The sequence below is a fragment of the Lepisma saccharinum genome, chromosome 2 (genome assembly GCF_977018435.1).
Source record: "Lepisma saccharinum chromosome 2, izLepSacc3.1, whole genome shotgun sequence".
In the NCBI taxonomy this organism is placed as follows: domain Eukaryota; kingdom Metazoa; phylum Arthropoda; class Insecta; order Zygentoma; family Lepismatidae; genus Lepisma; species Lepisma saccharinum.
In genome coordinates, this window is record NC_139230.1 from 56,785,135 (window position 1) to 57,766,664 (window position 981,530).

The 981,530-nt window shown below is 38.1% G+C and overlaps 3 protein-coding genes and 1 non-coding gene across 9 annotated transcripts; 3 read left to right on the forward strand and 1 right to left on the reverse strand.

Annotated features, from left to right (window-relative positions):
• Positions 1 to 100,668: 100,668 nt before the first annotated feature.
• Positions 100,669 to 671,639, forward strand: LOC145984049 (protein O-linked-mannose beta-1,2-N-acetylglucosaminyltransferase 1-like). 6 transcript variants are annotated; one of them, XM_083117391.1, is made up of 22 exons: positions 100,669 to 100,773; positions 160,608 to 160,672; positions 200,561 to 200,600; positions 269,021 to 269,070; positions 299,602 to 299,637; positions 368,501 to 368,535; positions 466,556 to 466,606; positions 589,183 to 589,280; positions 616,333 to 616,510; positions 619,190 to 619,286; positions 620,662 to 620,795; positions 621,577 to 621,756; positions 627,634 to 627,850; positions 634,463 to 634,590; positions 643,219 to 643,289; positions 647,998 to 648,258; positions 652,542 to 652,743; positions 655,923 to 656,113; positions 662,631 to 662,739; positions 665,823 to 665,894; positions 668,423 to 668,532; positions 670,981 to 671,639. In XM_083117391.1, exons 9-22 carry the CDS (start codon positions 616,349 to 616,351, stop codon positions 671,048 to 671,050), a joined length of 2,004 nt encoding a protein of 667 aa, XP_082973517.1. In that variant the 5' UTR covers positions 100,669 to 100,773; positions 160,608 to 160,672; positions 200,561 to 200,600; positions 269,021 to 269,070; positions 299,602 to 299,637; positions 368,501 to 368,535; positions 466,556 to 466,606; positions 589,183 to 589,280; positions 616,333 to 616,348; the 3' UTR covers positions 671,051 to 671,639. The 6 variants fall into 6 exon arrangements, with proteins under 6 accessions (XP_082973517.1, XP_082973514.1, XP_082973515.1 ...); XM_083117388.1 differs by lacking the exon at positions 299,602 to 299,637 and adding an exon at positions 502,515 to 502,551; XM_083117389.1 differs by lacking the exons at positions 100,669 to 100,773; positions 160,608 to 160,672; positions 200,561 to 200,600; positions 269,021 to 269,070 and adding exons at positions 291,470 to 292,012; positions 502,515 to 502,551.
• Positions 156,903 to 157,532, forward strand: LOC145982173 (uncharacterized). The gene has a single exon (XM_083115741.1). It carries the CDS (start codon positions 156,903 to 156,905, stop codon positions 157,530 to 157,532), a length of 630 nt encoding a protein of 209 aa, XP_082971867.1.
• Positions 671,640 to 707,254: 35,615 nt separating the features above from the next.
• On the reverse strand, positions 707,255 to 707,338 carry TRNAL-UAA (transfer RNA leucine (anticodon UAA)). The gene has a single exon. It is a non-coding gene; the product is annotated as a tRNA-Leu (tRNA).
• Positions 707,339 to 734,141: 26,803 nt separating this feature from the next.
• On the forward strand, positions 734,142 to 749,197 carry LOC145982181 (uncharacterized). Its single transcript, XM_083115749.1, has 3 exons — positions 734,142 to 734,520; positions 745,884 to 746,939; positions 747,987 to 749,197. The coding sequence occupies exons 1-3, from the start codon at positions 734,142 to 734,144 to the stop codon at positions 749,195 to 749,197; spliced, it is 2,646 nt and encodes an 881-aa protein (XP_082971875.1).
• The last annotated feature ends 232,333 nt before the right edge of the window (positions 749,198 to 981,530 follow it).

The following is a 981,530-nucleotide window of genomic DNA, read 5'->3' on the forward strand; positions in this document are numbered from 1 at the left end:
TTCCTAACCCCGTCAGTGTGGACCAAGTTAATGTCAACCAAGCAGCCCACGTAGCAGAGAAGAATGGGGAAGAAACAATGGACGTTACCCTCGAGGTGCCCAATAGTCCGATGCAGCAGGCAGATGATGACCATGCAGGTGAAGGTGGGAACTCCGAGACGGCGTCCCCCGCATCAGGCACTCTTCCGAAAACAACGAAGGAACCAAAAAAGAAGAAGAAACGTAGTCTCCCTACGAACGATACGGCGTCGACACGGCGGCAAGATGGCCCTCAACGTTCGGTGTCTCCAGTGTCTCGGCGACTGCGTAGAACGATGAGTGCGACAAGAGAACAAAGTGCGAAATCTAGTGGCGGCTCTGATTGGTCGCTTGACGTCAATGTGTGATATATGTCTACCATATCCTCGTTATGAAGTGTGTTGGCCGCGTTAGAATGGTATTAGGGTTATGTTTGTCGCATGTCGTAGTGAAATTGAAAAAGGTAAATAGTTTAACGTCAGTAAATGCACATAACATTCCCACCGGGTACACTAGTACAGAATCCCACATGACGACCCCCATATATCATTTTGCAACAATAAACATTAACAAGATGAAATCTAGTGTCAAGCATCATGCATTCTTAGACTATATTAAGCAAAGTCACCTGGATGTAATTTTCCTGCAAGAAGTCGGGACCGATGATTTCTGTCTGGGCAGTGAATATACCGTGTATAACAATTTTACTCACAATTCTCTAGGAACCGCCATAGTTGTGAAATCAGGCCTCCATATAACGGAAGTTTACCATCACCCGTCTGGTCGTATCACATGTATCCAAATAGGAAACATATGGTTTTGTAATGTTTATGCACCATCAGGTACCAACGCTAGAAATACTCGGAACATATTTTACGCTACAGACGTGGCGAAGGCATTAGGTGGCTCCCGTCAAAACATTGTGCTGGTGGGTGATTTTAATTGTACTCTCAGAAGACAGGACCGATATCCAGGATTCCATACATCACCTAGCTTGCAGGCGCTGGTTGAAGGGTTTAAACTGCACGATGTTTGGGTGGCTAAAGGTCCGAATATAGACGGCTACACATACATACGTGCCGACACAGCGAGTCGGCTTGATCGTTTTTACGTTAGTGCACACATGATTAGCAACATATCTGCGATTCGAATTTTCCCAACCTGCTTTAGTGATCATTTAAGTGTCCAACTCGACATGAGTTTGGATGTACCTTCAGTTGGACGAGGGCGGGGATTTTGGAAGTTCAATGTACGGTTATTGGAAGATGAACAATTTCGTACCGAATTTAAACAAAAATGGAAGAATTGGGAAGAAATGAGCGTACGTCAAACTGACATTATTATGTGGTGGGACACTTTTCTGAAACCCTCCATTAAATATTTCTGTTTAGCATATAGTCGTGACAAATACGCAGATTTCAATAAGAAATATAACTTTTACTACAGAGTGCTTCACGAACTAACAACACAGCTAATACAAGGGAAGCCAGTGCGTCAAGAAGTGAAACGAGTGCAAGCAGTGCTGCTGAGCATGCACAGAGAGCGTATGCAAGGTTACAATGTTAGGAGTCGTCTTCCTATGTTTGATGCACAAGAAGAAGCCTCGTTGGTGCAGGTGTTAGCAGAGAGACGCAGTGCACAGCGAAAGAGAATAACGTGTCTCGATACAGCCACGGGAAGACTAACCGAACCCAAGTTAATACGAAAGTACTTACGGGACTTTTATGCAGATCAGTTTAAAGAGAAGGAAGATCAAAGCTCCCGTCGCACTCCACTGCAAGGGATGGACCTTCCCATGTTAACGGAAGATGACCGTCGCTATTTAGAACAGCCATTCTCAAAGAAAGAAGTGTACGAGTCTGTTCACAGTGGAAAAAGAGGTAAAGCTCCGGGAATCGATGGTGTCCCGATGGAATTGTTCCAAACCTTTTGGACAACGGTGGCTCCACTGTTCACACGCTGGCTCAATGAGGTATTTACGAAGAAACGCCTTGGACGAACGAGTCTTACGGGTGTTATGGTTTTGATTCCCAAAATATCTCAGCCCAGAAAGCCAGAAGACTTCCGGCCAATCACATTACTATGTGCTGATTATAAAATCTTTGCACGTTTGATCACCCGAAGGTTGCAACAATTTGCGGATACTTTATTAGGGCCGTATCAATATGTATATGGTACAAGTGGTAAAATATTTCACATTCTAACTAGTGTACGTGACATCATCACTTCTATGCAAGATATTGAAGGTTCTCAAGCTGCTTTAGTGGCGTTAGATTTCAAAAGTGCCTTTGACTCCCTCAGACATGACTATCTTTTCCAATACTTTGGTAAAGTGGGATGTGCTGATTTCTTTGTACAATCTATACAGAGCTTATACAGAGAAACTCGAGTTCAGTTATCTATCGATGGTTTTCTGTTGCAAGCCTTTTCTATTCAGCGCTCTCTTCGTCAAGGATGTCCATTTTCCTTATTTGCGTTCTGCGCAGCTCTGACTCCATTTTTACGACTGATGCATGCAAAACTTCAGGGACTCAGGCTTCTTGGGAGAGACCACAAAATATGTGCGTACGCAGATGATGTGACCGTAATCGTGAAAGATCGGCTAGACTTGACTCGTATGGAGGCCGTACTTGAAACGTTACGAAAGCAGACGGGACTTAGTTTGAACCAGAAGAAATCTAAAATCCTACCCCTAGGGTGTAACCCCACTCTGTGGACTGAATCTGTATCTATACCTATTGTTGATAAAGTGACAATTTTGGGAATAAACTTCACTACGACCATCACAGAGACTGTCTCCAGAACTTTTACAACTATTCTCCCAAAAATCCAGGCAGTGTTGAACTTGAATCGTTATAGACAATTATCCTTACGCTCTAGAATACAGTATGTGAACATGTTTGCATTATCGAAGTTTTGCCTGTTACTGCGAAAGACGCGGCGAAAGTACGAAATATGATAACGCGCTTCATATGGCATGCACATTTGTTTCATGTCGCACATGAAACGTTATGCCTCCCAGCAAGTAAAGGAGGTCTGAACTTGCGCCAAGTGGAGAGACAAGCCTCAGCCTTGTTTCTACAACGGAACATTGAGTTGCTTCTGCAATACCCTGATAGTTTAACAGCAAGATTACTACATACTCTGATAGATGAAGTGGAACTGCGAACACCCATTTATCCAGGGAAGATCCCTTCCCACTACAACTATTTGAGGACAACTCTTGTCGAGTTTTGCTATCTCCTAATCGGTTCACCTCACATGGATGTCGATGGTATGACAGTGAAATTTTTCTATAACCAATTGACTTGCAGGTGACACCACCAGCCACGAATTGTGCTTCTCCGAACTAATGTAGTGTGGTCAAACGTATGGAGAAATATATCTGCCTCTCATCTTTCTAACCGCGTTCGATCTTTGTGGTACCTAGTAGTTCACGATGCCATTGCGACCGGTGCTCGAAAGTGGCGATACCAAATGACTGACAGTGCTGCATGTTCCAATTGTCATCAAGCTGAAGACACTTTACGACATCGCCTCGTAACATGTCCCGCAACGGTAGATCAATGGAAGTATTTGTGTAAGTGCCTTGGTACTATATGTAGAACATCGCCCGATACATTTACTGTAGATCATTTACTGTTACCAGACTTTGTGTTCTTCCCTCTTACTAAAGTAAGAGCGGTTCAGTTTTTAGTAGCTCAATATATTTATTATATTTTAGGACATAATTCAGTGGCAATGCAAATTTCGCTGCAATATCACTACAGTGAGCATTATTACCAGATGGACCAAGCCAACCGCAAAACACTCTATGCAAATTTTTTGCAGACCCTTTTCTTGTAAATACACCTAATTATGTAATATAGATCTGATATATGTGTAATGTTATCATAGGATCATGTAAGTAGTCCCTACTGCATAAAATAAAGAATATTAAAAAAAAAAAAAAAAAAAAGTGGTAGCGTCGTCGCCTTGTAATCAAGGGGTCCCGGGTTCAATACCCGGTGGAGGCACATAGTGGTTCGGATCCCACTATAAACTGTAGGTCCAGTCCCAATTAGCCTTTCTGTGCACAAAGTGGACTTAACAACAATCAGTATGTTATATGCTTGCTTTTCAGTTTAGATAGCTTGTGACATCTGGTGAGAAGACTATAAACTTCATAGTCCTCTCGTAATTGGTGTAGCATACACAAACCTCAAAAGAACATCATGGCGTCAAGCAAGGCGCAAGCCGTTTGAAGAAGCTACAAGGTATGTAAGATAGGCATTTTCCCTTCTGCTATACAGTTTTTTTGTTTTCAGTTAATTTCGAAATATTTACGGTTATTTTGATATACGTTTTGTTTTTACAAGACTACTTTTTCATACAGGATTTGGCTTTTGAACTTTACGTCTTAATGTTTGTTTACTCGCAAGCATTTTGGTGTAAACAAGGTGTTTATTGTTAGTTTAGAATTTCATTGTTGTTCGATAGTATAATACTGATTGGTGAATTTTGTTCATTATTTTCTTGTAGATGAGAAAACAAAAGGGAATTGTTAATGTTGGATCAGTGTGAGGGAGAATTTTCTAACTTAGCGTAGAATATTATGTATTGAAGTGATACCGCTATCTTTATATATTGCAGGCAATCCATTGGGCCTGAAAGAGAGATCGCATTTACTTTCCTATAGTTGCGGCGAGCACACAAATATCAGCGGCTGTTGTCTTTCGTTCGCTATCATTGTTGTTAAGAATTGTTTCTACTTTTGTTTATTCCGGTAGCCTGTCGATAATTGCCTACAGCTCAGTGAGAGTTGTGTCACGTTTTTAATTTCTTTAACAGTTTTATTATCCGCCTACTTGTTCTTCCTCTATTTTCAAAATCGCACTGCAACAAAATTTTAGTTGCTTTAAGTAGACCATCGGGTTGTGCCCGGGAAATTATTTAACGCGAGTTGTATCCAGACGGGTAGTGTTTTTTGAAAATGCACACCTCTATGTAAGTGAAGCAGTCTGATAATTACGTGAAATTGACTAAATGATTTCGTATTTATTGTACGTGTTATTCAATACACAAATTGAACACTCAGCAGTAGTCTATAATATCTGTGCATAAAGACATAACCATTTATGAACAAAATAAATAATGGACTAAAATCTCAACTTGGCAGCAATGCCAAAGTATTTTCAATTCAATTTCAATTTTATGATGTGTATAACAACAACAGCAATAATAATGGTAAAGTACATGTAGAAGTTCCTGAAAAGATATGAGATCTTACTATGCCCCTCTTCCTGCAGGCGCCCTTGTATGTTTTCTATATTTTCAACACGCACTCTCTAAATTTCATTCCGCGCCCCTCAACACCCATAGATGACTAATCGTGGCGCCGCCGCTGGAACATGGAAATACTAGTGCAGTTCCAACACCTTCCTTTGCCGACGTAAAAGACTCGGAAAGTGAAGATGATGTTTATGAAAACGAAAACGAGGCACGTGTATGCTTTTATGCACTTATACGTTGTTTGGCTTTACATCATCATTGTGATAACCACAGAAGTGGGATCCACAGTTTTGGTCTGTGACGTTACATAAGCCACCATCCAGTCATGTGCAGTCACGGACAATTCAAGTTTGTAACGACTGCATTTACTTTCAACAAAATCGTCACAAACCAGAAGTGTCAGTGACTGTACCTTGTGATACCCAGTGTTCGGTACAAAAGATGAAAAGATGCTGTTCACAGGAGAAGTTGTTGGTTTAGGTCTAGCTGAAGTCCTTCAGCTAACTGGATGTCTGATTTTACCCAGACAAATTATTTTCCAGAATAAAACGTGTACATGAACTCTTCCACCAAGGATTTCAGTAAATGGACACAATACGAGAAATCGGATACCTAAACAGCAAGACTCGCCAAACCCCTACCTCGTACTCGACACCATCATCCGAGTGAGACTGGAGTCCTCTGAGATGCTTCTTCAAAGGAGCAAAGAGATGGTAATCGCTCGGAGCAAGCTCCGGGTAGTATGCTGGATGATGGGCACATGCCACTCAAAACCCGCCAGACATAACAGGACTCCGACAGGCATCAGGCATCAGGAACCTCGTGAAGCGCTGGGGTAAATGCCTGAACCGAGGAGAAGACTATGTTGAGAAATAGTGTGTGAAGTATCTTTCACGTGAGTCTGTTTGTATTAATCTATTAAATACATACTGGAATTTACAACCTTTGAATTATTTCTTTCCGATCATCTCTCATAAATAAGAGAGACCCTAGAACACTGCTCTGTGGAACTCCAGAAAGGACAGGAAGAAAGTTAGATACAGCTCTGGAAGAACGACACGTTGTTGGCTATTGCTAAGATAATCTGTGAGCAAGGTTTGAAATTGCCATGAATGTTGAATCTATTGCATAATTTGTGAATCAGAAGACGGTGATTTACAGTATCGAAAGCTTTGGCTAGATCGAAGCTCGATATTACGTCTAATAGTGAATTATTTGAAATACGTTTCACAGCATGCGAGAGAAAAACAGACAGGTTTGTAAGACAGGAGCTACCAGAAAGAAAACCATATTGATTTGAGCTTAATATAAGAGTGTGTGTCAATACATACACTAGGTTGAGTCGACTATAATTTGCAAATTAAATATGAAATATATAGTGCGCGAAAGGTTGAGTTACGATTCTGTCATCCAGCACACAAAATATTGTCGATTTTAAGAATGTTTCACTGCACTGACCTTGAATATTCGTTTGTTTCTATTCAATTTGTTGTTGAATATCTAAAATTATATGCACAGAGGTAAATTTTATAATCCCTCATTAACAGTAATTTCCTCAAACTTAATTCTAGCCAAATACCTCTTAGCTTTAGTCGGCTTTTTACAACAAAAAAATCCCTGTTTCGGAGCCCACCGCTTGATACACAGTACGACAAAATAGGATACTTACAAATATATATGTGCCTAATGTGAATACGATAAAAGAAATAGCTTTTTGGAGTAAGTAGAGCATAAATACGATTTAGATACAGCATCCAGAACTCATCGCAGCAGTGAGTAAAAGTTCGCCCAGATCATTTAATATCTTGTAAGATAAGGCTTTGTTTTTCTTTTTGGAACAAATCGTTGAAGTTTTTTTTTTTAGAGAGTAAGGTATTGCTCTCCTAGTACCGATCTGTGGCAAATTGTAACGTCTCTTCGCTTAGTTTAGTTATTCGGTCTACAGTTAATTATTTTCTTCACATCATGCATGTTCTTTGGTGACACGAAGTAGAACTATTACACAGAGAAAAATATTTGTTTGGATTAACCAAAAAAATGGAAGTGGTGAACAAATCGTTTGTTTAAATAGGCATCAACCAAACAATTGTTCACCAGTACCAAAAGATTTGGTCAAGTTCTATTTGTTTGTCGTAAACAATTTTTTGGTTACCAAAACCAAATATTATTTTGGTAAATCTAACAAAATGTAGCCCATTTGTTTAGGAAAACCAAATAATTTATTCATAATTACTCATGTTATAATATGGCTAATTTTAGCTAGGGTGGATAGTTTGTAGAAACTAACTGATCTCAAAATACACATTCAGAATAGAAAGTTCACGTGAACTAACCGTTTTTGGAACGTGTTTGTTTTTCTGCGCCACTTTTTTTTTTTTTTTTTTGTCCTCGTTTTCCATTTAGAAGGCTACACCTTCTCTTTGGTAAGTGAATTGATTTACTTATTCTGGGGGTAGTTCACTTAGATGTTATTTATTCAGTAGTGGGAAAATTACTTGTTAGGAAAGTAATAATTTGCTATGGTGCGGCATGTGTTGGATATATCACGTGCCGTAGTTCCGGAGGATGATGGATTATATACAGCTGATAATCAGGATGCTGTGGATCTATCAGGAAGGTATACATGGTTAAGAGATGCTGTAATGGTGTGCAGTGGTAAGTGGGAAGGCAGTCGTGTAGAGCATCTTCGTACATTGTGCTGAGAAGTTGTGGATGGTGCGAGTTCATTCGACCAGTTATATATTTGTGACGGATGGCTTCGAAGTGGGTTGTGATTTCCGGGAAGGTTATTCGCTCGTACAGTAGTCGTGTAGGACTTGGTAGGACTACTCTGAAGGCCAAACGAAGAGCATGTCTTTCCATAACTTGTAGTTTGTGATAGAATGAGTCTGGGGCTGATATCCATGCAGTGTGGCCGTAAATAATTGCTGGTCGAAGGAAAGCCTTGTAGGTATGTAGGACAACCTGGGAGTTGAGTCCCCAGGATGTTCCAATTAGCCGTTTGAGCAAGCTCAGACGATTTGTAGCTTTATGGACGATGTTGAGCAATTGAGGTTTCCAGGTTAGCTTGGAGTCAAATATGACTCCCAGATATTTTGCAGTGGTGGCAGGCAGAATTGGAGTTCCCCGTATTTTGATGTTTAATAATGTTGGGTTCCTTTGGATCTTCGAGCGACAGCCTGTCTGTAGAAACACCAATGCTTGTGTTTTGAGAGCATTAATTGTGAGACGCCATGTGTCACACCATCTTTGGAAGGAGTTTATAGCTGGTTGGAGAGTTTTGTTTATGGCTTGGATGGTTGAACAACAGGCGAGAAATGCGGTGTCGTCAGCAAATTGGTAGATTGAAACTTGTGGGGGTTTTGGCATATCGGCAACGTATAGTATGTAGAGTAATGGTGATAAAGCAGCACCCTGTGGAACGCCAGAGTAAGGGAAAATGGGGTATGACATTGCTCCATTTACAGTGACATAAGCGACCCTATTTGTTAGGAAGCTGTGTACTAATCTGACATAGGAAAGCGGTAGGTGGAATTTATGGAGCTTGTAGATGAGCCTAGTATGCCATACTTTGTCAAATGCTTTCTCCAGGTCGAATAGTACTAGACAGGATGGTTTGGATGTGTTGAAGTGATTTGTGATGCGAGTCGTTAGTTTTAGTAAATTGTCAAGGACACTGTGTTGAGGTCTAAAGCCTGCTTGGTGCGACGGAAGTAAACTGTGTGCTTGTAAGTGCATGTGTATGCGTCGAACAATGATGCGTTCGAATATTTTGCTAAATGTTGATGTGAGCTGAATAGGTCGATAGTTTGTTGGGTTGGTACTATCTTTGTTTGGTTTTGGGAACATTAGAACCTTTGAAATCTTCCAGTCTGTCGGGTAGTGTCCTGTGCGGAGGATAAAATTGTAGATAATGGCCAGAAAGGACAGCAATGCAAGCGGGGCCTGTTTAATCAATACGTATGTGATATTGTCCAATCCGGGAGCAGTGTTTCTCTTCTTACGCACAGTATTGATAATATCATCTGTTGTGATAGGAACAGTTAGAGCATTTGTAGGATCAATAGTGTGCGTATTACTGGGTTGCAGTTGCCTGTTATTGGGGTTGGTGACTCTGTCAATTTTGGTCTGGAGGCGGAGATTTGGAGCTAGTTGTGGTGTTGGAGTGAAAGTGTCTTGCAAGACATTTGCGAAGGCATAAGCTTTTTCAGTGTCGGTGTTTAGGGCTGCGTCCTTGATTGTTATTGGATAAGGAGTACTACTGCATTGTCCAGTGAGCACCTTGAAACGTTTCCAGTATTTGGTGGGATGGCTTTCATCACTCAATTGGTTGCACGTTTCAATCCATCGACGTTGTTTATAAGCTTTTATATAGTTTTGTACTGTACGCAGCCATTGACGGTGTAAGTTAAGGGATTCAGGATTTCTGGTCTGGAGGTAGTCCCTGTATGCTCGTCGTGATGCTGTGATTAGGTGAAGATATTGCGGAGGTAGCTTTGGTTTGTAACTATTCAGAGTGGTCGTAGGTATGTTAGTGGTTGCCGCACTGGTAATCTGAGCAGTAAGATGTTCCACCGCCGTATCGAGTTCCTCTGAATTGTTTGGTGGTGGATGCGGGTGAGAGAAAGCATTCTGTAGCTTTTCACTATATGCCTCCCAGTTCGCTTTGTTGTAACACCAGATTTTTCGAGGTTGTATTGTACTGCTCGTATTGCGGTTTCCAAGATTTAAGGTAATTTTCACTGGGTCATGGTCACTGCCGATGGAATCCAGCACAGATATGTTCAAGCAGGCACTTAGAGATGTTGATGTTATAACTAGGGAACGGAACTTTATGTGCTAAAAAACTCAGAAATATTTATTTTTTATGTGTCATAAATGTTGAAAATATGTGATAAAAACAGGAAAATATGTGACAAAAATAAAAACATTTGGTAACAAAAACAAACTATAACATGCATTTTAAACACCTGAAATTAGTTTCTAAATAATTACCTCTTAGCGAGCTATTTTTTGGAAGAGTTGCAGTGGATCACCATAGTTATTCCAAATTCTCCATTGTAAATCTGTGACGATTATCTCTAAAAAGCATCTTATATTGTGAGAAAGATCGCTCCACGTCACAAGAAACAATTCTTGCATATTTGGAGCACGAAATGTCACTAACGCTGAAGTTTTCCTAAGCTTCCTCTTCCTCTACTTCACCTCCTTCCAAAACACATGCAATTTGGCACAATGTTTGAAAACCTTGGTTTTTCCCCAAAAATTCTGTACATTTAGACATTTAGATCCAGTGAGTTCTTTCAGTTTCGTTTCAAGTACTATACAGACTTCACCTACGGAAGCTGCCAAAGTGTTCGCGGACGATTCAAGCTTTCATATGGAATTAGAGAGAATGAACAGGTTTGTTGAGATGTATGACAATTCGACTTTTAAGGAGGGCTCCATCAACAGTTCTTGCAGAATTTCTTTGTCGAGATCATTTACAACAGATACAATTTTTTCAAAGTTCTGGGCATAACATCTGCATCGCGTAACTACAGGTGTAGGGGGAAGGGGAACCTCAGGACATTTTTGTTTCAAAATGTCTATTCTTTTAGGCGACTTGATAAAAACTTTCTTCCCATTTGAAACCAGTTTATCAACATTGGGATAAAGAGCTCTTATCTTTTCACATATTCTATGCAACGCATGAGCCACACATGTAACGTGCACAATTTTGGGGTAGCTAACGGCAAGACCACTGCATGTAAGCTGCAGCATCTGTCAAGAGAAGAACATTGTCAAATTTTATGCCTTCCGGCCACAATAGCTGCATTGCTTCATTAAAAAGCCTTGCTATCGTTACGTGTAGCCAGCCCCAGCTACTTACAGCTATTTTCTCCCAATAGGATCGTAGACGAGGTGCCAGAAGTCTGCCAGCGAGGGTGTTCAAAGACAAAACAAACCTAGTACTCTCGATATGAAAGAGGTGTGGAGAATAAACATTTTTCCTTCGAGGATTTCGAGGTAGATGAAGTGAATAAGCGATTTTATGTATGTAAACTGAAAATTCGCAAAATATGTATTTACATACGGAAAACTGGAAAATATGTGTTTTTATGTAAAATAAAATTTGCTGTGTTGACATATAAGGCTATGATCAGAATTTTGGCAAAAATGAGGGTCTCTATCTTATCGCAGAAAAAACCTTTATTTACCTAAAGTTCCTTTCCCTAGTTATAACAACGTCAGGGGTAGTGTTACTTATGGGACGTGTGGCTCTGGGCAGTACATGGAATTCTGCTGTAGTGTTTTGGTCCAGAAATTGTAAAAAGTTTGTTTTGTCTTGCATGCTACGACTATGATAATTGATGTCCGCTGCTATGATATAATGTTTGCTAAGGGTTTGGATATGTTGAAAGAATTGGTATGGAATAGTCTCCCCTGGTCTTACATAGATGGTAGCAAAAGTAACGACCCGGGATGGAAAATAGATGGTACTAGCAGTATGTTCTGGCAAGTGGAAGTTTGGTGGGAAGGTAACTGTTCGATATGGTAATTTTCTATCTACTCCAATTGCTGTGCCACCGTTTACTCTTAAGCCCGGCGGACCATCGTGGCGTAAGATGTTGTATGGTGGAATATGACAGATCATTTTTGGAGCAAGATAGGTTTCGTTTAGCGCAAAGCAGTGAACAGATTCTTCCAAAAGCAGGTGTTGCAATAAAGCTTTTCGTTTAGAAACGGATCGGATATTTAAAAATAGAAAATTATACATATTCCGTACTGCCATATTCAAAACCTTAAACCGCAGTTTCCAAGTGGGATATGTGGAAATGCACATGAGGACCAGAGTATGTTGCATGGAGTTGCAAGTTGAAAATTGTTTTTGCAGATGCTGTTACTTGGGTTAATATGTGCGTTCTTAAAAATGGGTGCACATTTTGGAGAGTCAGGGTGAAGAAACGTATTAGATCTTCCACTGTTACTGGATGTCGTAGTGAATTGTCAGGTTCTGTAGCAGTGTCATTGGTGCGCAGGGGAACTGTTAGATCAGGGTGTTCAGGTATTGCATCTGGCTTGGCTTTGCATTTGTAACTGTATGTAGGATGGTTTTCCGTACATGTGACACATTTTGGTGCAGCAGCTTGGTTTTGACATTCTCTGGTTGAATGGGGTCCTGAACAGTATCCGCATTTATCTCGGTTTGGACATGCAGCAGTAGTGTGCTTGTTATACTGTTGGCATTTTTCGCACCGCAATGGAAGAGGTTGTTGAGAACGGGATGGTTCAACTTTGTACCTGCGTCTGTATATGTATGCTCCACTGTGTAGTAGGGTGTCTACAGCATTTTGTGAGTCTGTTAGGACCCGCACCATGTATGTGGGTCCGTTGTTATTGCGAATACGGATACATTTGCGGATTTGTACACCTTCGCATTCCAGTTCCTCAAAAATCTCTTCGTCTGTTAGACTAGGTTCTACACCCCTGATGACAACTGATAGTAGTGGGGATTTATGTGGTGGTGGTGGTTGTTTTTGAATGGAAGCATTTAGTGTTTGGATGTTTGCTTTGGCTCCATAGATTTCAAAAGAAGCTTTGTTTCTAATTAGTTTTGCAAAGTCTGGATCTGGTGATTTCAATATGTGCCATTACGGGTGAACAGTATTTGTGCAATTTGTGCCCTTGGTACATACTTAGATGTTTGTTGGAACACATGTTTTGCTGTATTGAATTTGGTGTCGTAATTGGTGAGCAGGAAGTTGTATAAGCTGTTATCATGTTGTCTGGATTTTAGTTGGGTTGCATGAGCTGTATTTCCTGTATCTCGTTTAATTGGTGGGCCTCCCCCATGGCGCAGTGGTAGCGTCATTGCCTTGTAATCAAGGGGTCCCGGGTTCGATACCCGGTGGAGGCACAAGTGGTTCGGATTCCACTTTAAACTGTAGGTCCAGTCCCGATTAGCCTTACTGTGCATAAAGTGGACTTAAAACAGCAACTCGTTTAATTGGTGATCTAGATCGTTGACGTTGAGGTAGAGGTAATCCTTCATAGGAATTGCGACGTCGGTGTTTTGTGGAATAGCTGGACGTTTGCATTGGATCATTGGTACTTCGTGAATCGAGCATCGTCTCGGAGTTTGGACCGTCCGTCCGTTTAGTACCTCCGGTGAAGGTTTTCACCCCTTCTCGCTGTCGTAGCAGCGTTGCAGGAAGACCATGATGCATATCAGAAGACCACAACCGTGAGTTGTTTATATGATCCAATAGAACAAACGCAAATCCTATGGGAAAAGAGGCACAAACTCAAACCAACTGACAACTCAATCCAAAGAAGCGAATCCAAATTCCAAACTAATTGTAGAGCCCAAGACAAAAGAAGAGGAAGGATGAAGGTAGTAAGGGAAAACAGTTTCAAAAAATAGTGCAAGTCGTATGTCTGCTCCACTCAACGTGTTCAACCAAAAAGGTTCCTCGCAATCACCTAACCACCGTATAGGCACAATTGGTACCGTTTGTCCGTTCCAGACTTACGGCTTCCACCTGGAATAATTGGCCCACGATGCGTGACACAAGAGAGACCGACTTACGATTACCTATACCTTAATCTCTGCGCCACACTTACCTTCTACTTATATAGTCCAGAATCAAAAAGGTTGCTCATGGGAGATTCACTTTTATTCACTGCAGTACATTTTCTTCTTTAATTTGTAACTTTGGTGTTCACATATCTTTCGAAGAATGTTAAAGCACAATTTTTCACTATGATTACAATCAAACGTACCATTATTTGTTGTACAAAAACTTATGTTTCTTCTACACATTTTGACAGATCCATCTAGCGGCCGGTGTAGGAAACTCAGTATAAAGTAAGTATATTCTGAGCTTTTTTTCAGAATATTAGGTTACACAGCAACATAAAAACTCGCTTCGAGTAATTATCTATCTACACGAGTTTCAATTTTCGACAAAGGGTTTTCATACTACACGCGACGAAACTAGACAATCGTTATTTCAAATTCGAAAGCACGCTCACGCACATATAGTAAATTTAACCAAACGTTTTGTTTCTCTTTACTTACATATGTATCATTTTGTTTACGAGTACCATATTTCGTCTGACCAAATTTTTTGGTATTCTTAAACAAAATTATTTAATAATTACAAGCAACATTTGGTTATCGGAAACAAAATGCATAACCAAACAGCTCAACCAAACTTTCTTTGGTAATTATAACAAACCAGTTTTTTCTGTGCAGTCAATCACACAGGATCGTAATACACCACGGTGTGAAGTGGCAAAGGACAGTTTTCCCCCCACTTTTTGTAACAATTCCTGCAAGTTCCTTTAGATAGCTCTAATATCGAGTTTTGGCAAAAAAAAAAACGTCTATTCGTTAGTTTTTATATGTATATATATAAATAATTAACTTGGTAATCGATTAATGTTAGCTTTGATACTTCATATATGGAAGCAATACAAGTTTCCAAATGTTGCCCAATCACAATACAAACTGAAAAGTCATTTTGCATGCTTATGTATTTCCTGCCATCAACAAGTTAGTTTTAAAAAACCTAGGGACAATACTGGATTTAATTTAATTTGTGTGTTTTAGTGTCGCTCTTTTGCCACTTTCGTCTAATCGCGACAATGAGGATTCGTAATGATAGGATGAAATTTATGAAGGGACACTCACAATGAACACCCATGCCCGGACCGGGATACGAACCCGGGACCACTGGTGTCGTAGCACGCTGTGCTAAACTACGCCGCGGAGGTTAGCAAAGGGACAATATTGGCACTATTAATTTTCCAAGAGGAGTCATTCTCTACTGATTACTTTAGTATTAGTAGTTCAACCACATCCATTAACAATCAACTCTAAAATATTTATTTTGTTAAAAAAAGGTAAAGTGCTCCCCTGTGCATAGCACCACGCCATGAAGGCGTATAGGGGGTGTGGGGGTAACGCCCCACACTTTCTTGATCCGGTCGCGAGTAGGGGTGATGTGATCAGCATAACACCCCTGACCGCCTTTACCCCCCAGGGTTTCCCCCAGGTACCCATGTTATTCGACGCTGAGTGGGCGCCGGGGCCGCTTCCATCGTTATCTTTTTTTTATTCATAAAGGCTATGCAATTATAGCCATGAAGCTCCTTGTTATTACTCGATACGTATTTTGAGGCATTTTCACACTTCGGGGAATTAATTATTAATGACAGTATTATTCAACACAAAGATCCACTATTTGTTGTATTCCAAATAGCCTACGTTTTTCTTATCACCTTTTACAAATTAGACTTCCAGAAGGCTCTCTCCATCCGAAAACAAATGAATGAGTAACTTCCACTCACATTTTGCTACATTCGGGAATATTGCATTCCAATTACGTGCCCCCTCATTTTTTGTTGACAAAGGGATGCGAGCGAAGGCAGAAAAAATATTTTTAGATCCAAATTTTGCAAACTGAAACAATATTGATTTAATGGGACGGAAATAATTTACCGCCATTTTTTCTTTTATATATATATACTACACTGCTGTTTGTGAAAATTTCAACACCCAGAAATAATGGCCCAAATGAATCCAAACTCGGAGGATGTGTAGAACAGTGTACCAGCAATAAGTGATTAGGATTGCAAAGATGGAGTGCATGTAGGCCCAGCAGCGCCCTGCCTTGTGTAACTGGAAAGGTCAGTGTTACGCCAAGCTCAGTCTGTGAAGAGCCGTCAAACGAAGTGGAAACGTGAAAGCAAGTGCTGGTATGCCTCGTCGACGTCAAAGGGTGCAATATCAGCATGTGAGTGTGTTCGAACGGGGCAGAATGAGCGGTCTCCGGGAAGCGGGTTTGTCATACCGTGACATTTCGGCTCGTACAGGGCATGCTGCTACGACAGTGATGCATGTGTGGAGCCAGTGGATAGAAGAGGGTCGTACAGAGCGACGAGCAGGTACTGGACCACGCAATGTAACCACAGCACGGGATGACCGCCATCTTGTCCGCATGGCTGTAACGGACCGTACAGCTTCGTCCACAGTGTTGGCTCGACGCTGGAGCACTACAACGGTTGTGGACCTGTCTGCGTCGACGGTACGACGATGTCTGCTGCGAGTTGGGCTGGTGGCACGCATGCCATTGCATCGGCTTCCATTGTCCAGAAACCACAAACGCCTCAGACTGCAATGGGCACGTGAATGCCGTCGCTGGCTTGCTAAGTAGCAAAATGTAGTGTTTTCGGACGAGTCCCGCTTAACCTTGTCGTACAGTGATGGCCGCATAGGTGTTAGACGCTACCGTGGTGAACGCAATCTGGCATCCTGCATTGTTGAGTGGCAAAACGGACAAACGCCAAGTGTGATGATTTGGGGTGCCATTGGACACAACATGCCATCTCCCCTCCTACGTATTGAAGGCAATCTGACCAGCAACCGCTACGTCAGGGAGGTTTTAGAGCCTGAGGCACTGCCCCTCCTTCAGACAACTCCACATGCCATATTTCAGCAGGTCAATGCCCGGCCACATGTGGCGAGGAATGTGCAAGCCGTCTTCGAAGAACTACACTTACCACTGCTTCACTGGCCTGCACGTTCGCCTGACATGTCGCCCATCGAACATGTCCGGAATATGGTTGATTGGCAACTTGCTCGTGATGGTCCTCCAGCAACCACTGTTGATTCTTTGTGGACTCGTATACAAACCGCGTGGTAGAGATTCCCCAGGAACATATCCAGGCCCTCCTTGATTCCATGCCACGACGTGTAGAGGCTCTGTTTGTAGCACATAAGGGCTTCACACCATACTGAATTCTCAAGGTCAGAGATCATATACAGGTCTGTAACTCTAATCATTTGTGTATTGGCATGTACCTAATCTTTGGTATAAAGTTCATTTCAATCATGTGTTTCCTTCTTGGTGTTGCAATTTTCACAAACAGCAGTGTGTATATATATAGATCGTTCGGTGCCAAAGTTCTACTCCCGCCGCTCCCTAGCCACGGCTCTGAACTGAACTTGATGAGACTGTAAGAAAAGCAAGTATTACGAGGGAAGTGAACAAGAAAATTTTACTAAACGTATTTTTATTTGCAGAAAATTTTAAATCGAAGGGTGCAATTGCCTCTCCGTGCACCCCCCACCCCCACCTCCTGCAGGCGCTCTTGGCCGTCTGGAAGAAAAATGCAAGAAATATATGAAAACTAATTCCATATTGAGTGTCATTTTGTCCTGCTACTCTGAGATTCTGATTGCTTTGTTTTTCTTTACTTCAATGTTTGCCCCCTCTAGAATTGGTTTCCGTCCAAGGTTGGGGGGGGGGGGGGGCAATGCCCACCCGGTGGTTGCGCCACAGATCGCCCATTACGAAGTTAGTCCCAGGAGGCAGGCCATGACTCTCAAAATAGCTTGCAGGTACTATCAGTGAATAAAATTTTTCAATGTGCAACTAATCAAAATGATAGACATTCATTTTTTTTTTGTAACAAAATATTCCCTTTTCCTTCCTTTTGCACGTCAGTTTTGTCGATAGGATCTTATTTAAGAAAGGTCCAATAGATGGCAGGACTTGCTAGCGACATCTATATTATATCTGAGATTAATAAATATTTATTCCATACTGAGGAGATCAACAACGTAATTGCACAATAACACACTGTCCAAAATATTTCAAAAGAATCTCAGTTTTACTTTTATATTCATGAGATTTTGGCGTGTTTTTTGACCTTCTTGTAAGTAAATTACAAATGAATGCCTATATAAGTCATATTATGTTTTAATTCGGAGCTCTTCCATGGATTCCCGAGATCGATCTAGGTCACCACTTGCCAACAAAAAGCAGAAACTTCCAGAGAGAACAGACTCCAGACAGAACAAGACCGGAGTAAACACACAGACACCAGAGCTGTACAACTTCCTTCTTTCGAACTACGACACCAAATACAAGACGCCAAAACATATCCTAAATCAAATCCTAAAATATGTGCCAAGAGCTTCAGTTAATGAAATAGTCTTCACCAGGAACGGAATACTTATAAAATCTACTGACCCACATTTCTCCACCATTATCAGAGACAAGGCCTCCTACCAAATTTTTGGTACAAATGCCAATATGAAGCCACTAACCTCTACACGTCCAAAGCAACCTCCTCCGCCTAAACGAGCACCAATGCTATCAGTGGTGATTCGGGGTGTTCCCCCTGAATACACCGACACAGAAATCGCTGAAGAAATTCAGGCAGAAGGTCACACCATCCACAAGTGCATGAGAATCCGAAATGACAACGGACCAACCTATATGGTTCGAATACTGACAGTAGATAAAGATACCGTGGACGAACTATTGCACAATGGAGCCTATATATATTGTCGAAAGCACAGAGTCGAACCTTCCAGGACGTCAACACCACTGCCAGTGCGTTGTGAACGTTGTCAAACATACAATCAGCACACTACAACCAACTGTCCAAATTCAGCCATCTGTGGATACTGTTCTGGGCCACATTCTACCAACACTTGTACAAACATCCAGAACCCGCCTAAATGCAACACATGCTCTGAAGGACATCCTACTTACAGCTATAAATGCCAAGCCAGACCTAACCCAGAACCAAATCACCCTGAGCTTGTTGTCCCCATCCGAACTATAGATAGCTCAACCAAACCGGCAAATTCACTAATGGACCCAATCACTGTGGAAGATCTGCTACGATTCTTTACTATTACAACTCAAAACATCCAGCCATTTCTACGCACACATATTCTGGACCAAGTCATACTCGCTGCAAAAACACTTTTCAAACTGCAGTTACACGCTACGTATACGGGACCACATGTCCATTTCAATATCAACCCTCTTGAAAACACAAGTACATCCTAAAACAGTTTTCAGACTCTGCATAACAATCATGGGTTATTCTCTTCTGTTCTTAAATATTCGCTCTTTAACAAAACACAAAAGCTTATTTGAGACTGTCTTGCAGGAAAAGAATATATCAGCTTTTGCCCTCAACGAAACATTCCTAACGCCAAAATTCAAACCCAAGATCAGCGGATATAATATGATTCGACATGATGGGCCAACGGAAGCTCAACGTGCAAATGGAGGGACTGCAATTGGCTTTCGAAAACCATATCCGCACAGAGAACACACATTACCACCGCATTTCAATTTGCCGGAATACAGCATAGCAACAATATATCTGAGGCACAGAAGCATTACCCTAGCAACCATCTATGTCCGGCCTGGACATCCTATACCATACAACTTTATCAATTATATTGAAAACAGCTACAAGCATTACATAATCATGGCCGACATAAATCTCCATAGTCGACCACAAGCCGAAAAGCGACAATTTCACCAAACTATAGACAGCTGCCAAAATTGCCATTTCCACCAACTTCCGAAACCATCTAGACCAATCAGCAGTACTTCTCCAGATGTTGTACTTACATCGACTTCCCTCCTTACAAATAGCAACGTGGATGTACTTGAACCCATTGGTAGCGATCACGCACCTATAATCTTTACAGTTGACGCACCTGCACCAACTCCTCACAAACCCTTTCTCATAACAAGGTACTCCTACGATCAAGCAGACTGGGAAAAATACCGTAATGCAATCGAAAACTCCGTGCAAAACGCAGATACGCCAACAAACGATAGGGATCTGGATGATGTAGTCCCATTACTCACTTCTGCCTTAACTGAAGCTGCTAAAAGTACCATCCCACTCCAAACCATCAATCTATATAAACCAAAATTACCGCCGAACTATCTAAAACTCATTTCAGCCTCCAGGCGTGCCTTCCGAGAGTATGTTGTAACAAGAAATCCTGAAGCGTTACGGCATCATAGACAACTCCTCCGCACGGTACAAAACTATATCATTGCATATAAAAGAAGAAATTGGATAAAAACGTGCAATACTCTGGCTGATACATCCCACCCATCAAAATACTGGCAGCAATTTAACAAACTCACAGGGAAAAGGTCAAGAACTACATATCCCATTATAGTCGATGGGAAATCCGTAGACGACGACCAAGAGAAAGCAAACGCCTTTGCGCACCACTTCCAAGGTATCTTCACACCACAAACTGAACCATTACACAAAACAACCCAATCACGTACAGTACACCGTGTCTCAAACCCACATAACCGAGCTCTCAAACCTAACAATGACCATAGTATGGATGAAAACGAACCTCTAACCTCACCTATAACACCAGAAGACATCGCATGCGCCATATCTCGGAAAAGAAACACTGCTCCAGGCTTCGACTCGGTAACCTACCGACTCGTCAAAGAGGCTCCACGAACCTTTCTGCTAATCCTAGCCACCATATATACATATATACTACGAACAGGCTACTTCCCGACAGAATGGAAAGTTTCCAAAATGCTGCTGTTCGCCAAACCCGGGAAACCTGTTCGCGAAGTATCCTCTTACAGACCAATACAGCTCACATCGACCCTCAGCAAAATCTTTGAAAAAGTACTTGTACGCAGATTGCACCAACACCTTTCATCCAAGAAGCTCCTACCTGCACATCAAGCAGGCTTCCGACCATCCATCAGCCTCAACGACCAACTTCTGAGATTGATAACAACTATAACAAACCACTATAACAAGTCCTTGCCATCGTGTCTTCTTTTATTCGATCTCGAAAAGGCGTTTGACAAAGTATGGCATTCGGGATTAATATATAAACTCCACAAATTCCAACTTCCTCAATGCTACATTCGCCTTATCCATTCGTTCCTGACAGGCCGCATGGCATACATCTCTCTGAACTCGGCAACATCCTATCCCATCTTCTTGCACACAGGAGTCCCGCAGGGGTCTGTTTTGTCACCGCTGTTATATTTAATGTATGTAACAGATATGCCGACCATGGATACCAGCACACACGTATTCCAATTTGCTGATGACACTGCTTTCTTAACTCTTGGGAAAACAGTTCAATCCATTAATAAAACACTCCAAAAGGCCGTAGACTCCTTTATTCGCTGGTGCAACCAATGGAAACTATCAATAAACTCTTCAAAAACTCAGGCAGTAGTTTTCCTACCTCCCCACTGTCGCTCTAAAGTACACCGAAACCCCAAACTCTTGGAGATTAAAATAGAGGGGAGACGCATCTTACCTTCAAATCACGTAACATACCTTGGGGTTACCATAGATGAAAAACTGACCTGGCGTCCACACTTAGAAAGGATAAAGAAGAAGGTAAAGAACCGCCTAAACCTAGTATGGAAACTGGTGGGTACATCTTGGGGATTACACCCGACAACAGTCCTAACCACCTACAAAATGTTCTTGCGCCCAGCCATCACTCACGGGCATATTGCTTGGATTGACGCTTCTGCCTCCTTCTACGACCAACTGGAAATCTTTGAACGGCACGCATTTAGATTGGCTTTCCGGTTTAAATTACCTTATCCCACAGCACTACTGTATGACAGAATTTCCTTCCCGACCATTTTGTATCACGTCGAGAGCCTTCGCCAACGATACATAAACAAAGCCATGATATCCGAAAACCCAGTATTCTGGAATACCATTCATCTTGATATCCGACATGATGCAGCACCTACACATATTTATACGCCATTACAACACCTGCTCACCATGTATTCATGTTATCTAGACGATCTAGACCCACAGAAACACGAATACGATATATATCATCCATCGCAGTTATCACACCATATTTATCCCACCACTACAGCCTAAGCAGTACCAACAATACTCCGACTCCAAATATCGAAATCCATATTTATAATCTTCTCAACCATGCTCAAAAGTAAGATAACACATACGAATCACCAATCTTAATAAGAAAAATTCTGCAATATAAAAAAGCACTTAGACCATCCAAAATGATGAAAGACACATAACTTACAATGAAATCACTTACCGAAGTGAGGGCATAACCCTCTCAACGGGTTAACACTAGCAAAAAAAAAAAAAAAAAAAAAAAAAAAAAAAATTAATTCGGAGCGACAGATATTTCTAAAACTGCAACATCATTCTTTTTGGAAATGCAGAATTTTTTCTCCATTGATAACTTGAAGGAAAATAACCTTTTCCGAATGACTGGAGATAAGACGTAAAAAGGGGTATATGGGGTGTGGAGTTGGGGCCTCACACTTTCTTGATCACGGCCGAAGGTGGGGGTGATGTGATCAGCACCACGCCTATGGTCGCCATTAACTCCCAGAGTTTCCTCCAGGTACCCACTTTATACGACGCTGGGTGGGCGCCGGAGCAGCTTGAACAGGTGGAAAGAATCCCAGTTCTCCCCCGCCGGGGATCGAACCCGGGTCTCTCGCATGGTATTCAGACGTCCTAACTAATTAGCTACCGCGTCTAAGACGTAAGATACATAATTGTTTTGGATGCAGTTGAAAGTTTTTCAGTAGCACTCGTTTCATACCCATACAAAGCCGGATTAAAAATAAAAGTTGGCAAGCATTTGTAGAATAAAATCAAGGAAAGGACTTGCATATTTCCTCTCAATATAATCCTTTGTCAACAAAGAAAGAGGGGGCACATAAATGGAATGCAATATTCCCGAAGATAGCAACATGCGAGTGGAAGCTACTCATTCATTTGTTTTCGGATGGAGAGAGCCTTCTGGAAGTTTAATTTGTAAAAGGTGATAAGAAAAAAAAATTGTGGATCAAATATCGTTGCTTGACACTCGACACACAAATAGGAACCCCTTGATCATTGAATGATTTCTTCGGTTACAGTGTTATTAATGTTACACAATAATATTGATAGAGAGGAATTTCGTATACTCTTTACATAATAGAACGAAGGTTTCTAAATGAGTACAATACAAAGCCAACTACGTATATAAAGGGGCATTTAGCTATCCACCCGCTCCGTAAGGTCTGTGCTCCTCTTCCGCCACCACTGAGCAGAAGTATAACAAAAAAAACTTTTGTCTTCTCTCTACAAATCTGTCTTTATCTGCAACTGATGTCGATTCTGCCAGTCATAGAAAGGCTTATGATTAATGAATATAATACAAAGAGGAGAATCCACTTCACAGCATTAGCGTTTCATAGTTTTTTTTCTGTCAAAAATTTGCTTGAAGTTCTTTTAACACATACTGTTATTTTTCCAAAGCACTCTAGATATAAAGTACAATATTATTTACGAGATTCTGTCAAACGGAATATATTTTACTGCAACTTTTATTCTTTCCCACTTCCAATTATCTTGAACATAAGAACACCAGGTTGTGTGTTATATTTAATCGGATGGTGTGATCGTAGAATATCGACAGCTTTCGCAATGGGCAGAGGACATCAAAGCTAACAAATTCGATGCTACAAGCAGCTGAAATGACATTTCCTATCATATATGTATGCAATCCCATTTAATAGTTTCTTGGTTGCCACTGGTAATTGTTTTTATTATCAAATTAGAATCTAAAATTGAAAAAATACACTATGGAAAATATTATACCAGTAGAGACACTAAAAGGGTGAAGTCGCTTATCTTAACCGTTTCCTTCAGATATCCAAAACAATTATGTATCTTACGTCTTAGACGCGGTAGCTAAGAAGTCAGGGCGTCTGACTACCATGCGAGGGACCCGGGTTCGATCCCCGGCGGGGGAGAACTGGGATTCTTTCCACCTGTTCAAGCTGCTCCGGCGCCCACCCAGCGTCGTATAAAGTGGGTACCTGGAGGAAACTCTGGGAGTTAATGGCGACCATAGGCGTGGTGCTGATCACATCACCCCCACCTTTGGCCGTGATCAAGAAAGTGTGAGGCCCTAACTCCACACCCCATATACGCCTTCATGGCGTGGTGCAAAGCACAGGGGAGTACTTCCCCTTTTTACGTCTTATCTCCAGTCATTTGGAAGAGGTTATTTTCTTTCAAGTTATCAATGCAGAAACAATTCTGCATTTCCAAAAAGAATGATGTTGCAGTTTTATAAATATCTGTCGCTCCGAGCCAAACATAATATGACTTATGTAGGCATTCATTTGTTATTTACTTACAAGAAGGTCAAAAAACACGCCAAAATCTCATGAATATAAAAGTAAAACTGAGATTCTTTTGAAATATTTTGGACAGTGTGTTATTGTGCAATTACGTTGTTGATCTCCTCAGTATGGAATAAATATTTATTAATCTCAGATATAATATAGATGTCGCTAGCAAGTCCTGCCATCTATTGGACCTTTCTTAAATAAGATCCTATCAACAAACCTGACGTGCAAAAGGAAGGAAAAGGGAATATTTTGTTACAAAAAAAATGAAAGTCTATCATTTTGATTAGTTGCACATTGAAAAATTTTATTCACTGAAAGTAATTGCAAGCTATTTTGAGAGTCATGGCCTGCCTCCTGGGACTAAACTTCATAATAAGCGATCTTACTAAGAAAAAAGTAGATACATGAAAATAATATAAAACATACTTCTAACCACAAAATAAAGAAGATTAAAATTAACAGCTATGGCCATGCATCAATCCCCACCTTCCCAACCAGTGGCGCAACCACAGGGTGGGCATTGCGCCCCTCCCACCAACCTTGGACGGAAACCAATTCTAGAGGGGGCAAACATTGAAGTAAAGAAAAACAAAGCTAGCAGAATCTCAAAGTAGCAGGACAAAATGACACTCAATATGGAATTAGTTTTCATATATTTCTTCCATTTTTCTTCCAGACGGCCAAGAGCGCCTGATATCTTCGAGAAATAATTTTCGAAGTGATGAAGAAAACGAGAATATTGGTAGTTGTGAAAATGCGAGTTATTTCTTGTAACTTATTATTGTGATTAGACATTATTAATGGAAAATATCTAGAGGCTTGAACATTGCAGGCCGATATTCTTTTCCTGCGATACTGGAACAGATTAAATGCTCTTTCTTATTTCTTTTAAATTATTCCACATTCCTTTAATTGGGTTAAAAATAAATAAAAATATTGCTTGCATTTCTGTTATTGACATAGGCCAGGCCCGTACGAGAACTGTAGCCACTACACCACGCCCTTACATTCGATTGAAGCAACAATTTTTAAGTATTCTGTCCCTCCAATATTGTAAATGTCGTTGGGTATACATGTAGTTGAACTTTTACTTTAATTTTGAATTGCTTTCTTGTAGTATATCAGATATCTTCGAGAAATAATTTTCGAAGTGATGAAGAAAAACGAGAATATTGGTAGTTGTGAAAATGTGAGTTATTTCTTGTAACTTATTATTGTGATTAGACATTATTAATGGAAAATATCTAGAGGCTTGAACATTGCTGGCCGATATTCTTTTCCTGCGATACTGGAACAGATTAAATGCTCTTTCTTATTTCTTTTAAATTATTCCACATTCCTATAATTGGGTTAAAAATAAATAAAAATATTGCTTGCATTTCTCTCATTGACGTAGGCCAGGCCCGTACGCAGGATTTCTTTGAGGGAGGGGCCAGACCCAAATTTATATTTACTTTATATATATATATATATATATATATATATATATATATATAAAGAGAGAGAGAGAGAGAGAGAGAGAGAGAGATAGAGATAGATATGGGCTCTTAGCGGTCCCAGGTTCGATCCTCCTTAGGAGGTGTTCTTTTTTTAATTATTGATACGAATTTTATTATAAACAAGAGCGTGGTAACATTATTTGTAATAGCAGTGTATAGTGACTACATTGTTCTGCTTATGGAATTTATAAAAAAATGAACAAATAAATGAATTAACACACGTTCACATGTATAAGATCGTGAATTATGATACGCTAACGATAATTGTGTACTGCTTCAAAGACATTGACAAATATTAATGAAATAACTATCAATATTTGTGGCAATTCAGGACATACTAATTTTACCCCTTTTCCCACTCGAGTTCAATGCAAGGAAACCTTAGCAAATATCGACTGAAAAGTTTTCATCATGTGCAATTCTCCATTAAATGTTATCGCCGAGTCGTACTACCTTCGTTTTCTTTGTTACAAACAACTATTGTTTGCACATTACATGTAGGAGGAGAGTTGCATCTACATTTCACATTGGTCAGCTTCTTCTACTTATTTTCAGGAGCGAGAGCTTGTAGGGTAGTGTTTACCGGGCAGGACTGTCAATCTGATTGTCGTAGGTTCAAACCCTTCCGGTGGCAGAAAATGTTCGTAAGTTTTAGACCTATCCCATTGTGATCATTGTCCACGCCATGTGAAACGGAGAGATTCAGTTTGGAATTAACGATGGGGGGAGGGGAAATATTAAATTACAAAATCTCCATTTCAACGAACCGAGAAGTGGACAAAAATTGGATAATTTTTATAAATGTTAAAATTACATTCATGATTTTAGTGGTATAATCGCAGATAAAATCAAAGATCTTACATAGAAGATTTTATCTTGCTCTGAACTAAGCCAAAAGGCATTTCGCACCGATCTAATACATTTTCCAATACATTTCAAAATGTTATTGAACGTTTCATGTCGATAATTTGACCAATTCATCAATTCTTGACGCTGAGACGATATTTTCTGCAACTACCTCTTCTCTTCAGTCTCTTCTGTTCTTCTCTTCTCCTTCTCCTTCTTCTCTCCCCTCCTTCTGCTCTGCTTTTATCTCATATCGCCTTCCCTACTTTACTCGCATCTTATCTCTATCCCACTCATCTCCACTCCTCTTATCTCCTCTCCTGTCTTAGATTTCCGACTCCACTGCACTCTTCTCCTTTTCCTTTCTTTCTTCTCTTTTTCTCTCTTTTACTCTACTCTCCACTCCCCTCTTCTCGTCTCCTCTTCTCTCATCTCGTTTTCCTTCTCTTTTCTGTTCTTTGCTCCATTTTCCTCATCTCTCCTAGAATCTTCTTCCATTGTCCTCACTACATCTCATCTCCTCGTCTAATTGAGCCTAACTAACTCTACACGCAACCCACCAACGCCTTGTGTAAATTGGGTTGCCTAGTTTAAAATGTCGTTGTCCTAAAACTTTTGAGAGACACTGTACGTGGACATGCACAGTTTTAGTCGCATTTTTTATTGCCAACGTCTTCATTCTCCTCATTCTTAGTCGGTGGTACATATTCCGGGTCATTATTGGAATCATATACACTTTCTAACTAGTTCTCATCTTTTCTGTTGCCTCAATACTCGCGAACTTTCTGAGATACGTTTGCAATTCATTTTTATACTTACCATACTTTACATGAAACAAATGGTAGATACCATTACTTTCAACACGTCTAGCTCGGTCATCTGTTGACGAAACGAAACACTTCGAGTACGATTCGACTCTATTTACGATGGACTACACGATGCACATTGTAACTCCAAAATGCCCAAAATGTCACTTACCATGTTTTACACCCGAGCCCTTCAAATATAAAAACGTTATTTTATTTTTCATTAATTTTCAAAAAATGTTCACCGAACTTGATTAATTTAATTAACTTGCAAAAAGTCCAACACTTATCTAATAGCAAGTTAAATAATTATACAGTAGTCTGGAAAGTAATTTAAAAATACCTGGTAATGTCAGGAACTTGGATTTTTCAAAATGGTTATGAACAACTATCTGTCATCGCACACACACACGTGTTGCTTATCGCAGGCTATTTGATTTGATAGCATAAAAAAATCTTATATTTTGTAAGATGCATTTTCAATCCACAGGATTCCTGTTGTCTTTCCATATCATACTAGGGTAAAATTTTCCGCTCTCCGACAGAAAGAAATATCAATGTCAACTGCGAATATTTGCCATGTGGTTACATCATATAGGTTAGAAAATGCCGTTCTTCAAGGATTCCTAGCATCAAAATTAGAAATACGTTATAGAGTACATGAATAGTGTCTATAAAGATGCAGAAGTCAACAAAATATTGCATGCCAATAATATCTCTTAAACGAAATATGTCTGACCCCCAGATCTACAAAAATTTCTGTCGATGCCACTTGTGGGTATCGTTGCAAGAAATGCCAACATCGAAGCGACCTGTTATGGCCACACGCCTCTTCATGTCTCGTGGATAAGGCCGATGGCGAAGTGGTATCGTCCCCGCCTTGTATTCAAAGGCTTCCGGGTTCGATACCAGGCGGAGCCACATAGTGGTTTGGACTGTAGGTCCAGTTCCGATTAGCCTTACTGTGCATAAAGTGGACTTAAAATACCAACTCAATCAATCAATCAAAACGTCCCGTTGATATTGTAAAGAAGATAAGGTCCGACTAGTTTGTCCAGACCTGTATAGGCAGAACGTCAAACCATTGCTGTTCGATAGATTGCGATTTTTACGGTGTGAAATCTGCCTCGTACATTGCCGACGCGAGGGCAGCTTTTTTCGATGTTTTCTCTTCTATCAAAAGACCGATATGTGTATGGGTGTGCTTTGTCATTGTCCCTTCATCAAATTTCACCATAGCATCACTCGTCCTTGTCGTTGCGATTGGACAAAAGGGGCAGAAAAGCGACGCTAAACAACAAAAATCAAACAAGTGTGAATATGGATCGGAAAGCATGTGCATGTCATGTTGTCGCCCCGTTATAATAGATGTAACTCTGCTAATATCTAATACTGAAGAGCTTGATTACAAATTCTATATAAGAGAGAACCAGAATGTCCCCAGTAGAAGCGAGACTGAGGAAAACCCAGTTAGCACTAGGAGAAGAACGATAAGACCTAGAAGATCACAGATGACACAACAAGAACCACCTATTAACCAACAAACCAGGTTCTTTGAACCAGGATCATGTTCAGTCAACAGAAGAAAATTTTTATATAACTTCTGTAAAACCAAAAGATCTTGAGGACCACAACTAGCCCACTTCTGGGAGCTCAGTAACATTTGATAATGCTATTTACCTGAAGAATTAAGCGCTACTGGATGGCAAAAATCGAAGGATCTAGTGAACTCAGTGTACAGTGGGAATCATTTGTATTCCCAGACAGCGGGGAAATTTTCCCCTCCAGGCAGGTAGGACGCTGTCGCTGGGTACAAGCCAAGTGGTGTCTGCAATGAACATCTGGCGCGCTTGAAATCCCAGGCAAGCTGCAGAACCGGTTGTTGCGTGCTCACAACACTCCTCTAACAGCATTCACCGAAGGGAATATACGTATCTATGGAGTAAAACACGTTTGCATGGATTTCGAGAGGAATGAAGGATTTAGGGGAGACCGGGGTAATTAGAACATGGGGTTATTGGAACATGTTAATGTAGAATAATTTAAAACGAAAAGACTGGTGTAATAACATTTCATACCTATATACCTACACTAAACCTACATGCAGAAAATTTGTTATTGGAATAACTACACAAAAGTAAGTTTTATTTGACTTTTATTATACACCTGCAAAAAATGATGTGACGCATGTTTGGTGTTTCTCTGCTTCTGCATATACTGGATGTGAATGAAAGAACCCTTGCAAAATTTTCTTCACCCCTATAATAAAACATAAGGGCACACATCTTTTCATGTGAGTTTGGTTGTCTATGGGCATTTTGCCTGGTTTTTATAAGCAAAGTTCTTATTACCCCAAAAATTTCTCCAAAGGGGTTATTAGAACATTGCGTAATTTGCTTGATTTTGCTTGGGGTAATTAGAACAGTCATGGGGTAATAAGAACATCATCTTGAAATACCATGAATATGACAATAAAAATAATACATTGTCATAACAACATTTGAAAATGGTTAGGCTAAGTTCAAAGTTCCACATTTGTGCAATATTTATAATAATTTAGTCATAACAGTTATTTTTGACTGGCAATATGAAAAACAAATATCTTCAATCATATGTGTTCTTTCAGACAAGAAAGATATGATACATTCAAATTTATAATTAAATTTATTGAAATTGTGTACATTTGCATTGGCATCAAGGTTTATATACAAAGGTCAACTCTTTAAAATTGTACAATGTATAATATAATGTCATACTTGGTATTTTGTATCAACATTCAAAAAACGGTAATTGTAATCATTAGATAAGTATATTGTGATATACATAGTAAAATAGAATCAGAGGATGACGATGTAGTCCTATTCAAACTGGAAAAGTACTACGCTGTATATTACGAGCGAAAGTGGTATGTTGGTAGAATTATTAAAATCTCTAATGGCCAGTCTAAAGCAACAATCAAGTTTCTGGAGGAAAAAGAAACTGGCAAGTTCGATTGGCCACGAAGACCTGATGTTGAGGAAATTGATAGGAAGTTTATATTTTACGGACCTTTGGAGTTAAATGGAATCGGTCCATTTACCCTTCCATTGTATGACATCATTAAGAGCAAGTATGAAGCTTTCAAAAAAGAAATCAAACATTCAAATCAGTAGATCTACTGGTGCCAAACTGACAAATGTTAATATGGGTCAAGTGTTCTTTGGTGTAGCTTTTGTCATGTAGCCTATATTTTATGGTTTCATATATAATTGTTTTTTGAGACTGATAAGCTTAATTTCTGTATATATTAGTTTTTCACGACAGTTAAACCTGTTAGTGTAAGTTATCTTAAGTGTTTTTAGAAGTATTAGCACTACTTGTTACAAATTGGAGTAAGTTTTCCTCCAAAAAAGATGCTTTTTTGTACTTTTTCTAATTGATATACTAGATTGTACATGTAACTATTAGAAGTTTTTTCTTTACTACATTGTAGAATGGCCTGTAACCTTTCAAATAAATCATAGAACACTGATTTTCATTCACACATGTTTGCTTCACAGCTGGGAAATTGAACTTTATGAAAAAAGACGTTAACTTGGGATTTTATTTAAACAAGCATTGATAACTCCAGAAGAAGTAGAGCTATTGTGTTCAAATTTGCAGGATAAATGAGACATTTATATATGATGTTCTTATTACCCCAACAGCAATCTAAAGCTATTCAGTTGAAATTTCTAACTTATGTTCCATTAACCCCAAATGGGGTAATTGGAACAATTTTATGGTGTCATGACAATTTTTTTTTTTGGACGAGTATTTGCAATGCAGGTATGGTCATTATTTTTTTCAAAAATATACAAAAGATGTTCTTTGAAATGGTAGAAATTTTTAAAAAATCCATCAGTAACTTTCTGAGTAATTTACAGTGGAACTTCTACAGGCTGTTTCCTGTTCTAATTACCCCGGTCTCCCCTATTACTTTCAAAACACATGTGATTATATATTTTAGAATAATACGATTGTAACTCAACACTACAGTGCGGAATGTCAAGGCAAGATTGATAACGCGTCTGCCAGTAGACCAGAGGGGTGTTCGTTCGTGAGTTTGAATCCTGTGCAAAGGATCATTTATATTCAATATCATCAATTTGTTTTATGTTAGAAAGGGAAGTTCATAGATTACACAACACAGTATTGCAACAAAATCACCGGGTGTTAATTTCCATCATTTTCCCAAATTATTTTATTATAAATACTCGTAGTTAAAATGCAAAGCTAGGAGAGTATACATGAAGCATATGCGCGTAATGTAACAGATAAACTTTGCTAAAGGCGAAATACTAAAGTATCTTCAGCTAATAAAATAACGATTCGTTAAAACTTCGATACTCCCTGGACGAGTATTTTTACGTATTAATTTTACTTTAGTGAACTATTTTCCAACATGTAACAAATGAAAATGAATTATTGAAAACTGAGTCCAATTTTTTTAAAACAACGTATTCTCTCCAGCGTACAGACAGATGAAAGATCGTGTGCTTGTTTCTTTCAGACTTTGTAAAGTTACTTCGTAAAAGTAAGCCAGTTGTAGTATTTTGACCAAAAAGGGACTAAGACAGTTACTTGTTTATGGAATTTAACTGATTTCGAGAGTTTACCGTTACTTTAAAGAGTAATTACGTTAATTGTAGATAAGCTAAACCTCGTAGAACGTGTAACATGCTTGAACTGAAGGTAAGCTTTCCTTGACTTTATCCTCGAAAGTGAACATTCATTTTCAATAAATTATTATAAACTCCCATGAAAATAGACATAAAATTCAAAGTGAACCTGAATAACCACATCATTCAAAAATCCACGTTGCAAAAACGTATACGCATAACTATTAACTTTTTAATAAAACCTTTGAGCAAATCATAGTTGTTTTTTTTATTAAGGAACTCCTTACCATGTTCATCGCCAGAATTATTTTTGAATGGAAGGAGGGTTAGGCAATCTATAGTAGAAATAATATAGAATTGAACCGTTTGATTGAATTGTTGCTTTAATTCCACTTTATGCACAGAATGGCTAATCGGGACCGGATCTACAGTTTAAAATGAGATGCGAACCACTAAATGCCTCCACCAGAAATCGAAGCCCAGACCCCTTGATTACAAGTCGATGACGCGGCCACTACGCCATCTGCGAGGCCCAGAAATATTAATAATAACGATCATCATATAAGATTTTTTATGCTATCAAATCAAATAGCCTGCGATAAGCAACACGTGTGTGTGTGCGATGACAGATAGTTGTTCATAACCATTTTGAAAAATCCAAGTTCCTGACATTACCAGGTATTTTTAAATTACTTTCTAGACTACTGTATAATGATTTAACTTGCTAATAGATAAGTGTTGGACTTTTTGCAAGTTAATTAAATTAATCAAGTTCGGTGAACATTTTTTGAAAATTAATGAAAAATAAAATAACGTTTTTATATTTGAAGGGCTCGGGTGTAAAACATGGTAAGTGACATTTTGGGCATTTTGGAGTTACAATGTGCATCGTGTAGTCCATCGTAAATAGAGTCGAATCGTACTCGAAGTGTTTCGTTTCGTCAACAGATGACCGAGCTAGACGTGTTGAAAGTAATGGTATCTACCATTTGTTTCATGTAAAGTATGGTAAGTATAAAAATGAATTGCAAACGTATCTCAGAAAGTTCGCGAGTATTGAGGCAACAGAAAAGATGAGAACTAGTTAGAAAGTGTATATGATTCCAATAATGACCCGGAATATGTACCACCGACTAAGAATGAGGAGAATGAAGACGTTGGCAATAAAAAATGCGACTAAAACTGTGCATGTCCAAGTACAGTGTCTCTCAAAAGTTTTAGGACAACGACATTTTAAACTAGGCAACCCAATTTACACAAGGCGTTGGTGGGTTGCGTGTAGAGTTAGTTAGGCTCAATTAGACGAGGAGATGAGATGTAGTGTGGACAATGGAAGAAGATTCTAGGAGAGATGAGGAAAATGGAGCAAAGAACAGAAAAGAGAAGGAAAACGAGATGAGAGAAGAGGAGACGAGAAGAGGGGAGTGGAGAGTAGAGTAAAAGAGAGAAAAAGAGAAGAACGAAAGGAAAAGGAGAAGAGTGCAGTGGAGTCGGAAATCTAAGACAGGAGAGGAGATAAGAGGAGTGGAGATGAGTGGGATAGAGATAAGATGCGAGTAAAGTAGGGAAGGCGATATGAGATAAAAGCAGAGCAGAAGGAGGGGAGAGAAGAAGGAGAAGGAGAAGAGAAGAACAGAAGAGACTGAAGAGAAGAGGTAGTTGCAGAAAATATCGTCTCAGCGTCAAGAATTGATGAATTGGTCAAATTATCGACATGAAACGTTCAATAACATTTTGAAATGTATTGGAAAATGTATTAGATCGGTGCGAAATGCCTTTTGGCTTAGTTCAGAGCAAGATAAAATCTTCTATGTAAGATCTTTGATTTTATCTGCGATTATACCACTAAAATCATGAATGTAATTTTAACATTTATAAAAATTATCCAATTTTTGTCCACTTCTCGGTTCGTTGAAATGGAGATTTTGTAATTTAATATTTCCCCTCCCCCCATCGTTAATTCCAAACTGAATCTCTCCGTTTCACATGGCGTGGACAATGATCACAATGGGATAGGTCTAAAACTTACGAACATTTTCTGCCACCGGAAGGGTTTGAACCTACGACAATCAGATTGACAGTCCTGCCCGGTAAACACTACCCTACAAGCTCTCGCTCCTGAAAATAAGTAGAAGAAGCTGACCAATGTGAAATGTAGATGCAACTCTCCTCCTACATGTAATGTGCAAACAATAGTTGTTTGTAACAAAGAAAACGAAGGTAGTACGACTCGGCGATAACATTTAAAGGAGAATTGCACATGATGAAAACTTTTCAGTCGATATTTGCTAAGGTTTCCTTGCATTGAACTCGAGTGGGAAAAGGGGTAAAATTAGTATGTCCTGAATTGCCACAAATATTGATAGTTATTTCATTAATATTTGTCAATGTCTTTGAAGCAGTACACAATTATCGTTAGCGTATCATAATTCACGATCTTATACATGTGAACGTGTGTCAATTCATTTATTTGTTCATTTTTTTATAAATTCCATAAGCAGAACAATGTAGTCACTATACACTGCTATTACAAATAATGTTACCACGCTCTTGTTTATAATAAAATTCGTATCAATAATTAAAAAAAGAACACCTCCTAAGGAGGATCGAACCTGGGACCGCTAAGAGCCCATATCTATCTCTATCTCTCTCTCTCTCTCTCTCTCTCTCTCTCTCTTTATATATATATATATATATATATATATATATATATATATAAAGTAAATATAAATTTGGGTCTGGCCCCTCCCTCAAAGAAATCCTGCGTACGGACCTGGCCTACGTCAATGAGAGAAATGCAAGCAATATTTTTATTTATTTTTAACCCAATTATAGGAATGTGGAATAATTTAAAAGAAATAAGAAAGAGCATTTAATCTGTTCCAGTATCGCATGAAAAGAATATCGGCCAGCAATGTTCAAGCCTCTAGATATTTTCCATTAATAATGTCTAATCACAATAATAAGTTACAAGAAATAACTCACATTTTCACAACTACCAATATTCTCGTTTTTCTTCATCACTTCGAAAATTATTTCTCGAAGATATCTGATATACTACAAGAAAGCAATTCAAAATTAAAGTAAAAGTTCAACTACATGTATACCCAACGACATTTACAATATTGGAGGGACAGAATACTTAAAAATTGTTGCTTCAATCGAATGTAAGGGTGTGGTGTTGTGGCAGTAGTAGAGAGGCAGCACTTCATTCCTACGCGTCAGCAAAAATTCGATGCCACTGGTTTTATGTTACATCCGGTCGTAGCGGTGTACGAGCGATTTTATTGTTGAGTCAGCAAAACGTGTCTGATCACGTTGAAGACATCGGAAGCGGTGGGGGAGGGGGGTCAATGGATTTGTCACGTTGTTTCTTGATGTATGCTAACCTAACACGTGCGTATGTTTGTGTGTGTGTGTGTGTGTGTCTTTGGAGGAAATGCGCGCGCAACCATTGCGTATGATGCAAACACATGAAGAAATGATTTAAAGATGGCGCCGAAGGTGTTGTACCCCGAAAGCTTAGCGGCTAAGGTTATTGCTCTGTAAAACAAGAGGCGTCGAGGGTTCGATTCCTGGTAGAGTCAATATTGATTGATTGATAGATTGAGTTAGTTTTTTTTAAGTCCACTTTATGCACGGCAAGACTAATCAGGAGTGGACCTACAGTTGAAAAGTGGTGATTCGGACCACTATGTGCCTCCACCGAGTATCGAACCTGGGACCCCTTGATTACAAGTCGACGATGTCAATATTGAATGATTTCGATTAGCCTGTGTGTAAATAAAGCCAACAAAATGGTTGAGTTCGAAAATCGAGTTGGGTTAGTGGTTAATGTTGTCACCTGGCAATGAAGAGGTCGCGGGTTCGATTCTCTAGGTAGTTAAATTAGGCCAATTGTTTAATCCCGCCATTATAGGTTGCGATTAGTCCATCTGTGCATAAATAGTGATTGAATAAAATCAATATGGCGGCCTTGGGGTAGTGGTTAATGTTGTCGCCTGGTAATGAAGAGGTCGCGGGTTCGATTCTCTAGGTAGTTAAATGAGGCCAATTGTTTTGTCCCGCCATTATAGGTCCCGATTAGTCCATCTGTGCATAAATAGTATTTGAATAAAATCAATATGGCGGCCGCGTTTTGTGTTTAGCGGCGGCGGCGGCGGCGATCGGGGCGAGGCGCGGCGCGGGGCGGAGCGGGGCGGCGCGGCGCGGGCGCGGGGGGTGTTTTTTATTCCGCGAGATGTTTAAACCAAGTGGTTGAGGGTTCGATTCCCAATGTTGGTGAAAATTGGATATTCAATTGTATTTGTTTAAAAGTTCCGATTAGCTTTTTGTGCACAAAGAGAAAATGAACTAATTGGAAATAGGATGTTTATGCTGTAATGAAAAGGTCCCGGGTTCGATTCACAATGTCAAATTGGCTGATAATGATGATGTTTTTTTTTTAAAAAAAAAAAGAAGTGTGTTGAGTCCCCATTAGTATTTAGGCAGGAACAGATATTAAAAATCAAAACAAAATGCCTTTTGATTACAACGCAAAGACTTTACCGCTAATGTATAAAGATAAATTAGAATCTGTTGTTTTGTCGTGTGGGGCCCCAGTACCGATTAGCTTAAATGCATAAAGAGTAGGTAAAATAAGCAAGATGGCCGTCACTATTGTTTTGTGATCAAAGAGGAGTCACAGGTTCGATTCAATCAAAGGAGGCAAGATTCTATGTTTCAATTCCATGTAAAAGTCTAAAGTTATGTTTCGATTAACCTCAATGCATAAAGAGGAATTAAACAAAAACAAGCAAAATGGCGACAGATGTGATAAAAGAAAAATTGAATTAGTTTTTTATAGTGACAAGAAAAAATAGCGAATCATTGTTAGAAATAGAATGAAAATAAAGATACTTGCCTTTGCGTGTCCAGCGCTGTGCAGAAAAGCTCTCATGCTTTATCTCCGACAAGTCCACAATACACATTTTTTTTTATTGTATAGTTAATTATTAATGTTGTTATTAACACAGATTCTTACCAGTGTGAAGAAAAGCTCTCATGCTTTATCTCCGACAAATCCACAATACACACTTTTTCATTATATAGTTAATTATTAATGTTGTTATTAACGATTGTTACCAGTAAAAATATAAACCATGAGGATTTTTAAAGGGGTGATAAGTGAAAAAAAGCCAAGACATATATTTTATCCCTGTTTATTACCAATATTTACAAAATTCAAAAGAGCCGCACACACACACACACACACATACATATGTAAAATGTTTATATTGTGTCACCAGTTTATCAGCATGTTATTTAACAAGTTTTTATTCTTCAAGTTTGTTCACTCACCCACATAAGAAATTGTGTCACGATCATATCCATTTTCTGCTGCAACCACTGAATTAAAATGTTTCACTATTTTTTCCACAAGCATGTTCTCGCAAAAAACAAACACTTCTTTGGAAAGTCTTTTTCCGTCGATGTTTTGTATAGACAAAGGCTCAGGTTTTGTACATCCATGTAGATGGGAAAGCACAAACTTCTCCTTATTACATGCATGGACAGGGGAAATATCTGTGCAACCGAAACATTGTTCGCGAAGGTCGAGAATGCAAGATTCCACACAGTTTCCAAAATATGATTTCAGATACGGCGACACTGTTTCACACATAACTTTCGCATGCTCGATGCACACAAATATCTTCATAAAGTTCCGCCACGAACTTTCTGCGATGAACACTATCTCCAGGGAACCGTAAGCTGGTTTCTTCCTTATAATGATCTGACGGCGATTGTACAGTGTGGTTATCAGCAATTCATGTTGCTCACTTAGTGGGTAGGAAACACGAGGCTGCTCACCTGGAATAGCGATGTAATTGTCGATTACTGGAAACAATTCCTGAAAAGCGTGCCACTCCTGCAACTGTAGTTCAACACCGGCCGCCCCGCTTCTGTGTAGCCTGACCACAGGTTAGAAATCCAGATGAGAGGAAAGTCCGATTGAGATAACTTTTGTTTTCGAAGCATTCAAATAGTAGACGTGATCAAATAATATCGACTGGCGTATAAGACTAGTTACTTGTTTTTGTTCTTCAGGTAAATGCTGATCGCTCTCTTTCTGAAGAACCCCCTTGAAATTAGTGTACGGTTGAAATCTTTTTTTCAGCGGCATCGAAATAGAGGATTCCATGACTAAGAACTGCGAGATACTGCATGTCGCAGCGTGCAGGTATACATTTGAAGAAATGCGTGGGTGTGTTTTTGAGACGCATGCGCGCGTAGCAAACCAAGCATGTGCTGGACAAAAAAGGTGGAGGGGGCGGGGCATTACAAAGATCAATGGTGAGAGAAAAATCAGCAGAATATCATAAACGTCATATTGAGGAAATATTGGATAACAAATATTAATTAATTTAATTAAAGCATCAACCGCATTGTCGATCTGAAATTAGGTTTATAGACAGAGGGCAAAATGGAAAATATCGACGATGTTCTAGTGTTGGATTGTTTCTGTATTTCCATCGGTATAATCCTCCACCACATTTGAAGCATACAGTTTTATCCTCTTTTTGAATGTAAAATAATCCTGCTTCGGACAGAGCTTCTACAAACGGGAATTCTTTTGATTGCCAGTTTCTGAAAGAGGACAATCTAGCATTGAAAGATCCCATCTCTGGATATTGCGTCATTGTTCTGTAAAGACAAAAAAAAAAAAAATTACAAGTAAGCTGTTGTAAACTGTAACGCTACAAAATTATTAATATACTATTACGACTATATGTAACTTGTATAAAATTTCAAACAGTATTTACTGTCAATATTTTCTAGTATACGTACCGAGTATTATAAATTTAATTTACGAGCCAGCAAATAAGTTGTTATAATATTGTCGTTTTTTATCGGTACTGGGAATAAAATTTGAAATTTATGCATGGGTTTACCAGAGGCTCTATGGAATAAATACAGAAAACAGTATTGCCCACAGTACACAGACCCGTAACTTTGTATCTGATGAGTGTTGTACGTATAGAATTTAGAGTTATTTTCCAAAAATCGCAAATGGTTATGCACATGTGGAGGTTTTCCGTAACTATCAAAAAATTCCCCCCGGGAGTTACTGTCTATGTAAATTGCTACCCAGTGCTTCCCGGGGCTATCTTTGGGATCTGTATTTACAATCAACGCTGCTGGTAGTTCCACATGTACAGGTAATTCATTAGCTGCGAAAACCCCAACATGATGATTGTCAAAGGCTCTATTTGATATTAACCCGTGAAGCAAATTTAAAGTCGACAGCATTGCTGGACACTAAATAGTAATATTGTGCAACTCACCTTGTTATACAATTAATCCAGATGAATATCTCTTTGATTATTAATTTCCATGAGAGCGTCAAATTCAGAGTAGATAACACAAGTCACAGTAGATTCCAAAGCCGATTTGAAGTGGACTTCCATGCTAACAGCCCCTTGCCGTTGAAGACTGCTGTGGGATATGGCACTTGCAGCTGCGTCTGGTGTTATATCGAAAACAAGTAATGCGTATCCTGGGGGTATTCCTCAAGCGATATATTGTTTCCTTCATCCATATAGTGTATCCCTGTTCCAGAGAATAATGTGTGATATGCTGTTATGTACTTGTTGTTTTCAAAGTCTGGTTGAAGTGGTTTGCCGGGAATTTGGACTCCATCAACATATAAAGTAAAGAAGTTGTAATTGAAATGTTGAAAATTAAATGGGTTTGTAGACAGAGTGCCGTTGAATGCATCGTTGGTAACAAACCCCACAACTAATCGTTTCGGAAGACGTCCAAGTATCACATTGTCAATTGTTTTTGAAACAATATCTTTTGGAATAGATACAGCTTTAAGTTGTACTCTTGTTAGAGGGTATTTTGCTGTATGTTTTTGCAATATGCGATTGTGACTAAGTTTGATGGATGAACTGACCGATACTTTTCTCACATATAGTGTAGCATCCAGAATTTCCACTTTGCCTTCACTGTCATCTAATCCCATCAAGCAGAAAGTATTTTTCGAAGGAATCAGTTTTATTCGCATTTCCACTCCATTGATCAAAAATTTCTCTTGATTGAAAATATCAGAATGCAAGTAACCAAACATATCAAATGTTTTACTCTGTTTTGTTAGTTGGTTACGTTTTGTAAAGCCTTTGTTGTCTTCCGAAACGTTATCAAAAGCGCCTGCTGTATCTTTGTACCACAATGCACTTTGGAGATGAGATGATTTTGCAGATATGTCATAGTTCAGTGATTTTTCAAATTAAGACCTGTATGGGTGCATGTGAGATGGAAACGAGATGAGTTTGTTATTTAAGTAGATTTGTACTTCGCTGAACATTACATTGAGAAAATCATTGACAGGTCCAATTTTTTTATCTGTGGGTAGCAATAACTGACCATTCGCTTTTACAATTCTGGCATCTATATTCAACATTGTGTGTGCTAAATCCATATAATCATCACCATGTCCAGGTATTACAAACTCGGTGGGGGCATTATCTGCCAGAGAACTAACAGGTTTGTATCCGATGGTGTGGTGTTCTAAGATGCTTGTCTGAGTAGGTTTTACCGAGAAAATATCCAATTCACTTTTAAAACACTCACATGATTTCTCCCTAATTAGCGCCATATCTAATCAAAAATATCTGATGTTATTTGAATTTTCTTACGGTTGCGTTTGGTTGTTTTCTTGGTGTTTGTATTGGCACTGGATCTCTTCTTTCTCTGAGCGATCCTTCCAGTTCGCTGTCCCGAAGCAGAGTGATTCCTTTTGAAATGTTTATGCCCCTGATAACCTGAACCAATCATTTCCTTTAGCTTTGTTTCAGCTTTTCTTTTAAGATTTGATCTGGCATCCGAAATTCTGGATTGTAGTGACTGTTTTAGGGGTGTTTTGTCTACAACATCACCTAACACATTTACCCCTGTTTTTAACATTTCTTTCCCTACAGCTTTCGCTCCTTTTTTGATAAGAGGCAAAGCTGACCGAAAAAGTCCTCCAAGAAAACTTCCAATGCCATGTCCTTTTTGATAGGCAGCACCGTAATATATGTTACCCACACCAGATCCAGCTTGTTGATGGTAGTATTGAAAATATGGGTCATTCATAATCAGAGCTTTTCACCACAACGTCTAAAATGAAGTTTCAAACACACTAGTCCGAAGGAGAATGGGATGTGTGCACCAGTGCTATCCCTTAAGTCAATTTCTATTTGTTCGAAATTATGTTTCTGCACTGGGATGTAATGTGGTGAATCGAAAATTTGCACACCATCACTTCCAAAAGTATGTTCCATAGGATTAATGTTTATAATACGTAATAGAGGGGAGACAGCATCTCCCACCATATGTGATTCCGCAATATCTGTGTAAATATACATCTGGGAAGGAATTTCTCTCACAACATTTGGAGGCGAGCGTCCAATTTTTACTTCTGATAGATCATCGGTCGGTTTGAAACCTAATATCCGTGCCAGTTGAGGTGACAATCGTACATTTATGTTTCTCTGCTTGGTAGATATATCAACAGTCACATGTTTGTACGCAGGATGATTTCGGAGACTAAAATTTAATGTTTCAGAATATTTATTGATTTCGGCAACAATGCTGTTTATAGATGCGTAATAGCCTTCGGATATTCGAAGTTCGTTCCATTTGACATCATCCATAGATTTATATTGAATATAGTTGTTAAATCTTGTAATGTTTAGTATTGAATAAGGATAATGCACTTCTACCAATGCCATCTCCCATTTGTTGGTGTCCAACTCCACACGGTTCTGAAGCTTTGTGGTGTAATTAGTTAGAGTATTACTTGGGAAATATTTCATGGAACTGTTACTAGGCAAAGTAAGGTAGAAAGCGTTTGCTTTTCTCATGATGTGTTATGAAGGTTATTTGTACCACTGATACCTACAAAAATTTATGCCTCTCTCTCTCTTTTTTTGACTCCAAAAACGATGCGCTAATCCAACTGTCAAATAATCTGGAGTAATCTTTCCAATGAACTAACAACTTTTTACTGGCTCCTTTACCTTTGGTCGCAAGGATTTTATCAATTTCATGCATATCCGGTAAGCGGACCAATTGCAACTCTTCCGTATAAAATGTTCCATCGATTTTATGTCCTTGTAGATCTTTTAATTCATACACTTGAGGATTTCTTTTCAAAATACGTTCCACCACAAATATTTCTCTTGTCCAATTTTCCATGTAACCTTTGTCAAAGCGTTTTTTTGTTTTTGTTATTCTCACTGTATCTCCTATTTTGAATGGCATCTTCAATGACAATAGTGGAGATGAATCAGATTTGAGTTTCTTGTCATACATATTGTGCCATACTTTCAAAACCTTCTCAGGAGTAACATCTGCTGGTGCCATTTTAATACTCGAGTGAATTTTATGATTATAAGCTTTCAAAAGCTTTGGGAGTACATTAACATAACAGCTGGTTCTTTGCTTAGTAAAATACTTCCACATGCGTTCCTTTAAAGTTCTGTTGAATCTTTCAACAATACTAGCTTTAATATCAGGATTCTTTGTTGTAAAATAAATTACATTTTGTTTTTTGAGATATTCCTGCACAATACTGTTGGTAAACTCACGGCCTTTGTCAGTTTGTAATTTCAAAGGTTTTCTTTTGCTTTGTTTGAAAATTTGCTGGAAAGCCTTTTTTATATATACACCAGTTTTATTTTTTACAGGGACAGCCCAAGCATGCCTGCTAAAAATATCGATAACTGTGAGTATATATCTGTACCCTTTGTTGTGTTTCCGCAAACTCTGCATGTCATTCAAGTCAGCCTGCCATTGGTCATCGATATTATGCACAAAATAAAAGTTTCTCGGAAATCGACGCTTTACAGGTCTATGCAAAGTGTATGCAGTTTGCTTTGTCAACCAATGTTTGATTGTTGACAATGGTATGGATTTTTTTACAGCTTTCCATAGTGTTGAAGCTGTAGAATAGGATGCTGGATGAGATGGATTGTACCAGATATTCTCTAATATTTTTTCGCTCATGGTTTGTATCTTGACCAAACTGGAACAGTACGTTTACGTTTGTGCCCTGGAAATGATGATACAAAAGAAATTGGTTGCTTTTCTTCTTCTTCTTCTTCTTCTGCTTCTGTTAATTCTTGTGCCTCTTCTTGGTTAGCTCCGGACAGCGGAACATGGCGTCCGGGGTTGCCAAAAACAATCTGTTGAATAAACTCCTGTCTCCGGGGGTTTCCAATATATTCTTGAGGAATATTAGATAACGCCAGAGCTCTATTGAATAGTTGCCACCCAACAGGATTGCTTGTTTTTCGTGGTCGAATTATATCCGATACTAGATCGACAATATTTGAGCCTTCAATTTTATTATTGTTAATAAAAACTGCCCCATATTTATCCCAATCAATATTACTATTATGTAAAAGACGTTCATACAACAGTTCGGCTTTTCTACGATACATGCTAGGTGTAGCAGCTAGAATTTCTTCTTTCATATCAGTCAACTTCTCAGTAGATTCTGTAATCGGTAGCGACACAGGTTCTCTTTGTTTTCGAGTAATAGACAGAAATTTTTGGAGCACAATACTGTAACGATTCCATTTTTCATCATCCGAAAGAACTTTGAGATTCAAAATTACTTGCATATCCTGATCCAATTGCGATAAGGATGTAGACGGTGCAGACATAACAGGATGTCTCATGTTATCCATAAATTCTTGAGGTATTATAACCATTTTTTTGGCATGCTCCATGTTCAGATTTTTTTTCACTTAAATAAACTTGATAACACACTTCCTATTAAAGGGGCTAATAACGCAGGTAGAAATCCTCCGTGTTGCACTAGTATCTGTTTCTTCTGCTTTCTAGAGTGTCCTTTGGCAGAGAGATTACGTATCACCTTCTTGTACCGGCTCAATCTTGTTTTCTGAGGTGTTGAAAGAGGAACATTCCCTTTTAGAACATTGTAACAACACTCACAGATTGAATTAACTAAGGAAGAATCAGCAGCTTGTAATATCGCTGTGCGAAGAGCTGGTTTAGCATCCGACAAAACTTGGAGCACTTTAGCGTGTTTCACTCTTGGAGCCATGATGACAGAATAAACGACTAGTGATAATGCTTGCTTTTTTTGTAGGAATATATACATAATTGATATCATCGTCGGGAAATATCCGCGACCGAAAACGTACTTCTTCCGGAGTGTTCTGCTTCAGATCAAACAGCAAATATCCATGGGGTTCAGCGTTGGCATTGTAATATGCATCTTTTATAAAATTTGGATTCTCCGGGTATACTTGTCTAGATAAATAATTAATTTGGGCTCTGTCTCTTGGATTTTTGAAGCATACAATATAATGACTATTTAAAGATATATCCCTATTCCCTTTTCCCTGATGGAATAGATTTTGAGTGATAAAGAAAAGACTAATATCACGATGATGACACCCTTTTGGAAATAAATCTGTGACTCTTTGATCGCATTCCCTCATCTGATCATCGATAATAATAAGATGAGGTCCAGAATTTGGCACAAATTGGTCAATATTAGGCATTCCTTCCCGAAATTGTACAAAACCAGGGAAATCATTGTATGCAGATTGCCATTCCCCGTAGCACACCAAAATATTGTTGAATTTTACATTTACCATTTGGGGTAAACACTGGAGAAAATGCTTCACAAAATATGTCTTTCCACATCCTGATGGACCAGCCAATATTGCAGAGAACGGGTGTTTCCACAAGCACTCCATTTCTCAAACTGTGAAGAATGTTTTAAATTACATATAATATAAAAGTCGAATGTTATGAATATTTTTCTAGTTGTTAGATTTTACTGATATGTTGTATCTTCAAATTACATATATATATATATATATATTATATTGTATTGTATTATATATATATATATATATACACTTCATCAATAAATAAATATGCGTGTGTGTCTGTATATATATGTATATACACACACACAAATACAGACAATTTTCTTATAATACAAAATTCATTTTACAACAGCACAACAAATGCCAGATAGCATTGTACGCATGCGCGTTTGTAAACCCCGCCTACATATTCCGAGCATCAGCGTTGTGTTAGATAGCTCTCCATTGTTTCAACAACGATAAACAGCTTGGTGGCCCAGATCAAATTGGTTCTGGAATCTACTGTGACGTGTACCGTCTACTTTGAAGTATAAAAAGGTGAGTTGCACAATATTACTATTTAGTGTCCAGCAATGCTGTCGACTTTAAATTTGCTTCACGGGTCAATATCAAATAGACCCTTTGACAATCATCATGTTGGGGTTTTCGCAGCTAATGAATTACCTGTACATGTGGAACTACCAGCAGCGTTGATTGTAAATACAGATCCCAAAGATAGCCCCGGGAAGCACTGGGTAGCAATTTACATAGACAGTAACTCCCGGGGGGATTTTTTTGATAGTTAAGGAAAACCTCCACATGTGCATAACCATTTGCGATTTTTGGAAAATAACTCTAAATTCTATACGTACAACACTCATCAGATACAAAGTTACGGGTCTGTGTACTGTGGGCATTACTGTTTTCTGTATTTATTCCATAGAGCCTCTGGTAAACCCATGCATAAATTTCAAATTTTATTCCCAGTACCGATAAAAAACGACAATATTATAACAACTTATTTGCTGACTCATAAATTAAATTTATAATACTCGGTACGTATACTAGAAAATATTGACAGTAAATACTGTTTGAAATTTTATACAAGTTACATATAGTCCTAATAGTATATTAATAATTTTGTAGCGTTACAGTTTACAACAGCTTACATGTAATATTTTTTTTTTTTTTGTCTTTACAGAACAATGACGCAATATCCAGAGATGGGATCTTTCAATGCTAGATTGTCCTCTTTCAGAAATTGGCAATCAAAAGAATTCCCGTTTGTAGAAGCTCTGTCCGAAGCAGGATTATTTTACATTCAAAAAGAGGATAAAACAGTATGCTTCAAATGTGGTGGAGGATTATACCGATGGAAATTCAGAAACAATCCAATACTAGAACATCGTCGATATTTTCCATTTTGCCCTCTGTCTATAAACCTAATTTCAGATCGACAATGCGGTTGATGCTTTAATTAAATTAATTAATATTTGTTATCCAATATTTCCTCAATATGACGTTTATGATATTCTGCTGATTTTTCTCTCACCATTGATCTTTGTAATGCCCCGCCCCCTCCACCTTTTTTGTCCAGCACATGCTTGGTTTGCTACGCGCGCATGCGTCTCAAAAACACACCCACGCATTTCTTCAAATGTATACCTGCACGCTGCGACATGCAGTATCTCGCAGTTCTTAGTCATGGAATCCTCTATTTCGATGCCGCTGAAAAAAAGATTTCAACCGTACACTAATTTCAAGGGGGTTCTTCAGAAAGAGAGCGATCAGCATTTACCTGAAGAACAAAAACAAGTAACTAGTCTTATACGCCAGTCGATATTATTTGATCACGTCTACTATTTGAATGCTTCGAAAACAAAAGTTATCTCAATCGGACTTTCCTCTCATCTGGATTTCCAACCTGTGGTCAGGCTACACAGAAGCGGGGCGGCCGGTGTTGAACTACAGTTGCAGGAGTGGCACGCTCTTCAGGAATTGTTTCCAGTAATCGACAATTACATCGCTATTCCAGGTGAGCAACCTCGTGTTTCCTACCCACTAAGTGAGCAACATGAATTGCTGATAACCACACTGTACAATCGCCGTCAGATCATTATAAGGAAGAAACCAGCTTACGGTTCCCTGGAGATAGTGTTCATCGCAGAAAGTTCGTGGCGGAACTTTATGAAGATATTTGTGTGCATCGAGCATGCGAAAGTTATGTGTGAAACAGTGTCGCCGTATCTGAAATCATATTTTGGAAACTGTGTGGAATCTTGCATTCTCGACCTTCGCGAACAATGTTTCGGTTGCACAGATATTTCCCCTGTCCATGCATGTAATAAGGAGAAGTTTGTGCTTTCCCATCTACATGGATGTACAAAACCTGAGCGTTTGTCTATATAAAACATCGACGGAAAAAGACTTTCCAAAGAAGTGTTTGTTTTTTGCGAGAACATGCTTGTGGAAAAAATAGTGAAACATTTTAATTCAGTGGTTGCTGCAGAAAATGGATATGATCGTGACACAATTTCTTATGTGGGTGAGTGAACAAACTTGAAGAATAAAAACTTGTTAAATAACATGATGATAAACTGGTGACACAATATAAACATTTTACATATGTATGTGTGTGTGTGTGTGTGTGTGTGCGGCTCTTTTGAATTTTGTAAATATTGGTAATAAACAGGGATAAAATATATGTCTTGGCTTTTTTTCACGTATCACCCCTTTAAAAATCCTCATGGTTTATATTTTTACTGGTAACAATCGTTAATAACAACATTAATAATTAACTATATAATGAAAAAGTGTGTATTGTGGACTTGTCGAAGATAAAGCATGAGAGCTTTTCTCCACACTGGTAAAACTCGGTGTTAATAACAACATTAATAATTAACTATATAATGAAAAAGTGTGTATTGTGGATTTGTCGGAGATAAAGCATGAGAGCTTTTCTTCACACTGGTAAGAATCTGTGTTAATAACAACATTAATAATTAACTATACAATAAAAAAAATGTGTATTGTGGACTTGTCGGAGATAAAGCATGAGAGCTTTTCTGCACAGCGCTGGACACGCAGAGGCAAGTATCTTTATTTTCATTCTATTTCTAACAATGATTCGCTATTTTTTCTTGTCACTATAAAAAACTAATTCAATTTTTCTTTTATCACATCTGTCGCCATTTTGCTTGTTTTTGTTTAATTCCTCTTTATGCATTGAGGTTAATCGAAACATAACTTTAGACTTTTACATGGAATTGAAACATAGAATCTTGCCTCCTTTGATTGAATCGAACCTGTGACTCCTCTTTGATCACAAAACAATAGTGACGGCCATCTTGCTTATTTTACCTACTCTTTATGCATTTAAGCTAATCGGTACTGGGGCCCCACACGGCAAAACAACAGATTCTAATTTATCTTTATACATTAGCGGTAAAGTCTTTGCGTTGTAATCAAAAGGCATTTTGTTTTGATTTTTAATATCTGTTCCTGCCTAAATACTAATGGGGACTCAACACACTTCTTTTTTTTTAAAAAAAAAAACATCATCATTATCAGCCAATTTGACATTGTGAATCGAACCCGGGACCTTTTCATTACAGCATAAACATCCTATTTCCAATTAGTTCATTTTCTCTTTGTGCACAAAAAGCTAATCGGAACTTTTAAACAAATACAATTGAATATCCAATTTTCACCAACATTGGGAATCGAACCCTCAACCACTTGGTTGAAACATCTCGCGGAATAAAAAACACCCCCCGCGCCCGCGCCGCGCCGCCCCGCTCCGCCCCGCGCCGCGCCTCGCCCCGGTCGCCGCCGCCGCCGCCGCTAAACACAAAACGCGGCCACCATATTGATTTTATTCAAATACTATTTATGCACAGATGGACTAATCGGGACCTATAATGGCGGGACAAAACAATTGGCCTCATTTAACTACCTAGAGAATCGAACCCGCGACCTCTTCATTACCAGGCGACAACATTAACCACTACCCCAAGGCCGCCATATTGATTTTATTCAATCACTATTTATGCACAGATGGACTAATCGCAACCTATAATGGCGGGATTAAACAATTGGCCTAATTTAACTACCTAGAGAATCGAACCCGCGACCTCTTCATTGCCAGGTGACAACATTAACCACTAACCCAACTCGATTTTCGAACTCAACCATTTTGTTGGCTTTATTTACACACAGGCTAATCGAAATCATTCAATATTGACATCGTCGACTTGTAATCAAGGGGTCCCAGGTTCGATACTCGGTGGAGGCACATAGTGGTCCGAATCACCACTTTTCAACTGTAGGTCCACTCCTGATTAGTCTTGCCGTGCATAAAGTGGACTTAAAAAAAACTAACTCAATCTATCAATCAATCAATATTGACTCTACCAGGAATCGAACCCTCGACGCCTCTTGTTTTACAGAGCAATAACCTTAGCCGCTAAGCTTTCGGGGTACAACACCTTCGGCGCCATCTTTAAATCATTTCTTCATGTGTTTGCATCATACGCAATGGTTGCGCGCGCATTTCCTCCAAAGACACACACACACACACACAAACAAACATACGCACGTGTTAGGTTAGCATACATCAAGAAACAACGTGACAAATCCATTGACCCCCCTCCCCCACCGCTTCCGATGTCTTCAACGTGATCAGACACGTTCTGCTGACTCAACAATAAAATCGCTCGTACACCGCTACGACCGGATGTAACATAAAACCAGTGGCATCGAATTTTTGCTGACGCGTAGGAATGAAGTGCTGCCTCTCTACTATGGCTACAGTTCTCGTACGGGCCTGGCCTATGTCAATGACAGAAATGCAAGCAATATTTTTATTTATTTTTAACCCAATTAAAGGAATGTGGAATAATTTAAAAGAAATAAGAAAGAGCATTTAATCTGTTCCAGTATCGCAGGAAAAGAATATCGGCCTGCAATGTTCAAGCCTCTAGATATTTTCCATTAATAATGTCTAATCACAATAATAAGTTACAAGAAATAACTCGCATTTTCACAACTACCAATATTCTTGTTTTTCTTCATCACTTCGAAAATTATTTCTCGAAGATATCAGGCGCTCTTGGCCGTCTGGAAGAAAAATGGAAGAAATATATGAAAACTAATTCCATATTGAGTGTCATATTGTCCTGCTACTTTGAGATTCTGCTAGCCAATTTTTTTAAAACAACGTATTCTCTCCAGCGTACAGACAGATGAAAGATCGTGTGCTTGTTTCTTTCAGACTTTGTAAAGTTACTTCGTAAAAGTAAGCCAGTTGTAGTATTTTGACCAAAAAGGGACTAAGACAGTTACTTGTTTATGGAATTTAACTGATTTCGAGAGTTTACCGTTACTTTAAAGAGTAATTACGTTAATTGTAGATAAGCTAAACCTCGTAGAACGTGTAACATGCTTGAACTGAAGGTAAGCTTTCCTTGACTTTATCCTCGAAAGTGAACATTCATTTTCAATAAATTATTATAAACTCCCATGAAAATAGACATAAAATTCAAAGTGAACCTGAATAACCACATCATTCAAAAATCCACGTTGCAAAAACGTATACGCATAACTATTAACTTTTTAATAAAACCTTTGAGCAAATCATAGTTGTTTTTTTTATTAAGGAACTCCTTACCATGTTCATCGCCAGAATTATTTTTGAATGGAAGGAGGGTTAGGCAATCTATAGTAGAAATAATATAGAATTGAACCGTTTGATTGAATTGTTGCTTTAATTCCACTTTATGCACAGAATGGCTAATCGGGACCGGATCTACAGTTTAAAATGAGATGCGAACCACTAAATGCCTCCACCAGAAATCGAAGCCCAGACCCCTTGATTACAAGTCGATGACGCGGCTACTACGCCATCTGCGAGGCCCAGAAATATTAATAATAACGATCATCATGGTTATGATTATTACACAATATATATTAAATACTAATAAAATATATCAATTTTATTCCAAATTTATTAATATTAGTATTATCACTTTTCTACTTGATCCACCAGATGAGTGAATGTCCAGCACAACTGACTTCATTATCCTTTTACATTTCCTACAGTTCGTGCACTGAAATGTACAGTTATGTGTTCTTATCATTTACACACCTCATTCAAGAGAAAGCTTTAAACGTTAGAAGGATATTTTACTCATTCACTGTCTGTTGTTTGCCTTTCACATAACACTCTAAGTTTTGGAAGGAAAGTGTGGAACCATTTATTCTTAGTATAAAAAAGTAAAGTATGAAAAACATAACCTGGTTATTGGAAATGCTTCCTTAGGAAGCATTTTTCAAAACCCAATGTTTTCGATCTAATTCCTCTTTTTCTTTTATTATTCTGTTCGAATATTAACTAACTGAACTTTATTTCTGTCATTTACAATAAAAAATAGCAAAGTTCATGCAACTTTGTGTGAATGAAACGAATTCCCCGGGGTCGTCCGTACCTGTTCGATCCCCTCTCACGACGCCCTTGCTTCTTACCTGAAAACATAACCGAGGCACAGTTTATCGTTTCACAAAGTAAACTACTTACAGTTACTCGAGAGAGTAACTGTTATTTGAAACTCGTAACCCTGCCTGAATTTGCTTCGGTGAGAGCAAATTTCGACCAACAATCTTGCACACACACACACACACACACCTATAAATTTTGATGAGTTGCATTTTCAATCACTGCCTAGATTAGATTATTGGGGAGCTTAGAGACGGAGACTCTTGTTTCCTTCTATCAAGAAGGAAAGAGAGACCTTTTCTCTCTCTCTCTCTCTCTCTCTCTCTCTCTCTCTCTCGGGAGGAAAGGGGGGGCACAATAAAAAGAGAGAGAAATGAATTAGGAGCGAGGGAGAAAGGAAGGTGAGGGAAGAAGAGGGGAAGGAAGGCAACTCTCTTTCTTTCCTTCTTTCTTTCTTGAGAGGGGGAGAGAGAAAGGAAGAACTCTCTCCAGCCCTCTCTTTCTCTCTCTCTCTCTCTCTCACACACACACACAGGAGGGAGAGAGAAAGAAAGAAAGAAAAAGAGAGGGAGAGAAAGAAAGAAATAAATAAAAAAGAGAGAGAAAGAAGCAGAGAGAGAGAGGAAGAGAGAGATGAAGAAGAAGAAGAAAGAAAGAAGGAAAGAAAGAATTAAAGAAAGAGAGCAAGAGAAGAGAGAAAAAGAAAAGGAAAGAAATAAAGGAAGAAAGAAAGATAGAGGGAGAGAGATGAAAAGAGAAGAGAGAGAGAGAGAACAGAAAGGGAAGGAGGGAGTGAGGGCTCTCTCTTTCTCTCTCCCTCTCTCTCTTTTTCTCTCACTTTCTTTCTCTCTCTTCCTCCAGAATTTTTTTTCTCTCTCTATTTCTTCCTTTCTTTCCTTCTTCCCTTCTTCCTTACTCTCTCTCTCTCAATCTCTCTCTCTCCGGTAGAAAGGAAAGAGAGAGAGAGTGAGAGAGAGTTTCTCTCTCTCTCTCTTTCTGAAGAAGAGAGAAAAGGAAAGAGAAGAGAAGAGAAACCTCTCTCTCTCTCTCTCTTTCTTTCTATCTCTATCTCTCTCTTCCTTTCTATCTCTCCCTATCTCTTTCTCTTTACCTCTCTCTCTCCTTTATGCCGTTCTCTCTCTCTCTCTCTCTCTCTCCCAGAAAGAAAGATGGAGAGAAGGAAAGAAAGAAGGTGCAAGAAAGAAGGAAAGATAGACAGAAGGAAAGAAAGAAGAAAAAGAGAGAGAGAGGGAGGGACAGAAAGAGAGAGAGAGGTACCGGGAGGTGGGGTTCTTTCTTTCTTTCCTTTCTTTTTCATCTCCCTCGAAGGAAACAAAGAAAGAAGGAAAAAGAAAGAAAGAATTATCTCTCTTTCTTTCTTTCTATCTTTCCTTACTTTCCCACTTCTCTCTCTTTTCCAGAGAGAGAGAGAGTCTTCTCTCATGCTTCCCCTAGAAAGAAGGAAGGATAGAAGAAAGATAGAAAGAAGAAAGAGAGAGAGAGAGAGAAAGAAAGAAAGAAAGAAAGAAAAAAGGATGGGCCCACCTGGGCCAACCTCCTCCCCCGAGAGAGAGAGAGAGAGAGAGAGATAGAGAGAGAGAGAGAGAGAGAGAGAATCTCCCTCTCTCTTTCTATATCTCTCTCCTTCTTTCTTTATCTCCCACATATCTTCTCTCCTTCTTTCTTTCTTTCATCTCTTACCCCTCTCTCTCTCTCTCTCTCCAGGAAAGAGAGAAGGAAAGAAAGAAAGAAAGAATAAAAAGAGAGAGAGAGAAAAGGGAGAGAGAAGAAAAAGAAAAAAGAGGCCCTGGTACCCCTAGGTTGGGGGTGGGAAGGGGTGTTCCACCGAAAGAAAGAAGACAGAAAGAAAGAAGGAAATCAAAAGGAGAGGAGGAAAGAGAGAATGAAAGGAGGAAAGAAATTAAGAAAGATGGGGGGGCAAGAGCCCCCCCTGGCCACAAGAGTGTTAGATTATGAAATTAAAAGAAACTCAAATATTGTGCGTAGTTTAGATAAGGCGCGTGACGCTAAGATGACGTCACCAATTTTGTGTTGACGATATCTGCAACAAGTGTAAATCCTTTTATCTGGAATTGTTATAGCAGTTGGATACTCCGAAGAATGGTTAGTTATTGGCACACTTTAAAGCATAACTCACATAATTTTGGAATATACACTTCACGCGTTTGATGCACAGAAAATATATATTTGTCAATGAATTTATTTGCCTCATCAAGGCCCAGTCACAGCGACAAATCTTTCTACGCTGTTGGTATACGCTGGAATTAGTGCATTAGTGTAGAGGAGGATGACATGAGAAATAAAAGTATTCGCTATTCGTCCAAATATGTTCCGTTATTCTGAAAAATCAAAACTCCATGCTTGACTTGAATGCATCACATAATATAATTTATTTGAAGAAATGTAGAGAAAATAGAATGCAATATGTTCTTCTCATTTACGTATTATTCTAATAAATAAAATGTATGATGCCAAATTTTCATGCTTTCTACACTAATAGAGAAGAACAGATTTCACTTTGCAATAATCAATCATGTTCCACCACCAATCACAATTTATAATGTCATTAAGGACAGATGGAACTAGTCTCTGGTTCAAACCGTAGGCGGTTTTGAATCACATCCTGAACAAGTGTTTTCTATGGATATAATTGTGACTAAACGAAAAGTGTCTGGCTTCATATCTCCCATTTTTGACTTATCAATTCTTCTTTCCTGACATCATATCAGGCATTCCCGACTGCGCAGTGGTATCGTTGTCGCCTTGTAATCAAGGGGTTCCGGGTTCGATTCCCGGTGGAGGAACATAGTGGTTCGGATCCCACTATAAACTGTTGGTCCAGTCCCGATTAGCCTTACTGTACATAAAGTGGACTTAAATCAATCCAATCCAATTCTTTCCTGACATCATATCAAAGTATAAATTTCCATCCTTTGTGGAAAATCAAAAGTTAAAAATGTCAGTGAAAGAGCCTATCCCGTAGTTAGGCGGGAGAATGTCCCCCTCCTCACAATCACGCACCTTCCTAACATTGTATTTGTTTTTTTCATCTTCTAGATTCTCTTCCGAAGCATTCCTTCATTTTATTGTCAGAAAAGGCAATAAGAGTAAGGTTCGCAGTCCACCAATACAGAACAAAGAATTACTGAAATTCATATAATCTTAGGTAGCAATTCAAAGTGATAACTGTTGTGGAGGGGCTGTGCTTCCCCAGGACGTAACTATTCTTTTTCAAAACATTGAAATAAATTACCATCACTTCTGTAAAATTAATATGAATACGTATGCGTAATTTTATACTAATCGCAGACTGGATTTACAGTTTAATGTGATATCGGAACCACTAAGTGTCTCCACCAGGTATCGAAACCGAGACGACGATGTTACTGCTACGCCAAACTAACGAGCAATTTTTAACGGACAACATAAATGGTTTAAAATTATTCCTTACAAATTAGGCAAGACGGCACGGCACGTATAAACAAGTTTTTATTGAGGTATGTATGTTCAGAAATATATGCAATTATCATAACTTTATGTATAGATTAAACATCTAAATATAGTTACTGGAAACAACTTGTGCCCCCCCCCCCCAACTCCCCCGATCGGTCAACTGTAGCTTTGGACCTAAGCGAGAACAGTTTAGATATTAAAACGTCAATACACCGCTCCCTCTTGCACAATATTATGTTGCGGTTCATACGAAAAAACTGTTTAGCCTTCGTGTATACAAATTCTTTGCATTTTCCCAGCTACGTGTTCAAGCTATTAGAATGAGCGGTAGAATTCAAGTCCAATCAAACACTGATTTGTTTATTTTTTTTCTTCTAGGGAATCAGTAGTCTTTCGTTTTGTATAATGTGTATTTCACAGTATAAAAACAGAATTTAATAATAATAAAGTTAATAATAATAAGAACTTAATATTTTTTTTTCCAGAAGCGTGTACTTCTGGGAAAATTATTACCTCAGAGTAAATGTCGAAGAGTTTGAGAGCAGACATAATTTGAACATATTTTACCAGTTTGAATAACATCTCGATCCATCCATTCAACACGCAACGCGGATAGGAATCAAAGTCACCAAAACAAGAAGAAGAAACAGGTTTTCAGATATCTTTATCCTAGGTCAATATTCTGTGCTAGTAAAACTCACACTTCTGAAAATTCAAATGAATAGGGAAAGGGAGGAATCAAATTGAGAAATTATATCACCATTATTCGTATGTAGGCGTATATAGAATTAGATGGGCGAAAATGTTAAAAAAGCCACTAACTTCACTATTTCCTGCCATGCTTTTTTCCCACCCCTTGCCAGGTTCTTTGTTCGTGTTATCACTTCAGTAATCAATACATTTTAATTTAAAAAAAGGCGTCTAGAGTTTCGAACTCGGCATTACTCGAGAAGACTGACCCTCTATTTCGAAAATATTCATTTAGTCTCAATCAGGAACGAACCCTAAAACGCCCTAAATGCAGTATGAATTGGCGCGGTCTTTAATATGCCGAAATGTGCACACAAAATGTGCAATGCATCTGAAACATCTTTTCATTTCTTTCCCGCAACCTTCGCAGTTGGGGCTTGTGAGCTCCACGTAGCGCGATGCCCGTTGTGACGAAGCAGGCAGGTAGAAACCACCTGACTTGGCTCGTCACCAGCGACAGCCTCGCAGCCACAGCGGTCTGGAAGGAGAATCTTCCCTCCCCGTCGTGCGGAAATTAGAATGGTTCCCACTGTACTAGTGTTAAACATATGAGTGAGTTTACTCTTGGAGAACACACCCCATCAGTTGGTGGGACGTGTAGTATTTAGTAAACTTAGTGCGTTAAAACTTCCCATAGAGGGACCTGGAGAGTTATTCGTCCATCTGTGTATCAAAGGAAACGAAGGTAGTCCATATTCGGACGTGGAGAATTGCATCTCCAATAGAACCTTATTACTTGGAGAATCACGTAGTTACCAGTGCCAAACATTTAAATGAACTCATTCCCTGAGAAACATCGTTCCGTGGGACGGGACTTGAAGGACGCATTCAGTCTGTCTCTAGGAAATAAGGATACTTCATTTCGGATGTAGGGAATGATTCCTAGTTAGAATCATATCTGAATATTTCAGTTAGCCCATTGATATAGTCCCATCGAATGGTGGGACATGAAGGACTTAGTACGCCAAGGGTCCCGGGTTCGAATCCCGGTCGGGCTTGGTTGTTTGTGAATGTCCATTCATCAATTTCATCATTTCATCACTCATCCCCATCTTCGCAAATTAGCCAAGAGGCACAAAACGCGAAGTAAAATAAACTAACTCAATCAATCAATCAATCAATCAATGAAGGACTTAGTGAACTTAGTGTAAGAGAAGCCTTTCCCAATCGCACCATCAAATACGCATGGAAGTTTTAGAGAACTATTCGTCCATCAGCGTAATCTGGGAACACGAAGGTAGTCCATATTCGGATGCGGAGAAATTAGTGTTGTCCTCTAGGGTGGGACATAAAGGACTCGGCAGATTAGTGGATGACAGGTCTTCCCCTAAGTGGCTGATAGTGAAATACGTGCAGTCAAAAGTGAACTAAGTCTATGAGGAGCACTGTCCCCTGGGGTGGGACACAAAGGACTCAATTGGACTAAGTTTACGACAGGACTTCCCCAAGTGTTTGAAAGTGAATGTGCGTGAGTCAACCACCATGAGTATCATCAATCCTCGGACCAGAAACAAGCAAGAAGAAGGTTGCGGAACATGTGAATAGAGGCCAGCATAGTGTGCCTTTTACCTACCCACTGCCCGCTTGCACGCGATAACAGGTTTACCTGCTCGCCTGCCCACGGCAACGAGTCGACTTGCGTCTCTACCCGGGTTCTTGGTCTTCAAGGCGCTCTGCGCTTACAAGGTACCTGGGCATTCATCAAGACCCGGGCGCCTGCAAAACCTGCTGGAAGGAAACAGCCCTCCGGCAACGTGTCGCTCCAGGTGTTTCATCACCACGTGGACGGCTGCAGCCAGTGTTGCCTACTTACGTAGCTACTAAATCCTACGAAGTCCTAGGAGGAGCTTCTTCTCCAAGGAGAATTTATATACTTAGCGATTTCAGTTCAGCGTAAGCAGTTTTTATCTTATTGCCAGGAAATGCACGCAATATTACAGTTTCATTTATCTAAATGAATGATCGAGCAAACAAAAATCTCCTCACTGAAAACTAATTGTTTTTCATTGCATGGTGCCTTAACCAGGCACACAGTGGCGCAACCAGAGGGGGCAGGGTGCATTGCTCACAACCTTGGACGGAAATTGTCTAGCGGAGGGGTCAGGGTGGGGGTCAAACATTAAAGTACAAGTCTCATCAAGTTCAATGCCGTAGCAAAGGGGTAGCGGGAGTCGGCCCTGAGCGCCGAACGATCTAAGTGAGAAAAGTTTTAAAACAGAGAATGCTATGGCGGCCCGTGATATTATTTGCTATTAATGTTGGTTTGTTACGAGTTGGATGAATTAATTATGTAATACGTCGCTCCATGTGAAAAGAAAATATTGTACATGGAAATTTTACATGCCATATGTATGTACATTCGGAATGCATTTATCATGCACTTTCTTTCTTTCAAAAATAGTTTGTGTGCTTGTTTTCCATTATTAGCTAACGTGAAATTGACGTGTTGAAAAAAATATTTCTAATCCTCTGTTTCAACACAAATGCGTGAGAACCGATTTCTACCCCCTTTTTGCGTGATTTATGAGGATAATAATGCCTTTCATGCTACTTTATTACTATTATTGCGATTGTTGTTGTTGTTACGTTTATCCAAGTACTTGCCCCCCCCCCCCCAAACGAGGGTAACGGCAATGCCCCTGGCTGGCTACGGCGCTGGTGTTCGCAGTAGAACAGTGTGTTGTTTGACTCGCGACTTCAGCGTCGAACGTGACATGTTTCAGTCCTGCCCTATATCACTTTATATACGTATATTGGTTATTTACGACATATACTTATGGATCCTGTGCCACGGAAAACCTATTTCAATGTGTGTGTGTGTGTGTGGGGGGGGGGGTAGCAACATTCGTAAATCTCATTTCATTGGTGATGTGGCTTACGAAGCTTCGAGTTCCCTTTTTTAAGTAGTGAAAATCTATTGCAGTTGGCAACACTGCAGAACGGTGTGGGCCCGGTGGAGTTTCTACTCGAAGCAACTACGTCATGCAGAGGGAGGGGTCTGCAGTTGATGGAAAGAACGAACTGAGACCTACTAGGTATCGTAAGACTGCGGGTACCCGGCGGGTCTACAATGCCTGCCAGGAACGATCTGGGCAGGTGGCCAGACAAGCTGCTCAAGCGAGGGTGTTGCGCAGGTTGCATGGCATTTCAGGAGCGATGTCTCGCGAACGGGTCTGCTCCAGGTCTTGTGCAGGCCTCTGCATGTGAAATCCCAACCTCAACATTGACAATTTTTCTTTGCCCTTGCAATTGGTCTACGGACCACGCGAATCTTCTTTCTTATCAAATCAATTACATGTTATTACTTGATATCATTTTATCTCTCTCATATATATATTTATTTTCCATTAAATTTCTTATCTGTATTATCTTTTTCATTTATATTTTATCTTTAAGCTGTATCGTATTTCTTATTCTTATTTCTATTATCTTAATATTTTAACTGTAAAGTACATATCAAGAACTTACTCAAAATAGTAGAACTCCCTGGTATATAACACAGGAGCCAGGGTTCCCAGGATTCGTCTGGAGACCATCGATCTCTTCCAAGCAACTTCAGGATGGCCAATTACTAAATTATGGGACGACCGCCCCCGTGCAATTACACAAATCACAGATGAAACAGAACGATGTACTTATGAGAACTTATGCCGGGTGAGAGGGTGTTGTATGTGCGAGAGGAGGATGGAGGATAGTGTCCCCAACGTCCCATTTATAAAATAGATGTACAGTCAGGGACACTGCCAGCTTGTAAGGATTCCATTGAAAGTCGATGTATTCATTACAAGCAGGCAGTGTTCGTGACTGTACACAACTTAAGGAAACCAACCAACCGTTGCCCTTTAAAAGGATTATCACACCATAATTTACATACTACTAATAATTGGGCCTCCTCGAGAGCGTAGTTGCAACGCTCTCGCCTTGCAATCAAAGGGTCTTGCACAGTGGTTCGAAAATCACTTTAAACTGTAGGTCCAGTCTCGATTGACCTATGTAAGCATAAAAAGTAAAAAAGTGCTCCCCTGTGCATAGCACCACGCCATGAAGGCGTGTGGGGGTAACGCCCCACACTTTCTTGATCCGGTCGTGAGTGGGGGTGATGTGATCAGCATCACGCCCCTGACCGCCTTTACCCCCCAGGGTTTCCCCCAGATACCCATGTTATTCGACACTGTTATGTAAGCATAACGTGAATAAAACAATTTATCGTGTGTTGAACATTGTGCTATCTTAGCTTGTAATGTTAATAGGACATATCCATTATCAAGTGCTTCTGATACCTTTTGGTGTGTTAGAACCATTGTCACGGCATCAAGAGAAAGATAATTATTATCATGCAATCTGAAACTGGGTATCTTCCCAAGCATTATCCTTGCGGTTTTGTCATTCAGTTCTTGAAATAGCGTGCGTTCCTCAAGTCAGCCGTGTGTTATTGGTGTCGTTCTATTTGCGTCCCGGTCTTTATGCTTGACAGATTAACGTGAGTCCATGCTGGAAATTCTACGACCAGTTGGTGCGGGTTGCCCTGAGTGTCATTTCAAGGAAACTGCATTTCTCATATCTTTAAATATGACAAAGAGCTTCTTCATCAGTAACATAATTGTCAGGTTGTCAAATGGAATTTTCGGTATATTTTGAGCATAAACCTCACTGTATAAACATGATGCATATCATCTAAGTATGAACATCACCATCACGTTGAGTTGATACTGGGAACCATTGAGAGCATTTATAACTTAAGACGAGACATTCGCTAAGTGTGTTAAGTCTCGTCTCTGTTCTTTTTCTAAATTTGTTTCATAATTGTTACACTCTGTCTCGGAAATCTGTGGAGCAAGACTGCGCATAACAGTAGAGAAGGAGAGAAAGCGAGTGGGCGGAGAAAAGGAGTGTGCGCTGTTGAATACGGCTGACAGCTGCAGCCGCATTTTCCCCTCACGCGTTCATTGGTCAAGCCCTCTCGAGTCACTACCTGGCAAGAGACTTAATGTCATTCGCTCGCTCCAGAGATTCCCGAGACAGTGTGTGGAAATCGAGGTCTTCGTTGCATCATCCGTAATCACGAAGCTCGACTCTCAAAACTTACAATAGCTATTCCACTAACCGATAATATTTCGAAATTTTACCCAATTATTAGCTTATATTATTATTATTTTGCATATTTATTTATTATTGCTCAGTATTGGTATAATTACTCAGATATATATGTTTTTTTTTACAGAAGCGTGCTGTGAAAAAAAATCACTGTTCATAACTTGCAATCAAACTTAGACATCAAAATCTTGTAATAATAATAATATAGTTAGATCTGATATAAACCTTTTTTTTAATTGACATCCGTAGAACACTTACCAAGATATAATCCCACTTATAAATAAATGAGAATTTGAAATTAAAATCTGAGCCCGCCTGGGGGAATTTGCTTCACTTATTACCCGAAGTTTTCAACCCTCGCAAAGTTCGAGAATATGGATTTTCACACATCACTAGGTGCCTAGTATCATATCCTGCAGGAAATTTCTCTGGAAGTCTTCATGCATGCTGAACTTTAGCAAAGGGGTAGTAGGGAGGTGGTGGTAGCCGCATTGTTTCCTCATTGCGTCGTCAGTTATAAATACTCTCATAATTGGCTGGTAATATAATACCATTTTCTCCATCAATTTAGCCTATCTTCATTTTATAGTACAATCGACTGAAATATGATATCACATTTTATTAAACAATCTCCAAACTTCGAGATGAAACTTCCAAATCCGCAAGAACGTGTACTTCATTTTTTATAATAACCACATATTTGAGAGGTTGAAAATCTCAGAGCATTTCAGAATAAAATATAAAACCGAAGTTCAAGTAATATTTCTACTTCCGTAAAACAGATTGTGAAGGAAAAGGTAAATTATTTATCAATACCAATTGTTTTATATTCGTTCCAAGTTTCTACGTTTTGAAAGTAATAATTACAATAATATAAAGTATATATATATATATATATATATATATATATATATATATATATATATATATATATATATATACAGGAAGTGTACCAAATACGAGCCTCGTCCTTAAAGGGGGCCATCTGCATTTCTGCTCTGGATAGTGATGTAGCCGGGCAGAAATATATGGAGCTGGTGGTTTACGTTACTATCGCGTGCAGTGCTTGCGCCCATGTTGTGCGACTGTTGTTTTCCAATCAGCTCATGAGTGATTTTGTCCAAGTGGAAATGTTATTACTCCCACGTTCAATTGCTGTAGTTCGGTCATTTTGGAGGCAAATGCATCAACTATTCTACATACTTCATCCTAAGTATAGTAGCTATCTTTGTATGCAATTGGGAAGTAATGGATAGGAATACGTGATAAATAATTATCATGAAAAAATAACGCCTAGTGGTCCTAAAGTGGTCCCCCTTGTGTTGTTGTGCAACAAGCACAGAATGTGTTTTCTCTCATATTCTAATCATGGAATTCTGGTACATGTTCCAAGAGAATAGATATAACAAGAACAGGGAAGAACGTGGAATCAAGATAACATGGCCACATAGATTCTATACGAAAGAAAACGATGATGTTGAAGAAAGCTTGTAATACTGTCTAACATTTCAGAAAACATTTATTTTTATTCCATCCTTTCATGTATCGTATTTCAGCTTATATCACTACAATTTACACTGTTACTGCTTTTAATTGCACTAAATATAAGAGGCCTTCCCGATGGGGCAGTGGTAGCGTCAAGGGGTCCCGGTTTCAATACCCGGTGGAGGCACTTTACCCGGATTTCACTTTAAACTGTAGGTATACAATTATCTTAAAATACGTTGCAGTTTTAAGCTTTAGTTTTACTTTTTTTAAAAAAATAACTGCACATTCTCTCTTGATAATGCCCTGTGCTATGAACAACGATCCATTTTTACTCAATAGGCTATTGTTGAAGACCCGAAGTGGAGTCTATTGTTATCGATTTATTTTTCGGGGCTTTGACGACGACGCTGAACACATTAGTAGTCCGTTTGCCTGCAGTTACAAGAAGGAAACCTTGCTATTGATTGGTTTAATTTATTTTACTTCGCTTTTTTTCCAACCTTGTTATTAGTTTGCATCTCTTCATATTTTGGGCAGTTTTGGAGTTATTGATAATTTTTCGGTAGTGTTTTCAGTTCCATATTGAATTTTTATCTTTTTTTTTTTTTTTTGAGGTATCTGAACTGCATAGTAATCTTTCGCAGTCGTTTACATTTGAATCCAATCAGCTTCTCCCAAATTTCTACACCTTTTACCTTGGCTCAGATTAAAAGAGATAGGGGAGGCAGGAAGAGATAGGAAAAAATCGAAGACTTAACGTTGCAGGCATAAGTGAAAGTCGTTGAGGACGGACGTGTTTTTGTTGAGCTCCGCTGGTTGAAGTGTCCGGGGACAATGGGTGTGTGCACCGTTCAGTGGCGCCTGGCTATAGGCGCGTATTTCACCCGAGCGCGCCCGAAAGTGTCGAAAGCAAAACAGAACTGCGGTCTTCAGAAAGTGTATCTTGCATATGGTGTTGTGGTGCTAACCCTACTCATTGTGGGAGGTGTCGAGCAAAATCCAGGGCCTGGAGATGATCTACAAGAGCTCAAAGGTTTGATTCAGGATCTTAAGTCTGAATTTCAAGAGAGCAACAAGAGTTTGAGCAACGAAGTTCGCCAACTTGGGGACACTTTAAATAAGATATTGCTGAGGGTGGACAACATGCAAAACCGTGTGAATGTTCTAGAAAAGCGTGTGAACGACCTGAGCGATTACACAAGTTGGTTGGAACACAGAATCGACGATCAGGAGAACAGAGGACGGAGAGAGAACCTCGTGTTTTTTGGTGTGGAGGAAGATGCCGGAGAGGACTGGAACGCTTCGGAACGTAAGGTGAAAGAGATCGTCGAAAGCAAACTCAAAGTGACCCTCCATGATGATGATATCCAGAGAGCGCATCGTGTGAACGTTCAGCGATCACGTGGCCCCCGTCCCATAGTGTGTCGTTTTTTACGATACAAGAAGAAAGAGGAAATAATCAGAAATAGGTCAACCTTGAAAGGAACTAAAATATTTATTGACAATGATTACTCTTCGTCGGTTCGGCGGGAAAGAGAAAAGTTGCTGCCGTACATGCACGACGCACGGAGACAAGGACACAGGGCACATCTGAGCTTTCGCCATTTAGTAGTGAACAACAAGAAGTACGCCTTACGCGATCTGGAGGACAATTCACCTGCTCCCCCCCAAGAACCAAATGGGCCATGCCCAAGTGCATCCGCTGAAGGTCATCGGCCTTCTTTCCACCCCCTTTCTCCGTGGAACACCCGCCAGAACCATGGAACTTCGCAGAATTCGGAGACCTCCCCCTCCACCCGCTGAGATGATCAACGTAGCAATGCCCAGGAGGTACAACCCGGTAAGTTATTATCAGTGAGTGACAGTTCAGAACCTCGATTCAACTCCTGTGTCAAAAATAAACCGAACAGAAATATACACTCTCTAAACCCTGTTGACGGCCAGAATAATGACACACGTCGTGAAAAACACTTGTTGGATATTGTCTACCAGAACGTTCGTGGCTTACGTACTAAAATTAAAGATTTTTACGTGGCTATAAACGCCAATAACTATGATGTAGTCATTTGTACCGAAACGTGGGTGAATTCAACACATAACAGTTCTGAACTTTTTGATGACCGGTACAATGTATTCAGAGCCGATCGTAAATCGTTGCAAACTAACAAAAACCTGGGAGGGGGTGTAATGATTGGAATCAAAAGCGAACTTATTGCATTTCAAGTAGAATGTTTAATAGATGATCCAAATATTGATATTATAATAGTTAAAGTTCGAACAATTCCTGGTAGTTATATATATATGTGTGCAATTTATATACCTCCTAATTCTGATATTGCCCTGTATGATGCTCTTTTCCACTGTATAACTATGCATTGCCCGCCGGGGAGTCCGATTCTAATAATTGGTGATTTTAACATTCCGGAAATTCGCGATACAGATTGCAAAGCATTAAACAACAATAAAACCTGTCAATCATTATGTAACTTTCTCCAACTAACTGGTCTACAAAACAAAAATAATATTAGGAATAATTATGGAAAAATGCTTGACCTAGTACTAACAAATCTGAACCACATAAAATTGTCCAGAGAAGAACCTCTGTCCGTTCCTGAGGATAAGCATCACCCTACTTTATATTTGAAAGTAAGTCATGTACGTTGTAAAACAAGAAATCCGTAACCAAACGAGAAACGCTAAAATTTTAGGAAAGCTGATTTTAACAGTATGTATAAAAAATTTACTTCGATAGATTGGGAAGAATTAAAATTGTGCTCAGACGTTAATATTGCCGTTGAAAAATTTTATCAGATCGTCACCTCCGTGTTTGATGATTGCATTCCTCTTTCAACCCCCTCCTCCCGCCACTACCCTTGTTGGTTCACGCGACAGATTATAAGGGATCTGGCATCCAAAGCAAAACATCATCGTAAAATGAAGTATAACGTAGGGAATACTCAAATGCATGTAGCAAAATTCAAAAATATACGAACCAGACTAAAAAAGAATATTCAGGATGCGTACTCAAACTACTTGAAAAGCATTGAAGCTAGTGTTAAAACAGGGGACATGAAGCAATTCTGGTCCTTCATAAGAAATAAAAAACGACCATCATACGCACAACTTATCTGTAATGAAAATCAAGAACTCGACAGCAACAACTCAATTGCGGAAGCGTTTGCGAAACACTTTCACTCTGTTTACGTACAGGAACCATCTTGTTATGAACCACTAACCCCTCTGTCTGAAACCGACGCCCTTCTATCTTCTCTAAATTTACAGGATATATCAATCGCTGAAGTAGAAGCAGCAATAAAGAACCTTAAACCTAAAAAAACGGCAGGGCCTGATCTCATCCCCCCTACGTAATCAAGGGGTGTGGTGAAAGTCTAAAATATCCGCTACATATACTCTTCAACCTTGTAATACAAACATCGAGATTTCCAGATAAATGGAAATTATCCCAAATTTGTCCCATACCAAAAACATCAGATAAATCTCAAATTTCAAACTACAGACCAATTGCGATACTCTCTGCGCCAGCTAAACTATTAGAACAGATTCTTTATAAACACTTTTTTGCTCACGTAAAACCAATTCTCTCCTCGCACCAGCACGGATTCGTACCAAAGAGATCTGTCGTGACGAACCTCGTAGAAATTTCAAACTTCATTTCCACTGAACTTGACAACAGAGGTCAGGTAGACGTTATATACACAGATTTCTGCAAAGCGTTCGACACTGTAAACCATGATATTCTCTTGAAGAAATTAGCATTTTGTAACTTCTCCTCTTCCCTCGTAGATTTAATGTGTTCCTATCTCAAAAACAGAAAACAATACGTAAATTATCAAGGTTGCTGCTCCGATGAATTTGTAGCTGGCTCAGGCGTACCTCAAGGTTCTAATCTTGGTCCCTTGTTGTATTTAATATTAATTAATGACCTACCAAAACAGCTTAGAAATTCCGAGAAACTCTTATTCGCTGACGATTTAAAATTCTATAGGAGCATCCACAATGAAGAAGATTCCATTAAATTACAAGAGGATATCGAAAATCTCAACGCATGGTGTAAAGCAAATAAAGTTAATCTAAACCATAAGAAATGCAGGGCCGTAACATTTACCCGATTGAAATCCCCAATACACTATAACTACGAAATAGCAAACACACAAATAGACCGGGCAAACTCAATAACAGATCTTGGTGTAGTGTTCGATGATAAATTATCGTTTCAGTTACATAACACAAAGACTGTTAACGACGCGCATAGAAAACTGGGGTTCATTATGAGAACTGCAAAAGAATTTAATGAAAATAAAACGTTGTTATCATTATTTAACCTATATGTTAGGCCCAAATTAGAATACGCATCTATAGTGTGGAGTCCACAAACCAGTAAACAAATAGATCTTATTGAAAAAGTTCAAAATAAGTTCACCCGCTATATAGTTTTTAGGATAGATGGTGCATATCCAAAGATGACACCTTATAACGAATTACTAATTAAATTACACATTACCTCCCTTGCAAACAGAAGAACCATACATCAGCTCCTTTTTCTTTTCAAACTTCTTAACGACAAATTAGATTCTTCCTCTCTGCTTTCAAAAATAGCTTTCTATGTCCCCCATCCAAAGTTGCGATCAAGAAAACAACTCTTTGCAATTTCCCGCACCCGTACAAAATCCGCAGAAATGGCTCCCCTGCGAAGAATGTGTAGCTTGTATAATGAATGGTTAGAGAGGGTCATACACTTGGACATATTTGCTAAATTTTCTGAGTATAAACGCTATTTAATGGACAACATTCTTGCTTAATTTTTTATTATTTTTTATTATTATTATTATTACTATTATTATTTTTACCTTCTTTATGTGTATATATATATACCCATACATATATGAATGTAACTGTGTAAGGTTTGATTAATTTCTTATCCACGGTAATGTTTAAGGACGATATATATAACCTCTGTATGTATTTTTTTTATATCTGAAATATGTATAAATATTATTTTGATGTGTATAAATCCTATGTAAGACATTTACTGTGCACTGTAAAAGGGCAGATGCCTGTTGTGCGCAGGATAATAAATAAATAAATAAATAAATTACAATAGAAGTTTCCCCCTTAGCATCAAGAACTTGAAACATCCAACATTGAAATATGTCCAATTATTCGAGTTCTTTCAAAAGTACACGAGTCTTGTAATTTATATGTTTAAAATAAACCAAGCTTATATTTTAATATCTAAAAGAAGTTTATAGTTCATTGACTTCTAATTTTAAGACCATTTTGTAGGGCACTTTTTGAGAATGTTTAGTTCATCTACTTTCGATCCCTAATTATTACACAGTCGAACATCCATTATAAAGACCTAGAAGAGCGAAAATTGCTTGCTCGTTCAAACTCACTTCCACACATAGTCATAGACACCGATCGATTAAACTGTATAATAGTTAATTAATAATTAGGAAACTGACTGCGACATGAAAATAAACAAACCGCACCAAAAAGTGTCATGTCCGGAGTACGACTTTTTTCTGGTGTGAATTGCAGAGAACCTGGAGACTATATTTAGATTGTAACGTCACCAAAGTATTTATGCAAACATAGTACTAGTGAGCTTCTAGGTACGAATCAAAATCAATCATAATTCCACTATATGCATTATTGGGTGTATTATCCCATTTATTATCAATTATTATTTTTTAAAAAATTGCTTCTGCATTATTGTTACTGCAAAGGGCATGAGTTTGACAAATAATTACCAATTTTTAACCAATATTGTGTCGAATTACCAAAAAATAATGTTCCAATAATGGAACAGTGGGAATATGAATGGGTAGGTTTTTTATAAATAACATAAATTATAAAATATTTATTTTATTATCAATATAATACTTGCTTGTAATACATATGATGTTTATAAAGTATAAATGGTTAATTTTCAATTTAATTTAGAATATCCTTCTAATACTTTACTTGAATTAAAAAGAAAAGAGTAGGGTAACTTCGGTGAATAACGCCACTAATTGGTCATTTCGTTCTAGAACTCATACATTTTTATTGTTAGGAACATGAAACTTACATGTATAGGATAATGAACTTTCCTTATTGTGTAATAATAAAATATTGATTGCACTGCTATAATGAAAGCAATAAAATACTAAATTCTGTGTTAAAGCAAAAGGGCGTTATTTCCAGACCTGTCGGGTAATAACGCCATGTTCTTAATTACAAGTAAAACATTCATATTTTCTTTACTAAACTGTACTAGGAAAAATAATTACTGTAGTAAGTTATTAGAAAAAGCATTAATACTTGGCACGTGCATTTGAGTATGGCAGCCACGCACACACACATTCGGCTACTCATCATTTGGAATAAACGTGCAGCACATGGTATCTTCATCCCTTGTTTGATGGCCGCCCTAGCTTGCCTCAAGTCATCTACTGACCATTTGGCAAGTATATTTCTACATTTCCTTGCCATCTGAAAGAGGAAATTAACCGAGAATAAATATCTGTACACCTCGAAAGTAACTGAGCAAGGATAAACCTATTTTCGAAATCAACATTTCCTTAAATTTGAGTTTAAATTCAGTGGCGTTATTCCCCGACACGATGATGGCGTTATTTCCCGAAACAACAGATTGCAGTTTAACCAACTGTTCTAAACTTACGACACCGACCATGAAAACCGTACACACATCATTCACTTACGTAATAAACGTATTGTGTACGTGCAGCATTGTTAACATTTAAAATTTAATCCTACAATAGAAAAACACTCACCTTTGTCGGCGCGATGAAAATGTGGACCCTTTTTCCTCGAAACGCAACTCAAACGTCTACACTGTTGAAACTGTTTCTCTTAAAATGAAGGCTCGACAATGGCAACCGTTCTGATCAGCAATGCTACCAGACACCATTGTTTATCGCACAACGTTCAGTCACCCCTTAACTTTACATGCGTCCATGCTTTCAGAGTTTAAACTTTGAAATGGCGTTGTTTCCCGCCTGGCGTTATTCACCGAAGTTACCCTAATTACAATTTTCATTTAGGATTTACTTGCTAAAGTTACTACTTGCAATGGAAAAGCAAAAAAAAAATAATAAATAACCATGTAATTATATTATATTTATATTATATTATTATATTTCACACATTTTTCTTCAATTTTTTTTTACAATATGCACATCTACTTTGTTTTCTTGGTGACCGATCAAATGTCCTTGGCCATCATACCGAACATCATCAATAATCCTCTTGTTCACAGAAATTACAGGTCGTTGAGGTCTACCTATTAAATTTCTGCAGGAATATTTAGTTAGGTAAGTTAGTGAAATTTTTCTGGTGAGATTCTTCTTTACCTTTGGCTGTTAATCTGTACAATTGCCAGGCATTGTTAACACTAGCATTTATTGGAAATGCGAAAAATTGCCAATAAAATTTTTTCATCGAATATTCATTCTGTCAAGAAATATTATCATCAATCTCATCTACTCCACCAGTATATGTGTTGTAATTAATGATGGCTGCTGGTTGGGCAACTCCAATACTCTTTTTCTCACTTCTGCTCCACCTCTTTACTTAACTACACCAGCCTGTGTACAAGCAATTTTAACCACGTTGTTGTCATTGTATCTGATTAGAGTTAAGCCCGCATCACACGGAACTGGATTTCCAGTAGGTATGCCCTAGTTGGCGCTGGACTGGCTACCAATTTGCTAGTTTTCGCCTCACACGATACTTATCAGCGTACTTGTCGATAGACTTTTGTTTCCATACGAAGGAAGTTGTAATGGCGGCCGCGTGAGATGTAAACAATGTATCACTTCACATTTTTAAAAGCCGATAACTATTCAACCGAGAGGAATAACGTTTCGTATAAAACGTTATTAGTTACGTACAAAACAATGGCGCTGCTTAAATACATACTTTACAACGTTTACTGTACACGTATGGAAGAATATTTTAGTTCTTTCAAATGTAAACACCGTGCACTCAGCATATATGGTGTCACTCAACGCGCCTTTCATGATGTATACGTTATACATTGCTGGAGTAACACACGGAAACCACAGACAAAAGCGCTCCTTTGGGCACTCACAGATTATCTTCACATGGTGAAACTTTGCTCTGATTGGCTGTTCCACAGAATCCAGTCGAGGAAAGCAAGTAGCAATTAGAACATGTTTTATTCCTCCAAACCAGTCAAGCAGTCAGCCAGGCGGCCATGATTGCTACCTAGAAAGTTAGTTCAGCGCCAATTAGGGCATTCCTACTAGATTTCCAGTTCCGTGTGATAGGGGCTTAATACCATTATTTTGGTCAGTTGTCTAGTCGTAGTACCTCCTCTTCTGCTTTTGAACATGTTTTACATACGTTAGTGGTGCAGCACATACTCTGCTATTTCTGATTGACCCAGTAGCATCATGAGCCATTTGTTTGAACTCTTCCAAATGTTGCCAAAAATAACGTCTCACACAGTTATCTCTTTATGTACAGTTTATTTACACTTCTATCCTTCGTCGTATATACATCTTTTCATTACAAATCCAATATCAACTGCTCCCGGTTGCCTTTTGCCCCAAAACACAGAGAATTGCACTTCTCAGGACTTCACTCCACGAGCGCACTATTTACCATAGCGCTAACCCGCTCTCGCCGTTTATCACGCAAGAGTCCCTACGCCATCCTCTCATCAGTGCAGTATATCTTATTTGAGCTACGAGCGCACTATTTAGCATAGCACTAACCCGCCCCCGCTGTTTTATCACGCAGAAGTCCCTAAGCCTACGGTGCTCACTCTGTGTGTATTTCTATGCATCCATAAACACTGCCGCAATCAATCGGGCCTTGTATCGAAGTATCTGCGAGCCGGCAACTGCCTGCGTATCTGAGAGCCTGAGATTCTGAGATATGAGAGACCGTAACAAGTCGGAACCGGTATTTATACCTCCAACAAATGACCCCCCTCCAAACCACCGGGGCACGGTCCTATTGTTACCTTTCAAACAGGGAAGCCGTTGAGGGAAAGCAACCGTTGGCTTCCCCTGCTATCGGGCAAAAATCAACCTAGGCCAGAGCATTTACAAAGAAATGAATTCGTACATATATACTTTCCAATTTCCAGCTGTGTGCGTAAAAACCACACAGCACAACATAGAAGGGGATGTGAAAGAATTATCAAAGTACATGTTATAACATTGGAAGAAGAAATGCCAGTATTATGGTTGTCTGCTTATTCCTCCCAGTACATTCTACACCTAGGAAGGGAAACATCACCACTAATTAGGAGCATACCTAAAAAAAAAAAAAAAATCCTCTTTGAAACATTATGTCTCATCTCATTTTTTCTGATGCATACAAATTAGAGTAGTTCACTATCATCTCAATAACACGATCACCAAAAAGCAACTCAAACAAGTCTACAGGTGAATAGTCTGATGGCAGAAAATCTGGCAGTGTCCATTCTTTTTCCTGTGACGTAGGAATGTCTGACTTTGACCAGTTTCTTGTTTTTATGGGTATTATCTTGGTCTTCTTCTTAGCATGAGGATATCGAGAAGTGAGGGCATGTATGTGTGTTACACTCTTTCAGTCTATCAAACTATGTTTTACATTATAGACACACACACACACACACAAGTTCGCCACAAAAAGCTTTATCCAAGAAAGTCGTTTGATGCATAGTATATACCGTATGTATAGATTCAATCAATATAAAAACATTGCACAGAATTTACATTTACCTAATATTAACGTATTAAACAAAACAATTATAGAAGTACTCAAATCCAAATAAAATGTTCAAAAATATTCGTAAACAGCCATCAAATTATTATTCTTTTGAATAATGTGTACTAAGAAAACCCCCAAACCATTCATTCCCACTGCTCCATTAATGGAACATCCGAATTTGGTTCAAGCTACAAGCAAGAAAGAGTAACTTTCTAAAACGAAAACTTTATCATACATTCTTTGATATTTTTACAACAATAGTGTGCATGTAAACAACAATGAACTGGTTACCTTACAGATTTATAAGATTATTACTTACCCTTTGTCCATTCTTTTAGATTTATGAAATTCAGACACATTCTACAGCAAACAAACAGGTTCAAAGCAACAATTCCTCAAAAGATAGTTAGCAGTGACACCAGGTCTTAATATTCAAGCAAAGGAATCGCCGAGGTTCCCTACAAATAAACTTTGTATTAATATATATATATATATATATATATATATATATATATATATAGAATGTGTTCTATTAATGGAACAGCGGGAATGAATGGGTTAAAGGGTACCAATACTGATATGTAACTAAATGAAAAAATTCTTCCTTTCCAAGATATATCTAGGTAATACGTTAAAAAAGGTAAAACTACCCCTGTTCATTGAAACATGCCATGATGAGGGTGTAGGGATTGAGTTCCACACATTCACATTCTCAGCCATTTTGTGTCATTCTCAGCCATACAAATCAACCAAGTTCCGTGGTCTAGTCCACCTTCTTGAGTTTCATTTGTAAGAGGAAGCAAAAAGTTGATTCAATGCCGAAAGGTAAGGTCGAGAAACCAGGTGGATGCTTCCATCCCTGTTGCTTCAGAGGAGACACCAAAGACCTTAAGTCGTGGTCAGGATTACGTAACCAAGATCCTGAGTAAATACCAGTTAAAAGCTCTAGGAATTCGATACAGAAGCATTCTCCAGGAACGAAAGATCGTGCATGAAGCGAATGTTTCGATCCTGTCACGATGTAACGTCCATTTCTGGTGGAGCTGCGTTTCTCCGTCTTATTTTTGAACTTTGATAGTTACAAAAATTGATGTACATAATAAATATTTAAAATACAACATTTTTCCATTTTACATTTGAAACAACTAACATGAGAAAATAACAACATAAAGTTACACATAGCAACTTGACTTACAAATTGTGTTGTAGTATATCTACAAAGACAGGCGAGTTCCACATCTCCACTAAATCTTTCTAATACGTAAAACTAAAACACGTAAGCCAAATGGCCTGGTACCGTAGCACCCATGACAGCTACAATAAAACTCCAATTTATGGCGACGCCATCGATGTTGGAGGGTATGGTGTTGGCTACAAGGCATATTTTACACAATGTTCATGATACTTTTTGTGATTTAGCTTCCATCAAAGCAATGCATATGAGAAGCATGAACCAAGCAGATTAGAAGCCCTGTGTCAACAAAACATTAATTCGTATGAAAGTTATATATGAAAATATTTCCGGGAGAACAATGGTTCTTGGATACCAGATCCGGATATTTATGTGCTGGCCGGAATCATGATCCCTAACTATATTTCCAACCTGCTAAGAGATCATACGCTTTGCAGGATGATTGATTGTTTGATCCAACTTATCCCCCTTGTAGTAGCCCCGGAAACTGGAAAGCCTCGATTTCTGACTTCTTGTTTATGCCTCGATACTTTAGTAACATTTTCAGAGTAATTTGACCCCTGGTCTTTATTTCAGGGTTATCTTGACACGAATCAAGTAATGTCGTCGCTAACCTTGTCCCTTTACTTGTGAAATCATAACCAACATGTTCCCAAATCTTGTAATTCATTATGATGAAAATCTAAACTGAAAATTTTGGTTAATTTTAAAAAATCAAAGATTTTAACAGAGAATATATGTCACTTATCATGACTAGCCTTTTGTACAAATTAAGCCGCCCTCCGTGGCAGGACGACTATCACAACCCACTACGACGCCAAGAGTCCCGGTTTCGAATCCCGGCGTGGGTGTTCTTTGTGAGTGTCCTTTCGTCAATTTCATCATATCATCGCTTATGTTCAACGTCACGATTAGCCAAAAGGGACATAAAATTGAACAAAAATCAAATCAAACAAATTATACATATAAATATGAAATGCCCTTCTACCAAGATCATGCTTGTACGCTCTGTAAGCGAGTTGCGGTACTGTACAGTGGACACACTATTGTGAACGAAGATTAATTAGTAATTTATATCAAAAATTGCGTTGCTGTAGTGCAGCGTAGTATGAAATTGAAACACACGCATGAGTTCACATGGCTGGTAGAACCGTCTCTCTCCTGATTACCTGGAACGAACATTACAATTCAGCTACGATGGAGCTCTAAATGAATGTAATTAGTGCATAAATGCCTAATATTAATGAGTGCAGCGATAAACTGTCAAACCTCATACGTACTGTAGCCTCGTTAAAACTTTTGATATAAAACTAGTATTAAAGGTACCCAGTTCTCATTGTACCGTGATATGAAAGCAGATTGGGGTGGGAGGGATATTGAGGTGCGGCCGCACACACTTACGATCTCAGCCATTTCGGAGGTGATGTGATCGCCACCACGATCCGGCTGCCTTTACCTCCCAGGTTTGCCCAAAGGTACCTATGAATCATAGGCTGGGTGCAAAGCCGTTTTATGCAGGGGCAAGGTCAAAGAAGGTTTCCAATCTTAGATCATCCACCCTGAAATCGAACCCGGGTTTCCCGCGTAACAGTCAGGCGTCCAACCGATTGGACCACCTCGGCCCGAAACAATTAAGAGTGTTTGTTATTAACACACAGATTCACAAAAGAGCCAAACAAGTGTTTTCTTGATTTCTAGTTATATTATTTCAGACATTATGTGAATAATTTTAAGCTTTTTCTATTATGAGGTGGAAAACTAGTTTTTTTTTGTGAACGTTTTAACTGCTATTACGATTAAATATTTTGACTTTTTAATCAACAATGTCTACCTCTTCACATGGTCAAATAGGTTTTATATTCAGTTTTTAAAATGGTAGCCACAAAATGCATTTCAATGATTTTTATATTTCTCAAAAACTTCTTTGAACATTGATGAGACTTAATTAAGTTGGATACAGTTGCTATCAAATAAGGTTTAGTCTTTATTTTTTATATAGGCCTATGCTTTTTTTTTAAAAAAAAAAGTTAAAGAATTTCATTGTATGCGAGGGTTACACAAAACCCAAATTGAGAAACACTAGCCTAGGTCCATGTTTAGGCTAGGAATTCCCAATACGATTAACAGTATCAACAGCAGTAAAATAGCTCAGAAGATTTTCAAAGGGTTTAATATCTCTCTGGAAGTATAAATAGATTGTGTAGGTACTCGGTATTCTTGAGCGTACAGCAGGTGGACACACCTTACTTACGTATAGTGCCTTCCAAGTTTGGAACAAGACAACCTTGAACGTGGACGTACAGATTAAATATTTATGCACGAACAATTGCAACTCTTTCAAACAGAGGAGTTGATGAGCAAAGGAAATCTACATGACACCTTCCGAGGTATGACATTGCATGCACTTCAAGGTGAGAGGTTAGTGCCCTTATCTTGTACTCTTTCTTTAAAAAAGAAATAAGCGGTCTTGGTTGTCTTGTTCAGTCTTGATGCGGTATTCTTTGACGCATGGGCGTCGGGCGGGAGGGAGTGTCGAACCCTGGAAAATTGCATTGTCAGAAAGCTTATTTGTATGGCTAATAACGTAAATAAAAGTTCCATAGGTTTATATTCGAGCAGAATAACGAAGAAAAATGCGTTAAGTCGTAAAAATGAAGTGTAAAATACTGAAACCCGTTTATATTTTCATATTATTCTATTTAAATGAAAGAATCAATGATTCCACAGTTTGCAAAATTGCAAAAAATTGAGTTTTATCTGAGAGGTCACACAACATGAACACCGTGACTCAAATTTCCCCTTAACTTTTAAAGGTTTTTCAAAAACGATATGGTTGATATGTGTTTTTAAGTCCACTTTATGCACAGTTAGGCTAATCGGGACTGGACCTACAGTTTAAAGTGGGATCCGAACCACTTGTGCCTCCACCGGGTATCGAACCCGGGACCCCTTGATTACAAGGCGACGACGCTACCACTGCGCCATCGGGGAGGCCCCTTTCAAAAACGAGATGTGTAAATGTTAATAACAAAATAGAATAACTATGCATTTCAGTACACTTACTGTACGAAATTTAGAAAAAAGACATAGTTGTGTTGTATGTTCATTCATCTGGTGGATCGAGTAGAAGTCTCTCCAAGGGTATAATAATAATAATAATAATAATAATAATAATAATAATAATAATAATAATAATTTAGAATAAAATTGGTTTATTTGTATTAGTTTATAGTATTTATTGTTTTGTAATAATAACCATAAGGGCGGTAATAATTATTTTCATTATTTCCACTATCAATGGAAATCAATGGGCTCATCCTCCCCCAAATTTCAAAATTCCGGCGATGCCCATGTCTTGACGAGATCAGTGTTTCTAGAAAAGAAGGAAAGTTTCTCGTTACATTCCAGTTGTGACGCAATCGTAAGAATGTTCACATGTTTTGATAGCCTCTGTGAAACTGGCACGTGCTTGGAAAGAGGTCTTCTTTGAGGTATTTTAAAAGCAAAATTGGGCCTCCCCCATTACTCTGTTTTGCACACGACTGGTTTTCCTTAAAGGGAACAAAATGAGCCTCGTCTTCTCTTTTCGTCAGCAACTTCTTTTCAACTTCGTGCGGTAGCTGTTCCCGCAGGGGATGTTGATGGTTATGCAAATTGGAGCCCCCCCCCATCTCATCCTCCTTGCTACAAGAATCCAGATGCGTTCGTCACTGGCAAATTTAGACCCTTTTCCACAGTAATGCACGAAGGATCACATGCGGGGTGCGAATCCATTTCTTCCTTGCACGGTGTTAACAACTGGAGCCTTCTTCTTCTTCAAGTTCGTTTTCTTACGGTATTCCTTTGCGATAAAGAAGAGGGTGTGTGTAACAGTTTTACTGCAATGCATTTCCAATAGCACTAACAAGACACTTATTTCCATTTACAGTAATTCCGACAGATATCTCGTGACGGTTTGGTAAAATCTTCCGTAACGGCTCAGTCACGCAGATAGGCCAGCGGGAAGCAAACCCGTAATTAAACCCCAAACGGAAGCTCAGAAACCGGAATGTACGTGAAATATTGTATGTAAATTTCCTAACGAGGCCGCCTTTCCGTGTAAGGAGGATCCACTGACAAGTAAATACCGCTTGAAGTAATTCTTCATGACATTAACTTCACGTTGCACGCAAAACTTATTATGAAGAGACTAATCGGTTTACCGATACGTCGGATTTTCTTTCGTTACTGAGAAAAAGCCTTCGTTCTGATTTAAGCAGAAATACCAGTAAGGCATTATTATTTTGACTTACTAAAGCGAAACCAAGAAATAACATTGGTTCTGAAGGAATGAGCATATATATTTCCTGCGAAATTCAAAAAGACAAATTTAATTAATACGCCTAACGTCCGTGGCCAAGCATCATATATTTTCAACACTACGAATACAATTCGCTGATTAATCGTCATAATTCCTTAAAATAACATCCAAATGGCGATATACAGTACAATTTTGGCTCTGGTCTAACGGAGAGTATTCTTTCCAGTGGCCTGGTTCAGACTCGGGGGACGGACACATGTTAAACTCAAACGGGAGTACTACACCGCTATGCGGTGATCAAGAGACCAAGTTTCACATTATCTTCCAGTCCAAAGAAAATTTATTAAGAAAATAGTTGACTCTAACATAGAGCCGGTAATGAAAACCTTTATTAAAAGACAGAGACCGATTGGGGAGAGAGACGCAAATAAGGAATCTGGAAATTTCTTTACTGTATTTTTTCTGGATAAAGAGAGCAAAGAATCTTGAGAGGGGAGAATGAAAATGAGTGAAGAGGAGGGGCTACTATAATTTCTAAGACTTAACTAGCGAAGATATTAGTGAAATAGTGCAAGTGCAGAGAAAGTGAGGAAAGTGAAAAACGGTGGTTGTGAACTCGCAATTAACAGAATTGGGGAAGAAGATAAAGAGAAAAAGGAGATATGGAAGTAGAAAGAAAAATGGGACACCTAGATCATGAAATTTCTATTGAAAACTTGCTATTAAAGTTCGCTCATCGCCGTAGAGTCAGGCAACACACACACACATTGTAATGAAGCGAGCGTGTCAGGGTCTAGGTGTCCCATTTTCTTTTGGCAGGTGACCGTGCAGTTGTAGAGGATCATACTTGAAGTAAATACCATATTCTATACTTTCCTCCACAATATCCTGACAAAGGCCGCTTTGCAATATACAGTATACAATATAAAAGAACAGCTTCCACATATCTGTCTGACATTCTAACCATAACCTCAGAGAAATCGATAGCTATGAACCCCAGATCAGTGAAGCTTTGTTTGTTTGTTGTTAAGGTGCTTTGTCTTTATCTCGTTGATTTACGTAGTTAATTTCATGGTATTGCAAATGTTTTACTTAAATTTTATCTTAACGTTAGCATAGACCAGCAATAATAATAAACAAAATACATATGCTTTTGAACAGCACTTCCATTACAGAAGGAGTAACCTCTCACTACGCTACTAGCTTAGTCTTACCAGAAAATTATAACAATGTCATTCTTTCTTAATATCTGAACGTTGTCTTCAGCGACTCTTAAGTATAATATTGTTTCCTTAAATTACAGTATAGACATATTTACTCATTTCCTCTGGCACTTTCAAGTTTTCCCAAGGGGCTTTTAACACCCCTTGTTTTAATCCCTCAAGTCAGAATTTTAGGTAAGGGTATATTTCCCCGAATATATTGAAGGGTGCAAAATGGCCTTAAGTGCTGATGCACCCAATCATTTTAATTCATTCATTCATTTCAGTCTCGGTTAGCCTAGTTGTTTTTCATTGCTTCTTGGCGCATATTACATCCGTTGGTATCACTGATTAACAGCATGGAACTGTATAAATTAGTATGAAACGTGGAGTTAAATACACTTTTGGTAGTCTCTTGAAAGATGTTATTTATCACCGTCGTTTCACCTCGATTAAAGGTAGTCTGTTCCTCCTCGAACTCCCAACCTTATTTTCTACAACTGTTTCGGAAAGGATGATATTTTCAGCTTCTCCACGGAAACATACTGGTGGTCTTTTTCTAGAAGTTCGGTTCTTATAACATTCTTTAAATTGAAAATCCTCACGAAATCCCTCAGAGACCCAGGTTGGGATTCTCGGCTTGGAGACGCCATCTTCACCAGAAATGAAACTCATGTCACGTTGCAGCCACGTATGGCCTTGTGAACAGGGAAACGAAATTGTAACAGGGTTCAATGCTGGATCAAAATGTAGTTCTTAAAGATAACATTGCCTCAGAGTCGGAGCAGAAAGTTTTCAATGAAAAATATATCCAATAGATACAGATACATCTTCGAAAGTTGAAGATAAGTCATATTTCTATGAAGACGATGCTGAACATAATAGTAATCCTTTTCTCTTTAGTAACAATCACATGACCATCTTTTAATATTGCAAGTTATTGATGATTTGGTTTGATTTATTTTACGTCGCTTTTCTGCCACTTTTGACTATTTGCAACATTATGATGAAATGGATGAAGGAACAATCACAAACACACGTGGGAAGCCCTATGGAGGATTATGGTGGATGTGGATCCAGGGGCCAGAGCCTCGCTGGCCTGTAAAAATACAGCCCAGGATGTGGAAGAGATGTTGACATTTGAGTGCCTCCGCAGGTCACCTCTAACATCGCTATATTGCAAGTGTCCAATCACACGCAATAAGAGTATAAAGTAACAACATACGGGTAATTTGTTGGTATTCCTCCAAGTTCTTTGTCTTGAACTGTAAAGGTAAACTGATTCATCACTTTATGAATATACAAGCATTCATTCATCTGTTATTTTTGGTCACTCCTTTACTCCAGTCCGTTGGTGGCGATTTAAAGGAACCTTATTTGGAAGTGCTTCAGGCTAGTCACGGTGCTAAGGGCTCCACAGGCCCAGAAGTGCGGGGGAGTTAAAATGGACCCTTCAAACAGTTGGTTCCGCCTCGGTGGCCGGGCGCGTTGAGTGGTATACTTTCGATCTCTTCACCGAAGTTCTATGGCGAGGGTGGTGTTGGTTTGGTACTCTGATACCCGTCGATTCGGTTACACGCAGGTTGAAAAATAATAAGCATGCCATTAAATATATACCTTACTTATTTGTGTATTTGAATTTGAATATAACATTTTGGGTGCGTCAGCACTTAGGCTATTTTGCACTTGTCACGTTATACGGGGTCCAGCCCCTTACCATAACAACTAACATAAACTGTAACGTTGCATAACTAAAATATTAAAACATTCTGACTTAGGTTAAAAGCTGAGGCTGTAAAGGGGCTCTCAGCACACTTAAGGCGAAGAGGGACAATTACGCACCAGTTGTGCATTTATTTCAATATCGTCGGATTGGGCACTGCTATTTAAAAAAGGGATTAGCATGCAAGAAAGTATGAATTTCTCTCCATGTTGAAAGTGGAAACTGTTTTTCAAGTTGAATAGTGAGCTAGACACGATGTTTGAAAAATATGAGCAATAAGTATTTACAGAATTCCATGTATTCCTTATGGGAAATCAACTTCAACTTCAAGTTACGGCTAATGAAATGGGAATTTCGACTTTTCCTACTACTATGACATAGTTCAACGTGTCCTTTTTCCGTGCATGTATTTTTCTACGTCATTGGATGTTTGATATTCCCGAGAGAACGAATAAAAAATGGTCCCATAAGCCTAATGCATTTTTCCTTGCCTCCTACGGCCATCCTGGCAGAGTTGCCAAACCTGATGCGCATAAAGAGCTAAATTTCACCATTAATAGAGCTAAAGGTAACTTTCAAGGAGCTAGATTAACGAAGTCTGCATAAAGTGCATTCCAGGGTAAATTTAGGTGTCAGAGGGGTTGGGGCGCTGCTATTACTGTTAGCTTTAAAGTGACGGCAATTTATTCTTAACTTTCACCGCCTAGATTTGGTGATTTGATCTCGCTCATATGAAATCGAAAATAAAGGATTCCCGGATAACAATATTGTCATCTTCACCTTAGCCACGTCGCTATAAAAAAAGTAGCTGAGGAGGTAAGAGGGGGCGAGTGGCGCAGCCAATATAACAATATCACGTCACGTGCAAAATGCACACTCATGGCAAAAGTGGTCTTTGTGGGCCGGAGCCAGTGGTGGCATCATAGTGGGTCAGGGCTCGGGTGCCACAGTTCACACCCAAACGAGTGCACGAAAGAGCCAGTGCGAAGTTGGCAACAGTGATCGGCAGCTGCCGCAGCAAGAAAGACCTAGCGGAAATTGTCTGTCTCCCCCTTAAGGATAAAATACAGGACAACACACAGAATTATGCTGGCCATAAGGCCAGTCGCCAGGGCCTCGTTAGTCTGCAAATTGCAGTCCAGGGTGTACTACGTGGAAGTGAGGTTGACAATTGGGTGTCCTACGTGGAAGGATCACCCTTTACACCCCATTTATTTGTGTATAATCAAGTAAGAATCAATTTAAAAATTCAAATTTCCAAATACTCCAACATGTTCCTAAGTTCCTATAAATTAGGTAGAAACATTCATTCAATATTAATTTGCTACAATTTCACTATTATAGTCCAATTCAATCTCATCAGTACAATTTACAGAGAATGAGCTCAAAATTTTACTCACTCAAATTAAAAAATAAACATAAACTAGTAATTCATTCGTGTACTGCTCCTCATCCACTACAAATATTTAAGTTGTACGATTAGGGCTTATTTCATTTTGTTCCAATTGTCATACAACTAACCAATTCTAAAAAACCGTGCACCTAAACTATGATTCACCATTTCTATTGACTGAAAACTAACCTTGGTAAAGAGGAATTAATGAATCCTGCATAAAGTACATCTTAGCCGTAGGTCTTTAAATGATAATAATAATATATCTTCAAATATCGCCTGTTGGGCAATGTTAGGAAAAGTGAGTAAGCGATATCAGGATATCCGAAAGCCAAACCCATGATGAGGTACAGGGCAACCGAATCCTATCGTAGCAATTATCCCAAGAGTTAGAAAAAAGAAGTAAAGTATCATCAATATAAAGAAAGAGGACTGAATTCAGAGAGTCTAGGATTCGATATCCAGATCTTGTCAGTTCAAACACCTACGTTTATCCAAGCACATTGCAATCCCCTTCGTCGTCATTACCATTGACATACTTGAAGTAAGGTAATAATTTCCAATTTGCTTTCAAATATGATAGGAAAAATAAGATAGACCTTTATATTAAATTTATGATTTCATGTTCTACGTAAGTTCACTTAATGCGTGTTCTCTGAAAACGTTATAAGTAGGTGAAATGTTCTTAAAATGTGTGAAAAACGATGGAATAAGATGAAGTTTAGTTTAAGGAAGTCTAACTAGAAGCTAATGTCACTATGTGTAAAGGTGTGCACACTTCTAAAGAAAAAAACGATTGAAAATTAAAATGTAAATCTGCTGTAGAAGACATGTATTTGCTATTTAGCGTAGCTTTTCTTCCACTTTTTGGCTAATCAGGACGACGAGGTTGAGTGATGATATTGATGAAGGGTCACTTTCAAATATCACCCCATGTCTAGGCAAGGATTCGAACTCGGGAACACTGGAATCGTAGCGCGCTGTGCTAACCACTACTCCACAGAGGTCGATGCAGCTGTAAGAGAGTATACGATACAACTTTACATTCGAAAATTTTACGATGAAATCTTAAGAAACAAAGTATTTCTACAACAGAATATGTTTAACATAGCTTATTATTCAAAGAGGACAAATTCGATAAATTGCCGGAATTACATTTAACTTCAATTGAGCCAAGGGAACTTTAAAGCCCCTGTTTTAAGTCCAGCACCATCTCAAGTACAGGTAAATTTCCTCGGTACAACTACTAATAATATCATTAATTCCAGTTGCATAGTATACATATTGCGATAAATTGATTATTTTTTCTGTGTAACTGACCGATTTTTAGTATAAAATAAAGTAATTTTATATTCTGGTATTTATTTGTTACATGTTATTTATCGTGATTTATTATTTTTAGTAAATATACCAACGATTCGAATACAGATTAAGCCTCGATTAGGAACTATGTATGCAGTGTTATTGAATGAAAAATTAACACTGGACAAAGAAACGCAATATACATAACCATTAAATTTACAAAAGGAATTGAATGTAAGCTTTAAATGAAATTTTAATCTGAATTACAACCTAGGAACTTATAATACTGCAGAAAGATACCCTAACACACCGGTCATAGACCTCTCCCGACGTCCACTCTGTAGGTATTAGCACAAACACACACACACACACGCACACACACACATTTGTCTGTGGTATTAGTGTGTATGGTATAGCCTCAATTCAAGAACTGGATGAAGCGTGTACAACTTTATCTATTTTACAATAGGAAATTAATCCTTTACAACCTAGGAGGAAGATATAAATTTTTACCCGGGCTACAAAACAGAACACGTGAGCCTACCATTGAAACCTAACGGTAACAATTTAAAAACTTCTTCATTTTTATTGCTACAGAAACGTGAACGTCAAGTTTTAGTCGTGCGTGAGGACGAAAATGGTTCTAGTGTATTACAGGATTATTATTATTGTTATTGCTTCTGACAAAAATTTTTAGCGCGCAAAAAAGAAAGGCCCAGAACGGATTGTAACATTATTTCCAATTAATTCATAAGCCTTTCGTCACCGCTTGGTTCTTGTATATGAGAACTATAACAGGCTCATTCTCCACCACTTGCGATGTCTTTGTTGCCCTTGAATCACAATTTAATGGGCACTTCATGGAGCGAGCACAAAGAAAGGTACCTGTAGTTTTTGCCTCCAAGCTAACCGTCAATATGTCTCCACTGGAACACGTCCCGGCCTCTCCTACGTAAAATCGGACAACTGCATCTGTTGGGCCACTTGGAGAGAGTCCAGAAAGTGCTCTCAATAACCACTGAACGATCGGAAAATGCTCCCATTGTATGCAGCACTTTCTAGAATCACTGGCACACCTTGATCAGCAGAAAACAGACGATACTTTGGAAATTTCATTTAATTCATTACTTGTTACGTATTTTGCGATTTTTTTTGTCCGCTGTTTTTTTTTTATTCAATAACACTTTATGCATGGTTCCTAATCGAGACTTAATCTATATTCGAATCGTTGGTGTATTTACAATGAAAAGATAAAATACTGCAAATTTGAGTCAGTCAGAGGCGCAACAACGAATTTTTGTCTGGGGGGGGGGGCAAGTACTAAGATAAATGTGCGAATAATAATAATAATAATAATAATAATAATAATAATAATAATGTTATCATCATTATTGTTGTTGTTATTATTATAGTGGTGGTGGTAGTAGTATTGGTAGTAGTAGTAGTAGTAGTAGTAATAGTAGTAGTATCAAAGACGTTATCGTCCTCGTAAATCACGCAAGAAGGAGGTAGAAGTCGGTGCTAAAGCATTTATGTTGAAACAAACTATTTGAAATATTGTTTAACACGTTTAGCTAATAATGGAAAACAAACACACAAACTGTATTTTTGAAAGACAGAAATTGCATGACGAATATAATTATTTTTGTACATATGACATCATATGTTTTACACGTGCAATATGGAGCGACGTAAAATAAGAAAATACATACGCAAGATGCTAACACTAAATTGTGTACGTATTCAAAGTTTCTTTTATTTATATGTATACACACATATATATAACATATTATTTAAATACATTACATAACCAATTCATCCGCCTTATAACAAACCAGCAGCAAAAATAATATACATTGTCTCTCAAATGTGCGCGCTCCATTTCCTCAAAACAATTGTTCATGCAATTAAGACAAACTGTTTAGCAACAAGAGTCTGAAATACATATTTGGTCTCACTACTTTCTCTGGTAATTTACAATGCATTACAGAAAAGAAACAAATTGCGAGCAAAGCGAACAAGAAAATTTTTATATCCAAATTTTTGCAAACCGAAAACAATATTGATTTAATAGTGTGTAAATCATTTCACGGGGCGTCATGGCATTCCCTTTTATATTTTCTTTAATTTTATGTTTTATTTTATTGGGCGTCCGGGGCAGACTCTCGCCGCCCCCTAGCTATGGATCTGAACTTGACGAGACTGCAAGAAAGCAGACATTGCGATCGAAGCGAATAAGAAAAATTTACGAAATGTATTTTTATTTGTATAAAATTTGAAATCGAGGAGGGCAATTGCTTTTCTGTGTTCCCCCACTTGCGGGTGACCTTGACCGTATGGAAGGAAAATGCAAGAAATACGTGAAAACTAATTCCATCTTGAGTATCCTCTTGTCCTGCTACCCTTAGATCCTGCTAGTCTTGCTTTTTTTTTCCTTCAATGTTTGCCCCCCCCCCCCCCTGTGGTTGCGACACTGGAGTCTGTTTGTTACTAAATAACATTGGGCAAAGAGACAAATTTTAACAGATGGGAGTCTCACCATGGCATGTCCCTTTTTTTTAGTTATGAACTCATTACACGTATTTCTATATTATTAATACATTCAGGTTCTTATTACCAGTGTTGGAACAAACTTCAAAGTAAATTAATTCATTTGTTTCATACCAGCGTCATTATATTTTGCCTTCTTACATATTTGCGTCGGCCTCTGTGGCGGAGTGGTTAGCACAGCGCGCTACGATACCAGGGGTTCCAAGTTCGTTTCCAGGCCTGGGCATGGCTGTTTGCCAAACATGCCTGAAAGCAAAGCAGGTTGGGAAGGCATCCCCAACAAGGCTAGGGCACTACAAAGCCTAACTGTCGCCGGGCACGGTGGAGGAATAACCGCGAAAGGGATTTAACGCGAAACGGACTAAGCGCGAAACGGACTAAGCGCGAAAGAGTACAACCGCGAAACGTAACACAGGATTAAACGCGAAAGGAACATGAGCGAAACGGAACAAGCGCGAACGGATTAACGGTGAAACCAAAATTAAAAACCGGATTAAGCGCGAAAGGAACAACCGCGAAACGGGTTAAGCGCGAAACCAAAATTGAACACCGGAACAAGCGCGAAAGGAACAACCGCGAAATGGATTAATCGCGAAACCAAAATTGAACACCGGAATATGCGAGAAACGGATTAACCGCGAAAATTTATTTTTGGAGCTTAATCCCTTTCGCGGTTGTTCTGACGACCCGGTCGCCGCAGGGTAGCAAACGAATGGGTCTCTGATCCTCTGCCTCTCCCTGAACCGCGAGCGAAGGGCGCAAGTTGACAGCAGGATGTCCTTTACCACTGGGCAAAAATCAGTCCTGTGGCAACAACGCTTTTTGTACTTGGAAACTCTGACATCTGGAGACGTTCTTTGGCCGGATGGGCTTTCGACCTACAGTTTAAAGTAGGTTTCGAACCACTACCGCTATGTGCCTCCACAAGACGACGACGGTAGCGCACACGCGTTTGTGTTTAGGTGTGTGTGTGTGTGTGTGTGTGTGTGTGTGTGTGTCTATAGCTCTTTTATTTTGTGTATTGATAGATATCAGTTTCCAATTTATGTAAAAACTGTGCCGGTACAACGTACGGGTGCGACTACCTTAGAAGTAAATAAAGTGAGTTTGTGTGTGTACAGTCAACGGCAAAGATAATAGTAGGCTAATTGTCCATCAGGATGCGCCATGTCACACGTGCTTCGTGGTTAGAGAGTTCCTGACGAAATCTGGCATCACAACGATTCCTCAGCCTCCCTACAGCCCCGACCTTGCCCCTGCAGATTTTTTCCTTTTTCCCAGAGTGAAAACAGCCCTCAAAGGACACAACCACGGAATCCTGGATGCGGTCAAAGCGGCTTGCACGCGTGCTCTGAAGGCTGTTCCAGTTGCTAACTTTCAGGGAGCGTACGACGAGTGGAAAACTAGCCTGCAGAAGTGTGTTGACGCTCAAGGGGCATACTTTGAAGACTACTAAAGGTTTGTAGCGATATCTGTAATAAATTTTGTTTTCTGGATTTATTCTCATTACTTAAAATACAGACCCTGTATGATCACATTGTGGAAAACAGAATGAATATAAATGGTAGAAGACAATTCGCCTACCATTTCTTTAGCTGTTGGGTGTACAAACACACACGCGAGCGCCGCGGCGTAGTGCTGAGCACAGCGCGCTACAACGCCAGGGATCCTGGTATCGAATCCCGGCCTGGACATAGGTGTTCTTTCTGAGTGCCTCTTCATCAATTTCATCATATCAGAAAAGCAAAGTAGTAGTAATAAATAATAATAAAAAAAATCAATGGTCGGCTTTCGAAGGTCGCCAACGAAGTTTCCGGGTTTCAGACCCGGTCTGGACATGGGCTTTCTTTGTGAGTGTCCGTCCGTCAATTTCATCTCATCGTCGCTCATCCTAATCGATGCGATTAGCCAAAAGTGTCAGAAAGGTGTCACTAAATTACACAACACACACACACACACATATACATACATACATATTTTCGTCTAATATCTAAATTATGATTACTATGAAACGATATCAGCTCTATTCCTTTGAAAGTAAAATTTAAGGGACAATGAACGAACTGTATTTTGTCTTTAAAATCGTTGTAAATTTACAGTTAAAAACTTTCATATACTATCAAGCATTATTATACGTACATACTATTCAATAATTTATTATACTCGTTATAACGAAGTAATTAATTTTCCGTAAATTAATTCAAAGCGATCATGCACAGCTACTGAATAAATCAACAGCTCATTGATGCGAGTACTTTTATATGACGTCAAAGTCATACATCCAGGGAGTCTAGGAGAGTGGTTTTCTTCATCAACGGTATTTTCCAGTTACTGGATATCCTTGTCCAAGCTGAAGCCCACGGTTAGACGATATAGGTTAGTTACTCTTGACAGAAATAACAAAAACATGGAAGAAACAAACTTGAAATGAACGATTGCATGAAAATTACTTCCAATATATGCAATAATATAATCTAACGCTTCAAATATGCATTTATATGCACGTCAGAGTGTTCCCAGTCAAGCAAAATGAATGAATCCTTCGAAAGCCTGTGAATGTTCCCCAAAGGAAAGAAAGCACGTAAAAATGCAAAAATCCGCCTCTTACACATAAGTAATATTTACATAGCTTTACCTAATGCACAAAGAATTGTGCGATAACTGAAACCATATGAAGTAGTTTTTTTCTGTAATTTGGATATAGTTAAATACACCAGGTGGAAATTCAAGAAGGCAACAGAATACCGGGATTTTTCTAGTCTCTCGTACGCATTGCATACTCGTATTAGCTGCAGAAGTGTTGTTTAAATTTAATTACGCAGTTTTATTTCTTTTTGACCAAACGTATCTTGATGAAATTCACGCTGACTGAAAATAAAGTTCAGCTTCAATGTTAGGCAGATACGTGTCCAGTTCGTTTTATATATCACGTGTGAATCGTGGTTAATCAACGAGCTGTAACATTGAATTCACTCGCACTCTTTATCAAGTGTCTCTGCCACCACATATAGAGCAAAAAATGATCAGACTATATTTCATCATGCAAGCAACTTTTTTTTTGTAATCTCCGCACTAAATATATCATCATTACAGTGTACGATGGCGGGAAGCTAAATCACGAAATCTCTTGGCTTTTGTGCTCACCGCGGTAGCGCATTCTGATTATTTCTGTTGGTTTTGGCGTCTTGTAGCTTTTTTTAATGCGGGGCCATTTATTATCCACATCTTCTGATGATATTGAGCTTCGAGGTATGACACAACGAGAACGGGAAGAGAAACGACGCACGGGAGGTTGTCGGACGCCTTTGACAGAATGCGTCGCTCTCTAATCGCACACGGAGGACTTGTGTAATGGGTTTATGGATTGGCTTTAACGATCTCGTGAGAGTTCCGAGAAGAGCGCAGCATCCAATGTCGCATGGACGAAAACTTCCTCCAGGCATTCACCTTTACATTAGGAAAGTTTGTAAACAGTACATAAATTGGTTGCATCTATATTAATGGGTTGAACTTCCAATCATTGGCCGTGTTGTATACACACAAACACCCGCGTACCAAACTTGATAAATCGGAGCTTCCCTTTAGAGTTTCGGTTCTCTTCTCGGTAACATTCTTCAAGATGTGCATCTTATTTTTTTCTATCCTTGTAGGGAACGTAATGAAACATTTGGTCTTGTTATTGGCAATATATATATATATAAAATTTTATCTTTCATATTTTCCCGTCGCTTTTCTGCCACTTGTCGCTAACGTTGAGAATAAATTATACTTTGTAATTTCTGAAGTGATGCTCACAAGCATCTCCCATGTTCAGGCAGGGACTACAACCAGGAATCGTCGCTGGCCGGATCATGTCCAATTCGGCCCCTTAGCATAACTAACATAACTGTAATGTTGTGTCGTAACTAAAATATTAAAATAATAACATTTTCTGACCGGTTAAAAGCTAAGGCTGCTAAAAGGCACTCAGCACACGTAAGGACAAATCACAGAATTATACTGGCCATAAGGCCAGTCGCCAGAGCCTCGTTCGTCTGCAAAATACAGTCCAGGGTGTACTACGTGGAAGTGAGGTTGACAATTGGGTGTACTACGTGGAAGGTCACCCCTTACACCCCCTTCATATGAGTACCTGGGGGAACCCAGGGGATCAAGGCGGCTGGAGATTGGCGCTGATCACATCACCTCCAAACTATATGGCCGAGATCGAGAATGTATGTGGCCCTACCTCCACATTCCGCCTATATGTACCTTCATGACATGGTGCAATATACACGGGGAACTTTGCCTTACCTTTCCTTTATATCAACGTTCATTTCGTCGTTCCTTTAAAGGAGTATTTCTTTTTCCTAATGCCCTTCACAGTAAATTCGATTTCTCTTTCGATGAATTTTGTTGACATTTAAGCTCTGATTCCTTTTTGACAAAGGCAAAGGATGTACTACAAATATGTAGAAAATGTGTGTTTCACTGGTCTTTGAAACATATTATTACAGTCTAGAAATTATACTTAATCATTATTTCATGTATGTACGTAAAAACCGACACACACGTGTACCGCAAAGCAGTCTAACCGTTAAAAATATCCCTAGTCTTTGTAGCACTGTCGATACAGTTAGTTATTAGATATATGCAATTTATGGTATGAATTAATCTTTGATATCTCAACTGCGTGCACATATGTATGCATGTATGCAAATATTTTATAGATGATTCTGAATGCCCCAAAGTAACACAGTTTCCGTTATCTACCCACCAAAGACAGTTAGATTGATGAAGTTTGCGCTTTTGCAGTGTGCCTTGAGCGGCTGGAGAAATATGAATAGTTTGGATAAATGCCAAATCTTGGAAACCGGAATGGAGTTATTTTTCACGCTTCATTCTAACCGTCTACTAAAGAGGGAATCAACATTTCAAACTATATTTGATAGCTCCTACAACTCCCATTGCTTAGCTGTTGGTCCACTCTTCAACTCTCGTGTAAGGCAGAGATGACAAATGGAGGTAATCCTGCCCTCCAGTATCGGAAATATTTAAAACTGAGTTTTAATACCTCGGAGCTTGTACATTTCAGACCGGATTGATGCCATCTTTAGGGAGAATTCATACCGAAGAGACACGCGACAGACGACACCGGACAAGCGACACGAGAGTTTCACACCAAAGAGACAGTCTGCACGCGACACGTGGCAAGCGACACGTGTTTCTTGCTCAGTTCGCATGATGATACCAATATAATTGCATTAATCAATTTTTAGTCATCCGTAAAAAACGTAACAAGAGACATTGTTACATATAAATCGCATTTTAAAATTTGTGCAAGTTATTGAAACTCGGGAGAGGCATGTTGTGCATGAGAAACGGAGAAATAATATGCCAAGAGGCACAATCAATCAATCAATCTTCGGTTCGAATGGTTAAATTGATTACTGAGTGTTCGCTTGCAAGCGACACGTGTCTCTTGCAGCATGCCGCGTGTCTCTTCGGAGTGAATTCTCCCTTAGGCTTTTTGAAATATACAAGATAGCGCGCACGTGGCTACAGAATTGCATCAGACGACATCAATTAATAGGTTTGACCATGGTGATTTTACTTGTTCTTTGAGGATCACAGAATGGCGTATCCTTAAACTGTGTTTCCACATAATCCTTTTTTGGTATTTGTGAGAAAGTAATAACAACAGGTCTTCCTGGCAGAGTAATTTGAGTAAGTCAGTAGCTTTGAACCATGGAAACAATGCGTGTGATATTTGTTTACATCCATTGGTCTTTTCAATTATTTCTTAAATCCTGTAACAGGAAGTCCTGTTATAAAATGATGTAATAAAAACATATAATAATAATAATAATAATAATAATAATAATAAGGATGATGACGATAATTATGAACACATTAAGTTTTTTCTTCTAATATTCTACATAATTCCCCATACAAGTAGAAGATCCGTGTATTTGTGAAGGTGTATTAGAACTTGTGTTGATATCTGAATCGAGGTACAAGAAAAAGCAGAGCTTATATGGCGTATATGGGGGAATATTGTATGAATAATTCTGATAACATTTTTTTGCGGAATATCTAAAGATGAAAAAACTACAAGGAAAATTCAATTTTTTGTTGTTGGAATTAAATATTCTTTCAACGGCACAAAGCAGAGTACCTCAGGAGAGCAGGCTTCGCCTTTATGTTTCAGACCATGAGCGTAAGGACGACCTCGTGATGAAATATGAAGTGTGGGTGATTTATCAGTATGTTTCAATTATATTAAGAGAAATATAGCTACTTGTGAAGAAAAATAGGTCGCAAATTGAAGAATACTTTATTTACAATGGATGAATAGTATTCTAACTACAAACCACATTTGCTTCTTTATTTATAAATAAGTAAGTTATAGACATAGCTTTAAGCAGGCACATATCTATAAATGTATTTAGGAAAGGGTCCTCAATTACTAACGATTAGCCTTGGAGTAAAATATATTTGCAGGAAAACAATAATGTTGTAGACGAAATGTAGTATCTAAATATGTAACATTTTTTTCATTCTAGCGTCATATACATCTAAACAATAATTGGTCTCATGCTGATTCACAAATTTTGAACGGTCAACATTATTATTCACTAAGTTTCTAGAGCATACAATCGTGGAATCTTACTTATTGATAAAGTTTGTGTACACTGCTAACAAGAATGATGGAATGGTGGAAGTTACTACCAAACAGGGCCTCCTCCCTCCAGAAAAAATGAAGGAGGCTGATATTTTCACTTTTTTTACTTCTTTTTTCAATCATAGCGAAAATTGTTTTTTATCGATATTTTTATGTTCATTATCTTGAACAATGTATGCATAAATGCGAGGATAGAAGAATTTGTTCATGAGCCATGAAAGGTTTTGTGATTAAAATCGTAATTCCTGCCTATGATGATCAGAAATGTAGTATATTCAAGTGTATTCAGAGATGGTTTGTAGTTAAAAGTCATTTCCTGTATGTATATTGAAATCTTCATTGCACAAATGAATGAGGTATGAAACCAGAGCAGACAGTGTCACACCGGATGAAGGAAGTATAATGGAGGTTACAGACTTCCTTTTGGAATTCTTTTTCTACAGGGAAAGTTGGATGCGTACGATTTTGTAAAGAAAATCAACCAAAGGACTCATATATTTCCTTGAACTGTTATATCTCCCCTTATAAAGAATGTTGAGCACACAATTGGAAAGCGATTTCCCGAACGTACGTACCAAGATGCGATTGGAAGTTCGTCATTCGTTCGTTTGCAGATGGAAGGAAAAGGGAGCAAGATGCTTTCTTGATATCTGATCTGCAAACTTTGGCCAGAAAAACTTAGGCTATTTGGAATATACCAATGAATTGCTCCAAAAAGCAAAAACATAAAACTCTATATATAATTAATATTAACGAAACCATTCCCTTAAGATATGAAATAAGCTGAGTGGAATGGACTTCTATAGTGGTTATATCTCTACGGTAAGTTCTGGGTAATATAGACTAAAGATTCATCCACTTCATACTCTTTTAAGCTATTTTTATCATGTTTACATTAGGTGAAACTTCAATGTATCCTATTTTGCCAGACGCTGCATCAAGCAATGGGCTTCGTAACGAAATAATATTTGGATAAAATTGAATATAACTAAACGGTATTCAAGATCAACGTACTTTTTCTAAAATTCATTTAAAGGAAATGATGTTTCCGTGGACTATTGGATCACATAACATACCTTCTTGTACCTACATTTTTTAAATTAAAAAATACCTAGGGTTCGAGGTATGATTAAAATTTATCAAAACACACGAATATTCATCGCCAGTGCGTTACTGCAAGAAATAATTTTAGATCAATAGTAGTGCAGAGTTAGAGGCCAATAATGCAAATTTTGAACTCTATATGTTTTTAATTTCGCAAAAAGAAATGAACTTATTCATGACCCACCTATTTGCACGGATGAAAAGATTGTAGATTTCCATGGTAATCAAATTAGCGTACACAACTCAACACTATTATTGAAAACCAAATTCATAACTATACAAAGAGCCAGCCATACATACACCATTCAAAGGGTCTCCCCGGTGGCCTTGTGGTAACGTCATCGCCTTGTAATCAAGGGGTACCTGGTTCGATTGATTTATTGAATTGTTTTATTTTACTTCGTGGCTAATTTGCGAAGATGGTGATGAGTGATGATGGGATGAAATGGACACTGGCAAACATCCATGTCCAGGCCGGGATTCGAACCCAGGACCCCTGGCGTCGTAGCGCGATGTACTAACCACTCCGCCACGGGGGCGGTACCGGGTTCGATACCCGTTGGAGGCACATGGCGGTTCGGATCTCACTTTAAACTGTAGGTCCAGTCCCGATGAGCCTTTCTGTGCATAAAGTGGACTTAAAACCAAATTTTAAAAAAATACACCATTCAAGAGCCTCTCCGTTGTCGCCTTGTAATCAGTGTCCCGGGTTCGATATCGGGTGGAGATACACAGTGGTTACGTTCCAACTATAAACTGTGAGTCCAATTCCGATTAGTATATCTGTTCAAAGCGAACTTGAACTCAAAAAACATACTTCATTATATGAAAAGTCAAGCTTAGTGCCGTACCTCAGCAGAGATCACCAGGCTTAGGTGTCGCTGACGTAAAGCAAAGGTTATGCTGGTACAACAAACATGAGGACGTCAGGGAAGTGAGTGCAGATTCCCGTAGGGACGAATCAGGCGTTGAATTCAAATTTGTCATAATTCATACCATCTTCTGTGTTACTTCGTCTGCATAAAAATTGCATCGTAAAAATGAAAAAAATTAACCGTTAAACTCGTAGGTTTCAATTGTTGTTAGTGAAGAGACACTATTAATATGGTAAATTGTTCATCTTCTATTTCGATGTTCTTTTTGAACTATTGAAACAATCACTTATTTTCTGAATTACTTAAGCATATAATCCACACAAAGAAAGCTGCTGAATAATTTCAAATTGGGTGCAGTCACATGTATTAAATTACTCTTGAAATAAACTATTACTTGAATTCACGATGCATCCATAAAGCTTCAAAGTTCCTTTTGATTTCTAACACCGCCTTCCTTCATTAAGCATTACATCAATATGACAACAAATACATGAATTGCATCTCCGTTACGTTATTACCAAGCCCTGCAATTGAAGCAATTTCTTCCCTCAAAGCCAACACTCCTAGAATATTTGTTTGACTAAATTTGTTTCCAGTGGAAGTTCCAAACTGTAGGCCCGACTCTGATGCATATGCCGATTTCTTTACAAATCTTGACGAAAATCAACATCCTTCAAGTTTCACATCGCGAAATATCCTCATTACATAGTTTGTATCAGTTTACTCGTAAATACCTTCCTTGGGCGATGAATTATGAACCTCTTAGGATTATAACTTAGCTCCCAGCATTATTGATTTCCAAAGCATTCTAACGTGAATAATGAGGATACACGTGTTTACAAGATTACGTGTAAAACGAGTGCTGACAGATTTCGCAGAATTTGCCTCGTAATTGTACAGAGAAGATGGATCTCATTATATGCAGGACGTTCCAAGGAATATAATCGGATCTATGCGGATTTTCACCATACATTATTCAATGCATGTAGGTCATTAAAACTGTTATTTTCTGTCTTATGTGTGACATTGAATGTATTGTAATATTAACTTATGCAAAATTAATTTGTAGTTTGGTTTAACTTTTATACTATATAATTTAATTGCATACCATATCATTTATTGTCTTAAATGGATTTGCAATGCTGTATAAATGGTATACTGTTTATACCACTAGAATAAACACATTTTTAATTTTTATTCTGTTTCTACCTGCTCATTTGAAAATTTATTTAAGATTTTTCTCTGTGCTTTAAAGAGAGAATGTGTTGATTCCATTCGTTCCTTGCACTGATTGTTTTATCCAATCACCTACTTCCACACTTTTTGCAGCAAAAAGTTGAATTTATGTGTTTTTCTTATTTTGGACTCTTTTCTACCATTCTGGATAATCGCGACAATGAGGATGAAACAGGGTGCGAAATTCTGGGGGGACGGGGGGATTTACCCCCCACCAACAATCTTGGCCTCAAAAATCCCCCCACCAAAAATTTACGGGGGGAGAGTTTTTGTTACAACAATCAAAAAAATCAGGAATTACTTTTAATTTCAAATATACTTTACTAAAAATAATATCGAAAACACACAAAAATTTGTGTGGTTGTAAGTGTTCAATGCTTCTCTCTCTCAAGAGATCTAATCAATATCTATATCAATATGCACAATAAATGTAAAACAAGAATGCAAGACAGTAATAATTATGAAATCTAATTGGTTTACATTAACATAAAGTAGAAACTAATTAGAAACTTACATATAATAAAACCACTTCATTTATTTCATAACTTATTAACATATTTAACCAGTTAGTAAAGTAATTAGTTTGCCAGTTTATAATATCTGATATGTATAAAAGTAACAAATTGATTTATTTGTAATTAATGATAATAACAATATATTTTTAATTTAGTATTTTTTTACTTTTAATATCATTATAAATATGTATATTGTATAATTTATACATATGTTTGTATGGAGAGGGGGTTGTATATTAAGATTTTCTACCCCCACCAGTTTTCAATGATTTCGCACCCTGGGATGAAATAGTGATTGAATGAAAGGGACACAAAGCAACGCCCAAGCCTGTAATGGAGTATGTGGAACTCCGGCAGCGCCCTGGGCCCCGGAGGCGTCGTATAATTAGTATAATTTCCAGTATTCATAAAGTTCATTTAGTGCGAAACATTCCCTTTTGTATAACTAGGGCACTGAATTTTCATCCTCCTTGACATTTTTAAATTGTTCATATAGGAGAGCAAGATTTTCTTCACTTTGTGAAAGCTCTTGTTAGCTTCTACTACAGTTTTTCACTACTTTACCACGCTTCACCGCAGTAAAATCACTACTGTACATAACCTGACACAGTGAAAAACGACTTAACCACGTCGCCCTTCAACCAAGGGTTCCCGGGTGCGATTCTCACCGGAGCCACTTTGCACAGTGATCCACAGTGATCCAGTCCCGACTATAAGACGGATTTTAAATTTCCGGGTTCGAGTCTTGACGTGAGCATGGGCGTTGCTTTGTTCCTGACACACTATCAGTTCTATCTCATCATTCGTCCTCATCGTCGCGATCAGTTAAAAGAGAGAGAAAATTGGCGTAAAATTAAAGAAAATACAAATTCAAGCGTTCTCTCCGTTTTTCACATTTTAGGTGCCTGAGAATGAACATGCGTGCATCGACAATATTTTTTTTTTGTAGTTGTTTTTCGTTTTATTCCGCACAATCGTTGGGTTCACTGCGGCAATAGGATGAATTATGGTAATAACGAAAGAAAATCAGAAATGTCTCATTCATGTCACAGGATTCGAAACCAAGACTCCTATGCGTGAATCTCCAACCTCCAGGTCACGGAGGGCAGCTCGTTTCGTGTTCATAGTACTACATACTACTTATGTAGAATAGTGGTAATATAGGCTGGAACAGGTTCTTCGATGAACCAAAAGAGAATTTGACCCTCTCAAGCATCACTTCTGGGTTCACCTATGCTGACCGTACATATACAATGTAGCTATGTGTTTCGTGGGCGTTGACAACTTTTACATATATATGTATAAACGTATAATATGTTCAGAGGGTTATGCACTTAGTTTCAACCTGCTGTTTGGTTGCCTGAGACGTCGCTTAACACGAGTAAGAACAAGCTTCTGTCCAGCAACATTTTTTATGCTGCTAAAATGTGCGGCCAACTTTCTAATCTTCCCGCAGTTAACTGAAGTCACATCTTGAATGATTACATTTTATTTCGTGTACTTCTCAAATACGGCTCTAAAAATTCTCCTTGCTTGCGACGTACCTTTAATATTGCCCTTCATTTGCATATAAATTATTCTCCAGCGCCATTTTGGTTACGTAATTTAATTTTTCCATAAACATTATTTCGGCGCGTGCGCTAATAAAAAATGGACGTTTTTTTTTCACAACTCCGCATCTCCCCCCCCCTCCCTACTTCTCTCTTCCCGAGGCAAATGGAAACATCACTTGGACTCTCTCCAAAGAAAAATGCTCGATGCACAAGTTCTGCATACCAAATATTAACTTGTCCTCTTTATTGATAAATCATAAGATACCACTTTAGAGAATAAAAGAAACAGTCCAACTTTTCCTTTCAGTGAGAGAAAGACTATCCTCTCTTTCGACAAAAACGTAAACAAGAATGAATTGAAACCAGAAATTCTTTGGCATTGGGTTGGTTTATTACCAACGTACATATTTAAAAAATAAAAAATTAAACTGTACACTTTTTAAAATTGTACTGCTTGAATGCGTTTCGTGATTTCCTTTTCAACAGTAACAAAAACTTTAAAGCATCCAGATTCGAGATGTAGTCTCAAAAATGTCCAGTGGTAAACGCTAAATGACAATTAACTCTTGTAAATACATGTTTCCTAGAACAAAATCATTTTATTAAGTTGAAGTTCATAACCTGCTTGAATACATATCCTTTACTTTGGAATAAGATACCGAATTAAGCCAAGATACGACGGCTGGTGGTGTATTACAAAACTTTAAGAACAGAGGGATATATATACCTGGGTATATAATACTTATATCAAATTCATGGGTATACAATGATTTTTTTTTCGGGATTATTTAAGGCATGTCTCCGAGTTTCACGCCCATGATTGAATTATACAGACCTGCAAAATCACAAAAATAGCATAAAATATATTGTAGAGTCAGAATTTTAGAATTGCTAGCCTACGATGGGGACAACCCATGTTGCATCAAGTTCTGTTTCTTTGCACCATTTCATTCAAAGAATGTATGGTTTCATAGTTTTCAAAATTCTCAAAAATGAGATTTATATGTGACAGGTTACACAATATAATCTTTGTGATTAAAATTACTCTCGAAATTTTAAAGCTTTTCCTTCGAAGAGGTGTGTAGAACTTAATAACAATTATAATAACTACTAATTTCAGAATATTAACTGAGTGACATGCAAAAACACAAAGGAAAAGAACTGTTGTGTTGGATAATCTCACATCTGGCGGATCGGGAAGAAGTTACTCCCCAAGGATATAATAATAATAGATTGACAATAAATAATAGTTTATTATTAGCAGTACATAATTATCATTATTATTTATTTCTACAATGTAATTTTTGAATCATGTTTCAGCACTGCAGATTATTTTAATCTTGCGTATGTTGTTCTGTTGTTCCGATACTTGCCTTATAGTTATTCTGACATTGTAAGCAACAACGTATTTTATTATTTATTCAATTTACAATATATTGTATTCAATACACATAGTAAATACGACATATTTTAGTTTATCCACATATGTTCACTCCTTCCCCACACTCGAAGAATCATATTTGTCAATTTTCCAACAACGCATGTGTGTAGTGATGTATAGGGCATTCATATCCCTCAAAACTTTTACTACGGTGTGTCTGTGTTGGCGTTCGTATCAATCAATGATCCGTTCAATGACTGCTCTATGGATTAATAATCACCGGCACCGTCTGTTGATCTCTGATTATTTAGAAGATCTTTACTTTGCATAGAATCATGTGCTACTTGGCTGGTCCCAGGCTACTCTGAAATTACGTTTTGATTTGTTGAATTTTTGATTTGTTGATAACAATGACACCGGAAACATTGGACTCGCTACTTTATTGCGAAAGTTTATGCGCAACACAATCGAATTAGGTGAAAATCCGCTCAATTTGGCGAAAATATATTGAAGCTTGAATAACGCACAACAATGGAAAACATTCAGGTTCGAACTCTGTTTATCCCATCATTCATTCCATCACTTCATCCTCCTCGTCACGATTGACCCATGAGGTAGGAAATTCACTAAAATGAAAGGAGTCTTAAAACAAAACTGTCCCAGCACCACAACCTGCTCAAAGTGGGTGCTAGAGATTCAGCATAAATACTATACGTGAGAATTGAAGAGGTATGGACAAATAGAAGTTTTCAGTCTTTCAGTTTGAGGCGTCAATGTACGTATTTCATAACCACAATGAGCACTGTCAATTATTGTGTATTCTAATAAGCAGAAAGTGTTGAAGTTACCACGAAATCTCTTAAAACTAAAAATATGAGTGGCCAATACCCGGAAATTTCAAAAGTTGGGTTTGAATGATGTGACAGTCTTTATATTTAATTAAAATAAAAACTCCCGCTTGTTTATCACAGTGGATATTTAGAGTAATATTCAATAACTATTACATCTGCTTACGTCTCAGTACTAGAGTATATTACATTTTTTCATACAAATTCATTGTCAAATCATCGAGTTTTCCTATAAATTTACGAAGAAAACGTAGGGACTAAATTTTTAACGTATAATTATCCGATATTTACTACTGCGTCTCTTTGGAATTCTTATACGAATCTAAGGTGTTAACATTGCACCATATCGAGTTGTTTGGCGCAGAAACACCCACTCCAAGCCCCCCCACCCCCACCCCGATGGCATATTGGTAATCACTTTGTAATCAAGGGGTCCGGGTTCGATACTCTTTGGAGCCATATAATGGTTCGGAACCCACTTTAAGCTGTAGGTCTATTCCGAATTACACTATCTGTGATTAAAAGTGGATTTAAAAACTCAAACCAAATTTCCACTCTCACTACTGGTACTCACGGGAAATTTCGCGATGACGCATGTGGTGTTATAATCGCAGCTACAACTTTTTAATTTAGCAACATCTGGTAAACTTCGCCGGGAAGACGGGATAATCTCGGTTAGATTCTGTCTCGGAAGTATGTTCTTGGTCTCATTTCGTTGCGATTAATTTAGCCGTAGAAAATTACCTTCCAGCATATTTTATAGATCGTCTTACTTCTCGTAAAGGCGACTTTCTTATTACTGTTCCTGAGTCATTTAAAAATAGGTAATATTTCCTTGACTTGTGCCCTATAGTTTTGCACATGTAGAAGTTCTTCCAAGTGCAAGAGTGTGAATATATTCGCCGACAGCTGACAATTTGTTGCTCCGTCTGCTTGCCTGCCTGCCCAGCAAACTCCCGAGCCGCGAGCAACACCCCTTCGAGCGAATCGACCCATCCGTTCGACCACGCCATCAGCGGCTTTCATGTGAACTAACGCGACGCCAACTGCTTTCACAGTGGATGTAACTGAAGTTGTGATAAGTGAAGTGGATATGTTGGGAAGGTTCGTGGTAAGAATTTCAGCTGCCTGAGAGAACAATCGGTGAGTTCCAAATTGTATTAGACTACAGCGTGTTTATGCGTTCGGGCTTTGTGTCGTTATTAACGTGAATGCTTGGTGTTGTGTGTTTATGTGATGTTTTGTCTGAAATCTTGTTGTGGGATTCGGCGTGGTTGTGTGAGTGTGTGCGTGCGGTGTAATTTACAAACATCTTATATAGTTTACGTTCGTACTCCAATTCATTCATAGCTCGTAGTGCATGACTTTGATTTTCTTACGTCACGCGTGTGATATAGTTGTTAGGAAAGGTAGGCCTGATTTATATTCGTCAAAATATTTCCTTATTTAAATGAAAATTAATAATAAATAAGACTGTCTCGTACGAAATAAAATATTGCCTTGTGAAATTGGCAAGGATTAGTTTGGAGTTATTACATTCCAGCAAATTTATATTATGAAGAATAGAGTTTAATTAATTAATTAAAGTAATTAATATTGAAACATCGAGTTATTTGAAGCATTTGGGCAATTAGACTTGCAGCACGTGTTGTCCAAGTAAACAAACTAGGGTGGCCAAACTTGAGCGCGATGTTGCCACTTTCCGATAAAAAAAAAAACAAACAACAACAGTAGATTATGAATAGTTATTTAATGGGTGATAGATGAATGAGGATTGATCCCATTTACTTCATTACAAGCATGCACGTGGAAATTATTTACCTTGCGTTTGCTTTTGGTGTTACAAATCCCATCATGTTGTCGCCTCACCGTAAGAAACAAAGGCATGGTTGAATGAATGCCCAACCACAGAGGGGAAATTGGCAAAGTGACATCGTCTCCCAAGTGTACCAAGGCAGCATGCTTGTGAAACCGGCTTCGTGTCCTTGTATTAAGGTAAGATCGATCTTGGATTACATTAACCCAGCGGAATTTCTCCCACGGTGCCTTCCTTCACAGCACATTTGCTACAGGTACAACATTTCGGCTTGATACCCGTGTGGCATTTGTTTACCTTGGGCATCGAAGGAAGAGCAGGAGTGATGTAATTCTTTGAGCAGCTAAACTTGTCTTCATGTTCCTCTTCCCACCCCTAGAGCACATGCGCGTGCGCATTTTGATACTTTCATAAATGTCAACATCAACTCCCCAGGTTGAAGATTGATTTATTGAGTTTGTGATCCTTTGATAGGCGCAGGGAAACTCTTAATGAATAGAAACTTGAATGAATTGAGTGATAAAGAAATAAACATACCTTCATCAACTTTTTCCAGCGCTAATAGGATTAGAACTAATTATATCCGGCGGGCTTAATTTTAATTAAATAAAGGGGATATAGGTAGGTCTTGTGGCAAAGCGTCACGTTTAATTCGGTCCCGAATGGTTTAATACCTAGCGTTGTTATGCGAGTGTTCGTTTATTTTGTTTTAACTAACACTGTTCCAAACTGAAATTCTCATGGGAATGTTTTTTTTTAATTTAAAGTTTGATTCAAATTTTCATGTAGTTTTCTAAAGTGAACATTTTCCCTTTAAAACTTTAGTGTCTTGCTGTCACACGTTACTTCTTTTTACGTCCCTTTTCTGCCACTTTTGGCTAATCGCGACACTGAGAATGTGTGATAGTGGGATGAAATTGGTGAAGGCACAATCCCGGGGGGGGGGGGGTGATCTAAGGTAGGAATTTTTCCTGCCTTGTCCTCGCATAATGCTGCTTTGGGGCTCACCAGAGCATCAAATCAATGGGTACCTGGGGGCAACCTTGGGAGGGTTGATGCTGATCACATCATCTCCAAAATGTGCGAGGCCCTACCCCCACAACCCCTAAAATGTACCTTCATGGCACGGTACTATATGCACGGGGAACTTTACTTTTTTTTTTATCTACAAATGATCAAGGAGTCGCATAGTAAAGTAAACTTGGCTTTGTTATTTTTGTAAATATCGTACCAAAGTTTCGGACAATAAACACCTGTCTCATCTCGATTTTACAGAAGCCAGTCTCGTCTCGTCTCCACCGGGCATCGAACCCAGGACTCGTTGATTACAAGCGGACCACGTTACTTTGTTATTTAACGTCGCTTTTCTGTCTTTTGTCTGATCGCGATAATGAGGATAAGTGATGATTACATGAGATTAACCGGAAAGAACACCCAGCCCCTGGCCGGGACTCGAACCCGGGAACTTCGGTGATAGACCTGGAGTCGACCATACATAATACGCTCGACCGCCAAGTCGGCGAAGAGATCCACAGGAATCGCTCAAATAAGCAAATTGATTGAACTTGGAACAATGCAGTAGGGACCCGCGAGTTTCAACCGCATGGTCCGGGTTTAGATCCATGCGGGCAGACAGGGATCCTGTTTTACCGAAACCGTGGACCTAGCGAAACACAGCATTTCCAGCCATTTCCGGAGAGACAAGAAACCTTCCTTTGATGAACAGTATGGTAGTGTTATGATTTGAAGGGTTCGGGTGTAAGACATGGTGATATTTTGGTCATTTCTGAGTTCATTAAGAAAAAAATTATTAGAAGTTATACTGTAGATAAAAATAGTTTTCGTGTTGTGTTTACTAATTTCAGAAGGCCTCACTGAAGCCAATGCGAATTGTATGACATGGCAATTTCACTCGAAAATTGAAGGATGGCACATTTTACTTTGTAACTCAAAAATTGACAAAATGTAACTTACCATGTTTTAATGTTCCTTTATGTTAATTGCGACAATCAGAATGGATTGATTGATTGATTGATGTTTTAACTTTATGCACAGTAAGGCTAATCGGGACTGGACCTACAGTTTAAAGTGGAATCCGAACCACTATGTGCCTCCACCGGGTATCGAACCCGGTATCCCTTGATTACAAGGCGACGACGCTACCACTGCGCCATGGGAGAGGCCTACAATCAGAATGAAAAATGATAGACTCCTTTCAAACGCATAGACTTCTTGCCATCGGCCCTTTTCGATTACTCTGCGAATGGGGTGACCATTTTTGAAGACACCCAAATTTCAACCTCTCTTCAACGCTGGACTGTACTGTTGCAGACTACCGAGGCTCTGTCGTCTAAACTCACAACCAGAATGATACTCTGTGGGGTCCGTGTTGTGTCCTGTCCATCTGTGCTTGTATATTCATCCAACTGCCGACCTCCGTGGGGGAGTGGTTAGCAGAGCGCGCTACCTCGCCAGGCGTCCCAGGTTTGGATCCCGGCCTTGGGGGCGTTCTTTGTTTGTGCCCCTTCATCAATTTTATCCTCATATTCGAGATTAGCCAAAAGATGGCAGAAAAGCCAAGTAAAATAAACTAAATCAATTAAAGAGTGATTGAATGAATGACAGGATTAACACATGAAACAACCTCTCCTTACTTGGGATTGCCATCCATGGTTTCGCAGCACATTACGCTAACGGAAGGTGGCTCAAAGATCTTGACTGTATTGGGACTACAATCCTTTGTGACAAGACGCTCGTTTGAAGTTTGCATAGAGGTCTGCGGAAATCTTTCCACTCTCATCCATCGATTATTTTGATCTTTCATCGAGCTTATAGAAATTACGAGTTCCGCACCACGATTTCCAATTTGATGCAACATTGATGCCCATGTTATGGATTGTCCAGTCCAGCCAACAACGGATCCTGTCCACTTTCCTCTCATTTCTGCTGCATTTATGCTCGAGCGCCACCACTTCAACTGATCATTAGGACAATTTTGGCCTGATTCACGTTGCTGGTTGAAATGGGGAGGTATCTTCAAAAACGTGGCTTTCTTCGATGTTATCGACTCCACTTGAAAACTTTTGGTGCCAACCCGAACGTAATTGCACGTGAGTTGCCAGCGCTCTCAAATGCTGTATTTATCGTCTGGAAACTATTTATGGAGTTTCACTTCATCGCACGTCCAATGGAGTAACTTTGAACTCTTGAGTGTTTTACGCGTGCCAGTTATCGAATTCATAGGAGTATTTTGGAAATTCCATACGCGCATTTCACGTATCGTAAAGTTGCTAGCATATGCACAAACAGATCTATTTAACAGAAAGGACACGAAGAAAATTAATGACCTACCTTAGTGTCCATCCATATTTACGCAATATATTTGGAAGAAATGCCGCAGGAAACGACAATGACTAATTAAATTAAATTTACCGAGAAGAATTTGTGTCTGGTCCAATTTTTGTCTGACGGGAAAATTTCTGTTCGTCATCATATCAGAAAATTGCTCGTACAAATGCACATTTCTAACATTTCCTCGGCCTGTTCAGAGTTCGAATCTCGAGCAAAGTATAGTGTTTACAGCGCAATCGCTTTGCTTCATTGGCTACTGAAAACATGAACTATATCAGAGTTACACCATACAGTAAAGTCGGCTGTTTGCAAAATTCTTAATGTGCACAAACTTGCCTTTTTTCATGAGTGGTTAAGGTTGCTACAGTAATAGGTGTTGTAGGTAGTGGTATATGTCATTTTCTTAATTAAACTTAAACTTCCATTTTCATTGCATTAATGGAAAGAGATCCGCTAAGGCGGATATGTTTATTTTTTCTTTTGATATGTATTTTTTATTATTTTGGGTCGCTTTTCTGCTTATTTAGGCTGATCGCGGCGATGAGGATGAGACCACTCGCAAAGATACACCCGTGCCCACGCGAAAACTCGAACCTGGGACCATGGGTGGCGAGATGGTGATACCGAGCGCGCTCGGTCACCAAGGCGACTTCAACTACTCTATCGACCGCACCTTTGTCGAGAATTAGGCATGCGTACCTGCATTATTCTCTTCATCACCAACATTTCATAATTTTGGTGACAGTTGCCCCATCAGTACAAATACGCTGCACGTGAAGCTCAAGATGATTCATGTTTCACAAAGCTGTGTATCATAATCTGGATGTCGTCGCGGTTTTGCAGTCTCAATCCATATTTGCAACGATTTCTCAGATTCCCAAGGACACGTTTTTTCGAAAACGCCCAATATCAGAGCAACGTATTGCAATGAGTAGCACTGCTTGCGAGATTACGCACAGAACTCAATCGAGACTATGTGCAATTCTAAGCTTTCAAGGATGTCTCTGTCCGTTATAAGAGGAATACGGTCATTGGCTATTCAGTCGGATTGGTTGATTTGCTTGCTTTGTGTTCCGCAGCAAAGGGATATAACTTCTCTTTCTTGCACATTAAGTAGGAAGAGATTGGGTGAGGCATGAATATTTGAGTGCTTTCTTTGCTTCAACATCCTCATAATAATTTCATCAGCCTTTCACTCATGTACCTAACGTAGCAGAAGAAAAACATGATGAATTTCGAAAGAGAGCGTTGTTTCAATCAGTGTTTCCAAAATTTCCGACGTTGAGGAAACCACAAATTAATGTTCTTTTTCATTTTATGTATAGAATTATAATGTTACTGACTGTTATAAATTGCAATGCGCTTTAATGACTTGAAATTAAAACCCATTTTGAACAGTTGCGAGAAACATTGTCTTACTGGTAGGCCTGAGTTAACTCTATCCCGGTTTCAAATTTCAGCGGAGGATATGAACATTTCCAAGTACTTTATAAGATTATTCAGTATATTCGGGAACGTGTTGCAACAATTTAGAACCCTATCAGAAATTCTCCTCTCTCTATCTCCCTCTCTCTCATGCGCACTATATTGGTGTTAGCATCAATTTCATGAAGCAACCACCGTTGCTTCGTTTTACTGCCACTCACTTTCCTCTGAGTTAGTGTGGGAAGCAAGATGATGCCTCGCGCCCACTCTTCGACGTCATTACTGTTCAAGGAGAACCAGAAGTGCAGATCTCATCTTACTCCAAGTTCGCGTTTCCACTAAGAACATCAAGTAGCTGAGCGAGTTTCGCAATTTTCAATTTATTCTGCCGTGGATAAAGATAGACATACGTATTTGCACGGAATGAAACAGGCGAAAGATTTTCACCAGCAAGTGAGTAGTGTTAAAATACCTAATGAAGTTGTAGCAGCGGTTGGGTTTTTCGTTATACGCCATTAGTACTTTTAAGTAGGACGAAGCATGGAGTTTTTGTCTACAAATCACAGGGTGATCCAAAAATAATGCCCAATATTTATATACAATTGCTCGAACCCGGATTTTGCCAACTGAGATACCGAACCAGCTCTGCTTTTCGCTTGATTTTCTTTTCCGCTATTTTATCTGTGTGGAATTGCCTCTATTAGTAATACTACAAGCTGTATATTACCTTATAATTTAGCACACAGAGGAGATGTACTCAACCAGGACTCGAACCTGGGACTCTTGTCATTTACAGATCCACACTGAAAGACGTCGTCAGTGATTCAAAGAATACATATCCCGTTGCCGTATCACTGACGGACAATTTCACATTTGTAAACCGAGGAAGCGAAAAAAAAATCAGGCGAAATGAGAGCTGGCTCGGTAGCTCAGTTGGTGGTCGACCTCTGTGGCGGAGTCGTCAGTGCAGCGCACTATGATGCCAGGTGTTCCGGGTTCGGATCCGGGGTAAGACATGGATGTTTGTATTGCTTGTGATAAAACACTGAATAGAAAGTAAGAAATTAGAAAACAAGAAATCGAGAAGGAGAAACTGGCTTTTTCCCAAGAAGAAGAAGAAGTTGGTAGAAAAGTGGGACGCTATGACAGACCCAGGTTTGAGTCTTTGTCGAACCTGCGTTTTTTTGCTTAAATTTCCACGCAATACGTGTCCTGTGTGTGTCAAATTATGGAGTACTATACAGTCCCATATTTCATATGTATCTTTCGCTTTCTTTTACCATATCTAAACACGTGCGTTTTACGTTAAACAGCAAACTGACACTCATTTTATAAGCACAAAATTAAGTGAAATCTTATGACGAGCCAGTTTTTTCTGGAATCTAAAAGAAAAACAACCCCTTCATACCGTGAAAAGAATACGTTTTTTTTTTTTTGTAATTTAAAACCTTGTCGCAAAAAACAGTTATCTTTGTTGAAAGTAGTAGTGTTGTTGGCAAGAAAATTCAAGTTTATTTCAAACTATGGAAAGATGTGATTACAACAACCTTTAGTCATGCTCCTTACGGAGTCGTTAACGTACCACACTACGAAGCTAACATGCTATGTAGGTTCTCGGACGTTTCGCTGTGTGCATGCGTTCATCTACAGATATTTCTTCAATTCAACTAATCTAGCGTACCTAGAGAGGTTGTAAAATGACATAAAGATACCAAAATATAAATATTTTTTTGGTATATTGTATTTTACTATAGTGGTTCCTTTTCTTTGACCGTTTTAGGTCTACGTAGATGTTGAAGATAAACGTGAATTGGCTGCGGGAAGCAGATGGTAACTCCCAACTCTCGAATTCTGGCACGTTATTTAGGTTCATTCTCTGTCTTATAAGTTTTCAGGCACTTGAACATTTATCTTTAGTGTAGTTACATAGCTAATATTAATATCATTTCGAGAACGTATAGAAACCAGCGCGATGACAAGTAACTGGTCTGAAAATCAAACCTGCTGCCATGAAGCCTCAGAAAAGTGCTGAGGAAACACACACGCATAAAATATAATTTTTGTGTACTCTGAAGATCCAGTTACTCAGATATTATCAGTAAATTTTAAATCTCTTGGGAAAACTGGGAAAGGATTGTACTTTTGCCTTGTCTTTTGAAGTTAGCCAAGCAACAATCATCGTTTCACTTTCTAGCAGTAAGCAAATTAAACATTTTGCTTGGAACGTGCCATATATTGCTGAAGTCTCCCCGATGGCGTAGTGCTAGCGTCGTCACCCTGTAATCAAGGGTTTCAGGGTTCGATACCCGGTTGGAGGCACATAGTGGTTCGGATCCCACTTTAAACTGAAGGTCCAGTCCCGATTAGCCTATCTGTGCATAAAGTGGATTTAAAACACAAACTCAATCAATCAATACATTGATTGAGGTGTAATTAAGAAATAGTAATATTAAAACTACTCATAAACAAAGCATTTAAACTATTGAAAACCACACTATAAGTAAATTAATTTCTTCACAGATATATCTCTTCAAGCGTTCCATGTACAATTGTTGGTTTCTACTGTTCTTTGTACTATTTTTCACGCATTGTTATTACATTTTGTATCACTTTTATGTCCTACTACATTTTTTGGAGCCAATATTCAAATTACGTTATCATTAGTTTGATCTTTATATATGAACTATCGAGGCGAAATGTTAATCAACTTCTTGTTCTTGTGCAAGGATTTCATGTGAGAGTGATGAAATGTGCAAGTGCAAAATGCAGTGGTATAAATTTTCCCATCTTAAATTTATTAATATTTTCCTCTGTTTTAGTAAAAAAAAATAACCAATACTTATACTGTTACTGGGCACATACGATTGTACTCTTGTACAGTTACTGGCATTTTTTGATTGTAACAATCCCATTGATTTTCAGTGAGATCATTACAACTCTGAAGTGTTCGTGACTGTACGAGACGATTCTTGCTTCAGCTTAGATTTGGGGGGAAATGCTCCAAAATGGTGGAAGTTTCCAGCCTGTGGTTAAAATTTATCTATAATGCCGTGAATACTTGGGCCTAGTGGGAGGATCCTGATTTCTAGGTTTCTGGGTAATTCGGACGTTCTGGATAACGAAACCGCTGATGTAACTCTGCACAACCAGACATTCTTCATTCTCACAGTCTTCCGTCCCTCTTCAAATTACAATACGTTAATCAAGGTTTGCAAAAGCTCAAGTGCACGGCTCGAGAGCTCATTGACACTGTCTGCATGGTGTTTTTCTTTCGCGATGTTGGTTTACAGTCAAATGTTAGTTCATGCAAGCAGTTCCTCCTGGAGGAGTGTCGCAAAAGTACAACACTTTACGATGCTTTTCAGGGATTCCTCTAAGTTCCTTTGAAGGAGGAGAGAAAATAGCTTACGGGCCCCTTTGTCGGCCGTATCGGAATTCCATTTTCTGTGGTGCAGCTCCGGCGTGAGCTTTGTTTTTACAATTGAATTTCTCTGTTCCTGACTATCCTCTCGTCCTGTGCTTCGTCTGATGTACCGGTCCCTGTTTTACTATGTGACCATCATTCATTGTTTTCTTTGTACCGAGTGTGGTGAACATTATTAGTTGCAGGAATTCCTGGAATGGATGAACTGGAATCATTGCGTGCGTGTTTAGAAACTAACATTAAATGAAATGGCACAAGGTATTTTGTACCTGCGTGCGCGCGCACACACACACACACACACACACAATGTGTCCGTAAAACAATGATGGTGTTATAAACACTCATCACTTTGGAACAAGTCATGATAGAAACAAAATATTAATGACTAGATGCTCTCCAAGTTTCTTACCTTCTCAGTTGATTCAATGTGAGCTCCTTTGGTTGTCTGCACACATGATGGCAATAATACTTCAACACTTTCCACGCTTGAAAAATGAGACAACTTCAGTTAACTGTGGTTTCAGGTCCCCCACACTCAGTGTTGCCAGGTCTACTGATTTCGCAGGAGATTTCCTGATTTTCAGCATGATCTACTGATCTCCTGACAAATTTCAGGAAAATGTGGAAATCTCCTGATTTTTGCTTCTTTAAATATTTATAATGAACTAATATTTTAAAAATCGAAATTTGATTTAAAATTTACATATTCAGCTGATGGAATGCAAAGACCCATGAATATTCCACAGAGAGAGAGAGAGAGAGAGAGAGAGAGGTGGGGGAGGATGGCCATACCAGGCTTGATGACACTGGGAAAGACCCGCGGCTTCTTGAGCCCTTTGTGCATTGGGAACTCCAAGGCGGGTGTCCTAATTTTCCCTATTGAGGTTTTTTTTGTCAAAGGGGAGGAAACTGGTAACAACAAAATACCAATGTTGCCACACACACATAGGATCAAGTATTATTCAGTGTTATGGTAGTGTCTATTGCAAATGCTAGATACAGGTTCAGGTTTTTAACTCTGATAAAAAAAGGAAGTCCACATTACGAATGCAGCCAAAGGTTATGGTTACAAAAGCTCTTAGTAAACTGTCGAATGATTGATTTGGTTTATTTTACTTCGCATTTCTGCCACTTTTGGCTAATCGCGAAGATGAGGATGAGTGATGATATGATGAAATTGATGTAGGTACAATGGGATCCATGAGTATTATCATGCAAATTGTCCATCACCATGTTCGTGTACTTTATTTGACCCAATAAGAGCTTTAAGAATTAAAAGAAAACTCAAAACATGATGTTGATAACTTCTGCACCAGCATACATAAAAATCCATCGCTTAAAAACACACAGGATGTAAGAGAAAAAATTAATGAAAATGGTCATGGACAATTTGCACGGTAATACTCATGGATCCCACTGTACAACCATGGCCTGGCTGAGATTCGATCCCGAGACTGAATCCCTGATGTCATAGCTCTGTGCTAACTACTCAGCCACGGAGGTCAGCTTAGTAGACTGCTGTTCCAGACTTATATGTCGCAGTTTTATTTTTCCTTAATCATCTCTTAACTTAGAAATAATAGTTCATGTTTTCATAGAGTTGTTTTTTTTTCTTTTTAAGCTATTTCTGAGGGTAACTACTACTACAATTGCTCTTATGTCACTTTATACTCAGTCAATACTGTAACTGTAGAAGAAAAAATCTGCAACTTGTCTGATACTGGGCCCCGGGTTGGAATCCCGGACTGGGACTGGGATATTTCGGGGGTTCAGGCATGATAGCCCTTCTCCATTACCATTAATTCGAGTATGCTATGAATGTGTTGTTAAAAAAGTGTGGTCTTTCTTATATCCTGTAACTTTGGCTAGTTTTAAAGAAAAGCAATCTATGGTGTTATCAGGTAGAATATTTAAAAAATATATCCCCGAATGCGTAGTGGCTGAAGCTCTAGTCCTAGTTAATACAAAAATCACGAAATGATTCCATAAACTTTTAAACGCCAAGTACGTAAATCAACGCACAGTCACAACTTATTTTAGAATATTTGTGAGAGATGAAGAGAAAATCGAGGTCGCATTTTTTCCAGTAAAGTCACTACTTTTTGCAATGTGTAGGGGCAGTGCTGACGATTAGGGGGGGGGGCAATCCTTGCACCCCCCTCAGTTTTGGCATCCGATCATCACCACTTGGGGGGGGGGAACTGTACCTTTACCTTTGGTGAAATAAGGTGGTGGGGTTATCGTGCCCCTTGAAGTGCAAATTCATAATAAAATTTGTATTAACATAACAGTAATAAATTTATCTTTTGACTTCTAAAATTAATAATTAACGTTCAATAATGATAGTGGAAAGCTTTTCCCACTCTACCTTCCCCCCAGAACGTTGATAATCCGCTATTATTAGTTCTTCTGATTTTTTAAGCAGATCTCCTGATTTTTCAGGGGACGATCTCCTGATTTTTAAAAATCTGACCTGGCAACGCTGCCCACACTTCTGATCTTGGCGGAGTATACTTTCTGCTTCACATTGCCCCACAGATAAAGAGGGTTTGATCTGGCGAGCGTGGTGGCCAGGCTAACCGCGACCCCTTTTCTTCCACAACATCGTTGTTGAAGGAAACTGAGATGTCTGGTGGTGTGATATACTTTGGAGAAGCGCTGGCTAACGGGAAAATGGCATTTTTATGCTAATACGTATATCGGGGACGTTCGTGATTTCTCGGTTTATTCCGGAGAAAGGAAGTGTCAGTCACACTCTATCAAGTGCAAGTGTTCACCTTGGATCTGTTATGTTCACGTTGGATAATCTCATGTGGAGGTTCTTGATACATAAACTAACATTTTGTATCAACCTGACATTACTCATCCCGAAATCTCTTCTTCGCTACTTTCATACATACCGTAACTTGGAGTGATTCTCTTCATTTAGCTATTAATTTCATGTTTCTATCATGATTTATTTCAAAACTATGGCGTGATATTCCCACTATCATTTTACTAACTCACAGTATGTGTTCTTGGATCAACATTCATTTTTTCGGCGTAAAAGAATTCAAAGTTTCTTAGTGGAAGTGATCACACATTTTGACTGTTGCTTGAAATGGTTGCATTGGCAACAATAACTTCAAAAGCGTGAAAGAAAGGAATATTACATGCTACAGGACATTTACATCCATGTTCCCCAACTGTAGTTGCATCGTGCTTCATTAATAGTGGAATATGAGCAGATGAAAATGGTATGAGAAAATTTTACATTTATGTGGGACACACAACACTAGAAACAAGATGGTGTCAAAGTATTTCTCTCGGGAGTCCTTTGTCATCGCTCTTATCGCCTGGAATCCTTTGCATTAATACGAAATGCGTCAGATGGCTGATTGGAAGAGTTTTTGGATGCTGATTTAGCTTGAAAGTTTGGTTTTCTGTATTGTTCGAGCCCTGGGTAAGGCACATGTGTAGCTTTGTATTTGCTCCAACAGTTTCATCAGTTTATCATTCACTATCATCGTCGTCATTAACCCAAAAAGGAAAAAGACTACGTAAAATAACCGAAATAGAAAGAAAAAGAATGCCGACCCTCTTCTACGCGTGTCTGTACCGTCACCTTTGCTTCTGAGTGTACAGTTGCCGAAAATTGTAGCTGTTTGTGTCGAAAAATGGGCTAATGGAAATTTAGAAAGCACCAGCGGCTGAGGTAATGTGAGAGAGATTAAAATGTTACAATTATCATTGAGTCAATACTAAACTACTCAATTAATATATTGGATAAGGTGTGTTAGTTGTTTCAGTACTACAGACAGGGTTCTTACTGGCCTCGAAAACCTGGAGTACCCCGGAAGGGTCAGGGGAATCAACTTTGAAGTAATAAAGATCATGGGAAAGTCTGGGAATTTTGTGAAAACGTTCAAAAACCAAGAGAAGTAAGGGAAAATAAATGTTTCTTTAGCTTGCCAGTATTGGATTATCTGAAAATACATAATTTTTCCTCCTAACTGATTTCTTTTCGGGAGTATTTCACATAAAATATTCTTCCTTTTTATGTTTCATCATTTATTTTGAAATATTATAGAGTGGTTTGGAAAGAAGCCATTAGAAAATTCAGGGAATTTAGTTTTACAAAATGAGTGGAACCCTATTTAGTTCATCCATCTAATTTTGTGTATATTAGAGAGTTATGCTTTGCCTTTTGGGGATCAACGTTGTTTCTCCTTCAACACTAGACCTACGGCTATGGACTAAAAGAATGATGATGATATAATGAGTAAGAAAACATCGTCGTCTCCACGGAATTTAAGCTGCACCCGGATGAATACATAACCAGCATCCATCTCGTTTACAACAACATGGGCTCCTCCAAGAAATGTATATTCTATTCAAACAGGTTACGTCAACAAGGAAGATGTGTTTGGCCTTGATTTTTACAGTTAGCTGCTGTTCACTACTTTCACTTACTAGATACTTGGACGTGCAGGCATCACACTTTGCAACTTAATCACATTTAAGTGTAAACAGTGGATGATGCTTGTATTTGTTTTGTGACAGTGGTTCACGTGGAGAGAAGAAAGCATTATGAAATGCCGTCATTCATTTGTTTTTCTAGAGCAGTTTTGTTTGAATGTGAAAATTTGGAAACTTGTACTTTGACCCTTAACTTTGTAATGACACAACAGAACTGGTCATGAGCCGATTCAAATACTCTTGTCAATCTTTGAGAAGATGCTTCGAGGTTGTTTTTCCTAATCATACTGATATAAATGTAGAAAGTTTCAGTGATCTTGTCACATATTCGAATGACATTTCCATAGTCTTCAATTATTGCGAATTATCATGGAAACGGTTGGCAGTGAGAATGGTAGCTATATGTTAATTTCCAGATGGTTCAAAAAGTTTATATATTTTTCTTGGCTTTATCATCCATTATAATAAACACACGAGTGACACGACTATTTATTTATACATCGTAGGGTGAAAAATAACTTCCAAAATAACCGCGGTGAAGATAATCCGAGAAAAGTATTTTACTTGCAAAGGAAATAATAATTGGACTAACTAAGAATTTGAAATCAGCAAGGATAAGTCTTGATTTCAACAGAGACTATATGCAGAAACCAAAGTGAGTTAACTGGCACAAAAAAATGCTTAATTTGTTGACTTTAGTAAGGCATTAAAATATATAATATGCTGGTGTTGGACCTAAAGGCATCTACAATAAGTTCGTGCGACGATACATGGTACAAAGAAACAAGGGTGTGCCGATAGGGAGGTATTCAACCTCCTCGAAATATCTTCAGCTTAATTGTAAAAAAAAAAATAAAAAAAAATAAGCAAAATTATCTGCCAATGTCTATTTCCTTTTTTATTGAAATTCCCTCAACTTCTTACCTACAGATGGAATGCAATTGTTATGTGAACAGATGATTGCCGTGTGTTTAGTGGCCTGCACAAGATTTCGTAAAATGGGGGAGGGAGTTTTTGAGTTTGAGTTGGTGTTTGAAGTCCACTTTATGCACAGTAAGGCTAATCGGGACTGGATCTACATTTTAAAGTGGGATTCGAACCACTTGTGCCTCCACCCGGTATCGAACCCGGGACCCCTTGATTACAAGGTGGGGAGGGAGTATATGGTTGTAAATACTCGTGTTTTTTTCTTTAGACAATCATATATTGTGCCATCTCTTCCTGCATTTCGCATTCTTTTTTAGGAATATTGGACCAAAGGAAGGAGTTATGACACTATTACCCCCTTGCACGCCAGTTTCTTGAATACAAACCCAATCAAGGAAAAATAATATAACTTGGAAAAGTCCACCAGTGTTCATGCAAAGTAAGAGAAATCTAATTTGATTTTTCCTTGAAATATGGAAAAAAATGTAATTATTTCTGTGATCACGTTGATGTTTTTTGCACTATAACTGTCGAAAGTTTCCTGAAAGTAGCCATTTTAATTTCAGTAAGGAAAAGCAATTGTTAGGAATTGACACCAACGTAAAGCAGTATTTGAATTATCTTTAAACAAGTCAAAAACTTAACTTGATATATCCAACACCTGCAGACTAACATGCTGCTTTTCTGAAAATTGTTAAATTTGAAGGGAGAACAAATCTTTATGTTAAACCATTAGATTAAAGAGAATGCTAAAATTTCATAATTGTTCTTTTATTTAGCAAGATTGAATTTTGTTCTGTGTAGATTTCCCTTCTGCACATTCAGGCAACTACACTGTTGACGAGAAAATGCAGGCTTGTGTTTAGTAAATATGAGAAGCAAGTGTGCCACATTCATGCCCTGCTGCTTCGTTTAGCGACTGCAGAAATCACCCAACGCCAACCACGAGTATCATTCTCAGCGACTGTGACAAATTGCGACAATTATCTTGTCTTCACCGCGAGTCAAGCTATAGAGCAAGTAATTCTTTTATCACTGTGTGACATTCGAAGCCGGCAATTGTATTCTTACGGTATGAATATTTATACGTCAGATTTGGAGGATGCTCGAAAACAAATGGGCAAGTTCCTTGTCTTAACGTAGGCTAACGCGTATCAATATTTGTTGTTTCCAGTTGACTCAAGTCAATATGGCGTTACACGAGTTGCCTCAACGAAAGCTTCTTGACTTTTTAAGTGAGTACTTAACTGGAACATTCACTCTTACCTTATTCACTGTCATCCGCGTATAGTTGTGAAATAGAGTAGTGCAGGAAGAGAGAACACAGCGGAAAAACAGATCTATGAAATGAACAGATTGTAAGCCCTCAAATGCACCTACTTAAGGCACTCAAAAACATTCACATCTGTAAGAGTGAGTTCCAAACGGCACGAGACATGTCACTTGGCACGCGAACGGCTACCATGTTCGCAAGCCGACTTGTAAACAAAGAGTAGGAAAATGCGTAAGCTTGCATCAGGTTTGCAGAGCTTTGCTTTAGTGTAAATTACACAGTCATTTCAGTTGTGTGTGCCATGTCGTGAACATTGCATGCAATTGAAAACAATGGTGTTCCAAAGAAATGAGAAGTGATAGCTATAAATAATTGGCGAAAGGTTGAAATGCCATATATGTACAATTATCTTCTCCATTTCAATTGTTAATGTTTTTTTTATTATTCATTTTATCATCATTGCTAGCCTGCATCCGTGCAGAGCACAGCGCGCTACGAAGCCAGGGGTACCGAGTTCTAATCCCAGCCTCGATATGGCTGATTTTGTGGGCGTCCCTTCGTCAATTTCATCATATCATCACTTATCCTCATCTTTGCGATTAGCCGTAAGTGGCAGAAAAGCGACGTAAAATGAGATCAATGATGATAATCACATATAAAATTATATGTACATTGAACTGATGTTCTCACATATAATTGTTTCATGTAAAAGCATAAAGAATGTTCCTCACTGTATTTTCCCCCATTTTTTGGCCATAACACACAGCTTTACCAAAGCTTTAAGTTTAAGTTAAAATTCTTGTGATTTATTTTCGTGTGTTGTGAATTCCTTTTTTGGTATTTTCTATCAGGTATTATTACGTTAATAAGCTCTGTTAATAATAAAATTAGCAGGTATGCTGAAAGTACAGCACAGGCAGTACAGTAACACGAAGGAAACGATATTGTTTTTAAATTTCGCATGTTAAACAATACAACTGGAAAGATTTAGTTGATAAGTTGGTTTCCTTCACTGTTATGCAGCTCAGTGTTGCTTTACGTATCAGAATCGGCTTTTGTGAAAGAAATAACTGTGCGGAAAATTTTGCAGTGCATTGTTCTGTTTTACTGGTTTTCAACATGCCCGTTATGGTAGGCAGGTTGCAACGTATTATTATATCAGACATTTTTAGGTTGCACATTTCCTTCGCGAGGCCTTGATTCTGAACCGTAATTACAAACCTGTGTGAAAAGGTCGTTTGGAAAACGAAGTAAGTGGTTTTTACTTCATGGCGAATGCCTGCAACAAGAAGTTATGATAATTTAGAGGGTGTAGAGAAGCAAAAATGTGTATATGCCGATTAAAAAGTACTTTGGTAATTGAAAGCGTGTTAGAATATTGGTAATCCGCAACAAATCACAGGGGCACTGCAGTCAGCACTTGATGCTATTTCCAAGGCCCATCCAATGTAAGATCGCTTTCTTTCTTCTTTTTTACCTCCATCTTTCTCCTTTTTTACCTCCACGTAATAACTGAAATAATTGCGTAACGAAGGACACTTCGGATGCCGAAAATTCCCTTAGGATCTGCAAAAGGTTCTTTCATTCTTCTTTTAACAAACTATAATTAAAGGTTTGATTTTAGAATTGAATCGGTAGTTATACCATGCATCGAAATTGTCCAACACTTTATTATATGTCTGCCTTGAATGACGACGTTCTGAATTCGATACCATGCAGGAGGAATTGCTTCTTTGTACTCGAAGTGGACGATAACCCTCCCCTATCGCGTAATGAACACGATCACATTGTCATCAATCGATCCCAGATCCGATTCCCAGTGGGTGCATATTTCAGTGGTTCGTATCCTCACTTTCAGCCGTCGGACATGCCCCTACTAATCATCATTTATCCTCATCATTGCTCTGAAGAAAAATAGGCAGAACTAGAATATATCCCAATCCTGTCCTCTTTTATTCAACAAATTATAAAATATATTCAATATCCATGGGCCTCTTCTTACACTGATCTCATCTTATTTGCACAACAGAGCAAAAACCCATCAAATGTCATTCTTTGTGGATTCATCTGGTTTCTTGTGTGTCTAGAAAATTCTTGGGAATTCTGTGTCCATGCATACATGGACGACATTCACAATTTCAGTTCACGGCACATTCTCCATAGGAGAAACCTCGAACACACTGAGAATTGATGACAAAGTTAGAATCTCTAAAATAGTTTATTACAGCTCTACCGTCCAAGCTATGGAGCCATGAGTTTTCGTTACTGAAACGTTTCAAATAACTTTCAGATATTCTTGACAGCAAACTGACTCCTTTATGCATACTTCTGAAGTGATGAAAACCTTCGCAATACTTTCGAGATTTATTTATATCGTTAACATTTTTGGCCTCAAAACTCATACAACTTCTATTCTGTTACTTTTATTGCCCTCTGTTTATTATCCAATAAAGTTCCATTTAAGCCACACAGTATTTATTTTTTAAACTATCTAAATATAAATCTCTCTCACTTTTCAGTTTAGTTTGTGAAACAATATAAAAAGTAAAAACTTGTATTTTTCTTAATGATAAAAGTTGAACGTAGATGCCTTGCCTATGCAAATCTTTCCAAACATAGAAATGTGTCCAGTCATCAAATTCACGATCCTTCTATTTATCATTAAGTTCTAGATTTTGAATTTCTCTTCAAATTCACATTTGTCTTTTTACATCCACATCCAACACAAATGTTTTAATTAATTATTTTTACACAAAAGCTGCACGTCCGATTCACTGAATGATCCTCCTGGTTTCAATGTATAATGTTACTGCAAAATCTAAAACAGCGTGCATTAAGCGTTATTTTATTATTGCTATTTGTGTGTGTTTTATTGTTACATGCTGCATTCTTGATACCCTGATGGACAATTAATTATTCTTTATTTACGATTGTGGAATTCCCCCTCCCTCCAGCATTACACATTTACAAAGATAAGATATTTTCCGTCGAGTTTAAAGTTTCCTTTTGGATTTTGCATTATCTTCGTCTCTCTTTTCACTTGCACTTTCTTAGCCCACTGCAGACACGGAAGCGATGGGTTTGGGCCATTCTGTAAAATAACCTATAATCGCCACACCTGTTTTAGAGACCATTCCTTTCAGTCTTCCGTTTGTTTACTCAATCTACACCACCTTTCTCTTTGCAAACATTTAGTCAGTATTCTCAGCGTAGTTTGATGTGTTCTATGCGTAGAGCGTTCAGTATTGTGTGCGAAACAGTCTACGAGTTCGAGCATTTAGACGACTGTTTAACTTATCTGAAAGGTTCCTGTACCTCGTAAGTGATTCAAAAATATGACCGGGACAAGGAAGGGGAGAGTAATGTTTATGAAAATATTTTTATAATTGTTGTTTTTTCACTTAGATCATTTTCCTCTACTCTCAATATGGAAAGAAGACCCTTAAAAACAAAAGTTCTGTTCAGTGAATTAAAATGACATTTGTCTAACTAATGTTCCTGAGATGCGTTTGTCCGCTCAAGAGGGCGTCTTAGTGCCAGGCTGGAGAACCGGGTTCGATTCTCTCGGAGAGTAATCTGAGGTGGGAGTTTTCTGTTAAGCTCCGTGCATTAGTGTCTTTTGAGTGTCTCTGCTTACCTCCACACCACCATGTGCCTTCACGACACGGTGCAGTGCACAGGAGAGAGTTTCACCTTTTTTTTTAAAAAAAAACAAAACAAAAACAACATAATAACATGACAAGAGTTGAGACGGCGATGAATTTGTTGCAAGATTTGAGCACAAAATCAACTTCAAAGAGAAGTAAAGAGTCCCGGGTTCGATCCCTGGTGGATGTACACTTTTAACGGTAGATCCAGTCCCCATTAGCCTACCTAAGCTTAAGATGGATTTGAAACAAAACCTTGACAGAGGTGGTTTATTTTACAACAATGCAGATTCATCTGCAAGGGAGTACGATAGTTGAGCATTATGAACTTTACTGTAGCGGCTGTACCTATATCTTGATTAGTATATTTTAAATACAGTAAAACTCTGAAATTCGATTATATTTAGCGAAGTACCCAGCGTTAGATGCGAGTTATATCCTCCACTGTTCACACAGCGGGAAATAGAACATTGACTACGCATAAAAATGTAAACATGTAGCAGTGACTTATGATTGATTGATTTGCTTTATTTTACTTTTGCAAAGATGGTGATGAGTGATGATATGATGAAATTGATGAATGGACACTCACATACAACCATGCCCAGGCCAAGATTCGAACCCGGGACCCCTGGAGTCATAGCGCGATGTGATAACCACTCCGCCACGGGGGCCGGCAGCAGTGACTTATGAAAGAGTAAGTCGTATCTCCTCGTATCGAAAATCCACTGCACGCAACTATGCATATCGTGGATATATTACAGAAAATGTGTGTTAAGGTCTATATTTCATATTTATACTCCCCATTTTATTCTGTCTCGTGTATGGAATGATAAACATAAATTCAAATCTTACCTATACCCAACTCACCTGGAGTACAACTTAATTTAAGTTGGGATTTGCAGTTTAGATTATTTTCTTGTAATATGTGTGAGCATATGTATTTGTTTTATCGCTATCTGTCTGTAACATTCCCAGGAATTTCGTTGCAGGGTCACACTTTACATCTTTGTTATGAGCCTGTCAGTATTAGATGTTCCATCTTCCCGGTTATTGAACAGAGATCTGAGGCAATAGGAGGATATAACGAGTCACTGATCTACTCGAAATGGCCTATGTGGCAAGGTTTTTCCCAATCCACCTGCTTCGCTGCAGGGAAATTTCTCAATACGTAGTTCGATTTCAACGAAGTACTAATGCAATATGAAGTAATTTCAGGTTATGAATCTCCTTCAGAAGTCGCTTAATTGTTTCGTCCTTACGCTGGGTGTTCGCAGCTTTCCATTAATCACTCGGTTGCTTTTCTTTTTTCCGAGGAGAAACTCACTTTCGGCGCTTCCGCGTGTGTAATTTCGTACGGTGACGTCACAACCAGCTCATCAGTTTTAACAGCTTCTTCCTCCTTTACCGTAAAATTTTGATGTGCAGCGAAATGCACTATTTATTGAAAACTCAAGCAACATGGCTGCGAGGCCACTTAAACTCGTCTGGTCTGATGGGAGCCGAGTCTCTTAATACGGATGTGACTTGGTTATTTTAATCAGTTCTGCTGGTATTCAGAGCCGTTATTTGCAAGAATGGATAGTCAATTCCATTATAATTCGCCGTTCATCTCTATTATGGCACATAAAGATACAAACCTCAAATGGTAATTCAAAATTGAATCGGTGTTTTTCGTAAAACACATTTAACATTTTCTGTTAATCAACCAGGGCTTTTCTTTCTTAATCTTGAAAAGAAATTGCAGACAATGTCCGCAAAACGCAAATGAGTTGTTTTGTTTGAATACACATTTTTCTTCTCACCTTCAAACCGCATGGCCTTCCAGGAAGATGTTCGAGCAAATTTGGTAGCATAACTTCAAACATTAGCCATCTGAAGTTTTGGGTATGTTCGTATCACTACTTCATGGAAATTAACTTTTCAACTGAAAAACCATTAGTCTAATTACCACGGTTTATAGAAATGTCTTATTTCGCATTGCATAATGTTCAAGACTGGCACGAATACTTACTTCCCTTATGACATTTGGTTCGCCTAAATGTTCGCATTGTTTCTCGCTTTTGATTTCGTGAGTTTCGTGGAACCTGGGGATATTGTTTTCAGCGTTTGTAGGTCCGTGTCATTCATTTTCTTGATCCATCGTCATCGGAAATACTATGTTCAAGAAGGATGAAAAGTTCATTTTTTATTTTAAGTTAAGAATTTTTGCAAAGCATAGTGAAGCATCCATCCATTTTGTATTTGTGAAGATGAATTTGATGACACTCGTAAAAGTTGCCATGCCCAGCCTAGGACTCGAACCTGGATCCTTTGCTAACAAGATCGTGAGTCACCACATAACGGGTTCGACCATCGAGGCGGCCCAATTCTAATAGCATTATCCTAATGCAAGTAATCTAATAATACTGCCCGAACGAAAACAAAACATGCCCTGTACCTAGGACGCGTATGGGAATGTTACACGTGGATTTATCATGTCTCGAAATTGTAATGCACTATGTTTAAATCGAAGGATATAATTCCCCCCCCCTCCCTAAAGGTATATATTTTCTATAATCTCTTCCTTTCATCAATGTGTCCTTCATTGATAAACAACAGCACTTGCATTTGAGCCTGATGTTTTTAACTAATTTGCATCAATTTAGTTAAGTGACAAGTTTTGTTTTGCTATCGGTGTCCCAAGTCCATCAACCTAATGGTTTCCCAACCTCCGGGTCTGACATTAACTCAGTCATAAATATCACCTTTCAAGTAGGAAATTACTCTTGTTTTTTCTTTCTTCAGTGGGTTGATTGCCTACCACATTTGTGTTCCTTAAGGCAGATAAATGAACAAGTGGTAATGCGTAGAAATGGGAGAGCTGTAGTTCTTGAAACTTTCAGAAGTTATCCCAGTATGCGTTTTATTTCAAAACTTCAGGTTGTAAATTAGTCCTTGAGGGCATGTGTTCTACTGAACTGTAGTCTTGAAATGATTCCAATCTCTACTATTTAGAGAACTGTACCAGCAGTATCTCACGTAGTGTTTATGTAGTTTCATTGTATGGAGCGAGTTTGTATTTTTCGTATTTTACTTTTTTTACGTCTGTTGGGTAATCACGACGATGAAGATAAATGGTGATCTGATGAAACTGATGGGAAAGAAACACACCAGTACTTCATCATTGGACCGTCAGTGGTGGCGAGACCGTGTGTCTAGCTCGACGCGCTCGGTTACCAAGATGGTCATTTTAAGCCCATTTTTTGCTCAGTTAGGCAATTGAGACTGGATCCGAACCAGTGTGAAATGTACCTCCTCCAGAGATTAAATCCAGGAACCTTTAAATACGAGGCAACAGCGTTACCAGTACACATCGGAAACGGGAAGGCTACTGCAGATACTAAGACGATAAGATATTTGGTGACTTTGATTATTATTGACTGACTATGATACAACACAGTAAGACGTACACAAGGACCTCCCCGATGGCATAGTGTCGCCTGGTAATCAACAGGTCTCTGGTTCAATTTCCAGTCCAGGCCTATTCCCAATGGTTAGAATTCCACTTTAAACTGTAGGCCCAGCCCCGATGAGTCGATCTGACACACATAAGATATTAGTTAATATTTTCAATATATTCCATCCATGTCTTACTCAGGATTCTATGGGACCTTTGACCTCGGAGCGGATCACGCTGACCAGCCTGCCTCGGAGATCAGCAAATACTAAAATGTCATCTACTGTGCATTGCCAGTAACCATAATACCTAGAGAACATGGAAATTCGAGAAATTCTAATGTTGAGGAAAATTCAGGGAATATAATTTTGGTGTAGCAAAATTTCCTTTAACTCTCTAATGTCGCAATTTAGACCCCTTACACAGATGTGCTGTGTTTATTTGAATGCCAATTTCGATGTAATTTTCGAGTGTTATTTTCATGGAATTTTGGTCACCTAATATACTCCATTGTGTTGGATGACAAGTTGCATAACATTTAGTGTACATTTCCTGTAACGGAGGAAGTTTGTTTAAATGGACAATGGAAATTCGTAATATCTCATTTAGTGAACCATAATCATTGATGTTGAATCAACGTCAATCACGATGTATCTTAAACAGATCAAAGCATTTTCGAATTTCAGACAGGGCCTTCCCGATGGCGTAGATGTAAGGTGATCAAGGGGTCCTTGGTTCGATACCCGGTGGAGGCACATTGCAAAGTGGTTCGGATTTCACTTTAAACTGTAGGTCCAGTCCCGATTAGCCTATCTGTGCATAAAGTGGACTTAAAACAACAATTTAATCAATCAATCAGTCTTTCAGTTCGGTACGTAACTTTCAACTTAATTCTGTAATTTCTGGACCAACTTCACGTTCGAGTTTTCTGTGTCTAGGAAGGTCGCTCGAGAACCTTTTACATTACACAACCATTTGTTTATTTTTAATGTCGGAGCGAAAATTCTGAAACCCCTGGAAAAGCCAGGGAATTGAATTGTACCTTTGTTCTACGTTGCCTGAGCGAGAATGACAGATGTGTACTCGATTTGTGACGGTTATAACTTTTACGTTGGTACTCCGAAGTCATTGATCAATGGTCAGCCTTCCAAGTGTTGAACAGACTTTTTGTTCTGAACCTGTCGAGAAAGTACTTTATCGACGTTTTCATAAACCATGACGAAATTAAGCATTTGGAAAACGCAAGAGTGTTGCAACAGACGTGTTAAAATTTAGTATGCTTATATTTTTTGTTCTTAACCTAACGATAGAAGAAACACTTTAAAGTTTTTGTTGTATTGAGACTTCAGAACAATTTATATAATTTAAATATTATTCAGAGGATCGTCAAAACTCGGAAAGAATCTCCGGAAATTTACTACTCAGTTTCATTTAATATAAGCTTAGTAGGCGATTCGTTGTAATATTATTTTCTGCGAAGGAACAGTGATGTGAGTTATAGTGTTATGACACGGAGTAGAACTGTTAACAATATGTTTTCTGTAAAACTATGTACTTAATCAAACATTCATTGGACTGTATTATTCTAATATAAAAATAAATAACATTAGAAATGCATTGATCGAAGGCTAAACTATGAGTATTTTCCAAGTACACAGACAATATGTAAAGCACATGATCATTCCAAATCGTCTTGTTAGACTCATTTGCCGCAAATTGTCACGCTATACATATACATCACAAATCAGCCACTCAATGCCATTGGTAAACGAAGTAGCAGGTTGTTATATGTGATCAAATTCAAACCACTGCTAATTCTTTTCTGAAAATGGTGACCTTCTGGTAAGATATCCAAAAGTCAACTCACTTCCAATATATATGTATTATGATTTACAAGTTAAGTAGTGTAATTGATTTTGCCTACTTCCGGTCCAGCACAGCTCTGTTAGAGATAGGGATATTGAGTATAGATTTAATTATATTATTATTGAAACATCTAGAAATTATTCTTCAAACAAATCTCATCTAACAATTCCATAACAGTTCCATGCTCAGCTCTGTGTCTGTGCGAGGATTTGTACCTACAGCACAGCTCTGTTAGAGACAGAGCATATAGGTATAAATATTATTTCATTTAATTCTTCACATTTATATCCATAACATCTCTGTGTCTGTGGTACAGCACAGCTCTGTTAGAGATAGGGATATTGAGTATCTAGAAATATTCTTCACAAATAAATCTCATCTAACAATTCCATGCTCAGCTCTGTATCTGTGTGGGGATTTGTACCTAATAACATCAAAACAACACAGCTCTGTTAGAGACAGAATATTCAATTCTTCACATCCATATCCATAACATCCATAACAGTTCCAAGCTCAGCTCTGTGTCTATGTAGAGCAGGGATATTAAGTATAAATTTAAAAATTATTTCATTCTTCACAAACAAATCTCATCTAACAATTCCATAACAGTTCCATGCTCAGCTCTGTCTCTCTGTGTCTGTGTGGGGATTTGAGTTTATTCAATTCTTCACATCCATATCCATAACATCTCTGTGTAATTCCATAACAGTTCCATGCTCAGCTCTGTGTCTATGTAGAGCAGGGATATTAAGTATAAATTTAAAAATTATTTCGTTCTTCTCATCTAACAATTCCATAACAATTCCATGCTCAGCTCTGTGTCTGTGTGGGATTTGTATAGCAACATAGCTTTGTTAGAGTTTATTCAATTCTTCACCTCCATATCAATTCTTCACATATAACAATTCCCATAACAGTTTCATGCTCAGCAAAGCTCTGTGTCTGTGTAGATAGGGATATTAATATTTTATTCCTTCATAACAGTTCCTGTGTCTGTGTGGGATTTGTACAGAGCACAGCTCCGAGATAGTGACTAACAGTTAGGGTATAATTAATTCTTCACATCTAACAATTCCTCATCCCTATGCCATGACAGTTTCAACTCTGTATTTGTGTGGGATTTAAAGCTTGTCCAAGATATTATAGTAAAAAAATTCTCCCAATAAATTCAACATGTTTGTGTAAAGAAATAATTGAGCATAGCAAAAAATCTCAGCATGGCCCTGTGTTTGTGTGAGATTTGAGGCTTGTTCCCGGTATAGGTAGATTTGAAGCTTGTAGAAATATCAGCAAGGCTCTGTGTCTGTGAGATTTGAAACCTTGTTCCCAATCTTCCACTACAGCTCTGTGTCTGTGTATAATAGCAGCACAGCTCTGTGAGAATTTTCAGCAAAAATCAATTCTTTACATCGGTGTGTGCCTAATAATATCAGCAAGGATTTGTACCTAATTACAGTAGCACAGGGAAAGGGATAATAAGTATGGACTATTGATATATATAGCTATTATTGAGTATAGAATTATTATATCTTCTTTATAAACTTTGTGCGGGGATTTGTACTTAATAACATCAGTACAGCACAGCTCTGTTAGAGTATAGATTTATATTATTATTGAAACATCTAGAAATTATTCTTCAAACAAATCTCATCTAACAATTCCATGCTCAGCTCTGTGTCTGTGCGGGGATTTGTACCTAATAACATCAGTACAGCACAGCTCTGTTAGAGATAGGGATATTATATAAATTTAAAAATTATTTCATTCTTCACAAACAAATCTCATCTAACAATTCCATAACAGTTCCATGCTCAGCTCTGTGTCTGTGTGAGGCAAGCACAGCTCTGTTAGAGATAGGGATATTGAGTATTGAAACATCTAGAAATTATTTTATTCTTCTCAAGCTCAGCTCTGTGTCTGTGTGGGGATTTGTACCTAATAACATCAAAACAACACAGCTCTGTTAGAGACAGAATATTCAATTCCATATCTATAACATCTCTGTGTAATTCCATAACAGTTCCATGCTCAGCTCTGTGTCTATGTAGAGCAAAACAGCACAGCTCTGTTAGAGATAGGTATATTATATAAATTTAAAACTTATTTTATTCTTCACAAATAAATCTCATCTAATAATTCTATAATAGTTCTATGCTCAGCTCTGTGTCTGTGTGAGGCAAGCACAGCTCTGTTAGAGATAGGGATATTAAGTATAAATTTAAAAATTATTTCATTCTTCACAAACAAATCTCATCTAACAATTCCATAACAGTTCCATGCTCAGCTCTGTGTCTGTGTGGGATTTGTACAGCAACATAGCTTTGTTAGAGATTCATTCAATTCTTCACCTCCATTTCCATAACAGCTCTGTGTTTATAATAGATAGGAATATTGAGTGCATCTAACAATTCCTGCCCATAACAGTTCCATGTTGTAGAAATATCAGCAAGGCTCTGTGTCTGTGAGATTTGAAACCTTGTTCCCAATCAGTTCCAAGCTGTACAGCTCTGTGTCTGTGAGATTTGAAACCTGTTCCTGTACAGCTCTGTGAGAATTTTCATAGTGCCTAATAATATCAGCACAGCTCAGTTAGGATCGCATCTAACAAATATCAAGGATTTGTACCTAATTACAGTAGCACAGGGATAGGGATAATAAGTATAGACTATTGATATAGAAATTATTTTATTCTTCAATCTTATTCATAACAGTTCTATGCTCCTATGTGTCTGAGCAACATCAGTACAGCACAGCTCTGTTAATTAATATCTATTGAAACATGTGTCTGTGCGGGGATTTGTACCTAAGTATAGCTATTATTGAGTATAGAATTATTATATCTAGAACCATTTTCTGTGTCTGTGCAGGGATTTGTACTTAAAAACATCAGTACAGCATTGCTCTGTTAGAGTATAGATTTATATTATTATTGAAACATCTCTTCACAAACAATCTCATCTAACAATTCTATAACAGTTCCGCTCAGCTCTGTGTCTGTGCAGGGATAAACATCAGTACAGCACAGCTCTGTTGCTCATCTTTTCAGCTCTGTGTCTGTGCAGGGATTTGTACCTAATAACATCAGTACAGCACAGCTCTGTTAGAGTATAGATTTAATTATATTATTATTGAAACATCTAGAAATTATTCTTCAAACAACTATCATCTAACAATACCATAACAATTCCATGTTCAGCTCTGTGTCTGTGCAGGGATTTGTACCTAATAACATCAGTACAGCACAGCTCTGTTAGAGATAGGGATATTGAGTATAGATTTAATTATTGAAACATCTAGAAATTATTCTTCAAACAAATATCATCTAACAATTCCATAACAATTCCATGCTCAGCTCTGTGTCTGTGCGGGGATTTGTACCTAATAACATCAGTACAGCACAGCTCTGTTAGAGACATTTAATTCTTCACATTTATATCCATAACATCTCTGTGTCTGTGTGTCAGTACAGCACAGCTCTGTTAGAGATATGGATATTGAGTATATATTTAATTATTGAAACATCTAGAAATTATTTCATTCTTCATAAACAAAACTCATCTAACAATTCCATGCTCAGCTCTGTGTCTGTGCGAGGATTTGTACCTAATAACATCAGTACAGCTTAGCTCTGTTAGAGATATTTAATTCTTCACATTTATATCCATAACAGCTCTGTGTCTGTGTGAGGCAAGCACAGCTCTGTTAGAGATAGGGATATTGAGTATTGAAACATCTAGAAATTATTTCATTCTTCACAAACAAATCTCATCAAACAATTCCATGCTCAGCTCTGTGTCTGTGTGGGGATTTGTACCTAATAACATCAAAACAACACAGCTCTGTTAGAGACAGAATATTCAATTCTTCACAATTCCATAACAGTTCCATGCTCAGCTCTGTGTCTATGTAGAGCAAAACAGCACAGCTCTGTTAGAGATAGGGATATTAAGTATAAATTTAAAAATTATTTCATTCTTCACAAACAAATCTCATCTAACAATTCCATAACAGTTCCATGCTCAGCTCTGTGTCTGTGTGAGGCAAGCACAGCTCTGTTAAACATCTTCACAAACAAATCTCATCTAACAATTCCATAACAGTTCCATGCTCAGCTCTGTGTCTGTGTGGGGATTTGTACCTAATAACATCGAAACAACACAGCTCTGTTAGAGACAGAATATTCAATTCTTCACATCCATAGCCATAACATCTCTGTGTAATTCCATAACAGTTCCATGCTCAGCTCTGTGTCTGTGTGAGGCAAGCACAGCTCTGTTAAAGATCTTCACAAACAAATCTCATCTAACAATTCCATAACAGTTCCATGCTCAGCTCTGTGTCTGTGTGGGGATTTGTACCTAATAACATCAAAACAACACAGCTCTGTTAGAGACAGAATATTCAATTCTTCACATCCATATCCATAACATCTCTGTGTAATTCCATAACAGTTCCATGCTCAGCTCTGTGTCTATGTAGAGCAAAACTGTTAGAGATAGGGATATTAAGTATAAATTTAAAAATTATTTCATTCTTCACAAACAAATCTCATCTAACAGTTCCATAACAGTTCCATGCTCAGCTCTGTGTCTGTGTGAGGCAAGCACAGCTCTGTTACATGATAGGAATATTAAGTATAGATTTAAATTTCATTCTTCACAAACAAATCTCATCTAACAATTCCATAACAGTTCCATGCTCAGCTCTGTGTCTGTGTGAGGCAAGCACAGCTCTGTTAAATATAGGAATATTAAGTATAGATTTAAATTTCATTCTTCACAAACAAATCTCATCTAACAATTCCATAACAGTTCCATGCTCAGCTGTGTGTCTGTGTGGGATTTGTACAGCAACATAGCTTTGTTAGAGACAGAGTAGATGGGTATAAATATTATTTCATTCAATTCTTCACCTCCATATCCATAACAGCTCTGTGAAATTTATTCTTCACATCTAACAATTCCCATAACAGTTTCATGCTCAGCAAGGCTCTGTGTCTGTGTAGGGTATAATTAATTCTTCACATCTATTGAGTGTCTAGATGTTATTTCATCCCTATGCCATGACAGTTTCAACTCTGTATTTGTATGGAATTTAAAACTTGTCTGAAAAGTGGCAATCAATGCCCATTGTTTCTATATAAACGTTTCAACGTACGTTTCCCACACAGACACACAGCTGAGCATGGAACTGTTATGGAATTGTTAGATGTGAAGAATAAATTTCACAGAGCTGTTATGGATATGGAGGTGAAGAATTGAAAGAAATAATATTTATACCCATCTACTCTGTCTCTAACAAAGCTATGTTGCTGTACAAATCCCACACAGACACAGAGCTGAGCATGGAACTGTTATGGAATTGTTAGATGAGATTTGTTTGTGAAGAATGAAATTTAAATCTATACTTAATATTCCTATATTTAACAGAGCTTTGCTTGCCTCACACAGACACAGAGCTGAGCATGGAACTGTTATGGAATTGTTAGATGAGATTTGTTTGTGAAGAATGAAATTTAAATCTATACTTAATATTCCTATCATGTAACAGAGCTGTGCTTGCCTCACACAGACACAGAGCTGAGCATGGAACTGTTATGGAACTGTTAGATGAGATTTGTTTGTGAAGAATGAAATAATTTTTAAATTTATACTTAATATCCCTATCTCTAACAGTTTTGCTCTACATAGACACAGAGCTGAGCATGGAACTGTTATGATTTATTGATTTATTGTTTTTTTAAGTCCACTTTATGCACAGTAAGGCTAATCGGGACTGGACCTACAGTTTAAAGTGGGATCCGAACCACTTGTGCCTCCACCGGGTATCGACCCGGGGACCCCTTGATTACAAGGCGACGACGCTACCACTGCGCCATCGGGGAGGCCCTAGGAACTGTTATGGAATTACACAGAGATGTTATGGATATGGATGTGAAGAATTGAATATTCTGTCTCTAACAGAGCTATGTTGTTTTGATGTTATTAGGTACAAATCCCCACACAGACACAGAGCTGAGTATGGAACTGTTATGGAATTGTTAGATGAGATTTGTTTGTGAAGATCTTTAACAGAGCTGTGCTTGCCTCACACAGACACAGAGCTGAGTATGGAACTGTTATGGAATTACACAGAGATGTTATGGATATGGATGTGAAGAATTGAATATTCTGTCTCTAACAGAGCTGTGTTGTTTTGATGTTATTAGGTACAAATCCCCACACAGACACAGAGCTGAGCATGGAACTGTTATGGAATTGTTAGATGAGATTTGTTTGTGAAGATCTTTAACAGAGCTGTGCTTGCCTCACACAGACACAGAGCTGAGCATGGAACTGTTATGGAATTGTTAGATGAGATTTGTTTGTGAAGAATGAAATAATTCTTAAATTTATACTTAATATCCCTATCTCTAACAGAGCTGTGCTGTTTTGCTCTACATAGACACAGAGCTGAGCATGGAACTGTTATGGAATTGTGAAGAATTGAATATTCTGTCTCTAACAGAGCTGTGTTGTTTTGATGTTATTAGGTACAAATCCCCACACAGACACAGAGCTGAGCATGGAATTGTTTGATGAGATTTGTTTGTGAAGAATGAAATAATTTCTAGATGTTTCAATACTCAATATCCCTATCTCTAACAGAGCTGTGCTTGCCTCACACAGACACAGAGCTGTTATGGATATAAATGTGAAGAATTAAATATCTCTAACAGAGCTAAGCTGTACTGATGTTATTAGGTACAAATCCTCGCACAGACACAGAGCTGAGCATGGAATTGTTAGATGAGATTTGTTTGTGAAGAATGAAATAATTTCTAGATGTTTCAATAATTAAATCTATACTCAATATCCATATCTCTAACAGAGCTGTGCTGTACTGACACACAGACACAGAGATGTTATGGATATAAATGTGAAGAATTAAATGTCTCTAACAGAGCTGTGCTGTACTGATGTTATTAGGTACAAATCCCCGCACAGACACAGAGCTGAGCATGGAATTGTTATGGAATTGTTAGATGATATTTGTTTGAAGAATAATTTCTAGATGTTTCAATAATTAAATCTATACTCAATATCCCTATCTCTAACAGAGCTGTGCTGTACTGATGTTATTAGGTACAAATCCCCGCACAGACACAGAGCTGAGCATGGAATTGTTATGGAATTTTTAGGAAGAATAATTTCTAGATGTTTCAATAATAATATAATTAAATCTATACTCTAACAGAGCTGTGCTGTACTGATGTTATTAGGTACAAATCCCTGCACAGACACAGAGCTGAAAAGATGAGCAACAGAGCTGAGCATAGAATTGTTATGGTATTGTTAGATGATAGTTGTTTGAAGAATAATTTCTAGATGTTTCAATAATAATATAATTAAATCTATACTCTAACAGAGCTGTGCTGTACTGATGTTATTAGGTACAAATCCCTGCACAGACACAGAGCTGAAAAGATGAGCAACAGAGCTGTGCTGTACTGATGTTTATCCCTGCACAGACACAGAGCTGAGCGGAACTGTTATAGAATTGTTAGATGAGATTGTTTGTGAAGAGATGTTTCAATAATAATATAAATCTATACTCTAACAGAGCAATGCTGTACTGATGTTATTAAGTACAAATCCCTGCACAGACACAGAAAATGGTTCTAGATATAATAATTCTATACTCAATAATAGCTATACTTAGGTACAAATCCCCGCACAGACACATGTTTCAATAGATATTAATTAACAGAGCTGTGCTGTACTGATGTTGCTCAGACACATAGGAGCATAGAACTGTTATGAATAAGATTGAAGAATAAAATAATTTCTATATCAATAGTCTATACTTATTATCCCTATCCCTGTGCTACTGTAATTAGGTACAAATCCTTGATATTTGTTAGATGCGATCCTAACTGAGCTGTGCTGATATTATTAGGCACTATGAAAATTCTCACAGAGCTGTACAGGAACAGGTTTCAAATCTCACAGACACAGAGCTGTACAGCTTGGAACTGATTGGGAACAAGGTTTCAAATCTCACAGACACAGAGCCTTGCTGATATTTCTACAACATGGAACTGTTATGGGCAGGAATTGTTAGATGCACTCAATATTCCTATCTATTATAAACACAGAGCTGTTATGGAAATGGAGGTGAAGAATTGAATGAATCTCTAACAAAGCTATGTTGCTGTACAAATCCCACACAGACACAGAGCTGAGCATGGAACTGTTATGGAATTGTTAGATGAGATTTGTTTGTGAAGAATGAAATAATTTTTAAATTTATACTTAATATCCCTATCTCTAACAGAGCTGTGCTTGCCTCACACAGACACAGAGCTGAGCATAGAACTATTATAGAATTATTAGATGAGATTTATTTGTGAAGAATAAAATAAGTTTTAAATTTATATAATATACCTATCTCTAACAGAGCTGTGCTGTTTTGCTCTACATAGACACAGAGCTGAGCATGGAACTGTTATGGAATTACACAGAGATGTTATAGATATGGAATTGAATATTCTGTCTCTAACAGAGCTGTGTTGTTTTGATGTTATTAGGTACAAATCCCCACACAGACACAGAGCTGAGCTTGAGAAGAATAAAATAATTTCTAGATGTTTCAATACTCAATATCCCTATCTCTAACAGAGCTGTGCTTGCCTCACACAGACACAGAGCTGAGCATGGAACTGTTATGGAATTGTTAGATGAGATTTGTTTGTGAAGAATGAAATAATTTTTAAATTTATATAATATCCCTATCTCTAACAGAGCTGTGCTGTACTGATGTTATTAGGTACAAATCCCCGCACAGACACAGAGCTGAGCATGGAATTGTTAGATGAGATTTGTTTGAAGAATAATTTCTAGATGTTTCAATAATAATATAAATCTATACTCTAACAGAGCTGTGCTGTACTGATGTTATTAAGTACAAATCCCCGCACGAAGTTTATAAAGAAGATATAATAATTCTATACTCAATAATAGCTATATATATCAATAGTCCATACTTATTATCCCTTTCCCTGTGCTACTGTAATTAGGTACAAATCCTTGCTGATATTATTAGGCACACACCGATGTAAAGAATTGATTTTTGCTGAAAATTCTCACAGAGCTGTGCTGCTATTATACACAGACACAGAGCTGTAGTGGAAGATTGGGAACAAGGTTTCAAATCTCACAGACACAGAGCCTTGCTGATATTTCTACAAGCTTCAAATCTACCTATACCGGGAACAAGCCTCAAATCTCACACAAACACAGGGCCATGCTGAGATTTTTTGCTATGCTCAATTATTTCTTTACACAAACATGTTGAATTTATTGGGAGAATTTTTTTACTATAATATCTTGGACAAGCTTTAAATCCCACACAAATACAGAGTTGAAACTGTCATGGCATAGGGATGAGGAATTGTTAGATGTGAAGAATTAATTATACCCTAACTGTTAGTCACTATCTCAGAGCTGTGCTCTGTACAAATCCCACACAGACACAGGAACTGTTATGAAGGAATAAAATATTAATATCCCTATCTACACAGACACAGAGCTTTGCTGAGCATGAAACTGTTATGGGAATTGTTATATGTGAAGAATTGATATGGAGGTGAAGAATTGAATAAACTCTAACAAAGCTATGTTGCTATACAAATCCCACACAGACACAGAGCTGAGCATGGAATTGTTATGGAATTGTTAGATGAGAAGAATGAAATAATTTTTAAATTTATACTTAATATCCCTGCTCTACATAGACACAGAGCTGAGCATGGAACTGTTATGGAATTACACAGAGATGTTATGGATATGGATGTGAAGAATTGAATAAACTCAAATCCCCACACAGACACAGAGAGACAGAGCTGAGCATGGAACTGTTATGGAATTGTGAGATGAGATTTGTTTGTGAAGAATGAAATAATTTTTAAATTTATACTTAATATCCCTGCTCTACATAGACACAGAGCTGAGCTTGGAACTGTTATGGATGTTATGGATATGGATGTGAAGAATTGAATATTCTGTCTCTAACAGAGCTGTGTTGTTTTGATGTTATTAGGTACAAATCCCCACACAGATACAGAGCTGAGCATGGAATTGTTAGATGAGATTTATTTGTGAAGAATATTTCTAGATACTCAATATCCCTATCTCTAACAGAGCTGTGCTGTACCACAGACACAGAGATGTTATGGATATAAATGTGAAGAATTAAATGAAATAATATTTATACCTATATGCTCTGTCTCTAACAGAGCTGTGCTGTAGGTACAAATCCTCGCACAGACACAGAGCTGAGCATGGAACTGTTATGGAATTGTTAGATGAGATTTGTTTGAAGAATAATTTCTAGATGTTTCAATAATAATATAATTAAATCTATACTCAATATCCCTATCTCTAACAGAGCTGTGCTGGACCGGAAGTAGGCAAACCGGAAGTGGACCGGAAGTGGACCGGAAGTGGACCGGAAATAAATATGTGTGGGTGTGGGTGGGTGTGTGTGTGTGTGGGTGTGGGTTTTATGAGCATCTTGGCTTAGTTTTAGGTGTGGGCAAAAAAAATATCAAGAGGGGCATATTTTTAACAAATTTATGGACAACAATCTCACAGAAGTGCCTTTTATAAGTGTAGGCAAATCAATCTGAGGGAGCTCATCATTTGTACACTGTAGTTTCGGGCATTTTTACAAAAATCTTGGATTAGACGAGGTGCTACACTTGAGCAAAAAACTCATATGGGCATGTTGAGCTAGGTTTAAGTGTAGCCAAATCTGCTTGAGGGGGGCTCATCATTTGTACACTGTAGTTTCGGGCATTTTTACAAAAATCTTGGATTAGACGGGGTGCTACACTTGAGCAAAAAACTTATATGTGCATGTTGAGCTAGGTTTAAGTGTAGCCAATTCTGCCTGAGGGGGGCTCATCATTTGTACACTGTAGTTTCGGGCATTTTTACAAAAATCTTGGATTAGACGGGGTGCTACACTTGAGCAAAAAGCTCATATGGGCATGTTGAGCTTGTTTTAAGTGTGGCCAATTCTGCCTGAGGGGGGCTCATCATTTGTACGCTATAAGTGCGCTGGTTATGGTATCAATTACACTACTAAGTTATAAATTGTACCAGAGAAAGTGCATGTTTGCAGGTTTTTTTTTTAACAGTATCATTGTTCTACTGTTATAAGGAAAATAATTGACAAATCAGTTGCATTTTTTCCGCATGAACTCTCTTTGTGTGCCATCTCGTTGTTATTATTATTATTATTATTTATAATAATAATAATAATTAAATTTTGCCCAACAACCCAGTGAATTACTAAAGAATGTTGTTTGCATAGCTTTTTTAAAACTAGAATCAGGATCTGAAATCAGTCATTGCAAAGGGATAAAATACGAAAGTTTTTGAATATTTATGCCTTTGGGAAGAATGAAGTTTTTCTAAAAATCCGGAATTCTCTTGAAATGACCGAGAGGAATGTCATAGAGAACCCAAGGAAGATCGAACACTCCCGGGCTTTGTTGTATCTAAGTGTGAATTCACTAGCCACTTATCTCACTCTCCTGGTAACAGTTTCTCTCATAACAGAGAGATGTGCATTCTACAGTTTGAAACTCCGTACCTGAACGCTTTCAAACGTGCACTTCTTGCATCACTGGACAAGGTAAAAAGGACTAGTGCTCTGATATGCGAAACCTCTGGTAATAGAAAACGTTCTCTTTGTACCTTGCTCTGCTTTTTAAAATCACATACTCCTGCTCTTGTAGCGTGTAATCAAGGATATAAACCGTTGTATTTGAATAGTGAATTATTAATTAAGCACTACATTTATATTTCATTTTCTAATAAGGTTTGAAAACAAATGTTCTGGTCTTCCGTATTTTTTTTTTCACTAGTCGAAAGTACTGCTTTACAATAGTTCTATTAAAGTCTATATTAGCTGAACAGTATCAATCTATTCTCTTTTCTTTTTTTCCAATGTTTAACTAATGTAAAATCTTAGTTGAATATTCCAACACGGTTTTGTTTATTGTTAAGTAGTTTTGATGGATGCCTTTACATATTTTGCCTCGTTTGTGTGGTATTTTTACTTTTTCTTCGTTCTATATTGCACCCATAACTGATTGTATATTTATTTTGCATATTTTAGTACAAACGTTTTGGGTTTTAATCTTTTGCTAGTTCTTAATCCATATAAATTCTGAGTCTAGTTACAATATTTAATAAAATATCTAAGTATGGAAGAATAGATTTTTGAAGTCTTCCTTCCTTTGGAGTTTTCGGAAGACACCGAAATGTCAACCTCTTTTACGTAGTACACCCTGGACTGCAGTTTGGAAACCAATGAGGCTGTGGCGTCTGGACCCACGGCCAGTATAATCCTCTGTGGGGCTTGTGTTCTGTCCATGTGATTGTCCTTTAATCAGTTTCATATTATTACCTTTCATTCTCATCTTCGAAATTAGCCAAAAGTGGCAGAAAAGCGAAGTAAAATAAATCGAATAAATCAAATGAAAATCAATTAACGAACACTGGTTGTCGTCAGCAATAAAGTCGTTGAAATTCTTCTGCTAAGCGCTCTTTTCTCGCAGATCTGCTCAACCATCCCAAGTGTCTTGAAATATCGAACATTTGGAAGATTATAGTGTGCTCATACGACCAGACAAATTACTTGAGTAGTTGCAACCGACTTGTATTCAGGATGCAACCAGAGTTTGTTTGCCCTTTTTCCCCAAGCACTTTGTGGCGAACGTTGGGTCTTTTAACATTATTTAAGAGGGTGAGTTGTTCTTGAATTTTTGCAGCGAACTGAGTGTACATTTGGTAATATCAACGCAAGGCAGCTGACTGACTTGAATTGCTTATTATTCCTTCTGTTGAATTGCTTCTTATACCAGTCGACTAAACTTCGAGCTTGGCGATATATGATAAGCTGTAAGGAAACATTGTTTAAGCCTGTAAGAATCATCAGATGTATGTCTATCCAATTCCATTTTTTTCTTACCTCGTGGGGTTAATCGTGACGATGGGGATTGATTTGGATTATTTTACTTCGATTTATGTGAAGGGTAGGGTGAATGGCGTACTGATGAAATGGATGAATGAAGAAACCTTAACCAGGGTTTAAACTTTGAACCCCTGGATTCGTAGCGCATTACGTCGACCACACCGTCACGAAGGCCAGCTAATGTCTAATAAAACATCGTAGTCAACATAATTGTGCTCACACAGGGTGGCGACAGACCTGGAAAACCTGGAAAACCGGGAAAAGTCAGGGAATTTGAGGTGTCAAAAAAAGTCAGGGAAATGTCAGAGAATTTCGTCTTTTTTTTTTAATATCGAACTCTGCACGGGAACAGGAAATCTCGTTCGTAAGTTTCAGCCTCAACTTTTAGGCCCCTTTTATGCACACCACGGCGCCAGAAACCAGTGATGGCAGGAGGATAGAGAGAGAGAGAGAGAGAGAGAGAGAGAAAGAGAGAGAGAGAGAGAGAGAGAGAGAGATAGATTCTCTCGCCCCGGCTTCTCGGCGGGAATTTTAAATTCGTACACTCTTTAAGGAAAATTGTTATAACTCGGGCACTATGGGAGCAATCTACTTCGGATAACTTTTGTTTTTCAGCTAAAACATCAGAGCATGCAACCATGTACAATTTAGAACGCCGAACCGAGGAATGGGGGTTTGGGGGGCGCGACCCCAGAATTTCAATGGAAAAAAAACCATAAAAGTCTGGAGTTTCCTCCTTTTCTCTCACTATTTTGGGGAGAAGGCGCGAACTTTAGTATTCTTTTCAAAGAATGGAAATTTCTCAAGAGAGTGAAACATGTTTCATGTTCTTGGGTGGCATACAACTTGAATAATAAGCCAAAATGTGATTATTTTTTTTTACGAAAAATAGGTAATTTGCATTTTTCGAGGAAAATTGTTATGGGAGCAATCTACTTCGGATAAGTTTTGTTTTGCAGCTAAAACATCATAGCATGCAACCGTGTACAATTCAGAACGCCGGACCGAGGAAGCGGGCTTGGGGGCACGACCCCCGAATTTCAATGGATAAAACATAAAACTTTGGAGTTTGCCCCTTCTTCGTCCGCTATTTTGGGGAGAGGGCGCAAACTTTAGTATTCTTTTCAAACAATGGACATTTCTAAAGAGAACGTAACATCTTTCACGTTCTTGAGTGCCATACAAGTTGAATAATAAGCCAAAATGTGATTTTTTTGAACGAAAAATAGGTAATTTGCATTTTTGGAGGTAAATTGTTATAAGTCGGGCACTATGGGAGCAATCTACTTCGGGTAAGTTTTGTTTTGCAGCTAAAACATCAGAGCATGCAACAGTACAATTCAGAACGCCGAACCGAAGAAGGGGGTTTGGGGGCGTGACCCCCGAATTTCAATGGAAAAACTATAAAAATTAGGAGTTTGCCCCTTCTTCTCCCGCTATTTGGGGGAGAATGGACGTTTCCAAAAAGATGGAAACATTTCATGGTCCTGGGTGCCATAAAAGTTGAATAATAAGCCAAAATGTGAAACTCTGTTCGGAAATGTGGCATGGATATGTTGCGGGGAGAGGGGGGAGGTTGGTCATCAATATGAATTTCCCAAGCTTTCTCCAGACCTGTGTCAGAGTTTCCACCCAAACATAAGAGTATGAAGTTCCGTAAAGCATATTTATTTCGTAATCAGCACCATGATACCATATGGTATCATCCGGCCAGTACGACCTTACTCTGATGATACCATATGGTATCATCGGGGGAGTAAAGGTTAAGCCTCTAAATATTACGTGGAAAATGCATTGAATTATAATTTTTTTCTTGTCCGTATAGGAGTAGTAAGGGAACTTGTCAACAGATGGAGGGGATAAGAGCGGGTGGCGCCGTCCGATAGTTGTCGGACGTCGTAGTAAGGCATTTTCTTGGGCAAACTGAAGGAACATTGAAACAAATAGGTTCCATTGATACATACGATTTTTGTCGAATATCGCCACCTGACAAAGTATCTCACTACAACATGCGACAGAAATTGCATTGACTGCAACATCCAACAAACATTTCATGCATGAACAAGAAGAGCTTTAGACTGCAAATATGCTGCTGGAATTTATTACTCTTCTGGCTCACTTCACCTTCTTTAATGTAGCAGTGCTTACTAAGGTCTTCTTTCATCATCCTGACGTATTACTGGTTTCGCACAAGTTAACATACTTTTACAATGACATTACACTATTCTTAGATATCAAGAAGAATCCAACCAAACGGAATATGCAAGGTGACTTGTAATTAGATGTATTCCCTGAAAGGGGTTAAAGTAGAGACAATTTGCAATAAATTTGACCATATGATACCCCGTCCGAAAATTAGTAGTTTTCGAGATAATCGAATTTCAATTGTTTCTTTAAAAAATGACAATTCTCCACATAAAAGGATGAATTGAGAAAAAACTGCTCATTGTATGCCACTTATTTCAGCGTTTTCTGATAGCTAACAAATAAGTGGTTCGTTAAAAAAAGTTTTTACCAAATAACAATCACATGTAAGTAACGGGTGGGTCTAAACTTACACGTGATGATAAAAAAATGAACTCTTAGTTTACTTGGCAACGTATTAATAACAAAAATGGTATGATACGAAGCGTACAAATTACTTAAATTACTTCCTTGTGACATCTGCTATCCAATAAGGTACAAATGTTGCTAACATTCACATTTGTGTACAAGAAATAATACTTCATTCATCTTCATGTTGATGGAATCAATGAACAATACAATTAAGGAACATTACACGTCTTGCTCAAAGTGGGCACCTCCATTACGAATGCAGGCACACAGTTTTTACGGACATTTGGTCACTTAACTCGTGATGTGATGGTGTCTTTGATGTGTTGACCAGCTGTTAAGATCCTCTCCCTGAGCTCTTTTTGGGAGTTTACCGGTGTCTTGTCATGTGGCTCCACGTGTAAAAGTCGCAAGGCGTGTGAAATCGGGGGATCGAGCCGGCCAGGGAATTGGGCCGCCTCGGCCAATCCATTTCTTTGGATAATTTTCATTCAGCCACTGTCGCACGCCCAGGCAGGAGAAGTATGGATGGTCGTAACCAACAATCATCATTTGACAGAGCCATTTTTCCTGCCCCAAATATTTAAATGGCATCACTTATGAACATTTTTTGAGGAACGGGATGGCAATGTTGTTGGAGGATGTGCCTCTAGCTACAAGACGTGACATGATTTATCAGCATGATGACTGCCCAGCTCGATCCCGCGATCGATTTGACGCTTTGCGACTTTTACATTTGGAGCCACGTGACAAGACACCGGTAAACTCGCAAGAAGAGCTCAGGGAGAGTCTATCAGAAAATGCTGAAATAAGTGGCTTACAATGAGCAGTTTTTTTCTCAATTTATCTTTTTATGTGGAAAATTGTCATTAAAAAAAAATTGAAATTCGATTATCTCGAAAACTACTAATTTTCGAACGGGGTATCATATTGTCAAATTTATTGCAAATTGTCTCTACTTTAACCCCTTTCAGGGAATTCATCTAATTACCAGTCACCCTGCATATTGAATACTATCACGAAAAAGTGAAACATAAATCTGCATTGGTGAACATTATAAAAATTGGCAAGTGCATGCTCCCAATCTCAAATTTACTGCAACACTAGTATTGCAATGAAATTAACGCCACTCTCTGTCCTGTCTGTTAGTAGGGACATTGATTTTTCGAAAACGCCAAAACCGTGAAAAATGGTAATTGCTGTGAAGTTATGTTTACGAATGTGCAGTGATGTCTGGACACATTTTTCGCCCGATAGAAATATCGAAATAATGCGTATTTGGCATAAAATGCGAATTGTTGGCGTTTTTAGCGAATTTTTTTAAAGAAATGTCCTAAAACAATGAAAAATTCCGTGAAATCCAACATGCTTGTCTTTTCTAGGCCATGTTTGTGTACATAGAACATGCAATTTTGCCAACATTTTATTCAAGAGTAAACTATAGAGTTATACGTACATGGAATAATTCCAAAAGCCACATTAAATCATGTAAAAGTGGCAGGGTTCTAACAGGAGATCGAGTGCTTATCTACCGTCACACGGGAGCAGCATCTTCAGTATTTGTCGCACGAGATATGTTTTGAATTACCAAGCTAAGTGTGCACCATCGGCATTTGTCGAGCGAGTAATAATGGAGCTCAGTCGTTAGGGCGTCTGACTACTATGCGAGAGACCCGGGGTAGATCCCCTGCGGGGGAGAACCGGGATGTTTTCCACCTATTCAAACTCCTCCGGCACCACCCAGCATCATATGAAGCTGGTACCTTGAGGAAACTTTGAGGGATAAAGGTAGCCAGGAGCGTGGTCCTGATCACATCACCCCCACCTTCAGCCGTGATCAAGAAAGTGTGGGCCCCTAACTCCAAACCCCTATACACCTTCATGGAAAAGTGCAGGCGAGCTATTTACTTTTACTTCCTCAAAAATCTGTTCCAACATATCAAACTGTCTCGAAAATACTTAGACCATGTGACCTACAATTTAAATAATAGTTTAAAAGCACAATGGAGTATTAAGTTTCGGTATATTTGGCAGATAAATGTTCTAAAACAAAAACGCGAATTTTGGGAAACGTAACACTAACAAGTCAAAAAAATACAATGCCAATTTTTGGTGCCATAATATATCGGTATTGGTCACATGAGATTGATTGATTTTAATTTTTTGGGTGCCTCGCCACTTACGGTCATTATGTACCCTTCAGTATATACTGGGAAATTTCCATTATCTAAAATCCATACCTTAAAATTAAAAAAAGGGGTATGGAAAATAACTTTCCCAAAATAACTTTCAAGATATCAAACTCTCACGAAGAGGCGTAAGCCATGTGACTTACAATTTGAAACAGTAGTTTTAAAACACCATGAAGGTATAATTTTAGATATTTGCCAGAAAATGCTCTAAAATGAAAATGTGAATTTTGGAAAAAATAACACGTTATAGTAAAAAAAAAAAAAAAATACACCAATTTGAAAAAAGTAACAAAATATCAAGGTCCCTACCGATTAGGTATAAATAAAACAAGAATATCAGTTGTAAGTTATTGCATTAGTAACAGTGATTCCTAACCTAATTTTCGGCATAATCACCACCGTTGTTCTGGCATTTGTTGTAGCATGGCACTAAATTTTGTTTGCCCATGGTATATGTGTCTGACAGCAAAGTCTGGAACTATGTCTACCGCAGTGTAGCTGTAAAATCCTTGCCCTGCCAGAGACCTCTTCAGTTAGACAAAGAGATGAAAGTCTGTACATTCAAGGCCAGGGCTGTACAGAAAGTGGTATAAAATCTCTCACCTGAAGTGATGGAACACCCGCGTGTACTCAGCTGTATGGGGTTGTGCACATTCGATTGGCCTTCGTGAATTGTCTGCACCATCGTCTGACCATACTATCATTCACGATATCTGGTCTGCACACATCACACGATTGCTGGTGGCTCTGTGCCAAATTCTGAGTCTGCAAAAATCTTATTACTACACGTAGGCAACATCGCAGTCGGTAGAGACTGTACGAGAGCTGAAATTTTTAACCTAGAACTTTCCTAAAACGGCTGCATTACAACTGTACCAGATTACAGCTACATACCACTTCTTCCTGCCTGCATGTGTGCGTGTCGCTCTCCGACCACTAGTGCTGCGTATAGGGACCATTTTTCAGGATGCCCCTCGCATATGAACTTTCAGAAGCTTTTATTATTAGAGTGTTTCAGTTTTAATGTGTGGTTAGCTAAGTCAGGTACCTATACAATGAAATTCTATAAATTGCTTGCGTTAAATTTCTAATACCTACATACCCTTTTCGTCAGCATTAATGGTATAACTGCATGTTGTCAGTTTTACAGTACTTCACTTGGATATACTGTACTGAAGCAGAAATCCCATTGATAATGTAAGGAAATATGACACTTTATTTTGTTCGATTCAATTGTTTCACTTATATGCAAGAGTTAAGTTGTTTGCTTTACAGAGAAGAGAAAAGTAGCGTTATGCATTGAAAAATGAGTCTGCACTCAGGGTTCTTGCAAGCAGAGGGTTCCAAACCTCAGGGAAATATCAACATATAATAACGAAAATGTATAAGGAGACTGATAAATTACAAATTGTATTTCTTAATCAATCACTCTTCACTCTAATCTCATTTAGTCGTAACTTTAAAAATAATCAAGTATTTTATTTTAAACTTACTGCGTATGACAACATTCCGTAATCCTTCCCTAGCTTGTGAATTGTAATAATTTTCCAAATTCACTATTTTGCAGTTTGAATTCAAATCATAGAGAATAGAGAAATTAAGTCAATTTCATAGAAGATAATATTGGTACTTAACAAAACCATACATGGATCTGTATGAGTTTATTATTTCCATTTGCAAAAACATCGATTTAGTTTAGTTTGTAATTGTCAGGGAAAAATTTAAATTTTGTCCTGGAAAACCTGGAAAAGTCAGGGAATTTCATTTCTGCTTGTTTGTAGCCACCCTGTCACACAAATGTTTAATATTGCTTTTTTCCGCATACATACTGTATTTGAGATAATGCAACGCTCCATGGTATTCCGGCAATGTATATATGTCCTTGAGTCTTCATCGACCATCAAATTTCATTGTGACATGTTGACACGCTTACTAAGATGAATTGGGATAGTAGGTAAATAAATAATAAAAAAGTCAGTTACCTCTATTGTGATGTGTAAAGTATATGCTAAAAATCAAAGCCAGAAGATTTCAAAAGATGTTACGTTCTATCGTTTTCTTTTAAAACATGAATCTCTTCCGCAGAAACCGAAGCGAAAAATTTCCGGTCGTGAAGGCTTGGTGCGTGGTCAGTCGAGCAAGTTCGGTTTGTATTCTCTGACAAGGAAGCACGAACCTTGCGCTGTGTAAGGAAGCATGCCATCATGCTTTTGCAGTATTCCATCTCGAACTTTTCTTCTTTGCATGCCAGTTCTTTTGTGAAATTATTCTTTTAAGACGAAATATTTTGATCTGGAGAACACCGAAGCTGCAGCCTCGATGACCGAGCGCATGAAAGCCTTTCCATTGGAATTCTGGTCTCGGCATTTAAGTTTCAGCGTATTTTCATGACATAATTTAATCGCCATCCTTGTCGTCAGGATATTCCAAAAGTGGCAGAAAAGCGACGCATAATAATCTGATATAGGATTGAGTAAGATGACAAAGAAAACAGTAGGCTCTTTAACTTACCCAGGGTGTAAATTTGAAGGTGGAGCAAAATAATTTTTCAAGAATATTATCTAAAAATATTACACATATACACACATACAGAGCATTCCCTGACATTCGCTACGAGACTCGACGGCAAGCTGGCCGGCATCAGCGCTTGTCTTTCCATGTGAACGGGTCCGTGACAGTCTGTAGAGTCGGCTATTAAAATTACAGTTTTCATATTGTGTACTAACCTTGACTACAGAAGGTGTTGAAAATGATGTCCCTCTGCTGCAACACATTCCTGGCATCTCCGAAGGAAATTGGCATTTACTCGTGCAAGTTCGTCTACTGTAATTCTCCAGATTTTTCGTACAATACTCTCTTTTAACTCACGGATGGTGTGTGGATTGTCTTTGTATACTTTATTTCCCCATTTTCTTTCCACTTTTATTCAGAAGTGACCCTGTTACTCTAAACGTTTTACGAGGTTTAATATAAGCGACTGTCGCGGACCCGTTCACCGGGAAAGACAAGCGCTGATGCCGGGCCGCTTGCCGCCGAGTCTCGTAGCGAATGTCAGAGAATGCTCTGTATATATTATATATACCTAGTCTGGCCATAAATACTGTTACACACTATTTTGTGAATAAATTTAATATGGTTTCAGATTTTTAAATGTTCTTTTAGTATGTTACACTTACATATATTACACACAAATCGCACCAATCAGTTTTCATAATGTACACTTTTCGCCTTCACACAGGCTCGAAGTCTCCCTGGCCAGGCATCTATTATATATATATATATATACACAGTTTAAAATGTGATTCGAACACCACTATGTGCCTTTTCGGGTATCTTACATAGAACCCCTTGATTACAAGGCGGCAGTGTTACCACTACGTCTGTGGGAATGCTCTAGAGTATATCTTGAAAGTCTGGATGTAGAGATGAGCGGCGGTCGACGTGTTTACTGTTTCACTTACGATCTCTTCCAAAGGGATCGAGAAAAGTATTTACAAAACCTGCGTGGAAATCGAAACTGTGGACGTGGCTAATGGCAACAACCAACAGTAGCGCGTTTTTAGCAGCGAAGTCCTTTCGTGCATGCACCACGAACGAACGAACTTAAGCTGCAAAACAAGTGAGTTTCAAGGCTTTTACTTCTGAATCATTATGTAGGGTATTGAAAAGTTACCAACAACTGCAAACCTAACATACTGTACCTTACCTAACGAAACGTAAAATTACAAACAGCATCAAACCTAATATGTCTGACTTAACAACGCCAAAAAAATAGTAACAAATTCAAACCCAGAAAAAATATTAAAATAATAAACAGCATCACACCTAAGATGCCTAACTTAACAACATCGGATTAATACTTCTAAAAGAATATCCAAAAGATGTGAGCAGGACTTTCGATCTCACGATCCTCGATACCTCAATCACCCACTACAATATGAATACGTTCTCTCTCTCACACGTGATGCCGCCCCACGTGGCGGGGTGGTTAGCACCGCGCTACGACGCCAGGGGTCCCGGGTTCGAATCCAGGCATGGGCATGGATGTTTGTTTTCCACACAAAATTCACAAACAAGTTTCTTGTGGCGTGGACACACAATACATTTAGAACAGATTTTTAGAAGCACGTACTTACATACGTAGTATATGAAAATACCACGTGTCCGAAAACGCTCCCGTCAATAGTCGCGCGGATCAATTTCATCGCATCATCACTCATCCTCATCTTCGCAAATTAGCCAAAAGTGGCACAAAAGGTGAAGTAAAATAAAACAAATCAATCAATCAATCACTCTCTCACGTTACATACAAGCATGCAGCTCGTATATCAAAAAATGAGCTGATGTGTCATTGCGTCGTGTATGAAACGTGCTATCAAGGGCTGTTGGTATTAACCACGCCTTCAGTTGAGATTTCCACATAGGTTATCCCTCGTCGAGATTGCAGTGTTTGCGCGGGAAAAAAACACTCGCCAGTGGTCACGCAGATCACTATTGTGATCCATCGAATATGATAGTTTTCCCCCATTATTTGCTGGTTTAACTCGAGAACGTATTTTTTAAATCATTCTGGTTCACGTAACAAAAAAAAATATAAGTTATTTCACTCAACTCATTACAGGAGGAAGGAAATACTAAATCTAGTGAATTACATTTGAACGTGATGAAACCAAACAAAAATACATACAGGGCATCTTAGAATCTTAGTTTTATTATTCTCTTTCCACACACAATTCACAAACAAGTTTTTTGTGGTGTGGAGACACAGTACATTTAGAACAGATTTTTAGAAGCACGTACTTACATACGTAGTATATGAAAATACCACGTGTCCGAAAACGCTCCCGTCTATAGTCGCGCAGATCACTGTTGTGCTCCACTGGAATGTGAGCTCTGTAACAAGTCAACAATGGCTCCTTTTTAACTAAATGCTGAACGAACAGAGTTCCTGGACTATTCCAGGAAGGTACACTGGAAGCAAAAGTCAACAGTGTTGCGAAACGATAGTAGCATGTACCTAAATATAAACGATTGATTTGCTTTATTTTACTTCGCTTTTGTGCCACTTTTGGCTAATTTGCGAAGATGGGGATGAGTGATGATATGATTAAATTGATGAATGAATACTCACAAACATCCATGGCCAGGCCGACATTCGAACCCGGGACCCCTGGCGTCGTAGCGCGATGCGCTAACCACTCCGTCACGGGGGCGGCATATAAACGATTGGATCACTGTTGCGATCTGCGCGAACACTGCAGTGCTAATCGAAAATGATTTAAATGATCGGCATTAAGTAACGAAATTCAAACAGTATAGCGAGAAGTCTCCCACACTCGGGAAACACGAAATTAGGCAGCTTGAGGAATACGTGTGTATACACATAAATAGGCAGCTTTTGATAAACTCATATCTCGATACGTATATAAGTGATTGATTTTTGTTAACTGCTTGTGCCCATTTTATGCATTAACATCAATGGAGATTCTTGCTCTTTCCTGGCACTACACCAAATAAGCTGGGAGCAATACTTGTCATACGTGACACTCATGTCCACTTCCTTGAGAAAATCGTCCTGGTTCTTTTCCGACTCTAATCGTGCCGCACTGTTCGACTGGACATGATTGTGTGTGCGTGCGTGTTGTATGAGACCCCGCATAAATTATTTCGAATACACATACACAAATGTAGTAGCAATGCTGCATGCACGTAAGTTGAAACAGGCAATATCTTACTCCTCCTCTTCGCATGTCTCTAATCGGTCGTATGAGTGTCCAATGGTGGAAGCCTGATGTTGCAACTACCAAAGCAAACAGTTTTCCCTTAACGTCAGAAAACTCACCCACAGATATTTTAGATTTTTTATTGAGTAGAAGAATATTATAATTTTACGAAACTGTAATTTATAATCACTGACTTAGCTTACAGTTTAAAGTGGCTGAGCGCGTTAAATGGTCGACTTTCGATCTCATCACCATTTTCCCCGGGTTCGAGTCCCGAACTAGGCATGGGCGTTCTTTGTGAGTGTCCCTTTATCAGTGTCATCTAATCGTCACTCATTCTTTTCGTCGTGATTAGCCAAAATAACAAAAATATAAAATACATTTTAAAGTGGTATGTGAACCATTTATGCATCCACGAAGATCGAAACCTGGCACCTTGATTGCAAGAGACGATAGCTTTAACCATTAAGCTATCGTTTTGACACTATAATAACTGGCATTCTTCATGAGTGAATGAACGAATGATAATGATTTATTTTACTCCGCGCATCTGCCACTTGTGGCTAATTGCGAAGATGAGGTTGAATCGTGGTAAGATGCAATATATGAAGGGACAATCACAAACGAATATGGACAGCACACAAGGCTCATAGAGGATTATACTGGCCACGGGTCCGGACGCCAGAGTCTCGTTCGTCTGCAAAAGCCAGTCCAGGGTGTACTACGTGGAAGTGAGGTTGACATTTTGGTGTCTTGAGAAAGGGTCACCCCCATACACCCCGACATTCTACATGAATGGGAAGATAAACAAATAGCCGGGAGTACACACAGAAAAGAACAGTTTATGTTTACTCAGAATTCTCTAGAACACCTATCTTCGCAGCGCGTCACACGAACCATTCAACCACGGAGGCAGTAATAGTGTATTTGGAATTGCAATAGAGGACGTCGTGGACATTTTCACTTGAAAGATTTATGTTAATAAGTAAACATGCGAGTGCTCTCATCAAGCATGAGAAACTCGTTCTGGTCTTGCGTAACCAGCAAGTGATGTAACTAAAGCCCACTACTGGAAAGTGCCTGAAGGTGGAGAGAGACGAGATGACCGTGAAAGGAACAAACAGGATTTCCTTCGCGTCACATTCATGTTATCAGCGGCTTCATTAATTCCTTGTGCTGTGAATTCCTCACCACCACTTCGTTTCGTTTTCGATTTAGAGTAATTCATTCAAAATTATTCAGCTAACTTGAACATACACTAACTTTGCCCGTGCTTGTTCTCGTGTCATCGGTAATGAATTACTACGTCCTCAATTACCTAATCGCTTTTAAATACGTTTCTCGGGCTAAGTTATTGATTCGCCGTATTTTTTCGAGTAGAACGACGTTATTGCACAAATAAGATTGACAAAAAGCTGAGGACGATATTCATGCTGCACATTGTTGAGCAGTAGGATCACTGTATCATCTGAAATTATTGGAAATTCCTAGACAGCATATAGTATTTTTTTTAAATATACGTGCGTTATATCATGACATTCTCACTTGTAAAGCACATATATAACCTAGTTTGAATACAGAATGATGAATGTCCGAACAGACTTTGACGCTGTTGAGATATTCTAAAAGTATAAACAGCTTCGAAATGTTTAGAAGCAGCTGTAATAGTTAAGCTGGTTGAGATAACTAAGCACGGATATAAGCAGATAACAAAAACCGGTAGCCGTCAGCGATCAGTTTAAACTAGTTAGTTATTCTTTTAATTTTTCAGAATTCAAACTCCTTAAGCCATCCTTGGATAATTGGAGAATCCTAATCTCACCTGTCATCTCAGCTTTTTTGTAACATATTTTAAAAATATCTTAACCTAAAGGAACGTGTAACACATGCTCATGAAAGACGAAGTTATATATGGAAACTACAACTTCCGGAAGTCGAAGTTAAATCCAGTGATCGGCATTGATTTCACCATACCTCTTTATTGATTAGGAGCATAAGTAGCATTTGGCTACCAAGAATCAGATGCTTTGTTTAGTGAGCTTTTCCCTGATTACATTGACATTTTCCTTGTTTGAATCTTCTCCTTTCGTGAAACATACAAACAGGCGCGCTGACATGCTATCACAAGAATAATGGAACCATGATGGATCTAAACATCTGAATGCGATGGCCACGAAAGCCATTGTGTAAAGTAGACAATATAGCTATGTAATGAAATTGAATTTATTTGCACCACCAGAAATGGTTTTACATTTTGTCACGAGTTTCCCAACTTTTTGAAAAATATAAATAACTACGATAATCAGCCCTTTTGTTGGTTCCATTAGATGCCATTAACATGCTTAGGCCTAATTTCATCCATATTGGTTGACCGTTGTTAAGCTAACACTTGCTCTTCTGGTTAGAATATTTTGAATTTGAATTTAAATTTAAAATCGTAGGTGCGTCAGCACTTAGGCTATTTTCACCCGCCACATTATACGGGGACCAGCCCATTACCATTACAAACAGCAACTCTAACGTTGCATAACTAAAAATCTTAAATTATTCTGACTTCTTTTAAAAGCTGAGGCTGTAAACGGTCACTCAGCACACACAAGGACAAAAAACAGGACAACACACACAAAATTACACTGGCCATAGTGCCAGTCGCCAGAGCTTCGTTCGTCTGCAAAATGCAGTCCAGGGTGTACTGCGTGGAAGTGAGGTTGACTTTTGGGCGCCTACGTGAAAAAAAAATGGCAGGAAGAGATACGTGTTGTTAGTATATAATTCGTCAAGGAAATATTTTCCTCTAGTTTTATTGTTTCCTTGGTATTTTAATCATTCATCCCATGCAGATTCATATGAGCTGTTCGTATTTAATTTTGCAATCCAAATGGTTTAGTGTTATAGATCGACCACAAGGAAAAAAGCCTTGGCCGAAAAATCCCCGCGCAGCTTTCCCTTCTTCCCTTGAACTCGGGCCATAAGGAAGCATGGTCAACTCCCCCCTCCCCTCCTCGCGGGAGTACGGTGCACAGGAGTCGCGGGTCTGCGCAGGTTGTTTTGCTTGTGGTTCCACTATACCTTCAGTACTGCTGAAACTTTCTCACTTTTCACGTTTTTGCTCAATTCTGTACCGTCTCAGAACGCTAATCCAGTCTTCGTTGTTTATCATTCTTTGTTATTTTCTAGGTTGTATCTAATTCATAACTTATTGATTGCTGCTTTTCTCCCTAAAGAATAAAACCAAATGTAACCTCATTCCCAACACCTGCTCATGCCCATGGGAGGATACAATAACCTATTTTGCTTGTTAGAACCTATTTTAGGTTTACGTGCCTAAATTAAACTTTTTTTTTTAAGGATTTTTATATCTCTCAGAGGTATTTACTAGGTTTGGTGGCGAAATAATTCAATGACTGGCGTTTTTGAAACATGTTTTCTGTGGATTTCCCTCCTTCGAACTATATGATGTTTAACAAAGCTCTAAACAAAACAAAATGTCTGACGCCATTGTCACCTGCACACAGTGGCAGCGATTAAACTGGCCACTTTTTACCCCTGCACTATAGACTCTTAATGCTAAGCCTTGTCTGCTAAGATAAGTAAACTGTCCTTTCCCACCCCCTCTCTCAGTTTTGGCACCGGACCATCTTTACTGCCATCACAGTCCAAAGTGCAAACTTCTGATCTGGGTGGCGTTGCTCACTTTCGCGTATTTGGTCCTTTTTGGCATTCACGCCTTGCGAAGTAACGTTTCAGCATCCAAATTTGCACCACTGACTATGTTTCTGTTGAAAGATAATTTTCAGCACATGAAATGATCCTCACAGACAAAAGGCAGAGTTTGAGTTTGGATAACATGCAAAAAGATTCATGGTAGTCAGTAGGACCATGATGAAATTCAAGTATCGACGCTAGGGGTCCCGGGTTCTAAACCCGACCTGGGCGTGGATGTTTGTGAGTGTCCATTCATCAATTTCATCATGTCATCACTCATCTCCATCTTCGCAAATTAGCAAAAAGTGGCACAAAAAGCGAAGTAAAAGAAACTAACTAACTAACTCTCTAGCCTTCTTAAACCCGAAGGTTCATGGCTGCAGCAACACAGGCCTTCCATCTTTCCCTATCTTGAGCAAGTTCTATATACTCTTTTCCATCCCTACCGATTTCCCTTAGGTCAATCTCAACATTGTCCCTCCATCTTCGTCTTGGCCTTCCTACAGGTCTCTTACCATCAGGTTTCCCAACAAGAATCCTGTAAACTCCTATTTCCTCTCCCATTCGTGCCACATGGCCTGCCCACCTAAGTCTTCTTGATTTAATTATTCTGATAATATCTGGACATGAATACAAATTATGTAGTTCTAAATTGTGTAACCTTCTCCGCTCACCTGTCTCCTCATCCCTTTTAGGTCCAAAGATTTTCCTAAGGATCTTATTTTCAAATACTTGCAATTTATGTTCCTCTTTCAATGTAAGGGACCAAGTTTCACATCCATATAATACTACAGGCAAAATTACTGTTTTGTATATTTTAACTTTTAGTTTCTTTGATATTAAACGAGAAGACAAAAGTTTATGAAGAGAGAAGTAACATGCATTTCCTGAATTAAGCCTACTTTTTATTTCCTCTTTAATATAATTTTCATTTGTTAATATTACTCCTAAGTATTTGAATTTGGAAACTGGTTCAAACGAGTTGTTATCAATAATTAGATTTTGATTATTACCTAACACTTGGTTTCGGCCTGTAAGCATATATTTAGTTTTCTCTTTGTTACTAAAACCTATCTCTTTAGCAGTTTTGAAAAACATATTAGCATTATTCTTAATTGTATTCACATCATCCCCCAGTAAGTCTACATCATCTGCATATGCTAACATCTGAGTCACACCATTTAATTTTAGTCCTTCTTTAGTTTCTTTTACCTTCCTAACAGCATATTCTAAGGCAAAATTAAAGGGCAATGGAGATAATGCATCTCCTTGTTTTAACCCATCATGAATTGTAAATTTGTCAGACATATTAATACCCACACGAATTTTACTTTCTGTTTCACTGGTGCATATTTTTATCATACTAACAAGCTTCTTAGGTATTCCAAACTCTACTAATATATTATATAATTTATCTCTTTTGACCGAATCATATGCTTTTTTGAAATCAATGAATAGTTGATGGACATTTTGATTATATTCCCACTTTTTTTCAAGTGTCTGTCTGATGTGAAAAATTTGATCTGTAGTTGATCTGTTACGTTTAAATCCACATTGATAATCACCTATAATTTCATTAGCATATGGGGTTAGTCTTGTTAAAATAATGTTAGATAATATTTTATATGTTGTTGAGAGTAGAGAAATTCCACGGTAATTATTGCAGTTCATTTTATCAACTTTTTTAAACACAGGAACAATTATGGATTCTTTGCACTGTTGAGGAATTTCTTCTTCATTCCATATTAAACAAATTAATTTATGAATTTGACATATTAATGAATTTCCACCATATTTAATTACCTCAGCTGGTATTAAATCAATGCCAGGTGCTTTGTTATTCTTTAGCCTTTTAATAGCATCTTTAACTTCAGTCAAGTTAGGTTCTGGAACTAAAGGTTCTGCTGTGTGGACTTCATTTACTTCTGATTTATCTCCTACATGGACATTTAAAAGGTCATTAAAGTAGTTCTTCCATCTATTTAGAATATCGCTTGGGTCAGCTAGAAAATCACCATCTTTATCTTTTATCAAGTTTACTTTAGGTTGCCACCCCTTTCTAAACTCATTTACACCTTTATATAAATCTCTGATATTTTTATTTTTGCTGTTTGTTTCAATTTCGTTAATTTTGCTTTTCAAGTAATCTCTTTTTTTACTTCTAAACGTGCGGTTAACTTCTCGCTTTATTCTATTATAATTGCTTAGATTTGTATCATCAGAGTTATTTAACCACCTAAGTCTAGCCTGATTTCTTATTTCTATTAGATTATGACATTCATTATCAAACCATGGCTTACTTTTTCTCGGTTTATGGTATCCTATGCTTTCTTTAGCTGCTGATTCTATTGCATTACGTATGTGCTCCCAATTCTTATTTACGTCTGTTTCATTTATATTTTCATCATCATTTAAATCCTGCAAAATATCAAATCTATTTGACAGTTCAATTTGGTAATCTTTCTTAATTCTTTCATCAGTAAACTTTCCTGTATCAAATTTTATAACTTTTAGATTTTGTTGCTTATGATTTAACACTGAGAGTCTTTCTCTTAATTTAGCAATTACTAAATAATGGTCACTGGCACAGTCAGCACCTCTATGTGTACGAACGTCAATTATACTAGTATGTCTTCTCTTATCAATGAGAATATGATCTATCTGATTATGAGTTTTAGCATCTGGAGAAGACCAGGTATATTTATGGATATCTTTATGTTTAAAAGTGGTACTTTTCACAATTAAATTCTTTGAGGTTGCAAAAGTAATCAATCTTATACCATTATCATTACTTAATTCATGAAGACTTTCTTTTCTTTAAAAGAAAGCAAATCAAAATCAAAAGAATAAAAAATCAAGTATAATTCCTGGTTTTCAAGGCGAACCTTTCAAATATTGAAGGATACAAACAGATGTTTTCTCTATTCCAACCTTAAATATTACCGACTCTCAGCCCCCCTCCCACACACACACACAAATAAATGATTGAGATTATTTTGTTTTATTTACCATGTAGCTTTCGTTTTCTTCCTTAAAAAAAAAAAACTAAAATGAGAGAAACTTGCCTAAGGTCATTTATAAACATGTATACATTTTATGGGATTTGGATTAATGAAAGTTGCAATTTTTTCATGTCTACGGGGAGAAAAATGGGAATAGAGAAAACACCCCCTTGTATCTTTTCTTATGTGCTACCAAAATTCATGAGTAATTTCCAGAGCCAATAATTCACTGCTTATGACATAATGCTTGGATTATTATTATTATTATTGAAGGGCTCGGGTGTAAAACATGGTAAGTGACATTTTGGATATTTCTGAGTTAATTAAGAAAAAAGGTAATTAGAGGCTATACTGTAGATAAATCGTTTTCGTGTTGTGTTTACCAAGTTCAGAAGGCTTCACTGATTCCAATGCAAATTGTATGATAAGGCAATTTCACTCGAAAATTGAAGGATAACACATTTTACTTTGTAACTCAAAAATTACCAAAATGTCACTTACCATGTTTTATACCCGAGCCCATCAATTATAATAGTGGCCGAAAGAAGAACGTTTCGTAAAATTTCTTGCTTTGAAAGTGTTTGATTACTGAGCTCCTGTTGCTTTTCCTTTGTGTTGGCCGATTCACAATTATTTATTGCCTGTGCTTGCGACACCATGTGTGATTGCAGGAAACAAAAGCTATCAATCCCGAGTTATGACCTTGACGAGTTTAATTTATAACCCCCGCAAGATTGCAGCAAAACAGATCAATTAGGGTAAAACGAGGAGAGACGCCGCAGGCGGAGAGATGCCGCACATGCTGTACTTTGCCTAGTACACATCAGATGGCAGCAACATTCTGCAAGGATGTGTAACTGTCGTTCATTCCACCACGCCAGTGCAGTAGAGACCAGTCAAGTGAAGTAGAAAGGAGTGGGGCGCCTTCATATGAAAATTTCCTGGTGAATTGACCGTCGAAATTTTATGAAAGGTAAGTGTGATATATCGTAATAGAGCGCACGCTAGTTTCTACGTGACAAATATTTTATAGAATACTTGTTACAGTATTGCGATTACCTTTCGCTCGATTTTGCACCGAAACTACAAAACCAGTAAAAAGCAACTGGTGCGGCATCTCTCCTCGAGAAAAAGGATTGTTGCCGCAGTTACACAAAGGAGAGATGCCGCACATTTTTCTGTTAGGAGAGATGCCGCACTTTTCTCACCCTCATATTGTAAGGTGTACAGTGTCATTTATTTCACCTTTTGACACATTGGATATTTTGAACACAGTGTTATATGTACTGTAGGGTATGTATTTTAGCAAAGAATGCAATACAAACACAACAATATACACATGTTATTTATGCTTGTATATAAGTTATGTAAAATAGAGTGTACTTAAATTTTAAATTGTCTAAAAGTTTCTAAGCACTCGTTTCTTATTCTTTTCAGAATTCAAGATGCCCAACATATACAGAAGAAGATCTGCTAGAGCTTCGTGGTCTGATGAGACCCTGAAAGAGGCATGTACCAGAGTGCAAGCCGGGGACATAGGGAAAAGAGAAGCTGAACGATATTACGGCATTCCAGCGAGAACCATATGTCGAAGGATTGAAAAAGGCGATTTCTCCAAGAAGAGTCTTGGACCTGAAGGAGTTTTCGGTTCACATAATGAAAATAAATTAGTTTCCCATATTCAACGTCTAGGTGCAGCAGGTTTTGCTCCAGACAGACAAGCAGTTAGGGTGTTGGCGTACAAATTTGCTGACAAATTAAATATTAAACACACGTTCTCGCATGAATCGCAGATGGCAAGAAACGTATGGTTAAATTCCTTCCTGAGGAGAAATCCTGAACTTTCTTTGCGACAAGCTCAAGGCCTCTCTATCAACAGAGCTCAAGGAATGAATCGTGAAGATGTGAAAAACTATTTTACGTTACTAGAAAAGTTTATGGAAGAACATGATCTAATGAATATACCAGGTAACATGTTTAACGTCGATGAAACAGGATTCCCACTCATTAACAGACCTGGAAAGGTTGTGACCTCCAAAGGTTCAAAGACTGTGCACACTTTGACTCCAAAATAAAGAGGAGAAAATGTGACGCTGATAGGGTGTTGCAGTGCAGAAGGAACATTTCTTCCTCCTGTTCTTATTATGAAAGGTGTGAATAAAAAAACCTGAATTCGTTGATGGACTTCCTGCAGGATCCGATGTCTACATGAACCCTAAATCGTCGTACATCAGTGCTGATCTGTTCATGAAATGGTTCAAAGAACACTTCGTTCCCAGGAAACATCCAGGCAAAACGCTTCTTCTCCTAGATGGCCATTCGTCACATGTCCATGCATTAGAGCTTCTGGAGTATGCGGCTGAAGTTGGTGTTATCGTTTTGTGTTTGCCAAGTCACACTACACAAGCCCTTCAACCCTTGGACCGATCTGTACTTGGTCCAGTAAAATCATATTACAACAAGGAAGCAACATCATGAATGAGAACCCATAAAGACAGAAATATCACATGATACCAAGCAGGCTCTCTGATTGGTGCGGCGTGGAATAAAGCTGCTTCTGTTGGAAATGCCATTTCAGGTGTCCGAGCCTGTGGCATTTACCCTTTGAATTCAAATGCTAATCCCGACTACTTCTTTTCCATTTCTGATGCTTTTCAGTCAGGTCCTAGTCCACTTTCATCCACCCACACCAAAATATCTGACCATAATGATTCGCAGGATCTAGAGTCACCTTCATCGAGTACCTCGGGAAGTCTCTCACCTGCCACAGTTAAACCAACAACCTCGCAAGCAACACAACTGACACCAAAAGTAGCTCAACAACCTCCTTTTGTGCCCCAGAATCAATTACCAGGAATAAATTCAAACCCTTCAACATCTACCTGTAGTTCCACACCTACGGAAAGCCCCGGTAAGTACCTCCGCCAGCTGAGTCCCATTCCAGAAGTTCCTCGCCAAGGTAAAAGGTTCAAACAGTCAAAAAAAACAACCGGCCCAAAGCAACCTGCGCCAGGCGCTACAGCGAGTGGATCTGAGCAAGACATCAACAATTGTGTGGAATGCTTGGAGAATTACTTCCTCACGGCTTCCAAATCTGACTGGATCCAGTGTGTTACGTGTTCAAAATGGTTACACGAAACCTGCACTGTGTATGGAACAATGTGTGTGGACTGTGGAAGAAAGAATATTCGTGAGAAGAACTTAAAGAGGCAGAAGTGAGTCAGTGCGGCATCTCTCCTCGTGTTTTTCATGACACTCAAAATTCAATGCTTTTGTAATTTGAAAAAATATCCATTTAAATTCTTCCTAATGGATGCCAATTATTTTTTTTCTTAAAGTGCAAGGATTGTAGTTAAGTTTACATGTCGATAAATTTCCACAAAGCAGAGATGTTTTTTTTCTATTCAGTTATGAAAAGGTGCGGCGTCTCTCCTCGTTTTACCCTACTTAAAATTTAACACCCAAGAAGTGCGTGTTAAAATTTTCCCGAAAGATCAGATTTCTTTCGTTGGTGCAGGTTGGTACTGGGGATTATAATTCTAGGGTATTCGGGAAAAAGCATAAGTCAAAAAATGCAATTTTACAACAGACAGTTTTTTATGTTTATTTTTTTAATAACAAACATTACATACATGATATGCATGTTGGATCATCACTGTACAGAGAATCGAAGTTTGTGACATGTTCCTTTTCCCGAACTATAAATCTAAACGCTCTAAAAATTTAATTTTATTTATTTCTTTGTTTTTGTATTGTTTTTATCTTAATCGAAACGGAAAATATGTTGATTCTAGAAATTAATGTACATAGATTCTTCTTTCGAATGGAATTTTCGGTCCATTCATTAAGTGACTGCTTAAGAGAGTATGTGAAATGTGGATGACTTGTAATAATACTACTTCGAATATACTTAAAAATCTACTAATGCTCATGCATTCACATCTACCCGTCAGTTTTAGTGGTTATTTCATAATTTGATACCATTTTTAGGACACTTTGATTGAAATTGGAAGTCGAGGCGAGGCCGGGGAGACAAGTGCTTTTTAACTGTGTAGCAACCTTTACATCAACTAAGGGTGTTAGCTACGAATTCGGCTGTTTGCATGTACTCACATTTATTTTTAATTAAATCATCATTGTCTGATTCACCTAGACCTATAATAATAATAATAATAATAATAATAATAATAATAATAATAATAATAATATACATAGTTTTCCACCGAATACGAAACCGTTAATGCTTCACTCCAGTTCGTTTACGTATGGTACGTATAGCCCAGGTTTGTGAAATCATACACAAAATAAATATCCGTTCCCTTCCATATCGAATTACAACAGAATCTAACACCAGCTTCTTGTTTGTGTGTTATTTTTTCCCCTCTCGTCCATCAGTCATTCCAGTCTTTCTACAAGCCAGTGATCAAGTTTTCAGAGAACATTACACATTTTATAACTTGTACATTTGATTGGGTCTACGTACAACCTGTATCTTTAAGTATACGATATGATCTGCGGACAAAATACAAACATAAAGAGCCTCTTTTTCAACTCGCTATTGTAATTTATATCTCTCACCAATAAAAAAACAAAACAACAACATCCCTTTTATTTTTATTTTTGGACAAGCCGGCAAGTTTTTCAATTGTTCCACAAACCTGAATCAAGAAGGTTGCATAGCCCCCTCCCCACCATGACTCAGTGATAATGTCGTTTCCTTGTAATAAAGGGATCCCGGATTCGATACCCAGTGGAGGTAGGGGTTCAGACCCTACCTTAAACTGGAAGCCAACTCCTGACTAGCCTACGTGTGCATAACGTAGACTTAACTCAAAGTAGGTAGTAGCATCTTGCAATTCTGCTCACTGGTTGCAATAATTTCAATCGACGAAACTTATATTTTAAAAAGCGTGTTTACCTTCTTTTACATTCCTTGTTGATATCTGAAATGGATAAAAGAACAAAAAGAAATATCGTGAATTCGAACCCAGACTTCTTAATGGGTTAAATTTTATCACTAGGCCACGATTGTTTGTATACAATTAATAAAGTTAGAATCACTGTTGGGTGTTAATTTCTCACATAATAGCCTCTGTTGCATAATATTATTGATTGAAAATGATATATTTTTTTGTATATTTTTTCTGCAGGAAATCCAGGAGTGACGAACGTTTTCAGCTGGTTCTTCAGTTACAACTTCCATTCTAGACGAAAGGTAAGTTGTCATTCGAATGTGTAATTCAAGGTGCTTCAGTATTATTAGTTTGAAAAGTGTTAATTAATGAATATGTATCTTTTTTTTCTTCCTTTCTTTTCATTCTTTCTATTATGGTTAGTCTCAGCCGTTTTCTACATCACACACTTAATTGTAGTGACTGTAATGAGTCTGTCTATAATGACACTTCCATATATTTCTGGTTTCGAACCTTCAACACTTGCATCTAATCATCTTTAACCTAAAGAGGCCGAAAAGCGACGTAAATAAGAAAAATACAAATACAGAGTGGGCTCTTTAATTCAAACTTGGATATTTCGATTTACTATGTAATTCGAACAGAAGTTCCCCTTGAAACTATCTTTAATGACATGATGATTTTGTTAATTCGAATTTTGGATAATTATAACTCTTTTCGTGTCCCCTTGGAGTTCGAATTAAAAAAAGTGTTCACTGTACATGTACGTATAAAAATACATGTATGCATATCCATGTTCGTTTAAGGATGTAGTTAGCATTATGAAATTGATATATAACCCTTCTATTATACATTAGAACGTACTTGGTTTCATCCTATCATTTAATCGGTAGGATTCTAATGATGAAATGGCGGGAAAGAAGAAAATGGAAATGAATTTGTGTTTTGTTGTATTTTCTGTCTTCAAATCGCTTTTCTGGCTCTTTAGGCTAATCGCTACGCTGAGGATGAATAATGAGATAAAGCTAATGGAAGACACTCAGAAAGGAGCACCCATGTCCAGACGAGGAAGCGAACCTGGAACCTTACATGGCAATACAAGGTCGTGGGTGGAATATTTAACGCGATTGGCCAACGAGACAGCCAAGGAATGATGGGAGTTCAAGGCACCAACAGTAGCCTTGAGGGAGGGGGGACTAGATGTGGACAGAAAGGAAAGCCATATTGGGGATGACGACCGAGGTTTTAAAATGAAGTTCCAACACAGACACACTGATTGCATTTGAGAATATTGCTTGGATATTATTTTTTCGATTAGTGTACATTTCTCCGAACATTAAGCTGCAGCGAGTTAAGAGCTGCATTGTGCACCAGATTTATCGATACGTTTAATGGGATGAAAGGATTTTGTAACGCAGACCTTACAGATTTACTAAAATGTTAAGAGTGTTAAGAGATTTTCAATGGCAATCCAGTGTTTTCTTCTGTTTACTACATTCTTCACTTAACGTGAGTATTTGAGGATAGAAAGAGCGACATGAGGGGAAGAGCGAGGAGGGATTTAACCATTTGGGTGCATCTTTAAGCTTAGCTGCTGTTTGGAATTTCACAAATCCGATCACGTTAACCCTTTATTTGGCGCGAATAGACAATTCCGTCCATTCTTATTTGGAAGCGTTGTTTCCTTCACTTTATTTTTGGGTTCAGTGTCATAACTGTGATAAGACGGATATTGGTTTGAATGAGAATTTAGATCCATTTGAACAAAACAATTATCATCCGTTTCCACTCTTAAGTAGAAGTCGCCTCCCCGATGGCGTAGTGGTAATGTCGTCGTCTTGTAATCAATGGGTCCCGGGTTCGATACGGGTGGATGCACATTGCAGAGTGGTTCGGATCTCACTGTAGGTCCAGTTCCGATTAGCCTTTCTGTGCATAAAGTGGACTTAAAAACTCAAAACAAAAATCAAATCTTATGTAGGAGTCCTTGCAATTCAAGAACAAGTCTCTAGTTATAGGTGAATTCAGAAACCCCATGCTAGGTGGAACATATGAATTCATTACTTATGTGTTTGCATTTTGTTTATTTTACATCGTTTTCCTTCTTTTCCGGCTAATCGTGCCGATGAAAGTGAATGATGATTAGATGAAATTGATGAAAGGATATTCACAAAGATGCCTAAGCGCTTGAGAATCCCTTACTAAACTAACTCAGGTGTTAGCTCCGCATCATCGAAGGAAAACTCTTTTCATTGCATGCTAACAATGTTCTGGCGACTAGAACACGGTCTATTTTTATACTATGTTTGAATAACCGTATGAAGTGTGTTAGTTTTACATGTATGTGTACAAATTCCATTCAGAATATTTTCTTTATTTTTTAACCGAGGCATTCCACAGATATATTTCCTATTTTTTTTAAAAAAAAGAGTTTAACTCACAGATGTGCTCGATGCCTGCTCGGAAGGCTGTGGATTCGAATCCCTGTCAAGATGTGGGCGCTTCTGAAACTGTATCGCAAAACATAATGCATGTATTGACACATCATAGAAATGAAGCAAGATTTGAAAGGTGTCATTTACATTTTCAACGTACACCCTTGATGGGACGTTCGATGACCTTTCCGGAACGTATCTCCGTGTGTTGATTTTCCCATTACGATAGGGGGATAACTTATTTTGGGAATGCCATGTATATTTTTAAGGTAAAATCCTGTCCGCACAGGAGATGGATCTGATGATTACATTGTAACATCCATGATTACGTAGCTCTTCTGAAGGTCGTGTTATGCATGAGTTAAGCATCGACTCTCACTCCGCGAAGAGTGCACTGGATGAAGCACTACCGGAAATTACGTCAACATGTGCTGTCACACACTTTCGGTGGTATCAACCTTGCATGCGTTCATTAAAACTCTTCGTAGGATGCCAGTCATGAAACGTGAAGTGATGATTAGCCGTAAGGGTTTTGGAATGCTCCACCCGGAATCCCAGATAAAGTGTTGTTGACAAGCATGAAGTCAAAGCCGAGTAGATAGTCAGTCCACATCTAGAAATGATTCACCAAATAAAAGCTATTTGAATTATAATTAAGAGTCTCTTAAAGCACTTCCTTTCTTGTAAAGGCTTATTAACGTTTTAACTCTGTGTACGTGGGGTAATGTTGACCGGGGCGTTATTGTCGCTAGCTGCTGCACTGGGCGAGATAATTGAGCTGGCATGAGTAGTGAATGCACTGGAATGGTTAGTCTCGTGCATGATCGCGGAAAGAACTAAACTTGAAAGAACTGAACTAATTTTGTGATGATTTACAAGGTTTATCCTAGCTTCAAGACTGTGTAAATTAAGTAACTATATACAATTGCTTTGTTTGTAATTCGGGTATTTATTTAACCCTGCTTTTCTACTGTCTTTTTTATGAGAGTGAATAGAGTGAATAATAATTTAGATGAAAGAACTAATGCAATAGAAAAGCCGCATCGTGACTTTGTAATCAAGGAGTTCTACATTTGATACCCGGTGGAGAGACACAGTGGCTTGGATCCCATTTTAAACTGTAGGTCTAGTCCCGATTAGATTAGTCTTTCTATACCCAAAGTGTACTTAAAACTCAAACAATAAAACAGCCATGCTCTGGTCATGATTCGAATACAGAATCTTCGGGGACGAAACCCTTTACATGCCCAACTACAAAGACGACATGTTACCAGTAACTAGATAGTAGTAATATTTTTGCTTTCCACGGGTTTAATTTGTAAAGAAACAAGTTAAAGACACTGATATAGACTCGATTTTATATGTTTTCAGTAGGCTCTCTGTCACTTTTCAGTTTTCTTTATCTACTTTGTAATGCGAACTCATTTAAGATGGCTTGGTTCCGCTTATGTAATACTGTAGTTTCAGGACTGACCAATCGACATGTACACAATTGACTTTAATGTAAGTTTTTCCAAATTGTATCTCACTGTCTACCTCTCAATATTTTTTTGGATTTTTATGTGAGTTAACATGTGTATTGCATTGATCGCCTGGTATCAATGTGATATATTGCAACTGAAAGCACCCGAAGTTATATTTTTGTGTACCATACAGGTGTAATCTGCGTATTTTGATTAATAAACGGCAATAAAAATAAAAAAATAAAACAAAGCACAAAAATTAATGGAAAATTGTGAAATCATGACAAGAAATCTTGTCACTGTATTTTCATTCACATGACATGTATTTATTAGTGCTCTTTTTCGTTCTACTTCTAAATAATATTACACAGGGACAGTATAGGGCAAGCAATGCATAAGAAAATGTAAATTTATCATGTAACAAACATATACAACCTCATAAGATGGGTATTTTTACGAGTCAAGATCAAGTTTATCAGATTGATAAATTGTCACCCTAACATGAAACTTTTAATAGTTTCTACCAGTTTAAGACTGATAATGGAATCAGAAGACTAGCTCTAAAATAACGTACGACCTTGGATAAAGTAAAAGAGGGAGTGGTTTGTTTATAAATAATTCAACGAGTCACCGATGAGTTTCTATGAACTTTGCAAATTGATAGGGAACAGCAGCTAATAAATTGTCTCCCTTTGAAATCACAAAACCTGAAATTAACCAAATGAATCTTTCCTTGTGTGACGTTGATATAAAGATAATGGAAGTTCTCTTTTTCCTTGTCATTAAATACGCTGAAACTGTGATTTGGGTGCCATCAAAGCGCATAATATATCACAAGACAAAAAGGCTTCTCGCTGGTTTTGTATTCTGTACAAGTAGTGATCGAAGAGTCCTCACTAACAGTGATTGCAGATTGTTATATGGTTGTTTTTCTTTGCTTGAATTTATGGCGTTCAGGTTTGAAGACATATCTTGCTTAGTTTTTCGTGGAAAACTACTAATTAACAGCTCAAAGAGAGAGACATACCAGTTGAAACATAAAATTGCTTATAGAATCTGTAGTTAAGACTAAATGTTAAAGTGCATCAACGAGGAAGATGCAGAAGGTTGAATAAAAAAAACGCATCTATTGATGTACTACAGTACAGAAAGAAATGCTCACTTACATCTTGTAATGCACTTTAGCGTTTTCTTTACATCTCGTATAACTCCATCAAATTGTAAACCTGATTCTTGAGAAAACGATATTTTGATGCAGGATACAGGACATAATGTGAGCATTCTCTAACACTGAGAATTATAACACATTATAAATATCCTCGGGATTACACATTTGTGTTTCGTTGAGATAACACGTTTATACACATAGAACCCGAAACGTGTTAATTGACACATATACACTTCTCACAAAAAGTTTGGAATATTCCAAGCAAGCAAATATTTAAAACTGTGTTGTTGCAATTTCACAGCAAACGTTAAGAAGGGTCTTTAAAAACACGATTCACCGTATTCACAATGGCAGCCATTTCCTGCACTTCTTGTAAATATTGTACAATAAATCGTTTCCCCATTAGGTTGATCTCTTTCTGATCACCCTGCATATTTATTTGCGCATATGCTATTGACAGTAGTTGAAATTACGTTTCTGAAGACGTGCCAGAATTGATGAGACAGCAGTTATGTGACAGAACAATTGAACAATGAGTTGCATTCAATATTTCGTAAAGCTGACATCGGAAAATTGAGTGTCTCGGGATATTGCTGTATGGCTTAAAAAAGATATTGCTGTATGGCTTAAAAAAGAAAAAAAAAAAAAAAACACCTTTAGCGAATAGGATTATACAATTACCTGTTAGCCGTCGATTCTACAACAGGTTTTAAAATACCACACGAAATGCTATAAAAGGATTTGCAGTGTTAAAAAGTTGATAGGATTGAGATACGTACAAATGTCGTTCCCGCCATTAAAAGCAAAATCCTAATTACTATTTCGAGCTCAGCTATTGTAATTAATTGGCGTGAGCCTACCCGTATTAAAGATTTATTTGATGTCGAATTCACAACAGAAATTCGCCATTTTTTTAGAGCCATAACCTGTCAAACGTAAGTTAATTTTGAACTTCGCGAGACGGGAGATGGTGCAATTTTTCTTGGTTAGAAATGAAGTGAGTGGACTCTTTTTTTAAGGGGCTAGGTTGCCATGGTGACGCTTTGAGGTCGTAATGAATAGCAATGAACCTTTTTATCAAGCTTGTTGCCCGCCTTTATCCTTGGCCACGGGAATGTGACTCTTTTCGTAAGATCAACGAAATCCGTCGGCATGAGTGACGGGCGACTACAATATTGATGTGGTGATTTGGCGAGAGAGTAATATTTGTAATTTACTGTTGAATTTTGTGGAAGAGGACAGCCAAAACTTTTGCTGAAAGGGCACCATGACTGAAATATTTCACGCTTGAAAGGTTATGCCTGAAACTGAAGGGAAGGATAATCTGTACACAGTGGTGTAAATGTTTCTGGAATAATAATGATCTCCCCAGGGTTGTATTTGAAGAGGGGATTGGGGAAATAACACCTGTACTTTCTGCATACCCCTTCTGCTCGCTAATTTTTGGCTATTGGAGGAGATTATAGGGTAAAGTAAGGTAATTTGATGGCGTAGGTTATTTGGTGATAATTGTTCTGACGGTATGCCACAGCATAGCCTATGCATTAGATAAGATTGCTCGCGGTGCCCATCATGATGATGCATTTGAGAAGATGGACACCGCGAGCCATCTTTATCTAATGCATAGGCTATGCTGTGGTATACCGTTAGAACAATATCACCAAATAACCTACGCCACCAAATTACCTTACTTTATCCTATATATACACACACCTTTAAATACGTATTGTCTATTTAAGCTCTTAAGGCAACATGTTAAAAATAATGTAACAAATAGTCCTAAAGTTGATGCATCTAATGCAGTTAATAGAAATTAGAAAGTGTTGCATAGCCTGGTTGATTGACAGTGGGTCCTAACCTCCTGAAATACCAGCGGTCAAAATATTGAAACAATTTTATGAAATTTAAGATGAAAATATTGAAATTGTAACAATTGTAATTTTGCAGCTTGTGTGATTGTGATGGAGGTTAGCTACTTGACGCTCTTCTGTAAATAGTACATTCAATTTAGTAATTAGAGAAATGTTTTGAATTCGCCCTTATTCATATATTTTCCATACATGCATTATTATCATGCGCAATTGATTGTCAGACTGGACAATAGAATGTTAACAGGCCAACGGAGCTCTGGCGTCTGGACCCACAGCAAGTATAGCTAATAACTTGAAGTCAAGTGTCCTTTCTCTTGTCCTTACATGTGCTGAATGCTCCTTTAAGTTTTAAGCGAATTAAGCTTTTTGCTTTGGGGGGGGGGGGGGATCAAAATTTGGATGTGATTACCAGTCAGTAAATTAAACTATTGTCTTGCGGTTCTAAGTACCTTAGGACACAGGTTTTAACCTCGGTCATCAAATTCAAATCTTATGATAACATTTACACGTAATTTAAAAACACTTAGTATATTTACTTTCTAAGAAAACCCAAACTCACACAAGCGTTATCGAAAGAGTAACACCGAAAACTTGACCAAATTTCTATTGCCAAGGACTAACCTACCTGTAAGTTTCTTGTGAACACTTCAATGCATGTAAAATATCAGCACTATGCCATGGAAACGTAACTGGAAGACAGCTTGCTGTTGGCTCGGTTACAGAATGGTGTCCTCCTTTAATCTACAAAGCTGCATAGTATACTTTTCGACAGAGAAATCTTTGATGACACGATAGATTTTTCAGTTGTGTTTGTCACAGAGTTAAGAAATGGTGTACTATATACTTTTAATTCCATTTTCTTTGAGGGGGATAAAAACACCCCTGGCAGGGATGAAAATAATTTTATTTTACCCCCTGGCATCTTAATTCGAACACTGTCCTTTACAACCTCAGCTTTTAACTGGGGTATGGAGATTTTAGTTCTGGTAGTTATGGTAAGGGGCTTGGCCCCGTATAATATGACGGGTTACAAATGGCCTACGTATGACGCACCCACAATTTAAATTTCAATCAATCAAAGATAATGTAAAAAACATAAACTCTTTTGTGTGTTGCCAGGTGCTACGTCTGAAATTGTCTTTTGCATGCACCAATATTGCCTAGTGACGACCACATTAGTCCATTATGGGAAATATTTTTTTCAGAAGTTATTTCCACATCAATAATTCGAATTGATTTTTTGCCGATGTAGTATGAAGTGCAATTTGAAAATATCTTATGCAAATTATGTTACTATTATGAAGTTAATCCATATTCTCGGCCATAATTTTTTATGAAAAGTTTGCAGGTGAAAAACCTTGAAAAGTTTCATGCACTAATGACCTGGTAAATTTACTTTGGCATGCAGTCATTAGTTCTGAAATGTTCCGCCATTCACGAAAGGCCTCGCAATTTGCTTTGTTTGGTCAGCAGTGTTTTTGGTTAGCAACGACAGTGATAGATGAGCCGTCTTCTGGCTCATTTTGAGTGGCGAAACAATGTGACGGTCAAAAGAACTGCTCAGGAGAGCTTGCCTCTAAAACCCCTCTAAAGTACGCAGAGAGCATGGCATTTACGAACTCAGTATTTGACTTTTAATTTATGTTGATTTGAAAATAAACAACCAGGGAAATAAATATTAACACATGACTAGTATCATCTGTTATATTCCAAATGTTTGTTTCTCACTGACTGATGTGACCTTTGTGTAAAACAGAGGAACTTTTAAAATGCGTGTTACTTTTCATGTTCTTAACGATGGAACCTCTTCTTTTGAGATGATTGTGATTATTATTCGAATATATTATCGACTTGAATAATTCGTTTGTTATGCTTTGGAACACACATTATGCATTAGTAATATTTTCCGGAAATTGGACGCTTTTGCACTGCAAGAATTAGTAAAGAAGTTTAACAAATTGTAAGATGTTTGATATTATTTCCCATTTCTGTTACTTTCTGTTAGAACTGTTAACTTTAATTATCACGTAATACACACACAAATATATATATACACAGGGTGTCCACAAAGTCCCTCCCTGATTACAAACCTTTGTACCTTCTGAAGTTTTTTAGATAGTGAAATTTATGACAAAGTGTGGGAAAACTCAACTAAACTCAACAACTTCTATATTTTTTAACAATTAATACTTATTATAAAACAATGTGTAATTATAGTTTTTAATTTATAGTAAAACTAAAAATCTAAATATTCTGATGCTAATCGTAAACCAATCGTCAATTTGAAAAGCAGTAACTATTTTGGGGGCCCCTCTATTTTGGTGGAAATTTCTGGTGACATATAATTCATCATCATCATCCTTTGCAGTTTCCTGCCTCTGGCTGGGTCGGCATTGACATACTACAAAATTATTATTGAATAAATATTTTCATAATTTATTATTTTTCTTACATGTGAAGTAAAACCAGTTATCAACCGAGGTGGTGGAATTGACTGGTATTGTTCAGTTTAACACTGTCACTAGTTTTGTAACAAGCAGGTAATTTATAGATTATTCGCATTCGTTTTATATTTAAAATTATAAATTATAAATGTGGTGCTAATTGTTGTCCTGTCATCCATTTCATAACTAACATAACTCCACTAACCTTTGCGATCAGTCAAAAGTGATAGAAAAGGAATAAAAAAATTGAAGACTCGCTCAAAGCAATCAGTATCCGTTTTAAAATATAAATTCTAGCCCAAAAACCTATCCATTGTTGTGACTTCACTCCTTCCCTTTCAGTCTAAACGAATTATGATATAGTCCTGAGTAGATTACGTCATTATGCTTAAGGAGACTACATATCATGGGGCACACACTAAATGATGTTTCTAGTCCGTTTGGAGGGAATTTTGGACAAGTCTTTTCTTACGTTAATGCATATTTTAAGTGTAAGGAAACAAAGCTGAAGTTGAGGGATTTAATCCCTCATCACCTGGAAAGGGAAATATATATGTATTTTTTAAACGCCTTTCTCGTGAACAACTCTTTTTTGTATTTACATAAGCAAAACCACGCTGAATGTTTTAGAAAATGGGCAAACTTTTTTATTTGTGCGTCTTGATGATGCCAGAATTTAATCCGGTGCAGCTGATGATATTAACGTAGTAATATTGAAAAAATCATCAACAGCTGGTCGTGTACCATGACTGGCAACTGACAACTCAGAGAAGCATCACTGAGCAACGTGAGAACGAGATCCTCCAGCCTACACGGTCATTGACTATGGGTGGAGCACTGCATTATCCAAGGTTAACGCATCTGACACTGTTGGTCGGGTCTTCACAGTACGAAGAAGAATTACATTTTGCCTTTGAGCAGGAATTGTTCACGAAGTCGTTAGTGTGATGTGAAGACACTTCATTACAAACCACTTTTCTTGAACCAAGAATAGGATACTATACAGTGAAACGCCACTTTCTATACGATGTAGTACTGTAGGGTTACGTAAAATATTTTAATTTTGTGTTTGAGCTAGATACACTGTCTGTTACACTGAATTTTCAATGCACATGTATTTATATAGGCATCATTTTACAACTCTCTGCTAGATTTAATCTTGATTTATTAAAAAAAAATCACCTGTTAATTTGTTAACTTATATGCAAACAAATGTACGTTAAAATGTCTAAACGCAAACTTCACTCATGCACCAGACCATTGCGTTTTGCTCTTCGATTTCCTGAACAACATTCTACATCTGAAAATCACAGACTGACGGCTTACTTATTAAATTACAGCCTTAATGAGTAGTACTTAATTTTAAAAAAAAATATATCAAGAATTCTTACGTACATCAGTTTGAATACTCGGCCATTTTTTTAAATTATTTCTTGGCATTGTATTTGGGTACACAATTATTGCAAGTTCAGTCTAGTGCCATATAAAGAATCAAGGGGTCAAAGGATTGGTCCCCATATGAGGCATATATTGGTTCGGAGCCTAACTTAAACTGTAAGTCCAATCCCGATTAGCCTATCTGTGCATAGAGTGAACTTAAAACGAACTATTTGCTGTAACTGAATAAAGAGATAAACGGAAAGTTGACAGTATATTGTGACATCCAAATGAAGAAATAAAAGTTAGGGTAAATGAAATATATCAAACTTTCAGAGCCTACATATTTGTCCTACAAAATGCAACACTTCATCGGTGTATTGACTGCTTCCTTCTTTCATTTTGTACAGTTTTCTGAAATATCTTTGATGGAGATACTCCACTTGTGCTCTGAACCTTTCACATGAGTGTAATATTTCCAATACAAATGGATAGGAATGCCCACTAAAAGAATATGTAATGTGGATTTATTTTAATAAGCAAACTGTTGGTGTGAAGGGGATAGAACCCTTGACTCCCTGAGAACTTACCAAGTGAATCACATTGAGAGAAACGGCGAAGTGAAAGCTGCCGATTGTTTGGAAATGTCACACCACTGCTTTCGCTGTCTCAGAATGTACTGTTATCATCATTGTTTCTACGTGAAGAACCGTGTGAAAGAGATTTTTCTGTCTTCGGATAATGTTCCATTGTGTGAGGAAGTACTTTGATGGCGAACATTTTGCCCAAGCTGTTAACAGTAACATGCAAAAGGAATAAAGTATCCATTTCCATCGTATAGACAGAGAAGGATTAAATAGTTCAGGTGATGAATTGAAGCAACCAAGTAGAGGTGTAGATGGAGCAAAGTAATAATTCAACCTAATAATAATTTTTATTAATAACTCAAATTATAATAGTCACTGTAAATGTCCAAATGAGAATTCAAGGGCACTGTTCCAAATGGAGCTGAAGATATTTTTGTGTGAACAATGTAAGCCATTTTAGCGATAGCCAAACACATGGGAAAATTCTTCTTTGCATTTGTCGTTTATGGTGTGAAGGCAAGCAAAACCTGGAGCTATGCAGGAAGCGAGTTTGAGAAGGTAAATAACCCCAAACCAAGAAGATGTGCAGCATCTTTCACAAGGGAACTGTAAGTAAACCTTTCCCTTGAACATCTTACCAGTGTCAAATTAAGGAGAGATGATTTTGTTCAGCAGGTAATGGACAGTGATTTAGAATTCACCTTTAGAAAGATTGCGACAGATGCAGAAGACCACTGCAGCTGGTTGCAGCTTCAACTGCTCAAGATATGAGAGAAGTAACAAACCATCTGCTAGACTCGTGACTAATTCTACCTTCTTATAATCAAGAGGGCTTTAGTTCGATTCTCCTTGTGTCTTTGGGGTATTATATTAGTTGAATAATATTTTAAAGATTAGGTCTAATCCTGATTAGCCCATTTGTGCGTAAAGCTGTCTTGGAACAAAGTTGGAGAAATCTTTTTAGCCTTACCTGCTTTACCCAAGATTTGAATTAAAATCTTCTGGCATGTTACACTAGCCTAGAAAGGAAGCTGTCAAGAAGCAAGAACAGAAATTCATTCGTGCCACACGATGGGAAGAACTATGTACAGTTTGCAAATTGATTGGTTGCAGTTGGGCAATCTTTGGAATTACCCCTTGCTCAATATGGAACGATATGATATGCAGTCTCGTGTTCTTCAGTATAATTTGGTCGATCTTCCGTTTAGCCGATCAAATAACACTCTCGTGTTTGGTACCAGCGGTCTCTGGCTCGATCCCCAGTGGGAGCTCCAAAGTTTTATTGTTCACCTGGAATCGTGAGAACACTTTAGGAGCTAACTGATTGAAATAACAGCGGACGTTGGTTTAGAAAACTATAATGCAATGGCGCGGAAATCTATACGCCGACCACGCGTCACCCAACGAAAAGCCTCTTGGACCCTCAAAGAGCTGTTTTGCCACAGAGTTTATTCCATTAGTTATCAGTTCGTAGATTTGCGCATATTTTCTTTCCAGTAACCTGCAATCTTTTGTTTATTCTATTCCTTTTTAAGTTCTTGATGCATATTGCTCTCGTAGTCTACATGATGATTGACTATATTAAACGAGGATGAATAAATAAATATAAATTGAGATGTAAATTTATATTTCATTCTTATTTTTATTTTCACAGTTGATCTTGATTATTTGTGTTCAACTTATTTTTATATATTTTTCCAAAATAAAGGACACATTTTCTCACACAGATTTACTTAATAATTTCGTACATAATTTTTACAATGGTAACACGATTAAGCCTTGTTTCCATGACAGAAAAAACACTATATGCTGACCAAGGCAGTCTGTATTTCAGTAAAAAAAAACAAAGAAAAAAAAAACACGTAACAACGTGACGTTTCACTCAGGGTCTTCCTCAGACTTGAAACCAAACTAAAATGAATGATTTCATTTTAGTTTGGTTTCAGTGTATTGTTGTTTTAAGTCCACTTTATGCACAGAAAGGCTAATTGGTACTGGACCTACAGTTTAAAGTGTGATCCGAACCACCATGTGTCTCCATCAGGTAACTAACCCGAGTTTTTGGTGTCAATTCTCAGGAAGACCTTAATAGAGGGTTCAAACGTCACGGTGTTGTGCGTGTGTGTGTGTGTGTGTGTGTTTTTTTTACTGAAATATAGACTGCCTTGGTGTTTTTTCTGTATGTTTTCCTAATTTTTACATTGATTTTCTACCTCATAAAGGTAATTGCGGCGATGAGGATGGATGGTGAAGTGATGAAATAAATGAGGAAACGACTACAGGACATACCCAAGCCTACGCTGGATTGGCAGCGAGTTATGCTAACTACTACATCACGGAGATCGGCTTGACGGTTTGCGTATTGTCACGGAGAGGCACATCATAATTCTGGATCCTTTACAGTACCGGACATTTCACCAGCTCGTTGTAGTTGTGTTGCTGGAACGACTGTTGTTAAGTGTCGAGTCGGGGTAAACTTATGACACGTCTTAACTCGTAGCTGGAGGACCGTCGTACTGCTTTTGTATCGTAAAGAAAATTACCAGCTGTAGCTGCTGCTGCTCTAAAAGCCAGGTTCTTTTTATTATGATTCTGTATCGCAAGGACCCCCTTCCCCGTCCTTTCTAACTCAAACGCAAAAAGCAGAAGCCATTTGCTAAAAAAGGATGTTAACGTGGTGAAAGAAGGGAGTGGAAGGAAAGGGAAGTTGGGTAGAAACTGTTATCTCAAGGTATCAGATACATTTTTTCTTGAAACGAAGCACAAAATTCTCCATAAAGTGCACGGCACATGGTATTTTGGTCTAATGAAATTGCCCCAATAATGTTTGAAGGAATACAAAAAGCAGAAGCTGAAGTTGAAGCTAGAGCTGTAGGCAGGAAATAAATAAAACGAAAAGATAAAAAAGTTGTAGCTCTTGAACTTTAGGAGAAAGATAAGGACGTGGAGTTTTGATGATAATTTTATTTGACATACCTCAAGAAAGATACCCTGTTTGTGAAATTGTTTTTCTGGAATCGCTTGGCTACCGCGACAGTCTTAGCTATTTCAGCTATACTAATTTTTTTGGCGGCCCAAATCTGTAAACATGGCCCAATCAACGATATAATTGCCTGGTACGGGACATAATACTTCGGGTTTTCTTTTTATTGTGATGTACTTAATGTTGAAGAAAATATTTCTGAGTATTCTAGATGGGTTGTACAAACTTTGAGTGTGGGTTGTATAAACTCTGAGTGAAGAAGTTCACAAAATTATTCCATTTCGTCAAATTAGAATAATTTATTTCATCCTAAGAAAGATGATTGGCTGTTTAATCCAAGAGTTGGCACACTTTGAGCAAAATACTGTTCCAATTAGATTCTATGAACAAAGTTGATTTTTATATCGTCCATAAATTGTAAAGCATACAGTATATTGAACGTGTGGGGTAATGAACGCAACAGATTGCATTCTATAGTAGTGGAGTAAATTGTCATTTTGTCTTTATTTTCATTATATGATGATAAATGCATGTACAAATACATAGTATTAGCGTTTCTTCTGACGAAGAGAGAGTGTTAATATTATAATGGGTCATATGAATAAAACTGAAAACTAGCTCTCACAGTGGTGAGCATGTTCTCGCAATTTAATGTGAATGTAAAAAAACACAAGGCAATATTATAAATTGCGCATATACACACATGCACACACGCCCTTGCTTTTACGTGCGTGTGTATTTACTCTATTGCCAGGAGATAAAAGAAGGTGAGAGGTGATATATTCGAGATTGGCAAGCTCAGTGGGCGGAGCGGGGGTTACGGGGATAAAGAGAGAGCGAATGGCGATATTAATGCTGAAATAATTTAAGGTCAGAATGGTCACGTTTTACTGGATCGGCTCATCGTTACCCTTGGCATGGATGGAAATATTTATTAGCCGCGAAATGTCACAATGCCATTTCGTGTCTTCCTTCAGGCGCCCATCGTGCATTTGTGTGGAAAGTGAAAAACGTGGGTCGTGCACTTGCAAGTGAGAGTTGGCATGTCAGCGAACCCGTTTTGATGCATGTGGGCGGGACATCATTCCATTGACCTTATAGTAAGTCAGTCAACCAAGAGTACAATCAACAGCATATGAATTAGGAGAAAAAAGATTTTCTCGACAAAAAATGAGTTGGCAATGCTGCGAACACCGAGGCAATCTTGATAAGAGGCTTGAGGAGCGTCGAGCTAACTTTCCTGAAAAACACAACTCCAGTATCGAAGGTCATGCTACACGTGGATTGGCAACTTTCGGGAGCATGCTGTCTGTCTACACAATTCTCCCCAAATGCCTGTTTGAAGATGAACCTTCTGCTCGCATTTTATTTTTCAAATGTAGTTCTGTCGTTGTAGTCATTTTACAATTATTTGTATTTGTTCTTATTTTGCTTTGCTTTTATGTCACCTTTACAATTAATCGAAACTATGAAGATGGATGATAATGAGATTAAATTGATGAAGAGACACTTAAAAAAGAGATTGCCAGACCAGGACTCGAACCCGGAACCTAAAGCGGATAAGGTGGGGTGACCGTGTCAATAACTCCCGGCCATGAACTGGAGTATAAAATTTTTAATTTCTCAGGAGTATTTTTTGTTCTGTTCATGACTAATACCTGCTTTCGGACACTTAATTTATCAGTGACACACTTCGTTCGGTGGGGACAAGCCACGTATTGTTTGAGAGGAGGGACACATCTCGTTCATATACTAGATACAATCATGGACTATACTTGAAATGTGACGTGCTAAACAATACTTTCGGAGATCAGTTGGACATAGCAATTTTGATATACAAGTTGCATTTTCTCTACTTATTCATTATGCCTCATAGATAATCTCGCAACAACGCAAAATGTTTTAATTGACTCGAATTCACAATGACTAATATATACTGGACCTACATATTTTAAATGCAAAATCTAGGTGACGAAAATATGCCTCAACACGAAATGAAAATGCAATATTCATTCAATACACTAAAAAAGCTAACCAAAGCAGACTTTTAACAACATTACACACGTAACGTTTCCATCCTCTAACAGGGTTTTTGTTGGAGTAAGATTCACATGGCGTAATAGGATTATCATTCACTACAAAGCAATAGCTATAAACATGAGATAAACCTGAAATGAGGGGTTAGAATTCACAATAAGAGAAGTGCAGCAGGTAAAACAAAACACATATGTAAGGAAGAGGTGTGTAAGTGTAAGTTTCTATGTGAAAATTGACTGAGTGGTAGCACTAGACGGTTTTACTTCAAGGATCCTAGGTTCGAATACCGGTCTGGGCATTGGTGTTGTTTCTGAATGTTCTATTTATTTTATCTTCACTCATCTTCATCGTCACGATTGCCCGAAAGTGGAAGATGGCGACGCTAAATAAAAATAAAAATATGTGAAAATTAGAAGGTTAATTAAGAGCTGATAGGTAAAATATACTCTATGAGCGATGTTCAATAGAAGTTCTGTTAAGATGTCAAACCTGTAAGAAGCAAATAGCGAAGTTGTGTGAAGGATTGAAGATAAGCTTCGATAAGATGGTCGTCTGGATTGCCTCGAACTGAACCAGTAAATGGGCGATGTTTAATCCCCAAGGCCATTCTGCAAAACGAATGTCAAAAGAGGTTCGTGTGTGGATTTGGTCAGCATGAAATTGTTGGGTGATGATAACTGAATGGTATTTTTTCTGTTTTCGTTATTTTACGTTGCTTTTCTACCTCTGGATCTTGAATGACGAATAAATTAATTTGGTGAACTGATAAACACAAAAAAGCCAACCCCGTGGCTAATTGGTTAGCGCACGCGCTTGGAAGTAAGGTGAAGATGTGTCATTGTCTGCATCCCACTTCCATCTATCACATCTTCAACCTTCATCATTGCGATTATCCGAGACTGGTAGAACAGTGACGTGAAATAACAAAAATATCACCCTCCGTGTCGATTTCAAAGTTTGAAGTATTGCTGTCTTTGCATTCAATAGCGGCTCTAGATTGTGACAGTGATGTGAAATACTTCTGATTTTATAAGAAATAGTAAAACGAGAAGAGCGATAGATATTCCTCTATTTTCAATTTTCTCTAAAACTATTTTCCCCGACTGTGGTGATAATGAATTCCATGTAGTATGAGAAATATACTTTAAAGTAATTTATACTAATTTATGCTTATGCAACTGATTAAGAGAGCCTCCACGATGGCGCAAAGAAATCGCCGCCGCATTGTAATCAAGGAGTTCTCGGTTCGATGCCCGGTGGAGGCACATAGTGATTCGGATTCTAGTTTAAACTGTAGATCTCGTCCCGGTTTGCCTATTTGTGCATAAAACTCAGACTCAGAATGATTAAAGACTTTTCGAAATATTCTGTCTGTATCGGAATGGCAACTTTCTTCAGAACGAAAATGAATTCGTAAAGCAATAATACGCACAGCACCTCTAATTACCCACTGCCATTCAACACGCTACTATTCGTAAATTCAGAATTATTATTTTAGGGTTCAAATTCTGGCATCTGAAAGAGGGACACTTGGCCCCAAAAGTTTCAGGTTTGTTAACATTTACTAGTGAAGGATATTTTTATTAAACTCCTGGGACCTGAGGAACAAAAATATAGATATTTTAAAATGATTTCTCAAATTAAATGTAGAAATTATGCAGCACACTAGCCCAGGGACGCTATAGCTTATTCATGGGATGGAAAAATTGTCATTTCCTGGTCTCAGCATGGAGTTCTATCTCTGCAGTGTTTCCATATCAATTTAATGTAATAATCATCCATCCTCATAGTTGCGACAAATTATAAATGTGTCATGGTAAAAACAAAGCAAAATAAGAAAAAAAATATTGTAACATTACTGCAATGTCAGAACTACGTTGGCAAAAAAAAGTGAACACCAGATCATTTTCAAACAGGCATTTGGGGAGAACTGTGTAGAGGTAGGCAGACAACATACTCCCGAAAGTTGCCAATCGACATGACCTTCGGTACTGAAGTTGTGCTTTGAGAAAACTTTGCTTGAAGCTCCTCAAGCGTCTTATCGCAAATGCCTCGGTGTTCGCAGCATTGCCAACTCATTTTTCGTCGAGAAAATCTTTTTTCTCCTAATTCATTTGCTGTTGATTGTACAATGGTATGCAAGGGCACCGCAATTTGATGTGTGCATTTAAACTATGTATGTATATGTCTCTAGCCGTGGTTATTGATGTGTTTGATTCGAGCCGCTCCGGATTTGATTGCTGATGGGTGACCAACATAGTAAGTCCAATTTGAATATGAAGTGTTAGCGTCTTCTTCTTATTATTATTTCTACTACTACTAATACTTACTTTATTCCTTTCGTCACTTTTCTACCTGTCGAATACAATCATGACTATGGAAGAACAGTTGTATCATTATTTTTTTATAATTTTGCGTCGTTTTTCTTCCACTTTTCGCTTATCGCAACGATGAGGATATACTATGATTGAATGAAATTGGTGAAGGGATACCAAAGGAACACCTATAGCCAGTCAGAGATTCTAGCCTGAGATCTTCGATGATGAGGTCTTGAGTCAACGTTCTCAGCCACCGTGTCGGCTGGGGATGCATGACTAACTGACGAAATAGATAGAATAATAAATACAGCGAAACATGCATGCTGGATCCAAGATTTTTACTCAGAAAATTATTGCGAAAAACAAACGTCTCGTATATTTAAGCAGTAAAAGTATATTTTACATAATAATGTAAGCGTTATAGAACAATATGGTTGTGAAAATCGAATTCAGGGAATAAATTATAACTTTTGCATGGAATTACAAACAAAAATCAAGTACATAATACGTAACACACAAATTGAACGTACAGTTGAAAACGAACCTACAAAACGTACTCGAACACATTCTAAAAACAGATAATGTAAAATTATGGAAAGTCTGATCCTTGTAGGGATGTGCAACAGAATAACTTTTGTACAAAATCGCCAATTAGTTGTTATTTTGTTTCTTAAAGGCGGGAATGAAATATGTCTAAGGAGCCACATTGTAGTGGAACTATCATGAAGATATAAAGGTGTCACTGTTGACTGAGAGATGAGCTGATTTTTTGATAAGAGAAAGCTGAGAAGGTGCGAACTTGAATATAATTCCCAAATGTCAAAATCAAATGTGCAGTACATCACGGGAAACGTATTCAAAATTGACTTCTGGCGTTCCTCCAATAATGTACAGTCACAGGCAATAAAAATGGTCAACCCACATCCTGAAATACGGGCTTCCCTGCAATGCGTTATGTGTGTTGCGTAACTCTGTGGCGATGAGCAAACTTCAATAGCAACTTTTCAATGGCAAGTTCTGCTATAGCCGTAGAGTTAGGCAACACGCATAACGCCATGCAGTAAAACGCCAGTATTTCAGGATCTAAATGTCTAATTTTATTTGAACTAGTACATTCAAAGTGAGTGTGTGAAAGTGCCTCCAAACATCCAGATCAACAGGCTGTGATAGTCAGAGGGTCAAACCTCGGATCAGCATGTTGAATAAGAAAAGGATATTTATAAACCAGAAAATGTGTAAATTGCTATTATCATTCGATTTTTGCTTTATTTAGTACTGGTAGCAAGTATGATTTGAACATCTGGAATCGATGAAATTTAGTAGGATTAAGGTCAAAATAGAATAACAGAGTAAATGTCAATTCCCTTATTAACTTTGAGTAGTGTGGGATTTTAATCTGCGTATGAAAATAAAATAAATGTGTAATTATGTAGCAATATCACCCTCATTATATACACATTTTGAAAGAAAATTATGAAAAAAATTAAGAGAAATTTGTGTGGGACGGTTTTGTCATTTTTACGAGGGTCACTATTTATATTTTGAGTCTAACAATGAAAAAACAGAAATTTGGCATTGAAAACTACTTTATTGTTTTTCGAAGTATTCTCCTTTATGGTCAATACACTTTTGCATTCGTTCGAACCATTTGTCAAAGCAGTTTTTCCAATCTTCTTGAGACACCTCCATAATATGGTTTTTGAACGCATCAACGGCGTCTTCCGCCGACGAAAATCGTTGTCCACGCAATTTATTCTTGACATTCAGGAACAAGAAGAAGTCATTGGGTGCCAAATCAGGACTGTACGGCGGATGACCCATCAATTCGATTTTTTGACTGTTCATAAAGTCGGTTGTTAGACGAGATGTGGCATTGTCTTGATGAAGAATGATCCGACGGCGTTTGTTTGTTTTCCGTATTTGACCGAAGACCTCTGGCAAATAAATTGTTGTGTACCATTCAGAGTTGACCGTTCTACGTTCCTCTAAAGGCACAGTTGCCACATGACCAGTTTTCCCTAAAAAACAGGCGACCATTTGTTTCGATGTTCTTCGAGCGCGAACAACTTTTGTTGGATTGGGTTCATCTTGAAACACCCATACAGTCGACTGCTGTTTACGTTCCGGCTCATATGCATATTTCCATGATTCGTCACCTGTTACAATCTTATATACGTCTTTTGAAGCACCACGATTGTATTTATTGAGCATTTGTTTGCACCAATTGATGCGAGCGTCTTTTTGAGTTTTTGTCAAATTGTGTGAGATCCAACGAGAACATACCTTTCTCACAGCTAAATGATCATGTAATATTTTATATATGCTGGTGGAACTAATGCCTATGGTTGCCTCAATCTCACAGTATGTCACATGACGATCTTGCAGTATTAGGTTTTGCACAGCATCAATGTTGTCTTGAACAACAACTGATTTTGGAAGACCTTCGCGAATCTCGTCGGTGAGCGAATGGCGGCCACGATTAAATTCGTTATACCAGCGTTTCACAGTGGCAAAGGATGGGGCTCCATCGCCAAATGTGGAAGTAAGTTGATCGATGCACTCTTGTCTTGATAATCCATGTCGAAAATCGTAAAAAATCATCGCACGAAAATGTTCACGAGTTAATTCCATTTTATTGTTGTCGCGCAATCTCCAAGGCGACATAAACAACACAAATGAAGCTATCGACAAAACATTTGATGTACGTTATGGTCAATAATGCCAGACGATTCCGTGCAAACGTCAAATCGCGCCTAACTTCAATCAGTGTTGCCAAGGCTCAAAATATAAATAGTGTAAAGCACTAAATAACTATATGCTTGATGTTTATCGTGTCAGATTTCCTCGTAACAACAGCCTATATATTATATTTCAATCGATTTAAGAGTTTGTGGGCTTAACGGGAGGAATTGCCTCGGGAACGTCAAATGGAAGCAAAGGTAATAGAATTTACTGAGACCAAATATTATATTAGAAACACACTATTTTGCCAATTAAAGGTAATTTTTATTTGTGTACATTCAATTTTGTGGCGCAGGATATGATTAGTATCTATTTTCTATTATAACTGTTGTAGTTTTAAAATTTAACAAATACAACTTACGATTTGCAAAGTGCAACCAAACAAACGTTCATTTTTATTTTGAATAAATATATCAAATGAAAATGAAGTGGCCGCGGTGGCTCAGTCGGTAACGCGTCTGACTACCATGCTCAAGGTCCCGGGTTCGATCCCCGGCCGGTTCAAATCCTGGAACTTTTCTAAGGTTGGAAGCGGCCCCGGCGCCTACCCAGCGTCGAATAACATGGGTACCTGGGGGAAACCCTGGGGGGTAAAGGCAGTCAGGGGCGTGATGCTGATCACATCACCCCCACTCATGACCGGATCAAGAAAGTGTGGGGCGTTACCCCCACACCCCCTATACGCCTTCATGGCGTAGTGCTAAGCACAGGGGAGAACTTTACCTTTTTTTCTTATATCAAATGAAAATAAGTATTTTGTGCTTTTTTTACGGAAGACATAGAGGTGTACGCTCAGTTTTGTGAGCTAGTAGATAAACAACATAGGAATGATACACTTCCTATGTGTACAACAAAAATATCCATTTATCATCGCCATTATACAAGAGAATGGCCACTTTTAAAGGAATCCTACACAAGTTCAACTTTTCAAATTGCTACCTCTCGCCCTGCTGCATCGCATTTGCTTGCATAAAGGTGGCAAGCGTGAAAAATTAGTCTGCCAGAAAATAACCTCGGTGAGGTTTGGAGCACAATCCCCTGCGCTAAAACGTAGAATAAAAATAACACTGGCTTCAGTTGCAGAGAAAGGATCATATCGTTGGTCAGTCGAAACGGACAACAATAACCCAATTTTTCAGATTACCTCGTTTTGTGCGATCTCAGCGGCGAGGAAGAAACGGAGAAAGGGAATGAAGTTCGCTTGACATGAAAGGTTCAATGGATGCAGTTGGAGGCGCGTTCCCATTTCCTGGATTGAGGCTGACAGACTCGGTTTGGAGAGGGAATTTCTCTCGACTTAATACAAGACAGTATTCGCAGGAATTGTTGTTCGTACAACGAGCTTTGTTTTGTTAACTGGCCACGTAGTTAATTAATGACACTGGCCTTGGAAAGGGAATACTGTAGTGGATGGAGTAGTTTCGTTTCAGCTTGCGTTAGTGATGTAAACATCAGCTTTCGTTGATACTCGTTATCTTATCTTGTAAGACAATGAGTGTTGTGGTAAATGCAAATTCAACTTGTTGGAGAAGAATACGTAGCTGTTAAAACAAATAAAACGTCGGCTGCATGGATGGAGTTTGGTCATATTCTGTCCTGCAACGTAATTGTAAAAAAAATATTCTTATCTCGCACCTCAATTTTCGATTTAGTTTTCTTGCGTTGATTTCAGACACAATAGAATATGACGGAATACACTATTTTGATTGGACTACAACCATATATTTACGCTAATGTAAACATGTGGAATAACTCGGAGAAAACACTTCATAATTCTCTTCTCTCGCATTTGATTGTGTTGATTGCCTGTGAGATTGAAGTAACTGTCAAAATACTACTTAAATAGAAAAGACAGAATTCTAAAAGGCTTTTTACATTCATGCATGTCACTAGGTTAAAAATCGAGAATTATAAAGATATACAGGGTGGTGCAAAATTTCGTTTACAACGCTTGGGAGGTGAATCGCCAAGTAAAAACAAGGAAACAATACAATGTGAAAAAATGTCGAAATCGGCACCGTTTGCGAGTGACAGGCGTGCGAAAATCGCCTCACACCATGTTTATAGCACAATAACTCAAGAAGGAAGAAAGATATCAATGTCGGATTAAAATAATACAAATAAAGTCGTGCCTGACAAATACAATGGTGCAGCAATTGAGGCCCAGTGTAAATTGCGCAAGGGGACTCTCAAAGAAAGTGGGGAATCCCCTGATGGAAAATATAGGAAATTTACTACTATTTTCTACATAACGTTAATGTTGAGATCGGAATGTAGGCAGTAAAAATGACGACGTATGTTCACATGTTCCACTACTGCTGGGACACCGTCCCACACTCGGGAAATAGGAAATTGACCCGATAATGACGCTATGCCGTCAGATTACGCTGAGATTGATTTCAGCTAATTGATACAGAAAGCCCCACTAGAGACGCTGGAACTGTAGGTCACCTGTTACGTATTAGCGTTGGTGGATACTACGTACAGAGTGTAGTCGACCGTTGTTCTTCATGTCTGTTCTGCGTGTCGCAGCGTGGAGTTTAGTCTGGTTGAATTGCGCCAAGGAATATTGTACGTAGAGTACGTATTCCCGTGTTCTTTCTCGGTTTGCAACAACTGCGTGGACCTGTGTGACATTACGTGGGTGCTAATGACGGTAGTTGTGATCCGTCACTCGGAGGGAAAGTGCCCCTGTTGCTGGGCAGTTCTCGAACAGGACAATGGCGGAGTACTCTACCCACGAGCTTGCTGATATGCATCTCGTTTATGGAGAGACAAACCGAAACAGCCGTGAAGCACGGCGTTCTTTTCATGAACCAATAGGCGGTTATCAACACATGCACTCTTTCAAAGACTTGATGCTCGACTGCGTGAAACTGGATCTCTACTACCCCGTAGGTGGGATTGTGGAAGACCCCGCACTGTGCGCACTGTGCAATTTGAAGAGGACGTGTTGCGGGCGCGATACGAGACCGTCCTGGCACCAGCACACGTGTCATTGCTCGTACGCGACAAACCGACCATAGCAATGTGTTCCGCGTTCTTCAGGAGGAGGGATTGCACCCATATAAATTTCATAAGGTGCACCACATACTGCCCAATGGACTTTCCCCTACGCATGGAATTTCTCCCAATGGTACTTGCAACAAACCTCTTGCCATTCCAGATTTCCCAACAATAGTTTTGTGGACCGATGAGGCAATGTTCACCAGGGAAGGCATGTTCAATAGCCACAACAGCCACGTCTGGGATATGGACAATCCGCATGCAATCATTGTGCGCCATCATCAACATAGGTTCGCAGTGAATGTGTGGCGTGGCGTAGTAGGTGACCACTTGATAGGCCCGTTCAATTTTGCCCTCTACTTTGTGTGGTGGGAATTATCGGGTGTTTCTACATGACGTATTACCCGAACTTTTGGAAAACGTGCCACTGGCAGGTAGACAACGTATCTGGTTTCAACACGACGGCGCCCCCGCACATTTCGACCGGGGAGCCAGGGCCTTACTCAACGATATTTTCGGCGATCGTTGACTTGGCAGGGGTGGACCTTTACCGTGGCCACCTGGTTCCCCCGACCTCACACCACTGGATTTCTTTGTATGGGGAGAAATGAAAAGGCTCGTGAATGAAACCCTTGTGGAAAGTGCTCAGGACCTCGTTGCTCGTGTTAGTGCCGCTACTGGGACAATTGGTGACATGCCATAGGTATTTGCGCGTACCAGACAATCAGTGCTTCGCCGATGCCATCTTTGTCTTGAAGTCAATGGCGGACATTTTCAACAACGTCTCTGAGTATACCGGTGATTGTGAGCCCCTATCAGCACCGCATAGTGTCCTTTAGTGAAAGGTGCGAGTGAAGATGCTGAAGATCGCTGTACTTCATACCATCGATCTGTATGTGCGGAGGTTGTGCGCTTCTCAATGAAATCCCTTCAAGATGTGCTGTGCCTGGAAATGTTACATGCCATTGTGTGCGTTTTCTCGCCATTCTCCGTCTTCATTCCTTCGAGGATTAAGCACATTCTTTAGGGAGCTCTCTTGTAGTATGTACAGCCTGACGTCATGTAGCCATTGTTTAACTTTTGTTTTTCGTACTGCAAAGTAGTGTGTCAACATTAAGGGATTGAAAACATTTTTTTTATGATTTTCCGGTATTTTTTTCCATTTGGGATGGTGTCCCAGCAGTAGTGGGACATGCGACAACTTGGTTTCTTTTCTTTTCGTACCGCAGTGTGAACCGTGTACAACAGGAGATTTTCAGTTATTTTCTTTTTTCCCGGGTGTGGGACGGTGTCCCAGCAGTAGTGGGACATGTGGACATACGTCGTCATTTTTTACTGCCTACATTCCGATCTCAACATTATGTTGAAAATAGTAGTAAATTTCCTATATTTTCCATCAGGGGATTCCCCACTTTCTTTGAGAGTCCCCTTGCGCAATTTACACTGGGCCTCAATTGCTGCACCATTGTATTTGTCAGGCACGACTTTATTTGTATTATTTTAATCCGACATTGATATATTTCTTCCTTCTTGAGTTATTGTGCTATAAACATGGTGTGAGGCGATTTTCGCACGCCTGTCACTCGCAAACGGTGCCGATTTCGACATTTTTTCACATGGCATTTTTTCCTTGTTTCTACTTGGCGATTCACCTCCCAAGCGTTGTAAACGAAATTTTGCACCACCCTGTATGTATGAAAGCACCCATGCTATCAAAAATAATTTGAAATAAGAACAAAATACTATTTTAATGTATTTTATTGATTGTGATATTTTCGTTTTGACAATTATTGAAGTTTTGAAATGTAAGAAGAGACAATATTTGCCAAATTGAACTTTTAATTCATAAAATTAGAGATCTGGGGATTTTTGTTATTAAATGCAGTACTCTTACCGTAGATACAAGAATAGTAGCATTTTTGTGTGCTAGTTAATACATGTATTTGTCTTGAAAGGACGTCAAAATCAACTGTTAAGTCCATCCACTTTATCCTTAGATAGGCTACAGTTTAAAGTGGGATTTGAACCACTACGCAATGTACAGTACCTTCACCGGGGTTCGAACCCGGGATACTTTGATTGTAAGGGAACAGCCATCAGAGAGGCCCTTGAAGGAACGTCGAGTTGCCAGTAGAGCAGTAGTGGCAATCTAAAAGGCTTTTGTTTTTAATGCAGATTTATTCTAGGGACATGAAACGTTTTCTTTCCCCCCTCTTCCTCTCTCTCTCTTTCTAACGCTCTAGATGTCAGTTTTTTCGTTATTGAATGAGCATTTTCGTTCAGGTTCAAACATGAGTCTTCTCGAAGCAGTTGGGAATATAGGGAAATGACTTTCAGGGGTGAAATCTCGTGATGCACGACTATCGTGACTAACTAATCTCATCTTGATTCAAGGTTCCTTTCTATTCATCAGTCAATCTTCCGTTTGATGTTATTTCTTCCACAGCTTTCTGAGAATCTTTACAAAGGACTTTCTATTTCCTCGAGATACTACCAGATACTTCTCATAAGAAAACATCATATTTTTCGATACTTCAATTTCACAAAACCGAAAACTCAGATGTCTGTAAAGGAGAAAATAAGCCCTGAGTATAGATTTTATGCATTTGGAATACTTGACAAAAAGTTTATGTCGAGGTTGGAAATTTGTAGTTGCGAGACAGAGATCGAGTTTTCAAAATTGAAAAGATACACTATGAAATGAAATAATGTTAAGCGTTGTGACAGGTTGGAAATCTTCAAGTAGCTGTAGACGCATTCGAAGTCGTCGTTGGTGTGGTAAATATTGATGTAAAATTTCAATTGCGCACAAAAACACACACATACATTTTTTTTTACTTACTCCGATACTCCACGTTTCATATTAGATGGCTGTTTATCTACATATTTATGTAACATTAGCAGGCATTTTAAGAACTGCGTGAATAGGGAAAGCTAAATAAAGAACTAAATTTGCTTGCTCCTTTCCAGTTGTCGTTAATTGTAATTATTACTGTAACTCACAAATACATCCTGTGCAGCTGATAATTTGTTTCCTGAAGAAAATACTTCACACTCAATTGAGAGTAGAAAGAATTACTATCATTGCATGAAGTTAGTTTCATGAATTTAAAATGAAAACTGTATTCCACAATACCTGCACTTCCTCTAGTGTGAGAAACAAAATCCGTCACATTTCTCAAGTTCTCAAGAGTAACAACATACCATTATTGCCGTAATGGCAGCAACAAGCTCTAAAATTTCAAATATCCTGTTTTAGTCACGTTTCTAGGCAGAATGGAGAATTTTGGGGTCTAGAATCGTCCTAGAATTTCTAGGCCAATCTCGAGCCTCAACATCACTGGTGCATGAAGGCCACGGATGTTTCGGGAAGTCGCAACTTTGCTCCCAGCTGAAACCAGCCATCATTCATAAAACAGCATTCGCGGTTCCAAGCGAGATCAGCTTGATGCTGGCGCGATACAATTCACATGGGTGAACTGCGAATTTCCCCGAAATTGTCGTAAAAAATAGCTTTATCATCCGAGACCACCGAAGAAGTTACTAATCCGGCTTTCTCGTCATGTGCACCCCGTTATGGTTCGCCGCCGGTACAGAGTAACGATGCAATTATCTGAACGAGGCGTCAATGCCTGCTCTTAAAGGCACTTGTTTGTGGGTTAGCTTCTTGGTCGGGGGAGACAGGATGACGTAAACGCTCAAGGATGTTCCCTGTTCCCTCTCTTCTCTTTGCGGCCTTAGTTCCTTTTCTTCCTCCCAGTCTTCTTCCATGTGCATGAGAAACGACTTCTTCAGCAGAATGCGCTCTCAGTTAATTCGGATTAGAAGGCTGCGGAAACTTCTCTCATAACATGCTTTATTACCTAGGAGACAAGGAGAGTGAGATTTGAATACAAGCTGCAGGCTTTTGGACAAACTTAAGGGAAAAGTTGGTCGGAAGTTGACTAAGTTAAGTGGGGGAGGCCCTCAACCCTCGCACCCTTGTGTTAGTGACAACGGCACGGTGTTCCGTGGCTAAGCTACTTTTGTGCTACTTGGCGGCCGCAAACAGCCAGTTACTATCCATCTTTTCGAACGCTTTTCAGTCTCGTCGTCTGCGAAAACAGTCTTGGCATGCGCAAACTTAATTGTTATGATTTGTGAAAGCGGCCGGGGTCTACCCACCAAGACAACTGGCGGAATGCAGATCTAGCGACGTTGAAATTCGCCTTATTTCACGTTTTGAAATAGTGCACGTCAGAAGCGGCAAATTCATTGTGGAACGTGATGCTTTTGTTGAGTGGGAGATTGATTAATAGACCCTTAAGTATATGCAGGCTGCAACATTGGTAGCAGTTTCTTGCAAAACGGAGAAATTACCCCCAAGAGCTAAAGAATAAGGGTTCTTTTGTTAGTAAAACACTTGGCGCACAAAATGAACAAGTTTCATTTGCCCGTTATACATAAAATAATGTGTAAACAAAAAAGCAAGCAACTGCATACTTCCTCTTACCAAAACTTAAATGCTGGGAGTTATTAGCAGTTAAAATATCATGTTTCGTAAATAATTTATTTTCAATAAGCTCTATTAATTGGAGAAACTTGATAATTTATTATTATAAACCTTCTTGCCGGTTTCATAAAAATAGGTTTCAGACCCACTCACCAGGTCGAGGGACAACACCTACTTGATTTGCCATAGACTCACCTAGTAATACACAGAAAAAACTGGTTTATTTGGAATTACCAAAAAAGTTTGGTTGAGCTGTTTGGTTATGCTTTTTGTTTCCGATAACCAAATGTTGCTTGTAATTATTAAATAATTTTGTTTAAGAATACCAAAAAATTTGGTCAGACGAAATATGGTACTCGTAAACAAAATGATACATATGTAAGTAAAGAGAAACAAAACGTTTGGTTAAATTTACTATATGTGCGTGAGAGTGCTTTCGAATTTGAAATAACGATTGTCCAATTTAGTCGCGTGTAGTATGAAAACCCTTTGTTGAAAATTGAAACTCGTGTAGATAGATAATTACTCGAAGCGAGTTTTTATGTTGCTGTGTAACCTAATATTCTGAAAAAAAAAAAAGCTCAGAACATACTTACTTTATACTGAGTTTCCTACACCGGCCGCTAGATGGATCTGTCAAAATGTGTAGAAGAAACATAAGTTTTTGTACAACAAATAATGGTACTTTGATTGTAATCATAGTGAAAAATTGTGCTTTAACATTCTTCGAAAGATATGTGAACATCAAAGTTACAAATTAAAGAAGAAAATGTACTGCAGTGAATAAAAGTGAATCTCCCATGAGAAACCTTTTTGATTCTGGACTATATAAGTAGAAGGTAAGTGTGGCGCAGAAAAACAAACACGTTCCAAAAACTGTTAGTTCATGTGAACTTTCTATTCTGAATGTGTATTTTGAGATCAGTTAGTTTCTACAAACTATCCACCCTAGCTAAAATTAGCCATATTATAACATGAGTAAGTATGAATAAATTATTTGGTTTTCCTATACAAATGGGTTACATTTTGTTAGATTTACCAAAATAATATTTGGTTTTGGTAACCAAAAAATTGTTTACGACAAACAAATAGAACTTGACCAAATCTTTTGGTACTGGTGAACAATTGTTTGGTTGATGCCTATTTAAACAAACGATTTGTTCACCACTACCATTTTTTTGGTTAATCAAAACAAATACTTTTCTCTGTGTAGGATAGGATCATTTCATTTCCATAGTTTCAAAATTTTATCCTGGCCTTCGTAACTAGACCTCTATGCAGGTGTGCATATATGGATCGATTTTTGATTAAGATTGGAAACCTGATAATACACCATCTATTCAGAGTACTATAAACCAAGTCATAAAATATAAAGAAATTAATTGTTAATTGAAAACCATAAGATAACCCCACATGTTGCTAAGTCGGCGTCACGCACGAAAGTTCCCTTGAGTCTCGTTATAATATTTGGAGTTGGTAATTAGGTTACTGTCGCTGTAGTCGCTATTTCCTTTTCTAGCAGATCCATTACTGCTTATGTTTGGGAAAAAAAATCCATCAGGCATCCATAAACATGGATGGAAGAGTCTCTTACAATACGTTTTATCTGTTCAATGTGCTTACCTAGTTTGTGCACAGGATGATATAAATTGTACGAAGCAAATGTTTCTGGTGTTTTTCCATTAATGGATATGGAGATTTCCTTTCGACTAAACAAATTCTTCATGAAACAAAAAAAACAACAACAAAAAAACCCCCAAAAAAAACAGGAAATTAAATCAAATTTCGGTAGCCAAGGTGTCGACATGGGTTTGATTCTATATTCGAACCTGTGTCTGCTTTTCATGGAAAATGCCAGTTTAGAAAACAACCAATTTTTAAGGTACCTCTGTGGATTGTGAATCAGTAATGAGAAAAAGTTTATCGTCTACATTAGCGTTACCTGACGAAGAGATTGTTTTGCTTAACAAAATAATTCAATGTGAAATACATTAAAAAATATCTTGAAACTACTCTGAAAAAATCAATGATAAGTTTGTTTTGTTCTGTTGGACAAGCAGCTTACGTTAGGTTTTTCACAATATTCTCTTCTATCTCATATTTCACTTATATAAAAACTCCATTCTCTCTAACCTAATGCTCGTTAATTGCTTTGTTTTTTATATGCTCTTACCTGTTGATACTAAACATGGGAGTAATGCTTCAGGGAATGGCTGATTTGTTCGAGGCGAAAGTGAGTAGAATATGAAAGATACTTCTCCAGGTTTCAGACTTTTTTGCAAATTGGGCACTTAAAAAACAGTGAGAATGGAAAATAAGAAACAGCACGATCCTTAGCGTGTGACTGGAGGATATTCGTGATCGTTAAAATATAATGAATACCCCGAGGTTGAGCATCAAAGATGCATGTAACTTCTTTCAAATCGAGAATCTATGACATTGACCCCCATTTGCGGTGATACTACTAACCTATATATCATTTACCCGAATACAGTGGAGACTAGTGTAGTAAAAGGTGTTCCCCATTTCTTGATGTAGTAAATGTTAGTACATTGTAACTTGTTTCCTAGAGCATAACTGTTACACACAAACTGACAAGGAAGAATGTAACATGATGACAGTTCGAATCTTGTCGAACTGTTCGAAGAACTGATATAGTGAAAGACGAAAATCACAGGTACGCATTGCATTAGCTTTGGATTGAACACTTGGCTTACTTTTCTTGACGTGTCGTCTTCGACAGAATATCCATTTTTCTTCAATCGTTAATACAGTGTCAGTTTTTGTCACATCATTTGAACTTTTCCCCCGCACATGTGGTTCCCATTCTATGATGCATAAAATACCTGCAGATTTTTTTTACACATTTCTCGAAGCATATTAACAGTTGGAAATTCTTTCCACACTAGGATAACAACTAATACATATAATTTCAAAATTAATACATAATATCAAAAGTATGAACGGAGTGGCTAAATTTTCTTGGTGCGCAGCGTTTTAAATTCGTATAATGAACTTTACCGATTCAGTAATATATTTATTAACAATCTGTTATTAATTATGTTAGTTATTTTTTATATTTTTTATTTCATTTTGCGAATGATAATCAAGGTTGCTCAGTTATTATTGTTATCCTTTGTCAGCGTTCGTGATGAGCGAGTTAATTAAATTAACTTTTTATCACCCGTGAAGGTGAGATTCTGGTTCGATTTGGACAAAACAATACATACTGCAATGAATGAGTGGATGCAACATTCAACTTTTTAAAATTCTAATCAACGCTGTCGTGCCCTTTGCTGCGTTTTCTTGGTTGGGGTCGATTAAGCAGTACAGAAGTGTTTTGATTCAGCGAGTATGCCAGGATTGAAGAAATTCAGACTATCTTGGCTGTTCTAAATGAGCACGCTGGGACCAGTCTTATTAAAGGCAGAGTTGTTCGCTTCCACGAGTAACGGAATCAAGGCCTGTATTCACCACGAAATCTGTCACCACCTTAATTTGATTGCATCCATTAATGTCCCGATTTATTTCGTTCAAGGAGTGGAACCAAGAAAGGTAGCGTGATCAATGCGATAATTAGGACCCGGCCATTCAACGTGGAGCTCTCTCATTACTGACACGAGTGGTATGCGTGCTCTTTCAGGTTTCCTGGCGATGCGTGCCTTGCTTGGGAGGGATTTCACAGTTCTTTACACTTTGTTTCCTGATACCACCGACGTGTTTGTTTGTTGTGGTTTTATTGACTTCTGAAAGCAAGTGCTTCGATGTTAACTTTAATGAAGACCACAGACTTAGAAGTAGCGCTTCTTGTTCCTCGTAACGACCACTTATAGTGATGCATGAAAATTAAACCCAGTGATTCCCAAACTTTCTCAGGACACTGACCTATTATATTCAACTAATAATCTCCACCGCCCCAACACTTCCCAACCCTCTTACTTCCATATACTAACCTACACCTTCTATTTTACAAAAGTTTCTTATGTATGTACAAAATCATAAATAGTAACATATGCAAGCTGTAAAAGGCCAGAAGTCTTTGCACGAGTGAAGATGATAAGAATAGTTTTCCGTATGGAGATAGCAGTACAAACATGATGTCACCAGTATTAAACTATTACGAAGAACGATAATCACCTAGAAACGTTTGATTTCATGGCATATCTTCTATTCTAGTCCAGACAATCGTATAATTCATTTCATGTTTGTACTGAGATCACAGATGCTCTCCAATTAATTAAATTGATATTTTTCAACATCAGTTCACCACGCACAGTATTTTTGTAGCGTAAAATGTGCGTTCTTCACATCTTTCCTCAACGTGGTGAATTTCGCGAATTTGAGGTCAAGGTGAATCTTATGACCAAAGATATGTTGTCATTTTTTTTTGTCCCCAGTTGTGATAGTTCGGGATGTAAGTGCATCTGTCTGTGTTATAACCATGAACAGGTCTTCGAAATAGAATGCGACACTGATGATAATGATAATAATAATAATACCTTTATTGGGGTATGTTTCAAATAAATATTCAGACGCCATGTATTTTTCTACCCTTGCCCATATACATCGTCGTGAACAGGCGACACCCTTGTTTGTCGTGCGGAATCGTCGGGAGAGATTAAGGAGAAAGTTTAGGTTTCTCCCATATGTAATTCTGGTTGTGGTAACTTGAACAATGGACATGAACTTGGGTGAGAAATTCAACACTTGGGAGGAGCTTCCCGCGTGCGTGGACAGTTTATGGCTCCTGGCGGTCAAGTAGCGTAGACAAGTAGATGATCATATACTCGACCCCTTTTATTACCAGAGTTTATTCCATGATTAAATTCGAAATCAGTACTTTGGGGGAATGTAAATTGACGTAATCGTTATATATATATATGTAGTTCAAGAATGTATATCCATCCCCTGATTGTGGGCATTTCCTCCCTGACAAAACTGGAAATACATGCTCTGTGAAAAGAACACCGGCGTTTTGATAAAACCCTCCGCAGACTGTATTACAAGTGACACTCTGAAGCGGTATCGGTCAAGATAAAAATACGAGAAAAAGCTAAACGAAGAGGAAAATGTAATGTGTGTAATGTAGGGGAAGAAGACAATAGAAGTAACGACAAAGAAATATGAATTGTAGAACTCTCCCTCGCCAGAATGCAGGGACGTGACAGAAGGGAGGCCAGTGCGATAGCAGGGATGATTGAAAAAAGTTGATATGGGGGAAGCAAATGCCCACTGCACAGAAGAACTAAAGATTAATGGATTCCATTGCTCTCCGCTTGTAGTGTTGTGAGTGTCCGACGGATTTCCCGACAAAGAAGATATCAAGCTTTGTGTACACACATACACAAATACGTGGGAGTTTGCGTGCATGTGTAAGCACACGCAAAAGACCGTGCACGTTTCGGCTTTATTTTGTCATTAACACTGTAGCAATCGTGAAACGACCAACGCAGCATTTGGTACTGCGTGTGAACCGCGTCCTTTCCCTGCCATTAAATGTGAGAATGCGAGCGTAATAGTAGCCGGGGAGAAGGGAATGCACACGCTTGTTCTTAGGTTAATGCTTTACGACTTGGAATGGTTGTCTCAAACTTTTTCTTATGTATACACCATGAAGAGCTCTTTGCGGCAGGACAAGAGTTTTGGGGAGTGGTTTCATTTATTTATTAACTTCTTCAGAACCTACTTGACATATTGACTTGTTCTCTGCTCTACTTACTTAGTAGTTAACGAAAAGTCTTCTCATCAAACTACGATGTTGAAACCAAAAGAATCGAAATTGAATTTTCGCCTAACTTATGCCTACTTTGTCGAAGACACAGCTTGCTTGATTTGATTTGAATATTAAAATTAAGTGTAGGTCAGAAATGAGCACATACGCACAGAGTCAGCAGATTAAAATTACAAAAGTCATGACTAGAATAATATAATAAACTTCTTATAATAAACAAAGGAACCCGCTCAGTCGTTAGGGCGTCTGACTGCCATGCGAGAGACCCGAGTTCGATCCCCGGCGGGGGAGAACCGGGATTTTTTTTCCACCTGCTCAAGCGGTTCCGGCGCCCACCCAGCGTCGTATAAAGTGGGTACCTGGAGGAAACTGGGGGGTAAAGGCAGCCAGGGGCTGATCATATCACCCCAACCTTCGGCCGTGATCAAGAAAGTGTGGGGCTCTAACTCCACACCCCCTATACGCCTTCATGGCGTAGTGCAAAGCACAGGGGAGCACTTTACAGAATCATCTAAGCACTGTAAGTGCCACACTTTGGATAGAAGCTGAGGCTGCACAAAACAACTCAACAGAGGATTCTGTCACCAGCGCCACGTTAGCCTGCAGGAGTGCCGTTTCCAGGATGTGCTGCATCGGGGATAGGTTGACATTTAAGTGTCTTCCGAAAATGTCACACGTTAATTTGTATTCGGACTCGTGTAAAGGTTGAGAGAACCCATATTGATGGAGCAGTTACGGTATTCTTAAAGCTTCTGTGGTTTTGAAAGTCCATGTATGTGGAAAGAAACTACTAAGAATGCAGTCGAAGAAAAAAATGTTAAGTTTATAAAGTATTTACATTAAGTTAGCAAGCTAAATCTAATCCTATACTACGGAGAATATGATTTTATTTTTTTCACACATGATTGTGTTTGTATTCTACTTTGGTTATTTTAAGCTGCTTTCTAACTCTGTAGATTAATTGCGACGACGAGGTATGCAAAGTTGGCAAATTAGATCAAAGATCAATTTTTGATCAGGATTTGAAACTTACATTCCTAATTTCGTAATGTGACAATGCTATCCACACATCCACGGTGTCCAGCATATTCATATAACGAATGAATGATATAATGATATTTTTTGAGGCTTGTAGTTGAATTTAGTATCTTCTCCAGTAGAAAAAAAAAGTCAGTTGCATTCATAAAGATAAAATTGCCGTGTATTGAGAGCTATTAGCACCGAAACAGGATCCCAAAGAACAAAACGTTACAAAGAAAAAGTTGGTCACTGCGTGCGACGTTTGTACGGCGACACCTTGCTTATCTTGTGAATCATCTTAGTACAGTATTTCAACAGGCGGCATAAAATTGGTTGCTTTCGACAAACAGAAAACTCATCTCTCAATTATATTTACCATCACTACACCATATGAGGTGCTATGCAGCCAGTTTAGTAGGAATGTAGTTTCAGTGTACATTATTTTTATTTTTATGCGGTTTGCAGTTAAAGAATGGAAACTGATAACAGTTAGGTAGGCCGAGGGTCAACACAACCCCGCCCTCCCTTTCCCAAAGCAATTTGTGATACTCACGTCATTGTAAAACTTACTAATAAGAAAATTGCACGTTAAGTACCGAGGGGGGCTACTGATGCAACTATTTTAAGAATAATTCCATGATTTTTTAGTGTGGGCCTATGATGAAAACACTGCCCCCTCCAGGAAATATATATGGAATTTCACTCATTTTAACAATTAATATGTAAGAAATATAATAGAAGTTTTCGCCACCCATTAAGTTCCACGTTAAGTAATAATATTGAATTTTATCTCGGTATTGAGTGTGGGCTATAACAGACGCCAATATAATCTCGTTAGGAAATTATTATATTTCGCTGATTTTTACCTTGGATATGTAGTTCACCTCGTAAGTTGATCGCTAAGTAGGTATAGATTGATATTGCACTTATTTTAGCTTTTACTACGTGGGGAATGTAAACCAAGCTGTTTTCCAACTAGAAGTTCGTGTAAGTAGGTAGGATTGTGATAATCTCGTGCTATTTGTTTCAAAATAACATTTTTTACCCTCTTGACCGAAGAAAATGCCCGTGGTCACCATCTGGTTATAAATTGATATTGCACTTGCGCGTGCATTTCAACCGTTCCCCACGAGACGAGACTTTGGTCTGTCTCGTCTCGAAAATATTCGTTTGTCCCGTCTCGTGTCTCGTCTTGAAGGATTCTGTCTCGTCCCGTCTTGTTTTGTCTCGTCTCGCCTCGTAAAAGTAATACAGGATATTATGCCAACAAAAGTTAAAACTGGGAGACATCACAAAATATTATTCTCGGCAATGGGTTAAACCTTAAATCACTTTGCTCACTGTATAGTGAGAATAAATATGATTCCTTAATCATAAGAACATGAGTATCAATAGCTAGATAGTGTATAGAATCTACCTTGCTTTTCTGGCTCCCATCCACTCTTTATCCATCGTACACGTAAGGAGCTTTCAGACAGAAGGAGCACGCGACAGGAGACAAGCCACGCGGGGGTTTATACTGAAGCGACAAGCGACAAGATCACAGTCTATGATAAAAGTATTCACCGAACGGGCAGTATCAACAGATCGAGGCGATTTTACTCACGATATTAAGAAAACGACTCAGTTTGAGCGACACGGAAGCGACAAGAGTCGCGTGGTGCTTCGGTTCGGAAGGCTACGTTTACTAAGGGTTCGTTTGCAAACGAAACATGTACTTGTCGCTTCTCGCCTGTGGCATGTTGAATGTAACAAGCGACACAGAAGTGTCACGGTGAAGCAAAAAACGACAGGGACACTTCAGTTTATAAGCAAGTATTCACCGTGCATGCGCGGATAACAACCCACGCGACGATACACAGTATCCAGAAAATGGCCTAAGCAGAACAACATGTAAGCGACAAGCGAGACGTGCAGCTTGTTGTGTCGCTTCGGTTCGAAAAGTTTCCTGTGAGGAAGATTTCACACCAAAGTTATAAGCGACAAGCGACACGTATCACTTGGAAGTGAACTTTCAGTAGTCAATACAACCTTTCGAACAGAAGGCACATGAAAAGGTGCACGTGTATATTGTCGCCTCGATCCGTTGTTCACGGATTCGGGGTGAATGTTTTGCTTCAGACTGAAGGGGATCGTGTTGCTTGTCGCTTGAGTGCGAATTATACGTGTCGCTTATCGCTTCGGTGTAAAATCTCCCCAAAATAGCTTTCAAGTTGAAGCGACAGGCGACACAGGGTTTTCGCAGCAAAGCGACAAGCTCCTTTAGGGAGCTTTCATACCGGAGCAACATGGCAGGCCGCACAAACCTGCGTTCGATTGGTGAAATCCTGAAGCGACACGTGTTACGGGCTGCTACCAACAGACAGAGGCGACACTGTGCACAATATTAAAAAACGACCCAGTCCGAACGACACGCAAGCGACAAAGATACAAGTGCCGCTTGTCGGTCAAGTCGCTTCTGTTCGGAAGGATGCATTTATTACTGTGGGTTTATTTCCAAGCTACACTTGTTGCTGTCGCTTATTACTCCTATGACTTCAGGCAATTTAAAGTTCGTTGCGTCAAAGCAGAGTATCTAAGTGCATTAGCTTTTTACTAGGTTTTTAGAGGTGTAGTCGGTAGGGCGTCTTGACTGCCAGGCGGGAGACCCGGGTTCGATTCCCGGAGTGCATGAATAAAGTCGGTATTTTTCTGCATTGTCCCCGCATAAAGCAGCTCCGGGGCTAACCAGCCTCATATCAATGGGATGGGTGCATGGGGGCAATCCTGGAGGGCAAAAGCGGCCGGAGTGTGGTGCTGATCACTTCGACTCCGAAATGACCTTTCTCCCACATCCCGTAAATGTGCCTTCATGGCACGGTGTTATATGCACTTGGAACTTTACCCTTAACTAGGTTCTTAGTGCGAAATCTTTGGAGTTTGCAACCAGCGCTCGAGGCTGCTGTGGATTATGAGAAGAGTGTCGCAAATGAAAGAAGGGTCTGTTTGGGAGAGAAATTTTATTACAATTGTCGCCAGTATGGGTGGAAGAGGGCCGTGGTAAACAATGTAGTGACTACCTCCGGATCGTTTTGCGCAAGGATGAATGGAAGAGAGCTCTTGGGGTAACAGATGGTTGCCAGATTTAAGGTCTTCTGAGGAAATTTCGGTAGGAAGATACAGGGAGGCTAAAGTCTGGGCAAATTCGTTACGGACAACGTGTGACGAATTAGGATTTTTCGAGGGGGAATCTTACAGATCTTTTTTCATGTAATAGAAACTGATTTGGGTTTCCAAAGAAAATGCTTTATTCCGAATAAATAAATATTTGCAATTGATTAGTTATTTTGTTTATATTTTTTCGAGATTTTCACGAGCCGTCTCGTCTCATGTCTCGTCTCGAAAACGAGACGAGATAGGTGGTCAGTCTCGTCACGTCTCGAATTTTAAAAAGTCTGTCCCGTCTTGTGTCTCGTCTCGATTTCTCGTGAAGGAGTAACTTTTGGTTCGGAAACTCCCTAAATTCTCCCAAAAAGAGAAATCTAGTTTATATCGAAATGACCAGCCTCCTGGATTAAAGATATGGTGACGATATCTAATGTAAGCCTAAGCAACGCTTTAAATTAATCCCATTCCCAGAAATTATCGGTTCCAAGTGACGCAACTTTCGGTGTTTACAAGTACACACTGTTTTAAAGCTTTAGGAATAATCTACAACTTTTAATTAGAACATTTTGCCAAATCATTTCACTCAAAAATTCTATTTGGCCTTGAATTCAAACAGATTAACAAAAAATTTCTTTCCTCCGACTTTGAAAGTAAGTAACGTAAGTACTATGTAGTATGTAGGGTACTATATACCGTTGTATTTTCAAAGCTATTATAAATAAAACAACATAAATGATTTGTTCCGAAACTACTATTCGTTCGAAAGTTACAAGGTTTTCTAATTGATCAGCCACGAAACATTTTGATCACTTTTCGTATGTTAATGTGCAACTCGATTGCGGCAAACATGTCAAAAATGTACTTTGTATTGCACAAATAAACTTTAAAATTTAAAAAAAAAAAACTGGTCTCGGAAATTCTCTAAGGAAGGAGGTTTTACCCCCTCTGTCGCGAGCTCATGTTCTGTATAGCACTTGCTTCCATTCTGTAGAAATATATACTGCAGTATTAGGAGGGATAACGTTGAGATGGACCTAAAGGAAATCAGTAGGATGGAAAAGAGTATATAGATCTTGCTCAGGATAGGGACAGATCGAAGGTCTGTGTTGCTGCAGCCATGAACCTTCTTGTTTAAGAAGGCTAGATAGTTAGTATTAGAAATTGTGTACGCATAACTTACGAATTCCAAAAATACGTTTTAGATAAGGATACCAGTTGTAAAGACATACGTTTTCAAATAGGTCAGTTATTGTTATTCCTTTTTAATTAAAACCAATTTCTTCATCGATTGTACTTTTTTTGATTTTGTTATGTAAATATGATTCATTACCATGCCATGATAATTATGCATATTTCATTCGTATTTCAGATTACCCATTCCAGAAGTATATGCTGACGGAGCTATATATGTGAGTATTTTTTTCATAATCATTGATATGAAGTTAAATCATACAGGGAGGTTATTGCAGCATGCCACCGCAAAAGCGTCGGCCGCTTACCGGCCTTGTCATGCATCAGGTGCCGGCAAATTGCGTAACAGATAGCCCGTTACACAAACTGCTTGTTTTGTAATGTTTCCACTTTTCACAATTATAGTTACAATTACAACTTAAATAAGCACGTACCTTGCCGCAAGGATGCTGGAAAAGGTGTCCTCTAAAATACAAATATTTCTGGCACTTTATTTCTGCCCATATCGCTTCTGACAGCAATGACTCATCCAACATAAAGGATTCAATTTTTCATTCTTGTCTTGCCTTCGAATAAACAAAACCGTGACTCTTATTTTGCAGATAACACAAGATTAATCCTTTTGAACACTAGAGTGAGTGGCGTGCCCAAGATTTTCGAGGGGGGAGGTTACGTATACATTATTATGCAAAACGAAAGCGCAGATAAACGAATTATTTAACAGTGTCACTTAATTTTAACGTGTGAATATTTTTGAAGTAAAGTAGCGATCATACACTGTGTGCGTTTTTCTTTCTGAGAGCGCCATTTGAAATAAGCACTTTTCCCCTTTTGCTACTATGGGATAAACTGAATATAAAAGGCTATAACTGCTCAACAACTGCATCTTTTTAAGAAATTTAAATTCTAAATGTAAGAATGAACAAAAAGCAACATTTTATGTAAATTCCGACAATTGTGAGTCCAGGGGGAAACGGGGGCCAAATCCCAAAGTTCTATTTTCCCCGTAATTACGCAAAATTTCTGAACGTCGTAATTTCCATATTTTTTTTTTTCAAAGTTGCGGCAGGAGCATTACATATCCTCATAGAGTAGTCTTTTGTTGTGCTTCCCTCAAAATTTGGTCCATCCAGTGTCTATAGAGCCGACGCTAGAAGCGAAATTCCTCAGATGTCGCAAGAGCGTCAGCGGCTTATCGGAGTAGTGGTAAGCCGCGAGAAGCCTCTCGATACTACGCGAATGCGACAGCTGTCGGCTACCAGTTGTTTAGACGTGTTCACTTCGGTTTGCGTTTATCAGTACTCGTGTTGTTTATACTGTGTTATTGAGTTATTAGTTATGCCGCCAAACAAATATAGTCTTGAACAAAGAGTTTTTATGTACGATACTTACGTGAAAACGAACTCTTGCAGAAAAGTAGTCAGGCGATTCGTAAGAAAATTTCCTGGCAATCCTGTTCGGGACAGACATACTGTTTACAACCTCGTTAAAAGATTACGAGAGACAGGATCTCTTGAACCTAAGAAACGTGTTTCCAGACGACGTGTTCTTACGGAAGAAAAGCTAGACGAAATTGGTGAACGACTTGAACATACTCCAAAAAAATACCTCCGTCGGCTTGCTCAGGAAACAGGCATTTCAAAATCCTCAGCACGAAATTCCACTAAATTACTTAGATTAAAACCCTACAAAATTACAGTGGTTCATGAATTGCAACCGCGCGATCACGCGACTAGAGTTCGATTCTGTAACTGGATGCTGGATAATATTGTTGCTGGCAGAGTAAATCCAGAATTAATCATATTTTCAGACGAAGCTTGGTTCGAATTGAATGGCCGAGTTATTTCACAAAACAATCGCTATTGGAGCGCAGAAAAACCTGACCTTGTGCATGAAGTTCCGCTCCATCCTGCAAAAATTGGTGTGTGGTGTGGTTTGAATGCGCACAGAATAATAGGGCCTATTTTTTATGAAGGTACTATCAATGGTGAAAGGTATCGAAGAGACATACTACAACCTTTTTTTGAACAATTAACGGACATTGAATGCCAGCAGTCATTTTTTTCAGCAGGACTCTGCTACTGCTCACACTGCTTATGAATCACTTAATTTTATTGCCGAGATTTTTGAGGACAGAATTATCAGTACTGAGTTGTGGCCCTCTCGTAGCCCCGATCTTACTCCTTGTGATTATTATTTATGGGGAACATTAAAAAACAAAGTGTATCAGAATAACCCGCGTACAATAGAGGATTTAAAAGAAAATATAAGAAGAGAAATTGCCAGAATCACACCTGAGGAGCTTATGGATGTTCAGAGGAATTTCATACGCAGATGCCGGAAATGTATTGGTGTTGAAGGAGGTCATTTTCAACATCATTTATAACACAGAAGGTTAGTGATCATCATTATTATTATTAGTTTTAAATATAATTTTACACTTTCGGTTTGCTTTATGCGCCGCGATGCTGTCTTCCCTTTCTGTCAACCGAGGATAAAGTAGAGATGTCTAAGAAAGATTAGATGTCTGAAATAAGGTTGTAATTGTAACTGTAATTGTGAAAAGTGGAAACATTACAAAACAAGCGGTTTCTGTTACGGACTATCTGTTACGCAATTTGGCGGCACCTGATGCATGACAAGGCCGGTAAGCGGCCGAAGCTCTCGCGGTGTCTAAGAAAGATTACATGTCAAAAATAAAGTGCCAGAAATATTTGTATTTTAGAGGACACCTTTTCCAGCATCCTTACGACAAGGTACGTGCTTATTTAAGTTGTAATTGTAACTATAATTGTGAAAAGTGGAAACATTACAAAACAAGCGGTTTGTGTAACGGGCTATCTGTTACGCAATTTGCCGGCACCTGATGCATGACAAGGCCGGTAAGCGGCCGACGCTTTTGCGGTGGCATGCTGCAATAACCTCCCTGTATATGGCGTAGGAAACATTGTATTTGTTTTGTGTACAGCCATACAGGATTCAAATGGCTCCTATAGATTCTCAAAGATCTCTTTCATTGTAGTTGTTCGGGCAATGAATAGTCACCGATGGCATAGTAGTAATGCTGTCGGTTTGTAATCAAGGGGTCCAGGGTTTGTTCGCCTGGAGTCACATAGTTGTTGCAATCCCTCTTTAAACTATAGTTTCAGTCTCGATCAGCCTATCTGTCCACAAAACTGGACTTAAAAACAAACTTCTCACCAAACTTTGAAATTAAGAAGTCAGCAAGACATAAATTAATTAGCTTGCTTTATTGTCACCCAAACCACTTGGCACAATGCTGTCGACATTGAGAGAAACAGCTGTCTCTGTATTGTTGTGTACAGTGCGTAGTTATACATATTAAACAATATCGAAAATTTTTCAACAGTTTTTTGTAGGTCTGCTGTTACAGCTTTCAAGTTTCGCAGTACCAAATGCATAACAGTATATCTTCACCTTTTATTAGGTTTATCTAACGTCTGCGAAATGCGAGAAAACATACTCCAGGTACGGAAATTTCAGGATTCAAAATTCATATGAAGGAAAATCAATTTCCAAGCGTAGCGTTGCAAGAACACATAGCAACGGCTTCTGTCGGAACCTCAGGATATTTGTAGACACTGAAGGATCAACTTCCAGAAATTTCTAAGTAAATATGTAACACAAAGGCGTCCAGTTTTGTGTGCTCTTCCAACATCCCTTTTTAACTTAAAGAGGCAAAATAATTTTAATTAACGTGCATGCTGAGAGTTTTGAAGCATTTTATTGTCTCACTTTTCGTTTATTTGCAGCCGCACAAATAGTGCCACCATATGAAAATTAAAGAAATTCGGTGTAGTTTGAAATTAATTTGCTTTATTTACAATGCCTCTCATCTTTTAAAACATATTTATCCTTCCTTCATTTCAAATTAGCCACACACACCCACACACACACACCCACCCACACACACACACACACACACACACTACTAAAAACGCGACTAACTTAAGACTGGTCTCAGTCAGTGTGTGATGTACATCAGCTTCTGATCACATGTTATCTCAATACTTGACCCACAGTAACATCACACGTATATTCCGTACAAAGAAAATATTGCAGATCTTCAGATTTTAATTGGTGATAATTTATGATGGAAAGAAGGCTCTGGGTTGGAGTCGCGTCCTCGACATGCATGTTTCTTGTATTTTTGCCTTCATCAATTTAATCTAATTCTCATTCAATCCCGTCGGCATAATTAACCTAGAAGTTGTAAAAGAAGGTAAAATACAAATTCGAAAAATATAAAATTATGTTATTCTTTCAGCTCTTTAAATTGACATGCTCGGGACCCGTGCCTTTTTATTTTCACTTATTTAGCGCCACTTTCACATTTTCTACAACTTGACAGTCTAGCTTTCTATGCAAATTAGTTTCCACACAAGTTTCCTACGGTTTTTTTCTAGTATCATGATATCAGTATATGTTCTGCAGTTTTTGTTTTTATTAAACACAATGGAATGTCTCAACGCTATAGAGACTTAGAGACATGTTTGCTTTTAATGGCCACTAAAATTCTGTGTTTATTCAAGCATTCAGGACCAGACCCCAAGATGGTATCGTTCGCGTTCATTTCTACCTCGTATTTACTTTTTCTAATACTTTACAGTCACGAGTAACTGACTTGAGTTCAAGTGTAAAGTAATAAGAAAAGCGAACTTTGAACTTAATGACACACTCCTGAACAACCGCTAACCTAAAACAAAAACATTGTAAACTGTATGATAACTTCTCTGGCGAAAACATACTTGCTGCTTAATATTTCATTTTAGAACGTATTGTATAGTCAAGGGAGATTTACTGATGCTAAGTAATTACGAACCACACGTAAAACGTCCTGCAATTTACTGGCCGACAACCATGTATGATATTTTTACTCGACCGGTATCTCTGTTGCTACCACAAAAGGGTATAAATCGTAAGGAGGATTTATTATATATATTATTTAGCAATACTAAATTTCTCCTGACTATAGGGTAGCAGGGGTGTAAGGGGTGCTCCTTCCACGTAGTGCACCCAATAGTCAACCTCACTTCCACGTAGTACACCCTGGGCTGCACACTAACGAGGCTCTGGCGACTGGCCCCATAGCCAGTATAATTTTGTTTGTGTTGTCCTGTGTTTTGTCCTTATTTGTACTGTTCCTTTACAGCCTCAGCTTTTAACGAAAGTCGGAAGATTTTAATATTTTATGATTTTAGTTATGCAACGTTAGAGTTGTTATGTGTAACGATAAGGGGCTGGACCCCGTATAATGAGACGGGTGCAAAATAGCCTTAGTGCTGACGCACCCAAAATTTTAAATTCAAATTCAAAAAAATATAGGGTACCAGATTTTTTTTATTTCAAAAATCACATGGGGGCTAGGAAATTGCATTATGTAATAAACCTTGGGCATAAAAAAAATCACCGGATCGCCATGCCCCCCCTCAATTTTTAACATCCTACACATCCGACTTTGTAGAATAGTGGCATATGCAAGAATATGAAATTGTCCCCCCCAAAAAAGTTCGAATTCTCGACTTAGTCATGAGTGTTCCTTTGTTCTATTTAATCTCATAAATCATCATTCATCCTCATCGTTAAGATAAATATAATAACATACAAAAATACTCATCTTTCGCTATTACGTGTGTTACAGACTGTATCCCCCCACACAAAGTACAGCCGACGGCAAATTGTCCATGACTGTGCTCAGTCACACTATTTTTCACAATCTGATTTTCATCAATTGAAATATAAACATCACCGTAATATTTAAACAATTCCATTCGGGCTTCTCCGATGGTGCATGTAGCGTCATGTAATCAAGGGGTCCATGGTTCGATCTTTGGTAGAGGAACATCACACAGTGGTTCAAATTCCACTTCAAGCATTAGTTCTAATTCCGATTTGCCTATCTGAATATAAAGTGGATTCAAAACAAATTCTGACACACCTATTTAGCAATTCATTCCTTTACAAAGTAGCATTCTTTCAGAGTTGGGTAAGCAAATAAATGAAAAGTAAAGCTTCGAATCTCGGCCTGTTCATAGGATTTCTTTGCGAGTGGTTTATCAAATTCATCATATCATTCTCATCTTCGCGATTACCGGAAACTTTGCTTCCAAGATTAATGTGTTGCCGTTAAGATTACTGTGTCATCAAATGTGTTCTCTCTAGTGGATGTTTTCCAAGTATAACTTTACATGCACAGGTTTGAAACAACATAAGAAAGTATGGCTCATCCTGGCAAATAAATCCTCCGGTTCTGAACTTACCAAAGTAACGAAAGTAATCTACAAATCTGCATAGGATGTAGAAGAAAGAGTGAAAATAGCTGTGGAAAATTTGCCTTCGACTGTACCAGTCTAACTGACGTCTGGTTCAACGTCCCTTGTCTGAAGCAAGAGATAACCTTAGAAGCCACCAGATATGACGTCAACAGTATTTGGGAAACCCATCTGATTCATTCCGAGCCGCAGGAACAGTCATTCCTTTCTTCAGCGTGCATCACGACTTCTTTCTGCTCCAGGCTACGAACAGCAGGTTCCTTCCTTTCTGGACTTTACCAGTTTTTTTGCATGCCTCTGAAATGTGTATTTCCATGTTAATAGCGCGTGCGGGGAAACGTGTACTAGACCCTGATGCAGGTCACGTTAAACAGGTTCTGTATAAGACCTTGACCCTGAATCCTCGCTCACGGCGGGCAAACCAGCAAATCGGACCAGTAGAACTTCTCTTCCTTTGCAAAACTAGGCCCAGGAAGAAAGAGGAGAACATACAGTATAATTTACTGAGCGATGCAGTCGATATTTGTGGTAAGTGGGGAGAGGATTTACAGGCACTGAAAACCTCCAGAATAAGCAGGCATATAAGCACTAAAAATTATAAAAAAAACTATCACTAAATTAAAAGAGGGCACCATATGAACATGGGCTTATTTCAATTCTACTTGTCAGTTGCACGCTTAATGATTGTGTTTTTGTTTGTATTGTCATGTATTTTCTCAGGGTTGTTAAATGCCCAGGAACCCGTAAATTCTAATGGGTTCCGCTACAGGACCAGAAGCTTTTTTCACGCACAATTTAAATTCGGCCCAAGTTGCATATTGTTTCATTTTGAATACGGAAATTGGACCGTATTTAAATTGATCCGGAAAGAAATAGGTTCCTGGAACTTATTTAAATTGTTCCGGAAAAAAGGCTTCTGGACCCTATTTAAATTTATCCGGAAAAAAAGGTTCCTGGACCGAATTGAAATACTTTACAGATATAAAGGTTCTTTACAGTCCAGAACCCATTTACGCTTGCTGATTATCTCTCCTGAACCGGAATTGAATTTATTTGAAATTCCTGGACCTTTAACAACCCTGATTGTTTTCTTATTTTGTGTCGCTTTTGTGCTCCTTTCTGGCCCATCGCGACGAGGAGGATGAATGGTGATTAGAAGAATTTAACTAAACGACAGTCGCAAAGTAATACCCATTGCAAGACTTGTCTGGTTGCCGTCGAATTGGGGTCAACAAGATTTGAGAGCCCTTGGCGGTCTGAAATCTGGTAAATACTAGTCTTTGGTTCAGCATATGAAGATATATTTTTTACAGTGTACTGTACAGAAAACCAAAGTAGCGAAAGGAGGTGGGAGTAAGCAGAAATGCCAAAATAGCATTCTTAGGCAAGATTGTGCAAGATATGCATTTATTACGACTAAAGAAATGCACTGTCACACTCAAATCAACATTAAAGTCTACGTTTTGCTATAAAGGAATAAAAAAGTAGATAGGCAATAATCCGTACCCTTAATGATAAGTGTGATTGCAGAAAATAGTTCTTCTCACAATGTGCAGCTCGACCAAGATGAGATAACCCTAGGAAAACTCGCAAACTAAAACTGACAGTCATTTGTTTTCTCCTCTCGCTTCCCCATCGCTTGTGCCCGATTGCCCCCGGGTTGCCACGTTTATAGCTCTCTTCCCTTGCTTCCTTGTAAAAAAAAGTGGAACAGCGTTAAATATTGTGTCTGCTTTTGCTTTGTATGGTTTTTCCTTTCTTGCTATACAAACACTTGATAGTAACGGGTTCGATACCCGATAGAGGCACGTAGTGGTTCGGATCCTATTTAAACTGTAGGCCCAGTCCCGATTAGAATAATGCGGACTTGATTTTTATTTTCAAGTTCACTTTATGCACAGAAAGGGTAATCGGGACTAGACCTACATTTTAAATGGGATCTTCAATCCCATGATTACAAAGCCGACTACGTCATCGAAGAAGTTCGAAAAGTGGACTTAAAAACAAAACTCGACACTGACTAAAGGCGAGGACGATGTGTAGAAGACCGCCTCTCATTTTGGCATCCCAAGGGTAAGATTACATAGCAAGCAAGCAGCTCATCTCATCGCCCACGCACCCTTCGCTCACTTACTGTTGAAAATTCAACACCAGAAGGGTGACCTCTTCTTAACTGTATTTAAAGCAGATGTGTTTGTGTGTTCTTCGTACTGCCTCGCCTCCCAGTTTGAGTTCCGGTCATGGCGGGGAACACTGTGTTTGTTCATTCATCTACTTCATCTAATTATCAGTCATCCCAATTTTTATAGTAATCTAAAGAGGTATAAAGCGGCACTGAGTTAAAAAAAAAATACGGATGATATGGAAAAGAAACAATCTGAAATACCCTATGTGAAACTGCTTCAGTATCATCCAGATCATTAGGTGCCTCCTTGGATCATTGCTTTCGCACTGATAACATGATATTTGTATTGCAGAACGCAGAATGTGCAAATTTTTAGTGTGTATAGTGTAAGAAAAAGAAACACTATTCTTGTGACAGTCATTGTGTAATCTGTGATACTGACAGGGTTTTGTGCATTTAACGGTACCATTTATCTAGGCTACCTTTTTTTTTTTGATTGCTTGATTTTTTTGTACTTCTCTTTTCTGCCCCTTTTGTCTAATCGGAAAGATGAGGATGAGTGATGGTATGATGAAATTGATGAAGGGACACTTACAAGATACACCCAAGCCCAGGCCGGGATTCCTGGCGTCGTAGCGCGATATGCTAACCACTACGCCACGGAGACCGGCTAATTACCTTTTTTTAAGATTACGATTGATTAATTTTACTTCGCTTTTTGTGACACTTTTTGGCTAATTTGCGAACATTAGGATGAGTGATAATATAATGAAATTGATGAATTGACATTCACAAACATCCATGCCCAGGCCGGGATTCGAACCCGGGACTCCTGGCGTCGTAGCGCGATGTGCTAACCACTCCGCCACGGGGGCCGGCTTTAATATTATGAAACGAAACTCAAAGGTATGTTAACGTATAACTTCGGATGCAAATATAGTGTCCAATTTAGGAGCGAAGAAGAAAAAGGGAGGTAAAGGTAAGTCATCAATTTTGTGATCGTAACAACTGCCGCAGATTTAGAGTTATTTGCATAAGAAATGTTTCTACGACTAGATGCATTAAAGGACTGGAAAGGTATTGCATTTGAACGAAATCGGACGACGAGTTTCAAGGTTGCGAACGAAAGAACGATTTCACGAACGTTACACGGTGCTGTACAGTTTTCTTCAAACCCTTTCAAAGGAGCCAAATTCACACTCATTTTACGTCATTTACCGGAACAAAATTTTGCAATGATGTTTTCAAAATATAAGTGTAATTTTGGAAGGGAGTGGGTTCAAAGCACATACATTATGACTACGATATCTGCTGTGCATTTAGTGGATTTATTACTTTTGAGCTAAAATTTGTGAAGTTTTAGGTACTTGTTCTGGTGTTTTATTGGAGTGATATTTGTCAGCTCATTTCCCTATTTTGTGAGATTTCCAATTGTGCTGGTATTTTCAAATCTCTGTCTCGGCAACATTTTATGGGCTTAAGAAATGAGTCCCGTAAATTTTAATTCATCTGTTGCACAAAAAAAAAAAAGATGCGAATTGGAAACTAGTTACTTACTAAAACTGTGATGACGGTAACTACCTTAAATTCAGAGGTTTTGAACAGACGTACGTAATAGTAATCTAAATACCTGATATGACCCTTATTGCATTTGGGCGAAATTTGTCAACGAGTTTGAAGATGGTGGACTTTAAATTTGCCAAACCAAATACACATTGCACGGTTGCTCCGGGTAGACATTGCTCCTCGATTATTTGCATTTTGAAAGTACAAACGTTGTATCCCCCCCCCCCCCGGTCCGAATAAAATATTGAGCTTTATAAAAATTACGGATACTGAAGTAGTATCAAGGCGAGAACGTGGAAAATTCTCTGTTGTTTGTTGATTGATTTGCTGCTTTATTTTACTTCGCTTTTTGTGCCACTTTTGGCTAATTTGCGAAGATGGGATGATGATATGATGAAATTTATGAATGGACACTCACAAACATCCATACCCAGGCCGGGATTCGAACCCGGGATCTCTGTTGTTTGTATGTTTCATGTTTTGATTAGGTCTACCTGTATCTACTCAACTTCGTGAAACTGGGGCAAGTTCACAGAGGAAGAAATGCAATTTATTTTCACGAAATATGTGTGTGCCTTGTGTGCTTTTTTCTAAACGCATTTATCATTTTTTTCAAAACGTGCAGTGACCGAACATCGTTTATTTCTTGTTAATGCCAACTTTAATGGGCGGAACAAAGGTTACTGTAGTACGAAACGACTTTTGAAGATCCGACAGTCAATTTTTTCAAGCAGAAGAAATGGATATTGAAGTACTTTTGTTAGGAAAGAGCTGCTTTAGACTATCGTGGCTGGAAGCATTTTGTAGTTCAACAAACAAGACAGTTCGTTGATGCTCTGTATTCTCCAGTGAAAATTGACGAAGAGAAATGAAATCTGAAAAACGACTTCAAAACAGTTGTGCTTCAATTCTGTCTTTGGTCCTGATATTGTATGCTCCTTCGAAACAAAAGCGTGCCCTCAGAAAACCGACCCATTCTTACTTTTTCCTTCTCTCTCTTGCTGAACATAGAAAAGAGACGAGGGAAGACGTTTGTCGTTGAAATTAATTAGTTCAATTATCGGAGAAGGAAATTTATGCTGTGTGTTAGTAAATGATTAGTTGGGAACGAAAAAGCGTGACGAAGAGCGATGAAGGCGGTAACACATGCCTGGGAAAATCTACCCGTAAGATGTGAAGACTTTTCCCCCTTCAGATGGCAATAAAAACATCTAATTAAGGCAATTCATGGAGCATGACGCGGTATGTCGCATGCTAAAAGTACGTTGCTACTCATTTTTTCGTTTTTGATGTTCCAAGCTTTTATCCGAACATGCCCGTGTTTATTAGTGTGTTTGCTTGTGCTGCGTTGTAAGAGCTAATAATTATTTTCCACATTTCAAGCTGGCTTAATGTTTTCGATCGTGTAACTCCTATTTTAAAAGATCCGCGTGTTTTCTCAAGAAGGTAAATAAAGTATGTACAGATAGGGTCAATCAAAGATAACAGTATGCAAATTCCATCATTATATTCCTATATTCAATTTTATGTATTTCATGCTATACGAAGCTCATGACAACCTCTACTCTGCATCAGAACAATTTGATTTCTTGAAAACGCACAAGAGGAAAGATAGAAAAAATATTGATGGGTAATTTCCCTACTACTATTTTGGGCGTCGCCTGTACACTGTCATTTTGATTCAAAGGAGTATTTCAAAGTTCATTGTGTTCCAAAGCTCTTTGAAGTTAATCAAAATAAAATCATTTCAGTTCCTTTTGTTTCACGTGTTTCCAACTGGTTTTACATTCAATTCTCCATGTGGTCCATGGAATTGTTGTTGTTTTAAGTCCAATTTTGCCATCTAAGATTCCAGGTTCGAGTCCTAACGTGGGCATAGGTGTTCGTTCCTTTTGGAAGTATTCATTCGTCAATTTAATCTAATAATCATTCATCCTCGTAACTTAAAGAGGAAGAAAAGGGACATACCATATAGAAAATACAAATACGTCCTCCTTCAGTACATGTTGATGTAATGGTAGTTAGAAATTGCCGGAATGCGTCATCTCATCATATAGGTTTGTACCTGACTCAAGAGCCGTGTAACTTATCGGTTGGTTTCAAGAACACCACGTACCATGAGCGAAGAAGACAACTTAAGCGCAAAGAGAAAACAAAAGCAATGCATGCTTATTGTATTCATTAGTGCACTAATGAAAACTTATGCAAGCAGAAATTAGAGCTGAAACGGTCAGTCAGCTGTTACAGTAATAAAAGTATAAAAATAATTATTTGATTGGTCGAATGTGGTACTGATAAGTTGCAAGGACCAGTAATTTCAACGAAGTGAAGCGGATTGGTGATTTTATGTTAACCAATATCCCGCTCAAGCAGCCAAAGGTCATCCATTACACTTCAGGTAATTCACGGTATCCTCGGTCCAACTATCGCCTACAATGAAGCTCGCGGAGGCTTCCTTTTGTTATCTCCTAACATTCGTTATTCATCATTTCCTCCATACAAAGGTATAATGCGTGATGAAACATATCCTGCTAACGGTAATGAATGATGGAATGGAACTCGTCTGCAGAATCACAGTGACTGTTTGAAATTGCATACTGTTTATGCTGCGTTGGATAAAGCAATAAATCAAAATGATGCGATAATAGTTCACTATAACCTGGTCATCATTACGTACTATTTTCAAAGGGTAGACTGTCGCCATGTATGCTGTTCGAACTTCTTATCAGGAAAGGGCGTTTCTCGACATTAGCACACAATCGAAATTTCAATGCTGGATGTAGCAGGACAATGAGGAATCGTGGGGAAGAATTTACAAGCGCAGACAACCCTTCCGGGAAGGTGTCGCCAGTTCTCCGAACTGTTCAATTTTATCGCTTTTTTGTTTGTTTCATTGTTCTTTACCAGATTAGGTGTACAAGAGTTCCAGAGAGTCCATAGTGTTCTGGATGCAAAGTTGAGTTAAATTTTGGTGTGTGAATTCGTGTCGCAAATAATTTTGTATCATTATTAGGGATATGCCTTTCAATTCAAATTTTAACTCTATTGTTCCTAATTTTTATTTGGGTGTTAGCTTGTTCGAAGCCGTGAAACAAGTATCTCAGAATGTAAGAAAATGTTGACACAAGTGCTGAAGTTGCACAGTGACATAAATAGCAAACAGGAAAATTATTCTTCCAATTTTGAAGGACAGGAGTTTTAGAATGAGCTTAATGGAGAGAAACTTTTCACGTTTGTTATTGCAGCATACGTACATAAGTTGATTGCACCTAACGCATGAAGAGAGAGAATGGTCGAGGAAGCAGATCACAGATTAAAGTTACAAAGTCGGAAAGTTCAAATTTATGAGCTGCTTCTTTCTCTCACTGCACGGAAACTACTCGTGAAACCAGAAACCTTCGTTACTCTATTTTTAATTTAGTTTTGTAAACTTAGTAATGGACACAAAATTGTATCTGTATTTTCAACATAAGCAGAAATGCGTAAGTTCTATTCTGTTTACTCCTATACAGTTGAATGTACTGATCTGAGTTGGAATGACAATTCACCGGATACTTAAAAACGTGACGACTTCAGTAGGCACATTCGCGGAGTCTGATTATCCGGAAAATTATGCAAAATTTTAAGTTTCTTCTTATTTTGCATAAGTTTTGTTTGAAGAACAATATGTTGTGATAACACAAGATGCAATTAAATATTTTGATAAATTGTTGAATATTTTAAAGCTAAAATCTTGGTAAATTGACTCATATAATTAGAGTAGAATACTTGCACACTAATTCTAATCAATATTTTGAACAACTTTGAATTATTACAATTTCCAAACTTCGGTATCGTTTCAAAGTGGTATCGGCTCAGTCCAAGTATTTTTTTTTATATAATACAATTTGCTACAATACTGAGAGTTTTATTGCAGTAATAATAAATTCATGATAAATGGACCAAGGGGTTCCATGCATTGCATTCCGTGTTTCATTATCTCTCGCACTTCTTGTGCTTGCGTCACAGATCACTACTAACACTTGACAGTCCATTTTCCTCAGACGTTCTTGATAAGTATAAGAACTCGTGACATATCTTCAAGCCTTCGCGAACCGGTAGGCGTGCGTGGACATCAGTCTAAGGTTAGAAGTGTCATTCCACATTAATCGAGGTAATTGTTTTCCGTATAGAAACTTAACGTTGTCATCTCGTAGATGTTAGAAATGTTGTCAGGTTATCTGGAAGAAGTCTTTCGTGTTCTGTTAAAACGAGGTATTGTCAGTCACGTTGTCTAAGGTAGCCCACGCGTGCTGAAATTGAACGGCGTGGAGGCGAAGCTCGTTGATCTGAGGCAAATCCAAAAGGAAGAGGTTACTTCTTTTATATAGCAACGCGTCACCATCGGGCTTCATCGCACACTGTGAAACAATGTTTACACTTCATTGCACTTCGAATCGGACGCCTCCGACGGACGTGCGTTGCCATGCAAGCTTCCCACATACATGCCAAAAACCACTGAATCCTTCCACATGCTGTGTTCCACGCACGCCCACGAACGCTGGAATGGGCTTGGCCGGATTTCGGGGGATTACGTTCTAGTGAAAAAACTGTTTATGCACAGTGCAACTGCAAATGTATTGGCTAGTAAAGCGTCGGCAAATTTCGAAGTCTATTTTATGCATGGAGCCTAATCGAGATTGAACGTACTTGGATCCGAAACTCTGAAATGTGTCCCTTCGGAAATCCATGTTTTTATTTATTTACTTTGTTGTAGCGCTACATATATTTCGGGAGTCGCCGTGGTAGGGCGTCTGACCGCCAAGCGGGAGACCCGGGTTCGATACCCGGGATGGGTGATTTCAGGTGGGATTTATTTATTACAGCAGTGTCTTTGCATGGAACGGCTCTGGAGTCCACCCAGTATTAAATAAATGGTTACTGCGGGGGTTAAAGGCGGCTGAAGTGTGGTGCTGATCACATCAGCTCGACATTGTGAATGTCGGGGGCCCTACCTATATTCAGACATGCATTCAGACATGTTGCAATGTGAATGTACCAGTACCTGCTACATACTATAAGACGCGGTGGCCGGTACATCAATAAACTTTCACAGCTTGTAGATGTGATATCAAAGTGAACAACTTTTCTCACCCATGTTTCTCTTTAATTTTTTTTTCAATGGCACTTACTCTCGAAAGAAATCCCTGTTAGCCTTCATCTATGCAATCGAACAGCACACATTCGTGTTTGCTACTAACAATATTTTCTGTATTTTTCCATTGACTGTGTACTAAAAACTATTCATGATAAGAGACAGCTTTGGAGCGTGAATACTTGTGGACAAAATTTATATATTCTTTCTTTAATGCAGAATAGGATGATAGATGATGATACATGATTTGAAGGGGAGTGTTTTACCCTAACAGCGTCCTACTTTTTCCATAACACAGTATCCAGTGAAATGAGATAAAAGGAATAGGGCAGCGGAAAGATTGAAAAAGATCGTATTTTGTTGAAGCAGATTGAATCCATAGCTGACCTAACTATAATTTTGCCGGAAGCATGTGAAATTCAGCGTCGTCCAATTTGCATCTTCGTTGCGGGATTACATTGTTCCTTCCCCGCTAATAGTTAGGCAGACCTTCACGTTCTGTTCGTTTGAGTTACTCTAGAACCTCTACCTCATTGGCACTATCGCTTTTAGATACTACTGTGGAGATGAAGATAATGACAAGCATGATGAACAATTATGTCAGTGTCTCGATCTGTGAATTATGCAATTAACGAGTTCACGAGACTCGTACAAGCACGGATTAAAAATGTTCATCTTGTTATTTACCAATATCCAACTTCCTTGGCCTTGTAATAATAACATGGCTGATTAAGAAACACGGTTTCCTGTAAAAATGGAAGTTTATTTGTCATTATTTATCCATTCAAGGTCAAGATTAACTTGGAAACCAGAAAGTATTTTCAAGATTACTGAAATACGAATGCTATGTACATAAAGGGAAAATGTACTTTCTCGTACAGTGAACATGTGTTGAAGCGTCAGGAAAATGAGTGATATGATAAGTTAATGAAGTGTAAACTAATCCTGCTATAAATGTAGGACAGGATTCGAACCCGACTCCCCTGGAGTTCACAAAATTGAAGTCTAAATTGTACTGTACCACAGTATATTCAGTGACATATGGTCTGGAATTACATAAGCTGAAGCACTACAGTAGAAAAAATTGAGAGTACACATCTCACTATAAAGAAAACAGATTGACTGAAAACTTGGAAATAGTATAATTGATTATATTGTTAGCAAAAGAGCAAATATGATATAAATATAATGTAATCTACTTTGAATTTTACTAATTATTATTATTTAATATTTCGTATGGGTTCATACACATTCTAGTAACCTACCAGGAGCGAATGTCCATATTCACGAACCTGCTACATCCAATTTTCATATAAAATACAGGCAGGGTAATGGTTCATGACATTTGTGAAATGTAATTCGTCACAGCTTGATTGTTTATCTGCACCATCCAGCAAGTTGTGCGATAGGAGTCTTTTTACTTTACACGTGAACTTAGCGCTGGTTTCCTCCATGTGTAATAACTTTTTTTGTTATTTTTTTCCTCTGTAGACATTTCATGTACTTCAGCGTGTAGGAGATATGAATGTAAATCATGTTGGAGCAAGGCATAATTCATGTTGCTAGTTCGAAATTATTTGCTCGTTAGATTGCTTTGCATCAGTTACGACAACAATGATGACAAGGATGAAATGGTAAAGGCGATAAAACACATACATATTTAACGCACAGCTTTATCAGAACTCAATCTATATTGTAAACAGTAATGTTCCAATGTATGAAAACTAAAACATAAAAAAATAAAAACATCTCCCGCAATATTTTTTTATAATCATTGGCACGGTTACAGCAATTAGCTAGGAGCTGTAGTGAGAAATTTGTACCCTCGGGGCGAGAATAGGATTTTTCGAAACGCTCTCCCCCGCTTGGTGAAAATATTATTATTCTCCTAGTTTATTCTCCTTTTAGTGTATTTTTGTTTTGTATTTGAAGCGAACCTTATGCTAGAATTTGAGCACCGGGCTGTGTTTTATAATATTCGCACGCAAACAACGTCCTGATCTTGTAAGAAATCCACAATAAAAATTACATTAATTTTGTCTCAAGTCCGGGGATCTGCAACGAAAGTCTTGTCTCTTACCTGATTTTTTGAGACTAAGCTTTTCTGCAACTAAATGTTCGGGCAATTTTGCGTGGAGTGTACATATCACTCTCATGAAGAAACCGTATCCAATAACTATTTTCAAGCTATAAGTAAAAACTTGATGTGACTCTTATAAGCAAACTCTCAGCAAGCGCTACTTATTTGGAGTTAATTATCCTTCTTGTTCTTACAACAAAAATGCTTGACGTGTTTTTCTGCTAGTCTAAGTTCATTTGAAAATGCATCGTTATGTAAGAGTACATTTAAGGGAGCTTTCAGACCGAAGCGACACACACCACTTGGAATCCAACCTTGGGGGATAAAAACAACCTTTCGTACCGAAGTGACACATGCTGCACGTGTCGGTTATCGCTTACGTGCCTCTCGGACTTTGCCATTTTCTGAATATAGTACATCGTGTCGCCTCGGTCTGTTAGTAGTGCACGAGTCAATGGTTTTTCTGGATGGGGCCCGTATCGCTTGTTACTTCGGTGTGAAATCCCCGTGTCGCTTCGGTCTGAAAGCTCCCTAAGCTGAAGAGTTTGGAAAGGTTGGAGATATAAAGAATAAGACCAGTCACAAAACGCCGTGTGCTTGAGTGTTCATGAAATGTGGTCATTTCATGCAGAGAGACAGAATATAGGTGAAGTGAAAATTAACAACATCCTTGTAAAACGGTTTACAAGAGAAGAGGAAAGATGTTCTGGAAAATCATTCAACAACCAATCCGTCTACACTACAGTTCTGCCTTGCGGATAATTTATCTAATTTTTCCCGTGTGTGGAATTTTCGAACGTCACCTTGTTCCATATGTTTACCGACACTCATTGGCAGTCTTGTGTCTAACACAAGCATGGAAACTTATAAGAATAATCGTCAGCTTTATTCATTTTTTTGATTTCTTGAACAGAATCTGCTGTGATGTGTCTTCTTGCGATTACTTCCTTACCTTGCTCTGGAGAAAAAGTTAAAAAGAAGGCACTCGAACGGAGGAAGAGCTGTAACCACTACAGCCTAAGAAAATCTGTGAAGTATTGAACAGATTTCGAACATTCCAGTCGTATAACATAGAGTAAGCCGAAAGGCAAACGCGAGGACAGTGTGAATAATCGTGGTCGCTGCGGAATATATCACAGTCCTTCGCTTCCTCGTTCCTCACACCTGATGGTAGTGAGACAACAAACCGCAGCGAAGAATGGTGTCCCATAGTAAACAGACATCATCATTGTGTCCAAACCATGGCAACCAGGTTAATTGTGAAATGTCAATAAATGGTGTGTAACAATGCTTTCGTCCCTGGCCGTCTGCGACCTCAAAACCGAGATTGTGGCATTTGCAAATTCAGACTATCGAGTGCTAGGAACGGGAATAGTCAACATAAAATGCTGGAGCAGTTAGCAGATGGGTTTTGTGTTTTGCGGCATCTGCTTGGTTCAGTGAATTCAAAAGGATGATGGATCGAACATTGGAGTGGCTCAGTGTTCATATGTGCATTATGGTAGCTCGAGAAGAGCTCGTCTTTTCGTAAACTGATTTGTTGACGATGTCAAGTAAGTTGCATTAAAAGAAAATGACTGAAATTACTGTCAGAAGTAAGGCATTACTTAACTTCTAATCAGCAATATAGCATCTTATTTCACGAATTGTGATTTTCTGTTTGTTACAAAGAATTTCACAGATTCTTACGTGCTTTATATATGTTTGAGTGAAACACTTACTTGGAATGCATCAGAAAAAGACTAGCTGTTTCAAGTGCACAGTAATACTATTGTTATGGATAGGTCAATTGTCACTCGATAATTATTAACGCCCAAAGATATATCAGCTTATTGACAAATTTGTCAATATTTTCCATCTGATGTTTTAAGTAAAGAGTTCGTTACTGTATGTGGTGTAATGCGAAATCTTCGAGGAAGACATTCACCGTATTCCAAGTGGCACAACCTCCAAGCTGCATTACTGAAGTCCAACGAGGGTCTGGCGGCTGGATCTACAGGGTGAGTAAAAAGTCCATGACCACCCCTAATAAATTGAAAAGGAGTGTATGTAGTGTAGATTGCAGCAATTGGTCATGGTAGTAATATGTTAAGCCTAGGGGGAAACTTTTTGATGCATGTCATGACAACGTCCGCCATCTTGGTGACCACAATCATGGATCCAACTTTATTTCTTTAAATGGGAAGGGGGGCTTGGCTAGAATTTCTCCAGGAATTCAGTGGTGAAGTCAGATTTATGAAAACGTTAATGATTAGGAAGTTATGGGCATATAAAAGTGATAATTACGTATCATTTGCAAGTGTTGAACCATGCCAGTGACCAAAGCCGAAGGAATCCAGATCATCAAGCTGGGGGGGGGGGGGGCAGAAGTGCTGTAGCTCGTGATTTCGTGTCGCACGTCGCAGTGTCCCAATTGCTGACCAGGTTCGAAGAGAGCGAGGGCCTCCCCAATGGCGCAGTGGTAGCGTCGTCGCCTCGTAATCAAGGGGTCCCGGGTTCGATACCCGGTGGAGGCACATAGTGGTTCGGATCCCACTTTAAACTGTAGGTCCAGTCCCAATTAGCCTTACTGTGCACAAAGTGGACTCAAAACACCAATTCAATCAATCAATCGAAGAGAGCGATACAGTGCAAGACAGGCCACGATCTGGTATAGGTCCAGAACTGCCACTGACTAAGGAACAGCTAGTTTCCGCAGCGCAGCACACGTCGAATGTCTGTGCAATGTGGTGTCAGCCAGAGTTCCATTTGCAGGGTGTTAAAGAAGGGTTAAGTGGCACCCGTAGAAGCTGCAGCTGCAGCACCACCTCTCTGAGGACGACCTGGATAGGAGAATGCAGTTTTGTGAATGGGCTGTGGAGCAAATTTGTCAGGACCCACACTTAGCACTCTATATTCTGCATTCTGATGAAGCAAATTTTTATGTGAATGGGGAAGTGAATAAACAGAACATTCGGTATGTGTCCTACGAGAACCCGCTGCGTACAGATACGAGCAATATGGTTGGTGCTTTGAAGGTTATGGTGTGGACCGGGATCTGGTGGACACGTATCATTGGCCCATTCCTCATTCACGACAATTTAAATGCAGAGGGATACTTGCAGTTTTTTCAAGAACAGATTTTACCGTCAGTTTTGATGGAGGATGGCAGCTTCCCCTCATATTTTCAGCAGGATAGGGCACCACCTCATTATGGGCGACAGGTTCGTCACTATCTGGACCTCCAGTTCCCTGGTCGTTGGATTGGTCGACCTGAACCAGTGGAATGGTCTCCCCGATCACCAGATTTGAACCCCACTCGATTTTTACTTGTGTGGCATGTGAAGTCAATCGTGTATGTCGAAGAGATTCTGGATGTGGGTCACTTGGAGCAACGGTCCTGGATGGGATGTGCACAAATCACACCTGAGATATTGCTCCGTGTCCACAGAGCAATATCTCATGAATTTGCTTCGGCGATTTTCCTTGGTGGAACAAATATTTGATGACAGCTCTGATCTCGATGTTTGTGAAAATCGCTGGATGGCTACAAATGATCACTTCCGGGGCCTGAAAAGCACAATACCAATTCCGTTATTAATATGCAAATTTGCATGTGCACATACCAAGATATGTTCTTTAAAACTGTAAAGTTTCATCATTCCACGTGCACTCCTTCTGGGTTGGGCTACGAACTTTTCAGCATCCCCTCGTATGTGGAAGTGAGGTTGATAATTTAGTGTACTACATGAAAGGGTCTCGCCTTACACCCCCTACTACATAGTTTAACATTCTCCTGCTAGGCGATTTATTTATAATGTTTGAATTTGTCTTGCTACAGCAACACAGTTCTCTGCAGTGGCGCAGGAACTGGGGGGTACAGGGGTAATTTGAACCCCCTAAATTTTTGAAAGGGGGTACTGTACCCCCTAAATCCGTAAATCGAGTTGTACCCGCTGTACCCCCCTTGCTAATTTGACAGCAGACGCAAGGTGCTATTGTTAAAAGAACCTATTTTAAGTTCGCCCAATAAAAAAAGTGTATATTGTTTATAACTTATAGGCCTAAACATTATCTTCCTTACCACAGAAATTCAAACCATTCTAAACTTATTCTACTACATTGTGGTTGCTACTAGTTAGTTTATTGACCTAAGTTCTTGGAAACCTCTTTAAGGAGATGAAAATTGTTTAAAATGTGTGTGGAACGATGGAATCAGATTTGCTCTCAGACAATCATTCTGCAGGCGAATGCTCCTTTGCGTAAGGAAGGGGGGGGTACACTTTTCTAAAGAAGTGGTCGCGTCGATTCGAAGATAAGATACAAATCTTCATCAGAAGAGTATATGACTGATCCCATTTTCTTTTGAATATTTAAAATGGAATTTTTCAAAACGAAATACTTACACGAACCAGACGAGACACTACAGACCAACTTGGGGATACAATGTACTGCTGTACCTCACTCATATTTTTCATAACTTTGTAAGAGGGTGTTCGGAAAACTATACTTAAACCTACTATATATTAAGAGATTTTGAAAATAGAGTCCCGATTAGCCTATCTGAGCATGAAATGAATCTAGAATAAGTTTTAAAAACTTCAGAGTGGAAACCGAAACAAAAATAAACACAAACATGAACGAGAAGGACCTCACCACACAGGAGACGTGGTGAGGCTGTGACAATTCTCGACTCATCGCATCGCGATATCATTCCTAGGTGAAATGAAATTTTTACTAATTTAATTGGTTCAATTTGCGATATTATCAGAGGGGGGGGGGAGGGAATTATTTTTACCTATGTATTAGGTATACTTATAATTGGACATTAATTACTTAAAATCTAATTTTGGTATCGAATGCAACACAAACACAACGCCATTTTAAGTTATACCCTGAAGTTAAACTGTAAGAAAATTACATTAGTCACATGAATGCACGAGATAAATGAAACTCACTGCAGGTTCTATTGGTAGATTTTGGATTGGAATCGCAAGGTCTTTGAGTTAAATGGAAATGTTTTATTGATTTATTTGGTTTATTTTACTTCGCATTTCTGCCACTTTTGGCTAATCGCAAAGATGAGGATGGGTGATCATATCATGAAATTGATGAACACTCACATGCCCAACCAGGGACCTCTGGCATCAAAGCGCCCTATGCCAACCCCTCCGCCACGGAGGCCGGCGAGGTGGGAATGTGTTTTGGATTTTCTTTGTAGATGCGGAAATCTTCAACTGTGACGCGCACATGCTTTTGCTTACATTAAAGTTTACGTTTTCACATAAACGAGAAATTGTAATGTCACCGTAAAACACACGCATGTATCTGCATTTAATACTATTCTATACGAAAAGAAACCTTGGGCGGTTGTTCATATTGTCCAACAAAGATTGAAACAAAACAAAAAAAAAACTTTTGAGCGTATGCCTTTCCTTGCTTCCTCTGACATCTGAAGGATTTTGGTTTTGTATATGTAATGATAGTACTTTCAGTGCTTGAAGAGTGTCATTAGGTACAGCTAATTATATAACAAATAAATGCTTTGTCAAATGTTTCACAAATATTTCAAAGTTAGACTTCTTACGAGTCGATCGGGAACCATCTCAACTCAGTTTCTTTTTTTCTTACAATGTCTGAGTAAATACCAAATACATGGCTTCTAAAAGACATTGGATGTGGTACACATCTGCCATAAATTGTTTAGGCTTATAAATTTTTATGCGTAGCTGTGGGAATTTAAAATTAGAATGAACTGAAATGGAACTCTATAAGTATGATATATTCAATAATGTGGTTTCTATATCCAGTGGGTGGGAGATGATTATTCCTGGTTGTGGTGGCTCAAGATCCTCCTCACCCCCTTTAATCTCAACCTGCATTAAAATGAATAGATGTATCTTTGTTCGCAATTTTCACATTTCGAAGTCCTGATTTTCCGTTCCGTGAAATTCAATTAAGCCCAGAACGAAGTCCAGATCTATAAATGTTTCAGAATTGTTATCTGGTTTTAAAATCTGTTTAAAAAAAAACATAAATTCTGGGAAAAAATAGTTATGCAAATTTTGCATTAAATAACAGGACATTCGTGTGTGCTGTTCTAAAATAGAATATTTCCCATGCCTTCACATTATACCTAAGTATCAAGGACGTATTTAGGAGGGGGTCCGGACACTTCCCCGAAAGACTTACCAAGAAGTAAAAGTAAGTAATCAAAATATAATTGTTTAGTATTTGTTATATAATCGATGGTTATTTCCGCTGAACTTATTGGAAGGCAAGGAATTTGGCTCATACGGCTTTGAAAGGTTCCAAACATTTATGCACACAAGTAATGATAATATCCATAAAATATTAATTAGAAACTTTACTTTTTGTTAATGGGATCTAACTTTTGTTTGTTATTCAATAAATATTCAATTATTTTTCTATTTGACATTAAATTCCTTGGCAGGGCAGTTGTTTTTATGCAAATCTTGGCGATCTTAACTACATGCAAGCTAGATGCTGTTATATTTCTATTATTTTACTATCTTTTATCTATTTACGTAATAACAACAATACAATATTAATTAACTTACATATTTAGTTAATATTTTAATTTAATTAAATATAATAATAATAATTTATTATTATTGTTATTATTATTAATATTATTGCAACACTTGGTTGTACTTCCGAAATTTATTTCTAGGTGCAGTGGTATGTGTGTTTATATATATGGGAGGCTGAATTTTGTACCCCCCCCAAATGAAAAACGTTCCTGCGCCACTGGTTCTCTGAGCCTATGATTTGTCTTTATATGTGCTGAGTACTTCCATTCAGCTCCTGTTTTTATCATGAGTATGGTGATTTTAGGCTCCGGAGATCACATAGTTGTTTGTTCTCTAATAGGAGTTAATATATGTATTAGCATTAAACATGAATGATTTTTACAGTGACATTTTATTTTATCGTAAGATCCCTGTCTGCCTGAGTCTGAGTTGGTGTTTTAAGTCCACTTTATCCACAGTAAGGCTAATTGGGACTGGACCTACAGTTTAAAGTGGGATCCGAACCACTATGTGCCTCCACCGGATATCGAACCCGGGACCTGTAAGATCCCTGTCCAGTTAACTTTTTTTAAGGGGCTTTTATTTTTCTTGCAAAGTTCAGGGTAACTTTCTGTTTGCAACGTATGACTTGTATGATCAATGTTATTTAAGACAGAAAATAATGCATTTTCAGTGAAGACTGGCATTTTATCCAATTTTCCACCAACTGCTTTTCCATAACATTTTCAGGGTAATGTAACAGGATGTCCTAGCTCCGTTGTGAGAAACATTGTGACAAGCTGGCGTAAAAATATATTTTCACAGAAACGGTCAAGGAAGAGCAATGATCTTTTTTTAATAATAATAACAAGAAAAGTTCAAGAATAATGCTTCAGTCCGATTAAGTATGAAAACATAGACGCGAGGAGAAAATGACAATGAAATTTGTTACAGCTAGCCCCGGTCTCTTTTTGTGCAGAGAAAGTTATAAAGGTGGAATCTTTGACAGATGAACAAATTTTGCAATATCGTAATATACCAGCTTTCTCTACAATTATTAATTTGAACTCTCCCTTGCGCCGCAATTTAGCGCCATTTTCGAACCATGCCGAATTCAGTAACACTGTTCCTCCCATTCTAGATTACTGACATTGTTTTCTAGTTGCCTTTCACCTACCTTTTGATTTTCGGTTCCTTTAATAGATGACATGTCATGGGAAATTTGAAGCGTTCAAATTCCTCCAAGAGTATTCGGGATAATCTTCATTTTGCCCGCACACTCTGCTGTCTTTTCTTTCTTTTTCTTTTTTTTTTTTGTTTGTTTGAATGCTTCAATGACGCCCGCGCTTTGAGTAAGGTAACGCGATCGCTTTGTGTGCATGGGGTTCTATGATTCGATTCCCACAGAACGCACATTTCAATGCGTGGAAGCCCACTTTAAACTGCAGGCCGTCTCTTGGTTTTCTGTCTTTGAATTTAATTGATTTTGATTTGCTTTATTTTACTTCGCTTTTGTGCCACTTTTGGCTAATTTGCAAAGATGTGGATGAGTGATGATGTGATGAAATTGATGAATGAAGACTCACAAACATCCATGCCCAGGCCGGGATTCGGACCCGGGACCCCTGGCGTCGTAGCGCGATGTGCTAACCACTCCGCCACGGGGACCGGCTTTAATTGATTTAAACTTTTATAAACGTTTACTGTGCCATGAATAAACATTTTCTAGTCCAAACATCCATGCAGCAGATTATCAGATCAAATCAAATTCCAAACATGCTCTAGAAGTATTTTCTTTTATATTTATTTTTTCTATTATATTAAATTTGTCATAGTTCGTAACTTACATCGTTCTTTGAACGGAAAGAAATTTGTGAAAATATGTAGTTCCAGGCACTCATTGTGAGGTCCTGTGAATACTTCTGCTTCGAACAATGAATGAATATGTCTTAATATTCCGATTCTTTTCTTCAGTCTTAATGTAATGCCTCGACTTTTAAATGTATTTTTAAAATAATGAATTTCAGCCCATGGCAAAATTCTCGGGTAATATCGGCTAAGATTTTCAATATAAAGCTGAATTTGAACCAAAGTATTAGAATGAGCGGTAGTAAGCTGTGTTCAAGTACCAAGTTACTGTAGTAACAGAAGATCGAACATCATAAATAAATCACCTATCAGGAGAATGTGTGTGAACTGTACAACAGATGTTCCGAAAGGGAACCAAAATTAGATATATTTCACATTCCTATTGAGACCTTCAAAATAGCTATTCAAGAAATGGAAGAATAAATGTCAACAATGTAAACATGAACGCAATTTTTGTAAATATATATTTCTTTCGTAGTTTATACTCAGTTACATACTATATGTACGTACTTTCTAGAGTGTCAATTATTTACAGGTCCTTTATTAGCCTACATACATAATTAATGTATTTCTTCATATATTAAATACTATAAATGGGCTCACACTTGTTGCATTATGTTTGATATGCAAATGAATAAACAGGCACTGTAAAATTATTCTAATGTTAATTAATAATTTACTTAAGGTTTTTCTTTTAAATAATACTCAGGAAGAATGTGGGCTTCAATCTCAAAAGTTTTAATTTTAATTCACTGTAGTTTAGAAGGTAAATAACTTCTATCCTTGATTTTTACTGTCTTTATTTTATTTCTATATTTTATGCAATTTATAATGTATTATATTAGTATCTCCTTATATATATATATTTTTGTGCATGGTGGTAAAGATATTAAATACTGAGTGTAAAGATAAATACGTTGTGCATTGTAATATTTGAAACATTGTATTCATGTAGGCTATTTTTGTACATAATAGTTGGATATTTTATTCAATTTTTTTCAATTAACATGTATTATTATTACAACTCGCTTCGTTAACTATAATTTCTGTTGTATACACATTTAATTTAGCATTGACATGTTTTATGTTTATTTACAGTTCTGCTCAAGAATATTTCTCATCATGAAATCCTGTAAATTTACAAACTCAAAGCAGAAAATGTAGAACACTGTAATTGGACACTCGCCTGTTGTGTTCAATAAATAAATAAATATAGTTAATTAGGTCGTCCCAAATTATTGGATTGATTCGATTGATCAATGATGAAGTTCTCGCAGACCCTCTTGGTGAGTTTAAATACGTTTGTTTTGAACGGGCTATCTCCCCTCTCCCCATTGGCGACGTTGAGAATCGAAGACGATCGTTTGATATGTAACTTATTCGTAATTCATGTAATTGACAAACCAAACAATATGTAGCATTTATGCCTGTAACCCTCTTATGAAATACCTAAGCACGCGACAGGTATTTGAGGAAATGTAACCACATGGTGAAAGCGTGGACTGAGTTTTGAAAGATTCTATGCAATGTAGTGAAGTTGCATTTATTTACCGCTGGTACTCTTAAACAGTGGAGATATTTGGAAGTTCACACGTTCTACACGTACTAACAGTATACGCAATTAATAACATTATCTCCTCTGCATTTGAACAATTTCTCTTGGGAAGTGGAAAAGGGTGGTTGCATGAAAATAGGGCGAAGATCGGGACTTCATAAGAATCCGTGGCCTTCCTTCAAGATAATGTTATATGTGGTAAGAATCCACAATTAGATTTAGCGCAATAAAACTGGAAAGTTTTAGGAGGCATATCAGGAATGGACCTATATTTTAAAATGGGATCCAATATATAGAAATATGTTTCCACTGGAGATCGAACGTAAACCAAGTGTCAACTATTGGTTAGTGATGTCTCTAGAGAATTATTATTGTTATTTAAGAATTGACTCTTTAAGAGTCTATGTAGTAAACCTTTCGTGGGGGGAGAGTTGTTTTATATACCTATATCTACTACAGCTTCATCCATATTACCATGATACGTGGAGGTGATTGGGGAAATTGATTGTTATACATCGAAAGGAAAAGGACATTTTAATCTTCACCCTTACGCTGTAGATGTACAAGGTTGTGTAGTATTCTACATTTCTATTTCTATGTTTAGTTACTTTACGTTGCCTTTCTACGTCTTACGTTAATCGCGACAATGAGAACGAACGATGAACTAATCAAAGATCAAATACATCCATGCCTGTCCAAGGTTCGAACCTGAGACTTCCGGCTTCTTAGCCCGGAGCCCCAAACACTGATTGAAAAGATGTTTTCTTTATTGTTAATTTTTAAAGTATGAATTAGATTTTTCATCGAAATTTGTGCCGACAATACAGTTTTCCATCTTGGGAGAGTTGCGTTATCAACAAATAGATTTCCACAAGCGTCGGGTAATTACGCGCTTCGAGTTCCACCTGAAATTACGTCTCACCCCGATCGGGCTGTATGTATAAAGAGGATTCTAATAATAAACTACTCCCCTCCCTACAAGTCGACAACTCCGAAATTCTAGGACTGTAATCATCCTTAAGGAAGATCCAAGGTGCTGATTTGCATGTTTCCCACCATCGCGTGTGTAAGAGCAACTCCAGGTGACAGTTCTCGTAACGGTTTATTAACAGGTGTAGTCGCGTGCGTATTTGCAAGTTGAATGATAGAAGGGGAAAGAAAATATGCCACAAAAATAGCCCTTTCCGGTAATAAAGATTAACATTATTTCTGACGCAAATCGCTTGTTTTTTATTCGTGGCAGGAGACCACTTGAGTGTGGACGAGACAAGTGACCCGCCCACAAAATTGTAGCAACGAGAATTTCCTTGGTTAGTTGGTTAAGGTAACGTTCTAGAAACTAGAAAGTCTTGATTTCAGATATCCAGCAAGACACCTCCTTCCTTTCTTTTTACGTTTATTCGCCTCGTATTCACTCGTTTGTAAACTTCTCTCTAGTCCCTTAACAAACACTTGTAATATAGAACTTTGAATAGTTATGTGCTAACAACTACTATAGGCTTATACAATACCTATCACACACAATTAGTTACTTTATATTAACCTTCAACCCCTAACCTAGTATGTTTTATTTAATATCATACTCTCAATACAATTATTTTTACTAACTTGTCCTCTCACACTTTAGGACCTAACGATTAATAAAATTTAGACAAAATACTTCCAAGGTTTAGACTCGGTTACACAGTAACCAAGACTAAATGCAAAAGCCTTAACCCTACTCACACTTTTCTTTGTAAACCAATGATTATTCTGGATACCGAATAATCATTGGTTCTCGTTCTGGTATGATATTAAATCATACCATCAGGCAGTGGCGGCTCGTGGTCTGGCTCCATGGGTATGCACTTTAGTCTAGCGTCCAAAAGTGTTATACCACCCCTGTCAAATACTCGCACCTGTTTTTGCGTACATAATGATGCTTAATATATTGGAAACCCAAGTTTGGATCACCTTTCACTGAAAAAGAGACTATGACAAAGTTATATTTCAATTTTTTTTAACACGGATTTTTTAAAAATTTCAAATTTCTGAAATTATCCAGCCAATCACTGGAAGAGCGATGGTATTGTGCAACATGTAATTCAACATTCGATAATCTGACAAAATCACTCAAAACATAGAAATGCCGATCTACAATACGTTTCTTGTATGTACCCATTCATCGTTTTCTGCTAGTCATTATTCATCCTCATTGTCGCGATCATCCAACAGTGGACGTAAAATAATAAAAAAAACGAAAATAAAAATAATATAATTCATCTCATTCTTATCCTACTCGGGGGGGTCTCCCCGATGACGTAGTGGTAACATCGTCACCTTTTGACCAAATCATCCTGGGTTCAAATCCTGGTCTGGGTCATGGGTGTTATTTGTGAGTGTCTATTCATCAAGTTCATCATATCATCACTCATTTTCATCTTTGCAATTAGTCAAAAGTGGCAGAAATGCGGCGTAAAATATACCAAATCAAATCAAAGTAAAAGAACAATTCAATCGAAACGAAATTCAGTTATTCTACCTGGTATTTGAGCGCAAGGTACTACCTGGTCTTGTTTTGCAGCGTTTTGCACTAATTTTAGTGAACATATATCATCACAATACACTCGTGTAATTACTGATGGTTTTTAGGAAAAGAAGAGCATTCAACAGTCGGTAGTACGCATTATGTCGTCATAATCTACATTACCTAGGCACAGTCTACTATTTCAATATATAATGAGTAAGGGTGACAAAGTCCAAGGGGAAATCTACTAATGTGATGTTTTGTAATCCTGGTTTACTAGAATTCCTATTCCCTGATTCATACGTAAATGTACTTCCCCGCGAGACACTGTGTGCTGTCTATCCTTCCTAAGCAGGATTAGGTTCACGTTGGGGTTAGATTCCCCGCGAGAGATAATTATTTGCAGCAAATCCTAGTTAACAGATTTGAAATAACACAAACGTTGCAACTAATATCAACTAATACTGTCCCCAAGCAATCATTTCAACCTCAATGGGACCAAGTGTTTCAGAGTGACAACAGGAAATATCTCCGGCAAACTTAGAAGGGATAGACACAAATTTATCAGCGTAACTACCAAATGACTGACCAAATGATCATCTTTGATGCTTAACCAAATGCGTAGTCAACTGGATGAAAAGGGCTACATGTTTCTTTGAGCATTTTTATCTTATTGGGAAATGAAGTCCGTTCATTTTGTGAACTTTGAACGAGAAAACCGAATCCGGCCAATTTTATGCAAAAGGAGACTTAGGAGATGACTTTGTTCTCTGCACCTACAGAATGGACGCTCATGTGAGTTTTCATTCGTTATGCTGGTTTTTTGTTTGTCTGCTCAACTAAATATAAATCAAGATTGAGCCTTCCTTCTAGGTCATCTCCAGTTGGCCCACATTTCACAATATCGTTAGTCTTCGATTTGTCTATACCTCAGGATCAACTTGATTGGAAAATGATGTGTACATCACAATCTCTTGAAATCCACCTCAGTAACTATAACAGATAGAAACAGATATCTAGAGTTTCCGTAATATTGTTCTGTTTAACGCCTCGTTTCGATTCTCGAAAACGTATATCCTGAATATATGCAAACGCGCATGTTTCATAATGGCCAGTAATAGAGTTAGTTTGAAATTGCTGTAAGGAAAATATGGGTGTGACTTATTTATAAATAATCCGTTAGATCTCCGTTTTGTATGAATGAAGAATTTAGTTCAGCGTTTAGGCATTTTTCGTATTATGTTCAACTTAAGTATGACGTCGGTCCTGTGATGGACAAATAAATGAAATGAAATCACTAAATATGTTGTTATTGATACCAGCATGTAAAAAATATAAGATGCCCTCTCCAATATTTTCAGCAAACACTCCATATATAGAACTACGTACATACATGTCCTCATTGATTCAGTCCATTTTTTGAGTTGTACAACTGGAAATCAATACGGAATCAGATGTTCAATTAATCACGCGATCATTCAGTCAAATGTCTCTTGTGTGACAATTACTAGCAGGAATTTAAATCTAGGATGACCACAGTGATGTTGCTAGAAAATAAATGAGTAGGGAGGCAAGGGGCAGTGATATTTTTTGGGTTAAAAGAGCACCTATCTTTATATTTTTTTGTTTCCTGGGCGGGGAGGCGTTTGGCTGATTGGGGATCGTCCGTCCGCCCTCTTGTCCTCTTCTGGATGCCACTGGATGATCATGTTGTCTATTTAATTTTAAAGCACAGTGAGGCAAATGAGTCAGCAGAATTCCATGCAAAACAAACCAACAGAGTGAACTTGGAGAAAACACAACGGAACACTGCAACAGTGCACAACACTTGTCCCTCTTTGCACTATACGCACATGGAACAAATGAAGTTTAATTCGTGATTGTCTGTTTTGAATACCTATTACCAGTGATGATGTGTTCCCTGCTTCATTGTATTATCGCAGAACCTTCTCATATTGTTTTCCACCGCTCCACTCGCCCAGGAAAAGAACAGACACTTTAAGCATGGGCGTCACCAGAAATTTTTCACGGGGATGGTCAGGTAATTAATAAAACTTGACTAGTAGAAACAATTAAAATAATTATTATTATCATGGTTGTGATTATTATTATACAGTATTAACTATTATAACCTAATAAAATAAATTTTATTCCAAATTCTATGTGATTGTTATTATTATCATATCCGTTGGGAGACTTTTCTACTCGATACATCAGGCTAGTTAATATAGCGCACAACTCTTTTTATTTATTATTTTTACATTTCATACAGTTGGTGTTCTGAAGTGCATAGTCATTCTACAGAGCATTCCCTGACATTCGCTACGATACTCGGCGGCAAGCTGCCCGGTATCAGCACTTGTCTTTCCCGGTGAACGGGTCAGCGACAGTCGCTAGAGTCGGCTATTAATATTAGAGTTTTCATATTGTGTACTAACCTTGACTACAGAAGGTGTTGAAAATGATGTCTCTCTGCTGCAACACATTCCTGGCATCTCCGAAGGAAATTGGCATTTACACGTGCAAGTTCGTCTACTGTAATTCTCCCGATTTTTCGTACAATACTCTCTTTTAACTCACGGATGGTGTGTGGATTGTCTTTGTGTACTTTATTTTTAGATTTTATTCAGAACTGACCCTGTTACTCTAAACTTTTTTACGAGGTTTAATATAAGCGACTGTCGCGGACCCGTTCACCAGGAAAGACAAGCGCTGATGCCGGGCCGCTTACCGCCGAGTCTAGTAGCGAATGTCAGGGAATGCTCTGTATTTTGTTATTAACTTTTACACAGCTTGTTCAAGAAAACGCTTTAGAAGTTAGGGGGGGAATTTTACTCAAATTTATATCGTGTGACCTCCCACATGAAACTAATTTTGGAAATTTTGAAGATTGTGAAACCATTTATTATTTGGTTTAAATGGTAGAATATGAAAATATAACCTGGTTCCTGTCTTTTACGCTCAATTTATTTGGACTAACGCAGTTCGTACTCATGGTATTTTGTTCGAATACGAACTAATTTAACATTGTTTCCGTTTGTAATGATAGAATCACTACAAGATCCTTTTTATTATTGGTTTTTATGTATGTTCAGCGTTATTTTTTTAGTGACAGCTATACTCCTTTTTTATGCAGTTTCCAATGTAACTTGCTGTAGGGATGGCCTACGTGACGGTGAAAGCCATATTGCAGAAGGCGGGTAGTTTCAAAATCTTGTCCTTTCTATCCTGAAGGGAGGTGGACAAAGCCCAGTTTACTGGTTTTTTTTCCCGAATGACCTATATAAGAGAACCGATTGAGTAACGGGGGTTGGCATTTTTACGTTTTTTAGGCAAGAGGTGTTTGGAATGTTCTTCGGTGCAGGTAGAGTAGCGGGGCTAGTCAAATGGCTAGCGGTCACGGATCAACTATTTGCTTTCATCGAAATACATAGATAAGTCCACGCATTTTTCCTTGATTCGTTTGGTGACAAGCCAACGCTTAGTTTTCGGTGGACATTTGTTATTATTATTATTAGAGAAACGTCGTATCCGAGGGAATTAAGGGACACGTTTAATTTCAAATATAGTATATGTCTATGCGTGTGAGAAAAACTAAATAACTTATTGCGCGAAAGTATTAGTTTAAATTTGTTGATTCGAGTCTGTCAGGGGTCCGGTTTTTTTTAATATTTAATATGGGATTAAAAGGGACAGTGACAGGGTGAAAAAGAATCATAACAGTTTTGTTTTTATATAATTTCAAGAACAGCGCATAATTAGTTGTTGTAATTTCAACCAAGTTTAGTCTATTTTTGCGAGGCCATTTTCATTATAAACAAGAAAAGGAGGGAATTCGAGAAACATGTCATGTATACTAGTGACAAGCTAAATACATTTTTTAACTAGTACTGCTGGTCTAGGCCAGCGTACGAACCTCTCATATATATTTTACCGTGTTTAAATTAAAGAGGATCATGTCATTTTTTATGTGGGGGTTAATTTCATATGTAATTCTTTGTACATATTTAATCAACGAAATAAATAGTTGTTTTATATATTTTTTTTAAAACTGAACGTCTGGGTATCATTGAGATAATAGAACTGATCGTAGTTCTTGTATGTCTCTAATTCGATTGAACCGCATTGTTAGTAACAAGTCGACCCAAGTAACAGGTCGACCCAAGGCAGGTTACTCTCCCTAGAACAGAATTAGAGCATGGCACGTTATTAAGTGTAAAAAATAACAAGGGTTCTGCCTTTTTTTTTGTAACTTGAAATGAAGGAGGTGTCGACAGAACGGTTGGACCCCCCCCCCCTCCTGACGCCCTTGACTCTACGTTATTGCCAAGCAATTTCTTCACAACACTGATGATCATACAGCATGCTTTATATTGTCACTTGTCTGGCGAGGGGAGGGAAGGTGTGGATTCGAGACTGCCTCATCTCCCATGTGGCTCGCGTCTGGAGGATTTTCTACGGTACTGCATCATTTCCCCAACCAGGGGCTGAGAAGAAACTGCGGCAGAATATTGAGTGGGTCCAGTTCAATCTCCTAGGCTTTGACTTGCGTAAAATGTGGTGGTGAAATTTTGAAGGGTTGTCGTTCATGATAAAAGCTAGCTAGTCGAGCGGGGGAGGATGTGAACATTTTGTTTAACGTGTGGTAGATGGTTGTCACACCCTTACGGAAGCGATCAAAATTTAAAATTTCTGCTTGGTAGCTTCTTTGCTGCATTAGCAAGAAGTAGTTCTATTTTTTTTAATCAAGTCTCCTTTCTTCATCTCTAGGTTATACGCGATGCTGATGCTTTAACTAGTTTTCGAACCTAGAACATCTGGCTTTGTAGCGTACTTCAATAACTATGGATGCTGACTTTTATACAACGAGAATAATAGCAGTGGCTCATCAACATACCGTTTAACGGTTCCCTCCAAAATTCCATCCAAGTTTCTAAACTTCTGCCAAAATATCAATTTTAAAAAAAAATCATTTCGGGTGAAAATTTTTCTTCCAGTGAAAAAATTCTGGATAAAACTACTGATTGCTAGTTATGTTGGTTATGCTGTGCATGGAGAATCATAGGGTATTAACTCGTTATATTAAAGAGAATGAGAAGCAGACTACTCATTTTTATTGTCGTCTGCTCATGGACTTTTGTCACGACCAAAAATTCCTGAATGCATGGCGGAAGAAGTAACCAAGAAGCACAAGGATGGTTTCATATTAATGATAATTGATATTAGTACTAAGGTCCTTATCAAAGGTATTGCAAACCACGGAGAAAATATTAACCCGAATCCTCCCTAAACGAACTAAATTTTTCACATGAATAGATAAAGCCTGAAAATGTCGGATATATCAGTTTCTCACTTCTAAGCACCAGCGTGCTACACATTCGTAATAAACTATTAAAAAGAAGAAGAGAATTCGTATGTGGCCCAGGGCCTCTGGCGAGTGCCTGAATTGCCCCCCTAAGGCTGGCTCTGATGTGCACATGTAGTAGCGGAATTACGCCGGAAGCAATTTGCCACATAGAATATGTTAAGTTTCTGGGACAAGATTGGCGAGGCTTAAGGCCGAATCACACCACACTGGATATCCAGTAGGAATGCCCTAGTTGACGCTGGACTGCCTGGAAATGATGGCTGCCCGGCTGGCTGCTAGACTGGTTTCGGTGACTAGACTTTGTTCTAATACCAATTGGCTTCTCTGTTAGATGCTGTCTAGAGCAAAAGTTTGGTCATGTGAAAATAATCTGTGAGTTTGGAGAGGAAAATGTTTTTTGTCAGTGCTTTCCGAGAGGTGGTGTTTTTGTTCGCTGCTCTATGGAAAAGAAACAAAAAACAAAAACAAATTAGGTGCATTCGTGTTTATTAATATTTATGAATTTATCCATAGCAATGAGATATGTACATTACAGATGTCATTAGCCTATAATGAAAATCTTTATTATTATCACTGTATTAAGTGTTTGACATATTTAGTTGAACAAACATTCTTTTGCGAATGAATCCTGCGAATCTCTACCACATTTTCTTTCCAGCCAAATTTCTAGCACATGCTTTACTTTAAATTTTGGCAATCGTAATGAAAATAGCAGCAGTAGCTATAATCCCACAACATTCTTGCTCAAGTCGCTCGTCTGCGCAATGCTTTGTGGGAACAAAAGTCTACTAATAAATACGGTAGCGAGTATCGTGCGAGGCGAAAACTAGCAGATGAGCAAGTGCAACACAACTAGTCCAAGTCCAACTGGTAAATCCAGCAGGAAATCTAGCTTCGTGTGATTCAGGCATGTCAATGTCTCAGGGATTTTATAGCAATGTGATGAAATAGATGAATTAGAAATTGAACTTTTAATAACTTTTTTTTATAGGCCAAATTCTACCGGCTTCCGCCACGACAACAGACAGCCACAGCGGTCTGTGTCAGCGAAAACCAACCACGTTGTTGAACCGGCCACTTCCGTTGCCAAAGCTCACCGCACCCCTATTGAAAGTGTCATTGGCCTCTGCATGTTATGACTTTGTCCCCTTATTGGCGGTCTGTGGCTCAAAATAGGCGACATGGAAGATTTCTTTGTTGTGGTGTTATTGTTTGTAGTGCTAGTAGGAGGTTTTCGACATGGAAGAGTTGTTCGTTGAAATGATGGCGAGATTGTGGTGAATGTTCAAAAGCAAATAGAAAAATCACCGTGCGAAGAATTCTAGGCTGTTCGATAAAGAAATAAATAAAAAAATCAGTTTTACAGCAGACAGTTATTTATATTTAATCTTTTCATAGCAAACATTACAGACATGATGATATACATGTTGAATCATCACTGTTTAGAATCTTTACATATGCCCAATATAAAATTGTACTGATAATATTTTCTTTAATTGATTCAGTTGGGTTTAGATGAAAGAAACAGAAAATCGTGGTTTGTGACTCATGTACCTTTCCCCAAACACCCTAGAATTCTTCCAACGTAAAACGCTTCTGTGGTAAAGCAGACGTCGTGATGTATTGGCGACAACGTCCACGCGGTTCGAAACACAGTGGCCAAAAACATTTGCTTTTGTGATGTACACATAATACTGTCTAATATGCTGAGTTTATCACATTTGAAAGTCATTCATGCAGTTTCTGGGATGGCTAGAATTTCGAAGAGATTCCCGTGGAAATCGCCGCTTAGGGGTTTCCGTTTCCAGGTTTTCCAGATTAAAAAATTTCGAAGAGAAAGCCCGTAATTAATTAAAAGACCAAGTACATTTGGAAATTCCTGCCTCCGTTTGATATTTTAACGGAAGTAAAACTAAGTGCTGCTGTTCTAGTTTTCAGTAGTTTATTGTTTACCTATAGAAATGACAGTTTCAAGATTATTGGCATGAATGTTTGCATGAAGCATACCTTGCAATGCATTTCTTTTGCACTGGCAGTTGAACTAACCATAAATTCACTTTAATCGGTTTGCGTGAGGTATCGTCTTTTGGTATAGGCTATTAGAAATTTTTAGTAAATCACGGACACTTCTGGGTAGTAACAACTCCGTTGGCGCTTTCATTGATTGATTAATTGATTTGGTGTTTTAAGTCCACTTTATGCACAGGAAGGCTAATCGGGACTGGACCTACAGTTTAAAGTGGGATCCGAGCCACTGTGTGCCTCCACCGGGAATCGAACCCGGGACCCCTTGATTACAAGGCGACGACGCTGCCACTGCGCCATCGGGGAGGCCCCGTTGGCGCTTTCAGTGGGATCATTATAACCTAGAAGTATCTGTGACTATACAACGATACTCCCCTCCGGTGTACATACATACAAATATATTGTAAACATATATTTGGTATTCTTATTTGTTGACCATTAAGGGAATGGTGGCTTGAAAAATGCAGGACGTAAAGTATCATAAACATTAGGGAATTCAGTTTTCGTTGAAATGATGCTGTAGTTTGAAGGGGAGAGTAGAAAACTTTCATTTATCACAGAGAAATTATATCTTCCCACAATTCCAGGAATCCAGGGACTTTTCATTTCCCTGCATCCTAAAAAAATAAAAAATAGAAAATGTAAAACTACCAAGCAAAATAAGAGAAAATCTCATTCCCTTTTCCCCCTATTCTTATGGTCATATCACCTCTTCATGCAATTCAGGGGACGCTACTGACGGACACAGGAAACATGTTCCATTCTAGACTGTGTGCGTACAATGGATGTTGATGGAACAAACGTTGGCTCCAAACCAGTCCTTGCCAGTTTGAGCTCATCATAACATCAACTGGGTGCCTGCCTTCTCTTTTGTATCAGAACGCCGAGGAAAATAGGAAAAAAATGAGATGAGCTTCACTCGGCAGACAGACTTATTAATAGGATTTTCTTGGAACATCCTACACACAGACGTTTTGTATATTTACCTTTCTTTGCACATATTTCCGGTTCTCAAGACGCATACACGACGCACGCACACTACGCTTTAGGAATAAGATAAACGTACACCCATAGGAACAGTAGTTTCTTTTAGGGAACAGTGAACTTTCTGTTGCATGTGGATGCGTGGCTACTGAGCCGTGATGCTGGGCAGGAGACGAGAGGAAACTCTGGTTGGGACTAATTAAAACCGAGGCATCGAGGTAAAATGTATCAGCTGTGCGTTGTCTGGTCAGTGGCACGCAGTTGCCTGAGGAACAAAGAGAACTTCTGTGTCGGAACATTGATGTGGGGTGAGCTCACTTGCAATTTCGTAGGCCGCGAAAACATTCAGGGTTAAGGAACTGAAGATGCTTGGACAGTGGAGGTTTCGAAGGACAAGCACAGCACAGTCAGAATAAAAAAAAATTTTTCAAAACCTCTAAGCGTGGGTACGCTGTGTGGTATTTGTTTCTAAATTGCAAGCCTCTAAGAAGCGTGCGGTCTTCGTAATTGCAGGGACCTTCCTGAAAATCAATAATAACTCACATATTTGCTTATAGACTCAGTTAAATCCCAAGTTCATAAAACTAAAAAACTAAAGTGAGTGATGACGAAATAGTCTTTCTTGATTTATATTAATGTTTTCAAGCATATGCCTCAAAAGTTCTTAACACTTACACACACTGCGAATTAAGCTTTTTGCTTTGGGGGTGATTCCCATCATTCCCATCCCATATTTGAGATTTCATTCCGGGAGGAAGGTGCTTTTTTTTTTTTTTTCAAATTTGTACATGTTACCGGTCAGTAAACTAAAATATTGCCTTGCGGTTCTAAGTACTTTTAGAAAATTGGTCCTATCCTAGGTCATTAGATCTTATAATTACATTGTAAAGTAATTTAGAAACAGTATATTTACATTCTAAGAAAGCCCAAACTTACGCACAAAAAGAGCTATCGAACAAGTAATACCAAAAACTTGACCAAGTCTCTATTGCCAAGTTCAAACTTAATATCCATCTAACCTGCCTACAGGTTTCTTGTGAATACTTTAAGGCATGCAAAATATCAACACTATGTCGTGCAAACTTAAGTGGAAAATGACTGCTGTTGTCTCGGTTCGGAAACGCTGGTCAGTTGCAGAATGGTGTCCTCCTTTAAACTACAATGCTGCATACTTTTCGGCAGGGTAATCTTTGATGAGTGGTCCATTAATGGACACGAATGATTTTGTTTGCTTGTTTGTTACATACTTAAGAAATGGTATACTATATGCTCAGTGGCGCAACCACCCGGGACATGTGGGCTCTGCTTTCAATCCCATTTTCATTGAGGAGGATAAAAACATCCCTGACAGGGATAAAAATAATTTTCTTTTGTCGGAGATAAAATTTTCTGTGTGTGTGTGTGTGTGTGGGGAGGGAACGATCCCTGGCATCCCTCCTGTTAATTCACACAATACTAACACATGTATTTAGCAAGCACTTGGAACTATGATAACACTGGAAACACGCGTGTCTCGTGATCGAGTGATTACATCAATTTGATGCTAACTATACCGGTATGTACCGTATTGGTAGTCCTAAAACCTAAAGTTTCCAGTCTCTAGGAGCATTTTCCACACACAACAAATTTGATTTTATAAACCTTTTTCTCGCAGTATTCACAATTATTGTTGGTTTGATTTTGCGAGACGTCCTTCTGTGACCAATAGCCAATCGATTACTATTTTAGTGTGCGTGTGGTGATTCGAGTCTACGTATTTTTTAAAGTACAGTCACCAGCAAAATGGGACACCTAGATCGTGAAATACTTGCTTCCCTGCAAGGCGTCGTGTGTGTTGCCTAACTCTACGGCGGTGATAGAAGTTTCCATTGAAAATTTGCCAATAAAATCCACTTATCGCCGTAGAGATAGGCAACACACAAAACTCGATGCAGGGAATGGAGTATTTCATGATCTAGCTGTACTATTTTTTATTGCTAGTGACTGTACATGCACTTGCGGTCAGTTGAAGATAGGGAATAAATTAACATTAATAACGAGTATGATATCTCAAGTATGAATTCATAAAATTGCACGATTGTTTAACTGAAATTAATTTTTTGGGTGTGTCAACACCTAGGCTATTTCAATCCGCCATGTAAAAACGTGATAAGCTTCATGTAAACAGAGATATTTCCCATTTGAAGCGAAGGTTGTCTGGATTAAAGCTAATTGCTCATTGTTATCTTATCAACAAGAAAGCAAATATCTCTGAGGTCTAAGACCTATGATACGACTGAGACTATACACGGGTCATTCAGTACACAGGGGTTAAAATACAGGTCAAAACACAATCCACTTATGATTGCTCTGGCTATGAGTCGAGACAGCGGCAGGATCTAAAACTTTCGGGTGCTTACGGGGTGCGGTGTTTATACTATCGAAATAAACACAGCGATTTATATATTTACGTAGTTTTATATGTAGTGATCCAACATATTATTCCTTCTTTTCAGCAAGATTAAACTTATGATTAGGGGAGACTCGGGCACATTTGAACAGTTTACCAATTTTATTGTTTTATTTCATGGAACAAATAAACCATAACAGTCTTCTAGTACATGTAATTTTTTTTTACACACAATAATCAAAGTTATTTTGCAAGTTAAATGCGTTAAACAAAACATCTGTAATGTGTTCAAATCTACCCTAAGCATGGGGGGACATTTGAACAGACATGGAACACTCTTGAACAACGTCTTGTTTTTTTGTTTTTTTTTGTATTATTGGCCGTCATCCGGTAGTTTTTTGCCACCAGCAGAGACCCAATCTGGCCAACGTCTAGTGGTTGGAGTAGATTCGTTCAATGAGGAGAAATGTCATTAGAACTATTCCATTCTCTTTTGCGAGCAGAACAGCATCAAGAGCGCAATGTCTCTAATGGCGATCCATTAGTTAATTGTTGCCCTCTTTGCTACATCTAGAATGTTTCTTAACATTTTGAAGAAACTTTGCAAACAAAGCCCCTAGAACTACGTGGACTGTTCTCCATTTTAAATCGTGTGAAATGTTTAAGTTAATATTTTTATGATAAACTTACGAGGAACTTTGATCACTGTTCAAATATGCTCCAAGAGTGCGATTCAATTATACTCCGAAGTGCTGTTCAAAGTGTCCCGACAGCGCTGTTCAAACCTGCCCCACAGAGCTGTGAAAGACAAATCTACGCATCATTGGGAAAAGCTAATGGATATATACGTTTCACAATAATAGCACGTAAACCTATCCCTAAGCAATACTATTCCATAATCAAACTCGCCTCTTGACCTTCTACGTGGTTGTTATTTTCTCACAAATTTCGACGAGAAAAATTATTCGAGAAGTTAGACAAACGTTTTCGCCCCGAATGTTTAGGAATTGAATAATGGTCCGAATACCGGCTGACAGCGCATCTGCAGTGCTCTTATCTACTACCGCTGTTGTCAACTCCGCGAAATGTTTTCGCTTTGCCGGGAAATTGAAGATGTTCAAATGTGCCTCAGTCTCCCCTACATGATGTTGCGTTTTTTATGACTATACGAGCAGCTTCTTTATTCCTACCCACATTAAAAGTACAATGTACATTCTTGTCTAATAGGTAATAAGTGTACTGTGTAAGGAAAATATATAATGTCGACCTCCGTGGAGGAGTGGTTGTCACAGCTTTCTACGACGCCAGGGGTTCCGGGTTCGAATCCCGGCCGGGCATCTTGTCTTCTTTGTGAGTGCCCCTTCATGAATTTCATCATATTATCATTCATCCTCCTCGTCGCTATTAGCAAGACAGTGACAGAGAAGCGACACTAAATATAAAAAATCGAATCAAAAGCAAAATAAATAATGAAAAAGATAGCGGAATCAGGAGAAAAGCAGAAATAATTTCTTATCTAAGTTATGTAGGTAACTGACTATTCAAAAGACAACGAAAAATGCCCGTGGCCGTTTTCTTTTTTTTTTTTCGAATACTTATAGTTGAAGAACGATGGTTACATTACACCAATCCCAGTGGGGACTGGACCTACACCTTGAACATTTCCTGTTAATTCTATTGCCACTGTTTAATACTCAATAGTAATTAAGTTGCTTTATTTTAAGTGTGATGATTTATTGATGAGTACAAATTAAATGAGCCATTTTACGTCAGTCACAAAATTTGAATTTGAAACCAGAACAAGGTGGTTTCCAACTTGAATTTCACTTATTTCGATTTCCCCTGTGATGGAGCTTCGTCCTTCGTCTGCGGCTAAGAGCAATTTGCATCCCTACCTAGCACCTGTTCTTACTGAAGTCTCACTCACGTAGTTTCTCATCTATTCTGTCTCTTCTACTATGTCATACTAAGTTCTTGCGTCACAGATTAATTATTCATCTACCGCACATTTGGTAAGAAGTCTGCGTAATATCTCTCTGGAGGCAATTCAAATTCTGCAGGTATCACACACACACACACACACACACTACGCTAGGCTCCTGAGGACAGGATCAACGAAATTATCCATGTCTCACCGGACCTTTTACATGACCTAAGTTTGGCACTTAGTCCGGAGACAGAAGTCCCCTTCCTAGGTGCCGGGCCCAGCTAAACGGTTTGATTTCAGGGTACGTGTGACCGGATCGGTTTTTACCCCCGACGAATAGCCGACTCGTGCATAAAGTGACGTTGAATAATAATAATAATCAATAATAATAATAATGACGTAGATAATAATAATAATTGATGTTAGCCAGCAGAAATGCCTTGCTGACTTAACGTTGAACCAAAATATAAATACCACCAGTTATGAGGATTAGTATACTATTTGTATAAACACAAATCATAGTCAAACATAGATAACAAAAATGTATATTATATAACACACAAAAAATAGACACTCTACACAACCCCTCGCTATCATTCAGCATTCACACACTCATTCAACTTCAGGGGAACAATTACATTAAGATAAGTACATTGGCCCTTTTTTAGACACCATGCAATATTTAGTTTTTCATAGGAATATTAAACTGCGCCCGAAGACGTTAATGTGCTTAGAATTAAAGATACTAAACTTTCATCTGCGCGTGCTCATTACATTCTGCCAACGGGCATGACACGTAAACTTTTTATTCTTGCAATTTATTTAGACATTTAAATAATTGTTGTAGAATTATCACTAATGCGCCTAGGAACTTCAATAACATTAGGCTTAGATATCAGCTGCAAGGCATACATGTTTACAGAATAAAATGAAGACACTGATGTATGAATACATTAAAAATAGCACGAAGTTAATTTACTTCCTCACTTAGCAAACTTAAGAGGTGATCTATGCAAGAGATACACGATTTATGCAGTTTTAAACAAATATTTACCGAGTAAAGCATATAAGGTGACATAAACAAAAATATTACTCAACAGTTCGGCGCAGAGCGTGGAAAAACAACAGTATGCTGTGAATATGTCTTCCGAATTAGCAATTGTGAAATTTAGATGATGTTAGCAAGAAATAATTTAATCAATACCTTTGCGACTTTTAACTTTAAATACAGCTATCTTTTCGTCCGACGGCCGATCTTTGGAGTCTTGGGTCACTCACACATATAGAAAATTAACAGTAGTATACTATACCATCTCGGCGTTCTAGACGTTTCAGCGACGTTTACCGTAGTCCTCTAAACGGCGGCGAGACGTCAATCCGCGGTCCTCCTAGCGACACTAACACTTCCCCACGCTACTTCTTTGTAGCGGCACTTCGCAATCTTCTTGGACACACCTTCCTTCTACGCTTCGGCATCACGGCGATCATCTTGTCGGCCTCGTAATGGAGCGATTAATTGCTTCGCATCGTCTCTCTCTCTTTCTGGTAGGACGGCGAAAACGGGCGAAGTTTCTTTACCGGGGGTACTCGTGGATTCTCGCTGCTAATCTCACGCGGGACGTCGGCGTCGTCTCAAGACGCTGTAGGTGTCGCTTCATTATCTCAATCTTCTCTTGTAGACGGTAGATCTAAGTGTGGGCTGGTGTCGCTTTATCTTCCAATTTCTCTCTCTCTCTCTCTTTCTCTCTCCGTAGAATTCTCGTCGGGCGTCGGCGTCTCGACTGGCGGCTTTCGGCGGTATCATTTCATGACTTCTAATCGGGCTGTGGGCGTCGTTTGCGGCTTTTGTAGCGCTTGTGGCGGCGTTTTAGTGGTGTGACGTCGCGACGCTGAGCAATGATCTGCTGCGTTGTCGGCTTCATGCAGGCTAGGAAGACCCGTAGCCCTCCTTCTCTTGTTTTTAGCCCGCCATAGTTGTATTAATGTTCCTCGTCACAAAACGAATAACTCGAATCCAGTGCACAGGTCACCAATTAACACTGCGTATTCGTACAACTAGTCACTGTCACTCACTCACGCAGGATAAAATACACGGCACGTTAGAAAAAAGACAAAGTCCCGAATCTTTACTCCGACTGTCGCAGAGGTGTTGTCGGTTCAAAAACTGGCGGTAGACTGTACTTGTTTGTTCGTTCTGCCACTATATAAAGACAACTTGAAATTTCGAATACAACGGACTGACTTTTAGGCGCGGAAATCTGAAGTTACGACGTTGGTGGTCAAGCGTCCCTTTTTTGCTTGATCCAGCTTCTTCAAGCACACGTGTTGCGTTAGAATGGGGTGAAAAGAATAGTTCTACCCTCATCCGGTACGTAACATGTTCCGCCAGTAATTGGCCTCCCACGTTGACTTTCCGTCGCCAAATGCACAAAAGTCGCTCAAAAACAGTGAAAGATTTATCACAGCACATTGTTGGTTCCGAGCTCCTACGACCGAAAGGGGAAAAGTCGACAAAGGCAGAGAAACACAAAAGGCTCAGAAACGTGGTGTTTTTCTACCGAAGATTCAAGAGGATACGAAGGTTACAGAAAAGTATAAAATAACGAAAAACTAGGATATTGAATAATAAAAACGTAGGTGACAAAAACTGATTGTCATACATGCATACATGTCCAGTTACTCTATTTTGTGTGTGTCAAATGGGAAGTTTCATTCGTTGCAATTGCAAGATTTTATATACTCCACCATATCATACATTCTTATTGAAGAAACATTTTTTCTTGATTTTCCTATTGATTTACTATTACGTATTTAGGTGTTTTTCTGTCCATGATTTGATAGATAAACCGAATAAAATGATAAGTGTACAGGACCATAGTTTCGAATTTTACTTCTTTAGTTGCTGTTTTACTTTGTGATAAACTGTAAATAGCATCACAGTTTGCAGCAATCATCGGTGAATTAATATTGCGATTATTTATTCTGGATACATTTGTATTTGTATTATATCACTTTTCAGCAACTTTTGGTTAATCGCTACCATGAGGTTGCATTTTGATTAGATGAAATTGACGAAACAACATTCACCAAGAAACAGCCATGCCCAGGCCAGGACTCGAACCTTCAATCTTCAATGGCGAGATCGTAAGTCGAACACTCAACGCACTTTGCCACCTTGTCGTTGAGTTGAATCATAACAACATTATACTGTATATCTCGCTGAGTGTTTCAGGATAGAGACTTAGCCTGCTTGTTCCACTCATCAGTTTCATGTAATCATCACCGTCACGATTACCCAAAATTGACACAAATGTGTTATAAAGTAAGAATAATACAAATAAGTGTCGTAGCTTTCCTGGCGACGTGATCCGAACAAGTGTTCTCGGGTCACCAGCCAGGTTAAATCGGCGTTAGCTTAGGAAGCTAACACCGATTTATCCTGGCTATATAGTAACCCGAGAAATAAGTGTCAATGGGCAATGAAAACTAAGAGCAATCGTATTCTCTGTTTCGTCTCAAATATCAAATAATAATTGTATATTGTATACAATATAAATATTACTGACACAAGCATATCATGGGTATGCATATGCAAAAATAATTAAGGAAGCATTTTAATTTTTTGTGAAAGAAAAAAAACACTATGCCTTACATTCAAATCTTACTGGAGTCTCAGTCCAGATGACATCGAAAAATTATCCTGTACCTGAGAACCATGACCTGATAGAGAATATGATTGCAACACAAATCTCGAAATTGCACTGAAACGAATTGAGAAGTTCTTGTTTTTATTCGATAATTCTCAGTTCCAATCCCCCATTGACTTCTGTTGGAAGCTCTGGTAAGAGCAGATGTTTCTTCCTCACGTTTTTTTTTATTTAATCAGTTCTTCGTCATCGTCGTCGTAATGAACCTAGGGAGACTAAAGTCGACATAAAATTACTGAAGTACAGATGCGAGTGTCCGTTCAACTGCTTGCCTTTTGTGTTGACGTTTTGTTTTGTTTCATATACTATTTACTCTCGGCTCATGGAAGGCGTCTCCCCGAGGATAGATCTCATGCATTTTCTCTGCATCAAGAATGCAAAGAGTTGCAAAGCGAGATGAAGATGTTAATCTTCTCCAGACCAACAAGGAGGAGATAATCTGCAGCATCCAAGATACATACGTAAGCAGAGGCGCACGCAAAAGAGGAGAAAATGTGGTTTCTACCCAAGGTCTATTGGACTTGGGTAGGCATTGCGGTGCCCAGGCGCATCCATGGACCTTGGTTCCTACCGGAAACTTGAAGAAGGGGGAGATGGGGAGCAAGAAAGGGGGACGAGAGACCGAGATTACTTCAGCGCCACCCACATTTCTTCGCGGAAGTTAGTGTGTGGAATGACCGAGGAAGCTGGGGGCCATTTATAGCCGTCGCCGCCTTGAATCTGGTAACGTTACCAGGTTCCCACAAGTGTTATCCATTTAGCTTGCAAGATGGTTGAAGCATGGAGGAGGGGACGTCGGATTGCGATGCCATCAGCCCAAAGACTCCCCAAGAAGCTGTTAGCTATGTCGCTAAAGATCAAGCTGCGCAGCATCACAGAGGACCCGAATTTTCTTTGTACATTTTTATGAAAGCTCACTCCCCAGGCTGCGAGATAGCGGCGGTGTGCTGACCTACGCAAGATTCTCCAGGGTGCTTCCTTCATGCACAGAAAAGCCGCCGAGGCCTGGGTTATTGCCGAAGTCTGTCGCCGCATTAAAGAACTCTTTGAATGAAATCTTATCTTTTCTTCTTTCAGTCTTCCCTCTTGGAGGATACTGAAGGACTGGATAAGCTGTTTCGCTCTCCCCAAGTTCATTTCCTTTTATGTGTGTTTGTGTATATACTTGTGTTACCGTTTTCCCCGAAGCTCCTTCATATAAACATATTTTCGTGGGCAAGTTGCACAAATCATGCCAAGCTAGTATTAACTATTAACTGTTTTGCAAACATAATATACTGTGCAAAAGATTAGTACACACACTTTGCGTGTATTGAATAGACGTGCGATCTTCTACCTTCAGCGATAGAGATACATGAGAGACATGCATACTTATGTATATATCTATTTAGACAGAGACGTATTTGATAGGAATGCGATCTTCTACGCTCCGCGATATAAGCAGATAGTGTATCTCTTTAGACTTATTGATAGGACGAAGTAATGGACACACTGTCGCTATCGGTCGATATAGGCTTATCATTGTATCGGAAAAACTGAGTATTACCGATTCCATATTTCTGCAAGTAGCCTATGGTTAATTTAATAGTTCTGGGTGTCATTGATTAATACATGTAGTAATAAAAATGTGAATATACAGTTTCTTTCTTGTTTTTTAAAGCAATAATTCAGTTGCATAAAAAAATCAGAAGGTGGAAGAATTCTTCACGGTCTTCACGGAATGTTTCCTATTTAATATCGTCTCGGTAGAATATTGGTATCGGTTAAAATTTTATATCGGTCCATCTCCAATATAATTATTTGGACGTTGGGAGTTACGTATCGGCATGCCATACTGGGCAACGAAGAGACTCTTGACCGGAAAGATGGTCAGGTTTTCGTTCGTGTGACTCCCTTTTTCACAACTCATATTTGTACTGGGCATGATGTTTTATCGTAACCACAGTTGTAAATGACCGGCTGTTCCCTGAACATAATGGGTTTTAATGGATGATAGGGTTTGTATCGCCAGATAATGTTAAAGTATCGGTGTTTTGTTTTAAATCGCCTGTTGTCATATTGTGAGCGCAAATACAATATAGTTTCCAGTCTCACTCTCAGATGCAGTATATATCTTGAAGAAAGAGTGGTTTCATAGTTTGCGGACAGGGAGAGGCGTTGACCCACTCTATGAAGACCGGAAGAAATACACTTTCTAGACGGCATAAAGCACACAATTTAACTAGTTGGGTGAAAGCAAGCAGCGTAGCTTTCGATGCACAGATACGTGTAGAAAGTAAGAAGCGCCGTTGATTGCGAAGACAGTTTTCATTAAGCAGTAAGGTAGAGAGATTTTATTTTCATTCATTCTTGCAAACGTACTTTGTGTTAATTCACACAATCCTATTCGCCTTAAATACGCAATTTGGTCTGCGGAATTAATGTGTACGCAAGTTTATTGAGGTCCCACGAACCGCAAGAAATTATTTGAAGTATATGCAAAGCATATCTCACTGTTACCTAAAGCATGTACGTGGACAAAGGCGAACATTTCAATCTTTTTTCATTTTTTACAGATAAGGTGAGGAATGTAATTTATCATTTGGGGGCCGCTGATTCGATTCTTAGGTTGAGTTTGTCTTTTAAGTCGACTTTATGCACAGTAAGGCTAATAGAAACTGGACCAACTGCAGTTTAAAGTGGGATCCGAGTCACTATGCGCCGCCACCGGGTATCGAACCTGGGACCCTTTGATTACAAGCCAAACATGTTACCATGACTCCATTGGGGAGGCCTTCGAATGCTAGGGTGGATGTTCTGCTGGTCATATAACTTCTAAGGAATGGTTGATTGATTGATTGATTGATTTAGTTTATTTTACTTCGCGTTTTGTGACTCTTGGCTAATTTGCGAAGATGGGGATGAGTGATGAAATGATGAAATGTCTCTAAGGAATGTGTCTGCGTGGAGACCTTCAGATGAAAGCGGGGGTAAAGGACACAGGAGCGTGGTGCTCTCGGTCGAGAATGTGTGGGATCCCACCTCCTACGTGCCTTCATGTATACGGTGCAACGTACGGCAGAGAGCTTTCCCTACAATATGTAGGAAAAAATGTTTTGGGTGCCCGTTGTAGCACGGTAACATTATTTAAAGTGCATCGTACTATATATAAGTTGTTTGAGAAATATCTTTAAAAGACAATCCCTAACCCCTTCATAGGGGGTCACTACCTTCATTAAAAAATACCGCTTCCCGACTCACCACACGCGTTTTCAAGAAGTAACATTCCTGTATATTTTGTGCATTTCGGAACTGCTAACCTGTTAGAAGTTAAGACTCAACCGTATAGGCAAAATGTAAATTTACCCATACGCATTACAACGCACCACCATAGGGGTGGTGTGGAGGTAGGGCCCCATGCATTTGCAATCTTGACCATTTTTGGAGTTGAAAGAATCGCTACCACGCTCCAGCCTCCTTTACAACTAAATATACCACCACCTAATTTGAGGCAAATCTAGGTATATGGTCCTCCAAACATTCTTCTGCATATTTACGACGAAACATTAGATATGAAAGTCAGTGTTCCCGAATTTTTTGTCCAAAAAATCTACATACGTACCGATCCTCGACACCTAACCAATATGAGACAAAGTCAGACGTGACTTTTGTTTGCGAATGCCAAGGCAATTAACGCACTACGAAGGACAAACTGTCAACAGAAATTACTAAATATCGCGAGAAATCTGACATTTATACCCAAGGTCCTACCCAAGATTCAACAAAAAACCTGTTTAGATCTCAGGAGGTAGTAAAATATTATTCCAGTACCTGTTCAGCAGATAACCCATTGTCAACCATGGGACTCAAGCAGTGCAGGGCTCGGTCTTAGTTATCCCTTCACATATTATTTACCTTTAATTTGTTTTAATGTATGTATGTGACGATTTTTAATTAAGCGAAATCAAAATTAACACCTATTTCCTTTGCTAGCATTAGTATTGGTATTATTGTTTGTAATTAATAGAAAATAAAACTGCAAGCAATGGAAAAGGAAAGGAAACTTTCGGTTTCAAGAAAGGTAAATAAAGGTCTTACCCTATTCCATTGTTTTACGTGCGTTTTTCTTTTACCACGGCTTTTCCGAAAGGAAAAAAGAACAACGGATGTTGCAAGATGTTGGTCTAATGAGGATGTAAGGAGCAAACTGTCACTGAACTTTACGGTGAATAGCTTCTTGGGAGTGGCTCTCACACCTGGGTGCAAGGATGGGAACTCTTGGGAATCAGATACAAAGCACGCAAGACGCCCTGGTTGCCTTGAAGTTTCCTACTCTTTAGTAATGCCTCTTCACGCAAGGAAGTGGCTATTGTGATTGGTGTGTGGATACGAAGTTCATAAACATGTATCATGCGCTTTAGATTTTCATACGGCACCCGCGATAAAGGAAGCTATGAAAGCAACGGTTCCGCTCCGAAAAAGGAAGTCTGTCCTCCATTGTGAATGTCTGTTTCGGTAGCTTGTTCGTGGCAATAGTGGAAGTTTCAGGTGGCCGAGGAACGAATCCGCTCACGGGTGAGTTGCATACGTTTCTTTGTATCGAATGCATTTACCTTGTGATGATCTCTGCACCTTATAAATGTGCAATAGTTGCTCTGTGCAAATTGAAGTGTGACCAGCAAACTTAATTCTTGACCACCGTACACTCACGTTTCTTTTGCAGCAAGAAGTTAGCTCCGTCTATTTCGCTGCACTTTTTGACACCAGGTGTAGTGCAAGTGTATCCCGGTTTCAGGTTGGTGCAAGGAAGACGTTCAACCAAGTAGACGAATAGAGCTGTTCAAGTTCAGAAGATTCAACAAATGCCTTTCTGCTGCTTTAAACGTTCATTTGATTAGTTAGCACGCACCACGTGATCATACACCACCCACTACACCGCTCCAGAACGTGGTGCAGACACCAAGTGCACCACCAAACTAGCAGCGAACTAGACGGGGTTGTTGTGTTCAGTGTTGTTATGCTTGAGTACTCTAGCTTGAATAGCCAATAGAGTCATTCCCAACTTGATAAATGCGAATCAGGCCGAACATGCTGGGTTACAGGACAATGCAAATCCATAACAATCAGTTTCATCGAAGACAGGTGTATTCATACTTTCTTTTCCGGTTATTTACTTGTAAATGTGCAGGTAAATTACTTTATTATATTCTACGTATTTAACAGTTACAATTTTATGCCTAAAATGAGACCCTGTTGCCCGATTACATTATTATCACTTGGCTAATGAGAGAATAATCAGGTTTGGTACATGATAGGAGGATCATTTATAATTCCATGCACACGGAAATACCATTTGAGGTGGTTTGTAAAATTTCTCCTTCCCTTTTAGATCTAAACTTGCTAAATAGGGCGGCTGGACATGGACACTATCTGCTTCATTGAAAAGTCTCACTAAGACATACATTTGATTCCTAAAAATCTTATCAACATACAGTAAACGAATTCTACCAGTATGTTTTTCTCATAGACTGACTAGAAAAATGTACTTCCTAGAATACAAACTTTAATTTCTGCATGCAACTATTCCTTTGTTGACAATTGCGACGATGCAGTTCCAGGAATTTCCGGTTAAAGGGCAAGGAAATTTGTAGCAAGAATTCGTAATCTTTTCGGTACTCATCTTGAACTCGTAGAAGAAAACTACGGAGAAAATCTCGATAAGGGGGTGACCTTTCTTCTGTTTAAACTTGTGCCTTTCAGCTAACCCATAGTTTCAAAACAAGTTCAGACTATAACAAGGGCTTCACGAATGTTTCAGTGGAAACTAAGATGAGTGCGTCCCCACTCTGTATAGATACGTTTGCAAATTTCCTGTTGTCTTATACTGATTATCATCTAGAGCATTTATCTTTATCAAATAGATTATATATACCGCAATGATTAGGATATGTCCCATAATTAGTTTTTCCTTTTATAACAATTCAGTCTGATCACTCATGGTGAGGAGGAATGTGACTAAAACATATGACTGTTTTTTTTACCCGAGACCCGATTTTACTTTTTGAAAAGTAGTATACAGTGATATTCATTCTGTTCCGGTTGTATTTAAAAACGGAAAACGTACATATTAATTTTTATAATTGCATCTCATACTGTTATTCGATAATTTTTCGTTGTGTGATTAATTTTGAGGGGATGATCATGATAAAGTGATTGAAAATTCAAACCCGAACTCTTGTTGCTTCGGATAATTATATATTTGTTAATGGATGATTGTATGTAAGATAATAACCGACTTTAACACTCGAAAATAACTTACGTTTCGATACTTAGTTTGAAGCGGAAATAAACATTACGAAGACAAGAATTGCATGTGAACAGAATAAGAAAATAATGTAAATATAAATAAGTAGTTATGGAATAATTCGTCGCATACACTGTTATAATAACGATGAAACTTACACATAAGTTTATTTTGTTGCATGTTACTGTGGTATGAGGTGAAAATAAGGTACCTTTCTAAAATAGAGAGAATACTCACTCACACAGAGCTAACAACATGGATTCCTGTAGTACGGTAAGCAATTTAAGGTTAATTGTGAGATACATGATCTATTGCTGAATTGAAACCACTGCAACATAGATGCATGTAATATGTTAGGTGTATGAAAGATTCACTTGTTTTTTATTACATTTTTTAAAATTTCATTGCATAAATAACTTAAAATATAATTTATGTCGAAAATATTTGTATCGTTGGCTAGTGAAACTGTAAAAATGCCTCACCTTCGTGGCGGATTGGTAATCTAATCGCGCTACGACTCCAGGGATCCCGGGTTCGAATCCCGGCATGGGTATTGTTTGCGAGTGTCCTTTCATCAATTTCATCATATCATCACTCATCCTCATCTTTGCGATTAGCTAAAAGTGGCAAAAATGACAAGCAAAATAAACTAAATCAGTCAATCAATTTAAATTATTGAAAAAAATGAAATGCTATAAGATACGCGTAGTAAGGAAATTATCTTGATATTTGAACGAAGTAGTATAGCAAGGGGATGCTTTTTATTTCCGTAAAGAATACATGGACCAAGATTTGATGATGTCAACACATGAGTTGCTTTGCTCATCAGACTGAAGTTGGTAAAGCAGAGGCCATTCGTCGCGTCAAGTTAACGGTGGGTAGCTGGGAGAGAGTGTGCACCTTCCTCCAGTTTCGTCTCATTAGCAGTCGACGTTGTTAAGCAATGAACTCATGGCTTGCATAGATAAGTATACGGAGAGTTGCATGGGTAAAAATGTCTCGTATTTAAGGCGAGACAGCAACGGTCATGTGTATAAAGTACGCTCCAAATTTCAGTTGTAGTATATAGTTCCAACTGCGTTGTTCTGCCGAATGTTTAAGTAGGTGTGTTATTTAGGGGAGTGAATTTTTCTTTTGTTTTCTCTCTCTGTGCCTTGCGCCGCTTAAAGCAAAGTATCCATTAAGTAAATTAATCATTTCCTTTGTTTCGTAACGCAGGCACGTTTTCTTAGTAGGTGCCGGGTGCACGATATTCTTAAACCTTTGGGTAACTTGTCTGCTGCATTTACTAGTTAAATTTTTCCAGTTCCGACTAGCCTACCTGTGCATGAAGTGGAATTAAAACATTTGTTTTCTAATTAATGTTTCCATCGATCTGTATAATTATTACAATGTACTAGCCGTGGAGTAATTTTACATAAAGAAACAGGTTAATATTACATTGCAAAAATATACAAATTAGTTGCAGTTATGCCCAGTACTTCATACCTCGCCCTTCTCTTACAGTACAATATGGAATTGCAAATGAAATATTTTACTACTTCATTATTCGATCTTCAGTTATTCATTGGTTTTGAACTTTCTTGAAATAAGAGGCCTCTCCGATAGCGTTGTAGCGTCGTCGCCTTGTAATCAAGGGATCCCGGGTTCGATACCCGGTGGAGGCACTTAGTGGTTTGGATCCCACTTTTAACTGTAGGCCCAGTCCCGATTAACCTTAGTGTGCATAAATGGACTTAAGCACCAAATCAATCAATCAATCAATTCTTGCCATAAGAACCATCTCGCGAACAATGTTTTTAAGCACTAAATCCTATAGGTTTTGAAACATCGTATATCGAGTGACTTTCGGCAAATGCTTTCACGTATAATACTGCATGTCATTTCCAAAACCTGAAAGGTTTGAGAGTTTCTGTGGAGAACACCAGACAGATGAAGATATCAAAATTGTTGAATGTTAAGTTCCGGAACACCTTTTGTAATTACGTGAAATTTAGAAGATTTCGTACTTCCGCGTTGCACAATTGAATGGTTCAATCCTATTAATTTCGAAGATCCACTGTCTTCATTCACAAAAGGGTACGGCGTTTGAAGCGCTTTAAACGCCGTACCCTTTTGTGAATGAAGACAGTGGATCTTCGAAATTAATAGGATTGAACCATTAAATTGTGCAACGCGGAAGTACGAAATCTTCTCAATTTCACGTAAGTAATTTTAAACCGCGTATACCGCAACCATCCTGAAACCATTTGTAATGCTTTGATTTTGTCAGAGAACATTGTTTTTTTTTTTTTAAATTGAAAAGCTGGAAAGTTTTTGCCTTATTGCTTAAATAATTTTGCGATTGGGAATAATACAGTCTTCATTAAAATCGTAGAAGATCACAACTCTGACAGCACATCAGTAAATAATGCTATTGTTTTATTTGCGCTAGTAGGGTTCCTGAATACATGTAGGTCTACACACCTCTCTTATGTGTTGAATTTTCAACATTCATTTACATTAAATGCTGCTCGCCTTGCGTAACTTTTCGAAATTATACACATTTTAGGTAGGTTTTCCCCCCCAGTATGTAACTAAACTAAATTAAGGGCTAGAAAAAAAGTGTGCAGCACATTACAAAATACATATCTGTGCCATTCTTAAGCAGAGTTGGCCATTTGACTTCGGCCTCGCGAGGCCCAGCCTCCGAGTTGAAGGTCGGCCTCAGCCTCCGACCTCCAACTCGGCCTCCGGCCTCACACGGCCTCAGCGTCGGACCTCCAACTCGCACTCGGCCTTACACAGCCTCAGCCTCTGAACTCCATCTCAGCCTCCGGCCTCACACGACCTCAGCCTCCGATCCCCAACTCAGCCTCCGGCCTCACAGGGCCTCAGCCTCCGACCTCCAACTCGGCCTCACACGGTCTCAGCCTCCGAGCTCCATCTCTGCCTCACACGGTCTCAGCCTCCGATCTCCATCTCGGCCTCCAGCCTCACACGACCTCAGCCTTCGAACTCTCAACTCGGCCTCGACCTCATACGGCTTCAGCCTCGGAACTCCATCTCGGCCTCGACCTCACACGGCCTCAGCCTCCGAACTCCATCATGAGGCCCAGCCTCGGCCTCCAGGACCATTGCGAGGCTTAGACCGAGTGAGGCCGGAGTCCGAGATGGAGGTCGGAGGCTGAGGCCGTGTGAGGCCGGAGGCCGACCTTGAGCTTGGAGGCTGAGGCCCTGTGAAGCCGGAAGCCGAGTTGGAGGTCGGGGGCTGAGGCCTGAGATGGAGTTCGGAGGCTGAGGTCATGTGAGGCCGGAGGCAGACCTTGAGCTTGGAGGCTGAGGTCGTGTGAGGCTGAGGCCGAGTTGGAGCTCGGAGGCATAGGCCGTTCGAGGCCGGAGGCCGAGATGAAGTTCGGAGGCTGAGGCCATGTGAGGCCGGAGGCCGAGATGAAGTTCGGAGGCTGAGGCCATGTGAGACCGGAGTCCGAGATGGAGTTCGGCGGCTGAGGCCGTGTTGGGATGGAGACTGGGCTTCGCAAGCATATCAAATGAACAACTCTCCATACACGATACCAGAATCCGATCTCACTTCCAACGGATTGGATCTGGAATTATTATGAAGTTCGGACATTGTGAAACTGTCTTTGTCCTTCAGAAAGGAAGCCCGCCTTCTACCAGTTGTTGATATGAGCCATGCCAAAGGTGATTTTTGGCCTCGACGGTAGATTGCATTCCTTTATTTGGCATCTCACTTGGCTCTCTGTTGCGTAGGGTGCAGTCTGTTCCTTTTTCTCTGTTTTACTTTTGTCAGATGTTGTCGAGGGTATTCTGGATAGGAAGTCGTAACTTCTGGACTATCTAGGATCCACATCCAGAAATTGTACAGTCGTTGTCGCGTGCCTCCTGAGATGGAAAGTATACTCCTGTTCACCACCCCTGTTAGGAAACGCGAAGACAGCAGACTATACCTGAGGTGCTTATGTTCTGAAAAAAGTGAAAATACAGACATGTTCCATACCTCGTAAAATTCTATGTTAAATCTAACATAATTATTAATATTGTGTAATCATTAGCCCCTTCTATTAACACACACACACACACACACAGGATTTCCCATGAACTGTTGAAGAAATTGGCCAACTCTTTGCCAGTTCAGACCAGAGATGTCCATCTTCCGGAAGCCGGGCCTCGCGAGGCCGAAATGAAATGGCCATCTCTGGTCTGAACTGACAAGAATTTGGCCAATTTCTTGCACAGTTCATGGGACATCCTCTGTGTGTTAAGAAAAGGGGCTAATGATTACACAATATTAATAATCATGTTAGATTTAACATAGATTCTTACGAGGTATGGAGCGTGTCTATATTTTAACTTTCTTCAGAACATAAGCACCTCAGTTATAGTCTGCTGTCCTTGCGTTTTCTAACAGAGGTGGTGACCAGGAGCGTACTTTCCTTTCCAGGAGGCACGCGACAACAACTGTGCAATTTCTGGATGTGGTTTTTAGATAATCCAGAAGTTACGGAATTTCTTTCCAGAATACACTCGAAATAACACCTGACAAAAGTAAAACTGAGAAAAAGGAACAGACTGCACGCTACGCAACAGAGAGCTATGCAAGATGCCAAATAAAGGAATGCAACCTACCCTCGAGGCCAAAAATCACCTCTGGCATGGCTCATCAACAACTGGTAGAAGGCGGGCTTCCTTTCTAAAGAACAAAGACAGTTTCACAAAGTCCGAACTTCTTAAAAAATCCGTAGTACAATCGATTGGAAGCGAGATGCAGATCGGATTCTGCTATCGTGTAGTGAGAGCTGTTCATTTCATTTGCTTGCGAAGCCCAACCTCCAGCCTCACACGGCCTCATCCTCCGGCCTCACATGGCTTCAGCCTCCGAATTTCATCTCGGCCTCACACGGCCTCAACCTCCAACTCGGCCTCGGTCTTACACGGCCTCAGCCTCGCAAGGCTCCTGGAGGCTGAGGCTGAGGGCAGGCCTCATGACGCTCGGCCTCCGGAGGCTGGACATCTCTGTTCTTAAGTAGTCTAGCCTTCAACTTCCATAAACATGTGAAATAGTCTCTTAATAGCAAAATTGGACGTTCTCCTTTCTGCCTAGTTTCATCCCTTCAATGAAGAGAATTGAGGTAAAGGGAATATCACTATACGTAATTCAGTAACATACTGTATATGGAACCAGAATAGATACGTAGACTGCAATTTATTCACTGGAAAACAAATAAAATACTGTTAATGGAATAAGACTGCAGATTCAGACAAATATTAAGACTGTGATATTATCATGATTTCGAACACTATATATTCCCATTAACTTAATTTTTATCTTAATTGAAGGGATGAAAACAGTCGGAAGTTGAAGCCTGTGGCTACATGGCAATGGCAAAGACACATATTTTGCAATATGCTAAACTCTTTGCTTTTTTTGCTCTTAATTGAGTGTATTTGAATATTGAAAAAATCTCGTGAAGAGTATATTTTCAATATAGCCATCTGATAGTGAGGTGCGTTTAATTGTACATGATAAAATTTAAAAGTACCAAGACTTTCGTAATCTGAAAACAAAATGTCGTTTCAATTTATTCCACTATTCATCAAACTTTTTTAATTAAAAAAAAAAGTGTAGCAGCTAATAACAAATGGTTCACGTAGCGAAAGCAATGCGTGGTAAAATAATGAACAGCGAAACTCTTCTACATGGATCATGGAAATCTGGTCTGTTCCAAAGTTGTCGACGGCTTGTCAGCCATGCTCCAGAGCCAGAGGCAGACTGTGGGTGGTTCGTCGAGGTGACGGAGGGCGGGTGACCAACCACTGATTTATAACCATGCGCTGCAGTCAGCCAGCTCTGCGATGGAGAGATGATGTATGGTATTGCCAGACCATCCCATCTGCTCGACAACTGATACCAACAGCTGGTGGCATAACGTAAACTTCTGCAAGCTGCATCGCCTCTCACTGTAGCAGCAACGATGTGAAATACAAGAAAAGGGATGGAAAAGGGGAGTTCAGTTTGGCTGCTACTCCCATTACCATGAGAGCAAGCTGTAAAAAAAAAAAGTTCAGCTTGTGCAAATTATCATGAGCGTATGGGCTTTATGAAGTTACAGATTGGATTATAAATTTATTTACTTATTTAAAGTTTCATATACGGTACTGAATGGCCATTTTTATACTAAAACTGTTACAGCATCGGCAAAACAAAAGTTGGTACAGGAAGAAAATTGCACATCATTTGTTAACTATTGTCGGAAACTGTGTTCCGGCAAGAAAATATCAACGTTATCGTGTAAGTGCTGAAGCCTTTAAAAAATATTCCGGTGGGAATGTGAAAAAAATTTGCGGGTTTTGTCGTGTGGATACTTGAAATTTAAATTGATTAGTTAGAAACACGGTTTCAATTTTGCCATTGATGGTTTTATGCAAAAAAAATAATAATAATTCAGCTCTGCTAGTTCACGACGAGTGTATGGTGGTTGGGTTTTCAGAACAGACATAATATGTTTTATGGAAGTGTCTCATTGTCAGAAAAGGTGTCCTGTAGCGAGCAATAGTGGAAATATCGTATCATTCTACTGAATGAGGGGATCAAAACCTACCACTCCCACAATAAATCAATGGGTGATGTAGCTTATTCATCATTCATCCTCATAAATAATGAAAGCACTTGTCATTAAGATGACAAATCTAAATGCTTGGCTGCGAAAGGCAAATCTGAAATACAATTTCTAAACAACTAGAAAAGGCAATGGTCACTCATTCGGTTTTATGAACCTTCAAACCTGAATCATGCATGTTGGTTGGATAAATACTTGTCTATCTGACGAATGATAATGACGATTTAGAATGACGTAGAATACAATATATCTAAACTCTCTTTGGACTTCGTTGCTTGTTGACCAGCGACACTCTGACCTCTCCTGTCCATTCCTCTCTCTCAAATCCAAATCAACCGTCCGTCTTCTCCCAGCCTATCTACCCTCTAAAACCCAGGCCATGGAGCTCTTCCTCCATGCCGAATCGTGAGATTTCTACCTGTTTATTGCAAACAGCTGACTACCTATTTTCCTGATGAAACTCCTGTATCCTCAACACATCACGAAGTTTGCTTACTGCTTAACTGTGCAATATTGAAATGCCACAGAGGGTAGAAAACTGGTGTAAAAAAGTTAATGCCCTGGTCAATATGAAGCTTCCAGAGAAGGTTTAAATAAAATACAATATCATGAATTAATACGTTCTACCGCCGCAGAAAAAAAAATTATATTTTGAAAATTTAAAATTTAAATCGCAAATCTTGTCATGACCCAGGTTCTCCAGTTTGGTGTATTTATAAAAGGACAAACACAAAATACAAAAACAAAAAGGATAAAAAATAATTGGAGACAATTAAATATATATTTTCCTTTTCCCTTACTAAAATTTACCTATTACCCTAATAAAATTAATAATTCAAACCATTACTTTTACTTACCTTTACTTTTATTACTTTTAGAAGACATTATCGAGAGAGGAGAGCACTATTCATGAATAAGGTAGACAAATATGGCAATTAATGATTGCTTTTGGATTTCAGTAAACCTGTACAGAACACCAAGAAGATGCATGTCTCTCTTAGTAGTAACTCTAAAGTGCTAATTTTCGTCGATGCGTATAATTTCACAAGCAGTGATAGTGGGTCTATAAGAAATTACATGTGCTGACAGAGAGAATTTGCCGGCCTCCGTGGTGGAATGGTTAACACAACGCGCTACGACGCGATGTTCCCGAGTTCAAATCGCGTCCGAAATTCTGTTTCTAAGATGTACACAACCGATGTCAAATAATTGTTACGAAGTGACTGCAATTTAAAAATTCATATTTTAAAGTAAAACCTAAATTTGCCATTTCTGATCATTGGCAATATGATTAGATATCGCAGACGTGTCAGAAATTCCGATTATTTGTTTTTCAATTATTTTATTCGATTATTCGATAATTTGATAAGTACTAAAATGTTCGTCGAAAATTCTCATAAATATGCAATTGAAACCTATAGTATAACCTTTTATTTAATTATATACGACTTTCAAATTTGCTACCGTTATTAGTCGATCACACATTAGTGATAAGGGTAACAGTCCAATGCAGAATCACAAATGTCCAAGCCGGTGTTCAATCCCGAGATGATCATGTGTAGAGCAATTAATATTTAATACGATGATATCCATAGTTGCTTATAGGATTTCATATCGTTAGCCAATTGTAATTTTTTTATGTTTTAAACGAAGAAATATAGTGAATATAGTGACAGTTGACACGGTTGTACAACTTTCTGAATTGAGAGCACCGACTATTGTTAGATGGATGTGCATTTAACAAAACTTGGCCTGTACTTAAGCGTGCTAAGTAGAATTCTAAGTATAATCTATCTTGGGAGGTTCAGTTGGAAATACTAATGTTTAATCGGTGGGTTTGCATTAGTAATTTCTCATTATGTTTTCTTAGTATTTTACAGTTACCTCGGATCATTTTTCTCCCACTTCTGCTCACATTTGTTCTTTAGTCTCGGAAGGAGATCAGTATAAGGCAATTACTAGAAGATGAAACGTGATTTCAGCTTACGATGTATTGTGGTTATTAATAGGTAATAATAAATTGATGATAATGTTATTGAACACTCGTATCTCTTGTTACTGATCTATACTTTTCTTGTTGAATTTATGATTCTATATTTTTCTTGTTGAATCTATGATTTAAAAAAAATATCTGGCTTGGTGGCGAAGGGAGTTAAGCTGTGACTTTCGTTCTCTCCGACGAAGTTCTCAGGTTCGATTACCGTTCTGGACATGGATGTTCTTTATGAGATTTCCTTTCAATTTCGTCTAATCGTAATTTATCCTCATTGTCACTATTGGCCAAAAAATGCAGGAAAGCGATGTAAATTTTTTAAAAAAATACTAATTTAATTATATTCCCCGAACCCCTTGCTTCTCCAGTGGAATTTGAAAAACTAAAAGCAATCTATTTATATAAAATGTTAATATTTCATAACATAATTTGTATGTTTCGCACATCTTACGGCTAACAGTCAGGGCAGAATAAATATTACGAATTCAAATCAAGGCATTTCCATCTACAATCATGGCCGAAAGTCGATTTAAGATCACAATAAAATAATCTTGTTAAAGAAGCACTGAAACAACCACGTAATCCTGAGATATTTGCAATTGAAGTGCATGCAAGGGAGCAAACGCAGCGCTTGAAAAAAGTTACCAAGACCACTTGTTTTACTAAAGTAGCCATCTCAGAGTTTTTCACGAAGCCATGTTTGTTACCCATCCCAGCAGAGATCTTTGGATGGTATTCAACATGTCAATACGCTACGTTATACGGTTTGCCTTACTTTGAGGGTATTACTGATTCCAATTTCAAGTTCACCTTTCTTTACTGCTTTATATCTGCGTACCAACTCACTTTTGTTCCTCACTGTACAAGTGAAGTTTCCAAAAGCTATATACATATCAAAATTTTATCCGCTCCCGTTTTGATATGTGTATTTTTACCAATAGTAGTATCCGGGATATATACATGTATAACATCATCGCAATACCTACGGCCTAGCAACACAAACCTACAGGCTCCATAGCATTGAGAAGCTAGGATGCTTATTTTGCTACGTGAAACTATCCACATGATGTAAAATTTAACTGTCCGGGATAAATCGCCCTTCAGTGTGTGCTAATTGTGAAATACGGGCATTAAAGAGAATCAGTGTCTGGTACAGTGCTCCTGAACAATGATAAATCACGAGTGGAAGTCGAGTGGAATGAATGCGTGGGCGGGAGAGGGATGATGTCATCTCAAAGGGGATTTAAATTTACTTTTTTTCCTGGTATAGAAGCATATATGCTAACCAATATATTTTGCATTTTTGGCAACGATACGCTTGAAAAATGCTTTTATCTGGGAGAAATTAGCTTTCCAACCAATTTCCAACAAAGATAGATGTAATGTTGCAATATCTACATTTATTTAGTTTGAATGTTGTATACTGGTTTCAATGGTTATTTAGTGTTTTTACTTAGGATTTGATTGGATTATATTTATATCATATTCAGCTGAGTAGCTTTCGATATATTTTTGCAGATTTATTGAGAGTAGAAAATTTTCTTTAGAATTTTGGTGTGTTTAGTTTTTCATCGATATCTGTATAACCAAATGAGATTAGGGTAGCGCAGTCTTTATACCAACAGTTTACGGTTTCAACAAGATGGAGCACCGGGACTCTCTGCCCGAATAACCATGGTGCTGTTTGGCAGTATGTTTCCTGGTTCTCATTTCACGGTTGGCGGACATCGTTTGGTCTCCATGCTCACCCGACTTAACAGCTCCGAACTTCTTCCTCTGGGGTATGTTGAACCCTCTTTACGCACCACGTCCTCGAAGTGGAGATTAGTGCTGTAATTTCACAATACATTTTGATAGCCTACATCAGTTTTGTGGAATTTTTACGGCATGATTTTTAAGGAAATTACACATAAAATCTCCCACCTTTACGTGTTATTGTGAGTTTATTTTGTAATATACAAGACTTATGTCAGTACCCGGCATTTTGCAGTAAAAATTACTCCATTTTTCTCTACTATCCCCCCGCCATCATATCATATATATATTTTATCTTTGCTTAATACACATCAGCTTTTATCAGTGACAATAAGATATTAAATATACACATCACATTTCTTTTGTAAAGGAAACTTATTTTGTGGAAACGTATTTAATAACAAAGCATTTTTTCTTTGCTTCATACTGTGATTGATAAAGCAATTTCTTCTTTCCCAGTTCTGCAGAAATATGACTTATGTGTTGCTTATATTTTTTTTTCTTTTCTTCAGAAATCTTTAAAAAACTCTGAACTAGAGCTAATAAATAAACGCCTTTACGTGTGTGCATACATTTTGCTGCCATAAATTTCCATAGAATATTAATCTTGGACTTTGTTGTTCACTTGTGTGTGGGTAGAAGGAATTTTCCTGCTTTGAACTTATTTCGAGGCGAGGCACGCTTCACGGTTTTGCATGTTGGGGGCTCTCAAACGTGAGAGTCTTTTTGAAGGGATATCGCCCCCTTTTCTGCCATAGGTAATAGCACCATTCGCAGTCTGGGCGAGATTCAGGATTGCATAGAATAGCAAGAGGGTAGGGGTAGGGGATCTGTCATAGGTTGTTGTCGGTGGTGCTAAATATCACACTAGTTGGGCAGTGCTTCTTCGTCTCTGCATTATCACACAAGTATTTTTTTAAACTTTTCTTAACTCTTTATTTAAATAGTAAATTATTATAATTCTTACTTGCTTCTTTAGTGTTATTGTTCGGAATGGATTGTTCCTACTCACTTCACACTGAGTGAGACGAGAGTCAATGTTCATGGGTATTATGTACTTAATATTTCTCCGTCAATTAGGGATTGTTTTGAAAATAATTTATTTTGGAGTCATTTCAGGTAAAGAATCTTACAAATTTGGAATAATCTAAAGGTGTTTAGAGATTGAAATACGCTATTGTTGAACAGGTATCTCACTTGAAACCAAGCCTTGAAGAAGAAACGAATGTACAGTGTCCCAAAATTATGTTTCCACTCTTTGAACTTTAATAACAGAGAAACTATTAAAGATGACTTGACTGTTTTTTTTTTGTTTTGTTTTTTCATTTGAAGCTGCAATGTCTATGTTGAGCATGTGTGAGAGCATATAGGCCTTCTTTTGTTTTAGTCCCGTCACAGCCTACCAAGCGGTAGTCATTAGTGTACATAAAATGACAGAGACGAGAAATTTTTCTTTCGAGAAACGTAAGAAGGGTCGAATGTCCATCCAGATCTCCTGATTTAACACAGTTAAGTTACTACCTGTGGGGAACTGTGATGAATGCTGTGTACGCCACGAAGCCAGAGACACTGAGTGACGTGGAACATGCAATTGAGACAACCTACGCTCTCCTTCCCGCATAAACCGTATGTGCTGTTTATCGATATGTTCAGATTACACATAATGTATTACTTCCAATGGTGGTAATTTTGAGCATCTATAACTTTAAGCCATGTGGCACCAAAACAAGTTCGTGCTTGCTGTTATTAATGTTCCTGTTATTGACGTTCCAAAAGCGTAAACACTATTTTGGAACACTCTGTATATCAATACCTAAAATGTATATGGCTCATAGTGTTAAGTACTTGGTATCAAATTTAAAATTTCGTTGAGAACACATGCGTGAATTTCAATACTTTTAACTTTAATGTGGTCTTCTAACTGAATTATCGCTGTTTACCCTTACGTAATGTGTCTTCACAAAACGGGATCTTTAGTATCAGAACCCATTTTTCAAAGGTCGATGCATAGTTCGCAATCTGTTAAAACTGCTTGTCAGCATAAGGCATTAATATTTGATTTAGAGGTGTGTTACGAAATTCTGTACTGAATGTGTACCTAGGTATATTACCTTCTTGAAGCACACATGTTAACTTTTACCACCTGTTGTGCGTCATTCTCTAGCAAATTACTATCACGAATACATTCATTTTTTCCATGATAGACAGAAGGGGAGCTTATTATGTTTTACAGGGAACATTATTTAGTGGCATCACTGTCAACCTTGATTGATTGATTTGCATTCTTTTAGGTTTTTTGCTACTTTTCGCTAATTTGCAAAGCTTGATTTGTGATGAAATGAAGTGATGATGTGATGAAATTGATGAATAAGCACTCACAAACATCCATGCCCAGGCCGGGATTCGAACTCAGGACCCCTGCATTGTCAACCTATTTGGAAAGGTAATATAACAAAAAAGATTGTCCTTCTGGAAATTATGCTCCAATGCATGCAACCTTATTTTTCTACAGTCAGCGTAAAGGTCCTTTGCAATTATCCAAGAAGAAAGGGAACTCTCAGTTACTTTTCCCATCACTGTTTGTTCCACAGGAAACTTACCTTCTTAGATGGTATGTAATCTGGCATATTTTTGATGTAATACTGTCCGCTCGCAAGAGAGAAGTGAGGGTTTCATTTCCCCTTTGATGACTGTGCATATACATATTAACATAAGACAATGTGCACACATTGTCTTCTGTTAATATTATTGCACTGTAGCTTTCACAATCATGGTTAGGCCTTTGCAAGTTTTTCTTTTGCACTTTGCTTTCTGCCGAAATTTTTGTTGTGAGGTTTATTACTAAAATGACTAGTGTGATACTGTGAATCGATTAAGGTAAAAGAGCGTTGTTAACCTTTGTAGTCTTGAGATTAGCAGTGAACGCAGTGTTCTATATACGTAATGTGAAACAGAGATTAAACGAGAAAATTGTGTTGTGTGACATCGTAACTTTTGTTCCCGTCTCTTTACAGTTGTTCGTTTTTAAACAAGCCGTAAAAACAATTAAGAAAGTGTGATACTAAATAACTTTATGCAAGGATGGGCAAAAGTGGGAGACCTACATGTTCCATAACTGCTTGTAGTATTCATGTGTAGTGAAAACACAAATTCGACTGAGCGTTCGTTATATACGCAGATTTCTGGAACTCTGCAATCAGGCATCTTTCCATAAACGATGATATCTATGTCATAAACAGTTGTTCCTAAAACTCATACCCTCGCACACACATGCACTCGCCCGTCCCACAAAACACACACGTGCTGACGCACCCATTCTTGGAAAAGGCACACTACAGGGAAAGCTGACGTAATAGACGACCAGGGAATTAAGCGAGACTTCCCAAATGTGCCAATGTTACACATTGCCACCTTGTTCGAACTAGATTAATGGATTGGATTCCCAAAATTTATAGTCTCACATTCGGCGATCTCTGAAGCATGGTTCACTTTACGATGAACTGTAGAAGTGGTTAGAAATCACGTTATTGTTTGGTTTAATAATATTGATCCACAACACTGGTACATCCCCATTTATGCGTTTTCTAGAGCATTATAAATCTTCTCCATGATGATCCCATAAATCAGAGGTTGTCCAGATTGCTGGTTTCCCGATCGATTGCTAAGCCTGCACCAGGGTGTTCAAAATAAAACAAGAACAGTGAAATTTATTTTTTATAAAACTAAACCAGTTCTGTGGATACAGCCCATCTTTTAGCGCAGAATTGTCAATACTCGTCCAAACATTCTTGCGTTCGCTGTATAGGTATATTGAACTGAAAACCCAATCGCCCGACTGGTTAGACTAGAGGTGATTTGATTATTTACTTCATATTTATTTATGCTCTCCTACCTTCCAATGTACATGTTGTCCCAAAAGGATTATCAGTTGTACCTATCCTTTGCTCGCTCTTTGTTTCATTTTCAGTCTCCTCTTGTTTCCATAGCTCTCGTTAATCTTCTTTCAAAGGGTATATGGTTGGATTCCCGGTGGGTAAACAGTACAGAGATACAAATTCCACTTCAGAAGTGCAGGTTCGGCCGCGATTAGCATGTCTACGAATAAAAATGTGTTTGAAACAAATTTTGGAATACTTATTCTCCTCCCTTATAAAAATACTACTGTTATTTCAGAATGCTGTACGCACCATCTGTATTATTTGGACCCCAGTAAATTTGATTGCATTTATCAATAGTACTCCAATATTGTAGCATTCAGATTAGAGTGAGAAGTAATGCGTTTTTAGGTTGGTTCTATGTACCGACGCTGGCAGTAAAGCTCTTGCGTGGGTGATCACACATGTTCTGTCTAGTTCTGATAAACAGAAAATGTATGTCACGACTATAGCAGCCAGATAGAGAATTTTCAAGTTAACCCACCACGTCATAAAAGAAGAGAGGAAATTACGATTTTCGACTGAATTTCATCTTTCCTCCGGAAGTTTGCAGTAAACGGAAGTTGGTAATTCGCGCTGCATTCCGTAACGGGATCTCCTCCCTCTCTTTTTTCTGAACCAGCACCCCGTGTCAGAAACGCTAGAGTGAGCCTCAATTTGCATTAACGAACACGTCTTAAAATCGGAAGCGCTACAAGTAATCGCAGTATTCCAGTACTACTCATTCCATAATAGGTTGTAACTTTCGTGTTACAGAGTTTAGCTGCAACCGTTTTCAATATTTTCTTGTAGTTGGCTTTTACCAATAAGGTAATGCTTATTTTCTTGAGAGAAACTTGAAATGCCATTCGAGTTGCAGTCGCCTGAGTTTACATCTCCTAATTCCATCCAACAAAGTCAAATTGTAGAATGTTATGTCTTCATCGTGAATAAAGCGGGACAGAGTTTGCGTGCACGTAATACAGTTCCATTCCTATGGGAAGCGTGTGATGCATTTTTTATTCCCAGAATAGGAAGGTGAACAACAGTAATATTTATTTCATACATCAGAGAGACTGTCAACATCAGAAATTTACTAAACCCGCTGAATTTCTGATGAATATCGTGAGCACTTGCTCATTTTTAATATATGTAGTACGAAGTAGTATTCGTTGTAATGTAATTAAGCTAATGTTGTTAACTATCTTGATGTACAGTAGTGTTCCACGTTTTTATTGGTGATTATTCGTAGGATGATTGAATACTTTATATATCTTATTCTTATCGTAATATAAGGTCCCATCAGTTTGGGCATTTCCTCAACCAATACTGAAATTATTTGATTTGTGTCCTAGTTGTTACCTCCGGCTTTGTTTGCTCTTTATCTCAGGGATCACGAGGTCGCACAAAGCGTAGAAATAAACAACTACTACTCCAATTGACAGCTGAGATTTATTGATACGGCATGAGAATAATTAGAAATGGAGGAATACGCTTCGTAGATTCGGATCTCGACAATAATCCAACTTGATTTCCATTGTTGTTAAGCCGAATATAACGCATTGCCGAGTTCGTAACATTTTTGGTACATACTGTACAAACGATACCTATGAAGTTCAAATGTTTTAAACTCCAATATGCGGTTGCTTTAAAATAGAATTTTAAGTAAATGAAGGGTAATAAAGTTCAAGGGCTTCACCGATTATGCTTACGACGATTATCGCTGGCGTGGACATACTTTCCAAGGTTTGTTGAATTGATGAATTTTATATTTAGGTAACTGAGGTCTGAACGAAACTTCATATTGTATAATACTACATAATGAAGAAATGTTGCATTATAAGAATTGCTTTAGGAGCTCATTTGTTATTCTTTTATGAATAACAAGGACCAGATCGAATACTTAGTCTTGAAGTTAATATAAGTTTAGTATTAAGTTGAATGCGTTAGCATACCGTATTTGTGGTGTATGATATTTCTGTGGCAAAGACATGTCTGCTCTACTTTTATTGACACTTGTTCCCTTCTTTCAGGTACCAGACGCGCATCTGTGACTTGGATTCAACGTGGTACATATCTTTCTGTAAGTATTGCATTTATTTCTGCTAAGAAGTTCTCAATTGTTTTGCTTTGACAGGTTGATTGATTGATTTGCTTTATTTTACTTTGCTTCTTGTGTCACTTTTTAGCTAATTTGCGAAGATGGGGATGAGTGATGATGTGATGAAATTGATGAATGGACATTCACAAACATCCATGCCCAGGCCAGGATTCGAACCCGGGATCCCTGGCGTAGTAGCGCGATGTGCTAAGCACTCCGCCACGGGGGCCGGCCCTTTGACAGGTTGATTCTTATTTAACTTTGAGTGCTGCAAATGATGTGTGGTCTCGGATGACGGAAACTGCAGGAAATAGTAGGTGCCCTGAAAGAAATTACTGTGATAAGGAAATTAATATTTGTAATTACTGTTTTCTTAACTTGAGCCGTGTTTATTTGCTGATGAAACATTATTTTTGCAATGAGATTGAGCTGAGAAACCCTCTTAATATCCTTTTCTAATCTTTGCATTTTCTACAGTTCGTTGAGTTCGCAACAGTGAACTTGGAAGACAAACTCAGCCGAACGATCAATGAGGATATGTGTGCATAGGTGACTGCAAAGCAAACTAATAGACGCATATGCTTTGCTGAAATTGATTAGGAAATGACATTTTAAGACAAGGGTAATTTGAGCATAGTGTGTTGTAAGACCTCACAACTGAAAGTTAAAAATCAAACACAAAATGTACTCTCAATGTGGAATCCAATCCGGGATCATTTATTAAAGGCAACAGTGTTGGTCAGTTAAAAATGTTCATGGAGTGACGTGAACTCGTATTCCCTTCAGTGGCATAAGATAAAGATCATTGAATATGAGTAAGAGAGAGATATCTCACTATCCCCACACAATGGTGAACATAAAAATATTAAAAAATATTTGTCCTTTCAAAATTCGTTGAAGTACGACCACTCTTAACATTTTGCACGTTTGAGAGTGTGATTTTGAAAAAAAAAATAATAGATCTGTGCCATAAAGACGATTACACACACACAAGTTTATCTGCATGTGCTTTTGTAGGTTCACTTGTGACGTAATTTTATAACAAAATGTGAAGGAACACTGGAGGACAGTGTTGCGCGCTGGAAAGTAACCGTACAAGATTAGGCTATTGTAAATCACTAGCTACAAGGGACGGTGCATAACTTCCTACGGTTTGAATATGCAGTAGACGCATGTGAATGAATCTAAATATGATTTGATGACCGTGTTAGAGCGGCGTTTAATTCAAAGAAGATGCAGTTAATTACATTCTGAGGATTTTCACCCAGCAGAACGACTCTCCCTCTCTTCGCTGCCACCACAAGACTATCTCTGTTTGGTCTCTCCCCAGGTCCCGTGCGGCTCCTGTGGCCGCTTGACGAGTGCTTCTCTGCTCGTGACGTGCTAATGAGTGAACTTCCTCTGCAATCTGGCTCCAGCAACGTGGCCGAGACGTGATATTCTAAGAGGGAGACAACTAGTCCTGCTAAGTTTCCCTTGGTCTCCGAGAAACAATTTCATTTACCGCGGGAGCAAACGTATCCCACGTTGTAAAAGTCGTACTGGTTCCCTGCTTCCTGCGATGCAAGCAAGCCTTTACGTGCCGGCGCAGGTAGTCTGGAAATTAAGTGTCTTAGGAATACGACTGTAGTACAAGTGACTTGTAAAATTTGCTCCCTGCAGGGGCATTTCGTGCTTTCTTTACTTACTTACACTCTAGCATTCTTATATCCGAACCTTTATGGCTGCAGGAACCTAAGCCTTCCATCTGTCCCTAGTTTGGGCAAGATCAAACTAATCTTTTCCATCCTTACCGATTTCGTTTAAGTCCATCTCAACATTATCCTTCCATCTTCGTCTTCGCCATCCTATAGGTCTCTTAACATCAGATTTCCCAACAAGAATCCCGTAAACTTTTGTTCCCTTTCCCATTCGTACCACTTGGTCTGTCCATCTAAGTCTTCTTGATTTAATTATTCTAATAATATCTGGGCATGAATACATATTATGCAGTAATATCTCTAGTATCGGATCAAGCAACAAAACCATCGCTCTAGGCTCAAATGACGGGTAAACTAGTTGGTTCATTGGCATTACTCATGTATTCATGTAGGTCAACCATGTCAAACCCAATTGGGCTGCATCTCCAGAAGTAACGCATTATTATTATAGTAGTAACAGTAGTAGTATTCTCAGTAATACTAATTTATTAATCATTAACAGTGGCACAAAATAGAAACGCAAACTCATTTATTATTGTTTGTACGTGAATCCATTTCTCATCAAACGAAAATTCTACTTCGTATTAATTATATTGTTGTAATCCCGTTTTACCTGGGATCTGAGGTCACAGGGAAGTTTCATTTAAACATTTAGGTAGAGCTTAATAATATCTGTTGGCTGAACCTGCTCCAATTAGGAGGGTAGAGATATGGAAAGTTGGTGTAAGGTTATTCACGCTTGTTCATACCTGGTAGGTGTGTGTGTTGTCTTGTCCTGATGCTTCTTGCAGACCGATTCGTGACAGTTGCCAAGGTTCTATCCTTCGACCCTCAGCTCACCAAACCGAGCGATCCCTTGCGACTTGTAGCATGCTAGGCAGCGGTAACTCCGTGTTCCATCGTCGTAGTTCAGCAGTGTAATGTGTTGTAAAGTAATTAGACTAATTATCCATGTAGCGTCGATGAGTGTCAAGTTCTAATAGAGAGCGAGCTCCGGGTAGGAGCTTGCTTTTATTATCTTAGGCGTCGAAAGGTTGTTAAACCTTTCGAACACGATGGATCTTGTTTAGATCCACGCGTTTGCCTTCCAGTTCCTTGTTTTACGGAAGTTACAAGTTAGCGCATTCTTGGGATCACTCGCTGGTCGGACAAGTTCAGGAAATAAACAAGTGTGAATATTAACATGACGAGGTTTTCTCGGTTTAATAATCTCCATATCTCTACAATATATTTGCAGTAAGTAAATATTAAGCTATTAATAACTGTATTAATTCCAAAAACATAGATGACAGTTCTTAATGAAATATGCAGCATTTATTAATTTTTTAAAGATATGCTGTATTTTATTGGTGCACCTTCAACCCATGGCATATTCAAAACGTGGTTAATAGGAGTTCATGGTAATTACTAAATTTTTATAGGTTAGGCTAAACATTTAAACCAAACCACTATGTGTCTCCACTGAGTATCGAACCTGGTACCCTTATTAAAAGGCGACGGCGTTACCACTACTCCATCGGGGAGGTATTTTTTTACAATGAAATAGGATTATTATCAAATATATGGCTATCTTGTCAGGATTCATTACTTGTTCCAGTAAGAAATATCGAAATTTGAATGCTGCAAATTTAAACCTTACCTACGTTTAAGCATGTACAAGAAGGCCAAAGTGGTCCATGAGACGAACCAATGAGGACCAGGCTGCGAGTTTGAATTGTCTAATGTACAGTCACCGGCAATAAAAAACGGACACCTATATCTTAAAATACTCGCTTCCCTGCAATGCGTTGTGTGTGTTGCCTAACTGTACGGCGATGAGCCGATTTCAATAGCAACTTTTGAATAGCAATTTCCGCTATTAGACAACTCACACATCGCCTTGCATGGAAGCCAGTATTTCAAGACAGGTGTCCCACTTTTATTGCCGTTGACTATAGTATTGCAATTACATATCTTAACTTGAGACGTGTACTGAACTTCACTATTTAGAATTTGTCTGTTGGTGAAATGCAGAAATGATTTGGTTCATTGAACTTCCATACTCTAAGTTAACCTTAGCTCAATATCAAGCATTCTCTTTTTCATATTTCTTTATTCAGTTTTTTGATCACATGTGAGCTAATTTTCGTGTATTCCTTTTTACATCTGATAGTGAAGTTGCTACTGGGAAATAAAACTTTAATGAGGCCACATTATATTTTTCTTTCTCCTGTACAGTAAAGCACAAAACATGCTTGTGTTTAATTATTGTAAAACACCACGTCCAATTTTTTCTTAAGTTAGCACCATGCTTTCTCTCAGCCTCTGCTTCCAGCATGTTATGTAGAGACATTATTCGAAAGAGCACTTTTCGCAGTAAACTCGATTAACGACAATTCTGTGCACGTATTTTATTCATCCGTACTAGATCGAATGCCTCCAACGTTTCCTCCGTCAACACTGTTACATGAAGTTTTTCCACATTGACTAAATATTTGCTCTTTTTCCTTTTTTTGTTCGGGAGGAAACTTTCTTCTCAGTGGAATTTCCTATGCATAATTAACAGGCCCTTTTCAAATTGGCAATTCTGACTCGACTGAATGGTCCTCTGTGTGTCTCATCCACTTCTCTCTCGCTCTCATCTTATCAGAGAGAAAACTATAGGCTTGTGGTTCAAGTGATACTTTCCTACGTCTTTCTCATTTTTCCTGAAGGCCTCTCGAAGGCGTAGCGACAGCGTCGTCAGCATGCAATCAAGGGGTCCCGTGTCCGATACCAGGTGGAGGCACATAGTGGTTCCTATCCCACTTTAATCTGCGTGTCCAGTCCTGATTAACCTCTGTGCATAAAGTGGACTTAAACTTTATATCGAGGGGATACACCATAAAATTTTTCGTAATTACAATTTTTAACGTTTGTTTTAAAAGTTACTCAAAAACAAGAATGGTAACCGGGGGTCGTTTGAAAAGAATGGGGTTTGCATTTACCACTTGGATTTTTCTCAGAGCTCTTTACTGCTATCACTTAAAAATCTTCATTTTCTCAAAATTTCGGGAGCATCTGTAGCCTCATCAGTTCCCCCCTATGTACGCCAGCGCTTGTAGCGACAGAAAGATCGATTGTATACAACGCATTATTATTTTTTTGTATTCTTATTATTTTGTGTCGCTTTTTGCTACTTTTGACTACTCGCAACGATGAACATGATCAGACGAAAGCGATATTGAGTTGTTAGCCCACTTTATAGCTTCGCAGATAGACTGATCGGGACTGGACCTACAGTTTAAGGTGGGATCCGAACCGATATGTGCCTAGATGAAATTGCTGAAGGGACACTCGCATAGAACATCGATGCCTAGGCCTGCATTCGAACTCGGAACGTTCGATGGCAAGATCGATGCGTGCAACGTATTTCTAGACAAAAGTGCAACCACTACGATTCCGTACGTTTGTTCTGCAATATAATATGATAAAATTTGTAATCGTGAAACGAGGAGTTGGCCATAAAACCTATTTTCTTACCTGACTTACATGTTTTCCCTTTATGTCGAGATTATAAATTTACTACTGTATGTGTTTCGTGAATGTATGTTTGCTTTCGGAGACCTTATTTAATTAGCGTCCGTTATTTTTTATTAGAAATAATTATGAGAACTCGACTCAAAATATACATAAATGAAATGTTGACTAATTTACATATTTTGAAATTTTAACATCGTGGAGACCTGTAGATTTACCATATAATGGGTAGTGGTGGTAATGATAAATTGTATGAAAAAAATCACAGACAGTTATGGCTTATCCGGCATTCGAATCTGCGACCCTAGATTTTAACAACAATGGTTGTTAATTTGAATATGTCAAGAATTTACTAGCAAGTCAGATAATTGGAGACTTGAGTGCTCTGAATTGTATAATTATATTTCGTGCTTGCTTAACAACACACATGAATAGATTTTATATCTTGAACTTGTAGTGGTACATAATACGCAAAGCCTCCGGTGGAAGTGTGCTGTTGTAAATAACAATAACTTCTCTAGCCAACATAAGTGTAGGGACATCGAAGTGTATGTTGATATTTATGGAAAGGTTGAAAAAAGTGCTTTCCGGATTTTGAATCATTCCAAGTCCAACCATGATACCATCCCCCCCTTCATTTCCGCTTTCCTTTGTTTCTTTAAGGGCATGCGGGACAGTTTCCACTGGGCTGTTCCCAAGCTCTTCCTCCCCTAGCAGTGTTGCCAACTTAGCTCTCTTGGAGCCAGATTTGGCTCTTTCGTGCACTCGTTTGGCTGTGAATTGAGGCGCCTGGCCCCGTCCCATACTATGTTGCCATCTCTGTTTCCGGCCCACATAGACCAACTTTTGCCATGATTATACATTTTGCACGTGACGTGATATTGTTATATTGGCTGCGTTTCCCACCCCCTCTTATATCCCGAGCTCCTTTTATGTATAGCGCCGTGTTGACGTGAAATTGACAGCTTTATTTTCTATTTCATACGACCATCGGTGGATTATTGAGATGGGTGATGCCGCCGGATCTAGATGGCGAAAACTAAGAATATATTGTCATCAATTTAGAGTTAACGGTATTAGCAGCGCCCTCACCCCTTTTGACAACTAACATTTCCCTGGGAGGCACTTTATCCAGCCTTCGTAATGCTAGCTCCTTGAAAGTCAGTTTTAACTCCATTTAAGGTGAAATTTAGCTCTTTTATGCGCATCAGGTTTGGCAACTGCCAGGATGGCCGTAGGAGGCAAGGAGAAATACATTGCGCTTATGGGAGTAATATTTGATTTGTTCTCTTGGGAATATCAAACTTCCGATGGAATAGAAAAATATCAACGGGAAGAGGGCAGTTTGAAGAAGTGATTGCCAAGCGGAAAAGTACGAGACGTCTCAACATTGCATGGGTTTGTCACTTGCTGTTTTGTGGAAATCTAGATTTTTTTAAGGATGTGAAATATTGACGTCACGTTCAATTGCTTCACATCTAATGTATTTTTATTGTTATTATTACAGTAAGACAAATCGTTGACACTCTATTTTGACAATGATTGTATTGTTTTATCCATGCAATCAATAATATCCAAAATAAAAAGAGCATCAGTCTTGTTAATGTTGCAATATCTGCACAGTCATAACTCCTATTAGCACGAAACAGTGTGAGATTAAAACCATAATGTATGTGTTTGTTAAGGCCTTTTGTTCATTTATATTAAGTAATCGCTCTTGTCCAATTTTATACAGAAACTGAACAAAAGCGATTAATTAACACAAATGAACAAAGGCCCTTATGATATGATTTTTTTTGCTAATATGCTAATGACCTAATAACAAACTCAAACAAACAAACTCTTGACTTCTACCACCTCTTAGTCGAGGGTAGTGCTACCTAGGTACAATCTACCCCCTATGTTTCAACTTTTCTAAAAACCGCTACAGGTAATACTAATGAATATAAAGAATGTTACAACAAGAATTGTACTACGTACATTGAACGTTTATGCAGTGACTTCAAAGTTTCCTGGAATTTCTCCCCTCGAAGTACTAGATGTCATCCACATGTGTATATGTGTGTGATTGTATTGAAACAGCTGCATCTAAAGGAAATGTAGATGTGGACATTGTATATACTACTATACTATATGTAGGTAACTTTGTATTGTAGGCTAAATATTTTCTGCAAAATTGTGATAAAAATAATCAATTTCGATACATGTATTCCTGACTGACTAACTAGCACCATAAAATATCTCTAACAAACCTACGCGGTAATATTAATTTCTGGTAGTGTTTTTGTTTAACAGAAGCTAATTTAGTTGAATTTTCACACCTAAGCGTATATCCTTTGTGTAAGAAAAATTATCGATATTTTTATCGATACTTTACACTACGTCATGCGAGATACTGAATATTGACATAATACTTTCATTACAAAAACATCAAGGTCATCTAGTAGCTATTAACGGAACCCAGACTTCATATTTGCACTAATATATGGGAGAAAGAAACGTTACATCACAACTTTCTATTAAGCTTTGCATTGTACAAACATGAAACACGTGCTACAATATAACATTCAGGATTTTTAAATCATCCGTCCGATATGCAGAAGTGAAGAGCTTCATTTCGTACTTCATAAGTGTAGAGAAATTTTGTATTGTGTATTTTAAGTCGAATCCTATTGACTGATTCCACGTCAAATCACCCAGGCCATGCAACCCACCGATTCATGAAACTTGGTGTATTTGTTAATACTACCAAGGTATAAACACATGCAAAATTTTTCTTCTCTACACCTCATAGTGACTGAGAAACAGGAGGCTAATTTTTAAAAATTTTGCATGGAGCCGAGGCCATGGTAGTGGCCTGCAGTGCTTAACAGAAAAAGTTATATCTCAGAGTCAAATCGACATATCACTTTCAATTTTTTTCTATAGTCCATATGTCTATTCCATTTAAAAAGTTGCCACCAAGATTCCTTTGCACTCAGAGCCAGAAAAAAATATTGTATTGTAAATAATGTTGATTTTGTTGTGTCAACGTCTGACATTACTAAAATTGCATTTTCACTAAAAGGCACTGCAGTTATCATGCCAATTTTTTTTTTCAAATTTGAGCTTAAAGTATGTTCTAAAAGGATATAAAATAAAATTAATGGCTTTTTCACTGCTTCTATTAATAAATATTCATTAAAACAAATTTTATGTACATCCACATGGTTTATTCCATTCCAAATCATCACAAAAAAGAAAAAAAAACTTTTCAACTCGACATTTCAGTTTTTCATTAAATTTGGTAGGATAGTAGAAGACATGAAGTAACTTACATAGGTAAAATTTTAGCCCTCAGTGATACACGGTGTTCATACAGCAGGGTTGCCAACTTTATAACAAATGGAAAATGTATGTGCTTACAAGGTCAAATACAACAATTCATAACTTTGCTTAGAATTATGGTATGACTTTCATCTTGGGATTGTTTTGAAGCTAAGGGAGCATAGTTTTCATAAAAAATATATATTTATATGAAAATATTGAAATTTTCACTTGAAGGTCACATGATGTGACCTTTGACCTTGCCTATATAAACATATGTATGTTCAATTTTGTGGGGAATAAAGTATGTTACACAGTTAAATGCAGTCTCTGTTTGGTGTAAGTTTCATTTTGGTATGACTTTGGAAACATAAATGAAACCGTGTTCAAATTCAGGTTATGACTTTTGTTACTTTATAAACATCATGTAAACATTGCCTGCAGCTACATAAAAACATTAAAAGGCGAGACGAAACAGGACATTTTATTGGCTACAGCGCCGCCTGCACACATTTCCTGTTAGTACATTAATTTATTGTAATTTTTGTTGCACCGTGATATGATACGCAAAAACCTTAACATGTTCTCAGTTGTTACGCATGGAATACTCGGGAGCATTGTGATATGATGTGTTAGGTGTCCTTTCTTTCAAGTAACTGTTTTGTCTCCAGTCGGATATAATTATGTGTAACTCAACATGTCGAGAACCAGCGACGTATAAAAGGTATTACTTCTGTTTAAAATGACAAAATACTATTGTGCCTTAGAATATTTCGGAAAAGTTGCTCCCCTTTAAATACAGTCTGCTGCACATTTATATTGTAAATATGCTGGGAGTTCATGTGCATGTCTGAGTTTACATCCTGTAGATAGCTGAAAGCCGAGAAAAGTTTCCGCAAGACCACTTTAATAGTTTGCCGATGTAGAAAACTTCTCGGAAAAATTAAGACTTTTACTTCTCCAGCTCTGTTCGCACATATATCAGTCGGGAAAGAAGCTACGACCTGTCAAAGGAACTGATGTCCTGTAAAACTCAGCTACATTCGGGAATGGGGCTATAAATCAAGCTGTAACGATGATTTACCGAGAGCCAGTTTTTTTCCAGGCTCCACGTTAAAAGTAGGGGTTCATGAAACGGTAGACGGTCGTCCTGTGTGTGTGTGTGTCTGTCTGTCTGTGTTGTGTTTGTTGTATTAAGTCTCAATTTTGCAAATCCATCAATTTTGCTCTGAGCGTTAACAAGAATATACACGACTGCATTTCATGAACTTAACTCATGCAAGAACTTTAGTGTGCGTATGTGTGTGTTTGTGTGTGTGTGTGTAAGTGCATGTAATCCATTTTTAACATGTCCAACATAAAAGCTCGGCGGTTCCTCTTACTTGTAGCAGAAATTACTATTCTAACCCGAAGTTTTACTTGTGAAGAAAACTCTAACTTTCAAATGTCTGTTTGTCGGAAATATGCTACATTACACCCACACACAATTTTGCTGGAAGAAAATGCATACTTTTATGGAATAATAAGAATAATCACGTACCGTTTATGTACAAATATATTAGATTAATTTCCACTACATTGTCAAGGAAACTGTCATTTGTCGAGCCAATTTAATGCACGTTAATTAGAATTGATAACTGATTGATAAAACTACTAAAAATAATTGAACTGCTGAAATCTGAACTCTCTAGTTAGTTCCCAAATCAATTTAGTTTTTAATTTGTAATGTATCAAAGCCATTTAACCAGCCACAAACAAGCTAGAAGTGAAATATTTATATCGCTCCATATTAAAATTGTTCTCACGAAATCTTATTAAAAGAATACAAAATACATATAAAAAGTTACAAGACACATTGATTTGAAAATCTCAATGCGTGTACCTTTCTGAAGTACCTAGAAATTACAATGAATATCATTATCTAAGGAATGAGGAGGCTAACTTGTGTGCAATTCAGGTCCAAGTTGAAAATTTCCTTTTTTCTGCCCATGAGAAAGATGATACATTTTCAAGTGTCTTCAGAAGGAAATACCAGATATTGTACAGAAAGCATAGTAAACCATACACATTAAAAAAGTACAAACCAATTCATAGTAGCAAAAATTTGTCCGAATTAGCATACAAGTTGAACATATTTACGGGGAGCAGTGTCCTTGGTCATTCTTGCTAAATGCTGGGTTACCACCTACAACGAAGGTTATATTTGGTCTTCCTTGCAAAATTTCAAATGGAATGAAAATATTAAAAAAATAAATAAAAAAAATGCAACCTGTTCTCAGGGATGCTTGTCTCTGTTGAGGGAGGAGGGAATTCCTGACATCCCCTTCTTTAATTCGCGCCCTGGATCTGATAAAAATACTTCCAAGGAATTCTGCAATATCCGTCTACGACGGATGAAAGCAGTTCCTGCATTAATATAGTTATTCTCTATAATGCACTCTTGAGATTAGGCTCAGCACTGTGGGATTATTTTTGTATTGGCCAGGAATTATTTAACTGAAAAGTTGCTTGTACCCTTTTCACAGTTACGTACCATCCATTATGTGCGTTTACTATATTCTTCTTGTGAATAATCCGCTATTTCTTTAAACGCCTGTGTATGGAAGGTAAAATACAATCATTGTAGGACATTGAAGGTTCGTGCGACACGGTGAAATTGAAATTTCTTTCCTCTATTGTTCTTCCATAATCGGACTCCACAATTACTCTTGTCACTTTCTCCCATTCGTGTATTACGGAAGCGGAAAACAAGTTGAGCACAATACTGTGATTTGGTAGATGATGACACACTATCACAAGAAAAATCCAATATAACATATAGGCAGAAGTTTCGTCACACAATCATCAGTAACTTGCAAACAACAATTCAAATGCCTGGCTTACATAACGTTGACTAACTTGATGAAAAAGAAAGAGAAGAAATAAATTCCGTGCAAATCATATGCCTTGCAAGTGTTAATAGAATTCCTTGCATCATGAAGAGGAAGTAAGAATGATTGCTCCATCACCATTACCACAATATGGAAAGCTTTGGTGGCAAGTCCACAAATGACTATCCTTAGAATAGGTTACTTCCATGTGCAAATACATGGTCTGTTTCCATGTATACATCATGTCTGCTCAAGCCGGCCTCACTCCCACATGCCTCAGCAGAGGTGCGCCATCATCCAACCAGTTGCGGGGTTACGTGTGGTCAGCACGACGAACCCCCAGTCGTGTTTGTATGTTTCGATGACCGGATTTTCTTTTAAAAATGAAAGTGGGTTACGGTCTTTCCAAGTTATATTTTATGAAGACCATACTTCCTTACAGTTGTCTGTGCATGTGTAATGTCACTTTCAGAATTGAAATATTCCATTATTATGTACTGAGGGGGACATATCTCAAGTTAACTGAGAGTACTACAACGGCTTAACAAAAGTTTTGTTTCTGCAAGAGCGCAACAACCTATGAGTTATAGTCATTTCAGTTACATATTACAACGGACGTTTTTAAGATCTAAGGCATTTAATCTCAACTGCACAATCATTAAGAATGGCTTTTGATAACATCAGATGCAAGAAGTAAATGCGGATAAATTAGGAACGCTCAACACGAATGAAAGATTTACTTATCCTTGTACAAAATATTCCATTATTCCTTCGCCTACAACAACTGCAGATAACGAATTCGTTTTTTTTTTACCTTTTTAAAATTTTATTTAGTAACCTGTATCATGTTAATAATTTCCACTGAAATAATTCCTCTCCTCCTCCTACACAAATGCTATGATAGCTGAGGGATCATTTCATTATGATTACCGGATCAGTTCATTTAAAAGTAATTATGAGGATTAATTACTGAAAGTTTCTGGACATGCAAAAGGAATAATATTTCCTATATATATATATATATATATATTGTACAACTTATATTACGACAAAATAATATGTTGTATTTATTTTTGTAAAAGTAATCACAATGACATCAAATTCAACTACTTGCTGCTCAATAATATCTTTTTTTATCCTTCTATCTGGTGGAGAATGTTCGAACCCAAGGTTCTATTCTTAGCTACTAGATGACACATTGTGTGTTTCGCAGTCTGTCACGTGATATTCCCAGCATTCATGAATCACACATAACAATCATTTTTGGCCACACATTGGAGCACTAGCCCTGAAAACGTGATTCTGTAGCAAAAATGAGTGAATATTCTTTCGTCAATATTATTGGTGGGAAAATAAGGAAGAAGGAAATATGTATTTATGAAAAAATACGAATGGTATGAGTATTGGGATGGTATAAATGTGCGAGTATGGTGTATGCACAAAAATCTTCGTGTGTGTATGTGTCTGTAGGTGTGTGTGTAAACTGAGCACATGGCTAGCACAGCGCGCTACAACGCCAGGTGTCCTGGGTTTGAATCCCGGCCTTGCCATGGATGTTCCTTGTGTCTTTTTATCAATTTCATCATGTCATCACTTATCTTCATCTTTGCGATTAACCAAAAGTGACAACAATAAAACTGAGCACAAGAGTGTTAAAGCTTATCTAAGCATGACGTAGGATAACTTGTATCACGTTAAACTGGGTATAGCATTTCGTGTCTGTAAATACAAGGAAGGCTATTTAACACGAAATCTACCTGATAGTTCAAAACAATCTAAGTCTGTGGGTCTTTTTTGTGGAGGCAGCTTAAGTTCTGTAATTCTCGAATGGTAAATTCATATTTATAAATGAATTGTAAGCATTGTCTGTCTCATTGCTGTAATATTCAATAAAACTTCAAGTCTCTAAAGTAGTTAATTCCTTATATCAGTCAAAACAAACAGCATGGACAGCTCGTGCATTCAAAGATGTACTTAATGAAAAAAATATATGGCTTTCTACATATATCCACTACTTTTTGTTTATGAGCCAATAACTTCAACTCCGCCATGCACATGATTTACCGTTCTCTATTTCCTCTATTTTGAACTAAGATTTCGTCATTTTGTTTTCCATCACTGCAAGGTGGTGTCTTTTTTCCAATACTGTGTTGCTGTTTTTTTATTTATATTTTTTCTTTACCATGCCACGCTTATTCGAATATAGAAATGAACAACCTACCAAATGAAAGAAATTACCGATGCAACTAGTACATTCATGTACATTTAAAGTGCCTTACAATGCATTCAAGAGACCCACTTAGTTTTTTTTCTTTCCAGGAGGTTTCAAATTACCCTCCTCATTTTGTTTGCCCCCCTTGTATGAGTCTTAATGCAAAGCTGCGAATGGTGTTGGATAAAGACACACAAAGTGTTTGTTTCGTATCACAAAGAGGCTCCGCATTAACCACGGTATCGAAGTTCGATACAAGACAAGACCACGCAACTTGACTGGGGACAAAACTGAGCTACATACCTATAAACATTTAGACCTGACAACAGTATCCTTCTTTCAAGGATATTGCAAAGTCTGCCACAGAGGCACCCTTGTGATGAACCCTTGGGAGTTGCACTGGTAAAAAGTTTATGTAAGCTCAAAGTTGATGCTCATGCGGGCTAATCGGGACAGGAAGTGTCACCGTGTTGCATAACTCTACAGCAGTGGTAGAAATTGCCATTGAAAATTTGTTATTAAATTTCACTTATCGCCGTATAGTTAGGCAACACACACAACGCCTTGTGAGGAAGCAAGCATTTCAGGATGTAGGTGCCCCATTTTTATTACCGGTGACTGTACATCATATACGTTGTTTTAAAATGAAAATAAGTTAGTGTAGTTTAGGGGAAGTGTAAACATAAGTTACCAACCTGAACACAGCCATATGTGATTATTGAGTGTGTGCAAATGAACGACAATAATAGGTCAGTATATTATTCTTTGCCATTGTAAGATACGTGCAAAGAATAAAAGAGTATAATAATAATCTGACGTCATTTGTGAACTTGCATGAGCGATAGTAATCTGTGTGAGCACAATAAGGCGGACGTTTCACTTTCAGAAGTTTCATTAGAAGTTGTGAACTGGGAATACATTTCGGTACGTAGTATAATGCAGATTTTTTTTCTTGTGATTATTTAAATTTAAATCATTAAAATGAAACTTCTGCTTTCAATTAACCTTAGTAACTCTTTGTTGCACAGAAGTAGACGGATCAACTGACACCATCTGGCCCCGCGTCAAGTGGTCCGTTGCCTTTGAAGTGATGATAGTCCCTTGGCGTACCACAATCTAGGACAATTTGATTCTAGACTGGAAATGTGTAGGTGTCAGGCGTCTGCAAGTAGTTTTAGCTGGTGTTATTTTGAATCCGTCAAAATGAGATAATTACATTAGCGGTAATTTATTATTATTATTATTATTATTATTACAACGCAAGGGCTTCAGGCAATTGCACTTCATATAAAACGCGTGTTTAAAGATCGTGAAGTGAACGCCAATGTTCAGCTTTACAATCAGACTGTTCACAAGCCGAATCATTCGGTAAGGAATAAGCGCCAGTAAATGCTTTCGTTTCGAGCGATTATTCACGACGATGAATTTGAATTTATTACTCCATATAAACCATATACATTGGTATTTGGAGGGTTCAGTACAGTTCAGACAAAAAAATATAATTACAAAATTTCTATAATTTACAATTTAAGTATTTACTAACGCTATAATATTCCTGATTTAATAATAGTTTTTTTTTTTCAATTTGTTTTTGAACCTTGTCATATTTCCTGCTTTTATATCATTTGGTAGGTTATTGAATATTTTAATTGTCGTCTGTTCTGGACCTTCTTGAACTAATGTTAGCCTGTTGATCAACCGCAAGTTGATGAAAATTTTCAGAATGCGTTGGCGACGAAAAGGTGGACAGTTTAGGACCACCCAGCTTACAGCCCCTATTTGTCACCATGTGACTTTCAGATATATTAATTTTCCCCGACGTTCAAGTCAATTTCTAAAGGTACACGTGAAGTGAAGTTCGCAGCGCGCAAATGGTTCCAGGAATCGCCGAAGTAATTTTTCACCGATGATGTCCGACGTTCTTCACACAATGGGACGCCTGTCCGAATGCCTATTAACTCAGACGGATTTCACTTTATTACCCCTCGCAGATAAGTAATCGTTTTGAAATGCCCAATTTAAAGACTGTAAACATGCGTACGTGTATTGAAACATACGCACACATGCGTGTATGGAAGCTCTGTTCCTTGCTCTTTCCCCCAATGCTCTAATGAAATTTTCCGACCCTTCGGCCCAAATACCGGAAAAGCTGATTTCATCACATTTTTGCCACATGCGAAAGATCCGATTCCAAACAGCAAAGCACTCCACATCCGCTGGACCGAAATATGTGTTCGGTGTTCATCCCGCATTGAACACCCACGAGTGCACTCTTGAGCCTTTCAACGTCCCTCCATGCTATCGAGGCAACAAATTCCGTTACATATGTTGCGGGAAACGATCGTCCACTTGCTGCTGGGGCAGTGTGCGTAACAGAGCGGCTCATTTAACTAATTACGGCACAAATAGATGATATCCAGCTACCTGACGCAAGCTGCCCGCTAGTCCACATTATTAAAACAAAGAGCGGAAGATTATGCCGATTAAAAAGGATCAAATTTTAATTAGGGCTCCAGCAGATACCGTTGCAGGTGCTTCAGCGGAGATAGTATAGAGCAGCGACGCAGTTACCGATTGGTAACAGATTACCATTTGAAGATGGCCTGCTCTATATACGCGTTGATTCAATGGACGTAAGGACGTATACGTAATGCAATTACTTCACAGGTCGTCTGGGAATAGAAACTGATAAATCGCAGCGTATCAAACGCCATGCTTGGTTTCGTACCCCTACTGATGTTCGTTATTAAAAGAATGCTTCGGAAAGCACAGACTTCAAAGTATGAAAAGCTGTCTATTAAAGCATGTGCATAAAATAGGCCATGCAACTAAAAGGTAAGAGTAAAGAATAGCCCAGTATTTTTAATGTTTCCTATTTTCTAACCACATTTAAAAAAAATAATGTAAATTTACAAACGATTACTTTCGAATGAAAGAGAATTCTCATTTCTATATTATCCTCTCTACTGGTGCTTCTATCATATCAGTACTATATTTTGTGCACAGTGACAACGACTTCAATATTTTATTTTCACTAACGCATTGTAATCAAGGGGTCCCGGGATCGATCCCAGTGGAGGCACATAATGGTTCGGACCTCACTTTAAACTGTAAGTACTGTCTCGATTGGTATACCTCCTGATCATAAAGTGGACTTAAAACTTAGACACGTTTTGGGGAGTGGGTGGTTAACAACTTCCACACACACAGAACATAGCTTTTAAAATAAGTTCTCTGTAAGTTCTCTGAAGAGAAATATTACAACTTCGTGTAATATTTCTAACATAATTGAGATTACCTACTATACGAATAGATGCTTTAGAGAATGAAAATATACATGTTTATACGCATTAAATGAAAGGATGTGTGTGTGGCTGTACTTCTCTCTATTCACACTTTAAAACTTTAAAATATAACTGACAATGGATCAATGCAACCTATGTTTGTGTAGTTTATTTGGAGAGTGTTTCTCAAGTGTTTAATTCCATGGGTAGGCTCTGTATTGTGTGTGCTTCTTCCATTTGGGAGAAACCTCTTTTTCTTTTCTTTTTTACTTGCAGTTGCTAAATTCCCATAATTCATTGATTATTACAGATTTAACACTTCTTGGTGGTTGCTATAGGCCTACGCGCAATTATTTAGATCTACCTGGAAGTTTTTTCATTGAGTAACTGTTGCAGTTCCAACTGTTACCTTCGAGCGAAGTGTATACGCGAATGGAGTTACGAAAATAAAGATCATACTTGATTCTGGACGGATTAATTCGAAACATTATTCTGTAAACTGGGAAAGAGCAGACACACTGTACGCGAAGAGCCGCATAACTCATGCATGTAATCTGAAGGCTTCCACTGGGAAAGCTAGAGAAAGTTTCTCATTGAAACATTGGTCATGCAACTTTGTGACAATTAATCTGATGAGGTTGATCAAACTTCTAAGTTGATTTGTACGCAGACTCCCCCCCCCCCCCAGTACGGTTTCATTGCATGCAACGTTACTGGGAGATATCCTGGTGTAACAAGTGCTTTGCGGTCGTTTTTTTCTCACTCCCCTGAGAGCTTTTCATGAAGCCATTTCAGCAGAACCCAAGTTGGATTGTCGCCAAATGGCGTTAGGAGTTGCAACAAAATAGCTGAATTGTATCTCTTCTTTTCTGCCGGCAGGAATATGTCCATAGCATTATTTTTAAAGTTAGAATGTCTAGTACTCTAAATCTTGATATCGAAATCACGGTAGGTAGTTGCCCAAAGTGAAGAGATTCTTGTCGGTAGTTATTTATTTCGGAGGCGAGAAGTTATCTTCTCTTTATCGCTTCGGAAGACGAAAGCTGATCCGTTCTTCACTCAAGGGAGGAAGCATTTGTCACCCGACTGCTAGCGTGAATTATCTCCACTCGTCAAGATTTCGGGCAGACATCATCCAACGACAAGTTGCCTTCTGCCGTGCTAATTCCACTCTTCAGCGTCTCCCAATAGACAACTTCCCCAGCCAACGGTTGGAATCATCTTCAAGTTTCAGGTCGTCATAAGTTTCTGCCGAATGACAATAGAACGATGGAAAATGTTAATATCCATATTTCCAACTCGCTTGACGCAAATGAAGTGTCACCGAATTGCATTCGAAAACGCCACCGAAGAATTATCACTTTTAGCGAAACGCCACGATGGTGATGTGGAGGGAAGATATTTCAACCAGTACTCAAAACTCGGGACAGCTGATGGTCATCCCAGCAAGCTAACAGCCCCATCACAGAGGTTAAGTACTCGCGTTTAGATAGTTACCTTCTCTGGAAACTGGAAACGAGAGGTAGGAAAATTTCCACACGTTTGTTGGTAAATTTACCACCGTATTGATTACCTCTACTTCATTATTTTCAAATTACTTCCCTTTCTGAATTATCAGTAGCGGCAAATAATTCCTCTCCGTGAAATATGGCATGTTTTATTTCCTTTGCAGATATTGTATAATGCGTTTTTAATGTCATGTGGCGTATACTACGTGTACATAAATAATCCGAAATAAAACCAACTTGAGATCATGGTTGATTGATTGATTTTGGTTTATTTTACTTCGCTTCTCTGCCACTTTTGGCTAATTTCGAAGATGAGGATGAGGGATGATATGATGAAATCCATGAAGGGACACTCACAAAGAACACCCATGCCTAGGCCGTGTTTCGAATCCGAGACCCCTGGCTTCGTAGCACGCTGTGATAACCCCTCCGCCACGGAAGTCGCCGAACTTGAGATCAATATATTCTTGCCAAACATTAAATAAAATGTCTAGCATGGACGACTTTCACATTTTTCAATCTGTGTACCAAGTAAACCAAAAGGTTAATGTAAAACAAGTTTCATATTTATTATGTAACAGTAATACATGCTAAAGATAGAGAATCAGTAAATACTGTAGTTATTTTTACTTTCAAAATGGACTTGTTACTTATACAGCAAATTCAAGCCCTATAAAACCACCAAACCGAAAATAAACCAACTTATCCATATTCATGAAACATCGATAGCTTTATCATATAAAGTTAAATTTAAAATTGAAGCTACTACGTTCATTAATCTGTTGTTCATCAATAAGATTGTTTACTTTTGAAATACCATTAATTAGCATTTGGCTGTGTGAAGGGCGGCATTTGGCTGCATAACTTTGAACTTAGAACATATTTAAAAATCGGGATTGCCTGAGGTAGAAGCTGTATTAAATACGGAACTGGGATTTTCATAGATGGTCAGTGAATACACAGATTGATAGGGAGCAGGTGGTGAGGTAGTAAATTGGTTCTATTGTATCCTTCATGCGTACTTCATCTGTTAGCACAAACTAATTACGGGATATCTGAAAACGCAAGCACGAAGCCGGATGTAGAAAAGCCTCTTTATTTGTTCCATAGATTTCATAGCCTAATGAATATCCAGAAACCACTTACTCGTTTATTAGTGGAATTGAACAACTTTCCCCATCGTTTATATAGTTAAAAGAGGATTGAAATGTCATTTCTCCAATGATAAAGTTCAACAAAAAACACTTCGCAATATCTGACAATACGGCATTTAATGATTTTCATATAAATGATTTCTTACTTTCAAAAGATCTACAATTACGTGCTTATATTGAAAGTAATTTACTTACTGTCATAGTTTATATTTAAACAAAAGTAGTTTTCACCATTATGTTGTCAACATTTATGCCCTTAGCGTGTGAATATACTTACTTTTCAAGCACACGTACGTCACTCATATTTCGAATTCCGTCCTGGGCATGGGTGTTCTTTGTGAGTGTCTCTTCATCAATTTCATCATATCATCACTTATCCTCATCTTCACGATTAGCCAAAGGTGGCAGGAAGGCAAGGTAAAATATACCAATCAGTCAATCCAACTAATTTAAGCAAGCAATTTGACTACTAAATAAGCTGATGTTGATTTATTTGTTTAAGGTATCATACTTGCACCAATATGAAAGGTGCGGAGAAGCCAAGAGAGTTGAATGCTGGACTCACGATCTCGACAATTCGAAATTTTAATCTACAATACCAAAAATGAGGTATCTAATTCTAGTTTAATTGATTGATTTGTGCAGACCCCAATGCAGAGTGGTTAGCACAGCGCGCTGCGACACCCAGGGGCATGGATCTTCTTTGTGAGTGTTCCTTCATCATATCATCCACTCATCCTCATCGTCGAGATCGCGAAGATGGAGATGAGCGATGATATGAGACAACTGATAGAGGGACACTCTCAAAGAACACCCATGCCGGGATTCAAACTTGGGACCCTTGAGGTCGTAGCGCGCTGTACTAAACACTCCGTCACGGGTATCTGCTAGTTCTAGTTTAAAAGAACAGCACAATTTAAGATTTCACCGTATTATTGACATTGTTCGAGTGTTTCGTTAGTGTCCGTCCATTTCCCCATCGTCACGATTAGCCTGAATGCAAGGCTTAGCTAAATAAGCAAAATGCAAGATTAAAGGACGATGAAAAGGTGCAAGGAAGTAAGTATAATGACGTGACCATTTTTAACGGATCAACCCAGCATTCGTCTATAGTAACAGAAAACCACCGGGGAACATTTATACATATTGTTTTCTAAACTTGATTGTGTTCGGCTACTTTATCATTCATATCTACCTGGTTAGCCTAAAGGAAAAATCAGTGGCGTAGCAACGGGTGGGCGACCGCCCGGGGCCTCGCGTTCCATGAGGTTGATACGAAAAATGTAATAAATAGAAGTGAGAAAAATATGGGAAATACTAATTTTTGTGGGTAAAACATTCTGTTTTCAGGTGGTTTTAAATTCTAGTTAAACGTCATAATCAAATCAGGGACGTAACATACAGGCATGCAGAACCCAGGACACATGGCGTCGTAGCGCGCTGTGCTAACCACTCCGTCACGCTGGTCGGCAAAATGCTGTTGGAGTATTAGATGTGACCACCAATATTATGGTAGTATTGCAGCTAGTGCTAAGTGCAAAAGTAATATGTCATTTACTATTTTAATTCAGTCTGTTTTCCACTGTGATGATGATGGGTTGAATTAAAAACGCCACTAAGCAGATGTCAACATTAGCTTTGCATCAACAGAATTCCATCCCTTAGAACTACGAAAGATGAAGAGTAAAATCAGAACAATTTTCCTACTATTATCTTTGCTATTGTCTGTAAAATTGTAGAGGTGCAATGTTATGGTCCAAAATAAGGGAAAAAATCAAGTCGCCGATAGGTCCCTCCGATCCGACAATCAGCAACACAGTCGCTTACAGACAAAGGTTTTCACATAGCATGCAACTTGCGTTTGCATTCCATTCTCAGAAGTATTCGAACTGTACTGTGTTTTGCAAATTAACATTGTTTCATTTTTTTAAAATGTTTTCTTATACCAGCACCATTGAACAGCCATGATAATTCTATGGCTAGAAAATAATATACCATATTTATAAATTAAATGATACTTGTTAGCAATGAGTATTAAAATGAACATTTCTACATGTGAGTTAACCATAGAAACAAAACATTTTTCGCAACACGACTGCAGTTTGAAAAAAGTCGTTACAAGGATTAAAAAGCATGGACTGTTCCGACTAAATCGGGATGTCTTGTAAATGGTTATAAAAACAAAAATTACTCAATGTTGCAGACTTCAAACTTCCGGGGCTTTCCTCTCCCCCCCCCCTCCCCAACTCAACCAATTCGCATATGCAAGGACTAAATCGAAATTCTTACACAATCTGAAAAATCGTTGATGTTAGTTTCGTTGGTTTTTATATCTTCACATTATAATAATATTTCATAGTTCGACGGGGGCCATGACCCCCATGATCCTCCTCTGAGTACGGGCCTGTCCTGCACCTTCAGATTTCAGTTCCCGGAAAACAAAGAAAGACATTTTGAGAGTGAGTGAAATTATTAAATATTTTCGTCAGTAATTTATTATTATTATTTAAATATAAATTGCTGACGTATCGTATAAATTGATTTTGTATCGATTCACATTGAGATCTGAAATGTAAAGAATGGATGGGGGCCTCGCAATATGTTGCTACGGCACTGGGAACAATAGATGACCTTCATCCAATCTACTGTTTCATTTTGGAAGTGCATAATGAACCAATCATGCACTCTGTTATGAATCATCGTTTTCTTTCTGTCTTCGTTTTGTGCCAACACGTTACTTGTTTCCCTTTCCATGCTTGTCCCCTTGTTAGGCTTAGCAGCTCCACCTGTCGAAGGAAAAGGAAAACGCTGGAAGAAGGTAGGGCCATTTATACTCTCAGTGACCTACTGTATGCAGGCAGTGGCACACGCTTGTCGCCCGAAGTGCTAGGCCTGATTTTCAAAGAGATTCCACATGTAGGCCACGACGTCCATCCGTCCCTACAAGGGCCTTCTCAACAATTATTGTTTCCTCACGATTGATATCGAACTTCCTGCAGGGGAGGGAAAAAAAGACATGCAGTGCATCGAGTTAGCTATGCGCTCTTGCTTGCGTGCTTCCTTGACAGCACCGGCCATGTTTTCGCCGTAAAGTGACGTCAAGGAATGTTTCGCTGCATCGTGCAGTCTGTAGCGAGTCTGAACCGTTTGTTCTTGTCCTCACGACAAGTTGGGAGAGTTTAATGTTTCGTATTTTTAGCTTGTTGGTAAAAGTGTCGCTTCTTCAACAGTAAAAGTGTGCTACGGAGGAAGCAAGCAAGTCTGTGAGTAATCCTGCTTGGAATTTTTTGAAGTTTTGTGGAATGTGTGTTCTTCATTGTTTTATAGTGCTCCCTCTACTTTCACCCCCCACATCCAGGGAAGATTTATCATCGTGTGTACATATCATGTCGGTAAGTATGGACAAATATGCATTTCAGATGTTCTTCGATGTGTCATTGCTAGACGGTTTTCTTCCGATAAAAAACCGGCCTTTTTTATTTTTTTAAAAAACCGGAAATTTTGGCTTTTTTGGCTTTTTACAAATTACAGCTAAACTATTTCACTTGAAGTTACTGTTATGAGTTTACAGGTTTATAGTGACATATTTTACAACTAGCTAAAAAAAATTACATGATGTAGCAGCCAAAAAACAAATAGTGGCCAATCCCAGTGGACACATATTGTATAGTGGTTCAGATACACTTTTAACCCTAGCTTACCGAGGGGGAGGAGACTTGCAGGCCCACCACATTTACTTTTTAGATTTTTCAACTGTTTTTGAAAATAACTTTACTAAGACTTTGAGTTTATTGTGTTGTCCCTATATTTATATATAACTTATTGTTTTATTAGTAATCAAGAAGAATCCTATTCTTGCTTACTATTTCTTTCATTTTGTGTATGTGCGGGAGCTCTTGTTCCCTAGGATTTTCCCAATATTTCTTTTTTACTTTTGTTCATTAAAAAAAACATAAATGTAATGTAAATAGGAGACAAAATGCGCTTGGTGGGCTTATCAGGCGCCATCTTTAAATACGTCTCATTCGAGACACTCATGCCCGTGACAGTGTACAATTACTTGCTAATGATGGTAATTATTATATTTAATAAATTGCACCTCTACAAACATAAAAATGTAATAAAAAATTATTAAGGATTTTGTGAGTTTTAGTGAATGATAAAATACAACTATATGAGATACACTCATGCAATACTTGGTTATTATTTTTTATTTATGATAGTAATTTTTGTAATTATTATAATTAATAAATGACTGCACATATTAATCAGCAATAATAAAATTGTTTCTTGAATTCTAGTGATAAGAGAAGTGTGGGCCTGTGAGTTGCCCCCTGATATGTAAGTTTTTTGTACAGCACGGGTAAGCTAGGATTAAAACTAAACGTGTAGTCCTGATGAGCACATCTGACCATGAAATGTACTTAAAACAACCTTTTACATGTTTGTGTCTCAATTTAAATGTTTGTCATAAAATATGAAACAAATGTTAATATCAAAATATTCGATGTTTTGGAACAATTAAAAATCTTTACTGTTCACAACATACATGCAGAAGTATAAGAATTACGTGAACGTGTGTATATATTCTGTTTAACGGAGCTTTGAGGCGGAAGCGACACGTGGCTCCTGGAAACCAACCCTTAGAAGTAAATACAACCTTTCGAACCGAAGCAACATAAGCTGCAAGTATCACTTGTCACTTAGCCTATACCGTTTTCTCAGGGAACTTTCAGACCGAAGCAACAAGTGGCATGTGTCACTTGGAAGCAGACCCTCAGTAATCCATTCACTTTTTGAACTGAAGTGCGACAATGAGCTCGGACTATACTGTTTTGTCAATGGCGTGCATCGTGCCGCTTCGGTCTGTTGCTCTTGCGTGCACGGTGAATGTTTTGCTTTATTCTGAAGGAGACTGTGTCGCTTGTCATTTGTGACTTCAGTCTGAATGCTCCTTCAATGGCGCGCATCATGTCACCTCGGTCTTGTTTGTGCATGTGTGGTGGATGTTTGCTTGCAGACTGAAGACTATGTCACTTCAATGTGACACCCCCCACTGTCATGTGTTGCTTCGGTCTGAATGTTCTCTATACTTAATAAGATTGTTAGCTACTTCATCAGACATTAAGATTTAATTTAGCCTGTAAATAACAGAGAACAAATTGCAAGCACTGTTGTTGGAAAAAGGCCGACTTTTTGAAAGAAGGTTAATTTTATAATCATGAATGGGCCTCTGGAGTGGAATAAAGTAATGCTGTTGCCTTCTAATAAGAAGAGGTCTGAGGTTCAATCCTCAGTGGTCAGAGTGCTTCGGATCTCATTTCAATCTGTAGGTTCAGTCAAGGTTTCTTAAATAGGACTTTTTTCCCCATTTGCGGCCAGTCTTATTTGCATCTGCTTCAGTTTTAGTGCCAGTGTTGTTCAACCAACGGGCCGGAAAAGGTCCATTGCACCCAGGGATTGACGACTAATTTAAATCTAATTTTATATTTGACAGCAAGTTCTATACATAATTGAACTATGATTATGCCATAGTTGATATACTTGCTGTCAAATATAAGATTTGATTTGATTTTGTGTATTTATGTCCACTTTATGCACAATAAGGCTAATCGGGACTGGACCTACAGTTTAAAGTGGGATCTGAACCACTTGTGCCTCCACCGGGTATCGAACCCTGGACCCCTTATTACAAGGCGACGACGATATCACTGCGCCATCGGGGAGGCCGATAAAATTAGATTTATATTAGTCGTCAACCCCTGGGTGCATATTAATATTAATGAAGAGTGCACATTAATTTCCATATAAACTTTATAAAGATCAGAAATGTATTTATGACTGAAATTGTTGGGATCAGGGCATCGACTTGTAAGAAATAAAATAACTAGGCTGTGGTCTGAAAAAGGTTGAGAATTTTGCAACGAGCAGCCAAAATACATCACTAGTTGCTCTATGACCAGGTTTAGCAGCCATTTAACCAAATTATACATAATTTACTGGAAAGCCAGAATACAAATATACATATTTTACTGAACATAAAATTTAATGTAAAGAGATTTGATACTAGATGTTCAAAAGGTAGAGAAGTATTTTCTTTTTTGCTTCATGTATATGTTCGCATAACAAATTCAATTATCGAAAATTGTATCATAATAATCATACTATTAGGTTCTATTAAAAACACATACAAAACTACTCTAGTTATGTGAATATGTTTATGCTACATAGATATATTCAATAAGCCTACCGAAATATGAAGATAACACTCGGAAAGAACCGCCCATTCAAAAAAGCCAGCTTTCTTGAAAAAACTGTTTATTAGGGGGGATCGAAAAAAGCAAATTTTTTATGATGCTTTTGGGGTAGAGCGGAAAAGTTGCCTCTATACATAAGTAACTTCTGTTCAAAATTTCACCACCCTAGGATAATGTCTTCTGTTCTGGCAAGGGACGTGAAATTTCAAAAAAATAGTAAAATCGGCAATTTTTTATTTTATTTTTGAAATTTGTTTCAAATTTCACAGCACTTTGCGGTAGTGTGCAAAAGTTGCACCTATGTATGGTTAATTACAGTGCAAAATTTGGCGCCCCACGGACAATATGTTCTGTTCTGGCAAGGAGCCTGAAATTACCCAAAAATCGACAAATACACTGTTTTTTCATTATTTAACTAACATTTATTAAACATAAACCAGAATTGTCATACACTCGCATACTATTAGATATAAGAATTAAGAAATAAGTATTCAAAATTAAAAGTACGAAAATGTGTGTTTTGTAGGTAATAATAATGTAAAATATGTGTCTTTAGGTTTTGTACTGTCTCTTGCACCTAAATTCAGGCATGGCCTTTCTCGATTTCAGAGTGCAGCGAATAAATCCATCCCGTTTTTTATGACCACACACTTTCTTTGAGGCCTCCGTAACCAATTTTACTGTTCTTTCCACAGCTTGTGTGTGGCATGGGAACTTTGTAAAAGTCCAGTCAATTGGTATTGGTTCTTTCAGCATACTTTTCAAATCTTCTGTAGTCACATCATCGAGTATTGGTGATGGAGTTACTTCGCTGGACGACCAGTCAATTAGTTCGATATAGTCGTTTGCTTCGAAGTTTATTTTTGGAATATCGAACTTTCTAATCCCAACGTGTCCAACCGTCTCACATGATTCTCGTGCTTTTATGACTCTTCGAATGCCAAGGGCTCTGATATGTGTTCTCTTATCAGTCAGCATCGCTAGCAGAATGTTTTCTCGAGATGCGAAGTAAGCATTCCGAGAAATCACTGGGTCGATGACGTTGCGGTTAACTTGATCCAAGTATCTAGATGACTGAATGAAATGGTAAAGATGCCGAGCTCCATCCTTAATTGAATGATGGATTTTGATGCGGAACCAAGATGGCACATACACCCTGATAACGAACTTTACTATGGTACGTAAGTTGTCTGATGGTTCCGTGGTGGAAACATACAGTCTTAATATCCTGTTGGCTGTTGTCAACCAGCGGGACATGTTTAGGGGACCTGGATCGTGCTTAGCAAGACCTGGAGGACACATGCCTGAGCTAACGGCGAGAGCAATATCCCTCAGATACTTCTGGTCCTTACTCAAAGTGGATATATCATCTGATGGCAAGGTGCAGTTAACTGGCTCAAATGTTACCACTGGAAGCAGCTCACACGCCTTCAAAGATTTTCCAATGCAACCAGTGTATGAATTGGGTCCGGAGGTGGGACCATCGAGGGACTCGAACAAGTGGCGGATAGGCAATTCGTTGAAATGTAGTTGACAAACAGCCCATTGCACAGCTATCCCGATCTTCAGTTCAAGACGACGCAGTACCCCATTGTGAACTCCAGTATTTACGACCGTTCCATCACACCCTAGAACAAGAATATGGTTTAAACCTCCAGGCACTTCTGCTGTGATATAGTCGTAAATACTTTCAGCAATGGCCAGACTTGATCCTGAAGCTGGTGTAACATGACCAACGTAGCTAGATCCTGGTTGTTTCACCAAGGAATAGTGTTCCTCTACAATTGTTCTTTGGTAGTATTTATCATCCTCCTTTTCTGTTCACAATGTTTTGTCACGTCGGCCATCGAAGTAAAGACCTGTTAAATGATCATTGTCAATGTCCGGACTCTCACTCTGAAATCGAGAAAGGCCATGCCTGAATTTAGGTGCAAGAGACAGTACAAAACCTAAAGACACATATTTTACATTATTATTACCTACAAAACACACATTTTCGTACTTTTAATTTTGAATACTTATTTCTTAATTCTTATATCTAATAGTATGCGAGTGTATGACAATTCTGGTTTATGTTTAATAAATGTTAGTTAAATAATGAAAAAACAGTGTATTTGTCAATTTTTGGGTAATTTCAGGCCCCTTGCCAGAACAGAACATATTGTCCGTGGGGCGCCAAATTTTGCACTGTAATTAACCATACATAGGTGCAACTTTTGCACACTACCGCAAAGTGCTGTGAAATTTGAAAAAAATTTCAAAAAAAAAAAAAATTGCCGATTTTACTAAATTTTTGAAATTTCACGTCCCTTGCCAGAACAGAAGACATTATCCTAGGATGGTGAAATTTTGAACAGAAGTTACTTATGTATAGAGGCAACTTTTCCGCTCTACCCCAAAAGCATCATAAAAAATTTGCTTTTTTCGATACCCCCTACTGTTTATGTCTAGCTACGAATTTCATATTGTAAATTGCATTTTATATTTAGGAATGAGTGTCTATTTTACAGTAGGGAGATAAACAAAAAACATGGAACAGGAAAAATAATGCCAACTTTAGTATTTTCATTGATTTGAGACACTTGTGAAAAAGGCGAAAAAAGACCAACCAAAAAAGCCGCGGAAAAACCACCTCCAACTCTAGTCATTGCACTCTTCTGTATGTATAGCTACTTTCTTTTATGCAATGTTCTTTTGGTAACGCCATGTGAAAGGATAATTCAGGTGTCGCCACTTTATCATAGCAAAAGAAAAAAAAATGGTTTAGTATCGTACCATGACGACTCACAAAGATTATCAGGCTAAAGCCCACGTAAAGCATGATAATCTGAAAGGTAAGGCAAGCATAGGAATTAGAGGGAGGACGGAAAAGGGACAGCTTGTCGCTGTTTCGTAGGTGAACATAATAGTACTTTACTGTGCATACTTTTGATACTCCCGATGCCATCAGTGGTGCTGAAATTGTGATACACAAGCGGGTAACAATCTTACTCTAGTAATATTACTTGTTTTTAAGATTTTGTTCTCATAATACAGTGCGTTTAGTTTTGCTCTGGGCCGAGATGACTGCAGACGTCGAGGCATGGCAGAGATGCCGGCATTTTCGATCTGTAATGCCCCACTTATTTTTACGTACACATCTTTAGCATTCAGAAAATTGTATTTATATTGCATAACGAGTACTAACCTGTGTTGTAAGAGTTGTTCAAAGTGATGGCCAACTACATTCACACATTCCCAGCATGTTACATACGCAAAATGTATACACTCTCAAAGCATTATTATGGCTACTTAGGATTTCGTATGAATATTCTTTCTATTAAACTTTTAATGCATACCTTATCCAGACTCATTGGTTCCTTTAACAATTATGTCTAGACGATTATTTTGTAATACAGTGAAGGCTGTCCCTAAAGAACCATTGATCCATAGAACCAGTGGTACAAGGAGGGGGGGGGGGGGAGATAAGTAGAAATCAGGAATACTATTGCGACTTATTCAGACATTTTAGTGTCGGTCAGATTATTTACAGATATATAGATTGTATTTATTGTTTAATGTGATTCGAAAGTAAAAGGGATATCTAGAGATCTTTCGAGACGAGAATAGTAGTATAGAAAACGTGACTGCATACTCGTACACGAGACGAGACTGTGCCTCGAGATTGAACATGGAGTGGATGAAATAAAGAACTGAGACATCATTACCTTGTCCGAGATTCGAATCCAGTACCCTGGTTTTGCAGCGTCCTACTTGGACAGACCTTTTGCGCACTCGAAACTTTTACTTGTAATTTAACTAAGTCATATGCAACGAAACTCTTCAACTTCCGTGTCCGGTGATTGATTAAAATTCTGACAATTTGTGTATCTTTGTGTTTGTCGTTCTGGTTGTGCCAGTGGTGCAGTTGGTATCCCAATCCTTGGTATATTTTTGCCTATATCGTAACAGCAATCTGAGAAACTTGAAACATGGTCGAGTAGAGAGTTGTCAATTTTAGTGAAAATCACGTAATCTGGCGTTCTATAGGTTCGAGAAAGGCATCGAATAATAAAACAGCAACTTTTATGACCATTTAAAGTGGCATTTAGCTCCAAGTTAGTGGATCAGATGTTACCTTTACTCAGCAAAATTCGTTACCCCCCATATTAATTTAATTTGTTAGTTTTATGCGTTTTTGGATAGGGGGGGGGGTTGCTTGTTTTAGATCCCAAGAAGAGGTGACTCAATTGTTGATTTATTGTTAGATGTCTCCACCCATGTCTCGAGTAGATTTATGTCCTCTTCGTGAACAATTATTTTTACTTTATTAAAAAGCTAAAGTTCGAAGATCTTGAGCTAGATAAATATACTTGATCTCAAGATAAAAATAAAAGAGTTTTCCGCAGGAGGTACTCATTACATGGTTGAGAAAAATATTCCAGCATCCGAATGGTTTCTATATTTATTAGTTAATGCCTTTCCAGTGATTTCTCTGTGAAGATTAGCAGGTTTTGGCAGTAGTAATTGTGACAATGAAGAACTGGAGTAAGGGAATTGATATTTTTTTAGTCTGCGGCAGAGGACTCTGGGTGTTTCATTACTTACTACACAAAAAGTAACTGGCATACTTTCAACAGTAAATGTACGTTCTAATTGTTTGAACTCTATGAATTCAGCTAGTCTGATGTTCATAATGAACGTTAGGTAAATGCATAAATGTAATAAATATTTATTTGTTTCAGGCGCTGTCAAATGATTCAAAGACGATAGGAGTTGCGGTAAGTACGCAGATCTTATGATAATGAACGTCAAATGCACTGTTCAGAATTTGTAATGAATTGTTCGTGGTCATTGTAATAAACACGATAAAAATCGCAACGAGACATGCTATCGCCGAAAAATCAGTAACATGTGTCCAAAATTAATAAATTTGAATTATTTTCTGTTGCTACAGCGACAAAACCCAACTATAGCTTTTCTGATCTTGGCTTCTGATTATGTGAAATAAGAAGTAAGATTGCTTTTATTTTCCCTTCAGTTCAGCTTACAACTTGACTTTACCAAAAGGATTTTTTTCCACAGAAGTATCCATGAAAAGGTGTACTCGTTCAGAATGTACTTTATTTGGTGCAAACATACATTCATTGAAATGGCAAGATGTTTTCTTGAATCTGCTTAAACCCGTGTTTATTTCAACTTGCAAGATGTCGTATTGCTATGTTGTTGTCACAAGCTCGAGCAAAGATTTGACTGCTGTACTGGTTCAGTTATACAATGTCTGCGATTTTTTTGACCTCTCCCCCCCCCCGCCCCTACCGAACCCAAGGACTTTGTCAAATCTCTGTTTGTAACACACTACATAGCAAATATCAGTTTAAAAGTGAAAATTTGGATTTGTCATATTCGTAACTTCATTTTCACTTTTTCGTTCCGTGATTTAAAATATCAGCATCTTCATCTTTGGATTTCTGTTCATTGTTCGTTGGCATTGGTTCATATGGCCTTAGTCTTTCTTGGGATTTCTGGTGTTTAGTCTGTTGGAGTTCTGTTTATAAACACATGAAGTATTGAAGGAAAGCCACTTCTGCCGAGCGTGCTTCCTTGGACACGTACCGTCACATAAATAAATAATCATCAGTTTGGGGTCTGGAACCAGGAAGGGAGTGACGAACTTGAGCCCTGTAGTAAGTGCTGAAAACAGTACAAAGTTTATTTCAAGTAGAGCCTGTTTCACTTTTTTAAAAAAACTATTCTTCGCAATATCGCGCATTGGAATAGTACTTTAGTGATGGTTTCCGTGTAAGCATACACATTACACAATAGTTGTTTTTGTTGGGACGTTGATGGCATTTACTGACTACTATGGCCTCTAAGGAAAAGTTTTAAATCTGTGGTCTGCTTTCAAGAACCCGTAAACATTATCCATTATTGATTCTAATATCACTCTCTTCTAAACTTCTTATATTTTAAATATCTTCTACAAGTTTCGCCCATAAAAAAACCGAACTTTTTTTTTTTTAGGAAAGAAAACAAGCAATTTCCCTTCAAATGACTTCATCACCTTCAAAATAATCACCAGAGGAGGCAATACACTTTGACCAGCGTTTCTACAGGTCTTGGAAACACTGTTGATAGTCATTGACAGTAAGTGTTCGCTAAATACGCGTATAACATTTAATTTAATGTCCGCGACGTCGTCAAATCTTCGCCCTTTCATAGCCATCTTAAGCTTGGGAAAAAGAGGAAAATCAGCAGGCGATAAGTCCGGAGAATATGTATGGAGGGTGATTGATCACTGTCACTGAATGCTTAGCAAGGTATTGTTGTACAGACAATGCGGTATGAAGCCGAGCATTATCGTGCAACAGAAACCATTGGCCAGAATCGCAGAGGTCCTTCCTAACCCGCTTCATCCTGTTTCTGAGTTGACCAAGCACTTCCTGGTAATACCACTGGTTAATTGTTTGGTTTCAGGGACAAATTCATGGTGGATCAGTCCTTGGGAATCAAAAATGCGATCAGCAGCACCTTTGTCTTCGATGTCGACATCCGTATTTTTTTTCTTTAAGAGTGAGAATTGTCCTTTCCACTGCTCCCTCTTGTCTTTTTGATAATGCTGCACCACCATACACTGCCCGTATCATCTGTAACGTTTTGGTAAACGATTTACCCAATTTGTAAAAAAACTTTATGCTGTAACGTTGTTCCATCTTGGTGCGCGTATTTTGTTCGCCGCCTGCACACGAGCTGCATCCGACGGACGCTTGCCCCGATACCGATTGCCTGTAACAGGTTGAAACATGCACTGACGGGAAGTTTAGATATAGCTCTTTGCAGTGTTGCCAGAATACTGTACCTTTTTATTTGGTTTGGTTCTTTTTTTTTTCGATCACAGTTCTGTTTCTTTATGGCGGACCTTGTACTTATGGTTTCGCTACACTGTAGTTGAAGATACGAAGAAATGTATGTATCCCCTGAACACACACTGTTCAGATAAAGTGGCGCATACTTCAACTGTTGTGTCCTATATTGTGTGCCGCTTTGTGAACAGGAGTGTACGTGTGTGTGTGTGTGTGTGTGTATATATATATATATATATATATATACAGGGTGTATACAAACATGTGTCAGAAACTTTAGGGATTTATTCTTGACATCAAAACATAACAAAAAGTTCATATGAACATGGGTCCAAAAATCCTTCGTTAGGGAGGTATGAAAGGAAATAATATTCATGGCAAAAAAAATGAGACATTGACCAAACAAATTTACATGTATGAAAGGATTTAATATTCATGGCACAAAAATGAGGCATTTACCAAAATTATTGCCATTTACAAAAATTGCTCGAAGTGATCACCTCCTGCTTCCATGCATCCCCTGAGCCTCCGTTCCATACTTTGCCGTACGTTGTGAAAAACTCCTGGTGTGTCCCGTATTTGGTCAAATCCATGTTGGATACGCTCCCTCAGAACATCAACATTGGGTACGGGAGTTGAATACACCAAGGATTTTAAATGTCCCCAAAGGAAAAAAATCCATTGGGTTTAAATCTGGCGATCGGGCAGGCCATGCAATGGATCCCCCGCGACCAATCCATCAGTTCGGAAACTGGTTATCGAGACACTGGCGAACTATCCGTGTAAAATGTGGTGGAGCACCATCGTGCATAAACCACATTCGTTGGATGACGTCTAGAGGTACATCATAAAGTAAATGAAGAAACTCATGTCTGAGAAACTGTAAATACGTTTGTCCAGTCAGACGTTGAGGAAAGAAGTAAGGGCCAATGAGATGATCATGAATGATTCCACCCCACACGTTGAGGCTGAACCTCTGTTGATGTTTGTCTTGTCGCACTGCATGAGGGTTTTCATAAGCCCAGATGTGATTGTTATGAAAATGGAAGATCCCATCACGTGAAAAGCCAGCCTCATCAGTGAATAAGGTACATGCTAAGAACTGCAGAAACACAGCACACTGCCCTAACATGCGTCGACAGAAATTTATTCGTGGCTGAAAGTCTGCCTCATTTAATCCTTGCACCCGTTGAAGGTGATACGGGTACAGAAGATTTTCATGCACAATGTTCCAGATCGTCATGTGTTTAACGCCTTCCCTTCTCGCAATTCTCCTTGTACTGGTTGATGAAGTTTCATCCACAGTTCGAAGAACCCGTTCTTCAAGCTCAGGCGTTCGTACATCGCGTGGTCTCCCACCATCTGCAACTCTCTTCTCAAATGTGCCTGTCTCTCGCAAGCGTTGGTGTAGTCGTACAAACGTTCGTGCACAAGGTAACTGCCTCCCAGCGTAACGTTCAGCATAACGTTGACGTGCTGCGTCCGCATTCCCATCTGCTAGGCCGTACATGTAGTGCATATCCGTCATTTCAGACACTGAATACATCGTTGTGATGTGTTGTGATGGAAGTTACTGTAAAACAAAACAAACAACAATGAGAAAATAAACAAAAAATAAATGCCATGCCCAACTGTACACAAGAAAGTGAGTACAAATGCACATTTGAGGTACATTACACAACCAGCAGTCACTACAGCGAATTCCTTTCATACCTCCCTAACGAAGGATTTTCGAACCCATGTTCATCTGAACTTTTTGTTATGTTTTGATGTCACGAATAAATCCCTAAAGTTTCTGACACATGTTTATATACACCCTGTATATATCCAGAACCGTCGAGAGTGACTGTAAAAGACCGGTAACATTAATGTGCCTGTGTGTAGTGCATCAACCTCGGTTAGTGTTCAGATTTCCCTTTGTTATTCTCTTGTAGTAGGGCCGGGTTTAATGCTCTGTCGCCTTTAAACCAGTGTAAAGATGCCGGCCTTGACACGTACTTTGTATGAATGTTGCAACATATCGGATGAAAACAAATTATAAATATTTTGTAACAATTTCTAATTTACAGATATTTAGCGATATAAATCAAGATGAAATGAAGTTGTACAGTCACGGACACCTCTCGGTTGCTACACTGTCATTAACTTTCAATGGAATTGTTACATCCCAGAAGTGCCCGTGACTGTACAAGAACCGAGAGCTTCCTCCAAACTTCCACAATCTACCACTTGCATTACCTGATGCTATGCTTTTTGTGGTGTATTCCTTGTCGCCTATGTTTCATATCATTTCCATTCATCCTCATCGTCGCAATTAAAGAGGCAGAAGGCATCGCATAATAATTGACAAATTTTATTTTCTCCCATCTTTCAATGTTTAGTTTTTAATACTGACTTCCACCCAGGTCGCGCTCGAATCGCAGAAAATATGGCAGTTAAACCAGGCGTAACTAACAAGCAGATAAATTCTGGAAGTGACGAGTTGCATTGTTGTGCTTGCACCAGTGAATATGCGCCGTTGTTTATTTCATACGGGAATGCCGGGTGCTACGAAGTTCACAGAATTGAAGGGAGGAAATACTTGTTTGAGCTGTGCTTCTCCTTGGCTGTCAAATGTAGACACGCTTTGCTTGGAGCTGATGGGCATCGCTAACCTGCAGTTCTCCGTTCGCACACTGCTGCTGCCGCGTCACGTGTTTCGAACAGGCTCTTTGAACGACATGAATTCCGACCTCGGAATTGCTACAGATGCTTCGTTTGTAGGAGGCTGCCAACACCTGAAATGTATGCGGCCAAATCTCCACCTGCCTAAACGGTTCGCTGTTTCCGGCGTTTTAGCAGATTTTTGTCCTCGTCTGTTCCATGAAATGGGACTGTTACACGTATCGACTTCTCCACATGGATTTCCACATTAGCATTCGTGTATACAGGGTGGTGCAAAAGTAGGGTGACAGTTCACAATTGACATGTGCCAAGTAGGTTTAACGTTGCCATTTATTACAGCAGTGACGTTATATAAGTCCATGAGCATAATGTCTAGGGATCGTGGGGGGCACTCAATGTAAAATACAAAAGAAAGGCTGTCGACCTACTTTTGCACCACCCTGTATAGAACTAGATTTTGTGTTGATTCCAGACCAAGTGTTTGAAATGTAATAAGAAATACTACTACTAATAATAAAAAAGGTAAAATGTTTCCCTGTGTTTAGCACCACATCATGAAGGTGTATAGGGGGTGTGGGGGTAACGCCCTACACTTGATTGATCCGGTCGTGAGTGGGAGTGATGTGATCAGCATCACGCTCCTGACCGCCTTTACCACCCAGGGTTTCCCCCAGGTACCCATGTCATTCGACGCTGGGTGGGCGCCGGGGCCGCTTCCAACGTTAGAAAAGTTTCCGGATTTGAACCGGCCGGGGATCCAACCCGGGACCTATAGCGTGGTAGTCAGACGCGGCCACTATCACTACCACTAATAATAGTGGTTATAATAGGTTGATAAGATTAATATGTATTATTATGTTATTAAAATAGTGAACATTGTTACACGAAGAAGTAAAGAGATGATTTAAGAATATAACAGCATGTATTCAATATCTAACTTATATCTAGGTAAGATCACTAAAATGTGTATAAAGACAGCTGCCCTACTATCGAAAGTAATGTCGATTTTTTTTTTTAAAAAAAAGGATCATTTTTTGAATACCAAAAAGGTTGCTACATCCAGCTAAGGAAACTTATAATCCCTGATCATTATTTTAAAGCGAAGCGCATTGTTAGTAGCAGTGGTACGAATAAATATTAGCTTATACAACAGTAAAAAAGTATTTTACTTATTTAACTTTGGACTTGGTCAGTCTTTCGGAGAGGGGCAGACTCCCTGGACCCTCCTCTAAATACGTCATTGCACATAGTGATACTGATCGGACCCTGCTACTGATACGTGCATCAACTTTCCAACATTTTGGGCCTTCCGATGGCGTAGTAATAACATCGTCACCTTGTAATCAAGGGGTCCCGAGTTCGATACCCAGTGGAAGCACACAGTGGTTCGGATCCCACTCTTAAACTGTAGGTCCAGTCCCGATTAGCATATATGTAGACAAAATAGACTTAAAACTCAAGCTTCCCATCATTTTATCCATAAATATCGCCTGGTGGGATGGTGAGTATTCCCAGTCTGCGCATGCGTGAGTCAGTAAAAATAACGTGGGCAAAATGACAGACCTGTCAGCCACACTGCTTCCCTACGGGCTTTTACTGAAGCACCAAACTGCATACATGTGGATTCCCCACGTGGGTTTAGACATAAGTGGAAACCGAACCACTGCACAATGTACAATCACCGGCAATAAAAATGGGACACCTAGATGCTGAAGTATTAGTTTCCCTGCAAGGCATTGTGTGTGTTGCCTAACTTTACGGCGGTGGTAGATGTTGCCATTGAAAATTTGCTATCACCGTAGAGTTAGGCAACCCACACAACGCCTTGCAGGGAAGCGAATATTTCAGGATCTAGGTGTTCCATTTTTATTGTCGGTGACTGTACCTCGACCAGGAAATGAACCCAACAACCTTTTGATTACAAGGTAGATTAGTAGATATTTGCGAAATAGTAGTGCTTCATTTGTATTAACAATGATTACAGGAAGAAGCATCAAAATTCATATTTTCAGGGAGAATTGTTGCACACCTATGACATTGATCTAGAACGTTCTTGCTTTGTGTCCACAGTTGACGTTATTGAATCATAACCAACAAGCTACGGATTCGATTTCCGATGTCTACTTAATGTAAGTCTCTAGTAAATGTAGCACGATTAATGGATTTGTGCTAAGCTTTGATTTATTCTTTTACTATCTTTTAAAGGATTGCTCCAACAATTTTTGTTCGTTGTAATATATTGCTATCAATAGTTTTTATAATACTTAGTCATCAAAAGTTTTTCCCAAGGATATGACTAACCTGAGTAACCAAGATTAAGACAGAACTGAGAAGTATAGCTACATAGGTAAGTATTGATTTGTGTTTTTTTTTTTTTTTAAAGAGTTGTTGAATGTTATTCCTGTATGGTCTATGTATAGTTAATTCTACAACATAAACTGATACGGATCGCAATGATAGTGTTTTCTTTGGAACTGTCTGGTTCTTGAAAATTCATTGTAGCTTAATATTCCTTCTCTCATTTGGGCCTCCCCGATGGCGCAGTGGTAGCGTCGTCGCCTTGTAGTCAAGGGGTCCCGGGTTCGATACCCGGTGGAGGCACATGGCACAGTGGTTCGGCTCCCACTTTAAACCGTAGGTCCAGTCCCGATTAGCCTTACTGTGCATAAAGTGGACTTAAAACACCAACTCAAACCAACTCCTTCTCTCATTTGATTGGCTTTTCAGCTTGCTGCGAATTTCACCACATTTTTTTGCTTAAATAGCAAGAAGTAAAATGAAAGTGAATAATTCAATGTTGCTGCAGTTCAAATAACCGCCATATTTGGAACTGTCAAGTAAAATCGGTATAATTGGCAGAGTGCTGAGCAAAGCGAGCTACGACGCCAAGAGTTCTAGATTCGAATCGTGGGTAAGGCATGGACGTTTACTTTTCATTCTTCGTCATTTTCATCGATACATCATTCATCTCATCGTTGCGATTAACCAAGCAGGTAGAAACCAACGTAAATAACCTAAATAGATAGGTAAACTGCCAATTTCTCACCCCCCTATGCTCGAACTTTTGGGGAAACATTTCTCCTGACTTAGAGTTCTGATTAGCGGTGACATAAAAGTTGATTTTCTTGAACGTCATATTTCAGAAATAATAATATTCAGATCATATCACGTGTAAAAGTATGAAGAAGTAATTAAAATAACCACTTTTATGTTCTCGGATGATTGTGGCATGATTTTGTTTACATTTTCCCTTCATGAGCTAGAATTTCATAGCCTCGTACACTCTGCTCCACTATTGTGCACTAATTTTTCCCTCATTTTCCAAACTGATGATTTCATTCATCTTGGAGAAGAAAGAAACTAATCAAAACTTGAAGGATAATATATATATATATATACATTATTTTAAAGATCAGCACAACGAATTGGGGGAGCGGCGCGCTTGATTTCAGAGTTGTAATTTGAATATTATGTTATGTTGATTTTTATAAAATCTCTTAAATCGTCACCTATTCTACACGTCCTACGAGTCTGTGGAGCAACGCCGTGCATAACGTTAGATAAAGGAGAGGAAGGGAGTGGGCGGAGAAAAGCAGTGCGCGCAGCTGAAAACGGCTGGTAGCTGCAGTCACGCTGTCCCCTCACGCGTTCATTGGTCGAGTCCTCTGGACGGAGTAGACTATACATCAAATATTGAATTGTTATTTTAAGCCCACTTTATATACATGTAGGGTCATCGGGACAAGATGGCTTTTAAAGTGGGATCCAAACCACCTACTAGGGTGGAATTAGGATGGAACCCAGAAGTAATTACTACAGAAATTATCTTTTGAGGTGTTATTCATTTACTTCAGTGTAAGCTTATAGCCAGAATGCTAAAACCGTACCCCTTGGGAAAATCGTGATATGTAAGGTACAATAAGAGGGACTAAATAAGCTTTATCATGGATATTATGTAGAATACCTTTTACCACAAAACCTTATTAGAAGGTTATTACGTATCCATATATTGTATCAGTAGCTGAAACGTGTTAAATTTTGATGTATAAAGGTCTAAAAGAGCGTAAAATTCGAATTGTAGAAGTACAGGGTGGCGCGTAAGTCACTTTACACATGGAACAAATCACGGAATGAAGAAACAGTGATCTAAAGAGTTCGCTGATAGTGATATTTGGTGATCACTGATAGGTTGGGAGTGCCATGCGATTTTTCTTTGTGAGGAATGGTTAAGGACATGGTGTACTCCTAACAAACGAAAGACGTAGCGTGATTGTGACTTATTGGGTGAGCTTCATGTGCTTTGGTACGTTGTAACATGAATGCTTTGAAAAGTTTGAAGTCTGCAAGTAAATATAAATGTCTATGAGCACAGGCATAACTTGGTGGTGGCAAGGGGGCACTTGCCCCCTGCCACCAAAATTTCCAGGTTTATGAAAATTTACGAGTTGATGGTAATTTTGTTAACCTCCTGGAACCTGAGGCAACGAGTATTTTTTTATTATTTTTCAAATATAGTCGTGGGTCATATATTTTTTGTGGGTTTGAAAACTTTTTGATTCTACCCCTCAAAGTTAAGCTTCAAGTTATCTTCTGCACCCCCTCCCCCACAAATTTAGGCCTCAAGCTACGTCTATGTACATGAGAGTTACAAAAAAGCATGAGAATATCGTGAAATTAAACATGTTCATCGGAATTCGAGAGTTCTCCTGTATCACTGTATTTACACAGTCGTGGCCGTGGCAATATCCACGTGTCAATACATATGTCAAGCCAAGTTTCCGGCACAGCGTACTATGTGAAATAAACTTTTGTTGCGGTGAATCTACTGTTGTAACCTAGTGAAGATGCTCTTTTTAAGTGTCCACTTCCATATTACTGTGTCTGACTTGCTGGTTAATAAATATTTCTACTGTTATACTTGTATGTATTCCGGTAAACTATGATAAAGAATTTTTCTGGGTGATGAGGATGAAACTTTTGAAGACATTCCATAAGAATGTGCCGAATATTTAAAATGACTTTAAATACACGGCAGAGCGGAGCGTCAAGCTCTTGCGGCAAATAACTGTGGATGAGACTGCCGTGTCCAATGAGAAGCCGATTTATGAGTATTATCCTTTCTCTGCCGTGCGGACTGTGTGAGGAACGACATGCACCAATGATGGATGTGACAGTGTGGAACTACTTCTCCGTTACCCCTTTGCCAAATCTCAAGGAGGAAAGAACTGATTCTGAAGGCCGATGCAAGGTGGAGAGCACTTCGCTGTCTCCATCGACAGACTTTGGTAGCACCCGCAGCTGCTTCGTTGCCTTTAATGCCCACACTGACAGAGAAGGACGCTAACCGTCGAATAATTTACTGCCTGTAGGGTGTCTGAAAGAGAGTGGTTTCATACTCTTGAGCACATTGAAGAATCCAAATGAATGAGGACACACTGTGCAATACTAAAGGCGCTGTAGTTTACACTTTGCAGAGTTCTGCCATGTAGATGAAACAAGCAGAATGTAAGGCAAAGCTGTAACTGTGCGAGTTGACAACAAGGCGAAACTCACTGATTCAACCAATATGGACTCATCCGTTTAAAAAAAACTTTAAAACTGGGGTATTGTAATCGAAACTAAAAACCATAGGTTCCCCCTGCTTTGGAAGAGCAGTTATAAGACAGGTTAATGGGATATGCAGGCAATTCCCAGGTGGAGAGAGGCATATCGCTATCAACACCCAAGTGCTGAGCTCATCTGCACGAACACAGAGTGGCCTTGTGGCACGATGATGTAGGCGGTACACAGTCAACTCTCTCTCGTCAGAGAGTGTGCTAAGATGGATGGGATAGCATCGAACGCAAATGGTGTCAATAATGAAGAATAAGTTGTCTTTGTAGAGACAACGAGGGCTCCGATACCTCCGTAAACAAGTAGACGACTGGACAGGTACGAAATGCACAGGAATACAGATGAATACCAGTACAATGAATAGCTTTGAGGATGCGAAGTTAAAAAAAAAAACACTGGCAGAGGAATGCACACTACATCTACAATCGAGCTTCGACCTAATGAGAGGACAATAAAGTCGATGGAGAACAATGATATTAGTACACCAAGATGTGTGACTTAAAACGTGGATAAAGTTGAGAACTCGTAGACAAGAGCTGGCAGAGATGAGATTGCGAGGCGCCGAAACCCACCGAAGGCTTCCATATCAATGTTGGGGAAATGCTAATCACGACGAAGTGTGTTCGAATGTATTGAATTCAAAAACGGTCGCACAAGTATTAAGCCCGAAGAACCAGCAGAATGACCATCCACTTCTGACGACAACATTGAGCAAGTCCATGCCATGATTCTGACCCACGAGTAACTATCGATGAAGTGGCAGGTCATCTGCACATTAGTCCTCTATATTGTGATGCAAGTTTTTGGTAGATTTCGGTCCCTGATACACCTTCAGACCACAAAAGAGAGATTACTAATCGCTGTTCTTCTTTGCTATAAATGTAGGGTTGCGCGGCCATTTTTACCCTGTAAACACTACAAGAAAAGAAAAAAACTAATTGTGAAGCTCAAAAATACGCTAAATCAATGACAAATGCACACTCCATTGACATGCCCGCGCAGAAATCAGTGTGGCCAACCTAAAGAAAATTGCGGCAAGAGTGCAGATAATTATTGACCGACCCTCGTATGTAGTATAATTTTCTCCGATCTTCCATCATTTGACATTTTGGATTTGAGTTGTCCTAATATTGGGGAACGTTCCTCCTACAAAAAATCTTTTCTACAGTATTTAATTCCGGCTTGGAGCAAAATTTTAATGATCGCCGTTCTTCTTGGGTATAAATGAATAGTAGTGCGGCCATTTTTACCATAGAAACAAAACAAGACAAGAAAAAAATGATTGTGCAGGTCAAATATACACTAAGTCAATGACATATGAACACTCCATTGATATACCCGCTCAGAAATCAGTGTGGCTAACCTAGAGTTGCAAAAAAGTCTGTTTTTTTTTTTGAATGGACGTTTTTTTCGGCTTTTTTCGCTTTTTACCAATTACAGCTAACCTATTTCACTTGAAGTTACTGTTATGAGTTTACAGGTTTGTAGTGATATATTTTACAACTAGCTAAAAACAAATGTACATGATGTAACGGGTGTCCCACTAGCTTTCGAACCCGATAAAAAACGTTATATTTTCCGAACTCGCATACATAGGAAAATGAAATTCACAATACACGTACCTTGTTTCATGCTGAATACGAGGCAGGGTTGAAAATAAACGCACGCATCAAAACAAAGACGGTAGGTGGCGCCAGGGGAAGTGGTGCGTGTGGGTTACTGTGATGCGCAATTCCTTGCATCGCGAGGATGGATCGGTACACCGTACCAGAACGCGTGTTCATTGTAAAGAAATATTGGATATCGGGATCGTATCAGACCGTTCAACGTGAATTAGGAAAGTGATATTTTCTAATTAATTTCGGTTATGTTTCGTTCCATCCTCCGAAATATGCTGTTTGAATTCTTCATTTTGATTAATTGGTTGAATCTAAAATTGTCGGTGCGTCAGCACTTAGGCTATTTTGCACGCGTCACATTATACGGTGCCCAACCCCTTACCATAGCTAAGTTAAGCACGAGTCTGAGGACTAAAATATTCTTACTTGGGTTAAAAGGGGCACTCTGCACATATAAGAACAAAACACAGGACAACCACAGACAGTCCTACAGAAGATTATACTGACCGTAGGTCCAGACGCCAGAGCCTCCTTGGCCTGCGAAAATTAGTTACCGGGGTGTACTGTGTGTAAGTGAGGTTGACATTTGGGTGCCTTACCAGAAGGTCAACCCTTACACAGTGTGAAGGCGACACCCGTTCAAGGCCAACGCTAGGTGACGTCACCGTTGCCATGACAACCGGCTAAGTTTTCCGCAACCTAGCGGTGTTTGCTCTTGGGTTGGGACGAACTCAATACGTGCGTAGCGCCGAGCGGCGTGTTATTTGAGTATTATCGTGTGCGTTCTGCTGGGAAATAGTTTAATTTAACAAGCAAATGAAAAATGTCAATATTAATTTGAAAATTAGGTGAAAACATCTGCACTTGTTGCACTTGGCCAGCCGCCACTGTTACACACTTGAGTGCATTTTACCATTTGACACCAGCTTCGTATGAACTTAAATTTTCAAATAATCACAAGTCCAATTTTCTGTTTTCATTTTGTTTATGCCCCGTTTAATATTTGCCAGAGAACTTCTGCAGGCAGGTACAGCCAACTACAAAGATGATAATAGACAAAATGTCCATCGTTATTTAAATTTTTTTCTAGTCTGCATTCTTTGTTGTTTCAAATAATGGAATTCTGTTCATGCAAAGTAGATGTTGTCCTTTGCTCATTGTTTCAATTCATAATCATCACATTGTGGAAATCAAACTGGAGGAAAATGGTGATGGACAATTTGCATACCATTTATTTTGCCGTTTGGTGTACAACGATGTAAAAGCAATCAATGGCGTTTGGAGTTCAAATAGAAAAATATTTTTTCGAGAAAAGAAAGGGGAGGGGGGGGGGTCTGTTGCCTCCGATTATCTTGACGGCATAGCCTATCTATTACCTGACATTGCCGCCCCCTGTATCAATTCGTGCAGCGGCAGTTCATGCTTGCTGATTGCAGCTCAATTTTACTTAGACAAGCTTCATTAAAGGCTGCAAAATGGAACATTGGCCCCCCCTATTCCCTCCTCTCCTCCGGGGAGGTGACCAGCGTTGCATCGGCATGGCAGAAATGGCGTAATAGACAGTTGCAGTAGAATAGTGTACTCCTATAGGCGATAATTTTACTTTCTGACGTGGCCCTGGCAGGCGTCGGTTTGGGGAAATTTACACATTAAGTAGGGGTAATTGTTCCACGGGGGAGGAAGAGACGAGGCGAGATGGGAATGCGTGTCTCTTGACCACTCTGCATGCCGGCAAATAAACGTTCGCGGGAGCTTGAAATAGAGTCATTCTGTTAGAGGCGCCACCACAAACCCGATGGAGCAAGCACTCGTAGTGGGCCAATTAATGACACGCATTTACCAAGCTGTGGCGTTTCCAGTGTCGCGTTGGCCATGTGCACCAGGCCGGTTCATTTCAGAGGAAAAAAGGGTGGGTTGAGAATGAGGACGGTAGTACTTTAGATTTTCACCTTTCGTTGATTGAGAGGTAAAATTTTTAACATTTTTGTTGTCGTTGTTGTTTTTGGCATTCAAACATCATGCAGCAAGCACGCTAAGCTTGCAAGACTTCAAAGTGCCTATGGAATACTTCAACAACTAAGCTATTTGAAACAGGGTTGGCCCGGGTGGGCTCAGCGCAGTTTTCCCCAAGCGGGTTTTTTCAGAAAAAACCCACCTTGAAATCATCCGGCCAAAATGTGTTTTTTTCTTTCAGAAAATGTTCTAAATTATTGCTTTAAATACTTGCGAGGTTCTACAATTGTCAACAAGTTTTGGAAAACTTGTAAAGGAAAGGCTTAGCAAAGCTTATAATACTAAAAATAATGAATGTAGTACAAGCCAGTGGTTTTTTTAGGCTATTTTCCTCAAATCATGCTAGAAATGGACTTTTAACGCAAATAAAAAGATTATATATCCAAGAAGAAAAAAGAATGCATCAGAAATTTTGAGATAATACACATGAATTAATTGATGCAGCATACTTGAACAAAGCTCTTAATTTTGAAATGTGGTATCACTTCGGTTATCAGTCACTTCCTTATGTGGGGAAAGCTATACTGGCACATCATAGTTTCAACTGTGATGATCAATTGATACAATAAATTTTTCCATATTTAAGAATTACAAGTGAGAATTTAGTACATTTTATTGAAATGTCGTTAATTTTGGCATAATTAAATCGGAACACTCTTTAAATGATTTTTCTCAATTCTCATCCTAATGCGTTACTTGCAGTAAAATGTTATTTATGTATGGTTAGGAGCTCTGTACCCATATAAGTCATACATCTCCATAATTACTACAATGCCAGCTTTGTGCATGAAACTTTCAGCAGTATTATGTACTTGCACTATAATTTGACAATAAAATTATCAAAATATGGTGCATAATTTAGGAGGACCATGAGTTAGGGTGGATGGGCAGAGGGAGATGAGTCATATTTACTGACCATGATAACTGCTGTAAATTTAGAATCATTTAGGTAAAATTATTTCTGCAGCTAGAAATCTTGTGAGAAAAATTGGATAATTTGTTTCAAGGTGGTGGATGAAATGCTGATTTTCCCCATGTGTGTATGCTATGCTCTACAATGTTTTTTACTTTTTCAAAACAATCTAGAATGCATTTTCAGAGTATAAGGAATTAAACTGAGTCATTTTAGACATTTCATTGGTCCGCAAATTTGCAGTAAAACTTTTAAAATAATATTTCATAGCTTAGGAGAAGAGTGGTGGTAAAATCAAAACGTTATATTTATGATATCTGCCATAAATGCAAAGCATTTGAATTGCAATTTTTATAGTTGCAAGACAACTTGAAAGATTCGTCTCGCATTGTATTTGAGTAAAAATGGTCAACGTGTTTAAAGATAGTAGACGACAGACCAGTTTAACATGTCTTGCGAGAACTTAAATTAAGTCACACCATAAGTGGGGAGAAAGACGAGCAGTCCTCTTACTTCTAACTCGGATCAGTTGTGCTGCGTTACCGAGCCTCGTGAAGGCTGCAGCCGCTCTGTTTGCAGCCAATACGACGGAAATAGGGGAATTGAAAAGTCTGCAGATGTAAATATGTTAAAAGTAGATCAATTCGATTCCGAGGTGTATAAAGGCATTGACAAAAATGAACTTAAGATATCAATATTGCTTTTAAAAAAACAACGCTAGCGGCGCTTGCCCCGCCTTCCTTTACCGCACGCTTCTGCAATATTGTACACCCCCTCCCCCGTCTGATTGTACACCCCCTCCCCCGCCTCCTCAGGGAATGCAACCCTGGAAACCGATCACAAAGCAACAGCATTAACTATTACACCCTTCAGGAAGATCAGGATCAAACTGTTGGACAAATATTTTGGAACAGAATATGTTAAATAGCTTTTGATTGTCAAGTATTCCCCCTCTCAATTATAGTGTCAGAGAAGGGGAGGAAATCGAGTGGGCAGAGCAAAGCAGTACAAGCTGCTGCGAAGGCTGGTAACTGCAAGTCGCTTATCCCCCCTTTCACAAAATCCATTTCCCCCTCATGTGTTCATTGATGGAGCTGTTTCGCATCACTACTTGTGCAAAGACTTGTTTTTGTTTGCTTGCTCCAGAGATAGTTGGGACAGGGTATAAAGCAATACAAATTGAATGTTACGACACATTACGACTAGGAAGAAAATGTATTTAATTTTTAAAATATATATTTTTAAACATAACCTGAAAAAAAACCCCAATAAAACCCAGTTTTGCCCGGGTTTTATTGGGTTTTATCTGAAAAGAAAACAACCGAAAAAAACCACCCGGGTTGGATTTTTTCGTAAAAACCCGGGCAAAATGCCAACCCCGATTTGAAGCCGCCCATGAAGTTTTATTACGAAATTCTCTTTCCTCGTGTTATTCCACGCAGTTTAATTTCGCCGAAATATCAACTCGCCTTTCGCAATTTTCAGTAACAAAAATAGGAAGGAGATGTCGGCAATAAGAATGGGACACTTAGATCCTTAAATATTAGTTTCCTGCAAGGTATTATGTGGGTTGTCTAACTTTGCGGCGATAAGTGAATTTTAATTACAAGTTTTCAATGGCAACTTCTACCACCGCCGTAAAGTAGGCAACACACATAACACCTTGCAGGGAAGCGAATATTTAAGGACCTAGAGTCCTATTTTTATTGCCGGTGACTGTACACGCGGTTTTTATATACTGTGGCTAAAATTAAATACTTTGTTATGAATCATAATCCAACTTTTAAAATTCTCTCCAGGTCATTCCAGGTCAAGTGAACCAAATTTTGGTCAATTTTGAACTTGACCATCTCTGATTTTATTCATACTTAGTTGTTATGAAGTACCACCTAAGGTAGAAAAAATTGCAGATTTGTATCTGTTGTAGTTCTCCAGTTAGAATCATCTGAAGTATGGAAAAAAGCACAATTTTCGGCACACATGCAATCACAAAAAAAAATCTCATAAATCAAGCTAGAATTGACGCAGAAGGTTGGGATAAGAACCAAATTGTTGCTTTTGCTATGAGCTTTAATTACATATGCCTACTTTTCAAATTCATTTCATTGCAAGGTCATTGAAACTTTTTTTGGAAATCGAATTTTTCAAAAACCTATATTTTGATTTTTTTTTAAAAAAATACACATAGATACATACATATTTCAACATCAAGTCTTAGAACTTTTGTTATGGGATCGCAATGGGATCATAGTTTTTGACATGTAGCTATAAACAAATACTATACACTAGGTAAGAGCATATGACACGGGAATATTGCAATGTAAATTCCATTCATTTGTAAAGGGACTATGTTGTTTACCAAATTGGCCAAATGGTGAAATAATGGGTATGTAGGAAAGGGGCGTAACTCGGGGTCTGCTTTTTTTTGGGGAGGGCAAGTTGTTAACAAATATGTTAAAAATAAACAAAAACAATTGAAACATTAAATTTAATATTTCAAATATATTTTAAAACAAAAAAATAAAAAAAACTTTATAATATATATATATATATATACTATATATTTTAATTATTTTAAAATATATTTTAAATATTAAATTTAATGTTTTTAATGTTTTTATTTTTTTTTATTTTTTAACAAATATTTAACAACAACTTGTCCTCTCCCCAAAAAAAAGCAGACCCCAAGTTACGCCCTTTCCTACATACCCATTATTTCACCATTTGACCAATTAGGTAAACAACATAGTCCCTTTACAAATGAATGGAATTTACATTGCAATATTCTCGTGTCATATGCTCTTACCTAGTGTATAGTATTTGTTTATACATGTCAAAAACTATGATCCCATTTGCGATCCCATAACAAAAGTTCTAAGACTTGATTTTGAAATACAAACTTTGTTCAATAAATACGGTGAATGAATTGCTGGCGTGCGGTGTAGTTGGTACTACTGGTTGACGGTCAGGTCAGTGAACCCCTAGGTCTGTCAGTCATCGTTCGCGAAGCCGTGTGGTCGTCCAGACGTGTAGTTTGTGTGTACGTGTTGTGGAAGTAAGGTGCAGTGCAGCGACGCTGTTATGGGTGAAATGGAGCAACGTACGAACGTGAAATTTTGCTTCAAACTTGGGAAAACGCCAAGGTAATGTCATGACTTGTTGCGCCAGGTGTATGGAAATAGTGCTTTATGGAAAAAGTGTGTGTACGAGTGGTACTAGCGCTTCCGTCAGGGTCACCGAAATCCAAAAAGTTAGGTGCGAAAAGTCGCGCATCAAGACAATGCTGATTGATTGCCTTTTTTGATGCTGGAGGGATCATTCATAAAGAATATCTGCCAGTAGGCACGACATTGAATGCTGCCACATACGTGAACATTTTGGATCGCCTCCTGGAGATAATCAGACGTGTGCGCCCCCAGTATACCGAAAATGGATCCTGGTATGTGCTGCACGATAACGCACGCCTCCATACCTCCATAACCGTGCAGCAGTTCCTGGCTTCCTGGCACGTAAGGAGGTTGATGTACAGTCACGAACACTGACGGCTTGTAATGAATACATTGACTTTCAATGGAATCGTTACAAGCCGGCAGTGTCCGTGACTGTACTCCATTACCCCCCTTATTCACCAGATCTGGCCCCTGCCGATTATTTCCTTTTCCCTCGCTTGAAGAAACACTTAAAAGTACAACGGTTTTCGGACATTGCCGACATCCAACGCAATGTGAACGCTGAACTCAACCGCATCCCACAGGCTATCTTCACCCAAAGTATGCGAGACCTCTACACGCGTTCTCAGAAGTGCATTACCTTTGTAGGCAATTATTTTGAAGGACAATAAGCTGTATTCCTGCATACATCCTGCATTTCCTTCAAATAAATCATGAAATCATTCATTCAATCTTTTACCGTATTTATTGAACACAGGTTGTACGTATTTCTATGTGTATTTCTCAAAAAAATTCAAAATATAGGTTTTTGAAAAATTCGATTTCCAAAAAAAAGTTTGAATGACCTTGCAATGAAAAGAATTTGGAAAGTAGTCATGTGATATATCTACTTAAAGCTCATAGCAAAACCAACAATTTGGTTCTTATCCCAACCTTCTACGTCAATTCTACCTTGATTTATGAGTTTTTTGTGATTGCATATGTGCCGAAAATTGTGCTATGTTTCATACTTTAGAGGGCTCTTAACTAGAAAAGTACAACAGATATAAATCTGAAATTTTGCAGCTTTTCCTACCTTAGGTAGTACTTCATAACAATTAAGTATGAAAAAAATTAAGAGATGGTCAGGTATTTTTCATTGGTTCACTTTACATGGAATAATGACCCCTCCGCATAGTTACAAAATAGGTACCTGCTATTTCCAACTTCGGTTAACGATGTAAAATCCTTAATAACAGTTTCATTCCACCACAAGTTAATGGGATGTATGCGTTATGTTGTACTGCGTGCCAGGAGTCTGTGGAGCAAGCGATGAAAACAAGTCCTCAAGTAATGGCTTGAGAGGGTTCGACCAATGAAGCGATTGCATGAATGGGGCGGGGCAACTCGGCTGCATCTACCAGCAGTTTGCAGCAGCGCGTACTGCTTTGCTCCGTCCACTCGCTTTCTCCACTTCTCTACCGTTAAGCGCGGCGTTGCTCCCAGACGCCTGGGGCGGAATACAGAGGAGAGTCTCTGCACAAGGGATTCTCCAACTTCTACCACCGCCGTAAAGTAGGTAACACACCTAACGCCTTGGAAGGAAGAGAATATTTCAGGATCTTTTTCTATTCTTATGTTAATGAAAGCTTACGCTATTCTTCAGTGCATGTTTATCTCAAATGAACAAATAGATTTGCTATGCATTTTCTTTTGTCCCGTGATGATCAGAGTTATTTGCCATGAATGTATCATACCCATACAAGCACGTAGAAAATATATTTTATCAGTTGTGAATCAGAGCTGTTACCGAATTGTATCTCTCCATTGATAGAACTGGAACTTTTGACACTAATTGTATGCCCGTTACTGAGTTCGTATGGTATCTTGTCCAACGTTTGCCATGCGTTATGTTAAGGTCTCTGTAAGGTAAGTCAGTGAAAAGATACTGAAAACTGGATATGAAACGTTGTGTTGAAAAAAGTATTTTCCATGCTTAGTGAGTATACTGTATCTATTGAGGAAATTAACGTTCTACACTTTTCTAAGTTCGGAAGTTCAGAGAAATTTTTAAATTACCTGTTGTACACATTGAGGCAATTATTGCAATGATGTTGATAATTTTATTCATGTGAGATTAGAAAACTAGATGTTTCAAATTTGTTGGTTTGGATGTGCACTGAAGCTGGCCTATAATACCTAGGTACAGTCACTGACACTTCTGGATTGTAACGATCCTATTGAGGGACAATGGGAATGTTACAACCCAGAAGTGTCAGTGACTGTACATAAGACCATTAACGCCAAGGTGATTCTTTCATGGAGGGATAACCAAGGTATTTTTCCAGGAGAGGGAAAATGAGGCATGTTTCCTCCCATAATAGTGTTGCCCTCTCAAAAAAAAAACGCTCCTTCAGTTTGAAGTTTGTTACTGCAACATCCTCATATTTAATAACATAAGAGACTGTGACTGAAATGATATTGTGTGTGAAATATATACTTTAAAATTTGACATTAATTTTCCAGGCGTGTCTTCCGAACGTGTATGCATACGTTCAAGATATTATATTATTAAGCTGAAACAATCCTTCACTTTGACACACAAAAATGCTACTTCAAAACATGAAATATTTGTCATAGCCATTAACAAAAGCCTTTTGTCATATGAATCGTGTCAATTCGTTGTGTGTTTTAAGTTGCCTGACTCCAAGGATACAAATTCAAAATTAGCTGTTATGTATTAAACTGTTAAATTTGATAAAGCGTAATGCAGCAAAGGTAGTAGTCTACTACGCGTACAATTTCCATTAATATACTAGTTCAATGTTAACTATACTTAAGCTATTATCAGATTATTTTTTATACAGTAACCATTCAAGCAGTGCTTCTATTTTTTCTTTGGGATACGTTTGCGGTCTGTGTTTTCACCTATGCAGCTCAAAAATCTTACTAAAACCTGTCAAAAGTTGGTTTAACCAGGAACTATGTGAAAAATTTCAGTCCTCCTTGGGGTTTGAACCTACTTTCATCACGTGGATCTGAAACCGGAAAAGTGGGGTCACCTTAATTTTCTATTTTTAATAGTCTGCGTGCATTATTCCGTGAATAAAAGTTACAAACCAGAAATAACCCATCTGCGGTTGTATATTAATAAAAAAGACAAAAGGTGGAGTTGGAGGAATTACTGACGGAACCCGAATTTAATACTCAAGGAACCATTATAATTAGTACTTCCTCCAGCTCCACCTAAAAATTGAAGGTTTTTTACCTGATATTACTGAAAATTCAAATTTTAATCTAAACTTCAACTTCTGCTTGAAAGGGCTTTTCAACGATATTTGAGTTCATTAGATCATTTTTCGCTGTTTCATCTGTGAGGTAATGTATCTTACACGTTAATTCTTTTAAAAAAATGTAAAAATAGTTAAGAATTATGAATGTATTGCTTTCCCAGCATTACTGTATTTTATCCCTGCCATCTAGCAGCGAAACTACGAGTTTCCCGAGAGAGGTGACAGAGAAACTAATTTTTAGGTGAATTTGAAGTTTATATTATATTTTGCACAGTATTCCCTTATACCTTGAAACGTGCTACTTACTGCACTAGATATTATATTCGTTTTTACAATGCTCATAATTTAAAACCGTAGTAAATGCAGCAGAGAGAAACCACCGCCATATTTGGTCACGGAGCTACGTCACTCATCTCCATAAGCCCCGCCTCTCTGGATCACATGACAAAAACAAAACCCTCAGCAATATTCACATTTCTATTTTTCGTGTAAAAAAACTATTTCTTACCATAATCCCAATCCTATGTGCGTACACGAGTCGGTTAAACAGGCAGCATTTGGTGTTTTTTTATGTGGGCGTGCATCGAGGGGCGTGGCTTGTGCTAGTTTTGTGTGTCAGAAGAAAAACGCGCGCAGCGTTTTCCTTCGTGAATGCACAATTTTTACCATGTTCTGATTTTTTATCATGTGCATTTTGTGTTACGATATACGATATGCTCATATACGATTTGCTCGTATATGACTCGACAAAGAGAGAATTTGTTGGTTGTGTGTGTTTGTGCCTCTTGAACTAAGGAAGGAATGGTTTGCTTGATTTATTTTCCTTTGCAACACCTCAAGAGTCATGTGTTGCAATTACGTACATTACGTTGCAGTTATTATAATATATTTCTTCTCGCGACGATGCATAGCTGTTTAAATTATATAATGCTGCATAGTTATTTTTGTAGCTTTGTTTTAGTAGATTATGGTATGTTTAGAGTTTAGCTTCATGGTTCTCCTTCATGTGAAGCTGCGTGCGTTACGTCCGTGATTCTAGCGCAGAATTTAAATCGGAAGTGAGCGACATGAACACGGTGAACAGACCCGTAAAGTATGGAGATCGACATGTATTTTCTCAGCACTAAATGCACAAACAGTGAAAAATGTTGTGTTAACATTGCACTCTTGAATTAACGGTAATGGTTCCGATTGACAGACGTAAGTCGAAATCGAACCATGCAAAAATTGCATATGTAGCATGATGAAATCGCAATAAAACAAAAGGAACATGGGCCAGGCATTCTCCGTTGATGGAAGCGAAAGTAGCTATCGTAAACTAGTGGGAATGAATGTAGAAGTAATTTAGAACATTTTTTTTAGAAAACATTTAGGTATATTATTTTAATGCTAATAGACCCGCCTAACCTAACCACGAAAGGGAACTAAACCTGACTTGCCTAACCTAACTACGAAAGCAAGCATTGAACAAATTTTTCAAACATCTAGGTGGCAAAAAGAAAGTACACATCACACTGCAGGGTAAACGAACAGATTCCGTGAACCGATACCGGAAACCCCTATGTACAGTCATGGACACTCCTGGATTGTAATGATCCCACTGAAAGTAAATGGGAATATTACAACTGAAAAGTGTCCGTGACTGTACCTCACACATGGGACCTATGTAGGTAGGGGCAGTTCGTATGCAACCAAGACGATAGTAAACAAATGGCTGTTGGCAAGTACCGAATTTATATAGAAGTATATGGAAGTGAAAAAACAGTGTCAAGGAAACATGCATTAAGTAATCGCTAAGACTCAGCTGCATGTGTTAACAGACGTGAATCGAAGTCGAACCATGTAAAAAATGCATACGTAGCATGATCAAATCGCAATAAAACAAAAGGAACTTGGACCGAATTTACCATTGCTGGCAGTTCATGCATGGTACCCATGTAGCACAAAAAATGTTGGGCCATCGTTGGCTAATTGTCACTTAGGAAGAGCATATACTTCTTTATACGAGCATCATAGAAGTAAAACATTTCAGCTTTGACAGTAAGAAAGCATCTTTCACATACAGTTCAACAGTATGAAATGCACATTAAAAACAGCAACAAGATGCTATTGCATTTATTGAAGGGAAAAGGATGTCTTTCATTAAGATTTTTATTTTAATGTTATGCAGCTAATATTTTAATGTTATGCAGCTAATATTATCAAACTTGAAGATAATATCTTCAGGTATTATAGAACATCTCATTTAATGTAATTTCAATAGAATACCTTCATATTACATAAATACATATGCATAATTTGATGTATCAGTGAAATCTGGTGTAGGAATACACTTTTTGTGCAAGATGCTGAGGATACAATAACTCCATTTGCACATTCTTTTACTTTAAATATAGACAATGTACTACTTGGAAGAGGGCAAGAGAAAGTGTTTACTTTATGAAACTCTTACAATTTAAATTATACAAACTATCATTATTCCAATACTTTTATAATGTAGCTAACAAGGATAATGTTACCATTTTTTGTTATGAAGTAATTGTCATGTGTGGTTGTCCCAACAACACAGTTCCAACTTTAATTGAAAAGCATGAATTTGACATAGTCATGTCTATAAACAGGAAGATGTTTAATATTGTGTATATTGCTACGCTGACTAGTTTTTTCTCCTAGTCTTTCAGCTTCCGGTTCCAAAGAATTTATTGGACCATGAACCATTTTCTTTACTGGTTTTGTAACTTTCAATTCTAAATCCAAAATTTTAATCTATCAGACCAAAATTAGTAACATCTTCAACTACATGTAATAAATTATGAAAATTTCATGTTAAAAGTTGTGGGGAATAATACTCGGGAATATATTTAACAAAACGATTAAGTTTGCGTGCTAAATTTTGCCATTTTTTCTACTTAAATCGGTGCTGGCTAAAATGTATTCAGAAACCCCTAGTATAAGATGCGATTAAATAAATGTTCTGGCAACATATCTTGCAAAACTATATCACCAAAATATAAAAGACACACACTCAATTGAGCAGCTTTCCAAAATTCGATCAGTTGCAGTGATTGGGGTTTTCTGGAAAATTCTTTTAGAGTATACTGAGCTAGTGCAATGAGTCTTTTAGAAATCTGTTGTGTATGCTAAGCGTTCAATTTGCATATTTTTGTCCCTTCTCTACCCATACACTCATAAGCTTTTTAACAGCATCAAGATATACTAAATGCATCTAGTCAAGTTGAACTTGTGAAACTAAACTTACATGATAATCAGATAGAATGTTTCCAAACTGCTGTGAAACTTTAAGAATAAGGTCATTCCATACCAAAGTAACCATACAGTGGTTGCATGACCATTTCAGAAAAAAAAAAAATAGTACAGGCCATTTTTCCAACATGGCGGATGACATTTTTTGCTTATGTAGCAGTTTACAAAAACCTTAATATCTCAAAAACCATTAGAGCTAGAGACCTGAAACAAAATTAATTTTGTAGCTAGTGAAGTATGCTTTCTATGATGTATAAGTATATTTTGCTCAAAACTGCATCCCAAGTACGAAAATTATGGTGGAAATTTAGGTAACTGTAGTTAAAAAATTGGATTTTTAAGCTAGATTTTTAAAATTAAGTTTTATTTTATTTGCAGACACCCTAAAGGTAGGTCTACTCGTAAAACAAAAGCAATCAAGCCTTAGACTAAACCTCTTTATTATTTATTATTAATACATGTGTATTTATTAAGATTTTTACCATAGAAAAAATTATAGTGAAATGTGAAATGTTTTATTGCCTCTTCCGCCTGTTTGTTAAAAATTAGTTTAATTAGAATGTGGGAAGTAAGCCCTCCCTATTTCTCGGGATGTTTAACGAGATGTGCTCTGCAACAAAACTATTTTGTCACTTTACTATAGCACACATCAGTTACCAAGACATATATATATATATAGGACAGACTTAAAAAAATGAGCATTTGAGTGCAATTATTACTGCATGCAGTGAATCGTTAATGCAATAATATTTTAATCACTTCATAGGAACGACAGTATCAGATTTTCATTTTCCATACTGTTAGCATCTTACACATCATACCATCGTGAACAAATTACATACAATGACTGTTCTCATGTGAACTTTGTTTCTGGTTTTGACCTAATTTTGACAGCGCTTTTACACAATTAGATAATTACATATGTGCATTGTTTCACGACATTAAACTGGTAATAAATACTTCTCGTAGCATTCATCCGGAACATTGAAAGCTGCAAATCCCAAGACATAATTTTCCGTGCCCGACAAAAATTATCCTGATTTTTGTAAAACTTCTATATCCGGATTATGCTGCACGTATATCCATATTTAGACAGTTTTCTGTGTTTAATTTCGCTCGCTGGATGTACAGTACTATAAGCTGTAGTTGAATTTGGGAAAGTCAACAAACGTACCCAGTGCCTATTACCGAAACAAATGCAGTGCCATCTAGTAACAAACAGCTTAACGTGATATTCATACTTTACCAGTTACATTTACTGCATAGATAATTCCCTCGTAATTCATGTAAAATAATGTTCGTGCATTGATTTTTTTGGCATTTTCGATTGATTGATTTGATTGATTTGATTGATTTAGTTTATTTTACTTCGCGTTTTGTGCCTCTTGGCTAATTTGCGAAGATGGGGATGAGTGATGAAATGATGAAATGGATGAAAATGGACATTCACAAACAACCATACCCGACCGGGATTCGAACCCGGGACCCTTGGCGTCGCAGCGCGATGTGCTAACCACTCGGCCACAGGGTCGGGCTTGGCATTTTCGAGTATTTTATTTCATGCATTGTATTTTTGTAAACTTATCTTCATAGAGAATAATATTTATCCGTGCCATCTGTTAGCATATTTTTTTTACTCTGAATGTTGTACTGAAGACTTGTTTGGCAATGTGAAGTCAGAAGAGATTTTTCCGACGTCACACATGTATCGTCTGCTGTGCATGGCGAGGGCGGGAATTTTTGTTCAACGCAATGAACAAGTGTGGAAATTGTGGTAACTGTCATTTATGTGATATCTGTGGTGAAATTTTGCCGACAAAATAAAATTATGGAAAAGATATGATGGATGTACCACGCAGAAGAGATGAGCTAAACCTGTGACTGAAAAGAAATTTTCACACCTAGGGACACATTCATCTGAAGAACATAACATTAACATATATGGATAAGGTTTTGCTTACAAATAACAAGGGTAAGTTTTTTTTTCATGGAAAGGAAATCATGTGTTTTTCATGCCGAAAATAGAATACTGCTAGTGCGTACTAAAAGTAATTTTCTGCAGGATGTTCAAATTCATATATTATTTACGATTCTGTATATTTTTTCCTTTAGTCAGAACTATCCAAAACCTGTTGGAAATTAGTGTCAAAATCCATGTGTGTCCCCTCTCAAAGAAAAGTAAAAATCTTGCTTGTGGACATGAGGAGTAACTCGAGTTAGATGAAGAATTGGCAATGGAATTAATCAATTTCTTATGTGGTAAAAAAAAAAATCCTAGGAAATTTAGTTGATCGATTGCCACTTTATTATTATTACTGTTAGAGGAAAGTTGGAATACTTGTGCGAGTCTCAATGAATCAATATTCATGTAGGCCACAAACATACAGGGTGTCCATAAAAGTCAGTGCACCTCAACGTGTGCCCCTCTGGTTGCTCTCAGGATGTCAAGTCAATATTCCACTTATACCCATACACGCTGCAGCATATCAACATCAACTGTTTGCACAGCTGCAATAATCCTTCAGGAAGTGTAACAAGTTTCGGAACAGGGGTTTGGTATACACAATCCTTGACGTACCCCCAAAGGAAAGACTCCAAGGGAGTGATATCAGGAGAGCGCGGGGGCCAGGCGATTGATCCGTCACGCCTATCCATCTCCCAGGGAAGTGTCTATCGAGAATATCCCGAACATCATTAGACCAATATGGAGGTGATCCGTCTTCATGGAAAATAATGGATGTCTGCAACTCCTCCCATCTGGGAGAGTTGGTACTGTTCATTTTCAGGGTAGGGTCATCATTTTCCAATCTGCAGAACAAAAATGAACACCAGTGAACTAAGAACACACACACACACAGACACTTTTTGAGCTCTGGAATATTTTGCAAAAAACAGCCCTGTTCTATGTCATGTGATTTCGGTGTTTTGTTTTGATCGTAATGATGATGGGAATTTAGACACACCCTGAATATTATGTGTCAAGCACGTAATATAATGATTTAGCTGCATCTTCACAAATAAAACCAGCCTGCTTTCTGTCCTCCCTGGGACCTCTGGCTTTGTAGTGTGTTACGCTGACCACTCCGCCGGGCAAGCCGACATTAAAACGCACGTGATGTCTTACATTTATACCTGCCCACCCTAATCTATCAATATATATATCCTGCCCACCCAGACAAAAGTTACGCCCCTGATTGAAGGAGAAATGCAAATTTGAAATTTTCAAAATTGTACATGTTTGCAGTCATTTCAAGGGTGCTTGATTGCCATATTTTGAGTCTTATAGTAGGAGGTGAAAGTTAAGCAACTGTTTGAAGTGTTTAAAACAGCAAAGTTATTTAATTTGGAACATTGCCAATGGACTTCAGAACTCACGGTATAAGTTTCTACGCCTCATGCCAGGAGAAGACACGTATGTGCTTGGCCACGCTTCAAAATCAACATTTCCGAAAATTCGATGGGGTGATTGTAGAAGTTTTTATGAGTAAAAGCTCTGTTATTTCTCGGTTCGAAATTGGAATATGCTATTTAACAAGCGACCTATACAAGTCTGATTTGCCATGAGGTTGGAGTGCGTAGTTGCGAGTTCTTGAGACATTCTGTGTCCACACCACATGTCATTGTACAGTACAACGAGGAAAAACTGCCTTTGTCATGGAATCATAAAACACACACTAAATACTTATAATTGATAATCATTTTTCACCCATGAGTCAGACATGGGTGAAGAATCAAATGCACAATGCAAGCTTGTTTTAGAGGATAGGGAATAACTTGCAAGAATATCAGTATGTGTTTGAATATGTTCCTGCCTGGTGCAATGTGTCCACAATATATGAGCCTAAGGAGCAAGGAGTGGTTTGCTACTATTTTTTTATAATCTTGGCGCAGTGTTTGCAAATGCGCCCTTTCTTAATTTTTTAAGTGTGGACAGGCACAAAGTAAACACAAGGCATGGTTCTGGTGATATTAAAGATTGCCATGTTTGCACAACGCAAACAAGTCGTGGTTTGAAAGCACGTTTGAAATCATAACTCATAACCATAAATGAGACTAGAATCGAAGAATGGAGGAAAATGAAAGAAGCATCTTCCCATACAGTCCTCGATGAATCTCGTAAATGGTCAATACAATCAGGAGCCTTTGAGTACGTGGCAGACAAAAACCTGCTTCATTTAAAATTTCTTATTTGACATAATGTATACAGGGTGACTGGTAATTAGATGTATTCCCTGAAAGGGGATAAAGTAGACAAAATTTGCAATAAATTTGACCATATGATACCCCGTCCGAAAGTTAGTAGTTTTCGAGTTTCAATTGTTTTTTTTTTTTTAAAAAATGACAATTTTCCACATAAAAAGATGAATTGAGAAAAAACTGCTCATTGTATGGAACTTATTTCAGCGTTTTCTGATAGCTAACAAATAAGTGGTTCGTAGAAAAAAAAGTTTTTCCCAAATAACAATCACATGTAAGTAACGGGTGGGTCTAAACTTACAAGTTATGATAAAAAAATGCACTCTCAGTTTACGTGGCAACGTATTAATAACAAAAATGGTATGACATGAAGAGTACAAATTACTTCCTTGTGACATCTGCTATCCAACAAGGTACAAATGTTGCTAACATACACATTTGTGTACAAGAAATAATACTTGATCCATTTTCATGTGAATGGAATCAATGAACAACACAATTAAAGAACATTACACGTCTTGCTCAAAGTGGGACCTCCGTTACGAATGCAGGCACGCTGGTTTTTACGGACATTTGTTCTTTTAACTCGTGATGTGATGGTGTCATTGATGTGTTGACCAGCTGTTAAGATCCTCTCCCTGATCTCTTCTTGCAAGTTTACGGGTGTCTTGTCATGTGGCTCCAAATGTAAAAGTCGCAAGGCTCAAATCTGGGGATCGAGCCGGCCAGGGAATTTCTTTGGGCAATTTTCATCCAGCCACTGTCGCACGCCCAGGCAGAAGTATGGATGGGCGTAATCAACAATCATTTGATGGAGCCATTTTTCCTGCCCCAAATCTTAAATGGCATCACTTATGAACATTTTTTGAGGAACGGGATGGCAATGTTGTTGGAGGATGTGCCTCTAGCTACAAGACGTGACATGATTTATCATCATGATGACTACCCAGCTCGATCCCCCGACCGGATTTGCACCGGCCGGGGATCGAACCCGGGACCTTTAGCATGCTAGTCAGACGCGTTACCGACTGAGCCACCGCGGCCACAATAAAGGTAAAAAAGGTAAAGTGCTCCCCTGTGGTTAGCACCACGCCATTAAGGTGTCATATTAATGGCGCCCACGGACCATAGAAACGTATAGAGGAAATCAAAATAAACAACTTTTCTCAGTAACATTTTTCTCGTTGGTGCGTCGTTTCGACGCTACAGTCGCTCAAAATAGCCCGTTTTGCCGCCTGAATGCTGGCAACACAAGATCGTATCTGTGACGTCATTTCTTTCGGTGAAACTGCTCACGACAGTGTTGCAAGGAACACACAAATTGTGTGGAAAATGACACACTATCAACACATTATGAGCTGTAAAACGAAGACAGGAACGCGTCCAGTAGACCGAACATCTAAGGTAACAAGGCCTACCAGCCAGAACATCAGCAGTTAATCCAAGGGAAGGGGGAAGTGAACAACGATACGAAATATTGTAGAAAAACAACGTATTCATAAGGAAGTGCTAATATCGGATTTTGTCTCAGCCTACATGTCAAATATAATCAAGAAAAAAATATTGGATTTACAGCTTACATTTGGCTGTTTAAGCCCAGCTACATGTCAAATATTTCCATATCTCGTTGCAAGGTTGATATCTACATGTTTATATGTCCATTTGTTCTGATACATGCTTTGTGGTATTGTAGTGCTGATAATGGAATTATCCGAGGTTCACGTTGTACTAAAACACGTACAAACACAGTAACAATATAATGATGAATCAGCCATGATGCCATGTTCACAGTTGCAAACTACAACCTCTGACAATAAAGTTCGGTGAATGATCCTGAATATCGAAAGTAGACGAATTCTTAATGAAACCTACCTTACTGTCCTTCGAAGTAGTCCCCTCCCATGGCTATGCACCGTCGGAAGAAGGTCAAGGCGTAAAAATCATGCATCAAGACGATGCTTATCACTTTCTTTGACAGTGATGGCATGATCCACAAGGAATTCCTGCCAGAGGGAACAACAATTTTTCCGCCTTGGCCTTCTTCCGACGGGGTGATGCAGGAGAACGCCATTCCATGCTTTGGCGTTTCGTTTCAGGGTCGTACCTCACACACCAGCTCTCATCCTCTGTAGGAATGCATTGCAAGAAATTTGGATCTGAATCGTCCAGATTTCTTTCTCTTCCCACGGCTCAAAATCGCTTTGAAAGGTCAGAGATTTGAGGATATCCCGGACATCCAACGGAACGTGACGAGGGACTTGAACACCATCCCGAAAGAAGACTTTTCTAAAAGTTTCCAGGACATGTACAGCCGTTCTCAACGGTGCATAGCCATGGGAGGGGACTACTTCGAAGAACAGTAAGGTAGGTTTCATTATGAATTCGTCTACTTTCGATATTCAGGATCATTCACCGAACTTTATTGTCAGAGGTTGTATTACATGTATATCGGGTGCGTAGATAATCACAGTAATCGGAGAGCTTGTTTACTATTACTTATATCCCAGTATTTTCTACCATTTTTGTCTCTTGTCGCATAATGCCATGAATATGCATTACACGTTACTTGACTTTGGAACTTTGAGTTCTTTCACATATTTTTGTCAGCTGTTCAGTGTATCACAGACGACTAGTATCAGAAGGACGAAGTCTATAGACTAAACTGTAGATGTCAACTTGGCAACAAGATTTGCAAATCAAATATTTAATATGTAGGCTACGATACAAAATCCGATATTACCACTTCCTTTTGAATACGTAGTATTTCTATCATTTTTCGTATAGTTTGTTCACTTTCCGTTGGATTACTCAACGCGTTTTTCGCTTTGTTTCACGTTACATAATGTGGCTGGTTGTAGCAGAATATGCGTTTTCCTTGCAACCTTGGAACGCACCGCTTCACGACAGAAATGACGTCTCGAATGCAATCAAATATTGTGTTGGGTTGCCAGCATTCAGGCGGCAAAACGGACTCTCTTGTAACGACTGTAGCGCCGAAACGACGCACCAACGAGAAAAATGTTACTGAGAAAAGTTGTTTGTTTTGATGCCCTCTATACGTTTCTGTGGCCCATGGGCGCCATTAAAATGGCACCCTGTATATGTATGAGATATAGAAAAATATTCTTAGTGTTCTTATCCTTTATAAAATAATTTCTCACCTTGTTCCTTTATATTTAGAGAAGATGCACCATTTTTTAAAATATGGTTTCATTAGAAATACCACTTCCGATTCTCTGTATGCTGCAATAATTATACCCAATAAGGTAGATGAGCCAAAGGTGGCCATAGTTAAGCTTCTAGGGCAATTTAAAAATCTCGGAGAGATAAATTTCTGAGATTAAAACAAATAACTCCTATAACTAATTAACAACGAGCATCAAATGGATATTTTGTAACATTACCCGTTACATCTGTTCCCAAGGTGGCCCATGGGTCCCAAAGGTGGCCCACGGCTTATAGTTGACTTGGAAAATAATGCTTGTGAAAAAACATGATATTAGCACTTTTCTATATCTTATTAGAGACAATTGTTGGTGTCAAACTTTTGATTGTTGACATGCATTATATACAGTAACAACGTATAGTCCTCCGTGGAGGACTGGTCTGCACAGTCCCTACGACGCCAGGGGTTCCACGATAACTTAAATAAAATGGCTGATGGGAGCCCGAGACAGTTCGTTTTCTGCATGGTGCACCTGAGGGGGATTGGGTATATTAATGCAGTGTCATTTGTTAGCTATGTTAAATACTAATATGATTTTCGTACAGTGGGCCAGGCCACCTTGGGAACAAGGGTTACCTTTGGTTCACCTAGCTTACATTACACAGTAAATTACCCACTAGAACAGAGAAACAAACAATGCCAAATATTCATTTCAAATTTCGTGTAGGAGGACAATGCTTTTTATTAAGTAAACGTTACTATAATTAAGACATAAGGACTTATAAACAAGCAACTGTAGTTGTGTATATTTCGTTCCCTGCTTCCATGCGTTGATGGTTGATTTCTTAGTCCAAAGATTACTTTCCTGTATTGCTTACTTTTTATCCCCGTTCCACTTTTCCTGGAGATTCTTGAGTCACGGACACTGCTGGGTTGTAATGATCCCATCGACTTTCAATGGAAGATGTACTATTGAGAAGGATGGGAGACTGCTTCAGAGTTCAACACTAACGTGGCGTGGCAATACGATAATCGCAACGTAGGCTCATAAAGGGCAAAGTATTAATATCTTAATGAACTAAGAAACAAACTGCGTGACTTCTGTCAAACATGCTACGAATAATGCTGCACAGAACTTGATCCTTTTTTGTTCTCTTGCCGTGAGAATATTAGTGCACATACTAATAATTTGGACAGTAAATGATTTGTACAGTTGTACTGAAAGTGAATGTTCTCTGTTTTGAGTCAGTATTTTTTAGTTCAAGTTACAGCCGGCCTCCGTGGCGGAGTGGTTAGCATATTGCGCTACGACGCCAGGGTCCTGGTTCGAATCCCGGCCTTGGCATGGTTGTTCTTTGTGAGCGTCCCTCCATCAATTTCATAATATCATAACTTATTCCCATCTTCGCGATTAGCCAAAAAGTGTCAGAAAAGTGAAGTAAACTAAACCAAATCAATCAATGAATCAATCGAGTTACAGATAAATACTACAACATTGTGACCAAACTGTGTGCTGGTTCACCACAAGCGTAGATTCGTAAACTACTTTAATTTTCATGGACTATATTCTAGGAAAAACAGGCCTGAAATAACAACTTGTTGGCATTTTCTTTTGCAACGTTTTGTATTAAAATCTACCCTTAGTTTACCTATTTATATAAAAATGTTTTTTTTTTTTGCCATATTTCGGTACACACTTCACAACCTGTTTCTTCCATGGAGTATCTCACCACAAAACCCGTAAGCTGCAACTAAAAGATGAAAGCTGTCCTTTACCAAATACCAATCGCAGAAATGAGAAAATTGACCTTTCTCTGCTCCCTTTCCCCCGCTGCAACCCTCCCAAGGTTTTTGTTTTTATTCCACAGCAGAAGACAAGAATGTCATCACAAAACATAGAAAGAAAGGAAATGGAGGTGAGGGGGAGAAGTTGACTCTCCCAGGAACGAAACTTCGAAAGGACATCGTAAGCATATTGCTTTGCTCTCTCCCCTCGACGTCAGGTTCGGCCTGTCTCAAAGTTTTCACCGAGTTGGGCTGCGTTGGGCCCAGCTGTGTTGCAGGACTCTGCTCTCTGATGGCCCATCTTTGGAGACTATGAACCTGTTTGGTCTGGAGGAGGAGATGAAACTCGGGAGAGGTTGAGATGCTGGGGGAGGAGATAGTCAAATGCGAAAGGAATCACGCATCCTGTTTGGTCTGTAGGACCTCTTGGGTTTTGAAGAAAAGTGCATACGGTGCCTTCCAAGAATATTCATCGAATTTGATAACAAAATATGGTATAATGTTAGGCCTCCCAGTTATTTCTTGGAATAGAATATCTGTACCTTACATGCTCCAGCCTTGTTTTGGGGCATCGTATATGTTCTTCGGCTGAGACTCAATGCAGATGTACGAGGAGCAGCATTGCGATGTTATGTCCCAAATGTAAATTTATCACGAGGATTTGTAGGTTTTCTTTGCCAAATGAAAAGTGTACATTTAAGGCTAACAAAAATTTTCCACCTCATCTCAGTGATTTTCTACAACGTTCAGACATATGCCATAACTCTACACTATTTTTTATAGTCCTTCTGAAAACAATTCAGGACAGAGGACAGTCAACGTATTGCTCAGGGCAGCCTGAAACATGGAAAAAACTGAGATCTTGAAACTCTCTTCATTGTTAGACGAAGGTGGAAGTCACTGGGGGGCCATATCAGGACTGTATAGAGGATAGCAAATCTAATTTAAAATATTGTTACCAGGGTTTCACATCCAAGTGTCATGTCAGCTGACATCAGAGTAGCATAACATCCGGAAACGAATTGTAAGAAATAAATTCAATCTTTCACATCGTGAGAGAGACGACACGCCGCTCATGATACCGCTTACTTTGTTGTTATTCAGACGTGGCTATTTTTTGCGTGCAGTTTATGGTTGTGTGTCACGCAGTTTATGGTTAAGTGTCAATTCACACATTAGTGTAAACTCTTCCTTAAAGTAACCGCGGCAAAAAGATCAAGTGAGAATTGTTTCATTGAGGATGCAGAGGCCTTTACTTAAATGCATGAATTTTAATCGTGTTTCCTGAATGAAAATTAATTCAAGAGTGTCTCTTGTATTTGTATATTTTACGTCGTACTTCTATTTTGCGGCTAATCGCGAAGATGAGGATGAATGATAATCTTATGAAAGAGGATACACTCAAAGAAACTTGTGTCCAGGCAGTGACTTGAATCCGACATCACTCGGCTCCCACGGCCACCGTGGTGGCAACAATGCTGTTGATATGAAGTCTGTGTAAGATTATTTTCTTAGATACTGATTTCAGACCTGATTGAAATAGTGAATAATAAAACGTGGAGTTTGCTTTTATAGTTAGTGCCATCACAAACATATTCTTCACTTCACAGCTTAAGACATAAGAACTTGGGTATTTTTGAAACGTGAGAGTTTCTTTAATTTAATGTTCGTCATGGACATGGCATTGAGATACGGTACAGTTTGTGACTGTTAATAGGGCTAGATGAGGTCTTTAGTTTCTCAAATACATAGAATGAGACCTAAATCAGATAGTTTTTACTGCATTACCTTGAAATTTGCACACTTCTCGTAAGTAGACATTAACGAAGTTTTTTATGTCAACGATGTCATATTTTTAGTAAATACCGTACACATAGCCGATTCGTATCGAATACATCTGGTTTTACTGATAACGTTACCAAAACCCATTATCGTGGCGATTAGCCAAAAGTTGCAGGAAATCGACGAAATCAGAAAACAAAACCTCATTAGCCTTGATTTTGTCTTGCATGTTATTACATTTTTTTAGAGCTCTCTCAGATATATCGGTGTTTCTTAGAGCAGTAGCTACTAGTGTTGGGGGCTAATTTTATTCACCTCGTTTACACCCCTTTTTAATATTCGCGCACAAACAAACTCCCGGGCCTTAAGGAAATCCATGACAAAAATTATATGCATCTTGTTTCAAGCGCACGCTCCTCTGCAACAAGACAGTTGACTCTTAACTGTCGCAAAGCTCGCTTCAGAGAATAAAAAAAACGGTCGTGCGAAAAAAAACTACATTTATTTATATTATATGAGATACTTTAGAATCCGTTACTATGTGCAGTAACTGGCAATAAAATTGGAACACCTAGATCCTGAAATGCTCGCTTCCCTGCAAGACGTTGTGTCTGTTGCCTAACTCTACGGCGATAAGTGGATTTTAATAGCAAATTTTCAATGGCAAATTAACTCGCACAACGCCTTGAAGGGAAGTGAGCATTTCAGGATCTAGGTGATCCATTTTTATTGCCGGTGACTGCATGTATAGTATATTGACCACCGGTGTTTTTCTTTTCTGGCGGTACGCAACGGTACGCCGTGCCGGCACTTTTTTTTATGTGATCATGTGTGACCATACCACAATATTTTGAGTAGTTCTTGTGATGAACGCAGTGACGACAAATCAACTTGAGGAGTACCGGAACCTTTCTTCCATGAAAAAAAGCACTCTTGACTGCAATGATTACAGCAAACAGAAAATAGTTGCTATAGTAATATTTCTAATAGAACAGCATTGCAAAAATTATGATTGTTCTTTAAATATAATACGTACGATCCCTTGAGAAAGTATCATTTTGTAATTAAAATTACTAATTAATAGTAAGCATATATTTTCTCTCGTAATACATAAACATTTCACCAAAACGTCAAACATTATTATCCAATTGTGACAGCTTCATATAGCTATTCGAAATGCCCGTTAGTACAGTGTTAGTCATTACTCCGCACTTTGCATATCAAATCACCATTAAGAAATCATATATATTAACTACTTTAAGTAATAAGCAGAACTTAATATGACTCGGATGGGAATACTTGTATTTCGAGCGGAGCGAACATAAAAAATAATTAGTATATTTCTGTGCAGACAATATTAATTCACTAGGCGCCAATACTTTCATGACGCCTCGTCGTTTATTTACGTCAATATTTTCCCCCTCATTCTGCGCCCTCATGTCCTCAGCGCCTGAAGCAACCCCCCTCCCCCCTGTTCACCCTCCCGTAGCTATAACTATGTATTAATCTGCATTTCATAATCGCTTAACTGTATTCTGTTAAGTCAGCTGAAAGTAAAACCGTTGGTCAGGAATATGTACGAGAACCATTTGACCATATGTTAACTATAGTTCCTCCGTGTAGTGACTTGTACATTAAATTTATCTTGGAGAATATGCAAGTCTGTTTCGCATTCCATTGCTGTAGCAAGAAGTTTCTTGTTGCAAGTGACAGTGAAATTGCCGTTCTCTGCTAGCGTCCATAGGAGCCTCCTGCATCAGTATGCAATTGGCAATGTGAAGATGGAGTGGCCATGGATGGATGTTTTTTCTTAATTAATGAAAGTTGAAGTTCTAGTTTGGTGAGGGGAAAGCACATGCTGGCTCATCGGAAACATCTGGTGGAAGAGGGTCAATGCAGAAAATTTCACTTAAACGTTTTATGAAGAAACGTTTAGCTGCATTCTTGTAAGAGGATGCGCAAGTGTAAAATGCGTCATAAATTGCCAGTACTTTCTCTTCTGTGGAATTCATGTTCGTAGTGGATCTACAAGCAGCAGTTTTTTTTAAAGATGTTTGTAAAAGCGCTATGGTGTGTTAAACCTATGTTTTGTTGCTATTTGAAGGATAGTAACGTAGGAAGTGCAATGGTTTTGTAACCAAGACCATCTGTAGCTTTTCTCTTGTTGCACAATGAGCAATTCATACTTGGTTATTTAGTATTGGATTATTTTTGTGTGTTTTCTTGTTTAGTATTTCATATAATTTCCTGCACTACAAGTTTTTTTAAGTCTCTGCTTTTTCTTGTCTCGGGTGTCAATGACATGGCATAAGATCTACGTGCTTGAGATCGCACAACCGCACGTCAAAACCCGATTGATCTCTGCATATAAAATGAGCTTTTAATCAAGTTTGCATCTAAACCATAATTATGCTAGGATATTTACCTAGAATTCTACGTGCTGTCTTAAAAAATATAGCAATGTAGTGATTAGTGTATCGTATTAGTAACCAATAATCCTGTGATTAAATCCCGGATTCCAACAGTTAATAAGAAATAAACAAAATCTTCCTATTTTTTTATCTTTATACATATGAGCTTCACTTGATCTACTACATTAGCAGCTCAGCTCTAGTGTCATTTGTTACTTTTGGTGTTACTATGCAAATTTTAAACACCACTAATTGTCCCATTGATTGATTATTCCTGTGGTGAATGTAAAAGAAGTCAGTGGAGTGGGTGAAAGGGGTTGGACAAAGATCTCTTCCACCCTCCCCTTTCTCTCATTTTGATGGGTTGTGTGGAATCTGAGTGTCCTATCACGCAAAACCATAAAAATATCCCGTTCCGTTATTAGGATGTTGCTGCTGGGAAGACATTTCAGTCAGAAGCCAGTTTCGCCGCTTCCTTCCATCTTTAGACTTTGAAATCAATACGGTTATAAAACATGCATATAGGCTCCGCTGACGTGTCCCAACATTGCGTGAATGAATAATGTGATGAAATGCCAGAGTACTGACAATTCAGTAAAGGAGTGTCTATTGGTACATATAGATGGATTGCGTGGTATCACTTTAATTCACAATGGGAATATAATTATTATAAGGACACCGTTCAAATTTTCCAGGCGGTTATTCTCTGCAAAACTTTTTCGTGACTAAATTTTTCAATATGTCAACAAGTAAGTCTGGCCCCATAGAAGCTTTCAACAGGATGGTGCCCCTCTGCATTACGTACTTACAGTGAGATATTACCTTAACTTACAGTTTTCCACATATTGGATTGTATGCCGAGGATGAATGAAGTGGCCTCCAAGGAACCCAGATCTCACTTCGCTGAATTTGGATTTGTGGGGACACCTAAACGCGGTGGTGCAAAAGGTCTACATTCAGAGCATTTCCCTTCTTAAAAAATGCACTGTGCTAGTGTGTCAGCAAATTTCTGCGGCTGTGATCCATAAAGTGTTGCAGGAGGGGACATTTCATCTTCAACTATGTATGGTATGCGACACAATGGCGAACATTTTGAACAAACTCTGTATTCTAAGTGGTTTTCTCCTGTGGGTTCAGACTTATGGGACATCCTGTAAAAGTAAAAGGCATTTTCAATACCATAATTGTATTAGAATGAGTCAGAATCTTCATAACTCATGACTTACTTATTCTGGTCTAAAGTGTTCAGCTATCAAAATTCTAGCATTTTTGCAGTATGTATTGGGGCTGTATATGAAAAAGGAAGAAACTTACATAATATGGTACAATGCCGACTTGCTTATTGTGTTCATAACAGTGCTACTGTATGTAATGTACTAATAGGAATTCTACTCCTTGCAGCAAATCTCTTGGGCTCTAATTGCCTCCCATTTTGTGAATATATTTGCTTACTTTTGGATTAGCTGAAGAATTTGTGAGCGAAAATTACTTCAGTTATTCAGCGTTACGGAATAATGAAACTTTTAGCCGAATTTTATTCTTGTGATAGTTAACAATAATGTTGGGTCTGGTATTTCGTTATCTGCAATTACGCCTAGAATTTGAAGCAATATTAAAAAAAAAGCTGCATCTGTTTTCGTAACTGTCAAGAGAAACAACGCTAGTGGATTAGCGCAGTATGATTTGAAAATGATTCCCTTTAAGTGTATGCACAGCGTTGTCTTTCTCTACGGCATACATTAATTCCGTGTCTTAAGAGAAGATAATAGCAAGAACGATACTCCGAAAGTCTGCTTGGTTCAAGTAGAACGGAGTTTTCTTTCCCAGCAGAAAGGAGATAATTAGGTGCGACGAGAATATCTCTGCAGATGCCCAGTAGCATTTTACGTCTGGAAATTATCTTGCCGAGAGTACCACACCGATCATTTTGCCTCATGGCGTGGTTGGGTGTAATTTTTCTTTGCAGCTTGTTGGAAATGGGAGGGGTGGGGGAATTCTTCCTGCATTGTGGAGCAAGTTTCTTGTCTCTTTCGGCCAGGAGCAGATATTTCTCTTCCAGTTGCCGGCTACCAAAGAGAGAATCTACCCCCTCTTTGTGTGTTGAACACAGTACCCCTCTCCAGGGAACGCCATATTCGCGTTGTTATCTTATCAGAGGTTTAATACTTTGCGGAGATTTTTCTCCCCCCTTCGTGAAATTATATGGCCCCCTGTGCTGTTGACATAATGAGATGGGCGATAACGAAGCGGCAGTCAGTTCGTGTGAACGGCAATGAAGCGTGAACCAGGATCAACCGGGGATTCTTCACAGCTTAAAATCATCCTCGATCATGTTCCCAACATCCCAACTAGGCTTTCCACAGCTCAAGCAACAGCCATCTCTGCGATGTAGTCGGCAAGGAGTTAAAAATTCATACTGAGGAAGTGGGAGAAGATGTAATGATCGTTCCCATGGTAACTTCAACCTTGTGGGATATACTCATATCCCTATTTTAATTATTGCTTGTCTGTGCCTGTGGAGTGAAGATCCTACTTAATGTGGTGCTTCTTTTAGCCTTCGTAGTGACAGCCGTTAACGTAAACCATATAAACAAGGACAAGACATATTTTGAGGCTTATTTAACTGCACTGGTACACGTTTTTGCAAAGGATATCGCCAATTTTTCTTAGCAATATATCTTATATGATCAACCCAATCAAACAGATTATATTGAGAGGCATCCACTAATTTGAAAATCTTTGCGATTTTCTTCAGTCTCTTCTTGGATGAACTTATCAGGAGGAACTCGCATATCAACCTCTCTTCCCCGCAGTACACCATGAAAACTGCATTCGTGCAGGCAAACGAGGCTCTGACGCCTTGACCCACAGCCAATATAATTCTCTCTGGGCTTGTGTGTTATCCTGTGAGTTGTCCTTGTGTGTTCTGAGTACCCTTGTGCAGACTCAACTTTTAACAAACATGGAGATTTTATTCACATAGTGTTATGGGCTTTAATATTGGTAAGTAGTTTCATCTCCGCACATATGTTTTAATCAAGACGGCATCTTTTAATATACGAGGCCTGTCATAGGTGCTGTTATTGATAAGGACCTTGACCCCACACGCAGCGACAGCAATAGGGGCAAATAGTCCTAGCGTTGTCACATCCATAATTTAATTTCAACCAATAGCATTTGAAGTTGGGTATCTTACATTGAAAAATATATCTTTCAGTTGTAAGCTGTTTAAAAATATTTACTATAATTTTATCATGTCCAGAAGTATTAGTCGTAATAACTTCTGTCATTATAACCGAACAGCCAGAAATAATTTTCTATACATTTCCATACACTAATCCTTATTATATTTATAAAGTTCGTTTATAATCAAAAACGTTTCAATTTGACCATAACTCTTCTCTTGATTATCTAGTTGCAGTTTTATTTCCTATGCACTTAATCAGTAATTGAAGCCTAGATAATGAAACATACTTCTCTTCTTGAGAACTGTGTAGAAATGTTTCGAATGTATTAACGTTTTGATTTTAGTATTAATTTACTTTTTTTACAGGCTGGAGCTTTTGTCCACTTATAGTTAACAGAAAACGTTTCATTTTCTTGTTGAGGTAAAATACGCAGGAATATTGACGTAAAAACTTCCACTAGTTCCGTCTGTTGGTGTAGTTGTATTTGCTCCATGCAAATGCACTACACATACCTATTGTAAATTTACACCCATAGCGACTGACATCTATCAGCAAATTCTGGAAGTTCGTTAATATATTCAATTTCATTAGATGGTCTTCACTCTATTTTGTAACGTTTTAAAACTGTTATTCGCATTGAATTAAGATGCTTTTTATGTAGTATTATTCTTTAGGAATAATACATCGTAATTTATCATAGGATTTGGCAAATTTTCAGGATGCTTTATTCTCTTCAGTTTTAATTGTTTTCATTGTGTCTTCTACTTATTAATTGAAGAATCAATTTGCACTGATGTCGAAATTTCTCGTTTAATATATTATTACGAGCTTCCATAGAAATTCCATTTACAGAATTCACTCTCTGAAGAAAACCTGGATACAACGCTGTGTGGAAAAACAGCACTGCTTGGCACAGTAGGCTACCACATAAAATAAGATACAGGTTCACTTGGAAACAACCTGGAAATCCTTGACCGCAAAGCCTCTCTATTCGGAAACCTATGTTAGAAAAAGTCATCTTTGTCCTACACGCCATAGTATACAACCTATGAGCTGCACCGTTCTGGAAATATATGCTTGAAGTGCATCTAGCACGCTCAAAGTGGCCAATGAGTGATTCCTATAGATTCATATTTACTATTGAACTTCCGTGGGAGAACACTATCGCGTAGAATAGTGGCGTTCGTACTATGCCCTTGCGGATACGTTCAACGTTATCAAGGATTGTCATCTCAATTTTAATGTTTTATTATATTTACTGGTGACTTCAATAGTTAATAATTATTTTAACAAACTTTTAATTACATTTACATTTAACATGTGTAGGCTACAAATCATATATTGAAAAATGATTCTTTCACAAAGTAACAAATGAGTCCTTGTCTTTGTACAAGATTGATAAATATATATATACAAATATTAATATGTAAGGGACAATTTGTGATTAGAGATTTCACTTTGTGTGGGGGTAATGTTCCGTTAATAATAATATTTTGATTTGTACAATGTTTTGTAACACAGTTAATTGTCCAAAGTGTACTTCGATCCAAAAATGTTGGGAATTACTGATCGAGAATAAAACGAGAACTAGGAGAAGAGAAAATGAGCAATCGGACAGAGCAACAGTTGAAACTATGGTTTCAATAACTTCTATAAAAGGCAATAAAATACATATAATCTAGAATTATAAGGAAACGTATTATCCGTACCAGCTAACCAGGCGAACGAGAACAAGTCCCTGCGCAAGTAGTGACGCGAGACGGTTCCACCAATGAACAGTGAGAGAGACGGGATTGTGTAATGGGCGATGGGAGTTACCCGATTTCCTCCCTCGCTATGGAGCGTTGCAAACTTTTGAAAGGATAATACCGAACGCACATGGCAAACGGACCGTATTTTTGTCTCCAGGTCCGTACGATTGGTTTAAGAATTTCTTGGGGAAATATTAGGGATAAAACTGAAAGAGCAAATTTTGACAAGCCGTGCATTTAGCGCACGGACTAAGGTCTGGACCGTACATCCGTACATGTACGGTCAGGCCCGTACGGTTGGCAACGCTGCCCTTTCACCACTCGATTTTCCTCCTCTGCCGATATGCGCGGCCCTGCTCTACTGTTAGTTGGAACAGGGTATATGTTAAAGAGGATTCCAGGTAAGAAATCGCGATTTTACCAAATGTGGTGTAAGACAAGCCGTAACGATTATTCGAATACAGTGCACTCTTTTTAATTCGAACTCAAAGGGGCTAGGAAAATAATTCGAATTATCTAAAATTCGAATTGACCAGAATATAATTAAAAAAAAGAAAAACACCAATGAAGTAACACACTGCATTAAACATGAAACTGCATTAATACGCAAAGAGTACACCTTACCTTCCAACTGCTATCCATATCTCCATCCAGGAACAGTACACTTATTGGAATATTCGCATCACGTGATTGTTTTTCATTCCTCTTTCTACCTCTGTAAGCACTTCAACTTTCTTATCTAATGTTAAGCTACTGTACGCACCATGTTTCGACATTGTGACTCCACTAAAACACACAGACAAATGACCCCTTCTGTCCGGCTATCTGCTACCCTCTCAACTTGTTTCTGAGAGAGTGAAGGTCACATTCCTACAAACAAAAGCTGTAGGGATTCCCGCTGCCCTTTCTTATCTGCAGTCGGCACATCCGTTAACCATAAAAACAACCTTTTCAAGAAGAAAAGAGGGACGTGTCATCTGTTGGAATTTCTTATGTAGCAACCACTTTGGTCTTTCTTGGAAAGATTTATGTTAAATTATTGGAAACCTGACTTCGAATTATCCAAATTTAACCTTCAAAATTCGAATTAAGTAGTCATTTATAACATTGTTTTAGATAGGGGTTTCAAGGGGAATGTGCTTTTGTTCGAATTATCCAATAATTCGAATTATCCAAGTTAAAGAGAGCGCACTGTACTTCCTTTCGAACCACATGTGCTTCTGCGACTTTCCTGTATTGTTGGCCTCTTGCTGACACTATTTTTTTTAAGGGTTTCAAGAGTAAATTACATTCCAGTCTTGTTCACATTTTTCATCGATAACGCATGTAGAATCCCCTCAAGTATTGATAGCTACTTGGGATTTACCGTGTGTTTTAAATTAGCATTTTGATCACAGGATCATTGTGGTGTAGGTGCTGTAAATATCCTTTGACGGTGCTTATTATCCATCAGCATCTGGTTCTCTCTCCGCCAGTGCCCACTAAATGCGTGGATGCTTCTCAGCTCCGTTGCTGATTCGGACATTGTGCGGAAACAAGGAAACTCCCGCCAGCTTCCAGCCTCTGCATGTTTCTATGGCAACCTCGTATTATGGGACTTATTACTGACAGGCGTACAATTTTTATCAGTCTCCCCGTATCCTCAGTGGCCGACGAAATAAATATATGCCTTTACTAGATGACATAATATTTCTGGGCACTCGCCCACGCAGTGCATGCATATATGAACACCATTCGCAATTTCCCATGTAATGCCAATTATTTCCTTTGTATGATTGTATTCACAATTATGCTAATGCTAGAGTGAATTCTGAACACAAGGAAAGCATTACTCTCTACATTGTTTGTGCTCGTGTGATTGTAGGTGTTTGCTTTATTTCTAGGAGATAACTATATGGATTGAGTTGTAGCAGAAAGAATTTGCTTCTGATATTGTCAACCATTTAAAGGTGCACATGGGGTGAAGATAGAAGTTTTACTAAGTAATTGTACTGCGCTTATCAAGGAGTCTGTTTATAGACTGTTTATTTACTATCCTCAAAGAAGATTATTAGAAATAAGGTTTTATCCGATGGAAGTGCGACTCTGCAAGTCACAGTTAAAATTATAACTGTCATAATACTGTAGTGCTTTTTGCCATGTGGGTTTTTTATGAATAAAATGTTTTATTAATTACTGTTTTTGCGTTATTATGAAAAATATAGTATTTGGCCTACTTTCACGGTCAAAAATGCCATTTATGAACTGTAACGGTCGGATTGACCATTACTGGTTTTGGTATATTGTAATAATTAATTGCTGGCCAGCTACAAGGTGTAGGGTTAAGTAATATGCTTCCATGAGTGTACTTTTATGTTATTATTGCTTGTAAGTGTATATTATTGAATTGTGCTTTGCTGGATGTTAGATTCCCCTGTTTCTTACCTCCCCGGTTGGGGGAGCTAGCAGTCTTTCAAGAGACCGTTGTAGTGGAATTTTCCAACGCTACGGGGTCCACGTCCACGGACGTTTACCCCGGCTATAAAAAGAGCCAGTGGGCTTTAGCAAAAAAACAGTGTTTCCCCATTGATCGACGAAAGAGGAACGTCTCCTCAAGTTTAGTCCACTTATGGTGGCTAGACTGGATATAACAATGTAGCATCTGGTTATGCCAGCCCCTGTTGCTGTCCCAAGTCCCCTTTTAGAAAAAGCTTTGATTATGTGGATATTTCCGTATTTGATTAATTGATGCCCAAAATAAGGAGTGAAGGCGTAAGGAAACGCATTTGTAACGGAATATCATTTAAGCTGAGGATAGGCCCACCGAGATAGTTTTGCTAACTCGGTGGTAAGGGAAGTGCCGATGGTTATGCCATAGGTGCGCAACTATATTATTAGAGATTTGGAAATTTTGGTCTATGCAAGACACTCATGGAAACGCTCTGTAAAATATGTATATATATAACTACGTATAATAAACCAATATATCCTACGAGAATGTTATGATTTCAAGAACTACGGTACTGTCCATTTAAACAGTTGTATATTCACTTGCTGTATATGTGTAAACGAACCAGGGACATACAAATATAAATTGTTATGTGAAACCCCCCCTTTTGTAATTCCGGCGCAAATATAATCTGCTCGCTTGGCACCCAGGGTGAGGTGAAAGGAGAGATTGAGGGATGAAAGTAGGAAGTAATCCAGAGGGCCGGAAAGAAACGAGGGATAGGGGGGCGACGACTTTCACATATGGGGGCTCTATTGTCCAGGATATATCTTGTTGTATAAATTGTCGTCAGGTCTATAGGTTTGAAAGATAGACGGACTGACGGACGGATAGATTTTTTAAAATTTTTACAACGAAGATCGTACAGAAGTGAATGTTATTACGTAGTGGAAAAAGTAAAGTAGAAAAAATGGCAGTACTAATTGATAGAGATTTGCTTGGGCAGCTATTGGGTAATCAGGATATAAGCGATAAATCTCAGGAGGAAATTATTATGGAATTAAATAATCTTGCTTTATCTCGCACTGAACAGCAGAGTGCTAAGGAAGAGGAGAAAAAAGTTCAGAAAATTCTCGATAAGTCAAATTTACCGATTCCAGTCTTCACAGGGGGCGATGACAAGATTTCGCCGCATGATTATTTGCAGGAGTTGCGGAATTATAAAGATGTCATGAGCATTTCGGAGAAGTCATTGTTTGACAAAATTCTTCCGTTTTCGCTAAGGAGGGCTGCAGGGGATTGGTTTAGATTTTCACGCCCGTTTGAAGATTTCAAGAGCTTTGAAAATGCTTTTTTAGAAGAATATTATTCTGTAGATTATAAGAATGAGATCGACCGTTTGATTCTGAATCGCTTCCAAATGAGCGAAGAATCTCTGGTTTTGTTTATTCGTCGAATGAGAAAACTGTTTTCTATGAGGCAAAAAGAGACAGAGGAATGTGAAGTAATAGAACATATTCTATCTCATGCACACCCTAGTTTCCGAAGGCATTTGTATGGAATGCAATTTCATACTTTGAAGGAATTGGAATCTGAAGCAACCATTGTTCAGAGGAGGTTGTATTCAGAAAGGCTTTATTTTTCACCGCTCGCCGGTGAGACGGAATTATCTTTTTCTGAAGTTTGCAACACTGAAGAGGACACCTCGCGAAGAACAGGAGGAAAACATTTGGCTTTGTCCGCGAGGACAAGCGAGGGGGGAACCGAGAGTGACCAGCTACCCTTATGCTCTCTCAATCCAGGTTTAGGAAAAAGGATCAAGGGCTGTGAAACAACCGCGTTTCTAAGAAGGGGCATTGGCGGTGATGCGACCGTAGGGCACAAGAGACCCTCTTTTGATGCAACTTTTGGGCAAGCGGGGGCCAATAAAAATTCTGCAAAGTTAATTTGTTGGGGCTGCCGTTGTGAAAGCCATAAACGTCAGGAATGTCAACAGGCCAATAAAAGGAACCAACCCGCTGGAAAGGGAGGTCAGCAGCGTCCCCAAATAAACATTCTGTCGCCCGCCGGGAGAAAACGCAGAAACAAAGGCCGTTTTTTGAATGGAGAAGGCTGTTTTCAGCAAGACCTCGAACCTCTCATTCAATGTAAGATTAACAACAAACGCTTTGTATTATTTGCAGATACGGGAGCTTCAGCTTCTACGCTAAGTTTGGAGACAGCCAAGTTGTTAGAGAGGGATGGAAATAAATTCATGAAGACGAGAAAATGGAACATTTCGTTAGCTGTGGGCAGCGTTATATCAGTTGGCGAGATGTATGCTACTGTTTGTATTAATAACATGAAATTTAGGCATAAATTTATCATCCTTGAGAATTGTTTCCGAGACATAATCGTTGGAAGGGATTTTTTGAGGCAGAGTGGGATAATTTTGCATATTGAGGAGAACGGATGGTCGTTCAAAGATAGCGACGTGATTTACACGTTCTCGAAGCGTGCATGTAAACGAGAATTCGCTGTTACAGTTATGCAGAGAAATAACGTGGTACAGGAAAGGAATAACTCGTCAGATCACTCGCGCCTGGATGGATGCAACACACATGCACAAGAGAATAGCGGGAAGTCTACGAATGAGGATACGGGCCAATTAGTGGATTCCCAAGGACTCGAAGTTCAGAAGACTGCAAACGCTGGTGCATTATGCTCTCTGAAAATCTCGAAAGAGGTAAAGAGAAAACGGAGGAAGGGAATAAAAAGGGAATGCAAATTTCCTCGAAAAAATTCCATTTCTACAGACAAGAAGAACCATGCATTATCATTTTTGCCTTTTGCTTTAGAGAACAATGAAAATGATAAATTACTGGTTTCTGAGAGGCAACAAAAAACTTCATCGCTTGTTTCAGAGCAAATGAGAGACAGTTTGTTATCTCATATAATGAAACAACTGAAGGGAAAGCATTTCTCTGGAAGTAGGAAGTATAAGGAGAAAGTTGCTAAGTTGGCCAATCAGTCGTTTTTGGATGAGGAGGGAGTTTTGTGCAGGAGGATAGACTGCAAGGAAGATTCTAAGGGAACAGCCAAGATATGGGTCCCGTTGAGTTTGAAATCTCAAATATTGACGTCACATCACGATTCTGAATTTGCAGGACACAATGGGAAGCAGAAAACTTTGTCGAAAATCAAGGAGAAATATTCGTGGCTTGGAATGACACGAGATATCGCTCGCTACGTCAGAAGTTGCGTTCCCTGTACTGTTTCCAGCAAAAGGAAGACAGAAGAAGTGAGACTGAAATACAAGAAAACGAGCCCAGCCTTACATAAGGTGTTCCCGGATGAAGAGAACGAGATCAAACGTAAGCCATGTAAATTTCGCATTGGAGGCAAGGTATGGCTGAAAGAGCACACTATATCTGGCAGATTGCGTGGCGTTAATGGTGAACTTGAAACGGAACACTCAGGTCCATGTTTAATGTCTGGAAGGATTAAAGAAGATACTTTCAGGGCAAAGAATGGGAAGGATTGTCCGATTGTGTAAGCTGAACCAGGCCAGTTGTCCAGCCATAAACCACCAGCTTTTGCTGTGAGGTGGAGGGACAGAAAACAGCCAAGGGGAGCCACGCGACAACTCCTAATGAGGGTTTGGAAGACTACCGTCGGGCCGCCTAGCCAGCAATCCCAGCTGTCATAATAGCCGACCGCGGATCTTCTTTTATTTGTTATTTTTTTTATTTTGTTTTCATTTGTATATAACTTACCCCTATTTTCTTCATTTTCACAACACTGTTTATTTATTTGCGTGTCTCCAAGTTGTAAACAGAAAGACACATTGTGTATTTAGGTTCGAGAGTCGAACCAGGACTCGGTTGAGAGTCGAACCAGGACTCGGTCAGGAGTCGAAGCCAGGTATTCAGTTGGGAGTCAAACCAGGGACTCAGTTGGGAGTCAAACCAGCGACTCAGTTGGGAGTCAAACCAAGGACTCAGTCGGGAGTCGAACCAGGGACTCAGTCGGGAGTCGAACCAGGGTCTCAGTCGGGAGTCGAACCAGGGACTCGTTGGGGAGTCAAACCAGGAACCAGAGAAAACCAACTTCAAGGAAGATGTCTGTCAGGAAGACTTCATCCTAGAGAGGATACTTCAGTGGCGGACTTCACAAGGAAGAGGAAGCTTGGTGAATTTGTGAACATTGTGGACAATGTGATAAAGTGAATGAACTAGTGACTATTTCATTTTTCAGATACTCTGAGAACAGTTGAATACTTTAGTGGGTATTGTGTAATTGTGTTGGATGATTTTGTAAATATGGTAATCTTGTTTTGAGTGTATTGTTTTTTTCTTGTTCCTCTTGAAGGGGGGAACTATGTAACGGTCGGATTGACCATTACTGGTTTTGGTATATTGTAATAATTAATTGCTGGCCAGCTACAAGGTGTAGGGTTAAGTAATATGCTTCCATGAGTGTACTTTTATGTTATTATTGCTTGTAAGTGTATATTATTGAATTGTGCTTTGCTGGATGTTAGATTCCCCTGTTTCTTACCTCCCCGGTTGGGGGAGCTAGCAGTCTTTCAAGAGACCGTTGTAGTGGAATTTTCCAACGCTACGGGGTCCACGTCCACGGACGTTTACCCCGGCTATAAAAAGAGCCAGTGGGCTTTAGCAAAAAAACAGTGTTTCCCCATTGATCGACGAAAGAGGAACGTCTCCTCAAGTTTAGTCCACTTATGGTGGCTAGACTGGATATAACAATGTAGCATCTGGTTATGCCAGCCCCTGTTGCTGTCCCAAGTCCCCTTTTAGAAAAAGCTTTGATTATGTGGATATTTCCGTATTTGATTAATTGATGCCCAAAATAAGGAGTGAAGGCGTAAGGAAACGCATTTGTAACGGAATATCATTTAAGCTGAGGATAGGCCCACCGAGATAGTTTTGCTAACTCGGTGGTAAGGGAAGTGCCGATGGTTATGCCATAGGTGCGCAACTATATTATTAGAGATTTGGAAATTTTGGTCTATGCAAGACACTCATGGAAACGCTCTGTAAAATATGTATATATATAACTACGTATAATAAACCAATATATCCTACGAGAATGTTATGATTTCAAGAACTACGGTACTGTCCATTTAAACAGTTGTATATTCACTTGCTGTATATGTGTAAACGAACCAGGGACATACAAATATAAATTGTTATGTGAAACCCCCCCTTTTGTAATTCCGGCGCAAATATAATCTGCTCGCTTGGCACCCAGGGTGAGGTGAAAGGAGAGATTGAGGGATGAAAGTAGGAAGTAATCCAGAGGGCCGGAAAGAAACGAGGGATAGGGGGGCGACGACTTTCACAGAACCAAGATATTCGCAAGGACTGTTTGTACTTTTATTCTAAAATATAAAAATAAGTTACTTAGTTTTGTGAGTGCGCGTTTCAGTTGTCATTAACACTGCTAGCATTTAATCTTTATAATTAAACTATCGCGATAACATTCCTGTGAGGGTTTTATATTAAGAATGTTTTTTTTTTTTTGTTGTTTTTCCAATTTTTGCTTAGACATGTTAATCGGGACTGGAGCTACAGTTTAAAGTGAGATGCGAACAGCTTTACAATGTGCCTCCACCCGAGACCCCTTCATTACAAGAAAACCTCGTTTTCCTTACGCCATCGCGAGGCCAGAAAATTGTTGTATTAACTCTTTCTACAACTAGCATATTTCCGATTAACAAAAACTTCGTATTTGGGAATTTGATTAATATTATCGTTGAATAACAGAAGTGGTTCACTATTCAAAATTAAGTGAAGTGCTCTTCTCTCAAATACAGTAAGTCTTAGAACACACTCCCCCAAATGTTAGTCCTGATGCAGTTGCTGTGGAACCTGATGCTTGGGTATCTTGCGACTCCTCCTTGTTGGTGTCAAGAGAAGAGTAAAGGCACGCGTGGTGCAGATTAGAATAATGGAAAGTAGTACTGACATGTCGAACAGAACAAAGAGATGAATCAAGATATATCTGTTCGATGAACAGAGAATGTCTTTGTGTAGTCGTGGGTGGGACGCCAGGATGTAACGTCGAGGCTGGTCGATTTTGTGGACACCAACACTTGCCTTATGTCCTGGCCGCAGATGCCTCCATGAAGTTGTTCAGATATGAGAAGTTCAAGTTTACAGTTGAATGATGCTGTGTATGCCCCTTCTGGGCGTCCATGATGACATATATTACATCTTACACTACAAGAAAGTGTAAACATTCAGACACACCCTACAGTCTTATTGAACTATGTAGTGAAATAGACAATAAAACAATCCTTGCCTTTAAAACACACTTTTTGAACCTTTGCAATACAACCAATTGAGGTACAAAATGCACTTATTAATCAAATGTTAAATTCGTTGTACAGGTGACAACAACTGCTGAGTGTTCAATTTGTATGCATTGGGTAAAATAAATAAATCGCTACTATGCAACCTAGTCCAGGGGCGTTTGTAATCCCGTGGGTTTTTGAATGAAGGGATGATATGACTACCGGTGATGAGTTGCTAATGTGGTAGGGGAAAGTGGGGTAAGACTGGGTAGCTAACACTCGAAGGCCTGCTGGAGCTAAATTATTCGACCTAGAGTTTGTCAGATTTATGTACAATATGCATTGTTTAACTGAGTATACTATATACCATTCCTGAAAAAAACATAGTGGCACTACTCTTTTATCAATGGTTGTTTTCTTAAAACAGTCAAATCACCCGGTGGGGTAAGACCGAGTGCATATGTTAACTTAATGGGAAAATTTTATTTTATACCTATGCAAGTTGGTTCATGCCTTAGTTGAACAATTCAAGAATATTAGTTACAGAAATCACAAGTAAAGTAGTTGTCATCTTCCTCCGCTCCACTGCAGCTTTTCAGGCGCTGCAGCCACAAGACACACACAACGAGAACAATTTTCAATTGAGATGCTGGGCCGAATAGAACAAAACACAGACTACATGTTTGGAAACATGTCGGGAAAAGCAAAAAGGTGAATGTGTGGTGTGCACTGACGGAAGACAGAATTGTCGGACCGTTTTTCTGCCTCTCACATCCTTCTTCTGCATCCAAATGTGATCTTCCAGCAGGATGGTGCACCACCGCACTGGAGTGTGGATGTTCGTGAGTTTCTGGACAGAACGTTCCCACAGCGATGAATTGGACGCGATGAACCAATCAGGTGGCTACTGCGATCTCCGGACATAACCCCCTCTGGATTTCTTCTTGTGGGGTTATGTAAAACACGGTCTACACTTCATCCGTATGTGACCTTCGTTGCGGAGATTTGAAAATGCCAACAACTCCATCACCCCTGACATGCAAGTGCGCACATGAGTCGACATCGGGTATCGGCTAGACATTATAGAAGTGCACTAAATTAAAAAGAAAAACACACTTTTTGAGTTCCTTTACATAATACCACACAGAGCAAGGCTCTACGTCGAAGAGTTTTCTTACAATTGTAATTTAAAATCAGGGATGTCTCATAAGGACACCCTGTGCATTATCTTAAGTGTGAAGGATATGAAGACCTGATCAAAAAAGGAAAAAGATACAAAGAGCGATTCATAAAAAAAAAAAAAATCGGTAGACAATCTTAACTAGTTTTCTTATCATGAATTACAATAAAGATGGGTTTTTTCTTTCAAATAATACAACAATTTAATACTGTACCAATTTCAATGACTTTTTTGTTTCAGAAATCACGTTGACTTGTTTGTAAATTGTATCTCTCTCAAAATTTTATTTAAGGTACATTTATAAATCTAAAAAAAATAGGGGTTCAGTTCATCTAAATACTTCTAACAAACACTTCGTAATTTTACAAAATGTAAAATACTATTGATTGGTTCAAGAATTATTAAGACTTTCAACTCGCAGTTATTCTCTTAACATGTTTTGTAGTTTTTCTGCAAAACTTTTATTTCTTATTACTCAGAAATAGATTTATTGATTTATTATGAAAGTTTACACTATTTGGAACATTTCTTAGAAACCCGGACGTTGATATGGAACACCGTTCCCAAGATATATCAAATCAAAAAATACCCAATATGGCGGCCCAGATATCGATTGGCTACTCGTCTGAAAATATCTTTAATGATATAACAATTAATCCTACTAAGTTTCTTGCTTCTATCAAAAAGGCAAATGAATCGGGCTTAGCCGCCGGCCTGTAATAAAGACGCACTTTTTGGTACTATCCTCCATTTTGGGACATTTTATAGCATATTTTTCATTCAAATGCATTAAAACTTAAATTGTGTTGAAAGCTTATGAATTGGGCTACCACTTTTATTCCAAACAATTTCTGCAATTTAATTTATTCAAAAGCTACAAGGCAAAAACTTCAAAAAGTGCTCGAGAAATGACATATTTTAAAGATTGTTTATTAAATTACGGTAAAACCACTCATATTAGCGAAAATCTGAACAGAATATTTTTCGAAGTCCATCTACTGAGGATCAAGACTAAAAAAAAAATTTCTGTTTTTGAATATTGGTTACCGAGATATAAGTAATTAACTGGAAAGTCCGCCATATTGGACGCCATCTTGAATTACTCAAATTGCTCAAGGTTGAGAGAGTGGCCTCAATCTGATCTGAAATGTACATGACGCAAGTTTTCAAGAGCAGTCAAAATAGTTTATTCATACCTCAAATCAAGCGTTTCAATTTGGCACCCTGACTATAGTAATGAATAGACCTAGTAATTATAAGACAGAAATCACATCAGTAATTATGATAGATTTTGTTTTTATTTAACCTTTTGGATCCCAAGCGTCTCGATCGAGATACCTAAAAGTAACCCTCACGGTCCCAAGCATCTCGATCGAGACGCTGTGTCAAGGTCGTAGTTTTTACGTTATAACTTTTCTATTTTTGGCTAGAATTTCGATTTTTTTAATATTGTTCCTAACACATGTATTTAACAGAAATGTTTTTGCACCTTTTTTTTTCTTCATGAAAATGGAGGTGAAAAGGTGGGAAAAGGGACTTCTCTTTTGCGTCTCTTTTCAAGGGAAAATATAAATTCCAAACATTTCAACAATTTTTTAAAATAATTTTTTGGGGTTTTCTCCCTTCCCCCTCCATATATACGCCAAATTTGCATAAATTTTGCATTTTGTGCATTTTGACATTTTTTTCGAAGAGGGGACGGGGGAAACTCCATTCTTTTTAAGAAAAAGTATTTGTGGGGATTTCCCCCCTTTCCCCCTCCATATGTACGCCGAATGTGCATAAATTATATATCGTCTGAATCTGTGATTCATTCTGCGTACAACGGTATATCTTTCATATCTCTAGGGCATTTAGTTTCTGAGCTATAGTCATTTCAAGGTACAGCTGCATTTTGAAGCTTGAATCAGTGGCGTGCCCACCATTCCTTTTGGTAATACAACTCAAGTTACATTGGTCATACGACAATGATGCAAATATTTTTCTGTTTCTTACATGCCAGCGATAATTTCTATGTGCATTTTGAACTTTTCATATCCTTTTTTTCGGGGGGGGGGGGCGGAGAAGGGCGAAACCCCATTTTTTTTAAAAAAAAGTATTTTCAGGGGATTTCCTCCCTTTCCCCCTCCATATATACGCCAAATGTGCATAAATTATATATCGTCTGAATCTGTGATTCATTCTGCGTACAACGGTATATAGTTCATATCTCCAGGGCAAATAGTCTCTGAGCTAAAGTCATTTCAAGATACCGCTGCATTTTGAAGCTTGAATCAGTGGCGTGCCGACCATTCCTTTTGGGATGTACAACTCAAGTTACATTGGTCATATGATAATAATGCAAACATTTTTATGTTCCTTACATGTCAGCGATCATTTCCATGTGCATGCCGACACTGTCATGTACTTTTTTCGAGGGGGCGGGAGGGGGGCGAAACCCCTTTTTTTAAAAAAAGTATTTTCAGGGGATTTCCCCCTTTCGCCTCCATATATACGCCGAATTTGCATAAATTCCATATAGTCTGAATCTCTGGTTCATTCCGCGTACAACGGTATATCATTCATCTCTCTAGGGCAATTAGTCTGCGATCTACACTCATTTAATTGAAACTTTGCATTTTGCTCAAAATCGGCTCGGGACCGTGAGGCTTACTTGTGAAAATGGCCTTGGGACTCAAAAGGTTAAACAATTCATGTTAGAAATAATAATAAATAATACCAAATCGTGAAAAAATGCAGAATTAATTATTTAGACGAAGAAAAATAAAATTGAAGGCACCCGGGCTCGAACCAGGGACAAATGGAACTAGAGTCCACTGCTCTACCAACTGAGCTATACCCTCGGGTAATAGTAATTGATTTATTTAATTCCTATATTGTGCGAATTAGTGCCATCTAGTAGCTTCCGATATTATCACGGTTGCTCTGCCTGCATTATTCCATGTTATATTATTATTGAGAATGCATATATTCTGAAAGTATTGTGTATGTGTTGGGGTTATGGTGTGTGTGTGTGTGTGTGTGTGTGTGTGTGTGTGTGTGTGTGTGTGTGTGTTACTGGCGTACGCAGGGAGGAGCTGATGGAGCTACAGCCCCCCCCGAAATTGTAAGTAAAATCAAAATTTTCAAATAAAAACAGTAAATAACGCTGGCAAAACCAAAGTGGTAAATGCAAACACAACTCCCCCCTTAAAATGACGCCCGATGACCATATCTGTCTTTGAACAATTTTCAAAACGAAGGTTGGAAATGGTAATTACGAAATATTATATTGTGCAGCCGCTCTCACAGAAAGACAGCCCTCCTCGAAAAAATTCTGCTACGCCGGTAGTGTGTCTGTTTCTATCTCTCTGCGCGCTCGCGTGCGTGCGTTTGGGATTTAACCAAAACTGCACTTTATAGAAGGACGTCGGATGCCGTGTAGTAATTTTTTCGTTTCTGTTACAAATACTTACACACAGTGACGAAACGAGGTGTCATGGCTGGAAGGCAAGGCATAGACATTGGCTGATTTAGCGCGGGTTGAAGGGGGCACGTACTCCTCCAAAAGCGATGACTAAATGTTAAGAGAAATGATGATATTGACTCGGAGACATCTTGATTACTTGTCGATAATGTTAATATACGAATAACGTTAAAACTCACCATTAAAATCAACGGAGGCGACACTAGTTTTGTGCCCCACCCACTGAAGGACTGAATTTTTTAGTGCGCTATGCGTCGTTCCCTGGTAATCAATGGGTCCCAGGTTCGATACCGGTGGAGACACGTTGTTGTTCGGATCTAAATTTAAACTGAGTGTAAGTCAAGTCCCGATTAGCCTATCTGCGCATAAAGTGGACAGGGTTTGATCAGAGATTTTTTTGTCGCGATTTAACAGAGATCTGTTTAAGTTCGCGGCCTCGTCATGACAAGTGTGGTCCTGCTCTCGTCTAGGTACCCTCCTTAGCTGCGATTCTCTTAGAGATGGCAGCAATAAAATTTATTATATTGAACATACTTAATCTAATTATAACCCTATAGCGCTACAGCCCAATATTGGGTCAAGGCTTACCTACCGACTGCTGGCCTCCCTCCCACGCGGGCCACCAAGGAGGCGTGGAGATCTGCAGCCAGACTAGGGGGACTTCGCGACCGGATTACGCTCACTCACTCGGAGCTCCCCAATTTCCTTTACACAGGTCGAAAGTTCCCGGATACTGAACCCGGGATCGAACCTATGCCGTCCCGCAACCGCCGCCCAAAGCATGGTGCCTTTGACCGCACGGCCACGGAGGAGGACCTTAATCTAATTACTTAAGACATTATTACGATTTAATACAAGTATAATATGAAATATTTATATATACCGGGCGAGTCACCTAAAATTACCACCGGAAATATTTCGTGAACAACAATAAATATTGAAAAACTGCTTCGCAGATATAAAGGTATGAGAGGGGTTCATGAAACTGGACACAATACGTTCAACTACGTAAGGAAGTACGATTTTCAACACAAGCTTAGTTTTTTTTAATGGAAACCCCCATTTTATTTTTGCTCATTTGAAAGTACGGAAAAATTCATTAAGAATGGCGTTTGTTACATTGTAATACGTCAAGTAGTTCTCAAGTAATTGTAACGTGAAGTTGAGCGTGAAGGCGCATGCCCACCATGCCTTTCGGCGGAGCCGAGAGCAAATGCCGTCGTGCATACAGCCTGTACGCTTGTGCTGCATTTTGCCTACACTCGCCGTAGATAAGTATGATCTCGGCCTTTTCAGAGTTTGGAAATACTATTTTCTCAGCAACAGTTCTGACGTAAGTACACTATCACAAACGTCTTGTTACGTCCTTGCTTCATTTGATAAAATTGATAAATCAATTGGAAAGAAAGAATGAAAAATGTATAAGGTAAAGTAAAAGTAAAGTGCTCCTCTGTGCTTTGCAACACGCCATGAAGGCGTATAGGGGGTGTGGGGTTAGGGCCCCACATTTTCTTGATCTCGGGCGAGCTGAGGGTGATGTGATCAGCACCACGCCCCTAGCCGCCTTTCCTCCAGGTACCCACTTTATACGACGCTGGGTGAGCGTTGGAGCCGTTTGAACAGGTTGAAAAAGTCCCGGTCCTCCCCCGCCGGCGAGCGAACCCGGGTCTCTCGCATGGTAGTCAGACGCCCTAACGACTGAGCTACCGTGTATAGGGTGTAAAGTTTAAAAGTTGAAAACTTAAAGATTTGTCATAACCAAACGAGAAGAGTTGATTGATTGTTCCAGTGTACTAAATATTATCACGTAAGTGAATGGACGCCAATTAAATATTAGAAAGATGTTAATGTAGTAATCTTTATGTATGTAACTGATGGTGGAATGTATAAAATGTATACTTTTTAATGTACAAATATTTGTTAACTCAGAAAGATGTATCAGAACCTTTTAGATAATTTGTCAAGCTTACTTATGTACAAACTACGCATTTTATTGTAACCCGCAGTTGTTGGAACTTGACAACTTTCCTAAGCACAACGCACAGTATGCAGAAGAGTAACATATTTGTTACGATACATGAATGGCGTCAAAAGGAGGGTATGCATGTTAACGACACACGAATCAACTTGTGAGAATGTTTGTTTGAAGCGTCAACTTCAACTTACAATTACTTGAGAACTATCTGACGTATTACAATGTAACAAACGCCATTCTTAATGAATTTTCCCGTAATTTCCGGTGGTAATTTTAGGTGACTCACCCGGTATATATTTACTATTGAGGGTCTATCACGTGAAAGCTTTTTAATTTCTTGGGGTCACTTCCTTAAAATTTTCCTGTATCCACCACTGGGTGCATATGAATCACTTAGCGATAATTGCAGCTCTCTCGGTTCACCGTGGTTATACCAAAGCACCATATAAGTTTAGCCTAAGCACACGAAAATAAATAATCAACACAGATCAGTCGCCAGAGCCCCGTTACCTTGAAATATCACAATTTCCTCTATATTGCGAGAAACAGTTTGGCATTTGGGAACTTTTTGAGCTTGCAGGCCACGTGTCGTTGCTCGAGGCTGTAGGGATGAGTCGCTCTCTTTGTTTCAAACGCTGAGCAAAGTACTTGGACTAAGAAACAAAATGACTGTCACCTTTGCTTCAGTTTTAAAACAATGTTTATTCGGGTTCGAATTTTTAATGGTTAAGTACACGATTGGCCATACATAAATTGACTTGTTCCGATTGAGAGAGTTGAGTCAAGGGGACTAAATCAACTTACTTTGTGGTCAGATAAATGCAAACACCGCGGTCGCATGAATCCATTAATGAGTACAACTGCATTTGCCGATTACACAGATTCCACAATGCGCAGTGCACTGTCGGGAGTAGTGCCGAAAGTGTTTGCGTGCACGTCGGGAACTATAAAACGAAGTCGGTCGTCTGAGCGAGACAATATGTCTGTATAATCGGTTCGAATGGATTATGGGTACCTGCCTCTCTGCAAACAAATGTTCGCTCAAGTACGACGGGCCAGAGTACGAGTAACCACACAAGACTACAAATTCGCCACACAACGTACCAGTTGATCAAGTGGACGTTCTGGGGAGGTTTTGGAAGTTATTGCGAGGTAAAAGCAAGTTTGGTTAAATCCCTGTGATTAGCAACGGGGCGTAAAATACGGATGTTGCCAGACAGGGACGTTCTCTGTGTCTGCTCTTTGCCGACCAATGGGTTAGGTCGTTGCTTGATTGGAGACTTGTGTCGAACCGATTCCGCTTTTTCTCTCGTTCGCTGTCGCAGTCAGGATCGCCTTGCTGTTATGCAACCAACACCATCACGATGTTGAGCGGGTCGTCGGGTTTTACACTGCTTCAGCTGAAGATGCAGACAAATTAGCCCTCGCCTTTTCTTAATTGATTGATTTTAGTTTATTTTATGTCGCTTTTCTGTCACTTTTGACAAATCGATACGATGGAAGGGACAGTTACGAACACATGGACAGCACACAACAGGAGCTCCAGACAAAGATTATACTGGCTGTGATTTGATTTGATTTTGTCATTTAGCGTCGCTTTTCTGCCAATTTTGGCTAATCGCCACAGTGAAGATAAGGAATGATGTAATGAAATTGATGAAGGAACACTCGCAAAAGCACCCATTCGAACCCTGGACCGTCGCGCGTAGTGATACCCACTCTTTCACGGAGGTCGGCTATCCTGGCTGTGAGCCCAGAGGCCAGTGTCTCGCCAGTCTGCAAAAAAGTGCAGTCTAGTATACTATGTGAAATGGAGGCTGACGTTTAGGTGTCTTCAGAAAGTGTTACCCCTTACACCCCGTTTTTAAATCGCACTGGTAGTCCTGTTAAGGGTCTACCTTTGGCTAATGCCAGCGAAACCGTTTAGAACAAATGCTGTAATATTCCAAATACTGAAAAATGACATCTCTTTAGAATTCCTTCCAGAGCATTCACTTGAATCTACGTGTGGTTTGCTTTCTAGATATTCGCAACAGTTTCGTGCTCACGTATACCTATTAAACAAATATATAGACAACAGCGAAAGCAAACACGGAGATTCAATTGAATTCTCTAGAGGAAATTCTAAGATATTGTAATTTTTTTCATGGCAGTTTATCGAAAGGAGAGGAATTCTAGAAAACGGCTTCGTTGGCGTCAGCAAAGGTCCAGCCCAGACTTAAGCGTTTCCGATTCATTTTTTAAACACGCTGCACGAGCGCATTGAGAGCTCGACTCAGAATATTGCCACCAAATGTTCCAGGTTCCAGTCTTGGTACTTGGTTTTGATTGAATGATTTGGTTTATTTTACTTCATGTTCGATACCCGGTTGAATCACAGTGGTTCAGATCCCACTTTATACTGTAGGTCCAGTCCCGATTAGCCTTACTGTGCATAAAGTGGACTTAAAACACAAAATAAATCATAAAACAAAAAAAATGCTTCGTATTTCTGCCACTTTTCGACAATAGCGAAAGTGAAACTTCATAGATGAAATTAATGCAGAGGCACTCAACAAAGAAACGCCATGCCCAACGAGGACTAAAACACGGAACCTTCAGTGGACAAACTGAGAGTCGACCACTCAACGTGTTGTACCCTAGAGGAAGACGCACAATAAAAATCTCATTGCGTTTATGGACATTAGTTTTTAAGTTTTAGGGAGAATGGAAAGTGAGGGATGTAAATCTCGGAATAGAAACAAATCAAGCTTTCATCGACAGTACTATTATACGAAGACTTGGATGTCACAACGATATTTAGGTTGTAAAGGAGAAATTCATCAGGTCCTCACTCTTACTGAATGAGATAAATGATAATGGTACGAGTATATTGCTAGTTTTGAGGGAAATCGAATAAGTGCATTAACCCGATTCCCATACGCCAGAACTGATTTTAATTGAAGTATTCACAACGTAATGCGTTGAAGAGAAGTGTTAGTTTATAACGTTTCTTTCGGGGTTAGATATTCCCATCCTTATTTTCACTAATGCCTATAATCTATTGATCACAGCCCAGTGATGTTTACATACCAAACAATCCTTCACCCAAGGAACACAGACATTGTATCAAAATACACATAGCTTGTTTACATTAGCAAATAAAATAGAGTAAAGTAGACAAATATGGAATACAATTTTTGTTTTGGGTCATAATTGGGTCTAGTGAAAGAAAGAAATAAGAAAGGAAGATCTTGCACTGATATGTACGGAAACATGTTGGGTGTAATATGGTGTATATATATTGTTTAGGAAAAGATAGACACTTGGCAGAAAAGTAAAAAAAAAGAGGACAAATGTGTACATTTGGAAAAGGGTCGACAAATATGGAATACCTGGTGCTATACTATATTAAAAATAAAATATAAGATGTTATCTTATATTATCTATGTTAAATGTTATCTATGTGCACTAAAATAAGGAGAAATATATTGACAAACTACTTCAATGCGAAATTATGTTGTTCGAGGCAGTTTTTAATATTTTACAGCCTTCATGAACACCATTGGCTGCTCACGAACAGCGGTGGTAGCACGCTTCATATCTTCAGTATCCCTATGTGTGCCTTGTATTTTCCATACCTTTCCTTTTCTCAGCCGGGCGACTCATTTGAAACGAGGGGGAATTATTCTCATTTAGGTATTTAAATATACCATTCCATATTTATCACCCCTTCGGTATTCCAAATTTGTTGTACCGCCATGTTGGCTTTGTCTTCCCTGCAGCAGCCACCATTCTTCGAAACATATTTCAACACCTCCACCTATTGATAGCTCCACATGTACACATTTCAGCACCAACGTAGCACATTCACGACACACCTGCAAAGTTATTTGCGACTACATACATACTTGCAAAACGTTTCAAAAAGTCAAAAACAGTTTTTCTTGTGCATCAACCAGCAAACACGTCCAGGTTTCACCAAAGCAGTCTCTCAACTATCTGCGGACTACTGAGAAGTGGTTTATCAACTTTCCGTCACATGTCGATATATATTCAACTACTAGATATGTGGGTATCACCCTATTTCATATTTGTCTACTTTCCTCTACTCCAAGTTATGCCTTAAAAAGCTTTTCATGTCCAAAAATGCATATTTTGTGTGCCTGCAGTCACAATGTAATCCACCCACGAAGGTTATACTAATATTTCCAGTAACCCTGATTTGGGTTTGCATGTACACATTATGTTGCCTCCATATCTATCACCCAATCAATGTTACATGTGGCTGAAGATGCAAGAAATTAAAAAATTACCGAAAAATTGGATTTTTAAAATGGTGTAGCACAAAAGGGGCAGGCGTTTTCCAAGCCAAGTTGCACACACACTACATAATCAGACCTTCCCCTAATGCGAGTCAAAGTGCCAACTTGTTATTGATTGATTTGGTGTTTTAAGTCCCACTTTATGCACAGTAAGGCTAATCGGGACTGGACCTACAGTTTAAAGTGGGATCCGTGCCACTATGTGCCTCCACCGGGTTCGAAATCTGGACCCCTTGATTACAAGGCAATGACGCTAACACTGCGCCATCGGGGAGGCTTGTTATTGAAAGACACTAGTGCACAGTAAAGATTTAAAAGTATAGTGAAATAGGTGACCATTTTTTTTTAACATCCACAAAATTGGGCCTTAGCCTTGCAAAAAACCATTGGAAATGAAGCCATGACCCGCAAGGAAATAACACTAGTCCCCTCTGAATTGAATTGAATTGAATTTAAAATTTTGAGAGCGTCAGCACTTAGGCTATTTTGCTCCCGTCATTTTATACGGGGGCCAGCCCCTTATCATTACAAATAACAACTCTAACGTTGCCTAACTAAAAATGTTAAAATGTTCTGACTTCTGTTAAAAGCTGAGGCTGAAAACGGGCACTCAGCACACACAAGGACAAAAAATAGGACAACACACACAAAATTATACTGGCCATAATGCCAGTCGCCAGAGCCTCGTTAGTCTTTATTCCAGGGTGCACTACGTGGAAGTGAGGTTGACTTTTGGGCGCCTACGTGGAAGGTACCCCTTACACCCCTACTCCCCTCTGGTCACTACAATAGCAGTCTTGGAAAATTTCGGAAAGCATTATTTTTTGTACTGAGAAAATAAAACTGGGTCCAATTCTTTCCCTTAACAATTGCTGCAAATGTTCTTTCAAGCTCAGCAAGTGCCCATTTTCTTCTCTTTCTCTCTCGGCCGTCGCGGCCACACGCACTTTGTTACACCGACACCAATATCCAACGTCCCAAACGTCGTCCCCCGCATTGCTCTTTGGCGATCTATATTCGTCGTGTTAAAATTAAGTTGGATGCGGTTTTCATGATATCAGGTTGTGTCGCCTCTAATCTGATTGACTTGCAATCAGGGCGCATTTCACGTGAGTAGGAGCCACTCCTCACGAAGGCCCGCGTCGCCTTGGCAACGGTGGCCTCTGCTGATCTCACCCGTGAACTGTCCTCAGCTCCACCGCGAGCCGCTCGTCTCTCGAGGAATGGAGCCGGAAACCTCGGCACGTTCGCATGGACGAGCGAACACGATCCCGCCTGTGGTTAAGCGTAAAAACAGGAAGCTTCAATAGGTTTAAATTGGATCCCAAGTTCACGCGGAACGAACTGCGTTAAGTAAAACGCTGAATGAACCAAAAGGGGTTGGGGGGATCGTGTCAGATCGCTACCCCTCTCGTTTCTCCTCTTCTCCCTTATTTCCACCCACATACAATGAGATGCTGGCATCTTAAGTCTTTGTGATTAAAATAAATGAACAGAAGGTGTCTTTTTACGTTGTTTTTTTAGCTTGAGCATAAAAAAGTATCATTCTTTAGTTTCAGAATTCCATAAACCAAAAAGAAGGAACTATATTTCATAAACTGCTTTAAGGCATTTTCTTCTTGTACGTTCCGTTCCTTCCATTTTTATATGCAAGACAGTAATTGTTTTTTTCTTTATGATTTAATTAGTTTTCCATTTTGTAAATGAAAGAGGTATCGCCTCCCCGATGGCATAGTGATAACGTCGTCACCTCGTGATAAAGGGGTTCCGGGTTCGATACCCGTTGGAGGCACATGGTGGTTCGGATCCCACTTTAAACTGTAGGTTCAGTTCCGATTAGCCTTACTGTGCATAATGTGGACTTATAACACGAAATCAAAGTGGTATCATTTTGAACTTCGTTTGCTTATATATTTCAAGTTGGGATTGTTCCACTTCAACAACAAAGCTTCAATCGAGATACGTGAAGTAATTGAATTTACATCTGTAACAAATCTCTTGGACCATTATACCGGCCGAGGTTATCGAATGAGACGCAAAATAGTGCAAAAACCTGTAACTTCTGTAATACTTCCGCACACATCTCATATCGCCGTTTGAGTTAAGCAACGGTCACAAAGTTCAGAAGGCGATGTTACAATAGTGTGACGTCACATTACAGACCCATCTTGTTATGAAACCATTGACAGTACACAGTAACACTTTGAAGTATAGAGTTTCCACAAACTTTTGTAATTAAGGACGTCTTGGATAAAATAGTTTCTACTTATCATTGTTGTTTACAAGTAAGATTGCGTCGATGGAGAAAAGCACCTGAAGATTCCTTTGGAATTGTCCTTTCACGAAGTGAAATTATAATTTTTTTCTGTGAGCGGAACTCGGAGACTCAATAGGTAAAGCAGGGCCGTCAAGGAGAACTGATTTGGAGAGCTAACTCTAAGTTAAACTGACAGCTTGCTTGTTCAAGAGGATTACAAGCCGTGCTTAGGACAGTTCAGTGTCTGCTTGTTTGGGAGAATGTACGGCAGAGCGAATGGCCACATTGTGTGTATGTGTGAAGCGGAGGGGGGAGGCATGTGTGGCATCTGCGTGAGACTTTGTATGAATGTAAAGTATAAAGCGTTTACGACACATAAAGATGCAAATAACTCAAGAATTATAATTACATTCTGGAACAAACGTGTAACATCAACATTTTCTCAAAACAAGAAAATAGGTTATCTTAAAATATTTTAACACGCACTAACAACTTTCCTTTGTAGTTCAATAGCACCAAAAGGTCTACTGGAAACCACATTTCAAAACTTAAAAATTCGGACAGAAAACACACAAGACTCAATATTAATATTTTATCCAAAGTACATTTTAATCACTATGGTCCAAATCAAAGGGCAATTTTTTCTCCATTATATTCTTCATGTTTGCCTTAGAAAACCAAGTCGGTAATTTCAAAAGGCATAACGATGTATATTGTGTGTTTATCTATCTATATAATATCCTAAATAGTATTTATTGCATTAGACCATTATTACCTAGTATTATAACAAACAGCAATTCAATTGAATTCAGTTGAATAACATATTTACTATAGCGCTATCAGTAGAGGCTGACAACTGGAACCAAACGCAGATCGTGGATCGAGAAGAAGCAGGAAATGTGTTTTAAAATGCTGCGCGAATGATGATAAAACGTGCTTTTATATTTGCTGATGCGAGCTAAATACGAGATTAAAAAATAGCTTTTCGTTCAAAAAATACTTTTAGCTCATATTTTTCTACATTTATCTTCGTTCTTTCCACATCAGGTATTCTCGTTCTGTTGTCAGACATGAGGGATGGAAGATTCTCGAGTTTTCAACTTCGCACACAAGGTTCTAATCTAATGATGGGGGAAGCTAGTACTCTATACACGTAATTCAAAATTTGTCATTGTGTAGGTATATCGGTAACGAATGAACCAACTATATTCGTAATTGTATTGCACGTAAGGGCAATTTTCATATATTGTGTTCTCACTGTCTCATGTCTGGAATCGCTGAGTAGTACAGCCTCATAGAATTAACGCAAGGAGCAGGTATTTAGTTTCTACATAATCTGCTGCTTCCGTCCTGTTGGTACTGAGCTGTGATCGGCTGCTAGAGGTATTCGTGACAAGCAACCGAAACACTATAGCCCCGTTTAGTTCCCTGCACTTTTTGTCACTCGGTGTAGTGCAGGTGTTTTCCAGTGTCAGGCTGGTGCAAGGAAATGACGTTCAACCAAGTAGACGAATAGCAGTCTTCAAGTTCAGAAGATACAACAAATGCCTGTCTGCTGCTTTAAACTTTCATCTGATTAGTTAGCACGCACCACCTGACCGCACACCACAAATTACACCGCTCCAGAAGGTAGTGAAAACGGTGCAGACACCAAATACACTACTTGGCATCAAATCAACCAAGTAGACGAGTCGGTGTTGCACCGTGTAACCAACTAGGCGCACAAGTGCAGAGAGAGTCAAATAGTGCAGCGAACTAGACGGGGCTATTAGTCGCATGATAGTGTAATAACTATAGCCTTATACTCTATGTGATCAAAAGTATCCGGACACCCCGCGAAACGTGTGTTTATCATAGAGGGCGACACAGTACTGCCATCTACCGCGTGGAACACATAGTCAGCGAACTCAGTAGTCTGCAGACAGTGTGACACAGAAGTATGGGATAGACTGAGGAACTCGCAGACTTTCAACGTGGTCAGTTGGTTGGATGCCACTTGTGTAGGAAGTCTGTGTGTGAGATTTCCACCCTCCTAAACATCCCTCTGTCCACTGTTTCCGATGTTATAGTGAAGGAATGTGTACAACCCTAAAGCGTGCAGGCCAACCTCCCATGTTGACCTCCAGAGACCGTCGAGTGTTGAAGAGGGTCGTACAGCATTATCGTCAATCATCCATCGCCACCATCACACAGGAATTTCGAACTGCATCAGGATCTACTCCAAGCACTATTACTGTTTGGCGCAAGGTGCGAAAACTTGGTTTCAATGGCCGAGCAGCTGCCCATAAGTCAAACATCACACAGACAAATGCCAAACGCCGCCTCGTGTGGTGCAAGGAGCGTCGAAACTGGACCATAGAACAGTGGAAAACCGTTGTGTGGAGCGATGAATCACAGTACACAATGTGGCGATCCGATGGTAGGGTGTGGATGTGGCGAATGCCTGGTGAACGACATCTACCAGCCTGTATAGTGCCGACAGTGAACTTCGGAGGTGGTGGGGTTACAGTGTGGTCATGTTTCTCCTGGAGGGGGCTTGGCCCCCTTGTTGCTTTACATGGCAATGTCACGGCGCAAGCTTATGTTGACATTTTAACAGCTTTCATGCTGCCTACCGTCGAAGACCAGTTCGGGGATGACCATTGTGTCTTTAACACCACCGAGCAAACGTCCATACTGCAGGGCTTTTGGGGGAGTGGTTTGACGACAACAACGTCCCATTAATGGACTGGCCTGCGCAGAGTCCTGATTTGAAACCCATAGAACATCTCTGGCATGTTTTGGAATGCCGACATCATGCTAGACCACACCGATCCACATCAATACCTCTTCTCATTTTGGCGCTCTGCGAGGAATGGGCTGCCATTTCTCAGGAAACCTTCTGGCACCTGATTGAAAGTATGCCTGTGAGAGTGAACGCTGTCATCAAGACTAAGGGTGGGCCAACACTGTATTTACTGCCAATGTTCCCGATGGAGGGTTGCCCAAACTTGTACTTTCTTTTCAGGTAGGTGTCCGGATACTTATGATCACATAGAGTATGTCAACACAGCAAATTTTATTTTACATAAAAAAACAACAACATATTTTCCAATTTTCCGTATGTAAATACATATATTTGCGAATTTTCATTTTAAATACATAAAATCGCTCATTGACTTCAGCTACCTCGAAATCCTCGAAGGAAAAATGTTTATTCTCCGCACCTCTTTCATGTGGAGAGTGTTAGGTTTGTTTTGTCTTTGAACACGCTCGCTGGCAGACTTCTGGCGCCTCGCCTACGATCCTATTGGGGGGAAATATTACCCCCACTGGAACCCTCAAGTCCTAATGTCTAAATGTACAGAAATTTTTGGGAAAAATCAAGGTTTTCAAACTTTGCGCCAAATTGCACGTGTTTTGGAAGGTGAAGTAGAGGAAGAGGAAGCTCTGGAAAACTTCAGCGTTAGTGGCATTTCGTGCTTCAAATTTACAAGAATTGTTTCTTGTGACGTGGAGCGATCTTTCTCGCATATAAGATGCTTTTTAGAGATAATTGTCACAGATTTACAATGGAGGATTTTGAAAAACTATGGTGATCCACGGCAACTCTTCCAAGAAATAGCTCACTAAGGGGTACGCATTTAGAAACTGATTTCAGGTGTTTAAAATGCATGTAATATTTTGTTTTTGTTACAAAATGTTTTTTTTATTTTTGTCACACATTTTCCTGTTTTTATCACATATTTTCAACATTTATGACATAAAAAATAAATATTTCTGAGTATTTTAGCACATAAAGTTCCGTTCCCTAGTAATAACACTTCTTGGCAGAAACGACCCGTGTGCTGTCGCTTGAGTGCACCTTCATATATTTACGTTATGAGCACAGATAGACGGAGCAAGAAATTAAACAAGATACAGGATATGTACGCGACACCACACAATCGAAGCATGACCGTAACACAATATCCTGTGTGGAAATTTACCTTTAACAACACTTTCTTATGTATACCTCTGAAATGCCTGTACAGAGTTACACATCCCTTAATGTGCACTCATTGTTTTTTTTTCCTTTCTTTACAGATTCATGGACATTGACGAAGCCTTAACACAACATCGTAAGTACCACCTTTTGTGCTTTTAAACCATTTGGTTACCATCAATTAGGATATGGATGTGGTATATTTTCTTTCATACTTAATAATATAGCTCACCAAGTACGCAGTTTTATGCAAACCGAAGTTATATTTGCGTAGGCCTCCACATTCTAATCATGATTTTGTGTTAATAATACTGAGATCTCACGTTTTAGACAGATCGTGAGCTGACTGTGAATTGCATTTTCTTGCAGAGCACAAAAATTTGGAGTAGTGTTTCAAGGATTTGTCTTTACAGATGATTTGATACATTTAATGCCACTGTTTTGGTGTCCATATGCAATATACGTAGTCCTTAAAGGGTTTATGATCGGATACCAACTTATTATGGCCCTATCTGAACCCGAAAAGTTTGGCATATCCTGTGGAATATATACAGGGTCATTCCATAATGTATGTCAAGGTTCATACAAAGAGAATCGTAAAAACTGGCATTCCTTTTTAGACTACGCTGTATATTGGGCCTGTCAATGCATAGGCTTCTTTCGAAGAAAGTATCTCGTTTAGAGGACCCACGTGAAACTAAATTCTAATAATGATTTCTTTAGAACTTTACCTAGGAGGAGTACTTGGAAAGATCATCCCAAATGCCACAAATGAAATCTTAATCTAATTTTTCAGTATTCTTTCAGAAAAGTTGTTGTTGAAATAGGCCCAAAATTTAGCCAAGCTTTAACATTTGTTCTAAGTATAGGGTTTTCCAATGAGAACGATATGATTCTACAATGAAATAAAATAAAAACTATTTCAACCAAATTTTTGATATTATTTTGAAGCATAGTTTATTACATTATGTTTTGAATAACACATCATTTCAGTGTCAACCTCGACTTCGTGCACACGAGTGAATTCGATGAACCCAATTTTCAATGATTTTGTGCAATAACTCGGGCCTAATGTCACGAATGCAGCGTTCGATGTTCAATCTTAATTCATCAAGGGTTCGTGGTCTGTTTGCATAGACTATAGATTTCAAATAACCCCCACTAAAAGCAATCTAAAGGAGTTAAATCAGAACTTCTTGGAGGCCAACTAACAGTTGCATTTCTTGAAATTATCCTTTCACCAAACTGTTCTTGCAATACGTCGATAGTGGCATTAGCAGTGTTACATGTGGCACCGTCTTGTTGGAACCACATGTTCTCCAAACCAATTTCATCTAAATTTGGCCATAGAAAATCTGTTAACATCAATCGGTACCGCTCACAATTCACTGTAACATCATCTCCTTCCTCGTTTTGAAAAAAAAAAAAAAGGTCCGATGATGCCACTAAAAATGCACGGGGAACATTCGTTGAGAAATCGACGCAAAAGATACGAACTTCAAATTTACAGTGAACAGAAAAGAAGGGGTCTCACTTGTGGCACCCATATTGAAGACACTTCGTGTCCTGACGTCATTGCGGTATGTCTTCGTTGTTAGGTTAGGCTTTTTAAGTTTAGTTCTCTTAGCAAAAATAACAACTTTTTTGTCAATCCCAGAAATACTGCCTTGCTAAGATTTCTAAATCTAACAAACCTAACCTAACAACGATGGCATACAACATTGACGTCAGGACACGAAGTGCCTTCAATATGGGTGCGATATGTGTGACCAGAACAGAATGGATTTAGGCGATACTTTTTTGTCTTGAACCTTGTAGGAAACAGTGTTTTTGCAGTTTGATATTAGCACCTGCAAAGAGAATTCATACCTGGTGTTTTCTCTATTACGCATTTTCATAATTGCCGCTGTTTTCGTCCCTTGTGGTGCCTATTACTCATTACAACTGTTATTGTGGCCGAGGTAATTCTCTTGGAATCAAGAGCTATTTTTTTTTAAAAAAAACAGCTCCTCCCCGTATCTTCTGTACAACAGGAATGAGCGATTGCCAAACACCGACCAAGAGCTTGTTTTTGTTATGGAGCTTGTCCCCCTTATCTTGTGATGGGCGTAATTGACCAAAGTGCCGAGACACGCAAACAAGTTTTAATCTTCAGCACGCGATTGGGCCATGCGAGGTAACGGTGGAGTATTCGGGAGTAGGAGCATTAAGAAAACTAATAGTAAATTAACGATTTCAGTTCTCAGGTAATGGGGAATGTAAATGAGTCCACACTAACTTCTTAAGCGTTTATACATGTGCTGTGTGTGTCACAGTTTAAGTCCACCTTATACTCAGACAGGCAAATGGGGATTGAACCTAAGATTTAAAGTGTGCTACAAACCCCTGTTCAATGTGCTTCCACTGGGGTTCCAATTATAGCCCACTCGATTACAAGGAGCTGGCCTCCGTGGCTGAGTGGTTAGCAGATCACGCTGCGGCGCCTGGGGTACCGGGTTCGAATCCAGGCCTGGGATGTACGATTGATTTGTTATATTTCACTTCGCTTTTCTGCAACTTTTGGCTAATCGCGAAGATGAGGATGAGTGATGAAATTGATGAAGGTACACTCGGAAATAATTTCATGCCCAGGCCGGAATTTGAACCCGGAACACCTGGCGTCGTAGTGCGGTGTGATAACCACTCTTCCACGGAGGCCGTCTCTGGGCATGTATATTTTCTGATTGATTGATTGAGTTGGTGTTTCAGTCCACTTTACGCACAGTAAGGCTAATCGGCACTGGACCTACAGTTTAAAGTGGAATCTGAACCACTATGTGCCTCCTCCGGGAATCGAACTCGGGACCCCTTGATTACAAAGCGACGACGCTAACACTGCACCATTGGGGAGGCCACATATGTATGTTTTTGTGAATGTCCCTTCATCATATGGTCACTCATCCCCATCTTCGCGATTAGCCAAAAGTGGCAGAAATGCGAAGTAAATAAACCAAATCAAGCAATCAATCGATTATACAAGGAAAGAGCGTACGCCACTACACTATCGAGGAGGCCTTTTTTTGTTTGTGTGTGTGTATGTGTGCAAAGAAAGTAGGCATTCTTTTCACGCCATAAAATAAGTGTACTTTCGTATGCGCCTGTTGTGCAAAGATCAACACGCACGAACATTTATCTAGAATTTTAAATTATATGCCTTCTCGAAGGAACTACCAAAGTGGACATGTGATGTGAATCAACGTGAAAATTACAGGTGTGCCTCACGTTGTCAGTCACAAACATATTGCATGTTATTTATCAGCGCGGCCGATGCAGCGAAGTTTTGTAGTCTATGGGCATTCGGAAAGGATCGGCTTTTGAACTTTGTTTGGAAAGGGCCTTGAACTTGCGTGGTTGGGCATGGCATGACCGAAACGCAATGGGAAACACTGAAGACCAAGAAGCTCAAGAGGTACGAGCGGAATACCCGAAGAGCACGTGGCAGTTGGAAAGAATGGTAATTCCATTGTCATGCAACACTGTTGTATCTGGGAATTTTCAGTCCTAGCAACCGGAAACTCAAATGAGAAGTTCTGTGGGAAGTTCTCGACTTGTCCTGCGTTCATTTCTCTGCTTTAATAACCTCTTCTGAAAAAAGTCGGTGGATTGACCTGATGACAAGGTCTCCTCTTACATAAATACAATTTTAACATGTGAAGTTTAGCTTCTGAAGTTACGTGCCTTTATATTTACATATTATTGAGTTTGCTGACATGTTAACTTATTAACCTTCCTTTGTTCCGTTTCCGAGCATCCTGGGTGTCCTACATTGTCAAACTGCAACTGCAAGTGCAAGACAGATACATCCAACCCGCCACGGGTTTAGAGTCCCAATATTATGGATGCGTCAACACACAGGTTACTTTACACCAGCTACAATTTCACATTGGGATCTGCATGTCAAGGAGAGGGATGACCTTTCCGAGAACCATTCGAATGTTATCGAGTCTTCCACTTTGAAACTACATTTATCCATGACTAATGGTTCTCTGGAGCCTGAAACAAAAACCAGGATAATCATATGTTTTTTTGTTGTTTTGTCTGTTCATATGTATGCCGAGTACCCTTGGCATTTACCGAGGTAGTATAGGCATCATAAATTTTTGTCGTTAGTTTTGCTTTACGTTGTTCTTGATAAGGAGTTCATCCTGTAACATGTATTTTAGTCTAAACATTCGTTATTTTTTAAAGTCCAGATAGACTAATCAGGAATGGATCTACAGTTTAATGGATTTGGTTTCTTTTACCACGCTTTTCTGTTAATTTTGGCTAATCGCGAAAATGAGAATAAATGGTGATAAGGATATACAGTTTATAGTAGGATCCGATTCCGAACCACTATGTGCTTCCACCGGCTATCGAACTCGTGATCCCTTGATTACAATGCGACGACGTTATCACTATGCCATTAGGGAGGCATTCATTCGTTATATTGACAGATTTACTTAAACTATTTTTAGTTGTTTTTATGAGCTGGTCTCAATCTTGTGTTAAGGGATCAAATAGCCTAAGTGCTGAGCCACCAACTATAATTTTCATATACGATACAATACAGAGGAGCCGCGATGGTCTAGTTGGTAGGGAGTCTGAATGCAACGCGGGATACCTGGTGTGGGTGATCTAAAAGTTGTTTTTTTTTACATATGGCGGCTCTGGGTTTCGCCCAGATTAAGTGGGGCTCTAACTCCACATTCCTTTTATGTGACTAAAAGGGCACGGTGCAAGGAGCACACTTTATTTCTTTTGGGTCTCCCTGATGGCATAGTGTTGTTGTAGTTGTGGGATTCCGTATTTGATCCCCGGTTGAGGAAAAATGGTGCAGTGGTTCTCACTTTAAACTGCAGGTCCAGTGCCGATTAGCCCATCTCAGTATAGAGTATGTAAACACGCACACTGCAGGGATTCGAAGAACTTTTTCTGATTGATTTAGTTTGTTTTACTTCGCCTTTCTCCCACTTTTGACCAATCGCAAAGTTGAGGATGAGTGATGATATGATTACACCTATGCCTAAGTCAGGATTCGAACCCGATTCGAAGAATTAAAATGACCAACTTCGGCGTCCATCATTGCAACATCTAGTTGAAATATTTGTTAGAATTCAACCTAAATTCGAACCCAGAAGCTAGATATCAACCCTATCTACGGAAGGCACGTCCTCCTCCTCCTGTCGTTCCTACGTTCGGTCTTCCACAGAACAAGCCAATTTGTTTGAATTCCACGTTTGCGGAGGATTGTTGCATTCCTGTGTTCATTGTCATGTCACGGGTGTCTTGCAAGACAGGAAGCCTATGACATTCACGTTTGGGAACGAAATGTGTGTGTTTTAACGGTGAGAAAAGGCAACGGTGTTGGAGAATGTGATCGTTCACCCTGCGCTATGGACGAGCCAACTTACGCAGGTGAAACACGCGCACGCACGAAATCGATTTACAAGATAGGCAGGCAACCGTTTACTTTCGCTCAATGAAACTTCGATACTGTTTTGAATAAACCATGATTATCACGATGAAAAATAGCTTGCATTTATATGGCTGCGCTCAAGATATTCCTCCAATGTATAATCATAAATAACTAGTCAGAAAAAAATATCTACGACTGAAAAACTAATGTTAAATTCAGCGCATTTCTTATTAAAATAAAGCCTTGGAAAGTCGAAATTGTTAAATGTGATTGTCTTACAAAGTACATGTCAAGAATATTGAGTTTCACACATTTGTTTGACGTTTTAAGACCCCTGTGTGCCTCCACTGAGTATCAATCCTGGGACCTCTTGATTACAAAACTACGATTTTACCGCTATGCCATCGGAGAGGCATTCGCATATCTGTAAACAATTATTTGCTAAGGCAGGTGTTCTCATGCTAGTGATTTAATATTTGCACTGTAGCAATATGTTATGTCACAAAACACTCAAAATGCTGACCAAGGCAGAATTTATTGCAAAATGAGACACTATAAACGTAACGTCTGCACCCTCTAACAGGGTCTTCTTCAAACAAGTTGCAATAAATTCTGCCTTGATCAGCATTTTGAGTGCTTTATTAAACATTTAAACAAGCCTTAATAGTGTTACAAATCATATCAATGTAAGTTAGTATATTACAAATTGTTCTACCCTTTGTTTTGCTTTTTCTCATTTTAAACTCCTTCGATAATTTGGAAAATCAGATAATTTGTTGCAACAGCTGTATCGACACCGAAAAAAGAAATGAATGTGGACGGAGAGGGAGCAGAAATATTTAAAATGGGCATTTATATTTAATATGCCCCTGAATACCGTTATAAAATGACTTTATCTAGTTTTACTTGTTGGTAGTGGTCAGTAATGGACGCGATCTGGCTGAGTGGAAGGGACCGCCACTACGTTACCACTGCACCATCAGGGTATATCATCAAGGTATCAAGGCATTCATTCGTTACTTTAATTGATTTACTATACAAATTGTATTGTAAACCACGCCCTGACCTCTACACTCTTGGGCAAGGTGATAATGATAATTTTCTCAGAAAATGATAAATACTTATCTTAAACTCGTAACTTATTCCTTTTTCTATCTGCAAGGGCCGCACAATTTCATGACTAGAGCTGTATGTATTGTTTGGAATTTGTTTTCAACTAAAAGAATTACCAAGAAACTCCTTGCAATAGAAACGTCAGGCCGTGTCATCGATTTGGTACAACCAAAGCGTCTCTTGATTAAAATTATCAACATAGTCCACACACAAGCGTGGATGTTTGTTTCCATTTCCATCTAACCTTTCTCATTGTTGCTATAACTAAAGATAATGAGTAACCATTTACACCTGTTCATACTCATGCATATACAAAGGTAGATCTCACACTGCAACTAACTGATAAAAAGAAGGAAAATCTGCGATTTTTACAGCTCATTAGATAGTTGCTGCCACTGTGGCCGAACCGGTTGTATAACCGCCTCAATCTCATCACCGAAGGTTCTGTGTTTGAGTCCTGGTCTGAGCATTGGTGTTCCTTTCGAGTGTCCATCAGATTAATCTAATTATCATCCATCGTTACCGATGCGATTAGTACTTCAGTTGATCAGCGACCTAAGTACGGAATATTTTATATCGAGGCTACAGCGACAACATGGTTTAGCCCTTATGATTCTGGATTCGAGTGCTGCAGAGGGCACGTCTGTTCCGTTGTATTTGTCGTTTCATCAATTTTATCAAATAATCATTCATTGCCGCCGTGTCTACTAATCTAAAGAGAGGGAGAGAGAGAGAGAGACGCTACGTTGAATAGCAAGTGGATATTATTAACAAACTATGTGTAATTTTTTTTAATGGCCTCTCTTCAATTTTGTTCACAGCAGTAGTTCGTTTGATTATAAGTTAGAACTCCGTAGTCCAGACCAGGAAAAGATGGAATCAGAACAGCTAATAGACGAAGCAGAAGACACATTTTAATTACTCATAGCAAAGGCCAGTTTGAGCGTAAAATCCTGTTTGTGTCGCTTGAGGTGCCTTCCCCCCCTTTCCCTCTCGAAGAGAATAAATAGGCTTATTCGCGTGCAGGCACGAATCTTTCTGCTTAAAAATGCAGCCTGGATTATTTGACTAAATCCGATTTTAACAAACAAATACAAGCATTTTAGACCAGGCTGTCCATGATATTAACAGTGGCATGGGGGTAAAAGTGGAAATTAATGCAACGTATCACTGATGCAGTGTAAAAACTAATTAAATACTTCAGCAACGTGATCTTCAAACTCACGTTTAGGGTAAAAAGTTTCAGATAATTTTATTTTTGATCCCAAGATTATACGTAGCTTGATATTTTGATAATATTGTTAATATAATTGCCTTTATTTTATTGTTAGTTTAATTGTTTAACATAAACGAATTGTACTAAAGTGTGAGGGCAAAGTATGGTTTTTAAATGACTTATTTTCATAATCTGTTTTTGTGCTAAATACATACTTTTTCCGCTTTCGTTTTTCAATTGTTAATTTTAATGACATATTTTATGATTAAAATTATCATTCATTTCTGAAAATATTGACATTACATATTGCTTTGATTGTAGTACGATTTTGACAAAATCCTTGCAACTATCATAAATATGATTAGTTTATTTCTTGTCGGAAGGCAAGGAGCGTAAAATTTAGTGAAACAATCATATACATGATCGTTCTAAAGATGACAATACCAAGTCGGGCTGTTATTACTCATTTAGGGGTTCGGCTTTTCCATGCATCAGCAAGAGTCAAGAGGTGCTGCAAATTAAGTGCTGTAAGCATCTTCACTTTCAACTTCACGTTTGTTTGAATCCCTCTGCTCAGTTGTTTGTGAACACAAATATCGTATACGTATGTAGACAGCATTGTCTGAAGGTAATGAAACTTTCCCGAACGTTTCCTCTTCGTTTTAGTCGGTTTTGTATTCCAAACACTATTTCCATTTTTACTGATATTTATGTTACTGTTTGATACACCGAGAACGTCGCCATATCAGTTGTTTCTGTATCCACATCTTTTCATTCAATATAACCTACATCACTATCTTCAGTAGTGTATGTGTATGGCCAGAATTTTTCAAAACGTATGACGTCTAGACCTCGCTGAAATTCACCAGGATGGCGAACATTTATTAATTTTCACGGTGATAACATAAACCTCTGTAAGTTGCTACCCTCAGAAAACTAGTAATGCTGCAAAACGTGAACTTTCTGTGGGGTCGTTTCTGGCCCCAGGTACTTTTTTTTTCCTAATTACGAAATGACAGGAAAGGAAACCAGGTGGAATATTTATACTTCAGTGCTGCAAAATGTTTCAGAAAATATCTTGGAAGGATAAAATTGCAATTGAAATGATACACTGTCAATCATAACTGGTCTGGATAAAGAAAAGGCGTGGGTGAGGAAGACCCCGAACAGAGTTTTGGAGTTAACTTTATTCACACAAGTTAGACAAGGCTAGGCCTATAGTTTTAGAAGAGATCCAGTTGCATTAAAATTTCCCTCTCAGTACAAAATCCTGGATTTCTTAATCTAAAATATGATTTGCATGTTAATATAAAAGTGGAAATTAGAGTAGAAAGTGTCATCAGCAATTATTATGGATACCATATGTCTACATATTAAACATTGATATGGAAAATATAATCATTTAGGCAAGCCTGTATCACCAAATTCAAAGAGAAGCTGTAACATTTTCCCAAAAACAAATAGGCAATATAGACCAATAATTTTATGCGTCAAGTTGAGCATGACTATAAGCGAACTAATCGAACTTCAAATTTTTGAAAATATGTAAACCTCAACATTTATATTTTCCCCCTTCTATTGACCTATTGAGCACATCGGATCAAAATTTAGAAATGAATGGAAGCGAGGAAAGCAAAAAGAAAGCCCGTACAAGAACCACTCGGACCCTCAAATCAAACAAAGCTAAGATGGATGCAAAGATTAGTTGAAGTAAGGATTCAACCTCGAGTATGTGCCGTGAGGCTTCAGAGAGATACAATAAGGAAATCCTGAGAGTAAGTAACGTGAAGATAAAGATGAAAGAAATGGCAACAGAATATTGGAATATAGCAAATGACACAGAAGCTGAAGAATTTTGCGAAAACATTAAACTTGAATTAAATACTCGTATTAGTAAGTAATTATTAAGATTCGTTGTATCGAACACCAGAAGGTCATTTTTAAATAATATAGTTTCATAACCAAAATTATTTTTTGTAAATTTTTAGTTTGTTTTTAAGTTTATCACAAAAAGGCTAGTCTGGAGTGAGCCTACAATTTAAAATGAGATCCGAACAACTTTGTACCTCCAACATGTACAAGGCGACAGCGGCGGCTGGTGGCTCTGAATTAGATGGACTAGTAGGAAAATTACCAAGGAGAAAATTAAAAGTGGCGTTTCTAATAAGCGTGTGTAACTATTGATCTATTTTTCTCTATTGCCCCATTTTATTCCTACTAGCTTTTCGCTTAATTCGGAACCAAGTGGATGACGTTAACACTACTCCATAAGTGAGGCATTACAGACTGTAATGGATACAGTCACGTATATACATCACCATGCAAGAATGCAATTGATATGTTGAGGGATACTTAAGTATCTTCTGATGTGTTTGACGTAGTTTGATTTTGTCGTTAAAATTTGTTGCAATGGCTCTTAACTAATACATAATCACTATGATTCAATGACTTTAATAAAGACACTTCGGTACATTGCGAATCTGGTATATTTATGCTCAGTGCCCGCGTGCTAGGCTGAAGTTATTTTAAAAGCCGATTCTACGTGCTACGAGAAAGTTCACCCCTCTTGCTCTCTACCATTTTCTCTGGCTTCCCTTTCATTTCCTTCCATTTCCTGCCTGCCTACAGAAATATGAACACAACTCTGATCGAACGTCGTTACGTTAGCAACCAAAGGTCAAGAGAAAGGTGGTTTTTCGTTTTCTGCCTTTTCTTTCTTTTGTGTATTTCCAAAGTACAGACAGCATTAATCGGGGAGGGCAAGAGCATTCATGTTACTAGGAGTTCCCATTCTAAAATTCCTTCACGTCAAGTAATAGATCATGGTATGAATCCTGCACTATTTTCCATTCTTCCTGATGTTCAATATCTTATACAAGTTAGTACAACCCTTGGCTTCATGTACTTTCTTTCTATTTGGCGTCGTTGTTCTGCTTTCTGTGTTAATGAGAAGGATGAGGATGTTTTATGAAGTGCATGATGAGACAGTCTGTGATACAATGTCTTAGTCAGGGGTTGAATCTGGGGACCTGTGACGTCGCAGCGCGTTATGCTGGTCTTTCCGCCACGGAAGCTGGCTTATGTTCTTGCAGGAGAGCAAAGAGTTTTTTTTCTTTTAATTCCATCCAGTTTGGCGTAAGATTACTGCTCACGCAGTTACATTTGTATGCAAATGCAATATCCAGAACATTTTTTTCGAATGGGGAAGTGAAAATGACGAGAGTGAGAATAGCAACTGCAATCTGATTTTTACTGGAAATTGATAAATTACGTGTCTTCGCATTTCATCCTTTGAAATTAAAATTTAATGTAATTTTGATGTATTTTTACACTAAATTGTCTTTGAATGGATACATTGTATTCGATGCTTCCAAAAATAATTATTATGCCTTTTAATTTATTCATTATTTAATCTGGCAGGAGTTGCTGCCGCTATAGAATCACATGTTAATAAAATGCTACCTTTGTGAATAATTTGAAGCATGTGTAATGAAACTTTGTGGGGTAGTGAAAACAAGTTTACGCGCACATAACCTAAAGTTGCAATGCATGTAAAGTGACGAAATCAAAGTTGAATAAAATATTGCCTTTGTTAAATACAGCATCAATGCTTTTCTTGTTTACAATTTACATATGAATTATTTATTTTGCTTTTGATTTCTTTTTGTTGTCATTTTTCCTTTTCCTTATTTTTCCGTTTGCCATTTTTACCGGAGACAAGTGGTCAGACTGTGTTAACTGACAAGCACATAATAAATTTTCTTACTTTTTAACAACTTAATTAGGCTTTGGAAGGCACCAGTACAACTTGAACCTCATTGTTCGTTTCGCTTTTTGCTTTGATCATTAGGATATCTAATTTGCGCTTCAGACACAATATACTGGTCCGTGAAGGATGTCGTCGTTGCTTTTGTCATGTCGGCATCTCTAGACGTCTCTCCCATTGTTGTTCGAAACTTACTAAGCTCGAAGAAGGAAATTTGATGGACTTCTCTTTAATGTTGCATAGAATTCTCCCTGTACCTTTCCCGTCGAGAATTGAAACTCGACAGCGGTGTTCTTTCCAGATAGGTGGTAGGTAGGTGGAATCCACTCGCCAAGCCGCATTCCCGCAATATCGACACCCGTCGAGTCTTCTTGGCGTTAGATGTGACGAGTAGTTTAATTACCTCCGAAAGAAGACATTTAGTTGGAATGTTACAAAAATGTCTAGCGACGTCCTACATACGTACATCACGCTAAAACGCCACCCCTTACATTTGATAACGTGAATTCTGTCTTCTTTCAGGGATTGTGATTTGAGGATTCGTTTCGTATTATGTCCTTTTTCTGCCACTTTTGACTAATCGTGACGACGACGATGATGATGATGATGCATGGTGATTAAGTAGTTGTAATATTTTTATTTAACCTCGATATTTTCCCACTTTTGGCTAATCGTAACGGTGAGGATGAGTGATGAATAGATGAAATTGATGAACGGACACACTCAAAGAATACTTATGCGCAGGCCGGGACTTAAACCCAGAAACTTAAGTGGTCCTCGGTGGCGAGACCACTTAATGCGCTCGGTCACAGAGTTCACATAAAGGAATGGAGTAAAGTGAAAATTTTCTTTTCCTTTTGTTGCTTAATGCACGTCGGCTTTCTGCCTCTTGTGACTAATTACAATAATGGAAATGAATAATGGTTAGATGAAATTAATAAAGGAATATTTACCCTTCATAACTAATAGTTTAAGTAGTATTTCATGAAATACGTTATTAACTCTGTTAACAATAATATAGTTGTTTTATTTCGTAAGTTATTTTTAGCCAGGGAGAGTCCTTCAGGACAGAACTGTAATATTGGTGTAACGTGGGATCGACTTGTAAAAACACAAATTTGGATCAACACGAAAACTTACCAGGTGTTCTTCGAAACAGAATTGGCATTCTTTTAGAGGTTACCAATCCAATGTACCTCTCTAGAATCTTTAAGGTCCGAACACAAAGGCTACATTGAATTTTAATATACAATACGTATGCTTTCTTGAAACTGATTGATGCCTATTTAATCGTCACTACCTTTTGCATACTTTATTTTATCGAGGATGGTTATATTTTCTGCTATGGAAAAAATAAACAAGATATTGAAATCGTAATAAAATAAAAATATATTGTTTCTAAACGTATCAAAAATTCAATTATCGCGCAATTCCGAAAGTTAATTATGAGTGGAATTACATTGGTAACGGTTTCTAATTTCACTGGATAATATGATGGTCAGCCTCTGATAATGTAATCGCTTGAAATTTAGAAGCGCCGAAGAAGAGATCTGGAATGTGCTTCATGTGCACCAATGTTCAATTTGAACTTTTTCAGAATAAACTGCTTAAATGTGCAAGAAATACAAGGGTCGTTCAAGGTTGACCGGGACTTTTATTTCTGCAGAGGAAATAGGTAGCAGAAGAAACACCAAACTCTGTCAGTTTTTCAAAGTATTCTCCGTGCTCGCCGAGGCACCGTTGCCATCGTTCTGGCAGCTCCCGAATTCCTTTGGCGTAGAAAGAACTTGGTTGTTGTCGTAGCCACTGGAGGACATCGCTCCGCAGTGCTTCGTCTGTCGTGAATTTCTTCCCTCCCAGATGGTCTTTAAGGGGTGCAAACAAATGATAATCACTGGGGGCTTAATCCGGACTGTAGGGGGGATGGGGCAGAACTTCCCAGCGCATGTCGGCCAGAGTTGTTGTTGTCACATTGGCCGTGTGAGGGCGGGCATTGTCATGGAGAAGAATGACATTTCCAGACAACATCCCAGGTCTTTTCTTGCGAATGGACTTTCGTACAGCACCACTCAACAATGTGGAGTAATACTGGGCATTAATCGTGCTCCCTTTGTCCAGAAAATCCACATGGATAACGCCCATGGATGTCCCAGAAGACACTTGCCATGATCTTTCTAGCAGACGGCTGCGTTTTGCTTTTCTTGGGGGGCGGGGAACCTTTATGCCGCCACTCCATGCTGCGTCTTTTGGTCTCTGGGGTTGAATTGTGCAACCATGTTTCATCACACGTGATGATGGATTGCAACAATTCATCACCTTCTGCTCGAAACCGATTCAGAAGCTGTTCACAGACCATGCTGCGTGTCCACTTCTGATCGAATGTCAGCTGGCGGGGAACCTACCTTGCACAGATTTTGCGGAAGCGTAAGTGGTCGTGAATGATTGTCTCAACACTCCCGACACTGATATTCACCTCGGCAGCAATATCCCGCACTGTTACTCGCCGGTTCTCAAGAATCATTTGCTCAACACGTGCGATATTCACTGGTGTGACTGCAATCGGGCGAATGTGTCCATGCGCCTTATTTGTCACCAGCTCCCGTCCTTCACGAAACTGCTCACACCATTCGTACACTCTTGTCCGCGACATCGTTTGTTCACCATACTGTGCTTGCAATCGTCTGAAAATCTCAGCTGGTTTCACTTTCTCCTTCACGAGAAATTTGATTACACACTGCTGCTCCACAGCCACAGACACACTGCTTGCCGCCATGTTCGCTGCAACTTCTGCGCATGCGCGAAATACGTCATGCCGGGCGCTAGTTACTCGCGAAGGAATACATTACGTCACCCGCATGTTTCATCATGATCCGGCTATTCATCGATTTTTTACGTACGAAAATCCCGGTCAACCTTGAACGACCCTTGTATATATCGGATAGCTCTTGTTATTCCATAAGGACTAGACTCATCATTCAAAACGTATATGGATATAGTCGAATTGCTCAATAATGGACGTTCATTGACAAATTGAAAGTCATTTCTGTGGAGTTTATGTGCCGTGTGCACATCTATTGATTATTTATGTACACACTTGGGTAAGCATTTTAAAAAAAAAAAGATAGATTCGTACACGCCTTTTAATCACAAATTTTAGCTTTATGCCTGAATTTTAAACGCGTTGTTTGAGATTTTCTAAGCAAATTTTCAAGTTTTTTCACGCCATTTTGTACCTTCCCGATGGTGTAATGGTAGCTCATCTTATAACCAAAGGGTCCCGGGTTCGATCCCACTTTAAACTGTAAGTGCAGTCTCGATTAGTCTCTCGGAACATAATGCGGACTTAAAAATAAACTTTGGCGAAAATTTAACTTCGGTTAATTTTTTTAATGTTTATAACACATTGCACGTGTAAGTAGAAACTTTGGAGCACTTTTTCGGGCTCTGCTCTTTCTTGATAACGATGCCAGGACGTCCTGAAATTATGCCGTCACAACGACAGCTTCGAAATAGCCCAGAACCCACGCGAACAGTGCAGCTTCTCGGATGTAACTGAAAGTGACAAACTGGGTCTTTTGTTCACCCTAATTTCCCCTTCCAAGTTAATTATTATTTTAAGTTTCGAATGTTGAAGGGGAGAGCATCAGAATAAATCGTAATTTGAGTTGTAAATTTCTGAATTTGCAAACGAGTACCTGATGAGTCAAATTAATAAAAATGAGGTACTCAAGAAATGAGCATCTGCTCCATTTTTCGTATGAATAAAATAGTTTCCAAGTTTCCAATCTACCGACTTCTCGTATATGTATCAGGATTTCTGAGAACGTGTTTCTTTTTATTCATATCAAAATGTGAGCACGTGCTCACCACAGGAGCAGGTTCTCTCAGCTTTTTTATTTATACGAAATGGAGCACACTCTGGTGGAAGCACATGGTGATTTCGGATTCTAGCCTTAAACTGCAGGCCCTGTCCCGATTAGAGCCGCGGTTGTCTAGTCGGTAGGACGTCTGTTTGCCCGCGCGATACCCGGGTTCCGTTCCCGGGGTGGGTGATCTAAGATAGGAACTTTTCCGGCCGTGTCCCCGCATAAAGCGGCTCCGGGCCTCACCCAACCTCAAATCGATGGGTACCTGGGGGCAACCGTGGGAAGTAAAGGCGGCCGCAGCATGGTGCTGATCACAATACCTTCAAAATGACCAAGATCGAGAATGCGTGGGGCCCTACCCCCACATCTCCTACATGTTCCTTCATGGCTCGATGCTACATGCACGGAGAACTTTACCTTACCAGTCCCAATTGGTTTATGTGTGCATAAAGTTGACTTGAACTTCGACAAATGGGGTACGTGCTCCAAAAAAAAAGTTTAGAAATGAGTAGGTCTTCAGTTTTATTCATTCGGCCCAGAACCCATTCGTGTGAAATGGTCGAATTAAGAATAGCGAAATGCTCAATTCAGAGGTCTTTGAGGTATCACCCTCAGAAGGCTCAATTCCTACTATACAGCTGCGATTTGCACCATAACGAACAAAAAAGGCAAACAATGAACCTTGACTGTTTGTTTCTGTGAAACAAGGAGAGAAATGCCTACTTGAACAGTGGACGGAGAGAGAGAGAACAAGCATTGGGGGTGTCAGGTTTCCATGTGCACGAGAATGTGTCATATTGCAGAGCATCTTTTCAGCTTATGTTGTAGGAAGGTTCTCAATTTACGTTACTGTTGCGAATCTGTCGCAGCATCCAGATAAAGTCGTGCCACTCGTCCTTCGAGGGCCGTTTGCAGGGATTTTCCGTCTGTCTGGCGCAACTCAACCCAAAGCGAAGGGGGAGGGGAAGAAAAGGGCGCAAATGGTAATTGGCCCTCAAAGCTTCCTTCGCCTGCCACGCTCGTTTTCTATGTCTATTTTTGGTAGGGTTGCCAACCATTTAGAGAAAAGTACAACAGGCTTCTCCCAATGATCGGAGGAAATTGGTGCAAAAGGAAGTAAACCGCGACACGATTCTTAAGGGAAGGAACTAAGATCGAAACTCAAGGAATTGTCTTTCTTTAAGTGCGATTACGTACTTACCACAAGATTCTTTGCGCCTACCTGGCAGATTGACGATGAATTGTTACATAGTTTTTGGACGCAAGTCAGTTCCCAATCGCGTGAGGATTTTTTTAAACCTTTTTCGTAATTTTCTCATCGTAGCACAACAGCAAGATTTTGTTTCTTTAACCGTGAAGTTATGCAAGATTACGCTTTTGTCGTAATGCTCTGTGTCGAATGTGAAAACGCAAGTAGTCCCTGCTTCGTAGATACAAAATGATTAGTACAATATTAGTACTTTCCTAGTAATATTGGAGTGGTTTTCTTTCGTCCACTTAATGAGTGAAATGTGTGTTTCTGAATGATCTTGATAGCTTATAGCCTAAGCTATAATGATACACGTTCAGAGAAAAGAAAAGTTGTAGTACGACTATCTTCGATATAGCTTACGGTTGCTTTTATGCCACTCCGCAAGTTCTAGAACCATCATTCAAATTGAATGAGGATGTAATCGATTTGTTGAATAACGAACGTTCATTGACAAATTTAAAATCATTTGTGCGGACCTTACATGCTATGTGCACATTCATTGTTTATTTGGGTAAGCATGAATATGTTGAATTTCCTCTTATATATATATAAAATTATTTATTAAGTTTTAATAATGAATAACGGGGTTAGCCTGAAGAGTAGGTCTCTGTGTAGAGGTAATGTCTCTACACATTCTCGATCTCGGTCATAATGAGTGGTGGGTGATGTTATAACCATTACGTCTCCACCACCTTCATTCCCCAGGATTGGCCCCAAGTACCCATTGATGAGAAGCTGGGTGAGCCCCACAGCAGTTGTATTCAGGGACTTTGTTGGGAAGTTTGCCACCTAAAATAATCCTGCCGGTGTCCGTGGCCTAATGGTTAGCACCCCACACTACAAGGCCACAAGTCCCGGGCATTTGAGCCCAGTCAAGATAGGATGTAATGATATGATGAATTTGATGGAACACTCACAAAGAACACAACGCGTCACTACACAAAAGGTTCGAATCCTGGCATGGGTGTTCTTTGTGAATGTTCCTTCATCAATTTCACCATATAATCACTCATCTTCACCTTCGCGATTAGCCAAAAGTGGTAGAAAAAAGAAGTAAAAGTAAACCAAATCAATCAATCAATAAAATAACCCACACCTAGAATCGAACCCAGGCCTTCTGTAACAGAGACACCCTACCAGATGTCCTTTCCATCAAACTCATCTATGACTTTCATTTATTATATGGCTATGAAAGAGAAATTCAACAATATTTCCCATGGAACAAAGTCTTTAGGTATGGGGATGATTAATATTTAATTTCGAAAATATTTGGTACGAGCTTTCAAAAATAGCCCTCGCTTTGAAGATAAACAAATGATTATTAGGAGTGATGTCACAGTTTCATTTCGTCTCGTGAATTAGGAATCCTGCAACCATCTCGGCCTCGTTCCCATATGTATGGTATAAAAGAGAAACCCTCTTTTCTTTCGTTTTATTTTGTGAGAACACTGAATCCCCTCCCACCTTGAAAAATAAAAACGAGAACAAATTTTTCAGGTACTTGTCAATAGAAATGTCTAGCAAACCGGTTATTTATTTATTTCTAATAGTTTACGTTTTCTCAGTTAATGAATATTGTAAGCCAGGATATTTTATATACTTAGCTGATGGTGTCATAGGCGCTAGAAAATTTACTATGCAGTATTTGCAGAGCCTTACTTGTATGTCTGTGGCGAATGTGGTGTCAAATTCGTTGCCCATGAGCGCCACTCCTACAGTCTGCAGGGAATGAAGTGATGGATGAATTTGCCATGCGGGTGATTAAGATAGAAAATGGTCCTGACACAATAGATGGGCTCCATCCAGTCGAAATGCAATTGTAGCACGATTTATATCATGAAGTATTTGACCGAGCAGTATGTGTACTGGTGTATTTAGTACTGAGAAGATGAAGGATTTCAAATGCTATACAGAGTAGAACAATTCTGTTTAAAGAGCTTTTCATGATTTTTAAGCACAAACACTGAAAAATCGGAACACATTTTAATGTGGTATTCTCCCCATCCCCACATGTACAGTACATCTGATTGGAACACTCAAATAGGAACGTTACAGCGACTGTGCTACAATATATGTACTCGAATTCGAATTGAGGCAGATTTCGATGTATTTCAAACTGAAGATAATCTTCCTTTAGGTTTCAGTTCCAAGTTCAAGTTAATGAAGGTTCCTCTTTCTTCCTTTCTTACGGGAGAAATATCGAGTCTCTAGTCTGTCTATATTTGACAGTGGGTTAGAATGTGGATGCAGCATACCTGAGCCATCAAATCATCAAACTGAAGCTCATTATCCTGTTTGATTTATATTTTCGTGAAACATTAGTTACAATAACTTATTTATTTAATCGGTATCTAATTAAAATTATTCACCGGAGAGATGACATATTTTGTAGGACCAAATTTTGTCAATATCTGCTGCTGATGGTAGTTCTTAAAACGTATTTAATTTACTTGTCTTCATCATGAAAATGCTTGTTCCCAAGAGATGTGTTACCAAACATTGCCTAATTTAAACTGGTGTATCTCAACACGAAAACTATTCAAACTCATGCCTCACTCTATTGTTCATCCATCACTTAATCACATCGTATTCAAAGAAGTTTGAGTCTAACATTAAAACTCTCACTTTCTAGGTGACAAGAAAATAATGCTGGGACATATTACCAGCACTCTGCAAATTGATTCAAGTATTCTGTTTATTTCAGAAGCAATTAACGAAGTTTCACTTCAGATGTTGTTTGAAATCCAAGTGGGGAATTCATACTTTGTAAGCCTGGCAAGTATCGAGAGGAATTATTGTTAAATGACTTTTTCCGAACCTAAGTTTGCACTGTAAAGGGAGTAACAAAGTCTCGTTTACAAGAAAAATCGGGACTCGTAGATAAAGTTTTAAACTCAAGACACATTCAGGTATCTACTATCAGCGTCAGTTGGGAATAAGTTGAATTCTAAAATTTGAATAAGACTAGAGATGGGAGTAAGCTAGAATAATAATGTCTAGGGTCTCTATTTTCATGTTACCACTGCAAAGGATAATATTGTACAGAAAACAAGAATTCCTCTCTCGAAGCAAGGGTTGCACACGTGAATTGATTCTGTAGCACCTATTATAGCTGTTAGCTAATTAAAGCATGTCTGTTGTTGAAACAATGAGGAGTACGTCTAAACAATGACCTTACCGAGGAAGGATTCTGTTCCTGAGGGACTCCGTAATGTTACCATACGGATACGTAACGCAGATGGCCCTTGATCTCGAGCTGAGAAACAGAAGAGGAAAGTAAACATCAGTAGACAAGTTGCAATTATAGACTAGGGAGCTCTATTACCTTACTACCTTAATATGCCCTTATACGAGAGCAAATGCCTTTAGCTTTCCATCTTGAAACCTGTGCTTCACAATGTGAAGTAGGAATTGTGCAGATTAGTAAAGAGTTGGAGGTTCCTTACAGATGCCCCCATTCTTCCCATTGAGACTCCATTAATTTCAGGCACATGGGATTCTTCTTCGGTAAGGACCTCAAGAACTGATATTTTTTTTGAATCAACTTAGTTTCTGATTTTTAAGCTTCATTTGAATTCCAGTACGTTGTTAAATACAGTATTTTTTTTTCTAAAAAGGCTTTTCGGAGGTAATTAGACAAGTAGGATACCAGTCGCACAAAACAAGTAAAATTATAATCACTACTTAGGAAATCAGACTTCCACAAGATCATGTATGTTCTGTGAATATACTACTACAGTCACCTTGATTTGTAAACTTGATGAATCAAAAGGTAAAGCAAATTCCATTTAACACTTTTAATACGCGTACGAGCTGTGTGCAAATGAACATGCCACTTTTCCCCATGCAGGACAATGCACTTGTATAATTCCACTAGCTTCTGTATTCCTGCAGAGATGTTTTTCGGCTCCTCCTGAAGACAGGTGTGCACCATTTCCTCTCCGGATGTATCCACTTCTTGCTTTGTCCCTTGCTCTCCTGTTCATAATCACGTTACATATCTGCACTTCTCTCCAAAAATACATTGATAGCTCTGTATAATATCTCGGTCAGTGAATCGCAACCTCCTGTTGCTTGTGCAGGCCACTAAGCTGATGGAAACTCACCACGGACAAACTTGACACATTCATAAGTAACCAACACCATGGTAAATGTGGATCTATAACCGATATCCAAATGTACAGTAAAGTCGGACACAGTTATCAGTGGGTCTTTTGTAATCCGAGGCAAGGTGGATAAAAATTATGATTTTTATTTAAAAAATCACTTTTGTTGATTTTTTTCAAATTTAAATCAGATTTTTTTGTATAAATCGATTTTCTTTTTTTAAAAAAGGCTTTTTCTAGTAAATAACTCTGTAAAATATTTGAACAATTTGATTAAATAAAAAATATACGTAAACATATTTTTTTCTGTTTCTGATACTGTAACTACTATGGAAATGTTTGTTGAGTTTGTTAATGAAACTAATAATAATTTCAGTAACTTTTCTTTCAGTGAAACTAAATCATTCTGTATGTACTCTATAATTGTAACTTAAAATATTAACTTAAATATTTTTATAGTCTTTGTACCTGAATTTTGGAGATTTTTTTTAATGATAGTTCGAAAAATATCAGCTGCCATGTTATTTACAATTTAAAGATATTGACATCTTTTATAGTTTAACATGATTAGTATTTTGTATATTTTTCTACACAAAATGTTTGCTATTTTTGCCCATAAAATTATTGCATTTTAAATTAAGAGAAACCCTGTGTTTACATTTCCTTTCGTATGAGCTTCACACCATCAGTACATATATATTTTTTCCTTTATTTTCCTATCTTAGAACCTAATAAACACCATTAAATGATTACGAGTGTAATGTACTTTCACCAAAAGTGTTTCTGATATCTACAAAATCCATATGTACATTATTCTATAAATTATTTATTTAGAGTGATTTAAATCCGTGAAAAAAATCACCTGATTGAAATCGTGATTTAAATCAATCCACACTGATCCAAAGTATTCTCCATGTCAAGATGGGCTCTTGTGGGCAACGTTGACGTCCGACCAGAACGACCTTCGTCAGTTGTACGGTTTTTATGCTTTAAACCTTTCTGTTCAGGCGTAAACCTTTCATTTGATCATGGTGCTTGCGAATCCGTACCGAGCAAACATCCGATGGTGAAGTTCAACTCTCTCTGCCCAAAGAAAGCTCGCCACAGCACGATGGTGGAATCCAGCAACGGGGCATTCGTGTGGTCCTCGTGGTCGGCGCTGCTTGCTGCATGATCGAACTACTCTTGAGTTCTTGTTTTAAGTCCACTTTATGTACAGGTAGGCTAATCGGGACGGATCTACAGTTTAAAGCGGGATTTGAACCACTATGTACCTAGACCGAACTCTGGATCTGGTGGAACTACTCGTAAGTCCTTTATAAACGTGTAGCATGGCATCATCGTGGAAGATTGCTTTCACATACACCTGAGGTGTATTTTTTCTTCTGAAGTCACCCAAATGTCAACTTGTCTTCTTCGTATTACGCTCTGGGCTGTGTTTTGTAGACTAAGACTCTGGCGTCTGGAACTGCAGTCAGGATAATCCTCTGTAGAAATTGTGTTTTGCCGTCCTCATGTGCTTGTGATTGTCTCTTCGTTCATCTCATTATCATTCATCCCTATTGACGCGATTAGCCAAAAGTGACAGAAAATCATCGTAAAGGAACCTAACTCAGTCAGTCGTTTATTCGTGTGGAATGCAGAGTTTCATAAAATGAACGGCAAGGAGGGAGTGAGCGAGGCAGAAGGCTTCGTCGGTCACGTTCGTGCGGTGGGAAACCTTTCGTCTTCTGATTTGTGAGTAACAGTGCAGTGCGTCATAAAGATCATGGCAGAAGAAACAGGAGGCTGTTCTATCAAAAGTAGGGCTGCGAATGTGCTGTGTGCAGGATGTAAACTCACTCCGCACAGAGCGCTCGCTGTCCTCCATACGCACAAATGAACGTGTGATGATTATCTGAGCGTGTTAAGTACATGACGTAAAATTAAGACGATTAATAAAACACAGGCGATAATACAGACATGCGCCTACGTATAGAGTAAACATGCACAAACATAAATATCTGGGGGCCTCCAAGTCGAAATAGTCACCTAACCAACCACAACTTTTGCAGGGTAGCAGCGATTGGCACGCACACCACTCCAAGGTATTTCCAAACAATATTGTACGGTGTATAACTTTGCTTGGACGACGAATCAATTCATCTTTTCTTCTCGGCGTCTGGATTTTAACGCATATGTCAGTTTTAAAAGCACCAGTGTAGAATTTCTCTTAATTTCGCCTCTTTATTCTATCACGGTTTCCTTTTATTGATATGTTACATTGTAGCACCTTTTTATTCAACTTCCCTTCAAGCTTTTATTGAAAAATGTTTATTACCCAAAATTTTGTTTCACTTTGAGGTTATTGAGTTTTGTGAGCTGCCATCTGTTGTTCTCTCTTGAATTTGCCTTTTATTTCCACCTTGTATTTCCCCGCGACATTAGTTGTCTGGTTGGTAAGAGTAGCAGAGCGTGATATACGTATATACATATACGTACATAGCTTTCGCTTGTTGAGAGTCGTTCTAATGAAGATATTGATATAAAAGGTGTTCACTGCACATTCTACCGTTGGTTGATCAACGAATGAAACACACTAAAGCCGCCAAATAGTCCGCACAAAAAGAGAGAACTTGCTCGGTGAGAGGATGCTTGACACAGCCCTGATTGATAGCCCTTGAGAGGAAGCCGTATTGCATATTGCAGTGAATTGCGAAGTGTTATAAGTTTTTCTAGATTGACAGGTATCATAATCTTGAAACAATGTGAGAGACACGGCCTTCCACATAATTCTTTTTTTGTGTGTGTTTATCAGAATACTGCATAGCAGATTCGCGAGACATCGCCTTGACAAAAGTGATGGCGTTTTGGAGAGACTACAAGTATCACCAGCTCATAGAAATAATCAGCACAATTCAGTCAACTGCTCTTTTTCTTGCAAGCAATTTTATCTGTAAAGTGAACTCAGCAGCCACCCATCTCTAGATTTAATATTGCGTTTCCTTGTACGAGAATATAATCGAGCGTAATGCAATACTGTGCAATTAATGTAACATGCATTCAGTAAGAATTCCGTTCGCCGGCCTCTCCGATGGAGTAGTGGCAACGTTGTTGCCTTGTAATCAAGGTATACTGGGTTCGATAACCGTTGGAGGCAGATATTGGTTCGGATTCCACTTTAAACTGTAGGCCCATTTTCGATTAGCCCGTGTATGCTTGAAACAAAAAATTCAGAACTCAAAAATGTTCGCCACCAGTAAATTTTATGTTGTGTGACCTCTCGCATAAAATTCTTAATTTTCGAATTTTGAATACTGTTTAAATGGTAGAATGTGAAAATATAAACTGGTTCTCGTATTTTACACTCAAATTTTCCAATTGCCGCATATTTTTACTTCGCTATTTTGTCCGAATAGTAGCTACTAAAGTTTTTACGATTTTTTGAAACTTGAAATGAACGATGCCAATTTTCAGGGGGGTCGACGGACCGTTTCGACTCCCGACTGTACAAGAAATTAAACTTCATGATGGAAAGCTTTAAAATGCTCTCCTGGAAAAAAAATCAAGAAATTCGAGGTACGCCCCTTCGTCTCTCTAGGGACGAGTAATCAACCGAAAACAGATGTCATTGCAAGCGATCGCCAGGCCCGAAAAGTCGTCGCTTTCCAGCGTGCTGAGAGCGGTTGGCAACCCTACGTGGAATTCTCTCTCTCCACTCGGCGCACTGCGCGGTCTCCTTTCCGCGCAGGGGTAAAAGTGGCCGCCGTGGACCGAGGCTTGTCTGTCCGCGTCGAGCCGAGCTCTAACAGCGGACGGGAAAGTTGGCTGTGTGACTGTGTTTTGTTTCGCCTGTGCCATTTCACTTAGACAGCTGGCGAGGGAGCCGAGCAGCAGCCGCCGAGGGAAGGGAAGGTAAGCCTGTCTAGTCTGGGGGAAAAAAAAAGTGTTTGCAGTTACGCTCAGAGACTGGGACCAAGTTGACGCCGAAGCGATTTTTGCTCGATCCGCAGCAAATGATCTTGACATTTCGGAATTCCGAGTGAAAAAGTCCAAATGGACGGATGTCACGGTGCGAGTAAAGAAAGAAAAAGGGCCGAAAAAAATCCACACGTTTTTTTTTCCCTTTGTTTCTTCTTCGTTTTGGCGAAGCACGGACCTTGAAGAAAGGATAGCAGTCTTCGCTGACGAATTTCCGCTTCAGAGAGTTTAGTTAACGTTGAGGGAAGGCGACGTCTTGACCGGAATTTCGTCGGACTTCACGGGAATGTCATTTTCAAATTCGTTTCTACAGTAGCGCGCCCGGAATTTTCGAAAGAGGGGTTACGTATAATTTTTTTTTTTGAGTAGTCGGCCCTCATGTTGCCATCTTTCTTGCCATTGACGTTTTCAGGAATACTGGGCCAAAGAAGGGGAGGAATGCGTTCCTACCCCCCCCACATTGTTTTTCGGATTACGTATTTTCTTCATTAATTTGCCGCTTCAGCTTGGGTTGTCCGTCAACTGCGGTACTAGCGCCAGAAAAACAAAACAAATATAAAAAATAATGCTTTAATTTCCAGATTCCGATTCTCCGTTCAAGCTACTTGCACCTGTTGAAGGGAAGTATCGTTTTACAACGCACTAAAGCGTTCTCTTGCTTTAGTGCCTGTAAAGCGTTCCTCGGGCACGGCGCATTGTTTGAACGCATGGTGTTTAATTAACACGAGCTCGGTAGGAAACTTGAAGGCTGAGAAGAAAGAAACTTTACCTCCGTGTCGACGTGATTGGGCTTTGTGTTAACGCGTTCTCACGCTTTTAACTGCCGTTCTTTTTGGACGAGGCGGCGTTACATAACGACTTCATTTTCATTAGGAACAACGCGTGCTTCTTTCCCAGAAAATCCTTTTCGGTTGTTTACCTAGTCTGCTTCGTCAGGTGAATGCCCAAAGTGTCTGACGTTTGGGGCTTATATGTTCCAATGTGGAATTATTTCATGTGCTTCAATTCTGTTTCCATCCTTACAGTGGAATTGATTTCTGTTATTTAGCATTGATTTTCTGCCACTTCTGGCTAATCGCGACGATGAGGATGACTGTTGATATAAAAACTGATTAAGCGGCACTCGCAAAGAACACCCATGCGGGATTCGATCCCGGGACATCTGGATCCGTAGCCCTCTACGCTAACCACAGCTTCTTACGGTGGACATTGGCAAAGAACGTCAATTAAGTGTTTTGTATTTTTGTTATATAGCGTCGCGTTTCTACCACTTTTGGCTGATCGCGACGATGAGGATAAGTTATGATTAGGTGAAATTGATGAATGGGCACACGCAAGGAACACCCATGCCCAGGCCGGGACTCGAACCCGGCAATTTCGATGGCGAGATCGAAATAAACATTTGATGAGCTCGGCCACCGAGCTGGCAGAATGTTAATTAGGGTATGATTTAAATAGATTTTATGTTCACATCGCGACTTTTGTATTTTACCGGTAATATTATGCTGAAGACTTGTTTTGTAGCCCTAATGTTTTGAGGTTGATCGGAGATAAGGTCTCACAAAACTTGCACTTCTAACACTGCGTTAACCTTAGTTCACCATATTATTGTTTATTTATTTATTTCTCTTTATTCCTTAGACTCCTACTGAAGGGGCATGGAAAGCGTCAATTACAGAGATTGTTACATTTTTTACATTATCTTGATGTTAACGCGGCATCGGAACTTGCACAATTTAAGCGACCTACAGTAGGTACCATAGGGGTCGTAGTCCGAATTTTATACGTGTGTGTGTGTACACATATAATACATATTATTTAAGATTTTCTCTCTCTCTCTCTCTCTCTCTCTCGACGTAATATGGATTCACATCGCGTTACACTAACCGATAGTCAAATGAGACAATCTCGTATCCCGGGTTGCCTGCAAAAAAGCATAGCTTGCAGTACGTGATGTAGTGTTTGTGTGTGAATTCCTGTAGCATCTTGATACGATTTGGTGCCAGGGTTTAGTCGTATCGCCTAGCTCTAGCTGTAGAGGAACACGCGACGTGAAACCGTGACATCAAACCGTTTTTGGTTAGTTACCGGCTGCTTTTCCGGTGAACTCCGATGGCCGTGACTTGTTGCTTTTGGTGTGATCAATAATTGCTTTTAGCCGCTTTGCTGTCGTGCACGAAAACAGAGCAATGATCGCGATATTTTTCCCACCCTAGAAAGGACTCTTCCTCTATAAACTTACCAGTTACTCCTAGCTTTCTTGCCTTCTCCTTCACGATTCTTCGAAGTTTACAACTTCTAAAACTTTTCCTTTGATAAATTTTCATTGCCTGTATGTATAAACACAGCATTATTGTAGTTAATCCATATGAGAATCAATAACTGTCTCTTAAACGTTTCCCGGTCGAGCCCAGTTCAATATGATTTCTCTTGTAATTGCTGTAAACCTATTACAGATGATTGAAGTAAGTTTCCTGCTCTAATAATGTGCGCAACAATGTTTTTCTTGTCATTTATTTTTTTACTGTTTATCACAGATGCATATGCATGGAAAAAGAATTTTATTGTTCCATTGAAGTCAGATTTATAATGAAAAGTGACACGATTTTGCTTGTCCAATTTCCAACATGTTCAACCTGAAGAACAACTGGCGTGGTATGAAAATGGGGCAGTGTGTGGGCGAAACTTAAGAGAAACATACGCCCACCTACCGATCAGCTTTGCAATTTTGCGTTTCTCACAAATAAGACCGCACTTTTTTCGTGTATTCTAGAAGTATTTGGAAATGAATTGTTTTTGTAATACCGGGAAGAAACATATTCAGTGGAAAATGCGCTCGTTAGGTTGTAAAAGAAAATCAAGCTTCTACTGAAGGCAAACCCTTCTGACTAAAATCTGATTAGTGAATGTCGACGAATATTAAGTTCCCGATTAAAAAATAACTTTTATTATTTGAGGCATTTAATGATAATACTGGCACTGATATAAATGCACAATGTTTTCAATTTTAAACCAGTGCCCCCCCCAAATGAAAGGGCATAAAGAAATAGGCACATGTGGAATAGCGTCGTGTACCAAGTTAATTTGTGATGGTTTGATTGATTGATTTGATGTTCTGAGTCCACTTTATGCACTGTAAGGCTAATCGGAACTGGACCTACAGTTTAAAGTGGGATCCGAACCACTATGTGCCTCCATCGGGTATCGAATCCGTGACCCCTGGATTGCAAAGTGACAACGCTATCACTGCGCAATCGGGGAGGCCCAATGATGGGCACGCTGCCTCCGACGAAAAGAGGGAAAGTAATACCAGACACGCTGAGCTTTCAGCAACACTATATCAAGATACCTTAATTTTATTTTACGCATATTCTGTATGTACTTGATTTGATTGATTTTGTTTATTTTACTTCGGTTTTCTCTAACTTGTGGCTAATTGCAAAGATGAGGATGAGTGATGATATGATGAATTTGATGGACGCTCTGCCCAGGTCGGGATTGGAACCCAGGAAAAGTAGACTTGAAACATCACATGGAATCGAAGCAGTATGTCCAAATCATTTGATATTTTTTCTTTTTAAACTCGAAATTCCTCTTCCTTGAGAAATTAGCCAACTAAAAATATCACGTCGGTTAGCAAACCTATCAGCAACATGCCATAAACGAGCTGTGAATAATCACACTGAATCCCTGCACGTCATACTCCTCTCAAATATTTACCGAAACCACATCTCGTTGGTTCTTCCAACCGCACCCACACTGTCAGTCAGCTTGAGTCATCCTCTTCGTCCACGCTTCCCCTTCCCGCACCCCAAGTCTCTTCAAAAAAGAGGGGAAATCAAGAGCACAGGCTTGCTTTTGCAGACTGCGTTCTTCAGATTCATACGGAACCCATCTTGGTTCTGCATCTCTGCCCAAAAGACTGTCAGCTGGGTTATCGTGTGACCCATGGTTGATGAACAATGCAATTAGGAGGGTCTAATTTAGCCCAACGGTGTTGCATACAAATGGTTGATATTTTTAAACAAGGCTGTACAAGAGACGAATTATTATTATTTCATGAATGCAGGTCACTCTTGACAGAGCCTTCCCCCAATGTTTCATTCGTGGTAACGCAGTAAAGGATATGAGCTGCTTGCTTTGTTGAAAGTTCCAAGTCTGAGTGTGTGCGTGGTGTAAGGAGGGGGGTGTGTCTGAAGGAAGCAGGGTTGCCACTAGTGTTGGCCGACGTCCAGACGATATATCGCGATATTTAAAAAAATATCGTCCAGGCGATATTAACTAGACGATATATCAGCGATATCTATCGTGTCGGCGATATATCGTCACGATATTTTGGTGATATATATCGTGTCAGCGATATATCGTCGCGATATTTATCGTGTCTGCGAAATATCGTCACGATATTTTAGCGGTATATATCGTGTCGGCGATATATCGTCACGATATTTTAACGATATATATCGTGTTGCCGATAGGGTCACGATATTTTAGCGAAATATATCGTGTCAGCGATATATCGTCACAATATTTGGCGGTATATATCGTGGAGACTATATATTGCCGATATCACGATACGGAAAAAATATCATATCGTCTGTGACGATATTTTCTTAACGATATATCGCGATATCAAATTTCTGAATCGTCCATCCCTAGTTGCCACTGAAGATAAAATAAAATAAAACCTTGCAAATCAGGGAGAAACTAATGTCGTATTGATAATGTATTTAACCTCATGAGCACAAGAAGTTTCTTGCAGACCTCCGTGGCGGAGAGTTCCAATGCCGGCATGGGTATTCTTTGTGAGTGTCCCTTCATCAATTTTATCCCGATTACCCTATCTGAGCATAAAGTGGACTTAAAACAAACTTTGACGACAAAGCTTCTCGTGGACAAACCAAAAGCAAAGCCTTAACCGGCGACTGACGATAAAATTTACTCTGATGACGGCATTAAATCGGAGAGCAAGGTGACGAACCCCTGATCAAACACTCGAAAAGCAAACAATATTAAAAGCTGAGAACGACGCATTAAACCTTCCATGTCTACTTTAAAAGGTGGAGGCTGCACAGTGGCTTCAGAGCAAATAAGAGTGAAAGACTGTCAGTCGGGAAAGGCTGTTGAAGGTTAAAGTTTATCCTGAATATGATTATAATCGCCAGAACGGTCAATGTTCGCCTCGCGACCTTACCTGCGAAAGCTGTGGGCTAGAGTCTCGACCAGGGAGGGCATTGGCGTTCTGTTCTTCCATTTAACTTAGAGACGTAGAAATACAACGTAGTATAACAGAAATAGATAAAAATAGAATCTAAAGATTTGTGTTGGCGATATTCAACACTGAACTGCATTCGATTCACATCCTAACATATTGAAGTATGCCACTCTGAGAAACATTAGTCACAAATACACGCATAAATACATACTGAAAACCATGAGTCTCTCCTATATTTTTGCATAGGAATTATGAAAACTTCTGTTTCAAACTTCTACGAACTTAGTTTATCTTATTGTTTAATAGAAGTGGAATTGATGGTAACGCCGTCGCCTTGTAATCTAGGGGTCCCGGGTTCGGCACCCAGTGGGAGCTCGTATAGTGGTTCGGATCCCACTTTGAACTGTACGTCCAGTCCCCATTAGCCTATCTGTGCATAAAGTGGACTTGAAAACTCAAATGGAATTGATTTTCGATTCTCACAACCACCTAATGAACGATTTCTTTGACACATTTTCCAACTTTATCAATACCACACATGAGAGTTTAACTTCCGATGACAAATGTGGATAATCACACATTAAAGTACAAAACGTAAATATGCCGTTGGATACAGAATACTAGTTTTGCTGCCAAAGACCGCAGTTTCAGTTGATGGGCTTCTTGCTGAAAAACGACGCATTCTCAGTGTATCTTCAAACAGTTGCATCTAGTCGATGGCGCAGTGGTAGCGTCATTGCCTTGTAATCAAGGGGTCCCGGTTTCGATACCCGATGAAGGCACATAGTGGTTCGGATCCCATTTTAAACTGTAGGTCCAGTCCCGATTAGTCATACTGTGCATAAAGTGGACTTAAAACATCAAATCAAACCAAACCAAAACTTGCATCTAGTCCGTGGCAAGTGTTGAATGGAAAGTTATAGTTCCATTTGTCAGAATATTAGTGACAGTGGTACTTGATTAGCATGCTATTTTAATAGAATATTTTCCATTTTCTATTTTTCCTTCTCCCTCTTGTAACACCACTCCCCGAAAGATCACCTCTTCTCTCGTCTTCAGGTGAACTTCGTTTCGTTCTTTTTACCAATGATTGAAATAGATGGAAGGAGAAGTGCGGTATAGTAGTGGTTAGCACACTGGATCAGTAGCAATTCACAGGCCCGTCTTGTGCTAATGTACCGAATCATATTAGTAATTGCGGGCTGTATGTAGTTTTCGAAGTTAAGTTAATGGACGAAAATCAACATCGCAGCTTAAATATGAAGACATTTTCAATTAATAGTATTTAAACCAAATTCCACTGTGAGAAAATGAACATCAGAGTACGAATCAGCGGTAAGTTATTGATGTTTCGTGGTATTAGGCTGTTTAAACGATCGCACCCTTTGTCACCATAGTAAAATACAAAAATCTATGTAAAATCAATTAATGAAAACAGTACAGAATCATTTTTTTTAATACTTAAAATTTGGAGTAGAGATCGCTCTTAAGTAGACTCCATGCTTATGGTTTCGTAAAAGTGCGAATATTGCTATTTGATTGTCTAAGTAGCTCATTACTTTTATCGTGTACACCTCTCAAAGACATTGCTTGTTTTTCACCCTGTGTCTGCATCTTAATAATTACGTTAATATGTCCACTCATTATTAATTGTTCCTGCTGTAACGACATACAACAGTTACATAAACAATTTAATTGAGACATTACAGAAGTCAAGGTAATGCAAACAGGAAAATTTGAAATCTAGGGACAAGTACCCTTTGTACTAGGTAGCCATTCACTGGTGTCCTTGGATGTTCTGAAACGCACTATAATCTGTGCAAATAAGTGTTTTGTTTCACAGAATATAATAAGGAATGGATGTATTCTTTGAAAGTTGTAACGTTTCTGTAGTTTCAAACTAACGTGTTGAAACTTTTATTTCCAGCCCAAAGTTTTAATTTCATTTCTTTCTGCGAAATCCATTTCATCTCTCTTCTTGATTATTCTAACAGCCCTGAGGCTCATACCTCTTTAAAATCCGGAGAAAATACAGAACATGTGTTTGAGTACTTCACCTCCTATACTCTATGCCTGGAATCTTAAGTGCTTCACCTTCTATACTCTATCCCGGGAATCTCTGGAGCAAGGACGCGCAGAGATAGGGAATAAGATGGGCGGAGCTAAGCAGTACACGCTGACACAAATAGCTTTCCCTTTCCCCAATCCCGTTCCCTCGCACCTGTTCATTGATCGAGCCCTCTCGAGTCACTACTTGAGCAGAGATTTGCTTTCGTTCGCTCGCTCCAGAGATTCCTGGGACAGAGCATAACATTGAGATGTACCTACTATGTTCCGTCGTGAAGCTAGTACGTGTTTACACTGCGGTCATACACTTACCCTGGAATAAGGTTGTAAAATTTCAGCTCTATTCTTGAGATGAAATTCTGCTTTCTGCTGAGATATTGATGATAAAGAAAATCACTCTTGATTCGTTCAATCTCTGTGCATTTACAAAGTGGAAAATCTTGTCGTCGATGTACGTTGAAGCCGCTACATTTTACCTGCATTTCTCACGCTTCCAAATCATTTTTCCCTCTCCGTAGTTGATTTAGGACTTGCAGGTTGGATGTTGGTGACGCGTGATAAAATCTTTTCCGAGGAGGGAAGATAGCTTTCCCTTTCATTCGTTTCTGCTTCCCCCTCCCTCCGAACATTCCCATCATTAGAATAAATGACAATGACTGTCCGTTTAAGCAAGTCCGAGGTGCGATCACCAATGGTCACCAAAACATGGTGTCGACTAAACGACCAAAATGTTCAACATTTCATATGGATAAATAAATTGGCACTGTATTGCGTACGTCTTAACTTCGATTAAATAATTATTTTCCATTGCGCATTACTTGAAAGTAATTTCCTTTGCGAGGAGCCAAGAAGGCAAAAATTCCTCCGAGTTGCAACAATCTTGATCACAAGAAAATTGACCTCGCCTTGTGGACTACCACGTGATCTTGGAAAATTCCCTCGCAAGTTAGCAGATTCGCTGAAGCGGAACACAGCCGAGTCTGTAACAGATTATGAATGAAACTTGAGTAATTGTCCATGTTAACAGCATTATTGGTACACAAAAAAAAGATGTTGATATGTGTAAGGTGTCTGATCTTCAGTCTGAGTATTCTACCATAACAGGACAAGTCGGAGGTCTCAATACATGAATAGATAGCTGACTCGGTGGGCGAGAACGATTAGTATTTGACTTTCGATCTCACCACTTAAGTTCCAAGGTTTGATTCCCACGTGTGCACGGGTATACCCTTTGTGCCTCTGCTCACGTTAATTGCTTTCTGAAACTTCGCTGACTTCTTGGCGTTCGGCGTTGGATTTTTGAACGGTTAAGAGAACAAGACATTCGAATTAGGACTTAAAAGGATCATTACTAATTTCATCAGTTCATCGCGGTTAACCCAAGAGGTTGCAAAGCAACATGGTTACGTGAGAACAATACATTTACGATAAAACCGAACACACCATCGTATTTCTCGTCAAATTCTAGCCCATTTTGATATCACATGACCAACCTTTGCTTTGAATAAAAATGAAGCTTTCAAAATGGCGAGCATGTTGGTAGTACGGCTTTTCCCCTCACTCGCATCATATTTTGGAACATTGGATTCATGTGTATCCGGCCGTTCGTTTTTATAGGGGTGGTTCCACACATTTGGTCCACTCTGCATATCCCATACAACATTGTGTTAGGCGTAATGTAAAAAGTTTGTAACAAATATGAACCGTTTAACCATTTTAACATTGTTTACTAGGAGTTGTGTAATTGCATGTAAACCGTGGACACCAATCAGATGCACCTAAAATGCCTCTACTTTGATACTCAAGATTTTCAGCGAGGATAAAACTACTTGTTCTATTTACTTACTTTGTCGTATTTACCAGGATGGTCAATGCAAGGGAAAAATACCGAAGAAAGATGTTATGCCCTACGACTCCATCCGGGTGTTATTTTATGGATCGTATCATCGTGATCAGCTGCGCATAAAGAAGCGTTTAACTTTTCCGTTTCTACTCGTTAGACTACTGTGTCGCATGTTATGTGAGTGTTATGATGAGAAATGTGCTTCCTTGCCCTGTGAAGGGCATAATCGTAAAGTGCTTATTTGCAATTAAGTTTCTTGAACATAACTATCCATAAACGGTAACATGAAATTATAAATCGCAGATGAAACCAGAGATTTACGGATAAGATTCGCCCTAGTACCGTACTTGTGTAAAATTTGTTTTTCACACTCTTTTTCTACAAATTAAGTCTACCTGTCAGTAACATTTCGGAATCGATCAAACTTTTTTGTATGTATGTATATATATTTGTAAGTCTAATTATTTGGGGAAATTGCGTAAATAATCAATCCTTATAAGAATTTTTTGTAACAATGATTTGATTTTTCTTTTCGACATTTTCCTTTTTTCCTCTCCTCTTTTTGAACTACAAATCAGGATTAATATTTATTTATTCTTGTTTCAAAGGAGGACGGCAAGTGGAATTTTCTTGGTTAGAATTGTCGTAGCGAACACCAGTGTTATTTTGTAGGTGCTAGAAGTGGAATGGTCGTGATCTGAATGTTTCTGTAAACTCAAAACTTTCAAGTGTTCAAGACACGTTCATCGTATGAACAGCATAATTTTAGTTGACGACATTCCTGTTTCAACCCTTTGTTTGTTATTCTGTGAACGTGCGTGAAGTGAGGCTATGCGTCGCACGGATTCTAGAGGTAGTAGGCCTAAGCTGGCTTCTTGCATTCCTTCAAAGATAGAAGACGAAGTGAAAGAATGAGAAACACGGCATTCACATCTTTACAAGCAGAACCAAGAAGCGCATACAAAAATGATGCCTACAGAAGTAAAAAATTCAGCAGCTTGAGTACTACTAAACTGTTGTTGCGATGTCCTACAGGTTAAATGTTTCTTGCTTGGTTGTAGTCAGATCATCATCAATACAAAATACAATTACCTATATTTCCAAAGCTTGCCTTTTCCTTAGAAACATGCTTTCAGAAGGCCTTTATTTGAATGTTTTGTGTAAAGGTGGTAAACAGAATTGAATGTAATTTGATGTATTCAAAGCGTCAACACCATCTGAAAAGGAATCCATAGAAGTTTCCATACGACCTGCTTGGTTGTATACGACATTCTTCTTTGTAACATTTGCTGGGTATCATTGAATAGTTTCTTTTCATATTTACAAGTGTCCTCCAGGAAATAAAGGGAAGACTTGCAGCGTTCAGGAAACTCTTACTAGATTTGGTTTTTCCTATTTTATTTGCTTATTTTTTCCAGCGCTGTTGCTTGTTAACATTTACTGTGTGCCTTTTGATGTTAAATTAAATTTAACTGCGTGCAAACAATAGCTAAGACCAAAGAGACTCCACGAGAGGGTTCTGAAACAAATCCGTAACAACCCCTTCACGGTTATACCCCTTCCCCTTTAGGAAATTCCTGGGCACGCCACTGCGTAAAGGCCGAGCATACTGCTGCAATGGCATTCGAGTTTAATCTTGTTGTTGAATGTAGTTATCCTCCGAACTGTCACTGCTGCCGGTTCAATATTATGCCAACACATAACATTGTTATAATGTTGTTTGAAACCATTTCATATAAACAGATTGGCGTGAAATTGTACACCAAAGATCTGATGTTTTTCGTCTGTTATAGTACAAACGTGAAGTGCGATGGTGCATTGAAATTAGTCATTTATTATTTTTCGCAATGTTTCCGGTTCTGAACTTTCTGAAGACACACATGAACGCAAAGGTACTTCAGGCGAGCTCATTTAATGAAAATTGATATTGTCTGATTGCAAACGTTTCTTCCTGATGTTATACCCTACCATTATTATTTGGACTGGTAATGGTAAATGAAGTAAGTCGATATACAATGATTCTGTAAATAATTGGATCACGTGAACCCAAGAGGATCGCCAAGTGAATTCCTTGATTGATTTGGTTTATTTTACTTCGCATTTATGCCACTTTTGACTAATAGCGAAGATGTGATGGAATTGATGAAGGGACACACAAAGAGCTCCCATGCCGGAATTCGATTCCGGGACACCTGGCCTCATAGCGCGGTGTGATAACCACTCCGCCACTGAGGCTGGTCCCGGTGAATTTGATTGGGGTTACCCCTCTTGTAGTGTAAGGGTGACTTTCCAATCAGCACCCAAATATCAACCTCACTTCCACGTAATACACCGTGGACTGCATTTTGGAGACTTGCGAGGCTCTTGTGTCTGTACTCACAGCCAGTATAATCCTCTAAGGGACTCGTGTGCTGTCCATTTGTCCTTTTATTGCCCTTTCATCCATTTCATCTTATCACCATTCATCCTTATCGTCGCGATTAGCCAAAAGTGGCAGAAAAGTTAAATAAAATTATCGGTCAATCTTACCCCTCCCCTCGAAAGTTTATTTTTTTTAAAAAAGTTCAAATAAAAGAACATTGAAAAGAAGCAACGATTACAAAATCCATGGGAATCTGGTTGAAACAGAGAATAGGTTTTTGCTTCTTTCGTGTAAATCTTACTTTGGAAGCTGTAACGAAGATTCACTGCTGTACCTTTGTTCTTATTGGAGTATTTTTCACGTGAAATGTTGAATGGACATTTCATCTCCTGATTTAACTTAAATATGTACACTCATGTTCACATAAAGTGGCACATTTTATAAGGTTGGATAGTTGAAGTTGGTACCACGTTATTTGAACAGGACTGAACCTCTCTCGGTAAACCAAAGTCAACAGCTCTGCTTGAGGGGAAATATAAGGTACTCGTGGTGGTCCAACATCTCAAACACATGAACTAAACGACCTTGATTCCCGTAAACATGAAGCCTTCAATCTGCCCTTTGAATTCTTTACATGAAAGTGTGCAGAAAATTTTTCATTATTTGCAGGTTACTGGGAAAGAAAGATATGAAAATTTCCTCAAACCCTTCACAAGATTATTGTTCTCACGTGTTGGACTCCTAATGCTGTTTTGTACGTATGATTAGTTATGCTAACATAAGAAAGAGATCATTGTACCTGTAAACCTATTTCATATTATATTCTGTCAGTGTGCTGGCCTCTAAAAGCTTTTATCTTGTATTTTGATTTTTTAAAGAGACAGAGGATAAATATGGCGATGAGCAGAAATAATGGTTTGATGAGACAGGCAAGGTAACAGACACAAATGCACATGATTTATCCAGGATTCGAACCTAGAAACCCTGGTTACGTAGCACGTTACGAAAACCACTCCAAAACGCAGACTGGCTCTATAATTATTTTGGTGAGAATAGTAATTAACACATTGTAGTATTGTTTTATAGCCATCGTCCATACCGTTGGAATGAACCTTCCGAGGTATTCGTTCGGGGATTTTTCTGTAAATTTATTACAGCTAAAAAGAGTCTAGCGGCTGACGCTCCCATGTATGTCGATCAAGGATGGAGATAGGAAAAATTTAATCCTTTCACCAAAGTTTCCCATAGATCAAGCGCACAGGGTCAAGCACCGAACCCTGTCTCCAGAGTCGGTCGTTGAGGCTTCTTCGGAAACAAAGTTTGCGAATTCGGAGATTTTTTTATGCTAGAATAAAGAGGAAGAATAAATCAGGCCGACACACGGAGCCATATTGCATCTTCTTGGAGTTTCTGAGAGTTGGAACATCACACGGAGGTAAATTTGCCATTTTAATATAGGTCCTTGTTTTCTTTTCTTCTTTTAAATAATAAAGCACAGGCAACGCAAGAGATTTATATTCCGAGTTTTATCTCACCTAAAGTGAACATTTTACCTCTAACACAAGCTCTGTTTCTGGGCGAGTAAAATCAAATTTAGATTATTATTGTCGAACGTTTTGAAGCTAATTTTTGACCTGTGATGAGTTATTTGACGTGATGTTTTCTCCAAATTTTGTAACTTTTATTCTTCCGCAGATGTTACATTCAACTCATGAAAGCGCTATTATTATTAACTGCAATATATATCTATCGTATTCGAAAAAAAAAAGTCAAGAAAGGCAATTTTAAGTTAGGTAGTTTTATTCTTTTAATAGTAAACATTGTATGCATGATATACATGTTGGATTATCATTATTATGAATCTTTACACATGACTAATATATAAATAAAATTATACTTATATGATCCTTAATTGATTCATGAGACTTAAAAGAAAGCAACGGAAAATCGCAGTTTGTGACTTAACTTGCCTTTTCTCGAATGTAAAAGTTCTGATTATTTTGGGGCTCTCATTCCTACACCTTCATGTAACACATGATATAAAATTAAACATTTAAATTTATATGAAGAGGAAAATTATGATGAATACCACGAATGAGAATGGCAGCGACCAACTGATGCGAAAGTGAAGAGACGAATCAATGCCGACCTCAAATTGAAGTCTACATCGCACGCATAATAAAACTGACAATGAAAACTTCTCGTGGGAAAGCAATAACGACATCAGTTTCGCCGATTCCACTCGTAGTATGAGTGTGCCCCTGGGATTTATTATAGGCAACAGCCACGGATATCTTCCAAGTTCTCCCTGCCATCCACTCTCGCTCGCCTCTGAATATGATCGCGAGCCTGGGAGTCCTGCTTCCACCTCCAGAAAATATAGATTTTTAAATTACACACAGGCAGCCATGCGAACAATTAATAATTGAGCCTCGGTACAGTTACGGCGCAGAATATGGGAAAATCTCTTCGGACGATTACAACTGATAACTAGCTGTCCCTGCGACAGCATTATTGCGCAACTTCTATTCGGCATTTCCATCATCACCATTAGAGATGCAACGGTTACGCGATTACAATTGTGAATTCCAATAATCTGTTTTAATTTTGCAAATACTTTTGTTAAAACGTGTGTAGTGGACATTTAGAATGTAAAGCGAAAAACGAATATTTTATTATTTTATGTCGCTTTCTGCTTCTTTAGGCAAATCGCGACTATGAGGATGAGTTGTTAGATAAAACCGAACACTCACATGGACACGGCAGGAGTCGAACCCGGGCCATAGCTAATTCAGCACCCAAAACGCCCGACCACCCAACTTATTTAATAATAATAACAATAATAATAAAACATCAGAACATTCAGAGTAGGGAGAACGCTTCGTTCTGGGCCACCCCCGAAATTTTGGTTTACTTTTATTGTGTACACCTATACAGTAATATACTCAAAATCGAACTTTGACTGTTACAAAAGTGACACAATACAAGCGCAAAAAAAAACCTCAAAGCTCAAATTCCAATTTTCATAGTGCAAAATTGCTAATTTTTGAAAATCCCTCTATAACTTTTGCTAAAATTTTATTTTTCAATAATTAAAGCGAAGTGCTAAGTTAAAAGTAAGTGCTAAGTTACTTCCGGTCTACTTCCGGTTTACTTCCGGTTCACTTCCGGTCTACTTCCGGTCTACTTCCGGTCTAGGCTACCCCCGAAATCGAAAAAAAATTAAAAAATTAAAAATTAAAAAATTAAAAATTAAAAAATTAAAAAATTAAAAATTAAAAAAATATATATAAAATAATTAATTACCTAAATTTTTTTTGTTTTGAGAAGAATCCTAAAAAATTTTTGTATATATAAAACCTAAATTATAAAAATATAGATATAAATCAAAATTTTTTCCTGATTAAAAATAAAACGGAGAGTTTACTGATTATAAATACAAATATTTTGCTATTTTCAGTTATTATTTGAGAATTAGAAGTTGAGAGAAGAGATTTATTAAATAATTAATTTACCTAAAATTTTATTGTTTTAAGAAGAATCCTAAAAAAATATTTTGTATATATAAAACCCAAATTATAAAAATATAGATATAAACCAAAAGTTTACTGATTAATAAATTGAGATTATAAATACAAATATTTTGCTATTTTCAAATATTATTTGAGAATTAGAAGTTGAGAGAAGAGATTTATTAAATAATTAATTTACCTAAAATTTTATTGTTTTTAGAAGAATCCTAAAAAAATATTTTATATATATAAAACCCAAATTATAAAAATATAGATATAAAACCCAATTATAAAATATAGATATGAAACCCAATTATAACAAAATGAATAATCAAATTAAAAATCCAAACCAAGATATTTTATATCATGTTGTATATAATACAAAACATGTAGATAATGAAGAATTAGATATTCCAAATTTTCTAGCTAAACTTAAACCTAAATTTAAAAATTTAATTTGTGATAAACTTAAACAATATTCTCTCAAATTATATTGTATTTTATCATCAAATTATATAAATCCTGGTAATAAAATAGAAAAATTTTATCATCAGACTCATGTGTTAAAATTATACTATAATGATACTAATAATTTAGATGATATTTATGATAGAATTTGTGAAGAACTTAAGTTACAACAACAACAGTTCGAAAAACAAGATTCAGGTTGGTCTCTTTGTGATACAAACCATGAACTTGAATTGAAAATAGCAAAAAATGCCCCTCTTGGAGGATCTGGTTATATTAAATTACCTAAAGAGATTGAAAACAAATTTGCTGTATTAAATATTCAAAATAATGATAATAAATGTTTCCTCTGGAGCATCATAGCATATTTTCATCCAGTTAAAAATCATAATGATCACAAATATCGTGTCTCCCATTATAAAAAATTTGAAACAGAATTTAAAAATTCCATGTCAGGAATAAAATATCCAGTACAAATCTCAGATATTGAGAAATTTGAAAAGCAATATCAACAATACAATAAAAAATCAATAAATGTTCATGTTTATGGTTATGATATAAATAATAATATTTATCCACTCAGACACTATCCACCATCTGCTGGTGCACATATCATAAGATTATTATATGTTACAGAGAGAAATAAGAAACACTATTGTCTCATACAAAATCTAACAAAATTGGTGCATAATCAAATAACATCAGATCATCATAAAATTACTCTATGTGATAGATGCTTGTCAAAATTTTATGGAAGAGGTGACAAATCATGTGAACAGCAATTAGAGGAACATATTGAAAAATGTTATTATTATCCTCATGCAACTTACAAATTTCCATCCAAAAGTATAAAATTTTCTAAATATGAATCGCTGGTACAACATCCATTTGTAATCTATGCTGATTTTGAAACAATACTGATACCGATGCAAACATGTCTTCCCGATCCAAATGAATCATATACAACAAATATAGCTAACCATGAATCTTGTGGTTTTGTACTAAAATTAGTAAAAACTTATGAAGAAAATAATCCACAACAATTATTTATTTATAGAGGTAAAAATGCATCTCGAATATTTATTGAAAAACTTAGAGAGTGGGTAAAAGATTTTGCTCCAATTTTATATAATACAAAATTGATGAATAAACTTACACCAGAACAACATCAGAAACATTATGATACCAAACAATGCAAATATTGTAAAAATAATTTTAATTTATTTAATCCAAAAGTTAAACACCATAACCATTTTAATGGAGAATATATTGAAACAATTTGCAATTCATGTAACTTGAAAATAAAGAAACCAAATTTTATTCCAGTATTTATTCATAATTTACAAAATTTTGATGCACATTTATTTATCAAAGAATTAGGATATGATACAGAAAATATTAATATTATACCACGCAGTAAAGATAAATATATTACCATAGAAAAAACTATCAGATTAGAAAATGGACAAATAATTAAACTTAGGTTTCTAGATTCATATCAGTTTCTATCTAGTAGTTTGGCAAATCTGGTGAAACAATTATCTGATGATGAATTTATTCACACAAGAAAATATTTTAATAATGTTAATATGGAATTGCTAAAAAGAAAAGGAGTTTACCCCTATCAATACATGGATAGTTTTGATAAATTTAATGAGACACAGTTACCACCGAAAAATAAATTTTATAACCATCTTCAGGATGAAGAATGTAGTGAAATAGATTATCAATATGCACAGACAATTTGGAATATATTAAATTGTAAAACAATGGGAGATTATCATGATATATATTTAAAACTGGATGGTCTTTTGTTAGCTGATGTGTTCGAGATTTTTCGAAATCGTTGTTTCAAGAAATACAATTTGGATCCTGTTTTTATGTATACAACACCTGGTTTATCCTGGCAAGCTATGCTTTTAAATACAGAGGTTGAAATTGGTCTCGTTACCGATATCGAACAGTTCATGTTTGTTGAATCTGATAAGCGTGGTGGTATAGTCCAGTGTCCTTTAAGATATGCAAAAGCAAATAATAAATATTTATCTAGAAATTATAATGCTAATAAAAAATTTAAATATATTTTATATATTGACATGAACAATTTATATGGTTATGTCATGAATCAATCACTACGAATTGGCAATTACGAATGGATGACAGATACAGAACTTGAAGACAAAGATTTCTTAAAGTGGTCTGAAGATCATGCAAAAGGTTGTCTACTGGAAGTTGATTTGGAATATCCATCACATCTACATGACCGACACCATGGTTTTGCTATGGCACCAGTTTCTCAAAAAGTACCAGGTACAGAGGAAACAAAATTGATATTATCATTTGAAAATAAAAATAATTATGTACTTCATTATCGACTGTTACAGTATTATTTGAAACATGGTATGAAATTAACAAAAATCCATAAAGGGTTAAAATTTGATCAAGAAAGATGGTTAGCTCAATATATTCAGAAAAATACAAATAATAGAATACAAACAAATTCTAAAGTTGAAAAAAATCTTTATAAATTAATGAGTAATTCCATATATGGAAAATGTTTAGAGAACAAAAGAAATCGAGTGAGGTGTAATTTGGTGTCAGACCGAAAAAAACTTCTGAAACTTATTGCCGACCCCACATATAAAAGTTTTACAAAAATTACTAATAATCTAATTCTTATTGAAAGATCCAACACTAATATAATGTGTGATGCACCGATAGCTGTCGGTGTTACAGTTTTAGAATTATCAAAATTGGAAATGTATAAATTTCATTATGATGTTATGAAACCTAAATACAAAAATAGAATTAAAGTAGCTTATATGGATACTGATAGTTTTGTATATGAGATAGAAACAAATAATTTATACAATGACTTGTTCTCTATAAATAAATATTTTGATTTTAGCAATTATCCAGAAAATCATCCATTATACAATATTGAAAACCAGATGATCCCTGGGAAAATGAAAGATGAGGCAGCAGGGTCCATAATATCAGAATTTGCCGGACTCAGATCGAAAATGTATTGCATGAAAATGGATGGGGAAGAAAAAGAAATTAAAAAAGCTAAGGGTGTAAAACAGGCATGTACAAGAAAACTTGCAATAGATGATTTCAAACAATGTTTAAAAAAAAAAAAAAATATATACATGCCTGCCTACCATCGTACTAGTAAATTAGATGGTGTTTATACTACAATAGAAAATAAAATAGCTCTCGATGGGAATGATAATAAATTGCAAGTATTAAATTGCAATATCCATACTAGAGAATATGGACACTATAATACATTAAAAATTTGTTTTAAATGTTATAAATTCAAAAATTAACATAAATATTACAACAATTTAAAATTATTTTATTCTATTATATTTTTATTAAAATTATTCTATAAATTCAAAAGTTAATGCAAATATTACATAATTTATTTTAAATTTTTTAATAATTTTTTTTTAAATAATACAGCAACCTAACACTGTTCTATTATATTTTGTTCTATTTTATTCTATTTTGTTAAAATTGTTCTATCACTCTTTCATTTTTTACATCATATATGTATGATTTCTCCACAATTAAAATTGCACTACATATGGTATTTTCAGGTAATGGTTCATGAAATTCACATATTAACTTAATATTAGTTCGATCATTGATAACCACCAATTTTCTTTTTGATGCATTTATTAAAAACATAGGTCTGTGAACTATGAATTCGTCTGGGTTATAATACATATCGATATTTCCTTCAGTTACTCTTTTAAATGCAGAATATGCTTCATATAATTTTAAATAATCTTGTTCTGTAATATTTAAATTGTAATTTTCACGTGGGAATACCTCATTCCTACCATTCTTAAGATATATATTTTTAATTTTACAGTTATCAAATTTGCTGCTATCTTTTTCCTGATTGTCATCTCTCCCTGTCTGAAACAATACGGCTACAAATTCTGGCATGTCATATTGTAGAGATTGGAACTGATTAGTAATGTCGTACTCGAAAAATTTACCCTCTACAGGTTTCTGTATGCATTGATATGTATAAAATTGTATTGGAATTTGAGGATTTTTTCAAAAAGTTGGATTTGTACTTCAGAGCATAATTCGATTCATATTCAACTATAGGCATGCGTAACTCCATAGACTGGATCACACATTTCGCAGCTTCGGGTAAACTAGCCTCATTGGCTGTTCCATCTGCATTTAAAGTTTTATATCTCATTATAGCATTATAATCATTGGGTGATCTGCGAAATATGACACTCAAACCACCTTTCCACATAATTTCTTTATAATCGGAGAAAAAACCAAATAGCAATCTCATGGGGAACAGTACTGTGTGACTTTTTGTCATAATTTTTGTTCCAGCTTCGAATCCACCTATTTTATAATATACACTTTCTGATTTTGATAATTTTAATGTTGCCACAGTAGTGGATGTAATTCCAGGATAATCAATTCTGTCAATAACTGTACCATGTTTCCTGACTTCAATTTGTGAGAACAAGAATGGAACAAAATTGTCTATAAGTTTTACATTAGCCCCAGGGAGGGGATATTCTTCACCATTACTTTGTTTTACAATATCAAATTTTATATACAGATCGGATCTATGAGGATGAATAAATCCATCCCCGACATAAATATCAAACTGTACTTCCTTATTCGGTTGATTAAGATTAGCAAATGTCCTCCTGTTTGGAGGGAATGACTGTAACTCATAACTTTCGATATTTTCCATTGGTATTTATATATATAATTTTAAATATTAATTTCTATTATTGCAGTGGTCTTAGCACCGGCAAAATCGACTATCTCGTTTTTCTCATTTGTAATTCTTATCTCTATGTAATTAACTTTATCATAGAAAACAGGAAAATAGATTGGTGAGATTGGGGAATAAAAAATAGGTTCCATAAATTCAGAATTCGGTTTAAATGTAGCAATAATACCTGTTTCCTTGTGAGTACCAATTGAATTTTTTTCGGCTTTGATAATCATTCCTTTAGCAATATTACAGTGAACATTCAACGTCTCGATAGCTAGGAATTTCGGTATAAATTTACCTATGTGTCTAGTACCAGGTTCTAATTTTGAATTGTTCTCAAATCCTAGAAGTTCACCCATGTTAGATAGATCTACTGTTTCATTGGTGGATACAATCTCTACTCTGTGTGTTACAGAATTTTGAGATAGTAATACAGTGTTTGGAAGTTCAGATTGTAAAGTAGATAAATTATATTGTCCAGGAGGAATAATAATTTTCTCGTTACCTACAAATATACTGTTGTTGTATGAAGTTACATTCGGAATCAGATACATGCTGTAGAATGCTCTCAGAGCTATAGATTTTGGATATATAATATCATCGTGGAGATGCAGTTCCAAGATCGAAGTTTCACTAGAAAGATGAAAAATTTCCATACTTTATGTATAATACTGCTTTTTGAAAATCTTGTAATTTTATGTGTGGTATTTTATTTAATATTCTGAGCATCGTAATACAAATATGGCCACATATAATTTGATCAAAATCTTGTATGCGCTGGTCGTTGTAATAAATATTACAATATTTTAAATAATTAAGTAATTCTCTAGGTGGTCTCCCTCCAAAAGAATCAAAAATAAAAACATTGTTGTTTTGTTTATAATAACAGATCCAGTGGGTACCAATATTTTCGGACTTATCCAAATTGACCACACCACATTCTCGAGAGTGACTATTTTTAGGGAGAGAATCCGACATGAAAACTCCTCTGAAATGTTGAATTTTAAATATTTTAACTAAAGATTCAATGTCTTGGTTCGTGAGCGGCTTTTCTTTTTTTTTAATTTTCTGAGTACTTTGGATTTCACACCACTACCCCCTCGTAGGGGGCTCTCCATAGCCAGATTATGGCGTTTTTGTTCCTCTAATTCGGCTTTATTTTGTTTTGAATCGAGTACAGTTTTTGCAATAGCAGCACTGCCACCAGCTAAACTTCCCACGGCACCCAAAGCAGCTAGGATAGCAGGAATGCTGAATATGAATCCACCACTATGTGCTTTTTTTCTTATATTTTGCAATCGTTTTAATTGTGGTGTACTAAGTAATAACTTCATCCCATTTCCTTTGGATATACATTGTTTTTTTTTTCTCCTGTTGTTTTTTAGTTAAAATTGAATTTACAATTTTTAAATTTTTGAGATCCCGATATGGAATTTCATATACTACTCCTTTCGGTTTCATATTTTTTTAAAAATATTTTTAAGGGTATTTATTTATATATTAACAAACTAAATTACTAACTAAAATTAACTAATTTTCTACAAACCCCACCCTAATTTTTGTTTTGTGTTCATAGCAATTGTTGTACCCAATGCTGCTATATTCTCACCCAAAGAAGCATCTCTACTGGTTAATCTTCCAAATGCTGCATGCTCCAATTTTTGATCGGCTGCATGACGATTGTCGAGGTCTGTGTGTGTATTGTATGCAATATCATGATCTTTACAAGCGGCATCAAGTTGATTAATTCCCCTATCTCCTCTTTTTAATCGTTTATCAAGTTTGGTGCCCGGACCACAGTACTGGTAACCAGGTACATGTAATTCGAATGAAAGTTTATTTATAATATCATTAACCAAACCTCGACCTTCTGATACATTCCAGAATTTAGGAGGTAGAGTATTGATAATTTTAATTAAGTATCCTATACCTTTTGGATCATTTACAATAAAATTGGCTAATTTATCACTGATCATGTTTACAATACCTATTTTTTCATTATAGAAATTATTGTTCCCAGCATTTTCTTCTCCGGCTATAACCAGCAATCTATCTATGAGTTTTCTCACATCATCCACCCAGACAAACTCTTTACGTAAAGTATTATATTGTTTGATACCACTACCGGTTTTAAGTTGGTTCCAGATTGGTTTAATTAGATTTTTGTATTTGTCGCCACTGCTCGATTTAACTCTATTCTGACTGGCATCATTATTTTGGTATAGAGCATCGGACAATATCAAAATTTCGGAGTAACTCTGGTAATCTTCATCTGTGTAATCTTTAGGGTGTCTCTTGGTAATCAGTTCCCACAACCCTATAGTCCCCGGGTATCTCGACCAACTATTTCTTTCACCCAAATTTATTTTCACATCATCGCCTTGAAATGTTAAACTAGATTTCCCAATTTTCCATACTACACCTTCATTTGGTTCCATGGTCGGATACAATCAAAACACTTCATCTTTTTCAAATTTTCCAGTACTTAGGTAATCTCTTGCCAGAGGACCCAACTCAATTTTCTCAGGTTCACCTATAGTTTTAATAGGCGGCTGTTGTAGTGTTAGGGGAGTATGGATACTAGATAATGGTGTAGGAGGAAAATCTGTATAATTTTTAGAAGTAAGAGGTACCAATTCATTTATGAGATTTTTATTTTGTTCTGTGACACCTTTAATTTCTTTACCAAGACCACTGATTGCATCTATAATTGGTTGATCTTGACGTTTGTGTTGTTCATAGAATCCTCGATTTTCTGATTTCCAACCTTTGAATCGTTTGGTGAGGTACTCACGTAATTTAGAATTGTCTTCTATTTTGTGTTTTGTCATTTTTTTGATTAGAGGTTATTTTTATAACGTTTTAACGTTTTTTATATCGATTTAACGTTCATAAAATCGTTGATTTTGTTTCTATATTTTCCATTGTTAGGTTTTCTAGTCATGTCGATTGTAACAAATCCAAAATCATAATCGTTCCAACAGGATGAACAAAATTTGGAAAATTGGTCGTAATTTAAATCTCCCCCCACATAATCATCATGAACATGTTTAAGGTTAGTGTGATCTTGATGAAACAAACATATTAAATTTGAATTATCCCTCAGTAACTGTTTGGGAATCTTAGAATATGTTTGAGCCAAATAAAAACAATCTATTCCTCTGTGTCGACCTTCAGTGAAGAAATTTCGAATTAAATTTTGATTTTCCAGAATCACATCATCGAATACCACAACAGAATTTTCTAAACAGTGGTCGAGAGGTTTAATTTCCGATCCAAATGTGGCTATACCCAGCCCCTTATACAATTTCATGAGTTGCTGGTATTTTGGTTGTTCTAAACTTTGAGAATACATACAGGTGCCTATTTTTCCAGTCTAACCAATTAGGCGCAAGCAAGAAATTATCTACCAGCAGTGTAGTTTTACCACAACCGGATGGGCCTACAATAAGACACCTAATATTGTCTGGTAACAACTCACCATTTTTTTTACTAGTTTCTACTAACTCTGGCAAACGTTGCACAACGTTCCAAGTTGGTATCATAGAATCACCTGGTTTGCCTCTATCCAACTTTTTTCTGGCAATCCTAGCCATTTTACATACAATTTGTTATTCTTTTTCTTTAATATTTTTTCAATAAGATATGTATCTGGATATTTTGTTTTACTGAGTTCCTCTTCATAAAATCTTCCTTTCAGTATTTTATTATAATTATCTTTTAATATATAAGTATACCTGTTGCCTGGTAAAACTCGAACCACTGTAAACAATTCGGTGCTCCAATTTTTTGTGTAACTTTTCTCAAATAAATGCTTAAATTTACTAACTCGCACCTTATCTCCTATTTTAAATTTGGGTTTCTCTGTTGTGTATTTATACTTATGACAGTAAACAGTAGAAATCAATCGTTGTTCATCAGATTTAGTTACCTCGGCAGGTTTCATATGTATGGTTCTATGCATGGAATTATTGTAATTATGTACTAGGTCAGGTAAAATTTCTACCCATTTATAGTTACCCTGTAGAGTAAATTGTTTCCACATGCGATTTTTTAATGTTCTGTTGAATCGTTCTACTATACTTGCTTTAAGATCACTGTATGTAGAATAATGTTTAATATTATGTTGATTCATTAATTTGGTAAATGTGGAATTGTAAAATTCTTTTCCTCTATCTGTGTGCAAATAATTCGGTATCCTACCTTGCTCGAAAATAAATTTGAAAGCTTCAGCGACACAAGTTGCTGTTATAGATTTTATAGGAATTGCCCATGCATATTTGCTAAATGTATCTATCACGGTAAGTAAATATTTGTAACCATGATTTATCTTATGTAAATTTTTTAAAACCCCCGTAGACATTTCTATCAGATCACCCTCCCACAGATCATCTATGCTTTTTGTTACCACAGATAATCGTTTGTAATTACGACGGGCTGGTCTGTGTAATTCATTAACTATACCTTGTCTAGACATCTAGTGCGAAGAGAAAATATTACATAAAATGGATTAACCTCAGGGTATAATTGTTTTATGTCAAAAATTAATTTATCACCAGTTTCAATATGAAAAAGCGATAATTGTTCATCCTCATGTATTTTATATTTGTTGGCAGATTCATCCCAGTATGCTATAGGTATTTGAACTGCTTTGTGTATACCATCTTTTCTTATTATAGTAAATTTGGGAACTTCGACATGTTTTATATTATTTAGAAATCTAAACTTCAAAAATCTAAGTTGGCCATCAACAAAAAATTCGCGTGCCTGTGCGTACGGGTATAATTTGTAAACATTACCTGCATTAACATATGTCCAGGGCCCTCGAGTGTTTGGAATACTTTGCAACCTAACAATTTCCATATAATAAAACTGACGAGAATCTGCATCGTCTAATCTGCTTAATACCGGTTCCAGGTGTTCGCTGATAGTACGAACCAACTCATCGTAACCCGGTTTATTTTTCACTTCCACATATACCTGTTTGAATTGTTCTTTCAAATCATGCAATTGATTGGCGAAATTCGATAAGTTCGATTCTTGTGCTGCTTCAATGGTGCTAATTTGCACCTTAATATTCGAGATAATCTGCTGTAAACTTTCTACTAGTTTCAATTTCGAACTCTGGCTAGCGAGATCGTGTACTTGATTTCTGATGTCCATAAATAATAAGTTTAGTTCATTGATTATTTGGTTGGTGGGAAGATTAGCAACAGTTTCTTTGATTTGTGCAATTTCCCCATGAATATTTTTAATATCTTCAGATTTGAGTATTCGATTTACTGCTCTCTTCATGGCTCTTATTTCCTGTGAAGTAGGCAACCCTGCTACAGTATTCTGAAGTCTGGTCAGAGATAATTTTACAGCATCCAGTTCGGTTGCATCTGCAACAGTTTTCAAAATTTCTTGCAGTTGGGTTATGTCACCTTGAGTAGGCGTAGATTGCTGCAGTGTTTCTAACTTATTCTGTATGTCATCTATGAGATGGTGGAAATGAGATAATTCAGATTCGGTATTAAGATTTTCTAATTTAGCAACTTGTTGTTGTACTAGGGCTAAAGTTTCGGTGATACCTGGCAATTTTGATTCCAGAGTTTCCTGTACAGTAATTAATTCATTTTTCATAGTTTTAAGAGTATCTTCGATGTGAGCTATGGTTGCTTGTATCTTACCAAAATCCTCAAAAGTTTCCAGCTGCAATTTAATGTTTGTTACACTACGAGCAATGGCATTGAGTTCAGTAGATGAAGGCAAATTATGAATAAAATCTTCCAATGTTTGAAGTTTGGTTTGAACTTCGGTTATGGCTGAATGCAGTTCATCTGTCTGCAGTTCTATTTTAATATTTTCCAGTGTAGGAATCTCGAAAGATTGAAACTGTTCTCGTAATTTGGTAATACTCGCATTTACTTGTTCAAATTCCTCTTGAGTTTTGATACCCTGAACAATGGTTTGCAGTTCGGTGCGAATACTATTCGCTTGCTCGTTTGATTGCTGTTTCAATTGTTCGGTATTGGTTATCTGCAGTTGTCGAAATTTATCGAGTTCATTTTTTAATTTGGCTACACTTTCCTCCAAGTTTTGAAGATTGTCTATTCAGGCTAAATTGGTATATTTTTCCAGTAGAGATTTGAGTTCTCCATCAATTTTCACTATGGGGTCAATCAGTTGAGTTTGAAGATTTGTGATTTCTGTTTGTATATTCACATTTAATGAATTTTGTAAAATTAATAAATCTGATTTAAGTTTTTTTAGACGTTCATCTAATCTAGCAATATCATTGGAATTATCCGGTATTTCCTGTCTTCTCCTGTTCCCAAATATGTCCATAATATATTTGTTATTTTATTTATTTATTATTATTTTGTTTTCGGTATTTTATATATTTCATAAATTTATAGATTCATAGATTATTCTTATTTCGATGAAGAGAGGAATTAATTTATTATACTCCCCAATTGTTTCAGCATACAGGAATTCACCTGCTTGCACTTCGTATGTTGTGTCGGGACTAATTGCATTATGCTTAATTCTATACAAATTCCGACCTATGTGTACAAGTGCTGCATTGGATGGAGAGATACTTATTTGCATTTTCCCACTGACAGGAATTTTATATGATGGTTTGTTATTATTGAATACATGTAATTGTTTCCCTGTGTCTTCATCAATTTGGTACCAGATACTATTTAGATGAATGATGACCAAACTTCTCAGTTTACTAAGAATATTTTTATAATATCCATGTTGACTGGAATTTTCTCTATTTGTTGAATATGTTGTTTCTTAAACCCAAACACATTCATTGGCATAATTAGAAAATATTTATATGGTTATTTTATTAATATATTTGCATGAAATATGTTGAGGTTTAGGATTCTTCTCAAAACTATAAAATTTTAGATAATTAATTATTTTAACAAACCTCTTCTCTCAACTTCCTAACAGTATAAGAAATAAAAATTAGTACACATATGGTGATATAGAGATATACAAATACAGAATCTTCGGTTCAGATCTGAACCGAATAGATGCTGGGGTATTTTGCTAAAATTTGTAATAATTTATAAGTAGACCGGAAGTAGACCGGAAGTGGACCGGAAGTAGACCGGAAGTAAACCGGAAGTAACTTAGCACTTACTTTTAACTTAGCACTTCGCTTTAATTATTGAAAAATAAAATTTTAGCAAAAGTTATAGAGGGATTTTCAAAAATTAGCAATTTTGCACTATGAAAATTGGAATTTGAGCTTTGACTTTTTTTTTTTGCGCTTGTATTGTGTCACTTTTGTAACAGTCAAAGTTCGATTTTGAGTATATTACTGTATAGGTGTACACAATAAAAGTAAACCAAAATTTCGGGGCTGGCCTAGAACGAAGCGTTCTCCCTACTATTCAGCACAATATCTTGCAGTCCATAAGAACAGATAAAAAAACAACAACCAAGAAGCACTGGGTGTGACCAAAGCAGTTTAACACGTATAGGGCAGGAAAGACGAGTGCCAGGTACGGAAATGAGAATGAGCTCGACTGGTCTCGCAGTACCGCTCAGGAGAAGGAAAAAAATATTACCGAGAAGATCGACAGTGGCATAAGTGGAGCAAACAACAGAGCGAGTGCTGGACTGTCGGCAGCATTTCAATGAAGTGAAAAGAAGACATCACGCTCTGAGAAAGGAAGGGGAAAGAAAAGAATCTCCGCTATCATCTTGAAACGACAAGGAATGCAATGTTACCCGAGCGTCAATGTCAATATTAACCTTTATCATCTATCTAACGTCGATTATCTCTACCATTCTGTTAACAGAAAAAAAAATGACTAATCGATGTGCTAAAATCAAATAAGCACACACACCTCGTCCGGACTCGAACCTAAAAACGCTTTGTTTTGAACCACGATTTTCTGCGACTGCAAAAGCGGTACTTTATTAATTAATGCAGCACATTTTTACTACTACTAGTCTAATATAAAAAAAATCAAAGGTAAAAAGAGGGGTAGATAGAACAAAAAATATAGGCTATAAAGTGTGATATTAAAACATTAAATTTATTAATTAATAAAATATTGGATTAAAAGTAATTAATTCTTGCGCCAGAGTGGCCTCAACTGGTAACAGCATGAATAGCTGTGCAATACATTCTAATACATGGTAGACTCTACCATATTGCTGCAGATTTTAAAATTCGGCTAGCAATAGTGCAAAAAAAATATAATGGCATCTTATTAAAAAAAAAGAAGGTAATGGAAATTTCCGTAAGGTAACTCCAAATATTTTCTTTTGAAAAAAAAAGTGAATTTAAAAATTCAGGCGCCCGGTGAAAATTTTTAGGCTCCATGGCAAGCGGGAGCCCTGTATTTTTCTGCCCCTGGGTATACTGTAGACGTTGCAGTACGTGTGTTTCGAACCCACAAGCTTTTTAACTACTTCCTCAAGAGTTTAAATCTAATGCCAATGTCTAGTAAATCTATGATTGGTTGATTTGGTGTTTTAAGTCCACTTTGTGCACAGTGAGGCTAATCGGGACTGGACCTACAGTTTAAAGTGGGATCCGAAGCAAATATGTGCCTCCACTGGGTATCGAATCCGGGACCCCTTGATGGCAACGCAACGACGTTACCACTGCGCCATCGGGGAGGCTAGTAAATCTATGAATCTGAGCTTGATTCTCTGTGGGTGCTCCGGGATTAGAATCTTATGTCCCGATTAGTAACCACGCTTAGTAAGGTGCGACTGCAACAGGATCAAGCTCGCGAGATGATTTTTCCTTTAATGATGCACACATTGCAGCTTGCACAATGCATCAGCTTAAACAAAAAATGCATAAAGTATGTACCTCAGACCAAATGTTTAAGTGCATCATAGAGAAGATGCACGAAGGTGCATCAATAACAAAAGTATCAATTGATGCACTGAAGTGCAGTTCGACACAGAAAGAAATACTCACTGGCATCATTTGATGCACTTTGGCGTTACCTTTACAAGTGATATAGTGATATACAGAACTGCATCAAACTGTAAATCTTATTCTGGGCAAAAGCCAAAAAAAAAAAAAAAACACGTTAATGCATCAGTCTGCGTGTACATTTTAATGTGATATCTGAGCCACTGTGCAGTGTGCCTCCACAGGGAATCAAACCCGGAACCTCTTGATTACAAGGTGACAGCGATGTGCCTTTGCAGGAAGACTGAACATTACTAGTTAACCTGATTAAGATTGTATGCAATACGTATAATGAGCTTAGAATATAATATAATGCAGTTGAACAACAGTAATGGGGTAATTGTATTACTGTTTACAGTGCTGGACTAACTGTAGAACATATGTCGCAACAACCACACAAGAGAAGAGTGGTGGTGAAAATCGATGTAAACTTGCATACAGCGAAATCGGGAAATTAAAGTGAAAGAAGTAAGCGACGCTCGTGCATGTAATATGTAAATGAGAAAGCTTTACTGTCACAAGCAAGTCCTGCTATATGCGTGCTATCAACATAATTCGCTACAGTTGGCAACATAATCTAGCCAATCCCAAAGTCAAGTGCGCCTGGCAACTGCTCACCACTCGAGTAGCGATTCAACTGATTATATTTTCCAGAATCGCCACCTACAGCCATGGTAGGAGATTATAGCTGGTGTTGCATGTGAGGTAACGTATCTTGCCCCACTGTATACTCTACTAGCGTTGCCAGATGCAGCGAAATGTACAGTTGAAATTAAAATTTGAGAAAAATATGATTCAAGATTTTCATGGTTGTATTGTCAATAATTAGTCTACGGAAAAATGTAGACTGTTGTGTTGCCAATCAAGATATGTCACCAAAATGCCACTTTTCCATTTTCTGCGTTATAAAAACGTTATTTACAAGCTAATCAAATGACTCACTTATCGCTTTTCCTCTCTCGAAATTGGAGCTATGGAAACAAATAATCACACTGTCAAAGTTTAAGTCCACTTTATGCTCAGATAAGCTCATCGAGACCTGATCTCAACTACCATGCCATGTGAACTACCGGGGATTGAATACGGAGCAAAGAACCTCCCGATGGCGTAATGGTAACTTCGTCGCATTGTAATCACCTTGTAATAAAGGGGTCCTGATTTCGATACCCGGTGGAGGGACATTGCACAGTGGTTCGGATCCCACTTTAAACTGTAGCTTCAGTCCCGATTAGCCTATCTGTGCATAAAATGGACTTAAAGCAACAATCAATCAATACGGAGCAAAACATTACTCTGAATTGAATTGTTGTTTTAAGTCCACTTTATGCACAGAAAAACTAACCCGGACTGGACCTACAGTTTAAAGTGAGATCCGAACCACTGTGTCATGTGCCTCCACCGGGTATCGAACCCGGGACCTCTTGATTACAAGGCAACAACGCTACCACTGCGCTATCGGGAAAACATTACTCTGATTTGAATCATTAATAAATTTATAGAAGTTTTTGTAGGGAGTAAAGTGGCAATTAGAATGTCTACACGGACGAGACTATACGACGTTGTGAACACAACTCTTACAAATTTCATTCTATTCATCAGGGTTGGGCGACTGTTGAGACAGAACGAATCATAACTGCTTAATACTCAAGGGGCTTCCTAAATACTCTCAGGAGACTGACTAAGACTGAAAATGTAAGAATAAAGAAATAAACATAATTCTTAATTTAATTTATTGTCAACGGTAAAGAAAACTACGATATTATGTGGTTATGGTGTTTTATTGGATCACCAAGAGATCCTAGATCTAAATACCCTTGACCTCACAGATAGTGATAGAACATCTAAGGTTTCAGTTTTTTCTCTAGCTAATGACTCCATCAAAGAAACGATACCATTCTGAGGGAAAGTTACGCCAATGGGAAAGTCAAACATGTGTAAAAATGGTTATGCAACTACGAAGTTCGAAACGATTTGTGTGAACATCATGCTCCTGATCTCCCTCTTTCCACATTCACTTCATTAACAGAAGCGTGTTTATTGCTTTTTAAGTTACGTCACGGAGAGCTGCGATGATTATTTTTTTGTCAAGGCAATGATAATTATACAAATAAACAACCGATAGTTTCTTAGAAGCGTTGTAGAAATTCAACCTACTTCTTTCCTCTCTGGAAAGTTCTTTTCTTTTAAAAAAAAATGCAAAACTTCACATTGTGAAGAATAATTAAGCTGAGAATAATGTGTGCGTTTATTTCTGTGTTTAATCGATTGCTTAAAATAATATTGATATAAAATTAGCACGAAACTGAAAATTCGTTACAGAGTGGAAAATTATATGGCTAGATTCATTTCAAAATGTAATGAAATTCAAATATTTAGCAAATTTATCAAATTGGAAATTGGAAACAGTCTACCGTGTTAAATTATATACCTCTCTGCCCAGAAACTTCTATACCGTGCCTTCATTTGAGAATTGGGCCGCTTGAACGCGAGCACGTATCGGCTGAAATCATACATGATGGGGTAGAAATGTACTTTTGTATTTATATTTACTTGGTTGCTTTTCATCACAAAAAATAGCGTTCATTCATTTTCCCACGAGAAGTTTTCATTGTCAGTTTTATTATGCGTGCGATGTAGACTTCAATTTGAGGTCGGCATTGATTCGTCTCTTCACTTTCGCATCAGTTGGTCGCTGCCATTCTCATTCGTGGTATTCATCATAATTTTCCTCGATTCGAATATTATCGCTCCATTTTTTATTCAGGAGCTCTGTATATTTCTTGTATGTTAGAAAGGTGGCGGGGGGAATAATTATTTAATGAACTATTTATGAAAGGTACATATACTTTCAATAAAAGTACATAGTTATGGATGCATTATTTTGGTTATTTAAGTCACTTTCTCATCTTTTTTTTTTTAATTTGGGCGATTAAGATGAATGATGGTGTGTTGAAATAGATGAAGGAACATACTCTGGCAAAACACTTGGAACCCTGAACACCTCGCCGAGACATCTCAGTGAAGATCCTGTATGCCACTACTATGACAGGAAGGCTACTCATCGGGAATTCCGGGAATTATGCGTGAATTATTGGCTCCGGGAATTGTGCGTGAATTCTGATTGAATTTTTCTCTGTAAATGTGAAAAATTGCAACTTTTTAAAATTCCAATTCCGTTGAATTTATACACATTTATTAATGACCTGAGGCAAGTTCTTCACAGTTTAGCTTTTATTTTTATCAAGGAAGGAAAAGAAAGCTGCGTCGAAAATATAACAGAATTCTCTCAATCCGTTTACTTTGTTAGTGTCCTGTGCAGACGGGGAGATTTTTGCAAGATAAAATATCTTGAAGTTGATCAGGTAAATTTGAAATTCTTATAGAATTAACAATTTTTTGTAATTACTATTTCCCGTAACATTTGTGACTGTTTGTAGATGTATTTATGGTATGAGTAGCTATGTGAAATGACAAATGTAAACTCCGCACCTTAAATTATATATTATGTGTACCGTTCAATTGAATTGAATTAGAATTTTTGGGTTCATTGGAATCGCACAGACCATTTATATTGTTAATATAAGTATTTGTGTGTGTGGGTGGTGAGAGACGGTAAAACCTTAGTTTGAAATTATAGAAAACACTTGCTTGTGCCCTTGAATTTTTGTAAAGTTAGCCTTGAAAACCGGGAGGAATTATACTTGAATTTTATTATGGTCCTAGAGTAACCACCCTGTATGAAACACTTTTTTGTCATTATATATGTAAGAAAATTTTAAACCTTTTTTTCAGCATAGCAACTATTACTCTCCAGAGTGAGATAACAGATCGGGCAAAATATTTTAATTCGTGAGATTCAATGGGAACTCAGTGTTAGAAATCGTGCTTGTGATGTTTACTAAGTCTGGTAATTATGCCATATGAAGCGTAGGATAGAAAATAAAATTATGGTCTGTTCCTTTGTACCTACTATGCATCAAATTTTTATTGGCACAGTGAAGTACAAATTGAATTCATGCTTGTTTTTTTAAGCATTAAGATCGTATGTGCTTGAAGAAATTTCAGAACAGTACTAACAGAAGTGTAAAAAAAAAGAATTCTCAACGAGAATTGATTCACAATACCAGAGTCAAAGTGAGGATTAATTTCGTTAATCCACAATTCTTCATCGCGATTAACCTAATGAGGTAGAAAAACATTGTAAAAAATTCAAGTGCAAATAATCTTCCTTAATTCAAGACGCCGCAAAGTTAATCCGTCTTAAAGCTGTGAAAAATCCTGTCTATACTTTTATATTTATATTATAGCATGTGGCAAAAAAGCCAGGTATTAAACTTGATTACGGATTCCATGCAGTGTTAATTACATACGAAACTGGAACAATGATAAATGCTTTACGTTCGTTGCAGCTAGAATTTCATGTCTTACTATAGAGAAGCGCTGCCAATATGTTTAGCCACGGTGTATTTGGATTTTTCTCGTTCAACTCCTATTGTTTCACCTATGTGATCTTCAAGTACCGTCATTCAGTATGATTGTCTTTGGGAAGGATGAAATCTGCCTTTCATGTACAATTTGATGACCAACAATGCAGTGCGTAGTCATTAGTCTCCCGATATTAATATTTGCTTGAATGGAACACAATATTCGAGAATCGTAATTTTTGTTGAGTGGCTTTCAACTAACAATCTGATTTGTTAGGAAGATCCAGCTCACAGATCAGAGATTACAAACGAGAATCGGATGAGAACCATTACTTACTGATCCGATGGTAGTCAACAATTTAATCTCTTTCTCTTTTTCTCTATCCCCCTTTCTCCCTCTTTCTCTCTCTCTCTCCGACACAGGCACACATATATCGTGCTTCACGATCTGAATGTTTCAAGAAACTTGTTTGCATTATGTAGAGAGGATTCAATGGAATTAACGTATTGATATGGTCAGTTGTTACACTGGATCCTGAACATTTAAAACGTTATTATGGCGTTATTATCTATGCGGGAGGAAACCATATTTACATAGTTATAGTGAACGGTACACGTCGGAGGAGAGTAGAAGTTGAATTAGATAGTGGATGTTTTCTTCGTGGCTGGTCCTTTATTTGCACGTACTTATAACTAATTTGCACGGGTTTTAATTAATTTGCGCGTACTTAGAACTAATTCGCATGCACTTAGAATTCATTTGCACGTACTTAGAATACTTTACATTTATGTATTTGCATGTTTATAACTTTTATGAATATATATTTATTTTATGAAAAATATGTATATAAAAGGTAATTAGAGGTACTAAACGTTATGCATATGGTTTTATATTCATTACTGCAAAGTATGTAATGTATCAATCGATAATATTAATGTTTATAATATTGAAAATAAGTTTTCTATGGTTTATGAACCGCTATGAACGGTGGTAATGGGTGTAGGTACAGGTTCAATTACGATTGGGGACGGTCCCGGTACTCGAACCCGCGATATGTAATGTTATTAATTAGTACTATGTAATAATGTATGTTATTATGGTATGAAAGACGATGGTTTCACACGCTAGACAGAATACTGTCTCCGAATCTCGACTCGGCTGTGAAGGTAGACAGAGAGAATGAATTAATATTCCGCGCAGGTAGAGGAGAAAGGAATTTAGGGAGTGTGCGTTCAAGGTCAAATGACGTCAGAACGTCAGAACAAAGGAAGAACCTGATTGACCAATCAGAGAACGCGTCGGTAGGTTTTCAGAACCGGTTTTTTCAAGGTTAACCAGTACGCAAGAACAGGGTAAGCTATGCAATACTGTAGGGCAGGGGAGGGATTCAATCAGACAACAAAGGATGTCTGAGAATGCGCAGCAAGGGTCAAATCTCTGAAGCTATGCGGTTTCCGCCGCCAATTAATATTCCACTCAGGTTTGCCTCCAAGGCACAGGACGCTTTAGCGCAGGGTTTTTTATCTGTACTATGAAGAAGGGAGAGCTATTAGGGACGGGGCCTACAGTTTTCACCATTTGCTTTTATCACGGGGTAACGAACCTAGGACCCTTTGATTATTGATTTAGGTAGTAAATGTATGTTACTGTGTGCTATTTAACTTAATTTTGAGTTTATTTTTTACCAAACTTTGACTTTATGTCAAACATTTTCACAGCTTATCCTTATTTTTACAAAAATAACACTATTTGTACTATTCAGGCAACATTTTTTATTAAATTTTGGACTCGCAAAGACATTTTTTCAACTTTTAATTTATTATTTTACAATTTTATGTTAATTTTTTACCAAAATAACACTATTTATACTATTCAGGCAACATTTTTAGTTACATTTTCGATACATAAAGTGCGCTTAGTCAACTTTTAACTTATTATTTTACAATTTTATGTTAATTTTTTACCAAAATAACATTATTTATACTATTCAGGCAATATTTTTTATTAAATCTTGGACTCACAAAGACAATTTTTCAACTTTTAACTTATTATTTTACAACTTGATATTAATTTTTTACAAAAATAACACTATTTGTACTATTCAGGAAAGACTTTTAGTTACATTTTCGACACACTAAGTGTGTGTTCTCAACTTCTATCTGTTTATTAGGCGTATTATTACTCAAATAACACAATTTCAGCTGTTCAGGCAACATTTTTTATTAAATTTTGGACTCACAAAAAGACATTTTCTAAACTTTTAACTTATTATTTTACAACTTTATGTTAATTTTTTTACCAAAATAACACTATTTATACTATTCAGGCAACATTTTTTATTAAATTTTGGACTCGCAAAGATATTTTTACAACTTTTTAACTTATTATTTTACAATTTTATACCTATTTTTAACCTAAATAACACTATTTATACTATTCAGGAAAGATTTTTAGTTATATTTTCGACACACAAAGTGTGTGTTCTCAACTTTTATCTGTTTATTTCACAAGTTTAGGCTTATTTTTACCAAAATAACACAATTCAATCTGTTCAGGAAAGACTTTTAGTTACATTTTCGACACACTAAGTGTTTGTTCTCAACTTCTATCTGTTTATTAGGCTTATTATTACTCAAATAACACAATTTCAGCTGTTCAGGCAACAATTTTTATTAAATTTTGGACTCAAAGATATTTTTACAACTTTTTAACTTATTATTTTAAAATTTTATATATATTTTTACCTAAATAACACTATTTATACTATTCAGGAAAGAGTTTTAGGTATATTTTTGACACACAAAGTGTGTGTTCTCAACTTTTATCTGTTTATTTCACAAGTTTATTCTAATATTTACTCAAATAACACGATTTGAACGTGTTTTTTATTACATTTTGGACACACACACACAGTTACACACTTGCACAGACACACATACACACACACACACACACACACACACACACACACTTACACAGACACACACACACACACATACACAGAGAGAGAGAGAGAGATTTTTTTCCAAGTTTACAGGATTATTCTCCACGTTTACTCAAATAACACAATTCAAATATGTTTTCAATTAAATTTTGTACACACGAAGTGTGTTTCGTCAAGTTTTACCCTTTATTTTTCAATTTTATGCTTATTTTACCAAAGTAAGACCTCTTAGTCTATTCAAGAAAGAGTTTTCAATTATATTTTGGATGCAAAAGTATGTTTTGGCAAGTTCTACCCTTTTATTTTACAAGTTTAGGCTTATTATTACTCAAATAACAACGAAAGTTTGTTTATTTTAGAGTTTTCTGAGTATTTTGTTACCTTTGTACTAGGTAAAAGTTTGCTAAATATATCAGATAGGGCTCTGTATATTTTTGTTTTTGCTATTTTGGAGATGATGCGATGAGATCAGCACCACTCTTCCTTCATCTGCTTTTTTATTTTATGTACCCTAATATTATTTTGAGGCTTAGTGAATTCTAGAGCCTATTTATGCAGGAGAGAGGGCTTGAAAATTTTGATCTCAGATAACCCACAACTATTTGTCAGAGTATTTTAAAGGATATTTTATACTTATTATGGGCCACTAGAATATCTAAGCTTGCTTAATTTTAATGCCTGTAACGCTGTTATTGTATTTCTAGCTAAGGCTTACTGGATAAAGTTCACGAAATGTTTAACATTTCGACTATTTGCCAAATTTTTATTGTAACAAAAATTATTGTGTGTCTATAAAGACTGAAATCCTTTTACCGAGGGGTCCACAACTGGACGCTTACCAACATTGTTTATTTTCTTTTTTAAATATAACCATTTATCAATATATTGACAATTCACAGGACAAGACGAAGTTCACAGACGACTGACTATATGAACCATAGGTCCACTTGCTAAACTTTTTTCTATGCTAGAAGAATAATTTAGCCTTATAGCCTTTTTCAAGGTATTTTTGAAGTATTACTGGTGTTTTGGGTGCATCAACACTTGGGTTATTTCCATTTGGTTTATTATACGAGGCTACAATCACTATCTGAACACTGAAATCCTCAGATTGAAACTAAAAGCTTAGGCTGTAACTAGGGACTTAGTATGTATATCGACAATTTATAGGACAACACGAACCTTACAAAGGATTGTAGGTGACGTAGGACCAGACGCCAGAGCTTTGTTAATCTTCAAGAAGCATTTACAGCTAATATTACGAGGAAATGAGGTTGATTTTTACTGTTTCACAAGGAGGCTATTTTTTACACAACCAATATTTGCTTTTTCAAGTAACTACATGTACCAGAAGTACTTACAGGCCAACTCTAACTAGACTTCGACTTATTCTATATCAGGTGCTAAATTTATAAAGAACTATGATTGTGTATATTTCTGAGGAAGTACGCAAAAGCAGATTACCCGATTAAAGTATCTGAAAAACAGATTTTTCTATGTAAGTATATTTTTATTGACTGGATTATTTAACAGATCAAACAGGAGGACTGCAAAATTCATTAAATGTAGTTCTATAGTATAGGTGGTTTCAGAGATATAAAAAAACAAATATAAGATTTTGCTTTTTTTTTGCTTCTGAGGCTAATCGCGACGCTAAGGGTAAATGGCGAGGAAATGTAACGGAGGAGAAACAGTCCCAAAAGTTATGGGCTGCATGTAAGTTAATACCACAGAGATATTACAGTAGGTGTAGGTTCTACCACCAGAACTTTTCTATCATAATAATAATGGTTATGCTGTACTGTTAGCTAAAGATGCTGATATTTGAGAAACTTAAAAGCTTATTTGCAAAATTTTAAGATAAATAATAATCTGTTAGACTGTAAACATATTTTATATCCATTCTGCGCAAGATCCGATGACAAAATTTAAAAATTGTAATCGCCCAGACAGGGACTCGAACCCTGGACAGATAGGTTAAAAGCCTAACGCTATACCAACTAAGCTATCTGGGCACAAGGTATTCTTTTTTTGAAAAGTTAGTTATGTTAAGAAATATATTGAAACATTTGAGAACACTCTTGGTCTGGTTCGACAGAGAAGGAGACAACATTTCCAAATTTTTACAGACTGGGTGTATTTTTCCACTATAGAGGCCTTCACTATATGTAATTCGAAACGCTAAAGTTCAGCTAGCTTCCAAAATTGAGGCAAAGATTGTGTTTGACGAGATTAACAAGTTACAATTATATCCAGTTACGGACAAATAAAGCTAAAACTCTCAGATTTACTGTACTAGCCAAGTTTTAGTAACATTTTCTTCACTTTAGTACAAATACCAAAGAAATAGGTATATTTTATTTATAATTTGACAAAATGTACTAGTATTTAATTCACAAAGTTAGGTAAAAAACAGTATTTTTTTAAAAATATTGTTACTGCCTTCAAATTTTATGTTATTTAGCCACTAACAACTGGTTTACACTGTTTGGCATCCTTTAAATAGGAAAATAAGGAATTATTTGTTTAGTATTTTTACTACTTTATATTTAAGAAAACAATTCTACAGTTTAACTTAATTTTTAACAAATTGTTACTAATTTATATATCAAAGTTATGTTATTTAGGGTGTATGAAGGCGTATAAAGTTAATATTTGCACTTATCAGCGCAACTAACAATTATATTTTACACACAAAAGATAATGTTTACAGTTAAATTACTTGAATCAGAGAATAATATTTTACAGTAATTGATTCATTCAGCACTAGTCAGTACTTTTATGCATCAGAAAGTTTTCTTAATTTTCTATTATGCATGCTATTTTGTGCTATTCTTAAAATGTATTTCTAAGGCAAACTGGTTTAATTTTCTGCTTATAATGGAAAGTTGACATAGTTTTCGCACAATGCTTTGTACATTTGTTATATTCACTACTTACAATTCAAATATTATGCTTATTTAATGTATAACTAACTAACTCTCTAGCCTTCTTAAACCCGAAGGTTCATGGCTGCAGCAACACATGCCTCTCATCTGTTCCTGTCCTAAGCAAGATCTATATACTCCTTTCCATCACTACCAATTTCCTTTAGGTCCATCTCTACATTATCCCTACATTTTGTTTTGGTCTTCCTATTGGTCTTTTAAAATCAGGTTTCCCAACAAGAATCCTGTATATTTTTTTTCCTCTCCCATTTGTACCACATGATCTACACATCTAAGTCTTCTTGATTTAATTATTCTAATAATATCTGGACATGAATACAAATTATGTACTTCTAAATTATGTAATCTTCTCCACTCATCTGCCTCCTCATCTGTTTTAGGCCCAAAAATTTTCCTAAGGATCTTATTTTCAAATACTCTCAATTTATGTTCCTAGCTTATACTGTAGTTATTATATCTTTTTCTATCAGCTTATTTTGAAATTAATATTATTAGGTATAGTCTTTGATTTATAACTATATTGCTTTTTTTTATCAATTTATCTAAGAGTACACACAGACAAACACATGTGTACACACTTTTATGTACATAGATATGCCTTTTTTCAATATTTTAGTATGAAGATTGCACTTTAGCTATTCAAGCAAGGGTAAGAAAGGTAGGATTTCTGAGAATTTGTTGCAGGATTTTGTTGTCCAAGTATAGATGAGAACTGAGCTGAGAGACTGTTTTGAACCTTTTCATGAGAGTTTGCATGTGAACTGTAGTATTCAAATTGACCACTATTGACTGTGCATGCTTCTAAGTTTTGCTGTTATTTTACATCAAGTCTGTGAGACTGCAGACACTTTTCCCTTTTCAAGTAGTTTTTATTGATTGTATTTGTATATGTTTTGGGGACTTAGCAGTTTTATGTTATGAGGCAGTTTGTTGTAGAATATTTTTACCTGATTGCTTTGAGATATTGAGTGTCTGCTGTTTTACTTGTAATTATTTTCCTTCTTGTGTTTTGTATTTGACTATATTTTGTCCAAGTTCGTAGTATTTAGAATAATTGTTATTGACTTGTAGATGTAGGGAGTAATAATCCTTTGCAAGATGCCCTATACTTGTCTGAACATTATTCTTAGTGTTCACTTTTGAAGCCTTAGTATTCTGGTAGTATTATTAATGTAGAGGTAAATTATGCTGAAATGTAGGCATTTTTCTGATAAATTAGACTCACTTAGTTGTTTCAGCAGGTAGAAGTTGCATGACGGTTTACTGCTGATGATGTTAATTTCCTCTTCTTATGTACTACGTATGATGTAGCTTATTTGAGTAATTGGAAATATACTACTGAAAAAAGGATTGCTTGTCTATCTTATTCCTATGTTGTTGAGTTTGTCCATAAGCAAGCCATGTTTTTACTCTATCCTATGCCTTGGAAGAATCTAGATATATTGTGTTTGCAGTTTTATGTTTCTCTAAGGTTTCAGCTATGTAGTTTTTTTAAACTGTGCTATGGGTGTGACTATTGATTTCTCTTTCTGGATGCCATGTTGGTTTCTGTGTATTCCTCTTGCTGCTTGAATTTGACTTAGGACAAAATAACTTGGACAAAATATAGTCAAATACAAAACACAAGGAGGAAAATAATTACAAGTAAAACAGCAGACACTCAATATCTCAAAGCAATCAGGTAAAAATATTCTACAACAAACTGCCTCATAACATAAAACTGCTAAATCCCCAAAACATATACAAATACAATCAATAAAAACTACTTGAAAAGGGAAAACTGTCTGCAGTCTCACAGACTTGATGTAAAATAACAGCAAAACTTAGAAGCATGCACAGTCAATAGTGGTCAATTTGAATACAGTTCACATGCAAACTCTCATGAAAAGGTTCAAAACAGTCTCTCAGCTTAGTTCTCATCTATACTTGGACAACAAAATCCTGCAACAAATTCTCAGAAATCCTACCTTTCTTACCCTTGCTTGAATAGCTAAAGTGCAATCTTCATACTAAAATATTGAAAAAAGGCATATCTATGTACATAAAAGTGTGTACACATGTGTTTGTCGGTGTACTCTTAGATAAATTGATGAAAAAAAGCAATATAGTTATAAATCAAAGACTATACCTAATAATATTAATTTCAAAATAAGCTGATAGAAAAAGATATAATAACTACAGTATAAGCTAGGAACGTAAATTGAGAGTATTTGAAAATAAGATCCTTAGGAAAATATTTGGGCCTAAAACAGATGAGGAGGCAGATGAGTGGAGAAGATTACATAATTTAGAAGTACATAATTTGTATTCATGTCCAGATATTATTAGAATAATTAAATCAAGAAGACTTAGATGTGTAGATCATGTGGTACAAATGGGAGAGGAAAAAAAATATACAGGATTCTTGTTGGGAAACCTGATTTTAAAAGACCAATAGGAAGACCAAAACAAAATGTAGGGATAATGTAGAGATGGACCTAAAGGAAATTGGTAGTGATGGAAAGGAGTATATAGATCTTGCTTAGGACAGGAACAGATGAGAGGCATGTGTTGCTGCAGCCATGAACCTTCGGGTTTAAGAAGGCTAGAGAGTTAGTTAGTTATACATTAAATAAGCATAATATTTGAATTGTAAGTAGTGAATATAACAAATGTACAAAGCATTGTGCGAAAACTATGTCAACTTTCCATTATAAGCAGAAAATTAAACCAGTTTGCCTTAGAAATACATTTTAAGAATAGCACAAAATAGCATGCATAATAGAAAATTAAGAAAACTTTCTGATGCATAAAAGTACTGACTAGTGCTGAATGAATCAATTACTGTAAAATATTATTCTCTGATTCAAGTAATTTAACTGTAAACATTATCTTTTGTGTGTAAAATATAATTGTTAGTTGCGCTGGTAAGTGCAAATATTAACTTTATACGCCTTCATACACCCTAAATAACATAACTTTGATATATAAATTAGTAACAATTTGTTAAAAATTAAGTTAAACTGTAGAATTGTTTTCTTAAATATAAAGTAGTAAAAATACTAAACAAATAATTCCTTATTTTCCTATTTAAAGGATGCCAAACAGTGTAAACCAGTTGTTAGTGGCTAAATAACATAAAATTTGAAGGCAGTAACAATATTTTTAAAAAAATACTGTTTTTTACCTAACTTTGTGAATTAAATACTAGTACATTTTGTCAAATTATAAATAAAATATACCTATTTCTTTGGTATTTGTACTAAAGTGAAGAAAATGTTACTAAAACTTGGCTAGTACAGTAAATCTGAGAGTTTTAGCTTTATTTGTCCGTAACTGGATATAATTGTAACTTGTTAATCTCGTCAAACACAATCTTTGCCTCAATTTTGGAAGCTAGCTGAACTTTAGCGTTTCGAATTACATATAGTGAAGGCCTCTATAGTGGAAAAATACACCCAGTCTGTAAAAATTTGGAAATGTTGTCTCCTTCTCTGTCGAACCAGACCAAGAGTGTTCTCAAATGTTTCAATATATTTCTTAACATAACTAACTTTTCAAAAAAAGAATACCTTGTGCCCAGATAGCTTAGTTGGTATAGCGTTAGGCTTTTAACCTATCTGTCCAGGGTTCGAGTCCCTGTCTGGGCGATTACAATTTTTAAATTTTGTCATCGGATCTTGCGCAGAATGGATATAAAATATGTTTACAGTCTAACAGATTATTATTTATCTTAAAATTTTGCAAATAAGCTTTTAAGTTTCTCAAATATCAGCATCTTTAGCTAACAGTACAGCATAACCATTATTATTATGATAGAAAAGTTCTGGTGGTAGAACCTACACCTACTGTAATATCTCTGTGGTATTAACTTACATGCAGCCCATAACTTTTGGGACTGTTTCTCCTCCGTTACATTTCCTCGCCATTTACCCTTAGCGTCGCGATTAGCCTCAGAAGCAAAAAAAAAGCAAAATCTTATATTTGTTTTTTTATATCTCTGAAACCACCTATACTATAGAACTACATTTAATGAATTTTGCAGTCCTCCTGTTTGATCTGTTAAATAATCCAGTCAATAAAAATATACTTACATAGAAAAATCTGTTTTTCAGATACTTTAATCGGGTAATCTGCTTTTGCGTACTTCCTCAGAAATATACACAATCATAGTTCTTTATAAATTTAGCACCTGATATAGAATAAGTCGAAGTCTAGTTAGAGTTGGCCTGTAAGTACTTCTGGTACATGTAGTTACTTGAAAAAGCAAATATTGGTTGTGTAAAAAATAGCCTCCTTGTGAAACAGTAAAAATCAACCTCATTTCCTCGTAATATTAGCTGTAAATGCTTCTTGAAGATTAACAAAGCTCTGGCGTCTGGTCCTACGTCACCTACAATCCTTTGTAAGGTTCGTGTTGTCCTATAAATTGTCGATATACATACTAAGTCCCTAGTTACAGCCTAAGCTTTTAGTTTCAATCTGAGGATTTCAGTGTTCAGATAGTGATTGTAGCCTCGTATAATAAACCAAATGGAAATAACCCAAGTGTTGATGCACCCAAAACACCAGTAATACTTCAAAAATACCTTGAAAAAGGCTATAAGGCTAAATTATTCTTCTAGCATAGAAAAAAGTTTAGCAAGTGGACCTATGGTTCATATAGTCAGTCGTCTGTGAACTTCGTCTTGTCCTGTGAATTGTCAATATATTGATAAATGGTTATATTTAAAAAAGAAAATAAACAATGTTGGTAAGCGTCCAGTTGTGGACCCCTCGGTAAAAGGATTTCAGTCTTTATAGACACACAATAATTTTTGTTACAATAAAAATTTGGCAAATAGTCGAAATGTTAAACATTTCGTGAACTTTATCCAGTAAGCCTTAGCTAGAAATACAATAACAGCGTTACAGGCATTAAAATTAAGCAAGCTTAGATATTCTAGTGGCCCATAATAAGTATAAAATATCCTTTAAAATACTCTGACAAATAGTTGTGGGTTATCTGAGATCAAAATTTTCAAGCCCTCTCTCCTGCATAAATAGGCTCTAGAATTCACTAAGCCTCAAAATAATATTAGGGTACATAAAATAAAAAAGCAGATGAAGGAAGAGTGGTGCTGATCTCATCGCATCATCTCCAAAATAGCAAAAACAAAAATATACAGAGCCCTATCTGATATATTTAGCAAACTTTTACCTAGTACAAAGGTAACAAAATACTCAGAAAACTCTAAAATAAACAAACTTTCGTTGTTATTTGAGTAATAATAAGCCTAAACTTGTAAAATAAAAGGGTAGAACTTGCCAAAACATACTTTTGCATCCAAAATATAATTGAAAACTCTTTCTTGAATAGACTAAGAGGTCTTACTTTGGTAAAATAAGCATAAAATTGAAAAATAAAGGGTAAAACTTGACGAAACACACTTCGTGTGTACAAAATTTAATTGAAAACATATTTGAATTGTGTTATTTGAGTAAACGTGGAGAATAATCCTGTAAACTTGGAAAAAAATCTCTCTCTCTCTCTCTGTGTATGTGTGTGTGTGTGTGTGTGTGTGTGTCTGTGCAAGTGTGTAACTGTGTGTGTGTGTCCAAAATGTAATAAAAAACACGTTCAAATCGTGTTATTTGAGTAAATATTAGAATAAACTTGTGAAATAAACAGATAAAAGTTGAGAACACACACTTTGTGTGTCAAAAATATACCTAAATCTCTTTCCTGAATAGTATAAATAGTGTTATTTAGGTAAAAATATATATAAAATTTTAAAATAATAAGTTAAAAAGTTGTAAAAATATCTTTGAGTCCAAAATTTAATAAAAATTGTTGCCTGAACAGCTGAAATTGTGTTATTTGAGTAATAATAAGCCTAATAAACAGATAGAAGTTGAGAACAAACACTTAGTGTGTCGAAAATGTAACTAAAAGTCTTTCCTGAACAGATTGAATTGTGTTATTTTGGTAAAAATAAGCCTAAACTTGTGAAATAAACAGATAAAAGTTGAGAACACACACTTTGTGTGTCGAAAATATAACTAAAAATCTTTCCTGAATAGTATAAATAGTGTTATTTAGGTTAAAAATAGGTATAAAATTGTAAAATAATAAGTTAAAAAGTTGTAAAAATATCTTTGCGAGTCCAAAATTTAATAAAAAATGTTGCCTGAATAGTATAAATAGTGTTATTTTGGTAAAAAAAATTAACATAAAGTTGTAAAATAATAAGTTAAAAGTTTAGAAAATGTCTTTTTGTGAGTCCAAAATTTAATAAAAAATGTTGCCTGAACAGCTGAAATTGTGTTATTTGAGTAATAATACGCCTAATAAACAGATAGAAGTTGAGAACACACACTTAGTGTGTCGAAAATGTAACTAAAAGTCTTTCCTGAATAGTACAAATAGTGTTATTTTTGTAAAAAATTAATATCAAGTTGTAAAATAATAAGTTAAAAGTTGAAAAATTGTCTTTGTGAGTCCAAGATTTAATAAAAAATATTGCCTGAATAGTATAAATAATGTTATTTTGGTAAAAAATTAACATAAAATTGTAAAATAATAAGTTAAAAGTTGACTAAGCGCACTTTATGTATCGAAAATGTAACTAAAAATGTTGCCTGAATAGTATAAATAGTGTTATTTTGGTAAAAAATTAACATAAAATTGTAAAATAATAAATTAAAAGTTGAAAAAATGTCTTTGCGAGTCCAAAATTTAATAAAAAATGTTGCCTGAATAGTACAAATAGTGTTATTTTTGTAAAAATAAGGATAAGCTGTGAAAATGTTTGACATAAAGTCAAAGTTTGGTAAAAAATAAACTCAAAATTAAGTTAAATAGCACACAGTAACATACATTTACTACCTAAATCAATAATCAAAGGGTCCTAGGTTCGTTACCCCGTGATAAAAGCAAATGGTGAAAACTGTAGGCCCCGTCCCTAATAGCTCTCCCTTCTTCATAGTACAGATAAAAAACCCTGCGCTAAAGCGTCCTGTGCCTTGGAGGCAAACCTGAGCGGAATATTAATTGGCGGCGGAAACCGCATAGCTTCAGAGATTTGACCCTTGCTGTGCATTCTCAGACATCCTTTGTTGTCTGATTGAATCCCTCCCCTGCCCTACAGTATTGCATAGCTTACCCTGTTCTTGCGTACTGGTTAACCTTGAAAAAAACCGGTTCTGAAAACCTACCGACGCGTTCTCTGATTGGTCAATCAGGTTCTTCCTTTGTTCTGACGTTCTGACGTCATTTGACCTTGAACGTACACTCCCTAAATTCCTTTCTCCTCTACCTGCGCGGAATATTAATTCATTCTCTCTGTCTACCTTCACAGCCGAGTCGAGATTCGGAGACAGTATTCTGTCTAGCGTGTGAAACCATCGTCTTTCATACCATAATAACATACATTATTACATAGTACTAATTAATAACATTACATATCGCGGGTTCGAGTACCGGGACCGTCCCCAATCGTAATTGAACCTGTACCTACACCCATTACCACCGTTCATAGCGGTTCATAAACCATAGAAAACTTATTTTCAATATTATAAACATTAATATTATCGATTGATACATTACATACTTTGCAGTAATGAATATAAAACCATATGCATAGCGTTTAGTACCTCTAATTACCTTTTATATACATATTTTTCATAAAATAAATATATATTCATAAAAGTTATAAACATGCAAATACATAAATGTAAAGTATTCTAAGTACGTGCAAATGAATTCTAAGTGCATGCGAATTAGTTCTAAGTACGCGCAAATTAATTAAAACCCGTGCAAATTAGTTATAAGTACGTGCAAATAAAGGACCACCCACGAAGAAAACATCCACTATCTAATTCAACTTCTACTGAGGAGTACATACTTTCCGTTCATTTCTCTTACAGCCGAACTCCTTGGCGGAGCCGTTAGTACAGCTCGCTACGACGCCAGGAGTCCCTGTTCAAATCCCTGCATGGGTGTTCTTTGTGAGTGTAACTTCAACAATTTCGTCATAGCCTCACTCATTCTCATCTTCATAATTAGCCAAAAGTAGCAGAAAAGCAAAGTAAAATGAACCATATTAATCAATCTTTCCTTTACATTTTCTTGTATTTTGTCTGATTATTTCATCAGCTATATTGGACTTATATGTACGCGTATGTATTGGTAATGTTCTTCTATGAGAAGCTAGGTGTTTAATGAGCTAGAGTGACCAATTATATAATTGATTGCATGTTGATAAAACTTATTTTGGGTGTTGCTTAAATGCGAAGGAAGGTGTGGTCAGTAACGGACAACAGCAGCACAAGGTTTACAAAGTGCATTTCAAAGATTCTGTACCACTCGTAAATGAATCACAGCCTCTATGGCCACCGCCTTCAACATTCGACTCGTGCCCAAAATGTCGAAGAATCTAAGTGGAGTCCCGGGAAGAACATTTTTGTGTATCTCTTGTAATATCCATCGTTGTTGTTAACCTAAAGAAGTTAAAAAGCGAATTTAAATAACCTATACGATCCTTTGTTATTGATGGCACTCCTCTTCCTGTATTTCACGATTCTTTGTTTACTGCTGCAACTCTGTATGTGCTTCTGCCCATTTATACATAGCAGATATTCCTTGTTACATCTTGTTTATGCCAGTGTTCAATATCATCTTAGTTAAAATTCGATCTCGGAACTACTGCATTTGTAGGACTTTGCACTAACTTCATTTCCATGGATTTTAGTCATAATAAAAATAATTGTAGAATTTACCCATAAATGGCAACCGAAAAGCATGTGGCATGAAGGTATCATTGTGTTTATTTGATCTAGTCATCATTCATCCTCAGCTTTGCGATTAGACAAAAGAGAGCGACGTTCAATAACCAAAGAAAATAAACGAACGAAGTAGTTGTTTGGAGAAGACTAATAATATTTGCGATTAAATGTCATCTAGTCTTATCATAAATACTAAAGTTTCTGATGAAATGCAAGCACAATTTTCAAGACATTGTAATATCCTTGTTGTCAGCGCTTGAAGTGGAAAATGTTAGCTGGGGAGATGTTTGGTGGAGCCTTGGAGTTAGCTGGGGGATTCTCTTATGCTATAACATGGTGACAATATGGCAGCTGAGGGGATGCTTTTCGAAAATGGTGCTAGCTGGGGGGATACCATCCCCCCGCAGCCCCTGTTACTTCGAGCACTGCTTGTTGTGTGTATGAGTTACGAGCGCTCTGAACATGAAACATCAATCACTTTTCAAACTGATCGTCTTTGGCCTTCATACAGTCCCTAAGAGTCAGAGACAACTCCTCAATTGTTGAACGCAGGATCTCTATAGGGAAATCATCCACTCCGTTCATCAGAGAGCGTTTCAGGCTGTCTATATTGGGGTGACCCCTATTGCAGACCATGCCCTCAAACATTACTACATATTGTAATTCAAAGGGTTGAGTTCAGGTCTTCTAGAGGTCCAGTCAGCTGTAGAAATGAAATTGGGGAAAATTCCTCTGGAGCCACTGCGGAATGGACTTTGCCTTGTGCGCTAGTGCCGAATTCTGCTGGAAGCTCCACTCTTTATGGAACACTGTGCTAGTCAAATGCTTCAGAACTGGTTGCAGCACGGTATATTGGTAGCCTCTGGCAGAGGTTTTCACCACTTTTTCACAGAAATGCAGCTTGCTTACACCGTCATACGCCAACCCCCACCAGACCATGACTGATGCAGGATGAGGACTCTGTAGATCCTCGGAGCTTCCTCACGAGCTTCTCGTAAGCTTGAGGCATAAACCCAATTGTGAAAATAATTACCCTATGCCCATTGCTTGCGTACCGCTGATGGTGGCGGTTCGATTTTATCACCCCTGAAGCTTCATCTGTGGAGAGGAAGAGACGAGCAAGTATTTTGTCAGGAAACACGCCCCTAGGTCACTTAACACACGAGACATGTATGTTCTTGATATTTGCATCTCACGTGCCATCACTGCTTCTTGACAGGACTTCGAATATTTGCCACCATTGCATTAACAAGCTTCTTGGCCCTCACGTTGCGTGGACAACACTGTCTTCAGAGACCATCGACAGGTCCAGTCTCAGTGAACTTATTGATGGTCTTGTAAATAAACATTTTGCAGTGTGTTCTGTGAAGCTTACGTTATGGTGTGGGGCGGTTACGAAAATCATGTGATAGTACTGTTCATATGGTAGGGAAATCAACATCTTGGATTGCGAAAATCCAAGATGCTGATTTCCCTACCATATGAACGGCACTGTCACATGATTTTCGTAATCGCCCCACACCATAACGTAAGCTTCACAGAACACACTTCCTCTCTCTTTCTCTCTCTCTCTCTCTCTCTGGCTGAACCCATAATGACTCAGAACGAGAGCTGGCTGTACAGAAAATGCCAATATTGTTTAGTAGCATTTTATGGTAAGACTAGGTAAATCTTCGAAAATGATGGTAGAATCTTGTATTGTTAGAGTTCAGTTCTGGCAGTTCTAATATTAAAATGAGTTATTTGTATTTCTATTTAATTCTTAATTCTTAAGGTAAGTGGGAAATTAATTTGTTATATAATGATAAGGATGTTGCCAGAGGTACTCGCTAAATTGTATTGCAGTGTTGTGCGTCTAAAAAAATGCTATTCTACGACGAGTTACTGAGTAATGAATGCGTGGGAGGAACATGGGCTCAGATGTATTTTCGCCAGGAACTAATTACTGTAAAATTTACAATAATTTCTATGACTGTCTAAAAAAAAATGATATCCCCTTTCCTTTCTCTCTTCACGAGGTAACGCTGTTACCTTTTAATCAAGGGGTCCCGGCTTCGCTCCTCGGTAGAGGTAAATTTCACAGTTGTTGGATCGTACTTTAAACTGTAGGTTCAGTCCCGATTAGCCTATCTGAGCTTAAAAGTGAATTTAAACTCACTCACTCACTCACTCTCACTCTCTCTCTCTCTCTCTCTCTCTCTCTCTCTCTCTCTCTCTCTCTCTCTCTCTCTCTCGCTCTCTCTCTCTCTCTGTGTGTGTGTGCGTGTGTCTGTCTGTCTGTCTCTTCTCCTCCGTTTATATTTAGTGACAAAAGTCGACTATAGTTCAAGACCGAATAAAATATCATTTCACGGCAACTATGTACGGTCACAGGCAATAAAAATTGGAGATCTAGATTCTGACTTCTCTACAGCGATGAACGAACTTCAATAGCTCGTTCGGCAATCATCGCAGAGTCAGGGAAAACACAACGCATTGCCGGGATGTGAGTATTTAAAGATCTAAACGTCCCGTTCTTGCTGGTGATTGTACCCTAGTGCTCTCCTTGGAAGCAGCACCACGTTCAGTGCATAGACATTTCTGTATCTCACATTTCGACATTATCGTGATTTATTCTCGCAATTAACCCAGCAGAAGAAAAACTCAACGTGATATAACAACACAACCAGGCTAACTAGCTGTTCGTAGTGACAGTTGTCAGAATACATTGATGGAATGTGCGGCTTGCTATATTAAGTGGAGGAATTACAGTTATGACGCTTGTGCACTATTGATTTTCGTTTTATCCTTGTCCCGTGTATTTCGTAATCACGGCGCACCTTAGAATTACAGACAGGTAAGATAAACGTTGCTCTGTGTTGGGGGTTTACATTGCATTTTTCCCTTGTTCACGTCTTGCAATTTCACCGTACATTTTTGTAATTGCAAAAAATCATCTTACAAAAGTATAAATGAATGGTTAACAATGCTCCTGCTATCGCCTCAACTACTCTGCCAGCAACGAGAGTTCCGAGCTGTCCGTGAACATTTGTTACTTTTGTAGGCGGGTGGATTGCGTCTGCGTTGGCCCTTGAACCAATCAAGGTAGGTCGTTACCATGGAGACGATTTGTTTTTGTTTCGTACTGCATTGCCAAACTTACCAGCTGTAAGAGTTCCTAATTCATGAATTTCATCGCATCATGTTTCATCCGTCGTTGCGATTACTCAAAAATGACAAAAGGGACACTAAATAAGAAAGATGGAGAAACGAAGTTTCCGTGTGAGTGCCCTCGTAAGTTCTCTACGTTTGTAATTATCTAATAACATAGACAGACCCCTATGATTCCTGGAAATTCCAAAAATTCTAAAGGGGCAAAATCTGACCTCGGGAAGTCTAGTCATGTGGGCTGTCTTAGACAAGGACTTGCCCCCAATCCTTCCAGAAAAGTCGGGTTGCATGTTATCTTCTGACACATGAAATTATCCAAAGTCGAGGTGGTCCAGTCGGTAGAGCTTCTGACTGGCACGCCGGATGTCCATGTCCCGTGGTGGGTGAACTCGGGTAGGAATTTTTCGTACAGTGTCCCTGCATAAAGCGTTTCTTAGGACACTCAGTTGGTGCCTAACGGAAACCCTGGGCGAGTAGAGGTGGTCGTAGCATGGTGCTGACCGCATCACCTTTAGTCTGGCCTAGATCGAGAATGTGCGGAATTCGACCTCCACACACCACCTCTGTGCCTTCATAGTACGGAACAATGCTCATGAAATGGCTTTACCTTTTTACAAGGACATTAACTGATCCCTTTCGTTTGTTCGCTTACTCACGTATTGTCTTATGTGTGGACCCCCCTTATAAAACCTCCTCGTACACACTTATCTTAATTAATAGCATTTCCTTCGTCGATTCACCAGATTACAACTGCAACACAATCTTCCGTGCGTGACAATATGGCAAGTTCCGCACTTTGGCCTTCTTTTTGGGGGACCTTCATGGATATCCATAGAACAACACATGCACCAATTTTCAGCTTGTTATTGTGTTTTCCTTACTTCGGTCAAATGTTGAATATTGTTTCTGTACTAGTAGTGCATTCGAGAGGCTGCATGTTTGTGGACCTTCAGCCGGCATGTATGTCAGTGAGGCTGTTGTCTTTTGTTTTGTCCTTGTGTGTGCTGAGTAATGCTTCTATGTAGCCTCAGACATTATGGTTGGTATGTGTAAATAATATGATCCTACATGTACTTATATCATGCCTGTAATGTGTGTTACTAAAAATAATAATCATAAATATATTTCTGCTGAAATTTGAATTTTTTTGACTTTAGTGCTTTTTCCAGAACACCCTAGGCATGTAATGTGGAATAGTAATGTAGAAAGAATATTAGAATAACACATTTGCAATTCCACTACAGAAAATGTGCAAGTCCTTCCTGCAATCGAAGTAAATAAAAATATCATTTTTTCTTTGGCGGAGTGGTTATCACAGCACGCTACGACGCAAGGCGGTCCGAGGTCCAATCCCGGCCTGGACATGGGTGATCTTTGTCTGTGTTGCTTTATCAATATCATCATATCACCACCACTCATCTTTATCGCCGTGATTGTCCTAAATGGCAGAAAAGCGGCGTAGAATAGCCTATTTCAATAAATTAATCAATAAAGATCATTTTATATAACCAACGCTGAATTTATTGGAATTCAGTTGCTAGATATTTTTCTGTTTTATACGCATTACTGCCCTATTAGCGTTCAGCCCTTTACCGCCTTATTTTCTACGATTATGTTGCACAGCCCACATCGCAAGTGATGCCGTCTGGTTTTATCTGCACTCTTTCGTTCATCGCCTGCCTCATTCACCCGGCCGGAAAAGCCATTGTCATTGTACGAGACAGTTATTTTGGAATGAAATGAACTGTTACATATCATCGCTGGCAGATGCTTGCAGTGTCACTGAACACGTCAAGGCAATGGTCATTTCCGTCCAGCGGCAACGTGGAAATTATATTTTGGGCTAAAAATGGAACTAATAGCCAACAGAGAGGGCGGATATAACTGATACGAGTTCATATTTGTATTGTTGGTCTCTGGCACTGGTGAGGAAGTGATTAGTTTAAGTACTTATTAGACTCGTACCTAACATTTTTTTTAAAAGCTCGATTACTAGTGTGAGTACATGTTAATACGTATTTCTGACTCCGCTGTAAACTATAATTAGTTCAAATTAATTATCTGAACAATACCCGTATGTATAACAACTCCTAGCAAAGTTACAGAAATTAGAATTCTGACATTGTAGTAGTATAGTGGAATGGCTTTTTATGGATTCGGTCCACTTATCATGTGAATAAAGTATTCGGTGAAACTGCAGGCTTCATTAAAACCGTACGGTGTATATACGTTGCAATTTATTCTATTGGAGTGCTTGTTAACATTCTAGGTAAAGAAACAAAAATAATTGTAGAGAAATGGCACGGTATTCGAGTCCTGGTCGAGCCTGCATATTTCACTGAAACTTCTACGTAAATAGAATTATTGTTTTAAAGTCCACTTTATGCACAGATAGGATGGAACCCGGGACCCCTTGATTACAAGGCGACGACGTTACCACTACGCCATCGGGGAGGCCTAGAAACGAAAAGAACGTACATGTTTCAAGGAACGTCCCTCTTACAGGAGTAATCACATCAAGAACAGGTTAAAAGCGTCAAATCACACACAGACTGAAAATTTGCATTCTTATTAATAGCTGTGAAGCATCGATTTATGTTTCCAAAACTTGTGCTTGAAATCTTGTGTTCCGGACATAAGTTATGCACACAGTAACAGGAATGCCTCGGTTGGCAACGTAAGTTATACTTCATCAAATACCTGATCGTTATATATTAGGCGCATCCAGAAAGTAAGTTTCCCACTCGCCCATAGGTAGCATGCTATGCGTATTGATACCGGTTTTGCACATGCCCTGTCTAGTGAATGTCCTAGAGACGCTTCCCGAAAGTCCTCAGTAGCGTCGCGGCAGCGAAGAAACATGGCGGCTATTATTCCACCTCCCGCCGCGTGCGAGGTTCGTTCGGTGATCAAGTTCTTGAACGCACAAAACACACAGCCGATCGAAATTCATCGTCAGCTGTGCCAGATGTATGGTCCAGACGTCATGAGCAAGCAGATGGTGCGTCGTTGGTGCAGGGCATTTACTGACGGCCGGCAAAATGTGCATGACAACGAACGCAGTGGGCGGGCTTGTGGAGCAGGTGCAGCAGCGCATATTGGAGGATCGTCACGTCACGATCACGGAACTCAGCAGCCATTTCCCGCAGATTTCTCGGTCTTTGTTGCACGACATTGTTACCAAACGCCTCTCGTTCCAGAAATTGTGTGCCCGGTGGGTACAGAAAGAACTGACACCCGAACACACAGGAAAACGCATGGGTACAGCGCTGAATTTTCTGCAGCGTTACCATGATGATGACAATTTTCTCAACCGGATCATCACAGGGGGATGAAACGTGGGTTGCATACAGCACCCCAGAAAGCAAGCAGCAGTCCAAGGATTGAAGTCACAGTGGATCTCCATGCAGGACGAAGTTCAAACCGACTTTGTCGGCGCGGAAAGTGATGTGCACAGTGTTCTGGGACAGACAAGGCATTCTGCTCATAGAGTTTCTGCCCAGAGGTGAGACTGTGAACAGAAACCGTTACTGTGAAACACTGGAGACATTGCGACGAGCCATTCAGAATAAGCGACGCAGTAAGCACAGTGCCGGAGTGATCTTGCTGCACGACAATGCAAAGCCGCATATGGCTAGGCGCACTGCAGCCCTTCTGGACAGGTTCGGTTGGGAGGTGTTCGATCATCCATCGTACAGCCCGGATCTCGCTCCCAGTGATTACCACCTGTTCTTGCACCTGAAAAAGTTCCTGTCCGGTCAACATTTTCACAGCGACGAAGAGGTTCAGCCGGCTGTCACACAGTCGGCGCCCAGGCGGCGGACTTCTACGACGCAGGTATACAGAAGTTGGTCCCACGCTATGACAAGTGCCTCAATTCCGGCGGGAATTATGTTGATAAGTAACTGGACAAATGCTGTATCTGTGGCAATAAATCATTGAATGCAATAATGTTTCCTTTTTTTGCACAACCTCAGGGAAACTTACTTTTTGGATGCGCCTAAGATTAGTATTGTTTCTACTTGAAAGAGGCCTCGAATTTCCAAACTAGCATGATGTAGACGGTGTAATAAACGCACGGAAGGTTTCTTTAATCTTGGTTCAATCAGTATATATTTTTTTCTCTTAAGTTCCACTACACGTCGTTCTGTGAATTTCAGGTAAATTTTCTCAGTGGGGTCTGTGGGAAATTATATTACCATGACAACCGCAGAACTCTTTGACGAAAGTAAGTGACTTGAAACGTACTAGATATCAATTTAATATGAATTTCTTATTCCTTCTCTTCTTTTCATTAGCACCGCCTGCAGATTTAGCTTCCGACTTTTGCATGAAAATGAGACGGAAATGATGAGATTTTATGAAGAACGACAAAGTGAGAATCGCATTACAGTAAATTCGACACAGTACATACTGAAACAAAACAAAATGAAGGTTGTTGCTATGTTCGAAACTGAAGCTACATAGCGTCCTGTCCTGAAGTATCGGTCCAGATTTCCCTTAAGTATATTTTGTGGTATCATTTAGCACTTATATTGGCATTACAGTTTCTTATCTTCAAAATTAGAGTTGCTACCTCCGGTTTGGTTTAATCAATCTCTCAGGGTTCGTGTGGACCGTAGAGCTAGATAACTAATCCTCCATTAATAGTTGCGATTTATTGATGTGTGTTATGTATTGAAACACATTCAAGGTGTCGAATAGATTATAAAAGATATGCACGCATAATCCAACACTATTTAATTGACATCAATTGCCATACAACAAAACTATAATGAATTCCATTTATACAAGACAAAACACCATCAGTTTTTACCCAGATCTCGACAATTTCAAAGGTCTTATAAACCATACAGTCTATTTACATAATCCGCGTCACACACACGACATTCCCCGCGTCGATGAAATTTTGCATTTGCAAAATGTTGATTGCATCTTTTACTTCTTTTTACCATAATCACTCAAATCTAATCTTTCAGGTGGTTTTCTTTGTCTCTGACTTCTCCTTAACACTCCTGACTCTGCTGCTTTACGTCTACCCAAATCCATGTTCCCTCTTGCAGCTTCTTCCACCACTTCATTATTGTCTCCTCTCTCGTATTCCTTATCATTGTCATCTAAATATCTTCCTTCCTGGACTTCTGGATATGCATCATTATTCTTATCGCCTGTTTCATCATTATCATGATGATTTCATCTATCTCTATCATTTTGTCTCGGATTCCTCCATTTTATCTGGTCTCCATGCACCAACTTAACATATTTACCAACTTTAATGTACCAAGTATACGTCCCTGCTCTCCGGACAACTTCACCTTGAACATAGGATGCAACACTACAATCTCGGTTGGCAAGTTTCACCCAAACTTCGACACCTCCTTTGGGATCCTCAGGTTTGTTTTTATCAGGAATATCCTACAACCGATCTACATCATCTTTCGGTCTCGACTCAAATGCATACATCAGTTCAGCAGGAGATCTCAAATTGACAGTGTTCGGAGCCATTCTGATACCACGTAGCACATCTAGCAAAGCATTATTTAAATCAAAATGCTTGTCATCTCTTCTAGTTTCGTTTAATTTGCATCTCAGAGCACTTGTCCATTACTAGCCGGATGATAAGCCGGTGAATGCTTCAAAGCAATCCCTTGATCGTCACAATATTTCTTGAATTCTGCAGATTGGAAGGGAGGACCATTTTCCGTAACTAAGGTGTATGGCTGAGTATATCTTAAACTTAGTCTCGACATAAATCCTTTTACATCCCTGAATGATGTAGACGATACAACTTCACATTCTGGCCATTTAGTAAATGCGTCAACAACGAGAAGCAATACCTTTCCTTGAAAATAGAAAAAAATCCATGTGTGCTCCCTCCCACGGCTTAGTTGCTTCCTTACAATCATTGTATTCTTTCTTTTTGGTGTCTGGTTTTACAGAATTACAAACGTTGCACGGTTTTACGTGATCTTCAACACATTTGTCTATGCCAGGCCACCAATATCTTTCACGCAATAATAACTTCATTTTAACTATGCCATCGTGATTCTCATGAGCTTTCTCCAAAACTTGATGACTCGTTGCATTAGGTACTCCACAGCAATATATCTCCTTCACATTGTAGTTCATTTCTTCTTTTTCTCGTCGCTTCGAACTCATTTGCATCTGTATTTGATTGATTGATTGATTTAGTTTATTTTACTTCGCGTTTTGTGCCTCTTGGCTAATTTGCGAAGATGGGGATGAGTGATGTAATGATGAAATTGATGAATGGACATTCACAAACAACCAAGCCCGAGCGGGATTCAAACCCGGGACCCTTGGCGGCATCTGTATTTGAATCCTTAATCTTAGATTCTGGCCAACCTTCCATAACGTACTTTTGACTTGTCTGAACATCACATCTTGTTCTTGCAAAGTTTGGAAGACATCTTTCAGGCGATCCGTGAGCTTTATTGAATTTACAAACTGAATCCCGTCGAAATCAACTGTTTCCCCTTGCAACGGCAACTTTTGCAACAGATCCGTTACTTTAACATTTTTCTTGTACACAATTTCATATTCATAATTAGCCAAGAACAAACACCAACGTTGAATCCTGGATGAAACCATAATGGGTATAGCCTTTCCATATTGTAGTAATTGTTTGGCGGGTAGTGAATCAGTCCATGTTTGAAATGCCTTTCTAAATCTCTTTAAGGAAAATATAATTGAAAGCGCTTGCTTTTCATGATGAGGATAAGCCATTTCATGTTTCGAGAGAGTAGTAGATGCAAACACTATTGTTTTCAATTCACCATTAATTCTATGGCATAACTATGCTGCTAATCCGTAGCTCGAAGCATCACATATAATAACTGTATTTTTGCTCTGATCAAACGGAGTTAAAGTTTCGGATGCCTGCAGCTCCTCTTTAACCTTTTTGTACTGACTTTCACAGTCATCACTCCAATTCCCATTCACATTCTTCATTAATAAATTGTACAAGGCTGGAATCAGTATAGACGTATTTGGAATGCACCTTCGAAAAAAATTAATGCCTCCCAAAAACGACTTCAATTCCTTCACATCATGCGGACGTGGACAATTAAACAATACTTCAATCTTGCACTGGCACGGTTTTATTCCTTCCGCAGAAAGTTCATATCCTAAATATTGAATGGATGATTTAAAGAACTTGCACTTTTCCAAATTGACCTTCACGTTATATTGAGCTAACCTGTCCATGACCTCAATACATCTGCTAACAGTTTCTTTCAATCTAGATCCACAAATTAGAATATCGTCTTGATATGGAATTACATAATGCTGATCTTGCAATATCTGTTCAATTACTCTCTGAAATATTTGAGACGAAATTTTAACTCCAAACGGCAATCTTGTATGTTGCAATAATCCCCATGGCGTGTTCATTACAAGCAACCATTTTGCTTTTTAACTCAAAGCTATTTGCCAGTAGGCTTTTTGCAAATCCAAACTAACAAATACGGCATTTCCTCTAACTTTCTGGAAAATATCCTCTATCTGGAAAATATCCTCTAACGGTGATAGGGGATAAGAAGCGTTTTCTACATATTTGTTCAATGTACTTTTCAGATCGCAACAAATGCGTAAATCTCCATTTTTCTTTTTAATGACAACCATCGGACTGGCCCATTCACTTGTGTCAACTCTTTCATAAATGTCATTTTCTATCAATTTATCCAATTCTGATTTTACCTTATCTTTAATTCCATAAGGCACATTGTAAAATCTCTTAAAAATTGGAGTTGCATGCGGTTTTAATGGAATATCAGCTCTAAAATCCTTTATAGGTAAGCTTAAATCGCCATCAAATGTAGAATGAAATTATTCCTATAGAATATCAACTACCCCTTGTATATTATTAGTTTTTATACAATTGTCACATTTATTTAATATATGCTTGACATTACGAACATCAGAGTTCATTGCATTATTTCCTGTGACATTGTGTGCAATAATATCAGACTGCGGAGAACAAGTTTCCGTTGCACAAATTTCAGTCAATTCACAATGTAACTTGGGGATCATAATTTGAATCCAACTTCTCCCTAAAAGCGGATATTCTAGATGACAAGTTAATCATGTACAAATCTAGACGATAGAACTGATTTCTCCACGCAACAGTCACATTAACTTTTCCCAGAAAAGGTATCACATTATTACCAGCACCTTCCAATGTACAGTTAGGCTCACACATTTGTACATTTTGCAGAAACGTTTGATAAATCTTTACTAGCTACAGGTGCATAGGATCCAGTGTCAATCTCAAACTTTGATTCATCACCATTTACACTAATTTCTACTAAATATGCGCTCTGGTTAGTGTTGGCATCTAGTTCCCTTGTACACACTTTTATATCATTTTCAGAATCGTTGATCACATGTTGTGATGATTGAAGGCTGGATGTCTGATCCACGATTTCTTCTTTATCAACTTTACTATTAACGTTGACTTGTGCATCATTAGAATGTGTAAAAATAGTAGCAATAAATAAATTCTGACTGGTAGCTTTGTCTATTGGATTAGCTTCAGAGTTAGGTGCGGATTCTAAATCAGTTGTATGAGCTACAAATCTGTTATTGTGTCCATAATTTGTGGACTCTATACGTTCAATGTTAATCCTTTTAAAACATTTTAAAGAATTATGGCCTTGCTTCCCACAGAACTAACAGTAATTTCCTTCATAATGCCCTTGCAGTTTGGACTTAGATTCATGTGATTTTGAATTATTACCTTGACCATGAAGATTACTTTGCTGATTGCGAAATTTGGAATCATTCTCCTTTTACGTGAAACCTTATTCGCTTCATGAAATCTTCTGTCATTGCCCTTGCACTTAATATTCATTGTGCCTTGTAAGTTCACTTCACGGTAATAACCCTTCATATCACTCTCGAGCTTTTCCATTTGTCTAGCTAACTCAAAAGCTTTCTGGAATTCCATGATGTTTTCTGCTATTATTTTCTTCCTAATAACGTCAGACCTTAAACCGCTCACAAACGTGTCAAACAATGCAATAGGTAAAAACTCACCATATCCACATGCTTCACCTATCTTTCGGAGCCTCCTTGTAAAATCTTCAACATTCTCCACATCCAATTGCGTACATTTTCTTAACTAGGCGTTGACTTATAAAATTATTACTTGAAATGAGCCTCGCAGAGATTTCCTTGAACGATTTCTTCTCTGGTAGTATTGGAGAGAATAACTCGCTTAAAACTTCATAAGGTTTGGGGCCAATTACAGATATGAATCGAGGAACTTTGCTTTCCTCCGATATGTTGAACACCCGGCAGTAATTATCGTATCTTTACCAATAAGAATTTATGGATCCTTCCTCTGGTTCATATTTGTCAAATCTTGGCACGTACGACATGATGCCTACAGCAACGATTAAATCCAATTAATCATTGACAAAACTCACCTAATCCTGTACTACGCCATTAAATATTTTTCTCGTCGCAATTTAATACATCTGTGGTATATTGGAACACACGCAGATCGCACTAAAGGTATGGAATAGATTATAAAGGATATGCACGCATAATCCAACATTATTTAATTGACATAAAATTGCCATACAACAAACTATAACGAACTCCATTTATACAAGACCAAACACAATCTGTTTGTACCCACATATCGACAATTTCAAAGGTCTTATAAACCGTACAGACTATTTACATAATAAGCGTCATACACACGACAATATGCTTTAAGGTTAATTAGAAAATGGAGAATACACTTTGTTGTTGAAGTCCGAATGTACAGTAATTCACCTTAATAGATGTCCTTTCGACATGCGTACAGAAAAAGTCTCAATCTTGGCGATATATTTGCCTCGCGGTAACCCTGGGAAGTTTCTAGAGTGGTTACTTTGTGAGAGTGAAAGCACTTTAGTTGCTTCCTGTCAACAATGGAAAGCCACTGGAGCGTGCATACGCTTTACTATGGTTGCTTCCTGGCAACACTGGGAAAGTCACTAAAACTGGACTGGCCACTCCAGTATTGGCATGGTGTTCTTTGTGAGTGCCCCTTCATCATATCTTCACTCATCCTCATCTTCGCGATTTGTCGAAAAGTGGCAGAAATGCGAAGCAAAATAAACCAAATCAATCAATCGATTCAAATTCTGATGCGTCTTTCTTTGATCACGCGAATTAAACAGTACTTACTATTTTTGCGTATGTATGTTTATGGTCCTTCTTCACATCTACTCTTTCCTTTCGACACACATAGATCCCAATGGATCTTTGGTGAAACTATATGATTCAATGTCCTTTCTTCCCTGTTCTGCTCGTCGTCTTTCCAGGAACATTTTCACTCATTTTCCTACCCTCTTCCCACGACTCCTGGGCATAATAACGTGGCACGTACTCCAAAATTCACTCATATAGCGATTTGTATTGCCTCGGGAGCCGCGCTTGGAACGCTCTACCGTTGGAAGCCAGCGTTTGAGACGCGCCTCTGATAAACTGATGGATGCCTACTCAAACCCAAATAATCGAGGGGCTGCGCTTGGAACTTCCAAGTGACGTAGACAACTAACTAACTACGACGTTTGCAGGGGAGCATCGCTTGACACACGCTTTTAATATCTAGAAGGTATTTCAAGACAAGATAAACATAACTTTGTTTGGGAGCGTCTTCTTTTCTTCTCAATTTTAACGCACATGTCAATGTCCTGTACGCGCTACTTTAGAAGTATCCGCTAATTTCGCCACTCTATTCAATCCCCATTTCCTTTAATTGTTTATTACATCGTTGCACCCATCTATCAGACTTTAATTTCCGCTTTCATTGAAAAATATCCATTACCGAAAATTTTGTTCCACTTTGCAGCAAATAAGTTTTGTGTGCTGCCATCTATTGTTGTCCCTTTAAGTTGCCTTTCATATCCATCTTTTGTTCTTGATCGCGACATCAGTTATCTGGTTGATAAGAGTATTTGATGACACGTACCCAAAATAAATCCTTACAACTTTCCCCTATGTGGCCAAGCACATTGAGTGTTCGACTCAAGACTTCGCCTCTGAAGATTCCCGGCTCGGATCCTGACACGAGCACGGCTGTTCCCTTTGTGAATTTCCCTTCATCAATTTATTGTAATCATAATCACCATTCACCCACATTGTCACGACTAGCCAAAATGGCAGAAAAATTTGGAAAAATCAGAAAAAAAGACACAAATAAACTCGCAACAGTGTTTGTAGCCGATTTGATTCAGATGAATCTCCGTGTGGGATCTCCTGGTGCATCAAGTCGTTTTGATCCATTGCCCATGAGTTACATAGCACGTTAGTTGTTTATCTATAGCTAAAGCCTCAGCGTTTGTTAATGCGCTATTTTAAGCTCTTCAAGGATTTTGAACTTTGCGTGGTACTCAGTGTTCTCATGTAGTCTCAAATTAAACTTTCCATCTCGTTTACATCTAGTGACATTGCCATTGTCATTCAGCGTGGGGGATGAACTTGCTGAGTTTCGTAATATTGCAACAAAACATGAATTGTAATACTTATCACCAAAGGAGCGGACACGCAAAAATGGCAAAATACACACTAAAATTGGATTCTAAATACGTTCTAAACTTTGTTTGATAAAAACTGAAAAATAAATGAAATATCACAGCTGCCATATGATGGTTTTGTTGGGCCTCCCCGATGGCGCAGTGGTAGCGTCGTCGCCTTGTAATCAAGGGGTCCCGGGTTCGATACCCGCTGGAGGCACATGGTGGTTCGGATCCCACTTTAAACTGTAGGTCCAGTCCCAATTAGCCTTACTGTGCATAAAGTGGACTTAAAACAACAAATCAATCAATCGATGGTTTTGTTATGATTTATTGGTGGTGTTAACAGACCTGCTGTATTATCATATTTCGGTTATTTGTACGTCACTTCTCTACCTATGGGCTATCGCAACGATGGGTATGAATGATAAACAAATGAAATACATTGTGGGACAAACACAATGGGAAATGCCCATGCTATAACCAAGATTCGAACCTGAAACCTGTTACAATGACCACTCCTACCCTGGCTGCACTTCTGCTGTTTCCCAAAGTGTGTTTGTTACCAAGTGCTAATTGGAGGTACAGAAGGAACTTGTAAACTGGAATGTCGCATGCAAGCAGTCCCCTAAGGGCAAGTTGAACTTTTTTCATGTCGTCGGCTGAATACTGTTTTATCGTATCTCCTCTTTTCGTCGGAATGGAGTTGATGACATTATCGTGTTCTCTGTATGTTATCAACATTGATAAAATGTTAGCCCAAATCATGTAGTGTATTGAAAATTCATATAAATCCAACTTCAATCAGCTCTCCTGAAGAGTTAGTACAAATGAACATACGACAAAACCGTATTCAGCCGGCGATTTTAGGAGAATTGATCAGCGTATTCTAATCCCATCAGAAGACCGATTTCACCCGTGAAGGAAGTTAATGTGAAGATTGACTCAAATTCAGCTGCTTCTTGAATTCAGTGCTTCAGCAGAAACAACACAGTTTGCAACCTCACGTTTGCTTATCTCAAGGGAGGTTTGTGAGCTTAATTAAGTATCCACGAACCTTAATCAATGGTGTTTTTTCTCGTGCTGCATAGTCATAATTATTCTTGCTTTCGAGGAACAGGGTTTATGGAATACCACATAATTCCATGGATGAAAACGTGGCCTACCTTTTTTTTGACACGGTTACAAAGAAAGGTTGAGAGGAGATGAAATTTCGCTCTCCGGTAACTTGTAATGAGAGGCCGCAGAGAAAGTCAGGGTGGCGGACGTGAAGACCTAAATACGTGTTGATCGGAAGGGAGGAGTGGTTTTAAGAAAAGGATTCTCATTGTCTTGCATAAAAAGGGGGGAGGAAAAAGTGCAAGCAGGAAGGTGAGCGGCTGGCTGTTGTTCTGCATACTTTCCATTCCAATACTGCGATACAGCCTACTTATTCGGCGAGTCTTCTCCATGGAGTTTCGGCTCTCGAAAGCAATCGCCCGATTTGTTGTGATAAAGGCATCAAAGGATGTAAAGGGAAAGGAAGAGCAGATCCAGTTATAGTGATCAAGATCAGTGTAAGTGAAGCTGCATTTCCTTCTCCGTATAGCCATGGTAAGAAACGTTAGGCGGATGCCATGTGAACTCAACCAATGTTGATGGGAGGTTTTTTTTTTTGTGCGCGCGCGCTTTCAGTTTTGCTTTAATATTCTTGCCTGACGGCCTATTTTTGCAGACTTTATGGGTTATGAGAGCACTGGTTTCTTTGATGTTCGGCCTGCTGCAGTCTTCTCTTCAAGATAAATTCTAGCGCAGTAACTCGTTGTTGGTCCCTCTCCCTCAAGTCTTTTGACCCATCTAATTGCTTTATCATAAATGATAGGTTTATTCCATAGTGTATAGAAGATAAGAGGGAAATAATATGAAACGTAAACAACGCTGGTTAAAGATGATGTGCTCTCAGTGTACGTTCATTTCAGAGAAGACTTACTTTCATTAAACCAATCCTTCAACAATGAGCGAAAGGCTAAATATGATTTACTTCATCATTAAATATAAAGAACTAAGTATATATTAAATTTGCTTCTATAATATATTTACACAACCTACAATAGACTTTTGAGATTTTGTTTTTAAGTCCATTTTATGCACAGAAAGGCTAATCGGGAGTGGACATACAGTTTAGAGTGCGATCCGAAATCACGATAAAATTACACTGATGGCAAGCAGATGCGAACTTATTATTTTGGTGATTTTCCACGTTTCACTAATATTGCCCAGTCTTTAGTAATATACTAATTCTCAGTTACCTTCCCGTTGTGGAAATAATTATTAATTTTTGCAAGTTTTAATTTTTAAGTCATTTTTCATGCACATATGTATAGGCTAATTGAGACTGGACCTACAGCTTAAAGTTGGATCCGAACCACTATGTACTTCCAGAGGGTATCAAGCCTGGGACCCCTTGATTACAAGGTGACGACGTTACCACTGCGCCATCGGGGAGGCCTTCTTTGGCAAGAATTTACATTGGTTTTGAACTAGTGTATTATCTTGTCAATACAGACAAGTAAATAAAACACTACTTCATGTAAAACATAAGAAACCAAAATTAATTTCTTGACTCTGGATGCCAGTGTATAGCTGAAAACAATCCCTTGTGTTAATCCGATTTAAAGAAAAATGGGACGCAAGAACCGTTATGTTGGCCAAAAATGTTGAAGAAATTCGGAATATTTTATGATTTTCTACTCGAATGGGATTATATTAGGCCTAACGTAGTTCTGAACTTGAACGAAAACCGAAATTAACGAGAAATATTCTTCACTAAAGCAGGATATTTACCAGGGGTGTTAAAGGTCCTGGAAATTTTAAATAAATTCATTTCCGGTACAGGAGTGAAAATCAGGAGCGTAAATGGGTTCTGGGCCGTAAAGAACCTTTTTGTCTGTAAAGTATTTCAATTCGGTCCAGGAACTTTCTTTCCGGATGAATTTAAATACGGTCCAGGAACCTTTTTTTCCGGATCAGTTTAAATAGTCCAAGCTCCCTATTGAAATTTAAAAAAAGCATTTTGGACCGAATTTAAATTGTGCGAGAAAAAGGTTACGGTCCTGTAACTGAACCCATTATAATCAAGGACGTATTTAGGGGGTTTTCCAGGTGGTCAAGACCTCCCTCCCGAAAGACTTACTAAGTACTAGAATTAAATAATGATATAATAAAGTAACTAAAATTAAATGATGAATATATATACTTGTTTAATCGAGGGCTATTTATGTCAGCCGAACTAATTGGAAAGCAAGGATTATTTGGTGATTGTACGACTTTGAATGACAGTACCCAAGAAGATTTATGCAACATCTGTTACTACTTACAATAATATGCATAAAATATTACCAGGAACTTTACTTTTCTTCAACTGGACCTAACATCCTTTTTTGATATTCAATCAATATTCTCTATCTATTTGAGCTTAATTTCCTTGCCAGCCAGGGCGTTTTTTTTTTGTTCTTTTTTTACAAAATTTTTCTATCTTATCTATACGTATAAGATATTGAATACGTGCTGTTACATCACTATCCTTAATCCTTCTCTTTTACCTATAATAAAAATATGATATTCATTAATTTGAATATTTTAATTAATTATTTTAAATTATCTTAATATAGTTCTACGCATTTTTATTTAAACATTATTATTGTTATTTTGAAACACTTGGTTCGGACTCCCCTCGAAATATATTTCTAGATACGTGCCTCATTACAATGTATGGGTTCCTGGATCATTAACAATCTCAGGATTGTTATAGGTCCAGGAATTGTAAATAAATTCAATTCCCGTCCTTGAGAGGAAATCAGCAAGTGTAAATTGATTTTGCACCGTAAAGAACCTTTTTATGTTTAAAATATTTCAATTGTGTCCAGGAACCTTTTTTCCGGATCAATTTAAATACTATCCAAGAACCTTTTTTCCGGATAAATTAAAATATTTTTTCAATGTAACAATACACAACTTGGACCGAATTTAAATTGTGCAAGATAAAAGATTCCGGTCCTGCAGCGGAACACAATAGAACCCATTAGAATTTATGTGTTCCTGGACCTTTAACAACCCTGATATTTACTGTTGAAACACCAGCGATATTCTCGCATATGCGTTAATAAGGATTGTAGTGTACTGATAAACGCAAATTTGGAACGTGTTTCTCTGACTTTGTACAATTTTAACAAGTAGGATTTTGCAAATGTTAATGCATGTACTCTTTTGTTGTTTAGCATAAATATATCACTTCCTCAGAATTTAAATATCGCACACAGATGTTTTGAGGCGAGTTACAGGTTCTGGTTTGTATAATCAGAGCAAACACTGATTTAACCTGGCATGGTAGAGTTGAGTTGACACTACACGCGTATCCTCCAAAATTATTGTGTGCAATATTTTATGATGATGAAGTGGCTGTTCTGTTATTCTTCTTAACTGGCAACCCTAAACTGTTTGCATGGCTCTCTTGGAAACACTGTGCGAAGAAGATTCAATGAAATATCAATCGTGAAGGTTCTAAATAATTCCAGTTGAGTACATTATCCACAAATGGACTCATGATATCTACTTCAAAATGGGAAAAAGATCCCTGATACCGATGGCTGATCCCGAGGGTGAACCTGTTTTTCACCCTGTCTTTTTGGCCGAATGTCAGCTTCAAATATCGATCTATCGATAGTGGGGAAAACACCATGCCGTGAACGCATGGCATCAGTGCAGTGCATCAATGATTGGGAACCTGGAAGCAAATTGATTATTCGCATTTCTTAGGTTGTACGTTCACATAGGAAAGAGAAGCTGCCCATATATGCAATCTCATTTGTACACTATCAATTTCTCACTTGGTATTCATGTGTAGTCAAGTCTGAAGATACGTGTGCCCAAATTGTCCCATAATACTCATTCAGTTTGATTTACACGATCTGAGGATAAAGATTTGAGCAAGGCTATCAACGAAGTTACTACCACCACTACAAAACTTTCCCGTGAAGTTCAAAGAATATTAAAAAGTTGAAAATTGAAGTAGGGGAAGTTTTACTCACTATACTACGAGCCTAAAAAATCCCCGCTCTAGTGATAAATTATTTTTATGTAACATGAAGCAGTTTCCCCGCTGTTGTAGATCTTATTTCATGCAGTTAATTTCAGTGTCCAAGAAAACAAATTTAAACGCTAAACGTTGTCTTAAACAGTGGCCGCGGTGGCTCAGTCGGTAACGCGTCTGACTACCATGCTAAAGGTCCCGGGTTCGATCCCCGGCCGGTTCAAATCCGGGAACTTTTCTAACGTTGGAAGCGGCCCCGGCGCCCAACCAGCTACCTGGGGGAAACCCTGGGGGGTAAAGGCGGTCAGGGGCGTGGTGCTGATCACATCACCCCCACTCACGACCGGATCAAGGAAGTGTGGGGCGTTACCCCCGCACCCCCTATACGCCTTCATCGCGTGGTGCACAGGGGACACTTTACCTTTTTTACCTTTTAAACGTTGTCTTGTTAAATACAGAATTACTCTTTAGTATGACACTTATTGCAGTGTCATGTTTCGGGAAACTATCTTCGGCATTGTAAACTAATTGTATCACAAATTCTATTCATTAAAACTGTCTGGTTTGCACTGTCTTCTTCGAAACCTTGATACACTTCTGAATTGTCCCAACCGTCCGATGATGACGCCAGCAGCCACTTTGTTGAGGGGATGGGTGAGAGAACCAGAGAAATTGGTTCATTACAAATATCTCTTATCTTAAATGTGATTTTTTTTTACTGCATCCTATTCCATGCAAGACGCAATAATTTCGAATTATCTTGTTTTTTAGAAGAGTTTTAGGTTTGTATGTTTGCAGTTTTGAGCGACACTTATCCAAACATTTGCAGAAAGTATGACGATGCAAAGCATATTGTCTGCATCTTTGATCTTAAGCCTCTACTCCTCGTTGAGTTCAACCATGTATATCCATTGGATGGCAGCAACTATTGTCGTTTCTTTAAAGCTTTTCATTTTCGTCCTTTTGTTAAAAAAATGTATCCCCAGTGAAGATAAAGTGCGAAACCAAATGCCTTTCTAGATGCACCTCTTTGTCGTCTGTCGTGAAAGGAGGCAGATAAGAGGAATTTCCTGTTTAGTTTACCGACATTCTTTCCGCAGCTAGCGATATGAATATAAAAGCAAGGGCCGGCTGGAGAAGAGTCTGTTTGTTATACCTTCTTATCAAACCCTTCTGAATGAGGTTTCCCATGTAGATATGTCCAAGAAGAACATTCATCCAGAATGCACAGTGTGGTGTTTTCTTTGTCACCGAATATGATCTCTTCATTCACCTAATGTAACAACCGAAAAATCATGTTAACATTGTGGTTGCAGATGTGTCAACAAGGAGACTGCTCAAATCATGCTACTCATAACAACCAATAATTGTCAAGTAACAGCTAACATGGCACAGGATGTGCTCCAATTTCGCCACCAAAGTTTCCTGATTAGAGTCCCGCCCTGGGTACGGGTGTTTGTGAGTGTTCCTTCATAAATTTCAGCTAATCATTGCTCATCCTCATGGTCGCAATGGGCCAAAAGTGGCAGAAAACCAACGCCCAAGAGAAAAAAAAATACAAATATTAAGTACTCAAGCGATCAGTATCAGGTTTAAGTGCGATCTGAACTACTTATGCAATGTGTCTCCATCGGGGATCTAACCCTGAACACCTCGATTACAAAGCGACAGTGTTACTATTATACCACTGGGAGGTGTCTCATAAAATGGAATTCTGAGTAGATCCATTAATAAAATCAAAACGACCTTGCATTATTATTAATTACAATAAAAGAAGAGCAGGTAGCGAAACTTTAGTGTGAGATGTTACACTACTAAAATATAACTGTATCGATGATCAACACTGAGATTGTAAAGGGTAGGGACGGGGTTAGCACAAGAAAATATGATCAGGGAAGGAAGACACAAAACAGGAAAGTATTACTGAAGACTGTGTTGGATGCCTTTTCAGTTCAAAACGCCTACTGAATCTGCATACTACCAAAAATATGTTATGTGGAAGAGATGTCATTCAAAAAGCATGGCTTTGGTTATTGACAGAGAACTAATTACTGCATTTTGCTGGTGTAGGATATATCACTAAATAGAGAAAAATACAGCATCATATGAACATATAGGGGCTGGGGTTGTGCGTCTGACTGCCATGCGGGAGACCAGGGTTCGATTCCCGCGGTGGTTAATCTAAGGTAGGAATTTTTCCGGTCTTGTCCTCGCATATATCGGCTCCGGGCTCACCCATCCTCAAATCAATGGGTACCTGGGGGTAACCCTGGGGAGTAAAGTCGGTTGGAATGTGATGCTGATCACATCACCTCCAAAAAAATGGCCGAGATCTAGAATGTGTGGGATCCCCTAAATGTGCCTTCATGGCACCGTGCTATATGCACGGGGAACTTTACACATGAACATAGAACATTTGTGGAACACTTAGAGCAAACTTAGTTATTGGGATTACATCGGGAGCATGAAATTAAACTTGTTGTAATCTGTTCAAATGCGTGATAATATATTTCTCCACTGTAAGTTTTAATAGGGAGTTTCCTACATGAAGTAATCTAGCACGAAAATCTCGATGGTGCTAGCAGACTAAAACGCGAACAAGGGAACACTATGGATTTGAATTTGACGGATTCCTTTCTTTATCTCTAATTACTGAAAAATTTAAAAATGAAAGTGAAAGAGAAACGGCCTCCAGCTTGCGGGGAGCAAAAAAAGCATCATGGTATATCCGTTCGTAGAAAGGGAGGAACGCCTCACCTCACCGTAGGCTGTTGTCCCTCCGAAGTCAATAAATTGAGCGCGCGACGCTGGACATTGCGCCCTCGTACCCTCAGCGCCCTTTTATGCTTGTTGCAATAAAGACATTTTTCATATACGTTTTGCTCCCACTCCGTCAACACCGTGGGTTTGGCTTCGTTTTGTTCTTCCCCTCGATGTCGGGCGATGAAATTGCAATCTCATTTTACGTATTTGAGGCAAAGAATTAATCGTTTAAAAGAGGAAGGGAGGGGGAGGGGGTGTATGATTGAGGCAGCGTGCGAGCGGTTCGCAACGGCCTCCAGTCGGGGAAACGCGCGATTGTTGCTTCGGTGCTGCGAGAGCGTTAGTTCATTATCCTCGAAGTTTATAGTTTTTCCTCTGCGAGATTGAATTGGACCCGCTCTGAATAGCAAAAGGAAGGGAGTATTTATGATCCCGCCCTTTCGCCAACAGACTTACAACCTTCTCGCTGCCGTTGGTTGAATTCGGTGAAATCTTCCGCTCTGCCACCGGCACAAAATCAGTTTTCGTCACGAAGAAAAAAAAAAAACTTCAGTTGCGTTTAAAATTACCGAAGGCTATGAAAGATGGTCGAGAAATTTGTTTCACAAGCTGCTTTCTTCTGCATCGCTAAGTTTTCCTCCATTAGAATATATTTTTTCCCCCCCGAGATGATAAATGAGTTTCGAATGGATTCGCTAACTGTAAATATGTCGACTGCTGGCCGTGGTGTGATTTACAGCGAGTCGCAGACGCAAATGGTATTCCTCCCATTGTCGTTTGTTTATTTGAATACAATCTTCGACCGTCCTGGCGAGTGCGGGACGTCTACTCCAGAATAACAATGAACTCTTCCTTTCCGACGACTGCTCACTGTTCCATTGCTGAGTGGGATAAGAGCTACTTCATGGCTCTTGTATCTTCCTACCTGAATCCATGTTACAGAGTGGCTCACAACCAGTCTTCGGAATGTTACCGTACGGGCACAAAAGTAACCCATGTTGCAGTTACTCATAGTACAAAGTAGCTCGGTTGTCGTTTAAGAAGTAACTATAAGCTACCTTTACAATTACTTTATTCTAGATAAGATGTAAAATGATTTAAGATGTAAAACTTATACTTGCATAAACTGCAAGAATGTTGTTTTTATTTCACTGATGACCATTTAAATTCAACACTAATGTCCATTAGGGTCTCTCAGATGGCGTAGTGGTAACGTTAGGGGATCCCGTGTTCGATGTCCGGCGGAGGCACATACTGGTTCCAATCTCCCTTTAAACTGTAGCCCTAGTCGCGATTAGACTTTCTGTGCATAAAATAAACTTAAAACAAACTCAAACTCAAATTAGTTTTTACTAAAGTATAATAAAGTCTATATGTTTGAAATCTGAAAATATGGGAGTGAGAAAATTCAAAGTAAAACTCTTTATACATGAAACAATTACATCACAAGAAGCATTTACTGGTAAGAAGTATGTGTATATATGCATGTACTGTTGAATCATGCAAAAAAGTAGCTGTTCATTTCGTTACTTGGTACCTGAAAAAAAAGCAACAAAGTTACTGTTAATCGTTTCAAAAAGTAACTAGTTACAGTTATCTTTACTCGGAAAAGATACTATTACTTGTAACTGCGTTACGGTTCTCGTCAAGTTATTTACAAGATGGTGACGCATAATTGGAACTAACTAATAACACAACAACATATAACAGGCGTTTGTCCGCTTCCTGCACTCAACACCACCCACAAATAATGCAGGTGTGCTCTCTTATCCAGTAGCACCTAACTTTCTACTACCAAATAATTTACGACATCATGGAACGTTCATATTGTCCACCCAAAAGACGGCATGCTGTCCTAGGGAGAAGATACGTGAAATCTTCGACGTTCTTTTCGTTGGATCGAAGTACCCACGCTACAGTTTAAACTGTTTACAAGAATTGGTTGGGTGGGAATTGTAACTACTCTCAAACTTCAGTACTCATGTCTCCTCTTATCTCTTTCTACGTATTCCAAAAGTCAAGTAGGGCCTCCCGGATGGCGCAGTGGTACCGTCGTCGCCTTGTAATCAAGGGGTCCCGGGTTCGATACCATGTGGAGGCACACAGTGGTTCGGATCCCACTTTAAACTGTAGGTCCAGTCGCGATTAGCTTACTGTGCATAAAGTGGAATTAAAAACACCAACTCAATCAATCAAATCCAAAAGTCAACTGAATTGTCCTATCTATGTGCTCTTGACCTTCACAGGAAAGCCAAGTACTGAAATATCGCCAGATAATCCTGGAGTTAAGGATGCCTTGATCCTTGATGGTACATGCATATATACACATACTTCTTACCAGTAAATGCTTCATGTGATGTAGTTGTTAGTTTTATGTTATGTATGTTACGATAAATATGAATGAGACAATTATGAAATTTGGTGAAAGTATAATTAGAAATATACACATAATTAGCAATAATTTCATGAGAAAAATTTTAAGAAGATATGAATACCTCAATTCTACACCACCTGCTATTTTCAAATTGGCAAGAGTAGATCCAGTCCACACGTTCATTAGTTTCAAGTCCTTTTTTTCAATTTGGTAAACTTGTTAATTTCAGGTTGTTTTCTAAACATAAGTATGTTTTCGAATGTTTTAATTATTGTTAAACAGTTTCTGTAATCTTAAATATCCTTCTTTTCAGGGGTTCGTCTACGCAGTGGTTTCCTGCTCCTATAATGATTATTCATCAGAGGTAAGTGCTCAGTAATCTTTAATTCTTTAAATGCAAATGGACATTAGCAGTACGGAAAAACAGGACCCATCAATGTTCTTTCGGTACTTTCAGGTGGCGTCATAGTTATGAATAAGTAATGCTACAAATTAATTGCTAATGTCAATCACTTTTTCTCGTTACCATGTGTAATTTATTTATTTTCGTTACGAGTATAGTTTCATGCTGAGGTAATAAGCCTTCTTAAGTCGAATTTTCTAAAAGTCTTAACCTGAAGTTTGAATAACAATAAAAAGTTTTCCGGGGGATGATCAGTCGTTCATTTGCCGTACTGTTACCATATTAACAATATTTTAGGAACTCCAAATTCAAATAATATGGTTTATCTCTTTTAACATAATCGTAGTCTTCTGTTTTAGTTAGTTACTGCTGGTCATAAGAATTATGTTCCAACATTTTTTTGAAGCGTCTGTTTAATAGGAAATATATTTGATATGTTGCATATAATTTCTATTTTTGTCTTATTTTACGTCACATTTCTTCCTCGTTACGCTAATTGCTACTATATATTTTTATTTTTGTTATTTAGCGTTTCTTTTCTGCCATTTGTGGGTAACGATGAGGATTGATGGTAAGGCACAAACAACACTAATGCCCAAGTTGGGATTCGAACCCGAGATCTTCGGTGGCGAGTCCGAAAGTCAACCACTTAACGAGCTCAGCCGCCGATCTCGCTAATCGCGACTATGGGAATGAATGATGAATACAGGAAATTTATGAAGAGTCACATGGAAACACACATGCCCAGACTAAGGCTCGAACCTGGGATCTTAGTTGGCAAGTCGGCCGCTCAAGCTGTCACCAAGGTGGATTGTGTTACGTATAAATCCACGGTAATAATGTTGAATTAAACGAATGTTGGATAATATTCGATGTAATGTTATGGAGAGAAATTCCACGATAATTATTGCAGCTATACTCTGTTCGGGAAATCTCTGTAGCGAGCAAACGAAAACAAGTCGTCTGTGCAAGTAGTCACTCGAGAGGGCTCGACCAATGAACGCGTGAGAGGGAAGGATGGAGTATGGAGCGGGCAATTCGACTGCAGCTACCAGCCGTTTATTGCAGGTCGCAGTCGCACTGCTTTGCTCCGTCCACTCGCATTCTCCCTTTCTCTACCGTAATGCGCTGCCTTGCTTCACAGATTCCTGGGACAGATTATAGTATTCATTCGTCTTCATTCCATATTATACAGATTATACTAATTTGAAGCAGAAATTAATTCAGCCGGGGACCTTGTTATTCTTGTTAATAGCATCTTGCATTTCAGCAATGTTACTTTCTAGGGCCAATGGTTGTATAAAGTTTGAAGTTTTTTTCTAAACATTGTTAACTGGCTAGGAACGGTCATGCTATTTCCTGGACATAACGTCCACGCGATGTGGTCATTTTGACCATACTTCAGTGTGGTCTCTGGAGGAGAAGAGTAGTCTTTCTATTATGCGAAAGGTGTTGTTTACTTGGCAGGAAGAGACAGTCTGTGGCGATCGCTTGGACGTGGAATTGAGCCCTCATACAAAGCATTTCCTGCGGAAGTCCGAACAATGTGTTTTTCGGAATATGGTAATTCTGTTTGTTGTTGTGTTGTAGTATTATAGAATATAACGGACAACAGTTACATGCTCTCACATGAACGGGGAATGGAAATGCGAATATGTGTGAATACACATGCACAAGTGCAGAGCAGCAAGTGCAAATAAGTAATGGTACTGATTGGGAATATTGCATACTTTAGTCCTGTCTGTAATCTTAAAATATTTTTCCCACTTTCATTACTGATTCTCTCACCCCTTGTCGCGATTATCCTGATGCGACGTAAAAATAAAAACAAATGCAAATTTATGGTTGTCCACTTGCAAGTTGTACATTTGATCTACTTGTGGGATGCATGCCGTGGCGATTAAACCAATGGTCCCCCTTAAATATAAAGCTGCTATCAAGGTAGACCGTGAAAGGCATCTCGTCATTTCAACACAACGAGCGATCCAATTTTTGGAGCACTGCAACTTGGTGTAGCGGACTTACTGAACTACAGAATAATATTTGTAGAAATTTCAGCGAAAAGTGCGGGCTCGACCAGGACTCGAAACCGGGTCTCTGGCACACCGTGCCATTGCTCTACAAACTAGGCTAAATTAGCGTACGATTTCTACATAGTACACTCAACGGCAAAAGAAATGGTAGGCGAATTGTCCATCACCATTCTTCTCCAGTCAGTTTTCCACAATGTGATGATAAATAATAAATTGATGATACATAAATTGAAATAAAAAGTCAATAAGCAGAGGAAAACCTCTGCTTCGCATCTACAGATTTCCATTCTTTAAAACAACACAGAATGCAGACTAGAAAGTTGCCTATCATTGCCGTTGGTTGTACAGTCATGGAAAATAGTTCTTGGGCCACGAGACCTACGATATCATAACATCTTAAAGCCTGTTTTCTATGCAACCCAAATAACAAAATTGTCGCTTGGGTTTGCCTGGCGGACCTGGATTCTCGGGAATGATTGAGTATTGACAGCAGCGTGAGTCATACCCCCAGGCCCAGCCATAACAAACAACAGCTGGGTGCCGTGAGACCACCAGAAAAAGTTTCAGGAATTGGTTTCTTAACAACAGCTATTCGTAAGAAAATGTTATCTTTACTGATATTAGAGTCATTGTCAAGAAAGTTAACTGAATTGGTGGTTTTCGTCGAATCATCGCGCAACACACATGCTGTCAACCCAGAAGTCCTTGAAAAAGATTGGAGTTAAAAACAACTACTTGACAAATGATAAGACGAATCGATATTCATTAGTCCCAACTTAGAATTTTGTGTAAAACATGGATCATCATGTCCTATCATCCATTTCATAACTTTATTAATCATCCTCATCGCCTTTATTGACGCCAAGTGCTAGAAAAGCAATATAAAATAAGCAAAATTAAGAAATTAATAAATGACATTTTCAGCGATTTCACGCAGCGACTCAGTTGCATGTAGACAAAGTTTCATTAATGGGGAACCAAGGGCCCCCTCGTTGTGCTTCATTGTCATTTTCCCTCCACTTTGCCTGCCGCGATTAACCTGATGTTGATTAATGCACAATCCACAAAGTGCACCAAAGCGGCGCATATTATGAATAGGTAAACTATGTGATATTATGCTAATTTACTATTTACTAATAAAATGTGAATTTTGGGGGGTTCAGTTAAGTGGCTGCACATCCATTACGTAATCGCGATATCATCAAATTGCACGAAGCGTGTCTACACCTACGTAAAGTGTCAGTCCCCGTCATAGGCGTGCGCAGACCCTCTGATTAGAGGGGGATAGCCTTGATTATATTTCAGGCCGGAAAAGAATAACGTAATTTCATCTCACTTGTTTAAATTTTATTGCATTGATGGGTGTGTTTATATATACACCCCTCCCCCAGCCCCACATATAAATTCTCTCTCATATCTGCGCGTTCCTTTTCCTCCAAACAATTGTTCATACACTTAAGAGAAAACCTTTTAGCAGCAGTACTTCTCTCCTCGGTAATATAAAATGCATTACAGAAAACAAATTGCGAGCAAAGCGACCAATAAATTTTCAAATCCAAATTTTTGCAAAATAAAAACAATGTCGATTTAATATGGGGAAAAAAAAATCATGGAGCGCCATATTATTCTCTTTTACAATTTTTTTCATTTAGATCGTTTGGCGTCCAGGGTTAACTCCCGCCGACCCCTAGCTACGGCTCTGAACTTGACTAGACTGCAAGAAAAGCAGACATTGCGAGCGAAGCGAGCAAGAACATTTTACAAAAGGTATTTATATTTGTATAAAATTTGAAATCAAGGGGGCAATTGCAGCTCTGTCCCTCCCCCCCCCCCCCCCCGCAGGTGCTCTTGGCAGTCAGGAAGAAATAATGCAAGAAAGACGTGAAAACAAAATCCATCTTGAGTATCCTTTTGTCCTGCTACTCTTAGATTCTGCTACTCTTGCTTTCCTTTACTTCCATGTTTGCCTCTAAAATTGATTTCCGTTCAAGGTTGTGGGGGGCTGTGGTGTCGCCACTGCACCCCCTTCCCCCGTAGTTGCCTTTAGTGTTGCCCACGAGACGAGACTTTGGCCTGTCTCGTCTCGTGGAAATGCTGTGAAATGCTGTCTCGTCTCGAAAATATTCGTTTGTCTCGGGACACATGATCAATCTCGTCTCGTCTCGAATTTTTAAAAGACTGTCCCCTCTCGTCCCGTGGGCAACACTAGTTGCCTTGAACTTTCATCGGCTTGAAAATACTTAATTTTCTTTAAGAGTATAATATAGTTTAATAACGGCGATAGGATACATCTATCCTAAATTTCTAGGTGAAAATATAATAATATAAGGGCATAGATGTCTGAAACGGAGGCAAGGATTGCCACATCTTCCCCTTGGAAAACGAATGTCAACCAAAAAGTACGTTTTCACAAGTATAATTTGATTTCAGTCATAATAATTTACATTAATTATTATAATGAGGATGCACGAATGCGATAATGCAACACTATTATCGGGGTAATATGCCCCATGGAAAAATACCTTGCTTGGCTCTTCGTGGAAAAAATCTGCAGACGTCCATGATTAGGGGTGCATTTGCCCTCCCCCTGGCCCCATGGGCGCACGCCTATGATCCCCGTGATGGAATATGTAGCGCAAAGCCAGGGCTTTAAGATCAAATTTGTTTTGTTATTGTTTTTATTAGTAATTACCTCAGTTTTCTTCCTCTGAAGTTAAATTATTCATGACGACGATTTATGATTACATTAAAGACATGAATGAACATACACAATGAATCCATTTTGGTCGGAACTCGAACTCGGAACTTTGTTCGGCAAGAAATAAAAATATCCATAAGGCATGAGTGTTTCATTGGAGATGTTCCTCTACTTCCGTCATTTTATCACTAATATATTTCTTTATTATACAATAATAAGTCACAACTAGCTAAAAATAAATATTATTTTGCATTTTCACATGCATATGTTTTTTTACGGTTAGAGTGTGAACTGGCACCTGTTTATTTAGATTGTTCATTATGTTTCGTGTCTAGTTAAAGATAGGAAATATGCTTGAGGAACGATTAGGGCTATAAGAATTCGTCCGTGACGGAGTGGTTAGCACAGTGCGCTACGATGTCTGATGTTCTGGGTTCGAATCCCGTCGTGCGTATGGGTGTTCTTTGTGAGTGCCCCTTCATCAATTTCATCATATCACTCATCCTCGTCGTCGCGATTAGCAAGAGGTGAAATAAAAACGACGCTAAATAAGAAAATAAAAATACTTGTAAGAATCTATCTTATTTCCGGACGTGTCCTACAGTTTATAGTTGTCTCTGGCCTCCGGAAGGAATTTGAAAGAAATCTCAAATGTCTTATACGTATTTTGAGCATCACGTAACTTCAAATTAGATGGAGAAACAGAAAAACTGAGGGAAGTCTAAGATAACGTAGTTCCTTGGAGACGTATGCTTAAATCAAAGAGTGTGCATGGTTGCTACTGGATGTTCGGAAAAACAATTACAATCCCAGCTCAGAAATTACTTCACGATTTTCTAGATCCGAAAAAGTCCGGATATATGTATAAAAATGCTTACTTTGCGAAGTTTTATCGATATAAGTGTCGGTAATTTGTTCGAAGTAACAAGTAATTTTTCTCCTTATTGGAGAAATAAGGCACACAATTCTGTTTTTTCCCAGTGTATAGTAGTTTTTTTTGCATATTAATAAACAAGAACTTCCAGACTTTGTTTACGAAATTGTGATTTTTTCTTTCCCGAATTCATGGATTGTTTTCTCTTCCTGGCCCCACATCGACGAACAACGTTCTGTCTTACATACACAAGTTGAAATCACATACAGCCGTGCTATTAATTAGCAGTTGAGGAATTTTGAACTCAACCGTTCACTTCAACATTAATTTTTCAGCTGAAGATGTGTCATATTCTCTTTATATGCTAAGATGTCCTAGTAACCTATTATGGTTACTGCAAATACGATCGTGTTCAACATTTTGAGACAATTTGCCCTACTTTCCGCTGACGAGTGATCTGATAGCCCTATGTGTGATGAGAACTGTTTTTACTCAATTTCTGATATAATTTATTCCAGCATTTCCTTCAACTTCTATTACCTCGTTATTACCTCCAATGCTTACACAACTTTTCCTTCGCGCTCGACCTTTGGGTTCAGAAATGTTTACAACACCCCCATCTCCCGCGTGTAAATAGCAGGCAACAACACTCTAGAAAACCACAATGTATACAACTTGTTTACTACATATTTTACGAAAATATTAGAATGTTAGCTTGATATAACTGTGGATTGGAACGAACGAAATAAAATACCTGTTTTATACGCACACTGGAACGAGCGCAGGCCTGCTGTGAGTCACTCTGGCAGTGAAGGTCACTGATCGAAGCAGTTGGTGCTTGCTCGCTACAAGCAGGCGCCTTATCTTTCCTCAAGGAAACACGGAAATCTTAGTTACTTTCTTTCGCCAGACTAATGGTGAACATTTACAGGAACGTAAGGAGTAGTATCGTATTCTATTGGAATTAAATTTCGTGGTGTTTAAAATATATCATAACAATATGTAAATCTCTTTTGTGACCTACACTGAAAAGTTTCATTGACATGTGAAAGCGGAAATTTAGAGATCCTTCTTCCTTACGATTTCTAAACAACCGAAGAGTGTGGTGAACGTGAAACTGCTTATTGGTCGCATCAACGATATGCATTATACAAATGGTCCTTAATCAAAAACCCTATTACATCACAGGAAGTGATATTTAAAACAATTCTACCACGTATCCAACGTAACCAATATTCAGATTGATTCCAAGCTTCTGTTTGGGTTATTTTGTGTCGCATTTTTATCTCTTGCGATAATCGCGACGATGAAGATGATGGGTAATGATACGAATGCAATGCTACATCTAAGCCTCAACAGGTTTCAAAAATGGATCCTCTGGCTTTGTAGAGAGTTACGGTGATTTTGATTTTTATTTTCATTTGGTATTTTAAGTCCACTTTATGCACACAAAGGCTAATCGAGACTGCATCTACAGTTTAAAGTGGGATCCTAACCACTGTGTCTCCACCAGGTATCGAACAGGGGACTCCTTGATTACAATGCGACTCCTCTACTACAGCGCCATCGGGAAGGATGAGAGAGAGAGAGAGAGAGAGAGAGAGAGAGAGAGAGAGTTAGTTACGGTGACTACGATAATGAAGAATTGAAAGTAGCAGAACGCCTAAGCTATTCTGTTGTCAATATTGGAATCGTTAATGAATGTTATGAATGTCTGTTCAAATTGAAAAAATAAACTACTTGTAAAAGATTTCCAGAGTGCCGTTACAAATCGTTAATTTTTCTCTTTCCACACATTACTTTGCTACTATGTAGATATTTGCATGCTAAGATGTAGAAAGTGCTGCATTTTCAGTGTTTGGAATTGCGATTTATTTCTGAGAATGGAGTGAGTAGTGGGAAAAGGATCACCTCACATGTTTGGATTATACCTCCCCGCAAAAAAAAGACACAAAATATATATCGGCTGTTGTTCTTATAAGGAAATATAACATATATGAATTGTCTCAAGAAATATTGGAGCCTATTCACATCCCTACGGAACTTGAAAGAAAGCCCACGTAGAGATTGGGAAGTTTTGTTACGACAAAATCGGGATGTATAGTAAATTAAAATGCAAAGTCCTACCTTGTGCTTTGCACCAAGCCATGAAGGCGTATAGGGGGTGTGGAGTTAGTGGAATTAGGGCCCAACGCTTTCTTCATCAGGCCGAAGGTGGGAATGATGTGATCAGCACCACGCCCCTGGCCGCCATACCCCCCCTTCCCCAGAGTTTCCTCCAGGTACCAACTTTATACGATACTGGGTGGGCACCGAAGCAGCTTGAACAGGTGGACAAAATCCCGATTATCCCCCGTCGAGAATCGAACCCAGATCTCTCGCATGGTAATAATACGCCCTAACGACTGTGCTACTGCGGCACATACAGTAATTAAGGCAAGAATTGTTTTAGCGTTTCGTTCAACGTTTTTAGGGGAATCATTTTCGGAGATATAACGGGTAGCTCTTGTCGGTTCTGCGACCTGGGTTGAGAAAAGGCGATTTTCTGACGAACAACATTCCACCTGACAAGTCACGTGACTTTCCTACATTTCCTGTGCCTGTTGGCTTTTGCATGAAAGACGAGTTGCTCTTGAGACAGACAGAATCACCCGATCACCTAATGGTGCAATGTGTGTTGCCTACCCTTCCGGCATTATTTACTGCCATTAAAGTCTTATGGGGAAGAACTTTTTTCCACCACTGTACGTCTCTCGTATGTCCAGAATAGTAAAGAATGATATTTGGTTCCTAATAATTGATTGTCAACGAAGGTTGTTAAATATCGTTTGTTTCTATTTGCATTATTAAGCCTACCCGATGGCAACATACATACATTATTTCTGGTAAACACATATTTGGTGTTTTTCAAGACTCCATCCACTTCAATTTTCCTCACGGAAAGTGAATTGCGCACTAAACTGCTGATATCAACCGCTTTTACATGAAATCGCTTTCTCTTTGCCAAGTGTGCATTGGCAGATAACTGTAGAAATTGGAAGGTAGCACATCAAGTTCTGAAAACAAGCGAAAGTGTAGCGGTGTCGGTGCATTGCGTTGCTGACAAAGGCAGAAACTCGTAGTACATGGGAAGGTGTCGAATCACATATTAGTTAGTATTTTTCGAATTTTCTTCCTTCATATTTTCACATGTTCGCAGTGTCGTTGGACATTTGGTGAAAGCTTCTTCCTCTCTCACCAACTGTAGATGTGACTTAGCAGCGCCCAGTTTACAATAATGGTGCAACTTTTTGTGCGTTCTCTAGGCTTACATGTATTGCTCGAAGAAAGCAGACGCATGCAGAGAAGGAAGGTCAGGTGGGTGGTGGAAGAACTGCGAAATCGCGAAAGGGCACAACCACGAAACGTAACATAGGATTAGACGCGAAAAGGAACAAACGCGAAATGGAATAAGCGCGAACGCAATTACAGAAATTGTACACCGGAATAAGCACAAAAGGAAGAACCGCGAAACTGATTAATCGCGAAACCAAAATTGAACATCGGAATAAGCGCGAAAGGAACAACCGCGAAATGGAGTAATTGCGAGATCAAATTGCAAACCGGAATAATCTTAGAGCGAAACGGACTAAGCGCGATAGAAACAAGAACGAAGGATTATGAGCGAAACGGATTAATCGCGAAAATTTCATTTTTCGCGCTTAATCTCTTTCGCGGTTGTTCTTGCGACCCCATCTGGGAAGAAGAGACAGTTGTATACGCATAAGTAGAAATACCAAGGACTTTCTGCTGGTGTACACGAGAGCATTTAATGTGACATCGAGCTCTTAAACTGCATATAATTTAATTGATGCCTTCACACGGGGCCATGGCAGTCGAGAGTAGGCTATTGTGATACTTGCTGCCTTCGACAGGAAAGTTAGCAATTTGCATGTTTCTCTCTCATACGTTTTTCACCCATTCTCAGAATTGAAATTAACCTAGAATTTTTTTTAAAAATAAGACTTAACATAAGAAAAATTCAGTATATAAGCAGTATGATTTTCATAACTTCATAAGTCAAACCATTCATACAGTGATCGGGACGAAGCAACGTTCGGTCCTTCCACGCAAGAAACCACACGATATGAAGAAAAAGCAGCAAGAAATGTGCTAGGAATGGAGTGCGGTCAGTGCGGTTTGACGATACTGCAATTTGACATTGCCAAACACACCGTACGGCCGCTCTCTTGCAAGAAAGAAATTAATCGCATAATTTATTGGAGTCGAGATGTGGCGTTCTTGCCAGAACGAAGCAGGATGTAATTTTTCCCTACCGTATACTGGAGTTTGATGTCAAAGTAAAGAGATTTATTTTGGTGTTGAACGGACAGTTAAAATTCTGACAGAGTGTAAGAGATCTAAAAAAAAAAAAAACTTGGCTCGTCTGCGAAAATGTGCTGTAGACGATGTTGTGCACCAGTCGGTTCATTGACGACACTCGCGTTTGCGCGTACAAATAGAATCGGCACGTAGGATACAGCATCGGATAATGTTCCCCTTTTAGACTGCAAATGACATTTTTGATCAATTGTGATATCCATTTGTTTACATTTGCACCCGCGGGAGTAATTGATTGAGCCATGTGGCACATAATTTGAACAGTGTCCGATCAACTGAACCGAATGAAATCATTATTATGTCACCCGAACGTTGCATGCTCTGAATTTGGTTGATTCACTTATCTGAATCGCACAGAAAAGTGGATAAAAACAACGCAAATCTCCACCGATTAATCACTGATAGAAGACTCAAATGTTTTCATGTTCAGCAACTCTGTGTATGATTGTCCTGCCAATCTGACACACGAACCTTGCCGAGAACTTGTTACGTGAATAGGATTTTTCTGCTGGTCTATTTTCACTATCTTCATTACTATAGTTTGATGAATATTGGTGCTGTATAAATTGGTGACCATCACACTTTTCTGCCTATTTAGCATTTATTGCAGTTTGGGAAACTGCTTTGGGGTAGTTGAACAATTCAAGCGATCCCTAACTAATTTATTTATTTATTTCCCTTCAACAGAGACAAGTCTCCAATTACAGAAGGGTAATATCAAAAAATTACATTTTCATTTACACATCCACATATTCACAAACATAGACAGATAATACATAATATATATATATATATATATACACACACACACACACACACACACATACATACACCTAGGTATATACAGACATCTTGGTGACAGAACAGGTTTACTGCTTAACTGTGACAACAGAAATTTACAGATATTTACACATTTCATCTGAATTACACAAAACAAGTATCACAAAAGTAGAAGGTAAATACGATAACGTCGGTCGCTATTTAATATTCGCAATTAATTTGCACGTACTTATAACTAATTTGCACGGGTTTTAATTAATTTGCACGTACTTATAACTAATTTGCACGTACTTAGAATACTTTACATTTATGTATTTGCATGTTTATAACTTTTTATGAATATATAATTATTTATTTTATGAAAAATATGTATATAGAAGGTAATTAGAGGTACTAAACGGTATGCATATGGTTTTATATTCATTACTGCAAAGTATGTAATGTATAAAATGTTAATATTAATGTTTATAGTATTGAAAATAATAGTTTATGGTTTATGAACCGCTATGAAAGGTGTTAATGGTACGAAAGAAGACGGTCCCGGTATTCGAACCCGCGATATGTAATGTTATTAATTAGTACTATGTAATAATTTCATTTCATTATGTTATGAAAGACGGTGGTTTTACACGCTAGACAGAATACGGTCTCCGAATCTCGACTCGGCGGTGAAGGTAGAGGAGAAAGGAATTTGGGGGAAGTGCGCTCAAGATCAAATGACGTCAGAACGTCAGAACAAAGAAGGAACCTGATTGACCAATCAGAGAACGCGTCGGTAGATTTTCAGAACCGGTTTTTCCAAGGCTAACCAGTACGCAATAACGGGAAAGCTATGCAATACTGTAGGGCAGGGGAGGGATTGAACCAGACAACAAAGGATGTCTGGAAATGCGCAGCAAGGGTCAAATCTCTGAAGCTATGCGTCGCTTGTAGAACTGGTTTCCGCCGCCAATTAATATTCCGCTCAGGGTTGCCCCAAGGCACAGGACGCTTTAGCGCAGGTTTTTTTTTATCTGTACTAAGAAGAAGGGAGAGCTATCAAGGACGGGGCCTACAGTTTTCACCACTTGCTTTTATCACGGGGTAACGAACCTAGGACCCTTTGATTATTGATTTAGGTAGTAAATGTATGTTACTGTGTGCTATTTAACTTAATTTTGAGTTTATTTTTTACCAAACTTTGACTTTATGTCAAACATTTTCACAGCTTATCCTTATTTTTACAAAAATAACACTATTTGTACTATTCAGGCAACATTTTTTATTAAATTTTGGACTCGCAAAGACATTTTTTCAACTTTTAACTTATTATTTTACAACTTCATATTAATTTTTTACAAAAATAACACTATTTGTACTATTCAGGAAAGACTTTTAGTTACATTTTCGACACACTAAGTGTGTTTTCTCAACTTCTATCTGTTTATTAGGCTTATTATTACTCAAATAACAGAATTTCAGCTGTTCAGGCAACATTTTTTTTAATAAATTTTGGACTGACAAAAAGACATTTTTACAACTTTTTTAACTTATTATTTTACAATTTTATACCTATTTTTAACCTAAATAACACTATTTATATTATTAAGGAAAGATTTTTAGTTATATTTTCGACACACAAAGTGTGTGTTCTCAACTTTTATCTGTTTATTTCACAAGTTTAGGCTTATTTTTACCAAAATAACACAATTCAATCTGTTCAGGAAAGACTTTTAGTTACATTTTCGACACACTAAGTGTGTGTTCTCAACTTCTATCTGTTTATTAGGCTTATTATTACTCAAATAACACAATTTCAGCTGTTCAGGCAACATTTTTTATTAAATTTTGGACTCACAAAAAGACATTTTTACAACTTTTTTAACTTATTATTTTACAATTTTATACCTATTTTTAACCTAAATAACACTATTTATACTATTAAGGAAAGATTTTTAGTTATATTTTCGACACACAAAGTGTGTGTTCTCAACTTTTATCTGTTTATTTCACAAGTTTAGGCTTATTTTTATCAAAATAACACAATTCAATCTGTTCAGGAAAGACTTTTAGTTACATTTTCGACACACTAAGTGTGTGTTCTCAACTTTTATCTGTTTATTTCACAAGTTTATTCTAATATTTACTCAAATAACACGATTTGAACGTGTTTTTTATTACATTTTGGACACACACACACACACTTACACACACATACACACACACAGAGAGGGAGAGAGAGAGAGAGAGAGAGAGAGAGAGAGAGAGAGAGAGAGAGAGAGATTTTTTCCAAGTTTACAGGATTATTCTCCAGTTTACTCAAATAACACAATTCAAATGTGTTTTGAATTAAATTTTGTACACACGGTGTGTTTCGTCAAGTTTTACCCTTCATTTTTCAATTTTATGCTCATTTTACCAAAGTAAGACCTCTTAGTCTATTCAAGAAAGAGTTTTCAATTATATTTTGGATGCAAAAGTATGTTTTGGCAAGTTCTACCCTTTTATTTTACAAGTTTAGGCTTATTATTACTCAAATAACAACGAAAGTTTGTTTATTTTAGAGTTTGCTGAGTATTTTGTTACTGTTGTACTAGGTAAAAGTTTTCTAAATATATCAGATAGGGCTCTGTATATTTTTGTTTTTGCTATTTTGGAGATGATGCGATCAGCACCACTCTTCATCTGCTTTTTTATCTTATGTACCCTAATATTATTTTGAGGCTTAGTGAATTCTAGAGCCTATTTATGCAGGAGAGAGGGCTTGAAAATTTTGATCTCAGATAACCCACAACTATTTGTCAGAGTATTTTAAAGGATATTTTATACTTATTATGGGCCACTAGAATATCTAAGCTTGCTTAATTTTAATGCCTGTAACGCTGTTATTGTATTTCTAGCTAAGGCTTACTGGATAAAGTACACGAAATGTTTAACATTTCGACTATTTGCCTAATTTTTAGTGTAAAGAAAATTGTTGTGTGTCTATAAAGACTGAAATGCCTTTTTCCGAAGGGTCCACAACTGGACGCTTACCAACATTGTTTCTTTTTTTTAAATATAACCATTTATCAATATATTGACAATTCACAGGACAAGACGAAGTTCACAGACGACTTACTATATGGACCATAGGTTCACTTGCTAAATGTTTTTTCTATGCTAGAAGAATAATTTAGCTTTATAACCTTTTTCAAGGTATTTTTTAAGTATTACTGGATTTTTTGGGTGCATCAACATTTGGGTTATTTCCATTTGGCTTATTATACGAGGCTACAATCACTATTTGAACACTGAAATCCTCTGATTGAAACTAAAAGCTTAGGCTGTAACTAGGGACTTAGTATGTATATCGACAATTTATAGGACAACACGAAACTTAAAAAAGGATTATAGGTGATGTAATCCCACACGCCAGAGCTTTGTTAATCTGCAAGAAGCTCTTACAGCTAATATTACGAGGAAATGAGGTTGATTTTTTACTGTTTCACAAGAATGCTATCATTTATACACCCAATATTTGATTTTTCAAGTAACTACATGTACCAGAAGCACTTACTAACTAGACTTCGACTTATTTTATATCAGGTGCTAAATTTATAAAGAACTATATTTCTGAGGAAGTACGCAAAAGCAGATTACACGATTAAAGTATCTGAAAAACAGATTTTTCTATGTAAGTATATTTTTATTGACTGGATTATTTAACAGATCAAACAGGAAGACTGCAAAATTCATTAAATGTAGTTCTATCGTATAGGTGGTTTCAGAGATATAAAAAAAAATATATAAGATTTCGCTTTTTTTGCTTCTGAGGCTAATTGCGACGCTAAGGGTAAATGGCGAGGAAATGTAACGGAGGAGAAACAGTCCCAAAAGTTATGGGCTGCATGTAAGTTAATACCACAGAGATATTACAGTAGGTGTAGGTTCTACCACCAGAACATTTCTATTATAATAATACTGGTTATGCTGTACTGTTAGCTAAAGATGCTGATATTTGAGAAATTTAAAAGCTTATTTGCAAAATTTTACATAAATAATAATCTGTTAGACTGTAAACATATTATATATCTATTCTGCACAAGATCCGATGACAAAATTTAAAAATTGTAATCGCCCAGACAGGGACTCGAGCCCTGGACAGATAGGTTAAAAGCCTAACGCTATACCAACTAAGCTATCTGGGCACAAGGTATTCTTTTCTTGAAAAGTTAATTATGTTAAGAAATATATTGAAACATTTGAGAATGTAATAAAAAACACGTTCAAATCGTGTTATTTGAGTAAATATTAGAATAAACTTGTGAAATAAACAGATAAAAGTTGAGAACACACACTTAGTGTGTCGAAAATGTAACTAAAAGTCTTTCCTGAACAGATTGAATTGTGTTATTTTGATAAAAATAAGCCTAAACTTGTGAAATAAACAGATAAAAGTTGAGAACACACACTTTGTGTGTCGAAAATATAACTAAAAAGCTTTCCTTAATAGTATAAATAGTGTTATTTAGGTTAAAAATAGGTATAAAATTGTAAAATAATAAGTTAAAAAAGTTGTAAAAATGTCTTTTTGTGAGTCCAAAATTTAATAAAAAATGTTGCCTGAACAGCTGAAATTGTGTTATTTGAGTAATAATAAGCCTAATAAACAGATAGAAGTTGAGAAAACACACTTAGTGTGTCGAAAATGTAACTAAAAGTCTTTCCTGAATAGTACAAATAGTGTTATTTTTGTAAAAAATTAATATCAAGTTGTAAAATAAGTTAAAAGTTGAAAAAATGTCTCTGTGAGTCGAAAATTTAATAAAAAATGTTGCCTGAATAGTACAAATAGTGTTATTTAGGTAAAAAATAGGTATAAAATTGTAAAATGATAAGTTAAAAAGTTGTAAAAATATCTTTGTGAGTCCAAAATTTAATAAAAAATGTTGCCTGAATAGTATAAATAGTGTTATTTTGGTAAAAAAATTAACATAAAATTGTAAAATAATAAATTAAAAGTTGAAAAAATGTCTTTGCGAGTCCAAAATTTAATAAAAAATGTTGCCTGAATAGTACAAATAGTGCTATTTTTGTAAAAATAAGGATAAGCTGTGAAAATGTTTGACATAAAGTCAAAGTTTGGTAAAAAATAAACTCAAAATTAAGTTAAATAGCACACAGTAACATACATTTACTACCTAAATCAATAATCAAAGGGTCCTAGGTTCGTTACCCCGTGATAAAAGCAAGTGGTGAAAACTGTAGGCCCCGTCCTTGATAGCTCTCCCTTCTTCTTAGTACAGATAAAAAAAACCTGCGCTAAAGCGTCCTGTGCCTTGGGGCAACCCTGAGCGGAATATTAATTGGCGGCGGAAACCAGTTCTACAAGCGACGCATAGCTTCAGAGATTTGACCCTTGCTGCGCATTTCCAGACATCCTTTGTTGTCTGGTTCAATCCCTCCTCTGCCCTACAGTATTGCATAGCTTTCCCCTGTTATTGCGTACTGGTTAACCTTTGGAAAAACCGGTTCTGAAAATCTACCGACGCGTTCTCTGATTGGTCAATCAGGTTCTTTCTTTGTTCTGACGTCATTTGACCTTGAGCGCACTTCCCCCAAATTCCTTTCTCCTCTACCTTCACCGCCGAGTCGAGATTCGGAGACCGTATTCTGTCTAGCGTGTAAAACCACCGTCTTTCATAACATAATGAAATGAAATTATTACATAGTACTAATTAATAACATTACATATCGCGGGTTCGAATACCGGGACCGTCTTCTTTCGTACCATTAACACCTTTCATAGCGGTTCATAAACCATAAACTATTATTTTCACTACTATAAACATTAATATTAACATTTTATACATTACATACTTTGCAGTAATGAATATAAAACCATATGCATACCGTTTAGTACCTCTAATTACCTTCTATATACATATTTTTCATAAAATAAATAATTATATATTCATAAAAAGTTATAAACATGCAAATACATAAATGTAAAGTATTCTAAGTACGTGCAAATTAGTTATAAGTACGTGCAAATTAATTAAAACCCGTGCAAATTAGTTATAAGTACGTGCAAATTAATTGCGAATATTAAATAGCGACCGACGTTATCGTATTTACCTTCTACTCACAAACATTGGTAGAATATATCATTACAACAAACTTCAATATGACAAATCCAATTCTCATAATAAATACATTATTAAGAGAGATACCCCTTTAACATATTCATAAATTTGGTTCGTGTCATACCGAAATCCAAGTCCGCCAAATGATTTGAGATCTTGTTATATTGAAGTGTCATTTTTTGTAGTGGGGAACTTTTATACATTTCTGTTCTTGGGATTTTGTATGAGAGTAAACGTCTATTACGTAAGTGTCCCTGTCTCACATTAAACCATATTCTCTCTAGTATAGAACTACTATCAATATGTCCATTTATTATTTTATACAGAAACATTTGTTGAGAAATTTCACGTCTATTTGACAGGCTTACAAAATCAAATTCATTTAATAAATCATTGTACGGTATTTTAAGAATTATTGGCGATATTCGATACGTCTTATAATATAAAAATCTGAGAAATTTCTTCTGTATACGTTGAATCATATTTTTCTGGAAGTCACAGTTTGGCGTCCATACGGAACAAGCATATTCTAATTTGTTTCTAACTAAACATTTGTAGAGCATACACAGAGAGCATATATCATTTAAACTTTTAGCATTTCTTATTAGAAATCCAAGATTCCTGTAGGCATTCTGGGTAATGCAAGAAATATGCTCAGTAAAAGTCATATTATGAGTAATAATTACTCCTAGGTCTTTAATTGAATACACTCTTTTTACAAATTCGCCGTTAATAACATACTTATCATTTCGTACATTATTTCGTGCTCTGGTAAATATCAGGTATGAACATTTCTTAACATTAAACTTGATATCATACTTACACTCCACCTATGAACCATGTTTTTTATATCAGTCTGTAATTTCCTAGTATCCGTAATATCCCTAATTTCTCTATATATTTTAACATCCATCTGCGTACACTAAACACTTTGAAAATTTGATTGTACCTGGTAAATCATTAATATAAATTGCAAAGAATAGAGGACCCAGATTTGAACCTTGTGGAACCCCAGATTTAACATCATAAACAACAGACTTCGCTTGTTTATAAGTTACATATTGTGTTGATAAACAAAACTTGCAAGTTTTCTTAGAAGAATATTATGATTAATTCTGTCAAAAGCTTTCGCGAAATCTATATATATTGCATGTACACTAAGTCTCTCATGGACAAAATTTATCAGATTTGTTTGTGTTGATCTACTTGGCAAGAAACCATGTTGATTGTCACTTAAGAAATATTTTACATGATTAAATATGCGATTGTATAGGATGGACTCGAATACTTTCGCCGGTGCACAGAGAATTGATATGGGCCTGTAATTTTCTATTTTTGAACTTTCATCAGATTTTAAGATACACAAAGAAGGAACTTGAAGGTAATTGATTTTTTTTCCCTTAGGAATAGTCCGTTGTGGTGACAGTTGTGATTGTGGTCATTGGGATAGAACGGGCGTGTGAATATGAAGAACAAGATACTAAGCGGGTTGAAAAGTATGCGTTTTTCATACTTATGTGTGATGTTTGCGCGCAAGCAAAAACTGCAAGAACTGATGGAACGCTCATACGTGTCACGACTTGAAGTACAGCTTACTAGAACTTAACATGGTGTATTGCAAATTCAACGTTCTTCTTTTTGATAAACTGATTATGTACAGTCACCAGCAATAAAAATGCGAGTCCTAGATCCCGAAATGCTAGTTTCCCTGAAATGTTATGCGTGTTATCTAACTACAGTGATAAGTAGAAATAACAAATTTTCAATGGCAACTTCTATCACATAACGCCTTGTAGAGAAGCGAGTATTTCAGGATTTAGTTGTCCCATTTTTATTGCCGGTGAGTGTACCTCGGGTGTGGGAGGGAGGACAAGTTGACGAAAATAGTACGTCACAACGAATTGTGAAGTTCACCCTTCCAAAATATGAATGAATTTCCCGGTTCTGTGAAATTGTTCGGTATAGTAGGAGGGACATTAATATGTGATATACTGTAATGTGTGTATGATGATATGTCACATGATTGGATTCTCAATTCCTAATCGTTTGTAAGTCTCAAGAGATAGTTTTTATTCTTTTTGGTAAGGATCAACTCTAGCCTATGTTTTAATGAATTAAACTCACGAGTGTTTTTCATCGTTCAATATTTCGTCATCTTACATATGATGAATTATTGAACCTCCATAAAGTGCTCTATGAACGTGGCGCAACAGCCCTTGAGGGCCAAGGCATGCCAAGCGGATTTTCATTGGGTGAAGCGTAGTCAGCCCATCGAGTCCCATCGCAGCTGTTTTCTGGCTTCAGACACCGGGCCCACTACTATTGCTTTCAAGTAGCTCCTCAGTTGTCCTCATGAAGCTTAGGAGCTTCTCCTTGAATCGAACCCGGGAATGCTCGCATCAAAGATGATGATGACAATAATTCGACTACGCAAGAGGAATTTTTGCATCCTTTATGAAACGATACGCAGAAAATAGAATAGCTGCTACGTTCAATTAATTTTTCATGTGCAAACTTTTTTTTTTCTGATTGAATTTCCAGCCAAAACGTCAGTCATTGCAGAAATAATTATTTTTTTGCTGTTAAAGTTTTGTGTTTCAACATTGAGAATTTTCTTTTGGATAGAACTTTCCTTGTCAATCATTTTAATGTTTATGCTGTGTAATTGAAATAAGTGCAGCTATTGAACCAGCTTCCTATAAACATCAAACCAAATGCTCGAATTGCAAGTGATGTTGCAACTCGTTTACAAAGCTCGTTGATGAGCGTCACTGGAGTGCGTCATTAAAACGTGGTAGGGACTATAGTTTTATTTTCCCACACCCGTGAGCGCTAATTAAAACCAACAAAATTAGCAGCTCTCTTCTGTTATAATGTAGAGCTTCCTTGTTATTTTCCAATTCAATTATTGACGTTGTAATGATAGGTGCCATGTAAAAATTTAGAACAAACAGTAAAAGAAAATATTTATATTTCTACCTTGCTTACATTAAACATTGAGGTGAGAACAAATTCATATTTTTAGTAAATAAAGGTTAAAGCGCTCTGGAATTGACATCTGACATTTACTTTTTTAAGTAAAACTTTTAAATGTTGAATTTTTTTAAAGCAACCCTGCTATTTTTGGAGTACGATTTTTTTAAATTCTATATTGTAATTTTCCTTTAACAAAAAGGAAAACTGGCAATTTTTATTTATGCAGATGTTCTGAAATCTAGAAGCAAATAACATTGTCGTTATATGTTCTATAACAAATTTACATAACTTACAAATATTTACATTTTTTATCACATTTATTCGTCCATCACTCAACAATGCCGTCAAATTTCGTTTCCACTTGGGTCAAAACGAGTCTTACATTATTAAAAACATACAAAGCATTTTTCTTAGATTTTTATTCCATCGTTTTAAACGTTTAAATATTTTTTACGAGTAAATTAATATCTGTGCTACAAATTCAATAATACATGCATTTTGAAGTCGGAATAAAGAAAATATGTTCTAATTTTATATTTAACTAGCTGATTACCAGGCGTTGCCCGGGTGTTTAATGAATTCTAACTATAGCGTAAAATGTAACTAATTTTATTTACAGGTATTTAAAAGTATAACTACAGTATACAAATTATAAAGTAATATCTTTTAGAAATTCACTATAATATAAATAACAATAATTTATGAACAACATTTTTAGTTCCACCTCCAAGAGCAAGAATAAATAAATTGAACGGCATTGGAGTGTCCCTATTCATCTTAGCGACCCTGAAAACTATGGATTCCACACTAATATCGATCTTTTTCGATTATTTTTACATGTAACCCCCCTTCCCACCCCCCACCCCTAGAGGTGACAGCGGTGTCTTGGAGTTGAATGGCATTGGAAGTGTCACTATTCATCTTAGCGACCTTGAAAACTGTGGAATCCACACTAATATCGGTCGTTTTTTATTATTTTTACATATCACCCCTTCCCACCCCCACCCCCAGGGGTGCCAGGGGTATCTTACCCCCACAGTATTTCTTTCCAGGTTGCAAGTGATACGCGTACCAAGTTTGGTTGAAATCGCTCCAGGCGTTCGAGAGTTATGCTGGAAGAAACATACACATACACACATACATCCATTTTTATATATTAGAAGAGATGATGTTTTAACAGGTATTTCATAATCATGAGACAGTTTTATCGTTCAGAATACCAAAATATTATGTCAGGAATTATAACCATATCACTACTGCATAATTTAATTTGTGTTATTTAGCGTCACTTTTCTGCCACGTTTGGCTAATCGCGTTGATGAGGATGAAGGATGATGTAATGAAACTGATGAAGGGGTCCTCACAAAGAACGCCCAAGCCGGGATTCGTTCCCTTGACAAAAATCATAGCCATGTCACTATAAATAGAAATTCAACCACGTTATCTTCCAAACTGGTTGGATATAATAATCATGAACATTTGTAACTATTAATATTTTAAATTTTTATTTGTAAATTGCAGCGAGTCTGTTTTTTGAATGTTTATGTGTATGTCTGTAAAGTATAATATTGGTGATTTGAAGATTATTAAGATCCGTTAAATGTTGTAATCTAGGTGTTTTTCATATTTTCAATAATTGTAATATTTGCATTGTTTAATTAATATTTTACTGTGAACAACACTTGGATAAATCAACTTTAATTTCACCGGAACTATTGGCTATGACCAATTTGAGATTATCTCCAAAAGCAGATGTTTTTGGAAATAAGGTGCTAGTGTGTTGATCTTAGCAATTCCACGGTGCCACCCTTTCAGTTTTAAATTGTTTTCAATTATTTAAACATCTTTATGTTTATCTTTGATATCGAAATCAAGCTGACTACTCGTGATATTTACGATACAATTTCAACAAAATCGACCAGAATGAAATGGTTTTGATTCATCAACGAAAAGTGTAGGTTTATAATCGTTCATTGACTTTCTTAAAATTATGGACGAGTCAGCACATTGGCTATTTGCGTCGTCACATAATACGGGAACAGGGGCTCCCCGATGGCGCAGTGGTAGCGTCGTCTCCTCGTAATCAAGAGGTCCAAGGTTCGATACCAGGTGGAGGCAAATAGTGGTTCGGATCCCACTTTAAACTGTAGGTCCAGTCCGGATTAGTCTTTCTGTGCATAAAGTGGACTTAAAACACCAACTCAAATACTCGCGGGTCCCATAACCAAAATGTTTCTGAAGTTTGAAGAATCACACATTTGTTTCTCAGTCTGAAGTACAAGTATTATTATCTAAGAGCAACAGGCAGAATGTCAACGTATGTTGAGTTTAATCAGAAAATTATGCAAGGCTAGTAAAAGTTTCTAAATTATTGTTTCATTTCCGATGTCCCACTGGTGCGACATTCATTATATTTAATTTTTAAAAAAACTGGGCGTGTTCAATATCAAACTATTATTTTACATATCAAAGTGGCAATTTAAATTATATCCAATAACTTAACTCTGATTTGTTAATTTTTCATTGAATGTTGATGCTATAGTGAATTCACATTGTTTCACATAAAATAATATTCTCAGATCACCATATAATTAACTATTTAAACACGATTTTATGTAGGCGGTACTTTTTTTTAGAATATGATTTCACTATGTCAAAATACTTCAGAAATTAAGGAAAACGGATAAGTTGCTTAATTTGAAGCATCAGCTTCATACAAATTCGTAATGAACTGTACATAATCAATTTTTTTTTTATCTGGCGGGGAGCTTCCTGAAGCGCGAGCCCTCGGGCGCCCGAGTTGCCCCTCCCTAGGGCCTGCTCTGGGGTCCAGGTAGCAGAGCCTCAAGCGTACGGTTCCCAGGTGTGAATAGGACGTAGATCACCCCAGGATAAAAAGTAAATCAAAGAACAACTCAAAACGATAATGTGAGGGACATGCAGATTGATGTCCCCCGCGACGGCAAGGCAGACCTACACAGAGATCCAAGTTCGGAATCGTATTTATACCATAAAAATTACATTTGTGTTCCTCACATGACGATACGTATCTCTTATCATTCCATTCACGATAAATTCCACAACTTCTGTCGCTTTCTAATGTAACATATCAAAACAATTACCATCGAATGCAAGTTAACGTTTCACTAGGAGAAAATCTACATTGTTATTACGTTAATGTGTTATGTTCTTTCCACTTCAGTGCCTTGCTTGGTCGTTCTGTGTGATGTAGGAAGTCAACTCTAAATTAGGATACTAAACTAAAGGTTGGTATGGATCATTTAATGCCAACTTCGTGTTTGGAAGCAAGTAGAAACTGGAATTTCAGATATAGACTACATAAGATCCGCCTGGAGAGATGGGTGTTTTGCTGGGAAAGTTGGAATATGTACAAAAGCCCCGATTGTCCCGTAGGTAGGATGTCTGACTGCCACGGGGGAGACCCGGAATTGATTTCAGGAGTGAATGTTTCCAGCAGTGCCCCAACCTCCAATAAATAGATACCTGGTGGCAACCTGGGAGCGAGGGCTTGGATAAAAGTGGCTGGGGCGTGGTGCTGATCACATCACCTCCACAAATTAGTGGAGTCCTTCGTCCGCATCTCTCCATATGCCTTCAAGTTATGTTGCAATGTGCAGGGGTAGCTTTACCTATCGAAAAGATCAGTAATATTATTCACAAAATATAGGGTGATTCAAAAGTCCCTTAACACCCCCTATAAAATGTAAAGGAGTTAGGCTGGGTACAATTGGTCATGATAGAAACAGGTTAGGCCTAGGGGGAACCGTATTGGTGTGTTCCAAGCGGACGTCCTCCATATTGAATTCAACTCAAAAATTTTAAATGGGAAAGGGGGTGATGTGATACATCAAACCAGGCTAGAATTTCACAAGAAATGCAATGGTGAAGGTTTTTTCGAGGTGACAGAAAAAAAGCATCACACCGTAATTATTCGAGACAACCATTCATAATGCTAAACTATTCGTGGATGTATCTGATTAAAATCATGTGCAATGGCACGTGAACTTCTCACCCTAGGCGTCAATGTGATCTCCATGCGTTAATGACGCGTTAGAGGCATTTTAATGCTTTTTTCTGACACCCTGAAAAGAAGGAAATGGGTACAAGCATTCATTAATAATATTTTACTGGTTAAAGATACGTCGAAAAAGAACTCCCCCATTGCATTTCTCGTGAAATTGTAGCCTGATTTGATATGTCACATCATCCTCTTTTCATTTAAAAATTTTGAGTTGAATTCAATATGGCGGACGTCCGCTTGGAACACCAATATGGTTCCCCCTATACCTAACCTGTTCCTATCATGACCATTTGTACCCAGCCTAACTCCTTTACATTTTATACAGGGTGTTAAGGGACTTTTGAATCACCTTGTATATAGCTGTATCTTCTGTAATATATGCTCCAACGAGTTTTTAAGGGAAAACTCATTTTGGGACGCGAGATGCAGCATTTCATCTACTAGGAAGGCCTTCTACAGAAAAGAGTTTACCGTGTCACTCAGATGTAAACGTGTAACCGCGGCGCTTGCATTCGCACAATGGCTATTTCTGCTCCTCCAGCTTGGTTTTGAGTAAAGCCACAAACCGGAGGGTTTCGGAGGAGATGGAAGAAGAACCACGTGGTTTCCAAGGATCGATGCAGCTTCTCCGCTGCACGCTAGGGTGGATAAACTCTTATTCGTAATTCCTGTCCGGAGTGTTGCGCACTCCATTGTCTCCCGCTCAGCCTGATAACTTCTAAGCTTGTTGTCCCCCCATTGATTTCTCGGCAGGAACACTTTGATTCATGAAATTCCTTTAATTACAACCTCATTGTGCTTAATGCTTGACTCCGGATCGAGGTAAGATCTTTTGATCTTCTCGTGGCTACTCGAGGCATTGTCGCCATGGACGCCTGCTAAATGGTTTAACGAACTGAACTCTGGGAGTTTCGTTTCTCCTTTCCATGTTCCTGTAATTGCTTACCACACTTGTTCATTTATTCAGAAGTGAATTAATTACCGTGCCCCAAAGAGGGTTGCCGGTTTAATTTTAAACGAACCTTTCCCTTCCTTCAGTCGAGTTGTAGACGGTTCTGTCGAGCAGAGGAGAATCGAGACACATGTTTCAGTCATGCACATTGTTCACTGTCCCTTGTTTAGTTACCGCTTGGTGAAGCTGTCAGTCCATGCGTGCGTTCCTGCAGTCGGTGAGTAGGTGATGTTGAATGTGTGTTATACTTCATCCTGTCCGAGCTTAGCCAGTTTCTCGCCAAGGATAGTTAATTACTATTTGCTTTGAATGACAGTTCGAATATATTATCCCGTTGCCGAAGGGTAAGGCACGTAAGGTTAATACAAAGGTGGACACGCACAGTGGGCTATGTTGCCTCTTTTGTTCTTGCGAAGGCTAGAAAGCTGAAGTTTTAAAGCAAAGTAGCTTTTAGGCCGTCCGATAGTTGTCAGTGAATCGTGGATCCTAGGATTTCATTCCACGAGGAGGTATTAAACAAGATGTTCTGATCGCATGCAATTGATTGTGCTTCTACGTTAGCCTCTATTCACACCAAAGGTGTCCCAAGGAATGGAGAGTTAAGGAGGTTGGAACCCACTGAGACCGTCGAACTAATAATGATAATAATAAAGAATGAAAAGCTACTCGGTGGTCGAGCGGTTTGAGTGGTCGACTAACGAACGGGCCAACTGGGTGTTCTTTGTGAGTGTCCCTTTGCCAATTTCATCTTATCCATCCATATCGACGGGATTAGCCAAAATGGCACAAAGTGACTTAAAGTAAGAATAAGTCAAATAAAGCATGAAAAATTATCAGTATTTACGTCACTCAGCTGTACTCCCCCCTCGGTGTGTGTGTGTATATATATATATACACCTAGCTATCTTCCTTATGAAGTGCACCGAAACCCTTTATTTCTTTCGAAAAAAAACAATAACAAATGCTTTTGTACAGTGAATTCCTTGTTCAAATCCCGCTCCCGATTTTTTTCCTGCTCATGCTCCTGGTTCAACTTAAAAGTGGCGCTATATCTCAAGTTGGACATCTCGAAAAAGGTTTACCATATAGTTTAATGTTCTGGTACTTCTCTTCGGATAACGTGGTGCACTATGGCGGCTCTTTTACTCTATTGATTGTCCCATTTTGTCTGAAGAGAAATGTGCTATTTTTTGACGTCACTAAAAAGAAGATTCCAAATGTTATTTTCAAATTTCGTACCTAGACAACGTTCAACATGCTAAACGTTATTTGTTTGTACATTTCATATGTAATGGATTCTTAAAGGTTAGCGCTCTCGTCCTCAATGCACACTATGCTTTGCAATTTGTTGGGATTCAAATTGCCTTAGTTTGTCTGGTATCATGGGTATAATTGTAGGGCTAATTGGATCAGTAATTGACTTCAGTCTAGCAAGCATTGCAACAGGACTCTGCCCAGTGACAAAGTTAAACCCAAGGAAAAATCATTTTCCACGTAATTAACTAATTTACTAACCGCGGGAACTGATCACTTGACTTTCGAGAGAGAGAGAGAGAGAGAGAGAAATTACTTTTAAATTTATTTATAGTATATACCGATCCCAGTCGTGTGCAGCTTCGTCCATTCAAGGTATGAGGGGTTCAAATAAATACTGATGCTTCGATCGCCTTTAAGGGCAAGACTCGACGATCTTCGTGGCCACGGTTTTCTTTTCCAATCCCTGTCAGAGAATGGATTGTTCTTTAATCATCAGTCATTCTCGTCGTCGCAATTTGATTGAAATTGTTTAATGCGACGTTAAGTAATCAGATACGACCTAATTAAATATTTGCACAATCGAAGTGTTTACTTGACCTGCGTCTGCCTCTTGGTGGCCAGTGTAGAACATTTCAGAATAATTGGAACCTCTATGAGGAAGGTATATCGCTTGCATAAAATGCTTATTTTCAATTACTATTCCTCTATATTACTTTACGTATATGCATGTGCATTTAAGTTCCTTAGCGCTACATATTTGAAATGTTCAATACCCATGACAAAATATATAATTTGGTTGAACTTGTAACCCTGTTTTAGTTTCTCTTTCCCATTTTTAAAAACTTCAACGCTTTCTTAAATTATTTGGCTCATGAGTTGAATTCTAGGTTTAGGTGATAGCTAGTCTGCTATTTTCTAGTCTGCACTATTTTCTTACGTCTCTATTTCTACTTCTTTAGATTACTCGAGGAGAACGAATGAGGAATTGATGAAATGAGCGAAGAATCAAACCAGAAAAATCGTGTTTTTACCTGGATACCAACCCAGGATTACTAGCGTCACAGTAGCGTTATTTCGATATTTTGTAGCATGTTTTATTTTTAATGTTGGTGGTAAATACTTTGTGTGTATATGTGTCATTGTTAGTGGTGAGGGTTCCGTCTTGAACCATGTGTTCCTCCTTCACTTTGTTGGGACCCGTAAAACGTCAGCATTGAATAATTTTTAACCTTAGAAACCCTTGGTTTGTCATGAAGAATATCCTTCCGCCATTTTGTCATTAGACCTGCTAAGATTCTCTATATTGAACACCGGGCGGAGTGGTTATCACACCGCGCTACAACGCCAGAGGTCCCGCTTAGAATCCCGCCATGGCTATTCTTTATTAGTGTCCATTCATCATATCGCTCATCCTTGTCTTCGCGATTAGCCAAAAGTGTCAGAAAGCGAAGTAAAATAAAACAAATCAATCTATATTCAACATTAGAATCTAATATCCTAAATTAAAATGAAACGCTATTGGGATTGAATTCTTTTGACAGGTAGTAGATCACTGATATGTCACGAATGTCAACATTTTCCCAGTACTCATCTCTTCTTATATTTACTTATTAGCATTTAGGCTATTTGTTAATAGCAATCAGGCAATCCTTGGATGAAAAACAGAATTGAAAAATATATTCCAATCCGCGTGAAACTTAAATCATCCATCACCATACATCAATAGAACTTGATATCACAACTTGATAAATAACAGGGAATGGTTAAGCAAATTTATATGTACCGTATCAAATGAATTCCTTACATTTTTTTGCTTTTGACTTTACTTTTCATGTTTATCTTGTACCTCAAACGTAAACGCTGTTACAGAATACATACGAGGCAAGAACTCGAGCTGTTCTAATTCTAACCAAATTGCTGTTGAACTAGTGATTAAGCTAATCCAGTAAATTAGTAAGTAGCCAGTCAGACACCGCCCGCTGCCAGTCTGTCTGTTTCCTCATTTGCTAGATTAGTGTAATAATTGGTTCAACATCGATTAGTTCTTTAGTCGGGAAGAGCGAATAACCAACCGTAACTTGAAAGCATTAGATTGTGTATAACACAAGCGTACAACTTGCGATAAAATTGAGTGTATATATACAAACACACATGATAATGACATGTTGATGTTTTGACCTTTCTAAATAATTAGTTGTAATGGTGTGCTGTATGTGGTTTGAAGAATGAGAAATGATTAGTTATTGATGCTTGAAACACGACAAAATAAACTATAATATGTATCCTGAAATACAATTTATCATTATTTTCATCAGACCGGGATTAAAGGACTAACCCATACTTGTACAATATGTTCAATGAATGTTGCTGATTAGTGAAAATAGAGACTGATTGTTTGAAAATAACAGCAATTTTACGACCCAGTTCACACGCCTCTAAACCGAGACCTCAATCGTGCCCTGTTTAATTTTTATTAATGATGACTAGATGGAACAAACGAAACAGCAAACACGTTGATTCATCCGACTCGAGTGCAAAGATGCAAGGTGGAAACAGACACTCATTAACTATGCAGCTAACGTGGTTTCGTTTGTTTTGTATTTTGTTATTTTACGTCACATTAAACCTCTGTAGGTTAATCACTACAGTGAATATGGTGGATTATTGAAATAGATAAAGGAACAAATAACACGGCGCCATAACCAGGTTCCGAACCTGGCTTCGTTCCGCTCTTCGAGTACGCTGTGAAACACCTAAGATAGGACAGTGAAAACAATTATGGAAGAAAGGAGGGATTAAGATAGCTGAGAACTTTCAACAACGTGTCATATTAAAAAGCAAGAGATGCGTAGGGGTAACTATAGAAAATAATGAGAAAGAAACACTTAAGGATTAAAAGATAACGTGCATACTTAATTTTTTAGAAATTCAAAAATATATGCATTAATACTGTCAAATTGCTACTTGATGAGGCAAACAGGCTACATATATATGTATTTTTGTAAATATAAAACAAATAATTTGAGTACAATTAGGAATTGTTGTAAAGTATTAAAAGTTATGATATTCAATTGAGGGAAAAACAGTCATTCAATACGTTGGAATTATCGGGAAAGCCCCACCCCCCTCCCCCCGGTGTCGCCGCCCATGCCGATGCATATTTCGTAAAAAGGTGATTCAGTAAAAGCCTGCAAAAATGAAACAAGAAATTGGTTATGCACCACTGAGCAGTTGGAGATAGGGAGTCTGTGGTAGGACCTATTTCCAGTTTCAATTTTGCACCCTTTTACTGAATCGCCCTGTATATCATTATAGTTTTCGTGTGGATATTCAGTTGTAATTCACACTACGACAACATTAAGTAAATAAATAATATTACAGTTCACACTAAAATTATTGGACTGCCGATTAATTTGACGGTGCGAATTAATTATGCACATTTTATATCACAAACTAATTTCAGGCACTAACAATCTTGTCTGTGAAGCGAGATATAAAAGATCGGCTATTGCGAGTAAAGAGATAATATTGTAAAAGTGTTTCATGCAATTTTTACATCAAAAGTTCTGGAAACTACTGACTCTCTATTCAAGTAAACCTGATTAGGTGATGGGGCGGTACAAAATGATAGTTATTAAACAGTGTTCAATACGATCGCTATCAAAGAGTTCCCATGTACACGTCGTTTTGCATAAAGTCATATAGGGTCTGTGAAGGCAGGGCTCCGTATATTCTCAATCTAGGCTGTGTTGAAACTGGTGTAGTCAACACCACGCTCCGACCGCTTAGAACACCCATTGTTAAAGAGGCTGGCTGAGCTCCAGAGTTGCTGATACAGGGTCAACGAATTTAATAATACGGTTTGTTTTATACATTGTATATCGATACAAGTATTTTTCACTCTTTGTACACACGGTTAGAAGCTTTTTCATCTTCACTAATAATATTGATTGATTTAGTTTATTTTACTTCGCGTTTTGTGCCTCTTGGCTAATTTGCGAAGATGGGGATGACTGACGAAATGATGAAATTGATGAATGGACATTCGCAAAGAACCAAGCCCGAGCGGGATTCGAACCCGGGACCCTTGGCGTCGCAGCGTCATCTTCACTAATAAGGATAAAAATAGATTGCACGAAGGTATAGAAATTATGACTTATTACAACCAATTATGTAGGTTATTATTTTTTTTGTTTTAAGTCCACTTTATGCAGATATTCTAATCGGGACTGGATCTACAGTTTAAAGTGGGATCCGAACTACTGTGCAATGTTCTTCTACCGGGTGAACTCAGATCCCCTGATTACAGGGCGACAACATTATCATTACGGTCATGTAGGTTGAATTGTATATTTTCCAAATACGCTGTGTAACGAAACAAACTGCAGGAGTACTAAGTGAAACCAGTGTTCAGGAATATCATCAGTAGAAATCGAACTCTCTTTTCCTGCATGGTTGCCAACTGGGCTACCGAAGCTCCTGTTCCAAAATGTTCTGTTCTAAGGATAAAACTAAATTCTTTCCTTTCCAACTTTCGTACCGATTTCGAGAGTTATAGCTAGGGAACGGAACTTAAGGAAAATAAATATTTTTTTCTGCGATAAGATAGAGACCGTTGTTTTTGCCAAAATTCTGATCATAGCCTTATATGTCAACACAGCAAATTTTATTTTACATAAAAACACATATTTTCCAGTCTTCCATATGTAAATACATATTTTGCGAATTTTCATAAAATCGCTCATTGACTTCAGCTACCTCGAAATCCTGGAAGGAAAAATGTTTATTCTCCGCACCTCTTTCATATCTAGAGTGTCAGGTTTGTTTTGTCTTTGAACACGCTCGCTGGCAGACTTCTGGCGCCTCGCCTACAATCCTATTGGGGAAAAATATTACCCCCACTGGATCTAACGCACAAGTGCTAATTAATCTCTAAATGTACAGAAATTTTTGGGGAAAACCAAGGTTTTCATACTTTGTGCCAAATTGCACGTGTTTTGGAAGGTGAAGTAGAGGAAGAGGAAGCTTTGGGAAACTTCAGCGTTAGTGACATTTCGTGCTTCAAATATGCAAGAATTGTTTATTGTGACGTGGAGCGAACTTTCTCACAATATGAGATGTATTTTTTAGAAATAATCGTCAGATTTACAATGGAGAATTTGGAAAAAACTATGGTGATCCACTGAAACTCTTCCAAAAAATAGCTCACTAAGAAGTAAGCATTTAGAAACTGATTTCAGGTGTTTATAATGCATGTAATATTTTGTTTTTGTTACCAAATGTTTTTTTTTATTTTTGTCACATATTTTCCTGTTTTTATCACATATTTTCAATATTTATGACACAAAAAAAATAAATATTTCTGAATATTTTAGCACATAAAGTTCCGTTCATAACCGAAGAGCAAAAGAATTGAGGATTGTGCAACAGTTATTCTGGGAAACAATCAAGTGGTTCAACATTTATCAACTTTCCTTCAATGTTTGACAGGATGAGTCTAAGATTCACACTGGTACTGGTTCCTTAGATTGTGAGGTGTGGTCCAAGCTAAAAGAGAAACGTCAAAACAAATTAGCACTTTTCTGTACTAACGTTCTTGAGGTCAGTTAAGAAAAATCAAAATTTCACTTTAGAGTTGTATACACAAAACGATCGAAATTATAAACTCGGAATCACTGTGTTGTGATCAGCTGCGTCGCGTCGTAGTAATTGGAATACAAATAAACAAACTTGCACTCCTAAGCATCGCCTTGACGTTCAACAATACGTAACTACTCCTCGAAATTCAAGACATTCCTCTTTTGTAGAATTGTTAGAATAATAAAATGTCTACTTTTGGTGGATAGGCGTGCAGCAACTTTAAAGACTGGTATTTGTGTCTTTTGATTGCCATACGTGAAATTAATGTAAAAACCTTTACCAAAGTAAGTTTGAACCGTCCAAGCATTTTCTCCTCCATTTTGTCTTCAACTGGCTAAAAGTGAGGGATGATTGGTATAGGTGCACACTAAATTGATAAATTAATATTCTCTCTCAAATATAAAGTTTAAACACGATTAATTATCTTACAAACTAGTCCCCGATTTGAAACATAAGTTTTCCTGAAAAAGAGCGAGTACTACTCCAAAATAAGACTTTTTTCTTAGGTTGACTGCAAATAACTCTTTCCTAAATGGCATTTCTAATCTGCAAATATATAAGGTGTTTGTGTGTGTGTGTGTGTGTGTGTGTGTGTGTGAGAGAGAGAGAGAGAGAGAGAGAGAGAGAGAGAGAGGATAGTTTTCGGCATACATCCCGTTTTTATGGTTGTGACGAGTCTTCTTCCTTTTAATGGTTTGCATTCGTCCCTTGAAATTCTTGTCAGTGTATTCATTTGAAGTAGGTTAGTATTTTTCTGGTGTGTGCGTCTTATCTTTCCCCTTTAGACACTTGTCATCATCTGTTTGTGAGCTATCTCTGCCACCCGCGTACACCGTTTTCACTTGTCATTCCTTTCTCGTTTGTCTGCTCCTGCTGTGTTCCAAAGCGAGACGCTGAAGACTTGTTCTAAAGAAATGTGCAAGCTATGTGCCAGATGAAAGTTCTGCGTTGTTGCTTCGCTACTTTGCGACGTAGCCTACTGGTAGCTTCCAAAATGTTTCCTTTGTTAATTGAGCTTATGGTTGCCAGACGTCCCGTATATACGGGATTGTCCCGGTGTCCCGGAAAATGTTCTCGGGACGCCCATTTGTCCCGTATTTAGCTAAAGAAAAAACGAATTCAAATTGCAAAATCATTTTATACAACAATAAATTAATAACAATTTATAACTAACCTAATTGGATACCAATTACCATTTGCCACTCAATCCTCTTAAGGCTCGGCTGGATCTTTAGCAGCCTAATGGGCGATTTTTTTTCCAATTTTCCTCTCCATTCGAAAAACCTCTTGGATATTTCAAAATATGAAAAATTGCATACGATTAGAATTCCTTCTAGAGTATTGACGTGAATTTTCGTGTAGTTTTCTTCCACTGTTATTTAGATATTATCAATAGTTTAATAGACTTACGTCATCGCAAAACTTTTGATAATATCTAGACAACAGTGAAAGAAAACTACATGAAAATTCACGTCAATGATCTAAAAGGAATTCTAAGCGTATGTAATTTTTCTTATTTTAGAATATCACAGCAGTTTTTCGAATGGAGAGGATTTTTTTAAAAAATTCGCCCATTTGGCTGCCAAAGGTCCAGTCGAGCCTTAACATTGTCGTAGAACTGCTCATTGTCGATTGTCGAATAAGAAGCGACTCACGACTGGCAAAGGTAGTTCTGCTTCTAATACAGCTATCACTTGTTTCTTTGCTTGGTCAATGGAATCAGAGTGGAGTGGATAATATTCAGGGTTAGGTGATGTAAAAAGTTTTCTTTTATTTCGTCATGCCAAAAAGAAAGTGTTATTATAGTAGTGATTATTCTAAACAAAGGTCCTCTTAAAGGACGCCAAGTGTTCACTCAAATATTAATATATTTTGTCAAAATGTTAAACGTTCGGCATTAACAATGCTTTCAACTGCAATTAATTTTGTAATGTTTAAACATGTTATAAAAATAAATTTAACTATCCATGCCTATATGTGCCGTTTTTTGTTTTTTTTAGAAATCTGGCAACCCTAATTGAGCTCATTTTACTTGTAGCGTCCTAGTGAAGTATTACAAATGTCACATAAATAAATTATCGTTCTTGTCCACTTATGTGGCAGGAATTGTATATTAATTTTCATGTATACACTCAGGAGAAAATTGCCGTTGTTGGGTATTTATTGGGAAACACTTTGAAATTCCTACAACCTAGATCCTGTCTTGAAAACCAACCTTGCAACTAAGTACATACCTTGTGTCAAATTAGTTGATTTCTCTGCCAAAAAGGAATATAAATCATCAAGACTTTAGTGTGTTTTAATTATTTCATAACAGCACTTTTCTCCTGACTTTAAGTGTGTGCTTAGTTGATCACAAGTATCGAAGGACTTCGAAGGATATTGAAAAACTTTCTTTAAACCCTGGTCCATGGAGTTTTCCGAACGTCAATCAGTCTTTAAAATTGGATTTGCAGTCGCTGTGCATAAACTATGCTATATTCAAACGAAATTATTGATTGCTTTATTTTATTTCTCTTTTCTCCCACTTTTGGCTAATCGCCAAGATGAGGATGAATGGTGATAATATGAAATTGACGAGAAGAGAATTACAAACACATTAAGAACCGCACACCAACACAAATCCCACAGAGGATTATATTGGCTGAGTCCAGACGCCAGAGCCTCGTTAGTTTGCAAAATGCAGTCCAGGGTGCATTACGTGGAAGAGAGGTTGACATTTTTGTGTCTTCACATCCCTTACACAATCTTTTGATTCGTGTATTACAATTGTATTGTAGAATTGGTAGAATGAAATGCAAGAAGCCAGAAGGTTCATCCCTTCTGGCAACTTTACGTAGTGCTTGGAATATCGTAAAAAGAATAACAGATTTCCTTCCGAGTTTAGTGTATTACAAATGGCTACACAAGACATTAATGCATTCTAAACTTGTTTGGTTAGAAAATTTGTGGTCGATTTTTTTCTTTTAGTTTGACTTCAGTGCAACGATCAAAATATCCATCATTGTTATCCTGCTTCCTGCACTACATATCTTGAGAGACCTGTGCAGGCGCCGAATATTTTCGACAGATTGCAGAACTACTTCAGACAAGCTCTCTTACACTTGAACAATCTCGCTGCAAAGCGGAAGTCAGATAGGCCTACCACATGATCTTCGCTGCAGACACCACTCATCTTGTGGTGTGCAGAAGGCCAAACGGGGAGGGTTGCTTGTATCCGAGGGTAAAAATAGAACTTGGAACGTCGGGAAAGGGGTCGCTCAGTTACAATTGTTCCACTGTCTGCTCCCGAGTTTGTCTGCCTGCGTCCTTCCGAAAGACAACAGTGCTCTGCTTCGAAGAGTACACTTTGCAGAGATGAACAGAAATACAGAAATAATAGCCATTACAAGCCAAGTCGCTGAAATTATTGTTGCAAGGTTGATATTAGTACTTTTTTTCTGGCTTAATCACATTGAATCGTCTCGTAATATGAATTCCGTGAAAATGTGCGAAGAGTTCAAATAATGCCCTCTCCAAGCCTGATAATTAGGTTATAAAACCATTTGCAAATGTATTATTTCAGGAGCTTTTTCCTTTATTCGTCCTGAATATTCATACTCTATTCATCACGTTTGTGTGTGTAAAGAAATAATATTAGCCATGTAGATAATTTGGAACGTATTGAAGTATTAATATGTAATCCAGAAAACCTGGAAAAGTCGCGAATTCAATATCTGCTTTCTGAACCTTCCCTACTAATGTTAGAGACAACAAACAGATTATACTTTTTTCGGGAATTTTGTAATATTTATTATAATATAAATTCAGTCATACATGCAGGTCGCTAATATAAAAGCTGTAACGCTGGTCTCGTAATAGTTGTAGTTGCCTTGTCTTCTTTTCTAATGATGTTGCATATCTCATACAAATTACAACTTTTATAATTGGATTCAAAACAACAAAAGAATCTAAACTCGTGTGCAACTATTTATGCAACATTGTTTATCTGTTAATCTCTCTCTGTATATGATTCACCTCTTGAATGATACCAATGCTTTTTTTTTCCACAAGGTTGCTACTTTGATAGTTTAGGAACAAGTGTTGCATTAGCGTGACTATTCACTGACACACACAACTCTTTATTTCAGATGTTCAACGCATGAATCTGCTAACATCTGTTGTGAGGTATGTATTTACTTTCTTACTTTCGCAGTATTTTTAGATCTTGTGCAAGAATGTTGCGAATTCATTTGTTATCTTTGTTAACATAACCGGAATTTTGTAGAGAGTTGCAGCTGATTATATATAACTACGAATTTGGAAAGTTAACAATTGAGCCGACGTGTAATTTTTCTTCACAAACTCTATTTGTGGAATGCGTAAAATACTATGGTACTGAAGATTTTCTTAATAATTTTTCAATGTAATTGAAGGGTTAACTGGAAGAAAGGTTTAACTCAGAGAACGTAGTTTGGAGGTAATCAACGAAAACTCTCTGCACCTTACATGTCTTGCTCGAATATGACATTCCATGTACAGGGTCAGACGGATTTTTGCAAAATGTTCTTCAGCTCAAAAGGTATTTTTTTGGAACGTCAGTTTACCTCAACGTGTGCCCTTCTGGTTGCTCTCAGGATGTCCAGGCGATATTCCACTTCTACCCATACACGCTGCAGCATATCAACATCAACTGTTTGCACAGATGCAATGATCCTTCTGTGAAGTGTAACAAGATATGGAACAGGGGTTTGGTACACGCAATCCTTGACGTTGCCCGAAAGGAAAATAATCCAAGGGGGTGATACCAGGAGACCCCCGAGGCCAGGCGTTTGGTCCGTCACGGCCTATCCATCTCCCAAGGAAAGTCTATCCAGAACATCATGAAATCAATGTGGGGGGGCTCCGTCTTGGAAAATAATGGATAGCTGCAACTCCTCCACCTAGAAGAGTAGGTACTGTTCAAGCATATTGCAATAAATTATCCTGTAATGCTGTCCTCCACAAAGAAAAATTGGACCTATCACCCTATTGTGCATCAGAGTACACCCTACTATCACGAACGGCATTAGGCTGTTCAGAACCCCATATCCGAACATTATGGCGGTTAACGTGTCCAGACACATGGAAAGTTGCCCCATCGGAAAACATTACCTTTTGTCGGTAATCCTCGTGCGTCCTTGATCGCAGCATGGAAGACGCGAAATCACAATGACCCTATGGATCGTTGTTTTCGGTACATGCAATTCCTGTGATGCACGACGAATGGACTTCTGAGGGCTGCGTTGAAATGCAACTTGCACATTGTTGATAATTTGATGACGCACCTGGTCGTCCACTCCGAGGTAAGTCGTTTCATTATCAGTTGCTTTAAGTTCTGCACCCATCTCAGAATGCTGAGTTTTGAGGGAGGGTCTCTTCCATACTGAAGGCGAAAGTGTCGTTGTGCAGTAACCGGTGACTTGCACTCAGCATACTACAGCACACATTGGAACTTCTCCTGTGTTGTCATTTTTCAATCTGCAGAACAAAAATGAACACCAGTGAACTAATGACAACAGCAATCAAAACTTTTTGAGCTGTAGAACATTTGGCAAAAAAAAAAAAAAAAAAAAAATCCCTGGTCTATGGCATGTAGTTTCAAAGTTATGTTTGTAATGGTAACAGGACTTTAGGTGGAGGAGTTGCAGCTATCCATTATTTTTCAAGACGGAGCACCCCCACATTGATTTCATGATGTTCTGGATAGACTTTCCTTGGGAGATGGTATTTGGCTCCAGCAAGAGATGCAGGGTGCAGATAGTTTTCGTTGATACCTCCAAACTATGTTTTCTGAGTTATGCCATTCTTCCAGCTAAACCTTCAATTGTGAACGTAATTATTACTTCTTTATTCTTCTTCGCTAGTTTAAATTGTTCTTACTAACTTCCATACTTATATGAACAAAAATGTTCTGTGTGGTATTTGACCCATGATGTGTTTGTATGTCGAAATTTAGCTGTAGTCAGGTAATGAACCAGCATCCGCATAGTTGTAGGGAGGGAGTACATTGAAGCACAGAACTATCAGGTTATAGTTAGTGTTGACCACGAGACGAGACTTTGGCCTGTCTCGTCTCGTGGAAATGCTGTGAAATGCTGTCTCGTCTCGAAAATATTCGTTTGTCTCGGGACACATGATCAATCTCGTCTCGTCTCGAATTTTTAAAAGCCATTCCCGTCTCGTCCCGTGGGCAACACTAGTTATAGTAGGCACCTTCAATCTACTTCCAGAATTTTGTGTTGCGTACGGATAGCACTTGAGCTTGAACGGCTTTTATTTTTTTATTTTTTCAATTTTGTGGCATACAATGAAAAACATCCATGTATAAATTGCAGACGGAAGAGGGAGTATGGCAGGTCATTCCACTGTAAGTAAGTATACAAGATGTAGATACAAATTACAATGGCAGATAAAAAGAGCATGCATTATCAACTGTCAGATACGTTCAGCTTGCAATTATTAATGTTATAACTATACTGTCAGATTAAAGTTAAACACTGGCAAGTAAGTAGAAGTTAAATATCAGGTTTTCTTGTGAAAATTGTGACTTTTCAGGATACTAAGTAAAATTTATCCACACTTTAAAAATTGCTGTATTATCAAATGTTTATGGTATGTAAATATGCACTTTTTAAATTTTACTCTGTTCACTGCTGTATGCGTCGACAATATTAAGTGTGCAATAAATAAGCAACCCTGGAGCAAGTTTCTCGGTTTTAATTTCATTCCAAAGTTGAATCTTGTTGATTTAAATTCTCATCACCCGAAGCATTATACAAATAATCTGAAGAATAAACAACCATGGAGTCGGCTTAGTGATTTGGAATTGCTTTGTGTCGCACCTGAATTTTAAGTAGCTTGTGAATCCACAATCAAGGGTCGGTTACATTTAATTTTGAGATATAGGTGTGTGTTTCATTTTAAATTTTGTTTGTACTCTTTTTCATCTCGTAAATTTGTATATTTTCATCCATGACTTGTATTGAAGTGCAGGCATACATAAGGGTAATCGGGACATTATTCATCTCGATCCGAAAAATTGAAGTTCTTCATTGGAAATGAGATTCCAAAGTTTTAATTTTAGACAGTACAGGGAATACCGTGTACTTAGTCGCTTGGTGTGTACGGAATTTTATTTTTCCTTTACGATAAGCAAGTGGTAGAAATTGTGTAAGTAATTCGTAACTCATAAATATAATAAGTTTCATTTCAATATAACCTATATATTTTTTCGAACGTTGTTAGACTATTATAATTTTAAAATTCTAGATTTACGAAATAACCTTCAACAAAATATACCAGCGGAATCGGTGAGAATATGAAAATATTACACAAGAGCGAGTCAAATGAAATTGAGCCAGCCTTTCTTAAGAGAGAATGCTTTGGTCTGTTGATTTCCCCATATTTCTGTAGTATAGGACTGTAGTTAACGCAGTTGTAGTGGTTTGAACATGGACGTGCCCAGTAATGGATGCTATAGTACAAGTAGATAACCAACACGAGGTTGTTACACGGCAATGCGCAACCCCATACAGCAAAAGTATCTGTAGAAAAGCTGCAAATGTTTTGTAGGACAGGGTTCCACTATTACCTGCAAATATTTTGTGGGACAGGGTTCCACTATTACGGGAACTTCTAACAGGATCGTTACAACCCATAAGTGTTTTTGACTGTACAAGTAAATTTCGTGCATCGAACCCACTATCTGGATGATGCTGGAACAACTCTGTATTAAGCGCACACGTAGGCTTCTTACATATTTTTCTTTCGAGACTGGGCAGCGTTCAGTATAATACACATTGATGTTTTAAATGGTGTTTGGGCTTATCTTTTTAAGCAGTAACTTCGTGGAAACTCTTCGTATTAATGTATTTTCAAATCAACACAGCCTCGTCTCATAAGATTAATATATTTCAATGTAACTTAGTCACATAAAATAGATCCCCGAGACAGCGAAGCATGTCATGAGTTTCAGCATGCTTTTCCAGAATGACTTGTATTCGTATGTCGAGTTCAACGTGCTTACGCGAGTAAGTAAACTTTTTGATTGGATACTCCAATAATTCGATTGAACTCATTGTTCCACCATTCAACATGGTTATTTTCTCGGAGTTTTTGGTCGAACCGTTCCATAAATATACTGGTTCTCGTACCTACGGACTTCGGTCGCTCAATTCATTCACTCTGTTTACCACTGTTCACTAACTTGGTGACGAGACTGTTGCCGATTGAAAGGATATTAATGTGAAATGTTTCGAGGAAGTTAATCCTGAAAAATATGTTAAGCCTAAATATAACCTATCCACCACCAATGTCTCGTACTAGACGTTGTTCATTCCCAAGTCTGGAAAAAAGTGTGAAAGAAAGTTAATTGGGAGTTCCGTCTACGATTTTTTCAATGTCGTATAGATAGTGTGTGCGCTCTGCTAATTACACAGGTTCCACACCTTTCCTACAACCCTGACCTTTTACCATGTGTATATCACATTTTGGATGTAGCGTCGGACGCAGATCAGCAGGTGGAGATCACATGGATTATGATCTTTAATCAGATCGTCCGGCATATAATTCTGATTATCCAGAAGTTTCCTTGAACGAAGAATTGAAGGAAGTTGTTGTTCATTTTCCGCCACTATGCTATTCATCAGGGTGTCTACCAGTCTGGAAATCCTGCAAAAGTCATGGAAATGTCTAGGAAATTTACTGTTTTTTCTGGAAAAATCAACATTTCCGTATAAGTGCACTAAAAGTAGGTTTTTGAACAAAGAAACGAAAGGGACAAGCAATAAATTTTAAATTTGTTGTAGATAAACTATACTTCAGTTTGATATATACTGAGTATTATCGGTAGTTACATTAGAAATTGCACATGAAATACCCTAGAAAAAACGGGTTATGTTTTGAAGTATTTTCAAGTAGAAATCTACTACAGTACGAGTATTTACCACTTTCTTGTTGCAATTTTTGGGTTCCATTTTGTTGATATTAGGATTAAAATATATATTACTACATTTTACCATAATTGCGTATTTTTGTTATTTTTATGATTTTTTTTATGTAAAAAGGAGATCTTTGTTTACCATTATTCAATACGTGGCAAGTATTAAGCCCGGTATCCACTTGTTGCAAACCAGCGTATCGTGTCCCCGTCCCGTATCAATCATTGATACGATACGGACCCCGTATCATCACTGCGTTCCGTATCATTCACTCTGTAGCATGATTGATACGGGAGCGCGATACGGTTCACAGTCTGGTTTCAAATGACGATGAGTACACCGCAGCAAGTGTCAGCAGCCGTATATATTTTCATTAATTACGTTTTATCGAAAAAGAAAAAAAACTCAAATCACCACGTTGGTGGATGAAAAACATGTACGCGAACCGTGAACTGTATAGTGGAAGCAGCTTATTTGCAGACTTGCGGTTCCGATCAGCGGATTATACAAAAACTTTACTTTATATCAATAAATGCAATAGTATTTTCCTTATCCCACTCCATAATAAAGATAATAAAGAAAGCAAATTGACAATGGGACTTACTGTCATTCACAGATCTCACTACACACTGAAGGATGATGCAACAAGGCAAGGGAATTGATACGGAACGGGGATACGTTACGCTGGTTTGCAACAAGTGGATGTGTAAAAGCTCAGCCATAAATGCCCTATCCAACACACACTTTCTGTTCAGTTTCCCTTCTTGTTATTACTTTTAACTTGGTTATGTTGGATTCTAAGTGTGGTGTTTAGCCAAAATGTTGCGACTTTCTTACACATGTGTAAATGAATGAATTGCCCTAATGATTTGGTCAGGAAAACGTAGAAAAGTCAGGGAATTTTGTTTTTACGAAATTGTAGACGCCCAGATTCATACTTGGCGTGCTGGAAGGTTTTTTTAAAATTATAAATAATGAACTTTGAAGGTACCCAAATGCGTCGCTCTTCCAAGTTTTCGATGAAATTTCAATGAAATTTCGGTTTACCTGCCGTACAGTGCGAGTGTTTGTGTGTATATATGTATAGAAGCAAGCCGCAGTCACTTCTCAACTTATCTCCTCCCGTTTTAGGAAACACTTGGTGCCTTTATGGTTTCCTCCCCCGGCCGTAGATAAAACAGGTATTCAGGAAAAAGGTTCTGGAGGACACACCACATTCTGTTTTCATCCTTCGAATGAGGCAGCCTTTCACTTTCTACCCCAGACATGAAAACGTATGTCAAGTGGGAATCGCCACATATTAATAAATTATGAAATTATATCTCAAACGTTTGCACATCGTTAGCACACGAAAGCACACTATTTATTTTAATAAGCACACAAATATTAATCAAGATATTAAGGAGTTTATTGTGGCGATTCTGGCTTGATATCAAGCCAGAATCGCCACAAATAAAAAAGTTATTTTTGAGCAACCAAATTGTACTATCTTTTAGGCAATCGTTAGCACACGAAAGCACACTATTTATTTTAATAAGCACACAAATATTAATCAAGATATTAAGGAGTTTATTGTGGCGATTCTGGCTTGATATCAAGCCAGAATCGCCACAAATCAAAAAATTATTTTTGAGCAACCAAATTGTACTATCTTTTAGGCAATCGTTAGCACACGAAAGCACACTATTTATTTTAATAAGCACACAAATATTAATCAAGATATTAAGGAGTTTATTGTGGCGATTCTGGCTTGATATCAAGCCAGAATCGCCACAAATCAAAAAGTTATTTTTGAGCAACCAAATTGTACTATCTTTTAGGCAATCGTTAGCACACGAAAGCACACTATTTATTTTAATACGCACACAAATATTAATCAAGATATTAAGGAGTTTATTGTGGTGATTCTGGCTTGATATCAAGCCAGAATCGCCACAAATCATCCTTGGGACATTATGTAGTGCACTGCCATAGGAAAGATGGCGAATGGGAATCATACGATGACTTAAGCAGAAAAATTAAGAGCCCACGAACAAATGTATTTCCACACTGTTTGTTATATACAGTCCAGGGAAATGCGCAGTATTAAAAACTTGTAAAGTGCCTAGAGCTTCATCAATCGGGCGCATTCATGCATTGTTGATTATGATATACGATACAAATAAAATATGTACACTAATGTACAGGGTGAGTATAAGTTCGTAACGGACTAGTCGTTTCGAAACGGATAAAAAATTGAAAGAATGAATAATATCAGCCGACGAAAACGCACGGTATGAGTGGTATTTTCAGCATATGTGGTGTCCCTCTTGGTGGGAAGGAATACCTATAAAAGTTCAATTAATACAGACGGATCGAGTGATACCACTAAACCCCTTCCCGGGGACTCCATAGTTTCTTCATGCTGTCGTGTGATTCAGATTTGCTGAATACAAGCAAACATAAATGAATACAGTACGCAGATATGAATGGAAGTATACAGAAATAATCAGTTTTTTGTGCTAATTCGAAATTTGTGTAAAAGACCAAAAAAAATTTGCTATGACGTTGTTTGAAAGTCGAAAATCTACTGGAGATTTTTCACTTCACCTCTTTTGTTTAAAATTTTCAACCCATCTCAATTATTTCAAAATGCTAAATCGCGCCCCATCTTCCACTAGTGACCTAGTGACGATTTGAAAATTTATACATAAATTATGTGTTTCGAAACTAATAATCTCTTGCGAAATTACAAGCTCACTTTAAGCTTTAAAATTAATTTGAAATATCAACTTACAAAAATAATGTACATGTTGATTTTTATTACTATTGATCATTTTAACAGTTCGTAGAAAACAATATTTGTATGGAAAAATTTAATACGAAATTATTACTTTGTAAAATTTGTAAGTAATTGCTCAATTTTTGAATATGATCTTAGTATGTGATACATTATATATTCATCAAATTGGGTGTCTGTCATGAAGATGTCAAACTTTCGTGAGAGTATTGTCTCGCAGCACACACAATACTGTATATATAGCTAACAAAGGTGTTAACATGTAGGATGTGTTGTTCCTTAATGATTGCATAGGATTTAGATAATATTTTAATTAATATAACATAAATGGTTTATTCTTTGCAATGTATTGTTTGAAAATTATCCAATGATCTTTGTCTATTGTAATGTACTTTGAAGGTAGCCTATTTGCTTTACTTTTGTATTATGTAAGTTGCCTATGTGCTTTATCTTTGTGAAGTATTATTTGAAGCTTCTTTTGAAATCTTGTGTATGGGACATTTTTTTTGCAATGTATTCCTTGAAGATTACCTACATGCTTCATCTCATCTAATTATTACTTTGTACATATCACCCACATATTCTATTTTGTGTAATGGATCATTTATAACTTTAACTAAAACTTTTATTTTTTGTAATGTATTCCTTGAAGTTTAACTTTATGCTTTGTCTTTAATAATGTATGCATTCTGACCACAGATATATATGTGTGTGCAGTTTGTTTGCGTTGCAGATATACATATTTGAGGTTTATATATGAGTTCAACCCTGTGGTGGTTCTTTCTGGTGCAGTTGTGGTTGTTCATTCGGTACGGTATCTTACTGTCACGGAATAACGGTGATTTTAAGTGAGATTAGCCTCTAAGCAATTGGTTAAAGACTGTTGAAGCTTGGTAGTGATAACATCACATCCACTATGGCCGAGGTCGAGAATATGTAGGATAATACCTCTATACACCGTTTTAATGACACGGTACAGTTCACAGGGGATAAATTTAGTTCTTTATTATTTTCTGTTGTGTACTTGCCTACTTCCTTCCTCAAAATTATTCATCGAAAATTGTGTCCTACCTGCGCCCTTAATGTAGGAAAATTTAAAGGATATATGACAAGAACGAATCAAGACAAGTCAATTTCACTTTCGAATTCAAAACTTCCAAATGCATAAAGAACGCCTCTTGGGTTTGCGTCAGGAGGGTAGTTTTGCAAAGTTTCAGCAGGTGCCCTGAGTCGGTGAGCCCATGCATGGCTACGCCTTTGGTCAACTTGCTGCATTCTTTGTGTTTATTCTTGGAAGGCTCCCACGTGTCATACATTTAATTATTTGCAATGTAAGCATTCTTTGCATGCAGTGGTTTAAAAACATATCTCGAGACCCTGGGCAAGATTATACCTTCTGTTCTATAAATTTGAAATCTCAATGTGAATCGATACACAGAGTCTTCAGAGATACGTCAGCAGAGTATCAAATTTATATAATAATAATGAATTACTGACAAGAATGATATTTAATAATACGCGACGGAAAATTTACATTTGGTAGAGGTATATTATTGTAACACACAGCTGTACTACACTGTAGCACACTTATTTAACCAAAGTAGTAGTAGTACATTTCTGAAAATGTTCTTCAGGCACTAAGATGTGACTGAAATATCCTTAAATATCCTAAACTTTTTTATTAATCAGAATTGCAGGCTACGAATCTTTAAATGTATCCTGTAGTATTTGTAACGACAATTTCTTTGTTTACTCATTTCAAAATGTGGAGGATAGAAATATCACAATCCATGACATAAGAAGAAAATATCGAAGAACTCGCATACAACTTCAGTGGTTAATAGGAGAAAGGGGACACTAAACCACAAATCTGCCTAGGGCTCTTCAACACAGTCGGTTGCAATATCAACAAACCTTAAAACGATAACTATTTGCTCCGTACGCGTGGAATCTTTGGTATACTCAATAGCAGTGGCGGCTCGTGGTGAACCAAAGTGGAGGGGCGATAGCTCACAAATTTGCTCTATTGATTTGCTTTATTTTACCTCGCCTTTTGTGCCACATTTGGCTAATTTGCGAAGATGGGGATGAGTGATATGATGAAATTGATAAATGGACACTCGCAAACATCCATGCCCAGGCCGGGATTCGAACCCGCGACCTCTGGCATCGTAGCGGCACGGGGCCGGCACAAATTTGCTCTACTAGTAATGTGAGTTTAAATGATGAATTTCGTATAACAGCCAACGTGATAAGATATTGATACTTTCGTGTTTACCGAATATCATGTTTTACACGTTTGCACATACGATAATAAATTAATAATTATTTAACAGTAATGCGAAGAAGATGGAAGAAGAAATATAATTTTAACAGATTTAGTCGTTTAACAGAGGGGAAAATTCAGAGGAAGGGATATTAATTTTTACACAACTTGATAAGCACAATCACAAATATTTACGTGCATTGATCGTGAAAATTTCTAGTAAAAAAGTTACACAGAAAAAGTTTCCTGTCCAACATGACTAATTGATATGTGAAATAGGGCACCAAAATAAATATCTCACTGGAAAGGTGATATCTGCCTTACCAGAAGTTCTAAAGCAAAAACTTCAAACTTACCAGAAATCTTCAGACATGCTTGTAACTGAAATTCACCCTTCTGTCCTTCAACGCGAAATTTGCGAGTGAACTAATATCATGTTTTACACGTTTGCACATATGATATTAAATTAATAACTATTTAACAGTAATGCGAAGAAGATGGAAGAAGAAATAGAATCCTAACAGATTTAGTCGTTTAACAGACGGGAAAATTCAGAGGAAGGGATATCAATTTTTACACAACTTGATAAGCACAATCACCAGTGGCGTGGCGTGGATTTTTAAAAGTGTTACCGGTTATCAGTAGGACATTTAAGGGAGACTTGGGCGCATCCCCACCTCATGCCCCCCCCCCCCCAATGTCTTCCAAGTAGTTCATATAATATTAATCTGGTACGTATGCAATTCAATACTAGATTTTGGTAAAGTTATCAATCAGGAAAAGAAATGTTGACATAAGGACTAAAGTGAAATCGCAAACATTGGTTGTTGACACAATAATACGTAATTTGATACTTACAGAAACATCGAAGGCTACTTATAGAGCAGATCAATCCGACTTTGAAAATAGTTATATGATGCTGGGATCCCGGGTTCGAAACCTAGCTTGGGCATGGGTGTTTGTGATGTCTATTCATCAATTTAATCATATCATCACTCATCCCCATCTTCGCAAATTAGCCAAAAGTGGCACAAGCGAAGCAAAATCAATCAAATCAAATCAAAAAACTTCTATGATGCTGTCATAAAGAGAAGTTTTTCATTTGAATTTGAATTTTTGGGTGCGTCATGGTCCACGTTATCCACATCTGAATTCGACACGTTTTTTTTTTTCACCCGAAAATAGAGTAGTACATGGCTAACAAAAGAGTTTCGACAACTGCACACATCCACATAACCACGGATAGTCGTTATACTACGAAACATTGAAATGTCGGTCATATCCAGCAGACGACTTGGTTTTTAAATCGTTCAAAATAGGCTTTGGCCTCCCTTTCGCCACAAATTCGATTTTTTCTGCAAAATAACGAACCGAAAGATTGCTTCAAAATATCTTCTATCGCACGATTACACACACTGTCCAGATAGGATGAACCCGCCACCTCGGAACTCGAAGCAAGCTTCATTAATTAATTGACAATGCCCGAAAACAACATAAAGACGAAAGACACCAGTCACAAAACTCCCACTGCACAGTCCCTCCCACAAACCGTTGTTTACTTTTGTAACACGTGAAGCACCCTCCTTGCCCCCTCCCCTCTCAGCATCGGCCCTTCCCCAATATTTCCTTCGGAACCTGCAAAAAGTCCAGTTCTACTAATGTTGCCATCTTAGTTCTTTTGAAACCAGATTTGCCCAAATCGCGAAACTTTTCGTTTCAAATAAGATTGTAGAGTAGATGTAGTCTTCATCTGTTTCCTAACTACTCCCACTCCCATGTTTCGCTAAATCCACTGAAATCTCATTTCTGACACCACTACTCAGGCCCGTAGCTAGAACTGATCTCCAGGGGGGGCTCACGGATTATCAGGGGGGGCTCACAGGTTATCAGGGGGCTTTGTAAACCAAGTCCATTTTTCAAAAGTTTAACAGTATTAAATGAAGGTAAATTATGTGTGTCGGGGGTCATTAAGTTAATTTAAGATATAAAACGTAGAAATATCGAGTGAACTCACGACCTCCCTTCTTTGACACTTGTTCTAGATTCAAATTCGGCCTAGGTTTTTTATGTTTATTTTTTCATCCAAACTTCTGGTACAAAAACTTCGCACCAACAATTTCTCCACACTGTTCATCGCGACAAATCAAGGAATATAGACAAATGCACAACTACAGAAAGCAAGTACCGAAAAAGCTTCACTTTTCCATGGAAAACGAAGAAACAACAAGTGTCAATACTATCGTCTTCCCATCTGGTCGTTTTATTGCTTCGGGGTTGCCAGACAATTTTGCCAAATTTTAAGACATTTGTAGTTCACATGTTCCTGTAGCGGCTCTTGGTGAGTTTAGATGACAAGTTTCTAATTTATTTAACAGCCTCCTTGAAAAGAAATTGGATAACTTTGTCACATTATCAGGATTTTTTTCAAACGTGCTAATCAAAACATGTATTTAAATCTACATGATGTACTCCACATAATTGTAATCCAAATGTACTTTTCACTACACTCAGAAAAAATACAACGCATATATACAATAGTTTTGCGTGTAACAAGAATCTATAGCCAACTTCCGTGGCTAGCATACTGCATTACAGAGCCAGAGGTCCTGGGTTCGAATTCCGGCATGGGTATGTGTGTTCTTTGTGAATGCTCCTCCCTCAATTTCATTATATCATCACTCATCCTCATCGTCGTGATTACCAAAAAGAAGCAGAAAGCGACTGTAAATAACAAAAACAAGTAAGAGTATGTAGATTTTCAGTTACCGATACTTTCTTTCCTCATTGAAAATTGCGTTGTTTATTGCTCTGCTCTTATGTCATAAGTGAATAAGATTATGGAATACAGAATGCTTTTTTCAACGGTTGGTAATTTTCTTTCTTATGTTAACTTCATGGCTTCTGGCAACTCTTCATTGTTTACCGTTCTCCGGAGAGAGGGCCAGTTTCGCCTACGGGGTGGATTTCGGACGACAAACCCTCCGTCCTCCCAGCCACAGATCCCGCGCGTGTTATTCCCTCAGTTCCCTCGCCACTTACCCCTTGCGACCGTGCCGAGAATGCTCTACGTCTCGTAAAGTGGGAGGACGGCGCCCCGCCACATTTCTCTCCAAGTTGCGTATTTCCCTGCACGGTGGCGTGCAAACTTCGCAATTGTCGCGGAAGAATGAATACAGAACCGACTAACCAACTATCTATAAGCAATGGAATATTTGCAATTCAGACAATGTAAAAGCTAATATATAAATGTTAATGTAATGTTTGTTCACTTGTGGTTACACACGGCAGTGCGGCGTCCGTATCGTCCTTATGAGAAGCCGCCCCTGCTCAATAGGTACAGCAAATTTGACTTTTTTTATTTTTTTTTTTTATTTGTGGCTCCTATGTGTAGTTAGATTCTTCCAAGAAATGTAAGTATTTACTTTGAATGGCTGGTTGGGGCTACACTTACTTTAATAATTATACAAATCGAACCTCTACTTATGAATTTGTATAGATTATAACTTAGCTTTCTTTGACATTTATATATTCAACAGAAAACAAATATTTACTTATCGCCTCCCCTTTCTCTTTGAGTTGAAAGCAACGCAATCATTTAAATGCCTCACACCTTGCTCTGTGGCAGCTGGAGGTGCCTATTTTATTCCAGAAAAGAATAAATGCATAAAAATGTACCAGAATGTCATCGTCAATTTTTGCTTAAATGTTTCATGAGAGAAATACGACAATAATTTTTACTTTTTTTCTGGACCCCCTTAGTCTTAGGGCCCGTCCGCGTGTATGTTACGCCTCTGATTTGACGTATTCATTCATTTAAATTAAAATGTTAAACTAAAATTTAAAGCCAGATAAGAACAGAATGTTTAATGTTATTGTTCATCTATTTTTCTCACTTCTATTTATTACATTTTTCAACATCATTGGAATGTTAGCTACGCACATTATTGTTGGGACGAGTTGCCCTCAGGTCACATACATGGTTTGGTGACAAATATTTCCAAGGTTTATGATGCACCCCTCATGACATCTCCCCTCATTAATGTCAACTTTTCACCCACGTTAGTATTGGCACACACAAAATGTAGCGAAAAGAAATATTTCTAAATAAAAAAAAGTTGCTCAAATCATACAAAACGATAATTAGGACTGCAATTACAGTTTTACTTGAAATCTGAATCCGATGTATAGGTGAAGTGCCCTGGATTCTTACTATGGGAGACAGATATTTGTTTCATTGTCTTCATTTCTATAATCATGTACTTATCCCATCGTCACGATTAACCTACATGTAGAAAACAAGACGTTAAATACCCAAACATTAATTTAAAATGTATCAATGAATCCTCTATTTTTTGTGAAAATATAAATAGAAGTAGTAGACAATATAGAAAAAAGTTCATTAGTACCAATGTTCAATTATTTTTGTCTTCTCTGTCCCTTAAATGTATCATATGAGGTATCCAACTTATTTCATCCTTAGCAGTGTATACATAACATATATGCTTGATACTGTTATGTTTTGAAGTTACCTAGGTTATGTATTCCTTATATGATATAATATTTGTTCTATTTTCGAAATACATTATTGTAAGGTAATTTATGTTCATAGTATTCCGACCATAAATAAATTATTCGTAATTTTGTCTAATTCAATGTTTTCTTCTGTAAAATTTACCTGTTTATTTTATTCTCTATAACATGTTCTTTCCATGTACTGAAAAATGTATTACATTCTTTTCAGGGGTGTGTGTCGTTTTATGAGCTGTTAACCATTGCTTTATTACAATTTCACTGTTCTCTACATTTATGTACAGGTAATCATCGTACACTCTTATGTTATGTTGTTCTATAAATTTTCATTTTTCTTTTGTTAGAGAAAGGTAAGTAGCTGTTTCTTACTGAAACTGATCTCCTGAACACGAATATGCCCTTCATTTTCTAAGATTGGTTCTTAATTTGTAATTACGACATAATTCATGTTACCCATAAGCAATGCATTGGGTCTTATTTTCAAGATAATCATAATTCATGTTACATAACAATATTCATAAGCAATGCAGGCGTAACTTGATAGATATATTAAGAGCAGCCGGAAAAGGAGGACACAGGGGGACATTTGTCCTCTCCCGAGATATCTGGGAAGAATGAATACAATTCAAATTTTGAAATTAGCGTGAAAACATAGGTGAGATGGGCCATGAAAGACAGATTAAGCGTTCATGCAAAATAACTTAGTGCTGGTGATGCTTTATGACAATCCTCGCTCGGCTTGAACCTTTCGCATGCGAATTAGCGATTTTTTTCAAAATTTCCTCTCCATTAGAAAAACGTCTTGGATATTTCAAAATATGAAAAATTACATACACTTAGAATTTCTTCTAGAGCATTGACGTGAATTTTCGTGTAGTTTTCTTTCACTATTGTCTAGATATTATCAATAGTTTAATAGACTTACGTAATCGCGAAACTATTGAGAATTCTAGACAACAGTGGAAGAAATCTACACGAAAATTCACGTCAATGCTCTAGAAGGAATTCTAAGTGTATGTAATTTTTCATATTTTGAAATATCCAAGACGTTTTTCGAATGGAGAGGAAATTTTGAAAAAAATCGACCACTCACATGTCAAAGGTCCAGCCGAGCCTTAACTGGGGAAAGCAGTTTGTTTCCTCCACTTTAAACACTGTCGCCCCTCCCCAACCCCACAAAAAAGGTCCTTGAAATAAATGGTTATTGAATCCTCGACAAACCGTTCTTTTTTCTGTTGTGCAGGAGATGGTACTCTTTCTTTACTGAAATACGTAGATTCCTTGAACAGTAAAAACCACCAACACTAAAGCACTAAGAAAAAGCAATTAAGTAATACCATGAATGTTGAATTCCCACCCAGTCTTCTCGTAAGACGTCAGAAGATTCTCTACGAGTTCTTCATAGTCCTTTTCTCTCCTATTCCCCAGAAAACTATGACACACTTGTCGAAATGCATTCCATGCAGTTCACTCATCATCACCGAATAATTTATTTCATTATTTTCATGTTTCGTTAATGTTAACTGCATTAACATCATGAACTGAAGTTACGACATTACCGTTGTACAGCAAAACTCTTTTAAGACAGCTAGGAGGAATCAATAAAAAGTCTCCAGTCCTCGGTCTTATGTGATATATTCATCAATTCAAACAAGCCTTTGTCATGGCACACAGTCAGGTACCCCTTTTGTTTAGAGAAGTGGAAGAAATTCTTTGCCTGTAGGAAGTAGTAGCTTCACATCATCCACCTGAATACATGACATGTCGATGTCGGAATGGAGTGCTGTTGTTGCAATGATACGTTGTTGATTGATTGATTGATTTGTTGTTTTAAGTCCACTTTATGCACAACAAGGGTAATCGGGACTGGACCTACAGTTTAAAGTGGGATCCGAACCACTGTGTGTCTCCACCGGGTATCGAACCCGTGACCCCTTGATTACAAGGTAACGATGCTACCAGAATGCTACGTTGTCAAGCCACCTGTGTTGATACGAAGCTGTATATATTGCATATACGAACGCAAACATTACTATGGAAACACTGCACAACTAAATGGAAACTGGCGAATGTTGAGGCGATCTGTAACAGCAAGGGGTGGCGTGATAGGCTGGAATGCCAAGTGCCAGGCCGTCAGCAGTGTTGCCATATATATTCCAGTTGAGCTGGGTCTCCGGAATGTGTCTCCTCTCTCCCATCTCCCTGCCGTTATGCCAAAACGAAAGCCAATCGAACTTTTTAATATAATTTCCGTGTTCATCTCCTCAGATTAGTAATGAATGGCTACTTTCATTTCTGTAACAAAATGTGTGTAGAAAAGTGTTATTTGTCCATTTATTGTTTGTTATAAATGTTTTGTGAAGCAAAACTTAATGTATTCTCTGAAGTTGAATTATGCTTTCATTCGTTGTAAAATGTCACTAAGAATTTTTGTACTCCTCATAACATAGTCAACTGTATTTTTCAAATTTGATATATAAACACACTATAGGCTTAATTTATCCTAACTAAAGAAATGAAATTAGTTTTGTAAATAATAAAATTAACAACGTAAGTAAAAAATTCTGTTGTCAATTTTCAATCATATTTACCTAGGTAATATGTTACTTACTTTGATACTTCTCCATGACTTTAAAAAAATGTGTGCCTATGATGGTTAAAACTAACATGAAAATGTAAGGTTTCGATATATTGAAATTTCATTGTACATATTAAATCTGTTGCATAAACTGCAATGAAAGAATATATTAAATACCTAAAATACACTTCGTTTGTTTTTCTTCCTATTTAATAAAATTGAGAAACTCTTGTGCAGGCTTGATAAGTGGGATGAATAAGTATTACCCTGCAAATTTTGTCCATCATAATGTTTGTTCGAATTGTTTTATATAATGCGAGCCTCATGCATTGTAAAAAGTTCAAAACAAGCTGTGTTTTGTTCTTATGTTGATCTATGTGCCTATAGAGCAACATAAGTAGAAATCAAATCTATAAAATAAAGTAGGATGCCATAGGAGAATTATGGAAATGTGGATAGAAATACTTGTGCATCTTGCTGTATGCTATGTTATAAAAGGGTATCAGGTTTGTTGTTCGGTTAAAAACTCACTGCACGTGGGTTGTTTCCACTTTTAACTGCAGGTCCAGTGTCGATTAGCCTATCCGAGTAGAAATATAACGTAGCATTAATTTAGATCAGTGTTCACCAAACGTTATTTTTCCAGTGCTAGGAAAGAATTGTCGCTTTTGGTAGATTTTATCAAATAAGTAAAATTTCTATGTTTACAGTTTTTTTGCTAAAACAATTGATTTGCAGCAAATTTACCTTGATATCACGCCAAAATCATGAAGATTCAGGTATTAATGTCATAGATGTTGAATACTATTTGTGACCTAATTCAAATGAAGAGTGTGATTTCGTGTGCTAACGAATGCCTAAAAGAAAGTACAATTTGGTTGCTCACAAATAATTTTTTGATTTGTGGCGATTTTATCTTGATATCAAGCCAGAATCGCCACAATAAACTCCATAATATCTTGATTAATATTTGTGTGCTTATTAAAATAAATAGTGTGCTTTCGTGTGCTAAAGAATGCCTAAAAGATAGTACAATTTGGTTGCTCAAAAATATTTTTTTGATTTGTGGCGATTTTATCTTGTTATCAAGCCAGAATCGCCACAATAAACTCCTTAATATCTTGATTAATATTTGTGTGCTTATTAAAATAAATAGTGTGCTTTCGTGTGCTAACGATTGCCTAAAAGATAGTACAATTTGGTTGCTCAAAAATAATTTTTTGATTTGTGGCGATTCTGGCTTGATATCAAGCCAGAATCGCCACAATAAACTCCTTAATATCTTGATTAATATTTGTGTGCTTATTAAAATAAATAGTGTGCTTTCGTGTGCTAACGATTGCCTAAAAGATAGTACAATTTGGTTGCTCAAAAATAACTTTTTGATTTGTGGCGATTCTGGCTTGATATCAAGCCAGAATCGCCACAATAAACTCCTTAATATCTTGATTAATATTTGTGTGCTTATTAAAATAAATAGTGTGCTTTCGTGTGCTAACGATGTGCAAACGTTTGAGATATAATTTCATAATTTATTAATATGTGGCGATTCCCACTTGACGCACGTGACATGAAAAGAGCTTTAAGGTTCAAGGATAGCGCTTCTTTTCACAAGCGTTTCTCTTCATTTACAGACTTGGGTGGTCAGCTACCGTTAAGACGGTCTTCTGATACCAGAGGGGGGAAAATGTCTCCTCTTGTTCGGTAATCTAAGATTTTTACCTGCGAACAGTACAAAGAAATGAAAGCTAGCAAGTGGCGTTCGAGTGAGACGAGTGGTGGAAGCTTTGGCTTCACCCACCTCCACCTGTATACTGTATATGCAGGTAATGAATGTGACTGTTTCTCCTGTCAACAAGAACCCATAGATATTTAAAATGTCATAATTAATGTTCTCGTTTTTTTTTTCCTAACCAGGTTATATGTAAGCAAACACCGAATGCAATTTAATTTAATTTTCTTCATCCAGTAACCCTTTTTAATTTGATTTGAAGCTCTGGTTAGCCTTAAATTTTTTTAAGTTACAAACTCTGCCTTGTATATGTATTTTGCTTACAAGCAAATACATTCGGCATGACTCTTCCACTTCTGTAGATTAATTATGACAATCAAGGTGAATGGTAAAATTAATGAGAGAACAACGCAATGATAAAACCCACCCCCTGGCCAGGACCTTAGACGTATGACAACGTTTCATTTTTGTAATATATAATAATTTATTTCAGGATCCCCCGATAACGTAGTGTAACGTCTTTGCCTTGTTAATCAACGGGGTTCGGTGCCCGATAGAAGCATATATAGTAGTTCGGATCTCACTTTAAACTGTAGGCCCACTTCCAATTAGCCTATGTGTGCATGAAGTCAGCTCAAGTTATTTCATTGTGATTTGTTGGGAATGCAGGGTGGCGACAGACCTGGAAAACCTGGAAAACCGGGAAAAGTCAGGGAATTTGAGGTGTCAGAAAAAGTCAGGGAAATGTCAGGGAATTTCATCTTCATTGACTTTATTTATTTATTTATTTATTTAAAGATATCGTTATGGAACTCTGCACGAAAACAGGAAATCTCGTTCGTAACTTTTAGGCCCCTTTTATGCGCGACACAACCACGGCGCCAGAAACGAGTGATGGCAGGAGGAGAGAGAGAGAGAGAGAGAGAGAGAGAGAGAGAGAGAGAGAGAGAGAGAGAAATTTCTCTCGCCCGGGCTTCTCCGCAGTAATTTTAAATTCGAACACTCTTTGGAGGAAAATTGTTATAACTCGGGCACTATGGGAGCAATCTACTTCGGATAAGTTTTATTTTGCAGATAAAACATTAGAGCATGAAACCGTGTACAATTCAGAAGGCCGAACTGAGGAAGGGGGGTTTGGGGGCGCGACCTCTGAATTTCATAGAAAAAAACATAAAAATCTGGAGCTTGCCCCCTCTTCTCCCGCTATTTTGGGGAGAAGGCGCAAACCTTATTATTCTCTTCAAAGAATGGACGTTTCCAAACAGATTGAAATATGTTTCATGTTACTGGGTGCCATACAAGTTGGCATACATATGGTATCATCGGGCCAGTACGACCTTACTCTGATCATACCATATGGTATCATCGGGGAAGTAAAGGTTAAGCCTCTAAATATTATCTGAAAAATGCATTGAATTATCATTTTTTCTTGTCCGTATGGGAGTAGTAAGAATACTTGTCAACATGGAGCGGATAGGAGCGGGTGGCGCCGTCCGATAGTTGTCGGACATCGTAGTAAGGCATTTTGTTCAAACTGAAGGAACATGGAAACAAATAGGTTCCACTGATACATACGACTTTTGTCTAATATCGCCACCCGACAAAGTATCTCACTACAACATACGACAGAAATTGCATGGACTGCAACATCCAACAAAAATCGCATGCATAAACAAGAAGAGCTTTAGACTGCAAATATGCTGATGGAATTTTATTACTCTTCTGGCTCACTTCACCTTATTTAATGTAGCAGTGCTTACGAAGGTTTTCTTTCATCATCCTGACGTATTACTGGTTTCGCACAAGTTAACATACGTTTAAAATGACATTGCACTATTCTTAGATATCAAGAAGAATCCAACCAAACGGGATATATATTGAATACTATCACGAAAAAGTGAAACACAAATCTGCATTGGTGAACGTTATAAAAATTTGCAAGTGCATATTCCCAACCTCAAATTTACTGCAACAGTAGTATTGCAATGAAATTAACGCCACTCTCTGTCCTGTCTGTATAAACTCGTGAGAGATGGTCATTAATCTCTCAATGAATAAGGTTAATGTCCAATATTATGAAATAAAATACTAATAATAAATACGTAAATATTTTAATATCATATATGCTCGAATCATTCAATCATAAAAGCAAATCACTTTCTTCAAGAATTGACTTTTCTCTGCCGCCCTGCTAAATTTTCACTTTCCATCTACTGATTTATACGAAGGGTGGTCAGAAAGTAATTTCCGATTAGTGTGGACATTGATTTTTCGCAAATGCCAAAACCGTGAAAAATGGTAATTGCTGCGAAGTTATTTTTAGGAATGTGCAGTGATGTCTGGACACATTTCTCGCCCGTTCTAAATATCGAAATAATGCCTATTTGGCATAAAATGCGAATTGTTGGCTTTTTTGGTGATTTTTTTTTAAAAAAAGTGTCCTAAAACAACGAAGAATTCCATGAAATCCAACATTCTTGTCTTTTCTAGGCCATGTTTGTGTACATAGAACATGCAAGTTTTCCAACATTTTACTGGAGTAAACTATAGAATTATACGTACATGGAATAATTCCGACAGTCACATTAAATCACGTATTTCCCATGATTTTTTCAACTTCTATCAAAATCATTTGCATCACTGAGCAAAGTGGCAGGGTTTTAACAGGAGATCGAGTGCGTATCTACCGTCACACGGGAGCCACATCTTCGTATTTGTCGCACGAGATATGTTTTGAATTACCAAGCTAAGTGCGCACCATCGGCATTTGTCGAGCGCGTAATAATGGAGCTCAGTCGTTAGGGCGTCTGACTACTGTGCAAGAGACCCGGGGTTGATTCCCTGCAGGGAGAATCGGGATGTTTTACACCTATTCAAACTGCTCCGTCACCCACCCAGCATCATATGAAGCTGGTACCTTGAGGAAACTTTGAGGGATAAAGGTAGCCAGGAGCGTGGTGCTGATCACATCACCCCCACCTTCAGCCGTGATCAAGAAAGTGCGGGGCCCTAACTCCACACCCCTATACACCTTCATGGAAAAGTGCAGGGGAGCACTTTACTTTTACTTCCTCAGATATCTGTTCCAACATATAAAACTGTCACGAAAATACGTAGACCATGTGACCTACAATTTAAAATAATAGTTTAAAAGCACAATGGAGTATTAAGTTTCAGTATATTTGGCAGATAAATGTTCTAAAACAAAAACGCGACGTTTTGGAAACGTAACACTAACAAGTCAAAAAAGTTAATGCCATTTTTGGTGCCATAATATATCGGTATCTGTCACGTGAGATTTATTTATTTTATTTTTGGGTGCATAGCCACTTATGGTCATTATGCACCCTTCAGCATATACGGGGAAAATTCCATTATCTAAAATCCTTACCTTAAAATTAAAAAAGGGGTATGGAAAATAACTTTCCCAAAATAACTTTCAAGATATCAAACTCTCACTAAGAGGCGTAGGCCATGTGACTTACAATTTGAAACAGTAGTTTAAAAACACCATGAAGGTATAATTTCAGATATTTGCCAGAAAATGCGCTAAAATGAAAATGTGAATTATGGGAAAAATAACACCGTATAGTAAAAAATAAAAAATAAGAAAATACACCAATTTGAAAAAAAATAACAAAATATCAAAGTCCTTACCGATTAGACATAAATAAAACATGAATATCGGTTGTAATTTATTGCATTAGTAACAGTGAGTCCTAACCTAATATTCGGCATAATCACCACCGTTGTTCTGTCATTTGTCGTAGCATGGCACTAAATTTTGTATGCCCATGGTATATGTGTCTGACAGCAAAGACTGGAACTATCTCTAGCGCAGTGTAGCTGTCAAATCCTTGCCCTGCCAGAAACCTCTTCAGTTAAACAAAGAGATGAAAGTCGGTACATTCAAGGCCAGGGCTGTACAGGGAGTGGTCCAAGATCTCTCACCTGAAGTGATGCAAAGGGCCCGTGTGTACTCAGCTGTATGGGGTTGTGCACATTCGATTGGCCTTCCGTGAATTGTCTGCACCATCGTCTGACTATACTATCACTCATGATGTCCGGTCTTCACACCTCACACGATTGCTGGTGGCTCTGTGCCAAATTCTGAGTGTGCAATGTAGGCTGCATCGCAGTCGGTGGGAGACTGTATGAGAGCTGCAATCTTTAACCTAGAACTGTCCTAAAATAGCTGCATTGCAACTGTATCAGATTACAGCTACATACCACTTCTTCCTGCCTGCATGTGTGTGTGTCTATCTCTTACCACTAGTGCTGCATATAGGCACCATTGGAGCTTTTTCAGGATGTCCCTCGTATATGAACTTTCAGAAGCTTTTATTATTAGAGTGTTCCTGTTTTGATGTGTGGTTATCTAAATCAGGAACCTATACAATCCAATTCTATAAATTCCTTGCATTAAATTTCTAATACCTACATACCCTTTTCGTCAACATTAATGGTATAACTGCATGTTGTCAGTTTCACAGTACTTCACTTGGATATACTGTACTGAAGCAGAAATCCCATTGATAATGTAAGTAAATATGACACTTGATTTTGTTCGATTCAATTGTTTCACTTATATGCAAGAGTTAAGTTGTTTGCTTTACAGAGAAGAGAGAAGTAGCTTTATGCATTGAAAAATGAGTCCGCACTCATGGTTCTTGCAAGCAGAGGGTTTCAAACCTCAGTGGAAATATCAACATATAATTCCGAGAATGTATAAGGAGACTGATAAATTACAAATTGTATTTCTTAATCATTCACTCTTCACTCATATCTCATTTAGTCGTAACTTTAAAAATAATCAAGTATTTTATTTTAAACTTACTGCGTATGACAAAATTCCGTAATCCTTCTCTAGCTTGTGAATTGTAATAATTTTCCAAATTCACTATTTTGCAGTTTGAATTCAAATCATGGAGAATAGAGAAATTAAGTCAATTTCATAGAAGATAATATTGGTACTTAACAAAACCATGCGTGGATCTGTGTGAGTTTATTATTTCTATTTGCAAAAACATCGATTTAGTTTAGTTTGTAATTGTCAGGGAAAAATGTAAATTTTGTCCTGGAAAACCTGGAAAAGTCAGGGAATTTCATTTCTGCTTGTTTGTAGCCACCCTGGAATGAATTTTCGATGTGCCACTTTCACTCGACTCTCTTTTAAGATGTATTCGTTTTGAAAATATTAGCCTGTTGCGATGTTTGAGACTCATTGAAACCGTACAATACTTTTTCGGCACCCATTCGGAAAAGATAAACAGAAATAGTTTCCCAAAAGAAAGGTTATTTTAAAATCAAGGAATCTAGCAAATGAGGTGTCACTCGACCTCCTCACCGTTTACCTTTGAATTTTTTCATGAATCCTCCGTTTACTTTCGATAACCCCTCAAACCTGATTTGGATTGTTACTTGAAATTGTACGCCACAGTAATTTGATAGAAGTCGATTTTATGTACGCCCAGCGGAAATAGTTTTTTCAGTCTGTTTTCCACAAAGTGATGATCAATTGAAATAGGAGCAGTATATGCTTTGCATCAACAGAATTCCATTCCTTAATCAACACGGGACGTAGAAAAAAGAATGGCCAATTTGTCTACTATTATCTTTGCCGTTGCCTGTACAGTTAATAAGAACTGAACCTACAGTTTGAGTGAGATTCGAACTACTGTGCAAACCCAGCACATCTTCATTTCAATGTGACATCATTGCCACTGCGCCGTCGGGAAGGTCCACATATTTGTAGTGAAGAATCAGGGAGAATTTTACTTCATTTTTCCATCCTTGTAAACTCCACATGTTGAACACGGAGGGTCAATCACCATGAGTCTCGCATTATTTTCCTGATGAATGTTGTTCTCTACCGAGATACTTCCTTCTGGAAAAGATATAAATATGACATAAAAGAAAGAAAACCGCAACAGCACCTTTCCGGAAGGCAAGAAAGGAGCTTCGTGTGTTTCGATTTGAGGAAGTGTAATCCTTGTGGTTGGATGAAAGTGGCTTTTTTCGTTATTTCGCCGAGCATTTCAAATCGAAAATAGTTTTGATAATAAATCATAATCATTGTTCAGAAACTCGACCGCAAAGGTGGTTATCAAAACGACCCCCTCCCCTCCGGTTTCAAGATTAAATTCACATCACCGTACGGGTATTACAAATAATTTTTCCTTGAATATTAAGCGTGACACATAAGGTGTGTGTATGTGATTGTGTAGGATTTATTAGGAACAAATTTGCAAATATGTCATGTCATGACCCAAAAGATGTAACAAATTTTAAATTACCAGAAACGTTTTAATGAAATAAACACCACAACTGGTGTTAATTGGAGAAAAAACGTACAATTTTTTCACACATTCGCATGGAGTTATGTCAAGCGATCATGCAATGAGACCACCACGAACAATCCACGGACGTGAAAACTTGCTATGAAGAGAATTTGGATATCCAAAACCAGTGATACTGAGGTTAAGATTCCAACCGGGTGGAGAACATACCTCATCAGTCTTTAACAAAAGTTCACCTCACATTCACTTCCGGACTTTCACATTTGTTACACAATTTTAGAAACAAACTTGAAGGTATTCCTCAACACCTGAACAAACCGTGCCTCAAAATGTATGTATCTTTCAATTTTATTTTACAACAAGGTGTGTATGTGCATCAGCTCAGAATCAACTTTTTGTCGTTCTTTGACGCTGTTATGATTTAAATTACTTGGTTAACAGCATTTATAATACATATTTTCGAATTGTCCGTACTTTTTTAACGTGAGTATGCAAAAGAAAAGCAATGGCACAATTTCTATATCGGTAAAGTAAACGTCAGCCATGTAGGCATTTCGAAGAATGTTTATAATGTGTCCTAACAGTGAAAACTGAAACTACTTGGTTTCTGTTTCTTGTACTTCTTTTATGCAGATCACTGTTAAAATGCAAGTGAATTCGCCAAGCAAGAATGCTAATCAACGAACAGCCTTCCTAACAGATGGAGATTTTATGCATATAAGCGTGTCTTCAGATGAGTGTCTCGCTAAGAAATTTACATTAAAATGTAACTCCATTAAGCCTTGTTTCCATGATTATGAAAAACTAAATATGCTGACCAAGGCAGTAATTTATTTTATTAAAAAACATAAACTAACGTAACGTTTCAACCTTCTAGCAAGGTCTTCTTCAGACTCTGTATCAAGTACAAAAGTAACCAGATACAACAAGAAGGGTAATATATATACACAAACATTACTCCCTCCAGACTATTTAGAAAGTTGTTTGGAACTTTCTAGCAGATGACTTTCACTTTCCAACTTTACTTTCACCTAAAAGGCTAAACACTTCCATATAGAATGTCGTTGGACTTTTTAATCTCACGCTCTTTTCCCTTCATTTTTCTTCCTTCTCCTCTCCTCTTTTTCTCTTGTCCTTCCCACTCTTTCCAACATCTTCTTCCATTCTTTGTTTAACTTCAGTCCCCCATTCCAGTTCATTGTGTCTTCTTCGCCTTTCTTCTCTATTTCCTTGGCTTCCTTCCATTTTCTCACTAGCATTCTCTTCTCCCTTCCTATCTGCTTAGCCTCATCCCACTCTATGTCATGTCCTGTTTCTCTCGTGTGTTTAAATATTGCATTTCTCTCTCTCTTAAGTCGTACATCATCCCTATGTTGTTTCAACCTGTCTTTCAGCCTTTTTTTTCGTTTCTCCTATGTACACACTCTGACATTCTTTACATTTTACTTCGTAGATAATCCCTTCTTCTTCCTCTTCTCTGTTTTCCTTTTTCTTGTTAGCATTCCTCGCTATTCCTAAGATGCTTCTTCCTCCCTTCCTGTAAGTTTTAATTCCTGCTTTCCTAAGCACTTTGCATATCTTTTCTGTGGTCTTCCCCATACTCCTTATTCCAAACCTTCTCTCCTCTTTTTCTTTCTCTTCCAATTCTCCCCTGCCCGTTTTCTTACTTCTTCTGTTTATGTCCAGTCTATCCTGCTTCTCATAGCCATTATTTTCCAGCTGTTTCCATAGGCTATTTATTTTGCCTTCTTTTTCACATTCTTTCATGCATATTTTCTTGATTCTGTCCTCCATATTCTTTATAAAATTTATTTTTGTCACCTCACTTACATCACTTCTTTTGTGGCAGAATACCCCTGCTGCACACTTCTTCTGATGCCAAGCGGTTTCAATTTCTTGTCCTCTTTTCCTTTTCATCAATATATCTAGAAAGCTTAACTTGTCTTTTTCTTCTATTTCAAGTTCCAATAATATCCCTCTTTCTTCATCTTGAATTTCTTTGGCAAAAATGTCAAGCTGCCTCTTCGTTCCCTTCCATATGCCAAAACAGTCGTCCACATATCTGCAAAACAGAATCATTTTGTCACCTCCCTTTTCTATCACTTTCTTTTCCCATTCATTCATAACCAATTCAGCCAATGCTGGGCTTAGACTGGAACCTATATTTAGTCCTTCACTCATTAACATTATTTTATCTCCCATTATACTGTAACCGTTATTCCAAATGGTTTGCAGCGCCTTCACTACCCTTTCACTATCCCATTCTCCTATAATTTCTTGTCCCATTCTCTTTTTAATAATGTCCAAAACGTGTCCCCTCTAGATGCTCGGGAACATACTTTTCACGTCTAAGCTAAACATTGTCGTCTTCATCTCATTTAACTTAAGTCCTTTTATGAGGTCTACTACTTGTTCACTGTTCTTAACTGCTCTGCTTTCTTGCTGTGTTAACAACTTTCTAAATAGTCTGGAGGGAGTAATGTTTGTGTATATATATTACCCTTCTTGTTGTATCTGGTTACTTTTGTACTTGATACAGAGTCTGAAGAAGACCTTGCTAGAAGGTTGAAACGTTACGTTAGTTTATGTTTTTTAATAAAATAAATTACTGCCTTGGTCAGCATATTTAGTTTTTCATTAAAATGTAAGTAGGTATAGTATGGATGACATTTTTCTGGTACATCATAATTATTTTTGGAAACTTCAATTACTTTTAAGAAGTGTGTACAATATAAATTATAATATTTGATATATGAAAAATTAATGTTCTTAATTTTAACCATTTGCAAAATGTTATTCGAATAACGAGCCAACTTTCCACACATCTGACAATCTTAATCCCCACAATTATATAATTCAGTGTGCCACACGTGGTATGAAATCAATCTTGGATCTCATAAGGTGGACCGGACACTCGTTACGAAATTTCCAGCTTCCGTATATATATATATATATATATATATATATTAAATGTTGTTGTAACTGTAACATACTTTAAAACATTAATATTTAATTTACTACTAACAATAAAATTGCAGAATGCTAAGAAACTTGCCTTTAACAAGAGAGCCAAGGCTTTTGAAAAGAAAACTAGATTGGTTAATAGAACCTTTTAATTAGCCTGCCAGTAGTTCTGATTGAATTATCTGAAATTTGATGGAGAGAAATCTTCTAGTGACGTTAGCTTTCGGAAGCCTTTCGGAACTGACCTGGCTGACATCCCGGGAGAGAATCTATTCATGATTCCCAGTCAGGAAAGCTTCGAAGTATTTTATTTTTATTTAAGACTTATCTATGGAACTAAGAGGCACACAGCCCACTCCCACTCCCTGTTGCAGTTCCAGGGAGTCGCCACCAAAACCCATTACGAAAGCTGCCCCTGACATGTACCAAAAATACACACATCACAAGAAAAGTCATGTCACACGGGACGACACTTGTACCCCAAATATCCAATGAAATGAACTGACCTATGGGGTAGATTAAATATTTAGAGTTCGCTATACAAAACCAAGAAATATCAGAACAACATATCTGCGTCTCCATAATGGAGAATTGCTATTGAACGGTATTTTCCTCGATTTGCAAGAATATATGGTAACGTGGAGACAATAATATTTTGAAATATTCTTAGTCGTTCTCATTGCTCTTATTCTCATCCATTGTATTCCGTTTCTTCTTCAAATGCAAGTGGCATTGTCATGTCTTTTTTTCCTTTACTAGACACCGTATATTCTGAAATGTCCATGATTACAAATAGTTCAGATTGTTGAACTTCTCCATGGAATCAAGCTGAACTGTCGACTTAGTAACGGCTCATGAGCAAGTTTTTCTATGTCGCGCCTAGCAACCTGAAATAATGACATCCCCAGAATGTGGTTGATACAAAACAGCATTACTTCCTTAGTAGTCTCCTCATTGCATGCTATAACAGATCTTTGTGAAAACTTCTGCTAAGGGGAACACTGGTTGCTACGCCAACGAAACTGTATTATACTCAACCAAGACCACGTAATGTTCATGTTACGTAATTTCATATTCGTCAGTCTTTTAAAAAATGTTCTTTGAAACAACGCTGACTGTCTTCAATGTCACTTGCAATAACTACCTACCTATTATGGTCATACATCTGATTAACTTGTGGTTACTGATTTGAATTTTATTTCGTGGTTATAATACGTATGTTAGTGCTCAACTGCCGTGTTTATCATCGTTTGTGTTTGATGTCTAGAGAGATTCATTGTGTCAACATTTGAACTTGCGTAGCGTGGTTGAATTGAATTATCTTTATGGACTTGACAGAGTTTCGGTTATTCTGTTTAATCTATAAGGTAGCAGGTTAACCTAGAAGGACTCCTTGTTCGTAGAAGAGACATTACAGTTTTGAACTTTTCATTCGTCTTAGGCTTCTGTTGCAGCTCCACCGACTGCCATGTTTGAAGAGCGTTTGATGCGCTACATCGTGCAATACTATAACACTAGCCCTGGCAAGCGAATGTTTTGAACAAGTCAGTCGTGTAGCCGTGAGATATTATCACAACAACACAGATGTCGGAGTGCATGATTTCCATTAGTATAATGTACGTTTTAATGCTATATGGTTACATCACGCTACAGTTTAATGCATTTTTTTGTCCACAAAGAGGACATTTCGTCAGTGTTCGTTCCCGGTGTTCAATTGACTCGTCCGCATGCAACCGCGCCTTGCACCTATAAGGATCTCCTCGAGTTAAAAGGAGCATTTCAACCGCCGGGTGGCGCCTACATGTGGTCCCGTGTGAACAGAGCTTTTAGTTTCAAATTATCTATTTGCATTGCAGTTCGGAAATCACTAGTCACCATATCTCTTACAGAGGTTGAATTACTTGAATGCACATATCCAGATGCGTCATTCGAATTGGGTCAGATACGTTCCAGTGCCTTTATGATTTTCTTAGAGCCACTAACATGCAGCCGATGTTACTGTAATGCCAGTAATTTAAAAGATGATCATGATCATCTGAATGTTTGCCCAAGATGTCAGATGCCGGGGGTTCCTGAAGCCGAAACTTGTTGATTAGAAGAGGATAGAAGGATTGGTTTGAATTGTTAAGCCCACTTTATGCACAGAAAGTCTAATCGGGGCTGGACGTACATTTTCAAGTGGGATTCGAACCACTGTGCCATGTGTTTCCACCGGGTATCGAACCCAGGACCCTTTGATTACAAGGCGATAACGCCATCAGGGAGGCTAGAAGACTTGGTGGCTGACGCGCACGTGTGAAGAAATTTGCGAATTGCGTTTAGTACGTACCACGCCTCAATTCGGTTTCTGAAAGTCACTAGAAATTTCTGTACAGTGGGTATATTAGCAGCAGACTAGTGGACACAACAGTTGCAAAGTCGATGTCAAACTTATCCATCGTCCCACCCTCCCTGGTTCAAAAATTCTTCCGGCGTGGGTACTTTTCCCCCCCTTTTTTTTTCAACTCCCCAAATGGATTTTTCGTGTCTTTTAGGTATTGATAACTTTGAAACAAAAACTCGATGTGACTTTCCGTACTTAACTTTGTTCCCTGTTAATTCTTTGATAGCTCGGAAGGGAAGATGTGCCACGGAATCGATTGTCGAGGATCTGGATTTCATCGGGAACACCGCGACTCTTATTCTTCAGCGACACATTCTCGTTTCGACGGCCTCCGTGGCGGAATGGTTAGCACAGTGCGCTGCGACGCCAGGGGTCCCGGGTTCGAATCCGTTATGGCGTCTGACTACCATTCGAGATACCCGGGTTCGATCCCCCGTGGGCAAGAGCAGGGATTTTTTCCACCTGTTCAAGCGGCGCCCACCCAGCATCGTATAAAGTGAGTACGTGGAGGAAACCGGGGGGTAAAGGCGGCCAGGGACGTGGTGCTGATCACATCACCCCCACCTTCGGTCGTGACCAAGAAAGTGTGTGGCCCTAACTCCACACTCCCTATATGTCTTCATGGCGCGGCGAGAAATTTACATTATGTTCAAATAGGCTGTCAGGGCCTCCCCCATGGCGCAGTGGTAGCGTCATTACCTTGTAATCGAGGGGTCCCGGGTTCGATACCCGGTGGAGGCACAAGTGGTTCGGATCCCACTTTAAACTGTAGGTCCAGTCCCGATTAGCCTTACTGTGCATAAAGTGGACTTAAAACACCAACTCAAACCAAACTCACATAGGCTGTCGGACTGAACTTACAGTTTAAAGCGGAATCCGAACCACCGAAAATCGAACCCAGGACTCCTTAAATACCCAAGTAATATATTCACAAATGTTAAAAATAAACTCTCTCTCTGGCAGTCCTAAACGTGAAGGTTTATTGCCGCAGCAACATACATTTTCCACCTGCCCGCATGCTGGGCAAGAAATGCACCTCATTGAACTACTCAGAAGAAATAAAATAATTGTGAACAGAATTTATGAAAAAAACTTAATAAAACAAGCCGAATGAATAAATCATTGCGCATCAGACAACGCATTTAACGTATAATCAGACAGCCCTCCTGGTATATCTTAATAAGTCTCAGTAAAAGAAAGATTTAGTTGAAATTTCCATATACGGTACATTCTAAATTACTGCTGATGTCTCGAACGAGATCTCTCCCTTCAAGACACGTCTTTGTATCAACCAAACATATAAATTACTAAGCCTTTGCTCAAAGCCCGAGGAAGGCAATTGTGGATGCTTGTTTATGTGTTGCCGCTTTGCTGCCTCACTAGATTCATCACTACCATGAGAGTGAGCGATGAAATGAGAGAAATACGCCAGAATTCCAACTCTAGGCTCCCGCATTTGCTTCACATTTCTCTAATCATGAACTAATTATATTGCAAGCATTTTGAACCTCTTCACAATATATAGTTTTCCTTATGCTTGTGTAGGCCCTGTGTGTACGGGCGTGCGCCTGGAGAAAACATTGCAGGGCGTAAAGGCGTTCGGAGCGTGATGCTGATCTCATCACCCACAAGTGGCCGAGATTGTGAATGTGTGGGACCCTACCTCCATTCCATCCCTATATGCCCTCATGAAATGCTGCAATTTGCAGAATATATCTTTACATTTTTACCTTTTGCGTGCGTGTGTGTAATCTTTTCCGCCCCTTTTAAGCTAGTCGTGACAAAGAGAATGAATGATTAGATGCAATTATTGAAGGAACATTCACGAAGGGGGTCGCCTCCCCGATGGTGTACAGGTACCGTCGTCGCTTTATAATCAAGAGTTCGTGGGTTCGATACCGGTTGGAGGCACATGGTGGTTCGGATCCCACTTTAAACTGTAGGTCCAGTCCCGATTAGCTTTTCTGTGCATAAAATTGACTTAAAAACAAACTCGCGAAGGAACACCTTTGCCTAGGCTGGAACTCGAATCCGGAAACTTTGAGATCATGGCTCGACCACTCATCATGCTTAACCAGCGAAGCGACTCTTAATATACTAATGAAATTACACACGCAGAATAAGTTAGCAAAATTTCTTAATCTATTTTCCTTCCCTTGCTGAGTTCATAGACTTCGGGATGATTCTCCGAAACCGTGGTCCTTGGGTTCGAATATGTGAATCTATCTATGTTTATTTTCTCATCCATTTCATCATTTTCACAACTCATTCATGTTATGAGAAAAAAAAAAAAAGAAGCGTTATATAGAGCTAATAAGAAGTCTCAATAACTAATTTAAAATGGTATATATTTTCTTGCTAACGATAAATTAGACCTTAAATTCTCCGTGGAAACAATTTCAGTAACTTTGGCGCATGGAGGGGACCAAAATATTAAATATCCAAATGTTTTAATTTTGTTACTTGGAAACTGCCGCTAAATCGTCATGCATATGTCACATTGTAAACTCTTCCTTCGAGCAGTGAGAATCTTCTACATGGTGCACACTGAGTTTTACATTTGCGTGACATGTTTCGTCATCGTCTCATGTGTGCAGGCAATTACTTGTCTTAGAGTGCACGCGAGGAAATAAATCTCCGGCAGTCTTAAGCTCATGGCTGTTAATAACAGTCTTAAAAGATTACTCATGGGTGGCAATATTTCGCCACAGTATTCCTAATTTAGGTTGGTTCGAGAAAATATGAACAATTGCCAATTTAAGTTGCACAACTTGATCTGTAGTACTTAAGAAATGGTTCGTTTGCTGTTAAGGGGTTGGATATAGATTAATTTTTTTGATTGATTTATTTGTTTTATTTCACTTCCCTTTTAGCTAATCGCGAAGATGATGATGAAACTGATGACAGGACAATCACAAACACACATGGACAGGGCCAGTGCCCGAAGTGAGGTGGGATGGTAAGATTTTCGCAAAGCATCCCCCATCTAACCCAAGACTCGACCAAACATCCCCCCAGCAAACATTTTTCACTTCAGGCGCTGGACAGGACACAACACAATCCCTACTGGCTGATAGTCTAATGCCATTAATTGTAATTATTGTAAGATGGTTCTTTGTAAGCAAGCTATGATGTTTTCATACTTTCGATGCTACTATTAGTACTTGATGTGTAGAAATATTTGATTCATTTTCATAGATTTGCTGCCTTGTATTACAAATAATAATACCAAATCGTCTAAGTTTACAGGAAACTTTGACAGCAGAAAAAAAAATCATGGAAAGAGTTCAAACAATGCAATTGGAAGACAAGCGCAAGAACCATCAGATGGCACGAGCATTATTAAGTATTTATGATTGATTCATTTTTTTGTTTTAAGTACACTTTACGCACAGAAAGGCTAATCGGGACTGGACCTACAGTTTAAAGTGGGATTCGAACCACGGTGCTATGTGCCTCCACCGGGTATCGAACCCGGGATCCCTTGATCGCAAGGCGACGATGTTACCACTACACCATCGGGGAGGCACTAAGTATTTATGAGATTTGAAGAGCTGTATATTGCGGAGACTAGTAACGTGTATTTTTTCACTACCATAAAACATTGCTTTAGTTGTTATAGTCTTTCGCATTTCATCAGTAGTGTAATTTCAGCGCTACTACAACGACGTACAATGTTCTCGGGTCAACGCAGACAAATGGATTTTTCACGGAGATTGTTTTCTTCTCTTTCTCCATTAGCAAAGAACCACGAGATGCGAAAGTAATGAAACAGAAATACGGTGACGTGTTATGTACCGACTCAACTCGACGGAAGCGCTGAAATATCAAATCATTTTTCTACAAACAATTCAAATTAAAGTTCTGTTTTTATAAACAGGAATAAACAATTTGTTGACAAACAACGCAATGCCCTGTGCCGAACGTAACATACATTCAGAACCCAGTCTCTGCTCCTTGTATGCACTCTTATGGATGTGTCGCTTGTCACGTCAGTGTGAAAGCTCCCTAAAGAACAATTCGATTGAAGTGAAGGACGAAGAGTGTTTCTGCAATACATATATATGTGATACAATAGTTAATAATTGTTGGAAAGAGTTATTTCCAATTAACAGTATAGAAACTTATTACAATAACAGACATGGGGAAATACGATATTTTTATTTTGTAATTATCAGAGTCTGTAATTCGAATGTGATAAATGCTGAGGTAAACAAGACTGTTTCCTGTCTTCTCTCCAGCTTTAATAGGAGTATTTCAAAACGCGCTCGACTCGGAAAACCGCAAACTATCGCAATCCATTTTGGAACGTGAGCAGAAGTAATCGATCCCGGATTTAGAAGTGGACTGAGCGAAATAGAAACCAATATTACCGGAACCGAAACCGATGGAGTTCATATGGAATTCATATCCGCAGAATCTATATATAGATAGGTAAAACTTTCCCGATGTCGTCGAAAATCTCTCTGGACGGTGTTCTCAGTTTTTGTTTCCCCGTAAAGATGCTATTCAAACCAAAAAATTGTAATAGAAATGTTTTTCTTCATTTTATACGGTATGGAGTTATTTTTAAATGTAATATAGATGAAACGTACTTAAGCCTTATCCCCTCCTGTTGAAGCGCATCAGTATACGAGTTTTCTTCCTTTCTTGGTAGTGATTTTCACGCTAAATTTGAAATTGTTCGTGTGACGCGTAAGTGAGCGCTGAATACATCAGTGGATAATTTATACCTACTTTGCTTGGACATTCGGCTGGCTGCCGGACATGCGAGATTAACCAATACCCTTGCTGCCAACGATGTGGAAGATTGTAAGGGAGTTGAAAATAGAGCAGCTGGGTATGATAGGTGAGTGCAGAATGTGACAAGGACTGCAAGCAGCGATAACAGAAACAGCTGTATGAACCTCGTGCATGTTGGTGATCCCCAGATAGGGTGATTTAGCCCACAACTACTAACTTGGCAATCATTCAGGTACCCAATTAATTGGAACCGTTAAATTGGGAATAGGGTTTGTTAAACAGTTCTGTGAATACTCTAGTTTATTCATTGACAGTAGCCAGGGAGTTAATTGGATGGTAATCACTGAATATTGCACGCGCATGTAAATTCACGTTACACTCCGGATTACACTTTAAACTGGACTTAAACAAAACCATTTGGCTTTATAGTTTCTTTATGCCTAAGAAGGAGCGATAGAAATTATGTAAAGTAAGTCTCATGTGCGTGAAAGAGTGTTGTATTGTGATCTAATATACAGTGCCTTTCACGGTCGAGTCGTCCGCTGAGCGGCGGCCAGCTCGCCAGGCAGATGGGAGCGCGTCTGCCGGCATTTAGATGTACAGCTGTACGCTGACCTTGGCACTGGTTTTCAGATTGACGTGTTTGTGAAGTGTTAAGGTGTTAACAAATGTTTTTGATTGTTTTGTTTTACTTTACGTATCATATATTGGTGCTTTTGTGCAGTATAATAATGCCACGCTATCTGTACAATTTAAAACAACGAATTTTTATTTACAACTCTTAAGTCAATACGAATTCTTGTACGGAAGGAAGTCATAAGGCGTTTCGCAGCAGAATTCCCAGATGTTCCCTTCCACACAGAGACAGTGTTAGAAAACTTGTGAACAAATTTAGGGAAACAGGGTTTGTTCTTGATAAGAAGCAAAGGGTGAAACGACGTGTGCTTACTGAGGAGAAAGTAGACTACGTTAGAGCACGATTGGAACATAATCCTAAAAAATCCCGCCCAGCGCCTTACACAAGAGACAGACATTTTTAAGTCGTCTGCGTGGCGAGCCATACATTAGAAGAATTGAAAGAAAGTATCAGTAGAGAAATTGAAGCAATTTGGGAAGAGATACTGATACGTGTTAGTAAAAATTTGCTAAACACATACCGTCGATGTTTGGATGCAGGAGAACATTTCCAACGCCTCTTGTAACAACGTACGTGTTTATTCTAATTGTACGATCTTATTTCATTACATAGCCAGCGTTTTCAGTTACGCGGATGTTGCACCAAGTTTGCGGGCAGAAAAGCTCTCGCTGCCCGGTGCGCTTACCGCCGCTCCGCGGACGATTTGACCGTAAAAGACACGGTACATGTAAGTACAGTGTGACCACGTTCCCCGTTGGTTTCTAATGTTAAATCAGTAGGACATGCCTATAAATTAGAGGGAAATTGAACATTAGACGATTGAGTGCAATATTTTGAATTTGAAACCCAATCAAAAGCGTACTTCTTATTGTCTGTTCAGCAGTGTTGCTTGAGAAGACAATTTGCGAAATGGAACTTGTGTTTTGTGCTGTCCATATGTGTTTATGATTATTTAATCTTACCATCATTATAATCCTCATCTTCGCAATTGGCCAAAACTGGCAGAACGCGAAGCAAAATAAAACAAATCAATCAACAATTCCGAAATATACTAAGGTCTGTGTAAAGATGAGTTTGCAAAAGAAACAAAGATATCATGATTTGAATAATTGTAATGATTTCCAAGTGCAGGTAATTTAAGATGATGTGGTTCAATAAAAGAAGCAGAAATCAATTTGTTTACACCCGTCTAGATCCAAACAACTGTGTAAAATCAACCGAGTTACATTTTCTGTGGCTGAACTTGAACTACTTAAAACTCGAAACTATAAAACAAAATGAAATATTATATTTGAACTTTTGAAATCTGATCGAGAGCCATAATTATCTTAACAGTAATTACGCACTTGAGCATTAAAATTAAAACTAGCTTAACAATTTAAATTCTTGTCATTGAAATGAAATACTCCAGGTTCGATTTTTGGTGCTTCGCTGTAGTTCATCGAAATGCCGTCTGACGGATTTGAATTACTAAGTTCGTCAGTGTCTTATTTCTAGTTCAAAAAATGATGGATGCTGAGGATCCTTTAAATCTGAATGTGGCATTACTAATTGCTGAATTCGCTCACCTCCGTCAGATTTCGCATGAAACATTAGGGCCTTTCCAGGTTATCTGCCTACAAATGAGTTCTTGGTACAGAGATATTTTTTAAAGAAGGCTTTTTAAAGAAGTTGTTTGTATGTTCTTTACTCTGACATAACACAATCTTTAATATTGCTTTAGTATATTTCCTTTTTGTAAGTGTGTAACTAACTCCAAGGATCAGTATGTATGGACTTTGATGTTATATCCATGCGAATAGGCAGTTTCAAAGGGTGGCTATGTCTTATAGGTTGCAAAGAAGATTGATGGTTGAACAATTCAATTTCCTAAATCTCGGTAGGCACATTGTTACGTTAATATGTAATTTGTTCAAGGATGAAAATCCTTTATAGACGGTTCTGCGACGCGCTTCAGGAAATTGCTTCATTTCTGAAGTACCTTAACTCCGCCATTTACGGCCGTTAAGTGTCCGTTAAGTGGTTCCTTCAAACGACCGGCCCTACGGCTAAGTAACAACGCGCACAAGTAGAATGTTAACCCAGACGCTTGAACATTCCTTATACAATGAATTTCGGTACGCTTTAGATTTTTCTTTTTAAATGGAACATTTTCGTGCTTCATAATTTATTATTATTCTTTCTTACTGTAACATTGTGGCTTTTAAGAGAGAGGTTTGACGGGTTTGAACTCTGTCATGCTTCAACATTTATGCACACACAATGCACACAAAATAACGCAGAATCTCTTTTATTTTTAATAAACAGATGTAATGTTAGGTAACCATAAATTTTGTTGCCACCCTTTTGTCGGATATTTGAGTTCAATGGTGAAATCAGTGCTGCAAAATCTGGAGGCAAAATTTACTTCCTATTTTTATTGATTCATACTTGACTGTACTAAATGTATAATCCGTGGTTTTGAAAGATATTATATTTTTAAAATGTTATTCTGCTTATTCTACTGTGCTTCTGTCCCGTTCTCCATGTCTAATCTCGAATCCGTGAGTGATCCAAACCAAAGTTATTGAGAGAAGAGTTATCGTGCAATACCTCTCCTTTCAACTTACTGTGCTAAACAAATATCACATCTAAAGTTCAAGAACGTAGCGATGGAGATGATAGCTAGTGTCCTTTTAACCGGATCATTGTCGTGCCTATTACTTGGTAGAACTCTGAATAGCTTCACCTGTTAACATAATCTGATATTTGAGGGGTAGAAATTCCATTTTCTGTGAGCTATTAGACTTGTGTGCTTTCATCGGTGTCTGATCGTTTGACAAGGCATGATTAGTTTTGCACAGGGCGTCCCATGTAAAATAAGAACAAACAGGTGAAATCAAGCTTAAAAACCCAGTAGATTTCTCTCATTGAACTCGTGCAGAGTATTTTATATGAATTTAATCTGGGGGAGGTAATTAATCAAGAGAGTTTGTCTTTGAGGGGCACTGTCGGTGAACTGCTTTCATCCTTCTGCAGGTTAAACGAAACCTTCACTGAAACTATACAGACGATCGTGAAGTGAACCCTAGCATGGAAGGTGAGTTATTGGATCAATATAATTCATTAATGTGGGAGAAGAAGCGGAAGATGAACAGAAACCAAGCGGAGCGTACGAAGAGTTGGGTTGGAATAAGAGAGAGAGAGAGAGAGAGAGAGAGAGAGATTTTAGAGGAATTTGTCACGTGCCGGAGGCTCTCTCTTAATTTGAATCCCGTCTTAATTGAACAGCGTTGCCAATCGGATGGCTGGAGAAGAGATCTCCCATACCAACACTGAAATCTGACGGACTTCTTAGACAACCGTTTGCACTGGTGCGAATCGGTGGGTAAAAGGAAGTGAAATTAGCATCAAGTAACAGCTGAAGAAGTAAGACTTCGGGGAGCAGAAGATCCAGGTGAACGCCAGACATTCTTTTTACACTTAAGTTCTAGGAGTCTCGTGCGGAATTTTTGCTGCTTCTATCAGCTTCTCGCTACATTTATTAGTGATAAGGTGCATAGTGGTACTTGAACATGAATGCCTTTCTGTAGGGAAAGGATGTCCTTTATCTCCTTCCCTCTCTCTCTCTCTCTCTCAGTTCATCTAAAAGTGAGACTCTAATCAAATATTAAAGTCACGTATAGTAATCCAGTTCAAGTTTAGAAACATTTTTGTTATTACTACTTCTGTTTTTGAATCACATTTAGCTTTCGATCCCATTTCATCATAGCATTTCTTCTTTCTTTTATTAAGCATGAATTCACACTTACTTTTTCATACAAGTGCATCATCTTATATATTCTATTTACAAACTATCCCAAGATATGTGTTTTAGCTCCATTGAACACAGGATGAATCAAATAATTAAATTTTGGTACCATCAAGTCCCACGGTACTGTTCTGTAATGCAGGAACATAAGCTTCCTGCCAAAGTACATAAAACAAGTTATTGTTGTATTCTGTCAAAATCACCGAAGGATGATGCACCCACAAAATTGCCTGCAGACTCTCATACACCCAAACAAATAATTCATTGTATTTATAGTGTTAAGAAATACATATTAAATATAGCTTATTAAGTTCATTGCATAAACGAATATAATTTAATATCTAGCCCGCAGGTGTGCGAACACACACACTGAATGTATCGAGCACCTTAATTTAATCCTCATAGCTCATCACTCCACGTATTACTGCTACAGTCACGGACACTGCCGGCTTGTAACGATTCCGTTGAAAGTCAATGTATTCATTACAAGCCGGTAGTGTCCGTGACTGTACAAGACTTTGCGAGTCTATAATAATTCATCTCAAGGAAGGAAGGAGAATGGAGTGACATTTCTGTATTGGGGAGATAAAATAATATGATATACTGGATGTACAGATACTTGTTGAAATCTCTATTCATATAAATCACGTGGGTCTACCCTCCCTCATGTAATCGGACAGGAGCGAGGTTTTGCTGTTCGAAGAAACTGTTTTTTAGTAGTTGTTCAAATAAACTATTATCTAGTAGCTAAACACAAAACAATGTTTGTATTTTGTGTACAAATATTATCTTACTTTCGAAAATAATTAAAGCCACTGTATACCAGGTGTATTATACATTGTCGTTCCAGTCATTTCACTTGATCTGTACTCTGGGAAAACTTTTCTAAGTGCATGAAAATGAGTGTAACATGGTTGATTATGATATGGTTTGGTTTTAGGAAATTAAAAACTTTAGCTTCTCTGTGTAGGAGGTACACAATTCTAAATAAGTAATGGATTGCAAAATAAGATATAGATATACTTCAGAAGAGTAGCGCTGAGCTTCACTTTCGAATTTTTCAAATGGAATTTTCATAAAATATACAGGGTGTATCATAAGTAATAGCGCAAACTGACACAGTTGAAAGTACACAATAATTGAAGCAAAAAAGGCTCAGTAAGCATGGGTCTGCAAACTATCAGTTTTCGAGATAATTGCGAATGTGTGGTTACAAGCCGCCACTGAACTCATTGTTTGTAAACGTCGTCCTAGTTGGTAAAATGCTAATAATACAGTACTAATAATAATAATAATGTTCTCTGAGGCACTGATGACTGATGTACCCTTGTAAATGTGCGACTCGCGAGCAGGGTATTTTTCTTGGTACAAGCGTGCAGCCTCCCATGCATTGCCATTAGGCAAACCATACATGAAATGCATATCCGCATACTCTTCATTGCTGTGAGGTTCGATTTTCACTACGCAGTACAGCACAACTGACGTGACTCCACAGTACGATTAGACTGTGTAGCCTACTGATTGTATCCATCCTGTTTCATTACAACGCCACCTCTCGGAAATGTTCTGTTTTGTAAACAAAGAGCAAACCTCGGAACGCGCTAGGAGTAAAGCACTCTGTGTTTACAATCAGTGTAATCAGTGACGGCTTCTAACCGCACATTATTAGCATTTTACCAACTAGGACGACGTTTACAAACAATTAAGTCAGTGGCGGCTTGTAACCACACATTTGCAATTATCTTGAAAACTGCTAGTTTTCAGACCCACGTTCACTGACACTTTTCAACTTCTGTTATCGTGTGCTTTCAACTGTCATTTTGAGCTATTACTTATGATACACCCTGTATACTTCCACTTCGATGTTCTTCAACACAATTACGGTGAAATGTCGGAGAAATAAGCAACTTCTTGCTTCCCTGATACTAGAAAGTCGTTAGGCTTTGCCGGTTTTCTCCACCTACCAATAATGGGCAATATCAAACGTGATTGACGCATCACAGACACCAAGGATAGTAAAGAGACCATGAAATTTTGTTCACTTTTCAAGTTACTATTAGTCAAAATTTTCTTCCTTTTTTATCACTTTGATGCGATTGTCACAAATTGTGTAATTGTGTAAATGATGTAATTGTGGATTTTTACTATTTCCAACACATAAATAATAGCTTTTCATATTCCGTCATTATAAGCAGAATTCATATTTTCCTCATTTTGCGCATACATAAGGCACTAAAAATTCCATGGAATTTTAACAAACAAATAAATAATTTGCAGATATTTCTATGATCCTACACAGTCAACTTGGAATAATGAAATGCAATAGAATGAAACGGCAGACTGTGAAATATTCCCATCGGAGTATGTTATATTTAGTATTCAGCAGCTGATTTCTTCAGTTTTTCCGAGAGAGCTCACCGATTGTTTTGTTTTGTCTTACTTTGTCAGGGGATTTTCCGAAAAGTATAGTTAACCATATCTGTAGAGATTATGTTGAAAATAGATATGTTTCAGATAAAACTTTCGGATTCTCGGATTCGCCTCTAATTTACATAACTATGCAGGTTATTCAGACATATGAAGCGGATATCTACCTGATAATTGACATAAAGTCACATATTTTGTTTATCGAAATTGCATAGTTAATCAATCAGGTTCAGTTCCAAGCCTGTGCTGCCTGGTTTCATATATCTTCTATATATATAAAAGTGGATGTGTTTGTGTGTGTGTGTGTGTGTGTATGTATGTATGTTTGTTCCGGCATAACTCTCGAACGCCTGGAGCGATTTCAACCAAACTTGGTACACGTATCACTTGCAATCTCTAAAGAAATACTGCCGGACCCTGTGGCCGAGTGGTTAGCACATCGCGCTGCGACGCCAAGGGTCCTGGATTCGAATCCCGCTCGGGCTTGGTTGTTTGTGAATGTCCATTCATCAATTTCATAATTTCATCACTCATCCCCTATGGCGTTAAGACACCCCTGGCAACCCTAGGGGTTGGGTGGGAAGGGGTGACATGTAAAAAAATCGAAAACAACCGATATTAAATTCCGCACAAACACTGTGCTAACCACTCCGCCACGGAGGTCGGCTAGAATAAGTATAGTTAGTAGCACTAGACGGTGGAAAATGTCCAATAAACCTAATTCCACGATAATGATGAAAATAATTGTTACTGGCAAAGGTAAAAAAAAGGTAAAGTGTTCCCCTGTGCATAGCACCACGCCATGAAGGCGTATAGGGGGTGAGGGGGTAACGCCTCACACTTTCTTGATCCGGTCGTTAGTGAGGGTGATGTGATCAGCATCACGCCCCTGACCGCCTTTACCCCCCAGGGTTTCCCCCAGGTACCCATGTTATTCGACGCTGGGTGGGCGCCGGGGCCGCTTCCACCGTTAGAAAAGTTCCCGGATTTGAACCGGCCGGGGATCGAACCCGGGACCTTTAGCATGGTAGTCAGACGCGTTACCGACTGAGCCACCGCGGCCACCCATCATTGTTACTGGCATTCAGAGAATTATTGGGAACAGTGTAGCATAACATCAACTGTTGATATATGTGATTAAGATTAGAAGGCAGAGACTTGAAAACTTGACTGGAGGACCGGGCCTCACCTATGTACGAGCGCCTTGTAATCAAAGGGACCTGGGGTCGATTCTCAGTAGAGGCACGTTGAACAATTGTTCGGCCAGTTTCCTCCCCAAACAATTTATTTAACTTGGTTCTTGTTTTGTCTGGTTCAGATGCAATCACAGTCTTGACTAATGTCGAACTTCATTAACACCCTCAACACACGTTTCGTACCTATCTTGGCATAGGACTAAGGATCTTTACATTAGCCCAGTCCAGTTTGCTGCACTTTTTGACACCAGATGTAGTGCAGGTACATTCCGTGTCAGGCTGGTGCAATGAAACCGTGTTGAACCAAGACCCTGTCGAATTCAGAAGATTCAACAAATGCTTGTCTACTGCTTGAAACTTTCATTTGATTGGTTAACACGTACCACATGACCATACACCACACTGTGCAATTTTGACAATAGGTGTAGTGCAGGTGTATCCCGGTGTCAGGCTGGTGCAAGGAAATGACGTTCGACCAAGTAGACGGATAGCTGTGTTCATGGTCAGAAGATTCAACAAATGCCTGTCTGCTGCTTGAAACGTTCATTTGATTAGTTAGCACGTACCACGTGACCACACACAGCTCCAGACCATAGTGCAAACGGTGCAGACACCAAATACACTACTTGACACCAAATCAACGAAGTGGGCGAGTCGGTGTTGTACCGTGTATCCAACTAAAGCTCTCGCCACGAGAACAGTCCAGTGGAGGTCACGTCACCAACATACAGTGTTGCCGATAAGCAACAATTTCAACCGACGAAATCAACCGTATACGTACAGTCACGGACAGTGCCGGCTTGTAACGATTCCATTGAAAGTTAATGTATTCATTACAAGCCGGCAGTGTCCGTGACTGTACAACGCGCGAAGTTTCGACTGAGCAGCTTAGAACGAGCGTGGCAACCATGGAGGGCCAGGGGAGTGGAGGAGGCAAGGGGAAGCTCCGACCTTGACTGGGCTGTTTTCGTGGCGAGAGCTATAGACGCGCAAGTGCAGCGAACTAGACGGGGCCATTAACTGACTTTGAACGGCAAATTATCCATCATATCCTAAAGTTCTTAACAATAAATTACTTGACCGAAGTTCAAGTCAAAGGATGTCTGTAAGTAGGAATTTTACACCCTCGAGCTCTTTCCGAAATTTGATCATATCAAGCGAGGTGTATTAAAGCACAGCTCGTGAAAGTAGAAATATAATGCGGCAAAATCTTGGTAACACCTTGATGTTCGTCAGCAAAGGGAGCTTGCTTCCTGTTGCTTCTAGAGCAAGGCAAAGTAGGAAGTTCTTAGCTGCAAATGCTTTGGGGTCGCCGTCTTGCCGCAGGTAGCGAATATGAGATATAACCAAACTGAATGAACTTACGTGATAGTGCATAACTAGCTTAACAAGCACTGGCATAGAAGTTACTCCACAGCATTTGATTTAACTCTTTGCTGTTCCCGCCACTGTGTGCTGCCGTCTTGAACGCTGTTGCAGTTATTTTAACTTGAGTGTTTGTAATGCATTGAGCAGTATCTCCATCGAATCCAAATGTAACCTATTACAATATCTACCAACACTAACAAACACTGTTGCCATTTTAGCTCTTTTGGAGCCAGATGTGGCTCTCGTACACTCGTTTGGCACCTAAAATGTCGATTTGCTCCAAGGAGCTTTTTACCTCCACGAGGGTAAATTTAGTTAAAGTATAGCTCTTTTGGTATATGCTTCAGCAGCTGCTTATTGGAAAGGTGTTTAAATAACGAACTTCGGGGACGTCACTTTTTTTTTTACCTCTTGCGTAAATTAGGACGAGACGCCTAATGTTATTTACGATGTACGATGGTTATTGGTTTAAAATCATGTCGATACAAATGCAAGTATTCAAAATAAGATGTGAACTCCTTGATACCTGAAATTACCCCATTTTTAGTTCATTAAGGTGCTATTTAGTTATTTTATGCGGACACGGTTTAGCAACACTGCAAACAATAAGAACAGCACTTCGTATCTCTCGCACAAACTTCGTGCTCTATTTTGTGCAAGAGTATATTGAAAAGGAACAACCATGCACATGCAGCGATCAATAACTCAGTCAAAAGGTGTTTCAACAAACTGTGGCAACTTTGATGGCGCATTCGATGAATTATACTCTGCTTCGCTATGCCCACTCGCTTTCTCCCATTCTTTACTGTTATGTGTGGCTTTGCTCCACAGATTCCTGGGACAGATTGTAGTTGGTTTTTATGGACGCACACCTGTAAAATATTGGCGCGAAAAACGCATAATTAAGTCGCAAGGATTGATTAAAAAAATCTTTCGCAGTTTTTAAGTTTACAAACTTAACATCAGCATATTGTTAAATTGTCGCTGATGAGGCTGAATGTTGAGTGCTCAATTACGTGCGTTTGTCATTATATTTTTGGAAATTTTGTTAAGGAAATGTTGCGCGCTACTCAGATCAACAAAATTTCGACTCCTGTGAGAATTGTTGCAATGGATTTCTAGAGTTCTTTATATTTTATTCAAACTTCCGTTCTTTTGTTAGCATAAAATGAAGATGTATATAATGAAACGGCATGATTTAATGTGGAACTCTTCGTAAGTGTATGTAATCGGAATGAAGTATGGAAGTCCCACATGGGAATGTTATCTTCTCTGTTTTCATCTATCGAATTTGGCAGAAGGAATCGATAGCAAGAACGAACGTACGTGGGCGTTCCAACAATAGACTCTGGGTTTGCAATAATAACGTAATACTCTGTATTCACATCCGCTCAGACATTCAAATGCTATTGATTATCTGAGACGGCAATAATCCATAACTGGACACTTGTGTCTAGTTTAACACTGGTGTCTTGTTGTCTATGCCTGTATGTGCGTGTTTGTGTGTGTGTGTATTTATATATATATAACATGAAGCTTATACGCACCACGGTGTATCCACAATGCATTCGATGCACATATCCTGTATGCGCACTGTGCTGTTATAACGTGATTAGTGATTATTACCAGAGCATTTTTTTTCATGGTGCTGGGGGAGGGGAAATTATTGTTTCTTCCTTGTCAAACATGCAGTGTTTCATAGATCTTCAAAGATATATATAATGTAGAATCAGAATGGTTTGGTAAGTCATATTGCGAACAAATTAATGAGCGCACACGAATCCATTCCCGCCTAGGCATGGGTGTTCTTTGTGAGTGTCCCTTCATGAATTTCATGTCATCAGCCATCCTCATCTTCGCGATTAGCCAAAAGTGGCAGAAATACGAGTAAAATAAAACAAATTAATCAAATCAAACGATTCTAATTATATTCAAACTTTGATATTTGCAAATCAGTTGGAAGAAAGATGAAAATGTATTTAACTGAAAACTGAAAATACTTGTGAAGTGATAGTGACAAACAATTTTTGTCAGTTATCTCTGTTGCGCTTCGTTTTCGCACTGTATGAGCACTTCAAATAAACGCGCAAGAATTTAGTACCGGTCTTATCCTTTTCTAGATTAATATGCCTGCACATAGATCAGTAAGCCCGGAGAAAAATGTAAAATTAGGATACGAATAGTTCATAATACAAATGCAGATGTAGTTCTAACGTTTAGTTAGATATTTACCTTCAGTGTAAGGGATGAATAATTATTTGATTCATAACGTATTGTAAAAACCAGAGGAACCTCGTTCTAATCCCCTGGAAAGGCGTACGTAACTGCTGCCTTATTTGATCTCAGATCCCATTATTCTCATATTCGCTATTATGCAAAAGTGATCGAAAAGTGAAGCAAAATGAAGCAAACCAAACATGACAGTTACACTTTCCGCTATCATCTCGATTAACCAAGAAGGAAAACATAACTGAAAAATGAATTCACCTCACACAAGAATAATTTTCGATTAGGTTTTACCAAACTCTCTTGACAAATTCGTAGGTTGTAAATTACTAGCGTCAGTTCATAAACTGATAACCAAAATATATTTATTGATTTCACATGACGGAAAAAATATTTCAACACTTCTATGAAAGCATTGTATGAGGTGACAAAACATGTTAGATTTATGTTTGTTACAGATTCTGTTTGATATTGCCAGATGAGAAGAATGAAAAACATATTTAGTCATAGCCATGCTCTTTTTGTAATATGTCATTTTTTTACGCAGAGATTCGCCAACTTCGTTTTCTCAAAGAATTTACTGTATGGAGAATTCATTATTACAAATAAGGCATTACTATTAACAATATGACACTAATTACATAGCCCTGCATTTTTGGGAAAAATTCGGATGATTCCAAATCAATATGTGATTCTGTAAGTATTTTGAATGCTGATCAAGGAAATTACATCCATTTTTTCCTATCACGTAAGGGAATTTCACATCAAAATTCTCATATTCGCCATTCCATTACTCCTATTATAGAACGCAATAAAATATATTTAAACAATGGAAATTTCTGTTATTTACAAACCTGCAAATATTTTAAATGCTGATGACGGATATGACATAAATTTCTTCCCATCATGTCAGATTTTTTTCTTAGATCAGGATTTTTCTCCACTTCATCAAGTTCAATCAACCCACCATATTATAACATTGGGTTTTGGACATTTTGTGAAGGAAATGTTGAGGGATTTCGAAAATGGAATTTACGTATTCAAAGTTTACAATTTTCATGCTAATGTGTCTTGAGAAGACAGAAGGTGGATTAAGTGCTTACTTAATGTGATTTATAGTTCAAAATTGGAGGATTTGTATTCTAGAAAAACGATATTTTATCACCATCTATTGGGAAAATGATGAAACTACACATTTTATTGTGAAATTTAAGGCAGTTAATATATGGCTGTTTTCTGAAAAACTACACGTGATTGCTGAAAATGGATTTCATTTTTGGAATCAGCATGCTGAAATTATTCAGAGACAACAGTCATCTGCTAGTCATTCAAACCCATGCAGGCTGGTGTTATCTACGCACTATATTAAAGTTGTCCCCGGCTCGATACCCAGTGGAGGCACATAGTTGTTCGGATCCCACTTTAATCTGTAGGTCCAGTCTAGGTTAGCATATTTGTGCATAAAGTGGCCTTAAAAGATCAAACAAACATTATTTTTCTGTATTTTGGTACATTTTCATGGCGTATATGAAATCTGTAAATTAAATGAAACCTAAATTGTAAAATGTAGACGCTACCTGAAATATCGACAACACAGTTATAGCTTATTTTGTCATGCAACTAATATGTTGGCTTCTGCGCATACATATGCAACTCTTTTCGTTTAAACTCGGCGCTCGAGTTGGAGGTGGTTTAGATGGGGGGGGGGGGGTTGTATCCCAACGGCTGTCTCATTGTCAGCATGTTAACCCATAGGTACATCCCACCGGTTAGCCCCAGGGCTTGGCTCGAACAAACATGCATTTGTTCTAGCACTTTCAAAAGTCGAAGCACATTGCGATTCACTGAATTTTGAAGTTTGTATTTAAAAGTTGAATTTTAAAATAATTAGTACTTTACTTCAAAGAGCTCGATATTCATTGTAATGGAACTATCAAAACATCAATAATGTACCTTATCACTGAATGCTCATCTCTCATGTTGGCACTTGCAAGTTGTAGCCTTGTCTTTTAATTTGTCTGGCACAAATAGAAAATAATAAAGGGACAATATATGGTTGTCGATGATGCCGTAGAATATGTCTATGTGGTTTGTTTGAACGTAGTCTCCACACTGTTTACGGAGTCTACATGCACACATTGGAATACAGAGAAAACAAGAGTACAAAAAAAAAAAATATCTGGGAAGCACTTTGGCAAGTGATTAAAACTGTGAGATCAAAGTATAATAGTCATGACAAATTACAGTTTATTATAAAATTGAAATTTTTATGTTCTGTCTGTGTATAGCGTATTGCTCTATGGATCGGAAATGTGGAAGAGGGATGTGGACAGACTTGTTGCGTTTGAGATGTGTTTTTGGCGATGAATGGGAAGTTAAGTATATATATGAGGTGCGCAATAAACTAGTAGTCTGTAGTTGAAATAATTAATGAAAATAGACAGGTTTTTAAAGTGATGTGTAGTAGGAAAATAAACAGGATAGGATGTGTTTTCATGAAGAAGAAATGGTGTTGAGAATGAACAAGACAGAAAGGAAGATGACTTTGGATAACTTGGTGGGAGGGGTGGGGGATATGTGGCAAATTGAAGTTGAAAACTGTACATGGAAGAGGCTGAAGACTGGAGGGACCCCATTGCGGAGAGAATGCCAGATTGTGATGATGATTATTTTCATAAAATCGTTATTTGCATTCTGGTCGTTTGTATCTCCTGAAACTGATTTTCATTGTGTTACATATTGTTTCACATACATTTTGCAGTGTCAAATGTGCTTACCCTATGTGAAAGATTTACTTCAACCTCTACAAACTTCCGTGCTTTTGCTTATATGATTAGTTATTTTAAGGACGAGAGTTTCCTTCACTAAGTGCGAAGAGCCGAACAAGAGGGTGTCGGGTGGAAGCTGAAATTTTACATGGGCATTTATGGAAGTATTACCTTTTTGAGTACTCTTGGAATATATTCGTTCCTGCACAAAGCACATGGTCAGAAATAATGTGCTTTGAAGAACTGGCCACTACGAAAAATATCAAACATTACTCTATGGTTACTGAAAAATTTACGTTGAAGAGTGAGCGCTTTCATTCTCTACAAAGTAAAAACATATTTGTTAATGATACTTTTAATACGTTTAACCTTGATTAATAATTGTTTTAAAGATCATCTTACAACTGCTACGTGAGGAGCGTAGTCCATAATCTAGAACTCATTGGTCTATTATCTTCTAATACTTGCGGGCATTTTGACAGAATTGAAATAAATATGCACTCTATGCGAAACAGTACCTCATCCTCATTACGTCGCGTCGATGAGGATGAAAGAACAAACACAACGAAACAACTATGCCCCGAAGGAGATGGCTCTGACCCAGAACCTTCGGCTTCCACTACTGAGAACGCACACGCGAGCGTCATATTAGCTCAGTCAAGTTCACTTGCACTTTTTGACACTAGGTGTAGTGCGGGTGAATCCTAGTGTTAGGCTGATGCAAGGAAATCGTGGTCAACCATGTAGACACTGTACGCAAGAATAATGGTGTTTAAGTTCAAAAAATTCAACATTTGCCTGCTTGCTGCTTTCAACGTTCACTTGATTGATTAGCACGTACCACGTAACCCTACGCCTCTACTCCGGCAGTTTCGTTCTTTTACAGCGTATTTGCGGAAAATACAATTAAACTTACAAGTCGCAGACCTCTTAATTACAGACTGGAAACGATGCGCCTTTGTTTGAAGCCGCTCAACTTTGCTTGCGCATAACCCTGGGGGTATAAATATGGCGGAGATGCACATTAGAGCTTGTTCAGTTTTCATATTGACGGAGAAATATTTTTTCACTCACTAGTGTAGTATGTAGAGTTATATCCTTCTTAGTAAACTTAAAAATTGCAATCTTGTGTGGTGCAATGATTCACAATCTTGAAAATAGTTGTTACAAGTGGAAATATGAAGGTATGCTCGCCACCATGGCTTCGAAACTTTTGGCTTCAAGTTGACCTAAACGCTCATAAGACTCAACGCTTCCGGTCTGGAGGTATGTGGTACAAGTGTATCAAAATACGCTGTATTTATTTATTTATTGATAGAGCTCAACAGGCTGAGCCCAATTATAGTGCTCTAATTACATAATATTACTACAATTGATTCAGTGTTCCAGTAATAGTATTTTTAAAATTGTATAAATTCATTGCAAAAATATCAATTGTGTTATTTACACATGAAATTGTGTTGAAAGAGTTGCACGCTCTCCACACCGGAGAGGTAGAAAGGATTGAAGTTTTCGCTCTCTGGCAATGAAAGATTTTGTGCTTGGGGCGTGTTTTGGAACTGGGAACATTAAACGATACGGCTGACAATAAGTTGGAATCGTCTATTATACCGTTAATCACTTTATACAGAAAGAGCAGGTCATTTACTTGTCGTCGGAGTGCTAGTTTGTTTTAGTTGGTCTCCGAGACTAGATTATCGTATGAATCGAATGTTGGATATTCTCCACAGGCTTTGAATTTGAGATATCTAAGAAACTTTGACTGATCACGTTCTAGTTTATGAATTAAGTCTATTTGAGTGGGATTCCAGATTACTGACGCATATTCTAGTTTTGACCGTACGAGGGAATAGTAAAGTATTTTCACTGGTTCTATTTTCGTGAAGTCGTGGCTTGACCGGATTATAAAACCTAAGTTTCTGAAAGCGTCGTTAGTAACAGTTTCAATATGCTTATTAAATTTGAGCTTAGTGTCGAAGGTCACTCCGAGGTCTTTAATTTCATTTTTGCGCGTGATTTGTACATTTTTAATACGGTATGGAAACACACAAGGAGCTTTGCGTTTTGTGTAAGTGACTACGCTGCATTTTGTTGGGTTAAGATCAAACTTGTTATTTTTACACCAAGAAACCACTCTGTCTATATCTTCCTGTAGTTTCAAGCAGTCGTCAGAGGTAGTTATTTCGTAGAAAAGCTTAAGATCGTCGGCGAAAAGCAACTTTTGAGAATTTTGTATGCAATTTGGTAAGTCGTTGATAAGTAATAAAAACAAAAGCGGTCCAAGATTGGACCCTTGGGGAACACCAGAATGTGGAGTGAAGGGACGACTTTTGATTTTCCCGTATATTACAGTTTGCGTTCGATCGGCTAAATATGAAGCGAAGAAATTTAAAGTATTAAGTGAAATATTGAATGATGCAATTTTCTGTAGTAATATATCATGGTCAATTTTGTCAAATGCCGTAGTAAAATAGGTGTATATTGCATCGGCTTGTCCTGTGTTATCTAGTACATTGCATGCGTAATGGGTAAAGTTAGCTAAGTTTGTTACGGTAGACCTGTTTGGAGTAAATCCATGATGATAAGGAGAGAGAACTGGATTGATGTGTGCTAACATCCTCTTGTAAATGATTTGTTCAAATATTTTAGCAAGACTAGAAAGGATTGCTATCGGTCTATAATTTTCTAAGCTTGATCTTTGGTGAGACTTGGGGATAAGACAGACTGACGATGTTTTCCATCTTGAAGGAAAAGTATTGGTATCGAGGGAAAGGTTAAAAATTTGCAGCAAGGGATATTTTAAAATATCGCAACATCCTTTTACTATATATGGTGGTATGTTGTCGGGGCCGGTTGTTGATTTGGATTTCAAATTCTTAATGGCAGCTTCTACTTCACTTACGCGGACGTTGCACAAAGTGAAAATACCAAGTTGTTCCTTAGAAATTGATATTTTCAGATTATTTACTTCATATTTAGCACTTTAGGCTGCGTACACAGAATGAAAGTAAGTTGCAAAGGCATTCGCGATATCATTTTTGTCTGTCAATATGTCTGCGCCGACTTTAATAGCTTCGCAGTTTTGATGGGACTTTTTACTTTTGATATAGGACCAGAATCGCGAAGGGTCGGCACTTATCTGGTCTTCAGACTGTTTTATGTAATTAGTGTGAGCTACAGTTATGTCTTTCTTAACCTGTGCGCGGAGCAGAAGGAATTTTTCCCTATGGTATTCTTTGTTTGTAATACTTTTCTTCCATTTTAACCTGTGGTAAGATTAGCATTAATCGTTTTCACTATAGCAAGCGTAAACCAGCAAGGGTATGTTGAGTTCTGTAATTTTTTTAAGGGGAACGCACTCATGAAATATGCCATAAATTAATCCGTAGAAAATATCAACAGCTTCATTTACGTTATCGGCGCTATTTATTAGATTCCAATCCGTTTGTGATACCAATCTGTAGAGTTTTGAATAGTCGGCTTTCTTAAAGTTGTAGGTGGAAAAGTTTTGTTTTGACCTTTTATTTGATTTTACGGAATGGCATTGGATCTCATTTATTGAGGGGTGATGTGTGTCTTCCGGTAGGAGAGGGTGCAACTCTCTGCTTACATCTACATTACTAACATTCGTTAATATAAGGTCAAGTAACCTATTGTTTACATTTTCAATATTGTTTGCTTCCCTGAGAGCATTGTAAGACATAAAAAGTTGTAGATCTTGACACACTGGCGTAAGACTTAATAAATCTGCGTCTACACTTGTAATCTCTGGTAAATTAAAGTCACCACAGAATAGTATTTTGTATGGGTTTCAACAAAGTCATAAAATTTGTCATATAATGCCTTAGTTGATTTGGGGGGGAAGTACACAACACCAATATAGATAGGACATTTCTTGTTAAACAATACTTTAACTAAGATGGAGTCAGGCTGTTGCATCGGTTCTCCTACCAAAAAGGACGAATGGTCGTTTTTTTACAGCCACAAGTGCACCACCTCCACTCACTTTGCCACTAAGGTCACGGCTTCGATCACATCTGTACACAGTGTACCGGGAATCAAAGTATTCGGAACTCAGGTGAGACGACGTTAACCACGTTTCATTAACACACACTACGTCCAGATGGCGCCTCAGTACGTTCTCATAAAAAGGCCTAGTCTTGTTTCTCAAACTGCGAACATTTTGATAATAGAACGTCAAATAGTTATGAGCATTACTTCCTTGGGAGTAATGCTAAAACACATGCTATTATAAATTCGATGACCCTGTACATAACGTCGGATTTTTTTAAAAAAAATATATATCTAATATCCCGCTAGAATTCATTTGTAGTATCAACTGAATTCAACATATAACGTTTTCGTTCAGTTCGGCGTTTAAGGTCCAGTGCTATCATTACTGGAAAAGAAACTGAAGTTATCTACACCACGTACACAATGTTGAAGTTTGTACAGCAAGATACCAGCAACAGTTCATAGGAACGTAGGGCACCCAGGAGGCTCTTTAGAACGCGGTGAGAAGACTTCACATTCCCTGTCCAGTAGTCTTTATTGTTTCTCCTCTGTGCGGCTGCTACTGGCGCTTTCGTTAGGTTGGAATTGATGTGTGCAAGCCTTTATTGCGAGGTTGCCTTGGCCTCTGCTTCAATGCGTTCGAAGACAGCGTTAGATGAGCCTTCGTGAAACGCAATTCCCTCAGACCTCAGAGATTGCGGAAACTTTTATTTTCCTACTAGCTGATTACCCGGCGTTGCCCGGGTGTTTATTTATCCCAATCTTATATTAAACATGTACATAATGAATTCTAACTATAGTGTAAAATGTAACTAATTTTAAATGTGATTGTGAATGTCACCAATTAGCTTAGCGACTCCGAAAACTATGTCTAAGGTCATTTGTGGCATTTTATTTCTCACCCCCTCTCACCCCCCCCCACCCCCCATGCCGATAGGTGATGAACTTGAGTTGAACCGCATTGGGAGTGTCACGAAAACTATGGATTCCATTCGCAACACAGCCTGAATGTTAGACAACCCGAGAAACACTATCGTTGTGCGGATTGCATAGTCACGGATGTCTGTCTGTGCGGAATTTAATGTCGGCGGTTCTCCACTATTTTTACGTGTCACCCCTTCTCACCCCACCCCTAGGGGTGCCAGGGGTGTCTTACTCCAAAATATTATTTCCAGATTGCAAGTGACACGTGTACCAAGTTTGGTTGAAATTGTTCCAGGCGTTCGAGAGTTATGCTGGAACAAACAAATATCCACACACACAAACACACACACACATCCATTTTTATACATATAGATAGACGATAGATAGAGAGAAGATGGGAATCTTAACAAAATGACTTGTGGAGCTGTAAATGACGGTTTATGTCTACATGTTTGCTAATATATTAGATTATGAAGTTCAGCACTGTCTTTCAAATCACTTTACATCGATTATGAACTCTTTATTTTTAATGTATTTTTCCTCCTATTCGCAGAACAGTGTTTTCTCACTTCTTTTGTTTCTATGCAGTTTTGCATAAAACTATTGCAGAATATAACTATTGTTAAGTTTTCGCTATACTGTATCCCGGGAATCTCTGGAGCAAGGTCCCGCATAACGGTAGGGTAAGAACAAGCGAGTAGGCGGGGTGAAGCAGTACACGCTGCTACAAAAGCTGGTATCTGCAGTAGCTTTCCCCCTTCTATGGAAACCCATTCCCTCTCACGCGTTCATTGGTTGATCCCTCTGAAGTCACTAGTTGCGCAGAGACTTGTTTTCGTTCGCTTGCTCCAGATTCCTGAGACAGTATAGTGTGCAAGCATTCAGCAGTGGTTTTCTCACATTTGTGAAGCATGCAGAAATTGATATAAATGTGTATATTTCAACACGATTTATTGGCCAATGCTTATTTCTCATAACACGATTTTGACCAATGAGTGAGTTGCATGTCGAGAATTCAACAGTGGATGGGAGTAATGTCCAATCGATTGAACAAACTGCCGAAAATAAAATATGTCAACATACCTATCGGTAGCTAGAGAACCTGTAATTTACGACAGTATAAATGTTGATGTTGAATACTGATAATGGGCTCCATTATATTGTGCAATAAGGCGCATCCCCACTATGCCAGCTGGCAAGGCCTCGCGCAAAAGTCGTTCTGCTTTGCCGAACTCGACAGACGTCCCCACAGGACTGCGTGTGGAGACGTGCATTAGTGTATAGTTCTGGTTTGACGGCTTGTTGACAGCACTCGTGAAATACTCCGTGGAAATGCATGACAAGCACGGTTGACAACATTCTTGTTTTAAAGAAGAAACAAATTAAACAGTTTTTGTCTTAAACATGTTTTAATCAAAAACATGTTAAACAAATGAAGCGTTTAAAACAATGCTATAAGACTTATTTTCTAAGAATGATGAATAATAAGGAATCTGTTAATCATCCAAGGAATGACTGCGTCTCTAGTTATAAAGTAAACACTTGATTTACTTCTTAAAATACCTATTTACGCTACTCTTATATCTCGCATGTAAGCTGTTCGAGAGGAATAAACTAATCCACATTATTCAAGTGCTAGCTACTCTGTTTTCCGAAATATATTCATCGTGAATGCAACAAAATACTGACATTAAAACTAAAGTGACGTATTTAGAAATATATTTCGGGGCGGGTTCGAACCAACTGTCTCAAAATAATACTAATAATAATAAGGTTTAAAGTAAAATAATTATATTAAATCAATTAAAATAGTATTAATTCAAATATTCAAATTAATTAATAATATACTATTTTTATTACATGAAGAGTTAAAAGGACGGCATAAGAATAGTGATATAACAGCACGTATTCATTGTCTAACTTACGTGGGCCAAATTTATATAAAAAAAGCCCTGGGAAGTAAAAGGGATATTAATGTCAAATAGATAAACAATTGAACATTTATTAAACATAACATAGGATATTAGATCCAGATGACTAAAAGTAAAGTTCCTGGTAATATTTTATGCATGTTGTTATAAATAAGTATAAATATTGCATAAATCTTCTTTGGTACTGTCATTCAGAGTCGTATGATCCCAATATATAATCCTTGCCTTGCCTTCCAATAAGTTTGGCAGAAATAAATAACCTTAGATTAAACAACAAATATATTATTATTCTTTAATTTGAGTGATTTTATTATTTTCATTATTCAATTTTTGTACTTAGTAAGTCTTTCGGGGGGTTCCGGATCCCCTGGACCCCCGTAAATACGTCCTTGATTAACAACTATGTGCAGTGTGTCAAGTGCGGAACAAATCTGTTTCATGCATATACTTTTCAAATTTATAAATGTTTTAAACACTTGCAGAGGAAGAAGAAGAAAGAAAACAGAGCCAGGTGTATTAAACGTGCCCCATGGGTACTCATTACAATATGTTTGTTCCTTAACTGAATATATATTTTCAGCCACAATAAACAAAATGACTCGGATTGAATGAATAGACAAAGTTACAAAACACGCAAATAACCAGAGTATATATTATCAAAATGTGTTTGAAACGGGTCTAAGAAATACGTTACAACACTGTTTTAAACGTTTTAAACATTTGTAAAAAACAATGTCGTGTTTAATACAGGTTTAAAATAAGTTTTATAAGTTATTTCTTTAAGTTGAGATTCCGTCCAGTCCACTCCATGATCAAAAGTTGAAGAAACAAGACCTAATCCTTCCCTAACCTGCCAGACACGTTCCGCTCCACTCGATGCGTCCCCTACTTCGAGCGTCCACACGATTTCCTTTGAAGAAAACCGCTACTAGTCGGGTTGGAATCGGCCTGGCAACTGGCCTGTCGACACAGGCCGACGACTCAATGTCCGGTAAAAATGGCAAACCGAAAAAATGGCAAACGGAAGAAATGGCCAAAGTGAAAATTGCAAATGGAAAAATGGCGAAAATAGAAATCACAAATAGGAAGCAAAAGTTATTTAGTTGTATAGCACTGTCGGTATAAATTATCCTAGTTTTCATCTCTGGCAGTTGTCAAGTATGAAGTATGAAATGTTCTCTCATACCGTTCAAAATCAGAGTGGCAGAGATGGGACGCGCCTTTATGATTTCACATGGACATTTATTTTTATTAAAATCCAACTAATTTTCCTTGGCTAGGTGCGTGAGATTGATGCATACCTTATTTGTTGTTGTTTATCAATTAGGAGGGAGAATTTTGATTTCACACACACACTTGTATTATTTTACTTAATGTCTTCTTACAATAGGGTGACCATACGTCCAGCCGCGTCCCCACTATGCCAGTCGGCAAGGCCTCGCGCAAAAGCCGAGCAAGTGGGTACGTGTCGTCGGCCTCTGTCGACAGGCCTGTTGCCAGGCCGAATCCAACCCGACTAGTAGCGGTTTTCTTCAAAGGAAATCGTGCCCACGCTCCAAGAGGGGGAAGCACAGACTGGCGCCAAGCCTGTCTGGCAGGGTAGGAAAGGATTAGGTCTTGTTTCTTCAACTTTTGATCATGGAGTGGAGTGGACGGCTCACAAGTTATAGCATTATATAAATATAAAACAACATATAACTTATTTTAAACCTTTAAAACACACGACATTGCTTTTTACAGTTGTTTAAAACACAGTGTTGTATTTTATTAGACTTGTTTAAAACACATTTTGATACTTGTATTTGATACTCTGGTTATTTACGTGTTTTGTAACTATGTCTTTTCATTCACTCCGTGTAATTTTGTTTATTGTGCACAAAAGTCTGTTCAGTGGCTGAAAATGTATTTTCAGTTAAAGAAACATATGGTACCTGTGAAAACCAAGTCTAAATTTGAGAGACATTAATGCTAAAAAAGATGTAGCCTATTGTTTTGTAAGTGTTTCGTTATTTGTAGAGCAGTGAATAAGCATGCAGTTTCTTTACAGAATTGTAAAAAGAATTTCAAGTTCCTGCCTCTTGACACAAAGAAAAAAGGAAAATCTAGAGTTGTGTGTTCTGATATGTGGGGTAAGGTTTTAGGGTAGATGTACGCGTATAAACGTTTGATGAAGAATAAAACTGCTGTCAGGAACATGGGTTCTTCTGGTATTAATCAACTTCAGTGTAGGACTAATCAGAAAGGACGAGAAATGCTATGTAAGTCATACCGAGATTATAATAATTATACCATTTGACAGTGGCCGCGGTGGCTCAGTCGGTAACGCGTCTGACTACTATGCTAAGGTCCTGGGTTCGATCCCCGGCCGGTTCAAATCCGGGAACTTTTCTAACGATGGAAGCGGCCCCGGCACCCACCCAGCGTCGAATAACATGGGTAACTGGGGGAAACCCTGGGGAGTAAAGGCGGTCAGGGGCGTGATGCTGATCACATCACCCCCACTCACGACCGGATCAAGAAAGTATGGGGCGTTACCCCCACACCACCTATATGCCTTCATAGCGTGGTGCTATGCACAGGGGAGCACTTTACCTTTTTTACCATTTGACATATTTAATTCATTGTTTGTGGTGTATCATTTATCTGATCCATCCTTTAATAAATAATAATAATAAGTTAATATTAACAACAATTTTATAATTAGGCCTAACATCTTTCAAGGGGGGGAGGAGGTAAAGTGATCTCCTTGAGATGTCCCGTTTTTTTGGGTCACAATTGTATGGTATCTTACAAGCAAACGGTCGACACCAAGTTTTGATCCCACAAACCTGCGCAAGCTGTCTTCCAAGATTAAAGGGGGGGGGGGATGTGGTTCGTTCTGTGGTAATCGTTTGGTCGTACCCTAATGAATCGATGTTCGCATTCGCACCATGACGTCAGCACCACCCAGCGGGGGGTGTAATGGGGTGTCGCAATTGCCTTGTTAGCGAAGGTCCAAAGTTGCAGCAGTGTAAGACGAGAGGAGAGGCATTCAATTCCTTTTTCACTCTTCCCCCTTCCACACGGCAGGTAACAGACATTCTCTGCTCGAGATCCATGACGTTGTTCGAATACTTTAAATTTGCATTAGTTTGGTATTGTTTTTTCCAGGTTTGTTAAAAGGTCCTGGAATTTTAAATACATTTAATTCCGGTCCAGGATAGAAAATCAGCAAGCGTAAATGTGTTCTAGACCGTAAACAACCTTTTTATCTGTAAAGTATTTACATTCGGTCTGGAAACCTTTTTTTCCGGATCAATTTAAATACTGTCGAGGAACCTTTTTTCCGGATCAATTTAAATGCGGTTTAGGAACCTTTTTCAATGAAACAATTCGCAACTTGGACCGAATTGAAATTGTGCGAGAAAAAAAGTTGCGGAACTCATTAGTTCTTGGATCTTTAACAACCCTATTTTCTTCCAAGTGCGTATGTATTTCAACAACCACAAACAGGTCAAATCCATGGCTTGAGATTGCTTTCTGCCCAATTTTATATAATTGTGAAATAAATGGGGAAGAGGTGACCTTCTGGGAAGGAATTCCCAAGTCAACCTCTCTTCACGTAGCACACTCAGGAACTGCTAGCTTGTAGGCTAACGAGGGTCTGATGACTAGACCCACAGTCAATATAATCCTCTATTGGGCTTTGTGTGTTTTGTCCTTGTGTGTGCCGAGTGCCCCCTTACACACTGTTATAGTAGCTACCGTCACTTTTCCAAGCTCTAATCGTTTTTTTAGACCTAGCCTTCATATTGTTACTGCTTTTACCCGTATATCGTGACGGGTTAATTTACATAAATGTGACAGAAGAGGAGTTTTTCTTCGAGAGCGCAGACTCGTTCATGTCACCATTTCTCCGTGCTGTAGCTCGAACGAGTTTGAGTTTCAAGTCCAAGTTCATAGATAGGTTAGTCGGGACTGGACCTACAGCTTAAAGTGAAACCCGAATATACCCGAAATATATTTTATTTTTTAAAAAAATGAATCAATAAAATTACGTTAATTAGGTTAAATGTATAATAGCTGCTAATACTTTAAAAAAGATCAATGTAATTTATTTACGGTAGTTGAATAACTCGCGTAAATGCGGTTCTTAGTTCTTAACAGTAATTTCTCGAGTCAACTCTTTTTTCAACGTAGACTCAGCCTTCTTGATTGGAATAGAGATTTTACTCCTCAGATTACAGCCTGAAATGGAAAATGTTATCTGGGGGGATGTTTGGTGGAGCCTTGGGGTTAGCTGGGGGATGTTCTTATGGTTTAACAGGGTGACAGTGAGACAGCTGGGGGATGCTTTGCGAGAATTTTGCTAGCTGGGGTGTAATACCATGCACCCCCCCTCAATTCGAGCACTGCCTCAGATATACACTCACAAAAAGTTTGGAATATTTTTATATTATGCATTAGGTGATATGCACAGCCTTGGAATGGAACAACACATGGTATCTGTGTCTGCTGGACGTTTTCTTTTCGCCGACATATACCACCGTACCTATAACCTATTGCCTAATGTAACACTATTCAAAATTTGATGTGCATAATATAGCAATATTCCAAACTTTTTGTGAGGTGCGTGTTATTGCTTCTATTCTTAGTAAATAGTTTATCAAGAAAGTTGCTTTTATTTATTCATATCGTTATTGATAAGGGTCTTCTCCCCATACATAGACTTAGTGTTGTGACACCCAATATTTTAATTTCAATCCTTCAACGGGGAACATTCAGTGTGGAGAGATGGGATGGATAAGTCGCTGAGGGGATATCTCTGGATCGGACCTGTTTTCTTGAAAGAACTCGTGAGCCGTCCACAATATTAAGATTCATACATGATGAAATTATAGTAGATGTGTTCTTCCACGCAATGCTACATGCACGGTTGGTCAATAATGAAGGTCTACCGAATTTCAACCTTGGAAAAACTTCTGTAAGAAATCACGTCTGGAATATTTGGAAGGTTGAAGATCCAAACTCTGTTAGAATTCATATGTGAAAGTTGTAGTAAACAACCACCAGCGTTAACTAAATTTTGGAAGTAGGTTGTTTAGCTTGCCATGTACTGTAGTGCAGCCGACGGCAAACGTAATAGTGGGCAAACTGCCCATCATCTTGTTCATTCACTCAATTGTTTGCAATGTCAGGTTGAAAATTGAAACGTAAAAGCCAGTGATCAGAGTACAACTTCTGCTCTAGTATCAGTTCAAATGTATTTCTTGAAAAAGCATAGGATATAGAAGAAAAAGAACGAAATAAGCGATTGACAATTTCCCCACAATTATCTTTGACGCTTATTGTACACTCAACGGCTAAAGTAGGCAAATTGTCCATCACCATTTTCATTCAGGCTATTTTCCACAGTGTGAAGATCATGAACTGAAATTAAAACGCCAATAGGAAGAGGACATTATCTGCTTCGCATCAACAGAATTCCATTCCTTAAACGTCGTCGCCTTGTAATCAGGGATCCCGGGTTCGATAGCCCGTGGAGGCACGTGGTAGTTCGGATTTCATTTTAAACTGTAGGTCCAGTTCCGATTAGCTTTCTGTGCATCAAGTGTACTTAAAACTTAAATCAAACCCAACCAAACCATTCCTTAAAACAACACATTGAGCAGAATAATGAAGAGCCGACGGAATTCAAGTGGGCGGGCGGGAGAGTTCAACCTTGTTTACCATGGTATATACTGTGCAGTTTTCGGTTGTTTAACAAAGACTCACGTTTATCCTCGAATTTTCCGAGAAAGAACAGAAGGTGCGCTTCAGGGCACGGGCCTCGATAATTGTTGATCTGAAGATACCGCGTCGTCTGGTTGGCGAAAGTAAATCGTGCCAACCTTTATGAACAAAGCAAACATTACAGAGTATGCAGTGAACATTTCCTCTCAATTAAGTTCATAAGCCACTTTTCTCTGTGACTTTTAGTACAAATGGATCAAACTGGTGTGTTTAATCATACTTGCAATAATGTTTCCTTGTTTTTTGGTAGAAAAGTGCTGATACTTACGATAAGTTTTACGATATAAATGGTAATCTTCAAAGTTTAATTCATCTTGATAATTGTACGTTTTTACTTCATTATTTATTATATTTCGTTCGTTAACACAAACTGTTATTAATTGTTATTCGATCCATGAGAAAAGGTGCCGGTAGTAGGCCACGGAGGCCCGTATATCCCAAATTGTTAAAGCAAGGAGTGAAATTACTCTTCTCGAGCACCTCAACATTTTAAATTACAGCGCTTCAACAAACCTTAAAAGGAAACAGACGATAATGGCGGAGCCTTGGAATTTACAGTTAATCTTTACTGGATGTAAATGTTTCAAGCAGAATCCTAACCACTAATAAATACGAAAACAAATTGATTCCAGGTAGCTGGGTCAAGTAAATAAACACACATGAACTAGAGTTGGCCAAAGGTTTAGGCCCCTTTTCATTTCGTTATTGTCCAGTTCATATGGAACTACACCGCAAAACTACGCTTTTTCTCCATATTTTTCTGTCGACTGCGCAGAGAGTTTGAACATATGGAAAATTACCGCTACTTCCAGATGGCACGACATTGTCATTAATTTTATGCAATGTTACCGACATTTTACACAGTACTAACAAACTTACAGTTGTCGCACGTGTAACGAACGCTACGTGGTGGTTATTTCCTTGAAGACGACAAACAACTTGGCCGCGGACATGGCGGCGGTGCGAATCCTGACGTCATATGAAACCCACCTATACACTTTCAGATATCAGTATTTTGCCATGCCGTAAAGATAAAAGTTTGACTTCACACCTTTCTGGTGTATTAACAATGATTGAAAATTGATGCTCCGTCCGCTATGATGATCCAATGGTGTTTGTTTTCCTCAGATAGGAGACCACTATTGCCTATCTCTGCATATACGTACTGTGTTTCGTTGTGTCGTAATCTCCCTGAATGGTTTGGTAAGGCGTCGATGTTTGTACGTCAGTTCCATCAACTCAATTGTCCAGATTAACCAAGGGAGTTAGAGGAACTAAAATACGAATACAAATTGATTATTCCCAATAAGCATGTATGCATAACACAGTTAGAAGCCTCAGAACTCATTTGTATTTGTCTTCACGACGGCGAAAATGAACAATTAATTGATGGAATAGGTTGGAGAACAGCCACAAAGCAACGTCTTATAGCATTCGTCGTGTAGTTCGAATTTCGATGTGGCACACATGAATGATTCCGATCGCACTTAAAACTATAAGTCCTTTTCCGATTACACCGTGTCCCTTATATCTCTGGAGCAAGCGAATAAAACAAGTCTCTGCGCAAGTAGTGACGCGAGAGGGAACGGTATTGCGTGAAGGGGAGGGGGAGCGACTGCAGTAAAGCTTCGACGTCCAATGAGACGCGGGAAAACGCGGCAACAGAACGCAACAGACCCGTTTCCGGCGTCTCAGTGGGCGATAACCTTTAAGATAACCTGCAGACTTCTGGCACGGAAATTCCCGCTTCGGTTCCCTGTAGTGTGCATTACACCATTTGATTTCAATAGAAGCAGACAACAGAAGTTCTGTTGCTTTCTGTTGCCACGTTTCTCCGCGTCTCAGTGGACGTTTTAAGCTTTACCAGCCTTCGTGCTTCGTTCTGCCCACACGATCCCCCCCCCCCCTTCTCTGCCATTATGCGCGGCTTTGCTCCACAGATTCCGGGGATAGAGCGTAGTCCATGTGCACTAAGTGAACATATTCAAAACGAACTTACCAGAATTTTTCTACGTCATACTTATTCGTGCGATACATCATTTCATTTCTTTCCGACTTCATGAAAATAAAAATTTCGTATTTTGTGAATGTTGAACGCTAGTCATGTCGATATTTCATTGCTTTGAATCAATGTCTATTTTTCTGGTCACGTCTACATTCCACTCAATCGGGCTTTTACTACAGCAGCTCCTCTATTCATATCCAGTATATTGGTAGAATGTTTTGAGGAATACTTCATTCGCCCTTTACTGCACAAGCTGCGCGTGTGGGCTTGTGCTTTATAGAATAAAAGCTGCTCGCAAAAGAACAGGCATTTTTTTGCCCTGACGCCAGAGCGCACAGTGATTTTGTAGAAGAGCATTATTGAGTGTTTGAACCTTCATGCCTTCTATTATTTATATTGCGAGAGGTACGTGACGTCTAGTTCTCGGTGAAGCATCATCTCTTGCTTCTGAAATCTCCAGCAGCTGTGATGTGAAGCCTTAGTACTCATTTATATTTGCATTTCCTGGGCCTCCCCGATGGCGTATTGGTAACGTCGGCTTGAAATCAGGATCCACAGGTTCGATACCCTGTGGAGGTACATTGCGCAGTGGTTCGGATCCCACTTTAAACTGTAGGTCCGGTTCCGATTAACCTATCTGTGCGTAAAGTGGGCTTAAAGCAACAAATCAAACAATATTTGCATTTCCATCTTCGCTGCGATGAAAATGGACAATGAATTGATTGAAGGGGGGTCACAAAGCAAAGTCAGTGGCTTGCTTTGCCTTTGTAGGTTCTTTCTTTTTATTTTTGAAAACGTTATCTCTTCTGCTAATCACAGTGAAACTATATATAACACATGTGCCAGAGCCTGATAGCATAGCATGCTGATCGTATATTTGATCATCTCTTCGTAGATTGAAGTGTGCTTCGTAAGCGACTCAAACACAGAATTAGAACTGAATTAATTCAATACTCTTAGTTTAACCGGATAGTAATACTATAGTTGATATCCAACTCATGACGCGTATGTGACACAATATTGTTCATGTTCTTCTCGACAATAGAAACTTAACCCCTCCCAGATCCAAAATGCAGAAGGTCTTCTACCTCTCCCGCTTCGTAGGTATACACCCAAATTTTGTCATTTTTCTTAGGAATTACATTTCTTGTATTAAATTTCAAACATGTTATCCCATATTTGGGAATATGTTACGATGTGTGTCCTTACACAGGCTAATCGGGACTGGACCTTCAGGTTAAAGTCTGATCCTAACCAGTGCACACTTCGTTTATCTGGAGCGTTAGTGGTCAACTAACGATTTCGCCACCGACGGTTCAAGGTCCAAATGCCAGTTGCACATCTGAGAGTTCATTCATCTGCTTCATCTCATCATTCATTCTCATCGTTGCTAGTAGCCAAAAGCTACATGTAATAAGAAAATTCGAAACGTAGCGGAATGTATCTCCACCGAGAATGGAACTTTTGACCCCTTTAGTACAAGGTGACAATAGCCAATAAAGGTTTTCCAAGGTTGAAGAAACTCAACTTGTCCCATCAATTCTCTATAGCAGAGCTAAAGAATTGCTCTCGATTTTCCCTTCGTGATCGTATTTTAACCGGCCTCCGTGGCGGAGTGGTTAGCTCAGTGCGCTAAATCATCAGGTGTCCCAGGTTCGAATCCCCGCCAGGGCATGAGTGTTCTTTGTCAGTGCGGGTTCTATACCCGGTGGAGGTACATAGTGGTTCGGATCCCACTTTAAACTCTATGTCCAGTCCCAATTAGCCTTACTGTGCATAAAGTGGGCTTAAAACACCAACTCGATCAATCTATCTGTCTTTGTCAGTGCTCCTTCAACAATTCCATTCTCATCATCGAAAGTTGAAGAAAGGCTACGCTAAGTAACAAAACTCGATCAAAACAATCTTACTTTGCTTTCCCCCTGTTTTTATCAGACTACAAAAAATAATAGCTACTTATAACAATATTGTTAGTGTTTCGCGAGACTACATTAAACTTTAATTTTACATAACAAATCAACCCGTTATTGAAGAACCTTGTTGAAGTAAGCATTGTGTTCTGTTTATTAAGGAATGAAATTACAAAAGAGAGAGCTAGCTCATTTTGTAGGGAGGTTCAAAATTTGAATTTTAAAATTGTCGTGTAACTTGTGAAATTGGCAATAGTTCGCATGAAAAGCTACACGACACAGTAATCGTCTGCCCATATCGTTGATCGTATCGCTAGTCCACCGTGTCCACTTTTATAATATTAATGTATGTAACAAAATTATAGAATCGTTCAGAGGAGAGAGGAGCATTTTTTTTTTCAAATGCATACAGAATAATGCAGATTGGAAAATGCTCGACGATAGCTTATTTTATTTGTTGTAAGGAAACTGAGAAGAAAAACCTTTTGAAAAATGAATGGAAAATTATCTTAGCGCAAAAGATGTTTACGTTGTTTTTGATCATCAGTTCATACCCAGTTCAAAGCGTGATTTTTCTTTTCGCTTATGATGTCCAGCAAGCTATTCCAAAAAATGTTCATTAGTAATTTTGTTATTTCTCACCTTATATGTATCGGGCAAATAGGTTGTTCATGACACTCAAATAAGACATTATTATTATTATTATTATTAAAACTTTGTTCTAAGTTATATAAGTCTATACGTGACTGCCGTAAAGGACATAACTTGCTTTATTTTCACAATCAGTATAACTAGCTAACTTTTCCTCAGATGTTTAGTGCAAACAGTGGTGTCCATATTTGTCAAAACACTTGTGGCAATGACGTTGCCAAACCAAAAAACCATCATCCCAACGTAAATTCAAAACCATTAAACTTATGTTTAGTTGTTACTCAATGATTTACCAATGTGATATGATAAATATAAATAAAGTAGCTCTTTTTAATTCTTTCGAGAAAACTCAATATTTTGTAATGCCCTGAGTGGTAAAAAATTTGAAATATTAAGAGAATACCAATGATTTGGGCATTATACTTGGATAAATTTATTCTCATATATTAATCATTTAAAAACTTCGAAAGATACGGTAGAAGACTGAAACCCAGTTAAAAAAACAAGGTAAAGGATAGAACATTTGATTAGCACTATATTTTGTTCAAAACTGAGTAATGAAAGTTGGTAATGCAGGTGCATTTTCACGATTCATTTGATTGCTTTAAAAAGGTTAGCAAATACAATTTAATAGTACGTTAGCTTCTCAAACTAGATATAGCAGGTATCTCTTTCATGCATTTTAGGATTGAAAATGGACCCGCCACGAGGTGAGAACCTGACAACCAAAACCGATTTCACACTCTAACTTGTTTATACATATTCATGCACATAATACCTTGTAATCTTCCCGAAACACAGGCTGCGCCAAGAAATAAATTTATCTGGATACATTGTATCCTGAGTATACATCGAATATGCAAGTACTTAGACTTTCGAATTTTGAACAGTTTTGTGTACAGTGTTTCTCAAAAGTTTTAGGACAACGACATTTTAAACTAGGCAACCCAAATTACGTAAGGCGCTGGTGGGTTGCGTGTAGAGTTAGGCTTAATTTCTGGGTTGCCATATGCACAATATATATGTATGAAATACGCGAAAGGAATAAAACCAAGTATTATTGTATAAAACTCTAAATAAATATCAGTATTACATTTGTCGCAAATAAGAAATACTTTCTGAAAGAGAGAAAATCGATTTTCTAGTATTTCATCGCTGTTGAATCTACACAAAGGGAGAGAGGAGAGAGGAAATGAAAAGGGCAACAAATGAGAGGAGAAAAGAGAGAGCGAAAGGGGAAGAGGAAAAGTAAAGGAGGGAAGAAAAGATAAGACAGGTGTAGATAGGAGAAGTAATGAGGAGAAAGGGAAAAGATGCGAGGAGAGATGGGGAAAATGGAGCAAAGAGGAGAAGAAAGGAGGGAAAGAGATGAGGAGAGGAGAAGAGGAGGTTTGAGAGGAGAGGAGGAGAAGAGGGGAGTTAAGAGTAGAGTAAAAGAGAGAGCATGAGAAGAACGAAAAGAGGAGAAGAGTACAGTGGAGTCTGAAGTCTAAGACAGGAGAGGAAGTAAGAGGAGTGGAGAAGAATGGGATGGAGACAAGAGGCGAGAACAGGAGGGAAGGTGATATGACATATAAGCAGAGGAGAAGAAGAGGAGAGAAAGGAGACGAGAGGAGAGATGAGGTATTTGTAGAAAATATCGTCTCAGCGTCAAGAATTGTTGCATTGATCAAAATATCGACATGAAACATTCAATAATATTTTCAAATGAATTGGAGAATGTATTAGATCGGTGAGAAATGCCTTTTGGCTGAGTTCAGAGCTAGATAAAATCTGCCACGTAAGATCTTTAATTCTACCTGCGATTATACCACTAAAAACATGAATGTAATTTTCATATTTATAAGAATTATCCAACTTTTCTCAGTTCGTTGAAATGGAGGTTTTGTTATTTAACATTTCTCCTCCTCCCATTGTTAATTCTAAACAGAATCATTCCGTTTGACACTGCGTGGACATGAACACAATGGGATATGTCTAAAACTTACGAAAATTTTCTGTCACTGGAGGGGTTTGAACCATCAGGTTGGCAATCTATAACGGTAACGTCTACCCTACAAACTTTCGCTCTTGAGAATAGCTAGGAGGAGCTGACCAGTGTGAAATGTAGATGCAACTCTCCTCCTACATGTAATGTGCAAACAATAGTTGTTTGAAACAAAGAAAACGAAGGTAGTACGAATCGGCGCAAACATTTAATGGAGAATTGCACATGATTAAAACTTTTCATTCGATATTTGCGGAGGTATCCTTGCATTGAACTGGAGTGGGTAAAGGGGTAAAATAAGTATGTCCTGAATTACCACAAATATACTTCATTAAATAGTTATTTATTAACAAGTGAAAATTATATTAAAGAGGAAATAAAAAGTAGGCTTAATTCAGGAATTCAGGAAATGCATGTTACTTCTTTCTTCATAAACTTTTGTCTTGTCGTTTAATATCTAAGAAACTAAAAGTTAAAATATACAAAACAGTAATTTTGCCTGTAGTATTATATGGGTGTGAAACTTGGTCCCTTATATTGAAAGAGGAACATAAATTGAGAGTATTTGAAAATAAGATCCTTAGGAAAATATTTGGACCTAAAAGGGATGAGGAGACAGGTGAGTGAAGAAGGTTACATAATTTAGAACTACATAATTTGTATTCATGTCCAGATATTATTAGAATAATTAAATCAAGAAGACTTAGGTGGGCAGGCCATGTGGCACGAATGGGAGAGGAAAGAGGAGTTCTCAGGATTCTTGTTGGGAAACCTGATGGTAAGAGACCTGTAGGAAGGCCAAGACGAAAATGGAAGGACAACGTTGAGATGGACCTAAAGGGAATCGGTAGGGATGGAAAAGAGTATATAGATCTTGCTCAAGATAGGGACAGATGGAAGGCTTGGGTTGCTGCAGCCATGAACCTTCGGGTTTAAGAAGGCTAGAGAGTTGGTTAGTTAGTTAATTTCATAAATATTTGTCAATGTATTTGAAGCAGTACACAATTATCGTTAGAGTATCATAATTCAAGATCTGATACGTAAAAATATCCCTTTGAACATGTGTCAATTCATTTATTTGTTTATTTTTTTTAGTAACTTCCAGATGAAGAACAATGTAGCCACTCAATAATGTTACAATGATCTTGTTTAATAAAAGTAGAATTTAAAAAAAAAAAAAAACGTCGTAGGGAGAGACTAACCTTGGACCGCTAGATACCCAGGCGAGAACTGTAAGCATTACACCACGCCTTTACCTGCCGTTTAAACAACTATTCTTATATATTCAGTCACTTCAGTATTATAAATGTCGTTGAATATTCATGTAGTTGAACTTTTACTTTAATTTTGAATTGCTTTTCTTGTATTAGCGTCTATCATTGAGAAAAAAATTCGAAGTGATGAAGAAAAATGAGAATATTGGTAGCTGTTGTGAAAATGCGAGTTATTTCCTCTAACTTATTAATGTGGTTAGACATTATTAATGGAAAATATCTAGATGCAATGATGAAGAGGGAATTATTTGATAGATTGGCAGTTATCATCATCTACATTATGTAACAAGAGTAATTACATACATTGAGGTTCACTGTAACTAGAAATTGAGAAGTGTAAAATTAATGTTAATCCAGTTGTTTCTCTCTACTGCTCCTCTCTTCTCTCCTCCCTGAATTTTCCTTCTCCTCCCCCTCTCTCCACTTTCTCCTCTCTCTCCCCACCCCTTCCCGTATTCTATCATTTCTCTCTCTCCTCTTGGCCTCCCCCATGGCGCAGTGGTAGCGTCATTGCCTTGTAATCAAGGGGTCCCGGGTTCGATACCCGGTGGAGGCACAAGTGGTTCGGATCCCACTTTAAACTGTAGGTCCAGTCCCGATTAGCCTTACTGTGCATAAAGTGGACTTAAAACAGCAACTCAAACCAAACCAAACTCTCTCTCCTCTTGATCTTGGGCTGTCCTGAGAGCACCCGAAAGTCAACCTCACTTCCACGTAGTACACCCCGGTAACTGCAGTGTTGCAGGCCAACAAGGTTCTGGCGCCTGGACCTACGTAGAGTATAATCTTCTGTAGAGCTGTGTATTGTTCTGTGTGCTCTCTACAGGCTCGGCTTTTAGCTAGGTAAGGACATTTTTAGTCCTAAAGGACAGATATTGATTTTAGCTACGGTAAGGGCTGGGGAACCCACAATTTTAATTTCAGTCAATTTCGATCAATCAGAGATAGGTGTTTATTTGAACTATGGTAATGTATAATGTGTCTGGTGCAAATAGACTAAGTGCTGACGCACCCATAATTTTTATTCCAATCTATCAGTCCTGTCAATCACTCTTCTTTCTCCACCCTCTACATCTCCCATCCATCTGAGGAATAACCTTTCTAAATCCGTTGAGACGCATTAAACAGCACCAGACCATGATGCAGATCACATCAGAAAGTTGACTATCAACTCTCATTGTGCAAAACAAGTAAACGCCTGGAACCGTCAGAGCAAGTAACAGACACGCGATGGTGGGTCATCGCCGAAGAAAGCTATCCCAGCAGGAGAATCAAAACAGATTTCCTTCACCGACCATCGCCATGTGGATCTGCCAATACGTCCTACATAAACATTTACCAGGGAAGAGTCTGAATTGAGTCTTTGCTTCCTTTCGTTTGCGGGTGTCGTGTTTGGTAGTTTGTATGTCGTGCTCAACAAAGCAACGCTGCTTTCAATGTATCCTGTTTACACAGTCGGCCATCAAGAGATATCTGGCCTCCCTCCAGCAAACATTGCCTCTGCCTGCGAACAAACTTATGCCTCATAATGAAGTCGTTGTTCACTAGCACCGGATTTGGCCAGTGATGCCAACCTTAAAAAGAGACTGTAATAATTAATTGAAATTCCGCAACGTTCCTCTACGCATGGTTACATTAGCAGTGGTGGAAAATGGCAAGTAAAATCAGTGAAACTTAGTTTTTTTCATCATAGCCTGTAATTTATCAGTTTCTGTTAAGATGGTCAGTAAAGTCTTAACAATATCGAGAGATGTGATAAAGTTATTATTTTGTGATATTACAACAAGGTTCGCTTTCTATAGAACGACAAGAACACAGAAAAATAATCACTAATTTTAATAAACAGCAGATAGTCGAGTATTTTGCATCATCCATGAGAGGGATGTTCGTTACTCGCAAACTAATCACTCCTTTGCAATAAATTTTCATGGTTAGCACCATAAGGAGACTGGAAAATCGAATACTTCCTGTTCCAAGTGGAAGACCGAAATGGGCTTATGAACATGAAGTAATGAAATTCAAAGCCATTGGTACTAAGTAAAATAGAGCAAGAAACAAAAATGTCTTCCACTAAAATGGAAATTATATTTACTGTCTCTCACATACAAACGTAAGAGTCAAATTGACTCCTTCAAGGTAAATCTTCAAATTAAGAGAAAAATGAAACTTACTTTTCAAATTTCACAAAAAATATTCGTTGATTAAAATCATTAAAAACCAGTAAAGATTGTTTTCTTAAACTTGTTAAGAAATTGTAAATTAACAATGAAAACAATTTCTAGGTATCAAAGTGACTTCATTAGACATTCTAGTGTTAGTGGTATTTTTCTGTCTCATGGGTTCATCATTCATCCTTCGTGCATTCGAATAAATAAATGAACGTGTGAGCGACGTGTGCTGACAGGAGATTATGGCATTTCTATAATATATTTGTTACTTGTATGCGTTGCAAACCTCTTTGTTGGGAAATTGCGAATTTAAAAGAAGAAAGAAAATGCGCATTAGTGATATGCTAGAGAAATGCTTTCCTTCGACAAGTTGCGCCATTAATTGTGGAAAGGTTTAGAAAAGAATGCGTAAATTTAATTTCACATAGAATGTGATAATTACATTTGAACTAAAGCTCAAGAAGTATCGTGATATGAAGTAGCTGCTCCCTAAAAATACTTCGATATTATAAGTTATTATTTTCTAAAAAAATAATTAGATTCTATTAAATTTCTACGACATTTAAAAAGAGTAAGTCACATGCAATTTTTATTTCTATCCACAGCTGTCTCAATTTTTCTTCTCGTAACATATATTGTAAATAGTGCCTTTGAACCCATAATACGATATATCTATTTTTCATTCCCAAAACACTAAAGTATTCGTTGGTAAAACGCAAAATAGATCTGGTTATGTTGCAACTTGCGAGTCTTCGTGCGTTCTCCTACAAACTGAGCCAGAAACACAAACTGATCGGAATCGTATGTCCATTTTCGAAAACTACAACGCTTTTTCTTTCTCAAGAATTTGCTCTCGTGAGGCGAGAGCTAAAGTACAAGAGCTTAAAATAAAATGTATTCGGAATCCACAGTAGACTTTTATCCTCAGAGAAATTTATGTGCATGTGTGGGACTAATCCTTCTCAACAATTTAATGCCGTTCGAATCGGAGGGACAATGCGAACAAAAAAAATCCATCCCTACAGAACATTTTCCTGCAAAAAGAAAAAAAGAAGCAGCCTAAAGACAAAGAGACGTTTATATAGTGCCGCAGTTACAATTTTGGCATTTTTGTAATGTATCATTTGGAAAAATGCACCCGTATCTGTGCCATCAAATGATTTCTGGATGTTTTTGAATGGTGTTACTTAAACTAAACTAAACCAAAGTAGACTTCATAAGAGCCCTTTAAGGACCAAGGCCTAACAAGCGGGTTTTCGTAGGGTTCCAACGCCCCTGTTATGGAGTTCGTTAGTTCTTCTTTCCATGGTGCTCCCCAGTTCTCCGGACAATGCTGGATCAACACCATAAGTTTGGAGACTACCACAGGGAATCGAACCTGAGACTACTTGTACCGAAGACGAGGAGGAACCTGGATGAAGTAAATAATTCAGGAATTTCTCAATGGACAAAGCTGTGTAATGCAATAAACGTGCTGTGAATATCCATCACGGTATTCATCTTATTAACGAAGAAAGAGTTGACAGATTTTCGAATCGCTCTGTAAAACAGAATTTCCTTTTCAGTTTTAGTTCAGTATTATTGTATTAAATCTCGCTTGAAATTTCAGGTACCAAGAAAAGCTAATGCATTTTTTTTTAAATTCAGTATTTGAAGTGCTGTCTCTAAGAAATAAGATTTTGTAATTTAAAAATTAGTTAAGCCAAGAATTTAGCCTCCTTAACTTTAAGGATGTCGTTCATGTGATTAAATGGCAAAGATGGGCTTAGAAAATGGCTTTCATGTACTAGTAGAATTATGCGAGCTGAAACTGACGATGTTTTGAGTCCACTTTATGCTCAGATCGATACTCGAACCGTAGTGCACCGTGCCTCCACGGGGAATCGAACCCGGGACTCCTTGATTGGTTTGTAAATAGACAGACAAGATGGAGGAAAGAGATCTTTATAATTTTCGGTTACAGCTGAAGAAGATAGATTATTCCGCCTACATACAACCAAATATTATTTGGTAACACTAAGCCTTGTTTCCATGTTTAATAAAACATTAAAAAAAATGCTGACCAGGGCAGTCTTTATTATAAAATAACAAACTGTAAACGTAACGTTTCCACCCTCTAACAGGGTCTTCTTCAGACAAAAATTCAAACTAAAAAGTTTGTAAAAGTTTTTTTTAACGTTTATAGTGTTATTTTATAATAAAGACTACCCTGGTCACATTTTTATCAAATGTTATAAAATGATTATCGCTGCATTGTACATTCTTCTACTGCTTGTAACTTTTACTACCTCCCACCCTTTACCTCTCTCACTTCTGGTCCATCACTACCTCACCCCCGAAATAAATACTAGGGGAGATCGTTGCTTTGAATTCGAATGATAGCATGAGATACACACCACATTTGCCCAGGCGCTTGCGAGTGTTAAAAGTAGGAACGACGAAGAAAAACGACAGAGGCAAACCAAGATTAACCGTCGGAAAAAACTCTCCTTCCACCACACATCCAATTATTTCCGTTAAGTAAATGTCAGGCTTCCAATTTCCCTTCAGGAATCTGATTTTCCTCAGTCCTTGACCTGGTACTATTCCTCCGAGCTGATAATGCTGGTTTCCGACTGCGGGAAGTAGACAGACACATCCTTTTGGTTTGTCACGGGCAGAGCCGCCTTTAGAGTCTCGTGGATCGGCTTTTCTTGGTTTTCCGGCTGTACAAGGAATGTTGAACGACGCAGAGATGCAACTGAAATAGAAATTTACGCACTGCATGAAATCTGATGGGAGAGTTTGAGAAATATAAATGAAAAATCCGCAAGATATTGGGTAATTCATATCGGCAGATAACAAAACCTGGTCAAGCCTATACTCTGTCCCAGATATCTCTGGAGTAAGACCGCGCATAGCGGCAGAGAAGGAAGGCAGAGTGGGCAGAGCGAAGCAGCACACGCTGCTACGAGGGCTGGTAACTGCAGTCGCTTTTCCGCTTCCACGCAATCCCATTTCCTCTCACGTGTTCATTGGTGGAGCCGTCTGGCGTCACTACTTGAGCAGAGACTTGTTTATGTTGATTGCTATAGAGATAAAGGAGACAGTGTGTACAGTTTTCGCTTAAATTTTACGTTTACAGAATTCAACTCTCGACCGGTTGATTTTTTTCATCTTTGCTCCTTTATTTTATGCGAGTCAACCGTGAAAAGCTATAAAAGCTTGAGAATTCTCAGTACTTTAGAAATAACTTATTTCAAGAGGGCAAAGTGTATGTTCCGTTGACACGCTGCTTCTCAGGTGAATTTATTTATTTTCTTTTTGGTGTGCTAGTACAGTGCGTTCGATTGGCTCTGGGCCGAGATAACACGTGACATGGTGCAGATGCTGGCATTTTCGTACCGTAACGTCTCGCTTATTTACGCACATGTCTTTAGCATGTAGACAATTATATTTATATTGCATAACGAGTACTAACCAGTGTTATATGAGTTGTTCAAAATTGTTCATGCGCTATCTCGGCCCAGAACCAAAACGAACGCACTGTATAAGAAGCATAGGCGGGCGCACAGAAGATAGTTTCGATCCGAAGGAAAGAGTTGTTTGATCGAAAATAGTGTATTTTACTCCACAGTAAATAATTCTTCGGTAGTAGACTTGGATATGTAAACTACAATTTTCTTTCAGAAAACACCAAGTAGTTAAGTTTCTGGGCTGGAGGGGCAAAGCTGATTAAAGTTGCGTCTGGGTTGAGGTGGTATTACCCATCACTGAGGATAATTCTTTCTACATTTCTCTGTACTTGTTTTTACCCAACCTGCAGGTAATTGTACTACATAATTGCAGATGCAACAATCTCCTCTTACTGCTGAAACTAAAACTCGTTGCTATGGCAACCGGACGACGAGAGCATTCAGGTCACGTCCCGTGGGTAAAGAGGACCGCCGTTTGGGATTTATCAAGTAATAGAAGTGGACCTCACGAAATTCTCTACCCAAGGCAATCGTCTACACGGGCCATGTTGAAGGCATTAACCATCATTCAACTACAAAAGAAACCAACTGCTCTTCCTATCACAGCTTCTCTCTAGACACTAATGAAGATTCAAGTCACGATCCCTTTTTTGCTTGTTTTCGGCCTGAAACAAGATTCATCTACCGATCGTAATTCTGATCTAGATCGGCAGAAGAATTACGGAGAGGGCTCTTTGTCAACAAGTTTCACATACAAAAGTATTACAGGAGAAACCCCTCGTGGAACGTTATATCCCCTTCCTCCCATTCATTTCCGGGATAATACTTCCGCAAAATATTTGTCTAGTTTCTTTCAACCAGAATGAATGGCCCGATAAAAATGTTCCCGGCTTTGTCGTCAATTTTCTTGAGATATTTTCTAAATTCTTCACCCAGGAGAAGGATTACTCCAAATACTAAGCACACACAAACACGTACAAATACATGTTGGCAACAACAATAAAAGAATTGAGAGTTCGTTTTTAATTCTGATATAGATATTTCGGTATGTCGCTATTTAGGGAGAATTCACACCAAAGAGACACGCGACACGAGAGTTTCATACCAAAGAGACAAGGTGCACGCGACACGCGGCAAGCGAAACTTGTTTGTTTGCTCAGTTAGCTTGATGGTACCGATATAATTCCATTAATCAGTTTATTAGTCGCCCGAAAAAACGCAACTAGAGACATTGTTACATGTAAATAGCTTTTTAAAATTTGTGCAAGTTATTGAAACTCGGGAGAGGCACGTTGTGCATGAGAAACTGAGAAATAATATGCACTGGCCTCCAGCCTGGATAAAGCGAAGACATAAACACTAGAGAAATGGTTCTCAACCTTCGTCAAACCATGTCCCGGATTTTTTCTCTTTTCTTTTAAGTGAATGCCCTTAGCCCAAGGATTTTCCTCGTAAATACCTTTCCAGTATTTAAGATTTTATTCATGAATTAACATGTACCCATGAAATTAAATATTGATAAATATATTCTGGCATAATCAAAAATATATTCTGGCATAATCAAAAAGAGTAATAATACGTAGTTGGATTACGTCTAGGATTGTTGACAAATATAAAAATATGAATGACGAAGCGGTAACGTCGTCTCCTTGTAATTAAGTGATCCGTTGTTCGATACCCGGTGGAGGCACATAGTGCCGCGGGTCCCACTTTAAACTGTTGGTCCAGTCCTGATTAGTCTATTTCTGCACAAGGTTGAGAAACAATGCACTAGAGTACTTTACCACGTTGACTGATCTATTTTGGACTAAAGTACCTCCATAAAAGCAGTCACGTCCTAAATGGCCAAAACGGCCTCTTTATACGATGTTGAAGGCAAATTAAAGCCGATAACTGCATCAAAAAACTTGATAATGCGAAAAGGACGTTGTGTTTAAATCTTAAAACATTGTACACTGGAATTCGAAAGAAACGCCCCCCCCCTTACGGTTATGCAACCCGGAATTTTATATCATTAATTTCGCCTGGTAGTGTAGTTCCCGAGAGGAGCAGTGTTTCCAAACCTATAACCGTAGTGTTTCCAACTCTGTATTGGTTGGTTGGTTGTTGATTTGGTGTTTTATGTACACAATGCACAGTATGACTAATCGGGACTGGACCTACAGTTTAAAGTGGGATCCGAACCACTTTGTGCCTCCACCGGGACCCGTTGATTACAAGGCGACGACGCTACCACTGCGCCATCCAAGCCTGTATTGCTTCGTAGAAGACGAAACCTTCACGTAAACTTCTTCATTCGTTAGTCACATTTGGTTTACAGACTCACATTACAGGACACTCTTTTCCTGTATTGCATGTTTTCTGGAGCATTTATTTTTCCTTCTGCGAAGAAAATTCTGTAATTATTTTTCATCTTATGTTTCGCAGCTTGTCTACCATTTATTGGCTAATCGCAACAATGAGGATGAATGATGACTCGATTAAATTGATAAAAGGACAGTCATAAAGGAACCATGGGGGCTGGATTCATATTATTATTATGACTATAATTATTATTATCTTCCTTTTTGTTACTTTACTTTTGGCTAATCGCAACGTAGATGATTAGTGTATGATAAAATTCATGAAGGAACACTCATAAACAATCATACCCAGGCCAGGACTCCAACCCGGGAATTTCGTCAGCGAGATCAAAAGCCGACGGCTTACCACGCTCGGGCACAGCGGCGGCCAATTATTATTAGTGATATTGTCTCAAGTAGTGTATTTTCCCACCATATGCTTTCATATAATCATGAAACGGATGAAAATTAAAATGTTAAAATACCTGCCTACGGTCCCCCCCCCCCCCCAATATAAACCCGTAATGCACGAAACCAAATTGTGGGAATACGAAACAGAACCAAGTTAACATATCTTGAAAGTGTTAATACAAAATGTAGAAAAGAGTTACCTGATTGCTTTTCCATTTGTTGTATGAGAAGAATTGTCTGAAATGTGTGTGTAGTGGCAGGTAAAAGAGAATACAAAGATCGAATAGAGAGGCAACACTGTCACTGTTCTGCACTGCACAGACAACGCGTCTCGTCGAGTGGGCGGGGCACTGTGGGTGCGAGCGAGCTGCTGTTGCTTCTGCAAAAAGAACACTGACAGACAACTGAATGACGCTCCGCTTAAAATCTAGTCAATCGAGAAAGGATTTGTTGAGGAAGTGAATTGAAATATAAACGCCAGAATTTGGTCTAAGCCTACACTCGTAATAAGAGCTGATCAATTTTTACGTGTGGAATTCCGTAATGAAAGAGGCAACAGGCCGCACTTCACACCTTTAGCCTGGTAACACTAATAAATCATCTCATTATATGTGTTCGGTTATGCTGATAGTCATGTTTGATATATTACCTTCAAACACAAACAATATCATGGACTCACTCAGAGGCAGAATTCAATTTTACGCTTTATTTTCCTGAAGATATTGTAGCAATATAATCATTCCGCTCCATTTTCGTATTCTCAATTGAACTCGCACTATTTTTTCCAGACGTTGAGCCCCACCTCCCTTCTCCCACCTTAAAAATTCTTGGGTGAGAGGCTACAAACTATACTAGAACTGAATTACAGACAATACTTTACGACTCAAAGTGACGTGACCTAGAACGTAGTGAAAAATCACTGGTGTAAAATTCAACGTAATGATGATAAAATGAAGGTAGGAAAATGGATGTGCTAGAAAGTTTTACATACATACATACACATAGTTAGTTCCGTGTAGAAGACATTTCTTCACATTTTTCTCACCTTGGCTTCCTTGAATTCACGGAAATGTAAAGCCATGAACGCGTTAACCCCCTATAATCACGGAGTCCCAGGTTCGATTCCTGGTGGAGACACACCTCCCTAGTTGTTCGGATCCCACTTTGAACTGTAGGTCCCAGTTTGGGTAGCCTTTCTGAGCATGAAATGGAATTAAAACAAAATTGGAACACGGTAACACATCACAACTCACGCGCAGAGGGCGTTGAACTTAATGACTGACAATTATTATATACATGGAACTTTCAGAGAAGCTGGAATAAGGTCTATTTGCCATGCCAAATAGTGTGAATTTTCAGTCTCCTGGTGCCTTCTATACGAAGTGCACGCAAGTTATCTAAAAAAAAATCAAATTTGAGGGTGAGTCGAGCTATGTTTCATTCAATAAGACTATTCACTTCAAACATATTTTGCTCTATAGCTGTCGATTTCGAATGGACATCTAAGACTGGTTGCTTAGCGGACCGGATTTGGAGCAAAATCACGGACTATCATAGTTCCAATCACACTACAGACATAGCAAAAATTGTTCGCCTGAGGATGAGAGAAGAGGTGATCTCTTGAAATGTCTCGAAATTTAAAGATAGAATATATGGTCAATCAAAAAGAAAAACAATGGATAATTTCCAATTAAGTAGAAACGCTGTTAGAACCGGTGTTCATTCATAGAGCAGATGGGTTATTTTGACAAAATCCTGTTTCCCTGCTGGCTGCTTCGGGAAAGGGGGCTTTGTAAAGTTATCGTTTCTTGCCCAAGCGGTAGGCCTAATTGGTTGATTGACCACGAGTTCCTTCGCAGGTAAACGCGGCAACAGAGGATCACTGCCGTAAATGTGGTTCCCCGCGCCGGCTGAAAGAGCGACGGGAAATTAAAGAACCATTGTCACTAACTTCAGACAAACATCCAATACTTTCCTTAGGTTTCGAAGCTGATCCGAAGGGACAACAAATACCAACAAAAACGACATGAATTAAATTATCGATTGGTCCGTCCGTCCTGTTAATGGACAGCAATTCATATTAACAATAATAATCGTAAGCTTATCACTAAAGAGTCAACAATCAAAGCTAATACGCATCTATTGATCAGAAATTACTAGTGTTAAAGTTCTTTTTAAATCTTTTGTTATTTTATGTCGCTCTTCTGCCACTTTCAGCTAATGAGGATGGGTGACGATTAGATTAAATTGATACCATGATACCAATACTGAAGCCGTGGCTCGAACCCGGAAATTTCGTGGGATCGGAAGTGGACCACTTAACGCGCTTGGCCACCAAAGAGAACCGGCTCTGCGGCCAAGTGCGGATAGTGGTGGACTAACAATCCAGACACCGAATGTTCCGGGTTCGAGTCCCGCCCAAACCTTTGTCAATTTCTTAATCGTCAGAAATCCCTTCACAATCTAAGACATAACACTTTATCAAAACTTCATTCCCCTCCCCTCCACCTCAAATTTAATACTCAATCTTCCCAACAAAATTTTCATGACAATTTTAGACTTCCTGTTGATATTGCTCCCTCCAAAAAAGCAATGTAAGACGTAATATTAATACACAAGAGTTGGGATTCCCTGCCCCCAAAATAATTATCAATCCAGCTACCTGAAAATCCCACTAACTTCATTAATCGCCCACCATAATTTCCCTATCAATCTAAGGCCTAATATGTAAGAGTTGGATATCGCCCCCCGTTGCAGCCATAAAGGGATTGCCCTCGCTCATCTCAATGTTGCCTGCATCTTCTTCCCTGGTTGTCTTCCTCGGCCGGCCTTTGTTGGGTCTTGACTTCATTCCTTGGTCCCCTTCTTCCTCGTAACACCGAATCCAACGCCTGACACATGAATCGTCCACACCAAGGGTCGTAGCAATCTGTAGTGCAGCAGATCCGCCGCACAAGAACATGCGGACTATCTTCTCCCTTGTAAATTCCGAAAGTAAGGCATGATGAAATGATATCGTAAAGGAACATTCGGACCGAAGGGACATGCTGCACGTGGCACATGCCTCTTGAAAACACCTTATCATTTGGTGCATGTAGAGTTTCACGCCCATTGCTGTGCAGAAAGTTTCATTTTATTGGTTCCGTTTCAAGTGGCATGCTCAAGGCATAGATACGAGTAAAACTGCTGCAGGATCTCGAACGAAGCACCCACCGGGGCTCGAATTAAAGCCAAAGCGTGGTGGCAAAAGGCAACCGTGAAGTTACTGCATCTGAGATTTACGTCAAGCAGGGCCTGCGTGGTGTGTGCAAAGAAACTCACGCTTGCTTTAGGAAATAAGGATACTATTGAATCAATGCAATATAAAAGAGTATATACCGTAAAATATACATTATTATTGACTCATGCATTCCCTGAAAAAAATGCATTGTTTTCTCGCACATTTCTGCCCGCAATGAATATAAATGTATAATCTATTAAATTAAGCAGGTGCATGCAGATTTAAAAATATTGATAAGATAATTCAATTGAATTGAATTGAATTGTTGTTTTTTTAAGTCCACTTTGTGCACAGAAAGGCTAATTGGGACTGGACCTACAGTTTATAGTGGGTTCCGAACCACTATGTTCCTCCACCGGGTATCGAACCCGGGACCTCTTGATTAAAGGTGACGACTCTATGATTGCACCATAGGGGAGGCCCTAGTCCTCTTACGGAGATAATTTGTTCGGAGCAATAGAAATGCCCTATCAAAACAATTGGGGAATATTATTTTCAATGTGGATATTCTTCGGAAAATATGTTTCTAACAACAGTTTACCTAAATAGTGGGAACTTGGGGTGAGAGAGAGGGACGGAGTTGGAAGAGAGAGAGAGAGAGGAAAAGCACACAATTTTCTGTTCAGTGCAAACCTTTGGGATTGCTTTTTCCTAGCGCACCAAAAACACAATACGTATAACCCAAATACAACCCAAACCTTCAATGGCAAAATTGTGAGTCAATCACTCAACTGGAATAAAAAGTACGGATTTAAATCTAGGCCAGAAGATAGTTATTGCGCTACCATGTGCCAAAAAAATCCACTTTGCCCGCGAGAATTGTCATGCCTGAGTGATATGTAGTTTACGTTAGTTGTGAGAGTTGCTTCAATTCCATTGCCTGCCAAGAATAATGATAGCGCTGAAAGCATAAAATACAGAAATGTGCATGTTTGGCGAGCTATGAGAAAAGCAGATCCTTGTGTTTTCTTTTCAAAATTTACTAATTTTATGTCAACTTTTACATATAGCCAATGGCGACAGAGGATGAATGATGCTTCAGGGAAATTGATGAAGATTGAAGAAACAACGAAAAAGAAAAACTCATTATCAGAGGCTAGGAACCAAGAACCCTGGCTACGCAGCATGTTATGATATTTAAGTATATCACGGATTGCTGCTAAATCCATTCCTAGATATTTGTAATGAATGAACCCCCGCCCCCGCTACGAGAAAAAGAAAGATTATAGGATGTGAAACATTCACAATGTAATTGCATTGCTTTACATCGCTCTTGGCTGTATTCCAAATGTAGTAAGAGATCAGCGATAAGTTAAATTTTTTTTTGTGCCAAGGTATAAGTGTATTTGAGCGCAAGGGCTACCTATTTCATCATTTATAAAGAGTTAACTTCGTCGTTACACTAGCACCAGGCACAAATGCATCAATTTCTATTTCGGTTATTTTACATCACTCTTCTGCCTCTTGAGTTAATCGCGATAATACGGATGAATTATCAATTTATAAAATTGTGACGGGACAAACTCAGTGATACATTCATGCCTGACCAGAGTTCGAATCTGGAACATATGACCTCGCTTCGCTAAAAAGGCTGGCAGAAATGTATCGGAAAAGTATAGGAGCACCAAGAACCGGTTTCACGCAGCACAGACGATGAAATCATTTACAGCGACTCGCCGTGGCAGTGTTGCTCGTCACCCCCTCCCCCTCGCTCGCAGATAGCCTAGCCTTCTCAGCACCCCACCTGCTGATGGAAGTGTGGAACCACAAGCAAAACAACCTGCGCAGACCCACGACTCTTGTGCACCGTACAGCTGGCAGCCGACGAGAAGAGCGCTGGCAGAAGAGGTGTGACGTACTGCCAGGCGACTCCACTGTTTCGCGTGGGGGAGGTGCTCTTCCACCAGAACTCTTGTCGTCAGCTTGACAATGACCCGCCAAGAAGAAAACAAGACTTCCTTCTCCCCGACCACCCACAACCACCCCCAAATTCTGCAAATGAACCTGACCCTCCCTTTCCCTCTGTGCCCCGTCTCCCTTCATTCAGCGATCTTCTCGTCGACTGCCGGCTGTACTCCCGCGAGGAAGAGCGGGGGAGAGTGGATCATGCTTCCTTAAGGCACGAGCTGAAGGGAAGAAGGGAAATCTGCGCGGGACTTTTCGTCCCAAGGATTTTTTTCCTTGTGGTCGATCTATACTTTTCGTCTCAGGCATATTCCGTCTGGAAGGTTTCTGGCACCCCTCCGCCCCCCCCCCCTTCCGACCCTTATCGCAAGAAAAAGCTGGCATCAATTTTACACCACCATACAATAAGATTTACACGGGAAACATTTCCTAACATATTTTCTTGATTGGGACTAAGGGCAAATTAAAAATAGTCAAAGGAATTATACACAAGAGAATTAAATTACTGAAAATATGGATAAGCGCGATACCGAAATCTGTAATGAGTGCGAAGGGAAAATCGAGAAAAGGAAAAAAAAATTAAGTATGAAAGTATTCGAATAACCAGATTAAGAGAGAAAGTTATCACGGCTCGAACAATGCAAATGAAAAAAAAACAACGGAAATACGAATTGAAATATACGACAATCGGAAGTAGGCTGAAGGAAGCAAATTTTAATAAACGTGGAAAGAAAACATAATGAAAGGAGCGCTGGTTCGATTCGCGACGGAAGCTCATATTTGTTGTTCGAATCCCACTCTCCACTGTATGTCCAGATGCATTTACACTTAAAACAAACTTCGTGGAACTTTTTCCAAATCAGATGTCGCCAAAAATTTAAAAACAAAAAGAATAACTCTGAAGGAAAAATGCCGAAAGCGTTATTGCAAAATGAAAAAAAAATCTTCACATATTCGTTCGGAAGTGGTAAAAGAATAATAAAAAACTCAAGCATAAATGTTAATAACACTTGTTATTATTACCAGAGACATTCTCAAAATAAACTTCTTGTCCGTTAAAATCAAATCAAGAGGAAAGCAAGATCTCCACCCGGTCGCGTGAATCTGTGGCTAGATTCAAGAGTTGGAAACACTACGCTTCTCGCGAGCTGCTATTCCTGGCGAAACTAGATGATATAAAATTCCGGGTTGCATAACCGTAAGGGGGGCGTTTCATTCGATTTCGAGTGTACATATCTATACTTTATTATATCAATAAATTAGAGGTTCAAGCATGTTGTAAGGCCTCCGGTTGGGCTCTAACAATAGTTCATTGGGGTGACGCATTCACTGCGCATACGCGAATAATTGAGAATTGAGAAAACTGCACAGTCCGAGCGACACGCAAGCGTCATGAGACAGTGCAGCTTGTCGTGTCTCCTCGGTTCGAAAGGTTCTATATATTACTGAGTGTTCGCTTGCAGGGGACACGTGTCTCTTCTGTGTGAATTCTCCCTTAGAAAACCAACCTTGAGACAACTATTTTAAATCTGTCCAGCTTTTCACCAAACTATTGAAATAGATCTAAAAAAATTATTGCTCACTTCGCTATATGTGAGAATAGAACAGATTTTTTCTTATTCCTAACAAAACCTATTGTTTATGGTTTCTTAAGGATAAGCAATTTGCGAGCAATCACTCAAAATATGTGTTAGGGAATAGGTTCTAAATCTGAAACTGTCAAAATAGGGAAATACGTTGATTGATTGATTTGATTTATTTTACTTCGTTTTCCTTCCACTTTTGGCTAATCGCGAAGATAAGGATAAGAAATGATATGATGACATTGATGAAGAGACAATCACAAAGAACACCGATGCCCAGGCTGGGATTGGAACCCGGGATATCTGGCGTCGAAGAGCGCTGTGTCGGCTACGGAAATACGTGTAATGGCTTTTCGATTAAATATTTATGAAGATATATATATATACTATTGCTGCATTGTGAGATATAAATATATTCTTAGTCGTCATTAATTATTTAATTATTAAATAATAATACTACTTGATGTTAAACGAATACATAATTTCCTCGTTACATTTGCATCAATGTCATTTCATTAAAAATAATATTGTATTATTGCATAGTAACGAATTATAAAATTCCTCAATACAACAGAGAAATAATGAAATAATGTAATGTAAGCATTTCAGTGGATTTTCTTATTGAACAGTTTTGTTTTAGTAATTGAGCTTCTCTACAGATAGTAGACAGTTTTATTGCATAGAATATGAGCTCTTGAGACACAATTGATATCATTCTTGCTATAAACGCCTTACGTGGTACAAATATTAAAAGGGACTGTACACTAGGAGAGTAGCCACATTTAGCCTCCCCCATGGCGCAGTGGTAGCGTAGTCGCCTCGTAATCAAGGGATCCCGGGTTCGATACCCAATGGAGGCACACAGTGGTTCGGATCCCACTTTAAACTGTAGGCCTAGTCCGGATTAGCCTTTCTGTGCATAAAGTGGACTTAAAACGACAATAATTCAACAACAACAATAACCTAATTTGTCCGAAGTATTGGGGATGGGTTGCTATCACCGTTGTTTGGTTTCCACGCAAAACTGAAGATCCAGGCTCTGTTAGCATACATGCGTAAAAAGGACTCCATTTAAGGGAGGGGGGCAAGATGGTCTCTGCCTAATAACATCAGGCCTGGGCATGGGTATTCGTTAATTTAATCTAATAGTCATTCATCCTCATTGTCGCAATTAGTAAAAAGTGGCCGAAAAGCAACGCTGAATAACAAAAATGCGTAGTAACATAAGAATACCGTGTAGTGACGTAAGCTGAAGAAACGTTATCTTTGAATTTGACCTGTACCTTTGAAAATTATTCAAAGGTTTTCGCCATGAATTTGAATAGCTTGCATAAGGTGATTCATTACTTTATGAGAATAGATTAGCAATTTGTCTCAATTGTAAGGACAAACAAGACTAATAGATCAGTAACTGCAATGTTACATTTGTTGTTTTCGTGTCATTTTTTTATGTTCGTGATTTATAATTTTAAGAAAGCTGTACAAAACGCTGCCTTATTCGAGTTATCTTATTTTCATGTAATGAATTATATCTTTACAGAAACACTTGAGCCTGAGGGCTACATCGCAGAGAATAATGGGAAGAGCAAAATGGCCCAATTCAGGAGTCCTGATGAACATGGGCGTGTGTTTTGTTTGGTAAGTAACCATAGTGTCGCACCAGTAAGTTTTTTTTAACGTCAAATAGTAGTTTTACTGCAAGTTCTCTTTTCTCCTTAACTTTTTGTACCTTATATTTTTCTTGAATTTTGTATTTGTGAGTTTAGAATAGATATGTTATTTTTTTAGAATTCTTAATCCCGCCAATCATAAACACACACTCACACTCTCACTCTCTCTCTCTCTCTCTCTCTCTCTCTCTCTCTCTCTCTCTCTCTCTCTCTCTCTCTCTCTTTCTCTCTCTCTCTCTCTCTCTCTCTCTTTCTCTCTCTCTCTCTCTCAGCCCCGTTAAATTGTTTCATTTTATGTTTTGGTTTTCTTTACCTCTGTTTAAAACAATATGGAAGGGTATTTTTAGAAAAATGTATTTTTATATATAATTGTAGGATTGTCAGGTTTAACTTGAACATTAGTTTAGTTTAGCCACGAGTCTGTGATTATACGCATTAGTGGCTGTTTCAGAATTGTTTTGTTGTAAATACCATTAGTTATCAGCATTATTAATAATAATAATAATACCAAAGAGCAGGTCGATATGATATGCTACCCACATATCATTCCTCTCCCCAGAAAAAAATGTTTGTCCACTTTGAAGTATTTCAACTTGTTGTGGTGAAATTTACATCTGCTGTATATGCATAGTAGTTCATTCGGAGACCGATTTATAGTTTTTTGCGATGCCCAACCCACGAAATTTGTGCTTGCATCAGAGACTAAACCCCTGGGAATCGTGTTTGCTGTTGCAGTATATTTCTGTATGTACTCAGTAGTGCAATACATCGCATGGCGCACAAATTTTGTTTTTGTAAGTGCCTTGTGGCGAGTATCTGTGGGTAAGTGCACAAATGGAAGTTTTTTATGTTTGCAGCTTGCAATTTAATTAATCTAATGTAGATTTTTTTGAAGCACTCATACCTGATACCTTTTGGATTCGAAGGTTTGACTGATGGCATGTTCCATCATGAACAGCACGTTGGCATAACAGATTTTAGGATTAAAGGCCAGTAGCAACGGAACGTGGCTGTGGTATAGGAATATTTTTTCCCGAGTATATTAAACCTAAATATGTTTTTCATGCTGATAGCCTTGTTTTGTCTTTCATCTCTTGCTTCATGCTTTTCATACACCGTAAACCGTAATAAATTAGGCTTTTACAAAAAAATAATACCATCCATTATCGTTAACAAATACAGTTACTCTGATATTTGATACTGCGAAGGACAACTATTTCATTATAACGAGGCTCTGGCAACTTAAACCACAACCAAGGAACAAGCAGAATCCTATAGTGTCTTCTTTTTGTACTCTTGTTCTGTCTTCCCAAGCTGGGACCCCTAATGAAACATCATTTCTGTGTTAACAATGTATAATGGTTCAGTCCTCAAACGTTGGAAAAGTTTCAACGGAGGTTTGCCTACATGCTTTTTTTAGCGTGTTTTCGACAATTTTAATGTCAATGAGACATTGCGTGACGATTTTTGTGTCTGTGTCATTCGCCGTTTAAGAGTGGTATTCCCTGGTGCCCAATTTGCTTCTAGACGTCATTTCTGCAAACGGCTTAAAAATATCCAATCAGAGAGGATAGTGCCTTTCACCGTACTCACGTCCACTCGCAGAATGTGTGTAGTTCTCTTGCCAACGTGGATTACGATGAATATTAACCACTTGGCTTCAGGCATAGGAATGCTAATTTTGATCAAATGTTTCTGAATTGGAATGATAATGATAAGTTGCGATATTTTAATGTGTCAATGTAAATAACAAAGTAAGTATTTGAAGTTTCTAAACTAATGGTATTTGGTTAATGCAGCACTTTAGAATATTGTAGCATGGAATGTAGAAGTCGAGTTACTATTTTTACAGCATGAGTATATTGTCACGCCCAGTAGCGGCTATGGGTCCGCGCTGCAGGGGACCTGTATTTAAAAGACGGACCCTCAAACTGTTTGGTTTCGTGTCACAATCGGTAACGGGCTTTGGTTTTAACCATTTGTCTTTTTGTACACTTCTGTTCACAGAAAGTGGCACACTCGTTTGAGTTGGTCCAGCTTCGTGTCTGGCAGTACAGCCGAAGTAAGTGTTCTTGTTTACTATCAATCATTTTAACCACATGCAGGGAATTTTGTGTCTCTCACACTCAAAGAAAAGATGTAACGGAAAGATTGCAGCGTAAATATTAATTAACTGAATTATCCACGTCCATAATCAAAGTAATGTAAATGTGAAAAATTCAAGAAAAATATATTTTAAAGAAACGCATTTTTGACGTTCGTGACGAAGTGGTTATCACAATGCGTTAGAGTGCGAGGGCCCCGAGATCGAATTTGGCCTGAGCATGGGTGTTCGTTTTGAGTCTCTCTTCGTCGTCGAGAGTAGCCGATAATGGAAGAAAAGCAACCCTAAATAACGAAAAGAAAAAATGCCATTAGAATAAGCGAGACGGAAATAGTGCTGTGGTAATTCCTGAAAATGATGCAAAAAAAATATTACGGAAATAGTGTAATCGTAATCCAGGAGAAGGCTTAAAGAATAAAAAAAATCCTTCCCCGTACAGTTTGGCAAACAGAATCGCCAAGTTGACACTGAATATGCAATGGGAAAAATAATAGAAATCCGAAAGGAAGAAGAGTTTATGCCAAAGCCAGGGGGGCACATGAGAGGAGGTACCCCTCCCCCCCACATCAGTCATCCAGGCTATTAAAAATAAGTCAATAGTTGTCCTCTCATTTAACTTTAACAGTAAATGGAATTTTTGTAAAATAAAATCTTCGGGCTATACTTTTTTTACACGTGCAAGTTTGTTTCGTAATGGAGCACAAAAATAGAATTGTGACTCTCGTAAAATTCTTACCGAATGAATGAATGCCTCCTTAGATTCCATAATAATGACTATTGATTTTGAAATAAATAGTTTAAAATAATATAATTTATGTGCCGTTGGTAATGAGTTTCGTCGTTACATAGCAGAATCTGCTATATTGACGGAAACTAGAGAACGGTAATCATTGAGGGTTGGAAACACTAACCTTCCACAAAAGCACGACTTCCCAACGTCTTCATTAATTTTCATGCACAAGTTTCACTTGTATTTTGTCAGCAATGTGTACAGCATATGCACCATATCTGATGAAGCGTATTGCTTTCAAATTAATGTAATTAGCGAGAAGCGACGTCAAAAGTTTCGAGCTGGACAGGATAAGATGGAATCTTATGGAAAAGTTATTCGAATAGCTTGGTTTCTTTATAGTGGCTTGTGGCCATGTCTGTTCAAGGCCAGGTTTGTAAGCTGAAATCCTAGGTTCAAATCCCGATGTCTTCAAAATATTTTTAATGACCAATATTTTACAGCTCTGTTCTAAGTGCCATATGAGTGATGTTTAGGTAAATAATTGTAGTTACTGATTAATTCTGTTTGTTTCTGATAATAACATCTACAATCTGTGCACGTCTTGACTTTACAATTTGGACCAGCATTTTTTCTTTCCCATCTGAAAATTACTCTTAAGGTGTGAGCATTCATCGAGTGGGTCACTTGTAAATATCTATCTATGAATAAGACGTGGAGAGTGACACATGAATGACGGAACATGTTAAAATACATCTGCTGATGTTCCTCACAACTTACTCATTTAATTTCAGTGGTCTTGTTCTTGAGATTATTAACGGTGTGTTTTATCTCACAACAATTTTCAATTTTAGCACTTGTTGTAAATATCCAGTCTTAGCAGTAACTTAAAAATCTCAATTTCAAGTAGTCTCAAGTAACAATCACGTTCTCTGAACGAGTAATAGTTTCAATACATATTTTCTTATTGGCACGCAAACAATAAGAACGTTTCAGGCAACAAATGGTGTGACGAGAATAAAATACATTATGTAGCACTCTTTTGGTAAGAAAAAATATTTTGGAGACACGGGGATTCGAACCTAAGATTTGAGCTTACAAAGCTGGCCTTTAACCGACATGCCCAAAGCCACGGTGAAGAAACCAAGCTATTCGAGTAATTTATCCATAAGACATTAATTCATTCGGTAAGAATTTTACGAGAGTCACAATTCTATTTTTGTGCTCCATTACGAAACAAACTTGCACGTGTAAAAAAAGTATAGCCCGAAGATTTTTATTTACAAAAATTCCATTTACTGTTAAAGATAAATGATGAGGACAACCTTTGACTTATTTTTAAAGCCTGGATGACTGATGTGGGGGGGAGGGTACTCCTCTCATGTGCCCCCCCTGACTGTGACATAATCTCTTCTTCCTTTCGGATTTCTACTATTTTTCCCATCGCATATTCAGTGCCAACTTTGCCGATTCTGTTTGCCAAACTGTACGCGGAGGAGTTTTTTAAAATTCTTCAAGCCTTCTCCTGGATTACGATAACACTATTTCCGAAATATACATACATACATATAATAAATATATATATTATATATATATATACACATACATATATATATACATACATATATATATATATATATATATATATATATATATATATATATTATATATAATATTTGCATCATTTTCAGGAATTACAACAGCACTATTTCCGTCTCGCTTATTCTAATGGCATTTTTTCTTTTCGTTATTTAGTGTTGCTTTTCTTCCATTATCGGCTACTCGCGACAATGAAGAGAGACTCAGGCCAAATTCGAAACCCGGGACCCTCGTATTCTAACGTATTGTGATAACCACTTAGTCACGAACGTCAAAAATTGTTGTTTTTTTTTAAAATATATATATATTTTTCACATTTACATTACTATGATTGTAGACGTGGACAGTTCAGTTAATTAATATTTACGGTGCAATCTTTCCGTTAGCCCTTTTCTTTGAGTCTGAGAGACAAAATTCCCTGCATGTGGTTAAAATGATTGATATTAAGCAACACTGCTACTTTCTGAACACTTACTTCGGCTGTACTGCCAGACACGAAGCTGTACTTCAACTCAAACGAGTGTGCCATTTTCTCTGAACAGAAGTGTACATTTGAAAAGTATAACTTTTTCAAATAATGGAGTTGAAATGTTATTTTTGGACTCTTTGTTGCGTTCTGCAAAAGGGGAGACGTGCCAAAACCAGTACCGCCGCCACTGGTCACGGCATGGAATGCCGAACTTAATTGCATTGGGCCTAAGCTCTTCAGTTTTCATAGAAAGCCCGTAACAAACGTGAGGGAAAATGCTGTGCTGTCCTTTATGGTCACACCCTGCAGCAGCCAAGTAACATGTCTCAAAGCTTCATCTCATGGTTCGGGAGGTGGTATTTCATTGTCCCGTCCATCACATCAAGAGGTGGAGAAGACTGCCATCACGCCTTGATAAATAACTCATCACTGCCATTGGTTTGCACCCCATAACAGTGTCAAGCCAACACCATTGCTTGTCTTCCGAAGTAATTTTACAAACCTTTTGAATTAATTCCCTTGAGATTTATAGAAGAAAGCTTACGCTGCGTAATTCAAAACGTTGAACAACTTTAGTTAAACATCTTTTCATTTTGAATTATCAGACTGAATGAAATGCCTATGGATGTATTTATTTAAACTTCGCTGCAGTTCCACCACTTAGGAATGTGGCTGGTTAGTAGCAGTTCAGTGAAAAAGGTTCACATATTGTTTTTCATTCCCCCATGTGCGAAATCATCATGGCTGGTGGGGGAGGAGGAAGGTCTATCTTAATTTACACACACACATACAAATATACAAGTGTGTGTGTGTATATATATATATTGATTATATGATGTATATACGAATTAATTTGTTACTTTAATTTTTGCATTTAGGTAAAGGTAAAAAGGTAAAGTGCTCCCCTGTGCTTAGCACCACGCCATGAAGGCGTATAGGGGGTGTGGGGGTAACGCCCCACTCTTTCTTGATCCGGTCGTGAGTGGAGGGTGATGTGATCAGCATCACGCCCCTGACCGCCTTTACCCCCCCAGGGTTTCCCCCAGGTACCCATGTCATTCGACGCTGGGTGGGCGCCGGAGCCGCTTCCAACGTTAGAAAAGTTATAAATCAATTAGACTTCATACTTATATTTGACTTGCATTGTTGTTTTTCTTTTATTGTGAATATTTTGTTATTAGTGCAACATTCAGAACACACACACACAGACAGACATTATCCGTCGTTCTTTTTATGTGTTTTTGATTATTTCTTAATAAAGCTTATTGTAACTTAAAACTAACAGCTTACCTTCGTTCTAAAACTCCCCTCCAGAAATTTTTGGTGGGGGGAAATCCACCGTGTCCCCACAAGATTTTGCATCCTGGTTTCCCATAAAGGATTTGTGGAAGTACTGAAAAACAGAGCAAATAACGTGATAACCCGACAGTGATCATATCCTCCTAGGATCAACTCTGCGAACCACCTTCCTGTTTGAATTTTACATACCCATACAAAATTCCAATTACATTTGTATCATCACATTGCATCGAGTTTAAATTGATTGACTGACATGGAGCAAAACTTCCGTGGCCGTTGGCGCATTGCATGTCGCATTCTTCGAGTTGCTGACGGGAGCCTAGGTGACAACTTTTCAAGCTTCACAACACAATGTTTATATTGATGCACGCATTGTCACATATTTTTGAGGTGACATGCCAATACTGAAACCAGTTTTTCCAATGTGATTAATTATATATATATTTGCTAATACACGTACATCAACTAAATTTATACTTTTAATATATATATATATATTAAAAGTATAAATACATATATATATATATATATATATATATATATATATATATATATATATATATATATATATATAGGGTGTATCATAAGTAATGGCGCAAACTGACACAGTTGAAAGTACACGATAATAGAAGCAAAAAAGTCTCGGTAAACATGGGTCTGCAAACGAGCCGTTTTCGAGATAATTGCGAATGTGTGGTTACAAGCCGGCACTGACTTCATTGTTTGTAAACGTCGTCCTAGTTGGTAAAATGCTAATAATGTGTGCGAATGTGCGGTTAGAAGCCGTCACTGATTGCATTTTGTAAACATCGAGTGCTTTACTCCTTGCGCGTTGCGAGGTTTGCTCTTTGTTTACAAAACAGAACATTTCCGAGAGGTGGCGTTGTAATCAAACAGGATGGATACAATCAGTACAGAGAATTGTACATGCTTGTGACCTATTCCGAAATGAACCGGGGGTGTTCGAAAGAATTCGAAAGTCAATGTGTAATCGCGTACAGTATTGCATCCAGATGCAAGGACGACACTTTGAACACCTCCTTTAACAGGTACGATTGTACAGTAACATGCGACATACTAACGTTTGGTAAAGTAAGTAGAATGTTCAATTGAGATCTCCAGTGACTTTTCTTACTGTATTATTAGCATTTTACCAACTAGGACGACGTTTACAAATAATGAAGTCAGTGGCGGCTTGTAACCACACATTCGCAATTATCTCGAAAACGGCTCGTTTGCAGACCCATGTTTACTGAGACTTTTTGCTTCTATTATCGTGTACTTTGAACTGTGTCAGTTTGCGCCATTACTTATGATAGTGTATATATAACCAACTTAGGTCATTGCCTCAGAGGAAGCTTTTTCATTCTCGAAATGGTAGCTCCATCGCCCTACTGGTGAAGACACTCAAATGTCAGCGTCTCTTCCACATAGTACACCCTAGGTTGCATGGTTGCATTTCTCGAAGACTGACGAGGCTCTGGTGCCTGGACACATCCGGGATAATCCTTTGTGGGACTTGTCGACCATATGTATTTGTAATTGTCCGTTCATTCATCTAATCACCCACATCGTTGCGGTTAACCAAAAATGGCAGAAAAGCGGCTTCAAATAACTTAATTCAAAGCAAATCATCGCCCTACAATTTATCTTTTTTTAAAATTAGACATAAAAAACGCTTAAATTACGTATGAAACGTAAAGTACGTAAGAAACTAGAATCAAACATAAAAATTAAAAGAAAACTTGTCTTTTGTGATGGTTACTGTTATGTATGGCAGTTCGCAGTGATAGAAAAGGCTTTAAAAAACTTTCCTTCCGAATTTGTATGTGCTCTTATATTGGAATTGTACAAACTGCCATATTCACTTCACATCATAATTAGCCTTTGCAAGTGTATAATACGCATGATAAAGGAATTTGAAGCTGTTACTATAACTTTGAAATCCAACCCAAATAAATTGTAGTTAATCGTCGTGTTATGTTATAAATACAATTACTAGTGCAAGACATATATATCAACGTGTTTCTCAATTTTTAAAAATATGCAAATGAACAGTTCTATTTTTAAAAATCTGATAGTGAGGGCGTGAGGTGCTGGCTGTATAAACAATCTTGAGAAAATAATGATTTTGTGCTGAGATATGTAAGAAACTTGTCCTCCTCCGTAGTCGAGCGGGTTAAGGCGTTCACTCGTCTTGAGATCGTTCGCTGCGGGACGGCGTAGGTTCGAATCCGGCTCTGGTCGGAATTTATTCGGCCTACGTATAGGGCCGGTGGCAACCCACCATCGTGAGGAAATTGGGAAGCTCCGAGTGAGTGAGCGTACAACAACGGCTGAGGGTTCGTCGGGCTGATCACCCGTCACCCCAATACTGGTCTAAGATCTCCACGCTCTAACAGGTGACGGAGGAACAGTGTGGGAGGGAGACCAGCAGTCGGTAGGTAAGCCCAGGCCCTTCAAGGGCTGTAGCGCTGTGGGGTTATGGTTATGTAAGAAACTTAATGTTTAAAATGAAATTTAATTAAAATAGTTTTTATATTACTAATTTAAGAAAGAAAATTAGTTTTTTTACATCTGCGTAAAAAAATGGTTTTCTATGTGACGTAAATCACGCTTAATTTACGTAGCATACGTAACTAGTATTTACTTGCCAACCCTGTAAAAAGCAAATGTGTATTGGTACATTACCTTAGTTTGTTAAGTTTTGGCATTTAAAAACGGACGTATAAGACAAATCAATACGATGAGCACAATTTAATGATTACAGAAAATCCATGTCTAAATGCTCCAAATGAATATACGGATGTACTAACAGAGTTCTGTATAAATAAATTTAGACCCACGCATGCAAAAAACATGATGCCTATGATAAATAGCGTGTCTTCCCATTTCGCCGAATAGCCTTTCGCGCGAATGACCCAGAGGCGCATTATATCAGATTTCACACCTAAGTGAAAGTTTCGGCGAAAAGGGAATTTCCGTTTTGCCGAATCCCTTTTCCCCGAATATTGTGAATGAAGGAAATTTTCCCTCCACAGGGAAATTTCAAGTGTTTGAGGCCAAAGGGCACCTGTTTAACTTTTGTAATCGCCATTTACAGCCTCGGATATTATCAGTGGCGTAGTGTTTTTGGTTTCTTATTGTTTTCCACAGATATCGTAGTTTCTCTTGATTTTTTTCCACATTGTTTCATTTTGTTGTTCATAACGAGTTCACCCCTAAAATATTTGGTCATTTTTTCAAATACTATTTTTTTGCTAAGGGGTTGAAGGGGTTGCGTTAAAAGGAGAGTGCGAATATCCTAAGAATCGATTTTTTTTAAAAAACGACAACTGTTTCCACTTTTATAGTAAGCTAACGCAATTTCACATTCAAATAACACCAGCAGGGAAAATATTTTTCAAAATAATTTAGACTTTGAATTATTTTCAATTACAAGAGATGATAACAATTTACGATACAAAGTAACATGAATTAGGAGAATTACACTTACTGTTAGTTTCACACGTAACATTAATTTCATTTAATATTACTCTTAACTAATTTATTGGTAAATATATTGAAATAGGATGTTATTTACAATTGTTCTGGTTATTACTTAACCCTTTGCTTCTGCGTATCAAGAATAGCCTACTTAGCTTTTCATAATCTTCATATTTATCCAATTTACTGTCTAAAAACATTTTAGTGCTATTATTATATTTTACATTGAAACCTGGGTTAAGAAATCTAGAGTTGAAGACGAACCTCGGGTTACCTAATTATTACAAATGATAATGGTGTAATGTAAAATGTAAAACGTTAGGATTTGTTTTTACTCACAGTTAAGATCATCTGCTTATGCTGAATTTCTATATTTAATTTTAATAAGTCCCTAGTGTGGCCTTTCTCCCAAAGAGCATATTGTAAGGAGAAATTATAAAGCAAGCGATGAAATGCATTTTACTGCTTTAATCCACCAATTATTGAAAATGTATGGGTTATATGCTTAGTGGTAAGCATTTATTTTGTACTTTATTGCCTTCATAAAATTTCAGTAAAATGTAAAATTTATAATTTTGTATTAGAATTAATTTAATTAGGATGTCTTCTTTGTTTCTCCGCTTTGCAATATAACCATTAAAATGAAATTTTCACTAACATACGTTTCTTTTTATTTCACTCCCCGCTTGTAACAGGATAGTGTAAAATTATATATTGGTACCTCTTGTTTTTAGAAATATATGTTACGGTATCTGGTTGATGAGATCATTGAGAACTCTGGAAATTTCAAGCAATGGGAACAATTTCCGTTTCAATATTTAAATGTAGCTCTACATTTTTTATTCTTAAATTCCAAGGAAGATGGTAGGATTTTCCTTGGTCGAGGCATACACACATAATTAATAAAATTAGCAGATTATTTTCTGACATTGTTCTCGGAAAAGAGTAAGAGTTGGAAAGAAAAAATGTTATGTTTATGATTTAATTCACCACAAGAAATCTTGCGTCGCTACCCTTTGAAAACAATAAAATAAAACATTATTTGCATTTACAACGAGTTTCTGATATCTGATTATCTAAATCTAGTATACATTCACTTTCATCGTCAATAAAAATGTGTGATGAATTTTTGACGGTTGAAATATTCTTTCCCCTTCAGTTCTTGAAATTTTCCGCCAGAGGGAAAATTCCCTCACCTCAAAATATTCGACGAAAAGGGATTCGGCAAAACGGGAATTCCAATTTCGCCGAAAATTTTGCTTAGGTCTCTGGGAATTTGGCGAAACGGGAGGTAATCGATAAATAGAGGGTGTTTTCCTATTCATGTTCCTGAAAGTAATGGAAATATTTGTAAGAGAAATTTATTGATATTGCCCTTATTTCCAGTAATTAATCATAAAAGAAGAGATGTCAGATAATCGCTCTCCAAACAGAAATTCTAAGCATTGTTTGAAAAACAAATCAAACCTTTTGCCGTTACTGCTAGACTATATAATGAAGTGAATGTATAATTTATAATAGTTGAGGGTTGCAATGTTAACGATTCGCACGAGAGTAAATAGCACGCAAGGAGGTCGAATAGAAGAACACTATGGAATTTGCTTCCCCTCTCCCCCAGCCCCGCCATATTCAGTAAACCCACCAATTCTCATCGTGACTTCCGTAAAGTAATTGCACAAAATGAGCTCCGCTCGTGGAATTTTTGACTGTTGGGCGTAAGCATTTCCGTTTTCTCTACTTGCTAGGAGAAAGTAATATGGACAATTAAGCTGGAATGCCGTAATGAAAGATAATTTAAGTTACTGCAGTTTCGTATTATTACCTCTTTTTGTCCCTCACTATAAAATTGCCTTGTGGTCTTCTTTCATCCATAATTCACATACGCGGTCTAATGGTTGACCAGGAATCCATAAAGTTTTTTTTATCAGACCGAGCATTGACAATTCTACTGTCAGTCATTATAGAAACTGCTTGTCTCTTTGCAAAGAAAAATGTTTCAAGCATGGTTCGAGGAGGAGAAGAAGTTCGCTTGAGGTATTGACACTTCTTATGTGTGCACTTAACACACTTCATGTTGTTTATTTATTGGTTATTTTCATTGTTGAATAAGATTTCTTCCGTGCCCATTGCATCATCATGTTTGTACGGCTACTTGAAAATCTTGGGAAACATTCAGCTGAGTACAAAGGAAAATGAAGTGTCCCAGATGAAATGTGAACTGGACAGCACCATGCAAAATTTAAAAAAATTGAAGATGAAATATTCATAGGAGTGGTATTTATTGAATTAAGGCAAAGGCAATTGGTCCAAAGAGTGCAGTCAGAATCGTACTTTTTGTAACCAACGAACTGCGTGTTCTCAAACCAAAACTTTTATTGGGGTAGCAAAACAAGTCTTCTCTCTTTCCTCATCCTGGGTGCGTGTACGTTATTCTTGCCAGTTAACTGTACGTTCATTTTGATATGATACTTCTACCAGTCAAGAAAGAGTAAAGAAATCAACAATTAGGTCAAGAAGTCAATAAAAAGTCAAGAAATTATACTTGTGGTCAAGAATTTTTGCTATCACAATGACCCTGATTGAGTCCAGAAGCCAGAGCCTCGCTAGTCTGCCAAATGCAGTTCAGGAGGCATTAATAGATAAGCAAATCTAATTATCTTATTAAATACAGCTTCAGTTTTCATCTCAACTAGCCTTTTGGTAGGGGATTTTCATTAAATAAATATTTATTTTCTTAATTGCTAATTTCCAACTTTATCTAAGTAGGTGTCGAATAAATAAAGGTTAAGAAAAAACGAAAAAGAGGTCAAGAAAAATTAATGAAAAAAGTCAAGAATTTTGCATTTGTTATTTTGGTAGACACCCTGTTGTTTCTTGACCACCGACCTATTTTTTTTTTCAAGCTCATTTTTATTACGTACTTAGTCAATTGATTGATTGATTTGCTTTATTTTACTTCGCTTTTTGTGACACTTTTGGCTAATTTGCGAAGATGGGGATTAGTGATAATATGATGAGATTGATGAATGGACACTCACAAACATCCATGCCCAGGCCAGGATTCGAACCCGAGATCCCTGGCGTCGTAGCGCGATGTGCTAACCACTCCGGCACGTACTTAGTCAAATAGGTCTAGTATTATTCTCTGTTCTTAAGTGTTTCTTTTCAAAAATTATGTTCAATTAATGTGTTTTCCTGCAAATTTTTATTTTAAATAAGCCTGTATGCAAATTTAAATTATGTTTTACCCTTAAGTTTCCAAAAATATACCAATCTGTTATAAATAACCTCTTTTATTTCATGAGTCTACATTATTCTGACGTAACCCAGTCACATCTTTTAATCGTGACTTTTTCCCTCTGCACTGGCTTTCCAACTATAACATTAACTGCCTTTAAATACATATTTGTGTAAGATATTATTAATCTACATTATTCTGACGTAACCCAGTCACATCTTTTAATCGTGACTTTTTCCCTCTGCACTGGCTTTCCAACTATAACATTAACTGCCTTTAAATACATATTTGTGTAAGATATTATTAATAGTAATTCTGCTACGTTAAATAAAATTTAAATTGTGTGCCTTGTACTTTGATGTTTTTTTTTTCCTTTGTGTTCTTCAATCTACGTTAATAAAAGCAATTGTTTTAAAGAAAAGAAGATCACATCTCTCTCTCGCATACTTGGGGAATAAAAGTTTTTTCACTGAATAGTTTCTTTTGAGCAACAAATAACAGCTTCGATTGTCGTGATAATTGATATTATAATGGAATGCAGTTCAGTACTGAGTAAGTTTCGCAAAGTAATTTACATTCAGAAGAGAAATGAATAGGGAGAGTTCATTTTCTTCTAGAAAATGCGTATTCTTTAAGAATATAAATGTATTTAATAATATTTGGCTCCCTTTGAGATTTATAAATGTACATTTGTGGATTTAATACATTGTATATATATGTCCGTGCGCAGATTTGTGTATATTAGGATATATTAACGTTATGTTCATCTTGTCAAGTTTGCTACCTTATTCTTATTGTGTTAGCCTTAGTACAGGGTGGTCCAAAAGTACGTAGGCAGCCGTTTAAAACAAATGCATGTGGGGAAACGCCCATCACATGTACTAAAGAAGAAAAACTTTTCAGGATAGGTTGCCAAAATGGTGGTTAGTTTTATTTTCTAAGTGGAAAACTGGTCATATGACATCAAAATGGGCTATATTTTCACGAGCAACACGTCGGTATGCATACTTTCAAAATACACGTAACTGTTACGCTGGTAGCATCTTGATACACTTCCGTTCACATAAGGTGGCACATTTTATAAGGTTGAATAGTTGAAATGTGTGCCACTTTATCTGAACAGCAGCATACATTACATAGAAAAGTTGGAGAATTGGTTAGGTATGTTGAGTTTGATTGATTGAGTTGGTGTTTAAAGTCCACTTTATGCACAGTAAGGCTGATTGGGACGGCACCTACAGTTTAAAGTGGGATCCGAACTACTAAGTGCCTCCACCGAGGGTATATTGAGCATCTTACTCAACTTATTTTCTTAAATGGAAAGGTGGTTGTGTAACACAACAAAATGGGCTAGATTTTTCGCAAGAAACACGATGATGTGCTTAATTTTAAAGTAACTTTAACTTTTCGGCTGTTTGAAACTCCAAATGTTCTTCATTACAAGTGGCTTGATTAGGGATTATATTAACCCTAGAAAAATGATGGAGATTGTTCTCATGACCTCGTGTTATTGTGAAAGCTTTCAACGAACGTATCACACAGATTACCAAGTTGATCAAGAAATTTCGAGGAAGGAGTAGAACATCCTCATCTATCAATCCACGTGTAAACATTTGCCATTTTGAGCATGTTACATTATAAAATGTCGTGAAATACGTGGCATCTAGAGCGAATTAAACTACTAGTAGACGTCGCTAAAGGAAATGCCAGTTAAAGTTCGTGAATGTTTGGACAGTCAGATTTCAAGCAAAGCCCAGGCGCCACGCTCCAGAAGAGACGGCTTGTTTCGAAACTTTGCCGACGAAATCCAGAACTCTTCCAGCTTGGAGAGGCTTTGCAAATTGGTGGCTCTTATAATCGTTGTAAGCTTACGAGGGCTCAAGTAGGGCAAGTATACACAGAGTATAGATATTTGCACAAAATATATGAAAATCTAAATTTATTGACTTTTCTGGACCTATATTAAGCATCCACGTTGAATGAAAGTGCAAGTTCGGTGTTACACATGGCCTCCCCGATGGCGCAGTGGTAGCGTCGTCGCTTTGCAATCAAGGGGTCATGGGTTCGATACCCGGTGGAGGCACATATAGGTTCGGATCCCACTTTGAACTGTAGGTCCAGTCCCAACTAGCCTTTTCGTGCATAAAGTGGACGTAAAACATCAAATCGATCAATCTGTGTCACACGTAATTCTTTTCTGTACGTATTCAGTAGCAAACGTGGTTCGTACTACAGTTGCTGCATGGATCGTATCTTGTCTATAATAAGCTATAATAAGACTAGGCTCCTCCAGACTAGCTTCAAACTAAGAATGCCCGTTGCGTCTTCGAGAAGAACTATATCAGCACTACGTACAGCTTTCTAACTTAAATCGTTGTCCAGTTTCTTTGTAGAATTGGTTTTTTAAAGATATAGCTCGTTAGCCATAATAAATACAATCCCTCTTGCTAAAAAATATGAGACTGGTAATTCTTCTTCATAAAACTCTATATGCATTTCTATGTTTTATTTTTTTTCCTACGTTGCTTTTACATTGCTTTTATGTACGCAAACATACGAAATACTAGGTACAAAAAATATGTGGTGGGTTAAGAAAATTATTTATTGGTCTTTCATTTTTATGATTAATAAGTAGAATCTATTTAAATATGTGATGTACCCATACAATAAATCCTAGAAATCCAATTGCTATTATTGCATAAATTATTCCGTTTGATCTTAACGTCGACGTAAAGTTGCTTGAATTCCGAGTTAAATGCCAGACATTAAGATCAAACCGTATTTTTATATATTTCACAGATTTTGTTACATATTTTTGCACATTTTTTTACATATTTCCTATGTTTTGCGTATATAAAAATATGGATTTTTATTCATAACAAATTAGAATAACCGTGCACCATCCCGTTGTTGGGTTGTGTCCATAGTGTAGCAGGCTAAACACATGCCAAACAGCAGGGAGCTAATCACCACCCGGGAAGAAATGGCAATGGTGCGTGTGACCCAAATTAAAGGACTAGTGGTATTCGTCTGCACCACAACAAACTGCTTTTCCAATAATCCTGCGTTCCACCCGCTGCTGCGTAAATGCTACACATCATGCCCTGGACCTGTGGTTGAGTGAGTGCACGTTGGTCTTGCGTGTTGTAAACTAAAGGTATTAAGCCTCGGACAGGTTAATGCAGAATGTTCAGAGCGCTTAATTGTAAAACTCAGAATTGACAGTCGTCAGGTTGTGGCATTTAAATAGCTTTGTTTGTTGTTCTCTCCGCTGTTCACATGAATTCCATTAACATTCTATGTAAGAATACAAAGGTCACATGCTTTAAAAATGTATCTCACGGAGTTCACCTGCTTTCTGCAAAAAAAAAGTAAAATTAAGTGCCAAATTTTTAAACCTTCAGCCGGTCTCAACTTCCTTATTTAATTCAGTCTTGAAATCAGGGACAAAACCATCCTGAAGCTTACAATAGGTATCTTTTCATCCTCATTTCAGGATGGCGTTTCACATGAGCCCTAAAGTAATGTAGCAGTAGTCATAATGTACTGCAAAACCAGGTGTCCTGGGTTCGAATCTTAGTTCAGACTTGGGTGTGTCTATGTCGTCGTCTCTTAACAGTTCAGTTCAGTCAGGAATCAGTTCTGTAAGACACTCATTAATAGAGGAATATTTGTACTAAAAATAATACTTGATGTAATAAGGAAAAATTCGAACCGTTAGCTCAACCATTAGAACATTCGATTGCAGGTCGAAAGGTCCACGTTTAGTCCATCCGTGCGCCCTGATATATACAGGGTGTCCCAGAAGTAATGGGGTACTCTGGAATAAGGAATAAATACGCAGTTGCCCCCTTAATTATGAGACATCCTGTATATTGGTTAAATGAAATTTTCATTTTGTCGTAATTGAATTATATCTTACTCTGCCGTAGACGGATGATCCTGATTTTTTTTTTAAAGTAGATGTAGGAGGCATTCCAAATTACTTATATTTATTTATTAAGCTTTCTTCGGTCCAGTCTTCAAGGATGGAATGAACCATCCAACATTACAATTTTAGTAAATGACTATCGAACGCACAACAGGTCGAGATGGAGTTTCATTAGCTAAATTATTCCCCACGTGGAAAAACTTGGTAGAGGTGTGTCCGGAGACAACTTTTAATCCAGATTTCCCTAAAACACAACTAGCATGTGTGAAAACATGGGAAAAAATAATACTCGGTCCCCGTGGCGGAGTGGTTATCAAATCCGCTACGACGCCAGGGATCCCGCGTTCGAATCCCGGCCCGGGCATGGATGTTTGCGAGTGTCCATTCATCAATTTCATTATATCATCACTCATCCCCATCTTCGCAATTAGCCAAAAGTGGCAGAAAAGCGAAGTAAAATAAAGCAATAAGCAAAGTAGCCGACCTCCGAGGCAGAGTGGTTATCACACCGCGCTACGACGCCAGGGTTCAAATCTCGGACTCGGCTTGGGTGCTCTTTGTGGGTGTTCATCATATCATCACTCATCGCCATCGTCACGATTAGTCAAAAGTGGCAAAAAAGCAACGCTAAATAACAAGAGACAAATCAAATGGGAAAAATTCAAGAGGTTGGTATCCCCCATCACGAAATTTGATTCCGCGACTGGTTTCCCGATTGCCTGCGTTGGAAATTCTTACATTGAAGGTAGCCATAATGATAAATCCTTCCGATTCTACCAAATACGCTTTCTTCCTAAAGATAATCCGTCAACGCTGTTGCTGAATTGTGATATAGATTGTCGAGCAGCAGTGTCTGCTACGAGTTCGTTTAGTTTACGTCGATTTTCTACCTTCCTCGCGACGTTTAGGGAATTGATGAGATATGATGCGACAAACACATCCCAAGGATTCGATCCTTGGACTATTGGAGTCTTAACGCGATGAGATAACCACTCTAAGATCCGAGTGGACACATTGTAGTGAATACAAATCGACTTCTAAAATCTGTAATCTTAAACCAGCAATTTAACTGGTATAGTTTATGGCTTCGGCATGCAATTCACATGCGTGGTAACCGTTTGAAATTTCAGCTTCAAAACGCCTCGTTTGAAACACAAACCAGTAGGCCGTACATGTCTGCTTACTATCATGCTGAAATTCCATGACGTGATGCATCGATGGGCATTCATATCTAGCTATTGTTCCCTCCACCCTTCTCCTCCTATCCATGTTCACGGCGAAACTGCTGTAATAGTTTTAAATGAATGCAACATGTGCCTCACACATGGAAAGTTGCCTATCATGGAGTTGCTCTCATGATGTGTCTCCTCTTTTTAAAACGTCACAATGAATTATTCTCTCTCTAACAAGAATGGAATGACGATAAAGGTAAAAAAGGTAAAGTGCTCCCCCGTGCATAGCACTACGCCATGAAGGCGTATACGGGGTGTGGAGGTAACGCTCCACACTTTCTTAATCCGGTCGTGAGTGGGGGTGATGTGATCAGCATCACGCCCCTGACCGCCTTTACCCCCCAGGGTTTCCCCCAAGTACCCATGTTATTCGACGCTGGGTGGGCGCCGGGGCCGCTTCCATCGTTAGAAAAGTTCCCGGATTTGAACCGGCCGGGGATCGAACCGGAACCTTTAGCATGGTAGTCAGACGCGTTAGTAGCAAAATACCTTGGTTACTTGCGAGAATATAGGGGCCACCACATTTTTACCATTCGAAGTTCTTCCCTCTTATTGTCTTATTTCTTTGTAAATTGGGTCCAGTACAGCAACGAGAATTGTTAAATTATTTAGATAAAATTAATTTCAACGTAAAACAAACTTTCGTGTCTCCTCATGCACGGAGACTACCATAACTGAAAATAATAATTTCAGTTCAATCAGGGTTATAACACGTTTATTGCAAATATTTATGAAATGAAGACATACATTGTATCTGCAGTACTTACTATCCTCGTCATATTTTCAACATTCCGTGTTTGGCAAGAGAATAGTCGTTTTAAGTAGACAGATTAAGCAAGTCGTACTTTCGGCTTGATATGTTATTTTTATCTAGTTCAGGAACAGAAAAGAATCTCAGTCAATACACTATTGGAAGTCATATTCTAAAATAATATATCATCTAGTATGTTTAGGTCGTGTTTCGGTTCACTCTCCAAATGTCACTCTGAGAGTACCCTTTCACTTGATAATCTGAAATGAAAAAAACAAGAACGGACTCAAATGAAAAACCTCCAGCAGTGACACTCGAGAACGCAAATACAACTCCCAAGAGAGAGAGAGAAACTAAAGATCATCGTTAGGTAATCCAGATTGAAAAGTCGCACTTTCTGGTCCTATTTGCTCTTTGCCACTGGAAAGAAATCGCCATTCTACCCTTGTTCACATTGAAGGTTGGTTACATTCACTGGAATGGGGTTTTAAGCAGTCCCCAATATATTATACGATAGTTTACATTGCATTAACCAAATGAATATAGAAGTTACAGAAAAAGTGGAAGACGAAACACTGGAAAAATACGGAAAAAGCGGAGAGTATCATTTGGAAGGGAGAGGAGGGGAGGTCAAGGTGCAGTGAACTAAGAAATTGGAGTGCCAGCGAGTTGTAAGGTCGTATTCAGAAGATTCAGTTCCAACTTTTCCCTACTCTCCTGCCTGCAGAGGGTTTTCTCGTGTTTTTTTTGTTTTGTTCTTTTAACGTTGCCTCGAGGGAAATGTTCAGATGGTACCTTCCTTCCGTAGTTCTTCATGTATTTTTTCGCATTGCCTCACCTCGTAGCATCACCGTCGTATTCGAGAAAAATGGGAATATGTAAACTTTTCAATGCTGCATTTATTTCATACTATAGTATGTTAATTATATGGAAACAGGGTGGCTACTCACCGGGAATTCAGGAAATTATGCGTGAATTATTGGCTCCGGGAATTCTGCGTGAATTTTTCTCCGTAGACGTAAAAAAATTGTAACTTATATTAATTCAAATGCCATTGAATTTATTCATACATATGTATTTATAAATGCCCTGAGACAAGTATTTCACAGTTTAGCTTTAATTATTTATCGAGGAAGGAGCTGCGTGGAAAATAAAACTGAATTATCTTAATCCGTTTACTTTGTTCGTGTCCTTTGCAGAACAATCTATCTTGACAGACGGAAGATAAGATATCTCTAAGTTGATTACGTAAATTTGGGTGTGAAATTCTTATACAATGAACAATTTTTCATAGATTAGTATATCCCGTAACATTTGTGACTTGTGTTTGCAGATGTATTTCGAGTCTGACTATGTGAAATGGCAAATGTAAACTCTGCACCTTAAACTAAATATTCTAAATATATATACTGTTTAATTGAATTGAATTAGAATTTTTGGATACGTTGGAATCACACAAACCCTTTATATTGTTAATATATTTGTGTGGCTATGTGGGTGGGTGATGAGAGGCGTTAATACTTAAAGTTGAAATAGATAAAACATCAACTTGTACCCTTGAATGTTTTGGAATTGAATCATGGTTCTGGGAAAGTAATCTGCAATAAGCGAACCGTTCAAACGGAAAATGTAATGCCATGGTAGGGCCCCGGATTCCAGGTGTGTCATTGATGCCTATTCTTTCGTATATTTCATCAAATTATCGATGATTCTTTTGCAGTTAACGTGAAATGGGGTGAATGACAGTTTAACATAAAATACGGATTATCTCCTGCTGTTGGTCGAGTCAACAGGTATATACCACAATCGCAAGTCAGAAATATTTATTTAAATGCTGCCCTCAACAGAGGTAAAACCTCCAATTACAGGCAGATAAACATGCACATACTCTATGTGATCAAAAGTATCCGGACACACCGCGAAACGTGTGTTTATCATAGAGGGCGACACAGTACTGCCATCTACCGCGTGGAACACATAGTCAGCGAACTCAGTAGTCTGCAGACAGTGTGAGACAGCAGTATGGGATGGTCTGAGGAACTCACAGACTTTCAACGTGGTCAGTTGGTTGGGTGCCACTTGTGTAGGAAGTCTGTGTGTGTGATTTTCACCCTCCCAAACATCCCTCTGTCCACTGTTTCCAATGTTATAGTGAAGGGATGTGTACAACCCAAAAGCGTGCAGGCCAACCTCCCATGTTGACCTCCAGAGACCATCGAGTGTTGAAGAGAGTCGTACAGCATTATCGTCAATCATCCATCGCCACCATCACACAGGAATTCAGAACTGCATCAGGATCTACTCCAAGCACCATTACTGTTTGGCGCAAGGTGCGCCAACTTGGTTTCCAATGCCGAGCAGCTGCCCATAAGTCAAACATCACACAGACAAATGTCAAACGCTGCCTCATGTGGTGCAAGGAGCGTCCAAACTGGACCATAGAACAGTGGAAAACAGTTGTGTGGAGGGATGAATCACAGTACACAATGTGGCGATCCGATTGTAGGGTGTGGGTGTGGCGAATGCCTGTTGAACGACATCTACCAGCCTGTATAGTGCCGACAGTGAAATTCGGAGGTGGTGGGGTTAAAGTGTGGTCATGTTTCTCCTGGAGGGGGCTTGGCCCCCTTGTTGCTTTACATGGCAATATCACGGCACAAGCTTACGTTGACATTTTAACAGCTTTCATGCTGACTACCGTCCAAGACCAGTTCGGGGATGACCATTGTGTCTTTCAACACGACCGAGCACCCGTCCATACTGCAAGGCTTGTGGGGGAGTGGTTTGACGACAACAACGTCCCACTAATGGACTGACCTGTGCAGAGTCCTGATTTGAATCCCATAGAACATCTATGGGATGTTTTGGAATGCAGACTTCGTGCTAGACCACACCGATCCACACCAATACCTCGTCTCATTTTGGCGCTCTGCGAGGAATGGGCTGCCATTCATCAGGAAACCTTCCGCCACCTGATTGAAAGTATGCCTGTGAGAGTGAAGGCTGTCGTCAAGGCTAAGGGTGGGCCAATACCGTATTGACTGCCAGTGTTCCCGATGGAGGGGTTGCCCAAACTTGTACTTTCTATTCAGGTGGGTGTCCGGATACTTCTGATCACATAGAGTATATTGGTTTAGACACAAAGAAAACATAAACATAATGCCCTTTTGGTACATTTTGTATACCCCTGCCCTAGCATACAATTTTATGTGCTAAGTTACCACATTTGTTTGAATTTATGCAGAAAAAATCACGAGGAGAAATATTCATACCTCATTACAGCTGCATTGAAATTACACTTTCAATAAGCATTGTACGAAACTTCATGTATCCTAGTATTCTAAGGGAAGGTAAAACTTAAGTTGCGTACTTACGGAAGAGTCGTACCACCTCAGATTTTTTCTTAAATTCCCTGCGCCTCTGTGTTCATCACTGAATCTTTGTTATCCAAAATAGAGCATTGTAACACTTGTGGATAAATTCGACACCATTCGATGTGTCTTTCATACCAACATGCGACGAGGGAATATTGAATGTTCTGCATAGTATTATAGCCAATAGTCGACAAAAATGGACATGGATTTGTAAGGTAAAGTTATCATCCATGAATATATTAAAAATGAGACACGAGCAACAAACATTGACAATACAGAACACGAAAAAACAGCTTTACGTTGAACCTCACTCATCATTTGATGTTTTTTAGTTTTAACCTGGTTACTCGCGGGTGAGTGTGGAGCTCACCCCACGCATTTTCGTATTTGTAATGATTTTGTTTGCTAAATTCGACTCAGATCAAGAAGTTTATGCAACATGTGTATGAATAATACACATTTTAATGTTTCGCTTACCTTCTTTGAGAAGCAACTAAAATCTATTGTAACTTATTACCAGGCGAAAATACAGTTAAGTTGCTCGGGGGTGAGACCCGTGCTCCCTTCTCGCGCCTGACACCACCGAAACAAAGATGGTTCAGAGAGTGTTAGCGAAGACTCATATTTCGGATTGTGGTATCTCATTGAAGGGGATACTCGGAAAGGAAGGTAGGCGAAAGATTGGCTCTCACACTTCAACGAAGCTCGAATTACAAGCATTTGAAAACGAAAGTGAGCGCAGCGCTCACCCGCGACTAACGGCGGGTTAAGTCCACGGATAGGCTAATCGTGACTGGACCTTCAAGAAAGTGTGATCCGAACCACTATGTGCCTCCACCAGGTTTCGACCCCGGGACCCCCTGATTGCAGACCGACGACGTTACGTCGTCCATCAAGAAATAAATAAATAAATTGAATACGTACACAAGCAATGAGTATTGACACGAGTATCATCTAACATGTTGATTAAAAATTAAAATACATACTTTATTTGGCATGTGACCATTTTATTATTTAGTAATGTTTAATTGATAATCCCGATGTGAAAATGACGTAGTTTGCACGTGTAAACCTCTTCTTTGAGAGAAACGCTCCGTGTCGGGCTGTGTGAATAGCAAAAGACCAGGGCATAGTGTGAAGAACTCTGCTTTGAGTAACAGTGAGCTGAATAACTATCTCCAACATCAAACGGTTGTATCCAAGGATCGGGTAATGAAAGGATAAATTGTGAAGGGGATACTTAAGTTTGATTTTCTACTATGCTTTTCCTGCCAAAATAGACCACTCTAATTGGAATTGTTTGAGGAGGAATGGTATTTTTCGGTTGCTTTATTTCTTATCGTGCCATAAATATTTTGATTCTCATTTTACACATTGTACGGTTCTGTTCTGTTAATGATAAAAATACCTGGGGTGTAAGGCCGTTTTATGAGTTTAAATTTACCATTGAAATTACAATTGGTCCTTTGTGAAAAAAATCCTGTGGGGAGTGGTGTTTCAAACAGTTTGAGGGTGTTGTGGATGTGTGAGTAAATCACTGCCTGACGGCACTAGGGTTAAGAACAAGGGGGATGAACGAATTTCCGATGCGCCACTGGTGCGACATTCATTATATTTACGAAACTGGGTGTGTTCAATATCTTACGTATCAGTGGCAATTTTTAAACATGACCAATAACATTATCTTTCATAATTCTCTTTTGTTTACATTCATTGAATTTTGACGCTGCAGTGAATTTATAACAAATAACCCGTGGGTCGACAGCCTTGTAAGGGCCTAGGCCGATCTCCCGACTGCCAGTCTCCCTCCCACAATCCTATCTAGAAGTGTGGAGATCTTGAACCGGTAATTGGGTGGCATGAGGTCAGCACGTCGAACCCCCAGCCATTATAGGAGATTTCAGAGACCGGGTTACGCTACTCACTCGTAGCCAGGCCCGTACCCAGGGGAGGGGCCATGCCCTCCCCCCTCGAGCCCATGAAATTTTAAAATTTGAACCTATAATAAGCTACGAAAATTACATCGACGGTTTTTCAAACTTGTAAAAATTTCAATTTTGTCCTTGCATAAATGAATCTGTTTGTTGTGTAGAAGACAGGCAGTCTCCAGAAGTCTACAGTCTGCTATATTGGGTACTTTTAGTTTTATAACCATTGATGCAAGGCTACCAGCAGGGGCGGCGATTGGAGGGGCATGGGGTGGCAGTTGCCCCCCCTACTATTTCCATTTCTGTTCTGCACTATGGCTTCTTAATGCTAAGCCTTGTCTACCCATACCCGGTGCAGGCACATAGTAGTGGTTCGGATCCCACTTTAAACTGTAGGTCCAGTCCCAATTAGTCTACCTGTGCATAAAAGTGGACCTAAAACAAAAAACTCAAACTCAAACTTGTCTAATAAGAGAAAATAAATTTTCCCTCTCCTCCAGTTTTGGCACCCAATCGCCGCTAATGGCTACCAGGTGAAAATGTCTCTCTCTTTCTTTGTTTGGATAACCACAGCCCGCTACGATCCTTCGTAGCAGGCTATGGGTTAACTCACATTTATAATTCTTTATTGTAATAATCATCAATTTCATCATATCATCACTCATCCCCATCTTCGCAAATTAGACAAAAGTGGCACAAAAAGCTAAGTAAAATAAAGCAAATCAAATCACAAAAAAACAATTAGCCTATCTTTGCATCAGTCGGTAACGCGTCTGACTACCATGCCAAAGGTTCCGGGTTCGATCCCCGGCCGCATCAAATCCGGGAACTTTCCTAACGTTGGGAGCGGCCCCGGCGCCCACCCAGCGTCGAATGACATGGGTACCTGGGGGAAACTCTGGGGGGTAAAGGTGGTCAGGGGCGTGATGCTGATCACATCACCTCCACTCACGACCGGATCAAGAAAGTGTGGGGCGTTACCCCCACACCCCCTATACGCCTTTATGGAGTGGTGCTAAGCAGAGGGGAGCACTTGACCTTTTTTTACATTTACTATCTTTGCATCAAGTGGACTTAAAAACTCAAACTCAAATGAACGACCAGAAAATGTTATTCAGCATCTGCACCTGCAGAGAAAAATGGCTGGTTAGACTTTTGGCGCCAATTTATTTTGAGATTTATCCCCACAGTGAGACTAAAATGGTGACGTTAGCCGAGATCTACATTTGTGAAAATTTTAGTTTCATGTAACCACATCTTCATGATAAAATGCTAAATAAAAAGAAATCGGCCGAAAAGAAGAAACATTCTATTATTTTGACGGTTTATTCTTCCTTGTGCTAGACGAAACAACAGCGAACCTGGTTGAACATCTACACCATTCGTCCCCGCATTTTTCAGTGTATTTTGTCAAAATTGCTGCCCCCTACTCATGAAACAAACTATTACCTGTCCGAATGTTATTTTATCGTCTTCTGCTATTAACATGGATATGTAAAGGATTTGTATAATCTTTTCCATATTTGAACGACAAGCTAACAGAGACCACGGGTGGTTTTTGGAGTTTGCATTGCTCTTATTGAGGCGAGGAAACATCTTTTTTTGCCGTTTTTCATTTAGGGTATTCGTTTCTTCTTCCATTGGAAAGGCTGCAGAAGAAATTCTTGTCTGCTTGGGGGAAACAGGTGCCTGAAATTGTATTGGCGGTACCCATTGTAGAAAATGTTTCCTGAGAGACAAGAAATTGCTATCTGTTAGGAGCTCGAAGAAAGGCAGAAAACAACGTAATGGAGATTTGGAATCAGATTTTGTGCTGCTGTGTCTGATCTGAGGGGGGAAAGAAATTGATACCGAAGGAAATAAAAATAGAGGGCTGGGGGAATGGGGGAGAAGGCTGGTGGAAGCCTTATCGTTGAATTTTCCTTCCTCTGGCTTCAGGTAGTCTCTGGGATTGAGAGAATTAAATGCCATCCACGTGAAATTAGGAAACAATCTGAAGACTTAAATCGATTGGAAAATCTTGAGTGAACGTAATCACAAGCATTATTGCAATCCGATGATTTGGGATCATTATTGTTATTTGGCTTCGCCAGTTTTACCTAGTGGTTAAGCGTGGCGATGATGATGAAATGGACGAAAGTTCAAGGAAAGACAAAGAAGCGTCCGTGGCCTTTTGTTGTTGGAAGTGTAATTGCAGAATTGGCGTGGAGCATTGGCGGCTGGTGGTCTGACACTATGGGTGTGCACTTCAGCCTCGCGCCCAGATGAAGTATCATCACCCCCTCTCACCCGTTTTTGCGTGCACACACATATGGCGTCGTCGCCTTGTAACCGAGGGGTCTTAGGTTCTATACCCTGTGGAGTCATATAGTGGTTCGGATCTCATTTTTAACTGTAGGTCCATCCCGAATAGTCTATCTGTGCATGAAGTGGATTTAAAACAAAAACTTAACAGCTAAACTAGCCAAGCACTTATCGTAAGGCTACCATATTTTCAGGGCGTGATGGTTTGTTTTGGACACATAGATTTGGCTACCAGACGTCCCAATTTAGTCGGGACATTCCTTTCTTATTAACCTCTGCCTGACTTGTTTTCCGTGACTGTGCACAAATAAAAATGACATGATATCCAATTTTTTCATGTTACTGAATCATCCAGTATAAGCTACGAAGCATGAAGAACCTACAAAAGTTTCATTTTAGAAACAAGTGTCAATGACGATATTAAAAATCAAATTAATCATTTGGATCAAAGCAATGGACAGTATCCCCCACAAAGTGAAAATTCAATTTGTATTCGAACATTGCCTGTTAGTAGACTAACGTGACTTAATCCCTGCACGAAAATGGTATATTAAATATGGTTATTTTTCTTTCAGGTAACCTTCTTGGTTGATGAAGTTGTGTGAAGCAGTTGAAGAATTCAACATGGAGACGTGGAAATCCAATCCACGTTCTCTACCCTTCATATCAAAGCGGGCCCTGGGTTTGTATAGTCCACAAACCTTCGTCACACGGCCAGCAGGCCGCCGTAGAATTCTCACAAAAATTTTCCAGGCAAGTATATCTATTTATTGGTATAATTAATGGTTTCTTACCTCATTGTAGGTACTAACGACCCTTACGTCGCATCCGGGGGGACGATCGTTTAATTGTAAATGGTAGGGGGTTTCGACATTGTTCTGTGTTAATTGCAGTGTTGGAAGTAACTAGTTACAAGTAACATATACTTTTTAGGAATTCTAACTGTAATTTACAGTAACAGTTACTTTTTTGCAATAGAAGTAACGTTATCAATAACTAACTAACTAACTAACTCTCTAGCCTTCTTAGACCCGAAGGTTCATGGCTGCAGCAACACAGGCCTTCCATCTTTCCCTATCTTGAGCAAGATCCATATACTCTTTTCCATCCCTACCGATTTCCCTTAGGTCCATCTCAACGTTGTCCCTCCATCTTCGTCGTGGCCTTCCTACAGGTCTCTTACCATCAGGTTTCCCAAGAAGAATCCTGTAAACTCCTCTTTCCTCTCCCATTCGTGCCACATGGCCTGCCCACCTAAGTATCAATATCTACTTTTACAGTTACTTTATGACACTTAAAATGTTAACTTGAAAATCTGTAACGTGGGGGAAGTGATAGTTTGGCAACTCTGTTTCCAACTGTCTTCTCTGAATGCTAAGGTGATAGAATTGTCGTGGAATCGCCTAAGGTAAGGAAGCTGGCTTTCTTTGCATACCAAATTTAGTACATCCGTGCTTTATTGCAATTCGTCATTTTTAATTTCTTGCTGAAACTCCACTAGTAAGTGTCGAGGGAATGGATCTTGTTGAGCTTCGACTGGAAGTGAAAGAAACAGGTGCAAGTGGGAATGATGCCATGCAAGCGATTCTTTTTTTTAATAAAAATAATGCAAGCAAAAGTTACTTCTTGTTCCATCATTTATTTGTTGCAATAATATAAACATGTGAAGATTTATAATATGTACCAGAAATATAAGTAAAACACTTTTAAGGTTTCATGTACAGTGGGCTCTCTTAATTCAAATTGGGATAATTTGAATTACTAGTTAATTCGAACAGAAGTTTATTCCCCTTGAAACCATGTTTAATGACGTGATATTTTTGTTAATCCGAATTTTGGATAATTCGAACATTTCTCGTGTCCCCTTGGAGTTTGAATTAATATATGAGTCCACTGTATTAATTTTATTACAATTATTGATAATTGATTGTTTGTAATTTGTTTGCAAGAAAATTTTTAGCAGTTAAGAAAATAACTTTCAGAACATTGGTTAATTGTCGATTTATTTTTAATTGTGGAAAGCTTTGAAAGATAATCACTTGATTTTAAATGCCCGTGGAAGGCGACCATCTTTCCGAAGTAACTGAAGTTTATCTACTGTGCATGTGCAATTTTACTTTTGCTGCAGGTTTCTTAATGAATATTTTATTTCTCAGCAAATTGCAATGGGTGACTAAATTATACTCCGATGTTCTACACTAAATGATTGAATACACGTACTACATGAGGTAAAGCTACCTCTGCGCATTGCAATATTCCATGAAGACATGTGGGATAAAAGTGGGGCCCCGCCTTTTCACAATCTCGGCCAGTTGTGAAGGTGATGTGATCAGCATCATGCTCCAGGCACCTTTACCTCCAGACGGCCGTTTATTAGAGGCTCGGTGAACCTCAGATTCCCTTTATGCAGATACATTGTCGTCGGGAAATTTACCACCTGAGATCACCCACCCTTCGAGATAGTCAAACACACTAACCAAATTGGCCATTGGTTAGCAGTATATATATATACTATGAGGGACGTTCAGAAAGTAAGCTCCGATTAGCCATAAAATAAAACAAGAACATCAGTAGTAATAGACGTTTATTGCATTAGTTAGCGACTCATAGCCTACTTTTCGACATATTCACCACCGCTATTGAGACATTTGTCGTAGCTTGGCTCTAAATTTTGTATGCCCGTGTCATATGTGTCTGCCGAGAAAGATTGGAACCGTTTGTACCACAGCGTCGCTGTCAAGACGTTGACCTGCCAGAAACCGCTTCAGCTGAAGGAAGCGATTAAAGTCGCTAGGCTAGGTCGGGGGCTGTACGGGGGAAGTTATGCAAAAGTGACCCGCGTGCGCTCAGCTGTATGTGGTCTTGCACGTTAGATTGGCCTTCCGTCAATTGTCTGCACCATCGTCTGACCACGCTGTTCATGATGTCCGGTTCATAGACCTCACAGAATTGCCAGTGTCTGCTTCTGAGCATGCAAAAATCTGATTACGGCACCTACCTTGGGAGACTTTATGAGAACTGCCCATATTTATCCTATCACTGTCCTAAAACTACTGCATTCACAGTGCTGCGACTGCACCAGGTTTAATCACATACTTCCTTGCATGTGCACGTTGCACTCCGACCACTTGACATCATCGGAACTTATTTTCTGGACGCCCCTCGTATAATCATGTACTTGCAGGTCTATATTCTTGGAAAAAAATCTGTGTGGCAAGCATGCTCTACAACATGGAATGTAGCCAGTTAAATGAAGTGAGGAGGGATCCTGCACATCTAGTTTCACCTGCATAACATGCATTGAACTTGTGCAAAAGACTTGACCATGGATACTTATTTTGGAAATTAGACAGTTCTACTTAAAATGTAGTGAAGGAAGCATAACAGCATAAAACTTTTTTTTAAGTTGGTTCTTTTTTCCCTCTCTTTCAGAGTCTTTTGGTGGTAGTGCTACTTGTAACAATAGGAATTAATGTGATGTTCATCTTGGACACAAGCAGAAGACTTCAAGAAGAAGCGCTTCATACAGGTATGTGTTTGTGCTTTATTTTAGCTATTGAAAATGATACTCGTTGTATGTATATTGCAATGAAAAATAAATTATCCTCTGAATATAAAGTTGGATGTTATCAGTAAATGCATCTTGAATTTTTCTGTCATTGATGAAGCATATTGTTTTTAATCTTATTGAGTTAGGGGGGACTGACATGACTTTCCACTTAGCCTTATAATTTATTTACAGATAAATTTAATTAAGCTAATGAAAGAATGTTGCTATATTTCTTATATGGCTCCATCTGCTTTTCTCTTTTATTTTAATTTTGTTCTGTTTGCACATTTCAGTATGTCATGTTTCTTCATTTTTATGATTTCTGGCCAGAGGAAGCATATAAGAAAAAATTGCAAGTCTGTATGTTCCTCCAGTCTCCTATTTCTGTAGACAGAAACAACTATTATTTTACAAACGTTTGAGACACCAGTTATTAGTAAATTTAGTACAGGTGTCCTCTTTCTGTCATTGCTCAGTACAAATTGTATGTTTAGATACCAAAATAGTGTTTTGGATGGCTGTAGAATCTTTCATCGTCATGTTCTGGAAAAAGAACAGAAACTTTTCTTCTTATTATTATTACAAGTGTCCGGTACTGTGGAATATAAAATGGTTTTAAGCATTATGTTCTTGCTGCTTTGAGATTCCAATTATATGCTGTGCAGTGCAGATTTCTTAAGGCCTGGAGTTAGCAAAATGGAAGAGCTTTGGAGTTTGTGAAATGTATTAATCATATCTTTGTTTATGTAATGAGAGTGTGGTTTTTTTTTTTTCAAATAAGCAAATTTATTAAAGGGTTTCAAGACTTGCATGTGTCAAGATAAAATCCAGTTTAGACTGAACTGTATTAACCCATTCTGGATGAGCCTGAAAATATGTTGCTAAGTATGTTATTATTTCATGATTTTTTTTCCTGGAATTGACATGTTCTCTTTTAACACATATATAATATGTTACATTTTATATAGATTTACTTACATTTATGAAATTTTTCTGCAACAGTTTTTTGGAAGTAAAAAAAATAAACATTTTAATGAAAGTTGCTGAAAACAAACTTTGTCTTGGAATTGAAATCATCACTAAATGTGAAATCCGAAGTGGAATCCTTGTAAAAAGAATTCAACAATGTGCATATAAATTATTCAATGCTATTCTCAACAGTATAAACAAAAGCGCCACCTAATTCAACATGACTGAGTACAAGTAAAATTCAGCAACGAAGAAAACACGACATCTATTGGTTGGAATTTGAAAGAGGTGGTTGCAACACATGCACAATGTAGAATTAGTAATAAATCATTGTAATAATCATTTGTATTTCCTGTTAATTTACTTATGTGTTGATAATTTTCAGGTGATGGAGGGGATCTTGTGGATGCTGAAAGCAGAAGAAACAGTCTGCGTCTTCAAGAAAGTCAGCCAAAGACATTAGCTGTAGAAGTATTATCAAGCCAGTCAAAAGTCTCTGTGTCAGTGGATGGTACAACTGTAAGTAATTTCACAATAGAACTACAATATTTTATTTTTCATTTTTACACAGGCTTTGTAATGGACCTAGAAATTGTACAATCAAGAGAAAATAGCCTGCATTATGGAATCATTAAATCTTAGCCTAAAGTTACATGAATTCATATTTATTGTTGGCAAGCAATCTAGGTAATGGTAAAAATCAAGAGGCAGCACATGATGGAAGATTGTTTTTCAGGATGGTGCAGTGCATAAGCTGTAGGAATTTTATTGTATTTTTTTTTCATATTAACAACAGAACTTTTCTTTTGACTACAGAATATTGTAATATTCTATTCACAATATCATCCCCTATTTTCCCCCCTACTTCTAATGCATCCAACACCTCCCTGTATGTTTTGTCTGTATATCCTAATGATTTTATTATTGTGTAACTTTTGATTTTCATATCATCTTCTTCCTTGCTCTCTTTTTGACTCCTTGGGGTGTTTTTTGTCACCGTTTAACTTAACACACAAAAAGTAATAACCCACAATTTTCAGTCCTGCAACTTCCTACACCTTGTAAAAATCATACTTTTTCTGCAGCTGATGATATATGCTTGGTTTGATTTTAAGCCTTCCCCATTCTTTATTTTGTACACTTTGGTGACTTATGTTTTTCTTTGGTATGTGCACTCTTATTTTACTGCAGTGCAAGGAGACCGGTGACTATCACAAGAAGAAAAGGGAAATATTACTAAGAAATTTATTTTAGCATGAATTATTGATTTGAATTTTCTAGTAATTTCATTTTTTTACAGATTCTGGAGGATGGAGAGGAACACAAAGGTCGAGGAATTCATGTGTTGGTATTAAATCAAGCCAGTGGAAGTGTGATGGCACAGCGAACATTTGATACATACTCCCCACATGAAGACGAAGCCATGGCACTTTTTCTCAACATGGTGTCAGATGGGAGAATAATAATATTTGCCATAAAGGTATGTATTGAGTAAATGCTAATGAATAGATATAATAACATGTGTACAGATTGTGTTTATGTGATCAGAAAGACAAAACAGAGTTGCATGTGATTTTATATATAAATTGGAAGGATTTTTATTATGAATTTAGAATGGAAGTAAAATTTGGCACTTCTACTGTAGTGAATTAAATTGTATGGGTAGTACGGCATTTACCAATAGTATCCAGACAAATATATTTTATACTAGATAACCCAACTTACACAATGTGTTGGTGTGTTGTGTGTAGAGCTAGGCACAATATTAAGGTTGCCATGTGAACAATGGAAATGCATGAGAAGAGTAAGTATATATTCAAAATAAAAATATCACAAGCCACAAAATATTTGTTTAAATACTTTTAAGAAATAAATCCATACTTCGTAATTCGGTTATGAACTTAAAGGTACTTCTTTTCTTCCATTTCCTTTTTCACTTGCTCTGTCCTCCGACAAGAAAATGGAAAGATATACTCCATCTTGTAACAGTGGAGAAAAGTCAGAAAAATCATGACTTATCTTGATTCTGAAGTAGGACACTCCATTTACTGTCCTCTCTTTAATTTTTTTTATTGGTAAGAGAAAAATGTTCTTTTTTCTACTAAAATACAGTGCCTTTCATCCCCGAGGTGGCCGTGGAGTAGCAGCTAGTGAACCGGGAAGTAAGAGCACGTCTGCTGTCATTTAGACCCACAGCTGTATGCTGACCTTGGCCCTGGGCACATCAGTGTTTCAGTATCCATATACCTGGTGTCAAATTTTTACGTGTTTGTGAAGTGTTAAGGTGTTAACACAAAACAATCTAAAACACTTGTTAGTTCACGTATTACTGGTGCTTTTCTGCAGTCTAATAATGCCATGCTATCCGTACCATTTAAAACAATGAATTTTTATGTACAACTTTTACATCATTACAAATCCTTGTAGGGAAGTTAGAATGAATTTTGCAGCAGAATTCCCAGTGTTCAGATACTTGTGAACAAATTTAGGGAAACCGGGTCTCTTCTTGATAAGAAGCAAAGGGTAAAATGGTGTGTGCTTACTGAGGAGAAACAAGACGACGTTGGAACACGATTGGAATATTCTCCTGAAAAATCTCTCTGGTGCCTTGCATAAGAAAGACATATTTTCATAATGTCTGCATGGCGAGCTTCCAAGCTTTTAAACCTGAAGCCATACATTAGAAGAATTGAAAGAAAATATCAGGAGAGAAATTGAAGCAATTTCGGAAGAGGAACTGATACATGTTTTAAAAATTTCCTTAAAAAATGTCGTAAATGTGTGGAAGCAGGAGGACAACATTTCCAACACCCCTTGTAACAAGGTACCTGCTCATTTTAATTGTAACTGTCAATGTAATTGTACGAGCTTATTTCATTACATAGCTAGCGGTTCCAGTCACGTAGATGTTGCATCCAGTTTGCCAGCAGGTGTGCTCTTACTTCCTTGCATGCTAGCTGCTGCTCCACGACCACCTCGACTGTGATAGGCACTGTATATTCACACCCAGAGATTTACTTTGTAGAGATTTCTTTGTGCATGTGTGTGTGAGAGAGAGAGGAGAAAGATAATGAGAGTATGCAAGAAAGTAGGTGATCGATTTCAGTTTCAGAAAATATTGTGTCTGACTTTCAGGAATTGAAACATTAATTGAGTAGTAAGAAACAAGCAATAACAATAATTTATGATCTAATTCTTACCATATTAAATGCAATATTATTAATCTCTGAGTGTGGAAATCTGTTTTAAGTTCAGGACAGAATAAAATCTTTCTCACAGGATTTTCAATGTTACATTATGTGTGATTAGACCACTAAAAACATCAATTTAATTTTCATATTTACAAGTGTCCTAATTGCATTTCTACTTGAAGTAATTGAGAGCTTTTATCCTTTAATCTCTCATTGTTAATTCCAAACAATTTCACAATATTGGGAAATGATTATAACTTATGAAAAGTTTCTACCACAGTAGGGCTTTGAACCTGTTGCCATTTGGGCAGAAATCCAATGTAGGAACCACTAACATACACTCTAATGACTGCTGGCCGATGTGAAGTGTAATGCAGCTTGCTTCCTGTTTATACTGTGTAAAGAACACACACAAATATTTGTTTGTAATAAAGTTAAAAGGCAGTATGCAACATTAAAAATGTTGAAGAAACGTTCAGGGAGAAAATAAAAGATAGTTAATTTATTTTACATTTTCCCAGGTAGAATCTAGAAACTAACTTGGGTGAAACTACACTAGCATGAGAAATATTGTCATGTTGTGCCAGATCATATGTGCACTTATCAGTTATTCTTGATATCTGGTGAATGACATCAGTTTGATCTTTGTTGGGATTTTTCTCCTTCAAACTGTCAAAACCAGAGAAGCTGTGACTAAATTTTAGTGATTGAGAAACAGTTATTGAAAACTATGTTTATCTTACCAAAAAATACATGAATATGACCTTTATATTATAACAGAAAGACACAAGTTCCTACAGACTTACAAGCAAGGATCGAAGTGGTTGTTGCTGATATTTCAACCAGATGAGTTTAGTGTTTTCTTAGAACATAAGAAAAGTTGTGTCTCCCAATTTGACATGAGGTGGGATGTGCACATAAGGAGAGCATGCGTATTGGGAGGAGGAGGGGAACAAAGTACAGAACCGCGTCTGTTAGTTGTAGATGAAAGTGCGATCTGTTATGTGCATTATACACAGATCTGTAGAAAAGTCACTTCCAGAATTATGTTCATCATTAGTTGATAGCCAATAAAGCTATATAGTTTTTGTATGCTTTATCACCACCAACAATGGAGAGAACAGAATTCTGTAAAGAGCACATGGGAAAATACATTATGTTTTCATTCTGTAAATATTACTGAAGTTTGTAGTGATTAGCCAAAATTGGCAGAAATGAGACTAAATCAATTAACATTACTGAAGCCATTTGCATGTCTGTGTAAACAGAGGGCTGCACAGCGGCCAGAATCGCTTACTAGGCCCGCCTGGCTGGTCGGGCGGGCGAGTAAAACTATATACCTGGGTTTTGACCCGTCAAGCATCGAAAGCCCACGGGTAACTGGAAGGCCTTGCAAGACGAAGCTCGCTTATCTTCAGCGAATGCTCATTCCGGTTTTGCACCGTCTCCAGATACATGAGTCACGCAGTCACCGTTGCCAACTTTTAGATTTTATGATGGTCAAGGAATACTTAAAATGTTCATCACTTTTATCAATTTGAAATTGCAGACATTTATTCCTTGGTAGAAAACATTTGTATCACTCACACCCAGTGGCGGCGATTGGGTTCCAAAACTAGGGGGCCAACGTGCAAAAGTAGGGGGGCAAGGACAGTTTAATTTCCCTTGGTACATGAGGTTAGCGTGGTGCAAAAGTGGCAAAAAGTGTGTGTGTGGGGGGGGGCAACTGCACCCTCTCGGTCCCGCCCCTAATTGCTGCCACTGCTGTCACCTGTAAAGGAGTACGAACCAAGTCTCGCAAAAAGTGCCATCGTAAATATTTTGGAACATTGTGTGACTGGTGGTGGTTCTACATTATACTTTTTGGGGGGTCCTCCCCTATGGTGCAGTGGTAGTGTCGTCGCCTTGTAATCAAGGGGTACCGGGTTCGATACTCGGTGGAAGCACGTGGTGGTTCGGATCCCACTTTAAACTATAGGTCTAGTCCCGATGTTCTTTAGGCAGTAAGACAACTGAAATATCCTTAAATGTGCTAAACTTTTTTTAAAAAAAATCAGAAATACAAAGTAAGAATCTTGAAATATAACCTATATATTATTTAATGAGTCGTTCTTTGTTTCCTCATTTCAAAGTTTGTAGTATGTAAATGTCACAAACCACGGCTTAAGTAGAAAATATCGAAGGACGCACATAAAATGTCGGTCCTTGATAGAGCAGGGGAAAAGGGGTGCGCTAAACCACAATCCTGTCTAGGGGCCCAAAGTATCTACCTACAAGCTCTTCGACACAATCGGTTTCAACATCAACAAATCTTAAAACGATAGTCATTTGCACCATAAGTGTGAAATCTTTGGTGTATTCGATTGATACAGCTAATTTGACTTTGTTGCACATTAATTGTAGCAGTTAACTTTGAATTTTAGGACTTAGATGATAATAATAATTATGAATCTCATTTTGTTCTTACGTCTTAATGTTCTTGTAATATTAAATATTTGACGCAGTGGCGTAACAAAATCGTAAAGTACGCGTCCGCAAGAAATAAATTTGAGTCCCTCAAGTACAGTCATATTCTTCTAGGAAATTTATGTAATTACTTAGAATGGCTGGTTGTGGCTACACTTACATTAATAACTATACAAATCGATGCTCTAACTCTGAATTTTCATATATTACAACATATCTTTCTTTGACATTTATGTATTCAAAAGAAGAAAATAGAAATACTTACTTATCCCTTCCCCCCCAAACAGAAGGCGGTACAGGATACAGAGAACACTGGAAGCTAGTGTAGAGCTATCAAGGAGAATAAACTTTCCCAAAGCACTTGATTTCAGATTTAAGCACATTCCTGAAACATAGAACTTGGATCAGGAAATTCGGAAGATAAATGATCTTCGTGCCCATTACAGAGGGCAATAGCTGCATCTGAAGTTGTAGGAACGAAGGAAGAACTACTAATATTATCCATACAATTCTTCAGTTTAAAACACCGGAAGCATTTAAATGCCCCATACTTTGCTCCGTGACAGTTTGAGGTGCTTTACCGTTAACATATAAAAATGGGGTAGGCTTTGCAAGGTCACGAGACAGATGAAAAACCAAGATAAAGCGCTTTTTATTCCAGAAAATAATAAATGGATAAAAATGTCCAAGCAATTTTTGCGTTCATGTTTCACATGAGAAATGATAATTATTTTGACTTTTTCGGGGCCCCTTATGGTTAGAGCTCCCGCCCGCCTCTGATTTGACGTATTCATTCAAATTATAACGTTAAACTAGAATATAAAGCCAGATGCCAGATAAAAAGGTCTTAATTTTATTGCCCACAAAAATTAGCCTTTTCTATCTTTCTCACTTCCATTTATTACGTTTTTCGTATCAACCTCATGGGACGGGAGGCATGCGCAAGGCCCAGGGTGGTCGCCCACTTCACCCACCCCCTGCTACGCCAATGGTTATACAACCTCAAAGCACCTGCGCTGCGCCTATCAGAAATTCAAATATTTCCATGCGTAGTGAAATATAATGGCCGTTGGCAACACTGACAGGAGTGCTCGCTTCTACTTGCAAGAACGTACATCGAGTCTCACGGGTCTTCTTAAGACCCGGGTAATAGAAAAACCTGGCAGGCATCGATGCCTGTGCACAACTGTGACGTGAAGTTCGCTTGTGTGATGTCGAACACCTGGGCTTGACGTGCGTGTTGCATATTATTGTAGGCGCGCCTCCTCGCAGACGGGTTTGTTCCGGGTCTTGTGCAGGTCTCTGTGTGTAAAACATTGTCAGTGACCTGATCAGTATGCAGGCAGACTCTTTTCTTATTGAAATCATAGTCTTATCTTTGAGGCTCAAAGCTCCTTGCCTATTCTTTATAGCAGCTATATATTTTGTGGTATACATATTTTTGTCTATCCAACACACTGCATAGGAATCAGAATTGTACAACACTTGGGTCCCCTTCCTTGTTAGTAAAAATTATTTGTAATTATATTGATACACCATTAGCAACAAATGATGAACACCTACCAATTACTAAATGTTTTAAGAAATCTTTAGTCTTGTACTCTCTATTTCCTTCTTTTTGAATTTTCATTTATAGAAAGGAAAATTATTTATGTATGTGACTGTCTATTGAAAATGTAATTGTTTCCATTATCTTAAAGGATGAAGGTACTTTCCAAATGAAACAGCCTGCCAGAGACTTATTGAAGAGACTAGGTTCCAAACGAGCTCAAGTCATAGGATGGCGTGATATGTGGGCAATGGTGACCCAAAAAGGAGGCAAGATGTTTGGTGAATCCTACAGCAAAAGCACAGAGTTCAATACTTGGGGTGCACCAGTTGTCCTGCGTGTAGAGGTGCCTTTAGTGTCTGTGGAAGGTATGTATGTTGTGATTTATGCTAAGTTTTAAGTTTGTCTCTCTAGTGTAGTGGTAACAGCTGCTTTATTAACTGTTGTCTGGTATCTGGTATGAAACTTATATTTTTCCTAATATAGTCGTAATGAACAATAATTCACATGCAATGAGATCCACTGTGAGACTTAGAGAATTACTTGTACATCGCTCTCCACAGCTGCCTTAGAATCTCATGTGTTTAAGAAGTTTTGATATAGAGTAGCAGCAAGGCTCCCTCATAGCAGAGTGGGGAATGGATTTACAGTCTGGTTATAAAGGGAACCATGGGAATAACTAAATGAAAACATTTTTGAATATCTGAGTAGAGTTTCTTTCTTTATGTTTCCATTAAATACCTGTAAAACAGATAGTGTCACATTTAAAAAATGCCCACTTTTCACCAATAAAATATTTGCAAAGGCCATGTTGAAGTATTTAATGAAAAATAAAGCTTCTTTCCTGTAGACAAGGTTTCACATGCACCTGGAGATCTCAGGGAATTTGAGAAAATTAAAATTCTCAGGGAAAGTCATCTAATTTTTCAATGAGTCCCAATGAAGTACATCTGAATATGCTCCTGCCTTTTGATAACATAACAATTACAATAGACACAAATAGTTACAACTGTAATTTGCTTTACATGAGCTGCTTTGAAGATACAAGTTTTGGATATATAGATATATGTAATTTTACATTACAGATTAATTACTATTGTGTCCATTTGTAAACTTCCGTTTCTCAAAGTGTGAAAATATTTGAGCCAAAGTTCTGATTGTTTAATTCAAAACTAATCGTGGTTCAGTTTCTATTATGTCTGTTAACACATACTTAATTTTTTTAGTGATTAATTAATGCATCTTGTCTTGACAACAATTTTTTCCTTCCATATGCTCCAGTATGAATTTTTGTTCCCATCCTTTCATCTGGGTACAGGTTTCTGCTGGCATCTACATAACGTGTGTGAGATGCAAGGAAGTATTATGTGACTAAATACTTTCAGTTTTAGGTTAGGTAGAGGTCTCTTGGCATTAATAATACATTCCTAAATGTTAGGTTGGTCAGGTTTAGTGCTCTTAGCATTCAAATAACTTCCCTGAATGCTTCCAACAACTAATCGCATAACAAATCTGGTCCCAAGCACAACACGCCCTTCAAGTCTCACATGAAATCCATTAAAACTCCTTGTCTGATACAAGTGGACACCCAAGAGCTGTTGCTCGATGCAAAGCTCAGATGCTCGCATATGCTACTTTTCAAATCATAATTTCTCTAGTAAGTACTACTTAGTGAAACTTTTAACTGTGCTAATTAACTTGTCCAACCCTGAAACTTACTTCCACAACAATTTCCAGTATTCTAAAGTACTTCCAAATACGAGGGTCACTATTTATATTTTGAGCCTTGGCAACACTGATTGAAGTTAGGCACGATTTGATGTTTGCACGGAATCGGCTGGCATTATTGACCATAACGTACTTCAAATGTTTTATCAATAGCTTCATTTGTGTTGTTTATGTTGCCTTGGAGATTGCGCGATAACAATAAAATGGAATTAACTTGTGAACATTTTTCTGTGATGATTTTTTACGATTTATCAACGTGGATTATCAAGACAAGAGTGCATCGATCAACTTACTTCCACATTTGGCGATGAAGCCCCATCCTTTGCCACTGTGAAACGCTGGTACGAGTATAACGAATTTAATCGTGCCCGCCATTCACTCACAGACGAGATTCGCGAAGGTCGTCCAAAATTAGTTGTTGTTCAAGAAAACATTGATGCTGTGCAAAACCTAATACTGCAAGATCATCATGTGACATACTGTGAGATTGAGGCAACCATAGGCATTAGTTCCACCAGCATATATAAAATATTACATGATCAATTAGCTGTGAGGAAGGTATGTTCTCGTTGGATCCCACACAATTTGACAAAAACTCATAAAGACGCTTGCGTCAATTGGTGCAAACAAATGCTCAATAAATACAATCGTGGTGCTTCAAAAGACGTATATAAGATTGTAACAGGTGACGAATCATGGATATATGCATATGAGCCGGAACGTAAACAGCAGTCGACTGTATGGGTGTTTCAAGATGAACCCAATCCAACAAAGTTGTTCGCGCTCAAAGCACATCGAAACAAATGGTCGCCTGTTTTTTAGGGAAAACTGGTCATGTGGCAACTGTGCCTTTAGAGGAACGTAGAACTGTCAACTCTGAATGGTACACAACAATTTGTTTGCCAGAGGTCTTCGGTCAAATACGGAAAACAAACAAACTCCGTCGGATCATTCTTCATCAAGACAATGCCAGCTGTCGCACATCTCGTCTAACAACCGACTTTATGAACAGTCAAAAAATCAAATTGATGGATCATCCGCTGTATAGTCCTGATTTGGCACCCAATGACTTCTTCTTGTTCCCGAATGTCAAGAATAAATTGTGTGGACAACGATTTTCGTCGGCGGAAGACGCCGTTGATGCGTTCAAAAACCATATTATGGAGGTGTCTCAAGAAGATTGGAAAAACTGCTTTGACAAATGGTTCGAACGAATGCAAAAGTGTATTGTCCATAAAGGAGAATACTTCGAAAAACAATAAAGCAGTTTTCAATGCCAAATTCCTGTTTTTTCATTGTTAGGCTCAAAATATAAATAGTGACCCTCGTAGTCCTATAAACTTGCAAAAAATCATTAAACATTCGGAACTGTTACCAATACTTTTTGTATGTATGATATGTTTGAAATGTTATCTTGTGTTCTGTAATACAGTTTGAAAAGGTGTTGAACTCCCACAAATATCTGTAACCTTAGTTCTTACTTATATTTACACAGGGATGCCATTTTATTCTTGAATTAGTTTTGTTATTAGTATAAGAAATTGAACTGATATGAATTTTTTTTCAGATAACCAAAAATCAACTGGTTCTTTCACCTCTTCAATTTGTGTGATGAATTGATTTAACTCTAGAACACTAACTTTTACTGAGTGAACATATTCACTAACCCCTCATAAATTTTATGATTGTACTTTATTTTTTATGTATCTACAAAACAGTTTGTAATTTTCAAAACTGAATATTTTTTTCTCATTTGTACATTGTAATGCAAGTCTAAAAATGTAATTTTGTTAGTTTCTCATTTAGCTTTATATTTTTATTTACAATTGTTCTTACTTACAGTTTTGGAAATGCAAAATTTAGGGTCCAAAATATCACATCAGACGTTTGATTTAAAAAAAAAATATTTTGCAAATTAAACTTTTTCTTTGCAATAATGAAAGTGCAAACAATTCTCTCTAATATTCAAAATGTAAAATATTTTTTAAATTATCGATTAGATTCTACATTGAAATTACAATTAAAAGTCATTACATCCTACTGTAATTTGTTTTTGGTAGTCTTTATTTTCCTTGTATTGGCCCTCAGACCTCCCCAATCATTCATTGACTGATTTTGTTTATTTAACATTGTTTTTCTTCCACATGCGACAAATTGTGATGATGGGGATGAATTGTGATGAGAATACTAATACTTAAAGAACAAATGCATGTGAACTCTACACAAAACAAACTAATACTCACTGGAAGTCCTGGTGCTAGAGTCTCATTAGTCTAGTGCCTGGATTCACAGCACTTAAAACAGCACTAACAAAACCCCTTAGATCGCATAAGTAAAATATACATAGTCACTAACCCCTCATAAAATTTGATGCCACCCTCAACATCACCTGACAATTGCAACCCATCGGGGTGGTAGCTTGGCATAAATTTTCTAAGAAAGTTAGGAAAATTCAAGAAAGGGTGGCAAACAGGAAAACATGCTTTCGTCAAAACAGCAAGTTCTGACAGTTGAGCTCGGAAAAAATTACAATGGGTTTCTGGCCTAGGGTTAATAAAGAACTGTGTATTTAGACATTTACTTTACAAAACTGTGAAGTACGAATTGTATGATAAGAATAATAACAAAATGGCAGAATATTACACTAAATTACAGACTACTTATAAATATATCAGATTGGTAAAATTATCACTAGCATTACTGATACACTGATATGCCGATACCAATATAACAATCTTTGCCATCTCTAATTATAATATCCAGAAGTTCCGGGTTCCAATCCTGATCTGGGTATGGGTGTTCTCTAGGTATCAACTTCATCATATCATCACTGTCCTCATAGTCAAGATTAGCGAAAAGTGGCAGAAAAGCGATGCTAAATAACAAAAATCAAATCATATCTAAAAATAATAATAATAATAATAATCAAAGAAGGTGAGGGTGGAATGGCTATGAGGAAAAATGTAGGCTATTGTAAAATATATTTAAAATAGTATTTCACTTTGTATTGACTACTCTGGGAAAAAGAAAAGTGGAGATTCTGGAAAACTCTGGGAAATCTCAGGGAAAATACATTTTGAGTTCATGTGGGAGCCCTGAGAAGATAATGTGACAACCTTACATTGATATATTTTTTCTATTTGATTTAATATATGTGCTGTTAATTGTCCTTTTTTCATCAAATATGAAAGAATTATAAGTTAACATTACAAATCTTGTAAGGGCTAAACCAAATCGTGAACCAGTACTTGAAAAAATACTTGTAGCAATTTAAAAGAGTTCAGGATGTGTATTACACTGCAACTATGCCATAGTTCTCAGTGTGCAGGAATTGTATCTACAATTTTGAAGCAAATCAGTGTATTAAAACAGCTGTAATTCAGTCACATACTTCATTTTGGCACACAATTTCCATTTAGCAGAAATTCTGAATTTTGCAGAATGTTTGGACTCTAATCAGCAATTTACATATATCTCAGGATACCCAGACTCAAAGAAGTGATCAGTGACTATTGATGAATAAATTAAACCAATGCCGATACCACCAATTGATATCTGTTCAGACTTAATGCTTGTACAGGAAAATAACCCTGCTGTTTAATTATTTGAGCTCCTGTGTAGCCAAGTAGCCAGTGCTCTCACTTTTGGTTTGAGCAGTCCCAGGTTTGGTTCCCAGCAGAGGCGAGGTGAGGCGAGGCATCCAGTCATCGGGAGATGTGGCAATGACAAAGTAAAATAATAAAAAAACTATTGCATTAAATATTTTAGAGAAGTAGTAAAAAATAAGTCAAAATATTCACATATTTGTGCGAAATTAGTCAAGTGACACCATGAAACAACTAGAAATATGCAAGAGATTTGCTAAGTTTTAGTGCATTGAAATGAGAGCTTACTTCTACCCCCCTTGCCCAACCACCCTGCTACATTTCCAGTTGAGTACAATGGTGTCAGGCAAGGTCAGTCTACCACTAGTTTCTCCCGGTCTGATCAAAAGAGACCTTTTTTTTTTTCAGCCCCCATGTTTACAACCGCGGCAGGGTTTCTGTGATGTGGTCAAGATGAAACTTCTCAGAGTGTCTCCTACACACAGAAAAAAGTAAATGCATCATTTGAAACAAACAAATGCATGAAGTTCTGAAGAGCAACTCTGGATCCATTGTATTCCCTTCATAGTATTTCTCCTTTTAATTTTTTGGATCCTGTGGTTCAAATCAGACAACCTTTTTCCTAGCGTGGACCTTCACACTAGGAATGGCAAAAAAATATCAGATTTCCGGAAAATTTAAAATCTCGATTCGGAATTTTTACTACCTGGATTTCGGAGGCAATCCTATTTTCGGATACAGAGGTTTAACAATTTTTCCATTTTTTCAAGTAGAATTTAACAAAGTTTAATCTTCCTCATTTTACAATCATTATTCCGTAGGAAAAAAATCCGGATTTGTCCATCTTTACTTCACACATCATGTACAAACACTGTTATCACCATTATCAATGTAGGGATAGCACCTTTCTTGAGTCTCTTCTTTGGTGGAATTCCTAGTAATTCGGATTTTAAATCACATTCGTAATATTATAGTAAAAAAATGTTAGCAACCTGAAATTTTGTATTTTTGGTAGGATTTACTCTCCCAATTTTTCAGAATTCCTCATTGAACGAAAATGTATGGTAAACAAACTCTGAATTTTTAGTTTTCTTGAGATAGTGTGGACATGTGCTTACAGCACTGAGAAACTATTAACACTCAGATAGAGTATGAATTGCATAACATAATGCATGACTTTGGCATTTACCATGGAGAAATATGCCCCCCTCTCTCCCCTAGTTGAAAGATCGACCCTGACATTTGGCAAGCCTTGTGATGAATATGTAAAAATGTCACGCTTTGCCACTGGTTCCCAGTGAGAGCCCCCAAAATTTCAGTATGATCCTGCATCATGAGGTCAATTGGGGAGCTACTTGAAAACTGAAAGTGGTAGGCTAATCTCGAAAGTCAATAAAAAGAAGCAATGGGGCTTGATGCACTTACCATGTATCACAATGAAAAAGCCATTCTGTATACCATTATCCTTGGAGGGCTGTTGCACTGTGGAGTTTTTATTCTTTAAATATTCCCACTCTGCCTCATTACCCTTTGTCATGAAGTGTATCTTGTCATTTGTTTGCAATTAGTCTAATTTTGTTTTATAGTTATGAATTTGATATTTCATACATAAGACTGCTTCCTAATTTTTTTACATCATTATTTCAGAAAGTGAATGTGATTGGCCAGACACAGAGGAGAATCGTAGAAGGCAAGAATTTTGCAACCACATTGAAGGCTATGGCAGTGTATGCAGCTGTTCAGACCCTGCACCTCTGGTTTTCAATCCTGAGCCAGTAAGTAGGGGTACATTAAGATTTCAGAAACACTCACAGGTAGTCATATTTTTAAACAGATCTTTGATTAAATTATTTTTTTGGTCAGTCTTTTTGGGATGTAGCCTACTTAATTGAGAGTCGCTTACTACATTGTACTGCATTATCAGATCTAATTGTAGCAGCAAGTGATAAAAATCTGTTATTTCTCTTCCCACTTCTCATCTGATTGCCAATAATAACAATAGAAAAAACATTTGAACATATTTATGAATTTATATATTCATAACTGGGAAAGGTATGGTTTCACTTTCACACTTCTCTGAACACACTATCTTTTTAGTGAAGTGCATATTGATTGGATACTAAAGGTCTTTTCCACTTTTACGGTGGCTGGTCATAGTTCTGGCAAGGGTAGTGGGGAGCCGGGATTACGCCGCAGACCAACCAGACAACAGCAGTGGTGCTGAGAGACACGACGTGGCGGGAAGAAGTACTACTTGAACCTCGTCTTACTGGCTGCTGCATTTCTTATCATGCTGGATTGGTTGCTTCCCCACTCCCCACTTCCCTTGCCAACTTATGGGGTGCCCGCCATAAGATTGGAAAGAGCTATAGTGATGAAAATTTGAGAAACTCTGGAGGAACATGTTAAAGTGGGGATGAAGACTGAATAGTCTGTTCGCCAAGCTAAAACGTCCTTCGTTTCTCCAATCCGAGAGAAAACCACTGCCATAAATCTAGGGGTATAGAGCACACTGACAAAGAATAGGTAGTTTGGAGTTGCCAAGTGTCTTGCCACTTCCACCCCCACCCCTAAAACAGGACAGGGAGAGGATGATACAGGTGGATGTTCTTCCCTTGCTCCCTTGAGCATTTTTTTGAGAGTGGCGAAAGATTAGGTTCAGTTCCTTTGGTTTTTAATGTTCCTGTCTTCATCCCACCCTTGCATACATGTCACTGGCACACATTGTTTCGGCTGGAAGAGGAATGAGGTAAGGACATGAAAGCGTGGTGAACAGAATATGAGAATCTAAAAGATTTCCAGCTTTTAATCCATTTGTCTTAAGACTTGCCTTTAGACTTGAGAATAACTATGTACAATTAGAGTGAAACATTTAGTTCTTCAAATGCTATTACCAGCTTGAATTTGAAGCCGGCCTCCGTGATGGAGTGGTTAGCATAGCCTGAAATGATGCCCGAGGTCATGGGTTCAAATCCCTGCATGGGCATGGGTGTTCTTTCTTCATTATATCATCACTCATCCTCATCTTTGCGACACCCAAAAGTGGCAGAAATGTGAAGTAAAATAAAATAAATAAATCAATCAATCAATTTTAATTTGGTAAAAGTGCTCTTAAAAAATTCTACAACTTATGGCTCAAGGCACTGTTATTTTCATGGAGTAGGCTTTTGTACTTTTTTCCTTGCCATTATAATGAGAGTTCCATTTAGGAATGAGATGACAGGAAAGCAAGGTTTCCCTTGTACTAAGTACTATTAATTTTAAATTTTACATTAAGTGAAAATTTGCTAGAAAATTTCATCGTCACCATGCATCTAATATTTGAACCAAATATGGTTCATAAGTGTACAGAGACTTGGGAAAACTATCCCTGGTCTGAATCATGCAGCACATCAGATTTTTGTCATTTATTTGTGATATGCACTGTGCTGGTCATTCTTACACACAGATAAAAGTTGTTCTGGAATTTTTCATAATCTCTGCCTCCAGAGTGTAAAAATAAAATACAAACTACTCAATGAAATTGTGAACTGTTATAAATGTTCCTAATGAAAATATTGAAATTAAAGTGGTATCCTATGTTATAGGTCAATATTAGGGAACGGATTTTTAGGTGCTAAAAAAGAGGAATTTAGGACTTTATAAACTCCATTTTAGGACTTTTTGGTGCTTATAATAAATTAAGTTAATAGGCATAATTATTAATTAATAATAATTTTATGAAATAATTATGTAATTTGTGTACAAAAGTTACTATTTTTGTGAAATGAATACTACTTTTTGATCATAAAAAAATATACTACAATTTGTTCAATGTAAAAAACTTATCATAACCACCATATGCTTTTCAATGTTCTCGATGGTGAGGTGAACTCCAGTCCTCGTTGAGTGGGCGCTTGTACACAGGAATTCAAAAATTAGGCATGACTGAGGCCTCATCTCTTACGAAAAACCCCAACAAAAACCGATATTGAATTGGAAACACTGTATGCAAGACAAGGAAGAGCTGCACGCACAGCTGTTAAGGTCATCAGCACTACACAAGAGAACAATACTAGCCACGAATCCTCAAGGAATTAGCATAGGATTTTGTTCCATGGCCATTTTGCCTCAGAAGAAATATTTGTTGTTAATTTTGAACCCGCAAGAAGTCAGGTTCTGAGCTGGCGATTTATTTCCTTCATTCCTTGCTTTCGGCACAAGATAAGCATGTGGTAACTTTGCAATTTTTACGATCATTTTCCAACCCTCTGGGTTAACTTCAAGGATAAGAACGAATGGTGGAGTGACCAAGTAAATGAACGAACTTCATAAGCTCTTAAATATTACCCAAGCTTTGAACATAGGTTCTTCGGTTTCATAGAGCAGTATACAAAAAGCACTCTGTCATGGAGGCCCTCAAAATTGATATAATAATTGCATCAGAAAACCTGATATTAGAATATTTTCAGAGTTTAGGCAGATTAGCAATTACGTCAACCAACAACAATTTCACCTGTATTGTGTGATATATGGTTCTGCCCTAACGATTAAATATGCTCTTGTCATAGTTACACATTTCCGTTTTGCAACACATAATCTCGACTCAGCTCGATATGTGCATTCCCTTGTCTCTGTTCTTAATTTTTTTTCTATTTAGGATATATTACGTTGCCTCTTTGCCTCTTGGTTAATATGTGGTGATGAGGATTAATGAGCAACTGATGATATGGGTGTAATGGAGCAAACATAGAGATACATCCATGCCTTATTCATGGTTCGAATTTAAGACCTCTGGCTTCGAAGCACATTTACTCCACCACGGGTGTCTTCTCATCTCTAGTCAACCTTAATTTCAAGATATAGAAAATGACAATACTCAATACTCAAGCAAATTGCATAAACAAACACACAAAACATTTCTATGTCTAAGTAATATGAAAATTAGTAAAAGCCAGTTTTATTCGTTCACTTTAACTTTTACAGTAAGACGTTACACAGAATGTGACATATAGTATGGTATTCTGCAAAAATTAAGTCAATAAATAATGTGCATCAATCATTTAAAAATATTTTGTATGAACTGAACAATATTAAGATCTCGCCACTAAAGTTCCCAGATTCGAATCTCGGACTCAGCATGAAAAAGGATGGGGGGTGTTCTTTATCAGCATCCCTTCATCAGTTCCATCTAATCATCACTCATCCTCATCGTCGTGACTAGCCAAAAATAATAGAAAACTGACGCTAAATAACAAAAATATAAATACAATACAGTGTTCAAAGTCACAATTTTCACATTTTGTATTTTTATTATTACCTTCTATATAAGTCACTTTTCTCTCATTCGCTTAATTGCAACCTCGAAGATTGCATCCCATTATTTACTACAGTTCAGTAATACAATTGAGTGAGAAAGTATTACAGCCCTTCCCTGGAAAGTGATGATTATGAGAATTTTACGTATTTCATGAATGGATTTCATTGCAATGGAACTGCATTGAATTAATTATTATGAGACACACACACAAACATAGAGAAACACAAAACATGGTTATTGTTACACTATATTGACCCTCATAAAAAGGAAAATAATACCCATCACCATAGACATGTGTTGCATTTGATGACGAGATAATTCATACATACACTTCTAAATGTTACTAAACGTTACAAGTAAACGTCGACCGGCTCAAGTCCCAAGGAACAAATACTTCCTTGCACGAAAATCAGTGTGCACGAAATTTAAGACTGAACGGTTACTAAAGTAATAGAAATGTGCATCCGTAATATCATTTATCGTTCTCTATTTGTAAATTTTGTGGTCACAGTATTTTTGTAGTTTCATGATTTTTCAGAACATTTTTCTACCTCTCTAGGTTAATCGTGATGGCTAGGATAAGTGATGAATGGATAAAAGATGTAAGCATGACGGAACAAACACAAAACCTATCCATGCATTACGCCTACAGCTAATTCGAACCTATGACTCTAAGGCAGCTACACTCTGCCACAAAGGCTGCTATGCAAACAAAGTAATTACTGTATTTTATATACGTTTATATTTGGTTAGCCCTTCAGCTATTTTTTTTTAAATATTTGAATTGGTTTATTTTCCTTCGCTTTTCTATCACCATTGGCTAATCGCAGTGATGAGAATGAAAGATGATATGATGAAATTGATGAAAGGACACTCACAATGAACACCCATGCCAAGGCCGAGATTGGGACCCATTGTGTTGTAGCGTGCTGTGCTAACCACTCTGCCACAGAGGCTGGGATCTTTTTAATGTATACGAGAAATTTGTTCCTTGACATCAGACTATAACAGTTCGTATGTGTCGATTGCACTAAGGGCGGACAGTGCAGAGCCTCACTTAGAGTTCAGTCTATGCTCTAAGGAATGATTAAGCACATGATGATGTTGGAAAATAATTCACATGATGCATTAGCTATATCTTTGGAATATTGTTTTTCGATCAGGAAGAGAAATAAAAGTGAGAAACACAGTGACACACTGATTTATTGAATTAATTTATTTTACCACGCTTTTCTGCCACTTTCAGATAATCACAAAGATTAGGATTAAAGGTGATGAAATTTGTGAAATGAGAATCACAAACAAATATGAATAGGACAGGTCAGAAGCCCCACTGCATGAGCCCAGACGACAGAGCCTCATTAGTCTGCAAAATGCAGTTAAGAGACACAACAACTTATTGTAGAATAGATTTGTATACCATTCTTTTTTCTCTCCAAAAAACGCGAGGGAAACTATTGCGCATTCTGTGACTTCATTTCCTCGTTACTTCTCAGAAATCACCATGAGTGAACATGGCTTCAACTAGTTTTATCCTTCAAAATAATGAAGGTTAAAGGGTTAACAGATTCTCCCAAGACAACATCTAAAGAATACTGCCACATATGCAAAATGTAAAACATTTTTATTTTCTCTTCTCTTGGTAACGTCGTTGCCTTGTAAACAAGGGGTCCCGAGTTTGATACCCCATGGAGGCACATTGTGGTTCGGATCTTACCTTAAATTGTATGTCCAGTCCCAATTAGCCTATTTGTGCATAAAAGTAGACTTAAAACTCAAACTGAATAAGAAAAATCAAGAGTAGAGAAGAAACTCATGTCAGGAATTTTGATATTTTTTTATCCTTCCTTATTTATTCATTGCTAATCTGGTTCATTCCCATGACAGCAATTAATCGATGCAATAGAAATACGTGAAACTTATGAAGAAAGAGGTGTTGGTGCACACACATACTCTCACAGACAGAGGAAGGAACACCTAAAATTCTTCCATAAACTACCAAGTTGATGTCTGATGACTCCATGAGAAAACTTTCAAGAAACAAGTTTACGTGAATATAGCCTACCTACACCTCAGGTTCAGTGACTCACAGTATGGGTGGTCTTATCTGCAATGATCTTCCTCCCCTTCACTCTCTTATCAAGATACTGGAGTAATGAAGTGTTTCCAACTACCTTGCAATCTAACTAAGAGAAGAGAGAGATTTTTTTTAATGTTCCTCAATGTACAGTCACAGACACTTCTGGATTGTAACAAACCCATTAACTTTCAATGTGATCGTTACAAACCAGAAGTGTCCATGGAGAACCATCTCTCTATGCCGCAGGAACTTATTGGTGCAAACTTTTAAAATGCAACTTCTCCTGATTCTCAAGGCAGATTGGGTTCTCCCCGAGGCATAGTGGTAACGTCGTCGCCTTGTAACGAAGAGGTCATACGTTTGATATCCATTGGAGGCACATAGTGGTTCGTATCCCTTTTAAACTGTAGGTCAACTACCAATTAGTCTATCTATTCATAAAGTGTACCCAAAAAAGTCAACATCAAAACTCAAACAGCAGGCAGGTTTGAAGTGGTCTTCTCTCCTTGATGAACAGCCTCTATACTAGGGCAGTTGTAGTTTCTGGCACAAACCCTCCCCTTTCACCTAACTGTTGTGTCAGTGGAGGAAATAGGCGACATTATTGGTCAATTGGTCACTTGCAGATTTACCATTTCTAGTCGGCACAGCAGGCACTTGAAACAGCCAATCAGATGGAGGTATTCTTGGAATCTTCCCATGCTCTTACACTGTTGGAGACCGAGAATAATGCAGGCCCTGTTTTAACAACTGAATCATTTTGTAGCTGGATACATCCCAAAACAGACCAAATTTTGTTTGGTGTGTTACACCTATGGTCCCTTTAATTGCCTAGGAAGTACAGCATTTAACAATGAAGAACATCTCATCCAGTCAGTTCACTCCACATTTTTTCAATTTCACAATGCAAGCTGGAAGATGGTGAAAATTTGCACTTGTTGACACCCCTTGCTCTTGCATTGCTTCTTTTACTGCTCGGATTTCAAGGTCTCAAAGTTCAAGTGTCTCAACCCTTTGTTTGATTGAGTTGGTGTTTTAAGTCCACTTTATGCACAGTAAGGCCAATCGGGACTGGACATACAGTTTAAAGTAGGATCTGAACCACTATGTACCTCCACCCAGTAGCGATTACATGGGGACGATGTTACCACAGCACCATCGGGTATTCTCAAACCTTTGTGGTGGAAATTAAGGGTCGTTCTTCATAAAAAAAAAATAAAGTTAAGCGAATGGTTAAAAGGCATTTTTCTAGTGAAAATAGGCATTTATAGGAATTTATAGTTCATTTAGGTATTTTAGTTCCTATAGAATTTCAGTAGATGTGTACTGTGTACATGAAATGCAAAGATCTATAAATAGCACATGTCTAGAACGTAGCAAAAAAAATTAGGTATGGACCTTGAAATCTGTTCCCTAGACGCTTATTCTGTATTATTCTGTATTATTATTATTGCGCAATACAGAATAAGCGTCGAGGATTGCTGTCAAAAGGTGTTGTTTTTCTTCACGACAACGCACGACCACACACTGCAAATGTGACGAAAAACCTCCTACAGGGATTTGGCTGGGACGTGTTTGACCATCCTCCGTACAGCCCTGACCTCGAGCCTAGCGACTTTCATCTGTTCTTACATCTCAAGTCTTTCCTTGGCGGTCAACACTTCAACAATGACGACGAGCTGAAAGAAACTGTTTCCAACTGGTTGAAGACACAGGCGGCAAATTTCTATGAAGAAGGTATACAAAAACTTGTGCCACGCTATGACAAATGCCTGCAAAATTTTGGCAGTTATGTGGAAAAGTAGTTTAAGAGTTGTAGAATTTTGTGCAATAAATAACTTTTCTGTATCTGTACACAATTTAATTTTATTACCAAACGGAACTTACTTTCTGGACGTGCCTTGTATAAAGAGTTGTTCAAAGTGATGTCCAGCTACATTCACACATTCCTGGCATCGTTTGATCTCCCGATCTCTCGGCTGAAGATCGAAATGAACACACAGTATATTATATTCTTTGCTTCTTTTTTTTTTTTTGTATTTTGTGTGTAATAATATGTTTGTATTCTGGTGTATTTGTATTACACATTTAGAGTAATAATTATTTACATTGTTAACAGCATTTATTAATTGTAAAATTGGTTGTTGGAAAGAAAAGACATTAAATCAAACATACAAATACATTAAAGAAAATTATTGTGATAACTTGCTGATTATATTTTCAATAGTATAAAAAGTAAAGTTGTTCCTTGTGCTTGGCACCAAATCGTGAAAGCTCAAAGGTGATTTTAAAGGTCCTCCACACATTCTCGATCTTGCCTGTAGTTGATATGGTGTACTACAGCTGCCTTTAATCCCTAGGTATGTCATTGATGAGAAGTTGGGTGAGTCCCAGGGCTTCTTATGCAGGGACATCAAGAGATCAATTCTTGACTTGAGATCAGGGTTGTTAAAGGTCCAGGAATTGTAAATAAATTCAATTCCGATCCTGGAGAGAAAATCAACAAGTGTAAATGGGTTCTAGACCGTAAAGAACCTTTTTATGTTTAAAGTATTTCAATTCGGTTCAGAAACCTTTTTTCCGGGTGAATTTATATATGGTCCAGGAACCTTTTTTCAATTAAACAATTCGCAACTTGGACCAAATTCAAATTGAGCGAGAAAAATGTTCCAGTCCTGCAGTGGAACCCAATAGAATTTATGGGTTCGTAGACCTTTAACAACACTGCTTGAGATTACCCACCCTTGTATTTAAACCTTGCATGCAGTCAGATGCCCTACGAACTTTAGCATTGTAACTCTTGTATTTGATCAATGTGCATGTCCTAGTCTTACATTATTTTTCATTATGCTCTCTTATTTGCAGTCAAAGTAATAATAGAAGTATTTTTATTTAAATGTACATAGTGTGTGTGTGTAATATGTTAAACAATAATAATAATTTTTATTGGAATGTCAGAATTTCGTATGTTAGAATCAAAGTATCAATACATAACCTTGTCTGAACAATGAATTAATGTTTCAGGTGTTGAATAACCAAGTCCATGATGTCCCGGTAGCAATTATAGCAAGTAACAGGCCACACTATCTGTATAGGTAAGGCAATATGTGAAAGACTCAATAATATTACAAAAATACAATAACTAATTATATTGAGATTTAGAAGAATGAACTGGTTATTATTAATTGGCAGATGGGTTTTGACATCAAGATATGCACTTCACATTTTCTTCAAAATATTAATTATAGAAGTAATACCAGGTATGTTGTTAACCTGCATGCCATCCACCAGGCACAATGGGTGCCACAAACAAAATTGTAAAATTACTTCTTAAAAATATAAACTAGTACTCACTTTTATCCGCGAAGCTGTTTTTTCTTCTTTTTCGATTAATTTCAGTGGCCACTGCCACCATCCTCATTGGAACTTGCTGCGCTGTCGCTTGGCGTGCGTCTTTTGTTCGTAGTTTTCTGGCTGCCGTTAGGTGCGCTGCTAGGTGCGCTGTGCATCTTGGTGCGTCGTCTGCTATTTCCGGGCGATAACTGCTGCAGTAGTGGAATCCAAGTATGGTGCGCTTGCCCGCTATCGATGTTTAGTTCGTGCGGGAAGTGCATTATGGCGTGCGTTTCCTTGATTTTGGTGTCTATGAGCGTGTGGGCAGTGTGTTTGACTCGAACCTTTTGAATTTTATGGCTATTGTATTTGATATGTCTAGCAAGACCAGTAGTGGGTTGGGCTTTTTTCGCATCTCCTAGGTGCTGTTGATTCTTTCATTGACAGATCTGATGGACCTGCCGATGTAATGAGCCTTGCATTCACACTCTGCATCATATACACCTGGGTTGTCAAGGGGGGAGAGGAAGTACCGTTTGTGCTTGTTCAGTTTATCAGTTACTTTGGAGTTGGGTTTGTGCGCTACTTTGATGCCAAATGGGAGAAGGGCTTTGGCTATGCGGTTGGAAGTGGTGGGATGGTAGGGGAAGGCAAACCATTTATATTGGTCGCTGGGGGTTGGTTGTGGCTGGGTTGATTGTGGTAGGTTAGGGTGTCTGACCTGTATTTCCGCCTTACTGCACCAAGTGGAAAGTTGTGATTCAGTGTAGCCATGTTTCAGGGCTATTTCTGTGATGGTGGCTATTTCCTCTCGTAGATCATCTTCTTTGCCACAGTAGGAGAAGGCTCTTCGATAAAAGTTTAGCCACACATTGGCTTTTTGCTTAGGGGGATGGCTAGAGAGAGCATGTATGTACTGGTTGCCTGCATCCGGTTTTCTGTAGACGGTGGTTGTGAATTTGTTAAGTGCACGGCTGATGGTGATGTCCAGGAAGTTGATTTTACCAAGTTTTTCATGCTCTACGGTGAAGTTGAGCCTGGGGTGGATGTTATTTAGTTTGTTCACTAGGAGGTTGAGTTCTTCTGCCTTTTTGTATACAACTATTGTGTCATCCGCGTATCTTCCATATCGGATGTGTTGTAGTTCTGGAGTGTGGAGTATCTCTTTTTCAACTACGAACAAAAGACGCACGCCAAGCGACAGCGCAGCAAGTTCCAACGAGGATGGTGGCAGTGGCCACTGAAATTAATCGAAAAAGAAGAAAAAACAGCTTCGCGGATAAAAGTGAGTACTAGTTTCTCCGTATTTATATACTACCGCGTCTCTCTTTTCCCAATCATGAATTACTTCTTAAGTTTGGATTATAAATTCTTTTAAAGGCTGTAAATAATAACACCCTCATTCATGAAACTAATTTTATTCCCTTTGATCATTTTTTATTGTAATACGCTATTGATAAAGACTAAGAAAAGAAGACTGCAAGACGAGCACTTCCTGTCAGGATGCAACTACATGTGCTTGCTAAATATGCAAGCAAAAATTATTTGTTAAGTCCACATTATAACTGTTTTAAAGCACATGGATAACAATACATTTATTGATTAAACTAATTTTATTAAGTTCGAACATTTTAATTGCATTGTGCAATTGAAAATGAGAAAAAAAAGAATATGTTGAAATACCAAACTGAAACATATTAGCACATGTATGCGTGAAATTTACCCAGCCAGTGATTCTACAGCCCTGAAAACAGAATTAACAAAGTCTTGCAGCTGATTCAAGGTTCTGATAGTCCAAAGAGTTCACTGGATAGGTATTGAGAAGGGTGGCCTCTGACATGCATTTGAAATAATAATAAAAGAATATATTTCAAATTTGCTTGGGTAATGTTTACCCATACATGCATTCTTACAGGTTAAATAGTGTAAAGAGAGCAGTTTCTATCACATAATACAAGGCTCATTCAATATATAAATGGAAATATGTTGTAACAAATATTTATTACAAGCAACTACAGTACTATGTTTCGACATAGCCCCCCCTCCCCTAATTCAATGCCAGCGCTTGATAAGGGCACTGATTCCACAGGGAGAAAATTATTTTGGACGCATGCGTAACCACTCATGCACCGCTGACTGGACTTCATCGTCATTCTGGAACCTCGATCCACTTAGTGCATCTTTCAGTGGGCCAAAGGTGTGGAGATCAGAAGGTGTGAGATTGGGCAAATATGGAAGGTGGGGTAAGCACTGAAACTTTAGGTCCTTGATGGTAGACAATGGGACACTGGCAGTGTGGAGCAAAGGCACACCAGTGGACACCAGACCACATTGTCTCTGCACAATGGCTAGTTTCAGTTTATAGCGCAAAAGGTTGGAGTAGGTGGTACTGTTTACATTATGACCTCTGGGCATGTTATGTTCAAGATTTGGCTCCTTGTGGTCCCAAAACATAGTTTACATGACCTTTCTGGCACTCTGTTAAGCACGCATCTTCTTCAGTCTGGGAGACGAAGGATGTCGTAATTTCATTGTTGTCCTCTTACTTTCTGGTTCATAGAAATGAACCAAACTTTCATCTCCAGTGACAATACGATGAAAAAATGCCTCACCGTCACCTTCATAATGGTGCAAAAGCTCCCTGCACACCTCAACACATCTCTCCTTCATTTCCAGTGTCAAATGTTTCAGAACCTACCTCGCACACACTTTCCTGAACCCCAGTATGTAATGACTGCCTGATATGGTGGGCTGATCCTACACTTACTTCCATCTGGGTAGCAATTTCACTGACAGTAATACACCGGTTCTCCCGTATCAAGTCCTCCACTTGAGCAATGTTGCTTTCCGTGACTGCAGTGACAGAGCAACCTGGACACGGAGAATCTTCAACACTGTTGGAACTTCTCAGCCCACTCTTACACTTGTGATCGACTCATACAGCTGTCACCGTACTGAACTGTCATGTGGCGATGAATTTCTATTGGTTTCACGCCTTCACTCAACAAAAATCTCATGACACTTTGCTTCTCCAGGTTGGAGCACTCCTGTAAAGGTGCCGCCATCTTGTGTAACTGTTTCCCAGTGTTTCATGCGTGAGGCAGGCATGCTAACCCCAGCTATGAATAGCTTACAGGTGCCTTCACAAAATAACAAACATATAACAATCACGGTCGTATTTTAGATTTTTTATACAATTTTTCCGGTTATTTATTGAATGCTCCTTGTATTAAGAGTTCATCTGAAATGTTGAAAATTAAGATTTCAAAATTATACATCAGCCACAAATAATATTCCAGTTAATGGTTTATATTTAATATAATATATAATGTCTACATGTATACCTATATTAATATCTTTTAAATGCTTTTATGTAGTTGTCTAGTGAGAATGACAATGTCTTCTGTAGTATCAATTCTTGCTTGTGTCCTTCTGTCAGACAGGAGGATCTTTTCCTGTTGGGAACAGATTTAGAAATGTGAAGCCTTGGAGTAAAAATGTCAGTTAGGGGGAGGGGTGTTTAACCCTTCATGGGTCACACGAGAAAAGTACATTGTTGGTTGCGCTCAGTGTCAGAGACTGGGTTTTTTAAATGCATTCAATTAATGGTCTACAATGCCAAACCATCAATTATTATTACAATTAAATCTTTATTTACAAACAATTGAGGTTATATAAAACTATTAAACGTATATTTTATTTGATAAAAATAAATATTCAAGACAAAATAAGTAATTTTCTGCATAACGAAAATTTCAATATTATATGTGCGACCCCAGACTAGAGACCATGTGTGACCAATGCAAGTTGAATTCAAACACTGCATATACTGAAAGAAAGAAAGAATAGCAATAAATGAATAAAAAAACAGTTCCTTGATGTAAGGATCTAGAAAGATGGTTGTAGGCATTATTACTAGGGCTGAGCAGATACCACTTTGAACCAATGCCAATGCTTAAACTCTTACAGATTCCTACCAACACTCATACTTAAAAAAATTGCAATAATTAAAATTTGTTCAAAATATTGATCAATATTGGTGTGTAAATCAATTCACCAAGATATTTGCTTTGGAATATTCAAGAATTGCATCAGAATGTTAAAATAGATGTTATGTAATCACAACATTCAGTTTTTCATGCAAAATTGGTGCACAATAAAATGAAAGTTTGAATTTTGCATATTTCCAGGACAATTAGACTCCGCGAAAGTGTCGCACAACATTTTTCTGGGCCCTATGTAAGACCAATATGCTGGAAAAGTATTGGCTGGTGTCTGTAGATGAATTCCAACTGATATTTTCTGATACATGATACCACTGGTATTAGCCAATTCAGATACATTGGCATCAGTATCGACTCAGCCCTAATTATTACTATTAATATTGGAATATCAAAGTTAGCTGGTTCAAATATATAATTAAAAAACTTCTTCTAGATTCTTCTAACTGTGAAAGTTTCATTTTTTCAGAATGTTGAGGTCTTTACTATCAGCACATGGAGCCAATCCTGAGATGATAACAGTATTTATTGATGGATACTTTGAAGAGCCATTGGAAGTTACAAAGTTATTTGGTCTGAGAGGTATTCAGCACACACCTATTGGTGTCAAAAATGCAAGAATATCACAGCATTACAAGGCCTCCCTTACTGCCACATTTAACATATTTCCTAATGCCAAATATGCTATAATTGTTGAAGAGGATTTGGATGTGTCACCAGACTTCTTTAGGTAATTTTAAAAACATTCATAAATGTATATTTTTCTTAAATATAAGGAAACAACCACTTTCAAACCATAAATTAAAACTCTTTAATTTTTTTCCCAGCAGTGGCCAACTTTCTTCACTGCCTTATCTTATCTCATATCTCACTTGTGCACCTTTAGCTAAGCCACTATCATTTGATTTCCTTTGCTATTGCTTGTGCTCAGACAAACAAATCGTACATCAAAGTCATGTTATTATTTGTATTAATATCTGGCTGCAGAAAAATAAAATGCCTCACGGGACTATAAGAGGGAATTGAAAAATTTACATGCCTGACTTTCTCAAAAAGTTAAAAATTTGTTTGATAATTTCTGTTTATACACAAATATTGCCATGTAGTGCAAATTCTTTTCAATTGTCTTTCAATTGTTTTTTTTCTCGCTTTTTTTTGCACTTTCTTTTTTTGTAAATTCATTTGTAGATTTTTATATTTTCCTTGTTGGGATAGCTTTTCTATATCATTAACTTACAAGAAGGATGAATGACAAAAATTATTTTATATTGGATGAGAGGGAATCACAAATTAATAGGTACCTCCAGACAGCACAGAAGATTGTGAGATATGCGTGCCAAACTTCTTTCATTGCTGAAAGTGCTTCACCAGGAAGATATGCCTAGCCAAACACCAAAATATTTTGAGGCTATGTTCAGGTCCCTCCAGGAATGCTCTATGTTCGAGCAAATCACTTGTTACCTGAATATTGAGAGGTAGCAACTTTTACCTCAGCTAACAGAAATTTTCTCTGCTACCTCTGGTCAGCATTAGTCTTCTAGTTGCAAGATGGTGGACAGAAGGCATGTGCAGTAAAAATTTGAAGGCATAATGCGCAAGGAAATGTCTTGCGATTAAAGTCATCAATTTTACATAATGATAAATATGGTGCACAAAACTTTTCATTGTTATTGAGGAAACTTAATGAAAATAGATCTGCTGTTTAAAACTTTTAATAGCCTTTCTGTCAAATTTAATTGATTGATTGATTTGCTGTTTTAAGTCCACTAATCGGGACTGGGCCTACTGTTTAAAGTGGAATCTGAACCACTGTGTGCCAGTGGCGGCTCGTGGTCTGGGTCTATGGGTGTGCACCTTGGCCTCGTGTCCAGAAGAATTGTTATTCCCACTCAATTATTCCTGCCCATTTCTGCTAATCGCATTTGCAATCCAAGTTATGGCACACCTTTCCCTGATGATGAGACGATAGCAGAGTTATATTTCATGAAAATTTTTAAAAAATAAGGTTTATTACAAAATCGAAATACCCTAGTGATTTTTTTAATCGATCACGACAGAAGATGTGTTGTTTGGTCTCTTTCGTGACCTGTAGAAAATTTAGCATTTGACAACCTGACAAAATCACTCGCAACGCTATGCCAATAAACTGCTATGGTTTGTAAAGGATAATAATATTGCCAGAATTTTGTGTAATTGCAGTGTTTTAATAATGTATATTATCTTTCTTCAATGTAAATATGTCCAATCAGAAACCCAAATTTAATGTCACATAAACATTTCATCATAAGTTAATTGCCATTTTTAATGTAGTTATTCACTTTAGTCATTGTAATGAGGATCCTCGAAACCCTAATCAAATGCAACTAGTTCTTGCCAGCACCTCTACAAAAATTATCTCAAATCAGTGACATAATAGTACAATTTACAGATTCTCATATGCACTGAATGAAGAATTAGATTGATTGTTCTGTGACAAAAATACAAGATTAAACTCTTGATTATTTCAAATTTTCATTGAACTTCCAAATACAAGTCAGAGCATCTAAATACACCAATTCCTTCAACATTGTGAATGTTTTTAATTCAAATGACTGACATTTTATAAAACACTTTTTCCAGCACCTGTATCAACATATTCCCCCTCATTGCATCTGGCCTTGCATGGTTGAATACACTTGTCACTACATGCCATGCCCTCCCCCTTCCTTTCCCACCCTCCCCTCATTCAGATTTCAATGCTTTGCTCAGAACCGCATGAGGTGAAAGAGATCAAAATTTCCCTTGCTGAGAAACAAAATCCCTCAATTTGCAATGATGCATGGGTTGTTCTCTAGTTTCGACTCTGTCACACGGCAAGGAGTGGAAAGATTGCAACACTACATGATGAAGAGGGAACAGCGCATGTCCGTTGCTACTATGTCACAATTCCTTGTGCGAAGCAAGTCCGAAAGCCCTTGATCCAAGCCATAAGAGCCTTTCTGCTTCCTCTAACCACCGTCGAACACAGTGCCATTTCATTGTGCAGCCAGGTGCAGCTGTGTGCACTTCCCAATTATGTTCATGCCACCCATCCGACGCGAGTTACTCAGGTAGAAAAGCTGATGTAAGGAAGTAAATGGAAGGTAATGTGGCCCGATAACATTCGATGTTTTAAAGAAATGGCTTTCAATGAATAAATATAATAAAAATCAATTACATTGAACATTTATTTGGGTGTGCACATGCGTGTGTGCGAATAGGCAGCAGCCGCTACTGCTATGTGCCTCCACTGGGTATCGAACCTGGAACCCTTTGATTACAAGGCAACGACAATACCACTGTGCCATCAGGGAGGCCAGCCATCAAATTTGAGGTGCAGTGAGAATAAAAGAAAAAAAAAACTTGGATTGCAAGATAAATTGTCATCAGCTGTAAACATGCTTGTTCTCAACTACACATACCTGATGATGCATTGGTGTCCAGATGATGTTTGTTTAGCTGCTGCCATGGTTGCCCCTTGGTAAAATTTGACTGTTTAACTGGTATCATTGCAAGTCTTTGGTTCTTAGTAGAACATCTTTCACAAACAGTATCATGCAGTGATTTCAACAGTGGAGTCTTGTATGGCACATATAATCACAATATTATGTGCAAGCATTGTAATTGCCATGTGGCATGAGATTGTCCCTATTCCATTGTGATGCATTTCAACTCGGATCGACACAAAATATTCTTTCTCAAAACAAGTCAGTTGTGAATTGTAGCCAAGAAAAGAATTGATTTTAATCCTTCAACCTTCCTGAAAGCAATTATGTTTCTGGCTGAAAGACCTCAATGTAAATATATTGAAGGCTACTTTGTAAAAATAGTACTAAACTTTAGTACATTCTTTACATCTTTCATAATTTTTTGGTGTGTATAAGGAAATTCAGATTAAAAGAGCTGGCCCCCGTGGTGGAGTGGTTAGCACATCGTGCTATGATGCCAGGGCTCCTGGGTTTGAATCCTAGCCTGGGCATGGATATTTGTGAGTGTCCATTCATCAATTTCATCATCCCCATCTTCGCAAATTAGCCAAAAGTGGCACAAAAAGTGAAGTAAAATAAAGCAAATCAATCAATCAACCTGTCAAAGCAAAACAATTGAGAACCTGTTATCAGAAAGATACTACTTATCAAATATTTCAGGTTGGAATATCAGCCTAGTAATGGGTGTTCTTCATCCTTTTTTATCATGTTGTTTTGTACTGAAATCAAGAAGATAAATTAATGAATGAAAATATAAAATAAAAAGCCTACATTATCTGAGAGACATCACTGATTTTTACTGTCAATCCTAAATTTGAAATTCTTTTGTTGCAACTTATTGCATATTTTTTCTTCTTTCGTTGCTTCAGGAGTAGTCTTATTAATTATACGAGGGATAGTTGGAAAAAGTTTTCCATATGTGTATTTCCAGAAAGCGTGGAGATTTTGAGTTTGTAATATGTTATGGTTATGCATCATCCTTCTTTTGTTGTCCAACACACGATGACCTTTTCCTTGCAAAGGTGCCAACGTACTGCTGTGTTGAAGACAGGAAGAGTTGAGAAGTGTGTGCCTGGCTGGCATGGAGAACAGAGGTGTGTTGCAATCGTGGACTACAGATGAAGTGTGAAATGGACAACTTTTTTCTGTTCTGTAGAAGGCACTGGGAGGGAAGCATTTCACCACAACAGCAGAAGTGGAAGCTGCCGTACAAAACTTCATCTGTAAATAGGAGATGCAGTTTTACGAACAGGGTTTCTTGTAACTTGTGAAGCAGTATGACAAGTGCCTGAATGTTGCTGGGGACTATGTGGAAAATTAGTGTAATGATTCCTCTTTCTGCTCATGTCATGTTCTTTCTCTAGAAAAAAAGCTCTGCAGATGGCAGACTATTGACACTTTTTTTTTCAGACTATCCCTTGTATATATAAATAATATTAACCATATTCATAAACCAGAGAAAGCAACTTGTCATAATTGTTTTCTGTAAATAATATTAATTTTTCAGCTACTTCAGTCAAACAAAACGTTTACTTGAGGAAGATGAAAGCATATATTGCATATCTGCATGGAATGACCAAGGATATGAACATACAAGTGAAGATCCTAGTCTGTTGTATAGAGTTGAAACAATGCCAGGACTTGGCTGGATATTGAAGCGATCCCTCTATAAAGATGAACTGGAATCCAAATGGCCCACACCTGAGAAGGTCAGTTACATATTAGTCTCTTGAAGTGGTCATGCATCATGAAATATGTTGATAGTTTGAATCAATCAACACTTCACAAAATGGAACTACATCTGTAGTTGATCATGTGAAGTAGTGTGCGAAAAATGCCTGTTTTATGGGATTGCAGTAAAACAATATGCTAAAATGATATCAACAAATCCAGACTTACCAGGAGTTCTGAAAGGCATATTTTTTTCTAGAAATATTGCAGTAAGCAGCATGGTACATAGGTTTTTTTTTTTTTAAAAAAAAAGAGCTTATCCACAAGAACAAGATAAAAACAAGCTAATGACCATAATAGTCTTCACATTGCACTGGTTTTTTAGTGAGAAAAATAGTTTCAACTTTGCTTAATATAAAAATACAGTTTCATAACAAAACAGAGGAGAAAAGCTTTAATAAACTGCTGATAATTTTATTTACTGCTGAAACTTCCATTTTGTTGTCAATAGACTTTGATTACCTGTATGCTACTAAAGTTGTTTCCATCAAGAATTGTTCAACTATACTACAAAAAAATTATTACAAATTTAGAATCAAACTACATGGAAAGTGTTGATTTAGTTCAAATTAAGCACAAACTCCATACAGTAATTTATTTTGTATAAGAGGAATCAAAGCTTTCTACTTCAAGACGTCATGTTTTAAGTGAAATTATAACAATTAGTGGACAGCTCGTTACAGTAAATATAAAAGCAGATCCTTTAAATTATTACATTGAAACCTTTACTGGAGTAAGAAACATGAGTAGTAAATGCCAGAGGCTAAAAGCAAAACGTTCTTTCAAATTTAGTCATTAGTGAAAAAGCATTGGTGGTTACATATTTTTAGGATTCATAAAACACATATGGCAATGTAGAATCAAATTTATTTTACAAGATATTCTAAACTATTGTCCATGAACTACGTATATTATAATTATCATCAAAATATACATGTCCTTTCTTTAAAGTGAAGTCTTATAAAGAAACAAAAAAACTGCAGATGGACATGCAATATACTGAAAAATTTGAATTATTTTACACATGAAATGGAAAATCAAACTTACAAAATGTCAAAGGGCAGCTGAAAAAGACTTGTTTATAGACACAACAAGGAAATGGAAAGTTGAATGAGTTTATGTAAATAACAAACTGTACAAGAGGAAGTAATAGCATCAAAAACAAAAACCTACAGCAAAACAGATATATTTGTATTATTTGATTAAATGTTTCAGATATACACATGCAATCATTGGCAGGAAACTACTGATTATCAGTAGTAAATTTGTGCTGTGTACTTAATACTTAAATGACAGCAGCAAATATGATTGATTTATTAATAGCAAAAATCTTAATGATTTAGCATGCGCACAAACAATGAAATTTAAATTGCATCAGGAATTGCATATAGCAAAATTACATGTGAATACCAATACATGTTTCAACTTCACAAATCATTATTTAAAAGTAAATCTTACATTCACATTTTATGACATTTGATGATTAACCTCAATGCACTGCAATGAGAAATGAAGTTAATTAAGGAATCTAAGGTATAAATTTGTTATTTCTCAATAAGATATTGGAAGGCCTGACCAATAATCTTCTTATTTTGCAAATAAAGCATATGCTACACTTGCAGAATATAACCTTAAATTTAATATACAACTCAGGAATAAGTTATATATTTCAATTACCTGCTTGTAATTGCAAGAAACTATCAATGTCAAGAGTTTGAGATGGATGTAAGTAAACTTCAAAATTCCAATGGAACTTTCTTAAAGCCTTTCATTTTCATTGACACAAAATGTTGTGATACACTATCATTAAAGGCATATAGTGTATATAAAACAACTTGAAATTAAGAAATCACAGAATATTTGATTATTATGATTGGTTAGAAATCCTTAAAGTGAAAAATAAAAAAGAACAAATAAAATTAATATGACGTAAGTACCAGTGAAAGAGAACCTTCAAAGATGGCATATCAAACCAGATGTAGCAATAATACTGGAACTGATATTGTTGGAGTAATATTAGAATCTACCATATACACTGTATTCATCATAATAAGAAAGCTGGCAATAATTAGCTCAAGAAAAGAAAATAAATACTGTGTCAAGAAACTCCTTCCTGCAAAGTGAGGTAATCTTTTCTTATTTCCTGAAATATTTCATATCAAGAATGGAATCTACAACATAAATTCACATGCATTATATTGAGTATCTTAGATATTTACCTATGAAGAATAGTTACGTCTGTGAAGAGGGGAACAAATAAATTCCCATGACTGCAGATGTTAAAATTGCTTGGAAAAATATGCATTACATAACTGATGGACTGTAATAATGGGATTACATAGCTTTAAACACATACCAGTTGTCAATTTTAAAAAGGAATTAAGGATCATGAGATTATGAAGTTTCTGATTTCAATACTGATTGCACATCTACAACAAGAACTTTGAACATCACCGTGGAAAGCAAGATGTCATTAACTCGGAGGATGACAGGAAATGATACCCAACCTGCCGTGGCATTGGTAAGTATTCAGTTTTGTGTCATTATTTTAATTGTAGTTTCATAGGCATAATTTGACTCTATTTTGCCATATGAAAAGACATAATTTACTTATTGTCATAAAATCCAAAGAAACTTATATTATAATTTAGATTTTCTCTGTAGTTCAAATGTTAGGCATAGCCATTTATCATTAAGTTTCTAAATCTATGATTCAGATACATATATAGGAATGTGCAATATCAATTTTTGTTTATTATATTCCATCTACAATAACCAGTGCTTGTTGATGATAGTCAGAACCTTCATTAGTTAGCTTAATTATAATTACTGCAAAATTTCATTATTTTTATTTTTTTCTTGTGTTCAGATAGCTGTTGTTTCTATAAACATTTAAAACAGCTTGAAGCAGCATATTATTGTATCTAAAAATGTTTACTTATTATGTTTGTTGAAATTGTAAACATCAATATTCATTATTTTACATAATGTATGTATATATATATATGCTAGTAATCCCACACAACAGTTTAGTTTTTCGCACACAAGCTATTGTATGTTGGGTAAAAATGGAAAGGTACCTTATTAAGTTATAGCTACTGTTGTACATTGTTTAGGTTATGTGTGATAAATGCATTCAACTTATTTTTCTTTTAAGATGTGGGACTGGGACATGTGGATGAGACTGCCAGAAATACGCAAGGGAAGAGAGTGTGTTGTACCGGATGTTTCCAGAACATACCATTTTGGAGCCTCAGGTCTAAACATGAATTCATACTTTCAAGACGTATACTTCAAAAAGCATTCCTTCAATACACAACCATATGTGGAAATTAAAAATGTTGACAGGTTAGTTCCTAGCAACTATTACTTAATTGATAAATATCCTAAAGTTAACAAGACATTAGAAATTTAATTCTTAAGAGTCATTGTTTGCTATTATATACACACACATGTATTTGCAGAAGAATATATGTACGAGATCTGTTCTTAAACAAACCTCAACAATCGAAGTTGCTACAGTAAATTGATGATGCAGTTCTGTAAAAAGTACTTGATTTTCTTACATTATTTTTTACTTTCCTTATCAGTAAATAATGAGTAAATTATTTACTCATTCCTATTCTCCAGAATTTAATCTTTACACTGATACACATAAATAATTTGTTTCACAATTGCTGTTATTGCTACAATAGTAAGCCCTTAACAATGTTTTCAATTGCTGAAGTATTTCTTGAAACAATGCCTGATTTTTGTACACCCTATCTATAAAATTGAACACGTATTTTAAAAATACAAGACTTATTTTACTTACGTTTTGTGAGTTACTGGTTTTCCTTGAATGACGTTTCGAGAACAACTGTTCTCTTCTTCAGGTTCTAAAGTTACATAGGCTATCCAAAATACACCATAGCCACGCCAATTCTTTTTCCCCAAAATTCCAGGAACAAGGATATAGGTTTGGTTATTAAAAATGGAAAAATTGGAATCCATTTTAAAACCTTTTAAAACTTACAAGCCCTTTGTTATTGTTAAATCACGATTTAAAACCATCTCAGGCTAAAAGAACACTTCCCAATAAAAATGATAAAATTATAGAAATGCAACTTCCATTTCACGACCCTGTACTGACTGTGGGATGCCTCCTCAACAAAAGCAGGAACCTGTCGCATGCTGCCTTCTCCTCCCCCACTTCCCCTCCATTTCCCTTACATACTTACGTCATATCTAACTTATGAAAAACTAAATGTGCTGACCAAGGCAGTAATTTATTTTATTAAAAACATAAATTAAACGTAACGTTTCAACCTTCTAGCAACGTCTTCTTCAGACACTGTATCAAGTACAAATGTAACAAGATACAAAAACAGGGCATTATATATACACACAAACATTACTCCCTCCAGACTATTAGAAAGTTGTTCTGGAACTTTCTAGCAGGTGACTTTCCCTTGTCAATTATACTTTCACCTAAAAGGCTAAACATATTTACTTCCATATAGAATGTGGTTGCACTTTTTATCTCAACTCTTTTTCCTTCATTTTTCTTCCCTCTCCTCTCCTCCTTCTCTCTTGTCCTTTCCACTCTTTCTAACACCTTCTTCCATTCTTTGTCTAACTTCAGTCCCCCAATCCAGTTCATTGTGTCTTCTTCACCTTTCTTTATTGCCTTGGACTCCTTCCATTTTCTCACTATATTCTCTTCTCCCTTCCTATCTGCTTATCCTCATCCCACTCACTCTATGTCATGTCCTGTTTCTCTCGTGTGTTTAAATGTCGTATTTCTCTCTCTCTTAAGTCGTACATCATCCCTATGTTGTTTCAACCTGTCTTTCAGCCTCTTTTTCGTTTCTCCTATGTACACACTCTGACATTCTTTACATTTCACTTCATAGATAATCCCTTCCTCTTCCTCTTCTCTGTTTTCCTTTTTCTTGCTTGCATTCTTCGCTATTCCTAAGATGCTTCTCCCTCTCTTCCTGTAAGTTTTAATGCCCGCTTTCCTAAACACACTGCATATTTTTTCTGTGGTCTTCCCCATACTCCTTATTCCAAACCTTCTCTTTTTTCTTTCTCTTCCTCTCCTTCTCTCTCTCCCAATTCTCCCCTGCCCCTTTTCTTCCATCTTCTGTTTATGTCCAGTCTATCCTGCTTCTCATAGCCATTCTTTTCCAGCTGTTTCCTTCCAGCATATGGAAGGGAACGAAGAGGCAGCTCGACATTTTTGCCAAAGAAATACAAGATGAAGAAAGAGGGATGTTATTGGAACTTGAAATAGAAGAAGACAAGTTAAGCTACCTAGATATATTGATGAAAAGGAAGAGAGGACAAGAAATTGAAACCTCTTGGCATCAGAAGAAGTGTGCAGCAGGGGTATTCTGCCACAAAAGAAGTGATGTAAGTGAGATGACAAAAATAAATTTTATAAAGAATATGGAGGACAGAATAAAGAAAATATGCACTAAAGAATGTGAAGAAGAAGACAACATAAATAGCCTATGGAAACAGCTGGAAAAGAATGCCCATGAGAAGCAGGATAGACTGGACATAAACAGAAGAAGGAAGAAAAGGGGCAGGGGAGAATTGGGAGAGAGAGAAGGAGAGGAAGAGAAAGAAAAAGAGAGAAGGTTTGGAATAAGGAGTATGGGGAAGACCACAGAAAATATATGCAAAGTGTTTAGGAAAGCGGGCATTAAAACTTACAGGAAGGGAGGGAGAAGCATCTTAGGAATAGCGAAGAATGCAAGCAAGAAAAAGGAAAACAGAGAAGAGGAAGAGGAAGGGATTATCTACGAAGTGAAATGTAAAGAATGTCAGAGTGTGTACATAGGAGAAACGAAAAAGAGGCTGAAAGACAAGTTGAAACAACATAGGGATGATGTACGACTTAAGAGAGAGAGAAATTTTATATTTAAACACACGAGAGGAACAGGACATGACATAGAGTGAGTGGGATGAGGCTAAGCAGATAGGAAGGGAGAAGAGAATGCTAGTGAGAAAATGGAAGGAGTCCAAGGCAATAGAGAAGAAAGGTGAAGAAGACACAATGAACTGGAATGGGGGACTGAAGTTAAACAAAGAATGGAAGAAGGTGTTAGAAAGAGTGGAAAGGACAAGAGAGAAAGAGGAGAGATGAAGGAAAGAGAGCGTGAGATAAAAACTGCAACCACATTCTATATGGAAGTAAATACGTTTAGCCTTTTAGGTGAAAGTATAGTTGACAAGGGAAAGTCACCTGCTAGAAAGTTCCAGCACAACTTTCTAATAGTCTGGAGGGAGTAATGTTTGTGTATATACTGAGGGGTCCAAAAAAATGTACTCACTGTTTGTAATGCAATAATTTAGAAACAAACAGACTTACACGTACTAATCTCATGTGGACGTGTAGTGTTAACTGTTTAATTTGTCGCGGGTAGGTGGCACTGGCAATTTTCGCCGTGTATGTGTGAGTGTTGGAGCGATCACGCCAGTACAGCGGAAGACAGTCGAGTAGCAACAATGGCTGCGGTACGGTTATCATTTGTGGAATGCAAGACTGTATTGAAATGGTTCTGGAAGTACGAGAACATTCAAGAGGTTCAACGGCAGTGGCAGAATGAGTTTGGAACACGGCCTCCAACACGACGAACAATAGCCCGTATTCGTGATAAGTTCGAATCCGACGGAACTGTTCATGATGTGCACAAGGCAAGATCCGGTCGACCATGAACAGCTACAAGTCCAGAGTCCAGTGCTGCTGTGGTGCAACATTTCACCCGATCACCGCAAAAATCAGTGAACCAGGGAGCGCGCGAAAGTGGGGTGAGCCGGTCTAGCGTAAGATGCATTCTGAAGGGTGCACAGTGGAAAGTGTACATTCCAAGACTGCTACACGTGATCAACGAGGACGATCCGGATCGTAGGGTCGAATACTGTGAATGGTTTGAGCACATGGTTCGCGAGGATGGGGAATTTGCAGGGACAGTTGTGTGGTCTGATGAGGCGCAATTCAAACTTAACAGTACTGTGAACCACCACAATTGTGTCTACTGGTCGCCCGTCAATCCTCACGTTTATGTGGAGAAGGCGGTGAATCTTCCGGGGCTTAACATGTGGTGTGGTCTGTCATCGCGTGGTTTGATTGGTTCCTTCTTCTTCGAGGGTACCGTAACCGGTGAGGTGTATCTCGAAATACTTCAGTCAAGGATTTTGCCTGCCATCCGAACCCTATTTGGCGATGAAATGTTTTACCTGCAGCAAGATGGAGCCCCGCCTCACTACCTTCATGATGTCAGGTCGTACCTGGATGACACTCTCCCCGGACGGTGGATAGGTCGATGCAGTGCTATTGAGTACCCACCTTGGTCCCCTGATTTGACACCACTGGACTTCTACCTGTGGGGTACCGTCAAGGATGATGTGTATCGACAAAAACCAACTACACTCAACGAGCTACGTGAAAAAATAATAGCATCATGTGCTGCCATTATGCCAGATACACTGACGGCCGTAGTACGGTCTGCAGTTCGGTGCCATCAGAGTTGTTTACAAGTTAGTGGTGGTCATTTTGAACATCTAAGATAACTCTCTCTCAGTGCCAAAAATTGTACCCACAAGTCAATTTTGTCAGAAGATATGGACTATCAAACAGTGAGTACATTTTTTTGGACCCCCCTGTATAATGGCCTGTTTTTGTATCTTGTTAAATTAGTACTTGACACAGTATCTGAAGAAGACCTTGCTAGAAGGTTGAAACGTTAAGTTTAGTTTAGTTTATGTTTTTAATAAAATAAATTACTGCCTTGGTCAGCATATTTAGTTTTTCATAATCATGGAAACAAGGCTTAATGGTGTTATAATATCTAACTTGAAGTCTTGTCTGTTTTGAGCCTTGCATAATATGTCCCGGGTAACATGGAACCCTATATTCTTATACTTCCTCTTTTCCCATTTCTTAAACATCCCTACCCACATTTCATCGACATTTCCATCATCCCTGTTTAATTTATTTTCCCTCCCCTTACAAATATAGGAAGCTTCATATATGTTCCTCCTGATTGGTTTACTTTCTTTCCTGATTATCTTCTGTTTTCTTATTTCATGAGTGGCCACGGTGGCTCAGTCGGTAACGTGTCTGACTACCATGCTCAAGGTCCCGGGTTCGATCCCCAGCCGGTTCAAATCCGGGAACTTTTCTAACGTTGGAAGTGGCCCCGGTGCCCACCCAGCATTGAATGACATGGGTACCTGGGGGAAACCCTGGGGGGTAAAGTCGGTCAGGGGTGTGATGCTGATCACATCACCCCCACTCACGACCGGATCAAGAAAGTGTTACCCCCACACACCCTATACGCCTTCATGGCATGGTGCTAAGCACAGGGGAGCACTTTACTTTACTTTTTACTTTACTTTTTTCTTATTTCATGTCCATTGTCAATGATATGCTCAGAGAGCTCTGTTCTGGGGACCCCCTCCTTTATATCTTTGTCGTGTTCTCCCCACCTTATGTCCATACTTCTCCCTGTTTGGCCAATATATTCTTTGTTACATTCACATTTTATGCCATAAACTCCCTTCTTACCCCCTCTTTTTCCCCTTCCTTTCCATCTTTCTTATATTCCGTAAAGTGTTTTTCCAAGGTCCTCGGAGCTTTCATTCCACACTTATCCCATATCCTCTTACTAGTCTCTCCACCTTCTCAGATATCCCATGGAAGTATGGGATTCCTATATACCTAAAATCCTCCTCATCCCCCTTCTTTCTCCTCCCCTCCCTTCGTGTCATTCCTCATACCATTGCCATCCACCTCTTTTTTGCATGTTTTTCTTGCCTTGTTTAGGTTCCTTCTTAAATCCAACTCTTTATACCCATTTTCTCTCCCTACTCTCATTATCCATTCCAACTCTTTTCTCAATTCCCCCCTGTTGTTGCACAACCTTATTGTTCGAACAAAAAAGTTTTGGAATACGTTATTGTTGGTTCTTTTTGCGTGGGCAGATTCATTGTTGATGTACAATTCCCCCGATAGAGCTTTGTGAAAAAACCTGGTTATTATTTTCCTCCCTTTTTTATAGATCGAAAGGTCGAAAAAACTTACCTTATTATCCTTCATCTCTTCTTTGGTGAAGTTAATCCTCTCCAAACCCTCTTCCTCCCTGATGATCAGGATATCATCAACATACCTTCTGTAAAATTTAATCTCACTTTTCATTTCTTCCCTTCATGTAAAAACCCAACAAACTTACAAATGGTCAATATTACTCCTAAAGGAATTAATAAGGAGATAGGGTCGATTTTGTTTGTTAATGTCTGCAGAGGCAGCCATCTTGGATGTATGATGTCACACAGGCAATACACCACAATAGTAGGCATCAACAAAATATCACAGGCAGTAATTTCACCCTTTATATGCCAGAATGTCAAGTAAAGTGTAAAATATGCATAGAATCCTTGCAGAAAAGGGCACGAAATTGTTTCACTAGATATATCTCCATAACAGTGTGAGATATGAAAAAAACCCTGTAAGAATCAATTTTGATCCTTTTTCAATTCTGAACAAAACATGTATCTATAAAAAGTTTTCCAAACCAATATTAAAGGAGTTATGATGGAATTTCTTAGTTAGTGCATGAAGTGGTAGCCATCTTGGATTTATGACGTCACACAGGCCTTCTGCCACAATTGTGTGCAAAACACCTGGTAGTACGTTATTGTGTACCACACTAGCAACGTATGACCGACCGGTAGTCATATTTTCCCTTCATTCAAAAACCCACGGGCTGTAGAAATATTAACATATGGCCCCGGACTAGAATGTTTTTCATTGTAAGTGGAAATGCATAAATACTTCATTGTACTCTATAAAATATTCTACTTTTTCTTACAGTGTCAAGAAAGATAATTATGAAGAACGTATTATAAATCTCATAAAACAAGGAACCATTCTGGACCACAGCAAATCACCGTGTGAGGAAAATTTTATTCCTGATAAAAGGGTAAGCTCACCACCTATAATATTGTATAATTATTATTAATACACATGATTATGACCTTTCCTTGCAAAGCACTGTAAATAAAGTTGCTTCCTAGCTTTAGGCTGAACTTTGGGGGTGCAGGACAGTTTGCCACTGGATGTTTTGCCAGCAAATTCGAAAAAGCTGACATTTTGCCACCGGCCAATCACACTTCATCATGTTACACCTTTCACCTCTGACCTACCCTAACCTAACCTATCCTAACCTAACTGACAGTATAAATAGCTGGCCCCTTCTTCTGTATATACAGTTCAGCTGAAACAATGGAAGTCATTAAAACAACTCGAAGCCGAGATATGCTATACTGCGAGCGGTTTCAATACACCAAAAATATTTCAAAAAACTCGTGCATCCGAAGCACAACTCAGACTTTTAGCTCGATCAACTGTGTGGCATATGGATGGAAATTTCTTCATCTGTCCATGTTCATTTTTTAGAAATATAAATGTAAATGTTGTGCTTCGTGAATACATTGCACATTCATTATGGGATAATATTGGTTAGTTACAATTTTACTTCGGCTTTGGTGGCAAAATGTCTGCTTTCTTGGTGTCAAAATGTACGCTTTTACGATTTTGGTGGCAAAACGTCTGGTGGTAAAAAGTGTGCTGGCAAACTATCCAGACCCCGAACTTTGGACAGATTTTTCAGAATATTGAAAGAAAACAGTTAAACAAAAGTGTTTTGTTTTCTTTTATCCAGATTTCAGAACCACACAGAAACCGGTATCAGGTCAAAAATATTAAGGAGCTGTAAATCGTGTTTACACCATGAAAATACAAGAAATAAAACTGGAGTTGCTTTGATGACAGGCTGGTGGCCTCAAGCCATGTAGAAGATTATATTGTTGATGGGACAGGACATGGATCTTCCATTTCTTCTCAACCTGGGTGAACTTTGATTTGATTAAATTTATACCCAAACTGATTTGGCCATTGGTCAGAATCAAGTTTATGTACGGAAACCAGTGCACAACCCCAGAGCTGACTTTCAGATCATTCTCCTGAACTCCTGGTCTTTTGTACCATGAGCATTTGGAAGTATCAAGTTCTCGAACATGTCTTAACTTTTCAAGTCCATTATTCTGCATGTCTTGCACAGGGGCTAGATATTGATTTCAAAAATACCCGTAACCAATCCTCCTTCCTGTTTGGCATTGGAGATCTGCTACTTTGAGAGGAAAGGAATGCAGGATGAATGCAAGAGATCCAATCACTTTCAAAGAAAAGGAACTTACAAGGGAGGTTATCTAAGTGTCCCCCTCCAATTTCCATGAAACTTGGCAGGTGTATAGAGGGGCCCAAAGGAAGAAATAAGTGGTTTTCTTTTGTTTTGGCTAAAAAATGGTTTTAGGGGGGGAACCCTCAAATTTCAAGATGAGGAGAAATTGAAGTGGGGATCTGACCCCCTGTGTCCCCATCCGATTTCCATGAAACTTGGCAGGTGTATAGAGGGGCCCAAAGGAAGAAATACGTGTTTTTGTGTTTCAGCTAAAATACTGTTTTAGGGGACAAAACCCCACTCAAATGTCAAGATGAGGAGAAATTGAAGTGGGGATCTGCCCCAAAACCACGTAAATATGGCATAGGAAGAACACGCATATATAATTGGAACACACACAGCACAGAACTGTAGGATTGTCAGTGCCAAATGCAGTGCAATTGTAGAGAGATGCCGAATTCATACACACCTTTGTTCCCGGATAGGCATGGGTGTAACAATAGATGGACCAGAGCAGGGTAATGGAGCGTCAAAAGAGCCGCACACAGAAATAATAACCCTATCAAGCATGACCTTGATATCATATAGGTGATATCCATAGCCAAGGACACAAGAGGATAGTTCCATAGATGAATACACAGCATGTATAAAACATTTACTAACCTCCAGAAAGTAACACAAAACAACATTATGGTAACCGATCTGCCAACACAAAGTAAAGACAAGCACCCATGCATCACATTCCAAACCGCCCCTATTGTTGCTTCCACAGTGTCAATGTACATACTCGTCACAGTAATGGTACTCCTCAAAAAAATGATGTAAACATAATGTTCGGTTGCACCATGCACATCTGATTACTGCCACTGCATCACAAACATCACATATCGGATTACTGTCACCAAAACAGAATGCCACCGGATTCTCAAATGGAGGTGGCCTTTCGGGAAGATACCCACTTCAATTTCTCCTCATCTTGACATTTGAGGGGGCCGTGTCCCCTAAAACCGTTTTTTAACCGAATCAAAAAAACGTGTATTTCTTCCTTTGGGCCCCTCTATACACCTGCCAAGTTTCATGGATATCGGAGGGGGACACAGGGGTCAGATCCCCACTTCAATTTCTCCTCATCTTGACATTTGAGGGGGGTTGCCCTCTAAAACCGTTTCTTAGTCGAAAAAAAAAAACAAAAAAAACACATTTCTTCCTTTCTCAAAAATTACTTGTAACTAGTTACTTCCAAACACTGCATACTACTAGGTTCTATTAAAAACACATAGCTACAAAACAACTCTAGTTATGTAAATATGTTTATACTACACTGACATATTTAATAAGCCTACCGAAATATGAAGATAACCCTTGGAGAGAACCGCTCATTCAAAAAATCCAGCTTTCTTGAAAACACTGTTTATGTGTAGCTACAAATTTCATATTGTAAATTGTATTGTATATTTAGAAGTGAGTGTTTATTTTACATTAGGGAGATAAAGAAAAACCATGGAATAGGAAAAATACTGCCAACTCCTGTATTTTAATTGATTTGAGACACTTTTGTGAAAAAAAGTCGAAAAAAGCCAACCAAAAAGCTGCGAAAAAACTCAGGTTTTTTTCTTCCAAAAAGCCTGTTTTTTTCCAACCACTTCCAACTCTAATTCATAGTCATAATTAAGAATAGTTAATGCACTTCTAAAGTTATATCTATTTTGTTTCCAGATCATATGGTACAAAGGTTTATAATTTTGTACATCTATTTCTTGCATTTGAAATACTGTGAGGTAAATACCAGTTTATTAATGCATTTTTTATTATTATTATTGCAGGGTGAAGTCTACATTATGTTTATCAAAATGGAGGAACCTAAAGATTTTGTAACATGGCTGCAAGTTGCCAAGGTTGGTTTCAGTGCTTGCTGTATCTTTTTATTTATTACTGAAGTAGGAAGGAAGGGGAAGTAAGATGTCCATGAACAGCAACAAGATTATATTTTCAGCAGATTTGTTGTTATTTGTTGGAAATTGTATGAATGCATCAGCAGATAGTAGATGGAAAGTCTGTCAATATAAATAATGAGAAATATTTCCTTATGGTACAATAATAAGTGTTCAGTTATTGAGATAATGACACTTGCTTTTATGTGTTGTTTTGATTTGTCAGTAATAGACCTGTTCTGGTGAGTGAAACTATTAACTTTATACATGAATGAATGCAAGAATTTTGATATTAAAAGTTGAAATAAAATAAATTCGCACATGGTCAGCATACTGAGATCCATTGCTGCTGTTTTCTGGCCTTTGTGACTGGATCCTGCTACTTTTTCCTTTTCCAACTTACTCCCCAATTGCCCTTGCGATGCTGAGTCAACTCATTATTATTATTATTATTATTACTATTTTTTTTTGGGAGGGGGTCTACTGGGAATCAAATCTGGTACTGCATGCACCAGAGGTGAAAGTGCTTACCATTTGGCTGTGGCCCTTCAAAAAAAAAAAAAAAAAAGATAATAATAATAATAATAATAAAGGAACTAAAATATTGACTCTGATAATGGTCACTTGTGGCACCTATTTCTATTTCCATCTAGCTTTTACTGCATCAGGCCAGGGCCTAGGAATGCACAGGTTTAGAGCAGAAAAAAATCTTGATCATAATGTGTTCTAGATATTTTCTTTTGCTTGTGGATAACAATTCTATGACCTTGACCTTGTAAAAAATGATTATGGCATCCAAGACTTGTTGAAAAAGTGATACTTCACACTTTATTTAAAATATTGGCATTAACCAATTGCATAACCCTGAACAACAAAGTCGAGTTCCCATGATTTTAGCCCAACAAAATAAGATTGTTTTAATTAGATACCCGGGTTCGATACCTGGTGGAGGCACGTAGTGGTTCGGATCCCACTTTAAACTGTAGGTCCAGTCCCGATTAGCCTTACAGTGCAAAAAGTGAACTTAAAACACCAACTCAATCAATCAATCAATTTTAATTAGATACAATACTGATAGTTTCTTTGAACAGCATATTCTTTTTTCCTTTGAGGTGGACTACTTCCTTCCTTTCATCCACTCAGTCAATTCTCACAGATATATATGAGTCACTGAGGATATGTCCTTCTTTTTAAAATAAATTGCATTTTATATTTTCTATTGTTCCCAAAGTGACTGATATTTCTGCACTCTGGATGGGATACACAAGACTGCCCTATTGCTGCCACTAACCTCAAAGTTAGTAACAACAGTGAACAATTAGTGACAGGCAACTCAAGTATTCATGAAAGTGGCTTTATCCCACATAATTTTTATATGTTGGAGTCTTCATATCAAAGGGAGGACACAGTAAACACTTACCACAAATGAAAAATAAATCCTATATTTTGTGGTCGAGCCAAATGATCACGGATCATGTCAAATGATCAGTGTCAGTACATCGCAGTTCAGGCAGAAAGAAGAGATAGTTGATGGGTGTTGATAAAAATGTGCTTATGCCAGTGCTTACTGCATTTTGGTTGTGGGTGGGTTTCAGGAGGGCAGGGAAATCAATAACCACCATTCTCCCACCCAAAACTCAGACCTCACTGTTGCCACCTACACCAACAGCCATAACACCACATTTAACAACTGTTTCCATGTGGCCATTATCCGTCTCTTACCCCCCATGCACAGACACCTCATTCTGCAGACATTGGGAAAGGGCCTACATATCAGGGTGCACAGCCTAGCTTCCCGAAACCCACTCACAACCAAAATGCAGTAAGCACTGGCATAAACACGTTTTCCTCAACTATCTCTTCTCTGGCTACACTGCAATGTACTGACTCCATCTTCAAAAGTCTGCGACTCTGCTCTGTGATCATGTGGCTTGACCACGAAATATAGGATTTATTTTTCATTTGTGATAAGTGTTTACTGTCTCCTACCTCACATTTTTTTTCAATGCCCTTCTGGCACTTTTCCTCGTTCTATTCGTGTGTGTGTGTGTGTGTGTGTGCGTGTTCTTGTGCATACAAATTGTATAATTATGAGCAAGACCAACTGACCATATGACTAATTTTCTGCCAAACACTCAACAAGCACCGAAACCTAAATATAATCAGAAGAAGGTCAAACTTGGGCAATACTACTCTCTTGAACAGTCATTAGAAATTGAGGAATTTTAACAAGTTTTTTTTTAAAAAATTAAAGATATAAATGATAATTTGAAAAAATGAGATGCTGTTTCATTTTTTTAATATATCATTTGAGATTTAGATTAACTCTATGATGATTAGTGGATTTTAATAACAATTTTCAATGGCAAGTTCCACCACCACCATAGAGACTAATAATAAATTCACATAAGTGCTAGATATAATTTTAAAGTAATTTTGTATGTGTTATATACACTGATCCACTCTGATCCTTTATTTATGTATTTTTTTAGTGCTTCAAGATATGGGATCTTGATGCTCGTGGCTACCATAAAAGCATGTGGAGAATGCACATGAAGGGCAGCCAGATGCTTGTCATTGGTGTCCCTAACTCTGAATACTCGTAAGTAAACTTTCCACAACAATGATTTATGGTAAAATTGATTTGCATTTCTATGTAATTGATTTTTCATGCATTACTTAATACCTTGAATAGTAATAATGTACAGATTCTATATATGCACATTCATGCACTCTCTCTTATTGCCACTTTAGCAACCACAACCACAATTTTGTTAATTGTTGTTTAAATGTGTGAGGGATTTGCTTTTTAAGGAAATACATAGAGTCCATGCTTCTTGCACCATATTAGCATTTTCTTTTTCTAGAAGTCATCTGTTTGAAAGAACCCATTGTAGAAAAAATATAGCTGTATGTTGAGAAAATTTGATTGGAATTTGTATACATATTGGATGCAAGCATAGGTGGACTGAAGTAAGTTGCTGTGTAGTGCTGCATGTAGAGATCATAGTAGTTGCAGTGTAGGTTTTCTCCTTGTATCAATGAAATCTCATGCTCATGGGTGTGTTACAATTAAAGTTATCTTTGTTTTGTTTAAGAACGCTTTCTTGCAACTAGAAGGATAAAAGGAAATTCCATTTTGAGGAGCCTCTGCAGCCCCCACATTAATCCAAAGTGAATGGGAAAAATCCCTATCACCACTATGTACATCCATGAGCAGGAAAAAGAAAAACTAGGGAAACTGTTCATATTTTCATCATCCTGCTACGTTGATTTTGATAATGCAATTCACATGATGGAATGATAGGAAAATTCTGCATTTCAGTACTGATTTAATTCTACAATTACTCACACACTCCTTAGTGTTACTACAACTCATGCAGGTTCTTGGAATCTCAGCCCCTGTCCACTTCCCTCTTTTCCCAGTCTCCTCAAGTCATCTTAATTCTCTTCCCTGTCTTCACCTGCCAATATAATTGTATGCATATAATAATGTAAGATATTCATTAATTCATATTTACATGACATTATTGAAACTTATAAGTTGTACGTATTCTATTTTATTTAGTTGCTCTTCTGCCACTTTTGGCTTATCCCAATGATAAGGATGAGTAGTGATTATGTTACGATTAGATGAAATTGATGAAGGGATGTTCACAAATAACACCAATACACACCACTGGGACTTGAATCTGGGAACTTCAAGTCTAAAAGTCTACCTAAGAGGCTACGAGGGACAGCTTATATGTACAGGGAGTCGTGAGAACCCAAAACTGCTCCAACCCCACTGACCTTTCCTTGGGGCGAGCTGGGGAAAGAGAGGTCTGTCGGGTGGATGGTTGTAGAAGAGGGAGAAAACTTAGCATTATGCTTATGGAAGTATTATTTTACTGGTTGTCTTTGGAATATGAAACTTCCGATGGCATAGAGAAACATATGAACAGAAAAAGAACATGCTCAATATTTCATTTGCAGTTGGAAAAGTCAAAACACAACTTAAAGTTGCCTCTCCATAAGAAATATATGGGATCCCATAAATACTTATTCATCATATTTTCATAGATCCTACCTGGCTTAATAATCAACTTAAAAAACTGATTCCACTTCCAATTCATGCTCTCTTTTGCCTCTGTCGTTATTGAAATAATTGCCCACCTGGTGCTAAACTGTCCCTCATAGCCTTAACACTAAGCCAGTTAAAATGTACATATTCTAACACTATAGACTAGTGTTGGGTGCCAACGTTTTGTTAATCATGTAAGGAATCTTTATCTTATTTATTTTTCTTATTTTGTGTTGCTTTTCAGCCTCATGAGGATGAATATCTAGATGAAATTGAGCAAGGGACACAATGCCCATGTCAGGACTTAAACTTGAGACTGGTGGTGGTGATATTAGGAGTCTGGCACTTGGACCACTTATGCCACTATTGATATTAATAGGATGCAGGAGTCCATAATCATAAAGGATTTGCATTAAAAATTAAACCTATTGGGATTAATAACATTAGCTAAGGAGCTGTATTTGAATCCAACTTATTACTATCACACTCTTTTTCATATACACTGAAACCCTGATTTTACAGCTCGCCAGCTGAATGCTGTTTTGTTGTATCTCCACTTTTCATTGGAGATGTGTTGTTGACGTTATTGTGTTCCTTACATGATAATTAATTACATTCCGAAGCAATGTATCTGGCTTTCAAGGGGTGTGAATTATCAATATTAATAAAATGTTAGCAAAAACCTTGTGGTGTATTCAAAATCCACATATGTCAAACTTGCATTAGCTCTTATGAAAAGTTAGTACAGATGGACATACGACAACATAGTATTCAGCCGGAAAATTCCCATATTTTAAGTTTTCACCTTGGTCCTCTGAAAAAAAACAACATAAAATTGAGATTCCACTTTAAAGTGGCACACTCAATAAGGTTGAAGACATAAATAGTGTATCTCTTTATGCCAATTGAAGTGTATATTTAAAAAAAAAAATATTTGTGTGCATGTGTCACCTGCAATTTAATAACTAGCGCTTTTTCTCTTTACAGAAAATACAAACCATCAGACATTACTCCTATCTACCTAGAGCCCCAGAAAGAAAAGAATAAAATTAGGTAGCAGGATGCTGTTAACTACTAATTGTTTCTTTGCTAGTGATGCCATAAACATCTGTGCTGTGATGTGTACAGGTGAAAAATTTATCAAGACTCATACACCTGAATGTGAAGACTCATGTGATGTGTTATAATAAGCTGCCAAACAGATAAACATTTTTTGCCAAAATCTGTGCTAAGACATAAATTGTTAATGTGTTCTTGTGCATATTGATGTTGTGTGCATATTGACAATAAGATGGCAATGAAGCAGTTTTGGTATGATATGCATTTGTGGCTGTGTGTGATGTATGAGTGGGTGAATGAGTCAGCAGGAATGTGTGTTCTCAAAAATGCAGAGAGGCAAGTTCATAAAAGGGACCACACCACTTGGACCTATGAACAGGCAGTCTTGTGCTTGCACATGTGTGTATGTTTGTGTGTGTGTGTGTGTTCATACAGTGCTGCTATTTCATTTCTTGACCCCTACTTTTTTTTCTCTGAGTCACTGCCCCTAAACCCAGTGTATGAATGCCTGCATGTATGATTTTGAAAAGATGTTTTTGTAGAACAGTTTATTTTCTTATGAATTAAACTTATCCGTATGTACTAAATGTTTGTTTCATTATACAAAATGTGCTGGAATACTTGTTGATATGGAATGTATTTACTCAATGCCTGATTGAAAGTTAACATCTTAGGCAGAAGTATTGTTGTGTCCACTCTCATGATTCTAGCAATCACTACATGATTATACTAAAATAATATAATTTCGAAAGAAATTTTACTTTCTAAGTAAATGTTTGTAACTGTGATTATTTTCTTTTAAGAAAGTTGGAGCACTTTTTCAAAGTACAGGAAGTTCAAATTACTTCTTACATTAAGCATTAGCTACATGAAAAAACTTCAGCTGAATGTCATAAACATACGTATCTAATTTGAGATGTAAAAAAGCAAGCTGGACTAGAAATTATACAGATTATGGGCTACGAATAGGGACATGGAATATCATAACAGTGACAGAAGTGATAATAGTTCTAACAGGTAGAAGAATGGACATTTTTTGAATGAGTGAAACAGCCAGGAGATATGAAATTGAGACGCTAAAAGTATGAAACTATAAACACTATTGGTCCGGTAATGAAAGGTATGGAAAAAATGAGGTTGTTTTTGTAGTCAGAAGTGGTGTGAGATAGTGGAGAGGATAAATGACAAAATAATAAAACTAGAAATTCGTGCAAGAAGGAAAGTAACAATTAATACAGGCATATGGCAAAGGATTGGAAGAAATTACAAATTGTGATTGGTGATTTTAATGCACAGTTAAGAAGAGAGGTTGTAGATTTTACTTGGAGCAGACTACTGCTGTTGACAACATAGCCAAAGGAGTGGATAATGGTAAAACTACATTCCTTGTACTCCTTGATTATACCAAGGCATTTGACTTGATAAACTGCAACCTCTTGGCAGAGAAATTGAAATCTCTCAGCATAAGAGAGAATGAGTTGGTACATTTTCAGTCTTATTTAACAAACAGGCAACATTGTGTAAAATTAGTACATGAGAATATAAGTTGTTCATATCAAAATGGCTTAGTATCAAACAGGGTACTAGAAGGAAGTGTTCTAGGACCTATCTTATTTTCCCTAAACATCAAACACTTTCATGAAATACTAAAACATTGCAATGCCAGCCCATCAGTATGAGGATCAAACACAAAAATATATACATTTACATACACCATTAAGAAAGCGTGCAATGGCTCTCACAACATTACAGTAGGATCTCAATTCAGTATCTAAATGGTCTGAATGTGAGGTACTCAAGTTGAATTCATCCAAGTCTTACATTTCAACTCTAGGCACAACAAGCAATCTCAAAAGTTAGATAAATTTGAACACCTCCTCCCTACACTGAAAACTTCCAAGTATTTAGAAGGTAGAAACAGCATGCAACCTCAGCATAATCTTGGACAAGAATCTACACTGGGGTTCTCATGTTTCACAAATAGTTAAAAACACAGTAGCCAAACTGAAATAACTTTTTCCATTCAAACACATGCTAAACAAAGAAGCAAAAACTCACCTGATCAACACACTTGTAATGCCAAAAATTGATTATGCATCCCTGTATTTATAAACGTCAACAGTACCTTAAACTACAAACTACAGAAACTTCGAAACAGTTGTGTAATATTTATAGTGAATGTAAAATGAAGAGACGATATATCCCCATACTTAAAATAACTTAATTTGTTCAAGATTAAAAATAGAATATTTTTGGCATTATCGGTACCATACAGGATTCTGAACAAGAAGCCTAAATATTTATGTAACCAGATTGCCCCAAGAATGGAAAACAAATTAACCTTTGTCAGATAACACGATTCAAATACATAAAACCAGACTCTATGGAAATTATCTTAGTCGCAGTGACAAAAGAATGGAATCAACTCCCCAAACCACTGACTTTATGGGAGCTACACCCTGCAACACACACATTAACCTGAAGAAATATTTACTGTTCAAACAATAGTGCTTGGCTTTGTCTTTGCTACAATGAACAGGAATAAGGTAACTATCATTAGTACATTAATTGTTTATATTATGTTTTATTTTTCTACTTAAATTTTCCTATTGTATCGGTGATTTTAAGAAAGTGTCAATTATAATATGTATTCGACCAGGATTTGTTGTAAAAGCAGCCCGTGAGGCCGAAACACACCCACTATTCTATTCTACTGAACTTTTGCAAGAGAAGAGGAATATTAGTTAGTAATGGCTGGTTTAGAAAGGAAAGCAATGGAGACCTAGGTGTCCGAGGGTGCTTGCTTTTGATGGAGACATTCAAAGTTTGGAGAGTTGCTTTGGGTCCATATATTTCAAAAGAAGCTTTCTTGCGAATTAACTTTGCAAAGTCAGGATTTGGAGATTTCAGGATGATGCCATTGCGAGTGAACAGTATTTGTGAAATTTGTGTTCTTGGCACATACACTGGTGTCCAAAATTAAGGTGACAAAGGGAAAAAGTGGGAAAAGTCGCAAATACGTGCATGAAAATGGACAACACTTTTGGGAAATATGCAACACGTCGCAACACTTCTACCGAAACACTCCAGGGAAGGATAGTGTGTGACGTCATTGCACAATTGTGGAAAGGGAACAGCAGGTGAGCAATGTGCTCACCTCGTCAGTAGTGTGAAACCTCGTCAGTAGACAGCTGTAGGTGGGTGAACAAGCATGATGGCTCATCACCAACGTCTGGACGATGCAATGCGATGGCGAGCAATCGGTCGAATGGAAGCAGGGCAGTCCTAGGTCGACGTGGCACGGTGGTTGAATGTGTCACGCCAAGTGATCTCCAGAATGTGGAACCAGTTCCAGAGGACAGGAACCATAACAAGACGACCAGGGCAAGGGCAGCCACAACGGACAACACCAGCCGATGACCGTTATTTGACAATTACGGCCCGTTGCTATAGAAACAGGACTGCAACTCAGCTCTCCCAGGACCTGTATGCTGCGACTGGAGCCTCAATGTCGCGTCAAACTGTGTATAGACGACTCAATGCGGCAGGACTCTTTGCAAGACGACCAGTGGTGTGCATCCTCCTCACCCCCTATCACCGACGCGAGCTATACATGTGGTGTCGCGAACACGGACAATGGACCCAACAACAGTGGTCATCTGTGCTCTTCACAGATGAATCGCTCTTCGGTCTCCACAGTGACTCACGGCATATGTGTGTATGGCGAGAGCCTGGGATGCATTTTCATCCATCTCGCATCCACGAGGTTGACCAATACCACGGTGGTGGCATCATGGTCTGGGGAGGGATAATGATTGGTGAACGTACGCCCCTGTATGTGTTAAACAGCGGCACGCTCACTGCCCAGAGGTACAGGGATGACATTCTGGAATTAATAGTGTAACTTTTCCGAGGGGCTGTTGGCCCAGAATTCTTGTTCATGGACGATAATGCCCATCCACATTGTGCTCAACTTGTGGATGAGTTCCTGGAAGGTGAGGATATTTGACGGATTCCATAGCCCGCACGTTCACCCGACCTAAATCCGATCGAACATGTGGGATGCACTGGGGAGGCGGCTTGCAGCACCTCCTATCCCTCCACAAACCCTCCACGAGCTCAGATGTCGTCTCTTGGAAGAATGGGATGCCTTGCCCCAGGAACTTCTTGACACCCTCATGAACAGCATGGGAAACCGTTGTGCGGCATGTATTGCGGTTCGTGGTGACCATATTCCTTATTAATGGGCAGTGCCTGGTCACCAGAATGCCCAGGATGTAATTAAATCGTTGTATTCCTTTGTATGAGTTTTGTACCCAATCCAGTAATACAGGTTTCCTTTCTTAAATGCTCTTTCTTTTCTGTTCATTTGGTGCATCCTCTCTCTTCTTTATTGTTTTCTGTCTCCTCTATCACCCACAACCCCGTTCTATACATCATTTTGTTGTTCTCTTGCATTTTTCATTTGTCACCTTAATTTTGGACACAAGTGTATTTAGATGTTCGTTGGAACACATGTTTTGCTGTATTGAATTTGGTGTCATAGTTGGGAAGGATGATATTGGAAAGTACTGGTCTCTGTGTGTTTGCTGGGGAGTTTCTTGTTTGGAATATGGTCGATCCTGAAATTTCTGCTTTTTGTTGCTAGTATGTGGTGACCTGGAACAATCGCCAGAATCTAGAAAACTTTTGGAACCATAGGTGAGTGCATACCCTCTGATTAGGGGTGGAGGCAAAAACCATGATGAAAGTTCAATCAGAGAAAGAAAAGAAAACTAATTTCATCTCACTGTTTTATTGTATTGATGGGTATGGAAGAGGGCATATATAGTGTGTCCGGACCCGCCGAATATCTCTGTATTAGAAGAAATCAAATTTCTCTGGTACTAATGTTCTTTCCCTCTCCTCTTTTATTTCCTCTTTCTGTGGTTGAGGGACAATTTAACATTGTTATAATCCCATCTTACCAGGGATCTGAGGTAACAGGGATGCTTCAATAACACATTTAGGTAGAGCTTAAATATACTTGCGAGTTGAACCTGCTTCGACTAAGAGGAAGGAGATATGGAAGATTGAATTTAAGGTTATTTGCGCTTGTTCATAACTGGTAGGCGAATGATGTTATTGTCCAGATGTTTCTTGCAGACCGAATTGTGACTGATGCCAAGGTTCGATACTGTGACCCTTGACTCACTATTCTGAGCAATCCCGCACGATTGGCTGCAGGCTTATGCAGTTGTAAACTTCGTACTCCGTCGTTGTAGTTTAGTTCATTGTAATGTGTACTAGTAAAATAAGAGAAATGAGAGCGAGCTTTAGGACGAGCTTACTTTTATAATCTTTTGCTTCGAAAGGTTATTACACCTTTCGAACACGCTGGATCATGTTAGATCCACGTATTTGCCTCTCAGTCAATGCTTCAAGGAAGTTACGAAGTTTGCACATTCTTGAGATTGCTCGCTGGTCGGACAATTCCAGTGAATAAACAAGCATAAATTAATCTCTTGACGAGGTTTTCTCATATTTTTAATCACCATATCTCTACAATATACATGGTTTTGTACAGTAGATTCAAAAGAACTACACATAATTTATTCATTTCCAACATTGACTGAGATTAGGGGGCATGCGGGAAGTTACCCCCCACACTCTTTGCCACTTTTTGCCCCTGCATTATGGCATTTTAAGGCTAAGCCTTGCATGAAAGATAAAGTAAACTATCCCTGGCCCCCTATTTTTCTCACCCAATCGGATTTCCAATGTATGGGCAGTTTATTCTGCAAACACAGAGGTAACACAATGAATGAATGAATAATGTGTGTGGAAAGAAATTTGCTATAGAACGAAGTTGGATAGTTCAATTTCATAGGAAATAATGCACCTCCCCCTCCATAGTTGCTTGGAACTTTTGTCTGTTTGCAAATACTTATTTTTTTTTTTAAAAAAAAAAAAAGCATAAAATTGTTTAATAACGGTGATAAGATTCCTCTGCACTAAATTTCTAAGTGAGAGTATTAGGAGGGGCAACTGCCCCTTCTTTGGCCCCCATGTGCACGCCTATGTTTGGAACTTGGTTGATCTAGTTAATTCCGGCCTCTTGATGTTCTGACTTCTCTAGGGAGTAGGGATAGCAGTAGCGGCTGCTGCCTATTCACGCACGTGCACACCCAAATTAATGTGCAATGTAATTAATTTTTATTATATTTATTCATCGAAAACCATTTCTTCAAAACAGCAAATGTTCCAGGGCCACATCACCTTCCGATTACTTCCTTGCCTCAGCTTTTCTACCTGAGTAACTCACGTCAAATGGACGGCATGAACACAATTGGAAAGTGCACACCAAAGTGGCGGAGTGTTCGACAGTGGGCAGAGGAAGCAGAAAGACATTTATGGCTTGGATCAAGGGCTTTCAGACTAGTAGCTATGGACATGCGCTGTTCCCTCTTCATCATGTAGTGTTGCAGTCTTTCCACTCCTTGCCGTGTGACGGAGTCGAGAACAATTCATGCATCATTGCAAATTAAGGGAATTTTTCTTCAGCAAGGGAAATTTTGATCTCTCTCACCTCACGCGGTTCTGAGCAAAGCATTGAAATCCGAATGAGGGGAGGGTGGGAAAAGAAGGGGAGAGGTCATGGCGTGTAGTGAGGAGTGTATTCAACCACGCAAGGTCAGATGCGATGAGTGGAATACATTGATACAGGTGCTGGAAAAATAGTTTTATAAAATGTCAGCGGTTTGAATTAAAAATATACACAATGTCATAGGAATTGGTGCATTTTAGACGTTCTGACTTCTATTTGGAAGTTCAACGAAAATTTGAAATAATCAGAATCAGAGTTTAATCTTGTATTTTTGTCACAGAACAGTCAATCCAATTCTCTATTCAGTGCATATGAGAATCTGTAACTTGTACTATTATGTCACTGATTTGAGATAATTTTTGAAAATGTGCTGGCAAGAACATTTGTATTTGATTAGTCATTGTCATGAGGATCCTTGAAACCCTAAAGTGAATAAGTACATTAAAAATGATAATTAACTTAACTGTACAATGAAATGTTTATGTGGCATTAAACTTGCATTTCTGATGGGACATATTTACATTGAAGAAAGATAATATACATTATTAAAACACTGTAATAACACAAAATACTGGCAATATTATTTTTCCTTACAAACCATAGCAGCTTATGGGTATAGCGTTGTGAGCGATTTTGTCAGGTCGTCGAATGCTCAATTTTCTACAGGTCATGAAAGCGAAAACAATCCAATACTGGATCCTTTAAATGATGAGATGGTTACATAGAAAAAGACTATACATATGTACAGTGGGAACCATTCTATTTCCTGGATGACTGGGAGGGAAGCTTCTCCTTTTCCACTAACGATGAAAATTTATACTTTGATATGATGACAGGGAAGAAGAATTGATAAGGCATAAATGCGAGAGATGAAGCCAGACACTTTTAGTTTAGTCACAATTATATTCAAAGAAAGCACTTGTTCAGGACGTGATTCAAGACCGCCCATGGTTTGAACCAGTGAATCTGTATTTTATGACGTTATAGATTGTAATTGATGGTTTAAACATGATTGATTTTTGCAAACCGAAATCTAGCTTGTTTATTAGTGTAGAAAGCATGAAAATTTCGCATCATAAATTTTATTGATTAGAATAATACGTAAGTGAACATAGTGCATTCTATTTTCTCTACATTTCTTCAAATAAATGATATGAGCTAGGAGAGGCATTCAAGTCAAATCGAGAGTTTTCATTTTTCAGAATAACTGAACACATTTGGACGTATAGAAAATACTTTCATTCCTCCTCTACACTAATGCACTCATTCCAGCATTTCACCGGTGCTTGAATACCAACAGCGTAGAAAGATTTGTCGCTATCTCTGTGCGTTGATGGGGCAAAGATATTCATTGACAAGTATGTATTTTCTGTGCATCAAACATGCGAAGTGTATTTTCCAAAATTCTGTTAGTTAGGCTTTAAAGCAGTGATTCCCAAACTTTTTAGGTCATGGAGCACTTTTCAGTAGAAAAGTTTATCACGGAGCATGTGAAACATGGTTTTTATTTCATTACAAAAAATATATTTTCAACTCTAATTTCACTACGTACATTACAAAACAAACAAAAACATATTAAGGCAACACATTTTAAAATGAACTAAAAGCAAGTATTGTAAATTATAACCTCATAGATCTGGTACATAGCTGAAACCATTTTAATGTTGCAAAACAAAAAATGCTACTTGGGACCATTCTAATGAGAGAGATGAGACTGAATTAATTTACATAACTTGGCTATATCTGGTTGAATTTGGGACAGCTGGAGCCGAATATGTGGCTCCGCATCGAGACGAGATCTGTGCTTTGTTTTAGTACCTGCATAAGCAGAGAATCCTGATTCACATAAATAAGTTGTTGCAAAGGGCAAAAGGATGGTTTTAGCTTAATCAGACAAAACTTTAAATTCGTCTTTTAACTGACACCAGAATTCAGATAGTGACTTCTTATTTGAAAAATTATATTTTATCATAAAATCTGATGTCAAATCAATCGAGCATTCATATTGCTGCTTTGTCAGAGAGGCTGGTTTTTCTGACCAGCAGAGAATGGGTTTACAACCCAAAAGTTTTCTTTCATTTTTTCATTGAGCTCTTCCCGAAAATAACTGTTGAAACTATCAAGCAAACTTAGTAGGTGAACTTGAAACTCATTTAAGATATCCCCAGGTATGTGTGAATCTAGTTCTTCTACGAATTGTTTTACCATTGGGGAGTTGTCAAGATTACCATTGTTCACTGATTCTGCCCAAAACTTGATTTTATTTTTGAACCCTTGCACTTTATCACTGGCGTCAAACACTCATGTTTCCTTGAAGTAAGAGGCTTAAATTATTAACTTTCTGAAAAATATCACCTAAATATTCAAATTTTATTAGCCTGCGTTCGTCACATAACCTGTCTTCCAAAGCGAAGTCATTGTCAGTCAGGAAGATTCTGACTTCATCCCTCATTTCTAAGATCCGAGTCAAACTTATGCCTCGAGAGAGTCACCTTATTTCTGTGTGAAGAAGTAAAGATGTATGTAAACTCCCCATGTCATCACACACTTTGAATAGCCTGGTATTCTTAGGTCGTGATTTAATAAAATTAATTAATTTTACACTTTCGTCCAGGATTACTTTTAGGGAAGATGGCATCTTCTTCACAGCTCGTAGTGAAAGGATTTGCAGGTGCATGCTGTTAGCAAACACACAAACTTGCCCTGACTTGTTTGTCCTTGAAAGTGGTCAACATGCAAGTCTTGCCAGTGATATCTTATAATCATTTTGTGTTTGAAATTAGCTAAATGAAGGATCCTTAACAATTTAGGTTAACTACATGAAAGTTTTTGTTAAAATATTAATATATTTCATCTTCCTTAAAAATCAAATTTTACATAGGAAATGTAAATGTTAATCAACCTAGGTTACTTTTTGTACAAAGGACAACTTCCTAAGACATTTGTAAATGTTATTATCAATTTTCAGTTGTTCCAAAACTGTTTTCATCCGGGTGTCAGATGTTCATGTAAGTCTTCTTCCTTTTACCGGTAGAGACTCAAAGTTCTCCCTGCCTAATTTGGAACATGGCTGAATGCCTACGTTGTTAGGTTAGCTAGCTATGTTTAGTTTTCTCAAACTAAATAATAATTTTTCATTGTATTTATGCTAATGAAACCTAACCTAACAAGCCTAACCTAACCTCGTAGGTATTCCTCGTCTGACGTCAGAACACAAGGTAGCAAACCTATTGTGCGACAAGGAAGACCCAATTGAAGAATGATCAGGGGTGAGTCAGGTGAGGTCAAGAGGCACCAGCCACTGAGGTGTTTCTCTACGCAAGTTGGCTTATCACAGGCAACACTTGCATGCTGACCAGATTCAAGGACAAATAAGACAGGACAAGTTTGCACGTTCGCTAACAGCACGGCACCCTTCACAGCAAGGGCTTGGCGGTGGAGGATGCAGTGGCTACTGCTGCACTCCTTCGCTTTTTGTTTAATTTTTGAGATAACACCAGTCATGGCCTTCGTGCCGTCTGTGCACACATCGACACCATTATCCCATGGGATGCCATTCACTGTGAAAAATTCATCTATTAATTTAAAACTTTCAGTGCTAGTTGTGGTAGTCAGTAACGATTTGCAGAGAAGCAGATCCTCTTGAAAAGACTCCCAAGTACTGATAGCGCACAAAAAATATTAAAATTGCCAACCCAGCTACATCTGTCGATTCATCGATTTTATACGTGAAAGTTAAGTAGTTTCACGTCATCTGCTAAGTCCCTGATGCATCGTGAAATAGTGTTATTTGACAAAGGAATTGTGTCTATGAATTTCGTGGCTTTTCCATCCAGCATAAATTCAACTATGTCCTTTGCACAAGGCTTGATAAGGTTTTCAGCGATAACTTACTAAGTATGATAACATCAAAGCCATTTCGTTAATTGTTTTTGAGTGATACGATATAATTTTCTGGGCTTCTGCAAGTTCACTGTCCTTCCTTCTGAAAAAATCAATTGGTTTGCCCTTGCATTCTGGATGGACCCCCTTAAAATGAAGGCGCATTTTCGCTGGGAACATCACACTGCTTGGCAACACTTCTCCACAAAATACGCACTGCGATTTGTTGTCGCTGGTCTCAACGAACCCAATGTCTAAGTAGGAATCGCAGTACTTCCTTTTTACTGTTCTCAGGCCCATAGCCAGGCAGGGGCCAGGGGAGCTGAGCCTCCCTGGCACTGTCATCAGCCTCCTTGACAATAGGTAAAACTATTTTGTATAATTTGTTTTGCAGTGAAGAGTAAAAATTTAGATAGCTCACAACTTTAAGGATAAATCCACAGAACATGAACAGCAGCTATTACATTAGCTCATCTTGTTTATGAGCTGAAGTCTAAGTAGCTGCAAGTATTTAAAATATTATCTAGACTTTGTAAGTTCTTTCATGAGGGAGCTTCTTTCACTGCCCCTGTTGCGGCCTCCATTTAGACAGAAATCTGTGACTTTGATGTCATCATGCAAATTTCCTTCGTATCTGCATCAAAGGTCAACAGCTCCCAAGTTTTGGGGATGAAGGGGAGTTGCATTGCTTCGGCCGGTAGTGGAATGTACTGTAGGCACTGTGATTGAATTGTGCATCTTTTTGTGTGATATAAATATCTGTATCATCTAATGCAGTATGGAGTGTATAAGGGATGATTTCAGTACCAGTCAATTAACACTTCAATAGATATTTTAAAAGATGTAGAAAAATGTAGTATTTGTGTGATATTTATAAATTTTATGTAACATAATGACCCCCCCCAACATAATTTACCTTCATTTAATACTGTTAATTTTTTAAAAAATGGAATTGGTTTACAAAGTCCCCCTGATAACCCGTAAGCCCCCCCCCCCTGGAGATCAATTCTAGCTACGGGCTTGACTGTTCTCTCACCTGTGCCACTGATCTCCGAAGAACTCGGCATTTGGTTCTTAGCTTCAGGAGATGCTGTCGCATCCACTATCACTAAATCGTCTTAAAAACTTCATCTTCTCCAGAAATTCTGACATCAGCAACTGCTCCATCTTCCTCCACAAATACAATCGAAAAATAGTATTCGTATCAGTTGGGTAAAATATATTTATAGTAATAATAATACAGTATGGTGTATATTTCCGAATGTAAGGCGCACCCTGATTTTGAGCAGCCAATAATTGGCCAAAAGGTGGGCCTTACATTCGGAAATATATGTAATAATAATACCTAAAAATAATGGTTGTGCAAATAATGAACAACATGGGAAATGTACGCTAGCGCTGAAATTTAGTCGCGTTCGTTCGTAATTAACTTAGTCGGCCAATCACAAATTCTTTTTAATAAATATTTGAAAATAGCAACAATTTTTTTTTTATGTTTCAATTCTGTACAACTTCGTACATGTCTTGGGAAATAATAGGGAAAAACAGTATTTTTCTCATTTTAATTTTTTTGGTAAATTTCGACTATATTTGACAAGTATTAATTCAATCTCCATATGTATGACGATTCATGAGTTGTTTCATGTGTAAAGCGACACTAATAAGCGTTCCACAAGGTTGCGGTCATGCAACAAAACTAATAAAAATGCATAGAATAATAAAAATAAAGAATTTAACGTACCTTCTAATTTCTTCCACAGCTATTGGAGGTACTGTGATGGAAGTGTTGAGGATCTTTTTTAAGGACCCAGTGTTCAGCAACCGGTCCATTGCACGAAACTCGACAATATTAAGTAGTATAAAATACAATATTACTGGAACACAAAAAGTATGACCCCCCTCAGACTGGTTTTGGCTACACTTAAAACTAGGTCAAGATGATTATATAAACTTATTGCCTACAGTGTGCTACTCTGTCTAATCCAAGACTTTAGTAAAAAGCCCTCGAGGATTGCCTGTAAAAAGTATGACCCCCCTCAGATTGGTTTGGCTACACTTACAAAAGCTGCATCTGTCAGATTGTTGTCCATAGGATCATAAAAAATATGCCCCTCTTGGCATTGGTTTGGCTACACTTAAAACTAAGCCAAGATGCTCATATGAGTTTATTGCCTTTAGTATAATACTCTGTAAAGTGTGCTTAAATAGTACTTGACAGTCAGTTCAGAGTATTAATATGTTAACCCGAATATTTTAATTGGGCACCAGGCCCAACTTGTTTATCTAGTACTAAGACAATGCATTATGCAGAGGCTTTCTAGAATTGCCCTGTGACTCTTTCATTTCTTATATCATAAACATATGATTTCTGACCTATAAGAATAACACTGCATATGGTGTCGGCAGGTGGTGTATCATAAAATTCACAGATTATTTTAATGTTTGTCCTGTCATTAACTACAACCTGCTTGCGTTTTGAGGTGTTGATGAAAAACATTGGTCTCTGTGCTTTGAATTCATCGGGTGAGTAATACATGTCGGTATTGCCAGTAGTGACTCTTTTGTATGCTGTGTAGGCCTCGTATAATTTAAGAAAATCATCCTTGGACATGTCTAAATTATAATTTTCTCTAGGAAACACCTCGTTTCTGCCGTTTTTAAGATATATGTTCTTGATATTGCAGTTATCGAACTTACTTGAATTTTGTTGCTGGTTGTTGTCTCGACCAGTCTGAAACAGCACCACCACAAAATCTGGCATGTCATATTGTATACTAGAAAATGAATTCGTAGCATCGAATTCGTAATAGCTACCAGTGGCAGGCTTCTGGACGCATTGATATGTATAAAATTGTAAAGGCACCTGTGGATTTTTTAGTATATCTGCTTTGTATTTAAGAGCATAACTGGCTTTGTATTCAACAACCGGGATTGTTAGCTCCATAGTCTGAATAAGACATTTGCCTTCCTCAGGTAGGGTATTAGGCAGAGCTGTCCCAGTAGAGTTTAATGTACTGTACCTCATCAAAGCATTATTATCATTGGCAGCTCTTCGAAATGTGATTCTTAAACCACCCTTCCACATAATGTCTTTGTAATCTGAGAAGAATCCAGGTAACAGGCGCATCGGAAACAGTACAGTGTGGCTCTTGGTTATTATTTTATCGCCAGCCTCAAATCCACCGATTTTGTTGTACGAGACCTCGGTCTTGGATAAATTCAGTGTGGCCAAAGCTGTAGATGTAACACCAGGATAGTCTACTCTGTTTATGACAACACCATGCTTTCGGATCTCGATTTGAGAAAACAGATGCAGTACAAAATTGTCTACCAGTCTTATATTTGAGTTAACAGAATAATCTGTGCAGTCGAGCTTGACAACATCAAACTTGATATATAGGTCTGCTCTGTGGGGGTGTATAAAGCCATCCCCTACGTCAAGGTCAACCTCAATCTCTGTGTTGGGCTGATTCAAATTGGCAAAGGTCCTACAGTTTGGAGGGAACGAATGTAGCTCGTAGCTTTTGATATGCTCCATTTTTTAGTATGTATTTTATTTATATATTAATCTCTATGATGGTGGTTGTTGTGGCTCCGGCAAAATCAACTAATTCTTCTTTTTCGTTAGTGACCACCAACTCAATGTAGTCGATTCTATTATGGCACACTGGAAAATATAATGTTGGTGATGGAGTGTAGATGATTGGCTCCATAAATTCAGAGTTAGGTTTGAATGTTGCAATGATGCCAGTTTGTTTGTGAGTGCCTATGCCATCTGATTTGGTGATCATACCTTCGGCCACATTACAATGAATATTCAGAGTCTCTATGGCCAAGAATTTAGGTATATTAACGGCAGTGTGTTTGATGGCTGGTTCAAGTTTTGTGTTGTTCTGGAAGCCTAATAGCTCTGCTATAGTACCCAGATCCACTGTCTCTGTAGCAGACACAATCTCTATTCTGTGAGTGACAGAATTTTGAGTTAAGACAACACCACTAGGTAACTGAGCATTTAAAGTAGATATATTATACTGCCCTGGAGTGATGACAATTTTTTGATCCCCAACTGTGATTGTGTTGTTATGGTGTGTAATATTAGGGATCAAGTACATGCCGTAGAATGCTCTAAGAGCTGTTGATTTGGGATACATAATATCATCATGTAGTTCGAGTTTTAAGATTGAATTCTGGCTGGTCAGATGGAATATGCCCATGATGTTTTAGATACCACAGAGCCTTTTGAAAATCTTCAATTGATGGTTTATTTATTTGGGACAGATATCTAAGAACAGATAAACACAGATGTCCACAATTAATATCTTCAAAATTTTGAATACGATCGTGATTGTAATACAGATTATGAGATTTTAGATATATTACTACATTATTAGGTGGAATCCCCCCAAACGAATCGAACACAAACGCCTTGTTGTTTGAATATTTATGATAGCAGATCCAGTGTGTGCCCTGATTTTTGTAGCTATCCAAATTGACTATGCCACACTCTTTTCTGAGCGGTTGTTCTGGTAAAGAATCAGACATGTATACACCTCTAAAATTTTTGATGCCCAGTGGTTCGATTAAAGCTTCAATATCTTGGTTGGTAAGCGGCGCTTGTTTTTTAAAACTTATTTATGACTCTTTTAAGACCTTTGCCTTGATTTTCTATGGCCAGATTATAGCGTCTTTGTTCAGCTAATTCGGCCTTATTTTTCTTGGCATCTATTACTGTTTTTGCTATGGCAGCCCATCCCCCTGCTAAGCTACCAACTGCACCGAGTGCTGCTAAGATAGTCGGGATACTAAATATAAAGCCACCCACATGTGATTTTTTCTGGATTGCTGTAATTTTTTTAATTGGGGGTACTAAGTAACAACTTCATACCATGGCTTTTGGCAAGACAAGAGCTATTTTTTTTGCTCTGTTTTTTGGTTAAAAAACTATCGATAGTACCAAGAGATTTAAGACCTGCATAAGTTATCTGATACATAACACCCTTGGCCTTCATCGTAGGTTTATTATATACATATTGGACCTCCCCATGGCGCAGTGGTAGCGTCATTGCCTTGTAATCAAGGGGTCCCGGGTTCGATACCCGGTGGAGGCACAAGTGGTTCGGATCCCACTTTAAACTGTAGGGCCAGTCCCGATTAGCCTTACTGTGCATAAAAGTGGACTTAAAACACAAATTCAATCAATCAATCAATATTATATACATATTCGGGGATTACATAGCTTAATTAAGTGGTTTAAATTTAAGTCGTAACACTTATTGCTGGGCCAGTTTATTTAGTCTGTTACAACCCCCACCCTAGTTTTTGTTTGGTGTTCATAGCTATGGTGGTCCATAATGCTGCTATTTTTTTCACCCAAAGAAGCATCTCTGCTTACTAATCTACCAAATGCAGCCTCTTCTAATTTTTTGTCTGCCACATGTCGCTTGTCAAGATCGGTATGTGTGTTGTATGCTATGTCATGGTCTCTACAAGCAGCGTCTAGGCGATTAACACCAGGGTCCCCTCTGTTTAGTCTATGGTTTAGTTTGGTACCGGGACCACAATACTGATAGCCTGGTATGTGTAGCTCAAATGGCAGCTTGTTTATGATGTCATTAACCAGCCCCCGACCCTCAGAGATATTCCAAAATTTATTCGGTAGAGTATTAATAATTTTTATAAGATATCCAATCCCCTTAGTGTCGTTGACTATAAAATTAGACAATTTGGTGGCTATCATATCCATAATTCTGACTTTTTCGTTGTAAAAATTATGGTTACCGGCATTTTCTTTGCCAGCTATGACCAGCAGCCTATCTGTTAGTTTTCTTACATCGTCAACCCAGACGAATTCTTTAGGCATGGTGCTGTACTGTTTGATTCCGCTACCTGTCTTGATCTGTGTCCATATGGGCTTGATTAAGTTGTTGTATTTTGCTCCACTGCTAGACTTGACTCTTTTTTGTGTAGGATCATTGTTCTGGTACAAGGCATCCGATTTTATTAGTATTTCTTTGTAGTGCTCATAGTCTTGATCTGTATAGTCGTCAGGCCGTTGACGAGTCATCAGTTCCCACAATCCAGGATACTTAACAAAACCGCCTCTTTCTCCAAGATGTGATTCTGAATATACAATCAGATCATCGCCCATAAACGTTACCCTAAAATTGCCAATTTTATGTATGATGATACCGTCACGCTCTGTGTCAGCATATAAACCGAATACCTCGTCTTTGTTGTCTTTAGGTGTGCTTAAATATTTTTGAGCAAGAAGGCCCAATTCAATAGGATCCTGACTAGCTTCGATTCTTTGAGGACGAATAGGACTAGGTGTATGAATACTAGAAAGGGGGGTGATTGGATAATCTAATATGTTCCGAGCAGCTACCGGCACAAGCTCTGTGATCAAATTTTGGTTCTGCTCTGTAACAGTTTTGATATTTTTACCCAGATCACTAATAGCATCAATAATAGGCTGTTCTGTGCGCTTGTGTTGTACATAAAAACCTCGGTTCTCTGATTTCCATCCCTTGTATCGTTTTACAAGATAGTCTTAATTTAAGATCGTCAACGATTGGTCGTTTCATGCCTGTATATATACGTCTCTACGTCTAGAAAATCATTGATTTTACTCCTATATTTACCACTATTGGGCTTCCTTGTCATATCGATTGTGACAAACCCGTAGCTGTCCTGGTTCCAGCACCTACTACAAAACTTAGAAAAATCGTTGTAGCTTAAGTCTGCACCTACATACTCGTCATGTATGTGTTTGAGGTTAGTATGATCTTGACGAAACGCACATATGAAATTGCTGTTGTCTCGTAGCAGCTGTTTCGGTATTTTAGAAAAGGTCTGCGCCAGGTAGAAGCAATCTATCTCTTTGTGCCGCCCCTGTTTAAAGAAATTTCGAACCTCGTATTGATTATCTAATATAATGTCATCAAACACAACAACAGAGTTATCGAGACAGTCATCGAGTGGCTTAACATCTGATTCAAAAGCGGCTATATCCAGTCCATCGTATAGCTTCATCAGCTGCTGATATTTTAATTGTTCTAAGCTCTTAGAAAAGACGTACAAGTGCCTGTTTTTCCAGTCTAACCAGTTAGGTGCCAGTAAAAAATTATCAACCAGTAGCGTAGTTTTACCGCAACCCGACGGCCCAACAATAAGACAACGAATATTATCAGCTAGCAGATTGCCATTTTTCTTAGTCTGCTGTTCGGGCTCTGGTAGTCGCTTTATAACATCCCAGGTGTTCATAGTATCACTTTGTCTGCTTTGATCCAGCTGTTTTCCGGATGACCTAGCCATTTGACCAGTAGCTTGTTGCCTTTTTTGCGGATGACTTTTTCTATGAGATATGTGTCAGGCTGGTTAGTTTTGCTAAGTTCTTCTTCATAGAATCGGCCTTTGAGGATTTCTTTGTGATGGTCTTTTATTATATATGTGTTACGGGGCCCAGGTATAACTTGAACCACTGTAAATAATTCAGTGCTCCAGTTTCTAGTAAAGCCTCTTTTTGAATATGTGTTTATATTTACTAATCCTTACTTGATCACCTACCTTGTATTTAGGTCTTCTGGTTGTTGGCTGATATCTCTGATAGTAAACAGTGTTGATCAATCGCTGCTCGTCAGATTTGGTTACGTCAGATGGCTTCGTATTAATTGTGATGTGGACCGAGTTGTTATACTGATCTAGAAGTTCTGGTATCATAGCAAGCCATTTATAATTACCTTGAAGCGTAAATTGTTTATACATATGACTTTTTAGGGTTCTGTTGAATCTCTCTACTGTGAAACCCTCCCTTGCCCGGGAAAACAAATGCTACCACTACCTAGATAGAGGCGGCGAAATCTCCCTCGGACAAGTGAAATAGCGTTACGGTCCAGGTTGAGTTCGTGTATAGGAACCGGTGACCAACAGTGCATAGCGATTAGCCATATCGAACAAACAAAAAGAAAACATATACTTTCTATTACCACCTTTTTACCTGTAGCCGGGAGGCGGCTGGCTGCATACCTGAAAATCACGGGTAGCGACATGCGTACGAAATGATATAGCCCAAAATTAACATGAAAAATAAAAAGTATATTCTATTCATAACAAAACAAAACCAATTAGTTACATCTTCCCCTCTTTCACTCTCTCATTCACTCACCGAATCAATCCTTACGGGGTCATCAACACAAAAATGATACATGACATGTACAGGTTTTTATGACGACAAGCCCTAATTATTGCATTCATATTTAAATTTACCTTGAATTTTTGTCTAATCAAGTCATTTGTGATTTTGCTCCAGTGCTACTCAAATCCTAGCCACCCCTTACTTAAGTTCACCTTTTTTAAAAAAACTAGGTCGGTGCGGTGACAATACATTATTTGTCCAGCATAAACAAAGGCGTCTCAACGGCAATTACGCTCACGCGGGCGGACGTTTTCCTTTTGCATGACCTCACGTGGTTCCAAACATAACAATACCTCCGTTGAGTGACGCAACATATACTCTCAAGCAGGCGGGACTTCAAGACTTCGCCGCGACGAGCAATTCATATTACCAGGCAAATACTTTAACAAATAATCACATACGCGACCTGACGTAGCTAGCAGCGACACAGCGCTGACACATAAAAATGAACCAACCTCAAATAGATTAAACAATTAAGCCGGCGGCGCTTTACTCTAATAGTACGCACTTTAAACAAATACAAAGGAGCACAAACAACAACGAATTTAAGATCATTAAAAAAAATCACGAGAAACAAGTAAAATTGACCTGAGACAAATAAATTACAAATGACAAGCTCGACGGGAGTTTGGTACGAAGTTCCGAGTGGTGTGGGCGTTTTCAAAATGTTGACGAATTTCAAGGGCGTTCTCTAAATCAATCGAGCCGTCACGTGTTGACATTCACACAGATGAATACATTACCATCTCTCAGCTTACAAGGTGCATCCTGGCGTCTTTATGGGCGATTGAAATCACATAGTATTCACACGAAAGGTTTTCCTATTCTTCCTTGAACGTGGCGACGAAGATGCGAAGAGCGTTCATACATCTGGTTCCTCGGCGGATCAGTGAAGATGGGTCGTCGGCGTTGGTCGGGAACGTCAATGGGCTCGGCGTCTCTTCCTCTCGGGATCGGTGAACATCTCCGTGGTCTGGCGCGGTTCGGACGTCGCATCTGGTCGGTGGGCGGTCGTTCTTGGCTCGTCGGCGTCTTTTCCATCACCGTCGGACGATCTCGAGCGTCGGGACGTCAACAGGGCAGCGTTCGGCGTCTCTCTCTCTCTCTTGTGGCAGCTGGTAGGCATCAGGCGGCGTAGCTCGTCGTTTCTTGGCATGTTGTAGGCATGGGTCGTGGTGTCTCGTCTGGCATCGGGCGAATCGAGGGTGACGCCCTCATCTCTCTTCTTCGCTTAGCCCGCCATGATTTTCGATGTTCCTCGTTTCACAAAAACTATAAACGGCGTAAATTAGCACGCGAACACAGTCTCGCTTCGACTTCCTCCAGCGATTGAGGTAAGCGCACTCGTAACGACTTACTGCCTATCACACACTGATGTTCGCAAAACAAAGCAAAGTCCACGGTATACGGAGAGGTATCGTGGAGGTGCTCTCGCTATGAGAATCGCGGTAAAACTGTGCGCCGAAAAAGCATGTCCTTCGTTTTATCCCGATTTCGAAAAAGGACGCTCGGCGCTCGTTGAAGGGACGCTTCCGGAGAGGTATTCCACTTCGCTCTATTGTCTCCTAGGCTGAGCAGGATCGTGTTAGAGGTTTGGTTCATACGGATTAAGTTTCCGTCTTGCTGACGCCCAGAGCTCAACTACAATCTGTGCCCATAAACTGATCGATTACAACCAATTCGATCTGGCATCCGTAATTCTTGCTTGATCGCGACGAAACTCCACACGTCCGTCCTTGCACACATGTTGCTGCGCTGGTAAAAATTCCACACAAATCTGGCCGCCGGAACCCGATATATTTAAATGGTTGTCATTACGGTCGAATTTCTTAAGCTTTAGACGCATAACGTGACCTTTCAGGTGCTCGCCCGTCAGTCTCGGGACTTCCTTTCATTCTCCCGTCGGCTTGGCAAATCAAATATATATTCTTACAAATTAAGACACTCAACACTTTGATTCAACACATTTTTTACGGCTAATTGTTAGAGTAATAATAATAATAATAATGACGATGGTAAATCTGACTGTCACACTACAATAGAGGCTTTGAGATTGCTGTAACTTGAGTAATGTCGTATTGACTGGCTCTTAACAAATTGTTGAAACACAAAATTATAGAATTCTTTACCGTTATCTGTTTGTAGATAGCGTGGTAATCTGCCACTCTGATTGATGATTGTCCTAAAAGCTTCTGTCACATATGCTCCAGTCTTGGATTTGAGTGGCACAGCCCAGGCATATTTCGAAAATGTATCTATGACAGTAAGTAGATACTTGTAGCTCTTGTTGATCTTGTGTATGTTTTTCAGCTGTCCACTTGCCATCTCAACCAAGTCAGCCTGCCACAAATCGTCGATGCCTTTTGTGACCACTGGCAGTCGCTTATAGTTACGTCTGGCTGGTCTGTGTAGCTCGTTAACTATGGTTTGTCTAGACATAGTACGTAAACAAGAATATTGCAACTATGGGGTGTTCAGCAGCTGATACTACAGGATTTTCTTAATACAGCTTATCCCCTATTTGTATGTCAAACTCCAAAGAACCATCATCTTCAGCATAGGCTGTTTCTAGTGTATCGGGGTCTGTAAAATCCTCCAACTCCACACTGGTGATTTTTGGTATGTTGTCAGCATTGGCTATTGATAAGGTGGGGTAGTGGTGTGCCTGTGGTTGTAACCAGTATTTGATCTTGACCGGTTTGAGTGTGCCTCTTACGAAGAACTGGTAATAAAATTGTGCAGGGGACAACATATACAGTTTGCCACCTGGTGTAAACGCTGATTCGTATTCTGTGTTGGGGACACTGTACAATTGAAGGATTACTGTGTGCTTAGGATTCTCGATTAGGCCAGTTATTTCTTTTTCTGCTGTAAGCAATCTACTTATTACAGATTCAAGATGCTCATTGATAGTCCTAACAATCTCGTCGTGGCCTGGTTTGATTCTTATGTCCACAGCAAGTTTTTTGTATTGTTGCACAATCTCTTGAAGCTGCGTGGCAAAAAACAGACAGAACATTTGCTTGGTTGGATTCCATGGTCCCTAGCTGTTGCTTGATGTTGGCTACAATTTGCTGTAGATTTTCAACAACAGCCAATTTTGAACTTTGGGTTGTAAGATCATGGACTTGGGTTCTGATATCCTCAAACAGGGTATGCAGTTCATTAATATGCTGATTGGTTGGAAGAGTAGCCACTGTCTGAGTAAGCTGTTTGATCTCTGTCTGAATATTCTTGATGTCTTCAGATGTACGGCTCTTTTAATATTTTTAAGTTCCTGTGATGTAGGCAGATTGGCCACCGTATTCTGCAGAGACTCAAGGGCCAATTTTACATCATTTAATTTACTAGCGTCAGCCACACTACGCATAGCATCTTGGAGCAGGGCTATGTCTGCGTGAGTAGGTGTCGATTGTTGTAAAATTTCAAGCTTTGTTTGAATATCATCGATCAAGTGATGAAAATGTGATAGCTCAGATTCGGTATTAAGATTTTCAAGTTTGGTGATCTGTTGCTGGACACTGGCAAGAGAGTCTACGATACCAGGTAAACGGGACTCCAGAGTTTCTTGTACATTTGTCAGATCGTTGCGTACTGCTGCTATGATACCCTCAAGATGGCTTATGGTACTCTGAATTTTGCCAAAATCCTCGTATGTCTCTAGTTGTAGCTTGATGTTGGCAACACTACGAGTAATAGCACTCAGAGCATCCGAAGATGGTAGGTTGTTCATAAAATTTTCTAGTGTCTCAATTTTTTCTTTGACCTCGGCTATGGCATTGTTTAAGGGGTCCAGATTAGGTATCTGTAGTGATTGAATCTGTTCTTTTAAAGTAGAAATCACTAGATCAAAATCATCTTATGACTTTATGCTTTTGACAATTGTTTGGAGCTGTGTCTGGACACTACCAATCTGCTCTTCTAGTTGCTGTTTCAGTTGCTCAGAGTTGGTAGCCTGAGTGTTAAATTTGGCTTGAAGAGCTGCTATGGCCTCCTCTAAACTCTGAAAATTATCTAGTGTAGCCAAGTCAGTGTATTTCTGAAGCAGCAATTTAAGTTCTGAGTCGATTTTAAGAAGAGGGTCCATGCATTGTGATTGTAAATTGGTAATCTCAAGTTGAAGACTGGCATTAAGTGTGGTTTGTAGAGCTTGTAAATCGCTTCTTAATTTTTTGACTGTGACGTCAAGCATCAGAATCTCGTCGCTGTGATCTTCGCGCTTTGTATGGCCAAATATATCGTTAGGCATTGTGTTTTTTAGCGGTTATTTATTATAGAGTATCTGATTCTTAATTCTATAAAAAGAGGTATAAGCTTGTCATAGTCACCCCCACTCACGACCGGATCAAGAAAGTGTGGGGCGTTACCCCCACACCCCCTATACGCCTTCATGCCGTGGTGCTATGCACAGGGGAGCACTTTACCTTTTTTTTACCTTTTAGTGTCCCAGGACCTCAATATATAAACAGTCACCGGCAGAGACAGTATATACAGTGCCAGAAACCATGTTTGAGTGCTTAATTCTGTAAATATTTCTGCCTACTCAAACCTTGACATTGCCCTCGGGGGTTGTAATAAGTTGTAATTGACCACCTACAGGTAACTGGTAGTAGTTTAAGTTATTGTTAAATATGTACAATATTTTACCTGTATTAACATCAACATCTGTAAGTATGCTATTCAGATGAATAATTAACAAACCACTTCGTTTAGATAGCATAGACTGTATATCAGGAGAGGGTGCTGGTGTTGGCAGGTCCATAATAGCCTGTTTTTGAACCCAAATAAGTTCATTGGCATGTTTATTTATTGCAAGGCATGCTCTGTGATTGGGCATTGATTGCCACTTATCAAATCGCAATGACCCCATGGTAGAGTATGTATACCGCATGATAAAACGCATCTCTTATCGTCATGTGGGTCCAGAGCAACCTTTCTTACAATATTTGTGGTCAACAAGTGATCCACACTCTGGATTCTGCATTCTGATGTTCTGATTGTGCTACATGATTTGAGACAATCTTCGTAATCTTCAAATTTGAGCTCTTTGTCTACAGTTACTCTACCAACGCCCTTGGTTTTTTTGGTGACAGCACCACTGGATGTTTCAAAGCTGTACATTTTGGCTCTTAACCCAGCAAATGCTACAATAACATTGCCAAGTGTCTCGTCTTTTAACTTGCCAGGCAGCTTTTTGTTGTGTGGTTGAATATTCAGATGGCAGGTAATTCGCTGGTATCGAAATATTCAAGCAATGCAGGCTGTGCTATATCTTTATAAACATCATCTGTCTGAATATTAAGAATAAAGCTATCCGTGTCCATATACATCAGTCTTATACGATCACCATAAAAAGGCTTAAGCACATCGTAATAAAGCACCAGCATATGTAATTTGGCCAATTCTAATATTACAGCCCCTACATAAATAGGCTTATCAAACTTGATCTTAGTTTTTTTCATGTTGAAGAGTGCCAGATTGTCATCATAAATTCTTCTGTAGTTCAAATTAGGCTTTGCTACCAATTTTTTGCTTTGGCTGGTGTCGGTAACCAACTTGACATTAGTATGCTTTCTGACATTTTCTATGGTCTTACCATACACCGAATTGACCATCAATTTGAACAAGGTCTTATCAAATTGGGTTACTGCACGTGTTGGAAGCTCGGTGTTTGTATCAATGTATTGCTTCAACCACCTTGAGTGCTTGAACCTCAAGACTTTGCCAACCTTGGTCACTTGAACACCATGATGCTTCAGGAACTGGAGATTCTTGTAGTATATGCCATAACCCTGTTTTGGCTTTAGAGTCATCATCAGCTTCTTCTGTTTAGAGCCAGGCGGACACTGGAATTCAGCAATTGGCGGCAGATCAGAAAACTGGCTGTGCAAATTATCAGGAATTGCCAGATCGACCTCTAAGAACAGGCCATAGTCACTGTCATCAAAGTCTTGAAGATCCTCAATGTTGAAATCTTCGACCCACTCAAGCCCTGGATATGGCAGTTTATCCATCATGACATAACCATACAGGCTGTTGGCATCTACATAAAATATATAGTTTGATGGTTGTGCAGGATCATAATCGGGAACATACTTGTTGGCTTTGGTATATCTTTGAGAACATAGTACTATGCCCCCTGGTATACATTGTTCGATGAACAGATACATGTCCTGGTCCTGGATCAGATCCAATTTCATTTTAGTGTTCAGAAACATCGCAGACCATGCTAGGCCTGGAGCACTGTAAAAATAGACCGGGTCAAGGTAATAATTTTGTATTGAGGATGCTCTAAATGCCTCAATGACATCAGCTAAGAGCGTCACATCGAGTGCCAAATAGCATTTATGATTATCACGAAGATTCTGACAATTTAAGTTGGTCCACATCAACTGGGCATGGCGATAATCATCATCACTAGTTCCTGATGCTCTGAGTTTGCTGTAGAACGCTTCTTACGGTGGCAGAGCACACTCGTTAAATTTAGAAAAATCAGTAACATAATCGTATGGATATACACCCTTGCGCCTAAGCAATTTCAGGTCTAAATTTGGAAACGTGTCAGATGTAATTTTGAATTGGGCATCAGATAATTGACTGGCCAGAGTGGCAAGGCTAGAAATCTATATGAATCTAGAAATCTTAGGTATTTGGGCCTGCCATTAACACTAATTATTTTGCTAATAGCTATATATTTTTCATCATTTTCTGCTAAAATATTTAAATCCTGCTTGTCAAACCCTTCGTATCTGATCAGATGATGAAAATCATAATTAGATGCACCGTGGCAAAATATCGGGACAAATTTTGCTCTCTGGATCTTAATATTACAGCTACTACACAAAGCCTGTTCATATCGACCGTCCATATGGCATTGATGACACACCTTGATATTTGTATCCGAAAATTCAGAATTGCATACCGGGCATTTTTCTGTACTGTTAAAATCTTCGATTTGATCCTCTGTTAAAGGTAGCATAGGTGTTGATTTTAGTAATATATCATGGGCTATGCGACGGCACTCACTTTCTATTTTACGTGCAAATTCTTTAACAGCATCTTGCTCCATGTATAAGTATGGTTTACTAATAACACCATCCTGTACAACCACATAACAAAAACTAGAAGGTTCATGTAGCTGATACGCTGTACTTGATGATTCTTCAGGATCTGGGCTGCAGAATGCAAGCGCTTTGAGATTTGATTCAAAATCACAGACTATATACGCTGGGTGCCCCAACAAGGCTTCGAATTTTTTGAAGTCGGCATTTTCGTTTGGTTTGGGCATAACCATATGAACAGGTTTATGGTTGCCACAGTATTTTAAATGTTCAGTCAACTTGTTTTTAGCAATTTCGGTATTCTCTTTATCAACACTATTTACTATCTTTTGACCATCAAACACAGTTAAACATCTTCGACACAACTTGTATATTCTATTGGATTTGCCTAGTTGTTTTCTGACTAAAGCCTGAAGATTGCGTATCAGAGTGTAATGGTAAGAACCGTCTCTATCAATTAAGAGCAGATCGATCGGGACAGCAGAGTCATCATCAAGGTTGCTGATTCTAAGAGGCTCTATTAAGCAATCGCCACGACTAGCAGAACAAATAAACACATTAATAGATAATAGCATACCATTGCTATCTTTGGCCCTTTTTTCGAATTTATCAATATTCTTGATAGACATCGGATATTCTAAGCCCTCCATACCATCATCAAAATCATGTTCGTGCTGTTTATAATGACTTATTCGCTGTGGGTTATTTAAAACTGGAAACAAAGCAGCCAAAATACACCACAAAAAGCATTTCTGGTCGGTATTTTCTACGTTAACCACGGCTTTTCTGTTTTTGATATTGTCAGGTAAAGGCAGATATGTAGAACCTTGTAGAGGTCTGAATTCAGAAATATTAACATAAAGCCTGTGTGGAGATCCACGAAGACTCCATCCTAATTCTTTAGCAGGAAACTCAGAATGTTTGATAAACAATTGGTCTATCAACCTGCTTAGTATTTCGTCTAAGTTTGTATTTGAGTATACGGGTACAGTTTCTGTTATGTGGGGGTGTGAAAATTTTGTACCGTTTGGTTTCTTATATTCAGTATACAATTTAAGATATAGCTTATAAGAGCCATTTTGTGCATTTAGATTAGCTAGCATATCAGGATTTTTACTGTTTAAAAAATTCTTAATATCACATCTTGGCTCTGATACAAAACTGTAATCACTAAGTTGACCGTCAAAACTACTACGAATAGGTGCATTGCGTGGTCGCTTTGCCGGTCTAGTATTATCGGATGTAACAAGCTTTCTTTTTAGACCAGATGTAGATGGCTGTGGGGGCAATGTTGATGCCTGTACAGAACAAGAGCCTATATGTCTATTGAAGTATGCCTTGCAAAATTTTCTATTGCATTTTGGGCATATTTTAGTGGGCATTTTGCGTTTTTCAGGATCACAATTACGTTGGTGCTTGGCCCAATTAGGGCTAGATATATTCTTATCACATTGATTACAATATTTCTGATTTGGCATTTTTGGTTTTGGTATTTATATATAATTTTTTGGGGCTCAAATCAAATACTATATACTTAATAAAAAATATCAGTTGGGTTCAGCAGTGTGCTTTGTATACTTAGTGTGTATACTTAGTGTGTTACTATTTTTTGGTTTTGGTATTTATATATAATTTCTTGGGGCTCAAATCAAAAACTATATACTTAATAAAACTATACACTTTAAAAAAAAACGCATGTGTCTGACAAATTATGATGGGTCGTAAAGTTAATAATCTATTACGTTGATCTATAGAAGCAATAATTTACTGCAAATGCGTGTCCGCACAGGCTTATCATGTAGCATTGATCTTCTGTGTACACGACAAGCTGGATGTGTCGACACGGCACCATGTTAATAACCACGTGGGCTTGCACATCTCAAATGAACTGAACAACTGTCGGCACGCAACTTGCAGTATTGACCTTACAGCACGACTTGAGTTTCTCAAGTGCTAGGCACATTTCAAAGTTAACCAGTCTTGAAATTACCTACTGTGCTTGATACTGAACTTCTTACAATGAATGATGCCAGCACATATTATCCCTCTATGACAAACTGGGATAGTATAAGTTAACACACATGCTTTGGATTGTAACAGATAAGCTGGATTGGTCAAATATCAGATTGATCTATACAAAAAAGATCATACACTTTATACAATGCGCTATGGAGGAATTGTATAAGAATTTTAAAAATAAGTGATGATCATGCACTGTTCGTATATGCTGAAAAGGAACAAAGAGTCACAGAGCAATTCTAGAAAGCCTCTGCATAATGCATTGTCTTAGTACTAGATATACAAGTTGAGCCTGGTGCCCAATTAAAATATTCGGGTTAACATATTAATACTCTGAACTGACTGTCAAGTATTTAAGCACACTTTACAGAGTATTATACTAAAGGCAATAAGCTCATATGAGCATCTTGGCTTAGTTTTAAGTGTAGCCAAACCAATGCCAAGAGGGGCATATTTTTTACGATCCTATGGACAACAATCTGACAGATGCAGCTTTTGTAAGTGTAGCCAAACCAATCTGAGGGGGGTCATACTTTTGTACAGGCAATCCCCGAGGGCTTTTTACTAAAGTCTTGGATTAGACAGAGTAGCACACTGTAGGCAATAAGCTTATATAATCATCTTGACCTAGTTTTAAGTGTAGCCAAAACCAGTCTGAGGGGGGTCATACTTTTTGTGTCCCAGTAATAGGACTAATCATACTACTATATTAAATTGAAAATGACGCACTAAAGCACTCGTAAATAAACAACACTGATTTGTTTCGATTCTCGACTGAATTTTGACTGAACTTAAACTGACTGGATGGCCGAAGTAACGAGAAGTGAAACTTCACGCGTGCCATTTGTGTCTTTGTATCTGGTTTCGCCGCGTGCTGTCTATATGCTTTGTGCTTCCGGCGGTTCCGAGAAGTTGTCGGCGGCCAAAGGTTCACAACAAAATAAGATGGCGAATGGCTTTATCGTCTTGCGGCAACGTCCGACTTCCATTGTTACCTGCTGAAGGTCAAGTATGCACCTCAATTATTTCTACTCAATTTTTAGCGAAAAAAGACTCATGGCCGCACAAAATTCAAAATGTTAAAACCTGATTATTTCTTTATTCTTCCAATTTCTTCAAGGAGCACTAGAAGATGTTTCGCAGAGCAAGTGCTCCGCGGAGCACACTTTGGGAACCGCTGCTTTAAAGTGTGCCAATAGCTAACCATCCTTCGGAATATCCAACTGCTATAACAGTTCCAGCTAAATGGATCTACATTTGTTGCAGTTATCGTGGACACAAAATTGGTGACGTCATCTTAGCATCACTCGCTCCATCTAAACTACACACTATAAATTAAAAGAGGAATTAGATCGAAAAATTTCAGTGCTAAATGCAGTAACCAGGTTCTGTTTTTCATACTCTACCTTTTTATACAAATATTAAATGGTTCCACAGTTTTCTTCCAAACTTTAGTGTTATGTGAAAGACAAACAACATACAGTGTATGAGTAAAATATCCATCTAACTTTTAAACATTTCTCTTGAACGAGGTCTGTAAACGTTAATAACGTAGTAGAATAACTGTACATTTCAGTGCACGAACTGTACGAAATGTAAAAAGATAATCAAGGGGTCCTGGATTTGATTCCCGGTGGAGGCATTTAGTGGTTTGGATCCCACTTTAAACTCTAGATCCAGTCCCGATTAGCCTGTCTGTGCATAAAGCGGACTTAAAACAACAATTCAATCAAAAAATTCAATTCTATATTATTTCTACCATTGATTGCCTGACCACCCCCCCCCCCACCCATCACAAAAATTTCTGGCGACGACCATGGTTAGGAATTCATCAATAAAAAAACAAAACTATGATTTGCTCAAACGTTTTAAAAAAGTTAATTGTTATCACCAAGATCGGGTGCTGTGGGCCAATTACCCGCACACTTTAAATCACACTATTAATGAAACATCAACAAGAGGAAGCCGAACTGATTCTAAGACGACGACATTTGGCCTGAAAAGGACAACGAGAATTGGAATATGGAATGTAAGAACCCTGCGGGAGAGTGGAAAACTACGGCAGGCAGTGGCTGGCCTGCATGAAGAGCTATTGTCTGAGCATCCTAGGTATAAGTGAAGTGAGATGGTCAGAGTTTGGATAGGTAAATACCCATGAAGGAGTTACATTCATATATTCCGGAAGACCTGAGGGTGAAGGTGTGAGCCGTGATGGTGTGGGTATATTGATGGACAAGGAAGCAAAAAGGAGACTTATTCAATGGTATCCAGTGTCTGCGAGGATAATTGTGGCACATTTCAAAACCAATATCAGAAACATGGTTATGATACAGTGTTATGCACCCACAGAAGTAGCAGAGCCTGAAGATAAACAAGAGATTTTATAGACAGCTCAATGAAACAATAAAGAAGCAAAAAAGGAAGGATATCATAATAATTGGAGGAGATTTAAACGCAAAGCTTGGGCAGGACAACGAAGGCTTTGAGCATGTCATGGGTAAACATGGCTTAGGAGAGCAAAATGAGAATGGACAACTTCTTGTGGACTTCTGTGCTAGCCATGAATTAGTTATTGGTGGTACTATATTTCCTCACAAGGTAACGTGGGTGTCACCAGATCATAAAACAGAAAACCAGATAGACCACGTGGCAATTGGACGGAGGTGGCGCTACAGGATGTAAGAAACAAGAGAGGTGCAGACATTGGGAGTGATCATCATTTGGTAGTGGCTAACTTTAAAATGAAAATTCAAGCTCAGAAGAAGAGAATGGAACAGACAAGGAAGCGGTATGATGTTAGTAAGTTGAAGGATAAGAATCTCCAGGAAACCTTCAGGATTGAACTGAGAAATCGGTTCCAAATATTGACCGATGAAAGTGAGCAGAATGAAACCATTGAAAGAAAATGGACAAAAATTCGATCTGCCTTCGCAGAAGTAAGTGAAAAGGTTCTGGGCTTTAAGAATAGGAGGAAAAAAGATTGGATGTCTCTGCAGACCTGGGAAAAAATAAATGAGCGAAAAGCAATTGAGGCAGTAAACTCAAGCAGGACAAGGGCAAGGAAGGCAGAATTGCAAACAAAGTATGCAGAGAAGGATCGAGAAGTAAAGAGTAGTGTTCGTAGGGTTCAAAGAAATTGGGTAGACAATCTGTCTCAGCAGGCGGAGGAAGCAGCAAAAAAGAGGAATCTTAAAGAACTATACAACATCACAAAAGTTCTGTCAAGGAAACAGATGCAGAGAAATCGACCAGTGAGAAGTAAGGATGGTACCCTCCTTACGAACACTGAGGACCAACTGAAACATTGGAAGGAGCACTTCTCTGCAACCCTTAATCGCTCTATGGATGCTCAGATAGACCAGGGGGACGAAAAAGATGATCATGATGTTGGCCCCAGTGTAAGAATTAGGACGGGTGTTCCAACAGTAGGAGATATTAAACAGGCTCTGAAAGAGGTACGTAATTGTAAAGCAGCTGGTGTCGACAACATACCACCGGAAGTGATGAAAAGTGACATAAACACCACAGCAAATATGTTTCAGCCCTTATTTGAGAAGATATGGATAGAGGGAGTGATGCCTAAGGACTGGAGGAGTGGCCTGTTGGTGAAGCTACCGAAAAAAGAGGATACATCAAAGTGTGACAACTGGAGAGGTATAGCACTTCTCTCCATTCCGAGTAAGATCTTTACTAGAGTTATCCTAAACAGAATTAAGGAACATGTTAACTTGAGACTCAGAAGAGAACAGGCAGGGTTTCGACCAAATCGCTCTTGCATTGATCAAATTAACACCTTGCGGATAATTTTGGAGCGATGTATAGAATGGTCATCTCGTATCTATACAGTTTTCGTTGACTTCGAGAAAGCATTTGACTCGGTCAACAGAAATGCAATGTGTAAGGAAGTGAAACGATATGGAGTGCCCACAAAAATTCTTGATCTTATCCGAGAAACTTATCGTGATTATACATGTAGAGTTATACATGAAGGCCGTGTAACTGAACCAATAGATGTGCAGTCTGGAGTGAGGCAAGGTTGTATATTCTCACCTACAATGTTCCTGATCGTGATCGATGCAGTGATGCGAAATGTAATAGGAGGGCAAAGACGTGATATCCAATGGGGATTGAATAACAGACTAGAGGACCTTGATTTTGGAGACGATTTGTGCTTCTTATCTGAAGCACATGGTGATATGCAAACAAAATTAGCAGATCTGATAGAAAGTGCAAAAAAAGTGGCACTTGTGATTAACTCCAAGAAGACCAAGGCACTGAGGATTAACTCCACAAAAACAGACCCGTTTAATATTGGTGAAGAGATTATTGAAAATGTGGATAGCTTTACGTACCTGGGTAGTGTGGTGGCAAAAGACGGAGGGGCTGAACAGGATGTTTCTCAACGAATCCAAAAAGCAAATGGTACCTTTGTGAGGCTCTATCCAGTATGGAAAAACAAGAAGATATCTATGAAGACCAAACTTCGTATTTTGCGAAGCAATGTTAAGTCTGTACTATTATATGGGTCTGAGACATGGAAGGTAACAAAATCAATTACCTCTAAATTACAGACCTTCATCAATCGCTGCCTGAGAAAAATTTTGAATATCTTTTGGCCAGAAGTGATTCAAAACCAAGAACTTTGGAGAAAATCTGGAAAAACCGAGGTGTCCATACAAATAAAGCGGCGAAAATGGAATTGGATAGGGCATACGTTGAGGAAGGAAAATGAGGCTGTCGAGAGAGAGGCACTAGACTGGAACCCGCAGGGAAGAAGGAAAAGAGGGAGGCCTAGACAGACGTGGTGAAGATCTGTTCACGCTGAGGCCTTGGAGGAAGGAAAGAGCTGGAATGCAGTGAAGAGAATTGCCGTCAGTAGGACCAGGTGGAGATGCTTTGTTGATGCCCTATGTTCCACAGGGAACAACAGGAATTAAGTGAAGTGAAGTGTATACATTTGCAACGTGGATTATTTTAGATGATGTGGTTATTCAGGTTCACTTTGAAATTAATGTCTGTATTTTCATGGGCGTTTATCATAATTTATTGAAAATGAATTTTCATTTGTGATGATAAAGTCAAGGAAAGCCTGCCTTCAGTTCAAGCATGTTACACGTTCTTCGAGGTTTAGCTTATCTACAAATAACATCGTTACTCTTTAAAGTAACGGTAAACTCTGCAAATCAGTTCCATTCCATAAAAAAGTAACTGTCTTAGTCTTTTTTGGGGCAAAATACTACAACTGGCTAACTTTTACGAAGTAACTTTACAATACTGAAAGCAACAAGCACATGATATTTCATCTGTCTGTACACTGGAGAGGATATGTTGTTTTAAAAAAATTCAACTCCGTTTTCAATAATTCATTTTCATTTGTGTCACACGTTGGAAAATAGTTAACTACATTAATATTTATATGTAAAATACTCGTCCAGGGAGAATCGAATTTTTAACGTATCGTGTGATAGCCTGATGAGTTCTTAGCTCAAAATAATCTAGTATTTCGCCTTTAGCAAAGTTGATCTGTTGCATTACGTGCATATGCTTCATGTATACTTTCCAAACTTTGTGTTTTAACTATTGATAATAAAATACTTGGGAAAATAATGGAAATTAACAAGCGCTTCTCAGGTTGCCGCACGGTGATTTTGTTGAATTACTGAGTTGTGTAATCTATGAACTTTCCTTTCTACACATAAAAACTAATTGATGATATTGGATAAAAATGATCATTTCGCAGGATTCTGGTCTACTGGCAGATGCGTTATCAATCTTGACTTTACATTTCGCACTGTAGTGTTGATTTATGATCGTATATTTTTTGTAATCGATATAATCACATCTGCTTTAAAAGTAAAAAATACAGTACTTCATCCCTATCGAAATCCATATATATATTTCCTTTGGTGAATGCTGTTGGAGGAGTGTTGTGAGCAGCTTTCCTGCAATTTCAAGCACGCCAGGTGGGGGAGACTGTTCATTGCCGACACCACCTGGCTCATACCCAGCGACAGTGTCCTACCTGTCTGGAAGGACAAACTTCCCCGTGGTCTGGGAATACAAATGATTCCCACTGTACAACCCTACAACATAATATTTAAGACCACCTGATTTTGTTCGACCCTGTACAGTCAACGGCAAAGATTGTCCACCGCTATTTTCATTACCTTTTTATTCTACATCCTGTGCTATTTTAAGGAATGAAACTATGTTGATTCGAAGCATGCATTGTTCTCTGCTAACTGACGTCTTTATTTCAATTCATTGTCATCACACTGTGTAAGTCAGACCGAATGAAAATGGTGCTGGACAATTCACCTGCTGTTTCTTTTGCCGTTGGGTGTACCTGTCAGAAGTGCCTACAAGCTATGCAGTGGCGTGCCCAGGATATTCGAAAAGGAGGGGTTACATATACTTTTTTCTTTTGAATTGAGCCCTCGTCTTGCCATCTTTTCTTGCCTTTGATGTTTTTTTTAAGGAATACTGGGCCAAAGGGGTAGTGTGCAAATTAACAGGAGGATGCAGGGATCCTCCCCCGCCCTCACACACAAAACATTTTATCCCCAGCAAAGGGAAATTATCTTTATCCCTGTCAGGGATGTTTTATGCCCCTCAAAGAAATGTTATTAAAAGCATACAGTATACCATTTCTTAACTGTAACAAACACAACTGACAAATCACTAGTGTCTAGTTATCAAAGATTTCCATTCCGAAAAATATGCAGCTTTGTGGATTAAAGGAGGACCATTCTGCAACTGACCAACCTCACCAAATATGTGTTCAAGTATTCACAAGAAACTCGTAGGTGATTACATAGACATTAAGTTTGAACCTGGCAATGGAAATTTTGAATAATTTTTCGGTGTTACTATGTCGATAGATCTTTTTGTGTATGAGTTTGGGATTTCTTAGACTGAATGTAACTAAAGTAAGTCATAATTAAGTATTAAGTAAGATTTAATGATCTAGGTTAGAACCAATTTTCTAAAGTACTTAGAACTGCAAAGCAACAGTTTAGTTTACTGACTAGTAGCATATGTACATACAAATTTGCACACCCAAAAATCTTACTTCCCAAAATGAAATCACAAATATGCCATCGAGTGGGCCAACGGTGCCAGCAGGTGGGAGGGGCACTTCCCATCTTTCCACGAGATATGTGGAAAACGTTTATGTAATTCCAATGGGGAAATTGTAGCAAAATTTTACTCCAAATAATATTGTTTTCTGCGATTTACAGGATGTCAGTTACAGCAATTAACTGCTTGTTATGTGCAACAAAATAACGACAGAACGTTTTTCACTAGAGACATTAAAATCGTGTTGACTGCCGTAACTAGGGGTGTGCAGGATGGAAAAATTTTGACCGGGATGGGATTTGAAAGGAAGTCTGACGTCTGGGACTGAAAAAAATTCTCAATTTCCCGATCAGGTCAAAAATTTTCGGAACGGTAAATTTTCGAATTTTTTTGTTTAAATCTCAAATTGTTCACACTATTTCCTCTTCAAGAGATTGTCTTTGAACTTCTGGAATAAAAACTTAATTTCAAGAAATTTCACACATTTATAGGGCAGAAAATATAAAAAATTAGCCTCTTTCAAATAAGATCCTTTGGAATTTCTCAGCTGTTCAGGATTACGAAAAGTCAGCATCTGACCTCAATAATTTACACCCCGTCATTTTCAATTATCACTTTTTTTACACTACCCTTTGGCATGTAAAAACATGGATCAGAGGTAAATACCATGAAGGACAGTAGATTAAGTGATATCTGATTGACATCTATCTTTTGTGAAAAAGTACAAAAAGATGAAGAACTGTCGATCAACAAAGTGATAGATGTTTATGGAATGGAAATAAGGGAAATTCAGTTTCTATCTCGTAGATAACAGACTGGAGTCTGAACTTGTATACAGAGCCAAACTATTTTAAATTCAATTTGCAGTTATGATTTGTAAAGTATTAATAATAATAATAACCAAAACAATAATAACAATACAGCAATAATAATAATGTAATAACAATAATAGCAAAAACAACCACCATACACGTTTCTATGACTGATGTGCAGGATATGAAATCTCAATATGCCTCCCCCCTCCTCCCTGAAAGTCCTGCTGGCGGTCTTGGAGTAGGCATCCCCCCAAAGCAAAACGTTTAATTCGCAGAGTGCAAAGGGGGTTGGTATGACCTCCACAAACTTCCATTGGGCACGCCACTGATGTATATCTATATCTATCGAACGTCATAATACACCGCAGAAACACAAGTTTGTTGGGCAAACTGAATCCAATCCAGATTCAATCAGGTCCGCCTCAATAATTCATAATCTTTACTTTCTGTTAATTAGTGCTATTTAACAAATACCACAATTACCAACCACAGTTGACAACAACAGATACTTCGCATCTAAATGTTAAGCCACAATAAAATTAAGAGAAATAAACTAAAACTATTCTGTCAGGTGTGGGGTTCGAACCCAGGCTCCCTCTCGGGAACCAGAACTTAAGTCTGGCGCCTTAGACCGCTCGGCCAACCTGACAACTGTGCAACTTACCTTTCTAACTTGTACAAATGTGACTTGTTTCTTCTTTCAACATGTAAAGGTCGCATAGCATATATTCTTCTTTCTAGAGCATTTTCTATGCTTCCCTTTTATTTTTAGCTCATCGTGCTTGATAAGATATAAAATCACATACTACTCGCACAAGTTACTCCAAATTTTTTAAAAAAATTAAAATCCATCGAAAATACAAGATTGCGGAAATTTCTAGAAAATGACCACAAGTCAGGTCAAGTAATCATTTTTTTTTAAATGACTACATATGGTAGAGATCACCTAAGCAAACAGAATTTCTGGTTCTCAAAACTCCAACAGAACTGGCCCAGTTACGAAGTTGAACTTTGCTGTTAAAATTGCTCCATAGATGGCAGCACAATTGCAAATTACGGTTTTTCCATTTTAATTAAGTTATTTACAAGAAATTATTCTAACATTTTCAATTTCTGATGCATTATAATACTTCCGATAAACCAAGGACTTATAAAATCTGTACTTTAATATAATTTTATTAATTCCATGCATTAGTTTCGTGTCCCGCAACACATTATTATAGTGTTTCCTTCAAATTTGCATGTACGATTTTTTTTTTTTTTTGCACGTCAGTGCGTCGAGAGAAAACCCCCTTGGAACATTCGCTGTGACTGCAATTTCAGTACGTTTGGAACGGACGACTGGAGGTAATTGCAGTCTACACAGTGGTTTGGTGTTTCCGAGGAACTTTGTTGAACGTAGTGATGGGTTCAAGCCGTTCATTTGTGCGAGTCGACTCATGAGCGCTCGCTCACTGAGAAGAGTCGTTCAAATGAGTCGCCAAGCTTCTTTTTCTCGAAACACATGCCTGAAGAGGGGGTAGGTGGTGTTGAAGCAGATGATTGTATTTAAGTAAACGAACACAACGTACGTCCTTCAAGATTAATAAATTGTATTGCATTTTTGTGTATGTGTGTGTGCGTGTAGCCGACTAGATGGCCAAGATTCTGAAGTAATCGACATTTGATCTTGCCACAGAAGTTCCCGGGATCTAGTCCCGGTCTGGGCAAGGATATTCTTTACGAGTGTCCCTTCATCTATATCATCACGCATCATCCTCATCGTCGCGATTACTTAAAATTTGAAGAAAAGCGGCATAAAATAAGAAAAATACAAATACGATTCTGTATGTGTGTGGATATACATATATGTGTAAACAGTAAACACACACACACACACAAACAAAATTTATACTTTTTTTATACACATACTTGTTTTCATTACTCTGCCTCATGAGTGAGATTTTCTATATTTGTATCTTGTTTCAGTTTACATTTCATGCTGCGGATAATGCAAATTATGCAGTACGATAGCATACACAGAAATGCTATATAATTATATCAACCTTTTATTAGTAATAACGTGCATTTACATATTCTTCCTTTTTTGCATGCGATCACTGGTTTTAATATCGCAACAAAATGCACTCCAGATCTGCGCTGCGACACATGCTTGCATTTCCACGAGCATCGCTCGTTCACGACTCTTGAAACAGCACGAAGAGTCACAGCACAGTCCCACGACTCTTTCCCCATCATTCGTTCACGACTCGCGAGTCGGCACGAAGAGTCATTAAGCACCTTAGCGACTCTTCTCCTCCCTCATCGTTCACGACTCGCGAGTCGGCACGAAGAGTCATTAAGCACCTTAACGACTCGCTCGCCTTAGCGACTCTTCTCCTCACTCATCGTTCGCTCGCGAGTCGCGAGCTCTCTTACACAAGGCGCGGCGGCGGCAGTCTCGCCAGCAGACTGGATCTACAGTTTAAAGTAGGATCCACCCGCTCGCTCTCCGCGGATGGCTAACAGCTGTGTTTAAGAAATATATATCGCTCTTGAACATTATCCATGTCCATCCCATATCCATGTTTTTGTTGTTCTACAGTCATTCAATATAAGTTTCTGCCAATATCATAATGTATGATCGAATTTCTATAAAGCGGGCCAAATTATACGTATGTATTTTTTTTTAATGTTGCTTTCTACTAGTAAAACACCTTAACACGTAGGCTCACCGCAGATGGCCAACAGCTGTTTATATCACTCGTGAACATGACCCATGTCCATCTTACGTAGTTGTTCCTAATTCTGCAGTCATTCAATAAAAGCTTTTTTGCAGTATCATGTACGATGAGATTTATGATTAAACTTCTATATTTATTCTTTAATGCTGTTTTCATTAGTAAAATATTTACACGTTAATGTTAATGAAATATTTCACGTCATATGAAAACGATTTTGTCAGACAATGTTTAAAGTTCACTTTATGCTCGGGATTGAAGCTACATTTTAAACTGGGGGTCTAAATCACTGGGCAAGGTGCCTCCACAGAGGATCGAATCCGAGACAGGAAGCGATTTCCTTACCAGGATTTAACAAGGAATGAAAGGATGGCTGAATAACATAAATAAAACATACTCCATGGTGCATGTTCTTTGTTTCTTGGTTTCTATATTGGCCAGCTTGAAATAATCTTGGAGTGACAGATAAGTGGTGTCGCCCTCCTCAAAGTAAGCCTATTGACACCGAAAGTTCCGGGTTCGAACCCCAGCCCAGAGATGAGTGGTAATCTGTATTTAACCTCTTGTCAATTACTCTAATCACCATCCATCCTCCGTCGTTGCCTTGTAACGATACCTGGTGGATCCCACTTTAAACTGTAGATCCAGTCCCGATTAGCTTATCTGTACGTAAAATTCATTCATCCTCGCTGTCAATACTAAGTAATTAGGTATAAAAGATGCATAAAATACAACAAAGCGTGTTAGGCAGTTAAAATATTAAAACTGAATCAATAAATTATAAAATATAATTACTGCATGCTAATTTATAAGAAATTATAGCATTTTAAAATTTGTTTGTTCCTTAATGGGAAAATAACTAGTAGCTTATTTCTTCTGTTCATTCTCATGTTAACAGATTTGTTTTCTTGGATAAATAAAATTGAACGTGTAAATTAAAAGGTTTACATGTGCAGGAAGCGGAAGAGCAACTCGATCGAGTATCGTGGTGAGACAAGATGACTTGGCACATCGTTTCAACTCGTGAATGAGAATGCATATCTTGTTCGTGATTTGATTTCAAGTTAAAAACACCTGTCAGGTCTTGTTCGCTTATCGATTTCAAAGCATAAATCGGTATCGTTACTCCAATGAGACGAGATTCTCGGACAGTAGATTTTACACAGAGTGTCTCTCATCATCTCACCAACTTTGGAAGGGTTGGCCCTGTTTTCATTGCGATTTTGTAATGCCCTGCTACTTGTGAAACTGATTCACTTCCAACAATTTCAGTCGCCTCTGTGGAGGAGTGGTTAGAACAGTGCGCTAAGAGGAATCTCGGAATTGAGTGTCACTTCATCAATTTCATTATATCATCACTGATTTTCATGTTCGCGATTAGCCAAAGTGGCAGAAGAGCAAAGCCTGGGCAAAAGTGGTATCCCGAGCCGCTATGTGTTTCCACCGAATATCGGCCTCAGGATTCCCTGCCCTCGTGCCGCGATGTGCTAACCACTCCGCCACGGGGGACGGCCCTCCCCATCACATCTCTGTTTTATACTAAAGGCTATGATTGAATATGAATTTAAAATTTTGTGTGCGTCACTTAGGCTATTTTGCACCCTTCACTTTATACGGGATCCAGCCCCTTACCAGAACTAAAATAACATAACTGTAATGTCCTGTAGTAACTAAAATATTAAAATAATCTGACCGGTTAAAAGCTGAGGCTGTAAAGGCACTCTGCACACATAAGGACAAAACACAGGACAACACACACACACACACATTCCTACGAAAATTTTACTGGCCGTAGGTATAGACGCCAGAGCCTCGTTAGTCTGCAAAATGCAGTCCAGGGTGTACTACGTGGAAGGATCATCCCTTACATCCCTTAAACTATATTTCTCGAGACCCTTGATGTGCTAACCACGCCGGCATACATTATAGAATACTTGAGTTAGTTTTGTCAATATTAATTTTATTGATTGCATTTTTGTTTTGCAATGATTTTGCGCACTGAATTTTCATATTTATCTTTGCTTTTCATTTGTGTTTTACTTTTATTTTGTATATAATGCTGTGTTTCTATTGGTGTAAATTTGTGATTCGTCTCTAATAACGTTATCATTTCAATGTGATTTAAATTTTAATCTTCTAATCTCACGTGTATAATATATAAGTATATGTATGTACACATGCATACAGAGAGAAAGAGAGGGAAATTGCATGATATGATCGTTAGAGGGGAAATCCCCACCGTTCCCCGCATAATTTCAAATTTGTTCCTTGTATTACACAAAATATATTAAATTAATGTTATAACAAATTGAATATCTATTATAGATCGGATTATAAGAAATTATGTATAACTGCGTTATAACCCTCTGCCCACGAAGTGAGTTGGCATCATTGTATGACGTCTTGCCTCATTTTGATTGGCTAGCATGCTCAGATCCATGAGGAAGAATCAAGCCTGCTCAGTGGGAAGGCATCCGTTAAGGGGGAAAGAGTGGAGTGACTCTTACTGTACACGTGAATGGTGAGTGTGGCTATCCGATGGGATATGTAAGTAGATTGGGGTTCCTTCTAATTCTTTAGTTAGATATTTATTTATTTGTTCAATATTAGATTTGTTAATTTCAATGGATAATTAGATTATTATTAGAATCAGTATCCAGGAACCTAGTCTATAATTCTCAGTCGTATGGCCGCGTGCACTACTCACGTATTGTCCCCCAATTATTAATCTATTAAGTATTAGGATATTAATTTATTTGAATTTGATATAAAAAGAAAGGGAAATATAAACTATTTGTTTATTAGAATTCTATATTCTGGCATTGTTAAAAATAAAATGGGAAAGATCTAAGTTCTGGTTTGAATTCGTAAAAATAATTTCCTAGAAGAATGGACTGGGACAACAGCTTACTTTCACTGGTACTCTGCATACAGTAGATCCTGTTTTCATGCAGTTGAGTTTGAGCGTGACTACAATGAGATGGGCCTTTTTTTACAGCTAAGTTGCAGCGTGTGTGAGCGTGTGTTTGTCTCTCAGGTTCTTTATTAAAAAATCAGAAAAACAGAACATAATGTAGTATTCAAATATAAAAAGACCTTCATTTCACGAGTCCACTTATAATTAATTCATTATCATGTGGTTTGTTCTATTAGGTAATTCTTAACTGAATATAAAAAATTGTAAGTTATAATTTTTGTTTTAATACATGTTTGTTATTTTCACTAAAGGTTTATCATTTGAACTTGTGCTTGCTGCTTGTATTACGTCATTTTTGGATTTGGAGTAACATAAAACAAAAGGTGTTTATTGTCTTTGATCTTGCTTTAGAAAATAATGATTGGTTGATTGATTTGGTTTATTTTACTTCGCCTTTCTGTCACTTTTTTTTGGGTAATCGCGAAGATCAGGATGAGTAATGAGGTGTACTAACCACTCCACCATGGAGGCCGGCGCTTTAGAAAATAATTAAAAGTAACAATCGCTTTCCACACTAAGTATTTTGTGTTGCAAATTATAAATTACTGCCTCCCTTTTCTGATTCACTTTAATAGCATAGTGGTTAACGCTGTCATGTATTAAAATGGTTTGCTTGGCAAAAAATTGTTATAAGTCCACTTTTATGCTCCAATAGGCTAATCGGGTCTCCCCGATGGCGTAGTTATAACGTCGCCGGTAATCAAGGGGTACCGTGTTCAATACAAAGTGGAGGTTCGGATCCCACTTTAAACTGTAGGTCCAGTCCCGACTATCCTATCTGCACATAAAGTGGACTTAAACAATAACAACTCAAAATAGGCTAATCGGAATATTGTAATCAAGAGGTCTGTGCCTAACACCTTCCCAAAATCTTTACAAGACTCCCCTAATATTTTTTACTAACATTTAATTTCTTGTAATTTTAGCGCTAATGGTTTGGCCGAACTTGAAACTACAGGACAAATTTGTTGGCTGTTCTTCGCTGCCCGTCATGGGCTGAGGTTGCGCGCTCTCTCTCTCTGCAAACAACACTCGCGAGTCGCGAGCTCGCGAGTCGACTCTTTCCTTCGTTCAAAGAGTCGCTAAAGTGTGCCACGACTCTTTGAACGAAGGAAAGAGTCGACTCGCGAGCATGCTCCTTCCCCTCTCATCGTTTACACGGCACGTTTCAGCCAGCTTTACTCAACTAGGGGTAGGGAAAAGGAACAGAGAGGACCCCCCTCCCTCTCCTCTCCAGTCCCCATTTGCTGCCCGCAGAATCGACTTGCTTTCTTTAAAAAATTCCGGCCGCCAGGCGAGTATACACTTGCGCATGCACCTTCCTCGCAAAATTCGTGGAAAGGAGAGGGAATAATGGAATAATAGTTGCTTGGCGGGCGGAGGAGTCGTGGCACACATACGACTCTTTGAACGTGTCGTTCAAATCTGGTGAACGAGTCGTTCACCGCTCACAAGAGAGAGTCGTTACTTTTGAACGACTCGTTCACGAACGACCCATCACTAGTTGAACGCCTTGCTGGGAAGGAATATCTGGCTCGAACGACACTTTTCAGGTGGCAGCAACTAGGTTGTAGCCCCAAACTTTCACCGGTGGAGCTCTGGTCACCAGTAACTAATCCTCCAGGGCACAGTACTTAGAGATATCAATACTGCTTATTTTGAAGCAAACCGTGTTTTGCAACCCACGCTTGCTACACGTGCTTGTACAGGAGCAACCTGTGTTTGCAACCCACTTATATCTGGAGCAAACTGTGCACGCAATTCCCGTTTGCAGCACTTGTGTGAATTCTGTCTTGTTTAGAAGAAATTCAAAGATTCCTGGGATCTAGTTGCTAATAATTCCGCTTTGAGCCCGACGGCTCAGCATACATGGAACCTTACGGGTACCATAAAGGACTACCTGCCATCATGCCAGAACCACCTCCCCGACCACCTTCTGGAAGTGGCACCCAAGAGAAGCGTTCCCATGAAAAAGAACGTAGGAGAAGAGACTCTCAACGATCACTTGTGACAGATAGATCTCGATCCAGGTCCCCAACTAAAATAGTGACAACAGAAACCAAACAACCCAGCCATCAGACGACTTCCACTCAATACCATGAAAACCAAGTCAATCCCATTCACAACTTTTTACTCACCAATTACGATCCTAAATTTTCCAATCCAAAACAAGTCCTAAACCAGCTCTTAAAGTATCTGCCACGAGCCATGATTGAACATATAGTTTTCAGCAGGAACGGGATTATCATAAAGTGATGCAACCCTCATGACCACCATAAGGAACAAGGTCAGTTACCAAATATTCGGCCCTAAGGCCACCTTTTCTCAACTCGAGCAGGCTACTCAAGAAAAAGCTTCCCCACCAAAACGGACACCAATGTTGTCTGTAGTCATTCGAGGAGTCGATCCATCCCTTACCGATGAAGAAGTAACTGAAGAAGGACACACCATTGCTCGCTGCCTGCGAATCCACAATAACCACGGTTTACATATATGATCCGGGTTTTAACACCGGATCAACACACCATAGATAATCTTCTTCAAATTGGAGCTTATATACAGGGTGTTGCAAAATACCTGTTACAACGCTTGGGAGGTGGTTCGACAAGTAAAAACGAGGAAAAAATGTCATGTGAAAAAATGTCGAAATCGGCACCGTTTGCGAGTGACAGGCGTGCGAAAATCGCCTCACACCATGCGTAAAGTACAATAACTCAAGAAGGAAGAAAGATATCAATGTCGGAATAAAAGAATACAAACAAAATCGTGCCTGACGAATACAATGGTGCAGCAATTGAGGCCCAGTGTAAATTGCGCAAGGTGACTCTCAAAGAAAGTGGGGAATCCCGATGGAAAATATAGGAAATTTACTACTATTTTCTACATAATGTTGAGATCGGAATGTAGGCAGTAAAAAATGACGACGTATGTCCACATGTCCCACTACTGCTGGGACACCGTCCCACACTCGGGAAATAGGAAATTCACTCGAAAATGACGCTATGCCGTCAAATTACGCTCAGATTGATTTCAGCTAATTGGTACAGAAAGCTCCACTAGAGGCGCTGTGAGTGTAGGTCACCTGTTACGTATTAGTGTTGGTGGATACTACGTAGAGACTGTAGTCGACCGTTGTTTTTCCTGTCTTGTTCTGCGTCTCGCAGCGTGGAGTTTAGTCTGGCGTGTGTGTATGGTTGAATTGCGCTAAGGAATACTGTACGTAGAGTACGTATTCCCGTGTTCTTTCTCGGTTTGCAACAACTGCGTGGACACCTGTGTGACATTACGTGGGTGCTAATCACGGTAGTTGTGATCCGTCACTCGGAGGGAAAGTGCCCCTGTTTCTGGGCAGTTCTCGAACAAGACAATGGTGGAGTACTCTACCCACGAGCTTGCTGATATGCATCTCGTTTATGGAGAGGCAAACCGAAACAGCCGTGAAGCACGTCGTTTGTATCACGAACGTTTTCCCAATAGGCGATTACCAGCACATGCACTCTTTCAAAGACTTGATGCTCGACTGCGTGAAACTGGATCTCTACTACCCCGTAGGTGGGATTGTGGAAGACCCCGCACTGTGCGCACTGTGCAATTTGAAGAGGACGTGTTGGACGCGATACGAGACCGTCCTGACACCAGCACACGTGTCATTGCTCGTACTCAACAAACCCACCATAGCAATGTGTTCCGCGTTCTTCGAGAGGAGGGATTGCACCCATACAAATTGCATAAGGTGCACCACATACTGCCCACGGACTTTCCCCTACGCATGGATTTCTGCCAATGGTACGTGCAACAAACTCTTTCCATTCCAGAGTTCCCAACAATAGTTTTGTGGACCGATGAGGCAATGTTCACCAGGGACGGCATGTTCAATAGCCACAACAGCCACGTCTGGGATATGGACAATCCGCATGCAATCATTGTGCGCCATCATCAACATAGGTTCGCAGTGAATGTGTGGTGTGGCGTAGTAGGTGACCACTTGATAGGCCCGTACATTTTGCCATCTACTTTGTGTGGTGGGAATTATCGGGTGTTTCTACATGACGTATTACCTGAACTTTTGGAAAACGTGCCACTGGCAGGTAGACAACGTATCTGGTTTCAACACGACGGCGCCCCCGCACATTTCGACCGGGGAGCCAGAGCCTTACTCAACGATATTTTCGGCGATCGTTGGATTGGCAGGGGTGGACCTTTACCGTGGCCACCTCGTTCCCCCGACCTCACACCACTGGATTTCTTTGTGTGGGGAGAAATGAAAAGGCTCGTGTATGAAACCCCTGTGGAAAGTGCTGAGGATCTCGTTGCTCGTGTTAGTGCCGCTGCTGGGACAATTGGTGACATGCCAGAGGTATTTGCACGTACCAGACAATCAGTGCTTCGCCGATGCCATCTTTGTCTTGAAGTCAATGGCGGACATTTTCAACAACGTCTCTGAGTATACCGGTGTTTGTGTGAGCCCCTATCAGCACCACATAGTGTCCTTTAGTGAAAGGTACGAGTGAAGATGCTGGATATCGCTGTACTTCATACCGTCGATCTGCATGTGCGGAGGTTGTGCGCTTCTCAGTGGAATCCCTTCCAGATGTGCTGTGCCTGGAAATGTTACATGCCATTGTGTGCGTTTTCTCGCCATTCTCCGTCTTCATTCCTTCGAGGATTACCCACTTTCTTTGGGGAGCTCTCTTGTAGTATATGTACAGCCTAACGACATGTGGCCATTGTTTAACTTTTGTTTTTCGTACTGCAAAGTAGTGTGTCAACATTAAGGGATTGAAAACTTTTTTTATGATTTTCCAGTATTTTTTTCCATTTGGGATGGTGTCCCAGCAGTAGTGAGACATGCGACAAATTGGTTTCTTTTCTTCGAACCGCAATGTGAACCGTGTACAACAGGAGATTTGCAGTTATTTTCCTATTTCCCGGGTGTGGGACGGTGTCCCAGCAGTAGTGGGACATGTGGACATACGTCGCCATTTTTTACTGGCTACATTCCGATCTCAACATTATGTAGAAGATAGTAGTAAATTTCTTGTATTTTCCATCAGGGGATTCCCCACTTTCTTTGAGAGTCCCCTTGCGCAATTTACACTGGGCCTCAATTGATGCACCATTGTATTCACCAGGTACGATTTTGTTTGTATTATTTTATTCCGACATTGATATATTTCTTCCTTCTTGAGTTATTGTACTTTACACATGGTGTGAGGCGATTTTCGCACGCCTGTCACTCAAAAACGGTGCCGATTTCGACATTTTTTCACATGACATTTTTTCCTTGTTTTTACTTGTAGACTCACCTCCCAAGCGTTGTAACAGGTATTTTGCAACACCCTGTATATAAAGGAAAATATCGAGTGGAACCATCCAAATCACAAGCACCACTTCCAATCCGCTGCGAAAATTGTCAAGAATATAATACTCACCATACCAACCAATGTCACAAAAAACCCAAGTGCGGCTACTGTGCAGATGACCATAGCACTAAAGAATGTAGAAACTTGGAACAACCACCAAAATGCGCTACGTGTAACGACCAGCACCCAACGTACAGCTACCGCTGCAAATCCAGGCCGAAACCTTAAGAAGATCACCCAGAGCTGACGGTTCCAATTCGAGTTCCAGAATCAAACACGGAAGACCTTCTCAACACACCAGTTACACTAGGCAAAATGCTCAACTTTGTGATGGTGACTCTTCAAAATATCCACCCATTTATAAGACCCCTTATATTACAACAAATCACCTATGCCGCTAAGAGCATATTTAATGTTCAATTTCATGCTACCTATTCTGGTCCGTATGTGCTCTTTTACTCGAACCAACATGAAACTACAGTTTGAAGCTGTTTATAATACATTGATAATGGATTTGAAGGTTTTATTTTTGAATATCCGTTCACTTCCATTCCATAAAATTCTATTTGAACAACTATTAGTAGAGGAAGGGATAACAGCGTTTATTTTGAATGAAACCTTCCTCACACCATGGACACCCTGTTGTATACCATATTATACGCTACATCGATGTGATAATCCACAACCAGGACTGAGGCAAGTGGAGGTACTGCAATAGGTTTCTCCCCAAAAATCCCCTTTCGACATCACCAAATTCCACTTATGAATATACCAGAATATAATGTAACTACATTATTATATCTAAAAAGTATGAGTATTACCTTGGTCACAATTTACGTGCGACCAAAACATCCAATTCCTTACGACTTTATGCAGCATGTATCACTAAAATTTCGGAATTATATCATAATGGCCGACATCAGTATACATAGTCGACCTCTCCTAGAACGAACGCAATTCTCTCAGTTCATTACCACTCAAACCACTGGAATAAAACATCATATTCCAGAGCATACAAGACCCATATCTGTCAACTCCAGATATTGTTATCACTTCTGCAAATCTCGCACAGAAATGCACCATTAAAGTTCTTGGTACACTAGGTAGTGACCACCTGCCAATAAAACTTACACTTCGCTGCAGAAACAATGTAACCACTGGTCCATCACGCTCTGGATATGTTCTCCATTACGATAAAGCGAATTTGACCAGCCTACAGAGATCATATCCAAGAAGCGACATCGGATTTAATAATTTCTACCACAGAAGAAGACCTTACCAAGGTGGTCGATCGGATTACTCAAGAAATTCAAACTGCAACTTCTCTGCATGTGCCACGAACTAAAGTTCTTCCCAACAAACCAAATCTTCCTCCTCGATATCTAACCATGATAACTCGTTCCCGTCAGCTGTACAGGGACTATATTCAAACCGGTAACCTTGATTCCCTGCGACATCATCGTCAATTACAGCGCACTGTGCACAATTATATCCTTGCTTACAAAAGGTTAAACTGGACTCATGCTTGCAACCAGCTGAATATATCTTCAAATACAACCCAATTCTGGTATAGACTCAAAGGTCTAACTGGGCAAAAATCATCCACCTCATACCCTGTATTTCTTCAAGAAACACCTCTGCAAACTGATGAAGAAAAAGCTGACGCATTCGCTGGCAATCTGCAAGACATATTCACTCCGATTTCACCAGAACCACCAATACGCCGTCACCCGGTGGATTCCTTTAATTTCAATGATGATGATTTAAAACCTGCAAATACTCACACACTACCAGACGATAATATATTAACCAACCCCATCAGCGCCGGAGATATACAACTGACGCTACAACACAGACGAAATACTGCCCCTGGATTCGATTCTCTTTCGTACCGACTTATTAAAGAATGCCCCATTGCTGTCCTTACCATCTTGGCAGGGATATACACATTCATCCATCGCACTGGGTTTTTTCCTATAGCATGGAAAGCATCAAAAACCTTGATGTTTCTCAAACCCAACAAATCTCCACAATCGATAAACTCCTATCGACCAATACAACTTACATCTGTGTTCAGTGAAATTGTCGAAAAGATTCTGGTAAAGAGACTCCATGCACACTTGACTACAAAAAACTTACTTCCTCTCCAACAAGCAGGATTTAGACCTTCCTTTTGTATTAACGATCAACTCCTTCGGCTTACTACTATGATTACCAATCAATACAATGCCTTAAAACCATCCTGTTTATTGTTATTCGATCTAGAAAAGGCATTTGATAAGGTGTGGCATCCAGGCCTCATCTATAAACTAACCAAATTTCAGTTACCTTCCTGTTATATTCGTTTGATTTATAACTTCATATCAAATCGAATATCCTATGTATCTATCTACAATAGCTTATCACACCCAATATTTCTCCACTCGGGAGTCCTACAAGGTTCAGTACTCTCACCGTTGTTATATTTACTCTATGTGGCAGATTTACCTTGTCCCCCACCTGATGTTCATACATTCCAATATGCTGACGATACAGGCTTTCTGGCGTTAGGGCGAACAATCCATCAATTGAATCAGCACCTACAAAGAACAGTCGATGCCTTTGTTTCCTGGTGCCGCCGTTGGAGACTCCTAATAAATTGTACAAAGACAAAAGCAATAGTATTCCTGCCAAAGGGTTGTCGTTCACGGGTCTATAGAAATCCAGATTTGCTAGCTATCAAGGTTCAAAACTCCCTAATAAGATCTTCCAAAACCTTGACGTACCTCGGTGTCGTTTTCGATCAACACCTCACTTGGAAAGCTCACCTTGATATTATAACCAGTAAAGCAAAAATAAGACTAAACCTAATGAAACGAGTGTGTGGGACAACCTGGGGCTTGAAGACTGAACTGGTTATCATGACATATAAAGCTATGCTCCGTCCAATTCTTACCTATGGTTTCACAGCCTGGATATCTGCAGCACCATCCTTCTACGAGAAACTTCAAATACTAGAAAGACATGCTCTTCGCACTGCCTATAGGATATCCTTACCCAGCCCCACCAGATTATTGTATGCGAGGATAACTTTTCCACACATCCTGTTACATCTAGAAACACTTCGCATCCGCTACATAACCTCACGGGTCGCACAGGAACATCCACTACTGCAGAATACAGCCTATTATGATGCTCTTCACGACACTCCACCCCGTTATTACCATACTCCGTTATCACTGCTCCTCACGCTTTATCTTAATACCTTACCTCCAAATCATCCTGATAGAGACCGCATCGAGATATATAATGTTGATGAACCTCTTCGCATATATACCCCACACTCGCCTAATATTCCATACGACCCTGTCATCAAACCTGACAGGCTTAATATTTTTCCTGACTCAAATATATAAAATTACACATTAACTTACGATGCACAGTTTTAATTATTTTCTCACTCAACCACGTATTATTCAAATACACATAGATCAACAAACGTATTTTGAAACACAAAATCGCTAAATATCACTTCCCTTATAGAGGGCGTAACCCTCTAACAGGTAGCTAGCTTGGCTAGCAAGGGAAAAAAATTGCTGGAAAGTTCATATTAACTAACCGATCACTGATTAGTTTTCATGCAAGGTAACGTTCACTCTCCTGATAGGGATAATAAACCTTTTCGAGCAAGGTTTATTATCCCTATCGGTAGAGTGAATGTTGCCTTGCATGAAAAATGATCGGTTAGTTAGTATGAACTTTCGAGCATGATCATTACCAGTGGGTAGTTAAAGATCGGTTAGTTCATTGAACTCTCCAGCCTAATTATTGCCTATTTTTGTGGGAGCAGGAAAAGGTTTATTATCCATTTTGCCTTGACTCATCTCACTGAACAGGTCGCTAGGTGCCGTGGCTTGCCGCGAGTTGATAGCTTCCAGGAGATGAGGCCTTGCTCGAAAGAGGTTTATTATCCATTCCTATCAGGAGAGCTCTTTCCTGCGTTACCACCTTCTAGCAAGAATTATTTTGGAAGGACACATCTATTATGGAATTTCATGAAGCAAGTAGAGGATGAATCAAAAGTCCCTTAACACCCCTTATAAAAAGAGAAGGATTTATTCTGGATACAAATGGTCATGATTGGGGCTCAGGGTGCAAAATCCTGGCGGGGATTTCCCCCCACAAACAATCTTGGCCTCAAACAATGCTCCCACCAAAAATGTTCGGGAGGGACAGTTTTTGTTACAACAAACAAAAGATAAACAATTTCTTTAATTTCAAATATACTGTACTAAGAATAATATCGAATACATACACAAATTAGTGTAGTTGTGAGTGTACCAAAGCCTTTTCTCTCTCAAGAGATCATTAACAAATCTACATCAATACGCATAATAAAAGTAAAACAAGAATTAAAAACAATAATAACTATGAAATCTAATTGAATTATATTAACATAAAGCAAAAAAACTTAAAATACCATATGAGCGAAGTCACTCTACTGAAATATATCATCCAGATTAACAACCGCCCCCTCGATCGATGGCGCAGTGGAAGCGTCGTCGCCTTGTAATCAAGAGGTACCAGGTTCCATACCCGGTGTAGGCACATAGTGGTTCGTATCCCACTTTAAACTGTAGGTCCAGTTGGTAGCGATATATACCAATGTTATTGCTCCAATATGATGGTAGTGCGCACTCGGTCCATACGAAAATCGTGGTATTTCTCCCAGTAAACAAATTGTTTTTCGCGCGGACAATGCCGACGTTACGGGCTCTCGAGAGACGGTAGGTACATAGTTGATCCGCAAAAATTAAGCCCCTTCATTCGTCGCGATTAGCCAAAAGTGGCAGAAAACCGATACTACATAAAAGTACAAATCAAATCTTCAGTTTCATTGGCATATTGTCATAGAAACCTACTAAGAATTTATTGGTATTGATATAATTGAGGTTGCATGCGTTGTTTCGTGTTTTCTTTAGTTAGAACATCACACCCCCTAAATTTCATTCCGCACCTCATCAGCACCCCTAGATGATTAATCCTGGCAACGCCGATGTTCGTAAGTGTCCCTTCATCAATTTCATCATATCATCTTCATCCTCATAGTAAAGATTAGCCAAAAGTAACAGAAAAGCGACGTAAAAAACTAATTCAATCAATCGTATATAGCTAACAGTCCCATGTAATTATTTGAACATTTCATTTTCTTATAAGGAACAAGACACATGTAGTTCCCAATAAATACTGTGGGACCCAGAATCAGTGTTGAATCCAGCCATTTTCCTCCAAGGGTGGGGGTGGGGGGTTGTCAAACTTACCGGTGAATGTCTTAGGCACGAAATTAAAACACTATTTAAAAATACTATACTGAAAGCAACTTCAACTGGCAGCTGGGAAACAGCGAATCAGAGATCAGTAGAAATTTATTCGACTGAGATCGGGCATTATCGAGTCACAAGGTATCGAACGTTGTTCGCGAGACGAAACAAATGAGCGTTGGGTACACCACATGTTGCCAAACGTACCGTAAAACGAGAAAGAGTCTTCTCTGGCAACGGTATTGTCAGCACCAGAAATCAGCGGTGGTTAGTGGTACAATTGCACACGCGGTCCTGAACGACGAAGTTTCCGGAAGGACCACCCACAGGTCGGAATGCAGGCGGACACACGGTCATATAAAGACAACTGGCAAAAACGGAAGTACGCTTGGCAACGTTGCTTCGGGAGAGCGATGTGATCCCCTCAGCTTTTACTTCGCAACTGAGTTTGTTGACACCCATCGGACCACACGCCCCCGAAAATGATTGGGGGACAGAAATAGCCTTCAAGGTCAGCCGCCAGTTGGAGTTGCGTTCAGTATAATATTTTGAAATTGCCCCGTACCTCTGACATGTAACTAAATTGAAATAAGTGTAAATTTCGATAAAACTACACATGCACGTCACCTCTGTTTCACAGCAAACTGTGGACTGACTAACCGTTAAAATATCTGCAAGAAGTTGAAATTCGTTACTTTACCTTACCCTTGGTGAGTTTCAGTGATGAACGATAATTTAAATTAATTCATTATTTTGACTTTTAATTACAAAGAGGACTGAATCACTGTTTACGATTACTAAAAAGCCAGAACGTTTGTTCTATTTTAAAGTAAATAAATGACGTCCAAAGTGAACATGGTTGCCCATTTTCTTAACTAATGTCCGAATGTTCTACCAGGTTATTCATTTTGGGGGGTATATTTCCAGAGGGGATTTTCCCCTTCCACCGGACCACCCCCTGAATTCATCACTGCCACGAATTCACTGGAGCCTCGGGTCCGTTCAGTTCTTGAAGTATAAATCTCTTCACAGAACGCCAAGTGTATTTTCCAAAGCATTGTTGCGATAGGTTAAAATATTAAACAGGGTGTTTACCGGTCAATAAAAAGTAAAGAAATAAAATAGTAGGTCACGATGTCAATAAAAAGTCATGAAATTATACTTGTGGTCAATAAATTTTGCTGTCAATATGACTTATTGATTTTACTTATTTTACTTCTATTTTATTATACTTTGGATAATCGCGAAGATGAGGATGAATGTTTGTAAGATAAGATGGACGAAGGGACAATCAAAAATATAAGTGGACGGCCAATACGACCCCACATAAGATTTTACTGCCTGTGAGTCCAGACGCCAGAGCCTCGCTAGTCAGCCATATGCAGTCCCGGATGCTTTGATTGATAAAGCAAGTTTAATTCTCTTGTTAAACACAGCTCCAGTTTTCATCTTAAATGGCCTTTGGTAGGAGTTTTGGATTAAATGAATATTTATTTTCTTAGTTCATAATTTCCAAATCTGCCCGAATAAATAAAGGTTAAGAAAAACGAGAAGAAAAAAGGTAAATGAAAACTCAAGAAATTTGGATTTGTTATTTTGGTAGAATTTCTGTTACATCGTCCTGACCGATTTCGTTCAAATGCAATCCCAGGTAGTTGAATGTTGTGAAAATTAAGATTTAAGATTTATATAAAAACTAATTTTAACGCAGTTGGAGTAATCAAATCATTGATAACTCCTCCAATATTTGCCCCTCCTTGCATTTCCCTTCCACACACCATATTGCAAAGTCTTAATGTACAAAATGTAGGCTATGCAATGCTCTCGCTTACTCGCAACATAGAACATTTTTGTTATTTACACAGAGATCTATAGTTAGGGCAGGAGGCAGATGACCATCTAAACAGGCCACCGAATTAACGAGAGGATAAAGTTTGTAAAAGAGTGAATATCCCGAGAAACTGTGAAATGAAGGAATTGACGCTCTGTTTAATTAATAATATGTATTTTCAGTTCCAAAAGTAATCATTCTAATAATTTTCTTGCTAGCTTTGCTCGCAGTATTGCCACTTATTTGAGAGTCACATCAAACATGTACTTATTATTACTACTTAAAAACAATTCTTCTTAAGAGCTGTATTACTAACTCTCTGTATTGTATAAAAAAATACTCTGTATATGGAATAGTACGAAACTGTAAATTACTCAATACACATATAATAAATAATGGAAAATGCGCATTTGGAGATCTAAGGACGATTTTGTATCGAAAAGACCTCTTTGCTAGAGTTGAGAAGCAAGAGATTGTTACTGTACAGGAACGAGAACCATGATTGTTATTCGCACACAAATATTAAAGACACGTTTAAGTTAAGAAAATAAAATTTTCCTCAAATATGCGGTGGGGGCACCAAAATATATTTTCGCCTCGGGTGCAGAAATCACTAGAGAGGGATCTGAATATACACATGTTAATTTCATAACTTCCCTAGCAGATGTGGATATACGGCAATGCTACGTACGTACATACACATTCACACATGCGTTACAAACACGCATATATATATATATATATATATATATATATATATATATATTGTAGCGTGACGTCGGGTACGGTACGGGATCGAGTCACGCCGGGATGTAGCTCATTTAAATAAGTTAGGTTTAGTTTGGGTCTCGCTGAACCACCTCTACCCTGAATGGTGCGGATGAAGGATGTTGGGAGTCTTAAGCTTGATTCACATCTATGCTCCAGTAACGCTCGGATCACCCTCCCCTCATGGTCTGGTCAAATATCGTTGAATGCTTTTTAAAGAGAAGCATTCACATCTGGAGCTTCGGTCAAGGTACGTTCTATCACTGTCAGCTCGCACTTCGGTCACGATCGGGTGGAAATAATATTTGACTGGATCGTGAGGGGGGCCTTAGTCGTTGAACGCTACTCACCCCCTTGCTTGATGTTCTGGCCCTCGACCTCTGGCATCGGCGACGGTTGGACAGATACGGGTGCCCTGGAGATGGCGGGAGACACTGGAGAGACCGCTGGCCTAGATGTTTTTGGCGACACGAGGCGGCTGGAGATTCGGCGGAGCACTGATTCTCCGGACTCGGGCTGGCTTTTGGCTTCTGGTTCTCCGTAGTCCGGACTGCTTCTCGCACTGCTAGCTCGTTGCCGCCTCGTGATGTCGCGATCTCTCGGAGTGGCCTCGTCGATTCAGTTGCTGATGATGTGGAGCAATAGAGAGAGTGATTTACCATCTCCAGGGGGTTTTATACATCGAAATTTCGCCGTGACGTGGTGGACTTTGCACCTGAAACAGTTCACCTGGGGTATCCCTTGGTGCAAATGGAAATTTACAGTGGAGTTGCACTCACCGCTGGCGAGGGCCTTTGCCTTGCTGACTGTGCAGAGCAGAGTGGTAAATTCTTGTTGCTCGGCTCTGCATCCGGTGGAATTTGGGGTGAATCAGCGTTCAACTGGCGAGCTCCAGGACGATGTTTTAGTAAAATTGATATTTTCCCTTTCACGCTCCCAATTCCTTCGTCACTCCCCTGGACTTTTTTCTATGGGGAGAGATGAAATACCTCGTATACGACACATCTGCCGTGTCAGCCGAGGATCTCATTGCACGCATTAATGTCGTCGAAGCGACGATTACAGACACCGCGGGGTTGTTTGCTCGCACTAGATAATCGTTGATTCGGCGTTGTCATCTCTGCTTGGAAGTTAATGGCAGACAGTTTGAACATCGTCTGTGATGTGGTTCCCTCGGCACCTCCACTCTGCACACAGTGAACATGTCGACACATATGCAACCTAGCGCAGCACCACCACCATCTTTGTTTTTCTACGTAATGGTGATGTCCACTACGGATATTCGCTTTCTTCTTAGTTGTCAGTCTCCACATATCACTTTCCCTGGATAACACATCTCGCAAAACCCTTCCCTACCCGCATGACTTCAACAGACCCATTCGCTTCCTTTGGGGTATCCCTTGCTCATCAACTTCACACATCTGCCATGTGCTTTTTTGAATAGAGCATGCCGCATTTCTTTGTGGAACGCCCTTCGCCGAGGTCATATCGTTGGCCGTAGTGCCACTATTTGCTTGTAAACATTATTTTCACACTTTTTCCCCCTTCAATAACTCCGAATGGGTGCCATTTTCGGCATTTCGTCACATTTTCACTTGTAGAATCTCCTCCTAAGCGTTGGAAACGAACTTTAGTAACACCCTGTATATATATATATATATATATACCCTGCGGTTCAAATATTGATTTTGGAAATAAATGCTCTTGCTTTACAAAACAAGAAGTACTTCCTGTTGTGTAGTCTTTACTATGCTTACAAATGACAAGACTGATCAAGATTTTTGTTCTCGAGGTTACAGACATACTTACTCAAACATAACCCTTTTCCTAACATATCTTACTTCCACACCAGGAATGGCCAAAAATATCAGGATTCCGGAAAATTTAAAATCTCGAGTTGGAAATTATACTACCTACCCAGATTTCGGACTCTGAGGCAATCCGAATTTCGGAGAGAGAGGTTTAACACTTTTTTTCATTTTTTCGGGTAGAATTTATTAAGAAGGTTTTGTCTTCCTTATTTTACGAGCAAATACTCCGTAGAAAAAAATAGATTTAGCCATCTCTACTTCATACGTCATGTACGAACACTGTTATCATCATTATCAATGTAGTAATCCCCCCCTCCACCCGGTTGAAAGATTAACCCTGACGTTTGGTAAGTCCTGCGATGACTACGTAAAAATGTCACGCTTCGCCACTGCATCACCCATTTCGTAAGTTCATCGTTACCGAAGATGTAGACAAACCGAAGTAATACAAAGAGCATAAAATACGTATAAAGCACGCCCTGGTTGATCCTGCCAGTAGTCATATGCTAGTCTCAAGATTTACTGGAAGCCAACATAACGTGTACTCAGTGACGCAGGAACGGGGGGGGGGGGGGTACAGGGGTACATTATACCCCCCAAATTTTTGAAAGGGGGTAATGTACCCCCTAAATCCGTAAATCGAGTTGTACCCCCTGTACCCCCCCATTGGTAATTTGACAGCAGACGCAAGGTGCTACTGTTAAAAGAACCTATTTTCAGTTCGCCCAATAAAAGAAATGTATATTGTTTAAACTTATAAACATTATCTTCCTTACCACAGAAATTCAAACCATTGTAAACTTATTCTACTACATTATGATTGCTACTATTTAGTTCATTGACCTATTTTCTTGGAAACCTCTGGAGATGAAAATTGTTTAAAATGTCTTTGGAACGATGGAATCAGATTTGCTCTCAGAAAATCACGCAGCAGACGAATGCTCCTTTGCAAAGGAAAGGGGGGGAGGGGGGTACACTTTTTTAAGGAAGTGGTCGCGTGGATTCGAAGATAAGATACAAGTCTTCATCAGAAGAGTATATGACTGACCCAATTTTCTTTTGAGTATTTAAAATTGAATTTTCCAAAACGAAATACTTACACGAACCAGACGAGACACTACAGACCAACTTGGGGGGTACAATGTACTCCTTCTCACCCATATTTTTCATATCTTTGTAAGAGGGTGTTTGGAAAACTATACTTAAATGTTAAACCTATATATTAAGAGATTTTGAAAATAGTCCCGATTAGCCCATCTGAGCAAGAAGTGAATCTAGAATAAATTTTAATAACTTCAGAGTGGAAACCGAAACAAAAATAAGCACAAACAAGAACGAGAAGGACCTCGCCACACAGGAGACGAGATGAGGCTGAGAAAATTCTCGACTCATCGCATCGCGATATCATTCCTATGTGAAATGAATTTTTTTCTAGACATTTAAACAGGGTGCAATTTGCGATATTATCAGTGGAGGGGAGGATTATTTTTCCCTATGTATTAGGTATACTTATAATTGGACATTAATTTCTTAAAATCTAATTTTGGTATTGAATGCAACACAAACACAACGCCATTTTAATTGAAACCCTAAAGTCAATCTGTGAGAAATTACATTAGTCAGATGAATGCACGAGATAAATGAAACTCACTGCAGGTTCTATTGGTAGATTTTGGATTCGGTTCACAATGTCTTTGAGTGGGATGGGAATGTTTGATTGATTTATTTGGATTATTTTACTTCGCATTTCTGCCACTTTTGGCTAATCGCGAAGATGAGGATGGGTGATGATATGATGAAATTGATGAACACTCACATGCCCAACCTGGGACCTCTGGCATCATAGCGCGCGCGCTATACCAACCCCTCCGCCACGGAGGCCGGCGACGTGGGAATGTGTTTTGATTTTCTTTGTAGTAGATGCGAAAATCTTTAACTGTGACGCATACATGCTTTTGCTTACATTAAAGTTTAACTTTTCACATAAATGAGAAATTGACATGTCACCCTAAAACAAACGCATGTATCTGCATTTAATACCAATATACATACGAAAAGAAACCTTGGGCGGCTATTCATATTGCCCACTAAAGATTGAAAAAAACAACTTTTGAGCGTATCCCTTTCCTTGCTTCCTCTGACATCTGAAGGATTTCGGTTTTGTATATGTAATGATAGTACTTTCAGTGCTTGAAGAGTGTCATTAGGTACGTACAGCTAATTATGTAAGAAATAAATGTTTTGTCAAATGTTTCACAAATATTTCAAAGTTAGACTTCTTACGAGTTTGTCGGGAACCATCTCAACTCAGTTCTTTTTTAATACAACGCCCTATAGGTGTTTCAGAAAATACCAAATAGGCTCTGGCTTCTAAAAGACATTGGATGTGGTAGCCATAAATTGTTTAAAGATATTTATATGTTTAGCTATGGGACTTTAAAATTAGAATTAACTGAACTCAAGTGGAACTCTATAAGTATGATATATTCAATAATGTGTTTTCTATATCCAGTGGGTACGAGATGATTATTCCTGGTTGGGGTGGCTCAAGATCCTCTTCACCCCCCTTTAATCTCAACCTGCATTAAAATGAATAGATGTATCTTTGTTCGCAATTTTCACATTTCGAACTCCACATTTCCGTTAAATCCAAATAAGCCCAGGAGGTCCAGAGCTTTAAATGTTTTAGAATTGTTATCTCGTTTTAAAATCTGTTTTTTAAGAAAACAAATTCTAAGAAACACAAACAAAAAATAAATGCAAATTTTGTTAAACAACAGGACATTCGTGTGTGCTGTTTTAAAATAGAATATTTCCCTTGGCTTCACATTATAGGTATCAAGGACGTATTTAGGGGGTTCCAGGGGGTTCGGACCCCCGCCCTTCGAAAGACTTACTAAGTAGTAAAAGTAAATAATCAAAATATAATTGATTAGCATTTGTTATATCGATGGTTATTACCGCTGAACTTATTGGAAGGCAAGGAATTTGGTTCATACGGCTTTTGTCTCAAGTCATAATTGATATGTTTAATATTTTTAACAATAGATGTCAGGGGAATTCAGTTTTGTTTTATGTTTACTCTCGAACAGAGAGAGAGTGTGACGCTCAGTCGGTTCGCGAGACAATATGGCCGAGGGTGCGTGGTAATTTCATTCCGTCCATCGCGTTGCATTGCACCAAGTTTGTATATACATGTAATCTTTTGTTTTAGTCAATATATCTTCGTTATTATCAGTGAGTGTCATTTGCAATCATCCGAGTCGAATCACCTTATGGAATTCAATATGGTCCTCCACTCCAGAGGTATGGGTTTGTGATAGCGACATGCAGTAAGTACAAGGCAGTAATTAAACAGAAATTAATACCTGTACGAAAAAGTATTCCAAGACAACAGATAAAATGGAATAAAAGCAATATGCATAGTAAAGCAATTCTGAAACAATATAGAAAAAAAATGAGCCAAAATTTGGAAAACTTTATTGATACCCAAGATATGAATGAAGATTGGAAACAACTCAAAGAAGTCATTCTGAAAACAGCAACTGAAGTAATACAAAAGCAAGATGGAAAACCAAGGAATGAATGGTGGGATGATGAATGTAAAATGGTAATAAATCAGAAAAATGCTGCACGACAAAGATGTTTACAGAGACACACGAGGGCAAATTGTGAAGAATATGAGAAAAAAAGGAGAATTGCCAACAATGTATGCAGAAAGAAGAAAAAAGAATGGATAAATGATAGAATCAAAGAGATTGAGGAATACCATAGAAGAAAGGATTCAATAATTTTTTTTAAGGCTGTGACATCTCATGTAGGGAACTACACTCATGCAACTTCATTATGTAAAGATGCATCTGGAGAATTAATATCTGAGAAAGAAAAAGTATTACTCCGTTGGAAAGAGTACTTTCAGGAATTATTAAATTGGGAACACTTACCGTCTGAAGATGAAATATCCGAAAAATTGGAAAATGATACTGAAACTCCAATACCAACATATGAGGAGGTAAATAAAATCATAAAATCCTTAAAAATGAATAAGTCACCTGGTTCAGATAATATCACAGCAGAACTGATAAGACATGGAGGTTATATGATAAGGAATAAAATCTATAATTTGATACTCAATATATGGAATAAAGAGGAAATGCCACGAGAGTGGTTACATGGTATCATTTGCCCAATTTTTAAAAAAGGAGACAGGTTGCAGTGTAATAACTACAGACCAATTACGCTTTTGAATGTCGCATACAAAATCTTTGCAATTCTTCTACAAAATAGAATCTCCGAAATTACAGAAAACAAATTGGGCGAATATCAAATGGGATTTAGACCAAATAGATCAACAGTTGACAATATATTCATACTGCGACAAATATATGAAAAATGTTATGAATATAATATTGAACTGCATAACATATTTATAGATTTTAAGCAAGCATTTGACTCAGTAAATAGAAATATAATTCCTACATGTCTAAAGAAAATTAATGTTCCAAACAAACTAATAAGATTAATAAAGATGACATTACAAAACACTACAGCAGTAGTAAAAGGCAACAATGATTTTAGTCAGAAATTTGCAATAAATAGAGGAGTAAAACAAGGAGACCCATTATCAGCAATTTTGTTTAGCATGGATGAAATAATTCAGAAGTTGGAAATCAGAGGAAACATTTCAACAAGAATAAGACAGGTCTGTGCATATGCCGACGACATAGTAATTACTACAAGAACTAAGCAAGCAATGGTGGACTCACTAGTGAAACTAAAGCAACAGGCAATGAAATATGGATTAATAGTCAACGACAAAAAGACAAAATATATGAGGTGTACAAGAAGAAAAATCCAACAACAAAAAGAGGATATAGATACAATGCACATAGAGCAGGTACAGTCATTTAAATATCTCGGGTCAATAGTAAATGGAAACAATGAAATTGAAGAAGAAATTAAAGAAAGGATTGCAGCTGGAAATAGAGCATTTTATGCGAATAAGAGGATATTCCAATCCAAACTAGTTACCAGAAAAATAAAATTAAAGCTGTATAAATCCATAATAAGACCTGTGGTTACATATGGCTGTGAAACCTGGGTGCTGAAAGAAGATATAATTCGAAAACTAATGATATTTGAAAGAAAGATATTAAGGAAAATATATGGCCCAACGAGACAATCTAATAATATATGGCGAATAAAAACAAACGAAGAGCTCGAAATATTAATAAAGAGTAAGAATATAAAAAGATTTATCAAAACACAAAGATTGAGCTGGTTGGGTCATATTGAAAGAATGCCCGAAGAAAGAATTGTGAAACAAATTTACAATTGGAGACCTATTGCTACAAGATCACAAGGAAGGCCCAGAACCAGATGGATAGACGATGTCAGAAATGACATAAGAAAACTGAAGATACAGAACTGGAAGAAATGTGCGTTGAGTAGAGAAGAGTGGAAGGATGTAATTGAGCAGACCAAAGCCCATAAAGAGCTGTAGCGCCTTATAAGAAGAAGAAGAAGATGTATCTTTGTTCGCAATTTTCACATTTCGAACTCCACATTTCCGTTAAATCCAAATAAGCCCAGAACAAGGTCCAGAGCTTTAAATGTTTTAGAATTGTTATCTCGTTTTAAAATCTGTTTTTTAAGAAAAAACAAATTCTAAGAAACACAAACAAAAAATAAATGCAAATTTTGTTAAACAACAGGACATTCGTGTGTGCTGTTTTAAAATAGAATATTTCCCTTGGCTTCACATTATAGGTATCAAAGACGTATTTAGGGGGTTCCAGGGGATTCGGACCCCCGCCCTTCGAAAGACTTACTAAGTAGTAAAAGTAAATAATCAAAATATAATTGATTAGCATTTGTAATATCGATGGTTATTACCGCTGAACTTATTGGAAGGCAAGGAATTTGGTTCATACGGCTTTTGTCTCAAGTCATAATTGATATGTTTAATATTTTTAACAATAGATGTCAGGGGAATTCAGTTTTGTTTTATGTTTACTCTCGAACAGAGAGAGAGTGTGACGCTCAGTCGGTTCGCGAGACAATATGGCCGAGGGTGCGTGGTAATTTCATTCCGTCCATCGCGTTGCATTGCACCAAGTTTGTATATACATGTAATCTTTTGTTTTAGTCAATATATCTTCGTTATTATCAGTGAGTGTCATTTGCAATCATCCGAGTCGAATCACCTTATGGAATTCAATATGGTCCTCCACTCCAGAGGTATGGGTTTGTGATAGCGACATGCAGTAAGTACTATCATTTTCTTTGGCGTGCATCGTACAAATTAGACAGACCCATCTCGGCCCAACAGGCAAGAACATTTTGGTTCATCAGTGGCACACACAAAACATTCATTTTGGTCCAGTGACCGGATACATTCATTTTGGTCCTCCGGGCCGGATGTTTCAGCTACGTGACATTCTGTTCAAGTTCAAGGTCAAGTGCTAGTGCAGTGCGGAAACAACAGTTTCTTACAGCAGCCATATTGCCAACAATGCAGCTCCATTGTCGTTCGCAGCAAAGGATTGTAAACAGCTGGACGATACTTTTCATGCATCAGTTTCTTCACGACAACGGCGCAGGAGGTCGGTAAGTATATTTTACTTTGTCTGGCTCATTTCCTTGCATTTATTTCCTTTAACCTTTCGTGTTCTTCATAAAAATGAGTGAGAGCGAAGTGCAGCAGCGTCTCGTCAGACAACGAGGGACATTAAAAGGAAAAATCACTCGAATGGAAACTTACGTCAATCAATTCAGTGAAAGTGAAGGAAACATTGTAGAAGTGCGTACTCGTTTCAATGCATTGTCTCGTATTTGGGTGGACATTGAGCAAGTGCAAGATCAGTTAGAATCTGAAACTGGTTCATCGCAGGATGACGTCAGAGACGAATTGGAAACGGCGTACTACAAGTTGAGTGCCCGGATGCAAGCTTTATTATCGCAGCATGATAAGGTTCAAGCGGAGCTTGATTCTGTCAACACATCGCATGTCACAGCAACCCGGCTCAAACTTCCTACAATAGAATTGCCAACGTTTGAGGGTGATTATCGGCACTGGTTGTCCTATGAAGACACTTTCACGTTTTTAATACACAATAACAAAGACATCGCGTCCTTTCAGAAGTTTCAGTATCTACGTTCGTTGCTCAAGGGCGAGGCGTACACAGGAATTCGAAAGAAACGCCCCCCTTACGGTTATGCAACCAGTAAATTATATCATCTAGTTTCGCCTGGTAGAGTAGTTCCCGAGAAGAGCAGTGCTTCCAAACCTATAACTGTAGTGTTTCCAACCCTGTATTGGTTGGTTGGTTGTTGATTTGGTGTTTTAAGTCCACAATGCCCAGTATGACTAATCGGGACTGGACCTACAGTTTAAAGTGGGATCCGAACCCCTTTGTGCCTCCACCGGGACGCTAAGCCTGTAATGCTTCGTAGAAGACGAAAGCTTCACGTAAACTTCTTCATTCGTGAGTTACACTTGGTTTACAGACTCAATTCGTGAGTTACATTTGGTTTGCAGACTCACATTACAGGACACTCTTTTCCTTTATTGAATGTTTTCTGGAGCATTTATTTTTCATTCTGCGGATAAAATTCTGTTATTATTTTACATCTTATTTTTCGCAGCTTCTCTTCCATTTATTGGCTAATTTCAACAATGAGGATGAATGATGACTCCATGAAATTGATAAAAGGACAGTCATAAAGAAACCATGGGGGGCTAGATTCATATTATTATTATTACTATTATTATCTTTCTTTTTTTACTTTACTTTTGGCTAATCGCAACGATGAGGATTAGTGTATGATAAAATGCATGAAGGAACACTCATAAACAATCATACCCAGCCCGGGACTCCAACCCGGGAATTTCGGCAGCGAGATCAAAAGCCGACGGCTTACCACGCTCGGGCACAGCGGCGGCCAATTATTATTAGTGATATTGTCTCAAGTAGTGTATTTTTCCACCATATTCTTTCATACAATCATGAAACGGATGAAAATTAGAATGTTAAAATACCTGTCTACGTTTTTTTTTTTAAGCTTGCAATATAAAGTCCTACTGCACGAAGCCAAATTGTGGGAATACGAAACAGAACCAAGTTAACATATCTTGACCGTGGAAAGTGTTAATACAAAATCTAGAAAAGAGCCATTTAACAGTTGCCTGATTGCTTTTCCATTTGTTGTATGGGAAGAATTGTCTGAAATGTGTGTGTAGTGGCAGGCAAAGGAGAATACAAAGATCGAATAGAGAGGCAACACTGTCACTGTTCTGCACTGCACAGACAACGCGTCTCGTCGAGTGGGCGGGGCACTGTGGGTGCGAGCGAGCTGCTGTTGCTTCTGCAAAGAAGAACACTCACAGACAACTGAATGACGCTCCGCTTAAAATCTTGTCAATCGAGAAAGGATTTGTTGAGGAAGTGAATTGAAATATAAACGCCAGAATTTGGTCTAAGCCTATAATGGTTACTCGCAATAAGAGCTGATCAATTTTTACATGTGTAATTCCGTAATGAAAGAGGCAACATGCCGCACTCCACACCTTTAGCCTGGTAACACTAATAAATCATCTCATTATATGCGTTCGGTTATGCTGATAGTCATGTTTAATATATTACCTTCAAACATACGTAAACAATATCATGGACTCACTCAGAGGCAGAATTCAATTTTACGCTTTACTTTCCTGAAGAAATTGTAGCAATATAATCATTCCGCTCCATTTTCGTATTCTCAATTGAACTCGCAATATTTTTTCCAGAAGTTGAGCCCCACCTCCCTTCTCCCATCTTAAAAATTCTTGGGCGAGAGGCTACAAACTATACTAAAACTGAATTACAGACAATACTTTACGACTCAAAGTGACGTGACCTAGAACGTAGTGAAAAATCACTGGTGCAAAATTCAACGTAATGATGATAAAATGAAGGTAGGAAAATGGATGTGCTAGAAAGTTTTACATACATACACACACATAGTTAGTTCCGTGTAGAAGACATTTCTTCACATTTTTCTCACCTTGGCTTCCTTCAATTCACGAAACTGTAAAGCCATGAACGCGTTAACCCCCAATAATCACGGCGTCTCAGGTTCGATTCCTGGTGGAGACACAACTGCCTAGTGGTTCGGATCCCACTTTCAACTGTAGGTCCCACTTCGGGTAGCCTTTCTGAGCATGAAATGGAATTAAAACAAAATTGGAACACGGTAACCCATCACAACACACGCGCAGAGGGCGTTGAACTTAATGACTGACAATTATTATATACATCGAACTTTCAGCGAAGCTGGAATAAGGTCTATTTGCCATGCCAAATAGTCTCGTGGTGCCTTCTATACGAAGTGCACGCAAGTTATCTAAAAAAATTCAAATTTGAGGGTGAGTCGAGCTATGTTCCATTCAATAAGACTCTTCACTTGAAACATATTTTGCTCTATAGTTGTCGATTTCGAATGGGCATCTAAGACTGGTTGCTTAGCGGACCGGATTTGGAGCAAAATCACGGACTGTCATAGTTCCAATCACACTACAGACATAGAAAAATTGTTCGCCTGAAGATGAGAGAAGAGGTGATCTCTTGAAATGTCTCGAAATATATAGATAGAATATATGGTCAATCAAAAGGAAAAACAATGGATAATGTCCAATTAAGTAGAAACGTTGTTAGAACCGGTATTCATTCACAGAGCAGAAGGGTTATTTTGACAAAATTCTGTTTCCCCGCTGGCTGCTTCGGAGAAGAGGGTTATGTGAAGTTATCATTTCTTGCCCAAGCGGTAGGCCTAATTAGTTGATTGACCACGAGTTCATTCGTAGGTAAACGCGGCAACAGAGGATCATTGCCATAAAGGTGGTTCCCGCGCCGGCTGAAAGAGCTAGAGGAATTTAAAGAACCATTGTCACTAACTTCAGACAAACATCTAATAATTTCCTTAGGTTTCGAAGCTGATCCGAAGGGACAACAAAAACAAAAAAAAAAAAAGACATGAATTAAATGATCGATTGGTCCGTCCTTCTGTTGATGGATGGCAATTCATATTAACAATAATAATCATAAGCTTATCATTAAAGAGTCAACAATCAAAGCTAATACGCATCTATTGATCAGAAATTACTAGAACGTTAAAGTTGTTTTTGTATCTTTTGTTATGTTAAGTCGCTCTTCTGTCACTTTCGGCTAATGAGGATGAGTGGCGATTGGATTAAATTTATACCATGATACCAATACTGAAGCCGTGGCTCGAAGCCGGAAATTTCGTGGTATCGGAAGTGGACCACTTAACGCGCTTGGCCACCAAAGAGAACCGGCTCTGCTGCCAAGCGCGGTTAGTGATGGACTAACGATCCAGACACCGAATGTTCCGGGTTCGGGTCCAGCCCGGATCTTTGTCAATTTCTTAATCGTCAGAAATCCCTTCACAATCTAAGACATAACACTTTACCAAAACTTCATTCACCTCCCCTCCACCTTCCCAACAAAATTTTCATGCCAATTTTAAACTTCCTATTGATATTGCTCCCTCCAGAAAAGCAATCTAAGACATAATTGTAATACACACGAGTTAGGATTCCCTGCCCCCAAAATAATTATCAATCCCGCTACCTGAAAATCCCACTAACTTTATTAATCGCTCACCATAATTTCCCTATCAATCTAAGGCCTAATATGTAAGAGTTGGATATCGCCTCCCCACCAATATTACTTATTACCCGTAACAATTCCCCTGACAATCTACAAATGACTATTTGTTTGGTTTGATTTGGTGTTTTAAGTCCACTTTATGCGCAGTAAGGCTAATCGGGACTGGACCTACAGTTTAAAGTTGAATCCGAACCACTTGTGCCTCCACCGGGTATCGAACCCGGGACCCCTTGATTACAAGGCAATGACGCTACCACTGCGCCATTGGGGAGGCCCCAAATTACTATTTGTATAACAGCAATTGGTAATTGATGACGTAATTCAACTTGTGCCCTGTTTACTCAGTCAAATTTCCTGGGCACCCCTGATTTAGAACTGTGACAACGTGAGATGTGTAATGCAACTAACAGTTAAGTGTTAGGAATGGGTGCATGTGTGCTGCGCATTTGAATTTCATGTGAATCAAATCTGTCAATAATGTGAATATTAATATTATAGAATATAATATAATGGTGCAGGTGTGCGAAAAAGTAACCATGAGCACCAAGGTATCAATAAGAAAGAATTGGAAATATAAGTTGCATATGCAGATGTGTGTAATTATTAGTTTTGTTCTGGGATGTAGCGAAGAACATCGGTTAAACCGTGCGGAGTTTCAATACTGTGTCCACCCGCCGTTGGATTCAAGCACTGCATCTAGTCGACGAGGCAAGGATTCCACGAGCAGATGTTTGGTCTTCTCCTTAAACTCTCCCAAACATCAAACACGTGAGCCAGTAGAGCTTCCATTGTTCTCAGTTGTCTAGGTTCCCACTCTCTCACCATCAACGTCCAAATGTTTTCGATTGGGAGACTTCGCTGGCCAATCTACTCTTGAAAGTAGATCCGCCCCACAAGAACATGCGGACTATCTTCTCTCTTGGAAATTCCGAAGTGTAAGGCAGTGGCGTATGCTGGTTCTAACGAGTGGGTAATCTCCGACCCTTGATCCTCAAACTCAAAAAGTTTCCGTGCAATTTATGTCAGGATCCATATTGGATTTAGGAATATTGTGTCGGAATGTTTGTCTTATTTCTACGACCACAATCAATTAATTCTCGTTATTGCAGTTTAATATACGTGTAGAATTTCAAATAATAAAACAAGACAGTATTATAAAGCTATAAAAAACAACCTGTGAAATATAAAATGAAAGACGTGCACTAGTGAAATACAAACCCGCAATATTAATTTAAGTGCAAAATTCAACTTACTCCAGGACCCGATTACTTGTGCCGTACCATATCGAAAGCACGCTGTTTGTCCAGTTGCACGTCAATACGTGTCTGTGCGAAAGATTGCAGCTTAACAAAGGAAGTTATGTGACTTCTGGATTTTTCATGTTTGGCACAAGCGTTGCAAAGATTACAGTATCCGCCACGCGTCCATACATTCTTTTCAGCCCCGAAAAGTAAGCACGGCCAACAAAAAAGCAAAGCTTATTAACACTTATACTTCCTGTCAACCATATTATATATGATTATAATCATAGCATTGCTTTGTCATAATTTGCTTGAGAAAATGCCTCACATATTCCCGATTTTTGTCTGTGTGTAGAAATAAGTTCAAGCGATGACACTGGCCTACCTGTATTAACAATTTGCAACTTCTCCTGAAAAGATCTTGTTCCAAAAGGTTACACCAGCAAATATTGTATCACATCCATTACAATTTAACACAGCACTATCACGACAAACACTTTCACCTAAATAAATAATAAACACGAAGCACAACACAAAGCCAACGACTACACGCATTCAGTTTCACGCGCCAAACTTCTGTTGTTATGTTCCTGGCTCAGAATGAAATTCCCTATGAATGATAAAAAAAATCCCTTTCCGAGCTCGAAATGACAGGTTTTAAAAGTTCGAATCATTGCAGGCCAGAGCCAGAATTTTATTTCGGGATGGGGATCATCCCTTATTAGCAGCCGCCACATAAAGTTGAAACAGTGGGGTTAGAAGTCCTGAAGATGAATCTCAGATTATTACAACGTATTATGCAAGGTGTTTAATCCTGCTAATGAAGTAAAATTAATTACCACTATACACTTTTTAAATTAGATATTTGTAAGATTTCGGGGAGGGGGGTTTCATCCCCCTGAGTCCTCCACCTGGCTACGTGCCTGATGTGTTTTTTTCGTTTTATGTTTAAGTCGTTCATCTTCATCACTATTAATCTAAAGAGGCGGAATATAGCAACATAAATTAAGTAATATATATATACATAATTTATTTTTGATATCTTTCCCTTTAAAAAATATTCAGTTCCGTGAAGGAAGTATTCTCGCTGCTTTTGAAGATTAGAGAGGAGAAACAATTACTATTTTTGTAAATGCAAGGATGGGGGAGTCAGCATATAGGTGCTTTAATTGCTTAAGCTTTGAATTTTAATTTAGTTTGCTTCATCTTCAATATTTAAGCTTTTTCCTTTTGATAAATTTATGTTCAAGTAACAGAAATCAGCAAGACAGAAGCAAATGTAAAGTGAAAATTAGCGTAGAATTGGTTTTGCCCATGTTATTCAATTTTCCTGTTCTTCGCACTCTACCGGGTATGTTTTCCCTATTCAGCGGAGGGAACGGTAAAGGCTCTGAAGGTTGAGAGTGCGACCGGTGGACTCTCACAAGAAGGAGCTTACCCTGGGCACGGAATCACCGCGTCTGAGAAGCACTGTTTCCTTCCCCTCTTTCTTCTCTCCTCCTCCTCGCCAAGGGTTGTAAGGAAAACGGGAGGAATGACGTCAGGGCGAGATTCCCTGAAGTCATTCCACCGACTGGAGAAAGGTTCCCGGACATTCAGCGGCAAACGGTTGGAAGCATTCGCGCGCTGGAAGCAAAGAAATGTATGCATCGAAATTGGTTTGGAAGAATATTGCGAAGAAATGTATACATTAAAAAAAAAAAAAGAAATACAGCCGGGTCATCTGCGATTACCTAGATGACCCCGAGTATACGCCGCTGGTGTAAGGCATGATGAAATGATATCGTAAAGGAACATTCGGACCGAAGGGACATGCTGCACGTGGCACATACCTCTTGAAAACACCTTATCACTGGTGCATGTAGAGTTTCAAGCCCATTTCGGTGCAGAAAGTTTCATTTTATTGGTTCCGTTGCAAGTGACATGCTCAAGACATACGAGTAAAACTGCTGCAGGATCTCGAACGAAGCACCCACCGGGGCTCGAATTAAAGCCAAAGCGTGGTGGCAAAAGGCAACCGTGAAGTTACTGCATCCGAGGTTTAAGTCAAAGCAGGGCCTGCGTGGTGTGTGCAAAGAAACTCACGTTGCTTTAGGAAATAACGATACTATTGAATCAATGCAATGTAAAAGAGTATATACCGCAAAATATACATTATTATTGACTCATGCATTTCCTGAAAAAAATGCATTGTTTTCTCTCACATTTCTGTCCGCAATGAATATAAATGTATAATCTATTAAATTAAGCAGGTGCATGCAGATTTAAAAATATTGATAAGATGATTGAATTGAATTGAATTGAATTGTTTTTTTTAAGTCCACTTGTGCACAGAAAGGCTAATTGGGACTGGACCTACAGTTTATAGTGGGTTCCGAACTACTATGTGCCTCCACCGGGTATCGAACCCGGGACTCCTTGATTGAAATGTGACGACACTACGACTGCGCCATCGGGGAGGCCCTAGTCCTCTTACGGAGATAATTCGTTCGGAGCAATAGAAATGCCCTATCAAAACAATTGGGGAATATTATTTTCAATGTGGATAGTCTTCGGAAAACAGTTTACCTAAATAGTGGGGACGTGGGGTGAGAGATAGGGACGGAGTTGGAAGAGAGAGAGGGAAAGCACGCAATTTTCTGTTCAGTGCGAACCTTTGGGATTGCTTTTTCCTAGCGCACCAAAAACACAATATATAACCCAAATGCAACCCAAACCTTCAATGGCAAAATTGTGAGTCAATCACTCAACCGGAATAAAGAGTACGGATTTAAATCTAGGAGGCCAGAAGATAGTTATTGTGCTACCATGTGCCAATACAAAAAAAAAAATCCACTTTGCCCGCGAGAATTGTCATGCCTGAGTGACATGTAATTTACGTTAGTTGTGAGAGTTGCTTCAATTCCATTGCCTGCCAAGAATAATGATAGCGCTGAAAGCATAAAATACGGAAATGTGCATGTTTGGCGAGCTATGAGAAAAGTAGATCCTTGTGTTTTCTTTTCAAATTTTACTCATTTTATGTCAACTTTTACATATAGCCAATGGCGACAGAGCATGGATGATGCTTCAGGGAAATTGATGAAGATTGAAGAAACAACGAAAAAGAAAAACTCAAAATTATCAGAGGCTAGGACACAAGAACCCTGGCTACGCAACATGTTATGATATTTAAGTATATCACGGATTGCTGCTAAATCCTTTCCTAGATATTTGTAATGAATGAACCCCGCCCCCGCTACGAGAAAAAGAAAGACCATAGGATGTGAAACATTCACAATGTAATTGCATTGCTTTACATCGCTCTTGGCTGTATTCCAAATGTAGTAAGAGATCAGCGATAAGCTGGATTATTATTATTTTTTTTTTTGCCAATTTATAAGTGTATTTGAGCGCAAGGGGCTACCTATTTCATCATTTATAAAGAGTTAACTTCGTCGTTACAGTAGCACCAGGCACAAATGCATCAATTTCTATTTCGGTTATTTTACATCACTCTTCTGCCTCTTGAGTTAATCGCGATAATACGGATGAATTATCAATTTATAAAATTGTGACGGGACAAACTCAGTGATACATTCATGCCTGACCAGAGTTCGAATCTGGAACATATGACCTCGCTTCTCTAAAAAGGCTGGCAGAAATGTATCGGAAAAGTATAGGAACACCAAGAACCGGTTTCACCCAGCACAGACGATGAAATCATTTACAGCGACTCGCTGTGGCAGTGTTGCTCGCCACCCCCTCCCCCTTGCTCGCAGGTATAGATCAACCACAAGGAAAAAAACCTTGGGACGAAAAGTCCCCGCGCAGCTTATCCTTCTTCCCTCCACCTCGGGCCATACCCTTATCGCAAGAAAAAGCTGGCATGAATTTTACACCACCATACAATAAGATTTACACGGGAAACATTTCCTAACATATTTTCTTGATTCGGACTAAGGGCAAATTAAAAATAGTCAAAGGAATTATAGACAAGAGAATTAAATTAGTGAAAATATGGTAAAGCGCGATACCGAAATCTGTAATGAGTGCGAAGGGCAAATCGAGAAAAAAAAGTATAAAAGTGTTCGAATAACCAGATTAAGAGAGAAAGTTATCACGGCTCGAACAATACAAATGAAAAAAAGGAAAAGAACTGATACGAATTGAAATATACGACAATCGGAAGTAGGCTGAAGGAAGCAAATTTTAATAAACGTGGAAAGAAAACATAATCAAAGAAGCGCTTGTTCGTTTCGCGACGGAACCTCATATTTGTTGTTCCAATCCCACTCCACACTGTATGTCCAGATACATTTACACTTAAAACAAACTTCGTGGAACTTTTTCCAAAACAGATGTCGCCAAACATTTAAAAACAAAAATAATAACTCTGAAGAAAAAAGCCGAAAGCGTTATTGCAAAATGAAAAAAAATGTGTAATGGGTGCAAATAGGATACAGTGGAAAAAGCAGAAGCACACTGAACGGGGAGGGGGTGGTTATGGGGGTCAGAATCCAATCTTTGGACTTACCTATGGTGGCAGGACCAACGAGAAAAATCTCGAAAAGAATAACTGCAACAATGGAGTTCGGGGGTTTGCATTAGCGCCAGTGATGTAAAAACCAATCACAACTTCCACGTCATTTTACTTTTGCCTTTCAAAGGTTGTTCCGAGCACACGTAAACCTTTAAGAAAATTTTAGTTTTCAATTTTAGCACAGATACATTAATGGAAACGGGACTTATGATCTAGAGTGGTGGGTCACCAGTGGGAATTGTATCTAGGACCTCTTGATTACAAGGCGACTTTAGGCTATCGGAAGGGACTTTCTTTTTCTGAAATAGATAACAGAATTAGTCATAATGCTATCTTTTCGTCTGCAGGACTCTCTCATGGGAGGTGTCAAGTATCCGAGCGATAGCGAAATCCGTGATACCTCCTTTCTTCACATATTCGTTCGGAAGTGGTAAAAGAATAATAAAAAACTCAAGTATAAATGTTAATAACACTTATTATTATTACCAGAGACATTCTCAATATAAACTTGTCCTTTGAAATCAAATCAAGAGGAAAGCAAGATCTCCACCCGGTCGCGTGAATCTGTGGCTAGATTCAAGAGTTGGAAACACTACGCTTCTCGCGAGCTGCTCTTCCTGGCGAAACTAGATGATATAAAATTCTGGGTTGCATAACCGTAAGGGGGGGCGTTTCCTTAGATTTCGAGTGTACAAGCTCATTCAGAACTTACCCATCACAGAGGCAAACTACGCAGTTGCTTGGAAGTTGTTAGTGAGTAGATATTCAAACAAGAAGCTAATCGCATCATCGTACATTCATGAAATATTGCACATCAAGGTAGTCAGCAAGGAAAGTGCTCAGGAATTGCGTTCCTTTGTGGGATGTGCGACAAGCAACTTGAATGCAGTAAATGCGCTTTACACAGACGTGCCTTTGGCGGACATGTTATTCACTCAGCATTTTGTGTCTAAGCTAGATTCAGGAACTAGGAAAGCGTGGGAACTGCAAAATAGTGAAACACATTTTGTCAGCATAGATGATTTCTTTTCGTTTTTGGAAAGACGATGTCAAGCGCTGGAAAGCATTCAGCCCGCACCAAGTGATGTAAATAAACAATCAGTCAAACCTCAGCATTACAATGTAAGATCAAACAAGGGTTTTTCGAAATCTTTCATTAGTACCACTAGTGCGAACTCTTGTTTCTTTTGTAAAGAGCCGCATGCTCTCTTTAGGTGTGCATCATTTATTGCCGCGACTAACAAACAGAAGTATGATTGTGTTAGAAGGAATAAACTCTGCACGAACTGCTTATCTCCAAATCACGTACTGTGTCTTTGCAAGGCAGGTTCGTGTAAAAAAATGTTCACGCAAGCATAACACATTATTGCATAATGATGGTATATCAAGAACGTCATTTTCCAGCACAGAATCTACGGAAGAAGGCAAGAATGAAAATTCTCAAGCAACGCAAAAAGAGAATCAAGATCAAACTCCACAAGCTTCTTATTGTGCACTCAAAGGGCATCATACATCACGCGTGTTACTTTCCACGGCAGTAGTAAAGGTCAAGAATCATGCAGGTCAATGGATATACTGTAGAGCCTTGCTAGACAGTGGATCCCAGAGCCACTTTGCGTCTGAAGAGTTGGTTCAGCGTCTCAAACTGAAGAAACATCCTCAGCATTTACCGATTCAATGCATAAACAATGCTGAGTCGCAAGCAAATTTCAAGGTGGATATTCAGTTGCAATCTAGAATAAGCACATGGCGTTCTAACATTGAATGCTCAATATTGCCGCGGCTCACAAGCAACTTACCTTCACATCGAGTCGACCGAGCATCAATCAAAATACCAAGACATGTAACATTGGCAGATCCGACATTTGATGTGCCAGCTAAGATAGATCTTTTAATAGGCACCCATATCTTCTTCGAAATTCTCAAGCCTGATAGCATAACACTTTCAGTTGATTTACCGATTCTACAAAACACTGAATTCGGATGAATAGTCGCAGGACGCATTCCACAACAATGCAGTGGCAACAATTCATCGATATCATGCTTCCTTCGAACGGAAGAAAGTCTCCACCTACAGCTTCACCGATTTTGGGACCTTGAGGAGATATATACCAGGCATAGAACAAAGGAAGAAATCAGCTGTGAGCGTCACTATTGTGAAAACACGGTGAGGGACGAAACAGGCAAATTCAAAGTTCGACTTCCACTCAAAGAAAGCCGAGAAGCATTGGGCGATTCACTTCAACATGCCACCAAGAGATTTCTCCAATTAGAGAAAAGACTTGAGCATCAACAGGAACTAAGGATTCCTTACACAGAATTCATGAATGAATATGAACAGCTAGGTCACATGGTACCTGTAGGACAATTACCGATGTCTCATGACCACAGGGTAGCCTACTATTTGCCACATCACGCAGTAATCAAACCACAGAGTTCCACAACCAAGGTTCGTGTTGTTTTCGACGGATCGGCCAAAACCACAAGTGGCAAGAGCCTCAATGACATATTGAAGGTCGGGCCCACCATACAACAAGATTTATTCTCCATCATGACAAGATTTCGCACACATCCTATAGCATTCACAGGAGATGTAGAGAAAATATATAGAATGATTAAGGTGCAAAAAGATGACAATCCATTACAGCGAATATTGTGGAGAAGCTCCAACAAGCATCCAATTGAAGTTTTTGAGCTACGAACGCTTACATATGGCACAGCTTCGGCATCATTCCTAGCTACTAGATGCTTACAGCAACTGGCAGACAGCGAAATCAGCAGGCATCCTCGCATCAGTAGTATCATCAAGGAAGACATGTTAGTTGATGACGTAGTGAGCGGAGCACAAGACGTAGCTGAAGCATTGCAGATTCAGGCAGAATTAATTAACATTATGCAGCGTGGAGGATTTACTTTGCGTAAATGGTGTTCGAACAGCACGACAGTGCTAGAAGCAGTTCCACCAGCCATGCGTGAAATGAAGCTTCCAGTCGAATTTCACGATTCAGAAGTGAAGACTTTAGGCTTATCTTGGGATCCTATTGCAGGTAAATTACTGATCAACAGCAAAGCTTCTGAAGTAGCGAATAACGTCGAAATATCAAGCACTAAACGACAGGTAGCATCAGTCGTTGCGTCAATATTTGACCCCTTAGGTCTCATCACTCCAATTGTTATTACATACAAATGATTTCTTCAACAATTGTGGACATGCAATGTTCAGTGGGATGAAGAACTTCCACAAGACTTGAATCAGAAATAGCAACAGTTGCGCAGACAACTCCCTGCAATTAAACACATCGCAGTCAATCGTTTTGTTCTAATTAATGGAATAGTTAGAAATATCCAGATACATGGATTTGCAGATGCATCTCAATATGCTTACGTTGCATGTTTGTATGTGCATTCAACTAACCACAAAGGCGAAACAGCAGTAAATCTACTTTGTGCTAAATCGCGAGTAGCGCCAATCAAGAAGGTGACATTACCTCGTCTTGAATTATGTGCAGCATTACTCCTAGCAAGATTAGTCCACAAGGTATTACCAGTTTTACGTCTGAAGGTAGACGAGATACATCTCTGGTCGGACTCACAAATTGTATTGGCATGGTTAGCAGCACCATCCAACAGATGGAAAACCTTTGTAGCCAACCGGGTAGCAGAGATTCAAGACATTACGCAAATTAGCGATTGGAAACATGTTCCTTCAGCAGATAACCCGGCAGACATAATCTCAAGAGGTATTGAACCCACTTCAATACAACATAACCATTTATGGTGGCATGGGCCACATTGGTTAACAGATACAGAAGAGCATTGGCCACTTACGCAGCAGCCAAGGAAAGTAGAAATTCCGGAGGGAATAAGCATAACGGCAGTATCAATTTGCCAGAATTCGCTTGAGCAAACAATCGAACGATTCTCCAAATTATCGAAATTAACTCGAGTGATAGCTTTCTGTCAGCGATTCATACATAACTGCAGAAAGTCCAACAACAATGTAAAAGGAAGTCTTTCAACAAATGAAATGCAATCAGCATTGCATTCATGCATCAAGACTGTTTAGCTATCAAGCTACAAGTCTGAAATTCAAGATCTTCAACAGCACCAACAAGTTTCAGCCAACAGCACATTGAAGAGCCTGCACCCATTTTTGGACAGCAACAACCTTCTTCGCGTTGGAGGAAGACTCAAGAATAGCAATTTGACTTATGAAACAAAACATCAAATTATTCTACCTTCGAAATGTCACCTGACACAGCTTATTATAGAAGCGGAACATTTGAGACAGCTTCATGCAGGATCACAGTTATTGTTCTTATCCCTCAGGCAACAATACTGGATTGTACGAGCAAGGCGTACAATCAAGCAAGTAATCCACAATTGCCTCGCATGTTACAAGTTGAAGGCAACCACGGCCAAGCAACTCATGGGTCAACTTCCGTCACCTAGAGTCACACCGTCTGGACCATTTCTGAACTCTGGTGTAGACTATTGTGGACCTTTTCTGTTGAAACCGCATTCGCCACGCAGCAAAGTTCATCGCAAATCATACGTGGCTTTATTCATTTGTCTAGCCACCAAGGCTATACATTTAGAGCTCGTCTCCGATCTCACCACAGACGCATTTATCGCAGCCTTGCGAAGATTTACATATCGTAGAGGTAAATGTGCCAATCTGTACAGTGACAATGGCAAGAATTTCGTCAGGGCAAGAAACGAACTTAAAGAGCTACATAACTTATTTTCGTCACAGGAATTCACACAAAATATTCATGAGTACGCGAGTTCTGAATCCTTCCAGTGGCATTTCATTCCACCTAACTCACCACATTTCGGAGGAATATGGGAGAGTGGAATACGCTGCATGAAGTATCATTTAGTTAGAGTAGTAGGAAAGTCAACACTGAATTTTGAGGAATTTGCAACTTTGCTCGCCCAAATAGAAGCATGCCTAAATTCAAGGCCTCTGACTGTTTTATCCGACGATCCAGAAGATTTAAGTGCTCTCACTCCTGGACATTTTCTCATTGGTTCAGCCCTTACTTCCTTTCCCGACCCAGATCTCACTGACCTCCCAGGATATCGAATGTCCAGATGGCAGAGACTCAAAAGCTTTCATCAAAACATTTGGCAGCGATGGTCCAAGGAGTATTTAAACGGTCTTCAGCAACGTTCCAAATGGACTAGCGTACAAGAAAACTTCAAACCAGGTTTGATAGTTGTCATCAAAGACGACCATTTACCTCCCCTATCGTGGAAATTGGGAAGAGTCACCAGCGTCCAGCCAGGAAGAGAGGCTTAGTTCGAGTGGCCACAGTGCATACAGCTTCAGGGATCTTCAAGAGATCGATTCACAGACTAGTTCCACTCCCTCAGTGCAATAATGACGGAGATAAGTGAATTTAGTTGGTCAAACGTTGTTTGACCAAGAGGGGGGAATATGTCTCAAGTCATAATTGATATGTTTAATATTTTTAACAATAGATGTCAGGGGAATTCAGTTTTGTTTTATGTTTACTCTCGAACAGAGAGAGAGAGTGACGCTCAATCGGTTCGCGAGACAATATGGCCGAGGGTGCGTGGTAATTTCATTCCGTCCATCGCGTTGCATTGCACCAAGTTTGTATATACATGTAATCTTTTGTTTTAGTCAATATATCTTCGTTATTATCAGTGAGTGTCATTTGCAATCATCCGAGTCGAATCACCTTATGGAATTCAATATGGTCCTCCACTCCAGAGGTATGGGTTTGTGATAGCGACACGCAGTAAGTACTATCATTTTCTTTGGCGTGCATCGTACAAATTAGACAGACCCATCTCGGCCCAACAGGCAAGCACATTTTGGTTCATCAGTGGCCACACACAAAACATTCATTTTGGTCCATTGACCGGATACATTCAGCTTTGAAGGGTTCCAAATATTTACGCACACAACTAATGATAATATCCATAAAATATTAATCAGGAACTTTACTTTTCGTTAATTGGATCAAACTCCTTGTTTGTTATTCAATAAATATTCAATTATTTTTCTATTTGACATTAAATTCCTTGCCAGGGCAGTTGTTTTTATGCAAATCTTGGGGATCATAACTATTCGTAAGCTAGATAATGAATATGTGCTGTTATATCTATATTCGCTTACTATCTTTTACCTATTCATGTAATAACAACAATACAATAGTAATTAATTTACATATTTCATTATTATTTTAATTTAATTATATATAATAATAATTATTATTATTAGTGCAATACTTGGTTTGACTCTCCCCCAGAAATGTATTTCTAGGTGCAGTAATATGTGAGTTTGTATATGGGAGACTGAATTTTGTACCCCCCAAATGAAAAACCATCCTGCGCCACTGTACTAATGTTGAGTCTGAAGTCTTTAAATTTGTGTGATTTTTTCCCCTGCGAAATGGGAAATTTCATTTCAGGAAGCCACAGCGGCTTCACGAAAGGAAGTTTTCCATTTTGCAGGGAAACTTTCAAATTATTATTATTACTATTATTATTTTTTGTCCTCGTTTTCCATTTAGAAGGGTACACCTTCTCTTTGGTAAGTGAATTGTTTTCATAAATGTTTTCCCTTGCAAGGTGATGGTCTAAGTGTTTTCAGTATTGAAGTGGTATTTACTTATTCTGAGGGTAGTTCACTTAGATCTTATTTATTCAGTAGTGGGAAAATTACTTCAGTTAGGAAAGTAATAATTTGCTATGGTGCGGCATGTGTTGGATATATCACGTGCCGTAGTTCCGGAGGATGATGGATATTATACAGCTGCTAGTCAGGATGCTGTGGATCTATCAGGAAGGTATACATGGTTAAGAGATGCTGTAATGATGTGCAGTGGTATGTAGGAAGGCAGTCGTGTAGAGCATCTTCGTACATTGTGCTAAGAAGTTGTGGATGGTGCGAGTTCATTCGACCAGTTATATATTTGTGACGGACGGCTTCGCTATGAGTTGTGATTTCGGGAAAGGTTATTCGTAGTCGTGTAGGACTTGGTAGGACTACTCTGAAGGCCAAACGAAGAGCATGTCTTTCCAGAACTTGTAGTTTATGATAAAATGAATCTGGTGCTGATATCCATGCAGTGTGGCCGTAAGTAATTGCTGGTCGAAGGAAAGCCTTGTAGGTATGTAAGACGACCTGGGAGTTGAGTCCCCAGGAGGGTCCAATTAGACGTTTGAGTAACCTTAGCCGATTTGTAGCTTTCTGGACGATGTTGAGCAAGTGAGGTTTCCAGGTTAGCTTGGAGTCAAATATGACTCCCAGGTATTTTGCAGTGGTGGCAGGCAGAATAGGAGTTCCCCGTATTTTAATGTTTAACAATATTGGGTTCCTTTGGATCTTAGAGCGACAGCCTGTCTGTAGAAACACCAATGCTTGTGTTTTGAGAGCATTAATTGTGAGACGCCATGTGTCACACCATCTTTGGAAGGAGTTTATAGCTGGTTGGAGAGCTTTGTTTATAGCTTGGATGGTTGAAGAACATGCGAGGAATGCGGTGTCGTCGGCGAATTGGTAGATAGAAACTTGTGGGTTTCTTGGCATATCGGCAACGTATAGTATGTAGAGTAATGGTGATAGAGCAGCACCCTGTGGAACGCCAGAGTAAGGGAAAATGAGGTATGACATCGCTCCATTTACATTGACATAAGCGACCCTATTTGTTAGAAAGCTATGTACTAATCTGCCATAGGAAAGCTGTAGGTGGAATTTATAGAGCTTGTAGATGAGTCCAGTATGCCATACTTTGTCAAATGCTTTCACCAAGTCGAATAGTACTAGACAGGATGGTTTGGAAGTGTTGAAGTGATTTGTGATGCAAGTCGTTAGTTTTAACAAATTATCAAGGACACTGTGTTGAGGTCTAAATCCTGCTTGGTGCGATGGAAGTAAACTGTGTGCTTGTAAGTGCATGTGTATGCGTTGAACAATGATGCGTTCGAATATTTTGCTAAAGGTTGATGTGAGCTGAATAGGTCGATAGTTTGTGGGGTTTGGTGGTGGAAGTGGGTCAGAAAATGCCTGCTGTAGCTTTGCACTATATGCCTCCCAGTTCGCTTTGTTGTAACACCAGATTTTTTGAGGTTGTATTGTACTGCTCGTATTTCGGATACCAAGATTTAAGGTGATTTTCACTGGGTCATGGTCACTGCCGATGGAATCCAGCACAGATATGTTCAAACAGGTACTAAGAGATGTTGATGTTATAACGACGTCAGGGGTAGTGTCACTTATGGGACGTGTGGCTCTGGGCAGTACATGGAATTCTGCTGTAGTGTTTTGGTCCAGAAATTGTAAAAAGTTTGTTTTGTCTTGCATGCTACGACTATGAAAATTGATGTCCGCTGCTATGATATAGTGTTTGCTAAGGGTTTGGATATGTTGAAAGAATTGGTATGGAATAGTTTCCACTGGTCTTACATAGATGGTAGCAAATGTAACGACCCGGGATGGAAAGTAGATGGTACTAGCAGTATGTTCTGGCAAGTGGAAGTTTGGTGGGAAGGTAACTGTTCGATATGGTAATTTTCTATCTACTCGAATTGCTGTGCCGCCGTTTTCTCCTAAGCCCGGCGGACCATCGTGGCATAAAATGTTGTATGGTGGAATATGACAGATCATTTATGGAGCCAGGTAGGTTTCGTTTAGCGCAAAGCAGTGAACAGATTCTTCCAAGAGCAGGTGTTGCAATAAAGCTTTTCGTTTTGAAACGGATCGGATTTTTAAAAATAGAAAATTATACATATTCCGTACTGCCATATTCAAAACCTTAAACCACACTTTCCAAGTGGGATATGTGGAAATGCACATGAGGACCAGAGTATGTTGCATGGAGTTGCAAGTTGAAAATGGTTTTAGCAGATGCTGTTACTGTACAGCAGTGAAAACTCGAGATGCTTTCAAATATTTTTTTTCCCGGTCATCCGTTTAGAGGGTTATGTCCCTCTCTTCAGTACGTGCTAGATACTTTTAAATATATAATAATAGTAACTTTCAAATTAGCTCACACGAGCTACTTGCTGTCATATATCAAAATATTACACATGAGCTCTTGAATTTGTGATATTATTTCCAAAACATTTCTGAAAAAATAACCGTAACAAAAAGAATTTCTTTCAGTATGATTATCCTGCATAAAAATCTTGAAGGAATGTATATCGGAAGGAATATTTACTGTAAAATTATTGGTGTCAAACGCACTAACACGACTCTTGGCGTCTGCCATCTATTGACTAATTTTTAAATTGTGGACTTCGAGTTAAGTTTTGGGCAAGAAAACTTCCATATATTCAAATTTTGCACGTTATATGTAGACATAGGCGTACCTAGGCCGGGGGGAGGGAGGTCAGGGATCCGGAACAATCTAACCTACCATCCAACACCCTGTGCATTCAGAGACAGTGTTGTAGGAACTGGGGGTACAGTCCCCCTAAATCCTTCGATCCAAATACTACCCTTTGTACCCCCTCAAACAATTTGACAGACGCAAGAGGTTGCTGTTGAAAAATCTCAATTTGGTACCTAATTGATTTCTAAAGCAGTAATCAATTGAAGTTAATATATAAATCTGCTTCAGAAGAGTATATTATTCACCTACAGTTACAGTTCTTTTAAATTGAATTTTCAAAAACAAAAAAACTTCCACTGCGAAACATTAGTTGTAATTTATTAAAACTATTTATTCAAACCAAGTATTTCAAATTGCTATTTTTGTACAAGAAGTTTCTGGAAATCCATTTTGATTCGAAAAAAAATTCATTGAGAAGAATTTTACAAATTTAGTGATATGGTTGTCCAAAAATTCCTCTACACAATTATGGCGAAATTCTGGAGAAATAAGAGTATTTCCTACAGTTTTTAAAGCGATTCCTAGATATCGAAAAGTACTGATTCTCGGCCTATGCCAGTAGGAGACAAGCTAAATGCCATTTCTCTTTCCAGTATAGGGATGAATCGCGTAGAGTCAAACCCAGATATTTCTGCCGCGATCGACGCAGTAGAACGGGAGAACCAGTGTTGCTAATCTGCTCGATAGAAAAATCGCTACAGTGCGCCGAGGCACAGCTGTTCGTACGAGGGTCACTATTTATATTTTGAGCCTTGGCAACACTGATTGAAGTTAGGCGCGATTTGACGTTTGCACCAAATCGTCTGGCATTATTGACCATAACGTACTTCAAATGTTTTGTCAATAGCTTCATTTGTGTTGTTTATGTTGCCTTGGAGATTGCGCGACAACAATAAAATGAAATTAACTCGTGAACATTTCCGTGCGATGATTTTTTACGATTTTCGACGTGGATTATCAAGACAAGAGTGCATCTATCAACTTACTTCCATATTTGGCGATGAAGCCCCACCCTTTGCCACTCTGAAACGCTGGTATAACGAATTTAATCGTGGTCGCCATTGGCTCACCGACGAGATTCGCGAAGGTCGTCCAAAATCAGTTGTTGTTCAAGAAAACATTGATGCTGTGCAAAACCTAATACTGCAAGATCGTCATGTGACATACTGTGAGATTGAGGCAACCATAGGCATTAGTTCCACCAGCATATGTAAAATATTACATGATCATTTAGCTGTGAGAAAGGTATGTTCTCGTTGGATCCCACACGATTTGACAAAAACTCCAAAAGACGCTCGCGTCAATTGGTGCAAACAAATGCTCAATAAATACAATCGTGGTGCTTCAAAAGACGTATATAAGATTGTAAGAGGTGACGATTCATGGATATATGCATATGAGCCGGAACGTAAACAGCAGTCGACTGTATGGGTGTTTCAAGATGAACCCAATCCAACAAAAGTTGTTTGCGCTCGAAGCACATCGAAACAAGTGGTCGCCTGTTTTTTTTTCGGGAAAACTGGTCATGTGGCAACTGTGCCTTTAGAGGAACGTAGAACGTCAACTCTGAATGGTACACAACAATTTGTTTGCCAGAGGTCTTCGGTCAAATACGGAAAACAAACAAACGCCGTCGGATCATTCTTCATCAAGACAATGCCAGCTGTCACACATCTCGTCTAACAACCGACTTTATGAACAGTAAAAAAATCGAATTGATGGGTCGTCCGCCGTACAGTCCTGATTTGGCACCCAATGACTTCTTCTTGTTCCCGAATGTCAAGAATAAATTGCGTGGACAACGATTTTCGTCGGCGGAAGACGCCGTTGATGCGTTCAAAAACCATATTATGGAGGTGTCTCAAGAAGATTGGAAAAACTGCTTTGACAAATGGTTCGAACGAATACAAAAGTATATTGACCATAAAGGAGAATACTTCGAAAAACAATAAAGCAGTTTTCAATGCCAAATTCCTGTTTTTTCATTGTTGGGCTCAAAATATAAATAGTGACCCTCGTAGAACAAGGAAATTAGAGAACTCAGCTCTAACGTTGAGCTTTAAACACCATGCATTATAACCAGGGCTGGGATTGATTTGTGCTAACAAGTGGCTTTATATGTACAGTACATACATATGGACTAAAACCGCTAAATGTGGACTAATCCTTGCGTAAAATTACCCAAAATGATGTAAAGAAGACTTCTTAGTGATTTCAAATAAAATTAAACAATTTATTATTTTTCCATTGCATTAATGAACCTGATGGAATTATAACTGTTCACTCCCAATAACCCCCTTGCACACTGGTAATGGAACTGCAACGACATGCGATGCACGAGTGACACTACCACTGGTTTGAGAACAAATAACACTGTTCTAAACACGTTTTGTTACAGAAATGAGAGTACCCAATCTTTACTAATATGAGGATGCTGAATACGGAAGTGTTTAAAGTGGAGGAAACAGAGTTATGTTCTCCTCCAGTTAAGAGAATTATTATAAAGCATCACCAGCATTAAGTTAATTTGCATCTGTCTTTCACGCCATCTCTCATCTATGTTTTCACGCTTTAATTTCAAAATTTGAATTGTATTCTTCTTCCCAAGTACCCCCTGGCCTCCTTTTGCAGGCGCTCTTAATATATTTATTAAGTTATGACCACATTGATTATGATTAATTGTTATGTAACATGAATTATGCTATCTTGAAAATAAGAGCCAATGCATTGGTTATGGGTAACATGAATTATGCCGTAACTCAAATTAAGAGCCAATCTTAGAAAATGAAATTCGTATTCGTGTTCAGGAGGTCAATTTCAGTAAGCTACTTTCCTTTCTTTAACAGAAAAAAGTGAAAATTTGTAGAACAGTGTAACTTGCGAACGTGTTAAACAGCGACAATTGTACCACAAACACTCCTCCTTAAGCAGTATTATTGCCTCTCTGTGATGTCCGACAGTCGGCTGCTTTGTTGTACATTTGTTGTACATTAACGCATCAGCGCAATGTTGTCGTTGGCGCTTCTGCGAAAAGTGACGCGCAAACCACCCTTCCACATAATCTCTGTGTAGTCGGAGAAGAAGCCAGGAAGCAGGCGCATGGGAAACAGTACTGTGTGAATTTGAGTTTTAATTTTTGTACCCGCTTCGAATCCCCCAGCCTGGTGGTATGCTGCATCGGTCTTGGAGAGTTTCAGTGTTCCCACAGCTGTAGAGGTAATCCCAGGGTAGTCAACCCTATCGATGATGGTGCCATGCTTTCTAACTTCCACCTGCGAGAACAGGTACGGCGCAAAATTAAATACAAGTCTTCGCCGTTGTCTCTCTTCACAACATCAAACTTGATATACAAATCAGCCCTGTGAGGGTAAATGAACCCATCCCCGACGTCCACGTCGTATTCTCTCTCTCGATTCGCTTCATTGAGGTTGGCAAACGTGCGACGATTGGGTGGGAATAACTGCAACTCGTAACTTTCGATTTGCTCCATAATGGTTATTTATTATATGTTAATCTCCACGACGGCAGTGGTCGTGGCTCCTGCAAAATCAACCACCTCTCCCTTCTTGTTGGTAATTGCCAATTCTATGTTTTCTATGCGATTACGAGATACAGGAAAATATATCGGTGTGAAGGGTGTGTAGATAATTGGCTCCATGAACTCAGAGTTTGGTTTGAACGTAGCGATAATACCTGTCTGCTTGTGACTCCCTGGGATGCCGTCCGAGGATTTGGTGATCATACCTTCTGCCACATTGCAATGTATATTCAGAGTCTCGATGGCTAGAAATTTAGGAATGTTAGCACCGATGTGCTTCATGCCAGGTTCGAGCTTTGTGTTGTTCTCGAATCCAAAAAGCTCTCCGATGGTACCCAGGTCTACGGTTTCCGTGGCAGACACCAGTTCCACCCTGTGAGTTACAGAATTTTGGGACATCAGTACACTTCTTGGCAATTGAGCCTGCAAGGTAGACAGATTGTACTGGCCAGGGGTGATGCTGATTTTTTCGCTGCGAATTTTGATGGTATTGTTGTGTACCGTCACATTAGGTATCAGGTACATGCTGTAGAATGCACGAAGAGCAATAGATTTACGATAGATGATATCGTCATGCAATGCGAGTTTTAAAAGTGAAGTCTTGCTTGTGAGATGGAATACTCCCATAGTGCTTCAGGTGCCACAATGCTTTCTGGAAATCCTCGATTGTTGGGTTATTTAATTGCGAGAGGAAGACAAGCATGGAAACGCAGAGATGGCCACAGTTCACATCGCTGAAACCCTGGATGCGTTCGTCATTGTAGTAGAGGTTGACAACACTGAGATACTTTACCAACCCAGCAGGTGGCGTGCCTCCGAATGAATCGAAAACAAATGCTTTGTTGTTGTTGGCTTTGAGGTAGCATATCCAATGTGTACCTGGATTTTCGTAACTGTCTAGGTTAACCACACCACACTCTTTTTTCTTCACAACAGAGGGTAGAGAATCAGACATGAAAACGCCCCTGAAGTGCTTGATCCCCAAAGGATCGATCAAAGATTCAATATCAAAGTTGGACAGGGGCTCTTCTTTTTTTTAATTTTTTTCAAAGGTTCGAGGTTGTTCTTTCCCTTTTTGGTCACACCTTTCCCCTTCTTCTCCATAGCCAGGTTGTGGCGTTTCTGCTCTTGCAGCTCGGCCTTGTTCTTTTTTGCATCGATGACGGTCTTGGCAATGGCGGCACTGCCTCCTGCCAAGCTGCCTACAGCACCCAAAGCTGCCAAGATAGCCGGGATGCTGAATATGAAACCTCCAGTCTTCTGCTGCTTTCGCGAACCTTGTAACCTCCTCAACTGAGGAATGCTGAGCAGCAATTTCATTCCATGACCTTTTGCCAAGTAGGAATGTTTCTTCTCGCGCTTCTTTTTGGTGAGCATTCCATCTAATGTTCCAAGAGACTTGAGGTTTGCGTAAGTTATTTGGTAAACGACACCTTTGGGCTATATGGTGATAGTATGTTATTTATATATCGTGAGAGGGTAAGAAAAAATCTCTGCTTTGCCTAATGCAATGAAGTGATTGTAGGTTGGTTATACAAGTTACTTTTTTTCACAAGGGTTATTTAGTTACAATCCCCACCCTAATTTTCGTTTTGTGTTCATGGCGATGGTCGTACCTAATACGGCGACCCGTTCACCTAGCGAGGCATCTCTGCTGACGATTCTTCCGGAAGCCGCATGCTCCAACTTTCTGTCAGCATCATGACGTGCGTCAAGATCGGTGTGAGCATTGTAGGCAATGTCGTGGTCCTTGAATGCTGCGTCCAGTGGGTTCACTCCCTTGTCTCCTCTTTCCAGTCGCTGTTCGAGTTTCGTACCCGGACCGCAGTACTGGTAACCTGGCAGGTGCATCTCGAAGGGTAGCTTGTTGATAATATCGTTTACTAAACCTCGACCCTCGGCTACATTCCAGAATTTGGGAGGTAGGGTGTTGATGATTTTGATAAGGTAACCTATACCTTTGTTGTCGTTGACAAGGAAGTTGGCAAGCTTGGTGCTAATCATGTCCACGATGCCCACCTTCTCGTTGTGGAAGTTGCGATTGCCTGCATTTTCTTCGCCTGCGATAACCAGCAATCGATCTACAAGCTTCCTTACGGCGTCTACCCAAACAAACTCATTGGGCAAGGTGTTGTAGAGTTTGACACCGCTGCCAGTCTTGAGTTGGGTCCATATTGGCTTGATGAGGTTCCTGTACTTTTCTCCACTGCTAGATTTCACGCGATTCTGTGTTGCATCGTTGTTTTGGTACAGTGCGTCCGTCATGATGAAAATTTCTGTGTAACTTTGGTAATCCTCGTCTGTATAATCTTTAGGTTGCTTCTTAGTGCTAAGTTCCCACAGTCCCACGGTGCCAGGATACCTGGTCCAGCTGTTCTTCTCGCCCAAATTAACTTTTACATCGTCGCCCTCGAACGTGACTTTTGACTTTCCAATCTTCCAAACCACACCCTCGTTATCTTCCATGGTCGGGTACAATCCGAATACCTCGTCTTTTTCGAATTTCCCGGTGCTTAGGTAATCCCTCGCCAACGGACCCAGCTCAACTAGCTTGTCCGAAGAGGTACTGCCTAGGGCCTGACGTCTCGGAGCCGGAGCAAGTTCGAACGAAGTAGTGTGAATGCTGGATATCGGTGTGGGTATGGTATAATTTCGAGCAGTAAGTGGCACAAGCTCGTTGATTAACTCTTTGTTTTGCTCGGTCACATCTTTGATTTCTTTACCAAGTCCACAGATGGCATCGATGATAGGTTGGTCCTGACGCTTTTTTTTTTCGTAAATTCCGCGATTCTCGGATTTCCAACCCTTAAACCGTTTTGCCAGGTAGCTACGCAGCTTCAGGTTGTCGTCTGCAAGTTTGCGTTTCATTTTTTTGTATGTAGTTATTTATAATAGGTCAAGATGTTTCTTGTAACGTTGCAACGTTTAGAAAATTATTAATTTTGTTTCTGTATTTTCCGTTATTGGGTTTCCTCGTCATGTCTATTGTGACAAATCCGAAATCATCTTGGTTCCAGCATGAAGAGCAATATTTGGAAAACTCATTGTAGTTTATGTCCCCACCTACATAATCATCGTAAGCGTGTTATAAATTGGTGTAGTCTTGACGAAAAAAAAAAACCAAATGAAATTAGCATTTTCTCGGAGTAGCTGCTTGGGGATTTTGGAAAAAGTCTGAGCAAGGTAGAAGCAGTCCATGCCTCTGTGCCGACCCTGAGTAAAAAAATTGCGAATTTCGTTCTGGTTCTCCAGGATCACATCGTCAAAAACCAGCACCGAATTTTCGAGACAGCAGTCTAGTGGTATCACTTCAAAAGCAAATATAGCTATGCCTAGTTCCTCGTATAGTTTCAACAGCTGGCGATACATCGATTGCTCCAAACTTTTGGAGAAAACATACAGGTGCCTGTTCTTCCAGTTTAAGCAGTTAGGTGCAAGAAGAAAATTATCAATAAGTAACGTTGTTTTTCCACATCCAGAAGGTCCAACAATGAGGCAGCGAATGTTGTCGGGTAGAAGCTCACAATTTTTCCTATCCTGACGTTCCGATGGGAAATCTGGCAGTCGCCGTACCACATCCCAAGCACCCGTTACACAATCACCTCGTTTGCGTCTATCCAACTTTTTACCTCGAGTCCCAGCCATTTCACCAACAGTTTGTCACCTTTTCTACGTAATACTTTTTCAATAAGATACGTGTCGGGGTATTTTGTTTTAGAAAGTTCCTCTTCGTAAAATCTTCCTTTCAGAATTTCCTCGCGATTATCTTTTATTATATACGTGTGACGGTTTCCGGGTAAGACTCGAACTACTGTGAAAAGTTCCGTACTCCAATTTTTAGTGAAGCCTATTTCAAACGCACGCTTAAATTTACTGATTCTCACCTGAACTCCAATTTTGTATTTCGGTTTCTTGCTTGTAAATTTGTACTTTGGACAATAAACCGTAGAAATTAAACGCTGCTCGTCAGATTTGTTGACGTCAGCGGCTTTCATGTTTATCGTGCGATGCAAACTGGGATTATAGCTGTTAACAAGTTCCGGAAGCATGTCGTGCCACTTGTAATTCCCCTGAAGCGTGAATTGTTTCCACATGCGTGTTTTGAGAGTTCGGTTGAAACGTTCCACTATGCTGGCTTCGATGTGACTAAAGGTGGAGTAATGTTGAATATTTTGTTTTTGAATAAATTGCCGAAAGACAGAGTTGTAGAATTTTTTTCCGTTGTCTGTTTGAAGAAATCGAGGTCGCCAGCCACTTTCATTGAAAATAGTTTTGAATGCTTCCACTACACGGATTTTAGTTTTTTCCTTGAGGGGTAAAGCGCACGCAAATTTTGAAAATGTGTCTATAACGGTAAGCAGATACTTGTATCCCTTGTTGATTTTATGTAAATGTTTTAAGTTGCCACTGCTCATTTCCACAAGGTTAGCTTCCCACAGGTCGTCTATGCTTTTGGTTACTACTGGCAGTCGTTTGTAGTTTCGCCGTGCAGGTTTGTGCAGCTCGTTCACAATAGCCTGCCTAGACATTGCGCGAAAATAAGAATATAGCTTGGATGGGATTTCTGGCTGCAGACAATGCCGGGTTTTCTATGTACAACTTGTCTCCTATTTCTATGTCGATAATTTGAGTGGCATCTTCGGCATAGAGAGTCTCGCGAGTTTTGGGGTGGGTGAAATCGACCAACTCCACTCCTCTTATTTTAGGCTCGTCACTGATGTTCGTCACGGTGATGGTTGGGTAGTGGGTTGCGTGAGGCAAAGACCAGTATGAAACCTTGACGAACTGAAGTGTGCCAGCGATGAAAAACTGGTGATAGGCTTTGGCAGGGGTCAGCATGTAGAGTTTGGCACCCGGATGGAAGAGCGAGGAAAATTCCCTCTTTGGAATGCTGTACAATTCGATGACAACAGTGGACTTGAGATTGTCGATGCTGGCGTTCAGGGTGTTTACGTTGGTTCGAATCTAGCTCTCCACATCCTCTAATCTACCATTTATTGATTCCAGATGCTCTTCGATAGCACGGACAACAGTGTCGTAATCGGGCTTGATCTTCACATCCACAATAAGCCTCTTGAATTTTTCGTTTAACTCATGTAGTTGGGTACTGAAATTGGTTATGGCCGATTCCTGGCTCGCCTCGATGCTGCCAATTTGCTCTTTCACATTGGCGATAATCTGATGTAGACTTTCCACGAGTGTCAACTTGAAGCTCTGGGTTGCGAGGTCGTGGACCTGGGTTCTAATTTCTGCAAACAAGACATGTAGCTCGCTTATGTTCTGGTTGGTAGGCAAGGTTGCAACAGACTCCCGAAGCAATTCAATTTCGGTTTGGATGTTTTTGATGTCGTCGGATTTGAGTATTCGGTTGAGAGCCCTCTTCACGCTTTTCAATTCCTGCGAGGTAGGCAGGGTAGCCACCGTGTTTTGGAGCGACTCCAAAGCTTCTTTCATCGCGTCCAACTCTGAGGCGACAGCAGCAGCGCGTATGCCTTCTTGTAATTGTGTTATGTCGTCCTGGGTGGGGGTGGATTGTTGCAAAGTTTCTAACTTAGCCTGTATATCGTCGATCAAGTGATGGAAATGGGACAACTCGGATTCGGTGTTTAGATTTTCCAACTTGGTGATCTGCTATTGTACGCTGGCCAGAGTATCCCTGATGCCAGGCAGTTTGGATTCCAGTGCTTCGTGTACGTTTGCCAGATCATTTTTGATGACGGCGAGAGCATCCTCAATGTGCGTTATGGTGCCTTGCAGCTTCCCGAAATCCTCGTAGGTCTCAAGTTGGAGTTTTATGTTGGCCACGCTACGGGCAATGGCGTTCAGCTCGCTGGACGAAGGTAGATTGTCGATGAAGTCCTGTAGCGTTTGGAGTTTAGTTTTGACTTCGTTGATGGCTGCATGCAAAGCGTCCGTTTGAAGCTCAGCCTTGATGCTTTCCAACGTAGGAATTTCGAACGATTGAAACTGTTCACGCAATTTGGCAATACTGGCGTTCACGATCGTAGTCATCTTGTCTTGATGCTCTGGATGATGGTTTGCAGTTCAGTCTGGATGGTGCTCGTTTGGTCCTGCAAGTGTCGCTTCAGCTGTTCCACATCGGAGGTCTGCGTTTGCTGCAGCTTCAAAAATTCGTTCTGCAGCTTGCCTATGCTCAGCGCCAAGTTGTCGAAGTTGTCTATTGACGCGAGGTCGGTGTACTTTTACAGCAGCGATTTAAGCTCGGCGTCAATTTTGAGTACGGGGTCCAGGCACTAAGACTGTAGGCTAGCTATCTCTGACTGGAGGCTGGAGTTGAGCGTGGACTGCAGGGCCTGCAGGTCGCTTCGCAACTTTTTGACCCTGACGCCGAACATGAGAAACACGTCGCCGTGGTCGTCGCGTTTCGTGTGGCCAAAAATATCGTTAGGGATTGTTACCACTGTGGTTATTTATTATAGGGTAGGTGATTTTAATTTCTATGAAAAGAGGGATGAGTTTGTCGTAGTCGTCCAAGAGCTCCACGTACAGGCGATCGCCAGCAGACACATCGTATGTAGTGGAACTGTCCATCCTATCATGCTTGATGCGATAGATGTTCTTGCCAGAGGAAACCTTGGCCTCCCCTTTGTTCTCGGGATTCATGTTGAACTTAAGTTTGCCAGAGATGGGGAAGGCAGGAGTTCGTTGAAGCTCGACGACGACGTAGGCTGGACAGGCACTTCCATAGCTTGCTTCCTGAAGCCAAGCAGATTCATAGGCATGGTTATTTTATATGCTTGTGTTGATAGAAATGTTGCCAGCCGTAAAGTTTTTTTTTAAGTGCATTGTATGCATTTCTTACTGCTATCTAAACGATAGTGCCCCTAAGGCAACGTGTGGATCCCACAAGACAAAATACATCATTTATCATCATGCGGATCTAATGCTACTTTCCTAACTTTGTTTGTTGTAATCACATGGTCTACATTTTGAATTCTTTTTTCCCTTCGTAGCTGCGGCTTCAATTTCTTCAGACAATTAATATAGTCTTGAAATGAAAGTTTGTTTTGTACAGTATTTTTACCAACACATTTAGCTTTCTTCGTGATGCTGCTCTCGGTTCTGAATGTATACATTTTGGAACGCAAACCGGCAAACTCGAGAATGATGTCACCGTTACACTCGTCTTTTAATTTACCTAGAACTTTTTTTGTTACTAGATGGAATTCCAAATCTGTTAGGTTGAGGATAGGAAGAAGTATCATAATAATCAAGTAAGGACGGATTTTTTACATCTTCATATAGATTGGATGTTTTAATGCTATAAATAAAACTGTCGGTGTCCATGTAAAGTAATGAAATGCTATCGTTGTAGAAAGGATGCATAAATTGTAGTGAAATTGAAACATGTGAAGTTTCGATAAATCTAAAACCGTTGCTCCCACATAAATTGGTTTTCGGAATTTTATCACTTTTATATCTAGATTGAAAAGTGACAGATTCTCTTAGTAAATTTTTCGTGATTTAAATCTAGGATCAGCCAGCCACTTACTGCATTTATTTTCATCTGAAACCAATCTCACGTCCACGTGATTTCTCACGTTCTCCATTGTCTTGCCATATACAGCATTGTTCATCCATTTGAAAAAATCTTTGTCTAAATCGGAAGTGGCAACTGTTCTATGTTGTGTGTTTGTTTGAATGTATGGTTTGAGGCACTCGGAATGTTTAAACCTGAGGACTCTTCTAATATCCAATACCTTAACACCCATCGCAATCAAAAACTGTAGACTTCTGTAGTAGAGAACATATCTTTCATTTTTCTCCAAAGTTAATAAAAGCTTGCGTTGATTAGAATTAGTTGGACATTTAAGTTCGGGTGCCGGTGGTAAATCGGAAAAATATCATGCAAATTGTCTGGAAATTCAATATCCACTTCTGCAAAGAAACCAAATTCACATTCGTCAAAATCAATAATATTTATGGAAGTTGGTTCTATCCATTCGAAACCTGCATGTTGTTGGCTTCTGCATGTTTCTGTACACATTGTACCATCCCACCTCGAATCCCTCTCTCGATGAAAAGTAACATGTCTACATCTGTTAATAATTCTAACTTAATTTTTGTTTGCAACAACATTGCAGACGACGCTAATCCCGGGAGGCTGAAGAAATGCGCAGGGTCCAACTTGTAAATAGACATTGACGTTTTCCTGAATGCTTGAAAAACATCCGCAAGTATTGTTACGTCTAATTTCAAGTATGCGTTGTGATAATCTCCGAATGTTTTACATTCTAGTTTATCCCACATCTGTTGTGCATGTTCGTATTCTTTGTCCGTAATTCCTGCTTTTCTCAGTTGACTGAAGAATTCTTTTTGAGGAGGGAGAGTGGCGTCATTAAATTTAGATTTATTGTTTACGTATTCATATGGATAAATCCCTTTACTTCTAATCAGTTTTATATCTATGTTGGGAAAACTAGCTTTCGTAATTTTGAATTGTTCGTCACAGAGTTTACTTGGTAGAGCGTCCAAACTTGCAGAGGGAAATCTGAACGAGTCAAGAAACTTCATCTCTATGGTTTTGTTTGTCCCCGAAATCTTAACTTTCTTACTTATAGAAATGTATCGTTCTTCATTTTGAGCAAGAATATCTATTTTTTGTGTGTCATATCCAAGTTTCCGAATTAAGAGATGAAAATCGTAATTCGATCCATTATGAAAAAATATTGGGACAAATTTAAGCTTTTAAATTTTGAGGTTGCAATCATTACAGATTCCGCTGATGAAACGACCGTCTGTGTGCGAATGGTAAAACACTTTACGATTCTCGTTTGTGAAGTATTGATTGCACACTGGACACTCGACACTTTCATCAAATATTTTTTGTTCCTCTGTTGTCAACAAATCAATTGGTTTGGTTATTTGCAAAAAGCTGCCAATTTTCTCAACCTCCTCTTCCATCTTTTCAAAAAAGTGTTCGATAACATTCGGTCCACGGTAAACATATGGTTTATTTATTTCATCTTGTCGTATGACAATGTAACCAAAACTATTTGGTTCATGAAGCTGGTATGGCGTTGTGGATGAAATTTTTGAATTTGGTTTGCAGGAGGACAGTGGCTTCAGAAATGATTCAAAATCTTCTACGATAATGGCTGGATGTTCAAACAAAGCCTTGTACATTTTGAATTCTTCGACTTCGTTATTTTTGGGCATCAACATTCGAGCTGGTCTGTTGTCACCGCAATATATTTCATGTTCGACACGTTTTTCAATAGCAATTTGCCGTGCGGTATATATTTGGTGATTGAATTTTCATCGATCATTAAACGTGGTCAAACACCTTGGACAAACCTCGATGTGATTTGCATACTTCGTTTCTTGACTTCTGATTAGTCGTGATAGTGAACGAATAAGGCAGTAATGGTGAATATTGTTGTTTGAAATTAAAAGAAGATTAATTATATGAGCATTATTATCTTTGATATCATTTATCCTGATGGGATGCACAAGATGTTTTTCTGACGTATAAGAATATACATTAATAGCAATGCGTTTTCCATCAAAATCTCGTGCGCGAACTTTGATATGTCTGACAATGCCACGGGGTATTCAATGCTAGACATTACATTTTCAAACTCTGTCTCGTACTGCTTGTAATGATAAACTTTTGCTCTGGATGATTTTTCCAATGAACAGGATACAGACCTGCCAAGATGCACCAAAGAAAGCATTTTGAGTCATTATTTTGAATATTTAACACTGCTTTCTTGCTTTGAATGTTCGGTGGTAGAGAGACGTAACTCGATGCAGAAAAAGGCATGAATTTGTTCACGTAAATGGTTAATGTATGAGGACTACCACATAAAGACCATCCCGACCCCTTAGCCTCGAAAGTGTTATGTTTCATAATCAACTCATTTGACAGATTAGAGTAAAAATCGTCCAAACTTTCAACATCTGCCAAATAAAGAGCCTGGTTTTTGGTGCGATGATAAAAGACTTTTGTTGTACCATCGACTTTCTCATATTCGGAACATAAATCAACGTATACTTTTATGGAATTATTTTCAAGATTTCTTTTCAAAGTATTCAGTACAAAAGTTTTCGCTTCACGCAAGAAACTAGGACTGTCACGGCCTGCTTCCGACGTAAATGATAAATGCTGAAGTCGACCATTAAATGCAGACCTAACTGGTTTATATTTATTATTTAATTTAATTTGTTTTGGAGCAGAAGCTTCAGCTTCAGAATAATCAATTTTTCTTTTCAATGTTCCTTCTCCGGTCGATGGTTTGCAAATTTTCAAATGTCTACTTAGATTTCGAATGCTAATTTCTTTTCCACATTGAGCACAGGCTTTAGAAGGTAACAAACGATTTGCTCCGTTACACCTTGTCTTATGTATTGATAAATTATTCTTTGAAATTAGTTTCCCACAAGTGACACATTCGATCTTATCATTCTTACGAGTAAAACAGGTAGGTGATTTCATTTTTTTATATGCTTTAAAATATGAGCAAACAAACGATAGAAATTTCAGATATGTTATTTATATAAAATTTAATTTTTTATATAAAATTTAATGGGATATCACCAACTTAAAATTCAACCTGATAATACTATTCCCTATGAAAAACTCTATGACCTTACTTGGGTTTTTCCGCCAAATTATATGCTTCTAGTCTCCTATACTTTGGTGGAGCCCGTTCAGGTTCTATCCCCCGCGATGTGGGTTCCTCTGCCGATCCAGCAAAGGTGAGAAATCAGCACTGTGCTCTGAATTATATAGATTTATAGAGCCAATAGAAATCTTGCTTACTTAAACCAATCAGAAAACACCATGCATAAATTTTTAGCCTATCAAAATCTGTTTTTTTAGCTATCATATAAAAAAAAAAAAATATCCCAGTTTCAATTCGATCCATTTGTCTGAATCGAAGAAACCGACAATTTGTAGATTCTCATATTACTGTATGCTTGCCCCCTATTAGCACCTGTTTTGCTGTTGTTGCTCAATTAATTTTCACTAATTGGCAATTTTCTTGAAGAGGTCTAATAGAACAAGATAGGGCGGTATGAGAAATATGCAAATTTAAAGATATTTTAGCAAATTACGCCGGGATAAGCTAAGTTCGTATTACTAGAAGGCCTTCGTCGTTGCAAGTCACCTAACCCATTCACTGGCAAAGAAGTTAAAAAATGTTGACGTACTGAAAAAAAATGACTTGTCCCCCTCAAGCATTCATCGAGTTCAGACATTTGTATATAGATGGCTCTGTTGTTGTCGCTTATCAAATATATATATATTTTGGAATATCTCTAAAACGGAGAGAAACAGGCAAAATCTGTTTGCAGATTTGTAATGTACACACGAATATAAGTAAAAGTGTGAATACAACCTATGCTCGGAAATCCAAAATGGCGACCGGAAGTAGGCTTCAGAATAAATTACCTGTAGCTCAACTTTCAACTGGTAGCAATTGACAAATTTCGCATACAGCTTAGTTAAGCACACAAACTCTTCTTCTGGAAAGGCCATGTCATATTTTTTTTCTTATTAGCTATTCTTTTTCTTTCACTAAAAAGCCACTTGTGGGAAATGCGTATAATACAATTTGCAAATGCAAATGCATTCGAGAATATTACTCATTATCATGGTTACGATATTTGCGCACATTTTGAAAAGCATATCAAGCAACTTAGTCAAAGGAAAAGGTAAAACAAATCTGTAAATCATAACGCTAAGTATTACGCGTATGCTTTTAACATTACGGGCAACTGGGATGCACGCGCCTAACTTTGCGGGCGCTGCCGGATCTAGGATTGCCAGACATTCCTCTTTTATCTTTAACTTCGCTGCTTCTAATGAAGGTAATATCCAACATTAAACCATCTCTTTGTGAACTTAATAGTTAGTTTACACATTTAAAATGACACCCGTTTTGTTATAGCTCTTTTCAGTTGTTACGGCGTGCGCTCTAGAAGCTAGCAGGAGAAGTGGAGAGCGGGGAAACGACCTATCCAGCGCAACGAGACAGGCCGGTTAGAGAGAGAGACTGCAGCGTTGCCAGAGTAGCGGGAAAGGCGAGTTGAAATCGAAAGAACCATGAAATATAGACGTCCCATTGTTCGCGTATGGCCTGAGAATGCGTATTAACCCCATCTTGTGATCAGTAGAATACCGATAAGTGTATGATATTAAGTGTATACGTTGTAGGAATTCTTTGCAACTGTACCGAATGGTAGCTAGCATTGTCCATTACAATCACTGCGTCTTTGATATTCCTTTCGTCAAGCGTATCTAAAAACTGCAAACACCACTGAAAACTAATTTACATTCCTGTAGAAAACCAGTGTGACTGGAACCTACGTGACAAACAATAATGCGCCCACCTCTACCCACGGGCACTTTTAAACCCCCTGCACCCTTTTTATTTTGCCAGATTTTCGTTGGAGCGTAATTCTAATGTACCAGGTGGTTATAATTAAAGTGACGGTGTTCAGAGTGGTACAGCACGGGCTGTAATGAGAGTAGCAGTCTGAAACTTCGTAGATATGCTAATGAAGCAATGCGCTCGCGAATTATGCCAAAAAATAGTTCCAATTCTCGCCACCAGGGTAAAAAACGGCGCTGTAAGCTGTCAAAACGTGGAATTTTCCATAACTCTGACGTCAAAGTCGGTGAAATTGCCTAACCATTGTGTGAGCTCCCTGGTTGTTGTTGGTGACGCTTGTTGCTTTTTCCTTTAGTAATGTTCATGTAATTCGAATAATGAAATTGTAGCGATATTTTATTACAAAGAGTATTGTTTTCTGCGATTTATAGTGTTTTTCCTGTAACTATACCAAGTTTTGACTGCTTACAGCGCCATTTTTTACCCTGGTGGCGAGAATTGGAACTATTTTTTTTTTTTTTCATAATTCGCGAGCGCATTGCTTCATTAGCATATCTACGAAGTTTCAGACTGCTACTCTCATTACAGCCCGTGCTGTACCACTCTGAACACCGTCACTTTAATTGTAACCACCTAATATGTACGTTTAGTTTCATCTACCTAGTAAATAAAATACCTATATAGGACAAAGGTTCCTTATTTTTTAGAACATGCATTTTTCGCAAAAACGTTACTCTGGCTGTAACTATATCGGCTCTCTCCATCAGAAATCGTCTACCGTCGTTGTTATTTTTGTACTTGAACCCCAGTATCCTCCACAATGACGAAACTTCCCACTGAAAGCTTATTAATGTATGCAAATCAACGAAAACATGTTCAGTGTTGGATTTTCACCCTTTACCTAATACCCGAGGATAATTCTTCTTATTATATCTTTATCGCAACCGTCGATAGCCTTTGTGATCAAGGTCCGTTGACCTGTGTTTGCCGCTCGCTTTGGAAGGCCCGTTCATAACGCGCCTTTTGAGCAAGCCGAGGTGGTTGTAAAACTGTGACGTCATAGACATGGCAGATCGCTGGGGAAAGTTTAGTATCCGCTAGTTTTAGCAGGGGAAACGTGTTTCTGTGTTCTTTCCTTGCTCTTGTATTCGTGTATTCGCGTGTATTTTTAGTCATTTTGTTGTGTTTTTCATATTGTAGTGTGAGTGATAATAATAATGTCTAACTGTGCTGTGAGCACATGTCGAAACTATCTCAGGAAAACTAAAAATTTTGATATTGTTTACCATAAATTTCCTCCCAACGAGAAGTTCCGAAAAATCTGGGAGAGCAAATGTTATCGAAAAGACAAATTTCAGGTTGCTAACTCGAGTATTTGTTCTTCACATTTTTCACCAGAATGTTACGAACGCGATTTAAAATCGGAATTATTAGGAATTACACCAAAGAAGAGATTAAAAAAGAAAGATGCCATTCCTACATTGTTACTTCCAGTCACACACATGCAGGTCAGTGACGACAACAGCGTTCGTGCAAGACGTGCAAAGGCAAGATGTGCTAGGAAAAAGGTTCTCTCTAAGGTAAGTGAACAATTATTTGTGAACAGCAGCGTGCCACCTCAAGAACAAAAGCCTTTATCTGTGTTGTCATTCGTTTGTTCAATAGAAAGTGAAAAAATCGAAAACACAAAACAATTGGAAGTGCTTCGTGGGGAAAATGAAAAGCTAAAGACAGATATAAATAATTGTCATGAGGAAATCAAAAACCTTAAAATTAATTTGCAAAAATGGCAAGCAAGGTATAAGAAGGTATTGCAGTCAAAAGTGGCTTTAAAAACAAGGGAGCGGAAGAACTATCGTGAAGAAAAAAGTGAGACAAATTTTGAGCAAAACCTTTACTCCAAGGCAAATCAACCAGTGGCGTGCCCAGGATTTTCGAAAGGGAGGGGTTATGTATACTTTTTCTTGGTAGTCAGCTCTCATTTTGTCATATTTTCCTACCTTTGACGTTCTTTTTTTAGGAATACTGGGCGAAAGAGGGGGGTTATAACCCCATTAACCCCTTGGCACGCTACTGAAATCAACATGTTAATTAAGGGGAAAAGAAAGCAGAGGCGGAAACAGGAAGATACAATTCCTGCATTAATACAAAGGGCGATCACATGAGATCGATCAGAGGTCGGAATTCCATTACCCAGCATTGCAAAACTTCGTCGCTGGGCGCAGAAATTGAGACTCCCACCGGGAATTCTTGCACCAGTTTTGAATATTATGAAACAGCAGGGAGAGTGTTTGACTGAAGTGGAAAAACTGAGTGTCCTGTTGTTTGATGAAATGAATGTTAACGGGCGAGTGTGCTACGACAGTGAAAATGACAGAGTTTTGGGTCCCCATAGAAATGTTCAGGTTGCAATGATTCGAGGATTGACAGGTGAATGCAAACAGCCAGTAGCTAAGGCTTTGTTGTTTGATATTATATCATTGGTTGGGGTAGCTGGATATAAAAGAGTCGCTATAGTTTCGGATCTAGGTGGAAGTCATAGAAAGCAAATTAAACAAAAACAATGGACCCAGAGCTGCTCTTCTTCCAGTTCTTTCCAGCACTAGCCGTGGGCAAGTTTATGCTTTTACATACTTGTACTTACAATTCTTCTATACACCATTACTTTCATGTATTCTGTGTAAGTTGCTTTGCGATGCTCTTCAGTTGCATGCTTTACAGTGTTGAAAATAGCAGACACGCAGAGAGTATCATGCTGATGACGTCACAGAACCCTGCCGACGTTGTAAACACGAGGATTGACGAAAAGGCGCGTTATGACCAGACCTTCTAGAGCGGGGGAAAGTGGGCTTCGACGGACCTTGCTTTGTGATACTGTTCCTTTTGATTCGTTTGCGCGGTGATTCAAATGACGTGGAACCCGACGCCTCAAGACTGTCTTTGCCTTCCCTAACAATACGCTGCACAGTTCGCGTACTCACTCCACAAGCTTCCGACACTCTCTGTTGCACTTTGTGCACACTTACCAAAGGACCACTGTTTTCTGCTTCCTTTTGAAAATATTCATGAACCCTACTGATTATTTTCCTGCCTTGGCTACGAACTACCTCGATCCTGTTCGCCATCGTACGATACTTACTGCGTTGATAAACACAAAGCTCCAAATGGAACAACGAGAGTACAAATAACCATCACATCACATGCCACCTACACGTTTATCGAAGAAACAATGCAGTTAGGCAGTACACGACGCGACAACAATTACTCCCACGTATGTTATTTCTACATTCCGCTCGTAACAAACAGGAATCAACACTGGGGCAAAACACCATCAGCAACGCGGTGAATTGGCAACACAGCAACGTGCAGAACGAAGTTAGCGCTGCAGCTTCCTCCCGCAACTGCGTAAATCTCGGCTCCACCGCTAGGTGGTTTGTTCTCTGGTTGGTCAGCGGCATGTTCCCCGCTCCCCACTTCCCCTGCCAGCTTCTAGAGCGCACGCCGTAAAAACTAGAAAGAGCTATAGCTACACCTCCCGTCAAGCATTATCAGGGACGTCGTTAGGGGGGGCTGGGGGGGCTTTGGCCCCGGCAGTTGTAACTCTGGCCCCCGCAAACAAAAGTTTGATCGATTAAAAATTATCCTAAATTAATACTACATATTATTTTCTGGTAAATTTGTAGCAGAGTTGGAAACACTGTTCCGAAGAAAATCTTCGGAAGCAAATGTAGGACAGCAAAATTCCACCCTTTCCTTGCTTACCAGATTATAACCAAGGTCATAAAATCTGCCTGCTTAGAGGTTATTACCCTTGCCCTAAGTTCCTGGAAACCAGAGATCCGACCCTTTTGTTGCAAATGACCCTTCCAATACAGATGGAATCAAAGACTCCGCCGTGGCCGAGCGGTCAACAGTAGGTGGTCGAGCGACATAGGCTATGGAGAGAGTTCTCCAGTACTGGCATTGTTCTGAGATTTAAAATTGCTCTATGCTTCAGCTTCAGAGCCACAGATTAGCTTTGTGTTCTTGCTTGCGAGGAAGGTCTGCTATCGGGTTCCTACGGTCACTGTGTATTTGTTCGTGTGTGGGAAGAATTCTAGCGTTGTTGTGCATTTCCATCTTGAATGGATAAATTTATCAAAACCGGATATTTTAAAACTATCTCAAAACATGTGGAAGATGACGGCAATGAAGAGGGTGTTGGTCCAAGTTCTGACGTTCGAAAGTTAGACAAAACAAGTGAATGTACTAATGTGAAAACAATTACTGATCTTGGGGTAGATAATCCTAGGCAACCACTTTTGCAAAACTATCCAAATACTACGTTCGGAAAGCGAAAGCGGTCATTTCAAAAACACTGGTTTGCATCTGCGCCGTGGCTAGAATATAGTGTGGAACTTGACGCATGCTTTTGTTTTCCATGCCGTAAATTTGGCACAGATTCAGGATATGCAGAACCAAATTTCAGGAAAATAGGGGTGCGCAACTGGAAGAAAGCATGTGAAAAAATCAAGGAACACAAAGGAACGTCATACCATCTAAAATGAATGCAACTGTGGGCGAATTACAAAGTGAGTACCAATTAGTTTTGTAAAACAATTATATATGTGTGTGTGTGTGTGTGTGTGTGTGTGTGTGTGTTCGTAGATTAAATTTAAAAAATGAAATATGTGTATGTCTGTATCCAGTGTTCAAATTGAAAAAATGCTGAGGGAAAAATTTCACAGCTTCCCTATTCTAATTTTGAGAATTGTACCTGATAGAAAGCCAACTGCGTTGGGCAGAAATTTCTCTAGGGGAGGAGTTTCAAGAATCCCGTATCTAAAACATATGGACTGATTTATATAAATTTCTTGGGTTCAAAGTAAATAACACAAATTTTCCAATTAGTGTACAAGGTTTCAGTAATCACTGATCTCGTCTCAGTGGACTTTTATTTAATATCAGAATTATTTTTCTTAGAGGAAGGCAAATTAATCAGGAAATATTTTCTCATTAAATATATATTGTAATTTGCAAACCTACAACAGTATTAATTTTAATGTAAAATTTAGTTCAGAAACTGACAATATATATGTTGATATTAATGTAACATTTACTTGAAATTGAAAGAAATGATTGCGTCAAATTCTGAGCAATGACAAAATATGATCTGGTAAATTCTTTACATGGTCAGGAGTTAAATTAAAAACTCCCCCCTTTTAATTCGAACACTGGATGTACTTTGATTTTCGTCAAAGATATGCAACGGTGATACGAGAAATTAATGAATGGACAGTAACAAAAACACGCCTGCCTGTCCAGGGGAGGACATTGCGTAGTGGTAATGTCGTCACCATATAATTCCATATATATCCTTGGTTCGATATCTAGTGGACGCACATAGTGGTTCGGATCAAACTTTAAACTGTACGTCCAGTCCCGATTGGCCTCCTATTTGTGCATGAAGAGGACAGAACATTTGGGGACAAAATCGTAATTCGGGAGCTAACGTGCTCAGCCACTGAGGCGGCTAAAATTCAATAGGTTTCCATTTTGGCTATTTTACATTTTTTCCTACCTCGTAGGTTAATTTTTACGACAAGTCGATGTGGATTGATGAATGATGGATGGATGGAAAAGTGATGGGAGCATAGACAAACAGAATGAGTCACCAATGGCTGGTGGAGGTTTGAACATGGGATCTCTGATTTCGTAGCCCTTTACGCTTACCACTCCGCCACGAACACTGGAATAAATTAAATAAGTAATGCCATGGTTTAGAATGAATGTCGGAGAGAGTGGAAGCCGAGATAATAACATGTACACTAATGCATTGTTGGCATTGCTAGCAGATGTTAACGGTCTACCGATACCTCGCAGAACGGAGAAATAATTTTTACCTATATTTGCATTGTTTTAAAAAATATATACAGCACTGACGAACGAAGGAACAAAGCTAATCTCCACTGTCTAGAGCAGGGGTTCCCAAACATTTTCGTTTCACGGCGCCCTTCGTGTTTCAAGATTTTTCCACAGCGCCTACGTCATGAATGTAGGCCTATCTAGTACTTGCTTTGATTGACTGAATTGATGTTTTAAGTCCATGCATAGTAAGGCTAATTGGGACTGGACCTACAGTTTAAAGTGGGATCCGAACCACTATGTGACTCAACCGGGTAACGAACCCGGGACACCTTAATTACAAGGTGGCGAACTCTAACACTACGCCACCGGGGAGGCCCTATCTAACACTTGTAACGCTCTGTTAGTGTGCTTACGTTGCTTGCCTTAAGTTAAAAAATAAACATATTTAAAATTCAGAAACATTTTTTATGTAACAAGTACAAAATAAGAACATGTATTTGGAACAATCATATCGATGACTGAATTTCATTGAAAATATTGGAACATCACGCGGCGGCCCCGTAAGCCTACCAGGGCGCCTCGGCGCACACTTTGGGAACCACTGGTCTAGAGATTACAATTTCTGTAAATCTGAGTCCTAGGTTTGAATCCTGAAGGAGATATTAATTTCTTTCATTATTACAATAACTTGTCATCGTAATCAAAAATAGTTTAAAGTCCATTTTATGCTCAACTATATTAATTGGAACTGGATTTATAATGTCAATTGGACTCCGACCCATTGTGTAATGTGCCGCCATCGGGACTTGAACCTGGCACTCTTTGGTTATAAGGGAACGTGGTAAACCACACCTGGGAGGCCCGCCGTGGTGAACGTGGCGTTATAAGAAATATGCAATATAAGGCAAAAATGTGAATTTATTCTTGAGAATGTTAAAAAACAACAAGAAAAACCAGAATATTTAAGTCGCTAATAATATTCTGCATATTACATTGTGATGGCCGTTTGCGAGTTTTCCTTCATTAATTGCCATTCATAATCGTCAACATTGCGATTAACTAAAAGTAACAAAAAAGCGGTACAAAATTTGAAAAATAAAATATACATAGAATAAAAGTAAATGGCAATTAATGAAGGAAAACTCACAAATGAACTGAAAAGAAAGGTAATAACAAGTTGATATTCACTACCTACTTTTGGGCTTTTTGAAGTTGTCATTTTTGGCGCCAATTTACCTGTCTATTTAGCATGGTTTGGGGCTATTATAAACGCGCTCCCTACTGATAACACGAACTGAGACAGAAATAAACAAAGTGTGAAAATACCTAAGTCAGTGTCTCCATGACACTTGTACAAACCACCAACGTCGTTTTGCGATAATGCAGGGTGCAAGTTTAGAGGTGCACAATTTTCGAAAGAAAAGTGGCACGCGTCCTATTTTTCCTATTACATCTCGAGGCATTGGAGTACACATGGGGGAGCTGATGAGGCTACAACTCTCCAGAAACTTTGAGAAAAACAAAATTTTGAAATGAAATCTGTAAAGAACTCGGGGAAAAAAACAAATTGGTAAGTGCAACCCTCACACCCCCTAAAATGACCCTAGATACCATTTCTCTCTTTGAACAACTTTAAAAAGGAATCCCAAAAGTGGTAATTACCAAATATTTTATATTGTCTCTCTCCACCTCCCCTCCGAAAGAAAATCCTGCGTACGTTTGTGTCTGGAGGAGAGTTACAAATCACTCGCGTAATGTAAAGTGCTGCTTGCGCTGGAATACTGCTAGAATTTAAATTTGAAAATAATTTCAATGTTAAAGGCGTCATCATTATTACTATTATTAATATGATTTTGTAACGTCCTATTATTGTTATCATTACGTCCCTGCCTAAATTCGCAGCCAGAAATACGATTGATTGATTGAGTTATTGTTTTAAGTCCACTTTATGCACAGTAAGGCTAATGGGGATTGGACCTACAGTTTAAAGTGGGGTCCGAACCTCTATGTGCCTCCACCGGGTATCGAACCCGGGACCCCTTAATTACAAGGCAACGACGCTACCACTGCGCCATCGAGGAGGCCCAGAAATACGAATAAAACGCGATCTTCTATCTTCAGGAAAGCAACGTCTTGACAAGGCACAAGGCGGTCCTAAGACCAGCACAAAGCTTGAATGGAGACAATACAACAAGCTTGTTCAACAAATGTTGGCGCGAAGGTTGCGGACAACCAAAGGCGGCACTGCGTCCCAAATACTCTCTGAACTGCCTGTCATAAAATATTCCTGCGAAAGGACAGTCGTCACCTGTCGAACCTGACAAATTGCAAGGAGCGGTCTTTCTTGCTTTAAGGGAACAAGGGAAAGATGGAGAAGATAAAGGGAAGGAAATGACAATCAAATGGTAGAGAAGACTTATCCCTGGGTTGTACCCCTGCTGTTTGAGAGCACAGTTTCTGAAAGGCAACACGCAAATATGGTTAAATTTTCCCTTCCTCAGTAAATCTTTGTTTCCGATTCATTTTGTCCATTCTGCTAGATTTTGCTTCTATCCAGGGTGCCAAGTACCAGAACGGTCCAATTACCTCGGTGCCCTCGAGCAAGGAATAACTTGAGTGAGGAGGCAGGAGGGCTTTGGGGGAGGGAGGCGGGGCAGATGCAAGAGGACGAAGAAAATGTAGTAGTTTACTTACATGATGACTCGTGAAAGTAAAATTGTTATTGCTTGCTTGAAAGAATGAAAGATATGAAATTAGTAATATTTTTCTAGTTTGCTTCGCTCTCAATATAATGGTTTCTAATAAGTAACAAATTATAATTGTTATCCCAAAAAACAGTGTATGTGTGTGTGCGTGTATGTAATATGTTTTGTTAATGATGACATACTGGATACCAAATAATGTAAAAAGTAAAGTGCTCCCCTGTGCTTTTCACCACGCCATGTAGGCGTATAGAGAGTGTGGAGTTTGGGCTCCATACTTTCTTGATCACGGCCGAAGCTGGCCGCCTTTATCCGCCAGAGTTCCCTCCATGTACCCACTTTATATGAGGCTGGGTGGGCGCCCGTGCCGCTTGAACAGATGGGAAAAAATCCCGGTTCACCTCCGCCGGGGTTCGAACCCGGGTCATTCTTATGGTAGTCAGACGCCCTAACGATTGAGTTCTAGGACACCAAATAATGACTAAAACTATATGCGGGAGTGCTCTGAAAATACTAAATAGTTAAAATCTGAAAATGTGTTGTGCTTATTGATACATAGAAATTATTCTCAGTTGTAATTAATAATGGTAATTATGAAAATATTTCGTTGTATAATTGTATTGCAATTAAAGAACAGGTATAACAGTTTTTTCAGTGATTTTATAGTAAAAACAATATGCTATTCAGCGCAGCTTTGTGTTTGTGTGAATTCACTGAAAACCGCAAAAGTAGCTTCTCTACGCCTAGCTGTATCTTTTCTTCGTGTTATTATTCCTGGAGCCAGAAGTGTGTTTTTTTTGCATGTCTCAGCAGAGAGGAATTTTCAAAAACATCTCTCCTCTGAAAGTGCTAAGCAGATTTCGTAAATTCTGAAAAATGAATATGTGTAAGATTTCATCTGTAGGTTTGTTTTGTTGTCTTCACTTTATGCACAGAAAGGCTAATCAGGACTGGACCTACAGTTTAAAGTGGGATTCGAACCACTGTGCCATTATCTCCACCGGATATTGAACCCGGGACCCATTGATTACAAGGCGACGACCTTACCACTACACCATCGGTGAGGCCCTTTCACCTGTAGGTTTGGAAGAATCCTCATGATGGTTGCATTTGTAGCTGTGTTGAAAAAAAATGTAGTAGTTTTGTCTTTCCGGAAACTTAATATCAAATATCTTGACAGACAATAATGCAATCCACAGGAGGATTCTCCAGAATAGCTAAATAGGAAAAATCCTGCACAGAATAATTTATCAGATGTCAAGAAATCAGCTTAGCACTTCCACAGTAGTTTCGATAAAAAAGAAGAAGTTGTCATTGAGACAGGCAGAAAGTAAAATACATTAAGAAAACTGTAAAGTAATAGTTTAATAGTAGTACTTTTATAAATTGATTTGCTTCCTGAAAATTCTTGAACTCTGTTTATTTGACCTCCAGTATTCACATATATATTATATACACTTCGTAGTAGTTTTATATACCAATGCACTATATATGTAGCAATATTATAATGTAATATAATGTACATATAAAACATTATATATATATATATATATATATATATATATATATATATATATATGTGTGTGTGTGTGTGTGTGTGTGTGTGTGTGTGTGTGTGTATCACACAGAGTTGTTTAACTTTACTGTCTGGTAATATTTACATAGGAACAAATTTTAGATTTGGCCCCCCCGAACTGATCAACCTAGCTACGTCCCTGAGCATTATTGAAACAACACGGGAGTCGATTTTCTTGTTCTCTTCCGACCGTGGTAAACAGACGCAGCAGGGACAGAAATCTCGCCAGTTAGCACCCACTGGTAATGCGCCTTACAGTGCGTGAGAATTGGGGCGCCCTGTCATTGGTTGAGAAGATACTACGTAAGCAAACAGACCCGCCATGGGCGAGTCCAAATCATTTCTTCCATTCACCCGCACGTAAGTCGTCTCAAGAAGCCTTACAGAGAAACAACTTGAATCAAAACAAGTCCTCAATTGTTTCGTTACAAGTTCTACTTGAAGTCTGATATTGCTATGTGTGTTCAAGCAATAAATACGGGAATGAAATACGTTTTCTTCAATAATTTCAACTTGTAAGGTGGACTTACAAGCCTTACGTGGGCACTACGCCGCTGGTTATCACAATGCGTTACAATGCGAGGGCTCCGGGTTCGAATTTGGCCTGAGCATGGGTGTTCTTTTTGAGTCTCTCTTCATCGTTCAGAGTAGCCGAAAATGGCAGAAAAGCAACACTAAATAACGAGAAAAAAAAACGCAATTTGAATGAGCGAGGAGGAAATAGTGCTGTTGTAATTCTTGGAAATTATGCAAAAAAAAAAATGGCAAACATAATCGCAAAGTCGGCACTGAATATGCGATGGGAAAAATAATAGAAATCCGAAGCAAGAAGATTTTATGTCACAGCCAGGGAGGCACATGAAAGGAAGTACCCCTCCCCACAAACACATACACATCAGTCATCCAGACTATTAACAATAAGTCAATGGTTGTACTCTCATTTAACTTTAAGGGGGTTCTAAACCATGCTAAAGCATAGAACCAAATTTCTAAGGATAGCCATACAACTACATACATACATACAACTAATATAAATTTTATTCACTAGAACATGTGAACCTTATAATTTTGTTACGATTGAAGGGATTTAAGTAAATAACAGAAAATAAAAGGTCTCCGTCATGTTCAAACTGCTGCATACAGATAGCGCTGAAGTGGTAGTTTTGTTAATACCGGTGCATTTTTTAAAAGTTGCCAGTCTATTAAGGATGTTTTTTACGAAACGGTCTTCACAAGTTTCTTATTTCAAGTATTAGGAGCACTGTGTGTAAATATAAACTCAGTTTGTGCGTCCATAAACTAGTTCTTATATTAATAATTTTTGAAGTGGCGTTTCATCCTCAAGATATTTATATCAAACGCTGTTGCCAAGTTTACATTCCGTATGTTATTACAATACGTTGATTGTCATGTTTGATTGATCGTGTGTGGAAAATGGGGAAAGTGAGACAAAAGTATGGAAGTAAAAGACACCCATTTTGCTCTAGAAAAGCATTGGCCCAAAGAATACGTCGTGAACGTGAAAAGCAAGAAAGAACTAAAAGGTAAGTCTTGTTTATATTTAATTGCTTGCTCGTATCTGTTACAGATATCAAGTGTGCTACAAATTCTGTATGCATAATACAGATGGACATTTCTCACACAGTATACATATTTGTTATTATGTTTCTTTACACATTTTTTTCAATCAAAATGAAGGTATTGTCTGCATGCGAGGTGTAAAAGATACATACACAAGAAAAAACGTTTACAGTTTTCCTTGTGAGTGAAGGTTTGAAATTCACAATTCATACGATTTCTGTTCGCTTATTTCGTACAAATAGAACGCGAGGACAAGGAAAATTGTTGATTATTTGAGGTACACGGATATCTGCTTGCAAACTCTTAGTAGCCAGTCACTTTACGAATCCACTTTGCCCTTGCACCATCTTGAATACCGGAGCTCCAATTTTTGTGACTAATTACAAATCGATTATTGTTTTGTCCATACAATGTGATATAGTAATTCTTTGAACAAGTTAACATTCATTGGTTAGGTTGCTCATGATCCTATTACATTACGATTGATTTGTCTAAAATAAGCTGGTTAGGTTAGCACTAGTCAGATTGAGTAATTTCTCCACAACGGCCTACATATTACAGTTTACTTCGAGCTTCGAATTAGCACAAAAACAGTATTCCTGAGTAGAAAGGAGTCACCTGGGCACAAGGCCTCTGATTGGTCGAGACGTGTCACGTGACTCTACGGGGGCGTGGCTATGTGTTTGTAGTCTTGGAGGGTCTAAGTTAACCTAACTTTTGTGACGTCACGGGTCACGTGACTATGTAGTGTTTATGGTGACGTGACTATGGATTTGTAGCGTTGGACGGCATAAGCTAACCACGTGGATGCTGTGGAATACGGTGCGTTGACCTTTGTATGGAATGAGGCAAGTGTGTATTTGTATTGACACGGGTCACTGGAATTTTCCAGTGGAGTTTGATTAAATTTCGGCTGGGGATGTTCTGTTGTGTGTGGATGGGGTTGATAGTATTGCTGGCCTGATGTATTGTTTTGTTGACTATGTGATAGATAATAAATGAGCGGAGTGTGTTTTTGGTTTGCTGGGGTCAACCTGTCGCCCGGACGTCTGTCGATGATGGAGCCAAGTGAAGTCTATCTTTTGCTTGCAGACAACGTTATAGATAAGGCTGGCCTGCGGAGCATGACAGATGTATGTATGTAGCAAGGGGGTTGAGGGTTAACGTCCTAAAGTTTGATAGATTTGGTGACTCTACGTGAGTTTTTGTGGTGTTTGACATCGTCAGGTTTCATCGACTTAGTAGGGGGAATTGGTCAAGTATGTTTGTTGGGTTGAAGTTTAGCAGTTGCAGAAAGGCTGGTTTTGTCGCTTCCAGATAAATCTTGTTGATCATGTTTTGATAGGAAGTATGTGTACGGTGAATGAGTCTGTACGAGTGTCTATTCGGGGTCAACGTTGGAGAGGTCATTGGTTTCGATGGTCATATGTAAAGGATGAGTGTATTTTTGAGGGCTACATTGTAATAACAATAAAAATAATGATTCTAATAATTATGGTAATGTTGTATATTTACCAAGTTTTTTATAATGCGAGAGCATTGCTAAAAAATGCAAAGCGGGGGTGCACTTCGTATTTACCACTGTGAACGAATATCGTAAGGAAATTTACGATTTAAACTGTAGGCCCAGTCCCGATTTGGTTTACTGTCGTCTATAAAGTGAACTTAAAACTTGAAACTGTAGGTCCAGCCCCGAGTGGGCTTACTGTCTATAAAGTGAACTTAATACAGAATGTTAATTAATTGGTTTGGATTCAAAGTGTCCCAGGGTTGATACTCTACTGAGACACAAGTGGTTCGGATTCGACTTCAAACTGTAGGCCCAGTCCCGATTGGCTTTACTGTCTATAAAGTGAACGTAATACAGAATGTTAATTAATTAATTGGTTTGGATTCAAAATGTCCCAGGGGTCGATACTCTACGGAGACACAGGTGGTTCGGATGCGACTTGAAACTGTAGGCCCAGTCCCGATTGGCTTTCCTGTCCATAAAGTGAATATAATACAGAATGTTCATTAATTAATTGGTTCGGATTCAAAGTGTCCCGGGGTCGATACTGTACGGAGACACAAGTGGTTCGGATTCGACTTGAAACTGTAGGTCCAGTCCCGATTGGTTTTTCCTGTCCATAAAGTGAATATAATACAGAATGTTCATTAATTAATTGGTTCGGATTCAAAGTGTCCCGGGGTCGATACTCTACGGAGACACAAGTGGTTCGGATTCGACTTCAAACTGTAGGCCAGTCCCGAATAGTTTTACTACGGGGCTGTACTGTGTATTAGCCATTGCGAATGAATAGCGTGAACTGATTTACTTGATTTTTATTTGTTTCTATAAACTCTGGATGATCCTGAGGTGTTTTATTATGCGAGAGCGTTGCTAAAAAAAATGCAAGGCGGGGGATCCACTTCGTATTTTACCATAATGAATTAACAACGTGAGGAATTTATGAATATTAATGAAATATACAGTATATATATATATATATATATTGAATGTGGTTTAAAAAAAATAAAAAAATGAAACAAAAATAGAAACTTACAGTTGAACGGCAAGGAAATAAGAGGGGCTGACGATTTACTTGCTCCGAATCAGGCCCGGCAACATTGTTTCAGATAACTGTTACACCCGATGTTCTATTTATTTTGCAAAAGTAAATAGGGACAAAGTTGACGAGAGGTTTGTAGTATATATAGTTCCGAGTAGAAACTGTTTGGTATGATTCGTGGTTGTGGTTTTCAACCGTTATAAAGTATCTGTAGTCAACGTGAGAAGAGCAAGAAATTTACAGTGTCGAGTATAGTTTCGAGTTTACGTATGCGTCTGTTTGCGGGTGGTTAAAAGTTTGACTCTTGATCGATAGTTCATCGTGTTAAGCATGAATTTATTCTGTATTTGTGCGAGGTGAACACGAAGAAGAAGAAGTTTACAGCATCTAGTGCATACTAACGATATACATCTTATATTCTGGCTGTGGAAGTGAATAATAAGGATGGGTAAGTAACTAATATTTTTAACTGTTTTTATGTAGATGATGTATTTGTTACGTCATGATTTTGTAATCAAGGGTCCCAGGGTTTTATACACCAGTTTCTCTGGGTTTTATACCCCGGTGGATGTACGCGGTATAGTGGTTCAGATTACACTTTAAAGTGCAGGTTCAGAAGTTCGAAGGTGTGGTGGCATTAATTGGTTTTGTTTTATGTGAATAATTTTTCAAGGGTGGAAACTCAGAAAGGGTATTTTTTTTTGTATTCCAGATCAATCGTCTCCCTCATCATCATTTATGCGAGGTGTTTCTTGTAATACCGTTGGTAATATGAACAGTGATACTGAGTTGATTAATATATCTACACAGGAAATTTTGCATAAAATAGAGTGTCAAATCCATTCCCCACAAGATTTATGTGATGTATTCGAAAGTCAAGAAGAAGAATATATTTTGTCTACCCAGAAAATATTAAACGATATTAACAACTTTGCTGAGTATTCAACCGGGGAGGGTTCGATGAATTCAGGTTTGCACCAGATTAAATCCGAATCTACCCGAGTGCCCCCGACAGCGGACAGACCAGTAGGGAAAACCCGAAACAATCAAGATGACAATTGGGACAGAAATATAACTACCCAGGAGATACTGATGGACATTAACAAACATGTAGAACTTTCCACAGACACAACAGGGGATGTTCCCCGGTTAGAAATTTGCACCTCTCAACTGACCTCGACATTGACTCAGATGTCTCAGAATAATAACGTTTGTACCCAGAAAATAATAGGTGATATACATGCTTTTCTTGGACCTCCAACGCAGAATCAGCCGACGCAAGTAGATACAACCCAATTTTTCCAAGTTATTCAAACAGGCGGTGGGGGTACACGGAAAACGCAGGAGCAGAATGATGAAAGTAGAAGTGAAAATAAATATTTTGTGGTAATTCAAAAATTTGATCGTCAATATAGAAGGTTTAATCTACAAGGTAGGCAGATGAATGTACGACTTCGCCCTGTTCCGGATAACGAAAACCCTGTACAGTGGATCTATAAGGGTGTAAACGAGGTAGTGGAGTTACTAAAGAGGGATGTTGATGGCCGAGACCATGTGGGGTTAACGATTAGGAATGTTAATTCCCCCATAGATCCCATCTGGGTCAGTTTCCGACTAGGAAGTGAACTAAATGCAGATGTTGTTTGGGAAAGCTTCGAGAAACTACTCCAGAGTAACAGCACCTTCCTAATATCTGATCAACTGGTTTTCCATCTCCACAGAGTAAAAGTACCTTTAGGAACTGGACGTATTAAGCAAGGGTTGGAAAGTTTGGAGGAACTTTGCCGAAGACGTTCTGGGATTGTTTGCATAAAAAACAAGGATTCTATGTGTCTCCCACGTGCACTTGTTGTTGCTCGAGCATACTCTTAAACTAAGGATAATAATAAAAGGAAGAAATACAGAATGGGGCGTCCGATTGTAAAAACAAAAGCCTTACAACTATGTGAGCAAGCAGGTGTAGTTATTACAGAACATGGATGTGGTATTTCGGAGCTGGAGAAATTCCAAATTATTCTTCCACAGTATAGAATTGTGGTCTATGCTGATCTTACTGGTGAGAATGTCATGTTTGAGAGTAATACTGACATGAAAAGAACTTCTCTTTTTCTTCTACACAACGAAAATCAATACAATGTTATTACATCATTAACATCTGCATTTGCATGTACTTATTACTGTGAACACTGTAAGAAAAAATATGCTTCTATTACAAAACATACACAATGTCCACGCGTATGTACGAAATGTTTCCAGCCCTACGCCGAGTCACTAAACCTAAAGAATGTTTGGATTGCCACAGACAATTCCACGGTGAGGAATGTTTCAACCACCATAAACAGAAAGCACAGAATGGAAAAAATATTTGTGAAAAACTCCACCAATGCCCCAAGTGCCTAACAGTTATTAAAATGGACCAGAGAAAAACCAAGCATATTTGTGGTGAAGTCTATTGTAGAATATGTAACAAACACTACCCGAATGGACAACTGTGTTATATTCAGAAATCCACCCCACCGGATATGAAAAAAACATACATCTTTGTGTTTTATGATCTCGAGTGCACGCAAGATGAGAAATATGGAGATTATATCGATAGAACAGAACACAAACCGAATCTGTGTGTCGCGCAACAAGTATGCAACGACTGCAGACATGTTCCGGATGTGTCAATCCCCTGCAACACATGTGGACCCAGAGAACATATCTTCAAAAAATCACCAGTAGAAAAATTTCTTTCCTACATTAAGAGACTACCCCACAAGTTTGACATATACTGTATATGCCACAACATGAAAGGGTATGATGGACATTTTATGCTGCAAGCTATGATCACCAAATTCAAGGTTTGCCCGGAAATTATCATGAATGGTTCGAAAATTTTGCTGATGTAAAAGGGTCACATACGGTTTCTAGATTCACTCAATTTTCTACCTATGCCTCTATCAAGTCTACCTAAGGCATTTGATTTACCAGAAGGGATGAAAAAGGGTACTATCCTCATCTTTTCAATACAACCCAAAATAGATTCTATATTGGACAGCTACCTAATATGGAATATTACGCACCGGAACAAATGAAGTTGGAAGAAAAGCAAAAATTTGAGAAATGTTATCACGAACAACAAGAGAAGAATTATATTTTTAACGCTGAAACTGAACTTGTGGAGTACGGCATCAAAGATGTTGAGATTCTTCGATTAGCTTGTATGAAGTTTAGAGAGACGTTCCTAGGGGAAAACGGTATTGATGTTTGGAGAGAAGGTGTGACTATCTCTGGTGCGTGCAACCTTTTGTACAGAAGAAAGTTTCTACATGAGAATACAATTGGTGTGATACCGCCCACAGGCTACCGGTGGGGTGACAAACAATCCATTGCAGCTATCGAGTGGCTTGTGTACGAGGAAAGAAAAAGAAGAGTATTTATCGAACATGCCGGGAAAGGAAGAGAAAGAAAAATCTTAGGAATTAAAGTGGATGGATATTATGAAGATGCTGAAGGAAAAGGTAATGTGTTACAATTTCACGGATGTTACTACCATTATTGTGAGAGATGTTACGGTAACAAAAACGGTGGAGAGCAGTTAGGTGGGGGTGACACAATAATTGCCCGGAGAGAGAGGACACAGAGAGTTACCAGTCGTCTGGAGAAAAGTGGTTACAAGGTCGAAGTGATGTGGGAATGCGAGTGGAAAAAAATGAAAAAAGATCACCCTGAAATTGAAGATTTTGTGAAGCATCATCCGATGACCATCCAGAAGCCTTTGAACCCCAGAGCAAGTCTTACTGGCGGTCGAACTAACGCTGCAAAATTATACTACAAAGCTGGTGGCACTGAAAAGATAAAATATATTGATATCTGCTCTCTCTAACCTTACATTTGCAAGCACGGGAAGTTCCCAGAAGGCCATCCAACAATATTTCTCGACAAAAACTGCCCCGATATTGACCAAATCTAGGGGCTTGTATTATGTACTGTTTCCCCCCCCCCCCAAAGATCTCTACCACCCGGTACTACCTATGAAAATGAAAGGTAAATTATTTTTCGCGTTATGTAGAACCTGTGTGGAAGAAAATAACCAGGAGGACTGCTCACATACCCTAGAAGAAAGGTATTTCACAGGTACATGGGTGTCAGATGAAGTAAGAAAGGCAGTGCAGAAAGGGTACCAAATTGTAAAGATGTACGAGGTCTGGCAATACCAAGTAACAAGTTTCGATTCTGAAACAGGGCAAGGGGGTTTGTTTGTGGACTACATAAATAAGTTTCTAAAAATGAAACAGGAAGCTAGTGGGTGGCCATCTGCTTGTATGACCGAACAAGAAAAGACTGATTTCATCGCAGAATATCAGAAAAAAGAAGGAATTCTACTAGACTACAATAAAATTGAGGTGAACCCTGGAAAACGCTGTCTTGCCAAGCTGATGTTGAACAGTTTTTTGGGAAAATTTGGACAGAGGTTTAATTTACCCAAAACATCTATTGTATCACAACCATCTGAGCTGTATACAGCACTTACTAATCCCTCTATTAGTGTTAATGCACTTTTACCTATTGATGAAAATGCTTTGGTTATAAACTGGCAGCAGATAGAGGAGGCAGTCGCCGAACTAGCCACTGTGAATGTAGTTATTGCTGCATATACCACGGCGGGAGAACGACTTCACCTTTACCAGTAACTGGAGAATTTGGGGATACGTGTGTTATACTATGACACAGACAGTGTTATATACATTTCCAATGATAGAGAATATGAACCAGAGACCGGTAACTGTCTTGGTGACATGGCCGATGAATTGGAAGTGTACGGTGAAGGGAGTTACATTACAGAGTTTGTCTCCACTGGCCCGAAATCATATGCATTTACTGTGAAAAACCCTACCACCCAAGTTCTAAGTAGTGTCTGCAAAGTGAAAGGTATCACCCTTAACTATGAAAACAGGAAGAAAATAAATATAACATCCCTGAAGAATATGGTATTTCACAAGACCCAGCAAATTACTGTTCACAATAGGAGGAAGATATCTAGAAGTAAAGATTTCAGAGTATTTAACAGACCCGAAAGTAAAATCCAAAGGGTGGGTTATACAAAAAGAAGAATTGTTGAGGATATCAACACTGTGCCGTTTGGGTACGTTATCCCACAAAAGAAACAGCGAACAATGTAAATCTAACAGAAGCATTCCGGACACCACCACATGCAGAATCTCTGTAAATATCTAAATTCTGAAAAAAATAATCGGGTATTAGTGTTAAAATGGAGTACAAATGGGAACATCCATTTTCAATGATTCTAGCTGGACCATCTGGATGCGGAAAGTCAAACTTTGTTTCGAGGATTTTAACACATCTGAAGAGTTTAGTGAATTTGGATTTTATGAACATTACATGGTGTTACAGTGAATTGCAGCCATTATACAGTAGAGTTTCAAGTGATGTGCACTTTTCGAAAGGACTCCCCAACATGGATACATACACAGCAGAACAAGGACCTCATTTGATTATACTTGACGATCTGATGAGAGAGGCAGATAATAGAGTTGTTGACCTTTTCACAAAAGGATGCCATCATAGGAATATCAGTTTAATATTTCTCTCCCAAAATGTATTTCATCAGAGCAAAGGATCCCGCGATATATCTCTGAACTGCCACTATCTTGTTTGCTTTAAAATCCCTAGGGATAAAGGTCAGATTGGTTGTTTGTCTTCCCAAATCTATCCTGAAAACAAAAAAAATTTCGTTGAAATTTACAAGGATGCTACAACCCCGCCTTATGGATACATATTCCTCGATCTCAAACAAACCACACCAGAAAAGTTTCGATTCAGAACCTGCGTGTTTCCCGATGATGAATATAATTATGTTTATGTACCTAAATAAGTATATTAAACACCCTGGAGAAATATCATTCTATCACAATGTCTCCTACGATCAAGAACGGGGCGTTACTCCGAACTTTATCCAAATGTAAATCTGGAATCAGACAGACCATCCTCAAGAATGCAGACGAATCCTTGGTTCACGACATCTGTGAATGTGCCCACAATACTTTAAAAGGAAATGTTCCGTTAAACAGCAGTCAGAAAAATAAACTTTCTCGTTACAAGCAAGTGCTAAGAAAACTAGTTAAGCGTGGAACATCGTGGAAGAACAAAAAAAAAGTATATTATACAGGCAGGCGGATTTCTACCGTATCTCATCGGTCCCTTAATTGGTGGAATCTTTTCTAGTCTTTTTAAATAATGGAGTATGCAGATAAAATGATTTTGGTACCACAAGATACATTTCGAAAACTACATCACCAGCATCAAAACATTGTACCACTCTCCAATCTGGATAAAGAGATTGGTAAAATATTGGATGAAAAAAATTTATCTGATGAAGAAAAATGGAATAAGTACCATCAAGTTCTCGGTAGATATCTTCATTTTGTTCAAAAATTAAACACCTCTATCAAACTTCCCATAATATCTCAAATGGAACATCAAAATGAAAAAGTAAGTAAACAACCAGATCAAGAAGTGGAACATGGAAGTGATGTCTCAGACCCTATCTATGAAGAAATAATATCGACAATACCAAAAAAGTTTCACTCCAAAGCAGAATTACTGTATCGTCGTCTGAAAACAAGCAGTGATATCCAATGGGATTCTCGAGGGGAAACAAAAATATATGAGAAGTTAATCCCTGGTAGTAACATCATAGACCTTATCAGTGATGTATTACGAAACAGACAGAATAGTAACCCTAGGGGTAACAATATCTTCTCTCGACTCCTTGCAAATGTGAATATTCCTCAGGAAATTATTGGTAACTCTCGACGTTGGGAATTAATAGAGAAATTTAAAATGGAACCATCTAAAAAAAAAGAATAGTGCATCCAATTGGCTAAACTATTAATAACACTCACACACAGTCACCCTATTATTTGTGAGTAATGAATTCTACTTTAAGGAACACTTATTATAACGTCTCCAACCCTGCAGGGTATTCCACCTTAGACAAAATATGGAGGACTACAAACAGAAAATATCCCCAAAATAAAATTGAAGAATGGTTACAGGGACAGGAAACCCACACAATACATAAACCTATAAGAAGAAAATTCCCTCGGAATCGATACATCGTTAACAATATTGATGATTTGTGGCAGGCAGATCTTGTAGACTTGAGAGGTATTAGTACCCACAACAAAAATTATAAATATATGTTGACAGTTATTGACACATTCTCCAAGTATGCATGGGCAGTTCCTCTACCAGACAAAACAGCCGCAAGTATAATAAAAGCATTCCGGAGTATTCTACAGAATCCAGATGGAAGAAAACCAATTACTATTCAAACAGACAAAGGAAAAGAGTTTCTGAATATTACAGTCCGACAATATTTCAAGAACAGTAATATTCACCATTTCACAACAAAAAACCCTGATGTAAAAGCAAGTATTGTTGAAAGATTTAACAGAACATTGAAGGAAAAAAATGTGGAAGTATTTCACATCAAAACAGTCATACTATTACATTGACGACTTACCGAAGATAATGAAAGATTACAACAATACTAAACATTCAACAATCAAAATGTCACCCAGCGAAGTCAAACCAAATAATGTTCTCCAAGTTTGGGAAAATCTACGTAGCGGATATTTAAAAATATCATCACCCAGTGTTAGAAAAACTACTCGACAGTTTCTTCAAAAAGGTGATTATGTGAGAATTACTAGAGAAAGATCAGCATTCGATAAAGGGTACATAGGAAAATGGTCGGACGAAATTTTCAGAGTTGTTTCCATAATATCACGGAATCCTGTTCTTTACAAAATTCAAGATTTGGACAAAAATTCTGTTGATGGTACATTCTACCGTCAAGAACTTCAAAAAGTAAAACTACCAAAAACTTTTAAAATTGATAAAATATTGAAGACCAGAGGAAAAGGTACCAGACGAGAAGTTTTTGTTCAATGGAGAGGTTATCCGTCAATGTTTAACCGGTGGATACCCTAATACAGTCTCAAAACAGTATCATAATGTCTTCTTCGTTCTATATAACATTACCAAGTAATAGTTCTATGAATATATTTCCTGATAATACATTATCGAATTTTGTGACGAAATTACCGAAGGATATAGAACTTCAAGGTCCGTGGGAAGTTGCTGTAGCAGAAATTCACTATCCTAATTTTATGTACAACGTAACAGAAAGGCAAAATATAATCTATTATAATCTAAATCCAGATGCTGATGAATGGAAAAAAGTAAAGATCCCAGCTGGATATTATAGAGACATGACACAAGTTGTAACAGCAATTCAGAACTCTGGTGTCCCATTTCACATCTCCCTTTTGGATGATCAGCATATTCTTTTGAGACAAAACACTGAAATTATAAAAGAGGGGCTTAGTACAATAATATTCACGGAAATTAGGTTTTCACCAAAACTAGCAACACAACTAGGGTTCGATCCTTTTAAAATTATCAAACTAAGTGGGGTTCAACGCATACACTCCTCTGCTCCCACAAACCTAGCATTAGGTGTACCACAACAAATGTTCATCTACTGTGATATATTGGAACCTCAAATTGTAGGGGACAGTTTTGCACCACTTCTGAAGATTGTGGGTACAGATGTTCGAAATTTTGTGTTTGGTAGTCACGCACATATCGAGTTTTATGCTTTACATTATGTTCCACTCATGAAAAAACAGTTTGATACTTTGGAAATAGATATTAGAGACCACACCGGACAGAAAATACCATTTCTTTTCCGGGAAGTGTCGCTAAAACTTCACTTTAAACGGTCTCTGCAGTGATGAATCCCTATATATATCACTACCACAATCTTCATGGGAATGGAGTTTCCAACATATACCAAGGGGCACCCTTCCAGAAAGGACACGGTATTGGCAGTTTCCTTGGAGGTCTTTTTAGGTCTGTAGTTCCACTTATAACCAAAGGAGCAAAAGCTGTTGGTAGGGAGATGCTTAACACAGGTATCAATGTATTAGGTGATATTTCTCAGAACCATCCTATAAAACAGTCGTTACAGACAAGATTTACGGAAGCAGGAGACAGATTGAAACGAAAAGATGAAAAGAAGATTAAAACTATGGTTGGTTCAGGCAGAAAAAAAGAAAACTCTCAAATGTTGGTCAAAAACAGAAAAAACAACAGTAATACAAAAAAGAAAATACGTGAATCAAGAAAAATATAAAGAAAAAAAACAGACTGCACGTAAAACAAAGATGGATATATTTTCTTAAAACATCTCACCAGGATTTATTCTCATAACGTCATTCACAGAGGTACAAACTGGTCAGTTTTACTTTGATTGTCAAAGAATAAGGTTTTCTGGAACATGTCGTTTATTAACAATCTTTCATGTCAGTGTGCAAATTCGGAATTGGAAATTTTCTCCGTACCCCCGACGCAGACCAGTATAAAATCTGGACAGTTTATTTCATACAAGCCACTGGCTTCCATCAAGGATGATGCTCCCTTAGAATTTTCGGTTCCAGGGCATGGCGAAGACTACTTGGATCTACCACATACTTTTCTTCATGTCAAAGTAAAAATTTATAATTCCGATAATACAACAATCACCGTTACAGATGAAGTTGCACCTGTCAACAATTTTATTCATTCTCTTTTTAATCAAGTTGATGTATCTCTTAATCAGAAACTTGTTACATCACCATCTTATACATACCCATACAGAGCTTACATTGAGAATCTTCTTAACTACAACCCTGCTGCAAAAGAATCCCCATCTTACATCATGTTTATGGTTCAAGGATACCCCAGGATACATGGATTCTGTAAACGGGGATGAAAACGAAGGTTTTAGGAGTAGAAAAAAGTTGATTTCCAATAGCAAATCATTGGATTTGATTGGTCATCTCCACTGTGATATTTTCAACCTGGAACGCCTTCTTCTGAACAACGTCGAGATGCGTGTGAAGTTGGTTCGGGCCAAGGATTCTTTTTGTCTGATGGCAGAAAATAACACATTCAAAATTCAAATCGAAGATGCAACTTTATTCGTTAGAAAAGTATCGCTGAACCCCAGCATTAAAATCGCACATTCCATCATGTTACAAAAAGCAACTGCAAAGTACCCAATCAACCGTGTGCATATGAAGGTGGTAACTTTTCCAAGAGGAATTTTGAACAAAACCGTCAACAACTTATTTCTCGGACAGCTTCCAAAACGTATAATCATCGGTTTTGTAACTAATACTGCTTTCAATGGAGATTATACTAAAAACCCATTCAATTTTAAACATTTCAATATCAATTTTCTATGTCTGTATATGGATGGAAAACAAATACCGTCTACACCGTTACAACCTGATTTTCAAAACAATCTATCTCTCCGTGCCTATCAGACATTATATGACAGTACCGGGATACAATATCAGAACGATGGGAATGGAATCTCCAGAGAAGACTACGGGAATGGATACACTCTATTATTATTTATTATTATTATTATTATTTATTATTATTAAAGTAGGGTTACAATTAAGCTTACAATTTTTTTACATTGATTCCGAACTACAAAAACAGCTTTTTGCCCTACATGAATTAATATACAGTTATGCTATTTGTTTATAAGTATACATAAAATGGAATATTATAAATTTATATAATTGAAAAATATAAGAAATAGACTAAAATAAACATTTTTTGCCGCTACGTTTTATGAAGGAGGAAATGAGGTTGAATAGGCATAGTTTCAGTATTCATAGATTAATGTCCTAATCTGTTGTTTAAAATTGGCCAAATTTCTCTCTTTTCTGCAATTTACAGGTAGTTGATTCCACGCTTTACTTGCCAGTGATGACAGGGATTTTGATCCGTATCTTGCCTTGTTACATTTTGGTACTCTGATACTGTTTGTGTTATTGGATCGCAGATTGGGATAATGTATATTGCTAGATATCATTACTTTGTCCTTTAATAAGTGGTGGTGCTTGTTAATTGCCTGATGAATTTTTAATAGAAATGCATATTTTCGTCTGGATTCCAGCGTGGGTAATTGGAGTTCTTCTCTGCTTGCACGTGAGGTCGTGTGCGCTGTATTTCTTATGCTACGAATAGCCCAAATTTGCATTTTCTCTAGTTTCGTGGTGTTATTTCTATTAATCCCATAAAGTACAGACGAACAGTATTCAAGTAACGGCCTAATAAATGCTTTGTAGAACGCTAATTTGTGGGCAAGGTGTACATATTTGCAGACAAATTGAAACGGCTTGATTCTAGGTGCTGCGCGTGAACACATTCTTTTTACATGTTGTGAAAAGGATAAACTTTTATCTAGGTGCATACCGAGATATTTTAGAGATTCACATGGTTTTATATTGAAATTTCCTATTTTTATGTTGTCAATTAGCGTATTTTTATTATTTTCACTGGATAGTATTAATACTTGCGTCTTAGACTCGTTCACTTTCAACATGTTAGATTGATACCACTCAAGAACTTCGGGCATATTTTCCTCAATATTTGCACTTACTTTTTCTAATTTGCTTGACGCGCAGTACAGGAGACAGTCATCTGCGTACAAATATAATTCAAACCCAAATTCCCTGTCTGCGATGTCATTCACAAACATGTTAAACAGTTTAGGACCTAGAATAGATCCCTGTGGTACACCGAAAGATACATTTAAACTGTTTGAAATCGAGTTGCCTACTTTTGTGTCGATACTCCTATTGCATAAATAACTTTCGATCCAGTTGCATGCAAGGGCAGAGAAATTAAATTGCTGATGTAATTTCTGTATTAATAAATTTGGTTGAACACTGTCGAATGCTTTACTGATGTCTATAGAAATAATGCCAATGTATTGCTTTCCTTTACGATCTAATATATTTCTCCAATTATGTATCAGTTCATGCACGAGTAATTCTGTCGGGCGATTTTTTCTAAAAGCAAACTGTCTATCTGTCAGTAGATTGTTAGAATGTAAGTATTGTTCTAATTGCTTGTCTATTACCTTTTCAAGAATCCTGCTTAATGAGGAAGTTATTGATATGGGGCGATAATTATTAACTTGCGTCGGGGACCCCCTTTAAATATAGGTGTGACCCTTGCGTGTTTCCAAGTGTTAGGAAACATTCCGCTTTTTAAGGATGAATTAATTATATCCGTGAGAGGTTCGACAATCCATGGGGCGAGTAGATATATTATGCGATTACTTATTTCATTGAAATCTGGACCTTTTCTGAGGTTAAGTTTTTGAAAAATTTTCATAACGGCATCACTTGAGACGGGCTTAAAACTGAAGGTCGTTTCTTGATATTTAGCGTCTTTTTCATTTTGTTTGTTACTTTCATTTTTCTTCGCCCTTAAATTGTTAGTGAATGTGTTGGATATTGACGAGCCGACGTTAGCAAAGTGGTCATTGAGGACGTTCGACACCCTCGCATCTTCCGTAATTGTTTCATTGTTATGTTCAATAGATGCGATGAGTAGTAGGTACATTAGATAACGTCTGTTTTCTCCGTGGGTGGTCTTTTATTTGCACGTACTTATAACTAATTTGCACGGGTTTTAATTAATTTGCGCGTACTTAGAATTTATTTGCAAGTACTTAGAGTACTTTACATTTATGTATTTGCATGTTTATAACTTTTTATGAATATATAATTATTTATTTTATGAAAAATATGTATATAGAAGGTAATTAGAGGTACTAAACGCTATGCATATGTTTTTATATTCATTACTGCAAAGTATGTAATGTATAAATCGATAATATTAATGTTTATAATATTGAAAATAAGTTTTCTATGGTTTATGAACCGCTATGAACGGTGGTAATGGGTGTAGGTACAGGTCCAATTACGATTGGGGACGGTCCCGGTATTCGAACCCGCGATATGTAATATTATTAATTAGTACTATGTAATAATGTATGTTATTATGGTATGAAACACGGTGGTGCAACACGCTAGACAGAAGACGGTGAACTCCGCGCTCCGCGCAGGTAGACGAGAAAGGAATTTGGGGGAAGAGCGGTCAAGGTCAAATGACGTCACAACGTCAGAACAAAGAAGGAATCTGAATCACCAATCAGAGAACGCGTCGGTAGATTTTCAGAACCGGTTTTTTCAAGGTTAACCAGTACGCAAGAACAGGAGAAAGGTATGCAATGCCGTAGGGCAGGGGAGGGATTCAACCAGACAACAAAGGATGTCTGAGAATGCGCAGCAATGGTCAAATCTCTGAAGCTATGCGGTTTCCGCCGCCAATTAATATTCCGCTCAGGTTTGCCTCCAAGGCACAGGACGCTTTAGCGCAGGTTTTTTTTTATCTGTACTATGAAGAAGGGAGAGCTATTAGGGACGGGGCCTACAGTTTTCACCATTTGCTTTTATCACGGGGTAACGAACCTAGGACCCTTTGATTATTGATTTAGGTAGTAAATGTATGTTACTGTGTGCTATTTAATTTAATTTTGAGTTTATTTTTTACCAAACTTTGACTTTATGTCAAACATTTTCACAGCTTATTCTTATTTTTACAAAAATAACACTATTTGTACTATTCAAGCAACATTTTTTATTAAATTTTGCACTCACAAAAAACATTTTTTCAATTTTTAACTTATTATTTTACAATTTTATGTTAATTTTTTTACCAAAATAACACTATTTGTACTATTCAGGCAACATTTTTTATTAAATTTTGGACTCGCAAAGACATTTTTTCAACTTTTAACTTATTATTTTACAATTTTATGTTAATTTTTTACCAAAATAACACTATTTGTACTATTCAAGCAACATTTTTTATTAAATTTTGCACTCACAAAAAACATTTTTTCAATTTTTAACTTATTATTTTACAACTTTAAGTTAATTTTTTTTACCAAAATAACACTATTTGTACTATTCAGGCAACATTTTTTATTAAATTTTGGACTCGCAAAGACATTTTTTCAACTTTTAACTTATTATTTTACAACTTTATATTAATTTTTTTACCAAAATAACACTATTTGTACTATTCAAGCAACATTTTTTATTAAATTTTGGACTCGCAAAGACATTTTTTCAATTTTTAACTTATTATTTTACAATTTTATGTTAATTTTTTTACCAAAATAACACTATTTGTACTATTCAGGCAACATTTTTTATTAAATTTTGCACTCACAAAGAGATTTTTTCAATTTTTAACTTATTATTTACAATTTTATTTTATTTTTTTTTTACCGAAATAACACTATTTGTACTATTGCAACATTTTTTTATTAAATTTTGGACTCGCAGACATTTTTTCAACTTTTAACTTATTATTTTACAACTTTAAGTTAATTTTTTACCAAAATAACACTATTTGTACTATTCAAGCAACATTTTTTATTAAATTTTGCACTCACAAAAAACATTTTTTCAATTTTTAACTTATTATTTTACAATTTTATGTTAATTTTTTTACCAAAATAACACTATTTGTACTATTCAGGCAACATTTTTTATTAAATTTTGGACTCACAAAGACATTTTTACAACTTTTTAATTTATTATTTACAATTTTGTACCTATTTTTAATCTAAATAACACTATTTACACTATTCAGGAAAGACTTTTAGTTACATTTTCGGCACACAAAGTGTGTGTTCTCAACTTTTATTTGTTTATTTCTCAAGTTTAGCCTAATATTTACTCAAATAGCACGATTTGATCGTGTCTTTTATTACATTTTGGACACACACGCACTCTCACACACACACACACATCCACACACACACACACACACACACACACACAGAGAGAGAGAGATTTTTCCAAGTTTACAGGATTATTCTCCAAGTTTACTCAAATAACACAATTTAAATGTGTTTTGAATTATATTTTGTACACATGAAGTGTGTTTCGTCAAGTTTTACCCGTTTATTTTACAAGTTTAGGCTTAATATTACTCAAATAAACACAATTTAATCTAGTCAGGAAGGATTTGTTATTATATTTTGGATGCACAAAGAGATGTTTTCAACTTTTTTACTGATTTTTTGCAGGGTACGTATTAATTTTTATTTATTTTGTTTTGTATACATTTACAAATTTTTAACTTAGAGTTTAGTATTTATTTAAATTTTTTCAAAAACACTAAAAAAAAAGTACTTTTAGCTAAAATGTAAGCCACAGAATATATTATTATTATTATTATTATTATTATTATTAGGGTTTACTGATTTCCACTATGCTATTTTTGGTTCTGTATTTCTATATGTATTTATTTAGGTCCGGTTACGCCTGCTACGTAGGAAAGTTTGTTTATTTTAGAGTTTGCTGAGTATTTTGTTACTTTTATACTAGGTAAAGTTTCCAAAATATATCAGGTAGGGCTCCATCCATATACTTTTGTTTTTGCTGTTTGGAGATGATGCGATCAGCACCACTCTCCATCTGCTTTTTATTTTATGTACCCAATATTATTTTGAGGCTTAGTGAATTCTAGAGCCTATTTATGCAGGAGAGAGGGCTTGAAAATTTTGATCTCAGACAACCCACAACTATTTGTCAGAGTATTTTAAAGGATATTTTATACTTATTATGTGCCACTAGAATATCAAAGCTTGCTTAATTTTTATGTCTGTAACGCATTTATTGTATTTCTAGCTAAGGCTTACTGAATAAAGTACACGAAATGTTTAACATTTCAACTATTTGCTTTTATACGAAGCCAAATTTTTAGTGTAACGAAAATTATTGTGTGTCTATAAAGACTGAAATGCCTTTACCGAAGGGTCCATAACTGGACGCTTACGAACATTGTTCCTTTTTTTTAAAAAAAATATAACCATTTATCAATATATTGACAATTCACAGGACAAGACGAAGTTCACAGACGACTGACTATATGGACCATAGGTTCACTTGCTAAATGTTGTTTCTATGCTAGAAGAATAATTTAGCCTTATAACCTTTTTTCAAGGTATTTTAGAAGTATTACTGGATTTTTTGGGTGCATCAACACTTGGGTTATTTCCATTTGGTTTATTATACGAGGCTACAATCACTATCTGAACACTGAAATTCTCTGATTGAAACTAAAAGCTTAGGGTGTAACTAGGGACTTAGTATGTATAGCGACAATTTATAGGACAACATGAACCTTACAAAGGATTACAGGTGACGTAGGACCACACGCCAGAGCTTTATTAATCTGCAAGAAGCAGTTGCAACTAATGCTATGAAGAAATGAGGTTGATTTTTACTGTTTCACAAGAATGCTACTTTTTATACACCCAATATTTGCTTTTTCAAGTAACTATTTGTACCAGAAGCACACAGGTCAACTCTAACTACACTTCGATTTATATAAATGTGGCAAGAACTATATTTCTGAGGAAGTACGCAAAAGCAGATTACCCGATTAAAGTATCTGAAAAACAGATTTTTCTATGCAAGTATATTTTTATTGACTGGATTATTTAACAGATCAAACAGAAAGACTGCAAAATTCATTAAATGTAGTTCTATAGTATAGGTGGTTTCAGAGATATAAAAAGAACAAATATAAGATTTCGCTTTTTTTGCTTCTGAGGCTAATCGCGACGCTAAGGGTAAATGGCGAGGAAATGTAACGGAGGACAAACAGTCCCAAAAGTTATGAGCTGCATGTAAGTTAATACCACAGAGATATTACAGTAGGTGTAGGTTCTACCACCAGAACTTTTCTATCATAATAATACTGGTTATGCTGTACTGTTAGCTAAAGATGCTGATATTTGAGAAACTTAAAAGCTTACTCACGACTTACTGTTGCAAAAGATCCGATGACAAAATTTAAAAATTGTTATCGCCCAGACAGGGACTCGAACCCTGGACAGATAGGTTAAAAGCCTAACGCTATACCAACTAAGCTATCTGGGCACAAGGTATTCTTTTCTTCAAAAGTTAGTTATGTTAAGAAATATATTGAAACATGTGAGAACACTCTTGGTCTGGTTCGACAGAGAAGGAGACAACATTTCCAAATTTTTACAGACTGGGTGTATTTTTCCACTATAGAGGCCTTCACTATATGTAATTCGAAACGCTAAAGTTCAGCTAGCTTCCAAAATTGAGGTAAAAATTGTGTTTGGCGAGATTAACAAGTTACAATTATATCCAGTTACGGACAAATAAAGCTAAAAGTCTCAGATTTGCTGTACTAGCCAAGTTTTAGTAACATTTTCTTCACTTTAGTACAAATATCAAAGAAATAGGTATATTTTATTTATAATTTGACAAAATGTACTAGTATTTAATTCACAAAGTTAGGTAAAAAACAGTATTTTTTTAAAATATTGTTACTGCCTTCAAATTTTATGTTATTTAGCCACTAACAACTGGTTTACACTGCTTGGCATCCTTTAAATAGGAAAAGAAGGAATTATTTGTTTAGTATTTTTACTACTTTATATTTATTTAAGAAAACAATTCTACACTTTAACTTAATTTTAACAAATTGTTACTAATTTATATATCAAAGTTATGTTATTTAGAGTGCATAAAGGCGTATAAAGTTAATATTTGTACTTATCAGTTCAACTAACAATTATATTTTACACACTACAGTTAAATTACTTGAATCAGAGAATAATATTTTACAGTAATTGATTCTTTCAGCACCAGTCAGTACTTTTATGCATCAGAAAGTTTTCTTAATTTTCTATTACGCATGATATTTTGGGCTATTCTTAAAATGTATTTCTAGGGCAAACTGGTTTAATTTTCTGCTTATAATGCAAAGTTGACAGTTTTCGCACAATGCATTGTACATTTGTTATATTCTCTACGTACAATCCAAATATTATGCTTATTTAATGTATAACTAACTAACTCTCTAGCCTTCTTAAACCCGAAGGTTCATGGCTGCAGCAACACATGCCTTTCATCTGTCCCTGTCCTGAGCAAGATCTATATACTCCTTTCCTTCTCTACCAATTTCCTTTTGGTCCATCTCTACATTATCCCTCCATCTTTGTTTTGGTCTTTCTATTGGTTTTTTACCATCAGGCTTCCCAACAAGAATTCTGTATACTCTTCTTTCCTCTCCCATTTGTACCACAGGATCTACACACCTAAGTCTTTTTGATTTAATCATTCTAAAAATATCTGGACATGAATACAAATTACGTACTTCTAAATTATGTAACCTTCTCCACTCATCTGTCTTCTTATCTGTTTTAGGCCCAAATATTTTCCTAAGGATTTTATTTTCAAATACTCTCAATTTATGTTGTTTTTTTTTCAATGTAAGGGACCAGGTTTATATACTGTATTTAACTTTTATTTTTTGTAATTAACAAAAATTAAAAGCTTATACTGTAGTTATTATACCTTTTTCTATCAGCTTATTTTGAAATTGATATTATTAGGTATAGTCTTTGATTTATAACTATATTGCTTTTTTTATCAATTTATCTAAGAGTACACGCAGACAAACACATGTGTACACACTTTTATGTAAATAGATATGCCTTTTTTCAATATTTTAGTATGAAGATTGCACTTTAGTTATTTAAGCAAGGGTAGGAAAGGTAGGATTTCTGAGAATTTGTTGCAGGATTTTGTTGTCCAAGTATAGATGAGAACTGAGCTGGAAGACTGTTTTGAACCTTTTCATGAGGTTTGCATGTGAACTGTATGCAAATTGAGCACTATTGACTGTGCATGCTTCTAAGTTTTGCTGTAATTTCACATCAACTCTGTGAGACTGTAGACAGTTTTCCCATTTCAAGTAGTTTTTATTGATTGTATTTGTATATGTTTTGGGGACTTAGCAGTTTTATGTTATGAGTCAGTTTGTTGTAGAATATTTTTACATGATTGTTTTGAGATATTGAGTGTCTGCTGTTTTACTTGTAATTATTTTCCTTCTTGTGTTGTGTATTTGACTATATTTTGTCAAAGTTCGTAGTATTTAGAATAATTGTTATTGACTTGTAGATGTAGGGAGTAATAATCCTTTGCAAGATGCCCAATACTTAGTCTGAACATTATTCTTAGTGTTCACTTTTGAAGCCTTAGTATTCTGGTAGTATTATTAATGTAGAGGTAAATTAGGCTGAAATGTAGGCATTTTTCTGATAAATTATACTCACTTAGTTGTTTCAGCAGGTAGAAGTTGCATGATGGTTTACTGCTGATGATGTTAATTTGCTCTTCTTATGTACTACGTATGATGTAGCTTACTTGAGTAATTGGAATTTTCTACTGAAAAAAGGATTGCTTGTCTATTTTATTCCTATGTTGTTGAGTTTGTCCATAAGCAAGCCATGTTTTTACTCTTTCCTATGCCTTGGAAGAATCTAGATATATTGTGTTTGCAGTTTTATGTTTCTCTAAGGTTTCAGCTATGTAGTTTTTTAAACTGTGCTATGTGTGTGACTATTGATTTCTCTTTCTGGATGCCATGTTGGTTTCTGTGTATTCCTCTTGCTGCTTGAATTTGACTTAGGTTGTTTGCTTTTGTCTTAAGATCTTTATTTGTTTATTTGTTCATTATTTTTTATTTTTTTGAATTTTATTTACTTTAATTTTACATTAACTAACATATTTTACTTTAACAACAAAATAATTTACTCTAGTATAAAAACTTCTTCTGACAAAAAATGTACTATTATAACTTTTAATTTTAGAAAATTGTATTTTTAAAACTTTAACTTTGAAAAATTGATTTTTAATTGCTTTAATTTTACATTAACAAATTTTACATTAACAACAAAAGAATTTGCTCTAGTATAAAAACTTCTACTAACAAAAATATACTATTATAACTTATAATTTTAGAAAATTGTATTTTTAAAACTTTAACTTTGAAAAATTGATTTTTAAAACATTTTGACTTTAACAATGTACTTTGAATTTTTTTATGTAAAAGAATATTTAAAAAATTAAAAAATAATGAACAAATAAACAAATAAAGATCTTAAGAAAAAAGCAAACAACCTAAGTCAAATTCAAGCAGCAAGAGGAATACACAGAAACCAACATGGCATCCAGAAAGAGAAATCAATAGTCACACACATAGCACAGTTTAAAAAACTACATAGCTGAAACCTTAGAGAAACATAAAACTGCAAACACAATATATCTAGATTCTTCCAAGGCATAGGAAAGAGTAAAAACATGGCTTGCTTATGGACAAACTCAACAACATAGGAATAAAATAGACAAGCAATCCTTTTTTCAGTAGAAAATTCCAATTACTCAAGTAAGCTACATCATACGTAGTACATAAGAAGAGCAAATTAACATCATCAGCAGTAAACCATCATGCAACTTCTACCTGCTGAAACAACTAAGTGAGTATAATTTATCAGAAAAATGCCTACATTTCAGCCTAATTTACCTCTACATTAATAATACTACCAGAATACTAAGGCTTCAAAAGTGAACACTAAGAATAATGTTCAGACTAAAGTATAGGGCATCTTGCAAAGGATTATTACTCCCTACATCTACAAGTCAATAACAATTATTCTAAATACTACGAACTTTGACAAAATATAGTCAAATACACAACACAAGAAGGAAAATAATTACAAGTAAAACAGCAGACACTCAATATCTCAAAACAATCATGTAAAAATATTCTACAACAAACTGACTCATAACATAAAACTGCTAAGTCCCCAAAACATATACAAATACAATCAATAAAAACTACTTGAAATGGGAAAACTGTCTACAGTCTCACAGAGTTGATGTGAAATTACAGCAAAACTTAGAAGCATGCACAGTCAATAGTGCTCAATTTGCATACAGTTCACATGCAAACCTCATGAAAAGGTTCAAAACAGTCTTCCAGCTCAGTTCTCATCTATACTTGGACAACAAAATCCTGCAACAAATTCTCAGAAATCCTACCTTTCCTACCCTTGCTTAAATAACTAAAGTGCAATCTTCATACTAAAATATTGAAAAAAGGCATATCTATTTACATAAAAGTGTGTACACATGTGTTTGTCTGCGTGTACTCTTAGATAAATTGATAAAAAAAGCAATATAGTTATAAATCAAAGACTATACCTAATAATATCAATTTCAAAATAAGCTGATAGAAAAAGGTATAATAACTACAGTATAAGCTTTTAATTTTTGTTAATTACAAAAAATAAAAGTTAAATACAGTATATAAACCTGGTCCCTTACATTGAAAAAAAAACAACATAAATTGAGAGTATTTGAAAATAAAATCCTTAGGAAAATATTTGGGCCTAAAACAGATAAGAAGACAGATGAGTGGAGAAGGTTACATAATTTAGAAGTACGTAATTTGTATTCATGTCCAGATATTTTTAGAATGATTAAATCAAAAAGACTTAGGTGTGTAGATCCTGTGGTACAAATGGGAGAGGAAAGAAGAGTATACAGAATTCTTGTTGGGAAGCCTGATGGTAAAAAACCAATAGAAAGACCAAAACAAAGATGGAGGGATAATGTAGAGATGGACCAAAAGGAAATTGGTAGAGAAGGAAAGGAGTATATAGATCTTGCTCAGGACAGGGACAGATGAAAGGCATGTGTTGCTGCAGCCATGAACCTTCGGGTTTAAGAAGGCTAGAGAGTTAGTTAGTTATACATTAAATAAGCATAATATTTGGATTGTACGTAGAGAATATAACAAATGTACAATGCATTGTGCGAAAACTGTCAACTTTGCATTATAAGCAGAAAATTAAACCAGTTTGCCCTAGAAATACATTTTAAGAATAGCCCAAAATATCATGCGTAATAGAAAATTAAGAAAACTTTCTGATGCATAAAAGTACTGACTGGTGCTGAAAGAATCAATTACTGTAAAATATTATTCTCTGATTCAAGTAATTTAACTGTAGTGTGTAAAATATAATTGTTAGTTGAACTGATAAGTACAAATATTAACTTTATACGCCTTTATGCACTCTAAATAACATAACTTTGATATATAAATTAGTAACAATTTGTTAAAATTAAGTTAAAGTGTAGAATTGTTTTCTTAAATAAATATAAAGTAGTAAAAATACTAAACAAATAATTCCTTCTTTTCCTATTTAAAGGATGCCAAGCAGTGTAAACCAGTTGTTAGTGGCTAAATAACATAAAATTTGAAGGCAGTAACAATATTTTAAAAAAATACTGTTTTTTACCTAACTTTGTGAATTAAATACTAGTACATTTTGTCAAATTATAAATAAAATATACCTATTTCTTTGATATTTGTACTAAAGTGAAGAAAATGTTACTAAAACTTGGCTAGTACAGCAAATCTGAGACTTTTAGCTTTATTTGTCCGTAACTGGATATAATTGTAACTTGTTAATCTCGCCAAACACAATTTTTACCTCAATTTTGGAAGCTAGCTGAACTTTAGCGTTTCGAATTACATATAGTGAAGGCCTCTATAGTGGAAAAATACACCCAGTCTGTAAAAATTTGGAAATGTTGTCTCCTTCTCTGTCGAACCAGACCAAGAGTGTTCTCACATGTTTCAATATATTTCTTAACATAACTAACTTTTGAAGAAAAGAATACCTTGTGCCCAGATAGCTTAGTTGGTATAGCGTTAGGCTTTTAACCTATCTGTCCAGGGTTCGAGTCCCTGTCTGGGCGATAACAATTTTTAAATTTTGTCATCGGATCTTTTGCAACAGTAAGTCGTGAGTAAGCTTTTAAGTTTCTCAAATATCAGCATCTTTAGCTAACAGTACAGCATAACCAGTATTATTATGATAGAAAAGTTCTGGTGGTAGAACCTACACCTACTGTAATATCTCTGTGGTATTAACTTACATGCAGCTCATAACTTTTGGGACTGTTTGTCCTCCGTTACATTTCCTCGCCATTTACCCTTAGCGTCGCGATTAGCCTCAGAAGCAAAAAAAGCGAAATCTTATATTTGTTCTTTTTATATCTCTGAAACCACCTATACTATAGAACTACATTTAATGAATTTTGCAGTCTTTCTGTTTGATCTGTTAAATAATCCAGTCAATAAAAATATACTTGCATAGAATAATCTGTTTTTCAGATACTTTAATCGGGTAATCTGCTTTTGCGTACTTCCTCAGAAATATAGTTCTTGCCACATTTATATAAATCGAAGTGTAGTTAGAGTTGACCTGTGTGCTTCTGGTACAAATAGTTACTTGAAAAAGCAAATATTGGGTGTATAAAAAGTAGCATTCTTGTGAAACAGTAAAAATCAACCTCATTTCTTCATAGCATTAGTTGCAACTGCTTCTTGCAGATTAATAAAGCTCTGGCGTGTGGTCCTACGTCACCTGTAATCCTTTGTAAGGTTCATGTTGTCCTATAAATTGTCGCTATACATACTAAGTCCCTAGTTACACCCTAAGCTTTTAGTTTCAATCAGAGAATTTCAGTGTTCAGATAGTGATTGTAGCCTCGTATAATAAACCAAATGGAAATAACCCAAGTGTTGATGCACCCAAAAAATCCAGTAATACTTCTAAAATACCTTGAAAAAAGGTTATAAGGCTAAATTATTCTTCTAGCATAGAAACAACATTTAGCAAGTGAACCTATGGTCCATATAGTCAGTCGTCTGTGAACTTCGTCTTGTCCTGTGAATTGTCAATATATTGATAAATGGTTATATTTTTTTTTAAAAAAAGGAACAATGTTCGTAAGCGTCCAGTTATGGACCCTTCGGTAAAGGCATTTCAGTCTTTATAGACACACAATAATTTTCGTTACACTAAAAATTTGGCTTCGTATAAAAGCAAATAGTTGAAATGTTAAACATTTCGTGTACTTTATTCAGTAAGCCTTAGCTAGAAATACAATAAATGCGTTACAGACATAAAAATTAAGCAAGCTTTGATATTCTAGTGGCACATAATAAGTATAAAATATCCTTTAAAATACTCTGACAAATAGTTGTGGGTTGTCTGAGATCAAAATTTTCAAGCCCTCTCTCCTGCATAAATAGGCTCTAGAATTCACTAAGCCTCAAAATAATATTGGGTACATAAAATAAAAAGCAGATGGAGAGTGGTGCTGATCGCATCATCTCCAAACAGCAAAAACAAAAGTATATGGATGGAGCCCTACCTGATATATTTTGGAAACTTTACCTAGTATAAAAGTAACAAAATACTCAGCAAACTCTAAAATAAACAAACTTTCCTACGTAGCAGGCGTAACCGGACCTAAATAAATACATATAGAAATACAGAACCAAAAATAGCATAGTGGAAATCAGTAAACCCTAATAATAATAATAATAATAATAATAATAATATATTCTGTGGCTTACATTTTAGCTAAAAGTACTTTTTTTTAGTGTTTTTGAAAAAATTTAAATAAATACTAAACTCTAAGTTAAAAATTTGTAAATGTATACAAAACAAAATAAATAAAAATTAATACGTACCCTGCAAAAAATCAGTAAAAAAGTTGAAAACATCTCTTTGTGCATCCAAAATATAATAACAAATCCTTCCTGACTAGATTAAATTGTGTTATTTGAGTAATATTAAGCCTAAACTTGTAAAATAAACGGGTAAAACTTGACGAAACACACTTCATGTGTACAAAATATAATTCAAAACACATTTAAATTGTGTTATTTGAGTAAACTTGGAGAATAATCCTGTAAACTTGGAAAAATCTCTCTCTCTCTGTGTGTGTGTGTGTGTGTGTGTGTGTGTGGATGTGTGTGTGTGTGTGAGAGTGCGTGTGTGTCCAAAATGTAATAAAAGACACGATCAAATCGTGCTATTTGAGTAAATATTAGGCTAAACTTGAGAAATAAACAAATAAAAGTTGAGAACACACACTTTGTGTGCCGAAAATGTAACTAAAAGTCTTTCCTGAATAGTGTAAATAGTGTTATTTAGATTAAAAATAGGTACAAAATTGTAAATAATAAATTAAAAAGTTGTAAAAATGTCTTTGTGAGTCCAAAATTTAATAAAAAATGTTGCCTGAATAGTACAAATAGTGTTATTTTGGTAAAAAAATTAACATAAAATTGTAAAATAATAAGTTAAAAATTGAAAAAATGTTTTTTGTGAGTGCAAAATTTAATAAAAAATGTTGCTTGAATAGTACAAATAGTGTTATTTTGGTAAAAAATTAACTTAAAGTTGTAAAATAATAAGTTAAAAGTTGAAAAAATGTCTGCGAGTCCAAAATTTAATAAAAAATGTTGCCTGAATAGTACAAATAGTGTTATTTCGGTAAAAAAAAATTAAAATAAAATTGTAAATAATAAGTTAAAAATTGAAAAAATCTCTTTGTGAGTGCAAAATTTAATAAAAAATGTTGCCTGAATAGTACAAATAGTGTTATTTTGGTAAAAAAAATTAACATAAAATTGTAAAATAATAAGTTAAAAATTGAAAAAATGTCTTTGCGAGTCCAAAATTTAATAAAAAATGTTGCTTGAATAGTACAAATAGTGTTATTTTGGTAAAAAAATTAATATAAAGTTGTAAAATAATAAGTTAAAAGTTGAAAAAATGTCTTTGCGAGTCCAAAATTTAATAAAAAATGTTGCCTGAATAGTACAAATAGTGTTATTTTGGTAAAAAAATTAACTTAAAGTTGTAAAATAATAAGTTAAAAATTGAAAAAATGTTTTTTGTGAGTGCAAAATTTAATAAAAAATGTTGCTTGAATAGTACAAATAGTGTTATTTTGGTAAAAAATTAACATAAAATTGTAAAATAATAAGTTAAAAGTTGAAAAAATGTCTTTGCGAGTCCAAAATTTAATAAAAAATGTTGCCTGAATAGTACAAATAGTGTTATTTTGGTAAAAAAATTAACATAAAATTGTAAAATAATAAGTTAAAAATTGAAAAAATGTTTTTTGTGAGTGCAAAATTTAATAAAAAATGTTGCTTGAATAGTACAAATAGTGTTATTTTTGTAAAAATAAGAATAAGCTGTGAAAATGTTTGACATAAAGTCAAAGTTTGGTAAAAAATAAACTCAAAATTAAATTAAATAGCACACAGTAACATACATTTACTACCTAAATCAATAATCAAAGGGTCCTAGGTTCGTTACCCCGTGATAAAAGCAAATGGTGAAAACTGTAGGCCCCGTCCCTAATAGCTCTCCCTTCTTCATAGTACAGATAAAAAAAAACCTGCGCTAAAGCGTCCTGTGCCTTGGAGGCAAACCTGAGCGGAATATTAATTGGCGGCGGAAACCGCATAGCTTCAGAGATTTGACCATTGCTGCGCATTCTCAGACATCCTTTGTTGTCTGGTTGAATCCCTCCCCTGCCCTACGGCATTGCATACCTTTCTCCTGTTCTTGCGTACTGGTTAACCTTGAAAAAACCGGTTCTGAAAATCTACCGACGCGTTCTCTGATTGGTGATTCAGATTCCTTCTTTGTTCTGACGTTGTGACGTCATTTGACCTTGACCGCTCTTCCCCCAAATTCCTTTCTCGTCTACCTGCGCGGAGCGCGGAGTTCACCGTCTTCTGTCTAGCGTGTTGCACCACCGTGTTTCATACCATAATAACATACATTATTACATAGTACTAATTAATAATATTACATATCGCGGGTTCGAATACCGGGACCGTCCCCAATCGTAATTGGACCTGTACCTACACCCATTACCACCGTTCATAGCGGTTCATAAACCATAGAAAACTTATTTTCAATATTATAAACATTAATATTATCGATTTATACATTACATACTTTGCAGTAATGAATATAAAAACATATGCATAGCGTTTAGTACCTCTAATTACCTTCTATATACATATTTTTCATAAAATAAATAATTATATATTCATAAAAAGTTATAAACATGCAAATACATAAATGTAAAGTACTCTAAGTACTTGCAAATAAATTCTAAGTACGCGCAAATTAATTAAAACCCGTGCAAATTAGTTATAAGTACGTGCAAATAAAAGACCACCCACGGAGAAAACAGACGTTATCTAATGTACCTACTACTGCGATGGATTGGTTTTTGTTATCATTTCCAGTTAGGAACCTGAAAATCTTGAATTTGTTATGGCCTGAATATTTATCGGAATAGATCTGCGTAAGGATATAATTTCTTTTTGCATCTTTAACTGTTTTTGTTACGTAGTTCCTTATGGTCTTATATTGTTCCGAAGTGTAATTATTATTATTATTTGGACTACGTGCGCACTTAAACATCCGGTTCTTGAGTGATATCAATCTAAGAAGACCGTCAGTGATCCAGGGACGCTTGTTGCCCCTAACACGAAACGTTTTTATTGGCGCATAGACATCCAGAGCTTCGGTTATTAATGACTGCAAATATGTCACCTTATCGTTTATATCCGGCATCATTGTTGTTTTGTGAAAGGGTAGATAAGAACAATGATCAACGAACTGTTGTACAGGGAAATTTTTAAAAGAACGCTTAGTTACGAGTATTCTTGGAGATATTTGTGGCCTTAGGTTAATTGAGGTATATACAGTGACGTGCACTGAGGAGTAGCTAGTCTAGCAGAGATAGATCAATCAATCTCACGTCTCTAATTATTTTCAAATCACATGTATTTATTGTCTTGAAGCCTCAGTTCATATGCAACACTTCTTTCCACGTGCTTCTCGTCCCTCGATGTGATCAGCTGGCTCTTCTTCCGCCTTACCAGTTTCAGGTATAGACAACCGCCTGAAGGGAAAGGTAAGATTTCTGCCTGTACCTCCCTTGCCCCCTATCCCCCCACTCCAATGGTTGAAAGCCAGTGGTTTCAGGTCCTGGATTGTTTTCCCTTCGATTCCTTTATAAATCCTCTAAAGAACTCAGGGAAAAATGTTCTGCAGTACTTATGTTCTCTGTATTTACACAACCTTTTATACGTTGTACAATATGTATGTATAATATGGGATGTAGTTTTATTTACAAGTTTTACAAGTTTTATTTACAAGCTTACAAGTTTTATTTGTATATGAATGGGAACATACTTATATTATGTGCAGACAAAAATGTTATGGTTTCTTTTCTATTTTTTTCAAGTATGGAATATATAATGATTAAATAACAAATATTTGCTCACGCTCTCGTTTTAGTTGTGTTTTATTTAAATATACTAATAATTTGGCGTCCAAAAAAAAATGGGTAAGCTAAACAGTCATAAATACGGATGTATTAATTTGGGCAATAAAACGCGCGTTCTAATTGTTGTTGTTGGTTTGGTTTCCCTTACTTCACCTTTCTGCCACATTTGGTTATCGCGAAAATGAGGATGAGTGATGATATATAATGAAATTGGTGAAGGGACCTCACAAAGAACAATTCAGGCCGGGATTCGAACCCGTGACGAGCGCGCATTCTTGTTCCTATATGTTGTACTCTGAAGTGAATAATGAAATAATTTGGAAGGAAGAATGTATCTCAGAACTCAAAAAAAGCCAAAAGAATATCATTGAAGAAAGTAGAAAAAAGTGTGTTTGTTACCTGTTTATCTCCTCTAATATATTGAATTTTTACCACCTCCCATCGCTTTTTCTAGCTGTATAGATTTAATCGCGATAAGTAGCTAATGAGCGTATGGAAGTCACGAGGGACAATCATAAACTCTGGACTCATGATTTCACAGTGCCCTGCAGATGCACTGCGAGGAAATTATTTGTATTTTCATTTTCCTTTCTTTAGCTTTGCTTTTCCATCACTTTACCTAAATTCTGGCATGACGATGAATGTTGATTAAATTAAACGGATGAAAAGTGGTTACAACGGAACATTCATGCACAGGCCAGGACTCGAGCCCGGATCCTTCAGTAACGAGATCGTGAGATGGATAAATTAGGGAAATCAAGCAATGCAATTTTTTTTTTACAAAAACGTTAATCATATGCAAATATGGTGTTTCAAAAATCCAATTGAAATTTACGTACCACTGAGTAAATACGCAGTTTGCTTTACCGATACCCAAGTATCCAAATAGTTAGAGCTTTTCACTCATCCTTGGTGTCGGCGGACCTCCGTGAAGGAGTGCAAGTGGCCCCGGATCGGTACCCGGTGGAGGCCCATAGTGGTTCGGATCCACTTCAAACTGTAGGTCCAGTCCCGATTAGCTTTTATGTACATAAAGTGGCTTAAAACACCAAATCTACCAACCACGGGGGAGTGGCTATCACTGCACGTTATGGCACCAGGAGTTCCGGGTTCGAACCCAGACCTCGGCATGGGTGTTTGTCTCTTTTTTAATTGTATTGTATCATCTTCGCGATTAACCAATTGTGTCAGCGACGCTAAGTAGCATAAATCAAATCAAATCATTGACTGATTGTTTTATTTTACTTCACTTTTCCTACACGTTTGGCTAATCGTCAAGATGATACGATAAAATTGATGAAGGGACAAACACAAATAACATCCATGCCCAGGTCGAGGTTCGAACCCGGAATGTCTGGCTTAATAGTCAAATCAACAAGTTTTGGATTTTCGAAAGTGGGTTGGATTAATGTGTGCTTCTTTTCAGTAGTCCTTCCTCATTTTGCAATCCTTTCCTTTCTTTGACGTTATATTTTTAGGAATACTGGGCCCTAAATGGGGAGGGGGATTCTGACCCACACCAACCTCCCTTGGGCACACTCCTGATTGCTACCCCAAGTGTTGACATCACCGCGCCTCACTGGGTATATATCAAATAATGATCGCTTAAATCATGCATTACTACGGCGGATTTATCATGCAATTCTTTCTTGTTGGTAAAAATGTGATCTATGAGACTCTCACTCGTGTCGATGACGCGTGTCGGCAGGCGAACGAGCTGCTTGTACCCCGCTGATTCCATCGTATCGAAAAATGCATTGTCCGCTGCAGTTGGTTTCATGACGTCATGATTTGTATCCCCAACGAGAACCGAAGCGTGGCAAGCCGGAAATGACTGCAAAATATTTTCTAGTTTTTCATTAAAAGTGACGGGGGCCTTGGGATGCCTATATACGCATCCTAGAATTAAAGGTTTGTCATTCTGTTTGACTTTTAAAGACACCCACACTCCTTCAATATCTACATCTGACACAGAATATATAAGTTCCGATATTACAGCTTCTTTTACGTAAACAATAATACCTCCCCCTTGCTTAGAAAAGTCTCCATCAAGTCTGTACATTTTGAACCCTTCAATTTCAACGTGTCTGTCTGGAATGGAATCATCGAGCCAAGTCTCGGTGATTGCAACGCATGTGAAGTTTATTACATGCGAAGCTGCGATTTCATCTATTTTGTTCTTTAGGCGGTTAATATTGATGTGGCCCACCGTGATATTTTCTGCGTTTTCGGGGAAACAAGGTCTTCTACGTGCGGATACAAGTTTGCAAGGAATCTCCGGTTTCCCACGCTCAGCCTGTGTAACGTCACGGAGGGACGTATGTCAAGTGGAAATCGCCACATATTAATAAATTATGAAATTATATCTCAAACGTTTGCACATAGTTAGCACATGAATGCACACTATGTATTTTTATAAGCACACGAACATTAATCAAGATATTAATGAGTTTATTGTGGCGATTCTAGCTTGATATCATGATAAAATCGCCACAAATCAAAATAATATTTTCCAGCAACAAAATTGTAATATCCTTTAGGCATTCGCTAGCACTTGAAAGCACACTATTTATTTAAATTAGAATACAAATAGTAATCAAGATATTAATAACATTATTGGCAATTCTGGCTTGATATCAAGATAAAATCGCCACAAATCAAAATAAATATTTTTCAGCAACAAAATTGTACTATCTTTTAGGCATTCGTTTAGCACACGGAAGCACACTATTCATTGCCAGCTGATCTCACCGAGGGACGAGAAGCATGTGAAAGAAAAGTGTTGTATGTGAACTGTGGCTTCAACAGGACAATAAATATTGTGATTTGAAAATTAGATATGTGAGATTGATTAATCTATCTCTGCTAGACTAGCTACTCCTCAGTGCACGTCACTCCGTATTTTACTTGATCCGGAAAGAAGGTTCTACCTCACTCAAATATTATGAGATTTCAATCGAAGTTGTACCAATTACACCTGAATGTAGTCAGTTCAGTGCCATGAATCTAACCTTTAGTGATCAGAGTGAGATTAAATTTGCTCGGATCATAGAATGCATCACCGTAAATCAATTTCGGTGCAGTGGCGGCGATTGGATTCCAAAACCGGCAGGTGCAATGTGCCAAAACTTGGGGGGGGGGGGGGCAAAGGCAGTATATTTTCCTTTGTAGATAAGGTTTAGCAGGGACGTCGTTAGGGGGGGCCCGGGTGGGCACTGGCCCCCCGAAACATTCACGTGGCCCCGGCAAACTGCTCTACATTTGCTGAAAATTTTACTTTCATGACAAATATTGCAAAATAGTTTTTCAGTAATTTTTTCTTTCAGTTAGGAACACTGTTCTTAATTTGAGTGGCACAAACCCAAAACCACATTTCTTTCTCGTATTCCTGGTTCTAGCTATAGTGGATGTCAGTGTAGGAACCTAGAACTTCGTTGTTTCTCGAAATTTTGAGGGAGCGGTCTGTCGCAGGTCAACAACAGACAGGGTTGGGCGTTGAGTGTTGCCGTTGCGTCCAAACAATGTTTTGAGCTTGAGTACATTGAAGAACGACCGCTTGTGCAGTGGTAAACCACATATAGACAAACAGTTACAACTGGTCCCGAATCAGAGCTCAATACACGCTAAATAAGTATAATGGTGGCAGGATGCCTCATATCTCCGGGTAAGTAGTATTATTCGCACCAAATATATATTCTACTATTGAAACAGTCTAAAACACGCAACGTGTTAAAAGTAATTATCTTCACAAACTGTACGATTTCTCGATTCGCATATTTTTCTCGATATCGTGAAGACCGATTTTGAGAATCCTCCTTAAGAAACGATGCCTCCCCTATTGCGCAGTGATAGCGTTGTTGCCTTGTAATCGAGGGGTCCCGGGTTCGATACATGGGTGGAGGTACACAGTGGTCCGGATCTTACTTTAAACTGTAGGTCCAGTCCCGATTAGCCTTACTGTGTATAAAGTGGACTTAAAAACACCAACTCAACTCAACTCAACTCCTTAACAAACTTTTCGAAATCGAAAATTTAAACAAGAACAAGTAAATACATTTTTGTAATTTTGAAGTAAATTATTATTATTATTGTTATTATTTTGGGTATTTTTGGTTCGAATGAATCTGCCTCACACAGTAAGCTTATTTTGTTGAGTCAAGTACAATAAAAAACCCTTGCAATAAGTCGCTGGAAAGACATGTGAGGTTGCACATATATTTAAGCATCTATAAATATATAATAACCCGTGGTTCGACAGCCCTGGAAGGGCCTTGGTCTATCTCCCGACTGCCAGTCCCTCCCACAATCTTACCTAAAATTTTAGAGGTGTGGAGATCTTTAACCAGTAATGGGGTGACGTGGGGTCAGCACGTCGAACCCCCAACAGTTATAGGGGATATCCGTAAAGAATAATTATATTCTTGTGGTAAGGAGTCGTTTTCATTTAACAAACTTTATTGATTTATTCCATCAGCATTATTTAAAATGTAGTGCCATACTGAACTTATCAACTTAACAAAGGCAGATTGATTGCTAAATGAGGCATTTTCCTTGTGTTGCAGAGCAGGTTCCGTTTTTGGAGTATTGCAATGTTTTACACAGTCCGTTCGAAGAATATATAAGAATATTGATAACATTGATGTTTGTCAAAGGGACCACCCCCGAATAAATATCTGTGGATGTTTTACAGGTTTCATCGTATTTAAGAAGGTAATTTTTCCGGTGCAACTTTCCTCCGTACAACATGTCTTTTGCCACTCAAGCTGAAGAGCCGATTCATAGGTGCAACGACCTTGGCAGAAAGAAACTCTGATTGGCACCATGTTGACAAAAGACTCAAGAAGTCCCGCAACCGACAGAACTCGAAGCGCTCGGATCCTACGGTGACATACACTTTGGTTGAACACAAACGGTAGGAAATGCAGTGGTTTTATGGGCCGTCCCTTTCTGGGAAGTCGGGGACCTTTTGAAAACACACTTCCCCTTCATGCACATCAGGGGGCCTAAGCCAGGTCACCCCTTCCCACAAAATCTTCTCTTCATCTGGCTCTGGTTATCGGCCGCGCCGAAACGCACTGCAGGTAGCTAGGACTTTCTGGGTTAATTACTTTATGGTTCAGCATGGACATAGGCTTTTCAAATTGCAAGAGACAAAATTCTACTGTTTGTCCCTTTTCTGGCGGGAGATGAATGACAAAGATGTCGCGATTCCTTCAGGTTCCCACACTTAACCCTTGTGCTCATAACCTGCAATGAAGGGAAATGCCATAATAAGCCTTTGTAATGTACCAACTTTATATCCTATAATCCTTCCTTGGTAACTTTCCACTCATTTTCAAGAAACATGTGCTTCTTTTTGCCCTACTGTGTTGATTGGTCGACAATTGATGACTGTCAGCTAGTTCGAAGAACAGTTTGAACCTAGAAGTGGTTTCATAGTTAGCTTCTGTAAACGTGAGATTCCGGTAGGATCACGGAGTGCTTGAGATCTCATTTTCATGCATTGCGAGTGAAATTTCGATCGATTTGGTTCATTTTACTTTGCTCTTCTGCTACATTTGGCTAATTGCGAAGATGGGGATGAGTGATGATATGATTAAATTGATCAATGGACACAACAAACACCCATGCTCAGTCCGGAATTCGAACCCGGCACACCTGGCATCGTAGCAAGATGTGCTAACCACTCCGCCACGAGGGTAGGCCAAGTGAAATTTCGAGTGTGAAGCTGCCAACTTGTTTTCCTCTCGAAAAACTTCAAGTAGTATCGACTGATCGACCAAATGTCCAACACATTGACTTTCTAAATTGGTATCCGACTACCACACAGGATACCGGGTTTGACTCCCAGGGCGGTTGATCTCACATGTGATGAAGAATAAATCACATTTCAATTAAAGAAGGAAACGAGGTATGTAGTCAACATTTTATAGTAGTGTGCATGCTCTAGAAATAATACGTTTCGAAATTCTGCATATTTTGTGATTTTTCTTCATTTAGCCTCCACCAGGGTTGTCAAAGGTCCATCTACCCATAACGTCTATGGGTTTTATTGGGTTCCTTTGCAGGATCGGAACCTTTCTTCTCGCACAATTTTAATTCGGTCCTAGTAGTGTATTGATCCATTAAAGAAAAAGGTTACTCGATCGTATTTAAATTGATCCGGGAAAAAATTCCTGCACCGAATTTTAATTGATCCTGGAAAAAAGGTTCTTGGACAGTGTTTAAATTCAGCCGCAAAACAAGGTTCCTGGACCGTATTTAAATTTTACCGGAAAAAGAGTTCCTGCACCGTATTTAAATTCATACGGAAAAAAGGTTCCTGGACCGAATTGAGGCCTAGAACCTATTTACACTTGCTGATTTTCTCTCCCGGATGTGAAATGAATGTATTTACAATATTTGGACCATTAACAACCCTGGGATTGTTAAAGATTAGGGAACGCATACATTCTATTTTTTTCTATAGGATTCCGTTATAGGACTGGAACCTTTTCTCTCGCTCAATTTAAATTCGTACCAAGTTGCGAATTGTTTCATTTCAATACGGAACTTTGACCCTATTTAAACTGATCCGGAAAAAAAGTTCGTTGACAGTATTTAAATTCTTCAGGAAATAAGGTTCCTGGACCGAAATTAAATTCATCTGGAAAAAAATTCATGGACCGAATTTAAAAACGTTACAGATGAAGAGGTTCCTTACAGTCCAGAACCCATTTATGCTTGCTGATTTTCTCTCCTGGATGGGAATTGAATTTATTTAATATTCCTGGACCTTTAACAACTCTGGCCTCCACCTGCAAATGCAGACGCTGTAGCTACTGCTTAGGCGGGAAAGTTCACTACACATACAAATAAAATTAATCCGAAGTTATATAGCGAATAATAGTTACTTCCATAATAATATCATGAAATATGGAGAACCAAATTACTTATCAAGCATTTTCTGTTATTTGTCTATCCTAGTGGGAGCGAAAATCTTTTGCCCTTGCTGGTGAACTCTGTTCCTGCAAATTCAAGACTGAATTTTCTAATTTTCATTTCTATTTGGGCCTACAACTCCGTGGTGGAGTGGTTAGCAGTTTACGCTACGAAGAAGAATGTCCCATGTTCGAATCCCGGCCTGAGAATGTGTCTTCTTTGTGATGGTCCTTTCATCAAGTTAATCTTAACTCATTCTTATCCTCACGATTAGCCAAAAAGTGTCAGAAAAGTGAAGTAAAATGAACCAAGTCAATCAATAATTTCTATTCCGTTATTTTACGCCGCTTTTCTACCTCTTGGGTTACTGAATGATGATGAGATTGAATGATGATCCGAAGGAATAGCGATGCGAGACATGATGCAACCACACCTGTCCAAGGTCCGAAACTTGGACCTCTGGTTTTGTAGTGCGTCATGCTCATGCTTCGGGAGTGGAATCCTTTGAATGAAAAACTATAAAAGTAGGGTGAAGGAAAACAACATTGTACTGTGCAAAAAAGCCATGTTTAGGTCCTCTAAGGAAAACTACAGTTATTCAGTAAAATTAATTTTGAATGACAAAGCCTCCGAAGTGTTTTTCCATTCGGTGACGCGTGGTCATCACATCGAGTCCCATCTAGTTTTGAGAGTGGAATTCGCTTACATATTGATTTCAAGTAGCTTCTCAATTGTCCTCACGATGTTAGGCCATCACAGAAATTTTGGAGTTTCTACCAGAGATCGAACCTTGAAAGACTAGAGCGCAATAATTTGAGAGCGCGGGAATTTTGTTGTTTCTATTGCCATCATATATTCAGTTTTGCACGCGCAAAGAAGATTACTTTTAAGAAACTAGATGTGTGCATAAAATTTCATATATATCGTCATCATTCTCCAATGTGTACAGTACGACGCCACAAAAGACTCGTGCATGTTCCATAGAATAGTGGTTAAGGGTGTCGCCTTGCAATAAAGGCCGCCGAATTAGATTCTGGTATAAACAATATACATGGGATTCCTATCTTGAACTCATTACACAAACATTTCATTTTCGCACCGTTGTCATACTTGTACGTACATCTGACACCAGCACCCTTTTATACCTAAACCCACGGAAGAGGGTTTTCTCTACTTCTTAATTTTCTTCGAGAAAATTTACAAATCTAAGGAGTAAGGACTAATGACATTGTTCTTGGTGTCTCAAAAATCTAACATAAGAGAAAATACATGGATTTTTAAAGACTGTCTAGATGCCATTAAGTTAATAAGTTCAGATTCCCGAATAATGGTCGTGGATTTCGCGAGTCTATATCCGTAAATTTTGGGGGGCTACAGGAGAAAATAATGTTCTCTTCCAACAAGATTTCATATATATATATATACATACAATACATACATACTGTACATATACTTATGTAGACCTGTATGGTATATTAATAGTTTGTTAGTATTTAATGGTTTGATAGAAAAAAATCTTAAGTTTTGGGCCCCCCCGAACTGATCAATCTAGCTACGTCGCTGAGGTTTAGCAAAGTACGAGGGCAAAAGTGGCGAAAAGTTGTTGGCAATTGCCCCCTCGCCCTCTAATCGCCGCCACTGCCTCGCTGTTGTATTTCCTTTTTCATGACATAGGAGCTCCAATAATTATTTTAAACTTTCGTTTCAGAAGTAACTCAAAGAAAAAAAATGGTTGCTGGAGGGTAATTTAAAGGGAAGTTTTCCCAACTTCTTTAGATTTTCTTATTGTCAAGAAATTTCGGGGAGGGGTTGTAGCCCCTTATTCCCCCCTCCTCCGCGTACGCCAGTGGGGTAAGCAAATTGTGTGTCTGCTAGTAGTGGATTCCCGAGATCCTTGGCTTTCAAAGCGACAGCGTGGGCACTACATTATATGGTAGTTAACCAAAGGGAACCCCACGATACAATTAACCATGGAAAATAATTGTAGAAATTGACTGACATATTTAAAATTATAACACAGTACTCTTGTACTTGTTGTTCTGTCTCATTCATTTTCTCTTTTCAAAGACTTCCACCCAGTACATTATATTTCCATGTCCACTCTTTCTACAAAACTCTTCATTCACCAAGCTATAGTAAATGCTCCTGTTCCTTCTGTAAGATTACCATCATGGTTTCCAAGAATGAATATCTTTCTTCAAATCGAATCTGTCCCTCTTACAACAAAGGATGGGGTGGATGTAGGGGTTTTGAACACCTGCGGGGCAAGTCTTCCTTTTCCATGGAATTCTAGTAATTGTCACGTAGTGAGATCAAGTTCAACATATTTGTGCAGAGGATGAAGTGATCCCACAACTTAGATGTTTACATATCAATAGCTTGCGGATTTTTTGCGTATTTGTCTTTTTCATTTTTTCGTAGTAAAACATAGGCTTTAATATTTTAAATTCGTTTCATGGTGTTTCTAGTCCAAAAACGCATTTTTATATTGCATACAAATGCCTATTAGGTGAGTGCCTATTTTGCTTAATCGTGCCTAAAATGCCTATTCTGCCATTTTTGCTTATTTCAGCTTTGTTATGCGCCTTTGGCTTTCCCTATGTTGAATGTAAGCCTTCGTTGACGTTGAACTGACAAAGCCTCAATCGGGGTAAGCAAACTGGACAACCTGTTGGTGACTCATCAGTCATCACCGTGTGTGTGAAGTGTGTGTGTGAGGTGTGTGTGTGTGTGTGTGTGTGTGTGTGTGTGTGTGTGTGTGTGTGTGTGTGTGTGTGTGTGTGTGTGTGTATTTGCATGCATTCTTTTACAACATACTTGTTTCTCTTAACATATTGCCCTCTCACCCCACATCAGTCCTTTTTATTCCTCTTCTTATCTATGTTCCTCGTTTTTTAATTTACTTGTTGTTGCTATCCCCTCATACTACCCAGGTCTTGTGAAATATATGCCGTCAAATATTTCTCAGTGTTCACATTATGTATAGATATGTAGACAGAGGCAAAGGAATTGAGAATGGGAAAGAAATAATTTAATAATTCCCATTCAGTATCGATGCCTCATATGCAAACAGGTAGGAGCAAGCGAGTACTCGACTGTTTCCCCTATTGACAATGACGTTACTGTAACCACATTCGTTAAAAGAACAGCATTCATATCATGACGATCAGATTTCCATTTACCTGGTAGAGGTTAAATCAACAAATTTTCTTGACGGAAAATAAACTAAACTAAATGTTTGGTAAGCAACGTTGTGTTCTCTTAAAATCGAGACGAATTACATGGGGTGTAGGCAGCAGTAGCATATGATATTCGTAGTATCTTTGCCATAACCCACTCTGTTAAACGCATGTGATTATTATGTGATTATTTATTAATCGAAACACTGACCGTGTATTATGACGGATTTCTTCCGAAAAAAAAATGAAGTGAAATAGTTTTTTGGGGAGAGAAAATGAAATTAAAAGTTTCATGTGCCCAGATATGGGTTTTTCTTTGTGTTCCCTCGCCTATTCCTTATTCATGTATCTTTATTGTTGCTATTCTAGAGAAGTATAATTGGAACGTGAAGAAACCAAAATACGATTTGATTGATTGATTGATTTGCTTTATTGTACTCCGCTTTTGTGCCAATTTTGGCTAATTGCGAAGATGGGATGCGTGATGAGATGATATGATGAAATTAATGAATGGTGACTCACAAACATCCATGCACAAGCCGACAGTCGAACCCGGGACCCCTAGCGTCGTAACGCGATGTGCTAACCACTCCGCATCAGGGGCCGGTTCAAAATAAGAAGAAAAAGAAGCAATGTACATTGCCCATCAACAAGGTAGTAATATTTTATATTCGTTATCAAGGGATGTAGTTTGTTAGACGTAAACTTTATGCTCAAATAAGCTAATATCTACTGCACCTACAATTACAATGGGAGAAGTACTAAATTGTCCACCAGTTAGAAGTGGAATCCTTGGATTCCAAAACGCAGAGGTGCAACAACGAATTTTTGTCGGGGGGGCGGGGGACAAGTACCAGGGTAAAAGTACCAATAGTAGTAGTAGTAAAAATGACATTATTATTATTATTATTATTATTATTAGTAGTAGTAGTAGTAGTAGTAGCAGCATCAAAAACATTATTATCCTGTTAAATTACGCAAAGAGGGGGTAGAAGTCGGTGCTAAAGTATTTGTTTGGTCAAACGATTTGAAATATATTTTCAACACGTTCAATTTCACATTAGCTAATAATGGAAAACAATCACACAAACTGTATTTTTGAATGGCAGAAAATGCACGATAAATGCATTCTGATTATAATTCTTTTCGTACACATGACATGTATAACTTTCATGTACATCATATGTTGAACACATATGCAACATGGAGCGACATAAAATAAGAAAATACATATGCAACATGCTGCTACTAAATTGTGTACAAATTCAAAATTTATTCAATACATATATGTACAACAAATGTATATTGCCTAAATATATTACATTACAGAAAACAATTGTATTACGAGCAAACCGTATATGAAAATTTTTAGATCCAATTTTTCCAAACTGAAAAGAATATTGATTTAATATGACGCAAATAATTTCACGGGGCGCCATGGCATTCTCTCTTTTATAGTTTTTTTTTATTTAGATCGCTCAGCGTCCATGGCCGACTCCCGCCGCCCCCTAACTACGGCTCTGAACTTGACGATATTGAGAAAACCAGACAGTGCGAGCGAAGCGTGCAATAAAATTTTACGAAATGTATTTTTATTTGCACAAAATTTGAAATCAAGGGGGGAAGGGTGCCCCCTGGAAATGTCCTTGGCCGTCAACGTTTGCCCCCTTAGAATTGACTTCCGTCGAAGCTTTGGGGGTAAATGCCTCCCTGCTCCCCTGTAGTTGCGCCACTGTCTTTACACTTACTTTAATAATTATACAAATGGAACCTCTACTTGTGAATTTGTATAGATTATAACTTAGCTTTCTTTGACATTTATATATTCAACAGAAAACAAATATTTACTTATCCCCTCCCCTTTCTTTTTGAGTTGAAAACAAGGCAATCATTTAAATGCCTCACACCTTGCTCTGTGGGAGCTGGATTTGGAGAATAAATGCGTAAAAATGTACCAGAATGTCATTGGACCCCCTTAGTCTTAGGGCCCGTCCGCCTGTATGTTACGCCTCTGATTTTACGTATTCATTCATTTAAATTAAAATGTTAAACTAAAATTTAAAGCCAGATAAGAACAGAATGTTTAATTTTATTGTCCATCTATTTTTCTCACTTCTATTTATTACATTTTTCAACATTGGAATGTTAGCTAGGCACATTATTGTTGGAACGAGTTGCCCTCAGGTCACATACATGGTTTGGTGACAAATATTCCCAAGGTCTATGATGCACCTCTCATGATATCTCCCGTCATTAATGTCAACTTTTCATCCACGTTAGTATTGGTACACACAAAATATAGCGAAAATAAATATTTCCAAATAAAAAAAGTTGCTCAAATCATACAAAACGATAATTAGAACTGCAATTACAGTTTTACTTGAAATCTAAATCCGATGTATAAGTGAGGTGCCCTGGACTTTAACTATGGGAGACAGATATTTGTTTGATTGTCTTCATTTCTATAATCATGTACTTATCCCATCGTCACGATTAACCTACAAGTAGAAAACAAGACGTTAAATATCCAAACATTAATTTAAAATGTATCAATGAATCCTCTAATTTTTGTGAAAATATAAATAGAATTAGTAGACAATGTAGAAAAAAGTTCATTAGTACCAATGTTCAATTGTTTTTGTCCTCTCTGTCCCTTAAATGTATCATATGAGGTATCCAACTTATTTCATCTTTAGCAGTGTATACATAACATATATGCTTGATACTGTTATGTTTTGAAGTTACCTAGGTTATGTATTATTCTTTATATGATATAATATTTGTTCTATTTTCGAAATACATTATTGTAAGGTAATTTATGTTCATAGTATTCCGACCATAAATAAACTATTTGTAGTTTTGTCTAATTCAATGTTTTCTCCTGTAAAATTTACCTGTTTATTTTATTCTCTACAACTTGTTCTTTCCATGTACTGAAAAATGTATTACATTCTTTTCAGGAGTGTGTGTCGTTTTATGAGATGTTAACCATTGCTTTATTACAATTTCACTGTTCTCTACATTTCTGTACAGGTAATCATCGTACACTCTTATTTTATATTGTTCTACAAATTTTCATTTTTCTTCTGTTAGAGAAAGGTAAGTAGCTGTTTCTTCCTTCATTTTCTAAGATTGGCTCTTAATTTGAAATTACGACATAATTCATTTTACCAATAAGCAATGCATTGGCTCTTATTTTCAAGATAATCATAATTCATATTACATAACAATTATTCATAAGCAACCCGGGCATAACTTGATAGATATATTAAGAGCACCCGGAAAAGGAGGACACAGGGGGACACTTGTCCTCTCCCGAGATATCTGGGAAGAATTAATACAATTCAAATTTTGAAATTAGCGTGAAAACATAGGTGAGATGGGCCATGAAAGACAGATTAAGCGTCCATGAAAAATACTAACTTAATGCTGGTGATGCGTTATGACAATCCTCGCTCGGCTTGAACCTTTGGCATGCGAATGGGCGATTATTTTCAAAATTTCCTTACATTCGAGAAATGTCTTGGATATTTCAAAATATGATATTCTCAATAGTTTCGCGATTACGTAAGTCTATGAAACTATTGATAATATCTAGACAAAAGTGAAAGAAAACTACACGAAAATTAACGTCAATGCTCTAGAAGGAATTCTAAGTGCATGCAATTTTTCATATTTTGAAATATCCAAGACATTTTTCGAATGGAGAGGAAATTTTGAAAAAAGTCGCCCATTCACATGCCAAAGGTCCAGCCGAGCCTTAACTGGGGAAAGCAGTTTGTTTCCTCCACTTTAAACACTGTCGCCCCTCCCCCAACCCCACAAAAAAGGCCCTTGAAATAAATGGTTATTGAATCCTCGACAAGACCGTTTTTTTCTGTTGTGCAGGAGATAGTACTCTCTCTTTACTAAAATACGTAGATTCCTTGAACAATAAAAACCACCAACACTAAAGCACTAAGAAAAAAGCAATTAAGTAATACCATGAATGTTGAATTCCCACCCGTCTTCTCGTAAGACGTCAGAAGATTCTCCACGAGTTCTTCATAGTTCTTTGCTCTCCCATTCCCCAGAAAACTATGACACACTTGTCGAAATGCATTCCATGCAGTTCGCTCATCATCACCGAATAATTTCTTTCATGTTTTCATGTTTCGTTAACGTCAACTACATTAACATCATGAACTGAAGTTACGACATTACCGTTGTACAGCAAAACTCTTTTAAGACAGCTAGGAGGAATCAATAAAAAGTCTCCAGTCCTCGGTCTTATGTGATATATTCATCGATTCAAACAAGCCTTTGTCATGGCACACAGTCAGGTACCCCTTTTGTTTAGAGAAGTGGAAGAAATTCTTTGTCTGTAGGAAGTAGTAGCTTCACATCATCCACCTGAATACATGACATGCCGATGTCGGAATGGAGTGCTGTTGTTGGAATGCTACGTTGTTGATTGATTGATTTGATGTTTTCACTTTATGCACAGCAAGGCTAATCGGGACTAGACCTACAGTTTAAAGTGGGATCCGAACCACTATGTGCCTCCACCGGGTATCGAAACTGGGACCCCTTGATTAGAAGGCGACAAACGCTACTACGTTGTCAAGCCACCTGTGTTGATACGAAGCTCTATATATGCATATACGAACTCAAACATTACTCTGAAAACACTGCAGAACTAAATGGAAACTGGCGAATGTTCAGGCGATCTGTAACAGCAAGGAATGACGTGATAGACTGGAATGCCACGTGCCAGGCCGTCAGCAGTGTTGCCATATATACTTAAGTTGAGCTGGGTCTCTGGAATGTGTCCCCTCTTTCCCATCTCCCTGCCGTTACGCCAAAACGAAAGCCAATCGAACTTTTTTAATATCATTTCCGTGTTCATCATTCTTAGATTAGTAAAGAATGGCTACTTTCATTTCAGTAACAAAATGTGTGTAGAAAAGTGTTATTTGTCCATTTATTGTTTGTTATAAGTGTTTTGTGAAGCAAGTCTTAAAGTATTCTCTGAAGTTGAATTATGCTTTCATTCGTTGTAAAATGTCACTAAGAATTTTTGTACTTCTCGTAACATGGTAAACTGTATTTTTCAAATTTGATATATAGACACACTATAGGCTTAATTTATCCTAACTAAAGAAATGAAATTAGTTTTGTAAATAATAAATTTAACAACGTAAGTCAAAATTTCTGTTGTCGATTATTCAATCATAGTTACCTGGGTAATATGTTACTTACTTTGATACTTCTTCATGCCTTTTAAAAAAAATGTGTGCCTATGATGGTTAAAATTAACATGAAAATTTAAGGTTTCGATATATTGAAATTTCATTGTGCATATTAAATCCATTTTGCATAAACTGCAATGAAAGAATGTATTAAATACCTAAAATACACTGCGTTTGTTTTTGTTCCTATTTAATAAAATTGAGAAACTTTTGTGCAGGTTTGATAAGTGGGATGAATAATTATTACCCAGCAAATTTTGTCCATCACAATGTTTGTTCTACTTGTTTTATACAGATGGATCAAAAAGTGTGAGGAACTGAATGGTGGCCATTTACAACATCTTTTATAGCCCCTCCATGGGTTGCGTGACTTTTTGATCACTCTGTATAATGCGAGCCTCATGAATTGTAAAATGTGTTTTGTTCTTACGTTGATTTGTGTACCTATAGAGCAACATAAGTAGAAATCAAATCTAAAAAATTAAGTAGGATGCCATAGGAGAATTATGGAAATTTGCATAGAAATACTTGTGCATCCTACTGTACGTAGCAAAAAAAAACTGTACCAAATGTTATGGTGGCAATACTGTGGCTTCGTTATAAAAGGGTCTCAGGTTTGTTGTCAGTTAAAAACTCACTGTAGGTGGGTTGTTTCCACTTTTAACTGCAGGTCCAGTGTCGATTAGCCTATCCGAGTAGAAACATAACGTAGCATTAATTTAGATCAGTGTTCACCATACGTTATTTTTCCAGTGCTAGAAAAGAATTGTCGCTATTGGTAGATTTTACCAAATAGGTAAAATTTCTATATTTACAGTTTTTTTTGCTAAAAAAAATGATTTGCAGCAAATTTACCTTGATATCACGCCAAAATCATGAAGATTCAGGTATTAATGTCATAGATGTTGAATACTATTTGTGTTCTAAATGAACAGTGTGCTTTCGTGTGCTAACGAATGCCAACACAAAGTACAATTTGTTGCTCAAAAGTATTTTTTTGACTTGTAGCGATTTTAACTTGATATCATGCCAGAGTTCATTAATATCTTAGTTAATATTTGCGTTTTTATTAAAATAAATAGTGTGCTTCATGTGCTAAGGAATGCCTAAGAGATAATACAATTTATTTGCTCAAAGGATTTTTTTTCTTATAGCGATTTCATCTTCATATCATGCCGGAGTTCATTAATATCTTGGTTCGCATTATAATTAAAATAAGTAGTGTGCTTTCGTGAACTGACAAATGCCTAAAAGATAATACAATATAGATTCTCAATTTTTTGTGGCGATTTTATCTTGATATCAAGTCAGAGTCGCCATGATTAGTTCATTAATATCTTGGATAATATTTTTTTTTATTAAATAAACAGTGTGCTAACGAAGGCCTAATAGATAGTACAATTTTGTTGCTAAAAAAATATATTTTATTTTATTTTAGCGATTTTATCTTCATATCAAGCCAGAGTTCATTAATATCTTAGTTAATATTTGCATTTTAATTAAAATAAATATTGTGCTTTCGTGTGCTAACGAATGTAAGCTCAAGTACAATTTAGTTACTCAAAAACATTTTTTTGATTTGTGGCGATTTTATCTTATTATCAAGCCAGAATCGCCACAATAAGCTCATTAATATCTTGATTAATATGTGTGTGCTTATTAAAATAAATAGTGTGCTTTCGTGTGCCAAAGACTGCCTAACAGATAGTACAATTTCGTTGCTCAAAAATTTTTTTTTTGTTTTGCGTCGATTTTATCTTGATATCAAGCCAGAATCGCCACAATAAACTCATTAATATGTTGATTAATATTTGTGTGCTTATTAAAATAAATAGTGTGCTTTCGTGCGCTAACGAATGCCTAAAAGATAGTACAATTTGGTTGCTCAAAAATAATTTTTTGATTTGTGGCGATTTTATCTTAATATCAAGCCAGAATCGCCACAATAAACTCATTAATATGTTGATTAATATTTGTGTGCTTATTAAAATAAATAGTGTGCTAGCCAATGCCTAAAAGATAGTACAATTTGGTTGCTCAAAAATATTTTTTTGATTTGTGGCGATTTTATCTTGATATCAAGCCAGAATCGCCACAATAAACTCATTAATATGTTGATTAATATTTGTGTGCTTATTAAAATAAATAGTGTGCTTTCATGTGCTACCGATGTGCAAACGTCTGAGATATAATTTCATAATTTATTAATATGTGGCGATTTCAACCTAGCGATCTCGGAGGGCGAGGGCGACTGCGATCCCGGAGGATGAGGGGACGCACGTGGAGGCCGCGGGGTCACTCGGACTACTGCAAGGGAACGGACAGATCCGTTGGTATGTTCAGACAGTAGCAAGAGACGGCGAGGTACAAAGGATAGGTGACTTGGGCTTAGGCCTCCACGACCTAAGGGAAACCGTCCAAGCTCGTATTGGGAAGACCTGGTTGGTATAGATCGACGACAAGGAAAAAAACCTTGGGACGAAAAGTCCCCGCGCAGCTTGCCCTTCTTCCCTCCACCTCGGGCCATAAGGAAGCATGGTCCACTCTCCCCCTCCCCTACTCGCGGGGGTACGGTGCACAGGAGTCGCGGGTCTGCGCAGGTTGTTTTGCTCGTGGTGCCACTATATGTTATCTGCTTCTCTTATTTTTCTCCTTCCTTCCTTCTAGCTGCTTGGCTATTGAAACCTGGCCGGGGAGGCATCCATATTAGATCTTGGAACCAGCTCTTTCGCAGTCGGCATCTGGCAGTCGACTGAGCTCCGGGCTTTTTTTTATACTCACCTTGGCTTTGAAGAAGCCTCGGCTTTCAACCTCGTCGTTAATCTTTATTCAAGTACCAATAATTAGTTAAAACCTTGCATTGATAATGTTTTATTACATAACATAACAAAAGAATATAATATGAGAATTTGGGTAGTAGGCTTTACCTACCCTAGTTCTCAAGGCGATATAATTGACCGGTTGCAACTGTCGCAAATCGGGAAATAGCTAGTGTTCACATAAAAAAGTGACAAAACAATAACACAACAAACATTAAGGTTTGAATGCGTCAGCCAAGTGTAGAATCACCTGTTGCCATTGTGTGGAGTCCGATGCCTTTCGGATCTGCTGTAATCCCTTTAGAAGCGTGATGAGCCCTGGGAGAATGTCAGGCTGGGAAAGTTGTTGAAGAATGTCTAGCAGTGAAGCTTGTTGCGTAGTCGGAACTGCCACTGGGCGAGAGACTTGACGTGTTGCTGGAGGTCGTGGAAGATCCGTCCGGCGTAGAGCTGGCCTCTGATTGGGCCGTGTATATTCACGTCGTTTGTACTTAGTCTTGTTGGCCGATTGGTTGTTGCTGGTTGTTGGTTGTGGCCGATCCTTTGACAGTTCCTACACTGCATTGCACCAATTGAGCGGTATGGCTCAATTTTACATGAAAATTCATATATATTTCTCACATCGTATATTCTTGCAACATTTTCCGTCCTCTTTAGTCAAACTTGGAAGAGTGGATGGTATATTTTGTCTTGGGTTTGTTTGTCCTTTCTGTACATTTGGTTAACTGTTTCTACAGTGAAACCATCATCCTGTAGAGCTTCTACAATATCATCTTTTATTGCGTCACTTGGTAAAAATCGGATTACAACTTTTAATGGTCTGTTATTCCTTTGCATTCCTAGTGCATATTCATAGCCTGTTTGGTCGCAGAAAGCTCTTATTTTTTCCAGGTCCTCGTTACAGTTGGTTTGTAATCTTAAGTAAAAGTAGCTCTGCCCTTGAGGAGATAATCTAGTTGAGTAGCTATCAATGCGCTTGTCGTACCAAATGCGGAAATACAGGGGGGTCTGTATGTCTTCTCAGTTGGAGTGTCTTCAGGTTGAACACTTTGGGTCGTACCATTTCGGCGTGAAGCTGAAGAATCCGCGTTGTCGCACTGGCTATTGGTAGAATCGTCTTCTTCGCTAATTTGTCGACGTTTTAGGCTTCTTTCTCCCTGTTCCATCGTTTGGGCATAAAGCGTCGAATACAATTTCGTTCTTTCTTCTACCTCTGGGGAGAGCTAGGGTCAAGGTGTTTCCTCACCGACATCGGAACGACGTCTGTGAGCTCCAGAGCGGAGCGGTAATTCTAATTATCGAGAGTATCGGGTCTGACCCTTGTCTCTTTTCGTATTTTGAGATTTTCAGAAATTTTGTTCTTATTTCATTGTTTTATTATCTTCTTTTGAGAGCTTTGATTACGCTCTTTTTTGTTTTAATTATTATTACTATATATTTTAAATTTTTTTTTAATGTCTGGGCCTATTATACATGGTTCTATGTGTGACTGCTTTTCCAATGTTTCTTATTATTTCGTTCTCATGTGCTTGATTTCTTTCCCATCTCTTTTTTCCAATTCTAGCTATGTAATCCTCGAACATTTCGAGTCCCAATTTAGTATGTAGTATATTTATTCTTGTTTTCTTACTCATTCCTGTTATGATTCTTGCTGCTTCATTTTGCACTTTTTGCAGTTTGTTTAGGTGGTCCTGGGCTGCATGCTTCCAGGTTGCATATGTCATGGTTGGTCGAATAATCATTTTATATAAATGAAGTTTTGTTTCTTGTGATATCCCATTAGCTTTAAAGAGCCTGTATAGTGTATGTAGTTTATTTTTTGTTCTTATTGCAGCCTCTGCGATCTGTCTTCCAAAAGTCAGTTTATGATCTAAAATGAGACCCAAATATTTTCTTAATTTTTTCTTTCGACCACGCAGGGTCGTTACAAATTGTACAACACATCATCATTATCAAAACACATATAAGTACTGTTTTAAGTCCTAAGCACTTATATAAACTTGACGTGACTTGCAGAAATGAGCCGGCCCCCGTGACGCCAAAGGTCCCGGATTCGAATCCCGACCTGGGCATGGATGTTTGTGATGGTCCATTCATCAATTTGATCATATAATCACTCATTCCTATCTTTGAAAATTAGCCAAAATTGGTACAAAAAGCGAAGTAAAATAAAGCAAACCAAAAATAAAGCCGAAACGAACGTGTTGGGAGAACTGCGAGCAAGAAATTTTTACAAAATTTCTCAGCCTACAATATACATTTAACAGGACTCCAATTTTGTCACCTGGATCCGTGGCTACCCTTTTCCTCTGCATGAGAAGTGCAGAATGTGCCGTATCACGTTCAGAATCATAATTTTTCCCATACATGAAGTGCGAAATACATTTTAGATATCTTCCACTCATAGGCGTGCACACGGATGGCAAAGAGGAGTAATTGTCCTCCCTAATCATAGACATCCGAATATTTTTTTCAACGGAGGGAGAAGCAAGGTATTCTTTTCATGGAGCATATTACACCGATAATAGTGCTGCCCCTATCAAATGACACCACTTGAATTTGAAATTATCGCATTCCTGCATCAGCGTTATAATAATTAATGTAAATCACTATGACTGAAATCAAATTATACGTGTCAAAATATATACTTTTTGGTTGATATTAGTTTTCTAAAGGGGAGGTGTTGCCATATTTGCCCCCCTTCAGACGTCCACGCCTCTATATTATTATACTTTCACCCATGGGCGTAACTTGGGACCTAACTTTGGTGGGGCAAAAATCGATTTTGAGGCTTAACTTTGGGGGAATGGGCAGAATCCAACTTGGAACTTATCTTGGGGGGGGGGGGGGCAGAATGAAACTTGAGACTTAACTTTGGAGGGAGTGGCACAATCAAACTTGGGGCGTACCTTTTGGGGGAGGGGGCAGAATCAAACTATAGACTTGACTTTGAGGTGGGGGCAGAATCTAACTTGGGACATAGCTTGGGGGGGGGGGGGTAGAATCAAACTTGGGACCTAGTTTTGGGGGGTAGAATCAAACATGGGACTTAGTTTTGGGGGGTAGAATCAAACTTGGGACTTAACTTTTGGGCAGGTTCAGAATCAAACTAGAGACTTGACATTGAAGTGGGGGACGCAGAATCAAATTTTGGACTTAACTTTGAGGGTCTGAATAAACTTGGGACTTACCTTTGGAGGCATGATCAAACTTGGAACTTAACTTGGGGGAGGGCAGAATTAATAAGTGTTCTATCCCATAAAAATAGTGTCCAGAACTATTTTACGGAATAGCTTACATTTTCACAATCATAAAAATGTACACTTCAATACCTTGCTACTCAGATCCCAAGAGGTTAACAAAAGTATCATAACTTTTAGGTGTAGTAGCCTGAAAAGTTTGGAGAGGCAAGTGCCCCCTTGCCCTCGCCTAGTTACGTCTATACTTTCACCTAGAAATTTCGTGTAGAAGAGGAATCTTATCACCGTTATTAAACGATATTATACTCTCAAGAAAAGTGAAGAATTTTCAACCCGATGAAAGTTCAAAGAAACTAAGAAGGAAAGGGTACAGTGGCGCGACCACAGGGGGAGGGGGACATTGCCCCCCAACCTTGGACGAAAATCAATTCTAGGGGGCAAGGGAGCAAACATTGAAGTAAAAGAAAGCAAGACTAGCAGAATCTAAGAGTAGCATTATAAAAGGATATTCAAGATGGTGTTAGTTTTCACTCCCTTCTTGCATTATTTCTTCCAGACGGCCAAGAGTACCTGCAGGGGTGCACAGATTTAAAATTTTATCAGGAGTTGGCCCTGGGCACCGAACGATCTAAATGAAAGAAATATGTAAAAGAGAATGTCATGAACCCCATTAATTTTTTGCGCCATATTAAAGCAATATTGTTTTCAGTTTGCAAAAATTTGGATCTAAAGATAGCATTTTTAAAATCCTGTGTGCTTGCGGCCATGCTGCTTGTTCATGGTTTCTTCTAGCACTTTTTCCTGTCGGAAGAGGACACAATCTTTAGTAGCTGTGGAGAGACAGGCACATAGTGGTTCGGATCCCACTTTAAACGGTATGTCACGAACTCAATCAATCAAACAAAATTGTCACGTAAAATCTGATGGGTGGAGTAAACTTTGCATGGGGGAGAGCAAAATACAACTCTTGACTTTCTTGAATTCTAGTGAAGAGGAGCGATCATTAAGTTTGGTAGGTGAGTACAAATATTACTTCTTGGTATTGAGTGCCAGCATTACACTATCACGAAAATCCTGGTGTACTGACTGAGAAATAAACTTTTTGAAGGGGGAAAATTCCAGATCTTGAACATCAGTTTTAAGTCCCAGAGTGTCACGGGATTTACTGGGGTGACTCTGGACAACTGAGGGGAACTGGACAGTGTTCTAAATACGCCATTGAAGTAATGATATAATGCAGGAGCGAGACACATATATACCTAACACATTAATTACTCTGACACAAGTTGTAAAAAAAAAAGAAATCAGAAAACACTGACCATCTGAAACATGTAGTCTATTACCCTTGTTCGAGCATCTTATGATAAACTCACCTGAACTACTTCTCTCCACTGTTTCAGCTACGACCAGAAAATGTTCTGTAATTTGGCTGCTTGCTATGCACTCATGTCTTCTTCAATCGTCGGTGGCTTATTTTGCAGCCTCTGTTATGTCGCCTCTCGTATGTTGTCGATACAGTTTCCTTTTTGTGCAGAGTTTCTTTTCGTTTAGTAATTTGGTGATATTCGATAGGTTATTTGGTGATACGGGTGTAGGTAAATTGGTGATAGTAAGTTTGAAATAAGTACGCACCAGATTCGATAGCTCCTAATGGTGTAAGCCATCGTGAACACCATTAGGAACACCATAGTAAACAATTTTACAATCTAACAACACCTTCATGTATTTACACTTCTTCCAAATACACGGTTTTCAATCGCAATACATTAAGGAAAACACCTTAAATTTCACTGGAATACCATAAGATCTGTACTCAAACAGATATCTGATTTTTCGATTTATTTGCATCTCAAAAACAACATAAATCTTTACAAACAGAATGGCATGACAACTGTTGGAAAGTAACGAACATTTAAGAGTTTTCATTAAAATTTACAAAGCATGTACACAAGAATACAATTTCCTTCTACGTTTTCTGAGTAGTTACTGATATTTTTTCAGAAGAAGGGAATTAGCAGATGCACATGAAGCACATGATGATGCATTTGTGAAGATGAGCAGCGCGAGCCAGAAGAATGATCACCAAATAACCTCTGTCACCAAATTAACTTACCTAACCCTACTTCTATATATATATTGAAGAGAGATGCAGAGCCGAATCTGTAAAAGTAATACTTTTCCATCTCTCCACTTCTAACCAACGATCCGACCACTCATTGACAATGTCGCATTCCACAGAGAATAGCTTCATTGTTTCAAGCTGCATACCGCTGTGTATGTAATTCCAGCCTCGTTTCCTCTGGAGATTTTCCGTACAGGATAGAGGCTTTGTCCTGTCATCGAGAGGTAAGAACAAAGGTTATGGAATGGAGTATAAACATCCTGCAAGGGAATACTCAGGTTCAGTTGGTATTAATAATTCGTCGGGTTACAGTGAGTGCGGGATCGTAATAGTTCGAGGCGCGTATAACTTAAGGTGCGAGCAGGGGCGCCCACTTGTCAAAATTATTGGGGGCTCTGATCACTGAAATAAATGAATAAATGACTCACTCCCTTCCTTTTTTAAAAAAACAAAAATTACGTCTTCGTATAGCAGTTTTTAAGCAGCTATTATATTATATTCCTCATGCAAATGAAATGTAACATGAAAAACGTTTAGAAAATGTTTCAAAGTCTCCTTATGTATTTTTTGTCTGCTCATTTGTTTTTTTTAGATAACAATTAACATTTTTATTTAAAAGTAGGCTATGTATTTACATTAACAGGCCAACATAACAGTTTTATGCCGGCCTTGGTAGCCGAGCGTGTTGGGTGGTCGACTGAACTCGCTTTGATCCGGAGGTCTCGGGTTAGAGTCCCGGCGAGGGTATGGGTGTGTTTTAATGTCCGCAACAGACTTGTAGAGAAAGGACATGTGACGGGTGCAAATAACCTTAGTGTTGACGTACCCATAAAAATAACTAATATTTACAATATTTAACAGTTTTATTTAATTATTTACATAAATGCTAACACAAATCGCAGTAAAATTAGTTTTACTTCTTTGTTCTTGCTACAATATTTTACTTTTTAAATTTAATTTTGTAATAATAAAAAAACACACAGCACGCTGTGCTTTAGCAATAATGTATTTGATCAAAGCCGTTTCCGCTTTCGCAATACAGACTTTTCATAAGCTTTCCTTGCGTACTTTACTGCAACCAGTGTCAAATAAACTCAAAGACTTTAGAATTATTTCCCCCTTATTCTTTGGACTAGAGGAAGAGATTTCGAGGATAACTAAATATCGTACATATCAATATTGCCTGAAAGTCGTGTTCACGACCTTAAATTGTTCAGAATTCACTAAACATCATACTGGTATAATTGTCATATCACTTCGTTATTTTGAAACTCTTTTTAGTAAAAATGTTAACAATACTCATAATTGTATACTTAGTATATAGTAATAAGTCATGTGTTTTACTGTCTCCGGTTATAGCCCACCCCCACCACACCAAAGTTGATGGTTTAGCGGTCTCAGCACCCCAAAGTTGATGGTCTAGAACATTTCAAATGTGTATTTAAAGTTAAGTTCATGTTGCACAATTCAGAGTAAACTTTACAAGAGAAACAAAATAATACATTAGATCCTTTTAAGCAAAATTATTTGAGGGGCTCTGACCCCACATCATTAACATTGGGGGAGCTCGAGCCCCCATTCCCCAAGCCCCATGGAGTCGGCGCCTATGGGTGCGAGACACCTCAGTAGGTTGCACCTTCAACCAAGGACATTACATGGATTAATAACACGGTCGGATCTAGGTAAGTGTGGAGAGAACTCAGCTCTGTCATTCGTCTTCTTTCTTCTCCTTGACAAATAAGGCAAATCAACATTATCAAATGAAACCTCTCGCATTGCATAATTAGTTACATCTCTTGTGACTCAAAGATTCCCTAGCTTAAATTAAGTCACACTTCAATATATATATTGCATTTATATATTCAGATGAAGCTGCGGGTGCACGTGTCGACCCGCACATGGAAGAAGGAAATACCAACAGAGCTGAGGCTATGATTATGGCATTCTTCTTCACCATCATCTTTCTCCTGGCCCTGATAATTGTGGCCCTGCAGATCTACGTCCGCAAAGTGATGTATACGAATGCGAACAGCACAGTTGTAAGTGTTACGAATTTAATTGGCTCCGTTAACTAATATATTTGGTGTGCATGAAAGTTGTTTTCTTGTTTACAACCTAATGGGAATCTAATTGACAAAGGCAATGTGGTTTAGGTGATACGATACATCAACTCAATTTCTTTTTTTATTATTTCACCTTTTGTAAAACGTAGGTACATTCCATCCATACTTTCATTCACCCTCTATCCATACTTGACGTCTAAGGGTCCCGGGTTCGAATCCCTCTCGGGCTTGGTTGTTTGTGAATGTCCATTCATCGATTTCATCATTCATCCCCATCTTCGCAAATTAGCCAAGAGGCACAAAACGCGAAGTAAAACAAACTAAATCAATCATTTAAAAAACATACGTGACGTGTAATATTCTCGTCAAAAATCACAATTGAATTATCGGATGTTGAGTACAATTAGCACGTTTGTTTCGTTAGGCTTTTGTCTGTTATGTTTATGTATATCGTATGTTTATGATATTTAACTTGGAAAAGTGATGACATTATGTATTCTAGATAAATAGACACTAGTTTTAAGAAGAATCGACGAATTTTCTTAGAGTGCAATCATACGTCTCAATCTGAGTTATGGGCCTATCGACTACCGTTCTCTTGCTTACGGATTAAGAATTACGGTATGTAACGTAATGACAATGACGTCTTCTATTCTCTATTTCAAATTATAATTCACACGAGTTTTGTATACTTGGTGTTCGACATATCACCCACAAAAGCAACCCAGGTTTATGATGTAAAAGCACTTAGAAAGTTAATAACATGATCCATTTTTGCCAATCCAACGTCGAGTATGAATTGAGTTGGAGTACCTATTAAATGCTGCAGAATGCTGTATGCAAATACCTCGCCCCAAATTTATACATTCAGTCACAGACATTGTACTAAGTGTAACACACCAGTTAAGATATAGCATTTCCTTGATTAGTAGAGAAACATATTAAGCATGCGATAGACACCCACCTTACACAGGGCTGGCGCTAGTCATTTTGCCGCCCTGGGCGGTGGCGGCATATGCGCATCTCTTTCGAATCCCTCCCCCTCCCCGTCATTACGCAGCAACGGGAAATTGAAAATCAACATATTCCTAAGTAAAACTTTAAACTATAAAATAAATAATGAGACTTTTACGCCATTTCGATACTATTAAGCACAAAAGGATATCTGGCTCGACACAGTTAAACTTTAAAATTTTATATTATTATTATATTTTATGAAAACTCTCTCGCTCTTGCTTTCTCTCTCTCTCTTAAACGTATCTTAAATGTAACAAGTATTAGGAAAGAAATGAAAGCTTGACTTCATATATTGACCGTTGTAGATCTGTGATATATGATTGGATTTTTAAAAGAATTACATGTAATATTCCCATATCCCCACGTGGGTGATATGAGGTCTGAATTCTTTCCTGAGTTGTTGTCCCCGCATAAAGTGGCTCTGGGGTTTATCCAGCCTCAAATTAATGGGTACCTGGAGGCAACCCTCCTAGGTGAAGGCGGCCGGAGAGTGGTGCTGATCACATCACCTCCAAAATGACCGAGATCGAGAATGTGTGTGGCCCTATCCCCACATCCTCTAAATCAGGGGTTCTCAACCTGGGGGGCGCGCCCCCCCTGGGGAGGCGGAGAATTTCAGGGGAGGCGTGGTGAGCAATGAAAAATATATACATGAATTAACGCCCCCCCCCCCCCAAAGAAAGATGTGACAAATACAAACCCCTTATGTAGGTCTCAGAAAAGAAACTTCTGCAAACAGTTCTCTCTGTCGCCCCTAGATGTAACTGCATTCACACACACGTCTTATTTGCACTTCCCTATACTTACCTAAAAAGTTTGCCCTGATATCGCTAGATCCCTCTGCATCTCTGTTGGAAGCAGACGAGCAGTGTTCCTAGATAAAACTTTTGCCGTGTCTAGGGTAATTTTACTACCGGTTGGTGGCTACACTGCACAGAACAGACGATTGAGGTTTGTTATTGTGTTCCAAGTGATTGTCGTGCGTAGTAGTGCTAAACATGGCTAAATCGTTACCAAAGAAAAGACGGTACAGTGATGAGTATATAAGATTCGGTTTTACGTACATTGAGAAGAATGATTGTCATTTACCTCAGTGTGTTATTTGTCACAATGTTCTGAGTAATGACGCAATGCGACCAGGGCGTTTAGAACGCCATTTGACTATCAATCATCTCGGCTTCAAAGACAAACCACGCGAGTTTTTCTTTCAGAACCCAACTTTACGTCCTTCCCACGTCTCAACGATCTTCTTGATGACACACAAAATCTTACACTAAATTCGAAAAGTGAATTGAAAAACTTGATCTCAGAACATTTGGCATCCTTGAAAATCGAAATTGGACACTACTTTCCAGATATTTCTTCAGATAGCTGGCAATTTCAGTTGACACAAGATCCGTTCAAAATAGAAGTGGACTTGCTTCCTGATTCCCTTCAGGAGCAGGCAATCGACCTAAAATGTGATTCTCAAGCAAAAGCGGAGTTCCCAAACATGACTGTTCGAGATCTTTAGTTAAACTATTTTCCTGTGTATCCACAAGTTGCTACGGAAGCTGCAAGGTTGTTGGTGCAGTTTTCATCAACGCATCTATGCGAGTCTGGGTTTTCTACACTGGCTTACATCAAATAAAAATACCGAGCACGGCTGGATGTTGAAAGTGATCTGAGGTGTGCAAACATTGGAACCAAACATTCAAAAACTTGTGAAAGAAAAACAGTGCCAGCCCTCTCATTAATTGTGTTCTTAAGAAATAAAACCAAATTATGTAGCTTGAAATTTTAACTGCAGTGAGGGCAGAATCCTTTGCAATGTAGGCTATTAAGCATTTTTTTTTAATTAATGAAAATGTATCTTGTATCAAGAAAACAAGTATTAGTATTTTTTAATATCTGTAATAATAAAAACATTATAAAATAAATATTCTTTGAGTTAGATTTATTAACCCTAACAGCATAGTAGAATTTTTGTACATCAATAATTCATTACGCCTAGAGGGAGGGGGCATGGATTAATATGTGGACGCAAAGGGGGGCGCAGGCCTAAAAAGGTTGAGAAACCCTGCTCTAAATGTGCCTACATGGCATGGTGCTATCACAGAGAACTTTACCTTTGCATGTAATATTATTTTTCGTATAATGCTATCTTGCATAAAATAGAAACAAGCGTGTTTCAGACATGATTGACCGAAGATAGTACTTTTGTTAGCCTTAATTAAAAAAAACAACCTTTGTTCGCCACTTGCCACGGTTACCAACAAAGTTAATAAATTCGAAGTTCTACACTCACATTAGGTGCAAAATCATGACCCTTTATCAGTTTAAGGTCTCATTTGCTGTAATTGTTTTATTATAGCCAAAAACACTTTTAGTTCATCTTTTAATTCAGTAGCCTTAATGTGTTAACATTCCGGGAGTTCTCTACACTTGCCAGACAAGAGATGCTTACTAATATCATAAAAGAAATTGAAAATTCACAATGATGTTTAAGCTGCTCAAATCTTTCTCTTAGAGCTAAAATAATCGTCTAGGACCTGGTAATAAAAATCAACTTTGTACCGTGTTTGTGGATCTTCAACAGATTCATCATACTGAAACTGCTTCTTCTTTCGATTTCGGCCCTGTACAGTGTTCCCTATCTTTTGATCATCTATAGGTATCTAAATTTGATGCCAATTCTCTCTCATCAACCGGGACTCACAGGTCGCCGCCTCCACTCGTGGCCCTTCCAGGCTGCCAAGTGGCGTCTAAGAAACTTTGAATTTTTTCTCATCACTCCTGCTTTTTACAAAGCACTGATATGATTGCAAGAAATTATCTAACAGCATCTAACACATCGTAGATTAATGTTTTAACTAACTAACTAACTCCCTAGCCATCTTAAACCCGAAGGTTCATGGCTGCAGCAACATAGGCCTTCCATCTTTCCCTATCTTCAGCAAGATCTATATACTCTTTTCCATCCCTACCGATTTCTCTTAGGTCCATCTCAATGTTGTCCCTCCATCTTCGTCTTGGCCTTCCTACAGGTCTCTTACCATCAGGTTTCCCAACAAGAATCCTGTAAACTCCTCTTTCCTCTCCCATTCGTGCCACATGGCCTGCCCACCTAAGTCTTCTTGATTTAATTATTCTAATAATATCTGGACATGAATACAAATTATGTAGTTCTAAATTATGTAACCTTCTCCACTCACCTGTCTCCTCATCCCTTTTAGGTCCAAAGATTTTCCTAAGGATCTTATTTTCAAATACCCTCAATTTCTGTTCCTCTTTCAATGTAAGGGACCACGTTTCACATCCATATAATACTACAGGCAAAATTACTGTTTTATATATTTTAACTTTTAGTTTCTTAGATATTAAACGAGAAGACAAAAGTTTATGAAGAGAGTAGTAACATGCATTTCCTGAATTAAGCCTACTTTTTATTTCCTCTTTAATATAATTTTCATTTGTTAATATTACTCCTAAGTATTTGAATTTGGAGACTGGTTCAAACGAGTTGTTATCAATAATTAGATTTTGATTATTACATAACACTTCGTTTCGGCCTGTAAGCATATATTTAGTTTTGTCTTTGTTAACTTCCAAACCTATCTCTTTAGCAGTTTTGAAAAATATTTTAGCATTATTCTTAATTGTATTCACATCATCCCCCAGTAAGTCTACATCATCTGCATATGCTAACAACTGAGTCACACCATTTAATTTTAGTCCTTCTTTAGTCTCTTTTACCTTCCTAACAGCATATTCCAGAGCAAAATTAAAGAGCAATGGAGATAATGCATCTCCTTGTTTTAACCCATCATGAATTGTAAATTTGTCAGACATATTAATACCCACACGAATTTTACTTTCTGTTTCACTGGTGCATATTTTTATCATACTAACAAGCTTCTTAGGTATTCCAAACTCTACTAATATATTATATAATTTATCTCTTTTGACCGAATCATATGCTTTTTTGAAATCAATGAATAGCTGATGGACATTTTGATTATATTCCCATTTTTTTTCAAGTGTCTGTCTGATGTGAAAAATTTGATCTGTAGTTGATCTGTTACGTTTAAATCCACATTGATAATCACCTATAATTTCATTAGCATATGGGGTTAGTATTGTTAAAATAATGTTAGACAATATTTTATATGTTGTTGAGAGTAGAGAAATTCCACGGTAATTATTGCAGTTCATTTTATCACCTTTTTTAAACACAGGAACAATTATGGATTCTTTCCACTGTTGAGGGATTTCTTCTTTATTCCATATTAAACAAATTAATTTATGAATTTGACATATTAATGAATTTCCACCATATTTAATTAACTCAGCTGGTATTAAATCAATGCCAGGTGCTTTGTTATTCTTTAGCCATTTAATTGCATCTTTAACTTCAGTCAAGTTAGGTTCTGGAACTAAAGGTTCTGCTGTGTGGACTTCATTTACTTCTGATTTATCTCCTATATGAACATTTAAAAGGTCATTAAAGTAGTTCTTCCATCTATTTAGAATATCGTTTGGGTCAGCTAGAAGATCACCATCTTTATCTTTTATCAAGTTTACTTTAGGTTGCCACCCATTTCTAAACTAATTTACATCTTTATATAAATCTCTGATATTTTTATTTTTGCTGTTTGTTTCAATTTCGTTAATTTTGCTTTTCAAGTAATCTCTTTTTTTACTTCTAAACGTGCGGTTAACTTCTCGCTTTATTCTATTATAATTGTTTAGATTTGTATCATGAGAGTTATTTAACCACCTAAGTCTAGCCTGATTTCTTATTTCTATTAGATTATGACATTCATTGTCAAACCATGCATTACTTTTTTTTTTACGTATGTGCTCCCAATTCTTATTTACGTCTGTTTCATTTATATTTTCATCATCATTTAAATCCTGCAAAACATCAAATCTATTTGACAGTTTAATTTGGTAATCTTTCTTAATTCTTTCATCAGTAAACTTTCCTGTATCAAATTTTAGGACTTTTAGATTTTGTTGCTTATGATTTATCACTGAGAGTCTTTCTCTTAATTTAGCAATTACTAAATAATGGTCACTGGCACAGTCAGCACCTCTATGTGTACGAACGTCAATTATACTAGTATGCCTTCTCTTATCAATGAGAATATGATCTATCTGATTATGAGTTTTACCATCTGGAGAAGACCAGGTATATTTATGGATATCTTTATGTTTAAAAGTGGTACTTTTCACAATTAAATTCTTTGAGGTTGCAAAAGTAATCAATCTTATACCATTATCATTACTTAATTCATGAAGACTTTCTTTACCAATCGTGGGTTTAAATGTCTCTTCTTTGCCAATCTGTGCATTACAGTCACCTAACAGAATTTTGATATCATACTGAGAAAATTTATCAAAGACCTGTTCTAACTCTGCATAAAAATCATCTTTAGTATTATCATCTTTATCTTCCGTTGGTGCATGTATGTTTATTAAAATAATTTTACACCACCTACCCTGTAAAACTGCATATGATATCCTATCATTAATAAATTCTACTGTTTTAAGAGCCGAGATAATTCTATTATTTATGAAAACGCCTGTTCCAAAATTATGATTTTCAGTACCACCATAGAAAAAAGTATAATTTTTAGTTTTACAATTCCCTTCTCCTGGCCACCTAACTTCCTGGACAGCTACTACATCTAATTTATACTTCACTATCTCATTAACTGTACACTGAAATGCCCCAGGCCGGTAAAGGCTCAGAACATTCCAGGTGCCTAATTTAATATCCTTATTCCTAACGTAGATCTTATCCTTAGTCCAGGGACCTCCCAAAGTAGTCCCCACCCGGAGATCCGAACGGGGGACTATTTTACCTCCGGAATATTTTACCTTGGGAACATCCATGGCCTTATATTGCTGTTTCTTGACATTGTTTTTTTACAGTGCAGAGTTGTCAGCTCTACGCCTAACCCCCAATATGAATGGAGGAAGTACTACACAAGACGAACACAAACACATTAGACAGCACAACTACTATACAAGAATCACACAAACAGATCACAACTATAGCACAATATAAACACAAACACACCACAACTACTACACAATATAAACATAAACAAACTACACACCACAACTACTACACAAGACAAACACAAACAAATTAGATAGCACAACTACTACGCAAGACAAAAACAAACATACTAGACAGCACAACTACTACACAAACATACTAGACAGCACAACTACAACACAAGACACATCACCGATACTACACAAGACAAACAGAAATACATTAGACAGCATAACTACTACATAAGATAAACAAAAACACACTAGACAGCAGAACTACTACACAAGACTCCCAACCACACTAGACAGCACATCTACTACGCAAGACAAACCCACATACAAGCACACCACAACTACTACGCTGAAATAAGTTAAATGGAAATAAGAAACTGAGCAAAGTTATGAACTTTCATTATCTAGCAAAGGCCTTTCAGCAAACAAAGTGACTTCACTAGTTTTATATTTTGTAGAATAGAGACTTTTGCAATAGTGTTCAAATAATTACCCTATCATTTTAAAACGATTTCAAACTTCAAACAATGTCAATGTAAGCGTACTATATTTTATGTAGCTCGTGTAGTGTGTTATATTATTAAAATGGTGATTTTTTACAATTTTAAGTACATATTTAACTCCATATTATGGTGAAAATAACTAAATATATATTTAGCACATTTTCAATACAAATAAATCCGTTCCCTTGGAAATAAGAAACTGAGCAAAGTTATGAACTTTCATTATCTAGCAAAGGCCTTTCAGCAAACAACTTAGAAAAGCACTAAAGCAGACACGCATACTAAAATATCGGAAGTACCACCCTTGAGTCCGAGTACGTACTTATTACGAGTTGCCTTGTACAAAGAAGACAGACAAAACATTCCTCATGTAATATCATGTTAGACATTATCTTATCCTGAATTCCACCAAAGGTGCTAAATTATAAGGAAATATGTTCTCACTGATAGAACAAATACCACCTTTGAAACAAACTGATAGTTTTGTGCATACTTACAACCACTTATTCATGGGCATAGCAAGTAACTGACCTTTCATAAGAATATTCAACCAGTAACATTATCTTGTCTGACCTTCAGAAATATTATGTCTTTATCTTCTACTGCAAACATATCCCATTTTAAATATATTTATTTCATTATGGCAAATTCCATTGAGACGGGTGTGACATTCAGACAAATTTACATTCATTTTTAAATTATTTTCTTAGCACCTTCAAATATGTAACTCTATCAAGTCATGTAATTTCATTTTTCTTGATTTCAGAATATTCCTCCCCCTTCTCAATTTTTAGCTACAGAAAATACATTTTTTTGTAATTTTGACGGGCATTAGGACCTTCCTCAGTCTTTCAGAAAACACTGTGAAACTGTATGTTTACTGAAACAATTTTATTTTATTTTCACAAAACAAACTTTAATCGACATTTAGATGCTTTTAGTTTCTAAAAATATTACTACATACTTCTTTTTATAAACATTTTTTGCCTGTGACGGATGTGACAAATTTAGTCACGGGTGTGACACCATACACATGATTTACTTTGTAGGATTATGAAACAATGCAAAAGACTATGAAAATTATCATAAATAGATTCTTCAAACTAAGCTTTGTTTCAGAGATGAAGTAGGATGCTTCAGAGCTTAAGATATAGTAACAAAAAATGAGACAATTAGAACGAAATTAGAATTGACTTAGATTTCTTATGGTATATTACTATATCAAAATGAAACTAAATTAAGTGAAAACACCAAATATAAAATCCCACTTCTACTATAAATATTGATAGGTTTGAAACAATGTTATTTAAGAGCCACGAAACTAATGTTTATATTATGTGGACAGAGAGGGAGATCTTGAAGTAGGAATGCAGGTGCGACTTCTGATCATTGCTGAAAGACATTGGCCGGGAGGAAGTCGTGGCTGATCCGGGAGTAGCGTTGGTGGAGCGTGAGGAGAAGGTGGTGTTGAGGAGTAAGTGGCGTGCTGGATGTGAGGAGGTACCAGGACCGGAGAGAGAAGGAATTAGGTAAATGAGAGGGTTCTACTTCTAGTACACTTTCGGGTCCGCATGGTAAAGGTGTTCTATTAAATATTAAAAAGGATCAAAAGCGAATGTCTCTACTGTTACATACCCTGGCTGCGAATAGGTACTTCAACAATTAATAAATCCACATTTTGCTTGGTTTTTCCATTAACTTCATTTCATAATTGATACTTTGAATAAAAATAAAATTAACCTTGTTTGTTCACATTCACATGGAATGGCTCTTATGAATAATTTCTTGTTTTCCAACGATTGGGGTCTCCATGCAATTTCTAATTACATATTAACAAACCTGAACAAATGATTCAGTGGAAAGACATTTTCGGCAACAAAGAAGTCATTGATGTCAAAAACGATTATTTTGAAGAGCATATGAAAGTTGTACCAAAGTTACATAACTACTGGTCAAAGTGTATCAAGCTGAAGAGATATTATATTAAAATATAAATGTATGGAACCCAATAAATTGTTGATAACCTATTAACTGCCCCTCATAGTCCATGAAAACAATGATTAAGCTTTTTTTCCTTTTGCAATTTTTGTGAAACTTGCAATAAATGACAAGAACCGTACCAAATATAACAAACAGTGAAGTGTAAAGAAATTTCTGGTATGTGTAAACTCCAAGTTGTATACCTCCTCATCAAATAAAAAGGTAAATGCCTCAGTTTTCACATTTTATAGAGGAGAAAGTGAAAAAATATGAATATGCTCATGGCGGAACAGTTTCGTGACTATGATTAATTCGTAGATTAATGTTTTGAACATATTTTCTGATTACATTACTTGGAGTAAAAAGTCATACCACATAACCAGTGTAGTGACCAAAGAAATGTAAAGCCACACAACTGGTTTGCAATACACTGAACTTCATGTGCGATCATTTGGACAGTTTTATTGTCGCCAATTATTTGAAGGAGCGCATTATAGACCTCTCCCACATGATATCTCAACGGAGTTAAGACATCGAATCTGCTTTCCCAACCTTGTGGCAGTCAGTGGTTTTAAAGTGAGACTACTGATATGTTCCTTCGAAACGGTGGGTTGGCATATATTAACTTCCAAGTTATATAATATAAGATTATAAATTTCAAGTTTCAATAGGCTTATTTTTTCTTCTCTTCAAATTTTGCCGCTCTGGGCAGTGGCACGGTTCGACCCTCCCCCTTTCCACCGGCTCTGGTGGACATCAGTGGCTCTGCAACTCTGTGTAAAACCTGAGAAGGTTTCACGTGAAAGGCAAGAATTAACAAATCAATTGAAGAAATATGCAGCGAAGTCAGAACGTGAACGATTTCTTTTAACTAAACTGAAATCGTGAAATGCATCTGAACCACACATTGCACCAGTCACGTGTGGGGGTCGGATACCCTGCGACGTTTCATTCACACGGAACCAACATCTTGGCTCTAGTAAAGCAGAACCAATAAAAGATGGCGAATGCGCGCCAACGTACTTCCCTCCTGCATTGGTGATGGGCGATATACTTGATAAACTGTCCAATACGCAGGTTGGCTATTCCAACTTCGTTTACTCACCTAACGTGTTCGCTAATGTTGTCGAACTAATGTTCCTTGCAGTCATGTATTATGGAAGCTGAAGAGGCATAAGTAATGTAAAGGACTGGTAATTTGTTGTTGGTTACGAAAAAGTCAAGTTATCTGCAGTGGAGGTTTCAGAAAATAATTATTGAGTAGACCCTAAAGTTACATTACTGCACTACATGACGACGGTAAACTGTTCATTATTTTTTAATTTCTACAATAAAATTTTGCGATAGTAGGAAGAGCGACAAGTTTTCAGGAATGTAAATAACAGCCTCATTCAATTACCTTAGTACATCACAGGAAAAATATTCCGTTGAATCAATTTAGAACCCGGCAGCTCTAAATGTGAGTCCTTGATGACAACCACTAATCCGATTAACTGACTCTCTCCGTCAGTGGCGCAACCCCAGGGGGAGAAGAGGGGGGCATTGCCCCTAACCCTGGACGGAAATCGATTCTAGGGGGGCAAATATTGACGGCCAAGAACACCTGCAGGGGGCACAGAGGGGCAATTGTTCCCCTCGATTTCAAATTTTATGCAAATAGAAATATATTTCGTAAAATTATCTTGCTCGTTTCGCTTTTCTCAGTGTTATCAAGTTCAGAGTAGTAGCTAGTGCGCGGAGGGGGTCGGGCCTGGGCGCTGGACGATATAAAATTTAGATCATTCAGCGCCTAAGCCCGACAATAGGTTTTATAAGACACAGTAAATAAATTTTCGCCAAACTTCGCGACCCATCAGACGCCCCCTCGGGACCCACGCCCCATAGGTTGAGAAACGATGACCTAAATGAAAAAAAATAATTAAAAGACAGAATGCCATGGCGCACCGTGAAATTATTTGCACCCTATTAAATCAATATTGTTTTCAGTTTGCATAAAATTGGATCTAAATATTTTCTTGCTCGCTTCGCTCGAAATTTTTGTGTTTGTATTCTGTAATGCATTGTAAATTAATTATCAGAGAGAGAAGAAAGACTTCTCTTCATTGATTTTGTCATAAACGCATGAACAATTGTTTGGAGGAAATTGAGCGTGCACATTAGAGACAATTTATATAATTTTTGCTGTTGCTTTATTGTGAGGTGGATGAATCGATTATGTAATGTATTTAAATACTATATGTTGTATGCATAATGTTAGAGACTTTGAATACACACCTAGGTACACAATTTAGTGTTAGAAAGTTGCACATGCATTTTCTTATTTTAAGTCGCTCCATATTGCATATGTGTAAAACATATGATATACATGAAAGTTACACATGTTACCAGGCCCGTAGCCTGGCAGGGGCCAGGGGTCTCATCCCACCCTGACAGGGTCGCCAGCCCCCTCTGGCACTGCCGCCAGCCCCCTTCACATTAGGTAAAACTATTTTGTATTCTAATTTGTTTGAGATGAAGAGTGAAAATGTAGACAGAATATATTATCTTGTTCACAACTTCGTTCGTTTATCTTGTTTATGAGCAGAAGTCTATACAGTGGCAAGTGTTTAGAAGATTCTCTAGACTTTAGAAAGTTCTTTCATAGGAATCCTTCTTTATCTGTACCTTTCCTGCCCCTGTTGCAGCCTCTCGTTTTGACAGAAATCTGGGACTTTGATGTCAATATCCGCATTCCTTCCGCATCTGCGTCAAATGTCAACAGATCTCAAGTTTTATTGCTTTGGCCGGGGGTGGAATGTACGGCAGGCACTATGATTGAAGTGAAAATTGTATATTTTAGCATGTATGATATAAATATTTGTATCATCACAAATAGTATGGAGTTTGTATTAACGGATGGTGTCAGTAGCAGTCATTATCACTTCAAGAGTTGTTTTAGAAGATATAGAAAAAAGACTGTAGTATTTGTATGATATTTGTAAATTTTATATTTTAAATTACTTAATGACCCCCGACACACATTTTATACTATTAAACTTTTTAAAAATGGACTTGGTTCACAAAGCCCCCCTGATAACCCATGACCCCCCCCCCCTTGAGGTCAGTTCTAGCTACGGGCCTGCATGTTACATGTAAAATAATAATTATATTCTGAACGTATTTATCATGCATTTCCTCTCTTTCAAAAATACAGTTTTGTGTGCTTATTTTACACTATTAATGTGAAATTGAGTGTTTTGAAAAAAATATATTTCAAATCGTTTGTTCCAACCCAAATGCTTCAGCACCGACCTCTACCCCTCTTTTGCGTAATTTACGATAATAACGTCTTTGATACTACTGTGTACGGTTTCGTTGCCCCGAAGAGACCTCAGAACGACTACGAGACAGCAACCTTCGAAATGCACATGCATTTTCTTATTTTAAGTCGCTCCATAAAGCATATGTGTAAAATGTCGTGTAAATCCGAGTGTTCTAAACGTATTGTTATTTAAAATTTTGTGAACAAAATATTGTGACGAAAATAATTGTAATTCGAGAAAGGTATTCTTGAAACAATAAATTCTTGTCAGTCAGAATCAGCGGCGGCGCCAGGATTAATCATCTAGGGGTGCTGAGGGGTTGCGGAATTAAATTTAGGAGGTACGACGTTGAAAATAAAGGAAACATGAAACATGCATGTCCTTAAATCAAATAGCCTATCAATAAACTTTTAGTAGGCATCTATGATAATATGCTATTGAAACTGAAGAATAATAGCGACTTGCTTCATTTTTGCCTGATTGTAGCACAATAGCAACGTTTGGGAATTTCAAAAGAACAATTTGTTCAAGGGAGGCCAATGACATATGTGGACGACTGGAGGATTTTTTCATGGAAGCAAGCAAGGTAAGGCATTTTTCCATGGACAAGGGTCGAGGTATATTATCCCCCCCCTAATAGTGTTACTCCCTCTCTTTAAAAAAATCCTTCAGTCTGAAGTTACCATGTTCTTGCAACGCTCTTTTCATAGTTAACATAACAGACCATGACCGAAATGTACAATTTTAAATTGACGTCCAAAGTCCACTTTATGCACATGTAGGCTGATCGGGACTGGATCTACAGTTTAAAGTGAAATTCGAACCACTTTGTGCCTCCACCGGGTATCGAACCCGGGATACCTTGATAACAAAGTACAGCCAATTGAGGTACAAAATTCAGTTAATCAAATGTTAAATACGTTGTGTAGGTAACAACAACTGCTGAGTGTTCAGTTTGTGTACTTTGGGTAAAAGAAATAAATGGCTACTATGCAACCTAAAGTTCTGCAATTTGAAAAACAACGCAATAAATACGAAATCGTGTAGTCACTTTCATGTAATTTTCAATTCACTCTTTTTTAACTGCTTCACTTTTCTGAAAATGTTCCGTTGCTTTGTTACCTCTCTTTTCATATGAATTCGTTTTACATAATACATAGCCTACCTTCCGTCTGCCCAGATGCTGTGGTGTCACGCTGAGTGCGCAGCAGGGCCGCAATGCCCCCAGCAAAGAACAATAATATTTTTTCGCGAATTTCTGGCCTCTTCGTAAAAGTCTTTGAAAATGTCTGAAATTATACGTTTACTAGAATAAATAGGCCGAAATATCAAGGAAACTACCGTCACGATACAACTCGCGTTAAATAATTTCTCGAGAACGACCTGGTGATACTTGAAAGCAACTGAAATTTTTGTTCCACTGCGACTTGAAGAAAAGAGGAACAAGTAGGTGGACAACAAAACCGTGTATCAACAGTGCAAAGGAAAACATACAACAACTGACACTGAGCTATAGCTATACATTTCTCGAAAAACACAAACAGACTACTAGAAACACAAGAAGAAACTATTCTTAACAATTCTGAAGAAAGAAAGACCAAGGCCGCTGATCTTTATAGACTACCGATTTTTTTAAAATTTGCTTTATTTTACTTCGCCTTTTGTGCCACTTTGGCTAATTTGCGAAGATGGGAATGAGTGATGACATGATGAAATTGATGAATGGACACTCAAAAACGTCCATGCGCTGGGCAGGATTCGAGCCCAGGACCCCTGGCGTCGTAGCGCGATGTGCTAACCACTCCGCCACGGGGGCCGGCTTATATAGACTGCCGACAGTACAGGAATTTAAATGCGGTGTCTCTTTGAGAGGAGGATCAATGCTTACCTGTTGTAAATAATAACAGTAGTCTCACTTCAGTACGTAACATTCGGCCCTCAATATGACAACGACATGGCATAATATGGCACTGTAAGAGGTAATACTTTTGGTAGAATATAGGTTTTGGATAGGGGGTGCTGAATGGGGCGCGGAAGAAAATTAAGGGGTGCGCAAGCACCCCTTCGCGACAGCCTAGCGCCGCCCCTGGTCAGAACCAATGTATTGGCAATGAACAAGACTGTTCAAGTGTTCAGTCATTGACTATTCGCAGCAGTGTCGCTTTGTCATTGGACATTGGAATCTAAGATTGAAATAGCGAAAGAAAAGACATATCAGATCCTACTCAAGGGAAATTACAAAGAGCTCCAACTGTCAGGCTTTTACAACGTTCAATAAGGTTTGTCAAGGACATTAAACACCTAGGAGTTACAATGGAAGCACAGCTAAGTCTAAGAACTCACATAACTAAGGCTCTGTCCAAGGCAAAGACTGCCATGCATACCATATTGAGTATGGGAAATTCCGCATATAAAATCCCATTTGCAACTGCGATGAATTATTACAAATCAGTATTCATACCTACTGTAAGTTATGCCGCGTCGGCATGGGCAATGCTCACTATCAACAAGCAAATAAGACAACGCCTTCGGGCAGCTCAAGGGAATGTACTTTTGCGTATCTTGGGAGCTTTCAGAACAACAGCCACCACCTTGGCAGTCATAGTCATAGCTGGAGTTTTACCCCTTGATATGGAAATCCAAAGAATTGCAGCCAGGTATTGGTGGAGGAAAAGGGAATATCGAAAGATAGAGCAACTTCTAGGAATCAACATATATTCCCTGCAAGACATTGATCAACACTTCCAAAGTGCCTGGTATGCAGAGTGGAGAGAACATCATTGATCTCAACACACCAAGGAATACATACCAGAGGCCAAAGTCCGATCATCCAAATCTTATATAAAACCCACAAAGGGACTAACACACTACATTACGGGACACGGTCCTTACAGAACTTATTTAAAGAGATTTGGCCTTGGCACGGACGACCAGTGTCCAACTTGCAAAACATTAGATACACCTGAACATGCCTTGATTAATCGCACAAAATTCCAGGATACCCCGATCAGGAAATTGAGGGCTAATCTTCGACAGGATGTACTGCATCTAACAATGACTGCTCGAACAATATTTTGTACAGTAAATAAGTTGGCTGAAATAATTTTAAGCAATGAAGAGCTTAAATACAGACCCTCAAGAAGGGTGCCCGGAAATAGCCAACCAAATCCTGAGAAACCAGTGACAGAGAGAAGAGTCACAGCTGAACTAAGAAGATCTACAAGAAGACATGAGAGGACTGACCCTGAATCTTTGGACTCAGAAGAGGTAGATCCTGATGGTAATATCAAGTTCTATGAGGATGGACCTACTTCCATAAATAGAAGAAGATACTACATAACTAAACTCAGAAAGAGACCGACTGGAATGTAATGAATCCAAATTGTCAGAGATTCCCACCGACACCTCCAGGCTGAAGAAAGAAGGAGATACCAAATACGGGACACCTAATTATACTGGATAGTTCATCATCCCAGTACCCATATAACCTATTATTATATTCCTACATAAATGTATAATATATATATATATATTTTTTCTTATGTTTGTTTATCATCTAATTGTATTTTATATATACTCTTTCTCTTATTATATTATATATACTCAACAAACTTATAAAGAACCAACACGAAAGTTCATACGTCTTGGTTTTCATAAAGGTACCAAGACTCAAGTTTCACTTATACTCGTCTTATTCTATTCTCAATCATATTTCAAGAGGAGATAACAGTGGAATCCTTCTAACCCACTCCTAAAGTAATATCCCTTCTTACCAGGACACGAACGTCAAAACCGCACTCAGTTTTTTTTTTATGAAGAAAGAAGATCTAAGCAAAGAAGAAAGAAGTCACTGAGTGAGAGGGTGAATAAAGAGCGAGTGGTGAGTGGAGGCGGAGGATCCCACCTTCGTGTCCCTTCCTGTCATTTTAATGGAGAAGCCCTCCACCGAGTGGCTGAATTACGTATAATCAATGCTGCCACTCTTCGGACATAATGCATCTGAAGAAATGGAGCGCTCGTTTTTGTACTGGAATTTTAAGACACTTGTGCTTTTACACAGTAACTATTCGCGAATAAAATTACCACCTGAGCGCTAGTGTCGCTTCCAATATGGCCGCTCTATGTAGGATAAATCCTTTTTTACACTCAGTAGTAGTACGAAATAGCAGCGTGTTGTCATGGCTGGTATGGTAGAGAAACGTTCAAATTACGCGATATTTTTAAATATTGCGAATCCGAAGTGAATTACAGGAACTCTAACGAAGTGTGAAGCTGTGCTGAGAACGAAGTATTTAATTATGATAGGCAACAATAACACGGAAAACGCAGACGAAACTAATGTACACGCACTGGTTCTTCAAAGCAGTGCTGTATCATATGCACCTCATGTTGTAACGGCTTCTCGCAAATTATTTGAAAATAAAGGAATTGGACTGTACTTGAAAAGTTGGGGCAGGAGAAAATTGCGAACATATCGTTGCAGTTCTTTCTCGAAAGAGGAAGACTGGTTTAATAATAATATTCAATTCACGATTTCATGACCAGGCTATCCTCACTGAAAAAGGACATCGTACTGAATGAAATATCCATTCTGGTTACATTTGACATTAATTCATTCTCAAACTATTCATCTTCTCTCTTAATCGACTTGCACCTGTTCCAAATTTCACACATACTTAATGCATGGATGAATTGGGTAAGACGATTCATGACATTTCGAAAAAACAGGTTTTATTTATAAAGAACAATTTAAAACTTTACTTTCATGGTAATATATATATTTATCTCTCGAAAAATAAAGTGAGCACACTCGCGCATTCTTCGTAATTTCCGGGCCTCCCCCATGACGCAGTGGTAGCGTCTTTGCCTTGTAATCAAGGGGTCCCGGGTTCGACACCCGGTGGAGGCACAAGTGGTTCGGATCCCACTTTAAACTGTAGGTCCAGTCCCGATTAGCCATACTGTGCATAAAGTGGGCTTAAAACACTAACTCAAACACTAACTCTTCGTAATTTCCATTCCGCTCAAGACCATTACAACCAAGCACAGAGTACTATACTCTATCCCGGGAACCTATGGAGCAAGCGAACGAAAGTAAGTCTCTGCCCAAGATGAGCTCGAAAAATGAAATTTTGCCACGAAACGGGATCTCTATCTACATTTGGTTCAACTCTGAAAGATAACAGGATACTGATGCTCTTGGCTGCAATACATTAGGATGCTCGATATTCGTCGGAATTTCATTAAAGCCGAGCCTATTGGGAAGTGGGGTTTACATCTTGAATCAGTTACGCAAATCTTCTCCTTCTCCTCAGAAATAAACTTTTACGCTAATTCTAAAAATTAAGGATAATATTTGAATCTTTCTAATTCAATTAAGATTTGTTGTAGCTCTATCAAATAAAAACATAATTTAGCAAATTTTCTGTTCTTTCATTTTGGTTATCTTCACTTTTTGTGTACAATGCACAGTTTTCGAGATATTATATTCTTTTAATTATTAAGTTGAATTTTTGCCGCCATTTTCCAAGATGGCGGATTTTCCCCAAACTTTTGGATGGCAGATTTTTAATATATTATTCATTATATCATTCCGCACAATCTGGCATAATAAGTATTTGTGTTGCAATTATTTCCGGGTGAAACCGTATATTTCCTCTGTGTGGTCTTGCTCACATTTCCGTCACTTTCGTGCTTTGTGGCATTCACGCCTTGCAAACTAACAGTTCAGCATTGAAGTTTGCACCACTGACTATGATTTTGTTGAAAGATTATTTTCAGCATATAAAATGTTCCTCACAGACAAAATTGTGGAGTTTGACTGTGGATAACATGAAAACAGAATGTTGCCTAACTATACGGCGAAGAGTGGATTTTAATAGCAAATTTCCAATGTTAAGTTATGCCATCGCGGTAGGGTTAGGCGACACACATGACGTTATGCAAGATAGTGCGTATTTCAGGATATAGGTGTCCCATTTTCATTGCCGGTGACTACCTAATCAGCAGTATTCAGAAATTTTGAACTATTTTAAGTTTTTTTTAACCTACTTCAGGATTTTTCGAGCCTAACTTAAGATTTTTAGGACCTATTTCAGGATTTTTAGAACCTATTTTAGGGTTTTTCGAACCTCTTTTAGGATTTTTATAATACCGACTAGCTGATTACCCGGCGTTGCCCGTGTGTTTAATGAATTATAACTATAGCGTAAAATGTAACTAATTTTATTTACAGGTATTTAAAAGTATAAGTACAGTAAACAAATTATGAAGTAATATCTTTTACAAATTCACTATAATATAAATTTAACAACTATTTATGAACAACATTTTTAGTTCCACTTCCAAGAGCAAGAATAAATTCAAAGGCATTGGGAGTGTCACTATTCATCTTAGTGACCCCGAAAACTATGGATGCCACACTAATATCGGTCGTTTTACATGTCACCACCTTTCCACCCCCACCCCCAGGGGTGCCAGGGATGTCTTGGAGTTGAACGGCATTGGGAGTGTTACTATTCATCTTAGGGACCCCGAAAACTATGTATTCCACACTAATATCGGTCGTTTTACATGTCACCCCTTCTCACTCCCACTCCTAGGGGTGCCAGAGGTGTCTTGGAGTTGAACGGCATTGGGAGTGTCACTATTCATCTTAGCGACCCCGAAAACTATGGATTCCACACTAATATCTCACTAATATCGGTAGTTTTGCATGTCACCCCCTTCCCACCCCACCCATAGGGGTGCCGGGGGTGTCTTGGAGTTGAACGGCATTGGGAGAGTCACTATTCATCTTAGCGACCCCAACAACTATCGATTCCACACTAATATCAGTCGTTTTCGATTATTTTACATGTCACCCCTTCCCACCTCCACCCCAGGGGTGCCAGGGGTGTCTTGGAGTTGAATGGCATTATGATGTGTCACTATTCATCTTAGCGACCCCAAAAACTATGGATTCCACACTAATGTCTGTCGTTTTACATGTCACCCCGTTCTAACCCCCACCTCCAGGGGTATCTTGGAGCTGAACGGCATTAGGAGTGTCCCTGTTCATCTTATCGACCCCGAAAACTATGGATTTCACACTAATATCGGTCGTTTTCAATTATTTTTACATGTCACCCCCTTCCCACCCCAAACCCTAGGAGTGCCAGAGGTGTCTTGGAGTTGAACGGCATTGGGAGTGTCCCTATTCATCTTATCGACCCGAAAACTATGGATTCCACACTAATATCGGTCATTTTCGATTATTTTTACATGTCAACCACCTCCCACCCCCACCCCTAGGGGTGCCAGGGGTGTCTTACACCCACAATATTTCTTTCGAGATTGCAAGTGATACGTGTTCCAAGTTTGGTTGAAATCGCTTCAGGATTTCGAGAGTTATGCCGGAACAAACATGCACACATACATACACACAAACATCCATTTAACCACATATCATGAATTATCCTAAGAATAACATCAGAAGATAACACCTGATTCTAAAGGTATAGTACAAACGAAAACCACAGATACCTCCCATGAAATAGAGACGAAAGTTCCCCTTCCACTTTGCCGAGAGATGCCTCCGTGAGGAGCTAGACAACGCCGAAAACGTGTGAAAATGAACTTCACACCTCTGTACAGCCAGTACCAGTGAAGATAGAAAGGCGGAACAAACGAAGTCAAAAGGAACACCAAAGTCGCCCATCCGAAAAACACTAGGCGGCAGCTGCGCAACGCATGCGCATGGGGTTGCACAAAGGAAATAGGAGTGTCCCGCAAGACAAGTGAAGGGAAAGGGTAGCGATCGACAACGGTAGGGAGAAAAGAAGCAATGAAGCATGAAGTAACAATTGCACAGCGAGAAACAAACACCATGACTGAAGCAGTGCAGTCGAGAACAGTAGTGCGGGGTTGCAGAACCACGGGAGGACGACGTAGGATGTAAAAACACACCGAGAATGCAAGCAAAGTGGTCCGTGACACTCGACAGGCAACAGACGCGTACATGGTTCGGGGCAGAAATGGCGGCGCTGGCGGTGCAGCGCAAGGGGAGTCCCCAAAACACAGTGGGGAGACACCGCAGCAAGAACAAAGCACGGTGCAACAAAAGAGAAAGAGGACCGGACGGGGAATGGTACCTGCCAAGGAGACAACAAATGCGGGACGAGGGATTCCCCGTAGCAGCACCGAGGGGATGTCACACAGAGGTCGTGCGCCAGCAGGACAAACACAGCAACTACGGGCACAGGAGGTTATTGCTAATGAAAGGTGCACGTACAGATAGGACCACTGACGTTGTAAGAAACGTCGTGATGGGGCCCAATCAGCCTCTTAGAAATGAAGCCGGAGGCACATCGCTGGGTGGGAGCGGGCGAAAGGCTGCTGGAGTGTCGTACGGACCCCACCACTCCGTACGGTGGACGACACTAATGGGCGAGGTGGGAATGTTTCCATCCCGATCACCAGGTCCACCGTTCCCAGACCTGACGCGGCTGCTTGCTTCCGAGCGCAACACCAGCCGAACAACTCGAGTCCCTCCTCGGCCGCAGCCTTCCGCTCCGAAACCAAGCGTGGCCTCACACCACTGCAGCCGCACACTGCCGCGTGGGTGTGAGACCGGGCCGAGCAAGGCTGGACAGATAAACTGCGTGGGACAATCGTGTAATGAAACTACGTGGGGGTATGCACGTCTGTTCAACTGCTGGGTTACCCCACATTGGTGTACACAAACACCACACGATCGTACGTAGTGCTCCCCGTCGGCTCGAGCTAGACGGACGAAGTACGTGTTGTGGGTGAATGGGGCAAGAATGAAGGACGCTTCATGTGTTCCACGATGACAAGGCCCTAGAGTACATGGCCCCACCTGACGGCAGTGGTCAGGTAGTGAAGAGCACAGGCACGGGTGGCTCAGGAACGTCAGCTGATTGTACCACAGCGCCCTGCGGACGTGTGGGCTGATTGGAAGTGCAGCGTCAGAGAGCGTGTCAGTGAAAGAGCCGGTGCGGTGGTGGTGGTGGTGTGCTTGACGTACGACAATTGAGTACGTTGTTTCGAAGCCGTTGTGACCAGTGTGTGTGTGTGTGCCACCTGTGCACTGCAGTACAGTATTCCATAATTGGCACTATCCTCACCGTACCATGGAACGCTACACATTTGTAGAACTGAGGGACATGCATTTTGTCTACGGCCTTGCAGATGGCAATGGCCGAGTAGCTGCACGCCTTTATCGCGGACCGTATCCGGAGAGGCGACAACCCGACAGCAGGTTGTTTTCGAACGTGCACCGTACCCTTGGTGAATCGGGTGTGTTACGTGCAGGCCATCATGTCGGTTACCCAAGACATGTGCGCACCGCGGCGGTCGAGGAGGACGTACTTGCTCGCGTGGACGACACACCGTCCACTAGCACCCTAGCATTGCACGTGCAGTGGGAGTATCACAGTCGACAGTGTGGCGTGTCCTTCATGATGATCTGTTGTATCCCTATCATCCACAGCGAGTCCACGCGTTGCAGGCTGGGGATTACCCACGACGTGTGGAATTCTGTCAACGACTGTTGCAGTTTTGTACCGACGATCCCCGTTTTTTGCGCCATGTGCTTTTCACGGACGAGGCAACATTCACCCGTGAGGGCATCTTCAATTGCCGAAACAGCCATGTGTGGGATTATGAAAATCCACATGCAGCAGTCGAGGTGCACCATCAGACCCAGTTTGCAGTGAATATCTGGGCAGGTATCATCGATGAACAGATTATCGGTCCATACCTGCTGCCACCACGTTTAAATGGCCGCCTCTATCGCACCTTTCTTGCATCAGTCCTTCCAGAGCTGCTAGAAGATGTACCCCTCAACGTGCGACATCGTATGTGGTTTCAATTGGATGGAGCGCCTGCACATTTTGATGGCACAGTGCGAACCCTTTTGCACCGTACATACCCACAGCGCTGGATCGGCAGAGAGGGCCCCGTCCCCTGGCCCGCCCGTTCGCCTGACCTCACGCCAATGGATTTCTTCTTGTGGGGCCATGTGAAAACACTCGTCTACGAGACCCCGGTGCCTGACAACGAAACATTGGTAGCGCGGATACTTGCAGCATCGGCCGAGGTGTGTACCATGCCAGGGATTTTTTATAGGGTTCGCCAGAATTTCCTGCGACGCTGCAATGCCTGCATTGAATGTGGTGGTCGTCAATTTGAGCAAGTTTTGTAACAACGTCAGTCCGGGGTACGACTACGTACTACGTACTATTCCTATCTGTAAGTGCACCTTTGCGTGGCAATAAACCTCCTGTGTCCGTAGTTGCTGTGTTTGTCCTGCTGGCGCACGACCTCTGTGTAACATCCCCTCGGTGCTGCTACGGGGAATCCCTCGTCCCGCATTTGTTGTCTCCTTGACAGGTACCATTCCCCGTCCGGTCGTCTTTCTCTTTTGTTGAACCGTGCTTTGTTCTTGCTGCGGTGTCTCCCCACTGTGTTTGGGGACTCCCCACGCGCTGCATGTGTTTGTTTCCCGCTGTGCAATTGTTACTTCATGCTTCATTGCTTCTTTTCTCCCTACCGTTGTCGATCGCTACCCTTTCCCTTCACTTGTCTTGCGGGACACTCCTATTTCCTTTGTGCAACCCCATGCGCATGCGTTGCGCAGCTGCCGCCTAGTGTTTTTCGGATGGGCGACTTTGGTGTTCCTTTTGACTTCGTTTGTTCCGCCTTTCTATCTTCACTGGTACTGGCTGTACAGAGGTGTGAAGTTCATTTTCACACGTTTTCGGCGTTGTCTAGCTCCTCACGGAGGCATCTCTCGGCAAAGTGGAAGGGGAACTTTCGTCTCTATTTCATGGGAGGTATCTGTGGTTTTCGTTTGTACTATACCTTTAGAATCACCCTGTATAGAGAGAGAAGAGATGAGAATCTCATGTAGAGAATCATTCCGAGAAAACAAAATTATGATTACATATTCCCTGTATATTTATAAAGTAATTGCTTACTCACTAACACATGGTAAAATGGATAAAATGGGCTGTGGTGCTACCATCCGGAGCCAGATGGATCGAGTTTTCTTTAGAGGTGTTACTCCTCTGGGTTTTCCGCCTCCGCCGCTGTTGAGATGACCATCCATCTTTTTCGCCTTTGGAGCTCGGGTTCCCGTGGGCGCCACTCCACGTACTTACCAATAGTACAGCGCCTAGAATAACGTAGTGTGGAAAACGGCATGGTTCTGATTTTGATTTTGATTTGATTTAGTTTATTTTACTTCGCGTTTTGTGCCTCTTGGCTAATTTGCGAAGATGGGGTTGAGTGATGAAATGATGAAATTGATGAATGGACATTCACAAACAACCAAGCCCGACCGGGATTCGAACCCGGGAACCTTGGCGTCGCAGCGCGATGTGCTAACCACTCGGCCACAGGGTCGGGCAGGCATGGTTCTGCGCTCTCCGGCTGGTTCCACTCGAAAATGATACCGCTAGAGGTGCTGGTGTTGACCCCGGTGCTTGGTGTTCGACTGATTATAATGGAATTAAATGGAGTTTTCGCTGCAACGTCTGATTCTTTTACATGAATGTGATAATTGCTATGATATTTGGTACAGTGGTCGCGAAGATATTAACGAACATTCTAGACAGTCGACCACGTCCTGTTATCGTCATACTTTCGTTAATAATACGGGAGAAAAAATACGCGTGGAATGTTCTTGGCAACTAAATTTTTGTGTATGAATTAGATTCATTATTATTATCATCATCATCATTTCTTTTAAAGATATACACACTGAAGCATTTGTATTTTGGATATTTACTGTCTTTTCTTCCGCTTTAAACTAATCGCGGCGATGATGATAATGATGATTGCATGAAACGACAAGGGGAACCCCACAAAACTTTCTTAGTGCCATCGACATGAGTGTAAGGAAACTTTCAAACCAATGGGACAAACGACACGGGATGTTCACACTGTCACACTAGTGACACACACTTCCAGACTGTAAAATAGCATTCATTGCACATGAGGGTCCAAACAGCAAACGACACGTTCATATGGCGTATTCGCGTGCTACTTGTTACTTCGGTCGGAAAGCTCCTTAAAGGAAGGGTGCTGTGACCGAAGCGACGCGCTACAGGGGGAGTTCCCAACTAAATGACAAGCGACATGGTGCCTTCAGTCTATTAGCAAGCGTTGCTTGCGAACAACAGATAGGCGACACGATAAACCGCACATTACAACAACAGATCTAGGCGACACGATAAGCCACACTTGTCGCTTTGTCGCTTCTGCGTCGCTCAAACTGGGCCATTTCCTCAATAGCTTGCAACATGTTGCCGTGGTTTGTTGTTCACGCATACGCGATGCAATGAGTGTCTTGCTTTAGTGAGATTGCGCACCAAAGCGACAAGCGGCACGCGACACTTATCGCTTGAGGATTTCACCAACCGAACGCTGGCCTGTGCTTCCCGTCATGCCGCTACGATGTGAAATGTTGCTCTTGATTGGATCGTTTCCAAGCAACATGTGTCTCTTCGGTATGAAAGTTGCCTTGGACCGAATGACCCGTGTCGCTTTTGTGTGAAATCCTCGTATTGTTTGTCGCGTGTCGCTTTGGTGTAAAATCTCCTTGAGGAAACGGTGCATTCAGAGCTTTTGCCCCTACGGTTCGAAAGGCTGCATTGATTTCCGACTGCTCGCTTTCAAGCGACATTTGTGGTTTGTCGCCTCGGTATGAAATATCTCTCAGGATACTATTTATATTCTAATAACATAGAAAAATAAACTCTAATACACAGTCCAAGACCTGACGTCCGGAATCACATTGCGATGTTTCTTCTTGTGTTACGCATGCTATTTATTTATTAATTTTATTTTACTTTTCTTTCCAAATTAATGCCATTTCGTGACTGCAAATCACTCCACAAATATAACTGTTTCCATCAATTCACTTACCGCCTTTCTAGAAAAACAAATCTACACAATATATTCCAAAAACTAACTAAGCCGCATTACTTTCATAACAAAATTAGCACCTGGGTCGATCGCACTGCCATCTACTTGTCATCGTCTCGGGGAACTAGTTTCTTGGGTCGTTTTCCACACTACGTTATTCAAGGCGCTGTACCAATAGTAACCCCTGGAGGGTTGCATTACAGGAAGAAATCTTAATCATCTTTTGGAGATTGGAAAGTATCGGAGAATCATTTTTTGATGTTCTGCTCATACTGTTTGTGAAATTGAAGCACAGACGATAGAATGACCATTCTTTTTAATAGAGCGTTTATTAATAGTAAAAGTGAGGCGTCGAGCAAACAAGCTTAGACTATTGAATTTCAAAAAAAGAAAATTAAAGAATGCATAGGCAAAGTGATCACATAAAACCTGCTTCGAATGTCATAATCTGTTATCTTTTGAAGTCACTTTGCCAGGGTTATATAAAAGTTATTTAGTCAACGATCCTCATTTACGAGTCTAGTTTTCAGGATAATTAAATAATATTTCGCCTTGATAGCAACTTTCTACATCCTTCATGCCATCGTTTATTAGCGCATCTTCTTTTGTTTAATATTTTGTTTCATTCAAACCTTCTTTTCAGGCACAAATGGCAATTCTTTTAATAAGAAAATGAATTTATCATTAAGCCTACATAGAAACCAAGAGTAGAGAGAGACCTTTCGCGATAATTCAGTAAGTCGCGAGGTTCTCAATTTTGTAATAGTCCGTAATTCTTCATTTCCTTAATTCACTTCTTCAATTGACATTCCTTAAGATCCGAAAGCGTCATAATACCTGAAGTGTTCCAGTTTAGTGCACTTAATTTCAGAGTCCCATATGTATCTACATATAAAAATACACATTATTTCGCTAACTTCTTCTTTATACATGGCTGCTCATTAAATGTTGGCCAAACTTATATGTTGCTGTTCATTCTCATTTGGTTTCGGATTTGTCAATAGGCGGTACTGGACTATAATCTGAATCAACGAAGCTTAGAATGGCATTGGTTTCTGTTCCATTAGATATTAAGCACAAGGGCACCCACAGAGGGGTGGAGATATGTGTAGAGACTTCACACAATTAACATTTTGAAATTGTAACGTGAAAACATGGACGAGGGGTGCCGTGAAAGACAGTAGATTAAGTGCCTATGCAAATTATCCTAGTGGTGGTGTAATTAATCACATTCCCGGTCCCCGGATGACATATCTTTCATTCCCCGGCACGGGGCCAGATGTCACAATAGGTAGGGGATGCCGGTCGTGTGATTGCAAACGATCCAGGTTTTTAGTTCGGGTACTGAGACGGTCATTGTTGTCGTACTAGTGCGAGGCGGAGATAAAATACCTTGAAATATTACACTTTTGTCTTTACCTTAGTTGTGTCGACTCGAACAATAACAAAACACAAATTTCATTATACCTGATACCTGAAAACATCAAATGATAACTCGGACGGACGGTAAAATATGAATATATTGTATCAAAGAAAATATTGGAATAACAAACATCCTACAGGTCCCCTTGATTCACTCTCTCTTTCTCTCACTCATTCTCACTCCTGGAGTATCTCACATGGGAATATACATACAAATCTTGGATCTAATCAACGCACCATTTCCTTTTTGTTTAAATATTTACGTGAATTTAGGTCATTAGTCTACCCGCTCCTGTGCTCATTTAAATCAAATATGCGCTAGCCCTCGGAAAGCAATTATCTGAAACAGTTAGGTCGGCGTAGTTAAACCTTTCATTCGAATGAACATACGCATCAAAGTCGTAAGCACGACATTTACTAACTAAGTTTCTCGGACGGGGGCAATACACACAAGCCTCTCTCGTCCATTAAGAACGATTACACCATTACATAGTGATGCAGAACTTAATCGGCTCCAGCTGCCGGAATACACAAATTAATCATCGGCGCGAGCAAAAATTTCAATAAAAACACTATGCAATAAAGAATACTACACTCGCACGACCTTGCAATATAACATACGCTTTCAACAAATTAAAAGATTAATCAGTCGACCTTTGACAAGCTAATTGACGCGACTGGGCGGTTAGTTACACACGAAATGGAGCACACTTTGACAAGTTACACGGAAAATTAACGCAATAGAAAGGAGCTTCTAACTCTAAATGCAGACAATCAAATTATTACATATGAACATGAAATTACCTTTTATATAACATTACTCAAAAATATCAGACACGGAAGTTAGGTTCGGAGTTCCTCAAATCAATGAGGCTTCGGCTTTTATGGTACGGAGGTACATCTCCATGTATCATTTTCATTGCTAAGATTAACATTTTACCAATCTCATAATATCTATAAATAGCTTGTAATTTAGCATACAATTCTGACATATGAATGTTTTTTGAATACAGTGAAATCTCGGTTATACATTTTTCACACTTCTTTACCCACGCTTTTACTTAATCCTTTCTATAATAGACAGGATCGAGAGAGATGGGAAGGGAGGGGGAAACTTGCTTGGAAAACTTTCCCTTGTTGTTTGCCAGGCGAAAGGAAGAAGTATTTGCCAAACCCTGTTATCTGATATTGGTTTAGGATGGAGTTAGAAAAGAAAGTCACCAATCTCCATCACAAGAGCTCATTAATCTAAAACTGCTGGGCACGGCTTTGTATAATTTCATGAAGCAGCCTTTTTTTTATTCAGCTATCTGCATAGGACACACTCAGGTGTCCGTTTCAATACAATAATCCTTCCCCCTTTGTTTCTGCAACTTGGTTAGGGAATAAGCCCGGTGCTGGTTTAAAAATAAATACAGTTGTAGTCTATTGTCTCTTATCTTCACTTCACTTCTATTCCACCTGTCCATTTATGCCTGTCTATCTGGAGGGAGGCTTCTACCTGCACCAGTGGTATGTCTGGCTGTTCCAAAAGCAGTTCCTTGCCGATATCACTTCTGACAGCAATGACTCATCCAACATAAAGAATACAATGTTTTTTCTTGTGCTGCCTTGTGATAAACAAAACCATAACTCTTATTGTGCAGATAACACAAGAATAATCATTTTAAACACTAGAGCCAGTGGCGTGCTCTGGATTTTCCGGCGGAAGGGAGGGGGTATCTTACGTATACATTTTTTTTTGCCTCCCTGATGGTGTTGTGGCAATGTCGTCACCTTGTAATCAAGGGATCCCAGGTTAGATGCCCAGTGAAGACACACAGTGTTTTATATCCTACTTTAAACTGTAGGACTATTCCTGATTAGCCTTTGTGCATAGAGGGAAGTGAACGAAAAATGTTGTATGTAGTGATGGTACATTTCTACAACCATGTAAAGTTTTGTTGAAATCAGACTTATACTTGTTGAGTAAAAAACAGGGTGGCGACAGACCTGGAAAACCTGGAAAACCGGGAAAAGTCAGGGAATTTGAGGTGTCAAAAAAAGTCAGGGAAATGTGAGGGGATTTCGTCTTCATTGATTATTTTATTTTTTAATTATTTACTTATTTAAAGATATCATTATGGAAATCTTGTTCGTAAGTTTCGGCCTCAACTTTTAGGCCCCTTTTATGCGCAACAGAACCACCGCGCCAGAAACCAGTGATGGGGGGGGAGGCGGGAATTTTAAATTCGAACACACTTTGGAGGAAATTTGTTAAAACTCGGGTACTATGGGAGCAATCTACTTCGGATAACTTTTGTTTTGCAGCTAAAACATCAGCGCATGCAACTGTGTACAATTCAAAAAAACACCGGACCGAGGAAGGTATGCTGGGGGGGGGGGGGGGCACGTCCCCCGAATTTCAATGGAAAGAACAAAAATCTGGAGTTTGCCCCCTCTTCTCCCACTATTTTGGGGAGAAGACGTGAAATTTAGTATTCTTTTCAAAGAATGGACATTTCTCAAGAGAAAGAAACATGTTTCATGTTCTTGGGTGCCATACAAGTTGAATAATAAGCCAAAAAGTGAATTTTTCTTTTTACGAAAAATAGGTAATGTGAATTTTTGGAGGTAAATTGTTATAACTCTGGCACTATGGAAGCAATCTACTTCAGATAAGTTTTGTTTTGCAACTAGAACATCAGAGCATGCAACCGTGTACAATTCAGAACGCCGGACCGAGGAATAGGGGCTTGGGGGCGGGAGCCCCGAATTTCAATGAAAAAAAACACATAAAAGTCTGGAGTTTGCCCTCTCTTCTCCCGCTATTTTGGCGAGAAGGTGCAAACCTTAGTATTCTCTTCAAAGAATGGACGTTTCCAAAGAGAATGAAACATGTTTCATGTTTTTGGGTGCCATATAAGTTGAATAATAAGCCAAAATGTGAAACTGTTTTTTACGAAAAATAGGTAATTTGCATATTGCTCAGAACATTGTTATAACTCGGGCACCGTCAGAGCAATCTACTTCGGATAAGTTTTGTTTTGTAGCTAGAACATCATAGCATGCAACCGTGTATAAGTCAGAACGACGAATCGAGGAAGGGGGGCTTCGAGGCGCGACAACCAAATTTCAATGAAAAAAAAACATAAAAATCTGGAATTTGCCCCTCTTCTCCCGCTATTTTTAGGAGAAGGCACAAACCTTAGTTTTCTCTTCAAAGAATGGACGCTTCCAAAGAGATTGAAACATTTTTCATGTTTCTGGGTGCCATACAAGTTGAATAATGAGCCAAAATGTGAAAATCTGTTCGGAAATGTGGATGGCTATGTTGCGTGGAGGGGAGAGGGGGGTCATCAATATGAATTGCTCCAGACCTGTGTTAGAGTTTCCACCAAAACATAAGAGTATGAAGGTCCAAAAAGCACATTCATTTCGTAATCAGCACCATTATACCATATGGTATCATCGGGCGAGTACGACGTTACTCTGATGATACCATATGGTATCATCGGGGGAGTAAATATTACGTGGAAAATGCATTGAATTATCATTTTTTCTTGTTCGTATGGGAGTAGTAAGGGGGACTTGTCAACAGATTGAGAGGATAAGAGTGGATGGCGCCATCGGATAGTTGTCGGACGTCATAGTAGGGCATTTTGTTGGGCAAACTGAAGGAACATGGAAGCGAATAGGTTCCTTTGATACATACGATTTTTGTCGAATATCGCCACCTGACAAAGTATCTCACTACAACATGCGACAGAAATTGCATGGACTGCAACATCTAACAAAAATCGAATGCATAAACAAGAAGAGCTTTAGACTGCAAATATGCTGCTGGAATTTTATTACTCTTCTGGCTCATTTCACCTTATTTAATGTAGCAGTGCTTACGAAGGTTTTCTTTCATCATCCTGACGTATTACTGGTTTCACACAAGTTAACATACGTTTACAATGACATTGCACTATCCCTTGACAAGGCTTCGGCCAGCTCTAGGGAAGGGACGCTGCCATCTGGAAAATGTCAAACTGACCTCTCGCCCTCCTTCCAGGGAGCACATTCCGCGTGCAGTGTTGACAGTTCAGCGTTTGAATACCTTATATATTTCTTAAATACATTACAGATTCGTAAATTCAATTATTCAACCCCTGAGTCAATGAAATTTACATTTCGTTGAATTTTCCTTTCGATTGTACGATAAAAGTAAGGGAATAAATTGAAAGATACAGGTTTGACTCCTTGTAGTGAATTCTGTTACTATGGTTAGCAACACTATTTTCTGTAACTTGGCGAGATGAATGATTTTGGAGTGGTAGACAAAAGAACAGTCAAATGCCTTAGGTCAGTCTCAGTGTAGCATCTCCGTTTGTGTGTTATCGTTCTGTTTAGTGTATAACAATGTCTGAAACTTGACTGCAAAACTGTCTGAAGAAGATAGAGAAAATGAAAAACCAGACAGAATGAAACCGAAAGTGGTGAGTAGAAAATCAGTGACGCTATATGTAGGTATAATTTCTTCCAACCGATATTCATAAAGTACCAATATAAAATTTACTGACCGAGTATTCGATATGAAATGGCAAGTATTTCATGAAGAACCTAAGTGATTCATTAACGTCTATAGTTTATGACCGTTTTTGTGGCTCCAAGAGTTCTTACCTTTGTAAAAGAAATGATATACTATTAGAAAGAGAGTTGTAAAAAGGGGAGGGTCTACTTGGGGTGCTTGTCTGGGCTAAGTACAAATGGGGTGCCAAACAAGCAAAACAGATAAAAATAGAAAAGCGTTAACGTCGTGGTGCCCTGTGAAATTACTGGTACCCTATTAAATCAAAGCTATTGTCAGTTTGCAAAGATATAGCTTTAGTAAAAATTGTTTTTCTCTTTGTATCTAGTCGGTTCCCTGACATAATGACATGTTTAATTTTATTCAACTTTTCAGACGAAGCAAAGGAAGTGTAAGCCGCTCGTAGCTAGAGGGAGGCAGGGGGCAACTGCCCCCCTGAGAGCCTGCTGTGCCCCTTCTGTGAAAAATACAGAACACCTGGAATTCTCACTAATCTTTACAATTACTCTAAGAACATAACAAAGACACTTATTGATTTTGTGATTTATGAATGTGTGTGGGATTCAGTATAATGTCGTATCAGGATTGGGGGGGGGGGTTTCCCTTTTTGGTAATAGTGATTCATGTGGTAGAGAGAGGGAGTGGATATTTGATTTTTGTTACTTAGCATTGATTTTCTGCCACCTATAGCTAATCGCAACAATGAATGATGACGTGAAATTGATGAAGAGACACAACAGTGCCGCAACCACAGGGCGGCAGGGGGAATTGTCCCCCCCACCAGCACCCTCCCGACCTTGGATGGAAGTCCATTCTAGGGTAAGCGAACATTGAAGTAAAAAAACAAGACTAGGAGAATCTAAGAATAGCAGGACAATTGGATACTCAAGATGGAATTAGTTTTTATGAGTTCCTTGCATTTTTCTTCGAGACGGCCAAGGGCACTTCCAAGGGGCAATTGCCCCCCTCTCGATTTCAAATTTTATACAAATAAAAATACATTTCGTAAAATTTTCTTACTCGCTTCGCTCGCAATGTCTTCTGTTCTTATAGCTCAAGTTAAAAGCCATAGTTATGGGGCAATGGGAGTCGGTTCCGCGAACCAAACGATCTATATGAGAAAAAAATGTTAAAGATAATGCCATGGCGCTCCGTAAAATTATTTGCACTCTATTAAAACAATTTCTTACTATGAAACTTAATATGAAATATTAATGATGACACTGTAATCCAAGAAGTCATTGATCAATCAAGGGATTCCTATTTGTTTGTCAGGTGTCAAAACATGTATTTCGACTATAATATAATACAATTCACACAATATTTTGCAAAATGGTTTACGTATCCAGTAGGCAAACATTGTCTGTAGTGATGCAAGACTCTTTCCCTTTGAAGGAAATAGAGTCCGTGGTGGAGTAAGGGACCCATATTTTAATGTTTTAGCAAGTACAAAAAAAATGTATTACAATTTTTTACACAATTCATCAAAGTGTAGATAATATGTAACCATTATTATTTAATTAATTCGATTTTTCTTGCATAACACAACACAATGGTGTTGTTGGATTCTCGTTAGATTCCTTTGTGCGGAAAAATCTTGCATACTGGAAACTAGAAAGAATCATTATGAAGCATGATTGATTGATTGAATTGGTGTTTTAAGTCCACTTAATGGACACTAAGGCTAATCGGGACTGGACCTACAGTTTAAAGTGCGATCCAAACCACTATGTGCCTCCACCGGGTATCGAACCCGGGACCACTTAATTACAAGATGAGGACGCTACCACTGCGCCATCGGGGAGGCCCTGAAGCATGATTTATAAAGGGCTCACTTAATCAGTTCTGCAGAGAGGCCCATTAATCGTCTATTAACATTATCAACCTGTAAATATCAAGTAGATACAGTCCCTATTAGCCTATTTATGTTAAACTTTATATTCTTTGGCAAATCTGGAAAGGTCATTATCGAAAAAAATGCCATTTGATGTTGCTCATTTTTTCCCCCCCTGTTGCAGTTTCAAGATATCATCCCTTTTCTGTTACTTATCTCTTTTGGGGGAGGTGTCAAGTGCCTCTGTGTACCCTGCTATATCTGCCAATGTGACACAATATATTAAAAATTTACCCCCTCTAGGATTGACTTTGTCCCCCCCTACAAAGAATTCCTGACTAAGGGCCTGAGTGTAAGGAATTAAACATAAAAGAAATGTATTTTACATTAAGTCCCAAATTTATATCTGACCATAGGCGCACCAGTGAGGGCACGACAGTGCTTACCACTGCCTGCTGGAAAACATGGAGAGAGAAAATTGGTTTGGTTCATTGTGCTCTTTGTGTTGGATAGTGAAATAAATGCTATTCAATTTTTAAATAATTGAAAATAAAGCATTGCCTCAATTTAGAAGTGAAAATTCCTTGCCTTCATTTTGCAGTTAACATGCCATGCATTTATTTGCACATGTTATTTTGTTTTCTTTTAAGGCAAAGAGGCACGTGACTCCTAATTCCCTGGAGTCTCTCATTTAGTGTTTGAAAGATAAACTCTCAAAAGCGCCAAGCGTATTTTCCAAAGTTTTGTAAGGGTATAATGCATATGCATATTATTAATTAAACATAGCGACAGTATCCCATGATGTTTACTCTTTACAATCTTGCTTTGCTCGTTCGGCGTCCTCTTTACCTCACCACATGCCCCCTACTCCCTCCTGTTCTAACTGTTAGAAAATATGCATGTATAATTTTAATAGTTCTATGTAGCGAGTGAGTTCCAAATTCTGCTGGTGTTTTCAAATCTCTGTTTAAACGATGATTCACAAACTGAAATAAAGTAAAGAAACTCAATATATTTAGAGCATGGCCATGAAGATGTTAAATATAGTGGGAAGTTGGGATGCACGTTTGATAGATACCTGATATTGCTTTTGAACGAAATTTGTCAAGGAATTTCATATTGAAGTCTTCAACGAACGAGCAAAGCAAGATTATAAAGAGTAAACATCATGGGATACTGTCGCTATGTTTAACTAATAATATGCATAATCAGTTTGCAGAGAAATTGTTCTAAAAATTTTCTTGCTTGCTTCGCTGGCAGTGTCATAATTTATTTAAGTCATATTATATCTGAACTTATTACTATTACTTCAGACAGGCAAGTGCGCGCACACCCATGCAATGCATTCTCACTGATATTTCAATTGGACACCCCCAAGTTGAACTCCGACTTACACCTACGTCAAGAACGATACAAATAAATTAAAATATTGCACAAGTGTTCCTAATGTTAAAATTTTGTGTTTTGTCTAATGATTTATTAAATCAAGTACTGAACATTATCGGAAGGAAAGCAATACTCAAAACGTTAAACTGAAATGTTAACATTAATCTATTTTCCATCTTTTCCTGTATTTGACATCTTTTTTTCTTCTGAAATGTTACGTGAAGGGAAGGGAGGGGGTGGGGTTAATCTCTAGAAACATCCATGAACAAATTGAATTAGGGTGAACATTTTTAAAACGGTCCAAAATATGTACTTAACTTCCCCAAACTTACACCCCCCAAAAATTTCCAACACCCCCCCCCCCGAAGGGAAAAATCCTGTATAAACCCCTGATTCAGAGCAAATTGACTGACAGTTCTAATACTTCGATGTGTATCCTTTGGCTTTAATTACTGCTTGACACCTGTTATTCATAGAATTAACCAGTTTCCGACATGTTTCAGAGCTTATTTTATTCCACTCGACTTGCACAACAGTTTTCAACTCTTGTTTGGACTTGACGCCTGCTTTATGGACTCGCCTCTTCAAAATTGCCCATAAATGCTCAATGTGAGTTAAGTCTGGACTTTGAGCTGGTGTTTGTAGTAAATTGGGCACATTCCATATTAGCCAATTCATGTTAACTCGGGCCTTATTCTTACTGTCATTGTCTTGTTGGAATCTGTAGATAGGCGGGATGTCCATTTCTTGGGCACTTTGCTTTACATTGTTCTTCAATATGTCCAAATAAACATATGCATCCATGATACCATCAATAAACTGGATGGTACAAACACCTTTGGACAACATACAAACCCAAATCATTAATGACCCACCACCATGTTTAACTGTTGGAACTGTGTTAATGTGATCATTGTGTTCATTTGATTTTTCCCAGACCTTATTTATCCCATCTGAACCGTATATATTAATCTTGGACTCGTCTGACCATATTTATTTATTTATTTATTTATTATTTATTTATTTACTGCCCTCAACAGATTACTCCTCAACTCCAATTACAGACGGCAGAAAAAAAACAATACAATTAGCAAATATATAACCATACATATGACACTATCCCAAAATTCCTGGTCCTTGTGGATGTGCTCTTTCGCGAATGAAAGTCTATTCCTGTGATTCACCTTATTTACATACGGCCTCTTTAGTGGTATACATGCTTCCACAAGGCACGTCGGACAGTTTGATCTGACATCATCTTGCCAGCAACATTTTCCACTAACGGTCGTAACTGAGAAACACTTAGTCAGGGGTTTTCTCGCACTGTTTTTTTAAAATAAAGCGTTCATCACGTTTATTCAACCGTCTCTCTTTTGGTTTTCTCGGCACATTCTGTGTTGAACCTTCCTCTCTAAATTTGTTTACTATGTATTGAACTGTGGAGTGTGATTTATTGATTGTTTGTCCAATTATTCTTAACAAATAACCTCTAAGGGCCAAATTTATAATAACATCCTTCAGATCTGAACTAAGTTCATTCACCTTGCCCATTTCGAACACGCTGATAAATAGACGATAGACCTACAACAATACCTACACCAGCATTCAGCTTGACGGGGAGCGTGCCTGCATGTTCAAACTTGTTACGAAGTTGCAAACTGCAGGAAATCGCCCGAATAGCAGTGGCGCTGTATGCGAGGAAGATTGAAACTCTGGCCTGTATGAATAACAATGTTGCATGAACAGCGTGTTTTTCTGTTTTCACACAAATTATATGCTTTGTTTATACACTTTGAATGTACATTTTTATTGACATTTGTTGGTGAAACCTTCATTAACATTAACTTCCAGGTAGATATGAAAATGATTATATTTACAAGTAGATATGACATTTTTTCCTCGGAAAATCTATGTGTACGAATAACAATGTTACATACTGTATCACGAAAAAGTGAAACATAAATTTGCATTGGTGAAAGTTATAAAAATTGGCAAGTGCAACCTCAAATTTACTGCAACACTAGTATTGCAATGAAATTAATGCCACTCTCTGTCCTGTCTGTTTAAACTCATGAGAGGTTGTCATTAATCTCTCGCTGAGTAAGGTTAATGTCCAATATTATGAAATAAAATACTAATAATGAATACGTAAATATTTTAATATCAGATTTACTCGAATCATTCAATCATAAAAGCAAATCACTTTCTTCAAGAATTGACTTTTCTCTGCCAGCCCTTCTAAACTTTCACTTTCCATCTACTGATTTATACGAGGGGTGGCAAGAAAGTAATTTCCAATTAGGAAGGATATTGATTTTTCACAAACGCCAAAACCGTGAAAAATGGTAATTGCTGCGAAGTTATGTTTATGAATGTGCAGTGATGTCTGGACACATTTTTCGCCCATTCGAAATATCGAAATAATGCGATTTTGGCATAAAATGTGAATTGTTGCCGTTTTTAGCGATTTTTTTAAAAGAAATGTCCTAAAACAACGAAAAATTCCATGAAATCCACCTTTCTTGTCTTTTCTAGGCCATATTTGTGTACATAGAACATGCAAGTTTTCCAACATTTTACTCAAGAGTAAACTATAGAGTTATACGTGCATGGAATAATTCCGACAGCCACATGAAATCATGTATTTCACACGATTTTTTCAACTTCTATCAAAACAATTTGCATCACAGAGCAATGTGGCAGGGTTCTAACAGGAGATCGAGTGCGTATCTACCATCACACGGGAACCACATCTTCGTATTTGTCGCACGAGATATGTTTTGAATTACCATGCTAAGTGCGCACCATCAGCATTTATCGAGTGAGTAATAATGGAGCTCAGTCGTTAGGGCATCTAACTAGTATGCGAGAGACCCAGGGTCGATCCCCTGCGGTGGAGAACCGGGATGTTTTGCACCTATTCAAACTGCTCCGGCGCCCACCGAGCATCATATGAAGCTCGTACCTTGAGGAAACTTTGAGGGATCAAGGTAGCCAGGAGCATGGTGCTGATCACATCACCCCTATCTTCAGCCGTAATCAAGAAAGTGTGGGGCCCTAACTCCACACCCCTACTATACACCTTCATGGAAAAGTGCAGGGGAGCACTTTACTTTTACATCCTTCCGATATCTGTTCCAACATATCAAACTGTCACGAAAATACATAGACCATGTGACCTACAATTTAAAATAATAGTTTAAAAGCACAATGGAGTATTACGTTTCGGTATCTTTGGCAGATAAATGTTCGAAATCAAAAACGCGAATTTTGAGAAACGTAACACTAACAAGTCAAAAAAAGATAATGCCAATTTTTGGTGCCATAATATATTGGTATCTGTCACATGAGAGTGATTGATTTTAATTTTTTGGGTGCGTCGCCACTTATGGTCATTATGCACCCTTCAGTATATACAGGGAAAATTCCATTATCTAAAATCCTTACCTTAAAATTAAAAAAGGGGTTATGGAAAATAACTTTCCCTAAATAACTTTCAAGATATCAAACTCTCACGAAGAGGCGTAAGCCATGTGACTTACAATTTGAAACCGTAGTTTAAAAACACCATGAAGGTATAATTTCAGATATTTGCAAGAAAATGCGCTAAAATGAAAATCTGAATTTTGGGAAAAATAACACTGTATAGTAAAAAATAAAAAAAATAAGCAAATACACAATTTTTTTTAAGAAATAACAAAATATCAAGGTCCCTACCAAATAGGCATAAATAAAACAAGAATCCTTGTCCTGCCAGAACCTCTTCTTCAGTTGAACAAAGAGATGAACATCGCTACATGCAAGGACAGGGCTGTACAGGAGTGGTCCAAGATCTCTCACCTGAAGTGATGCAAAGGACCCGCGTGTACTCAGCTGTATGGGGTTGTGCACATTCGATTGGCCTTCTGTAAATTGTCTGCACCATCATCTGACCTTACTATCACTCACAATGTCCGGTCTGCATACCTCACACGATTGCAAGTGGCGCTGTGCTAAATTCTGAGCATGCAATGTAGGCTACATCGCAGTCAGTGGGAGACTGTATGAGAGCTGCAATCTTTAACCTAGAACTGTCCTAAAACGGCTGCATTGCAACTGTACCAGATTACAGCTACTTGCCACTTCTTCCTGCTTGCATTTGTGTGTGTCGCTCTCCGACCACTAGTGCTGCGTATAGGCACCATTGGAGCTTTTTTCAGGATGCCCCTCATATATGAACTTTCAGAAGCTTTTATTATTAGTGTTCCTGTTTTAATGTGTGGTTAGCTAAATCAGGTACCTATACAATGCAATTCTATAAATTCCTTGTGTTAAATTTCTAATACCTACATACCCTTTTCATCAGCATTAATGGTATAATTGCATGTTGTCTGTTTCATGGTACTTCATTTGGATATACTGTACTGAAGCAGAAATCCCATTGATAATATAAGGAAATATGACACTTTATTTTGTTCGATTCAATTGTTTCACTTATATGCAAGAGTTAAGAGAGAAGAGAAAAGTAGCTTTATGCATTAAAAAATGAGTTCGCACTCATGGTTCTTGCAAGCAGAGGGTTCCAAACCTCAGTGGAAATATCAACATATAATACTGAGTATTATATAAAAGTATTTTATTTTAAACTTACTGCGTATGTCAAAATTCCGTAATCCTTCCCTAGCTTGTGAATTGTAATAATTTTCCAAATTCACTATTTTGCAGTTTGAATTCAAATCATAGAGAATAGAGAAATTATGTCAATTTCATAGAAGATAATATTGGTACTTAACAAAACCATACGTGGATCTGTGTGAGTTTATTATTTCTATTTGCAAAACCATCGATTTAGTTTAGTTTGTAATTGTCAGGGAAAAATGTAAATTTTGTCCCGGAAAACCTGGAAAAGTCAGGGAATTTCATTTCTGCTTGTTTGTAGCCACCCTGAAAAAATAACATTTATATAAAATAGCAGTGTTGCCAGCTTGGATACAATGTCTGGAATTTTGCTTCTAGCATTGGCTTTATGGATCCTGAATAGACCAAATTTGGAAGGAAGCATGATAAAGGACCACTCTATGAGAGTATGTAATTCTCGACCCGCAACATGGGGGAAAAAATAAACAGATATCACAGCATTCAGAAAGTTTGCGTAATTACAGAAAATTTCGATCTTTTGGCCTTTGCCCCTGCTTACACCCCCTCCCCCCGACCCTTAGTTGTTGGATGTTACTTAAAATATTGTTCTTTGTTCATTCTCACATTAAGAATTTAAATTTTTCCAAATAGATGTAGTGGTTTAGCAGCTATAACCTTTTGTCTTCAACTTATCACATCGTAACAAAAGGGAAACAAAGTGTTTTTTTCAAATGGTGCTTGCAGAAAGAAAATGCACACAATGTTTAGTATGATAGCTGCTTTTCTTCAGAACCATTCACATGCTAAAAATAAGTTACAGTGTTCAATAAACTACTCTGGCTTCAATAACCATATTATCTTTAAATATCATGGTAATAAGACACAGCACAACTTTTCCCCAACTGCAAGCTACTGTTGACTCCTACCTTTCTTCAGCTTGTTTGTAATGTTTATGACAGGCTGGGAAGTGTGGTGCCAGTGACTTGTCTGACAGCTTGAAATATATCAGTTTCTGATCTGCTTGAAATATATCAGTTTCTGATCTGCTTTAGGCAGATACATCTTGGCCAATGCAATGCAAAGAACAAAAGCAGGATTTTTAGCACAGGCCAATCTGGTTCAAGGGTACATTGCCCATCCCTACCCTCCAATGCAATAAAGTTCCAAGCCGAGAGCCTGACCCATGGTTGCATCTGGTAAGAAAACCTATATGGGAATGGGTGGCACATGTTCTCATCATGGAAATCTTGAACTCCAAGAGCAGCATTCTTTCTAGCAAGCACGCTTAAAAATGTTTAACTGAAGTTTTTCCTTGTTCGGGCTGAACTTATTGAATGTAGAACTGGAGTGCGCAGTTGGCAAGGACTGCCAGAAAAGAATGTACTAACGAGAAATACGTACTATCTTGAAACATATATCTGTGATTTCACTGTATAAAACTTAAAATCTGTACATCCTGTTTTTTTTTTAAACTAAAAAATACTTTTTGGCGTTTATGTTAATGTTCAGGAGTCAGAATTCAAAAATTTGGAAGTAGATGAATTTAATTAGTAGTGTGCATACCACTCCTTTTGTGTCTTACCTTAATTTTGTAACGTCTGTTCTTTCAGATGAACAGAGGAAGCTTTCCAGGTGGTGTAAGGCTGCCTTCCGTTTATCCAGATCCACTGAATGTGACATCTCAACCTCGACACCCAGACCCTGAAAAAAGGTAAGATATATTTAGACAACAATAGGCATGTTTTTTTAAATTTAAATCACAACCATCTATTTAAATCAAGAAAATCATGATAAATGTTTTTTAATAAATATCTTTTATTCAGAAACCAAAATAAAGTGCACTGATTGTAACAGATTTTTCTATGGTCAAAAATGTTACAATAATCATAAAACATGTTACAATAGAAAAAACTCTCTTTGTCAGACAGTAAAATGTTTTGAAAAATGCCTGAAAGCGTATGCTATCCGTACAAACAGAAATCCTCATATATGTGGAGAGAAATTCTGTGTCAGCTGTAAAAATATGGTACCATCTGAACATCTATGTCACATCCAAAAAATTGATAGCAAACAAATATCTTCTCTTATATCAAAAAAAGCAATGCTTGTTTTCTACGATATTGAATCGAGGCAGGACACAAAACTAGAAGGCACTGAAAACAATTTTCTGCATATTCCAAATCTTTTGGTGTGCCAAAATGTATGCTATAATTGCATTGAGAACAAAGATATGTCTCAATGGTGCAGTGTATGCGGAAAAAGACAGCACATTTTTGATAGTACAGAACCTGTTTACAATTTTCTGCAATTTGTTTCAGCTCACAGCACCAAAATTAACAATATTGTGTGTATTGCACACAATAGTAGAAGGTATGATTCGCACTTTGTACTGCAAACTATGATCGAAAAAATGAAATGGACACCGTCTGTGATCACGAATGGAGCCAAAATATTATCTTTGAAGATGCACAATATCCATTTCATAGATTCTCTCAACTTTATTCGAATGGCGCTCAACAAATTACCGAAAGCATTTGATCTCCCAATGTCCAAAGGGTATTTTCCTCATTTTTTAATACTTTGAAAAATAAAGAATATGTCGGATGTATCCCTGGTACTGAATTTTACGCTGTTGATTCTATGATGGAGAATCGGAGAACCAGTTTTTTGGAATGGCATAGTGAACAACAGAAAACAGGGGTAGTTTTCGATATGCAGAAGGAGTTGAGAAAATACTGTGTAGAAGATGTTAATGTACTACGTGCTGCCTGTTTGAAATTCATGACCACTTTTGAAAAAGAAACAACAGTGAACCCATTATTGGAAGCCATCACCATCGCTTCAGCTTGTAATAAAGTATTCCGTAAAAGATTTTTGAAAGCAGAACATATAGGAATTATTCCTAAAAACGGATACAGATGGTGTGATATTCAGTCTATAGAGGCTATTCAATGGTTGGTATGGGAGGAAAGAAAACATAAAATCGAAATCCAACATGCAGCCAGAGGACCAGAAGTAAAAGTTGGAGGAAATTTGAAAGTAGATGGATATTTTAAAGATCAAAAAGGGGAAGAGCATGTATTTGAATATCAAGGATGCAGAACACATGGTTGTGTCAAATGTTTCCCTACTTCACGTACAGAACCTCTTCATGATGACCCATATGATACTTTGTCTTTTCGGTATTAAAGAACAGAAAATAAAATTACCAGATTAAAAGCACTTAACTACATTGTCCATGAGATGTGGGGGTGCGAATTTCACCAGCAGTTGAGAAATAACAAAACCATGAAACATTATGTTGAAAAACATCCGTTATCAATTAAAGCCCCCATAATTCCCCGGGAGGCGTTTTATGGTGGTAGAACTAATGCTACCAAACTACATTACACTGTGAAAGAAAATGAAACAATTCAATATAAGGATGTATGTAGCCTGTACCCTTATTGTTGCAAAGTTAAAAAGTTTCCAGTTGGCCATCCGGTGAAAATTTATGTGGGGGAAGAATGCCCCGATATTTATTCTTTTGAAGGGCTTGTCAAAGCAACAATACTTCCACCGAGAGATCTGTACCATCCTGTGTTACCATATCGAACCAATTCAAAATTAACTTTCCCTCTATGTAGAACTTGTGCCGATGAAATAAACCAGGCGGAATGTAACCATACTGCTAGGGGAAGAGCTATAACTGGAACCTGGGTTGTGGATGAAGTTCAGAAGGCAGTTCAAAAGAAATACAAAATTTTAGAATTACATGAGGTATGGGAATATAATGTTGAACAATATGATCCTGCAAAAAAATCAGGTGGTGTTCTTGCAGAGTAAATCAATACATTTCTCAAAGCAAAAGTTGAAGCAAGCGGCTGGCCATTGTGGTGTATTGATGAAGAATCCAAAAAAAAAATACATAGCTGACTATTTTGAAAAGGAGGGTGTGTTGTTGGATGAAAACAGAATATGTGCTAATCCTGGATTACGAAGCTTAGCAAAACTTATGCTGAATTCATTTTGGGGTAAATTTGGAGAGAGAGAAAACCCTGGTCAAGTTAGTATTATCAATAATCCTAAGGATTTTTTCGATAAACTAGAAAATCCCAATGTTGAAGTACATCAAGTTATACCTATAAATGAAGATATGTTGATAGTTCACTGGCAATATCTCGAAGAATCTGCACTTCCATTATCGACTGTAAATGTAGTTATTGCAGCATACACTACAACACAATCACGATTAGAGCTTTATGAATATTTGGATACATTAGGCGAAAATGTATTGTACTATGATACCGATAGTGTTATTTATATTCAAAGGCCAGGTGATGTTGATCTGCCTGTTGGAGACTACCTAGGGGAGTTAACAAATGAACTAGAACTCTATGGGAAAAATGCTTATATCAGAGCATTTTCATCCAGTGGGCCGAAAAGTTATGCATTTGAGGTAGTAAATCCAGACAATACTAATGTTACTACTGTTTGCAAGGTGAAAGGCATATGTCTAAACCATAAAGACAGCAGCACAATCAATTTCGAATCACTCACCAATGCTATTCTCAACAACACCTCCTCTTTAACTTTACTCAACTCGAACAAAATCGTACGCACAAAAACACATTCCGTTGTTAGTAAGCCGGAAATAAGGGTTTTTCAGGTGGTATATACCAAAAGAAAAAGATGTGCATCAAATTTCGAGACTTTACCATATGGATTCAAACAACAGAAAACAGAATAAGTTAATTTTGTAATGCAGTGGAATATATTTTTATTAGATTAATTAATGCTATCCTTAGTAATAGTATATCTGTGATTTGGTCAACATACAAACTGGATACCAAAACAAATCTCATATTATATGCAAATGTTAAAGCTTTTCATTACCAAATATGTTACTTAGTAAAAAATAAAAGTGAAAACCATTCATTTGAAACCATTTGCTGTCATTGAAATATAATTATGCAGCCGCTATAATTTTTTGCTTATTATCAGTGCAAATCTGATATTATGTTGTGCACTTTAATGATGGAGTGAGTGACTAGTTGACAAGTTGGTTCTTCGGTGCAACGTTGTATGGTACAAACGGCTTTGTGCCCCTCTCCAACTTAAAAAAAAGAGGCCCCCACAGATGGTAGCCACGTTGATGTCGTTGTGGGGCTTTCTACAAAAAGCTACCTGTACCAAGCCCAAAAACTTATTTTGAGATGGCGAATAAAAACTTTCCATGCCTGTTGACCTTTAGTTTCCTCAACACACACATACCCAGTTGTAATCAAACCCTCGACCCCCCTTTGGTTTCAAAACACATCGGTTTGTGCATAATGGCTAATCGAGACTGGTAACGCATTTTTTTTAAAAAATTCGATACTATTATTTATTTTTGGTTTTAAAACATAGCATACATTAGTGGTAAAGTCTTTGCATTGTAATCAAAAGGTTCCAGGTTCGATATTCGTTGAAACAGCTTTATGCATTACGGTTAATCGGGACTGCGTTAAAAAAACGCCAACATTAGCCCCTTGGTTGCAAAACTCCAAAATCACCCAATTTTCTATTTGTGTATCAAAAATAATCGGGAATAGTAACTCACTTTTTAAACAAATCAATGTTATTCTGCAAATTAGCCAACATTGGAACCCAAAACCTTTTGAATACTAAACAACAATATCAGCTATTTTGTTTTGCTTTTTGAATATCTGTTCGTGCTAATCGGGACTGATAACACACTTCTTTTTTATTTAAACAGAGAATCATTATTAGGCACTTTGACAACAATTTCTATGTATATCTCCAACATGTCCAAATGCCACAAAGGGGGAGGACGTGTTCTCCAAAACGCAATAAATGGGGACTAATTCTGTAAACTAAAAAAAAAAATTATAACTAGGAACTCGAACCTGGAACCTTTCGAATACTAAACACCAGTCACAGCCATTTTGTTTTGATTTTTAATATCTGTTCCTGCATAAATACTAATGGGGACTCAACACACTTCTTTTTTATTTTAAAAACAACATCATTATCAGCCAATTTGACATTGTGAATCGAACCCGGGGACCTTTTCATTACAGCATAAACATCCTATTTCCAATTAGTTCATTTTCTCTTTGTGCACAAAAAGCTAATCGGAACTTTTAAATAAATACAATTGAATATACAATTTTCACCAACATTGGGAATCGAACCCTCAACCACTTGGTTAAAACATCTCGCGGAATAAAAAACACCACCCACGCCGCGCCGCCCCCGCCCCGCGACGCCCCGCCCTGCGCCGCTCCGCCCCGCGCCGCGCCCGGTCGCCGCCGCCGCCGCCGCTAAACACAAAACGCGGCCGCCATATTGATTTTATTCAAATACTATTTATGCACAGGTGGACTAATCGGAACCTATAATGGCAGGACAAAACAATTGGCCTCATTTAACTACCTAGAAAATCGAACCCCGCGACCTCTTCATTACCAGGCGACAACAATAACCACTAACAAAAGGCCGCCATATTGATTTTATTCAAACACTATTTATGCACAGATGGACTAATCGGGGACCTATAATGGCGGGACTAAACAATTGGCCTAATTTAACTACCTAGAGAATCGAACCCGCGACCTCTTCATTGCCAAATGACAACATTAACCACTAACCCAACTCGATTTTCGAACTCAACCATTTTGTTGCCTTTATTTACACACAGGCTAATCGAGACCATTCAATATTGACATCGTCGCCTTGTAATCAAGGGGTCCCAGGTTCGATACTCGGTGGAGGCACATAGTGGTCCGAATTACCACTTTTCAACTGTAGCTCCAATCCTGATTAGTTTTGCCGTGCATAAAACGGACTTAAAAAAACTAACTCAATCTATCAATCAATCAATATTGACTCTACCAGGAATCGAACCCTCGACGCCTCTTGTTTTACAGAGCAATAACCTTAGCCGCTAAGCTTTCGGGGTAAAGCACCTTCGGCGCCATCTTTAAATCATTTCTTCATGTCTTTGAATCATACGCAATGGTTGCGCGCGCATTTCCTCCACACACACACACACACACACACACAAACATACGCACGTGTTAGGTTAGCATACATCAAGAAACAACGTGACAAATCCATTGACCCCCTCCCCCCACCGCTTCCGATGTCTTCAATGTGATCAGACACGTTCTGCTGACTCAACAATAAAACCGCTCGTGGCCCGCTACGACCGGATGTAACATAACACCAGCCGCATCAAATTTTTGCTGACGCGTAGGAACGAAGTGCTGTCATTCTACTGGGTGCTTCATTGCTTCAGCCGGAGGTGGAGTGTACTGCAGAAGCGTGCGGTCAGGAAAGGCGGGGCAAGCGCCGCTTGCGTTGTTTTTTAAAACACTTTTGATATTTAAAGTTCGTGTTTTTCAATGCCTCTATACACATTAGATTGGAATTTATTTACTATAAGATATTTACATTGCAGAATTTTCATGTCCTCTATTTTCTGTTCTTTTGGCTTGAAACATAAACCGGCTACACCCTTGACGACGTTGGGCGATGTGGCACGATTGGCCGCGTTTAGAAGAAGAGGACTGCTCGCCTTTCTCCCCGCTTTTCGAGTGACTTATGCAGTTCTTGCATGGACACTGTCCATCCCCGTTTACGAGGAAAAAAGACCGAGGGCAAGCAACACCAAGACCGCATCTGTCTTTGGCAAGGGTGGTGGAAAGAATTCGTCCACACGGCCACAAGTGTTGCTAACTTCCAGAATTTTCTGTGCATCTGTAGCACCACTTAACGCCGTACGATTTTCATGTTTGATACTCTATAGTAATTAACAAATTACATTATGAAGTTAGCCAGTGATCACAAGTCGTATGCTATTTATAAGAAATGAAATCACAGCCGGTACTTGAACATATTCGTCATGTGGTCGGTTACTCGGAAATATGGAGGGTATGTAACACTGCAGGTTAGGGGGAAAAGGAAGGTTAATTTAAACTGCTCGCCATTAAAAATGCAACACCCAGAAGGAGTAATCGGAATCGGACGAAATGTGCACAGTGTGTAGAGGAGAGGTGCAGAAGGAAATGATTAGGTGTTCAAGGCCGTCATGCGTCATGTGCGCCTGCCACGCCATCTGGTAAGTGGTACCTGTAGCAGGTCAGATAGGTGCAGAAGAGCAGTTAAAGTGCATGGTCGTGAGTGTAGTGTGTTAAAATCGGTCAGCAATGCCACGTCGTCGAATATGGCAGCGATTCCAGCAGGTTTCCCAGTTCGATCGCGGCCGAATTGTTGCATACCGTGAATGCGGATTATCCTACCGTGAGATCGGTGCCCGTGTAGGACGGAATGCATCCACAGTGATCCGTGTATGGATCCAGTGGGTCCAGGAAGGCACTGTAGAGCGACGTAGAAGTTCACAACGTCCGACGTCCGCGTCGGATGACGGAACGAGAGGACAGACGTCTGATACGCATGGCCCTTACAGACAGAACGGACACGTCAACGAGGATTGCGCATGAAGTACGAAATGTTTTACAACGTCCAGTGTCCCCACGAACCGTGCTTCGTCGTTTGGCGAACAGGGGAATTTTTTCCCGGTGCCCACTGTTGCGGATTGCTCTGACGCTAGAGCATAGGCGTTTGCGTCTGAGATGGTGCCAAGACCGTCGTGCATGGATGGCGGAGTGGAATGCTGTAGTGTTCTCTGATGAATCCCGCTTCTGTATACAACATCATGATGGACGTACACGCGTGTGGCGGCACCGTGGCACTAGGCTTCATGACGCCTGCATCATGCATCATCACACAGGACCTTCATTGGGTATCATGGTATGGGGTGCCATCGCGTCTCGTACGCATTCAAGGGACATTGAACAGCCAACGGTACATCACACAGGTTCTCACCCCTGTTGCTGTCCCATTAATCCATGCACTGCATAATGCCACCTTTCAACAGGATAACGCGCGCCCCCATGTTGCAAGGAATGTCCTCGCATTTATGGAAGTTAACCACGTGTCCCTGCTTCCTTGGCCAGCACGTTCGCCGGATATATCGCCAATTGAACATGTCTGGTCCATGGTGGGTCGCCGGCTGGCCCAACTGAGGTTTCCGGTACGTAATGTTGAAGACCTCTGGCACCGTGTGGAAGCCGCTTGGGAGGCCATACCGCAAGCAGACATCGATAGACTCATTCTGTCCATGCCTCGCCGTGTTGCAGCAGTTATTGCCGCCCGTGGAGGCTGTACACGCTACTAGCTCCTTGGGGTTCTGCAACCATGTTCTACGTGTCACATGTCACACCACCGAGCTCTAACTGTAATCATTTTCTTATCTTCTTATGAACTACATATTTGCCAAGTTTCGTGTTTCTATCTCATTTCCTTCTGGGTGTTGCAATTTTAATGGCGAGCAGTGTAGAAGTGTGGGTGCTGCTGTTGCGTGTTGTTTTTTACTGTGATATTGTGCTGTTCTTTTCTGTTCTTTTTGTCGTGTTTTTGTACCTGGTGTAAAAGTACATTGAAAATTTCCGCCAGGGTTTACATACCAGAAGAGCCATCAATTTGCAGTGCTGCAGGTAAGGCCTTGATTAGGGACCTTCTTTCAAAACCATTCAGTTCGAGAACATATGGTGTAAAGTTGGAGCTTGTGATTGTGAGTCGAGCGACCGTGTCCTGAACTGTGCACAACCAAACCAACTAAGAAAGATGGGAAAGTTTTCATTAGGCAGTTTAAAACATCTCAGTACAACAATATTATGTGGTAGCAATGATTTTAATAAATTATTTTGTTGGCCATGTGTTTTGTTCAATACAAATTTAGGAACAAGCTACAGTGACTTGAGCAATTTTTATAATGCAGTGCAAAGACATGAACGTTCCCAGAATCACATCTGCGCGTGCATCCAACTGAAGACAAGTCATGATTCATAATTCTAGCCAAGTAAGAAACCGAATCCCGTCCGTTTATTTAAGATCGAAACTTTATGCTAATAGGATGTTTATTATTTTTAGGGTTAAAAAAGAACGTAATTTAATTTATAGTTGCCCTCAAATATCAAGTAAATCACTATTTTCTTCATGGTTGAAATTTACAAGTTTATATCGAGAGGCTTTTTTCTTCTGTATAAACCTGCAGCGAAGATTTGATTTTACGGTATGTATGCACTTCACACACTCAAGCCCGATACTTCACCATTATGCACATTATTGTAGATAGGGATGTGTGTAGGCTTATATTATATTTGCAATTGTTATAATTAACCAAAACGTAAATTTAACCCATCGCTTGCCTATCACGAAAGGTCACGGCACGCCCCTGGTGTACTGTAGGTACTATGATTGAATATTGTCAATTTTTTCTTGCATGATATAAATACGTATTTGTATTATCAAAAGTAGTATGGAGTGTGTAGTAAGAGACGATTTCAGTAGCATTCAATTAACACTTCAAGTGCTATTTTAAAAGATATATAAAAAAATGTAGTATTTGTATATTTCTAAAATTTATGTAACTTAATGACCACCCCCCAACACACACACACAATTTGCCTTCATTTAATAATGTTAAACTTTGGAAAAATGGACTTGGTTTAAAAGCCCCCCTGATAACCTTTGAGCCCCCCTGGAGATCAATTCTAGCTACGGGCCTGATGTTTAGACACAATTTCTGAGGTTAAAATGTTAAACTTGTAATTTAAGGTAATAGCAGCACCTTCAGCATCAAATTCCCCATGTATGTATTTAAATGGGAGAACCATGGCCGTATTTAGAGGGGGGGTTTCTAGGGTTCAACCCCCCCCCCGAAACTTCTGACATGTTGGATTAATGGAAGTTCAGAAACCAAAATCTAACAAATTTTCAATTTTTTTTCTTCGAAGCATCACAAAAATACATGGAGACAATGTTGAAACATCGAGCTAGAATTTTCATACATTTGGAATTCTGAAACTTGAGTGAAACAGGATTTATTCTCAGAATCGACGCCCACCCGCGACCCCTCCATTATCACTTCTGCTGTCATCTTTCCAATGTTGCTCCTGCGTCACAAGGAATATAGACTGAAGATTCCCTTATGATTGTCCCAAAATTCCCTTTCCAGCTTTTAAATTCCCTGTCCGATAAAGTCGAAAATCCCCCTTGATAGGAGTTCAAACCTAGGATCTCCAGTTTTGTAGCACATTACGTTCGCGATTGAGGTTACAATCCATGCACCAGGCTAAGTTTTTAAAAAGAATAACTGGTTCCACACTTTTCAAAATTCCAAAAATTTAATTTTAAAGTCAAACAACAAAAACTTTGACTAAAATTTTCATCTAACTTTTAAAGCTTTTCTCTTGAAGGTATCTAAAGTTTAATGACGAAGTATAATAATTGTGCATTTCAGTACACACTGTATGAAACGTAAAAAGAAACTTGTGATGGATATTCACTCATCTGCTGGATTGAGTAAGCCCCCTCAAGGATATAAAAATAATATAATAATAATTATTATTATGGAATAAAATTGTTTTATTATGAAATTTTAATTATTATTGTACAATTATTGTTATTATTTCTATTATTCAAATTTCTGGCGACGCCCATGGGAACAATTATGAATGAACCCCCCCCCCCGATTTTTTTTCCTGCCTACGGCCATGGGGAGAACAATTGCCCATCAAAAGCGTGGGGTCACAACAGGGGTGCTGGCAGCCACCTACAATAGTTTGCTTTGACCATGCCCTTAGAGTATAGAAGGAATAGAGAGAGCATAAGCGTATTTTCTGGACAAGGGGGATGAAGCCGTGAGGAGAAGGGGGTGAGGTAAAACCGCCATCTTGGGATGCGCCACAGTTACAGCTGATACAGTGGTGGAAGTAGGGATTTGAGCGTGGAATGTTCGTTTATAGTTCATAATATCTTTACATTTCAGTGATACTGCGAGTAGATAATAAAATAAGAAGCTATGCCTTTATGCGCAGCTTTCGGATGCAACAATAGAAGTGGCAAGAATTTTTATTTAAAAAAAGAAGGAATTGAGATGTCCCCAGATAAACATGCTTACAGTTACAGCATATTTACGTTTATTATACACGCATTTCTGCTGTGATTTTATTAGTGGTATTATTATTAACGGCATGTATAAATTTTTAAATTCAAAATTGTGACATACCGGAATAGGGAAAATCGTTTGGACGTTTCATAAAGGTAACTATTACAAATGTTTATACGTGTTGAGAACGTTGTGGAATGTAAATTCATTCAACGAACAAAGAGAGAATTCAGACATGGAAAAAGAGAGACGTGTCACTTGGAAACCAACAATCAGAAATAAATGAGACCTTCCGACCCGAAGCGAAACGCCAAGCTGTACGTGTCGCCTCGGTCTGTTGGTGGCGCATGCACGGTTATTTTTTTTTTACTTTAGACTGAAAGAGCCCGTGTCGCTTGTCATCTCAAATAATGGAGTATTCAGATCTAATGTACACGCGACTCATGTCGCGTCGGAATGAGCAAGCCAACGTTTACACCTGCCTTAGAGGCAAGCCTGCATTGGTGAAATCCTCAAAGCGGCACGTATCGCTTGCTGTTTGGTATGAAATCTCTCTATATCGCTTGCTGTTTGGGTATGAAATCTCTCTATTCAGACCGAAGCGACAAGCAACACGTGTCGCTTGGAAGCGAACCCTCAGAAATCAATGCAACTTTTCGAATCGAAGCAACACAGCAACCTGCATGTGTCACTCAGACTGTTCAGTTTTTCCAATAGCGTTTATCGTGTCGCCTCCGTGTCTTTGTAGTGCAAGCACGGTAAATGCTTGCTTTTAGGGAAATTTTACACAGAAGTGACACGCGGCATGTGTATCTTAAGGTTTTCACCAATCGAAAGCAGCCTAGTGCGACCTGTCACGTCTCTATGGCGTGAAACGTTGCTGTTGATTGGCTCGTTCCCAAGCGGCATGTGTCGCGCGAGCACCTGAGAATTCACACCGGAGTGGCAAGCGACAAGCGACAAGGGCCCCTTCAGTCTAAAGGAGAATTCATACCAAAGCGACACGACGTGGAGTTTGAGGATTTAACCAATGCACCCTTGTGCTGTCTGTCTGGCCGCTAAGGCAGGTGTAAACGTTGGCTTGCTCCTTCCGACGCGATACGAGTCGCGTGTACATTAGATCTGAAAACTCTATTATTTGAGGCGACAAGCAACACGAGTCCATTCAGTCTGAAGCAAAAAAAAAATAAAAAAATAACCGTGCATGGGCCACCAACAAACCGAGGCGACACGATGGACTGTATTAGAAAAACGGCCCAGTCCGAGCGACACGTGCAGCTTGGCGTGTCGCTTCGGTTTAAAAAAATGCATTCATTTCTGAGAGTCGGTTGCCAAGAGACACTTATCACTTGTTGCCTGTCGCTTAGGTCTGAATGCTTCCATTGAATGAACGATGTCGCGTATCGCCTGATCTTCAACTCCGAAATCTAGTACCTATTATCTCGACTTAGGCTTACTTATTGAGGTGGCGTAAATTGTTAATAAATCGTGTTAAACCTTTGTACAATAGCTCATATTTTCATATAATAATGTTTTGTGATGCATTTACGAGTGTAGGATCCTATTTTGATTGTATTGTTATTTCATTAAACTCTTTCTAGTATACTAACGTAGCATTACATATGGTAAATGAACACGCCCCAGTACATAAAAAGGTCTAGATCTCTTTGTTTTTTCGTCAAAACTAGTTACTAAGAACTTCGTGTTATTGTTTCTGACGATTTAAACATAAAGAAACATAACAAGCAGCCTTAATTTTCCCGTCGAATTTCCCTCTCGCTGAATGTTAACAAATAGACGCAACAGCCGTGTGGCGGCCGCCGCAACCTATTTTGGCTTCAGCTGACGTTACACATGCTCTCTCTATACCTTCTATACTCTAATAGCCCAGTCAATGGGCAAAAAAAGGCCAATGTCGGGAATAATTCGGTAAAAGCTGAATTTTTGTCAGTCGTTAGAACACTACTAGTAGTGCAAAATCCCCGCCCCTCCTCGCGCAGACTCTCAGTTATTGACCTATATCTGGCAATGGTCGTAGGCAGGTAATCTTTTTTAGTCTTAATCCTCATTAGATGGGGTAGAGTACAACACACATATCTTTACCGTTGCGTAGATAACCATTTTCGTTTCGTCTCCCTCTCTCTTAGCATCACGTGTTCTACCATGCTCGCCAACCTTCGCTATTGTTGCCATATTGTCATTCCATTCCTGGACACACTCGCGCAAACATCATTGAAAACAATTGAATAGCGCTCCAGCTCGCGGTTCACACCGTTCGGCAGGGACGGTAATGTGGCAATATAGCACGGCGTAGTGGTTGCTTCTTTTATGCAGTGCATGGTCATTGGCTAGCTAGTAACTAGTGTTGCCAACTGTAATAATGAAGCACTATTTCTGTCACGGAAGGGGAAAGGCAGGTAAAGTGACGGTGAGTTTTGTTGGATTGGAAGCACCATATTTTTATTTTATACTAAGTATTTGATCGGTTTGACGTTGTGTGCGAGTGCTTCTGAACTGTAGACAATTTACCGAACCCATAGCTGTGTTCAATGTTATCTACTGGTTATAGTCAGGGCTAGGATTTATAGGTAAATACATACTTTTAGTTTGACGAAATATCGCTGAAATTTTGTGATATCTTTGCGAATAGTAATGTTTGTAGTGATTTAAGGTACATTTTATTGTCAATATTTTTCCATATTTCTAACTTTAATAAATACTTACTTTTACATATTTAAGGAAAATATACTTAATTTTACATATTTCAACAGTTTTAATTCACAAATTGTTCATATTTCATAATATTGGAATTGTTCAAAATAAAAAAAAATATGTGGCTCCAACAGCATTTCAACTCTTGGCTCCGGCACGTGTTCTTGTAGAAATGGCATAGAGGAGGCTGTCATTTTTGCTGCTTAATGCGATACATATTGTTTTCTGTGTTAAAATTGCCATGCTTTGATGGGTGACCAAGTTCATAGCAGGGCCGGCGGAAGGGGAGGGCGAACCGTGCCATCCCCCCCCCCCCAGCGGCAAATTTTCAGGGCGGCAAAATTTGAAGAGAAGAAAAAAATAAGCCTATTGAAAACTGTGGTCGAGCGAGATATTATTTTGCGCTTAATAGTATTGAAATAGCATAAGAAGTCTCATTATTTATTTTATATTTTGATGTTTTACTTAGGAATATATTGATTTTCAATTTCCCGTTCCTGCGTAATGACGGGGGGGAGGGGGGGTCGAAATGGAGCGGCATCTGCCGCCACCGCACAGGGAGGCAAAATGACTAGCGCCAGCCCTGGTTCATAGCAAAAGAAAAAGCCGCGCAACTTATCGTCTAGTGGCAGTATATGTTGTTATTGTTTTGGAAGCAGGCATCGTTTGTAAATGTACAACAAAGGCAACCGACTGTCGCTGATCACAGAGAGGGAATAATAATACTGCTTGAGGCGGAGTGTTGTGGTCCAATTGTCGCGGTTTAACACGTTGGCATGTTATTATTTACCGTTGCAGTTCCGTACCAGTGTATACGGGTTTTGGGAGTGAACAGTTAGAACGCCACTAGTGCAATAATGCAATGGAAAACAATATTTTTTTATTTTGTTTGAAGTCACTCAAATAAGAAATCGTATGAAGAAGTCTTCTTTGCAGCATTTTTGGTAATTTTACGTATGTGTTAGTTCATATTTTGCGAATTTTTAGTCCATATGTATGTAGCTACATACAAAGCCACTTGTTAGTACATATTAATCCTAATCCTGGTATAATGCATGACGTTTAAAACTCAACGTGAGATAGACCTCAATTCTCTAATTTTCTTGTACGTAACAGCTGTGCATCGTCGCACTGCAGCGATTTTTCTATCTGCTCCATTAGCAACACTGCTTCTTGAGTTGTGTCGCGCATCGCACGGCAGAAATGTCTGTGCTGGACTCTACAAAAAAGATTCTGTTTAACTTTTCGATTATGTTGGTGGTTTTGCCGTAATTTAAAACATAATCTTCAAAAAGTGATTTTTTTCTAGTACTGTCCGAAGTTTTTGGCTTGTAACTTTTGAAAAAATTAAATGACAAAAAATTATTTCGAATAAAAGTTGTAGCCAAATTTATAAGCTTTAAAACGATATCAGTTTTAATATACTTTAATGAAAGATGCGCCATAAAATGTGTCTCCAAATGGAGGAGAGCACCAAAAAAGTGTGCATTTACGAGTATCACAGTCCAGCAGTTAAGTCCGGAATCATTGACTTTTCGATATAAGCATGAGACTTGGTAGAATCAATTGTTATACCACTTAAGACATGTTCAGTCGAGTAGCCAATCGCCATCTGCGTGCTGATGGCCGCCATCTTGAAAAGAGTCCGCCATATTGGATATTTTTGATTTGATATATCTCGGGAACGGTGGCACCTGTCAACTTCAGGATTTTTCAGAAATGCTCCAAATAGTGTAAACTTTCATAATATATCAATAAATCTATTTTTGAAAAATAAAAATAGTGGGCTTGTAGAAAAACTCACTATAATACCTTATGTGAATAACTCCGAGTTAAAAGTCTTAATAATTCTCGAAGCATACATTAGTATTGTATACTTGGTAACGTTACGAAATGTTTGTGAGAAGAATTTAGGTGAACTGATCCCTTAAAATACTATTTTTTGTATTTATAAATTTACCTTAAATAACATTTTTAAGAGAAATTCAATTTATGTACAACACAATTTGATTTATGAAAGTAGAAGTAATTGAAATTCAATTAAATTGTTTTATTATTTGAAGGAAAAAGCATTCATTGTAATTGATGATACGAAAATACTGACATTTGTTTTACAAAATATTTTGTTATGAATTTCTCATTACATCGGTTCCCTTTTTGATCAGGTTTCAAATTCAAATCCTTCACGGATAATATAATACAGACAAGATTTCCCATTCAACACCAAACACCTATACTCTATCCTGGGAATCTCTGGAGCAATCTCGCGCATAACGGAAAAGAAGGGGAGAAAGCGAGCAAAGCAGTACACGCTGATGCATACAGCTGGTAACTGCAGTCCCTTTTGCCCGTCCACGCAATCCCGTTTCGTGGCAAAATTTCATTTTTCGAGCCCCTCTTGGGCAGAGACTTACTTTCGTTCGCTTGCTCCATAGGTTCCCGGGATAGAGTATAGTACTCTGTGCTTGGTTGTAATGGTCTTGAGCGGAATGGAAATTACGAAGAATGCGCGAGTGTGCTCACTTTATTTTTCGAGAGATAAATATATATATTACCATGAAAGTAAAGTTTTAAATTGTTCTTTATAAATAAAACCTGTTTTTTCGAAATGTCATGAATCGTCTTACCCAATTCATCCATGCATTAAGTATGTGTGAAATTTGGAACAGGTGCAAGTCGATTAAGAGAGAAGATGAATAGTTTGAGAATGAATTAATGTCAAATGTAACCAGAATGGATATTTCATTCAGTACGATGTCCTTTTTCAGTGAGGATAGCCTGGTCATGAAATCGTGAATTGAATATTATTATTAAACCAGTCTTCCTCTTTCGAGAAAGAACTGCAACGATATGTTCGCAATTTTCTCCTGCCCCAACTTTTCAAGTACAGTCCAATTCCTTTATTTTCAAATAATTTGCGAGAAGCCGTTACAACATGAGGTGCATATGATACAGCACTGCTTTGAAGAACCAGTGCGTGTACATTAGTTTCGTCTGCGTTTTCCGTGTTATTTTTGCCTATCATAATTAAATACTTCGTTCTCAGCACAGCTTCACACTTCGTTAGAGTTCCTGTAATTCACTTCGGATTCGCAATATTTAAAAATATCGCGTAATTTGAACGTTTCTCTACCATACCAGCCATGACAACACGCTGCTATTTCGTACTACTACTGAGTGTAAAAAAGGATTTATCCTACATAGAGCGGCCATATTGGAAGCGACACTAGCGCTCAGGTGGTAATTTTATTCGCGAATAGTTACTGTGTAAAAGCACAAGTGTCTTAAAATTCCAGTACAAAAACGAGCGCTCCATTTCTTCAGATGCATTATGTCCGAAGAGTGGCAGCATTGATTATACGTAATTCAGCCACTCGGTGGAGGGCTTCTCCATTAAAATGACAGGAAGGGACACGAAGGTGGGATCCTCCGCCTCCACTCACCACTCGCTCTTTATTCACCCTCTCACTCAGTGACTTCTTTCTTCTTTGCTTAGATCTTCTTTCTTCATAAAAAAAAAACTGAGTGCGGTTTTGACGTTCGTGTCCTGGTAAGAAGGGATATTACTTTAGGAGTGGGTTAGAAGGATTCCACTGTTATCTCCTCTTGAAATATGATTGAGAATAGAATAAGACGAGTATAAGTGAAACTTGAGTCTTGGTACCTTTATGAAAACCAAGACGTATGAACTTTCGTGTTGGTTCTTTATAAGTTTGTTGAGTATATATAATATAATAAGAGAAAGAGTATATATAAAATACAATTAGATGATAAACAAACATAAGAAAAAATATATATATATATATTATACATTTATGTAGGAATATAATAATAGGTTATATGGGTACTGGGATGATGAACTATCCAGTATAATTAGGTGTCCCGTATTTGGTATCTCCTTCTTTCTTCAGCCTGGAGGTGTCGGTGGGAATCTCTGACAATTTGGATTCATTACATTCCAGTCGGTCTCTTTCTGAGTTTAGTTATGTAGTATCTTCTTCTATTTATGGAAGTAGGTCCATCCTCATAGAACTTGATATTACCATCAGGATCTACCTCTTCTGAGTCCAAAGATTCAGGGTCAGTCCTCTCATGTCTTCTTGTAGATCTTCTTAGTTCAGCTGTGACTCTTCTCTCTGTCACTGGTTTCTCAGGATTTGGTTGGCTATTTCCGGGCACCCTTCTTGAGGGTCTGTATTTAAGCTCTTTAGTGCTTGAAATTATTTCAGCCAACTTATTTACTGTACAAAATATTGTTCGAGCAGTCATTGTTAGATGCAGTACATCCTGTCGAAGATTAGCCCTCAATTTCCTGATCGGGGTATCCTGGAATTTTGTGCGATTAATCAAGGCATGTTCAGGTGTATCTAATGTTTTGCAAGTTGGACACTGGTCGTCCGTGCCAAGGCCAAATCTCTTTAAATAAGTTCTGTAAGGACCGTGTCCCGTAATGTAGTGTGTTAGTCCCTTTGTGGGTTTTATATAAGATTTGGATGATCGGACTTTGGCCTCTGGTATGTATTCCTTGGTGTGTTGAGATCAATGATGTTCTCTCCACTCTGCATACCAGGCACTTTGGAAGTGTTGATCAATGTCTTGCAGGGAATATATGTTGATTCCTAGAAGTTGCTCTATCTTTCGATATTCCCTTTTCCTCCACCAATACCTGGCTGCAATTCTTTGGATTTCCATATCAAGGGGTAAAACTCCAGCTATGACTATGACTGCCAAGGTGGTGGCTGTTGTTCTGAAAACTCCCAAGATACGCAAAAGTACATTCCCTTGAGCTGCCCGAAGGCGTTGTCTTATTTGCTTGTTGATAGTGAGCATTGCCCATGCCGACGCGGCATAACTTACAGTAGGTATGAATACTGATTTGTAATAATTCATCGCAGTTGCAAAATGGGATTTTATATGCGGAATTTCCCATACTCAATATGGTATGCATGGCAGTCTTTGCCTTGGACAGAGCCTTAGTTATGTGAGTTCTTAGACTTAGCTGTGCTTCCATTGTAACTCCTAGGTGTTTAATGTCCTTGACAAACCTTATTGAACGTTGTAAAAGCCTGACAGTTGGAGCTCTTTGTAATTTCCCTTGAGTAGGATCTGATATGTCTTTTCTTTCGCTATTTCAATCTTAGATTCCAATGTCCAATGACAAAGCGACACTGCTGCGAATAGTCAATGACTGAACACTTGAACAGTCTTGTTCATTGCCAATACATTGATTCTGACCAGGGGCGGCGCTAGGCTGTCGCGAAGGGGTGCTTGCGCACCCCTTAATTTTCTTCCGCGCCCCATTCAGCACCCCCTATCCAAAACCTATATTCTACCAAAAGTATTACCTCTTACAGTGCCATATTATGCCATGTCGTTGTCATATTGAGGGCCGAATGTTACGTACTGAAGTGAGACTACTGTTATTATTTACAACAGGCAAGCATTGATCCTCCTCTCAAAGAGACACCGCATTTAAATTCCTGTACTGTCGGCAGTCTATATAAGCCGGCCCCCGTGGCGGAGTGGTTAGCACATCGCGCTACGACGCCAGGGGTCCTGGGCTCGAATCCTGCCCAGCGCATGGACGTTTTTGAGTGTCCATTCATCAATTTCATCATGTCATCACTCATTCCCATCTTCGCAAATTAGCCAAAGTGGCACAAAAGGCGAAGTAAAATAAAGCAAATTTAAAAAAAATCGGTAGTCTATAAAGATCAGCGGCCTTGGTCTTTCTTTCTTTAGAATTGTTAAGAATAGTTTCTTCTTGTGTTTCTAGTAGTCTGTTTGTGTTTTTCGAGAAATGTATAGCTATAGCTCAGTGTCAGTTGTTGTATGTTTTCCTTTGCACTGTTGATACACGGTTTTGTTGTCCACCTACTTGTTCCTCTTTTCTTCAAGTCGCAGTGGAACAAAAATTTCAGTTGCTTTCAAGTATCACCAGGTCGTTCTCGAGAAATTATTTAACGCGAGTTGTATCGTGACGGTAGTTTCCTTGATATTTCGGCCTATTTATTCTAGTAAACGTATAATTTCAGACATTTTCAAAGACTTTTACGAAGAGGCCAGAAATTCGCGAAAAAATATTATTGTTCTTTGCTGGGGGCATTGCGGCCCTGCTGCGCACTCAGCGTGACACCACAGCATCTGGGCAGACGGAAGGTAGGCTATGTATTATGTAAAACGAATTCATATGAAAAGAGAGGTAACAAAGCAACGGAACATTTTCAGAAAAGTGAAGCAGTTAAAAAAGAGTGAATTGAAAATTACATGAAAGTGACTACACGATTTCGTATTTATTGCGTTGTTTTTCAAATTGCAGAACTTTAGGTTGCATAGTAGCCATTTATTTCTTTTACCCAAAGTACACAAACTGAACACTTAGCAGTTGTTGTCACCTACACAACGTATTTAACATTTGATTAACTGAATTTTGTACCTCAATTGGCTGTACTTTGTTATCAAGGTATCCCGGGTTCGATACCCGGTGGAGGCACAAAGTGGTTCGAATTTCACTTTAAACTGTAGATCCAGTCCCGATCAGCCTACATATGCATAAAGTGGACTTTGGACGTCAATTTAAAATTGTACATTTCGGTCATGGTCTGTTATGTTAACTATGAAAAGAGCGTTGCAAGAACATGGTAACTTCAGACTGAAGGATTTTTTTAAAGAGAGGGAGTAACACTATTAGGGAGGGGATAACATACCTCGACCCTTGTCCATGGAAAAATGCCTTACCTTGCTTGCTTCCATGAAAAAATCCTCCAGTCGTCCACATATGTCATTGGCCTCCCTTGAACAAATTGTTCTTTTGAAATTTCCAAACGTTGCTATTGTGCTACAATCAGGCAAAAATGAAGCAAGTCGCTATTATTCTTCAGTTTCAATAGCATATTATCATAGATGCCTACTAAAAGTTTATTGATAGGCTATTTGATTTAAGGACATGCATGTTTCATGTTTCCTTTATTTTCAACGTCGTACCTCCTAAATTTAATTCCGCACCCCCTCAGCACCCCTAGATGATTAATCCTGGCGCCGCCGCTGATTCTGACTGACAAGAATTTATTGTTTCAAGAATACCTTTCTCGAATTACAATTATTTTCGTCACAATATTTTGTTCACAAAATTTTAAATAACAATACGTTTAGAACACTCGGATTTACACGACATTTTCTTCAATAAAAAAAAAAAGTACGCGGAGTTTTTAATTTCCTGCAGTAAACGACAGTTTCCTTCAGGTAATATATATTTTGCGAAATTATGTATTTATCCTACTTTTGCGTTGCTTTCCTGTAATCATAACTACGAGAACACATAGTTAATTTAGTATTCTCTTCTATTGCGTCACTTTTCTTGCCACTTTTAGATAATCTCGACAATGAAAATGAGTGACGATAAGCAGTGTTCGAAATCGGGGTGCACGAGAGTAACAACTACAATCAGCATCATTTATGTCTCACCAGAGAGTATAGTATTCTCAGTGGTTGGTATCACCCAACCCAGGCCCGTAGCCAGGATTTTATTTCGGGAGGGCACATCCCTTATCAGCAGCCTCCATCTAAAGGTGAAAAAGGGGGCTAGAAGCCTTAAAGATGATTTTTTCAGAATATTACAAATTTTTATACAATATATTTAATTCTGCTAATGAAGAATTACCTCTCTCAATGTAAGGGACCAAGTTTCACACCCATATAATACTACAGTTTTGTATATTTTAACTTTTAGTTTCTTAGATATTAAACGAGAAGACAAAAGTTTATGAAGAGAGAAGTAACATGCATTTCCTGAATTAAGCCTACTTTTTATTTCCTCTTTAATGTATTTTTCATTTGTTAATATTACTCCTAAGTATTTGAATTTGGAAACTGGTTCAAACGAGTTGTTATCAATAATTAGATTTTGATTATTACCTAACACTTGGTTTCGGCCTGTAAGCATATATTTAGTTTTCTCTTTGTTAACTTCGAAACCTATCTCTTTAGCAGTTTTGAAAAATATTTTAGCATTATTCTTAATTGTATTTATCATCCCCTAACAAGTCTACATCATCTGCATATGCTAACAACTGAGTCACACCATTTAATTTTAGTCCTTCTTTAGTTTCTTTTACCTTCCTAACAGCATATTCTAAGGTAAAATTAAAGAGCAATGGAGATAATGCATCTCCTTGTTTTAACCCATCATGAATTGTAAATTTGTCAGACACATTAATACCCACATGAATTTTACTTTCTGTTTCACTGGTGCATACTTTTATCATACTAACAAGCTTCTTAGGTATTGCAAACTCTACTAATATATTATATAATGTATCTCTTTTGACCGAATCATATGCTTTTTTTGAAATCAATGAATAGCTGATGGACATTTGATTATATTCCCACTTTTTTTCAAGTGTGTGCCTGATGTGAAAAATTTGATCTGTAGTTGATCTGTTACGTTTAAATCCACATTGATAATCACCTATAATTTCATTAGCATATGAGGTTAGTCATGTTAAAAGAATGTTAGATAATATTTTATATGTTGTTGAGAGTAGAGAAATTCCACGGTAATTATTTATTGCACTTCATTTTATCACCTTTTCTAAAACACAGGAACAATCATGGATTATCTCCACTGTTGAGGGATTTCTTCCTTATTCCATATTAAACAAATTAATTTATGATTTGACATATTAACGAATTTCCACCATATTTAATTAACTCAGCTGGTATTAAATCAATGCCAGGTGCTTTGTTATTCTTTAGCCTTTTAAAAGCATCTTTAACTTCAGTCAAGTAAGGTTCTGCTGTGTGTACTTCATTTACTTCTGATTTATCTCCTACATGAACATTTAAAATGTCATTAAAGTAGTTCTTCCATCTGTTTAGAATATCGCTTGGGTCAGCTGGAAATGACCGTCTTTATCTTTTATCAAGTTTACTTTAGGTTGCCACCCCTTTCTAAATTCGTTTACACCTTTATATAAATCTCTGATATTTTTGTTTTTGCTGTTTGTTTTAATTTCGTTAATTTTGCTTTTCAAGTAATCTCTTTTTTTACTTCTAAACGTGCGGTTAACTTCTCGCTTTATTCTGTTATAATTGCTTAGATTTGTATCATCAGAGTTATTGAACCACCTAAGTTTAGCCTGATTTCTTATTTCTATTAGATTATGACATTCATTATGAAACCATGGATTACTTTTTCTTGGTTTATGGTATCCTATACTTTCTTTAGCTGCTGATTCTATTGCATTAAGTATGTGCTTCCAATTCTTATTTACGTCGATTTCCGTCCAAGGTTGATGGGGGCAATTCCCCCCCCACCCTGTGATTGGAGGACCAGCAGCAGATTTTGGAGTGGGAGTCTTCCAAGTTCGGAAAAGATCCGGTGTTGTCCTCTCATAAAGCTCTGGGGCTCACCCAGCCTCAAATCCATGGCTACCTGGGACAATATACCGAGCAATATGTCGTAACATTTCCCGTCGATAAGCGCAGAAGGTCTTAAGGTTAAGGTGGCGACTTGTACCGTCTTCTTTGTTTCATCTGATACAAAATGGCGTCTGGCATTACGTAGCCATCTTGATTTCCCTCGGTTCTACTGTAGGCAATTCAACTGCCTTATCCTTGAAGGTTTGAAAGTTCGTGGCGATATTTTACCTGGATGGTTCATTTCATTGTCCAAGTGTGAGAAAACACAGCATGAACAGCTGACATGAGAGATAGTCTTATACAACAAGAAATAAATATTAACAATAATACCGCCTGCTTAAGGCACTTCTCACTAATGAATCGCGTTTGGTGTAGATATTTAATTGCTTTTCACGATAGATACCTCATATTAAGTTCATGTCATCAGGGAATTGTAACAATCAGTATATTATGCACAACATTAACTGTGGACGGAGATAGTCAAATCACAAGCCACAGCGAACATAACTACAATTGTTGTTCATTCATTACAGTTACCGAAGGTTCCTTACACCCTGAACTGCTAGTTGACGGGTGCAAGGAATCCTCACTATCACTATAAAAAAATCTGACTCATAATTTGCGTCACTATAGTCACCAAAGAGCATGTTTTCCAACAATGCTCGTTCTGCCGACGTAGCATTCCACTTTTGGATACCTCTTGCTTCTCTGCCAGTCAGAGTTATGTTATCGGTGCCCCATCTCCGTGTGGCTTATGATAACACGGCCCTGCATTAAATAATAATAATAATAAAATAAAAAATAAATAAATTGATGATTTCAAATCAATAGGTGATTCTGGAAGTATTTTGATGCTGATCACGAAATTGACATCCATTTTTCCCATCACGTCTGGATTTCTCACAATTTCATAACCAAAATTCTCATATTCGCCATTCCATTCCATTTATTGTAGAACGATTGCTTGATTTGGTGTTTTAAGTCCACTTTATGCACAGCAAGGCTAATCGGGATCAGACATACAGTTTAAAGTATTATCCGAACAACTATGTGCCCTCACAGGGTATCGAGCCCGGGACCCCTTGATTACAGGGCAACGACGCTACCACTGCGCCATCAGGGAAGCACTTATTACAGAATTCAACAAAATAAAATTATGCAAGGGAAATTTCGGTTGTCTACAAACCAATAGGTGATTCTGAAAGAATTTGGAAGCAGATCACGCACACGATATCCATCCCCCCCCCCCCCCATCATGTCAGGATTTTTCACAATTTCACAAGCAAAATTCTCATATTTGCCATTTCATTACGCCTTTTACAGAACGCAACAAAATAAATCTATACAAGTAAAATTTCGGTTGTTTACAACCTATTAGGTGATTCAGAAAATATTTTGAATGCTGGTCACAGAAATTAAATGACTTTCTTTCCATCACGTCAGAGTTTTCCCCTTGGTCAGGAATTTTCTCTACATAGGGTTACCAGACGTCCGGTTTTTCCCGGACATGTCCTACATTTTAGCCTTATGTCCGGCGTCCGGGAGGAATTTGGAAAATATCATAAATGTCCTACATTTTGAGCGTCACATAATATTAATTAGGGAAATACGTAACAGAAAAATATCATGCAAGTTACAAATCTTTTGACTGCGCTTCCAAACTCAATAGTGAAATTTATTTTGATTCAGTCATTGCCCCAAAAGAAAGAAAAAGTTTGTCCTGCTGTTACACAAACGGGAAAACGGAAGCAATTAAAGAACAAAGTTTTGGGACCACTTTCTGATAACGTCACTGTTCAATGCCTGAGCAGAATTTCTTGCATTAGGGTTTATACTGATGGAACAAGGTGTTGCCCATTCTTATTCAATATTCAATATAATTTGATTGTAAAGCAGGGGTATAGAGAACAAAGTTATGCAGGATGTCTGCCAGTCAAGAAAGTCATGGAAGTCAAGAAAAAGTAAAGAAATCAACAAGTAGGTCAAGAAAGTCAATAAAAAGGCAACAAATTATTCTTGTGGTCAAGAATTCTTGCTATCATAATGACTGATTGGTTGATTTAGTTTATTTTACTTCACTTTTTTCTGTCCCTTTGGCTAATCGCGAAGATGAGGATGAATGGTTTTACGATAAGATGGATAAAAGGATAATCACAAACATATAGCGACAACCGATACAAGCCCCACATAAGATTATACTGGCTGTGAGTCCAGACGCCAAAGCCTCGCCTGCTGCCAAACACAGTTCAGGATACATTAATACGAGAAAGCAGATCTAATTCTCTTCTTAAATTCAGCTTCAGTTTTTATCTTAACTGGCCCTTTGGTAGGGGTTTTCATTAAATAAATATTTATTTTCTTAATTACTAATTTCTAACTTTACCTAAGTAGGGGTCGAATAAATAAAAGTTACAAAAAACGGAAAGAATGTCTAGAAAAGTCCAGAATTCTGGATATGTTATTTTGGTAGACACCCTGTTATTGATCTAGAAACTACCCAAGATGAAACTTCTGGAACCATTTTAAATTACGGTAATTGCTGAATATTTGTTTGCCATTACAGGTCATAATTCAAATGTTGAGAGAGTTCATTCATTACAATCAACACACTCAAGAGACTCACGAGAGAAATTATTTTTTTCATAAAGTCTGTCAAATGTTTGGTACTGGTTCCTATAATTTCAAAGAGTACGACTGTTTGACTAAACACGAAATTTTGATAAAAAATGTCTTCTCTGCGAAGTATCACTTAAATCATGTATTGATTAGTATGATTGCAAGTTTTGAAATTTTGCATTTAAAAATTCATTAAGAATTCATTTTTTAAAAAACTGAAAAGTGTCATTTTACAACTACTTTCTAACGTGTTCTATAGAAATATGTATTATTTAATGAGAATCTTTTGTGTCCTACATTTTGACTTAATGTCCTACATTTTGGGACAGCATGTCCTACATTTCCTTTACAGCGATCTGGTAACCCTCTATCTCTACATCACTAAATTCACTCAACCCAAAATATTAGAACACTGAGTATTGGATATTTTGTGAATGAAATTTTCATGAGGGGTTTCGAAATTAGAACTTACGTAATCAAGTCCATACAATTTCCATGCCAATGTGTCTTCTGGAGGTAGAAGGTGGATTAAGTTCTTACTATTCTACATCATTTAAAGTTCAAAATTCAAGTATTTATATTGTAGAAAACCAATATTTTGCCAACACTAAACAGAGCCATCTATTGGGTAAATGATGGAACTACACCACCTTATTGTGAAATTAAGGCAGCTAATATATTGCTGTTTTCTGAAAAAACTAGATGTGATGGTTAAAAATGGATTTAATATTTGGAATAGGATGCTGAAATTATTCAGAGAAAACAGTCATCTGCGAGACATCCAAACCCATGCAGACAGGTCTAATCAGGTAGTAAAGAAAATATTTATTTCTTTATAAATAGCACAGAACTCCTTCACAACATCGCAAGTATAATTATTATCTTGTATTCTGCCCAGATAGGATTCCCCAGTTGTTTTCAATTCAAGTGGCAAACTTGCTACGCGTCCCTGGAACTTTGGAAGTTACGTCAGAGCGATCGTTTGGTGTGTTGGGTTGCATACATACAGGTTAGATATTCAGCACTCATAGGTATGTACGAGGTTTCGAGGTAATGTTTAAGAGGCAAAGTTGCTTGTTTATATAATTTATAATCTACCAGCACCCAACCGTTTTTTAAGTTAGTTGTTTTAGGACACCCTGCATGTATACATATTACATGGGGGAGGGAGGAGAGGCGTGTGCGCCCACCCGGTGGAAAATTTCTGGGGCCGCTCCTGAATGTGACACAAGCGACGACACAAATAATAAATTAGAATATAGCAAAAATATATTCAAAATCACTCGATTGAAAAATATTAAAAATATGAAACATAGAAGAGTACAGAATCACCATGTAACATAATTCGTGACTAAATACGCTGGAATAAAACATGCAATTACATAAATTCCGGCCTCTTAATAAAATTAATACTTGTATATTTAAATGTTTAAAATTTATAAATTTAATCCTTAAACGCATGAATTATTTTTGTCAATTTCTTTCTTGTTTTGAGTTTAATATCTGTTGTTATGTACTATTAAGTGATTTGGAATCATTTTTTGAAAATTTTAATTCTCCGTTTTCAAATTTTGCCCTGTTACCATATGGTAACGCTATGCGTTCACACATACAAATTGATTTATTATTGAAAACTTCAAATTTTTTGAATTAACTTTAAAATTACTTTCAAAATTTGATTATTTTTTAAAATAATACAAATATTATAGATCGATTGTACATTAATCTCACATTTTCGGAGCTAAAGGAGCTCAGGTATCTATTTAGTATATAATGATTACTCTATATTCACATATTGTTTATCATTCTTGAATATTCACTTGTCATAGAAACTTTGTATTGAGTTGAATTGAAGTTTTTAAGTCCACTTTATGCACAGAATAGCTAATCGGGACTAGACCTACAATTTAAAGTTAGATCGAAACAAATGTGCCATGTACCTCCACCGTGTATCGAACCCAGGACCCCTTGATTGCAAGGCGATGACGTTACCACTACGCCATCAGGAGGGCCTTGTCATAGACACATGACACATGGAACGTGAAGTCCAACCACATATTTCATAAGTCCAATGCGAACACTACTGGTGGACCACCAGCATACCACACATCTTTTAAAACCTTCATTTGTGTTGTAATGGGCCGCCAAGCTCCCGCAAGTCCAACACGAAATGATGTCATATAGTTTTGAGCGATATCCATCCAAATTCAAGCTGGGAGAATTTTTGTCTCGGGAAATTCATGTAGCATATGGATGAGAGTAGCTGCAGTCTTTCTAAATTTGTTCTCAATGTCAATGGAATCTTCATATCCTCTTGTGTTGATATATATCAAAACGAAAGAGGTATCCACGGAAGGTTTTCAAGCACCAGGCAGGCTTTGTAACCAAATCTTATAGGTTTACCTGTAATAAATAGCTTGCACGAATGTTTTCCATAATACGGGATCACAGACTCAAGAAGGCTGAGCTACTGAACAGGCACAAAATGTTTCATGAAATGGTCATCTATTATTACTATTATTTTAATATATTTATTATTATTATTTATATTATATTTATATATGCCTAAACAAGGCAAGAGGTTTAGTAGCTGATCTTGTTGAAACCTATAATTTGAATTTATGTTGATGTATAAGATTGTAGGATCCACTGTTTTATTTTATAATAATGTATTCAATTTTTTAATTTTGTATAACATAGTGGTTGTTTACTCATTATGATCACTTCAATAAATATGATTAATATTATTATTAGAAGAATACACAGTTAATTGCACAACATTATATAACAATAAACAATTATTAGTATCAGAGATATAATAGATCTCGTTGAAAACTGTAACTTGAAGTGTAAATATGCTAACTTGTTATGTTATGTTATTCTACAGCTTATGTATTTTATTCGTGTATCTTTGTACTTTTGTATTTGACTTAGTGCTGTATTAGGTTTCATACTGTGCTCAACACTTAAAATAAACGATTATTATTATTATTATTAAAATAAAATATAAATTATAAGCAATATAAATAAATAAACTATGCAAAATACGAGAAAATCCTTTACAACTTAAATATCTTGCTTTACGTGCAATAATAAAATAATAAATAAAGTAATTGTTGAAAAGGCCTTTAGCTACTGTATCTGCATAGCGTTACCATATGGTAACGCCATTGTTATGAGCAAAAATCGAGCAAGTGATGCAAATTCTTGAACAGAAAACTTCATAAGTTTTTAATTGCATGTGTTTACTAAATGCTGAAAACATTCAGAACTACATAATGAAAGACAATCAGAAAGACACACTATATTTACTCTCCAGTGTATGACATATTGAATGAAAAAATCGAAGGTCAAAACAAATACATCCTGTCGCAACAATGCCATTCCCTGGACCAAAACAAATGGTCTCAAATGCAAGCTTTATGCTTCCTAGAGCGAATTCAGGCACTGGGTTTGCCAACACACTCAATACAGACAATCCTCTAGCACGAAAGTGTGCGAATCTTGAGCGTTACCATATGGTAACGCTATGCGTTTAAGGATTTATCTAATATTACTATTAATAAAACAAAAATATTTTGCATCGCCATCACTTTATTTGACATAAAATACGACGAAACATTTTTCATTTTTTATCGGGCGGCATCTTCTCCTCACATTTTGCCTCTCTTCTTAAAATATGCCGAAGTCCTCAAATGATTGGATGACTGGGCCATCCTGAAAATGAAGAAATTCAAAATGAGCATAATAACGGGTTTTAAATAGGTAATGGATTTCCAAATATAATAAATATGAACATTATTTTAATTAAAGGCGCATAGGTTTTAAATGAGGAGAAGAAAAGTCCTCGTGCCCTACGAACGGAAACTAAAATAGAAAATACAGTCTTGAAATTACAGAATAAATTAAATGAACCTATGCATGTCTTTCTAATGTCAATACAACAGTAAAATATACAAAATCAATCAACCAGTCAATGGTGGAGGATGACATTATCGGAACAAAACGGATGGAAATTTGATTAATTGGTTGATTTGGTTTATTTTAGTTTGCATTGTTTTCGGCTAATGTGGAATGTGTGATGAAGTGATGAAATTGAAGGGACATTCACAAAGAACACCCATGCTCAGGCCGGGATCGAACCCGGGACCCTGGCAGCGCAATGCACTGTGCTATCCACTCCACCACGAAGGCAGGCAAAACGGATGGAAAATTCGCTCTTGCCTGCATAGACAAAAGATGTGTGAGAACATTCAGATACTTGTGTGGACATTGCAATGCCCAGGGTGTCTAGAAAATTACCACACTTGCTGAAAAATGAGTGAGCTGCTTTTCTTTAGTCTTCCATCAGAATATCCCTAACTGCATTGGAACCTCATGTGAGGTTGTGGCCTTTTTAGGCATTTGTAGGCCCTATATATTAAAAAATCTATAAATATGCTTCTCCATTATGTATATTTGACCATTCACATAAATACATTTTGTGAACGACATTTGACTTTTTTTTTTTAAATTCATGCATAAAAGGGTTAAAATCTGATGAGCCGTGGAGGAATGGTTAAAATTCTACTTATCACCTATCATATACGGTCATTCGATGGCCGGACAAAACAAGAGGTCGCACTCTTTCCATATTGTCTTCGATTTTCGAAGTTTAAGATCTTCCAGCACTGAGTCATCTTTAGCAGATTAACTGTTCTCTGAAAATCCCTTGTGCCACTTGAACACTTGTAACCTTGACAAAACATGCTCCCCAAAGAAAAGCATAGGCGTAGTTTTGCCCGTCCACTTGCCGGGGGGGGGGGGGGGGGGTTGGTTGACGCTAACTTTATTAATGCTTTTATCCATTACAAAAATCATAACGGGCATTTTCCTTGGTAGACAGGTGATCCTCACATGAATCTTCTCCAAAAGAAATGGAATTAAAAGGCATAAATACGCTATTATAGATGGTTGCAACTTTATTAAAGAACACATTTCATCTTTAGAATAAGGAAGGTATAATTTTAATGTGTGAAGGTATTCCTGTGTTTATGGTACTGAGCAAGTTATAATGTTGAAAGGCATTTAAAAGCACAATCTACATAGGCAATGGAATAGTAAAAAATTAAATTTCCTGAATTTCTTTGCAACGAAACTTTGCATTTTCCTAATTTTACTACAACTGAGAACCACTTGCGACTAGATTCGTGAAGAAACTTTAAGTTGAACTTAGAAAGGAGAGAGTTGGTTTCCTATCTTAATAACCTTATAAACGTTTACAAAGAGCTCTCCAGAATACTACTTAGTAGGCTCTAATTAGTTTCAATTCATTTAAACCTCACATACAAATTTTCTATTTTACCAATATACTATGCATACTTATAATTGAACGTTAATTGCTTAATCAAGGCCGCCGGCAGGATTCTTCTCAGGGGTGCTGCAGTACTTATAGTGTAGGAAAGGTGGGATGAGGGTGATATTTTCCCCCAGTTAAGAGCATTTTCATATAGCATCCCCACTGTCACGTTATCCAGTGACGTATAAAATCACAGTTCGATATTTATCATTTTGTTTATTTAATCATATTATGACTTGTGTAAAGTGTGAAGTTTGGTTTATGTAATCTGAATATTTTCAATACATATATGATAAAATTTATATTCGAACAAGATATCGGGAGGTGGGGGACAGGTTTTCTGAGTCACAGCACGAACCGTCAACACGGCAAAGTACATGACATTTTTGCAACCGAAGCGGCTCGTCTCGGAGGAAAGATGGACTTATTTTCGTCAGGACCAACAGAGAATTCGCCGCGGGAGGGCAAGCTGCTTTTCATCAGAGCTGCACAGCAGACCACAGATTCCCAGATAAACGCCAGGCAGGCGAGAACTTAATTCCCACACCAACCTGAAGACACGCTCTTTGACCGCGTTTCGAGACAATAGGGCCGATGCTGTTGCACCTCGCCCAAAAACAGAAGCCAAGCCATCTTAACGTCTTTTCAACTGACATTTTTGAATCTCATATAAATCTGCAGGACTTCGAGTTTGCCACACAGTTGGTCAGAATTTTTGTAGAGAGAGCATCTCCACGCTAGAGTCCCGTGCACTTATTGTTTTGTTTTCGCGGACTTCGTTTTATTTGCGGACCGTCAGCAAGTGACTGCATCTGAATTGATCAGTGTGTGCTTTGTCCTGTGAAGCCATTCGCGGTGATTTGTTTTTATGAAACAGGAACTATCATAACCATGGGAGGCTAACACGATAGAGAAAGGGGGCCGTCGCCCTTCCCTGAAACCCGCAACGACTCTGCGCCACCACCATCCTGCGAAGCCAGCCGACGCCAACGCGAGCACCACCGACGCACAATGCCGCGAAACCAACTAACACCCGACGCCAAGAAGGATAATTCCAGATCGACGCCCGATAGAAGCCCGATACCCGAGAGAGAGCTAGAGAGAGATGATTCCAGGACGACGCTTGATAGATGCCCGAACCACAAGAAAGATTCCGGAGCGACGCGTGAGAAAGTACAGCCGACGCTCCTGAGAAGAAGGGATACGCGACGTCCTGTGAAAGTGAAACCGTCTATCGTCGCAACCACCCTTCGTCGCGGTCGACCTCAAAGGAACATTTTCGCCGCAAAGGAACCTTGTGCAAATCCCCGCATCCAGGAAATATGAAGGATCCCACGATGTAGCAGTCTGGGTAGAGTATTCTTCAGCTGGTTCATGTCCATGTACTCATGTATTGTTTGTATCAACGTACATTTGCAGATACCAACAGATATTGATTAATCCACACAGTTCCTAAACTGTTTGTTGAGACCTGAGATGGCTTTGTAGTTCAATGGTAGAGCATTGGCACAAAATGCCAAAGACCCACGTTTGATTCCAGGTTGATCCATAATTTTTACATAGCTTTGCTGCAAGTTATTATATGTTCTGTGTGTGTCTCTAGATAATCTGCATAACAAGTTCAGTTGAATATACAATGGAAACTCAATTTTACATTTTTCAAGCACCAAGATGAAAAAACTTAAAATCCAGGAACATGTAAAAATCAAGGAAAATTTTATAAGATTTTGATGTGTTGGGACCATCAAGGTTGAATGTAAAATCCAGGAACATAAAATCAGGTTTCCACTGAAATATTTTACTGCTTATGAGATGGTAGCTGTAGTAAGGCACACAATTGTGATTCAAGCACAAAACAGGTAAATCAAGTCTACTAAACTAATAGGTTGTGTTTTGTGTCATAAGATCCAAAGGGACAAATGTTGTAAAAAGAACTGCTTCAATTTTTCTACTTACATCAGGGGGGGAACTTAGGACTCTCAAGCGATCTGCTAAAGATCCTGTGGAAATCTGGCCGAGCCCAGGACCATGAAATGGACCAAGGCGAGCAGTGGATCGTGCTGATCTTGTCATAAGTGCCCATGAAGAAGGTAATCCTTGATGGAGAGGATAGCTAGCTCCTGCTGCCTTATGAAAGTGGCTTCGGCCTTCCTGGGCCAAAGGTGCTGGAGTGGAAGGACATGGGACAAAACTGCTCCAAACGCTACTGGGCTCGTGGCCTGCAAAGATAAATATGCATGTGACAAGAAACAAGGCAAATTTCACATAATTCAATATACATAATACAGAATAAAAACTGGTTACTAATGGTTAAAAAAAGCTAAAAACAAAAACAGTGTGGGTCAAGTTACTATAAAATTTCAAATATACAATTCATGATAACAAAAAGCAAATACGTTTTAGGGCAATGCTGAAAAAACAAAGTAATAATGAAATACAAGTTGAATCAATAAGGCAATTTTTCATGGTGAGTTCTAACTTAATGTTAACCAATCCTTCAGAACATCATTAAAATATTTATGATGGATGCCGTAAACACGGTTTAAAATTACTTACGTAAAATTTAGAAATTTTGCACTTCCGCATTGCACAATATAATGGTTAAATCCTATTAATTTCGTACCCTTTTGTGAATGAAGACAGTGGATCTTCAAAATTAATAGAATTTAATCATTAAATTGTGTAGCACGGAAGTGCAAAATTTCTAAATTTCACGTAAGTAATGTTTAAAATACTCTTCAAAAGGTAATCAAATCCATATACCATAAGTGTATAACTTCAGTGGTTGCTAATTTCCAGAGCTCAATTACACTCTACCATGGATTTGAATTATTTAATGTGTCTCAATTGCTAGGTGCATTTTTTAAAAAAAAAATATTCCAGTGCAATGTATTTAGACAGACTTAAGGCATGTGAAATAATTCAAGTAAACACACATATATTTGTTAACATGAACTGTTGTAAATTCTTGTAAAAATATTCCAAGCCATAACTGGCTGAAGATGTTTTAATGGGGCTGTTACAGTACCACCACTTTGTTGTTGCAAAGATCCTCTAACACCACCTGGGATCCAACTTCCTTCCTGCAGTAGGAGAAAATACCAAATATTTTAGTGTTGGGAATTTTTGAGTTTCAATAGCTCAAGAGAAGTAAGTGTAACTGTGGCATCACAAAGTTATCTGAATTGCAAAGTTTTTTACATATTAAGGATGGAACAGATTAACTGGTCCATTGTCGATATTTTGCACTACAGGCACATCACTTTATCGTTGAAATTACCTATCCAATATAGCAAATAGCCCTACAATTTAGTGTGAAATTCGGCTAATTTTATATTTATGAATATAAATGTGTTTCATATGTTCTGACTTTGTAAAGTAAATGTCTAAATCTGCAGTTCCTTTTTCAAACACAAAACCATATTCAGCCATCTGGGCACATACCAGGCGCGGCTCGTGCATTATTTACCCGAGGGTTCACTGAAGTGATGTGACATATATTCACTTTCCGCAAAATATACTTCCTTCGCCCAACAAAAGGATGGGGGAGGGTTTAAAAGCTTTGTCAAGAATTATTTTTATCTGGGAGTATAAGGTTTTGTTGTAGGGGTGTGCGAATAAATTTAGGGCTGAAACTACAATAAATTGTGCCTTTATGAAAAAAGTTGAGTTTTGTTGGAATATCATGGACGTCCTCAAGTAGGGGCAAGTAATATATTTTTTCCCCACGAGGAGCAAAAAACACTCCTTCAGTCTGAAGTTACTGCAACGCTTTTATAATAATTACCAAAAATTACTGTGACTGAAATTAAATTATATGCGTGTAATATATAATTTTTGGTTTACATTCAATTTCCATGGGGGGCGGCCCCCTTTTCCCCTTCCGGACGTCCATGCTGACTAATCAGAACTGGTCCTACATTTGTTAAAGGGAAATGGCAACTAATGGCATGCGCATACTAGAAATCGAACCTGAGACCCTTTCATTTATACGCGACAGGTTTGTTCAAATTTGGGGCTGATCGACCAGCACACGCTTTTTTTCAGTGGACAAGGAAGTTTGTTTACGTTAATTATGTGCATTTCTATCGGTCATTTCTTACCTGCGCGGACAGCAACGCCTACACTGCATCAAATGACATAACCTAGGTAAAGTCCATCCCTCGTTTCACTCGCAGCATCACTTAATACTTTCCAACAAGTATCCAAGCACTTCAAAAACTAAAAAACTTGAGACTTTGACACCGAGCGACAGCGAGTCACGTTTTCGCGCCATTCTTTCTCTTTCGCGAACCCGAAGTGTTTCCACCTTTAAGGAAAAACCTCTGAATGCATGCACAAGGTATTTTGGTAATGTATCTCCTTTATTTTAATTCATCGCATCTAATTCCAGCTTCTATTTGTTTCCACTCATCCATCTCTGACACAATCTTGCATTTATTCCAAGAAGTTCGGTGCAAAAATGATACAAGAGAAGATTGAATATGTAATGTGTGCGCTTCAAACTTGAACCGCACACAGCAACACTGGAAGGGAGGAAGCAGCGAGAAAGGAGCCTTGTCCCGCGGCTTCTGCGAGAGAACGAACTGCGCATGACCGTTGGGTAGAGACATAGGTTCTGGAATCTCATCTCCCATGTATTTTGTCCTATACCCTCCTCGCGCTTCTGCTCCCGCACGAAGCTTTCACAATGGCACGAGCTGTCCTGTGGGGGTTCAACTGAGGGTCTGTATCAGGGCGGCCGATTCGCGGTTTCTTCTTCTCAGCAAGAGAGTTAGCCGTGTTACGGGCACAAAAACATGACTTATTGTGTAGAATTTTTAGCGAAATAATGTGAAAATTTATAGACATTGTTCATTGTTCATTCTCGAGGTGATTATCGTATATTACTGGGGGTTCACTGATCCTGTGCGCTATAGGGCCAACCGCGCCTGGCACATACCATAATTAAGGAGGTTTTCTAACCATTATGTTATTCAAGGAACATTTACAATTTCATATCGGATAAGCTGAATGTCAGTATTTGGTATTGGCAAAAATTTCATGTGGGTGCATCCCTAACATACATAAAATCTCATTAATACAATGTTTCTTGTGAAGAACACATTAAATAGGCATTTAGGAAATACTATAGCAAGTGGCTATTTTCCTTGAGTACTTAATTACTTAAAAACTTAGTAGACATTATAACCATATCAGGAAAAAAGAACATGAAGAAATTATGAGTCACTCAATTTTGTTCTGCATCAACTGCTAAATTTTACCTATTCTCAATAACTTTAAATTGTGAAAAATGTTCAGCTATCTACTCAGCCCTATCCCCTTCCCTAACCCAGAACTAACAACAGAAGAACATCACAATCCCACCACAAGGCTCTCCCTTCTACAGTGGTCTCTTTTCTACAGGCTTTCTCGCTCATATAATAACCTGCCTCCAAATGTGGACATATTCTTGACAGAACAAAGTTTTAAAATATTGTTAACGATGTATGTATAATTTTGATTTGTTTTCAGTGCCATCTTGTACTCTATTTTGTTGTTGTTGTTATTTCCCTGCTGTTCCTGTTTCAGTGTAAAATGGTCATTCAGTACCTTATCTGAAACTTTAGGAAAAATAAAAAGAAATAAAGAGAAAAAGAAGAAAGAAAAGTTGGTTGGTTGGTTGATTTAGTTTATTTTACTTCGCGTTTTGTGCCTCTTAGCTAATTTGCGAAGATGGGGATGAGTGATGAAATGATGAAATGGATGAAAATGGACATTCACAAACAACCATACCCGACCGGGATTCGAACCCGGGACCCTTGGCGTCGCAGCGCGATGTGCTAACCACTCGGCCACAGGGTCGGGCAAGAAGAAAGAAAAGTAACTTACTCTGTGGCCTCAAAATGGAAGCAGGACCATACTCTATATTTGCAGTATCATTCTGTTGCAGTGAATGGTGTGCTAGCATCATTTCTACTGAATTGCCTATGCCAGGTCCTGCCATGATGCTGGTGCAAGATCTCGCTGAGTGCTATGTAATAATAGTGATTAGTGATAAATATGGTAGTTTTATAAAAACAAAACAAGAAAAAACACAAATCCACATATGCATTTAAATATTGCAATGTCAATAAGATGTTTGAAATGGCCAAAGTAAACTACATGTAATGCCTGAAGAGATCTATAGCAGATGTAGGAAATAATTTTCCACACATCCAGTTAGAATTAAAAATGCAATCAAATACTCAAAGATTGTTCATGACATTAGATGTCTTTGTACAGCATGTTTCAGAAGTCAAGCAATTCTTTAACTGCTTATGGAGGGAGATTCGTACTGGGTTTTTTGCATTCTGAAGCATCTTCTGCTTTTTCATTAGAGTGTTATTTTTTTTCCAGAATGCAAATCTTGTAGGAATAGCGATAAATTATTGCATCGTTGAGTGGCAACATACTACATTGCGATTTGTGTCCAATTGTGGGAGGGGGTGGGTGGATGTATGGATGTCAATTAATGGATTAAGAATATCAATTTTATGAGTAACATCAAAAATTATAATATCCCTGAATTGGTACTTGTGAGTTTTTACTTGAAAATGGCTATCCTGTTTTGATTCCCCTGGGCTTCATTCCAGCTGCACTGGTACCTGGTGACATCTTACTCAAAAGAGATCAGTGGTATAAATTATGTAGTGTTGGGCACGTGCAACATACTTGGCACTTGACAGTTTAATATCTGGGCTAAATTTATATTTAATTTTCATATAGTTGTATGGCTATTTCCAGCAAGGAAATAATGTAGAAACATAGAGAAGTGTATGTAAATTCAGAAAATAAATGTGTTTTTTTTTTGTTTTTTTGGAAAACATTACTTACTTAGTTTTTATTGCAAAATGGACCTTACTTAAAAAATAACCCTCATACAACCAGCTTGTGCATCTAAGAGTCCAGTTAAACTCCAATTTTATGCTCGCCAGTTTTATTTTCCCCCCTTCAAATATTTATCTTTCCTGTTCTTACAGGAAAATTATATGTAACATTTTGCTATATATTGTAAGTTTCTTTTAGCCACAGTCCACAAAGAAACTTATTCACTTGAAACAGAAACTGTAAGGATGATCTTATCAACGGCACTATGCAGAAAACTGTCTTCATGCAAAATCATCGGGCAAAATTAACTCTCCACTAGAATTGAGCCACATTTTAAATCAATACCAATATTACTCTTATAATTTTCTACTGATGAACATACAAGGCTCAATAAATAGAAAAGTTACTTTTTTTATTTACACAAGAGTATTTATTGCAAACACTGAAATAAATGTATTATCACTGTTCAGCCTAGTCCCCTTTAGTTCAATGCACCTATGCCAGCATTTGACAAGCACGTAAATAACGTGGGGAAAAAATGTGGATGGGTGTGCAGCCAATCACACATGCCAACTGAACCTCTTGCATTGTTGTGGAGGAGACACACTCCCACTACCAACAACCTGTGTCATTTATGGTGAATAGCTGGTTTCAGATTTTCCCTCAGAAAGTTGAATACGTGACACTGGCCACAATTCTTCTTCTGAACATCTAGTACTCTAAGTTCAGCCTCGTGATCCCAGAAGAAAGTCAACATGACTTTGCTTGCAGATCACTGCACCCACAAGTTCTTCACTTTTGGAGATGATGTGTGGCACCACTCCATGCTTTGTCACTTTAGTTATGACTTGTATAAGTGTACCCAGGTCTCATCTCTAGTAACAACATGCTGGAGAAATGCTTCACCATCAGTCACATACTGATACAGAAGCTCTTGCCAAGCATCACCAGGACAGCAATTTTCAACGACAAGCATTCACAATAGAGCATTTTTCAGTGTGATGCTAATATCACATACAATACTTCTCCGAATTTAAACATTTCTCTTTTAACCCGACTACTGAGTTACTTTTAGTGTTTTGAGCTTCTGAGAAAGCTAAAAGGTTCTGGAAATGGGGACAAAATATTGAGGCTTAGGACAAGTCTACAAGATCATGTGTATGTCTTGAGTGTATTAAAAATTGTCCGTAGCTACAGGTTAACAGCTGATCCTTCCACTGACATAATTGGAAGATCGAGATTTCATATCTTTTAATCCTCTTTAAGTTTTCATGTTCTAACTTTTAGTGGTTTACTATTTTCTCCCGATCAAAGTCAGCCCAAAAATTAGGATGACAGAACACATACATGTTAAGATTGTCTCAGTTTTAAAAATGTATTCCATTTCTTGAGATAATGCATTGTGAATACAAAATAACCAGGATTCTTTGCATCACATCCTAATCCTTTACCACAAATTTTACATTTAATCAGCTATAAACATCACTGTAACTTGTTTATTTTCTACATACAATGTTTCAAGTTTTGCTTGAAACAGTGTTGATGGTAAATTAAATTAAATTAACTGGTGATAATACAGGGTGGCCACTCTAGAACCATGATACAATTCAAGTATAATTCTTGGTTTTCAAGGTGAACTTTCTAATAATTCAAGGATACAAGCCGACGTTTTCTCTATTTCAACCTTACATATTAGCATCTCGCACAACCCACACACATAATATAAAGAGTCTGTGTGATTCCAATGTATCAAGACATTTGAATTCAATTAAAATATGTAATTTAAGGCATGGAGTTTACATTTCAATTTCACATATTCAGACTTGAAATACAGTGTGCGGCACAAAAAAATAGCCCCGTTGCGATTAGTAAACAAAATCATACAGACAAACTGCATACGTGATGTGGACTGAAAAATATGATGGTCGTGGGTGGAGTCACAATAACGTGCCATGCCGACAACAATGATCCATCTTCTCAAGCACATTTCAGTGTTTACAGTGAGTGCCTTGTGTCGGACATAATTTTTCAGTGTTTGCATGCAGTACTGTTTAACATGCCATATTCAATTGAAGATAGGATTGCCATAGTGGAATTTTACATGCAGACGCATTCAATAAAGGAGGCAAAGGAAATGTTCGCCGATTGTTTCCCAATCATCAGATTCCCGCCAAGTTGACAATAATTCAAAATCCGCTCAAGAAATGGAGAGCAACAGGATCGGTTGTGAATGCACCCAAAAACAGACCTGCACCTGTGCAGACACCTGAGTTGACAGGCAGAATACAGGAAATGATAACCAGAAGTCCACGGAAGTTGACACAACAATTTGCCCAACAAGTTGGTGCTTCCGACAGAACATGTTGATCAGGTTGAACAGGTGTATCATGTGACTGCAGTGCAAGAATTAAAGCTACCTCACAAGGTGTCACATAATGCAATTGGCTCAATCAGATGATAGTGGATGGTCATCTGGACCTAATTTCTTGTTTATGAGTGACAAAGTGTGGTTTCTTCTCTCTGGGTATGTGAACTTCCAGAATATGAGATACTGGTCCAAAGACAATCCCCGTCTTTATCATGAGTAACCTCTGCATCCACAGAAGGTGAGGGTGTGATGCACAGTGTCCGCCCAGCACATTATTGGCCCTATCTTCTTTCATGAAACAGTGAATACCTCAGAATATTCGAAGAATTCTACAAACAGTTCACCAATTATGAAAAGGAGTACTGCCATTTCCAACAAGATGGGGCAACATGCCACACTTCCACGTTGTCCATAAAGCAGATCGGCACTGTGTTTCCAGATGATCCGATTGATCAGAAAGGACTTGTGGCTGCCTCAGTCTCCGGACCAATCCACATGCAATTTTTACCTTTGGGGAAACCTGAAAGGAAATGTGTATGCAAAAAATCCCTGTACCTTGCAGCAACTGGAGGACAATATCACACATACAGTGCTCAGCATTTTTCATGCGGAAGTGCAAGCTGTCATGCGAAACACGTTATCCCATACACAAATGTGTTTTGATGTTAATGGTGACCACTTTCAACATCTATTGTAAACAGTAACTACATGTTTCATTATTATTTCAAATGTACTGTAAACAGTAAGTACATGTGTCATTATTATTTCAAATGTACTGTACATATTGCATACTGATCGGGACAGGGCTAGTTCTTCATGCCACATCCTGTACATCTACAAACACAAGTCACAAATGTTACAGGATATACTAATACAGAGTGTCCACAAAGTCCTGTCCCTTGAACTTTGAATAGCTGTAAGTTGGTAACGAAATGTCGGAGATGAATATGACTTTAACACAAGAGAGCATGGTCCTTTGGTATGTTTTTGCAGTTGAAAGAAATACACCACGTACCTGAAGACATGCAGGAGGGGGAGGGGTATCGTGCAGGGGGTAGAAAAAATAAACAAAATCATATTTTTGCCCCAAAACTTTTCTCAGTTCCAGGTTTACGACAACTTTCTCTGAACTTTCAGTCTCTACGTACACAGAAATGTCGAAAGAGGCTAATTTTTTTTGGTTGCAATGTATAGGGTGACAGAGAAATGAAATTTTATGATGTCTGCAGGAAAACCTACTTTTTGCACATTTTCACGGCAGTTTGTAATGCTGCAAGCATCAAATTGCACGGCACGGTGCATACTGGGTATCTACACAACATGGGAAGAAAAAAGTACTGACGTTGACGAATACATATTTATTTTGAAAATTTTTGGAAATTAGTAACAAACAGTAAACTCGTCACATGGGTGGCAACACTGGTCTGAACACACTCGTCTAAAGCAAGTGCTGGAAATGCCCACCCCTCTGTTTGAAAGCACATTGCAGACGACGTCGTAAGTTGCAGAAGATTTTTTCACGACTTGTGGACTGATGATGTTAATGGCATGTACAATGTTTGCCTGTAGACATGGGCATCCGGAAGTGGGGGCAAGGGGTACCGTGGCCCTCCTGGAAAATGAAAGTCAACCAAAAATGATATATTTCACACACACAATTTCATTTCAGCCACAATAATACGTATTAATTATTGCACGAACATGATAAATTCAAATTTAAGCAACATTTTTTGAAGGAACAACACTATTATTACGGAAAATGTGCATTGTTCCCCCCTCTCCATGGAAAAACATACATTCTTTGCCCCTCTGTGGAAGAAATCCTGCGGACGTCCATGCCTGTAGATATTCTGTTTTATGGATTGTCTTGATAAACAACATCTTTTAAATAACCCCACAACAAGTAATCTAGTTGGGAATGTCGGGGGAACGAGTGGGCCACAAACCCTATCCAATCAATTTGTCACAAAAAAAAATATCCCAAGAAAGGCATTGTTTCGCGTGATGAATGATTTGAGGTCCCATCTTGTTGAAACCAAGCGTCTCTCTCATCCTTTTCTAACATAGACACAAATTCCTGCACAATGTTCACATGCACATCACTATCCATAGTCTCTTTGAAGAGAGATGGTCCAACAATGCGCCGCCATGATATCGCACATCAGACACCTATTTTCATGGAATGAAGCGGTTCCTCATGTAAAACATGAGGGTTTTCAGTAGCCCATATCCTACAGTTCTGCATGTTAACATAACCCGATAGGTGAAACCATGCTTTATCTGAAAAATAAACTTTGTCAAGTTCCCTTTCAGACCTGAATGTCTGAAGAAACAATCTAGCAAATCATATTCTTTTGTCTATGTCCGGAAATTTAAGTTCATGTACCACACGAACACAGTAATCACAAAACTTTAACTTATGCATTGGCGATCTGCAACTCTCTCGATAAACGCTGGGGTGATTTCTTAGGCGAACGAGCATACCGATGTTCCAAATCTTCCAAAAAAATCAGCTGTAAAGGCACTAGGTCTTCCACTTCGTGGCTTGTCTCACGCTACCAGTTTCTTCAAATTTGTTTTTAACCCTTAAACGGGCAAACATTTATGACATGCTCAAAAAAATTAATTAATAGGATACATGCTATGTTTTCAGTATAATTATGACAAAAATATTTTATTTTTACATATTTATGTATTACATAATGAGATACATAATGTGTCCTGTGAGATACATTGCCCATTAGAGACATACATGTAATTATACATAAGTAAACAGTGCTCCTACAATGATTAGAATCGTACCATATAAAATATAATCGTTCCACATTTCCTTGTTAGTATAATGAATATTCAAAAAAATATTTACCAAGAAAATGAAGAAAATCGTAAAATTAAGTATTTTTATGTTATAATAATGTGCTACAATCACCGATTACGTAATGTTTTACAGACATAATATGCAACGACCTTTTTCTGTAATTTTTGGCCAATGCCCAACACTGTCATATCTTATATCTTGAAAGGACGTGGTGCTATTCGATGCTTTACTTATTTCTGTGGTAAGTCTGTTTGAGATGGTCTTCCCCGTTTTGGTGCATGTGAGTGAATGAGACCATTAGCTATGTCCATCCTGAAAGTTTTCAATGTTTTCAAACTTTTTTCTTCCTTTTGCTTCGACATCACGACGATCCTTGGATATACAAGAGCTAGCCAGAGTCACAGTTTATTCTGTCCACATGGGTGGTGTGGATCTGACAGATGTGCTCATAGCATTGTACAGAACACCTCTGAAAACACGGCTTGAATCTGGAAACACATTCTTCAGTCATCGTAGATAATGATTTTCTTCTTTTCGAGGAAATGAAATTGAAATAAGAAATGATGTTATTGTTTGCATTTATGTTGGATAATTGTAATTTCTAATCGTTGAAAGAAATACAAGATGCACTAAAGTCATCCTATGTCAAAATTGATGTATCTCTTCACATGATACGTACATTTACTGGTTTTCAATTTTCAAATTTGAAAATAAAATGTGGCATTATCTGAAATTATCACAAATCCGTGCTTTTACTTTCTTCTTCCCTCTTCCGATTTGGTCAGTTTTGTTGCTCTGTGAGGGTGATATTAGTTCATCCTCACTGGAACTTTGTTCCTCACCAAGAGATGACAGTTCTGGTGGTGGAACATGATCTTGATCAATGTCACTGTCATCGCAAGAAATATCACCCTCGTCGCCAGATAAGGATCCAATATCTGACACATTGGGATTTCCAGGAGGAACCAGTATTCCATGGTGACCATAAAACTTCCATGGTGGTATTGTGATATCCTGTGAAAGAAGAGGCAGTTGTATGGAAACAAATGTAAAATGCAGACAAAACATTTTCCATTTCATTCAAATGCACATACTCTATTGGAAATTATTATTTTAGAAATTGTCTAACTATTCATGTTGTTCAAAGTGGAGTCAACGTAATTGCTGTCATAATATTCTAGTAAAAACGAAAGAGAAAATATTGAGAAACTAAAGCGAGAAAAAAGAACGAGACACGATGCAATTTCTTTTACAATGATACTATACTTCTACATATCTTCATATGTAAAAAAAAACATTTGTATATTAGAAAATAACCCTTCAAATTACGACAACATAAAATACGACATTTATACTGAGCAAAAGCAATGGTAGAGTACACAGAATGCTCAAGAGAACATGCATCCTACATGTATTTCCTTCTGTATTTGCATAGAATGTAATAAGGTAAAAGTGTCCTTTTTTGGGCAATGTATCCCTGTAGATACACACAAAGAAAGGACTGGCTCACAACGTACTTGGTAACAGTTTCAAGTATTCTAACTATTAGAAGTTTACTAATAACTTCAATACACATTTATTTCATGCTCACATCTTACAAAACAAAATAAAAATAGGTCAACAAGAAATAAACTTACCACCCCATTGTTAGAGCTCCTACTGCAAGATGCCATGGTCCTCTCCATGCAACTGTGCATACAGTTTTACAAACATCCAAAGGATGGCACACGAGTAGAATCATCAAAACGCACGTATCTCACGATCCACACTGCCCGTTTGCTCAACTCAAGCGCAGAGATCGTTTAAGAACGCATCGAATGCAGTGTATCCCACAAGATACAACGGCCAATTAAGGGTTTAAGCCACAATATTGTTTTCCTACATGGTACACTCTTGCCAGGATACCTCAATGAAAACTGTTCCTGCACCTGTTCATGACTGTTTGTTTTCAAGAAGCGTTTGAGTAGAGGGTGTGCGAGACACAATTTTTTTGGGTCGGGATGGGATCAGGATGGGAAATTTTTTAAATCCAGACATTCGGGAGGGTAAAAATTAGCAATTTCCCCACAAAGTTGGGAACTTTTCGGGACAGGAAATGTTCAAAATTTCCCGACGCTCTTGAAATCTTGAATTCTACACGTCATTTTCACCTTAAGTGATTATATTTCCATTTCTGGTACAAAAACTAACAATTTCCGATAAGTTCCAGAGACATATGCAATGCAGAAAATGTCGAGAATCAACGACTTTTTAAAATGACCATTCAGTATTTCCCGATTGTTCGGGATCCAGAAAAGTCGGGAAGTCCATTTTCCGAAGTCGGGATCGGGATGGGAATTTTTTCCTGGGTCCTGACTTTTCGGGATCCCGCACATCCCTACATTTGAGAATAAAAACACGTTCTTGCAAGGTGTAACTCATTTCAAAAGATAAAGGATTAATAAATTTAAATCAAATTAATAACAGCTCTCAGAGCAGTGGAAACAACGTCACTCATATACGAGACAACCAACGGGCCAACAAGGCAACAAACAGACCGGCGCTGACAGGCTCGATCCAGTTACACAGCACGGCAGCACCGCGAAAATGTACAAAAAGTAGGTTTTCCTGCTGACATAAAATTTCATTTCTGTGCCACGCAAGTGAGAAAATGTTGATTTTTTTCACCTGTGTATTTTGGAAAACTTACATTGTGTGCGTGTGTCTAAAATGCTCAGTGCATGGTTTAAATTTACATTTCCATATTGTTAGTGCCAGTGGCATAGTGGGAGCCCCTGCAACCCCCATGGTGTTGAGGGGGGGGGAGGTATAGGGGCCCAGCAATACTCTCTTGTGCTCTTGAAATTTTGAATAATCCCAGAAATTCAACATTTTATTTATGTATTTACTATCCATGAACTTAGAATATAATATGTATCCACAATTTCGCTGCATTGTATGAGTCAAATAACTTTCACAACTCAGTGTTCATTATTATTAACCTTTAATGTGCGGGATGTGGTCGAGTGGGTTCCCAGTAAAATATCACAAGACAATGTCTGTGTTAACAGGCAACGATGAACTGGCTCAGACAGAGGAACCCCAGGCAACTTGACATGTAGGTCCTCTCTGAAAGTCTAAATTAACTTACTTGCAGATAGCCATCGATTATAATTATCGATAGATAGAAAGTAATAACTGGTTTGTTTAATTTACAGCTGCAACCAATTAACGTAATTACAAAAATGTAATGATGATCAATGGGGGGGGGGGTGAACACACATACCTTCATACTTAGTTTGTCATAAATGTATAGAGGGTACATTGTCTACACTTGTCAATCCAGTTCACCAGCCATGCAATAAATAGTCAAAGTTTGTAATTCATGGATTTGTACTACTAAGATTGGTCTTAAGTGTGGTGCTTAAAATGTAACTTTCCACCAACTATTTTAAAAGTTAATGTACTTTTCCTAAATTATCCGTACCTGTCAAGTGTTACACTTTATTCTCGATTCCTAGCTATAGTGTGACAAGGTAGTTAACACTTCAAAGTGGCCCTAAAACTCAGTAAGAGATGGAGCCCCTTGCTATAAGATCCAGCACCTCAACTCCATCTTCTGTCACACAGTATAAGAATTAAATGTCACCATTATTTTGGGTTATTATTTTGTGAAGTTAATTTTACTTCTGTAATTTAACTTTCTGTCGAATCAGTTCTTCCTTTCCAGTCCTTGAAGTGGCAATTTTTAGCTGCAAATGCCTATATGGATCAACATGGAGACATTGCAGTAGGTGGGGAATCCCCCTCCTCACTGGAAATTTTTAAAACTGATTTCTGAACCTGTCATTTGTAGTTCCTAGCCCTAAAAAAAAGTCTTGCAAAGATACTACAAAAGTGCATTTTGAATAAAAGGTGAGCTTTTTTTCACATTTACGAAGAAAATGCATGCAGAATCCAAGCAAAATTCTTGGTGACAAAAACCTAAGCAGAATTCGTGGAATTTTCATTGACCCACAATCTGAATCCAATTTGGTGGTAATTTCAATATGTACCATTAACACTCATAAAATATAATCTTGGCATGTAATGCAGAATTAAAAAAAAACTACCACATGCATTTTGAACTTTTGCTCTATTTCAGCATGATTGTCTTTATCTGGGGGTAAGTGACTATGCAGAGAAGACAAACAGGATTGTTGTGCATCTACAGTTTCACAAGGATGTTTAGCTTTGAAAATTAATGTGTGTGTGTGTGTGTGTATATATATATATATATATATATATATATATATATATATATATATATATATATATATGTATGTATGTATGTATGTATGTATGTATGTATGTATGAACAAAAATGGCATAGGAGACAGTAAACACTTACCACAATTGAAGAAAAGTCCTATATTTCAAGATTGAGCCTCATTGGAACGTTAGGTAGAAAGCACAAAGTAAACAAAAGTGTAAAGGCACAGAATACTGAGAATGCTAGAGAAAAGTGATAGAACATGGGTAACCGAGCAGATTCGTCCACCGGTGTTTACTTTGGGGTGGATGGTGGGTGGGTTGTGGTTCGGGAGGGAATGGAGAAATGCTTATTGGGTGGCTAGGTTGAGTCTGGGGAGTATGTACATGTATGTATGAGGGTCGTTCAAGGAAAAAGTTTCCCTATGTTGCAAAAAATTTATTTCTTAAGTTACAGACAAAAATAAAGTTGCACCAAGTAGCATAGTCCTTTCTCACTTTTCAACATAATTTCCAAGGTAGCACAAGCATTTGTCCCATCGTTGCACAAGTTTTTGAAAGCCATCTGCAAAAAATTCGGGGACGAAGAACACTTTTCACAGCTGTCTGAACCTTCAAATCAGTCAGGGCTGTAGGGGGGGGGTGTGTGTGGTAACCTTTCCCATTTCATTTCTCGAAGTTTATCCTGTGTTAGTGCTGCCAAATGGGAACTAGCATTGTCATCCAAAAGAATGACACCAGCAGAAAGGAGTCCAGGACGTTTGCGGCAAATTGCTTTTTTCACTTTCTTCAGTGTTTGGCAATAACGTGCAGTATTGACTGTTTCCCATTTCTTCAAAAACTCTGTGAGCAATACTCCACACCACCAAAAAAAAATTAGAAAGTTGCTCCGCCATGACTCGCTACTCCTTATGGTCAAGGAACATTTTTCACTGCATGACTCACGCTAATCACATGCCTGTACGAACATTGAATTGTGTGTAAATGTAGAGGAAAGACAAAATAACACATTGCTAGTTTCATTCCATTTATCGGGCTCGTACTTTCTCCCCCCCCCCCAAAAAAGGAAACTTTTTCCATGAACGACCCTCGTTTGTATGTATGAGCACCAGACACAGGAATTAAAAGTGAGAATGTTACAATAAATTTTCATACCTGGTACTGGCGTCTTCTTGATACCTCTTGTCCATACAATCCGATGGCAGATGGATGCACAGGGAAGGCGTTATCGAATTGTGTTTGTTCAAAAGGAAAGTCATCCCCTGAAACAATAAAATATATTATACTTTTAGTTCTTTCAAGTTGCTTTGAGACAATTAAGATGAATGAACAACTACAAGGAAACATTTACACCTTACATAGTAGAATTCAAAATCAGAACTCTTAGTTCCTCAACGTTTAGTTTATGTTTCATAATAAAATAAATTTCTTCCTTGGTCAGCATATTTAGTTTCTCAATCTGAGTGTACTATGCTAACCATTATACCATTTGGAGTCTCTTCACACAAAATTATACTGAACTGTTAACCTTTTAAGTCCCGATCGGTCATATGCTGACCGATGGCATTTTTGGCCACGGTCTCGATCTATCATATGTTGACCAAAGTACAGCGCCTTGAATAACGTAGTGTGGAAAACGACCCAGGAAACTGGTTCCCCGAGACGATGACAAGTAGATGGCAGTGCGATCGACCCAGATGCTAATTTTGTTATGAAAGTAATGCGGGTTAGTTAGTTTTTGGAATATATTGTGTAGATTTGTTTCTCTAGAAAGGCGGTAAGTGAATTGATGGAAACAGTTATATTTGTGGAGTGATTTGCAGTCACGAAATGGCATTAATTTGGAAAGAAAAGTAAAATAAAATTAATAAATAAATAGCATGCGTAACGCAAGAAGAAACATCTCAATGTGATTCCGGACGTCAGGTCTTGGACTGTGCATTAGAGTTTACTTTTCTATGTTATTAGAATATAAATAGTATCCTGAGAGATATTTCATACCGAGGCGACAAACCACAAATGTCGCTTGAAAGCGAGCAGTCGGAAATCAATGCAGCCTTTCGAACCGTAGGGACAAAAGCTCTGACTGCACCGTTTCCTCAAAGAGATTTTACACCAAAGCGACACGTGACAAACGATTGGAGGATTTCACACCAAAGCGACACGGGTCATTCGGTCCAAGGCAACTTTCATACCGAAGTGACACATGTTGCTTGGAAAGGAGCCAATCAAGAGCAACATTTCACATCGTAGCGGCATGACGGGAAGCACAGGCTAGCGTTCGGTTGGTGAAATCCTCAAGCGATAAGTGGCGCGTGCCGCTTGTTGCTTTGGTGCGCAATCTCACTAAAGCAAGACACTCATTGCATCGCGTATGCGTGAACAACAAACCACGGCAACATGTTGCAAGCTATTGAGGAAATGGCCCAGTTTGAGCGACTCAGAAGCGACAAAGCGACACATGTGGCTTATCGTGTCGTCTAGATCTGTTGTTGTAATGTGCGGTTTATCGTGTTGCCTATCTGTTGTTCGCAAGCAATGCTTGCTAATAGACTGAAAGCACCATGTCGCTTGTCACTTAGTTGGGAACTCCCCCTGTAGCGCGTCGCTTCGGTCTCAGAACCCTTCCTTTAAGGAGCTTTCCGACCGAAGTAACAAGTAGCACTCGAATACGCCATATGAACGTGTTGTTTGCTGTTTGGACCCTCATGTGCAATGAATGCTATTTTACAGTCTGTGTGTCACTAGTGTGACAGTGTGAACATCCCGTGTCGCTTGTCCCATTGGTTTGAAAGTTGCCTTACAATCATGTCGATGGCACTAAGAAAGTTTTGTGGGGTTCCCCTTGTCGTTTCATGCAATCATCATTATCATCATCGCCGCGATTAGTTTAAAGCGGAAGAAAAGAGTCAGTAAATATCCAATATACAAATGCTTCAGTGTGTATATTTTTAAAAGAAATGATGATGATGATAATAATAATGAACCTAATTCATACACAAAAATTTAGTTGCCAAGAACATTCCACGCGTATTTTTTCTTCCGTATTATTAACGAAAGTATGACGATAACAGGATGTAGTCGACTGTCTAGAATGTTCGTTAATATCTTCGCGACTCCTGTACCAAATATCATAGCAATTATCACATTCATAGATATGCTTCATGTAAAAGAATCAGACATTGCAGCGAAAACTCCATTTACTTCCATTATAAGCAGTCGAACACCAAGCACCGGTGTCAACTCCAGCGCCTTTAGCGGATCATTTTCGAGTGGAACCAACCAGAGAGTGCAGAACCATGCCGTTTTCCACACTACGTTATTCTAGGTGCTGTAACCAAAGGAACAAAACCTTTTTTTGTCACCTTGCAACCCTGTTCATTTTCTATGCTCATGACTCAAAGTGCATGGAACTTGAAACCAAGTCAATATGCATCGACAGTGACCCTGGTGCTCTTAAACACCTAATGATGTCAGCAGCAGCTGTTAAACTTACACCTCCTCTTTGTTGATGCAGTGAAAGAGACATCGAATGACAAAGCTCAAAGAAGTGAGTTGGCACCATTGTAAATGCTTGTTTACAATGGTTGTTTACAATCTCATGTCTTGCAGGAAAGTAACGTATGAGGAAATAGTTTTGTCTATTGTTTTCCTTCTCAATATGCTGAAGCAGGTCATGGTCGAAGGGGAAGGGGGCATTGTTGTCAAAAGTGTTTGGGGCAATAACTTTTCAGCGAGTGAAATGGACTTTGCACAACACTTGCTTCAGAAGACAACCACTCCTCCTTTGGAAGGAAAATGAAAGGGGTGGAGTAAGAGGTAGGATCGGGGCTAAAAATAACTTGTGCATTTCATTGTGCATGTTGCCAACCCTTGTCGAAAATAACTCCTGCACTTGATTGTAAATGTTGGCAACCCTTGTCGAAAATAACTCGTGCACTTAGTTTTTTTTTTCCTTCAGATGGCAAAAGGTATTAGGAACAAAACAAATATTGAATTATAATGTAGACATGTGGTTGCAAATAGGACATAGAATTTGTTCCTGTCCCATTTCTCAATAGGGAGAAGGAGGGGCAAAATTTTGTATTTTCTTTTTGTTGTTTTCAATTTTCACATTTGAAGCCACAAATAATAACAGATACATACAGATATCAACACTTAGTCTTTTCTGTGTCAAAGTACATTTTATTTTTAGTAAAATGTTTCTTGTTTCACTAAATTATCTGCCATAGGAAGGAAGCCATAACGATTTTTGCTAAACCTTACAAAACTAGTATAAATTGCCTGGGACAGAGGTAAAAACTGCATAAGCACCATGGGACTTTAAAGGTTAACAAAATCTATAAAAATAATTATTATTATTACTATTATTTCACATATTGTTAAACACACTAAATTTATGATGCTTCACAACACAATCATGTTTTTACATAAAAAAACTGCATACATTTTATGATGGATGCAGTAAACACTGTTTAAGTTATTATGTAAGTGAAGTTTCGTATCTCCATGTTGCACAATTGGAATAATAACTATTCAATTGTGTATTGTGGAAACACAAAATTTCATATACGTAATGCATACATTTTGTGTAGAAATACATACAAAATACTTATTAAACGTAAATAGTGTCATTATCATGATAGTACAGGGTAATTATAAATGATTCATTGGGTTTTAAAGTGAAATATTTCCAAAAAAATTAATATAACACGTGAGTGGTAATCATGAAATGAAAGAACACATCTGAAAGTTAAATATTTCATATTTGTAACATTGCCACCTGCTGACAGATGGCAGCACAAACCTAGTTTCCAAAATGGCATCTATGCAGCCAAAAGCATTCTGTGTTTTGGAACATGAGACGTGTTTTTCCTTTGTTACCATACAACGTGTATTCCAGAGACCATTTGCAACTGCACCGCCAGGTCACCAAAACATTCTGCGATGGCATCGACAGTTTAAGGAAACTGGTTGCCTGTGTAAAGGTAAAAGCACCGGCCATCCAAGCAATTCTGATGAAACAGTGGAGTGAGTTAGGGTGAGTTTTGTGCAAGTCAACATACCGTGCCAGTCGGGAACTTGATATTTCACAGCCAGCTGTCAGGGAGATTTTGCTAACCCGATTGCGACTGAAACCGTACCGCATACAGTTATTGTTGGCGTTTTTTTAACGCAGTCCCGATTAACCGTAATGCATAAAGCTGTTTCAACGAATATCGAACCTGGAACCTTTTGATTACAATGCAAAGACTTTACCACTAATGTATGCTATGTTTTAAAACCAAAAATAAATAATAGTATCGATTTTTTTAAAAAAATGCGTTACCAGTCTCGATTAGCCATTATGCACAAACCGATGTGTTTTGAAACCAAAGGGGGGTCGAGGGTTCGATTACAACTGGGTATGTGTGTGTTGAGGAAACTAAAGGTCAACAGGCATGGAAAGTTTTTATTCGCCATCTCAAAATAAGTTTTTGGGCTTGGTACAGGTAGCTTTTTGTAGAAAGCCCCACAACGACATCAACGTGGCTACCATCTGTGGGGGCCTCTTTTTTTTTAAGTTGGAGAGGGGCACAAAGCCGTTTGTACCATACAACGTTGCACCGAAGAACCAACTTGTCAACTAGTCACTCACTCCATCATTAAAGTGCACAGCATAATATCAGATTTGCACTGATAATAAGCAAAAAATTATAGCGGCTGCATAATTATATTTCAATGACAGCAAATGGTTTCAAATGAATGGTTTTCACTTTTATTTTTTACTAAGTAACATATTTGGTAATGAAAAGCTTTAACATTTGCATATAATATGAGATTTGTTTTGGTATCCAGTTTGTATGTTGACCAAATCACAGATATACTATTACTAAGGATAGCATTAACTTAATCTAATAAAAATATATTCCACTGCATTACAAAATTAACTTATTCTGTTTTCTGTTGTTTGAATCCATATGGTAAAGTCTCGAAATTTGATGCACATCTTTTTCTTTTGGTATATACCACCTGAAAAACCCTTATTTCCGGCTTACTAACAACGGAATGTGTTTTTGTGCGTACGATTTTGTTCGAGTTGAGTAAAGTTAAAGAGGAGGTGTTGTTGAGAATAGCATTGGTGAGTGATTCGAAATTGATTGTGCTGCTGTTTTTATGGTTTAGACATATGCCTTTCACCTTGCAAACAGTAGTAACATTAGTATTGTCTGGATTTACTACCTCAAATGCATAACTTTTCGGCCCACTGGATGAAAATGCTCTGATATAAGCATTTTTCCCATAGAGTTCTAGTTCATTTGTTAACTCCCCTAGGTAGTCTCCAACAGGCAGATCAACATCACCTGGCCTTTGAATATAAATAACACTATCGGTATCATAGTACAATACATTTTCGCCTAATGTATCCAAATATTCATAAAGCTCTAATCGTGATTGTGTTGTAGTGTATGCTGCAATAACTACATTTACAGTCGATAATGGAAGTGCAGATTCTTCGAGATATTGTCAGTGAACTATCAACATATCTTCATTTATAGGTATAACTTGATGTACTTCAACATTGGGATTTTCTAGTTTATCGAAAAAATCCTTAGGATTATTGATAATACTAACTTGACCAGGGTTTTCTCTCTCTCCAAATTTACCCCAAAATGAATTCAGCATAAGTTTTGCTAAGCTTCGTAATCCAGGATTAGCACATATTCTGTTTTCATCCAACAACACACCCTCCTTTTCAAAATAGTCAGCTATGTATTTTTTTTTGGATTCTGCATCAATACACCACAATGGCCAGCCGCTTGCTTCAACTTTTGTTTTGAGAAATGTATTGATGTACTCTGCAAAAACACCACCTGATTTTTTTGCAGGATCATATTGTTCAACATTATATTCCCATACCTCATGTAATTCTAAAATTTTGTATTTCTTTTGAACTGCCTTCTGAACTTCATCCACAACCCAGGTTCCAGTTATAGCTCTTTCCCTAGCAGTATGGTTACATTCCGCCTGGTTTATTTCATCGGCACAAGTTCTACATAGAGGGAAAGTTAATTTTGAATTGGTTCGATATGGCAACACAGGATGGTACAGATCTCTCGGTGGAAGTATTGTTGCTTTGACAAGCCCTTCAAAAGAATAAATATATTTGGTTGACCAAAATTCCTGGTCCTTGTGGATGTGCTCTTTCGCGAATGAAAGTCTATTCCTGTGATTCACCTTATTTACATACGGCCTCTTTCGTGGTATTCTGCCATGATATCCATGCTTCCACAAGGCACGTCGGACAGTTTGATCTGACATCATCTTGCCAGCAACATTTTCCACTAACGGTCGTAACTGAGAAACACTTAGTCAGGGGTTTTCTCGCACTGTTTTTTTAAAATAAAGCGTTCATCACGTTTATTCAACCGTCTCTCTTTTGGTTTTCTCGGCACATTCTGTGTTGAACCTTCCTCTCTAAATTTGTTTACTATGTATTGAACTGTGGAGTGTGATTTATTGATTGTTTGTCCAATTATTCTTAACAAATAACCTCTAAGGGCCAAATTTATAATAACATCCTTCAGATCTGAACTAAGTTCATTCACCTTGCCCATTTCGAACACGCTGATAAATAGACGATAGACCTACAACAATACCTACACCAGCATTCCGCTTGGCGGGGAGCGTGCCTGCATGTTCAAACTTGTTACGAAGTTGCAAACTGCAGGAAATCGCCCGAATAGCAGTGGCGCTGTATGCGAGGAAGATTGAAACTCTGGCCTGTATGAATAACAATGTTGCATGAACAGCGTGTTTTTCTGTTTTCACACAAATTATATGCTTTGTTTATGTGTACGAATAACAATGTTACATACTGTATCACGAAAAAGTGAAACATAAATTTGCATTGGTGAAAGTTATAAAAATTGGCAAGTGCAACCTCAAATTTACTGCAACACTAGTATTGCAATGAAATTAATGCCACTCTCTGTCCTGTCTGTTTAAACTCATGAGAGGTTGTCATTAATCTCTCGCTGAGTAAGGTTAATGTCCAATATTATGAAATAAAATACTAATAATGAATACGTAAATATTTTAATATCAGATTTACTCGAATCATTCAATCATAAAAGCAAATCACTTTCTTCAAGAATTGACTTTTCTCTGCCAGCCCTTCTAAATTTTCACTTTCCATCTACTGATTTATACGAGGGGTGGCCAGAAAGTAATTTCCAATTAGGAAGGATATTGATTTTTCACAAACGCCAAAACCGTGAAAAATTGTAATTGCTGCGAAGTTATGTTTATGAATGTACAGTGATGTCTGGACACATTTTTCGCCCATTCGAAATATCGAAATAATGCGATTTTGGCATAAAATGTGAATTGTTGCCGTTTTTAGCGATTTTTTTAAAAGAAATGTCCTAAAACAACGAAAAATTCCATGAAATCCACCTTTCTTGTCTTTTCTAGGCCATATTTGTGTACATAGAACATGCAAGTTTTCCAACATTTTACTCAAGAGTAAACTATAGAGTTATACGTGCATGGAATAATTCCGACAGCCACATGAAATCATGTATTTCCCACGATTTTTTCAACTTCTATCAAAACCATTTGCATCACAGAGCAATGTGGCAGGGTTCTAACAGGAGATCGAGTGCGTATCTACCATCACACGGGAACCACATCTTCGTATTTGACGCACGAGATATGTTTTGAATTACCATGCTAAGTGCGCACCATCAGCATTTATCGAGTGAGTAATAATGGAGCTCAGTCGTTAGGGCATCTAACTAGTATGCGAGAGACCCAGGGTCGATCCCCTGCGGTGGAGAACCGGGATGTTTTGCACCTATTCAAACTGCTCCGGCGCCCACCGAGCATCATATGAAGCTGGTACCTTGAGGAAACTTTGAGGGATCAAGGTAGCCAGGAGCATGGTGCTGATCACATCACCCCTATCTTCAGCCGTAATCAAGAAAGTGTGGGGCCCTAACTCCACACCCCTACTATACACCTTCATGGAAAAGTGCAGGGGAGCACTTTACTTTTACATCCTTCCGATATCTGTTCCAACATATCAAACTGTCACGAAAATACATAGACCATGTGACCTACAATTTAAAATAATAGTTTAAAAGCACAATGGAGTATTACGTTTCGGTATCTTTGGCAGATAAATGTTCAAAATCAAAAACGCGAATTTTGAGAAACGTAACACTAACAAGTCAAAAAAAGATAATGCCAATTTTTGGTGCCATAATATATTGGTATCTGTCACATGAGAGTGATTGATTTTAATTTTTTGGGTGCGTCGCCACTTATGGTCATTATGCACCCTTCAGTATATACAGGGAAAATTCCATTATCTAAAATCCTTACCTTAAAATTAAAAAAGGGGTTATGGAAAATAACTTTCCCTAAATAACTTTCAAGATATCAAACTCTCACGAAGAGGCGTAAGCCATGTGACTTACAATTTGAAACCGTAGTTTAAAAACACCATGAAGGTATAATTTCAGATATTTGCAAGAAAATGCGCTAAAATGAAAATCTGAATTTTGGGAAAAATAACACTGTATAGTAAAAAATAAAAAAAATAAGCAAATACACAATTTTTTTAAGAAATAACAAAATATCAAGGTCCCTACCAAATAGGCATAAATAAAACAAGAATCCTTGTCCTGCCAGAACCTCTTCTTCAGTTGAACAAAGAGATGAACATCGCTACATGCAAGGACAGGGCTGTACAGGAGTGGTCCAAGATCTCTCACCTGAAGTGATGCAAAGGACCCGCGTGTACTCAGCTGTATGGGGTTGTGCACATTCGATTGGCCTTCTGTAAATTGTCTGCACCATCATCTGACCTTACTATCACTCACAATGTCCGGTCTGCATACCTCACACGATTGCAAGTGGCGCTGTGCTAAATTCTGAGCATGCAATGTAGGCTACATCGCAGTCAGTGGGAGACTGTATGAGAGCTGCAATCTTTAACCTAGAACTGTCCTAAAACGGCTGCATTGCAACTGTACCAGATTACAGCTACTTGCCACTTCTTCCTGCTTGCATTTGTGTGTGTCGCTCTCCGACCACTAGTGCTGCGTATAGGCACCATTGGAGCTTTTTTCAGGATGCCCCTCATATATGAACTTTCAGAAGCTTTTATTATTAGTGTTCCTGTTTTAATGTGTGGTTAGCTAAATCAGGTACCTATACAATGCAATTCTATAAATTCCTTGTGTTAAATTTCTAATACCTACATACCCTTTTCATCAGCATTAATGGTATAATTGCATGTTGTCTGTTTCATGGTACTTCATTTGGATATACTGTACTGAAGCAGAAATCCCATTGATAATATAAGGAAATATGACACTTTATTTTGTTCGATTCAATTGTTTCACTTATATGCAAGAGTTAAGAGAGAAGAGAAAAGTAGCTTTATGCATTAAAAAATGAGTTCGCACTCATGGTTCTTGCAAGCAGAGGGTTCCAAACCTCAGTGGAAATATCAACATATAATACTGAGTATTATATAAAAGTATTTTATTTTAAACTTACTGCGTATGTCAAAATTCCGTAATCCTTCCCTAGCTTGTGAATTGTAATAATTTTCCAAATTCACTATTTTGCAGTTTGAATTCAAATCATAGAGAATAGAGAAATTATGTCAATTTCATAGAAGATAATATTGGTACTTAACAAAACCATACGTGGATCTGTGTGAGTTTATTATTTCTATTTGCAAAACCATCGATTTAGTTTAGTTTGTAATTGTCAGGGAAAAATGTAAATTTTGTCCCGGAAAACCTGGAAAAGTCAGGGAATTTCATTTCTGCTTGTTTGTAGCCACCCTGAAAAAATAACATTTATATAAAATAGCAGTGTTGCCAGCTTGGATACAATGTCTGGAATTTTGCTTCTAGCATTGGCTTTATGGATCCTGAATAGACCAAATTTGGAAGGAAGCATGATAAAGGACCACTCTATGAGAGTATGTAATTCTCGACCCGCAACATGGGGGAAAAAATAAACAGATATCACAGCATTCAGAAAGTTTGCGTAATTACAGAAAATTTCGATCTTTTGGCCTTTGCCCCTGCTTACACCCCCTCCCCCCGACCCTTAGTTGTTGGATGTTACTTAAAATATTGTTCTTTGTTCATTCTCACATTAAGAATTTAAATTTTTCCAAATAGATGTAGTGGTTTAGCAGCTATAACCTTTTGTCTTCAACTTATCACATCGTAACAAAAGGGAAACAAAGTGTTTTTTTCAAATGGTGCTTGCAGAAAGAAAATGCACACAATGTTTAGTATGATAGCTGCTTTTCTTCAGAACCATTCACATGCTAAAAATAAGTTACAGTGTTCAATAAACTACTCTGGCTTCAATAACCATATTATCTTTAAATATCATGGTAATAAGACACAGCACAACTTTTCCCCAACTGCAAGCTACTGTTGACTCCTACCTTTCTTCAGCTTGTTTGTAATGTTTATGACAGGCTGGGAAGTGTGGTGCCAGTGACTTGTCTGACAGCTTGAAATATATCAGTTTCTGATCTGCTTGAAATATATCAGTTTCTGATCTGCTTTAGGCAGATACATCTTGGCCAATGCAATGCAAAGAACAAAAGCAGGATTTTTAGCACAGGCCAATCTGGTTCAAGGGTACATTGCCCATCCCTACCCTCCAATGCAATAAAGTTCCAAGCCGAGAGCCTGACCCATGGTTGCATCTGGTAAGAAAACCTATATGGGAATGGGTGGCACATGTTCTCATCATGGAAATCTTGAACTCCAAGAGCAGCATTCTTTCTAGCAAGCACGCTTAAAAATGTTTAACTGAAGTTTTTCCTTGTTCGGGCTGAACTTATTGAATGTAGAACTGGAGTGCGCAGTTGGCAAGGACTGCCAGAAAAGAATGTACTAACGAGAAATACGTACTATCTTGAAACATATATCTGTGATTTCACTGTATAAAACTTAAAATCTGTACATCCTGTTTTTTTTTAAACTAAAAAATACTTTTTGGCGTTTATGTTAATGTTCAGGAGTCAGAATTCAAAAATTTGGAAGTAGATGAATTTAATTAGTAGTGTGCATACCACTCCTTTGTGTCTTACCTTAATTTTGTAACGTCTGTTCTTTCAGATGAACAGAGGAAGCTTTCCAGGTGGTGTAAGGCTGCCTTCCGTTTATCCAGATCCACTGAATGTGACATCTCAACCTCGACACCCAGACCCTGAAAAAAGGTAAGATATATTTAGACAACAATAGGCATGTTTTTTTTAAATTTAAATCACAACCATCTATTTAAATCAAGAAAATCATGATAAATGATTTTTAATAAATATCTTGATTTTTATCCACCATGGACTCAATCATTGTTCCAATGATGAACTTCATTATTGTTCAAGTAATTCTTTCCCAGGATAGGGACATATGGAAAGCTTGTGTTGCTGTAGCTATAAATCTTCGGGGTCTGAGAATAAGAAAGCTTGAGAGTTAGTTATCATGAACTTCAAAAGTTGTCTTGATTATAATTTTATAGCTGGCATAACCAAATGAAATATTATAAGGTGGTTCAGCATAAGACTTGTAAATGTGCAGTTTTAAAATTAATTTAAGTTCTTCACAGGTGTTCTTTATTTCTCTTGCTTAAACTAAAACTTTGCAACTGGATGACCAAAGATGCACTTGGTTCACTTTATGAAGCAAGCTGTTGGGGATTGAGGGTGGGGGCCTAATTGGGAACGGAAGGGGATTGTGGCAAGCACTACATAATTTCAAATTTTGTACTGAAGCCATCCTTGATGTTACAGGTAATACTGAGGAATGTAGCCTGGCATCTAAGGATTAAACTCTAGTTCCAGTTCAGGTTAGCCCCTTGAGCATAAAGTGCACTTAAAACAAACTTTGAGAAACATTTTTGGCTCACACCGAAGTGAGAATGCGAATAATTTGGTTACGTGAGAGATCTGACCAAAGGATGTACTGTTTACAAAGTGTGTAGTGATGCCTAAGTTTATGGGTAAAGTATTTTTCTATTCATTCACCTTTGTGATTTTTGTTGTAGAATGTGATGTTCTATACAATGCATATACATGTTAAATATCAAGGTATCAGGGGATGTAATGGCAATGAGTAATGAACGTCAGTGATGTGTTCTCTTAATGCACGAAATCACAAATATAGTGGCTTAGAAGAAAACTGTACTTTTAAAATGAGGACTTCTTTTCCACTAAGATTGAAACCCCTTGAAAACTTCCATCAATTGAATTTTCTTTCCATCCACCTTTTCCCATGAAACACAGAACTTTTCAAGATTTTGAAAATCAAATTGAATTTTATTATTCGATATGAGACAAATGCTCATGTAATATGTAATATGTAATATGTAATGTAATATTTCTGATACTGTTCAAGAACATTTAGTATTGTTTTTGTATTATTTTTTTACACGAATTGAGGTTTCTGAACACAGCTAATCAACTGACTGAATTGTTGATTTAATGTGGATAACTGATTACATAATAACAAGTAATGAAGTGCTATAATTTATTTAATTTCTAAATTTCAGTATGATAGTGACGTTGAGTGACAATGATGAAAGTACCCATGCAGATTCACACAAGCAGAAAGGAAAATCTGGTGAAGAATATGAAGGAGACAGAGAAGCAGAGAATGGTAGTGATGGCACTCTAGATGAGGGAGGAGTAAGTCTTTCCATAAGAAACCATGCATTCACAAGTTGTATAATTACTAGGGCTGAATTGTTGCAGATTCTGATCTTTAAGTATCAGCCAATATTTTTCCTAGAGTCTGTGCATTTTTGTAGAGCCCAGTATTGTAGAAATTATGCAAAATTTGAAGCTTTTGTTTATTTTTCACCATCGTGGTGTGAAAAATGAATTTTGTTGTTAAATATTCAGATATAATTTGTGCCCTACACATGCATAGTGTACTTGTAATGGTAGAGAACGGGAGAGGCTTTAGGTGCTCCCCAAACTGCAAAAGTAGTAAATTGATGTACAGTCATGAACACTTACGGTTTGTAACAACCCCACTTTCAATAGAATCATTACAACCCAGAAATGTCCATTACTGTACAAATGCATTTAAATGTACTTCATTATCAATATTAATTACTATTTTGAACAGCTTCATTTGTATCAGTGGGATCCAAGATTTTTGGTACTAGTTGAAAGTGGTATCGACCTAGCCCTGGTAAATATGCAAGAAATTTTCCTGTTCTTTTTTTTTAAGGGTAGTACTGTATGAACGTAAAATCTGTACATCCTGTTTTTTTAAAAAAGTAAAAGACCTTTTGTCTTGAATGTTAATGTTCAGGAGTCAAAATTCAAAAACTTGGAAGTAGATGAATTTAATTAGTAGTGTGCATACCACTCCTTTTGTGTCTTACCTTAATTTTGTAACGTCTGTTCTTTCAGATGAACAGAGGAATCTTTCCACGTTGTGTAAGGCTCCCTTCCGTTTATCCAGATCCACTGAATGTGACATCTCAACCTCGACACCCAGACCCTGAAAAAAGGTAAGATATATTTAGACAACAATAGGCATGTTTTTTTAAATTTAAATCACAACCATCTATTTAAATCAAGAAAATCATGATAAATGATTTTTAATAAATATCTTGATTTTTATCCACCATGGACTCAATCATTGTTCCAATGATGAACTTCATTATTGTTCAAGTAATTCTTTCCCAGGATAGGGACATATGGAAAGCTTGTGTTGCTGTAGCTATAAATCTTCGGGGTCTGAGAATAAGAAAGCTTGAGAGTTAGTTATCATGAACTTCAAAAGTTGTCTTGATTATAATTTTATAGCTGGCATAACCAAATGAAATATTATAAGGTGGTTCAGCATAAGACTTGTAAATGTGCAGTTTTAAAATTAATTTAAGTTCTTCACAGGTGTTCTTTATTTCTCTTGCTTAAACTAAAACTTTGCAACTGGATGACCAAAGATGTACTTGGTTCACTTTATGAAGCAAACTGTTGGGGATTGAGGGTGGGGGCCTAATTGGGAACGGAAGGGGATTGTGGCAAGCACTACATAATTTCAAATTTTGTACTGAAGCCATCCTTGATGTTACAGGTAATACTGAGGAATGTAGCCTGGCATCTAAGGATTAAACTCTAGTTCCAGTTCAGGTTAGCCCCTTGAGCATAAAGTGCACTTAAAACAAACTTTGAGAAACATTTTTGGCTCACACCGAAGTGAGAATGCGAATAATTTGGTTACGTGAGAGATCTGACCAAAGGATGTACTGTTTACAAAGTGTGTAGTGATGCCTAAGTTTATGGGTAAAGTATTTTTCTATTCATTCACCTTTGTGATTTTTGTTGTAGAATGTGATGTTCTATACAATGCATATACATGTTAAATATCAAGGTATCAGGGGATGTAATGGCAATGAGTAATGAACGTCAGTGATGTGTTCTCTTAATGCACGAAATCACAAATATAGTGGCTTAGAAGAAAACTGTACTTTTAAAATGAGGACTTCTTTTCCACTAAGATTGAAACCCCTTGAAAACTTCCATCAATTGAATTTTCTTTCCATCCACCTTTTCCCATGAAACACAGAACTTTTCAAGATTTTGAAAATCAAATTGAATTTTATTATTCGATATGAGACAAATGCTCATGTAATATGTAATATGTAATATGTAATGTAATATTTCTGATACTGTTCAAGAACATTTAGTATTGTTTTTGTATTATTTTTTTACACGAATTGAGGTTTCTGAACACAGCTAATCAACTGACTGAATTGTTGATTTAATGTGGATAACTGATTACATAATAACAAGTAATGAAGTGCTATAATTTATTTAATTTCTAAATTTCAGTATGATAGTGACGTTGAGTGAAAATGATGAAAGTACCCATGCAGATTCACACAAGCAGAAAGGAAAATCTGGTGAAGGATATGAAGGAGACAGAGAAGCAGAGAATGGTAGTGATCAGTAGCGTACGCAGGATTTCATCAAGGGGGGTGTCATTTCCAAAACTTTTTTCCAAATTCAAATTACCATTGTTTTATTATACTTTAATTAAATAATAATAATCACAATTAATTAATAATACTTATAATTAATTAATTAGCTGAATTAATACTAAAATACTAATACCACCACTACTACTATTAAGTGGTAGAGATCTACATAAATATAGTATTTATGAAAACAATAGAACGAAATTACTTTCTAGTCATTAAATTTTTATCAAATCCTGGGAGCATTTTTTTTTCCTTTGTTACGAAATAATTGTCTGGTCAACGAGGTGAGACATTTCAAGGGTGAAGAAGATCCATAAATACAAGAAAATATATTAAAATGAATTGAAATAATCAAAGTATGGAACTCATCCAAGGAGCTGCGGTGATCGGTAGAGTGTCTGACAAGTGACAATCACGCAGGAGATCCGGATTCGATTCCCGAAATTGGTTGGAATTTTCCCGGCTTTTTTCCCGCTAGTGTTGCCCACGAGACGAGACTTTGGCTTGTCTCGTCTCGTGGAAATGCTGTCTCGTCTCGAAAATATTCGTTTGTCTTATGACACACGGTCAATCTCGTCTCGTCTCGAATTTATAAAAGCCTGTCCCGTCTCGTCCCGTGGGCAACACTATTTCCCGCAGAAATGTCCCCGATAATTCACATCCTGCGTACGCCAGTGTGTTGAACATTGTTGCAACTAAGATACAAAACAACTTTTTTCTCTTTTAAATCATAGTTATCCTAACCTATCCTCATAAACTCGTGTTTATTTTCAAGGCATCACTCTGAAAGACGCATGTGTTTGGAATGCTCTGCTTTTCTCCATGCTGCATGGAAATAATAATTCAAATTATTATTATTATTATTAGTAGTAGTAGTAGTAGTAGTAGAAGTAGTAATAGTAATATTATTGTCCCAGATGTTTGACTGTGAAAAATTGGCCATTTAATTTTTTTTCACAAGCTCAAGGGGCGTGGTTTAAACCCCGTAACACCCCCCTTGCGTACGCCACTGGTAGTGATGGCACTCTAGATGAGGGAGGAGTAAGTCTTTCCATAAGAAACCATGCATTCACAAGTTGTATAATTACTAGGGCTGAATTGTTGCAGATTCTGATCTTTAAGTATCAGCCAATTACTTTCCTAGAGTCTGTGCATTTTTGTAGAGCCCAGTATTGTAGAAATTATGCAAAATTTGAAGGTTTTGTTTATATTGCACCATCATTGTGTGAAAAATGAATTTTGTTGTTAAATATTCTGATATAATTTATGCCCTACACATGTAATGGTGGAGAACAGTAGAAGTTTTAAGTGCTCCCCAAACTGTAAAAGTAGTAAATTGGTGTAGAGTCATGAACACTTATGGTTTGTAACAATCCCACTTTCAAAAGAATCATTACAACCCAGAAATGTCCATTACTGTACAAATGCATTTAAATGTACTTCATTATCAATATTAATTACTATTTTGAACAGCTTAATTTGTATCAGTGGAATACAAGAGTTTTGTACTAATTCAAAGTGGTATCGACCTAGTCCTGGTAAATATGCAAGAAAGTTTGATGTGTTTTTTTTTTTAAGGTAGTACTGCACGACTTTATAAGTTTGTTCACATGATAAATGTTAGAATATTCCTACTCACCGAAACAAGGCCATGTGAATATGTGGTAAAATATTACAAATGAAAATCCACATTTACATCATATTTTTGGCATGAATTTTTTGTGAAGTTTGTGCATACCTCACAGGAATCATGGACAGGGAAAAATATTGGCCAATAATGTTGATTATTAATGTAAACCAATACAGCACTTGCAATATCAGTTCAGCTCCAATTGTACTAGTTGTACACTAGTCTAGTATTAACCATGTGCAGTTAATTTCCAATCTGATGTCTGTGACAGGGCTAAAGGGAAAAAGTTCCTTTACAATGTAGAATGAAAATTTTTTCTGACTATACACATCAAAGAATTTGGGAAGTTTTTATAGTTGAATGTAAGATAATGCAAAGTGATCATTCAGAAACTAAAAGAGTCATTGCCAGAGTAATCAATGTAACAATAAGTCTCATTTCCAGAATTCATGGATTATAGTTAGATGCTGTAAATAATATAATTTCAAAAGCCCACTGTTTTCATTGTCTGAGGTGTCTCATTCAGCCTTTGAGATGAATACATTTCAACCAGTGGCGTATGCTGGATTTAAAACCTGGGCTATCTCTTTTTATCATAATGTTCAAATGGGAGGATCTTTTTCGTTCAATTTCTTTGATTTTAAGGTGATTCGACATTGCGATTAAAAATACATACATTACAATTTACTAATAATTATAAAAATATCACTGTTTCATTAATATAGAAACAATAAGGAAAACGTTTAAAATATTTCATGGTTATTTATAAAATATAGAGTCCCTTATTGTGAAATATTTATGTAGGCCTACGTGCGAGACTAAAATATATGTGTATAATAAACTTCTTACCTTGAATATTTAATTTGGACAGGAACTCCATTTTTCTCTTGGCAACCTCTGTGGTAAAATGGCTATTAGCACAGCGCACTATGATGCCAGGGGTCCCAGGGTCAAAACCAGGCATGGACATGGGTATTCTTTGTGAATGACCCTTCATGAATTTCATCGTATCGTCACTCATTCTCATCATCGCAATTAGCTAAAGTGGCAGAAGAGCAACGCAAAATAACAAATCAAATCCATTCTTCTCTTCTTTGCGATGCCAGAGGCCTGCATATCTCCATGATTTGAAGTTTATCCTCATGCAAAAGCAGAGTAAATTGTTTCAGCAATAGTTCATTAATTATGTCATTCATTTTCGTTCACTACACAGCACAGATCATTCAAGACATATATACGTAATTCACTCACTCAATACATTTAAGAAAATCCACACATTAAGAAACCTAATTTTCTTAAACTTTCTTCAACGCGATTTCCACTCGCAAAATGCCCTTTGTCATCTCCAGCCAGTCAGTCTACCCCAGCCTGTCATAAAAAAGCAGCAGAGGGGTTGAAAGAAAACATCTAAAAGTGGATTGGTTGAAGGTCAGCGGCCTGTGAGTTCTGCATGTGTTCGATGGGACAGTGTTGTTTTGGCCTAGAGGACAAATTCCATACCACATGCCAGCCACTCTTTTCCCGTTCCTGTAATAGTAGTTTAATTTCAAAATTTCCCTTAACCTGGGAAAATCCCATGCTGGTTACCACATTGGCATCGCTGTAAGGTTTCACCGCCGTTGTAAAACGAAGAGTTCCCTGTCTAAGAAGCCACTACAAATATGCCACCATCCACAGTAGTGGTATTTACAATAGGGACAGGACCGGAAAGTATGAACCCCCCTCAAGCAGCTTTGCTACACTTAAAACTTGCTCAACATGCCCATATGAGTTTTTTGCTCTAGTGTGGCACCCCGTCTAATCCAAGATTTTTGTAAAAAATGCCCTCGGGAATTTTTCAGAAAGGAAGTGAATTTTTCAGAAAGGAAGAGAATTTTTCAGAAAAGAAGTGCCCCTCAGATTGATTTGTTTATACTTACAAAAGGCACTTCTGTGAGATTGTTGTCCATAAATTTGTTAAAAATATGCCCCTCTTGGCCACACTTAAAACTTAGCCACACCCACCCATACACACCTATACCCACCCACACCCACCCACACCCACCCACACCCACCCACACATATTTACTTCCGGTCCACTTCCGGTCCACTTCCGGTCTACTTCCGGTCCACTTCCGGTCCACTTCCGGTCTACTTCCGGTCCACTTCCGGTCCACTTCCGGTCTACTTCCGGTCCACTTCCGGTCCACTTCCGGTCCACTTCTGGTTTAAGTTCAATTGGATACCAGGTTCAAATTGTTTATCTAATATTAAAACAATGTAATTCTTCTAGAATTGCTCCGTGACTCTCTCATTTCTTACATCATAAACATATGATTTTTCCCCTATGAGAATAACACTACAAATGGTGTCATCAGGTAAAGCCTCATGGAATTCACAGATAATTTTAATGTTTGTCCTGTCATTCACCACAACCTGTTTCCTTTTTGAAGTGTTGATTACAAACATGGGTCTCTGTGTTTTGAATTCATCTGGTGTGTAATACATGTCAGTATTGCCAGTAGTGACACGTTTGAAAGCCGAAAAAGCCTCATATAATTTGAGGAAATCATCCTTGGAAATGTCTAAATTGTAATTTTCTCTAGGAAAGACCTCATTTCTGCCATTTTTAAGATATATGTTCTTGATGTTGCAGCTATCAAATTTACTTGAATTTTTTTCCTGATTATTGTGTCTTCCAGTCTGAAACAATACCACCACAAAATCAGGCATGTCGTATTGAATACTGGAGAATGAATTTGTAGCATCAAACTCATAATAGGTACCAGATGCGGGCTTCTGTACAGATTGATATGTATAAAATTGCAGAGGAACCTGTGGATTTTTTAGGATATCTGCTTTGTATTTAAGAGCATAACTGGCCTCATACTCAACAACAGGGATTCTTAGCTCCATAGTCTGAATAATGCATTTGCCTGCATCTGGTAAGGTATTAGGCAAAGCTTCCCCTGTAGAGTTTATTGTGCTGTACCTCATCAAAGCATTATTATCATTGGCAGCTCTTCTAAATGTAATTCTTAAACCACCCTTCCACATGATATCTTTGTAATCTGAGAAGAATCCTGGCAACAGGCGCATCGGGAACAGCACTGTGTGGTTTTTAGATAATATTTTCTCACCAGCCTCAAATCCACCTATTCTGTAGTATGAAGCCTCTGTTTTGGATAATTTTAATGTGGCCAAAGCTGTGGAGGTAATGCCGGGATAATCCACTCTGTTTATAACAACACCATGCTTTCTGATCTCAATTTCAGAGAACAGATGCGGCACAAAATTGTCTACCAATCTTATATTTGAATTTGCCGGATAATCTGTTCCATCGAGCTTTACAACATCAAATTTGATGTATAGATCTGCTCTGTGGGGGTGTATAAAGCCATCCCCTACATCAAGATCAACCTCAATCTCTGTGTTGGGTTGATTTAAATTTGCAAATGTCCTCCTGTTTGGGGGGAATGATTGTAGCTCATAACTCTCAATATTTTCCATTGTATGTATTTTTATTTAAATGTTAATCTCTATGATAGCAGTTGTTGTGGCTCCAGCAAAATCAACTAATTCTTCTTTTTCATTAGTGACCATCAATTCAATATAATCTATTCTATTATGGCACACAGGAAAATATAATGTTGGGGATGGATTGTAGATGATGGGCTCCATGAATTCGGAATTAGGTTTGAATGTTGCAATGATGCCTGTTTGTTTGTGAGTGCCTATGCCATTTGATTTGGTGATCATACCCTCCGCCACATTACAGTGAATATTCAGAGTCTCTATGGCTAAGAATTTAGGTATATTCATAGCAGTGTGTTTGATTGCTGGTTCAAGTTTTGTGTTGTTCTCAAAGCCTAACAGTTCTCCTATAGTACCCAGATCCACTGTTTCTGTAGCAGATACAATCTCTACTCTGTGAGTGACAGAATTTTGACTTAACACTACACCTCTGGGTAATTGTGCATTTAGAGTGGACAGATTATACTGCCCTGGAGTGATGACAATTTTTTGATCCCCTACTGCAATTGTGTTGTTGTGGTGTGTAATATTAGGTATCAAGTACATGCCGTAAAATGCTCTGAGAGCTATTGTTTTGGGATACACTATGTCATCATGTAATTTGAGTTTCAATATTGAATTTTGGCTGGTGAGATGGAATACCCCCATGATGTTTCAGATACCACAAGGCTTTTTGAAAATCTTCAATTGATGGTTTATTTATTTGAGACATATATCTGAGAACAGATAAACACAAATGTCCGCAATTAACATCTTTGAAGTTTTGAACACGGGCATTATTGTAATAAAGATTAGGTGATTTTAGATATTTTATTAAATTTTCAGGTGGAACACCTCCAAATGAATCAAACACAAATGCCTCATTTTTTAAATATTTAAGATAACAGATCCAGTGAGTGCCCTGATTTTTGTACTTATCCAAATTAACAATGCCACACTCTTTGTTGAGTGGTTGTTCCGGCAAAGAATCAGACATGTACACACCCCTAAAATTTTTGATGCCCAGTGGCTTGATTAAAGCTTCAATATCTTGGTTTGTAAGCGGCTCTTGTTTTTTTTAAACTTATTCATGGCTCTCTTAACACCTTTGCCTTTTTTCTCCATGACCAGGTTATGGCGCTTCTGCTCATCTAATTCTGCCCTATTTTTCTTGGCATCTATTACTGTTTTTGCTATGGCAGCTGATCCCCCAGCCAAGCTCCCCACAGCCCCGAGAGCAGCTAAGATGGCCGGGATGGTAAATATGAATCCTCCTACATGTGATTTTTTTCTTGATTGCTGTAATTTTTTTAATTGGGGTGTGCTAAGTAACAATTTCATACCATGGCCCTTTGCAAGACAAGAGCTTTTTTTCTTGCGCTGCTTTTTGGTCAAAAGACTGTCAATAGTTTTAAGAGATTTGAGACCTGCATAAGGTATTTGATACATAACACCCTTGGCCTTCATTGTAGGTTTATTATATACATATTCACAGCCCCCACCCCAGTTTTTGTTTGGTGCTCATAGCTATGGTGATCCCCAATGCTGCTATTTTTTCACTCAAAGAAGCATCTTTGCTTACAAATCTGCCAAATGCAGCCTCTTCTAATTTCTTGTCTGCAACATGTCTCTTGTCAAGATCAGAATGTGTGTTGTATGCTATGTCATGGTCTCTACAAGCAGCATCTAGGGGATTAACACCAGGATCACCTCTGTTTAATCTATGGTCCAATTTTGTACCGGGACCACAATACTGATAGCCTGGAATGTGTAGTTCAAATGGCAGCTTGTTTATAATGTCATTAACCAACCCCCTACCCTCAGAAATATTCCAAAATTTGGGGGTAGAGTATTAATAATTTTTATAAGATATCCAATCCCCTTAGTGTCATTCACTATAAAATTAGACAATTTTGTGCTTATCATGTCCATAATTCCAACCTTTTCATTGTAAAAATTGTGGTTCCCTGCATTTTCCTCCCCAGCTATGACCAGCAACCTATCTACAAGTTTCCTGACATCATCAACCCACACAAATTCTTTGGGCAGGGTGTTGTATTGTTTGATTCCACTGCCAGTCTTGATCTGTGACCATATGGGCTTGATTAAATTGTTGTATTTTGCTCCACTGCTAGACTTGACTCTTTTTTGTGTGGGATCATTGTTCTGGTATAGAGCATCTGATTTTATTAATATTTCTTTGTAATCCTCATAATCTTGATCTGTATAGCTGCCAGGCCTTTTCCTAGTCATCAATTCCCACAATCCAGGTGTGCCGAGATACTTAACAAAAGCACCTTTTTCTCCAAGTCGAGATTCTGAATAAACAATGATATCATCTCCCATAAATGTTACTCTGAAATTGCCAATTCTATGTATGATGCTCCCATCAAGCTCTGTGTCAGCATATAAGCCAAAGACCTCATCTTTGTTGTCTTTAGGTGTGGTTAAATATTTTTGAGCAAGAAGACCCAATTCAATAGGATCCTGACTAGCTTCAATTCTTCTAGGAGCAACAGGACTAGGTGTATGAATACTGGAAAGTGGGGTGATTGGATAATCTAATATGTTCCTTGCAGCTACAGGTACAAGCTCTGTGATCAAATTTTGATTTTGCTCTGTAACAGTTTTGATATTCTTACCTAAATTATTAATAGCATCAATTACAGGCTGTTCTGTTTGTTTGTGTTTTTCATAAATTCCACGGTTCTCTGATTTCCATCCCCTAAATCTCTTTACAAGATAATCTCTTAACTTAAGATCATCGATGATTGGCCTTTTCATGGTTATTTATATATGTCTCAACGTCTAGAAAATCGTTGATTTTATTTCTGTATTTGCCACTATTGGGTGTTCTTGTCATATCAATTGTGACAAACCCATAACTGTCCTGGTTCCAGCACTTGCTGCAAAATTTAGAAAAATCATTGTAGCTCAAGTCCCCACCTACATATTCATCATGTATGTGTTTGAGGTTGGTATGATCTTGATGAAACACACATATAAAGTTGCTGTTGTCTCGGATCAGTTGCTTCGGTATTTTTGAAAAAGTCTGTGCCAGGTAGAAGCAATCAATGTTTTTGTGTCGGCCCTGTGTAAAGAAATTTCTAACCTTGTTTTGATTATCTAATATAATGTCATCAAACACAACAACAGAATTATCGAGACATTCGTGAAGTGGCTTAACATCTGGTTCAAAAGTGGCTATATCCAATCCATCATATAGCTTCATCAGCTGCTGATATTTTAATTGTTCCAAGCTCTTAGAGAAGATATACAAGTGCCTGTTTTTCCAGTCTAACCAGTTGGGTGCCAATAAAAAATTATCAACCATTAGTGTAGTTTTACCACAAGCTGATGGCCCAACAATAAGACACCTAATATTATCAGGCAGCAAGTTGCCATTTCTCTTATTCTGTTGTTCAGGTTCTGGCAGCCTCTTTATAACATCCCAGGTGCTCATATTATCACTTTGTCTGCATCGATCCAGCTGTTTTCCGGATGACCCAGCCATTTGACAAATAACTTGTTGCCTTTTCTGCGGATGATTTTTTCTATGAGATAAGTGTCAGGCTGTTTAGTTTTGCTGAGCTCTTGTTCATAGAACCTACCTTTGAGAATTTCTCCTCGATGATCTTTTATTATATATGTGTTAAGGGTCCCGGGTTTAACTTGAACCACTGTAAATAATTCAGTGCTCCAGTTTCTTGTAAAGCCTCTTTTGAATAAGTGCTTATATTTGCTGATTCTTACTTGATCCCCCACCCTGTATTTGGCCCTTCTTATTGTTGGCTGGTATCTAGGATAATAAACAGTCCTGATCAATTTTTGCTCATCAGATGAAGTTACTTCAGAGGGTTTCATGTTGATTGTAGAATGGACCGAGTTGTTATATTTATGTAGAAGTTCTGGAAGAATATTAATCCATTTATAATTACCTTGGAGTGTAAATTGCTTATACATAAGATTTTTTAGGGTTCTGTTGAATCTCTCTACAATTGAGGCCTTGAGGTCACTGTAACTCGAGTAATGTTTTATTGCCTGGCTTTTAATAAATTGTTGGAACACTGAATTATAAAATTCTTTGCCATTATCTGTTTGCAAATAGCGTGGTGATCTTCCACTCTGATTGATGATTGTCCTGAAGGCTTCTGTAACACATTTTCCAGTCTTGGATTTGAGTGGCACAGCCCAGGCAAATTTTGAAAATGTGTCTATTACAGTGAGTAGATACTTGTAGCCCTTGTTGATTTTGTCTAAGTTTTTCAACTGTCCACTTGACAACTCAATCAAGTCGCTCTGCCATAAATCATCTATGCCTTTTGTGACTACTGGGAGTCTCTTATAATTATGTCTGGCTTGTCTGTGTAATTCATGAACAATAATTTGTCTAGACATAATATGAAAACAAGAATATTGCAACTATGGGGTGTTCAGCAGCTGATACTACAGGATTTTCTAAATATAATTTCTCCCCTATTTGTATTTTAAATTCCAGAGAGCCATCATCTTCAGTATAGGCTGTTTCTAATGTATTGGGATCTGTAAAATCCTCTAACTCTACACTGGTGATTTTTATTTTGTTCTCAGCATTTGTTATTGATAAGGTAGGGTAGTGGTGTGCCTGTGGTTGAAGCCAATATTTGATCTTGATTGGTCTCAATGTGCCCCCAACAAAAAACTGGTAATAAAATTGTGCAGGGGACAGCATATATATTTTGCCACCTGGTGTAAATGGTGAATCATATTCTTTGTTGGGGATGCTGTACAATTCAAGAATTACTGTATGTTTTGGATTCTCGATTATGCCTGTTATTTCTTTTTCTGCTGTGAGCAATCTGCTTGTTACAGATTCAAGGTGCTCATTGATGGTCCTAACAACATCATCATGGCCTGGCTTGATCTTTATGTCCACAATAAGTTTCTTGTATTGTTGCACAATTTCTTGTAGCTGGGTGGCAAAAACAGACAGAGCATTTGCTTGATTGGATTCCATGGTCCCTAGCTGTTGCTTGATATTAGCTACAATTTGTTGCAAATTTTCAACAACTGCCAATTTTGAATTTTGAGCAGTAAGATCATGTACCTGTCTTCTGATATCCTCAAACAGGGCATGCAGTTCATTAATATGTTGATTGGTTGGTAGAGTGGCCACTGTCTGTGTGAGATGTTTGATCTCTGCCTGGATATTCTTGATATCTTCTGATTTCAATATCCTATTCACTGCCCTCTTAATATTTTTAAGTTCCTGCGATGTAGGCAGATTTGATACTGTATTCTGCAAAGATTCAAGTGCCAATTTTACATTGTTTAATTCAGAAGCATCAGCCACATTTTGCATAGCATTTTGGAGCAGGGCTATATCTGCCTGAGAGGGTGTTGATTGTTGTAAAATTTCAAGTTTTGTTTGGATATCATCAATCAAGTGATGAAAATGAGATAGCTCAGATTCAGTGTTGAGGTTTTCAAGCTTTGTGATTTGGTGCTGGACACTGACAAGTGTGTCTACAATACCGGGCAGGCGAGATTCTAGTACATTTGCCAAATCACTTTGCACTGCTGCTATTGTACCTTCAAGATGGGTTATGGAACTTTGAATTTTTCCAAAATCTTCATATGTTTCAAGTTGCAGCTTAATATTTGCTACACTCCGAGTTATTGCATTCAAAGCATCAGAAGATGGCAAGTTGTTCAAAAAATTTTCAAGTGTCTCAATTTTTTCTTTAACCTCGGCTATGGCATTGTTCAGGGGGTCCAGATTAGGTATCTGGAGTGATTGAATCTGTTCTTTTAGAGTGGAAATCACTAGATCAAAATCTTCTTGTGATTTTATGCTTTTGACAATTGTTTGGAGCTGTGTCTGGACATTATTTATCTGCTCTTCCAATTGCTGTTTCAATTGCTCAGAGTTGTTAGCCTGGGTCTTAAATTTGGCTTGAAGAGCTGCTACAGCTTCTTCCAAACTTTGAAAATTATCCAATGTTGCCAGGTCAGTATATTTTTGAAGCAATAATTTAAGTTCAGAATCAATTTTAAGAAGAGGGTCCATGCATTGTGATTGCAAATTTGTAATTTCTAGTTGAAGACTGGCATTGAGTGTGGTTTGTAAAGCTTGTAAATCGCTTCTTAATTTCTTGACTCTGACATCAAGCATCAGAATCTCATCACTGTGATCTTCATGCCTTGTATGGCCAAATATATCATTAGGCATTTTTGTTTTAATGGTTATTTATTATAGAGTATCTGATTCTTAATTCTATAAAAAAGGGTATAAGCTTGTCATAGGATCCCGGGACCTCAATATATAAGCAGTCACCAGCAGAAATAGTATATACAGTGCCAGAAATCATGTTTGAGTGCTTAATTCTATAAATATTTCTCCCTACTGAAATCTTGACATCACCCTCAGGGGTTGTAATAAATTGCAATTGCCCACCTACAGGTAATTGGTAATGATTTAAATTATTGTTAAATATGTACAATATTTTGCCTGTTTCATCATCAACATCTGTAAGTATGCTGTTCAGATGAATAATTAACAAGCCACTTAGTTTAGACAGCATATCAGAAGAGGGTTGTGGTGTTGGCAGCTCCACAATAGCCTGTTTTTTGAACCCAAATAAGTTCATAGGCATGTTTATTTATTTCAAATCATGCTCTGTAATTGGGCATTGATTTCCATTTTTCAAATCACAATGCCCCCATGGTAGAGTATGTATGCCACATGACAAAATGCATCTCTTATCATCATGTGGGTCCAGAGCTACTTTTCTTACAATATTGCTAGTCAACAAGTGATCCACACTCTGGATTCTGGATTCTGATGTTTTGATTAAACTCTGGGATTTGATGCAATTTTTATAATCTTCAAATACAAGCTCTTTTTCCACAGCTACTTTGCCAATGCCCTTGGCCTTTTTGGCAGCAACACCACTACATGTTTTAAAACTATACACCTTGGCACTTAACCCAGCAAATTCCACAATAGCATCACCACATGTCTCATCTTTTAACTTGCCAGGCACCTTTTTGTTGTGGGGTTGAATTATTGTATGTTCACTGGTATCAAAGTATTGAAACAATTCAGGCTGTGACATATCTTGATAAACATCTTCTGTTTTAATATCAAGAATAAAACTATCCGTGTCCATGTACATCAGTTTTACACGATCACCATAAAAAGGCTTCAACACATCATAATACAATGTTAACATATGTAATTTGGACGATTCCAATATCACAGCCCCTACATAAATAGGTTTATCAAACTTAATCTTTGTTTTTTTCATGTTGAAAAGTGCCATGTGCTCATCATAAATTCTTCTATAATTGAAGTTGGGCTTTGCAACCAATTTTTTGCTCAGGCTGGGGTCAGTAATTATTTTAACATCGGTATGTTTTCTGACATTTTCAATAGTTTTGCCATATACAGAATTCACCATCAATTTAAACAAGCCCTTATCAAATTGGCTCTTTGCAGATGTTCGAAGCTCTGTATTTGTATCAATGTATGGTTTCAACCATCTTGAGTGCTTGAACCTCAAAACTTTTCCAACTTTGGTCACTTGAACACCATGTTTCATCAGGAACTGGAGGTTTTTGTAATATATGACATATCCCTGTTTCGGCTCCAGAGTCATCATGAGCTTCTTCTGTTTAGAGCTAGGTGAGCACTGAACCTCGGGAATTGGGGGCAGATCAGAAAATTTATTGTGAAAATCATCAGGAATTATCAGATCAGCCTCTAAGAAGAGGCCATAGTCACTGTCATCAAAATCCTTAAGATCTTCAATATTGAAATTTTCAACCCACTCAAGCCCTGCATATGGTAGTTTTTGCATCATGGCATGACCATAGAGGCTGTTTGCATCTACATACAGTATAAAATTTGATGGCCGTGCTGGATCATAATCAGGAATATATTTGTTATTTGCTCTGGCATATCTCTGGGAACATTGCACCATCCCCCCTCTTATACATTTCTCCATAAACAGATACTTATCTTGATCGTGGATCAGATCCAATTGCATTTTAGTGTTCAAAAACGTTGCGGCCCATGCTAGGCCCGGAGCACTGAAAAAATACATTGGGTCCAGTTTATAATTTTTCATGGAAGATTTTCTGAATGCTTGCAATATATCAGCTAAGAGGGTCACATCAAGTTTCAAATAAGCCTTGTGATAATCACCAAATGTCTGGCAATTTAAATTGTTCCACATCAACTGGGCATGGTGATAATCTTCATCAGTGATTCCAGATCCTCTGATTCTGCTGTAAAACTCTTCTTGTGGTGGCAGGGAACACTCATCAAATTTAGAAAAATCTGTAACATAGTCATATGGATATACACCCTTCCGCCTAATTAATTTCAGGTCCTGATTTGGAAATGAAGCACGTGTGATTTTGAATTGATCATCAGATAATTGAGTGGTCAGTGTAGCCAGGCTAGCAGGTAAAATTCTGTAAGAATCAAGAAATCTTATGTGAATAGGAACACCATTAACTTTAATTATCTTGCTAATAGATATATATTTCTCATCATTTTCAGCTAAAATATTTAAATTCTGCTTCTCAAACCCCTCGTACCTGATCAAATGATGGAAATCATAATTGGATGCTCCATGGCAAAATATGGGGATAAATCTTGGTCTCTTGATCTGAATATTACAGCTTTTACACAGGGCCATTAAGAATTTACCATCTGTATGAGAATGGTGATGAACCTTGATATTTGCATCTGAAAATTCACAATCACATACCGGGCATTTTTTTGCATTGTTGAAATCTTCAATCTGTTCCTCTGTTAAAGGCAACATAGGCTTTGATTTTAATAAGTTGTTAGATGCTATGTCACGGCACTCATTTTCCATTCTATGTGCAAATATTTTGATGGCATTTGGTCCCACGTATAAGTATGGCTCACTAGCTACACCATCCCGTATAACCACAGAACAAAAGCTAGAAGGTTCATGTACCTGATATGGTGTAATTGCAGATTCTTCAGGATCTGGGCTACAGAATGCAAGAGGTTTGAGGTTTGATTCAAAATCACAGACAATATATGCTGGGTGTTCCAACAAGGCTTCAAACTTTTTGAATTTGCAATTTTCACTTGGATTGGGCATCACCATATGAACAGGTTTATGATTGCCACAGTATTTCAGATGCTCAATTAACTTGTTTTTAGCAATTTCTGCATTCACTTCCCGAACCCCCTTCACCATTTTTTGACCATCAAATACAGTTAAACATCTTCTGCACAACTTGAATATTGTATTGGATTTGTCTAGTTGTGTTCTCACTAAAGCTTGAAGATTATGTATCAGAGTATAATGATTTGTGCCATCCCCTTCAATTAAGAGCAAATCAATCGGAATAGCAGATTCATCATCAAGTGTACTGATTCTGAGAGGTGCTATCGGGCAATTGCCAGTGGAACAAATAAATACATTAATAGATAATTGTTTGCCATTGATGTGCCTGGCCTTTTTTTCAAATTTATCAATATTCTGAACTAACATTGGATATTCTAAACCCTCCATTGCCTCGTCAAAATCATGTTCATGCTGTTTGTAATAAGTTATTCTCTCAGGATGCCTTGAAACTGGATACAAAGCAGCTAATATACACCACAAAAAGCATTTCTGGTCATTATTTTTTATATTGACCACGGCTCTTCTGTTTTTGATATTAGCAGGTAATGGCAGATATGTAGAACCTTTTAATGGGCTGAATTCAGAAATATTAACATATAACTTGTGCGGAGAGCCACATAGGCTCCATCCTGACTCTTTTGATGCAAATTCAGAGTGTTTGATATTCAATTGTTCCATCAATCTGCTTATTATTCTGTCCGAATTTGCATTTGAATATACCGGTACAGTTTCTGTTATGTGGGGCTGTGTAAATTTTGTGCCATTTGGCTTCTTATATTGTACAAACAATTTGAGGGACAGTTTATAAGAGCCATTTTGTGCATTAAGAATTGCCTGGAGATCAGAATTTTTACTGTTCAAAAAATTCTTAATTCCACATCTTGGCTCTGATACAAACCGGTGATCTCTTAATTGGCCGTTAAAACTGCTACGGATAGGTTCATAGCGTGGCTGCTTTGCTGCTCTGGCATTAAGAGGTGCTTCATGCTTTCTTTTCAGACCAGATGTAGATGGTTGTGTTGATGATTGTGCAGAGCAAGTATCTTTATGTGTATATGTGAAGTATTGCATGTTATATTTTCTATGGCATTTGGGGCAAATTTTTGTGGGAGTTCTGTATTTGTCTGGGTTACAAATCTTTTGGTGTCTGGCCCAATTAGAGCTAAATATATTTTTATTGCACTGATTGCAATATTTTTGATTTGGCATTTTTGTTGTTGTTTATTATATACAATTTCCTGGGTTTCAATTCAAAACTTTATACTGAATAAAAAATATCAGTTGGGTTCAGCTGTATGATTTGTGTGTGTGTGTATGTGTGTAGGTGTGTATACACTTAATATTTTTGGCTTTGGTATTTATATACAATTTCTTGGGGTTCAAATCAAAACTCTATGCTGGATAAAAATATCAGTTGGGTTCAGCACTGTCCTTTGTGTGTGTGTGTATGTGTGTATGTGTATGTATGTATGTGTGTGTGTGTGTGTATGTGTATGTATGTATGTGTGTATGTGTGTTGATATTTTTGGCATTGGTATTTATATACAATTTCTTGGGGTTCAAATCAAAACTCTATGCTGGATAAAAAAAGCAGAAATAGGCCACAACTTGGCCACAAGTGGACCGGAAGTAGGCAAACCGGAAGTGGACCGGAAGTAGACCGGAAGTGGACCGGAAGTGGACCGGAAGTGGACCGGAAGTGGACCGGAAGTAAACCGGAAGTGGACCGGAAGTAGACCGGAAGTGGACCGGAAGTGGACCGGAAGTAGACCGGAAGTGGACCGGAAGTAAATATGTGTGGGTGGGTGTGGGTGGGTGTAGGTGTGTATGGGTGTGGGTGGCCTAGTTTTAAGTGTGGCCAAGAGGGGCATATTTTTAACAAGTTTATGGACAACAATCTCACAGAAGTGCCTTTTGTAAGTATGCACAAATCAATCTGAGGGGCACTTCTTTTCTGAAAAATTCTCTTCCTTTCTGAAAAATTCTCTTCCTTTCTGAAAAATTCCCGAGGGCATTTTTTACAAAAATCTTGGATTAGACGGGGTGCCACACTCGAGCAAAAAACTCATATGGGCATGTTGAGCAAGTTTTAAGTGTAGCAAAGCTGCTTAAGGGGAGCTCTTCCTTTCCGGTCCTGTCCCTATTGTAAATACCACTGGTCAGGGAAGAATTTTACTGCTGAAGTCTGGTGGTAGTTTTAAAGGAAAGGAGTCCATCCCCATGTATAGAGCGAGCACAAGGAAAACAAACCTTGGACGAAAAATCCCCCGCAGCCTTTTCTTCCCTTCAGCTCGGTCCATGGAAGCGAGGACTACGGTGCACAGGAGTCTCAGGTTTTATACTATCATTTTTTCCCGCGGTCGTTGTTTGAGAGTGAAGCATCAGTCACATTTGATAGTTGATTATTTTCTGTATTTAATCTGGGTTTCGGTGATAGCCTAGGTAACCTAGAATATACGCACTTGATTTCAACCAAGTCAGGGTGGCAACAAACCTGGAAAACTGGGAAAAGTCCAGGGAATTTAAGAGCTCAAAAAAAAGGCAGGGAAATGTTAGGGAATTTTATCTTGATTGACGTTTTTTTGTTGTTGTTTCCATGGAATAATTGTGCCAGGTGTTTGTTTTGAAAGATGCCATTATGAATGCTGCATGGGAACAGGACCTGTTGTTTCTAAGGGAGATTTCACACCGAAGCAATACACGACATGTGGCACTAGCATTTCACACCAAAGAGACAAGCTCCACATGACATGCTGCAAGATACACTTGTTTCTTTGCCCAGTTTGCATGATAACACCGATAAAATTACATTAATAAATGTATTATTCACCCAAAAAAATGCAACAAGTGACATTGTTATGTGTAAATCACATTGTAAAATTTGTGCAAGAGAGGAACAGGCATGTTGTGCATGAGGAAACTGAGATATCATATGCACTGACCTCAAACTGTAAGTGCAAAACTTTCTAGCCTCGATAAAGCAAAGACCTAAACACTGGAGAAATGGTTCTCAACCATTGTGAAAAAATGTCCCAGTAAATAAATAAATAAATAAATAAATAAATAAATATCCTGGATTCAAAGAATTTTTCTTGTAAATGCCTAAGATTTTATACATGAATTAACATGTATCCATGAAATTAAATATTTAGAAATAAATTCTGGCATAATCATAAATAGTAATAATAGTTTGATTATGTGTAGGATTGTTGACAAATATAAAAATATATTCATGTCGAGGGGAATAAATAACGCGGTTGATAACATAAGACGTAAGCGAGTTACTAAAGATATATCCACGAAACTTACTTGTAAATGTTCTATTAATTCCGGTGGCCTGCCACAATCCACTTGAGAACTCGATGCTCTACTGTTAGGTTGAGTTCTGGTTCCTGTTGTTGACTTCTGGTTCCTGTTGTTGTTTCCTCGACTACCGCTAGGGGTGCTGGTGTAGCCATTTCATCTGCTGTGCACAGTGGGTTTGAGCTGTTGCAAAAGCGGGAGCCAAACATATGAGCCTGCCCACTGTCGATATTCAGTTCATGCGGAAAGTGCATAATAGCATGCGTCTCTTTGATTTTGGTGTTCATTAGGGTGTGTGATACGTGCCTAACTGAAACGTTTTGGATCATATTATGCACTTTCCGCACGAGCTGAATATCGACAGCGGGCAGGCTCATCATGTTTGGCTTCCACTATTACAACAGCTCAAACCCATCATGTGCAGCAGATGAAATGGCTACCCCAGCACCCCTAGCGGTAGTCGAGGAAACAACAACAGGAACCGGAAGTCAACCTAACAGTAGAGCATAGATTTCCGAAGTGGATGGTAGCAGAGGCCACCAAAATTAATAGAATATTTAGAAGTAAGTTTCGCGGATATATCTTTAGTAACTCTCTTACGTCTTATATAAAAATATAGATGACGAAACAGTAACATTTTCTCCTTCTAATTAAGTGATCCCAGGTTTGATACCCGGTAGAGCAGGGTGACGACAGACCTGGGAAAGTCATGGAATGGGAGAGGTCAAAAAAAGTCAGGGAAATGTGGGAATTTTATCTTGATTGACAAATGTTTCTTTGTTGAACTATAGATGCAATGTGATGCAATGAACCTGCCAGACATTTCATTTTGACGAAGTCTTAATAAATGCTGAACTTAAATGGAAAATCATCTTGCCAGCCTTTGGCATAAATTTTAGGTCTCTATTATGCATTGGACACAAACACGGTGCCAGAAACAAGTGATGGAAGGTGAGGTGGTGGGGGAGGTGAAATTTCCATTGAGACAGACACATTTGACTAACCTCTAAATGTCACATTTAAAATGTACTGACATATTTCTTTTCTTGTCTCTGTGAGCTATAAAAGGTCGGATCTATAGACCAGAACGGTGCACCCATTCTGACACCATCCAACAGATGTACAACACCATAGTATGGCATTGTGTGGATATTATGAACAAACATTGAAACGAATGAGGGCTTTTATCGATACTGAATGTTTTGTCGTATGCCGTGGAACGACATTTGATCCACCAAGTGTTTAGGCTCCATTGATGCATGTGCTTTTTATTTGATAAATGTCATTTGTCATTAATAATTAAAACAAGTCTAAATCTCTTGTTAAAGTACAGCTTCAGTTTTCATTTGAACCAATCGTATGGTAGGAGTTTTACATTAAATAAAAATATATATTTTCTTAATTTCCAACTCTAGGGGGTGATTAGATACATGTTAAGAAAAAGGGGAAAATGGTCAAGAAAAAGAACAGCACAGTCAAGGTGAAAAAGTGACGAATTTTTGATTCGTTATTTTGGTTGACATCCTGTAATATCAAAGATATTTATACTGCAAAAGGGACACATGATGTTTTTGCAGATCTGTGAAATTCCCAGAATAAATAAAATGATGAGAAGAAAATAAAAAAGTTCATTAAATTTCAACCAGTACTCTCTGATGGCAATACTGCTGGTGTTGACCAATATCAATTTATTGCAACATCTAAGTCCTTATGTATACAATGCACTTTACTAATTTTATTAATTTAAAATAATCAGTAAAATACATATTGTTTTTTTTTTTTTGCAGGTTCGTGGGGTGAAGGTGTTTCGCTCAAAAGGAATGCGCAAAGAGTTTCCTCCTGGTCTGCAAGGTGTTGGAGGCAAGTAATTAAATTAATTAATTAATAAACTACACTAGCAAGATTGTATCCATGTTCATAATTATGTATGTAATGCCAGGATGTGTAGAGTTTTTATTTAAATGGTGATAAGTGCTCTTGTCTGGCGATAAGCACATAGGTTAATTCCATTGTGGATAGTGCAAGGGAAAAGTCTTGTCATATCTGATACAAACTTACCCAATCAGCCCAATCACGAAACTGAATTTTTTATACACTGATAGAAACACTTAAATAGTCTTTCTTCATATTACAGGGTGGCTACTCACCAGAAATTCCTTGAATTCCAGGAATTATGCATGAATGTTATGTGATTTTTTTCTCCGTAGACGTGAAAAATTACAACTTTTATTCATCAAAATCCCATTAAATTTATACATATTTACTAATGCCCTGAGGCAAGTTTATCACAGTTCAGCATGGAAAATAAAACTGAATTCTCTCAGTTTGTTTGCTTTCTTATTGTCCTTTGCAGAAAAATCTGCATAACAGACAGACAGAAGATTATTGCAGATGATAGGTAAATTTGAGATTGGAATTCTTAAACAATTAGCAATTTTTTTCATAGATTAATATGTCCCGTAGCATTTGTGACTTGTGTTTGTAGATGTATTTTGAGTCTGAGTATGTGAAATGGCAAATGTAAATTCTGCATCTTAAATTAAATATTTTATATATATATTGAATTGAATTAGAATTTTTGAATAAATTGGAATCGCACAGGCTCTTTATATTGTTAACCCTTCAGGACTCAGGTGGGGTGGTGTGATACACCCAAAAAATTTTACTTTTAGTTGTTGCCGATACAGTGTGCATCAGATTGCTTTCTACCTTTACCAAAACAAGTTAACAAGGAAAAATGTAACCTATGTCCACACTCTATGGACAGAAAGTCTAAAATTGAATTGAAAAAGTGCAAGGGGATTATGTGTATGGAACATCTTATGCTATGTTTTAGTAATTGTGCGGCTCAAAGTGAGATCGGTTAACGATGCCACTATCTAATCAAAGTGACTGTACATTTCTTAACTCAATATTTCATGTTTCTATGATATGCACTCTTCACTACTTCTGATAATTCTTTTCGTTGTGTACTGTTATTACTTGATATATGAAGAAAGACAAAATGGACTTCGAACAGGTGTTCTCAGGTTACCAGCCAGGTTAAATTGGAGTTACCTTCCAACGTTTCTCATCTTCAGAGAATGTTAAAATGGAGACCAGTGTGGGTTTATATATGTATGACTATGATGCGGCTGCGTTTGGACTCTGTCTTTCTATTGGCTCACTTTGGAGCCTGGTGTTCTCATTAGCTGGTGTCTTGTTTTTACGAAGTAGTGGGTTCCAGGCGTGACTGAGCTGGAGTCTCACGTCCCTGTTGAGATTGGTGCTTTCCCGTGAAATGGCTATGGCTTGCTTTACCCGTTGGTCCCAGTGACCGGCACATTTAGCTATTATTTTGGTGTCGGCAAATAAAATCCTGTGTCACTCGGTGATGCTGTGTTCCTCAAGTCCTAACTTTTCTGGTTGGAACAATCGGATATTATGCTGATGTTCATTCCATTGCTGCACTCCTCTCTTCCCATGGTGTTCCAATCTTGTCCTCTTTTCCTAACACTCTCCACAATCTGCTCTTTACACCGACATCTTGGCATCCCCCTTGGCCTTATTCCCACTCCTTGTGCATGGTAAGCTCTTACTGGTAGTCTTTCTGCATCCATCATCTTCATGTGTCCGAACCACATCATCTCTGTCTGATCTATTCTGTCCTGAAGCTTCACTACACCCACTGTCTGTCGGATCTTCTCATTCCTTATTCTATCCCTTCTAGTCTTCCTTAATATACTCCTTAAAAATTTCATCATTGCCTGCATCTTTCTTTCGTCTCTTCTTTCATTGTACAAATCTCTGCTCCATACATAATTATTGGCACATAGTATGTGTTGTATATTACCTTCTTGCATTTAATAGGTACATCCCTGTTCCATCACTTTGGTATAGTCCACCACCCATTTGTCCTCTTCTGTTTACCTCATTATCTATTCTTCCACATCTCTCAATTATGCTTCCTAGATATTTGAAGCTCTCCACTACCCTCAACTCTTCCATGTCCATTTTTATTCTTGGTTCATTCTGGCTCTGTTTCTTGTTGTTATTAGCACCTCGCTCTTTTCTGCACTGAATATCATTCCTGCTCTTTTGATTTCCTCATTACAACTATCAAGCTGTCTCTGTACTTCTTCTTCCCTGTTCCCCATATTACTAAGTCATCAACAAACAACATGGCCTTCATCTCTTCCTCTCCTATCCTCTTCCCCACCTCTTTGTTAATTCCATCCATTGTAATTATGAAGAGCAGTGGGGAAAGTGAACTTCCCTGTTTAGTCCATTACTTATACTGAACCACTCTGTTCTTCCCACTGGTGTCTTCACACGGCTCTGGTTGGCCTCGAATGTGCTCTGCACTCTACACACTATCTCTTCCTTGACTCCTTTCTTTCTTAGAGCCTTCCAAATCTGTGTTCTGTCCATGCTATTGTATGCCTTTTCTATATCTAGGAATGCCATAATCAAATTAATTCCATACTCATAGTGCCTTTTCTGCATTTGCCTTATGGTGAATATCAGATCTACTGTTGATCTGCCTCTTCTAAATACATACTGTTCCTCTCTCATGTTCAGCTCTGTTACTTCCCTTCTTCCTTTCTCTAATATTTTCTCATACACCTTTGCTGAGTGGTACATAAGTGTTATTCCTCTGAGGAAAATAAGTAAACTCTAGAAATTCACGTTAATTGTTCTTTCCATCACACCCAGAATTCAGAACTTTTTTTATACATTAATGCTCAAGGACACAAGTAACACTATGATATCTCCCCAATGGCATATTTGTAACATTGTCGCCTTGTAATCAAGGGATCCTGTGTTTGATACCTAGTGGAGTCATGTAGTGGTTCAGGTCTCATTTTAAACTGTATATCCAGTCACGATTAGCCTGTCGGTGCATAAAGTGGACTTAAAACAACAACTCAACCAACCAACAAGTAACACTATGTTGGAATGTAAAATTGTTCTAATTAATTGTCAGAGATGTCAGATTATTTTTACTTAACCAAACAATTGAACTGTATGATGTTGTATTTTAGTTATTTTTGTATTGTTTTCCTACTTTGATCACCTACTCATTGATCAGGATCGATGATTTCATGTGCATGAAAATTTGATATTTTTTTTATTTCATAGGTATTTATCATTGTTTGTTAATACATGAAATGTAATTTTCACTATCATATTTTCATCCATCCACAGATCGCCATTCTTCCAAAGTGCCACGAAAGGAGACAGGAAGGTTGTGGTCAGATGAGCAGGTATGTTGTGTCAGTTCTGTGTGTCAGCACAGAATTGATTTGTGCCAGAACAGTAAAACACTTCCATTGTGTTATGGAAAACACAAATGTACACATTTTTACTAAAATTCTCATCTTGTCCATGTTGTTGTGACCTTCATAATGCACCACAAAGTCTGAGGACTCAGGGTTTGGATGGATCAGCCATCAACTGCCTGAAGTTTTGTGTAAAGGGGGCCTTGTATCAGATGTTAATTAGGTCTTTTGTGTTTATTACTCGCTTATTTAGAAATATGGATTTCAATTTTTCAAGATTCCATGAATTCATCTGTACAATATTATTTGTTATTTATAAACATTCATAAAATCTACTCCAAATCACTGATAAGCAGGGTGGATGAAAATCATTTTTGATGTTTTTTTTATTTAAATCAGTTTTTTTATTTAATCAATTTTTTAAAATTATTTGTATGCTTGTTGACATCATGGATATGTTTATGAATGTGTTAAAGGAACTACATAATTTCAGTAACTTTTCTTCCAATATATAAAGCATTCTACAATTGTAACTTAAAATATATTTTATAGTTTTTGTGACTGAATTTTGGCAGTTTTTTAATGCAAAATATCAGCTGCCATGTTTATTTACAGTTAGTTTAATGATAATGACACTATTTACGGTTTAACATGATTAGTACTTTGTATATTTTTCTACACAAATTGTTTGCTACTTTTGCCAATAAAAATTATTGAATTTTAAATCATGCAAAATTTAGGTGTGTTTACAGTTAACATATTACATTTCCTTTCATATGAGCTTCACTTCATCAGTAAATGTGTTTTGTTTCTATTCTTAGAGCCTAATAAACCCCATTAAATAACTATAATGCACTTTCACCAAAAGGGATTCTGATATCTACAAAATACTCATGCACATTATTCTATAAATTGTTTTTTAAATCAATCCACCTTTCTGGTAAGTGAGAAATGAAAAATTTTGAAGCAAAAATTAAAAGAAGGAAGACAGCAGCAGAAACTTTTGCATTGAGAAATTACATTTTATCCATTCCAAATCTGTGCATCCTAGTTCAAAATCTGTCCCTGTATCACAATACTGTAGTTGGTTACCCCTCTTGTGATTCTATTTTCCCATTGTGGGTTGCTTCCAAACTGAATTTTTGGTCTAAATAATGAAAGTGTGATTTTCAGGATCATACAATAATTACAATCAAAGTAAAAATGTACAAAGATGTGAATGTGAGACATGCAAAGTGGCACAGTGTGAAGTACTTATGTACTTATGTAGTACTGATTCCCATTAGTGCATTTTTAGCCTTTTTTCTAATGGTCTGGGCAAAGGACAGTCCCACGTTTTCATTTCTTATACTTGTTCACTTTGCCTGTAATTATCATCATCAATTTTTAATTTACCCTGTACTGTGTGGTATTGCAATGCTATAGAATATTCCAGCCCAAGAATGTGGCATTTTCGGCTACCAATGAGGCTTGAAAGGTGCACGATACATTGAAAATTTAAGCACATTAGATTGAAACTTACCTATTTCCAACAACACCCCTCTTTGCATTTTTTTGCAATGTGCACTAATAATGGAGTTGCCTGTGGGAAAAGACATTTGAATCAGTCTGTATTTCTAATAACTGAAAATTTAAACATCATATTCATGTACATTAATTCAGCCAGTATTATACATGATATCCGTTAGACTTTTACTTTTGAATATTAGGAATTTGTCTGTCAAAATCTGTCATTGTGTATTATCTAATGTTCTCTACCCTAACCTAACCTAACCTAACCTAACCTAAATCTAAAATAACTTCGGATCCCACTGGTGTTCCAATTTTAAATTTTGTACAGTTATTGAGTAATATCATATGTATGAAATATATATATATATATATATATATATATATATATATATATATATATATATATATATATATTTAAAATTAAAAGACCTGTTTTTGAGAAAATAGCTACCAAAATTTTCTTTACATCATCTTCAATTGTTTTTTTTTTACGCTGACATAGGCATGCTATGTGTCATGTGAAAGAGCACTTCAAAATCTTTCTATGAATCACATCAATAGGTGCCCTGATTGTCAAAATATTGCAATTTAAAGTCAACAAGATGTTGGAAAAAAACAGTCAAAATTGCAGTTTGCAACACTGTAATTTTGGAAATACAAAATATATGGATCTGCAACTTTGCATATTTTCCTACCTCAGGTGGCCCTTCCAGTATGCCAAATTTCAAACGAATCAAAATATGTAAGGTTGAAAACTGCCTCTTCATTTGTTGATTTCACATGGAATGGCCCCACAGTGACTGTGGAGACATAATGTTTATCATTGTTCACATTAAAGAAAAATGTAGGTATACTCCAGCCTGCACCAGCTCTGGCTGATAACCCCACCCTAAAATTAAAAACAAGGTAGGAACCAATGAACATATGTCTGTCCGTTTAAGTTCACAAATTTTCCTGAGTTTTTCTCGTGTTGGTTGAGCTGTACTGACAGTGAACATGGATTCTTTACATATCTGTAAAGACGATTTGATACAGCAGATGTTCATAAGTAATACTTTCAAATATGGTGTTTCTGGCAACTGAAACCATTGCTCTCATATTTCCACTCAAATCATATAGTGTAAACAAAGTTAAAACATTACAGAATAGTCTTGAAGTTTGTTTGAAAATACCTGAAAATCCTGAGAAAATCAGTACGTTTATTATTTATTGATTGAATTTAAAATTTGTGGTACATCGGACACTAAAGTATTCTGACTTCAGTTAAATGCTGAGGCTCTAAAGGGGCACTCAGCACAAACAAGGATAAAACACAGGACAACACACACAGTCCTACAAAGATTATACTGGCCAGATGCCAGAGCCTCATTAGTCTGCAAAGTGCAGTCCAAGGTGTACTAAATGGAAGTGAGTTTAACAAGAGTGTACTATGTGGAAGGGCCACCCTTTACACCTCGGTAGGTATTTGTTAGATAGATAAATTTGTATTTAATTTCTTACCATTCAAGATATTGGTTCATAACTCCCCATCTGTCCCACACCTTGTATTGTGACTAGAAATATTTTTGTAATGACTGGACTTTCCTAACTATATATTTATTGTATCGTTCTTGTTCTTTCAGCTCGATGCCCTTTTACGCATGGCGGACTTTATTTGTATGGGAGGTAATAATAGCTCCATGTAAGATTTTCTTTAGTGTTTGCATTTTGTTGTTTAATAAGTATAGTGAGATTTTGTAAACTTCGTTTGAAACTTTTTGGAGCAACTTTCAGTGCATTTGATGTCTTTGTTCAACACGGTTCATATTAGCTAGTTATCAAGCACGAAGGGCTTTCTAGATAGTTTATTTGTTTACATTTTAAGTAAAGAAAATTGTATTTTCGAAAGTAATATTAAAAATAAATTCATTTGAGTCAACATCTTGTGTCTTTAATGGTAACTCTTTTTTATGAAGATGATATATTATTCCTATTGTACATTTTTTTTATTTTCTTAAATTTTGGCTGTCACATACATGTTACATCTTTGACAAGAGCATCATGCAGGGTCAATCCGTACCATAAAAAACAAAAAACAATATCAATAATTTCTTGCACATGTTTCTCACCCAAAAGTGCCATTCAGGAAAAATGTTAATGCTGATTTCCACCAATGATTAATTTTTAGAATTTCTTGTATGGAGTAAACTAATAATGTTAAAGATTGAAAAATATCTCCATGGACAAGGTTTTTTAACACAGGAAATAGTGTAATTGGTTTGTCCATCATTTTTTAAAATTTTCATTTGTTTGTTGTTGTAACCCCTATGCAAGGGTAGTTCAAAATAGACATTATTATTTATAAAAACACATCCCTTAGTCTGAGCGCCCAAAGCCTGCCAACTTAGACTCATACGGCCATGGTGCAGGACAGAATTTTTGATAGTCCAGGCAAAAACGTTAATTTGGAAATTCACTGCACTTGGTACAATTCAGATCAATCAAGGAGCTACTGGAGTAGTTGCAGCTTTCCACTAATAGTACCCTGCTTATATATCTTAACCTACTCAGATAAATATCTGCCTTACCAGGGGCGGCGCAGCGCATGCCTTTCCAGGCAGACAGGGCACATTATTCTTTTGGGTGGTGAGGGGAGGGGGCCAGATAACCTCTAAATTTCTCTTTAAGATGTTTGAGAAGAGTTATTTGAAATAGAGTAAGTTAATTGTTCGAACAATGGGTCACTATTTGGAATGAAATATAACAAATTCCGATCTAATATCAATACCTAAAGTTGGAATCACGAACCTTCCGACCCTCTGTAAACAAACATCTCACTTCAAGTAATGTATCACTCCACGTCAGCTGTTCGTGAATGCCGTGGCCATCATATGTTGCTCACTGGCACTTCACCCGATCTTTAATTTTACATACCATGGAAAAATGTATTCTTACTTTAACTTATACACATTGAACTATAAGATAAGTTATTAAATACGTGTTCTTGTTCAAGAATGAATATATTTTTCTATGCCAAATGTTCCATTTATCTGACACTGAACAGTTCCCCTTCCCCCTCCTCTTTCAGTATGACATCGCCAAAGTAAAACTTACAAGAGAGTGAGAGAATCGTTTCAGTAAATTCAAGCCTTTTGGTTTTGTTGCTGCCCCTGCCAACAAATTATTGCTCAACATTGTTGACATACAGTGTATTGTTTTCTCCTTTGTGCAACAAATATACCGCCAGTTTTAGCGGAAGCTAAACAAAGATAAGCCAAGGAATAAAAGGAGATTGTTTATATTTCTTTGTTTCTAGTGCACTGGAAAACAATAAGATGATGATAATCACATTATTTAAAGACCCACGTCTCATGCAAGTAATGTATTTTCTTACCTTGATTCAGCTGTTCCTTTTTGAACTGGAGGCATTTTCGGTGCTTTACGGCGTACGCTTTTAGAAGGAACAGAGTTCGGCCAATACCCAGCCAGTGCTACTGCGCTGTTGCCAAACTAACTGCTAGCGCAAGTTAGATCTCAAAAATTTAATTCTCGCGGCAACTATATCACCCCTTTCTAACACAAATTTACGCCCATCGTTGTTTTTTTTATATTTGAGGCCCAAGCATTTTAGTGTTAACCCCATAGAAGTAGAGGAACCAGTGTAATTAATTATTTCCCTCATGACATGCTCAAGTTTCTTGATAGAAGGATATACGCCGTTGTCATACATTTCAAATATTGTAGGGCAGAGTAGATCTTTCTCGGAGTCATCTAAGCTAGTAATACTTTTCTGTTTTCTGGCATGTTTCCCAGGAGATTTAAATAGGGGTTCACCAATTTCTGTGGTAGATATTTTACCCTGTTTTACAATATGCGACACAGTATGAACACTTACACCACACGCTTTAGCCATAAAACACTGTTTCTGCACGCACTTCTTCCGACGCCAATTCCTTGGAAGTACAAATACACTTTAAAAATAATATTTCTCCCTTGTGAATGTATTATTTTACCCTTGTGCCTGTACTACTGGTGCTAGGTTTTGAGAGTGACATTAATTAAAATAAAAAGAACACACGGAACACACACTATTGCACGAAAGGCCTGTATTTAATCTTCTCACGACTGTTCTTTGTGGCGCACAAGTGAACAATAAGCGAATAATTTTACACCGGCCTTGCTACGAAAACGCTGAACTCAAACTGACCCAGACTTTGAATGTTCGAGAACTCCCAGGACAATGAGGGATCATTGTTTATATTGAGATGAATTTAACACTCACTGTTTTCTCTAGACACAACAACTCAGCTGCGTCAACACGGTGGCAACGAAAAAAACAGGCGGAAGGAAATGAAAGGTGATGTTTCCCTTGTTTCTTCAAGGAGCGATAACTCGGGCTGTAGGTGACGGAAATTCATGGGACTTGGACAGTCAGGTTCAAAATGTCTTTCCCCTTTTTCTGGTGAACCTTAAAGTGGCAAGTTTTATGAAAACTTCCTGCGTGCAAGAAAAATACAGAACACGGCTTTTAACTTCGCAGTCTCCTAACTGTACAACGTTGCACTCCTGAAATTGGCTGGTCGCCACGCACACCCTCCAAGTGGCCATGCCCCATATCGCTTCTAAAAGCGTGCGTCGTTATAGACAACTATATCGTCCCTGTCAATGAGTGTCGTCTGTCAAATTTGCTTTCCCAAAACAAACTCAACGTGCCACAAGAAGCGATTTAACGTCGAACAGTGCACCTTGGGCCATATTGCGCTTATCTCAAAATCAGTGTACTTGTTTATGCGAGCAACAACGTGTTTCTTCACGGGACTCACAACCAGTGGTCGGAAGTAGCGCGCTACTTGTAGCGTCGCTACTGTAGCTAGCTACAAAATTTGTAGCGGTAGCTGTAACGGCACTACATTTTTTAAATTGTAGTTGTAGCGGTAGTGAAGCTACAAAATTCCTGTAGTTGTAGTGAAAATTTCGCTACAGCTACATTTTTTCTCAGCATTTTGAGGTAATTTTTTAATGTGGCAACGGCGTAAAAAATAAATGACAATATTGCTTACTTTTGCAAGAGACTCAAAAAGATAAAGTCCATTACACGCAAATACAGATAATCTAGATTATAAATATCTTTATATCGCAGATTATAAATATCTGCGTAATTTATTTAATTAGCATCTGAATAATTCTAATATCCAGATAACTAACTGGCATATATGAATATATTCAGGCTAATAGCCATTTATTTTAGCTGCATCGCTATTTTGGGGAGAATCATGCCGCATTTGCTACACCGCCAGGAAAAAATGCCCCCTTTGTGCCACCCCTGGAACAAATCCTGTGGATATCGATGGCGTAACAGACAGCAAAATATCGATAATTACTGTGTAAAACACAACTTACAGTGCAAAAACGGGCGATCCATTTTCTACTAATCTGACAAAGCAATAGTGCCAGCAATCAATGGTTCAGTACGTTAACAGCATTGATCATTGTCAGTGTATAGGATCACACCTGCAGGAAATTATTGTTACAAGAACGATTGTTTCTGGATTTACAATTATTTTGGTCATGATATTTGTTCGCAAATTTTAAAATTACAATATGTTTAGAACACTCGGGTTTACACATCAGTTTCCTCAATATATTTTATCATATTGTAAAAAAAAAAACGTACAAGTTATTGACTTTCCTGCAGAAATGACATTTTTTTTTGTTAAAATACACAGTTTTCAAATTTATGTATTTTTCCTACTTTTGCGTCCCTTTCCTGTAACTTTTTCTAATCATGGCAATGAGGATGCATTGTTTATTTAGTTATTTTCTTATCTATGGCCGTTTTCTGCCACTTTTGGCTAATGGGAGAATGGGGAAGAATGATGAGTGGGGAATGGAGGAGCAGGAGGATCCCATCTTCCCAACTAGGAGTATTTCCTAGTGTTTGTTTTGAGTCCACTTTATGCACAAATCAGCTGATCGAGACTGATACGAACCACCATGTGCCCTCCGCCAGGTATCGAACCTCGGGCCCTTTGAATACAAGGTTACAATTACAATTTCCACTGTGTCTTCGGGGAAGCATCTTCAACAGAAAAACTTATGTAAAGCATTGTTCCAGCTGTTTCTCATTTATACCATTAGAAGCATCCCCCAGCTATCCTCAAGGTTCGAGCAAATATCCACCATCCCCCAAATAACATTCTGTTTAAGTTAAGAAGATAAAATTGCTACATATCACATTTTTATCTTATTCCGATTTTATGCAACACGTTCTAGTTAATTTCGATACATGTGATATTCTTCCAATTAATTTTAAAAAGAAGTCTGTCACATAAATATTTTTAAAATGACAATCAGAACATCACACATACGTGTAAGACCTAGTTTTTGAATTGATATGCCACTTACAAGGTACTTTATTCTCAAACACTTTATTAAAAATATGTAACTGAAGTAACACTGCTATAAAAATTATAGAATGAAGGGAATCATGGTAATAAATAACAGAATCTATTTTTCAGTACGTACAACTATCATACTAGGGCTTCTTTTGAATAGACATATAGTTGTTTAAGTTTTTAATACAGAAGTAGCGCAAAAGTAGCGAAGTAGCGAGTAGCGAACAGGAGTAGCGTAGTGAGCTACTTTTTGGTAAATGTAGTTGTAGCTGTAGCGAAGCTACATTTTGGAAGAGTAGCTGTAGTTGTAGCGAAGCTACTTATAAAATGTAGCGTTCTGATCACTGCTCACAACTTGACCGGTCGTTTTCCTTTCTTTCACCAGACCGAAAACAAAAGATGCAGACACAACACTACACTCGGACACTAACTTCACTGCTTTCTCAGGATACCACCGACACAACGTCATATACACGTTAAGATCAACCTGCTTCTCGCCACTTTTCAAACGGCTGTATTTCCGAAAGAAACTCTGAGATCACGTAGACCTTCCTGCATGCATGGAAGTCGCCATGTTCGAAACTGGCGCTATTTTCTTGCTGCTCACGTGATCGGTTGTAATTTATACAATCATCACGTATTATTATTATTATAAAGAGAAACCTTTAATGAAAATATATTTTAAAATGTATATCCCAAATTTACACGTTTTTCTTGCATTAGTGTACTTTTATAAAACGGACTACATGATGCGGAGAAATCCGTTATTAGGCTGTTGCCAAACTCAAGACTTCTCACTAGGTCAAGTACAAAAACAGAAGTGGTATGTCGGCATATGATAATGTGATTTCACATTGTCAGTGAGGATGATGATGCAGAGGGAGGGGTGGTGGAGGCAGAGGTGTTCACACTCTGGAATACCTTTGCGGGTGAAGGAGGGCGAGTCGTGATGATGAGGGTGAGGGCAGGTCGTCAGGGTGGGGAAGGTTGAATTAAAAGGAACACCTCTCAACAAGGGAGAGAAAAAAGTGACAATATTTAAGAATTCACCCCCAAATGTGCATCTTATTTTGTATGTAGGGTACAAGAAAACTTGACTGCCTCAAAATATTTGTGTATCTTACCGTCTTCTTTCCCCACTTTTTTTTTTTTGCTGTTTGCCAGGGACAATGCTTCACTAAGTTTCCGTTTTAGTTTCCCTTGGTGTTTTTGCTGCATAAACCAGCATTTTCGAACATACAATTGTGTTTCTGGAAGATGTATCTTTAGAGACGTTGAGGTACACTCTGGAGGATACTGGAACATGTGGCATTGAGATGTAGATCGACCATGTTGTGAGACACGCACACATTTGTCATTAGTTGTATTTTGTATTTGATTTTTGTTATTTGGCGTCGCTTTTCTTCCATTTTTGGCTAATCCCGATGATGAGGATGAGTGATCGTCAGATGAAATTGATGAAGGGACACTCACCAATAACTCCCATGCTGGGATTCATACCAGGGAACTTCGGTGGCGAGTCCGAAAGTCGACCACCAGGCAAGGTGTACATTTTGATTTTTCATTTTTTACGTATGTACATTTAACTCCAACAGGTCATCAGTGGGACACTTCTTATTCCGCGTTGTTTGACAAATGCTATATCTTTGCACCTTGTGGCTATGTGGGGTATTTTATTTTCATAAGTTATCAACACTGTTAAGGTACACATGCTTTTGTTTACAGAAGGTCTTAAGTTCTATGATTTTCACTTTAGGAAAATTATGCACTGTTAAGTTCAGTTGCAACACTTTTTATTGGCCATGTACCCCCAAAAAAGGTTCGTTTATACTTACGAAGAAAATTTGCATGTCTAGTTGTCTGGAACACAGACACAACCACTCAAATAAATACATACGTACAGTAACTATAAACTCTTTCGCTCGTGAAAAAAAAACAAAAAAGAACTAGTTATTTCATAAGCGATCAATACGCACACAGATGGAACGCAACGCAAACTCACACACTAACAAATCCAAATCCGTATGCATGCAATGGAAAGGAAGGATGATCTTTTTGAAAATACTGAGGGACTAGTTTGTGCAATAAAAAGTGTTGTCAACTTTTCAGGTCGCCGGAAAAGCATTCGAGGGAATTTTTTTTCCAGCTTATTGCTGCATCTTATTGCGGAAGGTGAAAGTACGAAGGCTGGAAGAACGAATGAAGTGCCTGCCAAGAGTTGGAAACACTGAACGATGAAGGAGGCAAAAATTAATGGGCAGGGCTTCTTGTCCACTGCCCAAAGATGGCTACGAATTTTGCGCTTTTCCATTGCCTATGCTGTAAAGCTTTGGATCAGTCAGTGACATCACGTCCCAGGGCAGAGCTGAGATCAAACTCTCTCCAACAGAACGCAGAAATATATTAGACTCACACAGGATGCACACCCTGTACATCTGGTTGCAGCAACGTAGGAGTGGAGGGAAAAAAATAGTTATATACCAATCGTCTCTTCAGATGAACTTTTTATGTTAAAATTGTTGCGGGGCAGTGCCCTAGTTGCCCTTTATCTAGCATCGCCACTGTGCCTTACACACCTGTTCATTCATAATAGTTACCAACAGGCTTATTATGCCATTTGTATGATGTAAGTAATAAATACAATAATTTTAATTGCATGATGGTTCATTAAAAGTAAATATTTATTTGTAACTAAAATAATGTAAATTTGTCTCTTCCCCCCCAACTTCGACCTCTTGTAATTTTATTATCCATGGATTATCAATCTAATTTTTTACAGGTAACTTTCTTAGTGCCTTTATGCTGTAAATTCAGATTTTTATTCCCCCCCCCCCCACCAGAGATGTTGAAACCCAAATTTTGAAGGAAATGAAAACTAACATTTTCAAAGAGGAAATAAGTGTCAGGGCTCAAATACTTTCTGCTAAAATTTGTGTGTATATGTTTCCTCTAAAATATACATATTGCTCTTATATTACATTACTTCCATACTTTAAAAAAAATCCTAAATTTTATTTTTTTCTCAAAATTTAATATCAGCTTTTCCCTAAATTTCAGCCATTTGCATTAAAGACGATGATAAAAGGTACAAAACATAAGATGTATCTTGAAATGTACTGAAAACATACTTTTTCACCACAGCTTTCTATCATTTTTCTTAGCTGAGTTAATGTCTGCAAAGGCCATAAATGCTGCAAATCATGAAACAGAAATGGCTGCAATTTTTAAACAAAGTAAAATTTAGAAAAATACCTGCTTTGAACTATCCTTGCATAGGGGTTAAAATAATATGAATAATATAAGCAATAAGAATATGGAAAAAAATTAAAATGGTCGAGGAACCAGTGCTGCACCGTTTGGTATAGATTGACCTGCAGGTAGCACAATTGAATGTGAAACTTGATCCTAGTTCTATTTATAGGCTTCTGGAAAGAGATGAGAGAATAAATGGATGGATAAATGTGGCAGAAGTAAACTTCAGAACACACAAGGACTCTTACTTTGAAAACTATCCAATATTTTAACAACTCTTTGTTTTAAAGGAGTAGAAATTTTGTAAGGATACATGCAGTTCTCACCAATATTTTCTGAACAGTAACATTTTATAAAATTTCAGCATTGTTACATGAACAAGATTCTCTCTCTCTCTCTCTCTCTCTCCCTCCCACCCCCCCCCCCCTTATGGGGACACTCATCAGTTGTGAATCCACCTTGTGGGGACCACACAGACTTGTGGGTACCAAAATCCGGTCCCCCCAAGGAAATTGTTAAGGAAATGCCTTTACAAGCCTGGGATCACTGTCCTTGAATTTTTGAGGAATGATAATGGATTTACCTAATAGGAAATACATGCAAGAACCTGATGCATAGCATCCTTAGCTGGGCAAATTTGTTTTTCACGTGTCCCCACAGGGTGGTAAATTTCAATGCAACATGTGGGATGAGCTTACCATTTTCCCCACCAGGTGGCAGAAAAATCGCATCCGCATTACACACCCACACACTCTGGTTTTATCGCCCTTGTTGGTACCCAGGGGAAAGTGGAGTAAGGGGGGGGGTTTGGGTGGTGGTGCTGTGAGAGGGGGAGCACATACACACGATTTCTTTACGCGTAGCTCTTGTTGGTACCGGAGAATCACCTCCCGGTCAAAGGTTAAGGTGTATTGGTGCTCGTCAGGAGAGGTTGAGACAGTATCTGGCTGAACGTCACTTTTTGCCCCACAGCTTTCTGGAATTCGATTTCTGAAATATTTTTAATTCTTATTATTTGGCGCCATTGCCCTCTATCTAAATCTATGTTTCGCAACCGGTGTGCCTCCACAAGGTCACGGGTGTGCTGCGAACTTTTGTCTGTAGTAACAAATTTAATGTAAATTATTTAATCTGACTACCATGCGAGAGACCCGAGTTCGATCCCCAGCGGGGGAGAACCGGTATATTTTCCACCTGTTCAAGCCGTTCCCGATGCCCACCCAGCATCATATAAAGTTGGTACGGGGATAAAGGCAGCCATGGATGTGGTGCTGATCACATCACTCCCACCTTCGACAGTGATCAAGAAAGTGTAGGGTCCGAACTCCACACCCAATTTATGCCTTCATGACATAGTGCAATGCACAGGGAAGCACTTTACTTTTTACTTTACAAATTTGTTTTCTTACGTTAGTATTTTTCGCTCTGTCGTTGCCATGACTTAAATAAGATGCTCCTTGATTGCAAGGGTCAGTTTGTTTTTATACATATATAATCTCAACAGGCGTTTCGGATTCATATAATCAGCTGCATGAATCATTTCAATAATAATAATAATAATAATAATAATAATACCAAAAGTACCCTATGAGTGCAGTGAATTGGATTATTATTATTAGTAGTAGTAGTAGTAGTAGTATTTTTATTATTATTATTAACTGATTATATTGTAACTCATTCCTAAAGTCCTCATTTATATCAACAGTGCTGTAATGTATAATTTTTTTGAGAAATAAATTTTATGATGTGCCGTGTTCAGTACTGGATAATTTATGGTATTTTGTGAGGACAAGAAGGTTGCGGAACATTGCTCAATATCCTGTATACCCTTTACTTTTACAGATGACCGAGTATTTTGAGGGGTTTAGAATTGTCAGAAGGAAAAGGGGGTACCCAAAATATGCCCTCCTCCACCCGCATACTTTCGGAGGTATGCGCTTATGTCCTGGTACCTGAAAATTAACTCAGTGCGTGAGTTCCGCGGTTTTGTTACGGATTCCTCTACTTTTCTTTGATTCATCCTTTATTTTCCTTATTTTCTTGTTTACAGTAATTCACTGTGTCATTGGCATGAAGGACCAAATTTGATCTGTTTTCCTAAACGAAGTTGGTTTTACAGCATTCTACGAGGAGATAAGTAAGATTAAATTAAACGTTAGTAATAGTAAGAGATAGATGTGTGTTAGTGGTCAACATTAAAAATATTTATGAATACAGATACAAAATTACATAAGTATGTAATGGTTGTTAGGATAGGTTATATTGTGTGTTGTGTGCCTTAGTGTTAGTGTCAGAAGGAAGTCATAGTCATAGGCTTAAAAGACGTCCATCAAAAGTGTAAAGTTAGAGAGGCCCCATCACGGGTAAATATATGTTGGTTAGTTATTTTGTCCACTTAGGCCAGCCACACACTGTATCTGACATGATGAGTTACGACTCTACGCAACGCAAATGACGGGTCACGACGCAACGCAACACGACTGGACACAAAGCAACACAATGAGTCACTTTGCTTCCGACAAAACGAAATAAATATTAATTATTCTTATCCAGTGGCGCAGGAACGGGGGGGGGGGTACAGGGGTACATTGTACCCCCTCAAATTTTTGATGGGGGTACTGTACCCCCTAAATCCGAAAATCCCGTTGTACCCCCTGTACCCCCTTTAGATAATTTGTCAGACGCAAGGTGCTACTGTTAAAGGAAAAAATTTAAATTCACTCAATAAAAAAGGTTTAGGTATATTGTTTATAACTTACAAGCATTATCTAATTTATCTTACTTGGCTACCACAGAAATTCAAACCATTGTAAACTTATTCTACTACATTATGCTTGCTACTATGTAGTTAGTTCATTGACTAGTGTTCTTGGAAACCTATTTAAGGAGATGAAAATTGTGTAAAATGTCTGTGAAACGATGGAATCAGATAAAGTTTACTCTCAGAAAATCTCGCTCCAGATGAATGCTCCTTTGCGTAAGGGGGGGGGGGGTACACTTTTCTAAAGAAATGGTTGCGTCGATTCAAAGATAATATATAAATCTTCATCAGAAGAGTATATGCCTGACCTTTACTTTTGAATTTTTCAAATGGAATTTTCCGAAACGAAATACTTACACAAATGAGACGAGACATTGGGGGGGTACAATGTACTCCTGTACTTCATAACTTTGTAAGAGGGAAAACTATACTTAAACCTATATATTAAGAGATTTTTGAACATAGAGATGATACTGAGACAAGAAAAGTTTGTGTTTCCTCTCAAATTTCGAAACGAGACTGAAATAAATCTCTGCAAAATCAAAGCGTGGCGATACTTGATGTCCGAGATGATCTCGTTCGAAACTCTGGTATCATATTTGAAGAAATTGGTAAAAATACATTTAAATTACTGTGTGTCTTATCAGACATACGAAGCGTTTAAATTTATTGACTTATTTTTTTCAAAATGTCGTGTATTTTATTTACTGTAATTGCAAAGTTAATGCATTAGTAATAATTGCGAGCCTGTGCTACCCGGTTTAATCTATTTATAATATAATTCCAAATTTCGACGGTTCACAGCATCGAAACAAGATAAAAAGCAGAAAAACGTTATTAAGAAAAGTATTGCTTTAATGACATATACGTTGTGAAACTTTTGAGTGGTGACACGATGTACGTGTTGCATATACTAAACATTTCGTGGGTCAGGACGAGATATCTCGCCTTGTAATTGAAGAGTCCAACATGCACTGAGCTTTGGATTCCACTTTAAACTGCAGATTCAGTCCCGATTAGCCCATGAAGTGGATATAAAGTACATAGAATAAGTTTTAACAACTTGTGAGTGGACACCGAAACAAAAGAAAAACCATAGAAAAAAAAAACAAGAACGAGAAGTACATACCTCAGCACACCGGAGGGCCTCCCCGATGGCGCAGTGGTAGCGTCGTCGCCTTGTAATCAAGGGGTCCCGGGTTCGATACCCGGTGGAGGCACAGTGGTTCGGATCCCGATTAGCCTAACTGTGCATAAAATGGACTTAATACACCAACCCAAACAAACTCAAACTCGCCACACAGGAGACGATATGAGGCTGTGACAATTCTCGACTCGTCTCATCTCGATGTTATTCCTAGGTCAAATTAAAGGTTCCCCTTTCCTAGACATTAGAACAGAATTTGTGACTTTATCAGAGGACGATAACTTTTACCTAAGTATTAGACTTAGAATTGGACATTAATAGCTTAAAGTCTACTTTTGATATCGAATGCAACACAAATACAACGCCATTTGAAGTTAAACCATAAAGTCAAACTGGAAGAAAATTACATGCACGGGATAAATGAGACTGACTGCAGGTCCTATGGTTTGCCAGTTGGCTTGTCAAGACCACTGTGTTATCTAGACTAGACTTCATTAAATTTCTTGCAAATTTTTGTGCATGAAAGCAATGCACTGGGGGTAAAGTAAAAATAACTTCTAAGTTATTTTTCAAATCAGTTAATGTTAGGTTTATGACATTTCACATTCGGTTGGTAGATATTGGTAGTTTTTTGATTGAATTCACAAGGTATTTGAGCAAGATGGGCATGTTTGATTGAGTGATTTGGTTTATTTTACTTCAAATTTCAGCCACTTCTGGCTAATCGCGAAGATGAGAATGAGTGATGGTATGATGAAATTGATGAAGGGACACTCACAAATAACACCCATGCCCAGGTCGGGATTCGAACCGGGGACCTCTGGCGTCGTAGAACGCTTTGCTAACTCCTCCGCCACGGAGTCCGGCGGGGTGGGAATGTGTTTTGGATTTTCTTTGTAGATGGGAAAATCTTTAACTGAGACGCGCACATGCTTTTGCTTACATTAAAGTTCACCTTTTCACGTAAACGAGGAATTGTCAAGTCACCTTAAAACATGTATGCATATGCATTTAATACTACTAAATACGAAAAGAAACCTTGGCCGGCTCTTTATATTATCCACCGAAGATTGAAAAGAGAAATAAAACAATTTTCGAGCGTTTGGCTTTCATTGCTTGCTCTGAGATCTGAAGGATTTCGGTTTTGTATATGTAATAATAGTATTTTCAGTGCTTGAAGAACGTCGTTAGGTACAAATAATTATGTTACAAATAAATGCTTTGTCAAATGTTTTACAAACATTCCAAACTTAGATTTCTTACGAGTTGATCGGGAACCATCTCAACTCAATATTTTCTTTAAAAAAATACAACACCCTATAGAGTCTGAGGAAATACCGAATAGATGGTTTTTAAAAGGCATTGGATGTGGTACACATCTGCCATAATTTGTTTAAAGATATTTTTATGCTTAGCTATGGGACTTTAAAATTAAAATGAACTGAACTGATGTGGACTGTATAAGTATGATATATTCAATAATATGGTTTCTATATCCAGTTGGTGAGAGACGATTATTCCTGGTTGGGATGGCTGTAGATAGAGGACAAGGGGGAATCCTTCTCACCCTATTTAATCTCACCTTGCATTAAAAATCAATAGCTGTATCTTTGTTCGCAATTTTCACATTTTGAACTCCTGATATTCCATTTCGTTAAATTCAAAATGAGCCCATGAACAAGGCCCAGAGCTTTATATTTTTCGGAATTGTTATCTGGTTAAAATCTGTTTTTAAAATGACGATAAATACTAAGGAAAACAAAGAAATAACAATTATTTATGCCAATTTTTAATTTAAAAAACAGGAAATTCGTTTGCTGTTCTAAAATGGAATATTTCCGATGCCTTCACAATATACCTATAGGTACTGCCTTTGAAGTAGTACATGCGTAGTGTATATATATATATATACAGTAGAGCGTCGATTATCCGAAGTAATTGGGGGACATGGGTGTTCGGAAAACTGGTTTGTTCGGATAATCGGACTGTACATGTTTATTTGCCAAAAAGAAGTACTGTACAGTAAATTTATTCATAAAAACAGGCATCTCTTTAAGTATTACAAAGTAACGTACAAAGGCAACTTTAGTAGGAATATATAGTATGTGGTACAGTTTATTAAACAAAAATATGTACATATTACATACGCATTTTGCATGAACAATACACACAGTACACAAAGTTAACGTTTAAAAAAATCCTTTATTTTGGTCTGTCTAAGCAAGCCTACACGCTTACGAGCAGCTAAGTCACGTACTTTTTTCATTACAGATATCTGAAAGTGGTCACTTTCATCTTGGGCTTCAAACCATCGCGACTACTGTGGGAGACTTGGTTTGGGAGTGAGGGGGATGATGGACGGTAGGGTGGGAGAGTAACAGGTGCGAGCGAGTACACAGTTCGGTTAAGCGGTCGTTCGGTTGACCGACGTTCAGATAATCGACGCTCTACTGTATATATATATATATATATATATATATATATAAATATATATGGGGGGCTGAATATTTTACCCCCCCAAATGAAAAACGTTTCTGCGCCACTGTTTTTATCAGTGCGCTTTTTCTGGAAAGAATGTTTTTGGTACAAGTTAGTTTGTTGTTATTAATTGTTACTGTGTTTATCATTAGAACTGCTCTAAATATTGTGGTATATAAATGATCATTAGACCTCGGATTTAAGGT

Coding starts and splice junctions, on each gene's coding strand:
- LOC145982173 (XM_083115741.1), top strand. CDS start 156,903: ATGCCCAACATATACAGAAGAAGATCTGCTAGAGCTTCGTGGTCTGAT.
- LOC145984049 (XM_083117391.1), top strand. CDS start 616,349: ATGAAGTTGTGTGAAGCAGTTGAAGAATTCAACATGGAGACGTGGAAA. Junction 627,851..634,462: donor GCCTTTAGTGTCTGTGGAAG/GTATGTATGTTG, acceptor TCATTATTTCAG/AAAGTGAATGTGATTGGCCA. Junction 662,740..665,822: donor ATTTTATTCCTGATAAAAGG/GTAAGCTCACCA, acceptor TTATTATTGCAG/GGTGAAGTCTACATTATGTT.
- LOC145982181 (XM_083115749.1), top strand. CDS start 734,142: ATGAGTGAGAGCGAAGTGCAGCAGCGTCTCGTCAGACAACGAGGGACA. Junction 734,521..745,883: donor AGAATTGCCAACGTTTGAGG/GTGATTATCGGC, acceptor TCGGATGAATAG/TCGCAGGACGCATTCCACAA. Junction 746,940..747,986: donor ATCTTGGGATCCTATTGCAG/GTAAATTACTGA, acceptor CTGAAATTCAAG/ATCTTCAACAGCACCAACAA.